We start from the raw sequence: 1116418 nt of genomic DNA, 5'->3' as shown, positions 1-1116418 counted from the left end.
CAAAAATTTTGAACAGGTTGTTAAAAAATAATTGTTCTACATTGCAGCTAGTATTTGAAGTGCTGTTTTTCATTGCAACCAAAGACTGATATTTTAGTTTGACTATAACAATTAAATTTTGAAAAAACTTAAAAAATAATAAAGTTTTCTACGACTGTATGACGTTGGATTTCAATTTAATGCAATGTTCTTTACTCGAAAAAAAATATAATTTTAAACTTTGAATTTATAATATGGCATTACAAATCTAAGCTATGAAACCAAATGTTTGTATTTAAATAAATTAATATCTTTGGCATGGTGTTTGCATTACTTTCCCTTAAAGTTTTCCATTTCACGGGAGCTTACCCACTGCAGTCAAATTGCACTTTTTCACAATTGACTAGACAACTTGTAATTCGATTTGGAAGCAACAAGTTAACATGTTTCCCCCTTGTCCCCTCAGCCGTCTGGTAAACAGTTCAAAATGCGGCTATAAGTTCATTTAACGGCAGAGCCAATCATAAAAAAGGGTTCAAGCCCGTATGACCATTCCAGCTCATTTGCTTTCGACTCGGTTAATACTTTTTTGTCTCCCACAGGATAAAGGAGGTGAAGTCGGGCAGGGGGGGAGGAAAGGGAGGGCAGGGGCATAGGCAGAGGTAGCTGAACGACAAGTCCATAAATCTTTTCGCCACAGAGCCAGGCACAAAGTGAGGCGTTTAAACTATTTATGCATGTTGGGTAATCCATTTGAAATGGGTCAACGACTACAACAAAAACAACCACAACAACAACCAGGGCAACGGCAACGGGAACGACGAGCACATAAAACTCCTTAAACGTTTCCAATAACCCAGCCATCCAACCATACCAGCCCAGTTCGAAGTTGAAAACATATTGGCTTGTTACCTTAATGAAGTCATAAATTTTCGCTATCGCATTCGAGGCATCTCGGCCAGAAAAGAGAGTCCCCAGTTCCCGAGTTCCAGACTCTCGATTCTCGAGTTGGAGTCCCCGAGCTACAGGTTTCTAAGGAATTCCATTTCGGGATAGAATACTCTGGCATATACCAAGTGTTTTGGCACACATACGCGGCCACGGTCGATAGTTAATCAGGCTTAGGCTGATATATGCTGACAGAGTCGGTCTCTGGTGTAGGCCGCCACTCTCTCAAAAGGATACGCATTAAAGTCCTCATCGCGGAGGATGGTCATCGGCATTGGCATGGGCATGGGCATGGGCATCCACGGAATATATCCATGGCTAACCCCCGCTGGGCGAGTATTCCGCGTATTTGCGAGGCGGGCCATGGAAATGAAGTTATCACGCGACAAACAATGTCTGCTCCCGGCCCCTGCCACCAATAACTTTATATGGTTGTCATTATTAGTCGGAAATTAAATGGCAACGGCCACAGAGGACGACACTTGGATGACTACCCGACTTATTTATGTGCTACCTTAATGGAGCTTCATCTACTCGAAATTGAGACGGCGATCGGTTCTACTCCCCTTGCTTTTGTCGCTTCGGAATCTCGGATCTTTTGCTCCTTCTTGTGTTGAGTTTTTATTTCGCATTACTTTGCCATCTCCATGAATCACTCGATGGGGAAAAAGGTAGCACTGGGCTCTAGGTGCTGGTATTTTGATTTGAAGATCGCCAAGGTGAGATCGCCGGGTAAAGGGAATTCCAGAATCAGAAGGAATAATGAAAATAATGTCAAAGAATAATTAAAATAAATGCCACAAATATGTATATATATGACGAATGAAAAAAAATTAAGAAAAGGAATTCCAAAAGTTATCTTAAAAGATTTAGTATAAAACTCTGTGATTGATAAATATTTTATTTTATTTTTAATATCTTTAATGAAGCATTTTAAAAATTTAATTTGATAAGACTTTTAAATAAATAAAATAATAAATAAATTTAAAAAGATTTCATTGTTGATGTATTTATTGTGAATCACGTTATGAGAGGAACTTAATTCTTTTTGATAACTAATTTATATTTTGCTTTAAAATGTCTAAACATTTTACTTTTAAAGACACACTTGAAAACAGATAGTGTCACAATTTATAGCCTGCTTCGCTTTCTATTGTCTTTTCCTGAAATCCCATAGAAAGTGATTGCCATGACTGATGCAATCAATGCAGAAACAACTACAGATTCCCAAAAATAAGTTGGAAACTCCGGCCGAGCGCAATCAATTAAAATATCGACGTCTATCAGCGTTATTATAAATCAAACGATAACATAAAATTGACACTAAAGGCGTTTCGACCATTTTTCATGCCGGCCAACGACGCCGACGACGTCGTCGACGAGATTAAGGCCTCGGATATATGGCATCCGAGCCAGAGCTCGAGCTCAAGCTCGGTGGCCAAACTTAGATGGAGTCACATTTTGGGGCACTTGAGCTTGCGTCTGAACTTTGCTTCGCATTTATGCAAATTAACCGTTGCCGGACGGGAAAAACTGGTCCACAAAACGGCGAACGCAAGGCGAAGTGCTCTCTGTAATTGATCAATTTCCGCCGAGCAGCCAGACCGGATCGAATCGAATCGAAACGGATCGAATCGGATCGGATCGGATCGGTTAGATCGCCCAAAAAAAATTGAGAAGTTGGCAGACCCGCAGGTTGTCCAGATCGTATTGAATCGGATAATGTGATGGCCACTTGATCTACGGCTGATTTATGGAGTTCGACGAGGGCTTGGCTAATGAAATGCCACTTTAGATAACATATTTTGTGGCCGTTTTGTATTTAGCCCACCACTGCCATATAGGTACATATATGGAGAGTTATGACACCTGGTTTAGGGTGCACCCACATAACGACATTGGACATTCCACTTGATTGCCTCCGACTCTCTACGCTCCGCTCGCCTCGGATCGGATCGGCAATCAGACGCACTCAGCAAAAGTGCCAATCAAGCGCAGGACATGTCGACAAAGGATGCGTTCGTCCATAGTCCTGGGTGTGAACGTCGAATAGATAGGGACAGTAGGGTTGGGGGCACTGGACGTCGGTCGTTCGTCGGACATCGGACGTTGGAGGGCCTGAAATCGAAACCTTGTCGCTGGGGTGTCAATAACATTGTCCGTGTGACTGCCTCCGGGCATGATTGTTGTCGTCGTTCTACTCGTCGTTGCGGCCATTGATGATGTGAATGCGTTTTCAGCTCCATTGAACCGGCAGAAGCGGCACAGTGGAGTGTAGAAATCGGGTATCAAGTCTGGTTATTAACTTCGAGTTAAAAACGTTAGCTTTAAATAGAGCCATCTTTCAAAATATTTAAAGCAAATGCATATTTTCATTCTAAAACAATGTTTTAAACTTACATGTTGTCTTATATTTCGTAGAGGCTTTAAATGTTAATGTAAAGTTGTTGCACAATATATATACTACACTTCATATCAGTGAATTAATGTGGAGCTCAAGTCATGAGGCCGACTAAAAGTATTTTACAATCTTAGCCTGTCATACCATAAAATCACTACTTAATACTGTTATTAGTTATTCAAACCTTTTTTTTTTAGTGAACAAATAAACATTTGAGTTAACTGTTCAAACTTAAGTGAACACTATTTAAAACTGTTATTGGTAATTCAAGATTTTTTTTGGTAAGAAAACAAACATTTGACTTAACTGTTCAAACTTAAATGAAAAGTCAACCATTTCTAGTTTTGAAATAGTGCCTTTTAAATTTCCAAAAAAAGAAAATTTGTATTGTAAAATAAACCATATAAATAAATAAATTATTGCAAATACTTGTTCCACCGTTGCCCAGAAATTCCAATTTAATTGCGTGAATCAAAGTTGTAAATCATTATGCTAAGTGCCCTTTAATGTCTCAAAATGCAGCTGATTTGCAAGTGCAGGTTCCAGGTTGGTCCCACAATATGGAGCTGCTGGCCCCGAGGGCAAATAATCATGTCGGAACGGACATCGCCGGATGGAAAACGGGAGCGGCTTAAATTGCTACTGGCCAGGCTGTTGGCTGACATAACCAGAGGGCTGAGTTGGGTTGGGCTTGGACTGGTACCTGCTGCAGCAAAGAATAACTACTTTCAGTTATCAATTATGAAGTTAATATCTTCTTCAGGCCGCAATTTGAATGCCAAGAGGTGTCACTACTAGCCAGTTAGTGGCTAGAGTTAATGGTTCAATCAGCACTCTCTTTTATCCGCAATGGATGTGAGTGCCAATGCGATTTCCATTACCATTGCGGATGATAATGAACGGCGCTCTTTTAATTAAAATGCCGCTCGACCGACAGAAATCAATTTAACTGTGGCCCCAAACCAAATTGCGGTGCCAAAAGCCCGTCATCAGGGGGCGAGGCCATCGCCATCACCATCACCATCACCATCTCATTGTGCATACGGGCATCGGTAATTGGGGGCCACTTGCCATCCGATAAACACCTTAAATATGAGCCTGTTAATTACTGTAATTTGCTGATAGCCCTCTCCCCTGCAAAATGAATCGAAATGAGCCACTAAACGCGACGACAATCGCAACATTTGCCATTGCGCCCCGGAGGATTAGGTGACCCAGTTCCGGAACCAATGCGACAGCTGTCTTGGCGGGGCATGCAACATCAATTATTCAGGGCCATCAGACGGGGGCCCAAGCCGACCGAAAGTTCAAACAACTGAGCCCGAAAAACACACACTAGTGCTGCATGAAATATTGACAGCAGTCCGCCCGAAAAAGTAACTACAAAAAATTAAACCAGCGAAAGTGACACTCTCTTGAGGTGAATTTGAAATATCGATGGGTGGAATTCATTTATTTAGTTGTGTATTTGTGTAATCAGAGTACAAAAAGCTCATCAAAATATAATTAAATTGTTAAAAATTTATTTTCAATTTGTAAATGGTATTTATCTTCTAATATGTCACTAGTTTTAAAGAGCATTTTTCTATAATACAGTTTTTTCAGCAATGATCTCTAATATGGTTTGATTTGTATATTTGCGCCAGACAATGAAATACATGTTTAATTCTACGTTATCCTATTAGTTTATTTCTTATAGTAAAAAGTTTTTCTATACTTCACTACATCCTATTTAACCTTGTTGTATACTATTCTAAAATATTCTATCTAAATGAATCATATTCTATTTTATTTTATCCCATGAAATTGTTTCCACGATTTTTCAGTTAGCTCTAAAGTTGCATTACAAAATTGAGTAACTTGTGCTTCTGGATCCCACATCCTACGACTTCCAATCCTTTCCGGATATGCAAAGTGCATCGATATTTCATATCTCCAGCTGAAACCAAAAAAACCCTGGCGTTACCTACTTCTGAAACTATTTGTAACTGTCCGAAAGACGACCATGACTTTATCAGTCGGCTGTCATTGGGATGGCCACCACCTAAGGGCATGTGAGCTTCGATGATAATTTATTTTGCCAGCTGTGTGTGGGCGACCCTGCTTTATGTTGCTGCTGCAGTTGTTGCTGCTGCTGCTGCTGCATGTTGCTGACGTGGTGTTGCATGTGTTGAAACTTTGAAGTGCGTATAATTCATTGGGTGCTGTGCTTGAGTGACCCAACAGACGGTGACTGACTGACACAAACACAAAGTGGCTGTCTGGGTCTTTGGAACGCTCAGCAACCTAAGAGACCGAAAGCCTTCGAGCAAATTCAAGCTGCAGTCAGTCAGTCATTCAGTCAGTCAGTCAGGCACTCAGAATTGGGCTGCCATTTTCCTTGGCATTTTGATAAATGGCGTTAAAATATTTCACAGGCCAGTTGTCAGATTGATTCGCTTTGATTCTCTGAAAGTGAAACTTGAAACTTGACCCATTAGTTGGGCATTTGGTTCCTAATAATCCTTGTGCTCTGCTCCATTGCCCATTGAAACATCCAGGCCATTCCGGTGGCTCATTAAATGCTACAGCTTGCAAATCGAACCGGTAGAGAAACAGGAATGGAAAACCATTGACTCCAAAAACCCAAACCCAAACCCAAACCGAACCCGGCCAGCCAACTATTTACGAGATAAAAGCACTTACGATTTCATTAGCCAACTGTGCAGCAAAACAAAATCACTGGCAAAAGATATATCGGTAAATTAATATTTGCCTGCCATCAGGTGACAGACGGTAGTAAAAACGAAACTGGTCAACTGGTCCCCTCTCGAGTTTCTCTATTTCATATCATTTCATTTTAGCCTGGAAAGTCGAAAAGGAGTTACTGCGAAAAATTGCCAACTCAAGACTCAATACAGGAATACGAATTTCTTTGCGGACAGTGATTGCCTGATTGATTGAGGAATAAGTTGATTTCAGCTACGCGATTTATGTGATCGGATTGACTTGCAAAGTAATGTCGTTAGAGCGTTTATTAATCTGTGTCGATTTTAACAGATGCATAAATCCTTTTACAAATCTATGACGAAATTACTCAACTTTTTAGCTTACAATCTGCGAGATTTTGTGTTCACATTATTATTGCCATGGATTTTGATTTTATTACAAGAAAAAGGTGTTGTTTTAATTTTTTTGAGTTATTTTACTATACATATTTTGTATAAATTATAATATGAAGTATGTTACAATTTAAATATATATTGTTTTAACTATTCTGATTTCATACCCCCCTAATGATTAGTAAAAGTTAAGATGAGATTAATAGACACACATTTTTCAGGAATAGAATTTATGTCAAGGTCTGTCTAACAACAATCTAAATAAGTAAAATAAATTTATTTATAAAAAGGAAACTAAACTCTTCATTCGACTAATGCCATAATCAAAATAATGTAATGGTGTGTTAAAATGGAGGATAAGTGTCCAACTGGTTGCCAGTGCATCATCACCTGGTCTAATCTGCAAAAGTCCCCCTCAAAGTCCCCAGTCTTGACTGATTTTCCAATTAACTCGACGCGAATTGAGCTCTGATCGCCCGAATGAACGCCTTCGACGGGCAACTGCTGCATTGATTTGTCAAATTGACAGCAATAAATCCATCATAACCAGTTACAATTGACAGTTAATCACAAGCACCGCTGACAGGTGGGTCCCAGCCCCTATATCCACTATCCACTATCCAGTCCCCACTATCCACTCCTCAGCGGTTAATATATGCGGCTGCCAATCAGGCGATTGTCTTGATATATGCGCCCATTGACCGAGTCGGGCTTTTGGGCTCGGCCCAGTGCAAAATGTTGCACCAAATTAATTAAAACCCGTGAGCGGCTAGTGGCGTAGTCATAGCCACCCACCCAAAGCCAGGTGAAACCACCCGATGGCGACGTGGGACGCCTCTAATACCCAAAGCCTAACCTTGTTCGCAACTGACACTTTGCTAAATGCCCACCCCGAGGCACCGCTGAATGGAACTCAGCTGAACTGAACTGAACTGAAAGATACCGACCCGATATGCTAAGTAGGGGTATCGCTTCGCTTCGACCGCCGCAATTTATTCAAAAGCATTAATTTTTATTTATAGCTTAAGTTTTCGCCGCTGCTGCAGCCAGCCGAAATGAAATGAATTGATCTGGACTACAGGCCAACTAATCCGAGCCATGGGAAAATGAGCCGTAGTTGGGCTCTAATGACAGTTATTTATCAATTGGCATTTGCCAGGTGACCACCGGTGGTGCGGCGATTGTCACGGGAGACCGGGGAGCCAAGTGAAATATGCTTCCCTATGCTTTACGACCGCCAGTTGAGTTGGTTAAGGTACACGCAAAAGTCAACTGAAAAGTTATCAGATTATGCTAGAGTTTAGGAATAATCTAAAAGATTATAATTTAAAAAAATAAATTTGTAAATCAAAATAAATTGATTCCGCAAAAAGCCATGATGTAACCTTTATGAACTATACAACTTGATCAATTCGGCTACCAATTTGATTTTGATAAAGTTTTGTAAGCAACTTTAAAAATACTCATATTTACATGCCGTAAGTGCCAAACTGGATTTTGAATAAAAATATAATCGAGTGTAAAACAAAATATTTATCACACAATAAATGCAGAGCATTAGACCTCTAAAACTCAAATTCGAAAAACTGTTTTAAAAAGTAATGGGTTTACACTTTTTTTACTGTCGATTGAGACACGAAAATACTTTAATAAACATCTAGTAAACGCATAAAAGACATACCCAAATAATTCGAATACAAAATAAAAAATAAATAAAAGTAAACAAAACGATGAAAAAAAATGAAAAAATGTTAAAACCAAATCCGAAATCGAGTTAATGCATTGGTCAAATAATCCAGGTCTTTCATTTGCAGTTAATTAGGCACACGCCAAATCGAAATATGCGGTGGCAAATGAATCTTGAAATCAAAGTCTTCATGTTGCCATTGACAAGTACAAATACAAGTGGAAATCGTTAAGTCCAACCGGTTAGCACTGGGTTAAACTAAGCGTTAAGCGTAAGACAAATTTAGTTGCTGATTCGGGGTATTTACTCCGATCTCGAACTCCGATCTGGGACCTGATCTTACCCGTACCCGTACTCCGTACCACGTGCGTAATTAACCGCGGCATCGTCGATTTATCATCGAAATGTGGCGGTCATAAACAAATGCGCCGGCGCCACTCGCTATTTTTATGTCGTTTATTTTTCATTTTCAATATTCGGTTTTATTTGGCTTTTGGGCTATTGGGCTTTTCATTAAATATTAGCCACAATATTGAACGACGGCCGCAGGCGGCGCAGCAGGTGAAGATGTTTACCCAGTTACCCACTATTCGGATTTGGATCCGAACTCGAAGTTGCGCAAAATGTCGGCGAAGTCCGACAGAAATCAATAAAGTATTTGTGAGCTTGTGCAAGTTGCAGATGTCATGGGATCGGACACTTCTGCATAATGATGTTATTCAATTGCACAGAACAGCGGGCTTTTGAGTAGCATGTGGGTGAAATCACTTGATTATTACTCGGGAAACGCATAAATAGTGAGCGTATGTAAATGTCGCTTATGCAGATAGGCCGTCTGAATTATTGACAGGGCAAACGAGAAATACAGAATTTTCCATCTGCTTATGCAACTATGTAGCTTTATATATTTGCTTAAATATTCTTAAATTAAAGGTGTATCAAATATTATAGAAAAGTTAATAGTTAAGCAATTATTTAAATAAAGTATAGAAGAAATGTTTGATATTTGAGTTTTGATATTTTATGATAGATTTGTTTTGGTCTAGGTCTAGGTCTAAAAAACTTAATGAATATTCTCTTTGTTATTTTAATTTCTTGCTTGAACTTGGCTTTTGAAATGCGATAATACTTTAGTATCACGTGCTCGTGCTGGCCGCATTTCATATTGGGCCGCAGTTTGATGACTTTTTATGCCACTCCATTTCAGGTCCGGCCAAACCACGCCCCCCGACCAGACGGCCGCCCCTTTTGGGGCCGTGCGACGTGTGCATAAATCTTGCACGCATATTTAAGTTGATGATGTTAAATGGCCGTACTAAAAATACGAAATATGCATGCCGTATGCATCCTGTCGCTCTGTGTGCGGAATGTGCCACGGCACCACTGCCTTGCTGCACCACTCTGCACCACTCTGCACCACACTGCACCACCATGCTCCAGCAACATGGCGACATTCATAAACCAAAACTGAGCCACAGAGTCTCCTCGATAGCCAAAGGCAACTGCCTCGAGGCCCGTGGGTTTTTTGGCCTGGCTTTCGGGCGGCCGAAAGCCGAACGGCCAACAAAACGTTCTGTCCAAAAAGGAAACCGAACTTACCAACAAGGGGGTAATTTTGGGCATTTACCAAACCGAAAGTGTTGTGCGCTACCAAAACGAAAACTATACGAGGTACCTAATAAGAGTTTAAAATTATAAGCTAATTATAACTTAAGTTAAAAGAAAAATTATTTCTCAGATTCAAAAAAAAAATTACATTTTAATGACAGAAATATTTTGTCAAATATTTTTGTGAGATTAGGAGATCTTCAGAAGGAAATAAATAATATCCCTTAGTATTTAGAGATGTTAAAAAAAAAAATACGAACAAATAAATGGAAATCGCTTAGACCAACCTGTTGTATTATTTTAGAATTATTGATTTTCTTGAAGCTACACTATTTTAAAAAGCGCGAGTACATTTTGTAAGAGTAGCGATTGGTTTTTCTCAGTCACCTTATGGGTTTTTTTTTCAATTTTTTTATTATTATTTCTTGGCATGTTTTCTTTTTGCTTAACGGCGGCAGATTTGAAAAGAATTTCTGCTCGCAAATGAAATTGTTTCCTGTTAAAAGCTAAAAAGAAGAGGGCAAGAAAACAAACTTCGTGGGGAGGAGAGTGGGCAGGGGTAAATGGCGAAGGACGGAACATGGATATGGACGGCACCTGCCGTCGCATCGATTGATGAAATTAAAAGGAATAAATAAAAATCTTCTTAATGGTCTGGGATTTGGAACTTAATTTTTTAATTAAACAAGCCACCGAGGAGAAGACTGCCCTGCCGCCATATAGATATGGACCCGAAGAAGGAGGAAGGCTGGGACATTTATGCAAAGCAGAAGCCACTTGGCCACTTGTGTGGTCAGTCCACGGTCTGCTGGCCATGAAAAGGATGAGTCCGAGTGGCGGTCCAGGCCCAGCATAATAACTGTGTTTGCCTTGGGCGATGGCCAACACTTTTACTGCCCCAAGGAGTCGTCGGGCCCTGGCCCTGGCCCTGGCCATAACATGTTAATCCCCCAGCCCAGCACCGATGTCAAATGTCAGCACATGTGATTTGTCATCTTGAGCAGGAGCATGAGGAGCATGAGGAGCAGGAGGAGCAGCCGCATCTGCAGAGGGCTCTGCGTCGGTGGTCGACTCCTTTACATTGTCGCCTCGGGTAACATTTGTCACCAGACCACCTAACTTGTTCCCGACTGCAATTTACAAGGCCCTCCAACATGGCCAGGAATGTGCAATTGATATTCTACGAAATCGGAGGACCGCTGCTAATGACTTTGATATATTCATCCCATTGCACAGAGCAAAATGTAGCTAAAAGTTCATAGAATAAAAAATGTTGAGGCCCATTTAGTTACTTTTAAGGCGATCAACATCTTAAAAGAATCTTCTGATTCAACATAGTTAATCCAAAAATTTTTGTTTTTAATTGAAAATCCACTTATTTCAGAAATTTGATATGGGTTAGACTTATTTCAAAAATGGTAAAGTTTAAATATTGCAATGTAAATATAATATTTTTATTATAAATATTTTGAAGCTTTGTTAAGAAGGCATGCCAATAATGTTAAACCAGTGCAATTTTCCCATTATAAAGAAAACTAACAAGTCCAGTTTCATTTTGAATTTATATATATTTTTTATTTATACGATTTCTCTGCACACATTCGTAAACCAACAAAAAGGAAACAACTGAGCATTTTTTTGAAGGATTGAAAACGAAGAGAACTAATAAGAGAAATGAAAAGTGTTGAATATTTTGTTGAGGCTTTTTATTCAATTTCTAGTGTGTTGTTACTCGTTATAATACAAAGAAATGCAATTAAATAGTCGTTTATATATTCGTATATATAAGATAGAGATTAATAGAGTAAGGGAGGGGAGACAGATTTGAAGAGACAGAGAGAGAGAGAGAGTGGATGAGAGGTGTTATACATAGACGAAAGAATCATTTTGCTTTTATACATAAATAATTACATTTAATGCTCGGCTTAGGAATAAAACATATTACAATGTACAATGGTAGAAGTGTTAACTTAGGCGTATGATTAATTAATTAATTAAACGTAATTAGTAGAAAGAAAAGTGCAAATGAATTTACAAATGACAAATGACAGTCGGTTCCCGCTCCACTCCAATCGACTCGATTCGCTTCGATATAGGTTTAAATAAATAGTTTCTGCTGCGCTAGATATAGTCATCGATTAATCGAGTTCTCCAATAGGCCGTCGTTTCAACATAAGAATTTTGTTTATATTACAGCAACGCGCATACGTATAAGTACAGTAGTTCAATTCGAGTTGTGTGTGTTTCGGCTTCGTTTCGGTATCGGTTTCAGTATCGGTTTCAGTATCGTTTTCGTTTTCGGTTTTTGTTTAGTTGAGTGCTGCTTCAATGCCTAGTTAAGTTAATAATTAATCGTTCAATTGTTAAATGGTTTCTTGTCTTAAGTACACACTAATTAAATTTTCACCTAAGCATCTTGCTTTAACTTCTTTTTGTTTGGGTTTTCTTTGTTCACTTTAAATTTACATTCATACATATCTCTACATATAAACTTGACTTTTCAGTTTTCTGTTTCTGTGTTTACGCATTTCCCTTCAAATTGTTTTAATTTCGCATATTTGGTTTGCTAATATGTTTGAACTATTTATTTTAAATATTAATATAAATATATGAGAAACAATTTTTGCATATCTTTTTCCATATTCGTTCACATATGCCAATATGTGTCTATATATATATAATATATATATATATATATTCGTATGTAGAAAAGCAGCAGTTGGTTTCTTTTTGCTGTTATTTTGATTCGATTTGTAGTTTTAGTTTCTTAGTTTTCGTTCAATTAATAAATATAACGTTGCTTATTCAGTGTGAAATTTGGTGTTTGGTTGCAGTACATATCTGGATACATACGCTAGTAGTTCTTTAAAATTCCATTCTCCCTCGAATTGAATATTGCCCACAAACTGTGTCCTAAAATTTCCATGCTGACCATTTCAACAATTTTTTTGTATTTGCTTAAAAAATTCGGTTTATTTTGAATGGAGTTATTTTTTCGTTTATCTAGCCCAATTTCGTTCGCTTGTGCCTAGTAAAATTGTTTAATATTTAGTTTTAACCTTTCATTTTTTGGAAGTGTTTTGCTGTGCGAATTTGTTATCGTTATCGTTACCGACTCTTATTTCTGCTTGCGTATGAATTTAAAAAACTTCTTTATTCGTTTCCCGTTCGTTTTGTTAAATTTGTTTGCTAATTGGTTTTTGGTTCGTTATAAAATTTTGAAAATATATGCATATATGTATATAATATATATCGATTTTTGTTTGCATTTGTATTTATTAATTCTCATTGCTAATATATTTAATTGATTTAGTAAATCAAAAGTTCGCTACGCTTTTTCAGTGCATTCGAAACGTTTATTTGCTTGCACTAGAATGTCGCGCTTTCATAATTTCCATTTCAACAATTTTAGCATTTTGTTATCGATTATCGCTATCGCTTCGGTTCATCGTTAAGTTAGTTTATATAGCACATACTCGTAAATAAAAATCTTATTGTCTTTTCATTTATAACTATGTAGCAGTTCTGCGAGTTCGTTGCCTGCGGCCTCCCGAGTGCAGTTGGTGGAGTCTTCACTGTACTCGCTACTGGATGAAGTGCGGCCTGAGTTATCGTTATCGGTTCTGCGCCAGCTTCCGCTTCCGCTTCCATTCCACTTCCGCTTCCGCTTTTCGCCTTTCCGCCATCGGTATCGCTTCTGTAGTGTGCTTTTAGGCGTGGTGCAAGTGCAAAGTCCTGTCTGAGTCGAGGTACTGAACAGTAAGCAACTCCTTTGTATATCGAGTTCTATATATGTTTATATATATGTATCAGTTCATTATAAATTTGAAATATTTATGCATTAATTTTTGCTCTTCGCTTGGTTTCTTCCTAAATTCTTTTCAAAACTGAGTACTGAGTATAGGTTTGTTTCTCTTTTGCAGGAATGCTACGGGTTTCACTTTTAAAGTCTACAAATTTATTTCAGTTACGAAATTTTTTAATATAAAGAAAAATTTAGAGATTAAGTGTACATTGATGAAATCTTCAAGTTTGACAGTTATCCTCTTTAAACAAAGCAAAAGTTTTCAATCATAAAAATTGTAGATGTTTTTACATGAGTTCCAGATATATCTATCTAAAGTGAAAATGGTTTTGGCTTGCTTTTAATTTCCATCATTTATTATGCTTGTTGAGCAATAGGCTTCTCTAAAGAAATCTTTCTTGCTTTTACATAAAACTAAAACCTCTTTGAGAACGTACAATTACTTGATGTAAATTTGGAAAATGAAATATTAATAAAGAAATCTTTAAAAGTGAAAACCGTGACAGACCTGTTTTTAAACATTTAATAGCCAAAGCCTGACAGTCCCTAACTACTACGCAAATCTCTGGTGAGTGAACCAGTGCAGTGTTCTGTTCGGCCTGATCCTGTTCATGCCGATGCGAATCGGTTCCGTCAGATGGGAAGTGGTCGAGGTGGGCAGGAATCCGCTGAAGCCACCGTCAGAGCTGTTGCCGCCTCCGATCCCCTCCAGATCGCCATTGTAGACCACGGGATACACACTGATGTTGTCCAGGTTGTCGATATCAATGTCTCCGCCCGCATTTCGCACATAGGTCAACTGGTGATAGGGCGTGGCCATCAGCTTCTGGGTGAACTTGCGCACCGGTCTCTTCATGGTTGTTGCTGCCGTAACGCCGGTTGTTGCTGCTGCCGTCGGCGATGCCTCTGTAAGCGTGTTGTTCAGGTTGCTGTTGATGTTCTTGTCCACGCTGAAGAGTGAAGGAGCAACATGTTGCTGGGGTGTCGTGGCCGATGTTGCTGCCGTGCTAGATAGTTGCTGAATGGGTGTTGTCATAGATGTTGCTCGCGTGCTGTCGCGTGTTTCAGCGGGCGGTTGCGGGGTCCAGAGCAACTTGCGTGGCTGCTGTGGCTTCACCTCATTCTCAGCCGCCAGCAACATCTCGGAATTGTCCGTGTCTACCGAGGGATTTTCCCTGCTGTTGCTGCGATGCCTGCTTGGCTGCTGCGTGTTCTGCATTTTTTCAGTCTGACTGGTTGCCGTTGGTGTTGCCCGCGTACTGCTGCTGCCGCCGATGATGCTGCTGTTCCTTCTGTTGCTCCTGGCCATCGGCGTCTGTTCTATCACCAACGGCGAGCCCGCTGTCGAGGTAGTTGTGGCCGCCGTTGCCGCTATTGCTGATGTTGCTTTGGTTTCATATGTCGCCGTGGACTCCGCCTCCGAATCGTCCACCATTTCGGCCTCGTATTGCAGCAACTCGGTGTCGTTGCCGCTCATCTCGGGCGTCATGGCCGATGCCTCGGCCTCCATTTCGGTGATGTACGTGGCCCAGGCATCGTAGTTGCTGCTGCTGCTGCTGCTGCTGCTAATACTGTCGTCAGATGTTGCTGTTGTGCTGCTGCTGCTAAAGCTGTCGATCGTGGACCAAGTGGACCAGGGCTCCAAACTGGAGCTGCTGCTGCTGCTACTGCTGTTGTAGGTATCCAAATCCTCGAAACCCGTGCTGCTACTGCTGCTGCTGCTGTAGAGGGAGTCGTCGGTGTACGGTGATGTTGCTGCTGTGGCAAGCAGTTGCTGCTGTGATTTTGGTTTGCCCTTGACCTTTCTTCGCCGGCCCTTGCGTTTGCTGCTCAATGTTGTTGCTGTTGCTGCTGTCGTAGATGTGGTTGCAATAGTTGCCGTTGTTGTTGCTGTTGCTGTTGCAGGCATTCGTTTCGATGGACTAGCTGATACTCGTTGTTGTTGCTGTTGCTGTTGGTGTTGCTGTTGCTTCTGTTGCTTGCGCCGCTTCTGCTTCTTCTCGTGTTGCTGTCGTCTCAGCAGCAGCGATGGATCATTGTGATGATGTCGCACCTGATGTTGCTGCTGCTGTTGCTGCTGCTTCTGCCGGTTTATCGCTAATTGCTTTTTGTTAGTGCTACTTAAACTAGTACTACTATTATTAAGAATAACGTTATTATTATTATGGCCATGATGCTCCTGTTGCTGTTGCAACTTTTGATTTTGGTTATTCGATTTGTGGCGATTGTTTTTGTTGTTGCGCGGGGGCTTCCGTATGTTGCTGCTGCCATTGTTGTTGTTGCTGTTGCCACTGCCCATGCCACTATTGCCATTATTATTATGGTGATGGCGGAAAAACTGCTCGGCCTCGATCTTATTGAACATGTAGCAGGCATCGTTGACGCTCTTCTTGGGCCCCACAGGCTTACCTCGGTGCGTGAACCCGACACGTCGCTGCAGATCGACAACGGCACGGAACACGAAATAACCGTGCACGATGGTCTCGTTGAAATAGCAGGTATCTCGCAGTTCCCTCTGAAAAACAAGGAGATATATACTAGATTAGCTTCCGTGCACTTCACATGCAATTTATGATCGGCATTTCCGTTCATAGGGTGAAAAAAGGTGTTATATGCCGCGGATATTCCGATATGCGTATCGACCACGATGACAGCGACATCATCGCGCGACGAGAAGTGAACGTTTAGTCTGCCTTCTGTTTATTTATAAAACACTTGAAATCTCAAAACGACAACCAAATGAAACGCGGCTTATGACTTGGATCTTGGCATACCTTGGGTATCTTTCTAATCGGGGATGTTGGTTGTTTTGTTGTTTGGGTGTGGTATTTATAACGGAGAACCAAAAATTAACCTTAAATGTAGATATGAAATGCTGGTTAAAGAATTGTTATGTTTTTAATTTAATTCCAAAGCTAGTTTATAAGCTTTGGGACTTAAATAAAAAAACAATTCTTTAAATCGCATAAAATATTTACTTTAAAGGTATATTTTTAAATTTAGAAGCATATATTGTATTGAGGTAATTAATTTTATAATAGACTGATTAAACTTTGTGGTAAAAAAAGAATGAAGACACTAGAAAACTTTCTATTCTTCCTAATTAAATTGTAAAAATTATCAAAATAAATGAATTCAAAAATGTAATAACTCCAGGGTATTTATTGGGACAATCCCTTAACCCACAAACTCCCCATCCGAGTTGTTGAGCGCGTGTTGCTGCCTTGTTGGCCATTTCTGCTATCAACGAACCGATCTGATCGCTCAGATCGTGGCGATTGGGGCCCAAAGTGTTGCAAACGACGCAGATGAAACATTTCCCAAGCAATTAAGACTTGTGCCATTTTTAGCGACGGACTACTTGTTTGCTCTTCGCATATTTATAGCTCGTAATTGCTATTTTTGAACAGCTTCTCACCACTGGTCAAGTGGGTCCGAGTGTTTGGGGCAAAACACATTCGTTCTATTTCGAGAAGGGATCGCATTGGATCGAGTAATCAATCGATGTGACTCACTGAATCGAGACTTTGCGACCTCGGCCCACACACACATTAACCTTGCCGAGAAAAGCAGTCTAAGATATCGCATGGAGTGTAAATCACGGCGAGTATTTGCACAATAATCCAGCATGGATTTTGCGGTCATAATCGAAAGCAATAGGCAGCAGATAGAGCACTAGAATGACAAGTATCTGACCTTAGGGGTTCTATTGTTTGCCTAGAGCTTGAGTGCGGTTTAGCTAACTAACTGTATTGCGAGTGGGGAAAGGACATTGAAATGTTTTCGCCATTACCACATAACTGGCGGCAATTACTAGAATGAGCCGCGTCATCCGTCTGATTGATTAGACATATCCAGCTATCAGTCAGTTATGAGTTGTTTGATTTTTATGATGGCAAATCTCAGTCCCCGAGTGGCTGCACTTCAGCAGTGTGACATTGAAATGGGGCCCCGCAAAAACTGTTACAATGTCTCGAAAATTTGATTTTCAATTTCAGTTCCGAATCCCCAATGAACAGTTGCAATTCATTGCTCCATGCGATATCACGCATACGCCGCGTAAACGTATCTCAAGATCTGTGCCACTTTCGGCCGTAATTGCATATGAAATTGTTCGAATTTTTAAATTACAAATTACAAAAATAATGTAATAAATATTTTGCTCAGCTCGCTGACAGATTTGGTGCAACTGCAACAGGTTTTTCACCCATTGTGGCTGACAATTTGGCTACGTTGCTATAATATTGTTATTGTCGTTTAAGCTCTGTCGTTTGCATAAAACCATTATGTGGAACATGTCATAAATTACAGTGTTTATACAGTTACTTTGCATAAAAACAAATCGAGGAGAGACGGAAAAAAATGAGTTGTCTACACTTGGCGCTTTGTACTTTGTCAAGTTTGAAGTACGAATGCAATGCAATCAAAATCGCGGGCCTTGGCTATATCAGCATCTACTATACTGTATACAACGGCAGAACAAATATTGTCAAGCATATTATTGTGGCTATTGCCAACAATTTGCTTGCACAAGATGTCATAAACTTTATCTATCCATAAACAAATTGTGTGGAAATTCCCTTTCATCTTGGCGACCTTTCTTTTATCTATTAATGGGATATACCATCTTAAAGAAAGTGAATCATCTTCTTGAATGGAACTCCCAAATGTATAGGCCAAAATAGTAGTACTCACCATGCCAACTAATCTCCAATTGTCGTTGAAACACAAATATCTTTGAGTTTCTTTTGCGTACAGTGCTATTTTGAATTCGTTGTTCAGATAATCCGGGAAGCCGACTATCGTTATATTTTCTGAAAAACACATGAAAACAAAAACAAAAAATTAAATTCATTAGTTAATCAGCTGGGCGAGTGTTTTAAATTGATGTAAATATTTGGCGGGCAAAAACATTTTTAATTAAAGGCAAACATGGCTCTTTTCGTCGAAGTGATTAAGCGTGCCAAAACGGAAGGTAACGATGGGTTGGGGTAGGGGTCTCATTATCATTAACATCGAGATGGGATGGGAACTTTGACCTTAGAGGAGACACGTGTCTTTGCGGATATTACTTAATGAATTTGGATATTGATGGGCTGCTGTCAAATAATCAGATCAATAAGAAATAGGTATTTGGTCACTTGGTTTATATTTGTGATCTATATCTTAATAAAAAGTAATATACTTCTTGTGTATAATATTGTTAACTTTTCTATACTAAGTACGGTCAAAACAAAATCATGACTCATTTTGCCTTATTTGTTTGCTATCATATCCATTGAAAAACCAAAACAATTTCCTAAAATAGTCGGCCAATGCATTAAACCTCGAAAAGTCAAGTAGGCAAGGTGCGCATGCTCTCTCCGCTAATTATAAACCAACAATTTAAGCCCGCAGATGTATCTGGAGTATCTGGCGGGAGTATCTGCCCCTGCAGGCAGATACTGTATCTGTATCTGGCCTCGACAGGCTATTGAACTTCATGCGGGTAGGACGAGGAGGGATGCGGCCACAAAAGTCACTAATAAGTAAAGCACTTGAAAAGCCAAAGAAAAAGGCAACACGAGGAGAAAAGCCACTCGAGTTAGATTGATAGGTGACTGGGTTCAGCACCGGTCTCAGTCGTCTTCCATACAGCCATTCTGCCATTCCGCCACACTGCCGTTCTGCCAGTAATTAAATTTATGCACACAAATTCTTGGCAAAAGTCGATGGGTGTTGGTCTTGGTCTGAGCTCCGAGTTCTCGACTCTGGGATCTCGACTCTTAGCTCTCATATTTCATAAGCCGGGGCGAGCTGAGGGCTTGAGTGACTCTGTGCTTCACACCTTTGGCCGCCGGTGGCAACCACTTGTGCCTCTTGTCCCAGGGAGCTGCCTTTGTTGTTGTTCCCCTGATTCACGGCCCGGCCGCTCCACTGGCTTATTGATTTCATTAGTTTGGTGACACAAAACGGCGCGAGGAGCACCCTCTGGCAGCCAGCAGCACTTGTGAGTGCGCACTTGGTCTTGAACTGGGAGAAATAAATTTTACCTAAAATAGGCATTGGCATATTCACCTAAAGGTAAGTCCATCTTTGAAATATAGACTCATAGTCATATATCATTTTGGAAATGGGTTCTTAAAAATAGTATTCTTTTATAACGATCACTCAAACTAATTTCAGCAGAGATTCTGCCAATTATGCTTCTTCAAAGGTATGTAAATAAAACTACATTTCCTTTTATTAAACTATTTAGCCTATACTTAACATATTAATATTGAATTCCGAGTGCCAAAAAATGGAATTACATAATATATTTTATTACACTATACTTTACTCTTTACTTTGCTTAATATACTGTTTCATGTAACATGACCACGAAATGTTTGGTACTATTTAAATATTGTTTAATTATTGAAAAGGATTTCTTAATGTTAAACTTTAATAAAAAAGGGGAATTCAATACAAAAATTAACTAAACAGTTTCGTTGTACTTTTTTCTTTACAGATGCTTAATAAATGCATAACTCTTTTTCATTAAAGCAAATATAACCCTTTTCCCTTAGTGCAATGCCACTGAGAGTCTCAGTTTCAATACCCTTTTTATTTGCCCCTCTGAAAGCGGTGCAAACTTCGATCCACTGTCATTGTGATATATTTGCCTACTTGATTTCGCAACCGAGCAGGAAGTGCAAGTCCATCCAGATGAGCAACGGTTATATTGTTGCGGTCCCAGAGGCTTGGTTAAGCCAATAGATTGCCCAAGATTTGATATCGTTGAACTCTCAATGACTTTGACATTGAAAGTGGCAGAGTTCCTAGCACCAGACCTCAATTTGCTTGATCCCTCCAAACGTAAACAGAAAAAAAAACCAAACTAGAAAAGCCAAATGTTTATTTTTATTTTCAACGGCACACTCACACTCTCAAAAAAAAAGGCTATTAAATGCATTTTAGGCTTTGGAATTTTTATGGGCTTCGATCTTTTTTGGTGCTTTAGAGATCTTCGCTACGGGTTTGTTTTTCACTCAATAAAAAGCTTCGATTGGGCCGCATTTTTGCCGCAAGTTATTAAGATTTTAACAACCAAATCTTCGTCTTCTGCCGAGTTTCTAATTAAGTTATTAGTCATGGAGAGTGGAATTTTCGTCTCGACTCGTATCGTTTAAATTCGAAAGGGCGTTTGAACTGAGAAATGCATCAGCATAAATATGGCAAAATACAGCCGACGAGAAGGCGTTTTTGAGATGCTATCGATAGCCTTCAATATGGGGGCGTGATTTGTTTTTAGAAATAAACCAATGGATATAGAATTTCGAGCGGGCTGGCTGTTCTAATTTATGGTTATTTATGGCATTTGAACGATAGCTGTTTGCTGGCCATAACTTAATTGTCACTAACTGAAGGCTGCAACGTCATAGAACTTGCGTCACTAAATGGAATGAATTCGTAAGCAAGCGATAAGAATTTCGTACCTGTCGCCTCGATTGCGAATTCCTTAAACCTTATAATTAGTTGCATTTTTAAGCTCCATATATCATAATATCAGTTAATAATTTCCTGCTTTTTTATACTTTTCTCAGTTTTAAAAATACTCCGGTTTATGGGATGGCCCACCAGCTGTGCACAGCTTTTTTTTGTGGGCCGTAAAAACACAGCTCTTGATATATAATGTCAAAAGCACGAAAATGTAACAAATGACACACTCAGAGGGAAGCCTAAAAGCAAGCGAATCGGGCATTATGCTGAAGAGATCAGGAAAACAAAGAACCCGGCCAGCAAACAAACCATAAAAAACCACAACAACCAGAAACAACAACCAAAACGCTAATCAAATATGCAAGCAATGAGCTTCATCAACATAAAATTAAAAAATCATAAAATCCTAAACTGCACAGCATGAACAAAATCTAAAATCAAAAGCCGAATCCAAATCCAAATAAAAACAAAAATCAGATATCTTGACAACGAGCTGGGGCGTCAAAATGCCTCGTAATTGCGGCACATGTACGAAAAACAGCAGAAACGAAAATCAGAAAATGATTTTACGATCCAGCCGTGTACATATGGTGATATGGAAATGGTCAACACCGTCACACGGATGTTCCATCGACTCGATCACTTTGTCATTCCATCAGCATGTGATCTTCGCCTCCAGCTTCGATTTGAGTTATGGTATCTGTGTGGATAGTAACCGAGATATTGGTGGGCGTCGCCAAACTCTCATAGGCATAAATCGCAGCTTATCGATCTCTATGATAATCAAGTGCCATTCCCCTGGCTTATTTATCGAGACTAACCATATTTGATTTTACTTTCCAGATTCTACTTTCACTCTCATATGGGTTATTTATGCGGAAAAGAATTCCATGCCGGCTTATGATTTAAGGAGGAGCTTTAAAGATTTGAGCTTTCGGGAAATACAAACAAATCACCGGAAATGCAACTTAGACTTTTAGTTATTCGGTTTAAGATGCAATAAGAGAGATAAATCTTACATTTACAATTAATTTATTACAACAAGATAATTTTAATTATTTTTAGTTTCTATAGTTGTTCGCCCTAGTGATAAATTTTGAATTTAAAAATATTAAATACAAACAAATCAGTAAACTGTAGTAGGAAAATAAATAAAAACATTATATGAGGCTACTTAAGTTTACTTATTATTCTATTAACCCTTTTCTTTAAAAAGATAATAAGAACAATCTTAAGAAGTAACTTAAATATTCAAAGTACCAGACGGACTATTTGCCAATGTGAAACCGAACGTTATCCTTGGCTTTGGAGCGTAACTTCCCCCAAGAGCATTGCCCCTTTGGGTCCCGAGTCCCAATAGTTCCTGGAATGTCGTCTGAGGCATTCACTTCGATGGCTGCATTCCCGGAACTTTTACGCTGACGATTGCTGTTGTGTTCTGGAGTCTGGAGTTTTGAACCTGGGGGTCTTGAGTTGGGTCCGGGTGAAGCGTCTTAGATTACACTCGGCCCTAAGTAATTGCATTTTGCATATTGCATTTAGCATTTAGCATTTTGCATATGCAGCAACGTCAACAAACAACTGCGATTTGTCACATGCTGCAACTAGTGGCCCTGGCCATCATCGGTATTGGTTTTTTGCATTGGTTTTCGTATTGGTTTTGGTATTGGCATCGTCATCGGAATCGTCGTAGTTGCAGCCACTATATCGTACATGCTGCATGGCATAGTATAGGTATAGTGGTCCGCTGTTATTGACGTTTTTGTCACGTTTCCTGGAAGAAACCGTTTTATTTGCTCGCCTGGTGCCGCGGCTGGCATTTCGGTTTGTTTTGTAAGCGGAGAGCGGCAAACAAACTGCCCTGGGCCTGGGCCTTAGCCTGTGCCTGGGCCAAGGGAAAACAAACCTCAACTTGCAGCCATTTATCAGTTTCGACCTCCACTTTTCCACTTCTCCCCCTTGCAACTGCACTAATGCTAATTGCATTGGCACGCCCTGAAGACCAGACTTCGACTCCCAGCCCCAGCTCCAGTTCCAGCTCCAGTTCCATTTACATTTCCACTGGCCAGCCCAGCTACACATGTAGCTCGCAGCTCGCAGCTCGCAGCTCGTAGCTCCAAAGCCAACTCGAATGCCACGAAATTAGCGCCATTAAATGTGGAGCGTACTCAAGTTTTACGCACGATTCCTCCACTGACGCCACTCGAATCCGAATCGGAGCCCCCGGGAATTGGTTGCAGTGCAGATGGGGCGATGGGCGATGGGGCGATGGGGCGACGGGGCACAGAGGCCACAGTGTCAATGAGTTAATTAGCGCACGATTTGTCGCCCCCACAAAAGCAGACAATGCACTGCGAAAAAATGGGAGAATATCGAAAAGTTTCCACAGAAATTCTTAGTGATTTTAGATGACTGGTTAAGTTACCCCAGCTTACTCTGTGCAATTAAGGTTTTTCATACATATTCAGCAGTTAATATATGTATGCAATATAATTTAAATACAAAATAAAACCAAAGCAAATTTAACATTATAAAAGTCTTAGCGAAATCATTGCTGTATATTGTTTGAATAATAAATTCAAATAAACTTACAAAGTAAGAAAATCTTAAAATTAACAAAAAATAAAATTTGAAATACAGACGTACGTATCACAAAAATAAAATTAATAGAAATATACGATTTTTTCTGTTTAAAATATCAGAAGTTAATAATTTCAACTATGAAATTTGCAAGTAAGTAACAAATTTCTGTAAAATTTAACTTGTATTTTTTGTAGTGTTCTTAAAAACAATGGAGGTGGGAGAAAAAAACACTCTTTCTTGCCCTTTATGTGGGTGGTTCTCCCTAGAAACTATCGTGAAAGAAAAACTCTTCTTTTATTGGAGTCATGGCAGTCCATTTCTGGGTCACATATTGTGGACTCTACACCGGGTTTTATTTGCTTATAATTTATGTTGCACTGATTGAATTTTGTGGTCCACCAAATCAAGAAAAAGCAATTAAAATTATAGAAAAATTCGAGATAAAATTTATAAGCAAAAGCATTTTAAGAATTTTTGTTGAATTTGAATTTGAAAATAAGCATTAAATGTAAAAGTCTAAAAGGCATTCCATGTTGCTCTAGTTTGTTCTTCAAAGTGCAACTCAAAGCTTTATGAGTAAAGCGAGTTGGGGACTTCATAATTTTCCATTAAACAGTTCAGAGATATCTACGTGATCGTAATGGATTTGTCATTTCCTTGAAGAACACGTCATTTTGAACTAATAATAAATTAAAATTTATTAATGAAAGCTCAATCAATTTGCTGTCTGGTACAAGTTAGTGACTCACTAGTGATCTTTTGCAACTATTAAGTTACTCATCATGGCTATAATGTTATTTCAGGGGCCTCCTGCTGCTGATATCGATACATGTACCTGGCTATATGCAAAAGCATTTATCAATCGAATGGCCTGCGGACAGCGTTGATGACAAGGGCAATAATAAAGAGGCCGCTCTTTGTAGTCGATATTGAAAGTGGTATTCTGTTTATTTACTTTTTTTCTCCATTTTTTGTCAATTTTTTTCTTATTTTGCAGACCACACACGCAGCCCGCTCCGCATGTTATTTACAGTTAATTGCTGCTGGCGGCGAATGAATGTTAAATTACATTGATAGTTCCATCAGCCGCAGAAGTAATTTTTTTTCATTTTTTTCCAGAGCCCGCTTTTGTTTATTTACTCGCCGGCGATATTGTTGTTTCTGCGGTTTCGCTTTCATTGCGGCCAGAGGAGAGTAAATGGAAAATAAATTGAAACTGGCATTTAATTAAGTTAAACCGCCGGGTCGATGGCAATTTATTAAAATAAACACAGGAATATATATTGCAGCGGGCAACACTAATTGCAATGCTATCTAAGCGCAAGGACGCGGGCAAACGCAGACCCGAAAAACTCAAATCAAATTCAAATTCGAATTCAAAGTTGCAACATGGCAACAAAGTCAACGGTGTGGCATGGATTTGCGTTGCGGACTTTATTAATTAAGTGCAAACGTGGTCACTTACAAGCCGTTTAAACTGCGTGTTAGCCAACTTGAAATGGCCCCGCTAATGCGCCAACAGCAGGTTCAAAACTGAAGAGAAAAAAAAATAAAAAAATAGCACAAAAAAGCATTAAAAAAACATAAGAAACACCCAAAAAAAAAAAAATTATGGTGTACCTGGAAAAATTGTCAACCCGGTCACATAAATTTTGCCAACGGCTGCAGTCGCCGTCGCCGTCACTTGTTTACGCTTTTCGGTATCCCATTTAATGGGTTAACGCTAACACTCGGCTTTTGCAGTTGCAGTTGCAGTTGCAACAGCCGCCAGTAAACAGTAAAATTTTGCTGGCTTCCTTTTGATCATAACTCGCTGAGTTATTGTGACAATTTGAATTGTTTCATTTTTTTTTTTTTGTTTTTTATCACATTTCCAACCATTTTTATTATTTTTCAATTTTGCCCAAACTTTGCCATGGATCCACGCACGCGAACGATTCTGAGTTATGGCCAACATAGATGCAGAAGCATTGATTACGTCACCATAAATTAAGATATAGTTGTCGCGAGATTTATGCCGACAGGTGCTAATATCCATCGATTGGCCAATGCCAATGATCGTAATTCTCCAGGAAGCTGCGTGGGTGCCAGAGTGCCCGGACCCCGCGAAAAAATTTGTCAACTAATGGGTTAACAACAGATAAAGCCGGCTTTATGGTTATGTATGGGGTGATTTTCGGCACAGCTCCATAAATATCCCGAATTAATTTCCCGCAAATTTGTCTCGCAATGGATTTGTAATTGAATTTCCGCTCACTTCGGGGTGGTGCAAAATTTATTGTTCGAAAATAGAGTGGCAAATTTATGCGGTTTTAATTAAGAGCTCAAAACTGAAGGTTCTTTATCTTGCTGTATGGTATGGTATTCTAATTGCTTAACAAAATGGAAAGACATTACCAATTGATTGGTGGAATTTATGGATTGGAAATCTGGCTGTTAGAACTGAGAGGTGATTTTTCTTGTTTTGAAAGGCACTGATAAAATAACCTATGGAATTTGTACAGTGGGTGCTCTTAACTATGGGCAGATTTATTTATTGACAGTCCAGAAAGTATTTTGTTTTTATCATATATTTTTTGGTCTTACTATAATCTTAAATGTGAAAGGAATACACAATTCTTTTCACCAATGAAGTAAAATATTTTAATTTAAGACTACGTTTCTAAAATTACTTTCAATCGAATTGAATTCACTATTGAATTTTTGGGACATTGTTTTGTAAACTAAACTAAACAAAAGTTGTTGGTGCACTGACAGGATTGAAAGTTTTTAAAAAGTAAAATGCTTCATACAAATTTAATTTTATTAAGTGCTACTTAAATGCTTTGCTTTACTTTTTTAAATGTGTTTAAATGTGTTTGCACCTAAAACTTTAATGTTAGATCATTTTTTTCTGAGTGGATTGGGCTAGAATTTTTTGTACAAATTTCCTGCCCCACTTTTTCAATCACTTCAGATTTGGAGGCTCAAGTGGGACCACCCAGATATTCCGGGATCATGCAAAACTGTTTACCCAGGCGCAGGATCCAAATAAGCGGGCGTGTCTGGACCACTTACAGCATAATTATCCTTTCGAACGGCGCAAAGGTAAACAGAGAGCACTATTAACATGTCCGAGGGATGCGGAGCCCTGTAATGATGCCATTAATTAGCTGAAATCACCAAAAGGGCAGGGCCGAAATTGTCTGTGCAATTCCTAGCACCCTGAAGCCCCCTCAGCGCCAAGGATAACACCTTTTGATTTACGCTCCCTTAGCTCGTGGGCCGTAAAACAAAAGTTTAGGGCCAGAACCGCCCAGAGATCTATGTAAAAGTGGTCTCGGGTTTCTCGGCAGGGCGCCGTCTGTCTTTCGGCTGGTCTTGGTACTGGCCCAGAGCGAATGTCTGACGCTGGGCATAATAAAAACGTCATGTCCTTGTCCGCCCTGTGTGGCCAACAGGATCGGGCCAAAAAGGTGCCAAGTGCGGCCAGCTGGGTTTTTTCTTTCTTGTTTTTGCCCCGGCTCCTAGCCCACTTTTATTGTCTGTCAGTTTTGCCAGCCAGCCGACATTATTTCAGTTTCCAGTCCTCGGTGCCTTTGTTTTATTGTTTTTCGCGCGTCATTATTTCGACTTTAACATTTTGTTTGTTTGTTTTCCAGAGATCCTTGCCAATGCCGATGCCAATGCCCATCTCATTTTCCAGTACTTTCGGCCAGGACTTAATTAAGGCCTCAGGTGTAATGGGCTCATAAAAAACGTGGGATCGCAACTCTTTTTACATTTTTTGCTTATTCTCCACCTTCCTGGGAATATTTTCAAATTGATTCGTTGGAAAAATAAACCCGTAATAAGGCACCTACAAAGCTGTTGATACCCGGTCTCTGTTTTCATGTTTTATGGTGAAAAACATGTAATATTATCGAGGATTTCAGTTCCATTAAGTGAACTAAATATTTGGCTTTCGAACTTGTTTGTATATATGTTTGGAGCCATGAATTAATATGGAAAAATCACTTAGGGCCCGTAGATATTTAGAATTTGTTAGTAAACATTTTGTTTTAGAGTAGGATTGTATTTATTTTGAAGCCATGAATTGACTTCAACGTTTTCATTACAGGTTGTTGAAATTTACGTATAAATGTTTGTAATTTACGTTTTTTAAGAATAAACTTTTATTTATAGAAGAATATACAATACAATTTGTAATGCTCTTAATTGATATTATTTATTGAGCAATCATTGTATGGCTTAGTATCTTGGGTACTGTACTAATACCTTAACGAAGACTTCTTTGCTGAACATCTAAACATCATTTAGCTGGTCAGTTTCGTCAATCCTTCGACTCCTCCCATTTTTGGACCCTTCTCCATTCTGCTGATTCCTTTTTGTATTTTCTGTCTTAATGGCGCTTCCTACTCATTTCATAATTTGCGCTAATCTAAACCCCAAAACCGTGGGTCAATGGCCGGAAACCTTTTCTGTTTTAGTCTTAATTTTGTTTTATGTGGCCAAAATGCTGGTCCAATCCTGTTTTGCGGCACTGCCGACCCTTTAATAAGCGAAGATAAGAGAATATTTTTATGTGCCGCCTGATCGGCACCAGGATAACTCTATTAAAGGCCCCAATTCCGTTCAATATTCCATTCCAATCCATTCCGGCTAAGAAGTCTGAGTGTGGTCTAGACCCGAAGCCAAGTTCATGGTTACGTCAGTGGGTAAATTATGTGCCAATCGAAAGCCAATTTCCCCCCTGCAATCGACAATTACGAGCACTACAAATGTAGTTGGCAAGGTGTCGGCAGGCACGCATTGTCATCTAACAGATACTTGAATTAAATGGACGAGGCAATGGGTGGGGCTTTCTGGAGGATTGCGTGCCGGAAAAAAGACACGCAAGCCAACTCCTCCTGCCATTAACAACTGCCCAAAATACACAGGTTTTTTTTATGATTAAAAGACCCATTTGCATGCCCAAAAAACAAAGCGGAGGAACACGGACGTTTGAAGTTCTGAGTTCGAGTTTGAGTCATGCAAAGTGAGCCACTACCAACTACCATCACAGGCTCATTAAACGGTAGTGAGACTCGATTCGATTCCGTCTGAATTTGCATTGCTGCACGCGATCGAGAAAACGAGAAAACCTCCTACCTTAAAGACTTTACGTAATTGGAAAGTGGTAGGGCAATATTGGGGAAAAAAGAAGCGGCCAAGTGAATTGATTTATTTGGCCGACACAAGCCAACTGACAAATGAATGCATTTCCGTTCTGCCGCAATGATCAACTGACAGATGTCTCTTGGCTTTGACCACAATTTATTTATTTGCCCCGAAGCCTCGAGAGCTTGCGACATTTCCTGCCCAATGACACGGAACATTTTGTTCTGGGAAATGCTTAAAATAAATTAGGGTGAATCAATTGAACAGACACTCGAGATTATCGATTGAGAGATGGCAACGAATCATTCTGGCCAATGGGGTTTCCAAAAATAAATTCATTTATACAACAAACAGGCTAGACAGTCCTTGGAGCTTTCTGTTTTCACTTTTTTGCAAGGTAGTTTTACATGGAATATCAAATGCAAATAATATAAATTAAATTTTCTTTTTAGTCGACGCATAGGAAGTTAAAGAAGATTACAGAGTATGCCATTTCAGAATAGGATATCTGTAAGAAAAGATATGCGCTTAGACATGTTGGTTTTTTTTATAAAAATTGATTACAATTACAAGGAAAATTATCTAAAATTACAACGCAAAATTTCAACGCAGATTTTTAAAACTTTAAACCACATAAATTAAAAGGTATGCCTTTTATAAATCGGATATGCTTAATAAAAGTTATGGACTTAGAAATAGCTTGGTTTTTCACTCATCTGGACTATCAAAACCGGCTAACAAGCATCCTTTGGACCCTTTTCCTTGACAACAGATGCCTGATCCTCCTTTTCCATTACACATCCAGATAGATAGCATATCTCAGCACTCAGGGCCAGGGTTAACTCCTCCGGAAAAAGCGGAAGGTTCCGCCGATATAAATGATGATAAATGCAGTGTGGGGGAATTAAGTTCAATTTAAAGGGTATTTAGGGATCAACCACACATCGGCGACAGCAGATCAGGTCGGTCGATCTATCGATCGATCGTTGTGGCGGAGCAGCAAACACAAAAAGGTAAATTCCTTTTTTGGGAGTGACGAAAGATCTTGTCCATTAGGTCGTCTGCAGGCAGTTAATGGCTGCACCACAAAAAAAAAAACGGAAAAAGGGCCACAACTCGGTGGCTCAGAGAGATTGATATGTTTCCTGGACCCACAGACGATCGGCGCTGATCATAATGCCCTGATTATAGTTTTGTGGTTTTTAATATTCATGTCGATCAGCAGCCCTAGCGATATTTGTTTGATGAATTTATTGCCCCACTGATCATGGTACAGCGATCGCTGATCGGCGGCGTTTTGTTTTATCCGCGGCATTTCTTTAATGGCTTTTCGGTTCTGGCTTTCCTCTTGGATTTGGGCTCGTAAAATGCACAATTTAACGGTGTGCGGCATGGAGTGTGCTATAGTTATGAGTCTGAGATGGGTCTGGACTCGATTATCTCACAGATAATCGGGCAGCTATGGGGCATGTGGTGGGTTTTATTGATTAGAACATGATTCGGTTGCATGTTTACCTTAAAAACAGTGCTCGACGGGTTTTATTTAGAACAGGGATTAAGATAGGGCCAGGATTATGCAAAAAGCAACCCTTGTTGTTGGTTTGGAGTGATAAAGCGATTGCCATTTATATTTTTAGCTGCGAAGAGCTAGCTTTTATTTGGGTCTATCAATTGAAATTGATCCTATTTTGAATTGTTTAAATAAATGTATGGTACTGAAATAATTATATCAGATTATTACAAATTTTCCATATTATTTGAGAACATTTTTTCCCACATTAAACCCATTCATTCTGGATATACCAATATCTCTAAGTTCTAAAATTCAATGTCACTATATTCACAGCTCTATTCCCACGCTAGACAATCACAGATTCCAAGAACTTTTGATTTCCAAGGGATCGACTGACTAGCCCCCTTTTGAACAGCTCCTTCCAGCTCCATTGTGAGCCCCGATTTTCCTTGTCAAGTGCGTAATTGCTGACAGCCCGGCTCCTTGCTGCCAACTGAAGATCAAACGATCCAATCGCTCATTACCAAAATCGAACTATAGTCTCGGGGGGAGAATTCGGAAAAGAAAGAAAGCCAGCTTTGAAGACAAGCCGAACGGCATTGTTATTCAAATTCAAGGGGAGACACTTGACCGGGTCAGAAAGAAATGGTATGGTATAGTATGGTATGGTATGGTAAATGGTTGAAATGAAGAGGAAAAACTACTGGGGACAACAAGAAAAACTACATCAAATTGGCGCTTAAATATTTTCTGACCAACTGTGGGAAACAATAATATTGAAACAGAGAGAGCCAGGAACGAAAGCGCATTTACTTGAACAGTAAACTTGGTGCATGGTACATATACTGGACTGGACTGGCCACTTGAGTTTTGAAGCGTTAAGTGGAAATCAATGCAGGCCCTTGCTATGTCTCTCTTTTTTCTTCTTTTTTTTAACAAAAACAACCAACAAACGAACCAACCAACCAAACTGGCGAACGATTGAGTGAAGCAATTGACCAAAAACTGTCGAACTGACGATCGGCAAGCGGTACACTTGTTCGGCTTTGTTGTTGACCATGTTTTCTTAACCGTTTGAGCCCCTTTTTTCTTTTTGGTTTTTTTTCCCCCTTTTTTTTGGGCGCGCGGTAGGTAAAAGAATATCGAGTCGAATCTGTTTGGGAATTTTTCAACACAACATTTTCTTTAGCTTCGTCGGCGTCTCTTGGAAATTTGTTTGTGCCGGTCAACGGAAATGCATTTATTTGCTGACGTCTTGGACCGAAATGAAGGGGCTCCCTGTCTCTTTCTGTCCCCGATCGGCCGTCTCCCTCGCCCGGGGCGTTAATTGATGAATCTGCGCGATCGGACAAAGTGTAGAGGCTATAGAGGTTCAATGACTATACCCTGGTGTATACCCCCCAAAAAGACACCATGTGCTATTTCTCGGAATTTCTTTCGGGCCATGATTTCCTTTTCGACCAAGTCGAACTTTCTGTTCCATCTTTTCGGCCGCTCTTTTTCCTTGGTTTTCCCTTTTGGGTGTTCATGTTGTTAAACACATCTATTTATATTTTAATGATGTTTGTAATGATGGTGCTAAATATTTCCCACATTATTAGCACCTCTTCGTCTGTCTGGGTCTTGTCGCGGCTCCGAGTTCTCTGGGCTCAGGGCCAGGCGGCAAAGTCATTGAGGGATTTTCCTTGGGAACAAGTTGTGTGTGATCGGGTCACAGAAAGTAAGCCGGGTGTAGAGGGTTAAAGTTTGCTCGGCACAGAGAAAGGTAGATGGAAAAGGATTTACAAATTTGTTTAAGACAGGTTTTGGTAAAGGTAAGTCAAACACTAAAGAAGATGAATGGACATGGTTTTTATAGAGCCAGAATTGGTTTAGAATACATAAAAGAGAAAGATAAAATCTTATCAAAATGTCAGTTAGATTTGGAGTTTAATTCTGGTTTGATTCTGCATTGTAATAACCAATTAATTTTAGTAAGTTAGATCAGAAGAATACATTAACATTAATGTAGCTGAAGAACGATTTAAAGCTAACTCTTTTTTATCTTCACTCCTAAACCTTTTAATAATTTAATTTATAAATAAATTGAAAGCCAATTGTCGAAATAAAAGATAAGTTTGTTAAACGTGTTCCTTTCTCCAAACAATAAGTTTTATATGTATTGTCTGTTTGGTTCTTCATCTAAGTACTTCAAATCAATTTACATATTGTAACAATATGGAAACCCCCTAATAAAGTACGTTTCAGAGATACATTTCTGAACATCTCGCACCCATTATGAAGACATTTAGGTAATCGTAGGTATAGGATCCCCAAAGAATCTGATTGATCGCTGGCGCTGCTGCCTTCAACGATGCTGAACAATGCTAAACATTTTTAATGAACTGCCAGGCAAACACGGGGCCAAACTTCGACTCATATGGAATATGAAATATTGAGAGGAGTCCGGAGTCCGAGTCCAAAAAAGGGCCGCCTGGGATTAATTTGATCAAGAAATTAACGGTTTTGGTACTTGTTACATGCAACCCGTGGGCAAGGGTAAGGGTTAGGTGTTGATTGGGCAACGCCCTGAAAATATAGCTATAGCTACACGATCAATACCCGACTATATAGGGGAGCCAGAACTGATTGCGTTCTCAAATTTATGACCGCCCATGATGAGCTATAAAATGTTTTATGGCCCCGGTCCCTAGATGCAGTTGTGGTCCTAGAAAAACCACAAGAATCCATGCCACACATCCCAATCCACACAGGCCACCTCAACAATTTTCGCCTTCTGTTGGTCTGAAATTAAATCGTGTGATTTATTGACGTGTGGCCCGCTTCTGTTTTGGAAAATGGGAAAACGTTGTTGTGGTCGTTGTGTGTGTGTGTGTTTTTATTTTGGGGTGGTGAAAGTACCACCTCCCTTTCGTTTTGCTACCCCCCAAAAATTGATTGAGATGTCAGGATTCATTAGCAGTCATCCCTTCGTTTATTTCTGTGATATTTTTCCAGCTAACCAGGGGATTCGGCTGACCGCTGAAAATGGGAAAATGGGGAAATTCCCAGCCAGCCAAACAAGTGGGATAAACCCGCAGCTTGGATTAGGCAAGGACTCGGGATAATCCCCGACTACCTGAGCTTAGCCATGCAAATGAATGAAGTTTTCAGGGTCGGCTGGTGAGAGGGCGTGCAAATTGACAAAGGAACTTTTCGCACATTAGTCCTTAAGTGGTTGTGTCCCGGTGTCCCATGCCAGCTGGAAATTTTCACGCGCACTCGCAACAAAATACAAATAGTTTTGCACCTGTTGTTACTGCATTTTCCAGCATTTTGCCCGCTTCTTGTGAAACCTCCATTGTCCCTTCTTTCTTTCCCTATTATCCTGCTGTGTCAGGCTGTGTAGCTCGTGCTGGTCCTTGTATCTCTTTTCTTTGCCGAGTTTCAGGCAGCAGCTGCAGCGGCTCTAATTGGCCATGGTCGGAGCCAAAAAAAAGGTTGGTATTGCGTCGAGTGAAAGTTGACCCAAAGCGTAGCAAATTTTTATGATTTTCTTGGTGTGAGGTTTTTTCTGGCCAGTTTTTGCAATAAATAACGCATTTTATGTATGCCCTAAAAAATTATTGCAAATGGAAGTGTATCTTTCAGATGCAAAGTTTTAGGTCAATGTTTGGAAATAAAACTTGCTAAATAGCTGCGTTTAATCTACAATATGTAAATATATCATTACAGTAAGTAATTCTGCGGTAAATATCTATTATCTTCACAAATAAAATATTGAAAAAATACTTTTTTTCAAAAAAAAAAAACGATTTAAAACTTCTCTATTTAAATTTCAGTGCTTAGGAAACCTTCTGAACCAAGAATTTACCAGCTTGTTACTAAAACTTTTTACAGACCATAAACATTGGAATAAATTATACAAATTGAAAAAATGTTTAAGTACACAGTAAAGACTTAAGGAATCCCCACAAAATTATATCTTCCCAGCATCATTTGCATTCCATCCTCTGTTACCGCATCTCAAGTAGCTTTCGTCACGCGTTTGAATGACAGTTGGCAACATTATTAATAACCCAAGCGGAAAAATATTCAACAATTGTAGCACTTTCTGTTATTGTTGTTACCGACATTTGGACAAGTCAAGTGGAATGCCCCCCTTCCTTTTCCCAAAACCCATTGTCATGGAAATCGAAAGCAAACAAAACAGCAGCTACAAACTACTGTAAATTGTTGAAATATTTTCGGTTTTTCGGGATATATATTTTTGTGAAAGGTTTGGAGGGCACAACACAATAAAAAAAGAAATGTAAGAGTAGAAATTTGTAAATTAGATGGCAATGTGAAGGCATTTCCTGCAGACGTGTCAATAAACAAAAGAACACATCCGAACAGGAGACGTGCAGTTGGGGGGTGGGGGGCACTTGAGGTGTTAGGGCCACGAGGGGGTTAAGTAGTAAATTTATTGGAACACTTACGTATCTGTGAAGTGTCTGTCACTGAGACTGTTCCTTCCGCAGCTAGGTGTATGGCTTTGTTGTGTGCACACTGTGACATTATTACGTAATCTTCTACTGTACATAATGCACCTGAAATCACCACCTGGAAAAAAGGAAGAAGGTTATTAAAATATTTGTAAATATGTCTTTAAATCATCAAATAACAATATACGTGAAAAAAACTATTTTTTAGGTTCAAAATGAGTTTAAAAAAAATGTAAATGTATTTAACGTACTAAGAACTTAAAGATAAAATAACACTTCTATAAAACAATGTTAAAGCCTTGGCTGGCCTCTTTTATTTTAATATAATAGTTAAATGTTAGCCAATAAATTTTTCCCCGTATGTGGCTAAATTGTTTTCTCAATTTTTGCTCTCCCATTTGTTGTGGCCACCTTATCGTTTTGCTATCTGCCAACCGGGCCATCAATAATTGTATCTATTAGATACGAACAGCAGAAAGGGACCAACTACAAAATATCAAACCTAAATTGCATACCAATGTTTACACGTTGTCACGACAAATACTTTGATACCCTCGGCACAGTGCAAACAAAGCACAAAAGTATTTCATGTTGTTTGTTTGCCTGTTCCTCTATTGCCATCTCAGAGGGCCCCCTTTGGCCCCCCTTTTTTCTACGCTCATGAAGGGGCGTATGTCGGTAGCCTTTACCTTTCATTCCTTTGCCTTCTACCCCCCGAAAAAACCCCTTTGTTGGGTAATTTATCATGTTTGATTAGTTGTCTCTTTGGTATTTTATTACATTCATTAATAATCGCGCCTTTGATTTAATGAATTTATTGTTTCGCCAAGCGGGCGGCGCTTGTGTTTACCCCCCCTTGCCCTTTCCCCCCTTTGAATGGTGTGTGTGTTATTGTGCCAGGTCAGGTTGTAAATCAAATCGGACCCAGATCTACCTGCGATATATGGAAGTCAGGTGCTTCTGGGCTTACGGTAATGTAAAGAATACTTTGGCAATGTAATTTCGATAATTATTGCGTCGTCGTTTATTGCAAATTTATAAGATTTATTTCAGGATTTATGGGTCCAACTATCTCTACAGGAAATTGTAAAAGTTGGAATGCCATTGTATCTTTATAGATGGGTTACGTTTTGTTTACTCCAATTTTCTCTATCTTCAGTTATTTTAAGGTTAAAACTGGAATAGATTATTATTTGGTTTTATTTTGTTTTGCGGGTGAAATCTGAATGAGTAGAAGTTACAACCATTTCTTGAGTATCTCTACCTCTTTTCTTCTCTCACACATGCCACACCTTATCACCATTCATAATTTCATCAACCCAGAAAAAAAAATAACCACACTTTTTTGTGTGGGGCCTTGCTACGCTTTATTTATTAGAACTCTGTCGATAATTACAAAATAATGCGTTTGGCTGCCCCTAGCCGCTCAAAAACCCCGCAGGCCTTGGCTTTTTCTACCACTTCACTTAACTTGGGTCCTCAACCGCCTACACCCCCTCTCTTTTGCCACCCACCTTGAGTATCTTCAGCTGCACTGGGAAAAACTAGGCAATTTGAGATGTAAATTGTATTGTCTTAATAGGTAAATAATGTTTTGGATTGAATTTGCTTGGCGAGTTATAAATATACAAGTGTGCTTAATAAATTGTGTTTTTAAGAGCTATTTGGGTATGAAAATATTCGAAATTCTGATTAATTTCTCCCTGTGCAACATTGCTTGGGAAAATGAAGCATGCACATTGGTTACGGGGGATCGAAACGAGGTTACCCCGGGCATAAATACGAGGCGAGGAAGTTCTCGATAGCATTACAAAGCGTGCGCCTTGATAAGATTTCAAAGCTACCAACTAGAGGGTCTTATTTTAGTGGGGGTGTTTGGTGGGTTTAAGTTTTGTATTGAGGAAGTATTTGGCCCGCCAGTTCTTTGGAACTTGTAACTAATTTGCGACCCAATAGTCGTGATTGAGGCTGCAATTTTTCTCGAGAGGCCTTGATAGTTATTGTTTTACGTGTTTCGAGGGTATTGCCATTCGAGTGGCAAACACGAGGGCCAGTGGCGCTGTAAAGTTAAGGGTCTTCCCCCATATCGCAATGGCGCCAATAAATTTAGTTTTGAAGAGTTGGTTAGTTAAAGGGAAGCCATTAAAAGATAAACTATATTAAAATATATTTTTAATTAATCGAGTTTAGTAACTCTAAATATATAAAATCTAAATAAGCATTGTCTGGTAGTGAAACCGTTTTAGGCAAACACATGGGCAAACAGACTACTTCATAATTATTTTAAAATTAGAATTTATGGCATAGTTTTTTAAGACTGTTTTTAATAACCTATATCATAATATTCCGCTTCAAAAACTTTCACAAAATACGTCCTTTCAACCCTTTATTTTTCAAAAAAATTATTAAATTTAAAAGCAACGTGCGTTATGCTCTGCTTTGATAAAAGTTTTCGGAACCCGTTCCAAACATAATCTAATAATACCACTTCACCTTCACTTGGCCGAGCCATCGATCATTGGCAATACTTATACTCACAATAAAAAACAGCAGTCTCTCTAACTGATTCGACATTCATTCGGCGATTAATGTACATAATTTTAACCCATTTACTGCCGGCACTGAGCAGTAAACTAAAATTCAGAGGTGTCGCAGTCGCTGGGTGATAACGTGCTGGTTAATTGATGTGGCTGACATTGGGCAGTTTCGGCGTTGTAATCCCCATGTAATCGTGCCCCACTTGACCGATAGCTATTGGCAATATTCTGGGATAATTATAACGTTCAAAACGAAATGAAATCGAAACTCATTTCTGGCCAACGGACACACACACACACGTGCTCACTCGCGAATTTCGAGACACACACGATGAACTTCCGTTTGTAGATGCAAATAATAATAATAAAATTATAATATATGTGTATTTGTTGTGGGGGCACGCCGTTTGTTTTTAATTGGGAGTTGTATAAATCGCGTAATGCTGGGGACGTTTGGCTTGAAAACTTGGGCGTTACGACAGCGAGACGTTGGACGTCTTGGCAGGGCGATTGAATTATCGAGACTAAACCGAAGCGAAACGTGCGACATTTTTTGGCTTTGTGTTTTTCTTCCTTTCCACACAAGCAGCAGCAGCAACAGCAAACGGCAACAGCAGCAGCAACATAAGCAGCAGCAACAGCAACAGCAACAGCAGCAACATCAGCGCAACCAGCAACATTAGTTGGCGCAGCGGCAACGTCGCCAACACCAACACCAACAACACTTTCAAAACTTGCGCATTTGTTGTTGCTCTGCGTGAAAGTCTTTGCATGTGTGTGTGTGAGCGCGGCCATTGCTGCTGCAATGCAATAATTATTGCATGCGATATCGCTGCAGAGAGCAGCGTGCAACACGCAATGTTAGCCAACAGCTGTTGCCGCTCGAACCTGTTGGCCGCGGTTCGAGCTGTTAAAGCAGTGTGCGCTGTTAAGGGGCTGTTGTTGGCTTGCTTCAAGCTCTGTTAACTGCTTGACTCGGGGAACTCGTTTAAAGAAAATTGGTTTTGAATTAGAAAAATTGTCTATAAGCCGGATAATTAATATTACAATATTAAATTATAGTAAATCAAATAGATTTTTGCTTTATACTAGTTTAATAGTTACTTAATTGCTTCTTAATGAAAAATTTGCCTATATTTTTAAAGCAATATGTTAATGTATCAAAAGTCATTAATGATCACTTCCTCAAAGAAAAAAAAATTGAGAATATTTTTTCTCTAAATTTCTTTATAAATTTGTTCTTCCCTTCTTATATTTTTTCTACATTGGCACTTAAATAATTTATGATTATTCACTCAAATCAATTTTAATTACTTATTATTGAACCTTTCGAAGTCCGTTATTAATGGCGCATAACGAGTTTAACCAACTAATTAGTCAGCCTAATTTAATTAACTAACCGAGCTTACTTCCGTAGCTTTTTTACAAAGAAGAATCATTAGTTTACAAGCCGTCAAAGATGTCGCTACTTAGAATTATTCTTATTATCATCTTTCTGAGATTAGTTTTGCCTTATCCTCATACAATCATCGAGCAATTGACTGTGGAGCTGAATATAAAAACACATATTTATTTCGGCTATACTATGGAGACTTTTGAAGGATTAAGTTTAAATACCAACCAGCCAAAATTGTTAGTTTTACGCAATATAAGTGAAGAACTAAAAAACCAACACGACGAACCAGTGCTTGTTATAATAAAATTGGAAAAGGATTTAGACTTTAATCTCAAAACAGTGGAGGTGATAAGATCCTATTTCACAGATAGACAATACAATGATATAATGCTTATAGATACAGATACGAAAAAGGAAACCAGTTATATGGAAATCGGAAAAGCTTACTGGGATGCAGGCTTTCCTTATTTGTTAATTTATAATTCTCAAGAACAACTTTGGTCAATAAACCCTTATCCCCACTTGGAGATAAAACCGACAGATTTAAAAGGGTATGTGAAAAATAGAAATAATGCGAATTTAATGGGTTACTCCATGCGTGTTTTGGTGACCAACGATCCACCGCATTGCTTTGTGGATGAAGAGGAATCAGCTTATTCACCAAATCGCTACAAAGGCAGTATAATAAATATTTTGAAAATATTTGCCGATCATCTGAATGCTACTTTTCAAGCGGTTCCTTTTCCAGAACTTCGACGCTATTCTACCAAAGAATGCTTGCAGATGGTTAACGACAATAAAACCGATGCATGTGGGAGTATTTTCATAAAAACCTACCAATATGCCACCAGTCAGCCAGTTCGCTTGAATCGTGTGGCTATAATGGCGCCCTTTGGCAATCCCATCGAGAAGTTCTACTACTTTTTTAGGCCCTTTGACCTTTACGTCTGGATCGGTACTGGTATGATAGTGGTCTATATAACGACAATGGGTTCTTTGCTCCATCGCTGGCATTTCAAAAACTGGGATGTGGGTCAGTATCTCCTGCTGGCCCTGCAAACTCTGTTGACCCGCGAATTGTCTTTGCCGCAGTGTTCAAGTGGCTCCAAATTGATGTTGCTGCTGTTGCTCTTTGCCATAGGCTTTATTTTATCTAATTTATATGTGGCCCTGCTCTCCATGATGCTGACCACGAAACTGTATCAGAGACCCCTGGAAAACTTGGCTGATTTAAAAGCAGCCAATGTGAATATACTGCTGCAAACGCACAATATCAAACCGAATTCCGTTTATGGCAGTTCAGAGGAGTTAAGGGAGAGATTTCTTCTGGTCGAAGAATCCCTGCATAAGAAGAGAAGAGATGGCTTGGATCCGCATTACGCCTATGTTGACTCGGAGGATAGAATAGACTTCTATCTATATCAACAGAAATTCCTGAGAAGGCGCCGAATGAAGAAGCTTTCCAATCCCGTGGGTCACACTTGGGCAGTTCAGGTTATCAAACAGAATTGGGTATTGGAAAAATACTACAATCATCATGTACAGCGTTTGTTCGAGACTGGCTTGCAGAACAAATTGGTGCAGGATGTCCACGAATTGGCCGTTAGAGCTGGCTTCCTGCACTTCCTACCCACCCAAACTGAAACTATCGAACCGCTGCGACTCGAGGATATTGTGATGGCTGCCATGGTCTTGGGCGGCGGACACGCCCTCGCCGGAATCTGTTTCCTGGGCGAGCTGCTCGCCTAATGGACACGAGCTCCAGCTCTAGTTCAATCTCAATCACAATCACGGGAATGGCAATAGTTCCGGCTGGCCATAAAACGGTTAACACCCACGCAATAAAGCGGAACCACCCCTAAGTGTATCACAATTTAAAGCGATTAGGGTCACAATAAAGCAACAGAATGAGGACCCGCATGCGACATCCGTTGCCAGGACACTTGGAAAAAATTTAATAAATAAATTTAAGTAAAATTTTGATATTAAAAAAAACTAATAAAGAAAAACCAGATTAATGGTTGTCATAAATTTACTAACTAATCACCCTCACTATTAATTACCCTTTATACGAAAATTTTTTTTATTTTGAATGGTTTAAGAAAATGGTTTCTGATAAGCCCAATATAAAACACTTTTTCTTGGAACACAATATTTTTTTTTAATTTTCTTAATTTATACCATTTTTAAGTTCAAGTCCATTTAATTATTTACATTTTTAAGCTTATAATTTATGTTGTTCTTAAGTTATTAAAGTTTATTTTATAATTATAGATTTTAGACTTTGCTTGAAAGTTCTATTTATAACCTTTTTAGTTTTGTACATATTTTCTTTATATTTTACAAAACCAATATCTTTAATCTGTGTTCATCATATTCATAAGTTAGTTTCGTCTTTAATTTATTCAATACTACCCTTTTTTTCCAAGTGCATTATAAGTATGTCAATTGGGTGGCATTACTCTACTTCTCCCAGCGGAAGTTGCCAAAAATGCAGCAGTTGATTGAACATTGATTGACAATGGCTCCCGGACAGGATGCGGAATACAAGAAGGGGGCGCGGTCCACTGACATTCGATTCATGGACTTGGACGTGGACATGGACATCGACATGGACATGGACATGGATGTGGGTGTGGATGGGGAAGTGCCTCTGCTCCTTGCGAATCCCTTTGTTTAACGAGACAATGGCGATTTGTGCACCGTGAGCAGTCCACTCCTCGCTCTTTTGTTGCCTTCTTTGCCATCCTTGTAATCCGCCCATCATAATGGGCCATTGTCAGAATCGATGTTCGATGTGGAAGCCTGATTTCTGATTTCAGACGCCTGCAGATGACGACCAATGACAGCCACTTGGCTCGCCAGTTGATTGCTAACGCACTTTGGCACAGACACGGATTGAAATGAATTGGATTCGATTGGACTGGATTGGATTGCCCCACTGGGGGGCACTTTAAGCTCATTAAAGTCGGGCGAAATTAGGTGTATGACAGCCAGATAGATTGGCTGTTGATTAGAGGGGTGTGAAATAGCAAACAATTAGCCGGCTTAAAAGGATTATTTCGCATAGTTTGAATAGTGGTCGAAACTTAGGGAGAACATTCATTTTATACTGACAATATTTCAAAAGATGTATACACCCAGAAAGAAAAGCATGGTAAATTTAATTATATTCACTTTGAATTAAATATTTTTGGTACTGATTAAGCTCCGAGGATTTTTGTGCTAAACTCAAAGTATGGAAAAACTTATTTAAAAAAAAAAAAATTGTCTACACTTTTTCTATTGGATAAGTCATTTAAATAAGTCATTTAAATAATTACATTATCATGTTTCCAGTTTATTTTAAGTAAGTTTATATTTTGAAAATCAATGTTATATTCAAATATTTTAATGCCTTATTTTATTATGTGATTTTTCTCTAGGTGTAGAAAGGGTTCAATATATTCTCGCTATATAAAATAAATTGGAGGGATTACAAAAACTATTAAAATTCAACGAAGACCAGTTTCGTTTTCAATTCCAAATGAATTCTTAATTAAGAAACACAGAAACCCATTGAATAGGGCTTACATTTAATGATGTACATTGATCTTAGATTAAATAAGGATTGGACTTAGCAGTGCCACACTAAAAGTCGACATGTGGTCAGTCCATAAGGATTACTTCTGCGCATTCTGTTTTCAAACAGCAGACCAAAATGACATTTTAATTTCACCCAAAGCGGTCAGTACTCAAAAGATAATTATACTTTTCAAATGTTAAGCGAAATTAACAGGAACCTTAAGTGGGATTAAGTTGTGTTGGCTTCCCCTTCAACGAAGTTATATCGTTCGTTCGGTCCAAAGGTTGTTTCCTGAATTAATCGGTTCCCCGATTTCATCACTCCCGTGACTCAGTTACCATTTTCGATGGGACCTCTCCAAAGCCTTAGACCTCAAATAAGCTCGTAAACAATTACTTTTCACTTTTTTGCGACCCAGTTATCGGCGCTGTTGCCAACTGCCATGAAGCGTACAGCAGCTCCCATATTACGCGTAAGAAAGTCGGGTTAAGTTTTGTTAAAATATTGGCCAAAGTCACGGGCCAACAAACAGATTGCCGGATTGCTATCGCTGTGACGTCACAAGGAATGTGACTCGAAGATTGCCACCGATTAGATTTGCTTACAAACAACTCGAAATATGTTAAGTTAAGTTGTCAAGTGATGGACGAGGGCTGTTTATTAGCGAAATAAAAGTTCTTAGACGTGGCTGTCATCAAGATGGCTGGGATATTTTTTGCAACTACTCAAAAAAGTCAATTAATCGATATTATGTGAAGCTGAGATGGGCTCTTGAAATAATTTTAAAGGGAAATTCTTTAGAAAATTATAAAAGGTTTTTTTTTTGGTAAGATTACAGTTTGGACCTTTATAAGAGGTAAAGATAGTGATTGGAATTTATTTTGCGCTCTCTATTGAGTACAAAAACGTTTATTATAAAAGTTGATTACAATTTTAGTATTTGTAGTTATAACTAATCAGCAGAATAAAGAGCATGTGTTCAGGGTTATAGATAATTATTTTAAAGCGATGTTTGTAATGTATTTTACAAAAAAACTTCGAAAGTTGTATCAAAAATGTACATTAAATATCTTAGTATGTAGTTATCACATTGCTTTTTATATAGTTAAAATTGCTAAGCAGAATAAAGAGAATGCATTCCATTGTATGTGCCATTAGTTTTAGGCTATGATGGTAATGTATTTTCAATAACAACATTTGAAGGGTTATCCAACTTGAATCGTGCATTTATTTAACGAGCTCAACAATGACCTCGTTGAGGTCACACTGATGCCAAAACAAATCCCAAACTCAAATCAATCTTTATTTTGGCAACTTTTTCGCAGGGCTGGCCGGTGGTTTGGCCAATCAAGCGGATACCGCAAAAAGCTAATTAATTTTTTGCGCTGCTCATTTGCCGTCAACGGCAGCCGAAAACGCTCATCAAACTAATTGGCCGGCCGGCGGCGTGGGTGGTCACTTCACTTCAGCAATTTAGCCAACTACTCGGCTTGGCTTTAATTGCATGCGCCGGTCACCGAGAACCTGCCAAAGACAGGCATTTAAAAAGACGCAGCTTATTGTCTGCTTAATGGCTTCCAGTGAGCCGCGCTGCTGTTTTGGCCAAAACCCATTGGCAACATTGGATTTTTTTCGTTTTTGGTTTCGGCTGCCTCGACGTTTACCGTTTGGCCTTTTTGACATCGGCGTGACAACCGACTATGCTGTTTAATAAACTTAACAATTTAATTTGCCATTTTGGCAAACAAATTGTTTTGTTACGTTTCGGTTGGTTTCTCCATTTTGAGAGAGATTTGATTAATTCAGCGAAGACACAAATACACTGCAGTAATAAGATGTGATAAGTCAGATGGTTTACTGTTTTGGGAAGAATTATTAATTAAAATAGGTACAAATACTAAACACAAAAATTTCTCATTACATTTTGAGCCAAATTAAAAATAAAAACTTAATTTGGGTCCACCAGAAATATTTGAGCTTTATTTCTTATTACAAACCGATGAAAACGATTTTTTTAAACCTTAGCTTTATTATAAATTGTGTTCTATCATCACACATAATTTAATTAGAATTGAAATGTTGTATTTTATGTAAACAACATCACTCTCTAATAGGAAACATATGTCTCTATCATAATAGGTATTTTTTTAACTTTGCTAATCTAGTAAGAATAAATATATATACATTTATGTAAAATTGTTATTTATTGTTTTACGCTTTGCACAATATTATTCTTTTAGTTTATTTATAATTCAAGTTAATTTTAATTGTGCTAATAAGTATGCAGCCGGAAATGCTGTTGCCCAACGTGACAAACTCAATACATTTTCTATTTAAACTCAGCATATAAAACATTAAGATTTGCAGTTGATTATCGCGTTGACAGCCCCATGCGGCGGTGGAACGAGTTGGCAGCTACGCTTTGGCCCCACTTGAACTTTGTGGCCAACTGCTGACCAGCTAGCTCCCTAATCGCCCTCTCCCTCTCACAGCTGCCCCTCTCACTCGCACACTAAGCGCCGCTATTTACTGTCAATCATCGCGGTCTTTTTGAGGCGATGGGTGGTGGATGGTGGGTGGTGGGGTATGGGTAGCACCCAATCAATAACAATGACTGATTACGATTAAAGTCTGGGCCCACGCGCTACTTGGCCATTTGGCTTTTGGCGAGCCTCCATTTGGCCAGGTTTTCACCTGCGAAAATGCCTGGGAAATGAGTCACGCTTCGGGGTATCGTGTGGCCAAAAGTTATAAGGAAATCTTTGACAGTTGGCACAGGTGAAAGTTTTTTGTTGTCGGAAGGCTCAACGAGATTGATCGAGTGGATAACCTTCAAATGGCGAATGCTTTTCAGTTATTAGAAATAATTATATTGCCTTCAAGAGTACTTTCTCATTATTCTTTACCTGGAAATTGGAATTGCTCTAGTTTGACTATTTAATCGCGTTTTATAAACTCATTTTTTTTTTTAGAATATAACATTTCTTTTCAATACGATTAAAGGTAAAACAAATGTTTAAAACTTTAGTTTCCATACTTCTCTTACTTGTATAATATTACCCTAATTGTTTCACCTCTAAATATATCCTGAGTAGCATACATAAATCGAACTTTGTGATTCCCTTTAAAGCACTTTTAGATGACTGTGCACTATTTGTTGGTCTTATCAGTCAATTGAGGACGACTGGGACAAATCGGGATGACGTGCGAATCTGGCATTAAAGCGCCACAGCTGGCGGAGATTTATGGAGCGCATAGTGGAAAGCCTCATAAAGATTGCCCCGAATAGCGAAATCAAAATAAATCGTAAATAAATCGCAGCGAAATTCCTCGTTAAAGACTCCTTGACACCGGCTCTATCAGATCGTCTCCAGTGGCATCCGCTCGCCTTTCTACGGCGGACTTTGCTATCGGATCGTATATTACCCGTATATTCGACGGGGCGGACAGCAACGTTATCGGCCGAGTAGCCTGGCTATTTTCGGTTTCTGGGCCAGGCTAATGAGCTTTAATTGATTCCCTTCCAGATTGGTTTACGACCCTGCCCATATATCTGGACAGGATCTTGTGGTTTCCTTGTTTTCGGTTTTCAGTTTTCGGTTTTCGGGCACGTGTCGTCGTCCGTTTGTATCGAATTTGTTTTTGGTCCCGACCGCAAAAGCCAAAAGCGTATTGAGTTTTACACACATTTTCTGCTGTTCCCAAACATGTAAACAAAAAACCGCAAAGCCAACAAAATATCCACCTGCCAGTGCGGAAAATGTGGCCTGCGGGCGAATCGTGTTTGACAAGTAATAAAGGTGATTAAAGCAAATCTAAACACTTGCCACAGGCCAGTTAATACAAATAACGCTGGACTGGGAGGTGGGGATAACATCCAAATGTCGACGGGGCAGGGGTCGAATCGTTTGTTAATCAAAATGCAAATGTAATCAATAGAACGGAAGTGCCTGCCCCTCGACAGACCTGTAATTTGGTTATTGTAGTAAATGTAATAACATAATGGACCAGTCGTCCGGTGAAAGGGGAAAATTGGGTGGTCGGTACAGTGGGTTAGTTTTTGAATTCGGGTACAAAATTTAATAGATAGAAAATTGATTATAGGTAACAAAATGTTGGTTAAGTAAATTTTTGGTGAACTTAAGTCTCTAGCCACATAAGTAATTGTGTAATCAGATTTATAATATTATTAAATATTACACAGAAGGTAACAATAAGGTCTTTAGAAAAAGTAATGAGAGAAAAATAACTTTGAATTTCTTCTAATCACTAATAGGTATTTTTATAGGTATACTATAATATAAAACAATTACTAAATTGAAAAGGATTGAAGAAAACCTTTCATATTAAAATGTTTAACCTATAAAACTCTACAAAACTATTTTCTGCCAATATGAACATCTTAAAACAATATATAATTTAAAGATATTTCTTTGAAATTTAAGTTTTTTTGGGCCATCAAATTATGCCACTGTTAGTTGCCACAAAAAATCGCCCCCTTTTGTGTAATGAGTCTAGCCGAAGCTCTCCCTTAGCAGCGACCCTACTGCGCCCCAAGTTGCATGTCAAACGGCATGAACATGCTGCAAAAGGTCGCCCCACCCCCAAACCAGCCCACCCACCTGCTCCACCCACCCACTTTCACCACCTGGTCCGCTGGCCTTTTGGCATTTCGGCTGCCATTTTCCTGCGGAAATGTACGCCAAAATGTTTGCGTGCCTCCAACGAGTATGAGAATGTAATATGTTGGAATATTTGAAATTTAAGAATAACAACGTGCCAAGGAGGGGGCCTTTTTTTTGGGTGAAGCAGGGGATTTATAGAAAAAAAAGGGGGTGGGGCTGGGGATGACTTGGCAAATGGCGCCGACAAATGCGTTCATTGAACTGCCAGAGCGATGCAATAAAATCAACAAAAAACACATTTAAAAGGAAAATAAATATGTGTAGGATAACTGGCGACGAGGAAAAGCCACGACGGAGGGCAGTTGGCTAGGGGAGGGGAAATGGGGAGGGAAATGGGCAGGGGGAAATGGAAAATGGGAGTGGGACGATCTAAGACAAACAGTGAGCGGATTTATGGGGTCGCATCGGGTCGTGCAAAACGGAAGCGGAAAGACGCGAAACTGGCAACTGACACACAAACGCAGGGCAGAGGGGCTAAGACTTTGCGGGGAACCACAAAAGGAAGCTGTCGAAGGACTGACAACCCTCACTGCTACTTCGGCTACACTCAAACAGCAATACATGCAACTGAAAAAACATCTGTTTCAAAATTATTATCCTTATTCATCCTTATTTCAAAAAGTTTTTGTATCCCTTGTTCCCAAAGAAATCCAATTAAATGTTCGGCTTTCAAAGGGTATTTTTTTCTAAAAAAAACAAATCATTTCAATATCCATTTAATTTGTTGTTAAAATTTTTCAATTTTAATTAAGTTGGGAAAGTACAGTAGACAGTTGTATTTATATAATTATAAATAATACTTCAAATAAATATTGTTGTACAAAACTTAAAATAAATTGGTGGTGTTATAAAAGTTAGATTTAATTTAAATTTTTATAATACTGAAAATGTAAAGTGCAGTAAAAGCACAGTAGTAAACGAAACTAATTTATAATAACAAAGCCACTTAATTAAGGTTCTTAGTCATTTCTAAATCGAAGTGTTTTTTTTAATTTAAGATTTTAAAGCTTGTGATTCTTATTACCCTACTACAACGTTTTATTGCTCTATTCTTGTTAACCGTTACTTTCATTTTTGTTGGAATTTTAAATTTTTTCGCAGTGCACTTATCCGCATGCCTTTTTGTCTTTTGCTTTATTTTTGTTTGGATTGGCAAACGGAAGCGAATTATGTTGCCTTATGCGACGAAAGGGTTCAAGACACAAGCTCCGTCCGAGACGATATCACTCTGCACCTGGGGTGCAGAGTGTCCGTGTCCTGGGGTGAAACTGATATGTATCAGATACTGTATCTCGTGGCCGGTTTAATGTGCAGAAAATTTCAGATTTTAATGATCCATTCGGGTATCGAATTTTTCAGCGCCCCCTACATTACTTACGCCTCGATGGGCGGGCAATCGCAAAGAAATCTGTAATTGGCACGGCTCATTGCATAAGCGGTACAACGCGGCGGATTATTAATATTTGCCAACTTGCCGCTGGAAATTCAATAGATAATCATGGCGGCAAATTATTGTGAACGAGGCCAAACATTTGTAGTGGATTGATTTCCTAATCTGCATTCGCTTCCCGTCATAAAGCAGATTTGTTGGTCTCGTATTGAATAAAACACAAATCAAAATAGGAGGGACTTCTTCCCTTGTCCGCCACGATAAGATTTATTTGGACACATTTGGAACTCTATCAGAGAATAATGAAATTCCTTAAGCATTCGATCAGATATTTGCTATTCAACAATGATAAATCAAATTCTCTTTGGCAAACAAATAGAGTATACTTTATATTTAGCGGATGAACACGGGAATTCCTTGGAAGAAATATCACTTATTTTTACGGCTAAACACGTCACTTTTAAGTTCCACGTCTGAGGAGCATCCATAAATTTGTTTTGCCCAAGACCAGTTAATCTACGAATCAATGTTGTCACTCTTTCGTTTTCAAAGTGAAGTTAAAAGTGAGAGTGAACGATTTTCTTGTCAGCTGCCAGAAAATAAAACCCAACGAATATGAAAATCTCTTCAAGTCAGATAGTGAGGTAATCAACACTTAAAGACAAAGTAATGCGAAAACTTAAAATTATAAATAATAAATTATTAATAAATATATTCGCTTAAAAATAAATTTAACTATACTTTTGGTTCGAAGTTTGCCTTTTTTTATTTTCCAGAAATGGGTGTGGCTGCCTGTAAGCAAAACTGTGGCAAATGCCACGCCCCCTTTGGCAAAATGGTAATTTGCTGCGCTTCGTTGCGCGTGGAAATTATGATTTTTGCTTTTGTGAAAATCTCATTAGGCAGTGAAAAAGGATGCCGATTTTGTAGCCATAAATATAGGTTGCCTGCCGGCCACGATTTGCAACTCAACTTTGAGCGAAATTGAAAAGCTGGCCCGCCCGCCATCCTGGGGTTAAACGCGTTACGTGCCATTTTAATTAAGCGCAACGTTTTATGGACACTTCTTTAATAGCACCGCATAAATTCTAGATGGGATGGATGCAAGTCGGCAGCTTGGATCACAGGGGTTTTTAGATCCAGGGCATAAAACGCACGGCAGGCAGTCGGAAAGTGAATTTTATGCCAATCATTAAACAAAGTTGTGAAACCGAACCGCTTTGTATCGGGAGTTATGTCGTTGATAACTTTATCCCCAACTTTGTAGCGAAGCGGAGCGAATCGACGGAGCTCCTTTCCTTATCGATTGCCCGATAATTGTTTGACACAGTGTGTGAGCTGCACTCGAGGGTGTCATTCAACCCGAATGCAACTGTATCTGGTATTTGTATCTGTATCTGTATCTGCATCGGGTAAATAGGTTTTATGATTCTCTAAAGCCCTGATCACTATGACTGGATGTTTGTGCAAGCATAGGGTCACTGCTATGAATCACTATTAAAATAAATTTTGTTTAAGATTATGAAAGGGAGTGGGTGTTGAATGCTAGTCACACGCTTCGGCGACACAAACGATCTCTATTTAAATTAAATTTGAAAATGAATCTGAAAGGAAATGGCTATATGAATGTTGTATTTGATTATAAAATTGCTTACTATTAGTCACTCTAAGAGACGTCATAACCACATAACCATAGTGATGCTCCCCTTTAAATGTTAAATCTATTTATTTGTATTCACTGAGTTATTCATCATTTAGAAAAAATGTTGGGAACATATTTAAGGCACTTCTTTAAACTTTTATGACTGATCATTTATTTATGTATGGATTTAAAGTGATTTATTATAGCATTCCTTTGTAGAGGTAAATAAAAATGGCAAGATAGTTGACTTAAGTAAATTAACGTCCCATAAATTGCCTGGTATATACATTTTATGTTTCCTCTCTAGTAAGGAAAACTACCTTGTGACTTAGTGATTCATTAAACAGGAATTTCACACTCTTTGAGATATTTTTAGGTATCACTAGTGACTTGGATTATCCGTTAATATACGCTTTAATTTATAATGAATGCGCAACCATAAACTGCTCGTGATCAGCGTTGATTTGGCTCGTTTGTACCTTAAACGATTTCGGAGCTCATTTACTCGTCGATTTTTTGCATATCTCATGAGCGGCACGAATCCGAATTGGAAACGGAATGATTTATTTGCATATGCAACACCAAAATGCACTCACAAAATGAGCTTTTAAGTGGCCGGCCCTCGACTTTCGACTTTTATTTTATTTTTTTGTCGTCTGATGTTGACTTCACCCTTTTGGAGGAAAAAAACCCAAAAAGTCGGCGGGAACTGTCACCAAGTGCTCCACATTTGTGTGTAAAGCTTATTAAGAAATGCTTATTCCGCCCTCTGTCTCTTTCTTTCTGGAGGAGCCTCCATCTCCTTCTCTTTTTTTTATCGAGTTTAATGGATTTTTAATGAGTCTGAAGCGGGGCTTTTGACGGCATTTTCGGAAAGTGCAGTTTCATTATCGCTTAATCCTGTTTGCATTTCAGGAAGGAGGAAGATAAATACACAAATAAATAAATAAGTCAGCTATAAATGGGGATTGTAAAGACTATTGTGATCGGATCGGTGATAAAAATATTACCAATTTTGATTAACGAAATTTAAAGTCTGAGTTTTTTAACTATTACTTTCTGGAGACAAATTGTATCGAAAATGGTTTGTGTTTTTTTATTAATATTTTTAAATGACCATTTTATGCAGACGATTCGTCACTATTTTCTTGCGTACTATCTTCTTGGCTGATAACTGGACTAACCACGTTCAATTCAGTATAGTAAGATCTCACCACGATCAAGCTATAGCCGATACCAACTAAAAGATAACTTGCATTTTTGATTGTTAGATATCAGATTCCGAGTCTTACTTATTCTGCCGATCGCCCAGTCATCCAACAGCACGGTGACGAGAGTGAACAGGAATATGAAATAGTTTATCAACAACCAGGTGCCGATAAGCAGAAGATTATTCTAGTCATAGATGGATACATAAGACACTAAATTCTTATTCAAATTCAAATGAAACAAATGAACTCACGTTGATGGCGCCATAGATTAAAAGGAAATGGTCTATCATTAATACCCAAATTACGGCTGTCACTCCGGCCACGCAGGTCCTGGTGTCCATGGTGCGAAAGAATTCGACCACTTCGTCTGGATATTTGTGGGAAATAATCATTTCCAACCCGATGCTGCCCATGACGAAGTCCACCACGCCAAGCACGGCGCCCACTATAATGACTCCATATTTCAGGGGTAAGCAACACAAAAATTTTCGCAATTGCATATTTGTTTCAAAGCATTAAAACTGAAAGGTAATGCTGGAAAGTCTAGATTTAAATAAATGTAAATAAATTTTCTATTATATTAGCATATCTTTTAATAGAATTTATTAACATCCATATAATTATTATATTCATTTTTCAATGGTGTCACAACAAACTCAAGTGATTTGTAATCTTTTGAAAAGGTTTATATAACAAAACTGCTTCTTAATTGATTTCAAAGCTGAATTATAAGAGAAGGTTTAAGATTTGTTAGCTGCAGTCTTTTGGTACTATTTAGTTTTTATCATTGGTTTCAAATCTGAATAATAAGATAAAGTTTAGGAATAGTTATATAGTGCCTTTGAGGTACTATTTAGTTTTGAAAGCTCCAAACAGATATATTATGCTTTTAAATAAGAAACGTAGAAAGGCGAGTCCAATGTCCATCCGACACTGAATCACCTGTCTGTGGAGGAGCTAACTGAAATTTCAGTTAGTGGTAGCCCGTAATCCTACCCACTGGACTCTAGTACTTGGCCATCGGACAGTTCCGAGAATTGTGGTTCTGTAGACAGCAATTAGATAGACAAAGACATGGCCAAACAAATCAAGTCGAATACAATAAACGCCGTGGCATTTTATCAGCTCCGAATCAGACGTAACATCAGTCCCCCAGGTTCTCGAGTGTCGGGCCCTCAGATCCCCGAGTTTTGGTTTACAACGCAAAAAAAAAAAAAAAAAAAAAAAAGGGTTTGCTGCCTGAACATTCTTTGTTCAATTAAGTGACGCGGAAGCGACACAATCGTTTGATAACAGATAGCAGTCGGCATTCCAGGCACTCATTTAGTCATGGCCAAAATATTTGGCCAAAGTCTGGCTGAAACTTGCATAAGGTGGGTGCAGAGTCAAGACCCCGAGCTAAGGTCGTTCGCCTGGGCAGATCGATTGATAAGGTAATTCGGTACTGCAAAATGTGCGATCGAGTGGGGGCGTCGAGTACCAGTACTTCAATCCAATCATCGGCCAAGTATTTGAATTGAGCACCTGTAATCACAGCCTAAAGTTTAGACCATTAGCCAATTCTACACGACTGTACTCCAGCAATAGTTACCAAGTGTGACTGACCTAAGTCACGGTGATAATAAACTTTGGCATAAGGTTGCCTTTTTTTGGAACCAAGACACTAAAATAGACCGACAAAGTGGATTAGGTCATTAAGCCAACCCGATCGGTTTTTAATGCCCCTCCAGCGGAAATAAACTAAAATAGCATACGTTGCCATATGTAAAATGTGGTCAAGCTTGGGTATTATTAACTTTCTTTCACCCATGAAATATTCTTTGATTGGAGGCAAAATTTGGTAGCACAAGGTCAGCTATCGAAGCACTCGTTTGGCGTGTGGCAAGCATTCTACACAATCGTTTATCGATATCGCCGAAAATGTTGCTTCAGTTGTTAATCCAAAATACAACAAGGTATTTGACAAGCGTACTAATTGATTTGATTCTCGTGCCGGTGTGTTGCGCCAACAAAGTGCGGTTGTTGCGAAATCACAATTAATGGTGGAAGTCATAATACCCTGTGAAAATTTTGGTGAACTTTAGGGAATTTAATTAAAAATAATTCTGAAATATTTCAAAAAATCGAATTCTTTTAAAACGTTTTTTAAATGTTTGGGTATTCTTATAATCAAAGACAATTTTCATCAATTTATTTATTTTAACCCGTATTTTAGCTTATCATGGGAACGAAAAAACATGTCTTAGTTAGTCTGAGAATATAAAGAGCCATGCATTGTCTCGATTTATGCTACCTAAATAATATATCATACGATACCGTTGTCAAATACTTTGGGTGCATAGTAAATACTTGGAATTCCTGCGGTATAAATATTTACAATTCAGACACTACTTAACCCCTCATTACCTTTTCTAAGCCCTTTTCTTCTTCACTTTTAGAAGTTAAGCACAGCGTAAAGCAATGTAAATTCCCTATTGCTAAGTTTTGTTTTTGTACAAAGGAATGTGAAATATTTTCGGCATAAAGAAACCAAAAAAAACCTGAGAAAACTACTAAAAACTAGCCCTTGTTAACCAAAAGTTGGTTTCAATTTTGGTATGGAAAACCCAAGAGACTGAGACTGTCTGAGTCACAAGTTCTTTAAACGAATTCCAGTCTGTTGTATCTGTTGATAGACAAATATAATGCTTCGCAATGTGGAATATTCCGAGAGCCTTTTGGGTTCTTTAGCCGACAGTTGCCTCACTGATAAGACAAAATGCGTTTTGCAATAGCGGAACAGCTTTATAAGACCCCATGAATAGACCTATTTTGTGTTTGTCTTCAGAGAATGCGGAGGGTTCGCGGTGGGCTTCGCCTTGCATGTTACAGGAAATAAACAACAGGCCGTAATTATGCAGCTCAAATATGTAGTCGTGTTTATAATAGTTTTCCAGCCCAGACGTAGCCAAAACATCCAAATCATGGTAACTGGTGTGATGGTGCATGGATATGGCATGTGTGGCATATGGCAGAAATCATCATCATAAACAGCTCGTCGGCTGTCTTTCTGTCTTTCTGTCCGTGGTTCTGTTGTCAGCACAATCGCAATCACAAAAAGGCCGCCTGGCGCTCAACTGCCCTCAGAACGCTCCATAAAAATGGGGGGCGGGGATACACTGAGCGGAAGTTTGGATTGCGATAAAAGCGAAAAACAGAAAGGGAGAGTTCTCTGTGCATAACCCAAAAAAGAAAGCTCTGGTTCCTGCGGCGCTTTTGTGAATTGGAAGACAGTAAAAACAGATGAAGTTAGGGGATCTAGAAGTGGGTCGCTTGCAGTTGACATAAGCTATTGCAATGACAGGTGAGACTGCTTGGGCTGGTCGTAAAACAGCTAGGGAAAGTGATCTTGGGCGGTCCTATTTTATAAAGCCGTAATAGCAAAAATAGCGCTTCAAAAAAAATTGTATAAAAGAGTCTAAAGAACTAGCTATAAAAAAACCTTATAAGGTATAAATACCAATAAAAAAAGTTTGTAAGCTATATACAAATTTTTTAAAGAGTTTGAAGTTTCTTAAGAAAGTAAACATTATTATTTATAAGAGAGCAGATATAAGACACGTATAATGACTAAGATTAACTTCCTTACTTATAAGAAAATTAATATACGAAATTATATTTTGAAACATAAGAAGTTTAAATTTGAAATTTGGAAAATATGAAATACTTTTATACAATACAGAAAAATTAAAAAAAAATAAATTCCTAAGAAAGCTGTTAAAGTCATAAACGATAATAAACATTTCAAAACAATGGTCTTTATGTACATTTATCATAAATAATTACCGATAACTCCTTTATTGCACAGAAGCCATAGTATTTCCGTTTCGCGATAATTCGGCCCCATAAAAAACTCTTCCCAAAACAAAGCTTCCGAACTGCTACGACAGCAAACAAATACCAAACAAAAACCAATCGATTATCACTTTTGATGGGCTGCCAAATGGGCGCTTATCTAAGTGCGCAAATACCGGAGGCCAACACCAAACAAACTCAGCCCCTGGAATTTCGCTCAGTGCACTGTCAGTCATTCAATGCCGCCTTTATCGACGCTGTGAGGGCGCCAAAGGCAGAGAAATGCGTGTCAGATAGGACAGTCCAAAAGGAGCCCCCCTATCTGCCATTATAACAAATAACAATAATATGAAAAAATAATTGTGTCTTTCTGTTTGCTCTATATGTCAGCCCGAAGCGCCGGCCAGGTGAAAACAACAAAAAAGAATGCTCCACGAACTCCGGAGGGTCTGTGCTTAGCCTTCCCCATTTAGATACAGATATAGCCATACCCATACCCACAGCGCCGATTGGGCTGTCAGTATCTTTATATTAATCAATAAGAGCAGGTCCGATAAGATTGCGGAGCTTCGTCTGCTGCTGCTGCTATCAGGTGTGGCAAAGTGGGCGGTGGGTAGTGGTTTAGGTGCATAGTGTGTAGTGTGTAGTGGGTGGGCAAGTGGCGGGGGATATTGGGCGGCATGTGGGTGGCTGTCTTCCAAAGACAGTTTTTTTGGCCTTTTAAACGGTGGGAGAAATAACTTCCAAAACTAAATGTTTTAAACGAATTTTTACGATATAAGAAGTTTTAAACTTAACTCCAAATCCTATAAAACCAATATTTCTCTCCTATTTTTTAGTTCCACTTTAAATGGTTTTACCAAAAACTTAGTGCAATCATTGTTAATAGAGAACATTTTATCATGAATTTAAAACCATTATTTCTAATGTCGAATTGATAAAATTCCTGACTGACATTCGCAGCAATTATTAATGTATAGATTATACTTTTTGGCCATGTAGTGGGTACTTCTTGGCCTGCTATCAACTATCTTGGCCCACTGTGCCCCATCAATTTCGTGTGCGACAATAATATTTACATAAAAAATAAACAAATATTTGCCAGACCAATTTGTTATTCAAAGTAATAACAGTGAATGCCCTGCAAAACATCTGCGCAGTAAAAAGGCTATCTTAAGCTGTCATTTATTTTAATTGGTCGGGAGACTAACTGCTCAAAAAACTCTAAGCTTATATAAAGGGTTAAGCATCATGTCCTAGGCTGAGTTTGTTCTTTTTTTGCACTTATTAATATGATATTTTCTCGTATTTCAGACTTATCTTAATCGATAAGAATTTGAAGCACATGTCTGGCCAAGTGCGGTGGAATTAAATTGATATAAGGTGTGCGATTGGCAAATTACTGGCGATATTTATAATTTTTAAAAGATATGATAGCCGAAAATAGGCTGGCAGCTATGGTTTTTACACCCTCAAGGCAAAAAGTAAAATCATAAGGGATGTTTATCAAGAGGATATCAATTAGTCAGCTTTCAGCCAAACGTCATTGATATCAACATAAATCTGATGGAACACTTTATCCCAGGAAAACTGCAGTATTTGCCCACACATTAGCAAAGTCAACAGCGGCAGATTGGAGGAATAAAAGGAGGACTCCACTTCGAAAGCGGAAATCGTGGCGTGAAAGTCGGAAAAGCATTTTACAGCAAAAGCCTTTTAAGGCTGAAGACCAAATCGATTCCACAATCGAATGTTTTGTCGGGTAGCATAAATCAAATTCACTGACAATGTCAAGGGGTCTTAACTCCGCCCATCGTTTTCGAAGAAACAAAACTTAATTTACGACTTGGCTGCGGGATCATATCATGTCAAATTATGTCCAGATAAGTCAGACCTCTTGTCTGGGCTAGCATTATGTTTCCACATCTCTAGATTGGCAGTTCGAGGCTTGATTTGGGAATTTATCTCAATTTTGTCACTCACAAAACACACAAACAATTCAACCACTAAAAAGTTACAAACATTATTATTTGAGTTGGCAGAACTTTTCGAGTGTGTGAGGGTCAGCAAGCTGTCATTATTAAATTATGATTGTAGCCAACTTGACCTTTAGGCAACCTCCAAGTGTTGGGGAATCCCACTTCCCAGTGACAACTATCATTCACCTCGCTCCCGCCAAAGTTTGTGGCATTCTTGAGGTAACCCTAGCCCGATTTATCAATGCCAGTCAGAGTGATTGCGGGAAACACGTTTTATTCGCACTCTCCTATCGCGAAAGCACGTTTTTAAAACGCGACGCGAAACTTTCCGCTGTTGACCAAAACAATGCCGATCAAGATAATCACCAGAATCGATCGCCGATATCGAGACAATAACAATAACAATAACAAGTTTGGGGGTCTGGATATTATGGGTGGCCTTGTGTGGCGGGTGCCATGGATGGATATCCATAACGAGAAAGCCGACTAAACTCAACACGTCGTGAAATTTTTATCTGGCCAATGCAATTAGAGACCGACTTACATACATTTAGCTCTTGGTATTTATAGAGGCAATACCAAGAAGTATATGTTCTGGGGTGTACACTGTACACCTTTCGTTCTCTGCTATCACCAGACACCAAAAACGGCCCTGCCTCCCCATCTATTGACAATTCAATTAACGTTTTGAAATAATTTCCTGATAAGCGTCGCACTTTTGGGGCAAAGCAACAAGAAAAGGGGTAATTAAACAGCACCCAATAATACCCCAACAACGTTTAAACTTACTAATAAAACAAGAACCAAAACTGGGAAGGAATGGAGGTGGTAGACCCGAGTTATCACTAATTGAGCCATAAACGTGGCTCTCAAATTCTCATTAAACCATTCAGAAAATTAGTGTCTAAAATTGGGGAATTGTAAAAATTAACCTGAATGAAACAGTATCGAAAATGTACAATACCCTTAGCAACTGATGTATGTTTTGCTCTTCTAATAATATTATTTGTTAATACCTCTCTATCATTTTTAATAAGCTTGATCTTTTCTTTAAACTTAAAGACAACAGCGGAAATTGGAAAAATTTAAGTCATTTGATATGATCCTACAAAAATCATTCAATGGAAACTTTAACCAAAATTACGAGATGTGAAATCCCCGAGTTATCTGCCTTTCATTGACGAACTTCAATATTGAGTCGAAAAGATTAAAAGTCTGGGAAAGACACAAAAAGTCTGGGAAAGACACAAAATATAGTGTAATAAGATTATTTGTTACAATCCTGTATAACATATAATTTTATATTTTTTACATCTCCAAAAAAAAAATAGATAAATGAAAGTAAACAAAAAGCCAAGGTAATGTTGATTTCAATTATTTGAGTCCTGGGAAAATACTATATATTGTATTATAAAACATCCTATAAAAAAAATCTGAACATTAGAACATTTTTCTTTTTTTGGACAATCTGGCTTAAAATTGAACGACTTTATTTATTTTTAATTTTATTTATTCTTTCTGTCACTGTCCTGAAGAATCGTATATTTAAAGCACTAGTCTCGATTTAGAGAGTAAACCTAAAACTTTTAATTTCATATTTGGGCGCAAATAAAGAAGTTAATTTCATCATCTATAGTATATTCGAGTTTTTCTAGAGCTCCACCTGGACATCTTTGTCTAGTCCAAGTCACCTATTCGAATGACAACTGCCTTACCTGGCGCCAATCAAAATCGACGCTATCAAAAGCCCCATGTTAAGCCACCATAAAAAGTGCCGCTAATTTGGCTCTTGATTGCTCATTTATTTGCTCGGCACACGTACATTGCCATCATCGGCGATTCCCCAGTAAATATATATTAGGCCCTGGACACTTCGCCTGCATTAGATATATTAAATTCGAGCCATCCATCAGCTATAAAGAAGGCTTCGATCCCTCGGCACATCGGAGTATCTCGAGTGCACTGAATAAGAAAAGTCAAGGTTTGAATTTATATTGGGCCATAAAAGTTTGATTTACGGAGAAACTTATAACAATAAACTACTAAAGATTTCAGAGTGAGTAGACAAGTTTTGTAAGAGCAAATGTAATGTGAAAAGGAGAATGATTATATCAAAATAAATTTGGCAAGACGCATTTATTATTATTGTTCATCAACTTTTTAGTCAACACTGACTTAATATTTTATAATTTTTTGCACGGTCATTAGTTAAATATAGAAAAAAAAATCAGGACAATTTTGAGCGCTTCTCTTTGAGCCATATTCACATCCGCCTTAATTACAAGTGGAATTTTTCGCATATTAAATATAGCCAAAAATAATCACACCGGGTCATAATTTACATATTCGATTTTATGAAGGGGTTCAGGCAGTGGCGGAGATTTACGGAATGCCTAGGGCATGAGAAATTCCTGAGCGGTACAATAAGAAATACTCGAAGCGTTGAACAATTCAATCAACTCGGAGTCAAGTCAGCCTCGAGTCAACTCATGCCAAAATCATTTTGTTGTTCATTTAGAACAAATAAGCAAATACCCGCTGTAAAGTAAGTACGAACGGTGGGTTCATGAAAAATCGCGGCAAACGGAACTTGGCGAAGACGTCGCCCAGTTTTTTGCTTCATGCCCGAGGAATGCCAGCTATTCCAGTTATTTATTTCGGCACATTAACAACCAGCAAGCCAGACATGGGGACATCCGATGGGGACACCCAGCCAACTTCTCGGCCCCCGGGCCATACTTCAAATTGATTGCCAAATAAATTAAAAGTGTAAAGAAAACAACAACCATACCACAAATAGCTGGAGAAAACGTGTAAGAAACGGAGAACAGTATAATTTAATTAGCGTTCGGTTGTTTGGCATTTTTATAAGTATACACTCGACATTTCCCTTGTAGTTGGCCGTTTAATAATATTATTTTTTTGGTAAATATTTGCCCAATCGCAGCTGATAAGGGCAGACAATCGATGTTGGGCTGTGATTCGCAGGGAAATTCCCTTCTGATAAAATAATTGGCATAGTTTCGGAATTGTAGGTGGGTCTGTGTCTCTTTCTCCCGACAAAAATAAAAAATGGGCTTGGTTCGGCTTTGGCCAAGTTTGTTGCTCTCTCGCATGACGAGGATGATGATATAACTTGACACAACATTTGATAGTACTATCGAATATTTGCACACGCGTCAATACTCGCCCTGAAGGGCACTACACATCAATATTTGAATTCCCGCCGGCGGTGTAAATATCTAAATATGTTTATCAAAACTTTTGCATTGAATGGACGAGTCAAGGATTATAGGTGATTATGCTGGGATTGTGTCATCCACCTCTCAATTCCTTTAAAGTAATTACGGTGGAAATCTACTTACCATCAGGAGGTAAATAATCTTGGCATAGACCGTAAGCTGTGGTAACCTGAAAACAAAATAAATGTGCTTAGAATTTGATACACTTTAATAAGTAGATTAACTAACACACATTTTATTTGATAACTTAAAGAATATACTTTACATATTTTCAGACCTTCAAGCCTCATTTTACTTATCTAATAAATATTCTAATAACACTTTCTTAAATCAAGAAATCAAGTTTTTACAAGTTTTTAGTGTGTCTCATCATCTGCTTCAAAATTTTAATTTGTATTTCTAATTTGCTGATTCCCCAAGTATAAATTTGCCGTGTTGTTCATACCATAAGGTCTATAAGTCACTACAATGAATTCTACTTTTGCCAAAAATTCCCCGGCTTAAATTAAGGAAGATGACTGATTTTAAAGATTTATTAACCACTTAAACCTAAAGTTGTCTTTCTACTGAGATATTCAAGTATACATTTTGGTTGCCAAATAAACTTTAAGATTTATATGCAGTCAAAAAGTTGGGCAGTTTAAGTTTAGGAATGCAGGTACATCCTAAGATTTATTATTTCTGTCAAATAATTACCTGTGTCAATTAAAGTTGAAGATTTATGTGCATCCTAAGCTCAAAGGTATATTTCTCTTGGATTAAATTTATACTTCCCCACAATGTTGTGTGCAGTTTTGGCTTATAATTGAAACCACAAGCCGGAACACCCACAGCACTTTCAATTATGAGAAAACAATTTTATGTAGAGCACTGCGAACACGTGAGCCCGCAGTCATATGTTTGTATGCATAAATCATTTAGATTGAGCGACTTTTTGACAACCCAAATGAGCAAGGACAGTTGCAGGAGCTGAACCATAAATTCACTTGAATTTATTATGCAATTAGTTAAAGACCTGCATTGTCAGATGGCAAAGGTCCCAGCTGAAAGTGGAGCAAAACTACATTTTTGTCATAAATTTTCGGCACAAAAGCAAGACCTTGAGTCTGATTTTCACCTAAATTTCGTTGGGCAATCCCTGTCGTTTTCTCTGACTTTTATCAGCTTGAACTTGGTTTTCCACTACTAACGCAGCCTTGAAAAGTGGAAAACCGTTGGTTGGGCCCACCCGTGACCCACTTGAGCATCTTGAATTCGCATTTTCCATTTGTATTTAATAGAACTTTATATCCAATACCAAAGTGGCCACCGAACGGCGTTGTCTGCCCTTGGGCTTTCCGTAGTAATTTGTGTCGTGCAGCCGATAGAATCCCGATGGCAAATACCCCGGAATGCTGTGGTTCTCCAGCTGAAAGTTTCGAACATCGTAGTAGGCCTGCAGAGGGGAAACTTTGACCTCGGAACTTGCAGACAAAAAAATGGAGATACAGTACGCACTGGCTTAATGGGACAGCGGTCGGCTAGATTCCCGTACTTGAACAAGTTCCTCAGCCAAACCTTCAGCAAACTGGCTTGCAGAAGTTCCCGCAGCGTTTTGCAGGTGTCCATGTCGTAGCTGAGAAGTGTCTGGTACCGATTTTGGCCATTTATCAGCTGCAGGAGGGTAAGTGTGGTCCGCAATCCATTCCTCAATGTGTGATTCAGGTGGATATCCATGTTCAGCTCACCTTTCTCGGTTAACCAGCCGCGCATGCTAGAGCAAAATTCATTGCTGCATTCCGCACTTATATTGGTGAATTTGCTGCGTAGAGCTTTTGCAAAATTGGCAGAAGTGGCTATTACACCAAAAGTATTAAAAACTAGCTTACTCACTGAAGGACTCACAAAATAGAAGTATCAGCAAAAGCCCTAATAACATTTTCAAGTAGTGCCTTGAAGATCTCTCTCATAACTAATTTAAAAAGTATGTATTTTGAAGCAAATTTGGGTTATTTGGAGCACTCGTTAGTCAGGCTTGAATGAGTTGCTAATGAGCAATTTCCCCAAAAAATTCTTGTGCAAAAAATTGGCACATTAGGTAAAAATGTACAAAAAATAAAGCTGTTTCTAAATATTGTTTATAATTTCAATATTATTAAAGCAAAGGTAAAAACCATGTAAACATTAAAAATTCACAATTTAAGAAATTAAATAAAAACCCCCAAAAATGTTCTAAAATTAAAGTTGCTAAAAACAATGTTAACATTATTAATTCACAATCTACAAATTAAATTAAGGACTCAATTTTCAAAAACCTATGTATGTGCTATAAATTAAAGCATCTCTTAACGCCGATTAAAAAAATCTAAATCAGCGGAAAATCTATCTCAGCACCAGCCCCCCACGATGGCCCATAAATCAATCGGCAGTCAATCAATCAATCAATCAGCGGGCCATCAATTAGTCAGTCTGCCAGTCCGTATCACACTTTGTCCGAATCGCAGAGATCTGGATCTAAATCTGGATGTGATCTGGGGGCCGGGGCTTCAGGCCCGATCTGTCTGCCTTATAAAGATTCAAGTTCAGTGCGACCAAGACACGAACTAACCGTAAAGCAAACTGAAAGTTGCGCCGACGTTTGGTTGTTGCGCGTTGTTTGTGTTGTTTGGGTTGTTTGGCCGCGTTGTTTGGCTAAGCGGCGTTTAATTGGAAACACAGTTGGGTGTTGGTTTTGACCGGTCCGCTGTCTTCATCGCGGGCCATCAACTTTCAGCAGCTGTGGACAGCTGATGGACGTGGACATTTGGATTCGTTCTCAGGCCGACTCCTGCGACTACCAGATAAACCCGTTCAAAAGTCGACCAGGCTCGCCGAATCAGATGCAAAATATTACGCATACGTCGTGTGGTCGTGCGACGTTTTTGGCCACGGGGAAATGTTTGCCTTTTTTTCTCACTCCCCCGTCTACACTGGCGGAAATTACAGTTGGCAGTTGATTTCAGCATTTTTTTTGGAAGTTCGAAGTATTTTTCATTTTATTCATTACCATTTGGTAATAAACATACAAACATTTTTATGATAAAATAGTAGAGATTTTTATTAATAAAAATACTGTTATTTGCTTTAGTTTATAAACAGCTAGTAGGTATATTATTATAATTAGCCAAAGTTTATCAATTGCTTATTTTACTGTATCCAGGAAAGTAACTGAAGACAACGGTATAATCTTATTTTTCTATTTTTGGTTTTCTCTTAATTTTAAAAGCCCCTAAGCTAATTTTTCTCCCTGCACCAGCTATTTCCCTTCCCCACCCCCTTGACTCCTCGCTTAATTGCTGAGCCGCGTTGAGCGTTTAATTGCAAATTATTCAAATGCCGACGTTGCCGCAGCTGTCATTGCTGTCATAACCAGTCGGCGCAGCTGTCCCCTCCGCCCCACTGTGCTGCCCCACTGTACCACCCCCTGGCTATCCCCTCCTCCACCCCAACACGCCACCCATCCTGGCAAGCTTGCAATTATGTCTCAAATTAACACAGCAGCCACCACAGAGCGCCCCACCAAATCCCGCTGGTCCAGCGAAAAAAAAAATAACACCAAAAAAATGTGTAAAAATATTCCCCAACTTTTCGCTGCTGTTGTTGTCAGATGAAATTAGGCGTGAAATGTAGTTTGAACCTTTGTGTAAATATTTTTCAACAACATTCACAAGTGTTCGCTCATTTTTATATGTTTATGCATAGAATTCAACCACACGGTTATGTGATTCCTTAATTGTTGCCAAGTCCACTCCGACTATATCAATATTTATATTCCAGAGCCGATAAAAGCATTTGCCGATCGCCCTCAGCTATCTTTATCTGTTTAGTACTGACCACACTCGCATAATATGCCATTATGAACTATATGGCAAATGCAAGTCCGATAATCTTTACGGCCCAGCACAGTGGGATAAATTGGGTACAGGAAATTGGAAAAAAAAAGAAGGCTTCCGATAAGGTGATCAAAAACTCATTAGTAGGTATCTCAAAAGAATAAAACTGAACTTGAATAAACTTAAGATCCCTATAATAGAAATAAGTTTTTATACTTGTCCTAAAACTGATTGTTTATCTTTTTATACATCTTAATACACAAAGTATTAAGACTTTTAACCAAACTAATAAATTAATTTTAATATGCAATTACGATAAACTTTACTGTCTGGCACAGTGAAAAAAATTTGGAAAAAAATAAGGTTTCCGATAAGGTGATCAAAAACTCATTAGTAAGTTATCTTACAAGAACAAAAGTTATGAAAAAATTTGTTTCCCATAATATGTAAATAAACTAAAGATAAACTTCTAAATACATGGTTATAAGCCTTTTGTACTTGTCCCTAGACAAATTTTTTTTTTGTATTTAGTTCATTTTTGGTTAGCGAACAAATTGATACAAAGTGTTACTAACTGAGGGAAAAAGTATTCTGTAAACTTGGCTAATTAGTTCCAAATATTGTCTATGAATTTTTTTTTATAATTTTTTATGTTAATATTTGGTACGTATTTTCGTTAGTAAACCAATTAGTTAACTGTGTTACTAACTGAGAGTTAAAGTATATTGTCTAGCAATTTGTTTATCATATTTTATATTTTTATATTTAGTACATTTTCGAGAACTGGCGATTGGGAACAAATTAGGTGTAAATTGGTGCAATATGCCAAGCCTTGTTTATTTTATCTGTTAGGTAAAGGTATTTATTTTTTGCGATTTATTGATAATATAGCTCTGAACTTTTTTTTCCACAGTGGGTCGGCAACATTTCCTAGCAACATTCAAAAGGTGGGCAACATGCAGCTGCTGCTGCTGCTGTTGCTGCTGCAGTTGCTGTTGCAGTTGTTGTTGCTGCTGCTGGCTGCCAGCGTCTCAGGTTGCATTTATATGCAAATAGCTAAAATTGTTTTCAATTTGCCACCGCCAAGCGCCTTGGCCATCGACAACGCATTCCTTGAGCCAACTTGCAGCTAATTTTATGGCTAATTGTCTGCCTGCCCGCCTCTCAGGTTGCAAATGTTGCTGCTGTTGGCCGCATTGATTGCTGATGAAGTTGTGATATTTGCGATAAAAAATGTATGTGATAAAAATTACTGAGCAGCAGGCAAAACACAGGCAGGAATTTCTTAATTGTCAGAACGGTCTGCTGCTGGTCGCTGAATTAATTGTGGAAATTGTGGAAAACTCCACGCACAAGGACACCAGGCCAAAATTATCAACGGGAGCAACATTTAAGAGGCGCGACATCAGCGGCGAATGTCAAATGCGCTGAAAGCTTTTAATTAACTTTATGTCAGGGAGTGGTTTTCCAGTGAAAGATAATCGCAAACTAGTTTGGGCCAGAATCGAAATGGAGGGCACAGGAAGAATAGGTCGGAAACTGATTTTCAGTTTAGTCAATTTTAAAACAGGAAAATAAAACTGATTGAAATAAAAAAAATAATGAAATAACAAGGTTTGTTAAAGGTAATATAAATAACTTCTTTTGGTATTAAACCATTACTTTGATTTGAATAATGAGTAAGAAAAGCTTCACCCTAAATGTGTTAGGCCTTAATCAATTTATTACACTATTCTGAGAAATCCAAATTGTTTAACCAATCTGGGAAAATCCATCACTTCAAGGGAAATAGTTCCAATTGAATTCAGGGCCGACTGGCCTGATTGGCAATTTAAGGAGTTCAATAATCCAAATGCACAACCGGGGAAACTTCTCAGGGCCACTATAAATAGTCGGCCGTGTCATTTGTACACAGATTTCCGGGGAAACTGCGTGCTATCTATCGGATCTGTTGGGTCGGTCTGAGTGTGGCCCTTTCAGCACCCACACCCCCAACTATATAGTAAATACCGGCGATCGGGCAACGATCGAATCGAATTGGAAATGCGCAGTATGATGTCCGACTTACATTGGCCGAGCATGCAATGCAAATGTGATTGCCATTTTTATGAGCCACCGACAACTAAGTAATGGCAATGAATGGATTTGGGATTGAGGGTGGGGATGTGGATGTGGATGGGGACTTGGGGTGGCTTTAGTGCCGTTTCTGATTACAACTCTAGTTTAGTGGATTGCTCAACGAACTTGACATAATGACAACCACAGCCAGTTCTTGATGAATTGCCGGCATTGGGTGTGGAAACCAACGGGGTGACTGCTGGTCAAGATTTATGCAACAGTTCGATTGAATTGAATAATATGTTGCACCTCGGATAGATTACATCAACGGGTTAATGGCTTGAACGGTAGAAACCCGTTTGACAAGTGTTGATCTAAGGTGTTTTGAGAATGTGGGGTAGTACTTTATTATTTAAGGTGCTGAATGGGAACTTTTGGTAAGTATGAACACTAAAGTCCAGTCCTAAAGTAGTAGTTAACTTGGTAAAACAATATCTGAGATTCAAAGAAATGTTTAATGATATAATGCTGAAATTAAATATATAAAGAGCAATGATACAACAAATCATTTCAAGATATATTAACTTAACAGAATATAAATTATTGTCAATTTAATTAAGGGATTTTGTTTATGTTTTTAATGATTGCATTTCCTTTAATCACTAAAGCATTTTCTATGTCTAACTACCAAATAACTTTTTCCATTTCCAAACAAGTCAAGTTCCCATCTCCCTCTCACAATCAAATCAAATTTTCATTGAATCCCAAAGTTATAAGCATCATTAACATCATCGCCGCTCAAATTGTCATTTAGTAAAGTGAGTGCTAAGAGCCACAGATCACAAACAACTTAAGCTATGTAAGTTCCGATGACAATGAACGATAAAGGGGGAAATGGCACATTTGGTGGGGTAGAAATGGAGGAACAATCTCATCCTAACGTCTGATGGCACTTTACAGTTAGAGATTCGAACAGATGCAATTCAATGTCAATGCAATGTGCGGGGGAGGAGACCCCCCTTTCACAGAACCTCCCCCCTTTTGAAACCCCCACGACTTTGGCTTTTAGCGTCTGGCAAACTCACTTGTTGTTGCCCCTCTTGACTGCATATAAATATTTAATAATTATTGGCGTCTAAATGCTTGGCCTGTAATTGCATTCAACATGTGCAAATGCAATTTGAGGCGCCCTCAGTGGAAGTGCTGTTGTTATTGGTATTGTTAAATGAAGTAATTAAATGGCAATTGAGCTTTGGCAGAACATATCATCAAGTGTTTGGCGGAAGTCGTTGAAAGGGTGGAACTAGCATTTAGAGGGGCTTAATTGAAGGGGAAATAATTGGGTCTGGAAGTTGCAATAAATGTGAATGTATTGAATGTTAGATTTAGTAATATATTGTTAATTTAAAAAAAAACAACATTTGAACAGAGGCTTTGAGTTTTTGCAAAACAAATACACTGTTTGTGTCCTAGCTTTTCATGTATAATATTCCTAGGAATTTTAGTAAGCTTTTGAACTACGCTACGGTGTTAGATCTACACCTGTTTCATGAGAAACCATCATAAAAATTCCTCCCTAGACCTTTTTATTTATAAATTTTAACCCCTAAAAATGATATTGCCCCTGCCAAGTGTCACTGATTCACACCCATTCATTATTTGGGTAGCTTAGGTCAGTAATGCCCCGTGGAATGCAAAACAAAGCGAGGCAAGACATGTGATCGCAGGCGATAAAATACTTGACGCACGTTTTATTTTTAGTGGATGTCTAGACCCACCTGGTATTTTGGTATTTAATCGATAAATATTGCCAATTGTGTGTTTATATTTAGCAATATCATTATTTTATTTTGCTGGCCTGGGGCTTAAAAGCCATTACAAATGGCAGTCGAGCGGCGAGAGTTGTGAAAATATTTTCCCATGGTGTTGAAATAACGCCCACGAACAGAAGTGCATCACACTCCGCACTCCTTTCACTCGGCTTTCCCATGCTTCTCCACCGAATTCTTCTGCTGCCCACGTTCTCCATTCTTCGTTCTTCTGAGCCCCGCTCAGTGTGTGTACAAATTGGCAAACACGCAACTCATGATCAAGTGCAATCTTTTTGACATTAATATGACAACGGCAGCAGGAGAACACTGGCAGCTGACCAGCGAACAACCAGCGAATCGCCGCGAAGAAATCAATTATGCGCACGCGGCACAAAGGCAAAAGCCACGCCGCACAAATGACAACTGGGGACTTGGAATAGGACTCCAACTGGGCCCCCAAATGGAACTCCAACTCTGACTTCCCCCGGCTGATTGAGTATGCGACACAGGCAGCTCCGAAGTGGCGAACGCTGATGAATGTCTGTCAAATTGTTGACACGCCATGCAGACGCAGATGGAAAGATGGAGAGACATCGCTGACATTGACACAATGCACACGGAATGGGGGGAATCGAAAAAGAGGAGTCGCCTCTTAGTTTCGGTGAATCGACCTATGGATACCCAGTAAAAGAATAAAAACTAAACAATGTTAAACTCATTTCGGCAATAAAAAATATGAATTAAATGTAAATTAGCAATTTAGTTTCTCAATTTAAACAGTAATAGTCATAAATGATAAATGCAAAATTAAATTTCATTATTTAAATCAGTTTTCATTGCTCTGTTTTAATTACAAAGTTTTAATTAGATGGTCATTTCCAACTAAAATTTTCTTAAGAGTTCTTCTTATTATACTAAAGGAACTTAAAGTGATAAATCATAAGTTTAACAAGAGGTGACCAAAAAAAAGTTAAAAGTTAAAATTTACATATTATTTATAAATTTTACAAAAGCCTAAAAACGGAATTTATATAAGAAAAGATGAAATAAATATACAAATATTACTTATAATTTACAGAAAAAGTAAAGGAACAATAATTCAAATTATTTACCAAATGTATTAAAAATTGAACTCTTAAATATTTTTTTTCACAGTATGATTATTATAAGCACTGCTTTATCGTACCCAACATCCCCGATTAAAATCTAGCAATTTCAAGGGAAACTCCACTCAAGAGGCGACAAAGTTGCACCAAGTCTGCCCATGATGATGATCACGATCGTAATCGGGATCGGCTGATGATCATTCGTGGAAATATTTTATGCCATTTAATTTCAGACCTCACATCCCCGCGCCACAACCATCCCTGTCTGCCATCTAATTGAGTTGTTGGCCAGCTATATGGCCATATAGCCATATAGCTATATAGCCGAAGATCCGAAGAGAGTCGTACGATGGCTGGCAAATATTTATCGGCATATTAATGCAGCATATTTCAAATGCAAAGTCGACTCTCATCTGACTGACTTACTTCCTCAGTGAGCGGCACCCAAACATGTTTATGCAATTTCCCCGCCTGGTCTTCAGTCTTCAGTCTGCCGTCTTCAGTCTTCGCTCTTCGGTCTTCAGTCTTCGGTCTACAGTCTTCGGCCTCCTTGGTCTATGGCTTGTCTTATCAAATGATTTTATTTATGCTATGGGCGCGCATGTGTGCGATAATTGGATTATTTACTTTCGCGGCTTAGCAGCCAGCGAGTTGTGGAACTCGTGGAAAATTGTCGAGTTTTCGCTTTCTATTAAGTCGACCCAACGGAGACGCCCCTTACATGGGACACTTAATTTTCAAATTACCCGAATCCGATGCAGGGAAAACCGTTGGCAAATGTTGTCAAATTTTATTAGGTAATCAATTGGTTGTGTGGCAAAATAGGAAAGAAAAAGCTCAATACTGAGTTTAAGGAATAGGGTATTTAATTTTACATTTATTAGTAAAGTCAAATTTTTGAAAAAGAAAAAAAAAGAAAAAAAAAAAAATATGTATATAAATAAACAAAATTTTTCTGTTAATTCAATTTCCTATTTTTAGTTCCTTATAGTAAAAACCACCGATTTGACAGCTCAGGACAGGAGCTACCAATCAACGCTCCTTTTAGCAACAAAACTCCCACTCAACTTGGGTAAGAGACTATAGATCCCAGATTCCAGCTCCCGATTCTGTCGGTTTGTCCGTGGGCTTTTAGCCGACTTTGTACAAAACACCCAGTTGGCTACCAGGCAGCAAATAGACGGCCAAAACGGGGGTTTGGCATTAATATGTATGAGTGGTGTCAGGAGGCAATGCCACAACGCGTTTATCAAACATTTGAAACATGCGTTGACTCCTCCCCCTTCCCCTTCCCCCTTTCCTCCCCCACCACTCCCCCTCGAGCTGGTTGACCCAATTAACCGGGCATTATAAAGTCGTAAAGCATATTGCCAGACGTGAGCGGGGTGGTGGGCTGGGGAATTAGCAAATAGTCAAGCCCCCAGGCCAAAGACCGAGCCACAGATAGAGATAGATATATATATATATAGATTGCGACTGACAGACAGAGAGAGCGAGATAGGTGCACAGAAAAGAAATATGATCATTGTGATCTTATTATATATTAAACCAGTTTTGGCTGCTAATATTTTATTCAAATAGTTTTTAATAGGCAAAACAATTTAAAAAATATTATTATACCGTTTAAAATGAAATTAAAAATTTCTTTAATTTTGAAACTGGTTCGTATTTTATCTTAAATGTATTTGGCTAAGATTTGAATGATTTTAATTAAGAAGAAAACTTTAAACTAAACATAAGTGTATTAAACAACAATCAAAATTTAAAAATATTTTCTCATTTTTTCCGGTTTTAATGGTCTTTTATTTCAAATGCAGAGTCTGCTTCCATTATAAACGTGTTAATAATATTTTTTGTGTTCATAAAATAGGTGACAATCGCTCCCGCCAAATCCCATTAGATATTGCGAGCGAAAATCGACCGAACTCATAAATCACAAATCACTTTGGCAAACCATTTTTGGTAGCTGAACAAGATGTTAGGAGGGGTTGGGGGGAAATGCGGGGGCGGCTGCCAATGGTCATGTTTTGTGCGATAATATTGACAAATTGTGCAAACATTCGCACACAATTAATAAGCACCGCACAGATGGAGCTCCCCCACCGAAAAATGGCACAGAAAAGACAGACAGACTTTTTTCGCCCACGTGCTGGGGCGCGTGTTCGCATTTTGCAGAAAGCCAGAAAGTCAGAAATCGAAAAGCCAACCGACAAAGCCAAAAGACAAAGCCAAACGGAGCAAAAAGCAAAACAAAGAGCCGGGGGACATGACAACATAATTCAGATTCAGGGAGGGCGCACTGGCGCTACCTAAAAATAAAAGAGAAATCAAGAATGTCGCCAAGTGTCAGGAGACAATGGCGAAAAACAGTGGCACAAGCTTGTGCAATAAAACCTTATTTAAGTATTTTTAATTAAAATAGAAGTATTTTTATTATTCCTTAGTCTAAATTACAGTTCAATAGTATTGTTTGCTAGAATATATTTATAAGAAAACATTTTATAACTCGAACTCTTATAAGAATCCTCATAATTAGGTTTAAGCAGGACTATTTTTTTAAATAAAAACATATTAGTTTATAGTACTATGAATGAAAAATTATTATTGTGGCATTTTTCTAATAGCATTGAATATTATTAAACACGTTTTAAGTTCACAAACTTTCAAAAAATATAATAAAATTAATAAGTTTTAACTGTAATGGATTGAATTAAATTCCCATTATCAACAAGGATAATTAATTTCTCTGAGTTCCTCCCATAAATCATGTTCTTTAGGCATTCAAATATTTTGAAAACCCCATGTCACTGTGCCAATACAAACTTACTCCCCATAAGAGTGCATCCCATTGAGAATCACGAGTCCAAGCACGTAAAATGCGCCCACACAGAAGAGCCCTGAAGCTCTGGATTCGAAATCAAGAAGCATTTGCAGCCATGAGTTTGCAACTTTTTAGCCGATTGAGTGACCAAAGATACCCCGCTTTTCCCCGCTTTTTATTATATGATTGATGATTGCAGTTAGCGATGCGCCGATGCGCCTTTGAAGTCTGTATTTGAAGTACTATATCTTTTGGCCTTCGGCCAGCAGCACTCGACTTTCGTTTTTTCCAGGCAAAGACTAAAGTCGGCAATTTATGCCGGCATAACTCGTGTGTTTAGGCCAAGTCGCTGCGAATAAGCGGCTTAGTTGGCCAGGAAGCCGCGACGGACATTTGTGTTGACAAATCAATTAAATGCGAAATTTAAAGGCGCACACAGTAGCGCCGTGAGGCAAGTGGTAAGAAGTCTGCACGCAAATGTCTGTGGAAATCGCTGGAAGTCGCTGGAGTACTGGAGACTAGAGAATGGGGAGACCAAAAACCAGGTTTCTACTCCCAAAGAAACCTTGTCGACGCTTATCGAAAACATTGATCCGGCCATGCAAATCGTAAAGTGTGAAAACAAATTGCTGAGAGGCCCCCAGGGGAACCAAGAACCCATTCGAGAGACTCATTGCAGCCGTCGGATAATTGCACTCGATTTGTAATTCAAGATTAAGGGCAGACAGCTCAGATCGTCCGTTTTCCGTTTCTCGACTTAATTTATGTGCAGATCTTTGGCCGGGCATTGTTTCTCCACCGACCCATGATGATAATCACCTGAAATGTGGGCCATGAGTTAAGTGATTATGTAAATTTTTGGTTCGCTGACCAGCTGACCAGCTGAGTTGCCCACCTGGAGTCTGGATGCGATGGCATAACCTTCAATTGGCTTTGCCCAGACGGTTGGTAATTGCCAATCGAAAGGCCAGGATTTATGGCCAATTTGAGGAAGTTAGTGAAAGTCCATTCTGGCCAGTTTAATAACTTTAGTAAATAAGCAGGAGAGTGAAATAACTTCAAATAAATTAAACAATAAAATAACAAACTTAATTACCATACTGATGGGTAAAGAAACATTACATCGCTTTTAATTAAAATTTTGAATTTAGCAGTCACATATTTTTTTTACTTCTACATTTTTTTTTACCTATGCAGAAACTTTAATAATGAAGCAACAAAGAGGAAGTAATTCTAAATGTTCTTACATAGTTTAAAGTGTTTTGATATAAAACTTTTTCTATTATTAGAAATATTGTTAAATTTTGTAAATGTTTTTATTGTTTAAAATACGTTCTTAGCACACTACATCTATTAAATTGCTTATACAACATTAATTTAACATTATAAAATTGCATACTTACATCGTATTTACTTGACCTCATTTTACCCATTTATTTTGCATCTAATTTGCATTCGTATTTCGTCTACGCTTCTTTGTTAAATTCAATCCAGTCGAACATTTAGAATGCGATTTCGGTGAATCGATTTTGGGGGCCAAATTTTCAACGTGTTTTATTATGTGGGTATATATATTTTTTGTAGGTATTAGGCCTAAGAATTTTGAACACTTTGCAATTGCGATCGATTTAAGCACTTTATTAATTTGTGTCAGTTGATATATCAATAAAACAGTCTTTGATTATTGTTCTTTTCTTGAGTAGTGGTGGTGTGGCGACTGCAAGTAACGAAAAAGGGGCCCCCGAAAAAATATTACTCATACGACACGTGCCACGTGAAAAGCAGCAGCTGACTGACTGAAATTGAAACCGTAACCGTAACCGAAACCGAAACCGAGCGACCAGGAAAACCCCCAAAAGCGAATGGAAGTGGCAAGAAGCAGCAAAGTACGGAATACGGACTATAGAATACGGACTACGGAAAACAGGCCAAAGGCAGGAAATCAAAAACGATTCCGATAAACCAGGCTGACTGTTACTTTCAGCTGGCTACCCGCAGAGCCAAAAAAAAATATGTGTTTACGATTCGCGATTTACGACTGCCACCTTGCTGTTAATGTTCTCTCATTTCTCTCGCCGCCCGTTGGGCTTTTCATTTTGGCTTTTCCTTTGGCCTGACACGTTTCAGTCCGCCGTGTTGTTTGCGGGAAAAATCGTTAGGCGGCAACAACAACAGCGGGAAAGCCAGAACGGCAGCAAAATGCCAAAACTGCACGAAACAGACGACTGAAGCACTGAGCAAAAATTTTTATCAAAATCAGTGATTTGTTTTTCAGAATTAAAACTCGGTTTTTCATAATTCAAGCCTCTGACAAATTACAAGCAAAAAGTCATTCATTTTTTGTATCTTACACAAATAATTGACTTAATTAGCTTTTGAACTTTTTTTGGTCTCTAAGAATTATTTGACTCAACTTTTGAAATGTTTTTTTTTATGAAAATACCTTTTTTAAGAACTTTGAAAAATGTATTAGTTTATTTTACGTGACGTGAGTCTTGCACATTTTTGTAGCTAAAAAAAGAGTTTTCTTTGCAAACCTGAACTTGTAATATTTAAATCGAAAACCAAAAAAATATTTTAGTACCAGCCTTTAAAAAAGAAACTCATAGCTTAGTTATTAAAAGAAAGTAAAAAGAACAGAACAGTTTTCTGGGTAAAATAACTTGTTGAAATATGAAAAGCATATAATGTTCATAACCATACAATTCCGGGGTAACTGTATTAAATGATAGTTTTTGATGTAAGAATCTTTAACTCATAAATGTATTCCTAACTTCTAAAGACAATTTTTCGCTCAGTGAAGGGGGACAGCAGCAGCCACGTGAAAAATGCCGGAAACAGAAATCGATTTGCAGCAGAAAGAAGGCCCCAAAAAAAGGGGAGGTTCGGGCGAGTGGTGTGTTATGCACTCTGAGGTCACGATAGCGAGGCTCTTCTGTGGGGGATTCCTTAAATTAAAGTTCTCGGTGAACAGCAAATTATGTCACACACACGCAGCGCACGAAAGTAGGCAACGTTTTCGGGCTCGAATACACGGCGAAAATCACACTTTAGCGGTTGACAAACATTTCGCTTAGACTTTTGCAAATATCGAAAAAAATTGTAGAATTTTTTGTTGAAATTTTTTTACCCGATTTTATGAGCGTTTGCCCGATGTCGCTGGGCGCTGCTGCCTGTGCTGCTGCAGCGCTGAAAATTCACGTAACAATTGATTTGTGTGTCAAAAATGTCACAAGTGTCAAAACTTTACAGTGGAGAGCAACACTGAGAGAAACGGAGAAGCCGAGAGATTCGTAGAGATGGAAAACCGGTCGAAGAGTAGAACACCAGCTGCGCCGCTGCGCAAAGAGAGAGAATAGTTTTCTAAGAGAAAGCCAACAACACGTGTGTGTCCTGCGAAGGAGAAACTAACCAGGACTTCGACAGAGACTTAAGAGCTTTGGGATTATCCTAAAATAAATGTGGAGAATCTAAGATCAGATGATAATTGAGCGACTCTTAAACGATAATAAATAGGTCTAAAGCTTATAAACTTAACAAAGTTAATAAGAAATTTGAACTTTTAAGAGAATTTACATTATTATTAAAAAAAATACTTAGCATTTTCGATGAGTTCACTAAAAATTATACAAAATAAGAAAAAAATAAATAAAGTAATAAAGTAAACACAAAATAAGATGTTAAATTTTGTAAACAAAAAATTACTCTGTTTATTTTCATATGCAAGTTAAATAAAACATTTTCAAAAAGTGCATTTGTAACCATTATTAATAGTTTTAAAGATATTTAGATTTATTTTTATAAAATTGTCTGTTTCTTTAAAATCCACATCTTAATTAATAGCAATAAAAAAAATTTAACTGCTGTAAAAAAAAAATAACTTCTTTAGCTTACGATTAAGTTCACTTGTAGAAGAGCCCACTGTGGCCATAACTTTTCCGCCTATTTATGAATCACTTGACCATCCCCCGAAAGTTTGAAACGGAAACCCATACTTTAAGTCCCGCAAGCTAAGCCAAAAAGGGGTTCGTTTTTCGTCTATTCCTTCAGATCCTGCCTAAACGGCTTAAAAGGCTCGAATGAATGCGGGCAAAAACGTTTTTCTCCGACATTACGACCGCAAGAAAACAAATGAAATGAAAACTCCAAGGGTGGCCAACAAGGTGTTAAGCTCGAATGCACACAAACACTAAAAAATATTTATTATATATTTTATTTAAGTCCAAGCATTAGCATAATTCACTTGTGTTAAAGGACTTTAATTAGATTATTTTGTGGGTAATTTTTCAATGTTATTGTTTAGTTAATTAAACTCGAGCTGTGTTCGTTATTTTTTGATTTGGATTCCGATTGCGATTTCCAACCGATTCGCGACTGCGGTTTGTTATGTTTTGTTGTTGCGAACCCAACTAAATGCGATGCGAAACTGGCCAACAAAATGCGATATATTTCGCTGCCTCTGCTTCAGTCGCTGCCGACGTCGCTGCCGCTGCCAGCGTCGACTGAAGCAGAGCATTGGCTTTTCTTATTGGAACAAATACTCGGGAGACTTTGAGACCGGCCAGTTTTTATTTTTTTTTTTTTTTTTTAGTTCCTGGGGAAAAGGGGGCGGTATATATACTCTCCACTTGAGGCTAATAAGAAGAAGAAGAGGAAGAATCAGGGAAAGAGGAAGAAAGAAACAACAACAACAACAACAACCGCAATGAGAGCGAGTTGATTGCAACAGGAGCTTGTAGCAGCGACGCCGACCGCGCTGCCATTGTAGAAGAGAAAACTTTTAGCTCTTTCAAGTTTGCGGAAGCCAAAAAGAGAGTAAGAGAAAAGGAAGTGCATAACGGTCTAAGCCAAAAAATTGCATGCGACTTTATGCTTTCTTAGTGTTACTCTTATTTTGCAAAAAGAGCAAAGACCTTTTCTTAGGGGTTGATTTCTGACTGACCAGTAAACATTTTTTTGCTTATATTAAGATTATGGAGAGACCATTTCCAGTCCTTAAAAAGCTGCTAAAAGCTCTATTTAAAAACCATATAGTTTTGGGGAGTTATATATAAACTGTTCAAAACAAGATTATTAAAAGTATTCGTATTTGATTAATTTAAAGTAGGAGTCTTTTAATATAAGTTTCCAGGTGCAAAAAAAAATATGATATTAAAAGAAATTTAATGTTGTTCAGATTATTATATTTACACTTAATACTCTCAACAAGTTAAAAGCTTAATTTTCAATATTTTAAACTTTATAGGAACATATGACCTTTACTGATTTTGAAGTACTTTATTTAAAGTATCTATAAATTCACAGTCGTACACGTATAACACAGAAGATTATCAGTGCCAGTCAGTGGTTAATTGTTGTAGAAGGTGAGGCTCAACAAGATATTTCTCGAAATATATGTTATCTATACTCTTATAAAGTCAAACAATCTAAAGATAAACATACAACGCACAAAATATGGCTTATTAAGGGGACATATCATTTTTGCATTTGAATTTAAACAAGCGTTTTTTTCATAATAATTGAACGAATTTTAAACTGGTCACCTTAATTAGATTTCTGGGGGTTGACTGGGCTAGCAGTTTGGCCACTCTCGCATGCGATACTGAAAAACCCATTAGGAAACAACAACAGGTTTGAGTTGGCCAACGCAATGAATGTTGCATGAACCGAGCAACATGTTGCAAAGTGGCAATGAGTCAAGCTGTTGGCATTGGTTTCGCTTTTGTTTTTTGGTCAGGATCATGGATGTTGGAGGGAGCAGAGTAGAGATCATCATTACCCACATGCGGCTGATTACTCACGCGATGTCCAGCACACGCAATATCATCGGGTTCGGGATTGGCATTGGAATTGGGATTATGGACACCTTATGTGATCCGGGGTCGGTAATCGGTTAGCCGAGTGTTTTGTGCATATTGTGATATATTGACAGCATTAAGGCAGCGATAGTCGCGCTTCATTAATCATAGATCCTTAAGGTCTGAGGCCTATTAATTTGAACGCCACGAAACAAAACAGCTTCTTTCTTTGGGCCGTCTTTAATGGTGTGAACACGCCAGGAGTAACAAATTGCGAAATTGTTTACACTGGAGAAATGGAATAGATTCTCGAATTATTTATATTTTTTTTTACAAATAAATGTGATGGAAGATTTACTTATGACTAAAAAGAGTTTTATGAGTTCTTAAAATAGGATGGATTAAATAACAGTTATAGGTAAATTAAGTAAGTTAAAAACTAGACTTTCTGACTTACAAATTTTTAAATCAAGCAAACAAATTTATTTTTATAAAAAAAAAACAAATAATTTATATTGTAAAGTCGATCTAATGTTTTATCTATTAACGAACAAGAAGTTAACAGATTCGAATGATATATTTTTTGTTGCTATCTGAAATTGTAAAAAGTTAAGGTCTTAATTTCAACAAATAGTTCTAAATTCAGAATGATTTTTCCGCAGTGCTGAAAGAGAGAGAGAGAGAGAACGCACTAGAAAGAGAGAGCGATAGCCACCCGCCCTAGACAAAAGACAAAGCGATCCGAAGGACAACACAGCAGAAGGCGAACGGCGAAAACAGAATCGTAAAAAAAGGGAAAAAAGTTACACGCCTGCGCAGCGGGTGGCGCTTCTCTTGTAATAAAAACACGCCGGCGAGGGAGCGAAAGAGAGGGACGCTGGAGGCGGGACGAGAGGGAAGATAGCCCACTCACATATCGAAGCTTTCGATCAAATGGCCTATCAGATGGCCGCAGTCCCAAGATCCGAAGATCGCCAGATCCGAAGATATGCAGACTACGCCGACGATTCCTTGTGTGTTGAAAAATTCATTTTAATAAGCGCCCGTAAAATCAAGCGCGCCATATCTGAGCAATAAATAAATGACAATTATGAATTGTTCCCCGGACTAAACCGAAAACCCTTTTCCCAGCAGTTCCTTTCGCATTTCCATCGGCGCCCGTCGAGCGCTATGTGGAATTTAATTCTGGCGCTCACTGTGCGGGTCTGTCATCGTGCGAGGGCATTAATTTGTTGTTTATCGCACCTTGTTAAAAACCTATCTTACCAAGCGGAAAGATGAGATGGCGCTGCAGATGAGATGCCCAAGGAATTCCACAGATATCTTTGGCAAATCCAAGAAAGCAGCTAGGAACCAGCTTTAAAAAATAATTGAGAATCAACCTATTTAAAACAAAAAATGTAGATAAAAATAATATATATATAAATTTGGCAAAAAAGACTTTATTTATAATTTATATTAAAGCTTAAAAACAATTTCCTGCTGACATCCGGCTCACTCGTTTCGTTATATATAACAATTATATAACCATGCTAAAACAACAAACATTATTTCCAAAAAATAATACATTTTGTTGAGTCGTCAAACAAACAATTATGCAAACAAAAGAAAAATTCTAAAATTAAATAATTTAACAATACCTGCAAACTTATTTGTGCTGGGAATTTACTGCGGAAGCTAAAAATAGATAATATTTATGATCAAAAGGGGTTGACAAGAAATAAATCATATTAAAATGGTCGTTTGGGTTTGGTTTTATGACCTTAGATAAACGCCGGCGATAACAATGGAATTTTGTTTCCTCACCTTTCTTCTTTTTTCTCAACAAAACTCTGAAATTCCTGATCTCTAGTATATTTCTGGGGAATTCACAAAGGCATTATTGTTTTATGCGTATCTTATCTGGTTAATTGCCAAATAATTTAAATTAAAGCCCGAATATATTTTCTTACTCACAGTCAAGTTAAACTTTGTACCCAAATCGGGCATAAAAATAAAGAAAAATACAATTATGAATAATAACTGCGCATAGCAATGATACTTATCATGGACAGCATACAAAACGCTTTGCTATTTATTTACCCAACAAATTCCACGGGTTACTCCAATCATTTTAGCATTTTGTTTTTTTTGTTTTTGTTTTTTTTTTGCAATGCGCGTACCAAAAATGTCAACGTTGTTTATAAGGAGGAAAAAAAAGGCTAAATATATGACTTAACTGGGAGCAAGATCACGAACTAGTGGGGTAACCTAATATACACTAACCGAAAACAAGTTTATTGATTATCAGATGAATTTTCTTTAGGATTAAATATTTTAGTTCGTTTGTTTGTAATTTATGAAATTTAAGTGTTTAAACTAAAACATTAAATTGAAAAACATTGTATTTTGATTATCCTATTATCCCATTTAAAATACTTATTTACGTTATATTAATGTTGGTATAGATTCCCTAATATTGTTAATGTAAATGGAATTTTTTTGCTTCTTGTTATGACTCAAACTAAGCCCCTGTAAAAAATTTAAAACAAATAGTTTACATTTACTATGAAGACCAGAAAACGGTATTATAAACTTCGCTTAGATTTTAGTATCCCAGTCCACGCTTGTTTTTGTCAAATTTCGTGCGTATTTAATTTACGTTTTTTTCATTTTTTTCCAACTCTATCTGTGTTTTCATATTTTCTGTACAAGTTTATCGCGTTGCCTGTTGATTTATGCAAATTATTAAACGTTTTCTAATAACTCATTATGCCGCGTAAACAACGCGTCGCATGACTTGACGGTCCTCAGACATACCGTATAGATATGGGTATATATAGTAAAGGGGGGTAAAGTAAGGGGCACTAGCAATAACCAATGACCAATAACCAACAACCAATAACCAGAGTTCCATTTCCATTACACCTTCAATTGGCAGTCACTACTGTTGCGTCTTATTAGTGGAAACTTTTTGTTTTTAACACTCGCCGTCGGCCGTTGTCTTTTGTTGTTTTTCCGCTGTTAGCTGTCAATTTTCGCATCTGTCTACCGTCGAAGTGGCGGAGTTTCATAGCGTTTAGCTTTGCTGGATGTCAACCTTTTTTGCCCGCCGTGCAAATATGTTTCCATCCGTTTTGCCTGGTAATTAGGTAAATATTTTCCTATCGGGGGTCTCTCCATTTGCATAGATTTCAGAGTGCCGTGTATTGGGTTTTCTTGACCCAACATGGTTTCGTTGGCCGTTGGCCGATGGCAAAGGCTTTTACTTTTATGTGTAAACTCTGAGCCACGGGGTCAACAGAGGTTGCGATCGAGTAAGAGTCGTAGAGAAAAAAAGGACAGTAAATGTGGCTGGTGATGCGTCTGTGAATCCATAAAAATCGAATGCTTTAAAATGCGTTACAAAAGCCTAAGAGAGTCGTTAGAAAATTCCACATGGCCATGCGAAAAAATTCCGTAATTTTGGTGGGAACTAGACAATAACTAAACAGTGATAGTTAAGCTTTCTCACATTTTTAATAGCATTTGCACAGTCAATTCGATAACTGAACAAATCTTACTCCATTCGCCTATTGTCAGATAATTTTTGTTTAGCACGGTTTTTTCGGGAAACACAAATGTATTAAATTCAGTTAATTAAAAATTACAAGACCAACCAATTTTTAATAAAATAACTTTGTTAATTTCCTTAATATATTCAATCTGTTGAAATATTTATACGTCACAAATACGCCAATCATATATTTTCGAGTCAATTTGCAGCAACTTAAAGCTCAAGGACTGACCTACTGAACAATGGGAGCAGCACACAAGACCCGGCCAGAACCAAACAAAAACCAAACCGAACCGAACACACCTAACCCGAGGTAACACCACATAACAAAGTCATAACAACAAGTGCAACAGCCGGTCGAGAACCACAAGTCAAATGATTTGACCAACATGGAGCTGGAAATGCAAGATGCAATACTAACTGAGAAAATGCCAGATGCAGATGCAGATGCAGATGCAGAAGAAGAGATGCAAATGCAGACACATTGGTGGGGCAAACCAACTATTTGCATTTGCATTTTAGCACTTCAACAAGGTCCGAACCCAAAAGTTGTGGAGGAAAAGGAGGTCGGGTGTTTGGTGGTGGCTGTTTGCACTGATTGCGCATGCAGAGTCACAGATTCGGAATAAGACTTTGACTGCTGGAAAGCGGGAAAGTGGGACTGCGACTGGGACTGGAACCTAGAGCCTAGAAGACCCAACAATCGCTGGGCTTTCCATATAGCTTAATTCTCGGCCACGCCCACAACAGAACAAACGCGATTGCCTACAGAGAGAAAAATATTGCCCAAAAATCTTCTACAAATTATTATGCAACTAAAGTATCTATACGAAGAAAGATATGGAATTGGGTTTTACCTCTTAAGATTTGTACAGATATATGTTATTTGTAAATCTCTTGCAAAGTACTTTATATACTTTATGCAATCTAAGACGTTTTTTAAGAATTATAAAAAATACCTAACAGTTTTTTAGATTTTAATCAGTTAATATGATTTCCATTTAACTTTGGTTTGAAATTAATAAAAAGTGGTTTTTGTATTGTTTTAATAAGCACTTCAAAAGGACATGTTCTTTGAACTTTTGATACATTTCTTTTCTAATGAATACACAATATGGTTCACATTTATTTCGAATGCCAAAAATGGTACTGTATATTCTACAATTAAAGCTATATTTTCACCTGTGTAGATTTTGCTCACCTGTTCGAGCTTGTGTGGGTTGCTTTAGCGCGTATCTAATTACAAGCAAAGAAAAAATGCCACAAAAAACCAGGATGGAAACAGAGATATAAGCGAAGTCAGGCGCTGATTTCAAAGATAAATTGCCGACGACAACGACTATGGCCGGGGACTTGCACTTGGACTTGGAGCCATCGGTGATGGATGCATATTGTAGTTTTCCTTTTTGTATTTATGCGCTGCTGCGGCGACGCCGACGCTAGTGAAAATAAACAACAGTTTATTGGCATTGCCAGTCCGCCTTCACCGGAGTTCTGGGTCTCCATACTCAAAACCCACTCCTCGTAACTCTTTGCTCCACTGCAGTCGGGGCATTTTCATTGTTTAACAACATTTTGCAGCCGTTGGAAGGTGTCGGTTTTAGGTCCTCTTCTCTTTAGCCAGCTTAGAAATATTTTTAGCGGAATTTTTATGAGGAAGCGATTTTTATCGCCCGACTCCTTTTTAGCTGCACGACTCCTTTTCGCCTTCAAAATGACTGACACCACACGGCGCTCGAACCCGCTCCAAAATGGGCGACATTTGATTTATGTTACAGTTTGACCGACGCATTTTGTCTGAGTTTCTCATATTTTAGTCTTAGAGGTGGATTTGTTTGGTTATTGGTTAGAAATTTCCTTTGGCAGGCTAAGTATGGAAAGAGGTTTTAAGAGTAGCGTGAAAGCGAAGGCTTTGTGAGAGACATAGAATTTATAGATGTCTTGACGAGTTTTCTGAAAAGAAAAAGAAAATTCCTAAGCTTTAAATAGTACATGTTGTTTTGCAAAACAAAAAAAAAAGGTTTATGTTGCTAATGGATCAGAAAATGTTACCTTATTATAAGTAATTGAATTAATTTTGTAGAACCAACGTGCCATGATTATATTTTACTTTTTTAAAAATAATGAAACAAAACATAATACACTTACTTAAAAAATCCATAATACAAATTTTGCTTGTATAGTTTTATATGAGTTGTAATTATTTTAAAGTTAATCAATGTGGTAGTTCTTACTTTAATAATAATATAAGATGCTTAAGATTATTTTTATATACACGTAAAATAAGTATTTTCAAAGTTACTCTGAATATAATTTCTTTAAACTTTGAAATACAACTAGTTCAAAAAGAGTTTTCATTTATTTATCAATACCATTTTGATTACAATTTCATTAAATTTCCAAATACGATTATTTCTAAAACGAACTGCTTGAAGACTTATAATTTATTGAGCAATAACCTAAGCACCTTTAATAAACTTCCCTGTCGATCGCACATAAATTTTGTAAAATAAATATTTATAAGTCGTTGAAAATATCCTTTGTTGTTGTCCTTGAATCAAGTGAAACTGGGGCTTAGGCTCCACTTAAGCAGCCCGTTCGGCAGCTCGATCGCTTCGCCCCCTCAAGCTAAAAACAACAGAATCGAAGAATCGGAGAATTGGGGAATCGGGGATTCGAGGGGGAGACTTCCTCACATAATTCATCAACGGACAAGAACAGCAGCGCGAAGAGTCTCGCTGGGGGAATGTGCATATTGAAACAAAAAATTAAAAACTACACTTGACCTCAGCAGTCGAATCTGTCTGTCGATTTGTCCATTTGTCCATTGGTCGGTCCATTGGTCCGTCACTTCCACAGCGGAGGCTGACCAATGCTCAAGTGGCTTTTTACATGGGACTGGGGCTCGGACTGGATGATGGGTATATGGTAGATGGGAACTGGACTGGGAGATGGAATGGGTTGGTTTCGTTAAGTAAACATGCCACGCTACGACGCGTTCCTAAAAAAAAAACCTGGCCGATCGGTGGACCCATTTCCAGTCCGATTCCCATTCCCATTCCTTTGGGCCCAGATCTCGGCTCATTACGATCTTCATCATCGCCATCGTTGTTGGTCATCAGCATCGACAGATTGTGTCGGCTTCGCTTTGCATCTTTTGTTCATTTTAGTTTAAATATTGCCTACCTCCACTCATTCCCCGTCCATCCGTCTGTTTGTCCGCCGAAGGAGAAGTCGAGGCGAGCCGAGTCGATTCGAGTAGAGTAGTGGTATACTATAGAGTCGAAGTCCCAGTCCCAGCTGCCAATAGTGCATAGCATTTCATGCACTTTTCATCTTTTTCAATCAATGTGCCGTGTGCACTCCACTCCACTGCCACTTCGGCATCGAGAACTTGGCCAGGGAGTTGGCCCAAACTGGACAGCGGAGGCAGCCACCGAAGGAGCCGGCTTCCCTGCGATAAACAGAGTATTTTGCCTTTCGAGGGCGCTAGTTGGGGCATTCCTCTGCTCCTGGACTTTGCCACGGTGAAAATAAATGTTCACAAACTGTTTAACTAATAAAATACATTATTGTCAAGACTAGATTTTTTCTCAAAAAAAATTTGTAGCCTTATGCCAATTATATGTAGAAGAAAATAACTAAAGAAAATTAATTTCTTGCTGCTCAAAAGTTACTCTTTAATTTGTTTTTAAACTTTTTATTTTTATTTGTCTTACGTAATTAAAAAAAAAATTAAATACATGTTGTTATAAGCCACAAGGATAAGCATTAAATTATTCATGATATGATTTTAATCATTATTCAAATAAATATTCATTTTTAATCTGTAAAAATACAAAATTTATAAGATTATAAAATCATAAAACCTTTCTTTTCCTTTTATTTCCCCTCCTTGTTTCTTCCAGTGTCCGCATTATTTCTCATTTAACCCGTGTGTGTTTTGTTTGGCTCCCTTTCCTACCGTTTATTTTAGTTGCTCAATATTTTTGTTGAATGTTTGAAGCGCGCTTAAATTAATCTCGAAGTTAATTGCTTTTCATATTTTGTTTTTGCCTTGCATGCCACTTTAGTCGCTTCCCTTTAGTGGTTATAAATATCATTGGACTATTTTTAGTTGCAGTTAGTTAAAAGCTGTCATTGTTGAGAGGGCCGCCTGAGGGCTTTTAAAGTAGTTAGCAAACTGACTTTTGATTGCTTATTTAGGGCGGCTTAAAATGTGAAAAAAAACGTTCACTAAAATTAGTGAGTACTACTACTACTACTAATCACTAATTTTAGTGAACATTTTTTTTGTCTGATTTGCCGAACATAGATCCAAGAACAACAGTTAGATGGAGCATAACCAAAAGCGTTAAGTTTCCCCACCCAACAAGTGCTGTCTACTTTGGTCAATTTATGCACAAGTGTTTTGTGGTTCGGGCGGAAATGCTGTGCAAAATTTACTAGTCAGCCAAAACAAAAAAAAAAAAAAGGAAAAACTCAAGAGGAGAAACCCCCAGCCAATGGCTCTAAAAGTGAGGCAAGACCCAGTCCCAGTCCCAGTGCAAGTTGCCCAGTTCCCAGTTCAGAGCGGCGATGGCGATGGCGATCCGTCGATCGCGGCGCGCGCACGATAACAAGATTAGAAAATAAGATTTATCTCATAGATTGATAGATTCGATTACACGCAGCGTTGCGGCGACTGGGCGGGCGTGTAATTACAACAAAAGCAACAGTCGAACAGCGAGCAGAGCAGGCAAGAACAAAACGAGCCAAGCCACCAGGCCTCAAAACACAAAACACAAACCACGAGCATCGCACATTGGTACTCAGTGGAAAAAATCATCATAAAAAAATAAAAAAACTTAAATAAAAATATATTATACAGACATATATTTCTCACAAAGAGCTATCGTAAACCGACACACATATATGTGTATATATGTATTGTATACAACTTAAAGAGTAATTTAAAAAAATCTAACTGCTTGCATTACATATTAAAATACCATAAACAGAGCCAATAAAAAAAAACCACATGTTTATATTCAATTAAAAAGTAATAATATTAAATTTAATGCCAGTAGCTGCTGTTTAATACTGGAAAAATGGGATCAACTAGAGCTAAGATTTTATGTCTTCACAAGTTGGCAAGCTTTGTAATCTAATCAACATTACACAAAATTACCTAATTAATTTGATTTTATGTTTGACGTATTTAAGAACTTTAAGCTTATAAAAAATTGTGGCTTATAACATTTGAGCATAATATTACAATCAGCTGTTATAAATGACACCCAAAGCTAGAATTCAAGTTCTTTTTGACTTAGACCAAATATTTAATTAAAAAAATACCTACAATCAGTTAATTATATTTCATCATTCAAAATTAAGAGTGACAGACAATCAAGTCTTGTTTATTTTCTTTAAGAGCTAATCTTCTTAAAAATAACTTTTTAAAAACATAGAATATTTATAGCTATTACCATAAGCTTGAAGGCACAGTGTCAGTTTTAGCTGCGGGCAAACTCTTTTTCTCCCTGGCGTTTTAATGGACTTTTAACTGGTTTTGGAGCCTGCCTGAGTCAGAAGCCTGGCTTCGGATACAGCTGCACCTGCAACAACTGCGGGCTGGTTCGAGATCTGGGATCTGGGATCTCGGATCTCGCCTCTCGCCGGGCGTTGCATATTTACTAATTTAATAATTCAAAAGCATTTAAATTCCTAATCATATCCAGCAAAGCGGCCGCCGCCGCCTGCGTCTGGATAAGCCGGCCATTCGAGGCCCGGCTTTATCCTCCCATCCTGATCCCCATGCCCATCCCCATCCTCATCTCTATCCTGATCCCCATCCTCGAACCCAACCAGAAAAGCCATGCGAAATGATTCGCCTGGCGCAATTTGTGAAAATTTCTCACCATTTTCATGGCCAGGCGGTGGGGTGTGTTAGATTTCCACTTTACTGTCTATGCAATTTGTTGGCTAACTAGATGGCTATCTCTGCCCAGCTTGTGGTGGTTGTTCTTGGCCCGACTCCACTCGGAATCTCTGGCTCTTCTCGTGCTATTACTACTTGTATTTTATGCATCGCATGGCGTTAGTGTTTTGCGTCTTATTAGACTCTAATTGCACTGGTAGTTTGGCTGCACTTTGAGTTCGGATTGGGGAATGAATGAGAGATAAAATTTCGGTTATGGGGCCCTGATCATGGATCAAAAGGGTTTTTCCGTCCCGCGCTGGCAACCTTCAATTATGATCCAAACGAGCCGCTAGCTGGCCTAGTTGAAACCAATTAGCCGGAAATGCTTAGCAAGAAAAATATAGAATACCAAAGATATAATTCCAAATTTTGGTTAAGTAGTGTAATTTTATTATTAAACGTAAGAGATTTTTATATTTATTTTATTGATTGTTGATTGAAGTACAGAAAGAAAGCAACCATTTAAGTATTTTAGTTCTTTACAGAAGCTCGCTTAAGATTTTATTATGATCTGTCTCACATAAAGTTTGACTTCCAACTTAAGCACAGTCCTAAAACTAAATAATATTTCCATTCCTTCAAAATACGCAAATAAACTACTTAATTAAATTTTTTTTATTTATGTGCGGACATTATCGTAAAGTATTTTAATCCAGCTCCAACCCGTTGACCCACTGGATGCCTCCAATTGGCACAATCCACTTAACGCCACTCCAATTGGCTTCAGTCCAACCAGCGCCAGTTGGTCTGCCCCTGTCCATCAAGAAAACCACAAGGACGAACACATCCAATTCGAATTTCAGGCATTTTTGGTAGGTGGGTGCAGGTTTGCCTCATTTTTTTTGTTTGTGCTCTTTTTTTTTGTTTGGCGTCAGCAGTTCTACAGTATGAGGAAAATGTCTTACGCAATGCACTTGCCATCAAATAATTCTGCAAACAACGGGCGGCAATTTCGTCGACGCCAACAGCCCAGAACGACGTCATAGATATAAAGTCATAGTCGCGTTGTCATATTCAAAAGTCCTGACGGAGCCAAAAAGCTGGCGTCACTTTGCCCGTTTATGGATTATGAATTCAAAATATTTGAGGTCATCTTGAGGCGACGCCTCCTCCATCCTCTCCACCATTAAATATTCAATATTGCTCGCATCACTTTATTAGTTTTTGCCTAGGAGAGCACCCTCGATGGATTCACATTCTATTTTTAGTCAAGGCCTAAACGCAAGCCATCCATAATTGGGCCTATAATTTTGCGTGGGCCAGCTGAACTTGAAAGGGCTTTTAGTTTGTTAAGGAACAGAAGGTTAAGTAGGCAGCACATAGTTTGAACTAAAGTCTTTTGTGTATGCTCTCTTTTAAACAAAATTCTTTGCCGATGTTCCATGGATAACAAATTTTAAGCTAAACTGGAAAATTGATTTTATTAGGAAATTTTAAGAAACGTTGATCTCCTTAATTTAAGTCATTATTAATCAATTTTGTTCTTTGAAAGAAGGTATCAAAGAATTGATTTTTAATGTTATTAACTTATGTTGCACAGAAAAATAGCTTAAAAACTGCCAAAATATAAAAAAATGATTACCTACTTTGAAAATAATTTTTCACAGACCGAAAATGTAAGATAAATTTCTGTCAACATAAACAAAGCAAGAAATTGATTAAACTTTTTTATTATTTTATTTTCCAAGCCCCATCTAAACCATTTGGCCTTTTTTTAAAGAAAATCAGAACCCTTCGTGGTATAGAGTATAATCATGCCACAAGTTTGGTTTCACTTGACAGATTTATTTGGCCAGCCAGTGCCCGACCAAAAGTCTGGCTACTAAAAATACAACTTTTGTCCGGGACAAACTTATTTTTGTTCTGCCACATTCATTCAGAGAATTTCGGCAACTTTTTTTGTTGTGTTTGCACGACTATGAAAAGTTTTTGTGTAGGCGACGCGGTGTCTGGCAGTCGAAGGAATTGAGGTCGTTTGGGTGGGTGGATGGCGATAAGGATTGGGATGGTGACTCCGTATCCTACTCCCGCATGCCAGATGATGATGATGATGCAGCTGTTGTGGAGAAGTGGATAAAGCCTGAGGAGTCTGAGGGCTCTGTGTCACGTTTCAATAAACTTTGATTGCCGGCAATTATCTGGTCTCTGGCATCGGCGGGGGCCTCGAATTTGTCGCTTATCCCTTTGGCATTGTGTATTATTTATGAGTCCGTGATTTGGGTCCTGGATTCGCTTTCAATTACTGGTACCCGCAGCCAGCGTGCTGCCAAAAGTTTGCACATCAGCCTTTTGTCGGGATTTGGGACCCTAATTGAATGATTTCAAGAGGAAGGACATTTCGTTTGACACAAGTCCAAAGATTAAACGGCCAGAGGATTGAGATGGGCCTGGAATAAAAATACCTAACTATTCTTGGAATGCCATACCATATTGATTGGTATGTCAGTGACTGGCTTTATTGGGGGGCCAGAAAGTGCGATGATTTATTTGGTAATGGCATTATATCATTCAGATGTAACGAGTGCCCACTCGTGTGTTTGAACAGTGTTTGTGCTTCGCAGCTTTTAGTCGTTATGCCACAACTTTGTTAGCTCAAGGAATTACTCAATAGATTAGTTTGGCATTACATTACATTAACTGATATTTGCCGTTTGTTTTGAGGACCTAGCGAAAACAATGCGATTAGTTGTTAGCGCATATCGGACTCACTTATTAGGCAATAACATTTAACCGATTATTGCTATTACAACTTTATGGACGGTAATTTCGATGAAATAATATGGTAGTCGCTCAATAAACTTGAAATAATGTTACTATAGTATAAATAAACCTTTAACTATAAACTAATTGGAAAGATAGGTTACTAAAATTAAAACACATCGAAAAGTAATTAAAACACCTTGAAAAGTAATTCTTACACAAATTAAACAATTCCCTTTAAAAAATAAAAATCTCACACCAAACTTTTTCACTTAACATTCTTTAGAACTTTTACATTCTTAAGCCCTTTGAATTGTGATAAAAAGTTCACTGAACTTTCCCCAAAAACCGCAAAGCTATGTGCGTCCTTTGCACCTTATTTCAGCTCAACAAACACTCACATTTCTCACCCCATTTTCGCCTCGGAAAAGCGGAAATGCGACGCGGCAGACATGTCTGCTATTTTGTATGCAACAAAAAAAGGACAAAATAGTCAAAAACGGAAGCAAAAAGTTGATTAAAATTTCATGGCGACGCATTTGCCTCAGGAAAAACGAAGAAAAAGTCAAAGACGCTGCAAAAGTGTCGGCAAATGTGAAGGGAATACATTTTAGCGTGCAACAACTGTGGAGAAACTGTGAGGTGCATGTGGTGCAAAAAGCTGTTGAAACTTCATTGAATTATCGCACCCGGAGGAGCTGGCAAAAGTCACCGGAGGAGCTCACTCTCACCCGAAAGAAAGGGAAATTGCAATTCATTTGCCACTGGTGGTGGTGAAGTCATTTTCCAGCTTGGGGCTTTTCCCTACTTAAAGTGAAAATGGTAATGGCCGCGAAAAGAAACTCATTGTGTGTGAAAATTTAACAAGGGTGAATAAATTTCACTCAGCTTGCGCCATACGATTCAATTTGAAGCTGTCTTTAAATTGGGGGGGAAGTTTCTGCACTTGACAGTCATGTGTATGATTTGATAAACTTAAGTTTCTCTGGTATCTTATTCGCTTTTCATTGACTTATCTCAAATGCTGGTAAGAGGATTTTAAATTGCTGTTTAAGTTTGTCTTTCGAATATAGATCCAAGCCAATTTGCAGAAGTTTTGTGGCATACAAGTTGATAAATGATTTATCACACACCTTTTGCATAAAAGCCAAGTTTTCAATGGAGTTTGAGGTCCTTGGGGCTTCGACTCCACTTCATTGTTATCCTTCAGATAAAGAAAGTTGGGTGAGAAAGTTTTGATAACTTCAAGTTGGCAAAAGTGGAAAGTTTGGTTGCTCTGATAACAAAACAGAAGTTGCCTTAAACTCCCTTTTATTTTCACCTTTTTACCTCTACACTATTTCCACATGTCAAAATCACAAATGTCACTTAATCCTGGCGCAGTCAATAAGCCAGGACACCTTTTCACAAATAAAAAAAAAAGAAAAAACAAACACACAAAGCTGACATAAATTTCATATGAATTATGACACTTGGAACTATAATGCCAATGCCACACAGGGGATACACAAAAAAAAGAGAATATCCCTTTGTGACAAATGAAACCGAAACCCAAACATGGGCAACTGCAGCACGTGATTGTGATTTCCGAATAAGCAATTCCCTTAGAACCATATGACAGCTCCATAAATATGAAATATGCTGCCGGGCAAAAGTCACTTGCGATTGACAGACAAATTGAAAGTGCCATTGCGTTCGGCATTCGGCAATTGTCTAATTGCCAGTCATTTGTTTTCGTGCCAAATTGAAGCGCGCACTTGTCGATGGCCGAAACGTGTCAGCGCTAAGGATCCAATTAGTTGAATGGCCCAGGAAATCAATAAGCGTTTTGGCAGCAACGCGAGATACTTCTCCCAAGGGTGTGCTTCACTCTGTAAATACTCCGGCTTAACGTGAACGATTTCAACAATTCAACAAGTTAAGATACTCGGAGAGTTATTTTTAAAAACCGAAAGCTATATTTATACCCTCTTTCAATATATACTCACTGAAAATATTGTTAAAAATCAATTTTAAAAAATTTGTTTGAATTGTACAGACTTTTAATCTGCTTATGAAAATTATTTCCAAATTATTTACATATATAATGGATTTTTATTTAAATGACTCTTACCATTAAAGTTAACTTTTAAAGTTTCCTTAATAACCTTCTACTAAAAGTATATCAAAATAATGCTCCCACTGATCTTGTAATTGCCATTTTGAAAAACAAATTATATAAATAGCTTATCGAACCATTTATTTGATTGAAAATCACCATGAAACTTGGGAAAACATAGCCCGTGCCAGGAGTATAGCAACCCAGACATTTATTCGATGGGTACCCTGATCATCTCCCCTGGTTTTTCCTCCAGCCCCCATCTTAATTATCCATGGGCTTCAAGTGGTTCACAGTGCCACCGATAAGGCAGCGGACCCAGGTCCCAAAACAAAACCAGAGCCAGTTGTTGACTAAATGTTTTTGGCGTCCGTTAGTGCAAGATATGGAAGAAGAAGATGTTGGCCATAGAGATGACCACACTGAGGAAAAAATTGCATTTCAAACACATTAACTTGTAAAGCAAAGTACAATTAAATGAGGCGATTTACTTTTTAAAATTTTTCAACCCTGTTTGTGCATTTTTTCGGCATACAAATTAAATATATTTGTATTTTAAGCTAACATTACTAGGCATAATATGTATATGTCAAGTTTTCTATTACAATTTCTTTTAAAAATGATTATTAAATAAGTTTTATTTTATTTATATAATCATTGAGAAGTTCGATATTCTTTTAATATGTTTTGACACTTATTTCTACCATAAAATATTCTTTGAAAATGTATAATTTTTTTAAACATTTTTCGAGAAGTTATTTATTCTTTAAAATATTTATCAAGAAAGTATCCTGTTTTCAAGTTTATTAGTTAATTTTCAAAAGTGTGGTTTTAATAGACGGAAACCTATTTTGTATAAAACTAATATTTTCTCTGTACCGAGGCACATTTTCTCAGTCGATTGCCAGGTAATGCGTCTAAAATGAACTTCAAACGGCGCCTTGAGATAAAGAACATTTCCCCTTTCCCTATTTCCCTCTTTTTCCATCTCTCTCGGTTGCCTAAGATATGTAAATATAGTTCATTGATGATTTTAGTTGGAAATACGGGTCTTCGATGAGATTGGTTTATAGTTTTAGGGGTGAGTCACCAATGTTGAATCACTAAAATTACCGAGAAAAAAATTGAGCTAAAGGGCAGCTGCGTTGCAATTAAAAGCACCGCCCACGCCCCCTTGAAAAATGCATATCAATTTGGAAAGCGTGCTATTTTGGACCCGTGCCAAGGATACGTGGAATACAATATAACATATAGCACCAGCTGGTTTTTGCCGCAACAATGCCTCACAAATTAGAGCCAGAGACAAAGGCGGAGGAAAACTGCATTAAGGCGGTAAATTGCGGTGACCAAAGAGGGAAATGTCGGGAAAACTCGGGAGAAAGGTGAAAGTGTGCCAGGGTGCGTGTGCCATTCAGGTAAAAGTTGGCCCAAAAGGACGAACACAAACAGGCACACACACACAAGCTGCGGTCGACAATAAATTATGAGCCAAAAAATTTCATGCCAAATTATTGCAGACCATATGGAGGCGGAAAAGCCGTTTCGCTACGCCCCCAATTTCGGCTGCTATTTAAAATTGATTTAAATTCGCCTTGGCCTTAGCCTCTGAATGGCGAAATTATTTGCTAATGGGGGCCGGGCCATAAATCTCTGCCACCTTTTCCGCCGCCTCTATTTTCTGCACATTTTAGCCGGAATTTTCCAAGCTGCAACCAACAAGAGTTGCATACTTACGGGGCACTTTGCATGTACAGTTGTGATTTAGTGGCAATTTCCCAGTCTCAACCTTGGAAACGAGAATCTGCAAGTGCGCTAAATGGGTCTCATTAGAATTCTTTTTTCAAGTTGAGCTTAAGTTGAGGGTCAAAGAAAGTGAAATCAAATTTGGGCAAACTTTGCGTAGAATTTTCCAGAATATTTTAGTAATTTCATAGCCATTTCTAAACGGTTAAAATTCATAAAATATTGTATGAAATTATACATTTTTCACAAAGTCATAAAAATGATATTAAAATTACGTATATTCAAACTATTTTCCTTGTACTTCAATAAATTTAACGAGGGCCCTTATAAATCACATATTGATTTCTTTGTAACCATAAACAATTCAAATAAATTATTAAATGTTCTTGTATTCAAGCAAACCAAAACCATTTTCCCAGAAAAAATGTAAGTTGGCCGACTCATTAGTAAAACCAAAACAATAATTTTCTTGGTTTTTCCCTATTGGTATTTCCCATTGCCCTTAGCAACAATTGAAATTATGATTTAGGTAAGTGTTTTGATATACGGCCAGCAAACAAGTCACGAAATAAATAATATATAGAACGATTTGATTAATAGCCGGCCAAAGGAGTCCTTCACAAAGGGAAAAACGAGCCAAATAAAAAAGAGAAACAAAAGGAGAGTAACGAATTTCATTGATTGGCTGGACCGCACACAATGTTGAAAGGAATTTTGATTTATCAGAGGCGGCAGCCACTCGCATAGAGAAATAGAGGGAAATTAGTTAAGGAATTCCCGGCAGCGCACAGGTAAAAATGAATAGTGGCGATGGGTTACGTTAGGAGGAGCCAACAGGTGCCCTCGGCTGCTAATTGAGCTCGCTTATCGGCTCACACACAGACATCTGGCAAATTAAGTTTTCAGCCACAAAGGTAAAGGTAACACACTGTATGCAAAGGAATGCCTTCCACTTTTCTCCTCCTTCGGGCCGCTTCTTTTTTAATTAAGTACAACAACGCAGCAAAATTGATTTCCAGAGTTTGCTTATCGCCATGTAAGGATCTCTAAGAGATGCGATGCCAACGATAAGGTATCTCCCCACCCTCCCCAACTTAATATAGATGGTATGATATGTCTATAGTCGTTTAGAGATGGTCCCATTCCATGTTCTGCCGCAGGACGAAGGCGATCAAAGAAGTTGCCAACTCATTAGGATTATGAGACTTTGCTAATTGCAACTATTAATAACACGAAAATTAAATATATTTCTCATGACAATATATTTCATAATAATTGAAAAAATAATTTTCTTGTATCTCTCTAAATAAGTTTTATATAAGGTCATATTAGTAATTTTTGATAAAACCCCTTATTGACCATTATATATATATATATTAATTTGCTTTTCACTTTCTTTATAATAATTTTAATAAAACCCTATAATAACCATTTGAAAAACCTCTTCCAAAGCAGTTAACATTTTTCAATAATTCACTTCATTCTAAGCTAATATCAAAATTCTCACCTTGGCAGAACTGCTTTAATTAAGGGAAAATTTATGCCGTTCAAGTTCTGGTCGCCCAAGATTTCTATCGGTCAACTCGGAAAAGAATCCACCAGACATTGATCAAAGCGATGATAGTATAAATTCCAATTAAGCTATCAAAATGAAGACGAAAAAAAGCGTAGTGCTATAGATCCAACGGTAAACGGCACTGACAATGCCAAACGAACGTATAAATTTTCCACGTTCTTATCGGATGGGAAAGTATCTAGGGTTCTTCGCTCTCCGCTCTTCTGATGATGGCCAATGTCTCTATAAAGCGATCATTAAAATTATGGCATATCGGTTGACCGACGACCAATTCCCGACATGGCCCTAATGAAATTATTAAAAATGCATTTAACTCCGAGGCCCCGGCCAGAAATATTCATAATATGCATAAAGGTTGGGAAGCGGCGAACGGGTCTGGCCGACATAAATAACTAACCTCATGCCATCGTGGCCATCTTGGGGAGCAAACTAATTATGCATTCATTTTGTTTGCCAACAATTAAGTGGCCCGGGGGCGTGGCGCATTTTTCATTTTACTTATTAATAGTCGGACATGCCAGGGATATGGACCCTCGGGCAGATCCTGTGCTCTGATTTTGATTTATGGCAGGCACGCACTTGATTTACCAGCCCAAAGGATCGTTAGTGCGGCGAACTAACTCCAGAATCATGACCCACTTAGGCCAGTCGCTTCAAAGGAAGCCAAGACATGATCAAATTTGGAGTAAACTATTTTCGAAATAATCACAAAAAAGAATACTTGACCGTCAGATGTGTGACTCTTGCACTGAAATGTGCATTTAATTTAATTACTTTTTATGTAGAACTTATATCTAGACGTTAATTTTTTTGGTAGGTTGTAAGCCAAATTCTTTAGCTGAAGTAAGTAGTTATACACTAATTACATAAAAATGACAATTCCACTTTTATTAAAAAACCATCATAGCAGTCATATTTCTTTAAGTTTTCTGGTTTAGCTGCTTAACTGTTAAAATTAATGTAACAGTAATCATATTGCCTATGCTAATTTAAAATTTAAATAAATTTAGGAGTATTACAATACAATTGTGGTACAATATTATAATTATTTTTAAAGTTGTTCATTATTTTTATATAACATTTTTGGTCAGTGAGTCAAAACGGGTTTTGTAATCAAATGACCATTTATTTTAGCCACATTCAGTTGCAGTGGAGAAAGAACCACCCACGCGACAATTACTTTCTAAAAGCCGAACGATGCCGCTGCCTTGGAAATCAAATTTTGCACCAAATTAGGCGCCAAATCGGTTAAAATGTTAAAATTGGAAGCCACCGGCTGGCTGGCCGATCGCTTGGCCAAATGCCACATGCTGTGTGCTGCTGTGTGCCGTGTGCTGTGTGAGTGCGAGTCCGCAAAAGAATTCCATTTCATGGGCGTTTTTCTAATTTCTACCAGCAGCCGCCGCCGATGCCAAGGCATCAGAAAAATTCCAATGAACAAAGTAATGCAGAAAACGCCTTATCCGGTCTTTTTATTTTTGTTATCGAACAAGGGGGAGCGATCTGTTTTGCAGAGGGAGCAGGAGCAGGAGCAGCAGCAGGAACTGTCAACGCCGAGTCGCAGTCCAAGTCCAAGTCCAAGTTGCGGTGCCCACCCATGTTGCCGCTGTCCATTGGCTTCTGCGGTGCATTCATTTGACAAACGCTGACAGCGGCGACAATGTCCCAGCAGCAACATCAGGGGCACAACAGCAATAGCAACAGCAACAGCAGCAGCAACATCAACAGCAACAGCAACATCAACCGATTGCGGATGCAAGTGGCCATCGTTGCGGCCTATTGGTATTGGTTTTTTGAAGAGCCGGCAGTCGGGGGAACCTGAAGCGAACTTGATTTCTTATTTGAATATTTATTTCTGGCGGCAGGGACGTTGTCTTCGGCGTCGCCATCGATCGTGACAATCGCCAACGCAAGTGCAAAACTCTTCACTTCATGTGTCGCTCTACATCGGGGGGGTCCCGATCGAGATATGCTTCGCTACAGTTAACCAATCGTGAGTTACACTAAAATAAATTAAATTGAAAGCTTTTAGAAAAATAAATGCATACAAAGTTTTGAAGTTTTTAACAGTCTTTTATTTGTTAGAAATCTTGGGATGGTAATGCAGTCTTAGAGAGACTACAATTATATACATTACAAAATGTTTTCCTTTAAATATCTCCGAAATTAAAGTTTTAAAATATTTAATTAGAGAGATTACATTATCTGGAAAAAGTTTTCTAACTAAAATTTAATTTTTATATATCATTGTACAAAACATGTTTCATTCGGTGTCATTTTCATTATTTTACTAAGGCTTAAGCTTTTTCCGCTCAAATATTTTTTCTTACCCTAGCAATGACTGAAATTAGTCAAATGCTTGAATTTATATACACATATACTTTAAATTAAAAGAATAAGATCCCTTTCATAGGAATTTAGATGTACATATATAAAAATATGAAACCGTATTTTGTAAACAAATTTTTGGACTCTTCATCTTCGAGACATTTTAGGGAATACTTTATTTAAGAGCTGTTTATTTCAGTGCACTCGGCCTGCCTATCATAGACGATTAAAATTGACGTTAGTGGAGTTGTGAACGCGTCGCTGCTTACACATCACTCCCCTGGAAACCCCCCGAAAGCCTCCGCTGAAAACCAAACCCCCCGCCACCCCACGTCAACACTTTCTTTGGCTAAACGTTTTCATTATTTATGAATTGATCAATTTGTTGCTGCCGCTGCAGTTTGGCCCTGCAACTACGACTATCATCAGCGACCATCAAGTTGCATCGTTTGGTTTGTTTGTTGTGGCCATTAGCGTCACTTGATCGGGGCTATAGGCCCCCGGAACACTCCTCCTCCACTCCACCACTCCTCGTGCCCGAACCCGGCTTAATTTATTTCAAATTGTTGCGGCGCGTCATCAACTGCAAAATTATTTACCCAACTAATTTATGCAGATTTTTCAAAACATTTCAAATTGGTTGTAGAGTGGGGGAAGTCAGAGAGAAAGGGAAGGGGATTGCCAGAGGGTCAAGGGTTCAGGGAGGGGTAAGATGAGACTGATCACTAAGATCGGTTGATAATTGTCATTGACTAGAGGTTAAGTGAGGATTGAGTATCGATATTGCAATGCCAAGTGCTGCATAATTTTCTTACAAAATTAATAATACGCATAGAGAGTTAATTGTGGAATTTTAAGTCTATAAATGAAAAAGCTTTTTGCTATTTCAGGACCTTATCCCCCTTTTGTATTTCCAGGAATAAACTGACTGCATGGCATGTTTAACATTTCCTATCTGGATCAGCAGCAATTTGATTTTAAGGATAAACACGTTCAAGGCTGTCCATTTGCCATATACGAATGGACTCGACATATATCATTGACACACATCTGACAATGGGCCTGACACTTATTTGCTTTTGTGGCCTTTTGTTTCTGTTTATGGACACGCGATGCAGGTGCGGCAATTAAAACTCAGATCCATGCCATGTGGGAGCCCTTGACAGAACCGACTAAACTACCTCTGCCCAAAACCCCAGATACTCAGAGCCAAGAGCTAATGAATCGAGTCAACTATTTGAGCAGTCAATTAGCACACAGATGTTAATTTAGGACAGTCCAAACTTTGGCCCCTCTTGGGTGTGGAATGCGAACGCCGATCGTCATAAATACGGGCCAACTTCCCAAACCCGAAATGCCATCTGCCACAAACTCAATTCGAGCTATGACACAATCGGTTTAATAATTAATGTCCTTTATAATATTTAATGGATTTCCGTAGTAAATATCTGTAAAAACCACAAAATTTTAAAATTTGTTGTTTCTTGATTAAAATATTTAAAATATAAACTCACAAAATTTAAAGTATGCGTTTGAGATTTGAACAAATTTCAATTTTAATTGTAACACATAAGCAATTAGTTATATATTTCTAAAAGACTTTAACATTAATTCGTACATATTTTTCAAATAAGGAAAAAACATTTTGATGTGCACTGATATAAAGATGGATTAGTTCAAATAAATTTCAATTAAATTCAAAATGTTATATTTACTATTTAAATTAAATATTTAATCAATGCAGATTAAATTGCATGAGTGAATATTAAAACATTTTAATTAATGTGGAAAATGTTGGCTCAATTCATTTTCAATAACAGCATAATAAAAAATTTTAAAAAAGTTGTAATCGTTAAAACTGAGTACAGAATATTTACATTAACCACGTTATGTTCACCAGTGTAGCCAACGTTAATTACTTTTAGCGATGTTCGACTGTAACAAACTCAGCGGCCAGTTAGTCGTTGACTTCTTCTAAATATTGGTGTCACTCGGGTGGACAGGAAGGCCACGAGACTTCCTCGCAGCCGGATTGTTGGATATGCACAGCCATAACCATATATAGCCGCATTCTGAGGATTGTTGCAACTGGCCTCGGGGCAACTCCCCGCGTTTTGGGTTTATTTTCTTTGGCCGTGTATTCATTTCCAAGCACGTTGCGGTCAGGGTTGAGTTCCTGTCCTGCCTCGTCCTGGCTGATTTCAATTGAAAAACCGCAACTGCTGCAGGGCGATCCTTTGTTGCCGTTAACCGGAAGCCAAGTCCATGTCCAATGTCCTGTTCTCCGTCGGCGGGCTTTTATTTAACATGACGCAACAGAATGGACGAGAGAAAGGCCACAAATGTCCCGTCGACGTCTGCTACCAAATCACCCCTCCTTTCCATCACCTTTCACCTTTTTTTCTGGCCGCTGGCGAAATTCTGGAACAGCATTTGGCCCGTGACTGGGCGTTTTTCCCTTGCTTCCCCTTTTGTGACATTTTGCATGAAGATTTCTGCCTCATTAGGGGCTTGATGTCGCTTTAAACTCAAAGGAAATTCAGCGGAAGGAAAATGACAATAAACCAACAAAGTCTGCAAGTGAAACGGAAGGAAATTGGCGATTCGGGAAGTGATTAAGGTTGAATCACGCATCAATTAAAATCGCTTAATCATTTATTGGCTCGCCAAAAAACCAGAGGAAACGATCAAAAAGGTTCCCAAATAAAACAATTTATTTACAACTGCTTTTACAATTAACGGAAGGAAATAAATTCTTCCAGAATCAATAAAATCTTGGCACTATGAATCTATCTGAAACTATCTGAATGAAATCATCGTATTGGCACCTCAAAAAAAAAATTATTTACTGCCCTATATTGCCCGAATACGATAGGAAACGATCGTAAAGATTTCAATTAATAAGGGGTCTGCGCTAAAAGATTATGAAAATAAGACAAAAACCTTTATTGCTTTATTTTTAATTCATATGTTTTCATTAAACCGATAAAAATTCACTTTACAATTTTCATTTGCTTGATAAGCTCTTAACAGAATATGATTACAGAACTTATTTGCTAAATAACTAGTATTAAATGATCATGGATAATAAATTATCACTTTTATAATCTAGAATTTGTTTGATACAAGTGAATCACATTATACTTTAGAATTGTAATAATACTTTTATATAAAACTCCGAAATTCACAACTCGATCAATGTCTAGCACATCCGTTCTTACGCATCTAAAATTGGCAATAAATCGAATTTATTTCCTGGTGCTATCAAGCGTTCCTCAACAAAAATTTAATCTGATAGGTACTTTCGCGGAAAAGGAAAGGAATGCAATGAAATCATATTACAAATATATGGCTTTCTTTCCAGAGGGAAAGCTAATCAGTCAAAAGGCCTGCAACCTTATTGGAATTTCCTTTTAGAAGCCAACATATTTGACCACTTTGTGACTTATTTTTGGGCCATGGCTTATCGGGGTGAGGTATTTTGCTTTCGGTCAAGGGAGATTGCGTGGAATGTTGGAAGGAAATTGCCACTAACAAAAGCGGCAGATCTGTGATCAGTGATCCATATGCGTCGAGTGCGGATGTTTACACTTTGATTCGGTTATCGCCGCGAGAAGAACCTACGCCTCCGCCATTCCGCCCCGATATTTCGCACTTGGCACAACCAATTATCGGCGGCGATAACCAGTAGTTGGTGGAGCCACTAGAGAACCGTGACCTACTACAAAGCCCCGCCAATCTGAGGCGTATGGTGCAATTGGTCAAAAGCGGTCCGTTTGTGGCATTTACCAGGGGCATTAAGAGCCAACAATCGTCCGAGGTCCCATTTAAGACCCCATTCGCTGGGCGTAAACAACAACATGTGCCTGTGTAAGCCTCCCCGCAGGTTTACATACCGAAGTGCAGGAAGATATACCATACTATACTAAATATATATATATATATCGAGTGAGAGGTAAGCTGCCACGATCTCAAGGCATGCCGGCGGACTCGAGGTTGTCAAATGGGTATTACAGCCGGGTCTTAGGCGTTCTCCAAAACAAAATAAACCCTAAATAAGATAAAAGTTCGGCACGTTTTGTTTCCCGGGAAATTACTGAAAAATGTTTATCACAAGTAGTAATAACTTATGTAAAAATAAATATATATTTTATTAAGACTTAATAAAAATAAAAATATCTAAACAAAAGTAAAAAATTGTTTTGAGTTCCTTAAAACCTTCCATATCTTTCCCAATACATTTCTGCAACACCTATATATATATACTCACGTTTCCTTTTGCTTTTTTTATAACTTTACTTAACACTTTTTATGGATTTCTTGGCTCAATTTTATTACAGTCTGTAAATCAATAACTGTATTTATCGTTGGTTCTAAAACTCACGTGTCGATCGTATGACAATTATATAGTACAAGTCACGCGATATTTTCGGATCACTAAGGACACATAAATCCCATGGTTTATGGATCTCTCAAAGGTAATCACCAAATGGCGTCATGTACCTTCTATATACTTAAGTGGTCAGCCAAATTAGATTTGATTCCGTCACCCAAAAGACCTTGTGCCATTAATTTGGTCTATAGTACAGGAATGTAGTAATTTTTCCATTATAGGTTCTATAAAACGAGAACTTACCTATTGGCAACAAGATTTGGAGAACGATCTGGTAGCGTTGCCATTGAGTGGCGCTAAGCGAAATTAATAGTGGCTAATTGATTTTTATCAGCGGATGTATGTACGCATGACATCACTTTCTATAACCTTTTGGGCGGTCATTAAGTCGCAATTTGGCCAAAATAAATACCATCGTCTGACTATCACTTATCGTTTTCAAATGCGACTTTATTAGCATTGAGTAGAAGAGGCTCGTTACGCAAAGCTTTCCTTATTATTGTTTTTGGTTTATCGTCGGCGAATCGTAAATACTTTTACCATTAGCTGTTGTTTGTTTGTAGAGGAGACCAAGCGAATCGAAAGGCTCTGCTGTTGCCGTGGTCAATCCCCTAGACTCTAGATTGGATTTTGTGGTGCTAGGTCAAGGCCAAGTTATCGCATATCCAGATATGTGCAAAATGCGTTCGTCAACGTTACTCGACACTTTTGATAACCCATAAATACCTAATGGGGTTGGCTTTTGAAAAAAGGTATCGAAATCGAGGGGACTTTTATTAAAGCCAAGTTCTTACAAACTTGGAATTCCCCTTATTAAAAACCAAAGGAATTAATGCTTCTCCTAAGCAGTAACATTGTGGAAATTAAATATTAATAGGCATTGCTAATTATATATAATTATAGTAGGGTTATTAAACATGTGATCTGTATACTTTTAAATTTAAAAAGAGGCAAGTCCCTTTTTTTAAGTCTTATTTGGATGTACTTGATGAGGTCCAAATTCCAATGGCCTTGGCAATTGCGTGCTAAATTTGTTCCTAATCAGAAATTCCATTTAGCCCTGACCATAGCAATTTGATTCCAAGAATTTGAGCACTAAAAATAAAATTATCACTTGAGGTGAGTCAGGAAGATCAGAGGGGGCGTCCGTGTAAATTCTTTAGCCATAGATTATATGGGCCAAACAGGAAGGGGAACTGAACTTCATATTTATAGATAGCGGAGAACCGGTTTAAACTGGTCAACTTTGGCTAATTGCTGTCTTATCGCTGTACTAATAGCTTAACCCCACAGAATTGCCTACTTAGTTGGTTTAGTGCCCGGCAGCACTCCACTTCATGTGGAGAGGTCGGTTCCGTTTGCCAGGGATTAGTGGATTATGGCTTTATGATGGCACATCCCACACCCAAGACAAATTAATCTTTCGACCTTGGCGCTAGCCACAATTATCCGCAATTAGAGCCATAGATCACAGGCATGTCAACGAAAAACGGAAGTCGGAGGCAGCTGTTAATTGGCTGTAGTCTATAAAAATCCGATGCTCAGTCTATCAATGGGCATATAAATCACTCGAACTATATGGTCTCGATCCTTTTGATATTCGACCGACGGTCGAGGGCACACGACGATGCAAGGACATCAATGAAATTAAGTTTTACCAGGAAAAATTACATACCTATTACCTATTGGCGGGTTTACCTGGCCAACCTGGCAGTTGCAAAATGCCAAAAGGCCTCTATTATGCACGGTCCGTCACATAAATTGTCAATTCGTTGGACATTTGGGCCAATTTGGAATCCGGTCTTCTACCTGGTTCATGTACCCGTTATCGTCTTAACCCACATCGTCCCCTGTCGCTTCTCTTTGTCCAGCTCTTTTCTTCTTGACTTTTTTGCAACAGTTCTACGGACTAACTTCTGAGCACCGATAGGTGTGTGTGCTATCCGAGGGCAGAAGTGTTTTATCTGGCACTTTGCTTTTTTACTTGTAATTGGACACGCTGATAAGGTATTCGGGATTTGCTTGGGTTCGGCTAAATCGTGGGTGGCATCCGACCAAAACGTCACATTTTGGTCCATGTAGATTTGGTTCAGTTTGAGAAAAAAGCGTTAAAAAAAGTAACAACAAAATAAATACAAGAACATATATTAACAGAGCAGCTAAATAAACAAAAATATTCATTGTCGTGTTTCAAACCAAAAATAATGTAGATCTACAAGCACTGACATTGGATACAAATAAAAATAAACAAAAAATAAGCAAAGAGGGTTAAGGTTTTTTTTATTAGTCAATTGTATAGCATTATGATTTTGTTTACTTATTATAATATACATGTAAGCCATAAAAACTATTAGTAAAATCATTAAAAATTTAAGCGTTCCAGTTCCAACCCCTAAGTTATTAATTTACAATTAAATAATTAATAAATAAAATGAAAAATACAATAAAAGGTACTCCTCATTCGCTTAACAAAAACTCCCATTAAGGCTCATTAGATCGCAGATCACCGAAATCACAGCTTACAAATCATCAAAATCATGTTCAACACGCAAAGCCTATGACAACAACAGAAATGCATTTAGAAAATTTACATTTTCAAGTGTGCAGCCACCAAAAAAATGTGGAGGAAAAATTCTGACTAACGAACTTTTACTACTTTCTAACTGGATCGCGGGAAAACAAAAAGTCCGCTCAGCAGTTGGTCGTGGGTGAGTCAAGGTTTATGCTAATTTCGTGCATTTCCTAAACATAATTTACGGCTACATAATTTAGATATTTTATGTGCGGGGGAAAATAGCTATAGTCGGCAAATTCCGAGAGGGCTGGGCGACAGGCTGACAGGAGGCGACAAAACATTTTGACATTTTCCCAGACTGCTGCTGGCACCTCCTCAAAATCCCTGTCCCGTTTAGTCACATGCTCGTTTTTTATTGGAAAAGTCATAAAATTAATATTGGCGCGAGAAATTATTTAAAAATATTCTTTACTTATTCAAATGCGCCGGTTCCCTGATTGACTGCCATGAAGTCATCAGCATCGGCATCGGCAACGACATCATGATCACGATCATCAAATTGATCGGCCCAATCAAGTTTTCTCAGGCTGGGCGGCAAACAACAAACCCCCGATCGATTGGATCTCGAACCTGTGACACACAATCGAGTGCCGGGGACAAGTTTTTTTTTTTTTTTTGTGAGGTTTGTTTCGGGTTATTGTTCGAGGGCGTCAATAGAACGGAATATTGACACCTCGGTGGATCGGCAAGGGGAGGCTGAGAATATCATATTTGAGATGCTTTCAGTTCACTGGTTGATCGGGCAAAGACGTCATTTGATGGTATATTTGCTGATGTAATTATCAATTCATATTCAGAACAGCTTAATTATACTACAAACGATTTGGGAATGAATTAAAAATGGCTTAGTTTTGCTAGACTGGTATGTCTAGGGAGTGTTAGTTGTTTGAAGAATCCTTATAACCAAAAATACATTGTCGTTGAATATTATTATCATATATCTGCTTAAAGAAAACCATTTAATATGAGTTTATGAGCTCTCTGGCGAAAAAATAATATATATTTTATAATTGCATTTCTTATGAAGATATTTATGGAATTTTCTCTTAATTTACACAAACATATAATCATATATTTATAAAGCGATCAACAGTGAAGAAGAAACTAGTTATAAATGTCTTGCACAACAAATTCTTTCAAGTATATCTGACATAAATCACTTTCATTTTCTTGAAGAAATTCCAGATTATCTTTATTTTTTAAATCTATTGCTTTTTAAGCCCTCTCAGAGATTAAACTGGATTTCCGTTTTTGGCAAACCATACAAAATATTGTTGTTCGTAAACCTCTTTGCCCACAACAAAAATAAAAAACACCAGCACTCCCTAACGGTTAACCAGTCAGCATATAACTCAAACTGAAAGCTTTTTACTTTATCTGATTAGGGGGCGAATAAATCAAAATGCCCCACACCTACCGAAAGAAAAGGGCTATGGCCGAAACCTCTAAGCCGACTCGACCCAATCAAAAACGCATTAAAACCAAGAGGCCGACAAATAAACAACAACAATTTGTCAAAGTGGCAACAACAATCAACGCCATTTAATTAGATGCCATTGATTAGGAGCGAAGGGAATGCGCATCTTCGAATGCATTTTTGTAATTTTTCTCAGCGGCTTTTCCCTCCGCCTCGTTTCCTACCACTTGAAAACTCGTCGAGCTTGACAAATTTGACAGGCCTGATTGAAAATGAAAAGTTGGACACAAAAAGGTGTTCGACAAAAGAAAGAGGCCCCGCGAAGAATCATTAAAAGCCCAAGCTTTTCCACCAACAAAAGATGGGCCGATCAACAAGACCTGGAGTTTCGGACATTTGAAAGTCTGGGAGTTGGAAAGCAAATGTCAAGTAGTTGGCACTTTCAAAAAATATAAAAAAAAATACAAAAAATTAAATCATATAGAAATATCTATGCGCGCCCAGGCATTTGCCATCGCCTTCGATCGGCTTGCCGCAATAGGTGAGAATTTATGTAGATTTTTTCGCTGCCACCTGGGCTATTTGTCAAATAGTTAAGTCTTTAGTCCATGAGGGATTGACAGGCGGGCTAACTATCTAGCCGGCTAGCCTCCGTTTCAATTTGGCTTCCACCTTGCCTTGGCTGCAAAACCCAGTCCAGACTCAAACCGCGACTCTATGAAATTGTGTGAATATTTCACGTCTGTGACGTGCCTGCCACGTAAACAAGCCGCTTAGTTGTACAGTTTCTGCAATTGCAGCCACTTTTTTCCAGGTGCTGGCAAATATTTGAAATATTTTCGCTAAATACAGGCAAATTGCCAGAGCAAGGAGTGTATTTTTGGAAGTTAAATATAGTTTATGTTAAGCAAAGAAAAATTCTCCAAACTCCCCTAATTCTAAAAGTGGTTTAATAAATTACAAATTTAATTTTTTATCAATTCTAAAATGTGCCCATATTAAACAAGCTTATATACTAGCAATTTCAAACCTCTTACACTTTGTTTTTGAAGTTGTGAAATATTTCTGGCTTTCACTACACATCTGCCATTTACATAAGTCCCACTTAACTTGGTCTGTTAATGTAGAACCTATTTGAAAAACTATAAGAAAAACTGGGCCATTAAAAAATTTAAAGACTTTAACCTACTTTTAACTGAGCGTTCAATACCTGAACGAAAAAGAACAAAAAGAAAAGTAATAGAAAATAGAAAATAGAAGAGAAAAAAAGGAAAACTTATCTTAGAACACAATGAGCTACTGACGAGCTCAACAGTTATAATTGTTTGCACAAGGCACATACTAAGTGAACTGCCGGCGGAAACTGGCTTCGAAAAAGGTGCCAAAACTCAAGTACTGCCAACTACCAAATGCAATGAGGAAGGTCAGTGTGCGGTTAATTACCGAAACGAACCGAACCTAACCGAGCCAAACTGAACCCAAAAAAATGGAACGACGAAACGCCCGCAGTCTATTCAAAACTGGCAAAAATTTTATACAAATTGGTTATCATGTAAGAACTATTTAAAGGGGTAAATATATAAATGTAATATAAATCGCATATAAATATTTTCGTTCTTAAAGCCTTCAATCAAAAAAGCTTAGGATATAGAAGGAAATATAGCTTATGATACCTTTCTCCCTAAAAATTTTCTAGCAATATACATTTCGTAAGGATTTTTATTGAATTTAGTATATGGCTTTAAGCACAACGTTTTTACAAATTGTATTACCAGCTTTAAATTAACAACAGTGCCTGTTATATTTCTAAAATATGATTTTTACAACAGTACATAATTTAATATAATTACTGTTTTTCCAGTGCACCCAAAGATTTTAAATCCTAGTCGAAGTTGAAGGCGACGTCGAAGTAAAGTTAATGTCGAGGTGGGAGCAACAGTTAGCATTCCGTCAGTGCAAGTGGCACAGCAACAGATGGCCAAGTGTCTGGGCTAACTGTTTCCCGCCGTTTTTACGATGGTCAAGTACCGATGATATGTGGGCAGTTTGGGGGTATTTGGGGAAAGGCGGTGTTGGGCGAGGGCGTGGCCAAACATTGACAAATCATCTTGACACCTTCAGAATGTCATAAAAATGGGTTACGGACATGATTTGCAATGCAATAAACTTAATTGAGTGCGCGTCAGTTTTTAATTTTAACCCGAACCCCCGAACCGAAACCGGTTCGCACCTCTCACAATCGGAATTCCCACCCATCGGATCGTATATAGAATGCACAAAAAATTTCTACAACAGTATATCTCGGAATAAGAGCCAAAAGAACGAGCTGGTTCTAAGGCGCGAAGTCGTAAAACGTTTTTCGTTTTGATGCCGTCATGGTTCCCTTTCGATATTCGCTTTTAACGATGCCATTAAAATCTCAGACATTGTTGTCGATATGTAGAAGACAGATTCGTTTTTGGTATTTAGTTATTGCATTATAAAAACAAAATCGTGTTAAAATTTCGTCGCCGTTTAAATGGCGCCAAATTGTTAACAAGCGTCGCATATTTCTTTTGGTCATCATTAACTCGGTTTTTGTGAGTTTAGTGGTTTGCTATAAATATCATTATAATGGCCATAAATCGGATTTGTTTTACGATCCAAGTGTTTACAGTTTTGGCAAATGTATCGGCTTTAGTCACCTGCAAAACAAAGGGGGCGTTTCTTTGAAGACCTAAGTCAGTGATTTATAATTAAATTCAAAAAAACCGATTAATAAATAATCTAATCATACTAAAAAGCAAGTTTGCAACGATAATAATAAAACATTTACTTGGATCTACACTATCCATTAATATCATAGTCTCTTTATTTAAAACGGACTTCATTATCGTGTAAACCAACAAGTTACCGCAAATTGTTTTCTCATATCCCAATCAACTGCCTTAAATGCAACTTTTCCTTTATGCAAATTTATTTAATTTGCAACAATTAAATTAAGATGCTAACTAATCTCGCGTAATTGCCGCCCGTCGTCAATGTTGGCTTAATCTCCGCTTAAGCTGCACTTGAAAAATGGTTAAAAAATCAACATGAATATGAATGTCTTTGGGAGTGGGTAAGGGTATAGTGTCGGCCAGACTGCTCAGGCATTTCCGTCACTTAAGCCTTGGCTTAAACTGTTTCTTCATTAGAATAAGTGTCATAAAAATAAACGCATAAAAACATCTCTCCGATACCCGGCCATAAGCGGATCTAATCATTTTCCCATAAACAGCCGGCGATGCTCAACTAAAATCTGCTTAAATTTCACCTGACACGCTAATTTGGCTAATAAACATTCGACAACAAAAATTTGAGCTGAGAAAAAAATTTGACCACAAAATTCAAATGAAATTTCGAAGGCGCCAAGCCGAAAATAAACACAAAAAAACTAGATGTTTATACAAAAAAGTAATAAAATGATATACAATGTATACAAATATATATCTACCGACATTCCCAACCGACTTTGTTCAAGTTGTTCTTGCACTTGTGCTTAGGCGATAAATTCAACCTAAAACCAGTGAGCTTTTTGCCGTTGAGTTATTTTGACGCCAAACCGAGACGTATTCTAATGCAAATTTCGAATTTTATTTGTTTGGGTTTTTGATATTTCCTTCACTTCCTTCCCCACCAACCAAAAAAAAAAAAAACCTGCTCATCCCCCAAGGGGAAGGTGTAACATTTAAGTGCCAAACAAAGCATTGAAGTTATGCGAAGGGAGGGACAGTCACATCTTTAAAGTTTCTGAGAAAAAAGTGAAAAATCTTGTTGCGGAAATAGTATTGGAAGAAAAAGTTCCGGGATAAGTGCGAATAAATGTTTTTAAAATGTTCTATTAATTACAAAAAAATAAATGTAATATTTAAATAAGTTTGACTTACTTGTTGCTCACTATATTTTATATATAAGTATATATATATATATGTTTTAGGTAATAATTATTTAAAACAACCTACAATCTAGTCTCTAAAATCGTTCTGACGTAGTTTAGTTTAAGATTCAAACGATTTATAACTGTTTTTTTTTTCATTTTCCTAATATTATCAGCTTTAAATCCCCAAATATAGTCTCATAATAATTGATTAAAATTATATTAACCATACACCTAAGTATTTGTATATTTCTTACTGTTTATATCTAAAATTCTAGACTCTGACCCATGCCCTTGGATTAAAAAAATATATATCCAATGACAAAATCCCAATGCTCATAAACCAAAGATTCTATCATCGGTTCTACGACTAAAAACCCAAAACCGTGAGAGCATCTCGATAGCCTCGTAGACAGATCGCAGAGCGCCTTACAAAAGTGGCAAGTGCTTTGCGTATTTAAATTTATTGCTTAACAAATTTATTTTTTGTTAAACAAATTTATAAATTATTGCTGCCAGAGTATAATAAAATTTCATTAGCGGCATTTGCCGACTCTGAATATGTGAATATCGGTCTAAGGCGTTGGCGTGGCGCGTTTCGTTGCGAGCTTTTTTGATTTTTTTCTTGCTATTTATTTATTTTTTTTTTGTAATTTTCGCTTAGGGGCGCGATCACAGACACACGGCGCCAGTTGGCCAAGAGAGAGCTTTGTTTTGGCCAGAGCTGTCGGACTGGGCAGAGATTGGCTAGCTGGACACTTGATAAATCCGATGTGAGGCCCGAAAAGCTGGTCGAATTTGCATGTGTCGCTGCGAGACAGAAAACGCTGGTTAATTAATTTCAGACACGCCATACATCTCGGGTACTTTGCATAAATTAATATGAAATCTTTATTTATGATTTATGCGGTGTCAACATGGCCCGGACATCTATCAAAATAGATTCCACCGAACGCTGGAAATTACACACACAAAAGAAGATGTGATGGAAATATTCGAAAATCGCCCACGCGTTTTGCACGCGACTTTGTGGCGTCTGCGCGGCGACTTTTTGTCCCCCAGATCATAATTTATTGTTATCCGAACAGATTGAGGTCAGGCAGTCAGGAGATTTACACATTGTCACATTGTTGTTGATTCTTATCAATTGTTACACGATTTTCGAATTATGTTTTGATATTTTTCAGTCGCCTGTTTTTTACGATTTGCTGGAATGCGCATTTTGAATTGTTAAATTGGGTGACCACAAAAATGTATAAATGTTGCCAAAGATGTTTCCGGATTGCGAGATGATCTTGGGGAAATATTTTCATAGACCAGAGATGAAAGCTTTGTTTTTTGAAGGGAAAACCCGTTAATCATAAGTTCAAAAGAATTTATCTAGCTTTTTTTATTGCTATTTATTATAAAATACTTTTTTTAAACGGATTTCTGAAAGTATAAGTAATATAATACCAAACATTGTCATAATTTAATAAGAATAAAAAAGAAACAAAAGTTCAAGCCCCTCAGGAAACAGCAATATTATTTAGTTTACTTGTAGAAACGCTTTCTGGCAAGAAAATTTCCAGGATAATTTTCCACAGACTCCATTTCAGTATTTGATGAGAATTCTTTAGCCAAACCTGTGCTAAAAATGCTGAAAATGCTGAAAATGCTTCAAAAAAAAAACCCCACTCCTTTTCGAAATAAATACCGCATGTTTGTATTGTACTATATGTGTTTCATATTTATTATTTTGAATTCGTATCGTTTCATCGTCATTCGCAAATTGCTCATTGTAATTACTATTATGGTTATTATTTGTCAGCAGCCCATTATCATTATGATTCTGATTATTGTTAACAACATTAATATTTTCGTTAGGGATATCAATATTAGGTTGTTGCTGCTGCTGCTGTTGCTGCTGCTGCTGCACATGTTGCTGTTGCAGCTTTTGAAGGTTACGAAGAAGTTTCTTTAGAATCAGCTCTTCGTGCTCCCCATCGTTCGGATAGCTATCGTCGATTATATTATTAGCATCAATATGATTGCGATTCTGCACAACAGTTTCGGTTACTGTCTCCATCTCACCTTTTCCGGTCACTGATATCTCAACTTGTGTGGCAGTTGAAACAGGGTCAATTCGATCGTTTAATTGCTTAAGATTATTGTCAATATTCTGATTGAACGCGCTGTGGCTATGGCTATTGCTATGGCTATGGCTAGGGCTATGGCTATTTGGACTATCGAACTTAGTGCTATCTTCTAAACTACTAGAATCAGTCGTGCTACTTTTAGTATTCAAATTATAATGCTCGTTACTGTACAAGTAGTTGTAGTTTTTTGGCAAGGCAGGTATTGCATGATTAACATTAGCGCTATTACTATCAATTAGTAGGTTTAAGTTTACGTTTACGTTTAAGTTTAAGTTACTATTAACATAGGGTTTTGAGTATTCATTTTGTGGGCTATCCTGCTGTTGCTGTTGCTGTTGCGAGGGTAGTTCAACCAGTTGCATATCGGCATCGGGTGGACTGTTGCTGTTACCGTTGCCCCTTGTTGTTGCAGTTGCACTAGTTGTTGCTGTTGCCGTCGAACGTTTTCGCCTGTCCCGCTTGCGACGACTGGCGGCCATTATGGCCACCAGATTGAAGGCGCTGGGTGCCAACGAGGCGGCGGTGGCGGTCAAGGCCGTTGAGGTGGCCGTCGACGAGGAGGAGGACGAGGACGAGGCCGAGGAGGTGGCCTTGGGCAGGTGCTCCACCCGCTCCCTTTCCCGCTCCAATTCCCCCGCTTCCCGCTGCTTCTGCTCCCACAGCTCCCGCTGCAACTTGTGTTGCTGCCGCTCCAAACGGCGACGTCTACGACGTTCCATTATCGTGGCATTGTCGTGATGATGGCGAACCTCCAGATTTTTGGGCTGCGGTTGGGCCATCACACCCACTGTGCCACGTTGCCGATGGCGACGGCGATGGTGTTGTTGCTGCTGCTGCTTTTGCTGATGCTGCTGTTGCCGCTTCTTGGGTTGCAAGCGGCGATGTTGCAAGCGATTTCTTTGCAGGATCACCTGTTGTTGCTCCAAATCTACCTCATTATTGTTGTTGCTATTGGCTTGGTTGTAGGACTTAAGGCTATTGCTGTTGCTACCGCTGGTTTTTCCAGGGATATTGCTATCGCTATTAATACTTGTTGGGCGACGCGATTTTGAACGCGCGCGTTTTGTGACCGCCACTGGGCTTACTGTTGTTGTTGTTGTTGTGGTTTTTGTGGAGCTGATTTTGGTAGTACTGGGCGGTGTTGTTGTTGTAGTTGATGTGGTGGATGTTGTTGTTGTTGTTGTTGTTGTGGTAGTGGTGGCTTGCTTATTCTTAAGATCCAACAACTTTGCCAGTGTTTCGGGAATTTCCTCCTCACCCAAGCGATAGAAAAAGAATATGGCCTTATCCATCACACGCGGCTTGGCAAAATCCTTTAAGCCAACTGGCTTAAATTTGGCCTTAAAACCCACACGCAGCTTTGGTTTGTAATAGCTGGTGTAGTGGTAATAACCATTTATCATACCCTCTTTAAAGTGACAATCCTTTGTGGCGTTTCTCTATAGAATCAAAGAAAGAAAACAAAAAGCAGGGAAGAATCTAAAGTTAGTAAGGGTGTATTAAATTTCAATTTGATTGTTAATTATTGACTGCATTTTAGTTAAACTATTAATAATCTCTAAAGCAACTGCAGAAGATAATCAAAAATGGTTTTAACTATTAATAGCAATAAATCCCAAAGTATTTAAATTTACCCCTTTTTTCTGATAATCTTGTTTAGTCTTCTATTTACAATTGATTTAAAATAATTATGAACGAAAACTCACCTTTCCAACAAGTCTGCCTTGATGGAAGCACAGATAGTAGTCTACATCCGCCGCATAGATGGTTAATTTGAAATCCAGGCTCAGCACATCGTTGACACCTTCCATCGTGAAGTACTCTGAAAAGAGACATAACAAAATCCAAAATTTAATTAATTATTGGCAAACAAACACACGAGACCAACACGACTATTGTGTAAATATTAAATGGAACTGAACTGGGACCACTTCAAGCGCATACAGATAACCCAATTAATTGAAAGGTTTTTGATAAAGTTATGAAGGGGCTTTCGATTAGAATGAAACTATGTGCCTTTTTTCGTGGAGCATTTAATGAAATCAATAAATCGACTAAGTCAATTACTGGCGCTGAGTCGTTGAACTCCCTCTCTGAACGAAAGGGGTTTAACCCTGAAAAACTACGCCTAAGCCTGATAATTCCGAACGATTTGGCTAGGGTTACGGTTTGGATTTGGGTCTTGGGGGAAGACCTTCGAAGACCCAGCATATCGATCAAATTGCCCCAGCAGCACCTGCCCACCGATAAGATAAAATGCCAAGCTGACAAACTTCTTTCCGTTTCGGAATTGTACCTTAAATTACGCATATAGAGGTAGTGGATTGGTAAAAGTCTCCCTTTTTGACATATCAGTGACGCAAGTCGGCGCCTGATCTTGTCACTTTCGCTCAGCCATCAACCCACAATCGAGCGAGGGCTGCTCCTGAACTTCAGAACTCCAGAGGCTTGGAAACCGCAGCAAATGAATTTCGAATAAATTAAGAGCGGCCGGACAAACAAAAGCAATGGGCGGCGCTCGGCGCGGTTCATAACATCAATCAAATATTAAATTACCAATAATTTAATTAAGCACACAATATGCACAGCCACAGACGAAGACCCAGACCCAGACAGAGTTCAAAATGTACAGGCCAAATTGGCTAGCTTGGACTTTATTAAATGACTTTTATATAATTCGCGATAAAAATTGAATAAAAGATAGAAATAACCATCGCAATTTTGTGGACTACATTTTTCCCAAATTTTTTAACAGATTTTTTTGTTTACACATGGAGAATTTTTTCAACATTTTAAAAAATATATTTTCATATTCTTATTAAATTCTCAATTGACTAATTACTATATATTCTTTGTAATACAATTTTTATGATTATGTTTATATATATCACAACTTGAATATCAACAAAACTAAATGGAACTTAATAATTTTAAACTCTTATTATTTATTATTTTTAAAGTATTATATTTAAGTTCATCTAAGAGAATCCCGCCTGTATTTCGAAATTTACGCATCTAGATGTACTTGTATAAATGCCAATTTAATTTAAATGCCAATGGTAATTGATGAACGCCGGTTCGCATGAGTAAGAGCTGTCTCAGATCGGTTCCAGATCGGAATGTTTCAAGTTTCTTAAATGCTATATAAAATTTAAGATACTTACGATATGTTTGCAATATGTGTTCGGCGGTCACTCTGCCGTGCGAATTGATGTGCAGCGCCCGTTCGTTGTGTTCCTTCAATTGTAAAACATAGCGTTTTTCCGCGGCGCATGTTGGCATCGCAAGAGCAACCACAACAATCTGCAAAACAAAGGAGGAGAGAAAAGATAACCTCGATTAATGGGCGATTCATCTGCATTACAGCCACATCTGGCGACTAATCCTGCCCAACGGAACCCTTTTTTGCCCCATAAATTTCCATTAATACGATGAGCTTTTTATTACTTCGCCCCGCAGATGCGACACGAAAATGTTTATGGTCAAAGTTGAGCCCACTGGCCAACTGGCCATTAGGCGTGTTATGGTAGTCCAGGTAATTGGTTTCTCAATGGGATATGTTGCCCTAAGCTTTGACATTCTGCAAATAGTCGGTAGGATGGTCCGTTCCCATGCATTTAAATTGGAAGAGCAAGTTGTCCTATTACTGAATTTAATTGCTTGAGAAGTGCAAGAATTTTTGTTGGAATTCTGGAGAGGATTAAAGGTATTACTAGATTGTTTTTCTTTTAGAAAAGGTATAGAAATCTCTAGTAAAAGTTTTTGCAATATAAAATTATGAGGTTAAAGATTGGCAACATAAAATATATTTAATTATCTAAAAATCTAATGTCAATCCCCTGTGAAAAATCCAAATTCTATAATTATATTTCACCACCTGACACGTGTATGTCTCATGTCTATAATTTACGGCACGTTTTCGACCTTTTCGACTCACTACTCAAATGATATCACTGTTATTCTTTGATAATATAAAAAATGCAAATCAGCAAAACAAGCGATTGGGTCAGACAAATGACATATATATAATCGAGTATTTATCGAGGCTTAGATGGGACCAGCCTCATACATCATTTTGTTCAATAATGTGCATGAGGGCTATTCACCACACGGCACCACCTACTGCCAGTAAGCATATTAGCTATTTATGGCGAAATGGGAATGTCCAAAAATAACGCTGGACTTTAGCAGAAGACTTAATAGGGCTTTTCGGTGGGTAAGCGATGGGTTTTGGATGCAAGCCAAAACAAATTGACCTAAGCTCCGAGATCGACGCGTGCCGATCGATTTAGCGAGGCTTAACCAATCGATTCGATTTCCCCAACCCATAAACATTTCTCACATTTTCCAACTTCGACGTTGACGTTGACACAATGTCAGTTTTCCAGATAAATAAATGAAGTATGGAAGTAAGGCCTTCTGTTTGCACTTCTCAAAAAAAAAAAAAAATCCAAAAAAAATAGAGAATGCCGTGCGACCTTTTTCATAGTTCAATGACGTTCCACCAGCGTGTATGTGTAACAATCATAATCATAATAATAATTATTATTATTTTTTATGGGCCGCCTCAAGTGGAGAGACCCCACAAAACGGAGAGCCACTCCAATGTACACACGCTTCCCATATCAAAACTCCGAATTGCTTCGGCCCCCCCACTCTAATTTCGATTACACACACTCAATCTCTCGAACGTATAAAAATATTTTGACATTTCTCAAGATAATTATTCAGAGTGTGTTGAAAACAAGGCAGCTTTCGATCGAGATTGTAGATTTCCAGATGCTTTTTGCCCAGCCAAAACCCGAAAAGTGGAGCAAGGCTTTGGCCTAAGTATTCTTGGGAAATAGTAAATTATTCTAGTTCGGTGGAATCCCCCAAAACAAATTACTCACAAAAATAATAGCCCATAAATCTGAGAAATTTAACAATTACGTTGGTCGTAAATATGTACAGTGGGACAAAAACTCACCATCAGTATAAAATAAGTCCTGACATTGGGCAGCGTGAACTGTAGTAACCTGCAAGTAGGCAAAAAATAAACGAAATGAGTGTTCAGTATTCAATAGTATTCAATTCACAACAAAATTACGCTAGCCACTATAAATAAAGAGTTGAGTGTGATTCAAAGGAGAAACATTTGCATAAATCTTACAGATTATTATTAATGATTATTATTGGTTTTATTGATTTGTTTTCAACTTTATTCGTCTCGTTTCGTTTTGTTTTCCGAGATGAACTTCCGTCTTAAACAACAATTAAGTCATTTTACTGCCGATCGTGAGATCTTTAAACAAAAATGTATTTAAATAAAAAATACGAAACGTATCCATCGGATTTTCATGGAGAGCCCTTACAGTGGCTCTGGGCTCAATGTCACCCCGTCACAAGTGACCACAAGTGGCCACTCGGAAAACGCCAGAGAAAAATGTATTTTTTCTTTATTTTTTCCTTTTATTATATCGATTCAGCGGAACAAGTCTTGCCATATTTTGTTGTACTTTCCGCACTGCATATTCTGTTTCACGACCAACTAATCCCCGGGCCCAAAAGGTCATTGATTTCAGCTTAGCACTGAACTGAACTGAACTACAAACGACAAAAAAAAAACAAAAAGCCAGCGAACAAGAACAGAACTCAAGACCCAGAAGGGTAGTTTCTTAAGACGAAGGTCTTTTCTGTTCGACGCTTGAAAAGTGAAAACGCAAAGAATCAAGCTCGAGAAATCAATATGCAGCGACCGAGAGTCAAAAGTTAAAACAGCCCCAGGAGGAGGTGATTTTGCAGGGCCTTTGGTCCCGGATTCGAATCCGTAACCCTCTCAGTGGGCAGTCCCAAAACGAGAATACAACTCAGGCCAAATCAAATGCCTGGTGGCGTGCGATTTTTATCATTTTTCAATTTCACAGCAGACAATAAAGTTCATTTGAAATGTGCAAACACACACGGGCATTCTAAATGAAATTTCACAATGCCTGCCGAAGAAACAACATTTCTTCAAACGCTTTTATTATTTTTTATTTTTGTTTTTGTGTACAAGCATTTGCCTTGGCTAGCAATTATATCGACTTGAAGCTTTTACGATTTATGCTTAGCTGGCGTTCTCAGTAGTAAATTATGGCAGGGAAGCTACTGCTGACTGATCAATAAGAGTAGCTTACAAAATTTCAGTTACCTAAGGTAGTTAGACAAAAAGAAAAGCCTTTTTTGTGGGCTGGCAACCGCACACAAAAACACCGAAATTGAAATTGAAACCGAAACTTCAAAAGTTCGGGAGTTCTCTAAAACCAGACAAAAGGCCGAACGCATGACCCGCGTTTTTACAGGCAGAAAAAAAATTAAACTAATTTAAATAATGATTATTGAAATGAGTTGCTAACAATAATACAAATTGTATACATGAATTTGGGTTGCTAGGTTTGAAATAACCAAGAGTTATGACTTTGTTGGACTTTGGAGTTTGATTTTGATTGGCATTTAAGTGTTATTTATAAAATAATTTGTTGTTAACATTTTCGTTCATTTTACGATTAATGAAATTGTATTGTATACTTAGTGAGTTAAGGTTAATTTAAAGAGATTTAAAAGTTTGAATTTTCCTTATTTATTAAGAAAGATGCTCTAATTTGTGTATTGTATTCTGGCCAACTAAAAGGATTATTTTTCGCTGTGCACGAGCGGTTCCCATGTATGTAACTCGATATCACTTCTATGGCCAGTCGCCTCTGTCTGTGCTTTACTTTTGTTCGCTTCTGCGACTCATAATTACCTTATTTGGTATGCAGACAGGAGCTCAGAACGGAGCCACAAGGGTCTCTGCCAAGTCCCCAGTTTCCTTGGTCTGGCTTACGCAATGTTGTAGGGCCCCAAAATGTGCCCTGAATACTGAATAGCCATAGTTTTGGATTGAGAAGTTTTCCTTTTGCTACGTGCTCACATTTTTTGGTTTGGGTTTGGAATAGGGATAGGGACCACCCGAACGAGAAAGCTTTCATTCACAAAAAAAAAAAAAATTAAACAGTGGAACCTCCTTTCGTAATATCTACGTCACAGTGACCGCATTTGAAATGTGCAATCTAATCGCTGGCGACATTTTCAGGCCTTTAATTAGTTTGTCCACTCGATTGTGCTCCCCCCTCGGCCAATACACATAAATCTGGAAATTAAAATTAAAATTAAACAACCAAGTGTTTCGCGGCGATCGCATCGATCGATAATATGCTAAGCACCGGGTCTTTTCAATTCGATTGGAATCGAAATGCAAACTAGTTTGGGCCTCGAATCTCCTCTCGACTCTCGAGTCTCGAGAACGAGGCACGTGTTGGCATCTGGACTTTAACACTTTAACACTTTAATACCTAAGCACTTGTTGCTTCCAACTCGCACACTGCTCTAACATAATTGTACCCCGTGCTTCGTATATACATGGATATATATATATTTAAACAAAATAAATATGGCATCTGTGGAATGTGCAGCCGATTAGATTAGGCCGCAATGTATTTGGACACAAAAATGAATTGGCAGAAAGATTTGCCCAAGATAGGCCGCAAAGAAAGTGATAGCATTGAACTTTGATTGCGGGCACGTGTGCTTGTGGTGTTGGTAATCCATCATGTAATTAAGGTCCTGTAACTGCCCGATTTTCCCTGTCAACAGCCACGTGTTCTGGTGTGAAATTTTATGCTGTCAATTGTGCGTGTGATTCTGATTGTGATTGTAATGATGATGATGACGATGGTTATGGTTACGGCCACCCTATACATTCTGTTTTTTATGTACAATTTTTTTCTTTGGTTTTTTTTTTTTGGCCTACCCGGCTGCACTTAATGCAATTTTTTCCTTTTGTTTTAAGGGATGGCTTGCAGCAGGGAACTGGCCTGGCTGTTACTTAATACTCTTACATCATCCACCTTGCGCTTTTCGCCGAGCCGAGCAACCCTAAGCCTCATCCCTCGGAAAAACCCCTCAGAACCCCTCGAAATCCACCGATATTCTCCGGCTGCAATTGCAACTTTTTACGTGTGTTTGCTCTGTCCCGACTTAATGAAGTTCCAACTGAAAAAGGGATGGATACACACCATACTACCATCGGTACTACCATACTACCATACTCCCATACTATATGTACACAAGTACTCAACTGACTTTGACAGTTGCCAGTTTGGTGTGTTGCCATTGTTTTTGCAGCAGGGCGCCGAGCTGGTGTGCATTATATGAAAATATTTGTATAATGTGCACAGCAGCGACTGCAATTGCAACTGCAACAGGCAGTGGGAGTTGGGATTGGATTCGGATTCGGATTGGGAATGTGAAGTATGCATTTCAATGCGACTCGAGACGTAGAACAATATGCAAATCCGATCAAGAGTCGCCAAGAGTTGGGGTGGATAATAACAATAATAATAAGTTAGGCAGAAAATGTCACATGTTACAGAAAAACAATACTAGATATTCAAAGTATTTTAAACATGTTAAGGAAAACCAATTACTTACACTTTTAACTTTGTTGTTATAAGACTTATCATTAACTATACATTACAATTTAAAATATTTATATAAATCTTTACTAAATTTGCCACATTGTAAGTAATTTTCTGTACATTTTCTTGGCCAATTTCCCAGCTACTTTAATTAAAAGTAATGACTTAAGATGCCTCTTTGGCAAGCCAAAAGCTTTGCATACTTTTGGCATCGCTGGGGCTTGTCTTTTTTTTCCCTCTCGGCCCGAAACCTCTTGAACTTGTAGCCGCCAAAGCAACGCCCCAAATAAAATAGAATAGGGAGCACCACCACCAACACCACAATGCGGCAACTGGGAATGGGAATCCGTGAGAGTTCAGTGTACCCCAGCGATAAGCTAATGTTGTTTTCAGACTGTTTCAGTAGATATATATAGTAGAACGAACGAATCATTTGATGTCAAGGCTGCGGGGGAGATGGCAGAAATACTGGAATGCTGAAAATGTTGACGTGCCGCCACACAAAATTCGCCTCATTAACAAGCCGCCCTTCTCACCTTTAAGTGCACTGGCACAAATTTTCTTAAGTTGAGCAATCATTTTATTAATATTAAAATAATAATTTAAAAAGTTTGCCAATAAGATTCAGAAGATATCTTTACTTTGTGTTATGCATTTGAACGAAGTGGCTTTAAGATATAGATATATTAGATCGTTATATGATTTTTAATAGATTCTTCTTACTAACCATTAATTCTAACAGCATACGATTTATTGATCACAATAAATAGTGTATATTTTTTTGCTCTGTATGGCCACCCCCTTTTTTCCCAGTTCCACTATAATTCCTCCATATAGAGGGGTTGTATCTAATGCGATTTTCGCCGCCGGGACAGCTGCACCGACGGAGGTGATAAGCGGCTTTCGGCGCTGCTCTCAGCCCTTTTGATAAGTCCGGGCTACTTAAGTGGCAGCGAATATACTTTGTTAAGCATTCAGCAACTTTCCCAAAGTGTCAACAGCGCCCCAGACAGTGCGAAAGAGACGGGACTAGGGCTGCAGAGGGAGACGGACGATGGCGACGAAATCGATGAGAAGACGATGGCGAGTTTAAGGCAAACATGGCAAGTGCATCCATTGAATTTGTCTAGGGACTGTGTGTGTGCGGGCTACTCAAATATGACACCTTTTTTTCTGGAAGTAAATAATAATTGCCTTGCACCTGAAACTGTGGGGAAAACGCGTGTTTCGGTTTCCATTCCGGCTAAATTGCCGGCTTAAATGGCTAAGAAAATACATTTGATATGACTGCGAAGGGAATCGCGATCAATATATATGTATATATCGAAATCGGGCGCCTTATCAAGCTTTATGGTGGTTCCATCAAAGCCAGTTTTACATTACTGTAAATATCTGATAACCGACGATAGTCGGCTGTCAATAAATCACCTAGACAATATATTCGAAAAGATAAATCAATCGCTAAGCTGATTAGTGTTTGGAGATTCAAAGAAACTCCTCTCGGCGAATATACAAAACTTTCTAATTCATCAAAATCTCCCATCGATGCGTTTTATCTTTGATGATTTTTCCAATTTTTTCTTGGGACCTCTAAAAGTGGGTGTGTTTGTGGTGTGTTTTCGTTTTTTTTTTTTTTTCTTTTACGAAACACTATGCCAACAATGACAACACCAATAAAAGCAACCAGCATTGTGGGTCAGGTGCAACGACAATCGTGTGCAGCCGTAATGCCCAATGCAAATATTTGGCAGAAATTGAACAATTAATCAGCCTTTAAAGAAAGCGAACTCATTGCCGTGGAAAACTTCATCGAGTTGTAAAAACCCTCACAAAGCGTAGTAAAATGTCATAGAGCCCTTCGAGGGAATGGGGGTGTTGGGGTGTTGGGGTGTTGGGGTGTTGGGGTGTTGGTATTTTCCGATAGGGTTTTTTAGTGCCATGCGAAAAGCAAAACAAACTATAAACACTTGACGGCCGCATGGTTCTTTTTTGGCGCATTGTTATTATTTTGTACATATATGTATGTGTATATATAAAGATATAGACCAGTGTAGCGTAGTACGCCGTGGCGTATATTTTGAACGTGTTCTTCGCTGATAAGATAGTGACGAACTCGTTATACTTCTTTCAACTGGGGAGAACTAGCCCGTCGGCTCAGATCAGGGGTTTATTGGGGCTGGCTTGGCCAGATCTTGGCCACTTAGTCACTGGCATTGAGCCGGCCATAAAGGCATAAAACCATATCGACCGAAAATCGATTGCAAATCGAGGATCGCCAAAAGTCAATCGAGATAAAGATCGAGCTTATCAAACCGAAAACTCCACTCCTTATTAGGATTAACCCGCCATAATCCAGACAGATTTGAATCGAAAAGTGTGCCTCAACCGAATTTCTAACGCTGTAAAGTGATAATAATAAACAAATTCAGACGCGACTTTTTGACGTGTTTGCCGCCGGCTTTTTTTTTTTTTGTTATTTATAAACCCCTGATCCCAGCTGCCAATGTGACTAATCGTTTTAAATACTCTATAAGCTCTACATCATCATCATTGTTATCTCTATAGAATTGCAGGGCACTGAGGAACGTGCCTTTTGGAGTCGTTTCCTAATACTGACTTCTGAATTTCGGACTGTGGCGTCATATGTTTGGGGACCCAATTATTTAAGCCACTTTTTTGCAACTCACTTTTTGTGTACACACAGCTTTTCTCATCCGCCCGTAACCTAATTATAAACTTGGATGTGACATTTTTTTCATTTAGCGGCTTTAGACGCCACCAAACTTTTGTTGGCCTGTTAATATTCTCAAACTTTTGTACATTTTACATGAACGTACTCTGAACCCATACGAGTAAACCAGGAAACCGACACGTTTATTGATAATTCAATATTTTGAATACTAATTAACATAATTCTAGGAAATATACTAAAGACCATTTACATATATATATTCAATGAACTTGTTGATGCTCCGACAAGTCATGCAAAGAATTAAGTGCAGTTTAGTTGGCCAAGGTTGATTGGGGTTTCATTAACGGTAATAAATGAGGCAAGCTTCGGTTTCTGGGTTCCTCGATTGCATTAATCAAAGCTGCACAAAAATATGTGCCAAGTCACATATGTATTTATGATGTTTTGGCATTTGAGCTCGTGCCTCTGGCCAAATCATAAATCTCAATAAAACACTCGAGGCTCTAGATTAATGTGTGCGTATTTCGAGGGGTTCCATTCCGGAGATCTTCTCCTAATGGATCTTTTGTTGGCCCTAGAAAATATCTGGTCGGTGCGTGCTTATCAATCGATTTTAGACCAAGCCCATGAGCTCTGTTCTTGGGTGTTATCTGAACGTATTTCCGTTTAATTAATAAAAGACGCGAACAAATTCGAATTATCAAATCAAATATTGTCTATTTTTACAGGAAAACGCGTTTGGCTCTTATCGTCTCTTTGGAAATATTTTTGATGGGGCGTGGCATTGTTTGTCATGTGAATTGTTGAACTTGTTTATGATTCGTAAATCGGATGGAGACGGGACTTTGATTGAGATTAGGCAAAATTATTCAGAATTAGTTGGATTCAAAGGTATTAAAATCATTTAGTTTCTTATGCGAGTTTCGCAAGCGATTTTTAACCGAGGGTTGGCGCGTTTGCAATTGATTTATAACTCAGGTAAATGTCCTGAGATCAGAACACGCCACAAACCCTCGAAAGTTTTTCGAAAAAGGGGTTGTGCACACACAGGAGCACGAATGAATACACACAAGCTGATTTATCCTGACAGTTTGCATGTGTTGGTGCCATAACAAGTTATAAACGGCAATTATGGACCTGAACCTGAACCTGAAACAGAAACTGAAACACAAACTGAAACTGAAACTCGGACTCGGACTTCAGACTCAGACGGAACTTGGTCTTTGGGCACATTTCATATTTCTTGTTTCGAACATATAATTGTGCTTTTTATGTGTGTTTGGAAATTGTTTTTTAAGTGAAATTGCGTTGCGCCTGATAAACAGCCCTCCATTTATTATATATATTATTTTTATAGTTGCGTCTGTGTTTGTGTGGGAATTGTGCGAAAAGTAAAAGGGAGCGAAGAACACAGGTCATGGTATTTGCGGATTATTCCTTTGATTGCGTATGGTTTGCCTTCGGTTTTGGGTTCGGGATGTGGCGGTAACCACTCTCTTCCCTTTTCACGTGGTTTAAGGATTTGCAATATTCAGTTTGAAATAAATCGAAGTATTCAATAACTGTTTTGAAATCATAGACTTGTTTGAAATATTTAACAGTATGTAAAGGAATAATAAGTTTTAATGCTTTATCCCTACACCTTTTAAATTCTTAGAACTCTCAATTAAAAAATGACAAGTTTAGTTTTCCCTGAAACAATAAGCCTTGATATGAACTATAAAAATGACTTGATCATTTTAGTTTTCCCCTAAAAACCGATGAGGCTCAATTTTCATGAAGCGATTTATTTTTCGCTGGGAATTTTTATTAATTTATCATTCCTATAAAAAATTTCCGGAGAAAACTCGTAAAAATTTATAAAGGACCAGCCCCAAAATGGTATGCGATTATCGAACATTTCTGGCTTTTTGAGAATTTAAGTTTTATCATTATGATGAATAACCCATGAAATTGAGTCACGCTAAATATTAGTTTCAAAACTTACATCGTATACTTCTGGCCGCATTGTAGCCCCCAAATTTAAGGGTGTAAATTATAATCCAACATGGGTTTGTGCGTAGTATCGTCGGGAGTCTATCATTTGACTGACGAAAGAGTTTTAATTTTCTGCTGAGCTTGGTGAACACGAGTCCAAGCGGAAATTCAGAAATTCAGAAATCACAATTCGTATAAACTCGATTATGCATATGGATGTTTACGGCAAGTCTGAATCTGATACTTCGTGGCAGAAAAGCAGCGTCAACAAATTTACAACTACACCGCAAAAAAATGCAATTAAATCCGGTCGTGTAGCTTGGTTTTCTGTTTATTTTATTTTGTATTTCTTGCAATTTGTATTTTGTCAACCGCACTCTATGTTATGTACTTGCAATATTTCGCCTTGACTTGCGTATTTAATTACTTTTGATTAACAATATGTAATTTGTTGTAATTAATATATTATAATCGGCTGTATATACTTAAATATTGCACTTTTGTCAGCAGCGATGCAACGACGACGACACGATATTTAGTTATATTTTTTATTCGAATATATATTTTGTGTATTTTTGCGTTGCACAAAATTTTTATTTATTTTGCTGGAACTTTTTTTTGTTTGCACTGGCACTACTGGGGCACTCGAAAATTTATTTCGCCTGTGTTTTTTTAACTGGTTTTGGGGTGTGCGATTTTTAAAACAAAATCAGTAGTATCTCTGTGTAGCCGCAATGCACTTTTCACCTCTGGCTAATTAATCGAATTAATCAGGCTCATTTGAATCGGTTGCTTTAGTGGTTTTGGGTTGAGGCTTGGAATTTTTCAAAAATATTTTCCAAGTCATTTGTTGCTGGGTATTGGCTTTGGTTATCCGTTGGTTTCGCTAGCGACGATCTACAGCCGACGAAAGGTGAAAAGAAACTGAATCTGAGTCCGAGAGTCGTCGAACATAACATCGAGCGATAGCGTAACAGAGCCGAGTTCCACTTAACAGAGCGAACTCTGTTCGAACGCTGCACACTGGTAAAAAATCTGGCATTTCTTTAACTGTACAGGTAGAAAGCTGAATTAAAGCCGATTATTTTCATAAAAAATTACTCTTATCAGCAAACCAAAAATAAAATTTTTTGGATTTTTAAAAGATACAGTTACCTCCAACTAAAATAAAAAAATATTTTTAATTTTGACACATTTCATTTCTAGAAAAACAAAATAGGTAACGGATTCAGTTCATTTTAACACACATTAAAGTACAATTTACAGCAAATCAAAAATAATGTAAAGCACTAAAAAATACAAAGTGGATTAAGATTAATCAACTTTTAAAAATGCCATCTTTTGGTGCCCGACTTGCCAATATTAGTAAAATAATCGACCGAACTTAAATGTTTTTTTATTTTTTCTTTGCATCTGCATTATCAAATGTTTTTTTAAAACGGACTTTTGGCCAAAACTCGGACCCGCTAGCCCAGTGTGCGCTGTTAGCTAAAGTACTTATCGAACCGCCCCCGCCTCTCCCCCCGCCACCACACACCCCGCTCATTTACAGTTTGTCGCTATAAATTCTTGGAGTCGCAGACATGTCCATGTGTCCATGTGGGTGATAGATGATATAGTAGATGGTGCGGCGGAAAGGAAAGGCTGGTCCGGAATTCCTCAACCGCTTTTAATTCCTTGCCGATCGCGTTCGGTTTTCAGATATAGCCATTTTTAAATGGGATAACTATATTTTTTATCTAATTCGATTATATATCTCCATTATACCAGCATATACATATTTTTACTTATTTTTTATTATTTTTGTATATATTATTTTTTAAAAATTTGTATGATTTCAAATATTTGTTTTATATTTTAGAGTTTTCAAAACAAACATTTCAAAAATGCAAATTGTTAGTTTTTAAAAAAATACTTATCATTCAGTTAGCTTACAATTTGACATTGTTATATAAACTTAAACTTCAATTGATCTTGACCAGAATTACTTCAAAGCAGTGGCAAAAATAGTTTTGCCTTTGAAATTCTTCAGCCGTTAGGACCATTAACTAAGCCCACTTAACTTCAGAGAACATAAATAAGGAGACCGACAAGTTTGCGTCTGTCATTCCTTGAAATGCTTGCTCCATTTGGGACAACTAGGTCTCCCGGTCAGATAATGATCTCTAGGTGGCGTCCACCTGCTCCACTTTATAAAAAGAAAAAAAAACTAGTCACCCACCCAATTTCGAATGCCGAATTCCGAATGCGCCAGGAAAACGCCAGACGTTATTGGGCAAGGTCCAGTTGGCGAGCCATTAGCAAAGTTGCCCCTGCATTTTGATATTGATCGATTAGCCAGCCAGTTGTATCAGGCAGTTTTATTGATCATGCTGTAAATCAAATTGTGTGTGTTGGCAACGACCGACCCAGAAACAAAGCACAAATCGTACTGAGATTAAATTAAGCAATATTTATTTCGGTCACTGAAAGGAGAAATTACAAAGACCTAAGTTACATTAGGATCATTGGGGGATGGTTTAATATGTCAGTTTCATCATGATCTGAAAGAGATAAACCCCAAAAACCTTATCGAAGAAGTTTCCAGAAAACTTTTAGCAACATTTTTTTGATTAGTTATCAGCTTATACAAAGATTAAACATAAGAGGGTGATCAATGTGGACTAATAAGTGTTCATCACTTGGTTATTAATAACTACGTCAGCATCCCCATGATCTGTCACAGAATAACCCCAGAGAACCGACACTATCAAAGGGGAACTTCCCCCGAAAACGAGAACAACAACCCGTGTGGACTTTGCTCATGTTTCAATTTCCAATTAACTCGTTACCTAGATAACTGCACAAGTTTTGTGATAGGTTCAATTAGAGCACTACCCTCATGAGAAGAGATCTGGCCATGAATGAAGTAAGACTGCTCCGAAAAAATCCGGTAGCATTGCTCCCATGTTATCAGAAATACCAACGTGACAGCTATTTTGCTTACGTCTTCTAAGTTATGCCTTTCAAATATGACGCATAATTGGGGGCGAAATTTGAGTGTCTTAGAATTCCGATGACATGTGAGGGTAATGATGAAATTGCAGAATAATCGAAACGGATCGCTCTAATTGTTTATCACATAGTCTTTTCGGCTTATATGCGTCCATAAAGCTGATGAAATTGATAAAGAAAACCTGCCGTGCTTTTTACATCCAATAAAGTCGTTGAAAAGTCAGTTGACTCGAATTTTATGAGAAATTTTAAATTTTCAACAACATTTAACAGTTCAAACTTGTTGTGGCTGCAGCATGTTGCATGCTCTGCTAGTCAAGCTGCGTTTGGAAGATAACAGAGCTCTGTTTTTCGGCAAGCAGTGCGTTTTCTAACAAGGATAAGCAGTGCGCGTCTAAGCCAGCTGTTAATTGGGGTTTTTCTAACATTACGGTTCGTGTCGAACCTCCAACATGTTGTAAGACGTTAGTTTAAGGGTGATTTTGAGAATGATTTATAAATTACATTTATTTTATAAATGCTTTGCATAAATTCAATTTAAAAAATAAATTAAAATAAAAATTAATCAAAACTAAAGTAAGTTTTTTATTGTAATATAAATTAATTGCTTAATATAAACATAATAAATTCCTTAACTTTCTGTAAATTAAAATTACATCTTTTTTATAAAGCATTAACCAACATTGCACCATCCACTTCAAAAAATTGTGCAAAATTTTAATAAAGATATATGAGACAGTTTTGCGATTTGCGAAACAGTGAAAATAACACAAGAAAAGCAAATTAGCAACTGATAATGACATTGATAAATTAATTATATCAATTAATTTGATGCGAAATTCCAGGCGTCAGTCTCAAGAGGCCAGGGAAATTAAAAGGCAGGCTAATTGATAAGCAGCGAAGCGTGCATAAAAGTACTTGAACTAATTTTCGTCATTTTAGGTACATTTTTTTGGCTGGTCAAGGTAAGTCATTCCGCCCAGATTCTGTTTATAAAATAAAATTTAATTTCAACCACACAGAGATTTCCAAGTAGCCATAACTGCATAATCACAGATAGGATTCTTATTATGCCACTGCGGTCCTTATATTATTTCACTTCTTTGGCCAACACAGCGGGACATAAAAGGCAGTGGAATTTACACTGGCGCCATGTCGCGTCACATTGAAAAAATGGCAAACGAGAAAAATGTGTGAAATCTTCACGACTGCGGAAAACAAAGAAAACGAATTCAAATATTTATGAGGATGTCAGGTGTCCTGACAAGTCAATTTTAGGTTTTAGGTATTTTTCCTCTGGGTTTTCCAAGCAAAACGCAGCTACTCTGATTTATGAGTCTGTGGGTGTCCTTCCGAGACGAGCTTGTCATATCTGATGAAAATGTGTCACACTCACGACCGAGCGATACTTTTCCCCTTTTGGGGTCTAAGCCCCATTCGAGCTCAGTGAAAATAAAAACCCTGAGAAATATTTTAATTAAAATTCACTGCCCCGAAAAGAAGAGAAGAAACGAAACTAACAAAACCGCAGGCAGACAGGATAAACCAAAACCTAAAGCCGAACCACCGCCGCCTGATCTCAACTGATAAAAGTGAAAAAACCAACAACAAGAGCCTCGTAAGGTAAAATAAAGCCAACGGTGGGCGTTGGTAAAAAACGATCTGCAAAAACATAAGTAAAGCACAAAAGGAGGCAAATGCGAAATATGTGGGTCTGAAATATGACAAAATTGAATGCGCTTTAAAAATGTATAGAATTGTGTTGAACTCAACATGAGTTAATTTTTGAGTATATTTAAAAGTACCAAAGGTAACAAATTTAGTTTTTTCCCCAAACCCTTACAAACCTCTTAAGCAAAAAAGTAGGTGTTCGAAAATTTGTATTTATTAAATATTAATATTTTTGTTAAAAAACTTTCCATCGGTATTTAAAAGGTTTTTATATTATTTAAAAAAAAAAAAAAAATTTTACATCAGTTAAATGAAAATCGATCTATTTTTGTCTTGTTAATATGACAAGGTATGGAAACTTTAAGGAGATTTTATTCTTAATTTGATATTTAATTTTCGATGTATTAAATTGACCTCATTGCATTGCAAAGAAAAGTTAAGAACATGAATAAACATTTTCTATACAAATGTAATTGTCACCATTTTTTTAATATTAGCTTTAGAGATTATTTCCAGACAATTTAAATATTCTCTAAAATGATTCTACAATTTCGAGAAGCCCCCAAACTTTTTAAGGGTATTAAAAGCGCAGCAATCTACGTTTTCCAGGGAACTGTAAGCGATTGTCTCTGGACGTGAAGTGGTGCAGAGTTAACCTTTCAACGCCGATGGTGTTGCTGATGGGCTAAGGTTGCTGGACATTGCAGCTCCGCAGGATCACACATGATCAATCGATGGAACTCTCTTTCGAGGCCCCGAGGGTCCCCCAATTTACCGCTCCTCATATCGCACGCATCTCCTTTATTGTCTCCGGTTTTGTTTGCTTTCGTCTGCAGCAAATTCAATTAAACCCACAATGCGCAATGAATTTTTGTTGCTTTCGGTTTTTGGTTTTCGGTATGGGAACCCTTTTTAATTACCGAAGAAGGGGCACCCGTATTTTGTCTTTTTTGTAACTGACCAACTGTCGAATCGAATTGGTCACTAACAAGAGTTTTTGTTAATGAAAATGTTGGCAACCCCCTTTTTCTACAAATTTTCACTCACCCCAGAGCTCATTTTCCCCTAATTTATGCGTTGGGCATCATTGGGTTTTTATTTAAAGTGAAAGTGATCGGAACTTCTGTTAACATTAACGCGTGGCTGACTTCCGATCGATCTTGTCAAGGGGGTTGAATGGAAACATAAGATCTTAGATCCTTAATTCCGATCAAAACTGCTTCGCAAATGCTTACAAATAAAGTGTACACAGTTAAGACCTCAAATAATTGTTTATCCCTTGAGATAACAAACGAGTTACCCCTAAAATATGTTAAGTTCCTAGAGCCAGGGGTTGCTTCATTTCACTTTCCCAAAAATTTCTGATCAAACAGGCTGACAAATTTCGGAATTTGTCAGAGCCTGATGTTCCGCACCTGAAGCACGTGTATTTGGGCAAATAATTAACAAATTCTCCAACTACGAAGTGAGAAGTCCCAAAGTGAAAACAATGGTTATTTGAGATTTACACAGATTTATATAAATATAAGTACGCCCAAATTTATGCGTGTCAATAACAAAAATATACGTAAACATTATAAGACCAAAATAGCAATCAATTGCCAAATATGAGTTCGAAAATAATGTCAAAACAAATGTGCTCATATAATTGCCAAAAATAATATAAATTCTGGGATTATCCAAACAAAAAAGAAGAGACGCGTGTGACCCAAAATTGGTTAAATCATAAAGCCTCTTTAATTTGGAGCTGTCGGTCTGGCGCCAGTCTATATATACGTTATATTTATGACATTTTACGACTTCTGTGAATCAGCATCATCAAATCGAAATTTGCGTTTTTAATATTTTCGCTGCGAATTAACGCTCTTTTGACGAAAGGTTAAGGCTAAGGCGAAAAGGTTAATGTGTTTCTAAATGTCTTGCTAATTGGCGAGCGGTGTTTTTGCACTAACAAAGGGTCTCTCCTCCGACGAATTGATCAGGTAAAATGATTTAAATAGAAACTTATTAAGATTGAATTTGATTAACTGATCTGTTAATAGCACGTAAGTAAGCAATAAAATATGGCCAAGAGTGTCAAAAAGGGAAAGTATTGGCATTTAAGGTTGTAAGAAACACAAAAGAGTTATAAGTCTTACACTTAAAGCTTATTATACATTTTTTTGCAATTTAAATACTCAAAAATAAAATAGAGATTTATTTTAATTTAAATGAAAATTTATTGTTTCTTATTCTGTGTATTTAAAATGTTTATTTTTGTACGAAAGCTTGCAAATTTCCCTTTAAATTATTGTTTTAATTTTTGAAACTGCTAAATTAATACGTTTAAGAATTAAAAGAATATTATTACTAATTTCAATTATTATTCAAAATATTTAATAACGAGCTTGGAATTTTTTTTTCAAAAATGATTTTTGCATACCCAAAAACATTGTTTATTTTCATTAACTTCTTACTTCGTTACCGTATATTTACTCCATCTTCAAAACATAAGAAAGTTGCTTACAAATATAAATCTAAAAGAAATCTCCGCCTGTCTAAAAATACGATACTTCCTAGTTTACATCTAAATATGTGGTAATATACACCTTCAATAATAGGCATTTGCTTACTACTCGCTTCATTACAAGGCCATTAAGGCAAAGATGCCACCAGACCGTGGTGATCATGCTGTGATGATAATACCGATGCCACATGCAAATATTTTGATCGGCTCTTGTAATTTGATGCGCAATAAATCGGCGTTTCCCACCTACAAAAGGAAAAAAAAACAGAGGCGGGTGAAAATACACACAATAACACACACCGAAAACAACAAAAAGCGAAGTTAGAGCCAAACATTTTCATTAAGCGGACAACGCATGACACCCACAACTTCGATGCTGTTTGCTCGCTCATAAGAAGCGGGCTCATAATTCATTGAGCCAATAGCTACAAGCATTTGGCATCTGCTGTGCCACAAAAACAAATCCCTAAAACGCTGAATGAAATATTCGGGGCTTTGCCTTACCAATTTTCGCACAAGTGCCAAGTGCCACAGCCAACGACACCGGATTATAAAATCTCTTCTTCTCGCTTATAAATACCAATACCCCACTAACCGAACGCACAAAGCACCGAAAACCGAAAAAATCTCGAGCTGTCGAATTTCGCGCTGTGACTTCTTCAGATGTTTAGCTCAAATTTGCATTTGTCCCCGTGCAATGGTATGCATTCCTCTTTTAATTAGTGAACTCTGATCACTGATATGGGAACTTGGCTCGAAACTTATTGACATTATTGCTAATTAGCAAACGAAAACAAATATGGAGAACAGGTGTCCTATGGTTCGTGATTATAACCAAAATCTAACGAGATTATTTTTTCTTTAAAAAAAACGATGTGAAGAGAGAATGAACGATTAGGTCTGAAGAGTTAAGAATTCTTAAATAAATCCGGATCTAAAAAAAACCCAAAAAAAAGGTAATGATTTAGTTCCGGTTTCGCAGAATTCTTTTGATTCAATTCACACATTCTATATAATTTTATTTTAGTTCATTCCTCTTGAACTCTGACTTATGTAGGCTATTTTTAGAACTTCGACAGAATAAAGGGGAATTTTACTTTTAGCATGCTCTGCAAGATGGAATTTGGATTACCTTTAGGTATTTTCGGGTTATCCATTACCCGACAAAGAAATTTGCGAAAATAAATCTTATTTTTATGGATTTATGTTAAAATAGAATATACACATTTTTAAGGGATTTTAATTGTTATTGAACTCCATACCGTTCTTACAAATGAAAAGCCATTTAAATGTGTTTACCTCTCAACTTTTTATTTGTTTTGGATTTTAAAGAGGAAAAGAAAAATCTCCTCCTTTTTCCACTCCAATGGTAACTATGATCTTTCACCATCGGCAACCGCCCCCACCTGGCAAACTAATCAACTCAGCTTGAAGTGCAACTGCATGTAGCATCTGGCCATCCAGTTAGCCAAGTTAACCAAGTTCAGGAGCCAATGGCCATATGAATGGCAATCGGCTGGGCCGTCTTTGCGGGGCAATCAAGTGAGAAAATTAAAATTACATGACCATGGTTTCGACTGCGGATCCAGGGATCCCACATTTAAAGGTTCATAACTTCCAAGTCAATTACGCGATGCGCCCGCTGCGAGACTCTTGCCTGGACCTGGATTCTGGATTCTGAATTCTCGACTCTGGGATTCCTGGCATGTGAATTAGAAAAATTGCACGCTCAAGTGGAAGAGAGGACCTTATGGTCTAGTCTGGTCAGGTCCAGTCCAACTCAGTCCGGTTCGGTCCATACTGTTCTGTCTGACTGACTGACATAACTCACGAGTGGCAGACGCAGAAGCAGACGTAAATGCAGATACACTGATGCAAATAAAAACACAGATACGGCCTCCGCATTTAACCGCTGCTCCGTTGCAGGTGAACTAGACAAGCAGGAGCAGATCCTCAAGAGCACTCCACAAATAAAAGGGACTACTGTGGGAATCATGCCGATCTTGCCAGAACACAAGCCAACTGGCTCGCCATCAGCGAATTAATTTGTGACGCGCGCTCTCCACGAAGCTCCTCCGATATTCCCTTCTGGTCCACAAAATCCCCAAAGACCCATGGTCATACCCCAACCCAAGACCATCTTCATCGCCAGCCAACCCAGTCCAGTTCCAGGTTCCCAGTTGCAGTCGAGGAGCCATGGCCTGGAGGCAATTTACTCTCTTTGCTCGGTGGTGCACGCTGTGGTAGCCAAACTCGTGACTGCAACAATGCACTGTGGTACGGGGCTTTTCTTAAATTAAATAATTATGTCCTTATATGAAAACTAAAAAGGAAAAAGATATGACTTTAATAAAACGTAAGCTGCTTTTAATAAAACCACAGCCACTCTAGCAAAATTTGAATATATGGTAAACTTTTGTTGAGCGTTGATTTTTTCAAATTACAATATAATTTAATATAAAATATAATTTTATTGTTCTGCCAAAATCTCCAGAAAAAATTGTATATATCTAACAATGGTCTGCTATTCTAGTGCTAATGCTTTTTTGATATTTTTCCTCAAATTTTTGTAAGTTTTAAGCCACTGTGCAGTGCTCGTCTTCGTCATCGTCGTGTGGCAAGTGGCTGCTGCTTGACTGCAGTTGCAGTTTTGGCCTCTGCTCAAGCTTCATCTGCTCAAGCTTCTTCGGGGCCCTCGTCTTCTGGACCCTGGACACCCCACACCCCATCTACTCCTCTGCCTCTTTTTGGGGGCATCATCTTGGCGGCTTTGACGCTGGTGTCAAACGTTTTGTAATCTGTCACGTCGCATCGTTTTAATATTTGTGCGCTCATGGCCCAAGTACGAGGAAATGCACTCCGCTGCGTGTAAAAATAGGCGTAACCCTTTGGTATTTATGGTCTGGCTGGCTGACTGGATGATCCGACTTTTGCCGCATCTCTGCCAGTCTCTACAGTCTGCACTGGAGCAGGAACACAGTGAAGCATCCGCGACGGCGCTCCCCGGTCGTTTTGTTTGGTTTTCAGCAACAGAATCAGATGCCTTTGGGCTCTTTCGCTGGTAGTAGCAACAGGTTCAAGTGCTTCGCATTGCTGGTTGGTCTGGTGGCTTTGGGCCGGCTCCTTGCTTTCTGCCACTCTTTGATTATCTAAATCATTATTAGTTTGACCTTCAGCCCCGGGCTGGATCTGCGCTCGTGCAAGTGCTTTTACTTATCTTATTAATTATTTGCTCTTTATTGCGAGTGGAATGGGTCGCTGGACTACTGTGCGTATGAGTCATCTGAGAAAGGCCGATGGGAAAAGTGGGTAAAATAAAAGAATGTGAAGTGGTGGGAAGAGAAGTTAAAGATAGTTGTTGGAAAGGGGAAGAAAATTAATTAAAGATAAACGCCTATTTGTACAATAATGGTATTGCAGTAAGATAGTAGTTTTATAAAAGACTAAGTTATAAAATCTGTAACAAGAGCTCAGACTACAGTTTTAGACTCTTTGGAATATAAATAAAACTAAAAAGTGTAGGGGCTATTACTCAGTATCGTATTAATGCTTATATTTTAATACTATCTGTTGTTTATTTTTAAGTCACACTAATTAAAATGAACTTGGTTGTAGACGTGATTACACTAAAATTCCGCAAAATAAAGGAAAATTATTGTTGTTTAAATATGTTAACTAAAATATATTCTCCAAATTCAAGTAATTCTCCTTTTGTAAGGTAGGTTTATAAAACAGGTTCATAAAGAAAGAATTGAGAAAAGACAACATACCATATTTAACAAAGAACAATATCCAGAACCCAGGAAATCACTTCGAAAAACGGCTGACTGACAGCTGAATCGTCTCAGAGATCCTTCACCTTGTTCCGTTATAATTAGCCAACGCTAATTACCACTTTCGCGAAGACCACCAGAACATTGACCCACTGAACAGGCTCAAAAGCGAGAAGGCCGCCCCATTCAAATTCGATTCCCACCAGCTGTCCGTAGGGCATTCATCACGCATCTCAGCGCGTAATTTGCCAACCCTACTCAAAAGATACAACCATGTCGGTCATGTGGATCCCAAAGATACAGTAGTTAGCCATTACAATGCCTGACAACCGTTAATCAGGCGCCACAAATCAGAAGAGAGCGAGAATAAATATATATATTGCACTATATAGGGGGGGAATTTTCCCTGCTCTCTGATTGGATGGACGCCAGAATGGAGCAGCTATATTTAAATCGAGAGAAAATGGCGCTGCAGCATTTGTGATTTTCCATTCACTCGCCGGTTTCGTGATGGCATCCGCTTCCCATGACTGCTCCTTTGTCTCTGCGCGAAAATATTGACACGAGCAGCCCCGATTTTGCACGCGTATGAGAATGGATAAGCTAAATACACCCGTAAGTACCCACCAGCAGTAAATCATTGTGTGTGCCAGTCAGCTAAAGTGCCCCAATTGCCGCCGAGGATGCGTGGGTGTTGGGATCGTGTTGATTGTGTGATCGTGTTAATTGCCCCAGACTCAATCAGGTGGAATGGAATATTTATAAGGTTGGGCAATCGATTAGACAAAATCCGAATTCATGTATATTCACATCAATCCGCGGTGCTAATTGAGTTTGAGACTGCGAAAAGAACTGGACAAAGGCGGAAGTGATCGTGACTGCCGAAAAATGGAGTCCCCACAGATGTAAGGGTACCGATATAGGTGTAACTTTATTTGAAGAATGCATTGTTCAATAAAATCAATCATAATTTGGGGGATAATCTACAGAAATATGTCTAAAGACATCCGACTTGTGTTTTTCTTCAATATTTTATTTATGTAAGGGATTCCTTTATTTTTAATTTCAATATCCGGAGCACAATGTTTGTTAACTCTATCAATGTACCTTTCAGGTTTATCAGATTTTAGATTTTACCATTTACCTTCTTTTGCACCTTTCAATTAATTACATCTTAATCTAAAACTTTCAAGTTTTTATACCTTCTATATATCTTTCAGATGATCCTTTTACAACCTTCCAAGCTTCTGATGTATCTGCTTTTTATTCCTATTCTTTTTATAAAAGCACAAAGTCTTAACAATATTATAAATGAGCTAAACAAACGTCTACTTATATCCACAAACTTTTTGTACTGCAACCAAACCGATAAGCTTTACAAATACGAGTACAAGTATCTGCGACATTTGCCACTCATCAGCCTTATGATCTTTACCTCAACCTTTAACGTCACCCAGCTTGAATATAATTTGGGAGCTGAAAACAAACTCTTTTTGATCTTGGGCATCGAAGAACCGCCCTATGATATATTTCACACTTTGGACCTACACTTACAGACAGCTGAATATATAATGGTTATAGATGAACCTTTGGATTTGAAAAGGGAAACCAAGTGGTTAGAATTTGTAAGGCACCTTTGGCAACTTGGCTATGTTCACTTGCTGTTTTACACCTCTTTTGATGAGAAATTATATCACAAAATCATATTCCCCAAGTTGCTGATAGAGGAGTCTACCATAGAGCACTATATATCGATTCGAGGATCGTTTAGGAACCTACATGGATATCCGGTTCGTGTGGCTGCCTATAATAATACCCCACGCACCTTGATCTATGTGAATCGGTGGGGCAAAGAGGTATTTGCCGGCTTCTATATGAGATTTATTCGTGCCTTTATAGGCTCGATAAATGGCAGCTTTGTGCCAATAAGAACTCCAAGTAATTCTCCTGGAAATTGTACATTGAATTTGCAAAATGGAACAGTGGATGTTTGTGCAGATGCCTTGGCAGCTAATACTTCCGCCTTCAGTTTGACCCATGGATTCCGGTTAGCCTCGGCCAATGTTTTTGTAACTCATGCCAAACCTCTGCACTCCTATCGATATCTAACCGCTCCGTTTCAATGGAGTGTATGGCTCTGTTTGGCTGCCTATGTGATCCTGGTGGTGGGCTTCCTCAGCTTTATTTACTGGCTAAGAATTGGAAAATGGGACGTGAGTAGATATCTCCTCGAGGTCTTCAGCTCGCTTTTATTCAGTGGATTCTGCCTAAAGAATATTCAAGGCAAAGAGAGATACATTCTCTTTGGAGTTTTGTTCGTAGCTGGATTTGTCTACTCCACTGAGTATCTGGGTTTACTGAAAAGCATCCTTATTTCGGAGGTATTCGAGAAGCAGATCGATAACTTTGAGGCATTGGTAGAGAGCAATATAACATTGATGGTTGATCCATATGACCTGAAATTATTCGCCAAGTACAACATGCCTAAGATACTTTTCTCCATAATGGAGAATGTATCTTTTGAGACGCTCTTGGAGCACAGGAATCGTTTCGATCAGAACTATGCCTATATACTTTTTACGGATCGAATGGCCTTGTATGACTATGCCCAGCAGTTCTTGAAGCATCCGAAGTTGTTGAGAATACCCATTGACTTTTCGTTCCTCTACACTGGCATTCCAATGCGAAAGAGTTGGTTTCTGAAGGACCATTTGGGACGGGCCTGGTACCGTGCCTTCGAGAGCGGACTTACGAGGAAACTTGCCTTGGACGCCGACTTCGAGGCGGTTCGCGTGGGCTATCTTAAGTTTCTCACCACGGAGCATGTGGAGGCACAACCCCTGGATGTGGATTATTTCGTCATGCCGGCCATTGCTCTGGCCATCGGCTACAGCCTGGCCCTTTTCAGTTTTGTCATCGAGATGACGGCCTGGCGCATGAACGGATTATTCCTGGGACGCAAAACCCAGTCGCGGATGAAGATCAAGATGGAGACAAGTGAAGGTTGATGTTGATTGAGTGACGAATTGATGTTATGTTTTGCTGCTTTACAAGTTATATTTCTACATACTTCATGTCGTAAAGTCTTTACACAAACAAATCACACTTTCTTTTTACGCTTACTGTGGAGATCAAAAAGTTTAGCACAAGGTACCCCAAAAAAATTGTTTTAAAATCAAAAAAGTCTTAGACTTAATTTATAAAATAAGAAATATTATTAACAGACATACATTTAATGTTCCAGAATGCGCCAGAAAAATAAACAAAAATGTTTTATAAGAAATATATATGTCCTTTCATGCTTATAAAATCAGAAAAGTCTTAGACTAAATTTATAAAATAAGAAAAATTATTACTAGATAAAGATTTAATATTACTCAGGAAAACTTATGAAAAAATATTTATATAAATATTAAAAGATATATACATCCCTTCTTTATGTAAGTTTTTTAAAACTATCATAGCCTTCATACTCAAATTGCAATACAGAAAATGCTTATAACACAGTAAGGTCTTAGACTACACAACGCATAAGCAACTTAAAAAAAAAATTTTTCTTATAAATATTATAACAGTCATATATATTCTTTCTTTATGTAAGTAATTTTAAAACTAACATAGCCTTCTTATTCAAATTGCATTACAGATCTCATAAAATGATAATCAAGTATAAAAGTTTAGTTATTTTCAAAAAAACAGTATTTAATAAGCTAGAACATGTTAAATACTTACTGTATACTTCCGTAAAATCTCTTTTTATTTTTCAGATGATTTTCTTCTCAAAATATCTCACTTTGCTGTTTCTTGTGACCATCCAAGCAGATTTTATAATGGGAGAAAGCTTGCCAAATATTATAAACGAGCTCAACGAACGCCTTAGTATCTCCACAAATATTTTTTTCTGCAAGCATATGGATACATTAAAGGCATTAAAATCGCCCATCTCAAGAATGATTTACAGCTCCTCGGAATTCTTTAATGTAACCAGCTTAAGAAACGATTTGGGAAATGAATATAAGCTTTTCATAATAATGGGAAATGATCCACCATATGAACTTTTGCAAAAGTTTGAATTGCGCTTTCAACTTGCTGATTTTCTGCTTGTGATCGACAATAAAATGGAAGAGGACAAATGGGAGCCATTTATACATTTCGCTTGGCGGCTTGGATATGTTAAAATTTTAATTCATTCCACTTTCAGTGGAATTTCCTATGATAAAATGTTATTTCCCAAAATATGGATAAAAGAAACTACAATAGAAGACTATGCCTACTTTCAGGACACCTTTCAAAATATTTATCGCTTTAAGGTTCGTGTGGCGGTCTACAACAATGTTCCTAGAAGTTTCATATATTTAGATGGCAGTGGCAAGAAGATATATGCCGGATACTTTTTGAGATTTGTAAAAAACTTTTTGGAATTCAGGAATGCTACTTTTCAGCCAGTTCAAACACCCAATGATTCACCCCTAAATTGCACTAATTTTCTTCGGAATAATACGGTGGATATGTGCGCAGATGCTTTGGTTCGGAATCCAGATGTTTTTGCCCTTACTAAAGCGATTAGAATCCAACCTGCCACTGTGATTGTGCCTCATGCTAAATCCCTAAGTTCTTACCGATACTTAACTGCTCCATTTAAGACCATAGTTTGGTGCTATTTGGCCATGTATGTTATTCTGATTTCGGGATTTATTTGCCTGATACATTTGACAAAAAGTGGAAGATGTGACTTTAGTCAAATTCTCCTCGATGTCTTCAGTTCACTTTTATACCTTAGTTTTCAATTGAAAGCAATACAAGGAGTAGAGCGAACAATATTGTTTGTTGTGTTGCTTATAGCAGGATTTGTTTACTCCACCATGTACTTGGGTTTGCTCAAAAGTATGCTTATATCAGAGGTCTTTGAGAAGCAAATTGAATCCTTTGAGGAGCTGGCTGAGAGAAATGTGTCAGTCCTTATTGATCCCTATGATCGGATTCTATTTATGAAGCATCATATTCCACGACCCCTTTGGAACGTCATAGAAACCGTACCTACAGAAACTTTACACAATCATCGGAATAATTTTAATCAGGATTACGCATATGTGATGTTTCCAGATCGCATGGCATTGTTTGTATATGCGCAGCAATTCTTAAAACAACCAAAGTTTCTCCGCATTCCCAATAACTTTTGTTTTCTGTTCGCCGGATTTCCCATGAGCAAGAAGTGGTTCCTTAAACATCACCTAAGTAGAGCCTGGTTCCACGGATTCGAGAGCGGTCTGTTGGACAAAATGGCTAGGGATGCCAACAGGGAAGCCATACTTCAAGGACATCTCAAATTTCCCGTCACGAAACAGTGGGAGGCGGGTCCAATGGGCTTAGATTATTTCATAGTTCCAGCTTTTACTTTGGCTATGGGTTATTCTATTGCCATATTAACATTTGGAATTGAAGTTATTACCTGGAAAATATGCGACCATAAGGAATAAGAATATATGATGTTTAAAAAGTATTATACTTAAGTTTCGAATTGCTGTTTTATAATCTTGATGTTGTATTTACTCTACTTTTAGTCACATGTACACTTTTTGAACAATAAATAAAATAACAAAACAAAATATTTTAAACTCAGAATTTAAATTTATTTCAAACACCATACCGAGTAAGGATAGATTTTTAAAAATAAAATCACCTACAACCAAAGAAGACAGGTAAGTCTAAAATATCAAATGTTATGCCCTTGCTTATCTGCCCAATTTTCCTCGCAGCTTCGGGCATTATCCAAAAAAAATCCACCCACAGGCACCCCATAAAACCACGGAATAGAAACCACCCTGTGGTGTGGACCCCTTCAAAAATAAGTAGCACTTGAGATATTTCCAAAACATTTGCCAGCCAAGTCTCTAAGCAATTTGCCCAGCCGCCCATTGTATGCAGTCCGAATGATAACAGCTAAATAAGAAGTAAGGGGTGACTTGTCCCACAATGGAGCTGACTTGCACAAATATTTGCCGAAAATGGAATTTTTGAAAAGTGGCAAGAGAGTGGGTAGAATCCCGCCCCCATGAGTGGGTGGATTTTTCTACTGAGCAGCACATTTTAAAGTTCGTTGACACTTTCGACTGGCACATTTTTCGTGTGTTTTGTAGCTGTGGCGCCATTAAGTATGCAGCAGCAGCAATGTGGCGACAATAAAGTTTATGCTACGGCGCCATGGGCACAAAAAAAAGAATAGAAAGGAGTTGCAATAGCCAAGGATAAATAGATGGCCAAGAAAGAGCTCAGTGGGAGTTACAGCTGAAGATAAGTCGGCTGATCTGGGACACCATCAACAATTCACACAAATGATAGGCCATCCGTGCACTGCAAGAAAAGGAAAATACAATATACATAATTCTAAATGGGATGGGTACATGCAAAATTAAACATAAAAAATTAACCAAACTATTACTATTAGTACTAATTCTTTTATTATTATTTATCAAAAATCTGACCATGGTTTTAATTTGTGATATTAATATATATTGTTTTTATTATCTTTAAGACCCGTTCGTTTTGCCAAAAAAAATCTTTAATATTAAGTAATTGTAATTTTACAAAATTTGTTGTGCCAATTTTCTCTGTGTGTGGCACAGTTTCATGACAATGGAGTTGCCAACCAGTTTTTATCCCGGTTTGTAGGACTCCTCTTAATGAGTGGGAGGGTCATGTGCGTGCCTCGCATCCATATCGCAAAAACTGACGATAAACTCTCGCCCTTCAGCCGCTTTAATTGCCCAATTCGTGTGTTTTCAACGCGCCTCGAATCGAATCGAATCGAAGTGAATCGATTTCGTGATTGCTCGATTCGTATCGGCTTTAAAGTAAACATTTGTTTTCATCTGGGGGCGGCTTTTAATTAAGATTGCGTACGGCGATAAATGGCAAGTGTTGCAGGAGTTCCCTGAATCGCGTTTCAATTGAGGGTAAGTAAAGGGAATCCAACCTACTCTCCATTGTAGTTATTCCATTTTCGTGACTTTACCTTATAAAAATAATGTATTTTATTTGTAATATTTATTTAATCAGACATGGATATAGAGATTGCTTAAATTTTAAATATATATCACCTAAATTTTTATTTTATTTTTACCTAAATAAAGAAAAATTAATACCAATTTCAAAAAGAGCTCTCTAAAAAAAAGTAATAATTTAAAAATTTTTTTTGTTTCAAGAGATTTTGTACTAAAAAAAATGTTTGAATGTTAGTTTGTACTTTTGATTTGTTTTATGCTACAAAGAAATGTTGGAATGACCTAGTTAGTAAAGTATTTGCACAATCTAAAATATATATGATTTTATAATTATTTTTAATACTTATACCATTTAAGATGTGCCTACGTTCTAACTTGGTATTTTCAAATAACTACTTTACTTAGGATTTATTGCTTACATATTAATAACTAGTCCAGTTTGTTTTTATTAATGGTTTTGTAAAACCTTAAATTCACTTTAATCCAGGTTGCACTGCATTATATCCTCTTTCCCCATGTTACCACACTTTTCCGACTGGCAATTTCAATGCATCTGCTCCTGATCCGTCAACTCTTTTATCAGCCAGACAGGGCGACACCGTAAATCACCTGGGAAGCAGCAGACAAAAGGCCATCGACAACAATTGAGAGCTCGGACTGGTCCGGCATTGATACCAATATCTGATTGACTTCATGGATGCCGCACAAGCTTTTGTTCTCTTGGCCGGTTAATTGAAATGGCCGGGTAATTGTCGCTGCGCTTTTCAGCCTTTGCCATTTTTCAGGGGGCTGGGTGCAAAGTTAAACACTATTATTTAAATCAATGCCGCACACGCTTCCTTTTTTTTTTACGCCGCATCGCCACATGTACATATGAGATGGCAATTTATGGGCCATGCCTAATTGTCCGCACCGAACTTCAAAGTGGCCTCGCTCCTCGATCTTGGCCAAGTCGCAGTCCCAGTGGAATGCAATTATCGCGCTCCAAGTTATGCTAAGATAAATTGCCCCAAGTCCGGCACAGTCGGTGGAAATTGGCAACACTTTCCAGTCGTCTTTCGCGGTCATAAACTAAACAAAAACGAACGAGAGAAAAATATGAAACAAATTTGTGTGCCTTTTGGAGGGGAAAAAAAAAGAAGGAGATAAACCGCACGCAACTGACAATTGGCAATTTTTGGTTGATTCAGCAATTTATGGCAGCAAAAGGGGTCGGGGTGTGTCACTGGAAACATCGTCGGCATGACCAAAAGACCCATATTATAATCAGGGACAAAAGCCCAAATAGAAGGAGAACGTATATTTTTATTTGGTTAATTCCTGGATTCGAGTTCCCACTTGTTCGGTATAAGGTACAAAAAAATATTGTATTAAAGCTCAATAAACATAAAAATATAAATTGGTTAAGGTTTTGGGAAAGTTGTGGAGCATAAAATCATAGTACTTTGGAGGTTTGGGATCATAATTTGTTGATCTTATTGCCCAAAAAATATAATCGTCATTGTCTTCAAATTATAAAGTAACAAATTCTTATGCAATTAAATGTAGCCAAATATGCGTAATTTAATATTCGTTTATTTTTTTTTACTTCGAAAAACGAAAATTAAAATGCATAAATAGAAAAGGATTTAATTGATTATTTATTTCAGTTTTTCAAAGAAACTTAATAAAAATATTTTAAAATTTTTTTGATTTCCGGAAAGCGTTATCATCCTGTATATATTATGCCCAACCAACTTTCAATACCACCAATAAAAAGACTTCAGTTATGCTCTTATATATTTTTCGGAGATTTCAAGCTGTATTAAAATGAAATCCGTTGTTTAATTATTTTAATTTGACTTCATAAAAGTTTTGTCATCCGGTTTTATTTTGTCCTTACTCAAGTTTAAATACTACCTGGAAAAAGGCTCCCGAAGCCGTTGCTTATCGAATAAAGATCTCTGGCTGACATCCCCTGGAGCATTTGATGGCACTTTCGCTGGATGCCATTTGGCCGTGTCTTTGGGTCAGTCAGATGCTAAAAATAAAGAGTGAATAAAGGAAGCAAGCTGGCCGAACAACCGAACCGCGAAAAGAAACGCTGTCCAATTAAGCGCAACAAACAACTTTACGCCACATGCCACACAACAGGCGTTTATCGGGCAGTCAGATCAGATCGCAAACGATCGATTCGATCCCTGTTCCCTGTCCTCCGGATCCTCAACCTCAACCTCATTCCGGACCCGTTCGCAAACCTTCTCCTGTTCTGCATCACCCCACTATTGTAATGGCCAACGATTTGTCGCTGTCCGAGCCTCGGACACTGGCCCATAATGACAATCGTTGATCGTGCGGTCCCGATAAGATTGCTCAAAGATAAAGCGCCGATATCGGAACCCGAGGGTTTCAAAAAAAAGGGGCGATGGGCGGAGGCGACAGCAGCAGCATTTATGCTAATAAGTTGACATTTGACCACCATGACGAAATAATGAAACGATCAGGAGCCGTCAACGTGACAGGTACTTCAAAAAACATTACCATGGGGTTAATGTGGAATACAAAATTATATAAACATGACTTTATAATTTATACATTTAACACTTATACTTTTCTTTTAGAATTAAATTGTTTGTATGTAGTTATCTAAAATTTATCTAAAATTTTTTCTTGTTTTAATATATAGAATTCAAAAAAAATTACCAAGAACTTAATTAAAAAATTTAACTTTTTTAACATATCGGTGCTTTCTTGTCAATATATATCGCACCATTTCACAAACTTGTAATATATCCCTTTATTCCAAGCTGGTATTTGAATTGATATCTGGGACTGATTAGACCCACTGTGCACATGAGGCGTTTTGCCCGACAATCTTGACATTTGTTTTGACACAGGAGCAGCACCGCCGGCACCGCTGGCCATGATGATCACTAATTTCCTGGAATTTCACGCGCTCTCCTCGCTTATCAAGATGCAAATTTTGATCAACACTTATTGCATCTTCACACGATCTGAGCCGACTGCTTGTTAACTACCATTATGTGGTCTTAACTTGGTTGTGTTGCAAATGAATTTTAATTGTTGTACTTGTTGTTGCAGTTAATTAACAATAATTTACAAATTGCTTAGCATTCCATTTTAAATTTATTACATTTTTTACAAAGTAAAAAATATTAAACTAAGCTAAAGGCAACTACTCATCGTTAAATTTTAAACGATTTCTGCTGGTTTTTCTCCAATCGTCCCGTTGATCATTATTTTTATAATGGTTTTGTTTAAAGCCTCTAGAGCTCTGCTGATACGCTGTTGATCGCCTGTCTTGAAACCTGTCCTGACGATATTCACGATCCTGGCGAAATTTGTGGGAATAGGACCAGCTATTATCCTGATCATCGTGTTCTCTTCTACTAGAGTCTCGCCAATTTTGGCTTTGATATCTGCTATTTTTAAAGTTGCTCTGATAATCCTGATGGTGAAAGCGGTTGTCTTTTGAATAGTAGCGATTCTGTGAATGTTGTCTCGGACCTTCATAGCGCCAAGAATTTGTATAGGAATTTCCATATGGTTGGTCTTCTGAAATTTAAGCATATCAGGCATTTTTATTCATTGAATTCTTGTCTATAGTGCTGCCTTATTTTATAACTAGGAAGCATTAATGCATTAGGCACATATAAACATTTCTATGAAAATTATTTAAACTCAAATTTAAGGTGTTGACATGTTTAAATGTAATTTTGATTTATAATAAAATATTAGATATATTTTGCAACATATTTAGTATTCGCTTGATGTGCATATTATTTTAGTAAAATTAGTGAATATGAACGTACCGTAGTTGTAATTGTGATAACCTCTTGGTTTATGACTATCTTGCTGACGATAATTTCCATATTCCCTTCTGGACTGGTGTCTGCTGTTAAACTCATACCCTTCGTTATCGTCTTCTCTACTTGACGCCTCCCCTTGGCTAGAAAGTTTCGCCAAAGAACTCAAGTAATTCTCACGCTCGATTTTATGTCCACGTGCCGCAGAAAAGTCTGCGGATCATATAGAGGGTAAGAATAAGTAAAGTGTATTTCAAGGATCAACTGCAGGATCCAACGCACTCTTTATCGCCTCAGCGGGGGACTTCTTCATAACGGAGATCATAAAATAGCAGATCAGGTAGCCGGTTCGATTTACTCCATGCGTGCAATGAACTCCAATTAGTTTGTCTGTTTGATGGATAAAAGATAATTCAATATACAAATTAATTTCATAATATTTCAAAATTAATTCAGTTTAATAGTCAAGATGATTTCTATACACTTTGGTTATGGCATGGAAAAATCTGCAGATTGCTAACCAATTTTGGTGATATTTCTACCCCGTTTAGAAGCAGTGCCACAGCCTTTCTGCAATGCCGCATGTTGCTGCAAATTGCTACAAATTTCATTGCAAACACGGCCACAGGAATGTCCCTCTCCCCAGCTCCAAGTCCGGCTCCACGCCCATTTGGTAACACCCACGCGGCGAGACCGCAACAGAAAAAAAAACCGGCCTGGCAATTTGGCATAAAAGCAGAAGCGACCTGAGCTAAATCTAGAAAACAGCGCGCTCTGCCAATAATAACATTGGCTATAAATTTCACAAAAACATGCCAGCAGGAGGGATTTGCGAGGGGCTTTTTGCGAAAGGGGCATGGACAACCCACCAGGTCGCGGTGGCCCGCCTTTGTGCACTATGCGGGTGCTTTAGATTTGAGTTCGGGTTCGGGTTTTGGCTTTGGCTTTGGCTTTGGCTTTGGCTTTGGCTTTGGCCTGGTTGTTGGATTCCCTGGTCACTGGCAGCAAGCGAAATTGCCAGTCAGTCAGTACGTCATGTTTGGCTTGCATTTTAGCCAACTTACAGGCAAAACGAAAAACGAAATTAAATTACGAGAACGCGCAGCGCATCCTTGTCGATATGCCAGGCACAGTGGGTAAATTCTTGATTGTTAAACAAAAATTTTACATATATACAAGTATATATTTCGTTATTTAATTTATTATTTTTATATTTTTTTTTTAAAAGTATTTATATTGTTTTTTAAAGTTTAAAAAAGCGATCCAACGTATTTTGAAATAGATTTAAGGGCGAATATCCAAGATAGTTATAAAAAGCCTGTTGTTTAAATCTTTGGAAATAACAATATAAATTATTAACAAGTCAATGCATGATTTTGTCTTTAGTGTATTACTGAATTTAAATCTATTTTTAAACGCAACATAATTGTTATTTAGTAAAGATATAAAGGATAGATATGTGGCTGAAAACCAATATAGAAAAGCTAGCCAATTGCATTTAAATCTTAAGCAGGTCCCACTGTGCTGAGGCAACGACTTCGTCTTGTTTTCGAAGCTCTACTGCCTCATTGGCCGTTGACATGTTGCGACCACCTCGGATTTGACTTATTTTCCTGATTTGTTTCGTTGTAAATATGTTGGCAGCCTTCGCGTATATATTTATTGTTTGCTCTACGCGACTTTCGGCGCCAGATCGTGTTTTAATTGAGCTTTAAGACGGCATCAGAATCTGCTATGCTATTCCTGTCGACATTTTTGCATATTGAAAGCCTAATGGGTTCGCAAATACATTAGCGCAAGATGAAAGTGCTTGCGAAACATTAGGCGTATCCGCGCCCACTAACACAAACGGTTATAGGGCTTTGATTTAAATTTGAATACCCTGTATTTATATAAGTTTACTGTTTTTTAAAAATGGTTATGTTTGTATTAATCTGGGAAAAATATATTGGAAATATAAACCTTTATTTTAACTTCAAAGTAGATAACCCTAAGACAGCAAATTATTACTCATGAAGTTATATGTAAATATTTTATAAAAATCAAATTTATGTTGTATTACGAATTCCTCAGATATAAAGCTGCGATCTAAATAAAGCAAATTGCTTAAAGACATACCTTTAAGGTATAGGACAACTTTTTTTTAACCAATAAACAAAATGAGATTCAAAAACCCTTTGATATTGTTTTAGTTTTTTTTTTTAAGAAATTTAAAACTTTTTACAATACCTTAAAAATTCACTTTTCAATATACAGTAGTTATTGATTCTTTAACAATTAAAGAAAATAACCATACATCGTCATTAATCTGCACTTTGTATTGGAATAATTGTTTTGACTATAAATGGATTTGACATCTACGGTATTTTCTTTTCGGTTTGCCCTCATGCGTCTTGCAATTTCCCTGGATTCGAAAACATAAATGAAAAGCGGCCCGCGGATGGATGGCTTTGAATGCCGTTGTGCATAATTGGAATTGCCTTTTCCCCACACGCGGCATGACTAAGCTCCGTGCTCCTCCGTAAGTGATTTGTTTGCCCGGCTCCCGACTGGCAGACAGCTCCGGCCTGGGGCTCTCCTCAGAGGCCAACCGAAAAACTAACTGACTGACTGGCTGACTGACTGGATGACTGACTGATTGAGTGTGTGCGCGCCCACATCGGTGCGCCAGTTGGCTGTTAAAGGGTTAAATAGAGTATTTCTCTTTTCGCGGCACTTGGACATGTTTGCTGTGCGCTTGCCAGCTGATAGGAATCTCTGGAGGCAGTGCAGCCCGGGATTAGGATACGTGGTAATTGCAGGTGCCCCGTTTTGTGATACGATTTGTTTGCATATTTTGCGGCTCTAATTGTGTGGACAGATATGCATCTGAATCTGCATTGTTGACGGGAAAGCGTTTCCCACGGTTGCATGGCCCAAAGAGCAAGATGTGTGGGATGATTTGTCAACACTCACCATTATCCGCATTGCTCTTGAGGAAGTCGGCCACGAAACCACAGAATCTGTAATGAGATATGGGAGGGATAATATTGATAAGTCGAAATATGTAAAAACATGTTTAAACTAATCAAATGACATTTTTTTCGTGCATAGCTCTAACTACTTTAATGGAACCCCCTCTCTTAAAAGGTATGAATGAAGTTCTAATTACTTTTCTGCCAATCCCTTGTTAGGTGTCTGTTTCCCGGGAATCATCAGCTTCTGGTGACGCACATCGTGATTGGTCAAGGCGCTGGGATGATAATATCGGTTCGTGTTGGTCAGATCGATTATGAGGCCCAGGTTGGGGATGGATTCCAGCAGGGATTCGGGTGCCAGGCGAAGATTCTCCTTTACTTTGGCGTTGACATGCTGAGAAGGGAACAGGGTAAAGCAAATACACACGATATCATTACAATGCGCCGCTTAAAATTACTCAATTTATGCAAAGTGCCCGGGGGGCAGGCAATTAATGAAGGGCGAGGATCCCTGGCGTTATTTAATTAAGCAAAAACAATTTAATTTAATATTCATGTGGGGTCCATGTTCCATGTCCAGTTGCCACTTTTATATATGCATAATTACAATGCACAAATTTCGTCGTCGTTGTCCGTTGTTATTTATTTTTAGAGGGCCCGCTCAAAGTCGGTGGTCCCGGGTTTTCAACATCCATCAATTTGAGCCTCCTGTCGACCGGTTTTTATGGAACTCGGGATCTGAAATTGGATGGGGGACCATATCGAAAACTCACCTGGTGCAGCGGCACCTTGAATGCTATAAAGCGAGTACCAGGAACACGCTTTCCGATCGGTTTGTAATCCAACCATCTATAGTTTGCAAAAAAAAAACATAAATAAAGATTTTAATCCTTTTGAGCATCCTTTATATTGCATATCTGCACAGTACTCACCTATCTGGTATGGCTTTAGCCATTCTTTTGTATGTTTTCTAAGCAATTTAAGCTAAATTTTAAACAAATTTGGGATTTTGTTTATATATCGTGGAAAATGTGTTCTAAATAAAATGCGTGCCCTTGGTGTTGCCAGATAATGCAAAGGTAACATATGCTTGAAGATGGCACTGTTAGTCACACTGCGATTGGTCACGCTTATTTTTAAGGAGCAGTTTTAGGGCTTTGTTATAAAATATTAATACATATTTATTAAAATGTAAATAAAAATTGTTATTGTAATCTTTTCTTACGTCTGTAAATTTATTAACAAAACTAAGTCACGTTGAGATAAGCTAAACAAACCCAATACATAAGCAACTTAGCCACATAATTTCTATTATTTTATAAATTTTATTTTTTTTAATAAGTAATAACAATGCTCAATACTTACAAAAATATATTTATTTTTTGTACTTTCTAAAGATTACATAATTTTCAATTGTTGTCTTTCATATATTTACTGTACCTGCTCGTAACAGCTGCTCTGTTAATTAACATTGCGCCTGTTGAGTGGCCAATCGTACCTAATAAACGGCAAACGCCTGAGTCTGCAAAAAAACCTTTGGACTTTCTGTGATTTTGTAGCCGAGGTAAGTTTTTAATTAAATATTAATGGACTTTAATTAACCAAACAACATTTGTTCTACCCTTGGATAGTTTCTCGTGATATCTAATCCCGAAAATGTTTGCCAGCAACACGCGTAATTTGATGCGCAGCAGCATTGTGAGTGGAAAATATTCAAAAGATAAAATAGCGCAGGCGCTCTTAGCTTAAAATTAAATAACAAATTAATTAACTTTATAATTTGCAGCTGCAGCGATGCAAGAGCACTTTGGTTGTGGCCGAGCACAATAATGAGGCCCTCAATCCGATCACCCTGAATACTATATCCGCGGCCAAGAAGATCGGTGGTGACGTCACAGTTCTTGTGGCAGGCACAAAATGCGGACCCGTAAGTCTCAAAAAGTCTCCATATGGGGCGCTGCATATAAATCTGGGAAGATCTTACCATGTTATGTAGGAAACTTTTGGTCTATTATAATCTAAAAATCGTTCATTCTTAAAAAGGCTTTTGTGAGCAAACGTGGTCCGGCATAAGTTATATAAATATTTTGCTTTAAAAATTATACTTGTATTGATATATTTTGAAATTGTATTTATACCAAGAATTAAGAATTCTTACCGTATAAATTGTTTATCAATGTTTAATATCCCTCTGAAAAGTAGACCGATTCGCCAACTTTATTTAAATTAAACAGAATTGGAATTCTATAAACATTTTTCGTAAATACTTTAACCTAAATTATCATAAAAACTAGTTTAATGGAAAGATTACTGAACATCAAAGTTATTGTAGTTGGAAAATTTCCCCCGATGTCCTTCAAGAAACAAACAACAGGATTGGCTTTGATTCAGTTCCATAAAATCGTTAAACAAATGATATGATTCCACTTTATATTTTAGCTACAGTTGGTATAGCCTAACACTAACCACTCTCTTTCCATTTTTACAGGCTTCCGAGGCTCTTTCCAAAGTAGAAGGCGTGACCAAAGTTCTGGTGGCCGAGAATGCCGCCTTCAAGGGATTCACCGCAGAATCGCTGGCTCCTTTGGTCCTGGCAGCCCAATCTCAGTTCAAGTTTACCCACATCCTGGCCGGAGCCTCGGCTTTTGGCAAGAACGTTCTGCCCCGCGTGGCCGCCAAACTGGATGTGTCGCCCATTTCGGAGATCATTGATGTCAAGTCGGAGGACACTTTTGTGCGGACTATTTACGCCGGCAATGCCATCCTCACCTTGAAGTCCAAGGATGCCGTAAAGGTGATCACTGTGAGGAGCACAAACTTCCCACCGGCAGCCGCCAGCGGTGGAAGTGGAGCCGTCGAGCAGGCGCCAGCTGGAGATTACGCCAGCAGTCTCTCGGAATTCGTCTCCCAGGAGCTGACCAAATCCGATCGTCCAGAGTTGGCCGGAGCCAAGGTTATCGTGTCCGGAGGAAGGGGTCTCAAGTCCGGCGATAACTTCAAGCTGCTGTACGATCTGGCCGATAAGTTTGGAGCCGCTGTGGGAGCCTCTCGTGCTGCCGTGGATGCTGGTTTCGTTCCCAACGATCTGCAGATCGGTCAGACCGGAAAGATTGTGGCTCCCGAGCTGTACATCGCCGTTGGCATCTCCGGCGCCATCCAGCACTTGGCTGGCATGAAGGACTCCAAGACGATTGTGGCCATCAATAAGGATCCCGAGGCTCCCATCTTCCAGGTTGCCGATATCGGCATCGTGGCTGATCTTTTCAAAGCTGTGCCTGAGTTAACTGGAAAGTTGTAAGGCGAGAGATTGTCACGTGTTGTGTAGTATAAAGATACGATTCTGTACCCGTTGAATTGATAACTGTTGCATTTATTTGAATTTTTACATGAGTCCATGGAAGAATTTCCTCTCAAATTTTGTAATAAAACAAGCCGAAGGACCTATTCTATGTGAAGATTGTACAGTCTTATCAGTTGAGAGGGATTGTGCAACTGTTTGCGGTGATTTTTATGAAAATCCAAATCAGGTATAGAGATAATGTGAATTATATTCCTATTTATCATTGCAAACTGCTTATAGTTTGAATAGTTATCTTAATCTTTTTATTATCAAGATCACGTTGTGTGTTTACTTTTTAAGAGCTTTTATTAAAAGCTCTACTAATCAAGCCAATCAATCTGAAAAGCTGTCTAATTAGAAGCAGATTAAAGCTGACAGTACTAAAAAACTTATCTAGTAATAGTGGCACTTTATTCAAAAAATATACCTTATCAAAAATGTATTTTGACTAAACCTTAATAGACACAATTTGTTCAATTTCAATTCGTAAATCGTTGGTATATTTTCGGTACTATCGTGTTAACTATAAATCGCAAAACCATAAAAACTAAAATCAAGCCAAAAACTATGCCTATGACCAGAGTGGTCCACTCCAAAGGATTCAGGCTGTTGGTAGTGGGTAAAACATGTGTGTTAATGCCGCCCTGAAATGGAAAATGCTTCAATGAGTATATATATATTAACAATTTTCTAAAGGAAGACCCACCCAACCGCCATTCTCATTGATCCAAGGCACCAGCTCATCTTCTATCACCTCCGAAACGCTCTCCATCAACTTTGGCAGATATTCCGGATGTCCTTGGCGTACACAATCAACGGATAGTCCACCGGCAATGGCAAACAGCGAGATCACCTTGCTCCAGGTGATCTCCACCCGGAAAAGCTCCCGACCCACAGCGCCCAGTAGCAAACTCACAGCATCCGGAGTGTTGAACTCACCGCCCGGATTTCGACAAATCTGGCGAGCTACTCCATTGTAAACACGCGGATGCATGCGCTCCAGTTCGTCACCCAGCTTAAGTAATGTTTTTATGTAAATTTAAATTTTAATATTTATATTAAATATTTTTAAAGGATGCCTACCACTTGAACTGCTGGAAAAACGTCTCGCACAATGCCCATGGAGGTGGAACCAAGAATGCTACGTATACGCTGCAGTCCAAGCTTTTTATTGAACAAACCCGATCTTCTCAAGCGTCGCTTGATATAATGACCACATAGGCAGCGACCCTTGAGGGGAAAACATATTTATTTAGTATTTTAATTTATATGAATCCCAATCCACCTGCGTGATGATGTCCACCGCTGGAATTTGGGCTGCCTTCCAGCCAATCGTGTAGGATAGTTTCCTGGTGACGGCATCGCTGACATTGCTCAACCTTCGCCGAGTGGTGTCCTTTTGGCCTCCGCCCACTTCCAACAGAGAGGCGGAATGCAAGGTGGCAGGAAAACTGAATTTTCTTCGATTCTGAGCCTGCAACAGACGCTCACTTTGTGTGGTGGCCATCGGAAATCCGTTGCTGAAATTATCGTTATTCGTGGGATACGAGGTGCCGGGCATTTTTCGCAGGCGAGATCGTTCGAGATCCTGCGGGGAATCGCTTATAAGTATGGCAAGATGTGGCATAACTAAACTAATGAATCAACTTAGAGCTAGTTGGAGATCCAGTTATTGTTCCTAACGATCCCCCATGAAGTGTGGAACCGATGCGCCTTGTTATTTCAATTAATTGCATTCGATTTGGCAAATCTTCGCCGCTGGGAATAATAACTAGCTGCTGGAAAAACCAGTCCCACAGTTACATTAAAAAATAATTGGCTCAATATATAAATGTCATGTTTAGCTGATTGAAACGCCATAATTGTGGTTCAAAGCCTAGTGAATGAACTCTGAAATCAGATTACAAGTAAAAAGAACTCTTCCCACGTGTGCAAGTGTTTTAAGATCGTGGCTACACAGAGGAAAATTAGTCAATTTATGTTAGAATGTATATTATTTGTCATTAAAAAATGAAATAAAGTAAAATCATTTACTCATATGTCAAGTTAATTTAAGATTCATTTATAATAACCATATATTTAAATATTTTTCATACTTTTTCATCTGATCTTTAATAATTAAATTTCAAGAAATGTTAAAAGGTTTCTTCTTAAAAGGGATCTTTAAAAATATATAAATATTCTTATTCAAGTTAAAATGTTTTTTAAATTTTTGGAAGTTGAACATATGGATTATTGATCAACAATAAATAATTTTTTAATCTTTTTTTTTGAAGTTTTGGTACTAGATTATTATTTAGATTTATTATTCCTTGTTATGTAAAGACAATTTTTGAATTTTTTGTAAAGAATTGATGTAAAAACCTAATCCCCTTTGGATCTATACTGAAGTACTTAAAAATTATCATTGTTTTTCTCTGTTTAGTTTCCATTATGACGCTCATCGATGACTGTTGGTTTGAGCCTGCCCAAAATGGTCACATTAACATTAACGGACAGATTGTCGGCTCGTTAGGTTTGATTGGCTTCTGGCTAACAGCGATCAGAAAACAGAAATCAGAAATCCGCAATATGGCCAAAATGCTGCTGTGTCGCAGCTGTTGTCATTAGTTGTCCACAAGCGAGATGTCAAATGGCAAATGATTTGTGGGACGATGTGGCTGGTGTGGCGGCAAGTGAATCGAGGATGGAACCGAACTCCGATCAATGGCTACTGCTGACTTTGGCTTATTCCCCGGAGAGCACTTCGCAATTAGCTTTACATAACCTGACCCACTCAACAACGCAGTATTCGTGACCAAGGAAAGTTCGTTGGTACAACAAAGTCGTGTGGAGTTTTGGTTTTTATTTCGGCCAGACTCTCAACCATTAAAAGTGATAGCTGAGAAAGTGCGAGGCTCCAGAATAATTTGGTCACAAATTAATCCAGGTCATAGGAGTCACGCCCAAGCAAACCAAGCGGGGAGCTTATAAAAACACTATCACTTGGCGGCCAATCAGTCAGTTATTGGTCAAAATGTCAACCAAGTGGTCGTCTCTAGTTGTGGCCCTTTTGGCCTCGCTATCAATTCAAAAAACCTACGCGGATGTGTCTCATTTCTTTGCTCCCGCATTGGATCAATTTGGAAACTATCTTCATGGTCAAGTGCCATTTCAAGTGGGACTATCTCCTCCGAATTTATATGGACCTCCAGCTCCTGTTCCCGCAACTCCTGCCCCAGTTACTCCTGTGGCCACCACCGAATTTAGTTTGCCGGAGATTATAGAGAATCGTAGTGTGAAGTTTCAGGGAACTGGACATGGCAGTTTTATACCCCTAAGTCAGCATTATCTGCCGCCTGCCATCGAGGAGCGTCCCAACTACGAAAGTCCCAAGCCAAGGTGTGTTTATAAATAAATTAAATTTAAAATAATTCCTTTATTCACCATTTTTCCTTAAAAAAAGTATAAAAAACTTAAATTTAATAAAACAACGAATTAAAATGGTAACAATTTGAAATATCGCACTATTTAAACACTTTATTAAGCATAAAAATGCTTTAAAAGAATTTAAATAGCTGAGTTATTCAATTGTCAGTGCTAAAGATCAAATTAAGTTAATGATGAAAAAAAAAATATAATTTTATAAGCTTAAATCCTTATGAAATGCATTGCAAATTTGTCATAAATTCATGTTATAGATTTCTTGAATAAGTGTATGTCCTACACTGATCAAAAAAATAAAAGAAAAAATATATAATTTTAAATTAATTGTAAAATTTGCATTAACTCCCGCTTTAGATAAAATTAATGAAACATTATCCAACTTTTTCATTTATTTTGATAGTGAGGAGAGCTATCCAGCTTACTACTATCCCCAACCGCCTGCAGGCAGCATCATTACCACCTCCACACCCACAACTACGACCACTTCAAGACCCATTGTTGTACAAGATCCTGGGGATGATGTCGAGACTATACACTCACCAGGCTACGATTACCATGCTCCAGTGGCGGTTCCCGTTTTCCCCCAAAAACCTTCGACACCGGCGCCCGTTTATTTACCACCCAATGAAGTTGGAAATCAGGATCAAAACCAACTGAGCCTTCGGCTCAAGGACATGCGTTGCCTTTCGGCTGGTTATTTCCGGGCTGTTCTCAAGTTGGACAGCTTTGTGGGAGCAGCACCCACTGTGGATCAGGATAATGATGATCAGCCGGATAAACGCTGTGAAATGAGATTTTCTCGAAGTTTTCTGCTCTTGGATATTTCAGGCGAGGATTTCGAGCGGTGTGGTGTGAAATCCTGTGGCCAGGATCTTTGTCTACGTTTGCGCTTTCCCGCCATCAGAGGGTTAAGAACTGGTGGAGACTCAATCTTAACCCTGCATTGCAAAACCCAAGAGCGAGTGGCAGTCAAAACCCATGCCCTGAAAATGGGCGTGGCTAATGATGTGTAGGATATGGTCTATTTTTAAGAGTTGAAAGTTTTTTGAATTTCTTTTTTTTTTGTTTTACAGGCAAGCTCGCAGTGGGGGAAACTACGCCCATGGTGGAAATCAAAATGCCTTTCGCACCCACGTGGAGTTATTAAGAAAGGGTAGTACTGGGTATACCAGACATTTGGAGAGCAATGGTGCAGTTCAGTTGGGCGAAGAACTTCTACTTAGAGCTCATGTTTTGGCGGGAGATGGTATGTTATCTAATCTAATCAAATTTAAAATTGAATTGTTTTAATAATTTAAAACTCTTAAAAGTGGTTTGACATAGCCTAGAAATTCAGGGATAAACTTAATATATTGTATTACTCAAGCTTCATTGGAAGTATTTAATTGTCAATAATTGGAAGGAAGTTCGAGTAACTCAATATATTTAATTTAATTAAAATTGAAAATTAAATGTATTATTTATTTTGGGTTCCTAAAAGTGCTTTTCCTAGAAATGCAGGGATATACTAAATATATTGGGCTACTCAAAGTGCATTTGAATTATTTAATTGACAATAATTTAAATGAAGTAACCCAATATATTCAGAATTTTTAGATTTTGTTATTATAAATATAGACTTTTAATAGTCTGAAATTAATTAAACTTTCCATTTAACAGTATTGATTTAATGTGGAGTTTCTAACTCCTATGCACTCCCAAAATCACATTATATTTTTTTTAGATGTATGCATTTTACCTTGCTTAAATTTTTCCTATCTTTTTTATTTAATTTACAATTAATCTCTATTGATTTTGCTTTTGAGGACTTTTAATATTATTATTATTATATAATACTTATAATTTCGTTTATAAATCCTTTAATCTCAGGTTGGAACTACACCAAGCTTAGTGATGTGCAATTGCAGCGGATTGCAACAGGAGGAGAAGTACTCAACACGGTTCAGTTGGTCAGCACGAGGGGTTGTCTAAATCCCGCCATGCAGGCCATCTGTGCCCATCCCCCAATTTTGGAACCGCCTCTTGGCCAGCGACTTCACTTCAAGGCGGTCATGTTTCCAGGAATGCGAAGTGGAGAGGTTTTGGTCATATCCATGCGCATCACAGGCTGTTTGGAACGCGAAGATTGCGAAGTGACAAGTCAAGATTGTTTGCCATCTGTGGGTCAACGGAGACGACGGAATGTTTCACATGGAAATAGCACAGAAGTTTCGGAACTCTCCCATCTAACATTCCGTGTAATAATGCCGGGTGAAGCGGATATATCTCCACCGGAAATCGATTTGGAAAAAGAAAATTCAGGAGTCAGAGAGGTCTCCAAATCACTTGCCCTCTTTGGTAGCTTGGGATTTGTGGTTATGCTTTTGGGTGTAGCCATTATGGCTTTATATAAATTTGGAAAGTAGAAAAATAAGGCAAATCTAAAGAAACTTTATTAATTTAAAAACCTAGTTAACTCCTGTTTTTTCCAAAGCCTGATGAGTTTTAGTAAATTAAAAAAGGAAAATCTTTAAAATTTGTTAAGTTTTTTTCTCATTTTTATGTAGGGACGTTATGAAAAACCATTTATGAATTATAATGTCCGAAGATTGTAAAAACAATTTATATTGATTTTATGGCATTTGATAAAACTGTGGTTTCTTGATGAAATTTCTTAAACATTTTATATACAATACTTTTCTTTTACTTTATAAATATAAATGGTTGTGTTTTTTAAAAAGTTTTTTTCTTAATCTTTTTCCTGTCTGCTAAAATTTCATTTTAAACCCTTTTGGTTAAATGATCTGATTTTGATGCTGACCCACCCATTAAAAGTGGTCCACAAAAAAACTCCATCAATGGTATCAGAGGCGCCAATCTGAACCACCTGTCTTTTATCCATCTGTCTGCCAAGCAAATTGACTTATCGCCCCTGTGGAATCAGCAACCGAGCCAATGTTTGCCCATTTCGAGCTTAAAACAGAAATTAGCACTTAATAAAATTTTATTTATGTTCATGTCGCTTGTAATTTGACGGTACCAAGAGTAAAATCTCAAGATAAAAAAATACAAAAAAAAAAACTCAAAAGCAAGTAAGCAAAGCAACTGCTGACTGACTGATTTCCAAACTGCGCGCGCAATTCGCAAATTGCGATCTGCGATTTAGTTATGGCCAGATACATAGCCGGCTGAAACCGAAATTTTATCACGTTTTCACGCTTCGAGCGCGGCTAATGAAACCTCGCTCACAGCCGATTTTTGGCTTTGTTATTTGGTGCAATTTGTTGTCGGTTTTCGTATATGATAATCCATCTGGTGGCCGACAGTTTACGCTTAATGGGCATGAAAATCGCAGCCAATTAGCCGCTGATTTTAGCCGCTTTTGCTCGATGGGTGGTCCAAATGTCTAGAGTTACAATTTAATTACTGCCTGGGGACCGTGAAAGATACGTAGGTATTTCAGAATTCGGGTGAGCGCACCCATAGTAATATAAAGAATTCATTTATTACATTACAAAAAGCCATATATCTTAGTTTTCTTTAGATGCACCGAATTAATACCCCTCTATTATTTGGAAAAATTGATTTCAATATTAAAATTTGAAATCTGTTTTTATTAATTTAATACCTACAAATATTTAAAAGTATTTTCACTACTCCTTAAATAATCATAAACAAGAAAGAAAGCAAACTTCGGCAAGCCGAAGTTCATATACCCTTGCAGCTATTGCAAGAATTAAACATTTTTGAAAACATTAAAATTATGATTTACTTTCGTATATGTTTAAAAACATTGAAGCTATGATGATTTGCAGCTCAATTATATGATAGTTATTTTATATATTTTTATTATTTCTGAGGGAGCTATATGATATAGACGTCCGATTTTGATAAAATTTAAACCATAATTCTGAAATATTTAACCATTGCTATATGTCGAAGAACTACACAAAAAATTAAAAAACAGAAAAGTTATAATTTTTTTCATTTATTTTTCCGATTGTTCCTATGGGAGCTATATTATATAGTCGTCCGACTTTGATGAAATTTAAACTGTAAATCGGAAATATGTAACTATTACTAAATGTCGAAGAACTAAACAAAAAATTGAAAAACAGCAAAGTTATAATTTTTTTCATTTATTTTTCCGATTGTTCCTATGGGAGCTATATGCTATAGTCGTCCGATTTTGATGAAATTTAAACCGTGAATCGGAAATGTTTAACCATTACTAAATGTCGAAGAACTAAACAAAAAATTAAAAAACAGCAAAGTTATAATTTTTTTTCATTTATTTTTCCGATTGTTCCTATGGGAGCTATATGCTATAGTCGTCCGATCCGGCTCGTTCCGACTTATATACTACCTGCAATAGAAAGACAACTTTTGGGAAAGTTTCATGCAGATAGCTTTAAAACTGAGAGACTAGTTTGCATATAAACGGACGGACAGACGGACAGACGGACAGACGGACAGACTGACAGACGGACAGACGGACGGACAGACGGACAGACGGACATGGCTAGATCGACTCGCCTAGTGATGCTGATCAAGAATATATATACTTTATAGGGTCGGAGATGTCTCCTTCACTGCGTTGCAAACTTCTGACTGAAATTATAATACCCTCTGCAAGGGTATAAAAATTACCATAAAATGTTACGATTTCTTAGATTATTTTATTAATTTAAAATATGCGAAAAAAATTAAGAACTGATCGTTTTTAATAACAAGTACATAAAAATGTTTAAAGTTATCTGCAACATTATAAATTATAATAAAGAAGCTCAACTGTGGTTTTAAGCTATTCTGGCAATACTTTTTTAAAATGACCAAATGAATTATATCATTTTATTTGTATAATTTTCCCATCCAACCGAAAATTAAAATATTTTCAATATTATTTTAATTCATTTATACAATTTTGTCATTCAACCGATTACTAAAATATCTGTAATATTTTGCCTGCGAAAAAGTTCCCATTAAAATATGACCTTTTTGGATTTATGGCTGACCTAAACCAGGGGTAAAATGCATTCCCACAGCTGAGATCATCAACAGCTCGGCGAGATGCGAGATGCCCTCAATTGCATCCCCATCTGCACTTGGGGAATGTGGCCCGATGTTTTTTTGCAGGCTTCACCTGCGATGTTGGCTAATTAATAATCCCGACACGTTCCGGCTTGAACACAAATAGAATTGGTGGAAAAGGGGGTTTGGTTAGGGGATAGGGGGGGGGCTTTGGCCAGCAGGCGAGGCTACTTTGTCTTTGTCGCCTAAATGGCAGGCAAAATGTTTGCCGAACATAAATTAATGTCGTCCCCAACTGGCGCTTAAGTTCGTGTTCGGTTTAGCTGCAATCCATGTACTCCGCACTCTATAAAGCGATGTAGAGATTTAAGTCTCCCCTCATTCCATTCGAAAAAGTGCACTTGCCGCGGCAATTTACACTTTTCATTCAGCAGCCAAATCGGCCGAATGGACCAGTGGACCAGTGGACCTGGCCTAAACAATTTTCATGTCTGCTTAAATTATCGACTACTTAGTGCCCGGTTTAGCAATGCCTAATAAATATTTATGAGCGCACTTCATTTTAGTCAATTTTCAATGGACAAGCAAAACGCGACTCTCTGTTTGTCTTGCGGTTCTATGAATGGATCGATCGATGGTCGATGATCGATGTTCATGACTGCAATCGCAGATTTCGCTGTTCATTAAAGGAGGTGGTCAGCTCAAAAGGTTCAAAAAAGGGAACAGAGAGCTGGAGATTAATTAAAACATTATGTTCCCCTTACTCGATCAATGGAAAAATAATTCAATTAAATATTATGTTATTGTATCAATTGGTATTTTATCCCTTAGAAATTTATTCAGAAAAAAAAGAAATACAACTCTTAAAAATGTTGACAATTCTTGTACAACTAATAAATTAAATAACGTGTTGTTGTATCAATTGGTATTTTATTTAGAAAAAAAGAATAAAGCTCTTACAAATGCTGGCAATTTTTAAACAACAAAAAAATTAAATAAAAATTAAATTGAACTAATTTTAAGGTTTTTTTTTTAATTTTTCCAATATTTTTAATTCTTTTTGATAACTGTCAAGTACAATGGATTGTTTTTATCAAATCCTTCATTTCGAAATAATATTTTTAAATTATTGTTAAAATTGTCAATATTCTAAAAACTTAAATAAAAAATATGTTGAAATAATACTCTTGGATTTTTCTATTTTAAATTGATTTATGATAATTTTAGGTGGACTTTTAACTTTTAACATTGAAATATTACACCGATAAAAATATCTAAATATGTTTTGGATTGTTTTCTAACCAAATTCTTTTAACTCAAATAATTGGATTACTCAAAACACTAATTGATTTATGCACAATTAGGGGAACTCTCCACCCCTCCACCAACACGCATTTATTTAATGCTCTCCCATTGGCCAGACTCTAAAAAACGAACTAAATCAACATCTTGGAATCAGCGAGTTGCTCGCACTCATTAGCAACTTTTATTAACCAAAAGTGTCAAATGTTTTATCTCGGGTTTTGGATTGGCCCAAACCGCGTTTGCCTTTAAAAAGCGTCGTTAGCCATTTCATATGATTTTTTTTTTGTTTTGCCAGTTTTATTGGTAGTTCGACTCGTTTTTGTGGGTTGCGTTTTTAGCATTGTGAGCATGTTAACATTTGTGTTATTGATTTTTTACAACATTTGACAGTTACGCAGACGCAGACTCAAATTGGAATTTCGTTGATTTTTTCGTATTTTTCCTGCGCCTCGAATTCGGTGCGCATGACAAACGATTTGGAGCAATTTGACTTTCGATTGGTGATTGGTTAATCAAATCGGAGTTCATTAAATTGCCATTTTATATTTAATTGCGTATTCGATGGAAGGACAGAATCGAATCGAATTATAGGTAATATTATATCTTAAACGACACACAAAATGTTCGAAAATACTGCAATTTATTTTAGCCACAACCGTGCGGTTTTACTGCTTTTTTGATATAGTATTTATTTTTCTTTATTTTCTTTTGTGGTCAACTCGGCTCTAATGAGAATTAAAATGGAAAATAGGTAGCCATAAAACGCCACTGTTTGACATCGTTGGTAATTGGAAATTTACACCACCCTCAGACAAACATTGTTCAGATCATTAACTATTGGTTTTGCACTTTTGCAGCCACCAATTTGCGTCATTCAAATCGAACGTGAACAGCGTTAAAACACCGCGTTTTATGGGGTTATGGGAGGGGGTAAAGGGTTACAGGTGTTTTTCGCCAGTTAATTGCATTATTTCTACAGGCTTAGTGGGTATGGTCCGATCTTGTTTTACTGCGCTAAAACACTTGTGCTGACAGATCGTAATTAGGTTTTGAAATTAATACTGCTTGTCAAGCATGAAGTGAAAAGCAAATGCATAAATTTTACAAAAACATCAAGTTTAATCTATCTGAAATTGAAAAGAAAAGTCTACTAAAATAAAAAATATATGATAATATCCTAATAACTTAAATCAAGGCAATCGCTCAATATTATATACCTAATTTTGCACATCTAACTTTATCACTTATCACATAAACACAGTAAATAAATTAAAATTTATAACTTAAACAATTATTTTGAAAACAAAGATATTATCAATAGGAATTTATGGATTTGAAATGAGTAATAAATTATAAGTAGATAATTAGAGACTACAAACATCTATAATAGCTTTAAAAATAGTAACAATATTAAAAACAAATAAGCCAACGGATGTAAATTGTAAATAGAATATTAGCAAACAAAAGCTTGGAAAAGTTAGTAATGAGTAATACATTTAAAATACTTTTCAAGTTATCATTAAATGATACAAAGGGTTACACAGCTTGTTTATATTTGTTTTCAATCCAACCAAAACCTATCGAATTTCCCACCCAGAGTTTTAAAATACAGCTCCAGTATTATTTTTGTCTTAAAATCGTTAATAATTTCCACCGAATAGACCGACCAAATCAAAGTGTCCAACGCCTTTGTCAATAAACATTTGTCGTTCCACTAATTGCCAACGTATTTTGCCGCTCGGCAAACAAACAAACACACTTAAAAAACGAAGCGAAGAAAAAAAAACCGAAATCATTTATGGCAAAGTCAATTGCGATATTGCCATCTCTTTCTTCGGTGTGGGTGGAAGCATTACGTTGATTATCCAGCAAAAACAGCAACAAAAGCAACAGCATATATATACATTAACCGAACATGCGGACAAAACAACAAAATTTAATTAAATTAAAATTGCTGTTGGCCTTTTTCTCCTTCAGCTGTTGCTTCTTTATTTCGGTTAAAAAAGGGCGTTCAACTCTAGGGTTTTTATTTATATTTAATGGTATTTATTTTCTGATTTATCCATATTTCTCTTTACACGATATTGTCTTGATTACAGTTTTTTACACATTTTTTGTTCACTTGTTTATTTTTATGTTGGCATTTTCGATCACCGAAAGAGGTCATAAAAAAGATACAAACTTTTTTGGCTGTTTCTTGGATTCATTTTCAGTATTTAAGTAAGTATTTAATATTTACATGCACTTATTAATTTTCAAAATTTGTAATGCTAATTGCTCTTTAACATTTTCGTGCTATTTATTTTATCATTTTGTTATCATTCATAAAACACTCTAGTTCTTATTTAATTCTTAACTTTCATTTGGCAATACCGCCTCTTTTACCGGCTTATCACTTATTTGGCAATGGATCGCATTGATACGGATGTTTATCTTTGATTGTCGGATGCGCAATTTGTGCTGATAATATAATTGGTTCGCTGGTTATTATCTATTTTCAATTTCAGTTTACGATGAGCGAATAATAAGGGAGAACTGTTAAATTCCGGCTGAATGGCATGGAAATTACTCAATTACTTATGCGGGGCGCGTACTGTTTGGAAATGGAATCGAAATCAGGTTGCTGAATATTCACGGTCAGTTTCTGTCAGTTGAAGGTTTTTTTTATTTTTTGTAAATAATCACCGGAAACCACAAATAATTATTATTTTTATAAAAAACTAACCGTTTATTTTTCAACGAGGGCAGAAATTTGAGAAGCGTGGCCGAAAAACGCTGCCGCAACGTTCCGAACTCGGCGAAGGCTAAACATAAAATGAAGTCAAATCAAAAAAGCTAAAGCCGAAAAACAAACTAACCGCCTTATCGATAAAAGCTATCGAATTAATGTTATCTCTGAGTGTGACCTTATCTCTATAATGAAATATTTTTTTTTAACTAGTGTGGCAGCACTGTTTATTATTTCTCCGTATTTTGATGTGGCAACATTGATTTTTGGCTCGCAATTGTTTACATTTGTTTTTTGCTAATATCTGCGAATTCCTGCGATTATTAAATATGGCTGATGATCCGGAAAACTCAGTGGATAGGACCACGGACGATGGAGATGCCAACAAACCGGAAAAGATGTTCACTTTGAAGAAATGGAATGCAGTTGCAATGTGGAGTTGGGATGTCGAATGCGATATTTGTGCCATTTGCCGCGTTCAAGTTATGGGTGAGTTCATAACTATTCGCTTTCCAACTTGAATCACTGCTAATAATGCTGATTGTACCCCTACATATGTGATGAGTAAAAGTTTCCCCTTTGGGCAGCAACTTCAGCGAATTAAAATCTTGCTAAATCCATAAAGACAAAGGGAAAGGCAAACAACAACAATCAGCAGTTTATACCCTTTCAAAAAGTAACACCACTTTTAAATATTGAAATTAAACCATTAATGGATTAATTTAGACCTAATTATGAAGTCAAGATCTAAAAGGTCAATAGATATATACAAAGATTTAAATTAAAAAAATAGAACTTATTAAGTTTTCATGCTCACTTTAATTTAAAACCATTTATAAACAAACAAAACAAATTTTTTTTTTTTATTAATAATTGGGTGAGCCAACACAATAAATACTTAAATTAATAAATAATAATGATAATAAATTGAACTTTATGACTATGCTATAGCTCTAGATCTTGTCGTCTTTTTTTTTGAGAACTTAAATAAGAATTACGTTTAACTTGGCAAAAATGTCCACATCGAGCACCTTTCTTAAATCGCTCCTAATGTTATAATTACAGTAAACTGGTGATCCATATTTGCATGTAACTCTTCAAATAAGAAGATATGTTTTCTTTGGCAGCTGCTAGTACGAACTATAGAAATTTAATATTTTGCATTGGTTTTAATTTAGAAGTATGAATTATATATATATATTTCAATTCAAACGATTTTTTGACTAAAGCTTATTAAAAAATCAAAAATTTAATTGGTTTACCATATAGTTGTATAGAGCTATCTGCAAGGGTGTTTAATCCTTAGAACCATACGAAAATTCACAATAGAACGAATGATTTAAATGTTTAAGCCGATTAATATTGTAAATTTTCTCTGACCGTCATCAGCATCGATAATGCAGTTTATTTGCGTCATTCGAAGTGACACAGTACTTGGTGACATAGGCATCAAATTTATTTTTAAACCTATTTAAAAATTGTAAAATCTGATTGCCATTACCAGTTGAAACTGACTCTGTCAATGAAAAGATTGGTTATGCTTTAGGTAACTATATATATATATATATATAAATACTATCTTATATTCCTGACAAGTACATAATTTCTGTAATCAAGCAGCCGATGCACAGATGCTTCTTTCGCAATTGTTTATTCGATTTTGAACTCAACTTAATTAAGAACCGATAAGATTCGAACCTGAACCCCATGTAATGCTCGGCCTTATCGATGCGATTCGGTCGAGTGTCAGCAGAGCGATTTTTGCATTGATTGCCGGTGCAAAAGCGCGCAAATGCGATTCTATTTTTGCATTTCATGTGCCTCTGGAATGGCCATCTAGTCGATTGGCCATCTAGACATTCAATTTATATGTATATATATATGTATACATACATACATTTAGAACCGAATGCGGGGACATGATCGGAATGAAACTCACGTATTTGAGGCGCTGACATTGTTCGAACTGTAAACCGCATTGCGAAGGTCGTATGCAAAGCGATTTTCCCACTCATTTTTTTTTTAGCCATTTTTCGACGAAAGTAAACGTAACTTTGAATTTGGTTTGATTTGTATTTTTAAATTAGACTACATATAGATACACTTACAGCTTAGGTATAGTACAATATATATTCGATATATAGCCAATTGGTGTATTTTCAGGGAGATTTGGGTGTTTTTTGGGTTTCTTCTTTCTTCTTTGCTACAACTAAACTACGATTCATGTCATTTTTTTTACACCGATAAATTCACGCAACATTCATCAAAAATGTCAACAAATTAGTGCTTAAAATCATAATTTACATAATAAAACTATGCACTTAAGGATTATAAATAATAATAATAACAATTATGCGTGTAGAAAGGAAATTCTTTTGCTAAGCATTACACGTTAGCTAGGACTAACAATATCAGAGCGCCTGGATGGGTTCCTTGAAAGATTCCTTTTTTGTCTGCGTTTTTGTTGATGTCAGGATCACCCACTGCTGTGTATTTTACACACACACACAAACACATATCAGTTTCTTAAGCACTAAAGGCACTAGTCTAGTATTTGGTTTGATCGCATATTCAGATCCTTGGCAACACGCCGTTTACATGTTGAAGGACAATGGCTTGATGTTGGCCACCGAGGACATGCGGCGCACACGGCCCATCATCTTCCGCTCGATGTCCTCCAGGGTCTTGCCCTGCGTTTCGGGCACGTAGAATATCACAAAGAACAGGCCGACGAAGCAGATGGAACCGAACAACCAGAAGGCTCCATGGGCGCCCAAAGCAACTGCACATAGAAATTAATTTCAAATTTATAAAAGAGCTCTTTTTTTTTTTGCAAGTTCTTTATGCAGTACTCACCAGTGAGGTCGGCAAAGGTCTTGGTCACCACGAAAGTGCAGCTCCAGTTGAAAGCGGTGGCCACCGAGGCTGCCGATCCGCGAATCTTGGCCGGCAGAATCTCGCCCATCATCAGCCAGGGAATGGGTCCGAAACCCAGAGAGAATCCCAGGATATAGATGACAAAACAGCTCAAGGGCAGCCAACCCAGGTGGCTGACATCCGGACCATGGGCCTTGCAGTAGAAGAAGGCGCCCAAAACGGCCAAAGTCAAGATCATGGCAATGTTGGAGACATACAGAAGAATCTAAAAAACAAGGATAAAGGTAATTAGTAAGGAAGAACTAAAAGAAAGGGCAACAAAACCCACCTTTCTGCCCGCCCGATCGATCAGCACGATGCCAATAAACGTGGCCAAAAAGTTGACCACACCGACAATGATCGTACAGACATTGCCATCGATGGTGGAGCCTGCATCCTTGAATATCTGCACCGTATAGAAGATCACCGCATTGATGCCGCTCAACTGTTGGAAGAACATCAGGCCCAACGAAATGGACAAAGGTTTCAGATTGTTGCGCTTGAGCAACTCCAACATGGTGTTCTGCGTGGCCTGGCGATCGGAATCGGCCTGGGATCGCATCAGACCCTTCAGTTCCGGCTCCACATCCGCCTCCTTGCCGCGCAGCCAGGTCAAAGCCTTCCGCGCACGCTCCTCCCGTCCACGGCTCACAAACCAGCGTGGCGTTTCCGGAATCAGGAACATAAGTATGAGGAAAGGAACTGGTAGAGCTGCTCCCAAAAAGGCCAACATTGACCAGTCCATAAAGGAGCCCGCCACGAAGCAGAGAAGGATGCCAATGTTACCAAAAGCCGTGGGCAAGAGACCCAATGTTCCGCGCACTTCCGGCTGCACAGTTTCGCCCAGGTAAACGGGCAGGGACAACGAGGCAATGCCCACACAGAATCCGGCCAGGAAACGTCCACACAGCACCATTGCCACATTCACCGCACAGGCAATCAGCAGTGAGGATACAATAAATGGCACGGCAGTGGCCAGGATCGTGTTGCGTCTGCCAAGATACTCAATCAGGGGTCCTCCAGCTATGCCACCTGCCAGTCCAGCCAGCGGCATGATGCCACCCACCCAGGAACCCTGCAATAAGATGACAATTTCGAGTGATTAGATAGGATTTAGAAGATTTTTTACTCATTACTGAGGCTTTTTCAATATGAATTTCTTAAGGTTTAGAGCAAGCATATTGTGTTTAGGAATTGAAAGGGTTTTTTTTTAACATTTAAGACAACTCTTAAATCATTTGGAAACTTGTTTTTAAATATACTTTTTTTTGGGAAATCTTGTGTGCCTTAGTACAAATTTTAGCCTTCGATTTTTTAAAAAATATTTGTTGGTTTTTTTTTGGGAAAATTGGCTACAAACCCCAGTTAATGTAAGAAAAATATGAGACATTATACAATTATAAAGCTAGCATTTGTGGTAAAAACTTTGAATATTTATCAGAGTTTTTAAATTATTTTAGAGAATTAGAAGAGTTTGAACTTATGGAATTCAAGCTATTTTTATAAGTTTTTTTTAACTTCAACTACTAATTTTTCTTGTGAAAAGCTTGAGGAGCTCAACAGTTTCCTAGGAAATAGATTATGATCGTGCATTGTACTTACAGCCTCTTTGGTGACCTCAAACGAGGTGATATTCCTATCGGTCATCGACACAAGAGCAGGAGAAGTATAGGCGCTGACAAATCCGACCACAAGGGAGCCCAACGAAACGCTCAAAGCGGCCAGGACCTGGAAATATAAAGGATTTAGATGTAAATTAGTAGGGATTATAAATTATAATTTTCTAAAAAGGAATTTAATGAGATTTTATGGGAAGTTAGGTAGACAGGCACCTGGGAGAAGGTACAAATGGCCTTGGGCTCCTCCACGGGCACGGAGAAGGACACATGAGTGTCCGCTCGCATTAGGATCTTCATTCCGCAGCTGTATCTCTATCTGGTTTTTTGTTCAAACTAAAACCGTTTTTGGTTAGCAACGAGGTTGCAGATATAGCTTATTCAGCTGTAAGCTGGCTGCCTTTCACTTTGCTCCTTGGAATTGGGAATGCTTTCGGCGCGTTCGCTCGTCAAAACTCAACTGAAACTTGTCATTTTGCCCGGGTGCAACGGCAGTTGCATTTTCGCTGGATTTTTGATTTCGAGAACAGTTTTTGCCGTGATTCTATGAGGCTCAGGCACGTACACGAAGCCACCGAGTGCTGCTGATCGATCGATATCGCTTAATGTGAATGAGAGATTCTGTTCTGTTCTGTTCTATTCTGTTCCCAAGCGTTTGATCAAGACGCAGCTTATCAGTTTGTTTTTCCTGCGACAAAGACAAAGGCGTTACGCCGGACTTTGAAAAGCGGTTTGAGGCTGTTTCAGCGAACGTCGCCAGCAGCTCGAGTGCAAAACTGCAACTGCCAAAGAATCGGGCAGAAAAGTTGCAGGTTCAGCTGTCATAGTTTACCTTCTCGAACCCACACACATAATCCATTCTATTCCGATCCAATCCAAGCCGATCCATCCATCCATCGGGCAGCTAGCGATATTTTTAGTCCGGCCATAACTAAATGCGTTAATTTCAATTAAGGCAAAAGCGGCGACTCAGACTCAAATGCGGCGGCATCGTGCGAAAAAATAGCTCAAATGGCCCACACGCTCGTAGCTCAATCTGGAGGCCCCTTAAATTGCTCAACGAGTGCTTTATGGTCGCATTAATGCCATTCATAATCTCGGGACCCGGGAGGCGCCAACGAGCTTAACGAGCGGACAATACATGTCCTCCACCGCCCCTTGACGGCTCTCACTATGCCGCCCCGGCGGAGTACACTCAGAAAATTTTAAAAACAAAAAATAATTTAAATCTTTAAGATCTTTATTTGAGAAAAGATCTTTTAAGGAGAAATGAAAAAAGGAGTTGTTCTTAAAAAGGAGTAATACAAAAAATTATTCAAGCTATGCAACCTATTAGGTCTTCCGCAACCGAGTTCAAACCCACTCCTGACCATTTTTATCAAACATTTATTGTTTGTCATTATTTCAATGTTATGTTAATTTAATTCTTTGTTTTTTTCACCAGATTAGTTTGACATTGAACTTATAGGAAGTCTTTCATAAAAGTTCTCAAAAGTTCGTTAAATAAAAATGATTTTTTTTTTCTAAACTATAATGTTTGTAACTGAACATTCGTTTTGCTAAAATTTAAAACAACTCCTGAATCTACTGTTTTAAAATACAGTTAAACACGAATATTTTAAAATCAACATTAATGAGAGCGATGTTTTTTTTTTTTGGTGAGTGTATGTGTGGCCGACCTACCTGAGTCCATATGAAGATGGGATTCGTGGTGGGACGGTAGACCTCCAGCTTGGGCTTGCCATCCTCGGTTATCTGGCGCACGAAGGGCACCGCATGACGGATGTTCTCGCCACGTTTGTTGCCCATCTCGTCCATCTCGTACAGTCGGCGGCTGCGGGAGGAGAAAGTTGCAAAATTGCGTGTCAGCGTTTTGTATTGGAAGGTTGCCTTTGGAGCTAACAGTCATTTATTGTCCGGCTCATTGCGTAGGCGCGTGTACGGCGGATTAGCCCGAGCCGGAGATACTATGAGATCGCTCAAAATAGTCCAAGCAGCGTAGGGGGATTCCAATTTGTATGCCACTTGGATTAAATTGATCAACGAAAGTGCGCAAATAGCTTGAGAGTAATCTTGGACATGCGAAGAGCTAACTATTCAATTATACAGATTGTTATCTACACGTTTTACTATGATTTTATTTGGACGCGCTTACTAGTCATTTATCATTTGTTTATTTTTGACTTGACTTGGCACCCTAGTTTCGTTATCAATTTTTTCCAATATTTATGTTAGCAGTAAAGTCAATTCTGTATTAAAAGGTATTTAATTATGCTTACTAGTATTTCAGTCTTATTTTCATAATTGTGCTTTCAAAAGTATGTTGTAGAATAAGTTACTTGGATGAGCAAAAATCAGTAAATAGGTGATTTAATACATTTTATAATCATTCTTGGAATTGAATGGAACTTATCAGTTCCTGCAAATATTTGATCAATGACAGTTTTCCATTATCTTATAATTACTATATGTGCAAAACGTTATCTGATGATGCGATATCCAAAGTTTATATTCGTTTAGAAATATATATATCACTAACTTTTACTCTCTTTTGAGCTTTCATTTGATTTTTGAAATATATACAGTTACCAAGAGCCTAAATAGGTGCTACCTCATTGCAATAATGTTAATTTCATTTAATTTTTGCTAGGCCACAGAGTCCAGTTTAAGATAACCCCTGGCTTTGACCTATCGGGGTTTTCCAACTCAATGCTATTTGTCTACTTTCGAGCTCATTCTTAATTCTTATCGTTATTAATGTCACTCACCTTTTGCGGGAATCTGTGCTAATGGAACGCTGCTGCTGGAAGTGCTGGCGCGAGGTTAAGAAGTCCTCGTCGCTTTCGCTTTCCAGATCCTTGAGATCGATGATCACCGGCTTGGTGATGTCCTTGGGCCGATGGATCAACCTTTTGTGCTCCGGATCGTCGCCTTCTTCGTCACTGTCGGTACTCGAACCCTGGAGGACCTTGTCGAGCTTGAAGGTGACGCGTGGATCCAAACTCTGATGTTTGCGTCCCTGGAACTCGCGTCGCGTCTTGTGGAACTCCTCCTCTGAGGATGATTCCTTAAGCAGATCCTGCAGAAAACGTGTACCCTTGACGTCCAAGGAGACGTGCTTCTTGGCCTGAAACTGCCGACGATTGTCGTTGGCCAAAATGTGCTTGAGGTCCTTCAAGATGCCCTTGTGATCGACACTCGTGGCCTTCTGTTGCTGGAAACCAGATCTCTTCTCTTCGAAACTGTCCTCGTCACTGCTTTCGGCTGCTTTGGTATTGGTATTGCTATTACCGGTATCCCTTCGCTCAAAGGACACACGTGATCCTTTCAAGCTCTGTTTGCTGCGCTGCAATTCGTCACCCTGGGCACCTCTCTGCTGGCGATCACGATGTTCGCGAATCTCCAAGGATGTGGGCGGTGGTGGCAGCGGTGTGAGTTCCAAACTACCACTGGCTCGCAGCGGAGTCCTCTGTGGCTGCTGTTGTGTGGGTGGCTCGTTGATGTCGTCGTCCTCCAGCAATGGGCGAAACGACAGCGGTGGCTCGTCCTCCAGCAAACGCTGTGTCCTCACGGTCTGCGGATGCCTTTGGGGTGAAACTTGGGGGAACAGGAACGGATCTTCGGGGAGAATTGTGTCCAAACTGGTGGCTGTATTCGAGGTGGATAGATTGCTCTCCACGCGGTGATAGCCCAGCTCGTCCTGTGAATCGAATCGATTTAAATCGACAGACGGTCGCGAATTAATTAAATGGAATCGTAAAGCGTGGCGTTCCTATAAAGCCCTGTTCATCTTCGCCCCAAAATACATTGCGATTAAGTCGCAAGATCTGTTCTTGAACACCAATCTCAAAAGGTTGCAAGAGGTCCAGCATTATCGGTCATGTGCGCACTTAATGCTGCTTCTATGAACCTTGTTTTCGGCTCTCAGAGAATTATTTAATTACTCTAACAAGTTTAATGGCTCATTGTTTACACTTCTTTCGTATTTAACATTTTCCGGAAATAACAGCTCATACTCATTAAACAAATTCACAATTTTTTGTATTGTATTTACTTTTTTATTGTTTATTAATTTAATGAGTTGTTTGTTAAATCAGGAAAATTAAATTAAATTATTTTGACTTTGATTGGTTACTATAAAATTCATAAAAAACTTTTTAAATGATTTGGTCTGTTTTATTTAATAATTTATTATTTCAATGTAAAAAAAATATGTAAATTAAAAAAGAAAAATAAAAAAAATAAACATATGGAAATTTATAATATATTTTATTTGGAAAATGGATAACTTATGGATTCAACTTTAAAACATTCCAAATATCTACTTTATAAAAATCTCTATTCCCATAATTAAACCCAAAAATTCTTACTCACTTCCTATTATAATTAAATTCCATTGATAAGGCTTATTGACTACCCCAACATTTGTGTTTTTTGAGATACTTACACCTACTCGGGTTAGTTTTTCCTTGAGCTTGCCCATGGCGCTACTCAGCGGTTGATGACCGCCTCCGCCGCCGCCGGCTCCTCTATTGTCGCGTCCACTCATCTTATCAGCTCTATGGCTCTATAGGTGAACTTGAACTAGTGCGTTTTCCTTGGGGGAGTTTGTTTTTGTTTTTGTCACAGACTTTCACTTGTTTTGGTGTCTTCCACTTGACCAAGTAATCAATCTTTTCGCGTCTTGATTAAAGCGATTTCTTTTGTCTTTGCTGAAAAGAAAGGGAAATTTTGAACAGATTAGAAATATTAGATAACAGTAGTTAATCTTTCAGTTTCAACAATTTGTTTAAGTTTAATGTTTGTTTACCAATAGCTTATATAGTTTACCTTACTTATCAGTAATTTTAATTTGTCTGATGTCTAGCCAAATGGCGTTGCATATATAATTTTGCTTGATAATTATTGCCCACTTGAAATGCATAGATATACTATCTGTAGTTCTATTTTGTATTAATTTAAATGGTCTGATGTGTACAAAAAAGGCAGAAAGCTTAATAAATAAGTTTGGTATTAAAAATAGGAAAAGATAAATGCACTATTGTAGCTTGTCTACTTAAAATCGTCTGATGTCTGAACTGTTATCGCCAAATACTTATTGGCTCAGATAACAATCGAGCCCCTTTAGCACCCAACACACCCACTTTTTGAATACCGATTTGTCCTTGATTTCCACGTTTGACCAACTTTATAGCCGCTGTGTTTTCTTTCAGCTATAGTTGTTTTTATTTACTTTAGTTGTTTTTTCCCGGCAACGTGGAATATATATTTATGATCTTTTAAGTTTGGCATGCGGCAGTCCGGTAAAAAATATAAATATTTCTAAAAATTTTCCACCCACTTTCTTTTGAACATATATTAGCTGATTAATGACCGCATCGTGGAAAAAGAGGGAAATATTTTCATTTGTTTGCTTTTGTCAAATTTTAGCTCTCGTTTTTCTTTTCATTTGTATTTGTTTTGACCATTGACTTTGCGTCATGTGATGCCAAAAAATATGTGTAGGCGCCATGACGTCGACGATTTGTCTCTGTTTTTTTTTAGCTACCGCTTTTCCACCCACCACTCCCCTTTTCTATTTCACTCTATTTGTGAAAAAGTGGGTGTCAGTTTTTTTTTTTTGCGAATCTATTCTTTATTTGGAATTCCTTGCAAATATCATCAGGCGTGACATAACGAGAGGTCTATATGTATCTCACACCCGAAAGTTTATTGCAAGCACTGGGAAAAATAATTAAAATTAATAGTTTACAAAAATAATTTTAAAAATCATTTAATTGTAATTCACAACGAGATAAAAAAATGTTTAGCTATATGCAGGAGCTACAAACATAATCGCAAATCTTAAAAAGGCAAGCTTTTTGTTGTAACACCTACAAAAACTACATCAAAAAAATTAAGAAGATATGAAATATTTCTTAGAAAATGTTAACACTTCGAGCCACAAATTTCAGTGTGAGTTTTCCTTTAAAAGTCGTAAATTTTAATGGGCAACTTATAATATTTCGCCGCGTGACGCCTTTTTAGTTATCCATTAATTAATTAATGAACGTGTTGCGCTTTTCTTTTCGCCTAAAACGCAATTGCAACGGCTGTGTTTATATGCAAATTCTTCGCGAAAGGCGCTAAAAGTTGCCATTGACCTTGATGAGGCGTGTGTGGGCGTGTGGGCGTTAAATGACACATATTTTTGGGGGCCTGCGAGGCGAAGAGATCGCAGCACGTTTCTCTCGCGCCGACGCTCTTAAGACCTGGCTTAAGCCAAAACCACTCTTTAACCAGCTGTGGAGTTCTCTTAACAAAATCGACTCACGTGCCGAAAGAAACCCCGTTCTCTCACACTCACACACACACATACATATAAGCCTAAAACCTACACAGGTGAAAAACCTACGTCAACAGTGCAACGTTGCGATTTTGTATTTTGTATTCATTATTTCATTATTCGTCATGATCTTGCGGACAGTTTTATTTTTAAAAAACGTTTTTAATGCTGACAACAGATTAACAAAACCGTAATCGAAATTACAATTAACAAAAGGCAGCCGCCAGACGAGTATTATAAGTAAATTCGCTTCAATTAGCGCAAAAGAACGCCCACACAGTAGAATTTGAAATTGAATTTTTCTTTTTTCGAACTTTGTTTTCACTTTTTGCGCGCCACACAAAAATTTACACTCGAAAATTAGTAAGAGATAAATACCAAGTGTTCTTGTCTAAATTTAAGAATTTTCACGGTCGCCACACTCTTGCAAAAGTTTTTGTTTCTCGACTTTTCTTATTTCCTCGAAAATTGCATTTTACCCTTGGCAAAATAGTTTTTGTCATTTCTTTTTCGTTTGTTGCTGCTCTTTTACAACATTTTTTCGCACATTACGTAAAATAGTTTGCAGACCGCAGGCGTTTCATTTAAATTTTGGGTTCATAAATATTTCTTAGATTGACGTAGTAGGCAAAAATGCGCATAAATTGGCAAGTTTTTTATATCCCAGACAGCACAGAGACTGTGTTTTTTTTTTACTTTATATTAATGTAGTTTGTTAAAAATTTCATGAGAAACGCGATAAGGTGGCGACCGGAACTGCTCGCAAACTAAAACTATAAATAAACAAACTGGAATGTAACACTGTGTTTTGGTCTTTTTCGCTTTAAGTTTTTAGATAAAATTTTTGCGGCGATTTTTTGTTGTCTTTTTACCTTTTGAACAAACTACTAAATGTGATATCCACTATTGTGGCACTGAAGTTCGAGATTCGAATGCGCAACGCTTATATAGCGCACACCGATTTTGTGGGGGAAGAAGAAGAGGCCTTCGCTCGAGCTTTATGTTGTTTCCCCAACGGTAAAACAGGCACTCTCTTCGGTTCTCTCGCTCTTTTTGTCGTTTGTATGGGTAAATGTTGGGCCGAGAGTTGGTGTTTAAAAAGAGAGAGAACCATCGGACGAAGGTCGAAAAGAAGGCATGAATGAATGGGGCCTGTCTGTGTTTGGGTGTGTGTGGGTCGCCTCCTAGTTGTAGGTGTCTCACTTGTTGTTGGTGCTCCTGCAACTTGGAGGCTGCGAGAGAGGATGACGCGTGTTCTTGAAGAGAAGTTGCGACTCGCGACACAGTGGCACCATCCAAAAACCCATTTCCATACCCTTTTTCAAGGAAAGGGTGACCTAGCTTTACAAGCATCCCTGGATGCTATATGAACCTGCCTTGCAATTCAAATCTTTTTGTAATTTGCAAATATTATGTAGCATTCACATGGAAAACAATTAATTTTTTTTGTCTTAGAACAAAATCTTTGCTTTTTCCATTTCCACACACATTTCATATCGATTGGGCAAATATAATGGTTATAAATGTATTTTAATTGGTTTGTTAAGTATCCAAGGTCAGCTGTTAAACGGTAACCAATGATTTTTATAATGAGATTAAATAAGAAAACTAAGAGTCAAGTGTTAATCATAGACTCAAATTCCAGTTACTATTATAATATCTATGACCAAATACAAATGAAAAACTTATTCGGCTTAAAACGATTTTGATCGTTGTATTATCCTGATAAATGATGTGAGAATCTGAACTCTTTCTTATCAAAATTGTGCGAAAATAACTTTAAAGGTTGCTTGAAATCAAAATCATTAAATATATTATTAAGAATGTGATAAAATATTTGCTTTTAATTTATAATATGTACAAACATTAAATGTTCACACGAAAACATATACCGAATATGGGTTTAGAATGAAATAGATTTTTTACCACCCCGAGAACATTTTTAAGTTAGGTTTTCCTTAAAAGAACATTGCAATTATAGGATAAGTTTCAAGTCGGTGTGCCCGCCATTTCCTTTAAGTTTTAATTTTTATTGATTTGTTTTGGCCGCTACGTGGTTATAGTTATGGTTGTTATGCTCAATGACCAATTGGCCATTGCGGCCTGGATGCTGAGAGTTCCTCAATGACTGGCTGTGTGAGTGACTGCCAATTGATTTTTATTTACACACATATTTTCAATTGATTGTTATTAAATTGACTTTGAGGCGCGTGCAAATTTCTGGAAGCCTTGGGGAACATTTGCGTGTTACTCCTTGTCCGCCAGCCGATGTCAATATCAATTCACTCACTTTAGTTTTTCGGGGGCCTGACGCAAGTGCAACCAAAACAAACAATGATGGATGATGCGATGATATATGGGGGAAAATAAGTATTAGTCAAATAATTAACCAGGACAAGTGTGTCGTGTTGCTGTGGCTCACTCTCGATTATTTATTGATATTTTGTTGGTTTATTTATTTCGATTTCGGTTTAAAATGACAAACGCGCCCCCAAAAACTGCGGGGGGCTCGTCTCTCTATTTCATAACATGGCATAAACATTGCGCGCAATGAGACGACACAATTTCTAAGTACCAGGCCCGCCAGCCGGTTTCGTTTTATTTGCAGATACAGATACGACTAGAAACAAAACAGATACGGATACAATGCTAGAAACTGGCTGGTCACAAGAGGTCACCCTGACCAACAGAAATACCAAGAAATTGTATTTCAAAAATATGATTTATTCAGTAATCAACTCAACAATTTGTAAATAAACTTTAATTTTTTTTAAATAAGGTAACAAGACACCCTTTTTGTGTCTTTGAATACACAGTTTTTATAAACAGTCCCCTTAGATATTATACTAATACGCTGAATATTTGTGCCGTAATATTTGGGCTTAGAAGTCAATAAGCTTTCAAATACTTCAAGTAAAACATTTATATGTGGACTTAAGCCTTTACTAATCAATCGGAAAGGTAATAAATCTAATTTAAGCGTTACAACATTATCAGTCTACCCATTTTTAGTCACGCATTGTATCAATAAGCTACCAAGTTCTCGAACTTTTAAACAAGCCTCCTTTTTTTGAAATTGAAACCCCCTCGTGATGTGCGCCTCTGATCGAATAACAATAAACGGAAAGTTTTTAATCACGATACTTCGTAGCACGCGTACAATATTTCGGCATTTCCATTTCCACCACATCGACCGTCATTTGCCCTCGACTCGAAGTTGCGATCGGTTTACTTTGGATCGGATCGGATCGGATCGGCAATCTGTTGTTTTTGGCATGACTCAAGGCTCAGCCGGAATTGAGAAAAAGTAATAACACAAATAATAGTTAAGGCTCTCAAATTTTGATGGATTTGGTCGTTTCGCGATCTGTAGGGGAAGGTCAAAAAAGCAGCAAGCAAAAAATGTTTGAACACAAAACTTGATTGACAGGAATGGAGAGAGGGAGTATAAGATCTTTTGAGAGGGAAAAAAGAGAGAAAATGAGCTGGCGAAATAGGAATTTAAAGCGGTGAAATAAAAAAACGAAAGTGCAATGAACTTTAATATAATTGCACAAAAGGGGAGTACTGAAGGTTCGAATTTGAAACAGCACTGAAAAACAAATCGTTCACTATAAAAGGAAAACCATATATAAAAACATTATGATTTCATAAAATACCTAAGTAGCATCACATCTTATAATCAAATAATACTATTTTTGACGAAATTACCAAAGCATTTTTAAATGCTATTTATTTATATTTGATGTTATTATTATATTTGTATAGGAAATAATGTATTTGATTTTTGTTTCAATTTGTTTATATCATATTTGGGTAAATTAGTACTTAGTCATATTTAATTTTAATAAAAACATTAAAATTGACTCTGGTATAAATGATACACCATTCGATTTTCACATTGTTTTTTATTTTCTAGGTGATATGTATTATCTATGGACATGCCTCTTTGTAAATGATTCATTATAACATTATGAGGTGTTTTGCATTAGAATGCTTTTCGCATTCAAGGCTTTTAACTTATCTTTCGGAAGATAGGCTTATCAGTTCCGTTCCCAGCACATGACGTAATTGACACGTAGCTTTCACGTAATTACCGAACTGTACTCGCAAATCACAGACCCACTTCCTATTTGGTCTATTTTTAGTAGCTCCACCAGTCTAAGAAATAAGCAAAAACCACAACAAAAAGCCAAAACAAGCGCAGAAAAATGCCAAAAAAGACGAGCCCCCAGTTGCACGTTCAACATGAAAGAGATGGGTATATACATTAAGAAAGAGAGAGGGCTAAAAGAGTGAGACAATATGGGGTAGGAAGAGTGGTGGAGCACCTGGTAACAACAAGACATAAAAAAAACAAGAGAAAACCCAAAGAGAGTGCATCAACCTATTAAATTTGTGAGGTGGCGCAGGCGCGCGATTCAAAAAAGCTGATGCAATTGCGCATTTATTGCATCAGACATTTCCATCGAGGGTCCACTGTGAGAATATATGTATATAACACAAATCGTTGTACGTGAACGGAAATTTTCCAGGCGCTAATTAAAGAACTTCGACAAAGTCAAATTGAAACAAATGGCAAAAAGCATTAAATGCTTATTTATCTAATTGGTGTTGGAGTCACATCAATTTCAGCGAAAAAAAAAGAGAACGGGTGAAAGAGAGCTTCCCTTCTGCGATCTCTTTCTTTTCTCTTTTTTTTTTTTGGCAGCTAAAATTAGCGCTAAGATATCAAAATATGTAAAACAAAATGAGACCAATAAGTTCAGTTAAGCATGTGATTCCGCCCCCTCGCTCTTTGCCTTGTTTTCTTCGTCACGCGCCAACCCAAAAAAGTATTTTGTTTTTATATATACACCGAAAGCAAAATATACATATATTATATGATGATCTATTTATTAATTATAATTTTTTTTTTAACATTTCCAAGAAAAAAATTTTTTATTTGAATTACTAAAATATTTATAAGCTAAAAAAGTTTACATTTAAACAGTGTTAATTGAACTCTGCCTTTCGTGACAGGCAGAATACAAAATTTGTTAAGTAAAATAAACTTAGAGGAAGAATTTAAACTAGGACTTAAAAACCAGACCAGATGTAAAGACTGTGCGCTGATTTGCTTAAAATTTAAAATTTATAATTGTATAAAAAAGTAAATCTTTATTCTACCTTCGCATTGAGTTTTCATGACGACCTGTTTTTTCTGTGCATATATCAACTATACACATATGTACATATATATGTGCTTCTGTGTGCGTGGTGACGTTGCTGCTTTTGGCAAACCAGACGAGCCTCCAACTAATACCACGAAAACAGCCAGCAAACACACAAGCAAAATTAAGCTCCACATGGTGACTTTGCTCTACTTCTATATTCTCCAATAAGACTTTGACTGGCACTTCCCTATTTTATTTGCTGATTAGATCCGATTATGACGATCGTTTTGGTTTGTCGGCATTTTTGCAATCGTCGCATGTACTTTAAACTTAGTCCAAGTCATTAATCCATCCAACAATAGATCGATTGATCGCTGCCCCCAAAGCAAAAAGCTCTCGCGCTCTCCCAAAAATAAAAGCTTCGTTCGCCAACAATTCATTAGAATTTGACTTTTGTTTTCTATTTATACACGGCTAATTTTCAATGGGAAGTGCTTACCTAGTACTACTGCTAACACGTGTGCACATGAGACCTGTTTTAGTTGTATACCGAAAAAAATTAAACAGTATCTCTCTACTCAGATTATTTTTAATTATTAAAAGATATATATATATTTTGATATAATCTATCCATTAGCTATAAAATTAAAAATTTTTTTTATAAATTATTTTTTAAATTTTATTTTAAAAGTTAAGATCTATGCATATACCATCGGGTTATATGTAATATTTCTTTTGGGATCTATATAAGATTTTTTGATATTTCAGAAGTTTCGGAAAGTCTCTGGTTAGTACAACAAATCAGAAACATTGTTTGGAAAAGTGAGAAACGGAAATCTTGCTATCCGGTGCAAAAATATATTCTTTCTGTGTACTGACAGAGGAAAAGTGAGACAGCGAGAGGTACTCAGACATCCAGGTAATTAAGGCGAGCTAAATGGCAAGACCAGTGCCCTTCAGACAAGGTTAAAGTTGCACTGTCCGACCGTCTGACTATCTGAAATTCTGTCACCAACCGACAGTGACCAGTTCAAAGTTGCGAAGTTGCGTCAGAGCGCTAATAGAAACCCCAACTCTACATATATACGCCATATCCACGAGATATGTACATATGTGCCTACAGACTTATAGGAATAAACCCACTCACAAAACGACGATCGGCAGCGTCTGGCTTGACTAGTTAGTCATACAGTTTTAGTCTGCCAGCCAGTATGCAAAGATTAAAATATTTAATAGAGTCTGGTTTTGGCGGCTTTAATTGATGCCGTGTATTTATAAATAATCTCATGAATATGCACGTTCTTTGGAGGGTAAAACAATATACATAGGTTCCGTTTGGCTAGCATTTAAAAATTAATGTAGAGGGTAGAATAACTATCGTATGATAGTCTAGTCTACTGGCACTAATCAAAATGTTTTCAAAGTGTTAATTAACCTGCTGATGCAAATTACTTTCTGGAAGTCTACTTACATTCATCTATTAAGCACAAAACATTCCAAAGCATATTTATTGCTCATAAAAGTCAATAATTTAAGCACAAAAATGTCAATAGAACCTTTTAGTGTGCAAATTAAACAATAATAAGGGCACATTATGTGCTAAGTAGTAAATAGTGGCCTTGACTTACGTGCAAAAATGTTCAAAGCGTCGTAAATAATTTCGATATCGTTTTGTTTTCAAAATAAAAGTAAAAACAAGACCAAAGTCTGGAACCAAATCAGAATCCCCTCGAGAACCCGCCACGTGGCCAGTTTCAACTTGCACCCTGACGCCGCGAATAACATGGCCTCGGTGGCGCAGTTGGCAGCGCGTAAGTCTCATAATCTTAAGGTCGTGAGTTCGAGCCTCACCCGGGGCATGTAACTTTTTTTCTCTTTTTTATTATTATTTTTTATTTTTCTTTTTTGGATAAAATATTCAGATTAATCCTTAAAGACGTCATTTAATTATTTGTACTGCATTGGAATATTTTGTTTGACATTTATGTTTGACCTTTTTGTCATTCTTACTTATGTATATAATTACTGTTTATGTTACTTATTTAAAATTTTTACTAATTTTAAACTTATTTTTAGCAATTTATTGCTTAAAAATATTTTTGAATACATTGAGTATTAAATTTGTATTCAATTAACATATAACTATTTTTTCAGTGTTCTTATATATATTCTCTCTATTTGATCTTAATTGTAACAACTTTTTTATTTGGATTTAGTATTTTCACCAAATCAAGAGTGTGCAACTTAATTTATTTACTATTTATTTTGTAACGTTTCTTTATTTTGTTTAAATATTTTGACTGCGTGCAAGCATCTGAAAATCCCTATATAAAATACGAGAGACTGCACTTTAATAAGCCGTGATAAAATTACGTTGGCGTGCGGTCGGGATTATTACGGTTACAAAAGGCGATCCCGTAATTCAGTTACAGTTAACGTAAACTGAGTAATTACACGGCCATTACGGCTGACATTAGGTTCTTCCAGCTAGCAACGAGATCGAGACAAAACAAATATTGTACAGCCCGTCAGCGGGTGTTGTGGTGATCAGATCGTAGCGACCAGACCCCGGACTGAACCCGGGATGATGGGATATGTCAATATTTATCAAAAACCCACACCCACGACTGAATGTCACGTGGCTATTAGTGGGTTAAGGCTGTTTAAACCAGATTTTTGCCATAGGTCGGAGTTTAAGAGTCTACGGGCTTTTTGACAGGGGAAAAACCTGATAAATATCCAAATGCATTTTAAAAAAACTCTTTTAATAATGATATTAAAGAATATATCTTTTTGAGGAGTTTATTTTATAACATTTATTTGGATTTCGGAAAGATTAAAATTCCTTTAAAATTGTTTAAATGATAACTAAGTTTATTTTATGGTCTATTTCAAAAATATTAAATTTCAAAAATAATATTTTCATATATTCTTGAAAACTATAAAATGTTTTAAGAGTCAAACACAAATGAAACTTGAAAAAAATGGCAAAATAGCTTTAGGAACTGCACTCCTAATTTCGCGGAACTGCAGCTGTACAGGATTAGATTTCAGTCCCTCGACTGTTTTGAATCGGTTGTTCCTTTTGTATGACACCTTTTTGCACCTGTCCGAGTCGCATGGCTTATGTAAAGCGTGCCAAAAACCTGAAGTAAGGTCAGCAAGATCCGGTACTATTATGTTTATGTGGCTTATAATTGTTATAATTATAATTATTATATAATTATATTTGGCTTATACTGATAACGGGAGACAATCCAACAGATCTGTCGAACACATACAATTATGTTCGTGGAGTGCGAGTACCAATTTTAAGGCAAATGGAAAATTTCATGGAAAATTACCAGGCGCATTCACCCAGAGTGGCAAGACCAAATGCAGGAGTGCAGAGATTTCGAAAAAATTCCTCTGAAACAAAAACGAAAATCAAAATTTTCCATTCACCGACTGCAAGTGATCTTTCAATGTGTGAGCGAGTGAGAAAGTGTCTCTGCCTCACATCGAAATACTTCTCTTAATTTTACCGCACTGAGAAACCCCCATCCATCCATCGATTTGGTTCTTCGGTGATCGCCATAAATTTCAAGTTTGCACTGTATTCGCCTCGGTTTCCGATCTCTGCACATGTGATCGGTCATGTACGAATGATATCTGTATGTATATATGTACATTTGTAGTATCTCAATGTGCCAGATATTGCCCACTCGTAAGTGGAACAAGCCAGAAAATGCTACGCTGCGTCTTTTGTGCAATTTTTGTCTACAATATGCAATGCAGAAAGGTTCTAAAGATTTTTTTCTTTATATCTCGGGCTCTGTGGTTTCACAATTCTCTACTTGGATGACCTTGAAAATCTTGTACTTAGCTCAACAGAAATCTGAAAAGTAAAATAATAAGTAATAATGCATAAAAACTTTAGAATTCTATCAGAAGCTTGAAAATTTTAAGGAAGTGACCTGAGTTACTCGCTAAATTAAAAATAAATTATTTGTCAGCGTGTGATTGTGATTAAATCAAAGTATCTATTTGTTAACCCAATCAAAGACCACTCACTAATTGCTTGATCTTAGAACTATAAAAAAATATTTGTCTTCACTTTTGTATTGCTCTTGGAAGTCATTATTCCGTTGCCCTCAGCTCGTTAATTTATTCTAAATGCCTGAATTATTTTACTTACCGCCCGAACGCTCTGCAAAAATTAACATTTATCTACTAACATTCGCACCTTCAATTCGGTCACATGTGCGACTTTCCACGAAACGATATGGCAATGTGATCTAGCTGAAGATATGGGTGAAAACATCACCCTCGCAACAAAGTTTCCAAGGGGCATGTGGATATTTCCAGTATTTATTCATTTGACTGTCTTATTGATATATTGAAAATTACTCCAATCAATATTATTCATATAAAAAGGTACATATAGTCATCTAATTACCTTAAAACAAAGAAATGATTGAAGAAATTGTAATCCAGCAATATCTGATTTTTTATAAATGTTGACAAATTAAGATAATATGATAGAAAGATACAAAAAATAGATTAGAAAGAAAGGAAAAATTGTACTTGATTTACTGATAATTATAACAAGAATAGGGTATGGGAAAAATACCACAAACCGACTCTTTTGATGAGGATGCACTTAAGAGAAAATGTTTCGCTGAAAGTCAAGAGCGGAAAATCCAAAGAGCAGAGAACGAAGAGCAAGTTTGGGGGCACGTTCGTTGGTTGATTTTCATTTGTGTTTTTTTTTTTTTTCGTTATCGTAGTTTTTGTTGTTTTTGTTGTTTTGTTTGCTGGCTGCTGGGCGACAAGCCCCCGTGCATGACGTCACGTAAGCGAGACCGTTACAACAAATGCAAAACGAGTTGTTCGGGGGGAAAAATGAGATGGCACAAGCTGAGTGAAAGAGACAGCTGCTTATGCAACGTGACATGCAAAACGAATCACAATTAAATAAAAAAAAATATTAGTAATAACGCCATACATGTGACCAATTTGTCGGTGAATCGATCAAGACGTAGATATTGAGGCCCCGATAAAATAGCCATCGAGGTGTTGAAAACGCTTGTCGCAAGTGCGAAAATTCTCGAGCACTCGCTATATAGGTATGCGGCGATTTAAAGGCTATATTTAGGCCCGATCCCAGATCCCAGACAGATTCGCCGCTAATGCAGTCGCCAACCTTGAACTTATACTTGCATAACGGCCAGACATAATGCATTTGCATATGCAGTCGACTAGATTCCGATTCTGATCCAGTCCGATTCACCTATCTATATAGTCGGCGATTGTGTGGTCAGGTGCAGTAAACTGGAATTTTTAATCAGTCGGTGGCTGTCGACTCGTATCGGCCGACCTGAACTCGAAGCAGTAACGATATTGTCAGGTATGTCAGACAGGTTTGACGGCCGTTCCACCGCCATACATAAAAGATAATGGGGTATATGTGTTATTCGGTCATTTACCGAAATCTCTAAAGGCTTAAGCTCCTTAAAAAGGTATTCGAAAGTATATTTTACACCTAGAAATAAAATGCAATGCAAAGATACGATACCTTAGCCTACTTTTAGACACTTTTTAAGTCAGTTAAAAATCTCTTAACATAATTTTATAATTGATTATCATGCCACAGTTAAAAATTTTTTATACAGAAACTAGCTAATTTTTTTCACCAACTGGAAGCCCAACAATTTTTTCAAAGTGGCCAAAGTTAAAAAAAATAAAAAGAATGAATGAACAAGTTTAATCTAGGTGTTAAACAAGCTGTTCTTAAAAAAAATGTATAATCTTTCCTTTATATTAAAGATTATTTAGATCGCCCGGTAATAAAAACTCTTCTGTTGCAATAAGTTGTCTTAAAGCTCCGAACGATCACTACATTCTTGTGCAAATATTAAATGCTCTGCGATCACTTGACTTAGGAACTCCTGGTAGCCAGACGATCAGCTTCCAGCTCGCAAAGTCAGGTGAGCTTGGCTTTAATCGGCTGAGGTGGGCACGTCATTGTCACGTTTCGTTTGTCTGCGATTTGACAGCAAATACATATTGTGCAATTAGCTCGTTCCGAGCTCAACCGTCGATTTGCCTAATGCATATGCATTGGGCCTTTAAACGGAGTCAAATACCGATTCGCCTGACTTGATTTCTCGATCCCTAGACACACCCCACCCTTTGGCAGCCCTGCTAAACGATCGCAATTGAGCTCGAAGAATACTATGTTACATTGTTGAGCCGAGAACTTCGCAGATTTGCAATGACGCAGTTCGTTTTGGTGCGCATATTTTTCCACTAACTGTACCGTGGGTGCTTCATATCGATCTACCTAAATTAATCAATTTGCTATACTGGTATTTATTTAAATGAAAACTGCCTCCGGACGGCCGAATGATTGATTATGTATGAGCTGAGTAAAAAAATGAGCTGGGACACTTTATTTTTTCCACTGTGCCTAGGCCGAGCCCTCTAAAAAATTTTCCATTGCCCGTAATTGTTTATTGACTTGATTGACTTTAACTTGCCACACAGACTTTTATTACGGCTAGGAAATCAAATCGATGGTGTATATAAATTGAAAATAGCGATGCCAATCTATTGACATTTTTTTTTTTTTTTGGAGTTTTAACTTACGCAGTTTAAGGTGCTTAGAAAAATAAAACTAAGAACATTTTTGTGACGCCCGAGTTTCACTCGATTTTCTCGAAAAACACCTGTGTCAATGTGCGAGCGATGCCGTAGGCGTAAAAGGTGAAATCCAAGCGGTAGGTTCCAGCAGGTACTGGCATATTGATCTTGTTTAAATCCAGGGCAAACTTCTCCACCGTCATGTGGTTCTGGAAAAATAGAGCAGGGGGTCAAAAACTAATCTAGTAATTTTGTTTACTTAAAAATATCATTAAAAACGTGCAATTTCATATAAATAAATTCAACAAATTTAAAGGATTTGTGAAACTTACTATAAAATTAGTTCCATAAAATTATTTGATTTCAGATATAGAACTATTTTCGATAAAGGCAATCAATATAAGCCTAAACGAATATTGGAAATGTTACCAAAATATATTCTTTGCACTTGTAAATTCTGTAATTTCTGTAATTCGAAATCCAGTTGACAGAGATTACTGTAGCTGGATAAATATGTTTAACTTTTATTTTTAGCTCACCTCTTTCCAAGGACAAGAATGATTAAGATTACTATGCATTCGAACAGCACCGAAAATTAAACGTTCAAAAGAAAATTCATTACTCCCACTGGACATCAGCTTGCAAAAATCAAAGAGCACATTGTACATAAAGGGACGATAGCCATCCCGCCTTTGAAAGCATTGTAGTCTTGCGGTCAAATTACGGATGGGAAGCTGCAACAAGCTGACCTTCAGAGAAAGTTCCACCTCATTTCTGCGCACCACTTTTAAACGACAGTATTCGTATTTCGAAAAACCTCGAGAAGTGGGTAAATCCATGCACTTGACATTGGTGAATTTCAAAAGACGAGTGCCCTACAAGAAACAAAAGATTTAGCAAATGGCCATAGATCCACATATATTACCATTGAAATCTGCAGTAAAACGGCCAAGAAAATGAAACATCGAAGTGTATTTGAAAGCATATTGAATGAACAAAACAATGTGGTTTATTTTTTAAGGCAACCCAGCGATTCTTAATTATCAAAAACAACATTAGCATTAACACAAAATCGGTAAATAGATAAAACAATAATTCGCAACAAATTTAACGGCAATTAAAAAAACATTTACCATAATCAACGCCATTTCTTTCTACTTAATTTAACCCCTAACTAGTTCAAAGACCCAGGAAAAGAACAATCATGCAGTTTTTGCAAATAGAACGCATTTAAGCCCTCGATTAGAGCTATAGTTCGTGACCCATGGCTATTGACTTCTACTTCAATTACACAAAATCATGAAATTCTTGGAAGTATGTTAACAATTTCCTGTTGTCATGATCGTGTTTCGCTTACCCAAAAGTGCTAAATCCAGGGGAAATTGTAAGGCGATTTTCACACCAAAAAAAAAACATATTTTCTTGACTCACGCGGGGTGTACGATTCGCTTGTTCTTTTATATATATTTTTTTTTATTTGGTAACTATATTTATCGCTGTTTTTACTTTTCCACCGGTCAGCAGAATTCGCCGATGCAACGGCAGCCAAAGCGGCGTATACGTGATGCCTTACAAGCCGTCCGGTGACGACGCATTTACCTTACCTGCTTGTTCTGTTGATTGTCATTTTCGAAGGTGTATTGTAAATTTCTGCCGACGCGCTCATATTTCGAAATGTCAACACTAACACCTGCACCAGGTATCCCAAGCGGCTCAGGTGATGCCCGCTACACTTTAAGAAATTTAGTAATTTTGAGTCTGATTTAAGACTAATATATTTATTTATCAGCTTCAATCTTGACAACATTAGGCATTTTATGATTTTTTAAATATCCATTTTTAAACAATCAAGCTAATAGCTTTTAAGATATATAAGTTATTAGATTTGAGCACCTAAAATAAAAATAAAAATTACACACGAAATATTTTTCAAGTCTGACTATTATCAAGAAAGTTACCACATTAAAATTCAATTATTTTTATATTTCATCTTATTTAAATATCAAATCCTGTAGAAAACACTTCGTTTTCCGCTCTGTACATATAATGAGCCACTGATTGAACCATTTTTGCATTGACTTGTCGAATTTCGGCGGTGGTTCTGAGAAAATTGTTTTATCGCCAGTGAAAACCGATGCGTTCCCAATTCGGGCCGCCCAGTACAGTGACCTCTCCCACGAACAACAACCGAAATAACTGAAATCAAATGCGGGGGGAAAGGCTTCGCTAAATTGTGATTTACTTTGCACTTATTTTTTATATGTCCACCTTTTGTTGAATGAACATTTTTGCCGATTTTGGTGTGAATATTTTCTGAATGAAGGCATTTCCGCTGGTAAAAAAAAAATTCATATCGAATAACTGCAATCGGAGGACATTGTCAATAGCTTTTGGCCATAATCAATTCACAGGAAATGCTGTTGGTGTCAAAGATTCACTTGCGTCACGGGCACAGAGATTTGAAACCGTTGCAATTTCAGCTAATTGTGGCTCAAAGTCGCCAGTGACGCGTTTTGTCAAGAGCACTTGTGGGATCACTTTTTGCACTTTTCTCTGTACAGTTCTATTTTTAAAGTGTCTTCCAAGTCACTTGACCCTTTCACCTCTCCACGTTGATTCAATTAAAGCGATTTGCATAATACCTAGCGCGAATGAAAATATGAGCTGTCACCTGATGATGCAACAATCAAAAAAAGATTTTGATAAAATTAGTAATAATTTCAAAATATAAGATATATATCCAAACCTTTTGTTTTTAACTAAACAATTTTAAAGATTTGAAGACATTTAAAACATTTGTATGTTTATAAAGCTAAACTCTATGTATAGTTTTTAAAATAGTTTGTACAATATTTATATATTTTTCAGATATTTGAATTTTGTTTGTTGCTTTGCAATTAAAGTATAATCTACTATTTAATTCATTTAAATTTGTGTAAATTAAATTCATTTCATATACAATTTCTTGGTTTGACTTTTTGAATTTCTACCTTATATCCTTTTTCTTTAATTTCTAATTATTAATAATATAATTATAATATTTTTAATTATAATTGCCCTCGTTATTTTTTCCAGATTCCTGCCTTCGCTGCCAGGCCGACAACAAGCGGGATGTGATGGGTCGCCAGGATTGTGTGGTGGTTTGGGGCGAGTGCAACCACTCGTTCCACCACTGTTGCATGTCGCTGTGGGTCAAACAGAACAACCGCTGTCCCTTGTGCCAGCAGGAGTGGTCCATCCAGCGCATGGGGAAATAAGTCTAACCTCCTGAATTTACTTTATGCTGTAATTAAATAAAATAATAAATAAAAAAATTAATGCATTTTATGATTTTTAGTTGCTTGGCTTTAAACGTTTTAAAGGATAAATAAATGGCTTTAATCCAAAAAAGAAACAAAACAAAAAAAATAATAAAAAAAAAGAAAAAAAAAGTTACATGCCCCGGGTGAGGCTCGAACTCACGACCTTAAGATTATGAGACTTACGCGCTGCCAACTGCGCCACCGAGGCTATGATTGAAATACGGCTAAAGAGTACTTCAACCCCCATATGTTCTACATTAAGAACACAATTTGTTCTAAATGCTAAAATAATGAACAGATGGATTGTCATTGTTATTAAATCTAATTATTAAATAATTAAAGTCGCTCGAGAACTGTTTTATCCGTTTTGCAGCTGTAAAAACTCCACTTGTCTTGTATGAGTCATTGGAAAGCCGTCCTCCACCTGTCCCTTTGGCGCAGAGGATAGCGCGTTGGACTTCTAATCCAAAGGTCGCGGGTTCGATCCCCGCAAGGGATGAAACTAAAGAGTTCAAGTAAATTTTTTGGCGTATCTTTTTTTGTTTTATTGATAACAACACTTTATTATAGATAACTTCTCATGGTCATGTTTAACTCTAGGATTTGGGCTGCAGCGAGGGGGAAAGATTGCGTTCGAGCACAGGACTACTGAGTCGTAATTTCTCCACATTGGCGGCATTTGAGTTTAAACTTTCTTCTGTCAAACGTTGGGCGCGTAACTCTTGAATGGATGCTGTAGGGGTATTATAAATTTACATATCTTTTAACTAGAAAGTTCGGTTTATGCCAAACAAAACTCACGACTGTATGGGGTATATTTATCAGATAGCCAACTCTCCAGATTATAACCAATGAAACCAACCACGCCGGCAATTGGTAATGTGATATACACAGCGTTACGCTTTAGGAGAGCCATTACAATGGGCCACATCTTGTCTTCAGTCCTTGTTTTTGGTAGATTTAAAGAAATTTACCGGAAAAACACGAAATAAGCGGCGTGCAAAATTATAAAATCAGACAGCTGATAGAGATGCCAGATTATTGGAAATAGTTGAAGAGCAAGTTTAATAAATATTTTATTAAAAATTTTCAAACTCTTTCAATATAAAAACAAAAAGTTCTTAAACACGTAGTTAAAATATAATAAAGGTTAATTTCGATTTGCAAATAACTTCTTCTAACTGGGTAAACATTTTTCAAGATTCTCCATCCCTGTATATGAATTCGGGCACACTAACGGCTGATTGCGCCAACCTCTATTCGATTTTTTTGCTTGCGCATTACGGTCACACAATTTTTTTGTGTTTTTGTGCTCTCTCTTTTCATCGGCAGTGCAATATTGCAATTACAAATTTTGCAGCAAAAATCGCAATTACATAAAAACGGGAAAAAATCAGGCGAAACTAGAAAAGCGCTACGAGCGGGCAAGCGAATATCTGCACAAAAGGGCACGGCGAAAAAGATGCAAGAACGGGAAAAACGTATTTACGCATTACGAAGCGAGTTGTTGTTTTGCCGTTTTTTGTTTTTATAATGCCAATATCGGGATAGCTGCATTTTTTTGCAGTTAACACAGAGATCTCTTGTGATGTAGGCAAAACACCAATACCAGCAAAACACCGATATCATTATATTCTCTCCGCAATAACAACAACTACATAAGTGCATTCAACAATTACAACGCAATCAGAACAAAGAACTACCAGCAGCAGCAAAAACAACAACAGAAACAAACGGTGGACAGAGAAAGAAGGAGTAAGAGGAAGAAGAACAACAATCGCAGCAGACGACGCATAATTTCCTGCTCTCATACACACAAACACCTACGCACACACAAAGAGAGCGGGGGCAACAAAGAATACCAAAAGAGCGTGGGAGAGGGAGAACCAAGAAATAACCGAAAGGGAAAGGAAAAACTGCATTTCTGGATTTGGATCTGGATCTGGATCTCTAGATATATCCACGCGTAAAATGACCAATTCGGGACGCAATCATCATCGTTACGATGTAAGTAAGAGATTAACGATGTGATCATAACATTTTGAGAGGTTTAAAAAAAATTGTTGAAGGGACAGAAAGTATCTACAAAACTTTATAAGCATTCTTTGTCTTCTTCAAATATTTTAATACCTTGTTACATATTTTGGTCGCTGTTAAGCAATCCGGTAGGTTTTTATTGCAGTATTTAAAAATTTTGAAATGTTTCTAAAAATGTCAAAAATGCTTTAAAAAAGATTTATCCACGCAAAATTCTTGCGAATCGTATGACTGAAATATTTCAAAAACAATTTTGGGAAAGTGGTTCTAAAACATCATGGGTTGCAATTATTAAAACTTGTACTAAATCGAATTTTTTAATTAAAGATTGTTCACAAGTATAAAGGAAATGATAGAATAAAGCTTGTTGACCTTCCCTCGAACTCTAAAATCTCAAGAGGTTTTCGAGAGATAGATAATTAATCAGAAATTAAGTTTAATGGAGCCCCCTTGAAGTTTACCAATATTCTCTATTTTCCATTAAATCCTTGCTTCTACAAATGGAAAATATATTGTTTATGTATAAAAAAAATGTTAGGTCGAGTCAATGACATTCGATTAGGTTATTTGTTTTAATTTTTTTTATTGGTTTTTAAAGTGATTAAATTATCAGTGCCTCCTAGCGATAGATAATAACAAAGCAAAGTAATCAGATTGTTAGATAAATAGCTGATGGCTCACCAAGAAATCGTTTTTTTTTTTAAATAACATTATTTTATCAGGAACAGCGCTATATTTGTATAATGATGGATTTTGAAAAGCATGGGAGCGCAAGAATATATTTGGGTTTTGCTTGTGCTTGCCTGGGGTATTTTCTTCCCTCGTTTGTTTTTCAAGCTCAAGACGTGCTGTTGCTCTTTTGTTTGTTTGCCGATCCAGACAGTTAGTCAGCCACTTCCACTTGCCCCAGCTCCCGTAAACCCATCCCACTAAAATAGACTGCATCTCGTTTATTTTTATGGCAAAGCGAGTTCTTTGCCTTTGAAGTCAGGAATACGGAATACAAACAGGAGTCATCGCCTTTGTCGGAGCGACAGGAATTCGCCCAGCTTGTAAAAGTGTAAGTGGCTAATGTCTCACACCCTCCCTCAAAAAATTATATGTTTGTCTTGCGACAAAAGTGCAATAAACTCGCTGTCAACACACCCCCAAGCATTAACCAATGACCAGTTGCGAAGTGAGGACTTCTGACAAATTGGAAATTCTTCACCAAGTGCAATGTGCACACAATGTAAAGTAAATAAGCAAACAGAAAAGAAGCTCATGAGCGGAATTTACCAATTTCTTGGACACTGTCAGAGATTTTGTTATAGTAATATAATCATTTGGGATTTAACTTTTTAAAATTTTGAGGTTTGTCATTATTTTTATTACCATCTTAATTCTAACTATTATAATAGATCAGGTCATAAATTATCTAATATTATGATCAAATTTTTGTTAAATGGCGCTTAAATATTTATGCAGAATTTTATATGTATTAAGTATTGATCCACATATCAGTCTGTAAATGAATTGATAAAGATTTCTTTCCGTGGACTTGCGTTAATTACTGGGAATGGAAAAAGAGGAAGACTCATTTTAATTGCGTTCTCCTATGCTTTAATCGCACCGAATTGCTTATTTATTTTGGGGCTTACTGACTGTCCATTCTTGGTATTTGGTATTTGGAGTACTTAACTTATCTAGAACCCAAAGCAAAAGCCAATAACAAACGAAAGTAAACAGATTGCCCGATAAACAGCTGACGGCACTACCAAAAAGTCTGGCAGCATTGCAACCCTTGCAGATTTACCAAGTGAAAAAGAGAGTGTGGGAGGCATACGGATATGGGAGAGTATGAGAGAGGTGGTCTTCTCGTATTTACAGTTATTATTGGGGATATCGATACCCTGTTTTACAATGTATACTCTTTTTTGCCATGTTATGTAAATATTCGAAAAACTAATTCATTTTCTCCTTAAGAAAATTGTCTTTTTAATACTTAAGTCTAAAGCCCTTTCGGTGTGCTGGGTAATATATCAAAATATCAGCAATATTCTTTTTAAAACCATTAAAACCTAAACCTAAAAAAAACTAAATTATTAAATTACAAAGGCATATTAAATTTATTAGTTTAATGCAATGAACAACTCTTCTTTTTCAAATAGAAAGACTTTTTATTAATATTAACTTTTTGAAAAAGCAAAAACTTTGAAAGACCTTTGGCTTTTTTTCGATTTAAACATATACTTCAAACTGCAAACGTAGACCTTGTGTTAATTTCCTGATTGACCCTGCCTTAGAGTTCAAGTAGTAGTAGCAAGGGTATATGAAGTTTTTTAGTTGTCTATGGACGATTAGTCCCCTTTTGGACTCTCTCTTTCGCTTTAAGACTCGCTCTCATTGAGACTTTTTCAGCCAGCTTTTGGTTGCTCGACCTTTGTGTGGGTGCAATGTCCCGCCTCCCCCAAATGCATTTTCCCGAGAGAAATAAAGTGAGAGAGAGAGTGCTGTTGTGGGCCAGCTGTTTTTCGAGCTCTGGCAGCGTTGAGTTCTCGATTCTCCACTTAGTTCTCATTCTGCGCTCTGTTGTCATCGATGTTGTCTCGTGAAAATTGCAGCTCTCCTGCGTTTTTCGTGTCTCGCGTTTCTGCATTTACACGATTTTTCCTCGCAGCTGAGGGAAAAGTGAAAGAAAAATCCATTTCACGCCAGTCCAACTGAAAATATAAACAAATGGTAGGGCGAACTATATCTAAATGTGCCATAAAAAAGTGTGTTTTGTGCAGTGCTGATTGCTTTTCCAGCTCTTTAATTGCAGTTGTTATGGGCTTTTCCGCCTGTTTTTCCTTACTGGTGTGTCATCAGCTGTTCGTTTTTTTTTTTTTTTGATTTTGTGTGTATATTGTTTGCCTGCTTTGCGATTTTTGAAAGGTTTTTTTTTAACATTCCACCTGTGTTATAAATGCTGTTTTATGCTTACCCCTTATGAATTTCTATATTTATCGACAATAAAAAAAGCATTGAGTGCAACCCAATTTGGATGCTGACCCAGTTTTCCCTATTCGCTGACCTTGCTGACATGCATATGAGTATATAGCTTGCTAGTATATAGTATACCAAAACTATATAGAACGGAAGCATGCTTGTCGTCTGTCAGTGCTATCAACTTTCAACTGTTTTTGTGGGCCAGCTGACCCGGCCATGGCTTATATAAAATGCAGCCCAGATTTGTTGTCATGTGGGCTGGTTGGTATATGCATACATATGCGATACATGTATTGTATATGCATTTATTCCTCTTTTTTTTTGCGCTCGAGGTCACTTGGAAAGTAAATGCCCGACTGGGAATTTTTAATTTGTTTACTTTTTCCACACGCACCAACCGCCCACTTTTCCACCCTGTTTTGCTCTTACTTTTTGTCAGCTGTTTTAGTTTAAGTTACGTATACGCCATGTGTTGCATGATCAAATAAATAATAAACTATGCAAAACGCAGCAATCAAGTGAAATGCCTTGCACTTGTCGCTTCCATCACTTAAAGCGAATTGAGTTGAAACTATTTGGGGTCTCAGCTGCACTTGAATTTGCATAAGTACGTGCGAAAGATATAGCGCCTTGCGATATAAAGCAGCGGTCAAAATAATAGTAGTTGGTGGCTTGTAAATGGCTTAAAGCAACATTTTTTGAGAAAAATTCAAAATACTATTTAAAGAATTTGTACATTGTTTTATTTTTGATTATTTATTGTATTTAAAACTTTGAAAAAATTGGTTGAATAATTTAAAAACCTTTTTTCTTTAAATCAACAAGCTCTTTTCTCTTCAGCTATTAGCTTGTTTCTGGTTATTTTCCCTTAAAAAAATATTAAAAAAAAACGTTTAATAAAAACTACTTTAAAAATATATTTTCGCAAAAGTATGCGCTTTCAACTATATTGTTAACCTCCACTGTCGTATGCATATGTGTGATCCAATTGTTCGCCCTGATTGAATTCAGGCCACTTTAAGTGTTTTTGTCATAAATTGATAATAGTTTGTCATCCTTTGATGGACTAATTGAATATGAACATATGAATATTACTATATATTTATTTCAACTCCTATTCTAGTTAAAGATCTGTTGCAATCAATAATTTATTGGACCTTCAATCGCTTTATTTGAATCTCATACATATGAATGCCTCTATACAATTGTGAAAACAGCAATTTTATAACTGACATGTATTGTGTTCATAGAGCTTCTGTAATTGTTGTGCCATTTACAGTACCTTTTGACAAAGAAAAGAATTTGTATTGTTAAGTTAAATATGTCTATACCCTGCTCTGTGGAATTTCAAGTTTTTGTTAGCTTCGTGGCGGAATTTTTTAAATTTAAATATACTTAATTAAAACTACTGAAGCGGTAACGGTTGAATAATGGTTAATTTTGACGCAAACGTTTTAAAAACATAATCAATATAACACAAAAATTTTAAAGAATAAAAATACTTTAACTGAAATGAATGTTTAAGCATTGAGTTCAGTAATACAAAAATTATTTTATTTTTATATTAATTTAAAGTTTTTTTAAATACAAATTTGTTATTTTAAAATAAGTTCGGAGTTTTGAAAGTGTTTTAAAATTTTGCCTTATAGCTTGGTACTAAACTGCTAGAATATGCAATGTACCTTGCATGTATTTAAAGGTATATATTTCAGTTATCAATTCAATCTTGTGTTATTTATACACACTTATTTCTTGTTCACGCTTCACTCAAATTCGTCACACGTTCGATCGATTGCCTTTTTTAAATTGCCGTTGATGACTTTTCATTTAAGTTGAATGCCACGACAGTGGGTGGTGGATGTGGGGAAGGGGAAGTAGCCCCCAAAGAGCTTAAAGTTGGGTGCGCATTTCAATTAAAGCACGCCCGCAACCTTGATGTCCGAAACTCTCTGCTTCTGTTTTTTTTTGTATTATTTTGTCTTGTATTAAATTCCGCTGTTGTTCTATTTTCCACGTGCAAAAAAAGAAACAGCGTTTAACCAGTTCCTGCTGCTGCAGTATATGATTTCAAAATAATAAAAATTGAAAACGAGCTGGGCCAAAAATAAGCAAACGATTCCCAACTGATCAGGGAGCAACGTATTAAAGACGCAAATTGTGAATAATTTAATCGAGCGTTCACACGGCGCCGACCAGCTGACAACAAATAAGAAACGAAAAAGAGAGTGCTGAAGGGTTAATTGAATCGGCAGAGGAGAACAGACAGGCAGCAGCAGATAAGAACCGAGACCGAGAATGTTTGCCAGCGCCGCGGAGAAAGGCGTCGTCGACGTCGGCAGCGGCGACGGTACGAGCAACGCCGGCAGCGGAGGCAGCAGCAGCGGCGGTGGCAATGCCAGCGGCAGCATCGAGTTGTTGTGCCCGCCCAGCGGCAGCAGCAGCATCAGCGCCAGCTTCAGCAGCAACAGCGGCACCAGCAGCCAAACCCATAGTACCGCCATCAGTAGTGCCACAGATCACAGTAATAACAACAACAACAACAACAGCAACAACGGCCACAACAATCACAATCCGAGCTTACAACTGAACGGTAATGCCAGCAGCAACAACAGCAGCAACAGCAGCAGCAACTCCAGCAACAACATTAGCCCTCCCATCAGCAACAGCAACAATAATCACAGCAGCAGCAACATTATCAGCGGCTTTTGCAGCACCATTTGGCGCTCTGCCACATTTGGCAGTGCAACGCCTGTTATCAATCCATTACCTGGTGTACACATTAACCCCAAAAGTATGGAAAGCAGCAGCGATAGTTGCTCATTGAGTTCTTCGATAACGCCAGAGGTTTGCCTAGCTGATCAGCAAAGGATCAACAGCACTCAAGATCAGCAGGAGGATCAATCCGTAAGAAATCAATAAGAAAAAGAAACAAAAACAAAAACAAAAAATGTATAAAGGAAGATGAACAAAAACATACAAAAAATTACCCATTGTTACCCACCTTCGATGACATTTTTACCCACCTCAGCGGTCGTTATATCATCTTGATCCAGCATTTTGTACATATAGCGCTCAAGAAATCCTCTTAAAACCCTCCTCAAATCGCTCTGTCTCTTTTTCGCTTTACCTCTATCTCTCTCTCTCTCGTCTTGCGATTCCTCCATTAATTAATTTGTTTTGTTCCGGAATTCAATTGAATCTATTGGTTTTCATTAATGTTTTTTTTTTTATTTTGGGACCACTTGAGAAATCAGTCAGTCAGTTGATTTTGTTTAGCCATCCCCACATCTCCAATTTGGAAACTTCACAGACCATAGAAATGAGTTCACTTTCAATTGTATCACTCATCCGCCATGTTGTGTCCGTTTCAGCAAACATTCCTAGGCGCCACCGAACTGGACGATGAGTTAATCAAACAACTGCCAAAGGAGGTACTGCTGCGCGTCTTCTCCTACCTGGATGTTGTCTCACTATGCCGCTGTGCACAGGTAAATGAACTGGCAGTTTCCCAGTCTTTCCCACTAATGAATTTTTCATGCTACTACAGGTATGCAAATATTGGAACGTGCTGGCCCTCGATGGATCCAGCTGGCAGAAAATCAATCTATTCGACTTTCAACGTGATATCGAGGTGAGCTTTGGGGCATCTAATAGATGATAACGAAAGCCACGAGCAAGCAGTTTTCAGAATTTTAATTTTATCTTAAAAAGTTAGATCTGCAGGGTGCTATGTTTTCTATAAATTACAATTTTATTAGAGGCATATATCTATATTTAATTCAAATATGTTATATTAGCTTAAACACAAGTACAATATTTAACTGAAAAATTAATTCATTGAAAATCATATATCATAGAAAATTCATAAAAACACATCTAAACTTTAAAATATTCATACAACTTTGAACAACTTATTGAAATACTTAAAATTATGTGATTAACAGACATTTTTATATTGTTCCATAATTAATAAAGTAATCAAAACCAATGTTAAGCAATATAAATAGTAAAACTAAACAAAAAGTAACATTTATTTATAAATAGTTAACAGATAATAAGAATAGCATTGTATTATTATTAATTATATATAGCTAATTACTAATTAAATATTTATTTCTTTTAAACAGGGTCCGGTGATTGAGAATATATCGCAGCGATGTCGCGGTTTCCTCAAATCACTATCGCTTCGTGGCTGCCAATCGGTGGGAGATCAGTCCGTGAGGTGAGTATCCATAAATGAGAACCACTCCAAAGCAAGAAATAAAATGAATATTTTATATTTTTAGAACTCTAGCGAATCACTGCCACAATATTGAACACTTGGATCTGTCGGAATGCAAGAAGATAACCGACATATCCACACAGTCCATCAGCAGGTATTGCTCCAAATTAACGGCCATTAATTTGGACTCGTGCTCCAACATAACAGACAACAGCTTGAAGTATCTATCCGATGGCTGTCCAGTAGGTTTACTTGAATAACCCATACGAAATAAGCATACTTTATCGGGTTGTTCCCGCAGAACCTCATGGAGATCAACGTGTCCTGGTGCCACCTGATCTCCGAGAATGGCGTGGAGGCGCTGGCCCGCGGCTGCGTCAAACTGCGCAAGTTCAGCAGTAAAGGTTGTAAACAGATAAACGACAATGCCATAATGTGCCTGGCCAAATACTGTCCCGATTTAATGGTGCTAAATCTACACAGCTGTGAGGTGAGTATAATATAATATTCAATTAATTGGGAAATTATTTCTAATTACAATTAATGTAGACCATCAGCGATTCATCGATCCGCCAACTGGCCGCCAATTGCCACAAGCTCCAAAAGCTGTGCGTGTCCAAGTGCGCAGACCTCACCGATCTCACGCTGTTGTCGCTCTCGCAGCACAATCATCTACTGAACACCCTGGAGGTGTCCGGCTGTCGCAATTTCACCGACATCGGCTTCCAGGCGCTGGGGCGGAACTGCAAGTATCTGGAGCGAATGGATTTGGAGGAGTGCAGCCAGATTACGGACCTCACGCTGGCCCATCTGGCCACTGGTTGTCCTAGCTTAGAGAAATTGGTAGGCTTTATCAACTTGCCTTAACATCCTATCTGCAGATGATTTAATTTATATACTTTGCAATAGACCCTTTCGCATTGTGAGCTGATCACAGATGATGGCATACGACATCTCACCACTGGCAGCTGTGCTGCGGAAATTCTGTCCGTACTGGAGCTGGACAATTGCCCCCTGATTACGGACCGAACGCTAGAGCATTTGGTGTCCTGCCACAATCTGCAGCGCATTGAGCTATTCGACTGTCAGCTTATCACCCGCACCGCCATACGCAAGCTGAAGGTGGGATTGTATATGCTTTAATTAGTACAAATTTATCTAATAATTATGTGGCGTACAGAACCATCTACCAAATATCAAGGTGCATGCCTACTTTGCACCCGGAACGCCGCCGGCTGTGACCAGCGGACATCGACCACGTTATTGCCGCTGCTGTGAGATTCTCTGAGATACGGCCATCGGCTTCGCCAGGAAGATAATGCGCAAGACGGCCACGGACTGATGGCCCGTGTGCATCGTCATGTTCGCCATGGTGTTCAGCCTGACCCTCGTCTCGATGATCTGCATGTACTTGCTGGGCCTGCTTGACGCAGCGATGACCACATAGCCGCCAGATGCAGTTACATATACAGATCAAGATCCGGATTAGCAGCAACAGCCGCAAGCAGCAGCAACAGCCGCCTGCAGCAGCGGCTTAAACGAAACCGAAACCGAAACCTAACCCTAGTTTTAGTTTTGAGCGAGTTTCAAAAACTCGCAGAAACCAGCATCAAATTGTGATTATTTTATTTAATATGCTACGTTAACTAGACCCTCATTTGTGTAATCTGTATCTGTATTAGCCTTCCCCATGCTCTATGTTTGTTATTAACTGCAGCCCGAAGAATTGCTAGCTTATACAAACCTGTATATATATATATATATATTTATGTAGATGTGCAGCCCGATCCGCGGCAGCTTCAGGTGGTTCCGCTGAATGTTATGTGTGTTTAGGCTAGAAACTGCAATTATGCGCGATTAGTTTTAACTCCCATACACGCATGCCTGTATTAAATGTTTGCTAAATTATGACTAAATTATAAATCCATCTGGAGCACGCTCTGATTTTATCTCTCACTGGTCCCCCGAAAAAAAAACAAAACCACTGGAGTTTTTCTAAATTCCGAAACATGTCGATAGAACCACAAAGGGTTCAAAAACACACACAAACACACATTTACACTCACTATCTGAGGTACGATTAATTTCACTTTTGATTATCCACACTCAAGTCTAGTGCCAGCTAAAACTGTTCAGCAATTAGCATTATATCTTTGTATAGCCATGTATATTACACAACGAACAAACGACACACACTGGATCATCTTCCCTGAAACACAAAACAGTACCCACATAAATAATTCAATAAATCTATATACACCGTCTGGACTCACACAGATACTTGAACAGTATATTTTGTAATGTATTATCCACTGAAAAATGTATAAATGGGGCAGGAAAGTAATCGTTAGCCCTCGCTATAAGCTCACAACTTGAGCCACCACAACTAAGTAGATAATATATTATTTCCACAACTGAAAGGTTTCCCTATCTAGCAGAACTATATCCAATCCTCGAGAGATTGAGCAGTTGTGAGCTGGGGAATAGGATTAACCCATTATCCCCACACTTAACCCCTCGACACAGAGATAAAGCACAATAAACGCAAAACGATACCAGATGAGATATTTTCCTGATTCATTGTATTCTCTCTTTAAAGTTAAGCTAAGCAAATGGTGTCATACAAACATATACCTACACCTACCATATATTTTCCTAGAAAGAAAAACCAAAAAGAAGTCAAAATCATATTTACACAAAAAAATACAAAAACAAAAAGATAAAGATAAAGATAAAACAAGAGTTGTAAGTTGCGTATTTTAACGGATCTTTCTGTCTGTCTCTTGTAGTGTGTTTCGGACTTTGTTTTAAAACAGTTTAAACAAGAAATCAACTAAAAAATCACAACTGATATGTATTAATTAGAGATAGAGTTGAACAAAAAAACCGAAAATATATATATGGAAAATTGCCGTAAAGCGCAATCGAGTTCCGTACCATACAAAAAAAATAACTTTTGGTTCAATAAAATTTACATTTAAAAGGAGAATTAAATATTATATACACCTCTATATATATGTATTACATAAAGGCTTTACAATGCAGACTAATATATTTACATCATATGTACGTGTGTAGTTTTGCAAACAAAAAGTAATAACAAAAAATGAAAACACTCGAAAATTAACAAAAATTAATATGGCAAAACGGAAAATATGACATTTTAAACTGAGAAACGTTTAACATAAACAATATTTTAAATATCAAATTTATAACGTGTTTTTCTTTCTGTTAAGTTCTCTATTATAGAGTTTTCAAATATTGATTTTGTATAATGTTATAGAAAAAGATTTAAAGGCAAAATCGCTTTTGTTGATGCTTGGCAATAATATCGTTAATTAAGGTAAGCATAGCAGTCCATCCACAAAATTAGGGTTTTAAGTATGATACAAATTTTACTGAAAAAGAATATAAGGAAAACTTTTTGCATTAAATAATGCATTTAATTTTTACTCTTAATTTAAAACAGCGATCTTAGTAGCGTTCCAACATTTGTAGTAATTGAATTCCCACCCAAAATAACGGTTTGTTTTTAAACAACTTCCGTGTCATTCAGCTTTAACAAGGCAGCACATTTGGATTTTCACAGCTGCGCGGAACGTCCACACTGAACCACCCACAGCTGGTCTGGTCTCTCTCAGAATCACAGTTGTTTTGTTGGGAAAAAAATAAACAATAATTTTAGCTGGCCGTTGTGTGCGAACGAAAAAGTGGAAATTATGCGAATCTCGACAGTGAAAGGGCAACGCGATGCTGGCAATGAAAGTGTAGGCGCGGCTTTTCCGGAATTTCCAGCTTATCGTCACCTGTGCACCTGTGCTGGCATTTCCACCGATTTTCTTTTCGCCCGTGGAGCTGCAATGGCGACAAAGTTGAGAACGATCAATTTCGCTAAATAGAAAGAGCAATCAAGGATAAAGAGCGGTGTAGAGAGAGAGGAGAGCGGTGGGTGCAGTGCAGGCGAAAATAGCGAAACAGAACCGTTTTTTCCCCATCAAAAAAGAGTTTATTAAAGGCGAATAAGAGTGTGTAAAGGCAAAGAAAAGTGGCAAAACGAGGGTTATATAAAAATATATATATATGTTAATCAAGTGCCACGAAATGCAGTCTTTGAAAAAATCGAAAATAAATCAATGATATAGACGCAAAATCCAGGAGAAATAAGAAGCAGCACAGCTGAGTGCGTGTGTGTGAGAGCTTCGAGTTTGTGTTTGTGTGTGCAAGTGAAATCAATAATATTTGCAGCCAAAAAATTAGAAACTGCAACAATGTCGCAAAATAGAATTGAGGCAACAAATTAGCAAAGCCATAAATCCCGGCTTCACTGAGCGAAAAATTGTGCCTTTTCTCGGGATCTTCTGCTGCAAAGCGAAAGAAGGTAAGTCGGCCATTTTTATTGCATTCTCCGCGTATCTCTTTTTGCTTTTGGTTAATAAAATAAAGTACGCAGATTGCGCTTAATTGCTTTGAACTTTATGCGGGGTCTACAGTGTTTCGCCAGTTATATGGAGTCTTTCGTTAGAAGATTGCGTTTTGAAGCGTAGCTTGAAACTGGAAATGCGGGGTCTTGTGTAAACAAAGCAGTCAAAGCAATACCTTATATACTTTCGTGCACTGCTGAAAAAAAGGGATCTTAAATCAAGAAAATTATACTTAAATAAAAATAATAAATATGATTAAACAATTTCAGATCGAATTTATTTTGAACTTTTAATTTGTTTAGAAAAAGCTTTCCTTTTTTTGTTTTTTGTTAGTGCATTTACTTGTGTGTTCTCATGTGTGTGTGCGTTCGTCGTTGATTCTCTTTATGGTCAAAGTAAATGATTTCAATTCACGTTCCACTGCCTTCGCTTCAATATTTATTTGTCGCTTTTCCTTCCCCTACTTTCCCCTACTCCTCCGCTCTCTTAATCAGCTGTGCTCGAGTGTGTGTGCGAGAGAGAGCAGACAAAGAATCGGTTAGCGTCGACTTTGCTGTATCCTTGAATTCGTCTCGATTCGTTTCCTATTCCTTTTTTGCGCAGAAGAAACTGAGACAACAAAGGAAATCACATTAAAACAGTTGACAGTTTGCATTCTCCTCCACATCCATATTGATTTAATATTTGCATTGATTTGTTTAAATGATAGCCAAAAGCAGACTGCTTACATAAGCAATTAGCTGCTGGGATTTTGCTGCCAAGTGCGCATTACATCCGCAAAATCTTGGCAGACGGGTTAAAGATGTTGCCCTGTAAGCGGACTAACGGTTGTCGGACGCCCCTTCGTTTCACCCCATTCGTTGGCGGACATTTTAAACTTGCAAATCGTGGGCCGAAATAAATATGTAAAGGAACGAGAAAAAAGGTACCCTGTAAATCTTATTAAAATCTTTACCACATCGTTTTAAAATATAGTAAATTGTTTAGTTGAAGATAAGCACTTTAAAAGATATCTGAATAACTAAAAATGAAAAGAAAGAATTTAAAAAAAGCATCATAAAAAGATATTTTTTGCAGAGGAAGTACATTCTTATTGAGTTATTCAGAATAAAAATTCCTTTTAATTTCCCAAAATTCAAAAAACAGGAAATACTGTCCGAACTGGATTTCAAGTTAACTATTGTATTTCACCACTTAATCAAAGAAGGTTTTCCCCAATAAAATATGTCAGCAAATAGCACATTCACCCAAGGGAAGGACAAAGTAAAGCCCCCTGCGTGTCTGAGACTTTTTATGGTTTTCCATACTGTTAATGGAAGCCATAAGTGTTATATATGTTACGCTCTACTCCACCTCCACGCAATTCTCCGGTTGAACTTTCGCCGATAAGGAAAAACCTAGAAAAAACCGCAGCAGGCTTATCTCGAAGTCACCGAAACCCAAATTCATTGTTTGCCTTTCTGTTTTGTAACTCCTTCCAATGTTTCATTTATTGGTTTTTTTTTATATATTTACGGTATGTGGTTATGCGGCGGCCTGAGATAACCCAACCCGTTCCAAAAACGAATCCGAGACCCCTGATAACGTCTATCTCAGTTCCCTGGGGTTATTGCATTACGATTCAGGGTCGTATATCACTTTGGGTCTTGTATTGATAAAGAAAGAACGGTAGTTTACTTCATTTTCTTGGCTGGCCCCGCTTCTTAAAATGGGTTTTTATAATCATATCCTGGTTCTTTTTCTGGGGGCTCCCTTTAAACGTTAAGAAAAATTACTTCCTAATTATTTGATAACTATAAAGAACTTTACCTGTGCAATTTTTCAATTTCTAAATATAAACTTACTAAAAATTAAAAAACATCACATATGATGTTAAAAGCTCAAATAAATTTAATTTTACTTCTCAGAAATCTTTTGTTTAGGACTTATAGAACCAGTTCTGATTGTTAGAACTCTTCTTCAGCGTGATTTCTTTGCTGGACTCTCTAATACGCATTATAGGTATTTTCAAAATTCGCTCGAAGAGAATCGTGAAGAGGGGGCGGGATGTCAGTGAGAGTGGGAGAAAGAGAGAGAGAGTGGCTAACGCTCAGTGACCCCAACATTTCAGCCGTTGACTTTTTCCGTTCCCGTTCCGTTGTTTTTGCTACTGCGCTCCTTCCCCTCTTTTACGTTTTACGTTATTTTGTTTGTCGGGTTGAATGACTCTGGGACAACAGCAACAACACAAACGTGTGCCAGCCAGCAAAAAACAAGAAAAATTAAAAAGTAACAACATTTTTGGGGGGCACTCCACTCTCTCGAGAGAGAGAAAAGAAAAGAGAGATGTAAAGCCAACGAACCCACCAAAATTTTCAACAGCTGATGGGTTTTGGGAGGTAAAACTTCAGGGGTATGGGGGTGGATGGATGTCTCGTCTGGAAATCATACCTCCCACTTCCGAATTTTTGATTTACTTTGTGTTTAGAATAACCCTCTTCTGATCCGAGGGTTGCTATAGAGAACAGAGGGGTAGAAAGCCTGGAGGGGCAAACAAAAAAACATTGTTTTGATTGATATTCGTGCAATGGCTTTGATGGAATTTGCATTTCTTTCAATTCGCCACTTTATCGCTTCAATCAAAGTAAGAAAAAAAAACAAACAAAAACCATTTTCCATATGAATTCTTCGACGCTTTGTTTAGATTTTGTTTTTGCTTTGGCGAATTTACGAAAATAAACAGCATGTAGTCATCGCATGATTTTGGGATTGGTGGCAGAGTTGGGGAACTTGGATCTTGTGAGTAGATTCCATTTTTGTAAAATATTTCTATTCCCCTTAGATTCCTAATTGCGTCATGACACGCTTATTCTTTATGACTGAGAAATAGTATTGAGTTTTGATGTGGTAAAGTGAGAAAAAAGTATATTTTCCATTAAATGTAAAAGATCTATGGAAATAATATTAACTATTAATAAATATGTTTAATTAAAATCATCTGTTTATTTAAATATTCAAGTCATTAAAGTCATTTAGTTGTAACTTTAGTTTTGTGTTATTTATGTTATTTTTTTGGTAGTCCTTAATACAAAGTGATGTAATACATTCTTATTTAGTAAGTTGGTGTTTTCGTATCTGAAAATGGTAAATCGCTATCACCACAAGGCAATTAACTGTAACTAACTTGTATTGATAGGCCTCACTTATTCACGGGGCTTATTATTCAAAATGTCTGCTTGCTATCTGAAGCAGATTATTAAAGTGCTGGGTCATCGGCCATCTATATATATACATATATCACCCTTTTTCCAATCACTCCCACAATCGCCTCCCAAAATGGCTGCCACACTTGGCTTTGATGTCACAGCTGTCTACGCTCTCAACCTTAAACTTTGCGTTTTTCCGTGGAAAGCTCATTACAGTGGCACCTCGTTCGCCAGTTTTCCTCTTGCCCCCGCCATCGGTTTTCTCCTCGCTCACCTGACGAGTCAATCACAGTCACGTGTGGGCCAAAATGCAAGAACAGCTGTGTTTGTGTGCCGGAAAACACGAAGGAAAACACGCGGCAGACACAAAGAGCTACAATAATCTGAAGGTAGACAGTGCCAGGGGTTGAACCATGGGTATTGGTTAAGATGGCCCTTTCGGTCGCAGCTATTATTATTATTATGTCAAACTTCTTTAAGTCGAATAACTATTTTTATAAAAAACTTTGTTCTACCAAAATTATTATTACTTAATTTTCACTCTATGTTTTGATGTGTATATTTTTAAAAATAAAGCCATTATTTGTAAAAAACGTAATCTTACTTCTTAACATAACCACCTTGCTAGAGATAATTGTTTATATAGTTTTAAGTTACTTTTACCAATTGATTTAATCTAATGAGTGACAGACGTCAGTGTCAACAAGTATTCACTGTACAACACACACGCGTTACATGAGCTCCCCTCAGCCGTTCTTGTGTAAGCGGTTCGTCTGCCTTGAGTCTATATTTGCCCGCAATCAATCCAAGGTTTTTCCAAGGGTCTCAAAAACTCGAAACTTTTCAACTGCGTTCTTTGCGGTTCACAATTGCTGGTGCGGCAAAACGCTGTATAATTTATAAGTTATGGTAAACAAACAAACACATGTGGACTTTTCTTGTTGATTGAAACAAAGTATTGAGATATGCAGGGTTTGTATAATACAGTAATGACTCGGTTATAAATAAACTTTTATGTTTTTCAAATCAACACTAAATAGGTTGTCATTTAAAAGGTTTTCAAATTGTTTATTCATTATTAATTAGATTCAAAACAATAGTACGAGTATTGTTTTTTATTCGATAGTAGTAGAAGATCAAACTTAAGGCGAATGACAGACAAAAGATACACAGACAATTTTATTAAACTTTAAAATGATCCGTCTTAACTTTGATTGGTTCACCGAATGGATAGTGCACTGTATTGTTGTTAGTTAGGTTTTTTTTCTCTCTTGCGGTTTTCATAAGGTTTTTAACCGTTTTATTATCAAAACAGCTGATCGACGCAATTGAGTGTGTGTTTGTATCTGTGTGTTGAAAACAACTGCGCATATAAAAAGCGGAAGAGAGAAGAGCGGGCCCTTTTAGTGAAAGAGAGAGCGCAAAACAAAATGTAGACAAATTTTAATTCGGTAAAAGTGTTAGTGGAAAATTAACTATCAACTTAAATTATTCCACACATTTTTATTCGCACACTTGCACATTTCTCGAATTCCATCTTAATTATAGTTAAACGAAGAAAGCCAGCCGTCAATCAACGAAACTTTTCAAGTTTTGAACCCAGAGAGCAGAAAAAATCTAAAATAAAAGGCAAACAAAAGAAAAAACCCACCAAAAAAATCATTTATGCCTAAGGGCTTTTGTGATCTCATCTTCATTTATGTAAAGCGCTCACTGGCACTGTGGTTTGTGCATGGAAAATTTTTACTTTGAACATGACTTTCCATAAAAAATAAGGGAATACCATCTACCCGTAACCGAAGTTTCCTTACTTTTATTTGTACTTGCACGAGGTAGAGAGAAGTGAAAAAGAAAACAGTAAATATTTGTCTCAAACTTGTTATCTGGGGTTGGAAAAAAAATGGGAAATGTCTGGCTGACAGACGAAAGCAAAACCCAGAGAATCGGTTGATCGATAGAGTTCCTAATCGGTCCACGCGGTTTCTCCATCAATTATTTCTTCACCTTTCAATCAATCTAAGTGAAACTTGACAAAGTACTGAAAAAGCACAAAGAGAATTGGAGAATTACAAATTATAATACATATTTATACAACTTTTATAAATATATTGACATCTTTAAGCATACTATCTTTAATTTAAGTTTTATGCAAATAAAAAACTTCGTTTTCTATTGACGATTTTAAGATATTCATAAAAATGATTAAAATTAAGATTTTTGCGCTTGAACAGGTTAGCTAGCATCTCAATTATAATTTTGTATTTCAAAGGTATTATTGGTAAAGAGATTATAAGTTATATATAAACACCCACAAGAAAGTATATAGCTGGCATTAAAGAACTTTTCTTTTGCTGGACAAAGGAGAGGTCATCTTGTTTTCCTGTTTGGCCAGGATGAAGAGCGAAGAGAATCCCAGACCCCAGACTTCTTTGGTCTGGTCTTCGCTTTAGCATTGGTCTGGGCATTTCTTTGTCTGGCTGGCTTCTTCTTTGTTGTCGCCGTGTATCCGTGTTTCTGAGTATCTGAGTATCCTTCGGCTCCAGCAAGTTGGGTTACTCGAGTTCACTTCTTCGCTTTTTCTGCAGACGGACGCCTGACAAGTATCTGTGAATATAGATGTGTGCCGTCTGTGATTGTGTCTGCTGCACCTACAGTGGCTAACGGTTAAGTGAAACTTGGCGACTGTAGCCAACATTGCATACAATTTTGGTGTCAAAGATATCTCTTTTAAGTGCATTCCAATGCAAGTTCGAGACTCGGTTGGTTGGGTTAAAACAATTTCAAAAAACAAGACTTAATTTTAATTTCAATTTTAAGACTAAAGTTTCTTGAACGCCTTCTATTTTTTTAAACAGTTTATTGCTTACATTAATATAACATTGATAATAACCACTCAGCTAGTAACAATTTTACATTAACAAATATTTGTTTCTTTTAACTGAAAACCATTTTATTATGAAATATGTTTTAAACATCTATTTTTTGAGATATAACAATTTTGTTTTTAAGACCAGTTGGTTCTGACAAACAAATACTCTTGTGGAACCCATTAATATTTTTGAAAACCATTTATTTAAAAGAGAAAAGCATTAAAATTGACCCTTAATATCAAACGTAAAAGAATCATGCTTATCTTTACTATATAATCATAAGAAAAGTCGAAAAATTTTAGTTTTCCATTCATTTGAGGACTACCCTGTAAAACGGCACTCGTTAATGTGTGGCAAATCTTAGTGAAATAATATCAAGTACAAATCATATCAGCAAGTTGAGAAGAGCAGTACAATACAGATTGTATGGGTGTGTTTTGTTGGGTTCTGCTGATAAGATTCGCATCGTAGGAGAACAGAGGAAATGAAAGACAAAGATAGGCAGAAAGAAAAAGAGGGAGAGAGCAGGCAAACATAAATTCTGAATGTTGTTGCTGTTGTCTGGGTCGCTGACGATTTTTGGGGCCTGCTATATACGTATATATAAATCGCACATACTCATATACTTTGAAAGCGCATGCGTTGTTGTTGTTGTTGTTTTTTTTTTTGGTGCTACTCCTCGTCTTCTTGTTCAAGAAATCTGCCAACAAGTACCCAACTTGTATATATACTATATATATATCGCTGTATATACACGAGCCAACAGCTATTTTCGTACATAAGGCAAAACAACACTCGACAACATGGCATCTCGAACATATGGAAACGGGTTCTCTATCTCTGTCTTTTTCCCTTGTATTTTTTCTGTTTTGTTTAATCTACGTGTGTGTGTATCTGTGTTTTCTGTATCTGTGAGTGGCTTTTGTTATTGAATCGCTATCGCAACAACAATTGCTCTTGCCCCACTAAAATGAAAAAGGTTCCGCAATTTAAACCTAGATTATGATAAAAAGTTTCATAACAAATTTTTAATTAACAAAGTAATTAAATTTGTAACAAAAGAGAAGTATGGATGTTTAACAGGTTTCAAGTTCAGAAAGTTTCATTTGATTGAAGTGAAATCAAGTGTTTATAAATTAAAATTGGGCTTAAGCTTATTTTTGTTTATATATACATATATACATACATATATATATAACAATATTCAAAATTAGGTCAATATGTTATTAAAAATTCTTAAGTGGCAATTAACCGTGGCAATCAACTTTTTTTCACATATCTGAGTGCTACTGTAACTATTAGTTGTGGTTTAGTGTCTTACCTATTTACATGGCCCATCATATGTGATTATTTACTTTTTTCGATGGTTTGCTTTGGTATTGGTGAAGTCCATATGATTTTTGTGTACATTTTTTGGCCTGCGCAACAGCAACATGTTGCCAATGGGACAGCGCCAGCAACATGTTGCCACACAAATAAACCACAAAAACTAGCCAAATGTACGACGTAGTTTTCCCCGCAACCAAGGGGTACCTACATAGTATATATACACATGCATATATAGTATATACATAAACAAAGCGCTGCTGGCTGCTCAGCTGTTTTAGAAAGTTGCCGTCAGCAGCAGCGAACGGTTCGCAGCGCTTGGCTCCTCCGCTCATTTTTTTCCATTCATTTCATTCGAGACGTCGAGGCGAACACACGCGTCACCACAATTCGCTAACCAAAATTAAGAACTGCAGGAATAATAATATTCTCATATATATTTAATTTTTGTGAAGTGTGCGCGTGTGAAGTGCAGAGACTTCTCCGAAAGAAATACGAAAAAAACAAAGGCCAAAAAATCTAAGCAAACAAGTTTGTTTGGCTAATATTTGAAACGCGTTTACCTGCGAAACTCGGACTGTATAAGCCCATTAAAAAAATATATATACCTAAGCGCGCTGTTTAAAAGCGTTGAGAATTCAAATGCAGCTAAGCGAACGCCCAAAAAAATGTGGCCACTGCCATTTTTTCAACCTCAGGACTAGAAGCCAATTAATCCAACAAAATCAAAGGCGACAAAAATCCGCCACAGTGAATACTTAAAAATATGAACACTTAAAAATCAATTGAGTGTTTTTCGATTTAAAAATTCGTCAAAAATAACATACAACGGAATTAGGAAGTTTTCGAAAAGTTTTTACAGCAACAAAAAGGTTGGTGCAAAAAAAACCAAAATAATTGTATGGCTTTAAGTACCAAGTGTGTGTATGGGTGCGAGTGTGTTTGTGGCCACTCAGCTGGTTAGCTGCGCATGTGTTGGTGACGTAATTCCGAAGCACAGTTACTAACACAAGTACAGCGCAATTGCTGAAGCTCTACACCCCCACCAACACACCACCCACACACACAGTTGCCAATAATTGAAGATCGCTCACACAAACAGTGGAGCTTAGTAAAAACCAAATTGGCAGGTGTAATATAAAATCTATTAAATATATAGAGCTTTAATGACCTTGAAATATCTTTAAAATGTATCGTATAATTACATTTGTTTTCAAGACCCTAAGTTTTGATATATGTTCGATTTTAAATTAAATAATAAAATGGTAAAGCTCATTTGTGTTTTGGTTTTTATGAAACTCAAACTAAAACTTAAAGTAGTAAAGATAATTGTACTCTAAATATCTGTTGAAAAGAAGAATGGTGGAGATAAAAAAAGTTGAGATAACAATTGAGCTTTAAAGGCCTTGAACTAAATAAGAAATGTTAATATGTAGTGTCGTGGCACAGTTTGAAGGTACATAATATTATAAATTATTATTTTAAAGAATTTTCTTTTTGTTTAACAACATATCTTGAATATACAAGTATAATTTTTCCAATCATAGTAATACATTTAATTGATGGAATTAATTTTTATTTGGTTACGTATAGTTGAACTTCGGCAAGTTCGACTGTAGTTGGTCACTTGTGTAGGTGAAACACTTTGGGAGACTATGCGACGCCCCCTTCGGTGTTATTTGACACACACACACACATACAGCTGCACACATCATTTACTGAAAAGGCAATTCAAATCATGCTCTCTGGCCCCTTCTTGCCATCCCTCTCTTTCCCCACCCCACCCCATCCTATCGGTATCTCTATCTTTCCACTCCCTCAAATGTTGTTTTTGTGTTTGTGAAGTCAGGAAAACTACTCGAGTTTTTTTTTTAATATAATTGACACACATTTTCTAATTGTGGCGTTGCATTTGCTATGTGTCAACACTTTTGTTGCTGCTTTGCATGGGGCATTTATCGTGTATTACAGGTCTGTTTTTGAACTTCTTTATTCGTATCGCTTTTGTAACCTGTTTGACTTAATCAGCTGTGAGGAAATACAAAGAAAAAGACAATAGGCAGAATCGTGTAATAAAAATCGCTTTAAGATCGGTAAGAATAAAATGCGCAATACTGAAAACCTCCCACGTGTCCAGATTGTTAAATTAAATCTACATAATAATAATGACAATTATAGGATAAAGATTCATTGCATGAAGACTATGTGACAAACAAATTTGAAAATATAAAAAAAAATATTAAATAAGATAACATACAAAATATTTTTATTAAAGCCTATGCTACTAAAATAATGTTTTGACTTTTTTTTTTAAATTAAGAACTATGGATTCACTACAGAGAGTAAGCACTGTAGTTTCATTAAAAACAAAGGTCAAATTAAATTCAATTTAAAGAATTTAGAAAGAACAATCAAAAAACAAAACTTTCACTATCTTTGAACCTGCTCTTTTTATATAAGTGTTTGTTTTTGTCAGATAAGCAAAACAAAAAACAAAAAAAGCCAGGCCAAAATAAATAGCAACAGCTGTTTTTGTGAAAATTAAACTTTGGTCAAAGTTTTGCAGGGGTTTTTTACACGTACACTGACCAACTTATATCAACTCAGATAGCGAACAAAAAATATATAAATGAAATGTAACGAACTCGGACCCCCACACACTCACTTACATACGCAGACATTTGTCATAGTAATTTTATACGTGCGCAGTTGGAAATGTAAATGAAAGAGCAAGAAACTGAGATATGGGTAGCGGGCGGCAGAAAGAGGGGCGGAGTAAGGAATTGGAGTTAAAGAAGTATCAAGTGAAAAAGAGAGGCATGAGGATGGGGGTTAAAGGAAGGCATTAACACGTCTTGCGGTCATTTGCTTTTCAAGAGAATAAGTGCGTGTGTTCTTTTATTTTTTGCTCTCAATTTGCAAGGCATATTTTGGCTAAAAATAAAAACGTGCTCGTCCTGTTCTCGCTGGCTCCTCATCTCGCTCGCTCTATCGCCCACTCCAGCTGCTGGCCCCAACTCCCCATAAGTGCGAGCAAGACACGCTCACGTGCTCTCACATTACACACTCATACACTCGCTCACCTCCCCCCCTACACACACGTGGAGGAAGAAAAAGAAGAGCACCATAACTGGACTGTGTTTGTTTACATTTTCGCTTTGCCTTTTTTTTTTTTGTTTTTGCTCGTTTTGATTTTGCCTCTGTTTTTGTTTTTATTTACTGCGCACATGTGAGCATCAGCAGGGCAACGTGGGTGAGAGAAAGAGAATCAGGGGGACAGAGATGAACAAAGACCTGGTTGTGTAAGAGAATCAGGGTGCTTCACTCTCTGTAAATCGAAATTACGCTTTCATTTTAATGTTACATTTCCTTAATTTCTTAATAATCTCTAGTTTATTAAATAAAGTTTGGTTTCTAATAACCTTTTTTTAAATTTTTTTAATTTCAGCAAAAAGCTAAAAATAATGGAATTTTAACGAAGTTTTGAAAGGTAAGTGAATGATGATTTTTAAAAAAGATATTGATATAATATCAAACACATATTTATTAAAGAATATTTTTTTTACTTTTTATGCGAGTCAAACGGCAGTGAACAAATCTTCTGACGATTTTCTAAATCACACAAAAAGTGAAAGATTTATTTAAAAGAAAGGTTGTTTCCTGGTCATCAGTCATCACCCTACAATACTACGATAGTTTTCAAACTATACAGGTTAAATGTAGTGAAAGAACTTAGGTTTTTCAGAAGGTATGAATCGATACAATTTTTCATCACATGACCATGTTGATAAGTCCAAGTCACCCTACAAATATGTTCTTTGTTCCGTAAGCGAGAAATTCAGATACAGGCATTGAGAGGATGGGTGATAAAAGGGGTGGGTACATGTAACCCATTGAAGGTGCGGCCCCCTAGAAACACAACAAAAAAAAAACAAAGCTCGCTCAGCTGTGAAGGTTTATGATTGGGAGGGTCACCACCACATGAGTATTCAAACACGCACACAAACACAGAATGGGCTCTTTGTAAGGTCGACAGCGAGGTCAATCAGTGTTTGGAAAAGCGATTGTTTTGTCGACTTTTTGGAAAATGAAAACTTTACAAAAAAATCTTTTGAAAAACGCATTGGTAATGTTAATTTTTAAAACACTTACGTCTAAAGAAATTAAAGAGCTGTTGATTATATAAAATACTTGAAAAATTGTATTATTTTTGTGAAACTCATAACTTATTGTACTAAAAATTATCCAAAATTAACTTGATATCTGATATGTGTTAAAAGATCTTAAAAATGTTTCATCTGATCTTCTCACTCCATCATTATAGTCTTGTTACCGCTTCCGCTTTAGATGACACATCCTCCACTTAACGAACTTCTGCAGCTAACGAGAATAAGTATAATTTAACTTTAAAGTGACGCATTCTACGGGATGACTAAAGTGAAACACAATCATATAAGATGATGTTAAAAGCAAATAAAAACGGTTTTCTTTGTTTGTCGCTTTCGTTGCACTCACGTGTTAACTTTTTTTTTTGGTTTCATAATGCCGAAAAGGGGGACGCAGAAAAGGAAACCCCAAAACAAACGAAAGGCGAACGGAACTTGTTTTTTTGAAAAGTTGCAACATAACAATTTTCCACTCGCGGTGGCTTTTCTTTTTTTTTTTTTTTAAATCTGCTTTGAACAGGTTTTTTTTTTGTGTTTTTGTGCAGCGCCCCTGGCGGTGGTTTTCGTTACCTGCCTTTCACTCCGCTTGGCGCGCCTTCAAAAGTTTGGTTTTCGTGTTCGATTTGTTTGCTTTTGAAGAAGGTATTATATGTGGGTTATATTAGTATTATAGGGGTTTTCTGCAATTTGTTTTGTATTTCAACGATGTTTACAAAAAATTTTTCAAAATGTGTCATATGAAACAATCTATTATATAATCTCAATATCATTGTAGAAATTCTTAGATAAACAAAAATGAACATTTTAAATCAAGCGATCTAACTTATAATATGTTTTTTTAAATACTTAAGTGTTTTATTTAAACGGTTATTTGCGGGAGTAAAGGGTATACAAGTCAAAGTTGTAATATTTTCATTCCCGTTTCCATTCGTTTTCCTTTTACCATTTGCCTCGCCTGCATTTTCCGCTTGGTAATCAAATTTTGTAATGTGCGTCAAAAAATGAGAAAAAGACGTAATAATAAATGAGAAAAAATCAAATGAAACGAAAATATGCAATAAATAAATAATTCAAGCAAGACAATCTACGAACACAAATGCAGCGTGTTGCAAAATCGAAAAGCATGCCAAGGACGGTGGCCGAGCTAAATGAAATTAGTCCAACAATGCGCTCCCCGCCCACCCCCTTTTCCGCCCCTAACCTCCCCCCATTTGCAACCTACTCGATCACATTGCCAAGAAGCTCTGAAAATAATCAACAAAGTGTGCCAATCGAGGAGGAAAAAGGTGGAAATACAACCATATGACAAACTTTTTTCGATCAACTTAATTGCTGTTTCTTTAATTCGCTGCCAATTACTATTACATCTGTTTTTACCTTAAAAAGCAATTATTTCAGCTAGAATTAAAGATTTCCTGGTGCCAATAATTACACTACAATGTACACAAAATTGTAGAATGCAACAATTAGTTAGCAATTTCCCGCTTACAACCAAAATAATAGACTCAAGATAAACAATTCCGCTTCCTAATAGCAAAAAACGTATTTAATAATAGTGAATAATTTACAATATATTTATTTTAGAAAAATAATTATTTAATATATTAAACATGACATTTTTAAACTTTATTTAGGACTTTTTCCGGAAAAATTTAATATTTTACCAGCTTATTTAATGTATATAGATTTCAATTTAATTTGCAATTTTCTACCAAAGTCCAATGACGTATTTAGAATTTGGCAAAAATAAACTCGCTTTAACAGCTCGATAAAATCCAATTCTCAAGGTGTCCCCAGCGATTTTCCACGTCCGTCATTTCCTGACATTTCCTTGAAAATCGTAGCACGTTTCCACTGCGTCATCGAGTAAATTTTCAATTTTCGGGGTGGAAAGCGAATTTTCCGCCTGCGATGAAATGCAAATGATAATGGACAGCTGAAAGGAAGGGAAAAAAATTGGCCATAATGTAATCGAAATATTATTAAACTCTGGCGAACGGAGCTTGCTTGTCCCCATTTTCATACGGGTTTTCTCGTCTGTATGTGTTTGTCTATTGTGGGCCAAGAGTATTTTATATATATATGTATATACGTGAATGTGCCATAAACAAAACTCAACACATACGCACGCACAGCAAACATTGCAAAGCAATACAAAAATCAGATGTTTTCTAATACAAACACAGAGGGAAGTCAAAAGCTCTCTCGCTCTCTTTTTTTTGGCCTTATGTATGTGTGTCTGTCTCGCGCGCTAGTTATATATTGTGTATGCAGGTCAAGAAGAAACGCAAAAACAAAAGCAAAAGTAAAGACAAACATGTTTACTGAAGAGAGCTACTCTCCCTAGCAACATGTTGCACGCCTCTTAATTTGGTTTTGTTTTTCAATTTGCTATTTCACTGTTGTCAAGCAAAGTTTTAGTAAACAAAAAATAGAAATAATAACAAGAAACGCTAAAATGGAATTGCAAAACGCAAGAAGAGCTTGCACAACAACAGCCAGCCTTTGTACTCTTCCCCAAAGCTTTGCCAATTATTGCAATAATAACCGAAATAAGATTAATTAAAATACATGTACACTCTTAGTCAGATAAAAATTATCTGAATTATTTAATTATCTTGGTGCTCTACGATTGTTCTTCATTTAGGAAACATTAAAAAAAATATTTTTTAAATTAAAATCTTTATAAACATAATGAAAAATAAAAGAGAATTATGTTTTTAAAGTCCGAATTAATAAAAATAAATAAAATAAGTATTATTATCCATATCGACTTATAGAGCATTTACCATAGAAGGCGCCACAAAACGACCTTCAAAGCGTCACACAGATGCACACCAATATTAATGCAATGCTTTTGCAAAGCTTGGCTCAATGACGTCACGCCGTTAGCAACATGTTCTCTGCATTTGTTAGCTGTCGACCTGTGCGAATTTCGAGGGGGCGGGCGGAAGAGCAAGGGAAGGGGGTGGTGATGCATTGTGCATTGCCAAACGGCTGACATGTTGCTCCTAACTGGGTCTCCGGTTAAGTAACGACCTGGTTTCCAACTCTGTCTTTTTTTTTTTTTCTCTCTCGGTTTTCTCGGCTATTTAGTATGTGTTCGGTGTTTAGTGCAGTTCACATGATGATTTCAGGCCAAAATGGGGCCGTGTCAGTGTGTCGCAGTTAAACAATTGGCCAAGAGAATTCAACGACTGGCCTTTTGTTGCTTCCGGATCGGAAGGATATAGCTAAAAGTAAACCATGTCAGCAGTACATAATGCCCAAGTATATAGTGGAAAGGCCTTGGGGGTTCGATTCAAGTTGAGGGTGCTCCTCTTCTCGCCATTCGACCTTCGCCAGTTGCAGTGGGTGGTGGGCGGAGGTGGGGTCGCAATCTGCCAGCTGCATCTGTTGCTGGGCTTGTTTATAGAGCAGCCTTGCAGATTTCATAATGGAGTCAAGGATATTTAAACAAAAGTGTGAGGACAATTTAAAATTCTATAGATATAAGACAAACTTTTTAAATAGCAAGAATAAATTGCATAATTCCAGTTCTTTAACTTAAAGAGTGATTGTTGTTTTAGAACTTGGCATATTTTACATAACTTTGCAAAGGAAATCACACGGTTGGTTTGTTTAGCTTACAATGCCTAACTTATTCACAATAATAATTAATATATATTTTCTAAAACTCTTGCATTATCTCATGGCAATTATTGAACAATACTAGTCGTTCTTATCGAAATTAAACAACACTATCTAAAAGCTTTATTAAGTATATTAATTCTGTGTTAATAATGGGAATTCTTCCTTTAAAAATCATTTGCTAAACTCTTTTAATTGCATTTTAATATGATTTTAAACAATAATATGTCAAGTTTAGATTAAATATAACAAGTTAGTATTGTATTTGTTGTATTTTTTTTTAAATAGAGTCATACATAATGGTCAAATCTATTTTATGACAATATATTTTTATGATATAGGTATTATATATTTAATTGTAATATAAAAACCATTTTATTGACCATTTCCTTCTCCATTTACAGTGTACTTCTGGTGCAAGAAGCAGCAGCAGCAGCAATAGCTAGAGGAATCGGAATCGGAGACGGAACCGGAACCGGAAACATCTCCAGATCCAGCGGACAGGCAACCAACCGACCGACCGACCGACCGACCATGATACCCACCAGCGTGACCAACTCACCGCCGCCAGCGGGATTGGGCCAAAATGGAGCGTCTGCCTCCTTGGGCTCAGCAACGGCGGCGGCGGGTGGCGGGATGTTGTCCGGCCTGGCAATGGCCGGCATCTCTGGATGTGGGTCGAACGGAGGATCGGGAGCTGCTCAGAACAACTACAGCTCCGTTGTGTTGGGCCTGGCATCGCTAATCCTTGAGGGTCGTCCCATCGCAGACGACGAGTATGCCCAGCAACAGGTGGGCATAGGCATAGTCGGACTCGGAGTGGGAGGAGCCACTGGTGCAGGATCTGGTGGCGGACGCCTATCGCCACGACCCTCCACTTCCAGGGCGGCCATCAACATCACAACGAATCCCTATGGATCGATGGGAGGATCGGACAACAGATCGGCCAATGGAAGTGGAACGGGATCGGCGACGGGGTCACCCAGCAGTTCGCTAACCCACCAGCGCTGGACACAGAAACTCTGCCAGTTGCGTCAGATCTCGCCAGCTGCCCAGACAATGAGTGCCGAACCGGAGTTGGTTTCCCTGGCCATCAATGAGCTCAACAAGGATCACGGCGATTACGAGATTGTACGGCGGGTGATGCTCAATCGAGCTGGTGGTTTGGGTTTGGTTGGCAATGCCAGTGGCGGTGGTGGTGGAACCAACAACTCCAGTGCCGCCAGCTCACCGGGCTCCAATTCATCGGATAACATACTCCACTCGCTGCAATCGCTGGCCACCACATGTTTGAGAGGTGGACCCGCCTTGGCACCGCCACCTGTTGAGCCACGTCCTCTGAATCTGGCCTTTCTATGGTCAGGATCAGGCGGATCTGCTGGCAGAGGAAGTGGACTAGGAGGAGGAGCAGCAGCAGCTTGCATTAGCAACACAACAACAACAACAGCAACAACAACGGCAACTGCCACTGCCAGCAGCGGAGCAACTAGCTCCGCATCGCGGCCCAAACACGGGCCGCACTGTGATCAGTTCCTCAGGAAGATGGGTCTGGCCAAGGGCGAGATGCCATCGGAGGCTGAGGAGCACATCTGTGATATGTCCTACGTGAATATGACCGTAAGTCGCCGTCAGGTTTTAAAGATTATGTTATTATATTATAATTGGGGTATAAAAACATGTTGGATATTTTTTATAACAAAACTAGGGCTTAGTTCCTTTAACAAACATATGTTTATGATACTTATATTATTCAAGATTTAAAAGTATTAATTATTTAATCAAATTTAAAAGTTAAATTATCTAAGATTTTTAAAATCTGTTAGACATTAGACATTAAAATTTATTAAAAAATTACTTTCTTATTTAGCAAAATCCATAGCAATTGAACTTTAGAACAATTTTTGAAAATTCATTGATATTACTTATGTTTTAAAATGACAAATACCAAAACAATTATAAAAATTCATTGAAATTACTTAAATTTAAAAAATGACATACTAAAAAACGTTAAAATTTTTTTTTTGTATATTTAATTCAAGATTAAAAGATATTACATATATAAATAAATATTAAATAAATTATTGTATGCTTAACAATTTAATAAAATAAACTTTGCAATGCAAAAATGTAGTAAAACTTATTAAATATTTCAAAGTTAGTTTGGCCATTATATGAGTTTAAAAAAACCTGCAAAATCTAAAGCAAATATTTAATGTATTTGAACAAGTCTTAATTTAATCATTGTATATTTATTTCAGAACCTTTTATCACTTTAACAATAAATCATCATCAAATAAATACATAGATTTATAAAACAAATAAAGAAGAGCTTAAGTATTGTTATTAAATTAACTTATAATGTCGAACTAGATAGAGCGTTTTGTTGTTTAAATTGCAATTAGTTAGCTAACAAATCATAAACTAATATTTATTTGGCACTTTGTTTTCATTCCATTTGTATACACTCAACAATTAACAACAAGAAAAAATGTATGTTTTTGCAGTGCAATCGTTGGCGGGCATATTGCATGAAGATGGAGGCCATCCTGGCCAGACGCGAACCCGTTTGCATCGAGGTCTATCTGGGTCCCGTGAGCCATAAGCTATTGCTGGAGCAGTGGATCATCAGCGGCAAGGAGAAGTGAGTTGTACACAACAATAATAATGAACAGAATAATGTACAGAACTAATATGGGATTCATTCAATTATAGAGTTCCTCCACCAACGATGACGTTGCCTTCGCTGTGCAGCGCCATTCGGAGTCAATTGTACTTCTCGCAGATTGTGGCCTGGTGTGATCTGCTCCGGAAATGCGATCCTTCGGTGTACGACAGTGGCCGTGTGATCTTCTCCAGCTGCGGCAACATAAGCAACAATGCCGGCGACTTGGCCACCAGCCATACACCCATACACAGTGCTGCTGCTGCTGGTGGTGGTGGTGGTGGTGGTGGTCAGAAGAGACCGCGCCTCAACATCTTCTACAGGATCAAGCAGCACAACACCAACGGTGGTGGGCTACACCACGACGATGGCTTCAGTGCCAAGGCCAATGTGCACAATTTTCCCAACGTCAATGTCTCGGAGAGCTACAGCATCTCGGTTAGTGTGCGTACTTTGCCCCGGATAAATGGTGGCCTGCCGCATGTGGAGCCACCACCAATGCCACCAATGCCACCGACTCCAGCACCGCGTAGTTTGCGTCACGCCTGCACCGGCGATCCGGCCAGCACGCCCACTGGTGGCGGTGGTCTACATGCCGCCACGCCCACTGGCCTGGGTGCCCGGATCAGTGCCCTCACCCCAACGACAATGGCCAGCAGCATAAATGGTTCCAACTGTGATAATGGAAGACCAGCAATGGACGGACTGGACGAACTCGATGGCGATACGAGTTTGAGTCATCGCGAGAGGCAGTTGCAAAAGTATCGCAAGCGAATGCAGCGCAGGGACAAGAAAAGGGAGAGGAAAACGACGCCCGAAAGGATGTCAAATCAGCGGCCACACCAAACCGAGGAGCCCATGGAGGAGGGTGAGGATTTGCAATCGCCATCGCAATCGCAATCTCAGACGCCATCGGAAAGCCAAAGCCAATCTTTGGCCCTGACTTTGCAGCAACCACGACGCATTGCCATGATCTCCACAGGGACACAGACTTCGTTGAGCAGCTGCCAGCAGTGCGGCAGTGAGAAGACACTGCTCTGTTTAAGTTGCACAGGAGGAGCAAATGGATCAGCTGGCAGAACGGGTGAAGCAGACGAAGCCGATGATAGCGATACAACAGCGTCCGAAATGGAAGAGACCTCAACGTGTAGCCTCAGTAGCAGCGATCTCATTGTGGGCACACCGCGCAACAAGGCCGAGCTTCTGCTGCAGGCCATCCAGCGTACGCCAAAGAACCGCCATCGAAAGCCCCATCAGGCGGGCAACGCGTGTCGCAACTCAGATCTCAATGGCGGGCAGAACAACAATGTGGTTGTGAAGGCCATGCCCAGTGGCTGTCAGGTGTGCAAGCGGCAGAAGACGCAGCACAACTTTGCCAATGGCAAGGAGCACAAACCCATTCACACCAATGGCGGCGAGCATTCGCCGAGCAATGGTTTTGCCAGCAGCAGCATGCAGCCGGAGTTGGAATTGGAATTGGAATTGGAATTGGAGAAGCAAACTGAGGTAAAGGTGAGACCCTGCCACGCCCCTGACTACTACTACTACTAATAAATTTATTTTTGCAGATTGCATCCACCAAACTGACGCCCAACATTGAACGCTGCTCGCTGAATGGCGCAGAGCGCTGCAAGACGCCACCGCCGCCCGACCATCACATAGTGGTGCAGTTCAAGACGCCGCTTAGCCATGTGCCGGCGAAACCTCAACCGGATGCAATGGTGCCACTGCAACAGCAGCAACAGCTAGGCAAATCCTCACCGAAACCGTGTCAGCTTCGTTTAAATTGTGGCAATGGCAATGGCAATGGCAATCTGTTGGACAGCGAAACGCCGCCGCCGAATGTGTCGCCACAAATGCGTAAGGCTTTGCCCAAAGTGAACCTAACGACAATCTTCTGCAGTTCGGCACCCATTGCCATTGGCTGTCCCGCTTTTAGTTTCGATCCGGCTGCCTTGAGTCATGCCCATTCGCAGTTGTTGGCTGCGGATGCGAGTGCCACGCCGCCGGTGCAGAAATCCTTTTCGGCACCAACATTGCCACATGCCGCTTCGTTGTCCGTATCGCCGCGATTTGCCAAACAGGCGCTGGCCGCCCACAAGCGGCGTTCGCGTCATTTGAGCGATCGCAGCGATCGTAGTTCCTTGGGCTCCGATGAGCAGTTGTCGGATGAGGATCTGGAATCGGGTCTATGCAGTCCGGCCGGTGGCTCCCCATTGAAGTGTCGCGCCAGGTTGGCGGCTCATTTCGCCGGGCGTCCGTTGCTGGGAAATCTGGAGGAATCGCTGCTGCAGCGGCGGTTAATGCCCAAGATCGAGGTGATGGGCTTCAAGCTGCAGTTGGGCGCCTCTGGAGGATTCTGTCCCACCCAGTTGACCATACCGGCGGTGTCATACTTTTACGAGCTGCATGGCGAGACGCTGAGCACTCCCTATTTGGTGAGTCTATATAAATAAATAAAAAAGATTTGGGGCACATGAAAGTATTGTTTTATGCACTTTACAAAGTTTTATTTCAATTTAAAGAAAGAAACAATGATTTTTTCCATGGAATAAGAATATTATATAAATAGTAAACTTATTTGGAGTATTAAGTAAATCATCTTTTCACTTACATTGCTTTATGTTTTATACTTTTAAAGCTGCCAAATTTAGTCACACAGATATACAAATTAGAAAGAAAGTATTGTTTTGATGCACTCTATAAAGTTTTGTTTAAATTTAAAGAAAGAAAAAATGATTTTTTCAATGAAATAAGAATATTATATTTAAGTTTTCTATTTGGAGTATTAAGAAAATCATCGTTTCGTTTACATTGATTTATGTTTTATACTTTTAAAGCTGCCAAATTTAGTCACACAGATATACAAATTAGAAAGAAATTATTGTTTGATGCACTCTATAAAGTTTTGTTTAAATTTAAAAAAAGAAAAACTGATTTTTTCAATAAAATATGAATGTTTTATTTAAATTTACTTATTAGAGTATTTAGAATATAATTTTTTCTCATATTATCACTTCCATTGCTTAATATTTTATACTTTTATAGAAACCTAAAGAAAGAAAAATTAATTTTTTTTTTGTTGAAATATAAATAATTTATTTGTTTTTTTTTTTTTTAAATTCCATTGTTTTATTTTCTGTTAAAAAATAAAATAAAAAATGGTGCCAATTTTAGTCCCAGTCGCCAAAAAAGAAATTTCCATAAACAAGTTTAACGCTTTGTTTCCTTCAATTTAGTTAGATTTTCAAGAGGATTAGAATTAAGGAAGTGATGGTTCAACTGTAATTCGAATATGGTGAAATCTGTTTTTTGCAGTGTGAGATTCGTCTGCCACGCAAGGGCTATTCGGTGCCGAGGACGGGCACGGTGCAGGCCACACTGCTGAATCCCATGGGCACGGTGGTGCGGATGTTTGTGATACCCTACGACATGCGGGACATGCCCCCGCTGCACCGCACCTTCATACGGCAGCGCATCCTGGCCGAGGAGCTTGGCCAGGATCAGGAGGCAGGATCAGGATCAGCTCCGAAGATGCCCCGGAGTCCCACAGTTACCAGCACCACCAGTAAACTGGGACACTTTATCAGTGCCGAGCAAATGAAACGGCTGCGCTACTCCATACACCTGAGGTAAATCATTGAGTTGCCTAAGGTGGTTGTAAACGATGAAGCGGTAGCATATAAAGTGCCTATAATAAAGGAAATTTTGTTAGTTATCTGATGTTGGAGTCAAAGCAACAAGTGCTAAGAAATAGAAATTAAAGGCATAAATCTGTGGTTAAATTTTTCATAATGATCACCTGAGAGTAAACAAAAATTAATTTAAAAACAACTTTTAATATTGTAGTTTTTCAAAAATCCTTTTTAATTTCTTTAAGTTCACTTTTCCAAATACTGTAATATTTGATTTTATCAAAATTTGAGAAAATAGCTATAAATCCTCAATCTTCTGCACTTTGTATTGGACAAATAAAAAATGTTTTTAGTATATGATATACTTTTAAAATTAATTATAACAAAAAATCGAAATCTAAACTTATAAATGTTTTTAAATCTAATAACTATGTTTAATGCAGTCTTTTATATTTGCTCCAATTAGTTTTTAGTATCAAAAAGTTTTTCAAAAGTTGCTTTCAAACTATTTTTGATAGGTAATTCCATAAGCTAAGCAACTACTATTATTTTGAGCGCAGCTATAAGTGCAGCCGCTGCATCGTTTACAACCAGCTTTAAGGGAACTTGTAAAAGTCTTCTTTCTATCTTAACTAACTTCACCTTTGTGATCCCCAGGTTCCAGACATCTCGCTCCGGACGATTGTGCCTGCACACGGACATTCGCCTGCTGATCTCACGCCGCACCGATTGCGATACGGCGGCTGCCCATGCCAAGGGCGTTCTGGAGGCACCCAACGAGCTGGTGACGGACACTCTGATGCCCGCCGAGCCGCGTTACAGTGCGCGACAGGAGAGCGCCGGCCGGATTTAGTAGCTACTGCAAGCCCTCGGCGGCACAATCGAGCTGCTGCGTCGCCTGTGCAAGCAGCTCCACGATAAATGGCAGCAACGTGAGCCTCGGGATCTCTGGCAGTGGCCCAGATACCAATTGTAGCTGATCAGGAGAAGGAGTCGATGCAGGCGGAGCAGGCGGAGGAGGCGGAGGGCAGGAGGTGAAACAAACTCCTGTGTGTGTGTGTGACAACCAACCAACCAACTGCTTTACTAGTTATCGTTTAATCTATCCCTAAGTTTAGTTTCTCTTAAAATTCTTTTTTTGGTATTCCACCTCTCGCATGAGGTTCTCTATATATGCGTTTAGTTTGAATTTGAATTACTGGCAAAATGTGTGTGAAAAAAACACTGCGAAAGTAAAAAAATGTTGAATATGAAAAAGCAATCGAATCGAATCGAATTGGTCGGTCAGTCAGAGAAGAGCGAAGCAAAACTATCTGTGTCCGTTTATCGTATCTCCGAATCGAACTGTTACTATATCTTTTGGGGGGTCGTGGTTCACATGATGAGGATCTAAAGTGCGGAGCAATTAGCAATACTAAAAAAAAACAACTATGCAATGTGTGAGTGTGTAAACGCAAGGGAGATAACTACGTATATAGGGCAAACATGCAGATATCACATACAATATATATATATATATATATTTAAATATATATTTATGTACCATATGTATAATCGTCGAGTAGCGTCAGCAATTTTAAATGGCAATTTTGTGAAGGAGTCTGGAGTCAGCGATTTGCAGTAGGTTTTTTGGGGGCCAGGATAAGAAGGAAGCATGGTTGATGATGCGCACGCTCATATCGATCGTTGTTGTTAGTGTGTAGTGTGTTTTAACCACAGAAATTACAAAAATGAAAACAGAACCCTTTCATTGAGTGCAAGTTTGAAATGAGTTTACCTTCTAGTTTCGATTCTAATTTGGTATTTCCGTTCTGAGAGTGTCTATTAAGCGTGCCTGTGATACGATATGAGCTGCATGTGGGGGGTAATTCTAATAGAGTTTTTTTTAGTTAAATACAATTGACAATTACACTTTTGTCGTTTTCCTTCCCCGTTTATTTTATTTCTTGTTTTGTTGTGTTCTCCATATGCAACAAGTGCTTGGAGTTTATTTGCACGCCATGCAATCGGGGAGTTTTTATAGAAAAAACACCTCGCAAACTTCAGGCACATTTGTACTACACTATTACTGATCTAGATGTGTTGAATTCTAACCAAATTCTAATTTTCCAATTGATACCTGACTATAACTATTGTATAACAACGTACTACACAGCTATTAACAAATTTTCAATCTAGGTGGTATGAAAAACAAATAAAATATAACATTTAGAAAACAAAACAAAACAAAACAAAAAAATCCAAGCGAAACAATAAAGCAAAGTCGATGGGAATATGCATTAAACCCATCGACCGGGAATCATACAATTTACTTTGTTCAATTTGTTTTAAGTAGAGAGCTTAATGTGCGCTGTCAATAGCAATTATATGTGTAACAATAACACCAATATACAATACAATGATTCAATAAAGGGAAAGTGTGTTTTTTATTCTCAAGGAGGTCGCGGACTCAACTAAAAATGTTGGAATTTAAAAACAAAGTAAATCAATTACAAAAAATTACTTACACGTATTAATAAATTAAAAGCAAATTCTAAAGTAAACAAAAAAAATTATAAAACTTGGAAATAAAACTAGGGATAAGTTTTTTTTTTAGTTTTACAACGCTTAACTAATACAAATTAATTCAGTTTATTGGTTTAATAAAACACAACTAACTAGTATTTGACTTTCCTTATTTTCAATATTAATATTTAATTTTTGTATAAGTGCTAAATTTATAAATTTGTTAAAATATAAAATGTATTACATAATATAATATAAATTATATAGTTTTTAACTACTAATTTAATTTAAAACCCTTGTTTGTTTAAAATACAAAAATAACCGTTATGAATTTCAAATTTTTATAGCACGCCAAACAGCTGATCAACGCGTTAGGGTATTTATAGCAAGCACCGCTCATATGTTTCAATACCCAATTTCCCAATTTTGAGCTGGTCCCACTGTGGCAAATTACCTAATTTTTTGGTAAATATGCGATCCAATTTGTTTTCCGGCGCCTCGCGGCTCTTAAAATACGGCCGGAATGGAAAACTTCTGAGTCGAGGAAAGAGCACCAAGGCGACCTCGAGCAGCTTGGACTCGCAGCACCAGGATGCGGCGACCACCGAGGGCGGAAAATCGGAATCCGTCGAGGAGTCGCCGGAGCAGCAACAAAAGTTGCCCACCAGGGAGCCGCTGGCCAAGAATTTCTTCATTGGAGTGGTGGACAAGGAACTGCTGGCCTATCCGGAGGTGATACCTCGCGAGGAGATGTCCCAGTTGCAGAATTCCCTACTTCCCCTGAAGAACTACTTTGCGGAGCCCCGGGAAACGGAGGAGAAGACATCCACAGAGACTCTCCGGCAATTGGGACTCTATGGCCTGAATGTGCCCACGGATTTCGAGGGCAAAGGCTATGGATGGAGTGCCAGCCTGATGGCCAGTGAACCGGATTCAACGGATACGAATGTGACTCTGGGTTTGCAAACTCACCGCGTGGTTGTGGATCTCCTCAAGGAAGTGGGCACTCCACTGCAGCAGCAGCGATACCTGCCGGATTTGGCCCAGGGCAAACTGATGGCCACCGAAGCCATCTACGAGTATTCACCGCCCGAGGAGGATTACTTCAGCACCCAGGCAGAGTTGCTGCCCGAGACCGGAAAGTGGTCGCTCAATGGCGAAAAAGCCTTTGTGGTCTGCACTCCGGGGGAGCGACAGCTTTTCCTTGTGCTGGCGCAAACCCAACAGCCGAATGTCCCGGGAGCTCTGGGACGTGGCACCACCATCTTCCTGGTTGACTCCCAACAGGAAGGTGTGCGTTTGGGTGAGCAACATGCCACCTTTGGTTGCCGCCAAGCTGAAATTCGACGTGTCCACTTTGACCGGGTTACGTTAAGCGAGGAGCAGGTGGTGGGCATCCCACACGATGGCAATCGTATATCGGAGCAACTGGTTAGATCATCCCGACTGAGGAGCAGTCTGGTGGGCGTGTCCCTGGCCAAGAAACTGCTCAACGAACTGGCCCAATACAGCGTGACAACCACTCAGTGTGGAGTTCAACTGAAGTAAGTGCAAGTTTTGTATTACAAAGAATTCAAATTTCATGATTTTTAAACTATTTATGTAATGCCTTCAATAAGCTAACTTACTTATTACCTGTATTATTCAAAAGGCTCTTCTTTTTCAACCTATTAGTTGGTCTAGAATGTAAATTATGTAATGAAGGTGTACGTTTTTCTAAGCTAACAATAATTTAAATAATAATTGCCGAGGGTTACTTTTTAAATGGGCCATTCATCTTAGCACTTTATGTTTTAAATAGGCAAAATAAAAACATGAAAGGTTAAAAATACAGCGAAAGAAGTTAAAATATTCAAGATTGAATTAAAAACATTGTGTTATAGAACTTTTATAACCAACGCTAAATATGAAATCAAGTTCAATCAAAAACTACGACTCATAAAGTAATATATTTATCTTTAAAGCTTTAATATATATCTAAGATGTTTTTTAGTGTTTAGATCTTATACTAAAAACATAAAAGTTTAATATTTTAAGGTATTTCCAAAAGTAACCAAGGTTATGTTTCGATACAATTTTTAAATCAAATATTTTTCAATCAAATTTTCAAATCAAATACATTTCAATACAATTTTCCAATCAAATATATATTTCAATAATATTTTTCAATCCATTTTATTTCAATACAATGTTTATAACGAATATATTTCAATATGGTTATCAATTTAAATACATTTTAATAAAAGTATCAAATCAATTGGATTACTTTTATTTACAATTTTGAAGTTAAAACTTGTTTTGTTATTTTTTTCTTAAAGAGACCTGGAGCTGACCCGTGTGCACCTTTCCCGAGCCATGTGCTCGGTATATGCAATGGAGAGCATGATCTACATGACCGCCGGCCTGCTGGACGAGTTCCGTGCCCAGGATGTTTCCTTGGAGAGTGCCATCACCAAGTACTTCACATTGCAGCAGCTGTACGAGATTGCCTCCCAGAATCTTGGCCTCGTGGGACCCAAGAGTCTGCTCAGCGGCGAGGCCACCGAACTGGGACTTCGAGATGCAGCTCAGCTGTGCACGCAGGGTGAATCTTTGGACACCCTGGGCATGTTCATCGCCCTCACAGGATTGCAACATTCGGGCGTGAGTTTGTGATAACCATTATATATATACCTTTTAATTACATTAAAAACTTTTTTCTTTACAGCAAGCCATGAATACGGGTGTGCGTAAGTCCAGGAATCCCCTATTCCATCCTGGTCACATATTTGGCAAGTTCCTGGACACCAACAGCATCGACAGTCCCAAGACAAAGATGCAGCTTTCGGAGCATGTGCATCCATCTTTGGAGGCGGCAGCCCAGTGCATTGAGCACTCGGTGGCCCGGCTGCAAATGGCCGTGGAGCTGATGTTCACCCGGCATGGCAATGCTGTGGTGGAGCGCCAGAGTGAAATGCATCGACTGGCGGAGGTGGGCACCATCATCTATGCCATGTGGGCCAGTGTGGCGAGGGCTTCGCGATCCTATTGCATTGGCCTTTCACTGGCCGATCACGAACTGCTGACGGCCACTGCGATCTGCTCGGAGGGCAGGGATCGCGTCCACACCCTCTGCACCCAGATCTATGGCGGCAATTTCGTCAACAACGACAACAACTTGCTGCGACTCTCCAAACAACTGACCAAGAGCAAGGGCTACTTCCCCGTCCATCCGCTCACGTTCAACTTCTAAGCCCGGCTGGTAGTTTAGTTTATTATTGCCTTTAAACATTAAAGTAAATATTTGTTATTGATAACTAGCAGTGGTTTCATTAAAAAAAAGGGGCTATTTTAACATAAAATACTCAAATTTGTACAGGCTTTACTTTAAAAAAGCGCCAAAATCTGTTTGTGTTTCAACTCACAAAATATCTTATACCCTTATCTTTTGGTTTTATTTCTATTTTAAATCATGTACATTTATTTGTAAAACCCTTATTTTCAAAGGAACATGATATTACTAGATTAATTAAATTGCTGTAAATCGTTCCAAGCCATATGGCCATTGCCATTACAATTAAACTGCATATTTCTCGCCACCGTGAAATGTCTTAATCCGTTGAGTTAACCACCTGTCCGCCTATTCCGCTGCTCTGGGAATTGGATTTGCATTTCGTTTAAGTGGCTGAACTGGTCGAATTGATAAAGAATTGACGATTTGGTAAGAGTCGCAGGAAAACGGCCAAAAGCGGTGTGAGTAAGCCGACTTATTGAGTGTGTGTGTGTGGTTGTCTGTGTGAACAGGTGGTAAAGTTACCTGAAAACTGTACTTTAAAGCAAAGCGACTTGCTTACTTTTTGTATTTGTTATTATTTGGTCAATCAAAAGGCGGTTGCGGGCTTAAAATTAACTACTGCTAAATTCTTAATAATTTGGATGACTATTAAATGATTAATAGATAGTTTAATGTGTGTGTGTTTATTTGTTTGATTCTACAACTACAATTGCAAGATGCTGTTTCTTTTCCATCTTGTTCCGCTCTCTCATTGCCACTCTCGTTCTCTTTTATGCTCACATTTTGGTCGCTCTCCCACCTCTGTTAATTAACAGAGCTCACACATAGCATTTGCAGCGAAAATCGAAGAGAGCAAAAACATAAAATAGTATCCAATTTTCTCTCTTTTCGACAGAAAAATTTTTTTCTCGAAGCGTTCGGACGCTTAAATTCGGTGCTTAAGGATAAAACGATAAACTTAACTAAAATCTTATCTATCAGCGAACAAAGTAAACAGTAATTATGATTGATTTCTGAGCGTCGTCGTGTCTTTTCAATATGTTTCATTAATCAAATCGAAAAACGTAACAAGCGAAAAAAAAGCAAAATTGCAAACCTCGCGAATCGCTGGAAATTGCGCGTGTGCGGGTGGAACAGAGTGACACTCGAGTGAAAATCATCGCCAAAGGAAAAGAAAAGGCGGATAAATTAAAAGGAAAAACGCCCGCGGCGAAATTGTATGGTATTTGTATGGGTGTCCAAAATCGGAAGGAGAAATACCAAAAGCAAAAAAGTTCCAGCAATTGCAAAAAAAAAGTTTGTGTTTGTGAGAGTGGGTGACAAATAATTGGGCAGCAATAAAGAAAGTCAATCAGCGATAAGCCGGTTAAACAATTAAAAAAAGGTGAGTTAGAAATGTTAAAATGTAATTAAAAGTTTAATATTGATATTGCACCCCTAAAATGAACTCCCACTGAGTTCAACATTACACTCCCTCTCATTTTCATTACCCCGCCCCTATTCCCCCACTCCTTTTAACCGCAAACAAATAAAACGGGCAGAAAAACCGAAGCGGATAAAGAAGAAGCTAAGAAGTAGCGTCGCCGATTTCGGTCCTAAATTCCATTTCATTTCGTTCCACATGGTGCATAGACTTCTTGTTGTTGTTGCTACTCCCTTTGTTGTTGCTTTTTTCGGCTTGACTTCGGTGACAGTGAGCAATGGAAAGCAGCGAACAGCGAGCGGCGAACTCTGGAAAACGCCACAAGCAGTGGCACACGACGGGGCCAACACACACAAACAGACAAGCACACTGGTCAGAGCAAACATAAAAAAAAACAGTGAAACCTCTGTGTAGAAAAACTATCATATCATTTGTGGTGTTAAGATTTTGTCCTGAGCAAATGAATAGCTTTAACTTTAAAAATTTGGCAGATATTCAACACTTACAACTTAACTTAACACATAATTTAATTATCTTAAATATAAAAATTTAAAAAGAAAGTTAAGTGAAAATAGTAAGTTTTTAAGTAAATTACATTAATTTTATTTGAGAATTTGTTTTTCCATGTTTTTAATACTCAAAAAGTTATATTAGAGTTTTAATTGAACTAGCTTTTTAAATAGTTTACAACCAATTCTGGGATTTTAATTTAAAATTTATAAAATGTTAGTTAAGCCGTGCAATTAGTTCCTTTAAAAAAAACATCCTTAAAGCTTACTTTTGCCTTAAAAGTTAAGTCAAATTTAAAACATATTCCATTTATGAAGTTTTCACTGTACTCCCACAAATACAGCGACAAATGCAGGGGGCAGCGACTGAGGCAAAGACACCTCGAGGAGTCAACTCACCTCTCGAAACCGATTCCTCTGCTTTAATTTTTTTTCTTTTATTTTCTTTTTGCGCTCATATTGGGTTTTATTTTTTGTGTTTTTGGCCCGCCCTGTCCGCATGTGATGTGCGTGTGTGTGAGTGTGTTGGGCCCACACAAATACAAATACAATTCATCAGTGGCAGAGAAGTCGGCGTCGTTTATTGTTGTTGGTGCTGATATTATTTGTTGTTGCTGGTTCTGCGCGCTTTTATTTGAGATTTGCGCACGAATGGCTTTTGCTTTTGCTCTTGGAGTTTGTATATAAATTGTAAAGGTGGTGGAGTGTGGGGAGGAGGGGGAGAAGCAGGCTAGTTTCGTACTAGAGTTCGCGGACACACACACGTACGTACATCAGAAATACGGGTATACAAAACATAGAGAAAAACAAGTAAAAAACGGCAAGTGGATTGGGCTTTGGATTTTATTTTATACGCTTTTCCCTTGGCCCTTTTCCCCTTCCTCTATTCACCTTCTCCTCCCCCAATTCGTTCTTCTTCTCTTTTCTTGGCATATTTCGTTATTTTCCTCTACACGTTAATTGCCGGCGTTGAACTTTTAGTTGTTAATCAATTGGTTTAGGTGCTCTTTGACTTTTTTGTTTTCTTTTTGCCTTGTTTTGTTTGTTTTATAAACACACATGCCACTTATTTTTGTTGTTGGCTGTATTTGAAATATATAAATTCGGTTAACGATACTAGTTGTGAGGGTAGTTAAAAGGTAAATTGTAGTGATAAGGTGTAGTTAATAAAGATAATTAGACAAAACCAAAATCATTTTGGTCCATATAATTAATTTAATATCATTATAAAATAGTTATATAAATTGCTTTGTGTACAGAAATAAACAAGGTAGCAAAATAAAAAAGGCCAATGCTTAAGTTATTAAATTAAGTTATTAACAAAATATAGTAGTTTCCACTGTAGCTAAGGTATCAATTACTACTGTATCTTCTGATTAAATTAATTCAAGTTGTTTTGAATATAATAAACATAATAATGTGTTCTTTCTCTACAATTCATCTAACTAACAGCCTTTTCAGTTTGTTTTTGTAATTTTTTCCCTTTTATTTTACAGTTTTAGAAACCTAATTAACTTTTCTTATCAAAACATTAAGAATGTTGATATAGCACTTTTCTTTTTGTTCAATTTCAAATTCCCGTTTGCATTTCCGATTCCATTTTGGCCGGCAGATGCCGCCACTGTGGTTGAACCTGCAGCTGCTTCTTCTTATTCGTTCTGCTTTTCCTCTGTCCACAAATCGATTCCAATTTAGTGCGCTCTCTGTCGCACCACCCTCGACTCTGTTTATGTGTGTGTGTGAGCAATAAGCTTAACATAAATCATTATAACGGCACATACAGGAGGGACCTTACATGACGCCCGTTCCGCCCCCCTTATTCCACGACCCCTCAACTCACCCACCTCCCCCTTTCTGTATGTCTGGGTGTATTTGTTCGTTTCGGCTGTCATTTCATATGGAATTCTATATGGGAACGCACAAAATCGATTTCTAATCGTGTATATAAATGGCGACAAATGCTGCGACCTCTTCTTTTACCTCCCCTCTCTCTCCACCCACCTTTCCCTCTTCTCCTTTTGCATAGCAACAAAAAGCAGAAGGAAAGAACGAGTAAGGGAGATTTGTGTGGGCAATTGTTTCAAAACCAAAAGTTGCACACTGAAAACATTTAATTTAAAGTTAAAAATCTCAAACTAAAAAGTACATTTAAAGTAAGTTTCTATAGGACTGACAATAAAATACTTATAAATTTGTTCTGATTGTGATTAAGCGTTTTATTTAGATAAGATAATAAATTGACACATTTCGTCATTTATTAAAGCTTTTTAACACCTTAAACTATAATGCCTTCTTATTTACAATATTTATTGACATTTGTCCGTATATAGAATTTTATAGCTAAATAAAATCAGAAAAAAAAATAACAAACAAATTTAAATCGTAATTATCGATTAGCTATATTTTTTTTCTGTGCAGCCAACGAATTTCTGGTTGCACCTTGAGCCTTGTCGATGGAAAGGAATTGAACCAGAGGCAGGCCAAATAAAACTGGAATCGAATTGAATGGTTGGAAAGGGGAAAATGAAGATGAGGTAAAAAAGATGGGTAAAAGGAGGAGCAAAAGAGGAGCAAACGGCAGCCACAGCATTGCTTTTTAAACACCAGAGATAAACGAAAGAACTTCGAGAGGAGAGCTATCCAAAATTCAGAACCTATAAGCTAAGAAAAGAATCTACACAGCAACCAGTAGCCAACAACAAAATCAGTAACACAGGCAACTACAAAAATAATATTTATAGTAAACAAGAAAGAAAGCAAACTTCGGCAAGCCGAAGTTCATATACCCTTGCAGCTATCGCAAGAATTAAATATTTTTGAAAACATTAAAATTATGATTTACTTGCGTATTTAAACCATAATTCTGAAATATTTAACCATTGCTATATGTCGAAGAACTAAAAAAAAAATTAAAAAACAGCAAAGTTATAATTTTTTTCAATTATTTTTCCGATTGTTCCTATGGGAGCTATATGCTATAGTCGTCCGATTTTGATGAAATTTTAACCATAATTCTGAAATATTTAACCATTGCTATATGTCGAAGAACTAAACAAAAAATTAAAAAACAGCAAAGTTATAATTTTTTTTCAATTATTTTTCCGATTGTTCCTATGGGAGCTATATGCTATAGTCTTCCGATTTTGATGAAATTTTAACCATAATTCTGAAATATTTAACCATTGCTTTATGTCGAAGAACAAAACAAAAAATTAAAAAACAGCAAAGTTATAATTTTTTTTCAATTATTTTTCCGATTGTTCCTATGGGAGCTATATGCTATAGTCGTCCGATTTTGATGAAATTTAAACCATAATTCTGAATTATAAACCCATTGCTATATGTCGAAGAACTAAACAAAAAATTAAAAAACAGCAAAGTTATAATTTTTTTTCAATTATTTTTCCGATTGTTCCTATGGGAGCTATATGCTATAGTCGTCCGATCCGGCTCGTTCCGACTTATATACTACCTGCAATAGAAAGACAACTTTTGGGAAAGTTTCATGCAGATAGCTTTAAAACTGAGAGACTAGTTTGCATATAAACGGACGGACAGACGGACAGACGGACGGACAGACGGACGGACAGACGGACATGGCTAGATCGACTCTACTAGTGATGCTGATCAAGAATATATATACTTTATAGGGTCGGAAACGTCTCCTTCACTGCGTTGCAAACTTCTGACTGAAATTATAATACCCTCTGCAAGGGTATAAAAATAAAAATTAATTTGCTGGAAAAATAAGTTGGAAAACTTAGAACACTTAACTGTATTTTTTATTTTTTTTTAACTGGTTTTATGAATATAAAAATTGTTACACCCTCATAAAAAAGAATATAAAACAAATATCAGAGACAGGCTTGACATTTTGTCGAATGAATTTCGGGGAGGCAAAAAGGTTGTTTTGCCGAATTCAAAAGGGGGTTTTTGGGTGGTGAACAATTGCATTTTGTAATCCACACACATTTTATTTGTTTCGGCTCAGGTTCTGGCATCTCGCTTCCCCAATTTCAAACACAATTCAAAGTGCCAGCTAAAAGTGCAAAAAATCGCACGCCAAAAATCGGAGAGAAAAGGGGGTAATTTATGCCCCCTCTTTATCTCTTTCCCCTCTGTCTCTTTCCGGATCTCTGGGGAAACATCGATGGATAACACAAAATTGAATTTACTACTGTGTTGCTGTTGTTTTTCTTGTTGTCTTAGTTTGTGTGTTTGCACGCTTTGAAAATATTGGCAGTAATTGAATTTATGGGGGAAAGAGGAGGCAAAAGGCAGGTCAACACTATCCAAAAATTGAAATACTAAAGATGAGTAAGCCACCTATATTTTCTGGCCCACTTTTGCACCCATTCGTCGTACTTCTCATTGTCCACTCATTTGCTGCGCTGCTATCTCACTCCCACACAATGTACGCCAATTTCCGTTGCTATTTTCCTTGTGGTCGGAAATTCTCTTATTTCTGCTTGATTCCGTTTATTTGTGAAGCTTATTTCGTGTTACGAAATATATGTACATATATTTTTCATCAGTTCGGTTTTTAATTGAATCGGCTATTGGGGGTTGGGTAGATATATGTACATATTGGCGATTCCGAATGTTCGATGTCTGAAATTGTGTGGCACAATGAATTTGGATTTGCAGATGAGAATGCTATGAATTAATTACAACTAATAAGCATGATAAATTGTACTATAATATGGGTATTTCTTAAATATTAATTTTTTGTATCTATTATATTATTGCAAACGAAATTTTTCAATTCGTTGTTGGGACTTTGCTTTTCTTCAGCAATTGATTGCCTTAAGATATTTGGCTTTATAATGATAGTCATAAGTTTCGTGTAACACTGAATTTTCTATTGACAGGCTTTCTAAAAAAGGACAAGATTGCACTTTGTTATTTGGAAAATTAAGATTTAATATTAAATATAATAATGTTATTTTTCTAGTTATCAGTGTAGCCGCGGATAGATAATCCTGTTATTTACTAGCCTCTGGTTTGGATTCGCGTAAGCTTCCACTTCTCAAACTATTCCTCGTTGTCGGTTTCGGCCATCTAAGCGAAACTCAAAGTGAACTTTTGCCCCGTGATGTTGTTGCTGCCTGTTAGGCTATTGCCTGCGAAGTAGATCCAGGATAAAGAGCGTGTAGAGAGAGGGGGAAGAGGAGGAAAGGAAGGAGAATGGTGGCAGAAGGACGAGGGTCGAGGTCTCGAGTGGGCAACTGTTTGGCTTTGGTTGTGGCCCATCATCCAGTCACCCCAAAGGCATTTGTGCTCTACTTCATTATGTGGATATATATATATATATATTTATATATGTATATAGTGTGTGCAGTACACATATGTGTGTATCTGTGTGTGCGTGTGTATCTATGGGTGGGCAAAAGGTATAGCTTCGTTTCGCTCATGTCCTCGGTTTCGTCGTCTATTGAATCCTGCTTATTTCTGAAAGGCAAGCGCAAGTGGCGGCATTTTCGTGGCTCTCGAAAGGGGAGTGGGAAAATGACAAGGAGGAGAACCAGGATATCCTTGCCGGGTAGCGGCCTTTATGCAATGTAGTAATTATATGCTCGCTAGTTGGCATATGTGTCTATATTTCTGTCTATTTCTATATACAAAGACACTAGGCAGCAAGGATATTTAAGTATTAATTAATCAATCAATCTTTGCCTTAATTATTGAAGTTAATTTATTTTTATATCGTGAAGAAGTTATGTGAAATTTCTGTTAGCACGGACACTAGAAAACAAATCGCAAGTCCATCTATCGATCAATTGTTTCAAATAAAAACATCGTCATAGAAGTTTTGTAAATGAGTTTACATAAACTTAATATTAATAACTCTTTACAAACAAAGGGTCATCAAAAAGCGTTCAAAATAATAACCAGGAAATTTAAAGCTTATACTATGTTAATGAATTTTAAATTAAAAACTATTCATTTAAGTAGAATTTGGTGCTCTTCTGGATTGTGGATAATGATATTATAGCTGTGAATATTTAACGAAAATTGAATAGAATCTGTATCAACCATTTTCTTTGTGTACCTCTGTCATTGTTTTGAATATTTATGAAGAAAACAGGGCCATGTTGACCAATGTAAGGACAGGCATCTCTGTTTGCATGAAACGCGAGCTCAGACGAGGCTCTTCTTCTACTTTTTCTTCCTGCTGGAAACCTCCTCCGCTCACGCCCCCCTCCCCCCCCTCTTCCATCCGCTTTTCTGCAGCGAAAACTTTGCAATTTCGTTTTTGTGCTTCGCAAACTCATGTGTTGCAAGTATCTGCAATTGTTGTATCTGTATCTGCGCAGCGAGCATTTTCCTAGTGCCATTGTGCAAATTATACAAATGCTGAGACGCTGGCGACGCTGTCACCATCGCCATCTCGCCATCCATGCATCTGCGAGATACATTAGACAGTCGAGTTTGCTGCGTGCCAAGCGGCCGCAGTCACAGTCACATCTACAGCAAACAGATACAGATACAGATACATTTTGCTGGTCTGGTACAGCTGCAGATGCGGATACACATTCTGTATCTATTTCTGTGCGGCGTACGGGAAATTGTTGTAATTTGCATGGCTCAACTTTGGATGAGCTGTCGCCGACGGTAGTGCTCTTGCATTCGCAAATGTATATCTGCAAATGTATCTATATATCTCTGCCAGATGCGTGGGCGTGGCCCCCCCGATGCTCATTAGATTTACTTGAGATAGTTTCCACCACTCCATAAAGATATTTCATCGATTAAAATATGTGCTATTACATCCGTTTTGTTCGGTCTACTAATTAGGAAATAAGTTTTGAGAATTAGTTGCTTTTATAATTGACAGCCTAAAGGATCAAGTTACCAATACATAATACATAATCCTGTGTCTGCAAGCTCAACTTGTGCCACTTAAAATCAAATTTCTTTTGTACAAGTCAAACGGGAATTAAATGGCTACATGATTTATTGATCGCTTAAAGCATTTGGTTGCGGAAAGACAACACATTGAAAGTCATATAAGGTCTAAAAATGCAGGTTAAATTGTTTTGTTATGAAATTTGTTATTAAAACAGTAAGAGCAGACTAAAAGCCCAAAATCTTTAAGCTTTTAATTTTTTTTTTGTTATTTAGGTAAATCTTTAATGCGTGAACTGTCTAATTGTAGAAGTAATTTCTTCTGGAATCTGAGCATGTTTTTTTATTCATGCTAACATGAACGTCTGCTTTTGGGACTTTGTTGACCACTTTGTGGTCCCTTTTGGCAGCTCAAAAATAAAGCCCAACTAATCACAGTGAAACGTGCTTTGCTCAAACTTATGACTGTCTAAAATCAAAAAAGAAAAAAAATTTGGGGACAGTGGGGACACACAATCACAATCAACTGCAAAAAGCTGCGCTGTGCCAATTAAGCAGACTTTGAGGAACATCGTGGAGTCCCCTTTTTAGCCTTTCCCTCTGCCTATCTGCTTTCTCTCTTCATTCGTCCTTTAGCCCCACTCATTTGTGGCTCTGCTGGTGAAAATTAACAAAAAGCTGAAACGCTGGCTTTGCTTTTGGGCCCCTTGGCACTCATTTTATCTACAGTGCACGCTCGCTAAAGTTTTGTTTTCACACTTTTCACAAGAATTTTACAGGTTATACTCCAATATTTGTAATTAAACTGATTATTTGGGGCCCGTTTAATAAACATTTAAGTTCGTTCAAACACAGTCTTAGCACCATGGAGTGTCCACTGTATTTTCCGCTGGCCGCAAGTTCCTTTTTCTCCTGCTTCCTCCTTTTCAAAAATGCTCTGTTTCTTGCTCTTTCTGGCCGTGTTGTTACCCTCTCTTTTCCACACACACAAACACACACGCGTGTGCTTAAACATTTTTTCTTCCGCACATTTTTTATGCACGTGTGTGTGTATTCTTTTGCAAACTGCAGCTTCGCAGTTGGACAGGGATGTCGATGATGAGCGGGGAGGTTAGCGCAGGGGGCTAAGGGAAAAAAGTCGCAAGGGGGATTTCAAAAACTTGGCCTGTGTGTTGTTGCCTGCGACTCTGGTGTTTTTCCCTGCACGACATCCCTGCCTGCGCCTTTTGCTCCTCCTCCTCCTCCTCCTCCTCTTCGTCCAGCTTCTCCTTTATTCCCAGCTCCCTCTGCCATTTCCTTTATTCCGCTGTCGTCCACCTCCCTTTTGGCACCCCCCTTATGGCCCACGGCTATGGCAGCCAGCCAGGCTGACGAGCAAGTTTGAATTGTAATCCTGGTTGTTGTAGTTGGCACACGCTCTTCGCCTCTTCTGGTCTCTCCTTTCTTGTTGTTGTTGCTGCTGCAGCAAGTTTCTGCCCCCTCTTTGCTCCTCTTCCCGACCCCCTGTTGAACCTCCCTCTTGATCCCCCTTTTATCAAGCTGCGTTCGACAGCACCAGCCTCTGCTTTTGTCTGCTGCCGCCACGTCGCCGCTTGATGCACCTTCTCCTGCTCCTCTTTATCCTCCTCCTGTTCCTCTTCATACTGTTCCTGCTCCTCCTCTTTAGCCTCTCCACCTTTGGCACTATGCACGTCCTTCTTGTCGTTGCCCTTTTACATTTCACTCCGCTTCGCAGGTCCCTACAATCATCGCCTGAAAACATTGCGAGAAATATTCAATATTATTGATTACTCTTGCTGAATCGATTGTGTCTATAGGCAGAGCGGTAAAACACTCAAAATATTAGTTAATCTATAATGATTTATACAAAAATTATGTAAGATGCAGAAAATACTGTTTAAAATGTAAACAAAATTCATCAAATTATCGTTCAAAAGATCTTGTGTTTCTTATGCAAAAATAAATTGTTTGACAATAAATGGCATATTGTTATATCAATGAAGAACAACATATTAATGAAGAACATTTTCTTGTGGAGTGTGGAACTTAACTCAACTTATGGAGCAAATTAACTGGTCATAAGCAAATTTAATAATTTTATAGATCCCAATGAGAAACTTTTTCCATTTTTTGCTGTCTTTTTTGTACAAATCCCACCTATGTACATACCAGATTTCATATCAATTGGATAAATATTACGGTCACAAAAAACGTATGTAATAATTTTCATAGGCAGAAAGCCAGGTATATAATGGTCGACTACAGTCTTCTTGCTATTTTACTTTTAATTACGCTTTACTTGCAGTTTTATCACCTACGCCCCATTTTCAATAAGTGCGAAAGAGAGAAGGCGAAGCTGGAAAAAGAGAAATGGCAAGATTGCGTGGAAAACACATGCGTGTGCCTGCAATTTTCCTTCATTTTCCCTCACACTTTCCGTTTACAAAAACGCAATTTCACTTGACATTATTCAACAATTTGCATTGCTGTTTCCGCAACAGAATAAAAAAAAAAAACTACCGCCACAAAGTTTTGGCAGCAAAAACAAAAACAACCACGAACAGAACTACAAGAAGGAGACACCTTTTCATTGAGCTTACACACACATACACACACTTCTACAACAGCAGACTCCTTTTCACCCACACAAGCACACATGGTGAGATTCGCTTGCTCACTTCCATTTCACCGTTTCCTGTTACCCTTTCCACCTCTTCACTCCTTCCTTTTTTGCATCATGAATTGCTTAATTTCTCACTTGTTCCTTATATGCACACAAGCGCCGGTACATTTGGGTGGGCCCATTAGCGGTTGTAGGTTTTAAGATTTTAAGAAAATTAACTGCAGAATTAACTAAGTATGTAAGGATTATTGGATTATTTTTAAACTGCCGGTGTACCTGCAAAATGGGAGATAATAAACAATTTAAAAAACTATTAAAACGATCAATTAAAATTTGCCGCTACTAAACATTACAACAGATATGATGATTTGAATATGCACCACTCAAATAACACTGAACTGTGTTGAATAATTGTGTAAAAGTGAACAAACAAAAGTCAAGAATATTTTCAATTTAATTATAATTTTTCTATACTACATAAAAATAGTAAATATAATCTGGCCTTAAAATTACAGCCAATAATTATTAATTGACTACCATATAGGGTGAACATAAAACCAACTGATTACCTATCACTATTTTGATGTACTCAACTTTTTTTAAAGGAACTTGTAAACTGAGCCTTGTCATTTGGTTTAGTTGTTGTAATTTGAATTACTAGCACTTGATTTGCTAAAATTGCAGAAATTACAGCCGCAAAAATTAAAGGCTTAAGGAAAAAAGATAAAGGAATTTAAACAATGCAATGTTAACTCTTTCCTTCTAGTGTTTTGCCCTCTCCCTTCCACTATTGGCCTCTAACATCGACACCTTCACCTGACTGACACCCTCTCCTTCACTCCATCTCTATGTTTCCCTTTCCTCCGCTCCATTATCCTCCCCCTCCCCTTTTGCTGTGGGCACGTTCGTTAAATGTTGAATAAATTTTCTCATATAATCGCAGTCGTCGCCCCGTTTCTCTCTGCGGCTCTCTTTGGCGCCCCCAAACCCCTGCTCTTTCCCTCTTTTGCTCCCTCTCCCAATCAGAAAAACAACAACAACTGCCGCACAGTTGTCTCCGCAGCGCTGCCGGCGTCGCAGTCGCTGCCGCTGATGTTGAATGTTTGATGTTGAATGTTGATGGTGTTAGTTTGGTTCGGAAACTCGTCGGTCGCGCAAGTGAAAAGTAAAATTCCAAGCGAAGTATCAACAAATACAATATAGGGCTAAAGCTTAAGAGATAAAGCAAAAACAAATGATTAGGTAAAAATTTAGCAAGCGAAATACAAGTGTAACAAAATAATGCATTAGCTTGAAAAAAGTTAGAAAAACATGTGTATGTGTGTGCTCAATATTTGTGATTGTGAAAAAGTAAGAAACGGATAAATAAAAGTTATGAATATTAAATAAATAAATAATATAAGACACCAAAAAAAAAAGCCAAGGAAGTGCGACAGATACAGATACAAATACAGATACACAACGCTAAAACAGAATTCGTTTGGGCCAAGTTCTGCTGCTTCTTCCTGCTCTGCTTCTTCTATAAACTCAGCCAAGCGTAGCCGTGTGTGTGTGTGTGTGTGTGTGTTAGTGTGTGTGAACGCGCATTTTCTTTTGTCCATTCCGCCACCTTATTCTCCACGCTCTTCTTCTTTTCGTACAGCCGCCAAAGGAGACGGCGGAAAAAAAGGATTAATAAAAAAGCATCTTGTTGGATTACTTTTATTCGGCTTTATAACTTATCAAAAAAAGGTGCCCTTAAACAACGTGTTGTCAATTTAGAATCAATAAAATATCCCTAAAGAACTGAGATTTTGCTTCAAACTTTTAATTAAAACATCGCTGGTGATACTTAAAAAATGCTTAAAATTAATTAAAATGCTGGTTTTCAAACACCTACCAAAATATCATGTATTTTAAATGTTTTTGGACGCTTCATAGCAGTGTTGATTACTTACACTTTGCGGATATTTATTGTCACGGTTTGCTCACCTTCGAGGCTTAATCGTAACCTGTGTTTGCAAACGTTTAATGATGTTTTGATTGAAAACAAATTATGAAGTTCTCATAGTAAATAATAGAAAATAAAAAAAGTAATGAAATTCATGATTTACTGAAATAAGTGATAAAGGTACATATGTTAATGGCCTAGTATGACGTATCATATTAATTCTGGCTTACCAAAAATGTTGTCAAAATATGTGGCCTTTTTTCCCCCCGTTACAACCATATTCTATGCAAATTTAGTAGTTACCAATTTTAAATGATTTTGACTTATACTTTGAATTAACCGATAGGGAAATGTGTAAGTTTAAGTCTTCCGTGAAGATTTCTCACGTTACTCGTATTTTTTACGTTATTTTGAGCAGCTTGCAATAAGATTTATTATGACCACAATTGCAGTCCGGCATTTCAACTTGCTTTTGTTGTATTTTTATGTATCAATAATTACAAAGAGCAATTGGGCTGCGGGAGAGGGCGGGAGGTTGAAAAGAGAGGTAGCAAGAGGCAACAACAACGACGCTTGGAAAACGAAATTGAAGCACACGGATGAATTGAGGGAGTGCGAGTGAGAGAAGGTGATGGAGTGGGCCAGTGAGTGGGAAAGGAAGAAGGTTAGGGGAGGGGGATACGTAACGGCCAGTCACAGCAGAAAGCAACAACAATAACAATTGCAGCAACAACAGCGAAAACAACAACAACGGGTGAACATTGGAGACATGTTTGTGCGGCGGCGCTCATTTATTTTATGTCTCGGCTTGGCTTTGTTGTTGCTGCTTTTGCGCTACTTTGGAGCTGCCTATCCTGCTCCCCCGCCCCCTTCTGCCCCCTCCACCGAGTCCACATATGTGTGTGTGTGCATGACTCGCTTGTTACTTTGTTCTTGTTTTTCTGTTTCTGTTTCATTTTCTGCCGACTCAACTTGACAACCAAACTGAACTCAAACTGAAAAATGCCGCAAAATCGAGAACTTATCGGATTAAAAATGAAATCCAGGCGTAGTTGCCTAATCACAATAAAAATAAACAAATGTTCACATCTAAATAAAGTCAAGAAACAGAATTATACCGGAAGCCGCCAAAAGCAAGCTTACACAATTTGGGGGAAGTCCTTATAAAATTGTCTTAAGAGGCATTAAATCAGTAAAATCCCAAACAACAGCGTACTTGGAACAACACAAATTCGAGTATTGATTCTTACCAGTGTTGAATTCGATAAAATTGTATCTTTCTGCCAAAAATCTTACAGATAATTTGTCAGTGCCAATGTTTTTAAAATAAAATTAAATTAAATTAAATTTTAAATTAGTAAATCAGACCAAATTAATGAAAGAAAAATTCTTATTATAGTTTATATACGTATGTATAAGGTGAAAAATCAATATCAATACAAAATGTAAATCATTTTAATTTGAGCTATAGTTAAGCGATGTTTCACTGTGAAATCTTTGAAAATAAAATATGAACATGTTTTGCGTGGGACAAATAATTGAGTGAGTGAGTTGCTGATATGGCTGTGAAGTCATCTGTTCGTTATGGATATGGGAAACATCTTTCCGGATCATCTCGACATATTAATGCCTTAACCCTTTGGTGGCGAAAACCAATTAAGTCGTGTTTTTAAAGCCTAACCACGCGCACATTTGAGCCGATGTCTGGAATTTGTGTGTATTTACCACAGCGAATTGTTTTTGGTTTTGGCCAACTATACCCGGCGTTGCTGCCTCTGCCGACGTCGCTGCTTGGTCAGGCCTCCATTCGTTGTTGCTGTTATTATTTCTTGTTGTTTTAGCTCTTGGCCATTCCTCTCCACTGTCCGATTCCCATTCGTTTCTAAAATACAATTTTGCGCAGTTTTTGGAAGCGTGGTTTTTCGCATACCCTTTTAAAGGGTTTTATAATTTGTAATAGATTTTTGTAATAGGTTTTTTATATACATTTTTGGCACTTACAGTATTATCACTTATCCCTCTGTTTTTAATGGTGAAAAAGTCCTTTCAAATTCAAACTGATGTATATGTATATATATATCTTATACATTTTTGAAAAACAGCATACATTTTTATGATTTAATCTGGGGATACTTGCGTACAATTAGTTTCTAATTGTTTAATCCAAAACCAACTTATATAACATATATTTTTAATTTGAAACTAAAAGTGTACAAAAACTTCGGTTTCCGTATAGTTATTTCCCCTTTCGATTTTTTTTTCCGTGCTGTTGCGGATTTGTGATTTCGATATTTAGTTGGATTTCTGTCTGTCCCCCTCCCACTCGTTCCCCTTTTAGCCGCCCCTTCCGCCCGCTTGTCCATCTGTCAAGTTTTGTTTCGTCTGTTGTTTTGCCGTCGGTTTCGCTTCGCTCCTCGCTGATTGCTCTGTGCCCCCTGTCCTCCTGCCCCTCCGCTTTTTTCGCTGCCATCCCCTTCCCCATTTTAGCGCTCCCCCTCTTTCGTTTGTTTTTGGGTGTACGCCATCGTCTCTGCAGCGTGTTTCTTTTCATATTATTTAATTTATTTCGTTGGTTTTCATTGTGGCCATGCTCGTTGTTGCCCCCTCCCCTTGTTCATCACCCTCTGCCTCTCCGTCCGCTCTTCCTCTTTCTGGGTTCATCTGTATCTACAATTCGTCATGTCGTTTGTACCTTTTTTTTCTTCTCTGTGTTCAGCTTCATCATCATCCCTTCAACAAATTTTTGAGGCATTTCAGTGATGAATTTGTTTTCTTGTTTAATTTTAGTCATTTGCCCAGTATCCTCACCACCACAAATGTACTTTAAAAACACACGCATTCACCCAAATAAATGCCCTTTGAAAAATGCATCTGCTCTTTGATCGTTTTGAATTTACAGTTTCCTCACATGCAATAGATGCACTTTTTAGTTCTATTTTTTCTATGACGAACACTGAAAAATGTTCCTGACAATGACTTTAATGTGACAAATTTACATTCGTTTTTAATGCTAAAAATGCATTCTAAGATCCAATCAATACTTTTATAAATAAATTTTAATTGATTATTTTGAAGTTAAACCTATACTTTGAAAGTGATCTAAATAGTGGTATTTTTTACTGTGTACCTTCTATTTCGATGTCAAAGTGGTCAGCGAAAACTGCTTTTCCATATAATCACTTGGGTTGTGCACTGAATAGAGCAATTAATGGATTTTGCAAAACAGATTTCCAGTTTGTTGTGTGCACACGATAAACAAGTGAAGGGTTTATTTAGTTAACGAGAGAACTGTGATATCATTGGCGCACTCAAAACACATTAGAAGCGAGCGTTGAAATCCCAGGCAATCGGTTAATTTAATTACAAATGTTTTTACATTTCCCAAGAGCTGGAAAGCGCAAACTCTAAACCAAACGATAACAACACTTTGCCATTGAGCGATAATTTACGGTTAGGTTAGGTTCGTTCTCTTGGCTGTTGCTATCTGATTGATTGCATTGCCACAGAAATACAGTGGAGCTTCTGTAACTTCAATCATCAGAAAACAAGTATTGAGTAGTATTGAGGCACATTAAAAAAAACCTAGATTCCTAATTCTTTTTAATTTGTTTTAATGAAAATACAACAAACTTTTTGAATTTTGTGTTTTTAAAGAGATCTTCTAAATTTTGAATTTTAAATTCTCTCCCAAACGGACCAACAATAAGATAGAACTCTAAAAAATCAATTTATTTATATGGACGTATTCTTTTTCATAATACAACTCATCTGAAAATTGTATGTTTTTTGGTGAAACGTTTTACTAAAGTTTCACTGTGGAAAAACACAGACGGCATTGCACAGTTCTTTCGATTTAAGGCGAGTTTCGTTTACTTTTTGTAGCCCGGATTTATTGAAGCGCAGCGCACAGACAGGCTGTCCCCGTCTCCCTCTCTCTGGCTATCTACCTCTCGCCTCCTCCAACGCACTGACTGACTGTCAATTGTTTTCTTGGCCTCTTTGGCCCCATCTCCATCTCTTTTTCGTTCACTTTTTCCGTCTCGTTCTGCCAACTGATTCAATTGAAAAATGTTGACTCTTTTGTTTTTTTTTCCTTTTGCTTTTTCGTACTTCGAATCGGACGCTGCCGTTCATAAGCTTTCTTGGTACAGAATTTTAACCTCGTCTCTTGGCCCCCAAACGTCCGCCTTCTGCGAGAAGTGCTAAATGACCGGCAGCGTCGAAAAGTTGACCAAAAATGCGAAAGCCATTATATAGAGTGACTCACATCCCTTTATGTATCTCTTTCCACTTTTTTAGGAACCAAAATACAGAAAAAAACCAATAGAAAATACATAATTGTTGTTGTTTGTCTGTTTAGTTTCAGCAGAGAGTGGGGAAAAACTGAAGGAAAATACCGAAATTATAATTGTGCATTTCATTCTGCTGGCTTCTTCAATTTCATTTTCCTCTGCTAGATTTTCGTTTGAGGTACGGCGTCCCATAAATTTCAATAATCATTTCAAATTCATTTTGTGTTTGTGTTAACTAGGCTAGAAAAAGACAAACGGAAATCGAGAAATGAAATCATAAAATCACAAGCAAATACACAAAAATCATTAATTTATCTATCCCCTCGGAAAGTGAGAGAGAAAAATTAAAACAGATAGATAAAAGAAAAGAAATGAAAGCAAAATCGAAAGGCGACAAAAGTGAATTGATGAATAATAATGAAAGTAAACAAATTGACAACAAAGCGTCTTAAGGAACTAAAATCGAATTTGTTTTGAAGTTTTTGTTCAATTTCAAAGGGTGTGTTTTTTAATGTTAAAAGATAAATTTAAATAAAACTACTTATATTTTCATTTTACCTTCAGTAAAAGGTCTTAAGTGTATTTTGGGTAGTCAAATTACATATTCAACAAGCTATTACCGACTTATCTTATTACCGACTTATCTTATTCTGTTAAATTTTGTATCGATTTAACTGTATTGAATTAAATGCCTTTAGAAATGGAATTGAATTTAAAGTGGATGCAAATATCCTTTGTGTAAAAGGCTTAAAGTTCTTAAGAAATTAAAAGAGGATTTCTTATAATGTATCTTAATTCTATTAAGAAAGGTTTGTTACTTTAGTTATATTAGTTCTTCGGATAAAAATGATTCAAAAGTTGCCTATTTGGAAAATGAAAAATACCATGGGCATAAATACAACATCTAGAAGTTGAATCTTGAATCAGTTAATATAAAAAAGTAAATACATTCGTTTCTTTTTTTCTGAACTTATCCTTTTTCCCACCCTCAGTTTTCACTCGCGTTCTGCCTTTGTTAGGATAATCTGATTTAAGCATTAATTAAATTGCTGTGCGGACGGACGCATGTGTGTGAGCTTATGTATCTTTTTATCCGTGTATCTATCGCCGTCACTCTGTGGCGGTGTGTACAAAATAAAACACAGATACAAATACAAATACAAATACGAATGTGCGCTGTCCATATTAGATTACGTGCAACAAGCTCTTTAATTGTATTTGCCGTCTAATGAAATCACCGCAGCGCAGAGCAACATTTAAAAGCTTTGGCCAACAAATGGAAAAATGCGTACAGTTGTGCAATTGCATCGATTGGATTGGATTGGATTGTAATCGCAGGAGTTATATAGAGGGGGCCAAACGAAAGAATCGGGCATAAACCACATGTAGTTATCGAGATATTTCGGTAAATGACTTGTGCCAAGTGTGGGAAATCAACGGAAACATTTGTGATTTGAAGCGGGGTGGTTGACTGAAACGGGGGTTAAAACTAATGACATTTAATACGCTACGTGTCTTCTGACTTTATTTGATTTCAATTCAGTGAGTAATGATTTTTCAACGTTTCTAAGCACTGAATTGGTTTTTAATATAAATGGTTTGATACTTTTATTTACGCAAATGCGTAAACCAAAGCTATGGGTTTAGAATTGGCTTGTAAAAGAAATAAAATGAAAACGAAAGGTTTTAGTCTCTATTAAATGAAAAGTTGGTTTTTAAACACTTCTTTAATAAATAAATAATTATATTATATATGTTTACGAACACAGGTACCATACCTTAGTGCTGTTTTTTTTTTGATCACCTCAAAAGGTGCCAAATCCGATTAAAGTTGTTAACCATAGTCCTGTGATTATAAAATCGATTTATTTTTCTCATCGCTCAAAAGTGTAATTTAAAGCAGACTTATGAGCCATTGTCTGGTTAACCCTCTACCCGGGCTAAGAGGGTTAAGTTAAGTCCTTGAAGAAGTGAACATGTCCCCGATATCAGTTGATTGTCCAGCAAAAGGAGGATAGGAGGTGGAAGAGAGGGAAGAAAGGAAAATAAGGAAGAGGTGAAAAAGGAGTGAGGAGGGACAGGTAGAAGCAGGTGGCTGGTATAAATTGGCAACTGCACATGGTCAACTGCACATGACTGGAAATTGCATCACGTTATCATCATTTTGCGAATGCTAAGGAAGAATGGAGAAGGAGAGAGAGAGGGAAAAGGAGGAAAGGATTGCAGTGGGTGCAGCCACAAAATGCGCCCACTCCCTCCCACCGCAAAAGAGCGAGCGGGAGAAAAAGAGTTAGACAGGGAGAGGGAGAGTTTGTCTCTGCTCTTGCGTCTCCTTTTTACACTCTTCTCCTGCTCTTCTTTGCTCCTCCTTGAAATTGCTCTTGCACCTTTTTGTTGCTATTGTTGTTGCTGTTGCAAATGGCAAATACGTCAATGTTGTTGCCTCCTCGTCCTTCTCCTCCTTAAAGAGCTCTCTCACTCGCACACACTGGCCCTCTCACTCTAATTTATGGGTCGTGCGCGCTCTCTCGTTCCACTTTGGAGCTTTTGTCCCTTGTCCAATGCGCCACCTCCTCTTCCCTTCTCCCTATTTCCTCCCTTTTAACCTCATCCCACTTCGCACATCCCATGTCCCATGCATTCCTCTCACTCCTGCAATCCTGCAGCAGTTACAACATCAACCGCACCAACATCGTTACATAAATACTAACTACAGTCCAACCTGACTAAGTCGAAATTATTTGTAAAAAAAAAAACATAAAACTAAGTTAAAATTTTTTATTCTTGTCTTTCAGAAAAAGAGATTTGGGAATGTGAGCCTAATTGATAACTAAAATTAGCATTGTATATTTAAATTTTAAAAGATTTTCAAAAATTATAAATAAATTTTTTTAGTTTACCAAGTATTACTCCCAAATTAGAAACTAGACTCAAAAATCGTAAGCTGGTGTTTCCTCCAACCAAACTATATAAATTATTAGTTTAATGTGTGGGAATCTTGACTGTAACTGGCTGCGGTTTTCATTGTTGTTGTTGTTCCTAGCCTCGCTGCATAAATTCATTTGTCTGCTCCCATTGTTGTTGTTGCTGTTCTTGTTGTTGTTGCTGCAGTTGTTGTTATTACTAGTTCTGTTTCTCTGCGTCTGCATCTGCCGACGTCGCAGTCGACGTCTGCGCTGACTTGGTCTTCATTTGGTTTTGTTGTTGTTGCTAGCCCTCCACCTTCTTCTTCTCTCCCCCCCTTCGCGTTCGTTGCCATTTTCAATTTTAGTTTTGCTGTTCTGCTGATGCCGCTACTCTTCTTCTTTCCAGTTCGCAATTCACGATTCTCATTCGGTTCGTTTTACTGCCACTTCACTCCGGCTAACCCCTGCCACGCCCCCTTTTGTGCACCCTTGCCTCCCGGTACAACTCCCCCTTTTTTGCAGCACCACCCACACACGCCAAAGTTGTGTGTCCTTGCACGCTCGTTTGCTGTTCGTTTTGTTGGCCTGTTCGTCCTGTGTGCGACAACCCACGATTTCTCCGCCTCTTGTTCTCTCCTCGTCCCACTCGCTTCCTCGCCCTTCCCTCTTTCACCACCCTGTTCGTTACACGCCCCGTTTCGGTTCAGAGTTTACATTTTATGTGTGTCCTTTTTTTTTCGCACAGTTTTCTTGCCCAGGCGAGAGACCCAACACCTCCCAATTCTACCTCCCAAAATTTACCACTCCCTTTTCAATTTTCCTCCCGAAAACTGGTTGGCAATATATCCTTTAGGATAATGTATTCCCGCCTGAGAGCAGGGCAAAACAAGAATAACAGAATCGGCGCAGGGTTTTCGTTTCATTTCCAGTGGGCTTTCTTATTCCAAATATTGTTTACAACTTTTACACAAAGAAAATAGTTACTTCAACACTCCTGTAAAAAAAAGTTTTGGAACAAACAAAGTTCTGTTTCCTTAGTCCTTACTATTAAAATAAAAAACTTATGTTTATCGCAAATTTATTTATAAGACTGCGTAGAGCCGTTTGCTTACATCTATCGAAGCTGTAAGTTTATGTTTTGACAATGACAGTATTTATGGATAACTTTCAATTTTCAATAGAGTAATTGACTTAATAGACAGCTAGACAGTTTCTTGTAACAAGTTTAATAGGTGGTATAAAACTTTTCCAGTAACTTAATAATTAGTATACTAGTTGCAAACTGTTTAATATAAGTGTGTGAATACATGTATTTAAAGTTTTGATATTTTAAAAAGTGAAAATATATTACACACTGCCTTACTTTTACCACTTATAACCTCTAGTTAAGTAGTTTATTTTCATTAAAAGCTCGTAAGGCAAACATTTTGTTTGTAAAGCCTTTATTTCATACACAATTTCAAAGCTGAGAATATTCCGATAAAATAAATTCTGTGGTAAATCGTTTAATTGTAGCATTTGATGAAATTAAACGATTATGCATATTTTATAGCCCATTTTAAGAGGTGAAAATTGAATGCATTTACCTAAAGCGCTTCAAAGGCAGCTCGAAAATGGCAGATGAAATTGAACGGAGGCAGATAGCAAGACAGATTAAGGTTCATGTATAAGGACGAGGAAAAAGGACGCTCTCTTTATACAGACTTTCAGATTAGGAGGGGGCATTTAAAGAGGAAAGTCAAATTTACCAGTTGTATTTTGTTTTTAATTGCTATTTTATTAAACCAAGTCCCGATTTTTCATTTTTTATATACATTATATTAAAGGTAATTTAACATTATTTTTTACACTTGAAAGTACTTTTAAATATAGAAACTTAGGGTAAATTTTTTTGAATGTAATAAATAGTTATAATGTAATTGTTATTATAATGTTGATGAGAATTTTTTTTATAAATGTTTTGGGATTTACCGAGAAAGGAGCGCTAAAAATCTGAAAAGTCAATGGAAACTAAAACGCAGAGCCGTAATTGATTGATAAAAAAGTAAAAAAAAGAAGATGAACTGGAACTTGTTGCTGCGCTGAAGTGGTTACTTTTCTTGTTGTTGCTGCACTCGATCTGAAGGCGTTGCAGAAGCGTTGAAAGAGGAGGGGGTTCAAGCAGGAGGGGAGGAGAAAAACGAGACTAAAGATCGCGCCAGACGATGACGCAGACTGCAGGCTTGTTGGACGCTGAAAAAAAGTGGCCGGGGGTATATGGCTTTTTGAGTCAATAACCTCACTCACTCTACAAGAAAACAAACGAGGAAGAGTCAGAAGCACTCACATTCTTCACCTCTCTTTCTACCGCTCACTATGTCTCTCTTTCGCACACCTTCCCACATTGAAGGGGCCACCGACAATAGGGCAAAAACAGTAAGAATCAGAAGTAGAAGAATCTGCAGAAGTAAAGTCAGAAAGCCATAAGAACCGAACTTTTACCTAACATCTTAAATACACAATAATTCTGTTTCTGATCAAGAAATTAGGAAGTAATTCTTAAGCCACAACTCGATCAATAGCACTTACTTACCTTTTACTGCATTTTAAATCGGAAATATCTATTAAAACAACCTGACATTGCCAACGATAAAATTTTTCTTAAAAATTTTTTCCCACTTTAAAACGATAAAATTAAAATGCAATAACATTTTTAAAGAAAAGAACAAATTTACAAAACCTTTTCTTTTGTTGTAAATTCTGTTTTCTACCAATTATAAATAATAGCGTTGGTATGGTAGTCATGGCAGTAATAGTAGTCAACGAAATTTATAAGGTGTTGAACAAATAAAGTGCAAAACAGGAATAAAGAAATTCAAATTTCCATGCTAAAACCCTATATTAGTAGTGATTTTAAACCGATACTTAATTCCACTTGAAAAGAATTCAAACTTTGAAACAAAACTAAAAAACTTATAAAACTACGATTCCATTTGTTTTTCAAGCAATTGATTAGCTTTTCGAGCTTATTGACCAAAGAAAAAACAGCCGTAAATTTTTGTTTAATGGCAAATCAAACGAATCGGCGGCGATATCTGGGTTTGTGTGGGTATATAAGATACAACACGAAGGCAAACACACACATGGGCACAAAAATAAAACAACAAAAAGTCAGAGGAAAAAAATACAACAAATAAAAAAGAAATAGAGGCAACTCATGAGCGATGGACAGACAGTCGGCCAATTGAGCTAGAGAGAGAAGATAATCAAGAGCAAACAACAATGGGTATTTCAGAGGGGTGGGTGGTAAAGGGGGAATGGGCAGGGTGTGGAGTGGAGTGGAGTGACGCCAGCACAATATGAGAAGAATTTCACATTTGTTCGCTGCTGTCACTCACAAATATTGATGTGAAAAGAGAGAGGGAGAGGGAGAGGGAGTGAGGAGAGTCAGAAACACACACACTGCAAAAAGAAATAGAAACAACAAAAACAAGAACAACGCACACACCTTACCAATCGCCTCCGTCGACGTAGACTGCGCTGCCGCCCCCGCGACGTCGGCAGAAGCAGCGAAGTGTGGCAGTGTCAAAGACAAATGCTCGAATCATATTGCTTACTCCCTTTCTCCACCTTTCACCCTCCCACTTGCGGTTTGGGTGAACCCAAAAGCAAAGCCCAAGTCGAAAAAAGAAGAAGACCAAAGGCAAAGTTTTACAGTGCTACTTCCGATAACACCAATTTTATGTTACTTTGAAGTGCAAGTACATTTAAAAACATTGTTTTGCATAAAACTACCTCTGAGTCGTTTAAATTAATTTTTTTGTTAAAAATACCATTTATATTAGCTTAGGAAATAGAAAAAAGTTTCCGATAATAGTCAAAACATGGGCTTAACTTGTACTGCAGCTTCTTGATTACATATCTATGAAAATAGTTTCAAGCCATGTTTCACTGTACCAAGTCGCCCAGTCCGTTTGTTTTATTTCTTTCTTGTTATAAATTGGCAGCGCTCTTTTGCAGACTCCCCCCTCCTTTTTCGTCTTCTGTTATGCTCCCCCACCCCTAATAACAGCGCACATCTGTCGCCTGCCGATGCGTAACAACAAAAAAAACCGAATGAAAGCAGGAAAAAAAGAGTGCGCAATTACTGTTATTAGCGGCCACAGTGGTCCCCACCTTAGCGGCCTAAACGTTGCTTCATTAAAGTGATTAATACGGGTAAAACTAATAATAAGTAAAGTAACGACGAAAAGAAAAGTGCAATTATCAACCACTGTGCGTGGCAACAACAAAACGGCGGAGCGTCCTCTCTCTTCCGCCCGCACTGTCCCTTTGCGTTTCATTTCCACTGGTCCGCCGCCGCTTGCGGTTCTTTTGCTCTCCGCACTCTCCACACGCTCATTCGCCGCGAAATCACAAACACAGACGGACGCGTCGCCGAGCGGCGCTTGTAAATATTTTGTTAATTGTACATTTAAATCGGAATAAATCGCGCAAAATGCAATAGCCAGTGTAAACAAATGCCGTAAACTGCTGTCGCAGCACAAGTAATATAAACAAAGGCAATTAACAGCCTAAAACGACAGCAGACAGTTTGTCTGTTAAATCTCCAAAATTAAAAAAAAACGAGAGAACTTCACAAATTTCATGAATGAATTTGCTCAAGTGGTGAAAAAAACCCCATACTTAAAAAAAAAGTGCAAAATGCCGTGAACGGAATTTTTTCTCTTTTTTCGCCTTCTGTATGCATTGCCTGCAGTCTGCGTGTGTGTGGGTGTGGGTGACTTGGATTTTCTTTTTATTTCTTTTGCTCTTTTTTATAAGTGGCAGTGCTAAATGTTGCGCATGACTTGGAAAAGTTCAAGTTTTCTTTGCTTCGCAAGGGAGATTTTTTCTTATATTGTTTAACAAAATGCAATTTTGTGCGTAAATTTTGAATTCGCCACGGAGCTGCGCGTTGAATTCGCCGCTCTGCCTATAAAGTGCAGGTGTATTAGTAAAGGAGAGCAACTTCTGCTTCCGTTTTGTGCGTGTGTTTGTTTGTCTCTCTCGCTGGCTTGTAGTTTTTTTTAGTTTTGTTTTGCTTTCCATATTTCGGACGGTTCTGCTTTGTGCTCGAGTTTTGCCCAAGCGTAGCGGCATTGCCAACACAGAGAGTGGAGTAAAAGGAGAAGAGCGAAAGAAGTTGGAAATTGAAACCGATTGATGAATTGTATCTTTGAGTTTGAGATAACAAGTGTTGCTAATTACAGTGGCTATTCCTTATTTATTGTTAAATAATTTTAAACATAACTGCAATATTTCAATTGCTTTATTATTAATTAATTTTTAATTACTAAGTATTTTCGTTATAGACAAATATGTTGTTCAAATATTCTAATAATCCCTATAATTGATGTTATCTTTTTTTCAGACATTAACGCATGTAACGCACAATAGTTGGTCCTAAAAAACTAGGAGATTTTGAACATGAACAAAAATGCCGGCGATGGCAGCGATGGCAAAAACTCAAACAAAAACTCGAATGCGGGAGGGGGTGCTGGAGCCGGGGGGCCACATGATCCCACCGGCCTTCTAGATGCAGCTTCCCTCTTTGGTAAGTCATAATTAAATGTGTTATTATAATTTGATTTTATTACTATTGTATATGGGTGTGCCTCAATTTTCAGCTTACTGGGGACGTGATCCAACTGGAGCGGCAGCTGCAGCGGCTTCCAATCCGCTGTTCAACTCGCAGTTCAATGCCGCCGCTGCTGCGGGATTGGGTTTATTGCCACAAGCCGGAGGCGCTTCTGCAAATGACCGCTATTCCATGGCCGCTGCAGCGGCGGCGGCGGCGGGCGCCCATCATCACCAGAACACGATGGCTGTGGCCGCTTCCCAGGCCGCCAGTTTGGCCGGTTTGCATCCAGCAAGTGAGTAAAATGTCGGCATATTCCGTATTTTAGTAGTGCGCCCGAGATGAAGAAATGTGTGACGGTATTAAACAAGCGACTGCTTTGGTGTCGAGCTTTTAAGCAACGGCTGCCCATGATTCATCCTAAAAATTCGCATTAGTTTGATTTTTGCTTGCTAAATATAAAATTTATCGAAGAATGAGTTCATGTAATTTATATGGAGCTATAACAGCAAATGTCTTGTCTATCGTGCAATGCATTTGAAGAAAATACTCCTAGAGCATTACTTTTAGTAGCTTGCTGTTCGCTTTACACTGCCCAAAATACTTGTCCCTGAGCAGGGCAGTGACAAATGGTCAAGCACAAATATTTTGCTATATTTTCTTTAATGTTTTTCAGAGTATAAGTAAAAAAAAAACAAAAATAAATTAAAGTAGAGCAAAATTGTTTTCCATATAATGTTTCTAAAATCAATTAATATCAAATTTTGATACATTAAAATAAAAATATTATTAAAAAGAGGTTGATTGCGAAAACTAATTAGTTATAGTAATGTTTATTAAAAACAAAAGACTCTTTTACGACCTAAGAGTATTTCCTTTAACTTATTTAATTTAAAAATTAATGAAACCTTTATTAAATTACGAGTCAAGTCGCTGCAAGAGATACATTTTTATTGCAAACCCCTTTCTAACCCACTGTATAATCCATTTACAGGCTGGTGGTCGATGGCTCAGCTAGCCGCCCAGGACTATTTCAGTCGCCTGCAGGCCTCGGGCCTCTCACCCTTTCCCCATCCCGATCTTGCGGCTGCCTTTGGACCAGCTGCCATGGGAATGGGCGGTGGTGGTGGCGGTGCGGGTGCCGGAGGCGGAGGAGCAGGGGTTCTCGGACAAGGTGGCGGTGCAGGAAATGGCGGGGGAAGTGGCAATGGTGGCTCCTCATCCAGTTCCTCGGGCAGCAAGTCAAATAAGTCTCGCAAAGAGAAGCGAGCTGCCCAGCAACAACAACAGCAACAGCAGAGCCTAGCCAATAGCCTAAATGCGGCAGCAGCGGCGGCAGCAGCAGCAGCTGCCAATAATCCAGCAGCGGCGCTGGCCAGCATGCACGGGTTTGGAGTAGGAGTTCCGGGAACCAGCATACCATCGGTGAGCACTGGCAGCGGTTCGATATCCACCAATAGCGGAGGTCACGGTGGCTACAAGGTGAGTTGTGATAACTACTAATGGAATTATTAAAACTAATACTGACATTTTTGTAGAGCACGGCCAGCGCTTATGGAAAACCCTCAACCATGACGAGCAGCAGCATGGCTAGCAATCCTGGCTCTGCCTACGATCCGGTGACCCTGCACAAGGAGCTGCTGGCCATGCAGGCCGTGGCAGCCGCTGCTTCCGGCTCGGGATCTAGTAGTTCGTCTGGCAAAAAGTCCAGTGGAGGTGGCTCTTCCTCCTCCTCGATGCATGGCCATGGCTTGGGAATGGGCAGCGGCGGTGGCCTAATGTCCGGTGGCAAGGCATCGACCAGTGTGAGCGCCAGCAATTCATCGCTGGGAGGAATGCATCCCAGTCTGGCTAGCAGCAATCCGCTGATGTCGCCACACGCTGGATTGGGATCCGCGTCTTCTTCATCTGGCAAGGATCGGGACAAGAACAATCCCTCGCTAAATGCCCTCAATTCGTTGTCCCAGTTCGGTGCTTTGGGAATGACGCCGCAGCAGAGCATGCAGGCGGCAATGAATGCGTTTGCGGCCAGCACTGGAGTGTCGCCATCCGCCACGGTCACCTCCTCGCCGCATCATTCCTCCCAGCAGCAGCAGCAACAGCAGCAGCAGCAGATGGGCGGCAACAGTTCCACGTCGGGATCGGGTGGCAAGTCAAGCGCCAAGGACTACATGATGGGGTAAAAGAGATTATTAAATGTAAAGTTTACAAATATTTATAAATCCTAAATGTATTATCTCTCAGCAGCACTGGTAGTGAGCACCCTTCTCTGCTCGGAGTTCGTTTACCACCGGATACGGAGATTATCAAGTACACGTCCTCGATTGTGGGACCCAAAATACCGGGTACTACCTCGCGTGGTCGCAAAAAGACTATTTCCGAAACAGAACAGCAAACAACACAACAACAACAACAGAAACAACAACACCAAGCAGAACAACACCTACTCCAACAACAACAGCAACAAGCACAAGCACAAGCACAGGCACAAAAAGAGCTGGACAGCACAACAAATGCCATTTCCTCTCTGCTTGCATTTCCAGGGCTCAGTCCCGCGAAGCGGGCTAGACTCGAAATGGAGTATGCGGCAATGGCGGCAGCTGCCCAACAGCAACACCAGCAGGCTCAACAGCAACATCAGCAGGCGCAGCAGCAACTGCACGGCATGCTGGGAGCAGCCGGAATCCCCGGAATGGCTGGCCTTGTCGGCCTGCCGGGCATGAGCGGTAATCCCCTCGATCAGTTGAGTGTGAGCAAGGCCAGTTCCTCATCGGCGGCCACCACCAGCACCAGTTCCTCATCGGCAGGCGGCAATCTGCTCAACCAGAGCTCCAGTGATCGCGTCGAGGTGATCAAACTGCCACCAACCATCACCTCCAACGGGGCCTACAATCTCTCCAGCAAGGGAAAAGAGGTGCACGACCTCACCACCGATCTGGCGCCCACTTCTGGAGGTGTGAATCTCAGCCTCAAGGCCAATGCCAACGCCTTGACACCCAGCGGTGCCGTGGGCTCAGCCTCCAATCCCATCACCATCGATGACTTTGATGCGCCACTCAATCTTTCCATGAAACCCTCGGACAAGAGCAACTCTAGCAGCTCCACAACTCCGGCAGGAGGAGCTTCCTCCTCGTCCAGTGCAGCATTGGCCGGTTTGGCCAGCGAATATCAGGCGGTGGCCAGTGGTCAGGGCGGAAATAGCCTGCAGAGCTTGAGCTCGATTACGGCTGCCTTGGGAGGAACTGGCGGCATGCCAGGTGGTTCCATCTCGGGCAGTGGAGGAACTTCTCCTGCTCCGGCAGGCGCTGGCACAGGAGCCTCTGGTGGCTCGGGATCTGGTTCTGCTGGAGGAGGATCGTCGTCTTACAAGGAGGGAAGGCCTCGCAACCTGGGACGCGGTGTATCCAAGCCCAAGAAGAACACGGTGGCTTCGCTGTTGGCTCAATCCCGCGCAGTGGGTCTTAAACCCATGCTGGCCACCCAGCAGCTGCTTCAACAGGGTGCCGATATTGTAAGTTAATCGTGTGAGAGACCAATGCAATTTGTTTTAATACTAATTTAACTTTTCCAGGAGAAGATCCGCCTGGCGCTGAGTGAGGCCAATGCCCACATGGAGACCTCCACGGATTCCGAGAGCGTGGCTGCTGAGAGTGGTCTTTCCGAGTCGGAAAGTGAGGATGCCAATATCCTGAATGTGGCTGAGCTGAGGGTGCCATTGGAACTGGGCTGGAAGCGGGAGACCGTGATCCGTGGACTGACCAAACAAGGTCAAATCCGTGGCGAGGTCACCTATTATGCACCTGGCAGCACGGCGCCTCTGAAGAGCAACGGACAGGTTTTTGCTGTGAGTTTGTAGGGCGACTTTTTTGAATATTTCAACTCATGGAACACTGAAACGATAAAATCATAAACAGCTAATTTATATTTGAATCTATGTATAGACATCATTTAAACATACACTATAACAATTGGCAACAGTAAACACATTTATTACATAATCTCTGCCAACCCTACTAATTTCTTGAACTCTTCACAGATTCTGGAGCAGCAGCCATCGAATCTAAGTCGTGAGAACTTTAGTTTCTCCGCGCGAGCCATCGTTGGTTCGTTCCTGCAGCCCGCACCACCGCCGTATGCCAACGATGGCGAGTACATTCGGATGACGGACGAGGATGTGGCCAAGCGGCTAGAGGATCTGAAGGTCTTCACTCGCCAGACACTTAACGTGGAGCAGCGCATCGAGATTGCCAAGCAGCAGCAGGCGATGCGTGATGCCAAGAAGCTGCAGAAGGAGGAGTTGGCCAGGAACAAGGAGAAGGCGCGCCAGGAGAAGAACTCCAAGCTGGAGCAGCAGCGCAAGGACAAGGAGCTCAAGAACCAGCAGGCAGTCGAGGTAATTTCAAAGTTCAAGCTTTGTGAAGCTTATCTTCTCATGCAAAAACCTATTTTTTTAGGAGCGCAAAAAGCGGCAGGAGGAGCTAGATCGCCTTAAACAAGAGGAGCTGCTCAAGAAGCAACAGGTCAGTCTAGTTTACATTCGGCTGTCCACAATCAGTGCATAATTATTGTTTTATTTTGCAATAGGAGAAAGAGAAGCGTCGTCAAGAGGCCATTTTAGCTAAGGAACAGGTACTTAATGCCTTACCTTCTGTCCGTTTTGAATTGGGGTAGAAAAGGGGCTTTCCGAAATGTTCTTAGTTTTTGGCATCACTATCCTAAATTGTTCTAAAGAAATTTTTACTAAGTATACTGATACAAGGCAAGAGACTTGGGCTGTTAACTTAGATATATTCCAAATTTAAAATCTAAATTTATGGTTCTCAAAGAGAGATTTCGTTTATTTTTTCGATTTAACTACATTCCTCTTGGTAGTTTAAGGGATTTTATGTTGCTGCTTTGCTGATTTATTCATGTTTGGTATTCACTTTGGCCCAACATTGCCTTCTCAGTGTCACTTGACCCTTTTTTATTTAATTAACCCAAAAACCTATTTGTTTTATAAATTTAAATTAGGAACTACAGAAGCAGAAAGAGATGCTGTTGGCTGCCGAGATGGTAAGATATCTAGAACTCTAAGTCCAGGTTTAAAGACAATTTGTTAATCTTTTCTATCGTTTCTTTAAAAAGGAACGCGAGCGTCGTCGTCAGCACATGAGTCTCATCCGGATGCTGGAACTGCGTCGCAAGTTTGAAGAGCGTGAAAAGAAGAAGCACCAGCTGGTGCTGGATAGATTGCTCCTCCGTGAGCGTCGCATGGCGGAGCGGAAACGAGATGCAGAGATTCTGCAGTTGATTCGGCGGCCCAACGAGGATTCTGAACTGCCACAAGATTTGGTTATTCCAGAGCTGGACAGGATTGCGGGCAACCGTCTGCCCGGCCAGGCGATGGCCGATCTGCTGATGGTCTTTGAATTCCTGCACAACTTTGGTGAGACTCTGGGCTTCGACATGGAGTCGCTGCCCTCGCTGCAGAACCTTCATGATGCCCTCATCAGCGATAGCAGTGCGGACGCCGAAGAGGAATTGCTGTCGGTGATGACGCATCTCTTGGTTTGTGCCATTGAGGATCCGGGTGTTCCCAATCCCGGTCGCCACACCACTTTGCTGGGACAATCGCTTCGCAATGCGGACATTACAAACTCGAATGTGTCCGAGATCCTGAGGATCTATCTGTATGCCACGGCCACGGGAGAAGTGCGCCAAATGCACGGCATCACTGTCGATCGCGAACGCGAGAGAAGAGTTCCCGATCATCACCAGGTAGATGCCGATTCCGGCACTCACTCGCATTCGGCCAAGAACCAGGAGTACTACAAACTCCTCCACGAGAACGACACCTGGAAGCTGTCGCAATCGCTGAAGGATCGCCCCTTCGTGGCATTGAATCCCACCCGGAAGGCCCAAATGCTGGCCCACCTTTGCAACGATCTGCTGATGAACAAGGCGGTGCTGCGACAGATCGATGGCAGCCTGGAGACCTGCGCCCAGATGCGCAAGGAGAAGTACATGACGGACATGAAGGTGCGCAAGTACAAGGCACTCCACATGCGCAAGGCTCGCATCGAGGCCTATGAACGAGCCCAGGCGGAACGCGAGGCAGCCATGCAGGCGCTGATGGCGCAGCAGAAGCTGGATGCCGAGCGTCTAAAGGCGGAGGAGGAAGCCAAGGCGGCAGCAGCTGAGGAAGCAGCAGCTGCGGCAGAAACAGATGGTGCTGAGGCGACCAAAGGCGGCTCAGCCAATGGCGAGAAGTCGGAAGATCAGGAGGATCACGATGAGCAGGCGGTCACCAAGGAACCCCAGCAGCAGCAGCAACAGCAGCAGCAGCAACAGCAGCAGCAGCCCATGGAGGTGGATGGCAGCGTTGTCGATGAGGAATCTCTTGTTAGCCCGGCCAAAAGCATCATCCAAGCGGACAACAGTTTGACGCCCAACAAACAGGACATGCCCACGCCCACCTATCAAATTAATGGATCCAGCACACCAACAACTAGTGCAACTGGTGGCGAAATGAGTGCCCTGTTGCAGGCCAAGAAAAGCGGAGCACGCAACTCGATTAACGATGAGCACCATCATGATGTAAGCATCATCGACGATGACCTCTCCGACTTGGATTCAGAGATCACGAATGTCGAAGAGGACGAGGACAATCGCTTGAGTGCCGATGAGTTGCAGAAGAAGCTGGACAAAATAGTGCGAGCTTCGCTCAACTGCAAAGAGGCTCTGGAGAAGAGCACCAATCAGCTGAGGGCGGCCTGCTTTGGACAGGATCGCTTCTGGCGTCGCTACTGGAAGTTGCCCAAGGCGGGCGGCATTTTCATTGAAGCTTTGGAGTCGGCTCAAAACGACATTTGCGGCTATCACGAGGCATTGGAGGGCATGGATGACAAAAAGGATGGTGCTGGCGAGAAGATGGAGTGCCCGGAGAATGATAAATCAGCAGATTCGGAGCCCACTGAGCAGCCCATGGAAGTGGATGAATCTCTTACCCAACTGGAGGATGGAGTTCCAACTCAGAATGCAGAGCCCTCTGAAAATAATCAACAGAATGCTCATCAAGAAGAGGACGATGACGATGATGATGTGACAGAAATCAACAAGGTGGAACCGGAAATTGTTGACCTGGGCGACGATGACGATGATGCAGCACCGCCACTGCCCAAGATAGAACCTCCCCGACCCGAGATCAAGGTTAAATCGGAAATGGAACTAATGGGTCCGCCGCCGACCACCATGATAGCCACCAAGACCGACTTTGAGGCGGAAATCAAGATACCCACCATGCCTGGCATCCTGATGCCGCCCACTCTCAACAACAACAACAACAGCAATAACAATAATAACAACAACAATGGAAGCGACAACTGTGATAAGTTGGAAACTGGTTTGAATCTGGGATGTGGAGGACAACAGCAGCAAGCGCAGCAGCAGCAGCAGCAGCCGCAGCAGCAGAACTTTGGCCAGGCCGTGATCAAGATGGAGGATATGAAGAAAGAGGATGACTGCATCATAGTGTCCACATCCAGTGGTGACGATACACCCAAGTGGTTCTCCATTGTGCGCCGCGAAGTGCCGCTGATCAGTGAACTGCCAGCGGAGGAGGGCGGCGTGGTGGGTCAGGAACTGCAGAATAGCTTTGCCAATCACAATTGCTCCGCTCAGCTGCAGTTGCAAGGTCATCCCTGGGATCTGATCAACAACATGCAGTACTACTCCATACCCATGGACGAGTGCAAGGTGGACACCAGCAAGCTGGGCAACGAGTGCATCTTCTCGCTGAGCGGCCTCGATGAGAAACAAATGCTGGCCAAGGTGGAGGAGTACAAGGCCCACAAGGTGGAGTCAAAAAACGGTCTGGGCTCTCCTCATCACCGCCACCACGAGACTGAAGATGATGGGGAGCAGGCCAAGCTGAAGTTGGATAAGATGATCGACACCGAAACGGACACGACGGATGCCGATGAGCTGGCTCGCAAGGACAAGTTTTTTCGCTTGCGCTCTGATGCGCCCCCGGACACGGGAGGAGGGGCCAACGAGGGAGCCGATGTGAAGCCCAAGATTGAGCTGCGTCTGGACGAGGCTCTCTCGCAGGCCTACTACCACAACATAGCCAACATGTCGTTGAGCAGCGTGCAAACGTACATACCCATAGACATTCCTCTCCCACTTTCCATGACCCCCGATGAGCATCGTCTGCTGGAGCAGGTCAAGTTGGCTGGCTTCCCCGAGCGCGTTCATGGCGTTTATGTGCCCCGCCGACAGCGTTACGGCTGGTGGCAATTGGACGATGAACAAAAGTTGCGACAACTGCTCAAGACCCTCAATCCCTCCGGCTTGAGGGAGCGTGAGCTGCAGGAGAATCTGCAGCGTTTCCTTGGCCTGGAACAGCCATTGGGTGTGAATTATCAAATGAAATCGGACACCGAGTTTGCGGAGGAATTCCTAATGCCGGACAAGAAGGGCGATTGGAATCCCAAGGTGGCCAAGCGTGTGGAACTGGCGCTCATCGAGCAACTGGAATCGCTGGAGGATAAGGTGGCCAGTGCATCCATGCAATTGAAGAACTGGCAGCTGCCCAACCGAGTGGAGAGTGAACTTACTCTGGACTCGCAGGAGGATGTCAGCGAAGAGGATTTCGTGAGCATTATACCCATGATTCGGGAGAGGATTATCGATTTGGAGGCGAACATCGAACGGCGTTACTTGAAGCCACCGTTGGGCTCCCAGACGGGCGATGCCCATTTGGCGGTGATTGCCCAGAATCAGCATACCACCACCCAGACGCAGAATTCCGCATCCGCGGCAGCATATCTCCTGCAGATGCAACAGCAGCAGCAGCAGCAACAGTTAGCCCAACAGCAGCAGCAGCAGCAGCAGCAACAAGGATCGGGAACTGGCAACAGCCTGAATCCCTCGTCCTTCAATGAACGCACAATGGCTCTGGCGGCAGCGGCAGCAGCTTCGGGAACAGGATCCTCCACAGCTGCAGGAGGCAACACAGCAGCCGGAGGAGGAGTAACCCCCTGTGAATCGGGCAGTGGAGAACCGAATTCTGGGAATGCATCACCGGCCAGCAACTGCGACAGCGATCGGGATGAGAAGGTGGAGCACATTCCCAAGGGATTGGTTCAGTGGCGCGATGCAGTTTCCCGATCGCACACCACCGCCCAGTTGGCGATGGCCCTGTACGTCCTGGAATCCTGTGTGGCCTGGGACAAGAGCATTATGAAAGCGGTAAGACCAGGAGGGTTTTGGAAACCATTGGAATCCATTAGAATCCATTGGAATCCTTTGAAACCTTTAAAAACCCCCCCAACATAAAACCGAAAACCTGCTTGGCACCCGTCCTTTTTTTGTGGTCCATCTCATTGTTATTTTGGCTGCACACACTAACTAACACCCACTACTCACATCCTCACATTTTTGTACACTTTCGCATTGCATAACCATTTTATATTTAACATACTAACCGTATTCACCACAACTGAAACGAAAGAGTTAAAAAAAGGGAAAAGAGTTCAGTTCACGAATATTATTTTTCAAAGAAACATAAGTTGTTTTTTAATCAAACCATACAATCTTTTCTTTAGTTATAAAATTCAAAAGTCAATTGTTTATTTTTACAAATGTATTTAAAAAAAAGTTATTAGGATCGCTTTAATTATTTTGAGCTTAGATATGGTTGATATTTTGTTTTTTAGATATTTTTTGGTAATGCTTGGTAAGAAACTAAATTTAATATTAATCGTTTTAGTTAAAAAATTTCTATAAACATAGGTGTTCGTGATCGCACTCTTGTTTAATTTTGCATTGTAGCTAAGTAGTTTCTAAAGCCCCTATGCATCTCAAAAAAAAAACTGAAAATTGCCTGTGAAATTAATTTAAATTTTGTTTGTTTCTTCTTCCGGTTTTATTTTTCTTTCTTAACTGTCTCTTGCTGAATGTTTGGCTTGTTTGTTGCTTGTGGTGTTTCATGGTGTTCTGGTTAAAAACAAATATACAAATATTTAACGCTCTTGTACTCACACAAACACATACATAATCCATACCCACATTCCTCACACACACACACACACACACACACATACATACATGAATGCTTTTGTTGCCCGTTACCGTTTACCGATAACCGTTAAACCCCTTCCAAAAAAAAAAAAAAATCCACCAAACCCACCACGACTGTTTTCCCCACCCCACCGAACCGTTTCGAACTGTCATCCGAAAAGTATGCAACAAGAAACAAGTCCAACAAAAAGAAGAGCAGCGCCAAAAAGCAGGCAACACCCGTGAAAAAGCAGCAAAAGAAGAAAAAGGAGCAGCAATCAACAGCCAATGGAAAAAAGAAAGAAACCGCAACCAAAAAACAAGAGAACAAAGCACCACTGAGCATCAAAATCAACCTCAAGGCTTTGGCTCAAAATGGGAAGGACGCGCGGGAAGCCCAAACCAAACCCCTTATCCAAACCCTGTCCAAATCCAAATCCCCATTCCCATCCCCATCCCCATCCTCCACTTCAAACACTAGCGACTCCGACTCGGACTTTGGCAAACGGACGACGAAGAAGAACGGAGGCGGCGGCAGCAAACGCAGACGCTCCTCGGCCAACAATACAAACTCTAGCAAATATTCCAATTCCTTACAGAATTGCCAGTTCTGCACGTCCGGCGAAAACGAGGACAAGTTGCTACTGTGCGACGGCTGCGACAAGGGCTATCACACCTACTGCTTCAAGCCCAAGATGGACAACATTCCCGATGGCGATTGGTGAGTACCAGTACCAGTACCAGTACCAGTCCCCCTATCGATCTATCTCTACATACATCCTCCTCATTCCTCACATGTCACATGTCATCAGACTCTAAAAAAATAAAAAAACACATTAATCCGCGTTGTCTTGTTAAGCGTTAATCGTTGATCGTTAACCGTTGAGAAAAACTGTGGCACTGTTACTCTCTGTCCCTCTCTGTCCCTCTCTGTCCCTCTGTTCCCGCCTCTAGATACAATCTTCAATTGGTTTATTCAAATCTTTTTTTTGCCTACTTTTTGCAGGTACTGCTACGAGTGCGTGAACAAGGCCACCAATGAGCGCAAGTGCATCGTCTGCGGCGGCCATCGTCCCTCGCCCGTGGGCAAGATGATCTACTGCGACTTGTGCCCACGCGCCTACCATGCCGACTGCTACATTCCCCCGCTGCTGAAGGTGCCGCGTGGCAAGTGGTACTGCCATGGCTGCATCGCCCGGGCGCCGCCACCCAAGAAACGCAGTGCTGGCGGCACGGCCAGCAGCAGCAGTAAATCCAGGAGGGACAGGGAAAGGGACTCTGGTGGCTCGGCCAAGCGGCGCAGCGACAACAGCAAGACACCGCAACAACAGACCATGGAGCACATGCAGCAGCAGCAGCAACAGCAGCTCCAGCAGCAGATGCCACTGGCAGGCGGGGACTCGCACCACCACCATCATCATCATCATCATCATCATCATCAACATCAGCAGCAGCAGCCGCCGTCGCTGAACTCGTCGCACGATGAGTCGATGAATTCGCTGCCGGCGGCGCCTCTGAGGTGAGTGTGGGGGCCTGCGGGCGGCTGAGGGGGCGGCGGAGTACACGGTCCGGGTTCCAGTTTATAATGCCTCTGCTCTCTGCAGTCCGGCGCACTCGGTTGCCTCCGCAACGACCTACGATGACCAGCATCATGCCAACAACTCGGTCGACGGCAGCAGCCGCTTCCAAGCGCATCTCATCCCCCCCGCCCAATAATGGCACGGCTGCGCTGCTGGAAGATGTGTCGGCCGCCAATGCCAGTTATCCGGCCTATCCGCCAGTTGCGGGTGGCAATTTCTCAGCTGGATTGATTAACCCGGTACCAGTGCCGGTATCGGTATCGGTGCCACCAGCCATGCAGTTTGCCAATGTGGTGGCCATGTCGCCACGGGCCGTCACGCCCACTCGCACACGAACGCCCACACCGACGCCAGCGCCCACTCCGCCACCACCACCGCCGCCGACAGCGCTGCTCATGCAGGCCTCGCCCACAGCCGGCGCCGCCGCCGCCCTCCATGTAACCGCCTGCCAGTCGCCGCCTCAACAGCATCCCCATCAGCTGATGACCATGCCCTCGCCACCGGCCATTGGAGTGGGAACGGGAACGGGAATGGGAACGGGAACCAATCAAATGTCGCCGCCACCCATCAACATACATGCCATTCAGGAGGCCAAGGAAAAGCTGAAGCAGGAGAAGAAGGAGAAGCACGCCACCAAGAAGCTCATGAAGGAGCTGGCCGTCTGCAAGACGCTACTGGGGGAAATGGAGGTGGGCATGGATTACTTAAAAACCTTGAAAAATAAACCTTAAATAATAATCTTTTCTGGCAGCTCCACGAGGACTCCTGGCCATTTCTATTGCCAGTAAACACCAAGCAGTTTCCCACGTATCGCAAAATAATCAAATCTCCCATGGACTTGTCCACGATCAAAAAGAAACTGTTGGATTTGAGGTGAGTAGAGAGCTAAACTATAGCCCTGATATAACTAACTTGCATTTTTTTAAACTTAAATAGCTACAAAACCCGTGAGGACTTTTGCGTGGATGTGCGTCAGATCTTCGACAACTGTGAGATGTTTAACGAGGATGATTCGCCTGTGGGCAAAGCGGGGCATGGCATGCGCAAGTTCTTCGAGTCTCGTTGGGGTGAACTGACCGACAAACACTCCTGATCCAGCAACACCATCAGCCCGCCGCAGATTCAAATGGCTAGCACCAAAAGCAGCATAGCCATAGCCACTGGCACCGCAAACACCACCACCACCACCACCACCACCATCCCTACCAACAAAAACATGGCCGGCACAGCCACACATCCCATTGAGATGGTCACCCTGATTGCAACATCGCAAGTGGAGGACGAGGGAGCCGTGGAGACGACAACAGCATTAACTGAAGCAGCACAATTTTGGTCAAGAGATTAGAGTAGATTAAGAAGAGATTGTACATAATTAGGGGGGATATTAGAAGAGACGGTTAGTTATAGTCTAGAAGCGCAGCATACACACATTAATATATATTTATATATAGTAGATATATAAACACCAACACACGAGAGTATTCAACGTCCTACGTCGGTCAAGACCTTTGAAAGAGGTAGCTTTGATTAAATTAAATCACCAGCCAAGGCGAACAACAGCAACAGCAACAACAGTAACAAGAAGTATGCAAGTGAAAAATTTAGTTTTTAGTATTTAGTTTTTTAAGCATCCCAAGGGCGGCAAAAACAGCAGCAGCAGTATAAACACTTACTATTAGCCGACATAAACTAGCAGTTAAAAAATCGTATCGATTAAGAAGCCATCTACAGTAGGCGCCCGGACAGGATGAACGCTGACAAATGACAAATGAAAACGTACAAAAACTGTCTACCAATTTCCGGTCCGATCCGATCCGATTCGATTCGATCGATCGATCCATCGTTTGAACAGTATTTTGTGCACAAAGCTGCGTCGCTTTGTTTTCTACACTTATAATTCTAACCCTAATTTTAAAGATTATTTTTAAAAGCACCAACGAAGCGCTCATTTAAGTTTTAAAGTGTATTTTGTACTTATAGCAACTCCGACATCTGTATTTAAACGTATATTAACTAGAACTTACAATTGCCCAGGCAAAATGCGAACAACTATACTCAAAAGGCGGTGCGAGGATGATTTGTAAATGTAAATGAAAGCAAATTAAAATTAAATGTATTAAATTATTTATTCTGTGTAAATTTTCCAAACTGTAGTTGGTACTTTCAATCGTAAATTTTGGCAAATCGCAAATACAACTCAAAATCAAATCGAAATTGAAATTCAACTTAAATTAACTAATCGACAAGTCGAGAAAGAGAGTGGAGTGGATGTGAAGTGACGTGAAGTGAAGTGAAGTGAAGTAAGGTGGACATATCCTAGCGGGATCTAAGCGCAACTCCAGGACAGTATTAGAGGCAGTAGGATACGGCAAGCGAAGCATCTGACATTTTAGCTGTATATAGGAGTTAACTCGCATACAAAACTCAAGCCGATGCAAGCAATAATGATTAGCCTATACAGACGGTGAAATTGTTGGGGGGGAATAACAAATGTTAAATATACATTACTATATACACAGAATAACAATTAGCAAAGCAATGATATTTACACGAACTACATTTTTGAATAAATCGAAACTCATTTGCAGTGCAGCACAATAATTGAATGAAATTGAAAACAGAATCATAGAATTGAGGAACGATTTTAGAGGGAGCGAAGGCGGCCAGTCAATAGTTTTTGCAACATGACGATAATAATTTAGAACACCAGACCAGAACTACCTACCTACAACTCACAGATAACAGCATATCCAGGCGAGCACAGAATTAGTTCAGCCAGAGCATGTATTTTTTAGCACAGTCATTATAGTTTGTAAAGTTTGTTCAATATTAAAATACATTATTTGGATCCGTGTTAATCAAACGACAGAGAGTGAGGAGTGAGAAAAGGATGCATTCGCAATGAGTTGCTTGTGTAAATAGGAAGCGAAAGCGCCCCCTGATGAAGCCATGCATGTACATTGTATATAAGATATAGATACGCATTAAGGCATAAGCTCCAAGTCCAACACCTTTCCCCGCATTACCGATCTGGTATGAGCATGTTATTGGCATTCATACAGTTGTGTCACTTCACTATGCAATAATTGAACAGCAAATAGCATTTGCCCCCAAAAATCCTAAATCGAAAATGAATGAAAGGGTCGATTCTGGAAGCTCCCCGCCATAACAATAACTGCATACATAATGGAATCTTGATTTGTATTTATGTGTGTTCGTGGTGATACAACAGATATATATACACATATAGAAATATATATATATATATTTTAAAATTATATGTACCCAACCTATGCATATGTGAACGTAACTTACTCATTAACAAATATTAAACGATGGATATACTCGATAACCAAGCATCCACATTATGATTGTGAGGGGATAGCCGCCAGCTATAACCACATATGCTAAAACAAAACAAAACAAATACTGAAAAATTACAAAAAAAAAAAATTCATACATTTTGGTGGGGCATTTTCGACATTTGTGCACAAGGAAAATATAAGTAAATCATATAAAACTTACAAAATAAACAAGTTTTTTATTGGGATAGTACAGTTTTGAAATGCACATTGGTAAGTGATATTAAACCTTTGAATAAGAGTGTTTGGAAGCTTGGAGCCACTCTTTAAATTTAAAGAAAATAAAATTTTCCATCAAACAAAACTATAAATACTGGAGAAGAGTCTAAGGTCAGGCTTTAAATAATACTTTTAAAAATCTTGTAATTTTGTAAAACGCTAGTTTCAATCAACTTACTTATGTATTTATCGATATATGTAAGTCACATAAATTAAAAAAAAAAAAAAACAGACCGATGGCCCAGAAGCTGGCTGCCTGACACGCTCCATCGACAGCTGACTGAGCTGATGCTGATCAGATCTGACCAATCCACATCATGAACCCATGTAAACCACAAGTTTTTAAGCCCTGGCCATTGGCTTGGGTTTACCGTTCCATAAGGGTCATGCTTCGTTGGCTTTGACAGGCCATAATCATACAAATTAAACGGGCAGAAAACGGAACAATCTGCATTTTAAAAGCGCATTAAAAACTCACCGCAACTGTCAAATCGGCGGAGATCTCAAAGGCGGACATTTACGACCGCTTCTTTTTATTTTTCCCATCCAATTCAGACCTTAAAATCAATCAAGCAACAGCATAAATCATTTCTTTTGTTACTTGTGCCAAATTTGAATTGCCGACAGATTGGCAAGCATTTGAGGGAGCCCTTTATTCGTAGGTGCGAAGTTTTTTTTACCAAGAAATCTTTCGGAAGCATAAAAATCAAATTTTGCTGTGGGAACTGCGGTAACCTGAGGTGTTAATATCTTAGCTGATTTTAATCCCCAACAATCAGCGTCCGCAAAGCTTGACAAAAGATGTGCTTAACTTTTTACCAGACCCGATTTTTGTTCGCCAGTATTGACAGTTGGAAACTCGAAACGCTTTAAAAATTGTTGATTTATGTAATTATTCGCGGCGACAAGAATTTCGTGCGCAGCACACAGCACCGAACGAAATAAAAAAGAGAACCCAAAAGTGGGAAAGGGAAAACTGCAGCCGAGGACCACGACTGGAGATTGGGTCCGCAGCTCCAGCCACATTATCAAAACATCATGGAAGATGACCAAATTAACTGCGACCCAACCGAAGACGACAGTCTGTAGCTACACACTGCGAGGAAACGGAAAGCAATAGAGCTTTATCGAAATGGTAAGTATAAAATTATAGAAATTAATTATATTTACGAACAATTTCTTTTATTCAAAAGCCTCAACTATTTTTTATTTTTATTTTATTGTTGTTTTTATTCCAGATCTACAAGACAAGTCTTATAAATGAATGCACTAGTCACTCTATAAAATAATCATTTAAATCTTTTCCTTTTTTTCTTTTGCTTTTATTTAATGGTTTAAAATTGTTTTGTTTAAAGTGCTAATTTTTAAAAAGTTTTTTTCTTTTCATAAATTATAAAAAAAGGAAATTGAATTGGAAGTAATGAACTCAACACAAGGTACAAGCTGATTCTAAAAGATTAAAAAGAAAAGAATATTTCTTACTTTCTGCAATTTGATTAGGTATTGAAGCTATAAATGTTTCGTTTTAATTTAAACGGCTTAAACACTTATTTAATGATTTTTCCCTGTGCAGATGCTTTTTTCAGCCCATCTTCATTGCAATGGCGACTACTTAGCGGGGCTACCTGGTCAGAACCACATCCCTGGACCCCTCTTCCTCATCCCTCAGTCTGCTGCTGAGGGCAATAAAATTGACTCCATCGAAATTAAGAACGAACCAAACAAAATTGTATTGAAAAGTCTTGTGGAACTGCAGTCGGGATGCGGAGGGGGCAGCCAACTAATTTAGTGCCCTGCACCGAAACGAGTTTGCCGCCGCTGCATCCTCCCATTCCACTCCATCCCAGATATACCCATATCCCATATATACATATGCATAAATACATATGGAAGCAGTCGTGGTTGTGGGTTCGTTGCCCAAAATGGAGATTTCGGAGCTGGTGGCCAGTCGTGGGTCTCATTTCTGATTTTGGCGGCCTCTTGATTGGGACATTAATTAAGACACAAATTGCTGTACCAAAATGTGCAGCCCAGGAAAGACACAATATCATTCGTGCATACCAAAATAAGTACACCAGATACCTACGCCATGCATATTTATGCTGCTTGGAAAATTAATGACAGCTCAATGGGGGCACTGGTTTTAAAATGGATTCCGGGCTAGTAGTAAGCTAATGAAATCGATAAAATGTGGGGAGGGTGACTAATTTAATTTAACCATGACCATGAATTCTTAGAGAAAGAAAAGAAAAAAGATATTCATTGAAGACATCAAAGAATTTCTTTGAAAAAATAATTCCCTTCAAGAAATATTCAGCTTTATCAAAGATTTAACAAATTATCAATCTTATATTTCGCTTTTGACTTGTGTAACACTTTTGTTTTTAATAATATTAAAAAAACAACAGCTGTAGGATGAAAATACATCTGAATACCTCCTGTCTTGAAATTTCCCCAACAATTGTCAGTTAATGCAGAAATGTCTCCTATATGTACATGTACATATGGAGGGCGGGGTAAACTGAAGGCCAGGGATCGATGGCTACTGACGATGCTGATGATGCCATCTGTGCCGGGCAGCCTGACATGGCAGTTGCTTGTCCTCCGCCTGCCGCCTCCTCCCCAATCTCCTGGCCATTCTCCACTCGACTCCTCTCTCTATTATCGCTTCGTTCCGATCGTCTTGGTGGTTTTCTTGGACCTGGACCTGGACCTGAAGCTTGGACTTGGACTTGGAGTTGGACAACATCATATTGGTGACACATGAACACGATTGCGGGCTTCCAGGCAGGAGTCAGTCTATAAAGTTGGCAAGCGGTTGCAGTTGCTGCCGTGCTGTTGCTGTTGATGTTGCTATTGCTATGGCTGTTGCTGGTGTGCAGTTGCTGTTGCTGTTGCTGTTGCTGGTTTGTCTGCCAGTATACAATGTGCAACATTTGCATTTTTTTAATTTGCTACAACTGCAACGTGCTGCGAGTGCAACTCCATCTGCGTTTCCATCTCTTTGCCCATCTCCATGTTGGCGTGCGCTCGCTTGGCTGGGTTAAGTTGAGTAAGGTCCGTGCCATTTACGGACCTCCTTTATCGGGAAATGAAAACATCAGGGCCCAGCCCCGGAGGCGTTTTTTGCGGCCCGAAAAGGAGCCACTCAGCCAGCAGATGGCCGGGGGTCGTCCTAAAGTTTGTCTTAAAGCTTGCACAGAAAAAAAAATAAGATCAGACCTCAGAAGGTCCATGTGATCTTGATCGAGGATTAAAAAAAATTTGTCTAATTCTACAAGATTTAACTAAAATATATGGTTAAAGATTATGTTATTATTATGAGTTTTTGAACGTGGTAAAATCATTTTTAAGATCATTTCGCATTTATTAAAGTCTTTTTAAACAATTTTTCATATCGAGAAAACAGTAAGGAAATAAGATGTTTATTTAAAAACATACGATTTGTGTATATGATATGGTATGGCATTTTATAACTTGAATTTTTTTAAGTTAAAAAGTAGAGCAAAGTGGTGTTTTAGAAAGTAGCGCAATTGTTTTGTAATTTAATATAAGTTTTCAAACGTAAGCTTAGTATTAATTAAAAAATTATCTTTGGCTCAAAATAACCCAATAATAAGTTAGATTATCACAAAGAATCATAATTAAATGAAGAAAGCTTAACAGAGCTTAAACGTTGAAAAAATTTAATATAAAAGTATTAGCTGAACAAATACAACCGTGGAGCCTTTTTTGGCCATGAAGTCAGACCAAATTGACCATAATTTAATACAATTTTACAGTGTGTCCCAGAAGAGACCCCAAATTGCCGAGGGAAACGCTGGCTTTAATGGCCCGGCTAATCATGATTTCCGTTCGCACTATTTAAGCCGCTCACAAATCATGATGCGCTCGGTGTCAGATCTTCAATCTTGACTCTCCAATCCGAGAAATGAGCCAACAGCTCGGGCGTTGGCGGCTCCACGCGTTTCATGTGTAATTGTCTTCGTAATTCTAGAGAAATTGCAGCCGCTGACTTGGCCACTTGATTTATGCGTAGGGGAAAAGGAAATGGCAAGTTGGAGGGAAAGAAAAAAAATAGTTTTTAATTAAAAATATTTTATGCTCGATTTCTGACGAAGCTGCATTAGTGCCTCTCTCTCTCCATCTTCGTCGCTCTTTTCTTGTCGGCCATATTGTCGGCCATTAAAACAATTCTACACATTTTCCACAGCCCATCGCCAGCTGCCGGCCACTTGGGCACTTGGCCCAGACCAGAAGACCAATACCAAGACCAAGTCCAAAACCAAGTCCAAGTCGCAGACCACGTCCAATCCAGTTGGCCGACACCCATTAGTGCTCAACATGGAAGCTTCGGCGCTCATTCGATTTTAATTGCCACCTTTTGCCGGGGCCCTTTTCGTGGGATTTTTCGGTTTCAGTTTGGTTTGGTTGGGTTTTTCGTTTTTCGCTCCTCACATTTGGTCATTAGCGCTGGGCCTGCGTGTAAAATGGCAGCTCATTGCGGTTGTCCACTAAAAACCACTCCAATGCACTCGGAAAAATTGATTTTATTTGCTCTTGTTAAGATTTTGTAATAGGTACAAGCAGAAAAGAGTTAATCTAAACCGTGCTAAGAAGAATTGAACAGGATTTCTAAAGTTTATATTATTTTGGAGACAATCTACAAGTCTCAATTTGTTTTAATTTAAATTTTTTTAAAAATATCTTCAATTTAATTGAAGTACATACAACTACAATATTGAATCTCCCGGATGACAATTATTAATATGATTTGCATATTTTTTTATATTTTAAGTAAACTTTTTATTCGTATCCATTCTCAAAGTATTTAAGGGCCTAAAGGGTCTTAATAATAATGTTTTTTTATAACAAGTGCTTCCCTATTTTTTCCCCTGTGGCTCCTACAAAGTTGTCGACATATTCAGGTTGATTCGTTCGGTTCAGTTCATTTCAGTTGGGTTCGGTTCGGTTTGGTTTGGTTAGGTTTGTAAACTAATCCGTGAGTGGAGGGATCGGGATCTCGTGTTTCTGCCGCCTCACATGTGCAAAGTCATCAACCAGGGGAATGTGCTCAGCCCTGATAATGATGATATATGGCACATTATATACACCAACTCACGAACGGCTAATGGAAATTATTTAAACTGCTTACCAAGAATCTCTCAAAATATTTCCTTTGATTGCCTTATAGTTATGACTGCAACTTATTGGTCGCCTTTCCTCCGTCTTCGATTATTATAAGTGATTTTTTCTGTTTTTTTTTTTTTGCAGGTGTTCCAGTTGGAGGACAGGAAATGTCGTAATTGCTGCAAATTTCGTAGCTCTTTCGTAATTAGGATTGTTTGTGGTAATGATTTTGGTCATTCAATTTCTTGGCATGCAACCGTTGGCCAAGAATCAATGAGTAATTGATTCCATTTGGCTGCCAAGTTATTCTTGGTAAAATTATAAAATTATGAAATAATTTTAGGAAATTGTTAAAGTTCTTAAGCTCTAGCTAATTTTGTTTTTAGAGTATTGGTATGAATGCATCTTTAGTATATATGTTTTCTGTTTCGACTATGGAGCAAGATAATAGAAATTCAATTAAAGTTTTAAATTTACATAACATTTTCTAGTGTTCATTTAACTCAAGAATCATTTATTTAAAGGCATTGCAATGGTCAACTTTTGCCCTCAAAAGCGTATCAAACTATTAGTATCTTTTGCCCCAGATAATTGATATTTATGAGTCCCAGATGAATAGAGTTTACCACCCTCATTTCCCAATTTTCTGCGCCTGGGAAACACTTTCGAGGGTTTCTCCTGTATCATTTATTAACTGCCGATTTCCGGCTGGCACTCAACAAACGCTAAATGCCTGTGAGCCGCCCCACTGGAAATGCAGAAATGCCATTGTTCAGCAACTAACTAACTAGCTAACCAACCATTAAAAAACTAGCTGCTAACTAACTAACAAGCAGCTAACTACAATTAAAAGCTTGGCGAACGGCGATAAATAAATATTTGCTTCTCAGCCAACGGGCATCAAAAGTGTTGAGAGCACGCAATAATCAAGCTGAAATGCCAGATACAGATGCAATTAATTAACGCTTGGAGCTGAGCGATTGCAAAATCAGCTAATACTAACACTAAACAATTCCCACTCGAGCTCGCACTCAATTGTTAATTGTAATTGACTTTAATGATCTGCGAGAGTTGTGGCTGCATTTGTTTTAGGATTTTCATTCGCTGCAATTTGAGTGACGCGAACGAATTTTCGCAATTCGCACAATTGTGTTAATTAACGTTGGACCATGGCGGCTCTGCAACTCCCACAAAAACCCCCTTCTCCGCCCATGGAGAGCCCCTGCTGGCCAGAAATAAGATATGGCCGCTAATAGGCTACAACTTTATTGGTCAGCCTCGGTTTTGGCTCCGACTCCAGTTTCAGTTCTGCAGCCTCCGTTCAATTAAGTTTTAATGACGATGCCAACTCCAATTGCGTCGTGTGGGTTTAATTAACTTAATGAACCTTGCTCACTCACACTTAACCACCGTCGCAGTTATGGCTTCTCTATATAGAAAATCTATCTGTACACGGAAAATAATTATTTTTTGCATTACTTTTATGTTTTAAAAATTAAACCTAAATTCATTTTACAGTTCTTATCGTTTGATCGTTGAGTGAAGTCAAGCGGAATGAATTTTGGATACTGACACGGCATTTAATTGAAGTTTAAATATTTAACAGTTGGTGACCTTATTTAAATTTAATTATTTTTAAAAGTTTCGTCATTGGCTTATTTTAGTATGCTTTAACAGAAATGTATAAGACAACAATAATCATAGAGAATAATATTATATGTTCAGTTTTTTAATAATACATCTAAAAAAACTATTAAAATCTATTTATTTCTTTGTGTATCTCTATCTGATGGATACGCCGCTTGAGACAATTAAGAGCTGCCATTTCTGCGTCAACTGATTGGCAACGACTTTGGCCTTGGTAATTGCCATCGGTCGACAATTTACACTCTGATTTCGATCAATTATTGTTTTCCGCTGCCCCATCCATCTAGCCATCCACAGATCGGCAGATCCACGGCGCTTCCTTATAGAGAGTGCTCCATGTGCGGGTTCATTAACAAATATTAGTCTCAATATTGTTTTATCATTTTTAATTTATGACGACTTTTTTCTCGACTTTGGCAAGCATTCTTCAAAGGAAAAATGCGGGTAGCTGCCTTTCTAGAGGCTTTATAATTATTGTATTATGAGAAATTTCCAGTAATTGGAGCATGATTAGTAGGAGGAGATGGCCATTGACCTTCGGGAAGTTAAACATTAGTTTATTAAGTTTTTTGGAACTGAATAATAAAATATTGTCCACCAATAAGGTAAATAAAAATAATATAAAAATTTAACTGTTAATTGTTTCTTAGAAGATTGGAGGCTTAAGTAAGTTTTTGCCATTGAATCAAGATTTGATTATCTTTTTGTTTGCCAGTTTGAATTCCCGGAAGTATAATCAAGATGTATTTCGATGTTTATTTTGGTTTTAATTCCCAGATCTTTCACACTCGGCGTGGGCTTTTAACTGAAGACCCTGCATAATTTCAACCGCGCCTGAATCTCAGGATTCCCATCGTCTAATTGAGTATTTCTAACCATTTTTGGCGTATCCAATTATATTTCGCATATGATGCCCCTCGCTCCATCGGAGGAGGGTTGCTATGCTCAAAAGTAAGTTATTTCCTGGCGCTGGAGGACGCTGAGGTGCTGGCTGTGTGCGCCATTTGCGAAATCGGACTCGGAATCGCAGTGCTCGCGGTCAGAACGTGAGACACGGGCAACGTGAATGGGCGGAGAATCGGCGGAGAATTGGAGAATTGGCGAGTGGAGTCGGGATCCAGCCCCAAAGATGGTGCGAGTACACAGGGGCAAATTTTGGTACTTAAGAGTTTTAATTTAAATAATATTTAATTAAAAAAAATACAAGAAGATAATCTTATATTAGTGTTACATTAATTTTGAAGAACGAATGAAAATTCTCGTTTAAAGCTTTATAAGTATTGATTTCTTTATTATGATAAAAAAATGAGTTTTCTTTTCATTGATTTAAGTATGTATTTGGTATTACATCGATTGAGTATTTAGTACCACTTAAAATAAACATAACCCTTGGTGATAAATTGGAGTTGAGTTTAAAACTTGATTTGTAAACTTTGAGCATCTCCTTATTTAGCTCAATTTTCTAGCTGTGCACGAGTAGAGTAACCATCTGGCGGAGGAAAAGGAAAAGAGCCAGCCAAAAGGCACGAAGGATGCTTTAAATGGAATGGCTAACTCTTCTTCTTTGTGCCTAAGTAAGTTATAAATAATAACTGGCATGTTGTAAATCAAAATTATCAGTTTGCGTTTGGCTTGCCCTTCTGCGAGTGGGATTCTGTGGCTTTCCTGGCCAAAATGGCCATTGCAGACAAGCAAATTATGGCCATGGCCCGTAGCCCGTAGTCACTGAATGGCTGTCCATTGTGATTACACGTCTGGTTGGTCCGATCGCTCTGGACGCGACTGTAATTATAAGGAGGGGACTGGGGATGAAATTGCAAGGGGGCTGGTCCAGCGTTTAACTGCATTATGTTTACCCTGCCAGCCAGCCAGTTTTCAAGTGCCATGCAAGTGGAACTGCAAATGGCCTATGAGCTCATCCCGCTGGTGGTGATCCGTGAGTCAGAAATTGAGAAAATGTCACCCCTCCTTGGGGCAGCTTGCCATGTTCACTGGCAATTGAGCCATGTTCGATTAATCTCTTTGATTTATGCTCACGTGAGCCGCCATGCCGGCAAATACCGAACATTAACAAATGTCGCCTGTCTGCGCCCTGTTTTCTGCCCCCCACTCGCCTCCATATTTGCCCATAAAGCCATGTGTTATGCGACTTTAATTGGCGTTTATTGTGAGGGACGAGACGCCTGACTGTGAGCAGCCAATGCAGCCCAAGTCGATGCCGATCCGGGCCAAGCTAAGTCGGATCGGGCCAAAACGGTCCAGGCCAGGCCCCTGAGTCAGGCCAAAGCATGGCTAAAAGGAGTGCGAGCTGGCTGGGATCGGGAGCTGTGGCTAGAGCCTACTGCACACTCAGGAAAACAAACCTACTAAAAGTTGATAATAAATCAGAGACCAGCGTTTAATGCCTTCTTTTATATGCATTAAATTTATAATTTATTTTAATGTAAAACAATAAATTTAATTATTTATTTTTTAATTACTTGTCTTTCAGCTTTATAACAGCTTTGATTATCCTGGTCTTTAGATTTTTTTATTTCTACTATGGAAAGCGATTTAAAATTAATTTATAGGAAAATAAATATTATTTGATCGTTTGGTTTTTAATAAAGGACTCGTCGAAGCAAGAGATTTATTATTATTATTAATTTTTTAATTGTATTTTTAAATTTAGAGCTTAGTTATTTTTTGTGAGAATTTTCTATAAAATTTTTTTTTGTTCTCACGTTTATTTTTCAGATTTTTTCATATTAAATAATGCTTATTTTTATAATGGATAAATTTCCAAAATAGTATAAAAAATGTTACTTGAAAAAAACAAATTCAGAGTTCTGTTATCGCATTTAAATGGATAAGAGAAAAAGTTTGATAAGATAAGGTTAACTTATGTTGATCTCATTGATCAAATTTTAAAGTGCTTACAAAGAGAAGTAAGTGTTTTCATCAATTTCTTGTTCAACTTTCTGAGCTGTCAGCAAAAGACTTGGTTTAAAAACATAAACTTTTCATGACTTTTCATGACTTAATAAAGAATTATTTCTCAGTGCAGTTTCTAGGATGGAACCTCCCTGCTGCCCCTTGAACAAATGTTAGCGGCATTCGAGCCAACTTCTTGGGCTCCGCCATTTGTTGTTGTTGTGGAATTATGAAGCCATAAATATGAAATTCAGCACATTTATTAGCGTTGTCAAATGTCGTGGCCCAAAGTTGTAGTTGTTGCCGTGGTTGTTAGTGTTGTCAGTTGTGCGACTGCAGCGCTTCGGTTTGGCTAATGGCTGTGGTTTTTGGCTTTGGCTATAGCTTTGCTTTTGGCCAATAGTCGGGCTTGTTTTTCGGCTTGTTTAAACAGCAGTTGGCTTCCTCCGCATCGCGCATATAGTTTTATTTTCGTTTTCGTTCCGTTGACACCAAATTTATTGCCAGTAATTTGTGCTGAGCTGTGAAAAATCTTTTGTAACCAAAAGTTTGAGCGGGGCTTACGGAGTTACAGATTGGGCAGATTACCGTATTGGTTAAATGCAAACTTCTATACCATAGTAAATATGAACTGCAGGCTAATCAAAGTTTCAGTGCAATATGTTTTATAGCCACGACTCCAGCCAATTTGTTGATTTTCCACTTACCCAAAAGGTTAATAAGTTGAAATTCCCGAAAAAAACGAAAACAAGAGAAACTTAAGCGCTGATGGAGGCTTGTTATTAAGAAATGAAATTTTGTTGCTTTATTAGGTTTTCATAATCATGGTCTCCTTCACTATGTAGACCCCTCCACTTGATTGCAATTTCAACTTTAACTTTGCTGTTTAAACATTTTTTATGGCGAGTGAGTTACGCCCCCTTCGGCTGGGGTGCAATATTTTTGATTGCCTTCGGACACGAGATGCCTTCAGAAAATTGCTTAAGTGAAAAAATGATGGAGTCGCCGGGTTTGGCCTGGTGGCCAGAAAATTGATTGGAAAAACATGCAAGACCTGCTGGGTGTAAGCCCTATTATTTGGGTATCGAATGTGTTTCCTTTACTTCCTGACTTTTAAATGTTAAAGTAGAGAAAAAGGTATTTCTTGTTTCAGCCATTGAAAGCTTAAAAAAATGTAACAAAATCTGTTAATGGGTAAAATAAAAAAGCTTAAAGCTTAAACGAAAGGGAACGAAAGGAAGAGCTCTTCCAGGAATCGAATCTTCTCACGCTGCTTGGGTGGCAATCCTCGGGAGCAGCGGCTCCTTAGATCTCGCACAGGCCCATAAATAAGGCTCGAAGGATAGTTGACAAAGGGATGAGCCAGTGCCGGGCAATTTGTGAGTTGACAAAATATCTAAGGCGGCCGCAATCAAAGGACGGCAGGAATTGACCTGCTTTTCGTATCGGCATTTGTATCTCGGCCGGTTTGTGTGTAAATATTTGGACAGATATCCTGGCTGAAAAGGACCTTTGACTGCTTCCTTTAAACCGATTTGTGTGAGCCGATCATTGTACAATATCTGCTTGTTGTTGCTGCCGTTCTGACTGCCCATTGACTTTTATGGACAATTGGCGCTTTGGGTGGGCTAATCAGGGGAGTTGGAAATATGTTGGCACTTGTAAAACGCTTCGCCTCGAAATGGTCAACTGGCAGCAATGTGGCCAAGTTAACAAGTTGTTTGGCATCTTGTCCAGCCGTCGATCGGCCATAATAAAATAATTGTCATCAATTGCCAGTCGACAATGCCAGCTGACTGTCAATATTGACAGCTCATCAGCTTGTTGGCGGCATACGTATATAAATATACTGTATAGTCTATAGTCCACGGACTGCTTACATGATCATCGCACATGCGCATAATCATTCATAATTACACTGGATATCGGGCCATGTCTGCTTCCTCTTCGCGCTTCATAACACGGCACCGATGTCGCCCGATTTGGAATGGGATTCAGTTGTTTAGTTTTTCTCTGGTTGGAAATCTTGCAGCACTGGCACTAGAGCACTAACTGCTCTTAGCTGTTTGGAGCCGCATGCCGGGCGTGTTTAGGTTAATCGCTGATCTCTCCCCAGCGGAAAACTGCGACCAGAAGTCGGTCACTGCGCAGTTATGATAACGAGACATCCTATATAAGGCGGATCAGGCGAGTGCCGCTGGATTTATGAATTAACTCTCGTCAATTTTGTGATTTGTTTTGTATTTTCGATATGGTTGTTTGTTGCAAAAATGAGTAACTTTGGTGTTGTTATAATAAACGATTGAATTTAGGCTAATAAGAGTACTTAAAATACAAACTGAACATGAATCAAAAAATGTTGGCAACAATTGTGAACAATTCCTTCAAAATTATATACCGAAATGTCTTAACTTTAAATGTGTTGATTTTGATTTTTAAAAACATGAGCTGCACTTAAATGGCAATTTAATAACATGGTTATAATTAGTTATGAAAAAAGTTTGATAAGATTTCGAAGTTACTATTGGTATTCTTTTCATTTTTACAAACAAATAAAATCATATCTGTTCTTACAAAAAATTATTGATAAATTAAATACATTTCGTTAAAATGATGTTTCTAATGTGATTTTAAAACAAACTCGGTTTTTAAGAAAACAGATAAAATTATTCCCACTCTTGTATTTCAATTTAAATTCAATTGAATAAAGCGCTTTGTAGTCCTTTTAACCCCTGTGTAGCGCACTTCTCCAAGCAATATGGCTAAGAAGGGCTGCTTAACATCCAGTTATCCTTCAACATCCTGCCACATCCTTCAGCTGGGGGATGAAACAACCCTTGGCCACTTATGGCCTCTAGCCATCTCGGTCGTTGCCATCCTCTTTCTCCCTCTCTCTGCTAGGCACTCCTACTGCTGTCTAAACGTTTCTAATTTGCTGATGGCTCACAAGGGAGTGTTCGTCCTGGGCTCGTCCATCTCCGTCTCCATCCCCATCTCAACATCCTTCGCCCCTCTTTTCGACGATGGCGTAATGCGGCATTTTCCATTTTCCACCCCTCGTCTTGGGTTTTCCCGCTTTCACTTCCTTCTGCTTTTGTGGCTGTTGTGCTGATGGAATAATAAAACCGCGCGTGTTTTTACTACAAATTGACGCTGCTAAAGATCAAATGGCAAAAGCTTAGCCCCCCATTTCCTTCTTTTTTATGCACGTAAAATAAAATATATGTAATTTTTAAATTGGTTTACAAATGCTTGTATAATTCTAGTTTAAAGAATTAATTTTTTTTTATTTATTAAGCAAAAAAGTGAACTAATGCTTTTATCTAAATAATTAAAATTGTAATTATAAATATTGCTGATTCTGTTTTAAAACAAAAACTCTTATTGTATTTCAATAACATAACATATATTTATATGCTCTTGTTTTGTAGAGTAAACGTTTTATGAAGTTGTTGAACTCCGGTTTAAATTCATTTTTTTTTAAGAACTGAAATGTTTTTTATATCATGTTAGATTTAATATAAAAAGTTTTCTTCTGTGTCCTTATATTTGTGTGTGAATGCTCCACGTGTAGATTGAATTGAATTGCTCGGGGGATTTTATGGCACGTTGCGGAAATCGTTTTATTATCCTTGTTGGCTGTTGTTCATTTCGGACTCGTTGGCAAAGTGCGTGGGTGTTACCGTAGCGAGGCAATTTATTATCTGACGCCAGCATGTGTAAATAAACTTGGTGAGCCACCATCATCCAGTCCACTCCCCCATTTTCGCCTGGTTTTTCCCCGACCCCAAGAACAACCGCAACACAAACACAGTCACACTGGAACAACAATTGCGTGGCAGTGTCACGGATTCGCTCGTAACGAGCTAAACAAGATCCTGCGAGGGCGATAAGGCCGTAATCAAATTATGCACAGGACCAAAGGGGATTCGGGTTGATTTTAAGTTAATTAAAAATCATCACAAAACAACGCCCTTCAGGGCAAGGTTGTTGGTTGGGTTTGGGCGTTGGTGTATTCGGGTGCTGAGCTTTGGGATTGGGTGATAAGCGTGTAAGTGCACAGATTGAATTAATTACGCCCCGGTGGGTGGTGGTATCCCCTGCTTTCAGGCAGCTCCAAAAAATGGTGGCAAACCCAACGTGGTGACCCTAATCAAGCGTCGTAAAAGTTGGGACGTTTAATTACGGTTCTGGTGGAGGGGCTCTTCCTCTGTTATTAGGGGTAAAATTAATTACCCAGCGATCCCTCGAAATGCTCAGTTTTCCTTTGCCTTTCTACCCCCCGCATAAAAATGAGATTTTAATTAATTCAGTTATTAGTCTAAATATATGTTATTGCCCGTACGTGGATGGAAAGTTTTTGGTCGGTGTAAAAACTACGTGTATATTAAACAATCATCATTATAGTCATCATAGTGGACAGTAATATATTAGATATATTAGAGGCAGAAAAACATTCTACAAATTCGGTTCATTTTCGGGCACAGTTTAGCATAGATATGATCAAAACATTTGCTTAATTTGGGGGCATTTTGAATTAAACTTGGTTGCTTTTTTTGAGAGTCATGACGGATGGAAAACAAAGTTTTAAACTAAATTAGTTTTTTTTTTGTGTAATTTTAGTAAGTGTTGTGAAAGTAAGTGCATTTTGCAGTTTACCATATATTAAAGGTTAAGTTAATAAGGGCTTGATATACACTTGATTAAAATAATTGGCTTACTGGCATTATATGATTGTTTTTTAGAAACAGTGGAAATCAAATTTAGTTTCCAAAAGTTTAAGCAAATTGGAATAATTGTTTCTACTTTTGCTTGATTTCTGTTTTCATTGACTGAAAACTTTTCAACTGAAAGCGATTTACATTTTCCCCCGTCAATGACTTCAACAGCTGCCAAGTTTTCCATTCAATTAGAGAGAATGAAAAGCAAATAGGCGTTTTTAGGGCGGCAGGAAAACGAGGGCGGAGTTTCCATCTACCACACGGTGAAAAGCTCAAAAGGTTAAGTTGAAAGTTTAAACTTTTCAAACTGTGGCCAGTGCCACGCCCACTTCCACCCACAAATGGAGAGGTTGTGGCATTAAATCGAATGATAGTACAACTTCAAGACCCCTCAAAGAATTCAAAGTGGCACGCAATATACACAGCAGTCTACGACGATTAATATTCGCTATCAGTGCACTGAGAAAAATCTGTATATTCAATTAAATTAAAAATAAGGTAAAACTAGATCGTAAAATATGATATAAGTAACGTATTTTTGTAGATTTGATTTCCTTAAAATATTCAAATGCATGAGCTTTAGTCAAAAGCAAATTATTAGCTTCTTAATTTTATTATTTGCAGCTTGAATAAAACAGTTCTTTCAGTCTAGAGCAATATAGTTTTCCTATGTAGCAATGAGGCACAACTCTTTGGTTATATTTTCATTAGCGACTTTTAATGGCTGGTTGCAGCACCTGGGAATCGAGCAGCTTGCTTAGGAATCGTTAAGTTCTCCCACTGGAATCGCCGCCTAATTATTCGGGCACCTCCCGCTGTTTGTTCAACGGCTGCATTGCGAGTAATTAAAATAGCCGGAGGACTTCGAACCCGGTTCAAACTTGGCCTAATCAACATGGCCGGCGACACGAAACGGAAGCGCATGGCAGCGTTTAGCGAATGCCAACACCGACGCCATTTCCACACGCATGTGAATATGCTTTTTGGGGGTTGATGTTGCCCAAAAGGTGTGGCTGGGGGTTAACTAGGCCTATGGCAACCATTGAGGCCATGTAGTTAGCGTTAATTATGACCAATGTTGAGTGAAGGAATCGGTTTGACGGTTTTTGGCAAATGTTGGTCATAAAACAGTGAGTAATTAAGAGTGGGGTTTTAATTCATAAGGTTAGCTATGCGTACACAACAAATACTTTTTTAAGATACCCTACAAAAAATTATAGAATTGAATTCAGTAAACATGCATTTTAAATATTATAAAACAAGTATAATTAAAGTAATAAATCGAGGACATAAGTAAAAAGAAATTTAGCTTTTAGAAGATATTATTAATAATTACTCTCAAATTATTATGAACAGAGAATGTGTATAATATCTTAACCAACAAGTAAGTCTACTGGCAAGAAAAAAAAGTTTGTTAGCCTTAAAAAGTCTTAACCACCAATTTTATACGATTAGGATTTTTTGTTTGCGTGCCAAGAAAACCATGTCAAATTTGGACTGGTAATTTGGGCACGTGAAAAGCTAATTACTAATTAGTTGTAATTTCAGTTAATTGGCCAAGTTCTGCACTCCGTTAATTATGGCCTATCGAGGGAGTTCATCTATCGAACGGAAACATTTACAACTTTATCATAATGCGGCCATAAAATGCAACAAAATCTGATTGGAAACTCGAAACCGGCAACCAGTTTTTTACTCCGCCAGCGAACCAGCGGCACTTCATTAGCAGAAAAGGGGGATCTTACGAGAGGGGTTGGGGAGGAAAACATAGAACCGGGCGATACATTAGCATTAAAAGCCACTTAAGAGGCGACAGGAGCAGCGTCCTCTCCGCCCGGTCGCAATTATAATACGCCATTAGGCGCGGACTTCAGAAATGGGCACCACCACAGCACTCAGCAAATCAAAGAGCGGCCTAGGTCCACGGCCTAAATGAGGCAAAAAATTAAATAATTTAATCTTGTTATTGCTGGAAAATCAAGTTGTTGACTTAAAAATCAACTCGCGTGAAGATCGTGCAGTCTGCTCTTGCATCCAAACTTCCCTCTTTTCTTTATAGCGAGAACTCTGATAAAACTGGTTCCAGGGAGATGGCCAGAAGGATCCACTTTTGCACACACAGACCCACGGCAAACTCACACTCGTGCACTTCTTATGACTTCATAATCTTAATTAACGTTTTCGCGTTTTGCTTGCCCAGACTCTGGGATTCCGAGACCTGGCGATCCAGCTCCCATGGAGCCCGGGTCCCCAATCAAGTGAAGTTGTAGCCCAAAAATAAGAAAGAAACAAAAAAAAAAAAAAAAAAAAAAGAAGGGAACGTGTTGTTGTTGGGGTGTTGTGCTGCCTTTTGCCTTGGTGCTTAATAAATGCAAGGCAGGTAGAAGAGGATCCCCGATTCCGATTCCAATTCCGAGATCCCGACTCCAGACCCAGTCCAACCAGTTCGTGTCAGAGGAGGATGGAGAGAGAGAGATGGAGACCGAGACCCTTATGTATCTGCTCGTTTGCTTTGGGCCTTACTTAATGATGCCTGGAATTCAGCATGGCCGAAACCCAACTGACAATCGTTCTTTTGAACATTTTGCAATAAAGATATTTGCTGAAGAATTTCGCTGTTCAATTTCAAATGGAGCAATTTGCCGGGCTCCCAAAAGTTCTGTCTCGCGAACAGAAGAAAAAAAGTGAAATGGGTGGAGAACTGCGCGTCCGTGTCTTATTGAAAAACATTTATCATGTCCTGTCAATGGGCATGTAACCGATACTTAACCACAAATGTTGCCACATCCTCATAAATCCACTTAACACACACGCTTACAAAATGGCCGGGCAGCATCTGTGTGGCAAGTGCAGGATGTGCGGGATGTTCTGGATGTTTTAGGATGTTCCAGCATACCATACCCTGCTAACGAGGGGTTGAGGCTTATGGCTTATAGCTTAGCCCCCGACAGGGTGACTCCTGACATCCTGCTCATCCTCGTTTTCGTCGTCATGTAACTTGTAACAACTGACGATGACATGTATGTGTCTGCGGTTGGGATTTGTGGGTCTTTCATTCCTATTTCCATCCCCATTGCCCATTTGATTGCTCTTAATGGGTTTTTCCCTTCCTAGAATCCCAATTTCTTGGCCATATTCGCATCTCGGTGAAAGTGCAGCAACTGGTTGAGCAAGTAAGTGGATCTGTCGGCTCCGATTCGCATAATTGCTTATGAATACTTAGCGCTCTGGCTACCAGGTATGTACTAATCACCGATGTTGATGGCTGAGACCGATGAGATGACGGCTAGAAATCTGCAAATTAAATTGCATCAGCTCTGGTATAATTTTTCTCACATGCGGGTAACTCACGGGGGAAGTGGGTCAAATTAAGAAAGAATTTAGCAAACGAACAACTTTCTAATGCGAATGTGAATGATTAAAGTGGGGAACGGAAGGGAAAGATAAAGTTCAGACCCAGCGAATTTTGCACTCTCAAAAAAAAAATGTTCATACAATTTTAAATCTGTTAGAAAGATTTTCGTAGCTATATTATTTAAAACAGCGTTACCTATAATAAGTTACCTAAGAATAAAATTAAATTTATTAAATTTACTTTGGTCTTTAAAAATGAAAAGTATAAAATGAATTTATTTATGTCAATTCATTTATTATTATTATGTCAATATGTCATTATTATTATGTCAATATTCATATTATTTGGCTTAAGTAGGACATTTTTTTATAAAATAATTTTTCACGATCATTTCTACATTTATAAAGGCAAGTATACTGGAATATTTTGTCTTTCTTTAAAGACTACTTTTTGGAAAGTTTTAATCAATTATAATGTCCGAGTGCAGATGGGATGTCAAAGCTGATCGCTCTTGTTTATCGATAACTAATGATACAGAGACGCCCGCTTAAGCACGATTTAGTGAATTGATTGAAAAAATGTTAGCATTTGACACGCCATTTTGTGGCCATTAAAAGATAAATTCAAAAACCAACAGACAGCTATCAAAAGCCGCGGAGGAGTGACAGGGGGAGGACAACTCGAATAAGCCGAAAAACTGAAGTTGGCTAAGAAAAAACGAACCGCGGGCAACGTTTTGCATTTGAAATCAGCTTATGAAAGAGGAAAATATGTAACCGCCAGGCAAATGGCACGCAAAAAATCAGAAAACCGGGGTAAAAAGTGGCAGGAGAGAGATTCTTTTGTGGCAGCAGATTACATTAATGCGACGATTACAAGCGGCAACGGGCATAATAAATGGATAATGCTGGAAAATACGCTTTTCAATTTCCACAGGGGGATTGGCGGGAGACAAGTCTGGGATCTGTTTATATTGATTGTTTGCCCAGAACTATGAGATTATTAGCACTTGGCTGCAGCTGCCGCCTCAGATACAGATACGGCAACACACAACGTTGCGTATAGGTACGGATAGATACTTATAGGGGCTGATTGGAACGCCCCTCACAAATACCCGAACACCGAGATACAGACATGGGATGTTGCGTGTTCTGCGTCCATTTTCAAAATTTTGCTGCTTCATCATCGCATCTCATCCACGTTGTTATCCCCCTCCCTAAAAATATCTCCCTCTGACTGGCTGATGATACGATAGTAAGTATAGGGTTTTACATCCCTCCCCCGACCCGACATCATATCGCCATTACTGCACGGAAATAAATTCAGTTTGTAGTTTAAGATCAATTTCGAGTTTTTTGATTCAGTACTCTAGTTGAAACTTGCACAGAGTTTAAATATATTTTTGATATAAACAACTTGTATCAGAAGTACCAAATAAATATTATTTTCTGAATATTAATACATGAAATAAAATATGTAATTAATTCTTAACAACTTTTAATTGAAACTGCCAAGTCATAAAAACATATTTTTGGTTTCTGTGTATTCGAATATTGCTAGCGGTATCATCAACAACGGGGGCAACATTCGGGAAAATTTATGACCCGCTGGGCATTAGGAGAACATCGATTTAGTTTTCCCCACCCCTCTTCACCACAAAGGCCACATTATCAATTTCAATTTTTTGTTTGATTTGGCCCTAATGTGTTTTCCAATTGTGCGCACATGACGATCGATGATGTTCGATGTTTAGTGCTCGCTATTCAATATCTTGTAATTTGTAACTGATGACCAGGATGCAGTGCATCATTTGTAGGGGGAAACACTCGCGTCACGGCCAAAAATGGAGGCGCTAACGCACATTTGCCAAAAGCAAAGGATGAAATAAGAGCTAAGCATGCAATTGCGTTTATCTCAAGGCAGACGGCAAATTATTCCTTATTTATAAAGCACCATTTTATCGGTTCCGCTGGCAGCTGGCTCTAAAGCAGCTTCGTTTGGCATTAAAGGCTTTGCCTAATGGAGGGGTACCATGGGTATAAATCAAGAAAAATTAATTTATAAATTGCTGCCTTTATCAGAAGTAAAAATTCATTTGAGAAATGTTTTATTTTATATTTTCAAGAGCTCCTTGCAGATTTTTTCAGTTTTCAAAAGTTAGGTGTTTAATATTTTTTTAGTTTTTTTAATTTTCCAAATACATTTTTCAGGCATCAAACATGAAACTTAATTAAAGGAAACAGATTTTATAATGCTTACTGCAAACTTCATATTGTGCTTGCTTTTAAACATTTATTGGGAATACCACCCAGACTTTTTTTATGTTTATATGACTTGTTTATGGAGTTGAATGGAATTTACGGGGCCATACTCCTGGCTAAGTTAAAAGCACACTCTGGCTGCACTAAATTTAACCCAATCATCCCATTGTTCGAGCCGCTCCTGGCCATATGTGGCTTCTCCTTAAGTCCGATCCGGCTTAGAAGTTCGATTCGAGACCCGCTTGCATATTCATAAACTCGGGTTTTGCTTCGGGATTTCCCCCGACTCCCTGTCTCTCTGGATCACCCTTTTTATGGACTGCTCACATTTCGTTTTGGCCAATGGAGCGGCCAAAGCCAAGTTGGCCAGTTCAGAGAGACGTCTCTATAGCAAAATTAGGATATGGCCCAGCATATGGTCAGTCACCATATTTAAAGATGCCAGTGTTACAGGGGGAGGAGGAGGGGGGTTTGTCTGTGGACTGGCGCCGTTTTTTGTTATTTAGCTTCGGGTTCCTCAACTTAATTGCCAGAAACAGGCACTAATTCGGAGGGGATCCGGGGGCAGTCTACCTCTAATTTGTTATTGTCCCAATATCAACAACAAATCAATCAATCGATCATTTACAAAGCGTTCGGCGATCAAATTTGATCGGTTTTCGTTCGTTTCGTTCGCTGGGAAAAACATCATAAATTATAAATTTACACAAAAAAAAAAAATAAAAACCATATACATTTTATGTAGATGTATGTGCATACAAACCGCGATCGTTGGGACTGAGGCCACATAAAAGATATTGTATTATTATTTATGTTTTATGTTTATGCTTTTCCATGCGGCTGCCCGGGGCAACTCCATTTTTTCGTGGGCATCTGCAGCACACCACCACCGTTTCAATATGGCTGTCGTCGATTTGGTGGTTCCCCCCCTCTATTCCACCTATCCCCACTTTTATTTTTGTTTCTTTGGATCCCCAGCTGCTGCAGCTCTTCGAATTTCGGTTCGATTTCTTTTCTTTTCCTTCGAAAAAATCACGTTGCGCTCATAAAATATTGTTGACAAGTTTCTTTTGGCCTCTTGTTGTTCTGCTTTTGGCCAGGCCTTTGTATTGAAATGAGCTTTTGATTTTATACCCGAGAATTTGCTGTTAACTGTTACCAATTGCGCATAAAATTTTATAATATACACGTCTCCCGCCATCCGATTTTTTATGGTTTCGTTTAGGTCTCCGATTCGGTTTTGAATTGGGATACACGGATACGGCTTCGGTTTTTATTAAATGAGCAGAAAACAAAAGCAATCAATGCCAAAAATAAAAAAGAGCAGCGAATGGGGAGCAGATAAAACGAAACAACGTTTATAAGGCGAATCGTAAAATTAGTGAACATGTTAATGGTTGATTGGGCGTCATATATCTTTCATATTATGGCGATTGGTTATATGCATATGCCAGATGACTTTTCGGTTAGAGCTTTGATCACAATCAAAATCGGTACAATAAACTTGATTGGTGTGTGTTGAAAATGTCATAAATCGAGTATATTTTGGGCATTAGATCGGAGTGTTTCCGGGGCAGCTTAGTTCGTGGATTTCTACAAACTGTGGGAACTGAAAAGCAGAAATGCTTTTTGGAATTTTAGGGGCTTGAAAACCCTTTTTCTAAAAATTTTAAGAACATTTTAAGATTGAATTTATTAATAGTTTTGGATATTGTTTTGTTACTTGAAAGAAATCACAAAAGAGCCTGTAATTTCTTTAAGATTGTAAAATGATAATGGTAAAATGAAACTTTAACACACGTCATCTCTCTAGTTCCCTTAACATCATCCCCATTTATTCAATTTTTAATAGAAAAGATACTAAGAGAGGTGGCCTAATGACAGTCGACAGCTGCACAAAACTAACCAATAAACAAGGGGAAAAAATGGCAGCCGTAGGAAAACGTAGCAAACAGCACGCGCACAAAGTTTTTATATTAAAGAAAATTAAGTTTTTTTTGGGGGACAAGAAGAAAGGCAATAGAAAAATGTATATATGACAAAGAAGGCTGGACAATGTGAGGGAATACCAAGGCAGGAAAAGTCAACAGCAATAAAATTACAGCCTGCAGAACACGAGCTGACAATGGCCAGAAAAATAGACGAAATCAGGAGCAGGAGCTGAGGCAATAAAACCGAAATCAGGATAATGTCAGGCAGCCACAGCGGCTGAATGCGGCTTGATGTCAGCAAATTAAATAAATCCCCAGGGCGGCAGATGTCCACAGATCGCATTCGGGGATGGGGGAAGATATCTGCCCGCAAAAGGACATTTTGGGCTATAAAAATCAATTACATAATGAACGAGCAAGGGGACAGGGAATGACCGGCACAAAACAGTTAAGCTGATTTGGCTCATACGCATTTTGCAGTAGCCCCGAAGAGATCGGGCCAACAAAGGAGCATCAGCCTTCTTTTGACTTCTGTGCGGTTGGCAAAATAAAAACAAACAATGTCGTGTATATGCATCCTGTTGCCAAAAACTGCAAACAAAGGTGTAGGGCTGGCACAGGATGCGCAGCGGGACGCGTGTTTGTTGTCTTTTCGATGTTGTCCTGGGCCAGACAAATTCCATTAAGCAAAACGGTGCCGCACAAAAAAAAGAAATAAACAGGAAAAACAGCGCTCGGTTGACACTTGCCAAAAACAACAGGAGTCAGTAAGTAAAGGGGAAACTAGTTTACATCTTACAGCTTGTAAACCAAGGTATTTGTGGAAACAAGATTCGGTATTGTCTTAAAAATTTATGATGATTTCAAAAGACATTTATTAAATATATTTATTAAATCGATGAAGTGCTCAAAATGTCTTTAAATAAGTCCTACAAAATACAACTAATAACTAAAACCTTACAAAAAAGTTTACATACATAAATTTTAATTTAAACGATTTTTCTCTGTGAAACAAAGCCAATTTGTGCGGTGACAATCAAAAAGAAAAAAGAATTCCGAAATCGAAGGGGCAGAAAAAAAGGGATACAAACTTCCTTGCTTTTTGCTGCTCCAGCTCATTTAGCAAATTGAGTTTTTCTACGCAAAATATAATACAGGCCAAAAACCTCAACAACTGCCCCGACAGGATTGCGTGACTCAAATGTTTTCATCATTTTGGTAAAAATATAATTTACCATATAATGGGCTGAAGGTATAAATTATATTGCCGGGAATGGCAATAACAACCGAGCCCGGACTAAGTCCTTTATGAGTAATGTACTGAAATAAGGACTCCCATCCACTTTTTTTTGAGGGTGTGTGGGAGCGTGGGTGTTGCCAACCGTCATGAAAAACTGAAATGTCAAGAATTGTGACAGCTAAATGATTGTTGGGCCAATATGGATTACAGGTCCCTGGGGTGGGGAAAATCGGGTAATTTGTTGTAACTGGTTACTGGTGGGGAAAAGGGGGCTATGCCAGTTTACCAAGTGCACGTAATTGAAGTCTCGTTTGCCAGACAATTGCCGGACAAGTGATTGAGACAGACGCCTCAATGGGAATGAAGTTTCAATCAAAACGTTCCGGAAAAAACAATTGTTAAGAAAAATCAATGATTAAAAGCTTTGTTTTCTGTAATTGGGGAACTGCTCCAACTTTAGTTTTTGCTAAAAGTTTGATATGCAATATGGAACACCAATTGCAATAATTTCCTGGGAGCCTACCATTTGCTGTAGATTATGAGTAGTTGCAGTAATATTTTCCATTTAAAATGGAATTTAAAATTATTTTAAATAAAATAAAAACCTTTTCAGGAATTTCGTCCCAGCTGCGAATTGTGAACAAAACAACTATAGTTAAAGGTGCGGGATTTAACCATTTATAACATTTTTATCAAAGTCATTATTTGATTTCTGTAATAAGTATTTTTTTTCGAGCTTACATATAAACTTACCATAACTTTAATGAAGCCTACTATTTTAATTTTAATCAGAGCAGCCATTTCTTGAGGAAAGCATTTTTTCACCTTCTTTTGGTGTTTACACACTTAAAAAATATGAATCACTTGAAAAAAAAAGTGGGAGGCTCTATTTATATTTTTTTTTTCAATTTCATTTAAATTAATGTAGACATTTATCACTCTCTTCTTTCTCAATCACAATCGCGGCGAAGTGAGAGCTTTCAAAAAAATAACCACGACACGGCGAAATGGAAACGCGGCGAATTCGCGGTTATAAAAACACACATACACATTCGTTAGACGCGACTGCATTAGTGCAATTGTTAAAACACAAAAATTTAATTTTTTATTAATTTCACAGGTTGCACAACAAGCATTAACAATTTTTGACCGTTTATTCTTTGACTTTATGTGCAGTATGTATTTTCTAGTGGCTTTTAAACGTGAACATTTATTAAGATTAATTCTCCATGGTCACACATACACACACACAATTGAAATAGACGCCCGAGTTTTCAGCTAACGCAGGTGGTTTAAATACTTGATTATAAACATATTACTTGATTATAGGTTCTTAAATTTCTGCTAATTTGATTTTAGTGCAAGTTTTTACTTTTTTTGGATTTTTAATTCACTTAAATCACATAGAATGCACTAAGAAATAAAAGACGTGTCCGACGGTAGAAAAGTTCAGCAGCTAAATGACAAATGGCTTCCAATTGAAAAAAGGAGGGAGGAGAAGGAATGGCCGAGGATTTAACGGAACTTAAGAACTCTCTTTTGAATTAAGTTTAAAGATAACTTAAAGAGAGGCTTGTTAATAGGAATAATTTGAGCACAAGAAACGTTTTATATTCCATTTCATTTGAATAGGTTTTTTCTTTTAAAATATTTTAATATATTCAAACAATATATTAATATTTTACAAACCTTTATTACATCAATATATTTGCTTAAAATAATATTGCAAATGATTTGTTTTGTGTTACAAAATACATAACACAAATAAACTAGAACACAAAAATGTTGTGAATATTTAATGATCTTGTCGTTTATATCCTGAAGTTTTTCTCTTCCAAAAACTGGTTAATTTCCCTGCAGGGATGTTATAGTTCAAAATGATAGATAAAATCCCCTGGCATCCCTCAAAAACACTTCAATGACAATAATTACTCTGGGTGAAGTGGTCTGCTTATCGTGGCTCAGCCAGTTCACAACCCTTTTTAATTTATCCAGCCCTAATTTCGACCAAATCATGGGGCAAAATGAACCAGCTGCTTAGCAATTTGCATGAGTCAAAATATTTGCTTAATAAACGTCGCTTGGAGACGGCGTTTTGATTTGGATGCGGCGGACTGTGCGCCACATGAAAAGGTGCGAAAAGCAATCATTAAGTGGAGAGATGACGATGACTCGCCTTGAGATCCGATTTGATCAGTGGTGGAGCCAAAATCTGGCCGGTTGTTAGCGGCATCATTAAAATGCTTTAATTAATTTTTTATTTATTTGCTTTTCCCTGGCAGTTCTGTTTCTGTTTTTGGCCAGAATCCAGATTTTTTTCGTTATATTTTGGCAGAACCCATCCTTCAAAAGAGCCCTGCATTTTGGGTGGTCAAACGCGCGGGGCGGCGCCTGTGAACTTGGGCCTGTAAGTGGGATTTGGACAGCGGTACTCCGACACCAACGCCGACACCCATGGCTAATTGATCAGCGCTCAGCAGGCAGCCGCCTGATTTGGGTATGGGTATGGGTATGGGTATGGCCAGCAAATTGGCCAAATTAATTTTATTTTCGCCGGAGCTGTGGCCGGTGATCGCTGTTTTGACTGGCGGCAACGCGTGCGAGGAATTCCACGACCAAGAAAATTAATTAAAATAACAATTTACGCCAGAAAGATGTAAATTTCCAGCTAAACGGAGAGTTGAGTTAGTAGATGCACGGGAAACAATTATGAGATCTAATGGATGTTATTGAATTCATGTAATTTATTAATCTAAAGAAGACGCTATTAAATTAAAATTGGTGGCTTGATTAGAATAAATAATAAATCCAATATTAAATAAGACAAAGTCGTTCCAAAGGTAATTTTATTAATTTGCATTTTTTTAAATCTTGAAGTTGTACATAACATTTTATAAATTCTAGCCTCATAAATGCATTGAAAATGTAATGTAAAATGTAAACATAAATAAATTGATATCTGGACAAACTAGGGTCCATTTTAATAACCCTGTGATCCAATTTCTTACCGTGTACCTATTCTTTTTTGGGGTTTTACGAACTGTCAGCCCTGTCAGTCATAAAAAGGTAGTTTATGTGCACCTTCGTTCCCATTTCCATATCCACATCTCACATTCACATCCACATCCACACCCCCAATCCCCGATCTAAGCCATTAGTTCTGCGTCAGCTGGTGGCCCTGTTGCCATTGGGCCATTGATAAGCATCGTCTTGGCCTTTCTGGTCGGTTTCTGGGCCTCCAATAAAATGTCACGATGCAGGGCGATAAGCACCTGTTAGCCCCCTCTTCACCTGTGCGATTGAGTGTCTTCTTTGGGTTCCGCTTCCAGCCAGATGCCATGCCATACCATTTACGAATCCGTAGGCATATAAAACGCACTATTTTATATACAGCCCGACCATAAATTCTGTTGGCCATGTTTGACTCGCTCACTTTCCCTTCCCTCGATCGCTTCTTGTGGTTGGTTTTATTATCCTATTTAAGCCACATTAAAATCAACGGGGTGCGCGACATTTGACAAAAACAATTTATTGGACATTAATGCCTGCCGACAGTTGCAGTCGAAGGAGAGTCGGGGTTTCCGCGGGGCAGGATGGCTATGGACCAGGAGGCTCCTGGCGGGGGGGCACGTCCATGAGTCTGTGGGAAGCAGGAGAGGCCTCAAGGAATTCCGAGTTCCAAATGGGAGCGGCGGCTTCAAATGGAGCGACTTGTCCGATTTGTGACTGTGATTCAGCCATTTGCCAATATTTCTGGGGCGGGAGTTTTAAAAAAAACAGGAGTGTTCTGTTCGGTAGGAGCTTATAAAATTAAATAGAATCCATTATAGATTTAATCCATTATGTTAGTTTTAAAATTTATTACACGCTGAAAACTATATTGCTTCGATTTTAGGACATAACTGCCTTAGAATAAGGAATAATTGCCTTAAACTTGAGCCTTCCATACAAAACTTAGGAAAACTTGACCTAAAACGAAGTTTAAGGCGATATTGATATAATATTAAATATATATATAGTATAAAACTTAATAAATTTAGATGTGGTAACACTTAAACACTTCAAAGAGATATTGTTTATGAAAGCATTGGCATTTTTCGGCTTAAAAATACACATTGTAATATTAAAATATAAAAAATTATAAAAAATTAAGTGTCTTCTAAATCCAAATAAAGTGGAACATTTGTATCTAACTTAATTGCAAGTTCTCCCTTTGTCTTCTCAAAGCCTCAAAACTGGATAATGTAAATAAACTTAATTATATTTGCAGAATTTGAGGGTTAGTTCATTAAATGTAAAGCACTCGCAGCCGGAACCACCCGAAATCCTTTTTCACCCACTCGAGTGGCGTTCGTCATGGCCACTCAACTCACATCCATCGCGTATTTATCGCCCGCACGGCTTTCAATTCCCGGAATTATGCGATGGGGGTTTTCGATATGGAATAGAACCATGTTTTGAAAACTCAAACCCAAACCTAAGCCCAAACCGGAACCGTGACCAGAACCGCAACCATAACGATGCGACGCCATTTTGTCGGTGGCCAAAGCAAACACAATTTCTAATTGCCACCCTTAGTTTGGCGAGGGGTTGAAATTGAAATTCATACGCGTTAGAGGACGCAGACAGTCGACTGTCTATGATTATGATTATGTCATTTGGCCTGAGAAATCCACAACACACTCACACACACACACACACACACACACAGAGGCTTAGACAACAGGAAGCAGGATATTTCTGGGTGGTTCCTGGAACATAATTTAGTTTTCTGTTCGGGCTTATTAGCGTGCACAAATCAATTCTCAAAGGATTTGCACAACAAATCCCTTTGTGGCTTGTGTTCGGCTTTTCATCCATGATTTATGTCACGCGTCCTGGGAAAGTCCTGCGACTCGGCTTATTGTGTAACAGATAGCAAAATTGGAAGGGTTCTGTTTTGGTTTGACTTTTGTCTGTCCCGATAATGGCCTTGCCACATATAAAAAAAGGGGGAAAATGAGATCAAGATTCGTCAGGGCTCGAGTGGCGGGTGAAAGGCGTAAAATTGTCAGCAAAGCACGTTCTGCCCAAAAAAAAAAAAAACCTGGGAAACGAAAAGGACCTTCGAACGGGTAGCCACTTTAACCAGTAGCTTTAAAATTCAATTAAATATAATTAACTAAATTATGCGGGTCGATCGGAATCGAAATCATAGCAAAGGGCGGCAAAGAGCGAAACTTGAAACACGCATAATAGCTTACTTAGCCGGGCTGAAAGACACGCACTTAATCAGCGATCTACGCAGCGAACAAAAGCAATCTGGCCGAAAGCGAACTCGAGTGAACCGACCTGAAAACTTGACTGCACAGGAAAAAAAAAACTATACTTAAACTTGGCTAAATAATTTTAGATCCTTAGGAACAACTGAGTACCATAAAAATTTGGCTATTGTTCGTTCATGTTTATGAACAGTTTCAAAATGGCGTTGTGTTAATAAAACTATTAAAGAATTATTTAAAAAGTAATACAAATATAAATAAAATTATAGTTAAGATTTCAGATAAATCAAGTTTAAATATTTGAGTACTACTAACTCAGTAATTATAATTAATTATTATAAATAAAGTAATAGAAAACAATAGAGAATTAAACCACAAACTTTTAGAGATCCGGTTTCTTAAGCTGTCTATTTCTATAAAAAGTTGATAATCAAGAAATTCCAAAACCTTTTTAATAATCACTGCCTTACTGATATTGGGTTTTCGAGTTCTAATATTCTAAACAAATTAACACTGACCATGTAAAACTACAAGTAATCATACTTTGTTTCCGGTGTGAAAAAAAAAACCATTTAAAAATGTTGTGGCTGCTGCTGCCGTTGCTGCTGATCATTATGCGATCAATGTTGATCATTTTATCCCGCAGGCTGTTGACAGCCCCAGCGCATGGACATGACAGCGAAGAGCCCAATCCCAATCCCGAGCACAAGCACATGCCCAAGCCCATGAGCCCATGAGCCCATGAGCCCATGAGCCCATGAGCCCAAGTGCCCAGTGCCCAGAACCCATATCCCATATCCCAGATCCACAAACCGAACCGTACCGAACTGATCTTCGTCTTCATCATGGTGTATATGTATATACAATAATTACCAGGGCGAACACACGCACATGGCAGCCAGAAAAAGGGCCTACAAAACTCTCCACTCTGCTTAATTTTCTCGTCTTTGCAGCATAAGAAAGAAGTCTTTAAATGGCCCTGGTCCGTAACCGACATTTTGTTTCGCCAGAGAAGGGTTCTGCTGGATCGGATGGTTCGGCTGGCCGCCTTATAAAAATGCAAAATTATGTACAAGCCCGAAACGATGTTGTTGTATATTGATCCTGTCTGGAAGTGGGTTCCTCCCGGTACGCTTTATATAGTTGTAGCTATCGCTGGCATGGCTGCACTTCGTGGTAGCCTCATCCTCATCCACATCCACATCCTCTGGTCTTCATGCCTCTCCAGCTGCCTCTGTTTTTTCCTCTTATTTTTTGATATTTTGTTTTTTTTTTGTTTTTCGGTTTGGGATACTTAAGCACGATCGCCGTTTGCCTGCTTTTTAAATGATTTCTGTGGGTTTTTTGTGTGTGCTCTCGGCTGCTGCTCCTTTTCTTATGAACCAATCAACGCACACACTCGCACTTGGGGCTCCTTGTACGGCGATCTTCCGCAAATTGGCGGCCATAAGCATTGCAAAATTATCTCGTCGCTGTCTCTGTTCGATTTGGACAGACAGACGACCGGCGAACAACGTCCCAGTGTCCGAATGTCCAGCTGTCCAACATCCGACGTCCAGTAACAACAATAACAAGGGACAACAACCGATGTCGGGTCCCCAGAAATATTCCGCAAAATGTCTCTCTACTCTCGAAGGTCTCGAAAGCCTCGAATCCCCAATCCTCAATCCCCAAGTCCATTCCCATTCCCATTCCAAAGACACAGACCCCGATCGAAGCCTGTTTGCTTATTTCTGTTGGCTCAGGCTCTCGATTGCTTATTTTTGTTTAAAATGTTGGGGGAAGGAAACAAGGGTTAACTTCCAGGGAATTTTTGGACACAGAATATCCAAGTGGTTGCTTAAGAAATTAAATTTGTGTACAAACTAGAGAGGAAATGAATTATGAAATCTTAATTTTTAACTAGGTCTTCTGGAAAGTTATACTTAGGCTCATACAATAACCGATAATATATGATTTTTTAATATATAAATATATGAAAGTCTTATATTTCCATTTTAAGTTGGCAACGATATAAACGATATAACTTTTTGGCTTTCCAGTCATTTTCTGATGTCTACGCATGCTTCTGTACTTAACTTGACACTAATAATATAAATAAATTTCTTGAAAAGGATATGTCAGTGTCCATCAACATTAAATGGGGTTTAAAAATAATGTTTGTCTAAATTATTTTCTTAGACAACCTTTTTTTAATTACCTATACATATTAAAATTCTTTTAAAGAAATAGGATACTGCAGAATTCATCATCGTTAAATGGGTTTTTTAAATAATTTTTGTTTAAATTAAATTCGATGACCAACTTTTTTTTAAATACCAATGTGTGTTTTTATATTGTTCTTTATTTTACATAACCTGTATGCTTCCGCCATTACGCAGTATGCTATCACTTTTGCAACCACTTAATCATCTTCCTATCACTCCAGACCAACTTCTTGGCTTACCAACTAATACTTCCACCCATTAGCTTCGTGTTCTATCACCATTTCCTTGGCCATTCCCAAATGACCCACCCATGGCCATTCGATGTGCTGAAAACTCATTTCGATATTTATGGTTGGACATTACACGAGCCGCATACAAAGTTTCGCCAATATTTCACGCAAATTGCAATGAGTTTGCTGCGCGGATGCCATTAGCATTAATGGGGCTTCGAAATAGTTCCGGTAGATCGATGGAGTGGTCCGGGTCTGCGTTTGGGTCCGGGTCCGGTTGTCATAAGAGGCTTAGTGGGCGCGGAGATCGTAAAAAGACTTAAGAAGCCGTGGCCATGTAAGCGGAGACAAATGGAATTGCCGCGCTTAGTGTCAAAACATTTTGTGCGGCGCAGCAAGACTTCCTGGCGGATCCATCGATTGATCGACCTTCGATGACTTAACGTTTTTGGTTAGGCTTTAATATATTGAAGGTATCTTTGTATCTTTGTATCTCGTAACCGTTTGATGCAATTCATTGGTGCCGACAAAACACTTTCTCCCCCAAAAGGGAATTCTTCGAGGGATTCTTGCCTCATTGGCCGCTTACCGCATTGAGGTCCTGTGCCCATTAATTTCGGCCATTGTCAGGCCATATACTATATATAATCTGCTTGGGCCTGTGTCCTTTTCCCCCCTCTCCGCCACTCCTGCACATCTTGTGTGTGTGTTTATGTGTGTGTGGCTGGCTGTCACAACAATTATGTCGGCATTTGGTCAAACGATTGAGGAAGGACAAGAAATGTCAAAAGGATTTTTATTGACTTTTTATGTTGTTAACTGACCGACATAATGCCCAGTTTTGTGAGTGATTACCGAGCTCTAGCCTGGGTGGTCCTGGCAGCCCCGAAAACAAGTGCAGACTCCGATTTCAGTCGGCATTGGCCGACTTTGCTCTGATCTTGCAGCACATTGCACCCAGCACATGTGTCCTGCGTCCTGTTTTAATGATATATGACTTGTAATTGCCGAGTCAGTGGGTGATCATCGAAGGAACCCCCTTCCCCTTCCCCTTCCCCTTCCCCTATGTTTTTGTTTTGGTTTTTGGTTTTGGTTTTTTTGAGGGGCCGGCGAAAGTGTCACGGCGACAACAATGTCGATTTACTATAGTAAAAGCAACAGCAACACCAACATTGTCGCAGAACAACGAGTTTGTCCCCTTTCGGGTCTCCAGCAATCATTAATCGATCGATCGCGCGTTGAAAGGCGATCGCGAGGAACATCGACGACAACGACAATCAGCAGCAACAAACAACTGAGGCAGTCGAAACAACGGCAATGGCCACGTCAACAGCAGCCAAAGTAGCAGCAAACAAATGCAACAATACAATAAATATCCCCAAACGGACGACAGCAGAACAAGGAGGCTAAACTTTCAGATTATTAGCATGGATTGGGGATACTCTGCAAAACCTTTTTTAGCAAAAAATTCTCTGGCAGATTCTTACAACCAGAACATTGTTTATAAAATATATTATTTGGTGTATGGCTGAAGAAAATTTAAAGAGTGTTTGATTATTATGTATTAGGAAAATTAAATAATTTTTTTTTTCAAAGAAAACTAATTTTAATTTAACATTTGTAAAAGTGTTAAACTCATCAAATCACTTAATATGATATAATAATAATTGAAAAATGGGCTATTGCTTCTAACAAATTCATTTTAATAGTTGAAAAAATATCATTTAAAATAGTGCTGTTTTTAAATTTAAAAAAATAGTATGTTTATTATTATCCAAAATGTTCCAAATCAAAGAAACTCTTTAGGTGACTCCACCAAGAACAGAGTATGGCCACATTGAGGACACCCAACGGCAGACGAAGGCTGATCGTCTCCGATCGTTTTCTCCTCTGGACTCTGGGTCTTCTCGGCTACCAGTGACAGTGCGATCCGGCTTCTGGGACAATCCGCTGCCGAACCGAAGGGTTCCAGAGACTCTGTATTTTCCACCGACTTTCTGGGCGATGCTATCAACGCATTGAGCATTGAATTACAGTCACACATAAACTGCAGGAGTGGCCGGCCAGCGGAGTGGAGTTCGTATTCTTTCATTCCGAGTCCTATACGGATTCGTTCTCGTATCGAGATCGGTGTCTTCGCTTTGCTTAAATGCTCATTTAAAGAGATTTACAATGTATGCCACTTAAGTACAAGCCGAGTTCTCGGCTCTTTGGCCCGATAAGAACGGATTGTTGCATTAATTTTGCTGTCCATATAGCAACACGTATGTGTTTGCACAGAGAAAAAATAACACATTAGTTTTTGGTCTTTGCCATCCAGAAATTAGACTAGGAGAATTTTTTTTAATAAATATTAGAAGATGATATACAATTCTTAATTAACCAAAACTGTTTTTGCTTTACGTCGATAAAATATATATTAATTATATTTTTAACAATGTTAATTTGTATATTTTTTTTTAAATCTAATAGACAAATACTTTTTTTCGTAGGACTTAATTTTAATAATATTGGATAGCCATTTTAAAATCAAATATTTTGAAATTGGAATTGACCTGTATGTTCTTTAATATAATATATAATTTTTTACCTAATTCTTCGTCCAATTCAAAAATATTAGATAATTAGATTTTCAATGAACCAGAACCAAAGTTTAAATATTGCCTTAAATTAAAGGAGTACTAAAATAATAGTTTAGGTGATCTTTCAAAACATTTTTATAGGTAGGCCTGCATCTTTGATCATTATTCCTTAGATTTAGGTAGTAAAGAGATATTTTCTCTGTGTATGTACGTGCTGCAGCGGAGGCGTCCGAGGCTCTTAGATTAATTGCTGCAGTCATTAAAAGTGGCCACCAGGCGATGGCATCTAATGCACGATCCGTCGATCGAACATACATCAACATCAACATTGGTCCTCCTATCCCAATCCCAATCCCAATCCCTGTCCCCTTTTCCAACTCCATACTAGCTACGATCCTGGCTGAAGTTGCCGTTCCCTAGTTGTTCCCTAGATGTGTGTGTGTGTGCACCTTTCGAGGGCGTCGGCAAATACCTTGTTATCCCGATTGCTCTCAATACAAAGGCATAAATCGTCTTGTTTTGACAGCGAAATCGACCGCAGGCAGGCCGAAAAGGTCGAAACTCCTGTTTATAAGCCTGGCCCACACACACACACACACACACACACACACATACACACTCACGACTCCTTTGACATTGACCGAAACTAATCATTGTTGCGCCAACAAGAAGTCAACTGCATTCCGCATTGTGAGTCCTCCGATGTCCTGCTGTGCTGCGTTTTCCTTACCATGTGTTCCTTGGACCCGCCTGCTTAACTAATTTTTTGTTCTCCTTCAGCTCAGTCTGGAGAGAAAAGGTGTCCTGATCCTGATAGCCATACAGCTGAGGCATAGCCATAGCCCTGTGCCAAATTAAATTCTCTGCGGTTTGCAACATGCGGCGCTGGCAATTGCGGTTTGCCAAATGTTTAGTACGAGCCACAAAAACTCTCACGATTTTTTTTCTATTTTTTTTCGATTTTTTTTTTGGCAGCATCTCAGCTACTCTAATTGCCTGGCTGGCTTTAATTAAAAAGCCAAATCCACAGCCACCGCAAACTTAACACTAATTAGATTGCCAACTTCGAGCCCTGTCTATATAAGGCAACTTGCCAGCATTTCCCATTCGCATCGTTTGTTTAATGGTGTAGATTGTTGCACGCTGACAATTTGCAGCAGCAGCAGCAGCAGTAGCAGTAGCAAATGTTGCTGCAGTTACAGCAACAGCAACGGCAGCAGCAACAGCAATTGCAACTGCAACTGCAATTGGCAGCTGCATTTGGTTCCCAGAATGTCGCGCCTATATTAAGTAGATGGTAAATTGTGCTCTGCGACTGCTGCATTCTTCTGTCAGCTCTCGATTCAATTCGATTTGGCTCAGTTTGGCTTTTGTTTTTTTCTCTAAAGGTTAGAAGGCGCCAAAGTGAAACTTTCGAAGGCTCTGCGGAATGTGGAAGCTCTATGTTTTGGGCAAAATGTGGCAAAGCCCCGCAGTTCCTGCTTATATGGTTAATCGGAGTCGAATTTCGCTTTAATTTGATAGTTGGCTCAGATACGGCATGCAGAAAAAATCATGTGTTTGACTACAAGATACCTTTTAAGATAAGGAAATAATCTTGACATTAAATTGTCTTTAAAATAAAGATGGTCTTATGTAGTAGCACACAAAAATTCTTTGCGACGTATCATAAATGTTGTTTTTAATTTTTTTTTTAGATTTTGTGTGCTACTAAATATTAACCAATATGCAAATGTTTCTTATATGACTTATTTTATTATTGTAAAAATTATTTATTGCTTCTAAATTCCTTAAGTTCACTTGTTATTAAGCTAAATTTCCTTTGTAAAATTAATTTGATGTAATCTGTAATAAACCTGAAAAACAATCTTTTAATGAGGTAAGACTGACTTTCATTTTTATTAATTTATATATAATGACAAAAAATAAAACGAAATGCTTGCAAAGGAGCATATGACTCTAAATTTATGTTATATTCAACAAAGGTTCAAAAATAACATTATAAATATTAATCGCTCTCTGTAGCACAGCAAAGATATAGTAATTAGACGGGGCTCTGGACGCAGATGCATCTATCACATGTGCCAGGAGTCACTCAACTCCAATCCACTCATCTTGACGCATCTCCACTTTTTACCAAGTGGATGTGGCTTTGTTTTCCGCCCGAGGGGCAAAAGGGGCAGCTGTTATGCTTTTTTTTCTTGCTTTCTGGTGCTGCTGCTGCCATGGACACCATTGATGGGGATCACTTAATCGATTTTAAGCGCCTGCAAACATAATTTCCATTTCAGAGCCCCGACAACAACAGCAATTGCACGGCTATCAGCGGCAATCAAACTGGGCTTAAGACGCATGGCTCGCTCATCTTTTCTCCCCCTTTCCCCAACCGAATTCCCCGATTCCCCAATTCTCCCGATTGTCCAGACTCACCGCCATATTCTGCAGCATCTTCTTCTACCTCAGATGGCCAGTAAATGCAAAATTAAAACATAAATCGTGCGCGCCATTATGGTTATTACAAAGCAGCATGCCACAGCTGTGAAAGGGGGCAGAGGGCGTGGCAGGAGGGGGCTGGCCAAGAATGGGGAAGGGGAAGGGGATTGTTTCAGGCGTGATTGAGTGGGGCACACACACATAGCCATTCGAGAAAAATTGCACTGAAAGTACGCGCAAAATGATCGTTCGATCAAGTGCAAGATTGCAAGGTACACTGAAATAAATGTTCGGGAACTTAATGTAGGAGAAATAAAATTGCAAACAATATGTATTTGAACCATGTAAGTATACATAATTCTTTATAATTAGCATATTAAATTATAAACCTTACTTAATTAAAAAGTACCTACTACAAATATTAGGTTTTAAAAAGAACCCAAGTGTCTAATTCTAAAAATATCTATTTTTAAATAGTCTATTTTAACTATAAAATATATGAAAGATTTTTGATAACCGAGAGAGTTTTAATCATACATCAGCTCTTAAAAATCGTAAAAAGAAATATTTTTCAGTGTCGACAGGAGGAGTTGCCGCTTGCAACTTGCAATTCAGCCATAAAGTGGAGAATTATATATGAGGAGCAGGCCAGCACTCTTGGCCATGTAACAGCTATGGCGGCTCGACTCGCGTTGTTATTACAAAAGGCCGCAAAAAATGGTTAACTCGGCCCTGGTCAAATTGCAATGATTTAATAATGCTGCTGTCGGATGAAGACTCACTTGTTGAACCGCTAAAACCACTAAAGCCACCAAAACCACCGAACCACTTCACTTCGAGGGGCGGGGCCAGCAATTGGCCCTTGGCCCTGGAATAAAATATGGAAAATAAAACAACTCGTCTGCGAAGCTACAGTTGAAATTACTTAAGCGAGCAAAAATGCTGCGTAGATCACGTGCTTATTAAATAATTTATTTAAGCACCCAATTCAATTTAATAATAAAAATGTAGCCGCAGCAACGAGAGCCGCACAACATGGGCACAACAAGTGCCACTTACCGAAGGCCGAGAGCCAACCACGGATCCCCTGAACCACTCTCTATAGACCGACATGGACACCAGCCATGGCAGCCACCATCAAAGTGGTTAATTGCCAGGCGATTTTGTTCCTGCCCATATGCAATTTCCTTGTCGTCTTCGTCTGGTTCGTTTTTACACGATGCCCCCTTCTTACACGGAGAAAATGGTTATTTTACGACTTAACGTTAACAGGTTAAAGACAATATATAAAAAACAAACATTTTTACAAAGCCAATTGTACAATTTATTACAAGGGAGGAATTTTGTACAACTAAATACAAAGCATTATTTTTGAACAATTTATTACTGTTTTTTCAATGTTTGTATATAAAGTATTTTCAATAATAGAAAATTACTTACGTATTTATTTTTAGCCACATTTTAAAATAAATATATGCTATATTATTCAAAAAAAAGTTTAAAACAATTAAACAATTAAAGTTTCCATTGGGATAATTGTTTGTTATTATCATTGTATATATATTAATTTTTGATTATATATCTTAAAAATGTAATAAACCATTTAAAATCAGAAACCAAAAATGGTAAGTACTTTTACAGGTAAATCTTTTTATTTATATTAAATTTTCATTAAATGTAAATTAGTTTTTGTAAATAAGAAATTAACTTAATAGATAAAAAACATATTAAATATTAAGACCGCGAATTGTTTTCTGTGCACACTTCTCTTCTTGACTGCTTTGCAATTAAATGGGTGGCAGCCAAAAGTGGGCGTGTCCGGCTGCATACGCGCTTTTCATTTAACTCTCGACTGGCTGCCAGTCCTGCTACACTTGTCGCTTCTTCTTCTCTCGGCCAGCTAGCTCATTAATTTAATGGTTTAATTGCAGGTTTTTTCCTTGGCTAGCGACACCACTCCACACTCCCTATTCCAGCTCCCTCCCCCACTCCTACCTTTAAGTGCCCCCGTGGAAATAAGTTTTAATATTAAGCTGGATCAGGTTCCCAGTCGCCATCATCGTCCCATCATCTTGCGGATGATGTTCATTAGGTTTGGCTCTTCAATTTGCAAATTTATGTCTTCATAAGCCAACACTTGGCTATTGTTATTGTCTTCGTAGCTATAAGTCTAGCAGCTGGCTAACTGATTCATGTCGCGAACCTTTTTGGGTCTGCAGATTGTACGTGACTCAGTTGCTAAAACTTCGGAACAAGAGATCCTATTAAATAGAATTTGTAAAGGTTGTAAATGTAAAGTATTTAAAAAGGATTATAAGAGAATTGATGGGGGAGGATATAATAAAGTGAGAAAAAATTAGTTAATAATATAAATTAGTGTATATATAAATCTAAAAAACAATTTATTAAAATAAATTAATAAAATGATCTATATATTTTTGGCTCAAAAAAGAAAAAAACCAAAACAAAAACATTTTAAATCTAAAATTCTTAAGATACATTTGCCAAATTAATATTGCACTAAAGAATTTAATACTAACCCACCAATAGTAGCAATTTTTCCATCCAAAAGAAAAAGATGGAAATACTAAAGAATCCCACAAAAACCGTAGATGGTAGATACCTTGTTCAATTAATTTTTACCCTCAAATGCCCCTTCCCACACTCAATCCATTCGACCTTTTGAGTGTGAATTGTGCAAACAAAAAGCAATCGAATGCGAGAAAACTCGACGGACAACCCCATAATTCAGTGATATTTAATCTCAAACAAATAATAATAATAATAATTTCCTGCCAAAGCAAACAACGAGGGCCCAGAGCGAAAAACTGGCCAGGGAAAAGCCAGTGAGTTGGCTTGAGTTTTTCAGCGAAAAACCACAAAAAAAAAAAAAAAAAAAACAAACGCCTCGAAACACGCCCACACCGACAACAGCATTTTGGTCAATCAATATCGTAAAATGCAATTTATGATTTGTGGCTTCGATTGGGCAAAACAAATAGCGAAGCGAAGAAACAAAAGCCGGGGCCAGAAAGCACGAGAGGATTGAGCAACAACGGCAACAAACAAGCAACATGCCACATGCAACACCAAGGAGACAGCGGCAACTTGCGGCAGGCGGCAACTTGCGGCGGGCGGCAACTTGCGGCAGCAGCAACCCAAAAGTTATGGCACAATTTTCACATCATTTTCCCCTCCGCTTTTCCCCCCTTCGCCGATCGCTAAGTTATGGGATGCGATCTGGTCCGGAGGAGTCTTCGTCTCCAGTCTTGAGAGGCACGTAAAATAATTTAACCAGCGTTTAACCTTAGTTTTTCGCCACTCGCCAGCGTCTGGGGATCGGGATCGCATTGGGCCATTGTTGTTGCAAGTTGCTGCGATGTTGCTGCGGTGCTGCGATGTTGCTGCGGTGCCGCGATGTTGCAGCTGTCCGAGCGTTGATTATGATGAAGTTGTGCGCAATTTGTTGGCCGTCTGTTGCCCACCAGGCACAACGGAAATTGGAGATGCGAGATGGAAGATGCAAGATGGTTTTTGTTTTAGTTTTTTTTTTGTTTTTGTTTTTTTTTCCAGGAGGGAGGGGGCTAAACTTTGGCCATGGCCAGATCGCTTAATTGGCCACCAACTGGAACCGAAGCGAAGTGGAACCAACATAAAAAAAAAGCCAGCTCTTTCATTTAACAGTTTTCGTTTCGCCCCGGCACACGAGACTAATTAAATTGCGAGCGTTTTTAAGCCAGGGTCATAAATAGTTGGGTATCCTCGAGATAAGCAGATGTGGTCTATATATGTGGCTCCGCCTCAGAGCTCTTTTTTTATGCTCCTTGGACTCCTGCGAGTGGAGAGTGGAGATTGGAGAGTCTCCTGCTCTCCCTCTAACCGATCTACCCATCTCTCTCCCACTCTCCATAAAGCTTGCCGTCTTTGTCTGCTTGCGGAAACTGGTTTTCGAAGTTTCGAATTTCGAGTTTCCCCAACTTCGAAATGTATCTGACAGATACAAATGCCGCCACAGTCGCAATTATGACTTAATGTCTGGCCATTCGATCAAGAGCGGGATTAAAACAAAGGGGTTTTACAGGGTTTTTTTTTTTTTTTCGTTATAGAGAGCCAGAATGCGCAATTTCCTGTTAAATGATACGTGCTATGAACGTTTAATTTATGCCACCTCTGGTTTAATATTAGCTTTGTTCTGCCTCGCTGAATCGCTCGTCCATAACACCCCCCTCCCTCCCCAAAATGGCCTGATAATTCCCCCCTTTCGCGGGAATTTTTAATTCCACAGCAAGGGCCACGCATGCGCAGACCATAAATTATGTGCAACGTTTTCATTTCCCCATGTGCACTCCAAATGGGATCATGATTAGAGCGGCTACATTTTCCCCACTCCGCCCAAGATCCATCCGAAACTCGTAAGATCCATCCAAACCTTTGCGGAACGTTAAACACTGAAATTGCCGTCTCAATCTCAGTGTGGTAGTATACCAATTTCAAGTGGGTGGCTGAGGGTTAAGAAGGGGCGGTAAAAAAGAGGAAATTAAAGCAGGGAAAACCAAGTGGAAAAGGCCTCTGAACGCTTAGCGCTTTTTAGCCGCTCGTTGGTCGCCAGTTGTCGGGTTCTCTCTGGCATGGCAATTTAAGCGATAAAACAAATAATACATTGCACCTACTTATTTGCCCAGACTTCTCCCCTTTTTCCCCTGTTTCTCGCATTGTTCTCGGCCCTCACTGTTTGTTTGCTCTTCTGCTTCATTGTTGTTCTTGATTTGTTTGCCAGTTTGCCAGTTTGCCAACGATAATGAAAAGGTGTAAAATGTCAGTTTTGTTTGCCGTGCCCCCATTTTGTAATTGTTTGTTTGTTGTTTTATTTGCAGTGGCGCCTAGTGCTGACAATATATGCACAGGTGTGCAAAGGTGTGTATGATATGGCAATTGAAGAATCACAGTTAAGGAGTGGACAAATTAATTATGTAAAAACAAGTTTACAATATATAAATACTTTGTCACTGACAAGTTATCTAAAAAACCAGGGATTTCACTTAAAATAAATTATAATTATCTTTTGAAATGGTTGATTATAGTTTATTATAGTCATTGTGCTTTAATTAATCATAAAAATAGTAAAAATATTTATATACAAACTTTTAGTTGTAGTGAAACTATTATTTCTTACTACTTAGTAAAAGTATGGCCCAAAAAACACACTCTTTTTCATTACTTCGTTTTCTTTTCACTAAAATTCTTAAAGACATGCTCTTTAGAGCAATTTAATTTATTGCTATGAAAGCATTTAGGAAACTAAGTAACATTTAAAATTTACAAAATTTTCTGATAGCGTTCTGATACACACCTTTTCCTCAACCGTAAAATTTTCTTCTGCATTTCAAAAGATTTTTTCTACTTCCTAATGCATATTAATTTCTTTGGATCTCCCGACTTCTCGACTGACTCTACGTGCCGTCACGGAGAAGCTGAAAATCAGCCATGCTTATAGAAAATAAAAGAGTTGATATATGCCACGGGGCTTCCGAGTGAGTTATGTCAGAAAGGGAGATAATTCCCCATTCAGGTGGCTATGTTATTTATAGAGAGCTCTCAGTCCAATTTGCGCAAATCACGCCTTTTAAGCTGTTAATTTAGGCCGAATCTGTTCACACTTTGCATTAATATTCAACTGCCAGACTACTTTTGATAAGTTTAATATGTGTTGGATCTAGTATGGGTACTATTATTAGACAGGCACGTTTCACAGTTCAGTGTGAGAAGATATTTTTTAAAAAAGCTACCGATATTTGTTTGGAAAGCAAGCTGCATAAATACAAAACTCAACTCGTGGCAATCGGAATACTTATTTAGATTTGATTTGTGATCTTAAATCAGCTGATTTTCGACTGCTTATAAAAAAGAAGTCATATTATTTAGTACATACCAACATTTCACCTCTTTCTCTTAGTTACATAATTGAGCATTGAGTTTATCCAAACTACAAAATCCCATTATTTACTAATTTTCGAAAATTTTGAATAAATTTATTTTTCTGTGTAAAATGCCCCAGCTGTCGAACGAAATGAAAGTCGAGGCGACAAGGCCATTAATTTGAACCCCAAATCGGCAGTCAAAATCGAGCGTGCCACACGCTTTAGCCTTTGGGCTTCTTCAGTCTCCATTTTCCCTACCACGCTCCTAATTAGTTTTTGGGCCAATATTGGCCCAACGCTTTGGTCAGCGAAAGTTGCAAATTTGCGAAATTGATTTATGTTGAAAATCGAACAGGAATCAAAGCCCATCAATCAATGGGGAAATCTATTTGTGGACCCTCGAACCAAACGGCAGGGTGATTAATTTCAATAAATTCGAACAAGCCGCCTAGGAAAGATCGCGAAATGGGTCATGGATTCGGATTGTCGGATGGTTTAATGGTCGAATGGTCGGACAGCCAGAGTCAGAGTCAGGGAGTCTGGTCTTTTTGGCTCTGGGGGATTACAACGTCTCCCGAATGTCTCTGAGAATTTATTATTTGCACTGGATTCAAAGTCAGCCCCGAGAACTAATAGAGAGGGTGGGCTGTGGTGGTTGTTCTGTCCTGTGCTCGATCCTCGGCGAACGAACACAACTCATTTGCAAATTCCAACGAAACACTGTTCCCCAGAATTTTCAACGATCATTTAGAATTCAGTTTGGGTGCAGATTCGCTGCTGCCTCGAAGTCTCAGCCTTTGAGTTGCGGTTGCATGCCCCCACAGCCCAGCATTCAAACTGCCAACTGCACTGAAAATACATAGTATAATAAAGTCTTTTCGAGACTGCTTAATAATTTAATTAACCATTTGTATGCACAGTTTTGACAGTTAAATAATTTTAAGCCAAAATTGACTCTAGACTGGTTTGATATTTACTATATCTGCTTTAAAATGTATCACCACCAGCTCTACAAAGTATTTTTTAATAACACAAATAATTGTATATTTTAAAATTAAAATAAAAAATAAAAACTGTGCTAAAACTATATTATTTTCGTACAAGCTACTGTAAATTTAAATTATTACCATCAGCTTTCTTTTACCATTCTTAATTTTTAATCATTTTAAATATATATTTATCACTTATCTTTTGAGAAAATATATAACTTTAATAACATTTTAAATGCCATATAGAACATACTATATATATCTATCATTTATTATTTATTAAAAATGTATCTTTTGGTCCTGTTAACTTAATTTTTCTATGAAACATTGTAACTTGAATTATGGAAGTAATGTAGCCATTAACTTCATGGTGCTATTTTGGGGAAATATATTTTTCCCTGTGTGCCTGGAATCGCTGCCCCCGTCTCGTTCTCAATCGCATTCTGGTTCCCCCGTCTCGGTTTCAGGTTCAGTTTTAGTTTCAGGTTCAGGTTCAGCCGGAGCTTGAGCCCGAGCTTGAGGTTCGGTGCATGTTCAGGTTCGAGACGCGGCTTTGAAGATGCGCCGCGAGTTGTTCGAGACCACCCAAGTGGACGCAGCGCTAAGGATGCTGGATGCTGTGTGCTGTGTGCTGGATACTGGATGTTGGGATGCTTGGTGGTTGAATGCTTTAAACTGCTGCAAAGGGCGCTGTGTGTGTGTGTGTGCGTGTGAGTGTGTATCTGTGTCTTGGGCCGCAATAAATGCGCAAATAAAGTCACAATTAGAGTTGAACTGGTGGGAACGTCGAGAAGCCGCGACAACGGGGCAACTTGCTTTTGGCATACACTTTTGGTTAATATTTTCGACTCGCCAATGGACCCGGTCTACAGACCTCCTCTCCACCCCCTCACCCTCTTACCCCCTTAACCCTCCCCACTCCCCCAGCTTCTGTGGCACATTTTGAGATGCGTGAAGAATGCCTCCATCTGCGGATGCAGCTGCATCTCAACTCCAACTGCCAACTCCGTGGTGCTAAAGTAGAAATACTTGTACTGTCCATGATTCGTATTGTTAGTCGGGGTCCTTGTCTTCATCTTAGGACTCCTCCGCTGTGCCGGGCTCCTTGGGCGGGGTCATTGATTTGTTACGAATTTATTAGTCAGAAGCTGCATTTGGCCAACTGCTTGGTAAGAGTAGAAATCATTGATATTCAAAAAAATGGTTTTGTAAAATATTTCAGAATAAATATACATTTTCCAAGTTAATTAGCATAACAATGACGTATACTTTCGGTAAGAGATTACATTTCTCTATATTTAAAGGAAATTGAAAACGGCTTCTTTTGAAGTGGTCAGTTACTTTTTTTAAATAGCTTAGGTACTGAAAACAGGTTCGAGGGAATCTGTAATCTGTATTGATTCCTTTCTAAATTTCCGAAGTAAAAGTATAGTTTTGTACCCAATCAACTTCCCTTACTTTGTCTTCAGAAAATACTGAAAATATAGTTTTTCTGAAGCACATGTTTAGGCGCTGTCCAGATTGGCAATCTCTAAATGCAATGTCTACTCCCATTTCTCGAAAGCAATCCAATCGCATCCAATCCAATCGCGAACAGCTTCACACGCTCCTTGGTTGTTCCGCAATTAAGCCAAATGTATCGGGATAATTGCGCCGATGTTCTCTCACTATCGCCACCTTGTGGATGGGATCCATGGAGGCTCCTCGGTTGGACGCTCTTGGATCCGAGAAGCAATTAACCGGACGACTCATCCGTCCCGTGGTCCATTGATTGCGGATCGAGGGGGTCCGTTATCGGGCGCACTGGCGATAATTGCGCCAACCAATTTGTTAGATACTCTTATGACAGATACAGATACAGATACAGACGGGGCGCAGTATAATGCAAGATCTATGGCCCATACCGCAACGGAATGGGGAATGGCATACAAATGAATAATGCAGCCTGGCAAATGGCCAACGCATTTATTTCGCTTAATGCGATTTTTATCGATGGCAGGCCATGAGACTCTGGGAACTCCCATTACAAATCACCGTTAATAAAGTCCAGCTCGATATAATCTGGAGCCTTGGAATTTGCGAGTGCTGAGATGGAAAAGTTGTTGATTGGCCAAAAGAAAGTGTGCAATTCAAGGCTGCTCCGAAGGTTGTCAGCACAATTAACCCGAAAAGATGGACAATTACAAGCAGATCGCAGACGCAGTTAGCTGACACGCGCACGAACCTCTCACAATGACCGATGACACAAAGGACACACGACCTGTGACCTTAGGACCTGCTTATTGATGTTCTGGAACGCGTGGCACGCGCATCATTGCCAAGGACTAACAGTAGGCTGGCATCCTTGAGCTCGAGATCCTCGCCAGTTTAACGATGATATTCTGCGACCTTGCCTTTCCCTTGGGGGGGGGTCCAAAGTCAATCGGAGCATCGCTCCCGACATAACCTTGGTCACAAACAAATCAATCAGTCACAGTAGCTGCTGTCTTTCATGGAACACCATGCAGTATGTATCCCTCGCCTTTAAAAATCTTAAAATTCTGTTTATTTTTTTTTGTACAATTCACTCAGAGAAATAATATACTTTTTATTTTATATTTTTAAAGACTTAACATTAAAATGTTTTTTTAAAGTAATATTTTAAATATAAAATAACAATAATAGCAAAAGTAGGAAATCTTGTTATAATAGTATGTACTTAATATTTTAAATATTACTTTAGATAAACATTTTTAACTTAAGTCAAGACTTATACATACAATTTTTGACAAGACTTTTTGCTTGCAGAATATTTGAAGAAACTTAAGGTGTTATTGTCTCTTGTTATTATATCAAAAGTATATGTAACTTATTAAACAAATTGAATATATTTTTAGCTAATCTCTTAGGATTAGGATGGGTTTAATTAATTATATTACTTCGTTTGATTTTGAAAATACCTTTATTAAAGAAAAATAAAAATTCATATTAAGGAGAGTATATTTACAACTTAGATAAACTGACGAAAAGTTATTGAAATATTTTTGCTCTCTGCATTCTCAGTTTTCTTGCTGCTGTCATTGTTTGTCCGGGATGACACTAATCCAGCTTATAATTTTATTGGGCTTACGAACACAACTTGGCGTGGGTGTTTATAACACCCCCCTCCGCCAGGCACCCCCTTTATCGTCCCCCTTAACCCCATAAAACACTCACGGTAGCGAAATATTGTGACATGCGGCTTTTGACAAACCCAATTCATCATCGCCGCAAAATTGAAGAGGGAACAAATCCAAGCGGCTTAGTGTCCATGGCTGTGATGCATGATCGTTTAATTGGATGTGTGGACTATACAGGAATCCGGTACAGTAAAGCCCCGTTGATGGAAGGCAATATCATACACACAACTCAATTGCTGGCAACTCCCCCACGGTTCAAATTAAGTTTTCATGGGCCGGCCCGAGACTTTTCCAAATTGAATTTTTCAGCAATTTCATGGGAAATGCGCTGCCGCTCAGGTGTTCAAAACCAAAGCCTTTTATCTGGCCATGCGATATACTTTATGACTCAACAATCGATGGAACTGGATGGTGGAGTTCATTCCTTTTCCGAAGGAACTCCTGCTTTCGGTGGTTCGTGTTAATAATTTAGTTGCTTATCGCCAGTGTTGACGTTCAAAATGGTTACTGTTTGCAGGGAGCGGGGGGGTAAGGTTATGCCCCTCCGCTACAATATCATATCCTATGCCATATCCCCTGTCTGTCAGCGAGTGGATAGTGGAATAGTTTTCCCCCATACCCGGCCAATTAGTGGGTTCTTGGCACTTGGCACTTGGCATTAGATACCGATGTCGATGCCGATGCCGAGCACTAGGCCTAATTGGCAGGCGTTGAGTTTGGCTTATCAACGCAGCCACTCGATAACTTCCCACCAGACAATGGCCAAAAGGGGTGGGCCAGGGGGGTAGGAGCAGGAGCAGAAGAGGGAGGGGGGAAGGGGTTCAAGACAAACTGGAATCCTGAACACGAAGACCACACACGACGCATGCGCAAACGAGATTTAAATGAGTCGCAACTCTCTCACGATTCTGAATTTCAGCGAAATCCGCAAGGGCGCTGAACATTTCCCATCTCCCTCTTTTGGGTGCCCGGAATGCCACGCATTTCAGAGATACTTTTGGCACCTCAGCGGCGATTAAATGCACACGCACGAACCAGATACTCAGAAAAAACACACAGATAGTTTTCCACTAGATGTTAGTACGTGAAAATTACTTAACGGAGTTTCACATATTTTCCACTAGATGCCAACAAATGAAATTAATTACTTAACGGAGATTCACATATTTAAAAAATTAAAAACTCATACTTTTGACTATTGTTTTTAAATATATTGCAAAATAAGGTGAAAAATAAATCTTAAAAAGAAAAAAACTAATAACATGAACTTTTTTTCAGTGTATAAATATTAACAATTTGATAATTTGATAAGCAACAATCTATAATTTTCATCCACTTTCCTATTTTGCTATGACACACTATACAAATATTTTTAGGTACTTCTCGATTGAATAAGTAGTTTTAATCGAGCTAAGAATTTTTTAAAAATTTCTCTCTGTGCAGCTAACGAAGTCGAACGCCGAGAACCTCGGTAAGCGGCTTTTGGGCCGACTCTCCCTTTTAATTGCCAAGTACAAGGACCACACACACGCTGTCCGCTGGAGAGGCGATGCGATTAGGGGGCATTTTAAATGTAAATCGACAGCCGGCAGCCCAACAGTCGCACTGCCCATTTGTTGTCACAACAAAGGCAGCAAGGCAATGAAAAATGAGGCAACCAACAACCCAACAGGTTGCCATCGTCATCGCCTTTACCATCAACTTTAGCCCCTAAGACCCTGATAAGATGACGATGACCTGACCGCAAAGTGCCCCCAAAATGCAACCGCAGCAGCATCCCAATATCACAACATCCCAACATCCCAACATTACAGCACCAATAGCCCATCCCAAGCCCCTGGATTTCCATCTCCCTTGTTCCATGTGACACTAATGTCCTGTACCGCATTTGTCGGTGTCGGCATCTCGTTTGTCCACCGCCGCTTATCGGATTGCCCCGAAAACAAATGGAACTGAAGAATAGGCCGTGGAAAACCCCTTAGCATTCTCCTGTTTTTTTTTCTTTCTGATTTACTGACTTTTCTGACTTTTCTGATTTTCTGACCCCTTGCCGCCACTCGCCTCATAATTTACGATCATCCAAAGAAAAGCCTGTAAGTGCTTTCCTCTGATTGTAATAACAATATTTTGCTTTCGGCTTTCGCTGCATGATTAACTGAAAAGCTAAGCCAAGAAAACCCGATCGGCGGCCTGTCAGCTTGTTAAGTCGAAATGGATCGCAGATTGGCTTAGAAACGAAAGCGCGAAATGCGTTAATTTCGCAGCCAATTGACGTGTTCGATGCTCTGCGGCCAGCTTTCCGGCGATCTGCACTGGAAAAAAAAATGTATATAAATATAATTTCTTTTTTTGTAAGCCAATTGATTAATAGATTTATCTTCAGACAATGTTTTAGAAATGCTTGTGTTATGTGTGTTGTTTTTAAAACAAGAAATCAATTAGTTTTAGTTTTAATTTTATTTTTTTATTTAGTTTCACAATTAATAAATTTGTCAAAGTTTTTATTTTGAGTTTTATTTAGTTATTTTGTTCATTTTTAGAGATACGAATTATAATTAATTATAAAAGATAAATATATATATTTTTTTATTACACTTAGAGCTTTTATATTTGTTCTCCAACCGCTTTGTAATATTAAAATTTTTTTAATATTGCTTGAATGAGATTTTATTCTCAGATCAGTATGTCCGTTGGTAGTTCAAACATAAGCATTGATATTTTAGGATTATCTTGATAATTTCTATTTGAGTTTCATATATTGCCTTCTTTAAAAATGAGGTTGTTTCTAGTATTTGGTTAAAATAGTACAATTTGAAGTACTTATTTTGAAAAAGAAAAGATTGAATAGATATGGAAGATGTGTAATGAATCTTCGAATACTTTTTTCCCATGTATCTGTCCGTTTTTCTGTCCGCTGATTGAGCAAAGTGCGCCGCGTGGACGTGCCAGGCTGGCTTGTCCAGCTTCTCCGGCTTGTGGCTGCTGTTTCCACGGCGGCTGCTGTTGATTTTAGCCGCTAATCAGCGTTTGCCGCTTGACTGATTCAATTGACTTGGCCGGCGAGTGGGGAATGGGGAGTGGAGCGTGGAGGGTCGGGTCGGGGATTGGAGGAAGTGCACCTCCCATGTGGCCCCCAACCTGCTACTCACTTTACGCTTGATTTGATAAATGAATAGTGGCGATGTCGATGTCGATGTGGATGTCCATGGCGAGGTAAAAAGGCAACAGAAACCGAAGCTCAGCTGGCTGCCTGCAAATATTTGCACTGCACTTAGCACTCAGCCCCCTTTTGGCCCACACTCCACCTCCCCCTGGTTTAGACGGCATTTTGAAAGCTTCAATCAAGCAAAAGGCACAGCCACAAACGCAAAAGCAAATGCGGTAGCAACCAGCAGGCTGAGCTCGAGCCGCCTCAGCAGTTGCAATTATGTGGAATGAGGTGCTAATTTATGGATTTCAACAAAAAAAAAAAAAAAAGAAAAACTGTTTGCCCCCCCAGCCGAGCAATTTTCGCGTCCATAATTTACACTATTCCTCTGATTGCTCAGTTAGCTAACGGTTTTCGTCTGCATTATGCATTTAAGTGGAACTAAACGCTTCGCTTGGGGGCGTTGATGGCGAAAGGCGGAAAGTTAAGTTTAGGAATGTGGGTGGAAAAATCATGCCACTAGAAAAATCATACCCAGGTTGAAGATGATGTCATGTGTGATTAGTTACGAAGATGATTCAAAGTAGTGACTCAAACAATGGAATTTACATAGCTGGCATAGTTTTGCCTTTAATCAAACATTAATTGATGTGTTAAATGGGTAACGAGTAGTGCATTTTTGCATAATTGCGTGCTAACTCATATTGAATTTAAAATAAAAATTAAAAAAAAATATCTTTCCAATTAAAAGATAGTTTGGTTTGAGATGATTCGACATTTTTAATTAATTGTTATTATATGATTTTCTTTTTAAAAGAAGGAGGACAATAATTCATAAAAATTAAAATAGTTGTAAAATGTTATACAAATATACTACTTCTAAATAATATGATTCACTTAATTGGGAAAATTTTTATTACGATAAAAATATATATTTATTTCCAAAGCTTTTATAAATCATTTACACAATCAATCTTACCATTCTTCATTTATTAAATGTTTAAAGTAACTTGAAAAGATACCTATGTATATCTTGATTTAAATTAATATGCAGGCTCATTTCATAATGATAAGTAAATATCCCATTTCAAGTATCTCATTCCCCACTAATTGTTCCTACGTGATCTGAAATCGGAATAGAGAACGAGAACTATGCTGAACCGAATCAAAGAGATATCATCCACGAATCGTCCAATGGGAGAGACGCATTAATTTAATGTGAGTTTCAGGTCATTGGTAGGAAAACCGAAATTGATTGCCCCAATCTGGGCGAACAATCTCTCAGTTCTCTCCGTTCGAGTGTGTAAGTGAGAAACCTTGTAGATACAACCGGCCATGTGTATCTGTATCTCGCCGTTGATGGTTTCATATCTAAGGCATCTTTCATGGGTTCTCGTAGGTAAGGTTTTATTTTCGGTTTTCGGTTTTCGGCATTTTTGAGGGCGTGTTTGCTGTAGTTGTTGTTGTTTGTATTGTTGTTTTTGCTTTTACCCCAATCATTCCCTCCACTAATTATTTATTACGCTTTAGCGTCCGCGCAGCAAGATATAGATACATTTTCGTTGGAGGCTCCATTCTCAGGAAATTTGTTTATTTATGGCCGTTGGTGGCTTTGTTATTAAAATGTTATTGGATTTCTCTCGCTTTCCAGCTGGGAGAGTCCAAGATTGGGCCAAGATCATTACGCTATATGTACGATTGAGGGGTGTGGGGTGTCGTGATAAATGATTTTCATTCGGTCCGACAGTTTCCCTGCCTGCTTGCCTGCCTGCCATTTGCTGTTCTCCGTTTTATGTTCCCTTTTTTTGTAGATTTTCTGTGGCCCATAAATTGGCTTTATTTTTCATTTCGGGCATTTTCAGGTGTCAGCCCCGATAAAATGGCCGTCTTGGAGTGTTCTCGATCCTTTGAACTAGCGCCGAATTTCGGGGAGTGTTGGAAAATGAGTTTTCCCAGTCAAGGACAAGCCACCCAGAATGTTTTGCTGCTGCTGCTGCTGCTGCTGCTGGTCGTGTGACTCTAGTGGCCTTGATTAAAAAACAAAAGCAGGAAAAACATCATTAGCAGGCAGGCGAAAGCACCTTAATTAGTCGGGCAACAAGGACGAGTCAAGGTCGCCGGTGGGAACTCATTTGCAGTTGCTGCCGTACGCAGCTTCCGTAGCCTTCGACCTTACGTATTTCATAAATTTCGTCCTGCCAACCGCACAATTATTTGCAGCCGGAAAGAGGACCTCCTGTCGCGAGGGTGCGTTGCAAATCGCCTGCACTTGTCCTTGTCCTTGGCCAACATCTGTGAGCCTCCGTCTGAGCCTGTCTAATATCCTCGGAGCATGTCCTATCCGACTTTCATGCTTTGCGGTTTAATCGAATTTGCAGATTTGCCGAGAGTTATTTCTGGGTCTGTTTTGCAAACACCAGTCCGCTTAGGTTTTTATTGGATTAACCACACACAAAACAAATAAAAGTGTCTTAAGTCGCTCAAACTCTTATCCCTTGGCTTATGCAATTTTGTTTTGGTAGAATTCCGGGAAAATCTGTCTTGCCAATCGCCAATTAAATGGGCGTCGAACAAGAGATTTAGGACACCAACAAGGGCCAAGATGGCTATCGAAGTGATCGCTGCTACTTTCACCTGTCTCCAAGGGAAAATTTCACTGTAGACACAGACAAAAACAAAACAAAGCGAAACTACTAACGAACAAAATTAATTACCATTTAAGCAATAAAATAAGATATTAAACACTTAAGACCAATTAGCGCCCAAAAGAGAAGAGCAAACATCAATGGCGAATGGCAAATGGCAGAAAGTGGCTAACAAGCTTGGCCAAAACTGACAAATTAGCCGAGAAAACAATTTGCGGCGAGTGGCAAATTAAACAAATTACAGCTTTGCTGGCAACTTGCAGCGGAAATTAGCCAACCAAAAGCGAGTGGGTTAATTGATCGAAAACACTTTAAAATCGCATGCAAATCCGGGCAGATGAAGTCATAAAATTCTTACGACTCTCGAATCTTTTTACCTCGATTCTGGGCTTATGAAATGCCATCCGACTTAATAAAATTACTAAAAATCGCCAAACAACGGACAGACAAATGCCAATAAATAAGGAACTCGTTTTGCTCTTCTGACCAATCTGCCCGATCTATTAGCTGGCTATTTTCCCTGGGCAAATAAAGTAGTCAAATTTATAATCAACAAGTTCATTAACATTTAACCCTAAACGAAACACAGCGAAACAACAACAGCCACGATAAAAACAACCGAAGGCGACAACTCAGCGGCTGAACAGCAAACTAAAAAAAATGTATTTTTAACATATTAAAAATTGTTTTAAAGCCTGAGGCATTGTGCGTATTAAGCGAGGAAAGAAGGGATAGGAGGGGGAATGTTGGGTCAACAGGAGGTGGAAGTGATGGGAGTTGGTCCGAAATGAAGTGAAGCCAGTCAGCTCACTGACAAACGATTTACGAACGGAGTTAAATTTTAATTAAAGCCAACTCAGAAAGCTGGGAGGGAACCACAAGCATAACCAACTAAGATATACCCTAAATACAAATTATTTGACAGAAAAATCACAAATCTAAAATATTTTTTCGGGCAAGCTTTTGAAGTTTCTTAAGATAATACTTAACTTTAACTTTTCTTATGAAATAGAACTCTTGAAAATAAAACTTCCGTTAAATGTTACCTAATATTAACTAATAAATCACCAGCAAAAGTGGAAACAATAATTTAACCGAAAATCTCTATCTTGATAACTATTTTGTACCAGCAGTAAATCATGCTTACTATATCGAATATCACACGGAAACCTTTTATCTCCCTAAGTGGCGCACTTTCCCCATTAATTTCTGTGTTACTTTCGGCATATCAGAGCAGCAGATCGTGGGCTCCAATTACACATGGTAACTCTATATCCGAATAGTTCCCAGAAGGAAGAGCACCTCTCCAAAATGGTAGGGTATGCAAATGCCAGACGGACGGACGGCACATTTGTCCCAAGGGGAGTGGGGCAAAAAAAAAATGTCGGATTCGTGTGTACGTACGAGTATATTATGACTCGCATGTGTGGCCATTAATAACTCCCGATCGCCACTCGCCGGCACTCAGCACAGCGGACGGATTTACGCATTTGGCTGCGTAAAATATGAATTTTAAATTACCCAGCCTCAGCTTCAGTTTCAGTTCCCCGTTTTCAGTTCCCATTTCCAGTTTCAGTTGTTACGGCAAAGAGAAATTATTGGTTTTGATGACGAGGGGAAAACAGGAGTTGGAGCCCTACAAGGCGTTCATTTAATTCCGACCCGTTTTTGTACCAGTTTTAATTTCGATTTCAATTTGGCAATTGAGTTGTAGCCTGCGATTAAGACCATTATGCAATTCTGATTTTATTAACCTGTATTTCAGATAATAATATCAATTTAAATGTATATTTTATGATAACAGCGAAGCTATAAAAACTTTGTAAATTGTATTGTGATTATATGAAAGAACTACATTATTATTATTTTCCAATCACAAAAGAACTCAACACTAAAATTGTTAAGCAAAATAAAATGTTTTATATGTATACATATTCTTCATTTGTAAAAGTTAATTTAAATTTTATATTATTTTTATGAATTTTAACACTGATTCATTAATATGGTAAGCCTGATCAATGATATTTCAACATGTCAATTGATATTCCCAATATTCTTGAGTCACTTTGATAAGATCACGGATATAAATTAAATTTTAAAATGCAAATGATATAGAAATAAAAATATCTATATGTTGTTATGGGTTTTTTTTTGGTATGTTTTGGCGTTGTTGTCAAGTTCGTTGTTCGAGTCTTTTGTTTGGCCGTCAGCAACGAAGCTGAGAAAAAGCCATTAGAGGTGGAAAAGTAATCGAAACAAAAAATGAGAAATAGAAACAGAAACAGTAGCCGGAGTGGTGGAAAGGCAAAGCTCATTAGCAGTTACCATTTTATCCAAACATACGCATCATTATCATTAAGGGCAAACGGGAAAGCAACAACAGCAGCGACAGCAGCAGCCACATCAGAAACAAGTTGAAAACTTTAATTAACGCATTTTTACGCAACTGTCGGCACAGTTTAACCCTTTCTGTGGCCAAAACGCTGAGCAAACACGACAACGGTAATAATTGAAAATCATGGCAATCAAAGCGGAAAGTGTGGAATGGTAATGGAATGGAATGGAAGGGTGGAAGTTGAGTGGAAAAATCAACAGCTGCCGACGGCAACAACATACAGCGCGAGAGCGACAGAGAGAGGGGGAGTGCGAGAGAGAGGCAGCAGCCATTGTTGTCATGCGTGAGAGAGCAGGGCGGGGGGAGCGAGACAGCAACAGGGAGCAAGCGGGACAACCAGCTATTCGACTTCGAAAATCGAAGGGGAACAAGAGCGAACAGTTTCCAGTTTTTCCAACTTCGACTTTTAATGGCTGACCGCAGACTGGAAGGTGCGTTCGAACCGGTTAAGACCGAATCGAAACGGTTAAGACCTCTCAACGGCAATTCAATTCATCCATATGCTGTTAAAATATTTATTAATTTATATTTGATTTCAGTCCATTTGATGCTAATAAAAATGCGCATAAAAATTGCATAAATTTCAGTCCATTGATTGTGGAACAGGTTACCCACGAATTGTGCTCTAAATATGGATTATGGCTTATCGTCTGGGCGGTAGTTTATGGGCCCGAATTGCTTAAGTCACAATTGGCAACAGGAAGTAGGTGGGAGTGGTGGCCAGATTACCCTCTAATTAACTCCTTTGGTCCATAAATCAGAAGCCCACATGGCACATCGATCGCTTTTATTATTCAAAAATTAACACAACAAATACCGCTGGCCATAAGGCAATTCATTAGCGATTTCGTTATTTGATTTCGGTTTTATTCAGCTCGAACAGATTCGTTGATTTATGTGCCATATATCAGTGGCTATATGTTCGGATTCCCACATCTCTTCGCTATTTGCAGCACATGTTTCACATTTGTAGATCTTCGTTTGATTAGAGCCCACCAAATAAGCTATTGTTAATGTCCAATGCCAAATGGCGTTCGTTTTTAACACCTTTCCAAGTTTGTTTTGACAGTTAGCGATGGTTTTTTTTGACTTGACGGCAAATCGATATTCGATGGGCAAATAAATAAATTAAAAGTCAATTAAATATCAATCAATTGCGTCAACTGGTTTTCAAGGCACATTTAACTGGTTAATTGGGGGGCCGAAGGAAAAAAAAAGGTCATTGTGTATTTAGCGTATTTTTGTGAAAAATCGCAAATTATTCTAAAGGGGGTGGGGGTGCTAGACATGTAGCCCTCCCTCCCCATCCCCATTTAAATTAAAACAATTAGCTTTGCGGTCGCCCCTCTTTTCCTGACTTAAAGGTGGTGTCGATAAAGTTGTAGGCTGTAGAAAACGCAGATTGAAACGTCGCGGCCAAAAACAAAATCAACAACAACTAAATGCTTATGAAAAGTGTCCAAAGACTGAGATGGCAGTAGGTTCTCCCCCTTTGGCGAACAGGCAGCCATTTTCCTGGCTTACTTTGTGCAAGAGTGAGCAGTGCAGCTATAGCAGCTTAGCTAAGGAACGCCCCGTGAGAGAGGGAGAGCTTGCGCCTGCGCAGTTCGCTGGGGACACAGTTGTCAACCGACTGACAGCTCCAGCATGCGCATAATAAAGTCATATTGCCGCCTAACAAGCCCCCCTCCCAACCCCACTTAAAATTGGCAACAGAGAGAATGAGAGAGAGAGAGGGAGACAGCAAGAGCAAGAGAGAGTGGGAGTCTTAGGAGGAGTGAGTGAGCCGGCGAAACCGGTTAGCAGAGGGCAGGTGACAAGGCCTAAAGAGAGAGCGAAAATCGATCAGTGTAGGACCACTCTCATCATCTGTCACCAACTGCTGTCACTCACTCACTCGCCGACCCGCTCGCACTCGTAGGCCTAGCCAGTTGTGTCCTGTTCGCCTCTCTCCCTTCCACACGCGGCCCTCTCGCTCCCGCATGACAGTTCAATCGGCTCTCGCGTTAACTCTCCCCGACGTCGTCGCTGCGATGCCGAAGCAGTCAACTAATTCAGTCGTTGCGCTCGACGTGAACAGACGTGCGTGTCGGAACAAGCAGCCGAAAGCCAAACACGAGAACAGAAATCACAAAACAGAATTCACAAATCAGAGAAACACAGAGAATCTGAGCAATCAGTGGAATCAGTAGCGAAGTGACAAGTGACCCAGTGACAAGTGTCTTTCGCGAGCAAACGAAAAACAAAAAACCAATGGCCCTAGAGGATCGCTGCAGTCCACAGTCAGCGCCCAGTCCCGTTACCCTGCAAATGCAGCATCTCCACCATCACCAACAGCAACAGCAGCAGCAGCAAATGCAGCATCTGCACCAGCTGCAGCAACTGCAGCAGTTGCACCAGCAGCAACTGGCCGCCGGGGTGTTCCACCATCCGGCAATGGCCTTTGATGCCGCCACGGCGGCTGCTGCGGCAGCTGCTGCGGCCGCCCACGCCCATGCCGCTGCACTGCAGCAGCGGCTGAGTGGCAGCGGATCACCGGCCTCCTGCTCCACGCCCGCCTCCTCGACCCCGCTGACCATCAAGGAGGAGGAGAGCGACTCCGTGATCGGGGACATGAGTTTCCACAACCAGACGCACACCACCAACGAGGAGGAGGACGTGGAGGAGGAGGACGACGACATCGATGTCGATGTGGATGACACGTCGGCCGGCGGACGCCTGCCACCACCCGCCCACCAGCAGCAGTCGACGGCCAAGCCCTCGCTGGCCTTCTCCATCTCGAACATCCTAAGCGATCGTTTCGGCGATGTCCAGAAGCCGGGAAAACCCCTGGAAAACCAGGCCAGCATCTTCCGACCCTTCGAGGCGAATCGCTCTCAGACAGCCACGCCCTCCGCCTTCACAAGAGTGGATCTGCTGGAGTTTAGCCGGCAGCAGCAGGCCGCCGCTGCGGCAGCCACTGCAGCCATGATGCTGGAGCGGGCCAACTTCCTCAACTGCTTCAATCCCGCTGCCTATCCCCGGATTCACGAGGAGATCGTGCAGAGCCGCCTGCGAAGGAACGCCGCCAATGCCGTCATCCCACCACCCCTTAGCTCCAAGATGAGCGATGCCAATCCGGAGAAGTCCGCTTTGGGATCTCTGTGCAAGGCCGTTTCGCAGATTGGTCAGCCGGCTGCTCCCTCGATGACACAACCGCCCTTGAGCAGCAGTGCCAGCAGCTTGGCCAGTCCGCCGCCCGCCTCCAATGCCTCCACCATCAGCAGCTCATCGTCCGTGGCCACCAGCTCGAGTTCCTCCTCCTCGGGATGCTCCTCCGCCGCCAGCTCGCTGAACTCCTCGCCCAGCAGCCGCCTGGGAGCCAGTGGATCCGGTGTCAATGCCAGCAGTCCCCAGCCGCAGCCCATTCCTCCGCCATCCGCCGTTAGCCGGGACTCCGGCATGGAGTCCTCGGACGATACGCGATCCGAAACGGGATCCACAACCACAGAGGGAGGCAAGAACGAGATGTGGCCCGCCTGGGTGTACTGCACCCGCTACAGCGATCGTCCCAGCTCAGGTTAGTACACTTAACTAAACATTAGATAAGCTAAAGCTGCAAAGAAATTGGAGTTCAGGAATAAATTAGGTAGATATAGGACTTAATCGTAAAGAAATTATTTCGCTTGTGTTATAAAAACAATGGATTTAAATCTAATTTAAAAGTGAAAATAACTAAGCCTTTAACTGGTTCCAAATTAAAGATAGTATTTTAAATCCTAACTTATTATCTAGAAGTGCAAGGAATTAGTTCATTTATTTTTTTTTTGCTCAAACAACATCTTTTTAACTTTGTATTGACAAAGAAACCCAGTTCTATATACAACATGACACATGAAAATGGTATATGGTTACTGGGGACCACCCTTGGGGAGCGTTACAGTGGCGGCAGCCTTTCAAGCAGCTCTGTTTTGTGTCATAAATCCCAAGGACACTGCCACAATTAGGCGACACGCGGACAATGGCAATGAGCCCGAATCTGACTCGCATTTTGTGCATATAACCATTCCCATTCCAAATCGGAATCCGATTCTTGGGCCTCACGCAGCGCTGCGCTGCTTTTGAAGAGCGACACTTTATGTGACAACATGTAGCGCAGGCGGTGTTTGGCTATCATATCGGAACTGTTAGATCCTCGGGTCGAAGGTCGAAGGTCACAAGTCACGCACACACGCCAAGCAGAAGCAGCGACAGCGACAGCGAGAGCGACCCTAAAACGCGCTGACGATTGACAAAGGAAAGCGGAGGAGAAAATATTGGGGGGAAAAACCCCGAAACCCGAAAGGAAAACTCTTTTCTTTAGCATTATGAGATTTTCCTTATAGCTCTTCTCTAGACTGTGTGTTAATTGACGAGTTAAGTGCTTTTTTATGGCTCACAATGGTTTTTTAATTTGGTGTCAATGCAATCGATGGCAGCCCATAAGCCGAGGCGTTGATAGCTCCACCGATTGCAGCCCCTCGCTTGGCGGCTAGAAATTAATCAAACGATCTCCACTTACTAGCGGCCAATTAAATTATAATTTACAATGTGTGGAAATCTAATAAGCACTTGGCTCTCGGTCGCTCGGGCTCTCGAGTTGCCAATTAGCCGCGGACTTGGTCTAAGTTGCTAATTAGAGAGCTGGGCTAGCTGGGAAATCATTTGCCTAAAATATGCCCGCCGCATTCTGCGACCTTTGGGTTCGTTAGAGTTCTTCTTTTCCGCTGACAGCTGACAAATTGAACACTTCCCCGCCAGCACGCGATGGGGAGCGCGAGAGCTCAGGAATTCCGCCCAGACATATGCTAATTAAATCATTAATATTATTAATAGTATGTGTGTGCCGGCCGCATTTATGCAAATATAACTAACGTATTTTTTGTGTTCTTCGTATATTCCAGGACCCCGCTACCGCCGCCCCAAACAGCCAAAGGACAAGACCAACGACGAGAAGCGACCCAGGACCGCCTTCTCCAGCGAGCAGTTGGCCCGCCTCAAGGTGAGATTCGATATCCTTTCGTATGTCCCATATCCCATATCCTATGTCCCATATCCCATATCCATTTGCCGTCCGTTTGTTGTGTCATATTTGCACCAAAATATTGACACCGCCCGCTGTTAATGCATCCTGGCCACCGCATCCTGTCCGTACTTAACTTAACCAATTAGACACGCACGGTCCAAACCGCAAATAATTGATTTGTCCTACCTGCCTAGGAGTGTATCCGTGCCATCCGAAACTCATCCAGTATTTCCATTTTGTCCACTTACAGCGGGAGTTCAACGAGAATCGCTATCTGACCGAGCGGAGACGCCAGCAGTTGAGCGGCGAATTGGGCCTGAATGAGGCACAGATCAAGATCTGGTTCCAGAACAAGCGGGCCAAGATCAAGAAGTCGACGGGCTCCAAGAATCCGCTGGCCCTTCAGCTGATGGCCCAGGGATTGTACAACCACACCACCGTGCCGCTGACCAAGGAGGAGGAGGAGCTCGAGATGCGCATGAACGGGCAGATCCCCTAAGCGGTCAGATCACCACCAAATTAAGATCAAGGAGAGCTTCATCATCCTTCAAAAGGGGGCGTGCAATATTCGAGGGCGTACAAATGGTTTTTCATGTGATATAATTGTAGCGTACATATGTTTTCTGTATATAAAGTATATTATATATAACCCTAGCTAAGCGTAAGATCTATCCGTAGCGAATCCGAGCTGTAAGTTGTTGGCGTATTTATTTAACCACCCTTGGATAGCCGAAAGTATTATGCCGTATCCACCCAACTCGTAATCCTCCAACACTTGGCTTCTCGCACTCTAAAAGCTTCGACTTTCTGACACTTATTCCTACGCAAAATTATCTATAGTTATTATTCTCTATAAATTATGTGCTTACGAGCCACTCTGTAAATTAAGTAACTTAACAGTTTCCCTAGCTTAATTCCTAGTTTACACACTTAAGGATTGCTATGAATGAGTATTTTTAGTTACTAAGCGAAATGTTAACGAGCAAGTAATAGCTGACACATGCACCTAAGAAAATAACAATGAAATGTTTGTGCTAAAGCAAGTTCAAGAAAAGAAAATTTAAAAAAAGAAATAAAACAATTATGGAAAAAATTAAAAAGAAAAGTTGTGTTTCTTTCTGTGGATTTTGGAATCAGCCATAATCAGTCATTCAAGTTACAAATTGTTATACCTTTCTGTTCCTTAATTAAGAACGGATTCCATAAGTTCATAAAAGAAGCAGATGGAACATTAAAGACCTTTTGTATCAGGTTTAGCCATCAGAGATAAAAGGGGAAATACCACCCACGTTACAAGTCACATGTGGGTTAATCGGTGGCATTATTAGTATTAAAGGGCGCCAAGATCCTTTGTTTTTTCCCTTATTTTTTTCAACTGTCACATCAAAGGGTGAACAACTTTAAATCATGAACACTTGTCGCCGGACGAGGGTGCCGCTAGTTGCACTATCACATTCCGAATCAAAATCGGAGGCCGCCGCCGAGTGACGGCAGCAACTTGGGTCTTCGATTCCATTCCGTTTAATTAAAGGCAAATCCGAGAAAACTATAAACAAATATCTGTGACGAGACAGAAGACAGAGGACGGACGACAACAAAGCGGCAGGGAGCAGTCAGTTGCGAGTCGGCATCAAATGATTTATTGGCACAGATCTTGCGGCGAGCGGCGTTAATTTGCTGAAAATAAATGCAAACGCGAAATGCAATGCAATGCAAAATTAGGAGGGGGCGAGATGGGCAGCTGACATTTACTGGCAAGCGTTGATGTGCACTGCAGTTGAACAAGTATATATACGTATACGTACTATAACTTATATATGAACGAGTGTATAAAACGAATATGAATTGATGCCAAACGCTAATTGCACAGCTTGAGGCTCAAATCCGTTCGCATGTCTCGCAGCGTTTTAGCCAAGGCGGATTCAAATCGTCCGAATTATAGAGGCGCAAATCCATTTGTGCACGTAATGAACCAATTAGACAATTTGCCCATTAGCAATACACACACAAACATCGCCGCAATCTATCTCGCCATCTGTCTGTCGGTGTGTCGATCTGTCGATCTGTCTGTATCTGCAAATCGAGTTAAATGAAAGCGGAAATCAAATGAACTTTTTTCTTGGCCACTCTATGAGTTCGGTGGGTATATCTGCTGCATGACAACATCTCTTTAAGCTTCACCATTATACTTTATTTATGTTATGGCCAAGTCTTAAGATTATACTTTTCCTGAGCCAATTGATTTATTTATTTAAAATAATAATAAAAATAAATTAAGACAGTATTAAAGCCTATACCCCTATACTCTTAAGTTTTATTTCTATACAGAAGAGCTTAACACTGTAGTTTAATGCCTTATTTTTAAACCACATACGATTTATAATGATACTTTCGTGGTATTAATTTAGTACTAATAGTACCAATAGTTTAAAATTCAAGTAATAGTTTAGTTTACATGAATACGAATACATCAATTTATATGATAGAAACACAAACCTTGTTAAGGTAAACTACTTTAATACCCAATATAAAAAGATCAAATGTTTGGTCATGAACCTTAAAATGTTCCCTTATAACATTTAATTGTTCAACAAATGGACAGAAAAGACGAATTTCTGAATTTAATAATCATTTACTTTACTTCTACCCAATAATTTGCACCACTTTATTTAAATCGTGCTTAAAGCTGTAATCTACTTCTAATGAATCACTTTCAATAACCGTATTGATTCATCGATTTGATTGTTACTGCCGCACGACTCTATCAATTTTGTAACGATGGGGTCATTTGTAATTGATTACCTGCAACCTAGCGTGTGCAATGTGTGAGTAATTTGTTGTCTAATAGTTGGGCCAACAAAACGAAGGCAAATTATATAGTACGACAATCGATTATTAAATGAGATTATTGAGATATCATCGAAAGATGTCGGGGTCAACAAAAAGTCAAGTAGATTACAGATTACAAATTAATAGTGTAAGTGTGTTCCGCAAAATCGGTCGTTTAACGACGCTATTTTGTTTGGTTCGATATCAAAGCAAACACTTTCAACACTTCTAATTAGCAGAAATTGCCAAGTGACACACTAAATTTCACTTTCAGACAGCTCAAGATGGAATTTCAATTGCGCATACAATGTAAGGGGTATTTAGTTGGGGATGCTATATGTATATGCATATAAAAACGGAGTTCGGGGGGCGACGATGCGATCCATCGAGCGAGCTATTAAAAAGCCACAAAAACACATATGCCGACTCCATAAGTCAGTCGTCTGTGTGGGCGCAGCATCCCCTCTCAACCCGATCCCCATTTTCATACCGACTGTGATTTATGCCTCTTTGACGTTGGCTACAAATACAAAATGCAAACTACAAAATCTGCACAGCAAAAAAACCTGAGTTAATTATAATTACTTTGATTAAATATATAACTTTAAGAACGTCTTTTAAGTCCAATACATTACAATAACATTGTTCAAATAATTATACCAAATGTGATGTTGAATTTGTTCTTTTAATCTTATTTAATTTTTTTTTAAACAAATGAAAGAAAGACATTTTTATTTTAAAGCTAAAAAAAAAAAGAAAAGGAGAAAACAAATTTGTTTGAAAAACTAATAAGTATTTATGAAAAATTGAAAACACTTTTTTAGATACGATTTAAGTTCCAGTGTGATATTTCTCTCTGTGTGAAGATGCTGCTCAAGATGCTGGAGTGAATAATAATGCCCCCTTTTGATTTCGGGGAGCATGGACACGTGTCTGCCACAGCTAGCCCTCTAACACCACATCCCGCATCGCCACAACCCCGGAGATCGCTAATTGCGCTTTTTGGGTGGTGCACTTTGCAGTTTTGTCGCCTTAATTGCCGCAATGCCGGCATCTAGTAAACGTCGAAATGGGCGACGGCAGATTTATTTGGCCCATCGCAGCGCCACTTGTTTCCGCTTCGCTTTATCAATTGATTTACGAGATTTACTCCCTGATGGAATGGCAAAGCATATATAAAATACGAAACAGTCGTACTTAAACGTAACGATTACGACCGCCTGATGTTCGCCATTTGCGCGGCAGAGTCGCTTGTGAGTTGTCAGTGAAACTAAAGCTGAAGCTGAAGCTGGAGCTGAAGCTGAAGCTGGAGCTGAAGCTGAAGCTGTTGGCATTTCATAATCGCTGGCTGGCTGCTGCCAGAGTTCCGTGGAAAGTGCACTCAATTATGGCCAACAGACAGGCGCTCTCCCGCTTACATATTTTTTTTCCATATTTTTCTTTTTTGGCCGCGGCGCTACCAATGGCATGAGGAGTATCTCATGAGTATCTCACATTATGGGCTGCCAAGTTTCAGCTTCAGCTTCAGCTCCAGCCTAAACAAACATTCAAATGCCCGATGAGGCCGGCTCTCACACACTTGGCTTGGATTTTCAGCAGAAGTCAACGCCAACATGGCCAGAAAGGCTGAGGCTGACTCTTTAAGCCCTGGCATCATCATCTCCTTCAACTCGACGAGACGTCAATGCTCTGTGTTGACTCAACGCATTTGATCGGCTGTGTATCTTTGTAACTTTGTATCTTTCTACAGTATATCTTAACCCCTTACAGCCCCTAGAGCCCTTTCCCCGCGATGGCGCTTAGCACTGGCCAAATATTTGAGCCGCGCTTTGTTAACCCATTGTAATTGATTGTCTTTCGTTAGGCGCATTCTGCATTCGGAATTTTGGTATCGAAGTCCGTGAGCGGGTACAATTTGCTGCCTGCTAATTGCTCAGCTGCTTGCGCCTTTGTTTGGCCGGCGATTTGCACCTCCTCAGCTGCTAACTGCTCTCAATGCCCAGCTAATTGAGTCGGTCAACACATGCGCCTCGTTCCGACATCAATGGCTCAGAACTGGGCGCCCAAATAACGAGGTTTCCAACTCCTACTATCGGAAGCAACAATTTCTGAAAAGTATAGGTAAAGTACGTATATAGTTTACATTATATATAAATGTATATGTGCACCTACAAAAATTGAGCATGATTTTGTTTTAACAAGAATAAACGTATCAATTGTGGTCACCCTGGAGCTGAATCTAACATAAAGTGCTACAAATTACTCTATATAAAGGAAATTTTGGTTTTTTAATACTACCGAGCTTTCTAGTTTGGCATATACAAATTTTAATATTTCTAAAATAAAAAGTCGCTGAAAATATCGATCGTTAAACTCGTTATTACATTTTTATTAAATTAACATTAAATAAATTATTTTATTTTTGCCAGTTTTGAATTTTTATAAGGACTTATTATGTTTTGTTTTCAAAAATCGGCTTCAAAATTTTTCTCTGATTTTAATGTAAGTTTATAATCAATTTTATTACGAGTTCAGCGAGGTATGACATTCCATATTTGGTCCATTACCTCCAGTGTTACAAGAAAAACAGTGAATTTTTGGTGGAAAATCTGGGCCTTTGGGTGGAAATAAGGAATTTTATTACGATACTTATATTGCTGTTTTTTGTTGTTAGGAACCCCACTTTGCCAAAAGGAACCCCACAGCTTTTTAAATTGTTTAAGACATAGTAAATAAGCAATCATGCCTAAGCCTCACTTTACTTAAAAGCAAGCTATCAAAATGAATCGTTTTGCATGTGCAGATTGAAAAATTCCTTTCCTCACCTTTTGAGATTACACCATTAAGTGCTTAGGAACTGTTAATTTCCCTCACATAACCAAAGAATTGGAAAGATAGAAAGAGGAAAGACACATTTTAAAGACACCCAAACGCTTCTTCTTCGGCGGCGCCTTTTGCGGTGGGTCTCCGGATGTAATTGCCGCCATCAAGCAGGCAAATTAATTGAACATTTCGTTTATGAGCACTGTCAAATGGCCATAAATATATTATTATTATATTATGAATAAATGCATGTCGATGGGTGAGAGTCAGGACTGTCGTTTATTACCCCACACAAAAAAAAGAAAACCCATGTTCGAATCGCTTTCTGGTTGCTGGTTTTCACCTCAGCGGTGGGTCTGCGTTGCAATGATGACATTATTAACATTATTTTGTGCTTATTAATGCCTAATGGCAAAACGTAAAACGTACAGTATTTTGTGTATGTTAATGTCATTGAGGTGTCTGCCGCCAGGTGGGTTTGGGTTTTGGGGTTTGGGTCGCCACTTGATGGAGGAGAAAACAATTATTAATTTGAACTGTGGGTCAGGCCACCGAACAGGCCAAAGTCTCCGCCTAATTGAAATGCACCAACAACCTTGCAACTGTGAGAATGACTGACTGACTGACTGACTGACTGACTGAATAAATGACCGACTGACTAACTGGCCAGAAATGCATTAGCCATAAGATACGAGAACGCAGAGGTGGTCAATGTGGTCAATGCCAGGGAGACAAATGATCCCCAACAATGGGGCCCCGCAAAAAAAGAAAAAAAACAAGCACAAGCAACCTCTCCGATAATGACAATATTTTGGCATTTGAATATGACAAACAATAAGACTCGAAAGTCGCTCCTTTTCGATCGCAGCGAGTGCAGCGGAAGTCCCTCATTTATCATGCGATGAAATTCGCGTTATGCGAAATGTTTTTACGTTTTGATCCAGCCAGCATTGCACCTTTACGGATCGCCAAGGTTTTCGGGCCTTGCAATCATATATCAAAATCTCACGTACATATGCGTGTTAGGTTTGTGGGTGGCCGAAAAGCCGCCGTTTAATTAATCAAGCCCGGCAAAAACACACACAGAACTCGTCCCGGCCGCAAAGTAAATATTTGCCCAAAAATACACGCCAATTAAATGGAAATTGTTTGCGCAGCGGCACAACATTTGTTGCGTTTTCGATTTTAGAATTCATGCAAAGAATTTCTGGGTGAGCAGAAATAAAAGGTATGTTAAAATATTGCATTTTAATCAAAAGCAAAATTTTTTTTATTTTGAATTTGATATTATTTTGAATTTCAATTTTATCGAAAGGAAAATTAAAGAAGAACAAATTTTTTTATGTTTTTATGTTCCAGTTATAAATATATTATTTGCTTTTAGTAAATTCTAACTTATTATTATATTTTAAGAGTATACAAATTTTTGAAAGTACCATTGAATCGAAAATAAAATTGTTCAACACTATATGTCAGCAAACTTATCTAACCAATATTAAAAAAAAAAGAATTCAAAATTGCAAAATTAATTTAAAATTTTATTAAAAAATTCTTAATTATAACAATACTTGGAATCCCTAAATTACCTTTACCTAACTTTAACTTCAACTTTGTTATGTCCACTTAGAGTATCTCAAGGTCTTAGCTACCCCTTTTAGGCGCTCAAAAACTTGTTGTAAAAGTTACCAAACAGCAAAACAAATTGTTTTCCATATGCAAAGTGTGAGCAAACGACACAAAAAGCAAGGCACACACCAGGGTTAATTGGTAGCAACGGGCTTCATAAACAAATTCAGCGCTGATTCCCGATTAGGGGAGTCAAATCCGCAGCACTTGGAATTGAATTCACACCCGGAAAAAAAAGGACCCACTTTTCACACCCCACACCAGTTTTCGCGTTGACTGCGTGTAAAAATAAACATTGTTCGCTTCGCGCAAGTTGTAAAAATTTTCAAATTAAAAACGTGATCTCAGCGCGAATTGGAAAGTAAATTATTTGATTCTGCACTTTTTTAGCCAACGGCGCCACCCCAAAAAAGCCAAAAAAAAAAAAAAAAACGAGAGAAAAGCCAAGCGAAAGTGCTGAAAGCTCAATAAGGCAAACAAAAAACAGGAGAAAAATAGCATGGAAAACCGGGCGAAACTGCAGCCTGAACATTGGCGCAATAAAACGAATGAAAAGCGTGGAAAAGCGATGGGGGTGGGGAGAAAGTAACCCTGCTAACGCAGCAGAAAAAGGATGTATATGTATCCGGGCAAATGTGTTGAAAATCGCGCGCCGCCGTTGGTTATCTCTCCATTCAGGAGTCAGGACGACGTTTCAGCGGAACATTTCGGCCAAACAGTTTTTATCTGACTCCGTGCAGCGCCTCTGAGCACGAACCTTGGCCATAATTCATGGGCGTGGGGAGGGAGGTGGGAGGTGTTTTTTCAACCCCACCACACCACACCACACCCCACCCCACCGGAAACGGAAATGCGCCACAAGCAGCGGAGCTTTTTTGCTTCTCTCCACTGTGCCATGGTCGACGCCTTAATTGAGGTACAAATTGAGCTTTTGTTGGCCTCTTCTTTTCGCCCAAGAAGAATTGCCTTGCCAGAAAAAGAAAAGGAATAGAAAAACGAGGAAAATCCACCTTTTGCGAGTGGGTGGTGAGGCGAGATTTAATGCGCGTTTCTTTCGGACTCTGGCCCCCATATTTTTTTTTTTGTTTTTTGTAACTGCCTTTTTCTGTTGGCCATAAATCCGAGTGCTGCGAACTGAGCGTTTTAGTGCATGCCGGGTAATTGCAGTTTTATAGCAACTAGTTTTCGAAACGGACGCGACTTTGATGTGATTTTTATGGGCCCAACTCCAAAGACCCTAAATCCCCCAGTCACCAGCAATCGCAGCAATCCCGGGCTCCAAGTGTAATTAGTGCGATAAAAGGCAGAAGTGGTGTAATTGAGCTGATCTCCGCGTCAAATAAATGGTGAAAGACATCTAATTCGCTGGAAAGATATAGGCTGCCCTTATTCGTTCACTTTAACCAAATTGCTTTAATTGAGATCAAAACAATTAAGTAGGTGAGTCATTATTGGTGGAAATTCAGCCCTAAAAGAATACAAGTCATCACACACAAGTGATCAATGAATTCTTATGCTAATTAGTTAAAAACTCATTAAGAACATATTGATGAAATAGAAAATATATTTTTAGGGGTCTTTGATTTTTTACTTACAATAAATATTCATTAGTCTCCAAAAAGGTTTTTCATTACTTAAGCTACCAAACTTGCTACTCAATTTCAAATTCTTTGTATGGAACCCTTCAGAACGACTAATAAACTGAAGAGTCAGAGGTGGTAAATTAAACCTATCTTAAATAAGTTCTTAAAATTCCTAATTCCTGACAAAACTTATATCAAATAAACATATCAGCTAGGTAAATGAACTTAAAGCTTTAAGTGTAGGTATATTAAATTACCCTAGTATCTAAAGCACATAGTTACCCTTGAAAGATAGAGACGTATCTTAAAGCTCAACATATATATTTTATTAGCTCCATTAAAAAGTATCTCAAAAGCACTTATCAATTATAAGGCAAAAGCACTTATCAATTATAAGGCAAAACCCCAAGGCCCAGTCACACAAAAAAACCTTCAGTCTAATCAAAATACATAAATTATTACACCCTTTCCCAGGCGCTAACTCGTTCAGATCGTCTTCTCTTAAGTCGCGGAGAATCTTGGGACCTCTCTTCGGTTTCTTCAGTTCGCCGGTAGATTTGTGGATGGCAGACCCTCGAATTGCCTGACCAAGATCATTACAAGCACAATGCTAAACGCTGTTTTACTTTGCTGCAATTTGGCGCCGCGTTCTGGAGGAGGATCATGAATGCGATGATGATCATGAATGCGATGATGATCATGGCGATCGGTGCAGTCCACGCAGCAAACGAGCCGCAAAACTACTGTCGATGTTGCCGCCTTCCGTTGCCCAGAGCAGCCTGTGGCGCAGCCTCGATCGTCGTGTGTGGTCCCAAGTTGCACAGTGCAGTGTCTTCGGGAACAGGCCGTCTTCAGAAGGCAGTCTTCTGGCTGAATTCTTCGTACCTTTTTGCACTCTCTTAAACGTTCTCTTTAGAGGTTCGCCTATATCAGACGGCATCACAGTAGCCGCCTCACGTAGCCGCCGCGATCGCCAAAGTGTCAATAATTTTAAGTGCAGTGCATTTTTCGAGGATCTCTTCGCCCGGCCATCAGCGCTCTTAGTTTCCGCACTCCGGTGCTTCTTCGACTGCCGCCGATTCGCATACATATTAATCACTCCTAATGGACTGCAATTGAATTTCAAGTAATCATCGAGTGGCCCGGCTTGGGGCTGGCTTAATAGCCACTCGCTCGCCAATGGGGCAACTCGTACAGTCCGAGTCCAAGCCGGCAACTTGGGTGGTCCAGATGCCGTGTCTGCGACGAGTCGGGTATGCGCACTGAGCCAAAATGGGTGGCACTTGCAAATATGACACTTTTTGTATGAGAATATTTGGTTAGTTAAAAGACATTTGGGAAATGGAACCATTCAAAATCAATAAATATTCCAAATCAGAAGTCGATGAGGTCTTTGTTGATTTTGGAACTATAGTTCAAACTTCTCTTGCCCTCAGTGTCAACAAATAAAGATTAAGAAAAATACAACTATAATAAATTCTTTAAGTAACTTTTCAACTTTTTTCTGGATTATATTGTTTTAAAAAATTTTAGCATTCGAAATCCTTATAATTCTTAACAAAAGCTCATATTGAAACGGCCAAGCTATGAATTTTTTAATTATTTGTTTATTATGAAATTTTGTTAAAAGCTGTATTATTAGATCAAGTATATATTATATTATTTTATTTCAATACACATTATTCCTTTTAATAAAATATTCTTCTTCCATGGAATACATTTTTTTTTAATTGTTAAGTTAGCAATTATCTAAATTGCTATTATATTATCTAAAATAAAATATTATCTAAAAATAAAACGTAGATAGTAGATTTTATTGTTAGCAATTTAAACATTCTTTGCTGTAGTTTTGTAACAGTGTAGAAAATGGTTGTTGTTCCGGCCGCTGCCCTCCTCCTTTTGAGCTTTTTCAGTTGTTGTGGCTGCCGCATTTTGCAACAGGGCCAAAGGTTTCTGCGAGTCGGAGACGCGGAAAAGCATTTTACACGCTCAACGGTCCACGCTGCTGCTGCCTCAGATGATGATGACGCTGATGATGGTGAATGGTGATCCTCATTCCTGTTCTCTCTCCCTCTTTTTTTTTTGTTTTATTTGGAAAAACTGATTTTGATAGGCAACCGAAAACATTAACGACTGCAATTTTTCATAATGGGTAATTAAGCGCGGTTTGAAAATTGATTTTCGTTTGGCGTTGCGTCGATCTTCCATGGAAACACACTGCTCGCCGAAGATCGAAGATACGGTAGCCGGCGAGCATTGGGATTGGGATTGGTATTGGTATTGGGATTGGTATTGGGTCCATTGAGCAGCCTGATGAGCATCATTAGTTAAGCGTCGAATTCCAGGTAAATCGGACCACAGTCACCTGCGCACCGCATCTTCTCTGGGGACAACTCGCATCCCGCTGGACAACATGTACTGCTCACTGTATGTTTTTTTTTTTTTTTGTGGCTTTTTGGGGTTTTGAGAAATTGAAAAATTTGAATCGACCGCGCCACAGCAGCTATATAATTTCTCCCAAACCGTGTATTCGCATCGATCAAGAGGCAGACCAGGAAAAAATTAACACAGGCTCGAACACAATTTCGGTAAAAACTCCAGAGACAACATGACATGGTTTGGGGCCTGAGTTTAGCCCACCTTCCTTTTCTTTCCCCGGTGGCCAGTTCGCTGGCTAATTGACAAGATCGTTTCTAATTAGACCACCGGGCTGGCTGGCTAGCTGGCTCCCAGTCTTTGCAGTTTTCCCCATGGATAGATACTTTAGCATATGGCCAAGCCAAAAGTGTCGCGTGGAGCAACTTGGCCCGCTTTGTTGGGTAATTTACACGGGCAGGTGTCGGCCAAGTGGGCAGAAAATATACATATAGGTATACAGGTGAGCCGAGGAGACCGCGACGAGTGTGGCCCTTTTTTTGTCGAGCTCTGCGTGTCCGCGTGCTGTTGGCGATAAATTATGGCTTAATTAAAGTAAAAATGAAAAACCAAGAAATGTACATACCACGTTAGGGCACAACATATACATATACATATACAGAACTTTATACAGTCGAGCGAGCATAATTAAAATAGCTATGGCCGTATATATTTCATTCATTGAACATATTCATCAGCGGCTTATCCACAGCTAGATCTTCAAAGTCCAGCCACTTAGCCCATTCAATCCGAAGCCAAATCGGGATCGCGCCGAATGAGTCAATGTGGACAGTGGACGGTGGACATCAGTCAGTGGACAGCAATACATCAGGCGACCCTCAGTCTCAGTGATTAATCTAAAGGGCGGGGTAGACAAAAAAGTGTTGAGCTGGATCCGAGATGGATGGATGGATGGATGTCCAGGGTAAATTAATCTGCGGACAATGATCTTGTGACTCATGCAATTACCATGGCTTATTCTTATCGCGGGGATAGGAGTGCTGAGAGTCGGTTGACAATCGCTCAGATGAGTGTTTTGTACACTGACAAATGGGCGGCGACAAATCACTTTCGTTGATTGCCATCTAAGCAGATCAATTGAGAAATAGAGAAATGCTTTCAAGGGGTCAAAAATTAAGTCAACTGATAACGATTCTAATTTTGAGGCTTATTTATTTTATTTGTTGTTATGCAGTTGTTATATTAAATGGAATTTTGGGTTTTATATATTTAGAATATATAAAAAATTATTATTTTTTGTTCATGAAATTGAAAGTTATTAATTTCTTTAGAAGATCCAATCCAAATTGTCTAGTGTTATGACAAATTTAAAACTAAATGCTTTACTTGATATTTGAGTTAAACTTTTAACTATAATGAAAGATTTGGAAATCATGTATCCTTGGCAATTTTTTGTATGATGTACTTCTTTTTAAAACATTTCTACGTCGACTATTTAGAATTTAAAAAAAATCCTTAAATATATTTTGCTAACATTTTTGTTTGTTCTTGGAACATTTTTCTATGAACAAAAGATGACAAAATTTATAATAGCAAAATAAACATTAAAACTCGCTGACGGGATCAGCGATCATTGCAAACTCTCCACTTGAAAGGATCACCCACCTGGAAAAAGGAGCCTCTTAGCCTTCCCTATCGCTCAATCGCATGTGTGCCGTACTGCTGCTGCTGGCCAAATGGATCAAGATCTCGGTGGTCCTGCGATCTGTCATCTGCATATGAGCCGACACAAAAAGATCATCCAGAGAAGCCCTTGAGTCTTGAGGCGGCAACAGGTTTGCTCCAGATTTCGGGCAACTGTCCGTGTGGTCCCTCGATTGAGCCATCAGACATCGGACACACGAAACAAAAAAATCGAAATACCGAAAATACAAAAATAAAAAAATACAGAAAAAGAAGTGAAGACACCGAGATGGGGACCAATCTACCCTCAGTGCCAGTGCCAGTGCCAACTTTTATTAACCGAAGCCACCAGGGCGTGGAGTGGCACTCGAGTGCCAAATCATGACAACGCAGATACAGATACAACTCGCATCGAGGCGCAGATTCAGATTCGGACACAGACTCAGATTCAGACTCAGATTCAGATTCAGATTGATCCTGCAGTACGTGTGGCCCGATGAAGCGCCCCCAAAGTACCAGGAATCAAGCACTCAACGGCTTAAGTGTGGGCCTCAACAAAAAAAAAAAAAAAGGTCGCACGATCATCATACTGCATACTGTATATCAGCAGCATCCCGAGATCTCTGCGCCAGCTGCAGCCTCTTAATTTGACACAAAACAAGATCAAATGTCACTCATCATAACTGCGATCACGTATGCATATGAGCATAATACTAATGAGCAACATCGATCTGCCCTGTCTGGGCTTGAGTTTCGGTTTTCGGTTTTCGGGACTCGGGATCGGAATCGGAATTGGGATCCCCATCCCCAAGCCCAAAGCCACTCCTTCCATCGACCTTCTGCTTTTAATATGCAGGCGCGCATGCGCTGACCGACTTAAGATTGCCAAGTGGCAACCACAAGAGCGACAACAACATCGTTGCGACAACTTGTGCAACTGCACGGAGAAAATATTAATATTATAACATATTAGTTTGCTTAGAACCCATAACGTTTGCTTTTTGTTACACTTTTAAATGGCATTGAACAAAGTTTCTATATTTTGTATTCTACCATTCTAATGATATGAAACGATTTCTTAGACTATGAATAAAATAAAAGAATTAATAATATATATCTTATTAAAATTTTAATATACAAAGTTCCAGAAAACTCCAAAACATAATTGTAAAAATTATATAAATTACCCTTAATAGAAACTTTTTGTTTTTAGAAGCAGTTTGTCGGAAAAATCAGTTTTTTAAAACCCTAAATGCACAGAATAGGAACAATACATGTATAATCTATATAAGATTTTATAAACTTTAAAAATGTCCTTCCACGACTTTGTGGGCATATTTTTAAGCCAATATTATAGATATTGTAATCAACGTTAATAAAACCACTATCAGCAATTTAAAATAAGATTGCTTTTGTATAAATATGAAAAACCATCAAATTAATCACCAATTTTCCTATGTGTATCTCACAGTTCGAGGACCCCTAACTGCAGTGCAAGCGCTTCCCGGTTTTTTGGTCTGGTCTAATGCGCACGTTTGGTGCATAATGAATCGAGGGTTGGCTTCAAACCTTCATAATTTTCGGTGACATTTCCTTCGTTTCCGCGGGGCACTTTCAACAAGGGCCTCACCGTGGATTTATGACCTTTAATTTGTATGTCCGACTCGACACTCGATTAATTGGACCTCCCCGAAGCCTGGCTACTGTGCATATCATTTAGGGTTTTCGGTTTTCTCAAAATGGGTTCCTATTTTTCTCGATCGAGGGAGGTAGGGAGGGCACTTTCACTGTTGCTAGTTTGATGATGCATTGATGGTTGGTCACTACCACCACCTGCTGGGTTTCGATCACCCCTTCCTTTTCCCCAGAGGAGCCCCGTACTAACCGTAAGTGTATGCTGAAAACGTGGTGTCTGGTGTTTTCCCGGGGAGTGTACTATTAAAGGGCTTTGGCTTCTGGGAATGTGCGACCTTGCCACCGTTTGTCATTTGCCATTTGTGAATTGTGAATTCTCGAACAGTTGCGGTTGTCCACCGCTTTGTCCATCAATTTATGCAAGTAATGTTTTGATTTGTACCCTTCAGGTGCGGATACACACCCACGATTTTGAAAGTCCCATTCCCAATCCCAGACGCGATCAATTTCTGTTTTGACAGCTCTCCGGGGCTGTCAGGGGAGTTGAAGTGTGTCTAATTGATGGTGGTTGGTTGGTGGGCAGGTCACAGATGTTTAGCCACGTTTTAATCGAGAAAGAAAACCAATATCAAAGGCACTCGAGTGACATCTGCCGGTTGTCCTGGTGACAGTTTTATAACACTTTAAATATTATTTAGGCTTTGGCTTACGTGTTTATTGCCCGGCCTCCCATTTCGTATCCCAATCCTAGTCCTTTTTCTCAAGCGCACGGACATGCGTGACCAATCGCGTTTAGGCCAGGGCAAAAACAAAAAAAAGAAAAAAGGGTTGCCGTTGCCGTTGCCGTTGGCGGGTTGCCCATTGATACAATTAAAATTGCGCTGCAAATGTGCCATGAAAATGCAATCCCAGGGTGGGGCCCACATCGTTAGATTTTACGATGCGGCTTTCCATTCCACAATTCTACCCCCACGAATTGCCCCATCTCCATTTCTCGCAGTTCCGATTGCCCTTGGTATTTCCTAATTGAATTGAAGAGGTGGGATCGCAAACGAACTTTCGGTGAGTCAGTACATGTATCCGTATCCACAGCTCCACACTTTCGTCGGGTTCATAAACAGCTCCGGTTCCCCCTCCGGGTTCTCCGGGTTCAGAATGGCTTGTTTTGCATGTTAACAAGATACTTCCGCTCGAATGGCACTTCGAGTACGCTCCCGTTTGTCGGCCGGGCACGAATGAAAACGTAATGTAATTTCCCATTTTCATATGTCACTGGCAGCTATGAGGCATTTTCATTGCATAATTAACCCAGCCCACCCAAATTTCGGTCTTTACCTGTTTGGCAGGTGGCAATGTTGTTTTCTCTTGCGCTTGTTTTACTTTGGAAAACTTTGAAATAAATCGCCTTTTACGTTTTAGTTATTTCCCTGTTCAGATTTTAAAATTATGGCAAATTGTTCTGTATTATTTATTATACTCTTAAATTGTTGCATTTATTTCTGTATTATCTGTAATCTCAAGGCTAAAATTTTAGTTTACGCAATTTAATAATATTTGTTATCTTATATGAAATTTTAAATGAACCAAATGCTCTTAAATGTAGTGTTCAATTTCACACCTTTATTGGCATATAATCCTAAAACTTAAAAATTCATAATCATTTATTGTAGGTAAACTATTTTATTACTATGTTTGTATGGCTTAAGCTTCTATAGAAATACTAATGGGGAATTTATTTGCATTTACTAATACAAACATTAATTTTTAGTGACTCATTCCATTTCCATTTCATATCTGATAACTTGTAACGACATCTTAAAACGAAGGCTTAAAAATAAGCAGAATAGGCATTAGCTATTTATAGTTTCTAGAACCCGTCCACTTACCTTTGTCTTTAGCAGATTACCTCCTTTAGACCAACCATGTTATGGTGGCTATAAAGATGCGTCTCTTGTTTCACAGCCACCCAGCTATTTTATTAAATTTGCCATTCAAAAAAGACTACAGCTTAATAATCACAGCCATAGTTGATACTCATTTGCTCAATCGAAGAGCGCGCTGAAATTATCGCAGATATTTCGTTTGCAGCTCCCACGCCGTATCTTAAAGATACTTTTATTGTGGTTCTTCATCTCCCCTTTTATTTATTTACCTTTTTTTTTGTTGTTGTAGCTTGATCTTGGCGATTGTCTGCGCGCAGGCGTAATGAGGCAACTCCACTCGCTGAGCAGCAATGTCAAATACGCAGATCTCTTCAAGCGATTGGCGCTACGTGGGTGGTCCCTCGTTTTATTCCCCCTTTTGATCTGTCTCATGAGACGTGCCACTCCCACACACACATGTGAGTGTGTGTGTGTGTGTGGATCAATAAAGTCGGCTAAAATGCTAAGACCAAGGGCCTGGCAAGACTTCAAGGGGGATTTGCATTTGCATGCGTCAAAGTCAACCCCAAAAACTCATTAAGTCGAAGGAATTAGAAGCGCCGCCAAATGGTTAAATGCTCGTAAATCTCTAGCTAGTTTTGCCCCGCCGAAACAGACACACTCTTCAGTCCCCGCGTTCCCCCACAAAGTGTGAGCGCATTTCGCTGTAAGTTGGTGTTTCATTAATAATCCCAAGCTGAAAGGGCCGAGTTGGCCAGCGGCCAAGTTGGCCGGCGGACTCTCTTCATAAATCTTGTGTCGCATAATTACAGTTAAAATTTATAAGCTTATCTCCTTAGCCGCAAATTTATTGGCGAGTCCAGCAACCAAGTAACGCTCAACGTGGAGCGTCCGTCAACTCGCAGAATGTCGTCCACCATGCAGAGAAAAAAAGGGCGTTAAAATTAGTTTGGCCATATCTCTTAACAATTCTGGATATTAAGTTTATTATTTCTTGCAAGAAATCTCTTGATAAATCCAAATACTTTTTTCCTGGTGATATTTTTTTCACAGTGGTATTTTAGCCGAACAATTGTAGACCATAGAATTGACAATTTAATTTATTTATATTTTAAATGAATAAAAGGATAGGTCTCTTAAGCCTAGCAAGCCTTTTCCCTGTGTATTTCTAGTTCCCGTTCTCGTTCCGGTCACCCGGTTCGGTTCCTTTTGGTTTCGCTCATTAAACGGTCTCCAAGTATCGGCTAAAAAATGTGTATTTAAAACGGCGTGAAAACAATTTGTTGCCAATTTTATGACGCCTCGCCACTCAACAGCCCCGCCAAGCCCCCCTCGACCCCCTCAGAGCCCCCTTAGCCCCCACCAAGTCACCCATGGATGTGCAAAACAAATTCATTTGAAGTCTGTGGTCTTTGGGTACTAAGTGTCAACCCCATAGATTTATGCGTATTGTCTTTTTTTCGGGTTACTTGCAGCTCCAGCATTCCGGGAACACTCGGACTCTGGACCCGGGATTCTGGATGTTGGATGTTGGATACTGGGATGTTGGATACTGTTGGATGTTGGCTCTGTTTTCTGGCTTTAACTCTCGCCAAGGCTGCGAGCTGCCAGACATTAATCATTTGGCGCAGGGGGGTTAAAGGAGCTGTGTTGGGGGATTTCCAGCAGTTTGCGGCAGCATTCGAGGCGTTGTAATGTGCGGCTGCTGCAAAGGGTTAAGAGGGTTAAGGGGGTCAAGGGGATCAAGGGGATCACGGGGATCGTGGGGGGAGGCGGGGACTTGAGGCGCAGGACAGCGGGATTAATGTACGCGGACAAGGTATTTGAATGGGCCTTTTTATGGTCACATTTATTGAATTTATAACGTAATATACTCGCACCCAATGACTCATGGCGATGCCCGCGTTTTGCTCGCCATCTCTCTCTCAAAACAAAACAGAAAGTTGAAGACCCCATTCGAATCCGATTTCGAGTCCAAAATCCAGTTCCACACCGGCAGAGGCTATAAAAAATTATGCTTAAACAAAATACTCGCAACTATAAATTCAGCAAAATATTACTAAACTTAAATTGACTTTTTATGAAGTTATATCTTCGCCAGACGCGTGCCATAAAAAATCACTTAGGCCACGCGGAAAACTCCCACGCACAGTGGAGCCTCGCGAATAAAATGCCAAACGTAATAACGTTATAACGCGGCCGTTGTTACGTAGTATCGTTCGCCTTTGTTCGACTGCCCCATACAAACAAGCAAATGTGTCGCCTTCGATGTGAAACCCAAAACCGAACCGTAAATCATTCACGGCGAATTAAGACGTTTTTTTTTTTATATATTTCGCACGATTTCGAAGGCAACGACCAATTTGTTGTTGCACAAAAGCAAAGCCACAAATTAAAAAAAAAATCCATAATGGTATATATACTGTATGCTATACTTGTTATACATTTTGTTTACGGCTTGCAGAATGGATTTTAGTAGTTCTTTGGTAAACAAAAGACAAAGCTAAAACGCTAAAGGTATGTCAATAAAGTCGATGTTTATGCCTGATATAAAATTCTAAATAAAACTGTATTATCTTAAAAAAAGTTAAAAAGGAAAAATAATAATTTTTGTATAAAATCTTGGCAACGTCATTGAAAAGTATTTTGAATTGAATTTGATTTGTTTCTATATATTTCTTTATTTACTATGTGTAGTCTAACAACTTTGCTAAAATCTTGTTTTTGCCATTAACTTATTAATTTTTATTATCCTATCCTATCCTTTTATTCATTTCATTTTATTAACTTTTTTAGTCTTTAGTGTCAAGGAAAATGAAATGACACACATAACAAACTCTTACACGTTTTAAATATACTATAAAGTAGTTAATTTTTCAAAGAAATATTAAACTATTTTGTTTGGTGTTGTTGAGTTATTAAGATTTACCATTTAATTGATAACAAACTTCGGTGTTAGTGTTTCTGTATTTAGACAACGCTTGCTTGTTTTTTGGCTACCACTTTGATTGGCCTTTCGTACTTCTGCAGTTGCTACGTGCCTGCTATTCACTGTACCGCCTGGCCCCCACCCCCTCCACCACTCCCTTAACCCATGCCGCCTGCAATGACAGACACATTTAACACCTACGCGATGTTGACGCTGCACTTCAGTTCGGGCAAAGCTCTGCGGACCGGGCGCCGTGCTTTTTTGACGCCGCTTCGGCCGTCAAGGTGTCAATTTGTGCCGTTGGCAGACTCACACATACTCGCACACTCACCTGTACACACACACACACACACGAACACACACAGAGCTGAATTTGACGACTGTATGCAAATTTAATGGCTAAATTAGAGGAGGGAGCGAAAACAAGAGGGGCACAAAAACAAAGCGAAGAAGGAGGGAATTTAATAATATATGTTGCTAATGTTTGGAATCGAGACGAGACGCCGTTTATTAGGCGTGATTATGCTCGGAGATAGCAGTTTTAAAATTCAATTTGCATAATGAATTTAATTCGAATGTAATTCCCGCAATTGCTTCGGCCAATCTTTTGATCTGCGCATTGTTAATTGAGTAATTAATGCCGACGCCCACGGAAAATAGAAATATATATATTGTTATATAGATGGCGATGGAGATGGAGACCACCCACTTGGTCGATTGGCCGCGGCCCATAAACAGATATGGCAATCAAATAAAAATTATGCAAAATTCTTTCGATAACGACAGCAACAACACGGCGTGTATAATTTAAATGTTTATTAAATTATTTAGTTGTGAATTTATGAATCTATTATACAAAACGCACACGCAACCGCTTCGTTTCTTCGGGGTTCATTTCTTCGGGAGATTTCTTCGGCTGTTTCTGCTTTTTGTTCAGTTGCGTGTGCGGTGGACTAGAATATGGTACAACTTAATCGTTAAGAATTTTCTTAAAGCTAGCCTTACACGCTACTCCATAAATACTAGATCGTAGATATTGCCGGCGACCCCCGAACTCTAGCAGGCATCCTTTGCGGCAGCGGCACTGGCCGCCTCCTGAAGCTCCTGCAGCTCCTCCTCCTCGCGGGTCAGCGGTATCGTCGAGTGGTTGTATAATCCCTGGGCCATCAGCTGCAGCGCCAGCGGATTCTTGGTGCCGCTCGACTTTTTCAGCTTGGCCCGCTTGTTCTGGAACCAGATCTTGATCTGCGCCTCATTCAGGCCCAACTCGCCGCTCAGCTGCTGGCGTCGCTTCTCGGTTAAATACCGATTCTCGTTGAACTCGTGCTATGGGCGACAAATATTTGAAATAATATTGGTTTGAGTAGGGTAAAATTTTATATATTAAAAATTTGTTGGTAATAACTACGAAAATATGCAATTTATCTGGAAATAAGAACAAGCTTCAAAAATTGAACTATCTGACTAAAGAATTTGTTTTCGTTTTGATTACCGCAAAAAATTACATAAATTGTACTTGGTAGAAATCCAAATACAATTAAAAATATTTTAATTTATTTTCATAAGGCAAACTTAAAGTATTTCAAAACAATTCATATTTTACTTAACTTTAATTTTGTTTTGATAATTATGATTATCCAAAATGATTTATTTACAAAGATTATCAGCAGGTAATTTGTTATTCCTTGTGTATTTGTTAAATTGGTGTGTTTAACAAGCTGGTTAGATACTAATGTAAAATTCCCTTAGAACTTGAGCACTTTATTTTTAGTGTGCTTAAGTGGAATATAGGTTGATATATCGGGTTTTGTCTTACCTTCAGTCTGGCCAACTGCGTGCCGCTAAAGGCCGTTCGCGGCCTTTTGTCTTCCGCAACGCCGCCCCCGTCCGTGGCCTCACCCTTTTCGACGCCCCCGGTACCGCCCCCTCCACCTGCCGCCGAACTGGACGTCGATGGCTTCTTGGGCTTTCGCGCTCGTGGACCTGCAAAATCGGGAAACACAATGAGATGAGATGAGTGCGGAGGTCATAAAAATTCCAGGGAGCGCTTAATGGCACCAACATGACTGGACCTGCGATCTCAACCTGCCCGACTGCCAACTGCCGACTGCCGACTCATCGGGCGGACATAAATCCTGTGCCTCATATATGTTGCAGCGCAGCCCGGCAATTAATTCACATTTAAATGCGTCCAGACAACCTCGGATGGAACGTCCTTCTGCCCTCCCTCCCCGCTTTACAAACTCACCCACCAGCTAAAACAATTAAAGTTTTTGGGTGGAAATTTGCTCGCGTCATTTTCAAAAAGTAATCAACGCAATGACTTTTGACTGTGGCTAATTTTCCTGAAGGATAGCCAGCCCGACAAAACACCCCCAAACGAAAGGAAACGACTTGAGTTGTCTTGGATTTAATTAACAGCATTCGGGGCGGACAGGCGCAGAGAATCGCTCCTCCACTTGATGTGGGTTGGGTCTATTTCTATTCTATCCTGAAAATGGGGTTTCAAAATTTGGCTCGTTTTGGGAAATAGTTGGCTAAACTGTAACCGAAATGCAAATGGAAAACACGAGAAATGAAGCGATTATGAGGTTTCACTAATGGGAATATTTTGGTCAAAGGAAGAGCCGAGTCAAGTGACCGCAAGATGTTCGAAACGAAACGAAACGAAAAGCAAATATGTGGCAAGTATTTTGTAATTTAAGAGCTCCATCTATCATAAGGCATTTGCGAGTGTCTTGGGGATGAGCTTTGGGGGAAATTGTCTTGAAGGAAAATAAATTTTTCGCCTCTAAAGAATTTAGGAACAAGAATAAACCCTTAAGCCGCCACTAAAATATTTAAAACCTGAAAAAGAATCATGTAAATACTTTTTTAACGGAGTGATAAGTTGTATTTAAATTTTTAGAGATTAATTCAGATATTTAAAATATGGTGACCTTTCAATTTTAGTTACAATAAAAGATAGATGACTGAAGCTATGGATAGAAAGAGAATAAAATTAAGCTCCCAGCCTGACCACTTAGTTTTATAAGTTTTCTAAGATAAGCATGCTTATTTCTGCTTCACTGAACCTATAAACAAGTAATAAAAACAATCAATGTTCAATATTTATTAGCTAAACCTCTACCAAGCTAACTTATGACCCATTCCTTGCAGCTGCTGCGAACTATTAAACACCATCATATCGATCCAGAATTTCCAGTTGACTGAGGCCCATTTTAAGTCCTTTTTTACTTACTTCGACCTGCAATGAGAGAGAAAGAGATATATAGGTTAGAACATTTAAGGTTAACTGCTTGGGACAATTTAAAATTTAATTTACTTTTAACGCGAATCAATAAAATATCGGAAATTGATTAAATTCCTCGACGTCAGCGCGACTCAGCGGAAACTTTCTGCCGGCGAAACGTGCAAAAATTCCCGGCGACCCCACTCGGCCATGCCCACTCATCGCCGCCTGCCGCCCCAACAACCTTCAAAACAAATGTAGCGGCACTAATGGCAACGCAACCAAGTCATGCCCTAAGTTAAATCGTTGGAAAAATTGAACAAATCAATTTTGTCAACAAAATGCCAAAGCTGCCGACGGGCGCGAAATTAAACCAAAATTTCTCTAGTGAGTCGTGGGGGAGGAGGGGCGCCTGACAAGTGGGCGTGGCTGTTGTAAGGTGTTATCACGGTTTTAAATTTCACACGCAGCCGACAATAAAAACAAACAGCGAGAGGCAAGGAAAATCAGACCTTGAACCTGTCAGACAGCCGGGAGACGATGGCGACAGGAAAATCCAAGTCATGATGACCTCCGACCCTCCTGGAAAACACCCCCTTTTGCCCATTGAAAAAACAAGAAAAAAAACGCATGTTGGCAAGCCGAGATAAGCAAACTTAAGCTGCATGCCAAAGCGTCGCAAGGACATTGCCAAAAGGGGTTGCCAGCTGTCCCTTATTTCGAAAAAATAAAAATGCCCTAAAATGCAACAATTGCCAGCGTCAAATCTTTTCCTTTCTTCTTGTGGAAAATGTGATTTATAGCGTGTTAAATTTTTCATTGCTCCGCTGCGCAAATTTGACACAATAAAAGTTTCAAAGCTGTTTTTCCGGGGAAGTTCCTCCGGAGTTTGTTTCGCAAGGGGGTTACTTCAAATTGGCTTTAATACAAATTATATGAACTCAATCAATGTTGGTGAAGTACTGAAATAAGTATTTACGGAAATATCTACGGAGAGTGAATCATTTTAGATCATTATTTGAGAAAAACGAGGGAAAAATTAAAATAATTTCCAATTAACTTCATAAATTTTTGAAAAAAATTGGTCATTAAGGAAAATTGAAAATACACAATTGTTTAAATTAAATGGGATTATATATTATTTGTAAGACATTCTCAATTTGGATTATTATTTTTATTGTTGTGGTCAACGAACTGATCCTCAAAATACTTTTCAGTGCTTCTCCAACTCCTTATTTACTGTTACTAACAATCAAAAAATGTAGCAAAAAAAAGCCCAAGTTGTTCGATTTTGAAAAGCAAACCAGACCCAGCAAAAAGAAGTCAGGTGGTGGCCTTGTTCTTAACTAAGCCGGTAAGAAATAAACAAAAACAGAGACGCACATTCACATAAATTCATGTTCATCAAAAACCAACAACGGGCCAGAACAGACGGCAAAGAAAACAAAAACGGAAAGATGTCTTCATCAGCAGCCCGAATGACCCAACTTGGCGAAGTGAGTCGAGTCGAGGCAAAAAGCTGGCCTCTTCTGCTGCCATTGGGGCATATGTTTAAAATAAACGCATTTGTTTTATTTATGCTTAACATGAGTTGCAAATGCCAAAAGCAGCAGCTCAGGCGCACAGAAAAGGAATCCGGCCGACCAGGTGAGTTGCCATTTAGGCAGAGCAAATGAATGAACCTGGCCAATGAGAGTGCGCAATTAAATGCAAAGAATGATGATTCCGGCAGGAGCCAAATATGCAAGGATGTGGGGTATTTTCAGTACGACACTCGTAACTCACGCACTCCAAACAGCAAAAAGCAAAAAGCCAACAGCAAACAGCAACTGCAAACTCCACCGAAATTGTCTTATAAAGATCTCAAACTAACGGGCCACACACAGACCATGGTGATCGCGTCACAGGGGAGCCACAAACCGAAACAGATACAGATACAGATACATATGGAGATACAGATACAGATACAGATACGGATCGAGATGGAGCCGGTCTGGCGATCGAGAACCAGTCACATATAGTAAGCTGCTTCAATCGTCGAGCTTCGATGTAAGCGATCTGTTTCGAGACGATCGCAGCTCGTATCTGTCTCTAATGATCGCACATTCGAGCCCAGATCATTAATAAGCCATAAAATACAACACATAGCCGGGGAAATTTACATGTGAAAAGTGAAAGCGATAGATGATTGATCGGTGGTTATTAGGAATCCATAGTTCTGATCGCTGTTCGCCGATCATTGATCACTGATCACTGATCAGGGGATCCCACGCACATAACCAACCTGGAAAGACAGGCAAATTAACGCTGCGGTTTGGCGACACTGATGAATATTGACATGACGACGCGTCGCTCATCGGTTTGATTGCACGTTTAATTGAAGTGATTGACGCGGACAGCGCGACACTCGCAAACGCAATCACAATCGCCGGTTGACAAACGATGCCGATGATCGTATATAGCTTGCAAACTTCGTCAGCGTTTTGTCTATCGCTCAATCGGTCGTCCGATCGAAAATAGCCATTTCAGCCCAGTCCAGCCTAACTAGCTTATAGCAGCGCCAAAGGCTAGCGTCAACATTCCAGCGCATAATTTGCTCTCCTGCATGAAAATATTTTAAAGCATATTTCTTAATTGCTCTATCACTGCGGTCGTTTTGCTATTTATTTTGTTTCATGCCACTGCCTGTGTGTCGCTAGTGCCGCGGGCTAATTTGCATAGCCCTAGCCAGCTTTGCATATGAAATTGGCACAGTTGTCCTCGCGGTTCTTTCATCGCAGGGCCCCTCATTCAATATGCTCCATGGGCGAGTCGAAGGTGTCAAAACATGTTGCTTCAAACGCAATTTGAAGTCGGCAAATGAAAGTGGGATAGGACAGTTGAAGTTCTTGAAAACTACTATAATTACTCCATCATAAAATTGGTATTCATTAAACCAAAGCTTAAGCAATCGGTAAAACAAATAAAACTTGAAGGACAATTCCTTTTCTTGAGAACTACAATAATGACTCCATCATTAAGTTAATATTCATTAAACCCAAGCATTACCAAACGATATAACAACTAAAACTAAAACTTACGGCAAGAGTGTTGATATAAAATTTATTAAAACTTCAAACACTCTTAATACTCCAATAAAAACTAAAAAATCCATTAAATTCTTAAGCATTTCGAAGCCCGCATAACTATAATATTAAATATGGTTCGGCAAAGATAATCGCGATGGAATTTCCTCACATGAAGAAGATTCCTCAATGATCCCAGCGAATTCCGAGGCAACCTTTTACGCGCTCTCACACCTTTAGCGATTTAATACCCTGCCCGGGATATCGCTTACACCTATAGCATTGATTGGGTCCATGAGGCGGCCGCAACTGGTTTGACAAATTGCAAACCGCATTTTCCGCTGATATTAGCAAACAATTTCATTAAGAAACTGTAATCAATCCGCTGCGTTAAGCTGAGCATCAGGTGGCCTGAAACTGCAACTGCCATTGCAACTGCCATTGCAACTGCAACTGGGATTTGGATTGGAACTGAGATTGAGATTGGCGGAGGCCTCAAGTACAGGCGACACCGATATGGGCGGCCAAAGTATCTGTATCTCTCTATCTGCTTTTTGCAGCTGTGGATGTAGACATATCTCGAGCCTAATAGACTCGTTGCTTTGGCTTTTGTTGTTTTTGTGCAATTGAGGTGTGAACATTTTACGCTTCTATGGATATTTCGACTAAATTAGTGCACTTTTATGGCCTCTCAATTAACGCAATCCTCAGTTTCTCAGCTCTAAGCTATCGAAGCTCTCGGCTCCAGTTTCTCCAATTAGATCAGTCAAAGTCTGGCAGTCTGGCAGTCTGGGGAGTTACTTTCACCCTAATGAACTCATCAGAGCCACTGATCTCGCGGACCACCCGAAACGAAAGGTATCTTATGGCTATCGGGAGAGTGTTTTGTTTATTTGCTTTTCTGACTGTCGGTTGCGGTAGTCAGCGGGTTCTTTCGGAGGGGGGGGGCTATAAAAATAAAATTAAATCGAAGAACGCAGCGATCTCTGAGGCGATCGACCGACCAATCAACCCGCCCAGACACTAATGAATATTTAGATTGCCCACGAGAGCGGCCAAAAATCGAAGTTTCGGCCCCAGAGCGGCAGGCCCAAATAATTTGTAGATCAATAAATGTTCGCTTTATGGCTCTATTAGCGGCGATAGCCCCTTTTTGGACCTTCGACGTCGTGTGTGGCCGAAAAACTGGCAGGGTTGCAAAACAAATATGCGAATAAGTGTGTTCACACCAGGGCGATGCCGACATTAACATCAATCTTCCACGGATCACCGCAATGCAGGCCACTCGGACCACTGGACCACACCAAAGGTCCTCATCGGCGATGATCGTCTTCAAGAGCCCATGATCACGATCGTAATCGCAATGATGATGATGTTGATGAGGCTGATGGGGAAAGGCAATGAGCCAGAAGATCGGGCCGAGACTCGAGCCCAGATGCAGGGCTCCAACCGAAGGCTCAGGTCTCTGGGCTTGCCTCTTTTTTTGTAAGTCAAGTTTGAAGAACTTACTCAGTGCCCTGCACAAAGTAAGACTACAACCAGCTGGAATTGCTTTATAAATTTGTTTGTTTATTATGCAAAAAAGTTGACTGCCATCAGAATCTTTTCATATACATTCAAAGCTCTTCAAAATAAATAACTAATTAAACAATAATATAGTTCTGTGTTCCATTTTAAGTAGCATAGCTTAATTATCTCTCTAAGTCGAGTATCAAACACATTAAAGAGCTTTTATCCACAGTCTACTATGCCTTGCACATTGTGTGGTAGGGTGTATGGCATGTTAAATCTTGAAATGTCTTAATAAAACAATTAATAGCACAGCTGAGCTCATAAGATTTTTTCTTTTTATATTTTTTGTTGTGCCAATGCACGGGGCAGTCACAATGTCTTGAAAACGGGAGCGCATTCAAGTGAATTAATCCAAAATAAAAAAATAGTAAGTCTGTAATTGTTAAGTATAATCTTAAATTTCAGAATAGAATCTCAAATTTTTGCTTTCCTACGGAGTTGTTGAGCCGATGATTTGTTAGAAAAAGTATTTAAAAGTTCTAAGCTGTTGCTGATAATTATTTATAAAATCTAGTTTTGAACAATATTTTTTAACAAGCTTGTTAACTTTTGATTAGCTTATACATAAATGGCTTTCCTTTGATTTATGTACACCGAAGGACAGTTTGCATGCTAACTCTTGAAACAGTACAGAATAATTCCGACCCTCCGCCGATTAGCTCCGCTCCTGAATTATTTTTTATGGCTAAGCTGTGTGGCAGACAAAAAGCCAGAGTCGCAGAGCGAAAGCCAAAAGCCTGGCCGATCGTTCGTATGTCGTGTACGTACTATAAAGTAATTGAAAAGCACAACAGATTGTTTTAAATATCAGCAGGGCGAGCCGCCCAAGTTGACCACCTGTGCGGTGGTGTTCGCCGTGGATTTATGGCCCGGCTTTTGGCCATGCCTCTGAGTTTGGCTCTTACGCTTACTCTTTTCGTTTTTTTTTTTTTTTTGTTGTGCCATGCAGCTGATCTCTCGCTCCGACGGGGCAGCATAATAATCATCATAATCATCGGCGTCATCATGATCATCGTCGTCGTCATCATGATCGGACTCTTATGCTAATTTCGAAGACGACGACTTCGCTTTGGATTCCGCCATGTGGACCACACACGTCGACCGATTCGCATGGTCTCCAAAGGTCGCTCTTCCCTTTTTTTCCCGCAAGAACTTTATATGCTTTTATGGAGCCATGCCCGAAAACCAAAAAAAAAATTACAAAGAGTATTCGCCACTGGGTTTTTCGGCTTTGATAAATTATCGATAAAGTGATGCGATCACTTTTAATTTGGCTTAGTTTACCTACCGCATTCTTCGGCTTTGAACTTTGGGAATACGACGGTATTGATATCAGTTTCGGTTTTACTTTTTTTATTCCAACAAAAATCGAAGGGAACAGCCGTGGAATTCTAAGCCTGAATTGATTGGGGATGCTGCTGCTCTTTCTGTTGTTAATTAAGTTATCAACGTTTTTATGACGTCAGCAGGTTGTCGGATATGGGAGCGAGTGCGAGGGAGAAGGGCAGACGGAGAGACAGGGAGAGGAAGCAGCTGGCGCCAGAAGACGCCGCTTAGAAGACTCTGCGATCGGTTCTTGACTGGCCCATCTTCTGGCATCTTGACAATTTCCAGGAGCCGAGGCCTGTACTGATACATAACCATATCGGTACAAGGAAACTGCAGATACCCTTTAAGTTAAGAAATGAAAAAAAGAAGGATAAAAAAAGAAAAAATCTGTGGTTTTAAACCAGAAACTCAAAGGTAGGCACACAAATTGTCAGCAAAGAGATCAAGGATTTTAGTATGGGTAATACCTATGTATGAATGTCCTGTTATAAAAGGATTAACACTTTTTTCAATCCACATCACCCGAAATAACTCGTATATTGACTTTCACTTTGAAATTTGCATATTAAGAACACACCATTTCTTAACTAATTATGATTAAATCTAAAATATTACACCATGTCAATTACCAATCTTTCTTAAAAAATCGTATAACCCTTTTATGAAAAGTGTATTAAACGTAAACAACGTTTCTTAAATCGGTTGGATCGTTTTCTTCAGTTTCAGTCGCGGACCCTATCAAAATGCTCTCGATGTCGTTTAAGCAACAGCCCCATCTCAGCGTTTTTGTTAAAATTCTCACGCTTCGATCTGGCGACTTTTAATTACTATTATCCCCTGGCTGGCCCGATTTCGCGTGTTTGTTGTTTGTGCGGCGCTTTTAATTAAGTAATTATTAAAAGGAAGCAGGAGCTCAGAACAAGCCAAGTAAATTTCAATTCAATTTCAGCTTTTTGTCGTAATCTGTGCTTCAATTTCAACTGTCATCGGAGCTGCACTTGGCCCTTATCCGGCTCGAAGGACCAATGCCCCCGCTAATTCCTGTCTGCCTGCAGTTTACACATCCTTCCTCGATTTTCCCTTTTTCCCGTGAAGAGGAAACTGTCATTTGTCTATTTTTAACAGACACGCCGACATGAAGGATTTAATTAAATTCAACTCGAGCTGACAGCTTCCATACACGAGCTTTTGATAGTCGTCGGCGGGTTGGTTGGGAATGGGGAAGGGGGAGGGGGTTTAAAAGTATCTGTATCCGTATCCGTTTCTATCTGTGTGTTCATATCAGCGTTTGTGGGGGAGTATTCTCGGTATGTTTGTTTATTTGTTTGTTCGTTTGTTTGCCTTTGTTTGTGCTCAGTTTGTCTGCAGCAGATTCTCAATTTCCGATTTTCGATTTGTCGACTCTCGACTCCCTCGGCTGCATTCAATTCATTTACTTTACGCTTTTGACTTTTGTTTGCTGTTGTTTTGCGCAATTTGCCAGCAAACTTTCAGTCGAATTGGATTTCGAAGTGATTGAATAAATAAGGGAACAAGCGAATCAATATAATTGGGTGTGGGCATCGAGATAAGTTATAAATGGCTGTGGGTAGTCTAAAACTAACCAAGTTCTTAAATTAATATTGTTTAAAAGGAGTATTTGTAATTTGACAGATAATAAATTGTCTTGTACTTTTTTCCAAGCATGTAACAGCATATTTTTACAAGATCACCTGAAATCTTATAAACTTTTTTCTATATTTTCTTACAAATTTTTACTTTTTACGCTGAAAAAAATGAATAAATTTGTATTTATTTATTATTATTTATTATTTATACATTTCGTTGTTCAAAGCAATTAACATCAAAAAATATATATATATTTCCCTTGGCATTGAAGTTTTAATTCTCACCTATTCAATTTACACAAATTAAATTATTGTCCTCGAATTTTTTCTTTATATGAATTTAATAATAAACAATTAGAATCAACTACTAATGAAATCATATTCAATTTATTCAACATTTTTTTCGTTGGTTTTATTCCACTATTTTTCCACCGCTCTAGGTAAAGACTTTGCTGAAATTGCGCACAATTTTGCATTACTCATACGCCTTGTTGAGCGCCGTTTAATAACTCACTTGTCGCGACCCGGACTTCAAGTTTTTTCTTACCCCAATACCAAAATTCTAGCAGCCCCAATTAGCCATTGAATGAAAATGTCACCGTTATAGTTTCCATAAGCCAAAGTTGGCTGACTGGCGGCAATTTTGTTCGACGCAAGAGCCAACAATCAATGCAAATGTTGCATGCAAGAAAAGCAAAAAAAAAAAAGCAAAAACACACTGGCAGACAGAAGGCAATTTTAGCATATGAAAAGAAGAACGTTAGAGGAAAACTGCCGGCGTTGCAAGCATAATTAAGCACACGGAATTGGCCAAGTTAATAGCGCGGACAGAGCAGAGAAAAATAAAAAAAAATTAAAAATAAAAAAAAAACACTGTTGCATGGCTGATTGCTTACTGGCAACGTCAATCAGTCGACTGGATTCAGAGTCAAAAACATGGCAGCTAAAAACATTTTCAGCCGGCTAAAAGCCGTTTTCCACTTTTGCGACTCTCTGTGGCCATTTATGAAATTAAGTTATTTTGCTCTGGGGGCCACTGCAGCAAGTTGCAACAGCTGCTGCAGCTGCAACAACGACAGCAGCAACGTTGTCAGGCACTCTTTGTAAATGAGTTATTAGACTCGAGTTGACGATTTTGGCCAACAACAAGTTCTGTGCGGTCTGCTTTTCCGCCGGCAACGCCCATCAAACAACAAAAAAATGGCAGAGTTTCCACCCTCACACAAATGAGGGTTGTGCATACACATGAATATTAAGTCGAACAGAGATGACAAACCACAAATAAGCGGAAACAAAGATCCAGGGGTCCCTTGTTTATTTTCCACGCTAATCATAAGCCACATTTTGTCATCCACCTCCCATTTCCCGGAAGGTGGGGAAAAAGTCCCGGAACAACCACCCACGAGTGTGTCGACAAGATAAGCCACACTCAAACAATTTTCCTCCGGTTTGGGGAGGTGATGATGGAGATGGTGATGGTGAACCTGCCGCCGTCTGAGGGGTGGATTTTATTGGATTCGGGCTTATTGAATTTGCTGCCTGAAAGCTTGTTTAAGCACTCGCACACCCACCAGACCAGACCAGACCAGTCACCACCCTTCAGCAGCAACCACACTCAATTATTAAGTGGAATGGATTGACTCCAAGGGGCGGGGATCAGGGCAATCGAAAATTTAATTAAATTTGTTAGTACTTTGGTGGGCGGAGATAACAAAAAAACGTGGTTTGTATGTTACATGTTACATATAAAAATAATCACAGTTCCCTTAGACCACGACATGAACAAATAGTCATTAATATAGGGAAAAGAGATTTAAGATAAAGTCAGGAACAAAATCATCATTAATACCCATTAAGGTTTTCTTAATATTGCGTATTATTTCACGGAATTCCAATATCCTTAATTTGTCAGAGCTAATCAATAGCTTACTAGGCTTACTTACTTTGTTTGTCAAAAAATTCTGTACAAACAATCACAAAACAGATCAAACAACTAATTTCACAGCATTTATTATTTGTTAAACTTTGTCAATCCGAAACTCGACAATAACCCTTAACAAAATGAAAATCGCTGGACCGTGTCAAAGCTTTTATAGCGATTATTCAATGTATAAACCACCCCCAAGTTAGAGAAACACCCAGCAGCCCCTTGAAAACCGTCAACTCATGATGTATTCCTGGGATGAAATTAATTTAGTGAGATGCAAATTGTACACAATCGAGACAATGTTGGGGGCCGAGCATATCAATTAAGCCCGGTCCTCAATTTACATTTCAATTACAAAGCGTTTGTCGAAAATGTCGGGCATTAGGCGTGCGGCAAGTTGATCTAGTATTTTGTGCACTAACATACGCTCTATATAGAACACATTCATTATTCAAACTTGGCAAATTCTATGCCATTAGTCAGGAGTCGAGAGGAAAAGACTGGAAACAAAACCAGACGACAGTGGCAGCAGCAGATGTCAATTGTTGTTGGTTGGACTTGTTAACAAGAATGTATCTGAATCTGTATCTGTATCTGCGGCCGAGTATCTGTATATGCATCTGCGTAAATGTGTCTGTGATGTGAGTGCTCAGAATATTAATTACACAAACTAAAAATGCAACCAAACAATCGCCTGGCTGAGTTTCTCACATTGATTGATACTCTCCAGTCAGGCCAGTTGTGCAACATTGTTGTTTGGTATCTACTTTTGTATAGCAGTGAGTTGCCTTTTTTTATTGAAATTGAAACAATTTATGCACGCAATTAAGCTGAAAGCGGAGGCAGCTTCCAGCTGAATCTGTGGCATGCAAGTAAATTTGTCTTCCTCAGCTTCATGTGCTGCATAAGCAATGATATGGGTGCCCAAGTCTCAAGAAGGGTGCGAATAAACCCCAACGGACGGATCGAGTCGCTGGCGATGATACATGAATAAAGAAATTAGCGCCTTACGATGGCTGAATGAATGTTTTTTTGCGCGGAATTTCGGTAAGAAAAAAGGTTCACCTGGTAACACGATAAGTTTAAATTAATTTATTTGTGCACTGTAAGCTTGAGTCAGAAAATGCGTTTGAAGAAGAGTCATGCCTATGAATTGACCTACTGGAATCTGATTTTAAAATTGTATACCTCTAAATCTTTTTGGCTAATGCTTTAATTTAAATGATGGTCATTTTATGCACTTAAATTATGGATTTAAAATTTTAGTCAATTTTTAAACGTTTTACCTGATTTTAATGAAGTTTGATAACATCTAAACTGTTTAAACTGTTAAACTTCGGCTAGCCGCAGTTTTCTTTCTTTCTTGTTTTAAACTGCTGTAACCACTTTTCAATTATTTTTTCATTAATACTCAAAACATTTAACCACATACAAAATATAAGATATTTTCGAAACTCAACAATACTCATATTTTTCAAAGTATATTAATTTTAAAAGGAACCCTCCCTACTTCTTAACATTTTTTTAGCCCATAAAAAATTAAACAAAACCTCAAGCGCCTTTCTCTGCTTCCTCTCTTTCTTCGCCCGCACTCTCCCCCCCGACCTCCCCGAATCGAACCCAACGACCGCATCCTTATCTTAGTTAATTGTTCAATTACACTAAAGTCAACTCATTTGGAGTCATTAGCATGTCATTAAGGCACCGACTAACAAAAACCCAACCTCATACTTTCTCCTCAGCTGCAGTCCGTTTCTTCTCCTTCTCCCTTCTTCTTCTTCTTCAGGTCCCTCTTCACGAATCTCTTCTCTTCGGTAATTCTTCTGGGTTGAGCGTGCAAGATGAACATATTCGATAACGATATCGGGGATCTATGTGTGTGAGATACGAAGAGATGTCTCATCTTTGGGGGCTTAATTACTTGCACGCGTGCTAGAATTTTATTATATGAGACGGGGGGATAGTTGATTCATCATCTTCTAGCCCCCCTCTCCTTCTCTTTCTCTGTCTGTTGCAGCTGCAACAAAAGTTATTTAAATCTCCCGTGAAGATGCTCTTTCTCTTGCGAACGCGCTTCTTCTGTTTCCTAAATGTTGTTTTTATTTATCGCCATGTTAGCTGTCTGTTTTGTGTGGCTGCAATGTTTTTGCTTTCCTTAATTAACTCATTAAGATTTGGCCAACAGCAAGAAAGAGAGGGGATATGAATATGGAATAAACATGAAATTCTTAACATGGGTTCCACATTGTCATTTAAACCTTGATTTAATATGAAGACAGACTATATTATTATTTTGGTAATCGATTTTAAGCACGAAATAATTTTATTCCGGTTACTTTTAACATCTGAATTAAAAAAAGCACAGATAATTTAGTTTTAATCATATATATTTATATTTTAATAACGATTTTGCTATTGGAAATTTTAAGAATTGGTATAATTGAAGATATACAGATAACACATAGTAACAAAATAGTCGTATTTTTATTAAATGATGAAATAGTTTAAAAAAAAATTAGAAAGTCTTGTATACGAAACATTTGTTTGACAGGAAAAAAGAATTATGAAATTATAAAGTCCCATCGCAAACACATATACCCTACCCACAGGCTATAGGGCATATATCCCCATAAACAAAGTCAAAAACTGTTCCTGATGAGTTCATTAACGAACTAATTTCAACTTAAATTAAACTTAATGCGAAATGATCGTCATCAGTAAAGCAAACAAAGAATCGCGAGCGCAGAGAGGAATGTTTTAATTTGCAGCTTCTGCGGAAGAAATCAAAGGAGCAAAAGGGAGAGCCCCACTTCCAGTCCCCTCTTTTTTTTTCTTTCGCTCACTCTCTTTTGCAGTGCAACAAGTTCGAAGGCAACAACACAACAACACATCCGTTTTGTATTGGCGACAGCGAAACTTTGCCCCAGCCCCCCCACTTCCCCTCTTGCTTGTTGTTATTAATAAAGACCACACATTTTGACAAGAGAGCAAAAGGGGACCACCCAAGTCGCAGTCGACTGCTCTCCTCTGCTGGCAATTTCCAGGCTTCCACGGCTTAATTATATGCGAAGAGAGCGCGGAAGAGTGCGCCTTAGAGAGAATGAAAGGGGAGCGAGCAGTTAAACTCGCGCGCGTTACTTAATTCCCCAAATGCAAATTCTTCTGCGAAAACCAGATGCCTATCGGTGTTTTGTAAATGCAATCGAGGGTAAATAATTCACTTAAGCGAGTATATGTGTGGTCATACTCCGCTGGTTCTCTCATGGGTTAACAGCATTAACCAACTACTCGCTTAATAAAAATGTCAATGTTACATTTACGGTATGCAAATGTGAATAAATAAGAGGGGAAAGAGGGGTTGCGAGGGGAAGCTGGTAATCCTGAACCAATGTAAAAACATTGCAGATAAGCCAGGAGACAAAAACAACATCAGCAGGCAACTATCGGGATCAGGTGAATTACACCAGTCAGTCAGGTTTGGTTGTAAAATTGCGAAATGTGACCAATAAATATTTAAGCTTAAAATTTATGAATACTGATACTTTAATAAGATAAACAAAGAGTTAAGTTATTTTACTTAAGTGCTAAGTTATATTTTAAAACATTTATCAACATTTTCTTACATATAACGTAACGTCAAAAAATATCACTTTACTTTTAACCCAGAAAAATTATTCCTACAAACAAATACATATAAGTTTTATATGTTGTTCTAATTTTTGTACTTATTATTTCAAATCTATGGTGCATCTACCTAAAAAAAATTAAGATAAGTACGGCATTGTGAAGTCCTATTTTGTCAGGTAGTGTAACTAAACATTACACGGCTGCTGACAGGCCAAGTTGACCGCAAAAAGTGTCTCCTCTTTCGGCTTGTCCCCAGATTATGTCGTCGAGTGTTAGGGGAGAGCCTTCTTCATTGGCAGCAGCGATGCAGAGTTCAGTTTTGGACCACCCTTAAGGCAGCCTGAGAATGGAAATGGGAATGGGTCCCAGCTTTGGACCAACTTGCTAGGTGGTCCACTGCTGCTGCTCCGCTTTCCTCATTGTTGTTGCCTCCTGCGCCTTGCCAAAAAAGCTGCCAGCTTTAAGGTTCGATCCGTGAGTCATACCGTCTCAAATCTCGGGAGAGAGCGACAGAGAGAGCGATAGCGGGGGAACTCCTAGGTGGACACACAGATACAAAAGCACACACACATGTGTGTGGTCTCCGCTGATTTACTGATTCATCGGGCAAGGCACTGAGAGAAAAATCATGGAATAACAATAAATTATCATTTATTCGTCAAGTTTTGTACAAAACTAAACAAATTTTAACTGCTGAAAGTCAATTAAATGGAATAATGTTTTCTTCAATTGAAATTATTCAATATTGATTAATGTTAGTCTTCCTGATTTCACTATTTTAAAACACTTTAAAATTGATTTTGTATTTAAGTTTCCGTTTGCTATCTAAAAATATATACATTTAAGTAAAATTTTAATATGTAGCGAATTAAGTTTTAGTGTTTTTGTTCTTCTTGCTAAAGACTTATAGGTTTTTATTTCAAAACATCTTCACTTCAACCAAATTTTATTTTTAGTGCAACCGATGAAGATCATGTTGATGATCATCTCTTTGCCTGTTCATCATGTGGTTCTTGTGTGCGCCGCCGCCTTCGAATTGCGGGTGCGTCTCGTGGTCACTGATCTGGCTCGATCCCTCCACCGCCATCACCCCCTCCCCGTTACCCCCGATCCCTGCATCAATCCCGATCCCTCCATCCCGTCCAGAGAGGAGTCCCTCTCCCTGAATCTCAGTATCTGAGACTGTGTCCCCCGGTCCTGGTATCCGTTGGATGCTGCGATCGCGGCGCAGATCTCCAATTAGCCTGCCTTCTGGTTGATGACTTAATTAAGTCTGTGGCGCCCCCTCTCCACATTCTCCTCCCATTGGTTTGCTCCGCTTTCTGGTATTTGCAGCATCGATTTCGGTTTTGTTTTGTTTTCGATTTCGATTGATTTGTGGGCGCAATGGAAATCTTGGCTGGTTAATTGGTTGTAAGAAGTCCAGACATCGCACACGCATTTACCCCTTATATATAATACCACCCAGCTGCAGCCCCCACCCACTGGAGCGAACAGTGTGATTTATGCAACCCATTCCAGATGGATCTTTTAGGGGGAAAACTGCATCTTTAAGTGTTTTGTGCATTCGGTTGACATCTTGCTGCATCGCATTTCTCATGTTGTGAAATATTTTTGCAAATCTCTGACATGTCGGTCCCTTTGAGGGAATACCACTCTCTCCATAGCCCCTTGGCAATGTGGGTGGCCAGATGGATGGGTGCATGGATAGATGGATGAATGGCTGCCTGCTTGAAACCGAATGGTTCGGCTTAAAAATCCACACACGCTTTTCCCCACTTTAATAGCTTACAATGAAAACTCTTCCGATCTTCCCTCTTCCTATTTTGGTATGTGTGTGGTCTGCGGGCTTTTTGGGGCTGCCAGATGGATATGGCGTTGGGAGATATACTCGTTGTCCCGCGTTGCAAGTTCCAAGTGAGTCATGTGCCAGGCGTGACAGAAACATACTCGTAAATTACACTACACAAAAATGCCATTTGTCGATTGACACAAAAGTGTTCCATTTAGTTTCATACATTTCATTCGTGTTAGATCATTACCATTCTGTGGGTATTACAATTTATGGGTGGTCTTTTAAAAGTATTTGAAAGCAACTTCAGATCATAAATAAAGTCAAACTGGATGATATTTGTTAACAGTAGGGAGAAACAATGGTATGGGATTTATGATTAGTTCCAAAAACGTATCAAATACCTTTACTACTATTGTAAGTATTATTTCTAGCTTGAAACCTTAAGTACAACAGAAAATAAACCCAGGGCTTTCCCTTTCTGCTTCGGTCCACTGGTAAACAACTTAAGCTGAGTCAACGCCCCAACATAACAAGATATATTTCCCGCTACTTTCGTTTTCGCTTCGCCAATTTCTCTCAGTGTTTACCGCCTGCTAGCTGTCTGTCTGCCAGTAGTCATATATATATGAGTATATATGACCTGCCCCCAAAAAACACATGGATCGAACCACAAAACTCCTTCGAAAACAGTTGACTACTACAGTTAATGGACTTTTAATGACAAGTCTGCTGGCTGCCATTGGCAAAGTGGAAAATAACTCATTTTGTTGCGGTAGCCATCAGTGTACAATGCACACTCAAATGCGACCTGCTAATGTCAACAAATTTACAACACTTAGTTCCGCCTTACGCAGCTTTCACCGCCCACAATTTAGCAGCGTCTTTAACCGCATTTTCAATGGAGCGCAAATATTTGCCAGCTTTTCGCCCCACCCACCCACTACCCCTCCTCGTTTATTTTTTCCCAGTTGTCTGTCTTGGCTTTTCTTTGTTTATTTCCCTAGCGCAGCAATTTCCATTTACCTTGGTCCATCAAATGGGCATTTTGTGTGTGTGCTGCGGACTGCCTCGTTTCCAGTTTTCTGCCTCTGCCACTGCCACATGCCAACGATCGTGGATCTGGTGGATCCTCTACCTCCATCCGTATCGCATCTCCCCCCCGAAATCCCCGGATTCTTCAGGGGGCCGCTTTAGACACACAAACAAACTGTCAGGCAGCAGCTCACTCGCCTGATTTGCAGTTGATGGATTTTACATTATTCACCATTTGTAATCGTTTTGCGGTTAAGTTCTGTTCGGACACATCGTTTATTGTGTTTGCTGGGGGAATCGGAATCGCAGAGAGGGATTTAACAAGGGGCCATAACAAGTTCCCCGATGCGAGTTAATTGAACCAGAAGGTCGTTGCGATGATCACTTGAAAATGGGGGGAATGGGCTGGAAAAGTCGGGGAGCTTGTCGGAAAACTCTAGTAGGTAATTTCAATGGAGACTGGTATGTAGAGGAAATAACTCTCAATAACGAAGTCTTAAGACACCTTTAAGCAGCGAAATTTAAGTGTAGCATAGTATTTATGATTTTGTTTCTGGGAATTTACTATATACTTTTAAAGCAATTTTATTACACTTACCAAGCCTAAGAATCTTTTATAATTGAGCTCTTTTTCGCCATGAACTCAATTTTAAGCGCTAGAATCTCTTGAAAAGCCGCCAGCAACTCAATTCACCTTCAAGTAACAAGTGGCAGTCCACAAAAAACTAAAAAAAAGATACCCAAAAGAGACAGAACGAGTGAGGGAAGACAGAGATGGCGAGCCAAAAACGAACTCAACTCTGACAATTAACACCTGCTCACCTGCTCAACATCAGTGGCGGTAGCAGTGGCAACAACAATAATAAATAATAATTGCTCCAATGAGGAAAACATGGCCAACACACACACACACACCACACTTGGGCTGGCAAACGCGTTTGTCAAAGAGCTGCTACCAAAATGAAAGAGAACCCGAAGCACCTGAAGCCGTTCGTCTTGGTCAAAAAGGTGAGGTGGTGGTAAGAGGGTGCTTTTGGCCCGTTTGGGTGCGATCACGACACACGACACAAACACGACAACGCCAACAACAACAAGAACAACAACGACAACATAAGCAACGCAACAACATCATTAACTCGAAAAAACACAACTTAAGCAAACAAACACAAAATGCCACGAACAAACATTACAAAAAATAAGAATGAATAAAATTATATACATTTTTGATGTAAAATATGTAGTTTTTTTAGGCCTTTGGCTTTAAAGTTTTGCATTTCAATAAAGTACAACGCAACGAAAATAGACATGAAAATCCAACATGGCAATGCCCATTAAAAAGACATTAAATGAAAACAAGTGTTGTCCCACAACAAAAAACAGCAACCACCAAATAGCAAAAAACAAGACAACCACTAACGACAACAACAACAACCGCTAAGCCAACAGCCAGTACAAAATTACACACCAAGTTTCTGGGTACTTGGAGCCCAAAAGAAGTGGAAGCCATTATACGGTCTATTACTGGACCCTGACTTCATAGGTCTATTGAATAAGATAGAAAAACAGAGTTGGATTCAAGAGCGAACGAGATCATCGACCATGTGAACAACTTTAAGGAGCTAATTACTTGCACAAACAAGCTTATTTAAATAGACATTATAACTATAAAGATATGCAGATCCATTCTGACATTTGGAACTGTTGGAGAGAAGTTTCAAAACGATATGGCGGAGTACAAAATTAATTCTGAAATAGTACAAGATCATATGAGATTCTAATTGGCTTTATGTTAATTACTTATGCAAGCTTTCTTATTTGAAAAGACATTACAACTGCACGAACATTAATACACAAAAAATTGTGATTATTTGGGAGCTTAGACATAAATAATTTAATTAATTTAACATTAACCTTTAAAATATTTTACTTTAAAATAAATATCTATAGCATAGGAAAATTTTATTCATTAAATTACACTTGAATTTAAAAAGTGCATAAACTAAATTATGCCAACCACATCCGAGTTTCCTATTCAGCCACAAAGTGCCCTAATGAACCATCCAAGCCACAGAACAGAGCGCAATCGCTTAACTTGCAAATCAATATTAAAATACCATAAATTTGATCTCTTTTTGGGTTGTTTCGGTTGTTATTTCGAGAGTTGTGCAACTGAGCAACCGCAAGGGGCTTTCAGATTTTGCATATGAATGGCAAATCGTTTAGTCAAGCAGAAATTAACCACAGAAGTAACCCCAAGGTGGATTTTTCGGAGTACCCAGGCAGCTGCACTGCGGATCCCCTGCGAAGAGATCAGGCGCCAGGGGAAATCGGACATGAACTAAAATCAACGTCAACTCGAATGCAGATTGAACGTCGTCAGTTGGAACCCAAATCTCCTGCACTCTACCACACGCATATCCAATTATTTAAATCCATGGGCCAAAAAACAGTCAATACAACCAAAAAAAAAAAAGGGAACTTCAACGGCCTCGGTAATGAAATGTTTCAATCACAGACAGTTCAATCATCATCCAAATTGACAGAAAAACTAACTGCGAATAATAAAGCATATAAGCTGAAAATATGATTACGATGTTTAAATGCAAATATTTGTTGCTCCCCACAGATGTTGAAATCAAGGCAAGGCCGGACATATCCAGCAGATGTTTTGCGGCGGTATCGGGATAAAGAAGTGGCTCTGGGGACAACTTGTTAATGGACAACATTCTTCTGATTGAATTAGGGTCGGTACAATCCAATCGAGCTCTTATTTTTTCTGATTGTTAAGGTTTGTGACTTGTTTAACAGTCAATACGATTGCCTGTACTTAAATATGTACAGTGAAACTCGAAAATGGTAAGCTTTCTCTTTTAAGACTTTTAATAATAACCCTTAAAATATTCGTATACATTTAATAAATGCTGATTCAACACTTTTGTATTATAAATTAATTATTATTCAATGTCAATATTTACAATATAAAAATTTCGTTTGACATACTCTATTCAATAAATTAATGATTTAATTTTTATAGTATTTAGATTTTTTAAAATTCTTCCCCTATCAATAGTTCACTTTAGTTGATCCTTTTAACAGATTTCCGACAACTTGTCACTTCGTTTCCCCACATTCATCACACATAAGCCCGAATCAATTCCCTACCGTTTTTCATTCCACATTCCATTGTGGTTTCAATTTCGTTACTCAATTGCGAATTGAGTTTCGATTTCGTGTGTCGGATCAAATCAGAACGTCGGATCGGAAACCAGTAGCCAATTTTGGCATAGAGTCAATTGCAATTAATCAAGACCAAATGTGGGCATAAGCTACAAAATAATTTAACCTTTAAAATGGCAATTAAATCGTTGCCCGATCAGTATGGCATCAAAATGGTAACGAAATAGTTGTTACTTTGTTATTGGACAATTAATCGATGTTGAAGGCCCTCGACCCGCAGACAATTAAACAACAAATTCTTAGAGTAAACGTATAACGTAAAAGAGCAACAAATCGAGATGAATTCGAGTTTAACCCATTTGTGTTTCTAATTAAGTAATTTTGAGGCGCGTTTGCCGGGCGATTTTAATCGCTAGCACGTTAATTGCCTCCTCAAGAAGTTGTTGGTTCTGGGAAATGTGGGATTTGGCCAAGAGTGGCCAAGATTGTAGCCACCGATCGTAATTGACCGAGATCAGTAATGACTCACACAGATTACGAATTCCACAGCCCATTCATTCCCTTATTCACTCTCAATCAGAGCGGCGGCTCAATGTCAATGCACTCGAAAGCGGCAGAATATGTATCTGAGACAGAAATACGTTTTAATCAACTTATCAAAAAGTGTCAGTCAAGTCGGCAATCAACATTTGCAATGTGTGTGGTCCCCACATCATCGTGCGATCCATCCATCCATCCCTCCGCCTTCCCCCCCTCCGAAAAGTCGGCTCTTCAAGACCCCGCTAGCTGACTGACACCGAACTTAAGTGGCGCACAGTCGCACACGGATGCCCAGATACACAGATACTCGGGTACTCGGGTCGACACTCGTCAGCTGGCACTGGCTAAAGCTTCAAGCCATCAATCTTATTGACACTGTTTCTTTTATTTTTACACATTTTTTTTTTTTTTAGACGTAACGTAGAAAAACCAAAAATAAAACAAAATCGGTGGCTATGTGCGAGTGAGCCCCGAAGCAATTGAAACAGTTTAAGCGATCTCGATCTCGGGCAATTGAGTTTCCACTATCTTTGAGTTTGAGTGAAGCCGAGCGGAGTGCTATAATTTGTCGCTAATGGATCGGTTCATAACACGATATCAACCAGTGTTAACAGAATTTATCTTGGAGTTTTGGCAATAAACTATATTTGTTTATATCTAATACGATACGAAATTCTTATGAAGTCTAGTTAATCTTTAAGCTAAATGCGTCATATCAACTGAAAGTATTCAATAAACAATGTTAAACATCTGAATATAGTTTTTCTTTATTTTCCGTTAACCATTCCTCATTTACCTGATTTATCAGTTTACCTATAAGCCTACTTTAGCTAAATTTATTTCACCACGACAAATTCCGCCAAGCTTTCCCTCCAATGGCGCATAAATTCATCGAGAAATGCAATTTAATTACCCGAGATGAACTCGCATTGCCCACCAGGGCAGTAATGATGACAAAACTGATCATAAAGCTGCCTCCTGCGATCATCAGCATCGTCATTATCATCGATTGTCAGCGACTCCGAAGTCGGATTCGCATTTGTTGTGATTGTCACAATTATTACGCACATAAATCGCAATGAAACCGGCAACAGGCCAACGGCAATCGACGATCGGCGATCGGCGATCGCATTCAACTGATGATGAGTGGAGGCTGTTCGAAGATCGAAGATCGCGACGATCACGAGCCGGGAGTCGAGAATCGGTAAATGGGGTACCCAGCGTACATATCAGCCATTGGCAAGGCCGGCAAATTGAGTAGCTCCACTGTGTCCAACTGATCGCGGCTACTGGTTAACCTGATCGGATCTGCTCCTCAATCTCCGACGAACAGATCTGCGAAAAGATCATCTTTGTAGGCAAGCATCGTTGCTTAGAATCAAAGCAGTTAGAGATGGGTGAAGATATAAAATGATGTATGTATGGTTTTGACCATTAAAATTAGTCATTCATAGAAATATTTGTTTTAAATGGTTTGTCTTAAATAAGCTGTAATAATTAACAAAACTAAATAGTAAAAGCTTTTTCTTAAATAAAAAACAGTGTACATATATGCACGTCCTTTAATTTATTTTAAATGACTAAAGCCTTAAATTAAATTACATTTAACCTTCAAAAACCTGAAAATTAAAACTGCTGTAATTTGCAGTACATCCGTTAATTGGTTCCTTCCACTTCCTCTTGGCATTTCGATTCGTTTATCACATTCTCACGCACCCATCTCTCAGGCCATCAGACATCGGACTGTCTGCCCGTGGTGCATTTCATTAAGGCTTGTTTCTAACTGCTTAATAAAATTTATTTGTATGCACTGGAACGACGTCTTCGGTCCCCTGGCCAAAATGTGAGGCAGCAGCAGCCTCGCTGGCTCCATCTGAAGCTTCATCTGAGGCTCTGAGTCTCTGAGGCTCCAACTCCAACTCCATCTCCATCTCCAGAGTATCTTTCTGTTGGCCTGCGAGTACAGGACAAGCTTAAGCGTTGTTCGTGTTCGCTGTCAACTTGGGTGGTCCGAGAACTTGGCTCGCTGAACAACAACTTGGATGTTGGCTAAAGACGGGGGGGAGGTAACGGGGCCCCTAACCACTCACTCGATCCTTTCGTTGTGACTCAGTTGTGCAGCTGAGGGAGCTTCCTCCGTATATAGATCAAAAGTTAGACAATAGCTGATCCCCAGTTGACATTACCTTCCCTGCTTTATCTTTTCCCCTCTGGCGCCTTTTGTGGTCTGCTGCTAAGGCTTCCTGGAACGATGCTAGAATCTCTCAATTATCCGCAGAGTAACTAACGAAATTGATTATTTACCCAACACTCGACGGCTGATGGCTGGGGCTCCGGCTCCTCCACTCCACTTGGCCACATTGCTGAACCAGTTTTCGGTACGTAGTACGTATGCTGCCCTTTGTTTTCCCACTAACACTCCAAAGTTGGCCAAAACTCTTTAGAGATGATAATGAAGCAGTAATTCCAATAAGTGTGACTATCCGATTTCTCTGCGGGCCCCATCCCCATCCCCATCTCTATCTCCATCAGCTCAGCATCGTCGTCATCACGAACAAGTAATTAAAGCGAAACAAGTAATAAACAAACAATAAGACGACGTCCAAGACGCCGACGCCAAACATATGTCTGAAATAAAGGGAAGCATCAGCGGCTCGCTGGGCATGCAAAGTATCTCTTTTGGTTTTTTTCAGTCAGTTTTTTTTTTTTTTGTTTCGGTTGGGGAAAAAGTGAAACCAAGGGAACCCAACTCGCTTCCCAATTAAACTTGACAAATGCGGCTGACCACACACACGCACTTCGATTCTTCAAACTTGGATATCTGTCGTGACTGACTGACATAAAATAATCAAAGCGATCCCTGCAGACATGTCAAGCTGTATGACATCCACATCAACATCTTCCCGGCCACCAGAGATCTGGGGGGCTGTCAAAGGAAGTCACCAAAATTTCCCCACATAAAAAGCCCTTGGCTCCGATCACAGATGATCATCGGAGGCATAAACTCAGCTTGGGTGCGAGTTATGTGCTTCAATTAACACCAGAGTGGCCAGCGGGTTGGCACTGTTTGGGTTAAGAGGAGGTTTTACTTGTACTCCTAATTGCTTAAGCTTTAGATGATGTTTAAGCATGTTGTTTAAAGGGTTTAAGCAAAGGCCATTATCGAATTATATTATTACCCTATCAGCAGGTATTGCCTTCGCCTTTTATGGTTATAATCTGTTGGGAAGCATAGGGCTTTAATGACATTTCTACCTCTTATCAAGTCACTCCCCAATTTTTCACAATAAAAAACAAAACTTTACTGCCAATCTTTATTGCTCTTTAAAAACTTTCCAATCAATTAAATGATAAGTTCAAACAACAGATCGCAACCTGAAAATAGTGTCAGCTACCGAACTGAAAAATGAGTTCAATTAAGGCTGGTGGCCGACCGCAAATGCGACTCGATCAGATCGGCGATCTATTGAAATATTCAAATCGTATATCGAGTAGGTAGACATGACCACAACCTGAATCGGTTGGGCTTATAAGCTCATTATTAGTGACAGAACACCAAAGTTGAGGCTGAGTGTGAGCAATAAATAAACGATTAAGTAAAGGCAACAATTCGTGTGTGTGTGTCAGCCGTCAAGCTTAATTAGATTGCGATAGAAGCCCAGAGTTCTCGGTTCGAAATATCATTGCTGGTGCATATTTTTATATTTTAGGTACCAGCACAGTCTGCAGTCATAATAATTGAGGCTTATGGGGATTATTTGTTTGTTTTGTTTGTTTTGCCAGATGCATATGTGCGAGTGATTGACTGATTGACTGCCTCTGCCCGAATGCCCCAATGCCAAAAAGGAGACCCAGCCCCATTACGGAACCTCCCACGACTCTTGAAATATTATTTGCCTGATGAATGAAGTCATTTGCTTGTAGAAAATATTTTGACAGCTGTAAATATCTCCACACCCCACGACGCGCTGTTGCCTCGTTTTCAAATTAACACAAATGAAGTTATAAAAATGATTTTTATATGCCATGCCCAAGTTATACAATATGAAATCCCAAACCCAAATGCGGAAACTTGTCTTTCATTTCATTTCAATTCAACATTTTTTCGGTTTCGACTTCGGTTTTTTTTTTTGTGTTTTCGCCTTTGCTTCTCGGCCAGAGCTTGGGTGGTCTTTTTGGGCCTAAGCTCGTTGTTGAGTCTTGATTTTTGTGATCTTGAGGTTTCTGTTACATACGAAATTGAAATTTCTGAATTTTTAATATTTCTTCTTTAGTCTTTTCGTTGCTTGTTGTTGCTGTTCGATGGAGCTCAAGTCAAATGATAGATAAGCAGGTCGCAAGTCGATTGAGTGTGAAATTGGGCGAACCTGAGGAAATTGGGATATGTGGTAATCGAATGACGGAGATATAATACTCTAACTGTGTATTTTTTGTGATAATCATTTTATAATCATAAACGAAATAATTGGAGACTAGAGAAAAGGCGTTAGCACTGAAGTTTTTAAATAAGCCTTTTAATTATTTCTAATTATTTTATAATAATATCCCAATTTTACATGTTTAAAGTAAGATATATATCTATTTATATTTGTACCCATTGAAGACTCTACCGCAATAAGTGGCCATGCCTAATCTACCTCTTTTTTTCGCTCTAGGTTAGGGTATACAGAAACAATTACAAAATGCCTGGCCAATGCCCAATTTCAGGCCATATTAACTGTTGAGCAGAAAATGCAACTGTCCGCAGCAGCAGTTTCAGTTCACATTAACCAAATGCGGTCAGCAGACCAGTCACAGTTTAAACGACATTTTTCGCTGTTATCGTGCGGCGGGCTTAAAAAAAAAAAAAATACAAAAAAGGGGCAAGGGGGCGTTTGGGGCTGCGGGTCTGACAGTTTTATTACCAAGGCGCATGGCTGCTTTTTCCAGTTGCGGCAGTTGCAGTTGCCAAAGCCTTAAAAGGCGCTACTAGTTGTTGTTGTTGCTGTTACAGTTGCTGCCGTTGTCCGTTGTTGTTCTTGTTATTGTTGTTGTGTGTTGCTTGTTGGTTGTGCGATAAGTTAACAGTTGAAATTAATTTTTGTCACTTCATAAATCGCGGCGGCTGATTGCCATTGCCATTTCAACCAAACAGCCATCCTACACTGAAGGAAAAAGTCATATCCTAACATTAAATTAGTTCCTTTATTATTTAAAGACAGAAATTAACCATAAATAAGACGTCAGATTTTCGGCTCTTTAGGTATCTACGAATTTCTACAATCACTTTCTAGTCCGGTTCTAATCTATTAAAATTAGCTTGCGGTTCCATCAACTTCGTCTGTTTTATATATATATTCATTTTACAATAAGTTATTTAAAACTATAATACAACATGTTATACTAAAATCCAAAATGATTTTTTGCCGCGTAATTTCCTCCTGAGTTATGTTTTCTTTTGACCCACAAAAACCACTCTATCGTAGCACCATAAAGTGATAGAGCGAACGCTTTAAGTGCACTCATTTAATAGTTTTTACCTATCTAACCACTCGCATGGATAGAACTTTCTTAAAGTGTTTGCCAGGAAAACGGCCGGTAAGTATTTTCCTCAATGGCTCAATTTGGCGGCCAAAGGAAGTGGGTGAGTGGGAAAAGCGGACGCAAGTTACCCAAGTTCTCTTGAGGCCCTGGATATCGTGATTATCATATGACGTGACAGCCTCGCATATTTATGAATGCATTTGGGTCATAAACAATGTTGTTCTTGGTGTTTTTGTTGCGTTTCCAACGCAAATTGCGCACTTAAACCGTAAAATCGTTTTGGCTAAGAAACTTTTCGTGTTCCTATCATTGATTGAGTTCTTTGATGGTTGCCAATAAGCTATAAGCTCTCCCTAATTCGGGCTGAAATTGGCCCAATTGCATAAATTAAACGATATAAGGAGTAAAGTGTAGGTTTATGGGTGGAAGTTAAATCGCTCCATTACAAGTTAATTGAATTGATAGTATATTTGCAATAATTTTTTTTTTTATTTATTTTTTCGAAATCACTTTAGTGCACCCGCGGACGGCATTTAAATTGATAACGGGAACAAGGCTGACAATCACCACCAAAGGCGTTTTTTAAGTTTCACTTATTTATTTAGGTAAATAAAAAAATAACTATTTTTACTATCACCTATTAAATTGTTTAAAAAAATCGTTCATAACTTTGCACTTATCAAAAAGCTGCACTCAAACGTTTCTTTTACCGCTTCTTTTCATTTGTTTAGAGCAATTTCCTTAGTAAATATTCCATTTAGAACATGCAAAGGCAGCGAAGGCAAAGAAACTTTTCCAGCAATTTTCCAAACGGCAAGAGCACAGAGATGAGAAACTCGGAGGACTTCGAGGGGGGTAATTGCAGGTCGGTGTAATTGAAATTCGTTTGTTTATGTTGTCATTGTTGTTGTTTCTGTTTCTGTTTCTCTAGCTGTTCGGGCCGCGTCTTCTGCGCAAATTGAAAATTACTTAATGGTTCAGTGGCGATCGCTGTCGCTCCCGTTTTCCCGCTGGCCCCTTTCCCTCCCGTTCCTATTTTCCCGCTTGTCGCTGTCTCAGCTACTGGTTAAATGAGCTCAAAGTGCCGGACAAATGCGAAAATTGCTTTCCACCGGCTGGCAAAGTTCAGGAGAGGTATTCTTAAAAAAAAAATAGCGGTGAGTGTTTGGTTTGAACACATTTTTTTATCTCTTTTTGGTTTAAGGGCATATAAAGTTGCGAATTAGCCAGGTCAGGGAAAATATATGGGGGAGCTAAACATACAATTATTCAATCAATCAACATATGAATGATCTTTTAATATTTTTGAAAGCCTAAGAAGCAGGCATTAAGGTCTTATAATTTACTTTTGAGGGTGAGTTATAATGTTGCTATTTTTTTATACCTAACACTATTTATTTACCATTTAATATGACTTTACTGTCTGGCTGCAATTATTTTATTTACGTTGCCCTTAATAATACAGCAAAATAAGAAAGGGATACTTTTTATGTACTACATCCAGTAGACCTTTAAAAATAATGTAAGGAATAGTAAAAAGGTGTGGTTATTCTGAGCTGTAAGTTAATAAATGGTTTCAGTGCATCCAATTGTTTTTTGCTTTTGACTAAAAATCAACTAACCACATCCGAATTCTCATACTTAAGTAATACTCCCTGAATTCTCTTTCCTTAATAAATAGGTAACTTACCATTCCCTCACATCATCTAATGGAATTACCCCACTTCGCATACAATTTAGCAACCATAATTGCTAGATACAGACAGTGAATTGAATATTTACCACTCCCTCTCTTGTCCCTATAAAATTCATAAAATATGGCCTGGCAATTTTTAAGATTAAACGCTATCTTGTATCGATTATCAAATGCTGCTCGTGGTTTTATTATAAAGCAATTAATCTGCATTGAAAATGGTGCACAAAATAGACGGCTTCCCATATGTTTGCCATATTTCATGGGAACCGCAAATGGCCGATAAATGCAATTAACTAATTTGTTGTCGAATGTACGTTTTTGGCAACTGTTTTAATCGCCTACGCGCACACGGAATATGTTGCATTAATTTGTCAAATTAACACCTTTGTTGGGGATTATAAAAAACTTTTAATATTTTCCCCAGCCGCAGTAATTTTTCAAAAGCAACAAATTTATGACTTTTATTCTGTGCTGGCATTTTAATACGCCGATTTTGTAGCTGGCTGCGGCAAATCTCACGCTAAATCATTGTTTGCCATACCAGCTGCAGATACATATAAGCCAACTTCATATAGCCACTCCGAAAACGTTTCCGAATCGGAGGCACAACGATAACAACGACAACGTCGCCATCGCCTACAACATTCATTCAAATTATGGAACCGCAGTGCGATCGAGATCTCGTTTTAGTCACGCTAAATTTATACAAAAAAGAGCTTGGAAAAAAACCTAAAAAAATGAAACTGAGAAAATGAAAAAGCCACAACAATAAACACACCTTAAACCCCGGAGCGAGAGTGAGACAGGCGACTACAGAGCAACGGAGACAGCACGAGTGGAGGGGACTCAAAAAAAAAAAATCGTTTCAGGTTAATTAGCGAGCGCGACAAAACCCACCCAAAAGCGTAGATTTATGCACTCGGAACTCGGTATTCGTTTTTGGGGATTCAGTTGCGAGATTCCCTTCCCTACCGACCCTCTCTAAATAATTATGGGTTCGACATCCATCAGCGTAATGAGTAAATTGCCAAGGAATTACACGTATTCGAGTTTATTTGGGGCAAGCTTTTAAGTTGCGTAAAATTGGGTATTAGGAAAGTTTTTACCAAACTATTATTTCATTAGACTTGGGAACGTTTGTTAGAGCTTGAAATACATTTGATTGTTGAAAAATGTGTTACAAACCTATATATTTCTATGCAGTTTACTTCAGTCGGTTTGTTTTTCTGTACAAAACGTGTGGATAATTGGCTAAAACTGTCGTTAGTGCTTAAGTGTTTAAGCCAGTCAATCTTAGAAATTACTTTAAATGATACTTAATAAAGCAATTAAACTTGACTCGTTAAAGACAAAGTCACTGTCATTGCAATTGTTACATGAATACTTATTGCGAATTTAGTAATGAAATAATGTTCGAATAATTCAATTGTAAACTACAATCCATTCTAGTGAGGTCTTAAACGTTATAAAATAGTGCTTTAATATTTTGAGGCTGTAATAAAATTCAGTTATTGCTTTTGCAATGATTCAACTAGTCGGTTAGACCTTTGGAAACTCGTTATAAATAATTGACTTCCTTTAAAAGCTAATAAAGGTAAACCACCAATCAAAATTACAACAAACTAGTGCTTGGAATTAGTTACAATTTACTACTTGAACCACATGATCCATGGATTTACCAGAGATTCCAGTGGATTAGCCAAAAACTATTAAGGAATCCGAATTGCTTGTTCAAACAGCAATAAGCCACCCCATAAATGAACTCCCCAGCATATGGAGTACACCCACCCAGCCAATCCCCCCCATCAAACCCATGAAATTATTAGGCAAACGATTACGAATTCCCTGCGGTGGCATAAACTAAATTCATGAGAGTGCCATGATTGCTGGGAGGTTGTTTTAGGGTTGCTTTCGATGGGTTGGGTTGGTGGGCTTCGGTCGGTTCACACACAAAAACGCATGCAGTGGAGTTTCGGGGGTGAGGGCATAATGAGCTTAAGTTATGTTACATAAGCCATAAGGACATGAAAACCACTCGAGCAGACACTTCACTTCGGGGTGAGTGTTTCGCCTCCTTTTCGCTCTCACCAACTATTTCGGTGGTTGGCAAACTAATGAGCTGTGGGTTGCTGTGGTTTGGCTCCGTTTGCCGGCTATGTGGTGTCTGTCGCTTGTTTGCACAACCGCTTTATGAGCCACCACTCAACAACTCGTCTCCTCGAGTGTGTGTTTGAGTTTGGAGAAAGAGTGAGTGAGTGGTGCACTGGCACTGCAAGAAATGGCCACTAAAATCGGCAATAGGTCTAGTCAGTTATTAGCAATCGTTGCTTGCCTTGAAAATGTATCTTCAGTTACAACAAAAATAAATTGATAACCATTTCAAAGATTACAACATTTAAATAAGATAAGTCATTCACTGTGGGGATCCACAAATTTGTTCTTTAACACATTTATACTAAGCCCAGATTAAATCTTATTTTTGGAATACACTTAAGCCGACGGATTTTGTCAGCGATTTTCATACCAACTAAATCTAAATTTTTTTGTGATAACGTCTTCTCAGCTTAGCCATAATAAATTATTATTAAATAAATAAACCTCTTTCTTTTGATCATTTTATTTATCAAAGTTACACCTTTATGATGATTAAAAAAGTTTAGCAGTAGCCAACTGATCCTTTTTTAATTTACTCAAATAATGCATGTTATTTTCTTGACATCACAGAAGTTATATAACTTTGGCTGAATTTTATTTAAAATCAAATTGATTGTAACTTGTTCATTATGTTATAAAAAGCTTTACTTAACAGGAATATGTAAAACAAGGACTCACCTGAGCTGGGGCGATCGCTGTAGCGGGTGCAGTAGACCCACGCTGGCCAGACAATGGGCGTGCCCGAGTCCTCACCGGATTTACCTCCTGTTCCCGCCGAGGCTACCACTCCTCCTGTTGGTGGTGGCGATTTGACCAGATCCACTGGCGCCACCGAGGTGTTGGTGGTGCTGCTGCTGGTAGCAGTGCTATTGGAATCATTGCTATTGCTGCAAATATTCGCCAGTGAGCTGGAAAAGCTCAGACTCGAATTGGCGGCGGCATTAGTTTGAGCCAGGTTCAGGGGTTTTCCTGATTTTTTAGGCGCCTTGAGGGGAGATCTGCTGCCGTTGGTAGTTGCGGTACTTTTACTATTACCAGTACTGCCGCCACTCACACTTCCACCTCCCATATTGCCACTTAAGCCAGCAATTTTGGGCAATCTGGATCCAAAGTCGGCCTTTAGGATGTTGTCTATACTGAATTTGAGGGCTCTCTCGTGCAGATTTTCATTGTTGTTGAGGTGGTTCTGCATGTGATGATGGTGCTGATGGACTTGATCGCGTTGCAGGAGCAGCTGCTGGTGGGGGTGTACCGCTCCGCCTGGTCCCAGTCCCAGGGCCGTGGCCGTCAGCTGAGCCAGTGCATCCTGACCACTGGGCACTGTGGCCGCCGCCGCTGCCGCCATGGCCATTTGCAGCTGTTTTCCCGCCGCAGCGGCCGTCAGAGCATTCACCCTGGCGGCGGCCATCAGATGCATCTGCTGCTTCATCAGCTCCTCAGCGTAGAGCTGGGATTTCCGCAGGAACTCCTCCTGGAAGGAGGACCCAGTGGAGGGCGGCAGCTGCAGCAGTTCCTCGGGCGAGAGGGGTGGTCCTTCACTGGGCGGCAAAACAGTTGTGGTGCTACTGAAAGCCGACGGTCTGTAGATTTGGCTAATCAAAAGCCGCTGTCGCGCTTGAGCCTGAGCGGATAGAGCCGCCTGGGCAGCCTGGGATTGCTCCTGGCCGACGCTCAAAACACTCGTCTCACTGCAACAGCTGGCGGGGTCCTCCAGGTCCAGATCCTGCTCCTCATCCATCGCCTCCTCCTCATCCTCAATGTTCAGCTGCTCCTCGCACTCCGTCTGCCCCTCCGCCTCCTCCTCCTCTTCCCGCACTTGCGGGGAATTCCCCGGCTGGGCCAGCGGCAAGGGCAAGCAATCCGGATGCATTTCACTTACTTCCTGGCCACCTCTTTCCGGTCTCCTCCGCGCCTCCTCCTCCTGGTCGTCGGCCTCCTCCAAGGAGGGTAAAATCAACTTGAGCGGGGGCGGTCGGCTGCTGGCCAAGGTGGACATTAGTTTTAGGGGCTAAAGTCTTTAGCTTGAAAGTTCACAGGGGCCAAAAGCCGACGGCATTTCAGGCAGCCCGAAACCAATAAATACATTAACCACTAAAGTTATCACTTCGATAGGCAAATAAACGGCGCTTTCGACTTCGATTGGCAATTACTTCAAGTGATAAGCTTATCGATACCGACCGTTAATCCGCTCGCCCGTTAAAAACGTAACGTGCGCTGTTACGAACCGCCGACCAAGTGATTCTCTCGCGAACTGAAAGCAAAGCGAGACGGCAGCAGCTGAGAGCCGCCGCAAAGAGAACTCTCTCACACGCTCTCTCCCTCACACTGGCCATCTCGCTCTGGCTTTTTCGAACATCCAATCAGCGGCTGTGGGGCGTGCCCTAGTGTTGTCTCGCTCGCACGCTGTCAGTTGAGGTTATGTTAAGTGTTTGTATATTTGTTAATTAAGTGCGTCGTCGCCCCAAACGAAAAAAAAAGAAAATAGGGATAAGAACTCCACTCCATTTCCATCTGCGCCTTGTCGTTTTGATTATGCGCTGCAGCATTTAAGTCGTAAATCTCACTCTATGTAGGCTGCCCTCTTCCTCTGCCTCTTACCCTCTCCCGTTCACTCTTCTTTGCGGTCTGGCATCTGCAGTCCTTTTTGCTGGCATCCTCCGTCCTGCTTTATATACCCACACACACACATATGGTCACTGGCACTCCAGACTCTGTATGTGTTTATGTACAACACATGCCACAGCTTCCCCATCTCCTTCGTTTTTGTTCTGTCTCGATTCAACGAAAATGTTTGCGCTTTTTGATGTCATTGTTGTTGTTAGCTGCGCTTTATAAATCACCACCACAATTTTTGTTGCCCCAACATCTGCCGTGATTTCATAATTGCTTTTGATGCTTTTTTGTCGCCGTTTTATTGTTTGTTGTCGTTTTGCCTTCACACATATCGCATCGGACAACATCGATGATAGTTCTGCGTAAATGAATACCAATACAATTGTAAATTGTCAAACAGGGGCGTAGATCAAAAACCATTAAAAGGGCGTACGTGTGGTCAGTACTATATTTACGCTTTCAAAATAAATATCCACCAAATGTGCTTAAACAAAGATTAATTGATCTATCTAATGAACTATCTAATGTTATTAAAAATGATTATGGTGTTAACTGATGTCAAGACAATCAATAATTTATTGAAAAAGAGAGGACTAATCTCCAAGAACGTGTTTCTTAGATCTCTAGACTTAAAAGGAACACATTTTTAATAATGAACTTTTGTTTTGTTTGTAATTTATATACCACAGAAACTACACTGCATGTTTGACCCAGTTTAAGACCTCATACCCCGCCCCTGACCAACCGCCTGTCATGCGTATGTTTTGGGCTTGTCTAATTGGCCAACATATTGCATTGTTGCAGTGCTTTGTGCTCATAAATCTGTATTTAGCTTTCCTTTCAAGTATTTGTGACATTTTTTATGCGGCATGTGTGGGGTGGAAACGGGTTTGCCTCGCTTGATGTTAGGTTATGTAGGGAATGCTGATCACTCTTTAAATTAAATCAGGAAAACAAAGTTGTAGTCAACAGAAAGAAAACTAGGGAGGGCTGCATTAATTTGCATTATCTGCAGCGGACCTCTTTAGTAGTGACCATGTTGAGAGTGGTTAATGGATCATATTTCATATCTGTAATCGACTATCAAAGTTGCACCTTTCCCCGTTATCGCCGACAGATTGGTCATAAAATATCGAAATTCCAGCGATCTTTTTATCGCTGCTGTTGAACCCATAAAGCCCCGGATCATGGAGGTTTTCGGGCTGTCCACGCTTTATTATCGCTTCGGATCGGATCGTTGGAACCACGCCCCGAAATGCAAACCAATCCAAGCCAGTTTAATAACTTTGTTGCAGCATTACAAAGCAGCGAGTGCCAGATGCCGACACAACGATAGTATAACCCCCGACCAACGAATTAATGAAGCTTAATTTTCAGCCCTCGACAAAAGAAACAATTATACACAGCGAGGGGTAAGGAAAAGAGTAGAATAGTGAGCAGAACAGTCCAGCTTCTCTAGCTTCATTTTTAATAGGAAGATGGCTCATAATAATTGTTATACCTGTTTGAAAATTATGAACATAATTCTGTAATTTATAGTCAAGATTTAACTTAATATCTGCATAAAAATACCATGACAATTGTGTTCAGATATAACCATTACTATTTGTAAACTATCGTTGTTTCAACCTTTGATGTGTTAGACGGCTGTTTGAGTTACAGAAGTTCGACTGTAGAAACCCAAGACCACGAATTATGAATAAAATTAAACACAATTGCTCAAAATGTCTGAAAAGCGTACTGATTCTCTCTACCCCTTCCCTTAACCCCAGTCATTTCCCGCAGATTCCAGGCAAAGAGGAGACATGATTAAAGCCGCGCACGAAACGCTTTTCACATAAAAGACGCCGCGGAGCGTAAGGCGATCTCGCTAGTTAATCGCGCAGAAAATCTTCATCAGAAATGGACGGCAAACGAAAGCAAGAAAAAAACAGCAACAAAAAGCAGCGCAGTAAAGTTACTCAAACTAAAATAAATACAATCAAAACATGAAGCCTACAACGCAAGCAATAAGTAACAACGACAACACAACGACAACGACAAAAGAGCAAAGCGCGCCGGCAAAACATTACAAGACCTCTCTATCGCCCTCTCTTTTCCGCCACAGCATCAACTTTAGCACCAACAAAGGCTACAGCAACAACAAATAGCATAATCGCATTGAGTAAGCCGAGGCAACTCCTCCCCCTCCCGCCCCCTAACAGCTCCCCACTGGGCACACAATTTAGATGCGCGGCAATAGATAAACTTAAAGAGGCTTTTATTTAAACAAAGCGCAGCAGCAGCAATGAAGCTGCTCAGTCAGGCAGACAGAGAGTGAGATTCAGGCTTCAAAAAGGTGCGGATTCAAAAATCAGGAGGTTGGGGCGGCTAGGATTAATTTAAAGAGCATTTAAAAAAACGAATTAAATTTATAGAAATTGATTTAAATTAAGCATTTAGAGCTTTTAAGCGTGTTGGACTCCTAAAAATATGGTGATTCAATAAATAATTTATTCTAAGCTACTAAGACACTACCGTTTAGAGCTACACACCCAACTTAAGATCACTGTTAAGCCAGCAAATAAAGTATTCGAATTTACACATTTGAGTCCTTGAATCCAGTCCTGTTCCAACTAGCAGTAGCTAAGTGCGCGGAGCTGGGGAATAAGAATGGGGACTCTGAGTTGAAGCCTGATCTCTGAGGCCCTGCCGCTGCTGTCGGCCGAAGCGCAAAAATGTATGTAGCTTACAAACGAGCAACATCAGAAGAACAGAAACAGAACAGAGCTCGGATTGGTGCTCTCTTTCTCGCCCGCTAACAGGATCGATGGCCCTCGTTAGCTCCACCGCTCTCATTGTCAATCTTATAGGACTGCAGTGTTGCCTACTCAGCTATTTCACCACCAGATCTGGCGCTTTCCAAATAATCGCTGCAAAATGGGGGCAACACTATTGGATTGCACTCGCCTCTTTTTTGTCCCGGTTTGTGTTTGTCTCTGTTGCTTTTCGAGCTGATCTTTTAATCGAATCGTAGCATTTATTATGTTGCGACTGGGGATTGGATGTGGATTGGAGACTGTAATTGTTGTGATTTTGCGGCCAGTTTGTCTAATGTCGTTTAGCAAACAATGGACATGACTGTGTCATAAGTTAACAAAAAAAAAAAAAAGCAAACCGAACAGCAAATGGCCAACATTTGTTGCGCAAATTAATAATTTGCTTTTCGGCTTGCGCAATTCGCTTTTGACGTGTGTTGTGATTCGACTTGATTTAGCTTTGATTGAATTTGATTTCTTGTCTCAATTGGAATTTGCATAATTTATTTGTTTGAGAGCGTGCTGCTCTAATTGCAATTAGCACGTGACGACAGCAGTTATCATCACCTCCATCATCATCATCGTTGTCAGACGGCAGTCAAAATCCCATTCCATTATCCCATTTCTCGATACCCAACTTCGTTCCACTTGTCGACAGTTTGGAGAGAAAAATCAATAATAGGCATGTGGAAATTGTATTTAATTGACAGTTAAATGGTTTTCAACTCGCCATGGAAATCGATTGGGTTTGGCCCGTAGATGCCATTGGGGTTGTTGGGGGGTTAAGAGAAGGGGCTTGCCGAGGGGGTGGTGCGTAACAGCCAATTAGCAGTGGAAAAGTTTTCGAGGAAAATTAATAAGCAGGAAAGAAGTACATGTCAAGGCAACTGATTTGTTGGGGTAAAGTGATAAGGTGGTTTTACAAAAACTGGGGAGGAATATTTAAAATTACTTAAAATGGGATCAAGTAATTACTGGTTTTACTTAATGGTCGGTTATTTTCTAAGGTAAGGAAAAAATGAATAATACTACACTGACAACAAAGCATTTAAAGAGGGAGTGACGAGCTCGACGGTATTAATAAAAATATAAAAAAACACTAGTTCTTATTTTCAAAAAACAATTTGAAAGGTTTTTTTTATACATTATATATTTCTTTATAATTCTTAACCAAAGGGTTGCATGTCTGATGATTGTCTTTAAAATAAAACTTTTTACGGATACTCTTCCGCACTTTTTACCCATCCGCTCATCCATTCTATTCCAATTCCCCCTGCGAATTGGACCCAAAGCAAATAAATAAAACGCGACATTTGAACCGAACTGACAATCACCTAATTACATGCACAAACACTGCCGCACACACTCTAATTGAAGTGCGAGGAGTGCGGCAGCAGAAAAAGCGAGACAGCAAGTGTGGGGGGAGTGGGGTAATTGCAAGGCGATGGCCTGTCATCGGTTGCTCGTGTGTTGTTGTCGTTGCAGAACGCTTAAGCAAATAGCATTAAATAAAAGGTTAATAAATAGCACAAAGCACACACTGCGGTTAAGAGGGTGAGCGAGAGAAGGCGATTGAGCGAGACAGACAGAGACAATATGGCCGACAAGGCTGACATGTGTACGACGTGTGTGCGCGAGAGGGAGAGGGCAGAGGCTTTCGTTTGTGTGTGTGTGCAAGCAGTTTGTAACGCCTGCTTATTTATGTACGATGAAACTAGAGGGGGGCACATTGGCGGGTCCTTTCAATTTAACCGTCGCTCCTCCATGCAAATGTCAATTGTCAGTTGTTGTTGATTTAAGTTTATTTGGTACAACAATCAACTAATTACGGCTTGTTAAATTGCAGCCATTGAAATGACCATTTAAACCATTCAATTTCAATCGCATGCAATTTACCCATTCCCCTGTCTCACCCTCTCCTGCGGTCTCCCCCTTGCCCCTCTGTCATGTGTCATGTGTGCGGATACTTATTTGATTTATTCCCGATAATGTCCAGTGCGATGGTCATCGTGTATTTACTGTGGTTTGGTTGTAACATATGGATTTCGAAATGAGGGTTTGAGGGTTTCGATTGGAGAGTAGAATGTATTCTCTACAGATCGAAAACTCCAAAATTCGTTCTAAGCCTCACTATATAAAAAACATTGCATACTTTCTGGTGGACGATTTTGTTCAAAACCAAATAAACTCTTGTGACGAAACAATTGATTTGATCATCATGAAAATTGGGATGTGGTTTTAAATAAGAAAACAAACGCTTTTCTTCTCAGATCTGAAATCTCCAACTGTCTAGCTGTGGCTGCTGAACTAAAATGAACTAATAAACTTTTAAAATGAATTTCAAATATATGTATATGATTTAATAATAACATTTCTTATGAGAAACGAGAAGACTTTAGTCGTTAAAGTACAAAAGATTTAATGTAACATTATCTTGGCAAAAACCTACCTTGGAGAGGGGACATTGAGCAGCTTTCACCTTAGAAATTACCGTAACGCCTACAATCTGTGGCCTATCATCGATAGGATCTGCCTGGAAGACCGAAACGAAAAACAACAAAAGCATCGACGCCTCTGCAATTTGTTGTACACGAAATGCAATTTGCTTAAAATTTATCGCAATTTAATCATCAACATGGAAATATGCGCCCAAAGCAGTCGCGGGAGTGAGATGGAGATGGCCCGGGGGCCAGAACGAGACGGTGCGAGTGCAACAAAACTATTAACGCCAAACGATCGAGATGCCGGCCAAGATCTCTCTCCTTTTTCCATTTCCTCCACCTCCTGCTTCTCCTTCTTTTTGAGGAAGGGGATTCAGTGATCTTTCCACCTGCTCCCACCAAACGCTTCGGGCCAAATTCGCGATGGCAAATGTTTTCATTCATGGCAGTCGCAAAATACATGCTAAAGGAGTCGAATAGCAAATGGCCTATACACATAAAAGACGTTACTTGTTATTGCCAAGGTAATAAAAAGAACTAAATGACTTAATCTATTCTTTGATTTTAATGATAGAGGCTTTTAAATATTCCCAAAATGAGATGGAAGCCGTAATCCTTTTTTCAGCTTCATTGTATTTTATTTTCTTTGTATTGGCCTAAAAAGACCATTTGAAAACTAATGCATTTTGAGAATCATTAAAAATTCCATTTAATTTTGCCTATTTTTGGTACCTTAAAAAATAACTTGTTCGTGTCTTGATTAAAGAATATTACATTAAAAACTATCATTGGAAAACTCATGCATTTCTGATATTATTAACGACTAAATAAAACTACATTTATTTTAGATTTATTTCTGGTTTCTTTAGAGAGAATAGTAGTTTTTATAGTACCATTGGAAAGGTAATTCACTTTGGATATTAATAAGGACGAAATATAAAGATCTCTTCTGGTACCATAAAAAGAACTTGTCCCAGCCTTCATCCCATATTATATCCACCAAAACACCCCATAAATACCCTGCAATGGCAAAGTTTTAGAGTAACAAAAGGTCAGGCGACCCGGTTGGCGCAGCCAGGAAGAAGAAGCAGTCTACGCCTGGGGTTCAAGGAGAAGAAGAAGAGGTCTTTCAAGCGGCCACAAGCCATAAGCGGGAAAATTTGCATTTTAGCCACATTTAACGGTTTAGTTTTTGGTTTTTTTTTTTGTTAGCGCAAAGCAACCGCTTTATTGCATTCAAAATTGATTTGTTCATGACGAACTCATTTCGGCGGGGTGGGGTGGAGGGGTGGTAATGGGTAACGGCCAGTTCCAGACGACTTATGGCTGCTGTTAACCCCTGGGACGAAATGCCTGCGATGAAAGCGGCTCGAACGGGTACTGGCAATTAACCAAAAAATTTGCCCACACTTAACGGTTAATTGGATGGGGTCACCGTCGTAAAAACCAAAAACCAAAAACCGAAAGAATCTGTAATGCAAGACAACTAAGAAATGCGATAAAGAAACGAAACTGTACCAAGGCATATGTGGGTATTTGTATTTAATCTGCTGGCATCGGACATTGACACAGTAAAATCGATCAAACTTTTTGCTCGCTGTTGGACGCCTAAAAACTCATTTAACTTTTGTGACCGGGAAGTGTCAAGTCACTGTAGCAAACGACAAAAAATGTACACATTTCTATTGATATTTGCACAAAATGACAGTTCTGATTGCTGGCGACATTTACACGCGACAGCATTTTGGGCTTAAATAATTCGGAAATTTATGGATAAATATACAAACATACATATATGGGTAAAGTATCGTGGCTCTTAAATATATAAACATGGTGAAAAATATCTTAATAATTTTGAAGATTGTATTCTTGAAGCTCTATTATGATTTACTATTAAAGCGTTTAATAGCAAAACTTTATTATGTCATGAGACAAAATTTTATAGTATAGTGGCTCTCAAATATATGAACATAAATTATATCTTAAGATATGTCTGAATAGTTTGTAAGTTATTATTCTTGACTCATTAAAGCAGTTCTAATTTCATTAAAGAGTTTTACGGCAAAACTTTATTAGGTCATGAGAAAATATGTTGAATTTTATAAATTTTAAACTTAACTTCTTCATGAATGCTATTTAACCCCGTTTCCACATTCTCCATATCAAAACCTTCACTCCTTTAATGCCAACTCGCTTTCACAGCTCTGACAACCTTCGCTAATGAGCTGCTAACTGAACAAAAAGCTCTAAACTGATTTTCCCATCAATTCCCAAACACCACAGAAAACACATATGCAGCCCGACATGGCTGCATTATAATAAACATCATGTCAAGCCAAAAGGTCAACGGCGAAAGGAAAGTCCTCTGATATTCACACAGCTTGCCGGTCTCATCGATACGGATTCCGAATGCCATTCCTGTTCCCAACGAGCAGCTAACAAAAGTGGCTTAAATCAACGGATGACAATGCTAACGAAGCAGTCAGCAAACAACAAACAAACTGCAACACTCCGCATGAGGAGCAGGCAAACAAAAAATGGAGAAGGATGAGGAGGAGTTCAGTTGGGGCTGAAGATGAGGAGGAGTAGCCAGGAGTCGGCACCTGGAATTGAGTGCAAAATATGGCGCAGCCAAAACAAGAGTTACACTTAAGGAAAAAAACCTCTACAATGCATAATATTACGAGGAACCGACTAACAAAAGATTTAACCATGGCTTAGATAAAGTCAATAAATTTTACGTTCATGTCAGGATCAATCGTAACACTAAAATATATTTCTTTAAATTTTTTAATATTTAGACTCTGTAAAAAACATTTTATTTTAATCAACTACAATTTTTAATTAACTTAAATACCCAATAAATAAATTAACTTTCAAGAGTCGAGGGCCCCAGTTACTAGCACTCTTACTGCCTACACGAAAGTCCTTGAGACTTAATATTGTATATTATATTATATGTAGTTGTTTTGAGTTATTTTCCTCTATGTACCCAGATGGAGGAGGTACTTCTTATGTCTTGTCTGGGCCATATCCATGTTACTTAGCGTCTTAGAGCAGTTGGCGCGTCATGTAGCCAATTAAAAAAAGCGAAAAACGACAAGCGCGAAGACTGGAGAACGGAGAAAGGGGGGGCCGAAGAATTGGGGGCTGAGATTCGACAATGGCGAATGGCTGGAGGTGCGGCAACTGGCTGTCCTGGTCACGATCTCAGCCGGAGTCGCCCAGAAATCTAAGCGAGGCAATCAAATTAGGAAAGAAACAGAGTTACTATACATTCTCCCTGTAGATCTGACCCACAGAGGAAAGTAAAAGAGGGAGCGGGAGGAGTGGTGCTTGCACCGCCTTAATTGCATCTTTAATGTGGCAAGAGCACACACACACACACACATCCGTATGCTAATAAAGGTCAGGCGATATGCACATCTTGATAGGCGAGTGTCAACGTACCGTTGAACAAATTTCATGCCAGATTTTTTGGTTTTTTGGGTTTGGAGTCGATTCTTTTTGGTTATTTTATGCTTTTCTTTTTTTTTTTGTTTTGAACGGCAGCTGGGACATTGCAACATGACACCTCGACATGACAGCAAAATGAGCTTCTGTTGCCGTTGCCCGACTCCTTTTCGAGATCTCCGCCGCAGCAGCAACGGCAGCAACCGGAGTGAGTGACAACTGCAACGGCATGGCTTTCAAATATTTAACACCAGCCTCCAGCAGCAGCCAATTCGGAGTCCAAGCTTCGACGCACCAAATGCATGTGAAATCGATGCCAAAACGAACACTTTTCGCACTCACAGAAAGATATAAACATGGGGCAGGGAGAGTGGACACTGGCCATACAGTGAAAACCTAGTAAGAAGGACAAATTTATTAGGGGGAAACCAATTTTCTAGAAAATATTTGAGTCAATGACTTTCATGATACCAATCCTACCAAATTCACGAGTATAAGACTCCGTAATATGAATACTATCCATTATCCTTTATAAACTTGTTTTCAAAAGTAATACACACTAAAACACATATGAGTCAATGGGTTTCATAATATTAATCTTACCAAATACATTTCTATTTTACGAGTTTATGCATAAAACTGATTATAAGACTCCGTCATAATAAAAATTATTATTTATCCTTATTAATCTTGTATACAAAAGTAATAGAAGTAAAATAAATGATTTTGCACGTTATGAAAACTTATTTAAAATGTCAAGTTAGACCTGTTAGGTGCTGTTTTTGAATTCTTGCAGATTATTCAAATGTATTACCCACACTTCACTGTAGCTTTTGCATTCGGGCAAGGCGTCTCTCTTTGATTCGACCAATGCCAGTTTGGCATTCATTTATTCGCATCTGTTGCCAATTTACAAAACTCAATTTCAGTTTTTTTGCTTTTCGTGTGATTTTCGATTTCGATTTGGTTTTTGTTGGTTTCTCGCGTTTTTTGTCAAACGTCGAGCCGCCTTAATTGATTTTGGCGCTTTAACGAGGCGCAAAGTAAACACACTCCCGGCCAAAACAAAAAAAAAACCCATTTGACAGGTCTGTGGGCCGAAACGAACTTGGCTATCGGAGTGTTAATTGAACGCGAAATTGTAACGAGATTGAAATTGTAATGTGTGATTAAAGTAAATAGGTGAGGTATCTAATCGATTCATCGTTTGTATCTGGACGATTACTATGTGACCTTACTTGAACAATCCCATGCTTACTGTCCTCCAAAATAAAATCGATAATTGGTTTTTAATTTTTATATTTTTTATTTCATGTCGTAATCATGCACTCTGTCGTTTTGCATTTAATTTTGGTTTCCTTTTTGAATTCTGTCAGCTTTCAATTAGTGTTCCGTAATATTCGTAATTGTTCATCACCGCTGATATATTAATATTTATATCTGTTTGTTATATGTACACCTGAAACTCGGCCATTTTTATATGGGAGGGATATGACCCGCAATCCATATCCGATTCGTAATTACACATATTTTGTAATGAGTTCTCAGCTCCATGCTTCTATATGTGTAATGTTATACTTATTTTTTGGTTTAGTACTTGATAGCTTATGCAAGAAACAGTTAAAATCGCTTATGCTGTTTATTATTTTCTTTTTTATCATAAGTATATTCAATTTCCATCAATCTCTACGATAATATTGGTTTTATGTTCTCATTATTCTTTTGTCTTGGTTTTTTGTGCTTTGGTTTATTTTTTACAGTATTGCAAGTAGTCTCAATTATGTAGATTAAATATTTATTAATTAAACATACGTTTTCATTTTTTTGTTTTGGATGTGTTTACTTAATTACCACAACAAGCGTTTCCAGTTTTCTTATTTGATTTACTAACAATACATTCATATACATAATTTGATAAGGGAATCAGCTCAACTGCAATATGGATTGGATTCGATTCAATGGGCCTAAAGTCCCCGAAAATGTAAGGAAACGGAATAAAACTCTACAGAAGTACAAATCAAATAAGACGCAAATAAATATTGTTGAAATTAAACAAAAAAATAAAAAAGACGTTAAAAACTATTTCTATGAAATTTTAAAAGCAAAACAACCCAAAAATCGTTTGAATTCCTAGTAGTTCTATACAAAGAGGCTACATGCAGATTAAGCTGTTAATACTCGATTGGTAAATTTCACATATTAGTTAGTTATAGAGCATTATCGATAGAGTGATAGGATGTATTCGGGGAGGATGGGAGGGGTAATTCTACACACAGTTTGAATCTCTAGATGTGTCTGCTGCATTCGCTGTAAACAATTTCACATGTAGTTTTGGTTAAGTTCAAATACGAATACGCAAAATGGCTGTATCGATTATATATAATACATAAATATTTGTTTTTTAAATATACTGTATAATTTCCCTTTGTTTTGTTTTCTTTGTGTTTACACTTCATGCAAAAGAAGATGTTAAAAACTGTTAAGTACATATAAAAAATATGAATATTCAGCCTTGTACTGAATGCTGCTTGCAGAAAGATTTAGCGAAATAAAAACCACTTACAAATATTAAGTATTTCAAATGAATGAAAAATAATAAAGTAAGGAATAAGTAAATATGGAATTTAAAATTAAGGCCAAGCGAAATTCAGGACAAGGCTGCTTATTATAACTATTGTTTATCATAACTATATACAGATATTGTAAAGTACTAGACAAAAATGAGTTAAAAAACTCTTACAAAGTCAAAGCTATGATTTCATTGATTTTTTTTTACTAAATTTCTGCCTCCTTTGAGTTAATTCGAATGGATGATCCGAAAATGGAAAGATAAAAATGATTATTTGGATATCAGACAGTCGAGTCGAGTCGGCATTAATCGTATTTATGTTTATATACACAGCTATAATTTCACTTTAAATATATTCTGCTTAATAATCTGCTAGATGTTGACTGGTTAGATAGAGTTTCGCGTTCGTGTGTTTACCCGTATTTGCTGTTGCAGAAGTGTCAAATCATAAATGTTGTACGCATCACAATCGGTATATATGGTAATATATATATGGCATATGGTTTATGGAGGAGAAGGGAAGGATCGAAGAAGACTGAAAAACTATGGCCATCAGGTCGTAAGATAATCCGATTCTACACATTCAAGGTACGAGATGCAAGATACAAACATGCAATTGCAATCCCCTCCAGTTAGAGGTGTAAATGGAGAATCTGATGTGGGGATCGAGTGCTGAAACTGAAAATGGGAAACCGGAACCGGAAAAGAAAAAATGATGATACCGCTTTCAGTTTTTGAATGAATGAATTTCGATTTAATCAGAGTTTTGCTCGGTTTAGGTTTGCAATTTGTTTTCCATTTTATTATCGCTCTTGCTTACGCTCTTACCGATCTACAATTTACATACTACGAAATTACATCGCTACATAATTATTGTTTAAATGTTTTTGTTTTTTCGTTTTGTTTTACTCGGTTTTGTTTTGGATTTTAAAATATTATCGTTATCAATTAGGGTTTATATATTATATCATTATTATTATTGTGTGTTGTTTATGCCGTTGTAGCTGTTGCCGTCATTGCATAAGCATTCCTTTCTGTTTTTGCAATTACGAATACAATTAAAATTATTACCTTGTATAAAAAATAATAATAATAAGAGCATACAATAATAGTGTTCTTCTGCAACTCCCTCTCTACATCTCTTTCTCTCAATCTGTTGCCTCTGAAGTTGCATTTCTTAGTTAAAATAACTAAATGTAGTTTAATGTTTGTTTTCTTTTCGTTTAAGTTACAGGATAAGTTAATTTAATTTACGTACATTGAAAAATGTGTTTTTGTTTCTTTTCTTTTATTTTTGTTTTGTTTTTGTTTTTGTTTCAACGGGCTGCCCTGACTTGCCACGCCCCTGATGTTTTGGGGTCTTGTGGGGGTGGTGCTGGGCAAGGGGGCGGTGGGTCATCGGTGGAACAGCCCGGCTAAAGCGCGTGGTTCTGAAACGGCCTAAGCCGGAGAGAAGTGGTCTCTTCTCTTTATCGTTACAACTATTCGTATCACTAAACATAGTTTCATTAATCATTAATTCTTGCTGTTATTTTGTGTGTTTTGCAATTATTATCGAATATTTACAGTTGCTATTTAACACATGAGTTTTTGCTGTTGCTGTTACTGTTGTTTTTGTTGTTGTTGTTGGTATTGGAAAGGAAGGGGGTTGGATTGGGTTGTGTGGGATCTCTACTAGCCCAAGAGAAAGAGCCAAGTTCTCGGTATGCATTTCCATATACATTGTACATATATATATATATATTTGTTTTATTAATTTAATTCTTATTATGGTTTTAGGGTTAGGCGATCTTGAAAAATAAGACCTAAATCGTTATACACACATATGCTTCTATATATAGGCTATAGAAAATCAAATTAAGCGAACTTTGTTAATGGTGGCTTTCATTTTTTATACAACTTATCCGTCCCGTCCTGTTTCCTATGCTCCCCTCCCCTCCCCTCGCTCTTGGCCCTTTCTTTTCTGGCTAAAAGGTTTTCCTGCTGCTGACTGCTATTCCGAATAGCTGCTTGCTTGAAAATCTTTTTGTTGGTAGAAGGGTTTCTGTTTCTGTTTCTTTCTGTGTTTGTGTGCGGGCGGGTTTGCATGTGAAATTCTGAAAATCCTACTAACTGATTGGCCTTCAGACCAGCTCGCTCTTCTTGACCAAACAGAGGGTGCAGCAGCAGTGGGGCTGCTGCAGGAGCTGGCCCAAGGCCACTTGGGCGTCCGCCAGAGGCAGGGATATGGCCACCGCCTGGTTCTCGCTGCTTTCCGTTGCTGCCAAACTGAGCGAAGTGCCGCTGGGCAGATGCAATGGGGATTGCGCTCGATGTTAGCTGCTGCTGCCGCTTCCGTCCGCGTCTCATCTGTTGATGGTGGACGTCACACCCACTCCCCCTGCTCCCGTGCCAGTGGCTCCTCCTCCTCCTCCGCCGCTGCCGCCGCCAGCTACCGTGGCATTCACACCGCTGCTCACAGATCCTCCTCCTCCTCCGTTTCCGCCCGCTCCACTGCCATTGTTGTTATTATTATTGTTGTTGTTGTTGCTGGTAGGCAGCACCACTCCTCCGTTGTTAGCACTGGCAATCACCTGCTCCACGGTCAGAGCTTTGCCCACCTCCTTGGCACTCAGCAGACTGCCATCCTGGGTGTTCACATTATTGGCATTCGTGGCCACCAACTGCCTAATGGTGGTGGTGGTAGGTCCCACGGCTCCACCCGTACTATTCACAGTGGTGCCCAGCGGCAGCGTTCTCGTTATGATGGCCGAGTTGTTGAGACGCCCTCGGAGCACCTGCTGCAATCCACCCGGACCCAGTTGCATCTGCATCTGTCCGCTGTTGTTCTTCTGAAGCGGCTTCACATTCAGCAGACTGGTGTACAGCACACGCTTATCGCCCTGGCCAGTTTGTGAGTTGCCCGTGGTGGCCAGTGTTTTCAGCTTCTGGTGTTGCTGTTGTTGCTGCTGCTGTTGCGATTTGTTCAGCAGCACCGTGGTGGCGCCCACCTGCTGCGCCTGCTCGCCCGCCCCCGCGCTGCTCACAAAGTTCAGCTTGAGGTTGGAGTTGGGCAGCTCCTTGTAGTGAAGCTTTTGATTGGCCGCCGCCGCCGCTTGCAGTTCGCTGGTCAAGGCGATGGTGAAGTTGCCAGCGGATCCGCCGCCACTACTGTTGCTGCTGGTCAGGAAGATCTTGTTGGCCTGCTGCGGTGTCGCCTGCGTGGTGATGATGGCCGTCGAAGCGGGATGCAGGCTGTAGTTGTGATTGGCCGCTATCGCTGCCGCCGAATTGGGCTTCAGTTGTTGCTGCTGCACTTGACCAGAACCTGCTTGTTGCTGTTGCAGATTGACATCCGACACGAGCAGCGGCAACTGCGACATCTTGATCACCTTGCTGAGCTTCTGCTGCTGCTGCTGCTGCTGCATCTGATCGCCCGTGTCCATCTGATCGCCGCTATTACCCGTCGTCGTGGCCACCAGTTCATCCAGTTCCTCGTGCTGCACCAATTGTTGGATCTGCTGCTTGGTCAGCTGGATCTGCTGTTGCTGCAACTGTTGCTTGCGCAGGAATCTCCGATTGAGCAGGAGTTTGTTGACGTCTGTAAAGGGAAAAGGCGTTCAATAAATGGATTTGTACAATATGTTGATGAATTAGATAGGATTGTTTGAGACCATTTTAACTATCAAATTAACTTTTAGAAAGCGTGAATTATCAATAAATTAATGCACATTTTTAAAATCAAACTTTTCTTCCAAACAACTGCTATCTTAACGAATTCATGAACCTTAGCAGCTTTAATCTGCATTTATTAAGTTCTTAACAACACCAAAAGTAGCTTGTGCAATAATATGAAAGTAAATACGAGATAAGATATAAAATGCCTTTAAAATTTAAAAGTGCTTACAGACAAAATGGTAAAATACAAAAGGTGATCAGACTTTTTTATAAATTCAAAACAGGGAATGATTGTGTATTAAAAAATTAAATTACCTGTATTCTCTGGTCCGTTGAGCTGCCTTTTCTGGGTGGCCGGGCGGGTCCAGACAATCTGATTGGTTACCGCCTTCGGCGAGGAGTCCACCGTGGTGGTGAGCACCGCTGTGGTGGCCACCGCCGTGTTCGTACCGCTTACCTGACGCCACACGAAAGGCTGCTGCGTCACCAGCTGCTGCTGTTGCGGCTGCACATTGTTGCGCGAGGGCGTGGCCACCAGCAGAGGCGTACTGGTGGTCACCTGTTGCACCTGCTGCTGCATGCCGGCAATGCTGTGCACGGCCAGCTGCTGGCCACTGGCTGTGTTGATGATGTTGACACTGGAGGAGCCCGAGCTGCCACTGCCCCCGGAGGAGCTGTCGTCACCCTGGACCTTGACATTGGACAGCGTGATGACCGTGTTGGGTCCAATCGATGCGGTCGTGGCTCCTCCACCGGCCACTCCCGCCTTCTGGATGGCATAGGTGACCTTTTGGGAGGTGGCCGCCGCCGCAGCTGCTGCTGTGACAATCTCGCCGCAGCTGGTGGTGTAGATCAAGTGGTTGCCCGTGGCGCCAGCGCCGGCAGCTTGCAGGGACGTCAAAGAGCGCGAGGGATCCCGCTGCATCTGGAAGAGCAACTGCTGCTGCTGCTGCTGCTGTTGCTGTTGCTGCTGGGGATTCTGATTCTGGTTGGGAGTCTGTTGAGGCGTCGCCTGTCGCTGCTGGACGGTCACGTTGCGGAGCTGAGCCTGCGCCAACTGGTGCTGCAGCTGCTGCTGCGCGGTGAGAGCGGGCAGTGGACTGCTACCCGTGTGCGGCGTGATGGTCACTATATCGCCCACGGCCGCTCCACCGCCGTATTCCGTGCGTGCGATTATCTGCGGTCCGGCGTTGGCAAACTGATTGAGCAACTGCGTCACCTGGGGCTGCGGCTGCTGCTGTTGCTTCTGCGTGGTTATCTGGGCGGGTATGTTGATCAGCTGCGTCGTGGGCAGAGCAATGGCTTGTTGTGGCTGCAGCTGTTGTGCCTGTGCGGCAACAGGAACGATCTCCGCCTGGGGTTTCTCCACGGGCTCCAGCTTCACGGGCAAAAGCGTTGCCTCCTTGGCCACCACCACTTCCGGCTGTTCCACTTGCGCGGGAGGTTCCTCTTTGGGCGTGACCACCACTGGCGGTGCTTGGCTGAAGAAGAGCTCGCGCTGCTTGAGAGAATCCGCCGTGGGACAGACGGTAAACGTTGAACTACCCAGCGGACTTTGCGCTAATCTCGTCTTGCGATTGCGACCAGCGCGCTTTGATAAATCGGCAGCACCCACCTTGGGTTTCTTCTCATCAATGCAGTCCAACAGCTGATCGGCAATCTCGACTTCGTCCACGGCTGCCTCGCCATCCAGGATGCCGTTCCAGAAACTGGTGGCCTGGTTCAAGGCCTTTGGATCATCCATGGCGCACTCCTGCAGTATGTTGTCCAGCATATGCTCGTGGTTGTCGTCCTCGTCGTCATCGCCCAGCAGATTGTTGATGTCGTTTAGCGAGTCGCCGCCGCTCAGGTTGAATTCCAGAGCAGATCCCGAACCGGATCCCGAGCAGTTGGGGCTCTTGCTGCTGCCGCGGGCATAATCCTGAGCTTGAACCGTCTGCAACAGCTGGGCATCCGACTCGAGATCCGTGTACTTAAAGCCGCTGCTCAGGAAGTACGAGTTCGAGTCGTTTTCGTCCGCTTCTCGCTTGCCCAAACGGTTCAGCTCCACGCTTATGGGCGTGTCCTGGGTCCAGTCCACCGCGTGACCATCGCAGGACTTAGCCACCTCGCAGTCCTGGCTATCGGACAGCTCATCCGTGGGCGTTTTGGGCCGGAAGTGCAGCCAATCGCGTCGAATCTCCGAGAGCAGCTCGTTGCAGATGTCCAACCGCTGACTGGAGGTTGGCGACAGACCGCCCAAGTAGTCCGCATTGAATTCATCCTCGTCGGGAGCTTGTATGAACAGATCCTTGGGCCTCGCGTGCACTTGGCTGTTGCGCAGATTTCGCAGGCGAATCACATCCGGCAGCTGGTTCAAACAGGGCGCGGCCTCAACCTCCTCCATCCGCCTGGCGGCCTGCATCTGTTCGTGCTGCACCTGTTGCTGATGCTGCTGGGCCTCCAGCTCCTTCTTGACCGCCGTATGCCGGATGATGCTGCTGAGCTGGGCGAGATTGACATCGTCCTCCGCCTCATCGTCCATGAGTTCGGGAACATCGGATTGCGTGGACTGCAGGACGGCTGCTGTGCGAATGCTGCTCAGCGGTTCGTTGGAGTCGTCGGCATCGATCATCTCGCGCTTTATCGTCTTGGCCACCTCCTCCAGCGAGGGTCCCGGATGCGCTGGCGCCAGCGTGCCCGTCGATGCGGCTGCCTCCGCTGCAGCGGCTGCTTCAGCGGCTCGTGCGGCGGCCGCTGCCGCCGAGGTGGAGGCCACCGGCTGATCCTCGCCTCCGCCGACGACACACTCCTCCGCCTCCTGCTTTATCACATTGATTTTTTCGCTAATGCTAACATCCTTATTCATAACGTTACTACTACTACTACTATTGTTGTTGTTCAACACGGTGTTGTTGTTGTTGTTGGAACGGTGGTGCTGCTGCTGCTGCTGATGATGATTGGCTCGCGGGGGTTGCAATTGCTCCTGATCCTTCTTCTCCAGCAGCTCTGTTGCCAGATTCTCGCAATCTTCCTTATCCTCTTCCTCCTTTTTGAGTTTCTGGCCAAGAACCAGTGCCAAACGCTGGATATAAGACCTGGGCAAAGGACCCAGTGCTGGTTTGGTGTCCTCCTCCTCCTGAATCTGAACCTCTCCAGCTGTCGCCATCGCATCCACAGATCTTTTCAGTCGCTTGGCTGCATTTAGCTCTCGCAGTTGCTGCTTCTTGCGACGCAGGCGGCGACGTTTCTGGCGAAGTTCTATCCAATTTTGGGGTAACGTTACCGCCGAGCTGTAGATTCCAAGCCTTGACAAATTCTCATCGTCGCTGGCCAGGTATTCATCCTCCACTTCCATTTCATATCCCTCTTCTAGCTCCAGTTCTTTGCTCTCCTGGCCGGACTCTATACCCGCCGCTGCTGCTGGCTTTTCCATGTCGCTGGGGGGTTCCACCTTTATCAGATCCGGGACAGACTGCTCACCTTCGACGGGCTTTCCGGCGGGAATCAAATCCACCACCGTGGGCGGCGAACTGGGTTTGCACAACTGCTCGGGATGCTCCGGCTTGAGTTTGTCGCCACACCTGTCGGCCACCACGCTCTCCATCACCGTGTAGTCCAGTTGCGACCAGAAGTCGTCGTAGTTTGTTGTGGCCCGGTCAAGGAGGATACGACCGCCACGACCCAAACGACGACGCGCGAAGCCGATGCAACGTGGCCTGTAAGATTAGCCCGATTCGGAGTGAGTATGGGCATGGATATGGGCCAAGTAGAATGGCAACAAACCTGGGATAATTGATGGAGGTCAGTGTGTAACGATATTTGGCATCCGAGCAGGCTCCACTGGGCGCCATCTCCTCGTCGGCAGACTCCCAAGGCCAGCGACCATCTCGGTGACGAGTCTGTGCAAAATGGAATAGTTAACATCTGGCATCTAGTTGAGATATACAAACACTTACCGGCAGGTAAATACAGCTCGACCTGCGCCTAAATGCAAACGGCGTCTCCTCCTCGCTCTCCGAGCCCAGTTTGTTGCCATTCTGGGCCCCGGCGCCAAAGTAGTCCTCCTCCTCGCTGTCCGCGATCGAGTCGTTGGCCGCCGGCGAGGCGCTCTGCTGCCTGCTGAGGTGGTGCAGGTGGTGGGGCAGGTGGTGTGCGGGCGAGACTCCAGCGCCTCCAGACGCCGGCAGTCCCGGCAAATACTGTTGTTGCTGCTGCTGTTGGTGCTGATGGTGCTGCTGCTGTGGCTGTTGCTGGTGTGGCTGCTTGTCGCGGGGCAGTTTGTGCTTGCGCTTCTTGTACGTACGCTTCTCCTTGCGACTGCTGCTCCCGTTGCCACTGCCACTGTTGATGGCATCTGGAAAACAAGTAAAATATGTGAATTAGTCACGGTGGTTATAGTCTTAATATATTGTATATTATATATATACACTGTAAGAGATTCATTGCCTTTTGTTTGTATTAAATCGAAGTATATTTGGTGAAATAAAAGTGGTTTAAGTTGATTTAATGTCTGTTTTCTTCAAAGGTAATATCATGAGACCAATATTAACATAAAAAAATCAATGGTTTTTATTTAAAAGAGTATTTGGATTATTAAAAATGATTTAAGTCCTTTTAAAAGAAGACTTTGCTTGGGCAAAGTTAAGTGAAACAAAAGTCAAGCTAGATAAAAAATGCATGTACCATGTATGCATTAAAAAAGTTAAGGAAATTATAAAACTATTAACCCATTTTATATGGTTAAGAAAATCAAATACTAAAAAGAAATTCATCATATATTGGATGAAACATATCAAATATTCATAACAACATTCCAAATACCGACAAATATCAAGTGTTTTCGCAACATGTTTGTACTACTTTCAGTTAATTCAGAAGATATCAACCCACCCTTACCCATTGTCAGATTCGACGTGTTCAGGTACTGCGACGCTGAGCCGAAGACATTTGCATTGCCCGCCGCTCCAACACCGCTCGGCAGCAGACCCGTGGGCAGGGCGGCCAGAATAGCACCAGCCGTTCCCACCGCCGCCGCCCCTTGTGAGTATTGATTCGTATACAATGGATTATACGCGGGTCTGCAAGTAAACAAGGAGTATTTCAGTACCTTTCGGCGAAAGTAAGGGGCATCGCGAAACGCACCTTGTGTTCTTGTACTGAGAATTCAGCTCCGAGTAGACAGCACCGTTGAAGTCGCGCATCTCGACGCGCTTCTCAAAGATGTTCACCGTCATCTTGAGATGATCGCGTTTCGTCTCCTCGCGTCGCCGCACCATCTCCAGTATAGTGGTGGCGCGCTGCAGGTCACGTCTATTGAACATTCGAGGAAAAGGTGGATTAGTTAATCAGGTAGAGAAGACTGGGTCATAAAATATGCTGCCTAAAGAAAACTACCTGGAAACTATTGAAATTTATAAAAGATTCAACAAAATATTCCAAGGTAAAATAAGCCATGAAGAAAAGAGTTTTAAGTCTTTAATAATATGAGGACTAATGCTTTAAGCAGTAATTCACATGTATCCTGTACATTTTTAAGCAATTCAATCATTATAGATTTTACATAATTTACAAATATTTGAGATTACCTATTGGTTGTCTGTCTGCAAATCGAAGGAATATTTATTTTCTTCTAGTTTATCAAATAAATGACTCAACAATCAAGGCAAAGAACAAAATAGAATCAAAGAAAATAAAGAATGAATGACTCAACTGATATATTCAGCGAGACTGAAGTTCAATTTATAGCAATACGTCTTGAAATAAACAATTCAACAACATATTTGTGTTCAAAGTTTCCAGTTAATGTAGTATGACACGATTAGCCAGCATTGACATAATTTTTCAACCGACATTAGACTCAGTTTCACTCAATTCTTACCGCAGCTTGAGCATCTTCTCGTAGGAGGCCTCATCGTTCTTACGATTCTTACGGGTTTGCATTTTCTCAGTGCGCCGCCGAAAGGCCAAGTACGGGTTGTTGGAGCTAGCGCCGGGTCGACTCTCCGTTTTCACTGTGAGGATTAGTGGGTGTTGCTAGAAAATGATAGTTAGAATTATTGTTATATTAGCTTGATCAGACAATTAAGCAGCTTTGCCAATAGTACCATCTTGAGGCGCTTGTTCAGCCAGTAGTCGTAGACGGATATGCTGGTCTCGTCGTCCTGGTTGAGCAGTGACTTGGCCTCGTTCAGCGTGACCACCGTTTGGCCGGAGCTCTTTTCCAGCCGGTCCATCATCTGCTCGAACTTCAGTTCGGTGAGCTCCAAGCGCTGCTGCTGTCTGAGCCAGTCCTCGTCGGCACTGTCCATGTCGTAGTCAGGAACCTCGGTGTCCAGCCCAAGAGCTAAGGGAAAATGAGTTAATATTAGTTACGGTTTTCCTTAATAGAATGATTTAATGATTGAGAAGTTCGTTTGGGTCCTAAGATTCTAACTCACTAATGAATGTATTTTTCAGGGATACTTTTAAAAGTGTTTCACGATAAAGGGGCCTATTTAAAATCGGTGAAGTTAAATAAATACACATTCTTATTACAAGCGAATATTACAGAATTTAAGGCGAGCTTTTTAAGTTTGACTAGGTCCAAAGTTAATAACTGAAAGATTATTTCGTTTTGGAATTTGAATTTAGTTAAGTCAAATAAATTGTGCAAATTCGATCAAGTTTAGAAAAATGTCCGGTCTGCTTACGTTGCATGTGGATCATTTGGCGGGGCATTTTATAGTCCGGCGGATAGTAGGCATCGTAGAAGGGCTGGTCCGTCTGCAGAACCTCGGGCGTGGGGATGATTAGGCCCGCGCATATAGCCCGCTGCAGATGGTGTTCCTGCAAGGATGACAATTCAAATTAGTCCCTGTTAAGCCGAGATCTCAAAAATGATAACCTACCGACTCCTCCTCCTTCTCCATGCCACTGGGCATCTGCGGCACCGCCCGGTTGATGGCTGAGTACTCGGGCAGGTCGGGCAGCTCCTCGGCCAAGTAGATGGGCATCTGCTTGGACGGATCCAAATGGCGGGCTCTGAACGACAGCTTGGACATCTTGCTGGCTTTTGATTTGTGTTGGTGTTGTGGGTAATTGGGTGTTTGTGGGTGGTGTGTGGAACGTTTCTATTTGCTGTTGCTGTGGCTGTTGTGAGTGTTTTCTTAGGTGGCTATGGATGCTACCGCTGCTCCGGCTGTCCAACAGCAGAGGGCAGTGGGATTCGGGCTGCTACTGCTACTCTGGATTCTGGAGGATCTACTCCGTTGCGTGGTTTGCGTTGTAGTTGTATTCACTCCTCTACTCGTTCCCCTGGCTGTTTTCGTTAGCCGAAGATGGGACTGGAGATGGGACTGCGGATTCTGGGGGTACAACAGGTGCTCCTCCTGATCCTCCTCCTGATACCGATCCCGATCCTGAGCACCGGGGCTGCGGTGGCTGTGGCTGCTTTGCCAGCTGGTTAACGCAGCCCCTGTGCCCGTTCCCCTGGCCGAAGACGTAGTGCCACTGCTGGTGGGGATTGGGTGTGGATTGGCGACTATATAGGGCGTGTCCTCCTCCTCCGCCCGATCCTCCTCCTCCTGCCGCTCCTCCGCCTCCTCCCTCGGCTGTCGTCGTCCTTGGTCCTTGGGAACTCTAGCTGACAGCGCCGACAGCAGGATAATGGCCAAGGAAACGATCTGGTGGCAATTACGTAGACAACGCAGTGGTAGCAACAACAGTGACAGCGAATGCAGCAAATGTGTCGACGACATTTTTCACGTTGAAATCGAAGGTTCTGTGTGAATTGGCATAATTACGTTCATCAAATTTGCACATTTCAGTTCATCATCGTTTTAGGCAAAAGTTGAAATTTGGTTCTTCTTCCTTTTGTTATTATTTGTTATTACTTCGCCTTGGTTTTTTGTGTTATCGTTTTGGCTGATAAAAATCTAGAATCGAAAACAACAACAAAAACTAGTTAGTAAACAACGCACTCACTCACACGGACACACGCACACACATAAATGTGTGGGACAGCGCGCGCGGGAAAAATATCACATATACACATGCCGCATATATACCATGCTCTTTTCTGCCTTAAATTAATAAAACACGCACAAAAACATAGTCGCGATGAATCATTGCCTTTGCCTTTTTTTATTGCGCATTTTTTCTTTTATAAAACTGCGAAAAGTGCAAAATCATAGAAAGCCGAGACGAAAAAAGGCGGCATAAACAAACACACGCGCGCAAAAACACACACCTTAAACAAACGCGGCGAATTTCAAAATGCTTTTTCAAGAGATTTCTCACATTGCAGTGCACTGTTAGTTTACATTTTGTTTGTACAGAACTCTGTTAATTGAGAAAAAAAAACCCAAGCAAACTCCGCCTCATGTGGGTTTTGTTTTTTGCTTTTATCTGGTTAAATAGTCTCCAACCATCATGTGCGTATATTTTTTAAGATCGGGATTAATTTTTCACACACTTTACCGCACTTTTCAAGCAGCAGCGAGCGCAATCTGGTTGATAAATCGCTCGAAAAATTTACACATATAAACCCGATTTTGCGTATAGCGTGGTTTCGCTGGAAAGCAATAATGGCGGCCAGAGAGCCGAAAACCGACGACGCCTCGGAGTGCAAGGCCGCGATTAATTTGCACCGACGGCGGCGATAACGATGAGCGGCCGCTTTTAATACTCGTTTATTTTCCTCAATTTCACTTGGCAGCCTTATAAAATGTACATTACAAATTAAATAACCACTTTTGTAATTTTAAGCCCGCCTAAACACTCTGTCTTGTATTAAAAAACTTCAATTTAATGACACAAATGTTATCGATATATCGCCGTTGCCCGCTCGTAAATCGCGGCCTCTCACTCCGATAACACTCCGAACGTTATACTAGCGCCCCCTGGCGAGCTCTTCGCGCACTAAGCCCAACGCTGGATGATTTTTTTTTTCACAAACAAAAAAATCGATTTAGATTTTTTCACGCACATTTTTCACACTGTTTGGCAAATATTATGCCTGCGAAATGACAAAATGATGTGATTTTCAGCGTATTTACCACTGCCGCTCAGTTTACAGCTATATTTTAAGGAGTTTAGCTAGCGCAAACGTACGAAATTGTTCTTCAGCAGCGGGACACGTTTTTACTTATGGGCGGCCATTACGAATGAGATTTTCGGAGTTGTCGGAGTCGTGCAATCGTCAGCAGAGTGGCGAAATTATTTTGGCAAGGCCTCCTGGGGAAATATTAATCCATTTTGATTGCGGTTTTCGGCTAAATCTGTGGAATTTTGTGGGGGAGTAAATGCATACATTCGGATTGGTGGCGACCAGCTGCATTTAATTAATTTGTTGTTAATTTACGCAGCCCCAAATCGCCAGCTGCCAGCTAGTGGTGGACAAATAATTCGGAGTGGCCAGGCGTTAGGGGATTTTGTGCGGGCTATCGGTAAGAGCTCACCAATGCGTTGGAGGTAAAATGAGCTAACGCCTGGGTTTTGAAATCTGGGAAACCGTTATTTGTCACTAAATTTATTTGCTCTAAAATTAAAAATACATGAAATGATATATTTAGTTCCAAAAATGCAGATTTAAAACAAAGATAAAAACATTATTTTTTTTTGTAATTGGCATTTTAGTATTTTATTTGGCTAGATTGTAAAAGAATACATTAATGTAGAAAACTACCTGCGTTTTAAATCCATTCCTTCTAAATTTCAAATAATTTCAATTTAATTTTTCCTTTAAATGCTTTTGATTTATTATAATCTCTTACAAGGCTTTTCGTACTCGCTGTTTTGCTTAACTTTGTTTATTTGCTAATTACAATGTCTTGGTAGTTTTTAAGGTGCTCGTTGACTTTAAATCTTTACTTTTTGGAATACAATTAAAATATTGTCGATATTCTTTAACGATTTTCAGGGAGTATGCTGAGTTGGCCAAGCGATTTTGAATGGTAATTATTTTCGTTTTTTTTTGTTTGTATTTGTCCAGCAAAGCGAGTTGGAAGCACCTGCTTAGTAAAAAGTAAGCCTCAAAGCTTTGTTTTAAAGCCCCAAGCAGAAGAAGCTTGATTTGATAATTTCCCGCGCCGATCCTCCAACGGTTTTTTCAGCTGCATTTTGTATCCTCACTTTTTTGGGGCATCTATTATTTGTTTTATTTTTTTTTTGGGGAATGGCCGCACGGATGTTCACAATTACAGTTGGGGCGGCGACCGTCTGTGGCCAAAAGCGATTTTTTGGGAATGTTCGCCGGTAACAGGCGGCGCCATATTTTTCATTTTTACCCTCGAAGTTTCAGATGCTCGGTAATGCACGCGCGCCTGCCGGCCACAAATGCCAAGCTTTAACTTTTAACAAGTTAAATAATATTTTTTGTTTGCATTTGTGATACGGCTGTCGCGGCATTGCGACCACTGTGCATGGATTGCGATGGCGTACATGATGAAAAACATAGTCAGACAGTGGTGTCGTATGTGAAAAAGCACCATTTTCGTGGGTGGCTGTGGGTGGAGGGGCGTGGCACAGCTGCGAAAGAGGGACAGAAAGAGCTCTCTATCGCACCTGAGCAACCTTGTTGGTGGTGAAACACGGTGGCGTACAAGAATTTTTTTGTTTTTTTAATTCAAATTATCTAAAGTAAAAAATAAATCTGATATGAAACAAAATTTAAGTTCTTATTTGGTTTTACCTTTTTACAACAAATGAAAAATATAATTCAAATTTCAAATCCACCAAACAAACAAAATTCTTGTGTACGCCACTGGTGGAACATATGTGGATGCCATTTGACAAGGTGAGTTGAGGTGAGAAGGTGAAAAGGTGAGTGATTGAGCGAGAGGTGGGAATTACCAGATGTGAGCGTGGAGAGCTGAGGTGTTAACTCAATACAAAAAAATTGGAATTATCTGCTATATTCAAGATGAATAATTGAAAAAAAAACGAACCAATATCTAAACTTAAAACATAAAAGCGACTGCTGATTTCTTCTAGAGAGTTGGTTTTTGAGCTTTTTGTGTCTCCTAGGTTTTTCTCTTTTTTCTTTGCAATATTCATCAACCAATACCAATAATCATTTTACTAAGCATTTCGCTATATTGGTAAGATCTTTGATATTAATTTAGTGCTTTTTGTATTGTGAGGAATCTATGGATGTCAAGCTTAAGCCCATCATTATCGGGCTCTTTAAAACGGTATTTAATTGTATGTTCTGTTTGAAAAAACGCGCCTACAAGTAGTAAAAATTCACCATTGGTTTTTAGTATATTCATGAGTTGTTTGAGTGTTTTCTCTAAGTGCATCGCTTATTCTGTAACTGTATTGTATTTTCTGTATATATTTCGCTAGCATTCAGTGAGTGGCTTTTGTGTTTTTGCGTGTTTTTTTATTGTTTTATTTTTGTTTTACTATATGCTACAGGTGTGTCTCTAGAGTTCTATGTGGTTTCTGTTTTTGGAAGAAAGTTAGTAAAAAGAGTCTTAGATCAAACGGAGTTGTTAGGAAAGAGTGAGAGATAGTTAAATAAATAGAAAGATATACAGAGAGATATAGAGGAGATACAGAGAAAGAGAAATAGAGAGTGTGTTGGCGCTGAGATAGATGTTGGAACTACAAAAAGTACTAAATTAAAATATGTTAGTTTTGCACTACAAAATCCGTGTGTGTTAATTTTGTTGTTTAACTTCATTGCCTGTTTTCGATTAATGTTTTTGTTTTAACTTTGAAACGCATTAACCGTCAATCAATCAATCAAATACTGGTTATAAGAATATTGTCAACATTCACAAACCAAAATCGGTTAGATATTTGTGGTTAAAATATATAAGTTTATCTGTTATTGAACAAACCAACATACCAGGAAAGCAAGAAACCATACAAAATGAAATTAAAAACAAATAGTGTAAACATTGCATTAGGAATTTTCGCTAGGTTTAGGGGGTTTTGTGGAAAGGAGGGGGGTTTGGGGGAGGGATTTAGGAGTAGAAGGGTGCTGGAGTGAAGGTGTTTGTGTGTACCACCAAGATAGGCCGGCTAAAATCCGATATCCCATCCATCTACGAGCGAGGCAAGAGCGAACTAAGAAAACGGTGCGCAACTGTACTTTTTGGATTAGAGTTTTTTTTTGTTTTGCTTGTGACTTACCTGTGCTGGACGGATATGGATATTCTATTGTTTTTTTTTTTTTAATATTTTCGTGAAGCATTTTTCAACTAAAGCCAAGTCTAGGGGTTAATATCATACAAATGCGTGGGCAAAAGTGCACGAATGTTGAAAAGTTGGTTAAGTGAGTAGCAAGTAGATAAAGCAAATTGAAGCTAAAAGTTAAACAGCAAAAGTTGAGAGTAAATTTTGCTAGAGATATATGGTAAAAATGGTTGTTTATTAGCCAATCTTTAATTATACAAATGAAAAGGTTTACGCTTAGAATACAAAACTTCAAGTCGAATACTCTAGTCGAGATGATAATCATAATCATAACTATTAATTTATAACATTACGTAAAATTCCAAAAATGTAAATCATAAGCTATGTAAGCTATAAGTTCCGATTCGATTCGATTCGTTTTAAAACTATCACTAGCATGAATGAGAATTGATTCAATTTCAATTTCATAATGAGGGATACGGGTTGTATTACGGATCTGAGGGTTAGGGATCGGAATTGGGATCGGGTATCATCTACTTACAATCTAATTATCACTTGTTGAACATAAACCAAAGGGACCAGGGTGATCGGTACTTTATACAGTTTGGTGCTGGTGGCAGGTTCTATGAGGCAAACTACTTTAAGATCGATAGATTACCAAAATTCGGTCTCATTGTTGCTTCGTTACGTGATATGATGCGTGGGGTTCTTTGATTTTTGTTTTTTGTTGTAGGCTCCAAGCGAGAACCGAGAGTACAGCTTAATGGCTAGGATCTAGGATACCGAGTATTAACAACAAAATAACGTTTTATGCATTATGCAGTTCTCTTCCGACTTTGGAATAAACAAGATGAGCAAATGTTTCACTTGGTCACTGCAAATACTTTTGGGATGATCTTTTTCAGGGCTGGAAATATATACAGTGTGTCTGGGGGTGTCTAGTTATTCCAAGTTTACATAAGATTTGGACAAATGTTTTAAAGTAAGTCTATTAACGTACTAAAGTTTGAATCGATTACTGGCTTTGGTTTTCTTGTTTTTGGTTTTGGTTTATCCCTCTGGTCGGGGCATTTACAAATGTAAGTAACAACGAAATAAAAATGTAATAATTACTACGATTCCTACTTAAGCGCTACATGCTTCAGCTTTAGCATCAACAACATGCAATTCAAATATCGATTCGATTTCGATGCGATTCATTTAAGTTCGCATCTGAAGAACTCTGTGCATCCAAAGCTCGCTTTAGTGTGTGTCTACCGTGTGTGATTAAGAACAGAGAACAGAGAAAGCCTTCTGTCATTGGAAGCTTTGGTATGCATTAACATTCCTGGATCGGGTACTCGAGCTTTCGATTGGTGCTGATCAAACTACTCGAAGTCCTTTCTTCGAAAACAGTGCTCCAAAAGGAAATCAATCGTAACTGTTATCGTAATGAAATCAAATCAAGCTACAAATCATACGCTTAGATAGAGAGGAAGATAGATAGTGAGTTCGTGTAGGATTTAGTCAAGGTGTTTTTTGTATGTTTTGTATGTGTGTGGATTTCTGTGGGTGAGCCTAACACTTTCTATCTGCTGAGCAATTGACCCATTAGCCATGACACTGCCACTGCGATGGGTATGAGATGCAGCTGGCAACCGTTAGTGAGTAAATCTTTACTAGAATTGCACATATCTTCCTCACAAAAGCACATATGTCCATTGCCTGAACTTTCCATCATGCACACGTGATCGACCATGAATAAATTGATCTGTAACTGTGACGTACACATGCGTCGCACCACCTCGTACGCTGGAAAGAGAGAGCAAGAGAAGGGAGAAAGAGACGGGGACAAAGGATAATCAATTCGCGAATAGGATAGAAAAGCTAGGCATAGTCAGAGTGTCAAGTCTACTCACGTGATCTCTGATGCCGCACCATTTTCACGCAGCAACCGTTGCAGGTCATCAAGGGAGGTTGATCCCTTGGCAGGGCAGTATAATTGAAGGGATCCTAAGTAAATACAAAACATTAATTCAAATATATCATCTCCATTACTCATTTCAAACCTTGCAGCGGGCATCTGTCCAGGAATCGCACTCATAGCAGTAAATCGATCGCGCTATATGAAAAGATATCGCGTTATTATCAGCTTCTTAGTACATTTACTGCTTTCTGCTGATCTTCGGACTAATTTGAGGTTAGCTTTACATGTACAGTAACGTGAAAACATGCAAGACACAAAAGCATGCCAGAGTTGCCAAACACAAACAAACAGCAGGCAGAGAACATTTTTCGATACCAATTTGAAAATCAACAGGTGAATTTGTTGCGTTACTTTTGAATTGGGTGTAAGGTAATTTAGAATTTATTGAATGGCAAGTGCTTAATAAAATCTCTAGCCTAGATTTGCAAAGAAAAATAAACTCAACAGTAAAACACATTTATGTGGGGGATGTACTTGGGAAGCTTTAAATAGAAGAGTGTATTTTTAAAGCATGCACTCGCACTCACATACTTATACACCACATACAGACACGCACAAATAACTAGTATAAACTATCGGTTTTTTCGGATATAGTTGTTTTCAGAATTAAGTTCTGAAAAAAAAAGTATTCTCAACAAACAAAAACGGAATACACTTTCATTTTGAACTTTATTACGTTCAGAATCGCACTTACACCTGATTCAAAGGATTTTAAAAGGATAGTATAAATGAATTAAAAATGAACGAAAAAGAATACAATTCAAAAAAGCCTTGCTTTGGTGCAAAACAAACTAGAGAAAAAAGTGCAACGGAAGGAAAAGTGAAGTTAGCAAAGAGTCAAAGGGGATGTGTCCCAAAGAACTGAATGGATATTGGTGGCAAAGCTTTAGGATTGAGCTGGATTGCTCCGATCTTTCGGCCGATCGGGCATTAAATATAAAAACGAAAAGATCTTAAGTAACACTGATAATCCAAAAATACTCCTTATTCATGGTGAACTCGTTATAAACCGATTCGAGTTTCATTGAAATAGATTATACATATACTTATGCATGACTCTTATTTTCTTATATTTTGGCAAAAAGGTAATCGATAGGTTTAAGCAAATGGAATGGTTTGGAAAGGCAATGGACTCATACTTTGACATTCGGCTGAGGTCTGCGGAATCCATATGAAAGTTAGAAATCCGATAACGGCTGCAAATAAATAATGGAAGAGAAGAGAGCAAAGTAGAAGTGGGCAGTAGAAGGAGCACGAACCAAAGATACAAAACCAAGGATGGTTTGGGAAAGAGTGGGCAGTAGATCAAGCGCCGTGTCAGGTACAATTGACACCTGAACTCATTCCGGTTTCAACTTCCTCCGAGCATGCACAACTGTACCTGCCATTGAGCTATACAACTGACCTTGGGGTAAGGTTTGAGGAAAACATATAGAGTTGGTGGGTGTAATGTTGACACTCTACAAACGTCGGGGACTATTCTCGATTTTCTGTGCACACATTGTTCCAAAGCCATTCGTTTCCACCGCCTACTCAAAAATATATTACCAGGGTGACAGTGTTGAAAAAGGCACAGGAGGAAAGACAATTTTTACAAATTACGTTTACATTTTGGTGTGAACTTCACTGCAACTCAAGACGCATACGTGTTGTTGTTGGATGTGAGACCAGGAATATGCAATATATATGGGTATATAGAATGTATAGAGTTACAGACAGCTGCTTACAGTCGATATATAACGGCATTTACAATCAACGGCACGTACGAAACGAAACCAATAATGAAACCAAACCAAACTCAAATCGAACGCAACAATTTTTTTCATGTTTTTACAGGGGATTATTTGTTTTTTTTTTTTTTAGATTAGTACAAAAACTTAAGGTGAATTTGGTTCAAACCGAATGGGGAAATCATACGCAAAATGAAACTTACTTGGAAAACAATTATCGGTGGTAGCGAATTTTGCCAATGCCAAAAAAACTATATATTATTTTTGTTACCGATGAAAAATGAAAAATAAAAATAATGTAAAAAATGTTTTCAATCAATTTCACTTGAATTGTGAATGGCTTAGCAGCTATAAAGGAAATGAAAATCAATCATCTCGGTGCCCTATCTAAACAATTTCGACTCGATTGATCGATCAGCTTGCACTTAAATGGAATTCATCTAGCAATTTATTTACATTCATTTGGTTCTTTTTTTTGTCTTACTTTTTAAAATACAACTTTTATAACGAGGCAGCAATTAATGCAAAAATATTGTAGTATACTTCGCTACAAAATTTCCCTGCGTCTGCTTTATTACTAAGAAATCTAATAATCGTATGTATGTAGGTATATAAAAAGCTCCCAGTCCATTCTTTGATCTGTGTGAGAACAAAACTTGATGGTCCATTAAACGGCGGGATTTTATGTTGGCTATTCTGTTTATTGTTGGGCTTCTGTTTATCATTCAATTCGATGTGGTGTTGACCTTTGTTCATTATTAATTTAATGACTATTTCTCTAGCTTTTTCTGAGTGTTTGTTTGATGGGTGAGGTGATGGATGAGTGAAGGGATTACCTGTTAAGACCAACAGCCAATTGCCGACTGCATTTCTCTGCGTCCACATCTTGGTTGGTTTACCGGCACTCCACCCACCTAAAATAATTTATTTTAGTGGTTGCTTGAAAAGGTGTAATATATATTGAAACTTGCTTTTAGTGGGCTTAATTTATTTGAGTTTATACTCTCAGTTGTCTGCAATCTGGTCTCAGGTCCTGATCCTGCAGCGAAACATTATGCTGCCTCGTCACTAAAATTTGGGAAATATTAGAAATTATTTTGTACTGCTTTTATAAAATCGAATTTTTTAATCTCTAGTTATTTTAGATTTATTTACGAATAGCTGGTGTAATATTATCATTAAACAATTTATTTATTCCCAATTTCTTTTAGACAATATTGTATGCGAATGTTCTCATCTTAACACCACAAAGTTAAAAAAAAAAACTAAAAGATCATAATTGCATGTTGATAACTCAAAATGGCCTTACAAAAAATAATCCCCCCTTTACAAAAAATTCTTTGCGTCTAATTTTGACTTATTTAAATATTAAGCAAGTTCCAGCTCGTTTTCCCTTTAAAATATGCCCTGTTTCTAATCCCTAAAGACTTCCCGCAATAGAAATGGAAACACAAAAATTAACACTTTCCCCAATAACGACCTACTCTGGTTTCCCAACTTTTATGACTCCTTAATGGTGCACATGGCGAGGGTTGGCCAAAGAGTTTTGGGTGGACATGATTTGTGGCGCTTAAATTTATGGCGACACTTTAAGATCCCATGGAACGTCCTCAAATGTGTACGTCAATATGACAATATAAATATATGGCGTGTATATATATAGATGGGTATAGATATAAGTGGATCAAAAACATGGCTCTAAAAATAGAGCCGCACAACCTCTAATAAGTGTTCTAGGTCAATCGGTGTGAGTGTGTGAGTGTTGTTGCCGTGTAGTGCAGAATGGGTGAGTTCAAGTCATGGCTGTTGCTGATGTCAATGGTTTTTCGGTCCTCTGTGATTGACCGGCTGTTCGAATACTAGCCATAAGTATCACATCATTCGGTTTTCACATTTCACACTGTCCTCTGCATTTTACACATTTCTTGTTTGGTTTGGCTGAAATTATTGTGGCATTTTTTGCATTGAACTTTGGCAAAGTGTCAAAAAAATGCGAGGGCGGGCGACAAGAAAAACGAGGGGGCAACGGAACGGCAGACCAAACTATTTATATTGATATGTATGCCACTGCTAAGAATATTCTTAAAGCGTGTAGAGATCAATGGGGGATGATTGAAATATTGATACCCTCTTGACATGTCTTCAAAAATACTATTTCCTTAATTTTAAATATTGATTTAAATAAATTACATTATTATTAAAATATTTAACTTTTTTTATTAATTGTATATAATTATATATGTATATATATGAAGAATATGTGTGAAATTTTTTAAAGTGTCACTAGTTTTAAAACATTTAGTAATTCCTTAATAATCTTATTGTTAATTTTAAATATTTACCTAATTTAAAAAGGTTAATTTCAAAGGTAAATGGTGATTTTAAAAGGGATACTACCTCATGTATCATACCATAAAAGATTGTCATTAATCCTTTACTTTAAAAACCAATATACCCTTTAAAATCGGTGAAGCATTAAACTGCCGCCTGGTCTATTGAACATTTCAGGTTAAGGTTTTGGCTTGGCACTACTAAATTTAGTGGCCAATATGGGAGAATCTCCACTGCTGCAAGCCACTGTGGCTATCCCGCACAACCGTTGCATACGAAAGTGGGTCAGAATGTGGTGCAGTGACCGCATGTCCCGTTCAACAAGTGTTTGCAATGCCGCCGTTTTAGCGCAGATTATGGCTGCCGATCACATTTCATTGGCCCATTCATCAAATTTTAATGGCACTAAAGAGCTAATTGCATAGTGGGTCAATGGCAGGCCAGAATATAAGATTAAACACAACGCCCAGGGTTTGATTTGTATTTTTATCCTTTGCCCCCGATACATTGAACCCTTTAATTACTTGCCTTTTTCCCTAGTTACTGACTAACTTAAATTGACTTTTCGTTCATGGCTACCACTTTTCCGTTGGCCACACGCGAGTATTGATTTTATGTGCTTGTGTTTACACGTCGCTGCAGCTTCTCCACTTTTCCCAGCCACTTTCCACTTTTCCTTTCCTTTCCTTTCCTTTCACACTTATCCGGGCCGTTGTTTCATAATATGTTCTGGGTTCTCCAATCGATTGGTTAGCTTAACTGGGCCTTAGTTTTTTTTTTAGAGCCCCAGTGCAATTTGCATTTGACCCTCGCTGTGGTCGCGGTCGCTTTTCCGTCGATTTCCGAGTTTTTCTACACGGTTTTCCTATTGATTTCGCTCACAACACTTTGGTGCATTTATTTTTCCTTGATTTTCAACTGGCTTTTCAATTGATCGTGTGCACTGGCCAATTGTTTATTTCACTAATTCGAATAATTTATCAATTTATTGGAAGATTATTTGTGGGCAATTTCAGCTAGATGCCGTTTTTATTTGTTAATTTTGTAATTTATTTAGCAGGTCACACGCAACGACATTGACAACGACGAAGACGACTGCGGATTTTCCGATTTTCCCTTAACGCTTCATGACAGTTTTGGCGCATGACGCTTTTGACGTATGCTGCGCGGAGCTTTTCCGCATACGAAGTGTTGGAAAACTTGTCGGGGAAAGCTAACAGCATAAGCTTTTCAGGGCGCCCTTTTTGAAATTGAAAATTTTATTTATTTTTAAAAATATTTGGAATACCTTGACCAACTTTTTTGATTACTTTTAGTACGATTTTTCATATTTCCTATCAATCACTAGATTAGATAATTAATTTTTTTTGTTTTCTAAAATTAATAATGATTTGGTAGCATTAGAAGATTTTTTTGATTTGCAATAGCGTACAATTTGAACTTACAAGTTTGTCTATTTTTGTTTGTATTTTAATGTTACAAATTAAACCGGTTACCCAAGCATTTAACTAAATAACTTCATATCAACAAATTGTAGTGAATGTTTTCCACTTTATTGTGAACGCATGAGAATATAAGAAGTTTAGTTTGTATATTGCATTTTAGGGCAGCTTACACAATTAAGTATTAGTTAAACAAAAATGAACTTTTCATGAATAAATACATAAATACACACGAACGGAGAAGTACACGACTAAGTATGATAGACACTGAAATGAGTGGATTAAACGAAGAAATCTGTTCTCCTCGGCTTTTTCTCTCTCTCTATCTCTAGATTCGAGTCGCTTAAAGTTCCTTAATCCTAAGCATAATCGCGAGCACCGTCCAATTTGCGCATCTGCAAATAATAGAAATATAATAGTAAGATAATTAGTTGAGCAAATGAAACAGGGATGCAAACCGATCGAAATTGTGGACGGGTTCGGTTGGAGGGATCACTGAATTTTCTAAACCAATGGATCGGCTCAAAACAGTGGCTTAGATTAGATTTGCGTGCAGTTGGCAAGAGCTTTAGTATACGAATATCTGCTGCTAAAGCGATAAAAATATACAATATTTAATAAAGCATAAATAAATCAGTTATAAGTTCGGTTTGCATCCCTGAAATCGAGTAAGTTAGGGTATTTACAATGCGAGTGTGCTTGAGAGGTGAGTGAGTGTGTGTGTGTGATAGGTGTGTGTGTGAGTGTAATGAGTGGGTGTGATCACTGATCAGTAGAAGGACTCCTCACTCCAGGCACTTATCAACCTGACTCTCACCTCGCGTTCATCGGCGTGCGTTCTGTACTTTTCGGATGCCTCGTTCACCTTCGGTGCCGGCTTCGCCTCCAGTACCTGGGTATACAGCAGGGCGGCTGCCACGCCCCCCAACACAGGTCCCACCCAGTATACCCAATGCGATGTCCAGATATCGGTGGCAAAGGCAGTGCCCACTGTGCGAGCGGGATTCATGCTGGCCCCAGTGTATCGAATGGTGCCCAAATGACCCAAAGTCACTGCCATTCCAATGGCCAGTGGCGCCGTGTAACGGGAGTCCGGCTTGTGGGGATCACAGGCCCCAAACACAACGAGCACCAGCAGAAGTCCCAGGAAGAACTCGATTCCCAGGCCCTGCAGCTCCGAAATATTCGGCGCCAAAGAGGTGTGACCCAAACCATTATGATAGTCCTGATCGAGAAGAATCTGGGGAGAATACAATTTTTTAAATACGATTGTAATTTATATTTCATTTGGGGCTTTCTTTCATACTCCTTTTTAATAATTTTCACCTAATATATTTTCACCTTATATATACCTAATTTACTATAGTTTACTTTACTAAATAAGGAAAGATTCGGTTTTTTGAATATTTAATTTAAAAAAAATACTCAGAATAGTTTGCTATGTACTTTCAAAATTAATTTAAATGCGAGCCACAGTAAACTTAACTTAAAGTATATAAAACAGAATGTGTATAAATACAAAAACATTTGCAAATACTTTTTATACCAATACATGCAATTTTATATATATTAACACCAGCAACGTTTGTGAGATTTTATTTTTGGAAAAAACAAAAATATGTGAGTCAAGTTTTAGTAAGTATTTAGCTAATCAACTGAATGACTACATGTACTCTTGACACTGTCGTTTGTCGTTCATTTATTCACTCAACGAAGGAAAGCAATTGTCGAAATACAAGTCACTTTTTAAACCATAGCCGGATGTGGGACAATCAAAAACTCTAAGAGATAAATGACTCAATATGAAAGCTTTTGTTTTAAGCACGAAAAAAACAAAGATAAGACTTAGTGGTGCTTTTTTTTTAAATATGTAAATAAAATAACGAGTAAAAATTTCAATAATTTTGAGAGTGATTTCTCAATTTTTTTTTAAATAGTATTTTATTATTTCTCACCTTAACAGCTGCAGTTCCAGCAATGGCACCCAGGCATTGGAAAATAACATAGAAAACTGCTCGAATCAAGCTGATTCGTCCTGCAACCAACATTCCGGCGGTAACAGCAGGATTCACATGTCCACCACTCAAGTGGCCCACAATCTGCAATTAAATTAGTATGAATTATATTTTTAGGGAATATTTTAAGTAGCCTACCGTAATAGCCATGAAGATGGCCAGGCCAAAAGCCAGGGCCTTAAAGGTACCATCTTCAATTTGAGTGCATGCACCGCAGGCAAAGAAGTTTAGGATCAGATTGCCCAGGAATTCTCCGATCAGGGCCTGCCACAATCGCAGCTCCTTGGATTTCAGCTGATATATAAAATAATATTTTACAAACTTTTCTTGCAAAATGTTTATAAACTTAACTCACCTCATTAAGACCCAGTGAATATTCGAACTTTCCCATCTTCTTCGCTTTGCTTTCCGACTGAAACTGGCGGACTGAAATAAAAAAACACACGGAAAAATCAGTGAGCTATGCCTACTAAATGCAAATATCAATCCGAATTGTAAATGGAAATGTGTTTGAAAATGGAAGCGAAAAATTGTCAGACATGAACCGGTAGTTAACCACCGACGATTCCCCCTTTTTGCACTCATTTAAGGTGCTATATTGTTTTGGCCTTTCGCGACAGTTTAACAATCTGCATTTCCGCTGCAATTGTCTTGGTTCCTAATTGGTTGACACTTTTGTCTGGTCTCTAATTAACACAATCGCAGCTATTCAGTTTTGGGCGGGGGGCTTGCTAAATAAGTAAGAGATTTTATTATCTTAATGTTGTAAATTTATTCTTCTGTACATAATGGGTTTTAAAAGAACAAAGAGCAAATTGACTTGTAGACATTTTTTTTGGGTCAGCATTTAGTAAAATATATATGGATTTGTAGTCTTTCAAAAAACTGAGTAAGTGTTTATGGTTTTAAATTATATTTTATTGTTATCTTTTTTTTATTTCCAGGTGTTCAGGTTATGTGCTTAGCTTAACACCATGTCGTTGTGCCAAAACTGGGAATTAAAGGGCACCCCTAAATAATCCCTTAACTCCACGAATCCATCTTATCAGCAATTGCAGCTGCATGTGAGAAATTATCAAAGTAAACAAAGTGTATAACATTTAATTGGCAACGAGTCATATAAAAGTGTGGTAAATATTTGAGAGCAACACCGGCAGATGTAAACAGAACTCGCGAATGAGCAGTTGAGAGTGTTTAACCAGGGGGCAAAGGGGTCCCAGGGGGTTAACGTTAACCCGCTGAAGCCGCGGGGGGATTAGGCCTGTTTTTTATAGAGTGGAATCAGTGGAGACTGTTTGTTTTGCTGTTCTTATTTGGCGCAATGCGGTCACGAACAGGCCCAAAAATGGGCGATCACTTGTCGACCATGCCCCCACACCAAACATAAGGAGCTTTTAAAATATATAACTACATATATATGTATATAGCATATAGCATATATCATATAGAATATTCCATTTGTAATTTGTCTTTGCCATCAATCAGTTGACCGTTCAATGTTAATTCCCATTTTGTTAGCTCAGAAAATATACATCACCTTTTTCTTTATTTTTCTAATGCAATCTTAATGAGTTTCGTGTTTTATTTGCGTCATCTATGAGGCTCGTATCGATATCAGCCAATAGACTCAAGTGGTCTGATATGGAAACGCGGGTTCTAGTCTTTAATTGAGGTGCAGAGGAGTGTGCTGGATGAGCAGATAGTAATTGAATTGACTTAAGGTTGGGCTCGAGTCCCACGGATAAGTGGTATACCTTGTAATAGAGCAGAAATCATCCAACACACAAACGCCTTCATTGATTGGAGTCTCAAGTAAACCGCGTAAAAACTTGAGACTTTAAATATTTGTCATCGCCTGTTAATCATGCATTGTGAAAATTGATTCAACAATTTCAGCATGTAATTATAATTATTTTCCATGAAATGTTATTTTAATTGGCCAACTACTAACTGACATTCCATTGTACAGATTCACAGGTGCTGATTCTGTTCTTCAGTACTAATTACCAACAATGTTCAGGGTCCCCAGTTGAGAAAATCTAAACAATTAATCGGCTCTGATTAAAGTTTGTTTTGCGATTATTTTGGGCTGGCTTTATAATTGGAAACCAAACACCCAACACCACTATTTCCAATTGTGGAATTTTCAATAGCGCGCTAATAACCAAATTGGTAAGTGTGTAAGTGTGTCCGTGCCAATTCGCTTAATATCCGAACAATAAAGTAAAAGTTTGCTCAACAAATTAGCACAAACGGCGAGAACAAAACACACAAAATTCACACATATTTTTGCACACCCAACAAAGTAGAATGCATTTCAACGCATTTCAAGTTGATTTTCGTCATTCGACATATTTCTGTAGCTTTCGAAACGTGTATGAACAGCGGGTTCATGAACTTGAACTCAAACCGAATTGAACCGAAAGGCGGCTAAAAATGTGTTCCAATAAAAATTTAATTATATGCTAATAACGAAAAATGTCATTAAGAAAACTCGCAACACACAAAGACATTCGTCATTTATTTAAAACATCTAGATAACAAGGGTATAAATTTTGCGTTTATGGAACTGATGAGGTAATGCTTTCCAGTTTGTTTTTGAAATTGTTTATTGACTTCAAAAACAGGTAAATAAATTATTTTAAAGTAATTTAAAAGGTTTCTATTGCCGTTTTGGGTAGCATTTACATATTTGTCATTAGGTAAACTAAGATTTACTAGAGGTAGACTGCTGAGAAAGTCAATGTTTTTAGAATTTATTAGTCACAAGATATTGCTAGCACTTGCATTTCAACATTTGTGTTCTTACTATTCGTCTGTTGAGTAGTATATACTTGTTATCTGTTTAGCCTTTTAAATAAATATAATTTGGAGGCAACTGAATTCAAACGTTGTTTGTAGTTTTTTTCTTTAACTGTTAAATAAGATCTAGCCTCAATTGCGTACTTCTGCTGATGGCACTTACCGATATAGACGTTTGCAATTGTTTGCCGCAACTTTGTCATTTAAAAAGCCATAAAACTTACTTAAGCTTTAAATTTGTATGCAACCCCAAACGTGGGAGGAGTAGGAGTAATAAAAGGGGTAGAGCACACAGAAACAGAAGCAATTGCAGAGTTAATGCCTACAACTCCCACACACGTGTTCGAGGCTACAGTGGAGCCCCGTTAATCGCCAACTGGCCACTCCAATTACCTGATCAGGGACCAGAAAATTGCCGTGGTCAACCCATCAATCACGGGTGTCAGATATGAAACGAACTGAATGCCCCCGAGCTTTGGATATGTCCCATTACTATATCATCGGATCACGGCATTGCCGAACCTAATTAACCACACAATACAAAAACATATAGATATCTTAAAAGCTTATATGGATCGCACGACCAAATCATTTCACGCAAGGCTGGTTTTAAAATGAAAAGCACAATAAAATAACCCACTGTTCTGCGTAAATTTTTAAATGTCTTTTGGCAAGATTCTTATTCTATATCCGCAGCTTTTAATTTCTCGGAATAACGCCGGCGGACAAAAGTAAAAATTGTACAAAATTGTTATATTTTTACGATTGACACTTGCGGCGGACTTTATGCGAATTTGTTTATCTTATGTCTAGAGAGATGAAAATCAAAAAAATAACACATCAAAGAAGATTTGACAAAATAATGAAGAAAGGAGAATGAATCAAATGCAATACGGTATAAGTTGCAGTGCAAAGGGAAAATAGTCAAAATTAGAATTATTAATGTATGTTTTTGATTAAAATGAATTGTAAATAAAGGATTTTTTGTAACAGAAATATGACAAATATTTTAAGCTTTCTTGTTTAATAAGACATATATGTTTAAAAACATAATAATAATTTATGAACACTAAACGGATTTAACTTTATTTGTTGATTATTTAAATTATATTAATAATAATTTAATGTCTTTGAACTTATCAATATAAAATTGTTTTTAAGTAAACATATTTATCAAAGAATTAATTAAAAAAAATAAATATATTTAAATTTGTTTTAATTAGATCAAGAAAACATTTTAATTTTTTAAGACATAAATTACTATTGAGAAGTATTTAAAAAAAAAAATAAAACGATTAACATTCCTTTTTGACATGTAAATTTTCATATATTCTCATATTTTGTGATTATGATCACTTTCAATTAGAAGTTTACCTTGTTTTGTTATTAGCTCACTTTTGCACCTTTGCACCTGCTTACGAACTTGGCTTTGCAGCAACAACAACTAACACCTAAACTTGCACTTAACAAATATTTAATGTATTTTGGCAGGAATATGAGTTCACTCCTCAAGCGATCCGCGCACTTTGACTCGACGACAAAAACTGCGCGATCGCTTTTGGCAGCAAAACACCAAAGCAACGCAGCCCCAAAGACGATGGTGCAAAGAGAGCTCGGTGTAAAATATTAAGAGAGCTTAAAGAGAGGCGGAGAGAGAACCTGAGAGTGGGGAATTCTAGAATTAAATGTACGATTATCTTGAAATTAATAAGTGACAAAAAATAATAAAACGGAACAGAAAAACCCACCACACTTGTTATTGCACATCCGAGACTCAAACCTTTTGTAAACAATTTTAAATCGAAATTGGCACCAATCGTCAAATTTATTGACTGCAAATAGTTATTAAAAGGGGTAATATTTATCCAACCCATCATCAACGTCAGACAGTGACGCTTGCCGAAAAGTTTCCATCATTTTTCGATTTTCTTATCACACAAATTTGCTCAGAAATCATGTCTTTCGCAAACAATTTCTTTAATTAATTTAGTGCATGTCGTCCGGGGAACACTGAACTTTTCCATGAAACATTGACGCAAAATCACATTGTGTCTTATCTTTATAAGGTGCATTTCGCAAAGTTAATTTGCCTTTTTGAATTAATATCTTAAAACTGAAGAACTGAAGAACAAACTCGGTTGACAAGAATGTTATCGGCTTCAAAAGTAAATAAATAATAACAAAATTTGATTTTTATTTTTTTATTTATCAAAGTATTCTTATCATTATAAAATGATAAATGTGTTACCTCGTGGGTTTCGCTTTTAAATAAGGATTGATTTTTACTCTGATATTGTTTTTGTAATCTGTGTGCGTTGGCGAAGATTTGAAATTGTTGACCAAAGATAATTTGGTGAGTTGGTTTGTGTTACGGATTAGCGCAAATTTCAGAAATTGAAGCACACTTTTATGAGGCGTCATAAAATTACTGGCTCCATAAATTTATGACTTAGAGTTAAATGAAAAATACTTGATCAATTAATAGTGAATAATATATTAGTGATAAAGGAGTTGTGTAAAACGGTCAAAAGTGTTTAGGTATGAGAATCGTAAAATAGAGCTACTTCTGATTTTATTCATACGTAAATTCAGGCAAGTGGTATTGCAATTATTTGATAACTTATCTAAGCTATGAAAGGTATGCCAAAGCGTTTTTTCAAGACAAATCCCAAAAGAAAATAATTCATTTGCATAATGACGATTCATTCGGTTTGCCCTTTTTAATTTTAAGGGAGATACTGACAAGCATAATTCATTTTGACAAGCTTTAGATAAAGATCTTTTCTAATTTACATAGGTATTAATAGAAGACTCCTTTGGTAAAACAAAATGGAAAATCAAGTCCACAATTCAGTTGAATGGAAATATATGAACCAGCCGACTCCTCTTGACACTTGACTCCTGACACCTGGCCAACGCCCACTTTTCAGCCACCATACAATAGTTTCTCGATGACCTTGCCCCGTCATTGCGCCCATTTGCATATGGCCCGCAATCCTGTGAAAGGGCTCGCCTTTTTGCTTATTTTTTTTGTTTGCTGGCAAGTAGCCTCACTGTGAAATATGGAAAAGCAAAGTAATTGTGTCCTGACTGGCAAAATAATAAATTAGAATTGTCCGGGCATAGCGCCCCCAAGTGGGAAGCCATTAATTAAATCAGACATAGCTGGAATTTAAAGTAGTAGCGGAATGACGTGATCTGTGGAATAGGTACTTTGTGTATGGATAAATAAAACTCCTTTTAATGTTTTTCATTTAATTACTGTGAGAAAGGCTTATAGAAGGGGAATCTTTTTCTTAAATGTGGTACATTTTACTTGTTAGACATAAGTTTTTGATACAATCGTTGCTTACCTAATCAGCTAATTCTCTCAAACACTTGTTTTTATTTGAATTACTCATGTTAACATTTTAACTGATAAATCACGTTTGTATTATTGGTATAGCCACTTCCGCACATATAAAATAAGTGGCTGATATGCCAGAACTAGATTAGGATGTTTTTTTTTAGCAACTACACTAACTCTAACTGAAAACAATTAACTTGGCGGAACACTTTTCGAATTTAAAGTAAGGTTCTGTTTTTTTTTAGCGGAAGCTTACATAATTCTCTGTTTTGGTTGGGTTCTATAGTATTTTTTGCAAATGTGTGCTTTGATTACCCCTTGAAATCGCATTGCGAAAAAACTCGCAACATCTGCGACGGCTTATCAGCATCTCGGACCTAAGCAAATTTTCATCAATTGCCTTTTTTTAAGTGCCCATTACCGTTCCCCATCTTAATGGGCTCTCGATATATATAACACGTACACCATAAGTCAACAGCGGCCGTGCCTAACTTCACAACAAAAAAAATTAACCAAAAAAAAAAAGGGAAAACAAAACAAATCACTAAGCTGCGACAGAAAAAAAAGTCCATTCTATATGTATTTTTATATAAAACAAAAGCCAGTGCGAGAACAAAAACCGAAGAAGTTGAGTAAACACAAATGGCAAATTGTACAAGTACGAGCAAGTGCTTGTGTCAATCAATATTTCGAGTGCTGCGAACTTTTTAGCCTGGACATGGATGGGAAGGAGAAGTAGTGCTTTTTATTTTTGGTTTCGTTAATTACCTGCAATTTTTGGTCCGGCACGCGCTTCAACATCGCTCATACGCCGTGTGTGCTACAGGAAGTGGGCATACGCCTCGTGTGCCACAGAATTAACCTTAACATTTTGGCTTGGAGAATGTGTGGCGTAGATCTGTGATCCATGACCAGAATTATTCGCTTGAGATGCCCGCATAAGATTTGTTTCTACGAAAGCTCTTGGCAATATTTCCCACGGCGCATGCGTGAAGACAACTTGAAGCTAAACAGCAAAAAAAAAAACCAACAACCAGAGGTTAGTCATGGCTGCAAAGATGATGGAGTTTCGAGATGGAGGGGCACACACCGACAAGCGACTGAAAATGTGCAAAACAAATAGCTCAACAACAATTCAACATTTCGAATTGGACTTGGACGAGGCTTGCCAAAAACGAAAAAAAAAAACAATAACGAGAACCGCAAGACCAGACACAATAAAAGCAAACACCAACAGCCCCAAGCAGCGGCCTTATTGAAACATAATGTCTGATATACGTGTACAGTGAATATAGACTAGAAACTATTAAAAATATAAGATAATACTTTCGTTTTTATAATATTACCATCTCATAATATTTAGTGCGATTAAATGATTCCTACGGTACTTATCTGCTTATGTAGAGTAAACTTTATATAAGTTTTCGTTTCGTTTATTATTTCTCTAACTACTATAAAATATATAAAAAATATAAATAATTTTACAATTTAATTAAAATAGATAACTTAAATTTAGAGAGAGAAGGTAGTCTTTGTATCTAACAAAAATATAAATTTTTTATAAATTTGTATGTAAAAGATTTGCATTTATTGTCATTTCGTAAGCCCACAAAATGTACCTTTAATTTTTTAAACATATCTACCTTTAGCTTATCAGGTAAGTTTTCTAAGCTTGTAATTCTTGTTATCATTAAGGTATATATTAGAGGTATTCTAATTTCAGTAATTAAATTAATTAATTAAATTTAAGTAAAAAATACTTTTTCTCATACTGACTTACTGAAATTCGTCCTTTAAAGAGTATTTCCTTAACTGAATAAGAAAAAAAGGGTTTTTGGAAAGGGTCTGGAAACCAATTTTGTTGTGGAAATTTCTTAAGTCCACTGTACTTCACACCTATAATACATCATGTGTGGGTAAAATAAGTGAGCAAACCATAATCAGAGCGATGGCTAAATTTGCATAGACGTATAGTCCCATAGTTTTTGAGCTGGAGACTCACACTTTTACAGCGACCACTAACCAAGATTGATGAAGTGTCAAATGGCGGAGATAGAGCATCACAGTCTGAGGGAAAAAAAGTGACATTGACCTTTATTCGATTTTTGGCTGCTGCTCGGGCTGAAATCACTCATACGCAAAAAAACAAACTGGCCACACGCTCCTACTTTTTGCCACCTGATTGAACCAATTTCGGGGCATTTAATTTTCTACCGACTCATTGGCTGTTATTGTGCGCCCAAAATTCATTTCAATTCGTTTATTAGCCGCCCTCATAAGCAAACACAATATTAGCGATTCGCGTCGAGATTATTATCGTTTCTCTCTGTGTGCGCTTACACATTTATTTAGCTTTGTTTTCTTTTTATTTTGTATTTTTCATTTTGTATGTTGTATTTTTCATTTTCATCTTTTTTTTATTTGGGGTCCACTTGGCGATCGTCCGTCATTTTCAGTTACAATTGCAAATGTTTCAATGTCACTGGAGTCCGCTTACGGTTATTATTTTTACCGTATTTTGAATTGTTTTCGTGGCATCACAAGATCCAAGTGCAGAGAAAACAGATAATTGCACAAAAACCAAATTAAATTCAATTTGGATTTGGTAATGGCAAACTACGATTTGGAAGGTTTTTCACTGGTTTTACATGGATTTTAAATCAATTTTATTCGATTCATTGGAGTAAAGCGAATGGCTGCTTGAAAACACATTTCCTATTTATGATTTTTTCACTTTCACCTATGATTGAGATATATGGACCATACTTCAAATTAATGTTAGTAATGTAATAAACAAAAATATTTTTAAGCTTATTTAAAAAAATATAAATAATTACAATCGTATTTATTAAAGTAGTTACTAATGACACTATTATCTACTAATATTACTAGGGACAGTAACTAAGCACAAAACAATTAATATATATTAACATCTAACTGGCTGATTTCTACGATCCCCAACTTATTCTACTGAACAAATTATAGTTTTAATTGGATATTTCCTTAGGAAGCATATAGGAGTAACTTTGGTGAATGAAAAACGCAATTGAAAAAGAGGCGGGAGCACAAGATCTATTGGTAATTCGACAAGCATAGACCATCTCAACAGCTTGCGATTATTATCTCGCCCATTTAGCCAGAGTTCGTGCCATTTTAATGGTTAACTGGCATTAAATATAATTACTCATTAAGGCAACAAAGTCGGCAAGTCTTTCGCTTCACTTCCCCAACCGTTGGCATACATAAAGCCGTCTGAGTTTTGGCTCTTGTTTTCATAATGGTCTGAGACGCTTCCACAAACAACAAATAGTATAGTAAAATTGAGGCTCTTGGCGAATGCCTCCTTTTATTTCTGGTTGTCACTTGTTTTGTCAATAACTCGCAACTGTTGCTCTGGCCAGAGATAAAAATAGGCTGACTACGACAAGGTAAAAGCCCTATTCATAAGCGAAACCCCGCAATCAATATGGCATATTAAAGCGATGGAAAGTTGTTTTAAAGTGAAACTGATAAGGGGCCAACCGTCCATAACCCATTAGCCGAGTTTAAAAGTGAAAAAGCTACAATAATGCACCATTAAAATGAAAAATGGAAGGTGGGTGGTCGACTAGGCGTTCATTTTTTTGGGTGGTAAGCCCGTCACGTGCAACATTTGTGGATTACCAAAAGTCAAAACTCTGCTGGAATGATAAGATCTGAGCAATGCGATAATTATGTCTGATGTTCTGCATGACCAGCGCAATTAGATTAATCAAAAATGTTTATGGCTTTTTGAGTGTTATAAACCGCACACGTCCATCTATCAAGTGCGCCAAAAATGGCAGGCTGATAGCTATTAGACTGTGTGCAAAAGCCGAAAGTGGCTTTGAACTTTCCCCTTGCTCAATAACAATTAGATTAAAATTTTGGCACATCTTTGGCTTAATTGAATTTCATTTGTTTTTAAGTGGCAAAATATTTGCAATTCTGTATTAAAGTAGCTTTGGAAGATTATGTAAGCCATTACTTAAATTTTTAAAAGACTACCTGCTTTATTATCGATTTGGTAATATTTTTAAATTTCTTATCTTATCTTCTTTGTATTTTGTTTTTTTCTTATAAGAGATAGGGGGCGGTTTTATCGGTTAAATTTGTATTTAATGTATTCGCCTAAGCTTAAGGCTATAGATTAATTTTTAGTAACAATGTTTAAAAAAATAAAATAAGCTACTGGACTTACTGTTTCCGGGAACTATAATTATTAATTGATTAAACCATTATGAATTATTAAGCTCATCAAAATTTGTGCCCCTTTCTCTTCAGTTTTCAAAGGCAGTTGAAAAACAAGCATTAAATTAAGTCACTGCCAACTAAAAGCTTTTTTCCAGAGCGAATTTAATGTTTTGCATTGGCAACAAAGTAGTAAGCAACTCACATTGGCAAAATAGAGCCATTCACGAAGCATATGTCCCCGCGCCCAAGAGCCATAACAAATGTTTTTACACCCTCATTCGATTAAGTCATCATCATGGCAGGTGTATTCCGAACCCAGATCCTTTGCGAGCGTTTCGCCAAGCCCCAAAACTGAAAATCTGACGTCTCTGCCGCAGCCGCAGTTGACGTCGACCGCGGCAGCGACGCCAACGCCGGCAGCGACTGCGACAGAGAGTATATCAGTTACAGGCGCAACGTTGCCAACGTTTATTTGCGCTCGAGCAGCGAACGTGGTAGCACAGCTTTTAAGCACTACAATCAATCTCCGAGAAAAGAAAAGCAAAGAAAAGCCAGCCAACAACGGCAAACGGTAATTTAAAAATAAATTCGAAAAGGAAATCGAGTACGGGAGCGGTTAATTTAATTGAAAATAATAAAATCGAGTTATTGTACGTTGCGCTTTCCAATTTCAAGTCAATCAAAATTGGGCCCAGTGTGAAAACAAAAACAAGGCGAGCAGCTCAGGAAAAATAATTTGACAAAAACTCCCCTCTGTCCGCCCAATCGACTCTGTGGTCAAGTGCCTGACAATTGTGCAACCTCAAGACTCTTAACCTTAACAATTATATTTCGGCCACAAAAAACTATTGGCACAATTCAGTTCGATTCGAGTGCTCGCTAACTCACTTTTACCTGTGCAGCACACCAAAAAAAAGAGTTAAGCAAAAAGCTAGCTTCGAAAACGAAAGCAAAACACAAGTTCAATTCAAAACCCCCACGCTTTGCGAAAATCTCAAGTGGCAGCCCCCAGAAGACAGTAGATCGAAGACAGTAGAGCGAAGACAGAAGACAGCGAAATGGTTGAGAAAACAGGTGAGTGATTGGCGATTGGAGACTGGAGAATGCGAACTATGCGTGTGCGTGTGTGCGAAGGTTAATTGCAAATCAAATGGGGCGAAGAGTGCCCGAAATTGTTTCGATTTTCTGCGAAAGTTAATGCCACTCTTTTCTCTGAAAAATATCAAATCAAATATAGACAAAACCAAATTTACAGAGACTCTCAAGTGACAGAGTAACTGTTTACTAATTTAAATTTACATTAAATTAACATATGAATAATTGTTTCGTTTTTACACATTACAGTGCAATTCGCCCTACATTTTTGTACACATTTGTAACATGTGGAACCATTTCTTCAAGTGGTTATAATAAATAAATAAATAAATAAATAAAATAAAGTGGCTATTAATATTAAATCCATTTGATCATATGAAAGAAAGTTGGTACACTTTTAAATGCAAAAAATTTGGACACGAACATTTTAAATTTTCTGTTATTAAATTATGAATTTAAGTTATTAAGAAACATTCCAAAACTAAAATGTTTTGTTTTCGCACTTCATTTAAATCGCTTCATTTCACTTTTGATTTCACTTTTTTAACAAAATTAAAGTGGTCCCAAAGTTTTCCTAAAAATTAATCATTCCTGTGTAATTAATCATCTATAATAAGCTACCTAAAGATATTTTGATAAATCATCTTTTTTTTGGGGGGGTTGAATAAATCAAAGAGTAGCCCGCCTGTCGATAACGATAACGAGATGATTACTTTTCAATAATTTCTCTAGCGCAGCATGACAAAGATGGTAAATTAGCCTCGAGTTATTTTTCTATAGTAAGACGTATTTTTTTGTGCTGCTTTGATTTACTATAGCTTCCGTGGCGTTTCATGATGATTTCTGTAACTGAAAGTTTGCATGACAGAAAAGCCTCAAGAGAAAAAAAAATAGATAGATAGGAGAAAACTTTGATAGGTAAACAACAGCGGAAACTACAGTCTATAGTAGGGGCAATTCAAACGATGATGATGGTGATGACTCCTCAACGAAAGCAATAAAACCACACCGTCAAGTGAATGAACTGAAAAGAAAAAAACAAATTAAGAGCCGAAAAATAGGAGGTTTTATTTGTGCAGCATCAACAGGCAATTAATTAAAATCTTAATTGCATTTTCTGTTTACCGCAAAGAACTAAAGACGATCTCTGGCGTCATTTTCGCCGATATCGTTGTGATAATGGCGATAATATTTGCCTAGCGCTTAAATTCATTTGCCAGCCAAGCTCCATTATTGAAATTCTTGGTTCCAGCTAATTAATGTCAACGCCTGAGCTTCTATTTGATCAAGTGTTTAAACACAAGGTTCAATATTTGATTTAGATATTAAATATTTTCGCTGCCTGGTTCATTGGTTAAATATCATTGGTGGAATTTTTTTTGGAGCAGTAAGACCTTAATAATACCGTTGTGAGGTGCGTGAGAAATTCGCAGGCCTTTGGCGCTGAAATTCTGCAAATTATAGTACAAACGTGTGACTAATTTGATCTCTCTCTTTTTTTGCGCGTTTTAACATCTTCCCCGACTCATAATTCAATGCGTTGTCATCTTGGGCCAACATCGCTATATATACATATATACACATCCACCTGACGTTAGTTGATGTTTTGTTTTTATGGCGTCGGGTTCGCAGACATATAAAATTACAGTAATAATCGTGAGCCGAGTTGACATGACATCACGGTGAAATTGGCATTCGAAACAGTAGCACACTTAAGGCCAGGAAATGCTGTTCGGTGCGGCCAATAGAACATTTAGACATTTAGCACAGTTAGTGCGCATCTCTACTTATTTCAAGACGTCTCTCAGCTCAGTTCTCAATGGAAGATCAACTTGTTTGTTAATCAGATAGCTTATAATTAAGAAAATAAGCTGCCATTGAGATGCACAGAAGCGAAAATGCTCGGTTCCCATGGAAAGTTTTTGATTCACGTAACGTTGAATTAAATTTACGGAATTGCGGGGATACTAATTGAAATGTTCAAATGTCTAGAAGTGGTTAATGATTTTGATTGGCAACTTCGATCTTATCTTAAAGTTGGATTATTAAATGTAATTATTCATTTTATTTTTTTGTGGTGACATTATCTCTTAAAAGTTTTTAATGTTTGTTCTTTAAAAAACACCGTTAAGTGTCTCCATTTTCCCTATCATTTCATCTTAAGTTATCGCAATTAATTGGTAAATTTCCAAAGTTAGTCATAAACCACAAACCTCAATAAATTGCCGCTGATTTATGGTACATTGTTAGCGAGTTAAAGCGACATAAATTCGTTCGAGCAAAAGCCCATAAAGATTACAAGTGAATGGGGGACGCACTCCTCCCGCACAGCAAACGAAAACTGAATAGTCCCTGCCCATCTGACTAATTAATTTATAACGATTTTAATGGCCAGCGAACAGGTTTCGATCTTTCCCGCGACTGTTATTAATAAAATCATCACCTTACCGCACAAAAGTGCCCAAGAGTTGCGCAAATCGAAATTAATAATCCGATTAAATTGATTAATTGTTGTAGACGAAATGGGTTGAGAACAATATGCGAGAGAACCTTTTGTTTTGCACTTACATATGGAAAATTAATGCCCCAGTGCTGGGCATTAACTTTAAATTAACGACAATAACATCATTTGCATATATGGACAAAAATAAACTTTGTAAACTTACGCAGCCAAATTTAAGACACACCTTGAAATGAAGTCCTTTGTTCTTTTCTCATTTCTTTAAATATGTCAAGCCAAGTCTTGCATAAAAACCATTATTGCAACTGTCTTTTCAACATTTCACTAATTTATTTTCACTTTCCTGTTGATGATAATTGCACACGTGTCAAACTGACGTCAGTTTCCAGAAAATTACCATTTGATACACCCTAAAAACTATCATAGCCCATAAAACTAGTTTTTGTGAATCCTTTTTGTCTGCCAGTCGATTTCTTTGGTCCCCATTCCCTGCTTGAATGATTAGGAAACATATGAGCAAAAATGGAAATAAATTAGTAAACTTATGCCATATTTGCGTGACTGAATCGAATTAATGAGTTGAAAGAGCGGAAAATGTTTGCCATCCTGCAACGAGGTGAGAAAAGGCGACAGGCGATGACATTGCTCATGTTCTAATAATACGCAGATAAGTCATGGCTAACGCTAACCCAGGTTCCCCAATCAACATAACCAGCCAAGTGATTCGGGGCCAGGACTTGGGAGCGGCTCTTGCGGAGCCAAGCCTTTAACTTGGCCTTTACTCAGGCATGGGCACGTGTGCCTTGCCACCACGCCCCCACATCTTGATGTTTGTGTTTTTGCCAAGGCTGGCCACAAGAAGCACTGAGAGAAACTTTTATTCAGAATAAAACATTTCAACAAAATTCATTTTTACATTTACAACATATCAAAACTAAAATTATTTGTTACCAACTAACATTAAATTATACTAAAATGTTTTAAAATTAATATAGATCTGTAATTATTATGATGATGATAAATATCAAATACAAATTTAAATTATGTTTTGAAACATAATATTTAAAGTATACTAAAACTGCATTTGAAATGATTACATTTTACAAAAAACATATTTTACCTATAATGTTAATTGAAAATTAATTATCTCGTTAAATTGCAAAGACAAAAATAAATGTAAATTGACTTTAACAAAATTTAATCAATTGTTACAATGTTACAAATCTTTTTTGAAGTAACAATGTTAATAGTTTTCTCCCAGTGCAACTTGCCATACAAGGTTTGCAGGATGTGAGCCACATTAGAAACAACCAGAACATGTGCAAGACCATGTCAGGCGGACATCCGCGGCAACATCAGGTTTATGGCAACTGCAACGCCGCTTTTTCCCGGGGGTCAGACATGCACTTAAAACAGTGCCGGCCAACTTGGCATATATTCCAATTCGGACACACAATGTGGATTACTATATTTGGGTCTCAACGGCCTGAGCAATTTCCAGTGCCGGGAGTTGCTAATAATACGGCAATTATATGCGAGCCACTAAATTAAAACCGTAAAAGGGGATCTGAAATTCTCTATTTCACCTATCTTATCGGTCAGTTCAGCTCAGTTGGCTATTCTACCGGGCAATAGCCATAAATCGTTGGACAGAACCTACTTGAAAGCCAGCAGGCCGCCACGTCAAGATGTTATCTTGGGCATTGCGAAATAGTTGAATATTACGAGTACCACTTGAGTCGTGCCGAAGGTTCTATGACTGTAAAAGTGAAATTGCACGGGGCTTAAGAATTTTTCCCACGAGGATCGTGATTTATCAGGCCTGAAAGCGATAACGAAAGTGTCAAGATTTTTTACCGAAGGCTGTTGGTGAAATGTGCAGCGACCTTGACATTTTAATTGCGTTTGTAGGTTTGGCGAGGTGACGAATTCTGTGTACTCTAAAAATATTATTTTATTTGAATAATTAAGTTGTGCAGTTTTGTTTAGGAGCCTAAAAATTAAATAGACATAAATACTATAAAGGTATAAATATTAATTCAATACTAAATATCATTAAGAATATATAAAATGATATTTTAAATGACAATAGTTAGTTCCGATGACAAATTGTTTTTTCGTGTGGAAATTCAAAAAATTAAATATGATGTTATGGGACATTAGCTTATAATATATAAATACTTTTTTATTATTATAATACTTTTTTATAATTATAACAAATATTTTTATGAAAAACCAACACAATAGTTAATAATCCTTAGAAAGAGTATCAAGCGCTTGAAACTTCGCCGGTGAGAGATTTCAATCTCTTCGAGCACGAGTAATAAAAAATTGTTTTGTTTTCTTCGACATTGTTGAGCTCTCTTGTTGTTTTCAAACACGGAAGCCAAAGAGAAAGAAAAGGAAAAAAAAGAGTGAGACAAAGTCAGAAACGAAGCCACTCTTTACCTGCTTTGAATTTCAAATTTCCGCCTGGCTCTGCAAGAAATAAAAAAACGGGACAAAGTAATCAAAATCAAGTGCCAGGTACAGGTACCAGTGGTATTAAAAAAAACAGGTACTTTTTTGGTATGTGGGTCAGGCAATTCCAAGCCAACTTTTTAATGGCAAGAGTCCAGAACGAACCATTTTGCAGCCGATAAATATTATTACGCATACGCCGGGAATTTTTCGATTTGAAAGAAATTAAATGTTAAATGTTGTGCTCGTTTCTCGATATGTTCTTTCCGGCGATAGCGAAGCAAGTTTGCTTTTGATGTGCGCCACACTAATTAATTTTCATGTCGATATGGCAATGACAATGACACTGTCATGTTCTGATTGATGGGCTGGAAAATTGATGGAGCGCTCCCAGTTCTCAAATTTATTTAGAACACACCTTTGCGCTCTAATCAAATTACTTAGAATTCATGGGACGATCGCGAAGTTAACTTTTTCCACTAATTAAATTAATTACGATTCATTATGGACATTATCAAATTGTATTCGACAAATTAAAGGCGAAATTAACACAGATAAATCTTCATCTCGCAAATGTATCTCGGCTGGCCTTGCTGATGGATTGTTTTTATGTCTATTTTTTTGTTTTTTTTTTTTGCTAAAACATACACAAAATCCAACCGAAAGCCTCGACGTCGTCACGCCCTCACCTTCCAATTGATGACTATTGTGTGTGTAATTGTTGTTATTATGATTTTTTCTTTTTGTTAATTTCATTTTTTAATGTGCCTGCCGGCCACAATAATTTATTGGGTTTCGCATTTTCTTCAGACCACTTTCAATGGCATATCAAGATGTGTGTGTTTGGTTGAGCATTATCCATTAGCCAACTTCCAAGGATGTGACAAGAAGGCCTACGAAGGTTGTTAAGGCCCAAAAAACAAATCGCGGCGGGCCGGGCAATTTAGATTAAGTTGGCTGAGCACCCGAGATAAGGTTTATTTTTAGGTAGCAGCCACTACTTTATCTTTATGGAGACCTGTTGAGTTAGTTAGCTTCTAGTCAAAAGCAAACCCCGAAGATATAAAGCCTATCAATTATAAAACTGATTGCTGCTGATTGCCTATGAGTCAAGTAAGTTACATGTAGTAACTCAACCCAAAGTTACTGCCAATTTAAATGTCATCTAAACTGGCTAACAGCCATCAAACCAAGTGCATTTCACAGCTCAGAGCCTTAAATGAAAGCCCCGCAAATTGCTTATTAATGATCCTCAGGTTCCATTGAACTTGAATCTCGATTTTCAATTCAATTGCCGTGATTAATATCTGGCAAATAAAGTTATTAATTTTCCCCTCGCGCAGCGCAGTGTATTGATTGATTGTCAAACGGAGATGCACGCAGTTCGGCCATAATTTGTGTTTGTTTGTCCCACAATGATCGTGTAATTATGTTTGACATTTCGTTATCTTTAATTAAATTCAATTTACATTTGTTTTTGTCTCTGCAAATTAACATGGCGCGAGAACACCGAATGAATTAAACAAATGTTCATTGCAAATAAACCATAAATTTCGTACACTTATGCTAATTGAGTTTTGGCCAATTGCGATTCTTGTCAACAGGTCGATCTGGTTTCATTTGCCAATCTTATTTACGCTCCTATATGTGGGTGTATCGGCCTGCCAATGTGTCGAAACTATCATATTTCATTTGATAAAATGGTTATTGCTCCTAATATTTTTTAATGGCCACTTCCTGGGTTAAAAATATTTAGATCAAAAGTGTGATTAGTGATTATTTTTTTTTTTAATTTAAAAAAAAAAAAGTGACAGTAAAGGCCGTTAGTCACACACCATAAGTAATCATTCTGTAGTTTTATTTCGATAAAAAGTGACGCCAAATATCAATTGAATTCCAAGAAATATCACAAGTTACTGTCAGCTCAAGTTATTTATGGGTTTCCTGGGCTTTTGTCGGTGGGAATTCCTCGGGGATTTCTTCAAATGCAGATCACGTTAGGCTGCATTTGATATTTTCACCAGATATACTTTAGCTGAATTTAAAGGAGCCAACGCAGTTTGTTATTGCTTTTGAGCTGATGCCAGTAGCTAATCGTAACTGTTTGTTGACACCCAGATTTTTATGAGGTTTTCCTGCCATTGCTATTATCTCGGGCAGCCAGAGTCATGGGACGCCAGATAATTGCCATATTAAGTGAAGTGTGCGAACTTGGCGATAACATAGCGTCACTTATCAGTGGAAAAAGGGGCGTTGTGTGTTTATCACTTTTCCTGGCATTTTGGTCAAGTGACAGCTCTAAAAACAAATATCACTATTTAAATGCGGCTTAACTAACGAGGTGAAGCCTTTTTTAAGGCAGCCAGCATTTCTCAACTCTCTGATAAGCCCTACATTCTATTTAATTGCACCAAATTAAATGGCAGTCATCACGTTTATAAATAGTTTTATTGGCAGTGCAGCCGGGACTTAGGCTGCGTTTTGCTTCGCAAATATTTGTTAAGACCGCTTGGCGCGTAGACAAATTAATTAACACCCACTCATTAGCACTCAACTACGAGTGGCTGTGGCTCGAGCAATAATGACAAATGAAAGGCTTCTGCCAGGAAGTAAACACCAAAGTGTTATTAAACAAATTAATTAATCAAACTATGCAAATTGTTTGAACAGACTGTGCAAAAGGGCAAATTGTTTGAACAACAAGTAAACAATATTAAGCTATAACTTTGAGCTTAATTTTTGTTACTTTTGAATGAGTCTTTGTTTAATTTATATAAAATGAGCTTAGGAAAATGAGGTGTGAAATTCTTTGACGTAATTGCATTAAACGTGCGCATTTGCATTGCCTTTGGCGTCACATAATACGTTAAATAGCTTATTTTTTGCGCCACCTTGTGCAAACTGCAATAAAATTACTCCAGTTAAATATTAATGAAAAACTTGCACAAAAAATTCTAGCACCATGCTAAAACTAAAACTTTAACAACAGAAGTTCTTTCTAATTAGTTTTTTTTTTTTGACTAGTAGTTCCAGTCAAACAAACACCAGTCTGTTGTTTATTCGTTTAAGATTTTTTTTTATTCCAACTTTGTTGACTAAGAGCTGCATAAAAATGACAATAAGCTGACAAAAACTAATAATTAATTATGATTTGGCATGCGCTGCGCAAGTCTCAATCAACTGTTTTTTTTTATAGATTTATTTTCTGATTTCTGTGTTTTGTTGCGATTACTTATATTGGGTTCTGGTCGGTCTGTCTTTTCCATTTGCAGAAATGTCGAAATTCGTTGGCGTTGCCGACATAACCGAGAACAAGAAAATCTGGCGCATGCTGCTCGGCGAACTGGTGGGCACATTTTTCTTGGTCTTCGTCGGCGTTGGCAGCACGACGAGCGGAAGTGTACCACAAATCGCATTCACCTTTGGCTTGACGGTGGCCACAATCGCCCAGGTAACTATACGCATATAAATTTAAGCTAGGATGGACCACAGATTTATGTTTAATTTAATTTTTTTAGTTTTACTTTTACTTTTAATTAATTAATTTGATTAATTTTCAATTTACTGTCAAATTTACAAGCTATAAAAAATCTTCCTTTACCTTCTTAGTTTTCAATTTTTTTTGTAAATTCAAAAATAATAAGCTTGACTTATGTTTAACTTTAAAGACTTTTCACAAACTTTTAATTACTTCTTGGATACCTTTGTATTAAAAAATTACAATTCATATTTAAATATAATTCATATTTTAATGTTTAAAAGGTTCTAAATTATGAAGTAAATGTCATTTTTTCGAAAACCTCTCGTTATATTTTGGTCCACCCCTATGAACCTAATACAAATCGTACAAAGAGAACGCATCGAGCTAGAGATTTCTGATTTGAGATCTGCTATCCAAGTCGGAGATTTTGTGGCCCGAAGTCGGCGGTGCGTGCGTCGATCGGCGGACATTTTCAAGGACACGCCACCGCCGCGTTACACTTTCGGCTCATTCACAAACGCTGCGCTTTTTGGCCAAGAGACATTGGCATTTAAAAGCGACAACATAAAAATAACAAAAAACAAAACTAAAACGGCAGAACGAATGCTGAGCTCGCCGCTCAAAACTCAAGACTGCGTGCGAATGTAATTTACAAAATTGACAGATTTACAAACGCACACTGGAACTCACTCGCAGTGCGAATAATAAATGCGCGCTCGCAGCAAAAGCGTCTGCGCTGGCAATTAACATTAATCAACACGCAAAATATGCAATTAGATTATTATGCGTTTAATTACGCTATGCTGTGCTGTGCTGTGCTGTTCTGTTCTGTGTGGAGTGACGACTGTTGCTGTTGTCGTGCTTTAGCATTTAAAGCGATATGCGCTTTGCATTCGATTTATGGCACCACAAAAGTCAAGCTCAACCGACCAAATCCATCAAGAACACGAAAAGGCTTCTATGATGTTCTATTTTTAGCTTCCATTTCATAATTTCGATTTGTGTTTATACATTTATTAATTGTTTTATAATGTTGGGTGGTAAAATAAGTGAGTTCTGAATAGTCCAAGAAGTAGTAATAAAAATGTTTTTTAAAATGAATGTGTTAGTAAATCAATTAATTATTAGATTACATTACTTGCTAAAAAAAAGAGTTTTTAAAAATCAAAAATAAACAAGTTTCTTTACGAACAAAAAAAACAACTAAAAATTAATTTTGGTAATTTTTTGAACAAATAAAATTTAGCAATAAATTTGTATAATGATTGAAAAGTATTTGGACAGTAATGGCTTTAAAGTACTACTTCACCGACATACATGTCGTATGAGTAATATGGATTTGCAAACACTTGTGAAAAATGTACTCCTTTCAAACTTCTGGTTACAACTCAAAAGTTGCAATGCTATTATCATAATGACCATATTTAACCAAACCGTAAACAATAAACTTTTAATATGAATGTAAAAAATTACAATATTTGTAATAATAAAACATTTTGAACATTTCATTTTCACTTTGCAAGCACCTTGGTAAAATGTCCTCCTTTCCAATTTCTGATTACGAACCGAAAGATGCAATGTAACAATCATATTGAAAGCGTTAATAATAACCATAATGAAATCGAGTAGCATTATTGGCAATATAATGGAAGCTTGTCTCTGCCATTTTTCCGCGGAAAACACTTGCAACATAGATTCGCTATTAGTGGCAAATTAGTTGCCCCTCGCTTGCCAAATCACGTGAACAGATCGGTCACATGACTGCAGGTAGTGGCAGATTTTCCAACTTTTCCACCTTTCCATGTTTTCTATGACGTTGCAGCACGAGTCGCGATCAAATGGTAGCCAGATAAACTCAGGTATGCATTGCTAGTTTCGCCAGCAGGTGTGACGACAATGGTAATGCTCGTTCGTCATCGTTATCGCTATTGCTATAAGCCAAACCAAAAACAAAAAATATAGCCCCTGCAATAACTGTTCAATGGAGCAAGACGCGTGGCGTCAAATTGGAAAACGTGCTAATTGCCAGCTTTTGAGTGACCAGTAATAGTGTTAGAAATAACTCAAGAAATATGATATATACTAAGCTCCAGTCTTAGCTATCGAGTTCCTCGAGAGCGGCACTTCAAATGCAAATCTCTGGCAGATCCGCATTTGTATGCAGTTTGCATCTAAAGGAAGTGATTTAAAGAAAATGCTAATAAAATGAAATTTAATGCAACTAAAAAAGCTTAGAAAAAATGGCAAACAATACGACGTGCATGGAAAAATTTATATGAAGCGATCTCAATGTGGGTTGTATATTGTCATGTCATGTTAACCGATTGTTATCAAGTAAGAGGGCTTGCCAAATTATTAGATGTTTGAATTGAATTTGATTACAAAGGAAAATTACAGAAAATCACTAAATTTAAAAATAAAATATTGATATCGTCATGCTATAATTTTGCTTCAAATATATATAATAAAAACAAGCGGCTTCAAAATTTAGTTCTGAGTCAACTTAATCCCATTATATGATGCAGGCGGCTTTAAAACAAAAGCAACAAAAGAAAAAAAAAAAACTAAGTGCGTGCAGCGTTCACGTTTTTGTTTTTAATTCGCGATCGCAATCGAATCAAGTTGGTTGAACAAACTTCGACTTCGACTTTGGCTTTGGCCCGATGCGAACTTGAATTGAATCGGCCAACAAGCAAGTTGGCAGCAAAAAAAAAACCACAACAACAATCGCCAAAATGTTGCTGAAAAGCAGAACGAAACAAACAAGTTAACATTCGATTTTCAGCTGAAAAGCCATAAAATATGATTTAAGCGTAAATGTCGATCTGCAGTTTCCACTGCACATGCGTAAGCCAATCGATCTCTGTATATACATATAAATATATCTCGATCGGTAGAAAAGATTTGCCAGACTTTTAGTAGCCAATGGAAAACCTTGAAAACTTGGAGAGTTCTAAAACAAAGTAATGAACAAATTCTCAGTTGATTTTAGATTTATTTAAGTGGACTGCTCTATAATATTATTATTAGTTTGCGAATCTTTCGAATAAGAAAATATTATTTGCATTTTATAAACAATATCCCTTAAGACTGGTTTACGGACATCCGACTGCTATGGATTTTGAAAACAAATGATAAAACACAAATCTTTTTTTTTCTTAATTTAGATAGATTTTTCGCAAACAAAGTAAAGATTTGCAGTGCAATTGTTATCATTCATGGTAGTCTTTCCGTTGAATGTTCGTATATCCACACACTTGCCGTCCTTGGTGGGTTCACCATCTGCCCAACTGAGGAACTTGGCTTTGGATCCTTTAGTTATAGACACGTATTCATCATCCTTGAACTGAGAGGTCACGTCGATCCAGTAGCGATTCAGACCATAAAATTTACTGCCAATGCTATCAAGTTCCTCCTGATTTTGTGGGCTAGCCAAATGGCCACCTATCATATGACATTTTTCCAGAGCATCGTGCCAGTTCAACTTTAGATCCTTCTCAATGTAATACGATTTGTTACCCAGTTGAAGAAACATGTCAATCCTTTCCAATTTTCTAGCTTCCGGAGTTGGTGCTAATAATAGCTGAGAATTATTTATATTTTCCGAATGAATTGTCAATGGAGAGCCAAAAGAATCCAGTCTTCGATCGTTAAGGGCAATTCTCGCAATAGTAACAGCAGCCTCACAGGCTTCCGTCCTCCTTTGTAGGATCGCCATGTTCGACATACAGGGATTCAAAAGCCCAAAACAGTAAGCTGCACACTGGGCTTGACATTCTTCCCCCTAAAAATATATATATATTCCTTGAGCTTTTTATAGTTCAAATAAATTTTAAATTCATCACTTACCTCGCAAACTACTGAATACGAGGTCCTTAAGTAAATTGACAATACCACTAATACAATAGACAACCGCATTGCTCTGACTGTAGTTACTTGTCTATCCGCAAATCAAAACCAGACTGACTTAAATGCATCTTCAGCAAAGATATTATGGAGCAGTGAACAACTTTATGTGATTATCGAAAAAGCAGCAAATATTACGCTGCAAGATAAGAGATGTTTACTACATATTTCCATACTTAACCAATATAAGACGTTATTATCATCTTACACAGAGCAAAATACAAAGCGTCCGTAAAGCATATTTAAAAATACTTAACCAATATAAGACGTTATTATCATCATACACAGAGCAAAAAACAAAGCGTCCGTAAAGTTTATTTAAAAATATTTTATTTCAAATTTGTATACCACTTTAGTATTTAAATAATGTTCAATATAGATGTCATTTAATTATTACTTAATATCAACAATATAGACTGCTATTAAGTTAATAAATAACTAAAAGCTCTTTACAAAAATGATCAAAATATGTATTTCAGCTATTTTCAATCCATTAAATCATAGGCCTAACTCGATTTCAATCATATTTCATCGATGACTCATGTCTAAGTTCAGATTTCACACGCAGCCGGTCCGTCGATCGCGATTGCTTTCGTTGCATATATTAAATTTAATTATGGGTTTCGGGCTCGACAATAAATTTGATTAATTTCACGACTGTTCGAGTGTGTGCAATTAAGAGGAGGTGGGGGTATGGAGTTGAGAACAATAGGCCTACTAGTAGTAGTAGGTCCAAAATTCTGATCTCAACGATTAGGCCAGGTGGAGCGGCAACAAAAGCGGCAACTTAATGTTATAGACGAAAACGAAAAATTGCAATGCACGCATGAGCATAACCAAAATGTCTAGAAGTTGTTCGAGTTGTAGTTGCTGCTCGGATTTGCTGTTTGGGCCGCAAACTCGACTCGATCTTGCTCTTGGCGGCATTTGTAATTAGCGTTTTGTGGTCGAGCGGCCAACACAGGCTTATTTTTTTTTTTTTTTGCGCATTTATTAATTAAACGCAAAGCGACGCACGACATTGGCCATGCGAAATCCATATCGAAATCGAATTCGTATCACCGAAACGTAGCAAAACACGGTTGGAAAGAGATATCAAACATAGAAGCCTGCACATCGACCTTGAGAGTGCGCAGTGTGATCGGTGCGTTTCGGCTTCATTCATAACACTCGATGCGATGCGATGCGATCCGATCGATTTGTTGGCAGTTTAGCTGGCTGTTTGGCTGTGGTTTCCATTTAAGTGCCAACCATGTGATCTCTTCGCGGGCAATGACTCAACAGAACCCCCCAAATCACTTTTACTTTCGACCTGAACTTTGCCGACACACTACTATAAACACAATAAATGCACTCGAGTGCATCGCAGCTCTGACAAATTGCTTGTATCCGTTGGCAGTTCGATGTGTAAGCGATTGTGCAACGGAAAATTCGAAAAATCTAGCCGAAAATCAGATGCCATGGCAAAGGGCAAACATTAAACGGAGATGGTTAAGATGTTGCGTTGTCAACTTGACATTTGCAAGCAGCGATCGAGGGTGCGATAGGCTATTATGCTTGAATAGGTTTCACCTTCAATGATCTTTTCCATATTTAAAAATAAACACAATTAATATCCTTTCGCCTAGAAATATTATTGGAGATGGGAAAATTAATGATAATGCTGCGATAAGGTAACACACATCTGTTAAAAGTAAAGAAATAAGAGTAATTCCATAAATTTTGTGGTCTTAAGAAATATTAATATAATTTTTTAGGGACATTTTTTTTCTTTAAAAGTGTTTGAACTTAGAGTGAATTTAATGAATTAATGAATTTAAATTTAGTTTCCTTTTGAAAGTTATATTCGTTGAAATGATTTGAAACTGAAAACAATACATTTTTTTTTTCATTTAAAAATATATCCATTATAATATCAATATTTTTAATACTTTTCAGGGCTTGGGTCACCTGAGTGGCTGCCACATCAATCCGGCTGTCACCCTTGGCTTTCTGATCGTGGGCGAGATCAGCATCCTAAAGGCGGCTTTCTACATCATTGTGCAGTGTGTGGGCGCCATCGCAGGAGCGGCTGTGATCAAGGTGGCTCTCAATGGAGTGGCTGGCGCCGGACTCGGAGTTTCGTCCTTTGATCCCTCCCTGGATGCTGCACAGGCGGTGCTGATCGAGGCGCTGATCACCTTTACTCTGGTGTTTGTGGTGAAGGCGGTATCGGATGCCGGTCGTCAGGATATCAAGGGATCGGCGCCACTGGCTGTGGGCTTGGCCATCACCGCTGGACATTTGTGCGCAGTAAGTTTAAAAAAAGGATAAATCTTATTGAAAGGTTAATAAAAACTATCATTTTACAGGTTAAACTGAGCGGTGCCAGCATGAATCCCGCCCGATCCTTTGGACCCGCCGTTGTCCAGGGTGTTTGGACCTATCACTGGGTTTATTGGGTGGGTCCCATTGCCGGCGGCCTGCTGGCCGGAATCCTCTATCGATTCATCTTTAAGGTACGCAAGGGCGACGATGAGGCCAACTCGTACGACTTCTAGACAGTAGCCGAATACCAACATGTTCTTGTAAATGTCCGCACCTGCTTCCCATCCACCCATCACCCATTCGCTTTCCATCCAGCCAGGGTCACATCGAATTCGTTGCCGAAATTTCTCTTAGATTAGGTTTGCTCCACCCTCCAATCAACCAGAACTTTTCACACAGCTGTACCATTTTTATTTGTTAAAGAATAAAAAAACACGCAAATGTCTTTTCTTAGTTGTAACGCGAAGCTAACACTTAAAGTATGCAATGTATTTGAGTAATTTTAAGCTAAATTATATGCACAACATCATTACGCGAATCGAAGGAAAACTGTATTGAAGCTTAACTAAATTGTAACTCGAAAGCACTTTCCCATGGAAATCCAAATCAGCAAATAAGGTTCATTTCCTCTATTCAGTTGATCACCACTTGTTGAGCACCTACGAATTGTATTATGACTATGTGTAATAAAAAAAAAAAGAAAATACAACTGTGCGTCTTTGTCTATATGTCCTGGGGCTTAAATCATTTGTCATCAATCGCCTAACAGTGTATTAGATTTTATAAAAACTAATTAAAAAGCAGCTAAGCATTCATTTGGTGACATTTACTAATTTCTCAAGTTTAGAAGTATGCTGCTTATGAAGTGAAAACAATTGGGAATAATTTGCCGTGATTTGCAAGACGAGAGCTAAATGGATACCGCTTCTTTTTTTTAAATGTTAAGCGTGCGTAGAACCGTCTTTTGGGATGTTTGTTTATGTGCAGAGGCTAATGTATAAATTTCAGCTTAAGAAAGGCAGCACACCCTTCCAAAACAATGAGTCATTTTGGTCACTTGATGCCCTAAAAATCCCCGTAATGGCTTGGTTTGCATTTAGTATCCTTTGCATACTTGTGATGATGTACTGCGTGCTAACGGAAACATAAATTGGATCAGAGAATTTGCATATCATTACGTTAATTGAGTGGAACATTGAGGTATTTAATTAACTTTATTTAAACTTTTACGAGAAGACAAGGGTTTTGTATGCATTTCGGTTTTTAAAAATAAATTATTTCCAATTACAGCTATGATTAAGGGCTTAAATCTCAATCCCCAAATGAAAAGGATAATGGACGGATAGGACATATACAAATTTATGGCAAATCTCTTGTTTCGCTGAAAATTAGTTAGCAAATATATTTAGAGATATTTAAATTATTATTAAAAATAAGTATAAATTATAATAAATATATTAATAAATTATCTGCTGATTATTATGAAGCCTATTTTACACCAACTGAAAAGTGTTTACTTCTAATCTACATTGTACAATGTATTTTACATTCGGTTAGCTAGGACACAAACCTGATTGTATTTGACATTCAATTTTATTAGTGGCGGTTTAATTTAAGCCCTACATGACGTCAAAAATGTTATATCTTAGAAACAAAAAATTTTAGAAAATAATGTATTTAAAATGTTAAAAATTGTATTTTTGATAAAATTTAAAAAACATTACAAATGTATTTTAAATTTAAGTTCCAAGCGGGCTTAGATAAATCATCACTACCTTACGGCCATAATTTTGATGACGTATTAAAACTTTTATTTATTTTAACAAATGTTTAAGAACTTTTTTCCTTCAAATATTATAATTCCCTTTACAAAAGAACTTTACTCATGACCGTAATTTTTTGAGTCATTGTCTTTTTCATTTCTTTACTCAATTCATTTCCGTTGTGACGATAAAAACGTTAAAATCGAACAACAAAGTGTTACAAGGTAAGTTGCCCATGCGTGCTCACCCACCCGCAAGTAATTTGAGCGATTCAAAAGCCAATTTCGCCACTAATTCTGATAAGCCATTTCGGTGACCACTGTAAAAAATTGTGCTCACTGTTGTTCACTCAACCAAATATTGTTTAGACGCCAGCATCTTATTGTTGAGTGTTTTAGGCTTTTGTCGCCTTTGCATATTCTGTTATCAGCCCTCAGATATTTTGTGTGAGTCGGTATAAGTGCGTTAAACACCATAAGCTCTGTGGCCCAAGCTCAAGCTTTTATTAGCGTTTAGTTTCAGAATTAATTGTAATCAGCACAGCACAACGCAGCTCGCTAGAAATGAAGTGCGCAATTGAAATCGCCAGCATTTTTTTGTGTTTCTTGGTAGCTGGAATTTGGGCGCAGGATGTAAAGCCAGAGCGGCCAGTAGATATTAGGCCAACCATTCCAACTACTACAACAACAGAAGCAACAACTTTACCTGACACAACAGAGAAATCAACCATACCAACAACAGAATCCACAACAACAGAAGCTACTACAACAACAGAATCTAGTACAACTACAACAACAAAACGCCCTACAACTATAGTTACAGTACCCACTACAACCTCAACAACAGAACCAACCACAACATCAACAACACAAAGGGTACCAATATATCCGCACTACCGACCTCCCCACGTGCAACCCACAGACTCTACTAAGAAGCCTTGGTTCGTAATGGAACCGTTGGAAAGGTGTTTTCTGAGAAACCAACTGGAGTACAGTACTTGTAAGTGTGATGTAAAAGTGAGAAAGATTAACTTTAAAAAGGGTCCAAGGTGAATCACATTTCATCTGCTTGCTTTTCAATTTGCAGGCTGGCGAAACCCCCCGACGTCGAGCTGTTATCACTGCTGTTACTATTACGACAACCACATCACCGAATGTAATAAGATCCACCATGGGCCTTGTTGGTGGTATGATTATAGGCAGTTAAAAGTTCATGTAAATTGGAAAAAAGTGTAATATAAACGAAATTGAACTGCAAACGAAATAAAACAATACAGCTTTCAATATAAGGATGATCGAAAGATATGATCATACTAAATTTTTATTATTTACATTTGATCCAAGTGTGTAAGTCTTAAAGTGGAAAAGTTCTTGTAGCTATAAAAACCTAATAAACATATTTCGTTTTTCATTTCTCTTTCGCTTAAACAAAATTTAGCGCCGCATTTTTTTTTTTGTGTGTATGTACAAGAACTTTTGTATTCTCAATCTTTAATCTGATAATCACTTTTTGTATCCACTGTTAAAAGATCTACTCACATTTGTTAGCTCAACCAAATTTTTTTAAATGCCAGCATCTTATTTTCTAATAATTACTCAGTCCTCCCTGTTGGTTGGCGTGCTGTTATCAGCCCTCACCTTTTGCGTGTGAGTCAGTATAAGTGTGTTAATGACTATAGCTCTACAGCTATAGCCCAAGCTCAAGCTACTCGGGACTGGCGATCGGTTTCAGTATTCGATGCAACCAGCTCACGTCAACACAGCTCGCTAAAAAAATGAAGCCCGCAGTTAAAATTCCCATTGCTTGTTTGCTGTTTCTGGCGACTGAAATTTTTGCTCAGGATGTAAAACCAGAAGTTCCAGTAGATATTCCGCCAGAAGGATGGGAACCGACGATTCCAACAACTGAAGCTTTAGCAACATCAACAGTCGAACCATCCACAACTTCAACAACAGAACCCACAACAATTCCAACAACAGAGCCAAGCACAACTTTAATAACTGGACCCACCACAACATCAGCAACAGAACCCACAATAACTTCAACAACAGAGTCCACCACAACTTCAACGACGGAATCCACCACAACTTCGACAACAGAACCCACTACAACTTCAACAACAGAGCCATTCACAACTTCAACAACTGAAACCCTCACAACATCAACAACCGATTCAACCACAACTTCAACAACAAAGCGTACATTACCTTCATCAACACAACCCACAACACCTTCAACAACGCAAGGGGATCCATTATATCCAACCTACAGACCCATCTATACGCGACCTATGACTTCAAGGCGGCCCATTTACCCTACCAGGAACCCTTGGATCTGGCACGATCCGACAGAAAAGTGTTATCTCAAAAACGAATACGAGTACAGAATGGTTTGTTATGGTAAGTTTAATAAGGAAGGAAATATATATGAATCATTTATTTGTTTGCCTTTTAATTTGCAGGAGGGGGCTGGCGAACGACGGCGATTTGTTATCGCTGCTGCTACTACGAGAACAGCGGTTTTGCCGGATGCAGTAAGCTTCACCAGGGACGTTGTTCTTGGTATGATTCTGGACGATGGTGAACACCCAAGACACAAACTTTTAATCTGGCTTAAAGACGTTTTGCCTTTTTTTTTGTTTAAATATATATATACATATGTATAATTTATTTAAAATCAAAGCTAAACGGACTTAAAAAAACTTTTTACAGACCTCAATATTAAAGTTCATTTTTTGGCAAAAAATCAATTTCGATTATTTCCGTTTAACATATGTAGTTAGAAGTTAAAATTAAGTCTTCTTAAAAGATTAAACTTTTGGATTTAAATATTACATAATAAATACATAAATTGTTATAATTTGTTTTTTTTTTTAATGTTTAACACATGTTATATTTTATTAGTTTAATCTAAATGTTTAATGATTAATCCAATTTTTATAATAGAACATGCATAACGTTCAAAAAACAAATATAAAAAGAGTGTATACAATATCAACGGCTCGGCGCCATTAGTCAGCAAGAATTTTGAACAAGAATTTAATCAGCTATGTGTGTAGCTCTACAGCCAAAACCCAAGCTAAGCTACTTGGGATTGGCAATCCGTTTCAGTATTTGCTCTAATCAGCTCAAGTCAACACAGTTCGCTAAACATGAAGTCTCTAGCAAAAATGTTCTTAATATTTTTGTGTTTTGTGGTCGCTGGAATTTGGGCACAGGATATACCGCCAATGCCTCCAGTTGAGGATATATCGGAATACCAACCAGATTCACCTAGAACTTCAATAGAAACTACCACAACAGAAGCCTCCACAACTTTATCATCACAGCCCATCACAACTTCAACAGTACTGCCAATATATCTGGTTCCCAATGTTGTGCCTTCTTCTGTCGAACATGTCAAAAACCCTTGGATCCGAAACAAAAGGGCAGAAAAGTGCTATCTAAAAGACCAAAAGGAGTATAATAAGATCGGTAATGGTAAGTATGGTGAAATAATTTTGCAAATATGTGGGCAAAGTTAATCACGCTTTTTCTCAACAATTTTTAATTTGTAGAAGAGGGCTGGGAAAAGACGACAAGCTGTTATCGCTGCTGCTTCAATGACGAAAATTGTGCCGGCGAATGCATTAAAATTCACGATAGGCCTTGCTTATGGCAAGATTATGCACCTGCCGCACATGTGCTTTAAAAAAATATGGTAAAAATGAAATAAAGCTGGATGTAAAATACAGCCAATTCATTGTTTTAGCAAAAGATTTGCAATCTATATATTTGAAAGTGAATGTATGTTTTATTTAATGACGACATAATTTAAAACTGTAAAACTCATTTATTTGTTTTTAATATTTGCAATTAAAAGTCTTAATGTCGCAAAACATTTGTATACATTTTGAAAGTAATCACTCTAGTCCAGAGTATATACATTGCCCAAATTGAGGAAGCAGTCCTTGAGGTTCTGCTGACTCTCACAGAAATCGGGAAAAGGCGGGGCCAGCACTTCATACATAATCCTGATCAGATCAATGAACTTTGCCAAGGCCTTGGAGTATTCCCCTGTTTCGTACAGCCTCTTGGCTGTGCGCGTCATCATCTCGGTGTCCTGCATGACCTTTAGGCCTTTCAGGATGTTGGTGATCTCGCCACAGTTCACACACTTGACCATGAAGTCGTTGCAACTGGGTGGTACCTCAATCACCGCCGTACAGTTATTCGGTGCATCGCAACGGAAGCGTATCACATCCCGAGGAAGATCATCGAAACGGGGCCAATTGTCGATACAGGCATCGCATGAACACTCGAACCAGTAGAGCTCCTTCAGACGCGCCTGGCGATCCGATCGCTCATCTTGGGTGTACATGGGTCCATAGTTCTCGTTGATCGGAAGTCCAGCTTCGATGGGTCGTACACTGTTTATGTGGATGGTGGTGCCGCGGAAGTAACGCACCACGCCCGGATCACAAGAGTGATTGAACAGGGCCAAGGTGGGATAGATGGCTCCGCCAATGAAAATGGACTTCTCCCGGCCAGACGAACTGAATTTGTGAAGCTCCGCCACTTCATGAGTATTAAACTGGATGAACTGCAGACTGCGCAGCACCAAGGAGCATATAATGGCCACCTGATCTGGCTTGGGTTCCGATCCAAAGTAACCTCCGGCCCGGAGACATTGTGTCAAAAAGCGAGCCATCAGGACGTGCTGGAAGAAATTTGAGGGCTGCCGTTCACCCTGATGCCTCTCCAATTGAGCCACTCTGCGGAAGTCATCCTTAGGTAGGCTAAGCAAGTTGAAATTTAATTTAGCACTAAGAAACAAAGTAAAGTAAAGTAAAAAACCCACCTGATCAGTTGCTCCGGTGTCAGCACCTCATCAATAGTTGGCTTTAAGTTGAGGAAGTAATCCAATGGTTTGCTGGCAATGATCCTCAAGGCAATGTGATTGTTAATGGAGGCACCTGAACGCCAGAGAATTGGAACTATTCCACACTCGTACTTATGATACTTCTTGGAGGCCTCTTCACGACATTGCTCCGAGCAATAGAGAACATCGGCACAGCGAGGACAGGCCACGGGAACCACAGTCCTTGGGGAGAATAGATTAGAGCTTATAACAAGATCTTCCAAGGTATAATTACCAATCTATATTACCTCACAAAGCAATTCTCGCAGTGGGTCTTGGCAAACTTCTCCAGCAAAACTGAGACAAAAGGTCGCTCCACTAGCAGCTCTTCACCGGGCTTAATATCTGCAGAGGCTCTGGCATAACGACCCTCCTGTGGATTGCTATCGATCCTCACCAGAGGACTCACTACTTCAGTCTCCAACTTAACTGGTTGGGCTTGATCCAAAGCTATCTTCTGTTTTTGCTGTTTGGCCTCCTGTTTTGCGGTTCTTGGATCATGGCTCAGCATTTTGATCATGGTCATGGCATCCAAATTGAGTTTGGCTCGCTTGTCAGAGGTCAATGTGGAGTCATCCATGGTGGTGATGCACTTTCTTTGGGAGAATGTGTCGTATAGTAAAGGTAACGTTTTGATTGCCTTTGAATAAGACTCACTTGAATGCCTCAATTGTATGTGGATAGTCCTTGAGAGCCATGTAACAACGAGCCTGTCGTTCGTACAACTTGTAGATCAAATCCTTGGGATAGCCTAGATCTAAGGCTCTTCGAATATCAATCAGGCATTCTCTGCAAGTAAGAAAAGAAAATGTTTTTAAAATAATTAACTATGCTTTAAGCCGTTTTCAGTTTAAAGAAACCTTTTCCAAAAATTTTCTTTACAGATCACCCATTTATAGTACGTTATGTACTTACAACTAAATACTTACTGATATTTCTGCATGTGGTACAAAGTGGCCGATCGATTAGCCAAAACAATACGTATTTCTGCCACTGAAGAATATATAAGAATATAAGTACTGGCTGGATCAACTACTACTTGTCAACTACTTACCATTTTCACTGGGCAGCGCCACATAGCTCCTGGTGTACAACATCATGGCCTCCAGCCACTTCTTGGCCTTGAAGGCGGAGGTGGCCCGCTCCTTGATCTCCGCCGCTAGAGTGGCGTTCTTGCCGGCGAACTCCTGGTTCACCACCAGGTTGGCATCCCCTGCCTGCACCCAGGGCAACTTTTCCACATACGCCACGCGCTCCTCATCACTCTTGCACGATGACAATTTGGCAATGTCCGACTCGCAACTGGAACCCGCCTGATCCTTGAGCTTCAGATAGTATTCGGCAAAGAAGCCCGTCTTCTGGCTAAGTGGAGTTTTCATTTTATCTACACTTTTCAACTCAAAATTATGCAAGTTTAAAGAATTTTTCAAAATTTTTCTGTACTCTCAGCTAGAAAACTGCAGATGAACTGAATGGGTATATCGGGAAAATTCGACGACAACGTGTGATATAAAAACAGCTTTTAGGGGATTTTATTTTTAGACGAAGAGAGTGTGCCAAAGAGAAAGCAAAGAGAGTGACAGAAAAAAGATGAGAGAGCACAACATTTGTTTACTAACAAAAATGCCGACACATGCTAGTATACGTAGACGTATTTACTAAACACGGAAAAGCATTACCGAATAATTAAAACTCATACTAAATTTGGCAAAAAAAATTGGGTGGAAAATGGAGGAGGGAGAAGTGCGATTTTTGGCAACGCTGCGTTGTTCGCCTCTTTAGCTCAGTGGTAGAGCACTGGTCTTGTAAACCAGGGGTCGTGAGTTCAATCCTCACAGGAGGCAGATGGGATCTGCATCTTCAATTAGTTCTCGGGATATTTTGTTAATTTTTGACGCCCTAATATTTTAAGCCGAAGCTTAAATAATTTGAAACCAATGCTCAGTATATAAATAATGAGTTAACAACAACAAATAATAATATACTTGTATATATTTCTGGAAATTTTTTTAAGTCGCATCAACCTTTTGAATTAATAGAAAAAATAATAAACACCGAAAAATCATTAATTAATTTGCAAGAACAAGTTCTAAGAAAGTCGATTCAAGAAATACTTTTAGAGAGTCTTTAAATGTTCCTAAATACTTGAATGTGTATCGATTTATGCCTGGATTCAAATATCGAAATTGTAAAAGACACAAAATTAAGAGAAATAAAAATAAATAAAAATAAAAAAAAAAGTTAACAGGAGAGTATGCCTCCTGTGAGGATTGAACTCACGACCCCTGGTTTACAAGACCAGTGCTCTGCCACTGAGCTAAAGAGGCTTGGGCAAGGCGGCCGGCAAAAGCAAAACTTAAAGTGAGCGTAGTTCGCTGGCAGTTGTTGCTGTCTTTTAACATTTGCTTGCCGCGGGTAGTTCAAAAAGTTGTAGTTATAATTGCCGGGTACTTTGAGAAATTGGCTTCGTGTCAAAGGAAATTAATGTTGGCCTTATCTGGCATCGGCACTTGAGCGAACGGCAGCTGACTGAGTTCTTCGGCTGATGAAGACAAGTCGAAGTTCAAAGCGAATTGCGGGTGTGCAGCTTCGAGTGGCAATTTGTTATGGGTAAATTGTGAAGAATTGACGTGGGAAGTGGTGGATGCAACACCTAATTGTGTCACTGGGTCTGCAAACTGAATTCTGTTATATATCCTCTAACCAAACACAACTGTACTTCTCGATCAAAAAAGTTTCCCATATCGAATTACCTTTGTTAAGCCCTTTGGCATTTAAGCCGTATGCAAATGATGTAAAGAAAAGGTGAAATGCGTAAATTACAGTGTCAACATTACAACGCCCACTTTGGTAAAAATTCGAATCGCTTTTTTCGGTGTCCCGCCGTGAAAATGCATTATGCACAAGGGAAAGCGAAACCCAATACCAATGGTAAGGGTGCACATTATGCTGTACAAGTATGTAAATTTCGCTAAGCTGTTGAATCGCGCCCCGCTTTTGACTTTCGGGGATGTATAACCCCTTTTGTGGAGTTACCAAACCGAGGTGGTAGTGTTGGAAAACATATTTCCGTGGCTGACAAACTGGACATGACAGCTTGTACATCTCGTACATCTCGGCCCTGTCATCAATCATCAATCACGACGGAATGAAGAAGGGGTGGTCTGTGTCAAAAACAATGTAATCATCACGGCTTACAGCGGATCAGCAGCTGTCACTTGTACGCAGAGCGACTTGTAGTACAGTAGAGCCACTCAAAGGATGTCCCCGTGTGGTCCTGATTGAACATTGTCAATACTCGTAATCGCAATGTTTATGGGCTGTCATCCCAAGCGCAAAATATTTATCACTCTGCCAGAGTTGCATCCTCTCCACTGCATCAAAATCAACCCCTAATAATAGGGTATTGTGCAACTGCATTTCGGGAGTTTTGAATGCATTTCGAATCGCTTTCGTCCAGTTTTTGACCCTGCCTTTGAAACTGGCCAATGCAAATGCAAATTCAAGCGGAATAAATGATGCATCCCCCTCTCCACACGTTTGCAGAAAGCCGCCAGTTAATTACAGTGTATTTTGTTATTTCCTCTTCCCCTGCCTACCTTTTTTTTGTTCTTTATCGTTCTTGATTGCTCACACACATATATTCCATCAAACTTCCGTTGCATTTGCGTTTTTGTTTGTTTTTATACCCTTCTATTGGGGTTCGTTGCCGCTCAAATTCTTTTTGGTAAAACTATTTGTTTGGTTTCTTTTTTTACAAGTTCAATATTTGTCAATTTTGTGATAATAGCAGTCATTGACTTGAAAATTGATTTATAATTGTTTTGTTTTTATTTTATGGGTGGGTTTTGTATTCGATGTCGAAAATGTTCCTATGTAAACATATGTTTAGAATATTTGATTTAGTAACTTTTGCTAATAACATTTTTAAAGGGTATTCAAAACTGAAATTTACCTAAACTAGCCCTCTTTTTGTTTGCATTCTTTATTTTGCAATATACTAAACTTCCGTTTTGCATTGTCGTTGTGTGTCTGCTATTGTCAACTCTTTGTTGTCAGAGGTTTTTTCAGCATGTATTCATGTCAACTTGATTCGCACTGAAAACTCAGTCAGTTCACAGACAACAATCAAATAAAACCGAAATTAATTGCAGCAACTAAATTGTGTTTAAGCCAGGCTGAGCACCTTCCTGCCTCAGTTTGTCGGCAAATAAACAAAAATGGCTTAATAATTAAAAACCATTTTTCTCTCGTAAGCCAAATGCATTTCAATTGTCGCCAAATGTCATTAGGTGGGCGACGCATTTGGCTGTTGACATTTGGGAAACGTCATAAATAATTTATAACAGACTTTTGCGTTTTAGCCATTGTTTGAAAAGTCTTGAAAATGGATTTTATGGATCTTGTACTTGATTGCCAGCTTGGGTTTTTATTTGCTTATGTGCCAAGTTGGTTTTTTATGCAAATTAAAGTGTGCCACTTAATTTATTTTGAACGATCAGATAAGCATTTAAATTAATTAAGGTCCAAAGTGATCGGAATCAAGTTGTTTTCAGCCGATATACAAGTTTTTGTCTGATTAGTAAGTTAATGTCATCTAAATATCATGAAGCGAAGGTAAATCACACAAGAGATAATGCTAAATCAACAAATTTGGGACAATAAATTGAGTGCTGACTATGAGATTAGGTGATGACCGAATATTAAATGAACATTGGTTTATCTTGGTGTTAAAGTGTTGGAACATGAGTATTAAATTATCTATGAACATGTGTAAAGCTTAAATGTAGAGCTCTCTCTTAAGATAGAATTAAAAAGCAACAATCTTTTAATGGTATGTTTGGTACCAAAATTATTTGGTGATTGAAATCGGCGAAGAACTCATTCAATCAACACTCATTGTTTTGAGGCTTACTAAATTTTTTCCTTTCATTATAATTTTTCTTCAGCTGTCACTTATCCATCAACGGAGGGAATCAAATTTCAATTAAATTCTCAACTTGAGTTTTCATTCAACTCTTTCCTTCGCTTTACGACAAAGCACAAACATTTTCTTCACTAGAATTTTCTTTTCAGTGATTTCTTTTCCTTATGCATTTCCCGTACAACCAACAACCTTTTCTCCACATGACTTCCCCTCGTTTTTTACTTGAAAAATGTCGCTGAGGTCAATGGATGTGCACAAAAGCCTTAATTCAATTTGATTTCCATTAGGGTAAACGCATTGCGTGGAAAACTCTTCAGACCGTAATCAGTTCAAATTAATTAAAAACTAAAAATAATAAAACTCAGACGAAAAGAAAGCAAAACACGAACCAAAAATGCACTGCAATGTGTTTGTGTTTACAAAGGCAACAATGGAAAGTGCTTCAGCTCAAGTGGAAAACAAAAGCTAAATGAAATGAATTTTCAAACCGATGAGGGGGTTGAAACAAAACCGAATTTCAAAGAGCAGCGTCGGCGGCAGCTGGCCAAAAGGGGAAAAGGCGAGGGAAAAAGGGGAAAAGGCACGTGGCGCATGCGCAGGACCTCGATTTGGGTCGGGATCATAAGCTGTTACATCCAGCCGTTTGTCGAAATACAGTTACAACCTGAGATTGATTGGTAAGAGCAGAGGGGATGAGGATCCGAAGTGACAGACTGTGACGAATTGCCTCGAGCGGATGTTTTTTTGCCTGCGATCTTTTTTCGGGATGCTAATGACGACGAACCATTGATGTAATGTCCTTTGCCTGTCAGCGGGTATTGGCCTCATATTTCTCTATCCGTTGTCTCTCATTTTCCCTTGCAATTTTACACTAAATCAGGCAATTTTTTACCCAATTCTTTGTGCTCATTGTTTTCATTTGACACTTTTCGGATTGATTGGTACAAAAAATAGCACAGGGACAGGGAGAATTAGTCAGCTTATTGCCTATACGAAATCCTTTTTTTGCGGTTTAGGTGTGCTCGTTTTAATGCGATTTAATGGCAATTTGGGCACCTCGGGTAATTTTAGGCAATTCATTTACCCCTCGACACATTAACGGCAGCTGTTAAAACTTTACAACTCAGCACGCGACAGTTGCTTGTCTTTTCCTTGCCTGATCCTGCTGTGAACTCTTCGATTTCAGACCCAACATATGGGACCTAATCGATGGTAGTTTCTGGGGAAAATTCCTGACCCGAACCGCAGTTGATTTTAAGGCTGGTAGCGAAGCGCAAAGACCGTTGATCCATTTTGCACGCACTGCTGCCTCGAAACTGAAATCGAACTGCACTCAACGCAAGCCGCATATATAGTATATATGGTATGTACATATCTCTCAGATGCGTGGCAATCAAAATGATGATGTGAAAATATTTGCTCATCAAGCATGTCGTCTTGGCTTTCAGGGGAAGACCTAATGGCTCCATCTTGGCAACAGGTGAACAGGCTGCCGAATTTCTTTCTTTTGACCCTAATTGTCATGGGCCACTGAAGCGCAGCGCCCAAGAGCCGATCTTAAAGTTGATTATCCGCTGAATGTGTGTAATTTTTGTGAAATTAATATCCGGTCGGCCTGACCTTGTGTCTTTATACCGCCACTCCACCTTTCTCTTAATTGCCTTAGAAAGCATTTATCAGCTCGGCGACAGTCGGCGAAAACAAGAACAAGAGCAACTTCAACTGTGTCAACATATGTTCTTGTTCTTCGAGCAGATACAAAGATATAGATATGCTGATATATAGTATAGTACTCGCACAATGCAAGCCAAGCTCTCACCGAGCAGTTGAAATTCGCTTCTGGGCCGCCCTCGAAACGTGGGCCTCTTTAGCTCAGTGGCAGAGCACTGGTCTTGTAAACCAGGGGTCGTGAGTTCAATCCTCACAGGAGGCAAGCAAAAGTTCCCCAAGTAATTAGCTTAGATTGCGTGGGAGTTGACCTTATAATTTTTTGGGTGCTCTGGATTTTAAAAAATGAAGACACTAACGGGAGACCTAAAAAGAGTTCATATATGTCTGGATTTTATTAAGTGGAGTATCATTGCTAAGCTCGGATTCATAAGTTAAGTAAAGTTGATATAGCAAGCTTCAGTTCGTTAGGTTTTTGGTTAAAGATAGGGTTTAATATACACTGTTTAGTAGAAATATTTTTTTTGCAATTTAAATAAGTCATTTCATGTGCAAATGTATTACTTGCTATTCCAGGAAAATATACAAAAAAAAAACTTTAATTTATACAGCTAAACGCAATACGGGAAGGGAAACGGACATTTTTAAGGGATATATAATAGTTAAACACTTTTATTCTTATGTGTTATTTGGACACTCAAAACTCTTAGCCTTTATATTCCATTTTTAAGTACATCTTTAAAAAAAGGACCCCACAGCGAACTCATTTTTAGGGAACTGCCGTGACAACATTCCCTCACTCTCCCTCTTGGGAAAAATTCCAAATTTTCTTGCACAATGGGCGCATTAAATTAGCACAATCCCCTTAATCGAGGGCACCTGTCACCTGTCGCAGGACTTGGAAGCACTTGAAATAAACGCGATCAAGTTCCGCTCCCATTGCTCTTAAGCTGGCGAGACAATTTATGTCGTCTCGCGATCTTGGAAATGCTCCATGGACACGCACACCTCAGGAAACACGAAAAAAAAGAGGATCGGCAGGGGAAAATGTGTCCAGGTAGACCAAGTGTAGTGTTTTCTTTATGATGGCATAAATTCAGTTTTAATTGAGGTTGCAAGCGGCTACTTGTTCGGCCATTGGAATCTCATCCACTTGGCATAAATTACGAAAAACAGGGCTCCCCCTCGGTTTTCCCATTTTTCAAGTGCCACAGAATGTACGAGTTTATAATGTTCGGCTTGGCCTTTGGCCCCGACCTCCGCCTCGATTTCAAAACCAATCCCAAAATCCCAAGCCAATCTAATTCTCGGAAAACCAAGGAAAACCCAAAGCAAGTCAAGTTTTTCCAGCCACTTGCGGTCTGTTCTTTTTTTGTGTTTCGTTGTTTATTTTGTTCGGGATGAAAAACCATAAAAAGTGGCCTCGCGGAACTGACAGCGTCAAGTGATTTTCCTTTGTTTTTCTTCTCGGAGAGGAAGTGTTTCTTTTTTTGGGTTTTTTACTTAACGACAAGCACCAAATATCTCTTCGATTCTCCGCATTCTCAATCTATTGTCTTGGTTGGCTGAAGAAACGAAAGATTGAAGCAACAAACGCGTATGGAAATGAGCTGAAGCCGCTTTCGGTGGATTTGGTAATAGACTCGGTCTAACGGTATAGCACATTTCACTCGAGCGTTTTGATTTATAGGCAGTGGCCCTGCCTCACATTAGCTAATCGAAGCGATATCAACCCGTAAAAAGTTTCGCAATTAGGCGGGCAGCCGAGGGTTAAAATATAGCGCACTTGAAGCGCGCGAGAGGCGCAAGCGTAATCCGTTTTTTTTTTCCTGTTTTAATTTTTGTTTAATTTTGATTTATGCCTGCTCCTGAATCTTTGGCTCCGTTGTGTATCTATTTTGGGTTGCACTTAATGAAGGGAAATACAATCAACGCCAGCCAGCAACCCCTACGCATGCCGATTTTACCCTCGATACAAAGTAAAGGGTTTCTTTTTTCGGGATTGTTGTGATCATTTTAATTGACTTTGCGCACGAGCGGACTCATCGGACCGAAACGCCGGAGATAAAAGGCAGATAGGTGGCACGCTATATAAGCCGCGAGCAATACCATATGTCGATGATTTTGATGGCGATGATGCAACTGGAGCAGCAGGAAAATGAGCAGTTTAAGATGCATCGCAGCTCGCTGCATCGTAAAATCTCGGATCTCGGATGCAGCGACAGCTGTCAAAATAGGCAAAGACACCCACCGAAAAGTCGAGGGAGTGGGGTTCAATGCACTGGAACTCTATTAACCATTAACCATTACGATTGCAGCGGGGGTCGGTCGCACCGCACACACTATAACCCAATAAATCCGGAGACCAGTGCACTTCGCAAGTACTCTACTCTGCTCTCAGTTCTACAACCGCTCTCTCAATTGCTTACCAACCACCAGTTTAATATACTCAGCTATTTTCAAGCCAAATAGGTTTTTTTTCTATTCTGTAAAATATGGCATTTTCTTAATACTTTTTTTTTGGGTCTATAAATGAGTAAAACCGAAAAAAAATATTATTTTGATTCTTTAAATATTTAAAGGGTTTTTTAAGGAAGATTACCTACCCTACCTAAAAATATGTTATAAAAAGTCTATTGAGCAGGTTTATAGGTAAAGATACATTTTTCAAACACTGTTTCTTGATTGTTGGTAAAAAAATATTTAAAAATTATTTACATAGAAACTGATGTTTGCCTTTCATTTATCTGGTTTCAATAATATTTTCAAACCTCTTATACGACTAAGTTCTAAGGTATAGTAATGTTATAAAAACCAATTCCTAAAAATTAATGAAGGCACGTCGGTGGTTATTGATATTTACAATATTTATGTCTAAAACTATAATTCTCCAGAGATTCAGAGTTAATTGATTCCATTTTTAGCTATTTTTGCCTAAGCCCAATGCTCGACTTAGCTAGTTTTGTAAAACATGACGGGCAACACTAAACATAGAGAGAGGGTGCAGAGGTGAGAGACCCAAAGAGTAGTAGAGAGAGAAACCCAGAGAGTGGCTTCATGTAATGCCCGACTGCTGTTCAAGTCGCGTTGTTTAGACTTCATCCAAAACTCGACGCGATCGGATGTGCGCGCACTCTCTCCGTATAATCCATAGTCGACTTCGTAATTAGTTCTCTTGGACCTTCTTCCACTAACCTGATCGGGAAAACGGATATTCCACTCCTACAACCTACGTGAATTTGTGTGTTTTGTTTACCTATTCCATTCGAGAGTAAATTTCCTGTATCCTCCATAAACAAAGGAAACGCACAGAGGAAACTCTATAATTAATTAAACTGCTGCAGGCGGAAAAAATAAACCAACAAAATTAAAACTAAATGTGCCGATCGCGTTTTAGTAACGGTCTCGATGCGGTTTCAAACAATCGGTTTAAGCATTGACATCATTGATTTATGTCCCAAGTGTAAATAATTCGCACAATACAATACATCAAATTGAGGCTTTCCTCCCTCCGTAAAAACAAACCAATCAAATGCAATGAAATGAAATGTTGCCATTGATTTGCGCACATTGCCATTGTTCAGTGTTATTGGTTGACTTTTAATTGGGATCCGTACTTTAAGCTGGTAAGTAGTTTTCATCGGCAATAACAATAGCTTCAAATGAAGAGCGAAAATCACTTGCGGAAAGCGAAAGGTTAAGCAGCGATCAATTGTTGCATTCTAAAAATACAGTGCGGCCTCTTTTGAGCAAACGGGGCCGTCGCAGCAAAAATAATAGTGATGATGGAGCAATTTTGTCTTTGTTTTTTTCGTTCTTCAGAAGGCCACTCCTCCTGAAGATCTTAACTTGAATTTTGTGTTGCATAATCCCCTTGAGCGACGGGTAAACGGTTCTGATATCTGAATATTTATGTAGAAACTTTCGAACTCTTTTATAACTCTTCTCTTATCATAACAAAAGCGGCAGGGAAACTAAAAAAAAGCTCGCAAATAAATTAGTCAGTCGTCTATTAAAACGCAATTTGCCTTGTTGATGAGTCGCAGATAAGGCAGTAAACAGTATGTTTTTGCTCATTAAGCCTTAACCAGGTTCAAAGGTCCACAGAAAACGCAGATGAGGAGAAAATGTTATATTGAAATTCCTCCAAGCAGCCATAATCAATCAGTCAAATATGACTCGATCTCTGACCATATAATTACTTATGAGAATTTTGCGGTTGAATCACAATCCACGAACTTGATACGTTCTCGAGACCCCTTTCAAATCGTGTCTTAAATGCAGTGGCAGGTTCTGTCTGTATTTCAGTCTACACATCACCCATCTCGCTTTTGTCATTAATTTTAATTAGATATTTCCTTTTGGGAATCGCTGGCTGCATTTGAATGACAATTGATCGGCTTCTAACCAAAATTTATTCTCGGATTCCATTTCTTCATTGAAATGCCTAACCCTTTATCGACAGGATGTCTTTGGGGTCTCTAGAGTGTCATTTACATATTCTTCGGATTCTTTTGGCTGTTCGTCTTTGACTTTTGTCTGCTTTTTGATTTTTTCAATGCTAACAACCTAATCAAAGTTTGTTTTTCGGCTATGTGTTGGATATGTTAATTTTCGAATGACTGTATTTTATTTTTATGTGGGCTTCATGTCGTGATTTCTTGTCTACGTATGGACTGAGATGCATCAACGCATTTGTCTACAGACTTTTGTTTTGTCTACTTCACCCATTAAGTGGGAATAGAAAGCCAAGATTCGGGTAGATAACTTTGCATACATCGTCGACCTGAGCATGTCGACTATTCGGGCTAACTGTTTCGGTTGCGGTTTTCACTTTCATTCAGAGAGGAGCTGTAACAATTAAAACGAGAGCTGCAAATCTATATCTCTACAATATAAACCAAGCCAAGACTATCGAGCATCGATTTCGCTTTCGTTTTGATCATATTTCCGATCTCTGGCCAGGGCAATTTGCACTTTCATAGAGCGCCTAATCAAAGGCCCACTTTCTAGAATTGATTTGCATAAGTGATTTGTCCAGTGCGGAGACAACTTTCGCGACCCCAATCTGCATCTCGATCTGAAGACAGCTGATATTCTAACTGTGAACGATAAACACATAGCAAGGAAATATACCCGAGACTAATTGCCAACTGAAAATGATGGGCAATTATCAGCTGAAATAGAAACAGCTGCAAAACCAACAGTGATCACTCGAGAAAATCATTTAAACCTTTAATATTTTTGAGCTAAGCTTGGGATCATTGTATGAAGGTCATAATTTCAAAACTAATTTCTGTTATAATAGCAAATGCAGTTTTTTAATGGAATACATTCAGATCAAAATTAAAATAAACAAGAATAATTACCTTTTATTTTAATGTTGTTATCCATTTGGTTCTTATCATTTAACAAATTATAAAACGAAGCTTGTTGTTAATGATAAAGTCCCAAAAAAGAACTGACCCTCACTCCATATGCTCACCGTTTATGACATAAGACAAAAGTTTATTAGAACAAGCAATAAACCAACGACCTTTTCTTTCAAAGTCTCTCAAAGTTCAGTTCATAAAAAGAAAGATATAAACACCAAAACAAACAAAGAAATTTCCATATTGATGTCAAGTCCATTAAGCATATTCTTTGCCAGTTGACAAGCCATCTTAGTCCGGTCAGCTCCATTTGTTGGCCATGTAGCACGCAGCCTCCGAGGCGATTAAAATTATCAATGTCGGGGCTGCGCTTGTGACACTTGTGCACACATAATAATGCCCGACAAGCCAGGCAATTGTCAAGCTGGGCTAATTTGTGTTTTGCCGCCGTGTGTTAGTGCCAAGAGAAATATTTCAGCTCGTAAATAACCCGAACAGACAGGGCGCGCAGGTGTTGGGAAACTACGAAACTAGACAGGGGTTAAGGTTTATAGGAAAACCACATAAAAAAAATATAAAAACAAAATTAATTTGGCGTCATGCCCGCAGGGCAAATGTTTATTCATAAAGGTTATTAAAACACCGAAATGTTACAGAAACTGAATTGAGGTAATTTTGATAATTATTTCAACCTTGCTAAAAAGCGAAAAATAAACGAATAAAAATATATCAATGGAAAAAAAAAGAAAAAAAACTGAATATCAGGCTAATGCCTCCTGTGAGGATTGAACTCACGACCCCTGGTTTACAAGACCAGTGCTCTGCCACTGAGCTAAAGAGGCTCTGTTAAACTGCTGGCCAAAGCGCCATAGGTCTTAACGCAGTCAGAACGCTTCTAACAGCTGGAAAAAGTTAACATAGCTTTGCCAACTTTAACAGTGCCAAAAGCTGTTACTTTTTCCTCATTTGCATCTACAGTCAAAGCTTCCAATCAAGTTATTACGCGTATATATAAACAACTATATATTAGAACCAGGTGTCATCTCCATTTAAGTAATTGAGCAAAATAATTTTGCATTGTTTAACAACTTTGTGGGCGCGCACTGAGCTCATCTCGCAACAATTTTGTAGGCGCGCTTGGTTCGAAAATAATAATAAACAAGTAACAGCAGAGGGGCGGGCAGATAACGCCCCCCTCACAAGATAGACAGACATTTGATTTAATTTCCAAGCTATTGAATTTACATAAAACGCGGCATTTGATGTGTGGGCAGATGTGTTTTAGCGTATACGCAACAAACTGTCAACATCCGAACGGACTGCATATGATATATGGCTTAATGGAAGAAGATTCGATTCAAGATCTCGATCTCTGTTGATTGAAATTTATTGCAAGATTCACAGCGTAAACCGTTTGAATTCGAGTTAGAGACGATCCCCTGGGACCTTGGCGACATAAATTTCATCTAAAGCCTGAGAGAAATGATAAAAAGCTGAATAAACTTGTCATCATTTCGCCGGCTTTTTGGGTCATTTCGTGTGAGATCTCTTGGCTAGACCGGAAAATTCGCATCCGAACAAGTTTCACTACTTGGCAACTAAAAACCACTGGACATCGTTTCACTTGCGTGGCTATCAGCATCGAAAATGCAATTTGCAGCTTGAATTTAGGTGTAACAGTAATATACCACAATTTGCAGCTTGTTCTTGACTGGAAAACATTGTTTGTGCTACCTTGAGTCAAATTGCTTCATAAACTTGGCTTTTTGTCAGTTTCACTCTTCTAACTCTTGCTTGAAACGCCGGAAACGCGCTCAACATAAATGAAGTCCAAATGGAAATGATTACAGGGCTTAGTGTTCTTTGGCTAATAGAGATGATAGCGTGAGGTAAGGTGTGGGCTTTGAAAATGTGTAATTTTGCTATACGATAGTATTGGTTTACTTAAAATTAAATTCAAGTAATGTCATGCTAAAGATCTAAAAAAAAAAAATTTTAAATTAGCTATGTTTTTATGGTTTGTCCAAAACTGAGAAAAAAAAAACGGTTAAATTGGGTTCTAAAAAACAAAAACAAACATAACATTTAATTAACCTAAACTATAAATGTGATGTAGATCAGTTCGTGTAGCTGACAGGCAAAAAGACTTGAAATTTGTTTAATTATATAGATTTCTTACCCTAAGTTCCCCCCAGGTAACTCTCCCTAATAACTTGATTATGGAGTGCAAGTACTTGTTCTTGGTCTGGCTGCGCTTCAGTGGTTTTAGCGCCCCCATGTTGAAAACCCGGGGCCTGGGAAGCAGAAGCACCTGATCGCGGGTCTCGCTGCACTTGCTCTCGTTCCTAAAAAAAATATAAATATATATAGCGACAGACACGGGGAACCCTTCAGAGTTGGGCACGCAAATTGAAGAATAATAATTACATGCATAGAAGTCGACTCTCATATGTATACGTACAGCTAAGTATGCTGAAGAGGGTATAGTTGAACGATCTTCACGGTTGACAGAGCTTTCCCACAGCCAATTGAGGATTGTAACTGACACTGCTGCAATTTGGCGAATGGTAGATACTTTGTAGATACCTGACAGATTCTTCTCCCCAGTTCCCCATAATTTTAGCTCATTAGCAAAGCGCTCTAGCAAAGTAACCAGCCAGCAGAGAGATAGATTCAAATCCAGTCGCTAATGTGCGAGTACTCGTCGTGGTTCTTATTCAAAGCTCTCTAAGCAGGTCTCTTTCCATCCATTCACCATTCCACAATTAAGCATTAAGGCGAAATTAGATTAATGGTAGGCCCACATTGGGCAAGGTAAGCCCCCCTCGTCTCTTGGGGCTTTATCTAGTTCCTGTCCCAACACGCAAGCGCAGACAGATAGGCCCCAAAAGATGTGTTTAGATGGAGTTCTAAGCTAAATTTAGTAGAACGTCGCTTGCGGCAGTGCCAGCATGATCATTATTCTCCAAGACTAATGACTTGCTTGCTTAGGCCCAAGCCCAAAGCTTAATAGTACAATGTCAAACAGATGCTAGAGATACAGACTCCAAAGCAAAGATAGATGTACTTTGTGGCTTAAATACAAGTAAGTGTCCGTAAAAAAAATAAATTATTTTACCACTAAACCATAGAAAAAAACGAAAAACTTTTTTTTTTTTTGTAATATAACTATAAGAGTATTACATTTTCAAAGCCTTGTTTAATTATCTACCAAACTAATGGTTGAACATAACACATCGTTTAAAAAACTTTCATCGAAAGTTTGCCTTTAAGCTTAGTAGCTCATTGGTTATGGGTGGGAAAATTTAAACCAACGCAATGTGAACTGCTTTTTCATAGAACTTGTTCTTTTTTACCACTCAATAAAAAATAAGCTAACGGTACGAGTTTAGGCCCTCAGCGCTATAAGACACATTTTGTATGTCACAAGTATCCATGACAATTGCAGTATGAATGAAGCGCTTTGTCTTCGAGTGCCGACAAAGGCAAAAAAAAAGGCAAACAAGTGAAAAACCAGAAAAGAGGGAAATGTTGTTGTCTTTGCCGGCACATTAAGTAATGTGATCTATGCAACCTCATCCGCAAGATACAATCTCGAGAGTGTGTATCTTGCGGCTGTGCATATCTGCATATCGAATGCATTTCTTTGTTGGGCCCCTGAACCACCGAAAGTGCGTTGTTTATTTTTTGTTTTTCTGTAACCAGCTCATTTGCATATGGTCCGCGTTTCTTTAGCGGACCTACAATATGAATGATGAAATGAGAACTTGAAGGATGGTTCTGGTGGCCAATTAAAGCCTCTTCAACGAATCGCAAATGTAACGTGCCAAAGTTGTTAAGCCCGCCGAACCGAAAATTGCAGCCCAATTGTTTTTGCCTTGCCAAGCGGAACGCGAAATTAAAGTGACTTTGAAGCGAGCTGAAGTCTAGGACTGAATCGTGGGGGATGTCCACTTGCCAGCGATGCTCAGGGTTCAAAGTTCACCACAACATATATGTGTATCTATCACTGTCAACTTGAGGTTGTATCTTAAAGTCTCTCTCTCTGCATCTTCTACTCCATTTCAGAGCTGTAAACGAAGACTGCCGAGTTTCCCATCATGGACACCGGAAGTGTGGTTAGTGAACCGATTTCCGCGCATCATCGCGCCTTCGCCAAACAGAAGTCCGCCTCCATGGTAAGTTCCCTCGATTGCAGGAAAAAAAACATATGCACCCATGGGCTTATTGTGTAAGACCTAACATAATTAATGCAACATCCATTGGGGGCGAACCGCCCTGGCCCGCCCCTATTGTCTGATTCGATTATGTAAGTGCGCGAATACTATTTACGCTAATTAGATATTGACACGCACAGGCCCGACAAGCATCAGGCATTAGCATTAGCCATAAGCCATAAGCTGCAAGCACTCACCCCAGATACTTTGCATCGCTACACGCTAGAAAGTTGTCGAAAACGAAATTCGCGAATGGGCAAACATAAGTTTAGATACAGATACAAACGAACAAATACCAGATAAAAACAAAGACATTAACTTAAGTCGAAGGGTTATTACCCTTTAAGAGCCATGTGACTTTTGGGGAACATTTTTCAAAACTATTAATAAACTAAGGAGGTTGCTCTTAAATAAGATTTATCTGTTAAAACTAAGATTTCTTGTTTTCACTACTTATAATATGGTAAAAATTCATTGTTTAGAGCTATATTTATTTCGATTAATTGGCTGTACATTTTTTTCAATTTCTCAAACTCAGCAACGTAACATTATTTTTTCTGTGTACTACAACCACTTCATAAAATGGCTCTTAACACTCTTCAACGCTTTAATCCAAATAAATGCATATTAATAAAGCGTTGAAAACAACATAAAACATGAAAATGTAAAAGCTCAAAACAAATTTCAACAATTAATTGCAAATCCATTTGAATGCATTTTTAAGCAACACTTTCGCGCAGCCCACAATGCAGAGTCATTCAAGCAGTTGCATTCAAACGATTGGTAGTTCGAGTATCCAAATCTTTTTAACAAATATTATGTGTGAAATATTGCATTGCCAAGCTGGGAATTTACGTATGCATTTATTTTTTATGTGGGGGAAGTGAGTGGAATAGATAAGTGTGAGAAAAGTGAAATTACAATTCAATAGACTCGGAGAATTCCACATGTGCTTTGAATTTCCTAAAGTTGATAATAAAAGCGCAATGTCGAGTAATATTGCAATTTTTTCTTCCGAAATGGAAGAAAGTCACTTTGGCAGTAATGAGGATGGAAATGAGGTGCTTACGACCCCACTAATCTTTAACATTCGGCCATTTGGGCCTTTTGTGGGTATATAATATTTCTAAAGATACTCACATGATGGCTGCTTGGCAAATTAGTAGAAAGAAGTCAGACAACACAATGGAACTTTCTCTCGCAGCGAAATGATTGAAACCAAAAGTGAGTGACGAATATGTTTTGTTTGGGCTAAAAATCAAAGCATCAGCATCGATGCGAATCATTAACTGACAGGTGTTTAGTCATGGTTTTTTTTGGGCGGGAAGCGCATCAGTGGTAAAAGCAAGTATAAATAGGCCCAGTAAATTGGCCATAACCAAAAGGCTGCACAAACAACTCCCCCCCGAAATGTGAAGTAATCACAGGCAGAGCGAAACGAAATCGATATCTTTTCTTTCCCTATGCAATGACCCTACGAAGTCCGCACCCCGAAGTCGATCTGCATTTCATACTACCCTTCTCCTAGCGCCAGATTTCCTCACTTACTTCACCATCTACGGTCAATTAATTCCTTCCACAAAATTACACCAATTACTCAACGCGAATGCTAAATAGATTTTCAGACCGAGCTGTTAATGAATGAAATTCAACTCATAAGATATGCAAATTTATTTATGATCTGAGCGAAAAGTCAAGAAATTTTATAACGAAATCCGGTGAATGAAAAAGTTCTCACGTTCACCCCGTGTAGTGGACAATGTCCGGTCTTCTTATTAATTTTGTAAAAATTTCTCAACAACTGCAACTTCCTTGAGGTGGTAGGAAAAAATAAGGTAGGGGTTGCTTGCGAAGGGGTGCAGCAAGGAAGCCTAAAATGCGTTCAGAAGGTGGTTGTTGCAGTTTTTAAGGGTCACATAAGTAAATGCAGCTGAGACAAAACTTTGTAACGGCTTTTGGTTCTTATGTGTTTAGAAGTGTTTTTTCAGATCTTCAAAAATATATTGAAATGTAACAGAAATGCAACCCTGAAAGTACTTCTTTTGTGTAATTTTCCTGTAGCTAACATTTTGAAATGAAAATATGCCAGTGTTGATTAAATTATAGTAGAACTAAAAGGAAATTACAGTTCTCTTTATAGATCTCACAAATCAACTTATTTAATTTAATACTATTTCTTTTTTCTTCTACACTGACAAATAGAATGCGGTTCATGCAATTAATAGATATAGTAGAGAAAAAATATTCAATCTAATACTTCAAATGAATGCTCATCCAAAGGCATTTGAAATATCCCAAATATACACCTGTATTGACATTGAAACAATTATTTTGCTAATCACGTAGTCCAGTCTTGTTCAAAGTTCGAAGAGCTTTTGCTACGTCAAAGCAACAGGTTCCCCAAAAGCTTATAGACGAAGCTCCACGCAACACACCCTAATTCAACTCAGTAAAACTCAACACTTCAGCTGATGTGCCGCTGAAATTTTCTGTGTTCACCAAAATTTGGTTTATTATTGTGTAAATGGTCCCCAATTATTGAATGCTTGTTTACAAATTCCGGTTCGCGAGTGATATGCTCTACCTCTGATCAAGTGTAATATTTGTGATAATCGAAAGACTGTAATCGCAACAACAAAAAGTGCTCAATTATCAGTAATTTAATAAATTAGGAACTTTATCAGATGCCATAAGCCAGCTCAATACTGATTAACTATTTATAAGTAAGCCCACAAAAAAATTATCAAGTGAAACGTTAAGGGGGTAAATAGAAATCTAAACGAACCAAACAATTACACCCGAAGTCGGGCGATTAGAAACGAACCTCAAATAGATAGAAATACCAGCACAAAATGCGAGTACTTGGCTCCAGTATGCTGTTAGCCCTCAAACGGCTCTCAACGAGAAAACCCCCAACCTTGGTCAGTAATATCCGATCGCTGAGCTCTTTTGGAACCATGAGCCTACCGGAACGTCAGCCCTTCTCTCCAGATTTCTTCTTCCGTCAAGTATGTAATTAGCTACTCTATTATGAAATGCGATTTTCATAACATTCTACACAGCTTTTTGATGGCGAAAGTAGCACGTATAGTTACCTTTTGGCGGATCTGAAGAATGGAGAGGCTGTGATCATTGATCCTGTGCTGGAACAGGCTAAACGAGATGCCCAGTTGGTCAAAGATCTGGGTTTTCAGCTAAAGTATGCCAGTAAGTCATAGCAATCTCTGTTTACCGATGAATAGATAATTTCATCATGACACCATCGTATTTCCTAGTCAACACCCATATGCATGCGGATCACATAACGGGCAGCGGTTGGTTGAGGAAGTTGACGGGTTGTCAGTCCGTGATTGCGGCCGCCAGTGGAGCAAAAGCGGATCGTCACTTAAAGGAGGGAGATCGCATTGATTTTGGGACGCATGTAATAGATACTTTGGCCACACCGGGACACACAAATGGCTGCATGAGCTATGTGATCAAGGATCAGGCTTGTATCTTCACCGGGGACACTCTCCTTATACGAGGTTGTGGACGCACCGATTTCCAGGAGGGCTGTCCACGTAACCTCTATGACAATGTGCATAGCAAGATCTTCACTCTTCCTGAGAACTTTCGCATTTATCCTGCACATGACTACAAGTGAGTGGTGAATGGAAATATGTTAGGTTTATCTCTAATGTCTGCCAATTCCAGAGGTCAAATGGAAAGCAGTGTTTGGGAGGAGAAGCGCTATAACCCTAGACTGACTAAGGATATCGAGGAGTTTGTCAAAATCATGGACACCCTAAATTTGCCTTATCCCAAGAAAATAGGTGGGAGTAAAGGAAAATCTAGTTTTACCTTCCTTACTAAGACATATAACTTTCAGATGCCTCGCTGCCCGCCAATCGGGAATGTGGAGTGTACGATATACCCAAGGAGTAAACCTAACACCTGGAGCATATATGATAATGTTTCTAAGAGATTTGTAATCTTTAAAATAAATATACGTATATTTCTTATCAAAATCAACAAAATGTCTTACTTTAACTTAACTCCCTGACTTTGTTCTGCTTAATAAGATAAACTCACTTCTTTGTTTGCTTCTTTTGTTACAGACCATTCTCAATCCGAAGGGTTGTGGCAGTGCCGTCAAGTACAGTCTGCACTCGAATGCAGAGACGAACCAGGAGACTGCCAGTACCACCACCACCACAAGCCACTGTTCCACAACTGGAAGAAGGCGAAAGGGTGGTTCCCTGGGTGGTACGCTCTCCTCGCGATCCACGCGCAGTGAATCCAAGGAACTGCGATCGGCTCTTCAAGATCGGGAGGCTGTCATCCAAAATCTGCGCATTCAGCTATGTCTGGGCAAATTGCCACGCCCCACGGGCCCACCTTTGGATGATACCGAAAAGCCGGCGGCTGAGCAAAAACTAAACAGACTGAAAACGGAGGCGGAAAATAAGCGAATTAAGATCAAGAATCTGAAGAGTGCTCTTGAAAAGCTGGACATCACAGAGTGAGTAGCATAATAATATGAAAAGGAAACAGCTAGTTAATTATCATTTAATTTTACCCACAGCAATATAGACATTCGCATACGGCAAGCCGAATTGGAGTATGCACTTGGCAGAGAAGAGCTCCAGATGCTTTCGATTGTTGAGGAGGCTCGTGCTTTGCAGGCCAGGCTGGAGAAATCCAAGCCCGAGGCCCAGACGCTATACAATATTATTAGTTCTGGCGTCACACTGAGTCTACATGCCGTACATGCCACCTCTGGAAGATGGGCAGCTCAACAGAGAACCGATCAACCGGGATACTACGTAGAATGGGCTTTAGAGGGCGATGGTTTGTACAAAGGCGATCGCATCTTAGAGATCAATGGTCGTCTGGTCACCGGAAAATCCAAAGAAGAACTGCAGAAACAAGTGGGAAACTCTGGCAAGTGCCAGATGGTGGTGCTGCGCAAGAAGTCCGTACCCATACCACAAAAGCAACTGGATCAGGAAAAGGAGAACAACATGAGGCTGCAGCATCGCATTTCGTACCTGGAAGAGCAGGTGCGGGAGCTCCAAACGGTGAAGGATCATAATCCTACCCAGCAGCAGCAGCAGCAGCAGCAGCATCCACATCAGCAGGCATCCTCCAATCAATCTCAACATGTGACCAGCATTAGTATATCCTCACCACCTTCAACGCCACCTGAAAAGCCACTGATCTTTCAGCGGGGCAACTATATAACCACTTTGGTGGGTGGCAAGCCCATCGAGCTGATGGGCGACGACTTAGCCTCCACTCAAACTCCGCCTGGTCATGTGACCAAAACGCTGATCAAGGAGAACACCCACATCGATTTCAGGGATCGTCTGCCGCACATGTACTCCATGCCCTCCAAATCGCTGTCCGCCTCGAAGATCTCGATAAATAGCGATTCCGCCTATATGCAGCACCATCGACGGGAGAAGGAACGTCATCGTCAGCACCGGGAACGCCCAAGAGATTCTCTCCAGCAACAGCAGCAACTGCATCGCGAACACCTCATGACCACGCATGCGCGCAGTGTGGAGCATCTTAATCATTATAATGGGTAGGTCTTCAGTTTGGGTTGAAGAGCAATCGCAGAGCTATTTTAACTTTTATAAAATCAATCTTTCAAGTTCCTTTAATAGAGTTACTAATCCTAAAATGATAAGTGTTGCACAAAAAAAAGATAATTTGTAGATAAAACTCTCACAAATTATAGTTATTCAATACTTTAAAAATATTTTAAATCAACTTGGTGGATTTAGTAAAATTAATAGATAAATTTAAATTTTGAGCATTTCTTAGGCGGGATGATGTCTATCATAAATATAATTACAACCTACCTAACCTTTTCCATTTTCCTCATTCTAGACTTGATCGCCGCCGTGACACGCCCCGTCAAAGTGAGACGCACACCCTGAAGCCCCGCCTCCCAAGCGATATGAGAAGTGTAAAATCCTTGGATTTCGATAGCGAAAACGAATCGAAACCCGCTACAGAGACGCGAAATGCTCGACCCACTCCGCCCAAGAAGCCGCTGCGACTGTCCCTGCAACGAGCCCAAAGTCTGCAGACCGTAGAACTTCATCCCTGTACGGATCTGGAAAGAAAGCGACCCATGAAAAGGGTTCACCACAACAATAACAACAACAAGGGTGGTGGAGGATCACCAACGGATGGGGGTCAGACAATGCTCATCGAGAACTGCGCTCCCATGCACACAGCCTCACTGGGCAGACACAAGCTGATCTAGGGATCGAAATCCAACCAAACTTAGTGTAAATCAAAGTAGCTTAACCCTCGACCGTCACCAGCTGACGATTGGACCCAAAAAACAGGCGGACATGTGCAAAATTATACTTAAATATACAAATAAATAAACAAAACCCCAAATGGGTTGTAGTAGTAGCTTAATTTTAGTAGTGTACTTACATTCTATAACAATAAGTAGGGCTTGGCTATCATCTTATAGTATTAGTAAAACCAATAATAGAAAGTTTTTTGTATGTATGATGATTTTATTAGCACAATTTATCAATGTGAATACACGAATATTTTTACCTAATTATGTGTTTATTTGGAAAACTGGATCTTAGCCTGCTGGAAAGGCAAAAAAAACTTGGTATCTATCCTTTTTTAAAGACATTTACAGTAGTGGTTTATTATTTATTTATTTATGTCATCGGAAAAGATTTAAATTTCTATCCAATAAATGTGAAGAAGAATTTTGTATTGTTGAAAGGATATTGAAATGGGACAACGGCTTTCAAAATAAGGTAAGGACCAAGAAGGTCTTTTAAAAGGTCTTTTAAAAGTTTGGCATATCCAAAGTTATTTCATAACGTTAAGATGATTAACTCCTAAACTATTTTTTACGTAAGGTCTGCCAATATTTTAAACCTTTATTGTAGGCACGAGCCTGGCACACATTTTGGGTCGCTACAGTGATAAGGTATTCAAATGAAAAGCACGTTAGCGTGTCTGCGCAGCACTTTTAGTAATTTCAAAGAATTTGCATTGTACGAAAATGATTACTCAATATATTGTGTTTATAGTTTAACTAATCAGTGAATAGGTCTATATATATATTTTATTGGAATTCTTAAAAATAGGTAAAATTGATCAATCTTTAGTTGATTAAGAGTTAAAGAGGGAGAGAGAGAGAGAGTAAGCTCGAGATAAACCCAAGAGCGGATCTCTCTCCCACGCGATCGTGCTGACCACCCACTGCAATTTCCGCCGCTCTACCAGGTAGCGCTCTCCACTCTCCGGTCTTCATTCTCCGATCTCCGCTCTCCCCAAATCTCCCCCAATATTCTCGCGGCGAGGCGATTTGCGATGGCAATGCCAATGGCTCGAAACAGATTCGTCGCAGTTCTCCAACGGTACGGAGGTGCAACCGCTTAATTCGCGCAAAAACCGAAAACAATCACTACCCAATTATTAAATAGTTGCTAACAAGGTGAGTGCGCAATTGGCAGGCAACAAAAGAAAAAGAATACCAAGGGCTAGAAATCGGGAGTAATGGGTGAAGGTTAAGCTGAAGTTGAAATTCTGTAATTAAAACGTTTTCATTATTTATTTGCTTGCCGACTCATTAGAACCAGATTTAGACTTATTACCTGGAATTGCTTATTACCAAAAACAAAAACCAGTTACCGCAAAACGCAGTTTATTTCACATATTTTTGGTTCTCTCTTTCGGCAGCGTTCGTTGTCCGCTTGCCCTTGAGTGGGTTAAGGTAACCAGTTATAAATCCCTAAGTGTGAGTGGGTTAAGCTGCACTTGAGACCAAAAATATTGTGTATAATAAATATAATACATATCCATTGCAGTCCACACATTCCACTGTTTTACAGTCTTACACTTCAATGAAAGTCTCTTGCCTGAAATGTTTGTCGAACAAGTGTTTACAATTTACTATCTTTCCATTTATGGAAATTTATGTCTCATTCTTATCTCAAAACTGCATAGTTTGAGCGTTTAAATTAGAAGCCAACTCACTGATTGAGAAATAATGTAATCTTTGCCCTATTGTTTGCAAATTCATGATGGGCTTAATGATCGTAATGTATAGATAAGGTGTGTTTCATTAGCATAACATTCCACGGGGAGTATTTCGAGTCAATTGCATCTGAAACTCAACCTCTGTTATTATTTTCAAATCAATCATATTCAATCAGCAAGCCAACGCAATAGTAACGCTCATTTGATGGACAAACGATGGCGATTAGTTGCAATTTGAGACCCATTTCGTGACAGTTTGAACCAGAATAAATAAACAGGTCCCAAAAAAATACTTATAGTCCCACAATCATATTTCCAGTTACTCAGATAGGGCCGAAATTTAGTCGCTCAACGAGCGTGAGAATCGTAAATTATGGAACCCAATTCAAGTGCAGATAAGGATACGTGTAGAGCAGGTACTGACCGCATTTGAAGATCGCCTCGGAACATGAGTTTGCAAGACTGCCAGCATATCGATAAGGACTAGGGAAACCGGACCAATATACAATTATTACCCCGATAAACAGTGACACCCATACATTTCATTCATGGGACATCATTTGAAGCAAAGTGCGTACGAAAAAGAGATTGTTGATTGACCTTCCCGCAGCCACACTTAACCCTGTGAAAAAGGCTGTTTGCATTTAGTTTCGTTTGGGTATCGTTTATTCACACACATAAATAATACCCGTTCGCAGTTCGCACATCATATATGACCCACAAATCGTTTAATAAATTGAGGCTAGGCGCTTCAATTCCGCACACAACTGTCCGCTTTTAATGGAATCAAGTGATTGTGCACCTGATGACGTCCAAGCCAGAGATGAGCTTGAATCACAAAATTTTGGGGATCAAAAATATATACAATATATTTAAAAAAGTTTTTTTGACATTTTAAGATTGGCGCTTAAACAGTTTCGACAATCAATTAAAATAGTAAGTAATATATTGAATGAATAATGGTAGAATATTCTTCATAGAACAGGATCTTTTTGCAATTACTTACATGATTTCAAAGTTGATATTGTTTTTTTGTCTTTGCTTTTATATATCTATTGTATGCATGTCTAAAATTGACAATAAAAATGTCACGTTTAACAGATAACATCTCTAGTTTCTAGCTGTGATTTTTATTATGTTTTGTGGCACTGAATCTAATAAAAATATTTATTTATAGCTATTTACCCTTATCCAATTGTACACGTGTCTTATTTAATAATGATTTCTTTACAGACTCATAATGATGCAATATCTTGTGGTGACCCTGGCACTTTGTGCCACGATCTCTTCTGCCGCTCAGACGGTAAGTTCAATGAGAATTCTTAAGATTGTTAATTAATAAGTTTATTTTATATTTACTCTTCAGCGTAATATGCCCATTCAGGCTATAGCTTATCTGGTCGGACCTGTGCAATCGGATAATACTCAGGTCAAGGGCAATGTGACTTTTACGCAGAACGATTGTGGCCAGAATGTCCATGTGCGCGTCCAGTTGGAAGGATTAAAGGAGGGCAAACATGGCTTCCACATCCACGAGAAGGGAGATCTCACCAACGGATGCCTCAGCATGGGTGCCCACTACAATCCCGATAAGGTGGGTCCTTTATCCTTTAAAACTATTTGCATGAAATGATAACATTGTCTCCGAATTCATGATTTAATTATTCTCAGTAGATGACGGATCATTGATCTTCTTTTATGGTTGTGATAATATGTGATTAGACTTGTTTACTAATAACTAACTTATAAAATTAGTATATGATTATAATTTTATTTTTTTTTATTTGCAGGTCGATCATGGTGGTCCCGATCACGAGGTGCGTCACGTTGGCGATCTGGGCAACCTGGAGGCCAACTCCTCGGGCATTATCGACGTCACCTACACGGATCCCGTGATTACTTTAACTGGCAAAATGGCCGTTATTGGCAGAGGATGTGTTGTCCACGAACTGGAGGATGATCTTGGCCTGGGCAATCACACGGATTCCAAGAAGACTGGCAATGCAGGTGGCCGCATTGGTAAGATATCGGTGTTGTCAATTTAGCAAAATCATATACATAATAAAAATTTATTTTTTACAGCCTGCGGTGTCATTGGTATCAAGTAAATATCCCTTCCACTGCGACAGCCAAAACTGTATGCTGCTCGAATATTTTATGTGTAGTTGTGTAACTCCAGGCCCAGTAACTAATGAAATGTTTTCCTAGTTTCCAATTCCACCCACAATCACACACCCTCTCACACATTTTGGCTTTCACATTTTGCTCAATTAACTGTCTCAGTTCACTGACTCACTCGATTTACCCTTCATGCTGTCCTGTCGTGTGTTTGTGTGTAATAAAATCAACAAAAATTAACCGAAATCTAAGCTAAACATTAGCGTACTATGTATGTGCCACTTGTGTTCCACCAACTCATTCATGGCCTAAACAAACTGCCTCACTTTCCTGGGGTTGGTTGAGTGGTAGGTAGGTATGACAAAGGGTTTTCTTACCAATCCATTCGTACTAACATCATTAACATTAGTGGGCAGCACAACAAAAAGAGGGATATTGGAATAACAACAACGAAATGGAATCGGAATCGGAAGGTTTCTAATCCAGAGCTAAGGGTTCAATCATCTCTGTGAACTTACATTGTGTGTTTTCCAGTGCCCCACCTGTATCTGCACCTGCACCTGCACCACCACAACCACCAAAACGTCATCAGCCACTGTACTATGTGCCCCATGGGGAGCCACAAGATCATGTTGTCTATCCACTACAGCGCTATCCCTCGTACCCACTGCCATACCTACACCCATACCCATATCCGCACCCATATCCGCACCCATATCCCTATCCGTATCCGTTTTCGCACCAATCTGTGTACCTGTGAGATCGCGAGAGTACTACTACTACCTGTTCGCCTGTTCCACCTCTAATTGCAGCTCGGATGTGGACGAATGGCCATGTCGCGATGGTGGCGCCGGCGCCCTCCGCTATTCCCTCTCCATCCTGACCGTCATCGTAGCAATCTTCATGGCTCGAAGCCTCAACTAACCCACTGTACCCTGGAATTGGATCGAATGAGCATGTGGCATGGGACTATTGACCATCGTAGAGATCCGCATCCCCACTTACACCACTAATCACAACAACCATTAGTCACACCACACACACACACCACACCCACAAAAGTAATTATAATACTCCAGCAACAACAGCATTATCCACCCGAAAAGTGACTTTGAGGAACTAACTAAGCTACTTATACTATGTTTGAGTTGATTGATAATAAAGTTTGTTAATTGTACTTTGTGTTTTGTACGTGCTGAGATTGTAACAAAATTGTTGAAGATCAAAACTTGTTAGATAAGGTTTACCTATAACTCAATAGAGAGATTAGACAAGAAGACCTAAGTTTCTTGTTCAAATAGCAAAAGCTTAATTCATTAATGGTAAAATATAATAAGGTACATGGATTTTCTAAGGGAGTTTAAATCTTAATTGAAATTTGATAAGATTTAACAAACTATACAAATTATATTATAAACAACATTTGAGAAGAAAGAAGTTATTATCTTATCATAGTGTTTCAAAAAGAAATTTCTACATTTTTTATGGCCTATAAATTAAGCAACATTTCAATTAAATTTGTAATTTGTATAAAATTTGTTTGTATTCATATAAATTTTCTAAACATAAGCTATTTGTTCCATCTGAATAGGCCAACAACTGAATTAGCACCTTTATTTAACAGGAAAACTATAAATAGAATGGTTCTATCCAAGAAACAGAAATCATAAAAAATAACCAATAACGTCACCAATGCCTTTATTATTCCTTACGTACCCACTTTCTTATTCAAGTAATTGGGGCATACAACTTTCCCTGTGACTTACGGAATTCCAGCTTAGAGCCACAATTTTCTTTAAATTGCGGAAACCTTCAGCAAATGTTTGCCCTCCAATCATTCAAAGAACTGCAGTTTCAGGTGATTCGTGGGCCCCCAACTTATAATGGTCAAGCAACAGCTTTTGCTTTTATTTTAGCGAGATTTCTGTGACCAGATATGGCCAAGACCAAGTCAAAAGAATGGGTCACCCAGCGAGATTCCGGTAACTTGGAACCATAATTCCCGACACGCGACATTAACATCATCCAAAAGACTGTGTGGCATACTTCTGGGCGTCTTTAATTATTTCGCACAGTCCCTCAGAATTTCGTTCTGTTTCTCGAAGAGTGAAAGCATTTACAACTTTCTTTCGCCTTCGCACGACAACACGCAATTAATTTCGCCTTGGGCCCGGTCGAATTCCAAGTGCTAAGTGCTGAACTTTAAAGGGAAACAAAAAAAAAACACCAGACGTGGACGTCCACCTAAATTTGTATGGTAATAAGTGCAATGACCCAGCCGGACCCAACTGGAGGTGTAGCACCACCGGTGGGTGCAGTGAGGTAAGCTCCGGGCGACCCACATAACGCCACCAAAAACGCCCCGCCTTTTGCCTTGGTCAAAGTTCTTTGGTATCGAATGTTGAATCAACGAAATGGGTTATGGGGCATAAAAGCAGTAGGCAGGCACTGCTACCTATCCCTATTCCGATTCCCGTGCCTAATCATGCCTGGCCTGAATTCGAATCGGGCCTCCAAGACTTTCACTGGCTTTCACTTTTGCCCCACCCCAGGCCATAATCCCCGGGTCCGTTGCCAGCACCAACCCGGAAAGTGGCCACAACAGACCCAGGGGGTTTCTAAAGCCCGGCCGGACAGGCATTGCGGTCAGTTCGTGGCTCAACTTCAGTCCGGCCAGTCGCATCGGGCGATCTCTGCCTTTATCTCCCACCAAAGCGGTTCTAATTTTGGACTTAACTTAAATTAAAATAAATTCGGAAACTGCCCAATTAAATAAATCAAAATGCGTTCGTGCGGTCCGAGTTTAATTAAATATGTCCTCTTTGCTTTCAACGTTTTGTTTGCGGTAAGTGAAGAATATACCAGCTAAAAGATTTCCTTTTTTCTCTGAAAAAATGATTCAGTAAAAGCAAAAGGACAACGATTTATAAACTTTAAAGTGGTTCTGACACTACATACGATTTTGAAAAGTTTTAAGAACCTTTTAATCGGAATAAACATATACGGATTTTGTAAACTTACCAAATTCAAATATTTGTAATCAACATATCTGGGATGGAGTTCGCCAAGGATACCATATTTTTGTTTAATTAAATACTCGAGGATTTGGTAGATTATATTTTGTAAGCCAGAGTAATAATACTTTTTAAAGATTTAGCTAAAAATAATCGAGTTAACCACTTAACACTTTTAATAAGACCTAAAACTGATTTATATTGTATTTATTAGTTAAATTTATTAATAAAGAATCATGTCAACATAATAATTTTACCACATATCATCGTTAGATATCATGAAAATCTTCTTTCGATTTTTTTTTGGGATTTTTTTTTTAAGCCCAGGTACTCCAAATAGTGAAAATATACAGTTAAACTCTAATACAGGACCTGCCAGAAAACTTTTGCAATTATATTTTTACAAATTCAATTGGATTATCCAACGTGACTAGATTTCCCCAGCAATTTCGATTTAATTCGCCATAATTAGCGTCACTTTAAGCACCACAATTAGACTATTACACAACGAGTCTTGTTAAGGTGGCTCATTTAGATAAGTATCGCTGGAAAATGGCATTCTCGCTCGCCATCGACTGGTAAATCCGCCGCATCGGAAAACGCGATTTGCTTGTAACGACATACAAGTGATGTGTGCGTGCTCCAGGTCGCAATCAAAATCCAAAGGACATGGACATCGGGTGTCCTTCGCATTGACCAACTGAGTAGAGCCAGCAGGCGACTTTCAATGACGCCATGGACTTAAACATGGAAATTCCATTGACTAAGTCGTGGGCGATTTATATCGTTTAATTAGAATTGGAAATGTAAATACAAATGCCAACTCGAATTAGGACTTGATTGGAAGCCATTAACTTAATTGCTTTGCGGATATTTGATTAATCAGAGGGATCTTGTTTCTTACAGATCTCTGGCCTGGGAATTCTTATAGCTGGTGCCGTTGTGTTGGCCGATGTGAATGAGTTCAATCACTTTGTGGAGGGACGAGTTTTGGGTCCACCAATTGTCCTTATTGTCACGGGATTGATCATATTCGTGATCGCTTCGCTGGGATGTTTTGGAGCAATCAAGGAGTCACCAACGCTTTTAATAACAGTAAGTCCACTAAACAGTCAACAATATGATGATATAATGTCATAATTTATTTAACTATCCTAAACAGTTTGCTGTCCTTCTGGCCGTCATCTTCATTGTGGAACTAGCTGTGGGAATCGCAGCCAGTGTTTTCAAGAAGGATCTGGAGTCGATGGTGAAGAACTCGCTGCAGGAGTCAATCAAGCGTTCGAATAGCGAGGACACCATGGCCTGGGACAACATTCAGCAGAAGCTGATGTGCTGTGGCGTTGATTCTCCGGCGGATTGGAGGACACTCAGCGCGAACAAGACCCTTCCGGGCAGCTGTTGTCAGCCGCAGTTCATCGACACCACCGTGGGACATTGTCTGGACTCACCGGCTCTGGGCAAGGATAAGTACTTCCAGGATGGCTGCGTCGGCAAGCTGAGGAATCGGATCGAAAAGAACGCCACCATCCTGATCGGTGTGGGCATCGGCATTGCCTTCATCCAGATTTTGGGCATCATACTGGCCTGCTACCTGGCCAATTCCATTCGACGGGAGAGGGCCAAGTAAGCCACATCGTATCTATGTTTCATTGATTACTATTTTAATTGATGTAGTGGAAATTATTTTAACGTTAGAACTTGCTCAATCTACATTACCCCCAAAAAAAAAAAAAAAAAACAGAAAAGCTATACGAAAAAAACGCAACAATTCTTATCAGATTAAATCATCATTACATGACTTTATGTTTCTAAAGTTTACTAAAAAGTTTTTTTATAGTTCCAGTTCTATATTCCTTCTTTAAAAAAAAAAAATGAAATGAAATGATATGAATATGAATTTATGCGAATTTCAATTTATATTTTCTATCTCCGAAGTTTTCTACAAAATTCTTTCTATAGTACGCATATTTCAACATCGTATTCAAGACCCTCTATCATCCATTTCTTTATAATGAATCTATTCTCTTTTAATCTATCCATCTATATTACTACGTTTTCTATTACGACCATATTGCTAAATTTAATTTTCCATTATGATAAATTGTTGCTTTGTATTATCGAATAAACATAATCCATTTGTGTTAACCATTTCGTTGTATTGCTCAATAAAAATATATCTTTACAAACGAATGTTTTTGTTGGTGTCTTTCTAGTACTCTTTATTGTTAAAGATCTACAATCTGATGCTGTTGCGATTATTGGCCAGGCTCAGCGTCCACTTAAGCTTGAGTCCCGCCATAAAGTACATACAGATTTTTATGGGGGATTCTACGGTTTTTGGGGGTACCATCTAGAACTACAGGTGGACGCCGGTATGGTGTCTCAGCTGGGTGCGATTGCGGTTTAACGAGTGCTCGACTACTGCTACATCCTCTAGGGGCAAATGCAATTTAATGGTCGGGTTCCATAGCGCTGGAACTTGATTTCTATTCTCGACTTCGTCCTATTTGCTCTGAAGCAGCGCTTCCGAGAGTCGTTCAATGGCCGTGACTGCTGGCTTACGGCCCTCCTTTTCGCCGGACTCCAGGATGGCGGCGGCAGCTGCTGCCTCGGCCGCTTCCGCCTCCTCGAGGACGCGGGCCTCCTCCTGTTCCCTTTGCTTCTGGAAGTGCCTGAACTCCGTGGGCGTGAGCATGCCCCTCAGCACGGTTTCATAGCTCACACTGACGCCCTTGGCGCCCATCTTCTGATGCAACTTCCAGCACTCGCGCTCCTTTAAGCTGCGCACATATGCCGGATAGTTGTGATCCGGCTGCTGTTGGGTCTGATCCTCACAGTTGGCCGCATTGTTGTTGTTCTCCTTCTTGGCCTCATCCGGTGACAGGGTAGCGGCGGGCATCTCAGCACCCCCATCCCTTTTCGGAGGCTGCTCCATTTTGGCCTGGACTTCGGTCAGGAAAATGGAGACGGGCGGCGCTGTCGGCGGTCGATTGGCGCGTATACGGGCGGCCAGAGGTGCTATCGAGCCACGGCGTATCATGTGCGAGTACTCCTTGGAGGCCAGTTGGAAGGTGGGCGGATAGCTGTCTTGAAACGAGACTGCCAGAAAGCTTTAGTTCGGTTTCAAAGGGTTTTAAAGTGCATTGTAGTTACGAAAGGGTCATAACACCAAGCTCTCCAGCGAAAACTGATAGTATAATAAATAATCTAAAAAAAAGTACAACCTGTTTTCTTTTCTCTCAAATAAAAAATTATAATTTACGTTACGTAATATATTTTAATATTTATTTATATATTAGTATCTCGCAAACAAATAAACCGTGAAAAATATTAGGTAAACCACATTTTGAGATTATACAAATTGTGAGCCATGCTTTCTAAAGCTTAGAAATAATCTTTAGAGAGTTAAATGCCCTTTGTAGGGTGTCTAAAAACAAATGACAAATATTATTTGATTAGCCACAGAAATCACTAGGGTTTTGAAATCACTTTAAAAGGGGGGTAGCTCTAAAAAGCTTAACGTCTTCTTTCGAAATAAATCCTAAGGACCTCTAGATTTAACACAAAAAGTGTAGCATACTTTTATACATACTTTATAAATAGATTTTATATATTATTCTTCGGGCAACCAAAATACTAATTTCAAAAAGATAATTGCAAAATATATAGACGCAGATCTATAGACTTACCCGATTTGCCCGTCTTCCTCAGCAGCGGCGCCCTTCGCTGCGCGGCTCCCGAAGGCGGTTTGTCGGGACCGTTGGAGGGTGGCGACGATACCGCCGTGGAACTGTTGTCCTCCCGCTCGGAGTCGCTGCCCTCGGAACTCAGCAGGGAGACCAGGGTAATGACATCGGGGGCAACCACGCTGCGTGCCCGGTTCAGCGATTTTTTCGACGCATTTCCATTGCCGGCGGAGGCAGAGGCAGTGGTATCGCCGATGACATCTAGGGGCACAGATACCCCGGACGAGGGTGTTCTGGTAAAGATCTTGCGGCGACGCAGCTTCTGCTGGCTGCGCTTACTGGCGGCAATAACGCCCTTGCTGCTCTCGTCCAATCCGCGGACCGGAGCGGACATAGCACGCACCAGGGGCGGACGCCTCTGGATGGTCAATGCCGGCGAGATGCTCAGCGGGATGTCCGGCGGAGTCTCCACCACCGGATGACTGCCTTCGATGTCGCTAGTGTGGTCCGCTTCCGCTTCCGGTTCCACGTCCTGTTCCTGTTCCCTCTCGTTGGTAGCCCTTATCGTCTGCGACAGGACTATATTCAAATTAATCCGATTCTTGTCCGCCTTGGCGCTGCTGCAAATGGATAACAAGAACTAATGCAACTCCACAGTTGTTATTTGGGTAAATGAGAAAACGAAATGGAAATGAAAATGAAAATGGAAATGGAAATGGAAAGTCTCGAGTGACCTACTCCCGCCATCCGGCTAAATTTAAATCAAATTATTTGGCATTAGTTGCGGGGCAATTTATGCTGTTCTCGATTCGGAATCATGCAAGGCACAGAAATAGAAATTAACTTGGGTGTTGGGTTTCGTCCACCGCCACACCAACCGTTTGAAAAAGGAAACCATGTCAATTACATTGGCAATTGGCGCCCGAAAAGCATTACCCGATGAAAGTGAGTCTACGAATCGGAGGGTCATTGAACCCCTTGCAGCAATCAGGCACTACTATTTGCGCCCAAGTTTTTCAGCTTTTCAGCTTTTCAGCTTTACAGCCAGCTCTATCTTGTCAGCGATTCCAGGCAATGATCGACTTAAGTGTGCCGATGGGTGGTGGCTGTTGTTTTGGCGGGGGAGGGGGGAGTCCCACTCGTTGCTACTCCTTTTCGAGCATGTCTAGCGTGTGTTATGCACTGGAACATAAAACTTTGACGTTTGATTCGGGCGTGAAGCATGCAAATTGCACACAAAACTTGACGCGACGCCCATTTCGAAAGTGACACTTTCGGCATATTTATATAGATGATATCAGGACAGTCATTACGATTGGAGCCATCGAGCTTATTACGTATACGTATCCGGTGAGTGGAAGCCAAGGGGCTGCGTACCCAAGGGGCTGCTACCAAGGTCAAACAAAGGCACTCACTCAAGGGTTTCCATAGGTGCGACAATCTACGAAATGTGGCTATTCAAATTCCATCTTAGCATTTTCGACGCTTCACAAAAAAAAGAGCTTAAAACCAACCTGCAAAGCACATCGTTCTTGTTCTATGGTTCTTAAACTTCATACTTTTTAGAACGATTGGGCATAATAACAATTATTAAAAACCCTTTTGTAAAATATTTTAAGACTTTTATAATTAAAAAACAAATTATATTTTACAAGTAAGCCACAAACTTATTTTACAGTATTATTTAAAATTTCAAATTTAATAGTAAAAACTATGAACTTTTAAGCATATTAGTTGTACGGAAATTAAAACAAAAATTTAAAATATCAACTTATTGGTAACATATAACCCAAAAATCTTTCTTTGTAAGGTGACTCAAGGAATTAAATAATATATTTATTTTTTAGCAAGCACATGAAGATATTTAGAAAACTCAGTCGAAAATCAACGGTTTTGAGATTATAAGAACACAAAACTCGTCAAAGTCAAAAAGTAGATAATAAAATTTTATGTAATGTTCTATTTCAATTTTTTTTATGTTTCATTTATATCTCTTTCGAAATCGTTAATTTCGAGTAAAGAATACATACGTTTTTGCTTCGGCAGGTTCAGTTTGAGTAGCCCTTTCCGGTTCCTGGTCATTGAGCAATGATGAAGTGGAGGACCAGGCCACCAGGCTCTTATCCCTCAGCCTTAAGCCCTGCACCTGTGAGGCGGTGATGCGGGGGGCAATCCTCGGAGTGACCTCCTCCACGGCCAGCGATGTCTGCCTGCCCACGGGATATAGCTTCTGCCGGATATTCTCGATGGATCTGCCCACGGAGAGTCCGCGGGAGAGGTAGCCCCTCTGTTGGGCCGAGAATCGGGCCGTCGGCTCGATGAAGGAGTGCTGTTTCCGTACGGACAGCGGCAATTGGTAGCGGCCACCGGATAGTGATGAGGAAGATGGGTTCGCGGTGGACGATGGAGCGTTCGTCGTCTGGAGGCGACGACGGCTGGCCACAGACAGCGACATGGTGACAGCCAGAGTATCCTTGATAACCTTGATTAGCAACGGTGACAATGACTGTGGTTACTGAAATGGATGGAGTGGGTCTTCAGGAGGCCGGCGTTGCAAGGAGGGTGCCTTACGATTCAATTGCCAATCAATGTGGCACATCGAATGCAAATCAATTACGAAGTCATTAAGCCCCGGAGGCAATAACTTTGTCAACAAAGCAGACGGACTGAAATGGAAACCCCATGCGAGAGCCCAACGAACCGCCAACCGCCAACCGTCACGAAAGCGAAAGGCACTTTTTGGGGATACAAATCCCTAGGCTGGCCGAGATCGAGGTGGCTTCCACGTCCACTTGGCTCGACTGCCTTGCACCGACTGCGTTTTGTGAATGAAGAATTTCGGACTCCGAACCGGAATCGGGTTTTTTTTTTTTTTTTTTTTTTTTGTTTTTGGGAGGAAGGTTCGTTTATGTTGCCAACAAACAATCAACAAAATCGCAACGTTGGCAAGGAGTCGCCTGTTATGCTGGCTCTCTTTAGAGTTTAGTTGTTTGTTCCATTTCCTGCTCACACCCACACGTCAGACAACCATCCACCGATCTACACTGAAAAGGATTTTGGTATGGAATTCAATTTGATTAATACCAAATAGACAACTTCATTATAACAAGTGAAATTTATCTCCAATTTGATGATTTGATTTATTAGAAGTGGTAAGGCACATCCTTAAAAAACATTTAATTGGCTTATAATTCTCAAAAGGTTCAAGCCACGAAATGATGTTCCTTAGAAAATGGTAACTGACGATAGGTAAATTTAAAAACCAATCGATTAGCTTTTTTTTACATTTTTAAATAGTTTTTATATGCCATTTCTTTTATCAGTGTCATCCACCTGCCAGCCCCGGATTTTCCCCACTTCCTCCGTGGACACGTGCAATTTCGGTGGGTCTGGCAAGTTTTCGACTGCGACTCAATGAACCCGCACGAACTTTTGTTTTCATTTGCGGGCGGTTCGCCATCCCGGCCACCCAATGCCTCGTAATCGAAAGGATTACAGCATTTTTGGCAATATGCAAATCCGGCCATGAATGAATGAATTTTGGCCAAATGAAGAGGTGGCGAGAGGAGAATTGCGTACAAGTCGCTCAATGTCGGCGGAATGTTAGATGCAAATTCAGTTGTCATAATATGGGTATGAGTATCTTCTCCGCTCCGGATGGGATGGCAAGTGAAAAACTTTCACATTTGTGACAATTTCAAATTCATCAAAGACATGCAAAGTTCGGTGGAAAAGTTCCGTGCGCGGTGGCAATCAAAGAAAAGTAACGAACATAACAGAACAGAAGCCCGGAGAGCGAGGCAAACACAAACACAAAATGGCATAAAAACAAAAAAAAAAAAATAAAATTAAAAGGAAAAAAAAAGAAAAGAAAGCAAAAGCAAATCAAGCCCACTTCAAGGTCACAGCCACATCAACCAAACATATGCCTGTTAGCCAAAGTATTTATACGAATGTATCCGAATTTCTGATTGCCAGCCAATAAAATGTACTTAAAACAAAGCTGAAAGGCCAATTCGGGGTGGATGGGCATTAATCATTTCCAGTCGGTAGTCAATATTTATGGCTTGACTTTGACGACGCGCTTTGTACCGATCGGACGGACAGGACTCCGGCTTTGGCATTTCACTTTTTCCCTTTCTTTTGGCTTGTGCTTGTGCTTGTGCTTGTGCTAGTGCAATTCAAAATCAATTACAATCGAAATGCCGTAAATATTAGACGGAGTCGCAACCAAATACGGAGCGGTACCAAAAGGGAAACATGTCAGACGAAAGCTTAGTTTAATTAGTAGAGGCGTCGGTACCCAATCACAGTGACTGGAACGGCCTGGACATAACTTTTCGGTGTACTGAGTCCAATTACATCAAATGAAATACACAAATACATACTGAAATTTAAATTAATTTATTAAATTAATTAAATAGAATTTAAGTTATGCAATAGCTGCAAGAGTATATACTTTCTATTGTTTTTTGAAGCACCGATTGTCTTTAGTTTTAAGTAAACACAATTTTTTTTTTTTATTTTTGTTATTATTTTATTTTTATTTATCATTTTTATATTTCATTTATATTACTCATCATCGCCTGCTTCACAAATGAATAAAGTTAACTGTTCACACGTTCTATCATACATTAGGTTATTAAACAAAACACAGTGATCGGTGGCCGTATTACTGGGTTCCCCTGAAGCCCACTTCAAAAAACTTGCTTTATTTCCAGAGGTCGAGGACATGTACACATCTTTGTCGCCCAAACTATTGATATCCAGCCAGTACTCAGTTGAGGTGGTAAGTTGTGCCTTAATGGCGTTCAACTCCGTTTCATTACTGATGCTCGCCAGGTGACCTCCCATCCGGCGACATAATTCTCCAGCAGCGAACCAATTAGCCTTGTGGTATTGCTCAATATAATAGAAGCCAGAGCCAATCTTCTCAAAGTTCTTTGGGATGTTCTTCTGAGATGTGCCCTGCGATGAAGCCAGGCTGGTTAGGATCTGGTGTTGGGCAGCCAATTGTTTTTCAATATTTTCCAGCCTTAACTCTGAGGCTTGACGATTGGAATCGTTCAAGTTGGATCCCAAACCTTGGCGGTAGAACATATGGTTCAGTACCGCTCTGAAACAAAATCCAGCACACTGGTTTGGATCTTCCACTTGCCATTCAGCGCCACTATTAAGCACCAAAAATCCATGTAGTAGCGCGTAAAAAAAAACAATTTTTGGTTTAATCATTATGAAGGCGTAACGAGCAATAAAAGAAGAACAGATCGAGTGATTTAGCTGGATCGAAAATACTGCCTTAAATACCCATATGAGAACGTTAGTATTTGTTGCTTCAACTTTGATAAGCAAGAGTACTCTCGACCCCTAGATAGACTTACTTCCTCTGCTAATGGTGCGTATCATCGTTTTTCTGATCAGTATATATGTACATATTTTATATGTTATATGTTATACATATGTTATATGTTATTTTATTTATATTAAAGCCATTTTTAAATGAGAGGTGACGGCAGCTGCCACTCATTACTCACCTGAGTTAACCGATATTTATACAAAAACTAGAGAACTAAGCATAATCAAATCTTATGCATTGGTTATTATATCAAAAGACATCCATTTATATTGAATGTAATTTAAATCGACAAAGCAAATCGACTTTGTATAATTGGATTTTAAAGATCCTTAACATAAAGGATAAGGGATGAAGAATTCATTTAGCTATTTTCTAGCTATCTTTGAACAGATAGTGGCCATCCCTGGTATTGGCCAGTGTGACCATCCACCACGATGGACTTCGGCAATTTTCTCGGCTGTCAAGTGACGTATGGTGCTGTCGTGGCGTTAGTTTCAGAGAGAAAGAAAGTCCCGAGTTGGATAGCCGCTAATTCGATTGATTCCTCAATAAAAGCCACCACAAAAACCCGACCAAGATGTCCCGTCAACTGTTTGCCATCTGCCTGTTCGCCGCCGTTTGTGCGTCCGGAGTCTATGGCAGCTGCAAGGCCACCGTGAGCTCCTTCAGCACCCAAGATGCCACGATTCTGACCCAACTGGCCCATGTGGGCGAGTTCACGCTGCAGTGCAGCGGATCAGCCCCCTCCAGCCTTTTCGCCGAGTTCCCCTGCGGCAAGGTGGTCCCAGTGGCCAAAGTCGGTGACGACAAGTACCAGGTGAGCACGTAATCCCCTCCAGACTTTGACCCGACTCTAATGCACAAACACCCCAAACACAGGTGAGCTGGGTGGAGGACATCAAGCAGGGCAGCAGCGGCAATGTCCAGGTGCGTCTCTTCGACGAGGATGGCTATGCCAATGTGCGCAAGGCACAGCGTGATGGCGACAAGGTTTCCTCGGTGAAATCCCTGCTGGACATCTCCGTGCCCACCAAGGGCGCCTACAAGGGACCCTGGATCAAGGCCGAGCTGCTGGCCGCCTTCCTGGTCGGCGGATTCGCCTACTTTGCCTTCACCACCAAGGGCAAGGTGCAGTCCTAAGGACGCGGATGCCTTCGTCATCGATTCCTTGAATGAAATTCATTCGCACTAAAATCATGTAGCATCAAATTGGCCAGGTCCCCCCCAGAGATTTTTCCACATTTTGTACACCTAAGTATCGGAACACCTGCGCCGCCCCAACATAAATAAACGGATCGAAAAAAAAACAAGAACAACCGTAGGAATCTATTTGAGATTAATTTAAGTTTAATTTAAGAGATAACTTGTACGAATACACGCTTAAATCTGCCCGGCGGAGGAGCAGGGCACCCCGTTCATGGTCGCCTCCTCGTCCGAGGAGATGTCGATCATGCTCTCCACGCGCGACGGCGACATCACATACACAAAGTGCTCCGTGGAGCCCTCGGGTCCGACTGGAGGCGGGAGTATGACCACGGAGCCATCCTGAGGCGGCGGTGGCGGAGTATCTATGCTACAGTACTTGAGATTCCCGGCTCCTCCACCACCGCCCGAATCATCCGGCGGCGGCGCTCCACCATTGCAGTCAAAATTCTCCAGCTCCAGCTCCAAATCACTGACAATCCTCATGCAACGCATCTTGGCCAGCGACTGGAACTTCATGGGCATGGCCCGCACCTGGCGGGCAAGGCTCAGGAAGAACAGCGTATTGGCGTCCAGTTCCCGGTTGGCCTGCAGCACGGCGGACACATCCCAATCGCTGGGGAAGCGCGGATCGCAAATCTTTCGCGTTTTAGCCGGCGACTGCGGCTGTTGCTGTTGCTGTTGCTGCTGCTGCTGTTGCTGTTGGATTTGAGGCATCTGTATCGTTTGCTGTTGTTGCATTTGCCCCGAGTTGCTTCCGCCGGAGCAGCTCAAATTGATGGCCGTGGTCTGGGGCGAAGGTTGCACCCTTCTCACCTTGGAGGCTGGTGGTGCAGGCGGTGGAGGTGGCGGCGTGGGATTGCCCAGGGGCAGATTGACACCCGAACAGCTACCATTCAGGCGATTGGCATTCTGCACTTGATTGGCCAGGTTCTGGAACAGTCCGAGTGGTGCTCCTGCTGCCGCAGCGGCTGTCAGCTCCTTCTTGAAGTTATCCGCCGCCGCAAAGAGATGCGGTTCGATGATTAGACAGCCAACATTGCTGTTCGGTCCACTGCCGGAGCTGCAGCCCGGCGGAGTGATCGTGGGTGGCAGCGGCAGTCCAGCGGCCACTGCCGCGGCCTTGAGCGTGGCCAGCGGAAACATCTGCTGGGCCAATCCGCCCACGCCCAGGCCCATGGGCAGATGATTGGCCAGCGAGGCCAGGGCATTTGCATTGGCCTTGCTCACAGCGGCGGCCGCTGAGGATGCGGGTGAGATGGGCAGGGGCAGGACTACGGCGGAATTGCAGCCACTGGTGGCCGGCGGAGTCAGCGAACTGAGCGGAGCCACTGCAGCGCAGTTGAGGCTTCCGGTGGCACTGCCATTGCTATTGCTATTGTGGATCTGAGGTCCTAGGGAGTTGGTAGTGGCTCCAGCGCCGCCCAAATTGCTGCCGGGGGAGATCATGTTAGGGGGCGTCGCCACGCCCAAACTGGTGGTCAGGGCGGGCGCCGAAGTACTGCTCAGAGCGGTCGTATAGGTATTAACCGTGTGCGTTCCTATGGACGAGCAACCCGCTGAGGCCGTGGCAATGGTGATCTTCAGTTCATCCTCGCCTCCATTGCTGGCCGCCTTGGCCAAAACTTGGTAGCCAAAATCACACTCCGTGTCGTCCTCGTCGTTGGATTTGCCATTGCCATTGGCGGAGTTTCTGGGTGGAAGTCAAAGATCAGTTGGTTTCGATTGTCGCAATGAGGAGGGTACTCACCTGCCCGGTCCCTGGAAAGGCTTTAGGAAGTCCATGTGATCCGCATGGGCCCAGTACTGGTACTTCTTGGATGTCTTTGTGCCCACGCGAAACGAACGCAGATACTTTGTATAGCTGTCCCTTAAATTTTTCCATTTCCGCTTGGAGGCCTCTGTAAAATGCATAAAAAATGGGAAGTTTAGATAGATACTTGAACTTATGATTTACCAAAAACTAAATAAACGTTGAATACATCTCAAAGGATTTTATTAAAAAAATAAATAATTATTAAAATGCCATATTTCATATGTAATTTTTAAATAATGTATCACACCTTTGTATTTTTTTAAAACCTGTCTTTGAATTTGTTGTTTAAATACTAAAGATATTATTATAACCATTATTCCATACTATTAAATATATAATTTAACTTTAGTTATTCATTCAATTATTTAATGATAAATATTTCATTTCATTTACTTCAGTTTAATATATTTGACTTTTTTAAATGCAGTGATCAAGTTAAATGTTTGTTATAAATATTCAGTTTTACTTTAAAACTTGATAACTAAAAAATTAACAACCAAATTCAAAATTTTCAATTAGTGTGACCGCCCTTAAAAAACAGGAAAATACATTTTTTAGGGACTACCGTCAAATACTACCACATTAACTCACAACAAGCCCTGGCATTTAATTCATTTCGTTTTCGGAAATCGAGTAAGCTTGTAGAAACGCATTTTAAAGATCTTTAACTGTGTGTGGCTTAATTGCAAAAAATAATCGTGCTGGTGATTAAAAAAGAACAACGAGTAAACAGAAAAACATTTACTTGCAGGTAAGTTATTTTTAATAAATATATTTTTAATAAATATAATTATTGTGATTCCCCGAATTGCAAGTGAGATGATAATCGTAAGCGACGTAATTGGCTGCAATGAAAGCGTTTATGCATATACATATGTATTTTTGAGTGGTAAAGTAAAGTTTTAGGAAAATGATTGAAGGGAATTGCAACCTAAGCATAAAATTAATGCCGGCGATGAAACAATAATAAATAAGCCATGTTTATGCGAGAGAGCGGGGGAGCAAGAATTGTAGAGGCAGAGCTATGGAGAATACAGGGTGTTGCAAGTTTAAAATCTTATCGTAAACAAAAATTTGTAAAATGCATTTTAAGCCTTAAGACATAGATAAAATATTTGTAATTTTATAAATTAACTCAAATACTGGGTATAGCATAGCATAGTAAAACACAAAAAAAAAAACAAATTAAAATAATAATTTTATAAATGAACTCTTATAATGTAAGTATTAAAATTTAGTTCTCATTTACAATTTTTAAAACCGACAGCACAGGTGGTTGCGTGCTTGGACTAAAATTCGCACCTGGCAATACCGGACGCAATGTTTTTGTTTTGAAAAGCTCTCGCCTGCCCACTCCCACTGCCGCCCCGCCCGCTCACACCTCCTCCCAGTCTCTTTGGGTCTCTCTCAGCATCAGAGAGCGCGCAGTTTTCGCTCTTTGACTGTTTTTGTTTGTTTTTTCTGCGTGCCAGTGTGTTTTCCTTTTTATTTTTTTTGTTTCTGCTTCTCGCTGCAATTTGCCGACCGCACTTCAACACACACACACATGGACTTTTTCTATATACATATATGTACCATGAGCGTACGAAAAATATCAGGCCGGGCGGTTTGAGTTTGGCCGCTTTCAGGTACATATATATTTAGGTGTATATATAGCAGTATAGCAGTATGCGTGGGTTCTACGTAATTCAATTTCCTACGCTTCCTTTTTAGAGGGGGGTGGTGTTATCGTAGAGGGGGTGGTATCCTAGGGGGTTCTACTATTATGGGGGGGGAGATTTTAATAGGCAGTATTATTACCTACCCACTGAAAGACCTATCTCATCAGCGATTTGCGTCCACACCTTCAGCTTGACTTCGACGTTCTTGTAATCCGGATTGTGATTGTTATACACCACATCGTACTTCTTGACGATCTCGATGAAATCGGAGGTATTATCTGACGTAGTCGAGGACTCGCTGATTGCGCGCGCCACTTTCACATCCTTCATGCTAACGGGGCTTTTACTAACGGTTCCTTATTTTTCGGGAGCCTTTTGCTAACAGTACACGGCGAGAGTAAGAGAGCAAGAGCGGCCGAGAGAGAGAGAGCGAGCGAAAAACTGGCAAACCGTCCGACTACCGTTCTGTGTGCGACCGCTCCGGCAAACGTTGGACACTTGAATGAAACGACGACGACGACGACGACGCCGCCGCCGACAACGAGCTGCATGCACACACAAGTACGCTCCCCACTCCACCGCTCCCCCTGCGCCGCCCCTGCCCTGCCCCGCCCCTCGCTACACCCCGCACCGCCCAAACCTCCCGCCGCGCGCGCACACTCATACAAACACACCCGAGCCATCAACAACAACAACAACGAAAGCGGGGCCCCAACAACAAGCGTACGTCGTTGGAGGACGTGTAAAGAAGAACAAGAACAAGAACGGCGAGCTCTATCATGATGAAAAGGAGAGGGGGGAGGGCGGGGGGGTCGCTCCAGCGTTAACCGCCCACCAGGCAAAAACAACAACAAGAATAAACCCAACCAGAGGGCTAGTTGCACCAGTGTTTTGTATGTATGTAATTCACATACATACATATATGTGGTGTGTGGGTTGGATTCAAAAACCAAGCGCGACAAAATTGCGATGCTGCCCGCACTTTGTGGCAGGCGAAAATCTGCTGTAAAAGCAGCTTAAATGCATTTTAAAATGCAGAAGAAGGCGAAACTGTTGATTATCACGTGCCATCCAAGCCAAGTTCAAGGTCATAAGCAAGGAAATATCGAAAGGATATCGATAGAAAGGCGAAAGGTATGGGTGGGCTTAAAGAGAAGAAGAGAGTGATCTTCGTTAATCCTTATCAATTTGGCTCAAGAGAGCTTTCGTTTTGGTACTGCTGGGACAGCAACTTCTAGGATAAATAGAGGGACCAGAAAAAGGGGAATGTGTTTTTAAGAGAGGGCTGGGAAGGAGAGACGGTTAAGGAAGATAGAAGAGTGGGCAAGTTGTCCATGGGCGTAACTGGAGTAAACCAAAAGGGTTTCTATAATGATGTTTTCTCAATGAATGTGGTTTGTTGTTAGATTTTGGTGGCGAGGGATTGCCTCAAGTGTTTGATTTCAATAATAAAATATGCGTTTGTAAGGATGCTACATACGTTTATACATTTTTTTTAATTTCGTAGTTATTTGCCTCTGTTTTGTAAATAAAGCGATAAGTTACAAATTTTTCAATATAATTACTTCTATTTCAAAACCTTACATGGGGCCACTATCTTTAGTTGCTCACCCTCTTTTTAGATCCGCTTCTGACCCAACCAAGTGGCTCCATCGATCCGTCTCTTTCCCCCTCTTGCTCACCATCGTCTTCCTCTTCTTCGTTTGCTGGTGCTGCTGCGACTCTGGTTTTGTTGTTGCGAACCTACGACCAGTTAACTTACCTACCGCTTTGGCTCCTTCCAAACTAACACACATACATCTAGACTCTGGCGAATATTTAGCCAGGCGCCTGTACATCGCTATGTGTGTGAGTGTTTGTGCGCTTTGGCTGCGTGTGTACGTTTGTATCTCTTCAGCTTGTGCGGGTTTTTTGTTGCTTTTATTATAAGTATTTTTTCGCTTTTCTCTCGTCTCGCCTCGTCTCTTTCCCTCTCTCTCTGCCTGGCCCCCCATCCTCTTGGCCCGCCCCCACTCGCAGTTCGCAACAGCGACGTCTCTGTGCCCTCTTTCCCTCCCTTTCACTCTTTTGGCACAAAGTCCTGGCGGCCGGCTCTCCCCTCCCCCCTTTCCCTCTCCCTCGCACCCACAGCTCCCGGTTTGCCAGTTCCAAACATCATCATCATCATTTGCCAGCGAGCGACATCATCATCATTATCATCAACAGCCAGCCCCCAAACAGCAGTAGCAACAACAACAACAAAAGCAGCAGCAGCAGCAGCAGCCATTCGTGGAAGGGAGAGGGGAGTGGGGGCGTGGGGAGGAGTAGGTTGAAGGGGGACTAGTGGGTCGCTGGGCGTTTTGGCGTTCGACGTCGAAGGCCTGCCTGCTAGTATGTATGGGTGTGTGTGGGCCGTTCGTTGCCTGTATGTATGTTTTGTAGCAGTGCCGCAAAAAGAGAGTGGGGCAGGGGAAGGGGGGGGTGGTGGTGGTGGTGGGGTGTTGCCTGGAAGGGGGCGAGCTGTGGTCTATGTCAGGCAAGCTGGAACGGAGCGGTGGAAAGAGGCAGGGGCGGTGAGGAGAGCGGGGGAGAGCGGCCTACCGCCGCTGGTGGAGCTGTGTTGTTGTAGCTGCTGTGCTGTACAATATGCTTGTTGTTGTTATAGCTGGCGTTGTTGTTGCCTTTCGCAAATCGATAAACGATGTCCGGACTACGGAGTAGGCGAACGCTTTGCGTGTGCACATACATGAACGGGACGCCTATATATGTATACAAAAACCATATATTATATATGTTCAAAATCATTGGTGTGCGTGTACATAATGTAGGCGATTTTTATATGATACACCGCCTAACGGAGTTTTGATGCAATCTGCAGCAAACAGTACATATGTATTTACTTACGTGTGCACCCACCTTTTGACCCCCCGGCAACTGTTTTGTATTTTGTGTTGACCCAACCATTTGGCATATTTTTCACATTGATTAACTCTAAAATTAAAGTTTCCCAAAGGAATCATTTCAACTTGAAGCTTAAACATATTCCATCCATAATGTAATTTTCCATAAGTAACTTTATTAGATGATAAATGTTCCTAGTTATAGAAAAACATAGTAGTCCTTATAAGTAAATAGTTAACATTTTTGATGTTACTCGCATAATATCAACATATTCACCGGAAAAAAAAATGGCATATAAGAACCAAATATTCCTGAAGTTTATTGTCTGTATCCGAAAATCTCAACCGTTGCGAAAAAGACAGAACAGACAGCCGATTTTTTGAAGTTTCTAAAACTAATCTTTCTGTTTGAAAGTGTCATGTTACTAAGGTTTCTAAGGTTCAAAATAAATCATTAAAACAAAAACCAAAAAACTATGTTATTGAATTTTTTCCTTTTTTTAAGTTTATTTACTTAATTTAATTTTCTGTTTTTATTCACTTAATGTAATTTTCTGTTTTTATTACGAAGGATATTCTATACAAACCGAATTTGAAACAAATACACCAAATATGAGTTCCACTTTTGAACAACATTTAATGGAGATTGCCAACGAACTTAAGGCCCCTTCAGATGATGCTGATTTCGCCATCGTCCGGGATTTTATAATGGATATAATAAGCGATAATCAAACGTTGACTTCCACATGCAGAGTTGAAATGTTAGACTTTGGTAAGTTCTAGATAAATTTTATTGTTTACTTTAATTTTAAACTATAATATGATATTATTGAACTTCATTTATTCTGCGCGTTGTAGGCAGCCGTGCTTTGGGAATAAATAAAAACGATAGCGACTACGACGTAATGGTTGTGCTTGAATTTCCCTATTTTGAAGATATATTCGTGCGTCCGGATCAACATCGTCCGGGAATGGTGCACTTGGACTTCAAGGATTTGCCCTCTAACTATTTCACGCAGGACACGCTGCTGGATAACCGCTGGTATCTCAAGCGCGATGAGTTGCAAACATGGATGCAGTGCATCCTGACAAATGTCATCGGTCGCAGGGTGAGGGGCGCATGCTGGGATTATTACGAATTACGCTACCACCGCAAACCCACTTGCCACACCATCATCGCTGAGTCGAACAATCGTGTGTTCTCCATCGACTTTGTGCCGGCCATTAAAATTTACTTTGATGATTCTGACTGGCTGGCAATTCCCAAGTGGGCGCCAGGTCCAAAACGCTCCAACGGTTGCACATTTATGGTGAGCGACATTGAACAAGAGATATATTGGTTCAAACAGGGTGGTATGGTGATCCAAGACGCCGTAGCGTTGCTGAAGGCACTGTGCGAGGCCAAGGACCTCCCCAAGATTCGCAACTATCATTTGGTTTCCACGGCCATTAGTTTAATCAAGAGTGATGATTTCGATGGTACTTCCTTGGAATCTACCTTTCTGGATGTATGTATTCCAAGCAAAAACAAAAATTAAAATTACGTACAGTAAATCACCACTTTTGTTTCTCCAGCTTCTCTACGATCTAATAGATGCCCTGGAGGATAATGACCTCCCGTACTTCTGTTACGATGAGCTCAATCTGCTGTCAAACTTTAAACCAAACCAGGTCATTGAATACGCCAATGTCTTGAACAGCGTGTACAAGACCCTTCAAAGTTATCCGCACCAGGACAACCTTTCCTATGAGCGATGCAGCTGGCACTTTTTTGGAGATGATGATGATGATTACGATGACTAGGGCTTGTCAGGCTATTAATTTCCTTTTTTAGCACGTTAAACATTTTTCAATCTTTTTCACTTTCGTCGCTTTAATGTGACATGTGCCTTGTGAAATAATAAAAAATTTGGTTTAAACTTGGGAAATAATAATAATAATGGCATCAGATAAATATTCAAGACCCTATGTATGCGAATATTATATTAATTTTAATCAATGTTTTAAGTTTTCTTTTTACCAACTTCTTACTCTCAGTTATTGGAAAAACTAATTTTCATTGGATGCTAGCACTAGCAGGCTATATAAGAATCTTTAAAAATTATGTAAATGGACAATAAAGGCTTCCTTGTTAATCGATGTGTATACTATATACTGTAGTAGTTCGTTTAATCCATGTGAGTAATGGGGCCCATGGGTCCAAAAACGTCAACATCCCTGCCCGATAACAGTTGGAGCTCTTTGATCTGCTGCTGCTGGAACAGAAGCTGGACCAGGATGATCACATAGTTGGCCATGCCGTTGTAGATCTGCCAGGATAGGATGATGGGGAAGGATAAGAGTGGTTTGGCCTCGAGTCAGGTGATCACCTACCACGTAAATGGTGGAAACATTGAGTGTTGTTGTGCTGCCCACCAGAGCCGCCTGCCGATTGTGCATGCGCCAGTGCTGGAAGTCCTCCGTCTGCCGGCGAGCCACATCCTGGTCCGGAAAGTATCTCGAGTAGTTGCTCAGCAAGTGCATGCAGTTGCGCTTCTGGAGAGGAACAATGCACCCTCTTAGTCAATGAAGAGAACTTGCCAAGCTATCCCCACCTCTCGCTGCAGCAAATACCCATAGGTGCTGGTGATTACCACCTTGTAGGTGTGTATAACCACGTGAAGCAGCATGAACAAGTACTCCAGGTCCCAGGACTCTCTGTACAGCAGCTTCTGGCAAATGACGTACACCAAGCAGGTCGTGACGGTAAAGTCGTAGAAGAGGCCAGCGGCGGCTGCAAACCCAAACACTCCATTCAGTTCGGTCAGAAGAAAAGAGCAACGCTTGGACAGGTCGAACAGGTGGGCAATCCGTTCGTGAACCTCTTGTCCACTCCCTTCACCTTGATAAAGTTGCCGGAGCAGCTGCTGAACCAATCGCAGGCGCACCCGCAGAAAGTCCATGATGCCGATGTGCACAAAGCCCAACAATCCCACGGAGCTCATCAGCAGAGTGTAGGTAAAGGCCATCAGCAATGTGGATGGAATGCCGCAGGTGCAACGCACCGTTTTGAAGACCAGCGAGATGGAAAAGGAGAAGAAACAAAAGCCGACGATCACAGTGCCATACCAATATTTCAATCGAGAGCGTTGGTAGTTCCACTTAACCTGAGGAAACACCTCCACGACAGACCGATCGAACTGCTGCATGCTGGCCAGGAGTCGCAGGTGCCTGCTCCGCTGACTGTCCAGCGACAGGCAGAATTCCAAGTAGGTGATCCAGCAGCTGAAGCACTCCCAGGTGAAGATCACCTTAACCAGCGGGCTGAGGTGCTCATACATGGCCGCTGCCATCTCCGGATCCTTCAGCTTCGCCATCAGGCTGCCCAGGAAGCAGATGAGCAGTAAAAAGCGCGCCAATAATGCATAGCCCACTGTCCACCTGGTTGAAACTGCTCCTCCTTGACCCGTACTCCTCACCCGGATCGTGATCAATCCCCAGTAGAACAGCAGGCTGTACAAATTCCCGTAGCAGTAAACAAAGCCATCGTCTAGCCGCATTGTCTTAGGAACTTGAATTTGGACTGGCCAGAGTCGTACAGAGCTATTTATTCCCGCGCAGGGGTTAATGAATATTGATTACACATAGATATGATCGGACTAATTGAATACATCGTTTTGGCCGCCCCTACATGTCTGCTTGTTGTTGTACACATTGAAACACATCCTCTTAAACAAAAGTGAACTGGCGTGCTTTACTGCGGGAATTTGAGTTGGCGGTGGTATTGTTGGCGGAGCTGTTGGAGTTGGGTGCAGTGCGTCGCAGCGCCTTCTGCAGGACATGGGCGTCCGCGGGCTCGATGCGCTTGTAGTACTGCTCCTTGGTGTCGACGATCTCGAAGCCGAACTTTTTGTAGAACTCGATGGCTCCGTCGTTGTTGATTTGCACATGCCTGGAATTGTTGTAAAAAGTTAGTACAAACTTAAGGGTGGCTTTTGGAATAAACAGAATTGCTTCAATACCAAGTTAGGGCAAGGAAATTAGATAAAAAGTCACATTAGATTATTATAGTTAAAAAACTCTCTAACAGAATTAAACAATTGCAAGCGAAATAGTTGTCCAACTTTTGAATCGAAATATGTTGACTTCATAAACATTGAGAGCTCAAAGAGCATTCTGAACAAAACAAGTTAAACTAAAATTAATGATTTTGGTACAAGAGTGTGATATAAAGAATAAACGGCATTAAACTTGAATAAATATCAGATAATCAAGAAAAAGCCTCATTTCTACTGTAAATCTAAATAAAAACTGCAACCTTGGACCCTTAAGTTTTTGCACCTTCTTCGGTATCAAACAATTCCAAATGAGTAGTTTTCTTACAGAAAAATGCTGTCAAAGTTTCCATCCTTTTCGGCGAAGTTCATGATGTGCTCGAACATGACGGTGCCGATCCCTAGACGGCGGTACGGGGACAGGCATCCCAGGGTCATGATGTACAAACGCCGCTGGTTTTCGGTGGTGTCGATGCGACAGCAAACGGCGCCAACCACAATGTCATTGTAGTAGGCCAACTTGGCCAGTTCGCCGGCCTCGAGGACATCCACGTAGAACTTGTCATTGTAGGAGACCGGGAAGACCACGGTGTTGAGCTTCTTCAGCTGCTTGATGTTGTGCGGGGTCACATCGCCCAATTCGATGCTGTTCCTGCGGGGGGTTAAGGGTGGAGAAATGGGTTAACACAAATGAACGACCCAAGCGGCACTTTTAGGTTATGATTCTGGCACAAGTGCAGCGGACACAAGCTCACAGTTGGATGCAGTGCATCTCCACTCACCTAGTCATAGTGGTCGTAGAGTAACTTAAGCTTTAGTAACGCGCTTTGCGCCTCGAATTTCTAATAGAAAAATGTGTTTTAAGCGCCACAGCTGTTGTCCAGGTTGCTGCCCGCCAGTTATCGTTATCGATAGCTGCCGCCCGCTGCAGTGCTGCTTATATAGCTATTTTTTTTAGACAAAGAGCTTGACGAATTTATTTTAATAATCGGTGCTAGTGTCTACTCTATTAAAATAGAGTCTATTTTGAAACTAAAATATGCTTCATCTATTTTCTTCCTGAAAGCTTTTAGATCGCTTACTTTAATTTGTTAACATTTTATTTAAAGTTTAAAAACGGATATATTCGAGCTTTACTGTACACTTAGTATATAAAATTATATTTATTATAATATTTCAAATATTGAAAAGGTATTTTTTTTAAATAAGTTTATTAATGTTAAATTTGAATTTGTAATCTTTAATTTTTTAATAGATAAATGGAAGTAGTTTTTTTTTATTAAGCTAGATTATTCTAGCTAAATGTTTTGTGACGGTTCATGCCATATCTGAGCCACCCCAACGCAAAAATGAGTAATCTCATGCCGCGTTTCACCATTGAAAAAGAAACAAACTGCGGTAGTTTAATTTCTCCGTGAAAATTCAACGTTTTCAAGTGCAAAATGAACCCAAACATGAACATGATGCCCATGTCGGGTCCGCAAATGATGCAGGTGATGCAGTCGTCACCGTCAGGCCCACCAGGACCTGTGCCCGTGCAACACCAGCAGCAACAGCAGCCGCAACCGCTGCAGCAGCAGCAGCAGGCGGAAAAACTAGACAACATATCCAGGGTAAAGAGTTTGCTGGGACCCCTGAGGGAATCGATGTTCCTGACTATCAGATCAAGTGCCTTCACACTGCAGCAAAACAATCTGGCGGATAACTTGAAAAGGGACACGGGGGCTCATCATGTTCCTCGATTTGACAAGCACTTGGAAGATTTCTACGCCTGCTGCGACCAAATCGAGATCCATTTGAAGACGGCCATGCAGTGCCTGCAGCAGCAAAATTCCTCGAATCACTATCTCCCCGGTCCGGTGACCCCAATGCGCATGGAAACCTTCATGCCGGACAACGCTGGACCCATTCCGTATCCCACCTACTTGAACACCGTTCGAGTTCACGTCCAATCGGCGAAGGATATCCACGATACTCTTATTAGCGCCGCGCAAAACATTTCTCAGGCTGATTGATAGTTGTAGTCGATTAGGTTTTATTATTTACAAAGTCTAGGTTTAAGGTTAAAGTGTATTAATAAAGTAGTACTGATTTTTAAACAATTGTAGTTTGCTTTTGTAAGCAGTAAAATGGTGGGAATTCCTCCGATACAAATTTTATTGGGTACAATTCGTTAATATGTAACCTTCGACTTTCTTCATTTACATTTGATCGTTTTATAAAAGTTTGAGTTTTGTTTTATTGTTTAAGTTAATTTATAGATTTTAATTTAACCACTTAATACTGTGTGCAGTGTGAACAACCGGCAGCAGCTGAGCTACTGCAACAGTGAGAACAGTAATACAAGTTCCGATAACACGTTTCGATAGGCAACAGTCGGACGTGTCACAATTAGAACGCAAAAGCAAAACAGCGAAGCCGCGCATTTATTAACAACAAAAAGAGAGGTAGGTCAACGAAGCCTTCTACACTGTAAGTGTAAATATTTAACTATCGTTTTCCCAACCCATAGCTTTATAACCCAGGAAAAATGGCTGATGAACAACCCAATCTTGTTGCTGGACACCCACCTGCATGTAAGTGCACTTGCATTGGTGTGCGTGTGTGCAGTCATGTTTTTGTTTTTCCACAAAAATTCCATAGGAAATCAACGAATTGCCCCGCTGGCAATTAATAATACTCCCAATCCTATCAATTGCCACAATATCTACTCCCTTATCAGTATCTTAACCTGTTTCGGCCAAAGCTGATAAGTAAACAAACAACTTGCACATACGCACACGAAGCCATTGCTTCCAAAAATATACTTTCTTACTTTGTGCTGACGTCAGATGCACAGCGACTTGTGAATATTTAAAAAAAATTTGTATACTCTTACAAAGGGCTTTATTAATTGGGTGAGATGTTTGTAACGCATAGAAGACATCTTCGACCCTTCGTATTTTTATTCTTGATCTAATTATTTTTCTATGCATTACACTCACTTTGTTTAAAATCTAGAATCATGAAAATTTAACAATTAAGAAATTATGTTTAAAAGATCCTATGGTTCCGACGACTTTTAACCATTTTAGGCAGAGTTTTTTATCGAAATCGGATTATTATACTCCGTAGCTTCCATTAATTTATCTGTCATATAGTCCAACTGTTTTTGCATTTTATTCATTATTAATCTTTTTAAACCAAATTTGAAATTTTTATGGTCAAAAGACTATATACTTTTATTTAAATGACCAGAGTATATAAACTTTGACTTATTGAAGATATTTTTGTTTTTATAGTTAAAAAAAAAAAAATTATTTATTATTTTTTGTTTTTAGTGAAGGCAGGTGGCATGAGGATTGTACAGCACAAGGCTCCAACTGCTGAGCGTGCGCCCAAGGATGCCGAGGACTGCACTGGACTTACGGTGAGTCCTGGTCAAAAATACTCTATTATAAATTCAAATAATACTCATTTGCCTTGGCCTTTAGCAACCTATTGCTGTGAACTCGGGATCGGTGAGCGGTGCCCCCGTCAAGGGTAATACGGACTTTACGCCCGCCTCCGCCCAAGTGGCCCACTCGCCCAAGCCCCCGGCCGCAGTGCAGCTGAAGCCCCAGAACCACATCCAGCAGCCACGCAAGTGATATGGACTCCGCCGGGCAACTTATAATCATAATCCTAACTATTTGATCTTTTGCTTTAAAAATTCTCAATGGTATTGAAGTCGCCTATGAAAGCGATAGTTACTTTATATGCATTTGCTACTGCATTCCATAAATGAATTATGTTGATTCTCTGAGTTAATATTTTGTAATAAACTGTATCCTTTTTTATAGATATCACTAGTTTTCTTGTTGGATGGTCAATACTTTCAAATTAGAGCTTTAATTACAGCAATATCAGGATTTATAATACTTTATTTTCAAAACTTTTGCTTCACTACTTAAATATTTAAAATATTTTTTTTACCATTTTGTTCACGTTAAAAATATATTAAGCTAGATATCCATACAATATGCAAACTGGATCACATTTTACAATGCTTTTATTGCTACGTGAACCACCTATCTAAATTATATAGCACTAACTGAAAGATGCTCTAAAAATTCTCCTAAAATTCCCAAGTGCTTTTTCTGCATCTGGAACTTATAAATGGGGAAACTTTAGTAGACATTAGTGCCCCACTGAGCTTTGGTGGTCCAAGGTGCGGACTTCAAATCCGTAGTCGATTAGCGTCGAAGTGGTTCGATTCCACCTGGGGGGCGAATAATGAAGTGGCTTTTGTTTTGTATTTTGTTTTGAAACATGGTTTTTATTTTTGAAACCCCGAGCTCCCAGCTTATAAGGCATTGGCTGCTTTGACTATCCATGGTCGCAGCACAGCGACATCCACATACACACCGGGGTAGTTGTCGTCCGCACACCGGTAACCCCAGGATACAATGCCCACCAGCTGGCTGTTGGCCACCAAGGGACCTCCAGAGTCGCCTGTACATGCATCCGCATCCGTGTTGGCCGCACAAATGGTCTCCTCGCCCACAAAATCCGCACCATAGCCATACTTCTGCGAGGCACACTCGCCACGATCGATGATCTGCAGCTTGGCCTTCTGTAGTGTGTCGGCATAGGCTCCATTATCCGTGTAGCCCCAACCGGTGACCGTGGCCGTCGATCCACCCAAGGGACTCTTCTTGGCCAGATTTATGGCTCTGGTCGAGAGGCCAAAGGTGAGTGGAGTGGACAGACGCAGCACAGCAATGTCGAAGTGCAGGTAGCGGGAATCGAACTGCTCGTGCACTTTGTACGCCGCCACGGGCACCAATGTTCCGCCGTAATTGTGATTCTGTGCTCCCACACGGACCTTTATCAGGGTCACGGATTTCCCGTGCAGACAGTGTCCGGCCGTCATGACAATCTCCTTGCTGTAGATGACTCCGCCGCACTCGTGACGCGCACTGATCTGAATGGAGACCTGCCAGGGGGCATTACGGATGACCTGGTCACTACCACCCACTATCCGCCCATTGGCCTCCACCTCTGCTGCTGCTGCTGCTGCTGCTACTACTGCTAGAAAAAATAGCAGTAGAGCTCTTACTATTCCGTATACAGTCATTCCGAAAGCCAAGTGCAAACTGCTCGTAGTTGTTCATGAAACACCTTCATGACGGATTTATGCGCAGGGCTGTAAAAATTAATCGCCGGCTAATAGGAGCTTATCGCTGGCATTACTGGTATTACTGATACTCTCAAGTAGCTTTGGTCTGTTCCACAATTTACCCACTAGGAAACCCAGTTACCTAGGCAACCTTTGGAAAACAAACTTTTTTTCGAGTTGGGAAAATCCAAAAAATCATTCACAATCAACGATTCCATTATGGAGGACTGGAAGATAACGCCGGAGGAGCTTATCCGACTGCGGGAGAGCTGTCTTCAGTGCATCCGCGATGGAGAACTCTACGAGCTGCGCAATGATGCCAAACTAAGGGCTGTTTATAGCTCCCAAAACTACGAGGAATTCAAGTAAGTTCCTTAAGTCTCAGACCTGACATTAAATATTAGCCAAATGCTTTCAGGGATATAGTGGATGCTGCTCATCTTCGTCCAGTTACCAGAAGGGACAAGGCCAATGCCCAGACCAAGAACCGACTATGGAATTCGGCCGCCCGCGAGAAGAAGAAGGCCGCCCAATAAAGAAGAAAGCAACGAGTTGAGTTATAATCAGCAATTTCGTTTTATTTCGCAAGGTTCTTAGGCGTTGTTGACCACCCAGGAGCGGAGGTCGGCCACGCTGGCGTAGACACCGGGGTAGTTGGAGTAGGCGCATCCGTATCCCCAGGAGACCACACCGACAAGAACTCCACCGGAGACCAGTGGGCCGCCGGAGTCACCCTGGCAGGCATCCTTGCCGCTGGCAGCAGCGCAGATCATGCTGCTCTGGATCTGGCTACCGTATCCGTAGGTGGAGGAAGCGCACTGCGTCCTGCCGACGATGTTCACGTTGACGTACTGCAGCTGGGAGGGGATGGAGCTGGAGCCGTAGGACTGGGTGCCCCAGCCGGAGACGGAGGCAGAGGCGCCGTTAGCGGGGTTGGAGCTGGCCAGACCGATGGCCTTGATGGAGGAGCTGAAGGACAGGGAGCTGCTCAGCCTGACGATGGCGATGTCGTTGACCATGGTGTTGGCGTTGTAGCCCTCGTGGTTCTTGAAGGAGGCCACCTTGGCCACGCTGCCGCCAGAGCTCCAGTAGCTGGATCCGGCACGGACTTGCAGAACAGAGGCCGACACGGACTGCAGGCAGTGGGCGGCGGTCACAATGATGTTGGCGGAGTAGACGGATCCGCCGCAGGAGTGGCCGCCATTGCGCTGCAGGGAGATCTGCCAGGGGAAGCTGGTGATGGTGGTGGTCGTTCCTCCGACGATGCGGCCATCCAGCTGGGGCAGGAGTCCCTCGGGGACGGTGCCTCCCAGGGCGCAGGCTACGGCAGACAACAAGATCACGAACTTCAGCATGGTGCGAATCCAATGAGTTGCCTTCCCAAATGGGCACCCCTTTTATACGGAGTTCCAATCTTCCCCTTGCGCATTAATCAGAGTTTTCAATTATTTTTATCACTATCGTGTCAGGAAAACCCAAAATAATCCGTTGAAGTGGCGGTAGATAAGTCCTCCACTCCAAAGTGTCGCAGTTTTTGTTTCCAAAAAACAATTAATAAATAATATTTAGATAACTAAAACATATTAACACTGATAAAAAATGGAAGAATAAAAATAAATATCTGGCTATTGAATATTTTGTATTTGAAATTAAATATAAAATCATTTTATAAAATACTTTGCAAATTAAATTGCATTTGATGATTGGAAGTCGAAAGAAGTTCGAAAAAATGTGAAAATACTAGATCCAAAATGGGTTTTATTTGTGTTTTCGACTTAAACTTAAAATAAATTTTCAGATATTAAAGTCAAAAATATTTAAAAAGAAATGTTTTATATCCATTATTAATCAGCAACAAAGCGCAACACATTTTGTTTCTTCGATTTACCTTTTGTTTCGCTAATAATTAGCATACAAAAAATCAAACAATTTAAGTAAATGAGATCTACTTAGTAAATAATATTGTTTCTGATTAAAACTGTTTTGAACGATCTTTTAAAAGATACTATTAATCAGTCTGAGAAATGATTAGTTACTTTAGCTCTTAACTCCTTATTTTAAAAGTGTACAAAGCCAAATTGAATAAGAATGACCCCAAATATTTTTCACTTATAAAAGATCTGAGATGAGATACCTCTTATCGGAGATATTGCTACACATCCCGGTTTAGAATCAGCTTGAAGCTATTGTCTTGCCAAAGTCTTTTGACCCAAATGGGCTTACTCGCGTTTTCTATTTGAGAGGTTTGTGATCCCAGCCCCTCTGCCACACTAAAAAAAATAACAACACATCCTTAAATTAATTTATTTGGAGTGATTTCGAGAAACGAATTATCGGACATAATAAAAAAAAAATGGATTTCTATGTGATACACTTGATGGCATATTTTAAGAACTAAAACAAAATGGAATATTTACCAAATGGTGAAAGAGCCGAGTATAATTTATATTATACGAATAAAATATAAATAAATATAAGCTTAAAGACATTGGAGTGGAGGACTTATCTGCCGATAACTTCAACGGATTATTTTGGGTTTTCCTGTCACGATAGAGATTAAAATAATTGAAAACTCTGATTAATGCGCCACGGGAAGATTGGAACCCAGTATAAAAGGGGTGCCCATTTGGGAAGGCAACTCATTGGATTCGCACCATGCTGAAGTTCGTGATCTTGTTGTCTGCCGTAGCCTGCGCCCTGGGAGGCACCGTCCCCGAGGGACTCCTGCCCCAGCTGGATGGCCGCATCGTCGGAGGAACGACCACCACCATCACCAGCTTCCCCTGGCAGATCTCCCTGCAGCGCAATGGCGGCCACTCCTGCGGCGGATCCGTCTACTCCGCCAACATCATTGTGACCGCCGCCCACTGCCTGCAGTCCGTGTCGGCCTCTGTTCTGCAAGTCCGTGCCGGATCCAGCTACTGGAGCTCTGGCGGCAGCGTGGCCAAGGTGGCCTCCTTCAAGAACCACGAGGGCTACAACGCCAACACCATGGTCAACGACATCGCCATCGTCAGGCTGAGCAGCTCCCTGTCCTTCAGCTCCTCCATCAAGGCCATCGGTCTGGCCAGCTCCAACCCCGCTAACGGCGCCTCTGCCTCCGTCTCCGGCTGGGGCACCCAGTCCTACGGCTCCAGCTCCATCCCCTCCCAGCTGCAGTACGTCAACGTGAACATCGTCGGCAGGACGCAGTGCGCTTCCTCCACCTACGGATACGGTAGCCAGATCCAGAGCAGCATGATCTGCGCTGCTGCCAGCGGCAAGGATGCCTGCCAGGGTGACTCCGGCGGCCCACTGGTCTCCGGTGGAGTTCTTGTCGGTGTGGTCTCCTGGGGATACGGATGCGCCTACTCCAACTACCCCGGTGTCTACGCCAGCGTGGCCGACCTCCGCTCCTGGGTGGTCAACAACGCCTAAGAACCTTGCGAAATAAAACGAATTTGCTGATTATAACTCAACTCGTTGCATTCTTTTTTATGGTTTCGTTAGTTTTTTTACGGTTGCTTTAATTAATTTATTATTTATTTAATTAATTAATATTTTTATTATTTTTGGGGGTCTCCAGCAGTTAAACGTTGAAATAAAACAAAATGGGCCAAATCAAACAAAAATTGCGGACATTGTTAGTCAAGAAGGTCTTAAAGTACATGTTACATTCAACCTGACTAAATATTTTGTACGGATAAGCGAGTTAGACAAGTCTTAAATAAATATTAGTTTTTTATTGGGGACTAATCAAATTGGGTAGTATTGCAACATAATATTCGTAGTATTAGCCTGTATCCCTAACTGAATAAATTACAATTTATTTTCCGGCTGGTGCTTTAAGAGACGCGCTAAACTTTTACCGCGAAGCTCTTCTTTACTTATTTTTTAATACAACTAATGCAGTTTTATAGAATTTGCAGATTTTAGTTGTTACCATTTGTAAAACAAATATTTGTTTTGTTATGCTCATATTGAAACCGCTATTTTAAATTGTAAATTTTGTATTTTATTTAAATATTTCAAAAACATGTGTTTTTCTTTTACACTGCAACACAACACTATACACCTATATTACCCTTCCAGTGAGCGGAATATATGGTATGGTATATACAAAATTAATTATGGTATATACAAAATTAAATGTTAAAAATTGTTATAATTTTACGTCAAAATAGTTAATCATTCCTATCATTCTATTTGTACGTAAAGCACCTCTTCAAGAATTCGTAAGTATAAGCGTGCCCATAAGATTACGTATCAATATTCAGTTTGTAGAGTGCTCGCAAAATCAATCTTCAACTGACTTATTTTTCTGAATTACTGACTTAAAAGTGATAAGAACTATTTAATTAAATAAATGGGAGAAGACAGAATAATGGTAAGAAAGGGTCTTTACTACCTTTTCCAAATCATTTAACCCATTCGTAACCATTGCAATCGGATATACGCTTGGATAGGCAGCGTGTAAATATATTTGTACGACCTTTTTATATGCTATAAGAAACCGCCAAACTACCCACTTGTATACGTCCCTCATCAAAACATTGATCGCCTCCCCAAAACTAATATTTTTGAAAGAACAACGTCCATAATTTTCTGCTCGGTTTAGATTTTATTCGCAAGATGCTTAAGCGTTGTTGACCACCCAGGAGCGGAGGTCGGCCACGCTGGCGTAGACACCGGGGTAGTTGCTCAGAGCGCATCCGTATCCCCAGGAGACCACACCGACGAGGACTCCACCGGAGACAAGTGGGCCACCGGAGTCACCCTGGCAGGAATCCTTGCCGCTGGCAGCAGCGCAGATCATGGAGCCCCTAATCTGGCTGCCGTAGCTGTAGGCGCCGGAGGCGCACACGGACTGGCTGACGATGTTCACGTTGACGTACTGCAGCTGGGTGGGGATGGAGCTGGAGCCAGAGGACTGGGTGCCCCAGCCGGAGACGGAGGCAGCGGCGCCGTTAGCGGGGTTGGAGCCGGCCAGACCGATGGCCTTGATGGAGGAGCTGAATCCCAGGGAGCCGCTCAGCCAGATGATGGCGATGTCGTTGACCATGGTGTTGGCGTTGTAGCCCTCGTGGTTGCGGAAGGCCGCGACCTTGAGAACGGTGCCGCCGGAGCTCCAGTAGCTGGATCCAGCGCGAACCTGGAGGGTGGAGGCGGACACGGATTGCAGGCAGTGAGCGGCGGTCACGATCACGTTGGCGGAGTAGATGGATCCGCCGCAGGAGTGGCTGCCACTGCGCTGCAGGGAGATCTGCCAGGGGAAGCTGGTGATGGTGGTGGCGGTGCCTCCGACGATGCGGCCATCCAGTTGGGGCAGGAGTCCCTCGGGGATGGTGCCTCCCAGGGCGCAGGCCACGGCGGACAACAAGATCACGAACTTCAGCATGGTGCGAAATGAATACTCTTGGAGCCGGACGGCGTGGTTTTATAGGCGGGTCGCTATCTCGGAAGTGGTTCAATCAATGGCGAAGTGAGATCCCTCGTGGCACAGGTGGATAGTGGCGTGGAGTGGCCCTTGCCTGATAAGCTGATTAGTTCCCGGAATTACGGGTGGAGTGACGCCACAGCCATGCTGAGGCTATCGCTTTCAAGCAAGTGTAGATATGCGCTTTGGATCATGTATATAAGGCGTCTTGATCTGCGGATCAGCATACAAGCGATTAAGATGTTGAAATCCGCGGTACTTCTTTCCATTCTGGCCTGCGCCTTGGCGGGCACCATTCCCGAGGGACTGCTGCCCCAGTTGGATGGTCGCATCGTCGGTGGCTATGAGACCAGCATCGAGGCCCATCCCTACCAGGTGTCCCTGCAGCGCGGGGGATCCCACTTCTGCGGCGGCTCCATCTACTCGCACGACATTGTGATCACCGCCGCCCACTGTCTGCAGTCGATCGAGGCCAAGGATCTGAAGATCCGCGTGGGCAGCACCTACTGGCGCTCCGGCGGTAGTGTCCACTCCGTTCGCGCCTTCCGCAACCACGAGGGCTACAACGCCCGCACCATGGTCAACGACATCGCCATCATCCGCATTGAATCGGACCTGAGCTTCCGTTCGAGCATCCGCGAGATCCGCATCGCCGACTCGAATCCGCGCGAGGGCGCCACCGCCGTGGTCTCCGGATGGGGCACCACCGAGTCCGGCGGCAGCACCATTCCGGACCACCTCCTGGCCGTCGACCTGAAGATCGTGGACGTTGCGCGCTGCCGCTCCCGCGAGTTCAGCTACGGCAGCAAGATCAAGGACACCATGATCTGCGCCTACGCCGAGCACAAGGATGCCTGCCAGGGTGACTCCGGTGGCCCACTGGTCTCCGGCGATCGCCTGGTCGGCGTGGTCTCCTGGGGCTACGGATGCGGCGATGTGAGGTATCCCGGTGTCTACGCCGACGTTGCCCACTTCCACGAGTGGATCGAGAGGACCGCCGAGGAGGTGTAAGCGCAGGTGTAACCCCACAAGCAAACACTTGAAATAAAAGCAATCCACAAGCAATTGAATCCACTTTGGTGTCTATCTCTTCGTTTTGGCCCAATTGCGTCGCATGTGTAAGGCCTTACACTTGGGCACTTGGCCAGATAAGACGAGTGTATAAAAGGTTTGGATGGCGGCATGTAAGTAAGCACTAGCTAGCACCGCTCAACATGCTGAAGATCGTTATCCTGTTGTCCGCCGTGGTCTGCGCCCTGGGAGGCACCGTTCCCGAGGGACTCCTGCCCCAGCTGGATGGCCGCATTGTCGGCGGTTCGGCCACCACCATCGGCAGCTTCCCCTGGCAGATCTCCCTGCAGCGCAGTGGCAGCCACTCCTGCGGCGGATCCGTCTACTCCGCCAACATCATCGTGACCGCCGCCCACTGCCTGCAGTCCGTGTCCGCCTCTGTTCTGCAAGTCCGTGCCGGATCCAGCTACTGGAGCTCCGGCGGCAGCGTGGCGAAGGTGGCCTCCTTCAAGAACCACGAGGGCTACAACGCCAACACCATGATCAACGACATCGCCGTGATCCGTCTGAGCTCCTCCCTACCCCTCAGCTCCTCCATCAAGGCCATCGGTCTGGCCACCTACAACCCGGCCAACGGAGCCGCTGCCGCCGTCTCCGGTTGGGGCACCAAGTCCTCCGGCGCCAGCTCCATCCCCTCCCAGCTGCAGTACGTGAACGTGAACATCGTCAGCCAGTCGCGGTGCGCTTCCTCCACCTACGGCTACGGTAGCCAGATCAAGAACACCATGATCTGCGCCGCTGCCAGCGGCAAGGATGCCTGCCAGGGTGACTCCGGCGGCCCACTAGTCTCCGGTGGAGTCCTTGTCGGTGTGGTCTCCTGGGGATACGGTTGCGCTTACGCCAACTACCCCGGTGTCTACGCCGATGTGGCTGTTCTCCGCTCCTGGGTGGTGAGCACAGCCAACAAAATCTAAGCGGTTAACCCGTTGGTTGGATATACATATATCAAAATCCTTCAATAAAACTTATTAATGCAGGCACTTTATTTTGACGTTTATTTATTTCTTAGAACTACAAAAACTAAGATGCGAAATTTTACATATTCACTATAGAAATCTCTTAAGCCTTGCATCAGAGAAACTGTGTTCTTATTCTCCAAACTGCCTTTAAAAGCTTAAATAGAATACTTTGGTAAGAAAGAGTTTCTATACTACTGGTCGTGATGACTAGATGATTGTAAAAGGTATTGTTTTGTTAAATCTTAACATGTTTAGGATACAAACTTATTTTATACAAAGGGAACTGTTTTTAAAAGAAAAGGATATGTATTTGGTTTAAGGACTTAAAAGCTTACTAGAAAGTGTAGGATAAAATTTATCCCGAATATTTGGAAATCTATTACTATTTCACCAACTTTCCTTAAAATTTTACATTATTTCACGTAAATTTTATTACACCCTCCGCCTTATTGAATAGATAATAGAAAAGTAGTTACTTAACCTGCTCACGTCACAGGTGTTATCATTTTTAGGGTTCAGGGGAATTCACATAAGATAACGCGACGTGCCTTCCGCGATTTCCACCGATTTCAATGGTCTCAAGTGGCTTAGGGTAAACATTTGGCCAGGACCGATGTATCTAATCACAGAAGCTTAGAGTGCATCGCGTGGCCACAGATCCACTTCATCTTCCATTGACAAGTTGAGTGATGGACTGGATTGGCGAGGCAAGATTAATTAGCCACACAACGAAGCAATCGATAAGATTGCACAGATTTGGTTACGGGAAGTCAAACGTTTCTTTTTTTTTTGGACCATGACTGGTGAAATACTAGGTTGTATGAATTGATCAAACAAGGATCGATTGTAAGGAGTTGTTGTTTTATAATATTTTTCAATCAAACGCAAAAACAAAGCAAATAGTCAAATCAAAAACTTTCTAGCTGATAATGTTGTTTATGAAAGAATTTCGCTATCAATTTAATTTGAAGCACCTGAAACTGATTGAAATTTGCGGTTGATTTTCGCCATTGCGGTGTCGAAATATAGCCACCCCTTATTTTGCGGGGTATTTCCAGTATTTTGGGTTATGAGTTTTGGGGCCATTAAAAATTGCGCATGGATGATATAACCTAGTTTTTGGGAACAGCGTGTCGTTACTTCAGTAAAAAAAAAATATATATATATTCCTTCGAAATTTACAATAAACCTCAATAACTAAGGGTGAGTCTTGCGTAACATTCACTCAACCACTTGAAAAAGACCTTAAAAAAGACATATGACAATGAGCAAACTATATCTATCCCTGATACTGCTTTATGTGTAGGATTCACTACCGACCTTGTTAAGTATAATAGTCTTGATCAACACTTTTCAGGCATATCTTTATAGTAAAAACACAAATCGGTGTCATCACTTGGCCCATAAATGCGAAAATAATAAAGGTGGGCCTAGTTCAAAGCTCACCAAATGAGTTTATGTGATCGTTTAAGTGCCGACTTCCGAGTTTCGACTGGTGCTCCAGATTTCTTGTGCTTTCTTTGACAAGCAGTAAGAGTCGATTGATAAGGAACTTGCCGCCTGGGTATGCTAATTCTTTGGCTCATAAGATCAACCGATACTGTCAGTTGTCCACTCGAAGGTCACCTTCCGTCCAATCAATCATAACACTGATAAAAACATTGAACAGTAAAAATAAATTTGTTGGCTACTAATTCCGAAATTTTTTATTTCATATTTAAAATAATAATATACCATCCATATTCAATTTTACAAACTAAAAGTACAAATTTGAAATAAAGGGAAAAATTATAAATGTTTTTTGTTTTTTTTTTTTGTGCGGTGAAAATGGAAATTGTAAATTTATATTAAAATAAATGTAATAGTAATGCTTCCATATTTAAAATAACTTTCAAAACTTAAATCCGCAATTGAAGAAAATCAAAGCCAAAAACTAAGTATGAAATAATTTACTGCTTTTGTAGCAGTGTAGAATTGGATCTGGTGGAAGGTTATAAATGTTGGTCGTAGTTTTCTGATGGTTTAGTGTTTTTCCAGAATGCAGGGATTAGTGGTTCTTTTGGTTTGCTTGGCAGTGGGTTTCGCCCATGCGGGCACAATTGGCGTTTCCAATGCCGATCCCTTCCAGCGTGAGGGTCGCATTGTGGGTGGTCAAGACACCACGATTCGAGCTCATCCCTACCAGGTTTCCCTGCAGACGAAGAGTGGATCGCACTTCTGCGGTGGGAGTTTGCTCGACGGTGAAACTATAGTGACGGCAGCCCATTGCCTTGTGGGCAGGAAGGCGTCCAAAGTGTTTGTTCGCTTGGGTTCAACGTTCTACAACGAGGGCGGCATAGTGGTAGCTGTCCGGGATCTAGCCTACAATGCGGATTACAGCTCCGAGACCATGGAGTACGACGTGGGAATACTGAAGTTGGCCGAGAAGGTCGAGGAAACCGAGGATATTCGTTATGTGGCTCTGGCCGAGAAGACTCCGCCCACTGGAACCACCGCTGTGGTCACCGGTTGGGGTGCCAAGTGCTATTTCTGGTGCATGACCCTGCCCAAGACGCTCCAGGAGGTTGAAGTCGATATTGTGGACTGGGAGACGTGCAAATCGGAGGAATACAAATATGGAGAGATCATCTACAAGTCCATGGTGTGTGCCTATGAGAAGAAGAAGGACGCCTGCCAGGGTGACTCCGGTGGTCCTCTTGTGGTCGCTGACACCCTGGTGGGTATCGTGTCCTGGGGATATGCCTGCGCCTCGGAAGGACTTCCCGGTGTCTACTCAGATGTGCCCTATTTGCGAGATTGGATCCTGGAAACGAGCAAAGCTTTGTGAATTCTTGTAATAAATTTAATGAACGAGCATTAGGTTGGCGAATGTTAAATAAACAAATTTAAATTTTTTAGATTTTGCTGTGCCGTAAACTAAAAAAATTTTATTATAATTCTAATGGTAATGGAAATTCCGTAAAAATCCATAATGTCAGTCAGATTACATTTTTCTAAGTAGACGTAAAAGTATGTATGTATCCGTGATAACCCATGAAGCTAATAATAATAATACTAATAAGCATACTTTCAGGGATTAGTCAGAAATCGATATCACAAAAGCGATTCATGGTTAAAAATCCAATAGTTTTCAAACAAAGCTTAACTAGCTCAAAGAATTTATGCATATCTTTAGGGGCAACACAAAAGTTCAAATTTCTTTTCACCTATTAGATCAAAAGTTGTCCACTGATCCACATTGCGTATACGCACAGTTGTCTGTCTTATACTTATAAGATGGTTAACTTAAATTCTTTGCTGTGTCATTTCAGTTTTAAAATTACTGCCTTAATAAAAGAGTTATAATAAAATACATTTTTTATTTAAAGCTTTTTTATTATTAATTTTTTGTTAGTGGCAAGCAAATGTTTGTTTAATCCGATAACACTCGATTAAGGCTATTTGATTGGTTATCACAGCTGGACAATGTCGTTATGCTTAGTCAGCCGTAGATTTTTGAAGCTTACGGCGTAAAGAATTCCGGAGAACAGCCACCGTCCGTCCATCTTATCGCTGTCAGAGTAAAAGCAATTTATTGACCAATTCGCGATATGAGGAAAGCTTCTCGTCGGTTTTTGAACAAGCAAAAAGATTCAATTTAGTCACTCATCGAACAACGAAATGAACAAAGTTCTGTTACGGATATTTGCGGTTCTGTTTCTGCTGGGATCGCTGGGATTACTGGCGGTGGAGGCCCAGCCAGATGGTCGAATTGTGGGTGGTGCAGATACCTCCAGTTACTATACCAAATATGTGGTTCAGCTGCGCAGGCGCAGTTCCGCGAGCAGTGCCTATGCCCAAACCTGTGGCGGTTGCATCCTGGATGAGGTGACCATAGCCACTGCAGCCCATTGTGTCTACAATCGCGAGGCGGAGAACTTCCTGGTGGTGGCCGGAGACGATAGCCGCGGAGGAATGAAGGGCGTGGTGGTGCGAGTGGCGAAATTGATCCCACACGAGCTATACAATGCCTCGATCACGGATAACGACATTGCCCTGGTGAGGGTGGATCCCCCGCTGCCCTTGGCCAGTCACTCGAGCACAATGCAAGCCATTGGTATCGCCACGGAGCAGCCGGCTGTGGGTGTCCAGGCCACCGTCAGTGGTTGGGGCTACACCAAGGAGGACGGGCTGTCCTCCAATCAGCTGCAGCAGGTCAAGGTGCCAGTTGTGGACAAAGCTAAGTGCCAGGAGTCCTACTACTGGCGACCCATCAGCGAGGGCATGCTCTGCGCCGGCTTGCAGAATGGTGGAAAGGATGCCTGCCAGGGAGATTCCGGAGGACCTCTGGTTGTCAACAACAAACTGGTTGGCATCGTTTCCTGGGGCGAAGGATGCGCGAGGCCCAACTATCCCGGAGTCTATGCCAATGTGGTTCACTTTAGGGACTGGATAGCCAAGCAGCAAGCAGCCAATGTGTGATTCACCGTAAAAATAATGTTGTTATATTAAATAAATAAAAGTGTAAATATAATACTGTACTTCGCACTTCTTTATTATTGTTCAGATAACTCAACTGCAGTTGTCGTATCATATAAAAGTCTGGTAGTAAAATCGTTTATGGGTTTAAAGGCTGTCGAGTCCATACTTCAACTAGGATCATGGCAAGTCTTTAAAGTTTTCGCAGTTGTTTTATAGATTTCCGTAATAAAAGAATTCAAAATATAATATAAAATGTATTTTTCTGTATTAAAATATTCCTTTTTTAAACCCTTAAAGAGGGTATTACCTGCCAGGCATGTTGATCTACACACGTTCGTCTGTTTTTTCGACCCCCCGGCTACACTGCTGAAAAAACATAGTATAACCTAATAAGTTGTTATTTAAAAACAATTTTTATATATTTTTTAAGAAATTTAATTTAATTATTAATTATAAAGTGTTAAACTCGATAGTCAGATATTTATTTCTATTCCACTTTTTTAACAGTATAATAAAAAAAAATTTGGCTTGGGGCATGATCAGGAGGTACACGGTTTTTAGTTGGAAAACCAGTCGAAATGTGCCGTATTATTACCGTATAAGCGTTTCGGTATTATAGCTTGAACAATTTTTCTAAAAATTTTCAAAAATAAGTTTTCAATTGTAGCAAAAATCGAAAAATGTATTTAAAATTGATAAAGTTTTTTTGTTCTAGTTGTTTTATAGTCAATATTTTGTTAGATTAAGTATTCTTAAGCGAGATTTCATCTGATTATGTTAATAATATATTCTATACCTTGGTAATTGGGTATTACATAATATGTGGACAACCCTAAATAAACAAAAATGATTGAAAACTTCAAAAGCCCCAATACCAATCATAATCTTATTGTCCAATGGTATAGTATAGTATAGTAGTATAGTAGCCATAAAGCTTAATCACTTGTAGTTACGAATGACCGTGCATATCCAGAATAAAATTTATGGTCAATATAGTCGGGTAGACCGTCAGATAAGCCATATGCCGCGTAGTTGCTGGCCAAGTGGTTTGGGCCCTCAGTTCTCGATTCTGCGTGGCTTTGCAAAGATGTCGCGCTCTTGGTTGGTTTGCCTTTTGGCCTTTTTGGCTTGCCTGTTGGCCTTGACGCAGGGTCTTCCCCTCCAGGAGAATCCCCATCAGGAGGACGAGAAGAGCGGTGGCCGCATAGTGGGTGGCTATGCCACGGACATTGCCCAGGTGCCCTACCAGATTTCGCTGCGTTACAAGGGCATCACCACGCCTCAGAATGCCTACCGCCATCGTTGCGGTGGTTCCATCATTGCCGCGGACAAAATCCTAACAGCGGCGCACTGCATCATTGGCACGGTGCCCAGTCAGTATAAGGTGGTGGCTGGTACAAACTATCAAACTGGTTCGGATGGCGTCATCACCAATGTCAAGGACATCATAATGCACGAGGAGTACTTCTCGGAGTTCGCCTACAACAACGATATTGCCATTCTCGTGGTGGATCCGCCATTGCCCCTTAACAACTTCACCATCCAGACCATTAAGATGGCCACGGAACAGCCACTTGAAGGGGCTGTGAGCAAGATTAGCGGCTGGGGAACCACTTCACCAGGTGGAACATCCTCGAACCAACTGCTCGCCGTCGATGTGCCCATTGTGAGCAATGATGTGTGTGACAAGGATTACGAAAACTTCGGCGATGAGACCTACCGCATCACTGCGTCCATGTTGTGTGCCGGCAAACGGGGAGTGGGTGGTGCGGATGCCTGCCAGGGTGACTCCGGAGGACCCCTGGTGGTGCGCGATGTGCTCCAAGGCGTCGTCTCCTGGGGCAACAGTTGTGCCCTGGCCACCCATCCCGGCGTCTATGCCAATGTGGCCTACCTCAGGTCCTGGATCGATGCCAAGCTAGCACAGCTCTAAAGAAACTTTACTATATTGTAAATAAATTCACTGATTAACCCACGTGCTTTAGGGGTTTTCCAAATCTAACCGTTTCTTGTTAATCTTTCCCAATGATAATTGATTAGATCAACCTTGGACAGTTGGATTAAGATTAAGTGACTTTCAAGAAATTGAAGCCAATTTAAAGTGATAACAACAAAACCCCCAGAAGTATGCAATGGCTTTTAAGCGCAATAACAGTTAGCTGAATGTTATTAGAGTGGACCAAAGTTCAAGCGTAATCTGATAGTTTGGGAATTCTTCACTCTCCAAGTTTTATACCGTGCTATAAATAAATGGCGCCCTAATAATAATCTAAATTGTAGTTCTTACCAAAAGGAAAATATGATTCATTGAGCAACTCTTAAGAACTTTCTTATTTTTACTTGCTTTAAGAAGAGTTAAAAAAAGAGTTTAAATGTACTTTAAGATTAATTTAAAAACAGTCCATCAACAAAGAGGCAATCGCCTCTGGAATGACATTATCTTGGCCGGACCCTGGGTTCGCATTGCTATCGGGAGATATCTCGAGCACCGCCCATTAAGTTAATCGATGTGACCATTGAATGCCGTTTGGTAAGGTGAAAATTTGCTAAACTTATTCAGTTCGATGGGAACCTCACGTCCGTGCAAATCGATCATGTGCATCCCCTTACTGTTGTTGGCCATTGGATTCTCCTCCGTTTTATCCATCGCAGGCCAACCGGAGGGCAGGATAATCAATGGCACCACGGTAGACATAGCCCGGCATCCGTATCTCGTGTCCCTTCGCTATCGCCGGGATGAGGAGTCCAGCTACAAGCACGAGTGTGCCGGAGTGATCATCTCGGAGCAGGCACTGCTCACCAGTGCCCAGTGTCTTCATGGCCTACCGGAGGGCACTAAACTCATGGCTGTGGCTGGTGCAAATACCCGCAATGGCACCGATGGCTTCATTTACCCCGTCTCCAATTGGACCCATCATCCGAGCTACGATCCCCTCGTCGTTGACTATGACATTGGGGTCTTGTTCCTGGACACTCCCCTGAACCTCACCCACTTTGGCATCAGCTCGATTGGCATCCGTCCGGAGCGACCGGCAGTGGGTCGACTGGCCACCGTAGCCGGATGGGGATATCGCGAGGAATGGGGACCCTCCAGTTACAAGCTGGAGCAGACCGAAGTGCCAGTGGTGAGCTCGGAGCAGTGCACCCAGATCTACGGCACGGGTGAGGTCACCGATCGCATGATCTGTGCCGGATTCGTGACTCAAGGAGGCAGCGATGCCTGTCAAGGCGACACCGGTGGCCCCCTGGTCATCGACAATCAACTGGTGGGTCTGGTGTCCTGGGGACGAGGCTGTGCCCGGCCCAACTACCCCACCGTCTACTGCTACGTGGCCAGTTTGGTGGATTGGATCGAAGAAACAATCGCCGCTGCCGGAGCGCAATAAACATTTTCCGTTTCTAATCTTCAAGTGGCCAACGCTCGGATAGAGCTACCTAATTCAATAATAAAATCGTAATCAAACAAACCCTATACTACTATATGTTATCGACTAAAATATGCCGCACATTGGTAATCTTCTTATGTAATTTTGGAGGTCATAAGAAAGCTAGCTATAGCATTATGTTTAGATATATTCAGGACTTAAAATTTATAGGAAGTTAATTTTGACTAAATCAGAATTGGCAACAATAATAAAACCGTAATCAAACAAACAATATACGACTTTAGCATGCCGCACATGGGTAATCTCCTTATGTAATTCTTTCTTAAAATATATATATTTAAGAGCTTTATTTACAGAAAGTCAATTTTGCCAATATCAGACTGGGCATCGATGATCTCCAGTAGCCAGTCGCGAACATCCGGAACGGAGCAATAGACGCCGGGATACTTCTCGCGGGCACAGCCCGTTCCCCAGGAGACAATGCCCAGGAGTTCGTTGTTGTGGATCAGTGGACCACCGGAATCGCCCTGGCAGGCATCCTTTCCGCCGCCGGTGACCCCAGCGCAGAGCATTCTACTGGTCAGCATGATGGAATAGGCGCTCTTGCACTGCGTGTTCTCCACCACATTCACGCTGACCTCCTGGAGGACATCGGAGATGGTGCCTCCTTCGCTAGTGGTACCCCATCCAGTCACCGTTACGAGAGTATCGTGCTCCGGACGCTCCTTGGCCAACTGAATGGGTTGCACTGCCTTATTGAACTCAAAGTCGCCATCCAGAATCAAAATGGCCGCATCGTAATCGTTGTTCAGTGTGCGATACTTCGGGTGAATGATGAACTTGCGAACAGCCAACTCCTGTTGCGGTCCCGTGGGAAACCAGATGTTCGAGGAGCCAGCCACAATTGTTAGATTTTCCGGTCCAGTCAACGTGTTCAAACAATGAGCAGCACTGATGATAATGTTTGTCTTGTAAACGGCGCCTCCACATCGGTGATTTCCTCTATATCTCATCGACACTTGATGCGGATAGTGGGTGATGTTCGTGTTCTCTCCACCGACAATGCGTCCATCGAGCTTGGGAACCTCAACCACCTCGTTCCGGTAAAGAGGATCCGCCAGGGAGCTGGCCACTCCGAGAAGCACCACAAACGCGACCAAAATCCGTGACATTTTCGAGCAACTGACCGCAAACGCAGCGCAATTACTGGATTTATAGAGTAACCTTATCAAACTTAGCCATAGATTGTGGTTGGATTGACCATTACTCGGTAATCTGACGAATCTAACGATAGGCTTTGTAATCAAAAAACAGACATGGACAATGAGCTAGTCATAAATCTTGGTTAAAATTCCTTCTGGGCTTTTCCCTAAAAACATGAGCTTGCAAGTTCATTTTATTAAATCAATAAACCTACCATTAAATATCAGGGGTATCCCGCTCTGTAGCACTTAATTGTTGTAGCTTTGGCTATCGCTTTTTAAGAAATTTAATAGTTATTTATATTGTTGCCTAAAGAAACTATAAAATATTTACCCAAAAGTAGGCTACCTTCCAACCAAGTTATTTGTAAATATAAAAAACCATTTGTTTAGTCTACATAATTTAAAGTTTTATTACGTATATCTTAACTCTAAGCCATTTACACTGAAACTAATACTAAGATTGCACATTTCCGGCCCAAGACTGCTGACATTTATCACAATACGCATCCGTTACGATACTAAACGATATAATAAGATGATTGATTGCACTTAGATTTCTTAGGGCTTGGGTTCGTTTCCATTCCGTTCACTCTTCTCAGTTGGTACCTGCACTTTGCGTATTGGATGCAGTTCCCAAGGGTTTTTCTTTTTTTACTAGACTCTAAAGATTATCAGCTAGCTTAGATCTATCTAAATTGCACCTTGTGGTTTGGCAAGAATCTCCGAGTTATTGCACTGATTGTTGTTGCTATTGCGTTGCTTAATCTTAAAACGGAAGTCTTTCTTCTGGTATTGCACATCCCTAGAAACTAGCTATATATTCTATTAGCTATATATAATCTTGTTTAACTAACTTTTCCTAATCATTTTGTAGAGCACGGAGTGCGTTTCTATGCTCTCCGCCCCGGATTCCCACATGTCCTCCGCGTTGGTCTCCTCGTCCGTTTCCGAGGAGCCGCAACAGGTGCTGCGACCACGTCCGTTTTCATCCGAGGAGTAGGACGACATGGTGGTGGTGCTGCCCCGCACATTGTGCTCCTGCGAATTCGATTGGGAGTGGGATCGAGTCAGGGTTTTGTCGGAATCCGCATCGCTTAGGTCGCCAGGGGCTATAGCAGCCATGTTTTCCGGCGAACGACGACTGTGACTTGGAGAAACCATATGCTCGAGATCCTCGAATCGGCTGTCGTTCGGACCGCTTTCCTCCTCGTTGTCCTCGATGGTGTCCACTCGAATGATCTGTCCCCGGCCAGAGAGCATCTTAAAGTTGTACCTATCGTAGACGTTTCGCTTGTACAGCTCCGTGGAATCGGTGCTCATGTAGCCGCTGTCCAGTTGTCCGAAACGCTGCTCATAGTAGGTTTGGCTACCGGGTTGCCCCATTCCAGCGGACTGGGCAGCATCTTCGATGATCGACGCTATGTTGTCATCCTCCAGGAATCCAGCTGCGTTCTTACTGCCATAAGTTGGCGCTGGACTTTGACTGGGACTAAACTTGTTAGCCGCCATGGTCACAAACTTACGCCACGCATTCTTCAGATCCTTGGCCTTCTTGGCGCGATCCTTTAGTCCAATGGCAATCTGCATTCCGGCCGTGAGCTGGGCCTGCTCGATCTCACATCGATAGACGGTCTGTACATTTCCGCCGGCAGTGGGAGTTCCGCCGGAACTGCTGGCCGCCCGCTGGGGATAGGCTATGCCCACGGGCACTCCGGCATTGCGATACATCTCCTTGGTGCGCTCCGAAAGATGACCACTGCTGCGATTGGAACGGGAGCTTATGGAAAGGGCATCAAACTGGGCTAGATCCACCTCTTTCAGGTTCTTATTGCTGCTACTGAACTCGGGTGGTTCGACTGCGTCCTTTGGGGAATCCTGTCCAGCCTTGGAGGCCTCCTCCCGCTGACTCTTGCGTCGATTGAGATACTTGGTCAGACTGTAGTCGTTGCGCAGACTATTGATCTTTTTGTTGTACATCCCCTCGTAGTCTTCCTGGCCATCCTGTTGGGATTTGCCACATGTTTTGGAATTCTTAGAACCCTTTGTGTGAGTTCTCTCCTCGGTGGTGGCCGATATAGCACTGGACATGGTGTTGTTGCACGAGTTCTCGAACTCCGAGATCCCAGTGACCTCGGTGATCTCGCTGTGCAGACTGTAGGCATCTTCATCGGGTGCCTGGCTCTCCGGTGATAAGTTCGGCGGCGGAGGTGGTGGCAGTGGGCGTTTGCCTTGCACCAAAGGGGGGCAGTAGTGTTGATTGACCTTTGGCCGCAAAGGAGGAGGTTTCTCCTCCGCCTTGGGTGATGAAATCGTGATGGTGGTCTTGTTCACCTTTGTGATGTCCACCACTGAGTGGGTGGGTGAGGTCTCCATCAAACGCTGACGACGTGAGTGCTTGGCCTCCAGCGTGAGGATCCTACCCTCCTCCTCCGGCGTCCTCTCCACTTTCTTCTCATACTTGCTGTTCTCCTGGGCAACCAGAGGTGACTCGTAGATCTCTCTCAGATTTCTAAACGAGTTACTGGATCGCAGGATAAAGGAGGCGGTCCTTGGCTTGATGGCCTGACTGGGGGCAGGACTCATCTGGCGACTCAGATCCGGCAGAGAATTGATCTGACTGAAGTCCGCATCCATTTGCTTATGGCCATCCCAAGCGGATATGTCGCAAAAGCTCTGCTTCTTGGGCTTGCGATCCAGGGTATCCGGCTCGAATTGATCGCTATCCGTGCGCTCCAGATCGGAGGGTGGCTCGTGCTCCACCTCAATGGTCATGCTGCCCCGAAAGGGCGTGTCGTATTTGATCCGGGCGGCCACCTCCTTCTGCCTCTGCTGCTGGCCAGGATGTGGATGCTGGTGCTTGGCAGCCAGACGCTTCTTCATCTCACCCTCCTTGCGAAATCCGTCGAGGCGATCGTAGACCGTATGACTGATCTCCATTTCCTCCTCAAGAGGCAATGCTGTACTCAGACTGGGACTCAGTTGGGAGCTCACATCCGAGGATGGTGAACTGGAGGAGTGCGAACTCTTGCGTTTGCTGGGCTCCAGCCGTTCCAAGCTATCCGTCTCGTAGTCCACAATCAGATATTGCGGCGACTTTCGCCTGTAAATCGGTGAATCTGGCTGGAACTGTTTCAAGGATTTGCGACTGAGCGAGCTGTAATCCGGCGTTGGTACCGATGGAATGCTACTCTGCGTGCTACTATAGATATCCTTGATCCTCTTCTCTATGGTGCTATCATAATCGGGCGTGGGAATATGAGCTGCATATTCGCGTTTCAGCGAATCATATATAACCTCCGCCGGTTTCATATTGCGCAGCATATTATAGTGCTGTCGATCGAAGGAGGTTAGGGATGTGGGCGTGGAATTGGCGGCGGCAAACTGATCCAATACCTCACTACGTTTTCTCAGCGATTTGGAGCGACTGGAGGTGCTGCGCAACGAGGCGGCCGGAGAATCGGCCAACATGAACTTGGGATTATTGTAGATCTCCCCACCGGTCTCGGCAAATCCGTAGACATTGGCGGCCACGGAAAAGGCAGAGAAACCGTCATAGGTGCTGTTGCCCACCGGAGTCTTGGGCTTGGGCATTTGTTCCGGACTATTTTTACCGGGACTTCGGCTGGATTGTGAACCAGGAGCCGTTGTTGGTGACGAGGACTTTACCGAAGCCTCTTCCAATTTCGATTTCTGCATCGGCGGTGGTGGTGGTCGCTCCTTGGGTGCTGTTATCTCCTTTTTCCGCAATGAACCCTTGCTGGGTGATCCCGAACCCTTCTTTGTGGTTGGGACTTGACCTTGTCTATCGAGGGTCTTCTGCGACGGACTCGCATCTGAATTAGGCACACTTTGGAGCCACTGTTCAATGCTATTCCGCTTGTCACCCATTCCCTTGGCGGATAAATTCTGTTGCAGCGGAATGTTGAACATGGTGGGTGAACTGGAGTTCGAATCCGGCTGCAGCTCCTCGGGAATAATGTTCAGCGAGGGCTGGTAGCGCTTCGAAGCCATCTTGTACTTGGCAATTGCGATGACCTCGCGGATCTTCTGCAGAAACTCAATGGCAGCTTGAGGGGGTTCCTGGAAAATGAAGAAAAAAGATAAGTTATGGATTAAAGTTTTTTTATAAAAACTTTAAATTTAAAATTTTTAGCTTTGATTTTCGTTTATACCAATTTGTAGGTTTTTTTAGATAAGGAGATACAATTTTTTATAAAATTTAATGTATTTAATGGTGTATATTTAGAGTCTTAGATTTATTAAAATAAACTTACCGCCAGTAGATGAGGCTCGAAATAAGCCGGATTGAAGTAGAGCTTCTTGCGCACATTGCCACTGACCATGGCACGCAGGTTCTCCAGTTTTTCCTCGCTCATGAGCTCATCAATTACGGCCACATTCTCGGCGGGCAGGCACTCATTGTCCTGCAGAAAGTCATCCACATCCATGGCGGCATTATCCGTTCCACCCGCTGGTTTAGGTGATTTACTCAACTGGGGATGCACCAGAACAGATGTCTGTAACGCATACATTTTACTCTTAAATTTGTAAAGAATAATATATAACACACTCACCTTGATCTTCTCCTCCATTTCACATTCCGAATTGGAGTTAGATATATCGCTGGCGAAACCGGAATTATGCTCCCTTTCACTCAGTTGTGGAAAATGTTGCAGCAGGGGGTTATTTTTCACGATTCCCATGTCCTCTTTAAGACTGCCGATACTGGTGCGGGTGTTGGAATCATTGCCATTGCCCAGACCCATGCTGTTCGATGAGTAGATGCTGCCCACTCGACTAAAAGGTGCTCCATAGGTGACCTGATCGTTCTTGGGATAGTTAATGTCATTGGTCAGGTTGTCCAACGAATGACGAGAGCTATGACGCTTGCGTTTCTTCATGTAAAGATAGAGGAACACCGAGGCCACATAGATGAGACCCAGGAGAAGACTGCAGATCCCAATTACCACGTATTCCCGCATGGTCATGCCATCGGAAGTGGAGGCCAGCGTTGTGGAATTGGCCGGCTGGAAGAAGACCTCGGGAACATCTGTTTAAAGGGGTTAGTTATTATAATATTTTATATTTTACTTTGTTGTACTAAATAACACTTACTGTGGGCATACTTCACGGGACTACCGTTCACACGGAAGGCAACACAAGGTGAGTGCACATTTCTGGGCGGCATTAGGGGTTCACCTTTGACATGACTACTGGCATTCATGGCCACCGTCATATCTCGGCACACCAGATGCACCACTATCATACGACCCTGCATCTTCTGGCGAAGATCAGCCTCACCCAGCCACAACAGGAAGCTGCGTCCCTCGTCCCGGAACATTCGGAACGGATAATCCGTATCGATGGGATTTCGCAGGTCCGACCAGCCATTGGAACCCAGGTACTGAGCTCCGGTTACAGCGCAAACGGGTGTGTGAATGCCTTTTAAATAAAAGTTATACAAAATATGGTTAATATTTACCATGGCATTGAAAATTTGGAAAAGACATAAAGTTAAAAAAATTGTTAACAATAAAATGATTACTAATAGAGTCAAAGACTTTCACAAAATCTATAAAATAAACATTGTATTTTAATGGAATGTCAACCAAACTTATTAAATTTTCAATTTTAATTGAGTCAAAGACTTTCACAACTTATAATAACACTGTCAATAATACATTTTATATTTGGCTTGTTAACTAGATTTATTCAATTAAAATAAAAATGTTAAGCTGAAAAACTGGACACATTGTTAAACATACATGTAAATAATAATAAAGTTCTTACTAACTTTCACAAATTATAAAAATGTCCAATATAATACTTTTCAATAAAACAATCGTATAAAATTTATAGAAACCTGTTTTCCTAAAAACCTGTACTACTTAAGCAATTTTAGTTACCAACTGTTGTGTATTATTTAATCCTAATTGTCAACAAATTGGCTGAGAAATGGGTAATTAGTCAACCAGTTTGGGGTTTTATGGACAAGGAGTGATTTAAAAACATTATAAATTACTCACTGGCAAAGCTGATCTCCCTGCTGGGATAGATGATCTGCCCTTTAAGTGGCAGGAAGACAAATGGGATCTTTTCCGATGAGGAACCACTCACAAAGGGCGACAGGGAGCACTCTATAACAATGGGTGGAAAAATGGGAAACGATTAGGTGTGGGAAAGTATGGCGCATAAAAATAGCAACGATAACGATCGACGCTTATCAATTACGATTGGGAAACGGTAGTGAAACTACAACATATTTGTACTGTGCTGTGCTGTGTTGTTTTTCCGGCCAGCCCAGCTCTTTCTTTCGGTCCGACTTGGGGTCCGATTCCGATTCCAACACCAAGTCCAATTCCGATCTTCGAGTCGGATTCCAAGCCCAAGTTAGACCCCCAAATGGCAGTTGGCTGAGATTGTTTATGTTGGCAGACGACGACGACGACGACGACGGCGAAAGTTTCCTTTCATTCATTAGCAGCGGGGAAACAAGCGATTTGTTCAATAATAATAACATTTTTTCCCTCTTTGCGTCACGTTTCGTTTTCATTCTGCAGCCCTGCACAATTTCAGTAGCTGTTATTACAGCATTTCTTTTTCATTTTTTTTTTTATTTTTTATTTTTCAGTTGGGCAACCATTGTGCTGGGATATGACAAAACAATGGATGGATGGAAGGTGTCCCACACACGTGTGGGAGCGACTCCCACCGCGAAATGGAGCACACAATTTGGCTCGGAATTAGCTGGAGCTGGAGCTGGAGCTGCTGGGCTTCCGCAATCCATACTCACCATGGATGTCGTCCACGCAGATACCCAGATCCTCACGATAGGCCCTCTGATATGAAAGACATTTGCATGTGCATCCCGGTTCGCCATTCGAATGGGAGTTTTCCAGTTGACCCCGACCTTTTTGCATTTTAAGACGGCGGGTCAGGAGCTCCATTTGACCGCCGGCCAAAGATGAGGCCGCCGGATTGAGTCCATCTGTGGATTGGGCGGTATTCACTTGAATTGTGACAGGTTGCATATGCTAAGCTGCTGCTTACCCTGGCCAACTTGACCGCTTCCATCGCCGGACTGGCGCACCAGCGAAGCTGTGCCGCTCGAGAGTCCGATGCAGGTGTCCGCATTGCAGGCGCTGCTCAGGCCTGCAAAGAGAAAACATTAAGATGAATTGAGTTGGGACTTCACAACAGCGCATCAACATCAGCCGATTGACGGCTAATCAGAAGACCGGCTGGACGAGACCAAGCCTTACGGGCAAAATTAATGCTGCTGTCAGCGGATGAACCACGGAAAAATAAAAAAAAAAAAACGCCGCATCACCCAGCCGAAGATGCCACATGCCAAGGCAACTAGCCACTGGCCAATGACAGTGACATTGGCCTGGCATTTGCAAAAATAAGCAAGTCTTTGGCACTTCAACTAAGTTGGAAATCAATATAACTAAAGCCATTAAATGCATTGAAGCAAATTATGTAGTTTAATAGTTGTGCAAATGGTTCATTCATTAAAAATAACTTAAGTTTACAACATGAAAACAACAAGCTAAAATAAACTAAGAAAAAGCTAACAAAATAAAATAGTTATTTCAATTTATGTTAAACAAAAAATTAATTTAAAGATATGAAATATTATGTTCATTAAAACCCGTAAAGGATTTTATGAAGTACTTTACGAGGCCGCAAATCTAAAACTTACAAAAAAAAAATTATAGATTTCTTATCATTCTCATTTAAAAGCCAAAAACCCAAAATTTTTTTAAATTTGGTTAGCAGCAAAATATATAGTGATCTGTTATTTTAAGCTCCTCGTATCCACATAAATTATTTATTAACGATTTTACTATTTAAGATTTCAATTGCACCTTTCAATAACAAAAAAATTTCGTTTTAACATCTATCCATTGAAATAAAACAAAATTTATTGCTAACTAAATAAAATATTAAAAAGAGCTAGTGGCCAGTGGCCAGTGGCCATATAGTTTCTTAAGTCCCCATAAATAATAGACCCTCTTTTCTTTTGTGTTCAACTTATTGCCAAGTGTAAAACTCACCGCTCGTGTGGAAGGTATCGCCATCGTGATGTCGTGTCAGATTGATGAGTTGCCCGTTGGTCTGCTGCAGTTCCTCCAGCAGCAAACTGGCCGGCATGAGTGGATCCTCGATGTTATCTTCGCTGGCGGTGGCAGTATAGTGGCTCCTCACCCTCGGATGGGTGGGCGGTCGGGGCGCCGAAGTGGGCGTGACAGGCGGGAAGAGGATGAAAATGAGCTGAAGGAGCAGCGGTAAGGATTGGAGCCGCATCTTAACAGCACCATAGCGGGATGCAACGCACTCTGGGGGATTCTACGGTGCAGCTGCTAACTAGAGAAAAAAAAGCCACTAATTAATTAAAAATATGTCCAAATTCGTAGCTAGCGAAACGAAACCAAAACCAAAACCAGCTACTAGTAAGTTGACATTCTTTGGGGGCCCCGAGCTTAATGAGGCAGAAATTGTTTGGTCCGTTTTGCTGGAATTGGAGCAACATCTACATCCAGTTGTTGCTAGTTGCTAGTTGTAGTTGATGTTGTTGTTGTTGTTGTTGTTGTCCAACGGCTAACGGACAACATTTAAACAAATGTTGCAATTAAAACTCGTTCTGGCGGCAAGTGTATACTTATTGGTTGGGACACAAGGTGAGGAGCTGGCATAATGCTGCACTGGATCAAGTGCGTCGCTGCGGTGGCAGTGGGAAAACGTTATTTCACTGCTGCTTCTGCTGCTGCGTTTACCGTTACCAAAAGCTAGCTGCACTTGGCTTAGAACACCCCGTTTATACCGCTAATCAGTTGCACTTTAGCAGCTGCTTTCGGCCAGGCCAATTTACATAAATATTTCACACACACAGCAAGCAGAGAAAAAAAAAAAAACAACAACAAAAACAAAAACAACTCTAGCACACCGGCACCACAGAAAAATTATTGGGGACTCGTAACTGTTCATATCAACGAGTAGTTCTACTAATCTTGCTTTTTTGGGCTCTTCAAAAGAAGAACAAAAGAGACGGGTGCGTGTGAGTGGGATGGGTAGAGCTAGAGCTAGAGCTAGAGCATAAGCTAGACCTAGAGGTTTATATCCAGAGGCATAATGTGCGCGCGAATGAATGAATGAGAGAAGAAAGCGATAAAAAGCAACAGTTGCGGCCTAATTTGAAAGTAAAATTTCTTTACAAAACGCAGTAGAACAGCAACAGTAACACTAAAGTTCGGTGCCTAAGTCTTTTGATTGACCAGTCACCATCATAATCACCATCCATCTAAAAGCTTAGCCAACTCCATGGCCATCGACATCACCATCGCCATCGCCATCGCCATCTATCACTCCACTTGCTGTACAGTTATGGCATTTAAAAATAAACAACAATAACATTTCTATTATTTCTCTTTCTTTTCGATTTGTTTACGACTTTGCCTTAGTTATTCGGCTTTTGGTTTGATTTTAGGTTGTCTAGCTTTTTTCGGTTGTTTTCGGCATGTCTGCATTTTCGAAACGAATGTAATGGCAGTATTGACCTGCTTTTCGGTTTTCCAACTGCAACATAAGCAAAAGTCACAGCCATACTCGTACCAACTGAAACTGATGCGATTTTGATGACGCTGGGAAAAAAGGCAAGCAAAAAGAGAAGAAGAAGAACTGATGGTTCTGAGATCTGTTATATTTTATGTGGTCTGCAGATTGTAGAATCTCTGTAGTGTGCTGTCTATAGTACGAATCTCCATGGGGCACCTGTGCAGGGTCTTGACTCTTGCGCACTCGACTAAACTCAATTAACAGGTAATTGAACCCAACTGCATAAATTAGCCATATTCCATCTATTCCATCTCATTTCAGCCCATTGCAGCCCATCATCCGCCGCCATGTACGCGATCATTAATTATTGGGCAACACGAAAGAGCGTGTGCGCATTGTTCTAAGTCTGTGCATAAATTTAACCATAATAAACAAGTGGCAGATGCCCAGGGATCAGCTGGATCGACGAGGGATATACCCCTTGAATTTAGTGGACTTGCCCAACGGAGCGTTAAGTTATACAGGCTTAATAAATAACCATTGGTTTTGGCTGTGCTTAAAGCCGTTGGCGGATCTAATAGATTTATTATTTATAAATTCAAAAGTTGAACTTGAAATTATTGATTTGGAGAAAGAACTCTGTGTTTAAAGATAATTTTATCTTGAACATTTTTAAAGTAGATGACAAATTCTGGTCGCTTTGGTAACTTATTAACTAAATAAATGAATTCTCAGCAATCAATGAATAAGTAAAAATATTAACAAACTTATTTAAAGTGTTTTAAAAAATGTTTGATCAAGTTTCGAGTTCATGCTCTAAAATTCTTTTCCCAAAGCAATTAGTCTTTTAAACTTATGTTTTGAGAAACTATATTATATTTTGCATCTAGAAAGTAATTTCTTCACATTAAACTGAAAATCCATAATTTTTTAGAGCAACATTTTATATTTATCTGTTTTTCTACTAATTTTTTAATTTGCCAATTTAGCAATCACATTTATTTGCTTTAACAGTAGTTAAGCTAAATTTAACTTTTTAAAAGGGTTCATTATAAAACCGATCGTAAGCATTAAACTTATTTGTCTATTCGAGTGTGGTGCTTTCTAATGTGGTGTAAAAATAACTTTCAATTTGTGTGAAAGATCATTATCATTAGATTTGTTTCTTTGAAGTTTTATTTATTTTCACAACTTAGGTAAACTTTAACTAATAATGAACATGTAAAAATAGTGCTTCACATAAGTAATGTTTGTGTAGATTGGATTGGGAGTTGAGTCTTTTAAATTCAAACTATAAAGTTTGTATTTGTGATATATTAACACAGCTAATTAAGGTAAATTAACGTTGGCCGCCACTAAGTTTAGCATACCCTTTGAAACCTATGTGCACTGCGAGCGGTATAGAAATTACCACAACGCATTCTAACCTGGCCATTTCAATTCACATGAACATGCACCGACCATGGAGTTATTGGAGTTGGAGTTTGGAGTTGCCTGCATCTCCGGGTGGCAGATAAACCCATTGTCTGGCCGGAGCAGCTGCTACACTTCCGAGTGCAGCAGTCGACGTCACACTCGGCTCACTTTTAACACTTAGAACACGCTAACTGCAGCAGAAAAGAGCAGAAAACTCTGGAGCATCATCATCCCGGCATAATAACAAATTCCAAATTTATTCCGCTGTTAGTTTTATTATTTTGTGTAAGTCCATTGTTGTGGCCAGGGGAGCGCATCATTTGCTCGCCGCCTTAATGTGCTTTAATATGTACTTGGGCTGGCCAACTTAGGGCCAAGTTGGCAGTTGGCCAACGGTTTCGGCCAGTTGTTAAAACCGTATTACGGCAGTGCAATGGCCGTTGTTTTGGTTTTGGTGTGGTTTTATTTTGGTTGTTGTTTTTCACCAAATTACTTTCTCCCAAAAAAAAAAAAAGATTTTCAATTTGGGAGAGTGCCCATGCCCAGTGACCTAAACTCAATTGGCAATGGTCTGATTAACCCGAGAGCCAAGGGCAACTTAAAGCCCTTTTCCATGTCAAACAAAAATCTTTAGTTTTACTCACAGCAGAGCCCGTTGGAAATTGTTGAATAAATTAACACCCTTGGCCGTTAATTTTCCCGACAAGATGCACCTCCCAGGATTGCTTTTCACACATAAACTTAAGCGGTTTCTTTTTTTTTTTTGTGTTGCTGTTTTGCCTTTAACTTGCTTAACTTCACTTTGCTGGCATTTTCACACATTTCTTTGGCAACATTTTTTGCACGTTTTTCAGCATTTTTGAAACATCTTCATCTCGTGCCAACACACAAAACACAACACAGAAACAATCAGAGCCGCGATAAGTGTTATTGTTTTTAGAAAATTCGTAGCGTTTCGTTCGTTTCGTTTCGTTTCGGTTTCTTTTGTTTTTCTTTTCCTTCTTTGTTTGGCCGCAAAGAAAGCGAAGATAGCGGCGGATTTCGCGACTGCGGATTTTATTTTGGGTTTTGTGTTGGGAATTTTCTTTCTTACTACTAAGTAGTAAGTGTTTCTAAACCGCTGGAGACGTCTATCAAGGTCGCCGTCGGTGGAGCGACTGCCAAAGCAATCGCAGCTCAAAGAAGCCAAAGCCGCCAGAGTTTCGTGGAAAAAGATATGGAGAGATGTGGTGGTTACACGCTCTTAAACGAGTTTTCTTTTCAACTCCACGCTCTTATATCTCGAAAGTATAAGTTCGAGCGTAGAGTGTAGTGTGTAGTGTGTGTGTTTTGACAAATTGTACAACCAGCCAAGTGATTTTCTATATAGTTGTGTTGTGATGTGTGAAGGCGAAGATATCTAACTGCAGACTAATTAACAGAGACTGGGACAGGTTCTCGGCATCGCACATACGCCGTGTGGTCGGCGGCGGTAGAAATGACAGGAATCCCCAAGTACCGTTTCATTTCGTTTCGTTTGCCAAGATTCACGCTCCAGTTTGATAAAAGCTTTTGGACCAAGAAAAAAAGGCGTCATTTGTCATTGGTTCAACTCAATTTATGACAATTTACTCGCTTTAGTTGCGCTCGAGATGTGCGCAGCTGCATTTCTTGGGATTTTAAGAGCTTGAGAGCTTGAGATCTGAAGATCTGCAGATCATTGGCATCCAAAGATCCGGAGATCCGTGCACCAGAACAAGTGAAAACTTTCGAAAAGATGGAGTTGTGGGGCCTGCCTCGAATTACACAGCCAATCTGTTTGACATAAGCGAGTTATAGAGTTATAACATATATAGTAAGGCGGTCTCGGGCCAGCCAAACCAAAAAGACAATTACCAGAAACTGGTTTCAATTAAAAACAGTTAAGCATTGCAGCCACACAAATAGACAAAAAACATATAGAAAAATAAATAGAAATATTGGCATCTCCTTTTTGCCGACGCTGCGTACGTGCAGTTTCCCAGTTGGAGACTCCAACCTGAAGACTGTCTTCAGTATGCAGTTTGCAGTTTGCAGTCGACAATCTGCAGTCTTCGTATTTATTCCCATCTCGTCTGGCCAATAATTATACTTTAGTTGGCGACGCGGCTGCAACTATTTGCTTTGGCTGCATTTACAGTTTTGGTTTTTTTTTTGTTCTGGTGCCGCTTAAGTTGCCGCCCGTCATTTAGAAAGTTTTAGTTTCGTAGATCTCCATCTAATGATACCCAATGATCCCGCCTTCTTGCTGCTACAATACTCCACATTAACGCCGGCCCATTTACCCCATATTCAGTTCTCGAAAATGGGCCTTCGATCGTTTTATTTCTTGCATTTATGACTATGACTATGTCTATCTGCGTTTTCTGACGCTCAATGTTCGAATTTGTATTTGTGTGTCAGTAGGAGATTTGAATCTCTGAATTGCCATGCTCCTCTAGGCTCTTATCTATCTGGCTTGAATACATTTGTGGTCGATTTAGCATTGCGTTACCCACACACAATTGCCGCGTATCTGCTCACCATTTAGCCATGCCTGATCCATAAATCTTTAACTGTAAAAAGGAGCCAGCTACAGCTTCAGCATCAGGTCTAGGTCCCGGTCCCGGTCCAAGTCCACATCCACAGCTATGTCCTCGTCCATGTCCATGTCCATGTCGAGGTCCAACTTATGCAAACTTTGGCCACACGTCGCTGGATGGCCGTCGGCTGCGGTGAGTCGTCTGATCTGCTGCTGTTGGAAAACGGGGAAACCAGTTCATGTCTGGGATGAGCACACTGAGGAAAATGTATCCCCATTAGGTTGAAAATTTGTAGGAAAATACATCTGGATCAAGACACAAGTCGAAATATTTATAGCGGCAGTCAAAATATTTTTAAAACCTATTTTTTATATTTGCTAATGTTAAAAGGCTAAATAATTTTACTGACAATATTAAAAGAATTAAAAAAAGAATTATTTTATCAACTTTAATGATTCGTTTGTGTCTAATAGGAATTATTCAAAAAGGTTATTAATAATTATATGGGCGATGTCACTAACAGAAGTTAGTCTTGGCTTAGTAAGCAGTACTAACACTAATGTGTATAAATAATTTCAGAAACAAATTTATAGGATCAGTTGAGTAACTTAATGACTAATAATTTGATATTTCTATAGATTTTTCCCTGTGCATTTGGATTGCAGTGCTCCTCCTGTGCCCGCCACTCCACTCCCCTCCTCGCAGCTTTCCTCCTCAAGATGCGGCTAGTTATTGATACGCTGGCGGCGGAGTGGAGTGTGCAGTGTGCCTCCGGCTGAGCTAAACAAACTTGCAATTGTATTCATAAATAACGATTGAGAAATGTATTCTTTTTTCCACGTCTGCGGTCGCGCACTTATTACCAATTGCTTCTGCAATAAACATGAAAATGCGCTCATCGAACTTGGTCCACATCGAATGTGGAGTTAGAGTCCATAACGGTTTATAGAGGATGCGAGTGTCCGATCTCAGGGGCTTGGTAATTATTTGAACTTTGAACAGGTCGAACATCTCTGCATTGGAATTTTGCGATATGTGGTGTAATAGGAAAACAGTATTGTCTAACCTAACAAGAGTTTTCTCTATAAGAATATTAATACATAAACTTTCAATCTGATCTTTGGGGAGAAAAGATATAAAATTGATTGCTTAAACAGAACTTTTAGTAATTTGTATTTCCTTGCTATCATTTTCTTAATTTATCTCGTATACAAAAAATATCGTTCATGGCTTGCCCTATATTCTTTACTTTATGCAATTTTAATTATATTAATTTAGAAAAATAAATAATACAAAGATGGCAATCAATTTCTAGAAGTTGCTTGACAACCATTTAATTACTGAAACTGGAAATTAATCAATGCATTTCACGCGCAAAGAATCTTTATTTTCTTACTTCTTGTACTCTTTAATTGGCACTTAAAATCAGGTGTCGAACCATAATCTATATAGGTGCACTGTCTTCTAGTTTTTTTTTTTAATTGCCCATAAAATTTAATAGCTGTAATAGAAATAATTGTCTGTCCATGTTTAGTGTTCTCCGCACAAAGTTATTTTTATTAAATCCTTGTAAGCTACATATCAAAACTTTATATCTTTGTGTTTACTGAAAACTGGAAAGTAATTAATGCTCTTCACACATTTTGTTTTTAAGTATTTTTTTTAAAATCGGGTGTTAAGCAATAATTTAAGCAGACAGATTAATAGCTGCGAGTTTAGTAGTCTCCATAAATCCTTGAAGGATACGCTAAGTGTGCATGCATTACGCTTTTTGACCGATCGTTATTTTTTATTATTACTTAAAATCTGTTGTTAAATTTTAATCTGAGCATAATGTTTAATGGTTGTAATATAATTAATTGTCTTATTGTTTGCTTTGTGGTCTTCATACCAATTATTTTTTATAAAATCCTAATAGAATAAACATAATATCTTTATAATCTCATTTTATATCTTTATAGTCTTATATTAATCTAAATTAAATCAGTGATTTAACTTTATTTTGAACATAAAGCTTAGTAGTTGTGAATAGATATAATTGACAGTTTTATTGTTTAGTTTTCTTCATAAAAATTATTTATATACTATACTTTTAAAGAATAAACATTATATTTGTATGATCTCACTTCATATCTTTATATTTGTTTGGTAATTGCCTTCTAGAACTTTATAATTGACACTTAAAATCAGGTGTCAATTGGAGGTAATTCAGCATAGCACACTGATAATTGTTATGGCTTTCGTTTGCTGGGATTGGATAATTAAAATCGTAGCAGGAGACATAGTCATTACCAAGAATCCCCATTGCGTGTTGCGGTTTATGGATATGAATGTGGATGTGGATGTGGATGTGGTTTTGATGGCTTGGCAAAGTGGCGTATGACAGCGCCGTGGGGTTGCGTGTGCATCCTGGCCAAGATTGAAGATCCAAGATCGAATAGCTCCATTACCCTTCGTGCCTCGTTCCTCATTCCTTGGGAGACCAAGTTCCGGGCAGTATCCAACCATCGCAACATCTGATTGACAGCCAACAAGCCAAATGCATTTCAATTAAACGCTAACCGCTACGAATATTTCCATTTCTGGGTGAGTTACTGATTGTTGATGTCTGGTCAGGTGTGCTCTGATCTCCAGCTTTTTTTTTTTTCGTGACCAAGGCAATCCGAAACGAAACCAAACAAGCCGAACCCAAACTCTAATTCAAACTGAAACCCAAACCCGTAGGAGAACAATTCCAGAACAGCGGTCAACTCATCAGTATACTGTATAAATTAGAGCATCAAACGGCGCTTTGCCAACTCGGAACTGGTCTATACTGTTAGTACCACTATCCACTATCCACTGGCCCCATCCCCATCCACCAATTCAACTATTCAACTGTGGATGAGGCGGTGCATGTGGTTGCAGTTCGCTTCTGGCTGGAATCGCATGGGTTTTGGAGCGGGATAGGATGGGCATGAGTTCAATGACGAGGCGCGGAGTCATCGACGCAACTTGTGCACATATTGTAGCGAAATTGATATCAATTTGTTTTAATGGCTGGCCCATTATGGTGCCATTATATGGTTAGTCCGTGGGTTATAATAAAACACACTTTATTACAAGCATTACAGGCAACGCGCGCCGGGACATTGACTTGGACGACTTGTCTAATCCCAGATTGATTCCAATGGCCTTGCTAAATGGCCATGTCCAGCACATCAGACGGTGGCTAGCATTAGCATGTTACCATCAAAACGGATGTCCACTTGGCCATCCCAGACACCCAAAGCCAAAGCCAGTATGGGATCGAATTGATGGGTTGACCAACCCACGGGATCCGGAATTCGGATTATGACGGAAAGTGTGCTGGCCAAATTTGAATACTGGAACTGGATTTATGCTGGTCTTGTATCGATGCCTCTGTGTGGTGGCTCCTCGGGTGTTCAGGATCCTGATTAAGACATAACTCATTCTTCACAGTTTAGTGTTTAGTTATGCAGACAGGAAGTTTATGTGCCAGGTTGATTGAACCTCTAACTCATCACATCCATTTAATATGTTGGGTGGAGCGAGTGAAGAGCACTTTGCCATGATCATGTTTTGCTATACGCTTCAAAAACTGTGAATAAACAGAAGCCCGGCTGAGTTCACCATTTATGCGATATATATTATTCATTGTTCTTAATGATGCTGATGATCTAATGGGCCATCCGAGTCACGCGAAGCCAAAAGTTGGGTTCACTGAACGATGTACTAGTGAGAGATTGACCAAAAGGTCCATATGTTAATACTGTATATGCGATATATCATCAGTAAAAATCGATCGAAATAGTGCGATTTGCAGCACGTGTTCTCAATGTGCCAACATTTAAGGAAATCTACTGTGTGGGCGTTGCCCGCAAAACAATTGCTTATAAACATTGTAATTAGACCCTTTTCCTTATTCCTTTCTTTTCTTTTTTTTTTTATAAAAGGAGCAGGCCGCTGGATTGGAGCACAGTTTTTACTATAATGGCAGACGGTGGCTATCAATCAAATCTTGGCCTTTTGCGGCAGTTCTTGGATGAGTTTCGCTCTGTTCTGAGGCAGGAAACTCCTGGTCTCATCCCACGCCTGGCTTTCAACTATGCCCGCGCCTGTTTGAGGTGAGTGCTGTATCCATCATCCATCATCCATCACACTCTTGATAATCTTTTTAATCCATTACCAGTTTGCTGTGCCAGTATCCCAACAAGAAGTTGGCTACTTTGTCTTTGTACCGCTGGATCAATGTGTTTATCATGTGCAATGTGATGAATGCTTTTGTGACCATGGTTTTCGCTCTGCCAGAGTCCAAGAATGTTATTGAAATAGGCGACGACTTGGTGTGGATTTCGGGGGTAAGAATAACCGTGTCTTCACCCACTCACAGATCATAAAAAAACTAATGATGTTCTATGTTCAAAAGATGGGCCTGGTCTTCACCAAGATATTCTACATGCGTTTGCGTTGCAACGAGATTGATGAACTTATCTGGGACTTTGACTACTACAATCGGGAGTTGAGACCGAATCAGAGGGATGAGGAGGTCTTGGGCTGGCAGAGAATGTGCTACTTGATAGAATCGGGCCTATATATGAACTGTTTTTGCCTGGTCAACTTCTTCAGTGCTGCTGTTTTCCTGCAGCCTTTGCTGGGGGAGGGAAAGCTACCCTTTCACTCGATTTGGCCTTTTCAATGGCATCGCATGGATCTGCATCCCAGTATGTTTTGGTTTCTCTACATCTGGCTCAGTCTGACATCGCAGCACAATCTGATGAGCATCCTGATGGTGGACATGGTGGGTATTTCCACCTTCCTCCAGACGGCCTTAAATCTCAAGCTGCTGTGCATCGAGTTGAGGAAACTGGGTGAGATGAAGGCCGTAAGTGATGCCCGTTTTCATGAGGAGTTTTGTCGAGTGATTCGCTTCCACCAGCACATCATCAGGTGAATTTTTTTTGTTTTTGCCACTTTTGACCAAGATTATCGACTATGATTTGCAGTATGGTGAAGAAAGCCAATAGTGCCTTCAATGCCTCCTTCAACGCGCAGTTGGTGACCAGTTTTTTATTGATTTCCATATCCACTTTCGAGACCATGGCTGCGGCGGCCCTCGATCCCAAAATGGCAGCCAAATTTGTGCTCCTCCTGATGGTGGTCTTCATTCAGTTGTCGCTTTGGTGTATTGCTGGTACTTTGGTTTACACTCAGGTAGGCCTTTGTTAAGCTTGGGGGGGAAACTCAATAGAAATTCATGAAAAATGCAATATTTAATATAATACAATATGCTCCTACATTAAAATCTATTGGAATCTAAATTGTGAAATTTGTTAGTGCTTCAAATCTTAAATCAAACTCCAATTTAATTCTTAAAAATTCACTTTAAAATAAAAATAATATATTTAAAAGTTATTAAATATAGTTTTAGGTGCACCTTCTGAATTTAAACTATTTTGTTAAGCTTTATATTTTAACCTATTATTACTTTTAACTGATTTTGCTTAGATTTGCAAACTTTAATTACTTTCTTAGAAGACCACTTAAAAATCAAACATAGGTAATAGTTATCTGGTATAGGTTTTTCTTTTCTAAGCTTTTTAATAACATCTTTAAAAGTCTTTGCTCAAAAATTAAAAATTATCAAGTATACTTTTGTTTGACTTTTTAAAATTTTACCATATTCTAAGTTTTGCGTTTTAAAATTTTACAAGCTCAAATTCAATTCTTAAACGAGCTCTTTAAAACTGAACATTACCAAGCATAAGTTTTTGGAACCTTGTAAATTAGGAAAGCCAAAGCTTTTCATTTTAATAATTTTATTTTTCATTAACTTTAACAGTCTTTGGAGGTGGCCCAGGCTGCATTTGAAATAAATGATTGGCATACGAAGGCGCCAGCCATCCAGAGGGATATATCCTTTGTGATTTTTCGAGCTCAGCAACCGCTGATGTATGAGGCTAAACCCTTTCTGCCCTTTACGCTGGGAACCTATATGCTGGTAAGGACATAAAAGTATTTTCCAAAATTTAATACTCCATTTTATTTCCAATCCACTTTTTAAGGTTCTGAAGAATTGCTATCGCTTGCTAGCCCTGATGCAGGAATCAATGTAGTTTTGTAGTCAATCGAAAATCAACATTTCTGGAATTTTCTGGGCATTTGCATTTGCGTGGCTGGAAAAAAAAAAAAAAACTAAAGAAAAACCGACAATTGAATATATTATTCTATTCCTCTTCACTTTTTTAGGGTTCTGAAGAATTGCTATCGTTTGCTGGCCCTGATGCAGGAATCAAAGTAGTTTTGTAGTTTTTTCGAAAATAAAAGTTGAATATTTTCTGGGCATTTGCATTTGCATGGCTCGTTTAGGTTGCCGCCGCGCCCAGTGACACTCGGAGCCTAAAATTAACAATGGGGGCGGCCCACGCACACCCAGCGGCGACAGGTGCAACCCAGCTGCAAAATGCAGGGGAGGAGCAGATGATGCAGTGCCTCTGCCTCTGCCTCTGCCTCTGCCACTGCCACTGCCTCTGCAAATGGAGCTAGGGCTGGAGCTCAAGCCAGCCTCGAACTTATTCAGACGTGACTCGTATTGTCATGATCTGACCCAAACCCAAACCCAAACCCAAACGCCAGACAATGAAGACTGGTGATCGTTTAGTATTTAGCATTTGGAGTTGTGGGCTGAACGCTTGGACTTGGAACATGGCACATAGCACATGGCACATGGGACACCAGATGCTGATCCATGCCCTTCACACAGCACACAAGTGGGAAAGTCGCCCATGTCCATGAAACGTTGACCGGGCGAAATGTCATTATGTGCCATGTGCACATTCGGCCAGAACGAAAAGCTCCAGCACTCTCGCAACTCCAACAACACACCCAATTCCCGGGTGCGTGTACCAGTGCACTGAGAAAAATTCGATTTTAGTATGATCAGAGAGGTGGCTAACGAGATTTATAAGGTTTCGTAAAATATATTTTTACTCACTTCATTCTGTTTTTATTTACTTTTTCTTTTTCTGAATAATGACTTTATCTATGCTTTAAATAATTACTAGTGCATAAATTTATGATTTAATTTTTGCATTTGACCAAGTTCTTTTTTATTATGATCATATTCTATTTTAGGAGCCCAAAGTTATTAGAATTGAGCTCTTAATGTATAATTTTTTTTTGTACATCAAAGACTCATCACCAAAAAAAAGTATCTCAATGATATAAAAAATGTAAATTTTTTATTTAAAATTTGTTAGTAAATTATATTATTATTCACCTGTGGGTAACAGATCAGCTATTTTATAGCAAACCAAATCCATAAAAGAAAATTATTTTCCGTGAACCGGCGACTCCCCAATTTGGAGGATGGAGTGGGTGGTCGGCCGGTTGTTCGGTGGGGGGTGGGCTTTTGTCAACTTCGGTTTGCTCGCCGCACTGATTAACATTTGAATGGCAATCCACGTACGAGCATTTAGAACATTGTGTCCATGGCTCTTTGTTGCTGTCTCCACATCTAATTAAATCCCCTATTCGAGCATTGTTGCCATGGAGTCGGTGGTGTGGTGGTGGTGGTGTGGTGGTGCCGCTGCCCCCGCTAATGGTAATCGCATTGGCAATCGCGATGGCAATGGTAAGCGTAATGGTCCAACCACCGATCCGACTGCAGACCATCAGCGAAGTTAGGTTCTCGAATTTAGTTTGTCGCGCCATATTCTAACGATCGGTCGGGTTCGGTCCCCAATAAATCATCTGCAAAACTATAATCGCTTGAGGTCAATCCTTTAAGTTTAAAATCCCTTTAAGACGGATATCCTTGCGGCAACAAACGGTATTGAAATTAATTAAATGGTTTTTAATGGTGGCCTTAAAATCCTGGTTTTAACAGTTGCACTTTAGTGTATGAGTATTTCATTGATCCTTTTAAGGACATAATAATTCTCAGGACTTTCGGTTTAGTCAAAAGTGCATAATAAGAAAGTGTTATCTGTAAGCAACCATTTAGTTGGTGGTTAAATGACAATCTAAATCTAATGATGGTTTAGGATATATCTCAAGAAACTCTTTAACTCCAGAAAAGTCATCAATGTTAACTCTCCAAATCTTTAAGGACTTAAGAAGAGTACTCAATAGTAAACAATAGTTATGTTATGTTAGTTATACTTATGATCATATATAGGATGTTCAAGTACAAAGCTTTTGTTCCGTGGATCGACGCACTAAAGGATCTTTTATATCTTTTTTAATTTCTCCCTTTACATTATAACCTTTCCATACCAAATTTCACAATTCCAGAAAAGCTTTCAGCATTTAATGTGACACTTTCCAAGTACAGCCACCACTTGAGGTCAATAGCTAACGTTTTCCAAAAACTCACTTTGCCTTTGTGTGCTTTGGCTGTGCGTCGAGCATAAAGAGTTGAGTGGACAATAAGCCGGAAGTGACATCCGGAGTTGCGGATCGATATGAGTCGAGCGACACGTAGCTTGGCTAGATTTTCGTTTAATGATCCAAATTCACGTTACGCATTGTGCACATTATGGCGGTAGCAAGAGCAGCAGCAGCAGAAATATATTTAACTATTCATGGGATTTTCCACCATTTTTTGAGCAGGGAAAATTCTCTCCAATTGAGGTCGCATATTTCATGTCATTTTGTCAGCCAATGAACTAATTAGATCACATCGGATAAACCAAAGCGACTAACAACGAGCTTTAAATTCCAGCTAAAACAGCACGCAATTGTTTCGAGAGCAAAAAAGCCAACAGGTTGTGGCTTAAAATGCCGCGATCAAGTTAGAAATCCCCTTTTGGAAGTACTCTTAAATTGAATTATAAAGGATCGTACACAATGAGACCCAAAAAGGAATTTCACCTGCTGCTACTGGCCTTAGTGGTCACTCTAAGTCTCAGTAAAATAAATGGTGAGTACTGAAATGATTTTATAACTCTAAAATATATTGCTCTTTAAGTTGTATTAAGTATGTTATGTTCATATAACATGTGTAAATCCAACATGATCACAAAACGTAATACTATATTTTTGTCAAAGTTTGTCTTTAAAGTATGTCAATAATTTCACATAATTTCAATTAATAATTTACCTTAAAAAATTCATATCTTTGAGTACATGTAAAAAAATTTATAATTCATAAGCTATAGCTAAACAAAATACCAAATAACATTATACATATAATTAACTATAAGAAAAATATAATTGTTTGAGTTAAAGTTTGTCATTAATTTAGTTGTATTTATATTATTTAATTTATTAATTTTCCTTAAGAAAATATATATATTTTAAAACAAAACAAGAGCTTTATAATTCCAAACCAGAGTTTATTAATATAATACAAAAATTTTATATGAGCAGCTATTAAAATTACCATTACAAAAGTTTTCAAAAGATTTATGATTCCCAAACAAGAGTTTATTGCTATACAATAAACCATATTTATTTATGATTTTATACAAGTGTATCTTTAATTACTCAAGTGTTAAATGATTTCATTTTTTTTTTCCTAATCTGGTGTTATAATAGTAAGTTGTTGTAGCATATTTTTTATTTGGTTTTAGATTATATTTATTTTTTTTTTCATTTTTTTTATATTAATACTTCGAAAACTAGAGTTTATTAAAATAATACAAATGCATAAGCTTTTTTTTTTATCACTATGATTTGTAATTCCTCATTATTATTTAATGTTAATACTTATAAATTCGAATGTTCTGTTCAGGTCAAACCACCTGCAAAAATGGCTTAGGCCGAGTGCTCTACGAGAGATTGCCCAACCAGCAACTGCAGGGCTACGATGACGATGTGGTGCGGGATACGGCGCCACCATTCCGGGTGCTGGAAAAGTGCCAGGACTTGTGTTTGCGAGATCGCTCTGGTTCCAACAACCTGGTGCGCACCTGCACCAGTTTTGACTTCCAGCCTGGAAGTCGAATAACCTCTTTTGGTGGCAATTCAGAGTACGAAGAATCCCTGTGCTATTTGACCTCCGAACAGGCTGGACCCGAGGGCATTGGAAGCCTTATGCTGGTGCCCAATAGTGTGCACTTCAACGAGATCTGCTTGACCTGTAAGGGCTCGTGAAAAGGGTAATCCGATCTTTTTTTAAAGCCGATCTTCTCCCAACTTTAGCAAGTCGCCCGGAAAGGGAGTGCCCGAGTAGAAGGTATGTCTTCGAGAGGCATCCCCGCAAGAAACTGAAACTGCCCATAAGTGACATCAAGGAGATAACGGCTGCGAATCGGTCGGATTGCGAGGACAAGTGCCTGAATGAGTTCTCCTTTGTGTGTCGATCGGCCAACTTTGATTCCACCATGCGATCCTGTACACTGAGCAGATTCACCCGACGCACTCATCCGGAACTGATGGAAGACGATCCCAACTCCGATTATCTGGAGAACACCTGTCTAAATGGTAGGCTAAGATCATAGTTGCAAAGCATAACCTCTAATTCACTCCCTGAACCAATGATTAGCTGAGAGGCGATGCGATGGACTGGCCGTTTTCGTCAAGGAGGAGAACAAACGCCTGGGTGGCCCCTTCGAAGTGGACATCTTCAACAACATGACGCTGGAGGAGTGCCAGACCATGTGCCTGCGGGCCGAGAAGTAAGCTTTAATAGCTCTATTCCAGAGTCATTTGAATTAATAGCGGACACCGCATCGCAATTTCATCACAGATATTTCTGCCGATCCGTGGAGTTTGACGACCAGAGCAAACAGTGCATCCTCTCGGAGGAGGACTCCATCTCGCAGAAGGATGACATTAGCATCAGTTCCAGTCCCACTCACCATTTCTATGATCTGGTGTGCCTCGATAATCGTAAGTGGCTACCGTAAAGACCTTCTCCTCTCGAGCCGAGAGCCGAAAGCCGAGAGAAGAGTCAACAGCGACAACAAGATTATAGTGGTGCATCCCATCACAACGGTTGCATCCACTTCCACATCCACATCCATATCCACAGCCATTTTCATTGCCACTTCCCCTCAACCACCTGTATATCCACACATATGTCTATGTTATGTTGTATTCCCGTTGCAGAACGAGCCAACGATTATCCAGATAACTCAGTCACCTCGCACCTCTTCTCCAGCGGCCGGCGGCCAGATACGGCATTCCAGCGGTACCGCAACTCCAGGCTGGGCGGCGAGTTTCACTCCGAGATCACGGGCCGTTCGCTGAGCGAGTGCCTCGACGAGTGTCTTCGCCAGACGAGCTTCCAGTGCAGGTGCGTTTTGTAGTTGCCGTTGCCTTTGCCGTTGCCATTCTTGTTTTGATACCCTAGCAGAAAGTGTTTCTAGTTGATCAAATTCTTACTAAAGCCAATTTTTTTTTTCTGTTAAAGAATTTTTAAGTTCTATTGCCTTATCTACTCCCTTAAATAGCATATTACAATTATAATAGATTTATAGCATATTATTACTAATAAAGTCACTTTTAAAACAGCGATTTACCACAGCTACGACTATGAAGTACTCATATTTAATCTGGTGTAGCATATATTTACATAAAATAAGTTTAAAGGTAGTTCAAAGTTACTGATTTAATTTTGATTCCCACTCAGAGGGTACTTTCATATACATTCATAGTTTGTTATGTAAACAAACGTTTCCTCCTAAAGTCTTAAAGTACGTTTTGGGTTTAAATATTAATTCAGTAGGAATAAGTGAGTTTATTATTCTAAGTGAAAAATAAAGTAAAATAAATCTTATTGTGGCAATCCACAAAATAATTTCAATATATAAATAGTAATAATTTGTATAACATGTTGATCTGGCAATAATCAAATATAATTAAATATTAATATAATACAAAAAAAACTAAGAAACCGATAAATAACTTTAAATAAATATTATTTAGGGTTAAGCTAAGATGAATCCGTTGAAGAGTGGTCAACGCTTCAATCACTATGATCCCTAGAAACTTTTTCTTTACCACCAGGGTATCCCCAACTTCGGCATGCAATGACATTGCAGCTTTGTGGTTCTCCTACTGCCTCACTAACCAAACCACTCTATCTTCCCGCAAATTACAGGTCTGCTGTGTACAGCGATCGTTTTCGTACTTGTCGCCTGAGTCGGTACAATCAAAAGGACGGCATGCGCATTATATACGACGCTGATTATGATTACTACGAGAATCTAATGTGTAAGTGGTTAGACTAACCGTTGGTTGGCGGAGGTGCTAATAGCGGGCTAGTGATCCCTGACTTTGGCTGCTGGTTCTGCTGGCTGATGCTGATGCTGATTCCTTATCCCATCTTGCAGTGAATGTGGTGGGCGGAGGGTCCGATGGCGATCACAGTGGCAGCAGCGATGGCAAGCGACCCGGGGATCAGTCGGGCAGCAACTGGAGACAGCCTAATAAGCACGACGATCGCTATGGGTCAAGTGGTTCGACTGGCGGCGGAGTTGGAGGTGGATCGCATGGTGGGACGGGCTCTGGCGGCTCAAGATTGCCGCCGGGCGAGGGCGTCGACTATAACAGGCCATACGATCGTTATCCGGACTTTGGGGGCAATGAATATGGTATAACTGACCATTTCACAATCTCTCAATTCACCTTTAATGCCCCATTTTAATCCTGGCCAGATCGCAATCCTTATGGCGGCGCTGGCGCCGATCGCGATAGAGATCGCTATCCACCCGATCGTTATGGCTCCCGATATCCAGCCGGAGGAGATCAAATGGGCTATGGCCGACCCTACGATCGCTTCCCCGATGACTATGGTGAGCTCTGTGTTTTGTGTACTCTCTTTACCCCCTTTTAACCCTTAATGTCACAAACATGAGAAAAGATCACCTTAACTCTAATTCTACTGACAACTAATGCACTAACCACTAATTCAGATCGGTACCCAGCTGGTGCGGGTGTTAATGGCGATAGAGACCGCGATCGGGAAAGGGATAGAGATCGCTATCCAGGAGCCGGCGAAAGGGATCGAGATCGTTATCCAGGGATCGCTGGAGACAGAGACAGAGAGCGTTATCCAGGCGCCGGCGACAGGGATCGTTATCCGGGCGATAGGGATAGAGATCGCTATCCAGCTGACCCTTATCCGCCGGAGCGTTATGCGGATAGGTATGGCGATCGTCGTTATACGGACAGGGAAAGGGATCGCGATCGTGACCGGTTGCCACCCTATCGACCACTGCCCTATCCCGGAATCAATGACAACAGCCTGCCCAGTGATCTACCGCACACACGACCCTATCCCACCGATGATGATGCTCCCTTCCGGCCATATGGTTATGGAGGAGGTCGTTATGGTGACAACAGATACGACAGTCGCTATCCCCCGCGTTTTCCACCTGGTCGCGAACGGGATCCCGTGGGCGGCTACACGGGCAGAGATGCACCGGACAGCATTTTCCCGGACAGGCGGTACAGACCTTCGTCCATGGACGGCGCCCGGTATCCCTATTTGCCAGACTCACGAGGGCCACCTGGCAGATACGATGACATAGTGCACAGTGCGAGGAGACCAGAACCGGACTCGGCCAAGCGCTATCCACCAGCACCCATTGCTCCGACGGGCAGTGCCAGCAAGTATGCCTCCACTCCGAACCGGTTCCCGGTAGGTAGCGATCGTTATCCCATTGACATCTACAAATACGGCAATCGCCCGAGACCCGATGATCTTGGTCGGAGACCTGGTAAGTACTTCGACTAACCAACTACCAACTACCAACTCGTAACGCGTAACTCACTTGGTGGCTAGTCGGGCCTAATATCAATATCGATGCTAATTGTCTTATCCACTTAGGTCTGGAACGTCCGCCACCACCTTTCTATGACTATGACTACGAGGAGCGGTATGGCGATAGATATGGACCCTATGACAGGGAGTACGATGGTCCACCGGGCAGGAGACCTCCCAGTGGTGGTCTGTACGGACGCTACGACACTCCTTTTAATCGTCCCTATGCCGGCAATGGTCTAGATGATCGTCCACTTCCACTGCCTGGATTGGGTCTCTCCCATCCACCCACTCCCTACGGAGGAGGAGGAGGAGGAGGCGGTGGAGGTCATGTGGGCATAGGAATAGGTGTGAACTCGGGTCCACCACGACCGCCCATCACCCGTTGCGAGGAGAGTGACAATTTCAAGCAGATAGCCGCCCGGCACAAGATGCGCCGCCACTTTGTGCGACGAGCTCTGACCGTTCCCAGTCTGATTCAGTGCGAGCGGGAGTGCATCGAGAGTCGGGACTTTGTGTGCCGCAGCTTCAACTACCGGTGGGTGTATGTGTGTGTGTGTGTGTGTGGACGGAATGCATAGATACACGATAAGCGATACACGAGCCACGAACAAATTCACATTGTAAATTTCAATTTGCAGAGACTCGGCCGCCTCCAGCTACGAGGATAGAGATAGAGATAGGGATCGCGATCGGGAGTCGCCAAACTGCGAACTGAGCGACAGAGATTCGCGGGAGCTGGACATCCACGATCCGGGCACCTTCGACGCCTCCAACTATGACTTCTACGAGCGCAGCATCGGACGCAGCGATGGCGAGTGCATGGACGGTGGGTGGAGTGCCTATTGAAGTGTCCATTTATCTTGTTTGAAATAAAATTATCTAATATAGTCACGCAAACGTGTAACGAGGAGGGCATGGAGTTTACCATTCGCACGCCGGAGGGATTTTTGGGTCGGATATACACCTATGGATTCTACGATCGCTGCTTCTTCCGCGGAAATGGCGGTACGGTCAATGTACTTCGGCTCAGTGGTCCGCAGGGATATCCAGACTGTGGCACCCAGCGGGTGAGTTCCTTAAATGATGTATAAATTTCAACGCTTGCAAGGGTTTACTTTCTTAAATGAAAAAATATAAACCGCAGTTGGTCCAAATTTAATAAGAAATTTAAACCTTCAAACGATAACCATTGTGTGTTATATTATATATACCCAAATGTAGTGTGTGCTTTTTACAATGACGCACGAAATGTTAAATAGTTTGTGTGATTTGAAAACATTTTTTATAGATTGCATGTTTAACACACCAAAAACTTTACGTGTCTTTTGTTTTAAATAAAATACTCTACATTTTTTTAAGGCATGTTAAGCACAGGTGGAATAAGTATACTGCATGTATACTTTTTTGTGTGTTATTTTATATATATATTTTATATATTATTTATATTTAACAATTATTTATATTTTATATATATCTTTAATATTTCCTTAATATTTCATTTCCTTTACTTGGGTAAGAGTAACAATCATTAATCTTGTATATTTTTTAGTATGGTGACACCCTAACTAATATAGTGGTGGTTCAGTTCTCGGACAATGTGCAGACCAGCAGGGACAAGCGCTACAATCTGACCTGCATTTTCCGTGGTCCTGGAGAGGCGGTGGTTAGCTCTGGTTACATAGGAGCTGGGTAATGAAGATAATCCATTAACCATAACAATCTTTTACTTACAAAGATAACTTTCAGATCTGGTAGTCCCATTCCCATTGAGTATCTGCCAGCGGAGAATACTCTGAGTTCCAAGGTGCGCTTGAGTATTTTGTACCAGGGCAGACCCACTACCACGATTGCCGTGGGTGATCCTCTGACCTTCCGATTGGAGGCTCAAGATGGCTATAACCATGTGACGGACATCTTTGCCACAAATGTGGTGGCCAGAGATCCCTATTCCGGACGCAGTATCCAGTTGATAGACCGCTTTGGCTGTCCGGTGGATCCATTTGTGTTCCCCGAACTGGACAAATTGCGGGATGGCGACACTTTGGAAGCTCGCTTTAATGCCTTCAAGATACCCGAATCGAATTTCCTGGTCTTTGAGGCCACGGTGCGCTCTTGCCGCGAAGGATGCCAGCCGGCCTATTGTCCTGGACCAGCGGGTCGTCAGGAGCCCTCCTTTGGCCGCCGACGAAGGTCCCTGAACACCACCGAAGAACCCGAACCGGAGGCACTGGCTCTGGGGGGCAGCAGCCAACTGGAGGCATCCACTGTGGATGAAGTCACCGTGGTAAACAGCACCACAGTATCTGCTACTTTGGGACAGGCTCCTGTGAATGAGACCCAAACGGGTGACAAAACCAAGGAGACTGAGGAACCAGAGCAAGTGCGGGAAATGATTGAGGTAATTAAAGTTGTTAATTAGGGGAATTTAATTCAGAAGCTTATGGAATCCGCTTAGGTCTTTGAAACCCGTGAGGAAATCGAGAAGGAATCGTATCCCCGCAAATTGGTGGCTCCGGTGGAAACGGTGTGCATGACTCCGGCTGAGTACCATGGCCTAATCACAGCCATCATCCTGCTAATGATCCTGTTGTTTAGTATTACAATGGTGGCAGGTCTAGGATACAGGTAGGTTGTACCTAACAAGCTAACGATGCAGGCTAATTGAGGGGCTTTCTTCTGCAGACGCTACTGGAAATCCATCTCCAAGAATCGACTGGTGGACCGGCACTCGCCAATCCATTCGCTGGGACACTCCCATTCGTCCATACGCACCCATGAGCGATTTACGGAGATTGGACATATGCCCAACATGAATGGAGGAGGTGGAGGAACAGGAGGAACTGGGGGCGGAGCCAATCAGAGCGCATCGAATCGAGCCTCAAACGCTTTTCGCACCAACATGTCCATGTTCGGCGGCTCATTACACAAGACGTTTGCCACGGGGTGAGGAATGGGCCAAGCCAAGTCTCCAATCCACCCAACCGGTCCACTTATATGGGGTGTTTAATGTTTAATGTCTTTACAGCAACTTGGCGCGCATGTGCCAGCTGCCAGTGATAAATCCCATGCGCAGTAACAATCAGAGTGGACCCCATCAATTCGAGGATCCCAGCGAGCCCATCTACACGGATCCCTCGCTCTTCGAGCGTTCCAGGCAAGTGGTTGCTATCCATACCCCAATTAGCGGCTGCAAATCAATGTGTGTTCGCCTTTTATTGCTATTTGTCTAAGCGGTCAACACCTCTTTACAATGGTCTGCAGATGCAGAGGCCCACCTTGTTGCAAAGTCCATCCCGTCCGCCGGCTATTTGGCAGTTTGTGCTGCACCAGTCGCCTTGCAACTGGCACAGGCCAGTGAACGTGGGCATATCGCCTGTAACTAGACACAGAAGTTAGCTCCCAACTTAGGCACAAATCTGCTGTCCAAGATCACACTTACTTCCGTGGGCAGCGACTAAACCGACTAGCAAAATAACCAGACAGAGGCGTAGGCATTCCATGCTGATGAGCTGTCAGATTCAGACTAAAAACTCGAGCTGGGATGGCGATAAGCCGTATCAGTCATGTGAATCTTGAACTCACCACTCTGCATATATATTCGGAATAGTATTAATAATAGAACAAAAACGAAATATTGTTTTTGTATGCCGAAGATTGCGTTCCCTTGCAGCAATAACAAAGTTATTTGGATACCTATCTATACATTTAAAGCATATAAAACTATAATAAAATTAGATAAAATATAACAAACAAACATTTAAGCGCAGAATTTTAGATATTTAAACCACAAACCTTAAAAGTTACATCTTTTTAAAAGCGGATATGTGTAGGAAAAGTTATGTCCTTAAAAATACTGGTCTAACTGGTTTTTTGAAAAAATATAAGGGTCATTAAAATGTATACAAAATCGATCCAATATTACAAACTAACATTTAAACGCAGATTTTATGTCTTTTCAAATTCGGAAGAAAATAAATTATGGCCCGAGAATTAATGGTTTTAGATTTTTTTAAAACTGAGAGACACTTTATACTTTATAGGGTCAATAGTGTCTCCTTTACTGCGTTGCAAACTTTCGACCAAAACTATGAGTATAAGTACTGATCATCTATTGATTATTTTTCGTTCACAGATCGCTGCGAAGTCTGACCATGGTGGCCGAGTCCGAGGACAATCAGGAGGTCTGAGATCCAAACTCCTGTGATTAGTTGTAAATAAGCTAAAGGTTCTAAACTGCAGTTAATCAAAGACAATCTGAGAAATATCAAGACGCTAGCTAAATGCGTGGGACCCTCGAGTAATCGGTGCGGGTCCATCAAGTATAGCCTAAGAACTGCACCACTGACCAGTATCCCAATATTATGATCTTATGCTATTTAACATAGTCTATCTAAGCTTAACAACAGAAAACACAACAATTATTCTCTATACCAGCTAAGAAATGAAATGCAATAAAGCCTAAACTTATCCATATCACAGCCGACTTTCGTTCTGCCCGGAGGAATTGAAAAGCGGTCATTAATCAGCATACGGGAGGATGTAGAGGCACATTGAGCGGCTTTGCCATTGCAGGGTTAACGAGCTAGGCCAATTGCCAGTTGCAGTGGCAGTTTCCGTTGCAGACAGTAGCCAGCGGGGATTTGTTGCAGTTGAAGTTGGAGTCTGCTCGCTGGACAATCAGAGGAACCAGGAGGATCGGTCAGAGGCCAGCACATAAATCAAGCAACAGGGCGACTACCGAGCGTAACTGAAAAGAAACCTCTACAGCTTAGTAGGTCACAAAGATTTCCATATCATTAGGAACTCGTTCCTTGCGGAGCTGAGGCTTCATATAATCATGAATGTGTCCGAAAGCTCCAGCAACTTACACTTAAGCTTACAGTGTACAAATTAATAACATCATTATTCCTTGCCTTTGCATACAGTTTAATTAACACTTTCGAAATAAATTAAAACCATTCATTACTTAAAAATAATTATATATAAATTAATGCAGATACGGAATCCCATTTGGGCCATCCTGATTGCTGGTCTTGACTAGCACAGTTTGAAAAGCGTTCGAGAGGATAGCTTCTTGGTGGGATGCTGGACCAATGCGACTCAATATGCTGTTTAAAAGCTAACATAAGTTATGAATTATATAGATTACACTATTTACAGAAACTAAGTTTGCTTAGCTAGCCCTTTTTTAATCGTCGAAAAAGAGTATTTCTAGTATACGCTTTTGTGCACTCTTCTTGCGCTCCTTGTTCATCTTGAGGAGCTCCGTGGTGACCAGCTCGCCCAGCAGATGCTCCGACAATCGCTGGACGCCCGGATGATTGGGCGGCGCCTGGAATTTCCCGAAGTTTGAGGGGTGTGAGCTGTTGGCCTGGTGTGGAAACTGCTGGTACAACTGGAAAAGGAAGTCCGTGTTTGACGGAAACATGTTCTGGTGCTGCTGCTGTTGCTGCTGCTGATTGTTGTGACCGCTGTTATTGCCACTGGTTATGTTGCTCCCGCTATTACTGCCCGTGTTGTTGCCATTGCCATTGCCACGCTGCATACTCATGGAATTGCCATAGTGATTATCGTGTTGCATCAACACCTGCGGCTCCATCAGATCATGGCTATTGTCATCGGAATCGTCATCCGAGTCGTTGCCAAAGTGGCTGCCATTGCTGGCCATCTGAGTGTGAACACTGCCATTGAGTTGAACCCTTGGTTTCTTCATGTGGAAATTGCTGGATGCCGAAGAGTCCAAATCATCGCCCTTGGGGTTGTAGACATGGGACTGCTGCATCTGCAGATTAGAGCTGGTGCTGATGGAACCGCTTGCGGCACTGGAAGAGGAATGTACCACCGGAAGCTGCTGATTAGAAGCCGGCGACTGTTGCTGGGATGGCTGCTGCTGATGCTGCTGTTGCTGTTGTTGCTGGGATTGCTGCTGCTGTTGCTGAGAATGATGGGTGCCAGCCCCGATTCCTTGCAGCGGCGACGAAAGCGGTGATTTCATCGAGGACGAGGTGGAAGTCAGGCTGCCGGCGCTGTTCTGGACGCCATTCACGCCCACAGAGGAGCCGTCCTTGTACTGATCCTGATAGCCCTGCGAGGAGTCGGCCATCACAGCGGCCACGGCCGCCGCCTGCTGTTGCATTTGTGACTGTGAGATGTGCTGGAGCTGCTGCGAGGCCACGGCCGCGGCAAAGTCCCTGAAGACCTGGTCCGCCTCGATCTTCACCTGCCCGTTGACGTTTTCCAGCGCCGAGGCAGCCGCTGTACTCAAAGCACTCATGGCATGCTGCTGATCCGGCTGGTGGTAGTGGTGGCTTTGACCCGAGCTGTTAAACTGGGAGACATTCTTCATGGAGCCATTCGACTTGTCCACCTGGTACTCGTTGTAGCTGGAGCTGTTGGCCGACTGCGGTGATGTCAGGAAGTTCGGCACATGGCGGTAGGATTTGCGCGGCTGAATGTGCTGATCGAGGAACTTCATCTTCTCCAGATAGGGACGCGACAGGTGTTCGTAGACGGGCGGATCGCCCTGCTTCCGTTGGGAGACGTAGCGCTCGCGCAGGTACTTCCACCGCTTCTTGCACGTGTCCACTGCAAAGGAGGATGAACGTTTAGATACAAAGTCTGGCCGGAGGAGCACCTCATCCTCAATTCTCCTTCCTCACCATCCGTTCGCAGCTTCATCGCAATCAACTGCCAGGCCTCGTCCTTCGTCTCGTACTTCCCGCCATTGGCGCCTCCGTTCAGGTAGTACTTCTGTCGGTTGTAGATCACTCCGTGCTGCGCCACCTCGTCAATTAGCTGCTCATCCATCATTTTATTTTAATTCGCGTTTTTAGCTGCCAATTTGCCTTTGGTGTATGTCAGGCCATTTCCAACACTGGTTGCAGGTAGTGTGCCAGTGTTACCAGAGGCATTACAAATTTAAAGGGGGAATTCAATTAATTTGTATTTAAATATATGTATTTAAAAGTACACTAACAAATCATAACATTTAAAATAAATTATAATACAGTACAGATACTGTACTTATTTTAAAAGGAAAACAATATTTCAGTTAACCATTTATTTATTGTATTGAATGCTTTAAGGTAGTGAATATAATTTGTTTCAGAATTTATTCAAAATAAATTCATATAAACTTAAAAATTCGCTTTTAAACCTTTTAGTCAATTATTAAAACAAATTAAAATAAAAACAATTTAGCTATAAAAAATTAGCTATGAAACCGTTATTTTAATAATGGTTTTTTAAAAACAGGAGGTATTTGTCCGAAATAGAAATTCGGTCACTCTGGCAGTTTTTGTACCCAAGTTGAATTGCGATTTCGTTTCGTACGCATAGTTATCAGTGAAGAGCCGTGAATTAAAATGTTTAAACTGGCCCGTATGCTCCTGCCGCAGCAGCGGATCCTCGCCAGCCCGCTGCGCCTCCAGCGCTTAATCTCCACCAGCGACGAGGTGAACTCTGAGCCCATCCTGCCCACCATTGGCGGCCTGCCCACCGAACTGGTCAACGAACAAAAGCTGAAGAAGACCAGCAGGTAATCAATCCTACCGGTTTTCGCACTTGACCTTTGTTTTGTTTACGTTTCGGCGACCGGTATACATATGTATGCATGTATCGCATACCAGATTTGGGCGTGATTTCGGATGCGGAGTTTTAGGGGTTTCTTCGGTTGCTCGGTGTGTTCATGTGGGGGAGAAAGTTTGTACCTACTTATGCAGTCACGTAGGCCAGATCTCTACGAATGCGCCTGTGTGTTAGTTTTGCACTCTATTGTTCTTAAGTGTGTTGTTTTGTCTACACAGAACCTTATCGACGCTTCAAAATCACTCGGTTCCCATTGCTGCTCGCGTCACGGTGTCGAAAGATGAAAGTCGCGACTTTATGGCCGTCTTCCCAGGTGAGCTGCGTCGCTTATTTTTGCCAATTATCATGCTAATACTAATGCTGATTCTATTCGGTTTGAAAAGATCTTGTGCGTGACATCACCACCGTGACGAAGACGTATAATTGCAACGATGCGGCCAAGTGGTTTGCCCAAGTCCTCCAGTACAATGTTCCCAGGGGAAAGAAGAATCGGGGCATTCTCACCGTGCTCACATATAAGAATCTTGTGCCTGCCCAGGATCTCACCCCTGAGAACATAAAACTCGCCCAGTATCTAGGCTGGTGTGTGGAAATGGTACATATCTATTATATAGAAATAGCTTCCCAGTTTACTATAATCAAATCCATCTGCAGCTCCAGAGCTTCTTCATCATCTCCGACGATGTGATGGACAACAGCACCACCAGACGCGGTCAACCCTGCTGGCACAAGGTGGAAAACGTTGGTCTGACCGCCATAAACGACGCCCTCATGATCGAGAACGCCATGTACGCTATTCTAAAGATGCATTTCAGCCACTTGGACTGCTATGTGGCTCTGATGGAGCTGTTCCACGAAATCACCTATATTACCACCTGCGGACAGTCGTTGGACCAGCTAAACTCGAATCGCAGTGTCTCGGAATTCACCATGGAAAACTACAAAGCAATTGTGGAAAACAAGACTGCCTACTACTCCTTCTACCTGCCCTTCGCCATTGCTTTACATTTAGCTGGGTGCGACATGACCCTTTCATTTTCTAGACTTACTTACTAATCCTCTTTTCTATTGTGTAGCTATAAGGACGCTGAGGCATTCCGCCAATCAAAGACCATTCTTCTGGAAATGGGAAACTTTTTCCAGGTACAAGACGATTTCCTCGACTGTTTCGGTAATCCGGAAGTGACCGGCAAAGTTGGAACCGATATTCAGGACAACAAGTGCTCGTGGCTGGCAGTGGTGGCCATGCAGCGAGCCAATGTAGAACAAAAGCAAATCATGATCGATTGCTATGGCAAAGAAGGTAGGGGTCAATTAAGTATTAGTCCTTATCCATTCTCAAATATTTGATTCATTTGCAGACCCAGCTAAGGTAGAACGAGTCAAGGAGCTGTACAAGGAACTTGGACTGCCATCTACTTATGCCATTTTCGAGGAGGAATCCTACAACATGATCAAAACTCACATACAACAAACCTCTCGCGGGGTGCCACACCAGACCTTCCTGCAAATTCTCAACAAAATCTACCAACGTGACTCCTAAATTACTCGATCGCAACGACATAACTAGTGCGTTTTTAATTATTTGTAGTTTTAGCATTTATATGGATGAACTGTTAGCACGGGCTCAGCAATTACAACCGAAATGAAATTTTACTATACATACATTGTGTTCTTTTCTTAATCGTCTGTAAAATCAAAAGGAGCGAAAGCCTTGCGAAAGTCTTCTACATAAGTCACTTCTTCGTTCTTGTCGAGAAGGCAATCCTTCCAGTTGACTTTTTCGTCGCAGTTAAGCAGATTCTCCGAACAGAACACGTCCCTGAAAATAAGCGATTAGTCAAGCAGTTGGGAGCGGAAATTTAGATTTAAGCGTACCTGGCAAAATGAATGGGAAAATGTTTCATTTGCCGCGTAATCAGAGTGCTGTCGTCGGGCAATTCAGCCAGGAAATAAGGTCCCATTTCTGGTAGCATTTTCTCAGAATCTAAAGCCGGCAAAGTCTCAAACTCCAGATTGAATTCCTCCGCTTTGTCCTGAAATGTATAAGGGAGATGTGAAATACATTTCTTTACAGATTACGTTTTGGATGTACCTCAAAACTATGCTTAATCTTCCAGGCATACCCTTCCTCAAAAGCCAGTACGTTGATCTGCAGATGAACAGACTTGTAATGCCGCTCGGTGAAGCACACCACTTGTCCCAAAGTTTTGAAGAACTTTTTAAGGGCCATCTTGAACTTATTCAGCTCCTCCCAATCCTCGGGGCTGAGTTGAGCTGCGCAGGGCACATGTTTGGTAGACAAAATCATGACATGATGCTTGTTGATGGGTCCTTTAGCCAGAGCCAGATAGAAATGTTCGCCCACAGTGATAATGAGATGCTTTTCCACATCGGGGGAGGATAAACAGAACCAGCATTTATCTAAGTTGAAAAAAGGGAGTGTTATAAAAATGCAGTTTGTGAAAGGCGTAAATAAAGACACCTTGCTCAATTTGAGGTATTCTAGGGCGCTTATCTCTTCTATTATTGTCACCACTTTGCCGTTTACGATTGCCACCATCCATGTCGTAAAAGTACTGACGAGTCTCAGACTGTAAAAGGTTGAATTTTAGAATTAGTTGAATTTGTTGACGGTTTCAAGGTTACCCACTGAATCATTCTTGTTAATGGCTCCGCCCAAATCTAAGCCAATAAAGGGACAAGGTATTTCGTTGGTTGTCTTTTGCACCAGGTCCAGTAAACGTGATTTGTCAACTGGTTTAAGGGTAAGTGCGTAAATGTACTTGGCCTTCTCGGCATTTCCCACATCCGCCAGAGAAATAAAGCGAGTGCAAAGCTCGAATTGCGTCGTTTCATCCTTGGGCATTCGGAAAGGAGCACTTTCGTAGTGGCTTCTGGCGCAAAAGTGATATCGCGGCTTGATTTCGCGGCAAAGAAACGATAGCAGTTTGGAGGCTGTGGCCTAAAATAGATGACTGTGGTGACAAATAGTTATGGAAGGTTTACTCGTACACCTACGTTCTCCTTCTCTTGCATGCCGAATGGCCATTGCGATGTGAGGAGGACATCCACTCCTCGATATTCCGTGGAGCAGTTTTTGGACACCAGACAGGAGTTTCGAACGGCTATGACGTCGGCTTTGGTGAACTCGTGCTCCGTACCAGAGGATTCCCCAGAATTAGCTGCCTCCAAGCCACTAAGATAGGCTATTTTAACACCACTACTCAGGGTGTAGACTCCGCGCCTTCCAAGATATGTGAGATTGGTGCAGATTTCACCGTCCGCCAGGTTTTCAAAGTATTTGCCATGCTCCTTTTTGTTGGGCCCCAGAATATAGGTGGGCACGGTGACTAAATATTATGACATTATAAAACAACTTAAACATGTCTATATTTCAGTATACTTACTATGTTTAAAGCCATTTTTGTAGGCAATCAGCTCCTCGTTTTGTTTGTCTTCGCCAAAGAAATCGCCCACACAACACAGGATTTCAAAGGGTCCCGCCTTTTTGTTGACCTGCTCCACGCGTTGGAAAAGTTGCTTAAAGCGACCACGCACATCGCCCACAACTAAGCTAGGAGGAATAAACAAGAATCAACCTTTAATTTATAATTTTAATGCCGGTTTTATTACTCACATTTTGGTGCCCGCGTCCATAATTATCGATAACTGAGAAATCGATTGTTACTAAGTTGCAGAATGCTGCCAACCTGTTGCAGTAAAAGGCGCCATTGTTCAAAGTTAAAGTAGGCTTAAGTGTTTTATTTATAAAAATCGATTTAAATATAACATGATTTAAATTAAATTCACAAATAATTAGAGCACCTATGCCTCGTTTTAAGCGCCATGACACACTTTGTAGTGAAATTCCCAGTTCCAAAATTTTTCGGCAATTGCTGTTTAATTGACCATAAAACATTCTATGCTTATATAACAAACTTTAACCTTACTGCAATGTCAACGGCCCAAAACATGACATTATTTATGACATTGGCCCCAAATAGCAGCAGATTGCAACAATGAACTTTTGCTGGGCTTTTCTGGTCATGCGTGGCTGGCACTATTAAGTGGCCAATACTCTTTGCGTTCCATTAGATGTGGAGCTGCGTGGAGGGATATAAAATGGGTCTTTCGACTCCATATTCATATCAGTCATTTTTTAGACAGTCAAACGCAATAATGTCGCTTAGTCAGCTATTTTTATTACCCGTTTTGCTTGGAGTTGCATTAAATATTGGTCATGTATTAGGCCAAACCACTATTGATTGCCAAAGACCGCCGCAACTTGTGGTGGGTTTTCTTTTCTAGTTTGATGGAGGTTTAACGGAATATTAATTATTATTTCTAATTATTTAGGATCCTGCACTTTGTTGTAGAGACGGAGGTCGTGACCAAGTTACAGAGCAATGCGCGCAGAGGATTTTAGGAGCTGCAAATGGTCAAAAACAAGGAGGCCCTCCATCTTTAGACACTGCTGCTGTAAGATTTCTTTGCTAAACATTTGAAAAACCTTTTAAATCTAATTACTCCCTAATTTAGTGCCTGGCTGAGTGCATCATGAAATCAAATAAGTATATTGATGAACCTCAAAAACTTAATTTGGACAATATACGTAGCGATCTGAGCACCAAGTTTTCCAACGATACTGCCTATGTGGAAGCCATGACGATGGCTTTTTCCAAATGTGAACCACAATCGCAGCGAAGATTGGCCATGATCCTGCAGCAACAACAACAACAACAACAACCAAAATGTAGCCCCTTCTCCGCCATTGTACTCGGCTGCACCTATATGGAATACTTTAAGAACTGTCCGGATCATCGGTGGACTCAGAATGCCCAGTGTGCTCTAGCCAAAGCCTATGTTACGCAGTGCGGCTTGGGTGCTTAATTTTCCAGTTCGCTTGACACGGAAATTGTATATACAATTTAGTAAATAAATAATAACAACGAATTTGTTTGTTTTTAATTGTCCCTTAAATATGAAAGTCTCCAAAAGATATACATATTTTTAAATAATTTGTTTTAACGCAAAAAATCTTTATTAAATTCGAATATTACCTTTTTTAATTGAAGTTTATTATCTTTTTATAATTAATTTGTTAGTTTAAAACGATAACGGCATATGATTGGTATGGTGTGGCCAGATTATTAAGTATCGAAGTTGGCTAACAAAAACGCAGTCACACTATTAAATACATCGATATATCGGCTTACATTTTTTTTTCTGACATCCGCAGCTTCCTCGTAATCGTTTTTTTGTAATTATTGAGATAAAGTCGGAATTTGAAAGCGAATAGTCTAGTGCAGACGCTGCCCAAGTGCTCCTTAAAAGACAATCTTGAATAATATCAACATGGTTGACCTCACAGACGCCGGTTCGCCATTCCAGCAATCCATTCCCGACTTTGCCTTTTATGTGCCGGCTGTTGTTGTATTTACTTTGGCAGGTGAGTGTACCCTCTTCCCCCTCCCCTCCCCTCCCCTCCCCTGTGTATATGTATATCCCTACCCCCACCCACCCGAATGTTATGCATGTTATAACCCGGCCAAAATCCCGACCGCAAATTGGGTCAAAAGACTTTCACCAAGCGAGCAAGTCAATCTGAATGTTTAGCCCCTTCGTAACTGCCCCTTTTTTTCCTACCACCAGCTGTTGTTTGTCGTTTGTGTTTGGTTTTTTTCGTTCTTATCTTACTTTGTTGGAGATAGAGATAGTTTTAAAGATTTGATTTGTGCTTTTGGCCAGTTGTCTTACGTGTTCTATCCGACCATTCTGTCCCATTCCGGTTTTCTTGCGTACGTAGCCAAAAGTTTGTTCGTTTCAAGAGCGATAAGAGCGGTGTGATAAGAATATGCGACCTGCCACCATTCAAAAGTCCATGTAGTACAGTCAAACCTCCGGCGTTAACAAAACGTAGCTCTTAAAAAAACTCTGTGTTGGGTTTTCAATTTTAACGAATTCCTCACAGGATAAAGTTACACAAAACATGAATTAATTATCAAAATTTTGAATAACAAAAAAACGAATGGGAAAAACTACCATCACTCTATGTGAAGTTCTCAATTTTAAAGAACCCAATTCAATAAACCTTCATAATAAACATGTCTTAGAATATAACGCATAAAATACTTCATGTTTTCCATTATAAAATCTATAATTTTCGATTAGTTCATACTTGTTCTACATGAAGTAGAACAGAAAACATAAAATTATGATCAATATTTCGAAAAACAAAAATAACTTAATTAGGAAAAACTACAAATACAGTAATCACTCTAAAAGAAAAACAAGTTATTCCAACTCTTGATGATTATTAGTTCATTGTTCTTAATTAGCACTGACTGTAGCTTTTAATAGGATCAGAGATTAGAGACATTGATCAATTATTAGGCAAAATTATCTTAAAAAGTGCGAATTTTGAATCAAAATAATTTGTATCACATAGTTGAAATCGTCTGAAAGCAAGTCTGTTTTATGAGAAACTATTGGCAAACTTTGGCGGGTGGCCCTCTTGGCTTGGCTTCTGCTTCAATATTGTCGTGTGTCCGGCACTGATTAGTGGCTCTCCCTTATCGCACACAATATACATTTATATATATTATATGCTCTCCAACTTCTTCGAACTACCTTTGGAAATATGCTGACGAAAGCGAGAGGCAAAACCAAAAGCGCAGCAAAAATTCAACTAGTGGGCATATCTGAGAATAATGAAATACAAGCGACTGATTACACACGAGTGCCAGTTTATTTTCGAATTGATTTTAATATAAATTTTAGAGAGTCTCCACTCAGTCCATCCGAACAGCAGAAGTCGTAGCACGTAAGCACCGGCGATCTAGCGCCCAAATTAAATAGTATCCGCAAAAGTGTGTCTGCGATCTGGGGGGAGCAGTACCTATCCATGATTTGTCATACAAAATTCCTACCCAATCGATACTATCAATGCATGCCGCGTGTCAAACTTGTGTTAAAGATAATCAAATCCATAAAGAACCGAAATCCGTTTAGTTTTGTTTTGCCACGTTGTTTGTTTCTGTGATTTTGTATGCCCCCCCAGAGTAGTAGCATGCTGAGATCCAAAACCATGATTCTATCCCATAATATACCACCCATTCAGACGCGAACCGCTAAAGGCGAGAAGCCCAAAAAACACAGGCCGTTAAAAGTAAAACCGAAAGCAAAGAGATTAGAAAATGGCTGAGGATCCGCTGAACCAGCAGGCATTTGCCGAGGACGTGGCAGCTGCCGCTGCTGCCGGAGGACCCAATGGCTTTGCCGGAGCCGTCGAGCCGGGACATCCCGACTTCAAGATGCCCAGTGCCGAGGAGATCTGGAAGCTGGTCGAGGGCATGGAGGGCATTTCGGACGATGAGCGGGCCGAGCTGAGGGACAGCATCTTCAACCCGAAGCCACCGTCGCCGGAGGACTTTATGCGCCAGTACGGACAGCCGGGCCACAGTTCCCGCGAGTACCTGGTGTTCTTCGTGATGCTGGCCTTAATACTGATTGTCTTTGGTAAGCGATCCCCTTTACGGGGGGAGGCTAGAGTGCAAAGTATCCAAGCCAAGTGATTGAATTTCGCACCCGTTTGGGTTAAGCCAGAAATCAGAAAGGGGCAGACCATAAAGTTTAGGTTACCCTGCCATAGCACTCACACACATTGACGAGGCTAGAGTGTTTGCCTCGTTTTATAGGCGTTCGATTTTTGATAAGATAACCAGAGGTGAGCGTGGCGTAGAATCCACCACAGCGAGACACCCCACAAAGCAGTACTTGTTAGAGACCCATGCCGTCCAGAAGTTGACACCTAGTAGGCCGACCTTTTTCGAAAATCCCCCCCACAAAGAAAAAACATGAGTTTCTCAGGGCCCAACGACAGCGAACTCGGCGTGATCGAGCAGCTGAAAAAGTCCGTGGAGGCGATTGTGGCCAAAACGGGGCCCAGCAGCAAGTTCTCAATGGATCTGGTCAGGCGGATTGGCGAGATGCAGAGCAAACTGGAGTCCCTGGCAGAAACGGACAGGCATCAGTTTCTCGACGAGATGAAGGACAAGTTCCAGGAGACGATAGGCAGGATCGAGCAGCGAATTGTGCAGCATGCCAATATAGCGCAGACCTACTCCAGTTCCATAGTGACGGCAGTGATCTTTCTTCTGGTCTCAATATTCGGTCTCAGTCCCTTGAATTTTACTTTTTAAATGGAATTACCTTATTAATTAATATATTTGCCTTGACATTACAGCTCTGTTCGGCTACAAACTGTACAAATCGCTGACGGAGAAGGAACTCAAGAAGCAGGAGAAGCTGAAGAGCAAGCAGCAGAAGAAGGCCAAGAAGTTTAACTGAGGATGAGACGAGGAAATATCCTTTATAGTAGGAGTTGTAACTTCCGGCCCTGAAACCTACCTTCCATCTTGTTAATCAATACAATACAATCGCCCTGTAAAAACGACTAAATTATGAACCAGTACACGTAATAAACTCTTTTAAATGCCACGGTAATTGTGTTTCTTACAAGGAGTCGAATTAATTGCCATTAAAATCAGGCAACAGCCATCAGCCATCAGGAAATGCAAATCGGGTTTCGTGACCGAACTTGTTGCTGCCCATCTAGGCAATCCTGGCCTCCGTTGTCATGGCAAACACGGTCGTTTTGTCGAAGCGCCTCCTGTCAGGCTGCTATTAATAGCCAGATTCAGTTTCCAGTTACCCAGTTAAGCAGCAACACTTCGGAGAGACACATATCAAACATGTCCTATTCCAGCCGTAAGTGGAGTTTTTACCAACAGTACTTTACTTTCCTAATGTGTTCTCCCCAGGATTCGGTTTCGACTTCCAGCTGCCGGACGAGGGATGGTGCTACCCGAAGAACGACATGCACTTCATCCGCAGCGAAGAATGGGTGCCCGTGGAGAAGGCTGGCGTGGGTCGCTCCTTCGCCAATCCCAATGGCGTTATCTATCCCCGGGTGGTCGGCATGATTCCGCGCTACGGGGGCCACGTTCCGGGCAATAAATTCCGGGTGGGCAACACCTACGGCCGTTCCACCATCGATGCCAAGCGTCATCTGGCCCTCAACCACGATTGAAGCGAAGCGATTCTTAGATCACTTTCTCACTTATAGCCAATCAAAATTGCTGTGTTACGCTTAGAGAAGCACCCAAAATAAATCGTATACTGTAGTACAGTCGAATGGTGATGTGTAGAAAAATGGCATGTGGAAATAAAAATTATTTACAGCTAATTGTCTTTTTTGTTTAAATATTGCTTGAAATATTTATATATTAACAATAGTCTTTAATCATTAAATCAATTATTTTAAAGGTAAAACACAAATATGATTTTTAAGATTTAAATGGAAAAAGTGATAACAATAAATTCAAATTCGGCGCTTCATAAAAGTCGTTTATATCTTATCGTTATCGATAAGGTTTTTCCTATGAGAGATCTGGTAGCGTTGGGTTTGACTTTCAAAAAATTATAATTTCTGTAAGATTTAACGTTTTTAAAGGTGTAACGTTAAAAGAAGATTGTTCAGATAATTTTTTTAAACTATATAAATGCCTTTTTCTCTTAAAAAAGTCTTAAAAACGGAAAAAAACCGCAATTAAAAAGTGTTACCAGGCCTTGTAATTCTGGAAAATACATTGTTTTGGTTCAGTTATTATGGGTATTTTGAGAGGACCAGCAAAAGTCTTTCAGCAGATAAGAGTAAATAACAAATCATCATTAACAAACAACTTTAATGTGCTAATTATCTTCCATGCCACTATCCATTACAAGCTGAATTTACTTGCAAACTAGCGTCGTCACAAATCACATTAATCAGAGGAGCGGCGAATGGTTAACGATGGTCTCAAAATTATTTAACATCTGGAGACGTGGCCTCCACACGAGTTCCGCCCGACTGCAGGTGATCCGCGGTGCCACGCCCACCAAGCGAATATGCATTGTGGGCGCCGGACCCGCTGGCTTCTATGCCGCCCAACTGATCCTCAAGCAACTGGATGACTGCGTGGTGGATGTGATGGAGAAGCTACCGGTTCCCTTCGGTCTGGTGCGGTAAGATCTAGAGCTAGCTTTATAAGGCGGTGCTGTTGGTTCTCAGGCCAAAGCCAAAGATTGGACCCACCACGGAACGAAAGATGCCAGTGAAGTAGGCTGAAAGAGATCGGGGAGAACTGAGAAATTCCATCAAGCAATCCCAGGGTAATACCTACCTCCCAACTGGTCAAGACTCCACAAAGAATTGGCCGCACTCAAATCCAAACTGGTGATCACCAAAAGGCAGACAATGATCAGTGGAGCACCTTGCACCTGCATCTTGGCGACAAGACTGTGACTGCCTGCATCAAGCTCAAATGCTTTTATCCGTACCCGGTTGCGTGTCCACAACATTCCATTGCACTTATCTAACTAACGACTTGTCCCATTATGCAAATCGCACACTTTGCAGCTTTGGCGTAGCACCCGATCATCCGGAGGTCAAGAACGTAATCAACACCTTCACCAAGACCGCCGAACATCCGCGTCTGCGTTACTTTGGCAATCTATCGCTGGGCACGGATGTTAGCCTCCAGGAGCTGAGGGATCGCTACCATGCCGTGCTGCTCACCTACGGAGCGGATCAGGATCGAGAGCTGGAGCTGGAAAACGAGCAGCAGGGCAATGTGATATCCGCCCGGAAATTCGTGGCCTGGTATAATGGTTTGCCCGGTGCGGAGAACCTCGCGCCGGACCTCAGTGGTCGGGATGTGACGATTGTGGGTCAAGGCAATGTGGCCGTGGATGTGGCCAGGATGCTCCTCAGTCCTTTGGATGCTCTGAAGGTTAGATCATCTTACGTCTTAATCATTATAAAGCAGTGACTGCAAGTAATAACTATTTTTACAGACCACCGACACCACGGAGTACGCTTTAGAAGCCCTTTCCCGCAGCCAAGTGGAGCGAGTGCATCTGGTGGGCAGACGTGGTCCCCTGCAGGCCGCCTTCACCATCAAAGAACTGCGGGAGATGCTCAAGCTGCCCAATGTGGACACCCGCTGGCGAAGCGATGATTTCTCAGGTGGATATTACTCAAAATACCCCACTTTTCACTTCCTAATGACTACCTCTATTTCAGGCATTGACAACCAGCTGGAAAAACTGCAGCGACCTCGCAAGCGACTCACCGAACTGATGCTCAAGAGTCTGAAGGAGCAGGGCAGGTCCTCTGGCTCCAAACAGTTCCTGCCCATCTTCCTGCGAGCTCCAAAGGCCATTAGTTCCGGGGAAATGGAGTTCTCGGTGACGGAACTGCAGCAGGAGGCGGCAGTGGCCACCAGTTCCACGGAGCGTCTTCCCTCAGACCTAATCCTGCGCAGCATTGGCTACAAATCCAGTTGTGTGGATGGGGGCATCAATTTTGACACCCAACGGGGTCGAGTTCACAACATTGAAGGTCGTGTTCTCAAGGATGATGCCACGGGGAAAGCGGACCCCGGACTTTATGTGGCCGGCTGGCTGGGAACTGGACCCACGGGCGTTATTGTGACCACCATGGGCGGCGCCTTTGCGGTGGCCAAAAACATCTGTGATGACATTACAGCGAATGTGGTGGACACCAGTTCAGCTAAACCAGGATACGATGTCGATGGCAAGAGAGTAGTCACTTGGGATGGCTGGCGGCGCATCAATGATTTCGAAAGTGAGGCGGGCAAAGCCAAGGGAAAACCTCGCGAGAAAGTAGTTAACATCCAGGATATGCTGCGAATAGCTGGCGTTTGATTATAAGACTCCAATGGTTACGGTTGACTACGGTTTTTTAGAACAAATCTAGCTTACTTTTATTTAACTGTCGTTTGGATTCCTTTGTTGTTCATTGTAAATACATAACTCATTTATGTAACACTTGCAAATTCATTTGTACCATTGCTTAGTTTCCAAATTATTTGTTTAAGTTAAATTATAGTAAGTGAAATGGATCATGCCATAACGCCGGAACCGCACTTGGTGCCAGGGTAAGAAATAGAAAGTTACTTGTACGCCTTGAGATCTAAACTATGTCTTATAGATACACGGGTCATTGTGCCCAGAATCGGGACAGAGTGGGTCGCACTTATGGCAGGCAGACGCACAAGTTGCTCATTGATCCCTGCATCTACCATGCCCCGGAACTGATTGTGGCCCCCATTCATGCCAAGCGTGGCCTCAAGGATTATCCCACGGAGCAAGAGCTGAAGATCCTACGCACACGGGAAGGGCTGGTGGACTCCGTTTACAGGCATCCCATTCTGCCGGGCTACGCTGGTTTTGTGCCCAATGTAGTGAGCCAGATTGGCAAGCGGTATGTGGCTGCCGCATCCGCTGGAGTGGCTCGCCACGAGACCTTGATGGAGCTGTACCGCTGCGAGAAACGGACTCTCCGGCACCGGGATCTGCTGGAGAGCGGGAAGGGTCTGTTCGAACGCAAGATAAACGAAAGGCTGCTGCCACAGACCAACTACAGGGCACCGCTGATCCCAGTCACCGGCGTGTCCAAGGGCATCAAGGATGAGTCCTGTCCACCGAGGGTGGAAAAGCTCTGCTACAGCAAGTTTACTTCGCCGCATTTCCTCGAGGACGAGGATCCCGACAAGTTCATCATCAACGGATATGCCGGGCACATTCCCATGTCGGTCACCCGTTTCGGGGAGTCGAACAAGGTGCTCACCGGACGGGCGTTGTGCAGCTTCTCGGATTACATGTACAAGCGGAAGAGGGACACCTGGTGCTGTGGTCAGGATCTCAGCCGACCGGCCATCACCTGCCCGCCGGTGGGACACTTTGTTGTCTATCATACGGACGACGGAATGAACCCCAGTTATGCGGGTCACGTGCCCGGAGAGACCTACAAATTCGGGCGAACCTACGGCAAGACCACTTACGATGCCAAGCGTTGGCTGGAGGTGCACAAGAATCTCACCGTGCTGCCGGAGGTGGCCAATCTGGATTACGCCTACTGAGAGGGGAATCCCCTTGGCGCAGATTTCAAATAGTAACGCTTTTCGCCGAGCGATGCCACCCCGCCGAGGAAATGCAGCATTTACCGTGTATCGTGCACCTGGTCCCACCGGCGATTGTTGTGATGTATCGATACAACAACAACATCCCCAGCTTTCTATCTACGTCGTTTGTTGCAGCAAATAAATAAGTTTTAATTGATTGTGCGCCTCTAAAATGTACGAATTGTGGCTAATGCCGTGACCAACTGCAGTGCAGTGCCCCCGTGATTGGCAAAAATGTTAAATCGGTCATTTCAGGCAGCAGAAAAGGCCTAAAGTGTCCATAAAACGCCAAGGGAAAAAATCTTTAGAATCGAATTCGAACAATTCAAACACACACACCTAGTGCCGTACCGTTCGCACACCGCCGAGCAGTACAGTACCGCAGTGCGTGAGAGCGAGACAACTAGCGTGTCGGCAGATAACATACATTTGTGTACCTACCTCTCTTCCAAGTGGTGAGTTGAATGCCGATTATGCACCCTGCACGCGTCGCGTCGAGCATTGTATGCAATAAGTGAAGTGCAGCGCCGCGAGAAAAATAAGAGCCATAGTGAAACAGGAAACCCCCAGAAATGCTCCCCATCTGTATAGTTTTGGGTAGTACCCCCCATTGACCCCCCAATTTTGACCGAGATTTATGGCGGGAACTTGAACGGAGTGTGCGCACAGGTCACAAACAAGTCGATGCGACCCCAACTGCGGTCGACTTGTTTATTAAGAGCGAACAAACGAATAAAAATAAAAACAAAAAAATATATATGTAATTTGTTGTAGCAGGTGAGATTTACGACTGTGTGTTGTTAGTAGAGGAGAGGAGAAAAGTGACAAGAGAAAGAGAAGAGAACTATTCGTATTGAGAACGGGGGCGAATAGGAAACCGTGAAAAACCGCCAAAATGGGTTGAGTTCTTTTTGCATCGATTTTCCCGGCCGGAATAAGAAAATTTTAAATAGTGTTTTTTTAAGTGGGTGCCTTTAATGGCAGTCTGGAATATTAAATGACAATAAATAATAATTGTTAAACCTTTCAACTTGACCCGTCGATTTGTATTAAAACGGTATAAACAATATACAGTAAAACTTCTTTAACAAGAACTTTTTAAAAAAAAAAGTCTGTATAAGTCTAATTCGTTTCTTGTACAATAAACAAATAAACCCAAATAAAAATTAACAACATATTTCATTCTGAAGAATATAAACAACACGTCAAACTTCTACCAGTGTTTTTAAGTACTACTTTTTCTTAATTAATTTTCCTAGATCGTGCTATGAAAGTGTGACTACAATAAACATAATGGCATTGATAAAGTCTCCACTGTAAATCAGGTAATAACTTCGGTACTCTTTTTAATTGCAGAAGAGCGAGTGGAGTGATGAGCGAATCTCTGGCCTTGCAAGTGGAGGAGACCAAGGTGTCCGAAGAAGATAATGTGAAAGAGAAAGCTGAAGTGTCCACGTCAAAAGTTCCCGCGGGATCGGCAATGAAGGTGGACACCGATGACACTGGTGGTCAGCAGCAGGCGCAAAGTGATCCGGGAGATAAGGAGAAATCTGCCACGGTGGACATAAACACACTCACCCCCTCGACGCCTTCGCAAACACCGCCACAACTGCTGGCCGTTGAAACTGCCACATCGGGGAGCACGGCCGTCATCCCGGAGAACATCCTGTCGCCGCCCAAGTCAGAAACCCAAACGGATGAGACCAACACGGCCACATCGACATCTTGCTCCCCGGCCTCCGAGGGCCAGCGATCTCCCGCGGCGAAGCAACAGTCAACGGCTCCTCCGTCAAAGCAGCAGAAGGAGCAGGCTCAGCCCACAGCAGCGGTCAATGGCTCCATACCAAAGACGTCGGGAAAGCCTCTTTCCTCCGCGCTAAGTGGCAAAAAGCCCAGCAAGGCGCCCTCCACGTCACCACGCGCCTCCCGATCCCGCAAACCCAAGGCGCTGCCCATGTACGAAAGCGAGATCAGCGACAACAAGGTGGGCATCAAGCTGTGCATCAAGAAGTCCGATGCCGGAGACGGTGCACCCGCTGGAGCCACATCTCCCCCAGTCGCTGTTCCCGCTGCCTCCAAACCGGTGCGCAAGCGCGTCCGCAAACCAAAGCAACAGGACAGCGATGAGGCCGAGTATGAGCCGCGCAAGAAAAAAGGTGGAGGAGGTAGCGGTGGCGAAAAGAAGGTTTCAACGAGTTCGGATCCGGAGGCAGCCGGTGAGCCGATCGAGCAGAGTGTCTGGGCCCAAAAGCTGCCAGAAGAAGTCCTTTTCAGGGTAAGTATAATATCAGTACCTTAATAAGAGCAAAATTTCAATTTAATTTTATTACAGATCTTCGAACATGCTGTTGACACACAGGGCTGCTTGCCCACCCTGTTTCGCCTTGGCAGAGTCTGCTCCCTCTGGCGCCAGGTTTCCCTTAGGCCCACCCTGTGGCGCACCATGGATCTGACCACATGGGTAAAGGAGAAGTATCGCACTGAACTGAAGCTCAAGTGGTTCGTGGACAACCGCTGCAGTGCCTGTACAGAGCTGAATGTTTGTAAGTGAAAAATATCTAGCTTTAAATTATTATGTCTAACTTGAAATTATTCCCTTTCAGCCAACTGGAAAATATCGGACATCAATTGCTTCCTTGCCAAGTTGTCAAGCGGTTGCCCGAATCTCGCTGGCATTACGCTGTCCGGTTGGAAGGGTTTCACCTCGGATCATCTCACATATTTAGTGGATAACATGCACAAGTTGCAACGCTTGGACTTGAGCTCCATTAATGTAAGCTGTGGCGGGCGATTTTTAAAAGCTCTGTTTATTTTCAATTTGTTTTCTCAAGGTTGAGATGAATGCCAGCAAAAGTGCTGTGGGTGTCAACTCGCTGTGCAATGCATTACAAACCATGGGCAGTCGCCTAACGCATCTCTATTTGGCGCACAACCGTTTGGCGGGTATTCCTCAAATAGTCGGAATTCTTTCGGTGAGCACTGCACTCTAATAATCTTATTTAATCTGGTTTATTGATCGATGTTTCCTGTTTCAGACGCACTGTCCGAATCTAACGTTATTGGATCTCTCAAATGTGACCACTCAGGCCACATCGCACGGCGTACTCCACATTGAGAAGCTGCAACGCGGCTGCCAAAAGCTTAAAGTTCTGCGGGTGACAAACTCTCACATAACGCCGAGCACGGCATCAATGCAGGAAATTGTAAGGCAATTGAAGAGCACCCTCTTAGATACTTTTACTAATAACACTCATTGTCAGATGGATTCCCCCGGCTTTCCTGATCTGGAAGAACTGTCCGTGGCTGCCTTGACAGATGAATCACGCATCATTAGCGACGATCATTTACAGCGCATCCTGAAGAGCAGCTCCAAGCTCAAGCTGCTAGACGTGCGTAACTGCACGCGGCTGACACACGAGAGCCTCATCCGCCTACCAGCCTGGGATATCAAGCATTTATTCCTGTCAGGCTGCTCAGTCACACGAGATATGGGGTGGGTTCGATTGCTTATTACTATTAGTTAGACGACAGCCTTATCAACAATTCTCCCAATTAGGTCGGGCCTGGAACTCATTGCCTCCAAGTGGGCGCACAGTCTTATTGAATTGGATCTGGCTTGGGCGAATATGCAGCAGCCCATAGACAATGCCCTGCGTGCCCTCGCCGAAAAGGGCAGGGAGTCCCCGATGGCGTGAGTATAGATTGAACTTGTTAAACTATTGTGTTGTGCTCATAAAACCCAATTGCAGTCACTTAAATCTGTGTGGTTCGTCCGTTTCCGATGAGGCGGTAAAGGAAATACTGACGAATTGCCGGAAGATGAGCTCCATCAACTTGGCATCGTGCCGAGGACTGCCGCGTGGAGTCAAGCGTCTCATGCAGGGAACTCAGGAGCTGGGCGAACTGCGCGAGGTTCTAGGCGTGCAGCTGAAGAACAGCAGCGGGAGCAACTAATCCAGTCAGTGGGCGAGTCCACACACACACACACACACACACACATCGGTTTTATTGTTGATCAGGCGGGCCAAGTTTAAATGTAATTTAAATTGTTGCATCCCTCTTTGCGCGAAAGGCGTTTAGCGCTTTGTTGATTTTGTAATGTAGTCGGCAAACATATTGCAATATTTGCAAATTTGCAATCGCTTGCATCTTCCAATAATGCTTATTTTGTTCATAGGCCCTAGAGTGTAATTATTGTACTATTGTACTAGTTTAGTATTCTCCGCACAGCGGCAGCAGCGAGATCCTCCCTTTCTGGAGGTTCCCGCATATAGATGCTGTGCGAACGAGCAACCTTTTGTAAATGCAATATGTATTCATAATTTAGTTGATTCGAATTTTTTGCAGCGCGAAAATCATTCACTTTCGAGGACAACCGTTTGCAACGATTTTCAATGATTTTTTTTTATTATATAGGTATATCTATATATATATATATTTACTGATTTATTGTTAAGTCCGACCATTGAGCGTTTGTAAAGTATGTATACAAGAATTTAAATTAAGTTTAAAGTGTATGTTTTGCAATACAAAAACCATATATTTACCATAAAGTAGTCGTCAATTCAAAGTCGCTAACTAAGGCAATTTGTAGAATGTTTTAACCCGATAGAACTGTACATATTGGCGTTAGAGAAACTTTCCGATTGGATGTTTTTATATACAAAATAACCATTAATAAAGGTAAAGCATATACCACACATAAATAACATAAATTAAAACAATTCAATTGTTAAGCATTATTAGCAGTTAAGAGACGGCAATTAAAGGTACATTTAATTTAAAATAAACGCAAACATTTTCAATCTACGCCTGGAATTATCTCTTGAGAGGAAAACACAACTCGCTGCTGCCTCGAGTTTATTGTATAATTTTATTCAAATATGCGGGAGATAATATTGCATTACGAGCTATGTACGGCCAAGACAGCAATTACGGTACGAACCCATAAAGTTTGGGTTCCATCAGTTCATCTAGATAATAGATCCATCGGTCATCTAGTTCTTCTGCAGCTTGTCCACGTCCTGAATGTAATCGGTGCCGACCTTGACGATGGCGGCTCCTGTTCCCAAACCCGCCAAGGTGGCGAGCAGGGCATTATCCTGCGGCAATGCGGACTTGATGAGCGCCCAGGCCAGCACGGATCCCATGGAGAAGAGGGTGGCTCCTAGCAGGGCGTATGCTCCCCGCTTATTGTTCTGCACATCCTTCAGGTGGGGCCGGCCGTAGATGTAGAAGGCGCTGCCCACCACCGCCGAGATAAGGAACACATTTGTGAGGTCCTTCTTGGGCAGGATCTTGGGCACGATCTGGGGGTTCATAACATTCACCGCCAGGGCTCCGTAGCTCACCAGGCCGTGGAGCGGTATGTAGTAGTTGAACACATTGTCCCGGGTGAAGGGCTTCAGGCCGACCTTGTCGCATATGCTGCAGGCGTCCTTCGGCTGTGAGCTGGCCATTATTTCAGGTGAAAATGCAATTAAATCTTTAAATCCCGATGTGGTGGGGCCGATGAGTCCTCTTCTTCTTCTTGTTATGTAAAGAACAGGGTTGCCGACTCGCGCCGAAGCTCTAAAGTATTGCCGGGCTACAATCTACGGAATATCACTATTTTAAGATAAAAATAAGAAAGTTTTTGATGTTTTGAGCAATATATGTATGTCGATATCTAAAAGCTTGTAGTATGCTATAAAAATGTATTCTGACAGCATACGGAATTTTCGAGAACCAGTTTTTTTCACTTTAACTCTTAATTTTACGAAAGATCATTTTTGGCAAGTTTATGAAAATCAAAAAATTAAATTTGAGAATAGTTAAACAAATTTAGAACGTAATATATTAATGATCCGTACCGTGTATTTGGAATTTAAGTTTTCAGAAATTTGGTTCCCGCCGCAATATTTCTTTAGCATATATTCAACATATACATGGTTGAGACTCATTTGTTTTTCCTTACAATACTAACAAATTACTTAATAAGTATACAACCTTCATGCAAGGCAGTTAAAACTAAATCATTTTTTTTGGTAGGTTTTTTAAATTATAAAATTTTCAAAATTATAAATAACGGCAGTGGTTCACGAACCGGTCACCTTTTTGAGCGGAAAGTGTCAACTCTCTTGAACAGCCGGCACAGTGTGCAGAACCAGGTGGCAACACCAGCCGGCGCAGGAGAGTGAGTCGGAGAGGGACAGAGAGGTGGGAGGACCGAATGGGGAGAGACAGAGAGCGAAATAGGTGCGAAAAATTTGTAGTTGGCTGGAAATTCCTTGATTTCGATTAGCAAAAAGTAAATATATCAACCGCCGGAAGGAAATCCCAATAGATGTGCGTGCCCCACGAGCAGCGAACAGCCAACATCAGCTCCTGAAGCACTCCCAGTCCAGAGATATCGCCGAAAGCCACAGTGCAGCAGATCCGTGGACGACATGTTGACGCACAAAACTTGTCAGGCACGTAAGAAAATGCAGGTGAGTGCGCCAATTGGAAATGCGGGGGGCGGGGAACGGTAAAGCTGGGAAACTCAAAATCCAAAACTAATTCAATTACACCGCCGGCGGCGACAGGTTTCCTTTGTGATACGGGACGCCGAGGAGAAACAGCACCGGAATGGCGTCAATGCGCTGCAGCTGGACGCGAATAACGGTAAACTATACTCCGCCGGACGCGACGCCATCATCCGGGTGTGGAACACACGGACGGACTCCAGCGAGAAATACATACAGTCGATGGAGCACCACAACGACTGGGTCAACGACATAGTCCTCTGCTGCAATGGAAGGAACCGTAAGTTGTTCCCAACATTTGGCTTCAAAGTAATCTCATGCTAATTTTCACTTAAATTCTTAGTAATCAGCGCCAGCTGTGATACCACGGTCAAGGTGTGGAACGCCCAGAAGGGCTTCTGCATGTCCACCCTGCGCACCCATCGCGACTATGTCCAGGCATTGGCCTACGCCAAGGATCGGGAGCAGGTGGCCAGCGCCGGACTGGACAAAGCCATCTTCCTGTGGGACGTGAACACCCTGACAGCTCTAACGGCCAGCAACAACACAGTGACCACTTCTAGTCTGACCGGGTCCAAGGACTCCATCTACAGCCTGGCCATGAATCCCTCGGGCACCGTCATTGTGAGCGGCTCCACGGAGAATATACTGCGTATCTGGGATCCCCGGACCTGCATGCGCAGCATGAAGCTTCGTGGCCACACGGAGAACGTGCGCTGCCTGGTGGTCTCGCCCGATGGCAACCAGGTGGTCTCCGGCAGTTCCGATGGCACCATCAAGGTATGGAACCTGGGACAGCAGCGCTGTGTTCAAACCATCCACGTGCACAAGGAGGGCGTGTGGTCGCTGTTAATGAGCGAGAACTTCCAGTACATTATCTCCGGCAGCCGGGATCGCAACATCATTGTGACGGAGATGCGGAACCCGAGCAACAAGACGCTGGTGTGCGAAGAGCAGGCACCCGTCCTCAGTCTGGGCTACAACATCGACAAGACGGGCGTGTGGGCCACCACCTGGAACTCGGACATTCGCTGCTGGAAGCTGCCCATGTACGAGCGGAGCACGATGAACTCTTCGGGCGGAATGGACGCCCAGTGGACGCAGGGCGGCACAGAGGTGGCCTGCATCAAGGGAGGAGCTGCCATCAAGGAGTGCACGGTGCTAAACGACAAGCGTTATATCATAACCAAGGATTCACAGGATCAGGTCGTGGTCTACGATGTGCTGAGAGTGGTCAAAAAGGAGCAACTGGGGGCCGTGGATTACGAGGCGGAGGTGAAGAAGCGCAACAAGCAGGTTTACATTCCAAACTGGTTCACTGTTGATCTGAAAACCGGGGTGAGTTTAAGGTCATCTAAAGTTTAAGCTATGTATTTTACAAAAAATATATTTATCTGCAGATGCCAACGATTGTTTTGGGCCAGGAGGAAGTGGATTGCTTCTCGGCTTGGGTGTCTATCGAGGCCGGACTGCCAGAGTGCGGTGATCCCACAACAGAGATTAAGGTGGCTATCTGATTAAAAATCTTCTCAGTAAATTTTGTTTATTAAAATGCTTGATATTTAGATCAACTATGGAAAACTACTGCTGGAAGCTCTATTGGAATACTGGACACCACCGCATAGCATACCACCAAATGAAATGGAGCCCGATATGCATGGCAATGGCTACTTCCAAGTGCCCAAACACACGCCTGTCATCTTTAGGTGTGTTTGTGTGGTTTAACTATATCTAGACTATCACTAATTACTGCCATTTCTTGCTAAATTAAACAGTGAAGTGGGTGGCCGCACTGTTTGTCGACTTTTAGTGCGCGATGCAGCCGGAGATAGTGAAAGCACTTTGCTCCACGAGACAGCGCCACAGTGGGTGACCGATGTGGTGATAGAGAAGAACATTCCCAAGTTCCTCAAAATACCGTTCTTCCTGCAGCCCCATCCGCAAATGACCAAGCCAGAGCGAACGAAGAAGGTAATAGTTTAAATTTCATCTTGTAGAGCAGTCTTCTTATATGCTTTCTGTACAAATATTTAGGATCGCCTGGTGGCTAATGAATTTATACAGTGCCGCAAGGTCTGCGAGCATGTGCTGGAGAAGGTGCTCAATGCGGAGACCACCCCAAGTGGGGGTAATGCAAATAATTCCCTGCAGAATAGCCAGAGCGATGCTAACTCGGAGGGATCCCAACTGCCGGCAGAGGAACGCATTGAACTGTGGTGCAATGATGTGGTAAGAGGACGGCTGGAACTGCTCTTAGAAAGACCTCTAGCTCATTTTCAATCCCTTGTAGGTTGTGGACCCCAACATGGACTTGCGCACAGTGCGCCACTTTATCTGGAAACAGTCGACCGATCTTACGTTTCAGTACAAGACCAAGCAGAATTTCAACTACGATGGTAAATAAGAGAGCCCACGCATAGATCAACACAAGAAACACACCCTCACAAACACAAGGCATTCTTGAATTCTGCAATATTGCGATTGGCTAACCGAGCGTTGTGCTTATATATCCGCCCCATAGGTCCGATCGGGGATAGTCTGGAGCGCGTGACGCGCAAGTATTGAACGCTGGCATGTGATCTCCCGCCTAACCGAAGCAGTCCGATGCATTATTGAATGAATGAACGAGATTCAGCTGATCGATTAACCATTTGTATGTATTTATGCAATGTATTTTTGAGTTTACCTTCGACTTCTCGTTAGGAATACACATATATGTACTTCAGATTCAGACTTATAAGAATTAAGCTTGCGACACACAAACACGTAGATAAAACATTGCAAGGGAGTAACAACTACAGACATACCATTAAAACCGTATTCGCATCTGAAGCATTCTAGACCTAGAGGATTGCGCATATATGTATGTAATATTCCCACTTGTTTCACATTAGGTTTATACATAATTATATATACATAGAACATAAGTATAAGTAATCTTGTTAAAGATACAAAAAATCAATGCAACGGCAGTAGTCCAACCTGTAAAACGCTCTATGCAAGCCAATTTGTACATAAGTAATAAGCGGAAAACGAAAACGAAAACCAGGATGAAAATCAATTAAAGTTATTAAATTATTTGGAAATCGAGCCTGGCTCTCAATCCCCAAGTGTTAATCCCCCCTGTTAACAACTATTCTAAGGTATATGATTCTAACGCCGACGTCTGGTGCCGGCCACCCGGGAATACGACTCCATGGTGGTGAGCAGGAGGAGCAGTTGTTGCTTCAGCGTTGCGGGTATGTGATAACCATGGATGACCCTCCGAGGCGCATTGCTCGTGCGGATTAGCCAGCGGGCCACCAGCCAGAGGCAGTTCTCCCGCAGCGATCGCATTGGGAAGTGGATTAGCACCTGGCTGCGCACGTCGCACAGCTGCTCCGGATGCTGGGGATTCTTGGGCACCCGCACCCGGATCGGCTGGAAGATCCTCCGCGAGCGCACATGCATCCGTTCGCCCGTGTAGTAGTCGCGGAAGAACCAGCTGTGCGTGCTGAACGTATTCACCCGGACCTCCTCGAAGGGCTTGAGGGTGAGGTACATGTTCTCCCGATCGCGGTCGCACAACCAGTACAGATCCAGGGTGCGATTGGTGGTGTTGACGAACAGCACGTACACCTCCACCACCATCTGGAGTCCATGGTGCCCCTGCTGCTGACCACCCAGTCCCACCAGCTGCTGGCCATCGCGGTTGTTCTGCGCTATTTGGAGCGCCATCTCCAGCAGGGTGCTTAGCCGATCCGCAATGGCTACCAGATCAATTTTCGATGTTTTTTTGGCCGCCCAATTTGGTAGAATCAAAATTAAACAAGCAGAACAACAAGTATAGATAAAATTCACTCCTTATCACGATTTACGGTAACATTTTTCGCAGTTTGTTGGCAGGCACTGGTCATACTTTCGATAGGCGGTCTATCGATAACGGGGTGAACAGCTGACTTTCACCCATCTCGAATGACAAAGTAAACAAATAAACATCCAGAAAAAAAAAAAATGGCATTTTGCATAGCAGTTATTGGCAAGGATGTAAACTATATTTCCTTTTCGTTTATAAGATTAATAACTGGTTGAGTGTCCGCAGAATGCCCCACTGTACTTGACCACAGCCGATATGGAGCAGGAACTGGATTTGCAATATCACGTACACGCCGCATTGGACGTCGTGGAGGAAAAGTGTTTGATTGGCAAGGGTGCTCCCGAGTCCAAGGAACTCTACCTGGGACTGCTCTACTCCACGGAGAACCACAAAATGTACTTACATCTAGCATTAGCCATTGTTGATTTATAAGCTCAAGATTGAATCCGTTGCAGCTATGGCTTTGTGACGAATACCCGGGTGAAATTCATAGTGGTCATCGATTCCAGCAATGTGGCTCTGCGCGAGAACGAAGTGCGAGCGGTGGGTTTTTTATCCCCTCGCGAGTTTTATACTTTTTAACTCCACTTAACCCCACTTTCCAGATCTTCCGCAATCTCCACTTGCTCTACACAGACGCCATCTGCAATCCATTCTACATTCCCGGCGAATCACTAACTTCCAAGTGAGCTGCCTTAATACAAGTTTATCCAGCTATTGTTAGCATATCTCTCCTTACAGGAAATTCGATCGCGCTGTCCAGAAACTGATGAGCGGCAATGCCTAGCTGTAGATTCAAACTAAGCTAACAATAAAGCGAATTATTTATCAAGCCAATTGATTTTTTAGGAGGGATGTCAAGGTGGCTTGACCAAAGCCCACCCGAAGCTAGATTCGAAAAAGAGATACGCACCAGAGCCACGCAAACCGGTCGCTGTCTGGCTGGCCGATGCCAAATAATATGCAAATTTCAAATTTTTGACGATAATAATTCGAGAATTAATTATATCTTTACAATGTGTCTGCTAGTTGACACATAGTTAGTTAATGTCTCTGTGTCGAACTCGTCTTCCGTCTGCTTTTTGGGCCTTGTTTTGTGGGATCCGCTGTAATCTTTAACTTAACGGCATGAAAACATGTATTTTGTCTTATCTTATGCATAATTAATGAAATTAAATCCTCCGCGTCACTCGGACTTGAACTTGGGCGCCACCATCGTGATACTCCGGTATAAAAAGCTGGCAGAAGTTTCAGTTCGATATCAGTAAGCCTTCTCCAGTCTTTCTACAAACAACATGAAGTTCTTCGTAAGTGGCTTTATCACAAAGCGATCCTCAAGGGATACTAACGCTTATTGAACTCCTCCTGTAGATTGCTTTCGCCTGCCTTTTGGCCGTTGCTGTTGCCAACGAGGATGCCGGAGTTCTCCGTAGCGAGTCGGAGGTCAATGTGGACAACTTCAAGTATGCGCTGAAGCTCGACAACTCTGTGGACGTCGAGCAGGCTGGTCAGCTGCATGGTGATGAGTGGAAGGTCAACGGACAGCAGTCCTGGACTTCTCCCGAAGGAGAGGCAGTGTCCCTCACCTACGTCGCCGATGCCAACGGATACCAGGTGCTGAGCGCCAACCCCCCTCTGCCCACCCCTCCCCCAATCCCAGAGGCCATCCAGCGCGCCCTGGAGTGGATCGCCGCCCACCCTTCCAAGGAATAAGTTGTTTGTTATTGAATAAAAGCATTTAAAAGTATTCCCATCTGAGTGTCTCTGTTTTTTTGTTCTTCCCCTTAAAGGATGAATGAAACTTTTTGCATTGCCTCCAAAAAATTTGAATATTTTAACATACCTCATTAATAGACAAAAACTAGTTTCCCAAACACATACAGCAAGTGAAGGTCAGCCAGATAGAGAAAGAAATATGAATATTTGATTGTGACTGACAGATGGCCATTATAGATTAGCTGCCCCTGAACTTGGGGTGCCCCGGAAAGTTTTCACTTTCGATTACAATTTTGTTGGCCAAGGCAGGCAGTTGGAAATCTCTTTTGCATACTTTCAGGCATTCGAGTACCACCCACGCTATAAAAGATCTCTTTCAACATGCGACCATGAACACATAATTTTTCTCACACAGGGCGCTACTTTCCAAAAATGCACTATTTGAATTCATGATGAATTCACAAATTGACAATTTCATTTGCATGGATAATAACTTTACCGAATTATGATGAAGGTTTGAGTTGGTCCAACAAAGTTGCAATACATTTATAAATTTCTTATATTTGAAATAAAGGTTATACATTCCTGGAAGATCTTTGAAAATTAATGTGCATTTCTATTTGAGCACTGAAAAAAAAATATTAAAAGTATTCAATTTTCAACTAGTATTTTTTTCTGTGTGGAGACATTTAGCAATCCCTATCTAGTCACGTGATCGCGATGCGATAATCAGGCTCTTTGTTGTCATAATTTCCGATGCAAATGCTAGGCTTTTTGGACTTTGAAAGTGATGCGATGCGATGAGACCGTTTAAGTTGTGCGAAGCAGAGTATGCCACTGCAATTATGATGACGTTCAAAGTGAATGCCATCGTAAATTACGAGGCAACCAGGGGCAAAAATAGCTGTATCTGAAGTAACTAAAGTGGTCGATCCGCCGCGACGATCAAGGCTAGACCTCGTCGCCTCACAAATGTCAAAATAACATTGAAACGCTTGCGCTCCGTTTGCCGATTTGCCGTCAAATCCGTTGATTCTGATTTGGATTTGGATTCTGAGTCTCTGAGGCTAATCGCTCTGGAAGCACAACATGAAATCCCCGACAGACTGCTGGCGATGGAAACGAATCCGCAACGATGATGGATTGAGATGTTGAGAGGGCGATGTCAGATGCCAACATGCTCACAGGGGATCGATTCAAATCGCTGGAACACTGGCCGCAAAAATTACAACTAAATTCTGTAACCAGCTTGAGGCAGATAAAGGAAAATATAATTCTTAGGGGTAAAATAATTAGGTAACTATTTTATTTTTGTAACGAAAATTGTATTAAATAGGTTTGAACAGTTTCGATCAAAGAAAACGAAAAACGAAAAAAGTAACAAATATCAAAATAAAAAAAATCTTTTTGAAATAAAAAATTCTTGAATATTTAAAAAAGTCATATGTCATTAATGGATAGGTGAACAATGTTTGAGGAAATTATTTTCGTAAAGACAAAAATATACATATTTAATAGGTTTAACAAAGAAGTTAAAATTTATCTTTGAGATTGAGAAAAAAAATGTATATATATCTGACATATTTATAAATGTCTGTTAAAATGTGGCTGTTAATTTTAAAACTAAAAAACAAAACTCTCTATATATTTGCAAATATAATCAATAAAATATTTTGCTTCCATTTTATAAAAAATAGTCTCGAACAGAAACCAAACCAATTCGCTTTTGTAACTGGCAGTGTAAATATATTTAGGCAGATGCAGCGGTCACCGAATTTCCCGGATTCTTTGCGGCGCCAAGAATTCATTTCTCCGGCTCAGCTGTTGGCCATTACTAATTCCTGTCGTTTTGAGATATGTGTCTCATATATTTTTTGCTAATAAATTTATAAAAACATAAACAAATGGTCAATATGTCACCGTGACGTCAACTTTTTGGCGGCTGCTTTGGCCGGTGCTGTCATAATTCGTAAACAACATTTGGTTTCCTCAATTTTCCCAATATTCCATAGCAACATAAACAAATAAGTTGTTCCGAAAAATGTGTGCCACACAAATAGCAATTTTATTGAAATGTATAAATCAATTTGCATATCATGGCTGGCATTAAACAAAGCGAAAATTAATACTATGGCTGATTTAAATCTGAATAAACGAACGGGGTATAGGAAGCAGAATCGCAAGAGACAATATTCGAATCGTTTATAAAAATGTTTTAGCATGTTGTTCATTTGATATTTTCATGTGCGAGTGTATTGGTGATTGTGTGTGTGTGTGGAATAATTCCATCCTATTAATTAATGTCGATTTTTTAATTGGTCGTTAATTTGGTCGAGTTATAAAATGATTTTATGGGCCCGCCGTGATCGATTCATAAAGCGTGTCACCGCCGTGAACGTGAAAATATGATCAGATTTGCTCCAATTATGGGTGGATATCTGATACATATTTAAATGAGCACCACTTAACTGTACACTGGGGGAAATCGGAGCATTGAACTTGATCGTCTTTCGGTTTCAATTTGAGTTTCGTATTTTTAATGCTCAATAAAAGCGAAACCGAAAAGCTGTAGATCAGGGTTGATTTTTTTTAGTTTCTGGCGGAATTCGTAGTTATTTAATTAGCCATAAACAAAGACCAGTATCGATCGAAAAAGTATAAAAAGAGATGTTCATTTCAATAAGTTAATTTAAGACCCCCTTTATCGTCATTAAGCGTGTTTAATTTTAACAGATGGTGACAGCGCATTTGGAACTGGTTTATCATCAGCATGATACTAAAATATCGCTATCTTTCCTCCGATTTGAATGGGGATTTTTCCCGCAGTGCTGAGTAAATATAGTGATTGTTAAGCTTAGCAAACCACTACAAAATCGTATTGGGTGGGTGGATGTGGATGGTGGTAGCGGCATTTCTGCTGCCCAGGCACAGTAAATTTGGCCAGTGCTCGGTGGTTTTACAGTGCTTTTCGTATTTTCCATTCTTTTTTCACTCCAAACGAAAATTAGAAACACATTTTAAAATTTCCACACGGATTTGTGTGTGCGTTTCACCTCTCCTTTGTTTATTTCCCACTGGTTTTATTTTCGAAATGCTGTTGAAAACCATAAATTAGCTTGTTACTTTTGGAATGCTCGGCGATGTGTGTGGGTGTATTCGGTTCTTGGGTTCTTGGGCATCTCGAGAGCCAAATGCAGAAGTGGGGAACTGTTTCAGTCGTTAGCGGTGATCGATCTGGTGAACAACTAGCACAGGATTTAACATGGACAACATTGTGAGTGCAGCGAGATTAAAGAAAACCTTAAGGACAACCAATTAAATATGGTGAAAAACAACGACAATTTATAATAAAAGCTGAAAACAGCTTACAGAGTACGAGTAATTTTGTTCCGTCTTTCTTTTTTGCCATGTATATATAGATTAAATTTGGATGCGTCGCAGTAGTTAAGAAAGATTATAACCCTGTTTGACTTCCCTCAAAATTCGATCATTCATTCAGGAAAATTAATTCAGTTTATATTTAATAAGTAATTCAAAATTCTTTTCAGGATGAAGACCTGACCCCCGAGCAGATTGCCGTTCTGCAGAAGGCATTCAACAGCTTCGACCACCAGAAGACTGGTTCCATTCCCACCGAAATGGTGGCCGATATCCTGCGTCTGATGGGTCAGCCCTTCGACAGGCAGATCCTCGATGAGCTGATCAACGAGGTCGACGAGGACAGTGAGTATTAAAGTCATTTGAAGTCTGGTTGACAAACTAAGCCTCTGATCCCCTTGCAGAGTCTGGTCGCTTGGAGTTCGAGGAGTTCGTCCAGCTGGCCGCCAAATTCATCGTGGAGGAGGATGACGAGGCCATGCAGAAGGAGCTGCGCGAAGCCTTCCGCCTGTACGACAAGCAGGGCAATGGCTACATTCCCACCTCCTGTCTGAAGGAGATCCTCAAGGAGCTGGACGACCAGCTGACCGACACCGAGCTCAACATGATGATCGAGGAAATCGATTCCGACGGCTCCGGCACCGTGGACTTTGATGGTGAGTACGAGTGTACGAGTGTATGCGGACCAATTAGCCGCCGTCAGTCTGGCGATAAAATTCTCAAATTCTTTGGCCCGTTGCCATGGTGTTTTCCACTCAAATTATATCAATTTGTTCGAGGGGAGATGCCCTTGTGGCTGCCTATTTATAGATCTTTAGATCTTTACATACAGATTTTGGACTAGATCTTAAGGAGTTATTTTGGACTAGATTTTAAGGAGCTATATAACTCTGATCTTGGAAATAAATTTTAAAATATTGCTCACATTTGTAGAGGTTTTGAGTGCACCAAAATATAATTTATATCTTTATTATTTAATACTGAGTATGTCATTTTTTAATAACCTGATTCCTATTGAACTGTGTCTTTAACTAATTTATTTAATTCAAAATCAATATTTTACTCACACTTAACAGGCTTTCAATAAACCAAAAGATTGTTTAAAGTACTGTATGCAATATTTTATATTTCCGGAGACATTACCGTATCGACTTTTAATTTATTAAATTACGGCTTTAACACATTTAATTCTAAGTTATTAGTCTTAAAATTGTTTTATAATGAGACAAATTAATTGTAAAAATTACATCTTCAAGTGGATCTCATTGAATTGCATGTTTGTAACAAATCTTAATTGTAGTTATATTTTTTTTAATTCTCGTCATATTGGATAGCTTTATCACTAAGCGCTTTATTTATTTATTAAGCTTAATCGATTTTAATTAATTGTTCAACTTTCCCATCCGTTTCATTCACAGAATTCATGGAGATGATGACTGGCGAGTAAGCATTTTGGACCCATCCTATCTTATTAATGTCTACTACCCACAATCCCCGAGGCTTGAATAAACGTTTTGTATTTTATTTCTACGATTGAGTAATCATAATTGCGCTATAAATAATCGGCTTGTTCAGGAACTACTGCTGAGTTAGAAAAACCCAAAGCGCGGCAAACATTCTATGGCTGCATTGCATCTGCATCCGAGTTGAGTCATCTTAATTGCCACCCTCTGACTGACGGATTATAATCATTTGATGTTTCGAAGTTTATGCAATGGAGGGTGGGAGGGGGCGTGGCCGTCTGCTCATTTGTGTGTTAATTTGGCAAGGCCACTCGGCGTATGAGTGATGCATGTTGCACATACGCAACGTGGACTCACTGTTGGGGGTTTTTTTTTGTTTGTTCGTTCGTTTGTTTATTTCTTTTGGTTCTATTGCTGGCAGTGCGTGCAAATTCCTTTTGCCACTTGGCTGCAGTTCTGGTCCGCGCAGCTGTGACCATCCCATGCAGAATAAAATCCACTGACAATCTACGAGTCTTGTTGGTTTTTTGCCTTTCCAAACAGCAGTCAGCGTTTTTAACTGGCAAATGTCAATGAGCATTCTCCTCGTTTTACCGAAAAGATGTCAAGCATTTACGCTAAACTTGGCCCCGCCGCGACATGCAGTGAATTTTTCCCCTCCACCCCAAAAAAAAAAGCGAAAAGAAGCAACTGCCCTTTTCGGAAAAGTTTACGAAAAACTTTTAAAAAGGAGAAGTGGCTGGGGCAGATGGATGTTGCCACCAAGTGGAGCAACTTGTTTTGCGCAATGGTAAGTCTATCGGCCGCAGGGTGTCGATATTAGTGGTATTTATTAGCGTTTCGAATCCAGTTTTGGTCTTTCATTAGGTGAAAGGTCATAGACTGGACTCAGCCCTAAGAGGCGAAGTCAAATTTATTGACATCCGGCTGGGCAGACCTCTCAATAAGCGATATTCTTGACACCAGACCAGGCGCATTTAAAATGGTTTCCCAAACATGCAATTCAATGGAGATGAAGCTGAATGATGATGATGCGCTCGAGCGTTGAGAGTTTCGATTGGATTCCAATTTACGAGCACCAGCACCAGCACAAGCACCATCACCATCGGTAGTTGCTTGCTAATTTTTACCCACTAACCTAGGAGAGATGTGGCTGAGAGCGTTTGTTTAACAAGACAAGGTACATTGAGTAAACGAGATGCCGCCGTTGAGACAATAGTCGAACCCATGCACCGATCCACCTCCTCCCTTCAGTGTGCGATTGTCTTCTTTTTTTTCTTTTTTTTTCGTGTTTTACCTCAGCTGGGGAGCCCAGCCAACAGGCACCACCACAGCTGCACACGATTGCAATAAATGCCATAAAGTATCAAAATCTCAGCACTCGCTCAGCGCCAGAGCTGCAAGCTCCGGCTCCGGCTTCAGTTTTAGATTCAGATTCAGCTACAGCCACAGCCACAGCGTTTTGGTTCATTCCATTCCATTTGATTGCATTTGGCGCCAAACCAAGTATAAAAGCTGGAGAACCTGGGCTGCGATCGGCACACAAGTACCTGTGACATTCGAGGAGCCACAACACACAACACGCGGTGTGCTGCAACAAAGGACCCTTTTGGATTACTCTAAGCCTGTGGATATATCACCTTGAGAAGACCTGGGAGCCAATATTTCTTGTCAAGGATTCTCCGCTTTCTTTGACTGGGATTATACAATCAAAAGTTTAAAACAATGGCTCTTAAATGGGTAAGTTCAGTGAAACATCAATACGACTTTAACTAAGTATGCATATGCAAAAAAGTTTTAAGTGCAACAGGACTATTGAAAACATCTCTATGTTTTTGTATATTTGAGTGTCTCAACAGTTAAGAGTTTTTAAAACCACTTTATAAAATTTCATAAATCTAATAACAAAATTATAGTGTTTAACTTTCAAGAGCAAGTTGAGGATAATTTATTTTCGGACAGCACACCTAATAATAATAAAATAATAATAATAATTAAATTAAAGTCTAGTATAAAATTTCCTGAATATTCAATTTTTGTAAAGGGAAACGTCATCTACTTTATGTAACGTATTAAAAATGTCCTGACAAAATAATTGAAATCACATGGTAAAATATTTTTTGGAGATTTATAACCCCTCTTAATTAATTAAGGAAACTAAGGAAATAATTAGGGTTACCAATCCTTTACATAATATTCCTCAAAGAGATAATGCTTAGACAATATCAACTTTAAATGATAAATTAACAATGGATTTTCAAAAGCCAACTTTAATCTTAAAATAAAAGACAAAACTAAAGTCTAAATAGAAGTAATAAAGCAAAGGATTTTTAAATGAGAGTTAATGAAAGAAGTATTTAAAAGAAAAAAATTTAATTAATTAGAGGATTACCATATCTTCTATTGGCATATTTCAAAATATCACCAAAAAGAACACGTTTAAGCAATGACCTAAAGGAATGCACCATTTGCAAGTGTTAATTAAGCAAAGGATTACCCCATGGCACTTAGCATATCCGATTGTCTGGGAAAGACCAAGTAAATTCCCGCAAAACGCATAAATTAACAGCCCATTTGCAATCGGAGATGAGATTTTGGATTTGGATGTGGATGTTTGGTGGATGGCACGCAAAGTTGCCCAAGATGGATCGTGGATCGTACTATAGATGGTCGTGGTCGATCCGCCCCCAAAGCAGATCATCGAAATGAAAACTAAAACGAAAATGAAAATGAGAATGAAAATGGAAATGGAAGCAGTGGCGACCCAATTGGCAGCCCATTTGCAATTACTGCAATTATATTTGCAGTTGCGAAACGCTGTCGAAGATGTCTGCTAGGTGGTCACGAACTTTAAGAGACTCCCAGAGAATTTGGCCAAAGGGGCAGGCGTTGGTTTTCGGTTTTCGGTTTTCGGTCTTGGTTGCATGTGGCAAAGCCGCCGTATGAGTCAGTGTGGCAAATGTTAGAATTTCCACATTATTGCATTATTTTGTTATATTACATTATTCAGCTGCAGCGACAAGTGAGCTCATCATCGCGCCAATCGAATGGAGCTGTTAGGTTTATGGTCTACAGTCTATGGCCAATTGGAATCCGTAAACGGTTTAAACTTCAACTTGACACTCCGCTCCGTTTACTTAACCTTCCTCAGGCCCAGGCACTCAGTTCTGTTCACACGCTGCTGCTCTATCGAGTGCCTTCGAGTGTTTCAGTGGCAGACATCTTCTGTCTAACAAGAAGTCCATAAATATCAGAGTTCGCTTCAGGCTGCGACAACGCCGCTGATGATGAGCTCGATTGTCTCCAGTCCCGCCGCATTTGCAGCCTTAATGGGCAGCCATAATATCGTAGTATCGCTTGCAACAATGGAAAACGTGAGCGGATCGGATTGCAGCGCTCTGTCAATGGGCGAATGTTTCATTGATGAAATGGCCGACATTTGGCCACACTCTTGACCCCGATTGAGGTCTTAAGTGGGGTCGAATTACATAGCTGGGCAGCATCTATTACATCGGGGTCACTTTTTTCAAAGAATATTATTTAGAAAGTGCATCGTTGCTCGATACGAAGGTCTTCAGGTCTCCTTCAAGACTTAATTGTACATCAAACTAAAAAGGCATTTAGCTCAGGTATATAAGCTCATACAAATTTGATATTTTTAAGAAAAAAATACAAATCCTTCGTTTTTCTTGTAGAATTTTTTCCTAAATTTCTTTTTTATAACGTATTTTTTTAAGTTAATTAATATGTAATGTTTCTTAGAGAAAACTTCAAGATATCTATTTAGTACAAAATTTAGTTTGGTACAATGATTTTCTTTAAGTCCATAATTGATTTCGGTATCAAACTTTTGGCTTAAGATCCTTTGATTATACTTTTAAAAGAATACTTGCACAATCAAGTGCAAGAGAAAATATAGATTTGATAAGTTCTTTTAGGAAACCAAAACATGGTTGTACTTTGTACTTAAGACTTTTACTTTCAAAAGGCTACTGGAAATTTTATTCCTATTTTTTGCCAACCACAATTTTTGGGCCAGAGTAAAATAAATTTAATTATTTACATCTAAAATTGAAAATTTAAGTAGTAATTAAAAAATAAAATTTAACGATTGTTTTCTGACCCTGACTCTTTTAATTTACTAAAAGTTTCAATTAATAAAGTAATCAATTTATTTATAGGTAATTTATTATTTAAAATTTATTTCCAAGCATTAAAAATATTCACATTTGTTAGATAAAATGGTTAAAATTCATTTGTGTGCAAACCAGAATCGATACTTAATGTTAATACCCATTCGAAATTTATTTTTCCACGTTTTATGGAGGCTATTAAAAGTTTGGCTCGCAAGCCCCTAAATGTAAGCATAAAAAAGTGTTAACTGTTTTTAAGATACGCCGAAGATTTATGGAAGAAGTACCACTTGACTACTGTGTATGGTAGTTGTAAAAGGACATTTAAAACAATTATAAGCGCTCGTAAAATTTTTCACCTGTATTAATTTTGCAATCATATAAGTCAATGTAGCAAAGTGTTGCTTCAGGCCAATTTCAAGCGTGCATCGCGATGGCAAATGCTGCATTCGCATGAACTTTCCATGTTCCATGAGCATGAGCCTTGCATAAATTTGTGATCTTACCTGTTACCTCTTTTTTGATCTTCTCCAGGCTCTGGTGATCACGACGTTGGCGTTGGCCCAGTCAGCGAAGCTGGATAACAAATACCTGCCGCCACCGGCAAGTGCGGCCAGTGCGGGCGGCAGTCCGGGAGCGGGACTCCAGGGACCAGGAGGTGGTTTCGGAGGAGGAGGTGGACCAGGTGGAGGAGGTGGCTTCGGAGGAGGAGGTGGTGGTAGACCAGGTGGTGGAGGTGGCTTCGGAGGAGGAGGAGGTGCCCCTGGAGGAGGAGGCTTCGGAGGAGGTGGCGCAGGAGGCGGAGGAGGCGGAGGCTTCGGTGGAGGAGGAGGAGCTGGTGGCTTCGGGGGTGGTAACAACGGCTTGGGTGGCTTTGCAAATGGTCGACCCATCGCACCTGGCGCTAGTGCCCCCGCTCCACGTCCCAGTCAGCCAGGTGGTGGTGCTCCTCCTGCCTCTGGACCACCCATTCCCATCCTCTCATTTGTCAACGAGAACGACGGCGATGGCAACTATCGTTTTAGCTACGAGACCGGAAATGGTATTAAGGCACAGGAGGAGGGCACCGTGAAGAACAAGGGATCGCCCAATGAAATCCCCTCCGTAATGGGCTCCTACTCCTATACAAATCCCGAGGGTGAGCTGGTCGAGATCATGTACACGGCGGATGAGAATGGCTTTGTGCCGTCGGGCAATGCTCTGCCCACTCCGCCGCCCATTCCAGAGGCAATAGCCAAGTCATTGGCTGCCCAGGGAATCTCTGTGCTGCCAGGTGGCGGTTATAGTGGAGGACCAGGAGGTCATGGTGAGTCGTTACACTGATAAAAAGATGAAAAGTGTCTTAATGAATTATTAATTCCTATGTCCAGGTGCTGGTGGCGGCGGAGGCGGTGGCTCTGGGTATGGTGGCGGTTCAGGATTTGGAGGAGGAGCTGGTGGAGGAGCTGGAGGAGGAGGAGCAGGAGGAGCAGGAGGAGCAGGAGGAGGCGCCGGTTATGGAGGCGGAGCAGGACGAGGCGGTGCTCCTGGAGGTCCCGGTAAGTTAAGCTACAAAAAAAAACTTTAAGTCAGTAGTGAAAAACAATCAACTATATATTTTGCAGGCGCGCCAGGTGGAGGTGGTTTTGGAGGTCAAGGTTAGTGCTCTTCCCATATTACATACTTTGGATTTTAAAAATATGTTATTTAGGAGGAGGTGGCGGCGGTTACGGAGGTGCAGGTGGCGGAGCAGGTCGCGGCGGCTCTCCAGGTGGACCAGGTGAGTAAATTATTCAGACGTAGATGACCTTTCTTAATCAAACTGTTATAAAGAAATTAACAAAAAATGTAGTGCTATCTCTTTTGTCATTATTGTTGTCAAAATATTTTTTTAAATCCTTAAAAATGCATTTTTTAATCGGTAATCGGTATCCAGAAAGAGTATTTCTTTTAGAAATTCCTAAACACCTGTATTTTTCAAGGACATTTCATATACTACCCATTTCAGGCTCATAAGAATTAAATTAATGAAATCTTATTTTTTGTAACTAAACAATTTTTAATTTTTAGGAGCTCCCGGTGGCGGAGGATTTGGCGGTCAAGGAGGAGCAGGCGGTGGATATGGAGGAGGTGGCGGCGGCGGCCGCGGTGGTGGCGGTGGAGGTGGAGCACCGGGAGCACCAGGTAAGTTATAGACATTTATTTAAATGTATTTATTTGGATTAAAAACGTTAAAAACGTATTTTTTAGGAGGTGGTGGCGGATATGGAGGTGGAGGAGCAGGTGGCGGAGCAGGTAGAGGTGGCTCTCCAGGAGGACCAGGTGAGTTGATCAGTTTTCATGATTTATTACCTGTATATAATATTATTCGTTCACAATATTATTCGTTCAATAAAAAATTGTGTTTTTAGAAAACTCAAGACTCACCCATTTGAAGTATTTAATAAAAAATGTTATATTTTAGGAGCGCCTGGTGGAGGAGGATTTGGTGGCGGAGGAGGAGCTGGTGGCGGATATGGAGGCGGCGGCGGTCACGGTGGTGGTGGAGGACCAGGAGGACCAGGAGGTCCAGGTGAGTAAATATTTATTTATAAACGACAATTTAAAATGATTTTTAAAATCAACTAATTTTTTTTAGGAGGTGGTGGCGGCTATGGAGGCGCAGGCGCAGGTGGCGGAGCAGGCAGACCAGGTGGACTAGGTGAGTAAATAATTTACTTTCATAGGAATATATTTAGTTTTTTTTAGATTTTTTTTTACTTTACTTTAAATAGTCTAATAGTCTGTTCAAAATATATAAAGAATTCATATTATTTTGTGGGAGAATGCTTCGACCAACCAACACAAAAAATATTTATTTTATTTATATTTCCTAATTGTAATCATCTATGAGGTTTCCTATTTTTAATTATGTAGGTATAACTTTTATATTAAATACAATATATTTTTTAGGAGCTCCGGGTGGAGGAGGATTTGGTGGTCAAGGAGGAGGAGGAGGAGCTGGTGGCGGATATGGAGGAGGCGGTGGTCGTGGGGGCGGTGGAGCTCCAGGAGCTCCAGGTGAGTTCATTAGCAATTTTATTGTGGAACCCATAAACTGAGAAAAATCCAATTTCTTTAATTGCAGGATCTCCCGGTGGAGGAGGATTTGGAGGTCAAGGTAAGATATTTTGCCACATTTCACAGCTCGGACTTTACAAACAAAATTTTTTTAGGAGGTGCTGGTGGAGCAGGAGGCGGCCCCGGTCGCGGTGGTGCTCCAGGAGCTCCAGGAGGTGGTGGATTTGGAGGTCAAGGTAAGTGATCTTATTAAATTATATATTTTGAATTTTAAAAGTCTTTATTTTTAGGAGGTGGTGGCGGATTTGGTGGCGGCGGCGGTCGTGGCGGAGCACCAGGTGGCCCGGGTAAGCAATTGATCGATACATTTAATTTAAAGCTGATTAAACCAACATATTTTGTTAAAAAATTGTATTCACATACTTAACACAATTGTACAAATATTTCTTGCTTAATTGAATTGATTGTATTTTCATTTTTAGGATCTCCCGGAGGAGGCGGTTATGGCGGCGGTGCTGGTGGCGGAGGTAAAAAAGTTTAATCGACTTCATTTAGGAATATTTGTGTATCCTTGGTTTTGGGTCTGTTGCGGATGTAAAAGTTTTAACAGTGCCATTAACATTAACCCTATGCGATATTCCTGGGAAAATGTCATGCAGACCTGTCTTCAAAAAGTCTGTACCTAGGCTTCATAAGAGAAGAGTTTTTCCCACACATTTCAAGTTTGTTTAACAATCATTTTTTTACATACCCTTTGTCTACAGTTTTACCCACGATCTACTAACGACCTATCATAAATTATGCATTTTGACTTTTAAAGCGGTCCCTTTTATGTTCCTAGAGTCACTAGGTAATAATGCTTTTAATAGGTTTATGGTAGCTAGACAAAGAAGAAATTAAATAAAATTAGGGTAATTTCAATACCTTAATTAAACCAACATCTAAGATACTACCAGTATTTATACACTTTTCATACTAAATCTTAAAGCTGAGGATGTTTAAATGTAGTTAGTAATATTTTAGAAATATCATAAAGCTTCCAATTTTTATGAACTACTATTTGTAGTATTTCCTACTTTTTATCAAATAAATTATTTATTTTTGTATTTCCAGGAGGCGCCGGAGGAGCTCCAGGACGCCCAGGTGCTCCAGGATTGCCCGGCGGCAATCAATATGTTCCACCTCCAGCCGGTGGCGGTGCACCAGGTTCGCCTGGCAGACCGGGATCAGGACCTCCCGGCACAGGATCCCAATACATTCCACCTCCCCCAGGAGCGCCGGGCGGAGGTCGCGGAAATGGAGAGTTCAATCCTCAGACAGGCTATAGCTACTAATCCCAGAACAAACAATTCCCAAAACGCCAATCAAATCTCTCAAATCGAAGAAATGTCTTTGCAATGCAAGCTGCCCTAAATGTTCTTTCACTCAAATGGTTAATTTATTTATGTAAGCTTCCCCCTTTTTTCTTTTTTGTGACAATGTGTGTGTGCAACTATCGAAATAAATGAATCTTGAATACTTGAAATCACTTGTTTACCATGTTTAGTTACTTTTATAATTTTACTTTGTATTTGTATACGAGATGAATGTATTTCATGCCAAAATAAATTCCAAAATGCCAATCAAATTGCTAAAATCAGGGAAATGTGCTTGCAATGAACCTTGAAAACCAGAAATCCCTATTTTACAATTGGTAGCCCGGAGAAACCCATTAAAAACAAGGTTGTTTGACTTTTCAGATGCATGTATTTCACGCCTTTGAGTTGCGACTACATATTTGGTCTAACTAATCGTTTTAATTATGTTATATCGTTGTATTATTTCTTTGGGGACTTCTTGAAGCGTCTGCCATACTGGTTGTAGCCATAGTTATCCACCAAATTGTTGGGTCTGCCTCTTAATTGTTGGGTGATTAGGGCCTGTTGCTGCTGCTCATTTTGCTGCTCCTTCTGCTGTTGCTGTTGCTGCTGTTGTTGCTGCTGCTGTTGCTGGTTGAGATTCTGTTGCTGTTGAGCCTGCTGCGCCGTGAGATTGCTGCCAAAAGATTGCTGGCCAAATTGTCCGGCATACTGGCCGGGCAAATTGCCGGAATGCAACTGATTGAACGGCTGATCCGGCTGATATTGGCCGGAATTCGGCTGCTGTTGCTGCTGGAAATTGCGTTGTTGTTGCAACTGTTGCTGCTGCTGCTGTTGTTGCTGTTGCAGCGGGGTCAAGGGCTGTTGTCCTGGTATCTGTGGTCGGAAGGGGGCATTGGGCAGCGGTGGCGGCAGTTGACGGAAGGGCGTCTGATATGGATTTAGGTTTGGATTAATCAAGCCCTGTTGATAAGGTTGTGCACCCGCAAAATATTGCGGAGTTGCAGGAATTCCAGTGCCCTCCGCCCGGAATCCATTCTCGTCGGCAATGTAACGCACTGTAATGGGTGTGCCTTCCGGCGAAGTGTATGAGTAGGAGCCCTGGATTACCTATTAATTTCAAATTGGAAATCGGTTTATTACACAAGGCACTTAAAAGTATGCTATAGATTTCGATACGATTTTTACTGATACGTAGAAAAGATTGCAAGGTAATTGTGTCGTTAAATGTATTTTTAGATATGTCAGATCTTTTGAAATTAAGTATTTTGACTAAAAACCATTAAATATTCAGTGGTAACCATTCTTAAAAACAGGTAATTGCTTCATTGTTCGAAGAATTTTATGAAATTTTATTTATTTAATAAATAATATAATATTACTTTATTTTAGGAGGGACTCAAAAACTTTTAGCTACAAGCTGAAACAAAAAACAAACTCCCTAATTTAAGGCATACTGGACTTAAGATAACCTTGAAAACGTTCTAAATTAAATGATTTTAGGCTATGTAGCAGAACATAAGTCAAGTTTAAGGTAATGTTTTCGTTAATAAGGAGACTTATTTTAAGGGCCATGCTAAGTCCATTATTTCTTAATTTTAGGAATTTTCTTAAATCAAGGATTTGGTTTTTTGAGTCTAGACCAATAAGCGAAATGTAGAAACGAAACTAAAATCTTCAACTTTAAGAATATACATTTTTAAAATATGTTTAATATGTTTAACGCCAATATATCTGTACAACCCAGCTGTTGCAATGGTAAACATTATTAAGGATCATCAATGAGGTGTCACTGATAAATTTTTTTGATAAATTTGCACGGTAAAGAACCCACCTGAGCCTCGACGCCTTCGCCGTATCCCAAGTTCTTGACATAACCCTGAGCCTGGGCAGTGGTTCCATCGGCCGACGAGTATCCGTAGGAGAAGCTGCCATCCAGATTGAGTTCGTTTTGGTAGGCCGTGATGGGCACGTAGTTCTGCTGCTGGTACTGATTGTAGCGGGTGTACGGATTCTGGAGGGCAGCGCCCGTCAACGGAGGAGCCAGTGGGTTCAAGGGATTCCGCTGACCCGGAAAGAGACCCTGACCCTGGACGGGATTGGGCTGGCGGCGCTGGAAGGGATTAACCGGTTGTTGTTGCAGGGATTGGATGGGTGGAACCTGCGGCCTTTGTCCCTGGAATCCAGTTCCTGGCAACTGAGCCTGGCCCATGGAGCACCAAAACACCAATATGCAGGCCACCCAGCGAAGGTGCCGGAATCGCGGAGCTCGGACTCCAGACATTTATGGCTGTCAGTGGGCGGGTGGGCCGTGGATCATAAATCTCGCGAACGGAGCACAAATTACACGCTCGATAAATCCGACAAGCTGGGAAACACTAGAGATTTTCCGATTTTCAGATTTTTCAGATCCGATCTCAAAAGCGAAGCAAATCCGTTGCTGCTGTAAGTGGAAGTTACTGATCGAAAGTCGTGCCACGACTGCAAATGCGGCTCCCACTGCCAGCGGTATTTATGCGGTTCTCGATCTGAGGTTGAGTTGGAACAACAACAGAACAGAACTGAGCCCTAAAGCTCAGCTCAGTTATGGTCAGAACAATTGGCCGCTTCCTGTGCTCCTCGCATCACTTTCTGACTGCATCTCGATGGTTATCTCAGAGATCTCAGAGCCCAGCGACCAGTGTAATTTATCTACGTGTTAACAAGCCGTTGGGGTGGCAGCTTTATTGGTTTTTTATCGGCCATTGACAGAAGGACAAACGAATTTCGTTTGGCTCTGGCCAAAGCTGATTGATATCTTCATGGTGGCCAGTTGGTTAGTTGGCCATGTCTTCCGCGCACTTGTTTATGAGCCAGCTCCGATATGCAAATTGCAAGCTTTTTGCTCCAGCACCTGTCTTCGCATCTGCCTCGAAGGCGTTTGTCTGAGTTATGTGCCGACAGTGGATGCCAGTGGATGCCAGTGGATGACCCCCCTCATTTTCATTTTCCCTTGGTCAAGGTGGCAGTCGGACCTCAACCTGGTCTATAAACATCATTTGTCAAATGGCATCCGAGAGATACGATTTCTATCCCCAGGATAGATTGAGAGTTTTTCGGTTCCATTGTTTCACGCTTCATCAAGATTATTCATCGTAGTCGGATTGGTCATGTCTAGGTGTGATGTGATCGCCATCACTCATTTGTAACTGCCAAGCCTCGGACAGATACATTTTCGTTTGTCATCTGTATGAGCTGCCATTAAAATTCGAACATGTCTTGCTCCATGTTCAGTTCAAACTTTAATTGCATATGCTAATTTTGATGAGGTTTTCCATTTCGAAGCAAGGTCAATTTATGCGTTAAGGTTTTGGGTCGAAATAAGTGCTTACTCATTATTTGTTTACAGCAAATGGCAAAAGATTTTTCATTTATGCTTTTTTATCTGGTTTATTTTTAGAGCCCGCCTTGTGAGCTGCAATTGTTTGTAAATTGTATAAAATGCCACACAGCCGAATAGTAGGCTATAAAAATTGAAGAAAACTCAATAGCTTCCACATTAGGCATATGCAACTCTTAAATGCGCTCTTCCTAATAAAAACTAAAATATATAAAACAATAAATGCTAAAAATAAAAGCTATAGTACTAACTAAAAAAATGTTTACAATGTCTAAAATCTTGTTACTAATTTCCAATAAATTAAAGACCACACTTTTATTAAAGTAGAGAAAAACTTAAAAGTAAATAAGGACTGTGGGCATCAAGTTAATATTTTAAAACAAAACGATACCTAAACTACAAAGAAAATAATTTTGTCTTGGGAAAAAATATGAAATATAATATCTCATTGAGCTCATCAAAAAAAGTCCCATCAATCGGCATTGAAACCTAAAACTTATATTATGTCAAATTTAATAAATATAAAATTTAAGTCCTTTAAAAAAAAAAACAAAAATTGGGGATTGATAGCTAGGTTTAAAAAAGTGTTCTTTTAGCTTTGGGGTCTTTAAAGCCAAGCTCAAACGCAAAACACTGCGAAATACTTTTTTTTATGGAAAAACTTGGTCTAAATAAAAATAAATAAATAAAAACACATATTTTATGTATGGCTTGATGTAACCTTCAGCTTTTGATTACTTTTTCGAAAATGTTTTCCCATAATGAGATGCTTTGGCACTAACAAATATTAATTATAAATATGTTTTTGGCCCATATTAGTCAACAGTCGTTTGATTGATTTGCCATTTGAATAATCCACGAAACTGGGCGAATAAATAGCAATAAAACAAAGCGCCAAAATGCGGGAAATCAAGCGCAAATTGTGGCGATGCGGGGAGCTACATAAAAATGGCTCGCCAAATTTATGCAGAAATGTGAGACACTAGACACAACAAGCGCACAACATTGTGTTGTTTTTGGCCCGATGAGCAAATCGCATTAAAGACAGGTCGGACACTCCTCCCACGACTCCAAATGCATCATGGGTTTTTGGGCTTTGGGCTCTGGTGTCTTTGCCTCAAATCCACCTAAAAGTTGGACAGCAACTGCGACGGTTATTAATAGACTGCAGCTAAAAAGTTGAAATGGTTTAGATGTCTTAGATGATTTTTTTTTTTTTGCAGAGTGGGCCTGACATTTTGCATTTGTGAATTCCATTAGTTAGAAATTATGGCCGCCAGCGGGGCTAATTGATTCACATTGAGATGTGCGTAGTGCGACTGCCATTGCGATTGCAACTGTCTTGGGGTTCCGGCTGGCAGATCTTTCCTAAAGGTCAACGTGTCGCAGCTCTGAATTATGACCTCGTTGGCAATGCGGCTACATTATGTTTATGTTGCTACATTAATGAGTTTCCACTTCTGTAGCAGGCGCGTCAAATTCCGCTCGCCAAAGACACACTAGGAAAATTGGGAACAGGATCATTCTTTAAAAAAGGAAAGAACAAAAACGTTTATTGGTAATAGCAAAAAATTAAAGAAAATTTAAAATAATAAAATAAACAAAATAAAACAATGCAATCAAGTAGTTAAACACATTTTTTTTTGGATACAGAACATTTATATTGGTGTTAATTCCTTTCTGATTTTACTATTTATTGTGAAAGCATAACTTAAAGAAATATTTAATTTAGAAACACTTTGTGAACATCATTGAAATTTAGAATAAATATAATTTCTAAATGATCTAACGAAATTAAATAAATATTTTTAATAATCGATGACAACATATATAATTTGGGAAACAAGTTATTAAAGAAAGAATAGATTGTGTAATTTGTGTAAACGTACAAATTCGAAATATTTAATTTCATTCAATCGATGGCAAGTCATTTTTATTATGAAAAATTTCTTTTACAAATTCAAATGGCCTTTTAAAAATAATAGATTAAGTCTACATAAGTAAATGTAAGAATTATAAAGAATTTTTTCATGCAACGTTGGCTAAACAGTTTGTAATAAATTAAACTCAAATTTTACGTTTTGAAATTTATTTTTATTTTTTATTTCTAAAATATTTTCTCCCAGTGCACTCTTGCAGTAGTACTTGATTCAGCGGGATTTAATCCAACTCACCGACCGGGGAGCCACAAAGAATCAATTTATTAACACGTTGCCCGAGAGCCTGGCCATTTTGGCAAGTGGAACTGGAAATTGTAACTGGGCGGGCCAAGGCAAATGCCAAAATGCAACTTCTGCCGCAACCTCGGCTGCTGTGGCAAAATTGCGAAATTGCTGGAAATTATTATTGAATTCTTTTTGCCTTGCCGTTTTGTTCAGTAATGCCATAAATGTTAGCCGCTTCCCAAAGCGGCCCGAGGTGCCCACCCACTGTAACAGAGTCACTTTTCAGTTGCACAGTTTGGAATTTGCATCGAGCAGTCAGCCGTTACCATTTCTGCACCTTTCGCCTGCCGCAGTGCCAAATTGTGACAAATTTTATTAGCCGGCTGCACCTTTCGGGCAGAACCCACGCGATTCACATATGCTTATGGATGCTATCTGCATTGTAAACATGACAGTTTACTAGCTCCACACTTCTAATGGCCATTTGAATTGCAAATCTGCGGTTCAATAAACCCCAGAAAACCAAGAAACTCGACCTGCTACTTTCTACTGACCTCAAAAAAGTCATCTCATCTGGCAAAGTTATGCAACTGTGTCTAGAAGAAATGCCTTACTAACTGGCTTCTCCTACCAAGTGCTATAAAAAGCGCAGAATCTTTTGTGCGCGCTTAGTATTAGCATAAATCATGTTCGCATTGGTAAGAAGTCGGGAGCTCATGAATAGCCAAAATTAAGTGAGTCTACTTTTTTTTTTCTTTTTTGTTACTTCCAGATATTGATGTTGACTTGCTGGCAACTGTGGAGTTGGCCCGCTGAGAGTGCTGCCATTAGTGAACCGGTGCCAATCCTCAAATCGGTGGCCGAACAACTCAGTTCTGGCTCCTATTTGTTTTCGTTCGAGGCTGCCGATGGCACTTATCGCGAGGAGCTTGGCCTAGTAAAGTCCAATCCAATGGCAGCCGATCAAGATGACGACCTGGAGGTGTCCGGCATCTATGGCTATATCGATGACAGGGGCCTGAAGCTTGAAGTCAGCTATACGGCGGACAGGAATGGCTTTTTGCCCCATGTTAGGTACGTTGCAAAGGGGGAGCCGTCTATAAATAAACCGAAGTAGAGCCATTATCTTTGATGGCCACATATTCTTGCAAATGTTAGCCACACAATTACCAAAGCCAAGCGCCGATCCAGGCGAGAATTCCCATCTGTGCGGCAAAAGGAGCGGCACACTTTTAAAAATGATATTAAGAACTGGTTTCAAATCGATTTTTTGTAGATGTTTTACAAAGTATCTTTAAAGTATTGTTAATACCTTAGCTTTAATATTTGCAGAGGTTTCATGACATACTGTTTTTAATAAAGATCAGGAGAAAAAATATGCATAGCTTAAGGTAAATAAAGAATTTTAAACAAACTAATTTTAAAAAGTAAATTTTAATAATATTATAACATGAATAAATTTAATACAACTCTTCAAATTATTTAAGGGAGAAACATATATTTGATTTTCTCAACTTAAAAAAAAAGTAACTTTTACATGATGATAATAAAGCAACAGACCTTATCTTAACAAAATATCTCTTCAATGCAAATCATGGCAGTTTACTTAAACTTTGTAAAGAATATTGTTTTTTGTTACGATAAAAATATTGATTATTTCAAGTTTCTAGTTGTTTATCTACTTAATCATATCAATTTTAAAATACTAAAAACTTTTAACTTTGTAAATACTTAAATCATTAAGCTTAGAAGACCAGGACAATGAATTTTCAGACTTTGAGTTCTTATTTGTGGCTTAAAGCAAAAATAATTTTTAATAAAATTAAAATATTTTTTTTTGTGCCTGGTCCAGCAGCTGAATTTGAAATCGCTTGCTCATCGCTGGGATATTTAATTTGCGGCCGATTTGCGAAATTAGTTAAGCTGTCAAAATTATAAATTGTGGCAGCACCGCAGATTGCCCTTTGAGCCAGCCAGGCAAAATGTCGTTCGGTGCAGAGAAATGAATTTATGTTTATCACCCCATGAAATGAATAACGAAAATAACACGATCGTTAATAACTGGCCACGGAACTACCGATGATTGAATTAATAGCGCCGCAATGTAAATGAAATTGCTGATGCACCCCATTGAGATTCTGAATCGAGTCATTTGTCAGCCGAAGATGTTCGATCGATAGTTATAGATGGGAATAGATAGATAGATGGATAGATATTTAGATGCCCTGGGCTAGGGGCTACACCCCTAGTATAAATTGCATCAAAGCTGACATTTTACATATTTCTGGGATTGGTATGGGTTACGAGTGTTGTGGTGCAAGGTGTGAGCTGCGACTGATTAATCGCGACACCTGGCGAGTGGGTGAAGTCGATGCCGTGCAAGTTATGCTGTTGCAGAGGCTGTTAATGTGGCCGCCGATCGGTGTCATCAATCGCCGGCGTCAACGCCTCGGGATCTGACTCAGATCTTTCATGATACTGGCATATACCGATACCACCAGCATAGTGACACATTTTTGAATTCCCAGCTCCGATACTGATACTGACCCATCCAAAGACCTTGACATTTAGAGCCCAGACGCATTTTAAAGTTTGCGGACGTAGCGTCCACATAAAACGGGATGCAAACATGTTTGGCATGTTTAAGCGAAAGAGCCGAAAGAGCTGGATGTGGATGTGGTCGAAATTTCGATGCAGGAGTGCGCAGCTATAAAAGCCAACTGGCCGATCCACTTTGAGTTCACACGCGCTTTAACTCTCGCTTTCTACGCTCCCAAAAAATAACCGCAAAAATGTTCAAAATCGTAAGTGGATTCAATAAAGGATTAGATGCAGTGAAAGGTCAAAAACATTCGACATTTTGATAAGTATAAGTGAAATTCGATAAAGGATAATAAACAGAGAAACAAAAATATAAGGACGTAAGGATTTACAGAGCATCCTTTGCTTTCTTTTTAAACATTTAATAACACCAGTTTTATATAAAATTATACAATTTTTTTTTATTTATTTATTTTGTTTGAATTTTATCAGGCATAGACTTAAAACTTGTACTTTTTACTAAAATATTTGTCATGTTTAAGATTTAAATTTACTATTTTTGATAGATTATTATTATTTTTTTCTGAGCGACCAGTCTATTACTTGATTTGAAATTGTCTTTTTCATAACTTTTTCAACTTAATATTCAAATGTTAATTTAGGTTTTACTTGAACAACTGCTCAATAAAATAGGTTTAAGATGAATTAGGATACTTTTTCAATGGAATATGTTTTCGAGGATATTGTATTGGGTTTGGTTGTCCCTGATTTTAAGGTCCTAACATTCTGATTTCCAACAGCTTCCTCTTTTCGTCCTGGCCGTGGTGGTCGCCAGTTGTCATGCTCTGCCCGTGGAACCCGAACGCGAGCCAGTGGCCATCCTGAAGTCCGAGACCAACAAGAGAGTGGATGGCAGCTATGATTCCGTGTACGAGGCGGCAGATGGAACCAAGCGCCAAGAGCAGGCTTCTGTGGTGGACGAGGGCACCGACGAGGAGGCTCTGGAGGTGAAGGGCTCCTACAAGTACATCAACGACCTCGGCGAGGAAGTGGAGGTCTTCTACACGGCGGGAAAGAACGGATTCGTCCCCTACGGCTCGATTATCAACCCGGAAATCACAGCCGTGGCCGAGGCAGCCAAGGATCTGCCCAAGCCGGTTAAGGCGCAGAAGCTTGATCATTAGGATGTGTTTTCAAAGGAGATCTCGTAGAACTTAATTCATAAGATTGATTATAAAAAGAGCCAGCGCGTTGTAACTGGGCAATAACCAAAATAAAAGTCAACACCATTGCGATGAAATTATGTAAGAAGCTGGGAGTATTTGTATTTCTCATTTGCATATCTACAAATTTTTTGTTTACTTAGCCGGCGAAGATGGTTTGAAAACACAGGGGAAAAAATTGAGGTTTAAGAAGTTAATTAATTTAAACAAAAATAACAAATATGGATAATCGATATGATGTATATCTCCAAAGTGTTTAGATAAAAAATCAACAGATTTTGAGATTTTTCTTAGTGCAGATTAGAAATATCTCTAAACGATCTTAAATACACTGCAGAAAAATTTACCCTAACCAAGTTTTTAAATTATTTATATAGGCAAATTAAAATGTTTAAAACAAAAGATGACAAATGTTATATGTCAAAACATATTTTGTTGTTATAATTTTTTCCCAGTGCAAAAGGGGAATACCCGGCTCAAAAGACCTTGAAAACAGACAAAAAACTTGGCACAGTATCAAAGTCTGGAACGATGTATGATTTAGCACTCGTTTGGCCACTTTGGGGTACAGTGAGGCCTGGGGCCACAAACGAGACACCTGCTTCAATACATCATTACACGCTTAAACATCGTCCATTAGCATTGATCAAAGACACAAGAAATTAAGACCTAACGAACAGGAAAGAATAATAATGGAATTGGTCATTTAATGAGGCATAAATCATCTCGGGAATTTGCATATTTGATAGCTTGGGATAGCTTGCCGTTCACACGCCATAGGCATGGATCTCACCCTTCTCCAAAAGAATAAGAACTCCCAGGAAGAAAAGGTAGTAGAAAACCAACAGAAATCCACAAGCTCGTCGCATCTTGAAGTTTGTAGTGAGGGCGGAGAGCATTGAGAAGCACATGCCCACCTCCACGAAGATGCAAACCGTCTCTCCGAATTTGCCCTCCGAAACCTTTTAAATAATTACATTTAATATTCCATATGATACTTTCTTTTTCCCCTTTACTTACTTTAACATTACTGGGCGCCTCTACGGACGACTGAAGAACCAGAGGCAGGGCCAAAAACACAAAGGATCCTGAAAGAAAGAACGATTGGATCTTTGTTATAGTATACTAATACTAGACTAAATACCAAACACAGGTGCCGAGAAGGTGGCCGTGAATGCCATGCGAGGCCATCCCTGACGAGCCAGCGATAGATTGGCCACCAAATCGTTGCTGGTCAATGCCCAGCAAACGGCCGTTGCCAGCGAAAATTCCTGGCTCACTTTCGTAATGATGGCCAGTGTAAAGAACATGGCATTCACCTCAGCGGTCAGGCAGAAGATCAGGAAAATGGTGGCCATTAAACCCAGACCAGATGTATACTGTAATTATCATCGATAGGAAAAATACATATTGCTAAATCTATTTAGAAAAGCTGAACTTATTCTTAGATAAGTAAAGTTAGTATCATGGTAATAGTCATAAAGTTAGTTTGTTATTTTTGCCAATATCAAAATGACCAAAATTTAATTCATATTATATGTTTGTTCATAATAATAGAGTTCTCTTTTCTAACACTTGGCAAGATAGTTATTCTTGTGTACTAACTTCCTTCACTTTAAGTATACAGTATAAAGTTACACATTGTTTTATTTAGATGTGCGAAAATCTGTGGAGATATGATCTTAAAATTGGTATCACGACTCACACGGAATGACTTAGATTTAAGAAAAAATGTTCGAGGTAAGGACCAACTGATACCAGTCTGAAGCCTGGATTTCATTTCCGGGGGCACGCCCACTTTGAAGTTCAGAATGATTTTACTTTGGCATTTATTAGAAAACTGGTTTTATGACTACGTGCCTGAAATCAACATTAGAAACACCGATAACTTACCCTGAAGAATTTGGGCGGAGTGTCGGTGCGCGTGACAAAAAATACCAAAATAGAAATGGGCACCGTGATCAAGAGGATTATGAGATAGGTGGCAATGCCCGCAATGGTATATCCGCTAACTGGAGAACTGGAGATCGTGAGGCGGATCATTTTAAAGGCCCCCGATTAACTCACCAATTATGTAGGAGATATAGGTGGGGACCAGAATTATATGCACATTAAAGAGCAACTTGGACCATCCGTAGTTGGGCTTCTCCATGTCCACCACTGGGATAAGAGTGCGAAGCACCATGTCGATGGGCTGCTTGACCACCAGGTAGACCTTCACCAAAACGGTTCCCCTTCGAAAGCGATCCATGTCGAATTCGGCGACTGTGTTCCAAAGTTGCCTAAAAATATCCTGATTTCGATTACCCTGACGAATGGATGTTCGATCGATTTCCTGGCGCTTCAGCGGCAACTGCGTCTGCGGCTTCAGTTCCTCCAGTTGCACTGCCTCAATTAAAGTCACTCGTTTGCTCTCCAATTCTATAGAAGATTAAAATAAATGATTAAGATCGAATGCTGTATACGAGTGCCCTAATTATTAGATACGCGATACGGAGCAAGCCTATTTCAAACTACTAAAAGCATAGCTCTTTATTACTCTCTCAAGAATATGAACTCCGTTTTTCAAATATGGATAAAAACAATTTTATAAAACATAGGTTCGATTTGGAAATTTTTTTGTGAGACAGACGGATAGATAGAAAAACAAACAAAAGCTAAATTTGGACTTGGCTATTGACCCTAATCAAGAAGAAAGTATTTATATCAACAATGAATATTTACAGGGTCGGAAACGGTTCTACATTGCATTACCTTTTAAACTACGACTAATGGGTATAGAAAGGGAATATCTTGTTATTTGTTATTTTTGTTACACACTTCGAATGCGGGCCGTCAGGAGATGCTGATCGATAATGGCCACCACAACGAATCCCAAAAATATGAATGCACTGGGCAAGGCTACCACCCAACTTATTCCATCAGGACGCTTGTGGATGTAGTCCATGTAGGCAGTGTTCAAGAACAGGAAGCCGAAATCCCTTAGGTAGTAATTGGGTTCTATATTGAATGGCTTGATCAGGATCACCATACCGGCGACAAAGATGTGCAGGAACATGGTCTGCGACATGCACGTAAGGAAGGCATACTTGGAGCTCTGCAGATTCGAGGCAATGGCCGTGAATAAGTCAGGCGATCCATTGGCAATGGCTAGAATCGTAACTCCAGCCGTGCTCTCGTTTAGCCGAAACAAGTCTGTTACAACCTTCAAGGTGGGACAAAAGCTGCAAAAATATCATCCTCTTATCAAGCAAACATTTAGGATTGTAACATATTCATGACTCACTAGTGATGTATGGCCAACTGCATCATCCAGAAGACGTAGATTAGTACTAAAGTCATACCGAGTGCACTCCAGAAGGCATTGAAACTGCTCCGGACGTCCACTTTGCAGTAATGCCAGCTCAAGTAGTTGATCAACTTCATATTAGACAGACAATCTGGATTTGACAACACAAATCGGCATTGATGTGACTCCGATATATCATGGATTGCACTGCAAGTCGCGACTTCCTTCATTTTTTACTTGGTATTTAATAATATTTTATTTTTCCTAACTTATGCGCTGATCGAAAATGCTAGGCTGCCTAATAATTTAATACATTGAGAAAGATACAAAATTCTAAAATTCATTTAAATTTCAGTATTAAACCTAATCTCTTAACTTTACTAAAATGTTCTTTTCATTTACTCCACTTTTAATTTACAAATCAATATAAAGTGCCGGCAAATTTTAGAAAATTAAAAACGTCTTCTAAAGATCAAAAATATTCTAACTAAAGAGTATGATTTAAAAAAAGAGTATTTAATGATCTATTTTAAGTGCTTACGAGTAAGTATTATAGAGGCCAGTTTTTTTGAAAACCATAAAAATGTTTTTCGTTTGGACAAAGCATTGTATGATAAGTTGTTTACGAAATTAAGCAAATGAGTTTTATCATGCCGGATTACTAATCAACGAAATATCTCAATTCGCTTTGTGTTCATTATACCTCTCTCTCGCTTGATTATACCAAAATCGTTAATCTTTTCATATTCTCCAATAAAGTTCTAAGCCATGAGCGTCAGGCCAACAATTTGTGGCCGGTGAGATAATTTCTTGTTGTCAGCTTTCTGCTTAAATTAGCACTAACCATAGCTAAATTTATGATAAGTATTTATATGCAGCACGACGGAATCCGCATTTCACATGCAGCTGCTGTCGCTCCACTTAAATCGAAATAGATGCGGATTGCGGATTGCGGATTTCAGATAGGGAATCGTTTTATTGCTAGCCAGTTAAATTAGATCGCACTCGTTATTTAAATTAAACAATACTTAGGTAGTCTAGAGTCTATGTGAAAGCTTAGGCAGTCTTGGTTTCGACCTTTGCGTCGGCTTCGATGGCGGTTTTGACCTCGGTCTTGACCTCGGTCTCTGGCACGGCATCGAGGACCACCTGGACGGGCACCACCTGGGATTCGGCGGGCACAGGCTCGGATTTCTCCACCATCACCGCTTCCTTGGCCACCACAGCAGCGTCTTCCTTCTTTTCCAACTCCTGAGAGCGGGCCTTGCGGAACTTCAGCTCATCCTCGGCGGAAACCTTGGGCAGATCGGCAGCAGCCCTGGCCAATTCGGTGATCTCCTTGGGAATGATGGTGCCCACGGGCACGAAACCGTTCTTTCCGGCGGTATAGTGAACTTCCACGGTGTTGCCATCGGCATCGATATAGCTATACATGCCGGAGACCTCCAAAGCCTCGTCCTCGGTGCCGGCATTCTCGACCTTGCCCTGCTCCTGGCGCATGGACTGATCAGCGCCCTCGTAGCTGAAGTGGAAGGAGCCATCGGGACTCTTTTCCGTCTCGAATTTCAGTACGGGAATGATCTGCTTAACGATCTTCTCGGTGGTGCTATCCACCTGGCCAATACTGGCGGCCAGACAACCACTGGCCAAAGCCAACAAACAAATGGCAATCTTGAACATCTTAATGGTTATTTTATTGCGTAAAGAAAGATGGCAAAGAGATGCTTTCTAGGCGGGAACCGACGGACGACTTGGCTTACCACATCTGCCACATCCACTTTATATACCGGCGTTTAATGTGCGCAGCAGCCGCGAATTAGCATCTTTTGGGACTCCATTACGCCATAACCGAAAAATACAAAAATATACCCAAAACAAAACGAAACGAGAAGAAAAGAAAAAAATAAAAAAAAAACACCAAAGAAATTCTATGGAAGCGAGCAGAATGTGTTTTAATAAAACACTCACAGCCCAGAGACAAGATTTGCATATTTTATGATTCAGCGACTTGTTTTAAAGAGAGGTCAAGCGATGAAGCCAACGATGAGGCACTGTAATGAGATCGATTTTGGCCTGGTTAACCGAATATTTCAGTAATCGCAGAAATTCCCGTCCAGACAGGTTGATCATCATTGTGATCGTGGAACACGTCATAAACTTGTTTCGCATTCGATGGAAGCCAACATCCATCACTTGAAGTGCCCAAATAGCTAGCAACTGATTGATTGCCAATGTTTAGGAAACTGCACTCGATTAGCATAGTGTTCCACACGCTTCGCCACACAAAGGGGCATAAATTAAGATATAGTACTTTGGATGTGCGCCCAAAACGAGTCTATATCGGATTCGAATCGCACGCGATCCATCAGTCATCAGTCATCACACGGGAAACTACTTGTGTGGGGAAAAAAACAGCCTCATCTATAAGTGACTAAGTTGCAAATTGTATGTCAAATGTGAAAAATGCACTGAGCCAGCTGAAAACAACTCTTCCTCTCAGCCAGCGGCAATTTCGCGAAAAGCAGCGCGAAGGCCAAAGCAAAACGCGGGCAACCGCGAAATTGGCCAAGTAACATGGAAAACGTACGAAAGGGAAAACCAACGGGTTGCGGCGGGAGTTGGCCTAGCCAAAAAAAAGGAAAACCAGAAGAGGAAGAAAACTTCAGCAAATAGAAGTTTATATACTCTAAATAAAATTATGGTATTATATACTACAATGTTTAAAAACAATAACGTTTTGTTAATTGTTTTATATCAGTTTTATACTATTGTCTTTTGATTTTTATAATATATCAGTTAGCGTAAGAATAAACGGACAAACGAACATACGGACAAACGGTCAACGACAAAGCTAGATTCCTTCAAAAATACATATATTTAAAAATGTCTTAAATTTCTCCTTTTGACTGAAAATATAATACTCCCAGCAAGGGTATCAAAAATATCGGGCGATGTTCATCATGTTCGTGATCATCTCCGCTGCAGCGTTGGCTGGATTTTGGCAGCAGTTATTGCTGTAATTTTTATGAATTGCAACTGACATTTCCTACACGCTGGAAAAGTTTAAAGTTTAAGCCCCAAGTGAAAAATGGTCTTAGCCGGCCGGCAAAAGTTGGCAATTGGGTAACTGGTGCAGGAGGGAGTGGTCGTGTTACCTGGCCAGCGACCTGGTCAGCGAAATTGGCCCAAAAAGGGCAAACCGATGTGGAAGTGTAAACAAAGACAGATTATGCTCTTTAACGATGCATTGAAATGGACAACTTGGCTACGCCCCATCCCGCGGCTAATTCAAATGTCAGCGGGCACAGGGAGATTTAGATTCCATCGCAGGCCATTCATTGGCAGGCCGATGTGGCCAAATGGCCAATTCATCAAATCGAAAACCAATTGCAACATTTGTAATCTTTTAATTAATATTTGACTTAACGAATTATTGCAGCCAGCCGAGCATCCAGCGGGGGCACTAATCAAATGAAGTTCGCATTGCTAATTCACATAAATTACATCGCCGGAGAACTGTGAGCTGTAAGCTGTAAGCCGCATACGCGGCGTATGCGCAACGCCCATTTGCATTTGAAACTCGTTGCGCATACGCTACGTGGTGCAGCTCTTCCGATTCTCTGGCTGTCAGGCCAGCCAGCAAACACTGTTTGTTTCGAGGCCCGCTCCCCCAGCTCCCCCAGCTGCCCTTCGGCTCACCAATTGTGATGCTGCTGCACTGCATCTGGTTGCGGATGCTGGCGCTGCTTCTGCCGCTGCTCTGCTTCGAGCTGCAGTGCATGCGATTTCGGTATAAAAACGTTTGTGGTAACTGCAGCCAAGTCAAAGCACTTTTGACGAGCCTTCCAGCGCAGTACCCGCTATCAAGTCGCGAATCCGAAGTGAGTTTCAGTTCTAGTTGCAGTGGTGGTGAATCCTTCGAGCAAGGATCACAAGACACAAAGCTACAAAGTAAAAGAAAACAAAAATAAAACTAAGAACCTAAGTGGAGCTAGATCAGTTCAAAGGATATATTTAAAAACCTATGCTTAGGATGACTTTTTGGAAAAGAATCCAAAAAAATCTATACCATTAAAACGGAAAATACTTTGGTATACTTTTTGGAAAAGGATACATACAAAAATCTATACCATAAAGGCTTAAATTACTTTGTATAACATTTTGGAGAGACCTTTATCCTCCCATATGAATGTTTTTCCCACGACCTTCATCATCATAACCATCATCATGTCGCAGAACTTTCAAATCGCAAAAAGCCAATCGGAGTATATCAGATGCTAATTGCCAAGCAACGAGTTTGACATTCAAAGACAACGCCGGCGGCAACTCAATCGGGCAACACAAAAAACTGAAAATTGATCACCGCACCTCATCTTACTTATGACTCTATTTAACCTGCATAACTAACCCGTCGCCGGTCCCCTGTCCTCTTTCTCGCCCACTAAAGGTCATGACGATCACCCACGCCTCCTTCGCAGCCGTCGTTTTGGCCCTCTGCTGCCTGAGTTTGGTCCATGGCCAGCCACAGCGAGGACTTCCCCCGCCCCGCGGCAACTCCTTCGATGCGAATGCCGTCATACTCAAGCAGAACTTCGACCTCAATCCCGATGGCTCATATCAGTACAAGTAAGTATGAGATTACATTTTGTAGACAACTGACTGATCCTTAGCCTTATCATCAATTTGATTAAATCCTTCGCTTTTATACACCATGAGTACTACTATGTACAATATTTCTGAACATTTACAGTTCACCCCTACCCATTAATTTCAATACCAATAAAACGCGTTGTTTTCAAAATGCTGACACTAAAGTTTCAAACTTTCTAAATTTTTGTTAAAGGTTCACAGTTGAACCCATAATATATTAGTTACTAAATGACAAAATTCTAGAAGACATATATTTTTAAATGTTTAGTGTTATATTACTTGAGAACGATTCGACGCTTTTAAACACCAGTGCTTAACGTGAATTTCTTAATAATTAAAAAAATTGTAAATTTCGTACAGTTCTATTAACAAAAAAATTACTAAGTTTACTTTATAAGTAAAACAAGATACTTTTTCAGGTGACTAATAATTTAGAAAGCATTTTGGTAACCCAAGTGTTTTCTACATTTCGAAATGTGGCTTATTTCTGATCCAGAACTATTTCAATTTCTTTCGAAACGTTTCAGCTACGAGACGAGCAATGGAATCCGAGCGGATGAGGCTGGCTACTTGAAAAACCCGGGCAGTCAGTTGGAGGCTCAGGTAAGCCTGCTTTTGGGCGTGGTCTTGCAAACTTTGTAGCATAGTTTGAGGCACAACTAAATGTTTTTCAACTATTTTGTAGGTAATGCAGGGATCTTACTCGTACACCGGACCCGATGGCGTGGTCTACACCATCACCTACATTGCTGATGAGAACGGATACCGTGCCGAGGGTGCTCACATACCCACTCCGCCTCCAGTTCGTGCCGCCGCCGCTCCCGGAAGATTCTTCAAGTAATCCCCAGCGTATTAGATTCGTGTTCCAATTCTTCATCGTTATGCCCAAGTTGAAAATCGTTACGTTGTGGGTCAGTTAAGCTGACCAAAAGTGAACCAGATACAAACAAGAGAGATCCATCATCCTTTCCCACCCACAACCATTTCCATTTCACCCTCCTCTCCCCAAAAAATTTTCTCATCTTCGTGCTTCATCTGTGAATTTCTACAGCCAATCCAGTTTTCAATCTACGTTCAACAATCTACATTCTACTTAGTGCCTAACGAACTGTGTGTGAGATAAACATTTGTAAGATATGTAAATTCGATTGTTAAATGTCGTACGGCAACGCAAGCTCAGCAATAAAACGAAAATTGCACAAAAATCAATCCAATGCGTTGTGATTTAAGCCTTTTTAGGAGAAGGACTTGAGCATGGTAATATACGACATGGCTGTGCGGACAATCTGAAATGGAAAACAAGACGATTAGTGTTTAAAATTTAACAAGATTTTTTTATATTCTTAGATAATATTCACCTGAGAACTATATGCGAATTTCTATGTTCAAGATTTTCAAATATTTAGTTATTATTCGCCCGAGAATAAAAAGAGAATTTCTATGTTAAAATTGGTAAATATTCATATGGAAAGTTAAGTAAGTTAAGTATTTAAAAATAACTATTTAGAATGGCTATGTTACATACAAATTTTTGTTTGATACAGAATAATTATTGTTTTTGACTTTTTTTTTGTTTGCTTAGAAATAACCATTCTTCGTGAAGAGTATAATAAATCATTATTTTATGATTAAAAATAAAAAACGTATAATGATAACGTTCCCTGATTTTTAGACCTTTTTTCCCCATTACTAAGTCAGTATCCGAAGCATATATTATTTAGTTTGTTTGCTTTAGATAAAGCCCCTTAAATCTTTTGATTTTAAATTTTTTAAGGTAACTAAGAACATAGCTGAATTAAAAGCTATTGGAAATTTCACACTCACCGATGAGAATGCCTCCATATTGGCCTCGAAAAAGTAGCCGGTGATGCGAAATCCATGATGTGCCCGCATCATGCTGATCAGCAGGGATCGGCAGATAGAGGTCGAGGCTCCACCAGATCCCAAACTTTCGTGCCAGGGACTGTCGTAGATGGCAAACTCAAAGTTGGCACTCTCGGTCTTCAAATTTTCGCCACAATAGCAATAGATGTAGGCCTGTATAATAATGGTGGCTATGAAAGAGGCGTAGTACACTCCTTCTGTTTGGGCAAAGGTTATGGAAAATAGGTAGCCCAGCATGCAAAGTTGCAGTGAAGAGATGAAAAATTGGGCGCAAATGATGGGTTGATAGCATAGATTTAAGTCGGTGCACATATCCAAACTCGTTTGATACAAGGCAAAGATCTTATTAAGAGTGTCCTGTGATTCCTTGAGATTTTTGCCTTTAAATCTTATGACCTTGTACTGTGCGATCTTGAAGAAGGCGCACAGATTGCTGGTAAAAGAGCAGAATATGGTATCCAAACTGACGGCAGGTAAAACCACACCAGTCGAGGCAAAGGCACTCCAAATAAAGCTCAAAACATAGTTGCGCCTGATGTGGATGTCCCAGGGAAAACTAAAGACGTTATATTTGAAAAGAGGATTGTTATAATATATATTGTAATACCCACAGACAGGGAAAAGGCAGCTCTGGTTCAGCATGTCCTGTCAGCCAATAACTGAGACCCATTCTCACAAAGGGCAGCACACTATTCAGTAGCCAGGCCAGAAAAAAACAGGTCCTGAACAAAGTGCACATACGTTGATCCTGTTTGTTAGCTGCATTTAGAATCTCAGCATACTCCTCGCCCTGTTCCGATTCTTTAATAGATCAAAAAAACTCATAAAAATATCATAACGTTATAAATAAAACCCAGCTCACCATTTGACATCAGCAAACGAAACTTGTCAATCAATCGCTTGAAATCCCTTCGCAAGTAGAGTATCATGCTGAACTTGAAGAGTCCCAGAATGGTAATCAATAGAGCCACCATGGCATCCGCCAGCAGCATCACGTGCTTCCAATTGTGCAGCACAGCAGCCAGAATGAAGGGAAAAATGGTAGCTATGCCAAATACATTCAAGGCTCTATAGGGTCGCCTCCACATCTCACGGTTTTCACTGAACAAATCAAATCCAAGCCAGGCGATGGTGCTCTTCTGCACTTCCAGGAAACTATCCATGTTGATAAGTGTTAATTCGGTCTCACACTAAGGAAAGTCTGATAGAGTCAGGGGTTTTAAACCTTTCCACTGAGCAAAGTATATGGTTAACTAAAGAGAAAAAGTTGTAAGGAAAGCTCCATACCCTTTTAAAGTTACTTAGATTACTTAGCAATATTTTAAGCCTTACGTATTATTGTGAAGGTAATAACCTTAATCTAAAATCAATTTATTTCAATTTTTTTGTAATTTAGTTAAGGGGTTTTTTTTTTGATGAGATGATAAATTTTGTATAAATGTAGGTATAATGTATAGATTGGTAGCACAAAATGTACATTGTTTTCCAATCCTATATGATTATTAATAATGAAATATTTTTCCAACACAGACAAATTATTTATATATCGCTCAGAAATAATTAATATTTTGTGGCCGTATAATTAGGCCTTAAAATATTACGGAACTATGACAAGATTATATTCTAATATATTCTAGTAAGTTAAACCAGGTAGCAAAAAAATGGCAGCAAAAATAAAACATTAATGTGGCTAAGAAAATATTATCTAAATAATATTATCTAAATAACAGTTGTAAGTTTTTGATTTTGTAGTTAAAAACATAAATTAAGAATATTTTTGGTAGCTGTTTAAAGTATCCAAGTTGTAAGTGGTAACCAAATCCTTGGAAGGGTTAATGAACCCTTTGATATGGAATAATAACAGACCCATAAACATCACCTCCGTTTGACACCTTCCCAGGCATTCCAAATGAGAATCAAATTTTAATGCTTCAATGTTCTTTATTCACGCCTCGACATCCGTGGGTGTCCTTCTGACGTGTGGCAAGTGGTGGGTTTGGCCGGAGGCGTGGTCGGGATGACAGTTCCGTCCTATCGGCCGTACCAGCCGCCACCGCCGTGGCGACCCCAACCGCCGCCGCCCCATCCGCCATGTCCGCCCCATCCTCCATGATGACCGCCACCCCATCCGCCATGGCGACCGCCACCCCATCCGCCACCCCATCCGCCGCCGCGTCCGCCCCATCCCCACTGGCGGGCCTCGCGGGCTCCATCGTTGGCATGGTTGGCTCCCTGATCCGCGACGTCCAGGAGTCCGATCACCCGGTCATCCTCGTTGGTGGCATCATCCAGGGCGTAGGCATAGGCCAGGCACAGGATGCCAATGAAGGCCAGGATTGTAAGACGCATCTTTCCGTTCCGATGCGATTCGATTTGATTCGATTGATTGCTGGTGAAGACCTGAGTGCAACTGATGACTTGTGGACTCGACTGCGGGCCTTATATTGCAAGATCTCGTCGGCCGGCGTTCCTGTTCTCACACGCATCAATACAATCTCCACACATCCCCTCATATGTCACCACCTCTCTGGCCATATATCCATACTATACAATATACCTAGTACATAGTATATACCTAAACGAGAGGTGCGATTGTTTAGGGGCTTTTTTGACCGGGTTCTGTTTTGCATCGTTATATTTCACCACACAATTATTACACTCATTGTTATTCTGCTTGACTTTTTTTGGTCATTTTTTTGGCTGTCATTACTGAATCATTTCAAATTTAAATGTCTCATTTGCGAAAGTTGTCGGGATGCTGCTCCTAAGTGGTTCCATGCATACATAGATCATTCGATTAGGGTTTGCAGGCTGTCAACAATTGGGACCTGTTTCATTTTAATGGGTTTTTACTTAACCGCATTTGGATAATAAACGTCAATTCCATGGTTCAATAAAACAATTTTTAGTCAACCAAACGAAATTTAGTCTTTAGAAAGTTTCCACTTGAAAACTAAACTTGCAACTAATTGCAGGTTGAGTAAGTCTACTTAATGCTAACAAATCTTATCTAGCACATCATTGAGAAAGACCCCATATGACACATTGGCAAATGACAAGCTTAGTTAAGCCTATTACCGTGTAATTAAATCTTGAAATTATTAAACTGTCAGGGCCAGTAGTAAAATGTAGTAGTAACTAAACACCTCATTTAAAACGTTCTTATTTTGAATAATCTTATACACACTTTAAGAGTAGCTTGTTGAATTATCATATTTACTCACAAGGATTCATATGGAAATGATCTTCCAATTGTCTAATGAATGTCAAGATCGTCTTGTTTGATCTAGACTCGAAAAAGTAAACAACTGGGGATTTACGATGGCAAGCCAATGAACCTAAGCTGTCAATACAGGTTCCCCTCGAAATATCCCAAACTTTGTTTAATATTTTTCAAAACAAAAAAAATCATTTAAATGATTTGCTTAATTTGCCCTTGCGCGTTAAAGAACAAAAAAACACGCCCACTGTTGTTTTTGGATGCATATATTTTGGCAATAAACTTGAGTTCCACCGATTTAAATAAGTCATTCTGGAGCTTAAAAAGTTTTCTAAAATAAAAGCTTTTTTAAATGGGTGAAGATGACTTAAAGAGGGCTTGTCGTTTTTATACTCTAACAGAAGGTATTTTGGGTTATAACTTATGGATGTTATTGTATACTTTATTTAAGTTAATTTGTTTTAATTTTACAAAAAAGTCCAGATATCTGCAATTTCCATAATATTTTAAATCATCATATGTATCTTTAAATGATTTAAAATAAATGTGGTTGTACGGCAGATCTTATATTATCTATATGTGGGGTTTTTATTTATTAAGAAAGTTATAATTTAAAAGTTAGATTATTAATATTAATTAACATAGTAAGTAATCTTTGTGTTTGATTTAACCGTCGTTTCGTCGTCACACGTCGTTCGCTTGAGCACGTCTTTACTCAACTCGATCTCGTCAGCAACTAACGCTCGTCCTCTCGATGTTGCTCTGCTCGTCTCCTCGTCGTCACATCTCGTTGTAGTGATCGTCGTCTGCTCGTCTTCCTGGAACGCTCGTCTTCTTGGAACGCTCGTCTTCTTAGAACGCTCGTCTTCTTGGAATTCGTCTTTTGATCATCTACTCGTCTTCTTCGTTTTAGTTGCTTCTCTCGTTGTCTAGGGCGTCATGTTATACGAATGCTGGGGTTTTATGTGAGGGATTCGGGGAATAATACAATCTCACTCCTACATATATATACAAGCGTATCTAACCATAGATTTGATTATTCCTTTTTGTTGGAAACTGCATTTTCGAATAACTATTTGATTGACATTTGCATAACAAACAAATTAAGTTTACCCAAATCTTATATCAACGCGATGAACGGTTAATACTTCATTGACATTTTCTAAAAATAAAAGCTGTGAAGTCTTGCACTTTTGTCCATGTATACATATTTACCCCAGCAATTTGTTAATGTACTTTTGGGGGATTTTTTTAAGCTGCGTAGTAATATTAAAAGTGAATTTTTCGCAACTTTATATTTCACCACACAGTTATTACACTCTTTTCTTATTCTGGCGGTCTGCTTAGTTTTTTCGTTTATTTTTTCGGCTATCATAAAGAGATGTTAAGAGTTGCTAGGTATTTCCTATTATGGTCAGTTGTTTACCGAAGATTTTTTAATGATATACCAAGGAACATTTTGTCGAAATATTCCCTCCCAGTCTCAAGAACAAATTAAAATTGTATTTTAAGCTATTTTATTTACAGAACATTGGGTTGGATATAAAAGGGAAATTTAGAGTTATATTAAATCTTTAGCGACCGTAGTGTCCGTGACCACCGTGACCGTGATGTCCATGTCCATGACCACCGTAATGTCCACCTCCATGACCTCCACCATATCCTCGAGCTGCCCGAACTCCGACTTCGGCATGGGCTTCTCCGTGATGGGCCACGCTTAGGAGATCCTCCAGATTGGCTCCATTATTGTTAAGGGCAAAGGCACAGGCCAGGCACAGCAGGCCAACAATGGACAACAGGATCAGACGCATCTTGTAGATACTTCAGTTAGGTGACTTGATAGATAGATAGATTGTTTCGCTTGAGCTTGGTTCTTTGCTTTCTTGCAACTGTGAATCGGTGAGCCAAAGCCATGGTCTTTTATTTGGTCAACGATCCAGAGAAACCACTGACATTCCTGTTTTTTGTTTACTATTTTGAATATTCTGGTTTGCGGTGGCTAGATTTAATGTTTCACATAAAATATCAAAAGGCAAACAATTTAAATGACTGTTGTTATTCGACTGAGCTAATAAAAAGCTCTTTAAAGCAATGGGGTTTTTTGTTAACTTAATTGCGCTTTGGTTTTTAGAGCTTTTGGAAAGCTTAAACAAAAGTTGTTAATACGCTTTGAATTTGGGTCAGTTTTCAGGTGGTATATTTTTTAAGGAAGCGACTGTCATGGGGCTAGCTACCACCAGTAGTTACTATAGCTATTGCCCCATGGACGATATGAAAGACTCCATCCACCATTCCAGCCGCCACCCCATCCTGAATTCCAACCTCCACCCCATCCTCCAGAAATCCAGCGTGCTGGTCTTTCACCTTCTTTCGCCTCCTGACCACCCAAGTCAGCCACATCCTGTAAAGTGACGGCAGGAACATGATCCTCGTTGACAGGCTGTGCCAAGGCTCCTCCCAAAAAAACCAAAACTGCCAGAAAAAATATGAACTGCATCTTAGCCAACCGCTTTAAAAAATACTACCACCTATCGGATCACTACTGCCACCTTTTATACCTCACAGAGTACAGTTCTCCGCCCACTAATTGCAATTTATTTGCAAGTTGAAGACAATAAGCTGAAAAGCCATGACCCAACAGACAAACCATATTAACAAATAACAACAAATTTATTTAACACAATTTACATGGCTTAGCAGAGCAAAAAACTGCATAAACTTCTTTACAACTTGCAGACCAGCAGTGTTGAGCAAACAACAAAACATTTATTTATTTAGCAGTTGAGCAAGTATAAATTTTTACTTTTTCTTCATTTCATTCATCATCATATTTTTAAAAATCAACGAAAAAAGAATTCATTAATTTAACACCATTAGCAACAAAGTTTTTATTCTTGGCTAATAGAGTAGGTGATTAAAGGAATGCAAAAGTAATTTTAAATTAACAAATTCATTTATTTATCAGCTTAACAACTTAAAAAAAAAGTTTATAAAGAATATTTTTATTTTAAAAACATAACATTTAAATCAATCTGATCTATCAAGAACAGATATAATTGTTTTTTTTTAAAAGTCCTTCTTTGTATCAAACAGATTTGATTTGTATATTCATAAATGAAGAGATGATTCAAAATGAAAAGAAAAAGAAATTATTAAAAAGAAGAAGAAATTTGATTATTTTCAGCTAATTCTAGAAGAATGGAAAAATTGTAACTGCGAAAATCTGTAATGTAGTTTCAATGACTTAATCGTGTGATTGCTATTAGTACTGACGGATTTATGGCCTAGCCGAGCAAACTGAGTAGCCCGCTCAGCGCTTGAGGATTAGCGCCCGCCCCATTTGCGCCCGCTGCCCCGCCCCCGTTTGCTAGAAGGGGGCGTAGACTGCTACCCAAAGCCTGGCCCAAAATGCCTGCTAATTGGGCTTGTTGAGCGGTGGATAGCTGTGAACTACCAGCTCCAGCTCCAGATACTGCTCCTGCTCCTGATCCCACTCCAATTGCCGATGATGTGGGTGAACTAGATATGCTAGCTGTACCACCATATCCTCCATAAGAAGGATAACCCGCAGATGCACCTATGGAACTATAATTCGGCCTGTAACCGTAATACTGCTGCGGTCTCTGGTAGCCACCATAGTTGTAGTAGTTGGGTCTATAATAGTTCTGGGCATAGCCATAGCCCAAGCTGGGATATCCATAGTTGTAGCCGTAATTGGGATAGCCGTATCCATAGTTGGGCCTATATCCATAGCTGGGATAACTGGCGCCGTAGTACGAGTCCAGAGGATCCGATTGAGTGCCTGCGCCACCACCTGAAGATGCCGATCCACCACCAGGTCTGATTGGAGGTGGAACATCGAAGAGCGGACCACCACCTCCCAGTAAAAGAGGCGTCAATAGACCCAGGGTCCTGCCCTGCGGCTGATCCTGCCTCGATTTACTCCTTTGCCCGTGGGACAACGAAATAAGAAGGCTCAATAGAGCCAATCGCGCGGGTAAAAACATTCCGTGACCGTCGAATGCAGATCAGCAACTGAAGACCGACTGAAAAACCAAATAATATTTTATACCACAGAGTTCTTGAGTTAATTTCCAAATAAGTTTGGCAAAAGCGAAAAAACAAGAAGACCTTCGGCACCTTCAAATACTGATCACCGCAGGCCGAGCGGAACTTTGCAAGTTTTGGGCCAGAACGTCATCAACTGGTTGGAACCACACTGCTTTCACGCCCAGCTCTCGAGATCGTCTCTTGTTTTCTGGCCCTGCCTGCAGACGAATCACTATGGCACACACCCGACATTGACCTTGCCAAAATGTTGGCCAAATAAGTCAGCAATCTGTTTCACACCGTTAACTCGATCGCTCACTTCCGCGGGTTTTTTGTTATTTGTTTTTGGCTTTTTGTTTTGGCTTTTTGTTTTGGCATTTTGTTTCATTCACAGTCGAAAAGCCAACAACTGGGGGCGTTTCTGCTATATTTGCCGGCTATAATAATAAAATTTGTCAATAGCAATGTTAATTAGCGGGCTGGAAATCTAGTCACCCCTGAGAAGATGCATTCTAATAGATCATCGCATCACTGATTCTGAATCATCTTATACTTGTGATGTATTAGAGCGGAGGTTCCCCTTTCTTGTATTTCTAGGTCTTTCGGGACTGCATCGAATTATAATATTTGCACTAATTGATCAGAGTTTCGCCAGACGTGGAAATATTTGACTTTTAATTTAATTAAGTCAGGCTAGACATTTGCCAGTTAGTCAAAGCGATTAGCTAATTAATATATTCGTGGTTCAATATAAATTTTAATATATTTAAGAGCTCTTCGTAAAATATTGCGATTTGTAAATACAAAACCAATAAATTCGAAAATATATTATTTTATTTTTTATACATTTATCTCTATCTTATTTTTAACTTTTGTTAAGTTACCATTTATAGATCGTGGTAAACTGCAATGTTTTTAAATATATGGATTATTTTTTATGTTTCTTATTAAGTTCTTAAATATCAGATATTGCAATTAACTACAGCTTATGTTATTGCGAAAATTATAGTTTTTTAATAAGCTGTTTAAGTCTACGCCTAGTTTGAGTTCCATATTATTAAACCGTCACTTTAAGCCATAATTTATTCGGAAAAGTCATTTGGTAGTTGGTCAATTAAATTAAACTTTTATGTAAGAAAAAAAGGTATTTCCATTTAATAAGCCCTTCAAACCGGTTTAACCCATCGCAATGGCATACGATTTGTTTTGCTTAAATCTGTTACGCTTATTTCGTTTTGCATGCTCATTTACAGATAATCTTTTAAGCTCATTTTTGATATGACTTGAATGCCGGTCAACAAACCGGTTTCACTTTCTTACTGAACCTTTTAATACTGACGCTTAAGCAATTAATGTGCTTCCCCTGATCCGCAAAAAAAGACACCCATCTCTGCCAATAAAGTAAACTCGATCCCCTCGGAGAATTCAAGTAGTTAACTGCGCAAAATCCATCTTTCCTTGGGTCAGTGATCATTTGAGATGTTTACTGGTCTGCATTCAACCGTAGGAGAAGTAAATCCCCAACCTGGGGGCTGGTCTTAAAAAAATAGATACAATACAAGATCTGATATAAACAGAAAAGATACCCTCTACCTTGAAAAATGCATATAGGTTTTAGGAAAATGTTAATTAGACAACATATTAAAGGGCAGTAGGACTTCACTGAACAATTGAGAGGAAAGAATTTTCTACCATTAAATTCAATTTAATTATTTAATTTTTTTATGGATACAAATACATTTAAAAAATGTTTTAAGATATTCAGAAAATTCTAACTAAACAACTAACTAGATATTTACAATCGCAGAAAGTCTTTCATAAACAATTACGGGAAAAGAACTTCGTAACTTTAAATTCATAAAATATTTCATAATATTATTGATAGATAAAAATTATATAACGTAAACTAATTATGCTTTTTCCAGATTAAAACATTTTTATAAAAGAATACAATAAGAGTATTTGTACATTACTCAAATTAAGAAATTGTGTAGGTAACCCATCCGATAATTTTTTTTAAATTTTGTAAATACTGTGAGAGTTTGGGGGTTGTTTTTTTCAAAGTAGCACATGAGGCGACTGGGATTTCCGTTGACCTTAAGTTTTTGGTGAAATCATCAGCGTCAAACGATAATTGCCCCACGGGTATAACTAATGATGCTTGGATGGCATATACTGGATGATAGGGCTATAGAACACTTGCTCTTCAGACGGGATCTCCCCCGAAGATTATTTTGCTATAAAAGCTAGAATTCGAGACGAATTGATGGTAGAAAGTGTTCGAGTGTCCAATATGAAACAATATCTACTGTTTGCTGTCGTCTTTGTGGCGATTCTGGTGCTGAGCAGAGGGCATCCTCTGGAGGATCAGCAGGTCACGCTGGAAGATGCCGAAGTGCAGCCCGGAATCGATGATGGAACTGGAGTGAGAGCTGCCCGTCACTTTGGAGGAGGATTTGGAGGATTTGGCGGACGTGGTGGCGGAGGATTCTGTTGTGGCGGTGGTGGTGGCTTCCGGCGCGGAGGATTCGGCGGTGGTGGCTATCCCGGTGGTGGCTATGGCGGCTATCCAGGAGGCGGTTACGGAGGCGGCGGTGGAGGCAGTGCTTCAGCCTCGGCGTCCGCTTCAGCCAGTTCCAGTTGGGGACGCTAATAACTTTAATTTGCCTTAAATTAATTGAGACGAAAATAGACAAATGTCCAAAATGTAAACAAAAACATATGAAGTTTGTTTTTAGGGGTGAGAATTGGGTGGCTTTTAGTGTAAGGGGGCGCGGCAGTTTGCTTACGCACTTAGTCGCAAATAGTACGCAATCGACTGGAACCGGTCTCCAAACGCTAATCACTGAATCCAATTTAAACTCGATCGAATTTCTATTTTTCCCACAATTGAAAAATCTTCCCAAGCCAAAGATTCCACTAGTTCTAAGCCCTTTAATTAAAAATAGCACATTTGGATCATAATTATGTGCTTATATGATTGCTTTTGTTTATAGCTTTTAAGCCAATATTTACTAGTGCTTGTGAAATAAATTTCTTAATGAAAGGAATCGCTAAGTCTGGAATAATGTAACCTGTTTTTGAGGCACACACTAATTGACAAGTCAACAAAAACACTAGTTCGATCAATTTCCAGTCATCTGGAGTTGGGACAGGGTTTTTGCGGTTTTGCTTTGATGCACTCCCGAAAACCTTGCAATCGAGTATTTTAATGGAAAATTACCTCCAAATTCCTGGCACAACATTTCACCAGAGGAGATGAACTTTAATTTGGGTTTTTTTATGATTCATTACTTCTAATTTGTAAGGGTAAATATTTTTCACACTCGATTGAGGAATTAAATTCCTTGGTGACAAGCACTGTGTCAACATTATTCATGTTTACTTCTAGGTTTTTGCAATTGCAATTAATTAGCATGTCCCCCAATTTGTTATTTACAATAATATAACAATATTGTGGAAATAAATATTTTGCAGAATGTTAGTTTGTTGATTCAATTTATTTTTTTTAGGTAACTTAATGAAGTTCTCAGCTTAAGTGTTAGGTTCTTGTCTCATAAAGACTAAAAATACCTCGAAACAAATCCTAAAATAAATGCTCACCTTTTGAATTGGCACTGCGGTACACCGACTTTGTGGTTTCTCATTTTCGATCGATTCCACAGAAAGAAAAATAAAACCAAGATTATAAAAATATGTAAATATTATTTTATAGTCGGTTGTGGCAACCACAAATATAATTATAAATTATTAGATTTATGGACAGTTTACGTTGCATAAACGAAAAGACAGGTATTTCTTCAAAGCAAAGATTTAAGAGATCAGGATTTTTTTGTTTTTTAATACACTAAAAAAAATATATATGTACATACAGGCTTAAGAGAAACTTGGCTGGACATTTTATTCGAGATCAATTTCTAAATTTTGTTGCCATTAAAACGAAATGAAGTAATAAAGATTTCTACAAGTTTTACTGTATTTAAACACTCTAAAGCCTCCTAAAAATGGTTTTGTCTACAGTGCTAAAGAATTTCTGCCTCATACGTCATAGATGTGATACTAAGAAATGCCTAATTGGTGACTGATTTTAGTGATACACTTTTTCTATGAGATATTTCGCGAGACCAACTTAATATGAAAACAACAATGACTCACACGCATTTTGGTGCCTACCGCAACAAAAAGCAAAAGTTGCGAATGCCAAAAACCGCAAAGACATAAGAAATGCCACCCCCCAAAGGGGTTCAGCCCCCATTTGACGTCATACGAGAGGAGTTGTGAGTTTTGAGTTGAAACCGGCCAAAAAGGCTGGAACACATTGACGGAAATGCTGTGTGGTGCGATGCGATAATTGAATCAAAATTAGTGTCACCACTGGAATCTGGCTGGCTGGTCAGTCATAACAATTAGCGCGTATTTGGGGAAGATTCGCGGCTATAAAAGACAAAGGCAGACTACAGATCAGACACAGAACCCCAAGGAACTCCATCTAGAGTGGACATACCAAGCCAGCCAACAGCTACAATTCAAAGCCTAATCAAAAATCACTTAAATACCTGATAACCATGCAGTTTGCCATATCCTTCGTTGCGATTTTCCTGATCGCCAGATTGAGCCTGATCCAAGCAGCTCCCATCAGTGATAGTAGCCAGGATTTAGGATTCGTCTCCGCCACGGATATCACGGGAGAACCAGTGCGCCAAAAGCGAGCCAGTGCGGATTATTACAAGGGCGACTTCTTCATTTGCTATCCCAAGAGCGAGGTCTACGGAAAATCTCGCTACGGTGGATCCCATCGCAGATCCTATGATTCGGAGGAAGAAGGCCCACACTACCTGGCCGATGATCCTTTAGCCGTCCGACAGGCTCGTGCGGATGCCAGACGTGCCGCCTACACCGACAGCTATGGCAAATAAGTCTACCGACTGATCCTTATTGGATAAATAAGAATAAGATACCTTTCAAGTTGAGAAAACGCACAGGTCTAGCTTTTAAAGTTGTACAAACAATTTATTGTTATTATTTATATTATACAAATAGGAATAGGATAAAAACTATAAAAATTACCATTAAACAAATAAAATTATTATTATATTAAAAATATATAAAATTGCATTATTTTCAATATCATTTTTATATTGATATACTGTAAAACTGTAATAAGTTCAATTCAGCGTTGAAAAATAAGTCAGGAAGATTATGATATTTTCTGTTATATAATTTATTTCAAAGAATTGCATATAATTCGATGTCTGGTAAAAATTTTTGGGAATAAATTGTTAGGATCTAAAGCAAATATCAGAAAAACAGGCATGTTTTATCAATTAAATTAGTCTTATACAACTACGGAAAGTAAGAAATTCAAAAACTTTTGGAAATCTCTTTCTACTTTATTAGTAATTAAAGGTTTGTTAATAACTAAAAATATAAGTTATAATTTCCCATAGCATACCCTTAGGCTGAGGTGCAAAGTAATTTCCCAGCCTCTTGGTTTCTTGAGCGGTCACAGACGCCCCCGCTTTACCCTACAGATATGAGATATATATTTATATCCCCCATGAGTCGTCCGACTCATCTGGTGAGCAACGATTTTCTGCAAGGCGAACTCCGTGTGCTGGGCCGTTGAGACATTTCGCACCTTATTTGCCTTGGGCATTAGGCTAAAAGTGTGAATTGTTTATAAAGAGATTACAAAACCGAAGACATGGGCGCTCAGTGGGCCGGCAGTGTTCGACTTTTGCGGCCATAAAAACATAAAATGAAAAAAAAAAAACGGCATCACTTTAAACGAAAAACCAAGGCGGATAATTGCAAAAGAAAGTTTTCACCATCGGCCTCGGCATAAAAGGCGATTCCGACGAGCCGGAAGCAAACAGTTGCCTCCAGAGATAGCTACCGAAATGACCAAGTTTGTTGTGAAGAAAGCACTTGTGCTGTTTACCCTGTTAGTCCTGGGTACCATAGAAGCCAAGCCCCTGGATCAGAATCAGGATGAGCATTTGCGAAAGGAGCGGCAGCTTAAATCTACTGATGCAGATGTCAAGATGGTGGCCAATGTGACTCCAGCAGGATCTGCAGGATCTCAACCCATGACGATGGGCATGGGAATGGCGTTGCCCATGAATCAGATGGCCCTGAGTTCCGTGGGTGGCCAGCTGGTCAGGTATCCCAACTATCCTGGCCTGATATACCCAGGAATTCCTCAAGCACCTGGCCTAAATGGTATTCCCGGCCTGCAGACAAACATTGCCAACAACTATCCCTCGTATCCGGATCCCAATCTGGCAGGATCTGCTCCCGGTTTCAATCCCTTCGGATCCTTTGGCTATCCCGGCGTGCCACAGATGTACGGAAGCTCCCTGATGTACCCCAATGCCCAGCTGCCTAATGGATTTGTGCCCAACCCATCGGTGGATAACTTCCAATCGCTAAACGGCATTGTCAATATGGCCAATGTTCAAGGATTGGGTGGCGGAAATACTGGCTTGTATCCAGCACCTCAAGGATTCGGTGGCATCAGCTCGGGACTATATCCTCAAGCTCCGCAAGGATTTGGTGGAGCCAACTCTGGAGGGCTGTATCCTGCTCCTCAGGTTAACATGCAGGGACTTTATGCACCACCCGGTGGTTTCCTGGAGCGCATGAACATGCAGGCCTACGCACCTGGCTTTTAAATGAGCTCCATAGCTCAATATTCAATAAGATAATTTATTTTATTTATTTTGCAAAATACAAGAACATTTAAACAGAAGAAATAATGGTGTTTTTACTATTCAATCAGAAAATGTTCTTAGTTTTCATACTTTTTAAAAGCTTTTCTTTTGTACACACTTTGTGCATATTTACCATGTAAAAACAAGTATCTGGCTGTTGATTTCAAAATGTCATGGCTAAATGAAATTTAAATACCATGCATCTTTGGTTTCAAACTAAAATATTTTAATTATTGTAAAAAATATTTATTTTTAATAGCATGTATGTTATATACACCTGATAAACAGTTATCGACAGCCTTAAAGTATATAAAGCCATTTAAAAGCAATTACTTGGGAATGAGGATGTCTACACCCGTTCATATATAGACATATATCAAATATCACCCACAGAGTAACCTCTTTTAAACGCTAATTAAGCAGCAGGTGTCAAGTACAAGGTTGGTAGTTTGGCAAAAGGGGGCCAAGAGTACAGATCTCGAAAGTGAAACGAACACGATGATTCGCACCCGCAGAGCCATTGAACATTTTCCATTCTATCCGATTTTCCCCTCGAGATAAGAATACCTTTTTCCGCCCTGATTTACGATCCACACAGTGATTTGTTGGCCTGCGCAATACAGTTATCTGAGTACCTGAGGGTCATTGATAAGTTGGGCAGGTAGTTGGTTCGCTTCAAATGTCTGGGATAATCCGATAATGGTGTGTGTGTTCAGCTGGGTATAAGAACCCAAGTTGAAAGGTCAAAGAGCAGCAGTCTTTAAGGAACCATTGCAACATGAACTACTCCACGTTGCAACACATTCTGATAGTTATACCTTTCCTGTTGTTTCTCATGGATATCTGTGAGTCCAGGCCTTGGTGGCCATCAAACGGAGCTGGCTATGATGCCAGTTTGGATCCCGTGGCCTGGTCAAGACCTTTTGCCCCCGAACAAGTGAGAAAAACGAGATATAATGTCATCGCAGAACCCAGAAGCAAGCATCGCCATCGGCAATCATCGAAACTTTGGTACCAAAAGCCCGTGACTTCGTATCCGCAACACTTTGTGAATGCAAAATACTACAAGAGATTCCTGAGAAGACGACAAAAACTGGCAGCACGTGAGAGATACGCACACTGGAGTCCATAGTCCCATATCATCCATAACCATTAGGTGCTAAGCAAATCTTTATATCTAGTAATTAGCATAATAAACAAAAGACTTAAGACACAAACGAGTCGGCTTTGTTTTTAGCTGGATTCGCTACGATTAGCAGGAGTTCTAAACTAGTTCACAAATATAACGTATATGACTCTTCAAACAAAATCTGGTCCCAAACAAACATTAACTAAGGTCATTGTGATTACGTTTCAAGACCAGCAACTTGGTAATCGCATGGGCAAACATGATGTAACTATCGTTAGGTCCAAGCTAAAGACCTGAGCAAACCCAACCCATTTGCACACACTCACTGGCTGAAAGACGAAAACCCATCCCAAAAGTCTAACAAAATTTTGGATGAATGAAAGTACAAGTATATTTGGCCAAGATCGCAGATCGCAGCCGTTGCTGGGCCCACACTTTGTTGACTTTAAGAATTAGCAACTCTTCGCACGAGCCCAAGACCCAGACCAGAAGTATATAAACCTAGTTGACATGGCACTTGGTATTAAGTACCAATCCAGCTAGCATCCATTAATCAGCTATCTACAATCAGCTATCTTAAACCACAAAATGAAGTTCCTTGCTCTGAGTCTTGCCCTGATCGCCGTCATCTCCTGCTGTTTGGCCCTTCCATTGGATCTGGAGAATGGTGAACCACTGACTTTGCTGGAACTGGAGGCGGAACAGGATCCCCAGGTGGATGAGCTGGAAGGCGAACGTGTGGTCCGAGGACTGGGAGGTCTGGGCGGACTTGGCGGCAAGTTTGGCGGCTTCGGAGGACTTGGTGGCCTGAAGGGAGGATTCGGTGGTTTGGGACACGGCTTTGGCGGTGGCTTCGGTGGACATGGCTTCGGCGGCGGCTTCGGTGGACTGGGCAGCTTCAAGAGCCTCTTCAACAAGAAGTTCCGTTAATGTAACAGCAACAAAATTAGTCTAAGTCTAGAATTTTCATAATAAAGTCTGGTTAAGTAATGTTAAAAGTTTCCCGTTTGATATATGGGATTCAGAGCTCCATAGAACTGCAGTTCTGGTTTTGGTGTACTGGTGGTAATACCCATCCTGGTCTTAACGGTGGGTGGTGGTGCAGTGGGTGCTTTAAGCTGAAAACGACTGAAGACCATGCGCACTTGACTGGCAAAACTACGCCATAGTTGAAAGTGTTTGGGAACTGTAAAAACAATTTGTGTAAAAAATTAAAAAAAAGAATTACAAAAAACATTCATTAGAGGAGAATTTTGCATTTAAAAAGGTATGCTCACAATATCTAAGAAATAAATTACATCTTAAAAGTCTTATACCAAACAGTCTTAATCTGTTGTCTAAGTCCTTATTCTTAAGCCACATAAGTTTTATTTTGATACGTTCGTTGTTTTTATGGAATACTCATCTTATTAAGAATTTTTTCATAACCAATAGTTCAAAATAAATACCAAAATAGTTTAGTTTCAATAACTAATTTTTTTGGCTGTAAGAAATATTGAAAAACAACATTTTTTACGATTTCAATTCATTCCCTTGTAAATCTTAAAGCAAGTCTTGTATTTTGGGTATAACTTATCCAATGAAGACTTAATAAGAAGACTTAATAATAAAATGCTTTAGTGCCTTACCCAAACTTGTAGGTGGTGCCACCTGTGGATCGAATTCCCGCTCATCCAGAGCTACAACTAGCACCACAGTGATCCACAGCAGCAGCAAGCGGAACATTTTGCTAGCACAACCGCGCTGCCCTCTTATAAACACCTCCAATCGTAGCTTTCCCCCGCCATAAAGTCAAAGTGTTATTTGTAAACCATAAGAAATCACCGATCGAATGGACTTGCATAAGGTAGTTAATTTTATTGCACCCAATGGGGCAGTACAAAAGAAGTATCACAAAATGGGCAACGAAATTCAGCTCAGCCAGCTCAGTTAGCCATAGAAGCCACCGCCGTAGTAGCCACCGCGTCCACGGTAACGGGTACGGGTGACCACTCGAGTTCTCTGGAAGCCACCGCCGAAACCGCCACCGAAACCACCGCCGTAGTACGGGTACGGTGGTGGAGGTGGGCCAAAGAAGGGTGGTGGTGGTGGTCCAAACGGTGGTGGTCCAAAGTACTGGCGCACTTTCCTCACGCTCTCATCTCCGGAATCCGCCTGTGCAGTTTCTCCAGCCTCCAAAAGCTGCGGTTCCTCCTCAATCACTTCCGTTTCCGTTTCATCTGCTCTTACAAAATCGCACAAGAGCAGTGCTGCAGCAATGATGAAGAAAAATAATATCCGCTTGTAATCCATTTCGCTGAATGTATTCCTTGTCAGACTTCGTCAAATACTACAACTTATCGCCCAGCTGGTCTTTAATTTATAGCCAAACATTTGCCAAGAACACCCAGCACCTGGTCTCATAAACAAAGGAGGTTCATTGGCATTTCGTTGATTGCCATTGAATGTCTTTTTTTTACATTTTTCGTCTAATTTCAATTTTTTGCCAAGCAAAGCCGGCGAGAATAATTATTGGCTTGAGAAAAAAACCCAAAAATAAAGTCTACACAAATACATTAGGTTGACCCAATCTTAATGTGTTGATGAAATGATATATAATGCGGAAGTTTGAGTAACAGTGGTACAACATCTAGTTCGTTGAGGATTGTGTAGCATAATATGCATCTGATTTAAAAGGTAATATCGTTAATATGGATTTGTATCCAAGCTGGAATAATTAAATTGAAAACTAAACACTTCATGAAACGCTGTTAGAAAATATGTTTTTTAAAGTTGTCAAATCATTAAAAGGCCAAATGGTTTATGGTTTAAATAGCAGGAATAAAAAGAAATTACCAAAAAAATCTTCGGCAAAGCCTTAACCCTAACCTAACCAACTAAAATGATTACGAATTAGGAATACGATTATCGAGTATCGAATTGCTCTCCAAGCCAGCCAACTTGACCCACTGTAATCGCTCGATGGCTTGTTGTTTACCACTCGAAAAGCCCATCCGCCTCGCCTCGCGCGACTTTCGGCATATATATTAAAGCAAACACCAGCGAGAAGAGACTCTTCCAGAAATATCCACAGCTCAAACACAACCAGTTGAAAATGGAATATATGCAAGCTCATCGAATCTGTTGATTCCAAACACTGGGCAAACCGAAACTCGATCTCGCAGCACTTTTGTTTATTCATTGTTTACACTAGAGACCCACTCAGACTTATTCGGAAACATCTAGCCGAAGAAACCGCCTTTGAATTTGGCAAAACCCACAGCGCCGCCGACGAAGCCACCTCCTCCAACGCCTCCAATGCCACCAAGTCCACCAAGTCCACCTAATCCTCCAGCTGCGGGATATACTCCTCCATAACCATTATAGCCATAACCATAACTAGGAACAGTTTGAATGCTGGAAACAACGGGAACAGTGGTGATTATGGGCACGGTGGATACAATGGGTACGGTTTAAATAGCGGGGGCTGCTATAATGGGGGCAGCTACTCCTCCTCCTCCTCCAATGATTCCGCCACCCACGATTCCGCCACCTACGACTCCACCACCCCCGAATCCTCCAATGTGCCGGGGCTTTCTAACACTTTCCTGGAGAAGATCGCTGCTGGAGAGGATCGGTGTTGTGCTGACCAAGGCGCACGCCAAAACGAGCAGGTAGACCGTTTGCCACAACATGATGAGTTAAACTATTTGGTCTGCCCCACTCCCAGCTGCTTATTTATGCAAATTAATTAGTGGCCACTGTTTGCACATCCAATTGGCATATAGTTGGGCGCCGGGGTAGAAAAAACCCCAGCTCTGTTTGGGCGGTTCTAATAAGGGAATTTTGGTTTTTGGTTTTTGGTTTTGCCCGATGGTCAGTGGTTCACACTTCATCATCGTCATCGTTTTGGGTCTGAAGGTCGCTTGCTTGGGGCATTAAAAACCAGGCGGTTTTGGGTAACGTAACACAAATCGTTATTCGACACTCAGCTAAGATGAAGTGTGATCTGCAAGTGCCACTTATGCTGTTGCTGGGAATTAGTGCTTGGAGGACTGCAGCTCATTCCCTGGGAGGAGGAGGAGGAGTTGGAGCTGTTGGAGGAGTGGGAGCCATTGGAGGAGTGGGTGCCATTGGAGGAGTGGGTGGTATTGGAGGAGTCCAGCCCGTTCCAGTCATCCAGCAAGTTCCAGTCGTTCAGCAAGTGCCCATTGTGCAACAGGTGCCCGTCATCCAGCAACAACAGCCTCAGGCTCTGGGACTCGTAGGAGGAGGTGGATTCCTTGGCGGCGGAATCGGAGGAGGAGCCGGCTTTGGACGCTATAAGGAAAGCTATCGTGTACGAGCACGGGGCTTTGGGGGTGGATACCGCGCCCGGTACGACAAAAAGTTCGGAGAAGGATTCGCTGGATTTGGAGCTGCTGCTGGAGCAGGAGCGGGTGCAGTGGGTGGCGGTCTACTGGGATAGATATTAGTAAATAATGTAGAGAAATTGCCAAATAAATACAAGTTAATACAAAACAAACAATAACTTTGTTGTTATTTAAAAGTAACTAGTTTTTTTTTGTTTTTATTATTTGAAATTTACATTCTGATATATTTCAAAATCGTAATTCTAATAAATAAATGAGAAAATAATTGCAATCTCAGCAATTAAAAATGTTTGAAAAATTTATCATTTAACATATGTAACTTTAACAGATTACAACTAAACACCCTGTATTTTTCGCGCTCTGGATTTTCTGCTGACCTGCGCAGTTTCCACCCCCAGAAAAAGGAAAAAAAGTCCCCTTGGCGCTCTGTGTTCTCACACTTTTGGGCTTCCCACTCTCTGGTGGTGCATTTGATTCCATTCATTTCCTTTGTCGCTCCAATTACTCTATGTCTTTTGGTCACTTGGCTCTTTCTCTCTTTGACAGAATTTATGTCTTCTCTGCTGTGACTCTTTTAAAAAAAATTTCTTTTGAACTTTTTGTTTTGTAAATGCAAGCCTATGCAAGGGGTAATGTTCAGTAACATACGACACATTACAAGAACAATTATCCAATTACACTTTCTTTCTTCTTTTTATCGATATTCTCTACTGATAAGACCAATGAAAAATTAAATTAAATTAGGTGTATCAAATCCATATTTTCAATCCATTAAAGTTTTTGATTGTTGTGGTATGGTTTCTGTATAATTTTAGCTTAAATTCTTTTTTTATCTTGAAAACAGGATTTTTGAACACAATTACAGCATGATTTGAATAGTTTTCGAATGTTTGGCTTTGATGAAGTACATGGCAGAAATAATGTATTATTATTCTGATGCCTGAGATTAGATATTAAAATGCACTGTTTTGATAAGCTTAAGCGCTGACACTAAGAGAAAACTTAAGAGTAAGAAGATGCGCTCTTTGGGAAGAGATGCCGACCAAAGAGATTTGGGAAATGGTCTTGGCAGTCGCCTCGATGTCCAAATGAATTCCTGAAACTAAACGTTTTTCTTTGCCCGTCGTGTGCAGTTGCTTCCGCTCCCGTTATTCGCCGTTCTGGGATTCCCGCTGGCGGACTCTAGAGACTATATCACCTTGATTATCTTTTTTGGAAAATGTGAACTCCCCCAAGAATACAAAGTGCAACCCAAATAACGGTTAACTTAGCTAGTGCGCAATATTAGTGGCCTAAAAATAGCAAAGAAAATATTAGCGAAAATAGCAGACATGCCGTTTTGTTGTTGGGCCTCTGTGTGCGCGTGAGTGTCTGCGAGTGAAGTGGAAATTTAAAAATAAAACAACGCTGGGACACAATTGAAATTTATTGGCCAACTGCCCAGAAAAACTCCAGGTGATAACCACTAATTTAAATGATTCTTTGTCTTTTCTTCTGTGGGCCAGATTTTGTTGTTAATCAAATTCTCTGGGGAAAACTTTCAACGCTCTCTCAGATAACTCTCTCCTCTCTGTGATTTCACACTCTCTCCCTGATTTCTCTTAAAACACCGCTGTTTTCAGTATGACCAAACTTCATTTTAGGTTTGATTTAAAGTAGGTAGTGCAAGTACTTGCTACTACTTTTCAATTTCCCTTAAAAACAAGTGGGATTTGGGGGTGTTAAAGACCTGGTACCTGCCTTATCTACTTGCCACAAGGACTGTCATTGTCTACCCATCCACTTTCACAATTGTCAGGCCACAGGCAACGTCATTATTTCGCTTTTCGCTAGACCTCTTGGCCTGTCTCGGCTTTCCTCGGCGTAATTAGTGTAATTGGGGCCAAGCTTGACTCGATTTCTTGGCTTCTGCTTGTCATTCGCTTGATTGGCAACAGTAATAGTTGCACATGCAACACCCCCTTCGAAGAATTTCCTTGAAACTACAGTAAAACAGTCTAAAGTTAAAACTTTGCTGAAACAAAAGTTCTGTAACTAAAATTAACGACAGAACTTTGTTCGATTCGGTCTCCATAAACTAAGCTCCATAAACTAGTCTTTACTTTTGAAATTGATTTGATTTGATTTAACTTAAATTTTAATATTTATTTTGTTTTTTTTAATAATTTTATTGGGCATTCGGTGAAATTCAAATGCTGTCTTTTGAACAAACTATATTAAAAAAAAACTTTAAAAAGTTCCTATAAAAATATCATACATTTAGAAGTGGGGTATATTTGTAAATACAGGTTTTATATTTTTAATTCAGCTAAAAATTTAAATTATATTAAAAAAATAACAAAAAGTTGCCTGACTTAGGAAGTTAAAGTAAACTTTTAAACGTGACTCTTTGTCACATAAAAATCTTTAAGAATATATGTAATTCCACACACAAAACCATTAAAAAAAAACATGTGTTTGGACATTCTGGTGGTAGTTTAAACAATAGCAGTTACCCTGATGTTAAAATTGCACCACCCCCTGGTATAAAACACTCTCAAAAGTGGCTGCAACCCTCGGATCCCACGCACTGACGTCGGTGCAACTCACCCTGAGAACTGTTTGTAGTTCGGGCTTTTTGTGTACTGAGTGGCTGTGTGTACCGACGAGTATGTAGTTCAAGGTCGTTGGACAAGTTCTGTCCGCTGACTAAGATGTGTGTTGGTGGTCCCATTACCTTATCCATATGAAGAAGCTGAAACTTGAGACCCCGGTGGCAAGTTGAAGGACATGTGAATGCCCCACTTGAGACGCTATTCTTGGGCTCCAAAGAGTCCATTCAGTTGACACTAATCACAGCCCACGTCAGCTCCATGAAAAACGTGGCACTAATGAGTAGCGGTCATGCAACGTGTTGGTGACCCCTTGGAATGTGGCACCTGGCCAAGGCTCCTCCTCCTCCACAGTCAGCAAAACAGCAACAGGAAGCGCAGTCATTGAACAGTTAATGGAGTGCAGATTGCAAAAAGGGGCGCCAACATTCCGGGCCACTGGGCAGACGAAAGTGACCAAAAATCCAACGCCTGCTCTCTAATCAACTTGCCCCCTGGCCAGAAGCCAATGGCCAATAACAGCGGATGCCCCACTTGGCCGGGCTTAATGTCAGCTAATTGCACTGGCCGGGAGCTCTTTTCCTCAGACTAAGCGTCGTCAGTGGGCTCCCCAAAGTCCCCGACTCCGGCGTATCAAGTTCAATGGGGCGCAAACTGTTGTTATGGTAACAAAGCAGTGAAGCTTCTTTTAGATGAACTAGCTGTAACTAGCAAGAATACTATTATGCTTCTTTATATAAAATATAGCTATATTGCATAAGATTTACTAAGCACAATATAATAATTATTAACCAAAATTATAAAACAGCTACTATATTATAAAAATATACAAATCTTCTTATTAAAGGCAAAAAATAAAGTTAAAACTATGGTTATCTTTGGTACCATAAATACAAAATTATATTTAAGTTTTAGAATTGCTTTAACCAGTTATTAGGGAAATTAGTTTAATAACTTTCCGTTAAATTACTTTTTGTTTTTGGCTGTGCCACATAGCAAATTAACTTATAGAAGTAGGACTGTTTGTTAATAACCGAAACAGAGCTTGGTGTCCTTTGTGGCGAGTGACGTAAACTAAGCCTTTGGAGGAGAGGGGGCAGGATATGGTGTTTATGGTTGTTGGTCGGTGGGTGGCTTTTTTTTGTGGGTGGCAGCCTTGGGCCGTGGAATTATCATTTGGCTTTCGCCTGGCCCCGCTTGCCCCCCGTTGACATGTTTATGCGCAAATTTGTTGTTAAAGTCTCATATCGATTTTGTTAACTCGATTATAGGAACAGAGCAAAAAGGATAAATTGTTGGGGATAAGCAAGGACAGTGACTCGTCGACGGTTGTGTGACATGCTAGCAGCAGTTATGGCATCGGACATCAACTGGGATCCAGGTGAGTGACGCACTAGAGCTGTCCAAAATGATTGATTAACCATTGGCGCACTTTTTGCAGCTCTTTCTAAATTGATCACCACGCTCAAGGAGTCGGAAAACCTGTCCAATGACCAGGAGATTGACTTTCTGAAGGCCTTGCTGGAGTCCAAGGAGCTAAATGCCCTGGTCAATGTCCACACGAAGGTGGCCAAGGTGGGGCGGGATGATCGTTTGGCTCCCGTGCTCTCCACCTCCGCCCAGGTGTTGTATGAGGTCCTGGAGCAGCTGTCGCAGCACTGCCACCTGAACGACGACTGCAAGGAGGCCTTCCACCTACTGCAGGACTCTCACGTCCAGGTGAGTTCTTAAATCGGAAAATAATACAATTGAGTCTTCCCTTAAGCCTACATCTGCCACATCTGCTATCCATTAAAAACACAATTTTCTAATTAATTGATTGATTGATTTCAGCACCTCCTGTTTGCCCACGATGCCATTGCCCAGAAGGACTTCTACCCGCATTTGCCGGAGGCGCCTGTCGAAATGGACGAGGATGAGGAGACCATCAAGATTGTGCAGCTGGTGAAGAGCAACGAGCCCCTGGTGAGTGTGCATTTCCAGCTGGACCATCACTTTCCCATGCCTATCTCATCTCGCCGTGATCGCTGTTCTGTGCTGTCCATCGCTTTCCACTGTCCACTCTCGACTTTCATTTCCGACCTCTCAACCCCCACTTTCACCACCCTCCGCCTCCCCCTTTCGCCTTTGCCAACTGCTCTTTCTCTTTGCGCCTTCATTCATTTTCGTACTTCTACTGTAATCGCCTTCATGTCAACTCTTCCCAATGCTAATCAATTTTGTAAACTTTGCCTTTGTTAAAATCGAATGAAATCGAATCCAATTTCTCGAATTCGTCCATAACAAACAAAACAAAAATGCATTTGCAACAAACAAACATAATATAAAATCGAAAAATGTAAAAAAAATATAAAAACACAGACAGGAGCACAGAGTGCGGAGCCAATTGTTGTAAGTAATCGAATGTCCATAGCTGTACAAAATGTCCACTGTATGTTATAATAAAAAAAAAAAAAACAAACAGAAACCCGTTTGCCAAGCACCAAATACAACAAATAACAAAAGATACATAACATACATTCCGTTGTCCTCATTCCTTTGTCGTTGTTGTTGTTGTTTTTGTGACACATACATCAGATATATATATAGACATCCAGAACATCGGAAACCTCACTTCACACAGATACACACTCGCACACAGAGGCACACACACGCACACATACGCACTTTGGGTTGAATTTCTAGTGATAGCTATTGCCTACTTTTAGGGGGCCACCATTAAAACGGACGAGGAAACGGGCAAGATAATCATAGCGAGAATCATGCACGGCGGAGCTGCCGATCGATCCGGATTGATACACGTCGGCGACGAGGTCATCGAGGTCAACAGCATCAACGTGGAGGGCAAGACGCCAGGCGATGTGCTCACCATATTGGTAAGTATTAGATTTTAAGTGAAATTTATTATTTATTGTTAAATTATGGCAAATTTTAAAAAGTGCTTAATAATCTGTTTAAGACTTAGAACAATTAATTTTCTATTAATTTTGATATTCATTTTTTTAAATCTCACCTAAGCCTTTAAAATCATACCCATCTAATAACTAAATCCCTTTCCTGCAGCAAAACTCTGAAGGCACCATTACCTTCAAGCTGGTCCCAGCGGACAACAAGGGCGCCCAGCGCGAGTCCAAGGTACGGGTGCGGGCCCATTTTGACTACAATCCGGATGTGGATCCCTATATACCGTGCAAGGAGGCGGGCCTGGCCTTCCAGCGTGGCGATGTGCTGCATATTGTGGGCCAGGACGATGCCTACTGGTGGCAGGCGCGCAAGGAGCACGAACGCTCGGCGAGAGCCGGTCTGATTCCCAGTCGGGCGCTGCAGGAGCGCCGCATCCTCCACGATCGATCGCAGAAGGATGGCGTTGATTTGGACTTGAAGCGTAAGCATCCTCGGGCTTGCCAACTCATTGCACCCATTACATTGTCCATCCGCATGACTAAAATTGCTCTAATTTCATGATGCATCGCAAATACCCGTCATCCAATCCGCAATTGAACCCATACATCACCCAACCAACCATTGTCATCGCCAGCCGGATCATGCGCCTCACTCTGCACCACCCCACCTGGTTCCCCGCGTCTGCCTGCCAGCAGCAGCAGCTCCTCCTGCCGCCAGCCCAAGACTAAAAAGATCATGTACGATTTGACAGAGAACGATGACTTTGATCGCGAGCAGATCGCCACGTACGAGGAGGTGGCCAAGCTGTATCCCCGGCCAGGTGTCTTCAGGCCCATAGTGCTCATCGGAGCTCCTGGCGTGGGTCGCAACGAACTGCGCCGTCGGCTGATAGCCCGCGATCCCGAGAAGTTCCGCAGCCCAGTGCCGTGTAAGTATTACTCGTGAGTGAAAAAAAATGAATGAACAATTAACAGTGGTTCGATTTAGTGGATGAACTTAAATTAACATCTCAAACAATAAACGTTACCTTTTGTAGACACCACCCGACCAATGCGCACTGGAGAAGTGGCCGGACGTGAGTACATCTTTGTGCCGCGTGAGAAAATGGATGCGGACATCGGGGCGGGAAAGTTTGTGGAGCACGGCGAGTACAAGGGTCATTTGTATGGAACGTCGGCGGAGAGCGTCAAGTCAATCGTGAACGCGGGATGTGTTTGTGTGCTGAGTCCGCATTACCAGGCGATCAAGACTCTGCGCACGGCCCAGCTGAAACCGTTCCTCATCCACGTGAAACCACCAGAGTTGGACATCCTGAAGGCCACGCGAACGGAGGCCAGGGCCAAGTCCACCTTCGATGAGGCGAATGCCAGGAGTTTCACGGACGAGGAGTTCGAGGATATGGTCAAGTCGGCCGAACGCATCGATTTCCTGTACGGACACTTCTTCGACGTGGAGCTGGTCAATGGAGAGCTGGTCAGCGCCTTCGAGCAGCTCGTCCAGAATGTCCAGCGGCTGGAGAACGAGCCCATATGGGCGCCATCCATGTGGGTGCAGTAGGTGTACCATAGTACTATGCCAAAACAATGTGGAGAAGCATTTCATGCAATTTGTTAGACGACAACAACACCAAAGTATTTTTGCCATACGAATTTAGCATACGAATCTGCTAGAGAGACGGAGGAGGAGGAGAGACACTATTTACCCGTAGGCGGTCCTGCTGGGCACTCCCGTCCGGCCTTAGTCCTTTTCACGACATGTACCTTTTTGCGTCACAGTGAAAACAAAGAAATGAATACAATAATAGACACACACACACACAAAGAGAAGGAAATTTAAACTCAACCAGCATCTATCTTACAATTACGATAACAATTAAATTCTAAAAACTTGTTGTACAAAATTTATTTGTGTTCAAAAATGGACTAAATTATAAATGTATTTATTACACGTTGTTGAAATCAAAGAACAGAGTTAATCCCCCCTGTAACCCTAATGCTAACCGTATTGTATCTCGATTGTATATACACTCACTCACTAACTAGAGCATATTGGATACAATCTCAATTTCTGTGTAACATGTCTCATTTCGAAAACTGATTTCATCAAAAACGTAGTGACAAATTGTTGAAAACAAGTGAGAATTATTAATAAAAACCTATTTTAAATGCCATTAAGAGAGCGAAGCGTTGTTTCTAAGCTAGACTTTGGATAGGCTATATTACATTTATTTGGGATAGAGAAGACGTAAACACAGCATTTTTTGGGCAGCACATTTTTGTCGACATATTGACATTCTCTCACGTACATACATATATTTATTTATATATATTCTGTCACTTATGTTAACCTATGGCAAATATGTAAATTTAGCTTAGGCATATGAAGTCTATCCAGGATATATTGTTCAGTTTCCTTGATTGTTTTTTTTTTATTTGCATTCGATTTAAAACTTATCTGGATCAAATTGCCTACACTCAGAAAAAATAGCTTGATTTTTGGATAATTATTTAATATGGCATTAAAAATAAGCCCTTTTAAATATTAAGGAAAAATAACCTTAAAGTTTAACTAAAGTAATTATTAGATCATATTTTACATAATTTATATAGTAGACTGAAATTTGAAATTAAGGAAGTTTTCCTAAAATCAAGGAATTTTTGCATTTCTGAGTGTGTGAAATGAAAATATTTTATTTGCTTTGGTCATAAAAATGTTCTTATAAATTCGGTCATATTATTCGTATTTAGAAAGTTTCGTACCTAATATGGCTCTAGAAATTTCACGACTTGAACATTTTCATTTCATAGGATTTTTGATTCAGGTGAAGTAATATATTCTTGAGTGTGAAGACAACGACTAATTTCACATCTACCCAGATAAGTGGATCAGGTACGATATCCCGCCAAACCCCCTTACAGCTATAGTTGCGATTTGGTGCCGGATCGGGAGACACTTAGTCCGTAGAATTGGGCCAGTCTTCTGGCCTCCCGCCATCCCGCCTCGACTGCTCCGTGAACTGTGGAGTAGAAATGCTCACTGGAGGCCTCGCCGGCAAACTGGACAATCGGTCTATCGCAGCGACTCTGCTGCCACGCCTCCTCCTCCTCCGCAGCCTTCTCCTTCTCCGGCGTGGTGGCCACCACTGTGAGGGGATGGGCCAACTCTCGAGCTCCGGTGCCCAGTTGCTCCGTGTCCATGGATCGATAGGAATAGGAGCCACGGAAGTTTTCATTTGTGTGCCAAGCGGAAGTGCGGAAATTGGAAGGCTCTGGGATTTTCCACTTGAGGAACCTTCGGAAGAGGTACATCACACCCGATTGAACCTCATCCGCGGGCAGGATTTCCATATGCCGGCCACTTTCATTGGTGATCCAGCCGGCCAGGACCCTAGGCTGATAGCTTACCCTGTAGAAGCCGAAGACTTCCTCCAGCCAGGATCTTGAGGTTCCACGAATATCATCTAGGTCCTCTTCCCGCCAAAGCAGGGTGAAGCCCGTCCAATCCTCGGGCCAAAAAGCCTCGGGAAACTCCACAAAGATCTTGTTGACCGTGCCAAAGGCCAGGCCATCAATGGCGCGTTGTTTCTCCACGGGAAGCTGCGGCTCAAACAGCCTGAAGTGCTGATCCTTGAGAACGCCCAGTGAAACGGTTATGACAACATGGTCGGCAATGCAGTTGTCTCCATTGCTCAGCTGCAGCTCCACACGTCCATCGTTGCGGTTCCAGTTGATCTTCAAGACCCGAGTGGCTAGCAGTAGTCGCTGCTCCAGAACTCCTTGCTCCACTTTCAATTCCCGTGAACGCATGAGGAGCCTCAGCAGCTCCACATAGCCTTTGTCCTTCCAGTTGAGCAGGATGTCGCCCTCGCACTCCCAGTAGTCCAGATAGCCCCTGCCCGAAACTTGTTCCAGGGTATCCGAAGCCTCAACGGAGTTCTCGAACTTCTGGTAGTTAACAAAGAACTCCCTGGCCACCTCGGCGTCTATGTCGGAGTTTTCGGGACGCCGGAGAGTATCATAGAATTTGTTGGTCAGGTAGCTGCCCAAGGAACCGCTGCAGTGGCGCAGCTCCAACTGTCGGGTGACCAATGAATCACCCACAATGGCCTTGAGGCGACTGGCCACCTGTTCGGCCACCACCTCTCCATTGGACCTCACGCACTGGTAGTTCTCATACACCGGACCCGTGGACTCCAGCAGCTCCTCATCTGCCTTGCGAGTGATCTCATAGACCAGGTTATCCCTTTCGCCGTGACACCATTGCGCTCCGAGATCGATGACATTATCGGCAAAGGGAATGGTGTGGATGCGACCACCCAGACGATCCTCCGCCTCCACCACGAGCACATTCTGGAAGCCCAGCTCCAGGAGCTTGGTGGCACAGGCCACGCCCGAGGCTCCCGCTCCGATGACGACGATCTTGCGATCCAGATTCCGCTGTGCGCCACTCATTCCGGGTAACTGAATCTGTTTCTGCAAGTAAAGGGGTTGTCGAGAAACAGGAGAAACGCAAATTAATGCACAAACAGCTTGGGTTTGCAAAGGCAAATGTGAGCAAGTGGGTCGGTGACAATTGTCCATACACTCAGCAAAAAAAAATATCTATAGTCTTCAAAAAAAGTATGTGACTTTTACCACTCTAAGAATCTACCTTTGGTTTGGTATTGTTTGTTTAGGCTTATTTAAATTTGTATTTGCTTTAGCTTATTAAAATCGAGATTTCTTTTAAATAATTTAAAAAAAAATTAATTTATTGACTTTATGACATTAACATTAAAAGTACTTTCACATAAGCTTGAAATTTCGTAACTTCACTGGTCAAATTTCAGAAGCAAATTATAATTATTGCTTATAGTTTACCAAATTGTTTTTCAAAATTGCCAAAAAAAAAATCGCCTTTTTGTTTACGCTTTCACTTCTTACTTTTAAAAATAGCATAGAAACAGATTTCGCAATGTATGTATGTTTTACCTATTATATTAAAAGCAATAAAAAGGTAGTCTATATTAAATATTTACACAAGTAGAGACATTGTAGACACCTGTTTGAATGATGTTGGTTTAAGCAATAAAATTGTTTTAATTTTTCAAAGATTTATTGATGATTTTTCTAAGTGCACACAGCGATTTGTTTATGGAATTGCCACTTGAGTTTTAACACCGCCCACTTTCCCCATTATAATAAAAAAAATGTCTTTTCATTAAAAGTAACGGCATAGTCGCTCATCTGTTTCGATAACGAATTCCTGTCCGCAATTCCGACTTTTGATAAGAGTTTCGAAAAAGCTCCCCCCACCAACACAAAAACCCCAAGAGCAACACATTCGTCCAAAGGAAAACCACACATGTGTACAAACACGTACATAAATATGTTCGCTCGCTTCTGGCTACATGAATTTATAAATAGCCACAGTAGCCAAGGGAAATCGGTGGCGAAAAGGAAAGGAAGGGAGGAAAATTCGCAAAAGGAGTATCTAGTGTCTAGCCAACCGGACCAGCTGGTTTTACCTGAAGTTCACCTGAAATCTGTGTTTTTCGACAACGAGAGGAGATGGGAAGAAAAGGGAAAGCGGCTTCCGCCTCCTTCACTTTGGCATTGATTTTATATTTTTGGCCAACAAAAATGTTCAAGGTTTTCTGCCACAAACAATAGTACAAAAAATATCGAAGAAGAAATGGAATTTTTTTGTCACTTTTTGGGGGTGATAATGAAGAATAAATTCACTTCACTGCACACTCCACTCACCAAAATAACTCGAAAACCGTTTAGCCGTATTTATTCAACAATTTAACATTTCTACCGGAAAGTTTACCAAATATACTATATATTTGCAGCAAGAAAAACTCCAGCTTCGCGGAAAATGCAAACAAAACTGAATGCCGAAAACCGAAAACATCACATGGAAACGTGCGGTTCTGCCCGTGTGCTTATGCTGTGAGCAGTGGTGTAGTACGGATTTCAAAGGGGGATTATGTACTGGTATATTTAAATGTACCCCCTCGAGAACGCCGCTGTGCACTCTGCGCAGACTGCAAGCTCCCCAAAAGCTCTGGCCAAAAGCACCCAACACAGCTGAGTGAGTGGGTAAATCGAGTGGGTTGCCGAGTGACTTGGGGCATTGAGAGAAAATGGGAAAGGGCCTGGCTTCCCTGCCCAAATGCACAGAGAAAAATTGACTAAGAATGTATATTTTAAATTAAAAACTTATATATATTGCGTTTGTTGTAAAGCCCTTTATTTTCTAAAAAATTTAAAGTTTATTGACTAAAAACTAAATAGCTTTCTCTGATAAAAAAAAAAAATTAATTAAAAAATATTGCGTTCCTCTTCTTTTAAAATCTTAATGAAAGAAAAAATTTAAGTTATATAGACTGAAAACTTTATACGTTTCTTTCGCAATAGGGCGGCCTCGAACTTGTTTTCTGATTGATTTATAGAGTGTTAGTTGAGAGACAAGAAGTATTGATTTCAAAATTTATAAAAAAAGAAAAACATCTAATATCAAAACCTTTTCGTTTTTTAAATACTCGGTCTAACATAGTTATATTTCTCAAATTTATAGCCTTCCATTTTATATACTAGTTTCAAAAATACATTTTTCCTCTGTGCACTAATTACATATTCATCTGGGCACCCCTTAAAATGATTCTCATTTTAGCTTTCAATGATTAATGCAATTTATGTATATATATATATTTACTTCAACTGCATACAAGTTTTTGCTAGATTTGGTTAAAGGAATTTCCTAAGACTCTTCGTTAAATAACTCGTTTGATATTGGTAGGTCCATTTTCAGTATATATGCAGATATATCCTTCGATGTATGTACAGGTCAGTTGCAGTATCCTTTGGCCAAATCGGGAATGACAGAAATCTGGAGCACTTGGTATATTAAGTAGTTAGTTGTCTTTTATTACCCGCCTACATTGACTTTACATGATCATCTGTCCGTAGCTTTGGAATTACATTAAATATATATATGTATGTATAGAGGCTGGTAATAAATCTGGTTAAAATTTTTCCACGTGTATATACAGCAAGGGAGTTAACTTGGAATATGCTGATAATTCGTTTAAATAAATACTATTTGATTTGCTTTAAGGGACCGGAATTAAAAACCAAGCCATGTTATAAATAAATCTAATTTACACTAAATATATAACCGATTTTTGAAACATAAGCGAAAGCAATTACAAAATAATAAACAAAATTATCACAAACAATAACAGCCCGGATAGGATGAGAATGGCGGCCCATTGTCGTTTATCTGTGGGGAGAAATTAAAAAAAAAGTTATTTGATTTAATTATATACGAGAATTTAGGAGCAATAGGCTGGTAATTTTGATTTAGAATTACTGATTTATGAGGTCCAAATAATAATAATAGTAAATAAAATATTTTTTGTGGCCCCCCTTGTAATATTTTTAAGAACATAACTTATTAAAAAAAATCCTTTTTCGAACCTTTCATTCGTAATTAGTCATGTTGCATGAATCAGTAATCCCACATTCGAAATTCCCAGCTAAGTGCCCCTATAACGCACCACTCACCATTATTCATGTGCAAGACTTTGGCAACTTTCTTCATGGTGTTGTCCAATTTGGACTCCGTGGTATCGAACTCGTTTCCGAAGTCATCCAGCATCACGGCCTGTTCATCGAGTTCCACGCCAATTTGCCGCGATACCGTCTTCAGAATGCCAATCGAATCACTGATCATATCCAGCTGCTCATCCTGACCCTGAATCATGCGCTGCTGTATGGACACCGTCTCGCCCACATACCTATGGCTCGGACTGTCCATGCCGCCGTGATGCGTCTGCCCGTAATGACTGGGACTATCCAGGGCATTCTCCAGCTTGGAGTACTTGGTGCCACTGTGGCGGGAAGCTGCTGCCGCTGCGGCCGACATGGTTCCAGCAATCGTATTGGCCACCACCTGGCTGCCACTGTTGATCAGCGAGTTGCCGTTGATTATGCCACTGGGACACTCCACCAAATACGTGCGATCGTTGTGCGGATGCTGATGGTACTCGTTGGAATTGGAATTGGAGTTCGCGTTGGGTATGGCAATGGAGTGATTGTGATTGGGGCTATGCCGATCGTTGTCCAGTAGCGGCTGATGTGCGGTGATGTCTCTGTCCCTGCTCCGGTTCAGGCTCATCTTATCCTTCATCTGCTTGACCTCATCGCGCGTGTTGTCGATGAAGTGGCGCCGGCTGGAGAGTTCACGGTTGTCGATCCGAAACTTGCTCGGATTCTTCTCAACGATGCGTAAAGGATCAAAATTGTTAGGGTTAAGGAGGAGACCTTGGATAAATTGAGGAACCTTTTTCTTTGTAAGGAGTAACAGATAAATATAGCCGATTGGTCCGACTTTTACATACCCAGTACTCACTTTATATAATCAAAACTAAATGCTAAAAAAAATATAAAACTTTTCAAAACACAAAATATAGCAATATATATTAATATTATATGTAAAAATAAAATGTATCAGTAAATAATAAAACTGAAAGATAAAAAATCAATCTAAAAAAAATATAGAATACCTCAGAACTGTTCACAAAATATAAAAAAAAATTGTACCAAGTTCAATAAACTACAAATTATTAGTAAATAACAAAATTAAAAAAATAAAGGATTTAAATTATATGGTTTATATAGATTTATAGAAAGTTTGGCTTGTATTCGAATGTTATTCATACGTTATAGACAGAATTGAGTAAACTAATAAAGGAATGAAACTAACAGGAATGTTATTCAAAAGAATAAAAAAAAACGGACGTGTGCAAAATTTACTTAGAAAATCATAATTTCTCATTAAGTAAAGTGCAACCCTCTAGAACCCCTTGAGTACCGGGTAAGGAATTGATTTTCCAATGTATTGCTTTGCCAAAAAGGATATTGATAGTGTCCTCGAGGTCCTCGAGATCCCACTCGATGCTCCGGAGCGAGTTACGCAGCTCGGTGGTGGTCCATTCAGCCTCCGTTCCTCCACTTTCGCCCAACTCCCGCCAACGCAAATAGAGGCCGCGGGTTTTGTTCAGAGCTTTGAATACCTCGCTGCGAAGAAAAATAAGAAAAGTGAGTGTTATGGGGTTTTAGCCAGGAAAACTGCAGTTGCCATTATGGCCAGCGAATGGACCTACTCCTTGACTACGAAAAAGGGATCCTCCAGAGACATGCCGTGCTCAGTTCTTGGCCCAAAACGGAAATAAAAACTACTAGCAGTTTTTCACCAGCGTGGCGCACTTGACGTTTATTTTCATGGATTTTTCCGGGCGAAAAACCACCCCCAAAAATTGTAGGGGGAAAGTGCAAGTGCTAATGCCAATGGGGGTTACATCAAAATCCAATCGAAAAGGGGGGAATTTATGTTTTCTATTTTTCTCTATTTTTCGTTTAGCAGCAATTTCACAATCAACTGGGTTTTATCTTTAGCTAAGAGCGAAGTTTGCACGGCACGTTTATTGATTATTGCACTTGGGGCCGCGCCGTCTTATCGCCCGATTACTCTATAGATTCCGCCGATTTATCTGGTTCCGCCGATGGCCCAAAGAACACTGTCGTTATTCGCGCTCCGAAGGCTAAAACCCCCTTCAATGAACCATTGGCATTTGTTTACGCCGCTCTCGCGCCTGCGCATTGCCACCCAAATTTTGCTACCCCCTAAAAAAAACCCTTTTTGAAAACAACCCGAAATATGGCCAACGAATTCCACAACAAAAAAAAGTCGGCCAAAATGACAGCACTATTTTAATTCGTTGTCACTCACCTGCTGCTCGTCGCCACCTCATTAAGCAAACTACGATCCCAGAACACGGTGACTGACTCTAATTTTTAATATACACTACACAAATTTTGAAATCTTCCTTTTTATATTAGTTTTATTTTTGTTTTGGCTCAGAGCAAAATAATCCGTCAGACTTAGTATGACCTAAACGCGTTAGAGCATTTTGCTCAAATTAAATTTAGTATGTATCGTAAGAGCAGAAAGTACGATATTTTAGTGACTATATAATTTGCGGCAACTCTGGTTTTTTAAAATATTTAAACCTTGTAGTTTTTTGTTTAAGAAAACAGCAGTGGACAAAAAAAAGAATGGAAATTAGGAAAAACGTTTTTCAGCTTCAGCGCAACCCAAAATTTAAGAATACATAACTGGTTTAAAAGAGGTTGAATTTAAAGTTTATTTTATATTAGATTTTAAATTTTGTATGAATGTTTAAGGCTTATACTTTAATTATAATGTAAATTAAAATAAGCAAGTCTATTGAAGTAACCATTTTTGGTAAAGATAACTCTTGAATTTTACTATAAACACGCGAAGTAAAACATCTTGTAACATTCTTTACAGTCAAATCGTAAGACTTTCTACACCAAACAGTTTCCTAATTAGATTCCGACCATGATAAAAATTTTAAAGCAACCGCTAAGACCTTTTTCAGCCATAAAAAGTATTTCGTTTTCATTGTGCGACTGTCACACTGCACACCTTTGGCCGTTTTATTTAGACCGCTATCAAATAAGTTTGAAAAGTGCTTGCAAAATGTTGCAAAACGACGCGGTACGGACTTTGCAATATGATAGTGAGATTCGTGTGGCCCAGCAGCCAAGCCCCTCAGAGCCCAGAGGTAAATTTGGATTATATATAGTTTCGAATTAAAATGAAAACACTGAGTGAATCACCTGCGGACAATGGTAACTGCCTTGTTACCAACTGATAAGCGCTGCACCGGATTAATTATTATTGGCAGCGAGTGTGTCACAGTTCGACGCAAATATGCGGCAACAAGTCGGCTATATCTTATCGGCTAGCGTTTTGTTGTGGTCTCGATCTCCTTCCTCAAGTGCCTTTGTTTGGGGCGGTCGAACCTACTATAAAACACAACTTATCTGTATCAAATAGAACACATTTTTCTATTCCAAGAAAAGTAATAAAACTTTGTGGAAAAAAACCCAATATTATTTTTTGAAAAATTAAAAAATGAAAACTGCTTTTTCTTCTGATTGAAAATAAACGGTTTTTACTATAATACAATATATTTATATAATATTTAATAAAATAAAAATAATCGGGATTTTCTATACCATTTATACAGAAATACAGAATATTTCAGAAATTTATTTAAATTTAACCCTAGCAATAGTAAATATCTTATTTTATTGTTGTTAGTATACTTTAAGATCATGCATGAAACTTATTAGTTTAAAGTTTGTTTTATTAAAAATAGGTTGAACAACGATTTATTAAAACCTCTACCTTTTACCTTCAGTTTACGACTCCCATATCAGCATTACATCGCAGCCGCGGCCGGAAACTCCCCGGATTCCGCTGCCGATACCCATTGCCACAGTTACGGGCAGTAGGTCCTTTATTCCCCTTTCCGGATACGATTGCCTAGCGGATCTGCCATCCGTGCATATTGAACAGACCTTTGAGCTGAATGAGGGTATATCAAATCCATAAAATATTCCAAATCATTTCAGACCCAAGACTTCTTATTTTTTTGTTTTAGCTCTAACAGCAGTTTCTTCGGAAAATCGTTATGTGGTGCGATCTCCATTGGGCGATGCCATTTTCGCGGCCAGCGAAAGTTCCACAGAGAAAAGTCGTCTTTTCTGGGGAGCTGGACGACCATTTCAGATGCATCTCCTGGACAAAACCCACCAGGAAGCGCTGGTCTTCCGAAAGAAACTAGCCCTGGGATCACTCTGCTGCCAGCCGAAATGTCTGGAGATCTGGGTGCCACCGGGTAATCTGCTCGGACGAGTGGTGCAGTCACCCACTTTCATGCAGCCAGAGTTCTTCATCGAGGATGGAAGCACAGGAGAGCCCGTGTTTTGTGTGGAAGGTCCTCCCAGGTCTGGATTCTGCTGCTTTTGCCTGCAGAGGGAATGCTACTTTAGGGTAAGAATATTGAAAAATACTTCTAAAGCGATTCTTTTATGATATAATATTGTTTAAGTTTTAAATTTTAAATTAAAAACATAGCTTACGCATTTGTAAATCAAAATAACTTTTAAAATAATAGAAGTTTTTCAGCTAATGGAAATAGCAGTCGAAAATAGTTTGGAAGCAACTCTTCAAATCAATTTTATATTTTCTTATAGCTAATGCTATTTTACCCAAATGGGCAAATATTAAAATCACATTTTTTAAATATTTATTAAGTAAATTGATAAATAAAACTTATTCTTGTAATTTAAAAATATATCAGGTATTTCGGTATTAACTTTATTATTATCCAAGTGTTACAAGTATATTTAAAACTTTTTATTCCAATTCAACTTGCAGATGTACAAGAAATTAGTTTTCTTAACTTGTTATAAATTCGTTTATCATTTTCCTAAGAAAAATTATCCTATGCCTGGAAAGTTTGTTTTTAGGCACCTAAAATTACCATTGCTCTGTCAATTTTTGTCATTTAGTTAATATAACTAATATTTCCGTTTACTCTTACAGATTAATTCAGGTGGAACAATGAGGGCTTCCATAGACCATAAATGGCTGGCCAGCAAGTCTCAGTACACCACAAATATTTACTTCAGTGATACAAAGCTAACGGCCAAAGAGAGAGCCTTGATTTTAGGATCAGCACTTTTACTGGTAACTTTATTAACCAGCAAAATAAAATATCTAAATAACATTGAACCCTATTTCTTCCAGGAATATCTGTACTTCCAAACCCGATTCTAGACCAAACAACTTTAATAAACCTTGTATATTCACATTGATTTCTTTATTTTTGTCATTTTTTTTGTATAAGATTTTGTTTTTTTGTGTTGTGTTTTTTTTTTCAGTTTTTTGATATATTTTACAATAATGTAATAGATCACTTCATTTTCTTGTTGTTTAACCACATACATACATTCAAATATATATGGATATATATCTATGTGTATATATATACGTTGCTGCAGCTCTTGCCATAGCAGTTTGTACAATAATTTTCATTTATATCTATCAACTTTGTGTAGTTTGTTTGACTAACCTACCGCTTAATGCATATATGACAACATATTGATTATTTACAGTTAGCTATTCTTCATCATTTCGTTTCTCTTCTGCCAAATACAAAATTAAAACAAACAATTAAAAGAGTCTCGTGGTCTCGTCGTTTTAAAAACTAAAACAAAACTAGTTATCGTTTCTCATTCACCGATTTCAGTTGCTCTTTCTAACTTCTGGTGTGTGTGATAACAATTTCGAAATAAGGAAGAACTACGTGATTTGATTTGATTTGGATTTGGATTTGGACTTGGTCTTGGAAAACCAATACAATACAACTCAGTGTAGGCGTTCGTTCTGATTCAATATCGGGGCTAGGCCTTAAAAATAACACACTTTTACATTTGTAGATAGACTCACAGCACCTCAGGAGTTTTTTTTTTTTTTTTTTGCATTAATGCATTTCGAAAACATACTATAGTTTAGTGTATATAATGTATATAGATTTATACGTGTGAGTGCGCTTGCTTGGTTGATTGGTTGGTTGGTTGGTTGGCTTATAACTAGGGCTAGCTGATGACGATTCCTTAAACTAAATACTAAAGAGGGGGATGAATGACTGCCTGTTGCTTTGTATAAGATTCTTTCTGGGCAGTTGCCGTTCCCCATTAGAGTGTTCACACTGGAATAGCTGACTCGCCTATCTGGCTCTCCCACATCGTTTGATTACGATCCGCGATTAGCCCAACATTATTGGCGAGGTCTTATAGGCTAGCTCTAGAGTAAGTTGTGTGTGTGTGTGTGTGTTTGTGTTTGTGTGTGTGCCCAAATGCGATATGCTTAGACATTTGATATGCGCTCGTTGGAGGTGGTTTGGTCATGATGATGGCGGCCCTCGCTCCTGGAATTGTAGACCGGGGCGGCATACTGATGGTGACTGATGGTGTCCAGGTGGTAGACCGCCGCTGGATACTGATAGCCTCAGCTGGGCTGCAGCATGTACATGTACTGTCAGTTGCTGGCCGCCGCCGATGCAGCCACGGGAACGGGAACAGCAACGGGAACGGGAACAGCAACGGGAACGGGCACAGGAACAGGTAGATCCTGGCCAGAACGAGCCCGCTTTTCGCCGCCACTTCCCTCTGGTGGATTATCGCTCTCCTCGCCTGTGCTGCTGAAACTGCCCGGCAATCGTCGCTTGAGACTGTGATTCAGGCCATTGCCCACCGTTTCGTCTTCGGACATGGAACTTGCCCTTTTCGGGGTATTCCCCGCACTGTCGTTGTCCAGCGATGCTATGGCCGAGGCTATGGCCGCACTGAAGCCATCTTCGGAAGCGCTATCCTGCGAGACGGGACCGGTGGCGTCCTGGGCCAACTGCATCATGCCGGAGGGCGTGGTGTAGCCACTCAGCTTGTTGGGATCCTTCTCCAGCAGTTTCTGGGCCAGCAACTTGAGGGAAATCAAGGAATTCTCGCAGTCACTGGTGTCGATCTCAGTGAGACTTATCCCAGCCCGCTCGATTTCGGCGTACGTTCCAAATGGCAGCTTCTGCAGGCACTCGAGCTTCTGAACGTGCGTCTTGGACCGCAGATGCTTGGCCAAATGGCCGTGGATGCGGAAGGCAATCTTGCAGTCGGTGCACTCGAAGGGTCGCGGATTGGAGGTGGTCGGAACGCCAAACGTGGACGTCATCATCACCTTGTTCTTGTGTGCCTCGGATCGTTCGTGCTTCTGCAGATGACCCTGTGTCCGGAAGGAGATGCTGCACGGTTCGCACTTGAACTTGCGCTCCATGTAATGGATGTTCATGTGCAGGGTTAGCTGATGCTGCCGCTGGAAGGTCTTGGCGCAGATGGTGCACGTGGGTCGCGCATCGCTGGCAATGGGCGCTGGCGGCACTCCCCGGCCGTAGGACACATGCTGGAGATCACTGCTCTTGCTGCTGGGTGTGGAGTTCTTAAAGCCATCTTCGCCCACAATCACAGTGCGCTGCGTGGGCTGCGTTGAGTTGGCGGAGGCGGAGGCGGTTGAAGTGGTTGCCACAGCGGAAGCCGTTGAGGTAGTCACTGTGGCAGGCACACTTACAGCCACAGCTGATGGCGGTGGATTTCCCAGCACTCCGCTGAAATCATTGGCATCCGGTTGCTGCACTGCAGCGGGCAAATTGGCATTATGCGGCTCCACAATGTTGGGCTTCTCCTGATCCGATTGTCCCTCGTTCTCCTCGCTTTCCTCTTGGTTAAGCTTTACAGGATTTGGAGTTGATGTAGCTGGCGGGATGACAGGAGCTATCGTTGGCAGCTCTGTGGCTTCCGGAGTCTTAACTTCGTGCACTTCAATGCTGGGCACCTCGTTTATGCTCATGACGGGTCTGTTGCTGCTGCTGCCGCTGCCGCTGCCACTGCTGCTGCTGCTGGTAAATAGATTGCTGCTACTGCTGATTACGGGCGAGGCAGTGGAGTACAAAGTATTCATCAGATAGCTGCGACTGAACTGGCTCTGCTTGATCTTGGCCTGGTGCAGAGCATGCTCCTTGATGTAGGTCTGCAGCTGGACATCCTCACCCTCGGCCTCGTGCTTGGCCTGCTCCTCCATTTCGGCGGAGATGCGCACCTTGTCCGACACCGAGATCAGGGTCTTCATGAAGCCGCTCGCGTTGCCAGAGCTGCCAAAGATCACGTCGTGCATCTGCTGAGCCTGCGATTTGGGCAGTTCCTGGACGGCAGTTCCTGGCTGATGAACTGGCGATGGCGAGATGGCGGCCATCGGTCCACGCGGCTTGGTGAGAGTGAGATCCATGGGGGCACTCTCCTCGCTGGCCACGCTGCGCTTGGGCTTGGACTCCTCCGGATTGGAGTAATACTGTTCCTGCTTCTGGTAGTCAAACGGTGGCTTGGGTGACGTAAAGGAGCACACCAATCGCTTGGGCAGTGAACCCGAGGAGCCAATGCTGTTGGCCGGACTGGCCGCCGGTAGAGGGGTGTCCTGCAGCTGCGGATAGGGCGACACACTCTGCGGAATGGGCGGCGTCATCGATAGCGACAGCAGACCCCTGGCTGCCTCGTGCTCTTTCAAGCGCGACTTGGATTCATCTGTATCTGTTTTAGATGTTTTAAATTCATAAGTAAGCTACTCCATGGATAAGTATATAACATCTGCTTACCACTACTTTCCGATTCATTGTCGCTGTAGTCATCGGAATCGGATTCGCCGGCCATTGAGGAAGTGCGTCCGCCGGCCGAAGTGGATGACTGCTGGTCAAAGTCCATGTCCACGTCCAGGAACTCGCTATCTGGGGGCATTGGTCCCGGATTGATGCCCAGTTCAATGCACTTCTTGAAGTGGGTCTTCGATTGCATGTGCTTGGTCAGATTGCCCTTGGTCTTGAAACTGTGAGAGATCAACAGCAGATGTTAAGTTGTACTGCAAACTTGAGTCGAAATGACTATATTACTAACCTGAAGTTGCAGTGGCTGCAGGTAAACGGCCTCACATCCGTGTGCGTGCGTATATGCTTCTTCAGCATGGATGGCTTCTTGCAGCGAATGCCGCACTCGGAGCAAACATACCGACCTCTTCCTCTGCCGCGTATGTACGTGTAGTCCTCGTGCGACTCATAGCCACCCACCAGCGGCTGTCCCGACGGACTCGTCTCCAGCTTCTTGGCCTGCGCCTCCTCGTTCGCCTTGGCCGCCACATTCGCCTCGCTGAGGGCGGCCACTGTGACCGTGGGCGGCGTCTTCACGGGTCCCCGATAGAAGGCACTGCCACTGGTCGTCGTCGATGTGGAGCACACTGTCTGCTGTGAGGCCACCAGATTGTAGCTTAGTTTTCCCAAACCAGCCATTGCGGTGGAGCTACCATTTCCAAGCATCCGTTGACGTGAGTCATAGAGGGCCATCACCTGCTTCAGTTTGAATCCGAGCGGATGTGGCTGATTCTCCTCGCACACCTGCCACACACTGTACATCGACAGTTTGTGCATGCCGGCCACATACGATGGTTGCGGACAGTTCACCGTACAGTAGAACATCTTGGTGCTGCACTTGAGACCCAAATAGGTGTACGCATGTCCATTGAGATAGAGTTGCACACAGGATTTCGAGGGCCTGGGAGTTTCCGGCGAGATCAGTGGTAGTGTGTTGGCCGTGGGTGTTATGCCATGATGGCGTTTGGGTGTAAAGGTTCCCGGTTTCAGTGGCAAACTAGTGGGTCGCAGGAACTTGGACTTGGCCGATCCCGACGAGGAACTGGCCACCTCCTCGGTGGCACTGCCATTGGGAGTCTCCACATGGAGCGGTTGCAAGGGCACCTCCTGCTGTTTGCCAGCCACAACGCTGTCCAGATTGAAGTGACGCACTTCGGCTTCCGCCGTCTTCACATTGTCGGCCATGCGTAGAAAGTTGAATGGAGCCTTCTTCGCCGTCTCCTTGCTGTTCCATTGCAGCGCCTGTCGCTGGGCAGGCGTTGGTGGCTGCCGGCTGAACTCGCTGGGCAGATTCTGAACCCCACCAAATGGCGACAGGGCCTTCAGTTCGCCCACTCCAGCTGCAGCTCCGCCCAGCAAAAGTGGACTGGGTTGCTTGCGATTCGGACTACGTCCTCGACTCGCCGGCATGGGCAACTGCAATTGCTGTGGCGGCGGCGGCAACAGTGGCATTTGTGGCGTCAAACTTCCTGGCCCCGGCATTCCAGGCACATGAGGTATTGGCGTGACGGGCGTGGCATTTTTATCACCGCCACCGCTCATGGGTGGCAAGGTCAGCGGATTGAAGGCAGTTATCGAGTTGATGGGCGGAAACTGAAAGTGCTGGGGGCCAGTGCTTACGCCGAGCAGTCCACTGCCACTGACCAGTGCCATCAGCTTGCGTTCCTTGCTCGAAGGTCCTGCCTCGCTGTTGTTGTTGTTGTTGTTGGCCTTCACGGAGACATCCTGGAAGCTGCCGCCGGACAGCAACGGCGTTCGTATCATCTTGGGACTGTTGTCCATGTCCGGGCACTCCGAAATGGGTATCATGCTGCCGCCCGACGAAGTGAACCGGCGAAGGCGCTCCTCCTTGCTGGACTGCAACTCGGACACACCATTGTTGTTGAAGGAGAAATTGAAGTTTGACGTGACGGAGGCGGAGGCGGCTACAACCTGATCGCTGGTCTTCACACGCTTTGCCGGCTGAGCCTCAATGTCGCGCAAGGCAAACTGTCGATCCTCGTGCATTTTGGTTATGACCACCGCATCCTGCGGCTTGCGCGGTGCACTCTGTCGCGAATAATCGACCAGGGGAGTTTTGCCCAGCAGAGGACCTGGCGACGGCAGTGGTGCATCCACAAAGCGCAGTGCTTCAATCTGAGGAGCAGGAGCAGTAGCAGTAGCAGGAGCATTAGCCGATGCAGTTGCTGAAACAGTTGCCGAGGGAACTGTTACCGTAGATGTCCTTGCCGGCGTTTGTGCTGCACTGAGACGACTCAATACCAGAGTGCTCCTCTTGGTCTTCAACTGCGACCACGCCAGCTTGGCCAGTGACAGTGGATTCTTCGAGTTGGCCATGTGACTCTTCAGCTCCGGCAGACTGAGCGAGATCGAATTGGAGCGGAAGGGCGACGAAGCGGGACTCATGGGCGCACTGGAGCTGGCATCCTGGCAGTAGGTGCTGTTGTGCAGCTTCAGTTCGTCCGCACTGCGGAACTCGTTGGCACAGATGGGGCACGAGTAGACGGCATCATCGCCCTCGCCAATTGGCACCGCCAATCCTCGAGCATTAAGCAGTAGATTCTTGATGATCGAGTTGTTCACCTGGGCCGGAGGTGCGGCAGTTTTGGCGCTGCTCGATGGATTCACTGAGGTCGCCGGTGTCGATGCCACAGAGCTGATGGGCAGAGAACTCACAGGCACTGTGACCAAAGTGGGTTTCGGCTTCGCTGACAGGTTCAATGGCATCACATGAACTGCGGCCGCGGGTTGCTCCACTTTAGGCACTGGCGTAGCGGGATCCTGGCGGTATTGCATCGTTTGCATGGGCAGCGGAGAGGGCGGGGGCGGCAGTTGTTGCTGCTGTTTCACAGGCGTTGTTGCTACTGTTGCTGGCTTATAAGTGTTCCTTTTAGCCAGGCCATTTGGTGGTTCCAGTTGCTGTTGTTGCTGCTGCTGCTGCTGCTGCTGCTGACTCTCCTGCTGCTGTTGCATGTACGTATAGTAGTTCTGCTGCTCGAGTTGTTGCTGCTGCATTAACTGCTGCTGTTGCTGCTGGAGTTGCTGTTGTTGCTGCTGTTGTTGCTGCTGCTTCTGGACTATAGCCTGTGCCAAATTCACTTTAGTCTCGCGCTCTGGCATCTGTGCATTGGTAGTATGACTGTTGTTTGCATGCATTGCCGCCGTGTTGCTGCTGCCGTGTTGCGTTGCACTGTTGCTGTTGGCATTGTTGAAGCTGCGGGAACGACTGAGCTGCTTGGGGTATTTCTTTTGCAGCAGTATCTCCTTGTTCTCCACAATGGCTTCATTCTGAGAGATCAACTTGGATATGTGCTCCTGCACTTTGGCCACATTCTGAAAGGATTGAATCCAAAGTTAGAAATCAAATGAGGAAAGTAGCTAGCCAAAACACTCACCACTTGCATGCCGCCACTGGAGCTGGCAAAACTGCTGAGATTTGCATTGGGTGTGGGAGTGGCAGGTGCTGCACTTGCTACACTGGAAACCTGGCTGTTGGCTCGCACCAGCTGTGAATAATAATAATAAAAAATAAATAAATTACTTTAAATATTTCCTATAAAAAAATGAAACCTCTTTGACCAACCTGTTGAGGCGGCAGATTTGTAGGCTGTTGCATGGAAGGTGGCGCCTTCACCAAAGGTGAGTGTTGCTGCTGCTGCTGATGTTGCTGCTGCTGTTGCTGCTGCTGCTGCGCCAGGTGGATTTGTTGCAGATGAAATTGCTGAATAACCAAGGCTTGCTGGTGAATGGCCGCAGCGGCAGCATCTTGGTTGTAATAAGGCGGCTGCCCTCCCAGGTAATAAACCGATCCGGGTGGCACTGGCATGGCGGCCAGCAGCGATTGCTGCGCAAGCAGGGATTGCTGCTGCTGCATCTGCAACTGGATCTGATGCGAGTTGATGTGGTGCTTCATCTTCATCTGCGTGCTGGGCGAAAGTGTGGGATGCGCCAGCGATGGCTGTTGCACCAATGGCAGTTGAATGGATAGCTTCTGCTGGACCATTTGATGCTGCTGCTGTTGCTGTTGCTGCTGTTGCTGTTGCTGCTGTTGAAGCTGCAACTGTTGCTGTTGCTGAAGCTGAAGCTGCTGCTGCTGCTCCTTGCTGCTACCCGGTGCATAGAGCGAGGCATTGTGGAACTTGGGCTTGTATGGCTTGTAGTCAATCGACGGGCGATGCTGGGCAGTGGCCGAGTGCAGATTATCCGCGGTGGTGGGTGGCAAAGTACCGGCAGCCGGTGAGCCCAGCGGCAATTGTTGCAAGTGCTGCGGCAGCGGCGGCTGTTGCAAGTAGGCACTCTTGGCCGCCGACAGCGTGGATGGTGAGGGTGTGGGCGAACTCATGGGCTCATCGTAAGGCGAACCAGCGCGACTTGGCTGCAAGTAAATCAAGGTATTAGCTACAGTTCTATCATACAGTTTGCTAGGGTTATCCCACTACATCAACTTACCAACTCCGAACTACTGTTGCTCAGTTCGGCGTCCTGATCGGATAGTCCATCATCTGCATCCGCTGGCACCTCCAAACCCCGAACTCGGGCTACATGCGATCTGGAGCGGCGATGTTTGTACAAATTGCTCTTTGTCTTGAACGCAATGCCGCAGGTGTCGCATGGATAGGGTCGCTCGTTGGTGTGCGCACGTATGTGCTTCTCCAGCACCGAGGGCTTGGCACACAGCAGATTGCAGTATGGGCAGACATAGCGTCCGGACTTTTCGCCTGCAGGATTCGCTACTGCTGCCACTCCTGGACTCCCCGTTGTTGTTGGCTGTGTCATTTGCTGATGCTGGGCAAATGTTGCCGGTGACAGTGTTGCATTTGCTGCATAGTTGCTAATGCTGTTGCTGTTGCTGTTGCTGGTCGTGTTGCCGTTGCTATTGCTATTACTGAGTGGCGTTCGCGTTCTGGCCGCTGCCTTGTAGCCACTATTGCTGATGATGCTCTCCTCATGACCAATGGCATTGACATGATTGCTATTTACAAAATTGGCACTGAATTCATGTGTTGCTGTTGCATTTGCTATTGCTGGCAGCGGTTGCGGCTGATGTTGCTGCTGCTGCTGCTGCTGCTGCTGCTGCTGCTGCACTTGCTGTTGCTGGGTCATCAGATGGTGGTGACCATTGGCCAGCGGCATCATCATCGGCGGCGGTGGTGGTGATAGCGAACTGTTCGAGGACAGCGATGTGGTGCGGATGGCATCATGTGCACCACAGCTACCGTTCGTTGTCGAGTGGCTGCTCTCCACTTCGGTGGTGCTGGCCAAACGTTTGAACTTCTTGTGCAGATAGCGTGAAATATTTGACCAATCCCCCAGCGGAGCCTCATCGGTGGCGTTGGCGGTGGCGTTGGCGGTGGCGGGTGTGGGTGTGGCATTTACGCTGGCTTGGCTGCTAATGTTGCTCATCGTATTAACCACATTGGCTGGAGCCACTGGCTCCTGGTTGCTGCTGACTGCTGCCATCTGTTGTAGCGTCATTTTGCTATCACTTAGACTTGCTTTATCTCTACACTTAAATTCATAATTATTCTCACTAATACTATTATCACTGTGGTGGTTGTTGTTGTTGTTGTTGTTGTTATTTGTTTTATTATTATTATTGTTGTTGTTATTGTTGTTGTTGTTGTTGCTGACGATGTGGTTGCTGTTGTCAGCAGTCGACAACTCGCTTAGTTTATCTCGTGTACTTGTACTGGGTTTGCTGTTGCTGTTGGTGTTGCTATTGCTATTGCCACCAGCAACATCTGTGGTTGCTGCTACTGCTGCTGCTGCTGCTTTGGAGGTTGTTAATGTTGCAACTGCTGGTGTTGCTGTTGCTGATGTTGCTTCTGTTGCATCGGCTGCTGCTGCTGCTGCTGTTGCTGCTGCTGCTCTGTTAGCTTTGTTTGTTGCTCGCTGAGTGACTGTGGTTGCAGTTGCAGTTTCCCGATATGTCTGCTTCTTGGTTGTTGATGTTGTTGCTGCTGTTGTGGTTGCTGCTGTTGCTGTTGCTGCTGCTGCCGCCGCTGCTGCTGCTGCTGCTGTGGCACGTCGCGTATTGTTCACTTTATTGGTCTTGTACTGTTTGCCTGCGGTTTTGTAATGCTTGGCCGTTGTGGTTGTTGCATTTTCCATATTATTATCGAATTTATTACCCTGTGACGTATTTGCAGCGGGCTCATCTATAGCGAAAAAGAGAGAAAATAAATCCAAATTAATTCAATGTATACCGCATAATTTAATTTAAGTGCCAATGCTAATTGATACATCCATGATAATCCCATTTATATATTGGTTTCCCTGCTCAATGCACGGTTTAATATTTTAAACGATTAACTGGTAATTGGTAACATTGCGAATGACCGACAAAAGTCACCTGTTTTGCTTCTGACCAAGAACTTGTCTGTGTTTCCAATCCAATGAAATATTTACTTTCAGCTTATACACGCTTTGTATTAACTTTCAACTATTAGACCCTCCGGCTAGAAATACTTTTGAATAATTGAAGTGCACTTGCTGTTTGCGTTTGGGTTTCCCAAGACTTGATTCGCTTTCTGGCCCCTTAGTAATCTTTTTTTTATTTCCAGCCACACTATCAGCACTAATTGGGGCTTAATCTTATCGCCGGGTAGCTGCGAATTCCACATACTGAGCACGCTAATTCGAGGCGATCAATCCACCAAGTGAATCACAAATTGGCAAATTCCAGTGCACTATTGAAAATCAATTTCCCAGCCTGCGAACGTGTCAACATCGATAAAGAGCACAGTGGCAGAAATACACATATGTATTTGTACGGATGTATAATTTTGCCGTGTTTCTTTTTCTTTTTTATCAACTTTCTATTTTGAATTCCCAATTTAGCCAGGGTTCACTTCAGGCCCCACCTGCTTGCAAAGCCAGGCAGGCGACCAAAAAGCACGAAAATCCAAGAAATGTGACAAGTGAAGTCTAATGACTGGTGTCACTGGCGTGTCGTTTGTTGTTGGGGGCTCCCTTATCACAGCTCATGCACACATGTGTGACAACAGTACGTATCAGTACTGTAAAGCTGCTAACTGGAGATTACAAGTGGGATTATAAATAATGTTGCCAAATATTAAGAGAAAACTTCATAACAGAACATTTAGTACTACGTTTTTTGATCAAATATTTTAAAATATATAATTTTTATTTCATCTAATAAAAGGAAATGACTTATTAACATTTATCTATTTTATCAGAAACATAAGAAAATAAGAGTAATACCATATATTTTTTCCAGAAACATGTAACTTTTAATTTTAAATAGAAAAATCCAAACGGACCCATGAATCTTAAACGTTCTTCACAAACGTTTGATAAGAGTTTATAAGAGTTTGATAAGAGTTTATTATTGTTGGTGCACTCTTAACTGCTGCTATTATTGTGAGCCCCACTGTCCGTCCGCATACACGTATTATATGACTCGCTCGTCGGGCGATTAGTAAGCTGGGGCAGTTCTCAAATCACAATCGCACACAGACCGACGAGCAACGACCGTCGACCGACGACCGACAGACTGAACAAAACTCACTGGCAACCGAGTTGGGTCGCGTTAATTGACTCGACTGCGACTGTTTAGCATTCAGCGTTATTATTATACACATTATACGGCATTATGCGATCGCAGCGACGACTCTCGTCGCTTCCCAATGTTTACTCAGTTCGTTATCAGCACGGCTATAAGGCTTTCAAGCCGTGCGACCGCAAAAAAAGAATTGCCTAAAAGTTCCATTGATAATGCCAAGCTCTATATACTATGTGTGTGAGTGTGTGTGTGTGAGTGTGTGTATATGACCGGTAGGTATTTTTGGGAATGTGTGTTTACCAGATACATTATCAGTTATCAGTGGGGTCTATCGTACGCCTGAGTCAGAAACAAAGCCCCCGATAAGCGATCCCCGTTGTAACCCAAGTGATTGGCAATTTGCTAGACTGCAGACGCGTTGACGTCAGTTATCCGATATTTATTTCAATACATGGCTGTCAGATTGTCAACTTGTTGGGCAATTAAGTGACATTCGCTGGTGATTAGCTGCTCGGGGATCCAAATCCTAATTACATAATCACGAGTAGGAAATATAGTACACATGTGTATGTACTCAACTTATTAATAAACGAGTGAGTAGGTCAATTACAAGGCGCCAACTGCGCCACAATTGAAATATGTTTAGCGATTATAAGGAATGTGAGTGCTGTTTGCTGCTAATAAAAACAAAAGCGGAAAAACGAAAATAAACAATTCGGGCAAAGTCCAATAAACTAAACCTACGCAGTCAAAACAAAGGTTAAGCTAGAGATTTGAAGACAAAGTTCTGTGAATTGAAATGCTTTCAAAAACAACAAAGTCAAAACTATCGAAGTTTAACTGTATTTAATCACCAAGTAAACTGAACTATAAAGCATAGACTTACGAAACGTAAGCCACCAAGAGTCACAACAATATAATAAAGTCAAGCGGGAATAAAGCAGATAACCTAATCACAAGGAGGCGCTTATAAAAACCCCAGCAATAAAAACCAGAATACTCATATTCCAGATACAAAAAGTACATAAAGCGCAAAGTGCAGTGTGACGTTTAAAGATTCTGACTTTACACCATCATTGTTGGCCACGTAAATCGATTTGCCACAGCTATCAAGTAAATATTAATATGACATTTTCGTTATCACGAATTTTTGTTTAACGATCTTGGGGATCTAATTACGCCTGCTTGCCAGCATTTTGAGGCGTGAAAACGGCAAGTAAACGTGAAACACATGGGAACGTTTTTATACATATATACAAACTGGAACTGCATTTGCATTGGCATTTTCATTTGCATGCACTTTTTTATTGAGCCACGAGAAAAACAATTGCCCTGTACAAAGTGCAATAAATATAGCGCTATGGCAAATAATCAGACACTAGAACAATACACTAGAACAAAGTATTTGCCTAAATATTTTGTTATATATTATTATACTTTTAATTAAAAAAAATTATTTATTTTAAATGTATGTTTAGATTTTTGGTTTATATATAGAGAAAGCCGAAAATTTAAAAAATCTGAGATTTTAATATTGATATTTATTTTGTTGTGTAGAAAGACCTGCTTGTCAGTTGATAAATTGACGCAAATATTGGGCACACGCTATCGCCTACGTCACAAATGCATTTGGCGATTAAAGAAAATAATAAAATAAAACAAGAATACAAATATAAAAACACTGACACTAGCACAGCGAAATAATGCAAAATATAAAAAATACAACGAGGTGCGGCAACGGCGCCACAAAGTCCACACATCTGTATGACGGTCAGTCTGTCACTCTGCCATTCGGTCATTCCCTCAGTCGTCCATTCCCTCATTGCGCCACGATGATGACGACGACGTCATCGCAGTGCAATAAGCACTGAGCACTCGCCCACTTAGCAATTGTTTATAATTTATTAGCGAGCAGCGTTTTACAGCGATGGCGAAAAAAAAAACATAGTACGTCAAGTTAGCGGAAAAGATTCCGAAATTCCAGCGAACAACGAAACGCCCGATAAAAAGCGTTGAAAACAGTCAAACGGTAAAGAGAAACATACCCAAGCTTAATTGTGACCACACGCATCATTTCTCAGTCTGTCCCGCTTATTTGCATGGTAGTTGGTGTTTTTGTTGCTTATGGGCGAAACGCAAAAATTGAAAATGCACGGCGAGAAAAAAGGATCGCGGCGCGCGAAAATCCGAGAAATCGAAAGAGGCGACAACCGACCGACGCGCTGAAACTTTTAAAATGATTTAAGGCAACTAGACGAGGCGACCAGCGAAATTCATTCAGAGTGTGTTGTGTTTCAGACGGCTTTTTGTTGTGTGTGTGCGAAAAGAAAACGAAGAAGCGACCGAACAGGGCAAAAACAACTAGTAAGAAGTCTAAAGTCGACCTGCTCGACTACGGTATACCCGGTAAAAAATGTAGGATCTCACAAAAATATGATCCAGTTATTCATCTGAAACCATCATTTGGGCCATCTATATCTTAAATATATATCCGATTGGGAAAAAAAATGTATTTAAAAGACATAAAAAGTAGCTGTAGTTGGTTAAGAAGAGAATCGATTGACCTTTGTTGACTTTAAAGCAGATTTTTACCAAAATCGAGATATTTTATTTATCCTGAGTACCTACGACTATTTACATATTCCCTGTTTATGATATATAGGAAGAATGGTAAAAAACTTTACTTTCCAGGTGTTCGGTATACCCCTGATTTGATTGGGTTATTGGGTATTAAAAATACGCGACGTCAGCGCAGGCATCAGAAAAAAGTACAATAATCAAATAATTGCGGCTACCTCGTCGTCACCCCCCACACACAAACACACACACACACATAATTTCTCCACTCACACGCATTTGCAATTGTCAATCAAAAGTAAGCACAGGGTCTCTGCTTCTTCTTATTTAGCTTTTGATTTTGCGGCAGCCACTGAGAAATGATCAAATCAAGCAAAAATTAAGAAGAAAAAAAAAATTTTGAAAACAAAACCAACAACAGGTGACGCGAAGTACGAAGCGAAATGAAACGAAACGAATCGGAATAAAATGAAATGAAAGACTGTCGCCAGCCAGTCAGACGTTGTTGTTTTTTGTTGTTTTGTTCCCCTATTGTTGATTACGTACGCCACACACACTTACACACACATGCACGTAAAACACGCGTACACACACAGACAAACAGTCAACCACATTCCCCCGCACAAATATGCGAAATTTTGCTGACTAAGGAAGGTCTGGGGAGCACCAGGCAGAAAAAAGCAAAAAGCTGAAAAAAAAGCAAAAGCACACCGCGATAACAACAAAAGCATTTTAAAGCGTAGAAGCACAAAACGAACCAACGGAAAAAGTGATAATAAAATAATAATTGCTACAGCGCAGACCGATCGCGAGAGAGAGAGAGAGAGAGAGAGGCCAGGCCAGAGTTGCCATAATAGCTGAGAGAAACCCCCATCGCCAGCCCCATCCCCCCTCCCACTCAATCAGATCAGCACGATTTGCCTTTAATGTTACCAATTCAGATATTTTATAGCCGTAAATTCGTACAAATAAAAATAAAGTTTATCAACATTTCTATTAATCGAACCTAACTGACTGGAAGTGGCGCTAAGCGAGAATATTTCGTCCAAAAAATTTACATATATCAGTCAGTATGCAAGTTCAAAGTTTGAACGAATATTTAAATGCAACAGAGCGTATGAGTGATAAACTTTCAATCCGGATGCTTTTTTTTAAAAGCTAGTAAAAGTAAGATTTTTAATATTTCTAAAAAGTTATGCAAGTACTTACGTAAGTAGATACATTTAATTAAGGCAAAAGTGAAAAAAAGCTTATTTTCTTAGCTAGTTTCTTTTTAGATTTAGATTATATTTGGAAGCTAAAGCTGTCAACACTGTTTGCCATGTGGCGTCGAAGCCCCACAGCCAGAGCTCTCCCTCTCGCAAACATGACTAAGCCAAACAACTTGACAACACTGTCGGGGGAATTGTTGCTGCTTTTGAGTCAATTCATAAGAAACGAGGAAACCCGCCGCCATGTCGTTGTTGCTGCCGTATTATATACATGCAAATGTGGATGTGTATGTACATTGGCATGAGCATGAATCAAGTTAAAAATTTTAATAATTTTGCCCGATGTTGTGGCTGAAAACGAGTTTAGCTTGTTGAACTTTTGTGTGTGTGTGTGCAGCTACTTGTTTTCTTCATCTTCTTCTTCTTGCTTGGACACTGCGATAATATAGTACACCCATACAGATGCAAAAATGAAGAGCTTGATAAGCGCTGTATGCGCCATATGTCTTTCTTTTTGAAGGGGAGGGGGAGGGGTGCCTGTGACGTTCCCGTGTCTCATTGTTATTGTTGTTGCCCACTCAGCCGTGGTGAAGTGTTATAGGAAATCAAATTAAGGCGATTACAGAGCGGGTACACGCGTTCTCAAAAAGAAAAAGAGAAGAGGATCGCTCTCAAGACATGAGATACGGATTTTGATGACTGCTTGAATACCCTACAGGTAAGAGATACACTACTTTGCTGATAATATCGATCGAAGGATCGCAGAAAGCTATGTTTCTAAATATTTTTAATATTTAAAAAAAAAAATTATTTTTAATATTGATCTATAGGATTAGCAATTATTATAGGACGAACAGATCTTAAAATTTTTTTCCGAAATTAAATAAACTTTCTATTATTGAAGTATTTTTTTTATTTTATAACCCATGCTTAGTAATATACCCCCCGGCACCGCGAATTTTCCAACAATTGATAAGGCTAGGACAAAGAAATTAAGCTTTTGTGCAGAACTTTGGCATTTGCTGATAAGTTTGAAAGCAATTTGAGCCAAGTCAGTAAACAGTTAAATTTATTTATTTACCTAAAAGGGGTTTCCAAAGCAGAATATTAATATAAACAAAAACAGCGCCAAACTACTGTTGATAAATTACGGAAAATTGCGAAAACATTTCAGTAGAAGTGGTCTGACGTTGGTCCTTGACTAATCAGAGGTTCTTTTCATGGAATAGATTTCCCTTTCGAGGGCTTATCAACTGACAGGGTGCGGATTCTGTTGTCAAGACTAAAGGGTCAAGGTACGGATTCCGCTCTTGATAAGTAGATAAGATATATTCTTAGAATAACTATGAAATTTTGGGAATAAGTGTCTTTGCAGGAGATCCAATTCGTTTATCTGCCACTAAATGAGTAAGCATTATTAGGGGAAATTTGGCATACAACAAAAATTCTCGCCATATTATACACTTTTTGCATTAGCACGGAAATTCCCAAATTTGTTTGACGTCAGCAGAAGAAATATTGTAAAATTTCTCGAGAGGAAAATCATGTTCAGTTTGTGCCTAGATTTTCCGATTGCCAAGGTTCCCTGGTTTACATATAAGTATGTGAAATCTGTATAAACAAATTGATTTTTGGCATAGCGAAACAAAACAGAATCGAAATTCTGTTTAGCACTTATTCAAGCTTTAAAATACAGATTTATGGATTTTTGGTATGCGCCGTTGGTTCTCAAATATTTATGACTGCAATCGGACTTTGAAATCGAGCAAAACCAAATTAAAGATTAAATTAATAAGGTGTATTCAGAGCAAAATGCGACCAATTATTTAACGGTTAAAAATCGATTGTTTATAAATAGATTAAAGTCTTCTCGGAATCTGAAAAATTGTTCAATATTTTTATAATTTCCAAATAACTTAGAATTTATTTGCCAAAATTATTTATGATTATTGCACGGACGAAATATCACTTTCGGGCGTTATAACCGTAAATATAAAATGAGTTCAAAGTAAAAATCAAAGTATTTCTTCCTCATTCCGCAATTTGTGTAAATGAGCAAGAGCTTTATAAATATAGGAACTCATGGCAAAAGAGTGTTAAATAATTGCCAGGCTAACAATTTTTTGTTTACACACAGAGTAAAACAACGGAAGATCGAGGAAAGCAGACAAAAATCGTTCGATAATTTTTGTTTATTTTTATTTTCCACTGTCTTTGACTTTTGACTTTGCTATTCTGGCTGATAGAATTTGATTTTCTCGATTTTCTTGATTTTCCATTTTGTTTTGGTGCCGCCGCCTCGCTAGAAATTTATTTTTAAATGCTGCAACTACGTAAGACGACATTCAAGTGTTTTATTTTAGACAGTAGACGGTATAGAGCCAAGTTGTCGGCTATATATACACACACATCTGCGTCCCTACATATATTTGCTTAAATATTTTTAGTTGCTTCTATTGGCCTTTTGCGTTAGCACATTTTTGTTAAAAATGATCTTTTTGTATTTGCTTTATGACAGCCAAATGGAAATCTCGAATCAATTCGATTATGCAATGCTGCGCAGCGCTATAACGATCATAATATAATTTCAACCCCATCAAATGAATCTTTAGACATTCTTGGTATTTCGAATTTTATGGCGCCGTAAAAGCAAAAATTAATGAGAGTTTTTCGCTCTAATGTCACGTTATTTTTGGAGGGCTAATCAAGCCAAAACAAACGGCTTGGGGAAAGAATCTCTAAATCGTGCATTCGAGTGCAAACAAAAAAATGTTTCCGAGCGCCAAGCCATCAAAATTATTTTTCACAAATCGTGTGCGTTGTTCTTTCTTAATTTTGTTTTATTTTTTTCTTTTTTTTTCTGCTTGTCTTGGCGTTTTGGCATTTGAAGGACGGAAATACGTTGGCGGCGTCGTGAATTTTTGCATATTAGCAAAAAGTGAGAAAAAGAAATAACCATAAATAAATACAAAAATTTGATAAATTCAAAGACGCTTACGTAGGCAACTCATGGGGCTATATAATGGGATTGATTCGATTCGATTCGAAACGACCCGATGATTGCAAAGGCATGCGCAATGGGCGGGAAAAAAAATGGTAACCGATTTCAGAGGCCCGGACCCAAAGTATCTGTATCTGTATATCTGTAGCTGTGGCTGCGGAGTATCTGTTGCTGTGTTGTCAAGGTCATGACTGCTCTTTAGGGGTTGCCCAGCCGATAAACATGTGTCGTCATTCCCCGGGCAGGGCATTCCTCAAAACTCACGCAAACTCAGCCGCACACACAAGCACACAACACAGCATTAAGGCGGAACGTATTATAACTGTTGCATGTTTAATTGTTCGCAAAACACTTGAGAGCAGGCCTAAGACCCTGGGACATATGTACAGTGGCTCCTCGGTATTGGGAATAGCCAACTACTGCATTATAAAATTTACAATCAAAGTTTGGGTGGATTTTTATTTGGAAACATTCTATTGAATTTTAATATTTTTGTTTATTCTATGTATACTTGAAGAAAAATTGTAGTTATCAGCTTCTTTAATTCTAACTTAACTAGTAAGTAATAATCTAAATTCAGTGTTTAAAAACCTTTTTGAAACTTTTCTATCTACGGAGAAAAGTATGATATCAAAGAAGAAATGTGTGAACTTCTGGAGTTGTTACAAATATAAAATCTAGAAGGTTCCACTGTTCCACAAGGGGAATAGCGATTCCATCTGAACGCCCCGTGGTGTAGCCTTAAGTGGATTTCCACCTTAGTTGCTTTTGTGTTAATTTTGTTGCTGCTTGCACGTTGCACATTTATAGCCTGCGCTGTTGTTGTTGCTGCTGGCGTGTCAATGACGTTGCAAGCCTTTTGTTTGTCTTTTTACCTAGCCAGGTATCCTGGCGCCGGCTTAATTTACGGAAAAGGTAAAAGGTAAGGAGCGCAGGTAAAACGCCTTTAAGTAGTTCAAGTCCAATCACCATGCCCTCTCGCTCTCACAAGCACACCTATACCCATACTAACGCAGAGCTTATCCACTCACCCACTATTGTTGTTGTTGTATTACTAACACTAATCTGATTTTGCGGCCCGGCCGCGGGGTTGCCCAGAGTTTAGTGTTGTTTTTTTTTCTCTGTTGCTTCTTCTATTGTATTCTCGAGAGGGGATCTCTCTTCGACTTTTGTTTATTTTGAATTTTCACAGTTTTTCTTGGAATTCCTTGCACTCTCTTACTCACTCGCACGCACTTAATCACACGTTCTTCTCTCCTTTTTTTATATTTTGGATAGAGAGACTTTGAATTTTGCACTTTGATTTTCGTGTATTTTCGCTTTGCACTGCAACTAATTAGCATATTATGACATTCATTTTGCTGTAACCTTTCCTCTTCGTTTCTCTTTTGCACACTTTTTCGCGCTATGATCTAATTTGATTAATACAAAACTTGTTGTTGGCGGCTGCACTCGCACTTCTCGCCCACACACTATTATATATTACGTATACGTATAGGCGCGTATGTTCCGTTCTTTTGTGGTTTCTTTTTTGTTTATGTTGCGTTGTTTATGCCGACTAATTCGAATTCATCGTCGTCGAAACAAAACAGCCACGCCGCACCGAAACAAGCGAAACGTCCGAACAGCCGAAACAACCACACCGAACGACGAAGATCGAAGAATGGCGGGCCTCGACTCGAGGCTCGAGTTTTTTTTTGACGCCGGCAGCGACGCGAGCAGCGCAGCAGGCAGCGACGCTTAACCCTTAGGCGCCCGGGAGAATAGTGTTTCGATAATAAATACTTCATTTAAAATCATTTTAATGGATCGAATAACGCTCTTCTAGGATTTAAAAATAAATGTTTTTTTGCAATCTTTCTTACATTAAACATTCATGTGATAAACTGTTTGCTTCGGCTTTTGTTTTTGCCAGAAATTATCTTATTATCACTTTGATAGGGCTACTGAACTCTATTTGTTGTGGTTGCTTAAAAATAAAAGTTTACTTACCTAAAGCTTTTTAGTTATCATTTAGCAAATACCAGCTTAGTTATTTTCCTTTTTAGTAAAGACAAATGATGAAAAAATGTTTTTTTATTTGAGTTACTTATCTTGGTTAATACTTTGTACACTTATAGCTGCTGTTGGTTAAGTATAGGTTAATAGAATCGATCAACTGTTCCTCGCAGCCAATGTGTGTTTGGGCAAATATGTATTGCTGTGTTTATTTTCGCACTACACAAAAAAACACAATTTATTCTATTAATCAGATGTTCAGCTTGTCAAATAGAATATACTATTATTTTTATGTTGTTGCATCATTTAACAGTGGGTTAATTTAACCGCACAATGGGTGAACCGCCCCTGTGCGAATGATTAACAATAACCGGCAAGAACAAGAACAACAAGCAGGGAAGCAGAACATAACAAGAACAACAAGTGAACTGGCGTCGCCAAGTCGTCACTAAGTCTGTGTGCTTGTGTGTGTGAGTGAGCGACTGTTGCGTCTGTGAGTGTTCTTATGGCCTGCCATCTCTATCTCTTTCCGGCTAACGTGATTTTTGTAGACATATGGCGCTGTTGCGCTCTCTTTCCACGAATGAGCAAAATCACTTTCCTCTTACATCTCTCCATCTCTTTAGCCGCTTCTTTTCTTAGTACCCTGTACTCGAACAGTATCTTAGAACATGAGCAGTTGTGTAGATAGATAAAGTTTCCTTGATTGGAACTTCCACAATTTAAAGTTTCTATGAGTCGAACTGGTTTTGACCCATACGCAAAAAAAAAAGTTTTTTTGTGGCAGAATGTATTTTTATTTATAGATTCGAATGTATATTAGAAAACTAGCCAATAACAAAAAAACAGTTTAAAAAACTGTATTTAATAAATAAAAGCGGCATTCTGAATTAAAACAAATCATTTTAAATAAAGCAACATGGCGTATGAGTGATAAATCATTAAGACAATGCGCAGAGACCCTTAAACGGTTTTTCACAAACATTTTTTTTCTGGTATGCCCCAAAAGGGATTAATAAATATGCTTGTTAATCATCTTGACCTTTTTAATGTATTTAATAAAGGGTATCTCAAAGTCGAATGCCCCAATTGGAGCGTTCTTTCTGGTTTCTGTCGTATTTCGCTGCGTATTTTTCTGCCGCGAGGGAAGCCCGCCCGCAAAATGTGCCATTGTTATTGTTGTACATACTTGCTTTTGTCGAATATAAAACAAAAAACAAAAAGAAGAAGAAGAAGATGAACGCGTAAAGTGAGCGCCGCCGTGTTCTTGGCTTATTAGATCAATTGGTTTTGCACTTTTTGCTGTTGTGCTGCCACTTTGTTGGGTTTATTTATAAATTTATTCTATTTCCCCCGCTGTGCGCCATTTTCAGCGTACAGTTTTTGTTTGCTAATTTGTAGCTAAAGTTTGTTTTTGGGTTGAGCAATTGCAAAAGTTGCGGGACCTAATTGATTTAAGCTTTTAGGTGTCCCAATAAATTCCAAACTTATTAATTTGTTTTTCATAGTTTTGTAGCTAAAGAACTTTAGGTTTTGAAACATCTTTCAGAATATTTTGTACACAGCACATCATTGGAATTAAGACTTTAAAGATCGAAATGTCTATAAGTAAACGGTTAATTAAATTCTCCATTATTCGTTTTGGATACTAATTTGTGGCAGCCGTAAAAGCGTTCCATAAATCACTTTCCCCCTTTTCACACCCATTAAAAATCGATCTTCGATAACGACAGCGAATTACCCGAAAGAGCTTGACAACAACAACGGTAGTGAAAATCCCCCAAAGTCTGTAATATTCTGTGCCAAATCGAACGGAAGCGATTCGATAAGAACTATCACACAAACGCGCTCTGAATATATACGGAGTATACTTCAATTTTCCATTGGAATAGTTTCTGTGTGTGTTCAGATGTACATTTATTTGGACAGTTGACGTACGATAACGCTCAACACTTGGTCGCCGATGATATCACGAAGAAAGGTAAACAATCTAATCAATAAACACAATCAACTGAGGACGAGAGGTACGCACTCATCTATTAGAGCGACACGTTTGTACATATGTATGTATGTATATATAGACGTGTCTACATACGCGTATAAACATATGTATGTACACAGGGAGAAAATATTACCAGCAGTTTCTCATCGTTTCCGGCATATTATCACATCATGATGACTCCTATCTGTGACATCAGATTTTTTATTTCTTAACATTTCGAAATGGGTTTCTCAATCATAAAAATAAATTGTGTTATAAGGCTAGATACGAGTAATTGATAGGGAAAGTATAAGCGTGATAAGATTTAGGCTATTATGATATAAATCGCTTGGGTTGAATAGAATGGTTTGTATTGCTGATGTTTTTTGCCGACTCAAGAGTAGAAACTTTACACAAATGGGTTTGAAAACATTATAATGATTAGTTTAAATTTAAATGTAACTTAATTTAGATGATTTTGAGATTTTTACTCTTAAAATGGCATTCTAAATAGTATAACATAATTTATAATAAATTTGTCTTAAATATACAAATCCATAAGATGACATGATTAAGAGCATAAGGATAGGACGAAAATAGGACGAACATTGTTAAGGTTTTTTTCCGTGCAAGCATGGGCTACTCCTATCTGTGTAATACCAGTTGTTGGTACTCGTGGTCGTACTCGTACGATTAATCGAACAGGCGACGCTGCAACATGCACGCGACGATTGATTACAGCAATAAAACGTCTATCGCATCGATTGATTTAAAAATATAAACCCACACACACAGACACACACACACACAGACACAGAAGCGAAGCCATCCCAAATGATCGGCAATTGGGCTGCACGGCAACAATTAACCGGGCATCTGTGTCGGTGGATCGGTGTATCTGTGTGAGTGGTACATATCAGCGATATATCTGCGAGTCTGGCAAACATAAATAGGCACAAGTGGCCGGCCCCAAAACTGCAGCAAAGGCAACTAACCAACAATGCCAACAATAACACCCATCGTACGTCGCCCCCGATGGGTTCTTACTCATTCACGCATTGGGTAATCGATACACTCACCAACACACATGGAGAAACGCTGCTCAGCCGCCAAATGAAACCATTAAGCGCTACATAAAACAGTCGTCGTCGTCGTCGTCGGGGGATGTCGGGCATTGGAGGGGGTCAAGGGGGCGACGAGGAGTGCCGAGGGGATGGGGCGACGCTGGAAACATTGCAACCAGAAGCTACGATCGCCAGTGCCGCCAAAGTGGCGACAATGTCACACCGAGAGAAATTAGCCAGGAGTTATAGAAAAAGCAAGTAATGAATGATAAAATATTATATGATAATCTAAAAATATCCTAATTTTATTACTTTAAAATCGAAGAAAAATATAAAAATATATAAATATAAAAATTTTTAAGAAAATTTTAATTTCTATGTATTCATTTTTTTAAGTCCTGGATTTTTTCCCAGTTACTTAAAATAAACATTTTTTTCTCTCAGTGCCACTTTGGCTCCAAACTCCGGGGCAGACAGACAACGCAAACAATCAGAGAGCCGAGGCAGCAGCAACACGGCGACGTGATCATGTCTGGGCCGCTCAGTCGTTCAGCCGTTCAACCGTTCAGCAAATGTTGGCGACGTCGTCGTCGCCGTCCGGCGGCTCCAACTTTGTTATTATTACCGCTCGCTCGCTCGTGCACATGCCCCCAACTGCCCACGATTCGATGTGGCCGCTGTCCGCTGTCCGCTGTCTGTTGTCCGCAGAGCAAACAGGTTTGACCATTCACTTGAACCGCTTTTGGGAGTTGCCCCCGGAGGAGGGGCTCTGTTTTTGTACCAGTTCCAGCGGAGTTCCAGGGGAAGGCGTCTTCGTCATCGACATTAAACGTAATCAATAGAGCGAACTTCTTCTTTAATTGAGCATCGTCAACGTGCGAGAGACAAAAGCGAAGCGACAATCAAAACTAATTGAATGCACAGTGCAAAAAAAAACAGCGTAAGATCAAAAAAAGAACAATTGATTGCCCTTTATGAAAAACAAACATACAAAATCGGTTTAAAAATAAACAGCTCCAGTTTTTATCATTTTAATATAAAAAACCTTTCAGTTTCAATTTACATAATCCTACTGAAACTCAACAATTTCAGTAGGATTAAAACTCAACACTTTAAGTAGAATTAAGTAGAATCAAGCAATAATGCATTTATTTACATAGCAGTTTAATTTATATATTTTATTTTGATTTTATGTATGCAAACATATTAAAAATATTTTTGCCAAATTGCTGTAGAAATCAAAAATAACGTCAAATCAACCGAAATGATATAAATGTTTAACGTGCAGCTTAAATAGGTATCTAATCCTAAACCGAATTTCCGATTCACAAATAATTACATGGCACATAATAGCCAGCCTAATTACGCATTGCATAGTTATGTGTGTTATCGATTTTTGAAGCCGCTTAGTTTAAATGGCTAAATGATAGAGCCGAGCTGCAAAAGCCAGCCAGGCAATTTGCATCTATGCAGTATATATGTACATAGAACGAGAATAAAGCGGTTGTCATGGGAAAACTCCGGAGGGGGAGTTTCGTTGACGGATTGGGAGTGCCCCGGCATTACGAATAATGCTTCCGTTGATCGATGGCACTGCCATTTATCAAGGTGTGTCTACTCCTTTTAAGAACATGCATGCATAAGTTGATTTTATAAAAATTAATTTAAATTATTGTAGTTAATTGTGTGTAAATTGTGAGATTATTAATTAACCCAAGGCTTTGAATTTGTAATCTTTTTATTCAGTTGCTTTGTTGAATTTCTTATTTGATTATTATTCTATTATTTGATATTGTAGGTGTAGTATGAAGTTTCATTGAAAAAAAGACGTACAAATCACTAGATTTCCAAATAAATGTTCATTTCAATTGAGAGTTTAAATTGTAAACGCTATTTAGTTCTTGCTTACACAAAACTGCAAACGATTCCACAAAACGAGACCTAATATATACATACTTATACGTAAAAAGATTAACAAGTGATTGAAAATCCTACAAAACAAATTGAAGAAAACACTTGTTTGAAATAGTACATGGCACTGATTCAACATATCAAGAGATAACAATATAATGTTCCGAGAATTCCGAGCTGATTTCTCAGAAAATCATCACCATCCGAACTGTTCGATCCGCATTATCAGTAGGTGACCTTTCCATTCAAAAGGCTATCGCTTTGGCTCCACAGTTTCTTAGTCAGACAGCCTGGTAATGTGATGGTGGTGGAGAAACTGGTGGATTCGATTCGATTTGAGCCGATTCAAAAGTGACTGAATGCGTCAGCACTGAATAAATAATCGTTGACGACCAGACCTTAGTCAACTGGCAACGACAAACTACAAGTTTTCGACATTATATAGGCACAAACAGAATTGACCGCTGGGTGTTTCAGACCCGCTTAACTTGGTCATTATAGGATTGTCGATTGCTCATTTGCTGACACGCAACACTGGCTTTTGCTTTTGGCCGGCGGCAGTCAACAGTAAAGCTGGTGTGAGTAACACAACGCCAGGGTGAGGTGGAATAATCATCAAAACCAGCCAAAACAGCCGCACAGTGCGGATTTCAGTTTCAGTTTGAGTTTGAGTTATTTTAGTTTATTTGCACAACCTCAACTATCCAATAACAACAATCACGCAAAGCCCCCCTGGGTCTGCAAACTGTGAATCAAGTGGAATTTACATACATTCGGGGTTCCATCTGCCGGGTAATAAACACTGGGTGTTTTCTGGGATTGAAACTTAAGTAGGAGCTGTATAAAATCTTTATTTTTAATGGCCTAGAATAATTGGTAATGTGTTGAAATAAATTCAAGTGCGATTTTATGGCCTATAAGTTTTGTTTCCCAAAACTTCGAAATTTGTTGAGATTGAAGAAAAATATAAAGTATGATATAATAAAAATAATCAATTATTATATTTTAAGTAATAAAACATTTATCAGAAATATTTGTATAAAGTTATTCTTAAATATTCTGCTTTGGGAAAACTAATTTTAAGGCGTACGAAACAAATAGTTTATAAAGTTAAGAAAGGTATTTCCCAATTTAGCTTGATCTTTAACTTCTTATTCAGAGTTTTGAAAAGCCTTTTATGATGCAAAACCATCAAATCATAATTTTTTGTTGGAAAATCTATCACCCTGGACTGATTACTCTCTAACGACTGTGCTTCTCAGGGTACTTGAGATTCGTGAGTGCTCTGTTTGATAGTTTTGTGTACACAATTCGAGTGTCGATGCCGCTGGCTGCTGTTGCTCCGGCTGATTGGAAATCGCCAGTTTGGCGACTGGGCTCGGACAGACTCAGATACAGATACAGATGCACAGCGGCCAGAGATACAGCACAGAGATACAGATACTTTTGTACACATTCTTCGGCACGATGTCTGTTGTTCTGTCGACGTACTTGTAGCGTCTATGAAATCGCTTTATATTAAGCACCGCACCGAGAGCAGTAAATAAAACGCAAAACGCGGCGATCGCAGACGAACGACGCCAACGAAAATATGCCGTGGAATGTTGAGATATATCTCCAAGAGACTCTCTGATTGTCGCCCATACGCATATACGAACGAGTATCTCGAAATCTGCATTTGCATCTGCATCTGAATCTCAGGGTTCTCTTTGCTGTAAACTGCATGGGCTTTTTGGGCCTGCTTGTTATTCGTTTTTTTTTCATTTGTGCCCACATCATGGCCGCATATTTGCATACGCCAGCAGCTGTTTATAGTTTCACATGTCAGCTAATTGAATCGGTTTAGCTATGCTTTTCTGCTTTTCTGCTGGCCCAGACATCAGCGAGACAGCTTAATCACTTGCGTCAATGGATTTGCTCGCTGCTTACCTGGCCAAAACGAAATCGTAAGAGAAAAAAAAACAAAAAAAATAGCCAGAACAGACGGAATGGCATCATTACGCCGGTCAGCAGAAGATTTTCCCGGGTAAAACCCATAAAATCATCAATAGACCCCGGACAGCAAAGGGATATAAGTAGGGCTTACTGGGCCACTTGACTTGACGCATTTAAACCTGGCGCTAGGCCAACAGCAAAAGGTCCTTAATCCCCGCACAGGTCAGACTTTTCGGCAGGGCAGCAATTAAAAATGGCACGGCATCAGATTCAAATTCAAATTACACCCATCTAGAGGGACTTTTGGGATAAGCAGGTAGTGCTGATGAGCTAGGTTGATTCTGGTGAAAATCATTCCCGGGTTTTCTTTCTGACACAAATGTATCTTTGATCTCGTAAATGGCATAGAAAGGTTAAGATGCTGCCAAAGATACTTTAACAATTTGCTTATTTTAAACGTTTCTGTAAGTATATAGCTTTCTTTATTTAAGGTGATTTTAAATATGAATGCGGCATTTTAAGTTTGATATTAGAAGAAGGTTATGGATTTTTTTTCCGAATTTTCAATTAATTAAATATAAAATATTATTTATCTGACCTTTAATCAAGATATAACTATGTCAATCTTATCCTTTATTTTCTTTCAGGTTCTTCTGACAGATACTTTAGACCGAATGACCCGAGTTGTAAGCCACTCCAGTTACGCTATCGCAATAATATCATTATTATTGGTATCTACGTCACGTTTAAGCTTATCGAAACGAAAGTGAAATGCGGCTGGCTTCGGCAAAGTATCTATAATCGCATAATCTTCTTCGATACGCTTGCACACACACACACACACACACACACATACACACACACACACACACCCATTAAGACACGCATATACTTTATTGCTGCTGATTTGTATAGATGTATCTGCTTGGCTCACTTTCGAGTACAAGTATATACAGTATACCACAAGTATCGGTGTGCGAACTCTGTCGTGAATCACGCCATTTGGCCTTATCAACCGAAGCTCTCATCGCTTCTATTTCATTATTTCATGCCTATGTACAGAGCACGCACTTTATCAATATCGCTAAGCACTCGCTTGTGTATCTGTGAGATTGCTTTTGTGCTTGGCACCCATAACAACTGTATTAAACGCCATTCGACATGAGTGGAAGTCCATCTGCTTTTCCCCTCGCTGCTTTACCCACAGATAAACATTTCTAGTTCACTTTTTTTTTCCGGTAAACTTTATTGATAGACCCCTGAAGGTCATTAATAAATCTCCTGGTATATTTCTCTTTCGTAGGTAGTTTAGATTCAAATGAATACTATAGAACGTCTATGGTTTATAAACTGCGATAGCTGGTAACAGATTGCCAGTTTTACTCTGAGTCATGGTAAATATTTTGATTGAGTTATCAAGTCGAATGCTATAAGGGCAATTGAATTTATACTGTTCAGTTGGGAAATTTCAATTACTGAATGACGTGGTAAATCTTGGTTTCCAATTGCTGTTTCATTTAATTTCAACAAAAGATTGTCAACTCACCTTTAAGTTTTTCACGTGCCGTTTCCAAAGCACTCTTGCGTGAATTCACAGTAGATTCTGAAAATAAAAGACATCAAGATATTAAAATATATGTCTTACAGAAAATTCTATAAGTCTTCTACACAATGTAGACAATTTTCAAGTGCATTTTCAATATTATACATCTGAGAAAAAGCTTCGCCCACAAAGTAGCCGCTGGCATTTCACTTGGTGACGTCAAAAACGAAGGCCAGGAAAATACCAAGAGTATGGGAAAATCGAACCGAGGAAAGCACATCTGACACACACACACAGATACACATTTTATACACTTCATAGTCAATAAAGTATTCAAATGGCGTGGGGGAAAAACCGAGAAGAAGCTGAGCCAACTGTTGCCAATTTCCATGGGGCGTGGAAAATCCGAAATGGCGGCAGACGGAGGCCATCAAACCAAGCTGAAAATTCATTTCCACCCAAAATGTTTACAAGCCAATTCGGTTGCGCTCTTCTGTTTTGCCAATTTTAAAATAGACGCACGCTTTGTGGGAGAATTTCAATCTCTTTCTGCGCGTACCGATATAATTTGAAATATTTTTTCTAAATTTCTTCGCGCAAAGTGAACGTGAAAAAACGCATTGACGAGTGGCCAAAAATACCTCGAGATGTTTTTGCCAAATTGTGGCGAAATTCCCAATGAAGGCACTAAAAATACACCTTGTGGCTTACAACAAGCGAACGCTTCCGATGAAAAATCTTTGAGATTCGTTTTTCTTAGCAGCTGCTTGAAAACCCTCGCCGAATGACGCACTTTTCCGATGGAAAACGAGGTGGGGATTCACCCTAATTATGCGGAAGTTGGCCTAGTAAACATATAATTAAAATCTTAGAAGAAAAATAAATGTTATTCGCCTTTAAAATGGCTCTTAAGAAATTCAAAAGGCTGTTTTTATTATTTTCTTAAATGTCTATTTAAAATGTACAAATGTCAATATTTGTTTGAAAACAGATTTTATAATTAATGCAATAAAAATATTATGGAAATCAAATTTGATTTGTCGCCATGCAATAAATTCTTCTTAAATTCAATGGCAATTTAAGCCATAAAGAATCAGTCTAGTTTTAGAGTGAACAAGTGAATTTTTTTCTCAGTGTCGGGAAGTACCCCATTTCCCATCTAGAGCATTTAATTACGATTGTGTGTTTTTGAATGGGGCATGATGACTGCTTATCGCCTGTCCGGTTGTGGTCAGCTCCATAGAATAGATGTTGTAAGGCACTCGAGTTAAGTCGCCTCGAGTGGCTGCACTTTGAACGCATCAGCGATAAGCTAACGATTCTGATTCCGATCCCCTCTTGAAATCGGCGCCCCCGTAAATATGCAATGAGGATCGCAGTCCACAACTCTGCGGATTGTGCTAAAAAGCTACAAGGCTACAAAAAGAGAGACAAGAGCGAGATGAAGCGGAAAAAACCTGCATGCAAATTAAAGCAGGCACCAGGCTAACAGAAATGCGACAAAGGCGGCTAAGGCAGCCTGGCCAAGTGCAGAAAACGGAAAAGAAGTTGGCCCAGGTAGCCTGTCTGTTTGTTGGCCGCGAAAGCCGAGAACGCGGCCCCGATTGCGCACGCATCTCCATCTCCAATCGAATCGCATCTCCAAGCTCCAGCGTTTTTACCACCTGCCGCACTTGTTTATGGCCGCGACTTGTTGGCGACCAACTTTGGCTGCGGCTTCTCTTTTTTTCATCTTCTGGCCAAAGCGGAAACATGCGCATCAAAGCAGCAGCCACAAACACACGAAAAAAAAATAAATTCACTTCTCAATCTTATGCCAATTGAATAAATATTTAATCAATATTATGATTAGTATTTAACGTTACTTTGTTGCTTGCCACAGGGATCTTCAATCTATTTTAAAGATTATCAAACCATTTATAATTAAAAAATATAAATGTTTTCAAAATTATATTCGGCGTGCTGGAAATAAAGATTTTCTAACTTTTATAAAGGTGTATAAAAGTATACTTCGATTATTTTTAATAAAATACCTTTATGGCACTATTTTTTAAAATTGTGGAATATAAAAAGTTACATTCGAGATTGTACGCAAAAAAAACTAAGCAAAAAAAAAAATCTATGAGTAGAATAGTGCGTTCACTCATCTGATTATAATTTTACGGTTTTATTAATGGTTTAATATTGTACCAAAAAATTAAACAACTTTAGGTGATTTTAAAATTTAATTGACTGTATTAAAACAAGTGTATTAAAATTTATTTTATTAAAGTTTCTTTTGTAAATTTAACCTTTTTGCTTTGAAAGTTATTTAAGATTCTTATTGATTATTGTGCCTAACGAATTTATCTTACTTTTTAATTTGGTTAAGGTTTTGTATCATTATCATTATAAAAAAAATAATGTAATATTAAAAAGCATATTAATAGCATAACTAAATCTAGATCTCAAATATTTTCTACGTGTACGGTAGATTGAAATTGGCAATGTCGTCGTCATCGCTTTTGAGCCTCTTTTTCTTTTTAGCTCTTGTGTCAGGTCTTTTATTTTTGCTCGAGAAAACTGGTTACGAGGTTGCTGCAACCAGTTTACCAGTTTGTTCATTGAATGTGTGTATATTGCTGTGTGTGATTGTGTGATTGGGGGAAGCCTCTCATCGTCGTCGTTGAATGTTGTTGTTCTTTTTGATCTTGTTGTTGCTGTTGCTGGCTTACTAATTGCTGGCTCGAATGTTTATAGAACAATTAACATTTGCGGCTCATTACGCATACGCTGGGGCGCATGAGCTCAGCCAGCTGAAAAGCGATTGGATGCGATGCGATTCGATGCGATCATAGCCAGTGGGGCGTATGAGTAATGTCCCTTGAAAGCTAAGGAATACCGAGTACTGGCACTGAAATGATTCAGCCATTTGTTGCTAGTTGTTTATTTTTAGAGATTTGTTCTGGGCGGTTTTTGTTGCCATAAACAAACTGCTTGATGGATTCCAGATGAAACCTGGGGTTTTCCTGAAAACTATGGTCAACATTGACATCGTTGGACTAAATACAGAAAATTGAGGAATTATTTATACTTATTTTCTTATGTTTAAAAGCTTTTCTTCTTTAAAAAATATTGAAATCTATTAAATTAATAGAACTTTGTAATAGTCATTTTTTTGGTGAAACTTTTATTAGTTTGTAAAAAATTTACATATACATATCTCTATTAATTTATATATTTATTTAAAAATTCAGACTTTGTTTTCCCGTAAATTTCCTATTTATTTATGGCTTTAAGCAAACAAAAGGTGACAGATATCTGTAGACAAAGGAAATGCCGTTAATGATGAGTGTTATAAGACACACAGTAGAAAAAAGCTCGCGGAAAGAATAAAATAAAATTGAGACTGGGGCTCGTGTCATAAAAATTCAATTGAAAGCGACGCAATATTGCAAATCGGCCCACTCTAACATACATATATGGTATATACAAATACTCACACCCCCAATGCGAATTGAGTTTCGTCGTTTTCAATTTCATTCGCAATTCACTCCGTGACGTATGAGCCTGTTGATTGCGTAATATTTACTTCTGCTGCGCTGCATTTTAATTTGATTTATTTCAGCCAAGTTTTTTGGCAATTTGTTTTACTAAATATAGCCGAAAACAATTTACTGTTTGCTTTGTTCTGAGTACCAAATGTGTGGTAGAAATACCTTAAATACAAATTAATGACAAGTAAAAGTGCATTTCGGGCATTTTTTGTGCCTTGCCAATTTTTTGCAGCTGCTGGCACATTTTATTAAAGACAAAAACAAGCTAAAAAAAAATGTATATTTAAAAGAATATGGTTATGGATATGCACATGGGCCACAGACAGGCGACTTTGGGCAGCTGTTCAAGTTGGCTTTGGGTCTTTGGCGGGGGTCTTTGGGTGCAGAAGTACATATATATATAAATATCTAGAGTGCGACCCACATGGAATTATTTGCCTAACTATGCCAAGAATTTCGACCATGTGCGTGTGGGACTTGCACAACCCAGAAACGAAGGGGGTATCCATGGACATGGCCTGACAATTAAATGGTTTCGACTTCCCAGACTCAGTGAGTAAATGGAGCAGAGTGCTGGAATTCCTGTGACTCGACATTGTGGCTGCACTATCTACCATTTCTCGGGCTCATATCTTTGTGAACTCGAGTACCTACTCACAGCGGTTGTCTAATTCTGTTTGTCTTTTCAATTGTTTTATTTTCTTTTTTACAATTTAAGTGAGAGCAGTAAATTTTGAGTTGACCTTGCCTTAAAAGTTAAAATTCAAATATGCATTTCAGGCAAATTCTAATCTGGCTTTTCTTAACAAAGTTTTGTCTACTTTAGAGCAAATTAAGAATTCTGTTTTTTGGGTTGCAGCTTGCTAGCATCTTACTTTTGAGACTTTATTAAAAGCCTTTGCAAATAATTGGAGAATCCCTTAATAAATAAATATATTAAAGTAAATATTAAACATTTTATTGTGTGTTTCCCTGAATCTAAATATTTTAATTTATGCAATTCCCAATTCGCAAACTTCTTGGAATCTTAAATTTCGCATCAAAAAATTCGGCGAACCAAATTGGATTTCCCATGTCGAAATGATTAATTAGCATAAATACGCTAAACATGGGCCGAGCGGCGATAGAAAGGAAAATAAATGTGTGTATATAAAGAGAGGGCGTGTGGTGGGCAAGGACATGAGACTATGCAAATGATTGCTTGGCGTAAAAAAGTGATAAGAGCCAAAAAAGTTGGATGAGATCTCGAAACTCGAGTGGCGGCGGCGCCCCAAGCAAAAATCAACAGCTGCTAGAAAAAAATATTAATTTAAACAAGTATAAAAGCTGTAGGCGAATATCTCGACCTAAAAATACCTAGCCCTTAATGTTGCATAGATTCTGGCGCACAAAAGGGGTGATTATTAAGGAAGGGAAATTAAATGGTATTTTTAAGATTTTTCTAATCATTATTTGTTGATATAGTTGATTCATTGATTCCTTAACATTAAAAGAAATAGTTTTTCTGTTAAATAATGAATATATATCTTTAAGATCCAGCTAAAGTTAACACATCTTAGACTTCAACTTTCATATTAATGCTCAAATAGTCAAGAATATAAAACATAAAGTTTCCTTCTTACATACATTCTTACAAATACAGTATACTCTTTGTGTCGCGTATAAAAATAAAACACATCACTAATCTGCGTATTCACAGACATACTTATATCAATCTAAATATATGCTCGTCTAGTTGAATGAGCGCAAAATGGAATGCCAAAACGCTGACACCGCAATTATCAAAAGTTATTCACTTTTTATGCTTAATTTCCTTTGAATTGCATGCTCTCTCTCGCTCTCTCGCTCTTACTATCTCTCCCTTTTAAATGCTTTCGATTTGTACATTCAATTAGGTCTTTCAATTTGCTGTTCAACCAAGAAATGAGAGGGAATTCCCTGGGCTTAAATTGAAATTGAAAGAGAGCTGCTTGTTGCTCTTTTTTTCTCTCGAGCTCTTGTCGAGAAATATATATATATTCAATCTATTTGTTGTTTTTAGTCACTGGCTGATTATGGTTTTTGTTGTTCCGATTATCATAAGCTTTCGTTGTTGTTTCTTTAGTTGTTGTTGCCCCTGCCTTAATTGCCTGGTATTTGTTTTTGCCTCCGGTTCACGAGCGATAAGATTTCATGGGTACCTTTCCCGTTATTCAGCTTATTATGGTTCCACCTTTCAGAAGATACAATGTATAGAAACGAGTCCGAATTCAGTTCAAGTTCAAGACTTCCGAAAGGGAAAACTTATGGCCAGGAAACCACGTCACTAGTACCTAATTATACATTTTATTTGCTTATGACCTGCGTCAATGGTTTTCTTATTGAAATGTACTTTAAGACCTTTAATTCCCAAAGAAGAGGAAAATCTGGGAACTTTAGGTGAATTTTTTTTAACTTCAGGCTAATCTCTTATCAACTTTAATATCATTTAATTTTCTATTGTAATTTTTAAATGACATTTTCGAAAGATTTAAAAAACATTTCCTAAAAATAGGCACTTTTTATTTTATGAATCAATAATTAAAAAATAAAGGCTGAAAGTACTGAGAATATTGTTGATGCAAACACGAACTTAGAAATGCTTAAACTCTAGAACTTTTTCTGTATTCCTTAACCTTATCGAAACAACCCAATCGCAATTTCAGGCTGGCCCTGCTGTGCAGAAATTTATCGCGTCCTTCGGTTTCAGCGAAAATACAAAATAAAAGCCACAAGTCGAGGAAAAATAAATAAAGATTTATTTCTCGATCTGCGTTAACATAAATTACAGCTCACCAGCGAAAAGCAGAGCCAGAAGACTTGGGCTAAAATCACACAAGCACACAGCAACGACTACGTCATAGCCGGGTAACATCATTGTTGCTGTTTGTGTGTATCGTCCCATTTCGTTTTATATACATATGTACATACGTATCTGCTGCCCGGCAAAGATACAAAGATACAGGTCCCAGCGCAAAAATAAAAGTATCTGTTGCTGCTAAGTTCGAACTTCGGAGCATCCTGGCAACGGCAACAGCTGCCAACTTTCGTGTTCAACAAGAAAAAGGCGCAAAAACGAAATCTGTCTGCCGTAGTGTGAGTGTACAATTGGGAGTGAGTGTACGTGTGTGAGTGTGTGCGACAATCCTCAATCAACTGCCTCCACACCTTCTGAAATGTCTGCTGGTTTTGGTACAGTGAAGCCTGCGTAGTCTGACCAATCTTTGAAGATTACATTTTTTTTTCCTAAATTATCCCATACACAATTACTATTTTGTGACTTTTTGGTAAATAATTTGTCAATTGATTAAAAAATAATAAATAATAATACTTTTACCACTAGGATAATAGAAAAGAAAAATGTAGAGTACGGTAAGAAGACTTGTTAACTGTATAAGTGTAAAACAAATTTTAAATTTGTTGACTTTAATAAGACGAACGTTCTTTAAAAGGCTTAAGAATTCGCGAGAAAAATATTTTTTAAGGTAAATGTTTTTTAAGTTTGTTTGGTCTGGGACATAATATAAAATCTTTCTATAGGTGATAGTATTTGGGTTCATCAGGACTTTAATTTGATTGCTAAAAGTTTCGTTATTGGCAGCAGATATTTCACTGTAGCTGTAAGATACGCGTAGCACTTGACGTTGCTTTACTTTTCGGTTCTCTGTAATTCGCTTTCTCACTCCGATTGTATCTGTAGCACGAGCTTGTCACAAAAAGGGGGCGTGGGGCATGGGGGCGGTGGAGCTGCGAGTGAGACAAAGACAGAAATGCGAGAAGGAGAGAGAGAGGGAGAGAGCGAGATGGCTGTGCGTGGAGCGGTCTATAAACAGAATTCTAAATGCTGGCGCCTCACCGACGTGAACGACGTGCTGGGCGCACTACGTGCCACATTCGTAACGTGACTTCCTTCAATAAATGGCCCACGGCGCGAAAGAGAGGGCTGGCAAAAAGAGAGCAAGACGGAAAGAGAACGATTTTGTCTGTCGGTTAATATAAAGTTTTCCTCGCAAAATGTATTTTTCCCCCCTCCCTCCTCATTGTCTTTCGCTGCTCGCCCTCTTAACTTAAAATATATTTTCCAAGAATCCTGTTAGCTGAAAGCTCGAAGCAAAAGTACTTTACATAAGAAAACTTATGCTAGGGCTCATTTTTCATCGGAAAGCATAATATTTCGGTTACGAGTTATTCAAAGTCAAGCGGAGTATACTCGTATATTGGTTATTCCGAGTGTTTCCCCGTTCATGGCTAACACTTTAAGAGTATTTCCAATTGCATCCCGGGACTGTTTCGCTTTGAAAACGCCGCCGTCGCCAGACAACAAGACGACATCGTCGCCAGACAGTCGCAGTTGGAGATGGTGACGTTGGACGGGGGATTGCACAAGGTATAGGGAGACTCCATGCATGGGTCTTTAACCCAAAACAGGGAAAACGCAGCCGATCAATGCCACACCGAAAAAAAAGCCCGTAGAAGGATCTGTTTCATATTAATCGTCTTTCGTCATTTGAAATAATTCCTATCTCACATTAATTTAAATATGATTCATTACTAAGATTAGCAGCAGAGATATACTTATAGATACAAGATACCAGGTATAGATAAGAATACAAGATTCAAAAACACCGGATAAAGAATAAAGAATCAGGTAGAATAAAGAAAAAAACATAAATAAGATGGAAGATGTTAAACAAAAGATTAAAGGTAGCAGATCATTATGTAGCTTATTTATTAAAATAATAAAACCAACTACAACTAGCTAATTATTAATTGTCCATTGAATATATGAACTACAGATAAGTTAATATATAAGCTATTTTGCATAAGGATTGCTTTGATTATATGGGCTTAAGTTCCGAGACACATAACACCTAGTTATTTTGGAGAATAGTATTTCTTCCTGTGCATATAGGTTGGTGCTATCGATGATGCTCGAATTTGAACTTGAGAGTTGCGACCCTCTTCACATCGCTCTGTCTTCGAATCATGTGGAGAACCCTTTTGTTCCTGGACGAGCGGGTAAACCTGTCTCCGTCCCTATCTCCACTATTGCAGTCTCTCCTTCTCTTTCTGAATCCATATATCCTGCTCTGTCTCGCTGCTTGTGATCTTGGGTTGTTTATTGTTTTGCGCTTTTAGGCGTTGAGTGGTTGCCTCAGTGGTTGTGGTTGTGCCTGATTCTGGCCCCTAGGGAACTTATTCAAAAAGGGACTACCTGACGTAGTAACCTTGTTTACCTGTCTCGGTCTCTCTCTCTCTCTCTCTCTCCCTATCTTTCTCCTGTCTCTTTCTTTCAGCCGACTCTACTGCAACATAGTCATATTTAAGGTACACATATGGAGTGTTTGAACCTGCTCGGGGGCTGTGCTGTTGTTTGTCTTTTGGGCTTTTGGGGGCACTTAACTTTTTTATCGGAAATCACCTTTTCGATTTTCTGCGAATTTCATTTCGATGGGGCTTGCATGTGTGGGAATTTATGTTTTATTATTATAATAATCTTATTGGTTTTCGGGGGCAGGATGTAGGGATTTTATATTTTGTTTTATTTAAAAAACGAGTGTTCGCCTTTCAAAGAAATATATAATAATTTACCAGTTGATTAGTGAAATCATTTTATGAACTAGAATTTAATTAAAAAAAACTTTCGTTTACTTAAACATATGCATATTTCTTTGTATGCATTTTAAATCGGACTAATTATAGTCCAGCAAATTGGATTTCAGCAGATATTGACGTCACAATTTGCTTGAGAATTCCTGATTTCTCATTACCAATCTGTGTCAACCATGTGGGCGAGTTCAAAGTGAATTTGAATTGCAATTAGGTAGAGATTTCCAAGCCCCAAATCAGCGTAGGCAAACAACAAATGTGCATTTCAGACGTTTTGGGACCGGCTACAAATTAAATTGATACGTGCTGATAATGTATTGATTACTGCGATTAATCACCCACCGGGCCAAAATGAAATTCCAAGAAATTTTCTGCGATAATTTGAAGTTAGCTCGAGTGGTGAGTAAGATAGAGCCAAGCGAAATAAAGGCAGAGATGGTATAAAACCCGTTTGAAATGGCCAAAAGGCGAGTGAGCGGTACGCTGAGCGAGAAACTTGATAGAAATACTCATATTCCAGCCGTCAGGTGAATCATCCGTCCAACAACAGTGCACCACCGCCTGTCACTCCAGCTAAGTTCTGTGTGCTAATATTTGGGCTTGTTGGACGAGTGGGTGCGGCGGCAGCACCACCAACAGCACCACCAGCTCAACCAGCACCACCGCAACATCGAGAGCGATTTAATAAAGTCTTAAGCCAAGCTAAGGCTATCGCCGTACCACCGCAAAACGAGTGACGCTGAAACAGGTTAACAGTGCCAGAATTGTGGTTTTATAAGTGCATTGTAAAGCAGACACAGAGAAAAAAAATAGATTTATTTGTATATCAAGCATGGGTATTTTATAAATTTCAATAATAATACATTTTAGAAACTATATCTCATAAAATCTTTAAAACTCTATGTGATTTTTGTATTTTTAAGGTACGTTTTTAGTAAAACTTAGTTTGGATAGAAGATGAACAATATTATATATATAATATAATAATATTATATATATAATATAATAATATTTTATATATATAATATATAGACATTTGAAGTGTGGCACTGCTTATAGGTATTGTATTTATGCAAAAATTCAATTTTCTCTGTGCAGAAAGCAAGCAACTGCAACAACTTGGCTGGTCGGTTGCAGCCGCAGTCGCGTCACTTTGGCCGCCCCCCTGGAAACCCCTCCCCCTGCTGATTTTGAGGCAATCCGTAGTTCTAGTCGCAAAGCCAAAGTCCGCGCGTGTTTGTCTCTGGTTGTGCGGCACTTCGGGTCTTGTGTTTGTATTTTTGTATTTATTCTTTCGTGAGCTTCCCCCATATTTCTGGTTCGCTTTGCTTTCGGGGCAGCCACAATAGCAACAGCAACAGCAACAGCACGGCGGCAACAGCAACAGCACAGCAGCAACACAAACAAGCACCACGGCATCAATATGCCTAAACGCTGGCCAAGTCGAGCTGACGACGCTGAATTAAACTGAAACCGGTATGACGTGATGCCTGCCTTTATTTTCTTTACTCTTTATATTTTTTTCTGCTGATTTTTTTTTATTGTTGCTCTTCACTGACTTTGCATATTTGCGTTGTGTTTGTTTTTGTAAACCTAAATTCAACACGTTCGTTTTTAAAATGTGTCTGTGCTTGTGTGCGTTTGCGTAGACAAACAGAAATTAGAAAAAAAATAAAAACGAATAAAATATCATGTGTGTATTTTTTCCTTTGCAGTGACACTTGAGGCGACTAAATAACGCCTGTGGTGGTTGCTCGAATACTTCGATTTAGTTTATTTTAAAAACTGTTGTCTTTTCGATTGGTTCTGTTTAAAAGTGGCTATTTAGGCAGCTGATATGAATTTGGATTTGAATTTACTTTCTAAGATAACTGAACTCTCCTGAACTTTTTGAAATAAAATTAATAATACGTAAGTGCTTTGGTTATTTAAATTTAAAGAGAGAGAACCGGTGGTCGAATAGATTCTGGTTTTGTCTTAATTTGTTCTAAATTAATTTACAAGAATTAAAAGTAATGATAACCGAACAATAATGTAAGTCCAAGCTAAATCTATTTATAACTTGTATAACATGTTTATGTTTAAAGGAACACAAAAATTAATAAAAGTTAAATTACCTTAAGTCAGATTAAAATTTCTTTATACATAAATTTAAATGCTATCAGAATAATCTGGCAAAATATGTTTTGGGTGTCACTTCACATAAACAACGAACGCATTGACCGTATTTAGCATTGACCTATGCTGTGGAGAGGTTATCAGTAGCTACAAAAATAAACAGTTTCGCTTCACGCATAACATTAAACAAGAAATTGCAAATTTCTAGAACTCTATATATAAACACTCATTTAAATTAAATGAACATTTTGTGAGAGTCAGATAGAAACCGAAATCTCTGCCCATAATCCCCTGACTTTGTTCATTAATTAGTGTTTTGGTTATAATTTTGGCTTGCCAGTCTTTTGAGAATGCAAAACAGTTGGAAATTATTTACACATTTTGACTGCTTAAAATTGCACTGAAACATTCGCAACATTAATTAACCAGGCTTTGGGCTTTAATAACTGCTGACTATTCAGCCGCAGAGCCCTGCTCCATTTTCCCCAAAGAAGGGGAATATTTTTCAAATTATGCACTTCAATTACATGGGAACTATTTTCTAACCAGCTGTTCCAACAGTAAGGGCCGCAAATCTAGGCATCTGACGTAGGAAACGCCACTTGGCCCACGTTTGAGATGCGAGGATAAAAGGTCGGAAAACCCCCACAACCCGGCAGCCCACAACCCACAACCGACCACCACCGCATGACGAAGCAATCGAGAGATACACGAACGAATTCCGGCACGTCCTTAGGCAACAAAAACAAAAATTGTATTAGGTTATCCTTGCCACACTCGCAAGCACACACACTCATTGTGGGCGGAAAATGGGGCGTGAGGGTTTGAAGTGGAAGGCAAATGGCCTTTCACGGTCGTTGCCGTCACTCACTCACTGTTGCTCTGGCTTTTGTTGTTGCTGCTGAACTGCTTTTAGCCCCGGCAACAACCTTAGGACACCGAGAGAAATGTGTGATCGAAATCTTTAATTAATTCGAATTTTTTAAAGACATATGACACACTTAATTTCAAAATTCTCATTCCTATCATTATCTTTTAATAAAAATACGAAATTAGAACATGATTTATTCATGTTTTTAGATTGTACAATATAAATAGTTCGAAAACTTTGTAAAAGGGTTTGAAAAATATAATAATAGCCAATTTATAATTTGTTTGTTAATTACAAATTTCAGCTTTATACAAGTTATATTTAAATGGGCTTACTTAATTTAAAGATGTCAAAGGAGACTTCATATTTTTACAAACCATATTTTTGTCAGTGTAGCTCCGGTTCACTTTGGCCATAGCAAACAAGGCTTGCTACCCGTGACGCATCGGGTTGTTAAGGGGGCCAAGCTCACGTTTCCTTGTCACACCCCCACTTTCCACCATTTTCACCTCTTGCTCTCTCCTTCACTCCTTGTCGCTCTATCTCTTTCGTTGGTTGCCTACTCATTTGTGTTAAACTTGTCGCTACCCAGCAAGGTTCTATAAAAATGGGTTATATTGTTTTTTTTAAGAATATGTAACTTACGGTTACCAAGAATCAGGTTTGTCAGAAAATATTGATAACTTATTAATTCTTGATGCCTTGATATTCATATTAATATTACATTATTGTGTTTTTTGGGTGAATTTTTTTTTTCTATTATAAATCTGATGAACTATTTGTAGCGATATATTATATATTATATGTTGACCCCAACCGAAAAGTGTTTAATTGGGTATTTATATCTATATATCGATATATTATATCGAGCTTTTCTCTTGAATATATGTATGTCCCAACCAAAAATGATGTTACGATATTCTTAATGGAGTCATGAGAAAATGCGATTAAAATGTTTTAAGTTTAATGAAAAACAAAAGAAAATACATGACATATTAGAAGTGACACCCGGACACAAAATCAGACTCGCTTGTGGGGTATCCTTGGGTCGCTTTATTACTGGGAATTCCCCAGTGGATGGGGTGGCCCGGTTGACTTGGTTTAATGTTCGCCTTTCTGTGGCAACTAACTGACGACCGCCTCGGCAACGTCATCATCATCCCCATTACACACCACCCACCACCCACCAACCACCACCCCCACCTTCGTCATCATCATCATCGTTCAATGCTCGTTTTATTACAGTGGAGTGCTGCTGGCGTCGACGTCGCTGCCTCTGCTGCCCCACAAAGTAAAAAAAAAAACAACAAAAAAAGAAAAAGGAAAGAGAAAAATCCAATGTGCGCCCGCAAAAGCAAATAAAAGTTTATCATTTGGGGAAGCCCTGCGCTTTCATAGACTTGGATTGAGTGTGTGTATGTGTGTGTGTGTGTGTGTGTTGTTCATGTATTTGGGTGATGAAGAGGTTTGCCAACACACACCAGCACACAAACATGCTTTTTTTCCAGCTGCAAACTTTTCCCTTAATTTCTTGTTTTATTTTTTTTCTGTTTTTGATTACCTTATATATACGTATATTTTCTCTCTGTGTGGCAGGTCCTTTTCGCTACAGGTATGGGGTTTTATTTTGGTTTAAACTCATAGGTAAAGTTGGGGCCTGGATTTCGTTTGCGTTTATTTATTTTCCTTTTATTTTCGTTTCCTTGTTTTCCTCTCTGTTATTTTTTTTGGGTCTTTTGTTGCTTTTCTTTCTGCCATGACCTTTTTAGTGTACGGAGGTGGAGGGGTCGGTGGGCGGCTAAAATGGCAGCAGAGAGAATTTTCTGGGCGTGGCTGCCCACAACAGTTGCTTAAAAGGCGTCCCCGGAAAAGTTGGAGTGGAGTGTTTGTTTACGGCTATGATATGGCTATGGCCCCAAAAACACAAAAAAAGGGGGGTAGGCAACCCAATTTGGCAGAATGGGTAAACTGTGACTCAGGAAATTGTATTCGTTTAGGAATTGTTGCGTGCCTGGCGGCAGATTTTTATAAAATATATTAGCTTAGCCAAGGTTAGTTAAGGGATAATGTCAGGAGATTGTGCGGAAAGTGTTACAAAGTTTATAAAATATAAATGAAGTATATTAAATATGCACTCCTTAAAATCTTGTACATTTTTTATAGATATAATATATAAATATAATTTATGAAAGATATTTAGTAGCATCAATTGAAAATGATTTGAATAAGTCCTCAAAGTTTTATGTTGAAACAAAAATTAAAATATAGTAAGACCATAATAGTTTATATATCATTATCAACCCTTCACAAAGGCTTATATTATTATCCTAATTTTAATTCAAGCCAAATATAGCTTGGCTTAAGGAACCTTATTCCGCATTTCAAACGGAATCAGAGCAATCAACAAATGGAAACGGACTCCATTATGGCCACACCTAGACCTACATAGGCTGTTACCTAGCACTTAAGGACTCCAACCCCAAAACCCCTTTCCTCCTTTCCCAACAAAATGAAACCAACCCCTCTGAAAGGCAAAAACTACGCAAACTAAAAGGCTTTCCTTTTTTTTCCTTGTTTTATTCATTCGAAATGGAAATGGAATGCGAACGGGCCAAAAGCAAAGTTGCCAAAGGGATACGGAAACAAAGGTAGCGATGGAATGAAAATACTCTGTAATAAAAGTGCGGGGAAATGCCAGCCGCAGGGAGTGGGTGGGATTTCCTCGACCCACCACTCCATACATTCCAACTCCCCAACCGACTCCCCCGCCATAAATTATCCACACAATGTCCCAGAGCCAAGGCAAAGGCGATGCGAACACAGTGCCGAGAACCCTGAGCAAAGTCTATTTTAATTTTGACGTTGTTAGACGGAGGCGAAAAGAGATTACAGCGGCGAAGTCACTGGCAACGCAAAGGCAAAGGCAAAAGACAAAGGCAAAGACAAAGCCAAAGCCAGCTTAAGTGTACCAGCCCAACTCCCCAACCTCAAAGCTCAGACTCAAGACTCAAGACCTAAGACTCAAGACCCATGCCCATACTCGTGGCCAAACCAAACTCAAAACCGAACCGAAACCCATCGGCAGCAGCTTAAAGTCAAGGCGTAGCCAAGTGAGACGCTAGCTCTTTGAACATGTAGGCGCAACATGCTACAGTGGCGGCTCTAGGTAACTTCCTACTTAACCCTTCTTTAAATAAATATATTAACTTAATCTCTAATAGAAAGCGAAGCAGATAATAGGAAAAACATTTATTCATTTTTTTTTGACTGGTAACTCCCAAACTTTGTTGTAACCTTATTTAAAGAAGAGATATTCTTTAAATGTGTATAACATTAGTTTAACAATGCTGATAGTAATGGTAATGGTAATCGTAAGACTTTTTTAATGTTTCTATTATAAAAATTAAGTTTAATTCCAGAAATACTTTTATTCTAAAAAAGATTTCAGTTTATCTTCAAATTAGTTTATTACTTAGAGCAATGCTAAGTTAATTTAAAATAATTTAAATAAAATCGAGTACTACATTACTGCATAAAATTACTAATAAATAATTATAGTAATAATAAAGCTTAATTTGAAAAATATTATTTCTGGTACATTTAAAATTTGGAATTTAGTACTTTTAAAAAAAGCTTTGGCAGAAATTAAAATCGCCCCCACTTTATGAGGTATTAAATGCTGGGAATGTACACTGTATCCGCCCAACGAGAAATACTTGGCATATATCAAAAGCCAGGCACACTTGTATCTCATTTGGCCAAAGTATCTGAGCGGAGGATGGCGAAGGGCGGGCAGGGGGGCAACCAACAAAGTATCTGGCTTTTTAATAGGTTCAAACTGTAGCATGAGTAACAGCAGCCGAGCAACTTGACTAACAGGCCGCGTGACGCAAAGTATCTGTGACTGAGACTACGACTGTGGATGCCCAAGTATCTTTCAGATGGTACACACAAAAAAGCATTGAGAGAAATTATAGATTTTCAAGTTAAAAATGATCAAATAATTTTGCAATTATATTTATCTTGTTACTTATAATTTTGACATTAGAATAACTTAATTTTAAAATTTATTATTAAAATTACAAAATCTATATTATCGAGTATTATCTTGATATTTGGCAATTGTTGCTTCAATATAAAATAAAAGTATCTTTCCTTATTTCTGTGCTGTGTATCTTGTATCTTTGTATCTGTGAGATGCCTGTTGAGCGGGTGAGCAGCGCAAAAGTTCATGACGCTGGCTGAGCTTGATTTTCAGGCCATTTTACATGGGGAGACTCCAACTGGCTGGCAAACAAGCTGCCTTGTTTGCGTCTGTTTTATGTTTTTCTGTTTTCTGCTTTTTCGTTTCTGGCATTGCCTCTTTCTTTTGCCCATTTCGTTTGTGTTTTTGTTTTTCTTTTGTTTGCCGCGAGTATGTGTTTGTATATGTGTATGTGTATGTGTCTGTTTGTTTGTTTGTTTGCCTTTTGTGTGCGCTGGGGGATTACGTAAGGGAATCCCCAACATTTTGCAGAGCGCGCGCCAACGCAACTGAAATGAAATGATAAGAGGGGGTGGTGGTTGGGCGGTGTGCGAGAGGGGCGTGGGCGCAATGCAATGAAAAGTGACTACTGACGCTGTTGTTTCATGTTTTATGCATGCTCTCCCTCTCCCACCAACGCTCTTCCATCTCGCTCGTTGTGCAAGTGTGTAAAGCAGTCGTGGCACAAATAATAATGCAAAAATGTATCTTATAGATACAGATACGGGCAAAGGTTTCAAGTGGGGGCGTGGCTGAATACTATTTCCTTAATTATATTTTTTCCTTTGAGCCACGACAACAAAAATCGCTGCACTTGATGAGATTCTTTTGCCTTGAAGTGTGGGCGAAAAGCAAGGGCTGGTAGATAGGGATATTAGTGTCTTGCCATATGGCAGCTGTAAAACTCGACGTCCTTGAGTAGTGGGTGGAAAATTCAAGAACTAGGTTGGTACTTTTTCAGAGCTTACATCCATTTTTCTTTTTATTGTAAGCCCTAAGTCAAACAATTTTTTAGAAAATAAAAAACAAATCTTTTTTTCTTGTATTAGTTAGTGGTGGTGGCCTTGCAAAGAAGACTTGTTTCAGAGTTGGCCCTTAACAGTCTTCATTTGATATTGGCATATTTATGTGAACTTTACACAAAACATTGTTTGCCCTGAAAAGTTTCTAACTATGGAAGTAAATAGGGATAGTAGTAAAGTGCTAGGTGTCAGACCGACGAAATCTCAGATGTTGTAAGATGTGAACTTTTAGTCAGCTTTGTTCTTCGAACATTTTAGAAAGTTTACTAGAACAGCTGGAAATCCTTGAGATGTAAACGGAAATTCCCGGAATTTCGCTGGCACTCTTTCGCGAAAATTTTTGATTTAAATAATTAACAAGAAAATCTACTTACTGCCTCGACCGCTGCCCTTGCGTCGCGCCATTTTTCTGCTTATAAGTTGGTATCCTGCTTTGCGCTTTTCCTTGTCCCTTGGTGTCCTTTTACATGGGACAATTGCTGAAAATTGGGATCCTTGCGCTTGACTGATGTATATTTAATCAGAGGCCGCCCACCTGGCACGCCCACTTTGCGACACTGGTTTGTTTGTATGGCACAACTACAACAACAACTGCGACTGCGACTATGAATGCTTTGTAAGCATGTACGTGTGTCAGCGTCCTTGACGCACACAATGACAAACGTCCTTGTTTGTCCGAAAGTGTGTGTATGTGTGTGTGAGTGTGGGTGTGTGTATGAGTGGGTGTGTGGCCTGGTTCCCGGTTCGCTGGTATTTGCCCACTAGACAAATAGAGGAGCCATGTCCAAGTCGCCAAGTCCTTATCCTGATATGCCGTTAGCCTGTCGACCTGGTGGAGATTGCAACCCGCTGGCTGGCATCCTTGCGGCTATCCTTCCAATTCCTCTGTATCCTTGATTGCTGTAAATGTGCTATATAAATCCATATATTGGGTATTCCCTTGGTTCGTTGTAAATACTAGGAAATGTTTATTGGTTTTTTGATATGCCCGTTTTTGGATTTGTGTTCCCTTGTTTTATTGGTTTGCTCAATTTGATTTGTATTACTATTTGCCGACCGTGCGTATACGCGATATTCGAAACTAATTTGCGCGCGCGGCAAATTCTTTCAAAAAACAATATCCCTTATCAACTAATCACTTTTTATTTTTCTTGATTCGTTTGAAATACGCTTTATATGGCCTGTGCTGATCTATTTATAAAATACACGGCATGTATTCACCATGCGTTGCGTTGCGATTTGATTTGAATTTGTTGCTGGCTTTTTTGCGCATTTACCGAGAACTGCGAGAAGCGCGCGAAAAACGAGAGGCGTGCGTCGACGTCGGCGCTCACGGACAAACAGAGCCAGCGAAAATCCGTTAGGCCCCCAAAACACAAAACATGAAACACAACGAGAGCGCTGTGGGGTCTCCCCACTCGAAATGAGCTCTCTTGCGACGCGAAAATGAGCAATACAAAGAGCGGGGATACGGGCTTTCAATTCGTTCTGCTTTCCGTTTCAATTAAACGCTTCGTCTTCAACTTTTCTGTTTACCTTTTTTTTTTGTTGATTTTCTCGCTTGCAGAGCGAGTCTAAGAGAAACGGATATTTAGGCTAAGAGAAACGCCTTATCAATGGGCTTAAATGCATATTTGTAGGAGCTTTTGATAAGATTTAACTCTTAAGCTTAATGCTTCCTAAGATATTGAAACCAAAAGTCTTATTAGTTTTACTCATTAAAATATATTAATTTTATCCACGTAATTGATAACCAAGGTCGAAAACTTGTTTATGCCTATAAGTATGCAATAGTAAAACAAAAATGGTAAAAATTTCTAAATCGGCAAACGAGTGAAAATGGGAAACATCTTTAAATGTTTAAATTCAAGGCAACTGCTTAGCTGTTCTTTTTAAGAAACACACGTAAGGCTAGATGAAAATAATAAGCTTTCTGGCAGCAGCTGGAACTAACCCATCCCAACCACTATCCCAAAAGCACCAAAACCCTGTCATATATGAATAATTAATAATCAATATAAATAAATCATAATTGATGCCCTCACCCCTTTAGCCCTTAACCGTTTGTACCTAACTTAGCCTAAAGTAACCCAATATTTTATATTAAATATTGATGATTAATAAAAGCAGAAATATTTAAATAAGTCGACATTTCTCTAATTATTTTATTTTAGTCTAGTTTATTTTTATTAATATTTTTATTAAAGCTTGCATATAGCTCAAGGAAGATGATTTCGTACAATATAACATTTTTGATTTCAGTTTAATTATTTCTAGAAAATAACAAGTCTTTCTTTTAACTTAATATTATTGGTATGTTAAATATTTAAAGAACACTTTTAAAATTGGCCAGAATCAAATTTTACAAATTTCTTGTTACTTCTCTTTTAAGACATACCCTTCGAAACCAGTTTTAGAGACTTTAACTGCACCCCACATTTCAAACTTTTTGATAACTCGTGATTTAAACGGATGGGTTTCACCGAAACCAAATAAATAAAGGTGTCCAAAGCAATGAGACGGCCATTATTGTCTTCGGACCATTTCAGCCAGACACTCTGGGCCCAGTCAAAAGCTGTTCAAGCCGTAACGCATGGTGTCGAAGGGCTGAAATAATGCGTCGTCAAAGGAAATTAAGGCGAGAATAAGAAAAAATCTGAAAACATGGGAGGTGTCAAGTGTATGGAACTCTGACTGGCAGCTGTGAGAATTCTCAACCAGCGTGACAAGCGAAAGGCGTGGCCTTGAGCCTCGTTTTCCGTTCCTTCACCTAAAACACAACACCACCCACTTTAATTTATTTCCATTTGAGAAGCGTTGTGGCTTGCTTCGATGGTTTTCAATAAAATGTTCCTTTCTTTTTTGTAGAAATTTTACAAATCATTTATATTTATTAAAACTGCACACAAGCTCACCCTAATCACATCACTCATACTTATGCTTAGAGTTACCCCACACACCCACTACATAGTACATTCCTTTGTCAATGAAGAGTAATATATGTATTATGCCGAAAACAGCTGGTCTTTGTTTACGCGTTTATTTTATTTTTTGCGCAGGCGTTGTTTGCCGGCTAGAAAACCATCCAGTTTCAGTTCCAGTTCGAAAGTAGTTCGAAAACTGGAAGGAGGGGAAATTCGATGTGCCGAGCACTTTGGCGCCAAATCATAATCGTCCGACGGAATTTCACTCGCAGTCGGCAAAATACAGAGCGCGTGAAAGGATCACAATGCGGATAAAATATTGCGGATCATATATATAGACCAACTGTAAGTCAGTGAAAAAAAAAATAAATAACAAAAACAAACTGAGCTGTTTGTGTATTCAATTATAAAAGTGCTTAAGTGGCGAAGTGTAAACAAATACATTCCAAACAAATAATCTCAAGGAATACAACGCAAATGTGAGTGTGATACGAATAATTTTCATCTATTATCCGAATTTAAAAATCATTTATATTAATTGACTCGAAAAAAGAAAAACAAAAGCAATTAGTGGTATACAATTTAAAAACATATAAAAACAATTTTATTGTTTCTTCCAATTAATTTCATTAATAAAAATACTCTATTTCTTTTTGTCGTAATTAAATGTCTATGTAAGTCATTTTAAATGAAAAACTAATGTAATTCAAAAAAATTGGTTGTAGTTTTATCACAAAAAGTCAAAAAACTGTGTGCTTCCAAGAATCGTGTTTTGTTTACTTTATACGTTATAACCAATTACATTTTGTCGACCCTTTTTTGGGGCGTAATTGGCTTCTTGGTATAATTTGTTTTGGGTCGTTTTGGTTAAACAATTAACGGGTTCAGGATAATGTTTTATTCCTTATTTGCCAATAATTAACTGGACTTTTTGTAATGCCAATATGTTCTTTGTTGCTCATCTCAATTTATTTGTTGTTTCCTATATTTACATTTTATTATTTTTAATTCAAATACATATTTAAATAAAACTAAAACCTTAGTTCTGAAACATTTAACAATTACTTAAAGATTGTTTAAAAAAAATTGAAAAACAGCGACGTTATATTTATTATTTATTTATTTTCCGATTTCCTGTGGGAGCATGATGTAGTCTTCTGACCCGGCTCGAAACTATATTCTTACTGCAATAAAATTACAAATTTTGGGAAAGTTTTATGCAGCTAGCTTAACAATTCGTTTGCGTGGTTGCAGAATTTCATATTGCCAAGGCGTTCTCTGCGTATATTAATTGCGATGACAGATGACATGTTAATCAAGAGAACCAAAAAAAAAAATTTTAAAAAACAGAACAGCCGCATTCCTTCATTTATTCTTGAATTGTTATACTCAAATAATATGATTTAAAGATGAAGGCAAGCAAATTATATTGCGCGTTTCTTTACGATAGTTCTGTTGTTAAAATTGTTATAAGCCTATTGATTTATTCAAGAAAAAAATATAAAGCTATAAATTTTTCCTAAAAAAGGAACAAAGGATATTATATAAAGTAATTTGAGTGAACGAAAACTTTTTGTATCTAACAGTAGCTCTTTCATAGTAAAATGGAAGAAAGGTTTTTAAGGCGATTATGTGATACACCTGGAGAAAATGTTTCTATTCACAAAAGATTCATTACACAGGCCAACGGAAGTTTTTTGCAATCCCAAGCGCATATTGTTATAATATATTAGACTTTTCTAAGCATAGTTTCCCACTGCAGTCCATCAGCTCTTGTATTTGCGCTATTTTTAATTTAAGAAAATCAGTTATTTTCTTTAGTTTGATAATATCTTTATGAATGGTCAACCGACCATGTTTTTCGATGTGTAACAATATTAAAGAGCCAATAAGAACTTTGAATTGACATTTATACCAGCAACAATTCGCAGGAAACGTTGTACATTTTAGTGCATAAAGAGATAGGCATTGTTTGAAATGCCCAATATGCCTTTTATGAATGCACACAAAATATTTGCGGATGTCCGAAGGCGCATTGCCAAAGGGTCCCAAACCGCAAATGCGTTGTGAAATGTTCTGTATTTAATTGATCATATGCATAATTTATGAAGACTTCTTGGTGTGGGCGTTCGATGCTCTGGGCTATTTGTGTTAGTGTCTTCGACCAAGTTTTGGGCCACAAGGGTAACTCAGCCGAACACGAAATATCAATCTAAGGGCGGAAATCGCACAACAATAGGAAACTGATGCCCAGACCGCACCACCCATTAAGCCCTTACCCACAAACCTAAACCATACTCTGAGCAGAGGATACATGGATCACAGTTCATGTGGCTGGTGGCTGGTGGTTGCTTGTGGAATGCCTAAGTTGTATTTATTGCGAGTGCGAGTGCGAGTTGTGGCGCCTTCATTGTGGGCACATCAAAGCAACACGCTCTGGACATAAAAGAATAAATTAAACGTGGATAAAAAGTAGCCCCGAAAAACACGCAATTCGGAAATGGAAAATGGTATGGTGTGGTATAGTATTTTTTTAACACATAATGGCGTCAGCATCTCGCACATCGCAAACGCAAAGATACCAGCATGAGGAGACATCTCTGCTGGGTATTTTTTAATATGTCGAGTCTAACGGCACGGCATGCGGCATTTTAATAATGCATAAAGTAGCAGGCTGTCCAGGAAACTGCTTCTCCTGTCTAATGTCCATCCACAGAGTTCATTATCTCAAATTACCGGGGGCAGCGTCTAAATTAAATACATAATGTTTGCTTGCATGACGCTTGTACTTACACCATTGACCCGCGCTGTCCACCGAAATAAATCCCAATTTATGTGCCTTAAATTTGGGCATTAGACATCGGACAGGGAAAAATTAATACCGTTGGTAGCTGGGAGTTAATTAGCCACGCCGCAAGGACTTAAAGTTCCCTTCAGTTTCGATGATTGGTTTCCGTCATCGGAATTCTTTGCCCGAACAAAGGCCAGCGAAGGGATTTGTCTCATTAGTAGGCTTCCTGCTGTGCTGTGGCACTTAACTTTGGTGAACTTACGAAATGGCAGCAGTGAGTAATCAGTTTTACGGCTGTGCAAATTGCTTTCATTAAAACATTGAATAACTTGTGTAGTAATTGTTTGTAGACATTTCGAGGAATTGATTTTCAACAAAGTTTGTGACTTCATTATCAAACCCATTAGCTTGACAATAGTGTTCCACAGCGAATCTCTTACCTATTTGAAGGCTTAAATTGCGTGTAATCAATTCCCTTTTGAAATGCCAATGAGTTGGAATAGAAGAATTTTCTTTGATTCGCACACTGCTGAAAGGAAAGGGTTGCGTTGTCATGCTTACCCATCGTATTATAGTCGTTGCTTTGCTCTTGGATATTGTCCTTGCTATTCATCAAGCTAGTTTACTAATTGAAGATGCTGTGGCGTTAACTAAAAATAAATGCTTGAATTATTGAAATTAAAAACATAGATTGCTATCTTTCCGGTCTAACTGGTTAAATGAAAATCTTGTTTGCTCTTCCGAGGAACACTTAGCATCTCATTCTTTGATACGACTGAATGCTTTGCAACCAGGCGTTGAGTGCGATGAGTAAACAATAAACAATTTTCGAGGTTTTCTCCAGATGTCTGTGTACATAAGAGCAAGCAGGCAACCAAACCACCCACTACCCATCCCATACACCCACTCGGCGTTGCCAAAACAATACGAACACATACATAGTAGGGTATCTATGTACATCCTCACGAATTCCGGAGTGTTTTCCTTCGAGCCTCCGCAACGCGTGCCGTTTTTCCCTGGCATTTTTTTGCTATGCTGGTCCAGTTGATGCCCAAAGTTTTACTCTCCACTGATTTTCTGTACTTTGGGCAATTCTTTAAGGTTGAAGGTTAATTTATGGATATGTCGAAAGATTTGGCATTGTTCAACTTCCCTCTGCCAGCCAATTTACCTGAGTCGGGAATACAAAAAAAAATAAACACAAATTAATGTTCTTTCTAGAAAAAAATGATTGAAATAACTGATACCTATTTTTTAGCAAAAAAAATTAATATGGTTGCGTTATTTGCCGTTTGCAAATTAAATTAAAAATACACCATGGAACAGATACACAACCAATAGTGTGATATTTCTAGCGGAAACCTGATCACACTGTATTTGTCTATTGGTACGTAAGGTACACAAAATTTTAATAAATTATTAAATAATCCATAATTGTGTTTGAAAAAATATATCTCGAATTAATTTCCGGATGGGCTTAAAATTTTGAGGTTAATCGCAGAAATGAATCCATCTGATGTATTATTAAAATCCCTGAATTGGATACACCCCGTGATATCTCTTTTTGAATATTTAAACATAAAAGTGGTTTGCACCCAATTTCAGACCAGCAATTTTATTTATTGTCCATTTTAGATGCGCACCTTTTGGCAAAGGGCCTCAGGTGGTGGCTTTTGAACTTTATATTGCGTTTATTTATTGTTTTTGTCGTTTTCACTTTATTCAATTGCTGGTTTTTTTTCACCGATGAATTTTTTCCGTTTTTTTTTTTTGTTGCGTGTTGGCATTCATTAGCGTCGAATGTCTAGCCGTCTGACGTTTGCATATAAATTGTCTAATGGGGCCAGAGGGCATTGATAATTGTACTTTATGGCAAGAGGATTTCTTTTGCCGATTCCCTTTATTTTCCGAGTGATAATTTTATTTTATTTAAGAAGAGGGAATTTCAGAGGGTGAAGTGTTTGCTTGGGGCCACAAAAAGGACATTACCGAATGACCATTACTCAGCATAAAAATAAAATGAGAAAAACTTGACTACCAATCCTCCGCCCAAAGTCAATTGGCCAGCTTTCCCCATCTCATTGAATTGACTTTTCAGCTTGGACCCATCACTTCATGCCACCAATGCGATTCATTGGCAGAGTGTTGGAATTAGGGCCAATGCCATTTGTCGGTCTCAATTCGTATACGCAGTATGAGCGTTAAAAGTTTTCGAGACCCAAATCACATTGAATGCCTGTCATCGCGGCATTACTCAAAACTCAGCCAAACAAAGAGGTTCACTTAGGTCGGACGAGCTCAGTCCGCTCCTTTCCATAATTCCATCCTTGGGTTCATAGTTTGCATCACTTCATTTGAGTCGAACATTTGCTGTTTTTTTTTTTACGACCGTGTAGCTGGATATGTTTAGGGTGGCATTAAAGGCAACGTGACGGAAATTTGAAATTTTAAGCTAAAAGGATACAAAAAGGGACGGAATGTGAAAATATCACTACACGACTCCAACAGGCAGATGTTGATTTTTCCAATACCCTTGAAAGTTCGGATAGTGCCAATAGTTTATTACTATGTATTTTACAAGTTTTTGCTAATAACGATACTATACTATTTAATTTTAATAGCATATGTAATAAATGTTAAGTTCCTTACCTTTTTGCCTATATAAAATATGTAGGTGAAATGGAAGTGGAAATGGAAATACCTGGCTATTGCCCGAACCTTGAAATGTCATTTATAGTTTATGCTTCTGTTATTATTTTAATCACTTTGCTTAAGTTTTAATTTGATATGATAACCTTATACAGACTTTTATTTATAGTGCCACAACTTGAAGCTTTATCTTTGAAAAAGTGTTTAAACAAAAAGTTCCTCTTACCATTTAGTGAAGGGGATTTATGTGGAAAAAAAAACCAAAACATTTTTTTTTCCAAGGCAACAGTACGTATGAGTGATATAGTTTGAGTCCAATGAGCTTACCCTATGAAGCATTTATTTTGCACATTTTATAATGTACATACACAGACCACACCATTGCACATACACAGCTTTCTCCGGTATTTAATTTAAAGAATTTCCTGGGTTTTACTCAGTAAAACGCAACAAATTTTTGAGTACGAAAAACATGTAAAGTTTCCTCCGCATTATAAAGAGCAAAGTACTTCCTCAACAGAAATCTGCTCTTTTTGGTTTCACCAACTTTTTATACCCAAATAATAATCTTAATCGTATTTGCAAAAGAAAAAAAAAGGTTTCTCACTTTATTTATAAATTTCATGACAGGAAAACTTAGAAACTTGTGCGGTTGAGAAACCACCTCAGATTTAGCAATTAATAAGTTTTTCAAGTAAATAACAGCTTGCGTCTTACTTTGAAGAGTTGTTATTGGTAGGAAATTATGCATAATAGTTAGCGCCAAGCAATGTGGGTATTTTGCAAATACCGGAGCACTTAAAAACTAAAAGCGAAAACTTAAAGTGAATCGAAAGGCGTGGCTAGACTGAATGCGTTTCTTTGTAAATAAAAATTAGTTACATATTTAATAGCCACTATTTTTGTTGTTTTACAAAGTTTTCGTGTCCCAAACAAACTTTTTTGACATAAGCAGGAGCCCATTAATTTCTGAATTTGTTAAGAGTTCTGACGAACAAGTCGTTTGTTTAGCAGCTAACGAAGCTCAAACGACGTTCCCATGTCTGCAGAAGAGCTGTACCCTTGGACCCATTTTGCAGAATCAATTTCGTCTATGTGGGTGGGCCTAATGTGCACGTGCCTTTTGCTGCTGACCGGGATCCACCATGGCTGTTGTTCTAATTGAATGGAATCATTCGACAGTATGCAGGGTTTGTTGTTTCCAATGAAGATAAATGGCCAGAGTTCATGCAAAAATTTGCACAATTTACGTTGAAAACGGTTGGTTGTAGCTCCGAATGATTTACAATTGATGTGTATTCTCAGTGAAAAAGCAATTTTTCCCGTTTGGCTGAAGTTTTAAATTGTTCAGCTCGAGCCATTTTTCTTTTCTTTCTTATTTTGGCAAGCAGATGTTGAATGAAATTTAAAAATGTTTAAATTTTGACTACCAAGAGTTTCTTGGTTCTTATTTGTTGTTAAAATATGCACAAGTATCTTGTTTAAAGATAAACTTAGGCTTTAGGCTGCAAAACATACCTTCCATTTCAGACTTAACTGGTCAATAGCTCGGTCCATAGCTCACAGCCACGAATGTAAGCGCAATTCCAATTTATATTGATGTCTGCAGCAGAAAAGTGCAAAAACAAACTGAGAAAAACTCTGGTAAAAGAAGAATTGGCAGGCTGTCCAGGATACGCTATTTATTGTGTTTTTCTTGCCCAAATTTGTATCATGTTTACTAAACTTTTACGAGTCATGTTGGCATAAATGTGAACTGCTGACCATACTATATTTTTATTCAACCATGTTTGTGCTTTGTTTGTTCCTTTGTTGTTATTTGCTGTCCTACGAGCTCTGGTTTTTAATTACAGCCAATGGGGCTGAGGCTTTTTGTCTGCCGCCTTATACACAACACCTGAAAATTCATTAACAGCTACATGTTTGCATCGAGATAAAAAATTGAATATTTGTTTCACCCATGACAACTCTCTGCGGAATTGGTTGCCCTTTAGTGTTTGCCAACCCAGAAAAAACTGGTTCAACAAGGTTTTACAGAGCTCTAAGTTGGCTTAAAACGGATAGAAATTTTGCATTTCTTTTCCATAAGTTTTGCAAGTAAGTAATAAAAAGCTTATGATTATATTCGCACGGACATCAAGCTTAAAAATGCCTGAACTCTTAAACTTAATTGAAAATTTCATGTAGTTCATAATAAAGTTTAATTAAATGTCATTTTAAATCTAATATTTTTCAAAATTATTGAAATTTATTAATATTATATCATGCAATTTAAAATTCATTGCTTATAATATTATGATTTAATATTAAATTTAAATATTACACATAAATTATTATATTTTTAGTGTTCAATAATTTTATCAGTGTAGTTCCTATTTGATTTTGCATATTATATAGGTTAAATATGGTTGAAAATTTTATTAAGTTTTTAATTCGATCAATTGCGAAATAAGTCAAATGGAAAAGTCCACATGCCGCAATGGATGAAAATCAAAGTGAAAAATATTTAATGTACAAAATATTTGGACTTACCAAGTTTTTGTTACCAGTGTAATTGGGGTATGTTACATGGGGTGCGATTACCATTTAAGTCGAAAAGGATTAAATAAAGAAACCATTATGAATAGAACGTTCTTAGCACCACATGTTTAAACTAAGTCCTAACACATGCCGTTTGAGCTGATTGTGAGATGAAAAATTAACATTTCATGTTTAATAAACTGAACTGAATAGAACGTTCTTAGCAACGAACTGCAAACTGGGATAATTGCTGCTAGTATTTTTAGATGCCCTTATTGGCAGCTCAAGTCGATTAAAATCAGAAGTCAAATGGCAAACTTTAAAACTTTGGCTTCGACCAGATTTAACCTTCCGTAGGAGGGCAAAAACTTGGAGGACCTGAACTTGGGCCAAAGTCATTAGAACTTCGGAGAAATTGTATCTTGAGCAATTAATTAGGGAAATTCAAGTGTTGTCCCGAAATGAACCATAATGTGTTTAGTGTAAAAGTTGCCACTCGGCGATTTATTATTTACCCGAATTCAAATCGACAAAGTTTTGACCAACCACGTGCCACGAGTTGCTTTAAAAGTTTTTATTTTTCGAAAAAAATACAAAATTTCCCGTCAGTTTGAATTTGGCTCTCTTGGCGTGCGGTAGAGATTTTGCTCAGTGCTTTTATTTAAAAACACAGACATTTGCATATAGAAAGAAACAAATAAACTGTCATTCATAGGCAATTATAGTATGTAGTATGTGTTGGCGATCTGTCTGCTTGTATTTTAAATTTATAAAATATTGCCCCGCGTTTTGACGGCACAAGGGAAATGACATGGAAAATAAATAAATAAACATAGCTTTTAGCATATCAAGTGATTGCTTATACAAGTGTTGAATAATAGCAGAAATTGAGAAATAAATTTCAGTTTTATTTTTGCCTTAACGGCTGAATGGGTTTGCTATTTTTGAAATTCCGTTTCCCCTTAAGCAATCAACTTAGTTGGGTGCAAAACATTTTCGTTGAGTAATTGTAAACAAATTTTAAAATACTATCATCCAATTTAGTTTACTATGTATAAAGGAGGAAAGGAATGTTTAGATCAATCTGTATTTTTGCGTATATATTACCAACGCCGTTGGTGAGTTCAACGGTATGAGAAATTTTAAGATAAAGCACTAAATATTTGTTTATATTAAAAACAAAAATATTGCTAAATTTATTGGATAAATGCATAAAAAGTTGAATTATGTTGAACTCGTAAAAAATAATTAAAATCCAGATAGCTCCCAAGATACATTTAACGCACAATTGAATAATTTTCATAAATTGATGCCAATTTTTAGTTTTAAAATATAAATAGTTCATCAGAAGGAAATTGGGAAGCACTTCCCTATGTTTTCATCTGAATATTGATGTTAAAGATGTTTTTTTTTTGTCCAAGAAGCTTCTAACGTAATTGCATGAAAATGCGTTGGCTTTTCGGCTTATCTTTTGGGCCCTGTCTAAATTGAAAAGTTGTGTATTCACCTAGTCCTTTTAAGCTCACCACATACGTTAAAATAGAAAGGTAACGAATGTAAGAGGCTTCAGTGAAAAGAAGCTAATGGTATTAAGAATACCACTACCTGGTTTGTGGTGGTGCACATTTCTTTGTTTAAGCAATTCCCTTGCAGCTACTTTTTAATTTGAGCAAGTTGGCTCAGGTTGTAGCCCCAAAACTAAGGCGAAATCCCCATTGAGCCACAGAAAAGCGCACCGAGTGAACACTTGAACATAATGAAATGAAATAAAATTAACATCGCAAAGCTTTGAGTGCTGTCGAAGTCCGTGATGATGATATAGGGGTGGCGGATTGTAAACAGAAAAGTTGGCAACTTTTGCAGGGCCAAGGACCTCGCGTTTGCTCCTTTCAAACGATCTGCATCGTTTGCATAATTTTTTTATTTTCATGGCAAACTAACAAAGTGGGTTACGAGTTCCGTTGAATTTTCTCAAAGCCTGCTATGTTGGTACACCAAGTAATCTCTGGCCTGAAGGCAAAGCGTGCAGCTGCTTTAAATATTTATCTGCCTTCTTAACAACCCTCTAAATGAAGTCTATGTGATCATTTGACTGTTATGATTGCTTGCCAGGCAACTTGGCAGACAAAGTACACAAAATGTCAACTTGCTGTCTGATTTAATTAAGCCTAATTAGACTTACCCTTGAACGCCTCAAAGCAGCCAGCCAGTGCAGCTGATTAAGTTTAATGAGTTTTTCCAGCAATTTCCACTTGACACGCTGCATTTCCCAGAAAATCGCTTAGGACATGACAAAGGCAGCCAACTAACATGTAACCCTATTCAGGCTTTAATTTGGCATTAGCTTTCGCGCAATAAAAGACGGGGAGCTGGATGAATTGGCAAAAGGTTGGCTTAACAAAGAGGCAAATGCCACCCCGGCTTGTCTAACACGCAATTGTTAATCCATGGAGTTGGGCTTTTATACAGCCTTGTTATTTATTGCGTCTCCTTGAAAACACCTTTAATTTGATCATGACTTTACGCATTTTTTGGCTTTGTTGTAACTTGACGGATTACTTGCAACGTAATCGATTATAACTTCAAAAGGCGAAATCTCCTTTCAAAAATCTTTGGTTGTTTATTCAGTAAAAAATAATCTTGAGCTGGAAAAGCAAAACACAAATTTATTATAGACTTTACGTTAAAATGGTACGTAATATGTAAACAAATTTACCTTTTCATTTTTAATATTTGCTTATTTTTTAATCTGTAAAAAACCATCCGATGTTGGTTCTGTTGATTTTATTTGTTTATTAAGTCTTTCCGTATTAGATACTGAAAAATGTTGCGTTTGATTTAAACGTTTAAATAGCGAAGAAACATTTTTGATATACGCCATACTTTAAAATTGGATTAAACTTGGAGTTTTAATCCGTTTTCAGAAAAAAATACAGGCTAAGCACGCCAAACATTTTTCCGCTGAATTTAATTGCCGACTAGGTACAAGGTTTGTTTTTTTATTAATTGTAAAAAAATGTAAGTATCTGGTAAAAAAACGTAGTAAATCCAAAAATTGTATATTCAATATAAATATTTTATTTTAAATCATTTTCAATATACAAATATTAAAAAATTGTTTTATTTTTGGAAGCGATTTAAATGTGATTGAAAAATTATTTAACTCAAAAAAATTCTCTTAAATCATGTAGGAATAATTTCACATTTAATATCAATATTTATTTTATTATTTTTATTCTTACTAATCCACTTGTTTATCAGCGTAGTCAGTCGATACTTGTTTAAATAAAATCTTTTATTGGAGATTTAGTCAATAAATCCCATGACAATTTACGAAAAAATGCTATAGCTCACAGAGAATACAGATTTCTTTGGTCTTAAAACTTTACTCAACAATTGCAAAGCTGCCAAGGTGTAAACACCAATGAAATGTATTTAATCAACCACTTAAATTATCGGTTTGAAAGAATAAACTACTTTCAGATGAAACTTTCGCTCTGAGCGAAGCAAAACAATTTAAATTACGCTTCGCGAAATGTCTGTAGCCGAACACAAAGAAGTTTCAGTTGGGAATAAGCAAAGAGCCAAGAGGACCGGCAAAAATGCCAGGAAGCTTATATAATCAAGCATAAATCTGAATTGTGCACAATCATAACTTGGCTGTCACTTGCCAGAACAAAAGAAAAAAAAAAACCGTCAAATCCCGGGAGTCGACCGAGTTATGGGCGTATCTGATTTATCTGTTTTATTTTTCCTGAAACTGCTTTCGCCAGCGAGTGGGCAGTGTTATAAATGCTTTCTGTGTAAACTGTTAACCGCATAGATTTCTGCGAAACATCGAATCTCGGGTTACGCAAGTAATCCAATCTGCTCTTGAGTGACCTGCAAAGCTATTTTCCTGATTGCTGTCAAATAGATTATGTAAAGTGAACACACCCTTGTGAAAAATTTCAGTTAATTCGATTGGACACTCCCTGTAGTATTTTTCTACCCGGCAAATGCAGTTTATATATATACCTGCATGATTAATTGGTGTCCAGCATGGACGAACACGCTCTTTGACAGGTGTCGCCAGGATGTCGCAACACGCTGTTTTAGCGGCATCCCATAAAGGGGGCGCACTTTTGATTTACGATTGACTATATCGTGTCTGCCTTTGTGCTAGAAATACAAATGGAATAAAGGCAAAAAAAATGGAAAAAACGTAATAAATAAACCACCTTTTCCTAGGCAGTGTCAGTGGGATTTGCCTTTAACCGCAAGGCATGGCACTTATACTTCAAACGAAAGCAAAGAATTTAATTTAACAGGCAAGGTTTGCAAATTATTCATCGTTTCGAGTGTGTGCGGATTCCTTACAACTGGAAATTGTTCGAGGTGTAGACATTTTTTTCAATTTGAAAAACCAATAAATACCTTTGAAAGAACTGTAAAATATTTAAATATTAATATAAGTGTTGATTAAAAAAGTTACGGAATTTCTGTAGTAAACTATTTACATTACCAACATTTAATTAACTTTGTAACTGTAACTTTTACCATCAAACTATGTTCTGTTTATTGCAGCGAAAAGGCAAGTCCTGCAATTTGGCCCAGGAGTGTAATGTAACCATGCGAAAGAAAATGGACAAAATATTTAAATATAGGAAAAATCACAAGTGAAAAGTTCTTAAAGGCCTTGTTGCTGTGCTAAAAAGTCTAGAAACTAAAAATACAATTTTTTGCCAGCCTTCTTCGTATCAACTATGTATGTGTTATAATAAAATTAAGTTGATGTTGACATTCAAGCAAGTCATTGAAAATAATAAAAAATGTAAATGTAGCTTACCAACAAGGACTTCTAAATTAAAGCCGACAGCCAAGTCATCCAACCCAATATATCATGCATATGGAATTAAACGAAAATTCACTTACAGTTTTTTGCCCTGGCGACAGTTGCCGGTTGTTTGATTTCCATCTGAATTGAAACTTGCATTATGCTAATAATCTCGGATGGGTTCAGCGCAGTTCAGTTGTGCCTACTTGCTCAGAACATGTCCTTGGTGTAATTGTAATGATTGTTATTTGATTTCTTCTTTATTGGCCGGTCCTTTACGGTCGGTGGGCTGTGGAACAAAGGCTCCATTGTCGTCGAGCAGGCATCTTGTCCCCTATTTCGTTTATGGTTATAAGTTAGTGGGCTCCGTGAGCCATCAATTTTGATGGCTAAGCCCACGCAGGCACATTTTGCTTGAGAAAAGCTTCAAATGCCGGAAAAACTGTCACCCATCACATCATCGAGGTTAATGTCGCGTGTCCACAGCTCACGCATCTTTTCACATCGCCCCCTTTGGGGATCATTATGCCCATCGATATATACCATATATTCGCACATGGCAGGCAATCTGCTTACCTCAAGAGTTTTTCCTCAACTTTTCCATTATCCAAGATGAGCGAAAAGTTTGGGGTAAATTCAGTTAAACCGATAAATGTAAACCAAACCACCTGCTAAACTCCAAAAAAGCATTTACTGGCACTTTGCATATTATATGTGGGGGATGATTAAACTGCGTTTGATGATGCGAAAGGATTTTATGTTAGCTGCTTTTTTTAGCATACATTTTGGGGCAGCTCGTCTCTGTATTAATTGGTTGTAATTACAAGTTTAATATATACCATATGTGCTAGTATTAGTATTGGGTGTGATATTTCGTAAATTCGTGTGTGGATTTAAATTATTCCTGATAATAAAAATACTAGCACACACCATTGGACACTTCACGGATTATTTTTAATTTCTACAAAAATATAACTAATTATCGTGATTGATAATAATAGGTGACCGTTTTATATTTATCCTATTGTTATAATTTTAATGCTAATATATTGGCTTTTTAATTGTTGTATAACAAAGGTGTTTTTTAACGAGTCCCGCAAAATATCCTCCCTAAACCTGATTACTTAATTTTAATTACATAACATGCAAAATGCAAATAACTACGCACATAAAAGGTTTACCTTCTAATAACACAATAAACTCATTGAATTAATTGTTCTCTGTTGTTTAAATTTGTTGTCCACCAATCAATAAAGCTAATGTAATGCCTATGTGTATACTATACTCCGACAAACCTGTTAGAAAAGTAAACGCAGTCATTGACTGATGGCTAATGGTTAATGTCTGATGGTAATTGATATCCTCACCATATGGCGGGAATTTTAGCAATTGAACCCTCTACTCAAAAATCAATAGGGCATATTGGTTATGCTAAACACACCAATAGTCATTTAAGTTTTACAATTTGTAATAGAAAGTATTTCCATTTATTTTGAAAAAGTTATATAAATCTGGTTTTAGAAACATGTAAATATAAACATTTAAATTATTTTCAAGTTACTATTAAATTCCGTTTTTTTATGCCCAATTGTCGTCAGCAATAATTCAATAATAAAAATATTTTTTAACCTTACATAGCATATTATAGCATAGATGAATAAATATCTTTAACAAGGTGAGGTAAAAAGGAGCCTCTATTGTTTTTTAACTAAGTCAAATTACTACAAGTATTAATATCGTTCTACCAATTTCTTAATTTTCCTAACACACAGAGTTTAAAGTTATTTTATGGGTATTTTAAAGTCGAATCAGCTTTTTAAAGTGACCCTCACTTACGTTTATTAACTTGTTGTCTGAAATTGATATTTATCAGATTTCCAAAAAAAAATGTTGTTGTTTTATCTGTCTGCTTCTATTTTTTAGCACGTTCTTGTGGCGCCATTTATTTGCATAATTAAAGCCGTTCGGCTAGATGGTGGGCGAGATTAGAAGTCGCTAAGATGATGGCAGGTAAGTCGCGTCTATTTATATTGGTTTTGCAAAGGGGGGCCCTAATTTGCAATGCAAATCGAAGCGAACCGAATAGAATCGATGTAGTTTATAGGCGGTTAACAAATTTATGCGAGCGGCGCATGCGAGAAATCTTTCTCTGTCTCGAAATTGATTGGGCTGGTCTTCTTCAAGTTTGCCACCCAGTTTTCTGCATTCCACTGGGAATTCCTGATCGAGATAAACTTTGTTTTGCCAGCTGTTTAGCTGTTTAGCTGTTCAGCTGGGCAAGATGCTGGCTCTGAGCCAGTCGTAAAAAAGGCTCGTAAAATGCCATTGTCATGGACATATAACTAAGCCGTCGCCGACCACGTAAACTAATTAATTAATAGGGCTTGCCAATAAACTTGCCAAAGCGGAACTACTTACTATGCACCAATTAGGGAACAATTAGCTGAAAAGTAAATACAGCTGTCGTTTGGGAGAATGGAGAACGTTAAATGGATATTGCAAACTCCGGAGTATACATATGTTTGTGAAATAAATGTGTGTACCAAACTTATACCATAATGCAGACCAAAATACCATTAACAGTAAAATATTTTAAACATCGCCTTCAACATAAAACAAAAAATTTACCAATTTGATAGCGAAATTGGTCAAGCGGAGAAATAATAATCCTATTGATAACATATTTTTTCAAACGACCAAAAAATACATTTTATTTCTGCAGACCTCTTTTTAATTGTAAAATTGGTTGAATAAAAAGATTTTTGTAAAAAAAGGATTTTTTAACATAACCAGAACGAGAAACTTTATAACAACAGAAATAGTGTTCCCGCAACAAAAATATAATATGAAAATATTTTTGCTTTCACAGAATTTATTAAGGAAAGATATTTGATTTCCAGCATTGAACGTGGTTTCGTTTTATTTGGCTTGTTTGTATTTAAAAATAATTTTCATATTGAGAAACACAGAGAAAAACAAAACAGTTGGAAAAAAAGCTTTTAATATCCAGCGGACTATGGTAAAAAAGGCAATTTGTTTGGCATAAACATAAGTTTCAAAGATAGCATATATAATAATATATATAATAATCAGTGTCCCTTATTTTTTATTTAATTAGGGGTAACAAACGAAAAAATTACTTTCATGGTCATTTTTTGTTTGTTTTAAAAATGACGAAAACGGTGCGAAATTTATGAAGGCTCTTGATTTTTTATTTTAGTTTTTCATTTAAATAAAAAAACTTGCGTGGGTTCTCGTGTATTCTGAACTAAAACTTCACAGAACACAAAGAATTGTGTAAGTTTCTGCTTTATTGGACATATACCAAATATTGAATAATTGGATGATACCAACAAGTACATTATCTTCACTTATCTACACTTGTCACGTCTTCAGAAATGTCCTAGAAAAAATTATATTTTTGCTCCCAATTTTTAAGTAAATCAATTTGTAAAATTTAAGTGTTAGAGCATCTGGTGACACAATTTATTTCCTGGTTCGAGTACGTTTAATTTAGGTATAGTTCCTAAGGCACAAGTTGTGACCAATTTACTATCCAAATATTCTGCTTCTGTCCATAATAAATGTTTCTGGGGCTCACGGTACATGTGTGTGTCATAAAAAGAAATACGGGAGCGTATAGGTCGGTATACACGTATATGCAACCATATGCACACGTTTTTATGGCCGACTCGGCAATTCATTTCACTTGGCTAGCTTTTGAGTGTTTTGTGCGAGGCGGACTATTTGCATTTTCCCCGTGCACTTATCTAAACTGCATTTATGGTGGGGCTTTGCAAATATGTAATATCGGCGGAGCTTTAACTTTGGCATTGACATTGGCATCGAGGCTTTAAGCCCATGGCTCAATGTCGGTCGTATCGCGAGATAACAATATTGCATCTCTCAAGTGTTCCGGCCACGAACAGTCGCTTTTTCCCAGACTCAAGAGCTAGCCAAACACTTGAGCATCTTGTGCAGCAGAATGAGATTCCTTTAGGGAAGATTACTTTGGCATAAGCATATGACTTGGTAATCCACTTATTATCAAATTGTCCTTGAAGCGAATTGCGGGGAAAAGGCGAATGACCAGAAAACTTCTGGTACAGCGATAAGTCACAGGGCTGAATAAAGTTTACTTGAGTTTACTGGGTAACTCAACTTTAGTTGAGCTCTGCATCTGCTGCCACCAAAATGTGGCAAAGTTTTGTGCACTTCCCCAAAGCGGAAATCCTCTTCCGGCCACGAAACTCATCAAAGCAAAAGAGCTCTCACAAAACAGTTTGCCTTGGAATATAAACGATAACTGTGCAATCCAAATTTATAACCAAAATATAACAATTAAAACAATGTTCTGGACCGAAATTTGTAACGCTTTGCTTTGCATCAATTTTGTTTGTTATAAGTAGATTCCACTTTTTGGTGAACAAATGCTACAACTTCAGTAAGTAATGGTTAAATCTAATCCAATTTCCCAATCGCTTCCGGCTAAACTGTAATTTTTTACATACTTTTCAAGTTCACCAACATTTTTGGTGCCATCAAATTTGTTTAAGCTTTATTTATTTATTATTTATTTATATTTTCATGGAGTATTTTTTTATATCAACATTTATAATATTTTCAAAAATATTGATAAAAACATAGTGTTATATTTGTATTTTAAAAAATAAGTAGATACTGAAAATATATGTATTCCAATATAAAGTGCATCTTGAAAGCTAAAACAATATTTTTAAACCTAATTTGTGCATTGGTAGCTTACAACATTTTTTCAATGCCTTATAGAAATGCTTTTGAGCTCTTTACATTAACCCACAAATATCAGCGCAATTCTCAGCATCAATTAATTTTTTGGTAAATATGAGACTCTGCTTTGCAATTATCATGTGTTTCATGTCGAATTGGGTTGCAGAGCAACCTTTGGTATATTCAAACTTTTAGTTAGTCCACAAATGAATATCTGAAATCGGCTGCTAGTGAAAAGTTATTTGTACTGGTTTAACGTAAAATTTCATAAGAATTTATTTAGCCATTTGTTAAAGGTAGTCAGGTATGTTTAGGTAGCAGAGTTGGTATTTTAGAAGTGGGCCACAAAGGTGTTGGGGTCAATCACATGGGCCACCTCCCACGGGTGGACAACCGAAGGTCCTGGAATGCGGTTGTAAGCAGCTGAAAAACATAATAAATAAAACGAAGTAGAGGTCGATCTGATGACAGTTCCTCTGAACTATTTGTTACCCAACTCACCGATTATCTTTTGGATGGCGGTCTGGGCATCCAGCAGCTGAGTGGGCGGGGCGGGGGCAGCGTTGCCAAGGACGAGCCAGATGGCTATGAAAGCGAAAACGGCGGCGAGGACTTTCGACATTCTGCGGCTTTGGTTTTGATATTCTGGAGGTTTGCTTGGCGTCTAATTAAATCTGCTGCGACCGCAGCTATTTATACTCGAAAAAACCGGGATGAATGAAAGCCAGCATCGCGATAAAAAAGAGAAGACCGTAGTGGCATGAGCATCTCGTTCTGGAGCAGCTGTTTAGAAATTTGCTATCTTGTTTTGGTTTTTGTGGCCGTCCAATTTCTACAGATATTTTTAATCCGGGGAATATCCGCACCTGAAGCCGGAAAACAAGTTTCGCAAAAGAACAAACGATTTGGGGCGAGAATTTTAAACACCTCGAAGGAAAGCATAACAATGCAGAATAATTTTCAAAAAAACTAATGCGAATATATAATCTTTTTGAATATTAATAGTTTCGGTAAAGGTTGTATTTCTCATTTTGCACAACGAAAAATGTGAAGAGTATTATTTATATATATTTTTGCAAATAAAGAAAAACACCTGAAAATTTTAAATGATTCATTTTTTCTCGGTTTTAAATGTGATATGAATTCCGATACATTTTTTATGTCACAATAAAAATTATCTTAAATTCCTGGTAAAAATACGGTTTTAACGCCTTTGTGATTTGTGCAATTAGTGTGTAGCATTAATATTCCGCATAATACAATACATCAGCATTTTTCATTTGTGTTCCTATTTTCTAGAGGAAGGGAATCAAAAAGTTGACATCAACAGTTAAATGAATTTAAATTGTGTATCTTCCTTCTGAATAAATTAGACTTAACACAAATATTTTGCATACGACAGTTCATTGTACGAATTGAGCTAAAAAATCTCTGTTTATGTTTTGTTTTGCTTTCTTCTTCTTTTTTGGGTTATTCTATAGACGGTTTGGGCATTTCCAACTACCTGAAAATATGTCGGCCACATGAAAGGGGCAAGTAAGAGAATCGTCTGGTTATTTGTCGCCATTTGTTGTTTGTTGTTTGATGGTGATTTATAAACAAACCGGTTCGACTAATTTGCCGCTTGGACGGGGGCCAAAGGAAAGTAAAATTTGTGGTATATTCTTCGTTTCATAAATTACGTCAACTTGGGAATTTCATCTTAGCATGGCGGCAAATTAAGAAAAATGTGCCGCAAAATTGTAGGCAATTTTCTTAACTTCTTAAAACATTTTGCCATGTATAAGTATATATCAAAATTGATTGGAATTGGAATTTGACAGAGGGAGGCGCTTTTTTTTGTGGCCGTCTTTAGTAATCAGTTTAAGACGTGTATGGCCAAAAAATACGTGTAATGCTTATGCACACACGTGCTCAGTATTGACAAGATTGTCACAAGGGTAAATATATTCTGATAACTTCGTGTTTGCCTGGAGAAAGGAATCCCGGATAAAAAATACAAATAAATAGGGGGAGGCTCCTTTTGACACATGGCAATTGTTTACGGGAAAAACCTTTTCATCGGATGGGTGGCGGCTAATGAGGCACCCGTAAAGCCTCTTATCACTACGTTTATTGGGCCTGTCGGACCGGCAAATAATTGTGATCTATGGCATCGAACGAGTGCGAACGAGTGGGTTTATGTTAATAACACTGAGCCCTCTACTTAGCCCTATTCATAATTTGTATTTGTGTACTTTTATCTGCATATTCAGCCGTTCAATTTGGGTCGTGCGCAAATCGGCCTCCCATACGGCACCTTCTATTCATGGATATATATTATGGCTTTGTGTATTCAAGTCCCGAGAAAAACGAGGCAAAATAGCTAAATAAGAGCTAGGCGTAAACATATTACCCCAGGGCTTTTTAAATTATATGTTCATAAATTAGTACTTTCCTCTTTTTTCTCTCACGAGATATTTACTCTCCCGTTTAAATTTCAACAATGTTTGTTTTCGTTTTAGTCAGACACACGCTGCGTATGCTTAATATGCCAACGGATTGGTAATTTGATAAATGTTTCATTAATTACAGAAACCATTAGCAGGCAATAGGAGTCACAAAAAGCAAAAGATGATAGCCTTATATAACTGAAAATGTCAAACTGTTACACGTTCTGCATAAAGATAAATGGTAGCTAGTAGATAATTAAGGATCTCAGTAATGCGTAATTAATATGGCTTGTTTTTTCATTTACAAGTGGGAGCTGCCAAGAAAGTGTGTTAGATTTTATTAGGTACAAGTATAGCACTCCTTGATGTTGATAAATCGACTCATTTGTCAATGCATTTGCAGCAAAGTCAGCGATGCAGTTTAATTGGAATTTTGCCATTTATCTCGGATTTCAAGGAAGGAGAATAAGTCACTGGAACACAGAACACAACAAGTCAATCATAGAATATTTAAAGCATTTTCAGTGCTCATACACGTGTCGATTTGAGTTTGTAAATTAGATTTCTCATCATGTCAGAGACGTGCTAAAATGATGGATCCGATGCTCTTAGCTGCCAGACGCAAATCCCATTATTGGAAAGTTCGTTTTGTTGGCAGGTTGTAAGCTTCTGCCGAAAAGTTGGCCAACTAACATGAAGTTAAAGAGCTTCATGGCAACCTAGCGAAATGTTATTTGCGATTCCATGGACACAGGCCAAGCAATTAGGTTATAAGTTCCACTTATATTAACACTTGACTTGGTCCAACTTTAAATGAATAACTTTTAGATAATCCAACGACGTACTTAAGCTGAATTATGTACTGATCCTATTAAACATGTATGAGATTTCTTTGAGAAAAATCATGGAAATTGACCACGTTATAAGCTGAAACGTTGTGCTAGTCTCTTAAGGTTGCCAGAAACGAAACAAAGGAGACCAGGTCTTCAACAAGGCCATTTAATTAGCTGATGGTTGAAAATGCAAATTAAGTCAAAGCCAAGTCTAATCTTTACGCTTGTACCTTTACACTCCTGATTTCATTGCGGAGATGGTTTCCATCTGTTGGTTATGCTTATTTTAATTGGACTGCACAGTTGGGTATAATTAAGTGGCACAAATAGTGTTTATGTAATTTAATCATCATATAACTCTATGTAGTTACGCACAAATGGGTGTTTTGCACACATTTAAGTGACTGCAAAGTTATTTAAAGTTAGAATTGTACTGTTTTACTCAGATGGCATGCATAATTAAAATCTCAACATAAAAAAAAATGTTAAGAACTTAGCTTCTTAATTAAAAATTTAAGGTCTGCTATGATTATCTTAGGTTTGCTGTGGGCGAACTTTTATTACTTGACTGAACTCCAGTTGCCATAGACAACAATGCTCACGCGACATCTTGAGCGAATTACTTTGGCCCTATTATATCCTGTACTCATGAAGTAAATGGGTATATTGCATTTGGGCATAAGTAAGTAACAAAGATTGTGTACCGTAATCAAAGATTTAATAAATTTAACCAATTCACATATTTGCAATTGCGAAATATATAAAACAATTCAGGGAGAAAAAGTCAAACGTTCCCTATTGATATTTTGCGAAAAGATTATATTCAAAAATTTTACAGCCGACGTTTTATTTTGTGACGTAAGAAAATCATCCAATCAAATTTTCAAGTTGACTGCTCATTTCAGTGAGTACAAATAATCGTATGGTCTTGAGCATCTAAAATGACATTTGATGGCTGTAAAAACTCTTGTAATTACTGGGTATTAAATATTTATACGCTCATAGGAAAGGAGAAATGAAGGTCAATGTTCTACCAATCCTTAAAGTTCCAAAGCTAAGATAAAATGGAATCGTTATCATATTTTTATGAAATTTGCTTACCTAAACATATCTTTATTTTGACTTTTTATCGTCTTTGCACTTTATTTGTTGTTATTTAAATTTAAATAATGTTGTGCAACTTAATTTTTATATCCTTTATATATTTTCATTTTAAGTAACTTAAAAAAAAGTCACAAAAAAAAAATGCCAAAAATGCGCCGCAAACTAAAGTTATAAATGAACCTAACAAGAATGTAGCATCGCTATATCTTTGCTTTTGTCAAATGGATATAATTTAAATAATTTTGAAGCCATATATAAGAGGTGTAACAACCTGATGAAAAAAAGAAAACATTTTAAGAGTTTCAGAAAGAATAACTCTTATAGTAATTTTATACAAAATTTAAAAGCACCGACTTTGGAAATGTCATTCATGGAAAAATCAACTCAATTGCAGTAATTTCGTCAGTTTAGCTTGCAATCTTGAACCAACCATCTCGAAATATTTATATTTTATGCATATATTATTTATAAATAAAAATGATTATAAATGTTAAAGCCGCACCTTTAAAAAATTTCAAACTTAAAGTGACGAAATCTTCTGTTTTATCATTTTTCACTTATAAATGCCCTGTTACTTTCGATTAAATATGCTTATTTAAAAGTCGTCTTAGTGTGCGTTTTTTCCGTGGGCCACAGCTTTAAATGTACAAAATTGTGTGTCTTCCTTCGTATGTGAGAGAAAGAGACGTTCGCAGGAGGCTTAATATCCTTCCCCATGGACCATATGCTTTCTGTTTGTCTTTGGGATGCGACAATCATGCATAATTAATCACAGAGTGACGCCGACGGGATTTGAATTGTGCCCGTGTATTGTGTGCTGTGTATGTTGTATGTAGTATGTGCCGGTTGACATGGCCGTGCTTTTTTATCACTGCCACAGACGCCTAGCCGCTATATTTATCTTTTTGCTTGGGTTCCTCGGTCCTCTGTCGCTGCAATCTGGTGTCATAAGCGATTTGGTCCGAGACAAGTTGAAGGCCTAAGGAGGAGAAGGTAAGACCTTTGGCGGGAAAACGATGTTAATGTCAAGTATGTTCGCGAGCACGTCTTGCTGCGATAATTGTTGACGTAAATCATGCAGAAGAGCAACAGAAATAAGGCCCCAGACAGACAGCACCAACAACAAAACACATCCGCAAAAAAAAATGATATTGTGATGCGAAAAATCAATTTAAACAGAGAATTTTCTAGGTTCAAATATCGATAGGAAATATTGTTCATCAAACAATATTTTGTACATGTTGGAAATATCATTTTCATATATTAGGATTAAAATAACTTTTGTCAAAATATTGAATCACATTATAAAAAGGCAAATTATTTTAAATGAAAAGTTTTTCCAACGAGTAGCTTTTTCAATTAATAAGAAATGCCTTATATTTATCTATTGGTTTTTTTTTTATTTTTAAGTTGTCTAAAAGTAAGCTGTGAAAAGCTAAGCTTTGTCCTTTGAATTTAAGGTTTCATATAAAATATATATGTAGCATACTTTTATATTCTTTTAAAAGTGATGTCCTGAAAAAAAAAACATTCTTAACTAAGGTTGGTTTTTTTTTTTTGACAGTGCATTGAAAGGACCTGTCGCCACTTTCTGAAGCTTGCGGAAAGTGACATCCGGAAAATCGGGCGCATTAGCGCGGACATATTTCTTGGTGGCCGCAGCACATAATTGAAATAAATATCAAGTGCGTGTCATCCCAGATTTTTGGTGGGTTGGAAAATATGGGGGTGGCACTTTATTGAAATGTGTTTGCTTATTTGAAGACAAACACCAACAAAGTGGCTGCCGCTCTTGCAGTGGGAATTGATTATAATGGAAATATTTACCATTCCGCACAATTCTCTGCTCAGCATTTGGTGACTGGATGGTGAAAATTTGAAAGCATTGTAAAAGCCGAACTAAGTGCTTGGGAAAAGTGCGGGAAAAGGAAAACACAAAGTGTTGAATGGTTGATGCCTCAGATGTAAGAAAAGAAGCATTTCTCAAATTAATGCGCACAACAGCGGGCGGAAATATTATGCAAATCACGTAATTTTTATTTCGCCGTGTTGAAAAGTCAAGACGACATGCTTTTTGTTTCAAGCAGATGGTTACGTTGGGGGGTTTCATATGAGAAGGCCTTTTGTTTAACCCACTTTTTTTTAAAAAACACGCGCGTAGAAGGCTCTTTAAGTTAACGGAAATAAGGGTAATACTTAAAATGATGGGTTATTTTGACCTTTATTATAGTTTCATGATTTATTGCAGTTTTCTGGAAATCTAGCACCTTTTGTTTGGTCACTTTTTTAAATCATCCCCTTGCCTTACATTTCAAATTTGCGCGCCCTGCATGCAGCCCTGTGCTTGTTATCGATTGCCAGCGGGCATGCGCACTACTATCGATAGTCGATGACAAACAGCTGTGTACCTATACTTATCCAATATGGCTGCAAGTAAAAAAATGTAACGCTGTGAAAAATTGCAACTCAAATTGCATTTTCTGCTCGAAAAACCAAATAGAAAAGTGCCAGGAATGTGAATTAGTGACGAGGAAGTCGAAAACTTCCCGAAAAACAAGTGCGCGCCAAGAAATTCGAAGGGAAAAGTGCTGAACACAAAAAGTTGCCGGTGCCCCGCCAAAAAAAAGAAGTCGCCCCCGCCTCTTCGAAAAAAAAGCGTTTCTGGAAAGGAATCAAGATTCATAAAGTTACAATGGAAGCCGACATAACGCCCTCGGCGGAAACGAATGGGGAGCAGCGTGAAAATCTCCGCGAAAATGCTGAAAATCCCGAGCAACAGCCCCAGGAGCTGGCCAAATCCCTGGATTCCGCCGACGATGGCGTCTCAGGAGCTGTGGGTCAGATTATAGACTACCTAGAGGTGCGGCTGGCTTAAAAATTAAAAAAAAACTTCAAAGCAAGGGACTTATATCATATTTCTTTAAATTTCGTATTTCAGGACGATGCCGGCGCCGCTGCGGATCGGGAACAGGAGGCGGAAATGGGCGAGGAGGAGTATCTGGATGGTGAGATGCCGCAGGAGAAGGAAACTCAAGGATTAGATGACTTGCAGGGGGAGAAGGCCGAATCCCCCGCTCCAGAACCAGCCAACAAGGTAGATTTACCCCATACTACAGATGAAAATGAAGATTTAAAGCAGAAATCTGGAGAGGAAGGTGAAAAGGATGCTGAGCAAGAGAAGGAAGCCCCGTCATCGGGTGGAGAAGTTGCCACAGACAAGCTTGAAGAAGATGCCACATCTGAAAAAGATGGGGAAGAAGCTGGCCCGGACAAAGAAAAAGGACCAGACGATGAATCAGCCATCGAAGACGGTGAAGAACCCAACGAAGATGGTGAAGAAGCCATCGATGAAGACGAGGAAGGTGACGAGCCCACCGAAGAAACAGAGGAAATTGATCAAGAATTCGAGACCGCCACCGATGCCGAGGGCGAACTTATCACCGGCGATGAGCCCGGCGAGCTGGGCGAAGTAGCTCCCATCCGCGAGCGCAAGAAAGAGGAGCCCGTGGATGAGAACCAATGCCGTGTCTGCACCAGCAAGGAGGAGCTAGTCGACCTGTTCAAGAAGCAAATCGATGCCACGCCCGCGGACATGCTGCTGGTCATCTGTCCCAGTGTCTCGATTCTGCCCAAGGACTTCATGCCGCAGTTCATATGCACCAAGTGCATGGGCAGCCTCACCATTGCCATACAGCTGAGGAAGCAGCTGGAGACCACCGACCAGGAGCTGCGCAAGCGCCTGTCCAGGAGCAAGAACAAGGTGCGCAGACCGCGCGGCTATGTGGTCATCGATGCGCCCGTCACCGATTCCAGCGAGGATGAAGATGAAATGGACGATGAGTTCAAGGTGTCCGATGTGGGCGGCACCACGAGTGCAGACAGCGATTCGGCCGACTCCGATGTCAGTGAGAAGAAGAAGGAGAAAAAGAAACCCGGTCGTCCTGGACGTCCGCGGAAGAAGCCGTTGAAGAGGAATCCCGAAAGCGATGAAGAGCCATCCAGCGCCCCGAAGAAGAAGTACCAGCCGTCGCCGGGTGCTGCCGTGGGTCCATTCGAGTGCCCCAAATGCGACTTGACCTTTTCGCGCAAACAGTCCTATGTGCTGCACCGCAAGACGCACGAGAGGATAGAGCATGCCTGTCCCATCTGCGGCAAGAAGTTCAAGGTGGAGTGGGCCTACAAGACACACATGCAGCGGCACGAACAGGAGCGCGCCCACTTCCGCTGCGAGCTGTGCCCCAAGATCTTCCGCCTGCGGGCCGAGTTGAAGTACCACATGGCCCAGCGGCACGACGAGCATGGATTCATTTACGAGTGTAAGCGCTGCCAGCGCACCTTCCTCACGCAACAGCGATTGCAGCGCCATCAGGCCGCCGGCTGTCAGCGCAACAAAGAGGAGTCGACAGTTCGCATCAAGGAGGAGCATGTGCGCATCAAGCAGGAGCCGCGCATCAAGGAGGAGCAGCGCATCAGCCATGTACACGTCCAATCGCACTCGCAGGGCAACAACAGCGGCAGCATGGGCAAACGTCGACCCGGCGAGGGCAGGGACCTTTTCAAGGCCGTGGCCCCACCCACCACCACCTACTGGAGCGATAGCTTCTCGGACTAAGATCAAGGTGCGGCGGCTCTGCGGGGACTTCTGTTATAATCAACGATTTTAAGTTTACCCTAGCTGTAGAAAAAAGAAATCAGTGCAAATAAATCACATTTGTAATAAATACAAAATAAAATAAGTGCAAGTTGACGCTACTTGTAAACTTCTCCAACTGAAATAAGTAAGCAAACAATAAAATAAAAGGTTCGATTTATGGCAAATTGAGATTACCGACTTTCATTTTATGTGGGTGTGATAGATACGCTATTGTATTTCAAACTCCGTCCATTTTTTTCCAAAAAATTTTAATTACAATTTCATTTTAATATTTCAAGCCGCAAATATATATCAAAGTATTTTTCATTTTTAATTGTACATTTAAAATACATTACGTTTTTATATTAAATTAAAATTATTTCAATTGTATTTCATTATTACATTTCATGCCACAAATATTTATTTACAAATTTTTTGATTTTCTGTTGTGCATTCCAAAGTGAAACTAGTTAGCTTGTTGAACCCGAATGGTTTCGCAAGTGAGAAACTACATATTAAATTGTGCAGATATTGTTAAATTGATTCGTTTTGTGCATTTACTTAATCGCCTTAAGTCGAGAGAACATAAACTGAAAAGGATTTTACTAGGATTATTGTTCGTACTTCAATTTTAGTGACAATTGTTGTCTATGCTATCACTTTAACTTAGATAATTCATTAATACTTAATGAACTTGCCATCCGCATCATGCATTTTACAACAGCTGAAGCTACTTTATATCGTTCATCGCAAACCATAAAGGGTCTAAACGAACTATGCTTCATAAAATGTTAACATAAATTCTCCGCTGGCTGCAAGCGCACTATTGTATTTGATGCAGCATTCTCGTCCAAAATGGTTTCCATTAAAGCCCCTAAAGTGGTCGCCAAAGTTGGGACTTACGAAATGAGGGCATTTAATGCTTTGTTAGAACGCGTCCACCCCAATCATGGCCATCATTTTGCTGGCTAATGGTCATAATGTCGCGTGCGGGTTCTAACTACGAGTGTATAACTGCAGGGATTATATTTGCCAGCACATTTAAGTTGCCAACAGAACTGCAGCTTACATACATGCAGAAAAATTATATGAAAAATTTATGACTATTCGAAATTTGAAACACTTTTAGTTTTTGACAATATGAATATTTGAAGAAAGGCTTATAAGTTGTATACATTGCAGTGGTGTGGCACAGGCAAACATAATCTGAGTCTTATAAGGCCCAATAATAATGTATAATTTTTAGAATGCAAATTAATATATTCAGAATACATTTTTTTAAGTACACTAACATACACGATCTACGAAGGCAAAAGTCTTATAAAGTCTCGTGTCTAGATTTTATATATTATGGTCAAATGATTTTTTAGATACTTCATATGGTATTCTATAATTTTCTTAAGGTCATTATTTCGGGAACAATCGATTTTTTTTAAATATTTATATATATTTTTTTAATATAATATTGCTGTGACATGTTTAAAAGTAAGTTTAAGATACTCTTAGTTTTTTTTAGAGTACAACTGAATAATTCTTAAAATTCTTTAGATATTTTTCTGGTACATTCTGATGTTTTTCGACTATGTTTATTTTAATTTTTTTGTTCTTTTTGTTGAATAGTTGATGTTGTTAAAGAAATGTGTAAACTATTTTAGTTTAGTTTTGTCTATCTACCCCGTATTTCTCCTCCGTGTATGCCAAGAATTCTATGTAAATCCTGGCCCCAAATGTGTAAGAGCAAACTGAAAGGCAACCGCACTGGATCGACCACAACGTTTATTTACAAAGCCAACAGAAGATATTCGGGCAGGAGGTCCGATGCAAAAACGAAGTTTGTGGGATTGCTGTCGCGGGTTAAGGGTAGTTCGCTGATGTTTCAGGTGCTGATGGTTGCTGGTGCTGCTGCTGATGCTCCTGCTCCTCCGTGGAATAATTTAAAAATGGTGAATGGAATGATATGTGGGCAGGTGGTACGACACCGAGGATATCGGATGGTGGGCGATCAGGGGGGCGTGCGAGATGAGTGGTGCGTGGGAGATGAGCGGTGCATGCGAGATTATCGGAGCATGGTGCACCACCGTGGGGGCGGAGATGTAGTGCGAGTGTGTGACCAGTGGGGCGTGGTGGTAGCCCAGCCCCAAGGACAAGCCCCGCTTAGTCTTCACCGACGACTCAGGAGCTGGTGCGGGTGCGGCCAGGATACAGGCCAAGTTGGCGATGAGCAGGAGCAGCTTTTGCGTTTCCCGGAATTTTCCGTTAGCGTTTAATGAGCAGAAATACAGGAGAAAAATGCAGGAGTATTAGTTCGTGTCGTTCGACAAAACATTTACTCAAGTATGCCAATTTAGCTTACTGTGAATTTCATTTTGTTGGTCTATTTATGATTTATGGTGATGGTGGTGGTAACTGTTTGCGCACTGGCTTTAATTCAACTAACGAGGCTGGCAGTCAGAACCACTGTATTTATACAAATCGCCGAGCGGTGCGTGAATTGTTAGGAACTCTCTCAAAACTAAGTCAAACGCACTCATTAGGCAAAAGCTATTTAGACCCAAAAATAAAGTAAAAATCCCAATAGACACGCATTGAGAAAAATATGCCCACATCAAGCCAAAATTGAAAAACAAGCCACTGAGCAACTCAAAAAATGGACAGATACTATACATGTGTGTGTATGTGCGTGTGCGAGTGCGGCTGAGTGTATCTGAGTACCTACGTATCCGACAGAACGCCACAGCCAGTCCACATAAATTGGCTTTTAATTCAGCAAATTATTTGGAGTACTCACGTTGAGTGCGAATTGCCACTATAAATTATCGGCAGCTGCAATGGTCCATAAGATCATCTCAATAAATCGAATTACTAAATGCCAAAACCATAAATAAAAATCATTTTATATTGCTTGCCACTTGTGAGCAATTGTGAAAATGACTTTTTGCCAATACAACATGGGCAAGGAATTTATATATGGCATATTTTAAGGCTTGTTAAAATAGTTCAATACAATTGAAACATTTGGTTTAATTTGTAAAGCGATTAAAATACACGAGTGAATAATTTGTGAATGAAAATATATTGCAATTGTTAACGTAACACAAAGGACACAATATACCACAAATTGAATAATATTTATTTTTCAATCATAGGCTCATTGGCACGTACAATTAAAGCCAACGAATAAATGTAACAATTTATTTTGGTTTTCTATTGAAAATATAGGTTGCGGCATATGCAAACAAGCTCTTATTTATTCTGTTTATAATCTATGGAAAATATGGCAAAAAGGTTTCCATGCAGCTGCCCATTTAAGTCCATGACAAATGAGTGAAATACATTTTCTATGCGTCTGAATTCCATTATGAGTTAAAATAATGTAAGCTATTTGTATACCATTTAATGTTTTTTTTTAAACGATGACAGAAACAAATGATTGCTTCAGTGTTTACCTAGGCTAATTAAAAATACCAATTTCAGAGTGCTTAAGGGGATTCGGATTCCGCTAAAGTCCCTGTTGTTTAGAGCATTTATGTGGTAGTTGCAGCTATTTAATGACCTTAATGTTAAGGCCCTTGTAATGGGCCACAAATGCATGGAAGTGAAAAGCTGTGGGATCGTTGAGTCAATTGGCCCAGCGGGAGGCTATATAGCCTGAGCTGAATTTGATAAGAGTCCTGTTTCCTCTATCCAATTTTCCCGCCGGAAAATGTGGTAATAAAAAATGAGGAAATACACGCATTTATATGTACGTACACTGAGGCACATCATTTAAATTAAGAACAAAATGTCCTGATTAGAATAAGAAATCCCGAATTGTTCTTAAAGTGATGCTATTTTATTATGTAAGAAAGGTCAAAACCGAAAGTAACAATACTAATAAAGAAACTTTCCGTCTTAAGAACTTATTTTGCATTAGCTCCAGACGAATTTTGAGTCTCTGAAGTGACAACCTAAAACATTAACATAAGGAACACAATATAGATGTACTTTTTGTAAACTGTTAAGAGTTTTTGAATCAAGAAATATTGTTTTCAAATCAAGACGTGACTTTCAATAAGATACCAAGTTTTAATCTGGTTCTGAGCTGTTCTTGAGTTCATTTTTCTTTCAATATTCTATTCTCAGTGTACACACATTTGACAGGCGGAACGTTAATTAACGGTTTGGCGAATGGCGGCAAAAGAGAAACAACAGCAGCAAAAGGAAAAGCCTGGGGTGCCATTTCTGTTTATCTGCAGCTGTCAGTTGATGGCGGCATTTTCCTTTTTGTGAGTTGTGGGGTTGTTGGATATCTGTGGGTGCGCCACCTGTTTAGACACATTTCTCAAGGCCACGTAATTGTGAAAAGAAAGTGACATAGGGAAAATAATTTCTTGGAGTCATTGGAGGTCTGAAAAGGAATCGCTAAAAAAGCTAGAAATTCCTTACTGTAACTATATTAAAATAATTGAGTAATCCAAAATTATTCTGATCATGTTTTTAATAAAAATAACTTCCATTGATAAAACTCTTTTAAACTTGTTGATGGCTTCGTAACTCGCCAATCGAGCTAATATTTTACCATTCCATTTTTATTATTATTTTTATTTCCTTAAGGTTTAAATAGCACAGGATTTGCGCTATTGAGTGTTCACTGTATATGATGGAAAATAAAATTTGGCGGATATTACTAAATGTCATATCCACTTCAAACGATTTATTTTCAGCAAAATAAAAGTGTCTTTAATAGCCTTTTTATTACCTTTATAGCAAGTTGAGTTCAGAAGAATTCCTTCCGTTTGAAATCAAATATATATTTTGTGGCCCGATTTCAATTTGATTGAATGCTGCTCACAGCCATAAAGAATAATTGCCCTTAACAGATGTATGCGTTTGACGAAAATAAAAGGCCAATCGATCAACATCAAATACCTGACAGAAATTGGTTCCACTGGCAGTGAAGTTTAACTCCAATAACTCAAAATATTGCAAGCCACATGTGGCAATGCAAAAGTGTTGCCAAAAGGCGGAGTTGCGAAATGAGTTGCGAACAGGATTCAGATTTGTATTCAGATTCGGAGGGGGCCATTAGCCAAATGCAACACTTTTGACGACATGTGGACACGTTGACTTTGATTTGGCCAACTGAGTGATCTGGGTAGCAGTGTCACATGCACAACAAGAAAAACATTTGGTTTATGAATTTGAAATACACATAAAATATATCCTCCTAAAGTATTTTTAAAATAATTATATATTTTTAGAACAGGACTATGATAATTTGTAAGAATAACTTTTTAATAACTCAATATTTTATGTTGCAACTTGAAAAGTAAACATGAATTCCATCAGTACTGACAAGAAAAATATTGCAATTATTAGAATAGCTCATAAACTGCTGTCAACTACACCTGAGAATAAAGATAAACATATTGGTTCGCTTCAAGATAGCAATTACTCTATGAAAAAAATGTATTACTCAAAAATATCCGATAGCATATCATTGAAACATATCACTGTGTATATCTGGACCTGCATCTCTACCGAATTAGATTTCTCTCTTGGTGCGTTGCCAATTAATTGCCCACAACGCCCAGGCAGCTTCGAATCGATTCGACAGGCAGGCAGTTGGACAGGTGTGCTCAGCTCCACTTTGGTCACTCAAAAATTGCATTATTTTTTGTTAATTATGCTGCACAGTTGCAGTGGTACTCGCTCGGAATGTCGACACCACATAACCATTTTATAGTTGTGCAATTGCATTGCAAACTGGCTGCCAAGGCCTTAGCTTGACAATCAGGGTTTTTTGATAGTCAAAATTGTTTTACATATCGACGAGGGGGTTCAAATTTCGATGGCTATAAGTCAGCATGACATTGCCATCCGTCAACAGTTTTCCAAATACAGAGCCAGGTTAACCAGTAATTTAAATAAACTCAACTTTGATGGCAGGGGTTGGAACTGGGTTAACCACTTAAAAGCAATTATTTCTACTCAAAATGTTTTTCATTCCAGCAATAGAGTTTTCTATTGTAGCCTTAAAATAATTAAAAACACGAACATAGCAAAAAAAAGAATCTTTTGTATTATTAAGAAACAATTAAAAATTTATTTGCATAAAAATAGCTAAAGTCACTTTTTGTTTCAGGAAAAAGTTTTCTGTTGTAGGCTTAAAACAATTAACAATTAACAACAGTAACAGTTAACAACAGTAAAAAAAAGCAGAAGCCTATCGATACAAATTATTTTGATGGGTTTGGCCGGATCAAATTCTGTGTTTTTATAGAGACTTTCTTTAAAAAGAAAATAAATCTAAAACTCAGTTAAAATCAAAATTTGTAAAGAAGCCTTCATGTGCGACTAATTTTAAATTACCCAACAATTAGGAAAATTAAGCGATACTGTCAGAACTTGAAAGCCGAAAAACATGAATTTAAAATCTACCAAGCTAATTCTGCGCAGTGTATTTTTCTGTGTTTTTCTAGCCTCTAATTAGCAGTTGGATATTACGCAAAAATTGGAATTATCAGCCTGCAATGATGCAGGATATCGGTAACATGGGCCAGACCCATTTGCAGCCCCGCGTGCTGTTCAATGAAACTGTTTTAAAAGACCACAAACTGACCAGTACCGACATCGAGAAATTCGTGAAACTGTGGCAGGAGTTTCAGATGAAGAACATAACCCCGCCGGTGGATGAATGCCAGGGCTATTGCCAGGGGGAAATTTACAACTGGCTGCGAGCCTACAACAGCATCCATGGATACGTTTCCCTGATGGTAAGCTAACTGTCTCCCAGGAATTTCGTATTTAAGGCAAACAAAGGCATATTTTGACTAATGATGAGTGGGGATGGCAGTGACGATTCATGAATGCAGCCGAGAAAGGTTCTCTGATGGATTCAAGGGACTGCTTCACCTTTGAACCACCCACCCAGGTCCAGGGAATTGTGATCCTTTTTGCTGAATTAAAGCTATTTGGTTCGCTCAGTTTAGCCATCAAATTTACAAATCAAATTAAGGTCCTTAAATCTAGGCCTTTTGTTTTTGTTCCCTCTTTTCTTGTCAACATTTTTTTGAAGGGATACAAATTACATTTGCTGTCTTTGTGGTTAAGGCGTTAATGTGTTTTGCGTCCGTTACATTTTAATTTCCAGACATTAGGTTTTTTGCCTGCTTTTCAGAAGGCAAATGCAGAAATAGCTTTTTGCTTGCTCACAAATTAATTAGCATCAACACAGCTAAGCCTTAGAATAGGATTAGACTTTTTTCGGACTTAAAAATTTGATTTTCAGTTTGAAGAATTTAATTTCATTAGCATAGAAGGAAATAGTTGGGGAAAAACTTACTCACAAAACGTTCGACAACAACAGTTAGCAACAGTTCCATTTGGCAGATGACAGCGAATTGGGAAATGTTGGTAAAAATGTAAATAGAATGGACCAAGTCAGTTGCGAGCTGAATGAATAAAACATTCAGCCGTTTGGGTTTCCAAGGGCAAAAATGGGGGGAGTGCAATCAATTGAAAGTATGTGAACGCTCCAAAACATTCGATTTTATAAATAACAGTCTTTGTGTTGCTTTTTGTTATTTGCTTGAATCACATAGATTTGCATATTCGGGACAATAGCGAACATCTTGAACATAATGGTCCTTACACGAAAGGAAATGGCCAAGACGCCCATAAACAACATCCTCAAGTGGTTGGCCGTTGCCGATATGTTTGTGATGCTGGAATATATACCCTACACTTCGTATCAGTATATTTATATGGGTCCAGGTGAGCGAATTGCAAATTATTAAATATTAACAGATGTCATCTTGATTCAAGTTTTGTTTTTCTTTGTCATTTTAAAGTCTTGGTTCATCTGTTTTTAGTTTTTGTTTGTTTGTTTGTCTTTACTACTTTAAAAGGATTGTCTTACACTGAGAAACAAATATTTATTGATTTTACGAATTCTTCAATTTAAGAAATAATAGAAATAGAATAAATGATCTAAGAAATAACTTAAGGCCATGCAACAAGCCATATCGCCTTAGGTCAGTTTTTTGGGTAACTTCTCCCTAAAATACATGAAACCTTTAAAGCCATGTCTGGGAATTTTCTTAAAATGGAGAAATGAAATATACTAAAGCAACATAAAATGTTGTAACAATTTATTTTTCTTAGCTTGATGTGTTAAAAACCAGCTGAAATTCTAGAGTTTCATGTTTAATTGCAGGTGAAAAAGATTTGAGCTACACCTGGGCGGTTTGTCTGCTGGTCCACATGCACTTTACTCAAATCCTTCATACGATTTCCATAGGATTGACCGTCACACTGGCAGTGTGGCGATATGTGGCCATCAGGTGAGCAGATCTTTCAGCCAGCTATGCATGCTACTCCCTGGGATTCAGATTCGCCCGTCATCCATGTAGAATTTGGGCACCGCCGATTCATACTCATGCTAATCCACACCCGCAATTCGTACCGACATCCGGCTAAACTGACTAACACATCAATGTGGCAATGTGGCTTCTCTTCTCTTCCCCCGTCTTTTGTTTATATATAGCCAAATGTTACCGTCTCTATTCCACAGACATCCGAATGGGGGCTGTGCCAACTTCCTGCTCGCACATTCCCGGGAGGCGATCCTCCTGCCCTTCATCCTGTCCCCGATCCTCTGCCTGCCCACGTACTTTGTGTTCAAGGTGCGCGAAACGTACGATGTGGACCAGGTCAACTCGGAGGCCATGTACCACGTCTATTTCGACAAGGATTCGGTGCTCTACAGGTGCGTTTTTTTTTATTTTGTGGTATTATTATTAATCTCAGGGCAAAAACAACAAAAGGTCTTACAGAAATAACTAGTGGAATAAGATGCCTGATTGAAATATTACAGATAATAACTGAATAATATTACAAAATCAAATACTGAAAAAATACTATTAAAACTAAACATAATAATAATATTAAAAGTACTAAAAAACACTTAACTTACTATTAACACTAAAGGCACTTAGAAAACTTTAAGTACTAATATAACTTATAAAAAGTTATAGTACTAATGATACATTCAACTAATCAAGGTTTTAAAGCTCATATAGTCATATATAGCTCATAAGTATTCTTTTTTATGGTTTTTATGTCTTGTTAAAGTACTAAAACTACTAAAAGTACTATTAACACTAAAGCACTCATGTACTAAAAATATAAAAAAGTACTAATAATAGTAATAGTTATAATAATATAAATTATAAGACCAATGATATTTACACCTTGTCAGCTTAAAGATTTCTGTAATCAAATAAAAATAAATAACCTTTTTTTATTTTTGTATCTTTTTTTACAGGTTCAATTTCTGGATACATTCCGTGCTTATTAAACTTCTGCCGTGTGGCATATTGATTGTGATCAGTGCAGTGCTCATGCATGTTTTGTGTGAGGCCTCGAGACGTCGTCTAAAGTTAAGGGACTACAATAATCCCGCAAAGTATGCCATCCAGCTCAACCTGACCGAACCCAAGTCTAAGAAGTGAGTACATATTTCGCACAGTGCCATTTTTAATGCATTACCTAAAACATGATAATTGTTGGTTATGGCAAACTTAGAAGTTAATAGTTGTTAAGTAGTTACCAGTAAATTTAAATGTTTTATAATCGCTTGTTGTGACATATTCTCTTTCTCTGCATTATTTATCTTTGCTTAAATTAAAAAAAATAAAGAAAATCCTGTATGCAAATAAAAAAACATTCAGGATTTTTTTTATTTTTTTAATTTTCGATTTACCAGTTTATATTTAAACAGTTTTCAACTCACGTCTCTATAATGCCAGTCCTTAAGTTTTTTATTGAATTGTTAAAGTCTAAGGACTTTATGGACGAGATTTCTCGGAATCTCCGAAGCGTTTTACTAGAGCAATTTCTAACGAAACGCTTGGCCATGAATATAATTTTATGGCATTTGAGCAATTTCCATTGAAACGCTTGGCCATGATTATAATTTCATGGTATTTGACAGAAATTAACAAGGGTAAAAGGAAAATCATGGCCAGGATAAAGCTCTTAGATAATGTTAATTAATTAATTGTTAATTGCATTGTTTTTTTCAATCGTTTTAGGCCTCCTCGCTGTGATCGTCGCAATGATCGGACTACTCTTCTACTGGTGGCTGTACTGGTTCTGTTTCTGATCACCGAATTCCCGCAGGGATTACTGGGTCTTCTGTCCGGGGTGATGGAGAAGTGCTTCTTCGCCCACTGCTATCCGCCCTTTGGCGAACTGATGGACCTCTTGGCCCTGATCAATGCCGCCGTGGGATTCGTGCTCTACGGATTGATGTCGAAGCAGTTCCGATCCACCTTTAGATCGCTCTTTATGAAGCGCCACTTTGGCAGCACCGAGATGACCCGGTTAACACGAGTTACCACAACATGCGTTTAAATTCGGGGTGGACAGAGTATCTCCTAGATGTGATCAAAACGAAGGCGATTATTTACGAGGATTTGGTGAAGGACATCCAAGATGTTCCAGGCTGGCTCCATTTGAATTTCTAAATTATAAACTTTACAAAAGTTTCGTTAACTTGAATAACGAAAAAAGTATACTGTGAGTGCGGGATAAATTTGTACACTGGTTAATGCACCGATTAATTGATTTCTGCTTTACCTTCGTTGTCCAAGTAAATTTTTCTGAAAATTAAATGGTGCATTGATCGGTTCGAAAATTGATTCTGCTTGTGATTTGGCTGTTTAGAAAGTGCCACTTCATTTCCAACTTAATTACGTTAGCCAGTTGGTGTTTCAAATTCATATTATAGTACATAAGATTTTGATAGGCTAAGGCAGTACAAACTGTACAAATACGAGACATTTACTTTTCACTAAGGCCAAACAAACGGAATCCATGAATGTAACTATAGCTATGCTAAGAGGACAGAAAAACTCCATGAGCCCCGAGTTGCTTTTTCTTCTTGGCTGTCAATATCAGAATTTATTTTGGTTATACTTCGATTACTGGATTCCAGTTGAAAGTCAATGCATTTTACATTGGCTTTTGTTTTGCAAACCTAATCGTGTGTATTAATTAAGCTGCTTGACCTATTTATAAATAATTGTGAACACTTTCAAATAAATGTTTGATGTGAGTTACATGACAAAGAAATGTTTATTGCTTTCTATTACAATTACTTCTTTAATTCTGGCTAACTACAGCATTCACTTCCAGTGGCAGCTCATCCGGCAGGAGTTCCCTGGTTCGATTTTGTCCCATATCGGATTCCTTCAAATCCGCCGAGTCCAGCAGGATACCATTACCCTGATTCGAGATTCGCAGCAGGGATTTCAGCTTGGTGGCCTGGAATTTGTACTGCGGGAAATGGAAAGGGATAAAATCTAGGCTTCAGGGAGCGCTCCCCCAGAGAGGCTTCAGTGCGAGGAATTTTCGGATTAATTTTACTACACTTTGTGGCCAATAATACGGTGGAATTCACTATTCACGTGTCGTTGCATATAACCACTGGGTGTGATGGTATTCCGGGCGACTTACTTCCGTGGGCAGCAGCAGGTCCTGGGCCTGGCTCATGAATCGGTTGTACTGCTCGGTGGCCAGGGCTAGGCGTCCGGTTTCATAGCAAAAGAGGGCAAAGTTCAGCACCACCAGCGGATTGCGAACGCCGCCCTGTTGACCAGTTGCCATGGCACTGGCCCTTTCGAGGGCCACAAACGCGTTCTCTACATCGTCCAGCTTACGCAAACACACTGTCCAAGCAAAGAGTTTGAGGTGTTATTTAGGCGAATATTCGGTAAACTCAAAGAAATTTAGTTTGCCCTTAATTTGTAAATTATTTGCATACCAAAAAATTTTGAAATGGCATGTAAAATATAGTTGATATCATGAAATATGAAATAACTAATGAATCAAAAATTATTTTTTTTTTTAATTTTTTATTATTCAATTTAAAAAAAGTTTTAACAAAAGTGATAAGTTCTTTAATAACAAAATTACGAATTTTTTGACTTTTTGACTTATTAACTAGAATATGGAAAAAAAACAGTGCCTAAGTGTTAAAGTTTTTCGTTAACTTGTTACAGCGTGCAAAATTGATAATACTCTATTAGATTATACTCTTAACTTCCAAAAAAGTGAATTTTCTTTTAGGCAAAAACTTCTTGTTAAATCTTAAAATTTAACGCAAGTTTCCGTTAATTTTTTAAAGTGCAGTTGTGCAAACTTACGGCCCAGGAGCATGTAGCACTCGGCATTATCCTTGCGCAGGTTTATGGCTGCGGCCAGCGAGTGAAAGGCACTGGCGTATTGTTCAGCTGCGGCCAAGACGGGGTAAACAAAAACAACAGATGCTCTTCTTAACGGAAGTAATGGCAACAAACAATGCTGGTGAACAGCACCAGCGAATGGCCTGCGGCTCGGACTTTTCTTGGGACTTTTAAGAAATTTATTAAAAACCCAGCCCATAGTTTTCCCCTTAGCCGTCTCAAGTGAATATTTGCTCTCACATTCCACCCTTTTCACATAGTTAGTAGTGTCTCTATTGTCTCTGTTTATTCTGGGTTTCATTAGGCCAGATTCTAGTTTTCCTTTTAGGAATTGTATTGACCAAATCACGGCAGAACTCACATTTTAGCAATATTCCAGGCCATAGTTTTTTTGCAATTGGTCAACTAAAGGTCACTCATCTGAAATATCAACACAGTTTCCTAATGTTCTGTCACATAGATCCACAAAAAATTTTTTGGTTAGTATTTGCCATGGTTTGTGTTTCAACGAATTCTATTTTTATTAGTTTTTTCATGGCATGAAGGTATTTCGGTGTGGCAGAAAAGCTTTTATATTTTTGTTTCATTTCCTTTTAGAATGTTTCTAACAACTCTGTCACAGAGTGAATTTTGCCCCACATGTATATGCATGTTTGTTTATACCGCCCTCACAAAATTTAAGTAGAAAGTGTACAATCAGTGTCGTTAAATTTCTGAGTACTCACAGGCAATATAAATTAAACTCAGGTTGTACAGAGCATTGTAATTAAGCGGCGAGAGCCAAACGGATTTGCGCAGCGATGAAATGGCCTGAAAATTATAAAAAAAAAACGTTTAAATGCCAACCGAATGCGGTACCTGGGGTACCATTCCATTACCACAATGAACTTTTGCTTCTTGAAGAAGCACAATCCAATGTTGTTCCACAGCTCGGCAATTTCCGGCTCAGCGTTTGCGATTTGGCTGTATTTGCTGAGGGCGCCATCGACATCGTTGCGGGACTATAGAAAATGTGAACAATAAATATACATTTTTATTGGGATTGAGATTGCGATTGGGTATCCATATCTCACTACCTGCAAAATGGCGCCAAAGGCCAAAAGTCCCTTGGGCGAGCATTTCCTCTCGATGCTGACGACTTCCGCCAGACGATCGTGTGCCTTTTGCGTCTCGTTGATTTTGAGGTACAAAACGCTGATTTCAATCAGCACCTCCGAGTTCTCAGGTGTCAGGCTGAAATGATGGAATGTTCATAAGTGAGTTGCCGGCAGCAATGCGAGTTATTAGCTACTAACTGCAGGCAGGTTTCCAGGATGTCAATGGCCTTCTGGTACAGTTTGTCCCTGCGATATAGCTCCGCCAAACGGACGTAGCTCTCCAGTTTCCGCCCGGATTGAACCGCTAGTTCGAAATATCCTCGGGCTTCGTCCTGCTGCAGGTTTGCCAGGTCCTTTTTGCTCTGGGTTGTGGCCGCGCGATAGAGCAGTTCGCCCAAATAATGATATATCTCGTGGTCCGGCCGACTACTGCGCTGCTCCGCCTCTCGAAAAACTCCCAGCGCCTGACTAAAACGGCCCATTATGTAGCTGAAAGTGGAGCGGCTTGGCAATTTCAGTTTTACCACGCAAACAATGTTTGGGTTCCTCTTTGTGTGACCTAAAACCTAAACCTCAACTCTGAGTTTCATAACGTTTTAACGTTTTTACTTGTTTTTCAAGCTAATTAAAACTTTAACCAGTGATATATGGTACTAAGCATTTGATTAAATGTATGGCAAAAAGCTTGCTCACTCAAATAAAATCCTAAAATAAATGAATACTTAAATTTTTAAGCGTATTTCCATAAAACGCATATGCATAATAAATGCATAAAAATATGAATAAAAACACGCAAACTATGCTGAATATAGAGGTAATGTGATTATAAATAGGTTATAATAATAATCCATAGTTTTGCACCAAAGTTATGAATAACATTAAAGACTTTAAAAAATCAAACCAACAAATGTTTATATTCCCATTGCCAATACAATTTGTTTTGTTTATAGAGACTTTGATTAAGGAAAGTTGGAGTTCTTATCAATAAAGAGCAAAATGTTGTCACAACTATATTTTACTCACAGTGTTCGGCCGATTTCCTTGTAGGTCTCGATGTTCCTTGGATTGAGCTCCACCGATTTTTGCAGGTGCCGCAACGCCTCAATGTTATTGCCCTCTTCGCGGTCAATTAGGCCCTGGCGAAGGCAATCAATTAGAAAGGACACCCGGTATTAAGCTCAGCTCACCTGGACAAAGTACAGGTACTCGGGATTCAGATGGCGATTCAGCTCACGTTCGATGAGGCGGCGGCAGCGCGTGAACTCGCGGCGAGTAAAATAAATGTGGAGCAGCCAATCAATGTTGGCATCGCTGGGCATTTTGGGAGCTAATCGCAAGACGAGAAGGACAATGAAATAAATTTGAAGAAAAGTTTGAGGATTTTCATTTTTTCTTTCACCTGGACGCACAACCTCCAAACTGGGCAATTCGATGACTGTGCCGTTGCAGTTGATCTGCTCTGTACCCGGTTCGTACATGGATTATTTTTCTATTTTCCCTCGGAATGCTATGAAAGCTCAACTTCAAAGTGAACCCAAAGTGGTATCCGTTTGTTTTGGCCGTCGGCGTATTTGTTGTGAACCATTCGCGTTGCCATGGTTGTTATCTTTTAAGGGTTGCCAATGTCGACGGGCTGGAAATTAACTTGTTAACTGAATTAGTGCACGTTGTGGGCCAGGCCAAAAAAACCCGAAACGAGTCTAAGCAAATTCCGCGCTGTGTGTATTTTTAATTAGCTGTGACAAATAAGTCCAAAACCCATTCGAAACTAATCGAATTGCAATAAAAACAAGCACTAAAACTGGGTAAATAATTGCCAGCGACAAAAAAGCAAGCACACAGATCTTGGGATAAAACCAGTTCATTGGGTTCGTGGCGAAGTCCTGAAGCCTGACACCGCCTAATTACTCAATTTATTTCACACCGGCCAAAGTGGAAAACACTGTTGCACTCGTTTCCATTTCGGGCCAAGAGACAAGTGATCGTGAGCTACATTTCAAACTGTTTACGCTGGTCAGGCCAAAATTCAAAAGCAATTAATGCACGAAAAATATCGTACAAGATCACCACGATATCTGTATTGATCGATCGATTGCGGCACCGGTTTCAGATCTTTTGCGATCTCGGATCTTAAACGGGAAGTGCCACCTGACGCCTTTTTCTAAAAGGCAACACTGCGGCTACGTGTTTTTGGCTAGAGTTTGGTAGGAAGTACCAATGACCACGGACCATAAAGCTTGACAGTCATGATGAATTCGCTTCCAAATGGGGCCTCAAATTGCAGCAGATTAAAAATCAATTACGAACATGGCAGCCAACTAGAACAACATAGACTTAACCATGTTTATCCACAATCTTTTGATTGGAAATACAGTAAATATCAGCTAATAATCATACTGAAATGTAAGCTTTCGTTAATTAATATAAAATGAATATCGGCCTTTTATTAACAATGCCCATATCAAAACGAATTTTAAATATTCCGCCCAAAAGGTGTGCCCACCCTATGCTAAACAGAAAGTCCTGAAACTGGAAAAGAGTTTAAGCCGAGTGCTGCCAGATTTTTAAACTGAGATTGTGCGGCTTACACAGTTTATGTCGATAAACGTCAATTCTACAATTTTACTCATTATTACAACAATTCTACATTTAAATTTACATGAAGTTATAATACGCGTCTACTCTACAATTTTACTCATTATTACAACAACTCTACATTTCAATTACCATGGAATTATTTTACGCGACAGTAAAAAAGTTTCCAATTTTACCCTTGTAGATGGCGGTAGTAAATTATTGCTGCCACCTGGCGTGGATAGAGAAAAGCACTAGATTTCGAACTGAACATATAAAGAGAAACAAATTTTACCGAAAGATCAATATCTTGATATTTTATATAAAATTGTTTTGTGTGTTCAAATTTTGTATAGAGTTTTTCGTTTTTGAAGCTATTTTTGTAGCTGGTTCTTAGACGTCGCAAACACAACCCTATTTAATTTTTTCTCGGGTGCTGACTTTTTCCCTGTATGCAATGCATCCCTATATTGATTAGCTAAGGCCTTGGACTTAGTGATTTATTTGTGAAAATATATATAAATATAACTACAGACTAGGGCTGGGGAATATCGTGGTTAATGGCATAAGTTTTATTTTAGGGGTTATTTTTTGACCTGTAAAAAAACTACCTTGATACCCAGTCCCAGCGTATTCATTATCCTATTTTAGCGTCTGTATAGCCAGTATATATATCTTCGATCCGAATAACTTGTCTTAAAAAGTCAAACAAGTGCTCTTTTACGTAAAGTTAAATTCCCTCTTGTCTTGATGCATGCTTTTCTGCCCAGGCAGCTGGTGGTGCTTTGAATGGGGGGACGGCCTAATTCAATTACTGTACCACTGTAAATATGATTTACACCCGACGACACTTCAGCATGACCTCTGCTAGGGGGGTGGGGAGTATCTTCGCATATCTTACGCACATATTTGTGCGGCCAAAGGTCATAAAAAATCGACTTACACAGCAATCCCAACTCCACGAACATCCGTCTGCAGGCTGAAAGAGTCATTCATGTGGATTGCAAGAGCCGCTCACGTTTGTTTTCCCCCTGAAAGGACGTAATTCACTGGGAAAAGCGACGGAGACGAGTCGTAAAGATATGTATTGTGCAGCAATACGCGACTTGGCCTAAATCTGGCTTTGGCTTTCACTTTGGCCTGTTGTCTTGTCCCAATTTATGCATTGCCAGTGCCCACTTTATTATTTGAGCATGGGTTTTACGATTGTAACGCGACGGACACCTAAATAAAGTCATGGCCGACTTGTTTACCAAATTGCCGTCTAGTCCTTTACTCCCACTTTCCCCCAAACTTGTTGGGCAATCTGTGCGCAGACAAGAACAGGGAAAACATTTGTATATGCGTGAGTGACCCAAATAAGTATGCTTTGTTTCTGCGACCCCCATTTTTTCGGGAATAAGGATGTGCTCCACGTTGGGCGCCACTTACGATAATATTTAATCGCAAATTGATGTTTACGCGTTCGTTGGTGTCTATTCCATTTGATACACAAATAAAAATAAACATATCTTTCAACACAAATGGTTACAAAACACTACTTATTGATTGTTACACTTTTAGAAACAAAATTAAATTAAATAATGTGAATTCCGAAAACATTATTTTCCTACAACTGGTTTTAGGCGCAATTAAAATATCAAATTAAGCATTATCGACTTAATGTGCTTCTTTTTAATCAAACATACATTACTTCACAAGTTTCAATTACTTTTTTCTTCAGTTTGCTGGGCTTAAGTGACATGATGAGCTCCATTAATTACAAAGTATATTTGCAAAAATATATATTAAATATGTAACAAAGATAGAGTAATAAGTTTATAGTTTTAGTTTTATACATTTTTTTTCTCCGTGCATGTATATGCTGTATCTGTATAATGAGGCATTGTTGTTTGCTTTCCACTTGTCTTTGACCAAGATATCCTTTCGCTTTTCCTGTTGCCCAACGTGTGGCATATTCAATTTACTGCTGCCACACTTTGGTTGGCTAAATCTTTGACACATTTCGCAGGGGGCCAGAGTTGATGGCTCTGTCCCATTTTCCCCTACTTTCGCCCCGATGTTGGCATTAGCATAACTATGGAATGTCAGGGACAGCAAGCAGAAATATGTTTCGGTTTGAAAATTGACAAAATTTGACAAAAATGTACATATACACAGGGCGGATGTTGTGCTCTGTGTGTGCTTGTGTGTATGTGTGTGTGTGTGTGTGTGTGTGTGTGTGTGTGTGTGTGTGTGCGGTGGGAATGCCAATGAAAGGCACTGGGTGATGTGGCCTGCGTTTTGGTGTCCTGTGTCCCGAATAGCTGAAAGCTGAAAAACTCTGTAGCTGGAAAATATGCGTGCTGAAGTTTTGCGTGCTGTCGCTGTAATTTATGTCAAGCCAAACAAAAAACAACGAAATTGTTGTGGCGCATAACCGAGAGCAGCACTTTGCCCACATTGTCCGATTCGATGCAGATATGCAAAAACCAAAAACAAACACAAGCCCAAACACACACACACCAACACAAAAACACAAAGGGAAATGGCAACACACTGGAGAAATAGATACATATACATATAGAATTGGATGCGGCGATGCGGAATGTTTATTTGCTGTAAAATTTGAGGCATGCAACGCTTATGAAATAGCTTTTTTTCGGCCAGGCCAGTGGAAATCCGTAGCTGCAAACCAAACGACCACTTCATGTAATAACTCCATTTGCTGCTGCTGCATGGCTCGATTTTAGAAAACATAAATGCAAATTGCTTTAAATGGCGAAATGGGAAATGCGATAGCCAGGCAAACATCAAAGTAAAATGCCCATCAAACATTTACCAGTTGAATTTCGAGGGGTTTATGGGCTATATGATGTAATTGTAGGCCCTGTGATGTTGCCTCTGTTAATTTGACTTTAATATAGTAAATAATGCAATTAGGCAGAGGTCCCAGCGCCAGCGAGTGATGGGCCCCCATAGAATGTGATATTTGGGTTCAATGAGTTCATCGACGGGTTAGGCGCCTGCGGGCGAGGTTACTTCTTCCCATGATTGATGAAACCACCACCACCACCACCAAACCATGTATCGAGTAGAATGGGTTTTGGGTGCCACTCGAGAAGCAACAGAAGTGGCTGCCTCACATCCAAGTTGCGGCTTTTTCGGTTACTGAATAATAAGCAGGGGCCAATGGGGCCAAGTCACTGTGTGTGTCTCCTAGGTTGCTCTTCCTTCCTTCCATTCCAGCTCCAGTATTACAGCCCCAACCCCGACCCCAACTCATCCCCCCACCACATGTTGAAAAGTGAGTTCTGTGCCGTTAATTAATTAAATTGTCATACCCTCAGGGCACCACAGCGACAATTGAGAAATCTTCAGCCCGGTTGCCATTTGAACTCCACCTTCGGCGGCAAATTGGTGCCAGAACTCAGAGGGGTACTTTTCCCGAAAAATGTAATGAGCTCGAGTTACTTTTAACCGGAATTCACTGGCAAAAGCCGCCTCAGCGGCCCCATAAATAGTCATTTATTGAATGAACCAAATATACATATTCGACCACTATTTTCTGTGACACTCACGCTCGTATTCTGCCTGCTGGCTGATTCATTTACGAGCGATTCATTCATAAAAACCGAGTAAATAATTCAATTTAGATCGAATGCGTCATTTTCGTTTAATTAAACGATCACGCAAGCTTTCAACTAGGTGATACCTGGTCATAGATATTAAGTATATAAAGTGCTCACTTAAATAATTAGAAATTATCTAATTTGCTTACTATCAAAGAAATAGTGTAGAAAAAGTAAAAACATTGCAAACCTAAGTATAAATATATTTTGAAAAACAAACATATGTAAGCCATTTTTCTCCTATATTGAATAAGAAAAATGTTATTTTTCATAAAAAAAAGCTTTTATTACGTGTAATTTTAAATTTAAAACTTAGACTTTACCTTTGGAAGACATCATATTGTTAAATTATAATCCATAAAATATTCTATATATATATAATATTTTTGAATTGTTTATTTTATATGGATGCCTTAATGCTTTATAAAGAGTATCCCTTAAAGATAAAGGTTAAGGTTTTGCGTGTTTCAAATGTATTTATTTTTTTAATGCTGTAAAGTATTTAAAGCTATGGTTCTTTTTTTATCGATAATTGTAATTTACGCTACTTAATTTTAATTACCGAAAAATCAACTGCTTTTTATCCAAAAAAGTTCTCAGGGATTTCGTGCGTTCCGAAGATTTGTATCCGCAAACAGGGTATGCGGGCAGCTGGAAAATCGCCCGTCGAAAACTGAGTGACAGCCGAACGAGAGTGCAACCCTTGAGTGCACTGGCAGTTGGGTGTGTGTGCATACGTATAGTGTGTTTGTCTGCTGCCGACGACGTCATGAAGGTCAACAGACAAACAATCCAAATGACCCCCCCTACTCACAACCCCCTCAACAGAGGCCCGGTCAATTGAAGAGGTTAAATTCGTGTGGGCCCCTCTTTGGCCAGCTTGTTTCGTATGCTGTGTCAGGGGCTTAGTCATGTCCCCAGGGTGTTAGTGTTAATGCCCCAAATGCCACTGGCGTGCGTTGTTGCAGTTATGGCCGGCAATTATAATTTGAACAAATTATAAATTAATGTGTGTGCTGGTCATACGGTCATCAAAGCATAATTGTAATTGTTGACTTATGTGGGTGGGGGGTGGTGTGGGTTAAGGGTGCTGGGTTAAGGCGCGGGCAAAAGGGGGTTAAGAGCTGCCATCGCTTATTATAATTTAATCAACAAAATGCTTGCTTGTGTGAAAAGTTAACTATGCGGGCATCGCTTCTTTTTTTTTGCCGTCCAGCCGAGTTAAACATTGTCGAAGTGCCACAATTTACTAATTAGTTGCGGTCAATCAAACAAACAATATGCCAAAGGGTTTAGCATAGCTGGCGGGCATTTAGTGGTTAAATGAATCAGTTTTGGAAAGAACCTGCCAAGCCTAAATCATATTGAAAACTTCAGAGAAAATCCTCCGAACTTGAATTATCAATCATTTTGATACCAGTTTGATACCATTTTGGTTTGCCTTTGCAAAGGGTTCTCCGTAAACATGTAGTTACTTACTCATGTGACATTAAACGGACAAAGAGAAGGTAGCATTATAGCTACATTTGCAAACCTGAATTAATGCACTCAGAAAGTTAATTACGTTATGTGGGAAAAAAAGGAAATTCAATTTTAAAAAAATGTATTCTATAATAAACGATTGGTAGTTTTCATTCCACAAATGTAATAGGATTATAGAAAATACTGTGTAACTTAACTACTTTAATTTCTTCAACATATTAAAAAAACTCAATATGACATATTTCTGGTTTAAATACTTTTATAGATTAATGTTTTACTTTAATTAAAAATCTCTCTAGTTATTTAAATTAATAAGGTATTAAGCAGAATGCTTAATAAGAATAAAAAACAATTCATAAGAATTTAAAGCTGCTAAAACTGACTGTTAAAATGTTCATGTGCACGAGGCTCTGAATATCTTGTTTTGACCACAGCAAGTACACAACCTAGCCTCAAAATGAACGATATTGTTGTTGCAAGCAGCTCAAAGGAGCCACAGATTGTCATATCGATGCCGGACAATCGATTATGCCGAATTAGCTAACAGTCCATAAAGAGAAATGTTGCAATATTTGGTGTAAGTCTTTCATTTTTGGAAACCAAGACCAGTTAAGACACACACACACACACAATAAATATGTGAGACTGCCAAATCTACACAAAATGCATGGATGTCTGTTTGTGTCGGCCAGAAGTGTCTGCAAAATCTTGTGGTTGCTTTGCCCAAGTTGGTAGCTGCCTAGCTGCCTGGCAGCCTATCAACCATGGCTGCTGACAGCTCATTAGGCCAGGTGTTTGATGGCCGGCAGGATGGGGACATCCCTCTGCACATGCATGAGCATGCGTAAGAGTGTTGGCCAACTGACGAGTTTTGACAATGTGCGTGGACCAGTGTGCATTTGAAGGCGTGTACATGCACCCCCCAGACCAGTCGTCCTTTAAACATCCTTTAAGCACCCGGCCACCACAACCGAACACCAAGAGTTGTCAGCTGAAGCGACATGACATGGAAAAACAGCGTTAACCACATGTCCTGCCGAGTCTTAGGTGCCTCGTGTGCCAGGCAATCACTTGATTTGATGACCAACGTCCAACGGCCAACAGCCGGTAGCCAGCAGCAGAAACATTTAGGCCACATAAAATGCAGTTTCATTTTTGTGCGAAAATTTTGTGCAACTCACACAAATGCTCTGGTAAAGTTGTTGCATTTCAAGCAAATTAAGTTAATTAAAAAGTTGCAGGATTTGTGAAGTAATTACCATAAACAAGGCAACTGTGTGCTGCGTTCCAGCTCCTGCGGTTCCTGATGTTTCTGCCGGAGATGTTGCTACTGCTGCTGTTATCGGTACACTGACAAAAAAAAATAGGTCTAGAGGAAATTTTTTTTAGTCCCATCTTGATTTTGAATTACATACATTAGAAGAAGTACATTCTGTAATAGTGGAATTTTCACTTGCAGGTATATTTCATATTACTTATTATAATTTCAGGAAATTTATGAATTATGGGAAATGAAATTCTTTAAATAAAGCATTGAATTACCTATTATATTTGAATACATATTTTTATATTGTTGGTGATAAATTTCGTGGGTCCGTTTTTTTTGTCTTAATGTTAATGGTCTTAATGGCAGAGTTCCATACGTTTTCTATGTTAAATACCTACTTTTAACTTACATTTCGGACCAGCAAATCTGGAGAACTTTTGCTATTTCGCGCAGAGCTTAAATAAATTTAGGTACTCAGAATTCTCAAATTTATTCCAGTGCATCTGGGGTGCGGATAAAGTTGTCGGCATGGAATATAAACACTTCAAGTCGTTGCGCCTGATGCGCTCAGAGCTTCAGAGCTTCATAGCTCGGTCTTCAAAAGACGACCGGCACACGTGAGAAATTCCACCAGTTAAGTGGGCGAGTGTGTGTGTGTGAGCGTAAGTGAGTGTGAGTGTGTGCCCCGGCAGGATGTTGTGCCACTTGCCAAAGGCAGATTCAAGGGTGCTCCAGTCGAAATTTAAAAACCTTTCACCGGGGAGTGAAACAAAGGAAAGGGACAGAAGCCATGAGCTAAAGAAGCCAAAGACTGAATTCAGAAATGGATTCAAGAGATATGTCAGGCGGCAGATGCCATATGGTTTAGGCCATGTGGTGCTTATCTGGAATGGGGATTGGGTTGGCGAGAAATGAGCAACTGCGGCTCCAACTTCAACTCCAACTGCAAATGCAACTGGAGACCACACGCATTCGAGACCAATGAAATGGAGGAGAATTGCCATGTACGTCGGGCACAGGTACAAAACGGAGCCGCAGGAACATGTCTCCGTGCGTCAGGAGCAGAGTCAGAAAACGGCAATCGGGGATTGGGGATTGGGGATTGGGTGTCGGGTACCGGGGGCATTCAACATCGTTATACTCCACTCCACTCGGCACTGGGTTTGTTATTGCCGACAGTTGCGGCCAGCCTTGGTGACACTTGAACATAACTGGGTTCTGTTCTCCGCTCCGCCTTTTGTGCAATGCCTGAGTGCACTGATTATGCACATGGGAGGCGGGAAAGCTCGAGTTGAGGCTGGAAAAGGGGGCTCCTGGCACAACAATGCCGCCAAGATTTACAGTCTCTTCTTGAATGGCATTTGGCTGGCGTAATTTGTTTGGGGAACCACTGCACTTCTTGGCCAAAGTCTTGGGCACTGAAGAGTTACAGTTCGCTATTCTCTACACACGAATTGCAAAAAGAAAAGATTTAATTCTAATAAGATTTGGTGTTAAATTTTCGTTGTTTACAATTACAACGTATTTTATTAAATAGATTAAATAGATAAATAGATAGATTAAGTCCCAGAAATAGGCTAAAATTATACTTCAAAATGCGTGAATCTATAAAAACTGCAGGTCAGGCAGGATTACGACTTTTAATGACTTTTCTTTTTCAGTTATGTCTTGGTTCTGTTTTGGTTCACCGATTCGCTTTGTTTGTAGCCTCTCTATTTGGTGATAAGGCAATGATAAAAAAGCTCTGGCTACAATCAACAGAAGTCAATTGCTCATTTGATTAACAGTCGACTGAATAAGCTATGAATATTTTGCAGGATGCACAGCAAGTTCACCGCTTCAAGTTCACCGATATTTAAAATTAACACACTTGCTTGTGCCATATATTTTGTACATTATCAGTCTAATTTTGCGAATGTACTTAAAGAATTTCCCATCAGATTAGATTTGTTTTGAGTGTCACAAGCGTGACTTGTGTTATCTCTGTGGGGGAATGCCTCTTTAAAAATTGATTTTAAATTGGAGGAGCCCAAAAACCGAAAGCCAAACAACATTTGGACGAGGCTCGTGTTGATTTAGCGGTTATGGTCGAAATGGTGGGTGTTTTGAGGTGATTTGGGATGTTTTGGTCAGGTGTGGACCGTTGGATACGCCCGCCTATTTGGCCAATTGGAAATGCTAATTTAATTAGCGGCTTATTTCGTAAAATTGGCGTAAAATTGAAATTTAAACTGCAAACACACATTTTCCCATCACCTTGTTGTAGCTTAGAAATTGTATGCTTATATTTTAAATTGATATATGTAAATGCTTGCCTTCTCCTGAGGCAATCAAATTCATTGTAATCTATGTAAAAGTTAAAACTAGCTAACAGTGATTTATAGAAACTAAAGCAACAATAGGCCTTAAAGTCTTTTTGGATACACCAACTATGCGGTTAAAGTTTGTTATTAATAATAGTTTGAATGGGTTAAATGTTTATTTTGCTTAATATATTGGACAATACTCCTATTTAGATCTACGCTAGTCGTTTAAAAAATTGTATTAGGTGCGTTGACTCCGTAACATTCTTATATTCAGTTCAAACTGGTTTTTTTAGTTCTCACGCTCGGCTGTTTTTGTTTTGTGCTGAGTGGAATAGGCAATTCACCGTGAAACGCCATGTAAATGATAAGAAACTGTTGAGTCATGATGTGTTTGCCAGTGATTTGTGTTTGTTTGAGAGCTCTATTTTGCAGTGAAAGCTCTCTGTTTTGCACTCTCTTGCAATCTGTACTTTTTAGAGATAAGACTCGGCTTTATAATTAAATTCAACAGGCGGCAGGTTTTCAGTAGGTGTTCAGAACGAGAATGAATACCATAAAAACTGCTCGATCTGTGGCGATTTCCAAAGGCCCCATTCGTTTTCTGAGATCATCGTCTGTCTTGACACAAACCGAGGTGAATGCCAATGTAAGTATATGGAAAAGTCAGTCGAAATAGTTGTATAAAGTAAATAATAGCTTTCAAAGGAAGCCAAGCCCTATGATGAGATTCCCCGACCCAACAAACTCAAATTCATAAGGGCATTTATGCCTGGAGGGGAATTTCAAAATGCTTCTATCACGGATTATAGTTCAACGATGCGCAATCGGTATGGTGACATCTTTATAATGCCGGGAATGTTTGGCCGCAAGGATTGGGTTACCACATTCAACACAAAGGATATAGAAACTGTGTTTCGCAACGAGGGCATTTGGCCCCATCGTGAAGGTCTGGATTCGATGGTATATTTTCGCCAGCACGTTCGACAAGATGTTTATGGAGAGGTTCAGGGTCTGGTGGCTGCGTAAGTTGAATAATTAGTTATTATAGTTCTTAGTTAACTATTGTATTTATCCACCAGTCAAGGCGAAACTTGGGGCAAACTGCGTTCCGCCATTAATCCAGTTTTCATGCAGCCAAGGGGCCTGAGAATGTACTACGAACCCCTGTCCAACATTAATAATGAGTTCATAGAGCGGTATGTAACTAGTTTTATGATTGAGAAACCCCAGTAAAGAATTTTTATACCTTTCAGCATAAAGGAAATCCGCGATCCCAAGACTTTAGAAGTCCCTGAGGACTTTACAGATGAAATTAGCCGATGCATTTTCGAATCACTCGCACTGGTGGCTTTCGATCGTCAAATGGGTCTGATTCGCCAGAACCGAGATAATCCTGATGCATTGACTCTCTTCCAGACCACAAGGGATATTTTCAGGCTGACATTCAAACTCGACTTTCAGCCCTCGATGTGGAAGGTAATTTCGACGCCAACGTACAGGAAAATGAAGAAAACCCTTAACGACAGTTTGGATGTGGCCCTCAAAATACTGAGGGAAAATCAAGATGCGCTGGAAAAGCGTCGCCAAGCGGGTGAAAAGATAAACAGTAACAGTATGCTGGAGAGACTGATGGAAATCGATCCGAAAGTGGCGGTGATTATGGGTTTGGACATACTTTTCGCCGGCGTGGATGCCACTTCAACACTTCTTTCGGCGGTGCTACTCTGTCTGGCTAAGAATCCGGCGAAACAGCTTGAATTGCGAAAGGAACTGCTAAGGATAATGCCCACAAAGGACACTCTCTTGAACGAAGAGACCATGAACGATATGCCCTATTTGAGGGCTGTGATAAAGGAGGCCCTGCGATATTATCCCAATGGCTTAGGAACTTTGAGAAGCTGCCAAAATGATGTGACACTTTCGGGATATAATGTGCCCAAGGGGACGACCGTTTTGTTGGGTTCGCAGGTCCTCTTGAAGGACCAAACTTTCTATGCTGAACCAGAGGAATTTAAGCCAGAACGTTGGCTAAGGGATCAGGAGACGGGAAAGAAGGCCCAGGTCAGTCCATTCACCTTCCTGCCCTTCGGTTTTGGACCCCGCATGTGCATCGGCAAGAGAATCGTGGATCTGGAAATGGAGACCACTGTGTCGAAGTTGATTCGCAATTTCCACGTGGAGTTCAATCGGGATGCCAGCCGACCCTTCAAGACCATGTTCGTGATGGAACCGGCCATTCCATTCCCCTTCAAGTTCACCGATATCGAAAACTAAATCCCTTTTTATAAGTTGTAACAAGTTCCTTATAGCTCTAAAGTAAATATTGTTTTTACAATAAATGTTTTATCTATACCACCAGTGGCTGATTAGAACTTTTCTTACCTATTGCATTTTATTGTGCCACTGTCTTGATAAACAAAAGCCAGATTTTGCCGATATATAACTTTAATAAATATATATAATTTATACAGAAGAATATTTTTCCTTCACTGCTTTGCAAACTTCTGACTAAAACTCTGTATACTAGCCTCTGCAGGGGTTTAAAAAACGGACGCTGTTGGCGCGTTTCTATTATTTTTTCAGCACTGTATATATGATTCGCTTGGAAATTATACTTATTGATAAACTATGAATGGAGGCCTGTCCCGCTGAGCTCAGATCATGTTCGGTATTCAAGCTTCCGGTGCCTTAAATCCGTTCACCGATAACGGCCGATAACGCTACTGATTTCTGACTTTAGAAAATGTTGTGCTGATTGCTGAGCAAATTTATTACTAAAATTATTTAAGACAACCACTAAAATAAACCGTCGAAGTCGGTGATTTAGATTGAAAAATTGTTTGATATGAGTCACCAGCTGAAATGTAGAAGTAACAATTTTTTTGTGTCATTTCATTCGTGAATCTGCTGAGATGCAGACTTATTTAGCTTGGATTTTTTTGATCACTTGGTTTCTTTGCCATCTGGAAGCCTATCAGTTTTTATACCCTTGCAGAGGGTATTATAATTTCAGTCAGAAGTTTGCAACGCAGTGAAGGAGACATCTCCGACCCTATAAAGTATATATATTCTTGATCAGCATCACTAGTAGAGTCGATCTAGCCATGTCCGTCTGTCCGTCCGTCTGTCCGTCTGTCCGTCTGTCAGTCTGTCCGTCTGTCCGTCTGTCCGTCTGTCCGTCCGTTTATATGCAAACTAGTCTCTCAGTTTTAAAGCTAGCTGCATGAAACTTTCCCAAAAGTTGTCTTTCTATTGCAGGTAGTATATAAGTCGGAACGAGCCGGATCGGACGACTATAGCATATAGCTCCCATAGGAACAATCGGAAAAATAAATGAAAAAAAATTATAACTTTGCTGTTTTTTAATTTTTTGTTTTGTTCTTCGACGTATAGTAATGGTTAAATATTTCCGATTTACGGTTTAAATTTCATCAAAATCGGACGACTATAGCATATAGCTCCCATAGGAACAATCGGAAAAATAAATGAAAAAAATTATAACTTTGCTGTTTTTTAATTTTTTGTTTAGTCCTTCGACACTTAGTAATGGTTAAATATTTTCGATTAACGGTTTAAATTATATCAAAATCGGACGACTATAGCATATAGCTCCCATAGGAACAATCGGAAAAATAAATGAAAAAAATTATAACTTTTCTGTATTTTAATTTTTTGTTCAGTTCTTCGACATATAGCAATGGTTAAATTTTTCAAAATTATTAGGTTTAGATTTTATCAAAATCGGACGTCTATATCATATAGCTCCCATAGAAATAATAAAAATATATAAAATAAATATCAAATAATTGAGCTGCTAATCATCATATCTTCAATGTTTTTAAACATATACGCAGTAAATCATAATTTCAATGTTTTCAAAAATTTTAAATTCTTGCAATAGTTGCAAGGGTATATGAACTTCGGCTTGCCGAAGTTTGCTTTCTTTCTTGTTGGAAAATAGTTGTGGACATTTAAATTCAGGCAGAGTTGTTAATGAAAAAAATTCAAGCATACAATACGCTGCTTGGATGGCAGCCGTACAAAATGAGACCCATTTTGTGTGTGGAGGCACGCTGATTCACAATCGTTCGTATATTTATAAAAATCAGCAATTATAATTAATAATTAACACTGTTTTTTCAGGTTTTGTATTAACTGCCGCTCATTGCATATATGGTCAAACAAATTTGTAAGTAATTATAGGATTTTACAATTTAAAGAGTCGAAGAGTCTAAATAACTCTGTTAGCTTATGTGTTGCAATATTGTAGTTTTATTCTGTATGAGCTGCTTGCGTGTTTAAAGTTCCTTTCGGCTAAACATTTGATTTATCTTTGATCGCATACTTGTAAGTGCAAATATTAACATATATTAAAATAGCATATTACTTGTACTGATTATAGATTTGTAGGATTGGGAGCATACAGCAAAAGTGAGCCCACCTTTCAGGTCAAAGTCACTGCTGCAATTATACACCGTTCGTCGTCCACATTTGATTTTCAGTTTGATGTAGGCCTGCTCAAATTATCAAACAGGATCAAATATAATTGTAAGTGAAATCAAAAAGCTATTAACAGATGATAATTGATGAATTTCTCTGCAGTCCACGCCTGACCAATCTGTATTATTTTGGATAAAAAACATAAGAGTTTGCTACCGACAACGTTTAAAGCCTTTGGCTGGGGACAAAAAAGTGACAACCTGGAATCTGATATACTTCAAACCATCACCCTGGACCATTACAATGAAAGAGTGTGTAACAGGCGCATGAATTTTACCATGAGTTCGGAACAGATATGTGCAGGTGCCTATAACGGCGACACCTGTGGTGGCGATTCCGGAGGTCCATTGAGCACTACTTTGACCGTTAATGGATTGCCCCGCGAAGCGCAGATCGGTATCGTAAGCTTAGGCCAAAGTACCTGCAATGGACCGGGCGTGTATACCAAAGTGGCCAGTTATGTGGATTGGATTCAGAAAATTATATCCAACTTTGATGATTCCAATAAGACACAGCTCGCAATGCCACAACAATCTCCGCCGACAATGGTTAAAGACATGTGGTTGCACAGCGACTGCGGTGGCGGTACCATGGCATCAATTTTACGGGCCGACATTTTTGGACATAACTTCAGGGCCCATGGAGTGCTGATCACAGACCGTACGTATCTGTACAGTAAAAACTATTATAAATGATTTGCTATTTAATACTGAAGTTTTAAGTTTAAGTTAGTTAGTTAATTAGTTAAATATTTGCTGACTTGCCCAGATTTGCATTTATGCAAATTGATCGGCAGGGCAGTGCAATATACAACACACATTTTATTAGATTTCGTTGAATTTGTAAACTCTATTAATTTTTAGGTTTTGTCATAACCACTGCCAGACACTTATCGGAAAATCATGATGCGCTGTAAGTAATTTCAATTGTTTGATAAGAAGATATTGATTTTAGATATAGAGTAGTTTTGTAAATTATTTGAAATGATTTTTCAAACAATGCCACAGAAAAGTTATTCCAATCGGAATGGGATGGACATATGGTGACCACCGAGTTGACTCAGTCTTTAAGCAAACTAGTGATATAGCTTTGCTTAAACTTAGTCGACCGGTGAGGCCCACAGGTAAGCTTATTTTAATGGATTATCGAACCGATCAACAAATTTTATCTTCTCCAGATGGAATGAAACCGATCTGTATGCTTTCGAACGAACAACTCCAATGGATGGGCGAACCTCCTCCGCCCTTTTCTGTATTTAACCCCGTTAGCGGTGGACATTTTTATTTATATACTCAGGAGTGTCCATGGATAATCAATGCGGATGAAATTTGTGTGGGAACTCCTCCTGGAATAAGCACTACATTTGGAAAGGCTGGCGACATATTGGGAAAACAGATTATTGTTTCGAAAAAAGTTCGGTTTGTTTTGTTTGGTGTTGTCAGTTATTCAAGTGATGGTTACCACATTCTCACAAATGTAATAAAACATACAGGGTGGATCGCAAATACCGTTAAACGAAATCAATTTTAGCAACCAAGTATAATAGCTTTTCCATGGCTTTAAATTTATATTATATGTTACTTTTGAACCTCTGATTTATGATGGTATTCTTGGATTTTATTTGAAGTTTGTCGACGGATCTACAAGATACTCAATACAATGATGTAAAAATACTTTTGTAAACATTTTTTAAGTTTTATTATTATTCTTCTTAATAATAAAAAAAATATATATATGTTAATTTCAGATTGATAAATAAAAAGCTATAAACGTGTGAATTTTGTTTTAAGTTTTACAAATAACGCTTGCTCTGCACGTTTTATTTTCAAACCAAAAGAAAACTTCTATTTTAAGTATAATTTTTTTTTCTAAAATAAAAAGAACAAATTGTAATTTTTAAAAATTTGAAAATTTTTTTGTGTGCAATTTTTGTTGTGTATGTATAGTTTCAGTTATCCAGGCATAAGGTAGCACTCACCAAAGACACTTTTAGCTGGCTCTTTGGCGTTGGCGCAACTGGCAGGCAGGTGAGAGGAGTTGTCCTTTACTTCGCCTGAAATATTTCTAACGGCAACATCGACATCAGGAGCAGAAGCATCAACAGAAGCATCAGCAGAGGCATCAGCACCCAAAGCACCGGCAGGAAAATCAGGAGCAGGAGCGGCAGGAGTAGACATATTCGCCTGCGGCTGGCGGAGTTATGCTAACTGGCACTCAAAGCAAAGCGCGGCCAAAAGCTCAGGCGGTTTTCCCTTCTGCCCTCTGCCCCTCTGTTCCTTTTGTTGTTGTTGCTCGGCACTCGGCAGTGGCAGCTTGTAACAATAATTTAAGCGATTTTGCGCTTTTTGCGAGTGGGTTAATGGCATGCCCGGGATCTGGAAACTGCGAACTGTGAGCTGGCTACGGGAACTGGAAACCAGGAAGCGGGTATCCTTTGCCGTGGCGAAAATTCCACTTTTGTAGCAAACGCACATAGCTTATGAATTCCGCAATCCTGGATGCGGTGCAGCAAAATGGTGGGTATGGTACAGAGGTCTTTGTCCAGTACAAAGTAAAAAATGTATAACATGTGTTTTTCTTTTTTGAGTGGGTGGGTGGGGACATGCACTGTCCAGAGCCAGAGCTATATAAATCGCTTTGTGTCTGCTGTATATTAAAATTCAATTTTAAAATACGCCACGCACAACCGGGCGTATGCGTAATGCGGCATGCAATCATTTGCGTGCGCCTTGGCTTGGAAATTCCTTTGCCATAACTAATCTCGAAGGCTAACCAAGGACCAGTCCTGACGTTTCATATTTCTAGCTCGCCGCACCGTACCGCCAACCCTTTCTATTCCCTTTCCCTTTCCCATACCCATCCTTTCCCTCTCATCTTTTATTTTATTTAATCTTTTCTCTTTTGCTTTTTTTTTGTGTGAAAAATTTCATACTCATCAAGTTGACAAAGAAAAAGTTTTTCATTATTACATTTCGCTGTCATTTGGGCGCAGAAATAGCTTGGAAAAGTTGTCGGCTGCTGGTGAAACTCGAGTGCAGCGCGTAAATGAGCCACTCCCATTTTGAGTTTCCCGCCCGCAGCAGTCGGCGCTCATCATCAGATTTCCCCATCTAAGGAAAATGGGATGGCAGCGGCGATGGAAATGAGGAAAAACCGGGCCCATTGCGTAGCTTGACGTAATTTTCTTGGCCTGCCTGACGAGTCGCATCCTTGCACATTAATCCATTGGTGCCTGCCTGGATCTCGGAACTTGGAACTCGGATCTCGGGCTCAGCTTCGGTCTTTGGTTCTTTGGTCCTTTGGTCCTTTGGTCCTGGCTGCACGCAAATGAGGGTATGGTCAAATCACTCACTGTCAGCCCGTGTCCCAAGGAATGCGTTCAGCATGTCCTTTAATTTTTTCTCCCCCTGAGACCAGTTCTATTCCCCTTTTTCTGCACTTCGAAAAAATTCGTCTTTATAAAATATTTGTGTAAATTTATTGCATTGCATATTATTTAAAATTTAGATAGGTAACAACAATAAATGTCTTTTTTAATTGAAACACTTATTCGATTGGTAAGCATTGGAAATTTAAGTTTAAATTTAAGTTTTTGTGAGAAAAGTCTACAAAAAACAAATGATATTCACTAACTTGTAAAAAAAAGGAAAATGTGGAATTGGTGTTCATCAAAAACAAATTATTTGTTTTAAATCTAAGAATTAAGAAGATATTTACATGGTTTATGGTTACATGGTCGATGGTTTTTATAAATCTTATATTTTTTTCGACATATTTTGAAGTTTTGATTATTTTGCTTACGATTTATTTAAAACCTCTTAAAATGATAAAAACCTTTACAGTAAATTAAGAACTGCAGTGAAAATGTTGAAGACAAATTGTTTTTTTTTTTCTCCTACCTGAAAACTATCCAATTGATTAGCCATTTTGGTGACATTTTTCTCATTGTGCAGGCCCAAGCATTTTCTATAACTTGACGTTTTGCCATTGTCCCCCGACCGTTTTCCATTTCCCATTTTCCGTTTCACCAGCCCCTTGGCTCCTTTGTCCGGCTTGTACTTGTGTTGCTTCGCTTGCCGCTTTGCTGCCTGTCAGCGCAGCTTAAGATAAAAACTTTCCTTTCCACCCGAAAAGGGGCAACAACACCAGCCAGTTTTAAGGCGGGCCATGGGCATGGGCATGGGCACAAAAAAAGCAGGCAGAATATCGCTCGAAAGGGTTGACTCTGACATTTAGCTTTCGCATATTTGCACACACCCCGCGCTCTGGACCCCCTTCCCCCTCTCCCCTCTCCCCGAACCCTGCCCCCTGCCCCTGCCACCAACAATATATTTTATAGACTAAGGCGAAGACATGACAAATGCTCAAATAGAAATTCTTCAACAAGATTCTTGGCCGAAACTTAAGTTCATTTTTTGGTTGTGCACATCGCATTGGGGGTTTTTGTTAGAGCGTTACCAGAAAGAATTCAAATTAAAATGCGATTGCTCTGGGCATACTCGATTTTCGTGTGATTTCCGACACGGCCTGTCAATGGTTTTTGCATTTGCCTGCCAGGCTGAGTATTAGCTTCAATTTCATATCTTTTAAAAGTACCGCTCTAATTTTCGATTTTCATATCCCACACTTTCTAAAATCACGGTTGGCAAATTTTAGTCTTCACAAGTACTAACAAATTTGGTTTGGAAATGTCTTTGATTGAAGTATTCAATTTAATTTTTTAAAGTATTCAACCAATTTGGCCTTTAAAAAAAGTGCAATTGATTGTTTAAAATTTGCTTACTATTATTAGCAATAAAGAAGCTTAATCAAGTTTGAAATAACTTTTCAAATTTTAATTACTTAAACCAATCAAGTTTGCAAATATAAACATCAACTCTAAATTTCTTGATGCTCCCTACCATTTCATTGCTTAAACCTTGGTCTATTTGTTTTTTAAGCAATTCAAATAGGTTTCACTTTTCATATATAAACAATTTGTTTAAAATGTATAAGATGTAAGTAAATTATAAATTTGATTTTGATAGAAGGGCATTTACTTTATTGCTCTAAGCCTTCAAATAATTTTTAGTTCGCACTGGCATAATTTGGAACATATGACCGTGCAGCTGGTGCTCAGATGTTTTTCCGCTTTCCCCGCCGCCAGTCGAAATTTTCATTCATCAGGCGCAGCGCACACGCATTGCCGAATTTGCACCAACACCAGTGCAATCGGAGGCACCAATTGCCACCCCAAACACACCAAGCCAAACACCCACCAACACCCGCACAACTCACTCACCCATTCATATATTTTATGTTTTGTTTACATTGCCGGCTTGTGCAGCCAAAACAGCAACAACAACAGTTTCTCGACGAAAAGTGTTGGGAAAGCCTCGTGACGTCACCAGGGAAATGCGTGCTATAAACGAAAGTATAAGAGAAAAACTGTTATACCAAAGAGAAAAAATGTGCAAGAAGAGCAGAAAAACGTTAACGATACGAGTGCGCAATTAAGGAAGGAACTCGCAATTTAGCTGCTCATTTTGGAGCGTTTTGCGGTGAGTTTAAGTTTCCTCAAAATGGCCGAAAGAGAGGGGGAGAGCGAAAGAGAAAGAGCATGTGCGAGAGAGAGAGCTAGTTCGCAACGTCATCGGGAAAAGCATCAACAAGCTTACTGGCTGCTGAAAATCGTCATTACGTCGAGATCATTATTACGAACGGCGAGGAGCGAGAAAAGTTGTCGCAGAAACGAGTCAACGCTCGAGAACGTCGGTCATTGCGCTGTGTGTTGCACTTTGTCGGCTAAAGCACACACACCCACACATAAGCACACACACTCGGCTAACACGGATTCTCACACACACACACACATACACTCGAGACAACGAAAGAGAAACAGAAACTATTGCATACCGCCAGGCGCACATGGTGCTTAAAGTGTGAGTGCGCCATTGTGCTTTGTGTTTGTGATATCTAAACGGGGTTTCAAGAAAGGGGCTTACAAAATTATTTAAAAAATATACAGACAGCAAGGAACTATGCGAATACTATCAAAAAAAAAAAGCAAACCACTAACAACTTTGGCACGTGTAAGTTGATTTAAGCTATAACTTTTGCTTAACAAACTAGAGTGTTTTTTTTTGTACAGCGATTTAAAATAGTTTTAAATTTATCTTATTTAAATTTTAAGCAGCAAAACCATGTTTCTGTTCTAACCAACTTTTTCTTCTATTTTTGCCGGCTTGCCAATGGCTTTTGCTCTCTTAGCCGCTCTCTTGCGCTCTTTTTGGCCAACTCGCCTGCGCCAAACGGAAAAAGAATGGCCAGAAAAACAAAATAAAAAGAGCGCCAAGAGCATAGTAAGCGGCGTAGTTCAAGTGCCGGTTGTACTACGCGGGGTCAAAGGGTACGGAGCTGCTTCTTCCACCTGCGAAAATATTCCAATGGCACGCCTCCTCATATCATTAAAATACCATTTTGTCTGCGCCCGAGACTTTTGCATCTTTTCCACCTGACACCGGCATTTTTGTTTCTCTCCTTCGGTTTTTGTTGTTCTTTTTTGCCAGGGACTGTATCTTTGTTGTGGCTTTATTGTTATGGCGTTCGGCTGCACACTGTATCGCCCAGACTCTCAACTTCCGGTGTTGCACGTGTCGCATGTTGCTGCTGCTACTGCTGCTGCTGAAATTTCCGCAGCGGCAACAAAAGTGCGAAATAATGACCGACTGCCTGTCACATGGCTGACTGCCTGGTACTACTCGTGTTGCCATTGCTTTTGGCCATTTTCTCCTGCTCAACGGATGTTGTCTGTAAAGTTGGTTAAACAATTTATTTGCCCCACACAATGCATATACTCTATATGGCCTGGGCGCAGTTTGTTGACCTTTGACACTGGCCTGCGCCACCCTTTCACCTGGTTCCATAATTAATATACTGATTAATATATAGCTTAACCGACAAAGGCGAACTGTCATTAAGGTCCTGGCAATTGCCTTCATCACGGGATGAAAAAACCACCTCCTTTGATGGCAGTTTTTTATTAAAAATTCCTGGGCATCATTATCGTGGGAGTTGCGTGAAAATTCCGCTGGCAAATAAAGTGATATGAGAAACGGGTGGTCGGATCGTGTAAACGGCCATAATCTGAAAGGCCAACTTGGTACCTGGTTGCCTGCCTGCCAAATGCGTCAACAGGCGCACATCGCAGCCAGCAAACCGAAACCGAAACCGAAACCAGAACGTGGCCTGCCAACTTTCAAGACACAGCAACAGCAGCAGCAACAGCAGGAGCAATATCTGCAACAGCCACATCTACTGCAGCAACAGCAATATCAGCAGCAGCAGAATCAGACAGGAAGCATTGCCACAGGCACACTGGCAACTACAAAAGCCCAGGAATCGGTGGAGTTTGGCTCCATAGATATAAAGCCATGTGTGTGTCTGAGCAAATGACAAAATCAAATCAATTTCAAGCGACTAAAGCTGAATGGCGGCAGTTGTGTTGAGTTCGTCTTACTTTGGCAAGCGGGCTGAATGAAGTTTAGGTGTTGCAACTGTCATAATAACTAATTCGCAAGAACAATGTGTGATTGCTTTAATTATTATTTCTTGTTGAATTTCAATTTGAAATCCCTAATAAATCACTAATTGCTGGCTAATTGACGTTTGTCAGCAAGGATTAGAGCCGTAAAACAAATGATTTAATAAAATTAAAGTTTTTAAAAATATATTTGACGATTTTAAATGATTTGAAACTTTCGTTTTTTTTAAGGCTGAAGGAAAATACTCAAAATTATGGGTTTAAATACATTTATAATTTACAAGTTTGTTTACAAAATTTACAAAAATTTGTATGAGTGCAATATAAAATTAATATTTTTATTGTTCCACAAATGCAGATGTAATTTGAATTTATATAACTTTGAAATATACAACATAAGTCTTTTGGTTTTTGATGTGCGTATTTTAAAAACTATGTAGTTTTTGATTATTAAAACATAAATACATAAAGCAGGTTTTTACCTTCACTTTTAAATTAAATTAAATGATATTATGTCTTACAAACTTTGCTTGCATATGTTTTTAAGGATTTATTAAGAGGACGTTAACACGTTCTTTGCATACCAGTTTTAAAGTACTGCTCTTTCAGCCTAATCACTTCAAAACACATCAGGCTATAAACTAACGAAATCAGTCATCAGCCAACACCATTATCGGCCGCCTTTTTAGTGGGCGTGGCTGATTCAATAATGCGAGTGTCGCCCTGCGAGTGCCTGTGTGTGTTTGTGTGTGTGTGTGGGCGTTGCAAATGCAGTAAATGAATGGCCATTAAGCAAAGCGCAAAAGGTTTTTAAATTATGCGTGAAAATAAATTGTATGTAAACCGAGCATAAAGTTCGGGGCGGGCATTGGTGTGGTGGGCGTGGCATATGTAATGATGTGCCCGCAAGCATCGTGAAAAATCAGGAGAGGTCCGGGGAACGGCAGTCAACAATGCTAATTGAATAAAGTCGAGGAAGACTCTGCGAAAAAATCTACATTTAACTTGTTGCAAGTGATTAAGCATCGAAAATGAAATTAAACATGAGTTTATGAGTATGAGTATGAGTATGACTAGAGGGCAAGTATTTTAACAAATCGGTCAAAAGCCACCACAACAAGCCAAAAAATAATTACTTTCAACAACTAGAGGCAATTATAATTATATGAATTATGAGTGAGACCTTTGACACAATAACTTTTAGAGCTTTTGGCAAGTTGTTGAATCATTTTTGCAGCGAAACCGTTTTTTCAATTAAAGAATTAATGTTCTCTTTAAATTTGATGGCCACACAGACGAAACAAAAAAATAAAAGATAATTCAATTACCATGCAAAATATTCTGCACATAAAGAAAATGTTAAAGTCAAATGAGAAATTCAAATACAAGGCTATGCTAAAGTTTTTGTTGAGGTATGTTTATATTCGCCATGTTTTAATCTTTTCAATTATGGTATTTATCTTTATCATGGGATTTTATAACTTTGTAAAAGCTTTTTTTTTTCTGAAAATGTTTTGTAAATTATTAATCAAGCGAATCATGTATTTTTTGTGAGAGAACAACAATCTTTGAACGCAGCCGAGTACCGAATATACTTCAATTTTAGTATTAATTGGATAAAATAAGTAGTCGTTTCAACATTTTACAAGCAACAAGCAACTTGTGCTTGTTAATTTCTTTTTAAATTAAATCAGCAGAAGGCAAATGAAGCAAGCCAAAAGTTTGTGGTCCCCAGCTGCATTCTATATATATGTTTTGCAAACATTAAAGAAAAGGCGGCCATTAAACAATTTGCGATAGTCGAGAGGTTGGATTAATGGGTCTGGCTTTGACGGCCGAAAACCAATATTTGCATTGTTGAAAGTCTGCGACAACGTTGACGATGCTGCAGCAATGTGTTTGTTGAATATTGAATCATAATTAAAATTGTTTAATTTAAAATTAATTTTATAAGCAAGCAGCGGTCGCTTCTGCTGCCGCATCCCACATCCCGCGACATGAAATTATACAAACATTTTTATTAAAATGACGACCGACGCCGGAGACAAATATGCAAATTTTGCGGCAAGTGGGGGATGCTGTCATGCGGCTGGGTTGGTGACAGCTTTCTGGTATTTGTTTTTGATACTTTAATAAACATTTCACTGGTGTTCGAGTATCTTTGGACCAGTCAGAAAGTGCAAATTGCACAAACAAGCCCCATCAGCCTATGCCGCCAGTGATAATTATGCGAATTTATTTCAAAATGTATTAAATACACGATGACACAATTTTAATAGCTTTCCGCTTTACAGCAGTACTGCAGCACAAAAGTAAGCAAATAATATGCAGGCAGCGGAAGATAAAAAATGTTTGCTTTTAATTAAATTGCATTCGGCATTATTTATGAAAAAGTTAATTAATCTAACGTGGCGTGAAATCGAGGATTACACAGCTCTTTTCTAAGCCAACTGTTCGTTAATTGCTGGCCGGTAAATTAATGGCCGGGTTAATCCGCATAAAGCCATTGCATGAAGCAATGACTGGAGAGCTCTTTGGACAGAATGAGTTCGGCATTAAAAACTATACAAATTAACGATGCTCATATAAATCAATTTCCTCTCATAATTAAATGCACTTCTTTGCGGCGAAAATGATATAAAATATGGAAATTGATATATGTTGCCCAGCAATGGCTGCTGATTCGAGATTCACCAATTTGTCCAAAATTATTTAAAAACCATAACTGAAGCCGATTATTGAAGGTTTTTTTGATGCATCGGATTATAAATGCAATTAATACCCATAAAAACCCATTAAATTGTAGTATATAAGATTATTAAGCGTTCAAATGTTTTTGGTTTTTTATATGTTTATTAAAATGTACGGCCATATATTAAATCATCATAAATTGTAAATAACACAGATTAATTATTATTAAAATGTAAATACAGATGTTAGAAAATTGGAATTCATCCTATTTTAAATTTTAATAATTCTAAAGAGGCTTTGTTTAGACTAAATCCGGTTGACTTTATCTTATAAATATTTAATCAATTTAAGCTAGTTTTTGCCATATATGAATTACATTGAACAATTAAGCCATTATTCAGCGGCAGCTATTAAATTTGTTTTTATTTATATACAAATCGATTTTTCCTTATTGTTTTTCTTATCTCAGCCATTTTAGGTAAGTGACGCATCTCTTTTTGATTTGTCCAATTTGCGCTGGTCAGTTTTTCAAGAATCGCTATCGGGCTGTAATCTTTTTGATATGCGAAACGACATGCGTGTAATTTATTTTAAGCTCTTTATTGGGAACCCAACTTCCCCGTTTTTATTCTTTATCTTGCTGTGAGTTTTGTGGGACTTGTCATTCATTCTGTTTGTATGTTAACCCTCTCCATTGCTCATGCGATTCGCAAGGCTTATTGTTGCTGCGCCTATTTGCATGCCCAACAAATTGAAATTGTCAAAGACGTGCAAATAGAGACGGATAAAAGTTGGTCGAAAGAAGAAGTTTCCAGCTCAAAACTTCCAACGTTTTGTTTACTTGAAGCAATGAACTGCAGCTAAGTGGATGGCAAGTGTTTATATTTGCCAAAAATTAAATTAATTTCTACGCAAAAGAAGTGGGGGTGTTGGATGACAGAACAGTTAATGAATGAATGAATGAATGAATGAATGCCTTGCAATATTCATCTGTTGTGGCCATTAACGGGGGCCCGAAAGAAATCAGGCAAAGTATGTGCTTAAAGCCCAAAGCTAAGCCGGAAAAGTTTTGGCCCCAAAAAAGCAGAATGCGATGGGAGTGTGGGATGCCACCGGCGACATGCAATGAATATCAACAGATTTTTATGAGCCACACATGTTTAGGTCTCGCGGTGTCTCTTTCTGTTCCCCCCCTTTCGCCATCTCTTTCTGGCTTTTCCTTGGCTTTTTCCACCCTCTGCTCAAGAAGTAGCGAATCCCCCGACTGTCCATGACAGAGATAATGATTAGTGTGATGTGCATAATAATCATTCTCATATTCCACGATTAGTTTCCAATTCATATGCGTCTGCCTCGCTTCCCTCTCTTTCTTTCCCTTTCCACCCTCTTTCTCTTTCACACTCACGCACACAGCCTGTTGCCATCTCTTTCGCCTTCTTGGTCACTTATCCACCTTGTATGTGTCTTATGCGTCGAGTACAGGAAAAAGTCCTTAAGGCGAACTATTACCAGCTTCAATTCAAAGGAAAAACTTTTTAAATATTATTTTTAAATTCAATATTTTAGTCAGACCTTCTCCAAGTAAATTGTTATTCGGACTATCATTTTTTTTATAAAGCCAGAAAGGATTGACCTTATCATAAAATACCTTTTGTAAAATTCAACTTTTTTTTCAATATTTTATATGTAACAAAATAAAAACTAGAAACAATTGCGAATTATAAAAACAAAATCAGTAAATTGTTTTTGGGTTATCATATCGAGATTATAATATTATTTTTTCTGTAAAATTTAATTTACTTATTTTAAATATATTCAATAATGTTTCAAACTTTTTTGCAAAAGCATACATGATATGTTTAAAAGACAGAAGTTAAAATTCCATTCAAAGATAAATAAAGTTCAGTCTTTTAATAACACCTGTTCCACTTACAGTGGGGCCACTGTACCTCTTTCCAGCCTTTGTTTTTGTTACTTTTCGGCGGGGTAACAGGCAACAGAAATATTACCACGTAAATTATTAATCAGCCGAATGGGCCACCCCCTGCCATTCGAAACCCCGGCGTAGCATAAGTTTCCGTCGATTTGTCTGTTACTTAACATGCATAAAATGTTTCCATGAATACATCAAAATATTTTCGCTTTGGCAGCAGCCACATCCAGCAGTAGCATTAACCATGGCCCCCAACCTGCTGGTTTTGGCCATTGGCTTAAGCTGGAAAGTGTCGTCTTGTCTGCTTGGCGATTCCGACTGCGAGCGCATATTGTGCTTGTTTTTTGAGCAATTTGCTTTGTGATTTTATGCACTTTATGATTTCCTTAATGGCACAGTCGGTCGCCAGTTGCCAGTTGCCAGTTGAGTAGGTGGCTATCCCAGAGGTCTGTATCTCTGAGATACGTACTTAAAGTGCTGTTATTGATGGCCAATACGGACAAGCGCCTCACTGGAGTCGTAGATTGGTAGCTGGTTTATATACAGAACAAGTAATTCGGTTTTCTCACAGCTTTAATGCTTGTTTTCTTGGTTAGCGTGTATAGAAAATATACAACTAAATAACCTCATATGTATAAACACACGGAATTTATAGATCTCATATTTTGCAATCTGTAAATCGCTTTTATAAATGCTAACAATAAAATGGTTAAATGTCTGTAGTTTCTTGATTAAATCTATAGAAAGAAGTACTTGTCAATATATTTTCCGATTTTTTAAATTTGAAAATCGTCTTCAGAATTAATCACATCATATATATCTGATTGGTGACATGTTTAGTACCGAACAAACAGTTTGATCTACCCCAGAACATCCCATGACTGCACTTAATCTGCAAGTCTGCCGCCGTAATTGTTTCTCCCGAAACTCCAGAGAGCGCTCAATGCTGGCCCCCACAGACACACCTGTAATTAAGGCCAGGTGGACTTTCGAGCCCTACAAGTGCCCCCCAAACATGGGTAAACTCAGACCGACAAACATAAATTTCCATTACAATTGCACAAACGTCACATTAGACGCTATCAAAGCGCAATTTGCAGCGTCTACTAAATCAATAAGCCAAACTTGGCAACCTAACGGATACGCACACGCATACGCATACGCATTCGCATACGCATACGCATACGCACATTAGCATGCACATACACATGTGTGTTTCGGCCAAGAGCACTTTGCATGCAAACCTACCAGCAAACATAATAAATTGTAACGCGCTTTACATTAACATTTACATAATCGCAATTAATCGACAACATTTCGGGCCGTATGCGTTGGAGATCCAGCTCGAATCCCGTCGCCAGTTTATGCTCCAATCAATATTAATAACCATTGCACTGGGCCCCCATTTTGGTCCCCCCCTCTACATATCTATTTATACAGCCCACCGATAATGGACAATTTGGCGCGACGACTGCTGCCCCTAACTTGGCCCGAACTTCGGGTAGAGCTTTTGGTGGCATAAACTGTGCCATTTACGGATTTGTGTGACTTCCGCCAGCCGTCGGCAGTTGGAGTTCTCGGTTTCTGGGGATCGGGAACTGGGGTCTGGGTTCTGCGAACTGAGAACTGAGAACTGGGAAATCCAAGCAGAGAACTTTTGAACGGAGATGTCAAATTGTCAACGCACCTTTGCCTTCTACTAATCTCAATGCATATGTGTTTAAGTACAGGCGAAATTCCGTAAAACCAACATAATTTAAGAACTAATATTGGAAAATATTTAAGTGATTCTTTTTTGATGTTTTCCAATTAATTTTTTGTTTTGTTTAACAAGTTTTACAGATCAGCTAAAATGTTTTTTTTTTTTTTAATTATTTTTCTTTGGATTGATTCAACTAATTATAGGGCTAATAAAAGAGCTAAATGTATATAATTTTTTAGATGAATCAAAACAAGAAATAATTTGACCTGAAATTTAAGTCACTTTTACCTTCCATATTTTCTAACCATTTTTGGGAAGATAAGAGCCTTACATATTTATGTATAAGTAATAATTAAAAATGTAATACAACTAAAATAGTTTTAAATTTGATAACAACTTAACCTGTATTTTATAAAATTCATGTTAGTTTTAGCTGTACTTTGCAGATAAAATTTTACGGAATATATATAAAATTTGCATTAAGAAGAGTTTAATTTACATAATCACGACTGTTGGTATGTTTCAGTGTCTTTGTGGGTTGCTATTGTTGCTAGTTTATTTGCAATTATGCCAGCTGCCTGCACATTACACGCTTGTCATAATTCTGCCGGCAGTCGTATACGCAATGTGATTGTCAATTATTGGACCAGGAAAAGCATACATATTTTAGTAGGGCTTTTGGCCAGTTTAGGCTAATTAGCTAAATGATAGGAATTTATTGTCCTAGTCGGAATAAAATGTTATACCGCTTTTAGCTAACATAGCGGCCAATATCGTAGATGTATAACAGTCTTTATTAAGGTAAAACCCAAAAGCAATTTTTAAAATATATTTTCATAAATTAAAATTGTTAACATTTTATTATATTAGTTATATATTATTTGAATCATGATTTTTATTTAATTAATTTGCAATAGCTTACCCGAATTTCTTGATTATAAGTTTAAAAAACGCACAATTTGAAAGAGAGTTTTTTCTGAAAGAGAATATCCGCTCTCTTTGCTCCCTTAACAAACACGTCGTTAACAGTATCTCTTCGCTAACAGTATATTTTCGTTGACAGTATCTCGTCTTTCGCCTAACATAGCTTCGTTAAGTTTTAACGGTGGCCTGCGCTGAGTTGAATTAAAAATAATGTTGGCGCCAAAGCAAAGACTTATAGCCTAATAAAAACGAATTGCATTGAAAAAACAAAGTTATATTTATTTAAGATATATGTACATACAAATTAACTTCGAAAAATGTTTTATAAATATATAACTACAAGAATTTACCGTTTCGTTTTCGTTTACAAATACGTCTTAGCTTTGCCTTAAAACAAGTTTAAATATAAATAAGTTTATGTTTCAGTTAAGTGCCTATTTTCAATTTTTAATTGCTTTTTGAAAACAGTTGCTTAAGCTTAAAAATTGTTGTTGAAATAGTCTTAGCTTATATATTATCTTATTTGATCTGCTACTATAATGCTGTTGTTTTTGCTATGAATTTTAAAACTAGCTAAACAAAATATTGTCAAAATTAGTTTTAAGACTGTATATAACATATTACAAATAATCAAAGTCTTTTGACCATAAAAAGTTTTCTTAACAACTAACGAATAACAAGCGACTTTTATATATATAAAAGCCCATTAAAAACCCCCTGAAAACTGTTGTAAATCGTCACCAATTGCATTTGTTCATCTCTCAATCCATCAGATGCACTTAACATTTCGCTTAACATTTCGTTGCCGAGTGCATAATGTTACGCTAACAGTGACTGCGAGTATCTGTGTGAGCATAGTTCGCCTTACAGGCGCTTAACAGTCAAATTTCAGACGTCGAAGCGAAAAGACGCGTTTTTCTCGCCCTCTTTTTGCCGGTTATTCGGTTACTTGCAGTTATCGGAAGAATCTTAACAATCGCACTGATATTTATTTTGGCCGAAAGCAAAAAATACCACAAACCGCATATCCGCATTTTCGAAAGATACGAAAGAAAACCTCACGGATTGCGATTTTGTTTATTTGCCGTGGGTGCGTGAGTGTGCGTGTGAGCAGTATCTGTGTGAGCAGCGCGTGTAAACAAAAAAACGAGCGTTGTATCTTCGGCTCTGATAAGCTGACAAGTTTGATAAAAAGCCACGAAAACACAAGTGCTACTACTATTTCTGTTGAATGGAAATCCAAACAAATCGCCGGCAAGTGGAAAAAGTGAAATTCAAGATACAACTGTAAATACAGCGGAATTATTGGAAAATATACACATAATATCGGCTGGCGATATCGCTGCAAATTAAAGCCGTGAAAAATTCGCTGAAAACAACAACAGCAACAACAACACGCAATTATTGTGTGTAAAAATATACGACTAAGTTCTTATCGGTGTGCGATCGTTGTTGTTATTATTGTTCTATATGCTGGTTAGTTGAGTTGTTGTTATTTTTGCCTTAGCCGGCGTCGATGTCTCGGTGTTAGTGTGTCGGTGTGTTTGTGTGCAAACGAGTTTGCAAAAAAAGAAAAAAAAATAAAGTAAAAAAATATATTGCAGTTACGGTGGCAAGTGTTGCAGATACACCAGCAACAACAACAGCGGCACCAGCGACAGCAGCAACAACAAGTTAGCCAGGTATGATGGCCCAAAAGGAAAATCGCAAGAAAATGCATACGAAAAGCCAAAGAAAAAACCGAAATTGAAAGCTCATTAACTTGTGAGTGCGAAGTGCGGCTTTGATTTACCGCTATCCGGCAGACAAGTGCAATTTTTAGCACGTCCGTTGTGAATCACAAGCCAACCCCCGTCACTCTCTATAATTTTCTATGATTAATAGAAGCTTTAAGACTGTGTACAGTAAAAAAAAACAATACAACTATATTTTTGTTATCCAAACAATGTTATACTTATCAGAGGGTTCTTAATTTATTTAACTCTCAAACAATGATTTCAGCTAGTGACATTTTTAGATAAGTCAAGAGCGTCAATGCAGTAATATATATATATTATCGACCTTAAACAGTGCACTCCCGATATAATTGTTATTCAACTAACAATTATTATTTAAAGAGAACATATTTTATTACTAGATATTGGCATATTTTTCATTAAAAATTAATCTGCTTCTAACTCACTAAAAATATACAAGTTCTTATCCAGTTTTACAACTGAGTCAAAAGTTTTTTTTACTGTTTTTTATACACTTGTCTGGAATAAGCATTCTTTATGAATCACTTATAACTAAATTTTAATACCCAAACCAAGCTAAATATTGCCCAGAAAAATATGCAAAACATTGTTTTGATATGTTAAAAATATTCCTTTGTCATGCTAAATTTATCACTTGCTTTCCTAAGAACATTTGTGTATGAGCTTAAAAAACTCAAGTGATAAAGAGTTTTTATGATATTTTTCCCTCCGTGCAGTCACTTGCCTACACTCATCGCTCGCCACAGGCCAAAATCGAGACGTCTAATCGGTTCCGTTCCAGATTCTCGTACTGTGACTATTATTACAGCGAAATATTTTCAGCTGGCGATGCAGATACATTTGCATCGATGGGATCACGTAGTCGGGTTCTGATTCATGCAAAGTCTGGGTAGTATTCAATTTGAAATGCGGTTGACTCGCCGGCGCCGCCACCAATAATCGTATAAATATGAATAGCCAAAGAAAATACTAGTACATACATTAATGGCAATGTAGATGGGTGTGTATATGTATATTTGCTGGCGAATCGAACAGGCAATGCACTTGTTTTGCGATTAATTCGTATCGCTTTCAGCTCGACTTGCACTGGTTTCCCCTTACACTTTTAGCCGAATGTCAACACACAACTGGAGGGGCACAGGTTGTCACAGGTTTTCTTGGTACACTAAATATTTACAGATAGCTTCACTTTGTAATCCAATTACTCAGTGCTGAGTGTTGGAAGATTGGCGTAATAAACATAGATGAGGAAGGGGGCAGCGAAAAGAATGTGGTTAATACCCGTTAATGGTTTTCCAAATCACTCTCGCCTGGGAAACGACAATTCTGGGAGGACTTAGGCTTATTTATGGGTCCAGACCCAATTAAAGGGGATGCCACATGTGCCGGGGCGGCCGAAAATAAAGTGCCCCCGTCGAAATGTCGCCTTGAGTTATATGCGGCGGGGTCTTTATTAATATTTATTTGGCTGTACGAAAATAAAATAGAGAACATAAATAACGCTTTGTTTATAAACACACAAGCAGTTTGCCAACTAGAAATAAATGATGCTAGCGGCACAACAACAACAACAACGATAACAACAACACTAAGAACATTTCTTCTTTTGTTTTATCATCTGCCTTCCAGCAGTTTTGCCCTCTCCTTCCGTCTCCGATTTGGATTTACTTGTTATTTTGCTGGTCAATTTGTGTAAAATGGGGAAATGGTAAGGAAATCTCTTGACAGAATTTCCGAACTTCCTTTTGCGGTGGCATAACGTGCATATCCCTGCCAACAGGTACAAATCCGGAGCAACATTTTTGTCTTAATATGAATTAATTGCTGGCAACCGCAAAGAAGCCGCAGGAAAATGTCGAACTCTGGCTCCTTCTCAAAAATGTAAGCCAAGTCTGTGGCTGTGCAGATAGAAAAACTTGGTATTTGCCTTTTGAATTTTATATCATAAACTCCAATTTCAATTAAATAATAAATGGAAATTTAAAAGCCTACACAATATGGCTTTAATAAGTTAACTTTAGTGAATATTTAAAATTGCAATGCATTAGAATATTAAAATTAATATTAAAGCATTTATGACAGCATAGTTAATATTTTTGATTGAGTAATAAATTGGTAAGAACAATTTGTTGAATGTGTTATTAAAATTTTAAATTTATGAATTTAAGGCATATCAGTGGTATAATTCAGTAAAATCAATTAAACTTCTTTAAGCAACTGTGTTACAAGAATTGGAAATACGTATTGTTCTGCCACAAAATTGGGTCTACATTTTCGAATTTCTTATTTTTTTTTTTGGTGTAATATGAGGTAGGGCCTCGTTTGTCGAATTTGGTTGCCTGTGTTCAATGTTTTCAATGTCAATCCGCGTGTAACCGCAACAGCAGAAATGGAAATGGGATTTTCTAATTGAGAATGCGTGTGCCTGCCATTCCTAAAGGAAAATTCCCACTCGAATTGGAATGTAAACAAAATACGATATAAAAATAGACAAGCCATGAACATTTCCCCTTTCATTTCGCTTGGTCTTTCTCTGGAGCAATTCACGTGTGAAATGAACAAAGTGTTGATTTGTTTCTGGGCTATATTCGACTCCGACTATGACTACGAGTAAGGGTATGGGTATGGGTATGGGTATATGTGGGTGAGTGAACGGCGGAGGATGGGAGATAATACGAGCAGGAAATAATACAATGTGAGAAGAGCTTGTCCCCTTTTGCGTAGGAGCAGGCAAATCAAGTTCGGGAATGAAATTCATTTCAATTCGGTTTGGTTCGTGGTGCTGTTGCTGTTGCCATGTCATGGTGCACAGTAAGAAAATATCAGCAACATTTTATTTATTTAAAATATACATTTGGAGAAAAATTTGGGGTCTCAATTCTTAAATCTTCTTTAAATAGCTTAGATCTAATAATGTAAAAACATTAGGAATAAGATATGTGAGAAACTTGTGATTACTCTTCCATGTAGCCACTTGTACTTAAATAAAATATAAATCTGTATAAGTTATGATTTTCTCTCTGTGTGGCTGTCCCCAAGCCGAAGAAATGGAAGATGAGAAGCATCTACAAAATCTCACAAATGCAGGCAAAGACCCGTTGGACTGCTGATGACGTTTTCACTGTCTATTGTTGTTGTTGCCGCTGATGTTGCTGTGGTGTCTGCTGGTGTTGCTGTTGTTGCTGTTGGTGTTGCTGCTGCTGTCGGCTGAGTGAATCCGAGTCCAAGTCGCAAGTCTGGCTGCCCGTTAAGGTCGTTGCGATGTGGTTCTTATTCTGTTTCTGTTTCTGATGTGCAGCAACAACAATCAGCGGCAGCAACATCTACAGCAGCAACTTGGAGGGATCCCGCGCTTTCTTAGCGCTTAAAATTCCGTTTCGAAAATGGAAAACAAAACAAAAACAAACTGCTCGAGTCTCCACCTCCCGACTCCAATTGCGACTCCAAACTCGCAGCCAAATCAACTTGAGCGGTGAAGTGGCCACGCAGCAACAGCAGCATCAGCAGCAGCAACATCACAAAACCAGCAACAGCAGCAACATGAGGGAAAAGGAAGGAAAGAAAAAAAATTAAAATTAAAACGCACGTAGGCAGAGAAGATGGAAGAATCGAGGGGAAGTTAACGTTGTTGTCTGCCCTCGTGGCGCGTTAAGTTGTTGATTGAAGGGTATTTGAGTAAAGTATCTTTACGTGTGTCTGCCATGGATGTTGCTGCTGCTGCTGTTGCTGTTGCAATCATAAATGCAGCTGGGTGGAGCGGATCGGCCATAGAGATTCTGGGGGAGAAAAGTCTGGCTTATGTGGGTTTAGGTTTAGGTTTAGGTTTTTCGGGCTTGTGGGCTGGGATTTTTTCTTGTTATTGTGGACCCGCGGCAAACTTAATGAGCAGCTGTACAGAGCACGCTCCTTTATTTGATTTCACTTGAGCGATAAGGCCCGGAAACTGGGTTACCAGTTAATTAGACCAAACAACAGTCATTCCGGCCAGACGCAAAACTCAAAGTTCAATATGAAAAGCGTATCGAGTTTCAAGCGAAATGCGAGCCATCCGCTCATTTCATGCTCAGCCAAACCCTTTGCTTGGCCAAGGGCCAAAAACACACACCAGACTGGACCCAAAACTGTACCCCAGACATAACTTTTTGTTTTGGCTCGTTTATCCACTCCACTCCGCTCCTCTTCTATTTTCCTTCCTATTTTTTTTATACATATAATACAAACTTGTAAAAACGTCAAGCGATAAAAATGTTCGATAATCAAAATGAAAACGACCGACAGGGGATCGAAGTGGGGGCGATTGGATGGCTAACAATAAAACAGGAAGAGTTCAGAGCGCAGGACAAGTGTGTGAAAGGTTCGGGATGAAAATGCCTTCGAATGCTGCTGGAAAATCAATAAGCCATGCTTATTGTCAAAGACCAGGGAACCCACCGGCCAACAAAGCGAATAGAACAGAACAGAACAGAAATGATATGGCTGGCAGACACACAGAGACACATGGGCCAGAGTCAAGAACATAAAAATGCCATTGACTGTGGCCCCTCGTCTGTGATTGTGATAGGCTACAGAGAGAAAAATGGACAGGATTTTCTTACTTAATAAGAATAGCTAACACTAGGAACATTATCTAAGAAGATATGATTGCTGGCAAAGTTGAATTAGTTCAGCTTTTCTAAAATAAACTTGTTATATATAAAACAAATTACAAAATTAAATTCAGGCCTTACAATAATTGTTCTTATTAGAAAAGCTTTGTTAAAGTATAGTCAAACAAGTATGGTTTTAAATCAATCTACTTTGAAATAGTAAAAACTTCCGCTAGCAAAGTTAATTTAGATTTCTAAAAAAAAACATTAAATTATATGTGCTTCTTTTAATTTTTAAAATAATTTGTCATAAAAATAGACAACAAATGGTTGCCGTTTTATGTATTTTAATGATTCAATTTAATGCAGGCCCCACACTCATTTGTAATATGAGAAAGAGGTTGCTTTAAGTATGATTTAAAATCAACCTATTTTGAAGTAGTAAAAAACTTCACTACCATACATTTTCCTTTTGTGTAGAACAAAATAGAAAAGATATAGTCTGCAGTCTGGTTTTTCTATCAACCGGCGACACTCGTTTTCCCTTCACATAATTCTCCCACTGCCAGTTGAGTAATGAAAGTTGCTTTTACCCTGGCCAGCACAACTGCATTGCAAAGTTCTAATTTGGCCAGAAAAAGAGAGGGAAACCGCTGCCGCATGCAGCAACAAAAACAAAACTGTACCAAAAACAACATTGAAAAACAAAATACAAGAAAATAATCAAAAAAAAAAGTCAAAAGCGCACACGGACGGGACGGTCAACGAATTTGGGTTCGGCTTTGGTGGTTCTTTTTCAGTTAACACGAAAACGTTGTGAAAGAGCCCGGCTCAAACAACAACAAGAAACAGGTAGTAAAAATCGACAACAGACCGGGTTTACACGGGTATATATATATATATATATATATATATATGTGGGTATCCATGTATGCATGTGTATTTGTGTGAGGAGTGAGGGACAACGCTTAGAAATTAAAGAAAAACACAGGCCTAGGCTGAGTTGTGGCCGAAAACCCAGGTCCGTGGCTCAAAACCGAGCCCCTGTTGACTATCATAATAATAAAATTCGAGCCCCGAACACCGCCGAATGCATGGCCATGCCGCATATTCGGTATGAGCAGTGTGAGTGTGTTTCAAATTGGGGTTACTGACCCAAAACTGTGTTTTGATAGTGAAAAAGTGTTGAGCTTGGCTAAAACGATCCGAAACCGATATGAAAATGTACACAGGCAAGAGAAGCTAGCTGGGAAAATGAACTTTGCATAGTTCCTAAAAAAAAGCGAGAAAAAAGAAGAGAATTAATAATTCTTGGGCTTGATGAGTCGGCGAAAATGATTGGGAAAAGGCGGATTACGAAAATGGAGCGAATTGCCTAAAACAAAATTGGGGTTAAACAACAACCATCACAAATACGACTTTGATTAATGTTTATATTTGCACTTTTTTTTTTCTTATTTGCAGAAACCAACACACAACCAGCCACAGAAATATTCGGATGCATTCACAAATGAGTAGAGATAAATTAAATCCAATTGAAAGTGCTGAAATAAAATAAATTTTAAATAAATAAGAAACCACAATAAATAACGAGCGTGTGCAAAGTGTAGATCAATACAAATTAGCTATATAATACCCCAAATATAGGCCAATATCCCAACGCGAGTGCTAAAATGCTGTCCGTCGCAGCATCGGTCATCGTCGGGATGCATAAATCTCTCTAAAATCAAAATTAAACCAATCAAAATAGCCTAACTAGCATAGTAAATCAAATCAAAATTGCATCAAAAGCAACCTCAAATTGTTGGCCCCTCAACAGTTTGAGCAAATAAATTCTTCGGCCCCATCAAACATTAAACAACGGCCTCAAAACGGAGTCCCTAGAGCTTTTGCGCAGCGAGGGAGAGAATTTCGAGATGGATATTTTACCGAGTGGCAATATCTTCAACGAGCTGGAGTGGATTTGCACCACCGGCTATTTCTCATCGCAGCCGTCGATCGAGGATCAATGGCAACAGGTTGGTACTATTCAACATTATATAGCAAAACATCAAATAAAAATAAAAAACAAACAACATAAAATGCACCAGTTAATAACCAATCAGAATATTCTAAATAAGAGTACAATCATCTATCAGACTCACACTATTTATCTATGTTCACTTTTAAATTTCTTACCAATTAACAGATTAAGAACAACTAAAATTAAAGTTTCTTTAACAGAATATACAAAATGGTTATTTAATACTCAAACAAATATAAAGCCCTAAGTCATATATCACATACTTTTAAACTTAAATGTTTGGACACGCTTAAAATTCACTTAAATCTCAAACTTTTCAGAATATATATAGTGACCCCTATTTGATTTAAAATTATTTTTGAGCATTCCCATTGTGTTTCGTTGTGGCTTTTAGACCCATGAACATAAATCAAATTTCTTTCCCTTTCCACTGTCCTCTATAATAATAATTCCTCCAGTTGACGTCACCCCTTAGTTTGGTATGTTATTTATTTAGCATTTAGGCATTTATCATAGACTCAACTACTTAGACGAGTCAGCGGTATTTTATCGAAGTATTAACCGACTTTATGCGGACTTCCTTGGAGGGTATTGCGCAATCGAATATTATGAATTTCTCAACGGCCTGGAAAGCATTTCTCTGTGTGCCTGATCTTTTGTTTGCTTCTTTGGCCAATAAAAAGTGAATGAAAAGAAACCGTTTCAAGGTCCCACACTCGAGTTGAGTTTACCTGAACGAGCGTGAGCTAAAATTAAATTGCTAAAAATTATAAACTCTTGATAAGCGAATATGTGTGCGCAGCGCTAATATATATATAGGGTATATATGTTATATGTTTGCAAAAAGCGAACAAGAGGAAGAGGTCATAAATAAGTAAATTTCGCCAGCAGTCAGCGACCAGCGTCGGTTATCATCTGAGGGCATGCATAATATATATACTAAATACATAGCATGTATACTTATACATTTTGCGAATTTTTTTCGCACACTTAATATGCATACATGTGTACAGTGTGTATGTGTATGTGTACGTTTGTTTGTGGGGGGCTCTTCTGTGTTCTGTTTGGCTTGTATTTTATTTTATTTATTATTTTCTTTTGGCCTTTTTGGTCGCCTCTGATAAAACGAATCGAAGTTGCCGCCAGCTGATTGCAGACAGCTTTGTTGGCTGCCTCGTTTTGTTTTTTTGTTTTTTGTTTTTTGTTTTTCGTTTTATTATTGTTAAGAAATGCCCGGGGCATATTCTTGTTGGTCTGGTGTTATCAAAAACCTGACGCATAAGAAGATTGTGTTTCTGCTTTCGTTGTCGGTGTCGCTCTCAGTTTCTCTTTTTTTTTTTGTTTGCCCATCAAACGCAAAGTCGTAATTCATTCGGCAAGGGAAATCTGCGATAAAACAGAGGACTCTTCGCCAGAGGCTGCTCCTCCTTATATTTTATATCTCATATCTCATACCAATCCATCCAAACCTGACTACCGTTTTCAGCTTCGCACCAATTTAAAGATACTTTTCACACCTCCAGTTTATTTGTTTAGTCTATACACACACACACAACACACATTTGATTTATTTAATTCATTTGCTGCATGCCTCAGTTGAAACCTCAACTACAAGTGCCAGTCGAAATTCCAAGAATTTGCCAAAAAATAGATTTTCTAAATCAAAATATTCCCCAGCAAATTTTAAACTAAAATTAGTAATTCGCTTCGATTTTCATTTGGCCATCAACTTTAGCTGCTGACCACACACAAACACACACGCACTCGCCAAAAAAAATATCTTAAGTCAAATTTGGTTTAAGTGTTATTACCGCATAGAGCCAAAAAAATGAACTAATCTTATCGTCAGCTAAATTTGGCGCTGTGTTGTACACGAATTTCACTGAATTTAAATTCCTTTCGCTCTGTTTTCTGCCGCACACGGCAATTAAGCCAAAGTTCCTGTTCGAGTTGGGCGCTCAGTCTGAGTTCGAAATGAATTCGCCGTCTGAATTGGGAGTCGCAGTTGAAGACGCAATGCACTCGTTTCATTTGCACAACTTAAAAACTTTTAATTGAACTCGAGTACACATTTTTGCATAACTTTTCGTCGGGGGTTGACGTTTTTTGGTTTTGGCTGCTCGCCGAGTTGAAGTGCTTTCGGATACCCTGATAAAAAAAAAAACACTGACATCTTTATGCCAAGAAAAGTCTGAAATTCAAACGAATTTTATAGTTCACTATTTGGAATTTTTATTTTACGATAGGCTTTTCATATCAAATAGCTTGTTGTTTTTTGTAAAGCAAACATTGACAAAACATAAAATATTTTTGAGGATTTTGTAGTTTGTCAATAAAGTAAACCGAAATACAAACGCTTAGAAAATTTTACAAAGAAACTTTCAATAATTAGTGAAATTTTAGTGGGACAAAAAAATGTTATTGATTAATATCTATAATAGGCAAAACCTTGATTTATTAATAATGTTTAAATACTAACATAAATAATATTTTATTTATTTTCCAGTAGAGCATTTCCCACACCGTTTTCAACTATGCTCGATTCATTTAAGCGTTTCATTTCTTCGGTTAAATTTGATTCGGGGTTAAAAACTTTAAATTGCAGCATTTAATAAAAGTTTCGGCGGGACATGGCAGGTGGGTGCGGGAAGAAATTTGTAATGGAACTTTCTCCACAGCCCTGCCCCTACCCCTTTCCTTTCCCCATCCCCTCCTCCTCATTGTATCTGTATCTGTGTTGGGTGCCTTTTGTAATTAGAACTTGCGGATGTTTTGTTTATTTCCGTTGACTTCCGCCTGCTTCCGATGCGGCGGCTGCGTTTTGCTGTTGCTTATTGTTTTATTGTAATTGTTGTGGAGGGGCTGCTATGTTATGCATATAATGCGTAATTCGGTTCGTCACTCAGTCAGTTAGTCAGTCAGTCAGTCAGTCGGTCGGTCGAACACTTGTGTCTCATCGTTTGAACAGCTGCTGGATCACAATTGTTGCTGATGGCGGTGGCAAAAACAAACAAAGACGCCGCATCGCATCTGCATATGTATTATGAATTTACATACGTATTACGTATCTGCTGGAGCTGTATCTGTATCTGTATTTATTTCTTGGGCTCTCCGGGGCTGTTTATCTAAGCTGTGAAATTATGCTGCACACTCAAAACAATTTGAAAGCGCAGAGAAAGCAGAAATATGCTAACAAAAATAAATACAGAAAAGGAAGGCATACGGATACGGATAAGGAATGGAATGGTATTTGGTTTTTACTCTTAATTTATTTCATATGCTGCAGATTGATTTCAATTCGCCCCGGAATGTTGTTCTTTCATTTCTGTTTAAACACCAGAACAAAAACGGGGAAATGGATTTTCATTTGCTTGCCCAGCGTGTGAAACTAAAGTGGGGGAGGGGCTTGGCATTGGGATTGCCAATCTATTTGTGATTAATTTCATTTATAGAATTTGGCGATTTGCATGTTGTTATAGAATATTGGTTTTAATTCAAGCGTCTAAGCGGATTCGATTGGATTTTCGTTTGGTTATCAATGTCCATTGATGTGGCTTTATCGCATCGCCACATTTGCCACATTTGCCACATTTTGTTGCGCTTACCCAACTGCGGTGGCCATTTAATGTATTTAAATTATTTCAAATTAAGCCGCTTTTGCATGCTAAATAAAAATGAGTTTATGTATTACATTATTTCATGTCCATTTGTTTTGTAAGAGGGGTTGATGGAATAGAAATCCCGCACAAGTGCCGAAATCAGCGACGACAAGCTCTTACCACCGCGCAGACAATATGCAATCAGCAGTTAACATTTAGCACACGCAAAAACGTAACAAAACCTAAAATGGCACGTACACACACACACACATTCACGCACATCCGTGCAAAAAGATTGGCAAAAAATGAGCGAATGGCAAAAAAGTAAGAGAAATGCCCCCGAAAACGATGCTGCCATTGGGAAATTCATGAAGACAGATGCACAAACACACATAGACTTACACCTAATAAGCCAAAAGCAGAGTGACACACTCACACACACCCACTTCATTGATTACACTGACAGAAAAGTCAGTCATAAGTCACTGTATTAGTTTAAAAATCAAGACAAATTCTAGTCAACCAATTTTGGGATACATTTATATTCCTTACTATATTATGAACTTTACTGCGTGTATAAATATTTTTTCTTACAAATCTTTTTATATATATATATTTCATATTGATATTTTTTTTAGCAAACGCAATTTTAGTTTTTAGTTTCTATACTATTTTTGAAATTGAATTCTTTGTGATTTATTAATTTATTTTAATTGCTTGCAGCATTGTAATTCCCACTCATAAGTGGCTTGAAAAAGCACTTTTAAATTTAAATTTGTACACCTAAAAATATTGCTTTTCGCTCAGTGTACCACGCAGATCTTAGTCTGGCCGGGAAGCGAAGAACAGTTATTTTAGCAGAGCCAGCAAAAAAAGAGCCGAAAGAAGCAAGAAAAGGAAGTGGGAGATTTGGGCGATGTAGTTGTGGATGGGGAAATCCGAAATACGTGCAATTGCTGAAAATATGCTCGACGTGAGGGGCAAGGCAAACGTGCGGGCCAAGCGATTGTGGGCCTTAAATACTTGCCACCATGCGGCACTCCCCCTACAATTCCCCCCTCCCCACCACCCGAATTCCAACTGAGCAGCAGCTACCACGTTTGCTACTCCTATTACCCTCAATCATTTATCATCTGGGCTGCAATTAATCATCAAATGCGCGCTCTCGCATTCGCACCCACCCCAAGGAAGTCCTTTTATAGTTTTTGTGGGTTGCCCTCTGGATTTATGCTTATAATGTGGAATGCCAGAGTATGTTTATCTGGCCACCGGGGTTTGAAACGGGGAGTGTGCGTCTAGCACTGGCTACAATAGATGCTCGTATTCTCCTATTCGTATTCGTATGTGCCGCACATAGCTCACAGCTCACATTTAACTATGCGACAGCGACAGCAGTAGCAGAACCACCAACAGTCACTGAGAAAAAATATTTACAAGTCCAGTATTAGTTTGGGAAATAAGGAAACAACGTTCATCATCAACAGCATTTTAAGATCAAAATATTCAAAAATCTAGTATGAAATTGGGAAGTCAGGTCCATTTTATTATATTAATATTATATTAATATATTGTCCTCAAAATGCTATAACACTACTCAACTGTGCCCATAATATATTATAAAAAACTTACGAGTTTTAATAACACGTTAGAAAACCAAATTTAATTCATAAATACACTTTGAAGGCTTTAGACTTATATAGATTTTTTGTTATTTTGAGTATCACAAACATTATTTGTAAGACCTTTTTAAGAAAGAAAGATAAAGTATGATCATATAAGTGATTTTCATTTCTAATTATAAGAAATTTACCTAAATATCTATTCGAAGTCTGTTTTAAGACACTTTTTCGCTAAGTGCATCAGCGCATTACGGTTCGTTGCTCGATCTGGCTAACACTGCTCTCGGTTCTTTCCCACTGGTTACGTGCAAGTTTATGATATGGCTCTTGGCTGAGAGTCGGGTCTCTCGGCTGGCCTGACTTGCGGTTGCACTGGCACATTGGCTTACTGCCATCCTGCAGTTGTGCCACACGCAGAGTTAACCAGAAAAGTTGCTGCAACTTGCGGCCGGCAAACCAGAAGTCGACGACGACTCCACACTGAACACTCGAAACCCAAACCCAAACCCCAGAAACGCAGGAACGCAGACTCCGAACCTTACTCGGGATTTTCTTGCATAACTGCGATTAGTCTTTCAGTCGTTTGAGAGAGGTGTCTTTGAACTGGGGACGTCTGGGGGAAAAATAGAAAGGAGAACCATGAGCGTAAAAAATCATTAAAAATGGTCAGGCATGTGATGGTGCCCCGGGGATTACCTTTCTACGCTTGCCCCTCTTTTTTATTTTATTTTTATTTCTAAGCTGATTAAGTCTCGTCCCAACCTTTTGCCATCCATCCATTTGCCTAACCCTTCCTGATTCCGTAATTATGAAAATAATCGTTGAGAGCATGTGAGCTCCACTGGCCCACAATTAGATGTTATGTGACACCCACCTGAAGTTTTCCCATCCTTGCTAAAAGTGTGTTTAAAACACAAAAAACCCACCCGCCTGAGCTTAAAATTCTGCACAGCTGTTGGGGCGTTTCAAAATTTACAGGAAAAAGGAAATTCACCAACCCCAGATAGGTAAACTTTGCGTGCGTTTGGTTGTTTTTTTGCAATGCAATGCCTACAATTAGATTGGCAAGGACTCGTCTAAATTGCGCATAATTGAGTTGCCCGGTTGTCGGCTGTTTCCTCGGTTTCCTCGCCATTTTCCTTCCCCTGCCCACACTTTATTTTTTTTTTGGCAAGAGCTCAAACTGTGTGAGTCAGCCCATGCATATAAATCATGATTAGGTCTGCACTTTGTGTTTTGATCAGACCCACTAACAGATACAAATACCCCCCCGTGATGATGATTCGGACTTTGTTTAGTGGCCGTTCGATGGTCTTTGAGCTTTAAGTTTGAATTATATCCATTCCTAATTGGTTGTACAATTATGTATGCTTCGGCTGCTGCCTGATAAATTTGTATTTATTAGACTCATACATCAAGTTGGCATCTCTGTGGGTCTTCTGTCTAACTCCGCCCCCCTTCCCCGCCCAAAGCTCTTATCCAGGCATCCCCATCATTATGTCGGTATAGGGTAGATGTGTGTGTGTGTGTGTGTGGTACTGAAAGGAGGATACTGCATGTATGTATATATGGCGCCCAATCCCAAACCCAAACCCATCTCTTTTGGCATTCGAGGTTGACGCTGTCGTTGGTTCTTTTTGCTCTTTTGCTCCTCGGGTCGGAAGATGTGCGCCGTTGATAAAGTCTCTTAGTAATGAGTGGATATGTTTCGTATTAATTACAGTTGTGTTTTCCCTCCTGCCCGCCTCGAAACCCCCATCCATTCCAGTATTTCCTGCCTTGTTAGCGAGAGGAGTTCACTGATTGTGAGTCGCTTGCTAATCTGCGGGCGTGGGCTGGGTAGACTCCCCATTTCCCCTTTGGAAAAATCCTCCTGTGTGGGTTGACTCTTGATTTCCCTTCAAACACACAGACACACACACACACACACACACACACACACTTCGGGCTTTCGGATTTAAGCAACTTCTGGCCATTAAAGAGCTGCCTAGAGTTGGCCCATAAAAACGGGCCTAAGCAATTGATTGATTTTGCCAGCGGAAAGACAACTCTTATTGCTCTTCTTTTTTTTTTTGGCTGCCGTTTTATGCCCCAAATTAATCTTTTTTGACCCTGCTCCACCTCTCTAAAAGTGCGAGATTTTGGCCGTAAAATAGAGAAAGCACCACTCCTGACAAATTTTACGACCGGCACAAACTAATCCTTTTTTAATAATGCGAGTGCGAATGACCGAGGCCACTCGAGAGCCACGTGCCTGGGTCCTCGGTCCACAGACCTCTTGAAATTGCCCCTTCCACCTCGTCATCTTTCATTGCCAACTCATTTGAGCGGCAGATACACAATTTCATTATGCCACAGCCAATTGCACACTCATTGTTTTATTTCTTATGTAAATTTCGAGTAAATACAAATGCGAATGCGAATACGAATCCAAATACAAATTGTTTTCCATTTCTTCGGGTAAACAAGCAGAACGAACCAAGCCGCCATCGTCAACGTCTTGGGCAAATGTTTGTGCAAAAAAAATCTATATATTCAAAAAAAAAAGGAAAACGAGCTGAATATTATGTTGAATAACTGGAAATAAAAGGCCAGCAACCAGAACAGAACCAACCACCAACAACCACCCCAAAAATAAACTGGAGGGTAGAACCCAGAACAAGAACCGAAAATTGCACGAACATTTTTATTTTGAAAATTGTGTATTTTAAATTTTTGCACACTTGCTGTTTTGTTTAATTTTGCACACGTCGAGACGAGTGGGTGAGGAATTTTTTTATTTTTTTTTCGGTTGCCGGGGGTGCGTATACGGTTGTGTATGAGTCGTACATAATTTATGACACGCATGAAGGAGCAGCCAGAAATTAGGGGAAAAATAGACGAGGTTATTTTACCCTAACCAAAACGTTTTCTTAAATAACTTGGTTGCGTCTTTTCTTTATTTCTAAAAAATTGTCTTAAATTTTGATTTTTACAAATTATTTTATATTACGAATATTTTTTAGTACCATTATTTATATATTTTTTCCAATTTTCATGCATTTTTTACTTAGGCAAAAATCAAAATCAAATTGTTTAGTATTGTTTAGCTCAATTAACTTTAATAGCTCTTTTTTTTAAGGGAAATCGTCTATTATTTATTTATATTTAGATTTTTAAAGCTCAATTTATTTAAGAAAATATTTAGTATATATAATTTTCATGCAATTTTGCCTTACTGTTCAAATTCTATATTTATTTTTATGTAAATATGTATTAAAGAAGTATTTAAGTTATTTCTATAATTCTAGAGATTTCAGTATCATCCCTGCCTATCATATACGAAGAGACAAACCAATCCAATTAAAGTTTTAAGGGTTATTGATTCGTCAACCAACTGACAGGGTCTACCCTTCGAAAGGGCATCAAAATGATTGCTTGTACTTGGGTTTGTAAAGAGGTGGAATGAGTTTTTGGTTCGGTTGAATGTGGGATGGGGTTTTTAGAGGCTAGACGAACGCCATTGTTGTTGCCGGCTGGCAGTCTAGTCCTAGTCCTTGATCCCCGCAGCACCCCTGGCCATCGAGTTTCCCTCACTTTCTGCTCGTATCGTGAAAAATTCTGGCGAAAAATGTGTGCCAAATGTGGTAGAGATGAGATGTGCGTGGGTGTTTCCAGCGGTTGATTTGTGCGATCTGGTTGGCAGTTGGGCTCAATGCGAAAGCAGTTGACAGTCGTACCAAAAAGTTGTCAGCTGCCTCGAAACGGGCTAATTAAAGGGAGGCTAGCGCACATAAATTACAATTGCCAAAGCTAAAATCCGACCTTGGAAAACTGCGAGCCCACAGGCTTTTGGCTGTTGTCGTCTGCCCATTTCGTGTGATAAGTGATAAGACCAACTGGCGCCAATGTCTTCCGCCCGCCGAATATTTCCTAATTCCCGGGCCAAAGGCGACAATGATAAGAACAATTTGTGTGAACACAGTATACTGTATGTGCTAGGCTGTGTTGTGTATACAAAAGCAATTTTCGGTGGCTGACACATTGGCCATAAAAGGGATCAGGACTTGGGCGACCGACCCGCCTGCTCGCATATGGCGGTAAATTGTTTTCCCTTATTTCTCAATATTTTCCAAGAGTTTTCCTCCTTTATATGTATGTCCACAATTGCAGGGCCAAACGCCTTTTGTTATGGTTCGAATTCGGTGTTGATGTTCGTGCGATGATAGGGGCGTGTCGAGGCATTGGGTGCTAAAATTCGATGCTGGCCGGCGGCCATGGGTTAAGGTTAAGGTTTGGGTGTTGATTCGCCTTTTGGAGGACTGTGTTGACTAGTGCCAGTGCTTTCTGCGGGGCTGATAAGGCGTGAATCAGAGTCGAACCCTTTGTGTTTGTCATATGCTCCGTATCAATTCGAAGGCCTTTTGCCAGCGACAGAAACTGAAACAGAAACAGAAACAAACAAGCGGCAATAACAACGAATTTGTTTTTTTTCGCTCCGTTTCGCCTTGGAAACATGAAAAAATGAAAAAACCCCAGGCCCATCCATACATGTTAATCATCCATTCAAACAGTTTTCAGCTCATATAACATCACGAAAGAATGCGTTCTCAGGGAGTGGGTTATATATGTTGTGTATGGATATTTTGTGGGCCTGGGAATCGAATGCACTTTGGAAACAGTGGCACCCCTTGATCCAAACTGGGGTCTTTCCCATCCCCCACAGCATGTCGCCATCTGAGCTATACTATATTTCACACTGTCTGCTGCTGGCAAGCCCAAAAACGAAATCAATTTACACACCCCACTGAGGCGAGTCTGAGTCCGTCCATTCGTCCATCAGTCCATCCGCCTTTTGTGTAAAGAGATCTTAGCGCCTAAGTGCATCAATTGACGCGCTTTTCAAATGGAAAGTTCCCCCAATTGCATTAGGCAAATTGAAGAGGCGAGAGAAAGCACTTCCCCAGTAGAAATTCTATTAAAATCCCTTCCACTTTTCCCTCGTTGCCCGTGACACTTTGTAATTGAAATCTGCGGTCACCAGACCCAAAAGTATATATAAATATAGAAAAATTAATAAGCCAAATAAAATATCGACTAGTCGATGGATTGATCCCAGCCAGAGGCAATTTATCAACTGGGGGGTGCACCCGGAATTGAAAAGAAATTAAATATATGTAAGTGTATACAAATTATATGGGGGGTCTGAGGTCTGAGTCAGAAAACAAGATAGAGAGCCCAAACAGGATGGAACTCGGAAGTCGAGGAGGCTGGTAGTAGAGGCCTCCAATGATAATGATTGATGGCTCTGCAGGCGAAAGGAATTTTGTTGTGCTGCCCTGTAGGCTGATAAAAAAGAGGCTACAAAACACTCGCTTGACTTTTTATATTTATATCCACATTTCAAAAGAGATGAAAGCAGAAATGGCAATTTTTTGCCAACCCCGATAAGTCGGTCTTTATCGAGCTCTGTGTAAGGAAAAAGCATAAACTTGAAATAAATATGAAATATTAATGAGTGTGTGGCAGATGATAAATATGGCAATCTTTTAAGGAGGAGACTTAAAGATTTGCGCCTCATTTGAGGGGTTTCGTTTTCGTTTCACAAGGTTCAAGGTTAACTGTCACTAAATGACTCGGTAAAAGACACTTCCCAGCGCACACACATACTTGTATATAAGTCCTGATGGTTATTATGACAAATTGATTACATGTAATTTTGTGTCTCTCTGTCGGTCCCTTTGATTAGGTGCCAGCTGAAGAGACTCCGCAGCTGGCTGCCCAAAATTTGTCTTATTTCTGCTGATTTATATCTTGGCCAGCATAGTTTGTGTCCCCACCACGACTTGCTTCCTTCCTTTTTTTTCTGTGTGTGTCTGTCGCTTTTATTTGATTTCAGCTAAGATGATTTCGCCTTAATGCATTGAATCGGACCAAACAGGAAACCTTTGAAGCAGCTTCCCAAACATTTTTTTTCTTCTCGTTTTCCCTCTCTTATTTTGGGGCCAATTGAGGGAAGTGGAAGTTGCCAATATATATACTGTTATAAATTAAATTTTTCATTCTACTTACATCGAACTCCCTTCCATTTTGGTATGTTTTTATTTACGGTAAATTTCATTTCGATTTCTTTTCCGATTTCTTACCGAATCGGCTGTCTGCACTCCTTGAGGCGGCCAACGACTTCGATACCAACTGAATGGCCAATCAATAACATTGGCCAAGACATGCAGCCCCCGAAAAAAACGTCTCTCCTTACTCCCCCCACCATCGAACACTCTAAACACCAATTGATGTTTATATGATAATGATTAATGACTACGTTACTTTTACACAGATTGCTTTTCCGAATGGCTTCAGTTGTATGTGTGTGTGTCTGTATGTGTATATTGAAAAGCCTATTTATTTATAGGCCCAATACAAAAGGCCATTTTCCTTCGACTGGCGCCTATATCTGCTATAGTACTCCCCCCTTTCAGTTTCTCCGCAACTCTCCGCTTTTGACAGACTTTTAGTTGCGTTTAGCTTAAGTTTTTTTTGCCCCGTTTTATTTGGTCCATGTTGAGAAGCGCGTCTCATTACCAGACATTCATCAATTGTTGGCAATTTGTTTGCAAGTAACCGGAGAAAAATGTTGTTGCCAAGAAGGCTCCTTGTCTTCGTGAGTTTCCTGTTATTCATCTGGGTTATCCTTGGGTATTTGTCTTAAATGGAAAACAAGTTGAATAGCGCTGGGGAATAAAATAAATAGTAAATAAAATGCTGGTCTAAACTAAACTAAAACTAAACTAAACTAAAGGAATTTAAAAATCATTTTACTAAATACAAAATTGATGATAAAGGTTTAGTTTTTTCTTAAGTTTAATGTTTCTTTTTCAAGAGTTTTTCTTTTAAGTGTAGTATTTTTTGCCCTTGCCTTTTTTATATTCTTGCCGTTTGTCTGACCAACTTGTAACTGTTACTAATGATGACAACTTATTTTGGCCTAAATGCCTGGCCAACACTTTTATTGGTTTTTGTAATTAATGATGCTGGGCGAAAAGTGCGGAAATGACTTTGTGGTTTGCTTCGAGGTGTTTGGACACCCCTAGTCCTGCCCCCCAGAAAAAAGGTAAAACCAAGTAGAGTTAAGTTTCCATTAATCAAATGCACTGATTAGAGCGTTGCAGTCCGAAAAAGTCGAAGGGCCACGGGCAAAAGTGCTGTCGTCCGATTGTCACAGTTGTCACAAATTACACTCGCGGCAATTAAATTAGGCAAGCAATTAGGCCGACGGGCAATGGCCGAAAAAGGGTTGCACGTCGGCAATATCGATGAGCTCAAATTAATCAAAGGCGAAAGTAATCATTGGAGTCGACATGGCCAAATGGAATGTCAGTTGAACCGAATGGGGGCGTGGCACATTCTGTCCACGTTAATTGCTCCCCATGTTCTTCTTTTCTACCACTTTCTGCTATCCTTGCTTCTTTTCGCTCCTCATTTATTTTTATTCCTTGGCTGTTGCGCCTTTTTTACAATTTCATTTGTAATTTATCATTGTTTGCCCTCGCTTTGGGTTCCTTTTCTCGAAGACACAAAAAAAAAAAGGGTTCACCCCGTCTGATTCACTTTACTTTGGCATTTAAATATTTTATTGAGTGCCTCAAATTGTTAATTGTTTTTTGATGGGCTGGAGGGGGGTAAAAGGCAAAGAGAAAAAATGGATATCCCTTGAGCCAAATCGATTCTAATTAGGGATTGTGTGTGGCAATATCCATATCCAGGGATAGCCTGACTTGTGCCTCCATTTTCTTGGCCCTAAATGAGTTAGTCAAAAACCCTTTACTTGCGAGTATGGCAGCCAAGTTTGTCAATTGAGTTAATTTGGGCCCTCGCTTTATGCATGCCTGATGCGCTGTTTCGTGGCTTATCCTTAGCACCCACTTTTCGGTTTATTGCGTCTTTTTTCACTGGCAACATCAAAGAGCAGCTGGAGCTGGCCAGACAGACAGGTGAAAATGTCCTGCGACTTGATCAAAGGACATGGAGGCAACAAACTTTTTCGGCTTTCGGTTTTTTTTGGCCCAAAAGGTGAGAAGCATTTCAGGAATCAGTAATGAAGCCACGATGACGTTTTAACTTTGGCTGACTGGGGGTGGAAAAAGCAGAACCCAATATGTTTGGGGTTTTGTCGCGCTGACAGCTTTTAATAAAAGTTGCTCCCTTTTGGATTTTCATTTTGATTTTCCAGACAAGAGATGTCGCTACTTGTGGTTTTTTCTTCTCCTGGGGCGCAACCCTTTTTTTTGACCTTCTTCATGTGACACATTTTTAAGTAAGTTGTCAAATTATTTTCACTGTTCTGCACAGCAGGCCAAATGAAATTATGTTTTTATACCCTCTTGCGGTTTAATCCGCATTCCTTGCTGTGCTGTTTGCGCGGGAAATGGGAAAAGTCATTTGGCTGATGAGGGAGGACTAAGGCCAATAACGAATACCTTTTTCGTAATCGAATACCCTTAAAAAAAGACAGATGGAGCGACAGAGCGCAGAGAGCAGAAATACAACTCACCCTCGATGAAATGCGACTCCGAACTAAAAATGCAGTGACTCTACCATTTGATCCCAATCAATCGGGTTTTCTCAGTTCTTTGTTTACACTTATCTTTACATAAAAGGAAAACGCAAGAAAACAGCAACTAATTACGACCTTTTTCCATTCTTGTCTCATTTCAGGTAATTCCCATCTCACACCATAATCTCCACCAGAATGATGCCCAACTTCATGAAAACGGCCAAGGTGAAGATCAACAGAACCAAGGTCTTGCTGGGCCGGTCGAAATCGTCAGCAACACATTCTCCTTTATCCTCCGGCATTTTCCAGGCTTTTCCAATGATTTTCGTTTCGCTTACAGTTGCCAGTGAGTTTTGAGTTGTGAGTCAGAGAGATTTTCACCACTCAAAGTGTGAAATGCGTTGCCAAATACAAAAGTGAAGCGGCGTTTGTGGTGAAAGCCGGCAAACAATAGATCCATTTGGTTGCACATTTGCTGCACTGAGTTTCAAATGCCGCAGGCCGGCACACAGACATTTTCACACATCCTCCTGCCAACTGGCAACGAAATTATGATGGCCCCAAACTGCAGTACGCAAATTATAAACCTCCAGCTGGTGGAACAAATAGCCGTAAGCTTCTGTTTGGTCATTGGCCAACATGGTAGATTGGAAAAGGGTGAACCAGGTAAAAAAATCCATGGCAAACGCGACTGCAGAGATGTTTAAACAGTAGTTTCTGTTGGTTTTTCTCGCTCTGAGTCCGCTTGGGCCAACCTGAGCTGATCTGAGCCATGTTTTTTAGCCTTGTTGCGCTTGCTTAGTCTTTTCGTGTTGATGTTAAGTGTTTTTCTTTCGGTTTTGTGTGTCGTGTCGTGTTGCCTCAATTTGTGTTTGGCTAATAAAAATACCTCCGAGAGAAACAGACAACGGACAACGGACAACAGACAAGCGGCCACCAGTAAACGATTTACGATATTCGGGCCAGGCATTTTCACTTGCCTCGACGACCGCCGAACATTCCACAGCAAATGACTTCATTGTGCCGGACTCGCAGTTGTAGAGCTATAAATTCGCCAGACCGCAAGACAATGGGCGCCCAGAGCTGAGATCTCTGTGTTTCTGCCTTACAGCGTTCGCTCATTCACTACTTCGACAATGAAGACTACGATGATGATGATCATGATGCGTTCGTAATGGAATTCAATGCATTTAATGGAAATTTTCGCATTTACATAATCGATGGAGGGCAGGCACAGGCACAGACACAGCAGCCATAGTGGGATGAAAAACAAAAAAAAAAACACTATAAGCTCGCACGCAAATTAAGCAGCTAGGGCAAGTAAGTCTATATGAGTCCGCAATCTCTAGTCCCTGACCATGCCAACTCAATTTGCTCACCCTCCTTGCCCTCTTGAATGCAAATTTGCATTTTGCGGGGCTTGTTCTTGTTGTTTATGCGCTTAGATTGCGACTGTGTGTGCAGGTCTTGATTTAAGTTACTCGCATACTCGCTTAATGTGTAATTTAGTGCATTTAGATAAGTTCCATAGTGAATTTTTGATGTGTGTTGCTGCTGTTGCTGTTGCTGTTGCTGTTGCTGCTGTGCTGCGGCTTCACTCCCCGCACATCACAGCAAAGGGAATTTAATGCATTGTCTTGCATTTCTGCATTCTGCATTCTGTGTCTGCCTGCTGCTGCTGCTGAAGCTGGTGCTGGTGCTGGTGCTGATAATGCTTTTGTTTATTTAACGGCGCTAAGTGCATTGGTTGCATTTGCATAAATCGCTCGGTGGTTGCACGCTGCAGAACCATCGTGAGCTTGGATGGGAGGAGAGGTAGTGCAAGCCGACGCATTAAACAATTTGTGGCATTTAACAGTCGTTATAATATTGAAAAAAGGGCTCACAGTTAACCCAATAACAAACGAGTTTTTTAATCAGCAGCAACATTACTATGGCGCCCGACCATTTATGGATTGCAAAAAAAATATCTATATTATTTTTAAAATAATTTTAGGATTGGTTTAACAATATTTAACAAGATATACATACATAGTTTTTTTTAATTTGTATTATTATTTTTAGGTAAAAAACATGGGTTAAATCACAGCCATCGATAGCCCGTTTCAGCAACAAGGGTATCAGTGTTTTATGCGCTCGCCGCTCTGCATGTGCGAGCGTTAATCACAAAAGCCAATATGCAGCTGAAAGCCGTTTGTTAATGCGTTATGCATTGCCACACTCCACACAAAAACCCCCGCGGCCGCCGTCACTGCTTTTTCCACCGCTTCTCACCCATTGTCATGGCATTAAATCCCGCAGAAAATTCCTTTCTGGCTGGCCAGGCTGTGATAAATTACACAACGGCGCACAGGCGATGGACAGAGACTCGCATTTAATAAATAAAAATTCCATTATGGACCCTCAATGCCAGCCTCAAGCTCAATCAAATAACAAAGAAACTCTGGCCGTCTGTGAGTAGTGTGAGTGTAATAAATGACGTTGCACCTCCTGGTGCCAAGTGGGTATTGGGGCTCGGGCTCCAAAAAACTTCGTTTACCAGCCAGGGACAAGCTTGTCAATTGCCCAAACTTTTTAGCACATAAATATATATATTTCGGAGGGAGCATTGGCGCCATTTCCAAACGCCCACAATATTCCAGCTCGTTGTTGCATCATCGGGCATGCAACAATTGTGCCTGTAAGCCAAGAAAAAATCCTGTTTTTGTTAGCCTGCTGTGTTGCTGTGTTGCAGTGCTGCTGCCGTGCAGTTGGTGTTGCTACCGCAACATGCTGTAATTAACCCGTTTGTCATGCAAATAAATCAAAAGTTACATCCCTCACACCCGCTGCCCCGAGCAAATGGGTTCGGGAAAATGTGTTAAATGCAATTTCAACTGCATTTTGAGTGCATTTTCCTTGTTTTGCGTTTTACGAGTGCAATGAGTTCGCCATGCTGTCGGCGCGAAATCTCATTTGCAACCACTTGATAATGGAATGCAAGATTGTTGATGATTTTAGCTGATTTTGAAAGATTCTCATTTTCCGAAGGCGATCAAAATGTTGCGGTTGGCAAGCAACCAAAATTTTTCACACTCCCCAAAGCAAAAATTAATTGCAACCAAATGCGTTAAATGCCTTTGGCATTTATCAAGTGCAGAAAAAAAGGGGAAACGTGCCGGGAAGTGCCCTGCTCGATCCGTGTGCACAATCCGTCCATCGATCGAGTGCAATTTAATGCCTCAGTTTTCACCAACAATTTCTGCGGCTGCCAAATGCTACGTGCGTTCCCAAAAATAGCCGTGTGTATTTTCTTTAACTTTGTAGTCGAATTGTTTTGCTTTTCGTTTTCTGTGGCCCGTATTTTTGTATTTTGGTTTCCTTCGTGCTTTTTGTACTTGTTTTTTTTTGGGGAGCGGGGGGCTAAAGACAAGTTCCGCGTGCGCCAATTTTGGCCTAAATGGCAATGAACTTGAACGCCGTCGCGTGGAAGTTTCTGTTGGCGCCCTGCGATTTGATTTTTGGTTTTCGTTTTCGTGCCGGCTTTTGGTTGTCGGTTGTTCGTTGTTCGTTGTCCGTTGTTTTCTTTTTCTGCCGCTTTTATTTCTCCTTGTGTTTATCTTTGTCGTTTAGCGTTCAGTTTTGGTCACGCGATGCCGTCAGGCGTATCAATTAGCCCCGAAAAATTGTGTTATTAAAGGTAAGAGTGAGTGACAGGGAAGGGCTGAAATTGGTTGTTGTTTCCCTAACTGATAGACGGACAATAAATTTACATTCGTTACCTTTGAAATGGGTCAAAAAAGTTGGTTGTGGGGGGGGGGGGTGTGTTATTTTCGAGGCAATCAAAATTCCACAACGTGATACATAAACTTTGGCCTTACATTTACACTTTTGCGCAACGCACAGTTCTCACCTAATAAAACTGACGAAGACATTTTCTTCATGTTGACAGCATAGCAAGCAAAAAAAAAGTTGCCAAAATGTTTGCCAAAAAAAAAAAAAAACAAAAAAGAGGAAAGATGTGATGTATGAAGATGGGCGGGTGGGGAAAATGGGGGCGTGACAGCATGAAGTGTAGCGTAATAAAATGCACACAATTTACGCAATTTACGTAAAGCTAAAAAACATAACAGCCAAACAAGGACAATAAAGGGTGATGGCAGGGGGTGAATAAGTAATGGGGGGAGGGGTTTTGCAAGTCGAAGGACGAAGCGCAAAGGCACTTAGCGCAGCACACACACACACACGTCTAGTGATGATGGCGGCACTAAATACAGTTGCTGTTGCTGTTGCTGTTGTCCCGATGATGTTGCTGCTGGTGTCGTCATGTTGCTGCTGTGCGTTCGCTCGATTCCATAGCTCCTCGCTGTTCAAACAGTTTTCCAACGCGTTTTTCGCATTTTAACAGCCGCCATTTTGTTGGCATTTGTTTTACCCCGCTCACTGTTGTTGCATTTGCCGGCTTTACGCTGTCATTTTCATGGTTGTTGTTACCGTTTTTGCCGCTGAAATGTTTCTCTATTTGCCCGAGAGTTTTCTTTTTGTTTTGTTTCACTTTTGGGTGCCTCTGTTTTTTTTTTTTTTTTTTTTGGTCCTTTTTTGTACATTTTCTTTTAGCCAGCATGTTTCGAAATTCAATTTTCGTCAAGTTGGCAACAGGCACATGAAGACAGCCAGTTGATGTGGGTGGGCCAGGAGTTGCTGCCGTGTTGTTGCTGCTGTTGCTGCTGCCTCCTCCACTTGTGACAAGAGCAACATTTGTCTATGTCGAGCTGCGACGACATGCAATAACTTTAACTGATTTTTCACACACACACACTTGCCTGTAGAGTATTTATAATTCTATTTATGTTTCAATATATGGGAAGTCCTTCTAGCAGAGCTGGCCACACACGACGAAGCGGCAGCCACTCAAAAAAGTTCACCCGTCAGGCTTAATGATAAAGTGAAAGTTTTTTCAGTTGCCGGGGCTCTGAGGCTCCGTGCTTTTCTTGCCATCTTGTAGCACATTGGCTTTGCATGCGACACTGGCGAAGGACCAAAGGAGCAGGTCTGGTCTGGCATGAAATCAAGTTGACTTTTCATTAACAGCTCAACAATGCCTTGGGTTTTCAGCTCTCAGCTTTCAGTTTTCAGCTTTCGGTATGCTTTGGCTTGGCTTGGCAAGCCAAGTTAAGTTGTTTTTACTGCCTGTCATAGCGGTACTTAAAAAGCACACTTTGGCACACACATGCTCACATGCGGGCCTTCCCAACAAAAAGTTGTCCCGCATTAAGCTTACCAACCCTCCTCCCCCCCTCCACTGCAACAACAGCAATTAATGCGATTTGTTCAACGTTTTCCATGTTAACTACTTGAGAGAAAACACAATTTTCGTCGACGACAAGAAAAGAAGACGAACATGGGGCTGCGGTTCCTTACCCAAGGGAAGAGCCCCCAAAAACATTTATTATTATAATAATAAATTGCTGCAAATGATGATTGACATTGAATACGTGTATGTGGCGGCAGAGTGTTGCTGTAATTTTGCGATGTTCATCAGTAATAAAAATGACAGAAAATTGCGCATACGCAACGTTGCACGTTAACACACTGGCGATTAAAAGGCGCGTTCAGCCCGTTTTTACGAGCATCCAACACACAACACCCTCAATGTCACACACACACAAGATGATCAGGCCTGCTCTGGTGCTTCATAAAAATCCCCATTTGACGTGACCGGGAAAAGCTGAAAGGGAGAAGCCGGAAGGGAAAACCGAGAGAGAGAGGCTTAGGCCACTTGATTAAATGAATATTCCTGCTGCTATATCTGCGTGACTTCCTCTGGGCACCGAGTGCCACCCATTACTTAATGCGGCTGGGCTGCGTCAATTTTTGGTTGCATTTCAAATGAGCTAAGCTCAGCCCGGGGGTCGGGAAAATAAGAAATTCCCATGAATGTTTGAGAGAGCCCAGGCCCTTCAATTATTGATGCCCAGGGACGAAAATATGCATTTCTTTTGGCCATTTCTGTCGAGCACTTTCGCTCTTAATTAATTGAAGTTAGCCCGACAGGCTCACCTAAAAATAGGGTCTCTATATTCAGATTCAATATTTGCAGAGTGCCAACTGGGTGCTCCTGTTTAAAAGTTAGAAATTAACCATTAAATTTGTAAATCCTTTTTAAAATGCCAGCTTAAACACTTGGTTGATATTGTGTGTGTATTGTATTACCAACACAATTGTTAAGCCAAAGTTAAAGTTAATTTAAGAAATTGATTCATAGACTTCTATGCTTTTATTAAAAATAATATTACAAGCTTGTTTCTGTTGCTGCCAAGCACTTTCGCTTTTGTTTAGGAACCTTGCAAAGCTGCTAACCACTCAATTGTTATCCTCGAAGTTAAAGTTAAAGTTAGAAATTAGTTCATAGACTTGTAGACCTTTATTAAATACAAAATAACAAGCTTATTTTTGTCGTTGTCAGGCACTTTCGCTTTTAATTAATTGATATTAAGCCAGCTGACTGTGTTTACCTACAAACCGGGCGATAGTGAGCCAAAGTTTGCACTGGCTCGCATGATAAGATATTGTTTAGAAACTTTGGCTAGCGATAAGAACTTGGATTCAATTAAGGTAAGTTGGTCAATGTCTTGGCTGGAGGAGAAGTGGGGGGGGGACAGAGAAGCTTGTGGCGTGGAAACTGTGCCACATGGAAAATGGAGCGAACTCAGTTGGCGTTACTTTCCACTTGCAGGGGATTTAGTGGGTGGCAGGCGGTATAGCGCCGCTTTGTTGTCAGCGACGTCAAGTTGCCACTGCGCCAGCATCGTGACAGGTGCCATGCTGTTGAACTGTGTGTGGTGTGGTGTTGTGTTGTGTAGTCTAGTGTACTATAGTGCTGTGCAGTGCAGTGTTCTATAAGCCACGCCCCAAATATGTCGGAGAGCATTAGGCCGCGAGTACGCCACTTAAACGGACTCGCTGTTCTCCTGCATTTCTTTGCATCTTCCCAAAGCTTTTCCCGCTTCTCCCACTTTTCCCGCTTCTTCTCCTTTCAACTTTTCCCCCGATGCGTGTCAGTTTGTCAGTTGCTCGGTCTGTTCACTCACTTGATTTCTATTACACTTGACAATTTCGTTTCGTTGGCTCTTCCACGGTGCTTCTTGTGTCGCCTTTTCACGCTGACATGATTTTGACACATAAATGACAAAGTGTTTAATATCTGCTGGAATTATGTCACTTGACGAGACGGCATTGCCACTTGCTCTCTCAGGCCAAATTGATTACATTTTAATTTGTGCTGAAGTGAAAGCGGCTGGGAAATTAGACGAAAAGTGCATGCTTCGGTTGTCGCCCAAAAAGTGTCGCACATTATGTGCAATTTCGAAGGTGTACTTCCCACTCAGCCAACCCAGTTATAATGTTTCATTTTGTAAGTCTCCTGTTCCTCATCATCATCATCGTTGATGTTTATGTGCCGTCATTATCGCCAGATTAACTGCCTCTTCGCTGGCTTGTCTGTGTCGCATTTTCAGCCCGGTTGTCGTTGCCGTTGCCTGATTCCGAGGTGCCCTGTTCCCAGTTCCCAGTTTCCAGTTACCAGTTCCCATTCCCTGTAGCCTCCATTCCACTCTTGCCCTGTCCTGTCCTTTTGGCACTTTTGGCGTTGGCGTCGTGCAACATTGTCTCTGCCGCATCCTGCACATCCTGCCCACGCGTGCCGCACATGCAACATGGCAGAATTTGCAACGAAACGAAACGCATCGCATCGCATCGCATCGCATCGCATGGCATGGAAGCTTCCCTTTTGTTGCCAGGTTTTGCCCAGGCCAAATTATGCTGCAGTTAAAATTTAAAGTTGAGTGGCGCAAATGACATTTAATTGAATTAAAAATAGCGACAGAGCCAAGTCCCCATAGTCATATATGGAGCGATTGTTCGTGTTGCCATGTGAGGTGCAAAATTGGGGGGGAGGAGGTATGCCCATTTTGGGCAGACACTTTTTCACTAACAGCACATTGGAATGCAGCAAATTGAGCAATTTAATGGCAGGCCTTCTAAAATAAACCTTAAATCTTATTAAACCTATGCATATCTTAACAAAGGTACAACTGCCGAAACCAATTTAAATAACAAAACATCTTGTCATAAACTATTCAAGACTCGACATGAATATTCAAATATTATTATTTGCTTTTTTAATTGCACATTTACCAACTCTCTGGGTGACTTCAATTAAAAATCGATAACAATTATTGTGTGTGTACAAAATGTTTGCTTTCAAATGTTTATACACATAGAGGATAGGAAATTTTATGGCTATCTGGTTCTGTGTGTGTGCCTGCACTTGACACATCTGTACAATAACCCAACCCACAACCCCCCATTCCAAAAAATTCCCTTGTTGCGTTGTTGCGGGCGATAATGAATTTGACGTCAATCTTTATTTGGCGGCGAGTGTCATTTAAGATATCAAATGGGGGAAGTAGATGTAGATTCCTGCTACTGTCAGCAGCGGAAATAGCTCAAATCCGAGTACAAAAGGAGCTGCTGAAACAAGCATATGTGGAATCACTGATTGGCAAGAGTCAAATGCCAGCGATGGCAATGAAATGTGAAAATGCGAAAATGTGAAAAGGCCGAAAGAGCAACGGCTACGCAAACAACAGTTCTCATACAAGTTTAATTTAATGATGCGCAGAGGTTGGGTTTCCGAAAGAGGTGTTGGAACATCGATGTGGGCGTCGTTGTTTGGGTTTTGTCCGTGGCAACATGCAACAACATCAGCAGCAACAGCAGCAGCAGCATCAGCAGCAACAGCAACAGCAACATCAGCAACAGACAATCAGACAGACAGACTGTTAGACATGTTGTATAAATAAATAATTGCGCATTGATGAGCAAAAGCGAAACGTCCGCAAATGGACAAAGCAGATACAGATACAGAGGTCCAGACTCAGATGCAGATACAGATACAGCTACAGATACAGATACAGAAACAGATACAGATTGCCTGTTGAGCCAGAGACACGCACTTCCGCATTACTCTAGCACGCCAAATGAATCTGCCATTTCAGATGTCAATTTGTGTAAAACACACACACCAGTCACCATCACACTGAGTTTCTCTCAAGTATCTGTATCTGTGTCTGCATCTCTATCTGTACATCCATAGAAGCATACGAGGGCCATCAAGGTCACTCGATGGCAATTGCATCTTGTCTGGAGGGGGGGAAGGGGGGCTCACACACAGGTCAACGATCTCAATTCGAAAGAGTGCTCATTTTACGCCCTCAAAGGCAGCAAGTCAAAGCAGCTTAATGATGCCAAATATGGCCGGCCTTCCTGAGCTCCATAAATATGGCAAAATGTATTCGCGACCGTGTGTGTTGACGTTTTGCCAATTTCGGCCCTCTTTTCGCCCCCAACCTCAGCTCTTGGCCATTTCGTTCTTATGACATTCGGTGGATAGTCAATGGCTCCTATCCGTTTTTCGGAGACCTGCAGAGATGGTCCCTTGCCGTTTTGCATTCGACAGTTGCAGAGGTCTTTCCTGCTTTCCTGCTTTTCTGCTTTTCTGCTTTTCCAGCACGTGTGGCGGAAAGTCGCCGGCTGACCATCCTCTGCCACCTTCTTCTCCAACCAACCAACCCAGCTAGCAAGCAACCAACCAAGCAGCCAACTCTATTTCTGGCTATCTGCTGTGTGTCTGGGCTGCTTTTTATGGCTTGTAGCTGGGCTGTCAGCTGGAGCTCTTTGCATCGCAACTACACGGGCCGGGGCAACTGATTTGCTTTGGGATTACGATTTTGTCTATCACCTAATGGGGTCGTTTCGCTTGCCACCATCGACGAACCCACAAACTTGGACAAAGCAGAGAACTCTGCTTTTGGCCGGTGTCTGCTTTAAGTTGATGTTAACTCAGGTCAACTGCATGGCTTTGCTTATGGAATGTGGATTTTAGGTTTTACCCCACTCTCACTGTCTGTCTCTGTCTCTTGGCCAGATTATTGTTGACCAGCCGGTTGATAATTAAACGGAAATTGCTGCAGGAAATCGGACAGAGATACACCATTATGATGGACGGGGCTAGATTAAGTCTCGCTCCTCCGTTCGGTAATCCATTTTATATTGCATGACTCGGAAACCACATTATGCTCAATGCCGCATCGCACTCTCTGTCTCAGACGCACATCAATAAAGGCAACATTGTGTGCCTGTCACATGCTCATCTGGCTCTTCTCGTGGTTTCCTTTCTTAGACTCTATTCTTTTAGAAGGGTATATTAGCTAAGCGGCGGAGACAATAAGTTACTCCTATTACTATTTTGCTAGCTAAGTTCATTAAAGTCAATATTGATCTAAAGAATTAGCGTGTAAAATATCTTCTTATGCAACACTTTAAAATCAAGCTGTAAAAATTAATTTACTAGATCTTCATCTGCATACGGGTCACTAATAAAAACTAAAACAAAGTGTTGTAAACAAAAGATTTATGAAAATTACTAGTAGTAATTCTACCATTGTTGGTTATTCAATATCAGGTGAACATGAATCCTAGTAGTTCACTTCATTAAAGTCAATCTAGGTCTGAAGAATTCGCGTTAAAGTTTCTTCTCTAGCTTGCATTATGTTAACTTAACTCTTTTTGTTGGATATTTAGACAACCCGTTTCAAAATATTAATCTTAAGCTCCTAAAGTGTAAAACAAGATTGCTGGAGTCCACCATTAATTAAAAAAACAAAGTGTGGTATTCATAAGATTTGTGAACATTTGCTGAGAGCTCCTTTTGGATCCTAAATTCCGTAGCCAAGGATATGCCCTATTCGCCGTTCTCGTATTACACACTCAGCCCTCTTAATATCGTTTATCGTTTTTTTCTTTCAATTTTGCCCTGTCCCTTCCCGAACACACAAACTCTCACGCATAAGCTCGAAATGACATTTTAACTGGTGCGTATAAACTTGAGCATTTTATGCATATTATCCTTTATTGTATGCGGCCAGGACCAGACGCAAGGCAAAACCCAGAGCCCCGCCTGCGGCCTAATGCGCATTTCCCCCGCCCACACACACACTCACACACACACACTCCATCGGGGTTTCTGATAAAAATTGAGGGGGGAATATGGATGGGGATGGAGGTTTCTGAGAGACATCTGGGACAACGACACGCCTTGGCAGCGCTTTAACAAAGTCAAAAATCGTATTTATTATATTGCATTGACAACTCGTGTGTCATGTGGGAAAGGCTAAGGGATAAGGAGTGTATATATCGGGATATCACGAGCGATGGGCACGAAGGGGGGATCGAGCTTACTGTCTCGGCCGCAACCTCATCCTCATCGCAGTCCCCAACCCAACCATACCTACCATCCCATGCCATCTCATCCCACTCAACTGATTCAGGTTTTGTTTGTGTCTCTGGATAACTTTAAGTTTATATGCTCGAGTGTACGGAGACTGGGCCTTAGCCTGAGCCTGATGATTCTTTAGTTCTCGTTTCTCGATTCTCGTTTCCCGATTCTCGATTCTGCTGTGTAGGTGGGATTCCCCCTTCGAGGAAAAACTTTGCCGCCAATGCCGGGGTTTGTCACTCTTCGATGTTTGTTGCTGCTTTTGCTGCTGCTGCTGTCGCTCATTTGTTATGCGACAGTGATAAATGTCATGCAAAAGTTTCGGCAGCTGTCAAAAGGCATGTTTTTGGTCTTTTTCATTTTCCTGCCTGTGCCCTGGCTTCCTTTTTCCTTTTCGGCCCAGTCCTTTGTCTCTTGCTGCTCGCATTTTTCTTTTGAATCGCTTTTGCCTGTTGACAGAGCCACAAAAGGGCCATGCGAGGGTTGATTAAGTTCTTCCACATGTCGCACTGCATGAGTGGGCGCTGTGCACTGAGAAAAATACTGTGTTAATAAAATATTTCCAAAAAAAATATATAACAAGTTTTCAAAATAACAAAATCTTAGTTAAAAACTTTATCCAACAATATTATTAAGGATATTTTATTATTAAAAACTTATAAAATCTGCTTGCTGAAAATAAATTAAGGGCAGCCAAATTCTCTAGTTGAGGCGTCCTAAGTACTATTTAAAATATTAAATTTTAAATTTATTTAATTTAAAACTTGTTTTAAAATAAATTTGCCTCAAGAATTCGCGTAGTGGATATTCACTAACTACGCCATTCACTATACTTATCAATTCACAAATGTAATAAAAAGTATGTTAGTTTGTAAAATGGGGACTGCATGTAATTTCCTTGAGTGTATAAGTCGATTAAGCCGCCTTAGATTAGAGAATAATCCTTTGAGTTTCCACATAAGTTATGGCAGGCAAGTGCGCGACAAACGCAATTTCGGAACTCGCTTGAAAATTAGCTTTTGGCCCTCCAGCTGCAACTTCTTCGGCGCTCACACTGCCATCCTCTAATTTTACGCATATTAGTTTCGTGCCAGGAGCTGGGACGCAAGAGAAAAATCCAGTTCCTTTCAAGGATTGCGAGCAGTTCCTTTGAAAAATTAGCACCATTTGCATAGCCATAGCTCCGCCCTGTCAACCGGCATTTCTCTCCCCCGCGGATGTTCAGTGATTTTGATGATGATTTTTCTTTTGGAATTTTTGTATTTCTGTATTTTTTTGTCTACTGCTCTCAGCATTTTCCTCATGCGTGTGCGTTTTTTTTTTTTGTCTTTTTCCGAGGGCAAGGAGAACTTGATTTTCCTCAATTTATTGAAACTGTCTGCGTATGTGTGTGAGTGAATTATATGAATAAAAATTTATTCAGCCATAAAGGCGCGAAAATGTTTCACCGAACGAACCAATGCCGAAGCGATGCCTTCCACCTCTCGAACCTCCCCAAACAAAAAAATGACTTGTCTTTATGACTGCTGCTCGCTCCATAACAGTTATTCCCGGCAACGATGTGATTTATTTGTGTTCTTTATGTTCCAATATTGTTGCTGATGTCTTCTCCCCCTGGCCTTATTCAGAATTGATTATTTGCTTGTACTCGAGACTCTTTTGGGCATAAAAATTCAATTTGCCAGAGTTTTCGGCTTAAAGTGCCTTGAGTGCCGATGCCGAGGCATATCGGACAGATCTGCTGAGGCATTCCGCATTTCAATCGAGCGAAACTGTTGCAAAACTAGCCGAGGCAGCCACGTTTTCCCACTTGACCAGAATTATGTAAAGAGCCATTTAAAAAGGGTTTCTGTGTGTGGGGGGGTCGGAGAGACGGGGTGGCCATAAACGTATTTTACAGAACTTTATTGTTATGCTGATGAGTCTCCGGCCAAAAACAAGTTTGGCTAGAGTTGCTGCTACTTCTACTGCTGCTTAATTCCAAAGCTAAAGCCAAGACGCCGGCAGATGTTGTTCCTGCCTTTCCTTTCCTTTCCATTCCTTTCCATTCCTTTCCTTTGGTTACTTTCTTAATTAATTCGGTGGTGGCTGGGGGGCTTTTGTCTCCTGCTGAGCATCACTTCAATTAAGCCACTTCACTCTGTTCTTTTCCTTTTGCCTTGCCTTAACTTGCCTTGCGAGGTGTTGCTTGTTGCACGTGCAATATGTGCCGCCTGCAACATGCAACATATACGGCTGTGTGTGGGTTGCCCTTTTTGTGGCGGCCTCTACAAGTGTCAGGGGCTGATTATGATGAAGCGTCTTGTCATAAATAAACACGACAGTTTCCCTCCCTTTTGTTGATTAACCCCTTTTGTAATCCACCTTTGGGATCTGGCTTTTCTGCCTGCCTCCACTTGTATCATCGCCGTTCGCTTCCTGCCGCCTCCTTTCGTCGTTTCCTCGTGGTTTCGTGTGGTTTTCGCATGTGGCTGGGTCCTCGTCCTTGTCCTCGTCCTCGAACGTTGACTTGGTCCGGGCGGTTTCTTTTCAGTCAGCCCAGCACTTGTGGTTTTTAATTATTTCAACTTGGCTTCGTTTTCCCCTCCGCCCCCGCAAGTCAAATGTACTGTCGCTTAGATTCATTTAATTAAGTTGTGCTGCCTTCAATTTGTTTCTATTAAACAAACAAGCCCAAAATGTGAAACAAAAAGCCAGCGGCGCTTTTGGGCAAACGCACTTTGCCGTTTATTACTCTCTCGGTGTCAGTCGGTCAGTTGAATAAAGCTGAATAAAATTGCCAGACTGCAGACTGTCGACTGTCGACTGCCGGACTGAGAACTGGCCCATTCATTATCTCGTTTCCGCCTGAATAAGCAAAAACTTTGTACTACGGCGGATACTAAAAATAAACACACTCTCGAAACATACGCACATCGCACGTTGTACCTACATATATATAAATATATATATATATAAATATCCAGCACACACTCACAGAGACAGTTGAAAATTTAATAATAATGAAAATTGCAAGCGACAGTGAGAAATTCAATTAGCTTGAGCTCTGCCAAACACTTGCCGGCGCGAGAAAGAGAGGGGCTATGCTTGAAACCAGCGAAAGAGAAGGAGGGAGGGAGTGTGTCATGGCATAATTTAATTTGTACGCTTGCTCATCCATTCAAGTCGACAAGCATTCATTCAGCCATTCATTGGGCTCATTGTATCAAACGTATTAAAATACAGCAGGCAAACGAATTGGAAAACAAGTAGGTATGGTTGTATACTGAACATATATGATGACAGCAAGAGCTGCGTTTTGTACGGTCTTGAATTGGAAAAGTTCTAAGAATAAACAATAGAGATAGTTTACTTGCTTAAAACTTTTGTTTGATCGCAAACTTGGAGTGAATTAAGGACTCTCCCAAAATATACACAAGAATGGCTGAAAAACTACTGAACAGTCAGAAGCCTGGGAAACCAATAGCAATTTATTAATAATGTCAGGCAGTCGTAGTCATTGTTGTTGTTCTTGTTGCTACTACAGCCAGTCCGAGTAATTATACTCAAGTGGAATTAAAGAAATTGCCAGCAATTATTATTTGTCATTAGTGGGATGCGATGAAGCTGCACGATTTTCAATTTGACCAGGGGACTCCTCCAAATGAATGGCCCTTCGGCGCGAGCATCAAAAAATGCACGAGAAACAATTAATTTGTAGGAATTAATGAAGGAGCAGCAGCAGCAGCAGCAGCCGGTTGAATCCACAGAGGGATAAAACCAGAGCACGAATCCCCATTCACGGCAGCAATGTTGATTGCAGACGGCGATTATTAACATTGAGCAGTGGGCTTGCCATGGCCCCATCAATATGCAAGACCCACTGCGTGCCATGTGCAACAACAACAACAACAACAACAACTGCAGCTACAACAGCAACAGCAACAACAACAAGTACAAATTGACACTTGAGTGAAGACGATGGACCGATGACGATGGCGAGCCAAGGAGACGGCGTCAAATCGATTTGCGAAACAACAAAACATGGCGCGATAAGCGCGGCAATGAGACAAGAACGTAACTTGATGATGCCAAGCAGCAACATCAAGCGGCAGCAGCAGCAGCAGCAACAGCAACAACAGCCAGCATTGGCAAACACAATGGCCGGGGCAACCGCAATGTTGCTGCTGGTGGAGCAGTAGATGTTGCCGGTGGACCAGCAGCAGCAGCAACAACAATTGCCGGCTACTGGCAAGCGATTTGTCGTTTGCCTTTGATAATGTTGCCCCTTGATGATGTTGTTGCAGCCGTAGTTGTTGGTGTTGCTGCTGTTGTTGCTTTTGCTTTTGTTCTTTTAATTCTTGCTGTTGTTGCTATTGCTGCTGCTGCTGCTGTTGCTGCTGCTGCTGCTCTTGTTGCTACTGCCGTCGCGGCAACTGTACTGTAAAATGCGCTTATGCAATGAAGAGGGACAAGCTGCACCGAAGTCGCCCTTCCCTGTCGCCTGGCCCCCAGTGAAAATACTTTGTGCAAATCGAATTACCAAGTTATAACATCCACTTGGCCAGAAGGGTAGAACAAAAGCCCGGCGAAAAGAAGCGCAAAAGGGAGAGGAGTGGAGAGGTGGAGTGGAGTGGAGATGCAATGGCTATCCGATTGCCAAGCCCTCCAAACCATCCCCTCCTCCCAGCTCTTAACCCTCCTGTCAACAGTTGTGTTTTTGCTGCTTTTTATGGCTGCTCCAGTTAACCAGAGTCCACCGAGTTCCCGAGTGCTATTAAATTTCGCCAGTATAGACCAGTACAGGCTGGCCAACGAACCACCCCCGCCACTCGATTGCCCCTGCTGCCAAACACTCGATGTGCGTTATAGGATTTGACAGTTGCTTAATTTTTCTATTTCACTGCATTCTCTCGCATATTTCCGCATTTGCAATTGGCCCCTTGGGGGGAACGGAACGAATTGCTTCCTCCTTCGGGCACTCGTAATGATGAGCATCCTCATCCGCCTGGCCACGTGTTGACTGTCTGTCTGGATGGACTCTGGCTGACATGGAGATACAGCTACAGCTACAGCTACAGATACAGATACATGACTGTATGACATGTCTGCAGCTGGCTTTCTCGATTGCCTTTCGTTTGAGAGCGTTTTTCCTTGGCTGGCTGGCTGGCTGGCTGGCTATTTGCTTAGAAAGTGCTGCAGTGGTAGTGCTCCTTTGGCCGCAAAACTGCAAACTGCAAACTGCAAATTGCATTTGCCGCGCACATTTAGCTGTCAATGCCAGAAGCTTGAGTGAAGCTATTAGTTTTTCCACTGCTGCTGCGCTTTGCTTTTTCCATTTGCCAGCTTCTTTCCTCCAGTGCCCTTTTCCGAACCCATTTCTCGATGTAGACCGTAGACCATGGACTGCAATTTGTTTGAACTGCACTCGCAGTTGTTCGGGTGTTGTTTGCCCTGCTGCATCAGCATCATTATCAGCCGAAGATGCCGGCAACACCGCAGATACGAGTAATGCAGTTCATCAATATGTCGCACCGCCCACAGCAGCAGCCGCCCAATCTAAAACGCCCACCGCCCCCTGCCTAAGGCCACGCCCACGACCGCTGGGTAGCTCTCTTGGGTACATAATCAACAGCTTTAGTTGCGAGCTGAGCGCCAAGAGCCTGGTGTTTGCTCTGCCTTAGCTTAATGCACTGACAGAAATCGGGGGCTACTAGGATGCCAAATCAGACAGAAACTAGATTTTGTTTCACAGAAATAATGTAGGTTTTTACTAAAAACTTAATTGATTTCAAAAATATTTTGGAACTACAAAAGAACTACAGAAGAAGTCTTGACTTGCCTTGAAAGATTTGTCTTATTTTCAATTTAAAAAAAAATATTTCATTAAAGTCAAGCCTAAGTAAAAATAAAATATTACTTAAAAACTAAATAAGAATAATTTAGGAAAGTCTTTTTAAGCCAGTTAGCCCAAACTTAATCTTTAAAGTGATTGTTAAAAATTGTAATCTAATTGAGCAACTTTTAATGGTAAACACAATTGACCTTTTAAGATCAAAGCTTGCTTGACTTCATTTGCTGTGTGAGCTTGTGAATGAATGCTTCAATTTGGCAAAGGCATTAGGTCATTGCCTAAACCAAGTACAAATGCCTTATCTCAACACCTTTATATTTCTCCATTTAGCCAGAACTTTTCACAGTGCCTTTTGGCCTCCGATGCAATGCAACTTGACTCAGCTCGGTTCAATTTAGTTCAGACGGGTTTGGTTTTCAATACGTTTCATTTCGAATTAAGTTATTTCCAAACTGAATGCAATTTGCTGTCCCTTTTCACTTTGGCACTTCGCCCAGCACTTAAGACCAGGCCAGAACCCGACCGAATAAGGGGGTAGATGGTAGATCAGCCCGAATGGTTGCTGCGTCATCATCGGCAACCGTCATGATGGCATCCCATCCTCAGTCACGACCCCAGCTTAATCATCAATGCAGGTTGCTTGGTTGGTTGGCTGGTTGGAAGAAAGGAGAGTGCCTCCCCCAGCCACATTCCATTTGCATTTGACAAGCGAAAAACTTTCCAGATATGGGTGAAGCGAAAAGAATAGACAAAAAACGCACCCCTTCGCCACTTTAAATAATGATTTGTTCCGGCAACTTCCAGCCAACATAGTTCTCATCCCCATTTCCACTTCTTGCTCTCGTTACAGGTAATTAGAGATGCCAGTCAGCCCGTGAGCCAGTGAGCCAGCCAGACATTTGCAGCTTTGGCACGCTTCACTGGCACTAGCACTTATTCCGGCAGTGGGCGTGGCCCTAATTAACAAATTGTCTGCCATTAATTAGTAAGTAATAAAAAATAAAAAAAATAGTGGGAGTCGAATGCGGAATGCAGCCGGAAAATGTGCTAATTTGGCAGTCAACTCGGGGCGGTGCAGATCACACGAGTGAGAAAGCCAGGGAAAATTAATGCACAAGTCTCAGATTTAGTTTTTCAGTTTCAGCTATGAAGAAAAAAGGCTCTATACATTAGTGAAAACTTTGTAAAATATCTTAACTAAAATCATAGACCCACTAGAATCAAAAGAATATAGTTTTTGAATTCAATACAAATTTTGCTTAAGAAAAAGGTATAATAAAATTATTATAATTCTTTTAATATATTCTTTTTGTATCTTTTTTAAGTCATAAGTCTACTAAATCATTTTAAACATTAGGCTTATTATTTCCCTAAGTTTTTGAAAATTTCAACTTAAGCTTCTTTGAATTTACCATAATTTTGTTTGCTAATTTAAACATCATAATTCCCATGTTCTTACCTATTTTATCCCTATGCACTCTGTTATTCCATCTACTCGCTCATGGCGCTTATAATTATCTCGCACACATGGGCAGGCACATAAAACGCAATTAATTAAAAATAATAAGTGCTCGGAACAAAGAGTAGCGAAAGCGAAAGTTTAAGTACTTGAAACGGACCTCGGGCCAAGATGCCCAGCATTATGTATACGTATGTACATCTATACGATTATATAGTTGCTGGTCAGTAGAGGGAGTCGAGTGCTCTTCACTCCATTCAATTGGGTTCGAATTTGTTTCGTTCTTCTTTCTTTTGCTGCTGTTGCTACTGCTGCTGCGGCTTTGTTTGCTAATTTCTCCAGCAACTTTGTTGAGTGTTGGCCAGCGGCATTTTCTCATCTCTGCAGCTGTCTGCTCGTGGGTTTTCCACCCACTCCACACCAACGCTTGGTTCTTTCATTTTCCGCTTGCCACTGCAACTATTTTCTAATAAAAGTTGTCAATTAATTTACTGCGGCCAGTGGCACTAGCACTGGCAATTTCTTTGCAACTGTTGAGTAAGGGGTGCTCAGTGTGGCATTGGCAAAATATTTATAAACCGATCATCCCGACGACGTTTCATTGTGCTGTCTTCCCCACCAAAAGCCCCTTTTTCGCGTTACGCTCACTGAACAATGGGTAGCCCGTTTGAGTCCGAGGCTGGGGCAATGTTTTTAATCAAAAACCGCAGTCCATAACTTGGAGGCGCAGCAGCAGCAATTGCAGCAGTCGCAACAGCAGCAACAGCAGCAGCAGCTGCAGCACAAAGAGTGCGCTTTAGAAAGATGGCAGAACGCAAATGGTGCTAAAACAATGCATAAAAAAGGGGAACCGCAAACCAACAGAAGGCAGAAGCAACATTGCACTGAGCATAAAACCAAAAAGTGAGAAATACATTTTCTTTCTCAAACAACTACCTGAAAGCATAATTCTAGCAACTAAAAAAAAAACAACAGTAGACAACACATTCGTTTTGCCGAGTGTAAAAGTGGAGTGGGTAGAGGGCGCCCACTGCCCCTCGACCCATGCCCGTTTCGCCGACCCTGCCCCTCCCCCTTTTTGCCCCCTGTTCTGCTCCAGAGAACAGCGACAAAATGTGTGTGCGAGGGCGCTTGTGTGCGAGTGTCTGGTTAACATGGGAATCAATCTTTGAACAGAGCTATATTAAATTTCGAACATTTCCGCAATTTCACAGGCAGTCAACCAAGAATAGGCCAGCTGAAGGGGGGAAAGGGGGGAACCGGGAACCGAGCCAGGGAAATCCGGAGTCTCGACTTAAAGGGAATCACTATTGATGATATTTCTTTGACAGCACTCACAAGTATTTAATTTGATGTTTATTGACCTGTTTGCAAATACCACTGCTATACCGATACTGAAATTTAACTACATTTCTACCGATTTATTTGCAAAGCACAGAGTACGGTTTGCCAATCGTCGAGCTTAGTGTTTAATTAACTTAAATTTGCATACGCCACTTGAGGCACTCACACGTGCAATTATTCAGGCAAGTCAATCAATCATCCTGTAAAATATATTGTAATTGCATCAAAAAAGCAGCAATGTAAAAGCCAGAGGGAACGGGCAGATAGTTGCGAATAAATAACGCATACGCGGCGTGGACAAGTGCAGCAAATCTCTCACAGTCGAATTTAAAATGCAAATAAATTCATTAAAAGCAATCGCCAGTTAAAAATGTGGGTAAGGAGAAGGGAAGGAAAAAAAGCAGCGGGAGAAGGGCTATTGTTTAACATATGCAGCCAGTGGTTGTTGTTTGTTGCTGCTGTCGCATTTATCTACCATTTCAGTACTGTGCTAGTTAATAAATCTTCATGTAAAACACAAAAGAGCGAAGGGGAACAACGCGTTGTGTCTGCTATTTTATCTAACTTTCATTAGAACAACAATAATAGCAACCGCAGCGACAATAGCAACAACAATGTGTGTATGGCATTCATTTCTCGGCGTTCATTGAACTTCGCCGGCAAACTGCAGTGGCAAAAGCAAAGCAAAGCCACAGCAAAAAGCACGAGAGAAAAGCAAACTCAAAAGCAAAAGCAAAGCAAAAGCACAAAGGCAAAAGCAAACACTGAGCGCATGTGCGGGCTATTTTATTTTTTTTGTGTTTCTTAATTTTATTTTTGCACACTCTTTCCTCTTTTTTTTTGTTCTGCATCTGTGTGTTGTCTCTCCACTTGTTATTGCTTGTTGTAAATGCCATTAAATGCTTGCTCGCGCCTTCGCATTCCTCGTCTCTTTCTAGAAAGAGATGGGCACAGTGTTTCATTCATAAAACCGTTGACATGCATTTACACTGCAATTTAATGAGGTTGCGTCACTAGACAAAAGACTCGCATAAGGTAAACAAATCGAATTCGCCGTTTGGTATTTGGGTTTCTAGTTTAACTCTGCATCTGTGTGTGCATTTAACGTGTTTTTTTTTTTTTTTTTTTCTCGTTCAGCTTATGCAATGCGGGGAAACTCGTTTTTTAACGTTTCCATGATAACTAAATGATTTTCGTTTGTCTTTTTTTTTGCCTTGTTTGGCATTTTTATAGCTAAAAATAAACAACATAATTGGATATTTACTGCCACGCTCGTTCGGACGCTTTTGTGATTTGTTTTTCCCGCTCTTTTCGCTTTTGCCAGCGGAAGTCACAATTTCAGTTTAATTTTTGTCTTCGCCTCTGCTGTTTTGCCATTTGCATACGAAAACCACACACACACCTACTCTTATTTTTGCCGTGCATTTTTGCTTTTGAGCAGCAGCAGCGGATGCAAGCGCATTCCAAAAAGTTGAGCTAATTTATGCCATTTTATTGGCTGGCCAGCGCATCTGGGCTAATAGAAAGTCGTCCGGGTTTTTAGAAACTACCCTTGGTCATTCTATACCGCTCGAATTTCCACGGCTTTTCACACGCCCGCAGCGAGGAAAGGAAAATTCCAGTTTCCCAGCGGCGGCTATCATATTTTAAAGATTTCGAATGTTGCCCCCCAAGCGAGCTATATAAAGAACATGCTGTGTTTTATTCATTTTGTTGTTTTCAGGTCAAGCCTAAAGTTGAATATTTATAAAGATACTATTTTAAGAATATTAGCTTTGAGATGTCGGAATAATTAAGAATTTATTTATTAAAGTTTCCTCAAAAGTTCAATCTTGCTTTTGCTTAATAAATTAAATTGATAAGATATGCACTGGTTTGCTCAAACCAATCTCTTCTATCTCACATTTTAAGTATTTCAAATCGAAAAACCTTGAAAAGTTGTATGTTTGAAGTTCTGATACAAACACAATTAATAAACTTAATGAATTAATTAAACGACTAAAGAGAAGTCTAATAAATATATTCACAATATATTTTAATCTCTAGAAGCTTTCAGTTGAAAAATTTTGAATCGAAAAATCCTGAATAATGTTTTTTTATTGAATTTTTAAATTTAAAGAAATAATTTAATTACTAAAGAGAAATAATTCTTTGAACAAATATATTCAAAATATATTTTGATCTCCACAAGGTCCACATTTCAAATATTTGGAATCAGAAAACCTTGAAATGTTCCTTTCGAATCAAAAGTTAAAGATATGATTTCTACAGAATTTGGATGTGCTTTAATCTCTGCAGATGCCACATTCAAGATATCCAGAGACCAAAACTGACAGATGTTGGCAAATAAATCCGCTGTTTTCTTCTGTTTTTGCTCCTACTTTCAATATATTGCCAAATCTGTTTCGATTTGCGGAGACAGCCAACAAAGAACAGAAATCGCTCGAGTGTCCGCCATTAAGCATACGCAGCGTGTGCGTCTTGCCAATTAACTTGGCGGCATTCGCATCAGACCATTGAGTCATCAGTGAGTTGAATCTGAACCGGGAAAAAAAAAAACAGGGGAGAATAAAAGCCACATGGCCACATTGCGGAAGACCAAGTGCTGCTTGGTCCAAAGAGGGGGGCGCTGGACCCGAGGGGCGGGGGGCGTGGCATATCGCGGTGCACACGGCGAGACACGCGTCTCAGATGTTTTATGCTCATTGCACAGGTAAATAGCTGAAACAGTGCGACAGAGAGTCCAACTCCGGAGTGGACTTGCAGTGGACCATTGTTGTTGTTTGTGTGTGCCACATTTCGCGAAAGCAGCAAAAGCAGCAAAAGCAACAAAAACGGCAACAGCAACAATGGGCCACAAATATTTGCCAACGTGACCGTGAACTGGCATAATGTGGCACGCGATGCTCATGCCGCAACACGTGCCATTGGAGTCCTCCACTCCACTCCGCAGTTTCCCATTCCCATTCCCAACTTCAACCTCCCCTGGAAAGTTCACTTTTCGTGCAGATTTGTTAAAGGATTTACACGCATTTTCGCACCATTTGTCAGCAGCTGCTGTTGCTATTGCTGTTGCTGCAGCAATAAAATCAGCAATTAATATTTGAGTAAGTTCACGCACTTTTCGCATGGCCCTTTGGCCAGGGCAATTTGCCTGCAAAATTTATGATGAAAGCCTTTCAATTTTCATAAACCAACTTCTCTAGATCAACTGAGATTTACGCAGTTGGCCTGCAAAATTTATGAGCTCAGCTGAGGCCCAGACTCCAGTTGTTGATGGCTATGTTACTTTTATCTGACCAGAAATTAACTTTTCGGTCTAAGGCCTCTCGGCTTACTGGAGAGTAGAGGTTGTTAGCCATAAATTTGCACGCTGCCCGCTGCCCGCTGAATGTGCTAATAACTGAGGGCCGGGCTCAAAAGAAAAGCGAAAACAAAACGGCCAAGAGGAAGTGGAAACCGTTGAAGTTTGTCCGCTAAGTTACGGTCATGGGAAAATATCTTCCCGCTGCCTAGTCACTCTTCGTGTAATTGGGATTTTCATTATCTGCCAGCCAACAATGCAATGAATCCAGCAATCTAACCATTTTCACACGTTTAAGCCCCCTTTAAATGCATCTATTTATATTCATGACAGTTCGCTTTGTTATTCGTTATTGTAGCTGATTTCATTTCGAATTCTCTAAATCGCACAAAAAATGCATAAAATGTTTGTACCCTGGAATGCATGACTGTGTAATTGGTTTGATAGGCCTCGTCAAACTGGAGTTTAATAACTTCCAGTAACTCTTCAGCTTTATTTACTCAATTATTTAGGTTATTTTAAATTAGCTTTAAATTGTTTTTATGTTAAAACCCTATAAAGGGTATTTGCCTGTTGTTCCCACCATTTAGACTTGCTTTTATTGTGCATATATATTTTTTTACGGTTAAGTGTTTCGACTCAATTTATTCATATTTGTTGCGGTTGCTATTGCTATTGCTGTTTTTTCATTACGTGTATTACTAACCCGTTTGGTATGCCAAGAGTCGGGGCAAAAAATTATAATTTGTTTTGTAGTTTGTATAAACATTCCTGATATTGGCTTATGGCTTATTGTTCTGTGTGTTTGTGCTTTTATGTGGGCGTGCCGGTTTTTATTTAACCAGCCGGCTCACAAAAGCCGAACCTCACTCGTTCTGGCCAAGTTGAAGTGAAGCCATTGGATTGCCAATTGGTAGTTTGTTGTTGGCTTGAATGTCAGAGCTACGTGCCAAGTATGTGTCATGTTCTTAATGGAGAGCCCAGTTTGTGTGACTGACTTGTGTGACTAACTGCAGTCAAGATCTTGCTGGCTGGTGTATACTTGTAGTACACTTGATTATAGAATTAACCTTCAACTTTCAAATGCAGCTGCATTAGCTTAATGTCGAACAACAAACCAAAGAAAACGAACAACCAAAAACGTGCATTTAATAGACCTTGAATCGCTGCAAGCCGAGTGAAATACCAATTGTGAGAAAAACTCGTTGTTGTCTTTGCAGTTCATTGACACAATTTTCATGTTTTGTGTATTTTGAACTTTTATTAAACAAGAGACGAGAGTATTTTGCTGACAGACAAATAAAAATACACACACGTACCATAAACGTGAGTGTCCAATCTCTTGCACATGCTATATTACACAATTTTTTCGATTGTTTATATAGGCGCCAGGAGCCGAGAAGAACAGGCAGATGCAAACGCAAACCTGGCCATGATTTATGACATTGTATGTAGTACTTTAGCATTTTCACAGTCCATTTGGCTAATTGCTGGCCGTTTCGCCCGCCGGCTCATATGCAAACGAATTTTTATAAAAGCCTTCTCCGCTTCTGAGAACTTTTTGTGTTTCTGTTTCATATTTGTGAGTGGTATGGTATGGGGGTTTTTATACCAACACTTGAGTTGATCCCTTTGGCTCTGCTTATTTTCCAATTGTAAAGCTATTTTGAATCGCACATCTTCAGTATGACAAGCGGACAAATCCCTCAACATGAAACAATACAGACGACAAACGAAAAACGGGTGACCATGAAAATTTCCAACCAGACGACGGCTGGGTATGAAAAGATAGTCTGTCTTTTGTTTTCTGGGCTCCATGCACACACACAAACACACACACACACAAACACACTCTCTGGCATTTTAATTATAGGCCAAGCCTGGAAAAGCAAAAGCTTGGCCCTGGCAACACGGCTCCACCTTCAGTTCCATGACATTTATGATTGTTGCCAGTTGCCAGTTGCCGGTTGCCAGTTGCCAGTCGGCCAACTTCGTCCACCTGTGCGGACCGAGAAACAATGGAGCCCGGGATTAGCAACTAGTAACGAAGGCAAAGTGGTGGAGGGGGAAGTTAATTAATATGACATGACATGAAATCAAAAGCAGGGAGCAAAAACTGCCGAGTACTTAATGATGATGTTGCATACTCCTTGGCAGGCCTTCGCCCCCCCAATAATAATTAGCCAATTAAACCTGGCTTCCCCTACGAGCACATTTCTCCCAGAGATTCGCTTTCGTTTGATGTATGCAAATGACTTTTGATGTCATTGAGCCTTTGGCACAGTTTCGGTTTCTCCACTGCCTTTCTGCTCCAGTAAGCAAGTTAGGCACATTGAAGAACATGATTCCGAACTCGAGCACTTGAAAGGGAAACGCCGCCCTGGAATTTATTATTTTTTATTACATCGATGTGACAACAACGACGACGACGGCGACGACAGTGAATTTACGATGTGCCACAGTGACAGATTCTTGTTCCGATTTGGTGTGATGTAAATCACAAGCGGCGTAATTTTAATTGCCAGCGAATTGTTTGGGAATTGTTTTCGGTTTGTGGGCTTGACCACATTCCATGGCTTCCCTTGTGTTTTCGATTTCAGTTCGATTCGTTTGACACTTTAAGCGGGTTAATAAATTGTGTTTCGACCTTTTCAGCGCGTGCCATTATCATTATCTCACTGGCAATATATTTCGCTTCATATTTTGTGTGTGGCATATAAGAGGCTTGGCTTGCCGCAAATCTCATTTGGCTTTAATTTAACTAAATCCTGAGATTTCGACTGCCACTGAGACTGGGGCACACCTTTCCGTGTCGGCAGACGCACCTTTTCCCGCTAAGCTCGGCATATTATGCCTGGGTTGGAGTCGGCTCTAAATCAACAGCAGTCGTAAGTTGATATGAGCGAATGTGACACCAGAGACCCTGGGGTTAGAGGGGTTCTTGAAGGTTGCAAGGCGAGCGATGAGATGGGTCCTGAAACTCAACCTCAAACTCAAACTCAAACCCAAACAGGACGAAAAGGCCAAGGTGCGATCACGTGTGGGAAGGGTTTTTTTTTTAAGGGGGGGATTCAAGATGCTCAGATTGCGGATGTCGGGCACTTCAAAGGGGCATCGGCATCGGCATCACCCACCCCCTGAAAACTAATGATAGACAAAAGGGCTGCCGGAACCCAAACAAGTGGTGTTGGCTTTTGCTCGAAGGCAAGTGCGCTTGCCAGATGGGATTAAAATTACCAAAGGACCAACTCGGTGGTTCTGTTCTGTTCTGTTCTGTTCCTATATCTATATATATTTCACTGACTGACTGGCAGACAAAGCTGCTTAATGATAGCAGTGAAACAACCCGGTCTCTGGCTTCTTCGTCTACGGCTTTAGTTTTTGGCTTCGCCTGTCGCCCCATGCGATGTGATGCGATGCGATGCTCAAAATGTTCATGCTCAAAATCATTAAAATGGATTTTCAGCAAACTAACCATACGGGATGGATGGTTTCATTTGAGCTGGCAAAGCCAATTTATGAAATGCCACTGACAAGCTAAAGAGACCGCCTTGTGTTGTAAATAAGTTTAGTTGCTTTAATGTAATTTGAGTTTAGGGTTTGCTTGTACTTTTATTCCATCAAGTTTAAATGGATTTGAAGCATTTTGTGTTCCTTTGGTTTAGGTCAAATGGAATTATACTCAAACTAATTAGATGTGTTTATCTTTAGAATTTATATAGAAACTGAAGGTGTTAATTTTGTATTTTCTTAAAAATGTAATTCAATTAAAAATTAATTTATTTAATTGAAAACGTTTCTAAAAGCAAACTATATGTTTGTCTGCTACTATTTTGCAAACTGCATTTAAATTTATTAAAGTCCCTTAACAAATTTAGCCACAACCCCCTTTTAAAATCCGAAATTATGCCATTTGAATATTTGCAATAATTACATTGTTGACAAAACTTTGAATGTGAAAACGTTCAATTATCAGGGGATATTTATTTGTGTTCATATTCGATCGCTTTGATATTGGAAATCGAATCAGCAATCGGCACTTGATTGATGCTATTTGACCCCAGACTGCAATTAGTTGTTAATTCGTTTTCCAGACAAATTGCGTGTGGGCTAAATTTGATTTAGTTTATTATTTTTTGTTTTTTTTTTTGTGTTTACGTGCCGCATTTAGATTACAGAGTTGTCTAATTGTTGTTATTATTATTATTATGCTGACCATTTAATGTTCAATGGGGCGACTAGCGAAATAAATAAATAGAATTGCAGGGCGATGGAGAACTTTTATGGAGCCATAAAAAGAAATTTGGCCCAGCAAATTGCAGGAAGTAAATCAACGTTTGGCTGCTGCCCCCGGAGTTGCGACAAATTGCAGTTTCATGTTTTTTGGCCAACGCAAAGTATGGGTAGCAGCCAATCTCGGGGTAATGCCCAAGTTTTATGAGCATTTAAAGCGCCAAATAAAACGCCACCAAAATCGCATAAAGCGCTGAAGAAGCCAGAAGTTGCCAGCCAAGTTGAGCGTTAAAACTTGTCAATAGGTGCAGTTGTCTCGCTCTATTTATATTTCTACCTTTTACCATTGCTCTTTCTAGAAAAGCACGTAGAGAAATAATGGGAATTAAGGATATACAATCACAAATCTTTGCAAAAATATTAAATTGCTTATCTTAAGACGCATTTTAGATTGGCTTAATATCTCAAGATCGTTAATTAATGTTAATAACAAATTAAAATTGAGTTCAAAAACTCAAATATTTGATAATCTTGATAAACTATGCGTTCTTTATATTTTAAATTCACATAATTTACTTAAACAACTTTTTTTAATTTTTCCCAGTGTGGCAGAGCGTGGCACGTGAGCAATTTTCGAGGGAAACATTTATTAGAGCATGGCACTCACGAGCACACACTTGCAGTCTGCAATGTAAATTTAGAAAATTGAAATGGCGCATTGCGTCCTGCACGTGTGTGTGTGTGTGTGTGCGATTGTGTGGGTGCGAGTGTGCGTGGTCCTTAAGTATTCCCCATAGAACATTTGTGGGATGTGCAGCTTGGGGGCGTGGCCCAAATACAATCACACTAAAAGGTGTTACACCGCAAAATGCAAACGCTTTTATGACACAGTCACCAGAGCTCGGCTCACAGGCATTTCTTTTCCTTCAACTAGTGTCAAATACCCTAAGCTTCGTTTTTTCCAGGCACTTTCCCCACGACTTTCCGCCGATTTCCTCCCCCCCCCACATTTCCATAGTCCAACCTCCCGAACAGGCCGCACTTTGAGAGTCATTCCAGGTTCGCCCCATTTGTCAGGCGCACACTCCTCTTTTATGGTCCATAAGATGTGCATATATGTATGAGTACCCAGAAATTACTGTGTGTGTGTGTGTGTGTGTGTGTGTGGTGTGTATGGGTGTGCGTGTGTGGCTGTGCGTGTAAGTATTATGCGTGCTCAGCCAGCGCACTTTTAGTTTACAAGAAGTACACGAAGCCGAATTTGATTTTCGCAGGAAAACTATAAAAAAATGAAAGTCTGAATAGCGCCAAAAGTAAAGAAAAGTTATCAACGAATTTGAGTTACTCTTGCAAATAAAGATAAATAATTTTTTTTTTCCATGTCCCATTTTTTAATACGTTTAACTTTATAGGTAATTCCATCTCATATGAAAGAACAACCAAACTTTATTGTTGATTTTTCTTGTCTTTTGGCTACTTTCTAACTTCCATTTTTTTTCAAAGTAATAAAACTCTAAAAGTATACTGAAAACACTTCAAAATTAATGTAAGCCCCTTAATAAATTTAATAACTAAAATCGTTTCCTGAAAGAAACTTGCACTAAACTACAAAAAATACAAAATATTTTTAGCAAAGGCTCCAAGTCAACGAAACCATTTCTAAATTTGTAAAGAAGAAAATGCTTTAAATTCTATGAAAAATGTAAGCGGGTGATGCAAATGACAAACAAATCATTTTCAGAACAAGCTTATAAGCTTCAGCTGTAGTTTAGATGCGAAATCCGTTGTACCTTTTTGTCAGGTGCCCGAAAGAAATGCCATAAAAATTGGTAATGCTGTTTAAAGAGCATAACCAAGAAGACAATTCCTGTTGGGGTCGTATAGTGGGCTGGCTTTACGAGACTGAGAGTCTGGCTACGACGACGACGACGACTCCAACGACTTCCCCCAAAAAGTCAGTGCTCAAAAATTATGTTTGCCGGCAGAAATTATACGAGCGTGGCTGTCCGCTGATGCTGTTGCCCTGGGATACTTACTATATACTTATGCCGCACTCCACTTTGGCCCTGCTTTCTGTTTTCAGTTTTACCCTCCGCTGCCATTTGGCATATTCAAATTGGCAACAATGTCGCCCCAACAAGCAGCAACAACGACAATAACAATATGCAAGTTTTGTGCTTGAATTCCCTTTTTGCTTAGTGTGTTTTTTCATAAAATTTGTATGCAATTTTATGAGTTTTTACTTTTTACACGCGTCGCGAGGCGAAGCGATGCGTTTGGCATTTGGCATTCCCGTTGCGGTTATTTCAGCGACGTGTTTACGCATAAAAATTTTCCAGGGGAGTTCCTGCTTTTTTAGAGGGGAGTCTGCCCTTAAAGTCGTAAAATAAACGCTTTTTGCATTTTCGGTGGTGGAGAAATGAAGTGAAACAAATTTTTGGTGAAAGTGCAGCTTATGTTTTGCCCAAAAATGTGGCCGCAAAATGCTTTAGGTGCTCTTAGTTTTACAACACCCACTCCGTTTGTTGCCGGTTGTTCAATGTTTAAAGGTTAGCAACCCTTCTAGGTGGTCGTAAATAAACAGAGCAACCCCTGAGCTGGTCAATTGAGTAGGCCGCTGTTTGTGTTTGGTAATGGCCATGTTTTCGCTCCCCTTTTTCCTGCTTCTCCCCCACACATTTTCCCCCCGTTAGTGGCATATAAACTGGGTTTTAATTTTCTAATTACACACGGCAAACAAATGAAAATTTATTGTTGCCAGGGTGTGGTGTTTTTCGCCTCTCACAACTCGCCCTTAACATAGCATTTATGCAAAGTCTGTGTGGCGGTGTCTCACCTTGCCCGTTATCTCATGGGGGAGTGTGCGTGCAACCACCCCTAAGGCCACCTAAACCCACCCACGACCACCCATAACCACCCACTCCACTCCCAAGCAGCTGCTACTGTGCCACAATTTTTATGCGCCAAGGTAAAGGCTCAAAAAACCAGGCAAAATTTATATATATTGTATTAATAAAATAAAACGCCGTGCAAACAAATCGTAAAAGTTCACATATCCCCAACAATTGGGGTTGGGTGATGGTGTTATGGCCGTTCCTGATGTGCGTTTTTAATTTAGCATTTTTGCCTTGTTTTGGGGATGCAGCAGTTTAGAGGGGTGTATGCCACTAACTGGGGACCCATCTGCAGGGTCCTTTATTTCATTACATTTGAAGTGGTGGGTTTATAGGGCATCCCTCAGGAAAACCAAGAGTTTTAGATAGAATCAAAATTAAAGTTAAGTATTTTTTTACTCTGTCATAGAACTACAGGATATTCCCCGATCAGTTACTATATGTATTTTTAGCCCCGCCATTTCTTTTTATTTCCATACTCATATGTGTTGGCAGTCATATTCCCGTCAGAGCCTGTTACTGCCATATACGACTCCTTTGGGAGGATGAGCGGGCGCCTTCGATGCGTGACCTACCCGCCCACGCACTTACATTTACCCAGCTTTTGCTTTCCGTACTCATTTTCCTTGCCTTACGTGCGCTTTTTTCTTTCCTTTTATTTTCTCTGTTTTCTTTTTATTTTTTTTTTTGCATGTCCCGTTAAGTAAAAACATACGACACATGCGGAGCGGGAAAAGCGTGACCTTAGAGATTTGTATTTGGAATTTTTTCATGTGCAAGTCCAGCCGGGGACTTAATTTATATGTGCCGCACTATAAACGAGACCCCGAGCTCGGCACCGCTTCGAGGCTAATTTAGTCATATTTTCATTTTTTCCCCGCTTTTCCTTTTTCCTGCTTTAGTTTTTTTTTTTTTTGAGTTTTTGTGTGCGGCATGCATCAGAGCGCACATTATGGCGGCGTCTCGCACTTTTCACGCTACACCGAGCACGCTTACTCTGCCAGGATATATAGTTGTCCTTATTTTATTTGCATGTGTATCTGTCTGTGCTCGCCGGCGGTCCCTTGTGGCTTTCAATGCGACAAAGTAGACACATCGGGTAAAAGGGCGGGCCCAAAGTGAGTGCTCAGCGCTGGCTGACTTGGCCATAAAACACTAAGTCCTTTGGCCTTCGGTAATTTTCTTGTCCTGGCCATAAATATATTGCTGTTGCTGTCAGTAGTGCGCCCATTTTAGGTTTGTTGCCCAAACGTGATTTTATTAAAAACTCGTAAATTCTTCGGCCTCTTAGGAAAATAGATGATATTCCCTCCCATTTTTAGTTTGTAGAAAAATGTTGTAGAGCCTTTTACAAACATGCAAGTTAAATGCAGGGTATTTATTAATAATATTTAAACAATGTTAAAACGGGATGCTTTTGCAATAGTGCGCTAACGCCTGCATGTAATTTTTTTAATTTTTGTATTTGATTATATTTCAGTGTAAATACTTTAATCTGCTTACTTTAAATATACTTTGTAGAAATCGCCTTTGATCTTCTTTCTGTTTGATCTTTGATCTAACTTGTTTGCTGGGTGTTGTATGTGTTTTTATATCGTTTAGTCCTTCGACACTTTGGCAGCCCTTGACTTGACGTCAAAGTGCAACTCATTAGAGCTGAAGCAGCAACTTGCCTGCTAGACATGATTAAGTGCAATGAAATGGGTAAATGATGCTCTTTCTTCCCGTTCCCCTCGTATTTTTTTGCCACCTCCTCAAAAGCTAAACATCTCGTACACACCAAAAAAAAAAGAGAAAAAAAAGGAGACAAAGCAGCGTGCTAAAGTGTCAACAGAGTCCTAGAGTGTCATTGTGTTAGGGTGAGAGGGTGCGTATGTGTAGGTGTTTGCCTCCTTGCAGTTGCCAGTTGTGCCAGTGTGTGTGCGAAATGTGGGAAAGTGTCGCTCTCAAGTGCTGCGAAAAGCACTCAATTAAAAACATCAAATGCTTTTCCTCAGCTGCAAACACTCGAGTCCTCAGGCGCAGATCAAGGATGAAATTAAGGAGCTGAACAGGCCAAGCCCACACATTATCCCTCCGCCATTCGCCTTTTGTCTGCGGCTTGTTTACTCGAGTTGTTTCTTTAATTTTATCTTAAAAAAAAAAAAATACCAAACCTTACCTTGGTATATAATCGAATAAGGAAAAAGGAAAACGGGAAGTATTATTAGAGTTTCCTGAAATCGAACATATAATTTGGCCCAGAGAAATTCTTATTCCTTGACCATAAAAAAACATTTATATTGCAGTTTTTGGAGCTAATAGCTATATATTTTTAATCCAACCAAAGTTTGTTATCAATTTAAAGTACAGGCAGAACAAATAATTCGTATGTATATACTTTAGATTTGTATTTGAGTACTTCTTTGATAACTCACTTTTCAAAATTAATTAGAAACAAAAGGTAATGTGGTAGCACCTTTTTGCAGGAAGACCGCAGGTTGAAGCTCGCCCTTTTGGCTCGTAGTCTTTGTTTAACTTGCTGCGGTGGCTCTGCGGCTGCTGTCTGGGCCCACATGCTGGCACCACGACCCCTTTTAGCCCCACACTTACCCCCCTCCAACCCCTTAGCCTTAGCTAGTCCTGTTCCTGACCATATTCCTGTTTCCGACCCTGTTGGCAGCAGTGAAATTGCTTGCGGTTAATTGTTTTTCACGCGAAAAACTTCAATAATGCAGATATTGGCTGGCAGTTAGCCCTCATACTCCCCATAGCCGCCACACAACCATCAACACCATATATACCCTTTGTTTTCAGGTTGTGTCGCCAGGGGGCGCTCGCTTGGCTTGCCGCATTGTTGCAATTTATGATGTTGCATGCATTTTTTTTCCCCCACACCCGCTCCGCTTTGGTGGTAAACACGAAGAGCTGGCCAATCGAATCAAATATGCCAGCTTTGTGGACTGAAAAAGGCTGAAAGGAGCGAGCGGCACGGAGGCGAACGAGGAAATCCAATAAGCATTTTCATTTGTCAGCGGCGACCAAGCGGCGTATACGCAATTTGTCGAGCGTTTTGTTAGCCTTTCGTAGCGCACCGTTTTGTTTCGTTTTGGTTCAGTCCTGTTCGCTTTGGCTGCAAATTCAATTTATTGTAAATATTTTTGCGCCAAAGGCAAAACTTGCAAATTAATTTTTTCGCCTGCCGCCCGCGGAAAATGCACAAGTGGCCAAGAAGTAAAGTGTAGTGTGGGGTAGGAAAACATACAAATAATAGAACAGAAAATAAAATGAAATCCAATAAAAAGGCAACAAGGAATCGGGCAAGAAAAGCGAAAGAAGGCGAAAAAAAAAGTAAAACTGGGCAACTTTATCACAACAGAGGGGAGAAAAGAAAAGCAAGCACAGCTGTGAGCAAAAAAGGAAAACTCGAGGAAAACGAGCGCGAAAACGAAAACTCTATTACAGCCACAGTTGTTGCTTTTTGTGTGTGTGTATGTGTGTGTTGGGGGTGTCCTGCAGGCATTTTCTACTGCTCAAGTAATGAGAAATGCCAACAGGCACACAAGGGAAAAAAACGAGGACATGGATGTATCCGTAAGATCCTGCAATATTTATTAAAGTCGAAAATTATGAAGCCCGAGTGCAAATAAAGTCGAGCTTCGACCCCTCAACTCAATTACATCGCCAATGATGTGCGACGAGTAGTCCTTGCGTTGTCCATTTCATGTCCTGTGTCCAGTGTCCTGTGTTTGTTTTACCCTCGATTTTTGGGCCTGTTTTCATCGAGGGGCCCCAGCACTCTGATTGTTTTCCCTAATGTCCCCGGGTTTGTCTTTATTTCTGCGGCCTCTTCTCGCCGTAATCAAATCGAAAAACTAAAGGGACTGACCCAACATTTTGATTGTTTTCCTTTTAGTACAAATTAATGGCCCGCAAGGCATTCAATTAGACAAGCAATCTTCTATATTTTCTATGGCTCTTTCTTGTATTTATTGATGAAATTGTTTTTATTACTGCACTGGAAGAAACACATAGTTAGAGGCTTTGTACTTCGTATAATATACAATATTTGTTAGGTGCTTTACGGATTCAGAAAACCATTGGTTAATTAGATAGTACCTTTTAAACTATCGTTTGAATAGACAGTGAGTTCTTAAATATAGCTTTTATATTTCTTATGCAATTAAACATTTGCTTCTTAATATATTACAAGCTCAAAATATGTTTTCCCAAGATGAACATCTTAAAATTAAATCCCCAAAAATCGATCAAGAAAACTAATGCATTGACTTTTTGCTCTTTTCATTGCAGGTTGGTTTCCATTTTCTCTGACTAATAGCTCCGCTTGAAGCCCTGTTAAGTATGCTTTAAACACTTCTCCATCGAGAGTCAATGCATTGTCCTGGCGGCTGGCTAAAATGCAAATTTCTTGGCCAAACAACAACATCTGCTACTCCCATCGTTCGTGGGCCAAATGCATTCATGGCAGCACAAGGCAACTGAGCCAAAGCCGGCAAATAAACAGTGAACCAAAAGAGGCGTGGCAGACATAGGGATGGGGAGGGCAATGACTAAAGACAACAAACCACATGTCAGGCTAGCTGGCTGGCTGGCTGGCTGGTTGGCTGGAAAACCCTTTCATGGGCAGAAAAACCAGCGCAAAAGGGGTGCGACACAGACCATTCGAACCCAGGGGCACTCCCCAATCAACAATCGACGTCATCAACTGCAAGGCTGGACAAACAGAAAGAGAGGGGACTAGGGGGGAGCGAGAGAGAGACAGCAGAGCACGCGATACTGTGGTTTGTCATTTGCCGGGATGACGACGTCATGATAGTGTGGCTCCAGGAATATGGATGAGTCCTCGTCCCCGGGTTTTCTGGCCCTCCGGCGTTGTTGGCTTAGAAAGTTCATTGTCTTGCTGGTAAAATGGAAAGTGGTTGGGCTGTGGGTGGCTTAAAGCTTAAAGAGGGGTGCAAATTGCAAATTGCATTCAGAGCCTGCGACTGCATTAGTTCTCCGCCTTGCAGGCATATGGCTTGAGTCCTGAATTCAGTATTCAGTATACAGTATCCTGTAAAAATGCCAGCCCCCTTTTGCAGCTGCCTAACCTCATTTCGCAGTGAAAAGAAGTTGAGGCTGCATTGTATGCCGCCTGCAGACAATTGAATTTTAATTTGTATAACTTTAGTGCCAGACAGAATCCCCTCCTCCGCCTGTCGTCCTTTGCAACGCTTTAAAAGTCCCCCGTCCATTGAAGCGTTGCCGGCGGCCATGCAACGGAATATTTTACATATTTCATGCGACGACGAGGGTCCTGCACTCCCATTTCTAGTAATGGAGTCATGCATTGAGGCTTGTCGGCTCTTTAAGCGGCCGACTCCACCTGCCGCCAAATCCTTTTTGTTTTAGTTCCATCGCCATTGTTGTTGCTGCAAAACAATTTGCAAATTGCTGGCCAAAAAATGGCGCCGCAAAGCTCACCTGAAAGCCCAGCCCAAACACCCTATGCCATCAATTCAAGAGCAATTACAAAAGACAAACGAAGCAAGGACCTATACACACACACACACACACACACACACACACACAAGGATACAGAGGTTGCACAACAACAATGGCACAACTTTAACGGCTGGTCGCCTTGATCATTATCAGGCAGGAGTCGTTGGCCAAGTGCACGACACGGCCAAAACGGGGTACAGGATGGGGAGCTCCTCACATGGAGCAGCATGGAATGGTAACAGGACGACCACGACCACGACGACGACGAGGACGAGGACGTGACTCTTAAGTGACTGCTGTGGTGGCGTTTTGTGGCCATGTTTTGGGGTGTCAGGCTCGACTGCACAAACACAATAACACCCAACACCAAGCCAAGATAGCGAGAGTGTGAGCTCTGAACAGACGAAGGACAGAGACGGGTAGCTAGCCAGAGAAAGAGACAGCAGGAGGCGCAGATGCGGCGGTGACAACAAAAGACTTATAGTGCAAAAATCAGAAGTTGGCCATAAAGTTGATCCTACCAACTATTGAATCTCACCAATGGAGCAAGACATAAAAATGCAGAGAGAGAAATTTTTGGGAATTAAATAGGAATTTAAAATATATAAATAAATTATTATATTAAAAAAGAAGATGGAGATAGGAAACGGTAAGAGATGAAGATAGTAACAGTTGGAAACAAACATCAAATTGTTTTCCAACTTTAAATCAAATCATTTTTAATATAAATAAGGAATGCGATATTATTTATTATTTAAAAGTGTTAGTTGTTTAAATTTAAAAGTTTTTGGTATATATGTGTTTAATGCTTACATTTAAGTAATTAAACTTTATCATAACTTTAAACTGCTGAACAAAAAACTGCTAAATTCCCTTTACCCTGCTCATATGCAACAACATTGGCAACACCTGCCTGGCCTCCCACCAAAAAATAGTAAAAATGGGAAACGAAAAGGGGGAAGATGCAACAAAAAGCGCCGGCAAAGTTTAGTGCTTTTCATAAACTAGTTGCCGAAGAGCGTTTGTGAGGGCAGGAAAAAACACTGAACAGAGGACAGAGAGTCGGGGCTTCCTTTTATTTTCGAATTTAGTGCCGCTGCGGCCGTTGGCCCGTCTCCTATTATTACTGCTATTATTATTATTTTTTTGGGGCCCAGTTGTTGTTGGCGTTTTAGTGGTAGTATATATATATTTTTTTGCCGCTTTTTTTTTGTTCTTGTTGCTCCTGGCACAGGAAACGTGCGACGTCATGTAGGCGCGCCAGTCAGACGCCTAAAAGTATGCCTCAGCGTTTAGTGGCAATATCAGCAAAAACACGCGACGAGGGTAAAAACGCGAATTTCCAAGGATAGTGAAGGGAGGGAAAAAGGGGAGGGGGGTGCTGCAAGGATTCTAGGCCTGGCGTCGTCCTGCTTCCGTGTTGCATGTTGTCGCTGGCTTTTCCTACCGCCTACCTCCCACCTTTTATTTTAGTTTTCGGCCAAAAGTAAACAAAAGAAAAGCGAATTTCTCGTTGGCCGCAGAAAAAACTTTCGTTAACACGAGAAATTGCATGCCGCAGAGCGGGGTTGCAAAACCTAGAGAGGGTGCCATTTTTTGCTATTTTGGTTTTTAGTTGCCAGTTGCCAGTTGCCACCCAGCTGAAGGTTATTGTGGCAAATTGAGTTTTTGCATGAAACTTTAAGCCGCTTAAAGATTAGACCTGGCCAAGACAAGAGCGCAAAGAGCTCTCCACGTGGAGGAGTTTCCCAAGAAAATGCCACTAAAGAGTTTCCCATTTACGGCAAGCTTCGGTGCTAAGCTTCCCTTATTCTGAGCTGAGCTGCAGCCCTTGCCCTTATTTATAATTATTATGCAAGCTGAATACGAAAATAGCCGGGCAAACTTAATAATCAAGGCGTACGTTACGAGGGACTTAACACTCTGCAAGAGTTTTGGCCGTGCAGTATATTATGAAATATTTATATTGCAATGCACAAAATGTTATAATTCGCAGTGCAATCTGCAAAAGTTGTAAGTGGCTTAAATGGTAAGATGTTGCATTTATTTGACACTTGAACCTAAAGGAAAACTGTAGAATTCTACACTTTTACTGCATTGTCTGGTTAGGTAGTTCTTTTCTTTTATATTCTTTCGCAGATAAGAAGTAAGCTTTTTTTCTTATGCACTTAGAAGAAATTATGTAACTTTTGATTTTCGAAATTATTTATATTTAATAAAAACATTTAAATTAAATTTATATTAATTTTAATTAAATATTTAAATAAATATTATGATTAAACTAACTGCATAGGGCTTTCTAAAAACAGAAATCACTTAAAATGTATATTCTCTAGTATTAAATACCTTATTAAATATATTTTTTCCCTAGTGCAAAGAAACATTGTCCGACTGGTGTTGAATAATTTTATCAGCTTGTATTTTTTTCGTTCCGGTTGAATTTTCGGTGTCTCCCGCTTCTGTGGCCTTCTCATTATCATTCCTCTTGGCCGGCGAGTCCTTTTAGGGCTTTCATGCCATGCCGTAACAGCTGCATAAATATTTTCTCCCAGCCATTTGGCTTTTATTGGATGCCTCCCATTCCGGCTTTATCTCACTGTCTCGACTTTTGGCTGCAGAGATGGAAGTGCATTGGCCAATTGTAATTCAAGTCGCATAATTTTTCGGCTTATTAAATATGGTAATGCCGCACTGCCAGCCGAAACACCTGCCAACGACACCGCAACGGCAGTGGCACTCATTTTGCCTATTTGTGTTAATAGTCAATGGCTGCTCGCTGGGGAGCTTGGCCAAAAGCGGATGCTCTAATGAGTCATGTGCCACAGCTCGGAGTCGACGTCGTCGTCGACGTCTGTATGTGAGTGCATGGCGTCAGAAATTCATTAAATCCATGATTGTAATTTATTCTAATGGCATTTCGGTGTGCAATGCTCGTGCAAACGGCTGGCCAAAAGGTTACGCAACCCGCCGTTGCCGCCAGCCTCGAAAAATGTTGGCCAAAAAGAACATTGTGCTGCTGCACTGTGAAGTCGTTATGGCCATGTCCAGCATTCGTTTTGATTGACGGCATAGCAAAAGCAGCCAGTTTGCCCCAGCTATACGAGTGTCGGCCACATAAGTTGCAACAAGCTTGAATGGAGAGGCATACACAAAAATATTTAAGATTTCTGGGAGAAGCTTATGTTCGAGTAGCTTGAAATATTGTGTTTTGCATGTTTCATAGACTTTAAGGTTATTTCTAGTTAGTTCTAATGTTAAATTTCCTAATGGTCTGGATTTTAAAAAATTAATTAATCATTGATCAGCGTTTTGGAATTTTAGTTTTCATATATTTTGAGTGGCTTCAAAAATACAAGATTTAAAATATGTCATAGAATTAGTTTAAATTTATTAATGTCCTTGCTATTATGGGAGCTGATAAGTACCCTTGTTGCGGAATTTAAACTAAATTATAATATTTATTAGCTAAGATACAGAAATTATAAAATCATTTTTAAAAGCCCTGCAAAACGCAACCCATTTACTTATAAATTTAATTTATTATATAGTATGCACTAAAATTTCTTGCAGTGTGCGTATGTGTGCCCACATTTTTTGGGTCAACCCGGCTCTCTGGCCCGTTCTTTGTCATCATCAACTGCAGTACTCTCTGCTTAATTAGCGGTCTTGAGCTTTGACTTGGGAATTTCTCACGATCATGCGAAGTGTATTCGAGCCCAAAAATATAAATAAGCGCATACGCAGCTAAAAACTGGTTAGCCGACTGAGCTGATTTATCAGCTCGGCCTGTTTGTTGTTTGTTATTTTTTTTGGTTTTGGTTTTGGTATTCAGTTACTTTTATAAATATAAACAGCATCATGCCTGCGCCGTAGTAAATCGATGGCCAAGTTAATTCAGCTTTATATATACAAAGCCGGGCAGATATATATATATTTATATATATATAGCAATATATTGCGAAGACAAGTTGCAGCAGTTTGTTGCCAGTTGCCAGTTGAGAGTTTCTGGTTGCCAGTTTCTGTTTCTGCTTTTGGCGCGCTGAGAAGCGAGAAGCCGAAACAAGTTTTTTGTTTATAAACAGATTTCGGCTTGCTGTCAGTGTCCGTCGATCTGTGCGCTTTTCTAATAAACAAAAGCTGAGAGGCGGACGCTTCGCTTCGCAAACAAATGACATAATTTGATATTCAAATTCCAGCACAAACAAATTTTAATTTGAAAAGAAAACGAAATTGAATTTCAATTTCAACTACCTGCCTCTTTCGACTGACAGACAGACTGACTCTTGCCTCGCCTTCGAAATATGCTAATAACGCGAAATGTTTTTCGTTGGCTGATATCACGACGGTATTCTCGCCCATCTCTCCACACTGGCTGGCTTATATAATTCGTGTGGCTCGGCTTGGCATGCACATTATTTTTGATAAAGTGGCAAACTGGTTTATGAATGCCTTTGACTGTCGAGCAGAAAACAAAACTCGAGCTGATGTCATCGGGGATCCGAGTCCGATGAGCAAATGCCAAGTTGGAATTCTTTATACTATCTCGCGAAGTCTGCTGATCGATTGCCTCGGATCACTATCGGAACATGCCCCCATCGAAAGTAAAATCACACTAACTACATGATTCACATTGGCCATATTTGCCGAGATAACGAACGAAGACTAATGACTGCCAGTGTCGAATAGGGGGAATCAAGGGGTGTTTGCGAAGATGAAACACTTGAGGAGCGGCTAAAATACAAAAACGAACGAAGGACGGGTAGTACTCTGCTCTGGATTATTTATTTATATGGGTTCTGGCACACAATGAATCATTTAATCGATTTTTGCTTAGCAGAGATTGCAACAGAAACGCCTGGGAAATACAAACAATGTTTGCTTGAGGAATACGTGTTGTACCAGAATAAAAAAAGCGTAATATGAAACATATACTTAACTACATAGTTTGTTTAATATAGCTGAGATTGCAACATATACTTAAAATAAATACCAAGCAGTTCTCACATTTTCTTGAGGTTTGTAAACAAAAAAATGATATATTAGTTTAAGAAAAAATCATTTTTTTCAAAAGTTGATTTTATAATAAATAAAACCAATGCGTAATTTTATATGAGGGCTTTTTTTTGTTTAGCTTAAATAACTTTCATTATTTTCGAATCAATTTTATCTGAAGTTATAAAAGTCGTGTTAACTTGCACATTTACTATTTCATAATTTTTCTTATTTTATTTATGTTAATTTGTTGTAAAATGCCTTTTAAGCTATATTGATTGATGGTTTCGGATGTTGTTCCAAGGGAAGCTCCCAGATTACATTTACCATTAATCATGATAAAATCTTTCGGCAAGTGCATATACCTCTTAAGGCTCTAGGGTATAAATGCCATTTGTTCCAGGGGAATGCTACTCGCTAATTAAATTTGCATAGGCAACGCGTGCGAGTAAATAATTCTCCGATCCCTCCGAGTGACTTAACATGTGTTTCAGCTGCTGCTGCGTGAGAATGTGACTGCCATCGGATGAGTTGGAATACTATACTATATTGTATAGGTTGACTCACAGCCCGCGGCCCCCAATTGTTGCTTTTTCAGCTAGGTTCACACAGCAATTGGGAGCCAAGAGCAGATGATGCCGATGACTAAGTGGTGGGGGTACTGTTCTCCAGAGTCTGCAAGTGCTCATGACTCAGGGAAAAGTTCGAGGAAAACTTCTGACAAGACTCGTTTACGAGCGGAACCAATGAATGAAGCACTTGCAATGGAGCACTCGAGTCTTGAGTCTTGAGTCAGCCGCCTTGGAATTCACTTCAATACGAATTGTATACAATTAGTTTCATGCAAATTAAATGCTCGCATTGTTTTTTTAGTGCTGCTTTGGCCGTTGCCGTTAAAAAAAATAATAACAGAATCTGCAAAATTTCAACATTGCTTAATTATTTTTCTTAATTAAGCCAAAGCATAAATGAAGGGGGGGAGAATGGGAATGGCCTGCCAGCAGCTGTATTAAAAATAAACACAAATTATGAACCACCCCCGACACGCTCACCCACACAGATGCAGATTCAGATACAGATACAATGGCAATAAGAGGCGTCAGGAAAATGTTTAATAGGCGCGATGAAATGAAACTTAAACAAAGAATTTTACATCCAGCCGCTGGCCAAACAGCAAACACATGTTCCACAGATAGATACAAGTGCATGCATATATCTTCCCTTCAGCCCAGTATAAATCTTCCCCCTGCCATCTTCTGTACACGTGGAAAAAGTATTCAATCAATATAAGCTAATTATGGGATTATATTAATAGTTTGTCGGATAAACTTCGTCCAAGTAGAAATCTGTCAAAACTTAATAGTATTCCTCTTAAGAGAATTAACTTCATAAACTTGCTGGTTAATATTCATACTTTTTTAATACAATTTCTCTTAAATTAATTATTTTCATAAGCTTGTTTCTTGTCAATGAAATAAAATCTTTAAAAATTTAAAAATTAATTTAAAAATAAAGAAAAATAATGTCTTGTAAAATTATGATAATGGTTTTTAAATGTATTGAATGTATTTTAAACTGTGTTTATTCCTTTAAAATAAGTTTATTAACGCAGTTTTGGGTCAAAAAGCGTCCAATTTCTCTCTGTTTATGCCACTGACACTTTCAGCTGCCTGCATTTTCCGCAGAATTTCAAGAGTTTTTGATTAATTACAGCAATCTGGGGGAGAACGCCCAGCTCGACAGGCGGGACAGCCAACAACTGACTCGTGCCCTCGAGAGGAAGGAGCTGAGAGCTGGGGAGGATCCCTCCTCCTCTGCCCCCACTCATTACCACTCAATCTCTTAAGCATGCCGCTGTTGCCGCTGTTGCATGCCACAAGAGCCCGTTTATTTATACAGATGGAATGGAGGGATGGGGCAGCGCTTTTTATGCCACATTTAGCGCTGGATTTGTGGCTCAAGGTCTCGCTGCGTTTCCTGCACTGCAATTTCGGTGTCATCGCCAATGCCGCCTGCCATTTGTTGCCGGCCAAATTGCTACATAAATCTGAATTTGAGATTTCCCGCCCACCGACTTGCTTGTTGGCCTTATCTATTTTTCAGCCTGACAGCCTGCGTTCGACTTGCAGCTTTTGTTTATTGATGCTGTCCAATTAGGTGGATATTTGGCACACTTGACTGGCCGGCCACACAAATGCTAAACTAGCAATTGGTTTTAAATTAAATCTCAATATAATCCGAGCCAGCCATGTGTAAATGCAAAATCCAAAAGTCAGTCGAGCGAAGTCAATATAATTTTTGGCAAATAAATTTCGAGAAATATTTCGGCAAAATACTGCCAAACAAGTGACTAATTAAGGCAGCGACAAACGCAAACTTTTCGTCTCTCCCTCTTTGGCAAACACTAAAGCACACAATAAACGAAAACAATGAAAAGTTTTCTTATTTTCTTCGGCTGTTTGCTAACCTTGAGGCGTGCTAATAGATGGTCATAGATATGGATAAATAAATTTTGTATGGTGTTCGGGGGGAAACGAAATCGGGCTACCCTGTAGTTTGTATATGAACAAAATTTAAAATTTCCCAGGAAAAATATAATAGCTTAAATAAATTGTATCTAATGATGAACATTAGTGCTGCTTTCATGTATGATATGATATCAATATATCAATATACCCTCAAATTAAGTAAGTATCAAAAGCCATACACACATCAGCGATTCCATCTATATATAGCCAATGTGTGCCATATCAATGTGTATAAATTGTGGTTGGCTTTTGAACTCGAGTAGTTGAGACTCAACCGAATGGCACTATTTTGTTGCTTCTTTTTCGCCTGGTAAGTAAATTATTTGCGCTCATCTACGGATAAAGACATTCGACGAAGTCTCGCAAAATGTGCAAATTTATTTAGCCTTGATAATTCCCAAATTAAAGATGTGAGCTGTTCGTAGAGCAACCATTTATATGGCTTGGCACATGGCACATGGCATGGATGGGGTCATGAATATGGGGTGTGTGTGATTGGGGGTGCGTGTATGCTCAAGATGAAAGGCTGGATTTAAACTGATTAATCCGTAGGTATCAGATGCGAGTGAGTGAGAGGCTGTATCTAATCTGCATCTCTCTCTGGGGCTCTGATGTCATTTGCAAATTCAATTTATCCAGTTCAAATGGAATTTATACAACTGGAGAGCAGGCCGAGGACGCACTCTGCACTCTGGCGTTTTTACTACCAATTTTTATGGTTTATGCATAGTTTACTCTTTGTGCCGGGCAAAAAGAGCCCCGATCCCCAATCCCCAGTCCCCAGTCCGCAAACCCCCCGTTCTTTTGTCTGTCACGGATTGCGGACTGCCAACTGGCTGCGACATTGTGACTCCGGCTTGCTCATAAAAAGGTAATAAAATTTTTGTTTACCTTGGTAATAGGAAGTGAAAAGCACGCACACACACACACACATTTGCGTATAATGCAGGATACGGAGAGAAACATATTCCTTTGCATGTCCCCGGCTATATGGCTATATAGCTATATAGCCTTGAGTGGTTTAGTCGACTCGACAAGTTTTTGGGGCGGCAAATGTGTCCGGGATGCGGGGACTGCCTCCTTGTAAAGGCCGTATAACAACAAACAAAAAAAAAACGGAGGAGAAAGAAGAAAGCATGTTGGGTAGGGGGGGAGAAAAACATCAGGATAATCGCAAGAAATGGAGTCGAATGTTTGGAGTCGAGTCACAGGAAATTGATTTCTTTTCGTGGTTTGGCCCCAGGACCTCTTTGGCAGGATCCTCCGCTCGCCGTTGTCAAACAGAATTTATCGATGATTGGTTTGCTCTTTGCGCATATTTATCTCAATGCAGATTTTATCTACACGATTTGCGGCGGCATGGGGAGCTATAATTGCACTTGCCTGCATATAAATAAAGTCGACTCAATGGAGATCGTAAAGTATGGCATAATAAACTTCTTACATTGATAAAATGCCCTGACTTCTGACCTGCGTTCGCAAGTCATGGGCATTATAATGTCGAATAGCAGAATAACTTGGAGAATAAAAGTATAACAATTTTATGCAATGCAGATTATCTAAAGGGCGAAAGGAAAACAACTTCTCACACTTATTGGCTTTCAATTTACATTTTCTAAATTTACTCGCAGACAAGCCAACCATGCCACCCTCGGAAAATGCGAGGGAAAACTTTTGCGCTTTGCTATTCCTTGTTGATTATTGAAATCATTTTCCTGGCCGCCTTCGAGAAACTTTGCCATATTTGCTTGCCTAGGCCTTCATTAAAAGTTTGCCCCTGGCACGACATTTGTCTCCAAGTTACATATTTTCATGTATATATGTATATCCCTGCGCTGCAGGAAAATCAGGGTTTCCACCTCGCGCTTTGATTTATTGCTCTATTAAATAATTTTCCAGTTGGCGTTTCTGTGCAAAAAGTTGAATGCATTGGAATTTCAATCGGGAGTTTGGCTGCGAGGTCGGAAAAGTGTAGAGGGGTGAAGATTTGTGGTGTCATTAAAATTGTGTTGCAACCAGAAGGTATTCTATCCCTTTCCCTTTCCCTCTAGCCATCTTCTTTTCTCTCTAGAAATTTCTATATATCTTTCTCCTTCATTTGCTGACTCTTACTCTATCTTGCATACTCTGCAGAACCGCTTAAATATGCATTTGTTATTGAATTTCAGTAACAGCTGGCTGGCATTGGCACATCTCTACACTGGGAAGGTTTTTAGATCACCTTAATTTAAGAATTGTAAAATTTGAAATTTATTTTATTAATATATTATATGTATATTGATAGCAACTTAACACAATTGAGAACATTTCAACGATTTTAAATGTCCTTTAGCGGTGTCTTAAAATATGTTACAAAATTTAAATTATTTTTAGACAAAGGTTTTGTAAGCATTCTTCGATTTTTAAAAGTATTTTAGATATATTTTTTTAGTTCATTTTGCTTAATAAGACCCTGATTTCGGCGAGTGTAGACCATCCTCTTACCAACACGTTTTAGCTGTTTTGCAAGCTTTCCGGGCGGTACGCGAGTACGTGTGTTGGTGGCATTCCGGCGGGCACTCAACCGTAACTAACACACCGTATGTGGCATGCCACATGCACTTTCACCTTTAACTTTTGGCTGATTTCTAGTGCGGAAAGCGCTCGTCGAAGGATCTCCATCGCCATCGCCATTTCCATCTCCTCCTTCCTCTGCTAATATGTGTCTAATACAGCGTATTAATTTATTTAAATTCCACACAGACCCAGGCAGGGACTCAGATGTGCCGACATCCTGCTGTTGAGTGTGGGTATACATGTGTGTGTAAGTGTGTGTGTGTGTGTGTAAGCAAGGATATGGCACACATATAGATACCGATGCCATTACGACGTTCAATGACACGGCAAAGTGTGCGCCGTGTCAACTTTTTGCTTTTTCCCGGCCCTGCTTCACGGGATGCCTGACTGCTCCTGCTCCTGCTCCAACTCCTCTTCGTGATTTAGCCAAGCTCCTGCTATCTATAGCCCGATGATTACGGCTGCCATCAGCGGGGGATCGAATGCCGATGATGCCGTCCTCGAACCCCTGCCTCGAACCCCTTTCGATACTGCCGCATCCTTTCGAAACGTTCTAATAGCTTCTAATGCATGTAATGTCAGTTCACGTCAGCTTCCGCCCAGCCACCACAATTTTGCTCACATTTTTTGCACCTGAGCTTGATGGCTAACGTTTAGCGGTGGCTTTAAGAGTGGGGGAAAAAATGTTAGCCATAATATTGATTTATTCTGAGGCGGAAAGAAAAGTAGGCTAAGTGTGGTGTAAATTCCCAAAAAGTAGCATTTAAATTTAAATTTGTATTAGAATATCTAGTTCTTAAAGTCTAAAAGTTCCAAGTCCTTGGCGTCACCAAGTAAATGATTAATGCTTTGCTGCTTTAAGTGGGATTTAAGTGACATTAAGAACTTTTGAAGCTTTGCAAATTGATGGTTAGCCAAGCAGCATTTAAATTCCTTCACTCCAGCATTTATATCCGAGCTGAGCTGAGCTGAGCTGAGCAGAGCATGTTTATGGAATTAAATTTAAAACCTTGTTCTCCCACTTTGATGATAATCCAAAATACTTTGCATGCAGATTGGCAGCACTCAAGAGCTTTGGCACCAAATAGTAGAAAATAGTTTAAGCCCGAAACTTCCACTATCAAATGACCGCAATTCATTATTTTATCTAGTTTCACAAACTATTCAAATGTTTGTGAGAGGTCCTGGGAGTCCTTTGCATTATGGTAAATTGCCTTGTTTTACAATGCTTAAGTGCTTGGCCAAGGGTTGAGGATTAGGACCATATGCTAATAGTTTTGTCACTCTTTCGAAAAAGGGACCGGGGACCTTCATAAAATTACCGAAAAAGGGGACCTTAAATGCGCAGCCCAACCACTGGAAAAGTTGGAAAGTTTCGAGCTGTCGGCACCTTGTGTTGCTGTTGGTTTTTGGCTTTTGGTAATTTCCCGTTTTTATCTGGCGACCGAAAAACACACAGGATATTAATGCAGGCTGCAGGATTGCAAGGATATCGCTGAGTGTGTGCGAGTTGGTTCGTCTTTAATAAATATTTATGTGCCGTCACCAGCCCAACTCAACCCACTTGCTATCGCCGAACCAACTGCTTTCCCCCTTCCCGTCAATTTGCTTTTCTAATTTGTATACAAGGATTTCTGCTGTGGCTTTTGTTGTTGATGTTGTTGCTTCTGTTGTTGCTGCTGTTGTTGGTGCTGCTGTTGTTACTGCTTCTGCCGTAGATGTTGCTGCTGCTGTGTTGATGTTGCTTTTGTGTTTGCTCTCGGGGGCAACAGACTTGGAAAACTTGGCACTCTTACATATTGATGAGCGCTGCGATTAAGTAGAGCGTGCCTAATGCATGCAGCCAAGTGCGGGGCATTGGAGGGTTAAGGAAGGACACCATGTGTGTCACCACCCTCGCCCCCACTACACACACACAACCCATAAACGAAACTCATCAATTTTTATGCGGTTTCGGTTTTTTGAGTCCTGCCAGTTTTCTGTGTGTGTTTGATGAAAGTGAAAAATGCCCGAGAAAGGTGAAAAGGTGGGGAAACTTTGGCTACCTGTCCCTGTCGCTAATGTTATGCAAAATGAAAGTAAACAGAGTTCGGTTATCCGAGTGTGCTTTTCTGTGTGTGCTAGTGTGTGTTAGTGTTTGGCATACAAATTGTTGCTGGCGGCTTTTTAGGCGTACCTTAATGCATTTAAATGGGAAAATTACACAACTTTTTGCTAAAGCTTCACTTTACTTTGCTACTAGAAGTAGACAGCGAAAGGGTTCTGATACACAGAAACAAAACATTTCTTAAATTTGAATATTTTTTACACCATTTTTAATTAAACTCAAAGACACTTAATTAGGCGCGAAAGAGATGCCAATATAATCTTAAACTAATTATTCTTGATTTTTTATAAGACATAGAACATGTCAAAAACAAATAAGCATAAAAAAAGAAAACTAAATTATAAAACCAATTGTATATTCTTTTAAAAATATTAAGCACATTCTTAGAATTAAGCTTGAATTAATATATATTCGATTATAGTTAAGGGATGTGTGTTTATAGAAAATTATTATGACCAATTTTCGGTGTACTTATTTATAAGGACCTTTGTATTAAATACCCAATATATCTAGGGTCATTATTTGTGTCAAACTTTTATTAAACCATACTCAGTCAGGTGTATTTATTTTACACGCTTTCGCTTAGCTTATTATGGGTGATAGGTTTAAAATTAAAATGGAAAAAAAGGTCTCATAAATAGGTAAAAACAACATAAATTCAGTTTTCTCCGTGCAGTCCCCATTTAAACGCTCGATTGCAAGCGGAAATCTCAACACCCACTGATTCGCACAATTTTTGCCACTCGAGCAGCTACATGTGGTGGTAAAAGGCTTTTAGCGCCCTCTCATTGCTGTAATTAATGTTCGCGGACTTGGCTTTAAGCCGCTTTAAAGACACGGAATAGGAAAAGGAATCGCCACAGACTTTTATTTAGGAGTAGCGAAAGCTTCTTGTGCGAGTTGCCATTGTGCGAGTTTATACGTTTATGTGTTTATGTGTGCTCGAGAGTTGATGGACGCCATCTAGGCGCCAACTTTGGTTTGGTTTGGCTTGCTAGCTGTATGACTGGCTGACTAGCTGACTGACTGACTGGCTGGCCCTGGCCCATTGTTGTGGGTAAATATGGCTCACTGCTATGGCTTTTTCCCTTGCTGTTGTAGTTGTTTTGGACTGTAAAAGTGTCGTCATTGTTGTTGGCAGTGCTGCTGAATGGCTTAACAACAATAACAATGGCGAGTCGAACAATAACAACAAGGAGGGCAAACGCACGCACTGCTTGTTGGCCTAGGCTAGAAGCGTCCTCGATTCTGGTAACATAACTACCGCCCATCCAGCCACCCACTGGCCAGCCCAACACCATCCAGCCACCCCATTTGCAACCCCCTCTTTCAGCCCAGCGGACGGACTTCTGCTCGTTGGCTTTTATTGCTTCAGCTTCAGCTTCAGTTTCAGCCCTGAAGTATGCAACGCTTTCTCTCCGCTTTCCCAGCTTTTCTCGGCTTTCCCGCTGCACACTTCTGACCCACTTTACGCGTTTTTTATTTACTCACTTTTCCTTTTCACCACCCCTTCCCCCTCCTGTTTTCCTTTTTTTTCCTGTTCGCTCATTGTTGCCAAAGTCTTATTATTATGTGGCTTGCTTTCGTCCTTTCTTCACTTTTATTGCTTGTTGTCTATGGCGGCGACAGCAATTATGTAGATTTCAGTTGCACAAATAAACTTAAACTTATATTGTAGTCCAGGCAAAACAAAAAAAAAAAAAAAAAAACGAAAAAAAAAGGGAGGAAAGGTTGCAAACACCGCATAATGAGCGGGTTATTGACATTAATTGCTCGCCTTGGCCGGAGAAATCCCGGATCAGACAGGAACGGTGACAGCTCGTGCGTGTAATATGATGTATGATGTCAGCCGAAAACACAAACACCACAGGCTGTCAGTCGAACTGGAGGACTGAAGGACCAACCAGCCAAAAAAGAACCAAAAACCAAAGGACGAGCAACCTGCAAATTTGGCAAATGTCTGACTGTCTGCCAGGCATTATTACGTTTTTCCTTATTTTCGGATATGTGTGTAATAAACACACAATACCAAATACCAACATTCTGACAGTCACTCGCAACAGGGGGTAAATCATTTTAACCTGACACCCGAAGCATTTTGTTTATACCATCAACACCTTTTTTGCTTAATGTGCTCGGTACTTGTGGTTTTACAGGGAATACTGGTTGAACGGTTAAGTGAGTGTTAGCCTAAAAGAGTGTTTAGGTGTAGTTCAGTAAATTTTTAGGGTTTAAACTTTTTTCAAACTTATACGATATCATTTATCTTTATTAATTTAGTTAATGAGCTTAAGTAACTTAATTTGCCACAGTATAAAATTAAAAATTAATAAGTATTTCCGGGTCGAATTAAAAAGAACTTTAAAAAAGTTTATTTTTTTAAAGCAAACATTAAGTGTGTTTCAATTGCAGCTGGTTTTTTTAAACAACGTTTATCGAAATGATTTTTTTCGCCCGTTTAAAACCATCATATTGGATTACCTGTGGCACTTCCCTTTTATTTTTTAGTCCTCGTTTGCTTATCTTTAGCTGAATTCATTTAAAAATGTGCACACAATTATTTGCAGATGCGCAGCCATCGAAGCTGAAAAATTGATTGCTTGTAATGTAAATAACAAATAAATTGAATCAATGAATTGAATCATGTAACAAAAAACATATTAGGATAAAGCAAATAGTTCATATTGCCCATGGACTTGCATTTAACAGATTGTTGGTTAAAAAATGATTTATACATTTTATATATATGAGTTTAGAAGAACAGATTGTAGCTAAAAAGCTATTTAAATACTGAAATTTGTAAAGCAAAATACTATTGTTTTTAGTATTCCGTTTATATATTACACCTTTGAGATATAGTCAAAAGCTGTCCTAAATTCGAGTCCTTGGGGACCTAACTTGGCCCTTTCAGCCAGTTAAATCTCAAAGTTATGGTTAACCAAAGTCCCCTGGAATTTTATTTGGCCCCTTCTGGGAGTTGAGAGCAAAGTTATAGTTAACCAAAGACCACGGATTGCCGCTTTAAGGCCGGGGTCGAATTTAATCAGCCTCTCAGGAATTTCGTTTGCCACCTTCAGCGAGTTAAATCTCGAAATTAACACCCCGAACAAAAGGGAGGAAAAACCGGGTCGAAGTTGACTTTCTGGGGGATGACTTGGCCCTGATTTTGGCCTGGCTTTCAGCTTTGGCCTTCCACTTTCGAGTTCCGTTTGAGTTTCTAGCTCGTGTCGCCATCTTGCAGGACGCTCCGTTGATTTCGCCAGGGCAACGCAATAATTTGTGTAAATAATCAATGGCCTGTGCCGGGGCTTATTGACAGATTCTCTAGTATGCAATGGCCCCCGGGCTCCTTGGCGGCCTTTTGTGGCCAGGGCAATTAAATTATTTATAGCCGTCCTTTGTGGGCCTCCCAACTCCATAGCAACTTGGAGGTTCCGTGTCTAGACCTGGGTTCTCGACCAAATGGATGGTCCTGAACCGAGGCCGAAGCCGAATCCGAAACACAAAACCGGCAGGTGGCTCGGAAAATTTGAAAAACAGAAGGCGACTCTAATTACAAAGAGCTTAGGCGGGGGAAATATGCAACAATTGCTAATTTGATGAGTTTCCCGCCTTGCCTTAATGTTGCTTCAGCTGAAATAATAGAAAAATTAAAATATTTTACAGCGCCAACTGAGGGGTGGATCAAGTGTCAGACAGGCTAACAATTATGGCGCACACCTTTTGGCCGCCCTTCTTCGACGATGTCGAAGCCATTATCAAACTTTGACTAATACCATTGAAATTTGTGCATAATTTCGAGGCACTTAAAGCAGACGCTTAACTGCCACGCCCTCCGCCCGGCCACGCCCCCTGCTGCCCATTTCCAAACACCCCAAACACTTTGTAGTCACGCTTAGCAAAGCAATTTCGCTGAGTGAGCCCGAGAAATTGTGAAAGTCTCCGACTTTGTAAGTAATGCCTTTCGGAAACTTCTGCGCCTAAATTGGCACTTTAAACAGTTGACAGGATTTGTAAATATTTGAATATTTATGATTGTAAGCCCACAGATAAATAAGTGATTAATACAACCTTGATTAGTTATTTAATTTCCTTTCAGGGTATCTGAAATTCGTATTTCCGCAATCGAGCAGCAACAGTTTCTTTTATACCTTAGCCTTAAGTAGAACACGTCGCACTTAATTAACTATTCAAAAATGTTGCCAAATTGCAGGGGAGTTCATGGAGAGTGAGCAACTAAACCATCATTAAAAGGAATTGTCCAGGCTTCTTCAATCTCTCTATCACCGTCTGGTATTTTTCTTTTTTTTTTGTGTTTTTGGCTACCCCTAATTTAGAAACCACCCACAATCGGTCGTGCGTAGGCTTTTTTGATAAGACTCCTGCTCCTCCCAGTATTTCCCATTACATCCTCTGTAATGGCGGCTTGTCCTTTTTTGTGTTGCTGTTCTTTGTTTGTCTGCGAGGACGTCCTTGACTTTCCATCCTCCTGCCCGTTTGGGGCCATTTTCCCCATTTGACTTTCAAATAATAAAACATATTTTTTGGGGCGCGCCGAAGCCGCATGAAAACGGCAGCTGTAAAATTTGTGGGTTATTTGTTGGAAATACATTTTCCACTTTTCATTTTCGTTTCCTCTTTTTTTCCGCTCTGTTTTCCTTTTTTTTTTTTTGTGGGGGCCCAGCAAAGGTGAAGTTGGCTCGTTGTTGGTTTTCGATGCGACCCAGGCTCAGGTTATGTTTTGTGGGAAATTTGATGAAGAGGGTCGTCGTTTTGGTCGATTGGTGTGGGCCGGTGGCAATGAGTGGAGAGTGCAAAAATGCCAATTTTATGCATGAGAAAATACTTAAAATAAAGTATAAAATATTTCATTTAAATGTAAATTATTTTTTATTTCACTTTGACTCACGTCCAATGTTTGCCAGGTGGAAAATATACGAATAAATAAATGAGTGTACGAGTGTGTGTGTATGTATGAAAATGTTTTCCCACAACGAAAATAAATACTGTTTGTAGTCAGCAGTTTTTGACTTTATTATAAGTAAATTTGATCAATTAATACTTTGTGCATATTGAGAGCGGCTTTTAATAGCAGGGGCATTTAAATAAACTTGGCATTAAAATAAATGTACAAAGATATAAAGTACAAATAGTCAGAAAATTGATTTTATTCCTCTGACATATTTTAAAAATATTGCACAGTTTTCTGGTAAATGATGAATATTTAAAACAATCTGTGCTCCGTTTAAGAAGTAAAGTTTTTTCATAAATTCCGCGTCAAAGTTTCCATTAAAATCAAGCATTTAAATAAACTATGCTACGATACCGGTATAAAAAGAAACTTGCAAAAATTTGGAGTACCAATAAAATAGATTTAAAATGATACATTTTTTCAAGTAAATAAGAAATATATAAAACCATCTCGGTCTGTTTTAGATGTAAAGTTAAACCATAAATTCCCCAGAAAAGTTTTCAATCAAAATCAAGCAAAAACTTTAAATATCCATATCGCATAAATAAAATAAACTTCTACCGAATTACTGGCATCTTTTTCTCTGATTTTTGTTGGGTGGCAAAGGAGACGGAGACCATTTGTAGAACCATTTGCCATTTATCTTCGGGACTGGGGACTGGCAACTGGCGACTGACTGCTCTCAGCTAGTTGAGAATTATGAGGCATGTCCTTCGGCTTCGTTTTCGTTCCTGTCGCTGCCCTCAAAATTGATGTACGATGTGCCAGGTGATGAAGGAGTCCTCGCTCCCCATAAATATCTACATGTATCTCACAGCGAGTCTGTCTGTCTGTCGTTTGTCATAAAATTAGCGACAGCATCTGGGGGGCAAAGGTGAGGAGAGTGGGTATTCTGAGGTGGCATTACCCATGTCGAGGCTTCATTTTGGTCATGTCCTTGCGCCTCGCACAAATTAGTTGGTGAATTTTTTATGTGGCCACCGCACGATAATGTGACATGGCCGCCCCCTTAAAACACCTTGTCCTTGTGCCACGCCCCCTCCCCTGGGGCGGCGACATCCTGCTGATGTATTCGCTCATTTAGCGGGTGCCTTCACAAGGTGTCTTCTTCGGCCATAAATGAAAATTGATGCTGGCACAAGATTTTTCACGCCACATTGTCAAGTGTGTTGATTCGATTAAGATGAGGGATGAAGTGTCCCTGACGGAAAAGGGAAAGGATGTTACCAAGATGGCCTACAAACCCATTTCAAGTGCAACAACATCGCATTGAGCTGCTGCAGACGGCGACTGAAATTGAGACTCCACGTAATTGCGTTAATGCAGCATGCAGCTACATGGAGCTCCAGCCATCAGTCAGTCAGTCAGTCAGTCAGTCAGTCTGTCATTTTGGCAGTCAGTCATTCCATCAGTCGAGTGTGCTCCACGCTCATTACGAGGAGGCAAAAGCGAAATCCCAAATCCGGAGCACGCGAGCCGGAGTGAAATTAAAATTTCCGCTTTTGCGTGAGAGTCTGGGCGAAAGAGCGATTGCAGCAATAATTGCAGAATTGCAGCAAATATTTCCAGCCAGGGGCCCATTGCCATTGTCCATTGTGTAGGCAATTTGACTGTCCACCTATGTGGACGCCTGTGTGGTATGCCTCATGCCTCAAGGCTGCCTTCGTCACGCAATGGGAAGATGTGTGTGGATGTTGCTGCTGTGCATGTTGCTGCTGCTGCTGAAGTTGCTACTGCTGCTGCTGCTGCTGATACTGATGATGCTGCTGCCTGACCCATTGTAATTGCATTGTGGCATTGTGTCGTCCTACTCATCACTGCCCACTTGTCTGGCCCTTGCTCTCGTTTTCAGTGTTCCTCCACTGCGTGCACTGGAAAAAAGGTTTAGTGTGTTGGTAGACACAAAAGGCAGCCAATAAAATGCTTATAAAATCCTTTAAGTTGACTAAATTTTACTAGTAAAAACTACTTACAAGATATGTTTTCTCAAATCGAATAAACAAAACTTAACAGGGAATATTAAAATTATTACAATTTTAAGTTTTGTGAGTTCAATAAAACCAAAAAAATGTAATCACAGTAAATTAAAACATACAAATAGCCACTTATAAAATTAATTTTCTCAAATGTAAAAATCAAAATTGGTGGATATAAGGCAATGTTATACCGATTCGAATGCATTTAAAATGGACTTAGTTCTTTTTTCGAGTGTATAAGCAACAAACGATGCTGCGATGGATGATGCCCCGGTTTTAAGAAGGATATCCGCTCTTTTGCTCAATCGGTGCCGCATTCCTTTGCTTTTTCCATCGCCTCCCTTGAATTTCCCGCCGCTCCTCGAGCTGTTTGGCATGCGGACAAAATAATTACAATTTCGCATTATTATGCGAAGTGAATTTTCATTTATGGAACCTTTTCAATGTCTCAAGTGCCGCTTGCTACTGATTTTGCCTTAATTCCATTCTGTAGTGGCCCGTTGTTGTTGATGTTGTTGCCGCCTCGTTGAGAAGTTTATTAAAATTGCAAGTGGCCTCGCGCTCGGATGTTGCAACATTATTTTCGTATTAAATTGTATTTCCTGCTGAAATGGGATCCATCATCAGGGTATTTATATGTATTTCGCAGACATATTTGCAGACACCGCAAATGGTTTTCAGGTGTTCATGGGGCAAAAGCAAAGACGATGGCGATGGCGATGGCAAAGGAAAGCAGGGCAAATATACTATACATTTTGAAACTACATATTTGTGCAGAGAGTGGGTTGAACGCACTGCTGATATTGTACACACATCGCTGCCCCCGAATGCATTCGAGTCTTTGGCATTGAACGAGGAGTTTTTGCAGCATTTTTGAAGGCATGCCATAAATGCTTCGACGCCAGCGAAAGCATTTTGCATCCATTGGTGTTTATATTGCGAGGTTCCTGACTGATTGTGCAGGAGATGTCGATGTTGCTCCGTTCGGCATCTTAAGTGCTTTCCGATTTTCCCCTGCTCAATGAGCCCGAAATCCATTCAAATAGATTCTGGATCCCACTCGAGTGCAACCTTTAAGTTTAGAGTGCAGTGTTTAAGCGCAGCTGCTGTGCAACTCTTGCATAATTAACAACCATCGAACTGCGGGGCGTGCAGGGCGTGTGTAATCCTATTTGTAAGCCCCACTCATTATTAATAAGCACAATTTCGCATAATGGCCAATGAGAGCGGAAATGTAAATAAATTATGAACATATAACAATGTAAGCGCGAAGTAATATCAAATATTACCTCTTTGTGCGGCTTTTCTGGGTATAAAAATTACTCAACTTACTTTAAATCCGTTTGCTATTTTCGCATTCCTGATTTATTGCGAAATGTTTACCAACCAAATAGAGGCACGTCCTAGCCTTAACTTTCCAACCGAACCAAACCGAACTGGGCAAATATCGGGAAATTTTAAAATTCCAAACGCCTACGCAGGCTAAGAACGTAAGAACGGGGGTCTTATATAGAAATAAAATGAAATGGGCAAACGAGACAATGGGAATTATTGGTGGGGGTTGAGGGAGGATTGCGGAAGATGGCCTGCCCTGTCTGTTTAATTTAAATCTTGTCTCTTTCTCAGCGTCGCCTTCTCTTTCTTTTAATATTTACTTTTACAATTGCGGTTAAATTAATAGCAATAAATAAAAGCACAAAAATCACTGGGGTTTTAATACAATTTGTAATGGTGTCTTAAAGTGTGCAGCGAAAAATTTCACCTTAACGAAATCATTTCCACATCCTAGTCCTTGATATTACGTTGAATATTATTTAATAAAAGCCTTTTCTTAATACTCTTAAATTAAATTGATTATTGTAAGGATGTTTTAGTGAATCTGTTGATATGTAAAAATAACTTAATTAAACAGATTATGATCAATAAAACTATTTTAAACTGACATATGTACATATACTAAGATTTTTGTTAAATAAGTGTTAAATTCTTAAATAAATAAATAATTAAATGTAGTTTGTATTTAATATGTAGGCATAACAGATGTCTATACAACATTTTACATGAAAAGTTTATCAGTTTATAGGTGTTGTATGTTTTTAGTGCTATTATTACGACCACATTTGTTTACTTGTATATCCCCTCCTCTGCTTTTTGAGGTGAGAGGGCTCGGGTTTGGGATGTGGGGATGGGGGGCCTGCCGATATGGCAGCTTATGTCAAAGTACGTGCCTGGACGAACACAAGGCCCCATCCGTGGAACACCTATCGAGTGGGCCAAAACGGAGATAGAGGGAGAAGCAACAACTTGCCGCGGGCTAGAAATCATGTTTAGAATGCCTAAGTGCGTCGTGAGCGAGTCAAGTGGCAAGTACCCCCCATTTCCAACCCCCCTCGACGAACCCCAAAAGGAAACTATGCGTGGGCGTCGTGTGCGTAGCAAAGTTTAATGAACTTCAAAGCATCGACATTCACATTTACATTCCCAGAGCCAGAGCCAGTGCCATTTCCATTTCCATTTCAATTCAATTCATCAATGCGGCAAACATCGATTGACGAATGTTTGCTGTGCGCCTCTCAATAATTCTTTGATGGAATTATTATTGTATGGCAGCGATATGGAAATGACTGTGTGTTTTGCATATTTATTGGCAGGCGGGCTCTGTAAATGGCTTTTAATTATGGCCCTGGCTATCCAATTCTGACCGCATTTTATGGCCAGCTACAACATTGTCTGCTGCATGATGGCATTTTTCAATTGTCTGCATTGTGCTTTGTTTAATTGTTCAACCGAAACAAACAGAAAACATGTCAAAGGGAGTATTTTGTATTTTCAGGGGGGAGGGAAGGGAAGCAACCAAAAAAAGGCGAGTGTATAGAAATGGATTTTCCTCCATCTAGCGTGAAAAGCGCCGCCGGGAAAATGTTCAAAAATTCGCACAGCAAAACCCCAAAAACAATGCGAATTTGTCAAACAAATGCAACGCACACGCTCATAAATTTTCGGTATTGAGGGGGGGAAAGCGTGGCTATAAACAAAAATGTTGCCTTTTTTTGCTTCCCCATGCACAGTAAATCAGGAAAACAGTTTTGTAAACACCACAGCTAACTAAGGAAAGTGAACTCATATCCCATTTTAAACCGCTATAATCGACTCCTTTTTGCCACTCAAATCTAATAATTGTTCTCTTTTTATTTTCAGGTAATTTCCAACACATTTCTGTGGTTATGATCGCCCGAACAAAATAATTCGCTCGTAAGTAATTTAAGTAATTTGTCAAAAACAAAAAACGCGAGCTTAGTAAGCCTCAACAGCCATTGAGTTTATGAAGCGAGCTTTATTTTTATTATATGTGTTATGCAACATGCTGAAGGGTGTGGGTGGTTCGTGTATAACACAAAAAAAACAGAAAACAAGTAAAATCACAGAAATTGCTGCATGAATATCCTTTTAGCGCGCTCCTGACGCTTTTATGCGCATTTAACTTTTACGGTTATGATGACGTTGCGGTAAATTGGTTGGGGTGGCGTGGCTTCTGGGCTGTATAAGTTAAATTTAGTATTTTGGTTCGAAAACATTTCTGCGAACGAGAAGCAATTAAAGTGAGTCTTCCAGGATTAATCAGCAGCGTTTTCCACTTTCACCACGTAGTCGTGCATAGTTTGTATTGCTATTGCATTTCCATTGCACACTTTCCGGCGGCATGAATGAAAAGCAAAGCCATTTTCCACCCTTTTCCACAGTTGTAGCCTCGTAGCGTAAAACGATGCCAGAGTCTGAGCCGCGTGTTGTTAATATGGAATTGAGGTCCCCACATTTATCCCGGGGGAAACTCAGCTTGTATCTGGCATATTAAAAAGGCAGAGCGAGGAGTGAAACAAACTGAATGAAAAGTTGTAGTAATGCCTTTACAATGATTACGCCTTCGCACACCCCCCTTTCCTTCGGCACCCACAACTTTTCAAATAAACTTCTCTCACTCTGTGATCTGCGCCTGTCTGTTTGAGCGTTCATTGCACCCGTTTGTCGGCTGGAAAAAAAAGGGGAAAAACTCAAACGGAAAACTCAAACTGCAACTGCAACAGATACAGATACAGATACTGGCGGGCATTGTTTGCCATCGCCACAGCCACGCAGGATATTAGAAACGAGGCAAAACTGCACTCATTACGCATACGACCAGTTGGCCTGATATAGCAAATAATCACGGCCTTAAAGTGTTTGGTTTGGTTAAAGCGGCAAGCGGCTTAAATGTGACGCTGTTGTTGCGGCTGCTGCAGTGAAATAAAAACCGCATTTGATATAAAGGCATTGCGCAGCTTTTGGGGGAGCAAAGCGGAGCAATGAGACACCCACAGCCCCAGACAGTGGCAGACAAAGCGGCACGACAACCAACTGGCTGCCTTTTTCCTCATTTTCCTCTTCTATTTTCCATCTAACTCTATGTCTGTCTGTCGGTCGGCCTGTCTGTCTGTCTGTCTGCCTGCCTGCTGTCTCTATATGTGGCTAGAGCCTGCCTTGAAGAGTTTTCCCAGTGTTTTCTGTGGCACGCCGACGACGACAGCAGCCATCCCCTTTTGAAAACCCCAACCCCAGGATTTTCCACACACCCACAAACACTGCATATACAGTACAAAAAATTATTGTTATTAATCATATATGAATTTGATTAGTTTTCACAGTCCGCTATTTCTATAATCAAATTCAAATGAAATTCAAATCAAAAATCAATCAAAACAAATTCAAAAGCCAATTAAATTCATTTGGAAATCAAATATAAATCAACCAACTATTTCTAAATGTTAACTTAATTTTACTAAAAAAGCATTTGTTACAGGCTATGATCAAATGATTAAATATGAAATCCCATGAAATTATAATAATCAAATTAGTTAGCTAAATTAATGAAGTTCAAATTTAGTTAGGAAGTATATAAAAATCGAGTTTAATGAACTATACTATTATTTCCATGTTCTCACTTCAATTCCTTAAACTGTAACATACAATCAGTCTGAACTATGATCAAATACTAAATGTTTTATAATTTATAATTGCAAATTAACAAGTAAAGCAAAAAGGGTTTGTAAAGACTTTACAATATCCAAATAAATTACTGGTTAAAGTCAATCAAATAGCTATTATTTTAAAAATGTAAAAAAAGATACAACTTTTCTGAATTATCAAATGAATAGGTAAAAATAAAAGGGGCTGTGAAGAATTTTTTATATCAATTTTTATTACTAATTAAGACTTGAGTTAAAGTTAAATAATACTGCATTTATTATCATTATCAATTATCAAATATATATTGCAGTGCAGAGATGGCTGTTGGATGGCTGGCTGCACTGCATGTTTGTGCTTATGGAAAATCCCTGCGCTCTAAAAAATTTATAAGTGCGCACATGGTGGAGGAAAAGTCTACATTGCATGCCCATGCCGGGTTGCTCCGTTCCCGCCACGCCTCTTCGCCTCTTTGCATTTTGCGAAAACTTTTGTAAAATGACAAAAATATGCCCATTAAAATGAGCAAATGTTGGAATTTATGTACATTAGGAGGAATAGGCGAGCAGGCCTCATAAGGGATGCTCTTTTATTTGCCCTGCTTGTGCTTTTCCCGCTGCCCGTTTTCCCACTTCCCCGCATTTTCCCGCATTGCCCGCTCGCCATTCAGAGCCGGCTCATTCATCATGGAAAAGGGAACACTGAAGGAGATATACGATGAAAAAGGAGGTTAGAGAAAACTGTCCTTTCTGACTGCATTTCTTGGCTTGCTGAAGTCACAGTTGGTTAGTGCAAACAATTAGCACAGCTTAATCAGATTTGCCTCGGCGCATTAAGGCTTGATAATGCCGGAAAACCCCCTCTTCTTCGTTTTTCCCCTTCCCAGCTGGCCAGTTCGATTGGGCGAGGAAAAGTTGACCCCAAAAGTTTGTGCTGAAAAGAACTTAAACCGTTTTCCTGAATTGGCCGCGGGCAAAGTTTAGCCCCTTCAGACAGTCGGACAGACGGAAACTTTTCCAATTTTAATGAAAATATTTGCGCAGACTAGTGTACAATACGTATACAGTGGTGTGCCATCCAAGTCGAATCGAATTGGACTTCGTACTGGACAAGCTCGTATCATTAATATGCATGTCATCGAGCCAGGACCAAAGGATTCTTCTGTCCTGCAGGCGAACTTTATGAGTGGCCTGTTGTTACCCAACTTTATCTCTATCTCCATGTGTTTATAACAAGCTGTGAAAATATTTCCACACTTTTTCTACCATTTGCTTGCTGCCAGACTTTTGTTTTTCTTGTCCTGCCATCGATTTTCCAGGCGTTTTTCCTCGCACTTGTGGAAAACAATAAGTCGAAGCCAAGGAAAAGTGGAAAGAAAGACAAAGCAAGGCTTCCTTCTGCATTTCCTTTTTGTCCATTGCCAAACAACAGTAACTTGGCCAGAACAGAATACCTTTCCATTATGCATGGGGCTTAAATTCAGGCATTCGACAGCAATAAATGGCAATCAGCACCTGTGCAACCAAACTGCCAGTTTCAATTACAAATTACATAGTTACATTGTTCCAGGCCGTCAAAATGATGAACTTTTAATGAGCTAATTAAGAGCAACACTTTCGTTTTTACAGCCGAATGTGGAAGCTCTCGCGGCGCAAAAGTTTTCATTTTGACTTGTGTTGGCAACATAGCCGAATTTGTTGCCAATTAAAAGTTGCCTTCCACAACCGAGAGGTGAGTCGTTGACAAAAACGAGTGCTGAAAACTGAGGGCAATCGAATGGCATTTTAATTGAAATTCCATCGAAGATTCTGCTGTCTAATAATTGAAACGAAATGCAAGTCACGACTCAAGTTCGTATGTATGTGTTTGCGACTGTGCGAAGGATAATGAAAAAGAAATTACATTTTATTAGTTGGAAATTGAATTTCCCTAATCGAACTTGGCTTCGTTCTTAAAGAGTACTTTTAAAGAAGTTGAAGGAAATGAATTAATGGATTTTAAGCACTACTTAGATGTTGTATAAAATTTAATTTAAACTTTTAGTGTTACACTTTTAGTGTTCTGACCCAATAAAAGGCAATAACAAGCCCTAATGACTTATACCACAATGGCGAGGAACAGCGTATCCGGCAGATATCTAAATGTGTATGCATTAACTCCTATCTTATCTGCAGCACAATTAAAATATTAAAAGAAATCATAAAAAGACCCGCCACTAGCCATAATTCAAGTCATTAAAAGTTGTGTGGCCACCGAAAACACCACCGAAAAGGAAAACGAGGGGTGTGTCTGCAATAAAATTGCCCACCGCGTCTAATTCTAATTTACTGCGTTTATGTGGCTGGGGATGGGGAGTTGGCTTGTTTTTTGTACACTTCGAGGCGCCAGCAAATAAATTGGGTAAATTTATGCGTTGAACATTAAAGGGCTGTGTGTTTCCAAGGGCTCGGTTGCCAGTGGCAGCAGCCTCACCTGACGGCACTTAATTTGCCCCAAAATGAGTTACAAATTCTGGTTCCGTTTTCGGTGCAAATTGTTTGCCAATTTGCTTCGCACTTCGCAGGAGATCCTTGTTTGTTGTTCACGCGCCTTCTATGTGTGTGAGTGTGTGTGTGTATGTGTGTGTGTGTGTGTGTGTGTGTGTGTGTGTGTGTTGGTGTTGTGATAATTGCGCGTTAAAATATATATTTGTATATATATCAGACGAGACGAGGCTCATCTGGGCTCTGGGCTCGGAAGGAAGTTGGCTAAACAAGCGGCATTCAATTAGGAGCCAGCCAGGCGGAAATTAATCAGCCGCCAGTCGCAAAAGCTGCCAATCAGGAAAAGTTTTCCCTTTGAAGTTGCTCCATGTCATTCTCATGCAGCCATGAGTTTCCATGAAAATGGGAAACCCATTCCATTATCCATTCGCCAAAAGTGCAGAGGCTGCCTGACACTGACAATGACAATTAATCAAGCGATAACAAGATGTAAATGCAATGCATTGAATATTTTCCCCCTTTCTTCTTTTTTATTTTTCTTTTTGTGGCCTTGGGGAGAAGTGCAGTTTATTTGAAAATTAAATTTACGCCAAATTTGCGCAGACAGCTGGCTGCGTTTTCGCACCCAGCGCCCCTGTCAGACTTTCAACTTCATGAATTGGATTATGCCGGGTTCAGTCCAAGAAGGACCGAAGGAGTCGAAGGATTTGGGTTCGGGTGCGGGTTCGGGTTCGGGTTTGGGCCATGTTTCCCAGCCGCCGGCAAGATGAAGCTTCCACTGCTGCATAGTTTTTAAGTAGCTGCGTAAATTTTCCCGCACAGATTTGCCGTGGAACAAGCCACCCCGGTCTGTTTTCTTTCAGCGCAAAAATTGCCGCCAGCATCGAGCGTCGAGAAGAAAAATGAAATGTTGTCTATGCATGAATGCAGTTGCTGAGGGGTGGGAAAAATCCAGGGAAAAGTGGGGAAAACGGGAGGTACATCCCTTTGTGCTCACGCTTTGCGTACTTTGCATGTACGAACAAACGGTTTAAGTGCTTTCAAAATGTTGACGCTCCACGAGGATGCTGCTGCTGTTGCTGCTGCTGCTGCTGCTGCTGATGATGCCCGGAAAATGGAAATGGAAATGGGAACGGGAATGAAAATGGAGATGGATATGGGGACGGCGATGATGGCCAAAACTCCGACATCATTTTATTATCTGCTATGTAAATTTGCGCGCTGCAAAAGTTTGCGTAAAGTATTCCGGGTTTGATTTTGAGGTGGCCCATAGCCGTAGTCCTTATTCTTATACTTAGACTCTTATCCCTTGGCCAGGATTAGCCAGGGCAGGCCAGTCGTCTGAATGGCCAAAAACCAATAACCGAGGGCGTTTATTCGGCAAGGGGGCCATAATTTAATTCAATTATCGTGGCTGCCACCCCGCTGAGTGCGTCTTTTTATGGAATTTCTATTGGATTGCCGCTTAAAATGCTAAATTATGTGCCTCTTTTTTTCTACAAGCAGAGCAGAGCCAGTAAGGGTCTATAAATTTAATTCTACCTACGGAAATTCATGGTGGCCTGTAAAAATTTTATTGCATATTTGCAGGCGCGAAAAGCTGCCGCATATGAAGAAATACTTAAGGCCCAAACAATTTGCCAAAGCCGCTTAAAAGCCGCAAGGCGCCGAAAGCCCAACATACCTTGAGGTCCTGCCTTTTCGACCTCACACACATGTACGAATGCTCGCATGTAGGTCCTTTTGTTTTATTTGCCAAAGTGCGGGGGGAAAGTCGGGGGGAAAAGTCTGGGGAAAGCAAAGCCTATTAGACTGCCAGCGAAACCAAGATGGCGCCATATTAAATTTCGCTTTCCCCGACTGGCTGGCATTGTATTTGTTTATGTCTTCGCAGCTTTCCCGTCTGGCTCACATAATTGTGCCACAAAAACTGTGGCCTTAGTGAAGCGATAAAACGCTCCCCACTCGCTTCCTGATTATCAGCCAGCAGCCTTGGTTTCTTTTTTTGGCCTCATAAAACATAAAAGAAAAGCTAAAGCTGGCCAACTAATTGTTAAAGCGAATGTGACGTCAGCCTTAAAGAGCAGCCGAAAATGCGGAGCTCCGTTGTCATGCCAAATAAGAACATCTGGCCCTGAGCCTCGACATCGTTTGTTGTTCAAGGCGGGCTCTTATCAAATCAGGACTTTTGACAGCTTTTGGCAGACATTTTGCCCCCCCATCGAAGAATATATGTGCTGGATATTTGTTTGTGCGGCTCGTGGACTTATTTATGTCGTCTGCCAACCGGCGGGCAAAGTAATAAATTTTTCACCGAAAGCAAACAAACTTCAAATCGTTTTCATTAAAAAACATGAATGTGGCAGTTACTGGTAATTCACTCCCCCATCGTCATCGTCGTTGAAATCGAAATTGACTCACCCTGCGAATTCCTTTTCCTATCATCTTGTGTTTCACTTGACTTGGCAGCTAGGTTTTGATTTATTGACCCGACAGGTTAAGGCCTGAATTATTAATGCCAATTACGGTGATTACCGGAAAAGATTGGGGCTGATGCGACAGAATCATTAACCCAAAACAGGTTTGTAAGCTTTGGCCAGTGAATAATCAAGAGGACTTTAAATGGAGCATCGTTAGGGTCTTTTGATTAGCCTTTTTTGATTAAAAAGCAATTTACCTGTATTTGTTTAACAATTTAAATTAAACCAAATTTAAAAATTTAAATTTATTAAAAGATTGTACGAAAGTATTAAAAAGTTCGTTTTGATAAAATTCTCAGCCAAGCCGTAAAATTGTTTGCAAGTATATTTCAATTAGTTTCCCCTTAAGTAAACTTCACAATTTGCCACAAATGTCTTTCAAGGTACTTAAACATCGTTGTACGGCACCTACAAAATGTAAAATCGATGGAAATCGAATGAAATTAAATGACCCAACCTTCGGGCTCTCCAACAGAAAAGATTCACATTTTATTGTAGCACACTTTTGAGAGCTGCAAAAGTTTTCCTTTTGAACTTAGCCTAGTAAAATTTTACAGAAATTTCCAACGATTCCAATGCGATGGCTAACTTTCAACATTTGCTTTCATTGCAGGTAAAATCCCGAACCAAATGGAACACACATACATACGTATATACATATATATATCGGAAAAGCCGCAGAGAAAATCTGCTAAAATTGGATTACAAACTTCGCTGAGCAGAAATAAATCACTTGACTTTCCATAAATCATTAGCGGGGGTCTCTGCTCCCTGGGGTCACGTCTGCCCTGCCCTGCTCTGCCCAAAATCAAACTGAAAATCAAAAGCATATTATGCCCGAAAGTATGCAAACATAAACCAATTATGGCCGAGCGCCCAAGCCGAACCAGTTTTCAGTTTTTGGGGCCATATCATCCATCCCATTATCCCCTCGGATATCATTGTGTCCTTTGTTGCCACTTCATGGCTCCTGGCAGTCAAAAGAATCGCCGAAGCATTTAATCAAAGCACGCACACAAATTTGCACGCTAAACGGATTACGCGTAAAAGCCAATAATTATGTAATCATAGCCGCATATAATCTTTGACAACGGTTTGAGCGAGAAAAGTTGGAGTTGAAAGGGTATGATTTAGGGCCAAAACTTGAGAGGAAACTGTACAACATGCCATTGCCATTCGTCCATGTTGCAATGTGGAGCAGTTTGCGTTTGCGGTTATTGACCAGGCCAAAACTGCAGTGTCTGGGTGGCAAGGGGCTGTAAAGGGGCGCCTTTATGTTGCCTTTTCAATGGCCCTGGCCAAATGGCAATGGCTGGCTGTTAAGGGCGCAATGGAAGCAGTTTCCAGCACGCCGTTACTTTTAATTAACTTTGATTTTCATTAAAGAAGCCATAAACACGAGCTCCGCAGAAAGTTGTTCCTTCTCCTCCTTTCTGCCCCATAATAATGATTATGAATCGGATCCAGCGCCGCATGCATTATGCATATTGCATAAACAGTAACAAAAGTTTAATAAAAATTCATTTCAATTTTTAATTAAAATTAAATTTTCATGCCGCTGGCTTCATAGTTTATAGTTTTTCGTTCCGTTCCGTTTCGTTCTGCTCGCCCCGCAAGTAAATTAATATTTCGGCTTATAGTACATACTGTTCACACACAGAGACAGCAATGCGTGGTGTCCATTTTAATTATGCATAAATGTCTGTCTGCATTTTTTCACTTTTATCCCAAAAGGATGGAGAAAGATTCCGTAATTTGGCCGTATTTGCACAAGTTTTTCAGCAGCAAGACTGCCATTTTTTTGTGAGAGCCCCAACCGCAAGGTAAATAATTGACCGGGCGACGGCGGAAACTTTTGTTTGTTTAGGCCATTAGCCCCATGTTCGTGTTCCTGTTCCCGTTCCCGTTCCCGTTCCCTTTCCCGTTTACCGTTTTCCATTTTCCGTTTTCCATTTTCCGCTAGTGAGTCCGTGAGTCATTCAGTCAATTGTTGCATGCACACTCGGCTTATTAGTGCAGCTCACTTAAGGCAAACAAAGCCGGGCTAAACTGTTAATCGCCGGCAACACTTAAGACAAACACGAGTTCCAGCCGCAGGAGGGGATTTTGATAGGTGGTGGTAGGTTCTCGAGGGGGGAGGGGCACAATCCAGTGGGGGCGGTGGTGGTGCACGGTGCACTTGAGCCGCAACAATTGCATGTCGAGTCGGGGAAATTCCAACCGCCCCCAAAAACACCACCTCTTTAGGGCTGCCTTTGTTCGCACTCAGGACACATGGATGCACATGCACTTGCACACAAGAAGGAGGCGGAGAAATGGGTGGAGATAAAGAGAAATACACTGGGAAAAACATTCTGAGTAACTGCTTTACAAAAGTAGTTCTGTAGATATTATATTCCTCATTTGAAGTATGATTTCTCAGAATCCGTTTCTCGCAGTGCATAAAGAAACAAAGGTTTCAGAGGAACAGACACTCGGTGTGGAAGTTTCACAAGGCACCTGTTCTGCTCTTGCTAATCTTGATGGCCTGCCAATTGGCAAATGCAATTGCCATTGATTGCCGGACCCCGGACTGCAAAGGCAAAGGCAAAGGCAAAGGCAAAGGTAGAGTCATGGGCGGAGACAACAGCGGAATCCACTTGAATGATAAGGGGCGTGGCAGGAGGAGCAGACAGGCGGGCTTTTGTTTTTGGACCGCTTTGTTTCGCACCTTTTCCAGTTGTGAACACACACAAACACATACACACACAGGGCAAAGCTCTCAGGTGAGTGGCAGAGAAGCCACTTGACAGCATAACTTCCTTCGAAGGATGACTCCATTTCCTCCCACGCGAGGCTAAATGCGTGGCCATAAACGTAATTGAAGATAACCAAATGTTGACCAATTAGAGTTTCTCGCAGCCGGAAAATCGATTAGCGGTTGGGCTATCAGCTATCAGCCAATGGCCCAAATTTGGCCGGGTCATTTGTCAGCAAATTCGATTGAGTGGCCGTTGAAACTGAATATCCGGTATACCTGCAATAACACAACAACAAACTAATGGCCAACATTATGGCCAATTGAGCGGGGCGTGTCCGGAATGGAATTCGTTGCCGATACACGATACATTCTATTTATTTGGATTATTTTATTTGGCCAACTCTGATTGCTGTAGAACGCAATAAGCGAATTTGCATAAAATCTCAACGTTCGGTGTACTTTGTAAAACGAAGCTAAATAAACTTGCCATAACAATAACAGCAGCAATGGCAATAGCAATAGCAATAGCACTAGCAACATCAACGCACTTTGTCATGTTTTATGCATGAACAACAACAGCAACAACCAGTGAAACCAGCTGAACACGAGCAAATTGCATGTAGAGCAGTGCTGCAACACTGAACGAAATTATAGTTAACATCAAAATACTTATGTAATTCAAAATTGAGATTTTTGTGTATTCAAACGACTTTTTAAAATGCCTAAAAAGCAATATTAAATTCATTTTTTTCAAAAATGACAACTTTTTAAATTGCGTAAATTGCAATTGTGATTTAAAATCTGCTGAAATTATTGTTCACATATCTTAACTCAAATATACAAGAGAACATATTTGTATTTATTCCTTCCTAAATTGCATACTAATTTAATTTCCTTTAATATTTCTTTTTATCGTATTTTCAATACACAACATGCTTTTGGATACATTTACTTGTGATTTTAAATGTCTACCCGTTTTTTTTTGGGATTTCCTTAGTTAAATTAAACGAGAACATATGTTCTTGTTCCTGCCTTTCATGATGTTTAAATATTTAATTTAAGGCTCTGTTTTTGTTCTCTGCACACATATTTGCAAATCTAACTAAATAAGAAAAAAACTCGGCAAATAAAACGAAAGCAAGGGGCTTACAAGGGGCTAACCCCTCTTGCCCCCCTTCAACCCCGTGGAAATCCTGTGTGTTTGTCGGTGTTTGGCTGCTGAAATCATATGCAGCGCCCGGCCGTATGCCACATATTGTTAGTTCTGAGTAAAGCAGCCCCACAACCCCACCATCCCTTCATCCCCCCCGTGTGTTATGCATTTTCGACTTTATGGTAAATCAGATTAGGGCTGGCCCACTCACAAACACTTACAAAACACACACACACACGCACACACATTGAGCTGAGCTCAGCTCAGTTACAATTTCAATTGCAAAAATGTGTTGCATTGTTTTATTGGGCCGAACTGTCTGTCTGTCTGTTTGTCTCTACGTCTGTCGTTCTGTGGTGCGTTGCAGTTGTTTGTTGATTTAGCAGTTAGATTTATTGCATATTTGATGCCATGCAACAAATTGCCTGTATGCCACAGGGCAACTTCGCCCCTTATTCCGTCTTTTTGCATTTCTGTGTGGAAAGGCAATTTAATAATTTTTTTGCTGCTGTTTTTGTGATGCTACTATACATCACCACGATGAATTATTTTCGTTTTGTCGAGGACTCTTCATATCGAGCGTTTGGGCTGCGGTCTAATATGCAGTTAGTAAATATAAATTTTCACTGACAGCATCGACTAAACGAAAATTTAAATTGCGCAAAAGGAAGCGTTGGAACTGAAAATATTCACTGAGGTCGCTGCACATATTTTTGGCATATTTCCATGTTGACCCATAAATATTTGAAATGCTTTGATGCATTTTACATTTGTATCTCCATGGCTCTCAATTTCTTCCTTTCATGCGATTTAATTATTTACGTTTTTGAATTTTGTGAAATCCGGTAAACAGTTTTTTTTATTTAAGGTGTTGGGGTTAAATTTAAGTGGACTTTAGTTTTTTGACACAAAATAAATGCTTTGTATATATTACATATTATATATTATTCAAATAAATATTAAAAAAAAGGAACTAATGTACCGATTCTCACATATACTATTCTCTTATTATTAGTTACCCCTTAATACTTTTTTTAGTGTACCAACTCCCATATCTTTTTATTTATTTCTTAATTTATTTCTTAATTGGTCCAGCTGGTTAGACAGTTGTTTCTTGTCCAAGCAAAAGAATGAAAATATTTATTTCTTAATTAGTTTTTGTGACTGTGACATTTTGGACCAGGGCATTTATCTTCTGATTTCTCAGTACTCTACACGTAATTAGTTTTGCCTTTTCTGCCTGCAGTTCATAATATTATTCCACATGTCTGCCGGCGTCGGCGTCCCTCAGCAATTGTCAGATGCAAATGTTTTGCATTTTACTTGGCTTTGGCTTTGGCTGGCCTGGTTTGGCCCACAATGCCATTGTCAACGGTGTTGGTGTTCGTTCTGCTGCAATTTCCCACTCGCAAAATTACCTTTTTGCGTTCTACCGCTGTCATGTGGCTGCTTTTGCACTGCCTGTCGCCGTTGTCGCCGCACTTAATTTATGGCATTCGCTGTTGCCGCAAGAGCGGAAAAAACAACAACAATAACAACAATAACAACAGCAATGCCAGTTGCAACAACTGCGAAAATTTTACAAATTTTTGGCACACGGCTGCAACAACAATAGCAATGACAACGGCAATTGCCGCTGCGGTTTGTTCTGCCACAGAAAAGGGGTGAAAAGGGAGTAAAAAAAGGTGGGGGAAATGGTTGGGAAAAGCTTAGTGCTAACAATGAAATTTGTTAGATTGCCAAAGGCATGCTAAAAACGTAATTACCATAAAATTACACCCACCATGCGGCACACTCTGTGACTGGGACTGTGACTCACTACGTGACTCTGCTCTCAATCACATTTGATTTAGCCCACCTGAGTGGCCAATTGGCAGTGTTTCTATTAGTGGCTTTTGACAGTTTTCCCGCGACTAACGCAGCGTGAAAAAATATGCACTCAATTAATTTTCGGGCAAAAGTGTTGCCACGAAAACAATAACACCCAGCACTTTTCCGAGCGTGAACAATTTGCTGCATTGTCCTGGCAAACAGTAGTAAATGCTGCACAAAAAAGCAAAACAAAAAAGAACTGGCATCACATAATATGCTGACTGAAACTTTCACTTTGGCCATAGAGCCAGAAACCGAGAACGAGCTGTTCCTGCTGCTGCTGCTGCTGAGTTTCAAAAAACAATCAGAGAAATGGCAAATTGCACATTTCCGCATGTAAATGCACACACAAACACACACTCCCACACAGATAGCCCTCTTTTCCGCCCCCTTTGGCTCATTTCTGTTTGGGAATTCCTTCTTTCGTTTTTTTTTTTTGGACCGTCAGACAAACAGCTAAAAACAACCGCAAATTGTTGAATTTAATTTTCATTTTGGATGTATTCCAATTTCATCAACTCGAATGCGAACCCGCATTTCATGCCCTCCTCTGAACGCTTGTGTGGGTGCAATTCAACTTTGCTTTGCCAAATTGCTTTCGGTGCCAGCACTACGTATACGTAATATTTGTTAACAGGGCGAAATTAAAGCCAACAAAAGCCAACGAAAGTGGCAGCCAGTAGATCCATCGCCGGCGGCAGGACAAGCATAATGTGCAATTACACACTTCGTACTGGTTTTCATCTAGTCACGCATAAGTAACGCGTCCATAATTTCCCCCCTTTTGGCCCACATTTTGGCCAAGAGCACGCTCCACACTCCACGCTCCACGCGCCACATGCGCATCGACATACAGCACACAAATTCCAAATGCCACATGCCACGTACCAGGGGCACTTGCTGCTGGATGGCGGTTCATATATGAGTGCGACATGTTTTGAATTTATGCCGCGAACGTGAAAAACTTTAGCCCTCGTAAAACTATGGCCCACAACTAAGGCTAAAAAGTGGAATCCCGCTATCAGTGGTAGAAATGGGCCATCTCCTTGTTGTTAAATCAAGAGACTTGAATAGTTTTTGCTTTAATGTTTTCATACACTAATATTTCAATCAGTTAAAAACCCGCAAAAATAAGCCAAAATAAAAATTGTTACATATCTTAGGAACATTTTAGATAGCCCACCAAGTGTTTCAAACTAATTAAGTTTTTTAATAGCGCAAATAATACTCAGTAATTATTTCTTTTAAGTAATCAGCTTTCTTTTTTGACTTCCTTAAGCGCACACCTTCAATTTATGTGTAATACAAAGAAAATGTGACGGCGTACTTATATTATTTAATATTTAAGGGGCTTCTTCTTTGCTCTTCGAAAGTGCCATATACTCGCTCCTTTGTCTTTCGGCCGGAAAAGCGGATATTTGATCGAGTTGGAGCTGCGGGAATTGCATCAATTGGCTGCCACCTTTTGTTGTCGACACCTGGCTGAAGCCTTTCAGCGCCATTCAGTTCACCTTTTCGCATATTTTTTATGGCCATCGATCAATTTAATAATTCTTTTTCGGGCAGCGCAGCGCTGACGTCCATCAATTGTTGCCGAACGAGCGGGGTAATGGAAAATGGGGGTTGGGGCGGTGAAAAGTGGGTGGGTTGGTGGAGGGACCTTCCTCAACAGATGCGCCATTACAGGGCTTTTTCCTCTCCTATTTTTTCACTCTTTTTTCGTGTTCGCTTCGTGCTCGCTTTTGTTTTTCACAGGAGCGTTTTTTTCCATATGGCTGGCACTGTATGCGTTACAATGTGTCCTCGTAATTTATTCCTGTTGAGTGCCATGTGCGAATTATTGTCAGCGATTTGTTGCAAATTTAAGGTATTAAAAAGGCTTCGACGGGCAGGCAGAGGCAAATGTCAAGGAGCGGCACTAAGTGAAAGATAAATGGCAGATCCCTGATGGAGTTTGTTTTTTTTTTTTGTATCTCTATATAAAGTATATACCTTTATAGGTAGGTAGTGATGAATGTTCAGTTGCGGATTGTTAGCATTTCGATTCAATTACGGAGAGAATCTGAGCCAGGTAAATGGTAAATGTGCAAATAACAAGCCACCTCACCTAATGCATAATTTATTCGCCTTGTTCATTTGGGTCGCAGCATAAATCAGGGCCAAAAACAGCAGCAGCCAAAACATAAAAGAGGGCTGTACCAAACAGAACAACAAAAATTATATTCTATATAAAAATCCGGGCTAACAGAGCTGTAAAACCCATTAACAATTACGCGCTGCGTTTCGGTCTTGTTTCGGATTTCAGCCGCTCTTGTTGTCAACTTTTCTCTGGGATCAGGGCTCTGGGGGAAATAGGGAAAAAGGGAAATAGGGCAAAACCCAGGGCGCAGAACGATAACCTAATTAGGTTGGGGGGGGCTCACCTTTTTTTCAGCCCATCCGCTTCCTTCTATTACAAAGTGAAATTAAACAGGCAGCGCGACAATGTCAAAAGCGAAATGGAAACCAGGCCACAAGAAAACCATGATTTCGGCCTTAAATTCTGGTTTCGTTTCTCGTGCTCTTGCTTTGGCTTCTTCGGCATACGCGTTTTTAATTTTCCCACAGTTTATCTGGCTGCCATTCAATGCCATTTCATTTACTTCCGTTTCATTGGAACTGCCCTCCATCGGACGCTGGATCGCCCTTTCGTTGTTCGTCCTTTTTGGCTGTGGCTTGTAATTGCTAATATCCGCTTTTAATTAAGCAACTTCCTTTTCAGCATTGCGGTCCGGCGGGCTGTGGCTATCCCTCCTTTCGCTTTGGCTCTGGGGTTTCTTTTCCATTTGTTCAACTGTATGGTATATACATATATTTATATATTTTTTGGCGCCCTTTTCGACTTACTTTTGGGCTGGAGCATAGCTTGCCTTTTGGGCTTTTGTTGGGTGCGCTTTTGACCCAAAACTCGTGCATTATTCAGGTCTTAAAGCGATGTTGGCGGAGTTGGGCTTTAAAAAGGGGGAGACCATTCGAGAGCCTCAATTAGTCGACATCGGCATCCATGGCGTTTTGTAATTTCGAGGCACTTTTATCTAAATAACCGCATTCAATGGTGCATGCAGCAGCGGCCAGAAACAACAGGGCCAACAACGAATACCAGCTGGCCAATGGTCAATTCTCCGTTGCTCGTTGGCAATAAAGTTTCACGGAGCATATCAATTGCTTGCCCTGCGGCGGCTCGTGCTGCTCATACCCATTGCTCGCCCTATTTTCCACCATTTTCCATAGCCCTCGAAAAACGTATGCAGGGGGAAAATGTGTAAAACGAGCCAAAACAGCAACAGAAACAATGGCTATCTGCAAACAGCAACCGGCCAGCTTGATTGGGGTCAATTCAGCATTGCAACAACATTGGTAGCAACATCCTCGGTTCCTCGTTCGATTTTTGCCGTCTGACATTGTGTGGTTGTTTTATGCCCTTTTTTATTGCGCTGCTCCTGTCTGCCGGAGCCAGCTTTTCGCATTGGTTGTCTCGGCGTTTTGTTGTTCAATAATCAACACCCAAAGCTTGGGGCAGGCTGCAGCTGTTGGGAAAAACTAAAACAGCTAAAATAGCAGCAGGAAAAAAATGGGGGGGAAATGGAAGAAAAAACACGGCACAGCGGTGAATTCGTGTATTTGTGGTTTTAAAAATGGCAAGGCGATGAAGGGGTTACCCCCACACAGACAGGTGAAAATTGCCACAAAAACAGCCATGAAAAAAAAGAGTGTACACTGTACACATATATGTGCAGAGGTGTCAAGCAAACAGCTCATCTCTGGTTACAGTAACCAAAACTGCCCAAGTTGCTCAAATAAATGTTGAATGCGAGCCAGTGCATTAATTAAACTTTGACCCCCCGGACAACACCTGACCAGCACTAACAACTCACCTTTTGAGCCCACATTGTTGGCACTTGAGCGCCAGAAAGTAGGCTCAATCGTATTTGCAATTCCGTTTTAATGGCCATGGAGCTAGTGGAGCTTTGGTTTCGTTTCATTTCGTTTTGTTTGCATGCAGTGCAGTCCAAGTGCAACAACTAATCGGATTAGTTGCTGTTGGCCAACTGCATTCGGAATTGCAGGAGGATTGCCCACTTTTCGGCCAACTGTTGTTTTGGGCCAAGTCTTTCAAGCTGTTTTGGCCATTTTTTTTTTGGGGGCGGGCTCTAGATTGAATTTTGATGTGCCTAGATTATGTTGGAGCTTAGATTTGGCCGTTGTTAATTGCACACCAGTTGCATTGATTGGCTCACACGCTTTTCCATGGCTTCACTTTGCTTTTTTGCCACCCTTTTTTGCAATGGTTGTAAAGCTGAGGAAACTGCAAGCTGATACGACTGTGCACTCGAGGAAATCAATGAAGGGGCTACCTGTTGCCGAACTGGCTGCTACCATGGCAATTACTCAGGTTTACGATTCATTAAATCTTTATGTCGCCGACACACATAATGGATTAAAAACGAGCGCTGATGAATGCGAATGAGGCGAGATGCTGCAGCATTTTGTTACACAATTTCTGGCTGCTACACCTGTTACGGCTTTTATATATCCTCCTTTCTTGGCCTGGCCCCTTTTTTTTTGTTCCGTTTTCTCCGGTTAAATGGAGTGCAACTAATGGCCACTTTTATGCGAGTGCCGGCTTAAAGACAACGACTTAGCCTGTACCCTGTGTATCCTGTGGCATTCTTTTTGCAGGACTCCCTTTTACGCAGAGGCAATAGAATTGCAAATGCGAACTGCAAAGCGGTCAAATATTTGCCAATTTTTGGATGGTCGATGTCAACTGCAGCATTTGGCGCAATTCTCGCATAAATTTTGCAGGCTCCTCTGCCTTCTTTTTTGGATTCACTATGCAAATGTGTGCGGTGGTGTTGTGTGTTTTCCCAACCCCGCACTGCGTGTAAATGAAATGTAAGCAGTGTCGCATATTTCATGACACGCCGCATAAAATACAATCGTATTTCGTACTATAGTTAACGAACACAGGCTCCCGGAATCGCCTTCTGTGTGAATATGCAAATGTGTGGGGGGAGTGGAGGAGTGGGGGCCGGAAATGGCTTGCTAACTGAACTTTACGACCATGTTCCTATCTTATTCCTTGGCGCTCTTGTTTAGTAATCTCTCCTGCCAAGGAAACTTTGTCCATTTTGTGTTAGTTTTGCATTCAGGGAGGCAACTTTTGTGGTCGCACAGCAATGTTATTTAGCTTGTTGCCATTATTTGATTGTCCTGGTAGCTGGTAGCCAACCTTAAACTCGGTTGTTTAGTGTAATTTCATTTCATTTGGCCTACTCCCAGCAGAACTAGTTTGGCAGCAATTAAGTTTTCGGGACACGGACACATGTTGCTGTTTTAGGAAGGAGGAGGGTGGCCTATCCATTCATCCCCATATAGTATGCCCAACATTATTACTTTTATCGTGCGACATTGTCAGGAAAAAACCTGCTTTGTGTACAAATTTCCTATTTATGTGGGGTCACCTCTTCGTTCTGTTCAATCGATGGATTTTGCCGATAAAGCCCTCGCTAAACGTAAAAACCTTTGCACACACACACACACCCACACATCCCCCTGAATATATATAAAATGAAACATTTTTCGGTTTTTGTGCACAGACAAAATGCGTTGTTAAACATGTTTTGGGTCAATATCATAAGCCATGATAGTTATAAGCCACAAAATGTTAGACAAACACTTAAGCAGACACTGAAAGATGATAGTGGATTGCTGTTTTGCGGGGGATGGCGAGGGATTGGGATCAAGGGAATCAGCACAAAATCCATTCAATGCCATAATAGACACAGAAAATGTTCCACCTTTCCATTTTCAGGGTGGCTGCTTGGTTGGGTGTGCGTAAAAATGGAAACCACAGAAATTGCATTTTTCGTCTCGACACTTTTGTGGGCTACAGCTGCCCGAAAAACTCAGACAACGACAACCCAAGCCAAGCCGATGTGTGTGTGTGTGCTTATTTTGTCATTTACTTGTATCCCTTTTAATGCGACCCCAAAAATTAGTTTTTATTGTCACACACAAGGACATCAGGCAGCAGTGTGGACTTCAGTTATTAAGCTTTTGTCTTCATTTTATACGTTTTACAATCTCTGTGTCGTTGATGGCACTCGGGGATGGGAGTGGGAATGAGGATGGGAATGAGATCCTATTCCTTCCAATTGAATGTGTGTGCGCATTTTGTGGCCGCCTCTAAATGTGTTAAATAATTTCGTTTCGGCTTTGTGTGGGTTCATGTTCATGGCTTATGATTCCGATGCCAATGCCGATTCCATTTCCATCGGAATGGACGAGGCTTGTTCTCGAAATGTAATTGCCTACTAAGTGGATGTAGTGTAGACGGGGCCGATGGTCAATACCATCGATTGTTTCCAGCTTCAAGTGGGCACTGAAAATGTGGCTGCAACTCTTAATTGCAACAGAGTACCAGCCACACGCACACACACACAGGCAGTCATGTGCAAATTGTGATTGTTTCTGGTTCTCTGGCTCTCGATTTAGCCAAAAGCAGACCAAGCAGAACAGCCACGATAAGCTCTCACCGAATTTTAAAGTTCCCCTGGACTTTAATGCCCCCAGTATAGACCACAACATAGAAACACTCTGGCCCGTTAATAAAGTTCAATTTTGTTTACAGCCGAACCAAAAAAAAAAAGCAAAATGCAAATGACATTGGCTTTGGGCGCAAGTAGCTCGTAGGAGCAGAAAGTAGCGACTTGAAGTGCGTTAAATTTATTTATTATCATTGTCAGCGTCATCATTTGGGGCAAAGTGTCATTTAGGCCGGGCCAAGGCGGCAACATGCCGCAAAATGACAAAACGAAGCGTGAAGCGAAGCAGGCGGCAACAACATGGCAACAATTTGCCTCTGCCGCACAAATAACATCAAGTTCAAAGCTAATGGCTGGGGCAGAGTATCTGCGGAATGGGAATTGGAACACTGACAAAAAAAAACGGAGAAGTAAAAATAAATGACTGGCTACTGATTTCCAAATTTCATATTTCGTTGAAATGATTAATATTACAAAATTTAAAATAATCTGAAAAATATAGATTCTTTTTGCGATATGCCTTATAATAAAAGGTCGTTCAAACTTAAATTATATATTTCAGATAGTTAAATCTACTTCAAAAGTAGTCAAGCTAAATATTTAAATATTAAACTGTAATTTAAAGTAAATTATAGAATCATAATGTAAAATCATAATGCATTTTAAATTTCATGATTAATTTTGAAAAAATCCAAAAAGAAAGAAAATCAAATCAAAAAGTATTTATATTTAGAACACAATTCTTGGACTAACTACGTTTTTTAACAGTGAATGGATATGGGAGTGGGTTTTTGGGAGTGAAGGACCCACGGACCTCGTAATCGAACCAAGGCAGACGGTGGAAAAGAATAAGGAAGACCGAAATTGTAACGAAAGCGAATGCATGAGGCAAGTGGCAAGTGGAAAGTGGCGAAAATGTTTGTATAGTTGGGATGGGGCGCAAGAAAGCAGCCAGCCAAAGGAAAAGGAGGGTTGGAAATAATGTACGCATTAATTCCTCATTTAAATTCAGCGGCGCGTACAACGCATTAGTTGCCCTGCTCATCCCGCCCGCACACCCACTTCCTATACTTGCCACACCACCATACTATACTATACTATACCACTTTTCCTGCTAGCACACTTTTCCGGGGGAGACACTTTTCGGGGGCACCGCTTTGCTTTTCTTTCTTTCTTTCTCGAGAGTCCTTCTTCGATTGCCTTAAAAGCAGAAAATCCGTTCGGGCGGAAGATCACTTTCGCCATTCGCCATTCGCCCTTCGCACTGGGCTCCTTTCAAGCAGAACTACTTGTGTGCGAGAAGTTGCTTGCCGAAATTAGCATAATGCCTGGAATTATGCAATGCTCTTGCTCGGAGTTGCTTAAGTGCACTTTCCCAGCCCGAAAACAAACAAACAGTGAAGCTGACAAACAACTGCAGCGGGTTTTCAGCGGGGCAGGTCAAGTAAATCAACGCATTACACTTTGTAATGTGGCCGAATGAGCTGAAGCAGTTTGGAGTTTGGCGATGGAGTTTGGTTGTAAGTGCAAATGCAGTGATAATGCCAATAATTCAATTATCCTGCTGCGTCTGTCACCTCTTGGCCCTCAGCCCTCAGCCCTCAGCTCTCAGCTCTCAGCCACCAAACACCCTCAACTCCGTGTCTGGCTTATTGTTATTGCCAAATCGAGTGACTAGTGACTGGCTGATATTGTTGCTGCTACTCGTGCTGCTCTTACAACTCCAGACTCCACAGATTGCAGCCACTGTCTCGCCCTCGTATTAAGAAGTCACTTAGCTGACAGCCAGATAACAAGGAGAAGCATCGCCCTGCTTTCAGCAGCTTCTTGAAGGCACGAGGGGGATTCACTCAAAGCTGCACAGCAGGACGTAAATTGAAAACAATAGTTGCAATCCAAACGACACACGAAACGTATCAATCTGTGTGTAATCTCCAGGCATGAGTGTATGTGTGTTCCATATATAGACATAAATATGGTATGTGAGGTATGGCATGTTGCGTGTCTTGCGAAATATATTTACTCGACAATGAGTGAGAAATACATTGGATATATGCACCTGCAATTATTTCACTAATTTGTGGAGTACTTCAAGGTGATGCATAAACGAGACATAATTTGGTATTTCAATATAGCTTCTTGGCGCCCGAGCAGGGACCTTAAGCTTGCCTCTGTTTGTAAATATTCGAATTTCAATCACACATGTTATGATTCGCTTGGAATGTGTTTTCCCTTAATGAGAGAAATAGCATCTGCAGAATTTATTTTCCAAATTTACTGTGGCTAAGTATCTTAACTCGAATCAAATGCACAAAAAAACGAAAATATTTCTTAAATCTAAGGGCGAGGATTATCTTTAAGGTTTTTATTTCTTACAATTGAAGTTCAATTTTACACTTTTAAGATAATTCTAGTTGTTGGGTCTTCTCTGACATTAGTTGAATATAAATTAGAGAAAGAACATCTGCCTGTCTACTTTTCCAGCTTAAAGCCAATGCTCCTCCCAAATGGGACAGTGCCTTCTTAAAGTGCTTTCTGCGTTTCCAGTTCGGGACACATTAATTGTCGGCATAATTTCATTACGTTTCGTTCATTAAAACTTTCAAAATGGAGGCAGTCAACAACAAGACACAAATGGGAAATGGGAAAAATGTTCGGCAAACATTTCCCTTGAGGGGGGAGGGGGGACTTAAGGCTCTCTCTGGAATTATGGCTCATTAAATGACATAATGCAGGCGGTGGCTGTGGCGGTGGAGAAGCCAAAATTGTATTTGTGTAGCGTAATTTTTTTTGGGAGTGATGGCAGATGCTCCTCGGAGCTGAGTCCTGAATCCTGAGTCCTTGGCGCTGAATCGTCGGCTTTTTGTAACCGCAGGGCGATTGCCGCCCGCTGGCGTCTGCTAATGTCTTTCTAATACACAGACACGCACCGAGGCGATGCTCACACACTCCTACTGAAATCGCAGCGGGACATCCAGGACATCGAGGACATTCAGGACATTCAGGACTTGTAGCAGACATGTGCCGCATAATAGTCACGGCTTGATTTTTCTTAGCTTCCTGCTCCTTGAGGCTCCTTGCGTGTGTGTGTGCTCCTTAACTGCCGTTGCGTCTTTTTCAATTACACACATAATTAAATATGTTCCGCCCACAATGGCGCTCGGAGTGGGCGTGGCATCCCGCGGGGATAGCAGTGAATGTGTGCCTGCCAGCCAGACAAATACTCCAAATCTCTCCCAATTGTGCGATATTTTCCCCCCACTGCCATATCGCATTTGTGGACTTTAATAAACATGCTGGATAATTAAATTTAATCGTATGCTTTTATTTTACATTAGCATGTGTGGGCACACACCCACACACGCGCACACACTTTCATCGCCGGGGATGAAAATGACAGACTCTATTTGCCGTGGCCAAATTCAATTTGCTACCAAAGTCCTGGATCGCTTTTGGTTTTCGGTCCTTGGGCAAACAATTCATTTCATCCGGTTTGGCTCAAAATTGTATTTGCTCGAGTCCCACACAACGAGAGTTCTGAGAGTTCTGAGAGTTCTGGTCCTCTATTTCTCTTGAAAACTCAAATGCTCTAGACTAGGCAAACAATTTGTGGTTAGATAATTGCAAAAATTTAAGCATTTCTGTATTTTTTTTTCCTCTGACTTGGCTTCAAGTTCCATTGTGGTGCTTGCTTTTTCTATAATTTGTTTAGCTCAGGCGGGGAATATCTGCACAATCTCGCAACTGTCTGGGTAATCTGTGAGCCAATAAATTTATGCCGAAATATGTCTATTTTCTTCCTTTCCGGCTTGTCAAAATCTTGGTTCCACTTTGCCGGGGGATATAAATACAATTTGCAGGTTTTAATAACCGCAGCTGTCACCACATCGCCTAAGTGCAGCGCATAAACCAGCTTAGAGTTAAAACACAATCCTGGAGAAAGGAATAAAAAAATGGGCAAAAGGAAAATGGGAAACGGGAAATGGGGAACCACAATTTAGGATCAGAAACAGAAGCAAGAATAGAAATAGCAAACGAAACATAAGGCAGACGGCAAATAAACGCTAAGGAAATAAAGATTTTTATGTGGCCCAAAGTGGAGCAACATAAATTGCTGGCAAAAAGTGCGCAAAAGTGTTTTGTCGTCACCCTCGCACCAGTTTACATGGCGCAAAAAACTCCATCCATACTCCCTCACAAATAAATTTCTATTAAACACAAATGAGCAGCGGAGAAAAAAAAAAAGTTTTCCTAAGAAAAGTAGAAAAGTTTTATCCCCACACACCCACACACCCACACACACATGCATCCTTAGTGACAGAAAAATGTTGTTGTTTTTTTTCTTACTTTCCTTCTTGGGAAACTTTGTGCCAACAATAATTATGTTGATTACAACAAAGAGGCAACTTTTGCCCTCTTCAATCTGCTGCTAAGTGTTCTTGTTGCCGTTGTTAAGGGCTTAAGTAGGGAAACCCGTCAATATCCATAATTATGCACATACATACACGTTGTTGACGGGAATTATGGTTATTATTCAACTTAGTTGCCAAATTATTTCCCTCTAGCTTGCTTATTTTAGTTCTATGCCTACTTTTCGGGTATTGAATTATAAACAAACTAACATGTACACTGATAAAATAAAATGCATTTAAATCAAATATGAACTATTTTAAATCTAATGTTCTCCACGTTAATTCAAATACTTAATTATTTAAGGCCGATTGTATTTAATATTATATTATGATTTAAAAATTGTAGTTCAATATTCAGATATTTATTTGTCCAATTCCATTTTTTTTATCAGTGTATTTTAAGAGTCTGTTCTGCGTTTCAAATTGATGGTTAGCAATTAGATTTTGCACTTATCCACAATATTTCGCAAACCATTCAAACCCGCCGCAAAGCTGGCAATATCTGAAAGCGGTTTTCAAATTAATTTAAATCCCAACATTTAGTTGTTAGCCGAACATCTAACTAGCCAACAATATCAGCCATCCTGGCAATACAGTGTTGCCATGCTAATTATACTAATTACCGAGCGTGAGATAACGCATCATAATTAGTGCGATAATTGTGTTTTAACATGGCTAAAAGTGCGCCATATTGTTTTTTGCAGAGTGTGCAACTAGGGAAATGAGTCTGTATTGCTGGCTTTGTTGTTTTTTTATAAATTGGCCAGGACCTGAACTGCACACCCGCCGGCCATCAATCAGGTGGAAGGACATGGCCAAGGATGGGATGTGAGTTTGCCGGCAGCAATTTGAAAGTCGCGTCTAATCTTTGGCCTGTTGGCTCACGTGATTTGTTTGCAGCATCGCCAGGAGCAGCGAAGGCAGAGCATCGCATAAATCAAAACGCCATTTTTGATAGTACCTACCTACCCACCTGGCACCCCCCAAAAAACAATATATCAAATTGCTTTTGCATTGCGCGCATGTTACATTTTATTTAGATTTTTGCTCGAAGATTGCAACGCCACATTCTGTGACTGGTACTGGGTATAAAAGAAAAGCGGGAGGAAATTGCAGCAGCAGCAGCACCAGCAGCAGCAGCAGCCGCCCATTAATCATGTGTGAAAAGTCTAAGCTATGGATGCTAGACCCTCGCAGCCATTATCCCGATTCATAAACCATTATACATAGTTTTCCCTGTTTCCAAGGGGAAAAAAGGGTTGTGTGAAATTTATGTGTTGCAATTATTTTCTTGAAATAACACTTAAAGTGATTTACGCGGGCATAGGGCATGTGTGTGAGATCCGGAGAAATGGTCATTCCTTTTGACCCTTTCGGCTGCTTATTCCGGCTCATTGGCCTTCGGCGCTTTGCATGACCATTCTAATCAAATTGGAATGCCAATGCCCCGAAAAAGGGATCTATACAAATGACTGGGCAAATTGCCGTTCATGTGTTCAATTTGTGGGGAGACTTTAAGGAACTTGCCCGAACCGAACAAAAAGCGTATGAAAGCGTTGCATCAAAGGGGCGTGGCAATTGGCCGGAGGCTTGTTTGCCGTGTGCACACCACTCTTGCAACGAGCTGCCATCAAAGGCAGCCCCCTTTCATGTGCACTTAATTGTCGCCTCCATTAAGTCCCGAAAAGTATGCAACTGTGGCCATAAATTCAAAGAGCTAAATTATTACCTGTAATTGCGCCAGGCATAAAGCATAAAGCATAATTTGAAATTTATGTTTATGTTTCTGGCCGCGGGCATCCCTAAATTATCGGCTTAATGTGCCCGAAAATGCCCGTCGCAAATTGAATTGGGCTGGAGCATCCAGCGCCAGCCAGCTACCATTAACCTCCTGCCCTAATGGAGCCCGAATTTCATGAACTTTCGCTTCTTTTCTTTCTCCCGTTTTCGCCACAGACCCTTTACGAACTGGATGGGTATTTGCGGGATGAGCCCAAGCTGCAGAAGATGCACAGCAATCTGGACAACCCCTGGGACATATTCTCCACGCCGGCCCGCCTGCTCGAGGAGCTGAAGATCAAGGAGCAGCACCTGGACACGGTCTCGACGACCTCCTCGCTCTCGTCCATCTGCTCGCGCATCTCGTGGGACAGCAATGGCTCCCACGGGTTGAGTTGCTCGGTCTTGGTGAAGCAGGAGCGGATTGACGAGGAGGACGACGAGGTGGGCTGTGAGGACAAGTTGAGTGTTCTGCTGGCGGCCCCTCCTTCAGCCATTTCACCCAATCCCAGCATCGGCAGTGCGGGCAACATGACGCCCACCAGCAGCAGCAGCAGCAGCAGCAACAGCAGCAGCAACAGCAGCAGCAACAGCAGCAACATCAGCAGCAACACCAGCAACAGTAACAGGAGCAGCATCATTGCCAGTCCGCTGAGCAGTCTGGGCAGTGGCAGCACCATCACAGTGAGTGCCAGGAACAGTTCGGCGCCCGGCATCAAGGTGCGAGTGGTCCAGGCCAAAGGTCACCAGGGCAGCAGTGCGAGATTGCACTCGGGTCACGTCCAGGACTTTGTGTTGCCCACTCTCACGCCGCCCTCCTCTCCAGAATCCAGCCTGCGCAGCCACAACTACGCCCAGCAACTGGAGGCCAACGATCTGGCCGCCCTGATACAGCAGCAACAGCAACAGCAGCAGCAGCAGCAACAGCAGCAGCAGCAGCAGCAGCAGCAGCGACAGACGAGCACCAACACACCCGCAACAGCAATCCTGCGATTCACCAGCCAGAACAATCCCACAATGACGCAACTGCAGCAGCAGCAACAGCAGTTGGCCGTCCAGCATTTGAGCATATCGCCGCAGGCCCTTGGCAGCAATTCGCCCAAGAGCAATTGCAGCAACAGCAGCAGCAGCAGCAGTAGTAGCAGCAGCAGCAGCATCAGCAGCAGCAGCAGCAACAGCAGCAGCAGCAGCAACAGCAGCATCAGCAGCAGCAACAGCAACGCCAGCGATCAGCCCACTCACAGCAACATTCCGCGCAGCACCATCGTTCGACTGACAACGGCCAATGGCAAACCTGGAGCAGCGGGAATCAGTCTGGCCCGTGTGATTCAGATGCAGAACAATGGCAATGCCAATGTGGCCGCCGTGCTCAATGCAGCAGCCAACAGCAGCAGCAACAGCAACAGCAATAGCAACAACACCAGCAGCAACAGCAACAGCAGCAACACAGCGACACCGCAGCAACAGGTGCTGTCGCAACGGGCTGAAAAGTCATCGAACGGTGAGTTTGGCCAGCACTTGACCCAGTTTGGGACCCCACTTAACCCTGTACCCCTTTTTCCACCCACACCCACACCCACAGGCTCCTCGAAGTCGCACCACCCGCGCCAACATCACAGCAGCGATCACAGCCCGGATGCCAAGCGGCGGATACACAAGTGCCAATTTCTGGGCTGCAAAAAAGTCTACACGAAGAGCTCGCACCTGAAGGCTCACCAAAGAACGCACACAGGTAAGTGGGGGTTCAACCGAAATATGAATGAACTGAATGTGGTGTGTAGAGTGTGTGTGTAGTTTGTGTGCAACTGACAGATCCGAATTTCCAACTGCCACAGTCGGCAATTAAAAGCGTGTGCCTTGGGAAGAGGGCCGAAAAGCTGTAGCCTGCAACCTGCAACCTGCAACCTCACCTGTATTTTTGTGCTTCTGTGCTCCTATGTGTTGGACCAATAAATCAGAGGGCTGCGACAACAATGTCCTCGACAGAATTCCCAGCGACAGGCAGGAGTGACATGTTGCATTGTTTGACCGACACCGTTTCCACAGTTTGCCACAGCCTTACAGTCGCGGCAAAAACATGCAATGGGCTGGATGATATGGGGGCAGGATCATCCGGGATGGGCAGGGCCACCAAAAACAACCTCATCGCCTGACAGCAGACGATGCTTGAAATTTCAATAAAAATCGCATAATTCAAACATGAAATATTGGTCGCATACACACACACACACATACATCGCCAGCGTTGAAATGTAATTTTATTACAACCACATTCGAACACGAGAGAGCAAATCTATTGATTTGTGCCCTACAACGATGGCGATGGGTTCGAATGTGCGTTTGCGTGTGCGCTTACAAGAGCTTTTGCCAGCGAACACTTAACCCATAAAATAGAAAACCAAAATCCATTTCAAGTTCTGCCAAAAATTGGGCAAAAAAAAAACAGTTTGCAGTTGCTGGCGAAAAACATTTGTGCACATTCAGTTTTAACTTGTGCACTGGAACGAAAATTTGATAGGATTTATGGGTTTGGCTTAAAGTTATTTTCAACTTTTCAAAGTTTTAATACGGATTTTCATTTCGGTAAGAAAAACCTCATCATCTAGACTTTATGGATATTATTTGTTGATTGTAATTAATTAATTAAATGATTTAACTTCAGTAATTCAAATGCTTAATTTTAGCTTATTCGTAAGCCAAGAAAATTTCGAAATTCCAACTATGGAACATTTTAATTTTAATACGAAATACATATCCACCTAGACTGTTTGATTATGATTTGGGGATTGGCAAATACTTAGTCTTTGAATTAATTTTATGTTCAACCTTTAAATTTGGATTTGAGGGTCATTTTATTTAATGATTTTGTAACTTTGCTTTAGTATGTCCAGAATGTCAAATACTAAATCTGACTGATATCCACATAAATGTACATAGTTTAATTTAAGGCCAGGAATGTTGGTAAATTTAAACTTTTGATAATTTTTTATCTGCATTTCATTTCCATGGCATTTAGTTTCACAATATTTCAGTATGTTAAATACTCAATCTCACCAATATTCAGTTAAATTTTTCTCTGTGTAAGCCGAGGACTTTGCTCTCGCCATGCTTTATGAATTTGGTAGATTCATTCTTTGTTTTGGCTTGTCAGTTTTCTTTGGGCGCCAAAAGGGGTGGGACCAACAAATCATTTGGCACACACTCAAATGCCAGGCAAATGATTTTGCAATGTCTTTGCCAAACAATTCAAACAGAAGAAATATTAGGGTGCCGAATCGAGTGTACCCTGGATAAAGAGTAGGCTGAATGGTGGGTATAATGGCAGGCCATGTGTGGACTTGTTTACTTATGCATGCAAGTGTTAGCTTCCAAGTCCCATTTGGATCTTTGCAAGAACAGCATGTTTTGTCGGCAAATGAAATTCGGGCCTTGGATATTTCTCACTCAATTGAGACAGAATGGGTGTGTGTGTGTGTGTGTGTGTGGGTTCTCTGTTTGTCCAGTGACCATCCGCATGTTGGCCAAAGTTGCTATGTTTTGAGGCCCTGAATGGCCCCTTAAAGGCGTGGCCATCATCAGCACATAAGCAAGATTCATGTGCAGCTCAGGGCTCGGCTTGGCAAAGGTCCTGCCCTTCTATCCTTTCACTATGTGGCAAATGTCAACAGCAACAACTTTCTGTGACAGCCGCAGGATATTGCTCAATTTATAAATTTACTTTGGCCGGCGGAGCTTAACATTTTAATTAACATCGAATTCCGGGCCGTTGTTGCTCGTTTGTTTGGTTGTTTGCCTTTGCCGCAGGAAAACCAAAAGCCTTTGGTTCAATAAAAATCCATAACAGTCAAAGTTTTTGCTCATAATTTTCAGTTTATCTTGGCCAAAACCAACTAAACACCCATCCGCTCTGTTTGCCCATTGTTTTGTTGCGCCAACAGCTTAAAGTGTTAATTTTTGCCAGGAACCGAACTTCTATAGTTTTCCCCAAAAATGAAAATGAACCTGAACCTGAGGAGTTTTTAATTAATTACACATGTTCAACTTCTGGAAGTGCAGCAGGGCAGATAGGAGAGGCCAAAGCAAAAGCCCGGGGAGACCAATAAATCAAAAGCCAAGGTGTTGGTCCGACGATAAGATTGAAACATTTGATTTGGCCCCTGAAATTCCAGCGACCCAGGCGAAAAAAATAAGAAAGGAAAAAAATGTTATGAAACGAGCCGGGGCGAAAAAGGAAAACGTAATTATTTTAATGATACCATGGAGACCAGGCGAGGTTTTTAAATTAAAGAAAACCTAATGAATTACGTTTTTTGCATGGCAAATGAAGCTCAGAGGAGAATTTCATTAGAGATGGAGCCTAGATGGGGGCATTCTTAAAATGTTGTCGCATTTGAAAAGCGGACGCATGCGAATAATTGATGACGAGCTATTATTTAGTTGCCAAACAGTGTCCTTGAACAATTTGCAAAAGGGGGTTTTCGGGCGAAACAGACAGTGAAATTAATTTGATTTGGGTTTTCGAGCGCACTTCCTGCGTTTCCTCCTGTGGCTTTTCGACCATTTCCATTTCCATTTGCATTTGCATGTTCCCGTCGCCATTTAATTAGAAAGCCATTCAAGCGCATACACACACACATGGGAAAGATATATATCAGAACAATTGAATATCAATTAAAGCGACATTCGGCTGAATAAAATCCAGCTCGCAAACTTTGGCCACAAACGATTTCAATTAGTTAAACACAGGCGGCTATAAAAAAGGCCAGAGTGTGGGAAAAGCCCGGAAAAAGCCCGGGAAAACCGGGAAAAGCGACGAGACGCCGAAGCCGTTAAGAAAAGATTACAAGTGCAATCAAGTGAAAAGACGCAAACAGACCATAAAAATTGTGTTGAGTGCAAAAGCCGAGAAGGCATCGAGCAGCAGCTCCATAAAAAGGCAAGCCACGAAGGAAAAGAGATTCCTCAGCCATTTTCCCCAGCACCATTTCCCGTTTTTCCCTTTTCCCGCTTTTCCCGACGGTTCATTCTTTCCTATTGCCGACTGAAATTAAAACCCAGCCCGCCAAGTGAAATTTATAAAATATTAACTGGCTCCATTCGCCGCTCCTTTTTGCTAAGCGGCTGCAGTCCGGCTCCTCCTTATTGCCCTTAAACAATTTACAAGTGCAGGCTTTATGGCCAAAGCCATAGCCATTGCCACAGCCATAGCCTGAAACTGAAAACTATCAATACATATATATATATATACAGACAAACGGTCGAGGTTAAGTCTTAACTGCGTTCGGCTCAATAAATTAACATGGCGACGTCTCGTCGCGATTGGAGGAAATAAAAGCAGGCGAAAATAGCTTAACCCAGTTGCCGATTGGCTGGCTTTTTGGCCAGGTCCACCACGGCTCCACCAGCTCCATTGCCGCTAACAATGTCAGCTCAGATGACTTGCCATGAAAACTAATTAAAGGGCTTTTCCCGCGAAAACCATCTTGTTTCACATGCGCGGCCATTGCATACTTCTGGGCTTGGCCCATTGAAATGGCCAATATCCTGAGCCTGAGTAATAGCAAACTATTGGGCCAGGTCCGCAGAGTGCATCCAAAAAGGGTAGAGAATGGGGTATAACGATTACTTATGGGATTAATTTGTTGTAGTCTAAATAAATGACTACTTGGGAGGTTGCTTCAGTAATCAATACGGTTTTGAAATAAATAATAATGGTGCCTAAAAGTATGCAGTAAAAAATAAGACCGCCGTCTTTTAGGAATTAGGGTTCAAAAATATTTTTTACATTGAATACTTTGAGACACCTTTATAAGTACTTTTAAAAAACTACTGGTTTCTGAAAGAATTGATTTGTTTGATTTTAAACTGTATTGAGATTAGTTATTAATAAATTATTACAACTTATATATACCCAACAGTTCTCAAGGGACTTAATTTAAGTCCCCAAAAAAGGGTATCCAATTAGTCAGAGTATTTGCCATCTCCTATATTTTGTTGTTGGCCCGTTTCGGTTTCATTTCGTTTTTGGTTTCGTTTCGTTTTGCCGGGCCACTTCAATGGCCAGATAACACGGCCATTTTGGGTGCTTTATCGCTGCTTTTTCCCCTCGGATTGCCGACCGCCCGCTGCCAGCTCTTTTGCCGTTTAAATGCACTTCAATACGAGACTCTTGGGGGTCGCATCCTAGATCTCTGGGCCTGCACTTTGTGCATTTGACGCTGATTTACACAGCCAGAGGACTGCAAGGGGAGGCCGTAGAAGCAGATAGTCAGAAACAGAGAAAAACTGATAGGAAAAGGGGGGTGGGAGGGATGCTCTGTTGGCCAAAAGTGCCAAAGACAACGATATGTGTGAGTGTGCATTCGTTTATTTATTGCCAATGCTTCGATACCAAAACAGTTCTGACAACATGCCAAAGTGCAAGTGGCAGTCACCCACAAACATATATTCACATTATACTCAACAACTGAACACACTTACTAGAGAAATTAGCAAGGCTTTTCGTAGCACATTTATCAAGGTAATCGCCTTCGTAATCATCAACTTAAATATTAAAAATAACAAAAATAAATTAAAATTCTTCATTACCAACCCGTTCTTTAATAATTCACCAACACTTTCTATAAGATATTCACTTACAACATAACGATGGCACATTCATCAACAAAATCAACAATATATACCCCTTAGTCCATAGCTTCAAAAGAATTTTCCTTATTCCTTTGTTCTTTTAACAACAATATTACCAACACATTCTTCAACTTATTCAATAACCAACAATCATTAACAAAGTCAACAACATATACACCAACATATCCACCAACATATCCACCATAAAAACTAATCAACATTTATTGAAGGAACTAGCATATCAGCATTATATCATATTCACCAACAAATAAAATCAATATCTTAAGGCAGTTACCAAAACTTTCAGCAACACACATGCAGATCCACACACACACACACACAAATACACACAGATGCGACTTGAGCTATGACCAAGTGTAAACAAATGGAAATTAAGACAGCCGGCAAGTCCAAGCTCCGGTCAACGGAAGGGTTGGCCTGGGAAAAATGGAGGGAAAGTGTGGGGAAAAATGAAGGGAAATGGAAGGAAAGCCGCAAGTGCATAATGTGAAATTGAGCACGGAAATATCACACATTTCCGCATGCATTAAGTTTTAAGCCAAGTCTATGTGTGTGTGGTATGCGTTACAAAGTTTTCCACTCAGCTTTATGCATTTTTCTTGGCTGTCGTCGTCTACTTGCCGGTTATCTCGCTCCATTTTCATTTATTTTTTTTTCATTTTTTCTACTGCTACTGCTTTTCCAACGGCAGCAACGGCGGCAATTTCCTGCCTCGGCTGCTGTTTGTCTTTTAAACTGAAATAATTTTCCCATTTTTATTTTTTTCGGTGGTTTGGGCTTGGGCTTGGTTTGGCTACGTATTTTTGTATTTTTTCAGTGTGCCCTGGCACTGGCCAGCTTTACGTTTACACCCCGCTCTATTTTGTTCAGGTCTTTCTCGCCCTTTCGGTCCCTCGCATTTTTAGGTTCCTCTCACTCTTTTTTTTGCTTTGTGTGAAATTACAACTTCTGCATTTCCTTTTCCTTTCGGCTGGCTGGTTTTCGCCATGGCTCTGTTTCTGATTCGGATTCTGGCTCTGGCTCTGGCTCTGGTACTGGTACTGGCTGCAAATGTGGATCCTGCTCTGTTCTGGTTGGCTTTTGGCGCTACTCCGCTTGTATCCTTTGAGGCTTTTGGCACGCATGAAAAATGTTGGCAAAGGACCGCGCTTGGCACACCGTTGACGCCGACTTTAGCATCATTTCGTTTCGTTTCGTTCCGTTCCTTTTCGGTTTTAATTTTACAGTTTTTCATTTTTAATTGTCTTAAATTCCTGACTGTTTGTGCGTTTGTGCCCCCCATCCTTCTTGCCACGATTTACCCCCATTTTTCCCCATTTTAGCCAGTTTACCCGTTTAACCCACCACACTCTGTTTACTCGTGTTTTACTTTATGCATATTTCTCATCCGCGGAGCTACAGCGTCGAAAAAGTTTTTTCATTTGGCAGGCGCGTGCTAAATAAAAAATGTTCCCCAAACTCTGGCCCTTGCCTCCCCGAGCACGCATATTTATGCGCTTTATTGTTTGTGCTGCTGCAGCGAAGTAACGGAGAAATTGCAGCCACTCTCCAATGCGGAAGACACAGAAAAAAATGTTAGCGGCCTTAACATTTGTTCTTAGGCCAAAAACAGTTCTTCCTGTGCTTTGCCTATTGATATTGACAAGAACACTTTGCTTAATGTATTTAAAGGTAGATTTTCTACTTATGAAGTTCATTCCACCTACTTAAAACCTACATTAAATCTTATTTCTCTTAAAAATTAAGGTTTATTTTATTTTTTTTATAAATTGGAATGGGTTGCCACAGAAATTTTTAGGGCTCTAATATGACTTAAAAGTTTTGTTAGTTATTTTGAGATAGTACTTTATTTGTGGGTCTACTTTAAAACAAACACCAATTTGGTTCAGTGAATTCTAGCTCTTACCATTTTGGATGTAACTTATTTAATAAGAGTTTTCCGTTTTCCCCGTCCCGTTGCAGGTGAGAAGCCGTACAAGTGCTCCTGGGAGGGCTGCGAATGGAGGTTCGCGAGGAGCGACGAGCTGACCCGCCACTACCGCAAACACACAGGTGCCAAGCCGTTCAAGTGCCGCAACTGCGATCGCTGCTTCTCGAGGTCCGATCACCTGGCGCTGCACATGAAGCGCCACATGTGAGGCGAGATTTAAGCAGGGAATGCCGAAAGGGTCGGAAAAGTCGGAAAAGCCAGAGGCGGAGAGGAGTTCAGCGGAAACTGTGTGCCATCAAGGAACGATGAAAAACTTGCGTAACGCTAATCAAAACCACTTAATTCGTGGAGCAGAGAGGGGTGGTAAAATAAAAAACAAAAAAGCAAAAAAAAAATTGAACAAAAAAATTTAACATAAGAAAAGAAAACATCACAACACAAGCACAAAGATGGAAATTCAAGTTCTCTGATTCTGATTCTGATGTATATTTGTGTTGCCATTATTGTCTCCGTTATCGTTTTCGTTATCGTATGGTTATCGTCGTTATCGTTTCAATTGCAAATTCGATTTGTTTCAATGCCTTGTTAAGTGTAAGTTTAAGCTATAGCAGCCTGATCGCATTTCCCCCATTCACACCTAGCATTTAGCCGCAAGTTTTGAACAAACAGCAAAAATTGTGTACAATCTACCAAAGCTAAGCAGATTTAATTAGTAAAGCAGCAAAAAAAAACAGCAAACGCTAGAAAAAATTACAAAAAAAGAACCTAGTAATTTAATGGAAAAAAATATTTTTGTTTTCATAATGTGAACACTGCCAAAACGAAAATGTAAAAAAAAAACAAATAAACAAAAAAAAAACAAAAATCTAAAACCTAGAAAAAATATATGTAAATGTAAAGAATTAATATAAATATTTAGTTTCATATGTCAGCAAGAGTAAATAGAAATACAAATACAAGAAAAAAGTGCAAAGTATGTTTTAAACAAAACAAAACACAAAACGTTGAAAATGCTTATTTTCTTAAATTAATTTTAAATGTAATTTAAATGTTGCCTAGGTCTGAATATCATTTCACCGCACCACTCAAAATTGGAAACCTATAAACATTAAATTTAATAAATCCCTAAATTAGATTTCAATTGATATTCGGTTTTTGAAGAAAAAGCAATTTTGTTGCTATGTTTTTAATAAATATATGTAATTATTTAATGTACCCTTAATTTTCTTATGCATTGCCTAAGTGATGGAAAGTATTACGAACACATTTTGATATGTATACCTAATTTAATCAAAATTTTTATTCTCGATCGAAAAACGAAACTAAATTCATTATCGACTTAACATACAAATTCTTCTTTATGTGCCTCATTAATTTTAGTTTAATCAAATCAAATCAAACAATTCCTTGTAGATAAGTAAATTTTGGTTCGGATCACTTTTTTTTTGCAGTGGTCTAAAAACTTCGTTAGTTCTTTCATTTTTTGTGTGCTGCTTTTTATTTTACTGTAGTGTATCATTTCCTCATTTTTGTTTATAATGATTTGTTTAATTTTTAATTATTTTTAAATAAAGAAAAAGTATGTGAAAAGCGAATGTTTCCATCGACTTCTTATTGTTTTCCACCAGCACCCCTCAGCGAATGAGACACGACATCAAAGTATACAACGTTGATCGAGAGCAATATGTACACGCATGTACGCATGTGCATATCGATCGGTCAATCATTATGGTTTGTGTGATGAGAAATTCTGTGATCCAGAGAACAACAACAACAAAATAGCTAAGGCAAAGAAAAAATAAATGAAAAACCAAAACCAAAACCAAAAAACCAATGACAGCACACATGCAAAAAGTATAGGGCTAAAGAAGGAACACTTGGCCAAAAAAAAAAAAACACATTGCAAGTCCTCTCCAATTGGAATTTAGTGAAACTCTTGATATATATATATTAATTTTTATGTACATACGAACACGAAATACAATTTGTCTCCTTTTTCTAGCTTTATTCTTACTGATTGTCGATGGGAGAAGAGTTTTAACGATTCTGATTTGTAATCGTTGTCGATATCAATATGTACGTGTGTTGCTTGTGCTTTGTGTCATTTGAATGTTATCGTATTTGTATGTATCGATATATCACCAGATCAACGCGCCACAAACGGAAAATGAAAATCCACTTCCAGTTCCAGTTCCAGAATCCCGTTTGGCTTCCAAGCGAAACTTGCACTGAACAATACTTAATGAAAACGTGAAAAATCCAAATCCAATACGATGTGTCAAAAATGCTTCAATCAGTTTAGTCTAACTTTTGAGAAAAACCTATAACCAAAAAACCGATACAGTAAAAATAGAAACCCGAACATAAGAAATATTTTGTATAGAAAACCTTTAAACTAAAAATCGAAAGCGTAACAGCATATTTAGATCCTAATGCAGATACTGGATAGTCACGAGCGCAGAGTGAGCGTCACTATATAGATATGGATAAACAAGAATATATATATAAATATATATATATGTATTTTACAACCGACAAATGTGTATTTTAAAAAAAATGAGAAAAATGTAAACAAAATTATTGTGTAAAAAGGTAAAACAAAAATGAAAGACTGGTCAACGAGGTGTTCCGCGTTTATGCAACAATTGCAAAATAGAAAAAGTAAACAAAAATATATATATATATATATTATGTACATGATATGAGATTTCGAAACAGAAACCGAAACCGAAACAGATGGCATAAAGTACTGTACTCCAAAATGTATTGTACTATATGGTGTGTGAGCCCAGAGCGATTAGGTTAAGTACCACTCGATCATTTCGATTTTTCGATTCGGCAGCAAAACTACGCATACGTAAGAGGGAAGGCCTTGCCGCGATCCCGCAATTAAAGTTAATGAAGTACGAATTTTAAGTAACGCTGAATGTGAGTCTAGAGAGTACTAAACCAAAAACTATGGATATATTTTAGTGTCTACACTTGAGCATTTTACAAAGGCAGCTTTCCCCGGGGTCAGCTTTTGCAAAGTAACCAGCCAGCCAGCCAGCAAAGTACGAGAGTCTGGGGAAAATCTATAAGCATTTTCTACAGATTTACAGCTCGTACAGCTCGTAAAGAAAGCGGAAGTCAAAAGTCGCAGGGCAGGAAAATATTTGGCAGCAGGCACACATAAAAATAAATAAAGTATACTAAAACTAGAGTAAATACATTTTAATTTCGTTTAGAGTTTCGTTTGCAAATGTGCTTAGCAATTTTCCCATTTTCCCTCCCCATCCATTTTCCCTTTCCCAAGGATTTTCCTCGTTCAAGAGCGGAGTATCACAAGCGTTTAGTTTAGGAGTAGACTAAATGGCGGAGGGCCAAGCTTAGTATAGCAGAAATATATTTCGGAGGAGAAATGGGCATATACACACATATATAGTATAGAGTCGGGAAATGGGGAGTAAAACGTTTTATGTAGGCAAATAAGGGCATAACTCGTAAAGATTTTGTGTATAGTTTAGTGAAATGAATTAGTTTAATGTTAAATGAACTCAAAAGTAAACTACATAAAAATATATATAAATATATACACGCGGATATGTATTTAAGGGAATTTAAGGAACACTATTTACGTGGCAGTTGTGTGTAAAGTGTGTATGTGGATTAAATTAATGTGTATGTTTATCTGTCGTAGATGGCCGAGGGCGAGTAGAAGCCGGTTTTTGGGGAGGATTATGCAAAGCATCTACAAATTAAGGCACAGCATTATAAATTACAACTAAAGAAGTACGTTTTATTTGAGCTACGAACGCACGAACGGTTACTAAAGCAAGAATGGTGATGGAATGCTAAGAAAGTTGAGAGATGGATTTAGGGTTATAGAAGTTGGAAATATTTAGGGGGTGATTTTGGCAGCATGTGGTGATTACTTAGAATTTTTACGAGACAACTCTGTTTAGCCCTTCCTCGTTTCTGTACATGATCGCAACCCCAGGCATGCATTCATATTTATAATTGTAATCATAAGGCAGTGTAATTGATATCAAAAGATAAGCAAAACTAATGGTATAAAATGGAAAATTCACAAGTTTCGGCACAGGAAAAACCAAACGAAAAATACATTTTAGGAGTAAGTGAATCAAAAACATAAAATCAATACAAAAACATAATAATTGTATTTAATGCTTGTGCAAAACAGAAAAAAATTCTTAGCTAATAGCAAATAGCAAAAAATCTAATTGTCAGTGTTTAATTACTATTATTGATGTGCATTCGATGTGTGCTAAGTTCACAAATCAAGCATCCCGTTTACCCAGATCCCAATTTTCCAGGTTCCTACAAAATCCTTGACTGTTGTTTTTCACGATTGATTGTTTTTTTCCGCGCTTTGCTAAACAAGCAGACAATTAAAACCTAAATACAAATAGAGCTGAATAACTGAACTCGCAATTATTTTGCAGCTGACACGAAATGTTTGCATAAATAATTAGTTGATTAACTGCGAGAATAATTAATAGAATTTAATTCAATTAGCATATTTTCAGCCTCGCCCCGCGCCCCTTTAACCGCCTAGATTATATAATTATAGCAAAAGCGAAAACAAAAACAAAAACAAAATTATTGATCATTAAACATTATTAATTATTATTATTATGGCTTGTTTGTTGCGGCTTTTTGTGCATCTCCATTCGGAAATCATTTTATAAGGGGAAACAAATTATAAGAAGAATCTAGAAAATAAATACAGAAGAAACATAGAAGAAACAATTGGGCGAAAAAGCCAGAAAATCGAAGGAGAACATTTCTTGTACTTAGGTTTAGTTTATTATACAAACAAGAATAACAGCGGCAGAATGAAGCTAATTGTAACAGCTAAACGTGAATAAGAGAGGAGACGAACAAGATCCATCAACATTAGAAAAACGTTATTTTTATTCTTGTATAAGTATAAACCGAAGGCATTTTTCAACGTATGACAACTATTATTGTACGTAACTTGATATTTTGATGAGAATTTCTGTGAACAAAGCAAAAAATAAAAAATCCCAAAAAAACTGAAATATAGAAAAAATTAAAAAAAAACGTCGCTTGCTTTTCTATGGAGGGTGATGATGATGGGTTGTAAACATGTTGTTGCAGTTAAATGATGTTGATTTTCGGCATGGTCAGCGGTCTGCATATATTTAACTTTTGTGATTGCAGGCGGCAGTCGGCAAACAGTTCACATCATTAGCCCCACGGGAGAGGGGTTGGACCAACTGTCTATGGTATATTAACCCGACCGAAAAACAAGCTGCATAAATGACATTAAAGCACCGGCGGCACAAGTTTGTGTATTAATTTTTAATTATACTTTATGGCAGGCTATGATGTCCTGGCCCTTGGCATTTCGTCTGCCATAAAGCCTGGCTATTTGGTAAATAAAGTAATAAAGTACTGGCGGCTTTAATCGTGAATCACGATTTGCAAGGGGTAATTGGCATGTCAGTCATTTTCAGGTTAGCCCGAAAGTATGTTGCTCTGAATTTAAATCAATTTCTCGCTTGGCAAAACTTTGAATGACAAACTTTGGATGGGAAATCGCTTAGACTCAGACTTTGTCTTAGCCTTAGTCTGCTAATGAAGATTCGCACAGACACATGAGGATGGACAACGACAAAAGTGCAGGCAAGTTTTCCTCTAGCTTTTTCTTTTTTTTATCCTTTTTCTACACCAGTTTCTTTTAATTTTGGCCCGCAGACGTAACTCTTTTATTTCCATGCATTTCTAAAGGCCAGAACCTGAAGGTTGCTGAAACTTTTCGTTTTCTTCATTTTCGTGCTGCAGCGAAACTTCTAATTACATACATGACCAGCACACATATGTATCCATATGTGCACTGCACATATACACACATGTCTGGGGCCGAGAGCACTGCACTGCGAGAAATCTCTGGGTGCATCGCATCGCCACGATGGCTGGGGAATTTCCCCTTTTTCTTTACTTGGCCCTAAGTTTGCCCGCTGCATCTTTATCAAAATTGTTTCTAAAGTTCAAACCACTTTGCGAGCGGTGCGCAGGGAATATGACTTTTAAAAAGTTTTCCCACCCACCCACGTTTCCCGCCCCCATTTTCCCTTCCTTCCTTTTACTAGACATGTTGTATGTTGCTGCTTCTTCGGCTGATGTTGCTGCCGTGCTTTTGGTGTTGCTGCTGTTGCGGCTGAAATGTGGAGCCGAGGCTGTTATGCCTTGCACAACATTTGTAGCTTGTCAAAGTGGCTCAACACGCCCGGCATGTTAACTTATTTTGCTGCCTTTCCTGACTCGGCTAACTTGCATCAGCTAACTACGAGCGCTGCTTCCCTGGAGCCACGGAGATTGGTGCGGGGCTATAACCAAACCAACATGCAAGGTAAACACAGAGCGATGAGGTGCTTTGAATTTGCTGCCCCAGCAGATACCCTGTAATTGTGTTGGCTTACCCCTTTCAATTAACACCAACCCGGCTTATAAACTTAATTCCCTGTTAAATTACACTTTATTATATTTATATTATTAACAATTCATATTTGTTTATTTTTGCAGGAGTTAAAAATGAACAAGCGGAACAAGTTTTTTAACTTATAAGTCATTGTGCTGAAGACAGCATTTGTAAATATATATATTACAAATAGCCAAGGTGTAAAACGGAAATAAAAGATTTAAAAGCGTTTGATTATAAGTTTAATTTTAAGTTTAAAAGTTAAAGTTTACTATAATTACTTAAATTACTTTTTTATTTCTTGCTTCTGGGTCCACATAATTATCTGCAACTTTTCAATTGATCAGTTCTGCTAACATTTTTCCCAGAATTATATTTATATTTTCTTAATAAAGAGCATATCATATTCGCTACATTTTCATTTAGATAAGACTGCTGCCTCAAGTTCATTTGGAAACAAAGCTCTTTCTCTGTAGTCGCTTTTTGTATAAATTACAGCCAAAAATTTAGCTCAGCCCGGCGTGAGCATGAGTGCTCGGATATGTGTTCTTCAGGAGTGCTCGTGTACTATAACGTGTTGGGATCGGAATTTCTGATGGTGATGTGATGGTGTGCATCCTTAAAGTCAGAAAGCCCCAAGGGGCTTTTAGCGCCAGCAACCCGGCGAGAGCGAACGAATGCAATTTCTTTCGTTTTTAGCCGCCACAAAATTGCCACCAAATCAATATTATTAGACACGACGAGGAAAAGCAGCGGAAAACGTGTGGGAAAAACTCACAAAAGCGCGTGTGTGTGGGAAAGTCTCAAATGTGGACGGGGAGGGAAGGGGAGGTTTGACAAGATGTGGAGAACCATGTTATGTTCACATACGCAAATGAGGGCGTAGATGGCTGGGCTTTGGGGGGCGTGCCCAGATTCAACTGTAGCAACACGAAAATTATGATTACAAGCAAAGACTGTCATTTGCCATAATATTTGCAGCATAACGATTATGGAGCGCTTTGGCCACGACTCCCACCGAAAATGGAGAATAATAAAGAGCTGGTTGGGTGGTTCAATCGTTGGGTGGCTGGGTGGATGGCCCCCAAGATAACACACATCCAGCGAGTGCCAATGACAATGACATCAACTGCAGACAAGCCCACAGAATGGCACACAGAATGGCCAAAAGGGGGTGGTTGGGTGCTTGGCTCATTGGAATGAGGTAGGTTCACGGCAGGCTGAATGGAATGGGGCTCGAACTACAAAGATGCAGGGACCGATAGAGCCAAGCTAACAAGACAACCCATTCCACCAGCAAACCAAACCATTCGAGGGCGTTTGTTAGCCTTCCAAAGCACTCGTTTCCCATCGAAATCTGCTGGCTGCTCAAAGCTCTTTCTTTTTTTGCTTTTACGATAGCAGTTTAACTAAATTGAAAAGATAATTTTTAAACCAACTTTTGGTATATAACATTTAAGGGCCGATAATATAAAGTATCAAAATCTCTGGGCTGCAATTTTATTTGAACTTAAAATTTAAAGTTCGGTCATTTTTGTAATTATATTTTTAAAGCAAAGTAAATTAGTTTTTTATATAATACACATATTCTAGGAATTTTTTGTATATTTTACAAATTCATTTAAATGAAAAACATTTTAAGTTACCAAATTAAAGAGTAAAGAGGAGTAACCTAACTTTTCGATCTGTTCTCTACCATTTAAAATGAGTTCATCTTTGACAAACTCTTGTCGTTCTCAAGCCTAACTCGCTCTGGATAAATCCTCTTTATAAATTCCGATGGGGAGATTAAAGGCTCTCGGAGCGGAGACATCTGCCGATAGCCACAAAAGTTGCGGCCCAACTGCAGTAGCAGTAGCAGTTGCAGTCGCCGACTGGCTGTCTAAACAGCTTAGAGGTGCTAATCCAAAGGCGCAGCAAAAATCGCAAAATCAGATTGCAAAGTTGGCCTGACAAGCGGCAGCGAAGCGGTGTTTGTGTGATGTCATGCAAATGTGGCACGTTTAAATGCCTTGCCTTGGCAGCTGCTCCCAACCAAAGGGGCTTTTGGTATCGTTTACCAGACTTGTCTGATTTCGATCCCGAAATTGCCTGCTCACTGCCAGTGGCATCCAAAGGTGCACTGAAAAATAATAATACAATATTATTTGACAAGTTATGAACTTAATTTTTTGTCTTAAATTTATGTTAAATTTATGTAAAATAAAATCAAATTAATTTTAGTGTTTACATAAAATATGGGGTTCCCAAAGGATTCACTATACTATTGAGATCACTTTAAAGTGTGTCTTAAATTATGCAATGAAAAAAGAATGTCATCTATTGGAATGAATTGAAAGGACATTTGGACCATAAATTTATTGTTAATATTTTTAAGTAAGAAACGACTTAACTCAATTTAAAGTGATTTAATTTAATCTAGAGCTTTCTGTGACATTATAACAATAGGTTTAAAATTGTTTCTCACAGTTTGCAGAACGACAACGACCGCAGGTGCAACGCGCAGCCATCTCACTCTCCTTCCTGCCATCTCACTCTTTTCGCCAGAGTGTAGAATAACTTCCTCTTAACACTTTTTTTTTTTGGCAACTGGCGGCAAGTGCACTTGAAGTGTATCGAATTTGTATGGATTTCGCTTGCAGCCAATAATTTGACACTTGCACTGTGCGCAAGTGGAACGAAATGAGACAGAAGGGAAAGGAAGGGACAGAGACGGCAGGAGTGTAACTGAGAGAGAGGGCGATAGAAGGCGGAAGGACTCTCAAACCGAAAAGAGCGGATTCTTGAATAAAAGTTGGCATCGCCAGCACGCGAGGGCGCCATAAACAAGGAAGCTCACACGAGATTGTGTTACTCTGTGTGTTGTGTGTGTGCATAAATGCATGTTGAGTAAGCAACAATAACACACAAAAACACACAGACAAAACCACACACACAGAGACAAACGCCAACGCAATTGTCATCACCATAAAAATAACATAAAACTTTTTTACGACTCCTGTGGCCTGCGTAAGTCTGTTACAGAAGGATTCCCCTGGCGAATAGGGGATAGTGATACTCATGCGGGCTCTGAGGATTGTGGATTGCGGGCATGTGGCACCACTTCAAACCGGGCTAACCAACCATAACCCACCCAGGAACTGGAGCCCAAGGAGCCACCCAACCCAGCAATTCGACATCGCTTATGTCACGACAGCCTGCTCATTAAAGTTGTAGCCGTTTCTTTGGTTCGGACGTGCGGGGCGACCCACTCCCACTCCCACTACCCCTACTACCAATACCACTCCCAAACTCCGCTTTAAATGCATCCTACCCCAAGCGCCGCACCACCAATTTATCTCAGTGCACCCACCCACTCATAATTCTCCGTCTAAATGCCTGTTTGGCGAAGCGTAATTGATAATGCATTCAATTGGCCAGCCAATTTGCTAAAGTGCCTAAGTGAAGTCGCCCCCACCAGAAGTTAACAGTGGGCAACGATTCGTTGATTAAATGACAGCAAATACGAGTTTTTACTCTTCTAAAAAAAGCATAATGAGTTCTTGATTATTATCTTTCACATAATACCATATAAGTTGAGTATTCCAAGCCAAACACATATTTTTTGCATAGATTTTAAAAGTGGCAGATCAAGCACCAGTCTTTTAATTATATAAATCTCTAAAGTAATTAAAAAACAGACACATTTTCAAAAGTTTTATATTAAAACTTTACTAAAGTCAATCATTTTTATTTAACATTATCTAATTTTTATAGGTTCACTGTCCACTGTGCAAATTACAAGATTACAAAATATAGTTTCAGTAAAAAATGATCAACTCATATCTATAAATTTAAATTTTATTTTAATTATTCCTAAGTAATTATCATATTCAAATGTTTTTCCGTGGATTTATGTGGGCTTCAGTCCACTGTGCCAATACGGCTGACTCCTTCGCTCTGCAGTTTTCGTTATTGGCCGTTGTCAGTGCACAGATTTAAAATCAACAACAGGCGAGCGACAAGCCAGAACAACAACAATGTCTGACCGAAGTCAGGCGTACACTCATTTGCACTAAAAGCGGCATAAATATAAACAGGCAAGAAAGTCGCAGACCGAAAATGCAAAAAAAAGGGGGGAAACACGGGGGAACGGAGCTTCACGCAAAGAGCAACTGGAATGAGGAGCGAAAAAAGGTAGATTGCGTATCGAGAGGAGACTGCAAATGAATTGCAATGCAGCCAAACGTGTGCCCAACTTGACGTTAATTTAAATGTTAATGCACAGCCATCAGACCTTTTTGCACTACTCGATACCCCAATACTCGATGCCCGATACTCGATACCCAACGGCTGTTTGCTTGCCGCTTCCGTTGTTAAATGTTGTTGACATCATTGGCTTGGCTCATTGTTGTTTGTGCCATTCTTCCTCTTCGCCGGCCCACATGCAAAATGGCCGACGGCAAACGGCCGCCATTTTGTTAACGCTACCGATGTGCCACTTCCGGTCCGATCATTTGGCCCTGATTGCACATTGTTCACGCTGGCGCACAGAAAACAAATGGAATTTAGCTACATTAAATCTTATAAAATGGCAAGATATATTTAGTAAGATAAGGGAATGTTTTATTTTCGAAATCTCTGCTTTCTGGTGACAATCAACAGCCATTAACCTTAAACTTTTTAGTGCATTCCCTTTTAAAATGTGGCTTAAGTTGGGCGCAGCTTTTCATAAAATAGTCTGCAACAAACTTATATTGGAAGTTGATTTTTTTAAGCTATAATTCTAGTAATACAAATAAATCTTCCTTTTCTCACTGCTTTGCCACGCGAATCACTTAGTTTAGTGTTAATTAAAGCGCTTTTTATTTCGGCAACCGCCAACAATTAGCCTTCATTTAAATAATGCTCAGGTGGCCAAATGATGAGATATAAGGGACTAAGGCAGGACAATTAGCAGGAAGCATGACTTACCTAAACCGTGGGCTTAATGAACCATATGCTGGCTTAAATACGAGAAGGGGTAATAAGATAAGGCCACCGTTGGTCACTCTTTCAGGTTTGAATAAAAAATGGAACGCAGACCTACCCAAAAAAAGGGAATATATACATATATTCCAACCCCTCACCCACTTGTCAGCGTAATAGAGGTCAAAGCTCTGTGGACACGGATGGACATTAATTTTGCTCCAAAGTGGACATACACACGCATCGAGCTTCGCTTGCCGTGAAATTGTCATATGTGAGGGGTGTAATTTTTCATGCATATTTCAGGAGGCGTGTGCCTAATTAATTACAAACATCTAAACGGCGATGACATTGGCATAAATTGTCTTTTAATTTGCGTTCGGGTATCTCTGCTCGTGATTGATGCGTTGGCCTGGTTGTGGTGTGCTCCACTTAACTGACTGATTCATCCCGACTCGATATTGGCATTCGCAGACCTCTGACTCAGTTTCTGACTCTGACTCTGCCTCTGTATTTGACATTTGATGTCGGTCGACCGAGCAAACAACGGCAACTTGACCACTGGCAAATGTCCTTGAGCCCGACGGTTACATAATCGTGCCAAGTGTGCGAATTCGTTCGGGCCAAGTCCAATGGACCGATGCCCGCCATTATGCATGTGAGAGCAGCGTCTGTGGTTTCGGCAGCATTGTCGATGAACCGCCGGCGAATTCGCACGCACCCAAAATGTTAATTTCCCCGGCACCCGGCACATACACAGGTATGCCCATAGCCATTCTCTATTCCTGATTTCCCCTTCATCTGGTTAGCTGACTAATTGACCCAGACACGGCTCATGAATGCCCCTCATGCACCAGTAATCACATCCATTTCGATTTTCATTTCGATTTCGGTTTCGGGCGCAGGAATAGCGTCAGCGGACCTGCAGAACAGAGAACTATGGTCAGGGTCATCAATTGAACCCGGCATCACCTTTAACCCCTCCACTCTGATTTCCGCTTGCAGGGATTCATGGGCAGTAAATGAATGCATTCAGCGAATAATTATGCCGAAATTTAAACGGAGCTCTTGGGTAATTGAATGTTTTACTTCATAAGCATTGAAAATGTTGTGGTTTGGGCATGGGTATTAGAATTTCTTCAACCAATTGTCTTATTTCTAACACAAAAACTAATTTTGATTTGGAATATTTTCAAAATATTTATATAGCTTAAAGAAATACAAATAAAAAAATCACGACTAACAAACATAACATTGCAGGATGATTGATAATTAATACAATTTCCTAATATTTACTTAATATGTATTCGAAAACAAACCGCTTTTGTATAAGTCACAGCCCACCAATTCCATCGCATTCCATCGTGGGGGAAGACTGAAATTAACTTTGCAGCTTCGTATTTCGTAAGCCAGCCACAATGCACGCCAGTGCCAACCACTTGCCTCACAATGGCTCACAATTAACCCGGCCAGACGGTCAGTCTGCGTCCTTCTCCGGGCTTGGTTTCGCCTTAACTTTATTGTTCCGATATGGGGGACTTAAGGAATGGCAGAAAGGGGTGTTTCGCTAGAGGGACGGCAAAGGCAAGGAAAACTTCCTTATAAGACATTTACCGACCGCACCTTAACCAAGCAGGATCAACATGGCATCCATGTATTATTTAAGCGCTGCGCATCCTTTTGCCGTGCCCTGCATAAAATTTCCTCCAGCGGAAGTTTGTCTGCAGGACGCAGATCCTGCCCGGTTTCCCAGCCCTCGGATCCTTGGCGTGCTTTATGTGTTTCCGCTCGCATTTCTTTTGCCATTTAAGTACACACCTAGTTTGGATTTTTCTCCTTCCCAGCCGCCGCCGTCGTTCCTTTGTTCTTTTCGCTTCGACTGCCTGGACGCTTGTTTATGTCTCTTCTTACGTCTTTCATTCCTTTATTTTGTGCCTTGTCTTTATTTTTTTTTTTTTTTTTTTTTTTTTTTATGGCTTGTTTTGAACCTTGTTTGAACTGGTTTAAAATTTCTTGGCACACGCTTCTTTTTGGCAGGCTCAACCGCAGTGAAGTAGTGACGAGAGGAGGGAAAGCGGTGGCAAAGCTGAGCTCATAACTTTGTTACACACAATTAACAATTTGATGCTTTGCCAAGTTGCCTACTGCACAGTGAAAAAGGACGAGCTTTTAAGTATTAAATATTAAAAATTAGATTCATTTTAATAACATTTCATTTTAATGCACTAATTGTAGCCCATTTTTTGTTTGCATGGACACAGTTTCCTATTTAAAGCATACTGCCCGGCATTATTGCAACTTTGGCTGTCTGTTAACACAAATCTTGACTTGATATGAACAAGAAAAGAGTTTCTTTCTGTGCACTAGCTTTTCCTCTCCTTTTCACGCTACCTTTGACTGGAGTTGGGCAAACAAACCCAAAACTGGCAGTTACATTGTTCATGCGGTTGCCAAACAACGACGACACACGAGCCTTTAAGTGGGCGTCTCTAATTGAAAAGCGCAGCCAAATATAAAACACACGCATTCCCCATGCGGCCAAGTGAGTGTGTGTGTGTGTTAGTCCTGGGCTTTCCCTCCACCGGAAAACTCCCTCACTTCCTTTTGGGGGACAGGTGCACCTCGAGTGCACTGCAATTGCTACGTAAATTTTATGCGCTGCTAAAACTTTGCTACCAGCGGGGGAACAAAACCGGGAACCTAGAAGCGAGTTGAGATGACGCCACTGCCCGAGCTTTGGCCCAGCCAAACTTTAAGGTCAACTTGTTACTTGAAGTTGCGGCTCGTGGCAAGTAACTAGCTAGAGATGGCATGCCACTGGGATAAACAGGCACAAGGGCAATATAAAACACGTTTTACTCTCGTTGGAAATAATGTTTTCATTTACATGTTTCAAACAACACGAAAGCCAGACAATTTCCTATTCTCCTTTGCACCGCAAGACTGCAACTGAAAAGTATGTCGAAATTACATTACATACATACATATGTGCATTTAAATACGGTTAAATTTAGGCCGTTTCTAAGAAAATCGTTATTTTAAAGATCATATTTTTCATTTAAAATATAAGTCTTTTAGTATATATCACTTTTTAGTTGATAGTTTATTAAACAAAATTATTCACAATAATTTCTTTTTTTTTCGCTATTTTCTTAAAAGGCACAACTTCGCTTCTTTAAACTTGACCATCGCTAGGTGGGAAAATGCAGCAGCTGTTTTACCAAGGTGACTGCGAAGTGGGTGGCGCTGGAAAATTAGCCAAATGGCCGCTAAGTGTTCGCTTAAGCGGCATAAAAATGTGCAACTTTCCATGCAGATGCGCCTGCCGCACTCTCACTCTCACTTTTCCATCTATTTTGTGTATTTTTCCAGCTGCGACAGATGGATGGCAGTGGCGGAATGCAGCTTGACCTTCACCTGGAATGCAGGTGAAAAAGGATGGAAGATGGAACAATGTGAGGATGGCTTTGCAAGTGTACTGCTGCTACTGGCAAACGATTTGAAAAATTTATTCGAAAATATTTTTGCCAGTCAAGGATGTAACGACAGAACTTCAGCTTTAGGTCCTGCCCTGTTTTGCCCTGCTCTGCCATTCTGCCATCCTTCCTGTCGTCCTGTATGAGAAATAGCTATGCTCACTAACAGGATATGCTGCCAAAAACATTTTTAATAATTTAGCACACACATATTTTCACATCTTTGGTGAAATTCACTTTGAAGACCTTGCGCAAAGTATGCGCCTGATGTTGCCGAAAGGGGGCGGACTTTTCTGGCCAGCAAAAGGGGGGCATGGCTTGGTTTGGAGGCGAAAAGACCAGCTGTCGATGCGCCTGGCATCGCCTGGGACCCGTGTCGACATCAGCGTTAGTGTTGAGTAATGCGAAACCAATTTTCGAGGCAGCATTATTTAAAATCCCAAACATGAGACAGCTTTGATGTCAAAAGTCGTGGGGTTGCTGCAGCAGCCTTCGACTTATGAAATATGAGGCACTGGAATCGGTGGAATCGCTGCCACTAAAGGCCCTTCAAGGAGCACAAGCACAAATTAGTGGCTGGCGGGTGAAAGGGGGAACTGCGACTTCAGGTTGGCAAAAACTGTTTAACTATGCCTTTGATGTTCTTTTCAAATGCCGGCGGCGAACTCCGCCCAAGTCCCTTGTATTGCAGAACTCCAAGTTGAACTCATTATGCTTAGTGCAGCTGTGCCCCGCTTTCGCTTTAATCCAATTCGCAGGGTAGCCGCACCGCACCGCATCTCGTCTTATTATGTGCTCCACGTGGCGGATGAGCAATATGCGCCGGCATTGGCCGCAGCGTCAACATTTGCCAGCACACACGAGCATCGCCAAATTGATTTCGTCCTGCCAATGTCAGGAGTAGTTATGCACAGAACAAAATATGGACAACTCTCTGCATACCCATTATAAATCATTGCCTGTATTATTCATTTTTCGGACTAAGAACCAAGGAACAAGATTAAAGTACAAAAATTGGATAGTTATACAAAAACAATCTGTCGAAATCAATTTTCATATTTTCTAAGATCAATTAGGTTATTTAAGTTTATAGAGTAATAGGATATTTTAAATTATGTCAGCTTATTTATTTTTAACGTGTTCAACAAATCAATGTACCACAAATGTTATGGGTTTTTGAAATGCATTTGTTTCTTTTTCTTTTTATAAACTATTATTATATTATTATAATTAATAGAGCAATATAATATTTTCAATAATCAATTATATACAGGTACAATTTATTGTAAGCGGTAGTAAAATAAATTTAAATACTTAATCTTAGTTTCTTACGGTGTAGAGTCAATTGCAGCCTGAGGACTGGTTTTCAATCGAATCTCGAGCTGAGCAGCAGATTACGGTGTATCATTTTTCTTTGCAGGGTATCCAGCAAGTGTGCGGTACAGGGTATACGTTACACCATTCACCACCCCCACTTAGTTGGTTTGTTGCTTTGTCTAGTTTGTTGGCAAGGCAAACACAAACACGCCTTTACGTCATGCGTCGTTTGAAAATTGAATTTTAATACACAAAAGCAGCCGCAGCTGCTGTGGAGTTGGAAGTTGGGACTTCGTTGAGGAGTGCTTTTGTCAGGGGATTGTCCTTATATGCGGTTCAGCCACACATACTCGCAGAAATTACGCCTAGACAATTGAGCCGGCATTTCCTTGGCTAAGACCCGGTCTCATTTGGCTTAGTGCATTGCCTCAGTTTTTGGGCCTGGGCAAATGGAGCTCTTATGAGCCGCCATTAACCAAAAAGGAAATGCACTCGACCCCGTCTGAATATTCGATATTTTCCAGGCCGAAGTTCCCGAAGTAATTTTGCTGATTCCATTTTGCCTGCAAGCTCTGCCTATTCGATTACCTTCTTACCTCTTGATTCAAATTATGCCCGTGTGTCTTCCGATGCAATTCCTTTTTGGGGCACAAAGTTGTCGACGCAGACAACTTCTGGGCTTGCTCATTGATTTCCTAAATAAATTTGCCAACTGCAGCTGACTTTTCATCTCATTTGGCCCGTGTGTTATTTATTTACCAAAAATGTGCATTTGCCATTTTGGCCCTTTCAAAATCAACCGAGTGCTCAGCGAAAGGCAGAACTTGGACTTGCAGCGGGTAGGAAAAATCTTGAAATTAAATTTTCAAGTAACTTTCACTCGAGCGCAATGCAAACTAAATAATTCATGGTAGCAGCAGTTGGTGAGGGGAGGGGTAACGGGGGTAAAAGCGGCAAAGGGGGGCGGGACCAGCTGCCCCCGAGGTGCGCATGTGTGTTTGCGTGTGTGAGGGAATACATTTAAATAAACAGCAGTCGCCGTCGCAGCGAGTTAACTTTTTGCCAAGGACCCTTGCAGACAGACCGCTGTGGGCGGGATGATAGCGTGGCCTTAAAGCACACTTTCACTGAGCGAAAATACATCTCTGTAATATTGTGAAAATCCCTTTGGACACTTAATATATTTATTTATATATTTTATTTAAAATTGCTTATATTTTTATAAAAAATTTTTCTTTAAATCTTACTTTCTTTTTTGATCACTTACTGTTTTTTTACTGTGTATAAATCAAGTTTTAAGACTTTTCTTTACTTTACTTTTAATAAAAAAAAGTGTAATAGGTTTGAAATTTTCCCATTGACAAATGACTTGGGGATTTGTTTATGAAACACCCAATACCTCAATGATTTGTTTATAAAATACCCAATTAATTTATATGTTTTTCTCAGTGCACTTGCAAACTGCTTGCTGGTCTTGGTGGGGGAACCCTTTTTGTGCCGAGTGCTTTTGTGTCCTCGCTGCCATCGTATCGTCATGCCAAAATAGGCAAGTTCACTCAGGCAAAGCAATTGCACAAATGGCCAATTCTGCTCGTAAGTAGAATTTCCTACGTTTCGTCAGGGGTTCGCATCGCATTCACATTCACATTTGCCATCGCATTCGCTCCGATTCGTTTCTTTTCGTTTTAGTTTTAGTTTCAGTTTCGGTTCTGCTCAGTTCAGTTTAGTTGAGTTCACTTTGGCTCAGAGCCCCCGTACTCAGTCTAAAACACTGCAATTCTGTAAACATTTGAGTGGGCGGCATGTATATGGGTGTGTTTGTGTGGGTGTGTGCTGGTGTGTAACGAAGCATAGATAAAATAAACAAAACACAAATAAATATGTACGCTGCATGGCCAAAGTTTAAAGTGCCAAGAAAAAATCAAAATAAAAACTTTTTCCTTCGCCATGCTGATTGCATTTAACTTGATACCGGTCATTCGAATCGGGAAAGGGGAGCGGAACAGAACGGAAGGGGAACGACTGGATTGGCACGAAATGGAATGAAACGGAAGCTAACAAAATTGTACTCACACTCACAAAAATGACCATGGTTGCTAAGATTACTTAAAGACTCCTGAGCTATTGACCTGAATTAGTAATGTTATCCATTCAATTGCCAACTTGTCTCCATTTTCTTCTCACCCTATTGATTACAAATTAATTCTCACTTGTTTACATTAAAACATGTTATCTGGCAATTAACATAATCCTCTTGTGTTCCTCTTCTTGTAAGCTACGTGTTTATTGATGGCTGCTTAATTTGCTTAATTTGTTTAAAGACTTTGAAGATTAGTTGTAACCTGTATAATTGCATTTAACTTTCCTTCTGCTGGAATTGGAAAATGTAAAATACTTTTCACTAATGAAATTTTAATTTCCATTTTTGCTTTTTATTTAAATTTTAATGTAAATATTTTCAAAAAGGTTTATAATATTGTCGGCTCTTCTCGAATTACTTAAATAATAAATAATTTGTACTTTAATTATATTTTCGTTTTAAATACTATTCTATATAGACCACCATGAATCCTTTTTATTATAAAATGGTATTTTCTTATTAAATATTTTTTTAAAATTGATTTTTTTTCAATATTATAGGAACAACTTTAAAAATTTAAGTTTTATTTAATAACAACATTTAGTCATCTAGCCTTATAAGCAATTAAACTATTTTTTTAAGACTGTGATTTCTAACCATGGTATGGGATAATATTTGCTAAAAAGTAAGGACTATGATTGCCTCCCTGTAACTGCTTAAACTCTGAATTGAAAGATTACACAATCCAAAGCCACTGACTTATACTTTTAATGTCAAAAAAAAAATGTGTATTTAGTTACTTCTTGGCCTGATTCTGATTCGACGATTGTTGTCATAATGTTCAATTAAATTAAATTCAATTTAACGAAGTCGCCGCCCAACGTAATTAAATCCACGTCGACTTGTGTCCAGCTGGATGTGGATGTGGAAGTGAATGTTGTTGCTGGCTTATTCGATTAACTTCAGCCCGGGTCTTGGCCATATGGAGACTGAAAACTGGAGGTTGGAGGACCGGAAAACCAGGCAAAACTGGAAACTGGCAACTGAAACTGAGAAACTGAGACGAGGATGAGACGGAGCGTATTTGCTCGTGACACTTAAACACATGCGGACCAAACTGCTTTATGCTTAATTGAGTATTATCCCTGTTGCACATGGGCGGGGAAGGGGGTAATACGGGGCGTATGTGGAACGGGAAGATGCAGCATGTCTGCAAACAGAAGCTCTGTTTGCTTAATAGCATGGTCAGTAAATTTAATTAACTTCCCTTAAGGATACATGCAACATATAATAAAAGCAGTGCAGCAGCAGTAGCAACTGAAAAGGACAAAACAAAGGCAACTCGAATAAAAAACAACGAAAAAGCAGGCTAGCTTCAGCAAGCCGAAGTTTAAATGTTCCTATCAATAATATACATAAAAGATTTAGACTGTTACTAAGTAAAAGTAAAAAAGTAGCTATAAAAGTTTATAAGAAAGAAAAAATGGAATGCCTGATTAGGCCAAATTTTTCATTTATTTTTTAAGGCTTTTGCATATTGACTTTCAATTTTTAACTAACTTTAGTTAACTTCTTAAATCGCTTGTTAAATATTAGCTGACTTTGAATGAATGAACTACAACCAAGGTAAATGGTTTTGTATACTCAACCATAGTGATTTATTTGATACACAAAATGATTTCACAAAATAAAATATTTAACCATAGTTCGTATACCTTTAGCAAGGGTATAAAAAGAAAGAAAACGAAACAGAGGCAGAGGCAGAAGCTGGCAAAGGAGACAAACTCCAATGGCAGGCTGTCCCCATCTTTGGCTCAAGTTGCACTGGGATTACACTCACACACAATCTTGGATATATATGTATATATATATACATATAAAGAGGAAGGCCGAGAAGGAGAAGGACGAAGAGAGAAGGACAAGACTTGACTGGCTCCTGGCTGATTGTTGGCTTGCCGTTGCCGTTGTCCTTTGAGATGTTGTGCAAACAAGCAGCTTAATGTCAGTCGACACAAGACAAACACAAGCACAGAGCAACATACACACACACACACCCAGCAGACACACACAGACACACACTGCCACAGAGAACACAGAAATTAACTTCTTTTTGATGAGCATATGTTGCACAGACGAACAACGAACAACGAACCCAAAAAGCTGACTGCCGGGAATAAAACACGCCCGCAACTATCATTGCCGCAAATTATAGTGCGCTAGCCACCACGTTTATTGGCAGCAGATGTGGCTAAAACCGCCTCTTAGCCCCACTTAACCGATCCCTCATCTCGGAAACTCAGACGAAATGCATTTGGCCGCTGCTCCTTGGGCCGCATGATGCCCATGCCCCCAAAAACTGATTCACATGCCGATTTCGATTCATAATTCATAGGCAACCACTTTGCATGCCCCGCGGCGGTGACGCGTCACGTACTCCTGGTTAGGCATTCGTTTCCTGCTCCAGAATCAGCCATATATATATATGCTATATAGCATTCGATATATATACATAAGGCATTGTCTTGTCTGGCCACGTTTGGGCCATAACAAATGATGCACTAGACGGCGGCGCGGCCACAAAGTTCGCTCAAGGTGAATTGAATGTTGAGTTGTGGCTGCTGCCTGGACTTTTGGACCCTGGCATCCAGATTTCGAATCCGCGGATGCAGGCTGCCTTTTGAATGCTTGATTATGCTGCCAACAGTCAAATGTTAGAACGTGAAATTTGGAAATCTGGAATCATTCAACCGGGAGTTCACTTTAAGCACAGCTCGATTTCAGAGTGCCTGAAATATGGATTTCAGTTTTCTGGCTGGCACACATTTTTAATGGTCTCAAAAGTCAAGGAACTCTAACTTTTTGGCCGCAATTTCTTATTTATACGCTTAAATGTTTTACGCCAAAAGCAGCTTTAAAAGTTCAAAGTTGTAATCGGTTTGCCTTAAATGTACATTAATAAATATTATTGTAGGTTTTCCTTGTGCTAGTTTCTTAACAATGGATATTTTTGTTTACTTTTATTTTTATGAGTAGGATGGTTTAATTTTACCGATTTCTGTAACACTCATACGTAACGTGGCCATTTAAGCTAATAACATTTAATGATTTGTTCAATACCTAAGCTAATGGTTAAATAAATATATATTTACTTTTTTTTTCTTTATGCCTATGATGTTTTTTGTCTTAGTAATTGCTTTGAGTTTGAATTTGCTAAAATCAAAATTCCTTTATCTAATCAAATAAAATGAAAAGTAATGTATGGATCTCATAACCGCTATAGCCCCGTAATACATTCATTTCAGCCATCGTTTAGCAGCCCTCACATTTATTCTCTTGCCCAGTTCATACATTTCACATCACTCATACGCAACGTTGACCGTTTGAAGGCATTTAATTGTAGCCAAGTACAGAGGGGCGGAAATCACGAAGCCACGCTGATGAGGCATGCAATCAAAGTCAAGCAGCTGTAACCCCCTACCCCCTGCCCGCATTTGTGGTTGGTCTGCCATGGGTTAAGGGGGGTACTACTGGGTTGCTCAAAAAAGGTGCCATTAATATGGCCGTTAACATTGCGGTTAGTGGCGATGCCTTCGCACTTTGCCGCATCGCCCGTGGGCATCGGCATTGGCATCGGCATTGGCATGGGCATCTCACACTGTTCCGCTGGCAGTTGCCACTTACACTCCGTGTGGCAGCTGCATTTAACACTGCCATCGACAGCGTTTCCGGACTTTTCAGACAGACTGTCACTACCAGCCGGCTAATGCCGGCCAGGCCACCGCGCAAAAGTTTAAGTTGACTGCCGCCAGTAAAAGCCATTTAAAATTACGTGCTTGGATTTCTGTAGCCTGGCTGCCTTTCTGTCATCCTGCCATCCTGCCATCCTGCCATCCTGCCATCCTGCCGTCCTGCCTTCCTGGCTGCCTGTTATTGAGAGCTTGAGTACGTGGACCACCAGGTTTGTCACTCGAAATGTTGCAGTTCCCCAGCTGCACCCTCGTATGTTGCACATAATTTTCACATAAACGAGAGCCTAATATAAAAAATTCCCTCAAATCGTGACCGGCAAACGCAAGCGACTCCAAGGTAGACACATTGACTTAAAGACCCTTGAACTCAGACCGCCGAAAATGCAATCGTCCCTGGCGGTTAAGGGTTCTCGTCCTCCCATTCTGATTCTTCGCCCCCAATGTAATAAATAAATCAACTGCAAAAAATGTTGCACCCGCATCGACATTTTAAGTGTTGCCCATTGACTTTTGATTGCTTTTTGGCTGGGCAAACCAAAAAAAAAAAAAGGAAAAACCCCAAGGGGATTCGCAACTGGCCGATGGCAACATTTTGCTGCACACACACACACACAACTGAAAAGCAGCCAAACAGCGCTCAAAAAATGGAATGGAAAATTTAATGAGCTAGCCAAAGTCCCGAGTGGAATGGAATGTTTGCGGAGTCAACTTTTGTTTCTCTCCTCTATTTTTTTGTCCTTCGCTGCTTCGTTTTGGTCGAAACTATTTTCAGCAAATTTGTCAAATTAAATTGCATGTACAAGAGGCCGCCGCCATCGCCATCGCCATCAACATCGTATCCCTTGAAGGGCCCAAGTTCGGCTGCTTGAGGATTGAATTAAAAAGTTGGTGTGGCTTGGCGGTGGCAGCAGCAAAAGCAGCTGAAGCAGCAGAAGCAACTCCAAGTAAAACGCCGCAAATTAATGTGCATAGTTTTTGTTTGGCGCTCGGCTGCGGCCTGGCATTTAATTAAAATTGTTTACTAAATATGCTTAAATTTGTGCCCTGCCATTTGCACCATTTCGTATCGCGCATCTCGCATTTCCGAATCAGGTCAATGCACAATTCAATTTACGCGCCTGTGTGCAAAATCACTCTCCACGAACTTTGCTTTGTAACCAGAGTGACAAATGTTAATTAAGGCATTTTGCCCCTCGATCTTTTCCCCTTACCCCGTACCCCTTTCCCCTTTCCCCGCTCTAAATCCGGCTTTGATGGGTAATAATAATGTTCAGTTCGCGCTGCACGACAGAACGCCCAGAACGTTAGTTATCTGCCCTTTGCCGGCTTGTTGAGTGCTCGCGAATGCATAAAAGTCAAGTCAGAGCTAAGCAAAATGCATTACAATGATAATGTTGCCCTGCTTACTGTCCGAGGTTATGGTCCTGCACTGGGAGAAATCATTTTTTTAAATTGGTCACTCTTTTCGGGTTCGTAAAAAATATGATTAGCACATGTGCTATGTTAGCATTTTCTTGTTATGTGTAAATATCAATTTCTTATAATTTGTAAAAATAAATAAAATAATTGAATTAATTTTTCTTACTATTAATTATATTTATATTTAGTTTTATATTCATTTTTCCAATTAAAATTTTACATGGCTTGAACTTAAGCCAGTTTAAATTTTTGTGAAATTTTGAAAGGCAAAGGCAATCTAACACAGATTACAATTACAATTTAATAAATCGACAGGTAAAATAATACATTTTTGGGCATAATTTTAAGACTTTAACTGGCCTGTTGAAAACCTGATTCTTAAATTTTTTCTCAGTGTTGCGCTGATGTTGCTTCTGTTACTGTTGCTTTTGCCGCGCTACATAATTCAGCAGGACATGAACTGACAATAAAATTTAGTGCTGAGCTCGCATAATAAAGTCGGCCGTGGATGAGAGAAGTGGCAAGCAGATTGTCCAGCTCGGGATTCTTATGTTGCTCCTGTAGCTGCTGTTGCTGCTGCTGTTCTTGCTGCTGCTCCTGTTGCTCCCCGGCAGCAACTAAAAAGGGCTAAGAACTAAAAGCAAAGTCATGCGGCCAGCAGTAATGAAAAAGATGAAGAAGAAGCTGCCAGGCTGTAAAACTGTAAGTTGGCATTAAGTTGCAAGCATAATGAAATTATTTCTCAGGCCGCTCCGACGACAACAGGATGATGGCAACGCATCGCTGCCACTTGCCACTTGCCACTTGCTACAGTTACTGCTGATGTTGCTATTGCTGGTGTTGCTGTTGCTGATGTTGCTGCTGTAGCTGGTGTTGCTGCTGCCACTGCTGCCATTGCCACTACCACGACTCTTCAGCCGGCGAGGCGTCGGCACATAAATACTTCATGCTTAATTGTCCTTTTGGGTGTAATTTCAAACGCTGCCACGCACACAGCTGGCAACGCACGAGATGACAGCCCTTAAAGCCGAGCTAAAAGCCACCCCTCTCCCGATTTTACACCCCTTAACTGCCGCTTCTTTCGCTTTGTTGCCTTTGCGTCATTCTTTGTGCTGTAATTTTAGTGCTTGACACAAAAGTTGCAATTTTCGCGGGCTTAAAAGGAGTGAGATTGAGTTCAAGGGAAAAAGCTGCTAGAAAGTGAGTTCCACTAGAGACTGACCGGAGGAGAAAAACAAAAACAAAATCTGACTAAAGGCCATTCCCAACTTTTGCTCGTTAGCTCGTTGCCATACCCACAAGCCAAATTGCTGCAACTGCAACTGAAATTGCAACACTGGCTGCAATTGCAACGGTGGTCACACTCATGAGTCGCCGACCCTCAGCAAATCACTCAACCGTGCTCTGGCCACACTCGAGCCCCATTCAAACATTTTACATTTGCACAACCATCCTGCGGTCTTCCAGATGGAAGGCCTTCGTTTGTCAATGGCATGAATACACCGAGGTCCTGAAAGAGCGCCCAGCAGACTTTTCTGAGTGTTTATTGAGAGCTCAATGAGTTCCGGCAAAACTTAATGAAGAAAAATTGCAATAATCGGGCTGCCCATTGAATGGATGGCATTCAGGCATAAAATAATACTTTGAATTCAAAATAGAATACATAATATCCACTTAATAACTGAATTGAAACATTGCAATTAATTGTATTTAATTAAAAATAGGTTAGATAAATTTCTTGATTTACGAAATATAATTGGGCTGCCCAAAAACACAATGAATGGGATAATACTTCGAATACAAAATAAACTTAAATAACAAAAGAAACCCCTTAAATTTGTCTAGTTTGTATCTGACCAAAAACGGATGAATAAACAAGTGCATTCAGGCATCACACATTTGTTCCCTTTATATCACAAATATTTTTAGCATAAGCAGATTGCTTGAATAAACTCCATTGATAAATTGAATCGTTTTTGGCCAAATTTAACTATTTCCAATAAGCACTTTAAGCATCTGGGTAGATGATTTGTTACAGCAATACAGCCACTACCATTTCCAGCTGTGTTAATAAATTTAAATAAATATTTTCAATGCCTTCCGGTGTGCTTCCACAGGAATGTTATGAATGTTTGCACGCGTGAAACGTCAACAATCAACGCACCAGCGAATAAATGAATGCACGCGTGCAGCTGCTGCTGCTCACATGCCCATTCTGCCCACTCTGTCCATTCTTGGCCAGAAACAAAGCAAAGCCAAAATCAGAAAGCCCTAAACCAAAATCCCAAAACCCAAATCGAAACAACAGCCAGAAACTCGCAGGAGGGCGAAACTGCGATTCGCAATCCTCACGAAAACACAGAAAATGCTCATCAATTTTTAAATTTTATGGCACAAACAGCAGCGCCATGGAGCCAACATAGCAGATGCAGAATTGGGGGGCGGTGGCGCCGCGGAGGCGTGGCACTTATCCACACAATTCTCTTTGGGAAATTAAATGCTACGTGATTGAAAGTTTGCTCACCCAAATGGCACATGACCAACTTCATTGTGGGCTTCAGTTTCAGCTTTATCTTCGGTTTTGGCTACAATTTTGCCTCCGGTTTGCTGGGCATCATCAGCGCTGGTGGGCGTGGCACGTAAGTGGGCGTGCGTGTGGCGATTTAGTGTTCCGTGGGGGGAGTGCGTTTAATTATCCGGCTTAAAGCAATTTCAGTGTCCGAAAATCAACGCAGGTGATTAACTCCTGTTCATCAATTTATTAACACACACAAGGCAGTATATGAATGTATTACTTCCTTGCTATAAATTTGAATGAATTAAAATCTTACCATTTCAGAATATAATAATTTTTAAGGAATTACTATTTTTAAGGAAAAACTTGAACTAAAATATATTTAAAATTGACTGACCATATATTGACTGACATTTAATAAAATTGCTTCTTAAATGAATTTGTAACTTAAATCGATTTAATTTAAGCTTCTACAAAAATGAGTAATTGTTGTATTAATCGAAAATGAACGGGAATGCACTGTCAATAGTGCATTTATTTTATTTTTTATTTATTTTTAAGAATAAGTGCATGTTAAATTCATATTCCAATTATAAAATGTTACAACAAATTTAAATACTATAAGAAATAAATTGTTAAGAAATCACAACGCAGTTTTTTTCGAAGTGTATTCATATTCGCCTATAATTTGTGAGTCATGAGTGTTGGACACACGTTAGCTGCATTTGCATTCCACACCGACCGGCAGCCACGCCCCTTTTTGCCTGCATAATTGGCGCCAATCAACTGCATTAACATGAAAGCGACGAGGGAGATAACAAGCGAAAGAGACAGATAGATTTGGAGTGAAAGAGAGGGGGAGAAGGCTTCTTTGGCTTCGTGCAACTTCCGTTGCCTTTTCCCTTATTTTTTTTGCGATGACCAAAATAGAAATGAAATAAGTATCTGCATGACCAGCCGGTCATTAGCGGTGACATTTCAGCCACGCCCCCTTGACCCCGCGCCCCCTGCTTTCGCCCGCAGCCCGCTTACTCATTTCCGCCTTATGGCGAAAGTTTTATGAGATTCATAACTTTGCCTTGGCTTCGGCTTATTCGCCGGTATATACATATATATATTTTTTTTCATTTTGTGCAGCTTGTGCAACGTCTCGTCTCATTTTTATTGCTTGGTTAATTATGGAGTCACTTTACATTGACACGCTCCAGACTTTCTGCCACTGACCCGTGCGAACTCCATGAAAACGATGCAAAATAAATAGCAAATAATTCGGCGCAAGCCGCTTAAAAGTTAGCAAACTATGGCCAGCCAGCTACGAAAGTTAAACTTTGTCATAACCTCTTTTTGTGCGAAATACTTTAGCAGAGCCGCCCGCCCCTTTTATGGTTAATTAGCAGCAGCTCAAATTTCACTTTAAATATTTAGGGGAAAAAGCGAACTGACGCTTGACCAGGTTGTCATTTTTATTACGAATTATTTGTGTAATATTATGGTCCGCCTGAAAAAAACCATATTTTATTGGAGTTAATAGAAATACTTAATAAATATATAATATATACCATTAATTCCAATGGATAAAAATAATAGAGAAGGAAAATAAATATTACACAATTTAATAAGAATATCAGCTAAGAAAATACACATAACATTTAAAAGGTGTGATAACAATAACATATTCTTTAAAAAATTAGCATCTACAATATTAATTTATTTTTCTTGTAACTTAGTTTTATTTCCGTCCTTGAAATGTAAACTTAGTGGCATCTCTAACTCCAAGTGCCCCTAATCAGGCACTCATTGTCATTCAGTTAGAACTCAGATTTTTAAAAACACATAATCAAGATAATTGGGGCTATAATAATGAGTGAAAGCGGGTGAAAAAGTTGCTGTAATTTCAATTCTAATTGCTGGCAGTCAGCTTAGACTGCCCCTCTGCTGTTTGGATTCATCAACAGCAATTAAATAAACACAAAAATCCCCCGTGTAGCGCCAGAAGCGTTAAGTATACGCCGCGTTGGCCGCAAGTGGCGGTGGTTTTTGGGATGAAAGCGCGAAAACTTGCAGCCTGCTGGCAGCTCAGCCTCGTCGACAAAAACAGGCCACAATGGACCATTAACTGGTTGACAACAACATCAACATCCCGTACTCATCCACTCGTACTCCCCACCCACTAGGCAATCCCATGCCATTCCGTTTTAAGTTTAGCGCATTTCCAACACGGCGGGCGGAATCTGACGGAATCCAACGTCAAGTCAAACGACACTTCCGTTCTGTAACAGGCTCCCGTGTCTCCCCTTTCGTTTCTCCCCTCTTTCCCCGCATTTCTGTCGCGTCCAGCATTTACAGTTAACCACATTTCCGGATTTTGCATCCCGGTGACTTCCGTCCTGGCATTTTGCTCACAGCATGCAACTCTGGAAAGTCTAAACAAAATGGGAGAAAAAGGTGAGTGCGAAAAGAAGTTCCAGTTGCCATATGCACTCGAGTTCGAGTTCGAGCTTAGAGTTGGAGCTGGAGTTTTGTTTAAATAATTGAAGCAAAACACTTGCGGACTGCCCATACGCCGCTTGGACCCCGGCAATTTGGGACTGGTCAAGAAGTCAGCTCACTAATGAATAAATCAGCATGCACTGGACATGGAGCGAAGAACAAAGCAAAAGGTCCAAGTCCGGTCGCCACTAATGAAGTCCTGCAGAGGGAGCAAATTTGTAGTCATTTTGGTTTTATATATCTTAAGGGGATTCGAATAAATAGGCAGGTTTTCAAAGAAAAACAATGAATTATACAACATAATTAGATAAGTGTTAAAACACTTCTGGTTGGTTATGAAAATTAATATACACAAATAAACAATAATTTTATATTAATTAATTCTGAATCATAATTCATGAAATCATGGAGTTGGCTTTTAATTGACTCCCACTTTTCTTTGAAAAAGCTACAAGCTGAATAGGAACACATAAGCCTTTTATGTACTTTAAGTTTTAAGAAGGCCAATAACCAAATAACCAAATTTTTTTCTCTGCAGAGCCGTGCGCACGTGCGTTGTCATTCGGTTTGAAGCTGCAAACACGGAAAACACGAAACCTCTTTGCCTTTCGGACAAATCAATTAGTTGGCAGGAGGCCAAGGAGACTGTAAGGATATGGAGGGATGGAAGGAGGTAGAGAAGAAAGAAGGGCTGGCTCTTAATTATGCGCCAATGATGCCATTGCAGTTGCCATGACAATCCAAACTTATTTAATGGCCAACGAGCGGATCGCACACGCACACAAAAACGCACATGCCGCCAGTCAAGTGCCGGGTTAAAAACTTTGCCCATTGCAAGATGGAAAAAATCTCTATGCACATAAACAGTTTACAGTTGAAAAGTTAAAAGCATGCCAACACCTGCTCGCACACAACGAGATTTTTGGGGGGGAAATTTGTGGCATTTACATGATTTGCCCTCACTCTAGAACACACATTTACACACTCACCCGCAGAGATACTCTCAACTCTCAAATTTTGACAGTTAACAAATTTCTGTGCAAAAGTTTGGCACATGTTTGCCATTGACAGAGAATTATGCCCGGGCCAAAATCAGGACATGTTTTCCAGCCCAAACCTTCGGGGATGGGCCACAAAATTAAGTGAAGCATTCGTGCGTGCCCGACAAAGGTGAGAAACTGCAAACATTCAACGGCTGGCCCAACAACTTTTCTCTGATTTTCATCTCAACGGTTGCTATTTTTCGGTTTTTTTTTCTTGCTGCTCTTGGTGTTGACATTCCGGCAGCTAAGTAAATTAATTAAAAGCACTTTACCACTGGCAAGCCGTCTGCATTCCCTGTCAATCCATTCGACCGCAAGAACTCTATATTGGGAGTTGTCTGGAATTTTGGTTAAGAGCACTGCATTAATAACTGCATTCGATTCTCGTATACTTGGAGGCTTAACAAGGTTTTTGGGGCATATTGGGAAACGGAAACAAGGCATTTGGGGAATCACATCTAAGTGCAGCTTGTTTTTGATTTTGAGGTGAAGAATGCTCTTAACTATTGATATTGGGAAGAAATTGCATCGAGCTTGGTAAGCTCGTACCATTTCCTCCCGAGGATTATTTGAAATTATTGTTTAAGGTTTAAAAAAGAGGGCAATAGTGTGTATGTTTTCTAAAAATTAGTTAGTTGATTTTACTTTGTTCTAGAACTCCAAAATAAAATTTAAAAAGTCTAAAAGGATGTTTGCATAAAGTTTTATCAAAACTTTTTTTGGCAACAGATTAACAATACATTTTGTATTGCCTACTTCGAAAAACCCCTAAAATGTACTGGCTATGTATACAATATTTTTATAATTTGTAATACATATATGTATATTTCTTGACTAGTATACTGGTTATTGTGAAATAGGAGTTGGTTGTTTTTAAGCCTATAATAACTTCTTAAAAAAAGTCTAAATTTTTTCCACACACCTTTTTAACTTAACCATCTATCAGATCATTATTAAGCATCCTTGTGACAATGTACATTGGGTCTTGAAATAATGGTTCCAAAAATTGGAAATTCTCCGTTTTTCCCTAACTTATCCTTTATTTAACCATCTTTCAGATCATCTTTAACGTCCTTGTGACAATCCGCCTTGGATTTACACTTCCAGCCACGTCAGTTGCTTAAGGACACAGCTGCTGAGGACGTGGTCGACGACGAATAGTTATTGAGCCAGGATATGGGAAGTCGGGGGAAGTGGAGAATTGCTTGGGGTTGCCTGTTTCGAGGTTGCTTTTTGGCCGCACAACTGTGGCCATGTCGCAAATTGTTCACCGCTGTCACTGACCAAGGCGAAGAAAGAGTCCCGAAACGGGTTTGTCTTTAAATTTTTGGAGGGCTGCTAGCCTTCAAGGCATCCTAAATCTCAATGTCGCACACACATGCAAAATAAAGGAAAATCAGAGGGGGGAGAGTGGGCTCTGGAGGAAAGGAAATTAAGTGCTGACCATTTTTCGACATGGCTTCCCTTGATCCTTCTCCTTCCCCATGCATTCATTTCACTTTGCACTATTTTCGGATTAAGTCCTGCGCCTGTCATGTTGATTTGTACGTCTTTGTGTGTGTGTGGAAGGATGTGAGTGGGTGCCACAATGTGTGTGTGTGTGTGTGTGTTGGTGCCACGTCTGCGGTTGCAGCGCTTTTGGCATTTTGCGTTGGTGTCGGAAAAGTTGAATGATGGCGTTTGCCTTCACTCAACCTTTCTCTTTTCTCCCCCACCTTCCACTCCCCGCCTTTCTGTTTCGGTTGTGTGTGTGTGTGCGTGTGGGACCCAAATATTGTTAATCCCATTGATTTGTGTTAATGATTGTCATTGACACTGTTGACAGAACTGTTTGCCGAACCCATGTCCATGTGCCTGTTCATCCATTCGACCTATCGCCCCCTCCCCCACCAATTGGTGACCCCAACCTACACTTCCCCCCATTCGGGAGGGCTTTCCGCATCCGGTTCTGCGGTCACTGGTCTTTGGTCTACGCTCCCTGGTCGCTGGAAGCCAAATTTTATGAACGGCCACCGCAGTTGCCAGCTGAGGTGCTAGATTCAGTTTGGCTTTGTTTAAATTTGCCCACTAAAGCTGGTCGCCCCGCAATTCCCAACACAGCAGAAAATTTGGGCAGCAATTTTACACATAAAAAATTAAAAATCAAATATATGGGCCGACAAGAGATTACGAAATCGTAAAGTATAACCTTTTCTTCGTTGGGAACTATTTTTGGACTAACTTGCACTTATTTTATCAGTTCTACATATAATATCTTCAATGTATTCACAATTTGTTATTCACTTTAATTAGAGTGTTAATAAACCCATTTTCTCAAGAAAACCCATTTTCTTAAATAGCTTTGTAGATTTTTTAATAGTTTTAATGGAGGGTTACTCCTTTGAAGCTTAAACATATTTAAAAAATTTTTAAGATTTTAAGACATGGTTCCTTGTTTTTCAAGCAGATATTAAAGTAGCCCTGTTTTAACGGGTTTTAAAAGGCCTTAAATATGTTGCAACTAAAAAGTTGAAGTCCAAACAAGCTTAGTGGTTTTAAAATCTGCTTAAGCAAATTGCTGAGCATTTGTCAATGTAATGGCAACTAGTAAATTAACAACCGACCGACTTTAGAAGACATCCAGTAGAAGGTGATTTTTTCTCTGTGCTCCCAAGGACAATTCTCGCCGGCTCACTTGAGCGGCTGCAACTTGGAAATCTGAAGTGGACGAAGTCCGGGATGTGGATGTGTGACCCCCTTCGTGCTATTCCCCTGCAGTTCCAGGTTCCATATCTGCCTGCCTCTGTTTGCTTTGGTGCTTGGCTTGTATTGATATTTCACGAGAAATCAACACAACATACAAATAGTCAAGCACAGGCTTCCTCTGCACCCAATTCCCCTTACCCCCATCCCACTCACCTTTGAGAGATTTCCAACTTTGTCACCATTTGCAGCGGAAATGAAAAATCAAATCGAAGAAAGGCACAGGAAATGTAGCTCTTCGCTTTTCACTTCAGCTCTGGCTGTGTGTGTGTGAGTGAGTGTGAGTGTGTTTTTGGTGTGTGCTTGTGCTTGTGCTGTTTAAATTTAGCCAATGTCTATAGAAGTGACTGCTAGAGAGGCTCTCCACTGTCTACTACAAAACTCTCTCCATCTGGATCTGTATTTGTAAATGTCCTTGCCGCTCCACGTGGCACTTTATATGTGTTTGGCAGTACTAACACACATGTCAGTGTGTCGTCCGTAATACCTATAGGTACATACATCTACATCCCACTCTAGCCTGCAGTCAAGCTCAGACATCAAATTGTGCTTCTTTTGTTTTTACAAACCTTCTTTTTGATACTCTTACCAGCTTCAGCTTAAGGTAAGCTTTAACAACAAACAAAGGTATAAGTTTAAGTTCATTTAAATATTAAAAAGATAAGCTACCAGAAAAGTAATTTTATTTGACAACATAAAAAAAACCTTTAAGATAGGAATGTACAAATAAGATCGTTATATAATATTTGTACTATCAGCTCAACGATTAAATTCATTTAACTAAATCATATATTTTATTATATATTTTTTATAGAGTAATTTTATATGTTCAATAGATTAACTACCAGGAACGTACTTATATTTGACAAAATCAAATAAAAATCTGATAAACAGAAATGTACCAATAAAATCATTAAATAATATTTTAGCTATCAATTAAAAGAGTTATTGCAGTACATCCGTTGGGTAGGGCTTGAATGAACTTAGCTAAATCATTGATTTTTATTTAAAGCTCTTACAAACTTTACAATTGTTTCGGCTTAGAGACATTATCTCTTAATCTGTATCTGAAGACCGACTCTTGTTATTTGCATTTTTGTATCCAACAATGACTTCTTAGCATTCAATTTGATTTGCTTTCAATCTCTGAAGAGTAACCGAACTTCGAATGCGCCAAGTCAGCGTCATTCACTTGTTTTCTCTGGGCATTTGTCTGCGCTTGAGACGTTTTTATCGTCTTGGCCATAAGCCTAAACAAATACAAACAATTTTGCCTCAACCGAAAGGAGAGAAAAAATACGAGAAAAATACGGAAACAGTAGTTGGAGCCAACAAAAATGAGGAAGCACTGAAAAACAAATTGAAAAGAGCTCGAAATAATATAAACAGAAATCAGCAGCGCAATAGGAGGAAAAAACAACGAGAATAGAAAGAGCAAACGTTGTGAAAATGGAGGAAAATCAATTGATTTCAGCTCAGACGGCTCTCAGGACTCAAACCTAAAATCTAAACCCAAACCTAGCCCAAAATCCAAAAACGAAAACCCAACAAACCAAAATCCCGTGCACGAAAAGACACAAACTGTTGCTCTTGATTTATTGAAATTATTTACCGCAAATCAGACAATTGCCGCACAAACTGTACAACTAATTAAATGATGAATGCCTGCGACAACAGCTCGGGGACTTAAACTCAAACTCACCTCACCGAGTGCCCGGCAAATAGAATTCCCAGAAGTTTGATTGAACAATGAATGATTTAATTAATAAATAAATAGGTGTGTGCGTACGTGTCTCGAACCGATAGGTTGTTTTCATGCAAAATTTCAATTGCAGCCCAAGTGTGGAACAACAATTAATTATTGAGCTCGTCGTGCGTCTTGTGCTTGTGCAGCTACCTCCACTGGTGCAACGGTGCGTATGCGTGACAACGTGTTGCAACACATTTGCAGCCTGAAGTTTGCAGTTTGCTGTCGAAGCTTACAGAAAGCCCACTCTGCCATTTAGCCTGCCGTTTTGTTTACTATTTGCCAAATTCCGCCTGCTGTTTGATTTCAACTGCAAAATGGACCACAAATCAAATGGACAAAGCTACAAAGTCACACATCGGCTGGAGAATTGGGCAAATAGAATTCGGTAGTTGCTAGACACAAACTGAATAAGGTCCAGTTTCAGTTTCAGTTACAGTTACAGTTACATTGATTTGGCCATCAGATCAAATTACCATATATGCCGAGGCCCAAAAAACGTTAATTCCCAAACACTGTCGAGGCAATCAATTCACCATTGTCGACTATTGAGCATATTCTATCCAAATTTCGTATTTATTGCGGTCTGCTGCTGTGAGGAACTCCTTCAAGGAAGCTTTTGGAACGGATCGCAAAAGGGGTTTCGAGCCGCAAACTAGTTGCCTGAGTACTTCTCGATGCGCGGCAACCGCAACACAGCACACAGAAACTTTCGCAATCGAAAATGATAGCCTGAAGGGGGCAGCCGAGCTAAATTTCTGTGTGAGTTTTCCGATGCAGCAGCTGTTGGTTGGTTGGTTGGGGGAAAAGCTGCAGGAAAAGCTACAGGAAAACCTTGTGGAAAATCCCCCCACCCCAACTTGGTCTTTGGCGAATTGTTTCATTTTGCCGGCATTGCCTAAGCCATCAAAGCCGCATAACACAGAAAATATCGAAGCCACGCGGAATATGCTGCCTACCTTAAGGCGCTTTGGGGTACTTGCCACTTCCTACTTGATGAAAATGCAATTAGTTCGCGATTTGAATTTGATACCCCAGCGAATTCGCACTTGAACAGCAACGAAGATGAAGAAGTTGCCTGTGACGAAGACAAAAGAATTCAATTATTATGGGCAAAAGTTTCGACTCATCATAATGCGATCAAAATATTGCAAATTAAACGCATTTGTAAATCCATTGAAATTGCCTGATAATGGCAAAAGGAAAATGGAAAATGGCGAATGGGGAATGGCGAATGGGAAATGGGAAATGGAAAACGGGGGAAAATGGCGAATGGGGGTCGATTAGGCAGGCGAGTCGTCGCACTTAAATGGCTCAATCAGACGTGAAATTTGTTCATTTGCGCTAGCAGCCGAGTGCATGAACAAATGCATGATTGAATGGAAAGCACACACACACACAAACACACAGAGCAGACACACATATACTCACACACATACGCAAAGACAAAAGGCAGGTGCCTAGACATGTAGAAATCGTGGCGTCAAAAGGTGAACGAAATGAAATTGAAATATAAATACAAAACGCATCAGGCGCATAAGCAGAGCAATCAAGCGCGAAATCTGTGCACAGCAATGCATAACTGCAGTCTCTTTATGAGAAAGAGACGGCTAGAGTATGGGAGAAAGAGAGGGGTAGACTGGGCACAAAATGAGAGGGGGCCATTCACTGTCAACTAGGAATGTGTAGACATCATTTAAGTCACTCCCGCATAAACACACGAACACCATAAACAGAGAGAGAAGGGTAGAGTGAATGGTTATTAGAAAGAGAGCGGCATATGCTCACAGCTGCCAATAGAAAGAGAAGGACCATTGGTGAACCGCCAAAGCAACTGCCAATACATTGACATTATTGACTTGCTGTCGTGGCATGCAAATAACAATGCCAAGCCCCACTGCATTTTCCCCCGATTTTCCACATCTATTTCCCCCGATTTCCCCCGTTTCCTCCCAATTTGACCCCTCATCCCGAGGGCTGCGAAAATATTTGCCAGTCGAGACAAAAAATTGGCAACGATGCGAGCCGGCAAAACCAACCTAGCTTAACAACAATGAAAAACAAAAGCGTCTGACTAAAATCAACGACAGCGTCAACGAGCACGACAACTATTCCATAACAATAATGCTGATATTCAAAACAATGAAATCATACAAACCGTTTAATTTGTTCTCGGAAGAGCTTAGTTGCTTCTCTGCGCTGAAAAACGAAACTAAATATAAAATCAATCAAATTAACACAGAGTAACCACAAGCTATAATTGAATACTTTTTAACATTAAAGATTAAGAACTTATTTATGAAATTTCCTATTTAAATTGATGTTTCTTTTTAAAGATAATTATGAGCATCGTAAAAAACTCTGTTATTAAACAGCTATTTTTAACATTTTAAATTAAAGAACTTAAGTTTTTGTAAGGGCTTCCTGTGTATACATATTTTTGATTAATTGCAGGCCCAAAGTAACCGGTTTGGTTGCGACTTAATCTTCAGAGATGATCTCGAACAAGTTTGGTGACTCAGCACCCACATCACATTGTTTTATTGCTTACAGAGCATCGATGAGCTTCAGTTAGATCGCAACATGCCAAGCGAATGGGGTGAGATATTTTGTGAAATTTAATTCATTTACTTTCCTAAAATCCCACCTTACTGTGCCTGTGTTTTTCCTAGTTTTCCTGGTCATATGCCTGGTTCCAATGGCCTCGGGGGGAACTACGGCGCCATCGCTAAGCGCCAGTCCAATAGTCTTTGCCCGAAATCTTTTCCGGGCCCTCAACGATGATGGTCCCCCAGTGAACCTGATGGTTTCGCCGGCAGCTGCCCGAAGTGCCATGACCTTGGTGTTCATGGGCGCCGCTGGGAAAAGTGCCGATGAACTGCGTTCCAAATTGATTCTTGGAGTGGGCAATAAGTCACAGATAGCCGAGCATCATGCTGAATCCTGGAGTGAAGAGTGTGCGTGTGTAAAAAGGGGAGTAGCCCTGCGTTTGGTCACCAGGTTGTACTTTAATGAAGAGGAGAAAATACTGCCGGGCTTCAATAACCGCGCCATGGAGTTCTTTAATGCTCAGGCTGATCCCCTAAATTACCTGAGTCCCGAAGATTCGGTGAAAAAAGTAAATAAATGGCTTGAAAAGCAAACATTTTACACTATGCACAATCAAATCAGACCAGAGATTTTCAATCCCGAGTCCAGTGTGATTCTGATCAACTCCCTATTCTTCCGTGCCAAATGGGACAAAGTTTTCCCTGGGCAACTTACCCAACTTGATGACTTTTGGATTAATCCTTTGCAGCGAATGGAACTGCCCATGATGCAGCAGATTGGCCAGTTTCGATATGGCGAGTCCAAGAAACTAAAGTCACAGATTTTGCAGTTGCCCTTTGAGAAGTCCAACTTGACCATGATGATCATACTGCCAAGGGATATTGACGGACTGCCCAAATTGGAGGAAAAACTGAGACAGCTAGACATGAATGAGGTGGCTGCCAAAAGTCTGATGAACGACGTGGATGTTACGATTCCCAAATTTCGAATAGAGAGCGATATAGACCTAATAGAACCACTACGGAAGGTAAGAAAAACAATTACATTTAGCTTTAAATACAATTTGAATTTTATATATTTTTTAGTTGGGCATCAATCGCATTTTTGAGGCTGATCAAGCGGATTTGAGTGGCCTTTTTGCTAAGAAAACACCACAAAGGATTTCAGAGGCCAGGCACAAACTATTTCTTAATGTCAACGAAACTGGCTGTGAAGCTGGTCCCGAAAAGGGTAACTATTCGGTTTTTTTTTTCCACATTTATTTTACTTTTCCATGTTTTAGACTTCCAACCAGAAATGGTGAAAAATAATCCCGATCGCAAAGTTTTCAAAGCCGACCGCCCTTTTGTTTTCGCAATTCGCAATAAGAAAAACGTTTATTTCGTGGGCCATTTCATTAGGCCCTAATTGCGGCAGCCGTGTTACAAATGTTTTGATGGTCATGACCCGCAGGCAATCACGGCAATATGGCAATATCCCAATGAACATCAAATTATTGCCAAACAAATGTACACAATGCATCTGAAATACAAAAGCAGCAGGCACAGGCAAACATTTGTGCGGCGGTGAGATTTTGGGGTGCAAAATAAATGGCTACATTTCTGGCCGGACAGATCATTGCGAAAATTCGCAGATTGGGAGGGGTGGTTGCATAAAAGGAAATGGGAAAATGGGGAAAAGGCAACAAAGAAACGGCGGCTGGCCAAAACCAAATGAAAAGTAACATGGAACAAATAGTAAAAGGCCAGAAGTTTTAATACACTATACAATTTTTTTTTGAGTTTTTCGTAACAATTAATTTTTCAACAACTGAGGGGAAATGCGAAAGTAGCGAGTCACAGCAATTAGTGAAATATGCAATATTTTTTTTTTAACAAAAAGTTATCTAATATGCGTGAAAAATGATGATAACAGGAGCTCATAAGGAGTATTAATGAATACAAAATTAATTTAATTTATTTCAGCTAAGTTTTATTTAGAACAGAAAACTCAACATAATGATTGCTTAAATAATAATTACCGTTAAAGCTTACAGAATACATTATTCTAAAGATTTTAAAAATGCTTTGTAGGTAACTCTGCACTAAGCAAATCTTTTTGCATTAAGTCTAGCTTTCTTCTGTATAAAATAGTAACTAGTGGCTCATTGAGTTAATTACAAACACAGAATTGTAAGCCACCAAATTAAAGTAGTATTTTTGACAGCCAACCCAAACTTAAAGCCGCCACAGAAGGACATAAAAGGACAGCAAAAATATGCTTACCCCCCGAGAGAGAGTAGAGAATGGCGGCGGCAAACGAGCATCGCCGGGATTCTTTTGCCCGGCCAGGGAAGCCAACTTGTTAGCCAATTTTAAATACAACTGCTGCCACTGACAGTAATCAAGATTGCACGGCAATGGCAATGGCAATGCCGGCGCGGCTACAACAATGCCAAATGCCATTCCGGCCAGCAAGGGCCAACAATTGAAAAATAAGTAATTTCTCAACAGTAGTAAACTTCGCAGTAGGCGGAGTAGGAGAGCATCAGGAGGAACACCAGCTGAGACAAGCGACCAAAGTCCGAGTTGGAGTTGGAGTAGGAATAGAAATCGGAATCGGAATCGCAGGAGATGGAGTCGCTCGTCCGGTTGGAAAACGAAAACTTTGCCCGTCCAATTCATCGATGATTGTCGTGCAGCGGCGCGATTCTGTTTCTGCCATTGATGGCCATTCCAGCAGCAGCAGCAGCAGCAGCCGGTGTGGCAAATGTTTATCTTTACCCACCCTCCCATCCCATCCCCTTTGATTTTTCTGTTTTACCCAACGGAGCTGGCTCTTCCGTCATCGCAACGGAAGTGCAGCTGCACAAACTTTGGCAACAGCAGCGCCCAAGGGAAGAAGTTCGAGTATCGAGCTGTTTCTGGCCATGTCATCTGTGTCAAATGCTAATGCAAAATGTCACCATTATCGAATTACCGAAATCGGGCATGGCTGCCTCCATGAATAATTACGTTCAAATATGGAATTTCATATCGCAAATACTTCTGCATACATATATGTATAATCCAATTAATTTAATTGCTTTGCATACGCTCTCGTTTGATCTACTCGAAATGCCAATATCTAATGGCCACAGTTCTGCAGTTGCATAATCTGTGGGGGCAAAAAACTGACCTCGCTTTTTCCGTGCATAATTAATTTGAATATGAATATTATTGGGCATTGCAATGCAGTCCTTTGCCGCTTGGTCCGTTGCGAAGCTAGAACCGATTACGAAATGTAATTTAAAACCAATCAAACGCATCCACATGCAACAACGGACGAGTGCCGGCGGTCACGAAACGCATTTAAGCATCTATGTTGGCCTTGGCTAAGAGATTGTTTACAGGGGGCAGGGACCAATTGCGGACCTATCATTCCAGAATAATGGATGGAGGCAATAGTGCACAATAGAACAAGCAATCTATTTAATAGCTGCAACAATAAGGGTAACCGAATCTGCATTATGACACAATCACTTGTACATGTGTAAAATTAGTCAAGCTCAAGTCGGGAAGCCTGAGCAAAGCAATGGGGTCAATCTGTTTTCGAGCTTTAATTGGGCGGCAAATTGTCCTGTTAATGAGGTGCAAATAAGCTGGGAAGTTGTTACTTATCAAAAAGACATAACAGATTTTGTCAGAGTTAAAAAACTTTGCTCCAAATACTCTGGTAACTGGGTTTTTAGATTTGGAGAAACAAGGGAATCATGATAAATAACATTTATAATTATAGATATCTAAGTCTTTGTATGTCCTTAAAAACTCATAGCAGAAAATATTTGTATATGATTATAAATAGCTCTACAAAAATTGATATTTTTCAAGTTTTGCTGTTACTTAGAAAATTAGCATATTAAAGATATTTTCCTAACACTTCGCAAGATAAAATAAATTAATTAATTAAAAAAAAGCCTAATTTATTATTATCAAAAACCAAAACGTACAGTTTTTGTGCCTTGGTCTTTGTGATCTCTTTAATAAAATTGAAGTCTTGATGTCAAAATTTGTCATTTAGTGTGGCAAAGTTAATCAAGTAACTGCTCAGCCAGCCACGCCCCCTGGCAACCACCGCCTCAAGCCTCCGCCCTGCAATAAAGAGAATTTCCTAAGGGCCAACTAACTTATTTATGAGTATCCCTGACTTTGACTTACGTGCCTGCCATTCGAATGAAGTTTCGCTCCTTGCGAATTCCTCATATTCATATGAGCTGTGTCCTGTTGGATCGCACGGGTATTGCCATTTCCCAGGATCCCCGTGTCCTGAGTCCTGCGTCCTGCATCCTGCATCCCGAATGTCTATTTCCAGCCGTGCCACACGCTGCAGGAAATTACATTTCAATTTTAAAACGACTCTCATTGCCAGCTTCCGTTACAGTTGCTCACCTCCATTTGCCCATCGCGGCAGGTGGCCATGTAGAAAGTGTGGCAGCTGAGGCAGGTGTGGCAGGTGTGGCATTCGGGGTGGGGTAAATCCTGGGCGGCACAGCCAGCAGCGAAAGCGGCATCACACAAAATGGCCTGCCATGAGCGGCACTTATCGCTCGACTGCAGCTTAAGCGCCGGTTAATCCATCACAAAAGTGCATGCATTCCTCTGCCAAACACAGTTCCACCTGCTTCCCTGCCCTCCCCTTCACTTGCCCCAACAATTTCCATGTGCTACGGGGCGTGCAAAGTGCTGCCGTTGCTGATAATAAGCCGTCATCCTGGCAAAACTCCTGATGAGCTGAAACTGAGGCCGAAACTGACGATGCACAGAGAAAAAAACATTAGGTCGGAGAACCATTTGTCCCTTTAAAGTACCACATTGTATTACACTTCACTTTCCTATTCATATAGTCTATAATGTCAAGTGATAAATCATTAAAATATTAACATTATTCATTTTCATTTTTAGTCCGCATTTAATCAGCAAGTAAGTTTCAAGTCAAGGTTCATTGCTGAACAATTTAATTGTTTATGTTTTTTATAAATTTCCCTTTACCAAAATATAACTAAAAATATTAATTATAGCCTTATTTTGTTATATTTTTCTACGTGTTAAACCTCATTGTTGGACACGGCATACGGCTTTTCATTGCGGTTACGCATACGCCGCGTTGCCCTGCTGGCAGACGTGCGTGCCATAAATAGCGGATGGAAAGGCGGATGGCGAAATGGAAATGGCAGGACTCATCCATTCCACTTGCAGCGAATTGCAAGTCAACGCGCCAAGTGTCTTAAGTATGCAAAAAGAAATCTGTAGAGCGCTGAACTCTTAACTCAAGTCTGGACAGGTGATTTAAAAGCCATTTGTCAGTCGTGAGGGGGAGCTGACTCTGGCTCTGGGTTTGAGTTTGGTCTGGTCTGGTCTGGTCTGGGCTGGTCTGGTTTGGTATGGGTGATTGGCTTGGGTCAGTGAAATTATTCAAATTATCCCTGGGAAGATTTCGCTGTCAGGATCCGGCGAAGATACGCCGACTGCAGTTGGTGGGGCAATGCAAGGCAATGCCGGCAATCAAATGGCCTTAGTGGCATTCTTTTATCGCCCATCCACATCCGCATCCGCGTCTGCACTCCACGCAATCCTCCAATTGACAGTCAACAGCCAACGTTCAACATTCAACATCCAACAGCCAGAAACCAAGAGCCATGGGCTCTATTTGTTGTTGCCGATGGCAACCGACTGGATATCCCATCTATTATAAGTGCTTACCACTCGCCGTCGAGCATTGACATTTGGCTAATGGCGAAAATGTCACCGAAATGCAGACCCCAGACGCAGACAGGCAAATAAACAGCTTTCCACAAGGGGCGTGGTCCAGCTTAACGTGCTGCTCCACAAATCTCCAAATAACAATGGAAAACGAAACGGAAATCATAATTCTGCAACCTTGACCCGTCAGGTTTTTCAATCAGATTACCTATATTTTCGTCTTTTCAGTCCATCAATCATTTTTCACGCATCAATTAAAGATTTGATGCTCAAACGCTGTCAGGTATTTATGTTGATATTAAAAAGAAAATCTTTTGCTTACTTTCAGAATAACAGGCTTTAACATTTCATAGAAAGATGTTATAATAAAATGTCAAAACCTATTTAAATTTTGTTGTGTATTTGCTTGCACAATAATGCTTTAGAATCTGATTGTAATTTTACATGATAGTAAATGCAAAATATAATTTTTTTTAAATACAATATTTAAATTTTGTGTGTATTTGCTTGTATATTAAAGCATACATGATAGTAAATGCTTATTAATTTTCATTTCTTCCCGTGTAATTTTAAATTTAATATTGTTGGCACAGCAAGGATTCAACTATTTATCAAATCTTATCAAAAACCAGAGGGGCGCATACATTTCTAATCCGCAGTCCCGTACATAATTCATTTAGCAGCGGGAAGTTGTGGCTGTGAGTGGAGCAAATCAAAAGCAATCATAAATCAAATCATTTGATTCATTGATTACATAACACATGCAATCCAGTGCGTATGTGTGTGTGGCAGCTGTCTTAACGCGCCTATTTAATCAACCCAAACCCCGGACCTTATCCCCCATGTTCCCTGTATATCTCGTTGTCCTCGATATGGGACGACCCCACAGAGTTAAGGAGCCCGACTATTGATTAATAACAATGCCCAGCATGGGGTAGCGAAAGAAAATTGCCCGCCTGGATTTGCTAATGGGCCGCAGACCTCCGACTTTCCTATGGCAAATGGGAAATTGGAAATGCAGGCCCTCAACTTAAAGCTGTTACAAAAATATGGCAACAATTAAAATTGCTGTGGCCCATTGTCTGAGCACACACAAAAGCAATTAACTGTCCGATTTGATAACAATGACAAATATAAATATACGTGTGTGCACTGGGAAAAATAGTTGTTAGTTAAATAACATATTGTTTTGTTTTAAAATAAGAGCACTGAACAACCAAGTACTTTATACTTTAACTTTTCTTAAATTTTAAGTCTTTATTGTAACTGGATTATAGATTCGTTAGTTGTTAAGGACTACGTAGAGACTAAAATCATTAATGTAGTGCACTAAAATAAGTGTTAAGTGAACAAATTATTTACAGAACTATTAAAAAAAAAATATATTTTGATTCAATAAACAGAAAATTTAAAACAAAAATTAATAAAAAACGAAAATGTATAGTATGAAACATAAAGTTTTTAATTAAAAATTGTTTTCTTTTTTTTTCCGAGTGCCTGTTGGCTTGGGCCGTAATTGAAAAGGACTCGATGCAGGCAGAGTCTGGTAAATGACTAAAAAACATACAACATGTACAAAATACAAGGAGAGAAGAAGGGCGGCACAGAAGTGGCATGTCCGGGTCGCAAATGTTATGACAAGTGATGTCGCCTCTTGTTTGCCTTGCATGCCAGCATGCTGGCAAATTCTCAAAATTGTTTTTCCATTACACACTGGCAGAGGCGAAAGGAAAAATCGAGCGACGACCGACGGAGGAGTCTGACTTTTGGCCCGAACTAACTGCAGCTTGCTGCACTTTTGCCACTCGGAGACAATAACTCATTAACATAACATTTGGAAGTCTCAGTCACCCGCTGGCTTTCAAGTTGAGCAACATATGCGCCAACATTTCACGCTGTCAATCAGCGAGCAAGTTTCGGCGACAACTAAACACACAACATTTTGACATTTGGCAAATGTCAGCGGCCCAGATGATGAATGCTCCCGAGATCCAGGCAACTTGCTATTTGCCAATTCAAAAGCATCCCAACAAAACGCACCTTTTTGCATTTGCCAATTTACCAAACGAAACTCAGAAACAACAGACAAATGACCACAGGATGTATTTTATTTTTCCATACACTATGCGGGGAGTATGAATAATTCTGGGGAGTATTGGTATCTCCTTAAGAATATTATAAATATATTTATAAAAAATGTATATATATGGTATCAAATTATCAGTCTAAGTCTTACAATTGTAAGCATTTCTATTTTTTGTCAGTATCATTTGCAAATCAATACAAAAAAAGATTCGCATATATGCTTGTGTGTCATTTCACAATAACTTTAACCTAATAAAACCCTAATTATTTTTTGGTTTTGAAACAAAGCCGTACACATAATATTGTAGTTGTTGTATGGTAATGGTGTTTGATAACCAGCGCTTTTACTTACAAAAATGTTATGAGTGAGTTAAGGTAGTTAAGAAAGATTAAACTTAATCAGTCTTTTATATAAAATTAGTACATACTTAAAACAACCCACAAAATCTTTTTAAGTCCTTTGACATTTCTGAATATTTTGCAGAGTATTTTAGTAGTCATCCCGAAAACCATAAAGTTGGCAGTCGCTTTTTGTTTTATGTCCTAAGCACTCGCGGCGAAGATGAACGACAACAAAAACAATGACCAAGAATAATTGCATGAAATAAAAAGCGGATTTGCATTTTAGATTCCCAGAGTCCGGCGCTCGTCCACCTTTTGCAATACTGTTGATTTTTGTGTTGTCATTAGAGGTGGGTGGTGGGTTGCATGGGGGGCAGGGAAGATATGCCACAACGAGCAGGAAAATATCTCAGCTGCCCGCTGACAGTCGAGCTGGGGGACTGTCTAAAAGTGGAAACTGCTTGGTCTTAGCGATAAGAAATGCAGCCACCGGAGGGAAAAGTGGGGCGAAAGCCACTCTGAGTAAATGTCACACAAAACTAATACTCAGGACCATTTTTTATGACAGCCAGTGTCCAGACCTCATAGTCCTGAGAGGGGCAGATAGGAACAAAGAAAGATACACAGGCGAAATATTTTATAAAATAAGTATTCGAAAGGTACAGTGGTGACAGGATATCATTATATTTGAAAGCTACATGATATGCAAATTACGTATGTATTTTTAACATTAGCAGGTTATTATTCTTGCTAATATAAAACAAATTCCTAATTCATAAGACTAATTTTAATTAATACTTACTATTAATACATACTATTAGACAACCATAAAAGTGAATCTAAAAATCGAATGATTAAATTCCATGTATGGAATCCCATTATAAATGAATTTAAATGTGCAATTTAAATAACTACCAATATTTAAGTTTTTCTTGCCGTGTATGATTAAAATATTTTGTTAAAGTCTTCACATTTTGTCATTTTGTGTTTCCTGCGCCCACGGCTCAGTTTTTGAGTTCTTGGTGTTTAGTTACATGTTTGTCTTTTGAGGAGGCGGAGCTCCGTTGATGAAGTGCCGGCTAGCTTTAAAGTGGGCAATATATTTTTATGATTTCCCCGCCGCTTCGGAAATTTTGATGACATTTGCCTGGGCAAACTTTCTCTGTTTCCTTTGTTTTTTATTTACGCTCATTTCACATAATGCGGGAAGTTTGATGTGTTGTGATTTGCTTTTGATTGTTGGCATATTTCTAGAGGGGGGAGGATAAAGAGACCCAGAGATGGCAATTAGTTGGAAAAGAAAGCGCGGAAGAAAAGAAAATGCGAAAAGTGAGTGTGAATATTTTAGCTAAATTTTGCAGAACGAAACCGCAGCGCAAATAAATGCGAAAATTCCCAACCCCGGCCCACCCTTCGGTTCGCCCACTATTTCGCCTTGTATGGGACAATGTAACATGCAAATTTTGTGGTGAAAAACTGCACAAAAAGCAGAGCAAGAAGCAGCAGCAACTATTTGCGCAAACAGAACAAGCGAACGAACAGCTTGTCTAATTGTAATCCGAGTTGTAAGTCGTTTAAAACAGACAACGAATGTTGGCAGCAGAAGGACGGCAGGAGGGGCGGCTGTCGGGCAGGGGGCGTGGCAGGAGCTGGACGAACGCTAGAGTACTCGAATTAATTACCCTCGGAAGTTGCTTGGTTAACAACGCGCAGCGAAATGGAACGGCACACGGAAATGCCCAGAGCAGCGAGAACAGAGAGCAGAGTGCACTGGAAAAACAGTTTCCAACAATGTAAATGCAATTCAACGAAACAGCCTTAGACAAATCATATCTTCGTATACGTAAAATGCATGGTGGTTTTCTATAGAAATACAAGAAAATAAGGAAGACGCAGAATTATTGAGCTTAAGAGTAATTTACATTTCCCAATTATTAAATAGTGCCAAAAAAATTCAAAGCCTTCTAACAATAATATTAAGGTAAAACTAACATTAAATTATTATTGCTTAAGAAAATTTTGTTAATAACATAATACCCTGAATTGCAGATTTTATATCTCAATTTATAGACTATTAAATATAATCCATCCGAATGGTAAAGCGTTTAATACTTGCCACTTAATTGAAATTCAGTTTTTGACACTTATATTGTGACGCATTCATCTCAGTGCACTTTCCAAATCGGACACTCTGCTGTGTGGACTTTGCGTTCGGGAATGTCATCATCAACGCTCAAGTTCGCGTGCACAATGTGGCACTGGCAATGGCTATGGCACTGGATCTGGGCCTGGTCCTTATAGTACTGGCTCTGTTTCTGGCCAGGACTTGTGGCCGCAATGCAATGAAATTGCGACCACACCGTCGCCATCCACATCCCCATTCCCAGTCTCCCACTCCGAATCTCTTTCGCACGTCGTGCAAATGAATGCAGCGGAAATGAAATGAATTCGTTAGAGCCGCAAAAACGCAGCCAACGAGCTGCAATGAGAGCTGTGAACATTTCACAAACGGTTTGCAATTAATGAGTGCGGACGTTTCAAAAAACAAAAAAAAAACATACCAGGGAAACATCTATAAAAGCTATGCGTGAAGTGGCGTTGGCTGGGGGCGTTGAGATGTGGGCGTGGCTGTCAGGATAGCTTTCGAACTGTCAGAAACATCAATCGGCAACTTATCGCTTTGACATTATGGCAGTGTTATGGCATGAGAAGCCCGAGATTGTCTATTTCACAGTTGCGTATACGGAATAGTTGAAAGCCCATTCAAGTCCAAGATCTTCTCTTTGAACAGAGCTTAACATAATGAGCTCAAATTAAAATCTTGTTAAAAGTGCAAAAGGCGCAGACACCGAAGACACAAAAAAAAGGAGCGAAGGAAAAAAATTATAGAAATTATTCACGACATTTGCACGGCGCTGAGACACTGGAACTTATACTGAGACTGAGACTGAGACTCTCCACTAGCTGCCTGCACTTGACTTCTAGTTAATCCCGGCAAGCTACTTAAAAGTCATTGCAGCAACAAAAGCAGCAACAGGATGAGCACAAAGTGCAGAAGTGGAGAAGTGGAGAAGTGAAGATGCAGCTGCAAAGGAAAACTTAATTAGAAAATTATGCGCGCAAGTCGAAAGAGCAGCATTAGGGATGCGGACGAGCGACACTAAGCCTCACCCTCACTCTCACCCCCACCCACCTCCATTTCCCATTCCCATTCCCATCCCAGTTCACTGATTTGCATATTAAATGTCGAGAAGTGATTTTCTAATGAATCAAAAACCATCAAATTCGGCTGCATCCCACTTGACTTCACGGTGAACGAGTATCTCCTGCAGTTTTAATGATGGCTTCGCATTAATGGCTGTCAAAATTGTTGCTCCTTACCCTGCACTTAGACACCAGCACATATACACACTATCCCACGACTCGAGAGATGCTGCAAAAGTTGTGCGGATCTACTTATGGAAGTTGTTGGCTTAAGCTTTTTGGCTCGTCCTCGCAGAGCACTCGTGCCTGGGTGTAAGTATATATCCTCTGGCATCTACCACTTTTTTGCCCGCTTTGTCAAAGCCAAAGTCATGCGAATGGGACTGATAAGCATACACAAGTACAGTGTCTTACAGGTATATATGGGCAACTTCCTTAAAAGCATTAAAATTTAATAAATTTTAAGTTAATTGTATATAAACATATAAAAACAGTGCACTACCAAGTACCCACTTAAGTATTAATGGCGCCCAACGTAGGGTGTCCTCTTACAAGCCCAACTTAAGGCCTTTTCTCTTATAACTTTAAATTTCAAGCTTGAGACATATTTATTCAAGTTTTAGGTATATTAGTTTCTGGATAATACCAACGTTTGTCAATTGATTTATGGTTTCGTAACAGACTGTTGCCGTGGATACACTTATGTGTATAATCTGAATTTGGCAGACAAACTTTTCTACCAGTTGGGCGCCGGGAAACGATAATTTCACACACGACAACAACGAATCATAATTTTCTCGCATTGATGTTGATTAAGTTGTGCTTATAGTTTGCCATCAACCTTTTCATCCGCTTTTCACCTGTAAGACAGTTTGCGCGTCAAGCTGACTGACGACATCCTCACGTGCCGAAAAAAGGTGGCGAAAACTTTCCCAAGAGGACGGGTGGGTGAATTTTCCGGGAAATAAGGACAGCGGAGCAGACCAAAAGACAGTCGCATCGGAAGCCAATGAGGGCAGACATTAAAATTCATTTAATGGTCAATGCACTCGCATGGGGGCGTCATCGTCATCGTCGGGATCAAAACCAGACGAGCAGCTGACTAAGTTTTAATTGAACTTTAGTGAGTTCCAAAGCGCAACTCCAACTTCCAACTTCGCAACAGCAAAGCCACAAAAGCAATGAACAAGCACAGAGACAGAACAAGAATAAAAGAAAGAAAGAGAGAGAGAAGCGCTAAAAAATGGAAATGAAAAAGGGATACAGCCAGGTAACAGGCAATATTACTTTAATGGAATAATTAAGGATGTTTGCCCGGCACAATGGCCAAGTTTGTTTTCTTAGTCTTTGTGAAAGAGCCATTGTTACGGTTTGTAAAAGAGAGAAGTAAGACGAAGAGACAGCCAATGGCCCGCAGCAGAAAGTCCTGGCATCTTTTTTAGCCATATTCAATATGCAGGCCGCAGCGCAAGTCGCAATCGCAGTCAGCGCCAGATTCTCGGCCATAATCATATTGAATGACAAATAATTGAGGTTAGTTTAGCCATTGACCTGTGGGATCTAAAAGGAGATGGAGCCAAGGATGGCTCACTCCCAAGGAGTGAGAACTACTAGGCGATGTCAAACACGTTTCAGGGCTCATGAGCAGGCCAAGTGTTGATGGGCGGTTGGCCAGTGGGTGGAACCACCAGAAACCACACGTGCTGACATCGCCGACGATGCCGATGCCACTGGGACACTTGCAAAAATATTTAAGGACACCTCAAAAAATAAAACGGTTCAAAACGGACCATTACGGATTAATCCAATAGAAGACCAACACCGATTTAAAACTTAACTTATTAAATTAAAAAAAAGCTATTATAGGAAGGCATAAATATTCCTAATAGTAAAGGACATGCTTTTTAGAAATACTTTCAAAACTTAAACTTAGTTGCATTCAAGGGCAATTAGGTGGACTTTCTTTGAGTGCAGTTTTCCCACCGCAGCTGCTATCGCTTCTTCTTCTTCCACTGCCGCTGATCCAATACAAAGGCGAACAATTTTCTAAAGAAATACTTTTTGTAACGGAAAAAGCAAAAGTTTTGCCTTCGACACCGCAACGAGGATTGTGCTTAGCAGGCCATACAAAAGTGTGAAGCAGACAGCCCAGAGAGAGAGAGAGAGAGAGAGAGAGAGAAAGAGAGGGAAAAAAGGGTGGAGAAAGAGACGGCAAGAAGGATAGAGTGCATCGCACTTCCTGCTCCTCGCCGACTGCTAATCCATAGTCATAGTCACACTTGGCTAGTGATAGTTTTAGGCGTACGTGTGGAACGTTTCAATTTAGTCCGTCGGAGTCGCGTGCGCAGCAAAAATTGAATTTATTATCATTGGAATTGATTGTAAGGAGCCGCATCAGCATCAGCTTCAGCTACAGCGTCTATTTCTGTGCCAGCAGCTACTTTTCCCACAAAGCAGGTCTAATAAGTGCGAGAGCTGCGGTCACAAAGTGTCAAATTTACAACTGACTTTGATTTATTCGGTTGATGAAGGGGAGGTCGTAATCGAAATATCTTCGATTCATCTGCAAGTTCTACCATCTAAGTGGAGGAAGTTTTCGCTGAAGGGAGGCTTTAATTTTTATTCAAGGGATTTTGAATAAAGAAGAGGAGAAGCATTGTGTGTTAATTATTAAATTAAGATTATATGAATGCGGCTTTTTACAGATTGAGTTATTACAAATATTATTTAAAACAGTAAGCGAAAGGGAAAAGGCGGGTAATGGCGAATTGAGATCATCATCAAGAATAAATAAAATTTAATTTTAACTTATTGGTTTTCTTATAAGAAACACAAATAATATAAATACAAACTCTCTTTTATATTAAACATAATAATCAATACAATATTCCACTAAAAAAAATGAACATAATTATTGGCTTTTATTATATTGTGATTAATTGCATGGTTTACATTAGTATAAATATAAAAGAGATATTACTTTTATAAAGTATATTATCATATATATATATTTATTTGGAATCCACCATTTCCACTGTTTATATACAACAAACAAAATATAAAAACTGTATGCAATAACAAACTGAAACTATGTGCATACGATTTATAGAATGAACACTTTGCTGTGTAAACTTTGGCAAAAATGTTTTCATTGGTAAAAATAAGAATACTGAAAATATTGAAATGTATATGCAATTGTTATGGTGAAACGAAACCTGTTTAATGAACACCTTGGATTTTATTGGTTCACTGTACACCAACCACTTTGCTGACCCCAGTTCGATTGTTTTAAACAAATTTATTTTCGGTGAGGTGAGGATCGACTGCCCTTTTTTTTGGACTCTCGCTGATTGCACTGGAATCAGATGAGGGGGAGGGAAAAGGGGGGCAGAGAGCGGTTTCCTTTCGGAAGTTGTGTTCACTTTGGCAGCCCGGCCAAAGTCGTTAAAGCTTCATTTCCGGCGCAGTCATGCATGTAACCGAGCATTGACCGTAGAGTGGGCCAAAAATTGGGGGCTAGACAGTGGAGATTCGGGACTGATGAGCATCCATTGTCCTTTCTCGTGCTGCGTGGGCTCCTTTGGATGGCGGTTTGGCTGGTTCTCCGTTCGCCGCCCCTTAAAGTGCATAAATTATGCAATTTAAATTAATTAAAAGACTCGTCAATCCGACACGTGCGCATTAGCAGCTTCAGTTGCAGCGCCAATTTCCGTGCACCAACTGGCGGGGACTAGCCGGAAAATGAGAGCCGGGAAAGTCCCGTGCCGAGTGCGATTACTGCCAACACTTTCATTAAAATTATTACGGCACAAAATGCTTTTTGCTGTTTGCAATTGTTGCCACTCGTCTCGCGCTGAACCTGAAGTTGCACCCATAGTCGTAGCCCCCCTCGTTTTTCCCCCCGGCATTTACATGCGGCGCATTGCGTTGCTTGCATTGTTGTTTTGTTTTTGTTTTTGCTCATGATGTTGTTGTTGTTACTGTCGGCCGAAGGCAGCAAACGGAATATCCATCGGTACACTGGGACGAAAATTGCATCTCCAATCGGAAAGATATTTAATTTGCTGTAAGCAATCAAACCGATTTTAAAAGACATTGCTCTTCCATAAATAAATGGTAAGAAGGTAAGTAATTTTAAAACGCCTTGGGTTTTATTGCCAGAAATGCTTTTGAGACAATATCTATTATTAATTAACAAACAAAGCTATTGTGATTCATGTGGCAAATATAATCACATATGCACAATTTAATAAATTGTAAGAAAATTTTAAAATGATAGATACCAAATATTGACAGCTTAAGGGTACCTACCACCATTTTTAAAATCTATCAGAAAATACAAGAAACGTATACAAAAACTGAGAAATATACAACAATTTAGGAAAAATTAACATTTATTTTGGGAGTACATATCCAGAAAAATAAATAAATAAAATCATAATATTTATGATTTTAAATGTGAATTGCTTCTTATTTATTTGAACTTACAAATATTTGACTATCCTAGTCTTATATATGCTCATGACTTATTCTTCCTTAAGTAATACTTTGTCTAGTTCTCACTTCTCTGCTTTCTCTCAGTGCAGATGCCAGTGGAGTTTCCAGTGAGAATTGAGGGGAAATTCAGTGTGTGTGTGTGTGTGTGTGGCTGAGGTGTTTGTCTGCGGTGCTGCGTGTGCTGATTGCTTGGCTCCTGCCAATGCCAACGGCGGTTGGCAAGAGTGCTGGGGTTGGTACTGGCCAAAGGGAAAAGGGTAGGGAGATCGGAGAAGAGAGGAAACTCGGAAAGGGCGCTACATGAAAATGCAATGTGCTCGAAATGAAAACATTAAAAATTTAATTGCGATAATACAAGCGCATAAAATGTTAATGGAGTGTATGTAATCTGACACAGCAGACGATGAGGAAAAGTCCGTGGACGAGGACGAGTACTACGAGGACTTTAAGGCAAGGACTCGTCGGGGTAGCGAAGTGGAACGCAATGAAATAGCCAAAAGGAAGCAGCTGTAATGAAGGATAAAAGAAATTAAAATGCTTTGTATGTTTGCTTGTTGGCAACAAGGATCTGTTCCGTGGAGCTGCTGTGGATGCAGCACCCGTGGAAGCTGGAATCTCCATCAGAAAACGCCAGTCGCAATGTCAGTTCGGTTTGGTCTTAGTCCGCCCAAAATCGGTCTTCCACCGACTGGACACTGGACCCGCAATCCTAGACTCCGGATGATGTGCTGCTTTCAACGCCAAAAACCAACGAAATGCCAGCTATGCGCATTAAAGTTTCTGCAACCCGAGGATCTCGAAACGGAGAAAGAAGCGAAATAAGTCGGTCCAAGATGCATGCATAAAGAAACACAAATGCAAGCCAAAGGAGAAACGTTGAAAACAAGCTGTTCAGAAAAATGTTGACCCACAGGAATTGCGAATCGTCTTGGGAATACCCTGGAAAAGGAGGAAAACTTTTCAATTTGGTTTACTTAAGACTGCAAGATTTGAAAGGGCAAATCACCACCTTAGATTGCTAAAGATTGACGGGAGAAATGGGTTTATGATATCAAAATTCCTTAAACAATTGTTTTATAAAAAAAAATGAAAAATGTAATAAGCATTTAGTAAAATACCTAGATACTTATAGTAGGTGTATCAAAATTTTACAACAGAATATGAACAATTAAAAAAAAACATAGTATTGTGAGTTATTTTTAAAAGTTACAATTTTGAAAATTAGTTCCAATAAATCACAAACTACAAACCATGTATACTTTAAAAACAACAATGACATTCAAAGAAAATTGCGTTGTAAAATATGATTGAAAGAACACAGTTTTTTTACAACCTTTTTACCCCAACAACCAATATACCCTTTTAAAACAGCGTTGCAATGGGTTGGCCGACAAGTTGAAGCGTTGCAAATTCAACTCGACAGCGTAGTCGAAGGTGCTTCGTCGTTTCTTGTATTGGCAAAACAAAAACAGGAAGTGCTCTGCGTTGCGCTTAAGTACTTCCGCTGCCTCATTGTTGCCGTACACCTGCAAAAGGGGGGCGAAGTGGAGTGGAAGCTCGCAGGTGGAAATTCCGACTCCGCAGAGAGTGCAAATAGTTCTCGCATTCGCCATAATTGCCGCGGGCTGTTTTCCCTTCATCTTTTGGGGCAGAAGCGGCAGAACAGCAGCAACAATCAAAAAGTTATAGAGCAAAAGCGTACACTCCTGGCGGATACTTGCATATATATGGACTTTTGCATATCGAACGCTGACAGAGAAGGTTTTGTAACCCGCGGCTGGGCAAATAAATTGCAGGGGAGCAGCATTCTATAATCAGTAATGCCCCAAACAGATTCACAAACGCCAACCGATGTTCTGTACATATAGATGGGAGCCAAACTCTGTGGCAACTTCATTTTAGCCATATGCCAGGGCCACCTTTTTAAAATGCAAAACAAAACTTTCGGTTAACAATACTAATCCGGCAATTTATGCAAGGGATTTCGACAGCTGGACCACAGCTGCTTAAACAAACTTAGTGGCCTGGGGCAAACTAAAAGCACACCCCCAGCAGAAGGCAGATAGCAGATAGAGGTACAAAATACGGAATGCGACAAATACAAAGCGCCGGCTCCGGGTGGCTATCATAAATAAGTGGCCGTTGTTAGGGTCGGGCCGAAAATGCCGAGGATGTGGAAGTGGACGTGGCTGGCCGAAAGATGCCCCAAATTATGCCAACAGCAGCAGCAGCTAACTAAAAAAAATCATAAAAAAAAGAAGAAAGCCGAAAACAAAGCAGCAAAATTATATGAGGCGCTTACGGAACTTTGCATCGCCCATTTTCCCACCAACGCCCCCAAAAGTCTGGCGGTGATGCATGGCGTATACGCAACTTTTGATGCCGCTCAATGTAAATTTTCCCTCGTTAGCCACGCCCCCCGCGCCCCCGCGTTAGGAAAAACAATTCATTATAGAATTAGAAAGTAATTCGAACGGAAATTTTACTTGTGGACCGTTGCACAGCAAAGTTGCCCCGTCGCGGGGGCCAAAGGAATATCGTTATCTGTGTGGCCAAAAACTGAGAGAGGGTGCGCACCGCGCACCTCAACATAAAATTTAAGGCGATTAAAATGTCAAACACGACAAAGCGTGCGGTATTAAAAATGCCAACAACGTGGCAACAGCCAGTACAGTGACGATGGAAAGGGGGTGAGGGGATGAGGGGATGGCACCCATGATACCCTGTCAAAATACCCTAGGCCATATAGGGTATAAAGACTTTAGGGATGTTAAGGACTTGTAAATAATGGAAGTCAGAAAGTCAGGCAATATTTTCAAAGTTTCTTTATTAACTTTGTTACTTAAAACATGGTTTTTAAAGCTGCATTAAAATTAAAATTAAAGATTTATTTTGCTTTCAATTTGCTTACAAATTAAAAAATGTTCTATTTATTTAAAACTATTGATGGCTCCCTATTTGCATTGTTTACGACTCCACTCTTTCTCTATTTAAACAGAAATTTAAAAAAATAATAATAAATATATATTTTTCACATTATAAAATTAAATATTGAATCTAAAATTAATTTAGTAACATTTATTGTCCCAAGATATTATTTTTAGTATATACTATTTGTGAACTAAATATTTAGGTTACATGATTTATTCAAGATTTGATTCTTAATTTAAGAAGGTAAACAGAAAGTTCTAAAACGTTTCAGTTGCCATTTGAAATTGATGTTATTAAATAACAAACACCTAGGGTATTTTAAGCCTCGTTTATAGCTTCTGCTTTCCCCACAATTTCCCAGCTGTCTTTCTTTTCTATTTTCGGTGAATGTGTGTGGGCAGTGGCCACTGGTCCCTTCAATTTTTAGCTCCTGTTTGCCTTTGCATAAAATTCCTCTACTGTTGCCCTCGTTTTTGGCGCCACTGTTGGCTGTTGGCTGTTGGTTGTTCGCTGTTTGCGCTCAGTGTTAAGTGCTTAACGGCATGTCAGCACTGCTGGTCAGACAGAAGTCGGAGGGTCTTAAAAATCGAAAGCTCGCTTTCGGTTTTTGCCTGTCAATTAGTTTTCCAGCAAGTGGCGAGAAAACTTCAAGCCGAGCTCCGCCACACAGAAAACTGAAAGCAGAAAACTGAAAACGGAAAACACTTTAACTCCGTTGGCGATACGCGGTTTTTGTTGGCCATCCGCTGCTGAATGGCGCGAAAGAAATTTCGCAAATTGTGTGACAGCGTGTAAAGTTGGCACTTTCACACATAACTCATAACTTTGGTGGCAAAACTTTCGCTTGCTAGTGGTACGCGGTACGAAGTAGGGTGGCAATTCGCTGGGAGCCAAAACATTGGCGACTATTTGGACGCTCATGTTCGACTATTTATCTCGACAAGTGTATGTGGCAATGTGAACGGCTAAATTCTGTCTGGTTAGCCATCTCTTTCGCTCAGCGTCCCTCCCTCTCTTTCACACCTTCTACGGCTTTCTCTGTCTTTTTCCTATGTGGTGGAGTTTTGACAGCGCATATAAAAGACCATAAAACAAAAGTTTTTGCTCAACTTTCAGCGCTGCAACGCTCAACTTTAACGCCTACAAAGCGACGCTGTAACCACTGCATTTGGCTGGCCAGAAAGAGACGGGTATAGGAGTATGGAGTGAGACGGTAATAAGCGAAAAGAAGGAGACGGGGTGGTCTAAACTATAAACTCTTTGCGGTATTAGAAACGCAGAGCGTAGTGCTGATTTTTTTCCTCCTTCTTCTTTGTTTTTGCGACTTTACTTTGCTAGTATGTATGTGTATGTGTGTGTTTGTCCCAAACAAACGTCAAAAGCAGAAGAATGAAAGAGCATGAAAGAGAAGGAAAGAAAAAGAAGATGGAAGGAACGACCCATGAATTATGAAAATTTAAAACGTTACCAGCATCAACGCAATGAAACTTTTTTGCCTTTTTTTTACAGCTGTACCGCTTTTTAGCCGTTGTTTTTCTTTACGCTTGAAATTAACTGGCAAATGCTAAGTTTCAATTGCCATGCACACAAGGCATAAGTGCCCCCACCTCACCTCCTCAAAGCCACCCACTAAAGAACGCCCAACCACCCAAAGTTGACATCAATCATTGCCTACTTATGGGAGTTAGGAATGGCGAACATAAACTTACTTTAAGCCCTTAAAAATCACGCTTAAAAATAAAAGATTTATTATGCTTTTTTTATTTATTTACTTCAGACATATGCTAAAAATATAACTCAAAAAAAAAATTTAACTTTCAAATCTCAGAAGACGTTTTGATTTTGTTTGATGGAACATATGTAGTTTTATTAAAACATATTAAAAGAAAATTGAAAAATACTATTAAAGTATTAAATATTAGTATTAAATAAGTTCATTGAATGTTTTTCTGTGTAAGACTGAGAAAAAAAAAGTTAAAGAAAGACGTCTTGGTGGATGGTAGAAGCTGAAACTGCATTTCGTGCCGCCTCTTCTAATGAAGTAATAGAAAATGCAAAGTGCTGCATAAAAAATGATGCACATTTCTCAAAACGCAATTATGTCGGTTGTCTAACAGCAATGGCCATGGCGTGGGACTAAGAGCGATGGCAATGCTAGGAAAAGCGGGAAAAGCGGAAAAATGGGGAAAAGGGAAAAAGCCATCATCATCCTGGGGTGCTGCAGCTAATAATAATAACAGCTCATGAGCACTGACATTTGACAAATGGCGAAAAACAAACGAGGAGCGCCCCAGACACAGCCAGTTACGCCCATCCATTTAGCATGCAAATGCAGTAGTGCAGCTGCAACTCTACTAAAAACCATTCCAGTTTGCCATCGTTGCCCATTAACTTAACCGAAGGGGGGAGCAGAGGACGCGGAACGGAGTTCCCGGTGGACACAAAAGACTCAAGTTGATCGGCCATATTGACAATGCCTTGTCGCACAAATTGTTTATTACCGGAAATGTCCGGGCAATGTCTGCCAGTTCAACTTTACAACTTCTGAGCTTCTGGGCCATACAGCCACCCAAAAACCCACCTCCGTCCAGTCTCAGTTTCAAATCAAAATGACAACGAAGCTTCTTTTCATTGTTGTCGCTGTCGATGACACAACACAAACAGAAAACAAACAAAAAAGCTGGCTAACAACTGAAAAGCGTGGAGAACTTCCATCCGCAGTGTTGATTTTTCTTTTTGGCTCCCATTGCTCTGGTTGTGTATTTATTAAAAAACTTTTGTAATTATAGCAATGCGTCTTCTGCCATCGGACACCTGAGTGCCGGACATTTGTCTGTTTGAAGTTAAATATATATATATATATATATATATATATATATATATATATTTGATAGCTATGCAGGTTAAATTGGATGCCAATATGCTTTAAAATAACCTGATCTTTGACTGGGATCTAAAGGGCATCCATATATCAAAAGGAAATAATGAGGGATAGTACAAAGCTGCTAAATACCTTTATAATTCATTTGAAAAACAAAGTAATATTCTTATAAAGAAATTCCCAATACATCATTATATTCCGTTCACTTAAGATTAATTGAATTTATTCGACTTTACACACTTAACAAATTATTTTGTTACACAGCAATAAGAGAAAAGGTGAAATCACTTTTCATTTGCAAAATTATGACAATTTTCTCAATGAATGACGCTATGAACTACAAGGAAAATAACTAGTTTAATAGCAACATAAAGTGCAATACACTGCAGCAACATCTATTGCAACTAGCGCTCATTGCCCATCAAGGCAGCAACTTTCGACACTACATGAGTTTAATTTTTAGCATTTTTTTTCTTGTTCCCTTGGCTCTCTACTAGGGCGAAACTATTGTAATTATTTTGAACAGCCAATAAGGGCAATGAAGCCGCACCAACAGCAATAGCAACAGCAAAGTGCAACAGCAACATCGGCTAATGGTGCAACAACGGAGCCTTGTTTGTCCTTGTAGCAAAGAATTTGCCAAACTTGTGCAGCACCATGTCTATATAGTGTCCGATAGTCTCCCCTTGACATTACATTCTCTCGCCCCAACCTCATATTTTTCGCCTAAGCCTCTCCTTTAGCCCCATCACTGAAATTTGTTTGTTTATTTCCTTTCTGTGCGGAGCATTTTGTGCAACATTTTTGGCCAAATTACTTGAACAAACTTTAAGGATGGGAGTCCTTCGGTATACTATATTCCTGAATGGATTGGCACCCTCTCGCTTTATCGCAAGGCAAACATTCCGGCAGGCAAAAGTTTAGCTTTAGGCTGCCCAAAAATGTAGTTTGATTTTGGGGCTCTCCATTTAAGGTAAATGTATTTATTTAAATATTAAATATTCATTGCCTTTTAAATTGCCCTAAACGCTTGGCTTTCATAAGCCATTTGATATATATTTTTTATGTTTGGCTTTCGTGTCGAAGTCTTACGTGTATTTTTTGTGCCCTCATTATTATATCATGTCATTAAATTTAGGGTCAAAGAACTTTAGAATCCCACAATATTTACGAAACAATAGTTCTAATGGGATTATATCTCATTTAGGAATACCCCATAAAACTGTCATTATTTACAAATTAAATATTAGTTAAGTACCATTTGAAATGTTTATACAATTTATTTTCACTATTTAAATATTTCTGTGAAACATATTGATTACTTCCTTTGCGAATTTATAATTATTGTACATAAACTTTTACAAGCATGTGTATTTTGTGGCTTTTGCTGGAAAATTTCCTTTACCGTATATTTGAAATACGCTCAATTTCAGCATCTCATTAACTGCAGAGCCGGAGAAAAGTGGCAGCTCGCTAACAGGAGGCTATGGGAAATCGCACACATGTAGCCGTATACGGCAGCTAATTAATTTTAATAAATTGGCCGCAGATTCATCCGCATAGATATGGAAGCCAGATATATAAATATGTATAGCAACTCGATTGTCTCAAGGACGTGCATTATTTTTAGGGCTGAGCCTCCATGCCAAACCGAAAATTAAATAAATCCTCTGCCGTCAAATTAGCGCACGCAAGCTGAAAGAGTATGTGTGTGTGTGTATGTGTGTTCGTCTGTATGTGTGTGCTAGCCAAGTTAACTGTGTGCTTTTCTTCTTCCCCATTTTCACCAATTTCCCCACGAAAAACACCGCCCCAAAAATCCCAGCGACTGACAAAGTGGCGCATATGAATATTTATGTTGGCGAAATTGATGCCGCTACAATTACCGTTACCGCTAACTACACACATATTCGCACACTGAACAGGCTAACACACACACACCCTTACACACACCCTTACACACACACACACAACCACAAAAACAACTGTGAACTGCCAATTTACGGCACTTTGGCCGTAAAGTTTTTGCCTCTGCGCCTATAAATTATTGACAGCTTGTAAATTTCACTAAAGTCACTTGTGGTTCACACTCCCTCTCCATTTTAGCCATTAAATCTGGTAGATATACTACACATATTCTATAGTAAATGCCTAAGCAAGTGCTGGGACAAAGATTTATCTCCACTGGAATCTTTAATGTCCAGTTCTAGCCCATTTTTCAACCCTTTTGTCTAATGCAAACGAAATTTGCATATAAAGTGTGTAGAAAAAAAAATGAAAACATTGTAATGGACCTCGGGAAAATCCCAGAGCGTTAATTTCTTTCGCTTCCGCTCGCTTTTAGTGGACTTAATTCCATTTGGGGGCTGCGAGCATGGGGATGGGGATGGAGTTACCGCTCACACGAGCAGCGGATGATGTCGCTATTAAGGACACATTAGCTGGACACTTTTCTGGAATTATGTGGCGGTCGGACGTGCATGCTAATGTCCTGTGAGCGAGAGAGATTGCATTAAATGCCAACGCATATGCACACACTATCGCGCTATCTCTTTCCGCTCATGGCCTGCCATCTCTTTCTACTGGCTGGCGACTATGACGACTTGGCCGGGAACTGGGTTAAGTTTTTAGGCACTTCAAACGTCATCGATGGGGCCTTTTTGGCCCTGTTCAACGCCGCTGAACGCCTGTTCCAATGGCAGCCAAGACAACATGGCGTCGTTTTTGAAAATGCCTCGGAAAAAGAGAGAGGGAAAACGGAAAACCGAAAACCGAAGCTTTCTCTTCGCATATAATTGAAATTATTTCAACTGTCGAGCAAATTGCAGAATTGATTTCGTTTTATGTCGTCTTTAGCCGGCATATTTAAGCGAAATTAATGGACTTTCCGGCATGACGACACGAACAGAAAAATCGTATTTGCCGTATAAGAGAAAGCAAAGAGAAAGCATAAGCAAAAAGCTAAGAGAGACCCGGAAAAGCTCTTCATTTTGTGCTATAAAAAATTATGTGCTGTCTACGATATTCCACGGAGTATAACACTTTCGCACAGCCAACATTTATGGTTAATGTTAAGGAACAAAATATATATGTTCCGCTTTTTAGGAAACCCATCATCACCACACACAGACAATACATTTTCAATTTGTTTGCCTGCCTGACTTCCGGCTTGTCCCTGATGGCAAATTTGCATACTCAACGTTAATTAAAAACAACAAACATGCCCAAATCAGATTCGATATATTTTTCGGCTTGTTTTTCTTTCACCGGCGAACAACTTTAATTTACAACTTGGCAAATGAGCGTGCCAAGTGGCTGGCAAAGTTGCTCCTTTTTTATACGCCTGGCTGGAGCAACTGGGAAACTGGGAAACTTGAAGAAGGCAACGCACAAACCGGAAATAATAATCAACAACAAACATCCACTTGGTGAGTTTGAGATGTCTATGAACTGCCACGACAATGTTTTCATTATATATGAGCGTGCGAGTGGATGTGTGCTGGCGTGGCGTGGCAAACAAACGAATATTGTTGATGAATACTCGACATCACGTACGCCCGAGAAATGTACGTGTTTCCATTGTAAGGAAAGCAGGCAAGACTTGTCTTCTTCCCTTGCCAGTTTTTCCGAATTTTCCACCGACACTTCGGGTGGGCAGAGGGTTGTGGCAGAGGGGGAGGAGAAGAGGAATGGGTTACCAGGGAGGCAGACAAAAGAGTAGCATAAATTTGAGCGTCTACGAATGCGAACTAAAAATGGGGCTTGAGCCAACAAAAATATGACGAAAAAAATGAAGACGCTCGCGGTTATGCGGATCTAAGTGCCAACAAGCCGAAGAGACAAGTTTCGTTGTACACTTGTAAAAAATAATTATATAATTTCAAGGAAGCTATAAAAAATATTTGAAAAATTAGTATATGAGCTGAAGGTCTTTAGCAGCTAAAGCTGTAACTTTTTGGTTAGCTTTTAGTTTTAACTATTATATAACTTATTATATGAGAAAAAAATTATATGAGAAAAATAAATAATAAATAATAAAGACCAGTTTTAGTATGAATATTTGTTTGATCTAAGCTATTTATTAAAAAATATACTATTAAATTAGATTATGAAACAACACATATGAGACAAAAACACTTAATTCATAAATTCAACTACTGCTGACTATGATAGTTACAAAACAATGTTTTTTTCTAGACCAAATAATTTTAATTCTAGTGCCTAACCTATTGAACAAGTGTTTTCCAGTTAGGTTTTATATATTTTTCCGTGTAGGGCTTGTGCAAATGTGGGCAATACAAAATGTCATTTATCATATTCGTACGGGCTTTCGCTTCCCCAGTTTCCCAGTTTCTGGATCATGAGTGTTTTATTGCAATTAATCATTGAGCGCACGCACGCACACAGAGCCACTCAGACAGACACACACGCCCAAATACAGATACGCGCACGCACACATTTACAACTCGTTACAAGTCCGCCGCATTTTCCCCCGAAAAACTCCTTTTCTTTCCTCCCATTTCCCTCACTTTTCCCTACATTCCTTTCCCTGCCAGCATGTTAAGTTGATAAACTGCGCTTCCCTCTATTAACTGCTCCTGATTGCTGTTGTTGTTGCTGTTTTTATTATTTGTTGTGCACAACATGTCGCAGTTGCCACAACCACCCACCTCCTCCTGCCATCCATAACACTCCCCCAAACTCCCCTTGGCGTGGAGATAGCTTTATCACAATTAAAGGAGCTCAGTCAGGAAGTCGTGAGGGAAGAAGGCCAGGTGTCTACTGCTATCCCCCTCGCTCCTCTATCGTCCTCTCTTTCTATGTGTGCTTTTGTTTATTACGCAATTTGTTTAGTTTTACTCAGCATATGGCAACTGGAATCAATATTTATATGGTGTAAGAAAGGGGAAATGCTATCTAGATTTGATTTAGCAGGAAGTGATTTAAATAGCTAAGGCAACATATGATTTTTAAACCTAAATACTTATTTTCACACTCGAATTGGTTTGGATTACAATAATAACGCAATTATAAGAGTAAATGATTTAAAATCATGTTAAAATGTGTTGTATTTAGTGTAAAAAGGAATTTAAAATCACTATAGATTTATGTGGTCTCCACAAAGATTTAAATGCTCTAATGATGCTCAAATCTGAGTTAATTAGAATCGTAATTCAATTATTTCCCATCCTTAAAAATAAACACCCACTCAGGATCCGAGAAGAAAACTCAACCTGAGGTTATTTTAATTAAAATCATATTAGACAAACCTCAATGGCAGCACTTTATGCCCACTCCGGCCATAATTAACCAAGTAAATTCATCTTTTGTTTGGTGAACTGGTCAGGCACAAGTGGCAGCCAACAATAACATTTCATTAAACCCATTAGCAAAGCCAAATATTTGCGCAATTAATTAGTTTTAATTACAATTGCCGGATACTTGGCCAGCGGCAGTGCATACACGTCGTATGCGCAATATAATTCATACGCCCCCACGCCAAAGTGGAACAAATCAGCATAATTAAATTTAAACACTGCGAAAAGCGAAAAGAATCAGCAAAGCGCATGCCATGGCCCAGGCATTAAATTCAACTTTAAATGGATTTGCGAGCAGCAAATTAAATCCCCAAAGAAGTAAGACAAATGAGAAACTAGAGCTGGGGCTTGAGCTGGAGGGGCAAAAGTTGAAGCGAAAAATAGCAAATAATAGTGACATGACGAAATACAATCATAATCATGGCACAATGCGACCGCACAACAACAAACTGCCGGGAAATAAAAAGCAAAAAAGGCAAAATGAAGGAAAACTTTTGCCATAAACAACCAGCCGAGAGGGAGAGGGCGAATAACAAGCAGAATAATGGAGCTTGGCTGCCAGCTGAAGCTGAAAGAAAAACTAAGATACCATGGCCAAGGAAGATGATGAAGAAGTGGTAGTAGAAGTAGTAGTAGTGGTACGAGCAGTAGTAGTGGTAGCAGGACGACCACAACACAAATAATAATGGCATATAAATGAAGTAACAAACATTGTTTTCCTTTGACATAACTCATTAACCAGCGGAGACGACGAAAACGGCACAAGGAATGCAGCCAACCGATGCGATGAGATGCGATGATGACGATGGTGCTCCAAATGCCAGGCTACAAGGACTCCCGCATTCCAGCATTCAATGCAGCACATTCCTGTCTGGCTGGAGCTGCTCGAACTGCTCCTGCTGCAGATCACGTGCCGGGCTCAAATTAATGGCAACTGGTGGCCAACTCATTTTAATAGACCTCAAATCCACCAGCCAGAATTCCCAACTAAAATTTCTTAATTAATACAATAAGCAGGAATAAATGCCGGGATGCTGGGCTCTCAACTGCTGGGCCACAAATGTCTGCAATTATTTTTGCATGGCATGCAAAAGGGGGCACAGCACAGCACGGCACAGCAGCTGGCAAAAATCTAAAACCCAACATCGCGACCACAACCGCAACAAGCCGTCAAGCGGCGGAGACTATGCCCCTCTCTTTTCGCCCGTCTCCTGCCAACTCCCTCCCGCTTTTGGCCCTGTCCCTGTTGTCTTTGCCATGTCAGCAACTTTCACCACAAACCGTCTCCTGTAAATGAAGAAATTCCTCGTGTCGCCCTGTTGTCTTCAGCTGTCTTCTTCTCAAACTCAAACTCCGACCAAAACTCTGACTCTCAGCTGGAGCTTCAAGCTGATTGAGGTTTTGGTACACCAAAAGAAATGAACCCTGCTGAAATTATTATTTTAATAACTTTCGGTTCAAGAAAACTGCTTAATAATTATTGTGAAAAAACTTTATGTTACCAAATGTAGTCCGTTGTTTTAAGACTTTTATTCCAAAAAGGTTTTAAAACTTTTTATAAAACGCTTTTTGCGAAAACAGAATAAAATAACAAAATGATGTGCGTATTTTAACACATTTAAATTATTACACACATTACAGTTCTAAAGTATTAAGTAGAAACTACTTTTAAATAATGCTTTATAGCTTAAGTTTGCTCTCATTAATTATAAGTAAGTATAAGTAATTCACAAATGTAGTGTTTTGTTTTAGGAATCTTATCCCAAAGTTTTAATCCATCGGACTTCCCAATTTAAAAAAAAAAAAACTTTAGCTTCACAATTTCCCTGCAAAATTCAAATGAAGTGTCCATTTCTTCTCCGTGCATCTATCTTATGACAAATGAAACTTCAAGATGGGTAGCTTGAGCTGCAGTTCCGTTGATTTGACTGCCATGAAATGGCAGAAAGCGAATCGTTCTCCTGGGGGCCACCTAATTAGACCTTAAGCTTTCGGACTCAATCAGCGTGTAAGCAATTGCCAATACGTGATTTGCCAAAACAAAAAACTTTCACACACGCGCCCCTATCAGCGTGGGCGCCGAGAATAGGGGCGTGGCAGATCACAGCTGCGTAATCGATTTTCAAGTGTGAAAAGCAGGGTCCTACTTTTCTATCCCAAAGCTATTTGCGGCTATTTTTTAATCTACACTCGAACGCCTTTCTGGCATGCGGCCGTATTTGCACAACGTGATGAGATTTTGCGGTCCATGCCCCACATACCCTAACTCAACTCAACTTTCTGGCCGCCCGGAGAACTCTATTTACATTTTTTTTGTTGGCATATCGATCTTTGGCCAAAATCTTTGACTCCCTTTATGGCTCGAACTCGGGTTTGGTGGTTTCTCTTAACGCCCGAAAGCAGACAACAGCAACTGCCTCCTAAGCTCGAGTAATTTTTTGCTGCCCCGTTGATTCTTGTTCTTGCTTTCTATTTTCATTTTTTTTTTGCTTTTTTGAGAGTTTTTGTTTGCTGGGGTGATGCGGATGGGTCTACAACACGCAACAGCTGCCAGCAGCCGGCGGAAGGCGGAAAACTTTTCTCTCTGCCAGCCAACAAACAGCAGGCGACTGGGAAAATGCAAAGAAACCCAAACAAGTATCGGAAAACCAATTTGGAAAAAGTATAAGCCTGGAAGTTAAGGATTATTATCAATATCAGATGGACTTCCAGCAATGAGAATATTATGATGTGATTATTATTACGAAAAGTCTATACAACTAAATTTCGTCTACCTTAAGGTTTTAAAACTCTAGAATGCCTCAATATAATTTGATAATAAGGTTCTTAAAATGTATCTTTTTGATATCAACTGTAATTTAATTGTTTACAGGTATATTGCTTTCCTGCCTTGATATAAGAATATTTAATATGGATTTCTAGACCTTTATCACTTTGGGTTTTTCCTAAAGCTGTTGATGATGATTATTATTTCTGAACGATCTTTTGTGAGCCTTGACGGCAAGTTCAAAAATTTAATGATTAGCCAGTGCTTTTATAGCATTGTTCATTTTCACTCTAGGTATATTGTTTATGAGAATAGAACCTTTTTGTTTTAATATAATTTATATAAATTTTCAGAAAATAAAGACTAAAGAGTTTCCTTGGCTGAAATTTTCTTAAAGAGCAATAAGCTGTTGGCCATGACAGAACTTTTTCGGAGACGTAAGTATAATTGACCCCGTTCCCTTCAGTTTTTCCCCCCTGTGTCACATGCTAACCTAGCTTTATTGCCATATTTTTTGGGGGATTTTCTATTAGGACATTGCATATACTCGTACATCAAGGCAATGGCAAAGGCAAAGTTTAGTCTAATGCTCTTAACGCTCATGTCTAACCTCCTTCCCACTCTTTAGGGCATCATTTCTTTGCAGCTGCGGTGTGGATTTGTCGCCTGTCTGTTTGCCATCGTCTTAGCCCACTGCCCCGCCCACCGATCCCGCCCATCATCTCACAATTCCCTACTTAACACATCCACTAACGACAGACGTCGCGCAACTTTCGACATGTCTCCCGAGTTGTAAGGCGCTGAGAGTAGTTCCATGTCCGAGAGAGAGTGCCTAGTTTTCCCCGCTCCTCTGTCATCACACTGAACTTAAAACATTATTTTCCATACTAATGTATCACCAATCAAAATATCACATAAATTAATTACATATTTTAGATAAGAATGATCCTGAAATTATTATGTTCTTAACGATTTTTATATTTATCTCAAAGATTGACTCGTTGCTATGGCATTATTAAAAAAATAAATTAAAAAAGAATATTTTAATAGTGCAAATTTGAAGCATTAAAATAATTTCATAAAAATCTCTAATCCATTTTACAACCTCTAAACATATTTAAAATTATTCTTTTAAAATATGTCAAACATTTCAGTGTACATACTTTAACAGTTTTCATTCATTTTATTCCTCACTCTTTTTTTATAAAAAAAAACTTGTAATTTTCGTTCAGTGCACTTTCCCAGTTGTCTGACAGATGATACATAATTTGATATAAATGCATTTTAATATGCAACTGCTGCTCATTGGGACTGCCGCCCTTGCTGCGGTGAATTTATGTTTTTGCCGTAAATCAAATGAATAATTTAAGCTCTCTGCATGGCCAGTGTCTGTCACTTAAAAATGTCAGGGCTGCCATCAAAAATTTCCGTCGTTCGTCGTTCATTTTTTCCATATCTGATTTATATCAGCCGCAGCGGGGTGGCCGTAGCCGGGAAAAATGGGCAATGTAAGCTTTGCGTAATTGCATTAAATGGCATGGAACCGAATCCATCATACAACAGAACAAGAAATGGCCTGCCAGAAAGAGAAGGGGTGGTTGGAGAGGGACGGCATAAAATGGGTAAGCAAAAACAAGAAAGAAAATGAGATTTTAAAAGACCGAAGATGAAAATACCCTTCTAAAATTCCCCCAAAATTCAATCACACTTTTGAACACTTTTTTATAAACAACTTTTAAGGTTGTAATATATTATTTAACGTAATAATTGAAAAGGTCTCTTGAAACAGTATGCTTTTAATAAAAAAATGTATTTTTCCAATTAAATTATTTAATTTATTCAATTCAAGAAATATTTGCATTATTTTTGGCAACTGCCAAGTTTCTTGTAAATGTGTATAAAAGTTACCTTACCCTTTGCCAGTGGATAAATATTCTCTTCGTGTTCAACATCAGCGCACAAAATTCCAATTTATTTTAATTGATTTATTAATGATTGAAATGTTGCATAAATGTAGCAATATAAATGTATATTTCGGCTACGCCGAATCTCATTTTGACAGACCCTCGGCACTTTTTATCTGTTTCGATGTCTGATGAGTGAAATCAATTTTCAAGATGAGCCGAGGGCTCAGACATAAAACAATGCAAATTACAAATTACCAAAAAGATCAATAGAAAACTAAAATAACAATGATGTGTAAGGAAAAGAAAACATCAACAGTCATGTGTTTGTTCATCCAATTATTTCGCATATACATTTTAGTGTTAAAAAGTTTTTCATTTTCTTTTTGAGAAACTATTTGCATACAAGCCTTTTGGAGAGGTTTTTCTCAATTAAAAAGCCTTCAAAGGATAAGAAATGTAAGCCTGAGGACAAACACAAGGGTAAAAAGAGAAAAGTCCTATCCAATTGCTACTTTTTCCACCACCCTTTGCTCTTAGATTGCACATTTGCGGATTGGCCTCAAGATTGGGCATAATTATGCAATTTCCTCTTTAACGCTCAGCCAGACAGACACAAAAAGAGTTAAATTCAATAAAATTTACATTTAACCACAAAAACACCGCGACTTCGCCAAACTCGAGAAGTCGAGTCGAGTCGCGTCGAGGAACCAAAGTAGGCAAAAGTTAAGATGAAAGTCGAACAAAGAGATGGTAAAGCAGCAGAGACTTATGTAAATTGAAATTCAAGAGCAGAAAAACCAAAAACAACAAAGTCAGGCGGGGAAAAAAGCGGGAAAAACAAGAGCATCAACAGCTGAAAAACCGACTGAAAAGACAAAAAGAAATTTTCATTCATTTCGAATTACGCTGTATGAGTGTCAAAATGGCGGTGGCATATTCCCTACCCTGGCATAATTGAAGGCTTAAGGGGGGAGGTTGTTGTTGTTTTTTTCTTGTATTTTTGTGGAGGGGGGAGTGGGGGTGGGCGCCTGGAGGTCACCCGACAATTGGCCGGGCTTTTGTCACTTGTCGCTTCTGCTGGCGGTGCAGACCGAAAATTCAATTTCATGCCGCGTGACACAAAGACAAAGCCAAAGCCAGAGCCACCAAAGGCAGACATTTTCCCGGGAAAAATGAGGGCGGGAAAAGCAGCGCTGCAGTCGGGAAGACGACGAAAAGTTGACATTCAAAAATGTGCACACTTCGCTCAAAAGAATTTCAAATTAGCCACTTTTGCTTAACAATTGGCGCAGGCAGCAAATTAAAAGGCAGCCAAGTGGGAGTGGCACCGCAAAATAAATGCAAAAACCGAGAAAGTCGAGAGTTCAGGTGGTCACAGAGCATCTGGCGACAATTTAAAGTCAAGTGCCGCGTTTCCCAAGTATTGAGCGCAAAAAAAAAAAACAGAAAATAATAATTGCCGCACAAAATGCACTCGAAATCGCAGACAAGTGGGCAAAATGGTGCCTGCCGTTGGGGGTCTTAAGTGGTCTGAGGCAAACTCCCAACTTCGATCTGGCATTAGCGTCATTTACACATCTGTGTGCGCCGCGAACTGCGCTTAGTTAACAATGCTCCACAGCTCCACTGCTCCGCCATCGTTTGCCGTACTAAGTGGCTAAATTTCCATGGAAAAGCGAAGTAACCGCAGGAAAAACCCCAATCGAAGCCAAAACGCTAATGGTCACAGTCAAGTCGAGTGCCCGACCTTGGTCATATGGAAATTTAAGCCGCCACATGAATATCAGTATCACACAAGTCCAAGAACACCACAGATTACAAATTTTGGGTGCAGAAAAAAATATTTATACATTTATTTATGTTACCCAACTTTGTATAAATCTGTACTCTAAAAATATATTAATTATTATTAATATAATTACAAATAATATATTGTAATTGTTATACAGATCTCGTAAATCTGACGATAAAAGTATATTAATTCTAATTATTTAAAAACAAAAAAAAACTGTTGCTGAATATCATTAAGACAATAGAGAAATCCAAGGCATTGAATCTGGTCAAGCAGTTAAGAGAATATTTGTATTTAATAATAAATCAAAAATTTTCAAAAATTATTTACAAGTCGCTTCACTCTGAAGATAAAAGTAGATATATTTATTAAAACTTTTTTAAAAGCGAATAAAATAATATGTGTGATTTTAATAAAGCCCATATACCACCACCAAATGTTATAAGAAAAGCCCTAAGGCATTGGATCATCGGACTCGGATGGAGTGGTGACCTCCACATCCTTGGTAGCCAAAGACTGCTGCTGCTGCTTCAGCTCCTGCCGACACAAGTGGATTTTGAAGGTGGTCTCGCATTTGTTACTGCCCCGGATCATGTGGCACTGACGTTCTGGCCAGATGTCCGGATTACTGGCATCCGAGAGCAATCCATAGAAATCGCGCTCCACAAAGACACCATCGTGCATGAGACCCATTTGCTCATACAAACAATGAGTGAAACACTGGATCGATTCCGAGGGATCCGAAAAGTCCTCCTGCTGGAGTTTGTGCAAATCCCGTAGAGAGATATCCGTTTGATCGCCACAAAGTCGGATCATATCCTCCGTAAACGGTTTGGGAGATTCATCAGCCACAGTAAGTCCCAAATTAATATTTACCTTGGCAAAACGGGACTGAAAATAAAAATGTTTGAATATAGAAAATCATTTTCCTAAATATCATGTTCAAACTCACTTCGCTCAGAGCCAAAAATTGCAGAACTACCAGCACTAAACCTCGATTCATTTTGTATTTTCAAATGATTCCATTGAGTTCTCACCCAAAATTCACTGCTTTTATAGGCCTCATCTTTCGATCATTAGTGGGTCTGCAAAACATTTTAATTGCAAATATCAATTCAATGAGCCGAACAGAATTCGCGGTATTTCGGTGGCCAACAACCTGAACAAGTTGAGGAGCAGTTTGAATAACGCAAAAGAAACAAACCAAGCCACGCAGAACCCAAATCGAAGCCGAATGCCAATTGGCATAACGAAAGTATCTTGAAAACTGCTTCAACAAATTCCGAGTGCCAGGCAAGTTCTCCTCTCGCCCGAAAACCCAAAAAAATACACAAGTTGCAAAACAAATTTTTAAAAACAAAACAAGAAGAAATCGACAAGGAAGTTCAGATGTTGCAAGCCGAAGGCTAAATACTTTAAATTAACAAATAAATTAGGGGCTCTACTCTAAACTACAGGAATCTAGAGAGATTAAGAAATTTAGTATATTTAATATAATCCATTTTTATTTACATGGCTTTGCCCAAAAATCTAAATAAATTTAATCTAAAAATGTTGTAGTTGAGTAAAATGAAGTAAAAAGTAAATGAAGCTTTTTTTTATTAATATTTTTAAGTCTTTCAAGGAATGACAATCTAATGACTTCGGGGTACCACGAATTTAATCTCCAAATCAACATACTCTTCTCAAAACTAAAATACTAATAACCAAAGTACAGTCAACAACTTTGGATATTCATACTCGAGTGTGTGTGTGGCTGTGTGTGTTTGGGTGTTTTGGGCACTTCCGTTTGGCTGTTGCGCCATTTCGACTGCGACTATTTCCGCTGGTCGCATTAACTGCAGGCGCATAACTTTTCCAATTTGCTTTCGGCAATTATTGATATAAGCCAGCAAAAGCAAAAGCAACAGCAACAGCAACTTCAACGAGCTTCTGTCTGCCACTTCAGTCGACCGGCCGTCTTCCCTCCCTTTCGCTTGTCATCTATCCGTCTCTTTCGGGTGCAGCCTTTCCCGCTTATTGGCCATCTCTTTCCAACACCCAATCACGTTTGCACTGGTCCAAGCATATTTTCCTGCATTCTTGCGCATATTTGTGCAACATTCCAAAAATTCTTGAACAAAGTTTCGTTATTATAGCCGTTTTGCCGACTCTTGGGCTCTCGCAACTCGAAGGCTGCCACTTTGATTACTTTTGCAGTTGCCTTTAGATGCAATTAGTTGGTTCATTAGAAAAACAACAACTCCTCCGCCCGATAGGAATTCACACACTTAATTAGCAGCCTCGTGGAGAAGGAGAACCCAACTCTTAACTCTCACTGATTGCAGTCGGCTGCACTCGGGAAAAGCAATTTCCTTATATGTCCTTAGGTCCACAAAAGTTGCTAGTTTGACTGATGACTATCAAAAATACAAATTTCAAGGTAGAAATCTTTAATGTATCCAATTACTATTAATATTTCTGATTTATGTACATATGGTTTTACTTATGATAACTTTTTTATAATTCAAAACACTTTTGAACTATTCTTTAGTATAGTATTATCTTCATAAACTTATTAATTTGCTTTTTTCCCACTTACTTTAAATAGCTTTCAGGTTGAAAATTCTTTCGAGTGCAGGCGAAAGCTTGTATCTTTGTATCTTGAAGACACCCGAACTGCTGCAACTATGCAAATCGGTCAGCAAACTCGAGCTGAGTGATTTGGTCAACTCTTTTGGCCCTCTGGGCTAGGATTCGCCAACTCCCTGTTAAAGAATTTAGCATGCAAGTGGTCATGTGACCCGAGGCTGTGAGCCAGCTCTGTTGCATATTTGTTGCATAATGCCAACTTATGCACTGGCACATTGTTGACCAGTTGTCCGGAATCTCTTCACTCTCTCTCTATATATCCTATATCCAACATCTGATATGCTGTATATCCCGAATGCTCCGACCCTCGGCTTACGTTATTTGCCGCTGTATCCACTGCCAAAGCGTTTTGGGTTGAAAAATCTACAAATCGCATGCCGCAAACAAAAGCAAATGCCAGCACAGGGATGTGGATAGTTGGATGGATGGATGGAAGGATGGAAGGATGAATGGATGGATGACTGAACGTTTAGAGGGATTGATGGTTAGAGGGCTGGCATACCGGCATTATTCCACGTCACTGGCCAGTGCACATTTCAAATTGGAAAGGAACGCTGCAAATACTGGGAGGAACTTGGCTAAAATTCTCAGGGAAACTCTCATTCAATGCGAAATAAATAAGTAAATAGTTGAGATGCCCTCGCCGCTGTGACAATTCGGCCTTCTTTCTTTTACCCCAACATCATACCTCCTGCTCTCTTTGCGGTTTAATTTTCCCATCCTGTCGGCATGCAAATCACATACAATCAGAATGAAGTAAACGTGGGCCAAAGGCAAATATGACATTTCAGTCAGCCAAGTAAATAAATGTTAGGCGGCACAAATGGAACGTGCCAAAGCCGCTGGAAGAGTACGAGACCTCAGACACTAGACCCCGGAGTTACCTTCCATCTTCATCTCCATATGGCCCCCAGGATCCCCGTTTATCCTTGCCTTTTGCACCTGTCAGTCCTCCGCAAACAACTGTGAGCAGTCATTTCCCAGCCCGAGAAATGTGAAGCTCTTCGGATGGATTTTTATGCTTGCGAGTGTCTGGTTAAACAAGAGTGACCTGTTTTCGAGATTTAATATTGAGAATAGGCAAAAGGACATTTTCTGCAAAATTGGTTTGGAAGTTTTTAGAGATATGTTTGCCTAATTGAAGTGGCAAAAAGCAAATAATATTAAGTGTGTGAATGTGTGTGGTACAAATTTAAGTAATCATTTAAAGTTTTTTAAACTACCTTGAATAACATTTTAATTGAGTTGTCAAAGGGAAAAAAAAAGAAAACAAGTCTTAAATTAAACAAGAAAAATAGTACACAAATCTTCTCGTTTTTTTTCCGTATGAGGATACTTTTGAACTTAAAATCCTCACTTTGAATACTTTCAATTACGTCATTGAGTTGGCTTCTGGTTAAGCTTTTTATCATTGTAATAATTTTGTTTCTATTTATTATTAAATAACAGTGATAATAAATTGAATAGTAATAAATGAATATTCGACTCTTGAATTTAAAATTGTATATTTAATATTTAAATTAAACATTAAATTATAATATCAAATGCAACACTAAATAATTTGTGGAAAATTGAAAATTGAAAGTACCATTTTGCTACAATTTTTTAGGCTTACGACTTGTATGTTCCAGACATTGTAAGGTTTTGTATGCAGTCCTTTAGACTTCCAACATATCTCTTCTTCAGCAGTACATCCTCCCATCCTTAGAGTACATCCTCCCATCCTTAGAGTCATCTTCTACTACTTCGTTTTCCTTTCTTTTTAGCCTACAAATAATTGTATTAAAATGGGAATTTTTTCAATTTGAGAGTTTGGCCTGACAGGACTCGACTCGACTCGAGTCGACGCTACTCCGAGTCTAGCGGACATGTGACAGTCGAGACAGTAGGGAATGAAGTTGTGGCACGCATTGTCTGGAGACTGCAAGGAAAGGGGCCAGTGACATTTTAGCCACCAACCTAGCCATGTGGGACTTGCTTCGCCAGTTTTTCCGCCCCGCTTTTCCCAGTTTGCAGCGAATTGTTTGATAATGACACTGACATGATGCTGCACTGACAACTAGGCAAGAAACTGGCTGCAGCCGCAGGAGTTCTGTAGTCCTGAAGTCCTGCAGTCCACCCAACCACCAAGCCACCCACTTTCGCATCCTGTCTGGCCCACGGAATTATATACGAAAATTAGTTGAAGCGGCGCGCCGCTGGCAAATTTTGTATGTGAGCTTTTCCTTTTGCCTGATCTCATTTCGTGTTTCCTTTCTTATTTTTTTGCAGGACGTTTTTTCGTTGATTTGCTTTTCGGTTTTGGGCCTTATTTTTGGGGGCCAGTGCAAGCGGCGCTCTAAATTAAGTTTTAAGCAACATGTCTGCAAAAATCATGCCCCAGGATACTCGTACTCGTCCTTATTCTCCCCATTCCAACATTCTGGCTGCTGTCGCTGGCAGTCGCAACGTTTTATTCTCGACTTGCCTCCTTTTTTCTTGTATTTCTATTTGAAGAATGGAAATTGTGTTTTGTGTGTGTTTGCTGCAGTAGTGGTCTTCCTTGTCCTTCGTGCAGTTCCTTGAGGAGCTGCAGGACTATTTTTTCGTATTTATTTTTATTTGCCGTATTTCGCTGGCCGCGCTATTTACACTGGCGCAGTCAACAGTCGCCGTCGTCGGCATTTGCTTTTCCTGTGCCTATTTATATATAAAAGATACACACTCACACACACACACACATATATATATATATATATTTGCAGGGATTGTACTTCTTCTTGGCTCGGAATTTGTATTTGTGTATTTGTCTTTTAGTTTATTGTGCGGCAGCTAGGCAACTTTGCCTTTTGTATTTGCGCTCCATTGAGGCAAGGAATTCAATTTTAAAATCCCCCAAACCCAAACCAGTAAACGAATCAGGGACTTGTGGTCCTGGCTGCATTTGATTACAGCTCCAGCTACCCGGCCGTGCCGTGGGCTTCGTTTTAAATGATCGGCGGTTCCTGGGGCACGGCTTAGCTAATTAAACGTGGCGTATACTTGATGTGCGCCTAGTCGAGTATACGCCACGTTGAGCAAACAAGAAGCGGACGCCGGAGCTTAGACAACCGACTTAACAGGGGATAAGCCAGCAGCCGGCAAACACTTGGCTCCCAATTAATTAAAAGCCACCAAACAAGCAGCTAAATATTGGGTCCTTAAACGAAAAAGGCTGGAAACAAAGACGGACAACTTGGAAAATCCGATTTTATTGCCAGTAATGTGCAGCGGAAGCTTGGAAAAATCCTACATATTGCTGACCGTTGTGCGAAAATCGCGGATCAGCTGAATCATGGCCACTGTGCAGCCCACTGTGCCAAAGATGAGACCAATCAGTATGAGCAGTATATCGCGCATCAGCTTCCACATCAGTCGACCATATCCTACGCCATAGTTGAGAAATAAATCGATCAAGGCCGGGCAAAGAAGGTTCAAGTTACTCAGCGAAAAAGCTCCTTCCAATTCCGTGAGGGCCGCTAGGTTGGGCACCCCCACAGCCACTGCACCTGCAGAAGAATGTTATAAAATGTTTTCAAATTATTTATATCTTAAATTATATACTAACCTGTCAGCAACAAAAAGGTTAAACGCACTATATACTCAAACAAGGTTTGATGCTTGCTTCTCTCAGTGGAATTGCCATAGTCGCTAAATACTACAGTGATCACCACAAAACCATTAAGCGGATAGCTGAGAAAAATTCCCAGAGCTATGAAAACTTTTATGATCTGTGAAAGGCTAAGAGAGGGAAAAAATATATAAAGAATAAAGTTATAGAAAAATATTTTATACAATTTAAATTAACTTTGTTGACTTATTTATAAAACACAAGAAGGCAAATGGTTCAATAGATAAAGATATCTGGCATAAAACATAAGCCAAAACCATTAATGAAGAAAGTAGGTATATAGTTATATAACTTACATACACTTAACAAAAAAATATTTCTTAATAATAAAATAAAGGTTGTTGACTTTTGAAAGACATTAAATGAATGAAACTTATAATTACCAATTTTTTAAACTTACACTTCGTTCTTGGGAATATTGAGGGTGATACTGGCCTGGACATTTTCGCCAAACCGCCAATATCCCATTATACCAAAGAACATGTTAGAGAGCAGGATGAAAAAGACCGCCAGGTTTAGGACTCCAAAGATTCCCAGATAGCTCTGCGGATGAGCCATATGGGCCTCAACGACCAGCATCTAAGTATTACCCTCTTACTAAAATTATAACAATTTTTTAAGAATTTATTTAACTTACAGAACCCACGGCTGTCAGGGAAAAGGCGGCAATGGCAAAGAATTCAATCCATTGGGCAGGAGGCGTGGCCAATTCACGATCATTTATAACGGGCAGACCGCTAAACAAATAGTACATGATCAGGGAAAAACCTGCATAAAGCAGGAAATTGGAAACCAAATTCAAGGGCACAAGGTACTTTAGCCTGCGGATCATGAAAAGCGGCAGAAGTAGCAAACTGGCGCCAAGAACATAATACCGCTCATTGTACTTATCACCATAATAGTCGCCGATCTCCTTGAAGTTCTTGGCCACGAAAACCAGGTAAACGGTGCACAAGAGAAACTGTCCGAAGACCAGAACGCATGAGGTCAGGAATCCGGCTGCTCGACCGAAGCCCTGCACCCACTTTGGACCCTCCTCGTAGGCAATTCTAACCGCCTCCGGCATGGAAACCTGCGGAACCTGTCGCCTACGGCAGCACTCCGTCATTCCAGATATCTAAGGGATATCTGCAGATATTTAAAACGGCAATCAAGGGTGCCGAGGTAGCCACTTACAGACCAGCAAGTGGATGGAGTACGTCAGCAGGATCATCAGCAGGACGGACATCACAGCACCCACCACGAATCCCGAGCAGCGGAATGCCAGCGGCATGGCCAGGATTCCCGTTCCAATCACACATTTTAGCAGGGAAATAAACGCATCGCAGTTGCTGGGTTTTGAATTTGAAGAGTAAATGTTTAAGTTATATTTAAACTAAAAATGTACAATTTCTAATTTAGCATTCAGAAATAAATAAAACATTTTATCAGGAATCTAAACTTAAGGTAAATAAATACATTTTACAAGTTATAATCAACTAAATAACTATTAAATATATTTTGTTTTACATATTTTTGTGAAAAATAAATACTACCCCTCGAGTTTTAAGAAAAGTTTGCTTCTTTTCATTATTATGAGATTTTTCCTGAATAACATACATTTTTCTTTAACCAAATTCTTTTAAATAACATTTGTTTTTTAATGTACATTCATCAAACTATTGAGGGTGACACAGAAAAAATCTTTTTGAAATAAAAGAGCTTTATACACCGATGGTGACCAAATAAAAATCAATCAAAATTAAATGATTTGTTTCCTTTCCTTGGTAAGGTATAATAATACTCACGTCAATGGCACCTCCACGCTTCGCTTCTCGTAGGGATTGTAGATGTAGAATGAGGTCATGGACTGGCTGCAATGTACCCAAGGATTACCGTCGAGGAAAGGATCAACGTACTTGCAGGTCTCAACTCACACTATGGTCAGCGGCTCATTGTGATTGCCAGGGTCGTCCCGTTTTCGGGCCTGATCCTGCTGCTTTGGCTCCATTGCCAGATTTTAGCGGCGTCCAGCAGGAGCGGCCTCATCAGCGACAATGGCGTCCACAAACAAAGGGCTACAAGAAAAACAAAGGCAACGAAAATTGTCTCGCACTTTTGACAAAAATTCCAAATTAGTATAGTTCATTGCGTAGCCCCATTTTCCATATACATTTCCTTTTCCGTTTCTGCATTTTAGCTGTGCAGCTGCGCACATTCAATTCACTTACGCTGCAACTTAAATTGCCGCAGCCCAATCAAAATGGTTGCACATGCGCGCCCATTATCATAATAAGCGCAACTTATGGCCCGATTCGCGGTCCTGCAGCGCATAAAGTTCCTTAACTAACGGCAGATTGGTCCTGCGGTCGTAGGACGAAGGTTCCTGAGGAAAAGAGGGAGTAAAACTTGCGGTCCTGGTGACAGTTTTCCATGGCTTACTACGGTTAGCCTTTGTTATGATGAAAACAGCAAGCTAATTAATAACTTCTGTTTGGGAATTTCACTGTGTTTACCAAATGTTTGTGTTTCTACCAAAAAAAAACAGTATTATCAGATGACAAGAACTACACAATTTTCTTAAAAGAAGTTCTTATAATATTTTTAAATATTTTTCAATAATATACAATTTAACAAAAGTGACTTTTATAATTGGTTGAAACTTACATCAGAGATAAGATCTCTGGAAGCTCCTTCTTCACAAAATATAAATAAGATCTCTGAAAGCCAGCGTCTAAAGGAAATCCCAATTAGCCTTTCCAAGCGTATTCCCCCTTGGCCAGGCTTCACTGTAGCCCTTCGGCTGATGGTAATCTCCTGCTGCCTCGCCTTTGCCTCCTGGCTGAATATCCTGCGATTCTCGCCGGAGGACGATTGTCATGCCAGAATGCGCACTTCCGCGTCCGCATTTAGTTGGTTGTTGTGTCTCTGGGTGAGTTTAACAGTAAATTGAATTAAAATTTATTGTGCAAATTGCAGAATTCCGAAATCGCGCTGCGCTGCACACAGCGAACTCTTGCCGAGACAGCGGCGCAAATCCAATACAAATAAAATTAAGTAAAAATGCACGGAGCTCGGGCTGTAAAGGGGCAACCAGGGGGATATAAATATATATGTGTATATATATATGTATGTAGAGCGCCTCTGTGTTGGCACAGAAATATGCAAATGCGATATTGTCGCTGGGCGACATTTACAACAATTACAATAACAACGAAGGCACCTAACTGCGTGCGACATGTGACACGATATTCAAATAAAGGCGGACGGGGGCGGGGCCATTTATAGCATATATTTTGCATAAAGGGAAATATGCAGCAGGAGCTGTAACTGCTGGAAAAGCTGGTTGGGAAACGAAGAAGAAAGAAAAACGGGAAACGAGCGAAAGCAGAGCGCAGCGCAGAAATCAAATAAAACAAATTTGGAATTTTACAGCAGACAAGGAACCGAGCGGCAGCATCGAAGGAACCAAAGAACTGCTTATGTGCGACAATGTCCTGCTCCTGTTACCCATCCTTCGTCCTTAGTTTCCCTTTCGCCCTGGATTCTGGATCCCGGATCCTGCCTCCACATCCACATGTTCCTTAAACTGTCAGCAATGTGCGAGTGCGAGTGCGAGTGCGACTACTGCCAGTGTGTATGTTATGGAAACAAACAGACTGACATTCAATTTAAATTCCTATACAAATAATTGCATGGCATTGGCGTGGGTCAGAGGGGTGCAATAAAGGGATCGTTTTGCATTCGGGTTTGGGTTTGTAGAGGGGGTTAGCCGTGATTGCTGCCGCCTGCTAACGATAGATTGCAACTCCCGGATAAACCCCTTACCTGAACTAAGCTCGATTTTTCACAATATTTATGCACAAAGCGGAACCAGGACACTGGGGATCCAAACATCCAAGTGACTGAGCGTATTGATGTTATTGCTGGTGGCAAAAATTAACTCTATCCTACACGGGTAGAAATCTTATTAAGATTGGTCGCTGAATAAATATTAATGCATTTAAAAAATTGTTTTTTAGATTGACAATATTTTTTGCTTGATACTATTTAGGAGAAACTCTAGTTGTCACTCATGAAAAAAGGAACAAAAATTTTTTGAATGATAACAACTTTTTTAGAGCTTTAATTCACGCTGCGATTAAATTAATCATTTGCCATTAATCTTAACCAGTCGCTAATCATTTTATGTAATCTACAGATTATGTTTTCTATACTTTTATATATGTATAATTATATTTAATAATATTATACCTTTAAAATTGGGTTAAATTTTTAGTTAATCATATTACTTACATTTTGATAAACAATATTTTGTCGACTTCTATGATAGGCACATAACAAACACTCTTGAATGATCTATTAATTACACAAAAGACTACTCAATAAGTATTTATTTAGTTTTAAGTATTCTTAAATCTGCCTATTTAACTCGTGTTCTTTTATTAAATAATCTTAAATCATGTAAATTCCCCTGATTACTATGAAACTGCGCCTATATTCTTTTAAAAATGTGAGAGTAAAATCATAATATTGGAGCTCCCTTGATTTGCCTTGCTCAATGTCAATGGCCAGACTCGACTTGGGTTCTGATGTAGCAGAAAGTCATCTGGCAAATAATTATAAATTCCCGGCGCTACTTGTCTGCCTGGCTGCTCGCTGGATTTTATACCCCGCGCCATTATCCGTGGCTCATCATCAGCTAAACCGAAAATAAATGCCATTTCGAGCGAATTTCGCAATGCAGCGCACGCACAGGACGACAAGCCAGGACCACGGCCACAAGGATGTGCTGGCTTTTGTCCGTGCCAATTGCCGCCCACCTGAATTACCTCAAGTGATGGGATAGGTACTATTTGTAACAGCTAAAATAAAATAAACTACACTATTTAATCTTTAAAAGAAAGTGCTCCGAAAGCATAATACAAAGCATAATTTGGGTTGCTTCTCAAAAAAACTTTCTGGAACTTGCAATCACTTTTAATAATGATATACAAAATGCTTCAAGGCAAATCATAACTCTGTACGCAGCTTAGTTGTACTCTGTAATTTCTTGATGTTACTAACTTAAGGTACTTAGGTACGGAAATTTTGTCATCTCTAATAATATTAGCTTTAGAGAAAATCGTAACTTTCTACGCAGATAAGTTGTATTTTGTAATTTATATTATATTAATTTTACCCACCCAAAGTGGTACCGGTGTTAGGTACTTACAAATAAAGCAGCCAGAAATTTTGTCATCACCAATAAAAAATGTAAATTATTTTACGTTGATTTTATCCTCCTTAAGAGATACTGAATCAAGGTACCTACAAATGTACCCAGATAAAGCAGCCAGAAATTGTGTCATCACTGCTGCCCTTACTCCGAACTCACCTGTCGTGGGGGTGGCATCCGAAAACATTATCGCCGCGCTTATCGCGTCGTCATCATCGGCGTTATCAACAGCTTAGCGTCGCCGCAGAAACTTTGCAAATGCGCCACGTTCCCTTGCAGCGACTGCCACGCCCCCTAGCCCGCTCCACCGCTTCACCGCCCCCCGTTCACCATTCCGTGCGCCTCAATAATTTTGATCAGATTTTCTGACGCGCTTGTCCGACGCTGGTGTCGTGCTTCCTACAATATTTTTGCATTTATAATGCAATTCATCGTTCATTTTTCATACTTGCACAAAGTGGATTTTTATTAGATTCCCTTTATTCTCCGCTCTACTCTGCTATTTTTTTCTAGCTTCTTTTGTTTTTGCCCCTCGGTTGCTTTGTGAACTTTGTTTTTGCTATGCGTAGCCTGCACTTTGCCCGGTTTTAATGTGGTCTGGCCATATGGAGCGTTGGGCAGCTTGAAATTTCAATATCATCGAACTGGGGATGAGCAACAGAAACCAATAAATTTTCAAAAACGATGATAAGAATGCACTCGCATGGGAAACTATTGACAGGGAAATTATAGAGGGGAGATAGGGAGAAACTACACATTTGCTAAATTTAAATTATAGTTTTCTTCCAAGCTTTTCGAATAGAATTCGTTAGGAGGAGATTCGAATTTTGTGATCAATATATCAAGTTATGAATAATAAAAAAAACTGTTTAATAACCAAAATATATAATTAAAAAAACAAACAAATTGGCTTATTTTAAAAGGACAAAAACGATCGATTTAACTGATCAAAATTTGTAAATAATTTTTCATTTTTGACGAGCTCTCCCACACGAACAATTTTTACAATTATATAAATCGATATTAAAAGGTGAAACCAAGATTAATTGACTGTAAAATGATATGTTAATTAGCTAAATTGGTTGACCAAAATTAAAGCTATCAGGACTATCTAAACTTAACTAATTTTTGTAATATTATTATTTACATTCAATAAATTTAATCAATTGTTTTTAGGTTATTTTAAACGTAGCATCCCCATTACACTTTCATTCCTTCGAAAGGAATTTACACGCTCTCCGCTTTTAATAACTGCAAAAGTTCAAAATGCGTGGCTTCATTTATTATGCATATTTTCCGCACAATTTGTCAATGCTGTTCGCTGGTTGTACGAGGCCGTCGAGGAAAAACTATTTGGAAAACAAACGCAAAACAGCACGCCACTCCACTCCACTCCACACACATTTCGAATTTTCTATTAAATAAACTGTCAGTCATTGACGTTGGTGCGTTGCCGACGTGCAGATGCGAAAGTCATACCCGATGATGTTCCAAATAATTGCACTTGCGAGTGGTGGGGTCGGTTCGTACTATTTGTTCATAGAACATAGCTTTCTTTGGGATGAGAAATATTAACGGCATTTTTAGTGAGCGGCACGCAGACAAAGGATAAGAATAGCGGCCATGCCACCGCAGCATACAGCATATTAGTTGCCCGTCTGGGTCGTAATTGAATGTTACACGTAAAATATTGCAAGGAAAGTGAGTTGGGTTCATTACGGGGTCACACAACGTGAGCTGCGGAGCCACATACCGCATTTTCAACGCGTTGACAATGAGTGGCAGAAAAAATATCAGGAACAAGGAGGTTCTAGGAAACCCGTTGAATTTTATTTCAATTTTTTAGCACATTGAAGGCAACAAACAAACCAATAGCAAATTCGCATTATTGTGGTATCGCCTTTATGATAAGTTGAAAATAGGCTTTACAAGAAAACTTAGCTTTTGGTTAAACTAAATTTCCCAAAAAATAAATACATTTTATAATTTTAAATTTGATTAATTTTACACATGAAATATTAGTTCTTTTGTTTTCGAAATCTAATTTCTTTAAGAAAAATTGTTTCCTTAAAAGAGCTGGTTTAAAATCACTTTTCTGCAAATTAATTTTTTGAAAATTCGTACTTCGCTAAAATTACATGAAAACCATGATATCTCTTATAAAAGTTATGGCTTCATAAATTGTAAAATCGTTCTGTAAACTGAAAATAATTGTTTTTAAAGTTGGTTTTTATTTGAATCTGCTACCGTTACTTCTAGGCTTAGTATATTTATTGGTATATTGAAAGTGAAGTGTCTCTACTAGCAAAGTTTTTAACCCCGGTGTGTGTCTCCTCTAGTGTCTTTTGGAGTTTTTCACATACTTTTATACATTTAGAGCACTTTCAGCGACGGTCACACTCTTAATTATGTTTACATTTGTCCAATTTGGCGCGTTTTAATTTTTTGTATTACTTTTAAACTTAAGAGACCAACGAATAAGATGCCGGAGGCGGATCAGGATCTGGCCAAGACTCGGCGCTTCCTGAAGGAGCGCCTGCAGCGGGACTACACCACACTGAGGGGCTACGCGGAAGAGCGCTCGAACGTGCGCCAACTGCTGCAACGCACAGCGGAAATGGGTGAATCTAATTCCCTGCTGCTCATTGGACCACGAGGATCCGGGAAGACCACGGTATGCATGCAGGATCTAGTGGAGACTCCTGGCTGTTAATCCCCTTTACACCAATCCCTATCCACCAGCTCATCAACGCCGTGCTGACGGATCTGCTGGCCAACAAATCGTTCATGGATAACACTCTAATTGTCCACCTGGACGGGAATCTGCACACAGATGACCGCGTGGCCCTCAAATCCATTACGGTGCAAATGCAGCTGGAGAATGCCGCAAATGGACGTGTATTCGGCTCCTTTGCCGAGAATCTGGCCTTCCTGCTGCAGTGCCTCAAGGCGGGTGGCAAGCAATCGAAGAGCGTGGTCTTTATACTCGAGGAATTCGACCTGTTCTGCGCCCACCACAACCAGACGCTCCTGTACAACCTCTTCGATGTCTCCCAATCCGCCCAGGCGCCCATCTGTGTGCTGGGCGTCACCTGCCGCCTGGATGTGATTGAATTGCTGGAGAAGCGCGTCAAGTCGCGCTTTTCGCACCGGCAGGTCTTCTTGTTTCCCAGCTCGGAACGCTTCGAGGACTATGTGGCACTGTGCCGGGAGCTGTTGTCCCTGCCCAGCGGCTCTGCCCTCCAGGAGGCGGCCAACCGCATTGGTGGCCTGCAAAAGATCCGGTCGGAGGCGCTCTGCTTTGCGCGCAATCACTTCGACCCCAATGAGTACTCCTTCTCGCCCAGAGTTCGTGAGACTTGGAACAAGCAGGTGGCCAAGGTACTGGCCAGCCAACAGGCACAGCGCACCCTGCAGACGCTCTATGACTTCGACATCAGCGACGCCTTCCTCAAGGGCTACCTGTTTCGCCTGGTGGCCCAGCTAAATTCCCAAACCCCTTACATAACCGCCGAAAAAATGGCCGCTTTGGGCTCGCAGTTCGAAGGCGACGACAAGATCGAGCTGCTCTGCGGGCTTTCCGTTCTGGAACTGTGCCTCATCATTGCCATCAAGCACCACTCGGAGATCTACGATCGCGACCCCTTCAACTTTGAGATCATCTTTGCCCGCTTCTCCAAGTTCGCCAAGGTGTCCACCACAATGCAGGGCGTGGAGCGATCGATTGTGCTCAAGGCCTTTGAACATCTGCGCATCGGAGAGCTGATCATGCCGCTTTCCGGCGGAGCAGGTGGCGGCGTGGGCAAGGTCCAAAAAGAGTTCGAGATGCACAAGTTGGCCCTGACCTATGGGCAGATCCAGCAGGCGGTGCAGCGATACCAGGCGCTGCCCACCGAGGTGGCCCAGTGGGCGCAGAGCTCACTGATCTAGCACTTTGTCATTCCCTTAATTGAATTCATAACTCCTTTAATTGAATACATTAATTCCTTTGTTTATTTATTTATTATTTTTAGCAAAGTTGGAACTTAATTGGTTTAAATATCGAAGAAGATAGAGCTGTTTACAAGAATACCTTATTTACTTACAAATTTTAATTATAATAAAGTTGAAACCTAATTGGTTTACATATCAAACTTAAATCAAGATGATTTGTTCCAAGGCAATAAATCATAATCATATAAACTTATAAATATAAGAAAAGATTGACCCGTGAAATGTCCTCATAATCTTCATATCACTAAACTGTGATATCAGACTAAATATCACAAAGCAGTCTTAAATTTTTAAATTTCATACCTTCATCGCTTATATTTATTTAATACTTTAATAAAGCTTAAACTAAACTGGTTTTGAATATCAGACTAAAAACAAGATTCCAAAAAAAAATCTTTTATAGTTCTGAATTTTTCTTGTTATACTTTTATACATATTTATCGCCCTTAAAATGTTTACCACTGTTTTATAACAATTAGTATTTAATATGAAACATTTCACTTAATTTCAATATAACCCATCTTGTTAATGAGTTTTTTTTTTATCCTTTTGCTATTTTTACTATGATAAAATGGTTTTCAAAACGAAAATACCAAATAAATTGTATATGCATTTAGGTCACCTAAGTACACTTTTTATCAATTCCAAACTAAATCGATCGATAATGCAAATTCCTGGAAGCACCCGCATTCTAAGAAAACCCAAAATGAGGGTGGATCTCGATATATAAAGGCCCTAATTTGTGAGGCAGCAGACAGGTCAGGTGTGAACGGCATCAGCATGAGATTCCTTACCATTCCGGCAATTTCGCTCCTGGTGGCTTTGGTGGCCATCAGCCAGGCGGATGACAGTCCAGGATTCTTCCTGAAGATCACCAAGAACGTGCCGCGACTGGGAAAACGAGGCGAGAACTTTGTTATGAAGAACTTGAAGACCATTCCCCGAATAGGACGAAGTGGGCAGGTGAGTTTAAGCCGAAAGCATTCGACAATGACTTTTGTTAATCCACAAACTAATTGCAGACCTCTGTGACTCCACTGTTGGCCTGGCTCTGGGATCTGGACACGTCTCCCAGCAAGCGACGACTGCCCTCCGGGGGGGATGCGGTGGCAAAGGAGCAGGAACTCAATGTGGTGCAGCCCGTCAACTCCAATACGCTGCTGGAGTTGCTCGATAACAATGCCATCCCCAGTGAGCAGGTGAAGTTCGTCCACTGGCGGGACTTTGATCGTGCCCTCCAGGCGGACGCCGATCTGTATGCCAAGGTCATCCAGCTGGGCCGTCGTCCGGATCAGCACCTCAAGCAGTCCCTCAGCTTCGGCAGCTTTGTGCCCATCTTCGGCGATGATCAAAACCCGGCCTTCATGATGTACAAGAACAACGAGGATCAGGAGCTGTACGGTGGCGGTGGCAATCGCTACGATCGCAACTTCCTGAAGTACAACACCCTGTGAGGGGCGGAGCAGCAAGTCTTCGCCCAAATTGACAACAAAAGCTATTTAGTCGTGGAATCCAACAGGTTTTTATACTCCAAAATCTAAGAAGTATGAAACTGTATTCAAAACTTTATAAACATATTACTGCTTTGCTAGTAGCAAATATATATTCCGAATCTTTAATAGGTTCATGCAATCACATTAAATGGAGTACCATTATACATACGTTTAAGGTCTTTTTGCTTTTCATTTTTTTTTTAATGTAAACTTAAATGTTTGATAATAACTTTGGTCAATTTAACTTTTCATAAAATGTACCAAACCTAAATTTTGAAAACTTAGAAAGCAGATTTAGTATCTGAAAAATGTACCCTTAATCGTTTTGAAATTTTCAGATCAGCTTTTTGTACTAGGCTTTAAGTAGTTGAAAACTATCTGCTTTTATATGTTTTTTTTTTTTAATTGCACTTTCAAAATTATATTTTACATAATTATAAAGGAACTTGGCGTTCATTAGAATGTTAAAATAATTAAATGGGAAATTGATGTTTAATAAGAGAAATTTAAACACAGAAAAAATTATTTTAAAAATATATTTCTTCTAAAGTTTTCAGAGTAGCTAATTTAAAAACCTGCATTTTACCAATTAAAAACTCCTTTAATCTGCTGTAAAATGTTTGTTCTTAACTTCAATTTGATTTTGATTTAAATTCATACTTTCTTAATTTTAAAATAATTATCGCGTTTCTGGGGATGACAAGAAAAAACGAAGAGGGATCATTACTGGATGGGATGGACTGGAGCGGAGCGGAGCGGAGCCTTTCGTTATCGTCATCCCGGAAGGAATGGGAGCAGCACATTAACGGCGCTTCTTTGACCAGGTCCACTCCATTGTAATACTGCACTCGGGGGAAGTCAACAACCCAACAACCCAACGGCTTTCGCCTCATTTCGCTCTCTTTTTCGTTTGCAAGCGGATGAGTCAGTGGAGCGATCTGGGCCTTATCAAATTTATGGGGCCCGCTGATGTGTTAGGAATTTCCAGCGATCGCATTCTTCTGCTCCCTTTTACCGACTTTTACCGGTTAATTGAATAAAGCGATCTCCCCGCGAATTGAATACACAAACAGGATCATGGCGCCGTCGCATCTTAGAATTTGATGTGTTTATTTTGTTTAATTAGCAGACCGCTGTTATATTTAAGCGACATGCTGTTGTTGACCAGCATTCGCAAACAATTTAGTAATCCCCGCGGCCCATAAACAATCATAAGTTACAAGCCGGGCTCAGAGACTCTGCGACTCACCAACAGACGCGATGACGACGCAAACTTGACTTTGAAATATTTGCAATGCCCCGCCGATGTTCGCCTCAATGCTCGTTGTTATTGTTTCTGGCCTTTTCGATTGTTTACTCTGTTTTTCAATTTCTATTTCCAGTGCAAGCGTAGAACAAGTTTGCTGGGGAGGCCCCAGCGGCTTAGCCAAAAAAAACTCGTTAGGGGGTTTTTAAAACATTTCCCGATGATACCTTGCTTTATTAGTTTTTTGCTAAAATTTAGTTTAGGTAAAATTTGTAAGCAATTCTGCCAGGGGCACAACATTAAATGCCCGTTGAGTAAAGGCTTAAATAAAAAAAAACGTTCTACTATTTCTGTACATTTAAATATATTTTGCTAAAAAATAAACATGTATTTATTTATCAAATTTGTAATTCCTTAAAGTTGAAGTCAACAGCGTAATTCTATGAAATAAAATGTGAATCCTAATATTTTCGATTGAAACTTTTTTTGTTTTGTGAGATTTTTGTGAAATCTTGTTATGCTTTACTTCTTTGTCTGTATTTAAAAAAATTGAAATATCTTATAATGTTAAATCTTTAAAATGAAATATAAATCTTTACTTAAGCCACGAATAGGGGTTCCCGGTATTTTGATGGGGATGTGGTCTAAGCCTCTGCTCTCTCTTGGCCTCTCCCGCTCTGCCTCTCGCTTTCGCTCCGTCGCTCTCTCTTCGGCGCTCTCCCGCCCGCCAAAGCCACTCTCCACTCCGCTCAGAGCTTAAATACGTGTGCCGCTTCAGCGGCGTCCGAAGACGATTCACAGACTTCGCCGCGATCGGTTGAGTTTTTGATAGATATTGTTTTTCGCTCTGTTTCCGTTTCGCTTGGAATTCGCCGTTTTCGTGATCGAATAGTAGGCAAGCGCCTCCAAATCCGCTCCCCCGCCTTTCGCCCAGAAACCGAAGTGTGAAACAAGCTTTTGCGTTCCAAGCTGAGACGAACGCACACACGTACGCCCAAATTATTAAAAAAAATAAAAAAAACTAACAACAACGATAATACAAATTGGCCACGCTAGTTGTTTGGGTTAAATCAATTAAGTGCGTCGGACAGAAGAAAGTCCACTGCGCCGATCGAAGTGATAATCCATCAAAAGCGCTTTTATTGGGCCCTAAAAACAGAAAAAGAAAGTCGCCGCACAAAGGTTACACAACCAAAGCGTGCAATTGACCCACGGATCACGGATCAGAGATCAACGATTACGGATCACGTATATTCCCCCCTCTGAACTTTTTTCGGCTAGTGTGGAGCAACTATGACGACTGCGGCGAAAGTAATCTTGGCGTGCTGCCTGCTGGGCGCCTTCCATATGCAAATCACCTCGTCATCGGCCATTCCCATTTGGGAGTTTTTGACCCGCAACGAGAAGGTAAGAGAAATTGCGCATACGCCGCGTGTGCCAGCTGCAGGTTGCGCATACGCCGTGTGTACGACTCACACTTACATACGGCAATTGTCCTTGGCATTGCGCATCTGTCGAGCTTGTGTTAAGTCTGTTGAATGTGTTCAATTTGTTGAATCTGTCGAATCTAGCGCAGCGCTGAATACTTGATCAGCCGAGCATAATCATTATTAACAGCGATATTTGATATTGATATGGTGATGTTGTGATAACTTCAATGAGTTCGCATATTAACGGCGCTTTGCCCGCTTCTGTTTTTTTTTTCGCGGTTTCACTCTGCTTCACCCTGCCAGCAGACCATCGAAAAAACAAAAGGAATGAATATGAAAATGAATATGAATGGTTGACATGACTTGGACCATTGTCAGCGAGCGGTATTCGCTGGCTTATTTGCATAACTGTACCGCGTCGATTGGCATCGTAACCAACATAACACAATAAATACTCGAGCTAAAAAAAACTGAAGAAGAACGGTCCTTGGCATAAATAGACGCCGATCTTGACATTGGGCGTTATCAGAGTCGCGTCAAGTCTGGCGAGGATTATGGTGCCTAGGAATACCGGTCTATTTCGAGCACAATCTCGAGACGAGTCGTCACAAGTGTTGCCAAAATATCGGCAATCTGGTTTCACAACCGATGAAGCGAAAAGGTTATGCTTGTGGAGGCTCAGATCTCAGATCTAGCCACGATTAGTCAGCCAATCCCCCAAAAAAACAAAAACTGAAATCAGCCGAGCGCGAAGCAAACATTAATTTCCATTTATGAAATAACAACAGTTTCAATTTACATTCGCAAGTGCTGTAAATTGCCAGCGAAAAACAAAAAACTAAAAGCTTTTCACTTTTCTGCACAAATGTTTGTGCAACAAAGCGTGACAACGTTGCGGCAATTTTCTCCTCAGTTTTTGTTTATTTTGTGTTTTTTGGTTAATGAACTCCACCGCCAAAGTGTTTTTTGTTTCGCTTATTAATTAGCCGATGGACTTTAATTTATATATAGCAATTTGCCCGTCATTAGATCTTTTTGCCCGCTTTTGCTTTTGCTTTTGCTATAGCTTTTGCTGGCAGCGCATCAATCTGAGCCGCTATTTTTGACCGCTAAGCACGCGAACTGCGCCTTAAAAATCCCCCAGATCGAGACAATAGAGCCCAGAATATAATATGTAACCCGATCCAGCCAGAAGTGATTGAAAGCCACATCCGGCACCCCCACACGAGTCTGCTGAAATGGGAAAATAATTTCTAAAAAAAAAAAGGTAATTAAGTGCCGAAAAATAGAAACGCAATTTGCGTCTGGCTCTGGGATATTGATGATGTTCGTATTGTATGTACTATAGTATCAACGATTGGCAATTAATGTAAATTTCTAATGATCACTTATTTATAGAAGATGCTTCAGCTTCCTGTTTTCAGGTGATTTAATACCGCTTCCCCTAAGTGAGCGCAGCTATTTAAGCGCTTTCGTTTTTCGATTGCAAAAATAAACAACAGCTCAGCAATTTTGTTGTTGCCCTTTATGTTTTTTTTATGGATGCAAACGCGTTTAGCCGGTTTGCGGTTCGAACTTCAATAAATAAATTATGTTCGCATTACTTTTTTTGGCGTATTTTACGTAAAGTATGTTGGGATACACTACTATAAACAGTAATCGCAATGGAAACCCTCATCGGAACCCTTTTTTCCCAGACGATGCCCAATCGAACCGGAGTCATTACGGCGTCGCTTTTTATTTTGTTATTTTGTATGTTATGAAATGTTTCATTTTCGTGGCGCGTTTTTTGTTGATTTCTTTTGTTGGCAATTTAGATGTTTCATAATGTAACCCGCGCATATCAACAGGTTATTGAACTGCTGATCCGGAGATGGTATGCGGTATGGTATGAAGGTATCGGAGACTAAAGTTACGCCCATATTTGTGGTTCGGGAAGCGACCACACGAGACAGCTCTTAATGGCCCCATCTTTTGAGTGAGTCTCGCTTTTCGGGGGTTTCTCACATTGATTGACTACTATATATTTCCCATATCCCATGAGGAAGTCGAAGTTAAGATAGTGTTTTGGGCCAAGATCAGGGTGTCGAACTAGACTTTCATTAAGTGCAATCGATGTCAGCTTAGTCACTTAGCTGGAAGGCTAATGAATTACAGCCTGTCCCCGACGATCTCGAATCTACATATCTTTATAAATACGAGAGCTTATGTATATTATATAAGCACATTAAGTACGTGACTTTGACAACTCCCGCAAAGGCTTTTTGAAATTTTTGCCCACTAAGCCATAAATAATTTAGATATACCATATATATATATATATATTTATTTTGTCAATTCTGGCTAATTATTTAATTGTGCCAGGGCCTGGACCGTAAAATCTTGACAGAGTTATTCGAATCAGATAAAGTGTGCTTACATTTTGTGTATAAAGACAGTGCGCGTCATAACTGTGGGTCTGGTAGGGAACAAAAGAATCAAAACGAGCGGGACAAATTGGTTAAACAAATCGTTTTGCTTTACAAAATATTTAAATAAAAGCACACATGCAAGAGGGGTGGGGTGCGATAATATCAATTGCATTTTACAGTTTGCACACGTTTGTGGGTAACGGTAATTGGTAATGTGAGCCAACAACTCGCCAACTGGCCAACTTTGGCCCGAACCGAACCGAACCGAACTGATCCGATGCATTATGCAAACGGCGTAAAATTGTAAAACCCCCAAGTTGAGCCAATGCAAATGAAGCTCTTCGTCTTCGCTTTTCGAGTTGTTCAAGTTGATGGAAGCAGATCAAGGGTGTCTGTTTCTAGAAGGAGACACTGGATCCTCCCCGACTTGGCCCACTTTCCTACCCACTTTCTTTGTTCTGCTGTTTACCACTCTTTCTCGTTTATTTGTTTGTCTGCCCACCGAGGTGCTAAATCGTGAGAATTGCCGGATTCGGATTTTCTGGGGAGTTTCTGCGATTGATTATCACTTGACGTCACCTGTGCGGCTAGAGAAATTCCACATAGCTACACATATAGTAGATGTGTCACCGATCAGTAGAACATTCGGCGCTAATTAAAAGTCCATTCAACGCTCCGCTGGCCACAGAGAATAGACAATGAGCTGATGTTTTGGCCGCTGAACCGTAAATTCATACCACACCATAGCAAACCGTACCCATCCGAACTGGGCCACATACCAGGCCATCAAACTCGCGCCCTGGGAGGCAGTAGTTGCCCAACTCCCTCCCAGGTTGCGCTGTCGAAATGCATTTCGTTTGTGCAACGAAAGTGCAACTGCAATCATCTCCCCCTGAAACACACGCACCTTGCGAAATCCTCCCACTAAGTAGTATGTTGTACCAGGTAGCTCCACCTCTGCCCTCTGCTCACTGATGGCCCCATATCTTCGGCACACCGAGAAAAACTTTCTTTATATCGAAATTGCACTTCTGAGAATCAAACATTTTCTACAATTAAATTTTTTTTATTATAGTCATGTATTCAATTTAATAATACATTTTTGAGAAGGCACTACAAATTTAATAAAAATGTATTTATTCAATATTCAAATTAATAACATAGTTTTTAATATTCAAAAATACTCAAAGAAATTTGCTCACATAAATAAATTATTTTATCCAAGTCACAAAAAAAAGCTAAGCAAACCTTGAAGAATGTTATTTACGAATTTATTTTAAAATCAAATATATTTTTTAATAATTAAAAATTTTTAATGTAAGTTTTTTACGGTAAATTTTTAATCTGTAAAGTTTGATAAGCTTAAATTAACTTATTCTCAATTCAGATGAATTTTTGACATTTTTGCTATACAAATCTTGAAAAATATAAGCCAGAAATTTATTTAAAAATTCAAATTAAAAAATGTTTGATATGCTTTTTTTATCAATCAAATATTTATAGATTCAGATTAATTGTTGCTTAAGTTAGAAGTATAGAAGTCTAATTTATTCTGTAGCAACAATCTCTAACTGGTTTCTAAAGTATAAGTTTAAGTGGGTTAGTTTTGGGTGACTCATTTTCTTAAGAGCTTTGCTTTGCTATTGTGTTCTTAATTTGGAGTTTGGACTTATATATAGCACTTAGGCAGATATAACCGAAGTGAAATATGTTTTAAAGTTTGTTATTTTTGTTTTCTCTGCAGATGTCCCACCTGTACTCCACATTCGCCCAATTAGTTAGCGTGCACTGCAAGTCGACTGCCGCCGTTGGAGGACTGCCGGTGAACCAGTGCAAGCACAATCTGCTCACATATGGATCCGCCAAGCTGCAGACGCTCTCCGACGCCCAACTGGAGTCGCTCGATCCGTATCAGCGCGATGCCAACGAGCTGAGTAAGTGCCTCTATCGGCTAGTTATCTCTATCTCTTAGTTGCTAGCTGCTAGCTGCTAGCTGCTTTCTGCGTGGGAGATCGATCGATTTCCGCCTGAGAACTTCCGCAGTGCGCAGCCGCGACGTGCTGGACGTGAGATTTTTGACCACCCGCCTGTGCTCTTCTCTTCCGCAGTCTGGTCATCGATCATGCGGGCGCATCCGAGTGGAGCCAGCCTGGTGACCACCAGGCAGCCCCTGCAGCAGCCACTGCCCACGCCGCCAGCCTCCTCGCTGATCATCCTGACGCGCCAGCAGTTGCCACAGCCCAGTGCCGGCTCCAATCCGATCTTCGAGAGCGGCGAGCAGAAGCACAAGTACGCCATGGACATGGACATGGCCTATGGCTACCCCGCCAGCAGTGAGTTGCCAGTGGCCGCTGCTCTGACCAGTGAAGCACCCAAGAGCTATCTCACTGGACCGCTAGTGATCCGTGTGCGTCCCGATGGCTCCCCAGTGGAGGAGGATCGCCGGATGCCTCTGCCCCGCGACGAGGATCTGCCCTACTTCCGTCTGGGCCTGGCAGCCGCCGGTGCCCAGCAGCCCAACAGGCACCGCAAGATCGCCACTATTAGTGCTTTGAAGCAGCAGCATTTCGCCTCCATCCTGCAGCGCGATCTGCAGCCACCGCATCAGGTGCAGAGGCGTCTGTTCCGCCAGCAGCAGGCGTAAGATCCTGGCCAGCGGATCCCTAGTTCCCTAAGTACTTGTTTGTATGCCGTGTGAATGTGATAGATGATCGTTGCACCATTGAGTGCGAGAGCGAGAGCGAGAGAGAGTGGATGAATAGTTGTAGCCGTTTGAGGAGTTTTCTTGAATGCACTTTTGAGCTTTAATGGAATTTCGTATCATAGCCATTTAAGTTTTCTTTAATTTTATTTATTCGCGTGCATTAGCCGTAAGATCAAATAGAGATTCTTGAGTAATAAACCGCATGATGATTATCATTGTTACGAACATATAGTATGTGTGCATTAATTCTGAATTGTGGGGATCTCTGCACAAAAGCCAGCGAACCGGTTGGTTATGCTAATATCGAAAGTCGCATCTCCACCAGCAAGCAGCCAGCAGTCACCAGTTCCTTGTCGCGATCTCCACTCACACCCATAATTAACACGCGAAAGCCTTATTAACCCACATCCAACGAACAATGGAATTACTGGATGAAGGGGCGTACTGAATCCGGTTTGGCGGGTTCAGAACGCACTCAGGGGTCGACATTAGCCCCGGCCATTAGAATTTGCGAATTTTGGCAATTACAATTCGGTGTAATTTCGCGGGCAACTGGTTTATCCGGCCTTTTTTACTGAACGGGCCCCATCAATCTCGGCTCTGCAACAATGGCAGATTAATTGCAATGCACGTCACTGCATTTCAATGAATGATGCGGGGAATTTCCACCAGCCACTTGCAATTCATGCACCTTAATTAGCACGAGTTTTAGGCGTGAAAGTTGAAAGATCCCCTTTAATCTTGAATTTAGATAGACAAGCCCGCTAAAATAATTATCGGAGGCACAACGCTTATCGATTGTTAGCAGCGACTTACTCCGCAGGTAGCGCAGACTCGATCCACAAATAGCAGTTTGCGTAGACTTTATTTAAGCAGTGTATCTCTCGCCATTCGAGAAGTGCAAGCAGTGCTCTGTGCTATAATTAGCGGGGACTTACACCGCAGAACCAAGAAACAATTAACATTAAAATATATTTTTAATTTATAAAAAAGCATACACAACATATAAGCATATAACATCAGAACACTACATTTTAGCCTAATATATTCTCAGACATTCTTTCTTGCCCGCTGCTAAAGATTGAAAAACATCGATGTCATCTCGCCAAACATCGATATAATCGATGTTTTGAAAACATCGATGACATCGTTGTTATCTTCGAAGTTTCTCCACCTCTAGGCGCTGGGAATAACAGAAAAAAGGTAAATAAGACGCAAAAATAACTGTTCCACGGAAAACTGCAGCTTTCCAGGTATCAGCAAATCGTCCGAGTAAAGGCCGATAAGAAGGGTAAATTTTTTTGGTTCTACTTATTTCATGAGTTTGCCCTGTGACGTGAAGTAGGTGATTCCCATATTGCCAATGATTCATTACCTCTGCCTTTTTGCTCATATAATACATATATCCTTACATTTGCATGTGCGTCCGTTTGTGTTTTTCTAGATATACATTCGATTCGAAAAAAAACATCTGGCTTTTCGTTTCGCCGCTGCGGAATTCATCGATTTGTCAATCCGACCGTAGTCGGGTACGGAATTTAGAAAGCGGGGATTCCCAGGCAATCTGTGCCCGCAGTAGTCAGATCGTCAATCGCCGATGATCAAAGCCAGTAGCCAAAGTCAGTGCTACCGCGACAACGAGGGCGCCATGTCGGAGGAAGAGTCGTTCGTCATCCTGGGCAGCTCGCCGTACCCCTCGCTGCTCCCCGACGATGGATCCTTAGCCTTCGATGGCTTGGACGACGTCCAGGAGGCCAAGGAACCGATTGCCTCCACCAGCAGTCAGCAGCCAGCAATAGTGGAAAGTGCTCCCATCAGCATGACTGCCTCGCAGCAGCCCAAATCGCTGGAATCCGGATCATCGCAACACCAGTCTTTGGCGGCCAGTTTTATAATGGGCGAAGTCCAGTCAGATGTATTGAAGGTTGGAGTCTGAAGTAATCCCGGCTAGCCTTTAATCCCCATCCTTGTAATTCACACCCCCACAGAACAGTGTTTACTCGCAATTTCCCAGCCTCTGCTCGCTGCAGGCTTCCGCCGAGGATGTGGTCAAGCTGCAGAACATGATGACCGAATATGTAACCCTAAAGAGTGAGTACAACTAAACTATAAAAGAGTTATAATCGGAGATATACCCCTATTATCCGCTAGACACACTTGACAAGGTCAACCACACCATGCTGAACTATCACAAGCTGACGCAGCAGTGGCGCCAGGAGGCCGCCGACAGGGAGCAGGATTACAAGAGGCAGCTCCAGGAGTGCCAGGAGCAGTTCGAGCAACTGCGCGAGGAGAACCAGAAGCTGAAGGAGGATTTGGAGACCAAAATCGTGCAGATCGAGGTGGTGCAGGACTTTAGCCAGAAGGAGCAGAGTGAACTGCGGATGAGCATCTCCGAGAAAACGTCCCTCATTGACAACATGCGCGTGGAAATCGACAAGCTGCAGCAGCTCAAGATGGTACGTAGTTCGCCGAATTGGACCAAGCGATAGTGCACAGCCCCGGACACAGGCTTGCATTCATAAAAGCACACTTCACTATCTACACTTTGAACTGCGCAGTATCTGGCTTCGAATGAATGGAGTAACAACTTCCCCTTTTCGTGATATTACAGCACTCGTTCGAGTTTGTACCTGAGGATGGAGGCAAAACCGATGCGGATCCGGACAAGGCATTGAACTATGTGCAACGGGACGAACACGATCGCCAAGTGCGGGACCTGCAGCGCCAGCTCTCCAAGCTGGTGGCAGAGAACCTTGAGATCACCGACATGGTTTGTATTTCGCCGTGCCATTTCTTTGAATCTTCTTAAACAATAATTGCTTGTTAACTTGCAGAAGAATACCTATATCGAGGAGATCGACTGCTTGAAGGTGAACCTGACCAGTGCCCAGGAGCTGATAGCCAAAATGCAGCGCGACATTGATGAACTGAAGGCCAGGGATATCCAGAAACAGGAAGTGATCGATCATCTGCAGACCCAGAATGACATCTATCGCAGGGACTTTGAAATGGAGCGGGCAGATCGCGAGAAAAATGCCGGCGAGAAGGATCAGTATCTAATGGATTTGAAGGCGTTGCAGAGGAGAAACCAGGAGCTAATCGAAGCGCTGGCCGAGTCGCACAAGGCCAGCAAGTCGGCCTCGCCCGCTTCTTCGTTGAGTTCGAGCAGAAGCAGTCTGCGCGAGGAGCAGAGACCTGTAAGAGTATGTTGCCTTCGTTGCTCCTCCAGTTCAAGTGCTTATTTCCCTTTCAATAGGTTCTCGATCCCACTGGCGCCGCTTCGAGGACAGCGGAACCCATTCTGCGCTGTCCCATCTGCTCAAAGTCCTTCAATGCGATCAGCGTTCTGCAGAGCCACGTCAACGATTGCCTAGACAAGAACTAAGCACAATTACTAATAACAATATTAATCTATTTTTGTAGTATAAAATTTATTAATTAAGCTTAAATGTTTGCCAGCTGGCTAATTGCACATTATATGAAAAAACACTAAATTACAGTTGCGTTAACAATCCCTAGAGTTTGCTTCGAATGGGCGGCATTTCCAGCGACCAGACGCGGCGCACATCCTGGCTGGCCACCAGATTGCTAAGCACTTTTACATCTGCAACGAATTGAGAGATAAGCTCAAGTGCTATTTGCAAAGTTTATGAGAAATGCCTACCGTTGGTGCGGGCAAACTGTTGCAACGTGTTGCGTATATCACAAATGGGAATGGCTGTGTTGATATTGGGGTAAACAATGTCGTCCAGTTTTATGTTGGACACACACACGCCCAGGATGCAGCCGTTCTGATCGAACATGGGCCCTCCACTTTGGCCCGCCTGCACGCTGCCATCGGACATGATCGCCCCAGTGTCGCACTTGATGATCCGGCCTTGGAAAATCGAGGGATTGAAGTCGTGCTTGTAGCTGAAGTTCACGAAGTAGGGAAACCCAGCGTTATAGACCATCTGGCCCAGAGTGGCCGGACTCCTGGCCAGACGCACGCAGCAACGCTCCGGCACATCCTGTGGAGCTGTGAGCAGCGCCAAGTCGAAGGGTCGATCGCTGTCCGGATTACACCATATCACCTCCGACTGGAACTCGCGATCGGCCGATCGGCAATTGACCTTCTCGTTGCCCTAAATACATACATATATTGCAATTATTATATGGGCTTGGATGGATGTAGGGGAACCCCATATTTACCTGCCCCACCACATGCGCACAGGTGAGGATAAAGTGCTTGTTGTGCACTTTTATAAAAGTGCCGGTGCCTTGTTGACCCGCCGACTCAATGACCACAATTGTGCGCTCCCCTTTGTGATAAACATGTGATTACTACTTAGATCATCACCTATGATTACTCTTATCTTACAGGCAAAGTTCGAGGGCTCCCGACTGAGCTGGAATGTGGAGATGGACATGCCCAGTTGCTCCATGAAGTTCTTTAAAAGGTAGCCAAAATTTGCGGCCAGCGTGAGATTGACGTTCTCCTGTTGTCTTTGGAACGAGGTGCATATCACAATGCCAATGAGGCGACTGTAAGAGCAGATATTTTAAGAATCTATATCGTTGTTATGCAATTTAGCACCCACAGTTTGTTGTTGAACACGGCGGAACCCTCACAACCCAGTGGCAAGGCGTTGGAGATGGCGAACAGGCAGCCACTGCGTCCCATCACATTGGAAACCTTGCCGATGCTGATGGTCTTGTAGAAGTTCTCCAGGCCAAAGGGTGAGCACATGACCAGCACGTCGTCCAGCGTCTGCATGGGCTGCAGGTGGCGCAAGTAATTGCCAATGTGGGCGAGGAATCGCTTGAAGGACTCCTCTTTGTCAGGCTTCCGCAGGCCCAGCACCACGAAACTGGAGCGGAGCACTTCGATCTCATCCCCGGAGTCCGCGGTTAGCAGGATGTGGTGCAGATTCCGGGACACTTCGGCGGCGCAGAACACGTACAGCGGATGGGCCGTGAAGCGGGAGAGGATGTGAGTTTGCCTGGATCCAGAGGCAGCATTCTGGTTTGGTCTCGGCCTTCGTTGCTGCGGATCAAAGGTGACCACGAAGTTGAGCGACCGGATGCGCCGAGCCTCCTCCTCCTCCTCCTCCTCGCTCTGGACATTCAGCAGCTGGCCCCGCTGCAGCCTGGCAATGATCTCTTTGTTCTCCGCGCCTTTGTCCCCATCGAAAAGCAGGTGGGGTTGCAGAATGCTCCCAGAACTGATGATCACTTCGTTATTGATGATGATCGCCGACTGCTTCGTGACCGGCGGACTGGTGACCTCCAGCAGGGCGTGGCGTATCTTCAGCAGCATTATCTTCAGAATTGATTAGTATAAACCCCTTGTCATGCTAAATTATTAAATTTCTTTTGTTTATGCTTTGGATTTAACATTCACAGTGGTAGGCTGACAATCAGCTGATTGCGGTCCACAACAATCCAAATTTGCCATTCGCAGCGATGCGCGCCAAACAGCTGATGGACTCCAACCTCAAAAAGTTTTGCTGCGAGAATTTGAATTTATTGTGGAGCTTTGCATAATGTTGCCGCTGCGCTGGAGTTTGCTAAAGCCGCTCCAGAATGGATACCGGCAGGGTCGTCGTTACCTGGCCCAGAAGAACCTCCTGGAGCTCACGGATCGCGGATTTTTCCAAGGCATTTTCCCGGACACAGCGGCGTAAGATTCTGGGTCATCACCTAAAATTCCTTTTAACACCCATTTTATTTATTAAAACTCTTGCGCCCACAGGCCCAAAATGAAACAGCTCTTCACCAGTGGCCAGCAGAGCATCTACGCAGGATTCGATCCCACCGCCGACAGCCTGCACGTGGGTAATCTCCTCGTGATTATGGGCCTCATCCACTGCCAGAGATCGGGTCACAGGCCAATTGCCCTGGTTGGAGGAGCCACTGGTCTCATTGGGGATCCCAGTGGACGCAAGACGGAGCGCAATCAACTGGGCGAGTCGGTGATCGAGACCAATCTGAGGGCCATCGAGCAGCAGCTGAGACAGGTGTTCGAGAATCACGAAAAGTGCCTCTGGGACACGAGCAAACACAAATCTCCACTACCTCCACTAAAGTGGGTATAAATCTTATTTTAGGATGTTTTAATCCAATGCTAATCCCCTGTAGAATCGTCAACAATGCCGACTGGTATGCCGACCTGCAGCTCATTGACTTTGTGGCCAATATGGGTCGCCACTTCCGCATGGGTTCCATGCTCTCCAGATCCTCGGTGCAGTCGCGCCTGGAATCGGAGGACGGCATGAGCTTCACCGAGTTCACCTACCAGATCTTCCAGGCCTACGATTGGCTGCATCTGTTAAGGCGCCACAACTGCTGCTTCCAAATGGGCGGCTCTGATCAGACGGGCAACCTGATGACCGGTCACGAGCTCATCAGTCGGGTGGAGCGCAAGCGGGAGGTCTTCGGACTAACCCTGCCTCTGGTCACCACGCAGGAGGGCGACAAGTTTGGCAAGTCGGCGGGCAATGCCGTGTGGCTGGACGGGAACAAGACCTCGCCCTTCGCCCTCTACCAGTTCTTCCTGCGCATGCCAGACTCCGAAGTGGAGAAGCTTCTCAAGCTGTTCACCTTCATCCCGCTGCCGCAAATCGAACAGTTAATGAACGAACACACGAGGGAGCCGGAGAAGCGCAAGGCGCAGACGCTACTGGCCGAGGATGTAACCCTATTAGTTCATGGAGGTACCACCTAAACTCTGATGTTTGGAATTTCTATTTAATCCGTTTTTTTGTGTTTGTAGAAAATGGACTGAAGCAGGCGGAGCGTGTGACCAATGCCTTGTACAAGGGCAATGTGGAGGGATTGGCGGAGCTGAACCTCGCCGAGATCCAGCAGACCTTCCAGGGAGCCACCATGGTGGATCTGTTGACCGAGCCCGGAATGTCCATCCTGGAGTTGGCCATGAAGGCCAAGTGCTTTCCCACCGAGAGTGAGTTTGCTTTCAAAACTTAAACCTAGCAAAGTATTAAGTGTACTTTTCTCAGCCGATGCCGTGCGCATTATAAATGCAGGTGGATTCTATGTCAACCAGAAGCGAGTGCAGAATATTGCCGAGGTGCTCACCACGGGAATACACATCCTGCGGAACGGAGTGTCCCTGCTGCGCGTGGGCAAACGCAACTTCTACATCGTGCGCTGGCAATAGCCCTCACAAAACACTTGTTATCCGGTAATTGTAACTTGTTATTTGTGTTAAATAATCATAGGTTGTACAGCTACATCTAAAAACTATTTATGTGGGCCGGGGGGCGGGCTTCTTGCGCCACCTCTTCCGCGCCAGCATCTCTTTGGCCTTCTCCTTCTTCAGGTCCTTGTCGTAGAACTTGCCGCTCTTGGTGAAGGTCTTCTGCTCGTTGCGCATCTCGGCCAGCTTGCGGTTCTTCTGCTTGATGATGTTCTTCTTGTTGGCCGACTTCTTCTTGCCCGCCTCCGAGATCTGCACCTTGATGTGGCGACCCTGCAGCTCCGTGTTGTGCAGCTGGAAGGCCTTCTGGAAACTGGGCAGGTCGGTCATCTCCACAAAGGCGAAGCCGCCACGCCGCTTTTTGGGTATGCGGATGGACTTGACCGACCCCGCCGCCGAGAAGTGCAGCTCCAGGTCGTCCCTTGTGGTCTCGAAATTCAGGTTCGTCACGTACAGAACATGTCTGTTGGTCTTGGAGGCTCCGCGCAGCAGGGAGCTCAACTGGTTACTGGTTATTTGGCCATTTTCCGCTACTTCCTCGTCTTCCTCCTCATCCTCGGAACCGGAGGCTGCACTGCCTTCACCTTCTCCAGCAGCTGCCTCTTCCTTTTCGCTACTGCTGTCCTCCGGATCACTGGGATTCCGGCCGTCCTCCTCCTTGTCCACATACGTGCCCTCGAAGATCTCCTTGCGTTTCTGGTCGTCGAAGTTGCCCAGCAGGTCGGCGCTGTCGTCGTTGACTGTCCGCCGCACCCGCTTGGGATTGATGAAGGACTCCACCTCGTAGTCGCTGCCAGAATCGCTGGCCATCGCTTTATTTCTGGGACTAATCCTTGGGATTCCGTCTCTTGAATTTCACCAACACGTGTGATTTCCCTGCGAATGGCAAGACAGTGCTAGAAAGCGGGAATATAACGGAGTTCAAGATCATTTCCAGCACTGGTCAACTGCGCGCACTGAAATTCAAATTTCCAGGGTCATCCTATTGATCTTGCAATATTTTCGGTGCTTGATCAAAAACCGGTTGCATCTGCGGGAGCCACAGCGGTCAGATAGTGGAGTTATCTCCAAATTAAGCAAATCGGCGATAACATCGAATAAATAGCAATTAATTTGCGTTATGCGGCGCTTATCAGGCAAAACTTGATCGTGCGCCGCACTGACAATTGATGAACGGCCGGCAAAACGGGAATATTCCGCGCAGATCACCATAGATAACTCCAACGAATATGATACTCCGAGCGGGTGATGGCGATAATTAATGCCTGCAGAATGACTGCATCAATGTCTTTTGTTTAATTAAGATAAACGTCTGCTTGGAGCCAGTTATAAAGGAAATTTATACGATTGGTCATTTCGGCCGGTAAAATGTCAAGAGAGAGAGCTATAAAAGCGCAGTATTTGTCTGTTGTTAGTCAGATTTGTTTCGCAATCGATCAGCACACCCATCCTTTTAACCAAACATGAAGTTCGTGGTAAGTGGTGGTTGTTTCTAAAATAAATGACAATATATTTTTAAAAACTGATATTCTTCAGATTGTTCTCGCCTGCCTTTTGGCCGTGGCTTTTGCCAACGAGGAGGCCGATGTCCTGAAGAGCGACTCGGAGGTGAACGTGCTGGACTTCAACTACGCCTACGAGCTGTCCAATCACATTCGTGCCGTCCAATCTGGAGCTCTGAAGGAGCACGACAACTGGGTGGTTTCCGGCGAGTACGAGTATGTGGCCCCCAATGGCAAGACCGTCAAGGTCGTCTACACCGCCGACGAAACCGGCTACCACCCAAAGGTGGTCGAGGCCTAATCTATGCGACACTTCTCTTAGCCTGAAATAAAATTTAAATCCATTGCAACAACGTATTAATTTGAATTTCCGTTATTTCTGGGAAACTACATACAATAATTCTCTGTGAATGGCCACTCTTCTTCTTACTGCAACTAGCCAAAACTAGTGTTGGAAAATTATTCGCCAATTGTATACAATACCGACGAACCAGTCTGGCAACGCCACACCGTGCACAATCAATTGCATTATCGCTCCGCTTAATTTATTTAAATACATGCTAAGTTAACCAATTAATGGTTTAAGAAACATGGCCACGGAATCGACAGCCATGGACTGTGCGGAGAGCACTGAAAATCCAGCGGAGGAAGCCCAAGAAACAGCTACGGAGCTGGAACAAGAAGCCGGCTCCCTTGCGGTGGCAGAAAAAACCAGTGCATGTTCCACTGTGCCGGAAAAAAAGGAGGGAGAAGCTGCAGAAGATGTGGAAATGCAGGACCTGACACTCGAGGATCCAGCTCCCAGTAGTCCCTTGGGTTCAACCGAAGTAACCAGCGAGGAGGGAAAGGAAGCGTTGGTGGAGGGCAAGGAGGTGGAGGAGCAACCCAAGGACGATGAGGCCAAAGAAAGTATTTCTATCGATATTCCCAGCAGTCCAGTGCCAGATGCAGAGCCGGAAAATGCAGACGAAGCCACTGATAAGCCTCCATTAGAGGTGGATTCGGACAGCAGTGTGGAGCTCATCGAGAGTCCTGGTCCAGTGAAGTCCCCTGCCTCCAACGGCACGGCTGAGGACCAGGAAAAGTCAGACAGCACTGAAAAACCTTCAGAAACAGAGGCCAAGGAGGGCGAGGATTTGGCGGACAGCAGCATCGAACTCATCAGCAGTCCCACCTCGGAAAGTTCTCCCGGGAAAGAAGTGGAAAACAGGGAACAAGAGGAGCAGAAGGAGCGGCTGGATTCAGATGATCATAAAGAGCAAACAAACCTGCTGCCCATAATGGATGTGGATCAAGGGGAATCCTCAAGACCTTCAGCAGATAAAACCGAAGAAATGGTTTGTGAGGAAAAACCCAAAGAGTCCGCAGATCAAAGCATGCATACACCCATGGAAATTGAGGTACAACCCAGTGCAAATATAAAGGATGACATCCTGGAAGTGGAGCTGGAGAAGCCCACTGTTGCAAAGGAACCACAAGATGAGCCGCTAAGCGAACTGCCTTCGGATGGGGACATCTTCTACGGCAAGGACTGCATCAACTGCAACTGCAAGCGACTGCACAAGCAATACGTGCTGACCAACATGGCCACGTTGAACTTCTACAAGGTGGCCCGCAAGACATCCAAGCAGCAGTTCCTCTGCATGGGCTGCCACGACACCGCCATGGATTTGTATGAGGTCGGGTCACTTAATCACAGCTCCAAGAACAACCGCTATAAAGCTTATCTTTCTTTTTAGGATTATGCCGGTCATTTGGTGGCCAAGCAACCGCTGCTACTGAAGGATTTCGACCAGGACCACGCCGATTTTGTGGCTCTGGACAGCAGCGACGAGGAGGAAGAGGAGAAGCCGCCAGGTGAGACTTCCACTCGACACTCGACCATAACCCACTTACAAGTATTGCTTGCAGAAAAATCAGATTTCTCTAAAACCGAACTGCAACTGATTGAGGATGAGCTCGAGGATGCCATCAAGAGTGTGCTGCACAAAGTGGAGTTCAAGAATCAGCTCTCCTGGTCAAAGACCATCCTGCAGGCCAAGGCGGATCGCTTGGAGCGCCAGTTTGCCCTGGCAGATGCGGAATTTGAAAAGGTCCAGAGCACCGCGGACAAGATGCACTGCGCCCTGTACAATTCCTGCCCGGTGGTGCACAAACATCTGCCACCGCTGGAAATCGAAGCCATCGCGACGGACTACGTGGTGAGTTAGGGGAAAGTGCAGTTTGATCCTGTTTTAATATCCATATTTATGTGTTTCAGCACCATGTCCCGCCTGCTGGCGAAATTGTGCGGCCACCCATTCAGTTGGGTGAGACCTATTACGCGGTGAAGAACAAGGCCATTGCCAGCTGGGTGTCCATTAAAGTGATCGAGTTCACCGAGAGCACCGCCATCAACGGCAACACGATGAAGAGCTACAAGATTAGGTACCTCAACACGCCCTACCAGATGATCAAAACGGTGACGGCCAAGCACATTGCCTACTTTGAGCCGCCGCCAGTGCGCCTCACCATTGGTAAGTGAGCAGTGCCTCTGGGTTGGCTATCCACCAGGCAGCTAAAAGTTCCCTCCTTTCAGGCACTCGCGTGATCGCCTACTTCGACGGAACCACTTTGTCGCGTGGCAAGGAGAAGGGCGTGGTGCAGAGCGCCTTCTATCCGGGCATCATCGCCGAGCCACTGAAGCAGGCCAATCGCTACCGCTACCTGATATTCTACGACGATGGCTACACGCAGTATGTGCCGCACCGCGATGTCCGGCTCGTTTGCCAGGCCTCCGAGAAGGTGTGGGAGGATGTGCATGCCGGTTCGCGGGACTTCATCCAGAAGTACGTGGAGAAGTACTCGGTGGACCGGCCCATGGTGCAGTGCACCCGCGGCCAGAGCATGAACACCGAGTCGAACGGCACCTGGCTGTACGCCCGCGTCATCGACATCGACTGCAGCCTGGTGCTGATGCAGTTCGAGGGCGACAAGAACCACACGGAGTGGATCTACAGGGGCTCCCTGCGCCTGGGTCCGGTCTTCAAGGAGACCCAGAACACCATGAACAGTGCCAGTTCGCAGCAGATGCGAGTGCCAAGGGTAATATATGGCTATATTTCTCGATATATAACCTCCTCTTATCCACTGTGCTTTTCCAGCGCACGGAGCCCTTCATTCGCTACACCAAGGAAATGGAGTCCAGCAGCCAGGTGAATCAGCAGATGCGTGCCATTGCCCGCAAGAGCAGCTCCTCGGGGCAGAGTGCAGCCACGGCCACGCCCGTGTCCTCGCCAGCTACCCTTTCTGGAGGGCGCTCCACTCTCGGAAGCGCCAGCAGCAGCAGTGCCAGCAACAACGCCAGTGCCGTGCGCCACCTCAACAACTCCACCATCTACGTGGACGACGAGAACAGGCCCAAGGGCCACGTAGTCTACTTCACGGCCAAGCGGAACCTGCCGCCCAAGATGTACAGGAGCCACGAGTGCAACCCCAACTGCCTGTTCAAGATCGTGCACCGCCTGGACAGCTACAGTCCGCTGGCCAAGCCACTGCTCTCCGGCTGGGAGCGGCTTGTCTACCGCCAGAAGACCAAGAAGTGCGTGGTCTACAAGGGGCCTTGTGGCCGGAGCCTGCGCAACCTGGCCGAAGTGCACATCTATCTGCGTGCCACCGAGAATGTGCTGAACGTGGACAACTTTGACTTTACGCCGGACTTGAAGTGCCTGGCTGAGTACTCGATCGATCCCTCGATCGTCAAGGATACGGACATATCCAAGGGGCAGGAGAAGATGGCCATTCCGCTGGTCAACTACTACGACAACACACTGCCACCGCCGTGCACTTACGCCAAGCAGCGCATTCCCACCGAGGGCGTGCACCTGAATCTGGACGACGAGTTCCTCGTGTGCTGCGACTGCGAGGATGATTGCTCGGTAGGTGGCCCATCTATTTATGGCTATGGCTTGTAGTAAAATGTTTTCATTTCAGGACAAGTCGAAGTGCGCCTGCTGGCAACTGACCGTGACCGGTGTAAGGTACTGCAATCCCAAGAAGCCCATCGAGGAGATCGGCTACCAGTACAAGCGGCTGCACGAGCACGTGCCCACCGGCATCTACGAGTGCAACTCGCGCTGCCGGTGCCGCAAGAACTGCCTGAACCGGGTCGTTCAGTTCTCGCTGGAGATGAAGCTGCAGGTGTTCAAGACCTCGAACCGGGGATGGGGCCTGCGCTGCGTGAACGACATCCCCAAGGGCGCCTTCATCTGCATCTACGCCGGCCACCTGCTCACCGAGACGATGGCCAACGAGGGCGGGCAGGATGCGGGCGACGAGTACTTCGCCGACCTGGACTACATCGAGGTGGCCGAGCAGCTGAAGGAGGGCTACGAGTCCGAGGTGGACCACTCGGAGCCGGACCCGGAGGAGGACAACGGGGGGCCCGATGCCGAGGACGACGACGACTTTCGGCCCAACTATCACTACCAGCGGAAGAGCAAGCGCACCTCCAGGAGCAGCTCCACGCAGAGCAGCGAGCTGGACTCACAGGAGCGAGCGGTGATCAACTTCAACCCCAATGCGGATCTGGACGAGACGGTGCGGGAGAACTCGGTGCGCCGGCTGTTTGGCAAGGATGAGGCGCCCTACATTATGGATGCCAAGACCACGGGCAATCTGGGACGCTACTTCAATGTGAGTGTTTGCTTCTCTCCAATGATTAATTAAAGATTAACTACTCTCCGTTGCAGCACTCGTGCAACCCCAATCTCTTCGTGCAGAACGTGTTCGTGGACACCCACGACCTGCGCTTCCCCTGGGTGGCCTTCTTCTCGGCCTCGCACATCCGATCCGGCACTGAGCTGACCTGGAACTACAACTACGAGGTGGGCGTGGTGCCCGGCAAGGTGCTCTATTGCCAGTGCGGCGCCCCCAACTGTCGCATCCGTTTGCTCTAAGTCTAGTTATACAATACGTTTAAGCTCCTTATTAAAAGAAACCCATTTGAATTGCAAGTTTGAATATTAATCGATATCGACTGTTTAAACCGGGTAACAGTCATTAGTTAACAGCGCACAAGAACAGGAGTGTTATTTTGTAATGTGACCATTTTCTAACTACATTTTAGAAATGAAAAAACATAGAATCATGTGAGTAAAAATCAAGAACAGCGCGTATTTACCTTACATTTACATACCTTATTGTATAATTTCCTTAATTCTAGGTCTTACATCGTGTAAAATGTTTTATTTCCAATGTTAATAATATAACTGCATAATATTCTGCTAATGGATATAGTAAGGACTCAAACCCATGAAATCAAGGTTTCATCCAGTGCTGCCAATTCTCGATCAGAAAAAAAGCTGTTTTTGACTGGATTAAAAGCACAAACAAATTTAAAAGCTTTAAAAACAAAACAAGAAACTACAATTTCTTAATGGTAGCTATATTTGTTCCGCGCCAATTTACTTTAAAGATCGCTTAAGCGGGTCGGGTTAGTTGCTGGTTAGATACTCACGAAGAAGGTACTTATCGCGGCAAAGTAAAAATGCGCTGTATCTGAAAGGTTTTAACGTATTTAAAAAACTGTTTTCGACATAAAGTGAAAAATGATTTGCAAAGCAAATGAATCATCGCTCTGATTACACAAGTTAATAAGATGCTGTCATGTATCTTAAGCTTAATATGGTGACTCGTGGATAAATTATAATGTTTTTTTACAGGAGAAATCAGTAAAACCGCAGCAGTAAAACCAAGTTTTAATCCATTTAATGTCGATTCAAGGTAAAAATATAATAAAACAAAAAAGAACGCTACGTAACTCAGCTAACAAATTTAAAACTAAATATTCCTTTACAAAACAAAAACGGAAATTTAAACCATTTGAATTGCAAGTTTGAATATTAATCGTTATCGACTGTTTAAGCCAGTTAACAGTTATAAGTTAACAGCGCGCAAGAACTGGAGTGTTATATTTTGGAGTGACCATTTTGTAACAACCTGTTAGAGTTGAAAAAAACATCGAATCATAAGTGTAAATATCAAAATAGGCGCTGTTTTACATTACATTTAAGTAAATTTTTGTATTATTTTTCTTAATTTTAAGTTATGCTGTGCATGCTATACTTAATAAATATGTGGTAATGTTTAATTTCAAATATTATTGGCATAATAATAAAATGAAATGATTAATTACTATTAGTTCATAATATACTGTTGATACATGTAGCGGGGACTCAAGCCGTTGGTGTCTGGTTTTATCAGCTAAATTTTGTTGCCCGCCAATTGACTTCGAAGATCGTTTTAACGGATCGGTTTAGTTGCTGGTTGGATGTTCACGAAGAAGGTACGCACGCGCTGTGTCTGAAATCTTTCAAAAGGATTTTAAAAAGCGTTTTCAAAACAAACCCGAAAGTTATATTCAAAGCAAATGAATCACCGCTCTCATTATGCAAATCAATAAGATGCTGTCACGTATCTTAAGCTTAAGATGATGACTCGCGGATAAATTAATGAGTTTTATTAGTTACTGTGAATGAATCATGTGTAATGCAGATACGGGGGAAATCAGTGAAACCGCAGTTGCAAATATCAATCCGGGCTCGGCCCACACAACAAAAAACAGCAGCAGTGAAAAAAACAAGTTTTAAAAACATTTAACGGCGATCCAAGGTTAAAAAACTGCAGAAAACGGCGCCCACGGCGCAATCGCAAAAATGTATTAAAAAAGCTGCTTTGTTTTAATGACGTCGAGAACAGCTAATAAATTGATTGAGTTGCATTTGATAAATGATTAATATATGATTAATTTGGAATTTATTTACGCGATCTGTGTGACATCATCGGAGTTTTAAAAAACGATTTTCAAGTGCCTGGTGGGCAGATCACGAACTTAAGATCCATTCCCTAAAAGGCAACGCCTGCGGTGGCCACTTTTCGTTTTCCGTGAAGTGCTTATGTTGTATGTATATTGTAAAACTCACTATCAAACCAAAAATGTTCTTGCTGACCAGGCGTGTTTAGACCAGAGTCGTCGTCGTGTAAGACGATCAGTCAATTGAGCCCAATGTTTACCAAACTGGGATCTGGGTTGGGGATTCAATTGCGTTAAAGCAGTGTCATTTGCATGGAATTAAGGCGTCTAGTGTCTAGTGTTTCCCTTTTCCCGTTTTAGAACTGCTAAATTAGCATTTTTTATTGCCAATTACAATTAAGTAATCCATCGATTAGGCGATATGCGGCGTGTTATGTGGCCTATTCACGAATGCTTGAACCGTGGATTCATATACATTCATTGTGCCGATGGATTCATTCGTTCGTCGATTAGACTCCGCCCATCAGCTTTTGCTGATTCGTTTTCTACTTTTTGTGGTGCTCAAAGGCGTAGATCCAAAAGGGGCCAAAATGATTATACACTCTAAAAGGAACTCAATCATAAATACGTTTATAAACAGGGTAATTTCGAATGTTTTTAAATTGATAACGACATAAGAAGTTTGAATTTATCCTATTTGAGTGCGATCGAGACAGATGAAAGCCCTATATTCGACTTTATTTCACTATACTGTTTCTAAAACCGAACAAACAATTAATTTTGCTTCGTTTTCCAGGCTGTACACTCTGTCCGAGTGTGTTTAATTAAATTATTTGAAATTACTGAATCGTGCGGTGCTCCGGCTCTTCCTCTTCACTCTGGACACCCCTCCCAAATCTTTTGTTGTGTAAATGATGTGGGGCAGTCAATTGTTCATGAAGTGCACAGTGGGTATATAGAGCACACACATTTCTACACGAACGAGGGTATCCACTTTAGTTTTAGTTGGACTATTGCCCATGTGTCTGTAAGCTGTTGGTTTGAATTTTTGAATACGCAGAAAAATCCGTATACATCTAAATTCTGCTGCTGCTGCTGCTGCTGCTGTTGGTTTTTCGCGGATGCTTTGCAAACTCAGTTCACCATGAAGTCAGCCCCCGTCAACATCTATATCCACATCTACAGGCCCATCTCCACTCACATTCATCTTAATTATGACTTTTTTACGATGACAATTTCGGGCTCAGCTTGGTTTAAGTTTAAGTTTTGTCTTGTACATACAAAAACAAACTACAGTTGTGGCCTCAATCACGATCACAGCTTTTTCTTGGCCACTCCTAAGCTTTTTTTAGAATTTCAGTATCTGTGTTTATAAACATAACCGAGCGAACGTACATATGTTTTTCATTAAGTGTAGATGTAGAGATCGCACTAAATTCAGTAAACAAAATATCAAGTTTTATAATTAACAAATTTTATGGACAAGTAAATTTGTTTATTACTTTCTTAGCTCGCCCACTCCACATACATCAATGTTTCACGATCGCAAAAGCGATGAGAAAAATTTCTGCGCGAAATTTAACACATCATCACTTGTTCAGTAAATGTAGCGAAAAAGTACGGCAGCCAATCTTCATGGATCCTGAGAATTTATCTGCAAACTCTTTTATTTATAAAGTTCGTGATGTTGCGAATCACCCTTCCGCCAGAAACATTTCCAGACAATCTCCTTTATTTGCTCCCCGTTCTTGTATCCGTACAGTTGAGGTCAAAATAATAGTAGTGGGAAAATGTAGTGCTCAATAACATACTTCTTACTGAGCCCGAAATTGTCATCGTAAAAAAGTCATAATTAAGATGGATGCGAGTGGAGATGGATCTGACTTTATGGTAAACTGAGTTTGTAATAAGCAAAAAAAAAAATTAGATTTAAAAAAACTTTTGATTTTGTTTTAGTTTTTCAAGCTAAATTTAAATAGTTAATAATTTTTTAGAATTTTAAAAACTAGAATACAATTGTTTATTATGTGACCTTTTTGTATAATTAAAAAACATATTTTTTAGAAATTTTTTATTTTAGATGATAAATGTGTACTATTGAGTTTTCCTTATATACTTTGTAGTATTAGCTTCACGAAAATTTAAACAATTTTTAAAAGTTGCTTTCAACTTTTTTTCTATTGCTATTAAGCTAAGAAATTATTAATATTTTGACCGCAACTGTGCCTGCTTGCTGTTTGGGGCATTGTATGGACTGATTTTGGATTAAGTGACAAGGGGCAAAAAAAAAACGAGAAAGGAAGATATGTTATATATTTATATATGTAAATACTATGCAAATTTAAGTTGGAAACGTCGACCATATCTTTGACTTCAAGAAATTTATGCAAATATCATAAAAATTAATTTAAAAAAAGGGTTCCATTTCCGATTGAGTTTAAAATATTAAATATTTCCTTAACTGCCTATAATTTTAAAAAGTAGCAAGGGTAGACAAATTACACTTCGAATCGTCTTAAGTAAGTAGAGTATTGAGTAAAGTAATTTGACCATCTATAAGAGGCTGGCAGATTTGTATCTTATGTACTATAGTAAAACATTTTGTATATACGATTTTCCTTCTTTGTGATCCCTCTTTGCAGCTGAAAGTTGTTCAAAACTTCCGTTAAGTGCAATTGTTTGTTGGTCTTTTTGCTTTTTCTGTGCAAACCTGATCGGCAGGTTTTCATCTTGCAACACATTCCATAAGCCAGAAGCAGTGAAAAGAATTTGTATTTTCAGTCTGCTCACTCTCAAAATCGTTTTTGCTAATTTCTATTACGCCATTCTGTCAACTGGCTTCTAAGACTTTGGGCCTGAGCTGGGCAAACAATAAAGTTGTTTGTCAATTGGTTTTACAAATAGTGGCATAGTGGCCAAATACACAGTCATAAGCCAAACAGAGAAGCCAAACAGTGGGCCAATTAAGGAGGGTGATTGTGCGATTCTTTTTATCTTATCAGACCAAACTGACACCTGGGGGGGTCATTTACGATGCCCAATTTGTTTGCTTATCCCACCAAAGAACTTTAGCTGAAGAGCCACCTTCAACGGATGAGTTGATGTCTGTTTCCTGATTACCAATTCTTCGGCCGTTGATATATAATCAGCAGTCTCGTATTCAAATTAGCCAGATTTCGAGTGTGATTAGACGATTTCTCACACATTTCAAGTATCAGCAGAATAGAAGAGAGAAGAATCCCACAGAAGAAGCCGCCTTGAAATTTACGCAAGAAGCCGCTTATAAATCTTGCGATTTCAGACCGCCCCCCCCAGGGCTACATCCATAAAGCCCCATCCAGAAGAGTTATCAAAGCGTAAAGCAAAACAAATTGATTGCTAATTGATACTGATGTGTCGATTATTTTATGATTATTCTTTATGATCGTTAGACGTTGATACCCAGACCAAACCAGATTTTATATTTGTGGATCAGTTAGATGGCGGCGGTATTGGGTGGTGAGTAATCAGGCAAGATGTTGTTTTTCAGCTATGATAGGCATAATTTTCGAAAAGATTATTAAAATATTTATTAAAACTAAAAAAAAAAAATACATAGTAAAAGTAAGTAAGTATTCAGTAAGGCTCTCCGTAAATTTCAAACACATGCATAACATTACAAATAAGAACAATAAATTATATATTATAATTTAATGAGGTTAAAAGGAAGCAAAGAAAAACTAACAATTATTTTACTTTACTCGAAAAACAGTTATCCGAAGAGAAATAAAATCTCACAAAAATTCTAGAGGTCTTCTGATTGATAATTTTAAAACAAATAATCTATAACTCACTTAAAAATTTTCGAGTGTTTACCTTTGTTGTTTTGTTTGTGTTTACATTTGGGATTACGTCGATCTCGCCTTCGTTTAAAATGCATCGATTTCGTAAGACATAATTTGAGTGCTGATTTCTTGGGAATGTCTCCTCCTCTTCGGTCCCCTATTTTTCCGTGGAAAATGAGCTTTTGCTGACTTCTCCAAAGGCTCCAAATCCATTTGCTTGCGCTTTCCAGACGAGTGCTTCTGAAACTGTTAGTTAGTTCTGTTAACCAAGCTATAACAAGTTTGACACCCGCTTTACGAGGCCTGTTCACCTTATTGTTTATACAGAATGCGATTCGTTTGCTTACCTTTTTTACTTGCAAGCTACAAGTCCATTACACGGACATTCTTTTACAGCCTGAACTCAACTACTGCCTCCGCCCGCTGTCGACCTTGTATTGTCTTCGCTGAGATTGTTATAATTTAATAACTACATGGGGGGGAAGCAAATTAGGACCGATGTCGGTACCACAGAAACCACTTAAGACGCTTTCTTTAATTGCCCCCAAAACGGAGATTCGGCTGTCGAGAAACCTGTAGGGCAGCTTTCGGCTCTGGCTTAACTCCAGCTTCATGCCCACTCCATGTGAAAACCATCGTAGCATGAAGTGTTGTCAAAAATCATTCCCATTGTCTTAACTTCTCAAGGTTTTGGACTGGTCAAATCAGAAGTTTGAAGAGCCATGCGGGTTCTTGCATAACTGCCAACTGACCTGACCTTAACTCATTCGATGCGTGGGGGTAATTACCAAAGAGCCAGCTTTGTTAAGTGGCCAAATGTTAAGCTTAGGCATAAGCTAGATCCTCGATCAAAAGAGGTTATACAGGCTTATAGGCTAAAATCTAAAAATAAAAGCTGATGAACAATCTAAATAAAACAACATACAACAAACTATAGGTCTCAAATGGAAGTAGCTTTAAATTCAAAATTTGAACATTTAAAACAAAAACGTAGTTGTTATATTATTCAGGACAACTATAGTTGTTGGCTTTCAACAAATTAAATTAAGCATTACAATATATATATATTTATATATATTTAATTATGTAGTATGTATAAAAGGTGAAAATCCATTTGAGAAACGAATATATATATATGTGTACTATATAATATAATATATATAATATTTATATAAATATTAAGACAATAAATTTATATAAATATTTATACAAATCAAATGAAAATATAATTTTAAATTGTGTAAGCACTTTTGATAACCCCTGTATGTTAAAGGTAAGACTTGGTAGAGTTTGAAGGACTATCGTTGTTCTCAATTGAATTTGCTTAATTTTATATAGTGACTATATGGACTTATGCTAGAAATAGTCTAAACTGCCCACACAGAAGCTACTCAACATAGCTAATCCGCCCCGTTGCCCGCTCTTTAATTGCAGAACTCCGAGAAATGAACATTAACAACTGCGGCTTCATCGATCCGCAGGCTCAGCTGAGCGCAGCCTTGGCCAATAAAGACATCGCTCAGTTCCAGATCGCTTTGCACAATGGTGCTGATCCCGATAGGCTGGACGAGCGCCACACAAGCATCTACGAGAAGGCACTATCCACACCGGGCTGTCGGGATTTCATAGAGGCCTGCATCCAGCACGGCAGTAAGGTCACCTATGTATGTACATGTGACAAAAGTGCACCTTAGCATCCTGATTTCGATGCCCAGCTAACCATCTTTCGCATCTCTACAGATCAACAAGAAACTAAACAAGGCCGCCATCAACTATGCTGCCGATTCAAGGGATCCCGGCAATCTGGAGGCACTGCTGGAACACCGGCCGGAAAAAGAGTTTCAGATGGATAGAAAGTACGGCCAGCTCACGCCACTCAACTCGCTGGCCAAGAATCTCACGCAGGAGAATGCATCGGCGGTGCTAGCCTGCATGAGGCTGCTTCTAAGCAGCGGAGCCTCGCCAAATATAGTCGATCAAGGCGATTTCACGCCGCTGCACCATGTGCTGAGGAACAGAAAGGTGACAGAGGCCCAGAAGCAGGAGCTGGTGAAGCTCTTTGTGGCCCAGCCAGACCTGGACATTGATAGCTTTCGTGATGGCGAAGTGCGTCGACTGCTGCAGGCCCAGTTCCCGGAAGTGCAACTGAAGCAAGAGCGACAGACTGATGCTGTGATCGATGCACAAACGCTTCACAGGACTCTGCGGGATGGAGACGACAGCAGGTTTGAGCAGCAGCTGGCCATGTTTGTGCAGGGTGTGGAGGACAACCAAGAGAATGCCCGCAAGGAGGAGTGCTACAGCCTGCTGCAGGAGAGCATCAAGCGAGGCAATCAAAATGCATTCGAAGCCATCCTCGCCACTGGCATGGACATCAGCAAGGAGCCCGTCAAGACCAACGAGGCCAGTCTCGTCGAGTTGGCCGTCATCTGGGGCAACTGGCAGGCCCTAAAACGACTGCTCGACGATCCAAACCTGCGGCTGAGCCCCACCGCCAGGCTATTTAATGCGGTCATTGGTCGTTTGGACGAAGCTCCGTATGATAACTTCGACCATTCGCGCTGTTTCGAGATCCTCCTGAACAGTGATCGCGTGGACGTCAACGAGGCGGATACGGGACGTCAGGTGCCACTGTTCTACGCGGTTAAATACCGCAACACGCCAGCCATACAGAAACTGCTTAAGCATGGCGCCTACATGGGCGCCAAAAGCGCCTTTGGCACATTGCCCATCCAGGACATACCGCCGGAGGTGCTCGAGGAGCACTTGGACTCCTGCATTACGACAAACGGGGAGAAGTCCGGTGAGCGGAATTTCGAGATCAACTTTGACTTTAAGAATCTGATGCGGCAGGAGAAAGATTTGGAAGTCACCAGTCAATTCCACGACGAAATGGCCCCCATTGCCTTCATGGCCGAATCAAAGGAACTGCGACACCTGCTGCAGCATCCGCTGATCTCGAGCTTCCTCTTCCTCAAGTGGCACCGACTCTCCGTGATCTTCTACCTCAACTTCCTGTTCTACTCGGTGTTCGCCGCCGCCATCATCACTCTAACGCTCCTCAAGTTTCACGAAAGTGATCAGCGTCTTCTCACCACCCTGTTCGGAGTTCTCTCCTGGCTGGGAATTGCCTACCTCATTGTGCGGGAGGTCATTCAGGGGCTAATGTCGGGGGCTCGGTACTTCTGCTCCATAATTAACATAATGGAGCTCGTGCTGATAGTACTATGCATATGCACCTGCGTTGCAGACGATTTCGACAAGGAGACACAACGCATTTTGGCCGTCTCAACCATCCTGCTGGTCGCCATGGAGTTCTGCCTGCTGGTGGGCTCCCTGCCAGTGCTGGCCATTTCGACGCACATGCTCATGCTGCGGGAGGTGGCCGGCAGCTTTGTGAAGAGCTTTGCCCTCTACTCGATATTCGTGCTGACCTTCAGTCTGTGCTTCTACATACTCTTCAGCCAGCCGGTGGTTGAGGCTGGTGCCAAGCCCAGTGAGGAACCTGCGCAGGACGAAGAGGAGGACGGTGGCGACTTCAACAAGTTCACCAAGCCAATCGAGACGCTGATCAAGACCATTGTGATGCTGACGGGCGAGTTTGATGCCGGATCCATAAAGTTTACCAGCATCTACACCTACCTGTTCTTCCTGCTGTTCGTGTTCTTCATGACCATTGTGCTGTTCAACCTGCTGAACGGTCTAGCCGTGAGCGATACTCAGGTGGGTTTATCTTTCCAACATCATCCGTCATCCTCGGCTTATTCCAAGTATCCATACCTCGTATTCTCGTAGGCTATCAGGGCGCAGGCGGAGTTGAACGGGGCCATTTGCCGGACCAATGTGCTGAGTCGATATGAAATGGTATTGACTGGCCACGGATATGCTCCCTGCCTGATGAGCAACCCTCTGCGGAAAGTGTCCCAGCGCTTGATGAACATCTACCCCAACTATTTGAGTCTGCGACAGATCGCCGTGCTGCCAAACGATGGCAACAAGGTGCTCATACCCATGAGCGATCCCTTCGAGATGAAGACCCTGAACAGCGATGAGCAGAAGGCCAGCTTTCAGCCACTGCCCACCAGGAGTGCGACAGCAGAGCACCAGAAGAAGCTGCTGGACCCGCCGCTGAGGGACCTGCCCTGTTGCTGCTGCTGCATATCCAGCGGAAAGTGCTCCCAGATGGACGGCCGGACGGTCAAGATGGCCTTGGCGGTGATGGACCAGAAGAACGTTGCGGAGCAGAGGCGAAAGCAGGAGCAGGTCATCGACAAACGGAAGAAGGACATCGACGACAAGTTGGAGCTGATCCTACGGCTGCTGCAGGACCGTAGGTGATGGAGTGTAGTGTAAGGGACATTGAACCATCAGTTCTGTTCTACGAAAGAAAAAAAGTGTGTTTATGTTAGCTACGAAAATAAAACCCCTGCATTAGGCTAATCCACTAAATCCGAGATTGATTCGCATTTCACTTGCTGTTTAATGAGCCGAGTTAGTCGGAAATTGTTTTTATTAACATACGAATAATGAAATTGAACAAAACCCTTAATAATTGTCAGTAAGTAAGTAGTATATAATGGTTATATAGACAGTAAATATTGTATAAACGAATATCTTTACTGTACCATTTGTACCCGAGTAAATATTTAATTTCAAATGTTAGATTTACGCTTTTTAGAGTTTTCACTTGCTTGGTTTTCATTTGCGTTTTCCTTTTCTTTATCGTTTTTGTTTTCGTTTTGTTTTTGTTTTGATTTGATATGATTCGGTTCAAAATGTGTGTTAGTCACATATTATGGTTAATGGTTTCTTATTTTATTTATTTCTGCATCGCCCCTGTTGTCTATTATAAATCGTTTATTTAAGTCAGAGATGAACTGAGCGTAGCGGACCAAATCGAATTTCACGGACCTAAAGGGCTAACGAGGCAATCAACGGCAATGGAAATCCGAGAGGAAATTGATGCAAACTAAGCGCGTTCGTTCATAATTTGTTAACAATTTTCAGCCTAATTATTGTTCCAAATGACTTCCGACAGCGGCAACGGACCACAACTCTGATTTGATCTATTGGAGCGTGGTGTGAGGAGCTAACTGAGCGCAGGCAATGATAAGCAAAGCTAGATTACGAATTACTATTTAACTTTAGTTTAGTTACTGCTGTTATTGTTGCAGGACTAGGACTAGGACTAGGACCTTAAAAGTGGCAAATAAAAATAATTGACTTAGTTTTCAGAGCGTGTTGAACGATGTCCTACGACTTCTGATTCGTTTTAGCTTCTTAGCTCCTGATTTAAATGGTATTATTCGTCTTCTATTACTGCTGCTGCTGGTAGCCTGACCTTTGATGAAACGTTTAACTCCTATCGTTCGTATATACTTTAATCTCAACAATAAATATGTATATTTAAATAAAATCGTGTATTCTGTAAGGCATGCCTAATCAAACCAGCCGCGTTGTTGCTAACTATATAGGTATATATTTTTGTGTACTTTATGTGTTCCAGCATCATCCTAATGTCCTGCTTTTGCGGTGCCGTAAGCTTTAAATGCATAGGACTCGGTTCTGTCTCCTCTGTTTCCGTTTCCGTCCGTTTCCGTTTTCGATTGGTTCGATTTTTGCTATTGGCTTAACTTGACTGGGAGCATAGCTTGATCTACTGCGATTACGAGTACGATACGATTCGATAATATCTAAGAGCTACGTTTTGTCGTTATTATCCCCATTTGTGTGTGACTGTGGCCTGCCTGTTGTTAATTTGAGTTTTAGCTTTAGTTTTTGGTTTGTTAACGATGACGCCTCGAATTCGTGTCTATTTAATTGAATATGCCTCATTCATTTTATTGTCGTTATACTCTATGACTAAATTAAACATTCCACATCATTGCATCGCTCCGATTGGTCTCGTCTCGCTCTCTAATCGTAATATCTTTTTAATCGGTTTGTTTTTTTTTTTTTTGTAATTTTCTTTTTTTTTTGAAGATAACTAAAAGTAAAACTTTCCTTTTTTTTGTAATTTTTTGCTTGTTTTTTCTTTTGTTTTTGTGGTTGGATGAGGTTCTATTGCTATTTCGTTATCATTATCATAATCGTTTTTCGTTTATGTACAATCGAATACGAGTACGTACCATTATTAAATATCACTTAATTGACGAGTGTTTGGTTTCTGTCTGTTGTTGGATTTGTTTCCTTTGTTAACAATTCTAATTAAAAATTATGACCTTAGTTGTTTTATTTTATGTGTAAAAATTGCAGTTAAAATCACAATTAAGTTGTTGTGTGTACGTTCATTTGGTTGTTTGTTCCTGGAGAAAACGATTTAGTTGGTACCATAGAATTTCAATTTACTATCAATCGCTGTCTGATTGTCTGTTGTTAAGTTATGAAAGTAGAGTAAGAGTAGCGTAGACTCGACTTTTCGTCGATTAAAGTGTGCACAAGTAATTCGGTATTCAGTATTCAGTATTCGGTAATCGGTATTTGTTTATATTCTCAACTTATGTCCTGGTTCGATGTTTAAACTTAATGCGATCACAATGGAGACTTAAGAGAGAGAACAACACTTAAAAAGTAACAAAGTAACAAGGCGAGTTTCTTGGAAACTTGGCCCAACCTAACCATTATTAAAATCGTACAAAGAAGTCGAGTGTAAATTGTAAATCATTGTGCTAAAATAGAGTTATTGTGGAAGCTTGTAGGTTGTTCTTTTCATTGAAGACCACAATGGTTGCATCTTGCTTTGCTTTGATTTGATTTAATTTGATTGTTTCGGCCACACTTAATCGGAAATAAACTAAAACTAAGCGCGTCACAATTATAAAAGTTCATCTCGCTGGTACTTAGGTAGGTCTGCTGATTGATTTCGGGTTTACTTGGATTGATTAGTTAACGATTTCAATTGCGATTTCGAGAAGAGTGCAGTGTAGTGGTAGTGGCTAGATCCCGACTGGGATTAGGTTTGATTTAAATACGTGAGTGTGTATTGAGTACATCACTTGACATGGTTTTTTGGCTTAGTTCCTACAGATGGATGAGAAAACGAAATGGGATGGGCCATAAGATATGTACAATACCATGTAATAATCATAATAATAATAATAATCAATTCTACTAATACTTCGCTTTTGTACTTCGAACAATCGGTAATGGATAATATTCGCTATCGTAATTGTATTGGTAATCGGCAATTTGATGCGCCTTCGTAACGAAAAACCTTTATAAATATTTCAATAAATTGTCTCTAACTAATGTCGTATGTCGGTAACTATAATATTATATTAGCTCTTTAGTTTAAAATACTTCCTTTGGCATATGTACAAAATGTATTTAGATACTATTCACATATACCGTCGTATATGCAGGTCGATAATTGAGAAAACAAACACTACAGTTATGAGCCTAGATCTAACCGCGATAGTTAGTTACACATGTAATGTATGCATGTAATGCCAATCTCTATGTATTGTATAGTTCAAAAACAACCTTCGAAAATGTTCAAAAAAGTCGGCCCACGTAGAAGGTAGAATATTATATTATATCATATTCAATTCTTTTCTCAGTGGGTCAACCCATTCGACTACAACTAAATCGGGCAGTAAACTACCGACAAATCTCCTCTTACTCAATTCTGATTGTGACAATAACCATATAATGTAGGCGATTCCGATTCCGATTTCGTTTCCGTTTTCGATTTCGATACCGACTCCTACGGATTTTTGATTTGATTCGAGTACTACAACGGTTTAATGCACGTTCTTGTTAACATAGTTAATATTGATTTCCTCCTTAGATTGATATTGTATGTTGTATGTATAAATTTGGATAGCTCTCCGTATTTGTATCTGTATATGTGTATATATCGTATGTATATCGTATAAAGCGACTAGTATATAATTATATAGGTAATCGACTATGATAACAAAGAGGCGAGCCCCGCCCCATCTGACTAAGCCTATTCCTAAGCCTAAGAAACTACGAGTTCTGAGACAAATGCACACAGGAATCGGCATCGAATACGCACTCAGACTGGAGGTTGTCAACTTGGACGTCGCACTGCGGGACCTGTCGCTGTCGCTGCCGATGCCATCGACGACGAGGACGAGGAGCTGCTCCTGGCACTGGCACTGGCACTGGCACCGGCACTGCTACTGCTGCTGCTACTCTGGCTGCTGCTGCTGTTCGAATCCCGCTGCGGATCGTTGACCGGAGGTCATCTCTGTCTGTCTGGTAGAGCCTGCTCGTCCGGCACTTCTTCCTTCTGCTCCTCCTCCTCTACCAAATGGTCACCAGTGGACTTGTCTGGATTGTAGTCGTAGAACACCTGCGATGTGTCGCCCTGCACATTCACATCGATGGGCAGATCAACATCCTCGATGGCCCCCGCAAGGCTGAAGTCACCGCGCGGCGGATCCTTGGGGCTGTCCACCATGATCTGCACCGTGGGCATAGTGCATGAGTCCATGGAGCTCTCCACCGAGCCGGTACTAATGCGTATCTGCGGTGGCGCCTGCTTGCTCAGCCTGTCGAAGCCACTTCCATTGCCATTTCCGCCAGGAGGCGAGGATGGTCTGCTGCCCTCATCCTCCTCCTTGTACTCCTCGCTCTCGCGATGCACCAGGACATGGACCAACGTGGCATTGTCCGGTCGCAGGCTAAGCGAATGGGGATGCATCTGTTGGTCCGGCGATGGCCTGGTCACGATCACCTCGGGAGCTGGCGCCTCGGCTGGAAGACGGCAAAAGAGTGGGACTTTAGTGGGCTGCTCAGTGGGATGATGGCAGGTACAAATCACACATACAGACAAAAGCGTTCTTGTTTACTCTTAAAGCGCTTTGTGCTGACAAACCTCTTTCTAGGGGCGGTTTCTTGCGAATGAAACTAGAGGCGCGCTTACGTGAGGGAGGCGGTCCCACCCCCACCGCCTGGTGTCGTTCGGATCCGCCGTCGGAGGCGGAGGAGCAGGTGGCTGCCGGGTTACAGCCACTGGCGGAGGCTGTGGCGGTGGAGGAGGCCGTGCCAGAGGCGGAGGTTGAGGTGGTGTTGGTCGTGTTGTTCATAGCAGCTGTTGTGGGTGAAAGGCACGCATTAGTGTCGGGCAATTGTGTCAGCACAACGCACAAGTACGAAGGTTGTGTGGACAGATAGGTAGGTCAGATCAGAATAGACAGATAGTTAGATATTTAGGCATTTGATGATGAGTCAAGAACATAAGCTTACAACTAGGAATGCAAGATTGGTTTCGAATGGAATGCGAATGCATCTCAATGGAGTTAAAGCCACAAACATGTGAGATTGATACTGATACTGATGCTGACTGAGATTCAGACAGTGGTGCAGTGGTGGTTGAAGTGCTGGCTATGTACACAGATAGTATTTACAAATTGCGCAATTGAGTCGTGAATGGTAGATAGGTGTGGGTAACTGGATAACTGGATAACTGGGTAACTGGATAACTAGGTCGAGTGGATAGTGAGTAGAGGCACTTGTCAATAATTACTTTTTCTATGTACTGAAGGTGAGGTTAAGCTGTCATCGACAGCATCCTGATGACGCAAAAAGAAATTATAAAAGCTTCGGCGACGACTTGCTCTAGGCGCTTCCACAAATATGCTACCGCTAATAATAGTAATAGTTTAGTAGTTGGAATAACAGTCATAATAACAATCATAAGCATAAATTTCATTTATCTGAATTTGGATGTAAAATGTTCGGGTTTGGGTTCGGTTTCGGGTTTGGGTTTGGGTTTGGGTTCAGAAAGGTCGGTTCACATTAAAAAGGTCGAGGCGAAGATTGTTTCGTTTCAACGATAGCTGCAATTTTTTGACGAAATAACAAAGGAAAGAAAGTAAAGCTTTCGACACTAAAGAAGCTGTACATTATTATCATGAAAGGCGGATGAAAATCGAATTCATATGAGATTTAGTCTTACAGTTCCAATTACCTGGTGAACATATTCAGTAAGCTACGATTAAACTAAATGAGAGTACTTATTGATAGCCAAACTATATTAACGATCTAGATAAGGGCAAGCAACCAATCAAAATGAACTATAATTGCGCATTCTCGTGTCCATCGCAAATTAGTTTCGGCGAGTCGGGTGAAGTCGAAGTGGGTTGATCTACGGATTGGTTTTCAAAAGGATTCCGGTTAGGCCGCTACTTACAAATAATCTTATTATAGGCATTTACTCGAATGTTTGAAAACTGCAGTTAACTGTGTTAGCTTGTTCTGATAGTTGTTGAATAATAATTGAATTGGAAAGTTGTTGCTGTAGAGAGAGCTTCTGGCGGCATATGAGTTTTTGACAGACTTTGCTTGCGTTCGCTTAAATGAGCTGAGTTGGATTGAGAGTCGAGTTTGGATGGAAATACTAGATAGGATACGTATAAGTAGTCGACTGGATAGTTGATTCAAAAGATACATATACTTAAGCTAGCTGAATTTACAACGAGTATGGGTGATAACTAAAAACGGAGATTGTAAGATTGCTTGTTTCATTTGTTGTTGATACTGATTTTGATATTGATATTGATATTGGTTTCTGATTGTTGTCTGTTGTAAGATTTAAGTTTGTACGTAGTAAATAGTAGGTTATAGTTTGCCAGCTAAGCTAAGCTAAGCAGATTGCCTTTACCTAGGTAATTCAAGCCACTGGGCTGCGAGCCACTTCTGAGAACGGCAGTGACCATATCTGCCAGCAGGGACTCATAGTTTAGGGAGATACAAGAGGATTTGCTAGAAATAGGGCTTAAGTTCATATACACTGTGGACACACAAAACGTTAATTTATCGACGGTTATGTTCTTTTCTTGTTGCATGTTATGGTGGCATGAGAGCATGGGAAGCCTTTTGTTTTCGTCTAAAAATTGCATTTCAAATTCATCGCAGCCATGAAACACAAACATACATGGAATGTCTACGTGTCAGTGTGTGTGTGTTTGTTTGTTGTGTATATGTCAATGTAGTGTGTCGATGTGGGTGGGTTGATGCAGTTGGAGCCAAGATAAATACCGTTTGCCCATCTCGTCGCTCTGCTGCTTGATGTCCTTGACCACGTCATCGGCCCCCGAGACGAGCATCAGGGGCAGATTCAGCCAGGGTCCTGCCAGTTCGCTGAGATCGGAGGCGTCTGAGGCACGCGAGGATTTCCGGGACGAGGCCCGACTGGAGCAGGCGGTGCCACGTCGACTCACCTGCGAAGTATCAGAACAAGTTAAGCGATTTAAATTTATGCAAATATTTCAAGAATGTGGTGTGTTTATAACTGTTCACAAGCATTAGTATATTTATGTATACAAGTTTTAAGCGTATTTATCATAACTTCAGAACGACTGCACCGAATTCTGAAATTTTGAACACTATTACCTACGAGATTACTCTTTAAATGTCTCAAGCTTACCCAAATCTTGCCCTTAAGCTGGTGAAACCCCCGGATGCACTCACCTGAAGGTGGAAGAAGTTCAAGGCTGAGAGCTTCGATTGCCATCCGCCTGGGCTGGAGGTTTGGGTGGCACTGTCGCCGGAGTTGGAGCGCTCCTTCTCCCGCTTGCGCCTGTGAAAATACAACGCCACATGGTGGTTAGCAAGTCATGGGAATCAGGTGAGGGGGTCGATTGAGATTGAGATTGAGAATGCTAGGGTGAGGTTATTGGCTGGTGTTTGGTAATTGTAGTACCGCAAATACTCCTTCCAGCCAGTCTGAATGGTCTTGGCCGCCTTTTCCTGGCGCTTCCAGATCCGCGTCGACGAAACAATTTCCAATTCTTTGCGCGTTGGAAACTGTTTCTTGAACTTGACATCCATTTGTTCCTGCAACTGTTTGAAGTTATCGGTCTCCTCGACATGACCTAGCACGTGCTTCACGAGCGCGTGCAAAATGTCGAGGCAGTGTATTTTATTGCCCTTAGAGATGGGCAGATTAAATGACACTAAAGCGACATTATTGGGCTTCGAGATGCCCAATGGTGGATCGAGAGAGGCAATAAAATCGGACAGTTGCGAGAAGTGTATAAATTGGGTGGCATGTGGATCATATCTGCAAGTAAATCAGTTCGAACAGTCATCAGTTAGTTGTCTTTGAATAGTTAGACGGCTAATCCTTATTGCCAGCGAGACAGTGAGACAGTGAGACAGTGAGTACACCTACTTGGACCAGCGAATGTAAAACATTTCCAGATCATCCTCGACAATGCCGATCTCCTCCTCCTGATGGGCCTGGTTAAAGTTCTCCAGGATGATGGCAATGTACATATTGATCACAATCATGTAGCTGATGATGATGAAGCTCGTAAAGTAGGTGATGGCCAGCAGCGGATGGCCGCAGTTGCCGTTCGTTTGTCCGTGGATGAAGGGGTCACAGTCCGGCGGCTGGATCATCAGCGACTCGAGCACATCGTTCCATCCGGCCGAAGTCATCAGCCGGAACAGCAACTGCATGCTCCGTCCGAAGGTCTGGAAATTTACCATGTCGTCGAGGGCGCCCTGGAGCTTTACATGCCCGAACAGCGACATGCCCAGGATGGCATAAATGAACGTGATCAATCCCAGCAAGGCTCCAATGTTGAAGAGGGCGGGCAGCGACACCACCAGGGCGAACAACAGCTTCCTGATGCCCTTGGCGGCCTTAATCAGCCGCAGGATGCGCCCAATCCGGAAGACACGGACCACGCGCAGCAGCGTCGGACTGATGGGCAGGTCGATCATGATGTCCTCCATGAGAATGCCGAAGATGGAGGCCAGCACCAGCAGGAAGTCGAACACGTTCCACGGCACCGTGAAGTAGTGGTAACGCAGGCCCACGATCTTCACAATGGCTTCTGCGGGCGGCGAATGAAATGTCAATCAATCGATGGGAACTTATAGAGAGTCTAAATCTAACCACTTACCCAGTCCAAACACGGTGGTAAAGAAAGCGTTGCTCACTTCCAAGATGAAGAACACCGCATGCGGCTGATCGTAGTGCTCAATGCCCATGGTAAGCATGTTGAGAAATATCAGTACAAAGATCGCAATCTCGAACCTGCACATCACGAAAGTTGATTTCAATTAATACATGACACTCGACATGACCGACAAACTTCGGGCTGGCCGAAAATGCAGTGCTCCTCAGGGATTTGGAAAAAAAAAGGGGATTATGTACAGGCATTGCGAGGAGCACCATTGCATAGAATTATAGAAAGTAGACTAGAGCTAGGGCTAACTATACACATGCTGGTTGTACACACAAGGGGTGAAATCCCAAATGGGCGGCTGGAGAAGCCAAAGGACTGCTACTCATCCCACAGATTGAACATGCCCAGAGTGCTTTAGGTCAGATATTTTGAAAAGTATCTAATTCATATCAGTCGTCATTAGTAGTACTAGTATTAAAAGGTGCTCTACAGAACTTTAAGAAGTATGCATTTGAATAGAGGATACAGAATACAGAGTACAGAATATAGAATACAGAATACAGAGTACAGAACACAGAAGATATAGGCATTTTTGACGGTGTTTGCTTGGGACAAGCACCGGAGATCTGATCAAAAATGCCGGGAATTACAAGTGTTCAAATGAATTTTATCACCAAATCAGAAACATTCTATAGATGTGTTGTGGGCCTAACCGACAAAACTACGCGTTAGCATACGAGTTAGTTAGTTAGTACAAGAGTTAGTTAGTTAGATTCAGAGATTCAGAGAAGACAGGGCAGAGAGCAGGACTAATAGTAAGTACAAACTATAATTAGATATACGTAATTTGCTGGTCTTAGATTGAGATTGGTTGGTTCATGGGTTGATTGACGGGTTTGTTTACCTTCTCGAATTGGATAAATCATAAAACATAGCTAAAAAATGATTTATAGGTCGCTTAATAACTTTCTGTGGTTTCTTTCGTCCCAATTTTTTCATAGCCGTGTAATAGTGTTTTTGAGATTCGGTGAGAAACATTTCCAACACTCCTCCTTCATACTATAAAAGTGATGAGAATAGAATGAACATTTAATTATATATGTACAATCCACGGTTATGTAACACACTAAGCGATATGCTAAACATATATATATATATATATATTATATGAACACAACTGGTCACAGCACAGCAACACAATAACTTTGAAGGATTAAAAATAGACAACAAAACGCCGACAATTCAGCGTTCAAATAAAATGAAATAGCTGGATGGATCGATCGAATGCATAGGTGATTCACATGTGTGGATGCACAGAAGCATAGGCCAACGGACTTACCTTCTTCTTGAGCATGTTGAAGTTATCAATAATAACTCCAATGAACAGATTGAGTGTGAAGAACGATCCGCACACAATAAATATAACAAAATAAATATAAGCATATAGGTTGGCCTCCCGCTGCGGTTGCAGGTCCACTCCGCGGGCATCCACCGCGTCGGCCATCACCTCCATCCAGCCCTCGAAGGTGGCCACTTGCAGCAGGGCCAGATAGCCCATGCCCACGTGGTCGAAGGTGATCTTCGAGTTGATCCACGTGTAGTTCTGCTCGATGCAGTCCCACTTGTCGTTCACCTCCTGAAATTCAACATAAATTAGCACGATTTCAATGATGGGAGATTGGAAAGCTACATCGCAGACATCTACTCACAGTTATCGGCAGCAATTCGCCCATCTCATTGACGCACTTGAAAAATTTACCACCAAAGAACTGAACACCCATTATTGAGAAGATCAACCAAAAAACTAAACAAACCAAAAGCACATTGAAAATTGATGGTATTGCATACATGAGAGCGTTTACTACAATCCGCATTCCTTGCCACCTGGAATAGAAATGGACGATGAAAGATGCTAGTCATTACGGGATGGACGCAGGTGGTGCTAAGTGGTCTTGGTCAGATGGATACGTATACAGATGAACGGATGAGTCATTGGCTAACTTAGTATCTATCTATACATATGTACATATCTACATTATACAAAGTTAACAGAGGAAGAGGAGACTCCAGCTACAGACTAAACAGATTCAAGGACGAGGACGAGGACGGAGGCGAGGACGATGCAATGCGTGTTCTACTACGAGTACGTATTTCTATTCGAAATCCATAAAGAAGACGAGATTGTATTAAACACTGCACACGGCTCTTGGATCGCATCCTCCCCCGGAAAAGAGAGATCAGTAGTAGTAGTAGTGATAGAAAAAGAGGCGGAAGATCCTACGCAGAAAGCTTTCTTCACCAGATGCACGGATGTCTGAATAGGTTGTGGTGCAGCCTATCGAGGGAACCAGCGACTGTCAACTTACCGAGAGATGGCTCTCAGCGGTCGTAGGGCTCGCAAAGTGCGCAGCGAACGCAGTACCTTCAGGTTTTCATTCTCCTCAATGAGCAGCGAGAAAACCGACACCTGTAAATGAAAAACAACTTGGTTATTGAAGCTACCTTGCCAGATCCAATCCAAAATCAACTACTTACAAACACTATTATAAAGTCGAGTATAGTCCAGAAGCTGGTAAAGTATTTGGAGAAGCCCAACGCCAGCCACTTGAGTATCATCTCCACCACGAATATCAGACAGAAGGAGAAGTTGATCCAGTAGAGCACACGCTTCAGCGTCTTGTTCTTGTCCAAGTTGATGTCCTCGAAGCAGAGCGTGATACTCGACGCAAAGATCAGCACCAGCACAAACCACTCAAAGGCCGGAGTATCGACAACCGTCAAGACAGCCGTCCTCACGCGCGTCCAGTGCTTCGCGCTCTGCGTGTCCATGCAGCTCATAAACCAGGGGCAGCGAAAATAGAAGCTGAAATGGAGTTTTTAAATTAGATTAGTAAAATTCCGAAGTAGGGCAGACTCTTTCAAAGCCATTATTTTTTCATTAAGTGTATAATTTAAATATAATTTTTCATTAAAAATACCATGTCGATCTATAATATTTTAAAAACTGAAGACAAAAAATAAACAAATTTTACATCAGAGGTAATTTTGCACCCTATGTGAAAATTCGTCACTAACCAAAACATTCAGATAAATAAGGTAAGCTTATTTATCTATATATCTGATTATGTTTATCAGAATTTTATATTATTTGGCGGTTTAAGGTAACCATTTTTTGAACCATTGGTTTCTTGATATCTTGGCAGTTTGTTGATCGTTGGCAAAAATGTAAATTAAAAATGTAACGACTATGGTCCATTCACGGTGTGACGAAATTGCTTAAAATAATGAGAAGATTAAAATCTGTGGTAAAGAATAGTTCTAAAGTGTATTTCGCTTAAAAATAAATAATGATTAACGATTAACATGCATTTAATATATTATTTCCATTATTATGGCCTTCTTTGCTACCAAAATCTTATAGTAGTGTTCTACTGTTGTAATGGATTCTTTGATAAGGGCAGGTGGTGAATCTGCCTTACTCTTCCTAAGTGGGTATTTGATATACTTACTGATCGTAGCACTTCTGGGGAAAACAGTCGTCGGGCACCTTGGGCGGCTTGGTGGCCCCATAGCTCGGAAAAGTCATGGGATCATTGTAAGCTCCCTGCGAGTTACGTCTCCCACCGACAGTGAGATCGTCTACGTAGGAAACCAAACAATGCCATGGTTTTTCGGTCAGTCGCGTGAACGCCGACGTCGGCTTTTGGCTGGCCGACTCTGGCGGTTGGTTGGCCGACTGTGACTGCGACAGCTCAGTCTTTTGGGCCGCAGAGCTCGTGTCGGCCGCTCCCGAGCTGTGCGACTCGGTGCGAGCGGACTGGAAGGATGCGGCTTTGTCTAGCGTCGATTGTGGATGCTCCGGACGTCGCCTCGAGTGGGCATGGCCATGGGCTTGGGCATGGGCATGGGCATGGGTGTGGGCATTGGCTTGGGCATTGTGGCCCTGTCCCTGACCCTGACTCTGAGTGGGTGCTGCTTGGATGCTCGTGGCATGAAAGTGCTGCTGGTGCTCGGTGAGAGCAGCCAGCGGCGGGGTGGTCTTTAGCGATGAAATTTGCGCCAGTGTCGGTGGCTCGATGCTCGATTTCAAGGAGGTGGGCGGCGTGGCGGGCGATAGCTTTTGCTTTTGGATGAGCAGATTTTCGTACGAATTGGTGCTCTTCAGCGAGAGGCTGTCCAATCGCAACTGGTCGTGTCCGTGGAGAAACTTGCGCGGCATCTTCTCCGACTCGATGCGCAGCGTGGAGATGGGCTTCTCCTCCTCGGGCAGCTCCTCCACACGCTCGATCAGGGAGAGCCGCTTGAAGCGATCAAACTGCACCGTGAACGGATCGATCTTGCGCCGCAGAAAGGGCGATTGACTGCTGGGCTGGGTGGCTGCCACTGCCATGGCTTCCATGGCCACGAAAGGGGCGTGAATTTGATCACAGATTTTGCGTATCTCATTGGAGATGCTGAAGTCCTCGTCGATCTTGCGCTGCTTCTCCAGACTGCGCCGCTTCAATTTCACCGACTGCCGCTGAGCGGCAGCGCTGACGGACTGCGAACGCCGTGGCACGCTGGACAGGTCATAACTGTCGTAGGGATTAAGCGGATGCACCACCTCATCGGCGGCCGAACGCTCCGAGGCGCCCGTAATGATGGCAATGTGCTCCATTATGGCCTTGGTGGCCTCATCGGCCGCCGGCGAGGGCTCCGATAGATTGGAAAGCTTGCGCTCCAGGGATGTAGTACTGCGCTTGATCTCCTCCAGCTCCTTCTCGAAGCTCTGGATGATGTTGTCGAACTCGGAGTGCTCTATCAGCGCCTCGCTCTCTGGCTGCTGTCCAAACTGACTGGAGGGACGTCGCGATCTCATGGCATTCGAGATGCAGCTCAGGTTCGACCTGGGTTCGTCCTGGTCCTCCTGCAGAAACTGAAAGAGATCCTTTTGGTCGCAGTTGAGCAGTTCCTCGCGCAGATTGCCCTGCTGCGACAGCAGTTCGTCCTGCTCGATCGATATGGAGTTGAGCGAATGGCCGCTCGAATGGCGCCGCATCTCCGCCTCCTCCGACTTGAGCAGCGATCGCTGCGACTGTCCGCTGGATTGGGACAGGCGGTCCAGCGACTTGCGGTAGCTGGGCGAACGCGTCAGCAGGGACTTCTGGTACTTGAGATAGGCCTCGTCGTGCTGCAAGGAGTTGTCGGGCAGCGAGTCGCCGCGGTTAAAGGAGCCACAGCCGCTGCGCTGGTCGTTGGCATACGGATCCGTGTCCGTGGAGTTGTACTGGCCCAGCATGCGCAGCTCAATGGACTCCGTGCAGGTGGCCTCTTCCCGGGAATCATTCAGCTGGGTGCTCACTCCAGAGGAGATTTGGTGCTGCAGTCGGCGCTCTGAATGGCTAAAAGGCGTTAGATTTTGTCCATTGCCATTGCCATTCCCGTTTCCATTCCCATTCCCATTGAGAGGGGGAAAGGCTGCCATCATGGCGCTTTCGTAGGTGGGTGGCAGCGAGTCTGAGGTGGGTGGCAGTGGATGTGCCTGCAGCTGGATCTGCTCGGGCAAGTCTCCTGTTTCATCATACTCCAGGCCATCCACAATAGTGTGCAGGCCGTCGTGCAGCGGAATTTGGAAGCCAAAATCAGAGCCCGAAACTGGCCGGTTCATAGACTCCTTAGAGGCAAATAGATTTTGAGGTTAGTTGCTAGGAAGAAAGGTATTTAACTTTAGCTCACCTGATAGCTCAGTCTGTGTATCTTGGTCTCGGCCAGCACACCCGCCTTTTCGCCCCTCTCCACACCCACCGCAGCCTGTTGGGAATGAGCCTGAGCATGCGCCTGCTGGGCATCGAGCACGATCTGCTGGAACTTGTCCGCAAACTTGCGCTCCTTGCGATCCTTGCGCTCCTGCCGCTTCTTGCGTATGAGGTCGCGCACGCGTTCGATGCTCCTCGCCAGCTTGGACTCTTCGCCCACTTCCTATTTGGATCAGAGATCGGGCACAGCATTAGCATACAGTCAAAGTAAATGGGGGGAGAAACTCAACTGAAGAGTTCGCTACAAGATTTGAGTTTTTGAATAGACATCGATATAAACATTTCACGATTAGGGATCCAATGCATACAGAACTTAGAACTTAGAACGCTAAGGGCAGGCAACACAAAAGATTACAACTTATACTCATTAGCCTGATCAACGTTTGACTACACTATAAGTATTTACACATACAGTATGTCTGGATTGGATTTAGATATGGATTGGTTAACGCAAACGAGGCAAGCAAGTTTAAAGCAAGTAAGAACGGTTTAGTTGGAAAAATTACCTTCTTCTTGAAAATCTGTTTAACGTTTTCAGTGTATTTAAATTGTTTTACATTTGGTTTAGTTTGTTTTGTTCGTGTTTAGTGTTGGGTGTGTTTTGTGTGTGTGTGTGTGTGTGTGTGGTAAGTCAAAATTTAAACCGCATTGTGCAAAGTTGACGACAGAAATTGGGTTAATTGGATTACGCTTAAGTGCATTTTAAAAATTGTTTTTACATGTAGACCTACATTGAGACTTAAACGAGACTTGATGAGGTCTGTTCTGGCCTTGACTTCGATGCAGTTTGAAAGTGTTTGAATGTAAATGGCCTCAGAACAAGCCCCATGAAAACAGAATTCGGACAGAGCCGAACTGAAGAACTCGGCAAAAGGCAAGGAGAAAAGTACCTTATTCCCTGTGCAGGGTGTTTATATTATAGGTTAAATTTTTTAGTCAGTATAGTTAGTATAGTATGGGATAAACATTTAGCACAGTTAGTAACACAATGCAGATAGTGATGAAATTTTGAAGGGGAATTTTAGAAAACATGAAAATGATAATCGATTTTGCTCTTGAAAAGAAAAGAGTGCCACAGATCGGATGGTGTATAATTCAACTGGTACTTCAATTCCAGGGGTGCCACCGCGCGATCAGGATGAAGCTAAGTAGTTCTCACACTCAGAGACACACATAAACACCGAAAACCACATATATATAAAGGTGCAAGACAAATACAACTCAAACATTTAGGTATCGATCTAACCATCGATCTTCTCAATCATTTTAGGGGATCGTTTTATGACACGGAGAGATGTTATCTCTCCCCTGTCGATTTTCGAGCGACTTGAGTTTAGTTGTTCGGTTGTTTAAGTAACTTTTCTGGCACACACATAGACATAAAGACATATACATTCACGAACGCTTAGAAACAGGAATCGGATCACGGTCAATGGGAACAACAGTGGACTTGCCTCTTTTTTCGACTTGAGCTCCTCGGAGTTGAAACTGTTGAGCAACAGGGCCAAGAACAAGTTGAGCACCATAAAATTTCCCATGACGAGTGTCGGCAGAAAGATGGCAAAGCATGTGGAGGCTCCTTGCTGTGGAATATATTGCAATTTGAGTGCACTTCAGATGGCCATCGGGTTGTAAATTCATACCTCCTCCTCGGCTCGCATGCAATCCCAGAGAGGCTCGATCCATTCGCCGCACAGAATGCGAAAGATCATCATGAACGAGTGAAAGAAGTCATTGAAATTCCATCTGCTCAAAAGTAAATACAAAATTAGCCTCAAAGTTCTTCATTAAAACTCATTTTAGTCTTGCCTTGGCACTGGATCAGGATCGAACTTCTCGGGCGTATAGTCTTTGGAGAACAATTGCATGCCGATGACGGCGAATATGTAGATGACTATGACCAAAATCAGCGTGAGGTTGCCGAGGGCACCGATCGTTGAGATTATAATGCTTAGGAGCACCTTCATTGTAGTCCACGATTGCGCTAGCTTTAATACCCTCAGCTACAATATGAGACCAATGAAAATGAGGAAATATTTAATAAAAAGTAATAGAATACCAATCGCAAGCCGCGCAAGACACTAAGGCCGTCTACCAGCTCGAAAATAATGTCCAGCAAACTCGCAGTGACTATCAGCAGATCAAAGATGTTCCAGCCGCACAGAAAGAAGTCCTTGGACAGCGCCATTAGCTTCACAATGCACTCGAACGTGAAAATGGACGTAAAGACCTGTGAGGTAAGAGGAATATAAGATCATTCTTTTTTTTTTGACTTTGGAGGAGTTCAAACTCACCTTGTTTCCCACATCCAGGGCGTTGCGAAAGCTTTCGCTCATCCCATGGTGTTCCATGGCCAGGAAGGCGGTGTTTAGCACAATGCAAAGGGTGATGGCCAGTTCGAAGAGCGGATCCCGCACCACTTTATAGAGGCAGTTTTGAAACTGTAGCCAGCTCTCGTAGTCGGTGCACCAGTGCACACAGCGATCACAGTTCCGATCGGGCAAATCATCTGGGAGAGATCATACAGACACAATAAATCCTATTTTACAACGCGAATAGTAAAAACATCCGGCAAGCCAGTGTTTTAATTACCTTTTAGGCAAGGAATGGATCCAAAATGATAAAAAATATTATATAAGACAATTCAAAGGCAAGAGTAACGCCTATTTCTTCGAAAACAACTAAATTTACCAAATTGTAGCCGATCTTTACCCTATGATATAGTAATCACCTCGAAAAAATATTTTTAACATGATCAGGGTGCAACTAAAAAATACAATTTTGAAAGTTCTACGAATCTATCGTTTAGCCACAGTGAGTATGATCGCCTTAACCCTTTGGTAACTATGACAATTATGTGCACTTGTAGGATATACAATTAAGAGAGTCAAATCTCTGGCTTTTAATCTGGCGTGGCTAAATCAACTTGTCTACAAATAATGATCAAGAATATATACTTTATAGGGACGGAAATGTCTCCTTGACTGCGTTATAAACCAATTTCTCCCTTCCAGAGGGTATAAAAAACTTACCGATCACCACCACCTCCGAGGAGAATTCCTGGTGCAGGGCGTACACATTGTGGTTCTTGATGCGGGCTATGTTCCCGTTGCACTTGATGAGGCGCACCTCACGGGGCGAAAGGGCCAGCTCCACGGTGGAAACGTGGCCCAGCTCGTTGGCCGTGTCCTGCTCCTCATGGTCGTCCACCACACCGGAGTCGTCCTGCGAGGACTCGCGATTCACGCCACTGGAGTTGGAGCTCGCCTGCCGGCTGCTAGCGATGAGCTGACCCTTATAGTCCGAGGGGTACAGCATGTTGGGGTTCTTCACACCCCCGCCGCCGCCGCCGGCGTCCTGAAAGCTGATGCGCCCCTTTGGAGTGGGAGCGGTGGCAGTGTTGGTGCTGTCGCCACCGGACGCTTTGGCCAACTGGTGCTGCTGTTCCATCTGCTGGTACTGTTTCTGCGCCTGCAGGCTGAGTGCCGAGGGGCGTTCCGTGGCGCTGTGGCGTGGACTTGGTCCCGGACTGGGCGTGGCAGAGTGGGACTTGGGCTCATTGCCATTGCTGCCGTTTCCATTGCCATTGCCGGAGCCGCCCTCCTTGCCGCCTTTGCCCTTTTTTCGACGCGTCTTTTTCTTGCTGTACGAGGCCAGGAGCACACCCTTCCTGGAGTCGATTTTCTTCTTGTTGTTCTTGTTCAGTTTCTTTACGTTCAGCACCGACGGATCGAAGCTGAACGTGGAGTCGTCTCGATGGTCCAGCAGGTCCTTCTTCCGTTCCTATAGGGACGGACAACAAGTTGGTAAAGCACTAGGATCAGGATAAGATGGTCTCACCTCGTTCGTAATCTCTGCCTCCTCCTCGTAACTCAACGCCACTACGGCCAGCATCAGGTTAATCAGGTAGAACGAGCCAAAGAAGACCACCACCGTGAAAAATGAGACGCTCATGGGACCACAGGTGGCCAGAACCTAAAAAAAGGTCTCGGGATTAAATTCTTTTCAGAAAACCTTATGTTCTATAAAGTAATGTTTCTAGTTGTTCATTATTCAAATGAGTATGACTGCAAACTCTTCATCTGGGAATTAACTTCTCAAAACTGTTATGAATATCTGGGAAATTGAATCCTCAATGAACCGCGATTTCTTAAGAATTTTTAGTCATCGGCAAAATTTGAATGGCTAGGATGATTTCAATCATCCAACCTTTAAGAACGTATTAGAACACGCTCGGATACTCAAGAAATTTTAATACATTTTAGACAACTTCAAGCAAGTTAATGAAATCAAAGCTCTGCCATCATAATTCAATGACGCAGGTCTTGGTATACCCACCATATTGTACACATTCTCCCAGTAGTCCAGCGTGATGAGCTGGAACGTCGTCAACATGGACCACATGAAGTTGTCGAAGTTGGTGTATCCGTGATTGGGATTCTCGCCCACGCAGAGGCACACGTACTCGAAGGGGCAGTGGCGGGCACCGGTCAAGTTGCCGCACAGCACGGGCAGTTCATCCTCGTCGTAGAGCCAGTTGTCGGTGTCGTTGACCCAGCTGGAATGGATGCACTGTTAGTTTACAGTTCCGGAAACCAGAAGGATGCTTCTTACATGTGCCAATCCGCATGGGAGACGTTCGTCCAGTCGGTGGGCACCTGGCGCACGCACTTGTTGCGCAACTCGCCCATGTAGACCTGCAGGGCGAAGAGCGCAAAGACCATCAGGCAGAAGATGGTCAGGGTCATGACCTCCGCCAGCTGGCGGAAGGAGTGCAGCAGCGCGTTGATGATCGTCTTCAATCCGGGCATGATGGACACCGTCTTGAGGGCGCGCAGCACGCGAAAGGTGCGCAGCCCGGCCAGGTTGCCCACCTCCATGCCGATGGTGGCGTAGCCGCTGGTGATCACCACAAAGTCCAGCCAGTTCCAGGGGTTGCGCAGATACGTGTACTTGTTGAGCAGAAAGCCCTTGGCAATGATCTTGATCACCATTTCGATGGAGTAGATGGCCAGGAAGATGTATTCCGCCTCCTCCACCGTTTCCGTCATGGCCAGGAAGATGCAGTTGAACAGGATGGTGGCCATGACGCAGTAGTCGAAGAACTGGTTCGTCGCGATATAGACGCAAACGCGCCGCGCCGGGCTCCATGGGTAGAAGAGGAACAGGCTTTTGGTGCCGGTGAAGCGGTGGATATAGTTCTTGCGGAACCGCTTGGACACCACACAGAAGGTCTGCAAATGCAAAATGCAATTCAAAAACAGGCGGGCAGTGTACAGGGTGCTGTTTGGAGAACTCTCTGCCCTCCAGTCACCAATACGGGCAGGCGTACCGCACTATGTTCCCCACTTATTTCAACCACTTTCTGCTTTGTCTAGCAACAATTTAATATTAAATTTAATTTATAAAACAGTAGCGAATTGGAATGTGATATGGCAGCCCGGGCTTAAAATTAAATGGCAACACTGGCCAGCCCACTGGCAGCGCCACTACCGATAACTATCGTTTACGGCCCTGTGCAACCCTGCAGCGGGCTGTCAAAATCTCCACGCGAGGTTAGCACGCCGACTTCCGTTCGGTACTCGTTCTTTCGTTCTCAAACCGTCGTCTAGACCAGAAGGAAAATGAGAGCTAAGGTAAAAGCAGTTCTCCAAGTGATATTCTTGTTTTCTCTGATATAAATATAATACAGTGATTAGTAAATTTTGGCGCCTTAGTGAAACGCAATTAACAGTGTTTTCTCTTGTTTTGCAGTGGCGTAAGAAGCGTATGCGTAGGTTGAAGCGTAAGCGCAGGAAGATGCGTGCAAGGTCCAAGTAATCGCAGCGCCATCGCCCACTAAATGGTGAGTTTCGTTCAACATCCGCTGCCCGCGGGAGCACCCCCCCATCTAAATCCCCTTCTATGGCACGCAAGGTTCTAATTTCGGTTTTCTTTCTGTTTAAATTGCAGGAACCTTTGATTGATTGAACCAAAAACCAACAAACGAAACATGCCGACACTGGGCCAGCCCCTTAAGCAAGGGCCCCCAAAATGTAATTTTGCAAAACCAGTTTTCACACAAACGTACATGTGCATTTAAAATTCACGTTTCCATTTCTCGTAAAAATTGATTCTAATAAATTACTGGATTTTCGCCAAGGTTCCACGAGAAAAAGCATGTGTTATTAATGAGAATGAGAGAGAGTGAGAGTGGTAGTGTGGTAGTGGTAAAAGAAGAAGAGAAAATGAGGCGGGCGTGCTCTTTCGACATAACCACATTTGCAAATCGCGTGTGTATATGTGCGTGAGAGCACGTTTTGCCAAAAGTGTTTTTGCCTTTCAGATTGAGTCGGATTAGATTTGGCCAGCCGGCAGATTGGATCTATGGATTTCCAATTGGAGGCTGGCCGGAGCGGCCCCATTAAACATTGATGGCTCAGAGAGTGGTTGCTACCAAATCAGTTAATACGATTATATGGCCGCATTCTGATGATGGAGGAGCTGGTGCCCCCAGGGAGCGCGTGTCCTGCGCTCGTCATGCCGTTCCGCTCTTGCACGCACTCCCCACTCGGAATATCGATTTGTTTGCCGCCGGAGGGGAGCCACCCAAGCCGAAACTAAACCTGAAGCAAGTGGTTCATTAGCGCCCTGATTTCTTCAATTATATATGCAGATGAGGCCGAGGATGATGTCCCAGTAAATCAGTCAACCAGTCAGGCAACCAGCGAACCAACCCACTTGTCTGAAGGTCGTTTGTCACTGTAATACACACATAAAAGTCACTCAGCCGAGTAAGCAGAAATTTTAATGTAACAAGCTAAAATTTCGATTGGGTGGCTGTTTGCCCATTTACCATGGCTAAAAATTTGCATGCCATGCCATTCATTCCATTCCCTTTTTCTTTCCTTTCCTTTCCACCCAAAAATGTGGTTAGGGATTGTGGCAAACAGCAGAAGCAGCAGCAGCAGGGAGCTTAAGGATAAGCGTGTGTACTTTTAAGTGCCCGAAATGAAAAGTTGTGTAGGACCTTGTTCAGTTCTGTGTCTTATCATGTCGCCGGAGTGGAGCAGACGGCCGTGTTTGCCAGCAAAGTGCCATTAAATGCAATTAAGCACTTTGATTCTCCAGCTGCAGTGTTTGAGAGCCCACTTTCCATAGGAGCTATCATAGCTGCGTAGGTTTGCCCAACAAAAATCTCATATTCCAAAGCAATTAACTATGGTTAGCAAAGTTACTCAAAGCAAATGTCTGGAAAAATTGAATTATTTGGCCAGTTTTTAACACACACTATTGGAGTTGAAAGAAAAAGTTGATAGGTACTAAAACATTTAATTACAGAAAGTTTTGATCAATTGATTGTGAAACTTTGACTTGGCTAGACTAACAATTAACTTTAGACTGTGTTATTCAACTTATACTTTAGTTGCTTACGACCATTTAGGACTGCCAATAGAATTGAGAAGAGGGAGATCTATTAAAACCACTCTTCAGCAGACATTTTATCAGTGATGAGCGAGAAAGGCATTGCTAACATAATTGGTTTTTATTTTCGACTTTGCTTGACTACACAAGATGTATTTAATGGGTGGTCATTGTGACTAAGTTGCTCTGGGAATTAACTAGACTTTGTGAAAAGGATTTTATCAAAGCCTTGTGGACAGCTTAAACAACTAGCCATCTGAGATGGGAAGTGATTTTCAGCAGTGACCCACCCGGAAAGTGCACATTTGTTTTACCACAGATTTAATTATAGAATGTGGGACAACATTGCAGGAGTCACTGTGACCCAGAAAGGTAGCAACCTTATTCGCAATACGGTTTTGCCGGACTGCAAGCCTCTGGCCAATAAGATTTAATTATAGATTGCCGGTCTATGTGTTTGTCTTGGACTTAGTGTGATATCCAGTCGATCGATAAACACATCACACCGGCGTCACAGGTACGCTCATCTCACGTCCATTGTACTGCAGCCCCGTTCGGTCTGGTCACTTGCATGTTTATTCAGCCCAGTCCAGTCCAGTCCAGAATTATTTTGCCTCGACACGTGGCCCGAAACGATAGCCGCCAAGTCTTGAGTACACTTGCATGTTCGCCTATAATTTGTCCTCTGCGGCTGCTGCGGCAGCAACTCCAACTCCGACTACGGCCAGTTTGTTTGAGTCACGTAAATACGGTTGTCAACTTTGCTGCCCGGAGCCCTGTGCATGACATGACCCATATTTCCAGCGCCGACCACCACATCCACATGCACACAGAAAAATAACAAATGTAAAGTCAAACATTTAAGTGTTAAAACTTTTCCCAACTGAGCTCGGTTTCTAACCACTGGAATTCCAAACAATGTTTTTTTGGGTGGAACATTTGTGGATTTAAGATCAACATCTATAAACTATATAAATATTCGACCCAAGGGTTAGCCACTGAGCTACGGTCCCTTAGGTTTTCTTAAGAAGTAAAGATTCGATTAAAGACAATAAAAAAGGTAATCTTTAATTCAGAATAGTTATTTTTGAAACAATACAAAAAAATTAAAAATTAATATTCATTTTACTATTTTTAATCTTTTGCTTCAATTCAAATACTAGCCAAAATGAAAAACAAAAAAATAAATAACAAAAATTAATAGTTTTTCCACTATTTCAATTTTTATAAAGTAACAAAAATTAGGCAAACAAACTTAAAAAAATATTTTTTTTCCTTTTTCAGTTTTGTTATATTAATATTTAATAGCTTAACAAGCAATGCAACAAACAAAAAAATTTGTGACATTTTTGTAGAGGAAAGTAACAAATTGTCTATGTTGATTTTACATATGTTTTTTTTTCCTGTGTGTACAAACGTGTGCGCAATTGTTGGTGTGTCCTTTGTTTGAGGTAGTTCCAAAATTTATTCCCACCTTTGAAATTTAACGAGCGCGCGGCATTTACGCTGATTTCCTTTTCGGCTTTTTGAGGGCCCACGAGGGCCGTTCTAGGCGTTTCCATTAACCCCGGTTTCCCTGCCGCCAAAGTGCACTTCCCCACTTGTGCCCACAATGCCGCAAGTGCAACAAAAACCAAGCCAAAGCGAGGCGAAGCTATCAAAACAAAAGCAACAGCCCTGCGCGGCGTTCCATTTCCGCCGCTTGCATTTCGCCGCCTCATCGCTTCATACCTTCAACCCCACTAACCGGCAGGAATGCGAAGGAAAACGAATTCCGTGGGTCTCGCGTCCCCGTCCGCGTCCGTGTGACTTTTTAATTAGAGCCAATGGGCGGACAACTGCGGTGAGGCCGTGGGTAATGAGAACTCACCTCCTCGTAGATGAAGGTGTCAATCTCCTCCAGCGGCTTGCCGTACATGTGCTCCGGAAAGGGCTCGAACTTGCGGGGCAGCACGTCGCCGTCCTCCACGGAGGCCTTGGTCCGCGGATGGAAGCCGTACTCCCGCACCAGCTGGATGTGCCGGTTCTCGTGCTTGACCTGCGACCTCTGCGTATACGCAACGACCTGGTGCTTGGCGACAGCTGCAAGAGATCAGAGTAATTAGTACGGAAAATAATGGCTGATATTTGTTTATGGCTGTTTTTTTTAAATATTAAAAAAGAAATCGTTAATATGCCAAGTACCAGTGATTTGTATCACTTAATTCCAAAACTTTTCTAAGATACCTCTGAAGAATCCAAAGCTTTGATTAATATTTGAGTTTTTGAGGGTTAAGGCAATTTTACAAAAATTGTAGAGCGGTTGAAAAAAAAAAAAACCTCATCGTTAAATATGGTTGACTTTGGTAATACAACTAATTTTAATTTTAACTTTTTGCAAGTAAAATAATTTTATCATAATTATTATGAATTATTTTATTATTGATTATATTGTTGTTTTTTTTTATATTTTCAATCATTAAATTAAATCATTATTAAGCAATGAAAGGAGTCTAAAGTTATACCGATACATTGTTTTGTATTGAGCAGCCGTCAAAATTAAATGGAGCAAAATTATAAAAAAAAATACTTAAATTATTTTTTTGGCTCCTCTGCTGAAATATATTTTCATTTTTAAAAAATGGGTGGCACGTTTCACATGGAATGACCCGAATTCAGTTTTGAAACTTTGGCAACATATTCTTAATATGTACGTTGTGCTTACAATTTAAATGAAATACAAAATGACCAACCTAAACTGGTTGCCCCAATTGAGACCACATATGAAAATAGCTCCCAAAAATAAATCTTTTATATTATTGTCAGAAAAATTTGTTGTATATTAAAGTTTCGACATATAAAATCTATAAATCGAACAGAATATTGAGTTATGGATAGAAACTTCAGCAAAGCCTAGCAAAAATATATGCACCATCTTACAATTGTTAGCATTTTTGTAGTAGTAGAAATCCAGACCAGATGTCTGAAAATTCGGCCGTAATCCAGGTAATGCAGGCCGTCGGCGGCGGAATTGCCGGAGCTGCCACACGCACCATAACGCAGCCGCTGGACGTGCTAAAGATTCGCTTCCAGATGCAGGTGGAGCCGGTCACGCACCACAAGGGCTCCAAGTACCGTGGCGTGATCCACGCCATGCGGTCTGTGTACGCCGAGGAGGGGATGCGCGGCATGTTCCGGGGGCACAACTCGGGTCAGGTGTTGAGCATTTGCTACGCCCTGGTGCAGTTTTGGTCCTACGAGCAGCTTCGCTCCAGGGCCCACCATTCTCCCTTCTGGATAGAGCGTCCGTTCCTCATGTTCTTTGTCTGCGGCGGATTGGCCGGATGCCTGGGAGGCCTGGTCACCCAGCCCTTGGATGTGGTACGCACGCAAATAGTGGCCGCCGATCCCTCCTCGCATCGCAGTCGGATGAGCACGATGCATGGACTGCGAAGGGTGTACAGGTTGGAGGGCTGGGCGGGCCTTTTCCGGGGATTGCCGTTCACGCTGGTGCAGATCTTCCCGCTGGTGGGCGGCAACTTTGTCATATATAAGTACCTCAACGCCCTGGTACTGATGGCCCAGCCGCCCGAGCAGCGGCTGGAGATCCACAGCGGCTTCCTCTTGCTCAACGGAGCCCTGTCCGGAGTGGTTTCCAAGATGCTCGTCTATCCGGCTGACCTGCTCAAGAAGCGCATGCAGTTGGTGGCCTTTAAGCACGACAGGAAGAGCTTTGGCCGAAACCCCGACTGCCCCACACTGCTGGGGTGCATTGTCACCACGTTTCGGGAGGAGGGACTGGGCGGCTTCTTCAAGGGCATGTCGCCCACCCTGCTCAAGGCCGGACTGACCAGCGCCGTTTACTTCACCATCTACGACATATTCAAGCGGCACTGCATCGCCCCCATGAGGGAAGCCGACAAGGCGCGGTCAAAACTTGGGAAGTAGTGGTCATAATATAGTTAATCAGGTAAGCACCAAAGCTGGAACGATCGATATAATTATAGTGCCCCGACTATTGAAACAGCTAACCAATTTCAACTACTATCGGGCTTTAGGTGGCGCCATCTGACGTATTGCAGGGTCACTATTTCAAGTTGATATAAAAAAAGTTTTTGCTAATAACTTATATAATATTGGTCCGATTTGGAACATTTTTGTGTGTCTCGATAGCAAATATATTGATATTGAGCAAATAAACATACACAGTTTAATAAGTGATTTCTACCATGTCCCATAGTGATATGAAAGACTTTCGCTATTTCTGGGCGTTACAGTGGAAACAAATTGGCATAACTAGTTAAATTCCAGTCTCTGGCTTTTACAGTTTCCAATATATCAACATTCATACCGACAAACAGTCGGACATGTCTAGCTCTACTCAGTTATAGATCCTAATCAAGAGTATATATTCTCTATAGGGTTGAAAATGCTTCCTTTCATCCTGTTACATCCTTTTCAACGAGTACAATATACCCGTTTTCGCTACAAGTGAAGGGTATAATAAGTCCCACCCATTGTCAAATAGCTTGTTTAAATTATTACACTAACATGGTTTATTTTGTACATCAGCATCAGCGTGAGGATGTGTGGAATATGGATGAGCGAATCGAGCGAGTCGTATATAAGTTAAGAGTCCCGTGTATGGAGTGAACTGAAGGGCGTAAGCATTGAGCAGTAGACTAGACGACCAGATGGCCAAGGCCGGACAGTGCCGCCTACTTCCAGTTGGAGCTGGATCCCGCCCAGCCGCCGGAAGCCGGCGCCGAGTAGCTGTATCCGTCGCCACCGCCGCCGGAAGATGCGGATCCGCCATAGGAGCCACCTCCTGCGGAAGCAGCGGCAGCGGCCACCACCTGGCTATCGTAGCTGGATCCGCCGCCGCTGCTGTAGCCGCCTCCATGTCCACCACCACTGTATCCTCCACCGCCGCCGGAGCTGTAAGAGGAGGAGCCGCCGGAGCTGTAGGAGGAGCCAGTGCTGTAGGAGGAGCCACCGCTGTAGGAGGAACCGCCGGAGTAGCCGCCGGAGTAGCCGCCATCGTATCCACCGCCGTAACCACCGGATGAGCCATGGGAATCACTGCTGCCCACAGCAGCGGCAATCAACTGAGTATCATGGCCTCCGCCGCTGTGTCCACCACCACCGCTGTAGCCTCCATATCCGCCGCTTCCTCCATGGGCAGATGCATCTGAGGTGGCGGCAATGGCAGCAATATTGGCAATGGCATGACCACCGTGTCCACCGCCGCCGCCGCTGCCTCCGTGGCTGTGGCCATGTCCATGATCAGAGGACGAACCAGCAGCAGCTGCAATGGCTGCAATCTTGGCATCATCGTGACCGCCGGAGCTGTAACCGCCGGAACTGTATCCTCCGGAGCTGTATCCGCCGGAACCATGTCCTCCTCCGCCACTGTGATTCTCTGTGATGACAGCATAGGTGTTCACATGGCCGCCGCCTCCACCGCCAGCGCTGTAACCGCCATCATGCGAGTGAATCTCGTAGCCACCGCCTCCATGACCGCCAAAATCGCCGCCTCCATGGCCTCCGAAGTCACCTCCTCCTCCGTGGCCACCATGGTCGCCATGGTCACCACCGCTTTCGGGCAGATGAATGCGAATGTGGACGTGCTCGCGCCCAAATGTGGGCTTACCCCAAACAACCGGACTGGCCAGCAGGAGTGCGCTGATCTGGGATGGGTTGGGAGAATCAAGGGGTTAGGGGATCCACCTGGACTGATGATGCACATGCAAACTCACTATGAAACGGGCTGCCATTTCGCTGGATTCGTTGACAAGGACTCTGGGATGTGACAACCACTTGCCTCTGGACCGACTGGAAATGATTCGGCAATCGTGACTGCGCGCCGTTTTATACTCGGGAGACATAGGGGTTACATAAGCGATCGCGACGCCGTCGAGCAAGTGCAAAGATAATCTCTTTCGGCGGCGGCGGTGACGAGCAAACCCACTGGAGCTGGAGCTTCACAACAGCGACCGCGACCCATTGAAGGCCACATCTTCTCTTCTCCTCTCCGCACTCTCCCAAGATCGCAAGAGAGTGTTGACCTTTCACATCATCCCCAGCATGTGCCCTTTGCAAGCTCCGTCCGCTCTTCCCACTCACTCACTCCTACACTGAGAGAATGCGGTGGAGCCATTATATGTATATTCTATGTGAAAATTGATTTTAAAATGATTCGACTTTTTTATATTAAACGGTGTGTTGCTAGCATAAGTGTAGCGCAACTGTTGTGCTCATCATAAGCATTTTCGGGCTAGTTCCTTACAGTCAAAACCTGATTTTTGGACTATTTTTGAGGTATACAAAAAAAAATTCTTATAAAGATAACCAGATTTTTTTAGACTGAATTGAGATTGGAAAAAGTCACTCAAAGAAAATTAAAAAATATATTAGGTATGTGGAAAGTAATATTTATTTATATATTTACAGTCATTAGAAATAAAAGGTTAATCTAATTTAACTAAACAAGAAATTAAAGATGAGTCTATAAAAAAAATTATCGTAAAAATTAGATAAGTCTTTATAGACGGCTACATGAACTAAGGCCAATTTTTTCAACATTTAAATGGTAACCTCATTGTTAAGGCCATATTTAGTTCAGTATTTCTTTAAGTTAAGGTTTCATCTAAAATTGCTGGCTTTTTATTTAATACCTAGTAGCATATTTTAAGTTGCCGACTAAAACAGGTTCGACTTTATACACGATATTTCTCCCAGTGCACTAACTCACTCTCTCTCCGGAGGAGCACTGGTTGGCTTCTGTGCTCCACTTTCGTTTGAGAGTGAAAATCTGAGTGGCCCTAAGCTGCTGTGGCAGCCAAAAATGGTTAAAATCGAAATTCAAATTGTGGTAATATGCAACTTGACCAGTTCCAGTTTTAGTTTTGGTCCAAAGCTCGTTGTTATTGTTATTGTTACTGCCAGTTTATCACATTGACGATGCTGGCTGTTAACCGTTAGGTATTTTGTTGGGGTTCATGTTATATGGCTGTGGATGGATGTTTATGCAGATACGAACTTCCTATTGGCAATTCCTTATTGTTGCTCCGGCGGACTTGCATAACGAATGGCCAAGGGTGGGCTGGTGGTTCGGATTGGCTCTTAAATCGTTGGTCATTAACCCATTGCTGGCTGTGCCGGAAATTAGCCCGATAATGCTGTTTGCCAGCGCTGAACGAAGATTGAGTTATGTTCTACGGCTGGGGCCAGGTCAGAGGCTCTCCTTTTTGAAAGCCAGCGCGGAAAGTGGCTCTCGAGCAATATTGGGTTAAGCCTCGCCTGCAGCAGCATCAAAAATATCTTGTCATGCTCCGGCGCTGCAAGATTGGCGCAAAAAAAAGTACCGTTCCGTGGGTTTTGTTTTTTGCCTCTTACATCAGCAAGACAAGAGGTCATGGCCATTGGCCACCTAACACCATCATCCAAGACCCACCACCCCACAACCCCACCACCCACCTCTCAGTTATGCATTCGCCAGTGATTAGCTACAGTTTTCATTAGCATTGAGTGACTGAACCAGCAAGTGGGCCGCAGCTAGCAGCTAGCAGCTCGCAGCTCTCAGCTTTCATCCGAACCACCGGAATCGGGGCCATCCGGCCATTTCGATTACGTCGCTGATTATCATTTCTCATCTGGGCAGCTTGGCAACTTGACAGGCAGATTCCATCGTTGCCGAATAATTAATACACATTTAAACTGTTTCGGATTGTAAACAAAAGCGTGCTTACATAAGGAACTAGCTGCTGCCGCCATCGCAACAATCCGCTGCCAATCGAACCCATAATGACGATCATAATCACGATGCTGTGTCCAATGAAGTTCAAACTGGGGACCATTCAAGCTGCATTTCAATACCACAAGAGCATCACTTGATGCTGGATTACATCTTTCGGCGAGGGCTCTGCTCGCGATGATGAAGCTGCCGCTGCCGCTGCCGCTGCTGCTGCTGCTGCTGCCGCTGCGATGATGACGGCAATGACGATGGGCAACCGGTTGGCGGTCGCACATTAACATCAGATGCAAGACAAGACGCACATCTTCCCCGTATTGCATAATCGTCCCGGGGCTCGCGACTTGCTACTTGCGACATGAGACTCGAAACTCCAGACTCGCCGCCGCATCTTCACGCGGAAGCAAATTCATTCTCAAAGCGCCCAAAAACAAAAAGGAAATTGCACACAGACACAGAAAACTTAAAAGTAACTAACAACGTGCAATGTCGCTGTTGTTCACAAAAAACCAGTTGCACCCACACACGGTGAGAAATATCTGTAGTATGTTGATGCACGATTAGAAATTTGAAGATGAAAACTGGGTAAGTTGGTTGAAATAGTTAAACTGCATAAACGAAAGTTGCTGACAAAAATTGAGGAACTAGTTTTAATCGAAACATTGTTTCTTGTATTGCAATCTATTGCATAACCTTCGTTATAGCTCTATAAAAATCTCAACTCTAAACATATAGAGCAGTAATTTAAATTTATAATGCATTATCCGCATTTTGAGCAAACGTTTTTGGAGAAAAGTGTAAGCCAAAAGTATAGCTTAGACAACAATTACATTGCTAATAAATTTATACTGTTAATTAATTTGCACTCTATTGCCCGAAAATATAATAAACTCCATAAGGGTACATAAAAACTTTCAACCATAAATATATATAGAAATATTCGAAATTATCCGCATTTTGAAGGAAATTTGAAAGAAAAAAGTTTAATCAAAATAAAGGGGCTAGCTTTATTAAAAGCATTACACCAACAAAGAATTTATACTTTTCTAGTTCATTATGTTGAATTTTGTTTTGCCTCAATACATAATAAACTCCATAAGGGTGCATAAAAACTTTGTAAGCATTGTTTAAAACAAAGTAAAATTGAAATTGTTCTTACAACTTGGCACATTTTTTAAACTTCTTCTCCGAGTTGTTTGCCATTTCATCGTTTTAGTTTAATAACTTTCTTCAAGTGCAGCCATTGTTGCAGTTGCAGTTGCAAGTGGTGTGGCTGCTTCAGTTGCAGTTGCAGCTGCACAGACACAGACCTTTGCACAAGTTCAATGGTGAATGGAAATTGAAATGGGATTTGGACTCGGAGCGGTGGGACTGGGTGAGGTCGGTGGTGGTGGTGGGGCAATTACGACCCTCGCAGGCGGGGCACTTTCTATGCGGCGCTCGCTTCACTCGCTTCCTGGCCCTGGCCAAAAACCAAATCCAATTCGAGGCTTACGAGCCGAAATGGAAGGTAGTTGCCCAAGGAAAAGCCGATGCTGATGCTGATGCTGATGCTGATGCCGATGCAGAAACTGCAGCGATGCGGGGACAAACAAAAGTGGAAAAAAAGCGAATCGGGAGGATAAAGCGAGATGCAGATGCAATTGCTCTACATATTTAATTAGTTTCCGTTTCCGTTCATATTCGTAATCCGCAGCAGGCAGCGCCTGCTGGCCTTTGTGCATTGTTCACCTCCCCAATGAATATCCTCCTCCGCTGACAATGGCACCCACCACCCTCCACCCACTCAGTCGCCCACCCACAAATTGCGCTCTCTTTGGGCGCCTGCAAAACGGTTGCGTAACTTATGGCCAGTCATCAGCCGAAACTTTTGCGTCCAGCAAAAGCGTTTCCCATTTTCGATTTGTTTATCATTTATTTAAACGGCCTTAGGGTCGGCCTGTCCCTCCATTAAGCTGCTTCGATTCCGTTCTCGTTTTATTGGCCAAGACCCAGACCCAGACCCAGACCCAGACCCCGATCCAGAGCCATGAACATAGCCAGGGCACAAGCAATCGCCGGCACACAATGAGCAATGCTATTTAATTATGTTGATGAGCAGGACCGGACAGGAGGACAGGAGTCCGGGAAGTGGCAGGAAAGCGCACAACACGCACAAAAGGCAAATGCCTTCGCCCTTCCCTCCCCCAAAAACCGCCACTCCCACGTCGGCATTCCCTTATCTCGCACTGTGGGGGCTCGCTAACAAAGTGAACTTCCACAGTGCCTGCAATATAACCAATATAACCTGATGATGAATGCTCGTTGTCAAGCTCATAAGTTTGCCAACTTATTTATTTTTAAGTTAAATTCGCAGTCTACCACTAATTGGAATTCTAAAATATTCAGAATTAAAATACTAATAGAAAAATTAAGTATAAATAACATATAACATACCTATAGAAGGTCGAACATGGCATTGCCCTTTAAAATCAATAAAATTTATTTAACAAAGTAAGTACTTAAAATTATCACTTAAATGTAAAAAGTAGATCTTCTTAAAGTATTAATAAAACAGCCAAGTGGATCTTCTGAATTTATTAATAAAACAGCCAATTCAGATGTTTGTTAGGAACTTCAAATAATAATCGTGTACAAGGTGGGCCTCTCCAAATAACAACGAATGACTTCTGTTGGCCCACCTTGTACAAAAATGTTTATTATATATATATGAATTTTTCAAAAATATATAGCCAGTATATATAAATGGGTTAAAGGGCAAGTGGGTTAATCGTGCAATTCTCAGGACATTGCCAACAAACTGTCTGAAAAAAGGTCTTGTGACTTAAGTCAACCACATCTGTGTGCCACGACCACTGTGCACGACTTTCGCTTGTTTGGCGTGCAGGTGTCGCTGTCAGGATGTCGGAGAAGAAGGCGAGGGCGAAGGCGAAGGAGCAGGCCTCCTGCCCCCTGACACCAGCGCTCTTGGCCTTTCAATGCATATGCCCCCGTATACAGATTTGATGGCCTGCCCATTACCGAGCCCCCACCAATTCTCCATTCCCCATTTTGGACACGAAAGCATAATATTTATGAGGCCGGGTGGCTTGGAAAACTATCAATAGCGGTGGATAAGTTGTGCTTTAGCGGTACGAGGGGGTTGCGGGGGGTACTCACCTTTCTCATCGTTGGACAGCGTTTGATCATCACTCATCTTGACTGATTGTCGTCGTTTGGTTGGTTGATGCTGTTGGTCCTTCGTCCTTCGTCGAGGTCCTTAGGGCTGCCTCATGTCTCGCTCTCGCTCTCTCTCGTAGCTCTTGGCTTCTCACTCAATTTTCGAACACTGCTCATATGTCTGTCTCACTTTTCAGGCGAGCGGATCGCTCAGTTTACCGTTAATATTGTCACCGTTCCCTTTGTTAACCATTTTGTGCGTAGTATCTACTATTGCTAATGCTGTTTCTTTTGTTGTTGCCGTTGTTGCTGTTGATGTTGTTGTTGTAGTGCTTATCACGCTGGGGGCTTTCATGATGCCTATTGCTGTTGCTATTGCTATTGCTATGCTATGCAAATCTTATGACTACGACCGTTTCCAATAATGGCATTTGGCATCGCCTCAGCTCGTCGTCTCCTCAGTTTCTTCTACTTCTATTGTGAGCTTTGGCTTTGTTGTGTTGATTATTGCTTTACATTTTGCGAATGCGTCTGTTTTGTAAAGAGAAGAAATGTAAAGAAATTGATGTGAGTGTGGAGAGATTTAAGCTTTCGTAAGTGTGGGGGTGGGGTTGGATTGCGAGTAAATTAAATCGCCTCTGCCCACAATTGCTCTGCGCCGAGTCGTGTAACGGTAATTGGCAGCGCGCTAATCCCCGACAGCTCAAGTCGCTCACACCCACCCACGCACACACACACATACACACACACACGACACACTTGGAATAACAAAAACATATTGCATTCAAAACTTAAAAAAATTCCTTTGACTTTGCTTCAAAGATGGGTCAGATTTTTTCCTTGAATGTAAAACTATGAAAGGTTGCCTTTAAAATAGTAACATTGACATCCAAGAAAGGAAGCTTAACTTGTATATCTTTGCATAGTAAAACTTTTATACCCTTATATCCTTGTGTGAAAATGATTTAGTTTTGTCGGTTCCGATTTTTTCATATTTCAGTTATAATTATTTATTTAATATAAGCCAATGGAAACGTCACCTTTAATATAATAACATTAAAACCACAATAAGGTGTATTTTTCAAGTACAAAACTTTTTATAAAAGTAAAATTACGAAAGAACATTTAAGCATGTTTGTGTAGAAACAGATGGACATTTTGGTCGACAAGGTCTTCAACTTTTAACTAAGCTTATTATAATCATTACTATTTTCTTGTTTGTGATGCTATTAAATTTAGGTTTCGGAGAAAAAAAAATGTTGCAATCAAAATTTTTAAATTTTAAACAATTTCCTCTTTCATCAAATCTATTCTGATAAGAAAGCATTTCTTTATGTCATGTTATTTCAGAAGCCAGTTAGTTTTAAAAAAATCTTTTTCCCACGTGCAGTACGTATACGTAACGTAACGACTCACTCGACTTACGTGTGTGTAATGTGCGCAACGGAAGAGATAAACACCTGCGGGAGGGGGTGCGGCGGGAGGGGAATTGAGACGAGAGCCGGGAAATGAGCGCCGCTTTAAGACATAAAGCTTGAGCGAGATAAAGTTAATTAACATTATGGGCACACACACACACAATCTAGCATCTTCCCGCACACAGACACAAGCAAAGTAAGATACAAGAATTGATAAATGGGCGCCCAACAAAAAGCAATGAGGTTGCGTGGGCAGTGGCGTGTGGGGGGGGCGTGGCAGGGGGATGCTGCTCATTGCTCAGCGCTTTGTTGCTTTTGCTCCCGGCATTGTTGTGCCTGCTCCACATGTAAATATATATATGGGCTATCTGCCTGTGTAAGGCCTGTGCTTTCTGTTGTGTTTTTCGCAAACTTCTTGACACGTCTGCAAGCAACTGGCAGCGAAAATGGAAAAGCGTTAGATGAAGGCGCCCATAAAATATTCAATATCAAGTTTCCACCTCCCCGTTATGGCAGTTGATGTTTGCTGGCGGAAATTCGCTGCCACTGGGAGGACTGGGCTGGCAGGGATGTGCCATTAGGCCTGGAGGCTGGCCTGCCATACACTCAAAATGAAATAAGTCATTTAGAAATTTGTCTTCAAACTGTATTCTAAATCTAAACTAAACTTTTGTAAATCCAAGAATAGTTTGTTAGTTTCAAGAAAATGTTTTTCAAATGGTCACCAAAAATTAAAACCTAAAAACAAGGACAAGTTTCTATATTTGCATAAATTTGGAACTAATTTTCAGGAGCTATTATTTTAATAATAGGAAATCTTGTTTGAAAATGCTATTTCAATCAACATTCATTATTACAAAAGCAACAAATACTTTAAGCACTCATAAAACAATATGTTTAGATAAATAAAAGGCATCATGAATAAATTATACACAGACAAATGGATTTAATTTTAAGTTAATTTCTAGAAATATTTTCTGCATTCTAGAACAAGTTCTTAAACTAGACTTCAAAAACGCGTTATTCATTGTAGGGAAAAAATACCCTAGAAGTCAATTTAAGCGCGAATTTCTTGTTTTACGGGCTAATTTTATTTTGAGTGTAGGCTGACAGATCCACCTGCATCTGTTGGTCCGAGCACACACAAATCGGCAAAAACACTTTTATTACAACAATAAGAGCGGCGCGCTGGAGGCATTAAACAATGTGTTGTTGGCTCACAATTTTACGGCGGGGCCTTCCCCTTGGGGGGCGGACTCCTCTGTTTCTGTTTCTGGGCGTGGCGTGACCAGCGGTGGGTTTTAAAGTTGGCCCATAAAAGTGCGACTGGCAGAGCTTTGCCAGTTGGCCCCTAAAGTTGTGCTACAAATTTGTATCCTCTCCGTCCCCCTTGCGTTTCGCCATTTTTAGCTCTCGCACGAACGTAAGAACGAAGCGAAGGGATACGAAACGTAGCGAAGCGAAAGTGTGGCCGCCTAGTTAAGTGCACATCAAGAGCTAATTTATGACCCCCAAATTGTGGTTACTCCCCATTACCCCACCGTCCCCCTACCAATTTGAATGTTCGATTTTACCTTTAAACATTGGCCATAGGTTGTTTACTATATCCGCTGCAGTTGTTATTCTGGTTGTTGGATGTTCGGGATGATAGCTGGGCTTTATGTAATCGCTTGTGTGCTTTCACTACGGCTATTTCTATTTCTATATCTATTTTCGTATTTTACTTTCTTGGGCCTGCAATACGCGCACACACACACACTCTTGCACTTGCTTTTCACTCTTAAACTTCCACTTCCATTTTTACTTCCATTTCCACATCCACTTCCCAACACTGGCCCAATCACTATACCCGATTCAGTTGTTGTTGTTGTTGTTGTTGTTGTTACTCCTGCTGCTGTATTTTATTTGATTTTATTTTACATTAATTACATTTTTATTTAGTCGCAACTGTGCAACAATCTGAGTGGGGAGAAGGTGGTGGTGTAGGGGGGTGGGGGGGAAACGGAACCAGCAACAAAAACAGAAACAAACACAAAGCAAAAAAACTTTGGGCACGCACATTGTTTGACACACACACACACACATACACACTCCAGCGGACTGAGAAGTGTTATTACAATTTACTGTTGATTTCTTTTGCGGCCCTGCAAGTGAGAGCGAGCGAGATATCCTAAGGGCCTCCCTACCAGTGTGTGTTTGTGTGTGTGTGTATGCGAAAGCGTGCGAAAGAGCGCGAAAATGTAGGTTAGTTTCCCCCCCAGCAGCAGCAACAACAACAACATGCAGCACACATTTCACTCTATTTTTGGGCGCTGAAGAATTTTCCTCGCACTGAATGCACTTGTGCTGGTTGAAACACGCGTACGCCTGTGTGTGTGTGAGTGTGAGTGGGTCCTTTCTGCGATATTTTATGTAGCCTTTTCAGGCCGATTTCAATGTTTTCCACCGCTTTTCACCATATTCCTTGTGCTTTTTCACTTTTGGTTCACACTAAGACACACTGGGCCACTAGTACGTACGTGCGCTCGCATGGCGACTGCTCGGTTCTAAGGTTCGTCGGCGACTGAGCTCGGCTAACGGGTTTTCCTTTCCGTTTGACGTAATCTGCAGGGCGACCGCGATGCAGAGCGATGAAAAAACACACACAGAAATTTCCCCTGTATTCTGCCAAAAACGGACTCGTCGGGGAAATGCTCTCTTTCGCTCGCTCTCGTTTGCGCCCCCTCGTCCTTTTTTGCTTGCAGGTCAGCCGGCATAAACAAATGCCGTGCCACATGCCACATGCCACACGAGCGAAAGACACGCTCTGGCGAACTTCCCTCTATTCCTCCGATTCAAATTCCGAATCTGAATTTCGTTCGCTACTGCACCGCGGGCCAAAAAGGGATCCCCCACCACCACCCCCCTCTTGCCATGCAGTGAAAATGTCAAAATGATTAAGCTTGAATATGGGCCACTGGCTAACAAAGCCAACAGCATGCGGACGCTGTTCATCAGTCTAAAATGGTGTAAGGTATGGCCGCCAGCCCTCCTTCCCCTCCACATTGCCATTTCCGCCTCTGGCTGGCACACGCCGCGTATACGTAATGTCGTCACCAGCACGTGACGTATACGCAACGTTGGCTCGCAAGATCACCAGCTGGGGTTCTGCGTTTCGTTTCGCAATTGCAGATAAGCTTAGAGCGCCGTACCCGTACTATGATAAGCTTGCAGCTCGACTTTCTCGACTCAGTTCTCGTCGAGATTCCGCCAGAGTCGGAAGCAAAGCCCAAGTCGGATAAACAAGCAACCAGATAAACTTATCAAGGCAAAGCGGAAGCCAGCCTAGGCCAAAATGTTGGGAGTACCCTTTGTGCTGCTCCTAGTGGCATTCGGGCACTGCCACTCCAGATCCAATCACACTGCGGGCTATGAACTGGCCACCAATCAGATCCTTGATTCGGCCACCAGCCGCATGCGCAGCGTGTGGGGCTTGCAGCGCACCATCTTCCTGCAGCTCACGGCCAAGGGAAAGTCACCGCTGGGCGGACAAGTGCTAAACAACAAGCAGGACGTGGAGGCGAAGACTTATCGCCTGCTGTACGAGTTGGCGGCCAATTTGAGTGTGGTGCCAGTGGCCCAACTGGATGACCCACTTCTGCGTCGGCGTGTTCAGCGGATGGCCAAGCTGCAGCTGCAGGGACTGCGGCCCAAGGACTACGAGCAGGCCAAGGACCTGCTGCGCCAGATGCACAGTTTTGTGAGCGGATCGCTGGTCTGTCCCCACGAGGACTGCTCCGCCCATGGCCCGCTGGCCATGTATCCACAGATCGTGAACAAGAACATGCGCACCAAGCTGTACGAGGATCTGTTCATCAACTGGTTTGCCTGGCGCAAGGCCATCAACGAGAAGGAAACAGCCAAGTCCACATTCATCGATTACGTGCGTCTGCTGAGGATCGCAGCCACCTACAATGGGCATGTGACGCCCTCGCGCACCTGGTACCTCCACTACGACACGGAGAACTTCCAAGCCGAACTGGAGGCGGTCGTGTGGGAGATCATGCCACTCTATCGCGAGCTACACGCCTATCTGCGGCACGAGGTGCAGTCCACCTACCCCAAGGCGGACACAAAAAGCGACGGCGCCATATCCGCACCCATCATGGACCAGATCCTGTCGCAGGACTGGTACCCGCACCAGTTCTTCCGCACCCCACACCAAGGCAAACAGCATCAACTGCCCTCCGTGCATCGCCGCTTGGAGGAGGTACTGGTCCCGCCCGTCAAGATCAATCGCAAGGCAGCCGAATTCTTCGAGTCGCTGGGCCTTAATATTCTGACAGAGTAAGTTACACTGAAAAGAAATTTATGTTGAAGTTTAAATAACCTTGCAGCTCTTACAAATACTAAAATAGTCTTTTAAACGACTGTAATTCGATTTTAATGCGTATTACAAATCTTAAATTGATTAATATTACTGAACCAAATTAAGATACATGGGCAATCTTGAGCATATGTATAAGTTACATTAAGTTATGATAACATTGAATGCCCTATATTTTGAAGGACAAAGGCTGTATTTTGTGAAACTATATTGACAAAAGTATTTAGAATATTCTTTATTTATAATGAAATATATATTTTTAATAGTATATATTTTTAATAGTAAAAATTCAGTATTTCAAAACTTATTTTCGGTTACAAATTTTAAAAACTCTTGAATCTGAATCATTGTTTTGTTAAGACCCAAACAAAAGTACAAACAACTAAGAAAATAACTTTCCAAAAAATTTTATTTCTTTAATTTCTTAAATTACAAATGGCGAGAGCCTTGTATTCCTTAAAATTTCTTGTGTTAACCACTCAAAAATTTGTGCTCCCCAGGAATTTCTATGACCTTTACTCCCGGCGTATGCAGGACGACGAGGGAGGGCCGGACTGCAAGTCGCAGGTGTACTATTTTCCGCCGGACGTGGCCCTGCGCTACTGTCCCAAACTGGACTACAAGAAGCTGATGCAGATCCACGGCACAATGGCCGAACTCCAGTACTACCTGTACAAGTTGCAGCTGCCCTTCGGTCTCGACACGGAGCCATGTCCCGGTTTCGGCGCAGCCCTGGGTGAAACGGTTATCCTGGCCTCGGGCACTCCGCGCCACCTGCACCGCCTACACATCCTGCTGAACGACAGCCTCACGGAGCAGCAGTCCCTCAACCGACTGTTTCGCATGGGCGTTCACACCCTGATCGCCGTGCCGCAGTACTTCATAAACGACAAGTTTCTGGTGGACGTGATGGACGGGCGGATTGGGGTGAAGGACTACAACTGCGCCTACTGGGGTCTCCAGGATAAATTCGCCGGAGTCCAGCCGCCATCGAACCGGAACAACAAGGACTTCGATCTGGACTTTAAGTTCTATCGTGGCATGAACCCGGAAACCTCCAACACCAAGTTTGTTATCTATCATACTTGTTATAGTGATAGTTGAGATTTTTTTAACCACTTAACATCTAAACAGAAAATTCCTTGCCGAGATCCTGGGCTTCCAGTTCTACCGCTCCTTCTGCCTGGCCAGTGGCCAATACAGGCCCGGCGATCCTGATTTCCCGCTGCACAACTGCGACTTTTACGACAGCAAGGAGGCGGGCATGAAGATGCGCGAAATGATGAAGCTGGGGGCCACTCGCCACTGGCGCGATGTCATGGAGATTGCCACCGGGGAGCGGAAGTTGAGCGGACGCGGCATCCTGGAGTACTTTGCCCCACTCTTCACTTGGCTGAAGGAGCGCAATAAGCAGCTGGACATCGAACCAGGCTGGGATGCCGACGAATGTGAGTATGGAGACGAAAAACTCCGATTCACTTTACATTAAGTTTCTCTTTCGATTGCAGTGTGTCGCAGGGACTAAAATCCCAGTATGTTCAGCATGATATTGCCTTTTATCTAACTGTATCGCATATATATCCTACCTCTGAATAAACGCATAAGAACATAAATAGCAATGAATCCTATGGGCACGACCTATAAATGCACAAACAAGCATTTATTTTGAAGGGAGTAATATGATTTTAAAATATTTTGTTTTCATTTTTTATCTTTAATGAGTGTAAAATAAAAATTATCGAAAGTATAAAACTTTTTTACTGGCACTAGACTGCTCAAAACTTTTAAATGTTTTTCCCGAAACTCATGTTTTTTAAGTCGGTGATAATCTTGGCAAAAAAACATTTTTTTCCTTATAGTTCAATAAAAAATCACAAAAACTTTTCTCATTTACATTACCCCCTTTTTAAATTGGCCCGAAGATTTCAACTACTTTCAATTAATAAAACCTTTCTCAGATTTAAATAATCCATATATTTTAGATGTTTATTTACAAAGGCACTTTGGTAAAACGACAGAAACTTACGTCTACTTAAGGCACTACACATATTGGTTATATTAGGGACCAAGTACAAACTACTTATTTGGGACAAAAGCGAAGTGGGCTATGTTGATCGATGGGCGAGAATGCAGACGATGGACGGACTGGGCGAAAACCACTACACAAGACCGCCGTTTCACATGGTCGTCTCCGAATCGGGCGGTGTATGGTAGTTGAGATTGTAGGCGGGAGGGCCGTTGTTAAGGAAGGCCATCGAGCGGATGCTTTCCCGCGAGGCAGTCCGCTTGGAAAAGGACATGGCGTAGGCAGGCGCCGGATCCATTGGTGGCGGCGGTAGATATTGCTGCTGATGCTGCTGCTGCTGATGTTGCTGCTGCTGTTGCAGGTGCATGGGATGCTGCTGGTAGAGCGGCGGCGTGCAGGGCGCTTGCGGCGGACTGGCACTGGCCCCGTTCAGTCCGGCAAACACGTTCTCGCCGCCCGCGGCATTTCCGTAGGCGGTGGAGAGCGGCCGCGAACCGTGGAAGTTCGAATAACTGGAGCGCACCGAGGGCGGCCGATTGTTGTATAGCAGTTCATCGGTGGTGGCGTGACCAACGTCGTTTAGGTGCGTGGTGGAGTGTTGATAGCTAGGATTGTAGTGGCCACCGCCGACCGACGAGTGCAGCGTGGACACGGCACTGGCCGCAGATGGCAATGGTGGTGGCGGCGGAAGTGTAGGCGAACCCGGAGCTTCCAGCACTCCCTGGCCGTTGGTGTTGTAGTAAATGGGATCCAGCGGAATGTTCTTGCGGTAGCTGTTGTAGTAGTGTCGATTGCTCTTGCCCAGGCTGCCCAACTGGCTGCCGGACGCATTGGTGTTGTTCACAAAGTCGTTGTTCAGCGAGTGCAGGTTGGAGGCGGTCAGCGAGAGTTTGTCCTGGCGGTGGAAGGAGCCCAGATGCGGCTGGTGCTGCTGCTGCTGCTGGTGTTGCAACTGCTGGTCGATGATCTTGGTCACCGGATTCTGATGGTACTTGCGCCGCGAGCTGCGAGTGCTGCTCCGCACATAGCTGCCGCTGCTACTGTCCGCTCCGCCGTGTCCGCCATGTCCGTGCTTGGATCTCAGTGTGCCGCTGGAGCCGTGATGCGAACGCCTGGTGCTGCTGCTGCCGCCGCCGCCTGCTCCACTGGACTGCCTGCCATGGGTGCCGCGCGCCATCACCGAGCGCCGCTTCACTCGCCGCGGAGTCATCGGCTTCGGACTCAGCTCGCCGCCATCCTGGTCGCCGCGCGGATCGCCCAGTCCCATTCCCATGGAGTGGGAGCCATGCCGGATGGTGTCGCTGCTGCTGCCGAATTCGATGGAGTACAGCGACTGGCGATGCTTGGACTGCTTGCTAATATGCTTCACTGCGCCAAGGGGGAGAACAAGATTGGATCAGTGGGAGATTCGTTCAGATCGGTAAGCCGCAAATATAATGTTCAAAGTTACCTGGGGTTAGCTTTGAGTGTGTGTTTGTGCTTGGAGCTGTTAAACAAGTTGGATTAGCTACGTTCGGAGATAGTCGATAGTTAGGCGGTTGGTTAGAGCCACAAATGCTACAGAAAGCCAGCTACCAGTGAGAAAAACAACTTAGCAGGATAGATAGAGATCGATCGGCTACGAAGAAGAGAGAACCTCGGTTTGGTGTAAAAGAACATATTTATTGGAAACGCTTTGAATCTCGTCGAGGGAATTGGCACCAGTCATCAGCGCAATTCGCATGGCTAAAGATCAAGATCGGGCATCTATCTAAACAGTAAATACTGACTATACTACATGGATTGGGATCTGCTCTGCTAATGCATTTGTGTGGCCTCAAGCTTAATACTAGACTTAACAATTTCTATAGACGTTTTATCTTTACGCTTGTACAACGAATCTCGCACTTAACTCAATAGGCAACTTCTTGTTTGTGCTCGACAACTAACAACGTTTGCATCGCAGCACATTTCGAAGTTTGTGGTAAATGTATAGTATATCGTATATATCGTATATTAGTTAAACAACAAAAGGCAGCTCTTGGGGAGGCTGCGCACTCCCGCACATAACATCAGTATATTTGTATATCTTGTATACTCTAATCTCTATTCCGACATTCATCCAAGGCATCTGGTTGCAATTGGCGCTAAATTTAATTTATCTCGCTTGCATTCTCAACAAATTTTCATATCCTTTGCTTGATAATGATTTTTGTGACATATTCGTTTTTTTTTTTTTTTGTTATTTTTTTGTTAAATAATCGTTTTGTTTTTTGTCGTTCATGTTTATGTTTTTGTTTTCGTTTATCACAGATCAACATAAAATTGTTAGGCTTTGCATTCTGTCGCGACTTTCCTTTCCACGCCTTCTATCACAATTCGGGGAAAGTCTACTGTTTGCACTTATGTATGTGAATGATTACTTAGTGTTTACATAATTAAAGTCAGCTCTGCAAGGCATCATCCGAATAGTTAAACGCTCACATGATTAGCTAGGCTTAGGCCCTATAGCCGACTGGTTAGGCACAACAAAGAAACAGCAACACCTATGTGTGTGTGTGTGTGTATATATGTATGTAGGTATGTATGTACGTAGGGTTTTGTGATCGAGTGATCCTGGTAGAGTTAGTAACAGACAGAGAGCTTCAGTAAGGAAGAGAGCGGATGAGCAAGTGCAGCGGGACGTACTTAAGTCTTGGGGTCTGGGGTCGCTCTAGGCCTGCACACCCACAATCGAGTTGCAGAATGAACGGGGACGGGACTTTTGGCCGTTGGCACTGCGACCACTACGGCGGTTCACGTGCGGAGCAGCTTCAGCTTCCGCCAGCTGCTGCTGCTGCTGATGCTGCTCCACCAGACGATCGTCGCTCTGGGCGCGCACCACATATCCGGGCGGAGGAGCACGAATCTGGTCGCAGAAGTTGACGGGAATCGGTGGCCTGGACCGGCGATTACTGCGACGGACCATGGGCGAGCCATGGGGGACGGGAAGGGGATGCGGAAGGGGTGGCCCAGGCTTGTCCAGCTTGCTGGGCATTGCATAGCGCTCCACCACCTCTGGCGAGAGATCGAGATAGGGCGCCTGGCCCAAGCGCTGATGGATGTGGGGCCGTGCCACCACCGGCGGAGGCGGGGGCGTCAGCATTTGATCGTGATCGTGATCGTGATCTAGCTCGGACTCGCCATCCGCATCCGCATCCGCTTCCTCGTCAAACTGCATCTCCAAACAGCTATGCATGGGCACCGTGGGCAGGGGAATGTGCGTGGGTCGCCGGGCCAGACGAATCGGAGGAGAGGGCAGACCATTGTGGTCGTAGGGATAGGCATTGTTGTTCGGACTAGAGCGAGAGTTAGCTTGGAAGACGTTGTTGTTGTCGCCCAGAAAGAGGCAGTTCGGAGTGGGACTCTGGAAGGGAACGTAGGTAACGCCATGTTCGCCCGGAGCAAACTGCTGCAAGGAAAAGTTGTCCTCCTCGTCTTCCTCCAGGTTGCGCGAAAGGCGCTCGCGCGGACGGACGGGCGAGGTTAGAGCCAAATCTACTGCTGCTCCCGATACAGGAACGCCAGACTTGGGCGGCTTGGGCTTGTGGTGGATGCGGGCAAAGTGGGAGCTGCCCTGGAGCGAGTCGGGGCTCTGGAAGATGCTGTAGTTGCTGTTGCTCAGCGAATTGCCGGCCAAGTACGGATTGGAGTTTTGCAGTGAGGCGTACGACAGCGAGGGCGTGGTCTGGGGCGACATGGGACAGGGGCTGACCGGGGTTTTAGAATGGTGGTGACCGTGGCCGTGCCGGTGGCGGCGCAGGCTGCTGCAGTTGCTCCCGTCGTGGGTTAAATGGTTGGTCGAAGGTTGGTGACTGTGGTTGAGGTTGTGGTTGTGGGGTTGGAATGATGCGCTGTGGTTATTTGTCGTGTTTGTCGGTAGCAGCAGCGAAGGCGCACGCTGGTGGAGATTATTGTTCAGTGTATTATTGTTGCTGCCGCTCAACTGGTTGTTCTTGTTGAAGTGGTGTTGTTTGGGTTGCTGTTGTTGCTGATGATGATAGAGTTTCAGTGAGTTCTGCTGCGGCTGCGGCTGCTGCAGTTGCAGATGCTTGTTTGATTGCATGGTGGCGCTTGCGGATGTTGTGGGAATACTTGTATAGCTCACGTACATTGGATGCACCACGGTGTGCTGTGGACTCTTCGCGTCGCCGTTCATGAAATCGACTGCAAACCAGAAATTGATTAAGATGCTTTAACAGTAACCAGAAGAATACATCAGATATCGGAGGACACTGTGCAGCAGCCACAAGTTTTGAACTTAATACAAAAAGGTCAACTCAAGTAGTACATTTTGGCTCTTATGTGTGTAATCTATAAACATGTATGTAGTTTGTTAGCATAACTATCAGTCAAATCAACTTGCGATTGTTTCGACTTTCACAAAGTTTTCCATTACTAATTACATTAAAATTGAAAGAACCTATCTCAATGTCGTTCTACTATGTTTTGTGCTGCACAGTGTCGCTGTCGATAAGCAAATTCAATGTTGTGGTTTTCTTGATTATGAGTGAATGACTTAGACATAACATGGATTACAATACGAATATATATGGCATGTATGTATGTTCTTATAGGCATATGTATAGTTGCTCACAGTTCACATGGACACATCACAACAGTGGTTAATATTGAATACAATACAAGTTTAAATCGAAACAGCCTTTTATGTGGGTACAATCGCATTCAAGGGTGCGGGTTTTGGGTGGGGAGGCTAGAGCTTACATATCGACAACCTGATATTTTCAACAAAAACAATAAACAGCGGCAGACTTCTCCATGCCACTTCATATAGCTTCGTAAACATTCGTTACACACAAGGGAAGTAATGCAGGTAAAGTGAGGAGGGAAAACATTTACCATAGACACAGTGCACAGTGAGACCCCAAAGTGAAAGATTATGGGAGGGATGAGAAGCGGTTAGCGATGACCGTACCCGGTTAGTGGGAATTATGATAAATGCTTGCTTGCATACAGAGAGCGCCACTTACATCTGTCGTCCTCATCGAGAAATATGCAACTGATCAGAATCGCACCAAGTATGCCGAGCAGCTGTGGAATTGTTTGAGACAATTTACACGATTCAAAGCACTTAAGCCAGTTGTCCACTTACCGCCAACGCGCATTGCACCCCCGAGTGGATGATCTCCACCAGCGGGTAGTCCAGCAGGCAGCCCTCCACGTGCTCCGGCCTCTGGGGCTGGAGCGGATCATCTGCGGTCATGCTGTATGTGGGCTTACAGCCATATCCATTCGCCTCGAACCAGGAGACGCTTCCTGTGCCCAGGTTGAGCAGGTCACTGTTCTGTGGGGCGAGATTTGGAAGAGTGGATGGTATGTTTAGAGCAGTTTACACAGTTTATGTTTGTCTATTCTATTCTATTTATTTTTGTAGTTGCACACAGTTTAGAAAGATGTGACATAGGTTTCGGCTCTTCTTTGCGATGCTGATAAGAACGGGGCAAACTAGCAACATTAAATTGAGTTCTTTTTCATCGCTAATCCAAATGAAATGTGTCTTGTCTTTTCCTAGACCTGTACACCGACATGTGTGTTGGTAAAAGCACTGCCGTTAGTCAGTTTTGAGCTCCCCTGGTTTGGAAAGACTCATTTACTCACCCTGTCCAGCTGCCCCACATTCAAGTAGAAGCAAATGAGGAAGGCGTTCCAGCCGATCCACAGGAAGTTCCATATTAGATACTGCAAGCGGGCACACAAACAATAAAAATGGGGTTATCGCAGAGATATGGTAATCAGGAAGGCACTTACGGTGATGATGTATTTAACGCGAAAGTGGTAAGCGCCGTAGAACCCGAATATGATAAAAAGAATGTCGAAAAAGTTCACCAGGATGGGCGCCCACATGTATCCGAGGAAGTCGAATACCTGGCGCTCGATAATCGTTATCTGCGGATCGATTGGGAGTCGTCGTTATCGCGCTCGTAAATCAGACCAAACCTCGGAGTTCATACTCACCACTTGCAGGAAGCATATTGACAGCAAAAAGTGTCGCCGCGTACACGAGCACGAGCCCATCACATCGTCATTCCATTCAGAATTTGAATAATAAATAATTCCACTCTCCCTCCGTCGCTGCTATCTGTCTTTCCAACTAGCTAGCTAGCTGTGTATTCCAGTCTATCGTCGCCTTATCGGGACTGGAACTGGTGGCTATCGGCGGCTATGGATGTAGCTCCTTGTGGCATTTCCGTGTCGCCTTCCCCTGCAGACCTGCTGCAAGTTAAGCGTGGCAAGTGCCGCTCTGGCTGTTGGCCTCTCGCTCGCACCTAACTAACGCACAGGTACTAGGTACTGGTGTTTCCAGGGGCCGGGACCGGGGGTGGAAGTGGAAGCGAGAAAGAATGCAGCTGCACCGACGAGGAGCGAGCAAAACCTGATCTGTGTGAACCGAGAACAAATAAAGAGAAATTAAACCAAATGAACCGCGCTACCGAGAGAAACTCTGCCTCACTAGTGCTGGGAAGGGGTACTAGTTATGTGTACCTAGGTAAATTGCAAGGCAGTTGCAAAACGTAGTACCTAGATATGGTAAAAAGTACAACAGATTTTGGATGTATGTATCTTATATCCATTTTTAAAGGAAAACAACGTTTTAAAGTTGGGTACATACAACAACAATTTACAGAAAGGAATAGCTTAAGAAAAATAATCATTCCTTTAATTTTCGTTTGGTAATATCTTTAAACCCTGAGTCCTTCTGCACTAAGAGATAATTAAAAATTTTAGAAAGCTGTATTTTGGGGACAAATATATATGTATTAACATACTCCACGAATGTTTTTAAGTTTTCGATTTTAGAAAACAATTTAAATTTCAAGTTATTTTATTTGTATTCCAGGTAAGATAAAGTAATAAACTTTTGGTCCTAGGTACACCTATTTAGGTACCCCCCAACACTGCTCCTCACACTCACTCGCGCACGGGAATGCTCCCTACCAACACAATCAAAACGGGGCGCTCACGTAACGTATACCAAACCAAAACTATGTATTTTCGCCCATTTCATCTGGGCGTTCACATATTGTCGATTTCAACAGCGTCTGCTTAGTGTCCAGGTCAAGTATGAGCAATTAATTAATTAGCACACAGCAGCATCTCCATTACGCCATGTCTATATTTGTGGCCCCTACACAGATACATAAGCGATCGGTGATTGGAAGTTGTCCCGGTGATGATGACCGGTAATCAAATTAAACAGTAATTCAACTGACAACGCATGACGCGCTTTGTTTGTCACTGGAATATGACTCAAACACAGAACTCAATTCCGTTTGTTTTCCGCTTGCGACACGGAAGCCCCACTCACACACACTCGCACATACATTCCCACTCACTCACGCACACACACAGGAGCAAGAGATATGCTTCCACTTTCCATATGTTTGAAAACGCTCCAGCGCTTTGATATCAGCCCCAATTCACTTTACATAATGCGCAGCCACGGCGATTTATTATCTCGGAAATTAACGCTTTTCGGACTTACGTCAATAACAAGTGCGCGAAGCAACGGGCAAAAACAATTGAAAACTAAGTCAGAGTGACCGTGTCGGGGTCGTGGAGATATACCATGAGACAACGGAGAATATACTTAAATCAACCGAAAACATACCAGACATCCAAAAAATACCTAGTTCCCACTGAGCACAGTCCAACAGTGCCATAAGCGGGCTTTTTAAAGGGGATTTCACCTATAACTGTTATAGGACTGTAATAAAATTATATAATTTATAACAAATTTATTTATTATAACAAAAAAGGAATTAAACGATTAAAGACTACATTTTTAAATTTCAAAAGGATCGAATCGATCCGATCGATTAAATTGTTTCAAGTTATTTAGGAATAAGCTCCCGAAAGGAGAAAGGTCTCGGATCAGTTTCTGAATCTTTTGACTTGCTATGCGTATTTGTTAAAACAAACAACTACGTTATTCCGATTTTCAAAATCGGATTTTGTGATTTCCAATCATTCTTGTCATCTACATAATATAGTCGCCTTTTTTCGGCGACATACATAAATACTACCCTTAAACTTCATCCAATTACCTTAAAAACTCAGAGACTAGTTCCCGTACAAACGGACAAATAGACATTAGGACATGTCTAGATCGTCCCGGCTGATGCTAATAATCAAGTTTGCATTGAAACTTCGTACTAAAGTTTTTATATCCTCTTCTAGGGTTTATAATTGGGTTTTAAAGTGAAAGTTCCCACTACCCTCATTCAAAACCGAATGAAACGAAAAAAGAGACTTTTCGGTTAGTTTAGTTTATTCTGTATGCATATTGTATAATTTGTGTTGTTACGGTTATCATACATAAATACATTAAATTATGCTCTGTATTCACAATACATGTGGGTTCTGTTCTCCTCCTCTTGAAATTTTGCATTTCCAGTTCTCGTTTTGAGTTCGGATTATTTTCGCGTGTCTGTGGACAAACACCATAAAATATATATTTCAAACTCAACATTACGCTCCACGTACATTCATATGCTACGCGCATTTTATTGTGGCTAAGTCAGCTTCGATTTCGAATTCAAATTCAATTTTCAATGCTCCAAGATGCTTTGCATTTTCGACTAGTCAATAGTAATATAATTCATGCTCTGTTTAGTTTAGCTAGTTTTTGAACTCGCAAGTTCTTCAATTCTGTTGTATTCAGTGTATTGTTTCGGCCGCAATGGTTCCTAACTTTCATCCTACGCCCAATGTTTCATGTTTATTTACAGCAATTGAGAATATAATATAGTAAAATGTTTGCTACAGTTTCCTATAGTGGTTTTTGGGGGCTGGGAATCGAATCGTTTCCGTTGATAGTTTAGTTTCCTTTGCTAATATCTCACTAATCAGTAATCAGTAAATATATTTCTTCGTTTCTTTTTGTACAATAGACGCGTGTTATCCTTGTGTGTTATCAGTCGTTTTTCATTTACTTTACATGAATGTGCAGGGAAATTATTGTTAAGTTTTACTTGTAAATAATCCTCTTCTCCTCCGGTCGCCACGCATCCTTCTCTACTAAATATGTATGTTTGCATGCATATGCATACAGGTTTGGTTACCAGAATTGTATTTCTAAATTGACACAGATAATTTAGGATCGATCACAAAGCGTAGTAAAAATGAGAAAAGATAGTACACCACACAGACAGGTAAGTAAAAAGGTTTTCCGCCTCCGTGTATATGATACAATAATTACATGAATATATATCTATATATATATATATAAATATGTATGTGTGTGTGTATACAAATATTTATAATAATATAATATGTTGGTTAGCTTTGGTTGCTTGTCCTCTCCATCCTCCTTAGCTTCTCTCTCCTCCCTCCTTTCTCCTTTCTCTTTTCCCCAGGCCTTGAAGTGTGCCAACAAATCGCAAATCGCAGGGACCAAAACAGTTCGATATACAATAAGTCGACGTAATATGCCTGTTGCACATTCGTCCCGCTGCCACACAAAACGAAATTACATATCCCGGTCATTCCGGTAATAGAATCAGCAGCATTGTGCAAGTGACAGCGGGTGGAAAGTGGGTGGATTGAATGGGACACGTGGGATTGCAGAATAATCACGGTTCAGTGGCTCAGGCGTGCTGGGAGCTATTCTTATTGCATAGCGATGCGATTACGTTACATTAGAGGACTTATGAATATAGGGAAGAATAGAGACAGTGGAGTGAGTGTCGTCATGTGTGTTTGCTCCTGGAATTAGATTCCCTGGACTATTTGTTAGGAATACATATAATGTTTATATGCTTCTACACCTAGTCTGATCTGTTTTTGTTTCTGAATCTGCATGAGAGGCTACGTCTGTTGGCTGACAATGGATCAGTCAAACTTTACCAATTGCCCCAAGAGGGAAATCGTGGTGGTCCTTACTTCTTGCTCTTGCGCTTCTGCTTGGGCTCCTCGCCTCCGGTTGTTGCGGATTGTGTTGCGGCTGCAGCTGCCGCAGCGGTGGCCACGGCATTCAGGAGATTCATGTTCGGCTTGACCGTTCCCTTCCCCTTCTGGGTGGCCGGCTGCTGGGGAGTGGCCTGCGTAATATTGTTGTTGGTTGCTCCGGCATTGGCCGCTCCAGCAGCGGACTGAGAGGACAAGTTGTTGGCCGGCGTGGCCGGCGTTTCGTCCAGGAAGAGCGGATTCTTCACCTCCATTTCGCCGGTGGGCGCCAGGCCGGGACACTCGTACACCGTGTAGTCGCCCTCCTCGTTGTCGTCGTCGCTCTCCACGTCGGACATGCCGCAGCTGCCATCAGTGGCCTGGTTTTCCATGGCGATGATCTGCTGCTTCTGGTGCTGGTAGTGGTACATCTGTGCGCTCTGGGCCAGCTTCCTGTCGCCGGACGGTGAGACATCCTTGTTGGGTCCGGTCACTCCATAGGCGGGGTAATCCACATCGGCAGCCGCCTTGTGGCGATTATGGAACCTGTCGTAAACAGATTGGTTATCTTCTGAAAAAACTCCTGTAAAACTAGTTTACTTACCAAGTCACTCCAAGGGCCAGCAATCCCACTGTCACCGCTGCACTAACTCCTGCTATCAGGGCCACTATGTACACCCCCATCTCGCTGTTCATGCCCAAGTGCTGGCGCAGCACAATCTGTTCCTGGCTGGCATCGCTCGGGCCATTGAGCAGGGTCAGGTGAGCAGGGGCCTTGCTCTGCTTCTGCAGCTTGTTGATCAGTGCATTGAGTTCGTGGGGCGATTGTTCTTTGGCTGGGGGAAGATTAACACCCGCCACGGCTGCAGCGGCCACGGACTGTGGATTGATGCGGTGGAAATTGGCATTGGCAGCGTCCAGCAGCTTGGGCGGCTCAACGGGCACGGGAGCCGGTACTGGCAAAGTAATCTTGGTCTTGGCCACCTCGGGCGTGGGCTCAACCGGAGCATACTCCTCGTAGTCCTCCAGAGCCCGGGAGTCCAGCTCGCCGGAAGGATCGTTTGGGTTGTCAAAGAAGCGGGCATCGTTGGGACCCACGGCAAACGGAATCCGCTCGCGGAGCACGCTGTTGCGATTGGGGGCGTTTGGGCCCATAGGGGAAAGCGGCGGCAGATTGGGCAGGCGGGGCAGGTAGAGGGGACTCTGGACATTCGGCACCGCATCGAGCGTACTGCCGTAGCTGGCCTCCGCCTCAGCGTTGTCGTACTGGTCGTACTGCTGGTTCAGGTTGTTTCCATTGGTCTCGTAGTCCTCCGCTGCCTCCCGCTGCACCTCAAGCTCCTGCTGCCGCTGGCGGTATCGCTCCCGCTCCAGCAGATCCCGCTGGCGGTCCATCTTCAGGTTGATCTCGTGCAGCTGCTGGTCGAACTGCTGCTGCAGTCGGCGACGGGCGTACTGCTCCATCATCTGGGCCAGGAAAGCGTATTCCTGTTCGGCCTGTCTATCTCCCAGTACGGGCTCTTGAATGGGTCGGCGGCGCAGTCCTGCAAGGATTCGAATTCGGATTGGATCAATTGATTAGTGGGCGCGGGCAAGGAGATTATGTTAATGTTAATGTTAATGAGCCTTGCCTGCGTGTCAGCGGTTGGAAAATAGCAAGACTGGCCGAAAATAGCGCCACACTAATGGTGGTTGCCCCCCTCGAAGAACAGAAAGGATTCGAAATAGACAAACAAAAGTCCGTTTTATTGCCCAAAGGTTAAAAATAGACCAATTACACACGCGCCCAGGTCAAAGCAAGCTATTGCGGTAGAGTGAGGGAGACCAATATACAGACGGAGGACTGAGAACAAAGGTCTGTGACGTGTTTGGAAACTTTATTGTTGTTTTACTTGTTAGCCCCAATATTGTTGCGCTCAAATCAAGGAAGTTAGATGTGTACATGTGTATGTAAGCGTTGGTCGGTATGGTCAGCATTTATTCCTTTAGCTTTTTATAGTTAATATGTACATATTATAAATCAAATATTGAGCTGTTAAGAATTTGCTAAGAGGAAGATCAAATAACTTCCTTCCATGTAGTTGTAACAGTAGCTGTATGTGCGTTTATGACGCTGCAGTTCACTTGATTTTCAATTTAACCGAAGCGGAGAGCGTGGGTGCTTGGATTTGATTCGGGAAGTCTTCGCAGGACATATACTATGCATGTATCTAGAGCAGGGGATACACAAAACGAAGTGACACCCCTCTTCTCCCCTTCGAGTCCCTCCTACGCCATTCAGCACGCTCCAAACTTAAAAATTAGACTGGGTGGGGATGGGTGTGTAGTGTGCTATTTTTAGACTTACCTGGGTAAACGGACATTTCGCAATGACCCAATATGCTGCAGAGTACCGTTGCAGCGAGTGCAAAGCTAACGGTTAATTCCAGGCGGGCCGCCATCTTGCACTTGGCACAAATATACAAATTGCACTTTGTGAAATTTCTCTGTCTCTGTCTTTGTTCGGAAATTGCGAATGGAAATTGGTCCTAGCAAAGCACTGCCATATGGCCGGTTAATGGGGCTTTGGCCAAAACGACGACGTCGTCGACGGGGTTTATTGATTTTCGACTCCCACACTGGCAGCTGCTGGTGGTTCGCCTTCTCACTTTACCCCCACTTTCCTTTGCACTTTTCGCGTGGGCGTGCAATATTTCTCGAGAATAACGTTAGTTAACGGCACTTTCCAAGTCCCTTCCAATATTTAACCCTTCAATGGGTACACTTTGCCTTTATACCGGCTGGCGAAAATGTCAAGTGGTGCACTTTTCTCACAGATTGCAGGCAACAAACTTTAGATATGGACATATGGTCATATGGATGTATGGATAAATGCGTTGTTGCTCCGTCGACGTATACCGTTATACTGAGGAAACTGAGAAACTGAATGAGCCTGGCGGCGGCAAAGGCCCACAAAAGAAGAAGCAGAAGCTGTGACGCAAATGTTATCTCCGCCCCCGCTCTGTTAAATGTTGCGGGCAGCTTTTTTGAGGGCAGGCCCCGCAGCAACAACAACTACACAAACAGGCACAGTGGGCCCGAGAGGCGCCTGCGCACAGTGGAAAGTCTGGAAAGCTCGTCACGTCCGTGGTTCTTTGAATAAACACGGGGGCATTCATAAAGAGCCGAGGCGAACCCGATTCTCGGCCAGCTAGCAGGTGGCTGCCACTCACAAATCCTCAATTCTCCACGGGCCCACTCCCACACTTTTTCAGGTCGGGAACGCGCTTTATTTTTATCAATGAATTGGCAGCTGAGCTTTTCTGGCCCGAGAATGAATGCGGGAGATATGGAGGGTTTTAATGTGCGGGAAAGGATATTCAGTAAAAATAAATATTTAACTATAATATAGTATCAAAAGGATTGCTGATTGTTAAGATACAAGTTATCACAGACAAGAAGTTTTTAATTTTCTTGATTTTTGCATTCTCATTCATATGAATATAAATCTTAAATGACGACGATATCGGAGTTTTTTTTTAAATAAACATATCATGTAAAGTATATTTGTGAGTTTTGTCAATATAAGCTATAATCGTTACAGTCCCTGATCTAAAAGAAGTGAAAATATTTTTAATTAATCTGGGACCATACTTTATATAATTAAAGGGTCTTTAATTAAATTTAAGGAACCTAAATAAAATATTAGATGTCCTTTTTAACGGTACAGCTGCGGTATATCGAAGGAGTTATTTTTAGTATTTTAAGGCGGTCAGTATATTTTAACAGTCCAGCTGCGGCCCTACTGATGAACTGGTTCACCTGGAACTACACATCTGAGTCACTTTTAGTAGCCACAAAGGAAAAATTATAAACAAATACAATGGCCACCTTAAAGGGTAATTATGCAAGGTCCTTTAAAGGCAAAACTAATGATAAACGTTTCCCCTTTCACCGAAAACCATCTAAAACGCGTTTTAATGACCGGAAACCACCCACACAGCGTAAGTCTACGCCCACCCCCGCAGACGTGCGTCTGATAACGATTTCCCTCATTTTGCAGCCTCATCATCTGCGCATTCCTCACGTGCATGGGTCTGACCTTCCTGATCCTGGCCTGCGCCGTGCCCACACCCAAGATATTCTACCCCTTCTTCGTGCTCCTCTTCTACGCACTGTCCGTGCTGCCGGTGTTCATAGCCAAGCGGACAACGCCGGGCAACGAGACCAATCCGAAGTCGGAGTTCGCCCTCTTCCTCACCGCTGGCATGGTGCTGAGCGCCTTCGCCCTGCCCATCGTCCTCGCCCACGCCTCGGTGGTCAGTTGATACAGCTTCTATAGTTGAAATGGTCTTGATACTCATACTATTTTCCCGTACAGATCACCTGGACGGCGAGCATCCTGACAATAATTAGCAATATCATAAACTACGGCACCATCTTTGGGTACGCCATGCGCGATGACGAGCCCTACGGCTCCATGTTCTAGAGAGGAGGATCCATAGTGTAGATGCCCAGTAACTAGTCCCGGAATGCATTTGGGCCCTGTGGTTACTGGCTTTTATCCGTAAGCACGTTTATCCGCTGTCATCAATTAATCTCATATTATAAATTGTATCCAGAAATCAAACGCAAACGAAATAAACAGATAAACATTATTGGTTCCGGTTCATTTGCTGGTTCGATAATCAAACCGCTCCTCGATAGTCAAGTAGTTCAGTTCAGGGGCATAACAAAAAGGGATTAGTCCGAAAAAAACATTTGTAAATAATAGAGTTATAAAATTAATTTGGTCTCGCTAGTTCTATTGTATTGTTTAATATTATTGCTCTACGCACATTCACATCCATTGACAAATGGAAAATTAGTGTTAATTTGTACTTTTAAAATGGATGGCCTGGTAAAGTCAGAAATAAAAAAGGAGGAAATCACGGGAATTCCTTCTCTGACTTTGCATGGCATCGAAATCACTCAACAGCAGGACGAATTAGATGGAGGAGAGGTAGACTTTGAAGAGGACCTGACCGAGGAGGACCTAGAGCTGGAGTCCACTTACCAGGATGTGGACACCGAGGATTCCGATGTGACCCTCACCCAAGCCGAAAGTCGGCGCAGTTTGCCCCTGAGCGATGCTCCAATGCGCAAGTATCCTTTCAATCTGAAGCAAAACGAATGCGGGTGAGTGTGCGCATCAGCGAGGGGAATCCAGGAATCAAGGACTTCCCTACTTCCAGGAACATCCTGACCGTGCACCATACGGTGAAAGAAGCGGGGCAGCAGTTGCGCATCCAGATAGCCGCCTGCTGTTTCAACGAGCTGAGCAACAAACTGGTGGTTATTGACAAGCGGTTAGTACTTAGTCTTACTAAAACAGCAACTCATCTTGACATTTCTCCTTTTTCAGTGGCAATGTGTTTGTCTTTGACTTCGTGCACAAGCGCTACTGGCGTTTGGGTGTGCGGATGCCCAAGGCCAAGCTGATTCGTCCCTCGCCTTTGCACACAAGCGACTACATTGTGGGCAATAAGGTGGGTCACCTTTATATCATAGACGTGGACAACTCGATACTGGGCGCCCATGGAGAGGTGGGCAGTGCCCCACTGGAGGAGTTGAGCTGGAGCAATCGTCTGCAGAATCCCCGCTGCGCCAATGCACTAATGCGCTTTGGTGGCGAGGCTGTCCTGGTCAATCTGCACACGCTGGAGGTGTCCCATCAGCTGGACTTCGATGAGTCGCGTTACACCCTGAAATTCGCCGCCTTCCTGCCAAACTCCGATCAGTTCTTCATTGGCTTCTCCAACGATTCGCTGCATGTGTGGTCATCGCACTCACTGGCCACTTTGCGGATGGCGCAACCGATCAAAGCCCGCAATCGCAAGCTTAGGCTTCTGCCAGTGGGAGAATCCATTCCGCAGTTTGCACTTCGTTCCCCGGATGAAAGTGACGTGGAGGATGACTTGACGTTCGACTGCCAGGACTACGACTTTGCCGATGGACTGCTGCTGTGCTACTGTTTCACCCCCGATGGCAACAAGATGTGTCTGAGCACCCTGGATGGCTACTTATTGGTCTTGAGTGTGGCCACTTTCGATCTGGAGAAGCTGTATCGCCTGAACGACTTTACTCTCCGCCAAATGGCCTTTCTGGCGCAGCCCAAGGAGCGCATAGTGTTTGGTGTAACGGCCCGGAATCAAGCCGTCATGTTGGATTTGAGCAACACAGACCACAAGCTCATCGTACAGCGCTCCAATGCAATCAGTTTGAGTCTGAGTAGGGATGGCAAGCTGCTGAGTGTTACCTCGCTCTGTGGCGAGGTCAATGTTTGGTCCACCTGTCGACTGTTCAACGCCTTGCAAGCCCAAACCCGCTGCCTCAACCAGATGAAGTCCACGTTCAAGCAGCCGAAAGTCCTGCCGCCGTGCAGTGTCGCTGGAGGAGGCATGAACCAGGAACTGCGGCATCTGCTCAAGCCAGAGCGTCTGAGAGCCATGCTCAAGGAGTACGGCTGCTATCCGGAGAAGTATAGGTTCCTGATTTGGACATCCCTTCTGGAGCTGCCCTGCAATGGGCCACAGTTCCAGGCGCTAATCAAACTGGGACCACCTCTGATGGTCAGAAAACAGGCCAAGAAGCTGAAGATACGCAACGAGGCGCAGCGGCGTGTGTTGATCAAGATCTGGAGCTGCCTGGCCCAGTGGTGCAAGGTCCTGGCCCACGCTGACTTTATGCCGCACCTCATTTACCCGTTTGTGAAGCAGCTGCCCAAGAACAGCCTCGTTTGCTTCGAGGTGATCGCCACTCTGGTTCTGAACCACTTTCAGCTGTGGTTCGAGTTTCATCCGTTGCCGCCGTCCAATTACCTGGCCATGTGCGAGAATATCCTGCAGCACTGCGACGCGCAGCTCTGCAAGTTTTACAAATCCCAAGAGATCCTGGCCAAGGACTACGCCTGGTCCCTGCTGAGCACTGCCTTTTCGGAGGTCCTGGAGGAGCAGCAGTGGCTGTCGCTGTGGGACAACATCGTTTCGGAACAGCCCTGGTTCCCCGTCTTCCTGGTGGTGGCCTACAATCTGATCCATCGTGAGGTCATCATACGGCTGCCGGACAAGCGATCCGTACTCTCGTTCTTTCACGAGCAAAACCCCGTGGACATTGGCAAACTCCTGTCCAAGGCGCGCAGACTAATGGCCAAATGTGAGCTGGCCTTGCACCCGCAGCGTTTTATGCAACGCTTCAATGCCATTCCGAAGGGCGTGTATCCCAAGTTCCTAAAGTATCCCAGCGAGTGGATCGAGCAGCAGGAAGAGCAGACAGTGTCGCTGATGAAGCACAACGAGGAGATCGATGCCCGCATACGCCATCTAGAGCTGGAGGAGGTGCAGATCATGGAACGCCTCGAGAATGGCATCAAGCAGGAGGAGCACGCACGTCGCCTCAAGGAGATGGAGAAGCTGTACCAGGACACCATCCACCGCGAGGAGGAGCGCATCACCTGCCAGCGCAAGATGCTGCTCACCTACCAAATGGAGGTACGCCGGCGCAAGAGCGAGGTCATCACCAAGCTGCAGGAGTCCGAACAGCGGCGCAAGGTGCTGGAGATGGAGAAGGACATTGACCTCCTGATGCACAGCATCGAACGGGAGCGCCGGCGCCACAACCAGCAAATGCAGCTGGCCGAGGATGAGATACGCAACCAGGAGATGGAGCTTATCGCCCAGCGCTACTATTTGGATTCAGCGGGTGCCCCGCTGGCCCAGAAGTACTATGACAAAATTCAGAAGCTGTGCACTCAGCGGGATCAACTGCAGCAGAACTTGCGTGATGTTCGTGCTTATACTTCCTACAATCGAATTATTCTGTTTTCTTAAAAGTTTTCTTTTCTTTCCACCAGATGACCATGGAGCATCTGCGCACTCCAGCATCGGCATCGGCGCAATATAATCCCCAGCTGGGGGACATCGAGAACTCTATTTTGGAAATTCAGCGCGAGTTTACGGAAATCATAACCACAGAGACGACTACTAGGGGATGCAGAAGCAATTTCTCTTAAGTATTAGCAAACAGAAATTAAGGCCTTTTTGTACAATTAAATATCTAAGCTAGGGTTATTTACATGGCACCGGATAACAAATAAATAAACAGGGCATCCTGATTACTTTTTAGCCAAACTGGCAGACGAAGGCACTATCATGTGGGGCACATTGATGAGCAGGTGTATGCTGGATGGCGGAATCTGAAGCTGGTTGGCCACAACTACAAGATGGGATAGTCAGTCAATTGGATGGTTTTAGCAGGGAATGTGAGGAGCTTACCACCAGCTAAGCTGTGACTTCTCTGCTGCTGGAGTTCCTTTTCCAGCCGGGCAATCCTCTCGTGCAGCTCTAGGTTCTCCTGTTGCAGCTGGGCATTTCGTTTGCGCAGATCCTTGTGCTCGTTTCGCATCTTGTTGCGGTAACGACAGGCTGCTGCACGCCGTCGCTCCATGCAGTCCTCGTCCCGACTGCCATCCTTGGGTTTCCCAGCTGCCTTGGGCGGCGTGGAGAAGTTGCGCCTTGCGCCGTTGTTGCTGTGCAGAATGGCCTTTAAACGCTCCTTAATGGGCAGTTGTGATGTGGGCGTCAGGCTTGCGCTGCTGGGCTCGGGCGCTGGTGGGTTACAGGTGACCAGAATGGGCTCCGGCCTTCTATTGGCCCTATCCGATCCTGGTGCACTTGGCTTGGGCAGTATGTAGGGACGAATAGTGGGTTTCCCCCTGTGGGAGTCCGCTGTGGCCACGGGAAGGGCAGACGATTGGGCGGGCAACACCCAGGTGATGACCTGCGGCTGGATCAACTGCAGCGGCGGTGGACCCTCTGGACAGACTTCGAGAGGTGGAGTTTTTCCAGTGGCGGCCAGCAGCTGCTCCACATCTACGTTGCTGCAGCTGTCGCTCCTCGAGACCGGGTTGCCAGACGTGGTCTCCAGCGGATACACCTGCGGTGTGTGCAGGGATTCGCTGTCCAGGGGAGGCGCCTCCGGGCGACTGGGAGTGCCGCCGCAGACATTCTGCTCCGCAGCACGCTGGAAACCAATGTCGAAGGGATTCACGTGCTGCAGGTCCTCAAAGAGGCCCACCTCGTCGCAGTTCTTGATCAGGCGCGTGGGCGTGGGCGTCTGGTCGGCGGCGAACAGGTTCTCCTCCGACTTCTGGCCCAGCGAAAGCTCCAGGGAGATGTCATGTTTTGCCTGTGGCCGGAAGTTCTGGTAGCAGGACACGTCCCCCTCGGCGGCTTTTGGCTCGAAGTCGGCGAAGGATACGCTGGCCAGGTCCTCCATGCCTGCGGCGGTGTCCATGGTCAGTGGTTACATCAAAAGCAAATTGTTATTTACAAAACAACGATTTTATCAAAACACTTTTAGTGATGTGCGTCAGTCTGGAGCTGTCAAACAATCGATGGCACTATCGATAGTATCGCCACCATATAACGCCACTACTCTGTTTTGGTGAGATTAAAGGTGAAGTAAATTAATTTTAATAAATACGTAAGGTATCTTAATACAGAGATACCCCTGTTGCTTGTTAATAAGTAAGCGATACTGCTCTAGAAAAATCGATAGCTAGTAAATCGATAACAACGTTATTAAACTGTTGAAAAGCCCGCGAAATTTTTAAAATTTTAACTCAACTCGAGCTAAATGATTGGAATCGGTAATACCCATTTGATGCGTAAAGCAGCTTAAAGTCTCTCGTTCTGGGCCATAATTGCCTCCATTGTTATTATGCAACCACTCTCTAAGGCAACAACTTTTGACATTCAGCACTTCCGCCCCAAAATTGCGTTGCCATCGCATCCCAAAAATGCCTGCGAGTCTTTCGCAGCACGTATCAGCAATCATATGTGAAGAGGGGAAGAAAAGCCAAAAGCAAAAACCAAAAAAAAACAACGAAAACATTTTTGGCAGCCAAGAAAACCCCATAATTTAAAATTTGTATCTTTTAAATTAGATTTCTCATTGAAGGAAGCAGCAGAAAACCGAAAACAGACAGCACACAAAACACGCAAAATGTTTTCGCATCGAGTCCGGTCGCATTTTGGGAAACATGCACGCAATGAAACGAGCAATTTTCTAAAACTCAACTCTCAGCCCTACAAAAAGCCGCAAACTTGTCTTGTGGGTCAAGTTCAGTGTTCAAATCGTTCCCAAGCGACAAGATGGAGGACCCCCTCCTCATCCATCCTCCCGTTTCCGAGGAGGGCCTGAGCCTGAGCCTGGGACACAAGATGCACAGCATGAAAATTAAGAAAAAGTGATGCGTAATTACAGTCATTCTCCTTCACTGCAGCCAAGCGGGCTATTCCCGATCTCGATCCCATCCCATCTTATTCTATCCCATCCCATCCCATCCCAACCAAGCCACGCTGCATGCAAGAGACGCGCGTTTTTGGACAGCATGGTCCATGGAGTTGGGTTCCAGCCAGGCTCAGTTTGAGTTCGGAATCGGGTTCGGTACTGGGATCTCCGTTCTGGGCTCTCGACTCTGGCTGCCGGTAGAAACAATCAGTTTGAAGTTCGTTCGCATAATTATGGGCAATTTTCAAAGAACATGCGTTCCGATGAACATCTCTCTCTTGCTCGCATTCAAAGTATCATCCCCACCCCTTGACTCCTTTTCCCCACAACCCCCCTCCTTTCCAGCAACTCCTTTTTTTATTGTCCGTCGGCGGTTTGTGGTTAGGATTGAGCGGCTCACCCGAAAAGTTACCCATGATCTACATTTACACTCGTCCAAAGCTTAACTATAGAATCATATTATAGAATTATATTTACTTTCAGCCTATGTAATCTAAAATGTTACACAATTTGTTGTTAAATAACAGATTTCTTTACTGTTAGATTTGTAGTTTGAAACTTGATTAACACTCGTCAAATTATTATTATTATTAAACACGGAATCCTAAGTTAAAAACAATTAAGTTAGTCACACCCTATGTTATGTACAAAGTTTCAAAATTTGTTGATTCCTTTTCAAACGCAATAAATCCATGGGTAGGTTATTGAATTTACTGAAAGGTTACCTCTGCTGAATTATTCTTCTACTTTTGAAACCAGATCTCAATGTATACATTACACTCGCAAAATGGTTAAATACAGAATTTTAAGTTAAAATTATTTAAGCTATTCATATATCTACTTACTTATGAACACCCTACATTATTTGTAAGATTAAAAAATGTATTGATAAACATTCGATGCCTTTCCCAACGAAATGAGTTTCTTACAGAACTTTGACACAAATTTTGTAAATTAAATAATAGTTAGACTTAATGCTTAGCTAATTATAATTTTGTGGAAGAAATTTGTTTCCAACAAATCACTTGAAATCGAATGTTTAGAGTAAGTTTTTATAAAAACAACCCGATGTCAAGCAATTAGATTTACTGAAATGTGACCCCTACAGAAACCAGATTTCAAAGAATCATATATTGTAGACTGGTTTTCTATTTATCTCAATTACAACTTTCATTTTAGTTTAATTAATTTTTTTGTCATTCATTTTTTTATTCCAGATTATTAAACAAATAACCAAAGCTAGCCAAGTTATCATGTGCTGAAGAATTTAGTTATAATTAATAACCACTTATGTTTGTTTCAAATTTTTCAACTTACTGTCCTGGTAATTTGCCGCAGGACATCTGTAGACGAGTCAAAGACCGCACTGCCTTAAAACGGCATGTGCAGGACGCAGGATCCCGTATGGTCGTCGAGTCAGAGGATCCCTTCGAATTTTTTTAAACATGCAAAAAATGAGTTCCTAGAACGCCCAACATTTGTTTTCTCCTGCTGAAATTCAACTTTTCCCGCTGCGTTTTGGACACTTTGTTTGTTTGCCATTTCCCCAGCGGCATTTTGCATATAATTTATTAAATGTTTGGTTGCCTCATTTTTGGGTTCTTTCAGGGAGGACTTACTAAAAGTCGAAAGGTAGACGACCAAGCGGTCTTATTTATTTTCCGCCGGTATCTCAATATCTTTATCGAAAGGTGGACACTGAACGGTTTCGAAGACCTGTAAAACTCGTGGCTCTTTCGGCAGTTTGTACTGTATATACACATATATTGTTTTATGCAACTTCCACGGCCCGCGGCCCCGAATAAAACTTCCTGTGCCGCTGTGGCGCGAAATGATTTTTGCTTTTCCGACGGCACACACAGAATTGCCTCCGAGATACAGATACATTTTGCTGCCGCCGCCGCTGCTTGGCGCTCCAATAATAATTTCATAATTATGGGTTATCTGGCAAGTGGCATTCGTAAATAATAAAAAAACTAAGAGGGTAAAAAACTACGATTCGCGGCAAAATATAAAACCAAAAAGCTGCACACAGAGAAACAAATAAAGTAAAATGTGCCTTTTAATTGGTAGAACTCTGCCAACCTATAAAAAATATGTAATATCCAAGAAATACGAATTTTTTATGAACTGTTTTTAAGGCACTCAGAAAAAATAGTGCATGTCCAATAATTTTTTACTACAGCTATTTTAATCGTGGTTTCTTTTCTTGTAAATTTTATTTATTTTTTATTTTTAACTGGTATTTTTCTATTTTTTTATGGAAGGTATCTATAGACACTTACAATTCAAAGTTAATGCAACTTACTATGCAGCTTATCTGTCTTTACTGGGAATTGAATCTAAGCACTGGGATACCCAAGAATGATTTTTTGAGACCAAATAACTTGTGAACTTAAAAACAACTAAATCATAGTCTATTAAAATAGGTTACTTCCAATTAGAGTCATACTTTTAAAAGAACAAAAAACAAGAAGAAAAAAAATTGTTTTTCTACTATTTTAATTGTAATAATATTGTTTTTTCTGCGTGTGTGGGGAATGGAGAGTCGGAGTTTGGTTGCGCTGCAGCGTGGCCGAGATTGATTGTCGCTAATGGGCGTGCGGTTCCAGCGAAATGCTGGAAACCTCTTCGCCTTCGGTTTCTGGGCTGTCTGGAGTCCCTGTACCCTGTACTGTAATTGTTTTAATTGCCCTAAAGAGTTGCAGGTCGCGCTGGATCCGAAAGCGCGAAAGTAGACCAGGCGGCATTAGAAAGAATCGCTTGGTTTCGGTGGCTGTGGATGTGGCTGTGGCTGTGTGTCTTGAACCGGGGCCAATTAAATGTGACCTTGGAGTTGGAGCTCCCGCGCTCCACTCATAGGCAACTGGCATCGCTGCATCGATTATCTAACGGTGGAGCCTTTTAGCTCGTGCTGCGAACGCGCCATTCCCCGGGACCATTATGGATCATAAGCCACAAGGATGGCTTGTCGGCGCTGCTCTCATCACGCCGTGATTCGCTGGATGATGGATTGCGTTCACTTTTGATGGATCTGCCACTTTCAGCTCGAAATTTAATGCTCACGTCCGAGAGGCGCTGCCTAATTGCCCAGGCCGTCGTCGTCCAGCAAAATTGTGATCCCCAGATCCACAGATCCCCCCGCGATCATTTCCATTTCCGTTAAGGCCGCTGGCCAAACTAACTTGGTTCAAAACTTTCGCTTTTGCCGCAGACTCTGCAGACTTTTCCTTGGTCTTCGACTGCCGACGGCCTCTAACATCCTGTCCAGGAGGTGCATCCTTCGACTTGGGCAGCTTAATTGGCGTCTGGAGGCGGGACAGCTTGTGTCCAACATGTGCCAGGCACATTCTATGCGAAAGAAAGCTTAGAACTCATGGGGCGTGTTTGGCTTAAAAAGCCGCAAAGGAACAAAAGGAACTTTGCAAAAAGGGACCAAACTGGAATCCGCTGTAGGGCATTTGTTATAACTCTTTGGAGACCTCAAACTAACGGTATCCCTTCTTAGACATTTGTTTAATTGCATGTTTCAGCGAAACTTTAGTGGAATTTCAACATGCCATGCAAACTGTGAATCATTGTGGCGGGCAAATAAAAACTAACTCTATTCAACTCCATACCGCTTCATTAGGGAAAAGGTGTAAATATCTGGTAAATGGCTGAATCAATTTTCACCCTCATTCACTAATTGAAGCTAACAATCATAACGATTTCAAACTCAGGCAGATCCATTAACTTAAATGAAGCTTAAGTTCATCAATGAATTTCAAACTGCTTTGCTTATAGCCTGACGTATAATTTAAAACTTAAAATTTTTAAAAGCTGCACACGGAAAACCAAGTTTGTAGAAAAATTGCTTAATTTAAGGAATAATGGATTAAACATGGGTGTTGCATGTGAGGTGCTTTGAAATATTAACTTAGTATGTGGCAAGCAACTTTTAATAGTTTTTACATAATATTTTCTTGTTTAAAGAAAATTATGAAGAATTCTAATGGGTAATATATACAATCAACAGAAAACCAGAAGATAATTTGGTTTTAAAACAGAGTATTCCGTCAGCATTCCACGTCTTTCGCTTTATATTGTTTGTAAAAAGTGTAATTAGTGTTTATCGCAAGTGTTTTTTTTATGAAATACCATTTTAGGTTATTGACACCCCCTTTCTATGGTTAAGCACTCGAAAACTACAAAATCCGCAAAACCAGCTTAAAAAAGATATTTGGTAGATATGGAAAATAAATGAAAACTGGGTATTTCATAGTTCGTCAATGTGCTACATAGTTTTATTTATTTTTCTTTTTAAAAAGTGAACGAAATACAATTTAGACTAGCCACTTTTTTTTAGATGTGCTCGCTTTTTGACACCCTTTTTTATGGCTGGCAGTAAATGGTAGAAGTGGCTTATAGATGTTAAACAACTCCATCACATTCACCCCATTCACTGTTTTCCACAAGCCACAAAATCCGCAGTCACAATTCAAGACCCGCGGCCATTTTCACGTTCTCGACTTCTCCGTCGGGCTTTATTCTTTGAGCCGAAACTTAAAGCCATTGACAAACGATTGGCAGCGAGTTGTAGAGGGGGAAGTGCGGCCTGGAACGGCAGCAAAAACTCATCAATTAAATGTGCTAATGGCTATCATAATGATATGTTAATATCACTCGCAGCTATGGCCATTCTGCTTTTGTTTTTGCGCTCTCTGGCTAACTGCGTTTTAGTTCAGTTAGCCTGGCCGAGCGAACGAACCGCAGAAAAAGGTAACACACAGCGGAACTCTAAGCCAGAAACAGAAACAGAAAGAATGTTGTTGCATGATTAATTATGCCTTGGCGACTTTTTGGCGGTCTCTCAACGCAGACGCAGTCAAAACATATTTCCCAGCTTGCTTCATTAGCGCATTTCTTCTTCCTTGGTGGCAAAAACCTAAAAACCAAAAAGCAGAGGGTCTTCTACTATATCTCTTGATATATGTCAAATTAATTAAGTTTTCTGGCACAACCGTTTCGTAGGGGTCATCGGAGCAGGTGAACTTGGCTAAGTTCGGGGCATCTGTCAGATAGCCATACAACCAGATAGTCACACACTTCCCAAGCTAAATTGCGTTTTAGCCCTGATTTATAAGTTCAATCAAACTCATGAATATGCACATCAATAGCGAGCAGCGCCCGCGGCCCCAGGATAGCTGATTTATGACCTGGATCGGGATCGGAATCGGGATCGGAATCAGGATCAGGCCAAAGGGCCAACCATATCCAGAAACACCAAGAGATACAGATACAGATGAGAGCATAAGTATGCAAAGGTTGCAGATCGGTGTTGCTATTTCAGCCTTTTTCCGGACAAATCTGTCCTTTTTTTGTTGTTCTATTTTGAACTTATATTGTTTTTAAATAGTAAATCTGTCCTTTTTTGTTATGAGTAATGGCTAAGCTAATCGTATACATCTAAATAACAACTATTTTTTGTTATTAGATTTGTTAATGCCAAAAAAAAATAAAAAAAAAATGTTATCGCAAAATTTGCATTGCCGAAATCCAAACAGAAAGCTTTAAATTTCATTTAAACAAATATATTGAACATAATAAACCATGTTTTGGAAATAATGTTTTTTAACCTATTTTCTGTACTTTAAAAAAAAAATCTAATCGAAGATTAGAAGTCGAGGTCATGGTTTGTTTATACATTTATATTATTTTCATAAACTTGTTTTATTTACGTCTTTAGTTTTTAGCCAGTAGATGGCAACACTGGCGGGCAGAAATTTTTCACCATTGCCAGATTGATACGTGCTGGAATTCTCGGTGCCCGGTCATAATTCTCCGCCGCGCCCGTCACAGGTGATATATGCGTCTGCCCGGATCAGGGGTCGTCTTCGTGCGTAGGCCTAATGATTGGTTGCGCGCCTCGCGATCGGGGGTTAAGAATTATGGTTGAACTCCGCGGCGGATGTAGTGCATCATCATCCGTGAGTCCACGGACCTATAATGATAGGTCAGCTGGGCAGTGGAAAGCGTCAGCTTAGATTTAGCATTTTAATTGTTGCTCTTATTTTGGTGGACTCCCGAAATTTATGCATCCGTCGGATGGATTCGTTTCGTTTCCCAGCGAACGGCAGACAGGATTTCCCAAAATTGGGTGGACTATTCGGCAGGACAACGGAGTGCCGGGGCATTCGTTGCGTGCCAGGAGCCCATCACTGAAATTGCCAGCCAATTGTAATGCAAAGTTCTTTCTCCATGCCGACTTGCAACGCCAACGCAGCTCGCCCTGGGCCAATTTCTCATTTAACTTCTTTCTGCGGCTTGATATTTGGCCAAAAGTTCGCTAGTCGTCGTTGTTGTTGCTGTGGGCCCACTGCCAACTGCCGACTGGCTAACAAGTTTGGAAAATTTGCGTTTCCGGCATTTGCAAATTTACAATTCGCGCCTTGCATTTTGACAGAGATGCATGCCCCTTGCGATCGAGGCGTCGAGGTTAAAGTTGGGCCACCAGTGCTGAGCTAAACAAAGCAATGGCTATAATTATGACTAAGTTTTAATTAAAATATTTAACCACTTTTAAGTAAGTTGTGAACATTATGAACATTAACACAAACTACAAGCCGTAATATCAATGGATAGTTTTCTCACTTAGAACCTGGAAATGGATCCAATAAAAACACTCCCTATTTGGTTTTAATTAAAACCCCTATACCTTTCTTGACTAACGATTAAATTTTAAACAAAATGTTTAACTGCCCTTCAAAACAAACTTTGGCTTTTTAGAACTGCATTAATTCTAAGAGATAACTGCAATAACATCAAACATGACATGATTTTTCTAAGCTCTTTACAAGAACACGTTTTCAGCACTGATTTGTCAGAAATAAATAATTGTCATAATAAATAATACAAATTTGGGTTTAATAAGCTTAAATTACAATACAATTACAAATACAATTTTATTTACTTTTCAAAACCAACTTTGGTCAATAAAATTGAATTTATTTTATAAAAAAATTTGTTTAGTTTTTCATAGTTATTTTTTTCAATAACAACCTGCAAATTGAATACTTCCTATTTTTGTTTAATGTAAAACCTTTTTCCCCAGTTTTGTAAGATGAACACCTATACATCTATACTCCGAACCGAAATTTATCAATGGATACTTCAAAATCTATGATTTTTCTTAGTTTAAAAAGAACCTGCAAATAAAAATACTTCCTACTTGGGCTTAAAGTGTTTAATTGTAATGTATTTTCCAAATTTTGTAAAGCCCCTGTGGCTCATCTCTGGTGGGTTGTAGGCGGTGTTTTTGGTGTTTTCGGGACCTGTCTGCGGTTGACTGACTGTATGCTCCGTTGGTTGGCTGCGCCACTGCCATTTCGAAGGGGGTTTTATGGGGGGTTGCTGGCTTTTGGTGCTTTTGGTGCTTTTGCTGTGGGGTGCCCAGCTAACCCAATATGTAAACGTCTTTGCGCGCCTTCATTTTGTGGTTTCAGCTACTGGAGTTGTTTTTTTTTTTATTTTCGTTTTTGTTTTTGTTTTGCCCAAGCAAATGTTTATGGGCTGTGGGCTAACTTCCTTTTAACATGCAACAATTTATACCGCCGTGGCTCAAATTGCATGCGTCTGTGACCCCAAACTACGTATGTATATCCCCAACCCAGAAAAAAAAAAATGTAAGACGACGGGCGCCATTCCGCCCCGAATTTCGCACTCGAACGGCGAGCGGAAATGCTGACAGCTCATGGCATTGCAGCTGCCCCATTGAATCAAAATAAAACCGATTTTCTCGTTAGACGGGCTGGCTAGATACAGATATCGACCGATCGACGATCGACGATCGTAACCCCGCGACAAGATCAACCGCTTTTTTGCTCTAGTCCTAGACCCGCTCCCATATAAATCATAGAGAAACAAAACGAAACGTCAAATTAAAATGCAAATTTAATTGATGTATCGGCCAACTAGTTTGCCAGACTGCTGTGTGTGCATTAGAGACACCGAGATACCGAGAGACCGATCATTAGATGCAAAAAGCTGAAACTTAAGCTAAAGTGCACCGCACAGCGGAAATTATACGAGCGAATGCAATCTGGTTGCCGCCGCCGCGCTGCAGTTTGCAATTTGAAATGCTTCGGCTAATTACACGCATTTCGCATGTGGTCAAAAGGAGCGGCCCACAGTCATCAGTCCTCAGTCCTCGGTCCAAAGCCCATGCCAAGGCCCAGGATACTTGTATAGTACGTGCTTCTCGCCCATTAGGTAATAGTTGCGGACTCCTGCTAATAGATATGGGCTAAAGTTACAGTTGCAGTTGCACTTCCAGTTGCAGTTGGAGTCGAAGTGCCAGTGCCCCAAGGTGGCTCAAACATCAAAGGCAAACTGTAAACTGCTCGGATGACAGTGGCACTAGGAGCAGGGTTAGCTATTTGCCAGCTCACCATTCACATCTGCAAGATACTTCCGCTAATAGCCAGTGCTGACGATCGTAGTGATTGAGAATCTCAGATTGAATTGTAGCACGTGTGCCAGATTAATAGTTGATGTGACTAATTACTCCTCAAAGAATGGCTTGACCCAGACTTACAGTTCCAAGTTCTTAGATTCCTCATTTCATTGAAAATTCATCAGATGTATCTGAATGTTGTACCTTACCTTTAAGAAAAGCCTTAAAGCATATAAAGTTAAAATAAAATAAACATTATGAGGTTTCAAGCTAAACTTTATATGAGGATATGGACATTCTTTCAGACTTACATTTTAAAGCTATTGACTTCCTTTTTTCTTTTCAGATTCATCGTTGGCATACTATTATCTAATTTAGAGTTGTATAAAATTCCGCGTTTTTAATGTACACACTGTTAGCCTTTAATGACCTTAAAATAGGCTAAGGTATTTGTTATCAATATTCTAAAAATTTAAAAAACAAATTGTAAAAATTTAAATTTATTGTTTTTTTAACATCTACTAATTTTTTTTTGTGACCTTTACATAAGATATGGATGGAATTATATCAATATTCAAAGAAATTATTTCAATGAATTGGAACAACTTGAATAAGCAACTATACTTGGTTATAATTATATGAATTTTTCGCACACGGTCAACTTTTGGTGACATAAACATTAGTTAGGATAGATATAACCTTATTAATCAAAATTAGTTTAATAAATTGTATAATTTTAAAATTATATTTATTATATTTATTTATTTTTTTAATAAATTGAAAGATTTTAAATGTAAAAGCTTTGCCTGTTTACCTTTGTAAGAACCTACTATTGTGAAGACCTTAATGTGGAATGCCCATCCGGAAAGCCCCTTCCCGCAACTGCCATTCGGCAGTCAAAGTTCAAGCAGAAAAGTCGAAAGGTGTCGGTGTCTCTCAATGTCAAACGAGGAGGAGGAGTTGGATGAGGATGAGTTGGATGCGGAGTTGGAGGAGTTGGAATCTAGAGACAAAGGCCAAAGCGACTTCAAGACAAACATTGATCGATGCGAGCCAAGATGTCGGAGTGCAGAATGCGGAATGGAGAATGCAGATGCGGCACATCCATCTGACAGATACTACAGATACTACCACTCCGAACTGTGCTGTGCAGCACAGCGATGTATCTGTCTGTCTGTCTGTCTGGTCTGTCTGTCTGGTCCGTCTGTCTATCTATCTGTCTGTGTGTTCTTGAAAAAAAAACTTCAAATTGGCCGGGGCTGCTGTTGCTTTTTCAGCTTTGCATGCGAGTGGCCTTAAAGTCGCTGCAGCTGCGAGACTCAGGGGGAAAAAAATGAAAAAATGAAAAAATGGCTGCCAAAGCCATGGACCCAAACTCAAATCGAGGCAGCCATGGATGCGATCTGGTCCTGTCCTGCTTATTTTTCATCTTATTTTCTTATTTTCAGGCTGTGCGATGCCCAGCCGCCTGCCTCTCGTTGTGCTTTATCGTCTGCTGGAAATCTGCGCACGTTTTGGCCAGGTTATTATGCGCGCCTTGGTTGGCTCGACTTCGTTTGGCTTTGCCTGCCTTGGCTTGGCTTGACTTGGTTTTGCCTTTTTTCTTTGGCGGGGGGCAGCCCTTGAAGACCGAAAAAGATACGACTGCTCCTCCATCTTGGCTGCAGTTTGGTGTGCTTCACAAGAAATCTTGTAGAGTCGTACTGGTGTACCCCCAACCAACGGCAAGCTGTCAGCCACTTGGCAGCGTGTTTGTTAACATATAGTATTTTGAAGGCGTGGGAGCCGCAATGCAGCCGAGGCTCAGGCCAAGAGACCCAGACTCTGGCCAAAAGCGATGGAGAGGGCAGAAGATGGGGGAAAACGTTTTCAACGTTTCTGCCTTTTGTCTGCGGCAAACGCCATTTTTCCCCTTGACTTCGTTTGCTCTTGGCCAGCGAACGAGCCTCAGACTCTAGTTTTCTAAGTCTGACTGTGCTGGCCATGTTATTTGTCAATGCATGACAATTTTATTGGCTTACTTTTTCCGCTTCGGCTTCACCCTTCCTGCAGCTTTGATGGACGTTTTGCGGTCTGCAGACACTTTAATTTGGGCATGGCCCAGGCCAATCGGCCATCCTGCGTGCACAGTCCTAGGGTTTCGGGCTGGGTCTCTCATTGGTTTTGGGTTTTAGGCTCTGTGCTTGGGTTCTGTGTGTTCGGGGCACGAAGTAAATCACATCACGACAAGGCAACAACCAGCGATCCAATCCGATCCAATACAATACGATCAGCAGCAGTTCCATTTCCATTTCCAGTTCCATTTCCATCGAAGCCGCTTTGCATGGGCTAATTACGTAGCTCGATTTGTGTTGCCGATATTTTCGGCGATTTGGCGTTAAGCGGCAAATCATGATCGACGGCGTGTTGGAAATATCAAGAAAAATCGCCAGAGAGAAAATTTAACCCGCTATGTTTACTGACAGCTTTTTTACGCTACATTGTACACTTTTAAGATATACTCATAAAACATTTTTAAGTTTTTAGATACTTATAATATCACAGAAAATAGTTTCACTTTTTTTTATTTATAAGGAATATTTTCTTTTTGTTTACTGACAGCTTTACATCAATGTTTCAGTTGGAAAATTCAGGGAAAATCGCCAAAAAAGAAGCTTTAACACGCTGCATTGTAAATTTTTCAAGATTTACTCATAAGTTATAATATCCAACAAAATTTTGTTGCTTTATTTTGTTTGCCAGGAACACATATTTATATGTTCATTATGCTTATTCATTAGCTATTGATCGATCTGTTATATAACTATATAACTACAAATTAGGTTCAGCAAGCAAACAATCCTTGGGTTATGTATAAATTCTTTACCAACTTTGTTTAGTTTTTTTAACCTTTAAGTAAGAAATATAATTTGTTTCCCCAAGAATAATTTATAATGGGTTCTTATTCCACGTGAGAGGAAGAAGACTTAAGTTTCTTTTAAAAACTTTATCCAACTTTTAATGGCTGTCTGTTTTAGAGGGTTAAGCGCTGCACAGATGACGTTGGCGGCTTCGATTGCCACAAACGCTCAAGGAAAGAAATCACACGGAATCGTGCCAGGTTTTCCGCGGTGCCCCCTCAAAAAAACACCCGCTTTTCCGAGCAACTCCCCCTACTTTATTTTTCACTTTCGGTTAGCTAACTAAGGCCAGAATTCTTTGGTTGGTCGCTTGGCGGGACTTGTTTTCTTCTATCCAACGTACTGGCCACATCTATCTATACATCCACATCCACAGCCACATCCACATCCACAATGTACAGCCACTGCCTGAGGTTGCAATTCAATTTGCCTTTGTGGCAGTTGCCGTCGCCATCGCCATTTGCCGTTTGCCGTTGAATTCTCGTGGCATGTATTTTGCATATTGACGCGCGGCATTTTGTAAGGCAACATTTCACATTGCAATTGGCATTCGACAGCCCGAGAGTCGCAGCCACGTTTCGTGCCAAGATAACCAACTACCACATAGCTCACCGCACAGGGAGCTCCTTTGGCAAATGTGGCAAATGAAAAATAAAAACTGAAAAATAAAAACAGAAAAATAAAAAATAACTCACGACATCTCGACAAGCCGCAGCTCATGAGTCATGCAAAGTCCCGCCACGAAACACGACCAAGTCAGTCCGCAAATCAACGCCAACACTACAACTATCTGGATATATATGCATGAGTATAGAGCTATAGATATGGCACTACTATATGCCACTCCAAAGGCAACAAATAATAACAATAGCAATAACAATAACAATAACAATAACCGCTTCTGACATTTTTATTGAGTGTCTGTTTGATGAGTTGTTCGCCACGACAGGTTTCGGTTTCAGTTTCGGTTTCAGCTTCGATTCTAGACTTAATTCCTAGAGCCCCCAGCTGCAAACGACCGAGATGGTCAGAGCGTGTTGATATAATCATAAGCCAGCTAGTACGATATGCATGGCATGACAGATCCCGAGGCGTCTTCTGTTCACTACATATGTCATAATCAGGGGTATTGACAAACTGGTCAATTGTCATATTGTTTTAAAAATACTAGCCTAAGAACTGCGTTGCAATAATTTTAATGTGTTTTATTTCATAGAATTATTCATTGTGCTCTTATCACCTACTAAATTATTCTTACTGAACCAATTGTATATCTTCTGTTCACTACAAATGTCACAATCAGGGGTATTGGCAAATTGGTCAGTTGTTACATTGTTTTAAAAATACTAGCCTATGTGACTAGTAAAAAAAATACAAAACACTTAACTAAATATTTATCTTCCGTTCATTACACAAGTCATAATTAGGGATATTGACAAGTTACTAAACTACTTTTATGCATTTTATGTTTTTTTTTTTAATCATAAACTGGCAGTTGTTTTCATTGGTCTCTTATAAAGACACGATAAATATAATACTTCATTATCTGTTTTCTTTGTATACTGCAAGTAAAATATAATACTTAGTTTGTAATAAAGTTTATTTTGTGTTATATATACATTTTCGTTTTAATAAACAAATTACAGAATACATGCAAATTGGGCTATCCTTATGGTACAACATTTTAATGATGTTTTTTCTGTTGCAGTACACAAATATAATGATTTATTTCTTATTAAGTTACCCAGAATTTGTGTTTACTTTGTTTAATCAAAATGGCACTAAGCATAAGGTTACAAAATACATGCAAATCGATAAGATTGGATTGGTTTTACCTCATAAATAAAACTGGGAAAGCGCATTTATTACTATCACAATAATTATACATCATGTAAATAACGAAAACTGCAGCTTGTCTTGTTAAACAACTTTTGGACGGGGCCCACCTACAATCGCCGGTTTGGGCTTGCAAATTGTCGATCTACTTATTTGACTGGGAGTTTTATTGGCGCACGGACCGAGTGGAGGGCAGTACGCGGCGATTCCCTCGAATCAATAACCATTCATCATTGGGATGGCCATGGGACACGGATCTGTGGATCTGGATCGGGGTGGGGATGGGGATGGGGATGGGGATCCACATGATCGGGATGCAGAACGCTGCAAATTTCTTCATTGGTCGCTAGCCGAAGCAAACCCAACCCTTTTGGGTGCCTTGAACGCCTCGTTTTTGATAGGACTTTTGATTTATTACAAATTGAAGTTGATTTTAATCGAGTGTTTGCCAAAGTCCGCACGCTCCCTCGATTCAGAGTGAATTCTGAACTGGACTGGACTGGGGCTGATTGATGAGTCGAGCAGCTGTCGAGCGCGTTTGAAATTTATGACAAAATATATGAGCCGCACTTTATCAGCTCGCGGTGATCGCGGCACGCTGCGAATATTAATTGGAGCTGGCTGACTGGCTGGCTGGATGTGTCCGTAGGAAAGTGTTTTCCATTTAAATTGAATCTGGGTTCTGGATTCTGCATACTGCATACTGGATACTGGATACTGGATTGTGGATACTGGAATCTGGAGCGGTCCGCCTTCGTTTGAGGGCATTGCATTATTTTATTATAATGTGATTATTTATGCTTCGGCCGAGACTGATGTTTGACACCCCAACGATGACGATCGCTGTGGTCGCATGCAACGAATTGATTTCAAAATTACAGTAATTTTCACAATTTTCTAATTATTTAATCGATTATTGATTTTTGATGTGCGCTAAGTGGCTCACTTAGTGCGTGAGAAATTGATGTGCGGAATCATTTTGTTGCGCCTTCGCCTGATCTCCATCTCCATCTCAATCTCCATTTTCATCTCCATTTTCATGAGGTGTTGATTTGCGAATATGCAGGTGGGAATTGGGAATTGGGAATTGTGTATTGGGGATTGGGAGTAAATGGAACCGGCGTGGGTGTAGCCAATGGAATGCCAAGAGGTCATCGCTGGCTAATGGCTCAATTGGTTCCGATCGAAAACAACAGTATCGAAAGCCCACGCAAAGCTAAAAAGCCAAAAAAAGATCAATCACTCTCTCTCTTTTCTGATTCACCCATCAGATATTTCCCCTCCAAAATGAGCCTACACCCAGAAAAAACATTTGCCTAAAAAGCCTAAACATTGCTATAAAGAGGCTTAAGGAGTTTGGGGAATTAGTTTTTGGTAATAAAGTATTAGAAAACACCTTTAAGTTGGCATAATGGCATAAAAAGTAAAAATAAATAATAAATAAGGCAACCTGTGATTTAAAGTTAAGGCAACAATGTCTTAAAAAAAAGAAAAAGGCATTTCCTAATGTAATTCATAAACTAAAATGAAGTTTTTTATAGGCATCAGATTTGTAAACATATATATCCTTAAAATATGGCTTTTTGAAGATTTCAAAAGGTACTAAAGGCATTTCAAAAGGTAATGTTTAAGCTAAAATGAAATTTGCCCAAATTTGAAATATTTGTTATAGTTTTAACTTTGGTAACGCAAGTTTCTAAAATCTTTAAAAAATCTTTTTTCCGGGTGTACGAAAATTGATGGCAATTGGAAGGAAAGTGAAATCCGACTCAAATTTGGCGCCAAGTGGCAATTGAGGTGGTCGGCCGACCAGTTCAAGAGCAATTTGAATGTCTTTCCCCTTTCGCTGCCACGGTCTATTGGTGTTACAAATTTTCGGTTCGTTTTGGGCTCGGCTGAGCCCGCAATTGAGGACTCGTTCCTGTCGTGCGTCCAGTTGCAGCTCCTTCTCCTTCTCCGCCTCCTCCTCCTAAAAAAAAAACCTCTTAAGATCGAATAAGATATAATGATAATGCTCTGACGACGATGACGATCGTAATGAGCTGCAATTGTTGCGCTTTGGAGTGTGCCACACGACCCCGCAGCTCCTTCTTGCAACTTGCAACTTGCAACTGGGAAACTCGAAACTGGGAACTTGGGACTCTGATTACACTTAAGTGGAGTGGCCAATGTGATTGGGATTCTGGCCGGGTTTTCTTTTGTTTTTTCTTTAGTTTCTTTTTTTTTTAGCTTTTTACCCCACAAAGTGGGCTGTGGGCTGTGGTGGCTGATCTTGAAGATCGCGGTGTTTACGGTGTTCAGGTTTCTGGTTTGTGTCGATTTGGCGCAATCATTTCATGGCTGACTTTTGCATACGCATCCAAAGTCGAGCCATGAAATTGCTGAAATTATTGCGGTACAAACTGTCACAGCGAAGCCATCAGCGAATCGAATCCAATCGGTTTTGTCTTGGTCTTTGACTCATTAGAATGTCAACGAAATTTCGCTGACAACGATTTAGTAAATTGCCTTGACTTGGTTCGGATTGTCGGCTTTATGCATATGGATATTGGACATTGGACATTGTATATTGGACATTGGTTTGCTATAATTACTCTTGCCATAGTCGTATTTGGACGACTGGCGGACAGGTGTCCCCGCTTTGTAAGATCTTGAATAATTCAGGCAGCTTGACATCGCATTGGCAGGGGATCTGCGACCTGGGGCCGCTTTTCCCGTGTCGCAACAGTGCGTATTCGTATTCGAATTCAATTTGCTTTAATTATTAAAACAATTGTGTGTTCTGCCATCTCATTCATATTGGCCATCTCTTCAGTTCAGCCGACGAGTATGGCACCCCTTCAAGGATTTCATAATACGGGGAAGTCATAAACTTGTTCAAATATTGACGCCCAATTATGGCAATTTGCATTGTCCAGTCCAGTCCAGTTCCGCTTTGCTTACGGATAATTTTCATAATAAAAGTCATGTGCAACGTGCTTCGATTCTGGGAAATACCAGGTATTGCCTTTAGTTTTGATTCTAGGAAAGTGCCTTCGTTTGATATTCAATTCCGCTTTAAGCCTCGCCGATATTATTAGCTTGAAAGGTTTTGGCTGTTAAAAGTAATGGCCAAATCGGGAAAAAAAAGTTAGAAAAGAAATGGTTTGATTAGGAAAGTCAAGGCAGCAAAATGGACACTGTGATGTTTAAAATCAGTAAACCTAAAACCTGTAAAATTTAATTAATATTCAGGCCATCCGCCAAGTTTAACCGACTTCCAGTTGAATTTAATGACAAGTACTTGTACTTGTAGTCCATAAAAGCGCATAGTTTAACCTGTGGTTACCTGTGATTATATTACGCGACATTTACCACAGTTGACAAATCGAACTACTATGCACAGTTAAACAATCCAAAATAATATACATCTAATCAATGTGCAGCCACATTCATTTCTTATATGCAATTCTAGGAATCCTATTAAATAAATAAAGTTTGACCATCAAATTAAGGGTGCTATTCATCGATCTAAGCAACTCTCCTAGTCCACACAAACATATACTTCGAATATAAATCACACTTACGCATACCGATTAGATCTATTTAGCATACAAAATAATTTACAGCACTTTTTTTATTGAACAAGTAACATTCTGCTCCACAGAGTGAAGTTAAAAATATTTTTCTCTCCGTAATGAAGTGTATCAAAGCATTCATACTTAAATATCAGTTAAGTATTTAATTTAATTATTAATATCATAAAAATCAAAAAGACGCAGTACATCGTCTTAGCCAAGACACACACCATGACTGCACTAAAAATTAGAGCGTAAATGTGCCTGCGCACAAAAGGCGCCATCTATTGTTGGAATATCCTTTTTATGAAAGGGGACACATTTCCTTTTCAAATTTTTTACAAGTTATTTTGTGATGTTAAACAATGTTTAAAAAATATAAAACATATGTATTAAAAATATACATTTCAGTTTTAATGAAACTCTGCTACCTGCAAGTTTAATAAGAATTCGAGCACCTCAATTGCCTGTCAATTTGCCAACTTGCGACACTTTATGCGGCTAATAAATTAATTATGCGCTTTAATTGATGCCCGACAGCGGCGACAAAGGCGGCAAGAGTGGCAGAAGCGGCAAAAGCGCGACGACTCTGGGTTTTGGCGTGTGAACAAATTAGCTGGTCAGTCAGTCGGCCACCTGATGGAGTCCACTCCGCCGAAGCGACTTGAATTTAGTCAGGTGTTGGGGCAAAAACAAAGTCATTAGTCGCCGTACTGGGCGAGATGGGGCTGCTCCTCCGGCATGCAATCCCAGTTCTTTCAGCCGCCGAACTATGTGACATTTTTCAAATGCTGCCGCCGGAGGAACAAAGAAAAGAGTACGGAGTACGGTTACAGCCGGCCTTGTGCGTTTCCCCATTTCTTCATTTCCTCGCCGCACGAAACGTGCCGCAATGTCGACGCATCAGCGTTGGAGTCAATTGCAGTGGCAATCTAAGTTGCAACTACACTCACAAAAAAGGAAATTGCAATTAAGAAATTCGGCATAGCAATGACATCCTTCTAAGTCCAAGACAAAGATTGGCAAGTCATTTAGGTAAATTAATAACTTTTGTTTTGGAACTTTATTAAATAAAATCAAATGGAATTCAGATACGTTGAGCTTTCTTACTTTCACATTTTTGAAAAAACATATTCATATTTTAACAATACATAAAAACCCGAAAATTTATATACTGTTGGATGAAATTATTTAAAATTCACATATCCCCCAGATTTTATAAATATGTTTTCCATATCAAACCAAACTAATTTTTACCTCTGCAATTGAAAATTATGGCATAGGAAGAAAGCATTTTTCTCAATTAAAGAAAAAGATTGGCAACCTATTTAACTTTAAGTAGAACTTTGAACTTCAGTGGATTGAATATAACAAAATTAACTATACAATATTTACCTACATTGAATTTTCTAAAACCCGTTCAAATGTTTAATTGTTGCTTTTTGTTTCCCGTTTATGAGGTTGAAATATGTATGGTCAAAATTTTAAATACAACTTTATTAATGAAGTAATATCAATTAATAAATGCTGAAATCTCGGGTTTTTCGTTCTGGCCTTTTATAATAAGGTAAGTATCATATATCTAAATGTGAGCTGTTTTGATAAACTCGTGTAACTTTTTATGTTTGAAGCTTGTGTGTTTTTTTTCTAGTCGTTGCAAGTCGGCAGTGGGCCGTCAATGGTGTCACAATGCCGGCTGAAAGCCAATCCGCGTCCCGGCGATTCTACGATCGAGATGATCGGCCGTGTTCTGGCGGCTAGGAGTACCGCATGTACTCACGCCTGTCGAAAGCTATTTAGCCAGCATTCATTCAAAGCTGGCCTCCAGCTGTATTGGATCCTCGAGGCGCGGCCAGTCATTCACGAACTGATGTGGAGTGGAGTGGAGTGGACTGGATTGCCGGGGAACCTGTATCTTGTGTTTTGTATTTTGTATCTTGTATCCTCACCAGCTGCCGCTCAACTTCAAATCCCAATCAAACGTCGCTGTCGAGGGGAATGGTGAGAATTTCCTTTGTGCCCGCCGGACGGCGTTTTGTTAACAACAAACAAGTGGAATGCAAACTTTCAGTTGCAGCAAAGGAAAACAGAGGTGGGGGGAAATGAAATAAAATAATTTCGGGCCAGTCAGGCGAGCCGATGAAGTCGGGCTAGCCACGTTGACATCTCATCTCTGGACTTTGGCGGCAGCACTTCAAAGTGCACAACTGCGAATGCGAATGCGAACGCGGACGATTCCCGCTTGGCGTTTCTCTTGTGCCGCGGCACGATAAGAATTTCTCGTGCCTCCGCGGTTTGTTAGCGGGTTCCTCAGTTGCCCAGTTCTTGGTTCTCAGTTCTCAGTTCCCAGTTCGTGGTTCTCAGTTCCTGGCCAGTTATTCGGCCTGACGAACTGCCGAACAAGCTGCCAAGAGTTTTCCTCGTGGGTTTATTAACCTTTTTGGCGACAAACTAACACATTGGGCCACCAGATTCCGGGCTCTAGGGTCCACTGCCCATCGGCCAACTGCAACTGGGGGTCTGGACTCTGACCGAGTTCCACTTTTTATACCATTGCCAGTGGTCATTATAATTTCAGTGAAAGGCTTGCAACCTTTATTTTGAAGGCGACATTTCCGCCAAGTCCGCCTGTCTGTTCGACATGACATTAAAATCGGACAACAATATGATATAGCTGTCATAGAAACGATCTAAAAAAGATACACTTTAAAAACAAAATATACAGAACATTTAATTTTTGTGATAACTGCAAGGGTATATGCCTGCCTGCCTTCTTGTTATCTTTTATCTTTTTCGGCCTCCGCAATTAGACACAATGGCTGCGCTTATCCACTAAGCCCGCTTTCCTATCGCAGCGGATATGTTTAGGAGCTATTTGAATATTATTAGTGGCAGATAATTATAGGCACGCACTCCCACACACAGAAACACACATAAAAACACACGCAGTGGGTCAGGCGATGCGAAACGCAAGTGCACGCAGGCATTCGGCGGCAGATGAGAGGGAAAAAGGAGACACAATGACATGGAAATGAAAAAATAGGTCGCTCCTTGGGACTGGACCTTTGTTTATCCGCCGCCAGGCACAGTGGTCACAGGGCAGATAAAATCTATTTAGAACAGGGCAGAGATGCCTACTTAAGATTGCATTGGATTGCATTTAACAAATTGCTTGATCGCTTGATTGGATTTTAAAGGAGGAGGTTTCATTGACACGAACATTTCTTTCATTTCTTTTGTCTTACTCAACCATTTTTATTTTCGTACTGCAAAAATATATTCCTATTATGGTCAATTATAAATACAGTTGGATTTTTAGTTCGACTTTCAGGATAACAATCAAACATTAAAGCAACTAAGAAATATGTGCGATTATTCCACGTGCGTTTTTAAATAATTTTAATTTTTCCTGATTTATATTATTATATAGCTAAAGACAGTTACTTAGTTACTTACTATTTGTGTTCAAAGGCAGGAGTGACTTACCATAGTCTTAAGTCTTAAAAAGTTATGTTTATTTTGAAATGCCCTTGAATTCCCACGATCTACAGTCACTGTGCCCTGCTGCTGCGGGAGTTTTCTGTTTTCGAATATTTTTGTGTTTCTGTTTTTGGTCTATGGAAACCTACACTCACGCAGGTAATTATAATAATTATCTGGACGGATGCATGAATGAGCAGGGCAGGGGCAGCGGCAGGGGTGGGGGCAGGTCCTGCGGGTCGTCCATCTTGTGCTCTGTGCTCGAGCGTCCAGCTCAACCAGCCGGCCTTCGGGGGGCGTGGCCATGTATGCAGCAACCGCCAGGGCAGCTACAGCTACAACTACAAAGAGGCAGCCAAATGTGACTTCGCAACTGACACTAATTATACGGAGGCGGTGGCAACGTCGGTGGCAGCCGAATTCCTGCTCATCCTGGCGCGCATCCTTGTCGTCCTTGTCCGCTCATCCGGTAGGAGGCAACCTGTGCCGCCGACTAATTGCACCTCCATCCCTATACCCACCTCCACCTCCACCTCCACATCCACCTCCGCCTCCGTAGGATACATCCTTTATCCTTTAAAGTCGCACCGTCTAAGCGAGCAACTTGAAAATCAGCCAGAAATCATCCTGCCTCGCTGCGCACGTGCTGCAGATTACACGTTTCAATGACTTTTGGCGGCAGCGGAATGTATAAAAGGAATTACAAATGTCTTGCCGCCAGAAACTGAACTGAACTTCAAATGCCCGCCGACTGCTGTTTCAATTTGTTGCCCATTGTTGGTAGTTGGTCGCTTAATTAAGTTGACGCCGCAATCAAATCAAATAAAAGTCAAAATCGCACGCATATGCCTGAGTGCGAGGAGAGCGGCGATATGGCAGCCACCCCAGGAGCAAGCGGGATGGCAGGCGTTGCCCAAGGACCTTTGGCATATGCTCCTGCTGATTCCTTTTTTTTCGCTCGATGATGCTGCCCTTGTGTCCCTGCAATCAACAATTGCTCGTCAGTGGAAACGAGGAGGCGGTGGGTGGATGGGCGGATGGGCGGATGGGTGGTGTATTGGTGGGTGGCGACTTGGGGGAGGTGGGCGCACGCGTGTGGTCTGCTAATTCGCTTTAAAGCTTTTCAGGGTCGCTGGCTGGATGTCTTTGTTGACACACACACACACACACACACACAGCATCATCAATGACATCGTTAAGTAATTCATTCAATTGATTCGCTCACTAGCACTTTGTGCCAGCTATGTTTTCGCAATAATGATTATATTGTTCAAGGCAGATGGATTTCAGATATGTTCCTCCGCTCGAGAAAAATCACATTGTTATTAGGGACATAATCCTCAAATCATATGGTAGTGTTTAGTGGTGAAACGATAGAATTGATATTCTCACGGAGAATAGATGTTTGATTAAAATTAAACAATTTTGTAGTATATCAACATTATTTTCAAGAATTCATCAGCGAGGCTTAAATGGATGATAGTTAGTTTTGCAACCCGTTTTTCGCCATTTGCATTAAATTGGAAAGAAATTACTTTTTGAGACTTAAGATTTGTGCAACCGTTCCGTTTTTAAATTACAAATTGTTTGGAAATACCATTGCAGTCAAGGAATTGGTCCGTAATTTTATAAATCCATAATTTAATAATATAAGCAAAATTCGAAAACAACCAAATTTATCAAATTTCACTCTTATGGCTGCGATTGGGCGTCCAATCGGCTATGTCTTTTAAAAATGAACATAAAACACACCCAAATATATGATTTTTAAAGTTTCAACAATATTTTAATTCACTGCGAGAAAAATCGGCATATAACCACAGATGTATACCAGCTTTGGCATATAATCAACATATTTTGATCAAATATCTAGGGATAGGTTCAAAGCACTATAAAAACATAGTTCAAGGCAAAAAAACAGCTATTTATTTATTTGTTTACCCAGCTTTTGAACTTCATATGCTTACACATAAAATGACACGATTGCGAAGATGAGCTCGCAAACGGTATGGAAACGAAAGCCCAATAAAAATGTTGTCATTGAAACTAAATTATTGCGACATGAATTTGAAACGTCTGGGTGTGTAAAATTTTTCAATAAGTTAAGCAATTATTTAATACCACGACAGTATAAAAATAAAACTTTTGTGTTTTTCAAATAGACTAAAGTTTTAGACTCTTTGGTATAGAAATAGGTTTTAAATTATTAAGTATTCAAGAAAACGTACAGACAGTTGTTGTAGTAGTTTCTTTTCAACACACACTTATTAAAACAAACTTTCTGTTCTTGGGGTTTACGACCTTCTGGCCAATTTTATAATACCCTCTGCAATAAGCTCAACTTCTGACTCCTCTAGCCCATTATTCCCATACCTTGCAGCTTTTCCCAACGGCTGGCACCTCTCGAAATACGATCGCTAATCATCGCATTTGGCCTAGCATGATAACCAAATTTACAAATTAGAGAGCCCAGTGAATTGTGCACTACGAATCGAACATGTACATAAATGCAAAAAATATTGGACATATGGGCCGGGACACACACACACACACACTCACACACACCCGATACGGGCTCCACCTCCAAGCCAAATGCTAATTTGAGTGCTCCACATTTTCTGAGGAGGGTGGTGGTCGAAATTTGGATTTGTAATTGGAATCAACGGACGGGTGATTGGATGATGGACCATCCAACAGGACTCCAAAAGGGTTCGCCCGGGTTTCTGGTGATTGTGGATGGTTGAAATGGTTGAAATGGTTGGATGGCTGGGATGGATGGGCCTATAAGTAGGCTAGCATTGCCATTGATTTTAAAGGATCTCGCTGCACCCGAATCCATGCAAATTGGATAGATGTATGGGATGTAAAGGGTGGTGCTGGAGGAGGAGGAGGAGTTACTGATGGAATCGGACAAACGGATGCGTAATGTCGCCACTGTAAATGAATGAGTCGAACTCTACTCCATGTGTGCGTGCATTGAATGTGGCTTGTTTTACACTCGAACGCATTTGAATACGTTGCTAATGGGATTTTGATGATGACAATGTTGCCCTCGTCTGTCGGTGGAAATCCCCTCCGACTTCGACTTCGACTTCGGTTTTCTGTTTTCTGTTCTCTGTCGAAATGTCGCTTCAAAAAAGGAGTCGTCCCATCCTTTGGGATCGCCATGCAGAAACTTTAACCGCACTGGAGTGCCTCAACTTGTTCTTAAACAGTTTGAATGGCCGACCCGACCGGCATTATGTCGCTCTAATGCGTACAAGTACATAATAGCAAGTACACGCACACACTCATAGCCAGCCCATCCAATTACCACCCCGCAACGTGGCTTTCGACCCCGGGCCGGATGACGACAGCAGTCCAACAACACGGCCACGTCAAGCAGCGGCAACATAATGTGCCATTCACTTCCGTTCCGGCCGAGGTCCCCAAAGAACGGCAAAAGATTCGACGGGCCACCTCCACTCCGTCACTGCTCCTCCTTCCCTGCAAAAGGGTCCTTTTTTGCCAGGACACCTACACAGGCGCAGAGACAGCCGGACTACATAAGCAAACGCCTGTTCCTGTCAACCGCTCACCAGTGTTGCCAGGTTTTAGGCTTCCTTATAAGCCAGATTTTGGATAAAAAATTATATGCAATTGCTATGCTATATCCAATTGAAAAAAACATGTGTACACAATAAATATAAGTTTAAGTCAAAAATTATGAATATGATCAACGAAATTGTATTTTTTATTTAAAACAATTATATTTGTTGGCTTTTAACAAATTTAAATTACATAAATAAAGAAAGAAAAATCATATATTATTTTAAAATGTTCATAATTTTGGAAATATAACTCGTCTCTTGTACGTTGTGTGTTGTCTTTCATTTGGATATAGTTTTTATCTTTTATAAAATAAGTATGCATTTTACTAGCATTTGGTAACAGAAGGAAATACTAATTTTCCAATAAACCTTTCTATAATTTTAATTACTATATACAAGCTGTTCAAATTTTATCTTCCACTTCTCTTACATATTTTAAGATGTTAATAATAACAAAACGGAAGGTATATAAATAAAACACTTACAAAAGCGGCTCATTTATAATAAACACAAGAGCTAAGATATGGTAGGATTAAAGGCACTATCGTTGCTCTCTGTTGAATGTGCTTATTTATGTTAAACTCATTAACATATTATCAAATTCACTTTCATATCTATCGCTGGAAAACTGCTAGATTTATGGTGGGTTTATATTGTAGCTATTAAATTTTAAAACATGCTAAATTTGGACCGAAGTAGGCTAAAACGGCAACACTGCTGCTAAATGTTCCCTCTCCCGGAAAACCGCTCCTGCTTCCATCGCCACCACATTTGCGGTTACGTTTTCATGGCATTGCGCGCCATTGCCACACAGACACTTACACACAGACACACACGAACACACACACCGGTGCAGGAGTTACAGGAGCCACACTCTGACCCCTGACCTCCCACTCCCACTTCGACTACCGCCGCTGTTTACTTTTTACAGGTTGCGGCTGCGGTTGCTCGCTGCGCGGTGGTTGGTTTTCCCTCCAAGGGTTAGCCCTGTACAGTGGACACCCCTCCCCACGGCACGGCTTGCCATGTTTTAGTTTGCCTTTTGCCAATGCAAGTTGGACAATTTGGGCGTGTCGTTCAAATACCGCAGGCCGTGGGTGGCCCAACTCCAATCCCAATCCCATTCCCATTTCCATTCTGAATATCCCAGTTCCAGACGGACAACTCACGCAAGCCCAAAAGATCCCAAACTGAGGGAACTTGGCAGCAGTGCTGGCCCTCACCAAACCAGTAAAATCTAGTAAGTGTATATCTTTATTCAACTGTAAACACCATTTGTAAGCCTTCAGAAACAAGGACTTTTTAAAATATATTGATTATTTCTTATTATTTCGCCAACGGTAAGAGTAACCGTGGCAACTTATAAATATCCTATCATAACAACTTATAATTATACAACTAATTATCACTTCGAGTTAAAAAATAAACAAAAATCAATACATGTATATTATATTTATTTTTACCAAAGTCCAAAGCTAAAGATTATTTGATTCTTAAATAAGGACGCTCAGACTTTGTCTTATAATCTTTATATTTGACTACTTTTCACTCTTAAAACCATTAATGTCTTATCGTTTTCTGACTACAATAGACTTTATTAAGTGAACTTAGTTTCGACTAGTTTTTCTTTTATAAAAATAGTTTATAAGTTAAGTACAAATATAACCTTAAGCAAAATTCGAATAGTGAGTAAAGGAGTTGGATCGACTATAACTGGTAATACTTCCCTCCCCAAATCGCCTTGCTTAAAGCCAAGTTCTCATCGCTGATCGAACTCCAGACGTTTGCATAGTCCTTTGTTGAGTTGTATGAGTGTCCTTTGGCCCGGGACAACTTTATTGGGCCACCCACGACGCCCCACCGGCCATTAGCAACCACTACTGCTACTGCTACGGCTACAACAACAACTCAAGAACCACCCTTTCGGCAACTTATAGTATTCGAACCGTATTCGAACCGTATTCGAACCCTCGAATCGGGGACCCACCCCTCTGGGCACACAATATGGCTTATTATTGGCTTTCAGTGTTGGCACGTTCGATTATTTGTGTCTTAATTAGCGTTTGTTGAGATTTGTTGTGGATGTAATAAACTAATAAGCAACCTGGCTGCAACTTAATTGCAATTCAATTGTCGATATGCCGCGGCAGGCAAAAGTTCTGTACAATCTTTTATTGGTTCTGGCCGGCAGTTGGAGAAACCACTGCCAGCCAGAACACAATGCTAATTGGCCGGCATGAGCGAACGAGTTTAATAATAATAATTTGGTTAGCTGATTAGCCGTCGAACTTGGCTCGTTTCCACCTATTCAGGCCTTGGCTAATTCGTGTATTTGTGGCTGTCAATCTGTCGATGGATGTGGTTTTGGGATGGGAACGCTTTTCGGCTGCCAATCGATGCACAATTAGCACTTTATTATTTTTGGAGCACTATTGATAAGGTGAGGGGACTGGAACTACTTACCACAAATTGAATTGAGTGACACACACACAGAGCTATTGACCCCGGCACTTCGATTTCCGGCCTTCAGTGAATGGGATGTATTAATTTCGATCGCATTAAGTGCTCAATCAAACGGTAGCTCATTAATGGCAAGAAATGCATTAGAAATTGCGCCAATCACCCATTGATTGTCATCGCTTGCGGTGCACCACCGTTATGGAAATCACTCGATACCACATTAGACCATATTAATTGCAATTTTATCTTAAACGCATGCGGGTCACCTCGCAATTACACAAATGAGCCCGATCCGCTCGATCCAACCGTTCGTTTGTCACCAGATCGTTGACCAGCAGTCAACGCGGCAGCACGTGTTAAGTGGCGCTTTAACTGCACTTAATCAAGCTGGAATTAGATGCAATCAGCGCTGGACGGGATATGAAAGCTTCCCTGGCTGACCCGTGCCACCATGGTGGCCAGTGGTCAGCTTCCTTCCGCTGCAGGTACAGGACAGAAACCTTCCTTCTCCAGAACCCAGAAGCAATCAATGCAAATCAAGGCGCAATCGCTTTGGAGTTAGCGCGCGACAGCAAAGTCAACAATCGGAAGTGGCCACTCATCGATCGGCCCTTTGCCGTTGTCCAAGGCACAGTGGTTTGAGACTAAAATACCATTTGAAGGTATGAAGGTAATCATCGAGTATTTTCTTAAATTGTAAGTCAACATTTGAACTTCCTTAAGAGGTTCGCCTTTTCAAAGTTCTGGCCTTAAATGAACTGGTTTGGGTCAAATTGAATAAACTGCTAGCCAAAAGGTATAACATACCAAATCGTACAGTTTTAAGGGAGAACTGTAATCCTAGAGAAGCTTAATTTTAAATACTTTTTATTTTGTATTTATAATTTAAGGTTTATGGTTATCCATAAAAAACAGATCTCCCACATTTTCCCCAAGTCCCCAAGCACTGTGCAGTACCTACCAATTTACATAGCTGATATCTTCATATTCGCCCATCGAACATCGCCCAACGCCCATCCGGTTTGGGCCGGGCCAAGGGCTTCCTGATGCACCAGCACTTGGCTTTAACGATTTTTAATTAATATTTTAACTAACTATTAATAGCTGCGGCATCCGGGCTTTGGACTGCTCTCTCTTCACTGTTCACTTCTTCATGGCGCTGACGATGAAGCTGCGCACTCGATGGACGCTGGTGTAGACGCCGGGATACTTGTTGGCACAGCCCAGTCCCCAGGACACGACGCCGCAGAGCTGGTTGTTGAAGATGGCCCCGCCACCGGAGTCGCCGGAGCAGCTGTCCCTGCCACCGGAACGGGCGCAGAAGCTGGATCCCGTGAGGGTGTCCCTGTATTGGTAGGCCCGCTGGCACACCTTCTTCTGAAGCAACTGGATGCGTACGGTGCGCAGCTGATTCGAGGGATTGGAGTTGCCGTAGCGAGTGGTGCCCCAGCCGGAGACGCGCATGTAGTCACCTGCCCGCCACTCCACCTGGCACAGGGATATGGTGGTGATGCCACTGCCCGTCAGCGAACTCTGCAGCCGGATGACACCCACATCCCAGTTGAGGCTGGAGCTACTAAAGCTCTTCGGCATGAAGTACTTGGCCACGCGCCTCACTACGCCCGTCTGGCTGAGCTGGCTCACTCCGCCCTGGACAGTTATGCGTCCCGCCTGGTATCCATTGAGACAATGGGCCGCCGTGACCACATGTCGACTGCTCACCAATGTACCGCCGCAGTAGAAGGTGCCGTCGTAGCGGAGGTTCACCACAAAACCACCCACTGCGGACAGGGTGGTGGCTGTGCCACCCACAATTCTTGGCTGGATTTGTCCATTTGTTGGACACAGCAGGATCAGCAGGAGCAGCTGGAGAAGCAACCAAAGCCGCCGCATATTGGAGACAACTAAGTCGATCCGAGGTTGGCTTTGCCGTTTTTATCACTGAAGTACCAGTATCATCTGACAAGGAGTTTCAGCTGTGCAAACAAAATATATTTTATATGAAAGACTTTCACGGTCAATTCACATGACGCAGATTATCAAGGAAATAAAGACTGGGACTGGGTCAAATATGGGGAGACATGTGGATGATGCCCTTGGGTGGTTCACAAAAACATCTATTTTACATTGAGTTTAAGTAGATTAGGTATACTGAAAGAAAAACAACAGTATTTAGGTGTCATACCAAGTAAGAAAGGGGTCAAAAGTACGGTAATTTGTTTAATTCAAGTACGAATTATTCAATCCCGAAGTTCTACAGGATTTAAGTGAAACATATCGTTAAATATTATTATAAAATAGGATCTGTACTTAAAAATGTTAACAATATTCGGCCGATTTTCAAGTAGGTTCGAACTAAAATTATTCGTACTACTTTTTTCTGGGTGTAGAGCGGGCCATAAACAATGCAGTAATAAAGGGAACAATTAGATTATAAATATATTTATAGATGTGGGTTATTTTAGAGAAGTACAGGTGATAGTAATTCTCAAAGATTGAAAGTAAGAAAATAAGCAAACTTATTGACATCATTGTCAAGAACTTATCTTAGAAATTCCTTTAAAAGTTGCAAAAATTTTAATGCTGGGAAACTTAATTAAGTTGTTTTATTTATCCAGAGGAAGATGAAAGTTTAGTAATATATTGTGATCTAAAGACACGGAACTTCACTAAGAAATACGCTAATTAAGCTATTCAATTAAATAAAGCTACAAAATTTTAAATGAGAATTGGTTTCACTTAAGGAGTAAATGGTATTGATTTCTTCTATGAAAATATATTCATGAAAAAGGACTAAACGCTCAGTGAGTTTCAATCTAACCTGTCGGAGCTTTTTATCTTCCATCGGCACCTCCAAAGCCATACAAAACCCGAACGTGAGCCTTCTTCATCTTGTTGTGAGTCATAAAACGGGGCGGGATTGGCTGGAGATCTCTGCTGGCAGATAAGAATTTTTTTACCCATAGTCAGAGTCAAAGTTGGTGGATTTGGGGGAATAAGAGGAGGAAGGCAGTGCCCTTTGGCTTGGTTTTGGTTTGGCCAAAACAAGCACATTCCATGTTGCGGAAAGGAAAAGCAACTGAGCATGCGGGCTCGATGTGCGAAGGCTACCATATTGGGTTGGTGGATGGCTGAACCCAAAGCCTCCTGGCGTCTGGACTTGGCACTACACAGGAAAAAATATTGCCAATGTCCATTTGATCTCTACAGGTCAACAAACAATATTACCAATAAATAACACTGGCTTTCATATTTATATCACAAAATCCCCCAGAGTTTTGTAAGATTTATTTTATGGTGTAAGAACTTCTGTTTTAACTAGTTTTACAAACTTTGTCGAGCTCTAGCATCTATATCAATAAACCAATCCTTATAGCTTGTTCTACAAAATTGAAGAACGTTCTTTTTCTAGTAAAATAAGCGCTTCATGATCATAATCAGTTTAGACAGGAAACCAAGTAAAAAAAACGTTATTAGCACTTTTAAAAAAAAATTAAAGCCACAGAATACATTTTATGTTTCATTTTCTGAATCAAGGAGTCCAACTATACCGAAAAATCAAGGTTTGATCTCTGGGCGATTTTGCCGATTTATTTTTGTGAACCAATGTAATATATAATTTATATATGGATATGTCCTTTATCTATGCGGAATACGGAATTTTATCAAAACCATTTTTTTCTGTGTGGCTCTGAGTCAAAGTCTGAGGCTGGGGTCTTGGGTCTGGGCTACACCTACTGGCGGCCGGCGACCTTATCGCACCCATTAATCTGGCAGGCCTGGCAAAGAAATGAGCAATAACGAACCAAATGAGGCGAGGCAAGATGGCGGATGTCCCAGAACCCCGAACCCTGCTCCCTCCTTTCTGCTCCATGCTCCTTGCTCCTGCGGCAGGCAATATGGCGCAGAACGGAGCAAAACCTAATGAAAAGCAACCCCGCGAGGGAGCGGTGAGTTAAATATTATGACCGGCTCTGAAAACGCCCGCGAAAGCGGTGTTTCTGCGCCACAACTTGCCCCATACGCAGCCGACAACAGAAAAACACTATAAAACGAAAAAATAAAAATAAAACAAAATTTGGTAGGCCGAATTTTATGGACCCTGGCTGCTATTGCAAAAATTTAATATATACTCTTTGTATGTAAACTTATAAGTTAAGAAAAAGCTTCATTTTTCTTATATAGGAGTTATTCCTTCACAAACCAAACAAAAATTTTCACATTTTTTATTGGCTTTCAAATTTTTTTTTTAAATACTTCTCGATAAATAACTAACCACTTGTATCAGGAATAAATAAAAAAGTATAAGCTTAGTTATAATTTTGTAAAGTTTCGAAAAAAACGACAAGTTTTACAAAATACCATCTAAATGGTCATATCGACTTAATTTTTAGTTTGCACTAATCCATCTTTTATTCCCTTTTAAACAAAATTCTTATAGACAATAATATTTTAATTTCTTACAAATAAAATTAATGTAACGCTAAAAATATATTTTTAAGGCTTGTTTTTGTTTTTTTTAATAGCAATCGATGTCCTAGTTTATTATCTTCAATCTTATTATTTTATTACGAGAATGTGCATTTTATTTAATAAAAAATAACGATAAACATTCCTAATCCTGCTGATCAAGAATATATGTACTATAAGGGTTCGCAAATGTCTCTTTCACTGCATTGCAAACTTTTGATTGAAATCATAATATCCACTGGAAGGGTATAACGAGAGAAAAAATATGAATTTTTTACGATCTCAAGTCATGCAAAAAGCGAAACGAATCAGAACGCGGTGCGCATTGGACGTGAGTCGCGAATGCTTCGTGCGGGGCGATATGATGGCGGCCATGGTGGGTTAACGTCATCCCCGGACCTCGCACCCCGCACCCCGCACCCCGCACCGCGGACCGCACCTGCCCCCTTATTGGCCACGTTTTTGGATTTTAGCCCGGGTTTTGCACTCCTTTTTCTTGTGTGCGCACACCGGCCGAGATAAGAACGTTTTTTGTACTTTTTGTACTTTTTGCGCTTTTGAATTTGGCTCGTATTCCGTGATGGCGAACATCATGGTGCAGGGAACCTCTGGCGGAAATGTTTGACAGACACGTAATGCCCTCGCCATAGTCATAAATTTTTCTATTCTTTGCATACTGCATACTGCATACCACATACTATATACAACACTGTATTGAACGATTTTCCATTTCCCGCCTCCTCCCCCGCCCATTTGGATTCGGAAAAGCGAAGCTGAAGAAACTGACGATGGAATTTTATAATGAACATTCAGTGGGCCTGACATTTTGTGCTGCTAAAGTGCAGTTAAGGAATAATTGTTACTCTAAAAAGCAGCAGCGAAACCCATAACTATGTTCTCCTGAGAGGAGCAGTAGTAGAAATGGAGCAAAAACAAGAGAAACACAATGGTTTGGAGCTGGACCTCACGGCAAGGGAAAGCGGAGGAAAATCCGACTGCTTGGAAAGGGAAACACTTTAAAACAAAGTGACGAGAAAGGTCGTAACATCCAAAGGGAACAATCATCGCACATGGCTGGAAGTGAAGAGAAGAAGGTTTATATTTATGCAAAGCACCCATTAGACTCAAAAGGAAAGAAAGAAGTAATATGAGAATTTTTGCTCAGTGTGTGTCAGCAATTGGAAAAATAAATTCGCATAAAATATTGAGAAAGCACCTGTGACATGACTTTTCTTTTTTTTTTTTTTTTGATTGGCCAGACTAGCTCAAGCTTTTTAGGAGCAATCGATTATATATTTTGCCTATAATTGTAGGCAGCATGTAAATCAATTACTATTTTCAAACATTTTAGATACCTAGACGTTTAAATACTGGAATTCTTGTAATAACTTTGCTAAACAAATGGGGTAGTTTAAAGACGTTTCCTGTTTCAAAGTGTTTCTCAAAAAATATATGATGAAAAATTCTAGAATTAAATATTCTAAAATTTATTATTCATATCAAGAAAACTCTTTGATTAAGTGGCTATCAAAAGTGGTTATCAAAAAGTTTTTGCTGGACATGGCAAATCAAATCCCAACCTTGATTAATTGTTGCCAAGCAAAGTGCTAATGCATATCTTATCACCAGAAGCCTTTACAACTTGTGCGACTGTGAATTTAAGGCTAGATGAAATCAAGCCAAGCCCAAAAAAGCGACCTCTGTGTTTTTTTTTTTTTTGTCGTGGGAGAGAGTTGCTGCCGGGGAAGATGTCTGAAAACACTCATACGCCCCGTTTTAGCTGCAGCAACCACAATGGCAGCCAAACGAGCGGGCAATGTGTGCTAGTGTAGCCTCGCAAACCGCTTCAACTGTGCCGGGCCAAAAAAGAGAATCGAGACAGCCAGTGAAACAGTGCAAACTCGGGCCAAAACCGACCAACAACCAACAACCATCGCATCAAGGAGTTGGGGGAGTGGGCCAAAGAAGGGGAGGGGAGGGTGGCGGCGGAGGGGGTGTGGCATATTCGTGCGCAATTTCGCGTTTGACGAAACATATAATCTTCGCACATTTCTATGGAAATGAATGGATTGGTGAATGCCTTACCCCGATGCATTGATAGATGCAGGCACGGATTGATGGATATATGGCTGGTTGGTTGGCCAAATTGGATTGGTATTGGTTTTTCAATACCAACTGCTCCCCAAAACAAGACGACAAGAGCCGCAAAGAGATGAGAGAAAAATGAGAAAATAGCGCCGAAATAGGTGGCATATTTCTTTGGCCGCTGCTGCAGTTTCGCTGCAGTTTCTATCGCCGGTGCTGCATGCAAATGGGTTTCCCCATGGGGCCACACCCTCGAAATCTCCCATTCTGCAAGAGTCAGGCGCCCCAACGTCGCTGATTTTTTTTTTTACTTTTTCAGTCGTGTTCTACTTACGGAGTGTGTGTGTGTGTGTGCATTTCGTGTGTTTTTCTGCTGTGCGCCTATGCAAATATGCAATTAAGTCGGCCCGGGCCGACTCTTGCCATCGAGCGGCGTGTTTGCTGCCATCTAACATGGCATTCCGTCAGCAAACGGGTGAGGAATCGAAATCGCAATCGGAATCAGAATCAGATTCAGATTCAGAGGCAGAGGCAGAATCACAGCCCGTACCCGAGTCCGCTTCAGACACTGCACCATCAATACACTCATCTTCGCAAACTTGCCAAAGTTGGCACTACGAATGGCACTAGAAATGGAAGTGGGAGTGACGAGCTGATGGCCACCATGCCATTGGCCTAATAGTTGGCTTATGTACAGGCAAAAGTGTGGACTCTGGCGTTGAAAATAGCAGGCGAGGATAGATAAGAGAACGGCTTGATTATATGGACAGATCAATAGATAAAAATGCCTATAATCTGTCAGCTGAAAATGGTTTGGATGCTTCATTAGGTCATTCAATTATTGTTTGGAGCTAAAAGAAATAACTCAATTCTTTACAAAGTTAAGTGACTCGCATTAACCTTAAAATTTGGAATGCATTTCCAAAATTTATGGGCTCTAATATATGTAATACCTTTTTAAGTCAACATTGACTTCAAATAAACATGTTAATTAAACTACTTCTGGGCAAAGAAGAGTCACTAGTAGAGGCTGACAGTAATGGATTGGAATCATAAATTTCCATTATCAGCATATAAAATGCACAACTCAAAATATTAGCATTACTATGCATATTATTAGTAAATTAAACTTTCTAGTATTTCAAATTATGGGTTCAAATTACAGTCTTTAGCAAATGCGGCACGAGACCTATAGTTTTTAAAGTTATCTTAGAATTAAATTATATTTGTTTTTCTAAAACAGTGGCATTTCTTTGAAAGCTATTTGAAGGAATTTCGAAGTAAAACCAATAAAATTGAACTTATAGGTAAAAATAAAAATATGCAAATTTATGAAAATATATATATATATATATATATATATATATATTTTATTATATACTATAAAATATTCATTTCGATGATCGTTTTATACACAGTTTTTATGAACAAATTTTTTGGCCACCTTAATTGCATATTTGACATTCTTAGTAGCGTATACTTAATGTGATTTTGCAGGCCTTGCGTATACTTAATATTCAGTCACCCTCTCCATCGCTCCCCTCTAACGATTTCTTCTTAGCAAAAAATTTGCATCAAATATGCAGGCAGCAAAATGCCCTCAAGGTAAAGAAATCGCAAAAAAGAAAACAATGCTGAATGCTAACAAAACGTTAAGCCGCAGGAGGAAGAAGAAGAGGAGCGATGAGATGCCGCAACAAAAATATAAAAAAAAACAGAAATAAAAAACAAAAAATGCAGCAACGAAATTCCGATGAAAGCGTTGTTGCATCTTTCTTCCCACTCTTTTTCTCTCTGTCTCTGTCCCTGTCCCTGTCTCTTTCTCCCTTCCTCTTTGCGCGTGTGTGTGTGTGTGCAGAGGCGACGCCATGTTGCGTGCAGTACGCGTGCAGAAAAACATATTCATATGTATATGTATGTATGTACATTACATATGTAGGCACGTAACGCATTCGCATTCGCATTCACATTCTCATTTCGCATTATGGCCGACGCTTGTGGCTACATGGCCATGTGGCTCTTAACTTGGCTTCCACATCCACTTCCACGGGTGCTCACGTTGCTGCTTTGCGTGCCAGCCACCCAAGCAAAGGCCCAAAATCAGACACTCAAAGAAAAGCATTTGTAAAATCAGCATTTAACGGTAGTTGTACATAATTATTGTTTTTTAACTATTTTAATCGTAGTTTCTTTTTTGGTAGAATTTTTGTTTTTACCTTGTTATTTTAGAGTACTAAGTTATTTTAGACACTTAAAACATCTCGATAGCTGGTCTAAAATCGTATTCTTATTTCAAAGTTTAAAATTCACATTTGTTTTATTATATATTTATACAGTTATATATTGTATTTAATACTTAGAGCTAAATGTAAATGTTTTTAACAATGTTTTTAACAATAGCTGCTGGATGCTAGAAAGTCTTATTTGGTGGGAATTTATAAACATTTGTTTATCCTTATTTTAAGTTAACTATAGCAAAAAAAATTCGGAAACATTGCCTTGAAAACGTCGTAACAAAATCATTAGATGTGATGGCACAGCTTTAAATATAATTTAAGTAACTTAAGAGTAATGTGGTCTGTGGAACACTGAGGTTTGCACTTTTGATTGAAATAGACTTCTTAGGCACCCCAGAAAAAAACAAAACTCTGAAAGAAAAAGGTTGAGGGTAAAAAAATGCCAAGTTCCTGCTAGAATTTAAACCTCATTTCAGCTTAAATTAAATTACCAAATTGTTTTTCACTGCATAAGTATAGTTTCGTAATTTAGATATACAATTTCTTGTTTATTGGTTCCAAAATGATATGTAATCTTATCAAATAGGTTTTTTTTCCTCTGCAAAAAACTTACTTGCCTGACGTTGCGGTTAAAATGCAGCCGGAGTGAAAAGCGAAGAAGTCTTCAGCTGGAAAAGAAACACCATGAGGGGCGGAGATCTGGGTCCAACAAAGTCCCACAAATTATACGCTGGATAAGCGCTGCACCGAGGTGCTGAGTTTGCTGAGCTGCCGAACTGCTGAGTTGCTTAGGTGCTGAGCTGCCGAAGCCTACGCAAAACCCCCAGAAAGATTGTGATTAATAAAGCTAATTTCGATGCTCTCAGGCTTTTGAACTATTTCAAATTAGCTGGCATGAAATTTTCAATTAATTTTCAAATTTCAATTTATAAATTGAACAACTGAGTGCCGAACGAACGAAGAGCCGTGAGTAACGGCCGCCACTGAAAGTGTGATGAGAAATTTCGTAATGACTTCTTAGCCCCCGTGAGTCCATAATAAGTGCAATTAGGCCATTGATGGTCTCGTCAGCTCCACGGCGACTCCGGTAGCTGCTCTCCAGGCGGATGTAGATGTGAAGGTGAGTTGGAGTTGGAGTTGGAGTGGTTTAGAGTGGAGTCGATCCGAGCCTGGAGTGGCAGCGTGGAGTCGTCGTGTCGGATCCCAACGCTCCTGCAACTGCAACTGTCGCCGCGCCTCGTTAGCCGGCCAGCAAATTTGCAGCGTCTAACATGGCCGGTCGCCATGTTTAATCAAATACGTGACTTGATTTCAATTTGGGCGCCAGTCCGACAGAAATGCAAACCGCTTTTCCACATTTAAGAGTTTCGGATAGTTGCCACGTCGGTGCGTAGCAAATGGGATGGTATGGCGACAAGAACCCTCGGGAAAATATATTTCTAAAGTAGCAAAGTAATACTATTATTTGACACTTCTTTTGAAGTTCGGTTTTAGAAACTTTACCTTTTGAATGCAGTTTAAATAACACTAAAGTGTTAAAGTGTCCTCAAAATAATTATAACTTATTTTTGGTTTTGGTTATTTAATGCAAATATGTAAGCAGCTTATAATATAATCTCAGCCAATTCATAACCGCTTACGTATTCCTTGAAAAACTGTCTAAGTACTACTTTATAGTACTTTTAATTTTGTCATTATCTAGTATTTTAATTAATTTACTTTATTAAAGTGTTATTAAAATAAAATTGTAGTTGTCACAAGCCATCATAATAATATGATTCTTAAGTTATTTATTAAAATGAGTTCTTAAGATGCTTCTTAAAATAACTATTTACACTTATTTGTTTATCCTATCCATTAACCTATAATTAACAATGAAAAGAATTCAAGTTTAAATTTTAACAGCCATTACCCAATAAACTTGACTTTTACTCCAACACAAGTAACCCTAATTTTGTTGAAACATATCTCGGCAGTTCTGCCAAATTATATACTTCACTAGTTGTAAAGTTGCCCCAATGTGCGGGCTAATTGCAATAGAAATCGGTCGACAAGTGTTGGACTAATTACGAGGTTAAGGTCTCCGTCTCCGGTTCTCAACGAAAAAGTGCGTGAATGTGTATGTGAATGTGAATTTGGATCTGGATGCCATCCCAGGGACAAGTGGCAGTGGCTCTGGTTAACCTGTTCCGCATTTCAACAAGTCAATCAGAAGTCAATCACTTGGCTCTTCGTCTTTTGGCGAGGTGATCCCCGTTGCTTGGACGTTCGATCTGTGGGTCTTCAGCACTCAGCACGATTATAGTACATATATTTATGGAAGGTTCCGACAACGAGCCCCAGACTCCAGTCTCTGCTGAAAGTAATAATAATAATATACGCTGTACAACAACAACATAATTGCAAATTGGCCAAAAAAAAAAAAAAGTAAAAACAACAAAGAGCGAGCTACAAAAACACGATAATTTAATGTTTGCCAAATGGGTGAACGGGACACACACACACACACGCACGCAATGGCGAGCCGAAAAAAAAGTAAATTATAGACTGTCTGGTGACCTTGAAAGTGAAATGCTCCAATCCGTCTAAAAGGTTGGGGGGTAGATCGCTGGAAATCGGGAATCGAGCATCGAGAATAGTGAACCGTGAATCGAGAAAGGTGCCAGGAGTTGATGCCCAGAAATTAGTTACTTTGCGACCAGAGTGCCCGCTCTAATTGCGTAATTGACTGATCCGACACAGCGGCGAACAAAAAGCAAACAATTGACAGACACTCAACTACACAACTGGGGATGCAAAAACACACGGAGGTACACCGGTGCACTTAAAGAAAAAGCCATATGGTTTGTAATCAATTCTATAGATTGTCAAAGGGACCAAAATTAATCATTGTTGTATTTTTCCAACTAAAAAGTCATCCACTTTAATTGAATTTTACTTCTCGGTTGCTACTTAGATTACCTTTATAAATCCGCAATTAATTTAAATTAATTAATTTAATTTTAATTTAATTTAATTTTTGAGTGAACTATATTATTTTATATAATTTATAAACATAGTAACAGGATGATTATGTGTACTTGTCGGTTTTTAATATGAATTATAATGATCTAATGCAATTTCCATAATAATGCGGTGGGATTTTAACATTTGGCACTTCTACTCTCTGATGCGCACAATGTAAAAAATGTACTTTGTATTTACAAGTATTCCGTCACTTTCCATACACATTAGAAACGTTAATAATGCTAGAATTTATTTCCAACTAGCACTTTTGCATATATTTACAAAATATTATTTATTAAACTATTTATACAATGCAACAATGATTGCTAGAGGTCTTTATTTCGCCAGTTGTAATCACATTAATTTGGTATATTTTTATTTCAATAGTTTAGTCAAAAAGTTTAACAAAAATGTGTTATAATGGCACTTTCTTTATATATATTTATATTAATTATATTTAATATTCTTATACAAATTATATTTAAATTATATTTTGAAAATAGTTTAAGACTTACCTAGAATTTGTAGGATTATTTGGATGTTGTATTTGGTGGAATTGACAATAGCCACATTTTCTTTAATTTCTGGGCTTTATTTGTTTCTGTGTACTTTTCCAACATACATTCTGCGACAATCGGAGACCGAAGATTGGAATCCTGCGGGGGAAGCAGGACAGTGGGGAGGGGGAAGGAGGAAGAGGGGCGTAGGACAAAAGGTCCCTTCTAGAGTTACGCAGTTGGTGGTGCTGCGCATGTATCTTGCAGATACGCGGATACACATTTTCCTCTCAAGAGCCGCTGCTGCACCTTCGCCGCTCGCAGTTTTTTATGCAATTGTTTGGCTCGGCTTCTCTCCCGCTTTTTTGTTCACAAAAACACATTCGAATGGGCGTGAACCGAAAATACTGCCGCTGCTGCTTTCTTCTCGAGTTTTATATATATATATATTTTTTTTTGTTTTTTGTGTTGCTGCCGGTTGCTGATTTCCGGCGCGTTTTGGATTACACAATGCAGGCAGCAGCAGCACAACCGAGCGAAAGGTGAGCGGATTTACTTGTTTTTGTGCCCCGGCTCTGGAGAGGAGTAGCCTGGAGTAGAGTTGTAGACCGGCAGACTGGCAGAATGGCAGAAGCAGGCGAGTGGCGAGTTCCACCCAGCGCCGTGGTGCGCGATTCCTGTGCCGACGTCTTGAGAACACAGAAAATCCAATTTGAATTGTCAATGCCCGGACTGTGGACTGCGAACTGCGAACTGCGGACTACGACTACCCGGAAGCGGGTCGAAACAAAGCCTTGAACTTGCCACTGCCACATTTGTTGCGCCCTTTCAAGAGCTGCCTTTCAAGGGTGCTTACCGCTTACCGCATACCGCTCACTGGCTACCCCTTGCCACTCCATCCTCCCTCGATTCCTGCGCGCCCCACCAACTCGATCAACTGCTGGGATTGTCAACTCACTCCCTGGGTGCTCCTTGCCATTACATTACAATTGGTTTACAGTTTACACATCTCCTGCATCTGGCAAAGGACCTAACGGCGCTGAGCAGCTGCAGGATACAGACTGTTTGATTTCAAAAGCACTAGACTTCCAAAGGAGTGACCTTTGAGATTGGAAAGCAAGAAGAACTTGTTACTATGGAAAAGTCATGGATCAGAAGACTAAACAAAAATATATTAGTCAAAGAGCAGTTGGCTTTTACAGTTACAGTCAAGAAGACTTTTACTATTTAAAAGTGTGCTTGGATTTATATCCAGAAGAAAGCTTATTTTGAGTATTTTTTTTTTCGTTAACAGGGACAACTTGTTACTTTCAAATGTCAAGAATTAGTCTAGTCTAAAAAAATGTATATGTTAGTCATAAAAGTCTACTGTTATAAGCATTTGACTTTCGCTCTGGAATTTTACAGTCGTCTTAAAAATGATATAACTCAGATCAGATATATAAGATGATAGTTGAACACTTTACTTTAAATTTCGTATTGGAATTTTACAATCATCTTAAAATAACTTTCACTATTTGAAGATCTGGTTAAAAAGAAACAAAATGACCAATTTTTATTAAATCCTTTTATTTATAAAATACTTAAACATATTTTACCACAATGTTTCAATTTGATAGTCATCTGATGCTAAGATTTATTTTGCTTCTGGAATTGCTGAATAATAAAGTTTGGAATATAACTACAATCTAAAGTTTAATTATCTAATTAAAAACATTACTAGTATTCTTCATGTGATAACTGTATTTATAGTTAAACGAAAACAAAATTTTTACGAATTTATTATACATTTGTTGTACTACAACTATATAAAGAAAGCTAAAGAAAAAATTAAAAATGAATTGAACAATGTCATTAAAGTCTACTGCTTACATTTTTTAAGCCACAACTAATTAACACAAAAAATTACCTTCCTAAATAATGCCGTTTAGGGCTTCTATTCCACATTCACAATGATTTAAATTTAACATTGTCTACTATAGAGCCACATCTTCTTTCTTGCCCCACAAAAGCTTGAGTGAAATCGAAAAAACCTATTAATATTTCCTGGAAGTTAGGCGGGCATGGAGAATTCGATTAGAGCGTCTGTCACAGAAGCACTCTTGATCCCGGATCGTTCCACACACAAATTACGAAAGCCACAATCCCACGTCAGAAGCTTCCCCATGTCCACAAATACAAATGAAAAGGTGAGAGATGTGCGGCCACCTCACAGCGGGGCGGTCAGTTCAGGTGAAATTAATCAAATCTAAGCCGGGGCAAAGCTCGAACCCATTCACACATCTGCTGGGGACCACTCGCGGGCTAATCTACGCCGAATCAATGAAATGGTGATGTGTGTGGCTCGACTCGCACAACTCAAACGTCCGCTGAACAATGAAAGTGGCAATTAACCAGAAGCCGAGCATTAAATTACAAAATGCGATCGCAGCAACAGGTTGCCGATCGCCCGATCGCCCGATCGCCATCAATAGATAGTAGTTATAATAATAAAACAACGGCAGCAACAACGGCTGAATGGGCTTGACCACGGGGACCTGGATCTTAACCTGAATCTGGACCTGAATCTGGACCTGAATCTACACCTGAATCTGAATCTTAGTCTGGAACTGGACAGGTTCTGCTCCAGCGAATCTCTTTCTCCTTGACCAGTGGGTTTCTTAATCGATTTCTGGGCCCCCGGCCGCAGCCTCTTCCAACTGCAATTAGATGGCTTTGCTTTTGCTACACTCTACACTGATAAAAAAATGGAATTGTTTAAATACACAGAGAAAACTAGCCAAGGGATTAGGTGCAAAAACAATGTCGAAACATTTTAAAAAGCAATTTATTTTTACCCATTGTTACCAAAAATGTTTTCAACCTAATTTTACACATAAACTTTAGAATTTTTTATTTCTGAGTTAAATCCAAAATAACTAAAGCCAGCAATAAATCCAAATCAAAGCAAAAATACTTGGATATACTACTATTATTTCTCAGTGCACTGTACTCTGTGGGAGACTGCAGCTTGCGGTTCGGGACCTGGGACCTGGTACTTCCCTTTTACCCCCGATCGCCGAAGAGCACTCGACTGCCCGCTGCGCCAATGCATATTGATTGAAAATTGATCTATTACGAGCCTCAAAGTGAGCGACATCGATAATCCGCTGCAAAAGTGCATATGCCCCGAACAAAAGGCGCTATGCTGGTGGGCGTGGTCGCTGCACTCCGAATCCAGATGCATTTGTATTATCCGATCTGTGTGTTTAGAGTCCGCCCGGCAGGGGGCGCCTCACACCTCTGTAATCCGCTCGCTGCTCCGTTTTGATTGACAGTTGGCGACACCTCTTATTTGTTGTTTGTTACTTACGGCATTTTTAATGATATCACGTAGTTTAATTTACCCGCGCTGTTCAGTTTTTATTCTTTTGGCTGCGAAATGCTGTTAAAGTTTTCATATCAAACACGACATCGCATGGCAAACGTTATTTCCTTCCTGTGGATGTGGATGTGGATAAAGCAGCCATTCAATGGATTTGCTCATTATTGTTTGCACAAACTTTTGCGGTCAACCCACACTGAGCCACTGGCCAGGGGTCGGAGGTCATTTGCGGCATTTTCAACATGGATAGGAAGTGTCATCGATAGCAAGTGCAGTTAGCTAATGGAATTTAATGTGGATATAAAATCGGATGGCTGGCCAGTGGCAACTTAAATGCCGAATAGTTTTATACGCCTAGTTGTCTAATAAACTAAACGTTTGTTTTATACAAATTTAATAGGTTAGAGGTATGTGAAATTTACAGCATTGATTTAATTATTATTATTATTATTATCCGTATCGTAGCAAAACTGGTTTGCTTTGCATAATTAATAGTTATGCATTTATGTGGAAAATGGAATTGCAAGTAGTAGTAATAGAACTGCCTTAGGCATAAAAATACTTTATATATTTATATTTATTTTATGCTTATAAACACTTGTCATTTGCAACTTTGTCAAAAAATCAGTTATTAAACTTACTTAAAAGAATCATAGCAAACAGTACTCGATTTTGGTTTGTAAAGTTTGAACAGTACAAAAAAATGTCTTACTGTTGAATCCCAAATTTTGTATTAAGTATTTAATATTAAATCATAAACAATGCATATTTAATTTCCTGATTTATTATTAAAACATTTTAATCAACATGGAAAATATTTGATTTAAAATAATTTTTACTTGATTTAAATGCTTTTAATTTAAGTAAAATATGGTTCATATTTTGAAAACCGCAAAAACTGAAAATCAAAATGACAAACATTTAAATTGAGTACAAAATATTTAGATTTACTACGTTTTATTTACCAGTTAAATTAATCATGGCAATACCACCAAAGACTCTTTTTTTCCACAAAACTGTCGAGTTATATTTAAACAAATACAAGAATGGTGAAATAAACTTTCAAACAAATTACTTTCCTAAGTTTGTTGTATTCAAAACCTAAATTAAGTTTATTATTTTTCCACTTATTTGTTTTCCGCGCCTGATAAAGTTGTTGAAACGCATTGATTGCCGGAGATGTCAACCCCCGATGTGCATGATATCCAAGCCTTTTGATTTGTCAACCAATTTGGGGCCACTGAATGTGCGAGTGACCTTAGGTTCAAGTTGTTTGCATGAGCACATCTTGATTAGCCCAAACACTCGCGGTCCGAATGCTTATACGGCCCACAGCCTACCCCTTGTGGTAATCGAATTGTTTCAGCGCCGCTCGTCAGTTGTCCGCAAATCGAGTCAATTTAATTGACCTCCAGAGGTCAAGCTGTTCCCTTATGTTATTGTTGTTGTTGTTATTGTTGTTTTCGAGCGAGGAGCCCCCATGGAACGCTTTCTTTCATCCAATCCCCAGGCTTTTATTCTCTTTCTTTTTTTTGGGGGGAGTGTGGGATCCACAACAGCACCAAACTGTACAAAGAGATGGGTCTTCCCTGTTAATGGATTTAATTGAATTTGGCTGCGTTTGCAGCGTTTTATTTGTCTTAATTGTCTGCGAAATAATCATAAATCAGTTTTGTGAGCCTCAGAGGAGACGGCAGAGTTCCCGTGGCCCCACCATCAGGCACTTGGGTCAATCAATTTATGACATATCCCCTCAGCTCAGCTTGTTTCGAGACCAGAACTCGACCGATCTCAAGCCGGGCGGATGATGCGGCACATTCAATTTTTTTTAACCGGGAGAACTGGGAACCTGGGAACTGTACTGTATAAAGCATTGTTTTGCGTTCAGCTCCTTTGTCTTCAGTTCCGAGGGGCTTTTGCGGGCGCAGGGGTCACCCACAATTGGCGAGAATTTCAAACATTTCCATGCGGGCTGGTCCGAGATTTAGTTAATTTAGCATAGCACATACAAAGATACAAGCTGCTTAACCAGCGGTTCGAATCAAAGCCCAGCGAAGCCAGCTTCCTGACCATGTTGACAACTAAATAACACGTTAATGTGTTTATTGCGTATGCTACTGGGTCCCCAGAGTCTTGCATAAACCTCAGCAGGGACTGGCACTGGAGCTGGAGATGGATTGCAGATGGACTGGACTGCTGCTGAGGACTTATGTTAGGTGTCGCGGCCAACACATTCGATCCTCTGGCCTGCTCTTGATCCAGCGAACAGCTCACAGCTCACAGCTCACAGATCACAACTTTCGCATTAAACATGAGGCTGGGGGACACAAAACGCGTTTCACGCCCTGGCCAGAAGTCAGAGAAGTCCGAGAAGCTTGGGAAAGCGACTGGTTGCACTTGAGATTGGGGCTGGGGCTGCCACTGCCAGCTCCTTAACATTTATTTATGTATTTATGAAAACGTCATGCGATCACTGGGATCAGTAGCGGTAATCGTATGCTGCGCTGGCCAACAGCCCCGCGTCCCTCACATTCGCCCCCTAATGTCAACACCATAAATAAAAGATTAGCTTGTGCGGAATAAACATTTTGCCAGTTGCTCCGCAACTCCGATTTAAAATGTGTCGCAATAAAATTCTGAATTATTGCACTAGATATTGGGGGAATGGCAGGATGCCTCGAAGGAAAACCTGGTTAAGCAGGGGAACTAAAGTTTAAAAAAATGTGATCCTGTGCATTGGTTATCTATCGATAACCAGAATTTTAACCATATACAAATGATCATAGTGAAATTAAATACGACAGGCATACAAATTTAAGCCTCCGGCCGAAGTCTGATTTGCTCAAAAGAAGATCATTTATTTCCAGAGTCCTCCAATTTATGTTGAGAAGTTTCAATTGCAAATAAAATTCTATTTACTATTCAATTACATTACGAGTCGATAGATAAAAAATAATGCATTTTTAATGCATTACATAAAACTTGCTTGAAAAACTTTTCATAGATATTTGGCCAAAAAATTCAATTCACATAAGATTATGTGCTAAGTCAATATAATGTTTTGTTATCATTTAATATTATACATAATTGCTCAATTTATAACTATTGATATTTCAATATTATTTATTATTTATTATTATTTATTATTTAAAATTAATAAATGTGTTTGCTTAAAAGAAACGTCGTTTAGAAAACGTCGAAAAGAAATTGGAGCGATTAGATCTGTGTTGCCTTCCGTTCCGATTGCGATTCCGTTTCCGTTGGGCAGCTGCGTTTCCCTTCCGCTCAGTGGGCCAGATCAAACGCCGCTTGTCACGTGCCTCACGTGCCACGCCCCCAAGCTGATTAAATTAGCGGATTTATGTGCTCCGGCGACAATCGACAGAAAGACAGACGTAACATACATATCTAGGCACGGCAAAGGCAAAAAGCGAGCTGCGCGTAATTGCCAGTTTCGGATTTCGGTTTTTCGGAGCTCCGCGCAGGCGCAGCTGAAACGGTGATTTACCGTCTGCCTCCCCCTCTCCCTCCCTCCAATTTTTACACAAAGAAAAAAAGATATGGAAACTCATAATAGCAAAATTGTTACTAAACTATTTACAAAAAATGAATTTTTTGGGCCATAGAATAATGTTTTAACTAAAATTGTATTTGAATTTATTCATGGCTCAATGGTTACACCGTCACAATTTATCTGTATTCTCTTAGTTAAACTACTATTTTCATGGTAATGACCTAATTCTCATATGTTGATATAAAATTAAACAAATAAAATCAAAATAGCAAAATTGTTATTTTACTATTTACAAAAATTGTTCAGAATGGTAGATGACCTATTTTAATAGGCAATCGTCGAATCTTTATCTCTTCGCTCAAAATTGTGTCACTATTTTCTTGTGTACTAATAAGTAATCATTTTTTTTCATGGTAATTAACTGTTTCTCATATCATGTTAAATGATAAAACTATTTGTTGGTGGATTTTAGCTATGTTTTTTTTTTCTGTGTAAAGCCGTAAAATAATGTAATACTGCCGGTTCGCGTTACACAAGCCAACTCAAGTCTGTTACAAATGTCAGCCGACCTTACTATACGCACGGCGCGGCTCTGATTCTGATGTTCGCCGCCAAATGTCAGCGAGTCGGGAGTGCGAGAGAGCAAATTAATTCATTTTCAACACCTATTTTGACAGTTCATAAAATACATTTGTCATAAAATCGGTCAGCGAACAGCTCGTACTACTCGTTGTGACGTTGGGATCGGGCCAAGATTTATGTGCCTCATTGAAAATGCAATTCAAGAAGGGCCTGCTGCCTGCT

The 1116418-nt window shown here is 40.4% G+C and overlaps 131 protein-coding genes, 4 long non-coding RNA genes and 8 other non-coding genes across 202 annotated transcripts; 79 read left to right on the top strand and 64 right to left on the bottom strand.

Moving 5' to 3' along the window:
- Nucleotides 1-11353: 11353 nt before the first annotated feature.
- Nucleotides 11354-76037, bottom strand: LOC108144682 (ras guanine nucleotide exchange factor glfB). Of its 3 annotated transcripts, none has more exons than XM_017269745.2 (6): nucleotides 75714-76037; nucleotides 73223-73536; nucleotides 60296-60341; nucleotides 34686-34809; nucleotides 18225-18343; nucleotides 11354-16044 (listed from the first exon to the last, which is right to left on the bottom strand). In XM_017269745.2, coding segments are annotated over exons 2-6 (2253 nt in total). In that variant the 5' UTR covers nucleotides 73225-73536; nucleotides 75714-76037; the 3' UTR covers nucleotides 11354-14082. The 3 variants fall into 3 exon arrangements, with proteins under 3 accessions (XP_017125234.1, XP_017125233.1, XP_017125235.1); XM_017269744.2 differs by lacking the exon at nucleotides 75714-76037 and adding an exon at nucleotides 74950-75052; XM_017269746.2 differs by lacking the exons at nucleotides 60296-60341; nucleotides 73223-73536; nucleotides 75714-76037 and adding an exon at nucleotides 37230-37768 and having other exon boundaries at nucleotides 11355-16044.
- Nucleotides 24165-25335, top strand: LOC121466846. Its single transcript, XR_005977012.1, has 3 exons — nucleotides 24165-24309; nucleotides 24377-24511; nucleotides 24571-25335. It is a non-coding gene; the product is annotated as an uncharacterized LOC121466846 (long non-coding RNA).
- On the top strand, nucleotides 38688-40373 carry LOC108144106. The gene has a single exon (XM_017268750.1). It carries the CDS (start codon nucleotides 38688-38690, stop codon nucleotides 40371-40373), a length of 1686 nt encoding a protein of 561 aa, XP_017124239.1.
- LOC108144683 lies at nucleotides 50987-51649 on the bottom strand. The gene is made up of 3 exons (XM_017269747.2): nucleotides 51369-51649; nucleotides 51199-51301; nucleotides 50987-51146 (listed from the first exon to the last, which is right to left on the bottom strand). The coding sequence occupies exons 1-3, from the start codon at nucleotides 51615-51617 to the stop codon at nucleotides 51028-51030; spliced, it is 471 nt and encodes a 156-aa protein (XP_017125236.1). The 5' UTR covers nucleotides 51618-51649; the 3' UTR covers nucleotides 50987-51027.
- On the bottom strand, nucleotides 61446-62090 carry LOC108144105. The gene is made up of 3 exons (XM_017268749.1): nucleotides 62045-62090; nucleotides 61670-61983; nucleotides 61446-61607 (listed from the first exon to the last, which is right to left on the bottom strand). The coding sequence occupies exons 1-3, from the start codon at nucleotides 62088-62090 to the stop codon at nucleotides 61446-61448; spliced, it is 522 nt and encodes a 173-aa protein (XP_017124238.1).
- Nucleotides 76038-89135: 13098 nt separating the features above from the next.
- Nucleotides 89136-126036, bottom strand: LOC108144127 (protein kinase 4). The gene is made up of 6 exons (XM_017268770.2): nucleotides 125140-126036; nucleotides 116950-116998; nucleotides 115145-115283; nucleotides 113687-113802; nucleotides 111520-113419; nucleotides 89136-89296 (listed from the first exon to the last, which is right to left on the bottom strand). Coding segments are annotated over exons 1-6 (2367 nt in total). The 5' UTR covers nucleotides 125142-126036.
- An 11257-nt stretch (nucleotides 126037-137293) lies between these two features.
- LOC108144126 lies at nucleotides 137294-139089 on the top strand. Its single transcript, XM_017268769.2, has one exon. The coding sequence runs from the start codon at nucleotides 137294-137296 to the stop codon at nucleotides 139079-139081; it is 1788 nt and encodes a 595-aa protein (XP_017124258.1). The 3' UTR covers nucleotides 139082-139089.
- A 7092-nt stretch (nucleotides 139090-146181) lies between these two features.
- On the bottom strand, nucleotides 146182-150915 carry LOC108144197 (RNA/RNP complex-1-interacting phosphatase homolog). 2 transcript variants are annotated; one of them, XM_017268867.2, is made up of 7 exons: nucleotides 150770-150915; nucleotides 150611-150686; nucleotides 150032-150231; nucleotides 149836-149882; nucleotides 147163-147270; nucleotides 146887-147093; nucleotides 146182-146626 (listed from the first exon to the last, which is right to left on the bottom strand). In XM_017268867.2, exons 1-7 carry the CDS (start codon nucleotides 150790-150792, stop codon nucleotides 146250-146252), a joined length of 1038 nt encoding a protein of 345 aa, XP_017124356.1. In that variant the 5' UTR covers nucleotides 150793-150915; the 3' UTR covers nucleotides 146182-146249. The 2 variants fall into 2 exon arrangements, with proteins under 2 accessions (XP_017124356.1, XP_017124355.1); XM_017268866.2 differs by having other exon boundaries at nucleotides 146182-146629; nucleotides 150770-150914.
- A 378-nt stretch (nucleotides 150916-151293) lies between these two features.
- Nucleotides 151294-153292, top strand: LOC108144392 (electron transfer flavoprotein subunit alpha, mitochondrial). Its single transcript, XM_017269171.1, has 4 exons — nucleotides 151294-151401; nucleotides 151469-151535; nucleotides 151624-151764; nucleotides 152326-153292. The coding sequence occupies exons 2-4, from the start codon at nucleotides 151494-151496 to the stop codon at nucleotides 153133-153135; spliced, it is 993 nt and encodes a 330-aa protein (XP_017124660.1). The 5' UTR covers nucleotides 151294-151401; nucleotides 151469-151493; the 3' UTR covers nucleotides 153136-153292.
- A 274-nt stretch (nucleotides 153293-153566) lies between these two features.
- LOC108144393 (bcl-2-related ovarian killer protein) lies at nucleotides 153567-165723 on the bottom strand. Of its 2 annotated transcripts, XM_017269173.1 has the most exons (5): nucleotides 165644-165723; nucleotides 154463-154765; nucleotides 154261-154407; nucleotides 153884-154192; nucleotides 153567-153821 (listed from the first exon to the last, which is right to left on the bottom strand). In XM_017269173.1, the coding sequence occupies exons 2-5, from the start codon at nucleotides 154736-154738 to the stop codon at nucleotides 153657-153659; spliced, it is 897 nt and encodes a 298-aa protein (XP_017124662.1). In that variant the 5' UTR covers nucleotides 154739-154765; nucleotides 165644-165723; the 3' UTR covers nucleotides 153567-153656. The 2 variants fall into 2 exon arrangements, with proteins under 2 accessions (XP_017124662.1, XP_017124661.1); XM_017269172.2 differs by lacking the exon at nucleotides 165644-165723 and having other exon boundaries at nucleotides 154463-155182.
- Nucleotides 156155-159118, top strand: LOC108144391. Its single transcript, XM_017269170.2, has 4 exons — nucleotides 156155-156558; nucleotides 157004-157612; nucleotides 157677-157849; nucleotides 158473-159118. The coding sequence occupies exons 1-4, from the start codon at nucleotides 156194-156196 to the stop codon at nucleotides 159006-159008; spliced, it is 1683 nt and encodes a 560-aa protein (XP_017124659.1). The 5' UTR covers nucleotides 156155-156193; the 3' UTR covers nucleotides 159009-159118.
- Nucleotides 165724-165896: 173 nt separating the features above from the next.
- LOC108144394 (RING-box protein 2) lies at nucleotides 165897-191605 on the top strand. Its single transcript, XM_017269174.2, has 2 exons — nucleotides 165897-166135; nucleotides 191359-191605. Exons 1-2 carry the CDS (start codon nucleotides 165976-165978, stop codon nucleotides 191538-191540), a joined length of 342 nt encoding a protein of 113 aa, XP_017124663.1. The 5' UTR covers nucleotides 165897-165975; the 3' UTR covers nucleotides 191541-191605.
- Nucleotides 167700-177422, bottom strand: LOC108144390 (facilitated trehalose transporter Tret1). Of its 2 annotated transcripts, XM_017269167.1 has the most exons (8): nucleotides 177376-177422; nucleotides 174626-174890; nucleotides 172947-173878; nucleotides 171862-172012; nucleotides 170165-170290; nucleotides 168852-169637; nucleotides 168503-168788; nucleotides 167700-168428 (listed from the first exon to the last, which is right to left on the bottom strand). In XM_017269167.1, the coding sequence occupies exons 2-8, from the start codon at nucleotides 174725-174727 to the stop codon at nucleotides 168241-168243; spliced, it is 2571 nt and encodes an 856-aa protein (XP_017124656.1). In that variant the 5' UTR covers nucleotides 174728-174890; nucleotides 177376-177422; the 3' UTR covers nucleotides 167700-168240. The 2 variants fall into 2 exon arrangements, with proteins under 2 accessions (XP_017124656.1, XP_017124657.1); XM_017269168.2 differs by lacking the exons at nucleotides 171862-172012; nucleotides 172947-173878; nucleotides 174626-174890; nucleotides 177376-177422 and adding an exon at nucleotides 170395-170650.
- On the top strand, nucleotides 183446-183518 carry Trnam-cau. Its single transcript has one exon. It is a non-coding gene; the product is annotated as a tRNA-Met (tRNA).
- On the bottom strand, nucleotides 188140-189841 carry LOC108144104. Of its 2 annotated transcripts, XM_041707669.1 has the most exons (3): nucleotides 189641-189841; nucleotides 188823-189158; nucleotides 188140-188492 (listed from the first exon to the last, which is right to left on the bottom strand). In XM_041707669.1, the coding sequence occupies exons 2-3, from the start codon at nucleotides 189120-189122 to the stop codon at nucleotides 188346-188348; spliced, it is 447 nt and encodes a 148-aa protein (XP_041563603.1). In that variant the 5' UTR covers nucleotides 189123-189158; nucleotides 189641-189841; the 3' UTR covers nucleotides 188140-188345. The 2 variants fall into 2 exon arrangements, with proteins under 2 accessions (XP_041563603.1, XP_041563604.1); XM_041707670.1 differs by lacking the exon at nucleotides 189641-189841 and having other exon boundaries at nucleotides 188823-189248.
- A 115-nt stretch (nucleotides 191606-191720) lies between the features above and the next one.
- On the bottom strand, nucleotides 191721-191793 carry Trnam-cau. Its single transcript has one exon. It is a non-coding gene; the product is annotated as a tRNA-Met (tRNA).
- Nucleotides 191794-192011: 218 nt separating this feature from the next.
- On the top strand, nucleotides 192012-192084 carry Trnar-ucu. The gene has a single exon. It is a non-coding gene; the product is annotated as a tRNA-Arg (tRNA).
- A 21-nt stretch (nucleotides 192085-192105) lies between these two features.
- LOC108144272 (small integral membrane protein 12-A) lies at nucleotides 192106-192613 on the bottom strand. Its single transcript, XM_017268958.2, has 2 exons — nucleotides 192387-192613; nucleotides 192106-192318 (listed from the first exon to the last, which is right to left on the bottom strand). Exons 1-2 carry the CDS (start codon nucleotides 192514-192516, stop codon nucleotides 192182-192184), a joined length of 267 nt encoding a protein of 88 aa, XP_017124447.1. The 5' UTR covers nucleotides 192517-192613; the 3' UTR covers nucleotides 192106-192181.
- A 257-nt stretch (nucleotides 192614-192870) lies between these two features.
- Nucleotides 192871-203374, top strand: LOC108144716 (F-box/LRR-repeat protein 20). 3 transcript variants are annotated; one of them, XM_017269811.2, is made up of 9 exons: nucleotides 192871-193592; nucleotides 199964-200080; nucleotides 200140-200223; nucleotides 200720-200814; nucleotides 200879-201056; nucleotides 201116-201304; nucleotides 201364-201657; nucleotides 201724-201936; nucleotides 201995-203374. In XM_017269811.2, the coding sequence occupies exons 1-9, from the start codon at nucleotides 193557-193559 to the stop codon at nucleotides 202100-202102; spliced, it is 1314 nt and encodes a 437-aa protein (XP_017125300.1). In that variant the 5' UTR covers nucleotides 192871-193556; the 3' UTR covers nucleotides 202103-203374. The 3 variants fall into 3 exon arrangements, with proteins under 3 accessions (XP_017125300.1, XP_017125301.1, XP_017125299.1); XM_017269812.2 differs by lacking the exon at nucleotides 192871-193592 and adding an exon at nucleotides 196207-196343; XM_017269810.2 differs by lacking the exon at nucleotides 192871-193592 and adding an exon at nucleotides 198771-199496.
- A 1080-nt stretch (nucleotides 203375-204454) lies between these two features.
- Nucleotides 204455-229120, top strand: LOC108144422. 3 transcript variants are annotated; one of them, XM_017269276.2, is made up of 8 exons: nucleotides 204455-205192; nucleotides 216065-216106; nucleotides 220817-222029; nucleotides 222917-223053; nucleotides 223125-224586; nucleotides 224643-225512; nucleotides 226393-226706; nucleotides 227367-229120. In XM_017269276.2, the coding sequence occupies exons 3-8, from the start codon at nucleotides 220947-220949 to the stop codon at nucleotides 227560-227562; spliced, it is 4062 nt and encodes a 1353-aa protein (XP_017124765.1). In that variant the 5' UTR covers nucleotides 204455-205192; nucleotides 216065-216106; nucleotides 220817-220946; the 3' UTR covers nucleotides 227563-229120. The 3 variants fall into 3 exon arrangements, with proteins under 3 accessions (XP_017124765.1, XP_017124766.1, XP_017124764.1); XM_017269277.2 differs by lacking the exon at nucleotides 204455-205192 and adding an exon at nucleotides 212902-213488 and having other exon boundaries at nucleotides 223125-224580; XM_017269275.2 differs by lacking the exon at nucleotides 204455-205192 and adding an exon at nucleotides 212902-213488.
- A 519-nt stretch (nucleotides 229121-229639) lies between these two features.
- On the top strand, nucleotides 229640-232510 carry LOC108144823 (complex I assembly factor ACAD9, mitochondrial). Its single transcript, XM_017269954.2, has 3 exons — nucleotides 229640-230758; nucleotides 231533-231857; nucleotides 231922-232510. The coding sequence occupies exons 1-3, from the start codon at nucleotides 229686-229688 to the stop codon at nucleotides 232444-232446; spliced, it is 1923 nt and encodes a 640-aa protein (XP_017125443.1). The 5' UTR covers nucleotides 229640-229685; the 3' UTR covers nucleotides 232447-232510.
- A 119-nt stretch (nucleotides 232511-232629) lies between these two features.
- Nucleotides 232630-233179, bottom strand: LOC121466864. Its single transcript, XR_005977031.1, has 2 exons — nucleotides 233048-233179; nucleotides 232630-232985 (listed from the first exon to the last, which is right to left on the bottom strand). It is a non-coding gene; the product is annotated as an uncharacterized LOC121466864 (long non-coding RNA).
- Nucleotides 233180-233393: 214 nt separating this feature from the next.
- Nucleotides 233394-272367, top strand: LOC108144406. The gene is given in 18 exon segments (XM_017269237.2): nucleotides 233394-233872; nucleotides 258413-258595; nucleotides 258669-258914; nucleotides 259614-260101; nucleotides 260158-260798; nucleotides 260864-262130; nucleotides 262191-262463; nucleotides 262656-263012; nucleotides 263074-263139; nucleotides 263204-263248; nucleotides 263633-263674; nucleotides 263747-267853; nucleotides 268846-269384; nucleotides 269670-270182; nucleotides 270268-270373; nucleotides 270375-270932; nucleotides 270995-271116; nucleotides 271180-272367. Coding segments are annotated over 17 exon segments (9654 nt in total). The 5' UTR covers nucleotides 233394-233872; nucleotides 258413-258468; the 3' UTR covers nucleotides 271337-272367.
- Nucleotides 272368-330054: 57687 nt separating this feature from the next.
- LOC108144878 (segmentation polarity homeobox protein engrailed) lies at nucleotides 330055-334114 on the top strand. Its single transcript, XM_017270036.2, has 3 exons — nucleotides 330055-331547; nucleotides 332911-333008; nucleotides 333283-334114. The coding sequence occupies exons 1-3, from the start codon at nucleotides 330242-330244 to the stop codon at nucleotides 333529-333531; spliced, it is 1653 nt and encodes a 550-aa protein (XP_017125525.1). The 5' UTR covers nucleotides 330055-330241; the 3' UTR covers nucleotides 333532-334114.
- Nucleotides 334115-353200: 19086 nt separating this feature from the next.
- Nucleotides 353201-386915, bottom strand: LOC108144691 (homeobox protein invected). Of its 2 annotated transcripts, XM_017269762.2 has the most exons (4): nucleotides 385354-386915; nucleotides 355641-355646; nucleotides 354216-354382; nucleotides 353201-353725 (listed from the first exon to the last, which is right to left on the bottom strand). In XM_017269762.2, the coding sequence occupies exons 1-4, from the start codon at nucleotides 386669-386671 to the stop codon at nucleotides 353456-353458; spliced, it is 1761 nt and encodes a 586-aa protein (XP_017125251.1). In that variant the 5' UTR covers nucleotides 386672-386915; the 3' UTR covers nucleotides 353201-353455. The 2 variants fall into 2 exon arrangements, with proteins under 2 accessions (XP_017125251.1, XP_017125252.1); XM_017269763.2 differs by lacking the exons at nucleotides 353201-353725; nucleotides 354216-354382; nucleotides 355641-355646 and adding an exon at nucleotides 368902-369372.
- Nucleotides 386916-400790: 13875 nt separating this feature from the next.
- LOC108144432 lies at nucleotides 400791-411336 on the bottom strand. 2 transcript variants are annotated; one of them, XM_017269314.2, is made up of 11 exons: nucleotides 411224-411336; nucleotides 409076-410101; nucleotides 408878-409013; nucleotides 408293-408531; nucleotides 408067-408221; nucleotides 407331-407498; nucleotides 407079-407266; nucleotides 406145-406542; nucleotides 405972-406087; nucleotides 402522-405904; nucleotides 400791-402129 (listed from the first exon to the last, which is right to left on the bottom strand). In XM_017269314.2, exons 2-11 carry the CDS (start codon nucleotides 409226-409228, stop codon nucleotides 400895-400897), a joined length of 6171 nt encoding a protein of 2056 aa, XP_017124803.1. In that variant the 5' UTR covers nucleotides 409229-410101; nucleotides 411224-411336; the 3' UTR covers nucleotides 400791-400894. The 2 variants fall into 2 exon arrangements, with proteins under 2 accessions (XP_017124803.1, XP_017124804.1); XM_017269315.2 differs by having other exon boundaries at nucleotides 407085-407266.
- Nucleotides 411337-411900: 564 nt separating this feature from the next.
- On the bottom strand, nucleotides 411901-419075 carry LOC108144698 (protein quiver). 2 transcript variants are annotated; one of them, XM_017269788.2, is made up of 6 exons: nucleotides 418979-419075; nucleotides 418844-418921; nucleotides 418211-418258; nucleotides 416360-416412; nucleotides 416210-416303; nucleotides 411901-416102 (listed from the first exon to the last, which is right to left on the bottom strand). In XM_017269788.2, exons 2-6 carry the CDS (start codon nucleotides 418890-418892, stop codon nucleotides 415879-415881), a joined length of 468 nt encoding a protein of 155 aa, XP_017125277.1. In that variant the 5' UTR covers nucleotides 418893-418921; nucleotides 418979-419075; the 3' UTR covers nucleotides 411901-415878. The 2 variants fall into 2 exon arrangements, with proteins under 2 accessions (XP_017125277.1, XP_017125276.1); XM_017269787.2 differs by lacking the exon at nucleotides 418211-418258 and adding an exon at nucleotides 417417-417473.
- A 2794-nt stretch (nucleotides 419076-421869) lies between these two features.
- LOC108144855 (aquaporin) lies at nucleotides 421870-428146 on the bottom strand. 2 transcript variants are annotated; one of them, XM_017270002.2, is made up of 6 exons: nucleotides 427972-428146; nucleotides 424151-424221; nucleotides 423934-424089; nucleotides 423736-423879; nucleotides 422598-423020; nucleotides 421870-422175 (listed from the first exon to the last, which is right to left on the bottom strand). In XM_017270002.2, the coding sequence occupies exons 2-6, from the start codon at nucleotides 424184-424186 to the stop codon at nucleotides 422140-422142; spliced, it is 795 nt and encodes a 264-aa protein (XP_017125491.1). In that variant the 5' UTR covers nucleotides 424187-424221; nucleotides 427972-428146; the 3' UTR covers nucleotides 421870-422139. The 2 variants fall into 2 exon arrangements, with proteins under 2 accessions (XP_017125491.1, XP_017125492.1); XM_017270003.2 differs by lacking the exon at nucleotides 421870-422175 and having other exon boundaries at nucleotides 422535-423020.
- A 6485-nt stretch (nucleotides 428147-434631) lies between these two features.
- LOC108144692 (aquaporin) lies at nucleotides 434632-450574 on the top strand. Of its 2 annotated transcripts, none has more exons than XM_017269764.2 (4): nucleotides 434632-435229; nucleotides 443444-443622; nucleotides 449497-449850; nucleotides 449910-450574. In XM_017269764.2, exons 1-4 carry the CDS (start codon nucleotides 435214-435216, stop codon nucleotides 450096-450098), a joined length of 738 nt encoding a protein of 245 aa, XP_017125253.1. In that variant the 5' UTR covers nucleotides 434632-435213; the 3' UTR covers nucleotides 450099-450574. The 2 variants fall into 2 exon arrangements, with proteins under 2 accessions (XP_017125253.1, XP_041563329.1); XM_041707395.1 differs by lacking the exon at nucleotides 434632-435229 and adding an exon at nucleotides 441263-441284.
- Nucleotides 444919-447863, bottom strand: LOC108144693 (C-type lectin 37Db). Its single transcript, XM_017269767.2, has 2 exons — nucleotides 447502-447863; nucleotides 444919-447436 (listed from the first exon to the last, which is right to left on the bottom strand). The coding sequence occupies exons 1-2, from the start codon at nucleotides 447568-447570 to the stop codon at nucleotides 446816-446818; spliced, it is 690 nt and encodes a 229-aa protein (XP_017125256.1). The 5' UTR covers nucleotides 447571-447863; the 3' UTR covers nucleotides 444919-446815.
- Nucleotides 450575-452138: 1564 nt separating the features above from the next.
- LOC108144720 (coiled-coil domain-containing protein 80) lies at nucleotides 452139-452928 on the top strand. Its single transcript, XM_017269816.1, has 2 exons — nucleotides 452139-452627; nucleotides 452715-452928. The coding sequence occupies exons 1-2, from the start codon at nucleotides 452192-452194 to the stop codon at nucleotides 452861-452863; spliced, it is 585 nt and encodes a 194-aa protein (XP_017125305.1). The 5' UTR covers nucleotides 452139-452191; the 3' UTR covers nucleotides 452864-452928.
- A 225-nt stretch (nucleotides 452929-453153) lies between these two features.
- LOC108144722 (cell wall integrity and stress response component 3) lies at nucleotides 453154-455018 on the top strand. The gene is made up of 2 exons (XM_017269817.2): nucleotides 453154-454027; nucleotides 454090-455018. The coding sequence occupies exons 1-2, from the start codon at nucleotides 453403-453405 to the stop codon at nucleotides 454209-454211; spliced, it is 747 nt and encodes a 248-aa protein (XP_017125306.1). The 5' UTR covers nucleotides 453154-453402; the 3' UTR covers nucleotides 454212-455018.
- Nucleotides 455019-455369: 351 nt separating this feature from the next.
- Nucleotides 455370-458004, bottom strand: LOC108144719 (SET and MYND domain-containing protein DDB_G0284059). The gene is made up of 6 exons (XM_017269815.2): nucleotides 457582-458004; nucleotides 457457-457520; nucleotides 457185-457316; nucleotides 456776-457123; nucleotides 456468-456710; nucleotides 455370-456405 (listed from the first exon to the last, which is right to left on the bottom strand). The coding sequence occupies exons 1-6, from the start codon at nucleotides 457904-457906 to the stop codon at nucleotides 455535-455537; spliced, it is 1983 nt and encodes a 660-aa protein (XP_017125304.1). The 5' UTR covers nucleotides 457907-458004; the 3' UTR covers nucleotides 455370-455534.
- A 295-nt stretch (nucleotides 458005-458299) lies between these two features.
- Nucleotides 458300-458371, top strand: Trnat-ugu. The gene has a single exon. It is a non-coding gene; the product is annotated as a tRNA-Thr (tRNA).
- A 411-nt stretch (nucleotides 458372-458782) lies between these two features.
- Trnat-ugu lies at nucleotides 458783-458854 on the bottom strand. Its single transcript has one exon. It is a non-coding gene; the product is annotated as a tRNA-Thr (tRNA).
- A 4461-nt stretch (nucleotides 458855-463315) lies between these two features.
- Trnat-ugu lies at nucleotides 463316-463387 on the top strand. The gene has a single exon. It is a non-coding gene; the product is annotated as a tRNA-Thr (tRNA).
- A 2844-nt stretch (nucleotides 463388-466231) lies between these two features.
- LOC108144623 lies at nucleotides 466232-479282 on the top strand. The gene is made up of 5 exons (XM_017269650.1): nucleotides 466232-466748; nucleotides 472563-472672; nucleotides 476809-477212; nucleotides 477276-478280; nucleotides 478589-479282. The coding sequence occupies exons 2-5, from the start codon at nucleotides 472595-472597 to the stop codon at nucleotides 478968-478970; spliced, it is 1869 nt and encodes a 622-aa protein (XP_017125139.1). The 5' UTR covers nucleotides 466232-466748; nucleotides 472563-472594; the 3' UTR covers nucleotides 478971-479282.
- Nucleotides 469265-469336, bottom strand: Trnat-ugu. Its single transcript has one exon. It is a non-coding gene; the product is annotated as a tRNA-Thr (tRNA).
- LOC108144624 (persulfide dioxygenase ETHE1, mitochondrial) lies at nucleotides 475158-476718 on the top strand. The gene is made up of 5 exons (XM_017269651.2): nucleotides 475158-475719; nucleotides 475774-475918; nucleotides 475987-476350; nucleotides 476405-476523; nucleotides 476580-476718. The coding sequence occupies exons 1-5, from the start codon at nucleotides 475564-475566 to the stop codon at nucleotides 476633-476635; spliced, it is 840 nt and encodes a 279-aa protein (XP_017125140.1). The 5' UTR covers nucleotides 475158-475563; the 3' UTR covers nucleotides 476636-476718.
- A 788-nt stretch (nucleotides 479283-480070) lies between the features above and the next one.
- Nucleotides 480071-484019, top strand: LOC108144790 (extracellular superoxide dismutase [Cu-Zn]). 2 transcript variants are annotated; one of them, XM_017269902.2, is made up of 6 exons: nucleotides 480071-480179; nucleotides 481958-482027; nucleotides 482091-482318; nucleotides 482515-482743; nucleotides 482807-482828; nucleotides 483377-483645. In XM_017269902.2, exons 2-6 carry the CDS (start codon nucleotides 481965-481967, stop codon nucleotides 483600-483602), a joined length of 768 nt encoding a protein of 255 aa, XP_017125391.1. In that variant the 5' UTR covers nucleotides 480071-480179; nucleotides 481958-481964; the 3' UTR covers nucleotides 483603-483645. The 2 variants fall into 2 exon arrangements, with proteins under 2 accessions (XP_017125391.1, XP_017125393.1); XM_017269904.2 differs by lacking the exon at nucleotides 483377-483645 and adding an exon at nucleotides 483655-484019 and having other exon boundaries at nucleotides 480072-480179.
- Nucleotides 484020-485454: 1435 nt separating this feature from the next.
- On the top strand, nucleotides 485455-488008 carry LOC108144213 (CD151 antigen). The gene is made up of 3 exons (XM_017268887.2): nucleotides 485455-485687; nucleotides 486763-486951; nucleotides 487019-488008. The coding sequence occupies exons 1-3, from the start codon at nucleotides 485625-485627 to the stop codon at nucleotides 487484-487486; spliced, it is 720 nt and encodes a 239-aa protein (XP_017124376.1). The 5' UTR covers nucleotides 485455-485624; the 3' UTR covers nucleotides 487487-488008.
- On the bottom strand, nucleotides 487995-492355 carry LOC108144208. Of its 3 annotated transcripts, XM_017268879.2 has the most exons (4): nucleotides 492117-492355; nucleotides 491576-492060; nucleotides 489549-490165; nucleotides 487995-488958 (listed from the first exon to the last, which is right to left on the bottom strand). In XM_017268879.2, the coding sequence occupies exons 2-4, from the start codon at nucleotides 491998-492000 to the stop codon at nucleotides 488363-488365; spliced, it is 1638 nt and encodes a 545-aa protein (XP_017124368.1). In that variant the 5' UTR covers nucleotides 492001-492060; nucleotides 492117-492355; the 3' UTR covers nucleotides 487995-488362. The 3 variants fall into 3 exon arrangements, with proteins under 3 accessions (XP_017124368.1, XP_041563536.1, XP_017124370.1); XM_041707602.1 differs by having other exon boundaries at nucleotides 491576-492355; XM_017268881.2 differs by having other exon boundaries at nucleotides 487995-488946; nucleotides 491576-492355.
- Nucleotides 492356-494088: 1733 nt separating this feature from the next.
- LOC108144259 (C-type lectin 37Db-like) lies at nucleotides 494089-494825 on the bottom strand. The gene has a single exon (XM_017268940.2). It carries the CDS (start codon nucleotides 494775-494777, stop codon nucleotides 494118-494120), a length of 660 nt encoding a protein of 219 aa, XP_017124429.1. The 5' UTR covers nucleotides 494778-494825; the 3' UTR covers nucleotides 494089-494117.
- Nucleotides 494826-495356: 531 nt separating this feature from the next.
- On the top strand, nucleotides 495357-496214 carry LOC108144547 (translocon-associated protein subunit delta). The gene is made up of 2 exons (XM_017269517.2): nucleotides 495357-495718; nucleotides 495781-496214. Exons 1-2 carry the CDS (start codon nucleotides 495479-495481, stop codon nucleotides 496039-496041), a joined length of 501 nt encoding a protein of 166 aa, XP_017125006.1. The 5' UTR covers nucleotides 495357-495478; the 3' UTR covers nucleotides 496042-496214.
- Nucleotides 496215-496246: 32 nt separating this feature from the next.
- On the bottom strand, nucleotides 496247-500068 carry LOC108144542 (ankyrin repeat and KH domain-containing protein mask). Its single transcript, XM_017269513.2, has 3 exons — nucleotides 499725-500068; nucleotides 497855-498005; nucleotides 496247-497797 (listed from the first exon to the last, which is right to left on the bottom strand). Exons 1-3 carry the CDS (start codon nucleotides 499909-499911, stop codon nucleotides 496282-496284), a joined length of 1854 nt encoding a protein of 617 aa, XP_017125002.1. The 5' UTR covers nucleotides 499912-500068; the 3' UTR covers nucleotides 496247-496281.
- LOC108144543 lies at nucleotides 498526-504599 on the top strand. The gene is made up of 4 exons (XM_017269514.2): nucleotides 498526-498671; nucleotides 503032-503232; nucleotides 503319-503968; nucleotides 504036-504599. Exons 2-4 carry the CDS (start codon nucleotides 503073-503075, stop codon nucleotides 504261-504263), a joined length of 1038 nt encoding a protein of 345 aa, XP_017125003.1. The 5' UTR covers nucleotides 498526-498671; nucleotides 503032-503072; the 3' UTR covers nucleotides 504264-504599.
- Nucleotides 504600-504623: 24 nt separating this feature from the next.
- Nucleotides 504624-505999, bottom strand: LOC108144549 (putative gustatory receptor 47b). Its single transcript, XM_017269520.2, has 3 exons — nucleotides 505055-505999; nucleotides 504834-504995; nucleotides 504624-504769 (listed from the first exon to the last, which is right to left on the bottom strand). The coding sequence occupies exons 1-3, from the start codon at nucleotides 505997-505999 to the stop codon at nucleotides 504629-504631; spliced, it is 1248 nt and encodes a 415-aa protein (XP_017125009.1). The 3' UTR covers nucleotides 504624-504628.
- Nucleotides 506000-506016: 17 nt separating this feature from the next.
- LOC108144546 (probable N-acetyltransferase san) lies at nucleotides 506017-507479 on the bottom strand. The gene is made up of 3 exons (XM_017269516.2): nucleotides 507277-507479; nucleotides 506823-507146; nucleotides 506017-506391 (listed from the first exon to the last, which is right to left on the bottom strand). Exons 1-3 carry the CDS (start codon nucleotides 507282-507284, stop codon nucleotides 506169-506171), a joined length of 555 nt encoding a protein of 184 aa, XP_017125005.1. The 5' UTR covers nucleotides 507285-507479; the 3' UTR covers nucleotides 506017-506168.
- Nucleotides 507480-507857: 378 nt separating this feature from the next.
- LOC108144544 (mediator of RNA polymerase II transcription subunit 29) lies at nucleotides 507858-508593 on the top strand. The gene has a single exon (XM_017269515.2). The coding sequence runs from the start codon at nucleotides 507937-507939 to the stop codon at nucleotides 508507-508509; it is 573 nt and encodes a 190-aa protein (XP_017125004.1). The 5' UTR covers nucleotides 507858-507936; the 3' UTR covers nucleotides 508510-508593.
- A 232-nt stretch (nucleotides 508594-508825) lies between these two features.
- Nucleotides 508826-510316, top strand: LOC108144548 (death-associated protein 1). Its single transcript, XM_017269518.2, has 4 exons — nucleotides 508826-508941; nucleotides 509007-509070; nucleotides 509815-509903; nucleotides 509968-510316. Exons 2-4 carry the CDS (start codon nucleotides 509025-509027, stop codon nucleotides 510121-510123), a joined length of 291 nt encoding a protein of 96 aa, XP_017125007.1. The 5' UTR covers nucleotides 508826-508941; nucleotides 509007-509024; the 3' UTR covers nucleotides 510124-510316.
- A 154-nt stretch (nucleotides 510317-510470) lies between these two features.
- Nucleotides 510471-511624, bottom strand: LOC108144176 (trypsin iota). The gene has a single exon (XM_017268837.2). It carries the CDS (start codon nucleotides 511590-511592, stop codon nucleotides 510819-510821), a length of 774 nt encoding a protein of 257 aa, XP_017124326.1. The 5' UTR covers nucleotides 511593-511624; the 3' UTR covers nucleotides 510471-510818.
- Trnastop-uca lies at nucleotides 510658-510744 on the top strand. The gene has a single exon. It is a non-coding gene; the product is annotated as a tRNA-Sec (tRNA).
- Nucleotides 511625-511773: 149 nt separating the features above from the next.
- On the top strand, nucleotides 511774-512200 carry LOC108144854 (coiled-coil domain-containing protein 103). Its single transcript, XM_017270001.2, has 2 exons — nucleotides 511774-511999; nucleotides 512053-512200. The coding sequence occupies exons 1-2, from the start codon at nucleotides 511854-511856 to the stop codon at nucleotides 512168-512170; spliced, it is 264 nt and encodes an 87-aa protein (XP_017125490.1). The 5' UTR covers nucleotides 511774-511853; the 3' UTR covers nucleotides 512171-512200.
- LOC108144853 (trypsin delta) lies at nucleotides 512187-513022 on the bottom strand. Its single transcript, XM_017270000.2, has one exon. It carries the CDS (start codon nucleotides 512987-512989, stop codon nucleotides 512228-512230), a length of 762 nt encoding a protein of 253 aa, XP_017125489.2. The 5' UTR covers nucleotides 512990-513022; the 3' UTR covers nucleotides 512187-512227.
- Nucleotides 513023-514263: 1241 nt separating this feature from the next.
- Nucleotides 514264-515092, top strand: LOC108144323 (trypsin delta). The gene has a single exon (XM_017269024.2). The coding sequence runs from the start codon at nucleotides 514290-514292 to the stop codon at nucleotides 515049-515051; it is 762 nt and encodes a 253-aa protein (XP_017124513.1). The 5' UTR covers nucleotides 514264-514289; the 3' UTR covers nucleotides 515052-515092.
- Nucleotides 515093-516214: 1122 nt separating this feature from the next.
- Nucleotides 516215-517033, bottom strand: LOC108144322 (trypsin beta). Its single transcript, XM_017269023.2, has one exon. The coding sequence runs from the start codon at nucleotides 517009-517011 to the stop codon at nucleotides 516250-516252; it is 762 nt and encodes a 253-aa protein (XP_017124512.1). The 5' UTR covers nucleotides 517012-517033; the 3' UTR covers nucleotides 516215-516249.
- Nucleotides 517034-517263: 230 nt separating this feature from the next.
- Nucleotides 517264-518120, top strand: LOC108144317 (trypsin epsilon). The gene has a single exon (XM_017269018.2). The coding sequence runs from the start codon at nucleotides 517291-517293 to the stop codon at nucleotides 518059-518061; it is 771 nt and encodes a 256-aa protein (XP_017124507.2). The 5' UTR covers nucleotides 517264-517290; the 3' UTR covers nucleotides 518062-518120.
- Nucleotides 518121-518228: 108 nt separating this feature from the next.
- LOC108144321 (trypsin alpha) lies at nucleotides 518229-519106 on the top strand. The gene has a single exon (XM_017269022.2). The coding sequence runs from the start codon at nucleotides 518265-518267 to the stop codon at nucleotides 519033-519035; it is 771 nt and encodes a 256-aa protein (XP_017124511.1). The 5' UTR covers nucleotides 518229-518264; the 3' UTR covers nucleotides 519036-519106.
- Nucleotides 519107-521118: 2012 nt separating this feature from the next.
- On the top strand, nucleotides 521119-522105 carry LOC121466875 (trypsin theta). Its single transcript, XM_041707665.1, has one exon. It carries the CDS (start codon nucleotides 521119-521121, stop codon nucleotides 521905-521907), a length of 789 nt encoding a protein of 262 aa, XP_041563599.1. The 3' UTR covers nucleotides 521908-522105.
- A 602-nt stretch (nucleotides 522106-522707) lies between these two features.
- Nucleotides 522708-523600, top strand: LOC108144125 (trypsin eta). Its single transcript, XM_017268768.2, has one exon. It carries the CDS (start codon nucleotides 522741-522743, stop codon nucleotides 523539-523541), a length of 801 nt encoding a protein of 266 aa, XP_017124257.2. The 5' UTR covers nucleotides 522708-522740; the 3' UTR covers nucleotides 523542-523600.
- Nucleotides 523601-524628: 1028 nt separating this feature from the next.
- Nucleotides 524629-525474, top strand: LOC121466836 (trypsin zeta). Its single transcript, XM_041707369.1, has one exon. It carries the CDS (start codon nucleotides 524629-524631, stop codon nucleotides 525472-525474), a length of 846 nt encoding a protein of 281 aa, XP_041563303.1.
- A 586-nt stretch (nucleotides 525475-526060) lies between these two features.
- On the top strand, nucleotides 526061-527013 carry LOC108144320 (trypsin eta). Its single transcript, XM_017269021.2, has one exon. It carries the CDS (start codon nucleotides 526106-526108, stop codon nucleotides 526925-526927), a length of 822 nt encoding a protein of 273 aa, XP_017124510.1. The 5' UTR covers nucleotides 526061-526105; the 3' UTR covers nucleotides 526928-527013.
- Nucleotides 527014-527259: 246 nt separating this feature from the next.
- LOC108144318 (trypsin delta) lies at nucleotides 527260-528124 on the bottom strand. The gene has a single exon (XM_017269019.2). It carries the CDS (start codon nucleotides 528097-528099, stop codon nucleotides 527278-527280), a length of 822 nt encoding a protein of 273 aa, XP_017124508.1. The 5' UTR covers nucleotides 528100-528124; the 3' UTR covers nucleotides 527260-527277.
- Nucleotides 528125-528517: 393 nt separating this feature from the next.
- LOC108144834 lies at nucleotides 528518-540248 on the bottom strand. Of its 4 annotated transcripts, none has more exons than XM_017269972.2 (9): nucleotides 539751-540248; nucleotides 536193-536502; nucleotides 535183-535284; nucleotides 534926-535120; nucleotides 534159-534269; nucleotides 533248-533574; nucleotides 532707-533182; nucleotides 532407-532649; nucleotides 528518-532212 (listed from the first exon to the last, which is right to left on the bottom strand). In XM_017269972.2, the coding sequence occupies exons 2-9, from the start codon at nucleotides 536440-536442 to the stop codon at nucleotides 528982-528984; spliced, it is 4935 nt and encodes a 1644-aa protein (XP_017125461.1). In that variant the 5' UTR covers nucleotides 536443-536502; nucleotides 539751-540248; the 3' UTR covers nucleotides 528518-528981. The 4 variants fall into 4 exon arrangements, with proteins under 4 accessions (XP_017125461.1, XP_017125463.1, XP_017125462.1 ...); XM_017269974.2 differs by having other exon boundaries at nucleotides 532407-532625; XM_017269973.2 differs by having other exon boundaries at nucleotides 536193-536498.
- A 4378-nt stretch (nucleotides 540249-544626) lies between these two features.
- On the top strand, nucleotides 544627-547762 carry LOC108144298 (odorant receptor 47b). The gene is made up of 7 exons (XM_017268984.1): nucleotides 544627-544711; nucleotides 545603-545773; nucleotides 545839-546007; nucleotides 546076-546596; nucleotides 546653-546860; nucleotides 547489-547647; nucleotides 547712-547762. Exons 2-7 carry the CDS (start codon nucleotides 545640-545642, stop codon nucleotides 547760-547762), a joined length of 1242 nt encoding a protein of 413 aa, XP_017124473.1. The 5' UTR covers nucleotides 544627-544711; nucleotides 545603-545639.
- A 1572-nt stretch (nucleotides 547763-549334) lies between these two features.
- On the top strand, nucleotides 549335-559836 carry LOC108144767. Of its 2 annotated transcripts, XM_017269875.2 has the most exons (20): nucleotides 549335-549477; nucleotides 550372-550569; nucleotides 551383-551730; nucleotides 551793-552074; nucleotides 552136-552268; nucleotides 552340-552482; nucleotides 552702-552888; nucleotides 553696-553808; nucleotides 553928-554188; nucleotides 554252-554389; nucleotides 554510-555316; nucleotides 555427-555898; nucleotides 556002-556189; nucleotides 556252-556430; nucleotides 556913-557052; nucleotides 557110-557761; nucleotides 557819-557988; nucleotides 558046-558306; nucleotides 558389-558517; nucleotides 559496-559836. In XM_017269875.2, the coding sequence occupies exons 2-20, from the start codon at nucleotides 550497-550499 to the stop codon at nucleotides 559548-559550; spliced, it is 4731 nt and encodes a 1576-aa protein (XP_017125364.1). In that variant the 5' UTR covers nucleotides 549335-549477; nucleotides 550372-550496; the 3' UTR covers nucleotides 559551-559836. The 2 variants fall into 2 exon arrangements, with proteins under 2 accessions (XP_017125364.1, XP_017125366.1); XM_017269877.2 differs by lacking the exon at nucleotides 554510-555316.
- LOC108144768 lies at nucleotides 558558-558910 on the bottom strand. The gene is made up of 2 exons (XM_017269878.1): nucleotides 558803-558910; nucleotides 558558-558742 (listed from the first exon to the last, which is right to left on the bottom strand). The coding sequence occupies exons 1-2, from the start codon at nucleotides 558861-558863 to the stop codon at nucleotides 558609-558611; spliced, it is 195 nt and encodes a 64-aa protein (XP_017125367.1). The 5' UTR covers nucleotides 558864-558910; the 3' UTR covers nucleotides 558558-558608.
- A 436-nt stretch (nucleotides 559837-560272) lies between the features above and the next one.
- Nucleotides 560273-562229, bottom strand: LOC108144922 (putative uncharacterized protein DDB_G0277255). The gene is made up of 2 exons (XM_017270088.2): nucleotides 562023-562229; nucleotides 560273-561948 (listed from the first exon to the last, which is right to left on the bottom strand). Exons 1-2 carry the CDS (start codon nucleotides 562171-562173, stop codon nucleotides 560552-560554), a joined length of 1548 nt encoding a protein of 515 aa, XP_017125577.1. The 5' UTR covers nucleotides 562174-562229; the 3' UTR covers nucleotides 560273-560551.
- Nucleotides 562230-562652: 423 nt separating this feature from the next.
- LOC108144782 (farnesyl pyrophosphate synthase) lies at nucleotides 562653-564611 on the top strand. Its single transcript, XM_017269893.2, has 6 exons — nucleotides 562653-562900; nucleotides 563169-563263; nucleotides 563334-563545; nucleotides 563605-563966; nucleotides 564027-564253; nucleotides 564312-564611. The coding sequence occupies exons 1-6, from the start codon at nucleotides 562728-562730 to the stop codon at nucleotides 564491-564493; spliced, it is 1251 nt and encodes a 416-aa protein (XP_017125382.1). The 5' UTR covers nucleotides 562653-562727; the 3' UTR covers nucleotides 564494-564611.
- Nucleotides 564495-566672, bottom strand: LOC108144781 (CWF19-like protein 1 homolog). Its single transcript, XM_017269892.2, has 8 exons — nucleotides 566591-566672; nucleotides 566361-566527; nucleotides 565972-566303; nucleotides 565604-565915; nucleotides 565436-565544; nucleotides 565046-565374; nucleotides 564829-564986; nucleotides 564495-564772 (listed from the first exon to the last, which is right to left on the bottom strand). The coding sequence occupies exons 1-8, from the start codon at nucleotides 566608-566610 to the stop codon at nucleotides 564631-564633; spliced, it is 1569 nt and encodes a 522-aa protein (XP_017125381.1). The 5' UTR covers nucleotides 566611-566672; the 3' UTR covers nucleotides 564495-564630.
- A 422-nt stretch (nucleotides 566673-567094) lies between these two features.
- LOC108144274 lies at nucleotides 567095-567906 on the top strand. The gene is made up of 3 exons (XM_017268961.2): nucleotides 567095-567243; nucleotides 567310-567432; nucleotides 567493-567906. The coding sequence occupies exons 1-3, from the start codon at nucleotides 567133-567135 to the stop codon at nucleotides 567841-567843; spliced, it is 585 nt and encodes a 194-aa protein (XP_017124450.1). The 5' UTR covers nucleotides 567095-567132; the 3' UTR covers nucleotides 567844-567906.
- A 245-nt stretch (nucleotides 567907-568151) lies between these two features.
- LOC108144844 lies at nucleotides 568152-571452 on the top strand. Of its 4 annotated transcripts, none has more exons than XM_017269986.2 (3): nucleotides 568152-568402; nucleotides 570074-570471; nucleotides 571199-571452. In XM_017269986.2, exons 2-3 carry the CDS (start codon nucleotides 570150-570152, stop codon nucleotides 571300-571302), a joined length of 426 nt encoding a protein of 141 aa, XP_017125475.1. In that variant the 5' UTR covers nucleotides 568152-568402; nucleotides 570074-570149; the 3' UTR covers nucleotides 571303-571452. The 4 variants fall into 4 exon arrangements, with proteins under 4 accessions (XP_017125475.1, XP_017125477.1, XP_017125474.1 ...); XM_017269985.1 differs by lacking the exon at nucleotides 568152-568402 and adding an exon at nucleotides 569653-569776; XM_017269988.2 differs by lacking the exon at nucleotides 570074-570471 and having other exon boundaries at nucleotides 568161-568402.
- Nucleotides 571453-571526: 74 nt separating this feature from the next.
- Nucleotides 571527-572149, top strand: LOC108144843. The gene is made up of 2 exons (XM_017269984.2): nucleotides 571527-571722; nucleotides 571776-572149. The coding sequence occupies exons 1-2, from the start codon at nucleotides 571527-571529 to the stop codon at nucleotides 572042-572044; spliced, it is 465 nt and encodes a 154-aa protein (XP_017125473.1). The 3' UTR covers nucleotides 572045-572149.
- A 427-nt stretch (nucleotides 572150-572576) lies between these two features.
- LOC108144372 (NADPH:adrenodoxin oxidoreductase, mitochondrial) lies at nucleotides 572577-574853 on the top strand. 2 transcript variants are annotated; one of them, XM_017269146.2, is made up of 5 exons: nucleotides 572577-572667; nucleotides 572740-573018; nucleotides 573413-573785; nucleotides 573850-574021; nucleotides 574079-574853. In XM_017269146.2, the coding sequence occupies exons 2-5, from the start codon at nucleotides 572807-572809 to the stop codon at nucleotides 574720-574722; spliced, it is 1401 nt and encodes a 466-aa protein (XP_017124635.1). In that variant the 5' UTR covers nucleotides 572577-572667; nucleotides 572740-572806; the 3' UTR covers nucleotides 574723-574853. The 2 variants fall into 2 exon arrangements, with proteins under 2 accessions (XP_017124635.1, XP_017124634.1); XM_017269145.1 differs by lacking the exon at nucleotides 572577-572667 and having other exon boundaries at nucleotides 572674-573018.
- On the bottom strand, nucleotides 573001-573285 carry LOC108144378. Its single transcript, XM_017269153.2, has 2 exons — nucleotides 573177-573285; nucleotides 573001-573117 (listed from the first exon to the last, which is right to left on the bottom strand). The coding sequence occupies exons 1-2, from the start codon at nucleotides 573277-573279 to the stop codon at nucleotides 573038-573040; spliced, it is 183 nt and encodes a 60-aa protein (XP_017124642.1). The 5' UTR covers nucleotides 573280-573285; the 3' UTR covers nucleotides 573001-573037.
- LOC108144373 (UPF0605 protein CG18335) lies at nucleotides 574840-576138 on the top strand. The gene is made up of 2 exons (XM_017269147.1): nucleotides 574840-574955; nucleotides 575009-576138. Exons 1-2 carry the CDS (start codon nucleotides 574915-574917, stop codon nucleotides 575937-575939), a joined length of 972 nt encoding a protein of 323 aa, XP_017124636.1. The 5' UTR covers nucleotides 574840-574914; the 3' UTR covers nucleotides 575940-576138.
- LOC108144371 (F-box/LRR-repeat protein 6) lies at nucleotides 575962-580790 on the top strand. The gene is made up of 9 exons (XM_017269144.2): nucleotides 575962-576436; nucleotides 577338-578256; nucleotides 578314-578524; nucleotides 578585-578754; nucleotides 578813-578953; nucleotides 579017-579184; nucleotides 579242-579474; nucleotides 579538-579672; nucleotides 579731-580790. The coding sequence occupies exons 2-9, from the start codon at nucleotides 577354-577356 to the stop codon at nucleotides 579933-579935; spliced, it is 2166 nt and encodes a 721-aa protein (XP_017124633.1). The 5' UTR covers nucleotides 575962-576436; nucleotides 577338-577353; the 3' UTR covers nucleotides 579936-580790.
- A 45-nt stretch (nucleotides 580791-580835) lies between these two features.
- On the bottom strand, nucleotides 580836-581606 carry LOC108144375. The gene has a single exon (XM_017269150.2). It carries the CDS (start codon nucleotides 581438-581440, stop codon nucleotides 580979-580981), a length of 462 nt encoding a protein of 153 aa, XP_017124639.1. The 5' UTR covers nucleotides 581441-581606; the 3' UTR covers nucleotides 580836-580978.
- Nucleotides 581607-582086: 480 nt separating this feature from the next.
- LOC108144370 (WD repeat-containing protein 48 homolog) lies at nucleotides 582087-585548 on the top strand. Of its 2 annotated transcripts, XM_017269142.2 has the most exons (10): nucleotides 582088-582218; nucleotides 582307-582451; nucleotides 582548-582767; nucleotides 582831-583825; nucleotides 583888-583992; nucleotides 584054-584193; nucleotides 584263-584458; nucleotides 584522-584716; nucleotides 584778-584883; nucleotides 585009-585548. In XM_017269142.2, the coding sequence occupies exons 1-10, from the start codon at nucleotides 582193-582195 to the stop codon at nucleotides 585050-585052; spliced, it is 2172 nt and encodes a 723-aa protein (XP_017124631.1). In that variant the 5' UTR covers nucleotides 582088-582192; the 3' UTR covers nucleotides 585053-585548. The 2 variants fall into 2 exon arrangements, with proteins under 2 accessions (XP_017124632.1, XP_017124631.1); XM_017269143.2 differs by having other exon boundaries at nucleotides 582087-582451.
- LOC108144376 (trafficking protein particle complex subunit 2-like protein) lies at nucleotides 585122-587175 on the top strand. 2 transcript variants are annotated; one of them, XM_041707656.1, is made up of 5 exons: nucleotides 585122-585140; nucleotides 586569-586738; nucleotides 586799-586886; nucleotides 586949-587028; nucleotides 587085-587175. In XM_041707656.1, the coding sequence occupies exons 2-5, from the start codon at nucleotides 586599-586601 to the stop codon at nucleotides 587128-587130; spliced, it is 354 nt and encodes a 117-aa protein (XP_041563590.1). In that variant the 5' UTR covers nucleotides 585122-585140; nucleotides 586569-586598; the 3' UTR covers nucleotides 587131-587175. The 2 variants fall into 2 exon arrangements, with proteins under 2 accessions (XP_041563590.1, XP_017124640.1); XM_017269151.2 differs by lacking the exon at nucleotides 585122-585140 and adding an exon at nucleotides 586394-586513.
- On the bottom strand, nucleotides 585127-586353 carry LOC108144374 (protein Vhl). Its single transcript, XM_017269148.2, has one exon. It carries the CDS (start codon nucleotides 586202-586204, stop codon nucleotides 585641-585643), a length of 564 nt encoding a protein of 187 aa, XP_017124637.1. The 5' UTR covers nucleotides 586205-586353; the 3' UTR covers nucleotides 585127-585640.
- Nucleotides 587176-587520: 345 nt separating the features above from the next.
- On the top strand, nucleotides 587521-588090 carry LOC108144377 (cuticular protein 47Eg). The gene is made up of 2 exons (XM_017269152.1): nucleotides 587521-587650; nucleotides 587715-588090. Exons 1-2 carry the CDS (start codon nucleotides 587639-587641, stop codon nucleotides 588054-588056), a joined length of 354 nt encoding a protein of 117 aa, XP_017124641.1. The 5' UTR covers nucleotides 587521-587638; the 3' UTR covers nucleotides 588057-588090.
- A 3113-nt stretch (nucleotides 588091-591203) lies between these two features.
- LOC108144890 (troponin C) lies at nucleotides 591204-592961 on the top strand. The gene is made up of 4 exons (XM_017270051.2): nucleotides 591204-591333; nucleotides 591608-591782; nucleotides 591842-592093; nucleotides 592856-592961. Exons 1-4 carry the CDS (start codon nucleotides 591322-591324, stop codon nucleotides 592882-592884), a joined length of 468 nt encoding a protein of 155 aa, XP_017125540.1. The 5' UTR covers nucleotides 591204-591321; the 3' UTR covers nucleotides 592885-592961.
- A 1076-nt stretch (nucleotides 592962-594037) lies between these two features.
- On the top strand, nucleotides 594038-601597 carry LOC108144903 (glycine-rich cell wall structural protein). The gene is made up of 15 exons (XM_017270065.2): nucleotides 594038-594640; nucleotides 597568-598339; nucleotides 598404-598571; nucleotides 598638-598670; nucleotides 598724-598792; nucleotides 599083-599196; nucleotides 599263-599334; nucleotides 599477-599584; nucleotides 599651-599713; nucleotides 599965-600072; nucleotides 600140-600172; nucleotides 600228-600308; nucleotides 600363-600419; nucleotides 600555-600599; nucleotides 601186-601597. Exons 1-15 carry the CDS (start codon nucleotides 594626-594628, stop codon nucleotides 601404-601406), a joined length of 1959 nt encoding a protein of 652 aa, XP_017125554.1. The 5' UTR covers nucleotides 594038-594625; the 3' UTR covers nucleotides 601407-601597.
- A 237-nt stretch (nucleotides 601598-601834) lies between these two features.
- LOC108144255 (signal transducer and activator of transcription C) lies at nucleotides 601835-603899 on the bottom strand. Its single transcript, XM_017268935.1, has 2 exons — nucleotides 603265-603899; nucleotides 601835-602540 (listed from the first exon to the last, which is right to left on the bottom strand). Exons 1-2 carry the CDS (start codon nucleotides 603712-603714, stop codon nucleotides 601890-601892), a joined length of 1101 nt encoding a protein of 366 aa, XP_017124424.1. The 5' UTR covers nucleotides 603715-603899; the 3' UTR covers nucleotides 601835-601889.
- Nucleotides 603900-607522: 3623 nt separating this feature from the next.
- On the top strand, nucleotides 607523-608326 carry LOC108144124 (larval cuticle protein 1). The gene has a single exon (XM_041707493.1). It carries the CDS (start codon nucleotides 607753-607755, stop codon nucleotides 608089-608091), a length of 339 nt encoding a protein of 112 aa, XP_041563427.1. The 5' UTR covers nucleotides 607523-607752; the 3' UTR covers nucleotides 608092-608326.
- Nucleotides 608327-609694: 1368 nt separating this feature from the next.
- On the top strand, nucleotides 609695-610815 carry LOC108144167 (flexible cuticle protein 12). Its single transcript, XM_017268826.2, has 2 exons — nucleotides 609695-609778; nucleotides 610316-610815. Exons 1-2 carry the CDS (start codon nucleotides 609767-609769, stop codon nucleotides 610697-610699), a joined length of 396 nt encoding a protein of 131 aa, XP_017124315.1. The 5' UTR covers nucleotides 609695-609766; the 3' UTR covers nucleotides 610700-610815.
- Nucleotides 610816-611425: 610 nt separating this feature from the next.
- Nucleotides 611426-614321, bottom strand: LOC108144164 (mitochondrial sodium/calcium exchanger protein). Of its 2 annotated transcripts, XM_017268821.2 has the most exons (7): nucleotides 614025-614321; nucleotides 613559-613962; nucleotides 612806-613159; nucleotides 612632-612750; nucleotides 611883-612117; nucleotides 611759-611826; nucleotides 611426-611700 (listed from the first exon to the last, which is right to left on the bottom strand). In XM_017268821.2, the coding sequence occupies exons 1-7, from the start codon at nucleotides 614255-614257 to the stop codon at nucleotides 611506-611508; spliced, it is 1608 nt and encodes a 535-aa protein (XP_017124310.1). In that variant the 5' UTR covers nucleotides 614258-614321; the 3' UTR covers nucleotides 611426-611505. The 2 variants fall into 2 exon arrangements, with proteins under 2 accessions (XP_017124310.1, XP_041563304.1); XM_041707370.1 differs by lacking the exon at nucleotides 611883-612117 and having other exon boundaries at nucleotides 611610-611700.
- Nucleotides 614322-614976: 655 nt separating this feature from the next.
- Nucleotides 614977-615777, bottom strand: LOC108144165. Its single transcript, XM_017268822.2, has one exon. It carries the CDS (start codon nucleotides 615705-615707, stop codon nucleotides 615084-615086), a length of 624 nt encoding a protein of 207 aa, XP_017124311.1. The 5' UTR covers nucleotides 615708-615777; the 3' UTR covers nucleotides 614977-615083.
- A 2092-nt stretch (nucleotides 615778-617869) lies between these two features.
- LOC108144166 (cuticle protein CP14.6) lies at nucleotides 617870-619667 on the top strand. Its single transcript, XM_017268823.2, has 4 exons — nucleotides 617870-617908; nucleotides 618475-618653; nucleotides 619205-619280; nucleotides 619363-619667. The coding sequence occupies exons 2-4, from the start codon at nucleotides 618478-618480 to the stop codon at nucleotides 619516-619518; spliced, it is 408 nt and encodes a 135-aa protein (XP_017124312.1). The 5' UTR covers nucleotides 617870-617908; nucleotides 618475-618477; the 3' UTR covers nucleotides 619519-619667.
- Nucleotides 619668-619670: 3 nt separating this feature from the next.
- On the bottom strand, nucleotides 619671-622496 carry LOC108144162 (odorant receptor 47a). 2 transcript variants are annotated; one of them, XM_041707371.1, is made up of 5 exons: nucleotides 621424-622496; nucleotides 621173-621362; nucleotides 620502-621117; nucleotides 620036-620056; nucleotides 619671-619963 (listed from the first exon to the last, which is right to left on the bottom strand). In XM_041707371.1, the coding sequence occupies exons 1-5, from the start codon at nucleotides 621722-621724 to the stop codon at nucleotides 619913-619915; spliced, it is 1179 nt and encodes a 392-aa protein (XP_041563305.1). In that variant the 5' UTR covers nucleotides 621725-622496; the 3' UTR covers nucleotides 619671-619912. The 2 variants fall into 2 exon arrangements, with proteins under 2 accessions (XP_041563305.1, XP_017124309.1); XM_017268820.2 differs by lacking the exon at nucleotides 620036-620056 and having other exon boundaries at nucleotides 619673-619963.
- Nucleotides 622483-622986, bottom strand: LOC108144924 (glycine-rich RNA-binding protein blt801-like). Its single transcript, XM_017270090.2, has one exon. It carries the CDS (start codon nucleotides 622908-622910, stop codon nucleotides 622593-622595), a length of 318 nt encoding a protein of 105 aa, XP_017125579.1. The 5' UTR covers nucleotides 622911-622986; the 3' UTR covers nucleotides 622483-622592.
- A 2295-nt stretch (nucleotides 622987-625281) lies between these two features.
- LOC108144925 (cold and drought-regulated protein CORA-like) lies at nucleotides 625282-625765 on the bottom strand. The gene has a single exon (XM_017270091.2). It carries the CDS (start codon nucleotides 625590-625592, stop codon nucleotides 625356-625358), a length of 237 nt encoding a protein of 78 aa, XP_017125580.1. The 5' UTR covers nucleotides 625593-625765; the 3' UTR covers nucleotides 625282-625355.
- Nucleotides 625766-626011: 246 nt separating this feature from the next.
- On the bottom strand, nucleotides 626012-626431 carry LOC108144123. Its single transcript, XM_017268766.2, has 2 exons — nucleotides 626345-626431; nucleotides 626012-626290 (listed from the first exon to the last, which is right to left on the bottom strand). Exons 1-2 carry the CDS (start codon nucleotides 626429-626431, stop codon nucleotides 626012-626014), a joined length of 366 nt encoding a protein of 121 aa, XP_017124255.2.
- Nucleotides 626432-626870: 439 nt separating this feature from the next.
- Nucleotides 626871-627802, bottom strand: LOC108144923 (prisilkin-39). Its single transcript, XM_017270089.1, has one exon. It carries the CDS (start codon nucleotides 627786-627788, stop codon nucleotides 627066-627068), a length of 723 nt encoding a protein of 240 aa, XP_017125578.1. The 5' UTR covers nucleotides 627789-627802; the 3' UTR covers nucleotides 626871-627065.
- A 2290-nt stretch (nucleotides 627803-630092) lies between these two features.
- On the top strand, nucleotides 630093-630549 carry LOC108144257 (glycine-rich RNA-binding protein 2). Its single transcript, XM_017268938.2, has one exon. The coding sequence runs from the start codon at nucleotides 630098-630100 to the stop codon at nucleotides 630482-630484; it is 387 nt and encodes a 128-aa protein (XP_017124427.1). The 5' UTR covers nucleotides 630093-630097; the 3' UTR covers nucleotides 630485-630549.
- A 1751-nt stretch (nucleotides 630550-632300) lies between these two features.
- LOC108144283 lies at nucleotides 632301-632840 on the top strand. Its single transcript, XM_017268971.2, has one exon. It carries the CDS (start codon nucleotides 632397-632399, stop codon nucleotides 632745-632747), a length of 351 nt encoding a protein of 116 aa, XP_017124460.1. The 5' UTR covers nucleotides 632301-632396; the 3' UTR covers nucleotides 632748-632840.
- A 799-nt stretch (nucleotides 632841-633639) lies between these two features.
- Nucleotides 633640-634576, top strand: LOC108144266 (collagen alpha-2(IV) chain). The gene has a single exon (XM_017268951.2). The coding sequence runs from the start codon at nucleotides 633732-633734 to the stop codon at nucleotides 634503-634505; it is 774 nt and encodes a 257-aa protein (XP_017124440.1). The 5' UTR covers nucleotides 633640-633731; the 3' UTR covers nucleotides 634506-634576.
- Nucleotides 634577-635322: 746 nt separating this feature from the next.
- Nucleotides 635323-635916, top strand: LOC108144251. The gene is made up of 2 exons (XM_017268931.1): nucleotides 635323-635700; nucleotides 635903-635916. The coding sequence occupies exon 1, from the start codon at nucleotides 635323-635325 to the stop codon at nucleotides 635674-635676; it is 354 nt and encodes a 117-aa protein (XP_017124420.1). The 3' UTR covers nucleotides 635677-635700; nucleotides 635903-635916.
- Nucleotides 635917-636180: 264 nt separating this feature from the next.
- On the top strand, nucleotides 636181-636671 carry LOC108144249 (single-stranded DNA-binding protein). The gene has a single exon (XM_017268928.1). It carries the CDS (start codon nucleotides 636262-636264, stop codon nucleotides 636601-636603), a length of 342 nt encoding a protein of 113 aa, XP_017124417.1. The 5' UTR covers nucleotides 636181-636261; the 3' UTR covers nucleotides 636604-636671.
- On the bottom strand, nucleotides 636666-637398 carry LOC108144250. The gene is made up of 2 exons (XM_017268930.2): nucleotides 637302-637398; nucleotides 636666-636859 (listed from the first exon to the last, which is right to left on the bottom strand). The coding sequence occupies exons 1-2, from the start codon at nucleotides 637396-637398 to the stop codon at nucleotides 636666-636668; spliced, it is 291 nt and encodes a 96-aa protein (XP_017124419.1).
- Nucleotides 637399-637505: 107 nt separating this feature from the next.
- On the bottom strand, nucleotides 637506-638019 carry LOC108144281 (5'-3' exoribonuclease 2). The gene has a single exon (XM_017268969.2). It carries the CDS (start codon nucleotides 637963-637965, stop codon nucleotides 637603-637605), a length of 363 nt encoding a protein of 120 aa, XP_017124458.1. The 5' UTR covers nucleotides 637966-638019; the 3' UTR covers nucleotides 637506-637602.
- Nucleotides 638020-638792: 773 nt separating this feature from the next.
- On the bottom strand, nucleotides 638793-639347 carry LOC108144278 (keratin, type II cytoskeletal 3). The gene is given in 1 exon segment (XM_017268966.1): nucleotides 638793-639347. A coding segment is annotated over 1 exon segment (453 nt). The 3' UTR covers nucleotides 638793-638894.
- A 287-nt stretch (nucleotides 639348-639634) lies between these two features.
- LOC108144279 (glycine-rich protein 23) lies at nucleotides 639635-640174 on the top strand. The gene has a single exon (XM_017268967.2). It carries the CDS (start codon nucleotides 639650-639652, stop codon nucleotides 640118-640120), a length of 471 nt encoding a protein of 156 aa, XP_017124456.1. The 5' UTR covers nucleotides 639635-639649; the 3' UTR covers nucleotides 640121-640174.
- Nucleotides 640175-641139: 965 nt separating this feature from the next.
- On the top strand, nucleotides 641140-647694 carry LOC108144605 (MAGUK p55 subfamily member 7). 4 transcript variants are annotated; one of them, XM_017269625.1, is made up of 9 exons: nucleotides 641140-641480; nucleotides 643888-643997; nucleotides 644058-644335; nucleotides 644450-644581; nucleotides 644978-645007; nucleotides 645325-645492; nucleotides 645680-646001; nucleotides 646272-646448; nucleotides 646557-647694. In XM_017269625.1, exons 2-9 carry the CDS (start codon nucleotides 643955-643957, stop codon nucleotides 647075-647077), a joined length of 1671 nt encoding a protein of 556 aa, XP_017125114.1. In that variant the 5' UTR covers nucleotides 641140-641480; nucleotides 643888-643954; the 3' UTR covers nucleotides 647078-647694. The 4 variants fall into 4 exon arrangements, with proteins under 4 accessions (XP_017125114.1, XP_017125110.1, XP_017125115.1 ...); XM_017269621.1 differs by having other exon boundaries at nucleotides 646155-646448; XM_017269626.1 differs by lacking the exon at nucleotides 644978-645007.
- A 35-nt stretch (nucleotides 647695-647729) lies between these two features.
- LOC108144606 (spermine oxidase) lies at nucleotides 647730-651444 on the bottom strand. Of its 2 annotated transcripts, none has more exons than XM_017269628.2 (2): nucleotides 651265-651444; nucleotides 647730-649986 (listed from the first exon to the last, which is right to left on the bottom strand). In XM_017269628.2, exon 2 carries the CDS (start codon nucleotides 649969-649971, stop codon nucleotides 648439-648441), a length of 1533 nt encoding a protein of 510 aa, XP_017125117.1. In that variant the 5' UTR covers nucleotides 649972-649986; nucleotides 651265-651444; the 3' UTR covers nucleotides 647730-648438. The 2 variants fall into 2 exon arrangements, with proteins under 2 accessions (XP_017125117.1, XP_017125116.1); XM_017269627.2 differs by having other exon boundaries at nucleotides 647730-649992; nucleotides 651265-651443.
- Nucleotides 651445-652410: 966 nt separating this feature from the next.
- On the bottom strand, nucleotides 652411-655218 carry LOC108144838 (syntaxin-6). The gene is made up of 4 exons (XM_017269979.2): nucleotides 654672-655218; nucleotides 654428-654585; nucleotides 653071-653793; nucleotides 652411-652786 (listed from the first exon to the last, which is right to left on the bottom strand). The coding sequence occupies exons 1-4, from the start codon at nucleotides 654704-654706 to the stop codon at nucleotides 652710-652712; spliced, it is 993 nt and encodes a 330-aa protein (XP_017125468.1). The 5' UTR covers nucleotides 654707-655218; the 3' UTR covers nucleotides 652411-652709.
- Nucleotides 655219-655985: 767 nt separating this feature from the next.
- On the top strand, nucleotides 655986-658260 carry LOC108144353 (phospholipid scramblase 1). The gene is made up of 5 exons (XM_017269102.2): nucleotides 655986-656156; nucleotides 656799-656975; nucleotides 657042-657433; nucleotides 657989-658132; nucleotides 658193-658260. The coding sequence occupies exons 1-5, from the start codon at nucleotides 656072-656074 to the stop codon at nucleotides 658220-658222; spliced, it is 828 nt and encodes a 275-aa protein (XP_017124591.1). The 5' UTR covers nucleotides 655986-656071; the 3' UTR covers nucleotides 658223-658260.
- A 91-nt stretch (nucleotides 658261-658351) lies between these two features.
- On the bottom strand, nucleotides 658352-704959 carry LOC108144351. 3 transcript variants are annotated; one of them, XM_017269100.2, is made up of 8 exons: nucleotides 704005-704959; nucleotides 686435-686491; nucleotides 666135-667843; nucleotides 665269-666060; nucleotides 665081-665191; nucleotides 661936-665018; nucleotides 661641-661867; nucleotides 658352-661575 (listed from the first exon to the last, which is right to left on the bottom strand). In XM_017269100.2, exons 1-8 carry the CDS (start codon nucleotides 704033-704035, stop codon nucleotides 659486-659488), a joined length of 8100 nt encoding a protein of 2699 aa, XP_017124589.1. In that variant the 5' UTR covers nucleotides 704036-704959; the 3' UTR covers nucleotides 658352-659485. The 3 variants fall into 3 exon arrangements, with proteins under 3 accessions (XP_017124589.1, XP_017124590.1, XP_041563577.1); XM_017269101.2 differs by lacking the exons at nucleotides 686435-686491; nucleotides 704005-704959 and adding an exon at nucleotides 677031-677661; XM_041707643.1 differs by lacking the exons at nucleotides 686435-686491; nucleotides 704005-704959 and adding an exon at nucleotides 671256-671439.
- Nucleotides 704960-706833: 1874 nt separating this feature from the next.
- LOC108144584 (G-protein coupled receptor dmsr-1) lies at nucleotides 706834-744199 on the top strand. 5 transcript variants are annotated; one of them, XM_017269579.2, is made up of 8 exons: nucleotides 706834-707033; nucleotides 721254-721340; nucleotides 739543-739836; nucleotides 740665-740836; nucleotides 741279-741405; nucleotides 741609-741830; nucleotides 742389-742571; nucleotides 743158-744199. In XM_017269579.2, the coding sequence occupies exons 3-8, from the start codon at nucleotides 739594-739596 to the stop codon at nucleotides 743477-743479; spliced, it is 1269 nt and encodes a 422-aa protein (XP_017125068.1). In that variant the 5' UTR covers nucleotides 706834-707033; nucleotides 721254-721340; nucleotides 739543-739593; the 3' UTR covers nucleotides 743480-744199. The 5 variants fall into 5 exon arrangements, with proteins under 5 accessions (XP_017125068.1, XP_017125070.1, XP_017125067.1 ...); XM_017269581.2 differs by having other exon boundaries at nucleotides 739520-739836; nucleotides 741636-741830; XM_017269578.2 differs by having other exon boundaries at nucleotides 739520-739836.
- LOC108144586 lies at nucleotides 724331-724755 on the bottom strand. Its single transcript, XM_017269583.2, has 2 exons — nucleotides 724581-724755; nucleotides 724331-724502 (listed from the first exon to the last, which is right to left on the bottom strand). Exons 1-2 carry the CDS (start codon nucleotides 724699-724701, stop codon nucleotides 724411-724413), a joined length of 213 nt encoding a protein of 70 aa, XP_017125072.1. The 5' UTR covers nucleotides 724702-724755; the 3' UTR covers nucleotides 724331-724410.
- Nucleotides 730852-733270, top strand: LOC108144582 (zinc finger protein 777). The gene is made up of 2 exons (XM_017269576.2): nucleotides 730852-731308; nucleotides 731387-733270. The coding sequence occupies exons 1-2, from the start codon at nucleotides 731141-731143 to the stop codon at nucleotides 733058-733060; spliced, it is 1842 nt and encodes a 613-aa protein (XP_017125065.1). The 5' UTR covers nucleotides 730852-731140; the 3' UTR covers nucleotides 733061-733270.
- LOC108144585 (cuticle protein LPCP-23) lies at nucleotides 734946-735446 on the bottom strand. Its single transcript, XM_017269582.1, has 2 exons — nucleotides 735435-735446; nucleotides 734946-735312 (listed from the first exon to the last, which is right to left on the bottom strand). The coding sequence occupies exons 1-2, from the start codon at nucleotides 735444-735446 to the stop codon at nucleotides 735016-735018; spliced, it is 309 nt and encodes a 102-aa protein (XP_017125071.1). The 3' UTR covers nucleotides 734946-735015.
- Nucleotides 744193-747929, bottom strand: LOC108144583 (Bardet-Biedl syndrome 4 protein homolog). The gene is made up of 10 exons (XM_041707346.1): nucleotides 747808-747929; nucleotides 747596-747735; nucleotides 747432-747544; nucleotides 746607-746897; nucleotides 746388-746544; nucleotides 746190-746312; nucleotides 746037-746121; nucleotides 745273-745359; nucleotides 744584-744795; nucleotides 744193-744403 (listed from the first exon to the last, which is right to left on the bottom strand). The coding sequence occupies exons 1-10, from the start codon at nucleotides 747884-747886 to the stop codon at nucleotides 744230-744232; spliced, it is 1461 nt and encodes a 486-aa protein (XP_041563280.1). The 5' UTR covers nucleotides 747887-747929; the 3' UTR covers nucleotides 744193-744229.
- Nucleotides 747930-758187: 10258 nt separating this feature from the next.
- LOC108144199 (probable cytochrome P450 12d1 proximal, mitochondrial) lies at nucleotides 758188-760073 on the top strand. 2 transcript variants are annotated; one of them, XM_041707644.1, is made up of 4 exons: nucleotides 758188-758294; nucleotides 758354-758670; nucleotides 758728-758844; nucleotides 758902-760073. In XM_041707644.1, the coding sequence occupies exons 1-4, from the start codon at nucleotides 758193-758195 to the stop codon at nucleotides 759920-759922; spliced, it is 1557 nt and encodes a 518-aa protein (XP_041563578.1). In that variant the 5' UTR covers nucleotides 758188-758192; the 3' UTR covers nucleotides 759923-760073. The 2 variants fall into 2 exon arrangements, with proteins under 2 accessions (XP_041563578.1, XP_017124358.1); XM_017268869.2 differs by having other exon boundaries at nucleotides 758345-758670; nucleotides 758902-760071.
- A 1603-nt stretch (nucleotides 760074-761676) lies between these two features.
- LOC108144122 (chymotrypsin-2-like) lies at nucleotides 761677-764321 on the top strand. Its single transcript, XM_017268765.2, has 7 exons — nucleotides 761677-761734; nucleotides 761792-761837; nucleotides 762051-762196; nucleotides 762320-762808; nucleotides 763012-763060; nucleotides 764142-764175; nucleotides 764235-764321. Exons 1-7 carry the CDS (start codon nucleotides 761677-761679, stop codon nucleotides 764319-764321), a joined length of 909 nt encoding a protein of 302 aa, XP_017124254.2.
- Nucleotides 764322-777807: 13486 nt separating this feature from the next.
- Nucleotides 777808-891913, top strand: LOC108144288 (Krueppel-like factor luna). The gene is made up of 5 exons (XM_017268975.2): nucleotides 777808-778602; nucleotides 784728-785281; nucleotides 882718-884041; nucleotides 884123-884272; nucleotides 891154-891913. The coding sequence occupies exons 2-5, from the start codon at nucleotides 785180-785182 to the stop codon at nucleotides 891327-891329; spliced, it is 1752 nt and encodes a 583-aa protein (XP_017124464.1). The 5' UTR covers nucleotides 777808-778602; nucleotides 784728-785179; the 3' UTR covers nucleotides 891330-891913.
- Nucleotides 799202-802818, bottom strand: LOC108144289. Its single transcript, XM_017268977.2, has one exon. It carries the CDS (start codon nucleotides 799337-799339, stop codon nucleotides 799211-799213), a length of 129 nt encoding a protein of 42 aa, XP_017124466.1. The 5' UTR covers nucleotides 799340-802818; the 3' UTR covers nucleotides 799202-799210.
- A 35742-nt stretch (nucleotides 891914-927655) lies between the features above and the next one.
- LOC108144189 (serine protease inhibitor 42Dd) lies at nucleotides 927656-929259 on the top strand. The gene is made up of 4 exons (XM_017268854.2): nucleotides 927656-927693; nucleotides 927767-928671; nucleotides 928730-928874; nucleotides 928927-929259. The coding sequence occupies exons 1-4, from the start codon at nucleotides 927678-927680 to the stop codon at nucleotides 929049-929051; spliced, it is 1191 nt and encodes a 396-aa protein (XP_017124343.1). The 5' UTR covers nucleotides 927656-927677; the 3' UTR covers nucleotides 929052-929259.
- Nucleotides 929260-961481: 32222 nt separating this feature from the next.
- Nucleotides 961482-962095, bottom strand: LOC108144292 (general odorant-binding protein 56a). Its single transcript, XM_017268980.2, has 2 exons — nucleotides 962038-962095; nucleotides 961482-961976 (listed from the first exon to the last, which is right to left on the bottom strand). The coding sequence occupies exons 1-2, from the start codon at nucleotides 962086-962088 to the stop codon at nucleotides 961539-961541; spliced, it is 489 nt and encodes a 162-aa protein (XP_017124469.1). The 5' UTR covers nucleotides 962089-962095; the 3' UTR covers nucleotides 961482-961538.
- A 4835-nt stretch (nucleotides 962096-966930) lies between these two features.
- LOC108144265 (glutamate transporter polyphemus) lies at nucleotides 966931-969467 on the bottom strand. 6 transcript variants are annotated; one of them, XM_017268946.2, is made up of 7 exons: nucleotides 969282-969467; nucleotides 969153-969218; nucleotides 968546-968696; nucleotides 968003-968482; nucleotides 967766-967944; nucleotides 967303-967475; nucleotides 966931-967243 (listed from the first exon to the last, which is right to left on the bottom strand). In XM_017268946.2, exons 1-7 carry the CDS (start codon nucleotides 969353-969355, stop codon nucleotides 966984-966986), a joined length of 1383 nt encoding a protein of 460 aa, XP_017124435.1. In that variant the 5' UTR covers nucleotides 969356-969467; the 3' UTR covers nucleotides 966931-966983. The 6 variants fall into 6 exon arrangements, with proteins under 6 accessions (XP_017124435.1, XP_017124436.1, XP_041563359.1 ...); XM_017268947.1 differs by lacking the exons at nucleotides 969153-969218; nucleotides 969282-969467 and having other exon boundaries at nucleotides 968542-968652; XM_041707425.1 differs by lacking the exons at nucleotides 969153-969218; nucleotides 969282-969467 and having other exon boundaries at nucleotides 968003-968493; nucleotides 968542-968638.
- A 5483-nt stretch (nucleotides 969468-974950) lies between these two features.
- Nucleotides 974951-976701, top strand: LOC108144121 (origin recognition complex subunit 4). Its single transcript, XM_041707631.1, has 2 exons — nucleotides 974951-975236; nucleotides 975305-976701. The coding sequence occupies exons 1-2, from the start codon at nucleotides 975045-975047 to the stop codon at nucleotides 976490-976492; spliced, it is 1380 nt and encodes a 459-aa protein (XP_041563565.1). The 5' UTR covers nucleotides 974951-975044; the 3' UTR covers nucleotides 976493-976701.
- A 413-nt stretch (nucleotides 976702-977114) lies between these two features.
- On the top strand, nucleotides 977115-978192 carry LOC108144172. Its single transcript, XM_017268832.2, has 2 exons — nucleotides 977115-977518; nucleotides 977578-978192. Exons 1-2 carry the CDS (start codon nucleotides 977336-977338, stop codon nucleotides 978007-978009), a joined length of 615 nt encoding a protein of 204 aa, XP_017124321.1. The 5' UTR covers nucleotides 977115-977335; the 3' UTR covers nucleotides 978010-978192.
- A 1915-nt stretch (nucleotides 978193-980107) lies between these two features.
- LOC108144757 (rhythmically expressed gene 5 protein) lies at nucleotides 980108-986068 on the top strand. The gene is made up of 3 exons (XM_017269862.2): nucleotides 980108-980701; nucleotides 984880-985069; nucleotides 985244-986068. Exons 1-3 carry the CDS (start codon nucleotides 980588-980590, stop codon nucleotides 985777-985779), a joined length of 840 nt encoding a protein of 279 aa, XP_017125351.1. The 5' UTR covers nucleotides 980108-980587; the 3' UTR covers nucleotides 985780-986068.
- Nucleotides 986069-986967: 899 nt separating this feature from the next.
- On the top strand, nucleotides 986968-989354 carry LOC108144616 (NF-kappa-B essential modulator). 3 transcript variants are annotated; one of them, XM_041707776.1, is made up of 7 exons: nucleotides 986968-987042; nucleotides 987284-987763; nucleotides 987828-987930; nucleotides 987991-988298; nucleotides 988454-988612; nucleotides 988677-989039; nucleotides 989099-989354. In XM_041707776.1, the coding sequence occupies exons 2-7, from the start codon at nucleotides 987437-987439 to the stop codon at nucleotides 989225-989227; spliced, it is 1389 nt and encodes a 462-aa protein (XP_041563710.1). In that variant the 5' UTR covers nucleotides 986968-987042; nucleotides 987284-987436; the 3' UTR covers nucleotides 989228-989354. The 3 variants fall into 3 exon arrangements, with proteins under 3 accessions (XP_041563710.1, XP_017125129.1, XP_017125128.1); XM_017269640.2 differs by having other exon boundaries at nucleotides 988677-989045; XM_017269639.1 differs by having other exon boundaries at nucleotides 987027-987130; nucleotides 988677-989045.
- Nucleotides 989255-991231, bottom strand: LOC108144615. Its single transcript, XM_017269638.2, has 5 exons — nucleotides 990423-991231; nucleotides 990203-990366; nucleotides 990034-990143; nucleotides 989507-989966; nucleotides 989255-989446 (listed from the first exon to the last, which is right to left on the bottom strand). The coding sequence occupies exons 1-5, from the start codon at nucleotides 991139-991141 to the stop codon at nucleotides 989358-989360; spliced, it is 1542 nt and encodes a 513-aa protein (XP_017125127.1). The 5' UTR covers nucleotides 991142-991231; the 3' UTR covers nucleotides 989255-989357.
- A 49-nt stretch (nucleotides 991232-991280) lies between these two features.
- On the top strand, nucleotides 991281-993074 carry LOC108144617 (tyrosine--tRNA ligase, mitochondrial). The gene is made up of 5 exons (XM_017269643.2): nucleotides 991281-991504; nucleotides 991577-991909; nucleotides 991963-992537; nucleotides 992597-992785; nucleotides 992841-993074. Exons 1-5 carry the CDS (start codon nucleotides 991368-991370, stop codon nucleotides 992999-993001), a joined length of 1395 nt encoding a protein of 464 aa, XP_017125132.1. The 5' UTR covers nucleotides 991281-991367; the 3' UTR covers nucleotides 993002-993074.
- On the bottom strand, nucleotides 993022-993889 carry LOC108144618 (uncharacterized RNA-binding protein C365.04c). The gene has a single exon (XM_017269644.2). The coding sequence runs from the start codon at nucleotides 993848-993850 to the stop codon at nucleotides 993089-993091; it is 762 nt and encodes a 253-aa protein (XP_017125133.1). The 5' UTR covers nucleotides 993851-993889; the 3' UTR covers nucleotides 993022-993088.
- A 566-nt stretch (nucleotides 993890-994455) lies between these two features.
- LOC108144290 (larval cuticle protein 9) lies at nucleotides 994456-994899 on the top strand. Its single transcript, XM_017268978.2, has 2 exons — nucleotides 994456-994515; nucleotides 994577-994899. The coding sequence occupies exons 1-2, from the start codon at nucleotides 994504-994506 to the stop codon at nucleotides 994841-994843; spliced, it is 279 nt and encodes a 92-aa protein (XP_017124467.1). The 5' UTR covers nucleotides 994456-994503; the 3' UTR covers nucleotides 994844-994899.
- Nucleotides 994900-995041: 142 nt separating this feature from the next.
- On the top strand, nucleotides 995042-999536 carry LOC108144745 (histone-lysine N-methyltransferase eggless). The gene is made up of 8 exons (XM_017269847.1): nucleotides 995042-996221; nucleotides 996282-996399; nucleotides 996454-996743; nucleotides 996803-997058; nucleotides 997121-997626; nucleotides 997686-998459; nucleotides 998515-999216; nucleotides 999273-999536. The coding sequence occupies exons 1-8, from the start codon at nucleotides 995133-995135 to the stop codon at nucleotides 999477-999479; spliced, it is 3942 nt and encodes a 1313-aa protein (XP_017125336.1). The 5' UTR covers nucleotides 995042-995132; the 3' UTR covers nucleotides 999480-999536.
- Nucleotides 999537-1006593: 7057 nt separating this feature from the next.
- On the top strand, nucleotides 1006594-1009608 carry LOC108144301 (transient receptor potential cation channel protein painless). The gene is made up of 3 exons (XM_017268994.2): nucleotides 1006594-1006823; nucleotides 1006900-1008882; nucleotides 1008955-1009608. Exons 1-3 carry the CDS (start codon nucleotides 1006605-1006607, stop codon nucleotides 1009495-1009497), a joined length of 2745 nt encoding a protein of 914 aa, XP_017124483.1. The 5' UTR covers nucleotides 1006594-1006604; the 3' UTR covers nucleotides 1009498-1009608.
- A 480-nt stretch (nucleotides 1009609-1010088) lies between these two features.
- Nucleotides 1010089-1046682, bottom strand: LOC108144300 (sodium channel protein 60E). 9 transcript variants are annotated; one of them, XM_017268988.2, is made up of 28 exons: nucleotides 1045849-1046682; nucleotides 1045132-1045451; nucleotides 1042140-1042670; nucleotides 1033119-1033330; nucleotides 1028459-1029078; nucleotides 1028183-1028402; nucleotides 1027685-1027819; nucleotides 1026877-1027627; nucleotides 1026139-1026353; nucleotides 1025904-1026074; nucleotides 1025654-1025847; nucleotides 1025488-1025590; nucleotides 1025299-1025427; nucleotides 1023765-1024007; nucleotides 1021559-1023702; nucleotides 1020585-1020912; nucleotides 1020416-1020516; nucleotides 1019759-1019933; nucleotides 1019389-1019685; nucleotides 1018954-1019108; nucleotides 1018044-1018177; nucleotides 1017305-1017974; nucleotides 1016834-1017193; nucleotides 1016602-1016710; nucleotides 1016170-1016351; nucleotides 1015793-1015893; nucleotides 1013957-1014220; nucleotides 1010089-1013883 (listed from the first exon to the last, which is right to left on the bottom strand). In XM_017268988.2, the coding sequence occupies exons 3-28, from the start codon at nucleotides 1042174-1042176 to the stop codon at nucleotides 1013369-1013371; spliced, it is 8565 nt and encodes a 2854-aa protein (XP_017124477.1). In that variant the 5' UTR covers nucleotides 1042177-1042670; nucleotides 1045132-1045451; nucleotides 1045849-1046682; the 3' UTR covers nucleotides 1010089-1013368. The 9 variants fall into 9 exon arrangements, with proteins under 9 accessions (XP_017124477.1, XP_017124480.1, XP_017124476.1 ...); XM_017268991.2 differs by having other exon boundaries at nucleotides 1014053-1014220; XM_017268987.2 differs by lacking the exon at nucleotides 1015793-1015893 and adding an exon at nucleotides 1014656-1014774.
- On the top strand, nucleotides 1029352-1030001 carry LOC108144306. The gene is made up of 3 exons (XR_001774354.2): nucleotides 1029352-1029480; nucleotides 1029599-1029689; nucleotides 1029797-1030001. It is a non-coding gene; the product is annotated as an uncharacterized LOC108144306 (long non-coding RNA).
- Nucleotides 1034045-1035905, top strand: LOC108144305 (mitochondrial thiamine pyrophosphate carrier). The gene is made up of 2 exons (XM_017268997.2): nucleotides 1034045-1035197; nucleotides 1035800-1035905. Exon 1 carries the CDS (start codon nucleotides 1034207-1034209, stop codon nucleotides 1035173-1035175), a length of 969 nt encoding a protein of 322 aa, XP_017124486.1. The 5' UTR covers nucleotides 1034045-1034206; the 3' UTR covers nucleotides 1035176-1035197; nucleotides 1035800-1035905.
- LOC108144304 (loricrin) lies at nucleotides 1035760-1037097 on the bottom strand. Its single transcript, XM_017268996.1, has 2 exons — nucleotides 1036987-1037097; nucleotides 1035760-1036917 (listed from the first exon to the last, which is right to left on the bottom strand). Exons 1-2 carry the CDS (start codon nucleotides 1037002-1037004, stop codon nucleotides 1035946-1035948), a joined length of 990 nt encoding a protein of 329 aa, XP_017124485.1. The 5' UTR covers nucleotides 1037005-1037097; the 3' UTR covers nucleotides 1035760-1035945.
- A 103-nt stretch (nucleotides 1046683-1046785) lies between the features above and the next one.
- LOC108144302 (angiotensin-converting enzyme) lies at nucleotides 1046786-1049536 on the top strand. Its single transcript, XM_017268995.2, has 4 exons — nucleotides 1046786-1047883; nucleotides 1048424-1048990; nucleotides 1049058-1049371; nucleotides 1049432-1049536. The coding sequence occupies exons 1-4, from the start codon at nucleotides 1046892-1046894 to the stop codon at nucleotides 1049446-1049448; spliced, it is 1890 nt and encodes a 629-aa protein (XP_017124484.1). The 5' UTR covers nucleotides 1046786-1046891; the 3' UTR covers nucleotides 1049449-1049536.
- Nucleotides 1049537-1049882: 346 nt separating this feature from the next.
- On the bottom strand, nucleotides 1049883-1057547 carry LOC108144366 (sodium/potassium-transporting ATPase subunit beta-1-interacting protein). Of its 4 annotated transcripts, none has more exons than XM_017269137.2 (7): nucleotides 1055944-1056366; nucleotides 1055737-1055874; nucleotides 1055587-1055667; nucleotides 1055081-1055272; nucleotides 1054959-1055019; nucleotides 1054080-1054134; nucleotides 1051201-1051317 (listed from the first exon to the last, which is right to left on the bottom strand). In XM_017269137.2, exons 1-7 carry the CDS (start codon nucleotides 1056001-1056003, stop codon nucleotides 1051305-1051307), a joined length of 600 nt encoding a protein of 199 aa, XP_017124626.1. In that variant the 5' UTR covers nucleotides 1056004-1056366; the 3' UTR covers nucleotides 1051201-1051304. The 4 variants fall into 4 exon arrangements, with proteins under 4 accessions (XP_017124624.1, XP_017124625.1, XP_017124626.1 ...); XM_017269134.2 differs by lacking the exon at nucleotides 1051201-1051317 and adding an exon at nucleotides 1057472-1057547 and having other exon boundaries at nucleotides 1051591-1054134; XM_017269135.2 differs by lacking the exon at nucleotides 1054080-1054134 and having other exon boundaries at nucleotides 1049883-1051317.
- A 692-nt stretch (nucleotides 1057548-1058239) lies between these two features.
- On the bottom strand, nucleotides 1058240-1062777 carry LOC108144367. The gene is made up of 3 exons (XM_017269138.2): nucleotides 1062221-1062777; nucleotides 1060478-1061417; nucleotides 1058240-1060419 (listed from the first exon to the last, which is right to left on the bottom strand). Exons 1-3 carry the CDS (start codon nucleotides 1062312-1062314, stop codon nucleotides 1059867-1059869), a joined length of 1587 nt encoding a protein of 528 aa, XP_017124627.1. The 5' UTR covers nucleotides 1062315-1062777; the 3' UTR covers nucleotides 1058240-1059866.
- Nucleotides 1062778-1063636: 859 nt separating this feature from the next.
- LOC108144369 (leptin receptor gene-related protein) lies at nucleotides 1063637-1064510 on the top strand. Its single transcript, XM_017269140.1, has 3 exons — nucleotides 1063637-1063751; nucleotides 1063916-1064171; nucleotides 1064234-1064510. Exons 2-3 carry the CDS (start codon nucleotides 1063944-1063946, stop codon nucleotides 1064339-1064341), a joined length of 336 nt encoding a protein of 111 aa, XP_017124629.1. The 5' UTR covers nucleotides 1063637-1063751; nucleotides 1063916-1063943; the 3' UTR covers nucleotides 1064342-1064510.
- An 81-nt stretch (nucleotides 1064511-1064591) lies between these two features.
- LOC108144365 (TBC1 domain family member 31) lies at nucleotides 1064592-1068020 on the top strand. Its single transcript, XM_017269131.1, has 4 exons — nucleotides 1064592-1065030; nucleotides 1065087-1065200; nucleotides 1065257-1067675; nucleotides 1067744-1068020. Exons 1-4 carry the CDS (start codon nucleotides 1064741-1064743, stop codon nucleotides 1067900-1067902), a joined length of 2982 nt encoding a protein of 993 aa, XP_017124620.1. The 5' UTR covers nucleotides 1064592-1064740; the 3' UTR covers nucleotides 1067903-1068020.
- LOC108144368 (cyclic AMP-dependent transcription factor ATF-2) lies at nucleotides 1067872-1069260 on the bottom strand. The gene is made up of 2 exons (XM_017269139.2): nucleotides 1068165-1069260; nucleotides 1067872-1068105 (listed from the first exon to the last, which is right to left on the bottom strand). Exons 1-2 carry the CDS (start codon nucleotides 1069183-1069185, stop codon nucleotides 1068005-1068007), a joined length of 1122 nt encoding a protein of 373 aa, XP_017124628.1. The 5' UTR covers nucleotides 1069186-1069260; the 3' UTR covers nucleotides 1067872-1068004.
- A 12492-nt stretch (nucleotides 1069261-1081752) lies between these two features.
- On the bottom strand, nucleotides 1081753-1082283 carry LOC108144293. Its single transcript, XR_001774353.1, has 2 exons — nucleotides 1082214-1082283; nucleotides 1081753-1082144 (listed from the first exon to the last, which is right to left on the bottom strand). It is a non-coding gene; the product is annotated as an uncharacterized LOC108144293 (long non-coding RNA).
- Nucleotides 1082284-1097584: 15301 nt separating this feature from the next.
- Nucleotides 1097585-1098334, bottom strand: LOC108144119 (seminase). Its single transcript, XM_017268762.1, has one exon. It carries the CDS (start codon nucleotides 1098332-1098334, stop codon nucleotides 1097585-1097587), a length of 750 nt encoding a protein of 249 aa, XP_017124251.1.
- Nucleotides 1098335-1116418: the final 18084 nt, after the last annotated feature.

Source organism: Drosophila elegans, unplaced genomic scaffold, assembly GCF_018152505.1.
Source record: "Drosophila elegans isolate 14027-0461.03 unplaced genomic scaffold, ASM1815250v1 contig_183, whole genome shotgun sequence".
Classification (NCBI taxonomy): domain Eukaryota; kingdom Metazoa; phylum Arthropoda; class Insecta; order Diptera; family Drosophilidae; genus Drosophila; species Drosophila elegans.
The sequence above is the reverse complement of the archived record's forward strand: the minus strand, read 5'-3'. Positions and strand labels throughout refer to the sequence as shown.

What these genes read in the sequence shown, in the direction of transcription:
- LOC108144289 (XM_017268977.2), bottom strand. Translation starts at nt 799,339, where the DNA reads ATGCCGGAGGATAAAGGAGAATGTGTTGCTGACGATTTCGACCGGCCC.
- LOC108144722 (XM_017269817.2), top strand. Translation starts at nt 453,403, where the DNA reads ATGAAGCCCGCAGTTAAAATTCCCATTGCTTGTTTGCTGTTTCTGGCG. An exon ending in GTACAGAATGGTTTGTTATG is followed by an intron (nt 454,028 to 454,089) that starts GTAAGTTTAATA and finishes TTTAATTTGCAG; the next exon opens with GAGGGGGCTGGCGAACGACG.
- LOC108144105 (XM_017268749.1), bottom strand. Translation starts at nt 62,090, where the DNA reads ATGTTATTAGGGCTTTTGCTGATACTTCTATTTTGTGAGTCCTTCA. An exon ending in TCTATTTTGTGAGTCCTTCA is followed by an intron (nt 61,984 to 62,044) that starts GTGAGTAAGCTA and finishes ATTTTGCAAAAG; the next exon opens with CTCTACGCAGCAAATTCACC. An exon ending in ACCGCTGTCCCATTAAGCCA is followed by an intron (nt 61,608 to 61,669) that starts GTGCGTACTGTA and finishes TCCCCTCTGCAG; the next exon opens with GCCTACTACGATGTTCGAAA.
- LOC108144272 (XM_017268958.2), bottom strand. Translation starts at nt 192,516, where the DNA reads ATGTGGCCCATTGTAATGGCTCTCCTAAAGCGTAACGCTGTGTATATC. An exon ending in TAAATATACCCCATACAGTC is followed by an intron (nt 192,319 to 192,386) that starts GTGAGTTTTGTT and finishes ATACCCCTACAG; the next exon opens with CATCCATTCAAGAGTTACGC.
- LOC108144298 (XM_017268984.1), top strand. Translation starts at nt 545,640, where the DNA reads ATGGCAGACGGTGGCTATCAATCAAATCTTGGCCTTTTGCGGCAGTTC. An exon ending in TATGCCCGCGCCTGTTTGAG is followed by an intron (nt 545,774 to 545,838) that starts GTGAGTGCTGTA and finishes ATCCATTACCAG; the next exon opens with TTTGCTGTGCCAGTATCCCA. An exon ending in GTACTTTGGTTTACACTCAG is followed by an intron (nt 546,861 to 547,488) that starts GTAGGCCTTTGT and finishes TAACTTTAACAG; the next exon opens with TCTTTGGAGGTGGCCCAGGC.
- LOC108144370 (XM_017269142.2), top strand. Translation starts at nt 582,193, where the DNA reads ATGGGGAGAGACAGAGAGCGAAATAG. An exon ending in AGGCACGTAAGAAAATGCAG is followed by an intron (nt 582,452 to 582,547) that starts GTGAGTGCGCCA and finishes CGGCGGCGACAG; the next exon opens with GTTTCCTTTGTGATACGGGA. An exon ending in AACTGTGGTGCAATGATGTG is followed by an intron (nt 584,717 to 584,777) that starts GTAAGAGGACGG and finishes AATCCCTTGTAG; the next exon opens with GTTGTGGACCCCAACATGGA.
- LOC108144583 (XM_041707346.1), bottom strand. Translation starts at nt 747,886, where the DNA reads ATGTACGAACCGGGTACAGAGCAGATCAACTGCAACGGCACAGTCATC. An exon ending in ATCCTGGAAACCTGCCTGCA is followed by an intron (nt 746,545 to 746,606) that starts GTTAGTAGCTAA and finishes CCATCATTTCAG; the next exon opens with CCTGACACCTGAGAACTCGG. An exon ending in ACCTGCTGCTGCCCACGGAA is followed by an intron (nt 744,404 to 744,583) that starts GTAAGTCGCCCG and finishes CATTTCCCGCAG; the next exon opens with TACAAATTCCAGGCCACCAA.
- LOC108144693 (XM_017269767.2), bottom strand. Translation starts at nt 447,570, where the DNA reads ATGCGGTTGTCTATTGTATTAGTGGTATTGTCAATTTACTTAAGGACC. An exon ending in CGTATTCAGTAGTTTGCGAG is followed by an intron (nt 447,437 to 447,501) that starts GTAAGTGATGAA and finishes ATATATTTTTAG; the next exon opens with GGGGAAGAATGTCAAGCCCA.
- LOC108144250 (XM_017268930.2), bottom strand. Translation starts at nt 637,398, where the DNA reads ATGTTCCGCTTGCTGCTGCTGTGGATCACTGTGGTGCTAGTTGTAGCT. An exon ending in GGCACCACCTACAAGTTTGG is followed by an intron (nt 636,860 to 637,301) that starts GTAAGGCACTAA and finishes TTGTTTTTACAG; the next exon opens with TTCCCAAACACTTTCAACTA.
- LOC108144691 (XM_017269762.2), bottom strand. Translation starts at nt 386,671, where the DNA reads ATGTCCACCTTGGCCAGCAGCCGACCGCCCCCGCTCAAGTTGATTTTA. An exon ending in CGCAGTTGGCCAGACTGAAG is followed by an intron (nt 353,726 to 354,215) that starts GTAAGACAAAAC and finishes TGTCGCCCATAG; the next exon opens with CACGAGTTCAACGAGAATCG.
- LOC108144844 (XM_017269986.2), top strand. Translation starts at nt 570,150, where the DNA reads ATGGCTGAGGATCCGCTGAACCAGCAGGCATTTGCCGAGGACGTGGCA. An exon ending in CTTAATACTGATTGTCTTTG is followed by an intron (nt 570,472 to 571,198) that starts GTAAGCGATCCC and finishes TTGACATTACAG; the next exon opens with CTCTGTTCGGCTACAAACTG.
- LOC108144372 (XM_017269146.2), top strand. Translation starts at nt 572,807, where the DNA reads ATGGTCTCAAAATTATTTAACATCTGGAGACGTGGCCTCCACACGAGT. An exon ending in GTTCCCTTCGGTCTGGTGCG is followed by an intron (nt 573,019 to 573,412) that starts GTAAGATCTAGA and finishes CACACTTTGCAG; the next exon opens with CTTTGGCGTAGCACCCGATC. An exon ending in GTCCTTTGGATGCTCTGAAG is followed by an intron (nt 573,786 to 573,849) that starts GTTAGATCATCT and finishes CTATTTTTACAG; the next exon opens with ACCACCGACACCACGGAGTA.
- LOC108144197 (XM_017268866.2), bottom strand. Translation starts at nt 150,792, where the DNA reads ATGGCTAAAGCCATACCAGATAG. An exon ending in AACAAGGGATTGGCAGAAAA is followed by an intron (nt 149,883 to 150,031) that starts GTAATTAGAACT and finishes ATCTCATTACAG; the next exon opens with ATTCTGTGGTTTCGTGGCCG. An exon ending in CCCCGCTGAGGCGATAAAGA is followed by an intron (nt 147,094 to 147,162) that starts GTGCGTTGGATC and finishes TATGATCCGCAG; the next exon opens with ACTTTTCTGCGGCACGTGGA.
- LOC121466836 (XM_041707369.1), top strand. Translation starts at nt 524,629, where the DNA reads ATGTCGCGCTCTTGGTTGGTTTGCCTTTTGGCCTTTTTGGCTTGCCTG.
- LOC108144422 (XM_017269276.2), top strand. Translation starts at nt 220,947, where the DNA reads ATGATACCCACCAGCGTGACCAACTCACCGCCGCCAGCGGGATTGGGC. An exon ending in ATCATCAGCGGCAAGGAGAA is followed by an intron (nt 223,054 to 223,124) that starts GTGAGTTGTACA and finishes ATTCAATTATAG; the next exon opens with AGTTCCTCCACCAACGATGA. An exon ending in CGCTACTCCATACACCTGAG is followed by an intron (nt 226,707 to 227,366) that starts GTAAATCATTGA and finishes TGTGATCCCCAG; the next exon opens with GTTCCAGACATCTCGCTCCG.
- LOC108144546 (XM_017269516.2), bottom strand. An exon ending in AACTTTGACAGCATTTTTCT is followed by an intron (nt 506,392 to 506,822) that starts GTAAGAAAACTA and finishes CAACAATTCCAG; the next exon opens with GCATGTGCAAATCAACAACG.
- LOC108144353 (XM_017269102.2), top strand. Translation starts at nt 656,072, where the DNA reads ATGTTGCAAAACGACGCGGTACGGACTTTGCAATATGATAGTGAGATT. An exon ending in GACCTTTGAGCTGAATGAGG is followed by an intron (nt 656,976 to 657,041) that starts GTATATCAAATC and finishes TTTTTGTTTTAG; the next exon opens with CTCTAACAGCAGTTTCTTCG. An exon ending in TAGGATCAGCACTTTTACTG is followed by an intron (nt 658,133 to 658,192) that starts GTAACTTTATTA and finishes TATTTCTTCCAG; the next exon opens with GAATATCTGTACTTCCAAAC.
- LOC108144317 (XM_017269018.2), top strand. Translation starts at nt 517,291, where the DNA reads ATGTTGAAATCCGCGGTACTTCTTTCCATTCTGGCCTGCGCCTTGGCG.
- LOC108144279 (XM_017268967.2), top strand. Translation starts at nt 639,650, where the DNA reads ATGAAGTGTGATCTGCAAGTGCCACTTATGCTGTTGCTGGGAATTAGT.
- LOC108144351 (XM_017269100.2), bottom strand. Translation starts at nt 704,035, where the DNA reads ATGGCGCGACGCAAGGGCAGCGGTCGAGGCA. An exon ending in GGCACGTGAAAAACTTAAAG is followed by an intron (nt 667,844 to 686,434) that starts GTGAGTTGACAA and finishes TTTTCGCTATAG; the next exon opens with ATGAGCCCGCTGCAAATACG. An exon ending in GCAACAGTAGTTCGGAGTTG is followed by an intron (nt 666,061 to 666,134) that starts GTAAGTTGATGT and finishes ATTTACTTGCAG; the next exon opens with CCAAGTCGCGCTGGTTCGCC.
- LOC108144720 (XM_017269816.1), top strand. Translation starts at nt 452,192, where the DNA reads ATGAAGTGCGCAATTGAAATCGCCAGCATTTTTTTGTGTTTCTTGGTA. An exon ending in CCAACTGGAGTACAGTACTT is followed by an intron (nt 452,628 to 452,714) that starts GTAAGTGTGATG and finishes TTCAATTTGCAG; the next exon opens with GCTGGCGAAACCCCCCGACG.
- LOC108144757 (XM_017269862.2), top strand. Translation starts at nt 980,588, where the DNA reads ATGACGACTGCGGCGAAAGTAATCTTGGCGTGCTGCCTGCTGGGCGCC. An exon ending in TTTTGACCCGCAACGAGAAG is followed by an intron (nt 980,702 to 984,879) that starts GTAAGAGAAATT and finishes TTTTCTCTGCAG; the next exon opens with ATGTCCCACCTGTACTCCAC. An exon ending in GCGCGATGCCAACGAGCTGA is followed by an intron (nt 985,070 to 985,243) that starts GTAAGTGCCTCT and finishes TCTCTTCCGCAG; the next exon opens with TCTGGTCATCGATCATGCGG.
- LOC108144378 (XM_017269153.2), bottom strand. Translation starts at nt 573,279, where the DNA reads ATGCAGGTGCAAGGTGCTCCACTGATCATTGTCTGCCTTTTGGTGATC. An exon ending in GAGTCTTGACCAGTTGGGAG is followed by an intron (nt 573,118 to 573,176) that starts GTAGGTATTACC and finishes GATCTCTTTCAG; the next exon opens with CCTACTTCACTGGCATCTTT.
- LOC108144322 (XM_017269023.2), bottom strand. Translation starts at nt 517,011, where the DNA reads ATGCTGAAGTTCGTGATCTTGTTGTCCGCCGTGGCCTGCGCCCTGGGA.
- LOC108144390 (XM_017269167.1), bottom strand. Translation starts at nt 174,727, where the DNA reads ATGAGTGGACGCGACAATAGAGGAGCCGGCGGCGGCGGAGGCGGTCAT. An exon ending in TTGAGGTCACCAAAGAGGCT is followed by an intron (nt 169,638 to 170,164) that starts GTAAGTACAATG and finishes ATCTTATTGCAG; the next exon opens with GGTTCCTGGGTGGGTGGCAT. An exon ending in TCGATCGGGCGGGCAGAAAG is followed by an intron (nt 168,789 to 168,851) that starts GTGGGTTTTGTT and finishes CTTGTTTTTTAG; the next exon opens with ATTCTTCTGTATGTCTCCAA.
- LOC108144584 (XM_041707347.1), top strand. Translation starts at nt 739,594, where the DNA reads ATGATGCAGGATATCGGTAACATGGGCCAGACCCATTTGCAGCCCCGC. An exon ending in ATGGATACGTTTCCCTGATG is followed by an intron (nt 739,837 to 740,664) that starts GTAAGCTAACTG and finishes TGAATCACATAG; the next exon opens with ATTTGCATATTCGGGACAAT. An exon ending in ACCGAACCCAAGTCTAAGAA is followed by an intron (nt 742,572 to 743,157) that starts GTGAGTACATAT and finishes CAATCGTTTTAG; the next exon opens with GCCTCCTCGCTGTGATCGTC.
- LOC108144781 (XM_017269892.2), bottom strand. Translation starts at nt 566,610, where the DNA reads ATGGACGCGGGCACCAAAAT. An exon ending in ATGGACGCGGGCACCAAAAT is followed by an intron (nt 566,528 to 566,590) that starts GTGAGTAATAAA and finishes TATTCCTCCTAG; the next exon opens with CTTAGTTGTGGGCGATGTGC. An exon ending in CAAAAATGGCTTTAAACATA is followed by an intron (nt 566,304 to 566,360) that starts GTAAGTATACTG and finishes CATAATATTTAG; the next exon opens with TCACCGTGCCCACCTATATT.
- LOC108144305 (XM_017268997.2), top strand. Translation starts at nt 1,034,207, where the DNA reads ATGTCTGAAAATTCGGCCGTAATCCAGGTAATGCAGGCCGTCGGCGGC.
- LOC108144855 (XM_017270003.2), bottom strand. Translation starts at nt 424,186, where the DNA reads ATGGGAAAGTTCGAATATTCACTGGGTCTTAATGAG. An exon ending in CCATCTTCATGGCTATTACG is followed by an intron (nt 423,880 to 423,933) that starts GTAGGCTACTTA and finishes ATTTAATTGCAG; the next exon opens with ATTGTGGGCCACTTGAGTGG. An exon ending in CTGGAACTGCAGCTGTTAAG is followed by an intron (nt 423,021 to 423,735) that starts GTGAGAAATAAT and finishes TATTCTCCCCAG; the next exon opens with ATTCTTCTCGATCAGGACTA.
- LOC108144768 (XM_017269878.1), bottom strand. Translation starts at nt 558,863, where the DNA reads ATGGAATGCCTACGCCTCTGTCTGGTTATTTTGCTAGTCGGTTTAGTC. An exon ending in TTTAGTCGCTGCCCACGGAA is followed by an intron (nt 558,743 to 558,802) that starts GTAAGTGTGATC and finishes TTCTGTGTCTAG; the next exon opens with TTACAGGCGATATGCCCACG.
- LOC108144432 (XM_017269314.2), bottom strand. Translation starts at nt 409,228, where the DNA reads ATGTCCAAGCTGTCGTTCAGAGCCCGCCATTTGGATCCGTCCAAGCAG. An exon ending in GAGAAGATGCTCAAGCTGCG is followed by an intron (nt 407,499 to 408,066) that starts GTAAGAATTGAG and finishes AATGTTCAATAG; the next exon opens with ACGTGACCTGCAGCGCGCCA. An exon ending in TCTCAGTACAAGAACACAAG is followed by an intron (nt 407,267 to 407,330) that starts GTGCGTTTCGCG and finishes GTTTACTTGCAG; the next exon opens with ACCCGCGTATAATCCATTGT.
- LOC108144321 (XM_017269022.2), top strand. Translation starts at nt 518,265, where the DNA reads ATGCTGAAGATCGTTATCCTGTTGTCCGCCGTGGTCTGCGCCCTGGGA.
- LOC108144255 (XM_017268935.1), bottom strand. Translation starts at nt 603,714, where the DNA reads ATGTCTGGAGTCCGAGCTCCGCGATTCCGGCACCTTCGCTGGGTGGCC. An exon ending in GCGAAGGCGTCGAGGCTCAG is followed by an intron (nt 602,541 to 603,264) that starts GTGGGTTCTTTA and finishes TGAAATTAATAG; the next exon opens with GTAATCCAGGGCTCCTACTC.
- LOC108144582 (XM_017269576.2), top strand. Translation starts at nt 731,141, where the DNA reads ATGGAAGCCGACATAACGCCCTCGGCGGAAACGAATGGGGAGCAGCGT. An exon ending in AGATTATAGACTACCTAGAG is followed by an intron (nt 731,309 to 731,386) that starts GTGCGGCTGGCT and finishes TTCGTATTTCAG; the next exon opens with GACGATGCCGGCGCCGCTGC.
- LOC108144823 (XM_017269954.2), top strand. Translation starts at nt 229,686, where the DNA reads ATGCGATCCAATTTGTTTTCCGGCGCCTCGCGGCTCTTAAAATACGGC. An exon ending in CAGTGTGGAGTTCAACTGAA is followed by an intron (nt 230,759 to 231,532) that starts GTAAGTGCAAGT and finishes TTTTTCTTAAAG; the next exon opens with AGACCTGGAGCTGACCCGTG. An exon ending in CAGGATTGCAACATTCGGGC is followed by an intron (nt 231,858 to 231,921) that starts GTGAGTTTGTGA and finishes TTTTCTTTACAG; the next exon opens with CAAGCCATGAATACGGGTGT.
- LOC108144618 (XM_017269644.2), bottom strand. Translation starts at nt 993,850, where the DNA reads ATGGCCAGCGATTCTGGCAGCGACTACGAGGTGGAGTCCTTCATCAAT.
- LOC108144265 (XM_017268946.2), bottom strand. Translation starts at nt 969,355, where the DNA reads ATGGAGCCAAAGCAGCAGGATCAGGCCCGAAAACGGGACGACCCTGGC. An exon ending in CGTACTCCATCCACTTGCTG is followed by an intron (nt 968,483 to 968,545) that starts GTCTGTAAGTGG and finishes GATATCCCTTAG; the next exon opens with ATATCTGGAATGACGGAGTG. An exon ending in AACCTTTTTGTTGCTGACAG is followed by an intron (nt 967,244 to 967,302) that starts GTTAGTATATAA and finishes ATTCTTCTGCAG; the next exon opens with GTGCAGTGGCTGTGGGGGTG.
- LOC108144391 (XM_017269170.2), top strand. Translation starts at nt 156,194, where the DNA reads ATGTCAACCAAGTGGTCGTCTCTAGTTGTGGCCCTTTTGGCCTCGCTA. An exon ending in TACGAAAGTCCCAAGCCAAG is followed by an intron (nt 156,559 to 157,003) that starts GTGTGTTTATAA and finishes TTATTTTGATAG; the next exon opens with TGAGGAGAGCTATCCAGCTT. An exon ending in ATGGGCGTGGCTAATGATGT is followed by an intron (nt 157,613 to 157,676) that starts GTAGGATATGGT and finishes TTTGTTTTACAG; the next exon opens with GCAAGCTCGCAGTGGGGGAA.
- LOC108144249 (XM_017268928.1), top strand. Translation starts at nt 636,262, where the DNA reads ATGAAGTTCCTTGCTCTGAGTCTTGCCCTGATCGCCGTCATCTCCTGC.
- LOC108144719 (XM_017269815.2), bottom strand. Translation starts at nt 457,906, where the DNA reads ATGAAAACTCCACTTAGCCAGAAGACGGGCTTCTTTGCCGAATACTAT. An exon ending in TGCGAGAATTGCTTTGTGAG is followed by an intron (nt 456,711 to 456,775) that starts GTAATATAGATT and finishes ATTCTCCCCAAG; the next exon opens with GACTGTGGTTCCCGTGGCCT. An exon ending in ACACCGGAGCAACTGATCAG is followed by an intron (nt 456,406 to 456,467) that starts GTGGGTTTTTTA and finishes CAACTTGCTTAG; the next exon opens with CCTACCTAAGGATGACTTCC.
- LOC108144106 (XM_017268750.1), top strand. Translation starts at nt 38,688, where the DNA reads ATGTCGCTACTTAGAATTATTCTTATTATCATCTTTCTGAGATTAGTT.
- LOC108144301 (XM_017268994.2), top strand. Translation starts at nt 1,006,605, where the DNA reads ATGAACATTAACAACTGCGGCTTCATCGATCCGCAGGCTCAGCTGAGC. An exon ending in ACGGCAGTAAGGTCACCTAT is followed by an intron (nt 1,006,824 to 1,006,899) that starts GTATGTACATGT and finishes GCATCTCTACAG; the next exon opens with ATCAACAAGAAACTAAACAA. An exon ending in TAGCCGTGAGCGATACTCAG is followed by an intron (nt 1,008,883 to 1,008,954) that starts GTGGGTTTATCT and finishes GTATTCTCGTAG; the next exon opens with GCTATCAGGGCGCAGGCGGA.
- LOC108144543 (XM_017269514.2), top strand. Translation starts at nt 503,073, where the DNA reads ATGAGTTCCACTTTTGAACAACATTTAATGGAGATTGCCAACGAACTT. An exon ending in AGTTGAAATGTTAGACTTTG is followed by an intron (nt 503,233 to 503,318) that starts GTAAGTTCTAGA and finishes TGCGCGTTGTAG; the next exon opens with GCAGCCGTGCTTTGGGAATA. An exon ending in TGGAATCTACCTTTCTGGAT is followed by an intron (nt 503,969 to 504,035) that starts GTATGTATTCCA and finishes TTGTTTCTCCAG; the next exon opens with CTTCTCTACGATCTAATAGA.
- LOC108144615 (XM_017269638.2), bottom strand. Translation starts at nt 991,141, where the DNA reads ATGCTGCTGAAGATACGCCACGCCCTGCTGGAGGTCACCAGTCCGCCG. An exon ending in GGAGCCCTCGAACTTTGCCT is followed by an intron (nt 990,144 to 990,202) that starts GTAAGATAAGAG and finishes TTTATCACAAAG; the next exon opens with GGGAGCGCACAATTGTGGTC. An exon ending in ACAGTTTGCCCGCACCAACG is followed by an intron (nt 989,447 to 989,506) that starts GTAGGCATTTCT and finishes AATTCGTTGCAG; the next exon opens with ATGTAAAAGTGCTTAGCAAT.
- LOC108144925 (XM_017270091.2), bottom strand. Translation starts at nt 625,592, where the DNA reads ATGCGTCTGATCCTGTTGTCCATTGTTGGCCTGCTGTGCCTGGCCTGT.
- LOC108144369 (XM_017269140.1), top strand. Translation starts at nt 1,063,944, where the DNA reads ATGGGTCTGACCTTCCTGATCCTGGCCTGCGCCGTGCCCACACCCAAG. An exon ending in TCCTCGCCCACGCCTCGGTG is followed by an intron (nt 1,064,172 to 1,064,233) that starts GTCAGTTGATAC and finishes TTTCCCGTACAG; the next exon opens with ATCACCTGGACGGCGAGCAT.
- LOC108144199 (XM_017268869.2), top strand. Translation starts at nt 758,193, where the DNA reads ATGAATACCATAAAAACTGCTCGATCTGTGGCGATTTCCAAAGGCCCC. An exon ending in GTTCAGGGTCTGGTGGCTGC is followed by an intron (nt 758,671 to 758,727) that starts GTAAGTTGAATA and finishes TTTATCCACCAG; the next exon opens with TCAAGGCGAAACTTGGGGCA. An exon ending in AATAATGAGTTCATAGAGCG is followed by an intron (nt 758,845 to 758,901) that starts GTATGTAACTAG and finishes TATACCTTTCAG; the next exon opens with CATAAAGGAAATCCGCGATC.
- LOC108144127 (XM_017268770.2), bottom strand. An exon ending in AAGGCAGACTTGTTGGAAAG is followed by an intron (nt 113,420 to 113,686) that starts GTGAGTTTTCGT and finishes TTGATTCTATAG; the next exon opens with AGAAACGCCACAAAGGATTG. An exon ending in GGTATTTATTTCGAAAAGGA is followed by an intron (nt 89,297 to 111,519) that starts GTGGGGTTTTTT and finishes ACAATGCCAAAG; the next exon opens with GGATAAGCGACAAATTCGAG.
- LOC108144923 (XM_017270089.1), bottom strand. Translation starts at nt 627,788, where the DNA reads ATGTTTTTACCCGCGCGATTGGCTCTATTGAGCCTTCTTATTTCGTTG.
- LOC108144606 (XM_017269628.2), bottom strand. Translation starts at nt 649,971, where the DNA reads ATGAGTGGCGCACAGCGGAATCTGGATCGCAAGATCGTCGTCATCGGA.
- LOC108144854 (XM_017270001.2), top strand. Translation starts at nt 511,854, where the DNA reads ATGGAGGACTGGAAGATAACGCCGGAGGAGCTTATCCGACTGCGGGAG. An exon ending in CAAAACTACGAGGAATTCAA is followed by an intron (nt 512,000 to 512,052) that starts GTAAGTTCCTTA and finishes AAATGCTTTCAG; the next exon opens with GGATATAGTGGATGCTGCTC.
- LOC108144302 (XM_017268995.2), top strand. Translation starts at nt 1,046,892, where the DNA reads ATGTTGGGAGTACCCTTTGTGCTGCTCCTAGTGGCATTCGGGCACTGC. An exon ending in GGCCTTAATATTCTGACAGA is followed by an intron (nt 1,047,884 to 1,048,423) that starts GTAAGTTACACT and finishes TGTGCTCCCCAG; the next exon opens with GAATTTCTATGACCTTTACT. An exon ending in CCGGAAACCTCCAACACCAA is followed by an intron (nt 1,048,991 to 1,049,057) that starts GTTTGTTATCTA and finishes ACATCTAAACAG; the next exon opens with AAAATTCCTTGCCGAGATCC.
- LOC108144542 (XM_017269513.2), bottom strand. Translation starts at nt 499,911, where the DNA reads ATGAAGGATGTGAAAGTGGCGCGCGCAATCAGCGAGTCCTCGACTACG. An exon ending in TGAGATAGGTCTTTCAGTGG is followed by an intron (nt 498,006 to 499,724) that starts GTAGGTAATAAT and finishes TGCATTTTACAG; the next exon opens with AGGCCTCCAAGCGGAAATGG. An exon ending in CCTTTCCAGGGACCGGGCAG is followed by an intron (nt 497,798 to 497,854) that starts GTGAGTACCCTC and finishes ACTTCCACCCAG; the next exon opens with AAACTCCGCCAATGGCAATG.
- LOC108144300 (XM_017268987.2), bottom strand. Translation starts at nt 1,042,176, where the DNA reads ATGAGTGATGATCAAACGCTGTCCAACGATGAGAAAG. An exon ending in TTTTACATTCGCTGGTCCAA is followed by an intron (nt 1,017,194 to 1,017,304) that starts GTAGGTGTACTC and finishes ATTTACTTGCAG; the next exon opens with ATATGATCCACATGCCACCC. An exon ending in AAACAAGAACGCTTTTGTCT is followed by an intron (nt 1,013,884 to 1,013,956) that starts GTATGTGTGATT and finishes GCCGTCTTCCAG; the next exon opens with CCGAGGCGCCAGCTCCCGAG.
- LOC108144119 (XM_017268762.1), bottom strand. Translation starts at nt 1,098,334, where the DNA reads ATGCGGCGGCTTTGGTTGCTTCTCCAGCTGCTCCTGCTGATCCTGCTG.
- LOC108144903 (XM_017270065.2), top strand. An exon ending in CGGTGCTCCTGGAGGTCCCG is followed by an intron (nt 598,572 to 598,637) that starts GTAAGTTAAGCT and finishes TATATTTTGCAG; the next exon opens with GCGCGCCAGGTGGAGGTGGT. An exon ending in TGGCTCTCCAGGAGGACCAG is followed by an intron (nt 599,335 to 599,476) that starts GTGAGTTGATCA and finishes GTTATATTTTAG; the next exon opens with GAGCGCCTGGTGGAGGAGGA.
- LOC108144318 (XM_017269019.2), bottom strand. Translation starts at nt 528,099, where the DNA reads ATGTCACGGATTTTGGTCGCGTTTGTGGTGCTTCTCGGAGTGGCCAGC.
- LOC108144616 (XM_017269640.2), top strand. Translation starts at nt 987,437, where the DNA reads ATGATCAAAGCCAGTAGCCAAAGTCAGTGCTACCGCGACAACGAGGGC. An exon ending in CGAATATGTAACCCTAAAGA is followed by an intron (nt 987,931 to 987,990) that starts GTGAGTACAACT and finishes ATTATCCGCTAG; the next exon opens with ACACACTTGACAAGGTCAAC. An exon ending in AGGAGCAGAGACCTGTAAGA is followed by an intron (nt 989,046 to 989,098) that starts GTATGTTGCCTT and finishes CCCTTTCAATAG; the next exon opens with GTTCTCGATCCCACTGGCGC.
- LOC121466875 (XM_041707665.1), top strand. Translation starts at nt 521,119, where the DNA reads ATGCAGGGATTAGTGGTTCTTTTGGTTTGCTTGGCAGTGGGTTTCGCC.
- LOC108144172 (XM_017268832.2), top strand. Translation starts at nt 977,336, where the DNA reads ATGAGATTCCTTACCATTCCGGCAATTTCGCTCCTGGTGGCTTTGGTG. An exon ending in GAATAGGACGAAGTGGGCAG is followed by an intron (nt 977,519 to 977,577) that starts GTGAGTTTAAGC and finishes AACTAATTGCAG; the next exon opens with ACCTCTGTGACTCCACTGTT.
- LOC108144251 (XM_017268931.1), top strand. Translation starts at nt 635,323, where the DNA reads ATGAACTACTCCACGTTGCAACACATTCTGATAGTTATACCTTTCCTG.
- LOC108144767 (XM_017269875.2), top strand. Translation starts at nt 550,497, where the DNA reads ATGAGACCCAAAAAGGAATTTCACCTGCTGCTACTGGCCTTAGTGGTC. An exon ending in TCTGGTTACATAGGAGCTGG is followed by an intron (nt 557,053 to 557,109) that starts GTAATGAAGATA and finishes GATAACTTTCAG; the next exon opens with ATCTGGTAGTCCCATTCCCA. An exon ending in TCGCTCTTCGAGCGTTCCAG is followed by an intron (nt 558,518 to 559,495) that starts GCAAGTGGTTGC and finishes TTTCGTTCACAG; the next exon opens with ATCGCTGCGAAGTCTGACCA.
- LOC108144375 (XM_017269150.2), bottom strand. Translation starts at nt 581,440, where the DNA reads ATGGCCAGCTCACAGCCGAAGGACGCCTGCAGCATATGCGACAAGGTC.
- LOC108144617 (XM_017269643.2), top strand. Translation starts at nt 991,368, where the DNA reads ATGTTGCCGCTGCGCTGGAGTTTGCTAAAGCCGCTCCAGAATGGATAC. An exon ending in ATTTTCCCGGACACAGCGGC is followed by an intron (nt 991,505 to 991,576) that starts GTAAGATTCTGG and finishes TTGCGCCCACAG; the next exon opens with GCCCAAAATGAAACAGCTCT. An exon ending in CAAGTGCTTTCCCACCGAGA is followed by an intron (nt 992,786 to 992,840) that starts GTGAGTTTGCTT and finishes TACTTTTCTCAG; the next exon opens with CCGATGCCGTGCGCATTATA.
- LOC108144392 (XM_017269171.1), top strand. Translation starts at nt 151,494, where the DNA reads ATGTTTGCCAGCAACACGCGTAATTTGATGCGCAGCAGCATT. An exon ending in ATTTGATGCGCAGCAGCATT is followed by an intron (nt 151,536 to 151,623) that starts GTGAGTGGAAAA and finishes TATAATTTGCAG; the next exon opens with CTGCAGCGATGCAAGAGCAC. An exon ending in CAGGCACAAAATGCGGACCC is followed by an intron (nt 151,765 to 152,325) that starts GTAAGTCTCAAA and finishes CCATTTTTACAG; the next exon opens with GCTTCCGAGGCTCTTTCCAA.
- LOC108144890 (XM_017270051.2), top strand. An exon ending in CAACGAGGTCGACGAGGACA is followed by an intron (nt 591,783 to 591,841) that starts GTGAGTATTAAA and finishes ATCCCCTTGCAG; the next exon opens with AGTCTGGTCGCTTGGAGTTC. An exon ending in CGGCACCGTGGACTTTGATG is followed by an intron (nt 592,094 to 592,855) that starts GTGAGTACGAGT and finishes TTTCATTCACAG; the next exon opens with AATTCATGGAGATGATGACT.
- LOC108144164 (XM_017268821.2), bottom strand. Translation starts at nt 614,257, where the DNA reads ATGAAGGAAGTCGCGACTTGCAGTGCAATCCATGATATATCGGAGTCA. An exon ending in CCTGACGGCCCGCATTCGAA is followed by an intron (nt 613,160 to 613,558) that starts GTGTGTAACAAA and finishes AATCTTCTATAG; the next exon opens with AATTGGAGAGCAAACGAGTG. An exon ending in CTTCTCGGCACCTGTGTTTG is followed by an intron (nt 611,827 to 611,882) that starts GTATTTAGTCTA and finishes TCTTTCTTTCAG; the next exon opens with GATCCTTTGTGTTTTTGGCC.
- LOC108144692 (XM_017269764.2), top strand. An exon ending in CGGTGGCCACAATCGCCCAG is followed by an intron (nt 443,623 to 449,496) that starts GTAACTATACGC and finishes AATACTTTTCAG; the next exon opens with GGCTTGGGTCACCTGAGTGG. An exon ending in CCGCTGGACATTTGTGCGCA is followed by an intron (nt 449,851 to 449,909) that starts GTAAGTTTAAAA and finishes ATCATTTTACAG; the next exon opens with GTTAAACTGAGCGGTGCCAG.
- LOC108144698 (XM_017269787.2), bottom strand. Translation starts at nt 418,892, where the DNA reads ATGTGGACGCAGAGAAATGCAGTCGGCAATTGGCTGTTGGTCTTAACA. An exon ending in GACCTCAGCCGAATGTCAAA is followed by an intron (nt 416,413 to 417,416) that starts GTATGAGTCCAT and finishes CTTTTCATATAG; the next exon opens with CGCGATCGATTTACTGCTAT. An exon ending in GGACAGATGCCCGCTGCAAG is followed by an intron (nt 416,304 to 416,359) that starts GTTTGAAATGAG and finishes GTATTTACTTAG; the next exon opens with GATCCCTTCAATTATACTGC.
- LOC108144376 (XM_017269151.2), top strand. Translation starts at nt 586,481, where the DNA reads ATGGCATTTTGCATAGCAGTTATTGGCAAGGAT. An exon ending in TAGCAGTTATTGGCAAGGAT is followed by an intron (nt 586,514 to 586,568) that starts GTAAACTATATT and finishes GAGTGTCCGCAG; the next exon opens with AATGCCCCACTGTACTTGAC. An exon ending in GCGAGAACGAAGTGCGAGCG is followed by an intron (nt 586,887 to 586,948) that starts GTGGGTTTTTTA and finishes CCCACTTTCCAG; the next exon opens with ATCTTCCGCAATCTCCACTT.
- LOC108144878 (XM_017270036.2), top strand. Translation starts at nt 330,242, where the DNA reads ATGGCCCTAGAGGATCGCTGCAGTCCACAGTCAGCGCCCAGTCCCGTT. An exon ending in CAGCGATCGTCCCAGCTCAG is followed by an intron (nt 331,548 to 332,910) that starts GTTAGTACACTT and finishes CGTATATTCCAG; the next exon opens with GACCCCGCTACCGCCGCCCC. An exon ending in AGCAGTTGGCCCGCCTCAAG is followed by an intron (nt 333,009 to 333,282) that starts GTGAGATTCGAT and finishes GTCCACTTACAG; the next exon opens with CGGGAGTTCAACGAGAATCG.
- LOC108144716 (XM_017269810.2), top strand. Translation starts at nt 198,888, where the DNA reads ATGTTTGCCAGCGCCGCGGAGAAAGGCGTCGTCGACGTCGGCAGCGGC. An exon ending in ATCTATCCGATGGCTGTCCA is followed by an intron (nt 201,057 to 201,115) that starts GTAGGTTTACTT and finishes TTGTTCCCGCAG; the next exon opens with AACCTCATGGAGATCAACGT. An exon ending in CCGCCATACGCAAGCTGAAG is followed by an intron (nt 201,937 to 201,994) that starts GTGGGATTGTAT and finishes TGTGGCGTACAG; the next exon opens with AACCATCTACCAAATATCAA.
- LOC108144683 (XM_017269747.2), bottom strand. Translation starts at nt 51,617, where the DNA reads ATGCAATTGCGAAAATTTTTGTGTTGCTTACCCCTGAAATATGGAGTC. An exon ending in TAATCTATGGCGCCATCAAC is followed by an intron (nt 51,302 to 51,368) that starts GTGAGTTCATTT and finishes ATCTATGACTAG; the next exon opens with AATAATCTTCTGCTTATCGG. An exon ending in CTGGGCGATCGGCAGAATAA is followed by an intron (nt 51,147 to 51,198) that starts GTAAGACTCGGA and finishes GTTATCTTTTAG; the next exon opens with TTGGTATCGGCTATAGCTTG.
- LOC108144162 (XM_041707371.1), bottom strand. Translation starts at nt 621,724, where the DNA reads ATGGATAGTTTCCTGGAAGTGCAGAAGAGCACCATCGCCTGGCTTGGA. An exon ending in GAGCTGCCTTTTCCCTGTCT is followed by an intron (nt 621,118 to 621,172) that starts GTGGGTATTACA and finishes TAACGTCTTTAG; the next exon opens with TTTTCCCTGGGACATCCACA. An exon ending in ATATGGAGGCATTCTCATCG is followed by an intron (nt 620,057 to 620,501) that starts GTGAGTGTGAAA and finishes TCTTGAACATAG; the next exon opens with AAATTCGCATATAGTTCTCA.
- LOC108144922 (XM_017270088.2), bottom strand. Translation starts at nt 562,173, where the DNA reads ATGATGGATGAGCAGCTAATTGACGAGGTGGCGCAGCACGGAGTGATC. An exon ending in GATGAAGCTGCGAACGGATG is followed by an intron (nt 561,949 to 562,022) that starts GTGAGGAAGGAG and finishes CCTCCTTTGCAG; the next exon opens with TGGACACGTGCAAGAAGCGG.
- LOC108144208 (XM_041707602.1), bottom strand. Translation starts at nt 492,000, where the DNA reads ATGTCGCTGTCTGTGGCCAGCCGTCGTCGCCTCCAGACGACGAACGCT. An exon ending in GAACCTGCCGAAGCAAAAAC is followed by an intron (nt 490,166 to 491,575) that starts GTATGTATTCTT and finishes ATCCATTTGCAG; the next exon opens with CAGCGCCAAGGCGGACAAGA. An exon ending in GAGGAAGACGGGCAAATCGG is followed by an intron (nt 488,959 to 489,548) that starts GTAAGTCTATAG and finishes GCTTTCTGGCAG; the next exon opens with TCTCGTTTCAAGACAGCTAT.
- LOC108144166 (XM_017268823.2), top strand. Translation starts at nt 618,478, where the DNA reads ATGACGATCACCCACGCCTCCTTCGCAGCCGTCGTTTTGGCCCTCTGC. An exon ending in GATGGCTCATATCAGTACAA is followed by an intron (nt 618,654 to 619,204) that starts GTAAGTATGAGA and finishes GAAACGTTTCAG; the next exon opens with CTACGAGACGAGCAATGGAA. An exon ending in GCAGTCAGTTGGAGGCTCAG is followed by an intron (nt 619,281 to 619,362) that starts GTAAGCCTGCTT and finishes ACTATTTTGTAG; the next exon opens with GTAATGCAGGGATCTTACTC.
- LOC108144544 (XM_017269515.2), top strand. Translation starts at nt 507,937, where the DNA reads ATGAACCCAAACATGAACATGATGCCCATGTCGGGTCCGCAAATGATG.
- LOC108144624 (XM_017269651.2), top strand. Translation starts at nt 475,564, where the DNA reads ATGCGAGTACTTGGCTCCAGTATGCTGTTAGCCCTCAAACGGCTCTCA. An exon ending in CAGATTTCTTCTTCCGTCAA is followed by an intron (nt 475,720 to 475,773) that starts GTATGTAATTAG and finishes CATTCTACACAG; the next exon opens with CTTTTTGATGGCGAAAGTAG. An exon ending in TTTTCAGCTAAAGTATGCCA is followed by an intron (nt 475,919 to 475,986) that starts GTAAGTCATAGC and finishes CGTATTTCCTAG; the next exon opens with TCAACACCCATATGCATGCG.
- LOC108144373 (XM_017269147.1), top strand. Translation starts at nt 574,915, where the DNA reads ATGGATCATGCCATAACGCCGGAACCGCACTTGGTGCCAGG. An exon ending in GAACCGCACTTGGTGCCAGG is followed by an intron (nt 574,956 to 575,008) that starts GTAAGAAATAGA and finishes TATGTCTTATAG; the next exon opens with ATACACGGGTCATTGTGCCC.
- LOC108144122 (XM_017268765.2), top strand. Translation starts at nt 761,677, where the DNA reads ATGGCAGCCGTACAAAATGAGACCCATTTTGTGTGTGGAGGCACGCTG. An exon ending in ATATATGGTCAAACAAATTT is followed by an intron (nt 761,838 to 762,050) that starts GTAAGTAATTAT and finishes TACTGATTATAG; the next exon opens with ATTTGTAGGATTGGGAGCAT. An exon ending in TTGGCGCAACTGGCAGGCAG is followed by an intron (nt 764,176 to 764,234) that starts GTGAGAGGAGTT and finishes CATCGACATCAG; the next exon opens with GAGCAGAAGCATCAACAGAA.
- LOC108144176 (XM_017268837.2), bottom strand. Translation starts at nt 511,592, where the DNA reads ATGACTGTATACGGAATAGTAAGAGCTCTACTGCTATTTTTTCTAGCA.
- LOC108144281 (XM_017268969.2), bottom strand. Translation starts at nt 637,965, where the DNA reads ATGGATTACAAGCGGATATTATTTTTCTTCATCATTGCTGCAGCACTG.
- LOC108144374 (XM_017269148.2), bottom strand. Translation starts at nt 586,204, where the DNA reads ATGGCGCTCCAAATAGCGCAGAACAACCGCGATGGCCAGCAGCTGGTG.
- LOC108144283 (XM_017268971.2), top strand. Translation starts at nt 632,397, where the DNA reads ATGCAGTTTGCCATATCCTTCGTTGCGATTTTCCTGATCGCCAGATTG.
- LOC108144605 (XM_017269621.1), top strand. Translation starts at nt 643,955, where the DNA reads ATGCTAGCAGCAGTTATGGCATCGGACATCAACTGGGATCCAG. An exon ending in GGACATCAACTGGGATCCAG is followed by an intron (nt 643,998 to 644,057) that starts GTGAGTGACGCA and finishes CACTTTTTGCAG; the next exon opens with CTCTTTCTAAATTGATCACC. An exon ending in CGTTGATTTGGACTTGAAGC is followed by an intron (nt 646,002 to 646,154) that starts GTAAGCATCCTC and finishes TGTCATCGCCAG; the next exon opens with CCGGATCATGCGCCTCACTC.
- LOC108144320 (XM_017269021.2), top strand. Translation starts at nt 526,106, where the DNA reads ATGGGAACCTCACGTCCGTGCAAATCGATCATGTGCATCCCCTTACTG.
- LOC108144323 (XM_017269024.2), top strand. Translation starts at nt 514,290, where the DNA reads ATGCTGAAGTTCGTGATCTTGTTGTCTGCCGTAGCCTGCGCCCTGGGA.
- LOC108144165 (XM_017268822.2), bottom strand. Translation starts at nt 615,707, where the DNA reads ATGTTCAAGATTGCCATTTGTTTGTTGGCTTTGGCCAGTGGTTGTCTG.
- LOC108144123 (XM_017268766.2), bottom strand. Translation starts at nt 626,431, where the DNA reads ATGGTTTGTCTGTTGGGTCATGGCTTTTCAGCTTATTGTCTTCAACTT. An exon ending in TGGGCGGAGAACTGTACTCT is followed by an intron (nt 626,291 to 626,344) that starts GTGAGGTATAAA and finishes TATTTTTTAAAG; the next exon opens with CGGTTGGCTAAGATGCAGTT.
- LOC108144368 (XM_017269139.2), bottom strand. Translation starts at nt 1,069,185, where the DNA reads ATGGACACCGCCGCAGGCATGGAGGACCTGGCCAGCGTATCCTTCGCC. An exon ending in AAGTCACAGCTTAGCTGGTG is followed by an intron (nt 1,068,106 to 1,068,164) that starts GTAAGCTCCTCA and finishes CCCATCTTGTAG; the next exon opens with TTGTGGCCAACCAGCTTCAG.
- LOC108144292 (XM_017268980.2), bottom strand. Translation starts at nt 962,088, where the DNA reads ATGAATCGAGGTTTAGTGCTGGTAGTTCTGCAATTTTTGGCTCTGAGC. An exon ending in AATTTTTGGCTCTGAGCGAA is followed by an intron (nt 961,977 to 962,037) that starts GTGAGTTTGAAC and finishes TTTTATTTTCAG; the next exon opens with TCCCGTTTTGCCAAGGTAAA.
- LOC108144548 (XM_017269518.2), top strand. Translation starts at nt 509,025, where the DNA reads ATGGCTGATGAACAACCCAATCTTGTTGCTGGACACCCACCTGCAT. An exon ending in TGCTGGACACCCACCTGCAT is followed by an intron (nt 509,071 to 509,814) that starts GTAAGTGCACTT and finishes TTTTGTTTTTAG; the next exon opens with TGAAGGCAGGTGGCATGAGG. An exon ending in AGGACTGCACTGGACTTACG is followed by an intron (nt 509,904 to 509,967) that starts GTGAGTCCTGGT and finishes CTTGGCCTTTAG; the next exon opens with CAACCTATTGCTGTGAACTC.
- LOC108144782 (XM_017269893.2), top strand. Translation starts at nt 562,728, where the DNA reads ATGTTTAAACTGGCCCGTATGCTCCTGCCGCAGCAGCGGATCCTCGCC. An exon ending in AAGCTGAAGAAGACCAGCAG is followed by an intron (nt 562,901 to 563,168) that starts GTAATCAATCCT and finishes TTGTCTACACAG; the next exon opens with AACCTTATCGACGCTTCAAA. An exon ending in TAGGCTGGTGTGTGGAAATG is followed by an intron (nt 563,546 to 563,604) that starts GTACATATCTAT and finishes ATCCATCTGCAG; the next exon opens with CTCCAGAGCTTCTTCATCAT.
- LOC108144288 (XM_017268975.2), top strand. Translation starts at nt 785,180, where the DNA reads ATGGATATTTTACCGAGTGGCAATATCTTCAACGAGCTGGAGTGGATT. An exon ending in TCGAGGATCAATGGCAACAG is followed by an intron (nt 785,282 to 882,717) that starts GTTGGTACTATT and finishes TTTTCGCCACAG; the next exon opens with ACCCTTTACGAACTGGATGG. An exon ending in TCACCAAAGAACGCACACAG is followed by an intron (nt 884,273 to 891,153) that starts GTAAGTGGGGGT and finishes GTCCCGTTGCAG; the next exon opens with GTGAGAAGCCGTACAAGTGC.
- LOC108144843 (XM_017269984.2), top strand. Translation starts at nt 571,527, where the DNA reads ATGCAAATCGGGTTTCGTGACCGAACTTGTTGCTGCCCATCTAGGCAA. An exon ending in AAACATGTCCTATTCCAGCC is followed by an intron (nt 571,723 to 571,775) that starts GTAAGTGGAGTT and finishes TGTTCTCCCCAG; the next exon opens with GATTCGGTTTCGACTTCCAG.
- LOC108144365 (XM_017269131.1), top strand. Translation starts at nt 1,064,741, where the DNA reads ATGGATGGCCTGGTAAAGTCAGAAATAAAAAAGGAGGAAATCACGGGA. An exon ending in CTGAAGCAAAACGAATGCGG is followed by an intron (nt 1,065,031 to 1,065,086) that starts GTGAGTGTGCGC and finishes CCCTACTTCCAG; the next exon opens with GAACATCCTGACCGTGCACC. An exon ending in TGCAGCAGAACTTGCGTGAT is followed by an intron (nt 1,067,676 to 1,067,743) that starts GTTCGTGCTTAT and finishes TCTTTCCACCAG; the next exon opens with ATGACCATGGAGCATCTGCG.
- LOC108144126 (XM_017268769.2), top strand. Translation starts at nt 137,294, where the DNA reads ATGATCCTTTTACAACCTTCCAAGCTTCTGATGTATCTGCTTTTTATT.
- LOC108144394 (XM_017269174.2), top strand. Translation starts at nt 165,976, where the DNA reads ATGGCTGATGATCCGGAAAACTCAGTGGATAGGACCACGGACGATGGA. An exon ending in TTGCCGCGTTCAAGTTATGG is followed by an intron (nt 166,136 to 191,358) that starts GTGAGTTCATAA and finishes TATTTTTTCCAG; the next exon opens with ATTCCTGCCTTCGCTGCCAG.
- LOC108144393 (XM_017269172.2), bottom strand. Translation starts at nt 154,804, where the DNA reads ATGCCACATCTTGCCATACTTATAAGCGATTCCCCGCAGGATCTCGAA. An exon ending in TTTTTCCAGCAGTTCAAGTG is followed by an intron (nt 154,193 to 154,260) that starts GTAGGCATCCTT and finishes ACATTACTTAAG; the next exon opens with CTGGGTGACGAACTGGAGCG. An exon ending in TCAATGAGAATGGCGGTTGG is followed by an intron (nt 153,822 to 153,883) that starts GTGGGTCTTCCT and finishes TTTCCATTTCAG; the next exon opens with GGCGGCATTAACACACATGT.
- LOC108144124 (XM_041707493.1), top strand. Translation starts at nt 607,753, where the DNA reads ATGTTGACTTGCTGGCAACTGTGGAGTTGGCCCGCTGAGAGTGCTGCC.
- LOC108144259 (XM_017268940.2), bottom strand. Translation starts at nt 494,777, where the DNA reads ATGATTAAACCAAAAATTGTTTTTTTTTACGCGCTACTACATGGATTT.
- LOC108144745 (XM_017269847.1), top strand. Translation starts at nt 995,133, where the DNA reads ATGGCCACGGAATCGACAGCCATGGACTGTGCGGAGAGCACTGAAAAT. An exon ending in AGCAGATGCGAGTGCCAAGG is followed by an intron (nt 997,627 to 997,685) that starts GTAATATATGGC and finishes GTGCTTTTCCAG; the next exon opens with CGCACGGAGCCCTTCATTCG. An exon ending in ACTGCGAGGATGATTGCTCG is followed by an intron (nt 998,460 to 998,514) that starts GTAGGTGGCCCA and finishes TTTTCATTTCAG; the next exon opens with GACAAGTCGAAGTGCGCCTG.
- LOC108144547 (XM_017269517.2), top strand. Translation starts at nt 495,479, where the DNA reads ATGTCCCGTCAACTGTTTGCCATCTGCCTGTTCGCCGCCGTTTGTGCG. An exon ending in TCGGTGACGACAAGTACCAG is followed by an intron (nt 495,719 to 495,780) that starts GTGAGCACGTAA and finishes CCCCAAACACAG; the next exon opens with GTGAGCTGGGTGGAGGACAT.
- LOC108144853 (XM_017270000.2), bottom strand. Translation starts at nt 512,989, where the DNA reads ATGCTGAAGTTCGTGATCTTGTTGTCTGCCGTAGCCTGCGCCCTGGGA.
- LOC108144266 (XM_017268951.2), top strand. Translation starts at nt 633,732, where the DNA reads ATGACCAAGTTTGTTGTGAAGAAAGCACTTGTGCTGTTTACCCTGTTA.
- LOC108144623 (XM_017269650.1), top strand. Translation starts at nt 472,595, where the DNA reads ATGGACACCGGAAGTGTGGTTAGTGAACCGATTTCCGCGCATCATCGC. An exon ending in AACAGAAGTCCGCCTCCATG is followed by an intron (nt 472,673 to 476,808) that starts GTAAGTTCCCTC and finishes CTTTTGTTACAG; the next exon opens with ACCATTCTCAATCCGAAGGG. An exon ending in CATCTTAATCATTATAATGG is followed by an intron (nt 478,281 to 478,588) that starts GTAGGTCTTCAG and finishes TCCTCATTCTAG; the next exon opens with ACTTGATCGCCGCCGTGACA.
- LOC108144121 (XM_041707631.1), top strand. Translation starts at nt 975,045, where the DNA reads ATGCCGGAGGCGGATCAGGATCTGGCCAAGACTCGGCGCTTCCTGAAG. An exon ending in GAGGATCCGGGAAGACCACG is followed by an intron (nt 975,237 to 975,304) that starts GTATGCATGCAG and finishes CCTATCCACCAG; the next exon opens with CTCATCAACGCCGTGCTGAC.
- LOC108144213 (XM_017268887.2), top strand. Translation starts at nt 485,625, where the DNA reads ATGCGTTCGTGCGGTCCGAGTTTAATTAAATATGTCCTCTTTGCTTTC. An exon ending in CTTTCAACGTTTTGTTTGCG is followed by an intron (nt 485,688 to 486,762) that starts GTAAGTGAAGAA and finishes TGTTTCTTACAG; the next exon opens with ATCTCTGGCCTGGGAATTCT. An exon ending in CACCAACGCTTTTAATAACA is followed by an intron (nt 486,952 to 487,018) that starts GTAAGTCCACTA and finishes TATCCTAAACAG; the next exon opens with TTTGCTGTCCTTCTGGCCGT.
- LOC108144682 (XM_017269745.2), bottom strand. An exon ending in GACAGACACTTCACAGATAC is followed by an intron (nt 18,344 to 34,685) that starts GTAAGTGTTCCA and finishes TGTGTTTTTCAG; the next exon opens with AAAATATAACGATAGTCGGC. An exon ending in ATTGGAGATTAGTTGGCATG is followed by an intron (nt 16,045 to 18,224) that starts GTGAGTACTACT and finishes CTTGTTTTTCAG; the next exon opens with AGGGAACTGCGAGATACCTG.
- LOC108144366 (XM_017269134.2), bottom strand. Translation starts at nt 1,056,003, where the DNA reads ATGGGCTCGTGCTCGTGTACGCGGCGACACTTTTTGCTGTCAATATGC. An exon ending in ATGTGGGGCAGCTGGACAGG is followed by an intron (nt 1,055,273 to 1,055,586) that starts GTGAGTAAATGA and finishes CTCGCCCCACAG; the next exon opens with AACAGTGACCTGCTCAACCT. An exon ending in GGGTGCAATGCGCGTTGGCG is followed by an intron (nt 1,055,020 to 1,055,080) that starts GTAAGTGGACAA and finishes ACAATTCCACAG; the next exon opens with CTGCTCGGCATACTTGGTGC.
- LOC108144125 (XM_017268768.2), top strand. Translation starts at nt 522,741, where the DNA reads ATGAACAAAGTTCTGTTACGGATATTTGCGGTTCTGTTTCTGCTGGGA.
- LOC108144790 (XM_017269902.2), top strand. Translation starts at nt 481,965, where the DNA reads ATGATGCAATATCTTGTGGTGACCCTGGCACTTTGTGCCACGATCTCT. An exon ending in CCCACTACAATCCCGATAAG is followed by an intron (nt 482,319 to 482,514) that starts GTGGGTCCTTTA and finishes TTTTATTTGCAG; the next exon opens with GTCGATCATGGTGGTCCCGA. An exon ending in TGCGGTGTCATTGGTATCAA is followed by an intron (nt 482,829 to 483,376) that starts GTAAATATCCCT and finishes TGTGTTTTCCAG; the next exon opens with TGCCCCACCTGTATCTGCAC.
- LOC108144924 (XM_017270090.2), bottom strand. Translation starts at nt 622,910, where the DNA reads ATGCGTCTTACAATCCTGGCCTTCATTGGCATCCTGTGCCTGGCCTAT.
- LOC108144104 (XM_041707669.1), bottom strand. Translation starts at nt 189,122, where the DNA reads ATGGATTTACCCACTTCTCGAGGTTTTTCGAAATACGAATACTGTCGT. An exon ending in ATTCTTGTCCTTGGAAAGAG is followed by an intron (nt 188,493 to 188,822) that starts GTGAGCTAAAAA and finishes CTATTTTTCCAG; the next exon opens with AACCACATGACGGTGGAGAA.
- LOC108144838 (XM_017269979.2), bottom strand. Translation starts at nt 654,706, where the DNA reads ATGTCTCTGGAGGATCCCTTTTTCGTAGTCAAGGA. An exon ending in GGACCTCGAGGACACTATCA is followed by an intron (nt 653,794 to 654,427) that starts ATATCCTTTTTG and finishes TTGATCCTTTAC; the next exon opens with GCATCGTTGAGAAGAATCCG. An exon ending in AGTCTTGCACATGAATAATG is followed by an intron (nt 652,787 to 653,070) that starts GTGAGTGGTGCG and finishes TTCTCCCCACAG; the next exon opens with ATAAACGACAATGGGCCGCC.
- LOC108144257 (XM_017268938.2), top strand. Translation starts at nt 630,098, where the DNA reads ATGGTAGAAAGTGTTCGAGTGTCCAATATGAAACAATATCTACTGTTT.
- LOC108144189 (XM_017268854.2), top strand. An exon ending in TAATAGAACCACTACGGAAG is followed by an intron (nt 928,672 to 928,729) that starts GTAAGAAAAACA and finishes TATATTTTTTAG; the next exon opens with TTGGGCATCAATCGCATTTT. An exon ending in TGAAGCTGGTCCCGAAAAGG is followed by an intron (nt 928,875 to 928,926) that starts GTAACTATTCGG and finishes TCCATGTTTTAG; the next exon opens with ACTTCCAACCAGAAATGGTG.
- LOC108144586 (XM_017269583.2), bottom strand. Translation starts at nt 724,701, where the DNA reads ATGTCGAAAGTCCTCGCCGCCGTTTTCGCTTTCATAGCCATCTGGCTC. An exon ending in CGCCATCCAAAAGATAATCG is followed by an intron (nt 724,503 to 724,580) that starts GTGAGTTGGGTA and finishes TATGTTTTTCAG; the next exon opens with CTGCTTACAACCGCATTCCA.
- LOC108144834 (XM_017269972.2), bottom strand. Translation starts at nt 536,442, where the DNA reads ATGCGGCTCCAATCCTTACCGCTGCTCCTTCAGCTCATTTTCATCCTC. An exon ending in TCCCGTGAAGTATGCCCACA is followed by an intron (nt 533,183 to 533,247) that starts GTAAGTGTTATT and finishes CCCTTTAAACAG; the next exon opens with ATGTTCCCGAGGTCTTCTTC. An exon ending in AAATGGAGGAGAAGATCAAG is followed by an intron (nt 532,650 to 532,706) that starts GTGAGTGTGTTA and finishes TATGCGTTACAG; the next exon opens with ACATCTGTTCTGGTGCATCC.
- LOC108144549 (XM_017269520.2), bottom strand. Translation starts at nt 505,999, where the DNA reads ATGCGGCTAGACGATGGCTTTGTTTACTGCTACGGGAATTTGTACAGC. An exon ending in GGTATTTGCTGCAGCGAGAG is followed by an intron (nt 504,996 to 505,054) that starts GTGGGGATAGCT and finishes GTTCCTCTCCAG; the next exon opens with AAGCGCAACTGCATGCACTT. An exon ending in ATGTTTCCACCATTTACGTG is followed by an intron (nt 504,770 to 504,833) that starts GTAGGTGATCAC and finishes CTATCCTGGCAG; the next exon opens with ATCTACAACGGCATGGCCAA.
- LOC108144274 (XM_017268961.2), top strand. Translation starts at nt 567,133, where the DNA reads ATGTCGCTTAGTCAGCTATTTTTATTACCCGTTTTGCTTGGAGTTGCA. An exon ending in AAAGACCGCCGCAACTTGTG is followed by an intron (nt 567,244 to 567,309) that starts GTGGGTTTTCTT and finishes CTAATTATTTAG; the next exon opens with GATCCTGCACTTTGTTGTAG. An exon ending in CATCTTTAGACACTGCTGCT is followed by an intron (nt 567,433 to 567,492) that starts GTAAGATTTCTT and finishes TCCCTAATTTAG; the next exon opens with TGCCTGGCTGAGTGCATCAT.
- LOC108144371 (XM_017269144.2), top strand. Translation starts at nt 577,354, where the DNA reads ATGAGCGAATCTCTGGCCTTGCAAGTGGAGGAGACCAAGGTGTCCGAA. An exon ending in CAGAAGAAGTCCTTTTCAGG is followed by an intron (nt 578,257 to 578,313) that starts GTAAGTATAATA and finishes ATTTTATTACAG; the next exon opens with ATCTTCGAACATGCTGTTGA. An exon ending in CTGTACAGAGCTGAATGTTT is followed by an intron (nt 578,525 to 578,584) that starts GTAAGTGAAAAA and finishes ATTCCCTTTCAG; the next exon opens with CCAACTGGAAAATATCGGAC.
- LOC108144367 (XM_017269138.2), bottom strand. Translation starts at nt 1,062,314, where the DNA reads ATGGCGGCCCGCCTGGAATTAACCGTTAGCTTTGCACTCGCTGCAACG. An exon ending in CGAAATGTCCGTTTACCCAG is followed by an intron (nt 1,061,418 to 1,062,220) that starts GTAAGTCTAAAA and finishes GAATCCTTGCAG; the next exon opens with GACTGCGCCGCCGACCCATT. An exon ending in CTGGCCCTTGGAGTGACTTG is followed by an intron (nt 1,060,420 to 1,060,477) that starts GTAAGTAAACTA and finishes TGTTTACGACAG; the next exon opens with GTTCCATAATCGCCACAAGG.